Below are 1,153,433 nucleotides of genomic sequence, written 5' to 3' on the forward strand. Positions count from 1 at the left end.
GCCATTAATCACTAACAAATCAAAGGGCCAAGCTGGCGGTGCAAATATTCAAAATACAAGGATTGTCCGTGATTATACACAGACAGAGCTTTTAGAGATTGCTAAGTTATTTAGACAGAAGCTAGGTGAAGCACTTTTGACTTGGTTCCTTCGCATCTGGGACACGGGTGCCGATAGTATCTTCTTAACCCCAGAGGAACTGTTAAAGATGGGTTCACTCACTACTAATGTGATGTTGGGACAGATAGTGCGCGGTGCGCTCGGACAGCAAGGTTCTCATTCCTTGTTTAATTGGCTTCAGACTGCCCTAATGAATCTGTATGGGAGTCCAATGGATATGGAAGAGAGTTGGGGCTGTTGGCAGTCACTAACTGAAGCAACAAACCAGCTTAGAGAGATGGGTTTGCAGTGTGCACTGTACAGTGCAAATTTTGCAGGGCCTGACATGGAGTTGTTTACAGCTGGCATGCGCGCACGTTTGTTAAGAAATGCACCGAGTCACATGAAGGGCGCATTGCTTTCATTGCTGGGTCCAGCGCAGGGCAAAGCCATTGGTGAAGTGGCACTTCTGTTAGGGCAACTAGAAGGGCTGGATGTACGCAAAGCAGCACGTCTAGTGGCTGCAAACAATGATTCAGAAAAAAAGCGTGGTAAAAATGTAAAGTATAAAGAGAAAGCTGATACTGTTGAGATCACACGCAAACAAATGTGGGTGGACCTGCTAAAGGCAGGAATTCCAAGAGATGAGATAGATGGTAAACCCACATCTGAGCTGCTTGAGAAATGGAAAAAAATTAAAAGACAGGGACGGGAAAAAACTAAGCCCTCTGCACCCTCTGAAGAGGAGGTGTTAAAGCCCAAAGTGCGAGCAAAGGGTTACCCTGATTTGGCAAAGAACAAGTGGGAGGTCCCAGACCCCATTTTTGATTGAAGGGCTGGCTCTGTCTTTGAGGTACGGTTAATAAAGAGAACTAGCCCCAGAGACAGACGCCCTTTTGTGCCACTTACCTTGTACTTGGATGAGAAAGTAAAACATGTTTTGGCTCTATTAGACACAGGAGCTGAGGTAACCATTCTGAATGGCAATCCCAGTAAATTGTCTGGTCCCAGAGTTTTGGTCAATGGTTATGGGGGAGCAGAAACTGTTGCAAAAGCCTTTAATGTAAAAATGTCAATCGGTGAGGGATTGCCTTTCACAGCAAATGTTTTGATTGCAGATATACCAGAGTACATCCTTGGCATGGATGTGTTGTTGGGCAAAAGTGTGACTACAGATTTAGGCGAATTTGTTTTTGGCAATCGGAAAATCCATGTGAGAGTTGTTAACCCTGTTGTGGTTGGACATGCCAAATGGTCCCCCTTGCATTTACCTCCTCCTGCTGACCCAGTGTGTGTGAAACAGTACCGGTTGCCAGGAGGACATAAAGAGATTGGTGAAACTATTGAGTCATTGGTGAAAGCTGGCATAATGAGGCCGGCAGTCAGTCCATTCAACTCGCCGATCTGGCCTGTCCGCCGCCCGGATGGGGCATGGCGTCTGACAATTGATTACCGCATTTTGAACAAGAAGGTGCCGCCCTTAGCTACGGCGGTGCCAGACATCATTACCCTGATTGAAAACCTTACGAGAGAAGTGGGTGAATGGCATGTGGTCCTTGACCTGGCCAATGCATTTTTCTCCATTGATATTGACACTGAATCACAAGACCAATTTGCTATCACTTGGGGAGACAGACAATTTACCTTTACTAAATTGCCCCAGGGGTATGTGCATAGTCCCACTCTGTGTCATGGATTGATTGCCAGAGACTTAAAGATGGTGCAATTGGATAATGTATTTATTGCTCATTACATTGATGACATCATGCTGACTAGTGTTGAGAAAGAACATGTAGAAAATGCTGCTGAAAAGTTGATCACACACATGCAAAATCGGGGGTGGGCCATAAATCCCAAAAAGGTACAGGGGCCTGCTCAAGAGGTGAAATTTCTAGGTGCAATCTGGTCTGGGTCAGTTAAGAAAATTCCCGACCCGGTAATTGATATGGTTCAGCAGATGGCTCCACCAGCAGATAAAAAAGAGGCACAAAGATTCATTGGGTTAATGGGGTTTTGGAGAAATCACATACCTCATTTAAGCCTGATACTGAAACCCATTTACAAAGTCACCAGAAAGAAACATGACTTTACATGGGGCCTAGAGCAACAGACTTCCTTCCAACAGGCTAAAGATGCATTGCAAAATTACATCACGCTGGGGCCCCTGACAAAAACTGATCCTTTTGAATTGGAAATTCTTGTCTACAATGACGTGGCTGTGTGGAGCTTGTGGCAAAAGCAAGGACATAAAAGAGTGCCACAGGGGTTCTGGTCAAGGAAACTCACAGATCCTATGACAAGATACACTCCTCTTGAGAAACAAGTTGCTGCAGTGTACTGGGCTCTAGTTGAAACTGAAAGAATCACAGGCGAGCAACCAGTGACAATTTGCACAGAAATTCCAATCATGGGCTGGGTGCGTGACACTGCTGCAAATGGGAAAAGTGGCAGAGCACAAGACGCCACTCATGTCAAATGGAAATGGTATTTACAGCAACGTGCGAAAGCTGGCCGCACAGGGGTTTCCAGACTGCAAGAACAAATGCTGGAGGCAGTAGATCTGGATGCGATGCCTGAACCAAACACCCATGTGGCGTTGCCAGAATCTCCCTTCAAAGTCGCACCAGCCTATGATACATTGACAGAAGAAGAACAAAAGTCTGCATGGTTCACGGACGGCACGGCAAAGTATGATAAAGGGCAAAGACACTGGCAAGCTGTCGCATTCCAGCCCCATCGAGAAACACTGCTAATGAGGGAAGGTGTGGGAGGATCAAGTCAGTATGCTGAACTGCAAGCAGTGGCCTCCGTGATTGAACAGGTGAAGGAAACAGAGACTGCATACATATACACAGACAGTTGGGCCACATATCAAGGCCTGACACATTGGGCACCGGCATGGAGAAGAGATGGTTGGCAAATCAAGAACACGCCGATCTGGGGAGGGCCAGACATCTGGGAAGAGATGTGGTGCAAAGGTGAGAGGTGCAAAATCTGCATTGGGCATGTCGATGCACACATGCCCCCTGACACCTCACTGGCTGCCCTGTTCAACAATGAAGTGGATCAAATGGCAAAGATTCGCCCAGTGACAACACCGCAAGAAGCTGAGGTGCTGCAAGGGATGGCGGATTGGGCACACCAAACCTCAGGGCATCTAGGGCAAACAGGAACTTATCAATGGGCAAAAAAGAGACAATTGCCCATTACCATGGATCAAGCCAGACAAGCTGCCTCCCAATGTTCCGTGTGCAGTGAAGTGAAGCACTACCCTCTGGAGAGGAAGCCACAAGGCCCTTTGAGAAGAGGTGAAAGAGCTGCTAGCGTATGGCAAGTTGACTACATTGGCCCTTTACCGCCCGAGAATGGAAAGCATTATGTGTTGACCATGGTAGACACATACTCTGGACTGTTATTAGCTTATCCAGCCGCCCATGCAGATCAAAGGGCTACCTTGCAAGGCATGGAATACCTCATCAGACACTATGGCATCCCGGATGAAATCCAATCAGACCAAGGCAGCCATTTTGCTGGACACAATGTGCAAGACTGGGCACTAGAGCAAGGCATAAAGTGGACACTGCACATCAGCCGATACCCAGAATCCTCTGCTCTGGTGGAACGTAGCAATGGGCTGCTCAAGCAACAAATAAAGAAGCTGACTAAGACTCACACTCTCAAGGGGTGGTCCAAACATCTGGCACATGCACTGTTTGAACTGAACAATCGTCCACTGGGAAATCGCCAGACACCCTTTGTGAGACTGACAAGTGAGAAAGTGGAATCTACAAAGACTCTTGTTGTGTGGAAAACTGACAAAGAAGCTAAGCTGCCTGTACAAGCCACTGCAGGCAGCATTGGACTTGATCTATCTACCTGTGAAGATGGTGTTATACCGGCGGGGCAAACCAAATCCATCTCGCTGGGTATTGGCATCAAATTGCCGGCTGGCACTTATGGACGCATTGCTGCACGATCCAGCCTGGCAAAACAAGGCATTGACATATTAGGAGGTGTGATTGATCCTGATTATAGAGGGACTGTTTCGGTACTTTTACATAATGCTGGTGCATCTGCAGTACCATTAACCAAATATGACCGAATTGCACAATTGATTTGTGAACAAGCAGTTGTCCCCCTAGTAGTAGAAAGCAAGCAATCTCCAGACACTACATTGAGGGGGGAAGGAGGCTTCGGTAGCACAGGAAAAAAGGTGTGGGTGCACCATCCTAACAAAAAGCCTGAGGCTGGGGAAGTGTTAAGTCAAGGTGTTGGAAGTACTTATGTTGTACTTTTGCATAATTCTGATGTGCCTGTTTATATTCCCGCTACTAGGCTCACACCACGAACGTAGAGCAGTATGAAGGGGATGGGACTTGCCTTGCTGTGGGTGCTCCTGGCCTGCCAAACCAACGCTTTCTCTGTAAAGAGTGGGTTATTGCAAGACACTACATGGACTCTGAGAATCGCATGCACTACACCTGATGCTCCAGTCCTGCGTGATAACTACAACCGCACCGTAACCTGTGAGAAAAGTGTTACAAATGAGTATCCACATGGAACTGCAAGAGTTCTAGATTGGCACATTGTTGGACACCTTTTATCACTAACTCATATGACTGGCGCCTACGAGATTTTAGGTCCAAAAGTTTCAGTGAATGGATCAAATAATTTGTTTGATGTTTCATGTTTCTTTTGTCCCAAGAACTGCAACGAGTGTACTCGCCAAGATTTTCTGGACTATAACTTAGCCACATGTTCTTCATATAATTGTACGTTGAAACAGCCTATACCAGATGGTAGTATGGTGTTTGTATCAAAAACCAATATTGTACTTGGTAGGCATCCCACTTGGAGGATGGTGTTTTTCAAATCTCACAAAGAGGAGTTGGTAAAACTGCTAGATTTTCCAATAGTAAGACAACATTTAAATTGCAGACATGTGATGCACGCTTCCATTATTTCAGAGGTACACTTAGACATAGACTTGTCACGGGGCAATGTCTCCTTAGTACTACCAAGCTGCTATAAATGGAGTCAATTTCTATGGCCCATCACCAAATTGCGCGTAGCTAGGGGTTTAGATTCCTTGATTGCGGGTGCAGCGGGAGTGGGAACGGGGGCTTTAAATGCTTTTGACATAGAAACTGTGCGCAACAAGTTAGCCACTATGGGTTCTGATGCCAGCGGCGCTATAAAACTTCTGGCTCAGTGGGGCCCATTGATAAGTCCTACCCTGCGCAACACTGCTACAAGTATTGGCAACCATTGGAAGTGGCAGAATTTCAGCTATGAAGACATTTTCTCTGCCATAGGACAGGTCAACAAAACTGCTAAAGACACACGGTGTATTTTATGGCAAACTTTGCTAAATCAGCAGGTGTTAGCTTTCCGCTCCGAATGGGGGCGACTATCTTCAACCCACTGGCACACAGAGCTACAGTTACCAGCAGACATATGGATTAAGCCGCTTGCTTTTGATTGCATGAATAACACCTGCCATGCGTTAATGCAAGTGAGTAGGACCGCTTATGCTCTAGAAATATGGTGCCCTTTTATAGTACTGCCTATGAAAATCAATGGTTCCTGGTGGGTTCCGCAAATACGAGGGGAATGGTTAGACAGCCAAAACTACACCATCCACAGTCACACCTGCATGCCCTGGGATCAGGGGTGGGTGTGTCCCCTAACTGGGAGGGTTCCGGACCCATGTATACATCCCGTAGCAGGGGAGTGCACCTGGATGCAATACCACATAAATGGGACTGACATCTTTCAGATAGATCAGCATACAGCTTGCGTAGTTACTAATCATTCCTTGCTTATTAACAATTATAGGTTATTAGGGAATCCTCAAGTATTTTGTGTAGATCAAGTTGTGACTATCCTAGACATTGTTACTCATACCCTATATTCTCTAACCCAGTGGTCTCACACTACTCTGCATGCTGAGCTCACGCATTTGCTTAACTGGACTCTATCCTATGGAGTGATTACTGCCCGGCTTCAAGCTATTAGACAATTTGCTCAAACTGCTTGGAAAGATTTCCAGACGCTAGCTACCTCAGTTATTTCTGCAGAGTACAAGCTAATAATAGACAGAAACCAATTAATCAAAACTGCTGACCATCTGCAATCTGTTACTACTCACCACTGGTGGGATATATTCACTGGATGGTCTCCCTCCTCCACTAAACTGCTTAATATAATACTGCACCCATTGCTGTGGTTGCTGATTTCCCTAATATTCATACTTATCGTCTTCATTGGACTCTTGCGCAGAATGTCTTTCCTTTATACTAGAATGTCTGCGCTAGAGAAACGCTTAATTGGCCTACAGCACACTGTGCATGCTTCCAGATCATGGAACTGAGTCAGCATTTTCAGGCCTCACTTCGAAAGGGGTGGAATGTAGTGATAAGCTGCTAGGCGCTTGCAGTAACCTGCATTTGCACTAACCCACTGAGCTATCTTGTGTGTATTAGAGCCTATTCGAAGCGTGGAGGAAAATGCTGACATCAACCAGGACTCTCAAACTGGGTGAGCCTGCATGCTTGCAAGGGGTTAATTGCAAAGGCCTTTTTTGAAGACATAAAACATCGTGCTTTAGCAAGAGGCTCCATGCAGTTCGTGGGAGCCAGGCATTGCTTTGCCCGTCTTCGCTCTGCAAGTCAGGTGCACTGATAAGACAAGAATGCAAAGAAACAGTGCCCGAAGCCTGGGAGCCAAGACTGGCTGTTTCCAGTCTTGTAACTTTCCAAGCAAAAAACATGTTTACTGCCAGGAGGGAAGAGCCTAGAAGCTTCTCGAAGAGCTGACACGTCATGATGATTGACGTGCAGCTCCTAATAAGAGAACTATACTTGGACCAGGGAGGGGGGACTCATCCTGGACTGTTGGAAAGACGTGCGTATCAAGGACAGTGCCTGGACGACCAGCTGTGCGCTATCAGGGCCGAGGCTCCTAACATCACATCCCTGCTCTGGTGTAGGACTGTGGGGGCTTGGCCAGTCCTCCCCTCCTCTGCTGAGGAGTGCCGGGCACCAGATAGCGGCGAGGGTCCTGGATGTGATCAGATCGTATCTTCATCTACATTTCATTAGGAGCGTAAGACCAAATAATTGCATATTCATCTGTGATTGATAATTGGCATTATATAGCTTGCACTCTCTATTTCCACATTATTATAAATTGCTGCTTAGTTTTCATTAGTCATTGTAGATAATAAATGCAAGCATCATATTCTGTGTGATTGGCTTTTTTCCAGACTGAGTTCATCGTGCTTCTTAAACCTTATTTGTGTGGGAAGGTAATTAGGAGTGATTTACTTTGCACAAAGGGCTGGATCCCAGGGAGGTGCGGGTACTGTTTATCACTACACCTCCCACTTTCTACTCTCCCTCTCCCTCCCACTTTCTACTCTCCCTCTCCCCTCTCTCTCATTCGCTATCCTATCCCTCTGTTGTTATCATGTTTCATACCAACTCTTCTCTCCTACTCTTCACTCCCCTTTACTCTCTACTGGTTATAGGTCATGACATCGCTTGAAAAACAGCGTTAAACATAAATGTTTGTTTGTTTATTTCTTTTGGGCGCAAGCAGTACATGGTAGTTGTTAAGCTTAAATTACAGCATATACAGTTTGCTGAAGTTTCAAGCTTACATAGATTATAGGAATTACACAAATTACTTAATATACAGTGGTATTCTGTTTGCCAAATTTCAATTACATGATTTACAAAGATTACAAGTTACAGTAGATACATAGTAGTCAGGAGGGGTGTTATGACACATAGTTGACACTGCACAATAGTCTTGGATTAGGTCCCAGGATGACTATCATTAGTTCTCAGCCATTTCTGAATGTTGCGTCTGAAACTCAGGTAGGTTTGGTCAGTACGTAGTGTGAGAAGGAGCAAGTTCCATGTTTGAGCAGCCATGACTGAGAAGCTTCTGCCCCCAGACTTAGCTAGGTTAAATCGTGGTACATTGAGAAGGAATAAGTTGGCATTCCTGGGGGGGGGCGATTAGAGGTTTTCCTGGTTATACGGTTAGTAAGGTAGCATGGGGCTGTGTTATTCAGACATTTGAAGGTCAAGGAGGTTGTTTTGAGCAGGACTCTGTCCTTGATTGTCAACCAATGATTTAGTCTTCTGAGCTCAGAAATGTGATCTTTATTTGGAACATTTAGTGCTGTTCTTAGGGCATTGTTATGTAGAATCTTCTGGATGTTTTTGTTAGCGCCCAGGTAAAGGGCATTACAGGAGTCCAGTCTTGAGAGTATAAGGGCATTTGCTAAGGTGATGCAGCTGATTGCAGCTGATTGGGGATTGGGGATAGGTATGGTCTACAAGCCTTAATTAGCTTGCATGTGTATGCTAAAGTCGAGGCCAGGGAGTTAACTGTTTGCTCAGTGATAAGGTGGAGTCAAGGAAAAAAAACAAAAGTTTTTACTTCTTCTACAACCTTGATAGTATTACCATCAATGTCAAAGGATGAGTAGTCGGAATTAAGTTTTTTGAGGTTGTCCGTGGTTCCAAGGATCAGGAGTTCAGTCTTATCGTCATTCAGGTAGAGGTCATGGGTGGCCATCCATGCCTGAATGAGTAAATAAATCCTGTTCACAAGAGCCGTGTCACTGAGGTAATTGCCCGAAAGGGGTATGAGGATCTGGGTGTCATCTGCATAGTTAGTGTAGGTGACACCCAGTTTATCCAATTTGTCAAACACCGGCATTGGGAAGATGTTGTACATGCTGGGCGAGACGCTTGAACCTTGTGGGACACCACATGTTATAGGAATTGGGTCTGCTGAGTCTGAAGGGGAGAAGGCTTGCATAGTTCTATTGTTTTGGAACGATTGAACTCAGGCTATTGTGTCCTTAGAGAAGTGAGCAGCCAAGGCAAGGTTACATAAGACTTCATGATCCACCAAGTCGAAAGTGGCTGACAAATCAAGGAGGAGTAGATGGCAGTTTTTACTTTATCCCTAAGCTCCTCAATTTGAGTCTTTAGGTCAATTAGAGCGGTTTCAGTGCCATGTTGTGGCCTGAAGCCTGATTGTTGGGCGCCTGGAAGGTGACTGATATCAAGGAATTGTATCTGGAGATACGCTACTCTGTCAAGTATCTTCAGAAGGAAGGGTACCGTCGTAATAGTCCTGTAGTTAGTTGGGATGGAAGGGTCTAATGATTGATTTTTAAGTAGAGGTAAGGCTGAGGATTGTTTCAGGTTGCTTGGGACAGTATTGGTTGAGAAGGACACATTAATAAGTTTGGTAATAAAAGGAGCTAGGTCTCTGGCTGTGTCTTTAATTAGTTATGCTGGGCACTTATCGCCCTGACATCTTGATGGTTTCAGCGAGGAGATGATTTTCTCTACCTCAAAGGTAGAAAGTTTAGTGAATTTGAATTGATTTAGTCTGTTAATTGAATCCTCAGGGATTAGGTTTTATTTGTCCTGTTTGGGTAGTGAGGATTTTTTGTTGGCTATCTTATCTTGGAGGAGTACTATTTTGTTGGCTAGTGCGTTCTGAATATTTGTGCACCAGTTTTTGTCTTTGGTTATATTATCTGCTGGTAGGATTGGGGCCTCCATTTCATGTAAAATGGTGAATAGCTCCTTTGTGTTAGATCTAGCTTTGGAGATCCTATCATTGGATAGGTCTTTCTTTGTGTGTTTTATTTATTTTTTATAGTTGTGGGCAACATTTGTTAGGGTAGTTTTGTTTTCAACTGTAGGAGAGTGGCGCCATAAGACTTCAAGTTTTCTCTTTTCTAGTCTGAGGGTTTTTAGGTGTGGGGTGAACCAGGCATTCAAGTGTGCCCGTGGTTTACTTTTTTGTAATTTGAAAGGTGCAATGTGGTCTAGGGCTTTGGACATGGTATTGTTGTAGACTTCGACTAGAGTGTCGGGGTCAGATGCGGATGTGAGTGAATTCAGGGAAGGGAGGATAAGTGGAAGTAGTGTGTCAGACGTGATTTTTCTTTGTTCCTTGTGAGCTGAGGGGGGTCTATGGCTAGATTAGGTTGTGGCCATTTCTTTATTGCCAATGTTAATAATATTGACATTTATTTTTAGACATGTATATTGTTATTGGTTCTCTGTTATGTGGTGCCATCGAGTGGACTTTAATGGCATAACAAGACTAGTTAAACAATATACAGAACTCGTTCCCCACACCTATTCCTCTAAAATGTGTCTAATCTATTATATAAAAAAATATTTTATTTACATGGGGACATCCTCAGACCTCCCTTCCTGTCCATTCCAGTCCCCCGACCGCACCCCCATTCTACCCTTTTACACAATCACGAGAGCGCCTTACCACCCTTCCCTTAACCAAACTCACCCTTCCAAACCCTTCACTGTAGAATGGTATTCAGTCATATTATCGCTGCTTATCACAATATTAAGATGTTTTTTCAAACAACATTTTCAAAAACAATATTTTTTACACAATATTTTTTAAATAGATGTTTTTTCCACCGATAATATGACTGTATACCCTCTCTATCACCTTCTACTCCGAGCCCTCCTTCTCACTCACTTTCATTTACTCCCCCACTCTAGCACTTAACCTTGGTCACTATCTCCACTGTCCTTACACACACACCCTCACACCCAAGTACCACTGTCTCTTATGAACCATTACCTCAATTTTAACACTTTCTAGTTAGTCTCCTCTGGGTTCTGCTCCACTGTCCTTACACCGCCTGGTCACTTGGTCCACCTCCTCACGCCTTGACCTCCCCCAAGTAACCCACACATCCCCTCTGGTGGTTGTTCCATTTAAAAGGGGTACTTTTGCTCTGTTTGGTCGCCTACTTCCCCTCTGGGTGGTTACTGGGTTCACCTGCTTCCCCTGACCAATCTCTTTCTGTCTTTCATTTTGGGGTGGGGCTACCCATGTTAGGAGTTTTATATAGCCATTTATACCCCGTCCCCTTTCCCAAAGCCCGTCCACTGGGGTATCTTACCGGCGGTTTGGCGTGAACATGATGGCCCGCTGTGTTTGCTTTCTATGGCGGAGAAGTGTCTTCTCCACCAGAGCCGAGTTTGTGTTGTTGCATTGGTGCTGGCTCTATGCTCTCATCTCTCTCTCGTTGATTGGGCATCTCACTGGTTGCTGCTCTGAATGCTGGACCTCGTAGTCCTAGAAGAGAAAAGAGGGAACATGGGTCAATTGAATACAAGATAGTCAAGGGGTGTTTAAGAGTGATCTTTCCCACTTTCAACCAGGCACATGTGGAGGGGACAGAGACTGAGACTGGGGCTCTGCCAACTCCCTCATCCTGCCTCTGGGGCAAGACTGGCTCTGGAAATCGGCCTAATACGCCTCCTGCCTAGGTTGATACATACCCCCAACTCCTCCTTGACAGGGTTGTGTCCCTAACCCTGTCACACACCTCCACCCTTACTTCCGAGTCCTTGTGTTTCCCGCGGCAGCTGGCTACCTGTGGGTACTGGAGAGGAAGTCTACATTTCACTGCTCGGATCCAGCTCTATGTTTTACTGAAAATTAATATGGCTCAATGGCCAAGAACCATCTTAATATTTGCGGTTTGGTATCCTTGTTCCGTGCCTGACATACCAAAAGGGTATGATCTGTAATTAACTTGAGCCATTGTCCAGTCAAGTAGAAACGTAGGCTATGTATAGCCCACCTTATGGCAATTCCATGATCGGATAATTCTTCTCCCTAGGGAGGAGCTTATGACTGATGCATAGAATTGGTTTCTCCTTCCCTTCTGGATCCGAGTCAAGACCACCTCTAGTCCCACAGAGGATGGTCAGTTTGTAGGAAATATTCTTGTGGGAAATTGGGCATGGCCAACACCAAGCTCTTACATAGTTGGATTTTTACATTTTCAAAAGCTGTTTGCGCCTCTTAATGCCTGTGTAGAGCATTAGGATGGGTCTTTAAGAGTTTGTTAGTGTTGCTGCTAGTTCTGTGAAGTTGGGATAAACCATCTATAGTATCCTACCAGCCCTAGAAAAGCTTGGATGCCCTTCTTTGTTTGGGGCTGGGAAATGCTCTGGACGGCCTTCACGGTCTGAGGTGAGGTAGCACCAATCCATTCCCAAACTGGAACCCGAGGTACTTCAGTAATATCTGGGCCAAGTGGCATTTCTCAGGGTTGGGGGTGCGATTAGTTTCTCAATCCATTGCAGACAACAGCCAGGTGTTTGTGATGTTCCTCCCAAGTGCTATAAACGACAATATTGTCTAGGTAGGCCCCAAGAATGGTCCGACAAGGGACAAGGATTCGGTCCCTCATGCTCTGGAAAGTGCTGGAACTCCAGAAAGACCAAACGGTAGAACAGTGAATTGGAACAGCTCTTCTGGTGTTGAGAATGCTGTTTTACTCTTGGCATCTTCATCCAGATGTGTTGAGCTGAGATGAATTTTGCATCTCTTAAGGTTTCTACAAATTCATCTATGCATGGCATGGGATGGGCATCAAAGATTTATTGGAGAATACGGGTCACTGTAAAATGTTTCAATAACTCCCAGATCCAACATTTTTTTCAGTTCTTCTCTGACGATCCTCTTCCTGGCCTCGGGTAGTAGGTATGGCTTCATTCAAATTACTCTTCCAGTGTAACGCTCACCTGGTATCCACGGGGACGTCACTCAGCCTGTTCTGACCTCTTACGACCTCGAACCCTTCCCTGGAGGCTATTCGACTCGAGGCTGGGCCTGAAACACAGGATTGGTAGAGTTTAACTCCATATTGTCTCTGTGTGCTTGAACCCCTTCTTCCTCGGGGTCCAACCCTTCCCTTTGATCCACAGCTCACCTTGTTTTCTTGGATAGTGTGCTCTCCGTCCTGCCTTCAGCGCAGGGGTGCGTTGATTGATGCAGGCTTGTTGCTGCCTAGTTACTTCACTGGCAAGAGTCCGACAGGTAAGTATAATGAGTCTTTTGAACAGTTCTCTAACTTCGTTGCCTTCCTTCCTTTAGATGATGGCCGGCGTCCGGGGATGGTGGCATGCTGCTGAGATGAGTAGCGCTGAAGGTGAGTGAGAGCGCGATGCGCGATGCACCCCTTTCGTATTTGCATTGAACTCAGTTCTTTTTCTGTGTCTTTTAGGTACCGCGACGTTTTCAGCATGGATGCCGGTTATGAAGAACAAATGCAGTGGGAAAGCACAGTATGCGGCGCCTCTAGATGTTTCCACGCTAACCTGGAGTGTCTTTTCCCTCTTGCAGATGGATGAGAAGTTCCGGAGGCAGAGTTCCCCCAGAACGGCTGGGATTCAGGTAAGCGTTTGAAGATCGTACAGTATTTAAAAATAAGGAAGATTTGCAGAATGCTTACTAATGCCTTACTAGTGCCAGGATGGGAATGACACCGCCGAAGATGCCCGCAGAACAGAAGGAGCGATGACTGATGGGCAGAAGCACAGCAAGGTAAGGCTGTTCCTAACAGTGTTCTTGTACTTGCAGGAGCTGAGCGCAGAAAAAAGATGCAGGCCTACTGGAGACCGATCCGAACACGGTGAGTGTCACGCTGCAGGTGTAGAAAACGCAAAGCATGTTTCTCAGCCCGGGTGTGGCTTAAATAGTCTCTGGGTATCCCAGGTGCCTCTGGGCTGAACCACACCCAAAAGACTAGACCGCACATGCAGTTCTGGGAACCGAAATATGTGGGGCATCCATCTTGTCCCCATCAATTTACTACAAGTCCAATCCCCAATGTTATCCTATGGGAGTGAGTGAGTCTGGTGCCACAAGCGCCAAGTCTGACTCCATGTGGGTCTTTGGAGGGATGGAGAGGTTCTTGAGGGCCAAGTAGGTGATCGTGGCATGGCTCCAGCCAGACATCTTGGAGGGATGGGGACATGAGTGGAAGGAATCATGATAGCACTCCGCCTCAAGGCCCTTCTCAAGGTGGCTCTTCTGTCTGGTCCTGGTTTGGTTGGATGGTTTTGATGAAATCGTCTAAGCAAACGAGGTGCAAGGATGTACTCACAAGGCTCCCATGTCCTGTCTTGTGGACAATACTCCTTCCAGTCTACTAAGTAGTATAATTTGGATCTGACGTACTTTGAATCTAGGATGTCCTTGACTTCGAATTTTGGCTCCCCAGTGACTACTACTGGCTGCGGCGGCGTTGCTACCCGGGTCCCAGGTTGAACAGGTTCAAGGAGAGGCACGTGGAACAAAGGATGAATCTGCATGTCTGACGGCAAAGCTAGTCTGACCGCCACAGGATTTATCACGGAGGTGACAGTGAATGGACCCAGGTATCTTTGACGGAAAGTTCAGGCTGCTTTAATGGGCACGTGTTTAGACGCCAGCCAGACTTTGTCTCCCACTTGGTAGTTGGGGGCCTTTGCACGGTGTTGATCAGCAAACTTCTTTTGGCGATTCTTTGCTTGAAGTAGGTGTTCAGCTGCCCCTTCAAGGGTTTGAGAAATGGTCATGTGCAAGGTTTTGACTTGTGGGATGTTTTTACCCATACATCCGAGCCCTACCTCAAAAACTGTACAGTACTGACATGGAAAACATCATGATGGCCAGAGCTTCCCAGAAAATGCACAGGGAAATGCATGAAGAATAGGCTGCCACTCATTTTTGCCGATGTTATGGGCACAGAAGGGCACTGCCTAAAACCACCATTGGGCTACCCACACAGTAGTCTGAAACTATTGGGAATGGCAATGCTGATTGCCAAAAGCAACCTAGAATTGTGGGGAATTCATTTTCTTAAATTCCAAAAATGGGTGCAGTACCAGTACTCACCACTATCAGAAAGCCGGCGTTTTAAAACAACACCAGACTTTTTTTCTTTATCGTGTAAAACTGAATAAATGAACCCAAAGCAGGCCAAAGAAAGACTTACTGAGAGGTGGATCCAATGTAAAGTTATATTCTGAAGTGACTTGAAGGTTTATACAAGACTGGCTGAGCTGTGGATTTCAGCAGTTTAAGTAAATTTGGACTGAAAGACACTAAAAACCTAAATGTTTAAAAGAAATGAGTGACCTACTTTTGAGTGTCACATAGGTTGCAATTGTTTAAATGTCATAGTTTTAAACTTAGAATCAGCATTCTAGCTGCATATGTAAAAATGGTTAATTTTATTTTTTATTAGAATGCAGAAAACTGGGTAACTAAAAGTGACATTAGCTGGGGCCTGGCTTAAGGAACTGAATTCTGCCCACCAGCTACCCCCGACAGGAGTTGAGACTTGCACAACAGCTGTGTTCCCAGGCCTACCTGCCTTTTGCTGTTCCCACCAAAAGGGATATGACACTTCTCTGATTGGATTATCAAGGGACTGCTAGAGACTAAACATAGGACCCAGGCAGAGGGTTTATTGAAGTGGCCATAAATGGCTTCCTCTTGAACAATGGGCCTTCCAGGGCCCAGGCAGAGGGTTTATTATGGGGGCCGTAAAAGTGGCTTCCTCCTGGAAGAAAAGGGGAGGAGCACTGCCTGTGAGAGCAAGCTGGCTTGGCAGAACTGGAAAAAACAGAAATTCAACCTTGTGCTGGGGGGAAACCACACCCCTTTGGAGCCACAATATGGTTTTAGAAAAAGATGAATAACTCATAGTACGGACTTGTCATGATTATTTAAATGATACCATAATTCTTGTGATTTTTCTGCCCACATTTTAAGAGGTTTTTAGAACCGGTGGCATGATCTGGGGGCAAACTAGCAGTTAAGAGGGTATTACTTAAAATGTATGCATGTTAAAAATCTGACACTTCATCAAGTAATGTCCATACTCCTTGCGCACATGTGTATAAATTTGGGGTAATGTCTGATATTGGTAACCTGATTAAAAAGTGCAAATGTTGCCATTTCTGAATGCAAGCTCCCAGGAAGAGCAGATTTGGACAGGGTATACCTCCTGTGATATGTGATGGGTGCATGTAATTTTAAACAAATGTGTACCTGTGCAAATATGTCTTTTGGGTCAAAATATAGATTGTGTGTAATTTGACAGGGGTGGGTTCTCTGTACCATAAACAGACCTCATCATGATGACACTTCATTTCATTCCCCCAATCAAGGGGAAGAGGATGAAGTGGCCAATGACAAGTGGAGAGGGGTAGAGCCTAGTGATGCTGCACACACACCCATTTTCAAAACACATAAAAGCAGACAGTCAGGACAGATAGGGACATTCAATTCCATTTGCTGCGGAGCATGCTGCCGGACCATACAACATCCAGAGATCCAGACTTCAAATCCATCAATCTCCAGAATCCAGAGAGGCTAGACCAGCAGAGCAGAGCTGACCCAGACCGTTGTTAGCAGAACCAGAGAGCTGACCCAGATCACTATGAAGTGCCGAGACCAGACCAGAGTCCAGTCTAAAACCTGACCAGATCCGTGGCGAGGCCCATTCTATTTCTAAATATATTGTGAGTACCTAGCAGAACTGTGCAGAACCAATCTCTTAGTTAAAATAATATAATTCAATCTATTTTAATCTAAGTAGAACTGCCTCCTAACTGTCACCTGTCATTTGCAAAGCTGTCACCTGTCATTTTCTAGTTGCTAGCTGTCACTTGTCTTTTTGAACTTTAAAATTTCAAATCTGAAAAACGACCTTTACCATATCGCTCATATCTCCGTGACCGTTTGTCTTAGAGACTTGCAGTAACTTTCCTCTGAAAGCTGGGGATCTTGGCTTTTCAACGAACCTAGAACCGCATTCCTATTCCATACACTTTCGCCGCAATCGCGAAAAACGCATTCGCGAATTTGCCGCAATTTGCAAATTTCTCCACGTGTGAAAACAGCAGTTTCCTTGCTAAAATTTCGTTTGCCTCATAAGAACCATCCCTGAATCATTGCTAGAGTGAGCCTGGACTAATATTAACTTGATACCACTCACCCTGAACCTCTAGAGGGAATTAAAATCATTTTAGCATATTTTTCACTTCATTGCCAGCACATATAAAAGCATTTTGGGCCTGTGTTTCAAACTTCTGTAGTCTAAGCTTGCTGGGGTGAACTGAATTACATTTGATTGCATTTCTGAGAACTGTGTGCTTTCCTTCCATTTCCTTGCATTGCATAAAAGGGGGGGTGAATTGTCCAAAAAAGTGATTACATTGTCTTTTGCTGAAATCCTATCAAGTTATTTTCTGTACTGCATTTCATTCCACATTGCATCCATTTGAAACCACCAAAGTATTGTTGCTATCTTATCCATCCTATAACCACTCATCATTGATTATAAAGAAGTGTGCTAGTGCCGGACTATCCATTATTGATCACTGCTCAGATTAAGTGTGATATTCAATTATTAATTTATTATAAAGTGTGATATATATATCTATTGTTTAAATTATCAAATAAACCTTTTAAACTTGCAAAACAGAACTACTTCTTGGCTCAGCGGGGTCAGGGGGATTCCAAGAGAGGGGTGTTATATAGGAGTAGTCATCCAGAACGCATGAACTGGACATAAAGATATATTAATAAGGGTTTCCATTCAGTATCCCAGACTAGGCATTGACTTAGCTGTAGTGTTGAATTGAATCCTCTTACAAATTGGGGGCTCGAGCGGGACGTTTGGGTTAGATCTACCATTTGTGCAGATTAATACAGCGTGCCAGCTGACCAGATACACATATCCGGTCGGATCACCACGCTGTGTTACGCTGTAAAGCACTCCTCAAAGGAACGCTCTAAGGAAAAGGTCTGTTTTGCAAAAATAAAATACAAACTTCTGTAAGTCAGGAAGGAACTCAAATCTCTAGAATGACGACCTTAGTAGACATGAAAATAGCCAGAGAGCACTTCTTACATAAGTTATTTGTGAGAGGTGAGTGGACTCACCAGGACCGCATGGTCTGGTTGCAGGCCATCACGCAACAGGTCACGGAAACAGGGTCAGATATATGGAGAGATCAGGGTCCCTTACATGTGGCCCTGAGTGAACTATACATGGCTCCTAAAGCTAAGGATGAACAAGACAAGATGGTTAGGATAGCGGCATACCTGTACCTATATATGGGAGACATGCAGGATAAATGTACTGAAAGCCAAGATCTGGCGAATAAGCGACAGATGGCGTTAGAGAAGGTCCAATCTGACCTGGTCTCTTCTGAGCAGAGGCTGCAGGGGAGCCAGGAGTCAGAAAATGAGAGTAGACAGCACATCATTAAAATAAAGAAGGATATGGACATCCTGCAACAGGAAAAGGCTGACCAGGATACCAGATTTCTGGCCTTGCAGAAGGAGTACCAAGAAGGTTTGGACTCCCTACTGCAGTGCCAGAAAAAGCTGGAGCAACAGTTAGACTTCAATAGGGCATGTGCCGAGCAGGTAGTCACCCTGCAAAGCCACCTAGATAGGGAGAAGGCAGAGAGCAATAAACTGATTTTGAAAGACCTGGATACCCATGCAGAGTTTGACCAGGAGCGCCAGAAAGCGGGTGCCTTCCAAAGGCAAAGGGATGACCTGGCAGCACAGATGCAGGCTCTTAGTCAGGAAAGGGATACCTTAGGCCAGGAAGTCTGCCACTTAAAAAGGAAAATGGAAGAAAATCATCTGGCCCTCCAGGGACTGGGTGACCTCCAAAAAGAACACCAGAACTTGTTAGAGCACACCAGGAAGGTGGAGGATGCTCTGGCAAGAAAGGAGCAGGCCAATAGGGACACAGCTCAGGAGGTAACCCTCCTGCAGCAAAGACTGGCCCAGTGCTCCAGGACCAATCAGGAAACGCAGAGAGAGAATGAGGCTCTCTACCAGCACAATGATAGGCTCCAACAACAGGTAGCGATGCAGGAGAGACTGATAGAGTCTAGTAAGGCCTTAACTGAGGAACTGAAGGCGCAGGCTCTTGCATTGCAACAGGGAGCAGGGGCGGATAGAGATGAGGTTCGCTGGGAAAGAGAAACTCCTGAGCATAACCCGAGGAGCACTAGTACCAGAGGCCTTTATCTCTCTCAGTCCCTGGACTCTGCCACCCCCATGTCCCCTGGCGCACATGAGCACAGGGCCACAGGGATGGCAGATTACTATCCAGCCAGAAGCATGGGGCTTATAGGCCAGTACCACCCAGGAATGGAGGGGCGGGCATCCGGGTATGGGCACCCAAGCACAGTGCAATTTAGTGGGGAACCCCAGGAGAGTAGGCCCATTAAGGGCATCCTGAAAACCTCTGCCCAGTTAGGTCAGTGGGGGGGGGGTACCCATCAAATCCTGGCAGCAAGGAAGGATCTGAAGACTCCTCTGAGCGGTACAGGACACAGGAGACCAGGTCCCCACATTCTGCCAGCCATTCCCAGGCTCGCAGAATCCGGGAAAACCTGGAAGATCAGACAGGAACCTCTGGGAGCAGTGCCTCTGAGTCAGAGGACGAATGGACAAGGGTTACCCAAACCAAAAAGGCCAATAAGGCAAAAAGGGCCTTGATTAAGGACCCATTGAAACAGATTAAGGCAATCAGGAGTGTCATCACGCCTTATCATAAGAACGCCAAGTACTCTGTTTGGGAACACTTGGAGCTCTATGAGCAAATGATGGAGACTTTTCATTTGAAGGACAGCCAAAGCTGTATCCAATATGTAAAGTGGACATTCTCCCCCAGAGTACTCCAGTTTCTTTGCAGGGCTGGAGGACCAAAATCATTCCAGGTGGTCCACCTATAGGGCGGCCATATTAAAACATTTTTCTGTTCACAGAAATCCCCAAGAGGCTCGCAAGGCAGCCTACAATTTGCAGTGTGGGGGGATCAGGCCCCACAAGAGTTTGTGCAAGAACTGAAACGTGCCTTTGCGCAGACCACCAGAAGGGTGCGCACAGACAGCAGAGAATTTGTCAACACATTTTTCCATGCCTTGCCCAAATATATAATGACCCAGCTCGTGAGAGATTTTCATGAGAAAAGATCTTTAGACTGGGTCATCGAACAGGCTACCCGGATCTATGAGGTGCAGAAGCCCATAGAAAATAAAAGCAATACCCAGAAAAATCCCAAAACCAACAGCACCCCTGCTGCTGCCAAGGTGGCAGAGGTAAAGGTCACCCCCGTTTTGGATTTGGAGATGGGGGGGCCTAAAAACCTACCTGCACCTAATAAAACAGGGCCCAGAAGATCCTCGGGCCAGTCACAGACAGGGAGCCAGGGAGGCAGCCCCACAAATGGGGTCCCTCGCTCTCCTGATTATGTAAGCCCCCGTTACAAGGGAAATCGACCCATCCTGGGTTATGTGTGGACTCCTCCAGCCCAAGGGGGGGATCCAGCCAAGCACCTGACCCGGGGAACTTCCCTCCTAACTTCCCCCAGGAGGGCAGAAATTCTCCAAACCCTGGGCAGAACTTCTTCCCCAGGTATCCACCCAACTTCCAGCCCCAAAATCCTCCACCCTTCTTTCCCCAATTCCCTGAGCCCAGACAACCGAATCCGGGAGAGGGGAGGCCAAGGGTGGAGGGGTACCAAAATCTTCCCAACCAGGGGTACTACCAGAGAAGGGATAGCTACCCTTCCCGGGATCAGCCCAGGGGAGAAAACAGGGCCCCGTATCAGCCTGAGCGGGTTTCCCAGTTAGAGCGCCAGGTTCAAAACATGGCGCGGGATCTGGGTCACATACTGAGGGCTCAGCAGAACCCTCAGATCGGCATGCCGGCGCAGAACGCACCCAACTCTGGACCTGGTGCTCCAGAACAATGACGGGGGCAGCACCCCGATAACACACCGGTTCCCAGGGAGGAGGCACAAGGGGAAGGGGGGTGTAAAGCCTTAGAGGAAGCTTCCTTCCCAACTTGTAAACAGCCCCTGGAAAACCAGGAACCGGAAACAAAATCTCCTGCCCCTGAAAGCCTGCCTCCCAAGGAGCAGAGGGGGGGTAGGAGAAACAAAGGACCCAAACAGACCCGTTTTGTGGAAGAAATACAGATCTTCCAATTTGAAGGAGAGGGATCCCCAGAGGATCCTGGGGAAAGGATCTTCTCCTTCAGAGATGGGGGAACTCCTCCCAAGGAAAAATGGGTCCCAAAAGTTTCCAATATAGATTGGGGAGATGGGGAGACTGAGCTACCACCGCCCACCATCTCATCCCAGAACCACCAGCAAGAAAATCCCCTGGTTCAAACCCATCCTGATGACTGCCTCCAAAAAGGGGGGGCGGCCCAGAACCGGAGCCAGGGGAACCCACAATGGCTCTGATCTCCAGTTGCCAACTTTTTCTTTCAGATTCCCAAGGCTCTCCACAGAATTCTGCCCAAATCTCTTCGCTAGCGAGGTCCAAAACCAGAAAGTTAGCCCACCAGTTGTCCAAAAATGTGCATTATCTGTGCCCCCTTGAGGAGAAGGAGGGAAGATACTATGCCCCGGTACAAGTACAGGGGCAGGGTACAATTTTAGCGCTGGTGGACACGGGATCTCAAGCTACCCTTCTGTCCAGAAGGGCCTTTGATGAACTGAATGCAGGAAGGGGAGAGAATTACCAAATTCCTCTCACCTCTCTTCCTGGACAACTCCAGAACTTTGACGGGAAGGAAATTCCCGTCGAGGGGACGGCAGATTTGGACATTAAAATTCGGCGACACAAGTTGAAACACTCGGTCATAGTTGTGACTCCAGAGGGCACCCCTTGTTTACTGGGGAATGACCTCCTGAGGAGGTTGTCACCGTTAATAGATTGCGTAAACAAGGTCCTCTGGACCCAGACTAGCCGACCAATAAAATTAAAACAGAGTGTCAACCATGTTAGTTTAAACGGCACCTGCCACATGGTTGAACAAAAATCTGACCAAGTAGAATTTCACTTCCAGAATAGCCAAATTCCAGACGTGACAGTAATAGCAGTAGGACAACAGACTGGTGATGGGGGGTCCTCTCTATTTCTGAAAATCAATCTTCCTTCCAGTTTAAGGTAGTATTCCACACTGGAAGGAAACACCCTGAAATTCTTTACCAATCCACAATCAGAAACTCCCACTCCTATAGTCCAGAAAGAGGTGAAATCAGCTCAGAGCCTGGCTGATATTCAGCAAATTGGAGAGCAGTTGTTCATCCCTGTTCAGTTAAATGATGGGAAGGACTCTGTTCTCGCTCGAGTGTGTGTGAACAACGGTAAGAGCTTCATCAGCGAAGCCATGTTCCGCCAACTCCCAAAAGATCCAGCCATTCCCACCTTCAAACTGATAGACAAATGGGGAATGGACCTGGAAGCACCTAATTCCAAACATCTCCTGCCAAGCAGGTGTATGCTCAAAATCTCCATTGGCAACAAGAGCATAGTCCACAATTGTTGGGTCGTGCGAGACGTCCATGCCGCCTTTTACTTAGGCAGTGACATTCTCAATCGCTTTGCCATTAGTTTGGACCTAATAAACTTCAAAGCTTGGTCCCGATTAGCGGATAATCCCATGGGCTTTGATGATCCAGAAAAAGCATTTAGGTCAGCTCAATTGCTACCTTATGCAGTTGAAATTCAGATCAAAGAGGAAGTCACCATCCCAGAAAGGACCCGACAATTCTCCCTGGAAGTGAAAGTTAAAAGAGGACAATATCTGCAAAACCCTGATGCTTACATACATCTAAACGCTTCTCTCCAACAGCAAGGGTTGGGGGTAGACCCAACACCATTAGTCAACATAGAACATGACACCATTCTAATAGAGGTGGATAACAGCGACTTAAAGAGTATTACTCTAGCGGCGGGCACCATTATTGGAATGGCGGTTGATGACCGACATTTTTCCATCAATTTAGGTAATGAACTGTTAGGACCAATCCCCAAGGACTGTTTTGACAGTGACAGTGAGGACAATACAACACCAGACAGGATTTTTACCCGGCATGGGGGGAACTTCCTGGTGTACACTTCTTGCCCTTATGGTAAGGAAGATGTGACTTGTGACTTCAGAAGGGATGAGGTGATTTTCCAGGTCCATGAGGGCTGCCTTTCCCACCTGAAGCCTCCAGTCCAAATCAGCACTCTGACCAGGGACTTCTCCACCCAGCTGGAGGAGGCCGCTGAGATAGCCAAACCAGAAGTCTTTCCAGGCTTCAGGCAGATGGTGGAAGAGAGATTCAACCTAGCTGATGCCTGTGTGACTCTGGAACAAAAGCAAAAGTTGAAACAAGTTTTCTTGGATTTCCAAGATCTCTTTGCGGTAGACTCATATGACTGTGGTCGCACTGACATCCACACAACAACAATCCCCACGGACCCTGGCATGACTCCTGTGTTTGTGAAGCAATATCGTTTGCCTCTCGCATCCATGGAGTCCCTTACTGAAATAATTAAGAACCTTGAGTCCCGGGGAATAATCCGTCCAGTTCACAGCACCTTCAATAATCCGGTGCTGGGAATATTGAAGCCAAACGGCCAGTGGAGACTCTGCGCCGACCTCAGGGAGCTCAACAAACGGGTCCATACTTCCCGATGGCCTCTGCCCTACATTGACCAAGGGCTGGCCCAGATCCAGGGGTCACAGGTATTCACTGCAATAGACCTGACCAATGGATACTGGACCGTGCCGGTCAGTAGGGAGGACCAATACAAGCTGGCTTTTACCTTTGGGGGCCAGCAGTATACATGGACCCGGACTCCCTTCGGATACCTTAACTCCGGTAATGAGTTCAATATTTTCCTACATAAGGCCATGCCCGACCTGGGTGCGAGGGGTAACCTGGCTTATGTAGATGATGTCCTCATCAAAAGTTCATCCGTGGAGGAACACATAGCGGAGATCCGTTATGTTCTGACGCAGTTGAGGGACGCCGGAGCAAAACTTTCCTTTCAGAAAGCACAGTGGTGTAGAACCCGTGTTAATTTCTTGGGGCATGAGATTACTCCTCAGGGTCTCTGTCCCCAGGAAAAGAAAGTGGAAGCACGTCAGAAACTGAAAGACCCCACAACTCTGCGGGAACTAAGGAGCCTCCTTGGACTGACTAATTACAGCAGAAAGTTCATTGAGGGCTACGCAGAGATCACCAGACCCCTGATTCATCTCCTGAAGGGGGGGGTCAAGTGGGAATGGGGTCCAGAACAATCCGAGGCAGTAAGACAACTCAAAAGAAGCCTCTCACAAGCGCCTTGCCTAGTTTACCCTGTCAGAAACAAGGAGTTCTTCCTGGAGACGGGGTTCTCTAATACGTGCTTGACAGCAGTATTATACCAAAAGCATGACAAGGTCAATAAAGTAATCTCCTATGCGAGCAAAACTTTATCCTCTGTGGAGGAAAAATTCAACGATTGTGAGAAGGCACTCCTGGCAACGGTGTGGGCATTGAAGAATTACCGCCCGTTTATCCATGGGGAACACATCATAGTGGAGACTCCACACCAGCCTCTGCAAGATCTCCAAAGTGACAGAATCCGGGCCGGAAATGTGAGTAATTCCCGAATTACTTCCTGGATTCTATCAATGCAAGGCCTTCCTGTGGAGGTCAGATATGGCCAAAACAAGAAGAGTCCCCTCGTGCAAGGTCTGGCTGACTTGCATGATTGTGCCAGAGAAAACTGTCTCGAGGACGAAAGTCTAAAAATAAAGGACAACATGGAGGCATACCTTAAGTCCCCCCACAAAGTCTTTGAAGAAGACAAGTGTGAGGGAATGCCCACTGTGTATGTGGATGGATGCTCTTACCATGTTGACAACAACGGGGAGAAAGAACTGGTGGCCGGCGTAGGAAATGCATGGGTGAATGAGTCCCCAGAACCCTCCGCTGGATACAAAATTGGTCCCCGAAGTAGTCAGGTGGCAGAATTGATGGCTGTGCATCAGGCCATCCTCAGTGCTGTCCAGCATCAACTCCACGAACTGGTCATAATCACAGATTCGGATTATGTACGGAACGGGTTTGTGGAGCACCTGGTTAATTGGAAAACCAGAGGCATGTTATGTGCTAACAACAAACCCTTGAAACATGGGAAGTTGATCCAAAACATTGATGATCTGGTCACCTCGAATGAGATGACCATCTATTGGAAAAAGATAAAGGGTCATTCCAAAGTAGAGGGACCAGACAAAACTGGAAATGACTTAGCTGATCAGCTGGCCAAAACCGGGGCCATCCAAGGGGATCTAATTGAGATTGAGTCCCTGTTGGGGGAAATCCAGGTCACTGCTATCACTAGGTCCCAGACAAATGCTCACAATGACCTTTCAATTGCACAATGGAGCAAGGAGACCCCTGATGCTGACTTGATTACCGCTCAGAAGGGGGATCCAATAATTGGTAAATTTTACCAGCACCTTGAGGACCCTGAGAACTTTCGCCTGACGGATACCGATTACACTGGGAAAGAGGACCTAAGATTGTTGATGAAATGTCCAAAAATGTTCCGAATCCAAGACGGTTTGCTGGTAAGGAAATCCAAAGCTGGCCACGATCAGTGGGTGGTTCCTACCTCATTCCGAAGCCTGATGTTAAGTCACGCCCATGATGCGGCCACCGCCGGTTATAGGGGGTTTCACACAACATTGGAAATCTTAAGAGAGGTTGCATACTGGCCACACATGGGCCAGGACCTCAATCAATACTTAAAGGGTTGGTCTTGTGTGTGCACAATTTCAGCCGACGTCCCTCACACACCGCGCGCCTCTCCAAAAGCGGGGGATGACACTGCCATGGTCAGATTTACAAATCGACTTTGTAGGCCCTGTGATTCGCTCTGCTAGGGGGAATAAGTACATGTTGACTGTGACATGCTTGTTTACCAAGTGGGTGGAATGTCTCCCAGCCCCAAATTGCAAGGCAGAAACTGCAGCTGCCCTGATGATTAACCACATCTTTTCCCATTTTGGTCTACCTCAAAGGATTGAGTCAGACAGAGGTAGCCACTTCACCAGTGAAGTGATGACAAAGATGTGGGAGATACTGGGGGTCAAAAGGAAGTTGCATATTGCTTACCGGCCAGCTTCTTCTGGGGCAGTAGAGAGATATAACCGAACCATTGTGAGCATACTAAAGAAGTTTGTGGCAGATTCTGGGCCAAGTTGGGATATCCAATTACCGCTGGTCCTAATGGCCATCAGATCTACCCCTTCATCTGCAACCAAAATGTCACCATTTGAGTTGATGACTGGGCGCAAGATGGTGCTTCCTCAGCATTTGCTCTACAGGACCCAAGAGCAGACACTGATAAATGCCTCCACAACTCATGATTATGTGGAGAATTTAAGGAAACACCTTCAACATGCTTTTGCTTATGCTCAGCGGAATCTAGAAAGATCAGCTGATAGCATGGAGGCCCACTATGACCTGAAGACTTCCAGGAAGGAATATCAGGTGGGGGACCGGGTCTATCTATACAATTTCCAAAGGAACCAGGCCAAACAGCGAAAACTTTTGCCTACATGGAAGGGACCCTTTGAGATTATAGACAAAATCTCCCCTGTGGCCTACAAGATCCGCATCCCCAAAGGCGGTTCGGCAGAGGGGGAAGACAAGTGGGTCCACATAAACCAGTTGAAGTGTTGCCATCCCAGGCACACTTTTCAGCAACTGGAGGAGTCCTCTGCAATCCCAGAGGGTACCGCTCCAGAGTAATTCAATTCCAACCCTAAAAGATCCTACCTATAGCCTATCAAATTCTGTGTTTCTCAAGTTTATGTGTTCCTGTCTCTTAATTTAAAAAAAAAAAGTGCATGTTCATATCTGTTGAGTTCTAAAATATATATGCCACCCCACTAGATGAATGGTGGGGGAGAAATGTCCATGAATAGGTATTTCCGCTCTTCCTTTGTCGTCCTAGGAGAAAGAAAACCTGGAGACTGGCCAAGGAGGACGATCCGGAGACCGGGAGCAGAGACGCAAGGGGCCCAGTGTACCGCCCAATATTCCCATCAGGACCGGCGAGGAGAACCGATCGATCAGTACCGGATGGAGGAAAAGACGCTGAACTCTGCCATCTATTGGAACAAGATGAGGAAACATCCCAGGTCTTGCGAGTCCCATCAGTGAAACAGAATGGCCATCACAAGAGGGGGGCTTGTGGGATGTTTTTACCCATACATCCGAGTCCTACCTCAAAAACTGTACAGTACTGACATGGAAAACATCATGATGGCCAGAGCTTCCCAGAAAATGCACAGGGAAATGCATGAAGAATAGGCTGCCACTCATTTTTGCCGATGTTATGGGCACAGAAGGGCACTGCCTAAAACCACCGTTGGGCTACCCACACAGTAGTCTGAAACCATTGGGAATGGCAATGCTGATTGCCAAAAGCAACCTAGAATTGTGGGGAATTCATTTTCTTAAATCCCAAAAATGGGTGCAGTACCAGTACTCACCACTATCAGAAAGCCGGCGTTTTAAAACAACACCAGACTTTTTTTCTTTTTCGTGTAAAACTGAATAAATGAACCCAAAGCAGGCCAAAGAAAGACTTACTGAGAGGTGGATCCAATGTAAAGTTATATTCTGAAGTGACTTGAAGGTTTATACAAGACTGGCTGAGCTGTGGATTTCAGCAGTTTAAGTAAATTTGGACTGAAAGACACTAAAAACCTAAATGTTTAAAAGAAATGAGTGACCTACTTTTGAGTGTCACATAGATTGCAATTGTTTAAATGTCATAGTTTTAAACTTAGAATCAGCATTCTAGCTGCATATGTAAAAATGGTTAATTTTATTTGAATGCAGAAAACTGGGTAACTAAAAGTGACATTAGCTGGGTCTGGCTTAAGGAACTGAATTCTGCCCACCAGCTACCCCCGACAGGAGTTGAGACTTGCACAACAGCTGTGTTCCCAGGCCTACCTGCCTTTTGCTGTTCCCACCAAAAGGGATATGACACTTCTCTGATGGGATTATCAAGGGACTGCTAGAGACTAAACATAGGACCCAGGAAGAGGGTTTATTGAAGTGGCCATAAATGGCTTCCTCTTGAACAATGGGCCTTCCAGGGCCCAGGCAGAGGGTTTATTATGGGGGCCGTAAAAGTGGCTTCCTCCTGGAAGAAAAGGGGAGGAGCACTGCCTGTGAGAGCAAGCTGGCTTGGCAGAACTGGAAAAACCAGAAATTCAACCTTGTGCTGGGGGGAAACCACACCCCTTTGGAGCCAGAATATGGTTTTAGAAAAAGATGACTAACTCATAGTACGGACTTGTCATAATTATTTAAATGATACCATAATTCTTGTGATTTTTCTGCCCACATTTTAAGAGGTTTTTAGAACCGGTGGCTTGATCTGGGGGCAAACTAGCAGTTAAGAGAGTATTACTTAAAATGTATGCATGTTAAAAATCTGACACTTCATCAAGTAATGTCCATACTCCTTGCGCACATGTGTATACATTTGGGGTAATGTCTGATATTGGTAACCTGATTAAAAAGTGCAAATGTTGCCATTTCTGAATGCAAGCTCCCAGGAAGAGCAGATTTGGACAGGGTATACCTCCTGTGATATGTGATGGGTGCATGTAATTTTAAACAAATGTGTACCTGTGCAAATATGTCTTTTGGGTCAAAATATAGATTGTGTGTAATTTGACAGGGGTGGGTTCTCTGTACCATAAACAGACCTCATCACGATGACACTTCATTTCATTCCCCCAATCAAGGGGAAGAGGATGAAGTGACCAATGACAAGTGGAGAGGGGTAGAGCCTAGTGATGCTGCACACATACCCATTTTCAAAACACATAAAAGCAGACAGTCAGGACAGATAGGGACATTCAATTCCATTTGCTGCGGAGCATGCTGCCGGACCATACAACATCCAGAGATCCAGACTTCAAATCCATCAATCTCCAGAATCCAGAGAGGATAGACCAGCAGAGCAGAGCTGACCCAGACCGCTGTTAGCAGAACCAGAGAGCTGACCCAGATCACTGTGAAGTGCCGAGACCAGACCAGAGTCCAGTCTAAAACCTGACCAGATCCGTGGCGAGGCCCATTCTATTTCTAAATATATTGTGAGTACCTAGCAGAACTGTGCAGAACCAATCTCTTAGTTAAAATAATATAATTCAATCTATTTTAATCTAAGTAGAACTGCCTCCTAACTGTCACCTGTCATTTGCAAAGCTGTCACCTGTCATTTTCTAGTTGCTAGCTGTCACTTGTCTTTTTGAACTTTAAAATTTCAAATCTGAAAAACGACCTTTACCATATCGCTCATATCTCCGTGACCGTTTGTCTTAGAGACTTGCAGTAACTTTCCTCTGAAAGCTGGGGATCTTGGCTTTTCAACGAACCTAGAACCGCATTCCTATTCCATACACTTCCGCCGCAATCGTGAAAAACTTACTCGCGAATTTGCCGCAATTTGCAAATTTCTCCACGTGTGAAAACAGCAGTTTCCTTGCTAAAATTTCGTTTTCCTCTTAAGAACCATCCCTGAATAATTGCTAGAGTGAGCCTGGACTAATATTAACTTGATACCACTCACCCTGAACCTCTAGAGGGAATTAAAAGCATTTTAGCATATTTTTCACTTCATTGCGAGGACATATATAAGCATTTTGGGCCTGTGTTTCAAACTTCTGTAGTCTAAGCTTGCTGGGGTGAACTGAATTACATTTGATTGCATTTCTGAGAACTGTGTGCTTTCCTTCCATTTCCTTGCATTGCATAAAAGGGGGGGTGAATTGTCCAAAAAAGTGATTACATTGCCTTTTGCTGAAATCCTATCAAGTTATTTTCTGTACTGCATTTCCTTCCACATTGCATCCATTTGAAACCACCAAAGTATTGTTGCTATCTTATCCATCCTATAACCACTCATCATTGATTATAAAGAAGTGTGCTAGTGCCGGACTATCCATTATTGATTACTGCTCAGATTAAGTGTGATATTCAATTATTAATTTATTATAAAGTGTGATATATATATCTATTGTTTAAATTATCAAATAAACCTTTTAAACTTGCAAAACAGAACTACTTCTTGGCTCAGCGGGGTCAGGGGGATTCCAAGAGAGGGGTGTTATATAGGGGTAGTCATCCAGAACGCATGAACTGGACATAAAGATATATTAATAAGGGTTTCCATTCAGTATCCCAGACTAGGCATTGACTTAGCTGTAGTGTTGAATTGAATCCTCTTACAGACTGCTGGCATTTCCAGGGTTGTAGGAACATCCAACTCAGAAGTACGTGGGTGCCTGCCATACATGGTATAAAAGGGTGTCTGCCCAGTGCTGGTGTGTAGGGGGTTATTATAAGCATATTCAGCTATCCATAATAGGTCGAACCAGCTTCCTTCTGCTTGGTGTAACATGCAACGCAGATACTGCTCGAGCGTCTGATTTGTCCTCTCAGTTTGACCATCCGTTTGGGGATGGTGACTGGTGGATAGCCGGATGTCGATCTGGGCCATAGAGCAGCATTTTCTCCAGAAGTTAGATATGAATTGAGTACCTCGGTCTGAGACCAAAACTGAAGGAAAGCCGTACGATGCCTTCAAGAAATACCTTTGCCAGAGTGGAAACATTTGGGAGCCCCTTAAGAGGAATGAAATGTGCCATTTTTGAAAATAGGTCCACAACCACAAGAATAGTGTTAAACCCTTGACTGGATGGTAAGTCAGTAATAAAATCGAGGGAGAATGTGTGGCAGGGTGCTGGTGGGATTTCCAATGGTTGTAACAGCCCAGCCGGTTTCTGCTTGGATGACTTGTTTTGAGCACACACTCCACAAGATAGGATGAATTGGATAATGTATTTACGCCACATGGGCCACCAATAATTTAGTTTTACCTTGGCTAGGGTTTTAGCGATCCTGGGGTGGCCCTCGATCAAGGAATCATGATAACCGGACATGACTTGTCCTCGTAGTTCTTGGTTTGGTAAGAATAAACGATTCCTGAAGTAGGGCAACTGATCTTTTATCATGTAATGTTCTCCTTGTGCACTCCACGCTTGTAATTGCTCCGGACTCATCAGGTTTTGGATTTCTTCATGTAATTCTTTCTGAGTTATGGTTGCTGTGATTCCTAGGAGCTTGTCAGTCGGGATGATTGCTATTGGGTCAGGGGTCTGATACCCTTGCTCTTCCACCCCCATACGGGAAAGGGCATCGGCCTTCCCGTTTTTCACCTCTGGTCGAAATGTAATCACGTAGTCATATTCAGCAAAAAAAAGAGCCCAACGTAGTTGTCCATGAGGATTAGGCCTTTGCCATTTTTAGGTACTGGAGGTTCCGGTGGTCAGTTATTACGGTGATTGTGTGTCTGGCGCCTGAGAGGTAGTGCCACCATGCCTTAAAGGCTGACTTAATGGCCAGGAGTTCTTTGTCTGTGATAGCGTAATTGAGTTCAGGGGGTGTGAATTTACACGACCAGAAGGCAACAGGGCGTAACTGGCCCGTTTCGGGGTCCTTTTGTGAGAGGACGGCTCCCATAGCCATGCTTGAGGCGTCCGTTTCCACCAGGTATGGGAGATCAGGGTGAGGGTGGCGTAAGATTGGGGCAGATGTGAATCTTGCTTTTGAGTTCCTGGAAAGCCTCCTCGGCTTCTGTTGTCCACTGGAACTTTTTGTTGCTTTTCCTTAGTAATGACGTGATGGGATGCACGATTTGCGAAAATCCTGGGATGAACCGGCGGTAGAAGTTTGCAAAACCCAGCATACTTTGAACCCCCTTGAATGAATTTGAGGATGGCCAGTTCAGGATAGCATCTACCTTGTGTACATCCATTTGGATTCCATTCGGGCTGAGAATAAAGCCCAGGAATTCCACCTCGGAGACGTGGAATGAGCACTTTTCGAGCTTGGCGTAGAGCTGGTGTCGACGGAGTTTCTCCAATACGGATCTGACGTGTTTAAAGTGGTCCTGCTTTTATGCAGAATATACTAGGATATCGTCGATGTACACTAGAGCACAGACATCAATCAATTCCCGTAGGACATCGTTCATGAAGTATTGAAATGCAGCAGGCGCGTTGCAAAGGCCAAAGGGCATTACTTGATATTCGTACAAGCCGTATTTGGTGTGAAAAGCGGTTTTCTATTCGTCCCCCTGTTTTACGCGAACAAGGTGATATGCCCCCCTCAGGTCTAGTTTTGTGTAGATTTGGGCATATTTGACTTGATCAAGCAATTCAGAGATCAGTGGCAGGGGGTAGCGATTTTTTACGGTAATCTGGTTCAGTGCGCGATAGTCGATGCATGTTCTCAAGTCCCCCTTCTTTTCGGTACGAAGAATAGAGGACTGGCTGCTGGAGACTTCGAGGGACGGATGAACCTGTTGGCCAGGTATTGGTCAAGATAGACCTCCAGGTGCTGGTTTTCTGGTTCCGTGAGTGTGTAAATTGGCCCACAAGGGATCTGTGCACCGGGTATCAGGTCGATTTGGCAATCGTATGGTCTATGCGGTGGCAGGGTATTAGCCTGTTCTTTCTGAAAGACATCTTGAAAGTCCTGCTATTCACTTGGTAGAGTGCCGATTGCCACAGTCGTAAGCGTGGAGGATCTGGTGTCTATTGGTTGTTTCTCTTGGCGATAACATGTGTGGGCGCAAGTCTCGGGAAAGGCCAATTCTTTTGCTCGCCAATCGATTCGAGGATTGTGAGCTACCAACCATGGCATTCCCAAAATCAACCGGAACTGTGGTGCCTTAATGAGGTCGAAAACGATATTCTTGGTGTCCATCCTGGCACAGAAAGGTTAAAGCTGCAGTGCATTGGGATATTGGACCAGAAGCTATTTCCGTGCCGTCGACAGTGGTAACAGTGTCAGTGGTTGACTTAGGGCGTAACGGAAGCCCCATCTTTGCCGCAAGATCCTGGTCGATGTAATTCCCAATGGCTCCACTGTCTATGTACGCTCTTACTGCGTCCATCCGAGATGGTTGTTGGTGATTGATCAAGACCACAGATAGTGCAAAATGGGAGGTCTATAGTTCACTTTCTTCGCTCGACAAGTGGACCCCTACACTTGCCGGGCTGGGGAGTTTTCCGATTCCTTGAAGGTATCTTCCTTGTCCGTAGCCCCTACCATCCTCCTCGGTGGCTTCACACGGCACTCTTTAAGGAAATGACCTGACCTTCCACAGTACAGACATAACTGCTGCTGTCTCCTTTTATCCCTTTCCGCTTTAGTCAAGGGGATCTGACCCCCCCGATTTGCATTGGTTCTCCTGAACCTTCCGTTGTTCGGGCAGCATTGTCCTTTGAACGCACATACATAGGGCGAGGGTCCGGTCTGGTTCGATCTGCTCTTCGGTCCTGCAACCTGTGATCCAGTTGAACAACAAGGTTAATGAATTCTGAGCAGTCTTTCGGGGGCATCATTACTTGTGCGAGAACATCCTTGACCTCCCCCCGCAACCCCTGATGAAATAACGTGGTTCTCTTCTCCACTGGCCATTCTGATTCAACTACGAGTCTATTGAATGTGGCTAGGTATGTTAATAGGTCTTGATTCCCTTGGCGTAGGGACAGAAGTTTGTTGTCTAATGCCTGCCCATGAGTACGACGGCGAACAGCTTTTCCATCTCCTGCTGAAAGCCCTGAAGTCATGCAGCAAAGGATCGTCTTGGGCCACAAAGGGTACAGACCAGTCCGCGGTTCTACCACTCAGGTAGGATAGCACAAAAGCGACCCGTGATTGGTCATTCGGAAAGGCCCCTGGCCTACAAAGGAAGTGCAGGCGGCACTGGTTCATGAACGTTGCAGACCTCTTGGGATCCCCCGTAAATTGTTCGGGCGGGGCCAAAGGAACTGCCCCAGGAAGGGTTATCTGAACGGGATTGGCTGATGGCACTGGCATCAAGGGCATGCTTCCCGGCAATGGTGCATGCCCTGCTTGTGACTGGAGAAGTTGCCGGCTTAAATCATCAGTGCGTTCTTTGGCTACTATCAGCTCTCTCCTCAGGGTGTTGGTCTCCTGCCTGGCTGCATGTACTTCGGAACTTAGCTGCCCCAACATGTGGGCTAACTGGTCGGTTTCTGACATTTCCATGACGCCGAGGTGGATTTTGATGTGAGGCTTTGCGTTCTGTATCACTCAGCCTGGTCTGACCTCTTACGACCTCGAACCCTTCCCTGGAGGCTATTCGACTGGAGACTGGGCCTGAAACACAGGGTTTGTAGAGTTTAACTCCCTATTGTCTCTGTGTGCTTGAACCCCTTCTTCCCCGGGGTCCAACCCTTCCCTTTGATCCACAGCTCACTTTGTTTTCTTGGATAGTGTGCTCTCCGCCCTGCCTTCAGTGCAGGAGCGCGTTGATTGATGCAGGCTCGTTGCTGCCTAGTTACTTCACTGGCAAGAGTCCGACAGGTAAGTATAATGAGTCTTTTGAACAGTTCTCTAACTTCGTTCCTTTCCTTCCTTAGATGATGGCCGGCGTCCGGGGATAGCGGCGTGCTGCTCAGATGAGTAGCACTGAAGGTGAGTGAGAGCGCGATGCACCCCTTTCGTATTTGCATTGAACTGAGTTCTTTTTCTGTGTCTTTTAGGTGCCGCAGCGTTTTCAGCGTGGATGCCGGTTATGAAGAACAAATGCGGTGGGTAAGCGCCATATGCAGCGCCTCTAGATGTTTCCACGCTAACCTGGAGTGTCTTTTCCCTCTTGCAGATAGATGAGAAGTTCCGGAGACAGAGTTCCCCCAGAGCGGCTGGTTTCAGGTAAGCGTTTGAAGCTCGCACAGTACTTAAAAATAAGCGAAGATTTGCAGAATGCTTACTAATGCCTTACTAGTGCCGGGATGAGAATGACACCGCCAAAGATGCCCGCAGAACAGAAGGAGCGATGACTGATGGGCAGAAGCACTGCAAGGTAAGGCTGTTCCTAACAGTGTTCTTGTTCTTGCAGGAGCTGAGCCAGAAGAAAGATGCAGGCCTACTGGAGACCGATCCGAACACAGTGAGTGTCACGCTGCAGGTGCAGAAAACGCAAAGCATGTTTCTCAGCCTGGGTGTGGTTTAAATAGTCTCTGGGTATCCCAGGTGCCTCTGGGCTGAACCACACCCAAAAGACTAGACCGCACATGCAATTCTGGGAACCGAAATATGTGGGGGCATCCATCTTGTCCCCATCAATGCACTACAAGTCCAATCCCCTATGTTATCCTATGGGAGTGAGTGAGTCTGGTGTCACAAGCGCCAAGTCTGACTCCAAGTGGGTCTTTGGAGGGATGGAGAGGCCCTTGAGGGCCATGTAGGTGATTGTGGCCTGGCTCTAGCCTGACATCTTGGAGGGCTGGGGACATGAGGGGCAGGGATCATGACAGCACTCCCCCCCCCCCAAGGCCCCTCTCAAGGTGGCTCTTCTGTCTGGTCCTGGTTTGGTTGGATGGTTTTGATGAAATCGTCTAGCAAGCGAGGTGCATGGATGTACTCACAAGGCTTCCATGTCCTGTCTTGTCGACCATACCCCTTCTAGTCTACTAAGTAGTATAATTTGGATCTGACGTACTTTGAATCTAGGATTTCCTTGACTTCAAATTTTGGCTCCCTGGCGACTACTACTGGCTGCGGTGGTGTTGCTACCTGGGTCCCAGGTTGAACAGGTTTAAGGAGAGACACGTGGAACAAAGGATCAATCTGCATGTTTGACGGCAAAGCTAGTCTGACTGCCACAGGATTCATCAGGTGACGGTGAATGGACCCAGGTATCTTGGACGGAAAGTTCGGGTTCCTTTAATGGACACGTGTTTAGACGCCAGCCAGACTTTGTCTCCCACTTGGTAGTTGGGGGCCTTTGCTCGGTGTTGATCAGCAAACTTCTTTTGGCGATTCTTAGCTTGAAGTAGGTGTTCAGCTGCCCTTTTAAAGGTTTGAGAAATGGTCGTGTGCAAGGTTTTGACTGCTGGCATTTCCAGGGTTGTAGGAACGTCCAACTCAGAAGTACGTGGGTGCCTGCCATACATGGTATAAAAGGGTGTCTGCCCAGTGCTGGTGTGTAGGGAGTTATTATAAGCATATTCAGCTATCCATAATAGATTGAACCAGCTTCCTTCAGCTTGGTGTAACATACAACACAGATACTGCTCGAGCGTCTGATTTGTCCTCTCAGTATGACCATCCGTTTGGGGATGGTGACTGGTGGATAGCCGGATGTCGATCTGGGCCATAGAGCAGCATTTTCTCCAGAAGTTAGATACAAATTGAGTACCTCGGTCTGAGACCAAAACTGAAGGAAACCCATGGAGCCGTACAATGCCTTCAAGAAATACCTTTGCCAGAGCGGAAGCATTTGGGAGCCCCTTAAGAGGAATGAAATGTGCCATTTTTGAAAATAGGTCCACAACCACAAGAATAGTGTTAAACCCTTGACTGGGTAGTAAGTCAGTAATAAAATCGAGGGGCAACGTGTGCCAGGGTGCTGGTGGGATTTCCAATGGTTGCAATAGCCCAGCCGGTTTCTGCTTGGATGACTTGTTTTGAGCACACACTCCACAAGATAGGATAAATTGCATAATGTCTTCACGCCACGTGGGCCACCATTAATTTCGTTTTAACTTGGCTAGGGTTTTAGCGATTCCGGGGTGGCCCTCGATCAAGGAATCATGATAACCGGACATGACTTGTTCTCGTAGTTCTTGGTTTGGTAAGAATAAACGATTCCTGAAGTAGGGCAACTGATCTTTTATCATGTAATGTTCTCCTTGTGCATTCCACGCTTGTAATTGCTCCGGACTCATCAGGTTTTGGATTTCTTCATGTAATTCTTTCTGAGTTATGGTTCCTGTTATTCCTAGGAGCTTGTCACTCGGGATGATTGCTATTGGGTCAGGGATCTGATACCCTTGCTCTTCCATCCTCATACGGGAAAGAGCATCGGCCTTCCCGTTTTTCACCTCTGGTCGAAATGTAATCATGTAGTCATATTCAGCAAAAAAGAGCCCAACGTAGTTGTCGTGAGGATTGGGCCTTTACCGCTTTTAGGTACTGGAGGTTCCGATGGTCAGTTATTACAGTGATTGTGTGGCTGGCGCCCAAGAGGTAGTGCCGCCATGCCTTAAAGGCTGACTTAATGGCCAGGAGTTCTTTGTCTGTGATAGCGTAATTGAGTTCAGGGGGTGTGAATTTACACGACCAGAAGGCAACAGGGTGTAACTGGCCCGTTTTGGGGTCCTTTTGTGAGAGGATGGCTCCCACAGCCATGCTTGAGGCATCCGTTTCCACCAGGTATGGGAGATCAGGGTGAGGGTGGCGTAAGATTGGGGCAGATGTGAATCTTGCTTTGAGTTCCTGGAAAGCCTCCTCGGCTTCTGTTGTCCACTGGAACTTTTTGTTGCTTTTCCTTAGTAATGACGTGATGGGATGCACGATTTGCGAAAAAATCCTGGGACGAACTGGCGGTAGAAGTTTGAAAAACCCAGCATACTTTGAACCCCCTTGAATGAATTTGGGGATGGCCAGTTCAGGATAGCATCTACCTTAGCCCGGCGCGCAAAGGGCATCGTTTGTTGTGGATTGAAGGAGCTTTTAGGCTGTGGCTGCGACCCCTCTTCACCCCCCTCACCTGCCCTCTGACAGCCGTTGGAGGATTTGAGGTGCCTGCCTGCGAGGAGAGGGCCGTGCAGGCTCGAGCACTGTTGCGCTAGTTGGCTCCGCCCCCTGCCCGCCCTCTGTGACGACATTAGGAAGTGCAATAAGACCTGCCCCCGGACACCCTTGCAGCGCTAAGCCCGGCGCGCAAAGGGCATCATTTGTTGTGGATTGAAGGAGCTGTTAGGCTGTTTGGCTGCTTGCGGTGGCGGTACAGGTACTGCCTGGCTACCAGCTGCGGGAAGCTACTGAGGCTAGAGATAACGAAGACCCCTTCGAGACAATGAAGTCAATCCCGGTCTCAAAGGGTACGCAAGGAACAGGATTAAGAACACGCCTGCAGGTAAGAGAGAGATTCGCTTCACTCCCAGAAGTAAATGGGAGCCCGGAGCAAACCCTGAGAACTACGATGCTAAAACAAAGCCGACTACCATTTGGTACTGATAAAAGGAAAAGCTTATCAGTGGGAGACAATCAATCAAATATTGAAAAATCACTCTCACAGTTGGCGGAAAAAGGTGATAAGCTGTGGTTGGCACCTAATTCTCCAGAACTACCCATGGCATGTACCATCCCCACGGAAAGAGAAATCATAAAAATGCTTTCCCCATCAACATTTCCAGGCCAGGTAGAGGGGGTATCTGAGGGGATTTGTGAGAGGAAAGTAGCTGGACAAAGCATTCTAGAATCCAATGAAGTAGCTGAAATAGCAATTGAGGATATTTGCGAGGAGAAAGTAGCTCCACCTGATGAAGTGCCAGCAGGTAAGGACTCTATCTCCACACAGGAAAAGGAGACAACAAAGTCAAACCTATTGTCAACTAATTGTAACGCTCACCTGATTCCCGCAGAGGCGCCGGTCTTGACTGGGTGAATGCCGTATCTTCAAAGGTGATGTGTAACACACGGTTGGCTCTTTGGGCTGGACCTCTGTGCACTGTATGTCTGACTCGAAGAGTAAGATGTCTGCAGATAGAAAATATGGGATTAATGAACTGGTTTTATTGGGTGCCTCTCTCCTCTTCCCTTTCTCTTCTCCTGTAGAACCCCAAAGGTTAACACCCTCACCTTAGGTAAGTGAACGCCGGGCTCTCCATCTGCCTCGGGGCAGGGTGCCGTAACCAGTTTCTTCACTGGATAAGGGTGCAGGCCTCTTGACCTCAGAGGACTGCTGTCCGTCGTTAACTGCACGAACGGTAAGTTCTGGGCACTTCAAATGTCTTAAAAGTCTTTTGTAATGATATCTCTTGTTTTGCAGGGTTCCGGCGATGGCGGATGGCGGGCTGATGAGAGTTGAGGATCAAACCCGCGTGAGGAATAGAAGCGCCTGGAAGCACGTAAGTAAGCGCTTGTAGCCTGCTTCACGATGCGCACTAACTGTGCCTTTTATCTTGCAGGTACAAGTTCGGAGCTTTAGAGAAGCTGAAGGGTGCTGGAATACCCACTGGATTCGGCGTGGGAAGGAGTAATGGCACGTGAGTAATAAAGTTGCCCAATGTCTTTAAACGCACCTTCTTTTGTCTTTCAGATGCGGGATGCAGCGCCGAAGGCCTCCGGAGCGTGCGAAGAGCTGGTAAGCTTTTGTCTTTCAGATGCCGGAATGCAGTGCGAAGACCTCCGGAGCATGCGAAGAGTAGGTAAGCCTTTGTCTTTCAGATGCCGGAATGCAGCGCGAGGCGTTGGTGACAGCCGATGGACCAGGTAAGAGATGCGCTGCCACTGAAGACCGTAGTGCTAACCTGTTCTTTCTTTGTCTTTACAGGTGCTGCTGAAGACTGGATTCCAGGATGGTAAGCCTTTGTTCCCTTAGGCCCAGGATCAGAAGCAGAAGACACGATGAGCGTTCTGCTGCAGAGAATGCAGAATAACGCAAAGCAAGATTCATCCATCGGGTGTGGTTTAAATAGCCTCCTGTAGTGCTTAGGTGTCTCCTTCCACAGCCACGCCTAGGTAAGAAAAGAGTTCCTGCTTTCCAGAAGAGTTCCAGTGTTCTGAACCTAGGGAGTGGCTCCTGCCCCACCCAACAGGAAAAGTAGTCCCAAACAGAAGAGGATCAGGGGTTCAACTGGCAGGTAAGTAAGCAGCATGGTCTGCTGCAGGTAAATCCACCCAAGCATTATGAGCCCGGCGCTTCCAGCGCTGGGACTGGGCATCTTTATGAGCCTGGTGCCACTGGCGCCAGGACAGGGTCCAAAAGGTCCCAATTGGGACTGGCTGGCACTCGGAACCGGGGTTATGGGTCTGCTTCCAAGGGAGTCGGGCAAGTCCTGATCTTTTGGAAGCAGAGATCATGACAGCACCCCCCCTCAAGGCCCCTCCCAAACCGGGCTTCTCCGGGGGTTTGGGCTTGTTAGGAAATGTTCGATGAAATCTTTTGATTAGACGAGGCGCGTGGACATATTCTGCAGGTTCCCAGGATCTTTCTTGGGGACCGTAGCCTTTCCAGTCAATCAGGTAAAATAGTTTAGATTTGGAGATCTTGGAATCCAGGATGCTTTTGACTTCAAACTCGAGTTCTCCATCAACTAGAATAGGTTTTGGAGATGTAGTTAGTCGGGTTTGAGGTTGCACGGGTTTTAATAGAGAGACATGGAAGACCGGATGTATCTTCATGTGAGGGGGCAAGTCCAACTTGACCGCTACTGGATTTACTATGGTAGTGATGGAATAGGGACCAAGGTATCTTGGGTTGAATGTGCGTGGTCCTTTTAGAGGTAGATATTTGGTGGATAACCAGACTTGATCTCCTACTTGATATTGGGGGGCTTCCTTCCGATGTTGGTCTGCTCCTTTCTTGTATTGTTCTTTAGCCCTTTGAAGGTGAGAAACGGCTTCCTTAAAGGCTTGGGTGATTGTAGAATGCAGGTGGTCTACTGCTGGTGTTCCAAGATCTTGGAGTGGATCCAACTCCGAGGTTCGAGGGTGACTACCGTATAAAAGAAAAAACGGGGTCTTCCCAGTTCCCGAGTGGACAGAGTTATTGTAAGGCATATTCGGCTATCCAAAGGATATTGTAACGCTCACCTGGTTCCCTCAGAGGTGCGGGTCTTGACTGGGCGGTGAAACCGTCTTCAATGTCAGGCGTAGGATTCGTTTGGCTCCCGGATTCGGCCCCTTTCTCACCGAAAGTTTGACCTGAAGGGTGAGGTGTCTGCAAGTGGAAAATCAAGGTATTAGTGGCTGGAAGATTGGGAGAAGTTCCAAGCCCCTCTCTCCCTCTCTCCCCGTGGTACTCGGTCGATTGTTGTGCTCACCTTAAATAGGTGAATGCTGGGCTCTCCATCCTGCGTCTCATGCAGGGGCGCTGGGTCCAGTTACTTCACTGGATATGAGTTCAGCCTCTTAATTGCAGAGGGTAAGTTGAGAGCGATGCCGCCGTGTGCTGCACGAGCGTGACTTGTAAGTATTAAAGTTCCCTTTAGATTGCTCTCTTCAAATGTCTTATCTCCTTAATGTCTATGTCTTTTCCCTTTCAAATGCTGTCGGTGCCGAAGAAGATGCTCCCCCAGGTTCGTGGCAGAGAGCGTAACAAGAAGATGGTGCATACGAAGGCACGTAAGTAGAAAGGCTGCTCTAGGGCTGTAGCATGCACCTTAATGTCTCTTTTGTCTTTACAGATGCCGGAATGCAGCGCGAGCAGAGTTGGAGCGAGCGTAACACAGGTAAGCAGTTTTGTAACTAAGCGTTACTAACCAATGTTCTTTGTCTTTGCAGGCCCGATGCCGGACGAGATATGCAGAAAAAACGCCTTGAATGCTGCCGATGGATCGGGTAAGTGGAACCGCTAACTTTGCCTTTGCCTAACCTGTGCCTTTTGTTTTGCAGGAGCTGCTGAAGACTGAGGATTGGTTCCCAGCAGGTAATTTTCGTATTCACAGGATCCGGAACTGAAGATTCGCTGGAGCTGACACGGTGAGCGTCCTGCTGCAGATGCAGAATAACGCGAAGCACCTTGCACCAATCGGGTGTGGTTTAAATAGTCCATAGGAGTGCTTAGGTGTCTTCTTCCACAGCCTCGCCCAGGCAAAAGAGTTCCTGCTTCCAGAAGGGGTCCAGCATCAATGATCCAGGGAGTGGTGCCTGCCCCACCCAGAAGGAAAAGTAGTCCCTGCCAGAAGAGAGTGAAACATCATCTTGCTGGTAAGTAAGCAGCATGGTCTGCTGCAGGTAGGTCCACCCAAGCACTTTCACACTTGTTATGAGCCCGGCGCTTCCTGTGCCGGGACGGGTCCATGCTATGAGCCTGGCACCACCGGTACCAGGACAAGGTCCAAAAGGTCTCTATTGGGACTTGCTGGTGCCGATAGTATATGTTATGAGCCTGCTTCCAAGGATGTTGGGTAGGTCCTGACTCTTTGGAAGCAGTGGTCATGACAGATATCTTTCCAAGTTTTTTCAGTTTGTTGTAGCATGCAGCGCAAATACTGTTCCATAGTTTGATTGGTCCTCTCGGTTTGTCCGTCGGTTTGAGGGTGGTGGCTGGTCGAAAGTCTCACATCAATATGAGCCGACCGACAGCAACTTCGCCAAAAATGAGAAATAAATTGACTACCTCGATCCGAAATTAGAACTGAAGGAAAACCGTGCAGTCGGACGATGTTTTCGAGAAATTCTCGGGCCAGAGTTGCTGCTGTTGGTAAGCCTTTGAGTGGAATGAAATGCGCCATCTTGGAGAATAGGTCCACGATTACTAGGATCGTATTGTATCAGGAGCATGGAGGTAGATCGGTGATGAAGTCCATAGAAAGCATATGCCAAGGGCGAGGCGGGATGTCAATAGGGCGTAAGAGGCCGGCTGGTTTTTCCTTTTGACTCTTGTTTTGGGCGCATACTCCACAGGACATTATAAAGTCTCTGATATCTTTTTTCCAAGACGGCCACCAGAAGTAGCGCTTGATCTTTTCCGAGGTCTTGGTCATACCGGGATGTCCTTCCATTAAAGAATCGTGATAACAAGAGATTACCTTTTTCTGTAAATCTGTGCTGGGCAGGTATAACCGTTCTTGGAAATATAATAGGTTGTCCTTCACCGTAAAGTCCTTTCCCTGCAGATGCCAATTCTGTATGTCTGCTGGAGTTACCAGTAGCCTGGCTTTATCCTTAACTTCCTCTATGGATTGTGTGGCGATTACACCTAGAATTCTTTGTTCGGGAATGGTAGGTACAGGTTTAGGATTGATCAAATGTTCTTCCACTCCCATCCGAGAAAGGGCATCAGCTTTACCGTTTTTTGTACCAGGTCGATAGGTAATTATGAAGTCAAACTCGGCAAAGAATAGTGCCCAACGGAGTTGCCTAGAGGATTGAGCTTTTGCGGTTTTCAAATATTGCAGGTTTCGGTGATCTGTAATCACAGTAACGGTGTGTCGGGCCCCCAGAAGATAATGCCGCCAAGCCTTAAAGGCGGACTTGATAGCTAGAAGTTCCTTATCAGTAATAGTGTAATTGATTTCAGGAGGCGAGAATTTGCGGGACCAAAATGCCACGGGATGCAACTGATTGGTTACTGGGTCCTTTTGTGATAGAACTGCCCCCATGGCAAGGCTCGAAGCATCAGTTTCAACGATGTAGGGGAGTTCTGGGCGAGGATGTTTTAAGATCGGTGCAGAGATAAATCTAGTCTTCAAATTCTGGAAAGCTTGTTCCGCCTCGGTAGACCATTCAAAACGTTTGTTTTTCTTTAACAAGGCGGTGATGGGCTGGACTATTCGAGAGAATTCGGGGATAAACCTGCGGTAAAAGTTAGCGAAGCCTAACATGCTTTGAACACCTTTTACGGAGGATGGCGATGGCCATTTGAGAATTGCATCGACCTTCTTTGAATCCATACGCACTCCGCTAGGTGATAATATGAATCCCAAGAATTCAACTTCAGTCACGTTGAAAACACATTTTTCCAACTTAGCGAAAAGTTTGTGTTGACGCAATCTCTCGAGGACCATTTTCACGTGTTTCCGATGTTCAGTTTCCGATGAAGAATAAACGAGGATGTCATCAATGTAAACAACAACACACACATCTATGAGCTCTCTGAGGACATCGTTCATAAAATATTGAAAGGCGGCCGGGGCATTGCAAAGTCCAAAGGGCATGACCTGATATTCAAATAGCCCATACTTGGTGCGGAAGGCCGTCTTCCATTCATCGCCCTCTTTTACTCGTACCAAGTGGTAGGCTCCTCTAAGATCCAGCTTTGTATATATGCATGCTTTTCTGACTTGATCCAGGAGTTCAGGGATCAAAGGTAACGGATATCTATTCTTAACGGTGATCTGGTTCAGGGCACGATAATCTATACAAGTTCTCAGGTCCCCTTCTTTTTTTGGAACGAAGAACAAAGCTGAGGAAGCAGGGGACTTGGAAGGACGAATAAACCCATTCGCTAGGTATTGATCCAGGTATTGTCGGAGGTGAAGATTCTCAGGCTCGGTGAGGGCATAAATTCTACTACAAGGAGGAGTAGATCCAGGTATCAGGTCTATCTGGCAGTCATAAGACCTATGAGGAGGTAGAGAGTTAGCCTGATCCTTCCGGAAAACATCTTGGAATTCTAGGTATTCAGGAGGTAACTGAGGAGCCTGCGAGGAAATTGCTGCCAGTGCAACACCAGGTCGAGGGTGACAAGTAGAGACACATTCTGGAAACTGAACCGTTCTTGCTCGCCAATCGATCTGGGGATTGTGCTTCTCTAACCAAGGAATTCCTAGAATAATCTGGAACTGGGGGGCCTTGATCACATCGAACACGATCTTCTCATGGTGTCCATCTTGACTTACTAGCGTCACTTCTTGGGTGGTATGCGTTACTGGTCCGGAGGCTATCTCCGTACCATCCACCGTAGTAATGACGTCCTTTACAGCCTTTGGACAAAGAGTCAGATTCATCCTCAAAACCATTTCATGATCCACATAATTGCCGATGGCACCGCTGTCGACGTAAGCTTCAATCGCATGTAATCGATCCGGATGTTCAGGGCTAATGAGGACCATAGGTATCACGAAATGCGAGGTCACGGAACTGGTTTTAACGCTCGGCAAGAGGACCTCTATTCTTGTCGGGCAAGGTCGTTTCCCTGCTCAGAGTTTGTGACCCTGGTAACTTCAGCTCCTACTGCCTTCTTGGCTGGTTTCACCGGACAGTCTCGAAGAAAGTGCCCCGAGTTTCCGCAATAGAGGCATAATTGCAGCTGTTTTCTCCTTTCCCGCTCCTTTTGTGTTAGTGGTCCTTTCAGGCCCCCTATTTGCATGGGTTCCCCGGAGTCCACTCCTTTGGTAGGAGTTGGTGGTTTGGAAAATACTCGAGCATCAAACTTGGAACGATCGGCCTTCCTGTTCTGCAGTCTGTGGTCAATTTGAACGACTAAGTCAATATAGTCCGAACAGTCTTGCGGGGGATTCACTACTTGGGCTAACACATCTTTGAGCTCTCCACGTAGACCTCTATAAAACAGCGTAATCCTTTTGTCCTCAGGCCATCGAGTTTCCACTATCAGTCTGTTGAAAGACGCAATATAAGCCAAAAGGTCTTGATTACCCTGTCGCAATGAAAGGAGCTCATTGTCCAAGGCCTGCCCCTGTGAATGTCTTGCAAACAGTTTTTCCATACTGAGCTGAAAAGCTTGAAAATCATGGAGAACCGGATCATCTTGATTAACTAGAGGGATCGACCAGTCTGCCGCATTGCCACTAAGGTAAAAAAGCACGAAAGCTACCTTAGCTTGATCAGTTGGAAAGGCTGCTGGTCGGCATAAGAAGTGCAACCGGCACTGATTAATAAATGCTACAAACCTCTTTGGGTCACCAGAAAATCGTTCGGGCGGAGCCAGAGGTACATTCCCAGGTAGGTTGATCTGCACTGGGTTCGTAGAGGATGTTGAAGGAAGATTTGCCCCTGATGCGGGTAACAGAGTTTGTCCGGCTTGTGACTGTAGCAATTGTCTAGCGAAATCGTCTGTTCGCTCCTTGGAAATAATCAGTTTCCTTCTTAGAGCATTTGTTTCCTGACGGGCTGCATGCACTTCTGCTCTTAGTTCCCCAAGTAACTGGGCTAGCTGGTCGGTATCCGAGGTTTCCATAGCGCCTGGGTGGGAGTTTTGCGATTGGCTTTGCGTTCTGTAACGCTCACCTGATTCCCGCAGAGGCGCCGGTCTTGACTGGGTGAATGCCGTATCTTCAAAGGTGATGTGTAACACACGGTTGGCTCTTTGGGCTGGACCTCTGTGCACTGTATGTCTGACTCGAAGAGTAAGATGTCTGCAGATAGAAAATATGGGATTAATGAACTGGGGTTATTGGGTGCCTCTCTCCTCTTCCCTTTCTCTTCTCCTGTAGAACCCCAAAGGTTAACACCCTCACCTTAGGTAAGTGAACGCCGGGCTCTCCATCTGCCTCGGGGCAGGGTGCCGTAACCAGTTTCTTCACTGGATAAGGGTGCAGGCCTCTTGACCTCAGAGGACTGCTGTCCGTCGTTAACTGCACGAACGGTAAGTTCTGGGCACTTCAAATGTCTTAAAAGTCTTTTGTAATGATATCTCTTGTTTTGCAGGGTTCTGGCGATGGCGGATGGCGGGCTGATGAGAGTTGAGGATCAAACCCGCGTGAGGAATAGAAGCGCCTGGAAGCATGTAAGTAAGCGCTTGTAGCCTGCTTCACGATGCGCACTAACTGTCCCTTTTATCTTGCAGGTACAAGTTCGGAGCTTTAGAGAAGCTGAAGGGTGCTGGAATACCCACTGGATTCGGCGTGGGAAGGAGTAATGGAACCTGAGTAATAAAGTTGCCCAATGTCTTTAAACGCACCTTCTTTTGTCTTTCAGATGCGGGATGCAGCGCCGAAGGCCTCCGGAGCGTGCGAAGAGCTGGTAAGCTTTTGTCTTTCAGATGCCGGAATGCAGTGCGAAGACCTCCAGAGCATGCGAAGAGTAGGTAAGCCTTTGTCTTTCAGATGCCGGAATGCAGCGCGAGGCGTTGGTGACAGCCGATGGACCAGGTAAGAGATGCGCTGCCACTGAAGACCGTAATGCTAACCTGTTCTTTCTTTGTCTTTACAGGTGCTGCTGAAGACTGGATTCCAGGATGGTAAGCCTTTGTTCCCTTAGGCCCAGGATCAGAAGCAGAAGACACAATGAGCGTTCTGCTGCAGAGAATGCAGAATAACGCAAAGCAAGATTCATCCATCGGGTGTGGTTTAAATAGCCTCCTGTAGTGCTTAGGTGTCTCCTTCCACAGCCACGCCTAGGTAAGAAAAGAGTTCCTGCTTTCCAGAAGAGTTCCAGTGTTATGAACCTAGGGAGTGGCTCCTGCCCCACCCAACAGGAAAAGTAGTCCCAAACAGAAGAGGATCAGGGGTTCAACTGGCAGGTAAGTAAGCAGCATGGTCTGCTGCAGGTAAGTCCACCCAAGAATTATGAGCCCGGCGCTTCCAGCGCTGGGACTGGGCATCTTTATGAGCCTGGTGCCACTGGCGCCAGGACAGGGTCCAAAAGGTCCCAATTGGGACTGGCTGGCACTCGGAACCGGGGTTATGGGTCTGCTTCCAAGGGAGTCGGGCAAGTCCTGATCTTTTGGAAGCAGAGATCATGACACTAATCCACTTGAAGACATGGTAGGTAATCAGAAGACGCTACAAACAGAGGATGAGGCCTTCGGAACAGTTCCTAAAGATGGGATAGGGGTGGACCTCAGTGAATCAATAATTCAAGAAACTCTGGACATGAGTCTAGAAAACCCTACAAGGCCATCAGCGGCACAATTTAGCTCTGGCGTGACTAGTATTGTAAATAGCCAGCAAACAGTAGAAACATCATGGGATCAAGTTGACAAATGGGACGTGCTGGATTTGGGACATATCGAAGACGATCTGCAGGACTCGATCAATCAGAATAAAAATACTGACCTCAGAAGGTCATCAATGATAGTGCAAGACCCTATAGACATTTTTCAACCATATAGAGAAGAAAGGATTAGTCCCACATTGAGGAAATACACCATAGCAGCTAGCCCCACAAAGGAGAAGGGGAATCGATCTGCAAATCCCCCAAATGAAGTAAATAAAGGAGTTCTTACAGATGACTACGACACAGGATCCATTAATTCCCGCCTGCGAGGGCGGAGGCCGTTAGAAAGATTGAATAACAACAGTGCAGCAGACACTGCACCGGCAAGCTTGAGTAATCTATGCCTGGCAGATAAAATTATGCAAGACATCACTACACTGACGGATAAAATAGGAAGAGAAAAAAGAAGGAGTTTCTGCTTGATCAATGAAAAAATGGCTGCCTTGGATAAAGAACAGCTTGAGAATACCGCCATACCTCCTTTTGGCCATCGGGAAAATATGACAGCCCTGAAAGGAACTCATTTGCCACTTTGGGACGGGAGAAATAAAACTTTGCCAGTGGTTAGGGTGAATGAAGGTATGGAAAATGCAGAAGTAAGGAAGGATCACACGGGAAGCAATCTAGCCAGCAGTTTAAACTTGGAAGAGGAAAACAGGCCTACAGGAGACATATGGAATAAACAAATTCTAAGGATAATAACTGAGGCCTGTAAAACTGAAAGAGAAAAAGACTTGAACCATATTGAAAAAGTGGTTATGTCCTCGCTAACTATAACATGAGCCCCTTTTCTTAAGCTCTATGAGGCAATTAAAGATTCTGTTCAAGAGGTAACCATCAGCAACACTCAAATAAAAGAGAATCATGTTAATATGACCTCGGCCCTGCAGAGCTTAAATGAAAGAACAAACAAAGAAGCTGAACTAACTCAAATTTGGCAATCTCGCCTTAGTGATCTAGCTAGGCAAGATGCGACTGATAAATCTGTATTAATGGAAGCGGTCCTAGAAGACTGTAAATGGATGAGAAGCACCCACAAACACAACAACCAAAGGAATAAGGGGGATTGTACTGATACAAAACTTAAAGAAGGCAAGGGACCAATGAAATTGAAAAAGGATGCAACTAAACGCCCGAATCAAAAGGAGCAACATCAAGAGGAGGTGATCTTGATCCCGTCCGGGATAAAGGAGACTAACAAGCTGACCTCTGCAAATTTAGAACGATCTTCTTTTGCAATATTTGCAGGGGCGACGCCGAAGGATCCGATCCACCGAAATGGTAAGGAGATTACAAGTGCATTGAATGAAAAAGGGAAAAAAAACAAAAATGAATCCCTTAAACGTAAAGTAAATGGTTCAAGAGCCTTTTTGAGAAACCTAAGAACTCCCCCAAGAAGAGAGAACACACATTGTGCCAAGAAATCTAGAAGAGAGATGAGTACGAATGGACATATAGAGACCGAGGGACTAAAAGATCAAGAAAAGGTGTTAAGGGAAGAAAGCAGGGAGGATCCAGAACAGCAAGCAAATTTGAGTGATCTTATCGAGCTGATGGAATCCGATAGTGAGAAGGAAGACTGGCATAGCATAAGTATCTCGGATTGGCAAACTTTAGACAATTGTGAAACAGTAGACCTAACCCAAAAATCTAAGGAAGATCTGAAGCCAAAGCCCCACATGAAAAATGCCCAAGAAAACATCAGGGAAAAAGAAAGAAGACCAGGCACAAATGAAATTGAATTGGATTCTGACCAGGAATCTATTAGATTTAAGACATTGGAACAAAAAAGAAAAGAAATGGTGAATGAGGGGAGGGTAGAAAAAAAAATCCAGGGCAACCCTTGTCTTAAAGAATCAACTGATAAGGGAAAAAAAAGGACATTGAAGTCAAGAAAAGGAAAGAGCTACCGCTAAGATCACCCCCGAAGAAATCCATTTTACTCAAAGGATATTATCTAAAATTAGAAACAGCTGCAAATGGACCAAGAAGGGTGATCTTAAATAGAAGATACGTGGTGGAGCTCTGCAAGCAAGCCCTGTCACCAAGGACGATATCAACGGAAGATATAAAAATAGTGGAATTCCCAAAGGAACAAAGGCTAGACCAAGTTATCTTGCACTTGTCATCTAAAAATACAAAGCAGAAACTCTTGGATGTGTCAGACACTTTAAGAAAAAGAGGGTTCCTACTGGAGGACTTGGGCGAGGAATCTAGACAATTAAAAGAAAAAGCCCATACAGAACAAAGAAAGGAGACAAAGAAGGAAATCTCAGTAAAAACTAGATCAATAATTCCGGGGGAGAATTTGAAGAAAAACAATGAAAAACGTAAAAAAGAGAAAGAGTCTCAGGAGGAAGAGTCTTTATCAACTAAAAAGAGTAAGGAGATATTGAAAACCCTGAGGTTCACAGTGGATAACTCGGAAAACTTAAGGAGGGATAAGAACAAACCCACTAAAGTAGACAATCGGGGAAAGGAATGGGCCTGGATGGCAAATGCTTTGAATTCCAAGAAGAAACAATAGAGTACGGAGAATGAGCAGAACCGGATCCTTTGTGCATCGTGGAACACAAGAGGTTTCAAACATCTGCTCTCTAGTAAATGTGATTTCCTGACCCAATATGATTTTATCTCAATACAAGAATCATGGCTACGTAAACCCCCTATATGCGAGGGCTATAAGGTCTACACAAACCCGGCTAGGAAGGGGCCAAAGGGAAGACCGTTTGGAGGCCTCATGATACTTAAGAAACTGGAATGTCCACTAAAAGTAATGGAACATCTGACACCAAACCCCTATGTGCAAATCCTGAAAGTAACATCTGAAGTGGAATGCCCAAAAATCCTGAAACAAATGGTCCTGATTAATGTCTACTGGAGCGAGAATATGCAGGGCCAGACGAACTTTCTAACGTCAATCAAGGAGGTAATTGATCAGTCCATGATGGAGGGGAATGGCCAGCTGATAATATTAAATGGCGATCTAAATATCAAAATCCTGGATAAAGATGGTAAGATCAAAGCTACTGAACATCTGCTAGGAAAGGAAAAAGTATGGATGCAAGAAATGAGAATCAGTGAGATAAAGATGTTAAATGGCCAGACTAAGGGAGATCTCCAAGGGGCCAATACTTGGCACAGTGGGAAATCAGGTGCTTGCTTAGATTATTGCTTTGTGGGACGAAACACGTTGGAGCGGATACTTTCCTTCACAATAACAAAACAAATGAGTAGTGATCACTGCCTGTTAGCAACTGCACTTGTCTGGGAAATAAGAACTAATAGAGGAACCCAAAGAACAATGGAAACTGAGGCTATAGGGGGAAGAAACCGTTTGAGAATTAAAAATCAGGCAATCCCGAATCTAGTACTAGGATACAAAAAGGCGATAAACAACAATGAGGAGCTAGTTGACTACAAATGGCTGTTGGAAGCCCATGAGATTAAGTATGATCCAACTAAAAAAAGAACATTAAAAAAAAACATGCGTATGATGAACAACTTGTGTTAAGAAGGAAACAATATAGGTCAGAATTGAGACTCATAAAAAAGAAAAACGGCCCAGAAAGATACGAACTCCTGAGAAAATGTCAACAAACATATAAAAACTGGCTGAGACAAACTCGATATCTAATACTGCAGAGAGAGGCCGAAAAAATGATAGCAGCCATATCGACAAACAACGCTAGAAGTACTTGGGACTTACTTAACGACAGAGAGCACAATCAATCTGCCGTAGGTATCAATCAAGTCTCAGAAGACAAATGGTTCGAACACTACACTGCTCTTTATGAAGTCAAAAGTGGGGGAAAAACAATAAAAGAGATCTCGGACTCAACTCCCTGGGCCTTGAACTTTGACAAGGATGATATCCGAATCCTGATAAAAAACGTAGTACCTCAAGAGCAGCTGGCCCAGACGGCATTTCCAACAAATTACTAAAAGAAAACTGTGAGACCTGGACGGATCTAATATATATACTATTTCAACAAATCATGAAAACCAAACAAATACCAGCTACATGGACAGAGGCTTATATAGTAACGATATATAAGAAGGGAGATCGTGAAAACCCTAGGAACTATGGGCCCATAGCGCTCCTAGACTCAATTGGCAAGCTATTTGCATCACTGCTACTGAGAGATCTAAAAAAATGGGCCACCGAGGCGAAAATCCTAGATGAAAGACCGACAGCCTTTGTAAGTGGAGTTGGCACCGCCTTGAATCTATTTTTGATCAACTTGTTGAAGGCAAAGACACTAGCCGGGTAAAAAAAGCTCTATCTTGCATTTATTGACCTCGAACAAGCCTTCGATGGAATCAATAGAGAGCTCTTGTGGTCAAAGATGAGAAATTGGGGATGCCCAAAGGATCTACTTGAAGCTATTAAAACATTATACACTGATACCTCAATTAAAGTCCAAATTACAAGTAAAGGGGGACTCTCGAGGAGGATTAGAACCTTTAGAGGAATCAAGCAGGGCTGTCCAGTAGCCCCATTCCTCTTTGTCCTATATATGGCTGATATGAACATAGCTCAGGAGAAGATTTGTGCATTTCCGCCGAAAATAAATGGAAAAGAAATACCTTGGATGCTGTACGCTGATGATGCAGTATTCATCGATCAAACACCAATAGGCCTACAACGACGGATTGAGTCCTTTAACAACTACTTAAAAGAAAATAGCATGAAGATGAACATCAAAAAATCCATGATCTTAACAATGAAATCTAGTCGTGGCAGGAGACAGTCCGGAAAAACTATACGATGGTCATTAGAAAAACAGAATTTGGAAGAAGTAGAAATGACACTCTACCTGGGGATAATGATAAACAAAAACTGCAACGAACAGGCGCACTACTCTCTGATCCGGGAAAAACTAGTGGCTCTGACAAATCAAGGGATTTGCTTACATCGCAGATATGGGAAGTTTTCTTTAACTCCAATTGTAACTTTCTACAAGCAAAAAGTGGTGGCGGTCATCACTTACGGCACGGAAGCACTCTTAGCCCTTAGATGGGAGGTTTGGAATCTCTGTGAAGCGTATTTTTGGCGTAAAATTTTGCGCCTACCAACCTCATTACCAGTGGAGCTCATTAGAACTGAGCTCAGACTCCAATCAATAAACTCTGTCGTACTTTGGAAAACCCTATCATTGTATAGAAAGTGCATTCTGGATATACCACCAAAACCATTTGAAATTCTAGCCCAGACGAACATCCTGAATGAAGACAAAATGCTTAATGATTGGAAAAGCAGATGTAAGGCTCAGTTAGAGCAAGTAAATCTTGAGGAGGATACCCTAAAGAATAACCCAGACAAAGCAAAAAGAGTTATTCAGGAAAAAGATTGGGAGGAAACCCAGGAACAAAGACTGAGAAGAAATCTATGTTATAACATCATCTGGGAAAAAAAAGGCTTGAACATCTTACCGCCATATCTGTTGAAATTTCCAACTGAGCATTACCGGGACTTGCTGCTGTGTTGCAGACTCAACATTTGGAATAGCAGAGAAGTGAAATGGAAAAGAAGACAAATTGACAGTACAGCTGCATATTGTCGGTTCTGTAAACGGAAGGACCAACTGGAAACGATAAGACATGTTATGTTAATTTGCCCAGCTTTAAAATGCAAAAGAGAGATCTATATGGGAAGCTACATAATGAATATCACCGAGGAGACGGAAGAAAACTATTGGGAAAGAATCCTCACTGTGGAAAAAATTGGCAAAACTCTCGATGCATTGAAATTTGTTGAAATGTTGAACTTGAATCAGGAGGTGTAAGGATCTGATCTGTAAGAGAACGTTACGAGTAGTCCTAGATACTTAAGTATCGAATTACCTTGATTGCCCAAATCTTGAATTAATGGAGCAGTGGATCATAAGATAACGGAGAGACTAGGACAATGATTGGGCAATTATTGCCTGATGACAATTGGAACTAAGGAAGTTTTAACAAAGGAACAATGTTTTTACTAAAGGAATAAGGATGTAATGTTTAAGGTTTAACTATACTTAACTAATAAAAAAAAAAAAAAAAAATATAGCATCTACCTTGTGTACATCCATTCGGATTCCATTCGGGCTGAGAATTAAGCCCAGGAATTCCACCTCAGAGACATGGAATGAGCACTTTTCGAGCTTGGCGTAGAGCTGGTGTTGACGGAGTTTCTCCAATACGGATCAGACGTGTTTAACGTAGTCCTGCTTTGATGCGTAATATACTAGGATATCGTCGATCTACACTAGAGCACAGACATCAATGAATTCCCGTAGGACATCGTTCATCAAGTATTGAAATGCAGCAGGCGCGTTGCAAAGGCCAAAGGGCATTACTTGATATTCGTACAAGCCGTATTTGGTGCGAAAAGCGGTTTTCCATTCGTCCCCCTGTTTTACGCGAACAAGGTGATATGCCCCCCTCAGGTCTAGTTTTGTGTAGATTTGGGCATCTTTTACTTGATCAAGCAAGTCAGGGATCAGTGGCAGGGGGTAGCGATTTTTTTACGGTAATCTGGTTCAGTGCGCGATAGTCGATGTCCGTTCTCAAGTCCCCCTCCTTTTTCGGTACGAAGAATAGAGGACTGGCTGCTGGAGACTTCGAGGGACGTATGAACGTGATGGCCATGTATTGGTCAAGATAGGCCTTCAGGTGCTGGTTTTCTGGTTCTGTGAGTGCCTAAATTCGCCCACAAGGGATTTGTGCGCCGGGTATCAGGTCGATTTGGCAATCGTATGGTCTATGCGATGGCAGGGTATTAGCCTGTTCTTTCTGAAAGACATCTTGAAAGTCCTGGTATTCACCTGGTAGGGTGCCAATTGCCACAGTCACAAGCGTGGAGGTTCTGGTGTCTATTGGTTGTTTCTCTTGGCGATAACATGTGTGGGCGCAAGTCTCGGGAAAGGCCAATTCTTTTTTTTGTGTGCTACCAACCATGGCATTCCCAAAATCAACCGGAACTGTGGTGCCTTAATGAGGTCGAAAACGATAGATTCTTGGTGTCCATCCTGGCACAGAAAGGTTAAAGCTGCAGTGCATTGGGATACTGGACCAGAAGCTATTTCCGTGCCGTCGACAGTGTAACAGTGTCGGTGGTTGATTTAGGGCGTAACGGAAGCCCCATCTTTGCCGCAAGATCCTGGTCGATGTAATTCCCAACGGCTCCACTGTCTATGAACGCTCTTACTGCGGGCATACTAGATGGTTGTTGGTGATTGATCAAGACCACAGATAGTGCAAAATGGGAGGTCTATAGTTCCCTTTCTTCGCGCGACTAGTGGACCCCTACACTTGCCGGGCTGGGGAGTTTTCAGATTCTTTGATGGTATCTTCCTTGTCCGTGGCCCCTACCGTCCTCCTCGGTGGCTTCACAGGGCACTCTTTAAGGAAATTACCTGACCTTCCACAGTACAGACATAACTGCTGCTGTCTCCTTTTATCCCTTTCTGCTTTAGTCAAGGGGGATCTGACCCCCCCCGATTTGCATTGGTTCTCCTGAACCTTCCGTTGTTCGGGCAGCATTGTCCTTTGAACGCACATACATAGGGAGAGGGTCCGGTCTGGTTCGATCTGCTCTTCGGTCCTGCAACCTATGATCCAGTTGAACAACAAGGTCAATGAATTCTGAGCAGTCTTTCGGGGGATTCACTACTTGTGCGAGAACATCCTTGAGCTACCCCCGCAACTCCCGATGAAATAACATGGTTCTCTTCTCCACTGGCCATTCTGCTTCAACTACGATTCTATTGAACGTGGCTATTTATGTTAATAGGTCTTGATTCCCTTGGCGTAGGGACAGAAGTTCTTTGTCTAATGCCTGCCCATGAGTACGACAGGCGAACAGCTTTTCCATCTCCTGCTGAAAGCCCCTGAAGTCATGCAGCAAAGGATCGTCTTGGGCCACAAAGGGTACAGACCAGTTCGCGGTGCTACCACTCAGGTAGTATAGCACAAAAGCGACCCGTGATTGGTCATTCGGAAAGGCCCCTGGCCTACAAAGGAAGTGCAGGCGGCACTGGTTCATGAACGTTGCAAACCTCTTGGGATCCCCCGTAAATTGTTCGGGCAGGGCCAAGGGAACTGCCCCAGGAAGGGTTATCTGAACCGGATTTACTGATGGCGCTGGCATCAAGGGCACGCTTCCCGGCAATGGTGCATGCCCTGCTTGTGACTGGAGAAGTTGCACTTCGGAACTTAGCTGCCCCAACATGTGGGCTAACTGGTCGGTTTCTGACGTTTCCATGACGCCCAGGTGGATTTTGATGTGAGGCTTTGCGTTCTGCATCGGTCACCTGGTATCCACGGGGACGTCACTCGGCCTGTTCTGACCTCTTATGACCTCAAACCCTTCCCTGGAGGCTATTCGACTGGAGACTGGGCCTGAAACACAGGATTGGTAGAGTTTAACTCCCTATTGTCTCTGTGTGCTTGAACCCCTTCTTCCCCGGGGTCCAACCCTTCCCTTTGATCCACAGCTCACCTTGTTTTCTTGGATAGTGTGCTCTCCGTCCTTCCTTCAGTGCAGGGGCCCGTTGATTGATGCGGACTCGTTGCTGCCTAGTTACTTCACTGGCAAGAGTCCGACAGGTAAGTATAATGAGTCTTTTGAACAGTTCTCTAACTTCGTTCCTTTCCTTCCTTAGATGATGGCCGGCGTCCGGGAATGGCGGTGTGCTGCTGAGATGAGTAGCGCTGAAGGTGAGTGAGAGCGCGATGCGCGATGCACCCCTTTCGTATTTGCATTGAACTGAGTTCTTTTTCTGTGTCTTTTAGGTGCCGCAGCGTTTTCATCGTGGATGCCGGTTATGAAGAACAAATGCAGTGGGTAAGCGCCGTATGCGGCGCCTCTAGATGTTTCCACGCTGACCTGGAGTTTCTTTTCCCTCTTGCAGATGGATGAGAAGTTCCGGAGACAGAGTTCCCCCAGAGCGGCTGGGATTCAGGTAAGCGTTTGAAACTCGTACAGTATTTAAAAATAAGCAAGGTTTGCAGAATGCTTACTAATGCCTTACTAGTGCCGGGATGGGAATGACACCGCTGAAGATGCCCGCAGAACAGAAGGAGCGATGACTGATGGGCAGAAGCACAGCAAGGTCAGGCTGTTCCTAACGGTGTTCTTGTTCTTGCTGGAGCTCAGCGCAGAAGAAAGATGCAGGCCTACTGGAGACCGATCCGAACACGGTGAGTGTCATGCTGCAGGTGCAGAAAACGCAAAGCATGTTTCTCAGCCTGGGTTTGGCTTAAATAGTCTCTGGGTATTCCAGGTGCCTCTGGCCTGAACCACACCCAAAAGACTAGACCGCACATGCAGTTCTGGGAACCGAAATATGTCGGGGCATCCATCTTGTCCCCATCAATGCACTACAAGTCCAATCCCCAATGTTATCCTATGGGAGTGAGTGAGTCTGGTGCCACAAGCGCCAAGTCTGACTCCAAGTGGGTCTTTGGAGGGATGGAGAGGCCCTTGAGGGCCATGTAGGTGATCGTGGCCTGGCTCCAGCCTGACATCTTAGAGGGCTGGGGACATGAGGGGCAGGAATCATGACAGCCAGGTGGAGTTTGGATTTAAGCCTTTGTGGTTTTGGGGAGGATATGTTAGAATATCTTTCCAAAAACATCACGAGTTCCTTGTTGCTGGAACGAGATAGACCTGGATGAATGGTGACCCCATGGAAGGTAGTGGGAAGTACTCCTTGCATACTTCTCATCCTCTAGGTGTATCATTAATGTCTATCACAATGGCGCTATCATGGCCCGAGGTTCTCAACCTACTATTCTCCTTCTCGACCAGCGCCTGCCTTCTCTCATAAACGTCCTCTCTTCTCCTGCCACCCATGCTTCCTTCACCTCACTCCTCCACACCATTGATGGGAGTACCACGCCCCGGTGCACCTATTCGGAAAACCTTCAAAGGTGGTATTCAGCTTCAATTAGCTACTTTGAATGCTCGCTCTGCTGTCAAACACTCTGCTGATATCTGTCTCCTTCTTGAAGACTTTGACCTGGACGTCCCCGCTCTTACCGAGACTTGGTTCAACGCCAGCTCTGTCACTGCTTTGACACTCTCCTTCCTGAGGGTTACAAAATCCCTGCCAAACCCAGACCCAACAGGCCTGGAGGTGAAGTGGCCCTGATCTTCCCTGAATGGGTCCCTGCTTCCATCATTCCTATTCCTCTTTTGAATTCCTCGTTTGTAGGCTTGGGGTCTCGACTACTTTCTCTCTCACCGTCGCCACTATCTATAGACCCTATCTCCCTCTCTGAATGGGCCGACCTTCCCTCATCTCTTCCAAACTCCTTCTCCTTGGTGATTTCAGCATCCACCTCGACTCTCTTGAATCATCCACCACTCAGTTCCGGGTCCTCTGTTACTCCCTCTCTCTCACCAGTCTTCCTTCTGGCCCGACTTACTTTGCTGACCACACTCTTGATTCTCTCATCTCTGGTGACATTCCTATCTCTAATCCTGTCACCCCCCCCCCTCTCCTGGTCTGAGCACTCTCTCCTTTACTCGCACCTGGGGCCCAGGACTCTCTTTCCAAACCTCCCCATGAGCTGCCAGCCTCCTTCGCCATCAATCGACCGATGAAGTGAGTGTCAGTTGCTGCTTTTGCCTCCACCCCCGCTAATGGCTCTCCCTCTGACTCTGTCCATGCCAACCTGCACCTTGCCACCTCTAACACCCTTGCCATCCTTGCCCCTGCCATGAGGATCTGCCTAAAATATCTGTCACCAAGAATAGCAGCTGGTATGACTCTGATCTAACGTCTCTGAAACGCAAGTGTAGAATTGCTGAACGGAAGTGGCAGACCATGGGCTTATCCTCTGACAAACTGGACTGCTGCCTCCTCCAAAGGCAACATTGCTGCTCTATTCACTCCAAGAAGCGGGCCCACATCCAAGCCTGCATCTCTGGAGCCACCAACAACACGGCTGACCTCTTCAAAATCTGTAAGGAACTCGCCAATCCACTTGTAGTCTCCGCCTCTCCTCGCTGCCTTCGCAACACCCATGACTTCCAAACACAGGACGTCCTCACTCTTCTCCAGCCCCATCTCCTATCTCACACCTGCTCCCCTGCCTCCCTTGGCCCCCCTACTACCACCCACCTCGCCCTACTCCCTCCTGCCCATAGCACCAGGTGAGGGCTCTAAAGTGGTCCGCTCTATGAAGGCCTCCTCCAAACAAGTGCTCCCCTGCTCCTCCAGAACCTTCAAGGACAAGATTTACTCTCTTGCTCTGGCTCTTGCTGACTTCTGTAACCACTCCTTCACCACTGGCTCTTTCCCTCTATTCCTCAAGTACTCCGTTGCACACCCTCTCCTAAAAAAAGCCATCTGCTGATCCCTCCTGCCTGGCTAACTATTGCCCTATCTCTACTAACCCCTTCCTGGGTAATCTCTTGGAAAAGTTTGTCCTCCCCAGATGACCCTCCACACTGATCTTGTTGGTTGCCTTCATGACCATCAATTTGGATTCCGGGAATCAGGAGAGCAGTTTCCGTGCCTCTGGAACACCTGTGAAACCATGCTCACAAATCTCGACTCCAACTCTCCTGCTGTTCTCATTCCCCTCGATCTCTCCTCTGCCTTCCACACGATCAACCATTCCAACCAAAATTACTCAGTGACACCCTCAGCATCACTGGCCGGGCACTGGATTGGCTGACCTCCTTCCTCACTAACTGCCCTTTCCAGCTGCAACTGGGCCCTTTCTCCTCCACCACCACCCTCTCTACCTGTGGCGTACCCCATGGTTCTATCCTATCTCCATGGCTCTTCAATATCTATCCTGCCCCACTTGATCACCTGATCTCGTCCTTCTCTCCTCATTTCCAGTATTACGCTGATGACACACATCTTTCCTTCAAATTTCCCTCTGCTTCCCCATCTCCCTCTTCTCTCATCCCTGACTGCCATTCAGGCATGGTGTGCATCGAATGATCTCTCTCTCAATGCTAGTAACACGGAGATCCTTCTCATCAGATCACTTTTTCCCTTCCCTGTTAATCACCCCACTGCTGCTATGACCGGTGGCCTGATCCTCATGAATCTCACCAGATCCCAGGCCCTTCCTCCCAATCAATACCAGCACCCCTCCTCCCACTGCACTGCCCTGCAGGACCCTGCATGATGACTCCACATCCCACCTTGAGAGTCGCCTTTACCAGCACTTAGCCTGAGGTCTCCTCCTTGGCTCCCCTTAGCACTTCCCTCCCGGATCCTCCGATAGCACTTGTCCACTCCTCTGTTCCCCCTGCCATACCCTTCCCCTGCACCTCTCCACAATGCACTTGCATGGCCGAATGCCACAAGGTCTAGTAGGACCACGTATGTATATTACAGTTTTTGCTATTGTTATTATTTCCCCTGTTCTCTTCCCATTTAGACCTGTGGCGCTTTGAGACACAATTCTGTGTTATAAAGTGCCTTACAAATGCTCAATAAAATAATTTAAATGTATTTTCTTATATAGAGCCAGCAGATGGGTTGCTGTTTTCTCACCAGACATTTACCTTGTTAATGTAATATAGCTGGGGTGGTTTTCTTCTATCAGTCTGTTCATCACTGTATGTGAGGCAGGACATGGCCTCTGTGATGACATATGGCCCATGTCACCGAACCAGTAACTTGTTCTGGGTAGTGGGGAGTAGCACCATGACTTCATCCCCTACTTGCAGTGGTCCTAATTTGGCTTCTTTATTGTGGGATTTCTCAGGCAAGTGTTGTCTTGTCTTTCCCTGCACCTGCCTTGTATGCATGGAATTCTAGGAGTGACTGACATGGAATTCAGTGTGTGAGAGTGTTATTTTCTGAATGTCTCTGTGAATATCAGTTGAAAAGATGGGCTGTCTGAGAGAGGATGCTGGTGGATGTCTGTCCAGGTAACTTACCTGGTGTGGCTTACATGTATTCCTGTACCCTATACCCAGAGCTGGAACTCAGTACAGATGTTTCCTGTTCCTACATTGGTGTCAGTGTCATGGGCCAGGAACCCAACTTAACAGCAAGCCTGTGGTATCTGGAGATTGGTTTTTACTAGGCTTTGTACCTTCTCCATGTTCTGCTGGGTGTTCTGTATCATGGAGTGGTCACTGGTTTGTCGGCTATCGGGCCCTTGACACTCTTTTCTCATGATATCGAGTACATCCCATGGGTTCTGGCCATACACCAACTTAAAAGGGGGGAATCCAGTGAATGATTGCGGTATCTTTCTTGCTGCAAAAAGAGTCAGTAGGATTAGATCGTCTGTTACGCTCACCTGGTCTCTGCGGGGACGTTGGGGCACGGTTGCAGCCCTCCCTGGAACTAGCTCCCCTGGGTCAGGCTTCTTCCCCAGCTCCTGTGTTGTGGACTGCTCTGGTTGTTGATACTGCCCCAGTGAGAATAGGAGAGGCCGTGACAATGCTGTGATGTGGCTGTAGTTTCCCTCAAACCCTTCTTTCCAGAATGTGGTGAGCATGCGTTTACCCATATAGTCTCACCTGTGTATTTATGAGGGTGAGCTCTCCGTCCTGCTTCTCAAGTGCAGGGGCGCTTTATGGACCTAGTTCCTTCACTGGTCCATGTGCGTGGTAGCCCAGACTGGCTGTGACTGATCCACTTCTAAGGTAAGTGTTCTTCAACAATGATTATTGTAGTTGATACTGCCCCTGTGAGAATAGGAGAGGCCGTGACAATGCTGTGATATGGCTGTGGTTTCCCTCAAACCCTTCTTTCCAGAATGTGGTGAGCATGCGTTTACCCATATAGTCTCACCTGTATATTAATGAGGGTGAGCTCTCCGTCCTGCTTCTCAAGTGCAGGGGCGCTTTATGGACCTAGTTCCTTCACTGGTCCATGTGCCTGTTAGCCCAGACTGGCTGTGACTGCTCCACTTCTAAGGTAAGTGTTCTTCAACAATGATTATTGTCCGTATTCTTTTGCAATGTCTTATTTCCCATGATTATTGTTCATATCCCTTGTAATGTCTTTCCTACTCCCCTAAAGGTGATGAGGCCCAGCAGAGTCGCAGTGCTGGAAGCGAACCCCAATGGAGTCCTGAGGAGTTTACAATGTCCCAAATAGATGGTACGTATGGTTCTATGGTCAGCGCGAGGATTGCGTTGCACGCGACCTTAGCGTAATGTCTTTATGTTGTTTCTAACCTTATTTGTCCTTTTCTCCTGCAGGGATGGCCTGGCGAAGTCAGACGGGGAGTAGCTATCCAAAGAACTGCCGACGGGTGATGGATGAGTGGACCCGCGAGGATGTGGGCCGAGATGAGCTCCCGTGTAAGTGTTGGAAATCCAGAACAGGTAAGGATGCGCTCCGACGGCGATGACTGCTAGGATCAGGTAAGATGCGCTGCAGGCAATGGTACTGCTGGAGTCAGGTGAGGTGCGCCTCAGGCGATGATAGATGGTATTGCTGGAACCAGGTAAGATGCGCTTCTGGCGATGGTATTGCTGGAATCAGGTAAGATGCGCTTCAGATGATGGTATCACTGGAATCAGGTAAGAAGCGCTTCAGGCGGCGGTGGGCGTTACGCTGCTATGAGCAGACTAACGTGAAGTGCTGGCATGCGGGCGGGGCAGGCTTAAATAGCCTGGTCCCAGCCACGCCCCTTTGCTCTGCCTTGTGGCTCCACTCTGCCACTCCCAGAAGATGCTGCACGTGTAGCCCAATGCATTCCAATGGCCACGCTCGACCTGGATGCACGTGCACTAGAATAAAAGTGTGCAGAGCACACTTTCTTATGAGCCTGGCGCCAAAGGCGCCAGGACTGGGTCCATCTGAACCCTTTAAGTGATGGAGCTTGTGGTCCTTGCTCTGTGACCATGACAGCACTCCCCCTCAAGGCCCCTCTCATGGGCACGCTTCCTCCTGGTCCTGGTTTGGTGGGCTTGTTACGATGGAATTGTCTGATTAGTCATGGGGCATGGACAAATTCACTAGGCTTCCATGTACGGTCTTGAGGTCCATAACCTTTCCCGTCTATAAGGTAATACAGTTTAGATCGTACTATCTTGGAATCCAGAATGGATTTGACTTCGTATTCCGGTTCCCCTCCTATGATGTCGGGCTTGGGTGGTGCTTCTATCCGAGTATCTGGCTTCATTGGTTTTAAGAGAGAGACATGGAACACCGGATGGATCTGCATGTTAGCTGGTAAATCCAGTTTCATGGCAGCAGGGTTAATGATGGCCTTGATGGGATAAGGTCCTAGGTACCTGGGACGGAAGGCTCGGGGTCCTTTCAAGGGAATGTTCTTGGACGCCAACCAAACCTTATCCCCGACTTGATAATGCAGAGCCTCCCTTCAATGTGGGTCTGCAATTTTTTCTGTTGTTCTTTGGCTCTGGTCAGATTTTCTGCTGCCTCTTTAAGGGTTTGAGTGATAGTCTTGTGCAATGTTGTAACTGCTGGCATTTCCAATTCGTCAAGCGAATCAAAAGTGGACGTCGACCTTGCACGGTGTAGAATGGGGTCTGTACGGTGCTAGTGTAGACGGAGTTATTGTAGGCAAATTAGGTCAACCAGAGGATATTTTTCCAGGACTCCTCAGTTTGCTGTAACATACACCTCAGGTATTGCTCCAAGGTCTGGTTGGTCCTCTCGGTTTGGCCATTTGTTTGGGGATGGTGACTCGTGGATAACCGGAGGTCCATCTTGGCTATTTTGCAGCACCTCCTCCAGAGAGCTGAGACGAATTGTGTTCCGCGATCTGAAATTAATACCGATGTGAAACCATGTAACTTAACAATTTGCTCCAAAAACACAGTGGCAGGGGCAGAAGCAGTGGGAAGCCACTTCAATGAAATAAAATGGGCCATCTTGGAAAATAAGTCTACAATAACCAGGATCGTGTTAAATCCGTTGCAGGAAGGAATATCGGTGATAAAGTCCATAGACAGCGTATGCCATGGTGCTGGTGGTACAGTCAAGGGACGTAATAACCCTGCAGGACTTAATTTCTGAGATTTGTGTTGTGCGCAGACACCACAGGTTGCAATCAATTGGGCAATGTCTTTTCTCCAGGTTGGTCACCAATAGCCCTTTTGAATTTTGGCCTGAGTCTTGGCAATCCCAGGATGTCCTTCCACTAATGATTCATGGTAATCTGCTATTATCTGATCTTGCAATTTCCTGACCTGAATATATAGTCTTTCTTGAAAATAGGGTAGATCATCCTTGATGGAGTATTGGTCACCCTTAGCTAACCTCTCCTGTTGTGCAGTTTGGTTCATCCGCCATCGGAGATTGTTTTTTAAGTCCTCACAACAGGCGATTGCAGCGATTTGGTTCTGGATCCGTTCTTCCAGAATAATGGCACAGGCAAAGATGTTGCGAAAGCTTCTTTGTCCTCAACCATGCGTGATAGGGCGTCCGCTTTCCCATTGCGCGCTCCTGGTCTGTAAGTAATGACAAAATCGTATTCTGCAAAGAAAAGAGCCCAGCGAAGCTGGTGTGAAGATTTGGCCCTGGCTGTCTTCAAGTATTGCAGATTACGGTGATCTGTGATAACTGTGACCATGTGCCTTGCTCCCACAAGATAGTGTCTCCATGTTTTGAAGGCTCCTTTGATTGCTAACAGTTCCTTGTCAGTGATTGCATAGTTTAATTCCGGCACAGAAAACTTACGGGACCAAAATGGTATGGGATGTAGTTGTCCCGTGTCCGGGTCTCTTTGTGACAATACTGCTCCCATGGCTATGCTGGAGGTGTCTGTTTCGACCACATATGGCAGGTCGGGTCGAGGGTGCCGAAGAACTGGTGCTGAGGTGAAGGCAAGTTTCAGCTCCTGGAAGGCGTTTTCTGCCTCGGGGGACCAGAGGCATTTCTTATTTTTTCTCAGTAGGGAGGTGATTGGATGAACTATTTGTGAAAATCTGTGAATAAACCGTCGATAAAAGTTGGCAAATCCAAGCACACTTTGTACTCCTTTTGTGGATGTTGGTGACGGCCACTGAAGGATAGCATCCACCTTTCGTGTGTCCATGTGAACTCCTCGTGTAGTAAGCATGAAGCCCAAAGATTTTACTTCCGTGACATGGAAGAAGCATTTTTCCAATTTGGCAAACAGCCAGTGCCGACAAAGCTTTTCCAAAACTGCTCTTACATGGCCAACGTGATCCTCCTTGGACGTAGAGTAAATAAGAAGGTCATCAATGTAAATGAGTATGCAAACGTCCAACAATTCGTGAAGCACATCGTTCATGACGAATTGGAACGCTGCCGGGGCATTACATAATCCAAAGTGCATGACCTGATCTTCGAAAAGCCCAATTTAGTTTCGAATGTCATCTTCCACTCATCTCCCTTTTTAACTCTCAGAAGATGGTAGGCTCCTCGTAGGCCTAGTTTTGTGTAGATTTGAGCATTCTTCACTTGATCTAACAGCTCTGGGATGAGTGGCAGGGGATATCTGTTCTTTACCGTGATTTGGTTCAGTGCTCTATAATCTATACAAGTTCTTAAGTCACTAGGTACCTTGGGATAGATGTGTACCATACAGCAGAGGCGGAGCATAAGCATAACACTGAGGTAGCCATAAGAAAAATTGAAAAACGCATGACATTTTGGGTAAAGCTTCCTTTAGCTATGATGGGACGTAGCGCAATGCTCAAAATGGTAGTTTTGCCCAGGCTCCTACATTATTTTGGAAATATTCCGTATCTTATACCCAAGAAGTTCTTTATTCGATTAAATGGCCTATGCAGAGACTTCTTGTGGCAGGGTACCAGAAGAAGGGTGGCGCTATGGAAGTTGCAGAACTTTTATGAACGAGGGGGAATAAAACTACCTGAGGTATATTATGTAGCTAGCCAGTTGCAATATGTCGCCAAATGGCTTTCGGACGAAGTGACACCTGAGTCTAGACTATTTAAAACAGACTGTGCCCATACTATTTAAAAGAAATGATCTGGCTGCCTAAAACAGAAATGAAAGCGTGTCTTATGTTGTTGATGCTTGGGTGGCGGATCTGGCCCCATGCTCCCCGCAGATACCGCTAGTGGCATTGACTAAGGGAGATGAGCAGCTATGAAAGGACAATTAGGGGCCACTGGGAATCGGTGGGGTTGGTGACTGTGGGAGACGTCTGGCGTGAAGGGGCCATTATAAATTTTGAAGAGCTAAAAGAGGAAGTGGGGTTACATGTGGGTCAATATATTACATATTATAAAATGGTGCAGGAAATTAGAAATACTTGGCCCCAGACAGTACTGATAGGAGAGCCTGATGATACCATAGACACGATATATGATATAACGGAAGGAGGGCACGAGATTTCCAGATTGTATGAAATGCTGATGACCAGGGTTGGGAAGGAACCAACGCAATTAAGATCAGATTGGGAAGCGGAGGTGGGAGCCCAGATGGAGGATAAGATGTGGGAACGTGCCCTGGGATACCACAAAAAGATGTCGAGAAACGCTAGATTAAAGCAAATACAACTGTACATCATGAATAGAGCATATATGACACCCCTGAGGATATCAAGGTTTGGAAACGCTAGCACACAGACATGCCCCAAAAGCGATGAGGAAAAGGCTGATATGGTACATATGTTCTGGTCCTGCCCGGTGATTGAGCGCTTTTGGAGTGAGGTAGCAGGGACACTAGCGGCAAAGGGGGTTACTATTGTCATAGACTCAGTTTGGGCTTGTTTACTTGGAAGGTTTCCCAGATCGCAGAAGCTTAAGCATGTTAACAAATTGAAGCATATGTGCTCGCGAAAAGGAGAATTGCCATGGGATGGAAGGCTTGTCACAGGCCACGGGTGGAGATGTGGTGGAAAGAATTGCAGAAATGGGCAGAGGCAGAGACCATGGAATGGCAGGAAGCAAGCAATATAGGGGGAGGGGAAGAAGTGGGAACCCTGATGGCATGGAAATTGTTGATAGCGGAACTGTTTGGAACAACACAAGAGTGGACAGAACCCACCGGAAAGGAGACCCCACCACGCAGTGCGGATACAGAATGGGAAGAACAATAGGCTTGTAGGGGAGGACGGGACAATGGGAGCAGTGGTTAATATTGAGTGGTAATAATGTGAAATTCTATTGTTGTTTGCACTGCATGTTTGGTTAGTGTGTGTTTGTTTATTTGGAAAATAATAAAATTGTTTTAAAAAAATGTTTTTAAAAAAGTTCTTAAGTCACCCTCTTTCTTTGGTACAAAAAAAAGAGCTGAGGAGGCAGGGGACTTAGACGGGCGGATGGAACCGTTTGCTAGGTACTGATCCAGGTAGGACTACAGATGCTGGTTTTCTTGCTCTGTTAGAGCGAAGATTCGACTGCAGGGAATTTTTGCTCCGGACACCAGAACGATCTGGCAGTCGTAAGGTCTGTGTGGATGCAGGGTGTTGGCTTGCTCCTTCTGGAGCACATCTGGTAATCCAGATATTCAGGGGGTAGGGAACCAGAGAGTCCCAAGATAGATTTCATTTTGAGTTCCTTGCTCTTCACTTCTTTCTGGTAGCAGATGTTAGCGCATTCTTGAGGAAAGGTCAGCACTCGTGTTCACCAGTCGATCGTAGGGTTGTGGGTTTCCAGCCATGGCGTACCTAAGATCATCTGGAACTTGGGAGCCCCAATAAGATCGAAAGAGATGGATTCCCGATGACCATCCTGACACATCAGCATGACTTTGTTGGTATGTTGTGTCACTGGGCCGGATGACAACTGAGAACCATCCACCGCTGTGACGTTTTCCGATTTGAACTTTTGCTGGAGAGGAAGGCTTATTTGTGCAGCCAGGTCTTGATCAATGTAATTTCCCACCGCTCCGCTATCAATATATGCCTCCAAGGCATGTACTTTTGTCGGTTGTTGATAGTTGACCAAAAGTACCGGGATGACCAGGTGTGAGGTCTGTACAGATTCCTTCTTTTCGCTCGACAAGTGGACACCTACGCTTGTCGGGCATTGGAGTTTTCCGGATTTTGTTATTTTTCTTCATTGCCATTGTCTGTTGCACCTACTATCCTTTTGGGGGTTTTACCGGGCATTCCCGGAAGAAATGTCCTGCTATTCCGCAGTATAAACAGAGTTGTTGTTGTCTCCTTTCTTCTCTCTCCGCCTTGGAGATAGGAGCCTGTAATCTCCCGATCTGCATTGGTTCGGTTGGTTCATGGGTTTTGATTGGATTGTCCCGGGGTCGCATATAGACCGACCGCCCTTCAGTTCTTGTGCGATCCATTTTTCGATTCTGCTACCTGTGGTCAAGCTGTACAGTCAGATTGATGTACTCTGCACAACCCTCAGGAGGGTTGACCACTTGGGCTAGCACATCCTTTAGTTCCCCACGCAATCCCTGATAAAAGAGTGTGGTCCTCTTCTCTTCTGGCCAGTTTGTCTGTGCTACAAGACGATTAAAGGTGGCGATATAAGTCAGCAGATCATAGTTTCCCTGCCTGAGGGACAATAGTTTGTTATCCAGGGCTTGTCCTTGGGTGTGCCTAGCAAACAATTTTTCCATTTCCCGTTGGAATTCTCTGAAGTTTCGGAGTAGAGGATCATCCTGGTTTACTAATGGTATCGACCAGTCCGCTGCGCTTCCTCCTAAATATGAAAGAACAAAGGCGACTCTTGCGCTGTCATTAGGAAAAGCTCCAGGGCGGCACAGAAAGTGAAGACGACATTGGTTCATGAATATAGCATACTTATTTGGATCGCCAGTAAAACATTGGGGCGGGGCCAGTGGCACTGCCCCTGGAAGTACCACTTGAACTGGTGGCTATGGCATAGGAGGTTGTGCAATCCCAGGTAATGGAACCTGACCTGCGTGTGTCTGAAGCATCTGTCTTGCCAAGTCATCAGTTCGTTCTTGGGCTACAATTAGGTCCCTTATCAAGGCATTGGTTTCTTGTCTGGAGGCATGAACTTCGGCCCACAGTTCCCCCAGTAGTTGGGCCAACTGGTCAGTTTCTGAGATCTCCATAACGCCCAGGCAGAGATTCGGAGAGGCTTTGCGTTCTGTTACGCTCACCCGGTCTCTGCGGGGACGTTGGGGCACGGTTGCAGCCCTCCCTGGAACTGGTTCCCCCGGGTCAGGCTTCTTCCCCAGCTCCTATGTTGTGGACTGCTCTGGTTGTTAATAATGCCCCTGTGAGAATACGAGAGGCCGTGAGAATGCTGTGATATGGCTGTAGTTTCCATCAAACCCTTCTTCCCAGAATGTGGTGAGCATGCGTTTACCCACATAGTCTCACCTGTTTATTAATGAGGGTGAGCTCTCCGTCCTGCTTCTCAAGTGCAGGGGCGCTTTAAACAGACCTAGTTCCTTCACTGGTCCATGTGCGTGGTAGCCCAGACCGGCTGTGACTGATCCACTTCTAAGGTAAGTGTTCTTCAGCAATGATTATTGTCCGTATTCTTTTGCAATGTCTTTTTTCCGATTATTATTGTTCGTATCCCTTGTAATGTCTTTCCTACTCCCCTATAGGTGATGAGAGGCCCAGCAGAATCGCAGTGCTGGAAGCAAACCCCAATGGAGTCCTGAGAAGTTTACAATATCCCAAATACATGGTAAGTTTGGTTCTATGGTCAGCGCAAGGATTGTGTTGCGCGCAACCTTAGCATAATGTCTTTATGTTGTTTCTAACCTTATTTGTCCTTTTCTCCTGCAGGGATGGCCTGGCGAAGTCAGACGGGGAGCAGCTATCCGAAGAACTACTGGCTGGTGATGGATGACTGGAACCACGAGGATGCGGGCCGAGATGAGATCCCACGTAAGTGTTGGAAATCCGGAACAGGTAAGGATGCGCTCCAACGGCGATGACTGCTAGGATCAGGTAAGATGCGCTGCAGGCAATGGTACTGCTGGAGTCAGGTGAGGTGCGCCTCAGGCGATGATAGATGGTATTGCTGGAACCAGGTAAGATGCGCTTCTGGCGATGGTATTGCTGGAATCAGGTAAGAAGCGCTTCAGGCGGCGGTGGGCGTTACGCTGCTATGAGCAGACTAACGTGAAGTGCTGGCATGCGGGCGGGGCAGGCTTAAATACCCTGGTCCCAGCCACGCCCCTTTGCTCTGCCTTGTGGCTCCACTCTGCCACTCCCAGAAGATGCTGCACATGTAGCCCAATGCATTCCAATGGCCACGCCCAACCTGGATGCACGTGCACTAGAAGTGTCACCACTACCGCGACTAAAAGGGTGGTACCTTTTAACCGGGAAACTCCGCGGCTGGTTTCTTCCCTGGCAGTGCAACGACCTCCAGCTTTCCTCCACGTCGAGATCTTCTCTTCCCTGGGACGAAGCACCGACTTACACCCGCTGCCAGACAACTGCCCCCGCTGGAGCTTTCTCACCATTTCAGGTACTGGTTCCCGCCTGGTCTCCCTTGCAACAGACTGTTCAAGGTGTGCCGTAAATCCTTGACTCTCTATCCTGGGGTGACCTGGGACCTGTTAACTAACTTTTCTGAACTGATCCAACTCCTTTTGAACTATCTGCAAAGACTTTTTAAGTGTACTTCAACTGTGTGATCTTGGGCACATTCCGCCTTGCTCTCTCCAAGAGTGGGCCTGGCCTATGAACTTTTTGCTCTACAGTAGACCCTGCCTTTCCTGACTTGCTGTGGTTCTTTTAAAGTGTTGGTATTGTGTGTTTTCATATTTCTGCTTTTTCTCTCCCTTTTTAAATAATTATTGGAGTGCCATCTTGGTTAAGCGCTCACCTCCGTGTTGATAATAAGTGGTGTTCTTTTCCTAAGACTTGTTGAATAATTAATCAGGGAGGTGTATATATTTCTAGTGACTGTGTTTGAACTTGCTTGACATATTAGTGCCAGTGTATTTTTACAAGTGTGTTTTTAAATAAATAATTATATACTTTTATACCAAAGCTCTGGTCAGTGTTTGCTTGTGCTACTGTATTTTTGTACCTAATGTGTATACTCTATATACTGCCTAACCCTTCTTGAGAGAAGTCTGACTGCTCAGCCACAGCTACCAGGTAAATCTGGGTGGTGCAGACTGCTACCAATTGGGTTTACTGCCAACACCTGTAGTCTTAAGCTTTTTGCAGTGGTCCCTAAGGGAACTGCACATGCTTCTGCCTAACACCCTGGTACATGCAAGGAATCCACCTCAGCAAAAGAGTCATTGCGAAACAAGAGAAAACCTGGCACTGCTCCACGTCTGCATCCAACCTGGCATCCTCAAGGAACTCTGAGCAATCCGCCGACAACTAATCAACACAGCCAAGGCCTCCTACTTCCAGAATACCATAGCAGAAGCCGACAACAAAAGCAGAGCCCTCTTCAAAGCGGTCAAGCAGTGCGTCAACCCGTTACCCAACCCTGCCATACCACACTCCATCAAAAAATCCACCGCCATCAACACCTTCTTCATCGACAAAATCAAGATTCGCCAGCTCTGGATCCACAGACCCACCTCACGTCACTCCTCACAAAAATCTCCACTCCCTGGACAACTTTCAAGACACTGTCAACAAAGGACCTGGTAGAAACCCAGGCAGCCCTTAAAGTCACAACGTATAGAGATGACATCCTCCCAGCATCCCATCCTCAAGACCGTCCCCACAGAAGCTCTCCTTCCCTACCTGGAGATCATGAACAGCTCCCTAACTCAAGGCAGCTTCCCATCGACCCTAAAAATGGGACAAATCCTTCCTCTACTAAAGAAACCCACGCTGGATCCTGAAAACCTAAGTAACTATCGCCCCATCACTCATCTCCCCTTCCTAAGTAAGATCACAGAGAAAGCGGTAGCTGCACAACTACAGAAACACATCAACACCAACAATCTCCTCGAAACCTACCAATCCGGATTCAGACCAAGATGCAGGATGGCAACAGCAACCATACAGGTGGTCAATGCTTTCAACATCCTTGACGATGGCCACCTCTGCATCCTGCACCCCTGACTCCTGGTTCTACTCGACCTCTCAGATGTTTTCGAGACGGTAGACCACCAGGCGCTCATGGACACCCTACATCGGCGCATGAGGATCAGCAACCTTGTCCTATACTGGTTCAACTCCTACCTCGCCAACAGCAAGCAGTTTGTTCAAATGGAATCCTTTAGATCACAGATGGTACCTGCACATGTGGAGTCCCACAGGGTTCCATCCTCTCCCCAGTGATCTTCAGTCTATGCATGGAGCTGCTGGGAGCCCTCCCAGCCACACACAACATCCACCAATACGCCGAGGAGACACAGCTATACCTCAAGATCGACTCCATCAAGGACATCTATCGGCTTAAAACCTGCTTCTTGCTGATCCAGTCTTGAATGTCCAGTGCATACTTGAAGCTCAATGCCTCCAAGACCGAATTCCGACTCCTCGCCAACAACACTGAACATCCAGACATACAGATCTGGCTATGAGATGATATGATAGGTTATTTATAACGTGCTTAATACCCAGAGGTCTCTAAGCGTGGACCCGGGGATCGAACCTGTTTTGCTCCGTGTTGTCTTGCTTTCAAGGCGAGCACGTTGACTTCTGAAGTTCCAGTCCCCAAAGCCCTGCTTTTATGCAGAAAACCCCCATTCATCAGTCCTAGCTGTCACTCAAACATGCTAAGTGGTGAGCCGGGCGGCTCACCACTGGGCCAATCACAAAAGAGTGCGACTTGAGTTGCCAAGGCAACTCAGTCCAGGGTGCCTATTCCCCCCCTCCCACACATCCTGTAGACCCAGACAGAGTGGCGCCACTTTTGGAGGCTTCTGTACAGAAGCCCGCCAAAAGTGGAACAAAGGGCTCGACTTGGGTTGGAGTTACAGAGGCGAACACAAACGCCATTTTAAAACCGAGTCCTGGCAAAAAAGACCCAACCGGGGAATAAATATTAAATAAATAACCCGGTGGTATCTTTAACATTGCATCAAAAAAGTGGTGCTTTTAAAATGAATGGAAAATCCCATAGGAAATATTCCGGTGGAATATTTTGCGTGGTAACCACTGCCACCAGCCAGAAACTCGACGAGGGGGGACTGCACAGTGCCCCCTCGAAAAACAGACCCAGGGGCAATCTAATTACCCCTACCAGTACTTCCACAATATGATGGTTTGCACTGGTTCTGTTCACAATTTAAGACTAGTAAATAGTTGCCCCTGAGCTATCCTTCCGAGACAAATGAACCAACCATGAACCCTGAGGATTTCAACCCAAGCTCACCTCCTCTGTCAAGTCCCTCAGGTGCCACATGGACAAACACCTCTCCTTCAAAACACACATAGCTAGGAAAACCCAGACAACTTGATATCAGCTCTCCATCCTGTGAAATGTCAAGCCCTTTCTCCCTCTGGACAGCATTAGATCCACTGTTCAAGCACTGTCCTATCCTCCCTGGATGGGGGTAATGCACTCCTTGAAGGCCTCCCGTCATCCTCCCTTGTGCCCCAAAGAAGTGACCTACACGCGGCGGCACAAGCCTCATCAAAGGTCTACGCAGATATGACCACATTACTCCGGCCCTCATCGACCTTCACTGGCACCCACTACATCATCTATAAGGCAGTCACCCTCAAGTCACCCAGCTACCTCGCAGAGAAACTCAGCATCTCCGGCAGACAGTGCACCACCAGAAGCCAGGACACGTGCAGACTTGAAATCCGCTGCTGCAAAAAGGAAAGGACCAGAAAACAAGCCTACACCCCATGACTATCAAACCTTCTCCCCGTCTGCATCAGACTTGCCCACACGCTCCTACAATTCAGAAAAGAGCTCAAGACCCACCTCTTCAAGGAGTCTCTCTTCCTCAACACCTAGGCCATTACATCGCCCCTCGCACCACCTGACTCGCTAGACACTTCCCGCCCTTCTTCTCCTCACTACCCAGTTCAGTTGTACCCTTCATCTGTGCCCTACCCCCTGCTGTATATCTGTTCTTTTGGTACCACTGAAAAGCACTCCGTTATGCATCTGTAATGTTGTACACCTCTGTAAAGCGCTCCGTTATGTATCTGTATTGGTGTATACCTGTTTAAAGTGCTCTGTTGCTTTTCAAAGCTAGGTCTGCGCTCAATAAATACCATAATAAAAATAATAATAAAAGTAGGAGGTCTTCAGGGTTTGGCTCACCTCTTTGGACATCAAATACTGCTGAACCTTTTTCAAGTGTATGGGTGGGCCTTCCCTTTCCCAAACCTGGCTTTTGCCCTTTTGATGTCTTCAAGGTCTTCCACTTCCTCAATCTCCAGGACTGATATTCTTTCACACACCAGTTCGGCTATAGGCTGGCCGGGAATTATGACATAGGCACAATTTTTCAGGTTAAACAGAACTCTTTTCACCTCTCCTCGGAAGTTCCATACTCGTCAACCCTACCAATGTAGGCAGTGCTTTTTAAGGAGTCCTACCGCCAACATATTTTAGTAACCGAATTTACCATGTTTTTGTAAATACCAGGACCACTCAGCAGTGGTTACATTTGTACTCCAAGCTCCTGTTTGAACGGTGTGTGGTAAAAAGCATACAGCGGTGGAGGCAGGTTGCTGGCCTGCAAGTTTCACTGAGAGATTTTGAACATTTCTGGAGAAATCCAGGACTTTTTTGCAAACTGCTGCCTGTGTCAGAGCTCCCAGAAGGACTAAGAATTTGGTAGAATGTGTCCTGGCATCTCATCCCACTGGCTTCCAGGGTGACAAATCCTTCCCATTTGTCTTCATTTGAGCAATGCCCTGCTAATCGGCCTTTGTTTATTTAATGTCTGCAGCCTCCCAGCCACCCTAATTCTGGGCCCTTGCTGAGGGAACCTGGTTACCTTCAGAGCTATCATGAGCAGGACAAAATGTAGATGATACACAGTGTCTCAGCAAAGAACCTCAGGGGGCCCGGTCAGGGTTTCTATGCGAGTCAAAACAAAAATGTACCGCCCTGATCACAAAAGCTCCTATTCTTTCCCTTTCACTACAACAAAGCACCATTAAGTCCAATGTGAAGGCATCATGAAGTAAGACACAGACAATATGCTCGCTAATACCAATCACGACCTTCTGAAGCGATTAAAACCCCAACACCCAGCTAATTGCTCAATGAAACTCCCAACAATGTCATCAAAGAATACGCTCACTATTTTGGCTATTAAGCAACTGCATGCCTGAATTGCAGAATAACAAACTCCTTAGATCATAACTCCACGCAATTCCCTCTCCTTACTAATATTCACATGTCCTTGCCAGTATCCTTGCTGCCTCTTCACCATAATAGACCGACAACAAAGCCTCTGTCAACTCCCTACCCGCCTCAGGTACGCTTCCCTACCCCGCGATGTCGCTATGTAGCCCCAACCCTCTGTTTCCCTGTGTTTTCCCGCTGGCTGCCTCATCCCCTCAAGTTCCACGTGATGTCGCTATATGCCCCAAGCCCTCCCGTCCCCTGTGTTATCACTGTGTGCACCCAAACACCATCTGGTCCTCCGTGATGTCACTGTGTGCCCCGACCCCTTTTGGCCCCCCGTGTTGTCACTATGTACCCCCTTCCCTCTGGTTCCCTGTCTTGTTTCTGTGTACCCCTCTAGTCCCCTGTGATGTCGCTTTGTACCCCCACCACAACATAGTCAAAGACTAAGGGAAACAGTTTCCCAGTAATGACAACCTGAAGGATGTGTCAGTTTCCCCATAAAAAATGAGCATAAGCCCAGAGGAGTGCCACTGAAGGCTCCACTGGAAAAAGTCAATTTAGGTAAACCAAACAAAAGCTAAATGTTTTGGGGGGGGTCCATAAATGGAGGTAAAATGGCACCTAAGGGAAATCTTTCCTAACAGAGACAATGGGCCTCATTACACGGATGGCGGTATTAGCACATGGACCAAGGTGCTATTAGCACCTTGGTCCATGCCGGTAAAATACTGGCACCGCCTTGGTGGAAGGGGGAATTACCACCCCATTCCAAGGTTGGCGGGGCGGTAATTCCCCCTTCCACCACTGCCCTTCCCCATTCCCATTTTTGCCCCATAGGGCTTAATGGGAATGGGGAAGGTGCTAATTACGGCACCGCAATTTTGCGGTGCCGTAATTAGCACCAAGGTCCCTTAGAGGGTTGGTTTGTAACGCCTACAAAAAGCAGGCGTTAAAGCATCAACCCGCTAAGGGACCTCGTAGTAAGGCGGTAATGGTTAACGGTCACCGTTACCATTAACGATGACCGTTAACCATTACCGCCATCTGTGTAATGAGGCCCAATAAGTGGAAAGGTGAAACGTAAAAACCTGCTGTTGCCCACAGGTAACCCACGTGCACTCTTGTCGGACTTAGTCCTTCTATACACTACTCCAATATAATTTAGAGCTGAATTTCATTGAAGAAACACAACTTTTAATAACTAGACTCATCAGAAGTAAATTGGTCCAAAATAAATGAATCTAAAAAGAAAATTACAGTTTGGCCCAGTTATATGTTTGTCAAAATTCCGAGAAACAAAATTCCACAGGTTTCTTAAACTAATCAAAATCAATACAAGTGTCAGTATATTCACAAAAGTAATTCTTACAAAACACCTTTTACACAGTCAACTCAAAGAGTTATATATATTAGCCGACTCGTTTCGGATATCACACAGTGTCCATCTTCGGGTCTTTGAGCTGTCCTTCACTGACACAATTCTTAACTCTTGTTTTCATCTGTTTACCTACAGATATACAATCTATCAAAATTAACCTAAGGGTGTTTTACCCATTTAAAAAAAAAGTACAGATAGGAAGTAACCTGATTTTTCAAACATTACAATGTTATGGTCTGACCTAAAAGGAAATGTATTCTATTACTACCTTGATCACAACTACATTATTTGTGTCTTTAGCCAATGTCGCATAGCTCAGTCTATACCAGAAGTAGCCAAAAGCACTCACCCAGCTTCTCATGATACTAACTTGTCGAGTAATCAGATGTTCTTCAGATTCTCTTCAGTGATGGTATCCTGTTGTGCTACAACTAATATAAAACAGTAGGGCCAGTTAGTCTGGTCACCAAGGGTCTCTACTGGTGTCACACACCCAGTCATCAATTACCCAGGTGTTCAACTACTTTGTATGCAGCGGCATCCAGGGACGGTGTAGTGCAGAGTTGATCAAATTACTCATGTGGCTAAACAGCCAGCGTGTATCATCTGTAAACCTAATTTATTAGAATTACTCGCTTCTAGGGAGTCCTCTGACACTCGGGCAAGCCCCGGGAGACGGAGAACACCACTCCTTCGCAAAAGGTAACAAACATTACCATGCCAACTTGATTGAGACACTTACTCTCGCTAAACATTATCCCAGAGCTCATGGCTAATAAATAGCTCTTTCCCATTAAGTTACCATATTCTTGTCTACAACGTTAGCTAACTAGTCGTGCTTACTTGTGTGTAAGATTGTCATGGACTGTGAGGCAGGAGACCGGCAGTACTGGTCGGGTGCCTCACGGCCGTGTTTGTAACTGAGGTCGCCATGGCAAAACCCTTCACACATGCCCAAGAGTGTGATGCCAATGCGGCGGCCATCTTTGAGCGATTCAGGGCACCTCACAGGTGCCTTAATGACCTCCTTCCCCACCCATGACATCATCAGCTCATATATCCGAGAGACTTCATGGCCTTCCTCAGACACATCACATATTGTTTCTATGACCATATCAGGTTATTGTGTCAATACTGCCACCGGCCATTTGCCCTTAACCATCTTTATCAACCTGACATATGTGATATATTGTCCTTGGTGCAATCCTGTATCCTTCACCAGCACGTCAAACTCTATCGCTGTCCCATCTTGCCATATATCTCCTTGGGTTGCTATACCCTTCGTCTCCCATTGACCCCTAAGTATCTCTCTCATCTGTCCATCAATCCCATCTAGTGCCACTAGCAGCATTGCCGAGATCATGGCGTCGGATTCCCCAACATCTGGCAAGCCATCTGCCATATTCCCCTGCCCACATCCAGCAATCTCGTCGCCCCATCTGTTGCTGCATCGGCAACCACATCCATTCATTCAGAAAGTAAGGAGCATATTCCGCTCTGAGAAACCTGGACTCAGGTGTGGGGTCAACCGGCAGCCATCGTGCCACGTATTGGAGTTGACTAGCCAGATAGTACACTTCAAAGTTGGGCAGTCTAATACCTCCTTGTTCGTACAGGCTTTGTAATTTCCATAACGCAATTCTGTTCCTGGAAGTATGCCAAATAAACCCCCTGCTTATACTTTGCATATCAACAAAGAAACATCTGGATATCATATACGGAATGTTGGCAAAATAATGCAACAGCCTGGGCAGCACAACCATTTTCAACAGTGCCGCTCTCCCCATCATGGTCAATGGTAGCTTAGCCCAGAATGTCATACTATTCTTAATGTTAGCCACCGCCTTCACTGTGTTTTCCTCATGCTCCCTCTCAACCTTGTGGTATATGTCAATTCCCAGATATCTGAACTTTTCTGTTTCCCACCTTATCTGTAACACTGGAAGTCTGTCTTCCAGCAACCCCATATATCTACCTAGGGGGAAAATGCTAGATTTTTTAGGGTTAACTGTTATGCCGGACAGCTTTGCATACTGCTCCATTACCTCTAGAATGTACTGTAGATTCTCCTCCGGGTATTTTATCTATAACAACATATCATCCGCATACATCGAGATTAAGTGCCGCCCTCCTCTGGTGTTGATCCCAACCTCACCATATTGTTGTCTTAGATACGCCGCCAAGGGCTCCAGTGCTAGGATGAAAAGCATTGGGGACCATGGGCAACCTTGTCGGGTTCCCCTGCTCAATCCCCATTGCTCAACCCTTTGGTCAGATCCTTGTATTGCCTTTCCTGGAATTTAACTTGTTGTTCCTGAGCTTGTCTTTCGTACTCATCCATGTTTGATATGTTTCGTTGGTACCTTAAAAATTGGCTCAATGGTACACTATCAATTGTTTGCTTGGGATGAAAGTTGGTGGCAAGTAGCAAACTGTTTCTATCAGTAGGTTTCGTGAAGACCCTAGTGTTGAGTTCATTATTCTCATGATATATCATGATATATCTCTACATCCAAAAAGTGGATCTTGTCACTATGCTGAGTAGTAAAGCTGATTTGTGGGTGCATTTGACATCGTCAAAAACAGAACAGAAAGAGGGTGCATCCACATTGCTGAGCTTAGAATGTTTTCTGTTTCCAGCATGTAGGTGTTTGCATAGCTCAGAGCCCTTGCAGCTCTCATGCTGGTTCCTGACAATTGAAGATAGTTTAGTAACGGCCCTGACTGCTGATCATCTTTTTCAATGTTAGCCATCCACGAGACATCCTCACTGAGAGTTCTCACAGGACCAAGCTGATGGAACCTTTCCTCTAACGTACAGGGATGGGGCAGGTGAGACGAAAAAACAGGAAGTTAGCTCTTCTGAGAGGGAGGAACTTCTGACAACCATGAGCAGTGTCACTGTTCCTCCTTAACTGAGGCTCGGTTTCCTCCTTTGGGGCTGACAGCATTACCCCTGCAGAGGCATTCAGGGTGCGGCGCAGCATGGCGGCTCTCTTACGTGCCATTCTCCATTAGGGGTGGCTGCCATGTTTCTCACAGAGGACCAGCAGCATGTCTTCACACATGTGCAGTGTGCCGGATTTGGTTCGTCATTAGGGCAAAGACAGACCTGAGGCATAGCTCTCAACCTTTTGTGTTGCCATGATGAGTGAAAGCACCAGATTTCTTTTTTGTGGCGGGTGAGAGCCCACTGAAGTGAATGGGCATATAGTGGGCTTGGCAGGGATTACAATGCCTGAGACAGAGCGTCGTTTTCATGACAATGTGGTCACAGCACTGAATGGTTCCGACGTAGAGGACCAAGCTGGGCACAGCGCAGAGTCACAGGTGCCCATAGGCGGGACCGGATTGCGCCAAGGCACTTTGGTGAGCAATGGGTCTAGGCCAGAGCTCGTACACGCGTGGGAGTGGTCCCCAACCGGCACCCTGCAAGTTGCTGAAAGTGCAGTGGGGTCAGTCGGCACAGTGGCCAAAGGAGCCAGGGTTGCTGGTTCCTTGGAGAAAATGGCAACTATCTTTTAGCAAAAAGACTCCCATTCCTCTGGGGTGGAGAATTGGGTATGAAAAGGTACTGAGACTGCCTCCTCCAGGAAACCCTGGGAGAAGTGGCTTTATTTCTTGAAAGATGAAGACTGCTGATATGAGGAAACACTCGGCGACCAGGACCTCAGATGATGCTTCTTTTTCTTGCACAGAGGTGACCTTTTCTGCGCCTGACGCACTGCGCTATACGACTTCGACCCCAGGACCTCACCCTTCGCTTTATGGATGAAAGCAAAGAATTTCACTGCCAGTTTCCATGCGCAGCTTCAAGCCTGCGGAGTAGGCATGGCAAACGAGGAAAAACTCGAAGATCTTGTTCCGATAAGCAAAACTGCACAGAAAAAAGGAACAAGGTCTCGGGCGTGGCACTTCAATATATCCTGGCCCCAACATGTCCGGCGCGGGAGCGTTGAGGTGTCTGGCAGAGCGGGCTGCACCAGTTGGTGGCTGAAAAGTTTCTGAAGAGCAGCTGTGCTGTGATAGGATTATTATACATGAGGTATCTGTGGAAGGAATCCACAGAAAGAACCTTTCCAGGGGAAAATAGTTTGTTCTTCTAATTGATTGTGCCCTCCCATGGATTCCTCATCTTACATAGACTCCCATATGTGATGAATCTAGTGAGATAATCACTGAAAACCAGGCATGGGCCTCCTCTCATGTGGCCTGGGGAAGGCAGCTGCAACCTGATCCTGACCCTGAAGGACCCTGAAAGAGGATCACAATGGAGGGGACTCGTATCAGGGGGAATTGGTGACTTCTTTAACCCCAGATTCCCCTGTTCTCCTCAAAACAGTGATGGCATATTTTAAAACAGAGCCTGTTATGCAAACCATTAGGGACTTCAAGATCCAGAATCCCTTTAGTACTGGGACAAGGAACAGGGGCTCAGAGTTAGTGAGGATCCAAAGTGCTATTGACCAGAATGAGCAGTCTAGTTGTTGTAAAGGAAAATACCAGATCGGGACCTTCAAATGTAGAAATGAAATGCAGCTGAGAGAAGGTGTGAATGGTGTAGCTGAAGCAGACCATAGTACTGAGGTCGCTTTGAAAGCAGCAGGAAGGCCAGCTGGTGCCGATGCAAAAAGGACCGTTGGCCTTAACCCAGAGGTGACCAGAGTGCTCCGAGAAGGCCATCTGATAACAAATGAGAATCTTGAATACCGAACAAAGAAAATAATACAACGGCGACCAGTGCGTGCTTCCCCCTTCATGGGATCCCAATTGGATGAAACCTTTATCCCACATTGACAACGGCTAAGACGCTGTAGAGAAATAGCACATAAGCAACAAAAGCGCAATTACTCTTTTGTGGGACATCAGTTGGGGGAACCTGTAACCCACATTCCCAAGAGTAAAGAGACTATTAAAAGAGGCAGCCATTGTTCAACCCTCCTCACATGGGATACTGGTGTGGAGAATCTTAGAACAAATATGGCCACTAGGAACAATTAAATGTGTAAACCAGGAAAGGGATCAATCGTAGTTGGTCCTGGCCGGTGAGTGGACCAGTAAAGAAGAGGTTTTGAAACAATGTATTTGTGGCAAAAGGTGTGAAAATGTGATATACTAATAATTGCTTTATATCCTGAAGAGAACGCTTTCCGTGGTTTATGAACATTTGTTTTGTGAGAAAGACAATGGGCTTCATTACAAGTTTGCCGGTCTGGTAATAAGGGAGCCCTTAAGTTCACCGGCACCCTCGTTTCCGGTACAGCAAAGTACGGGTTTGCCTGCCAGAGCCGCTGTGCCAGACAGGTCTGACCCGGCCGGACACATCGGTCACGGTAGGCAAAGCATTCACGGAAGCACCGGCACCGTTAACAACGGTGCCAGGGTTTCCATGTCCCCACTCCCATAGAGTCCTACGGGACTCTATGGGAATGGGGATTAACACAATTACCAGCACCTGACTTCCCGGCCGCCGGACTTGTAATAGCCTGGTGGCAGCGGGAAGTCAGGCGCCGGTAATTTTTTAGCACGGCAGGGTTACTGCCAGTCCCGTAATGAGGCCCATTGAACTTACCAAGAAGGATATAATGGAAAACAAGTGTTTTGCTTTTTGGAACAAGTGTTCATGAAATACATTTACTTTATCCAATGGAAGGTGGTATTGGGAGGAGAAGAACCTTTGTGTTGAACTGAATAGAACTTTGTTGAATCAGAGCTTTTCCATAAGTGTTCCTGTATTGAGCCTGGCGAAGGGAGCATAACCCTGGCCACAAAGGTACTCTTTGAAACTTATAAATTTGAACATTTGCACTGTAGTGTTAAATTGAAAACAGCCAAATATTCCTTGTGTTATTTTGTTGTTTAATAAATGGCAAACTCTGAGAAAACTATACTTTTTTGTCCATCTCGCATTTCTGAGTCCTCACACAAGCAGTGTTCATCTTGGAGGTGGGAAAGAGTCACTCCTGCCGTAATACTCCCACAAAGCATTTTGTAATTCTGCTCTGCTGAATCGGGCATCTTTTATTTTAACCAATCTTTTGATTACATTTTACAACAATGAAGCAAACAAAGATCAGCAATACATCCATCAACAGTTTATATAAAATGACATCATTGTCGGGAGATGTGCTAGATGTTCTTGAGACACAGACCCGCAGCCAACGTGTCCTACTTCCCGGGGTGTGTACCCCGCAACATTTCCTCTTGTGATCACCAACCAGTAATAGGCCAACCCCAGTTTCCTAAGTGGTGGCCATAAACCAGTCAGTAATGGAGGCTGAATCGCCAAGCCAGCTCAGTCAGTGCTGCAACATCTATTGACCACCACCACTGAGACCAATACCATCCCCCTCATTATATCACTGGGGATCCGATCACTCACTCCCCCCCCCCTTCCCCATTTCTGTCATATGTTAGTGTTTTTGTGGAAATCCTCTCATGCGGGAAAACTCTTTGCTCCAGTGCCATACATCGATTTTCCATTTTGAGATGCATGGTTTGCTCGGGTCTCCCCATCCCTGCACAATGTCCTGCTGTGCTGAGAGCTACTGGCAACAATAATTTATCGTCTCACCTACTTGTACCTCCCTCATATGCCTAATAAAACAGCCGGGGCTCGTCGGTATATGTTCATTTAAGACAGCAGAGAGGTGGGCAGTGTCATAAAGTATGTTGAATGTGCGGTGGCTGTTTTGCATCGTAGGCAGTCAGGGGTGGGTGCTCGCCCCCATTTGTGGAAAATAAAACACGCTGTGTGTTAGCTGTAGCTTGGCTGATATAACATACTCCCTGGCATGTGTTAGTGCCTCAATCCAGTCCTCCGCATCTACTGGACCCAGATCCCAGACCCATCTGCCCTTCACCTTCAATTTGGCTGTGGAGGTAAATTATGTTATCTCCTGGTACAGTGTAAACAATAGCTTTGGTTGGAATCTTGTCGTTCAGAATGTTCGCTTTGATTGGTGCCCCTTTAAGGGAGAGACGTGAGCCTGGCCGGAGGAAGGGGAACGAAAGAGCATGTGGTCCCTTGAGGGAGGAAGGGGAACGAAAGAGCATGTGGTCCCTTGAGGGAGGAGGCCGCACTCAGCGCATTATCTAAGCATCTAATATTCATCCTGGTGGTCCTACCCGGAAATAAACCACATTGATCAGGGTGTATGAGTGCCCCGATGACTGGTAATAGTTTGTTGGCCAAGACCTTCGCCAGTATTTTCGCCTCTCTGTTAATCAGGGAAATCAGGCGATACACACTGCATTGGTCTGGCGGCTTCCCTTTTTTATGTAATACTATGATCATTGCCTGTCGTAGGTCCTCAGGCAGTATGCTCCCCTGCCGGCTCTCCACAAAAACATGGCCCTCATGACCTCTGCCGGCTACTACCCCACCATCTTTCAGAATTCCGCAGGGAATCCGTTAGGACCTGGGGATTTCCCAGATTGGAGTTGATTAATTGCAGTTTGGATTTCTTCCCTCATTAGGTCCAGTTCCTCCCTGTGTTCCGGGGTCACCTGCGGCAACCACCTCTTGCTTACATAGCCCACAATCCAGGCCACATCCCCTATTACCGGGCCCCAATAAACCTCTGCGTAGTATGCCGCAAAATCCTCAGCTATATCTCGACTTCTGGAATGCAAGCGCCCCTTCTGCCATTCTAATCTCCCTCACCCACCTCGTCCCTTCATCCCTTCTCTCCAAACATGACAGCAGTCTGCCACACTACTTGTTTCCCGCATCAAAGACCCTTGGCCTGCCTATCCCAAAGGGCTGCTCTAGCCTCACCATGGGCCACTGATCTGTACTGCTGCTGCGATTCGTGAGGGCCCTCCCGTTTGCCTCCATTCTATGCAGACCCAGCTGTGCCTCTGCAGCCTCTACTTCCCGCTCCAACACATCCATCTTTTCTCTGTGCTCCCCAAGATTTTGTTTAACCACCTGCATTGCCCTTACCCATAGCACTATTTGTACACCTCTCAGAGTGTGGAGAGGCTCTCGACCATCCCCAAGTTGTTCTGAAAGTAAACCATGGATGCCTCCCTAAGGGCCTCTGCTACCTTCACGTCTTTCAGATATTATGCATTCAACTGCCAGCCCCCCCTTTGCTGGAACTCCGCTCCCCATATTGTTACACTAAGGGGGCATGGTCCGAGATACCCTTTGGGAGGAACTTGGCCTTGGTTACGCTGCCCACCATATTGCTTCAGAGAAAAATATAATCAATCTTCGAGAAAGACAAGGGCGTGTTGGTGAGAAAGGAGAAACCCTGCTCCCCGGGATGCATATCCCTCCATACATCCCTCAACCCCATTTCCTCTGAAGGAATGGAGCTTTGTTGGAGTTTGCAACTCCACCCCGCCCACAGGCTCCCTGCCGCGTGTTAATGCCGATCCCCCCATCTCACTGGCTGCAGTGGCCACCACATGCCCCCATCTTGCCTCTGCCGGCTCCACACTAATTGGGGTCGAGATCTCCCCACTGGTGCTGCTGCATTCTCATCGGAACGGCTTCCCTCACTCCCCAGTCGTTCAGATGACTGTTGCTGCCCAGATGGCCGCGATCTGTGCTTTTTGGAGGCACCTACGCCTCTGTCGGAGCAGAGCTGGAGTAAGTGTCTATATCGCCATCTTGCACAACAGTGCTCCATCGAATAAAGTATATCTAAGCCAGTACAACAGAGAAATGTGCATGGTGCCTTATTTGCAGGAAATAAAAAATGAACACATGTGGGAAGTTACCAATTTAATGTGAAACCCGCCAGTGGATATGTACAGCAATTAATGTTGGCTTTACTTATAGATCATCTAGGCAGTATATGCCCATGGATGTTGGGTTATCTGCAAACACCACTGCATGCATACAAATGTGAATGTAACAATGTTCTATGTGTCGCGAACATATGTCAAAACAAAAGAGGTGATGGCTGGAAGGTTTAGAATGAATCTTAACCTCTGGCATTGCTCTGGGTACCCTCCAGACCATCGCTCTTCGCCTGCCAAGCCTTTACAAAAGGGGAAAGACCATATGCAAATCAGGCTTGGTCCCACCCCAAAAGAGGCAGTCCACAATATATGTTCCAACAGATGCCACCATATAGTGGACATCTACTGGCTAAATCTCTACAAAGGGCTAGCAACACCTCTATGACATCTTCCGGAAGGTCCCAATCCCAGTACTTAATCCTCTCAGCCAGGTGTGGCGATTGAGGGTATTGGCATTGGGGTGGAGGATCAGACCTTCTTGCAAGAGCAGGTCCGCTCTCTTTGGAGGGCATAGTGGAGGGCAGATGGCCAAGTCCAGAAAGTCAGGGTACTACATTCTCCTGCCCCAATCTGGCACTATCAGGATCATGGTTGCACCATGTTAGGCAAAGTTTGAATGCAGTACCCTCTGTGAACACTACAAGCAACTATGACTACAGGTATAGGCAACCCAACCTTTGGTATAAGCTTGTACTACACAGTTTTGGTAGCGCATTGAGCAGCCAGGCTTATCTCAAGAGGGGACATGTGTGCTGTAGTGGAGTCACACAAAGATTCACAGTTACAGGTATTCAAACAAACTCTTACACTCAAGATTTCTTGCATAAACAATTCATAATTTATCATTCAGTTATAAAGCCTTCTTCAGAAGGGAGTAATAGAATAGTAACATACAAATATACTGCAATACTGTACACTCTGAGTTTCTGAATCAGACAAGACCTTTTGGGATGGCCCACAGACACAACCTACACCCACAGGTGACTTCAGTAACACGGGTGCTGGGGACATTAATATCTTACTGTTGGCATTCAGAACACTCTTAAAAAGTTGCTAAAAGGCAAAGGTTATTAGAACACAAGAAATTACAAATATTCATAAGCAGGGCAAATGCACTGCACTGACACGATCAAAGCTGGCAACAGGCAAATGTTACTTTCAGTGGCTGTTTCGCGTTTTAGCTCCTTGCGGTACAGCAAATAGCAATAAGTGCAGTTCCTGGCTGCCAAGGTAGACTTTCCTCACATCTGAGGTCCCGCACTCGACTGAGGGGTGGGGGTCAGGCTTGGTCAAGTCTGCTTCGTGGGAGTCCAAAAGCTTTAGGCCAGTTTACAAGCAACACACACAATCTGGTGTCCCTCTCCCTGGCTCTACGGTTTCCTGCAGCAACTCCGAGGAAATTCAACCAGCTCCGAGATCGGTGTCCAGGTGGCTTACTTGGGAGTTGATTGGTCCCACCAACTCAAAGGGAGAAGTCGTCCTTGCAGGGCTTCTCTGTCGATGTAAACTTGGCAAGTAGTCACTGCAGTGGGGCTTCAACGGGCAAACCAATGGTCCAGGAGTTGCAGCAGGCGTCCTCTTCAAGCTCTTCTTCGGTTCCTTCGTCCAGTGGTCGACTCTGCCTTCCAAGCCAAAATACTCACCTTTTATTTAGTTCTCTCCCATTCATTCCAGCCTAGCTGTCACTCACCCAGCAAGGTGGCTGTCCTTGCCGGACTGTCAGCCAGCCAATCACCCCAGAGTGCATTTGGGTCTCCTGGGAGACTAAGCACAGGAAGTTTCGGGCACCTCCCTCACTTCCTGCATACCCCAGACACTCGGGCACCAGAGGTGGGTTTCTCCCAGGAACCCTGCCAAAGGCAAAATGAACAAAGAGACCAAACCTGGTTTGGCACACAGATAAACTCTCTAGAATGACCTTTCCACAAAGACCTGGTGAAAAAAGAAGGCCGGGCACCATTTTAGCAAAGATGGGTGGACACCATTTTGAAAAAGATGGCCCCTGCAGTTAACGTTACCAGGTCCACGAACGGTCGCGGTAAATGCAAACCAAGGTAGATCAAAACAAAACCACTGCCACCAGCCAGTCAATTGAGGAAAGGGTAACATAAAAAAAAGTTATATGAGCATTTAGACACAGGGGATACCAAGTAATCCCTCCAGCACTCTATTGTAAGATAGGGTGTGCTGCGTCTAGCAAGTACAATGCCAAGTAAAGTCAATTTCACTTTACTGATCTGGGAAACACTAGATGGTATTTAAACCTTGGGAAGTCTGAAAGACTACCCTGTGCCACTGCACTGAAGGTGCTTTGGGAAACAATTGGAAATGATGATGCATATGGAGTGGGTTAGACTCCATAACCAAAAGAAACAAACACAGAAAACACATTAAATTGAAAAGTTCAAAGTCCCAAAGTTTAGCAAAAGAGCTGGAGGCCTCTAAGGTGGGAGGAATTTGCATATTCTGGAGAATTCTCCCTAACACGCCAAACTTCCCCAACCTCCTGATGACATGATGTATTGGCGGGTACGCATAAAGTAGTGGATAATTCCAGTGCACTACAACGGCGTCCTCCAGTGCTCCTCTCGGGGGAAATTCCCTGGGGCAGATCTACTTAAGGGGTTCCCCAGAGGATGAAGGGGAGACAGAACCCTGCCTGCTCAGGACATCTGCCAATTTGTTCTCTCTAGGCAAATGAATCACTGACAAGGATATCTGCCTTTGCAATGCCCAAAACCAGAGTTGCATTGCCTCTCTGCACAGTGGTGGTAGTGACCCTACGCTGCGGCTTTTGTTGAGGTAGTGCAAGGCCACTGTGTATGTGTTTTTTTTTTTAAACAATTTTTATTATTTTTATAAAAAACACACCAAACATGGTAACTTTTTAGGACATACATAATCAATGTCAAAACATCACATTATACAGTGTCATTTTCCATCCTCCGCCCTCCCTCCCCACAAACTCGAGCCATCTCAGCCACATCATCTACATGAGCATTTTCAGGAATCTCTGTGTTTGTTGACTCATCTGAGCCTTCTGTATCATGATTGACCTGGTGGGGGCTAGCCATTGAGGTCACCAGCTGCCTCCAGGCTATCAGGGGTCCCGCTTCCTCCTCTCCCCCCTTGGTGACAGCTTCAAACCATACCACAGTTTCTGCTTCCGCCCATCTCAAGAGGTCCGCCCACCATATCTCTACTCTGGGCCTGTGGGCTGCTTTCAAACACATTGCGATTCTGCATTTAGCCAAAATATAGGCCAGGTCCTTCATTTTACTGATATGCTTTGAATGACGTGGCCTGGGAAAATTCCCAAGCATGCAAGCCCATGCAGGCCCTACGTCCAGTACCACTCCCCCACCAGCCATTTTCATCTTTATTTCCTCCCAGAATCTGTGCACCTGAGGGCAAGCCCAGAACATGTGCAGTAGTCCTGCCTCCTCCTCCCCACACCTGGGGCATTTTGGTACAGCCGAGCCTCTAAACCTAGTTATTCTACTGGGAGTCAGATAAGCTCTATGGGTGACATACAACTGAATCTGCTGGAGTCTCACATTCCAGGACACCTTTTTATGGTACCTTTGGGCTCTATCTGTAACGCTCACCTGATTCCCGTAGAGGCGCCGGTCTTGACTGGGCGTATACCGTATCTTCAAAGGTGATGTGTAACACACGGTTGGCTCTTTGGGCTGGACCTCTGTGCACTGTATGCCTGACTCGAAGGGTAAGATGTCTGCAGATAGAAAATATGGGATTAATGAACTGGGTTATTGAATGTCTCTCTCTTCTTCCCTTTCTCTTCTCCTGTAGAACCCCAAAGGTTAACGCTCTCACCTTAGGTAAGTGAACGCCGTGCTCTCCATCTGCCTCGGGGCAGGGTGCTGTAACCAGTTTCTTCACTGGATAAGGGAAGCAGGCCTCTTGGCTTCAGAGGACTGCTGTCCGTCGTTTACTGCACGAACGGTAAGTTTCGAGTAATTCTAATGTCTTTAAAAGTCTTTAGTAATGATGTCTCTTGTTTTGCAGGGTTCCGGCGATGGCGGATGACGGGCTGAAGTGAGTTGAAGATGGAGCCCGTGTGATGAATAGAAGCGCTTGGAAGCATGTAAGTAAGCGCTTGTTGCCTGCTTCACGATGCGCTCTAACTGTCTTTTTATTTTGCAGGTTCAAGTTCGGAGCGGCTGCAGGGTGCCGGAATACCCACTGGGTTAGATGTGGAAAGGAGTAATGGCACGTGAGTATTAAAGTTCCCCAATGTCTTTAAACGCACCTTGTTTTGTCTTTCAGATGCGGGATGCAGCGCCGAAGGCCTCCGGAGCGTGCAAAGAGTTGGTAAGCTTTTGTCTTTCAGATGCCGGAATGCAGTGCGAAGACCTCCGGAGCGCACGAAGAGTAGGTAAGCCTTTGTCTTTCAGATGCCGGAATGCAGCGCAAGGCGTTGGTGACAGCCGATGGACCAGGTAAGTGAAGCGCTGTCACTGAAGAACGTAATGCTAACCTGTTCTTTCTTGTCTTTATAGGTGTTGCTGAAGACTGGATTCAGGATGGTAAGCCTTTTTCCTTTGGCCCAGGATCAGATGCAGAAGACATGATGAGCGTTCTGCTGCAGAGGATGCAGAATAACGCAAAGCAAGATTCATCCATCGGGTGTGGTTTAAATAGCCTCCTGTAGTGCTTAGGTGTCTCCTTCCACAGCCACGCCTAGGTAAGAAAAGAGTTCCTGCTTTCCAGAAGAGTTCCAGTGTTCTGAACCTAGGGAGTGGCTCCTGCCCCACCCAACAGGAAAAGTAGTTCCAAACAGAAGAGATCAGAGGCTCAACTGGCAGGCAAGTAAGCAGCATGGTCTGCTGCAGGTAAGTCCACCCAAACATTATGAGCCCGGCGCATCCAGCGCTGGGACTGGGCATATTTATGAGCCTGGTGCCACTGGCGCCAGGACTGGGTCCAAAAGGTCCCAATTGGGACTGGTTGGCACTCGGAACCTGGGTTATGGATCTGCTTCCAAGGGAGTTGGGAAAACCCTGACCTTTTGGAAGCAGAGATCATGACAGTACCCCCCCTCAAGGCCCCTCCCAAACCGGGCTTCTCCGGGGGTTTTGGCTTGTCAGGAAATGTTCGGTGAAATCTTTTGATTAGGCGAGGAGCGTGGACATATTCAGCAGGTTCCCAGGATCTCTCTTGGGGGCCCTAGCCTTTCCAGTCAATTAGGTAAAATAGTTTAGATTTGGAGATCTTGGAGTCCAGAATGCTTTTGACTTCAAACTCGAGTTCTTCATCAACTAGGGTGGGTTTTGGAGATTTAGTTAGTCGGGTTTGAGGTTGCACGGGTTTTAATAGAGAGACGTGGAAGACCGGATGTATCTTCATGTGCGGGGGCAAGTCCAACTTGACCGCTACTGGGTTTACTATGGTAGTGATGGAATAGGGACCAAGGTATCTTGGGTTGAATGTGCGTGGCCCTTTTAGAGGTAGATATTTGGTGGATAACCAGACTTGATCCCCTACTTGATATTGAGGGGCTTCCTTCCGATGTTGATCTGCTCCTTTCTTGTATTGTTCTTTAGCCCTTTGAAGGTGAGAAACAGCTTCCTTAAAGGCTTGGGTGATTGTAGAATGCAGGTAGTCTACTGCTGGTGTTTCAAGATCTTGGAGGGGATCCAACTCCGAGGTTCGAGGGTGACTGCCGTACAAAAGAAAAAACGGGGTTTTGCCAGTTCCCGAATGGACAGAGTTATTGTAGGCATATTCGGCTATCCAAAGGATGTCTTTCCAAGTTTTTTCAGTTTGTTGCAGCATGCAGCGTAAATACTGTTCCAGAGTTTGATTGGTCCTCTCGGTTTGTCCGTCGGTCTGAGGGTGGTGACTGGTCGATAGTCTCACATCAATTTGAGCCGACCGACAGCAACTTCGCCAAAAATGAGAAATAAATTGACTACCTCGATCCGAAATTAGAACCGAAGGAAAACCGTGCAGTCGGACGATGTTTTCGAGAAATTCTCGGGCCAGAGTTGCTGCTGTTGGCAAGCCTTTGAGCGGAATGAAATGCGCCATCTTGGAGAATAAGTCCACTATTACTAGAATCGTATTGTATCCGGAGCATGGAGGTAGATCGGTGATGAAGTCCATAGAAAGCGTATGCCAAGGGCGAGGTGGGATGTCAATAGGGCGTAAGAGGCCTGCTGGTCTTTCCTTTTGACTCTTGTTTTGGGCGCATACTCCACAGGACATTATAAAGTCTCTGATATCTTTTTTCCAAGACGGCCACCAGAAGTAGCGCTTGATCTTTTCTGAGGTCTTGGCCATACCGGGATGTCCTTCCATTAAAGAATCGTGATAACAAGAGATTACTTTTTTCTGTAAATCTGTGCTGGGCAGGTATAATCGTTCTTGGAAATACAATAAGTTGTCCTTTACTGCAAAGTCCTTTCCCTGCAAATGCCAATTCTGTATGTCTGCTGGAGTTACAAGTTGCCTTGCTTTATCCATAACTTCCTCTATGGATTGTGTGGCGATTACACCCAGAATTCTTTGTTCGGAAATGATTGGTACAGGTTTAGGGTTGATCAAGTGTTCTTCCACTCCCATCTGAGAAAGGGCATCAGCTTTACCGTTTTTTGTACCAGGTCGATAGGTAATTATGAAGTCAAACTCGGCAAAGAATAATGCCCAACCGAGTTGTCTAGAGGATTGGGCTTTTGCGGTTTTCAAATATTGCAGGTTTCGGTGATCCGTAATCACAGTAACGGTGTGTCGGGCCCCCAGCAGATAATGCCACCAAGCCTTAAAGGCAGACTTGATAGCCAGAAGTTCCTTGTCAGTAATCGTGTAATTGATTTCAGGAGGCGAGAATTTGCGGGACCAAAATGCCACGGGATGCAACTGATTGGTTACCGGGTCCTTTTGTGATAGAACTGCCCCCATGGCAAGGCTTGAAGCATCAGTTTCCACGATGTAGGGGAGTTCGGGGCGAGGGTGTTTTAAGATTGGTGCAGAGATAAATTTAGTCTTCAAATCCTGGAAAGCTTGTTCCGCCTCGGTAGACCATTCAAAACGTTTGTTTTTGTTTAACAAGGCAGTGATGGGCTAGACTATTCGAGAAAATTCGGGGATAAACCTGCGGTAAAAGTTAGCGAAGCCTAACATGCTTTGCACACTTTTTACGGAGGATGGTGATGGCCATTTGAGAACTGCATCGACCTTCTTTGAATCCATACGCACTCCGCTAGGTGATAATATGCATCCCAAGAATTCAACTTCAGTCACGTTGAAAACACATTTTTCCAACTTAGCGAAAAGTTTGTGTTGACGCAATCTTTCGAGGACCATTTTCACGTGTTTCCGATGTTCAGATTCCGATGAAGAATAAACGAGGATGTCGTCAATGTAAACAACCACACACACATCTATGAGCTCTCTGAGGACATCGTTCATAAAATATTGAAAGGCGGCCGGGGCATTGCAAAGTCCGAAGGGCATGACCTGATATTCAAATAGCCCATATTTGGTGCGGAAGGCCACCTTCCATTCATCGCCCTCTTTTACTCGTACCAAGTGGTAGGCTCCTCTAAGATCCAACTTTGTATATATCCATGCTTTTCTGACTTGGTCCAGGAGTTCAGGTATCAAAGGTAACGGATATCTATTCTTGACGGTGATCTGGTTCAGGGAACGATAATCTATACAAGTTCTAAGGTCTCCTTCCTTTTTTGGAACGAAGAACAAAGCTGAAGAAGCAGGGGACTTGGAAGGACGAATAAACCCATTTGCCAGGTATTGATCCAGGTATTGTCGAAGGTGAAGGTTCTCAGGCTCGGTGAGGGCATAAATTCTACTACAAGGAGGAGTAGATCCAGGTATCAGGTCTATCTGGCAGTCATAAGACCTATGAGGAGGTAGAGAGTTAGCCTGATCCTTCCGGAAAACATCTTGGTACTCTAGGTATTCGGGAGGTAACTGGGGAGTCTCTGAAGAAATTGCTGCCGGTGCAACACCAGGTGGAGGGTGACAAGTAGAGACACATTCTGGAAACTGGACCGTTCTTGCTCGCCAATCGATCAGAGGATTGTGTTTCTCTAACTAAGGTATTCCTAGAATAATCTGAAACTGAGGAGCCTTGATCACATCGAACACGATCTTCTCATGGTGTCCATCTTGACTTACTAGCGTCACTTCTTGAGTGGTATGCATTACTGGTCCGGAGGCTATCTCCGTTCCATCCACCGTAGTAATGACGTCCTTTACAGCCTTGGGACAAAGAGTTAGATTCATCCTCAAAACCATTTCATGATCCACATAATTGCCGATGGCACCGCTGTCGACGTAAGCTTCAATTGCATGTAATCGATCCGGATTATCAGGGCTAATGAGGACCATAGGTATCACGAAATGCGAGGTCACGGAACTGGTTTTCACGCTCGGCAAGAGGACCTCTATTCTTGTCGGGCGAGGTCGTTTCCCTGCTCAGAGTTTGTAACTTTGGTAACTGCAGCTCCTACTGCCTTCTTGGCAGGTTTCACCGGACAGTCTCGAAGAAAGTGCCCTGAGTTTCCGCAATAGAGGCACAATTGCAACTGTTTTCTCCTTTCCCGCTCCTTTTGTGTTAGAGGACCTTTCAGGCCCCCTATTTGCATGGGCTCCCCGGAGTCTACTCCTTTGGAAGGAGTTGGCAGTTTGGAAAGTACTCGAGCATCAAACTTGGAACAATCGGCCTTCCTGTTCTGCAGTCTGTGATCTATTTGAACGACTAAGTCTATATAGTCCGAACAATCTTGTGGGGGATTCACTACTTGGGCTAACACATCTTTGAGCTCTCCACGTAGACCTCTATAAAACAGCGTAATCCTTTTGTCCTCAGGCCATTGAGTTTCCACTATCAGTCTGTTGAAAGACGCAATATAAGCCAAAAGGTCTTGATTACCTTGTCGCAACGAAAGAAGCTCATTGTCCAAGGCCTGCCCCTGTGAATGTCTTGCGAACAGTTTTTCCATACTGAGCTGAAAAGCTTGAAAATCATGGAGGACCGGGTCATCTTGATTTACTAGAGGGATCGACCAGTCTGCCGCATTGCCACTAAGGTACGAAAGCACAAAAGCTACTTTAGCTTGATCAGTTGGAAAGGCTGCTGGCCGGCATAAGAAATGCAACCAGCACTGATTGATAAATACTGCAAACCTCTTTGGGTCACCAGAAAATCGTTCGGGCGGAGCCAGAGGTACATTCCCAGGTAGGTTGATCTGCACTGGATTCATAGAGGATGTAGAAGGAAGATTTCCCCCAGATGCGGGTAACAGGGTCTGTCCGGCTTGTGACTGTAGCAATTGTCTAGCGAGATCATCTGTTCGCTCCTTGGAAATAATCAGTTCCCTTCTTAGAGCGTTCGTTTCCTGATGGGCTGCAGGCACTTCTGCCCTTAGTTCCCCAAGTAACTGGGCTAGCTGGTCGGTATCTGAGGTTTCCATAGCGCCTGGACGGGAGTTTTGCGGTAGGCTTTGCGTTCTGTAACGCTCACCTGATTCCCGTAGAGGCGCCGGTCTTGACTGGGCGTATACCGTATCTTCAAAGGTGATGTGTAACACACGGTTGGCTCTTTGGGCTGGACCTCTGTGCACTGTATGCCTGACTCGAAGGGTAAGATGTCTGCAGATAGAAAATATGGGATTAAGGAACTGGGTTATTGAATGTCTCTCTCTTCTTCCCTTTCTCTTCTCCTGTAGAACCCCAAAGGTTAACGCTCTCACCTTAGGTAAGTGAACGCCGTGCTCTCCATCTGCCTCGGGGCAGGGTGCTGTAACCAGTTTCTTCACTGGATAAGGGGAGCAGGCCTCTTGGCTTCAGAGGACTGCTGTCCGTCGTTTACTGCACGAACGGTAAGTTTCGAGTAATTCTAATGTCTTTAAAAGTCTTTAGTAATGATGTCTCTTTTTTTGCAGGGTTCCGGCGATGGCGGATGACGGGCTGAAGTGAGTTGAAGATGGAGCCCGTGTGATGAATAGAAGCGCTTGGAAGCATGTAAGTAAGCGCTTGTTGCCTGCTTCACGATGCGCTCTAACTGCCTTTTTATTTTGCAGGTACAAGTTCGGAGCGGCTGCAGGGTGCCGGAATACCCACTGGGTTAGATGTGGAAAGGAGTAATGGCACGTGAGTATTAAAGTTCCCCAATGTCTTTAAACGCACCTTGTTTTGTCTTTCAGATGCGGGATGCAGCGCCGAAGGCCTCCGGAGCGTGCAAAGAGTTGGTAAGCTTTTGTCTTTCAGATGCCGGAATGCAGTGCGAAGACCTCCGGAGCGCACGAAGAGTAGGTAAGCCTTTGTCTTTCAGATGCCGGAATGCAGCGCGAGGCGTTGGTGACAGCCGATGGACCAGGTAAGTGAAGCGCTGTCACTGAAGACCGTAATGCTAACCTGTTCTTTCTTGTCTTTATAGGTGTTGCTGAAGACTGGATTCAGGATGGTAAGCCTTTTTCCTTAGGCCCAGGATCAGATGCAGAAGACACGATGAGCGTTCTGCTGCAGAGGATGCAGAATAACGCAAAGCAAGATTCATCCATCGGGTGTGGTTTAAATAGCCTCCTGTAGTGCTTAGGTATCTCCTTCCACAGCCACGCCTAGGTAAGAAAAGAGTTCCTGCTTTCCAGAAGAGTTCCAGTGTTCTGAACCTAGGGAGTGGCTCCTGCCCCACCCAACAGGAAAAGTAGTTCCAAACAGAAGAGGATCAGAGGCTCAACTGGCAGGCAAGTAAGCAGCATGGTCTGCTGCAGGTAAGTCCACCCAAACATTATGAGCCCGGCGCTTCCAGCGCTGGGCCTGGGCATATTTATGAGCCTGGTGCCACTGGCGCCAGGACTGGGTCCAAAAGGTCCCAATTGGGACTGGTTGGCACTCGGAACCTGGGTTATGGATCTGCTTCCAAGGGAGTTGGGAAAACCCTGACCTTTTGGAAGCAGAGATCATGACACTATCCCACTGTCCCTCTGTCAAGGGTTCCCTCACCTCCTCCTCCCAGTCATGCCTCAATTGGAGCAACTCCTTTCCCGCCTTCACCCCCAGGAGCTCATATGTTCTAGATATTTCGTGCCCACCCTCCGAGACATCATACATCGTTTCTAGGGAGGCATCGGGTTCTTCCTCTAGCACAGTCTCAGGCCACCTCTCTCTCACCCGTTTCATGAGCCTGGTATAAGTAATGAATTGGCCTCTATGCACCCCTGTCTCCTCCTGCAGCCTCTGGAATCCCATCGCCTCCCCCTTCCTGCCATATGTCTCCAAGGGTGGCCAATCCCACTGGTTCCCAGTATCTACGGACCGCTTCAAACAATTGGGAGTCGTCCCCGCATAGCACCGCCAGCGGGGCCTGCTGAGAAGGCGGATCTGGGTCACCCACCGTTCTCCATGTTCTGCGCCATACTTCCCAGCCCAGCTTCAATAGTCTCCCCATCCTCGCCATTTTAGTTTTATGCAGTCACACTGTCTCCCTCAAAAAGTAGGGAGCTTATTCACCTTGTAAAAGCCTAGCTTCTGCCGAGTCTTCCGCAGACAACCACCTAGCCACATACACCAGCTGTCCCGCTAGGTAATACAGCTCAAAATTCGGTAGGTTTATGCCCCCCTTATTGCATGTGTTCTGTAGTTTCCACAGGGCCACCCTATTCCTGGAGTTGCCCCATATGAAGCCCCTGCACATGCCATGAAGTTTTACAAAAAAGCGTCTGGGGATCAAGTACCGGACATTCACAAAAAAGTGCAAGAGTCTGGGCAAGACCACCATTTTGAGTAGAGCTGATCTCCCCATCATAGCTAGGGGTAATCTAGACCAGAACACCATGCTATTCTTAACTCCCTCCATCGCTTTCTCTGTATTATATTTGTGCTCTGTCTCTATTTTGTGGTAAACGTTTACACCCAGATACCTGAATGTCACAGTCTGCCAGGGTATCTGCAAGACGGGCAGCCTCTCCAGTGGGGTTCTCCTATACCTTCCCAGCGAGAACAAACTAGACTTCCCGGGGTTCACCGATATGCCCCAGAGGGTGGCGTAACGATCCATCACCTCCTACACATATTGCAGGTTCTCCTCCGGGTAGCGCAAGTAGAGGAGCACATCATCCGCATACAATGATATCAGGTGTGTGCCCCCTGTCGTGCGGATCCCCACCTCCCCGTATTGTTGCCGCAGGCATATTGCCAGCGGCTCTAATTCCAGGATGTATAACATGGGTGACCAGGGGCATCCCTGTCTGATCTCCCTGCTAAATTGCCATTTATCTGAGATTGTGGTTCCGGTTTTAACTCTCGCCATTGGGGTAATATATAGCATCTGGACCCATCTAATATACCCTGGTCCCATCCCGTATCCTTTCAGAGTCGCTTTCAACCACGGCCACCGCACTGAATCAAAAGCTTTAACCGCGTCCAGTGACACGATAGCCAGCTCGCCTGGGTCGCCCTCAGTTTGATCAAAGATATGGTGTAGCCTCCTGTGGTTGTCTGTGATATTTCTACCGGGGACATAACCTGTTTGGTCTGGGTGTATCAACTTGCCAATTACCCTCTTTAACCTATTGTCCAGCACTGCCGTGAGTATCTTGCTATCCTGATTGAGTATAGACAAGGGCCTATAGGATCTGCATTCCGCGTCCGGTTTGCCTGGTTTCAGGAGCAGGATGATCACCGCCTCGCGGAGGGACGCCGGCAGTTCCCCCCGCTCATAGGCTTCATTAAACATGGCCAGCAGCGGCTGGAGTAGCTCCTGCTTATATGTTTTATAAAACTTGCTGGGTAACCCATCCGACCCGGGCGCTTTACATGTAGGCAGGTGTTGGATCACCACCTCCAGTTCCTCCACAGTGATGGGGGCGTCTAGGTTTGCTCGTTCTAGATCATCTAAGGTGGGCAGCCCTATATCCTCTATCGTATCTAGTATTTCGTGACTCATATCCTCTCCTGTGTCCTCGTATAATCGTCTATAATACTTGAGGAACTCCTAATTTACCCTCTCCTGGGTATTATGGATTTGACCTTCCGCGTCCCTGACCTCTCTGATCACCGTGCGGGGGGTCTCATTCTTGTATAACCAAGCCAATAACCTACCCGGCTTATCCCCCCTGCATGCAGCCTCTCTGTATATTTCTTATAGTTTAGTTTGCATAATCTGTCCCAGAGTTCACTACAGGTTAACTGTAAGTCCTTTATTTTAACGCTGTTCGCACGGGTGGTCCCCTCATTTTGTATCAGGCCCTCCAGCTCTCTTTCTGTCTCTTGCAGTTCCCGCTCAATACCCCCTTGTAGCCCTTTGGATTTAGATATAGCTACTCCCCGCACCACTACCTTAAATGCCTCCCATACTGTCCCCACAGACCGTACACTGCCTGTGTTAATTTCAAAGTATTCCTCGATGGCCTCCCTCAAATCCTCTCGAAAGGCTGCATCCAGTAGAGCCTCAGTTCTGAGCCTCCACGTCGGGATCCGCACTCTGGGGGGTTCATGTCGCCACTCTATGACCAAAGGTGAATGGTCGGAGAGTACCCGGGCCTTGTATTCCACCCCCACCATTTCTCCCACTATTCCGGCAGATGCAAACACGTAATCCAGCCTTGTATGCGGGTCGTGTGGCGCTGCGTAATGCGAGTATTGCCTATCCATTGGGTGTAGCCTTCTCCACACATCCTCTAGGCCGAGGTCCATCAACAGTGTCCTCAACGCTTTAGCTGCTGGCGCCGGCTTTTCTGATTTGTCATCTGACCTATCTATCCTGGGTTTCAGAGTGCAATTAATGTCCCCTCCCCACACCATCGCGCCACCCACCAGGGGCTAATTTTACTATATAAAGACCTAATATATGCCGCTGTATCATGGTTAGGGGCATACAAATTTATAATATTCACTTCTCTGTTCTCCAGGAGTCCCGCCACCACCACCATTCTGCCTTCTGGGTCTATTGTCGAGCTAAGCAGCTGAAATGGCACATGCAGTGTCACCCATATAATCACCCCTCTTGCATATGCCGAGTATGTGGCCCCTATGACATTACCCCTCCATTTTTTCCTAATCACCTCCAACTTCTCCTTGGTGAGGTGGGTTTGCTGTAGCAGAGCTATGTCAATCCGCATCCTCTTTAGGTACATCATCACCTTATTACGTTTTAGATAGCTATTAAGGCCCCGCACATTCCAGGTCACAATTCTGAGATTACCCGATGCCATTGATTTGTTTGACATTTCCATGTAGGTTCATACACAAACTAAAACTAAAACTCCCCAAAACTATGTACACCACAAACTTCCCCTCCTCCCCAAAACCCACCTCTGCACCCATACCCTACAAGCTCATGCTATGTGGGCTCGTGTCCCTCTTAAAACTCCCTTGAACTATATTCACACCAAACTCACCCGCCTCCCTCCCTCCCACCTCCCTTCTCTTACCCAACAACGCCCTCCCCAACTGTTGCCCAGCTCCATCCCTGGATCTCAGTGACCCCCACATCTAGCTCTTTCTGGCAAGGGCCTGTACTCGAGACTCAGTGGGGTAAAGTCGCCCTAGTGGCCACTTAACTACTAATACTAAGGGGTAGGTTGCCTCCATCCCTTTGCTCCTTTTTAAAACATTTTACTACGCTTAATATTAATGCAGCTCAGTGCACACCTGCATTTTATACACTATATTCCAGTCCAGCTGTGGCATAAGGTCCAAAGGTTGCCAAATATTAATCAAATCTACTTATCCCCTATGGTAGGACCCTTCCCCCGCTTATCCCTCCGTGTCCATGACACAGACTCCTCACTTGTCGTGTTCCTGGTGATCTCGTTCCGCTTCCTGCTCCGGGCAGCCCTGCGTGTCCAACCATGATGCCGCCTCCTCTGGAGTGTCAAAGAAAAACGCTCTGCTCTTGTGCAAAACCTTTAGCTTTGCTGGGTACAAGAGCATGTACTTTATACCGGCCAAACGCAACCTCCTCTTGACAGCCACATAGCTGTAGCTCTGTCTCTGCACCAGCATCGTGTAATCAGGGTACCCTGTGATGTTAGTGGATGCTCTCTTTATCGTGCCGCCCTTAAGAAAATACTCCAGGATCTTCTCCCTGTCTTTATAGTTCAAAATCCTCGCAATTATCGGCCTCTGTGGGTCCCCGGGTCGAGGTTTCCACATCAGGGTCTGATGCGTTCGCTCCACAGTGAACCCCTGCGACAGCTTGTCTGCCACTATCCCTTGGAGGATCATGTTCTCCACATAGTCAGTGGGGTCTTGGCCCTCTTCTCCTTCCGGCAGGCCACCACTCTTATGTTGTTTCTTCTCGCCCGTCCTTCCGCTTCCTCCACGCGGTTCTCAAGGTTGGCAACCTGCTGTTTCAACACATGGACCTCTTTTGCATTGTTTGAGTTGACCTCCGAGTTAATCTCCACCGCGCTTTCCAGGCCACTTGTTCTTTCAGCCAAGGCCCTGACATCTTGTCGGAGAAGAGTGACCTCGATTCCCACAGCGTCTATTTTGTGCTCCAGGGCCGTCCGCAAGTCCGCCATTGCTGCGCCCCATTTCGTGCTCAACTCTGTTATGGCAGCCAGGATCTGATGGTTGCTTCCCTCCGCGGCGCCTTTTGTTGGGGTCTCCATCGTGCTCTGTGCCGGAGTCGTGGGCGTCCGCTGCGCCTTTGCAAAGGACTCCCATCTTGGGTTGTTTGCTCTTCATTCTTGCACCCTTTACTGACATTGCGCAATCCTTCTCGTGCGTCCGGGTCTAGCTCTTCTATGTCGTTGTGGCGGGCCCAGATCTGCCAGACACTGGGGTGTCTACCTCAGCAGGTCGCGTAGCATTATGGCGCACACAATCGCGTTTTAGGTGGACTGTGTCCTCCCACGTGTGTACTCCGTCTACAGTGGTCCGTGCGCCAGCCTCATGTATCCGAAGGACATACAGTGCGCCCTTTTTTCAACTGCCACCTAGAAGCCCGGTGCTTGTGTCCTCTCTAGAGGGAGCTTTCCCCAGGCATCTGCGCTTGGCCCGGTCTGTTCTTGCTTCATGTGCTGTGGTCTTTAGCTACCACTCAGGCCCATCCTGTTTAAGCTTCTCATTTTTTGTGCTGCTGCCAATGTCTCAGAATCCAATGTGCCGCTGTTTCTGCCATGTCCCCTCCCTCCCTCCTAAGTCTACATCAACACAGCCGAGCCACCATCTGGCCTTTATTCCGGCCTTCGTTCAGTAAGTACTTCTTGTCCCACAGAGTGCCAGCTCGATCTAGCACCTGGTTTGCCCTCCCAGAAGCACTAATCAGTCAACACGCATTTGTGTTCAGTGCCGTTTTAAGTTCTCCTACCCCCTGATGTGGCCGTGTGTTCCTTTAAAAGGAGGCAGGCCAGTTCTGTGCCTGCACAATGTCACTCCTGGACCTCGGGGCTCTGTCTGCCAGCCTGCTTGCCATGTTATTGCACATCCGCACGGGTGGTCTCGCACATCGCCTCCCAGGCCGCTCCCGAGTTCAGAGCGACCCGCTCCTTGCTATGGTTGGGGTCCACAGTCCCCGCTGCTCGTCACGTCTGTCCTCATAGGGGGGACCCGTCTGTTCGTGCTCTTGACGCTGCCCTTTGGCAGCTCGAGCAGTTCACGAGCTTCCTTTAGCCAGCCGCTCTCTGTCCTGGCAGATATGGCAGTGTCGTGCCAGTGTGCACTTGGGGTGGTGTCCCCACCTGTCCCCTTTTATTGTTTTTATGTCACAGTGGGAGGGGGCACCCCTGCCCAGGTGTCCCACAACCTTAGATCATTGCACGCACCCCCCAATACATTAATTGTGTCTGGCGGCAGGGGGGCAGGGCTATCATCCTCTCGTTCTCTACAGTGTCCCACCTTCGGGCCTCCTTGCCTGCCCTTGCAGGGCTTAAAGCACTGGATTGATGAGCGTGTGTGGCCCTGGTTGCTCCCCTTTTGCCGGGTCCCTCCCTTCCGACATATGCCTCTTATTTACGGCAGTCTTCCATGCCTCAGTGTCGCGCACGGCAGCGTTCGTTCTGTGCTGCGTGGGTCTGTCCTGCACCTTAGAGCTGCGCTTCTTACTGCCTCCTCTGTCTTCGCAGGCGAAGGTTGTCCCCGGGATTCTTCGCCTCCCTTTGTTGTTGCCAGCTGATACCGCCGGCGACGCTCTTCGGCCGTGAATGTTGCAACAATTGCACAATGCCCTTGCAACAGTAGCAATGCTCACAGCAGGCCCGGCACACTCGCTGAATACTCCTGCTGCCAGCTCATAGTTCGTTCCCTGCCCTACACATTACAGTGCGTTACGGCCGTCCAGCGCACCAGGGGTTCCCTTTGTCCTTTGTCCTTCCTCCTCCGCCATCTTGATTGCGCCCATTCCGAGTCCAGTGTCCGCACTTCAGAGGTCGTATCTCTGGACTCACAAGCCGGTTACCATCAGCTGTTCGATCATTCAGCGGGCCACAGGTTCACACAGCTGCACGTTCTTTTTTGATTATTTATGGGCATTTTTTAAGTCGCACGGTACCGGATCTTTGTCGGGTGTTCCGGAGCTCTCGGTCTGAGCTGCCTACAACATGGCTTCTAAACCACGCCCCGCCACTGTGTATGTGTTACGCTCACCTGGTATCCACGGGGACGCCACCCAGCCCTGGGTGGATGATTTGCACTCTCGAACCCTCTCCCGGTCCCTTGGTAAGGCCTCTGGTTAAAGATGGGTCTGCAATATAGGAGAGCTGGATTCAATACCAGATTGTCTTTATGTTTTCCCACCTCCCTTGGCCTCAACTACTTCCTCCCCCTTGGGCCCTCTCCTCACCTTAATATTGTAGAAGGTGGATTCTCCGTCCTGCTCCTCGTGGCAGGGGCGCGTAGATGTGGGGGGCGAGCAGCGCCAAGTTACTTCACTGGTGCAAGCCCCGCCTGTGGGAATCCAGGCCTGCTGCGACTCCGTAGGTTTGCTGCTTTACAGTCTTTATATGCAGTTCTTATGTTCCTCTTAGTTCGAATAATAATGTCTTGCTTCTTTCCTTTTAGGTATGGAAAGGTATACTGGAGTTGTCATGCAGTTTGAAGATGAGCATGGGCCGGTAGGCGAAAGCGCGGTGTGCGCGATGCTGTCCGGTGAGTAATGCGCAATGCGCGGCGCTGTTTCGCCTTTCATATTGCTAACCTGTGTCTTTTCTCTCCTTGCAGGTTGCGATGTTCCTCGCCGAGCGCTGTTATGTTCCAGCAATGATACTGACCAGGAGATGACTACCCAGGTACGAATTGTGTGGCTTTCTTCATTCTGAAGGCAACGTGAGTAAAAGCTTACTAATGCTGTCTTTCTTTCTCCTCTTTCCAGGTTATGGTATTCCAGGATGCATGTGGTGCCGGATGATGGAGTTCGTACCTTCAGGTGAGTGGAATGAAGTCGGTGATGGATTGAAGACAGGATACTGTTCCAGGTAAGTTTCGTAGTGTTCTTTGTCTCTCTGCAGGTCCTTGGTTTCAGCTAAGCTGGCATCAAAGAACTGGACACGGTGAGCGTTACGCTGCACACAGCAGAATACACAAAGCATGTTCTGCTGTTTGGGTGTGATTTAAATAGTCTCAGGTAAAGTAGTCCAGGTAAAATAGTCCCAGGCCTGCCACACCCAAAGTAGTCCAGGTAAAGTAGTCCCAGGCCTGCCACACCCAAAAGACTAGACCACAGTTCCTTGTAACTGAGCTAAGTGTGTGCCTCCATGTTGGCTGAACCCCCCCCCCCAAGATAAATAGTCCCAAGTAAAAAGTCCCATTCTAATGTTGGTCTTCATGATGGTTATGAGCCTGGCGCCAAAGGCTGTGGTTTTAAGGCCTTTGACCTGGCCCTAACTGGAAGGCCGACTTGCCAGTGAGGGCCATGGGCAAGGGTCATGACAGTATGTCCATCATGATCATGACCATCTTCCCCTGTATCAAAGGCAAAACGCCTATCCACACCAGTATGATCGCCCTCATCTCCAGAAGGTTTATATGGACCTTTCTTTCTTTTGGGGACTTTAAACCGCCTACCATGAGTTCATTCAGGTGTGCACCACAGCCGTTCACTATAGTCACACCCGGCCAGGGTTGCCAAAAGGGTTCTCCTTTCATCAGGTTCTCCTTGCTGGACCACCACAGGAGGTCCTGTGAGATCCTGGTAGTAAACTGCAAGAGGTCAGTCATGTTGCCTGAGAACTATGACCACTGGGGAGGTTGAAGGGATATCATCCGCAGTCTGGCCTCTGGCACTAGGAAAACGCAGGATGCCATGAGACCCAGTGTTGGGAAAGCTTTCTCCTTTAGGCAACTTTCCCTCCATATTCTATGCAACCCTTTTGCTTTTGTTTTACACCTTCTCCTGACTTCTTAAAGTGAGAGGACGCCTTGAGCTTCACTTCATTGGCCTTTTTGATCATTTGTCATGGGGTAATCGACTAGTCATTCAGACTGTCAGTTCTGGGAAACTATGATTCCCTTTTGTCTTTTGACATGTTACCTGTTGGGTAACTTTTTCATATTGCACACATCTTCGAACGCAGTGCAATGGGGATACTTTTATACCCCCCTAGACTTTGACCAAAGGGATTTTTAGTTACTTTTAAATGTGCCTAAAGACAAGCTTGTGGTAGCAGTTACATTTTTACTATTTTTGCTATATTTTTAGTATGCCCATTCACGTTTACCACATTTGGCTACTAACAGTGGCTAGTAGGCAAAGATGGCCGTGCCACACGATTCTCTGTTCTTTGGCCATTTTGTTCTTTGGCCTTCTTCCTGCCTTCTCAGGTCAGGAATTCCCTTTTATGGACATGCCTTTGCCCAGGAAAACTGCTGTTTTAATGGGCTAGTGCATGCCATGAGTGTATGGAAGCAGGCTGGGACTGTCTGTTTCCAATCCGCAAGCAGGTGGCCGTGAGTCTAGGGTGCATGCATGAGTCAGCCCACAGTGGTCCCTGAAAGGACCACTAATGGTGTGCATGAGTGGTGTAGTACCTTGCTATTGGAGGGATTAGAGGTTAATCACTCACCTGAATTTAGAAGGAGTCCTGCAGTCATTAGTCATTTCAGCAGATCAGAAGAGGAGCCAAATATCCTGTGTAGCTGTGCAGACGACGGAAGACCCGATGACTAATCCTGAAGAGGCCTGGCAACCATTCTTATTGCTGTCCTGGTGAAGCCCTGCTGGACTACCTGATCTTGCTGGTGCTTCGACCCTTTAAACAGGTGGGACCCAGCAGTTTTGGTGCCTTCTCCCGATCCTGCAGCCTTTGGAAGTGTCCCTGGACCACCCTGTGGACTGTCTAGATCTGTTTCTGGCCTACCCTGCCAGAATTGTTTCCGTTCCACTTTATTTCCGAGAAATCTGGTAGTCCCCAGCTAGTCCTACAAGTCGATCTTCCTGCCAAGTTTCAGTGTCCCAGCATCAAGGGATCCTTTTCTGGAGGGCTTCCTTTGTTCGCGACTGGAGGGACGCCTGCTGTTGCCAGTGTGCTGTAACGGTCGCTGGAAACAGCCTTCCCCCGTCTGGTAGAGTGTCCTGAAGTGTCCTGCATCAATGCCTGCTGCATTTCTTCTCTGGAAAGGGTTGACTCAGCTCCTAGAGTTGACCAGAATCTTCCTTGCACCCACAGCTCCTGGGCATCTTCTACTGGATCTAACAGCGGGAAAACCTACCTCCAGCGACTTCCATTCGACCTGCCGAGTCCTTTGGGAAAATCAGAGTAAGGACAGTGGTTCGTCTCAATACTTACTGATGCCTCTACCTCCTCCATCATAAAGTTTGTAAAGAACTTTGATTTACATTCCATTTCAGTGATCTTTAAATGCGTATTTAAAAAGCTGTTCTAAAAGATAGTAAAAGTACTTTACTTAACTGTAAATGTCCTGAGCAGTCTTCCGGAACTTTGATCATCCCCACAGGAACATTTCCTATCTTTGTCTCCTCTCCTAAAGGAACTTTGTGAACTTTTGGGCAAAAAGCCCCATTCAACTCAGGGTTGGACTGATAAAGTGATGGCTCCTATTCCTGTGGACTGGCTATCCAGTTGCTTAACTACACACCTTCCCGTACAGGTACTTCAGTGAATTGTATGCATTTGTTATAACCAAAGGTGACTGTATAGATGTTTTATATTTAGAGTGTTCTGTGATAACATTACCTGCTGCATTCATTTTCTTAGTGTGTTTTTGGGCCTAAAATAAATATATTATTTTGTATTTACTAGTCTAAGTAGAATCATTGTGCATGTTACTGCGTGGACTCATTGTGGACCCCTGACTCCACTCACCTCTCCTGAGACTTATCCTTGACCACTCTCCGCGCTTATCTTGATTGGGTTTGGCAAAGCTCCAAAAGTTCCCCTGTTCACTATAACTAGGGTGGCCTCTTGAAATCTTCCCACCAGGCCATATTTGAGTAATCCATCTTAACACCCAGCAACCTTAGAAAGTCCATGGCCGGTAGTGTTTTGGCATTCTGAAATGTGCAGACCATATGCTGGATGTTGGTAGCTCTGTCCTCAGGAGGAAAAGCCTTACCCTTGGATGAGTCGAGGAGCACTCTGATGAATTGGAGCATTTGTGAAGGTGTCATCTGGGACTTCTTTAAGTTGAGGGAGAAGCCCAGTTTGTGGAGGAAGTGGCAGACCCTATGTAGATGATCTGACTCTGCTTTTTCAAGTTGGCCCTAATGAGCCAGTTGTCCAACTACGGATGACATGAACCTTTCCCTTCCCAGACCGGCTGCCACCACCGACCACAGCTTTATTTATTGAATATGTGCAAGGCGCCTATACAACAAATAGTGTTTTGAGGCGTTTTTGCTTGAGCTTTTGCTTCAGCTTGGTGAAGACACTTAGGGCAGAGGTGAGCCCGAATGGCTTTACCTTGAACTGGTAGTGGACACTGCCAATCACGAACCTTTGGTACTTCCTGTTCTTTGGATGTATTGGCACATGGAAATAAGCATCCAGAAGACTCAATAATGCCAGCCAATCCTGGAGCTCAAGAGCCTGCAGGATCTGCGGAATAGTTACCATCTTGAATGTGTCTTTCCTGAGGAACTTGCTCAACCGTCTCAGGTCCAAGATGGGTGGCGGTCTTCTGTCCATCTTTGGGATTGCTGCACTCAACAATTTTGCAGCCGCCTAGGAGGATTGCAGCTTCTCCAGACTCTTGTCAGCCTTTCATCCAAAGAGACTGTCACCACCAAAGGGCATATCTAGTAACCTGGCTTGTACGTCAGGTGTGAAGCCGGATTTCCTCAGCCATGAGAAGCAACTCCGAAATGGTGCCCATGACTCTAACAGACAATTAAGAGGTGTCCAAGCCAGATTGTAAAGCTTGACACATCGCTTCTTTGCAATCCGTTATGGCATTTAGGAAGCAGTGTCTCTTTTACCCTTTAAGGGACTCCTTCAGCAGCTTGCTTCATCACCAACCATAGGCTAGCGGAAGGAGTTTACTGCCTTGAGTGCCATGCTCAGTGCAAGACAACTTGTCTTTGCCCACGCATCCACATTCTTGTCATCCATATCCCGAGGTAGTGATGTATACGCTGAGTATGTAGCTCCTGAAGTGCCAGCCTGGAACACTAGGCTCTCAGGGCTAGGGTGTTTGGTTAAGAACTCTGGTTATGAAGATGCAGGCCTGTACTTTGATAGGCCACCCTTTAAAGCTGGGGCTGAGCAGGTTTTTTTGCCAAAGCTCTATAAGGGGGTCATTGAAGGTTGCATGGAATGGTAAAAGTGGTTCTTTCACCGGACCCCTGTCGAGAATGTCATGAGGTCATATTCTTTGACCACCTTGGAAGAGGAGCCCCACCCTAAGGCCTCTGAGGTTTTACCCATGACTGCCCTACACACCCCATTGGGGTGTGCATGGGGGTCTTGCTTAAAAAGGTCACTCTCCGGGAGGTGTCCAGTCCACTTGCCCCTTGAAGATCAGTAGTGAGGTCTTGTAACATGGACTCCTCTGAAAATATCTCCTCTGGTGGGCTGTTACGCTTACCTGGCTCCCACAGGGGCGTCGGTCGGACCCGGACAGCTGCGGTCTCCACCCACGTAATGCGTAGTGCAGCTATGACTGACTGGATCTGCCCTCCTAATCTTGTCTGCTTAACCCGTAGAAATATTCTCCTGCAAGTGGAGGGATGGATTTAGCCACTTGTGGATTCAAGTGATGGCACCCCCACAGTACTCCCCAACTAATCACCTCCGAAATGCCCTCACAGCAATCTCACCTTATATCCATGAAAGATGAGCTCTCCATCCTGCGTGGATTTGCAGGGGCCCGTCGATTCCAGTCACTTCACTGGTTTGAAGGCTCGGGAGAGATCCAAAGAGTATTGACTCTGAGGTTCCTGGTGAGGACCAGTAAGTATTAAGTTCATAGAGTTCAATATGTCCGATGTTTACTCTTGTTCCCCCCTTCCTTTCTTGTCTTGCAGCTGGCTCGTGAAAAGATGCTCTTGTGGCAGCTGGTGGCGCTCAGGTAAGAGTCTGTATTACCCGGCGCTGTCCGGTAAATGTTGCACGTGGAAAACGTGTTGTTTTGTCTCTCTTTACAGATGTGGCACGTGAAAATATGGAGAGTCACAAAAGGATGCTTCCGGTGGTAAATCAGGTAAGTCTATGGTGGTAAGAATTATATTTGTTGGTTCCCTCGGCTCACCTTGTGGTTTTCTTTTGTCTCCTAGGTGCCGAAGTTCGGCGAAGAAATGATGGAGGCAGCGCCGACCTGAAGGATGCTGTGAAAGAAATGCGGCATGTGCAGAAATGATGTTCTTTACAGGTCCGGAGACGAGATGGATCCAGAATCAGGTGTGGAATAGAAATAAGTTCCCTTTCTTTCCTCTTTGTTTTAGGAGCTCCGGATTCGAGGCGGGCGTGGCAGAAGACTGAATGCAGGCTGCAGGCACGGTGAGCGTTACACTGCTGGATGCAGAATAACGCGAAGCGTGTGTTGCTGGTCGGGCGTGGTTTAAATAGCCTCAAAAGTAGTCCCAGGTAAGAAGTCCCTAGAACCACACCCGAGTAAAAAATAGACCCTGTAGAAAAATAGTCCCTTTCAGGCTTCATGTTGGATTGGAGTCATTTGCAGCATGGTCTGCCTGAGGTAAGTAATGACTATGAGCCTGGCGCCTTAGGTGCCAGGACTGATTTCTACTATGAGCCTGGCACCTAAGATGCCAGGACTGAACCCAGATTGCCCCTAGCCGGGGCTGCTGAGGTTTTACTAAATGTCAAGATGCCTGCTCCCGGGGCTGATGGGCTTGGTCCGGATGCCTGGGGGTAGGCATCATGACAGCACTCCCCCCCAAGGCCCCTCCTAAAGTTGTTCTTCCCCTCGGCCCTGGTTTGTCTGGGAAGTTCCGATGGAATCTTTTCACCAACCGAGGTACATAGACGTGATCACTAGGTTCCCATGACCTTTCCTGTGGTCCGTAGCCCTTCCAATCGATTAAATAAAAAAGTTTTGATATAACCATCTAGGAGTCCAGGATATTTTTTACCTCGAGTTCAGGTTCTCCATCTATCATGATGGGGTCGGGTGGTTTGGTTAATCTTGTTCCTGGTTGAACTGGTTTTGAAAGTGAAACATGAAAGACAGGATGAATGCGCATATTAGAGGGTAATTCCAATTTAACGGGTACCGGGTTGATAATGGCCTTAATAGTGTAAGGTCCCAAATATCTAGGGTTAAAAGTCCGAGTTCCCTTCAGAGGTATGTGTTTTGTAGCCAGCCAAACTTGATCCCCAATCTGGTATTGTGGAGTTTCACTTCTACGTTGATCAGCATTTTTCTTATATTTCTCTTTTGCTTGTTTCAAATGTTCTGTTGCCTCTTTAAAGGCTTGTGTAATAGTAGAATACAAATGACTAACTGCAGGCATTTCTAAATGCTGAGGCGAATCTAGTTCTGAGGTTCGAGGGTGATGTCCATATATGGTATAAAAGGGGCTTTGTCCGGTTCCTGAATGTACAGAGTTATTGTATGTATACTCGGAAATCCATAAAATATCTTTCCAATTACTTTCGGTCTGGTGTAGCATGCAACGTAGGTACTGTTCAAGGGTCTGGTTGGTCCTCCCCGTCTGACCATCGGTCTGGGGATGGTGACTGGTTGATAACCTCACGTCGATTTGCGCCAGTTGACAACATTGATTCCAAAAATGTGAAATGAATTGACTACCTCGGTCAGAGACCAATACGGAAGGAAATCTGTGTATTCGAACAATGTTTTCGAGGAACTCCTTGGCCAGAATTGAAGCAGAAGGTAATCCCTTTAGAGGAATAAAGTGGGCCATCTTGGAAAAAAGATCCACAATAACTAGAATGGTGTTAAATCCATTACATGGAGGTAGATCTGTAATAAAGTCTAACGATAAGGTGTGCCATGGTGTAGGTGGAATATCCAAAGGTTGTAAGAGGCCAGCTGGCTTTTTCTTCTGACTTTTGTTTTGGGCGCAAATGCCACAAGACATTACAAATGACTTTACGTCTTTTCGCCAGGTGGGCCACCAGAATTGTCTCTTAATTTTAGCTTCAGTTTTTGCGATGCCTGGGTGTCCTTCCATCAGGGTGTCATGATAATTGGAGATGACTAGTTCTTGTAGTTCTTGTGTGGTAGAAATAGTCGCCCTTGATAATAAGGTAGGTCATTGATGACTGAGTAGTCCGAGCCTTTCTTCACCCAGTCCTGCAGGGCGTTGGATCGAAGAGTTGTTGGATATTTACTTGAATATCCTCTAGTGTCTGTAGAGTGGTTATGCCAAGAATTCTTTGTTCTGAAATTATAGGCACCGGTTCCGGGTTCGCATATGCTTCTCCCATCCCTATTCGGGATAAGGCAACTGCCTTGCCATTTTTACAACCTGGTCGATAAGTGATCACGAAATCGAACTCAGCAAAGAACAATGCCCATCGAAGTTGACGCGACGATTGGGCCTTGGCTGTTTTTAAATACTGCAAGTTCCGGTGATCGGTGATTACCGTAATGGTATGCCTGGCACCGAGAAGATAATGCCGCCAAGCCTTGAAGGCGGATTTGATGGCTAATAATTCTTTATCGGTAACCGCATAGTTTAACTCGGGTGCCGAGAACTTTCTGGACCAAAATGCTACTGGGTGAAGTTGACCGGTTTCAGGATCCTTCTGGGACAGGACAGCTCCCATGGCTAAACTGGATGCATCAGTTTCAGCTATGTATGGAAGTTCGGGGCGTGGATGCTTTAAGACAGGTGCAGACGTGAATTTCACTTTCAGCTCTTGGAAGGCCTTTTCAGCTTCTTCGGTCTACAAGAAGCGTTTGTTTTTTCGCAAAAGTGCTGTGATAAGGTGTACAACATGTGAGAAATCCGGAATGAATCTGCGGTAGAAATTAGCAAATCCGAGCATGCTTTGTACCCCTTTAACTGAACTGGGTGATGGCCACTTGAGGATTGCATCCACCTTTCAAGAGTCCATTCGGACTCCTTTTGGAGTCAGGATAAATCCAAGGAATTCAACTTCCGTAGCATGAAAAACACATTTTTCCAATTTTGCATATAACTTGTGCTGCCGTAGTTTCTCAAGGACTGCACGAACGTGCTTCACATGGTCTGATTTTGAAGAGGAGTACATTAGAATATCGTCTATGTATACAACAACACAGACGTCAATGAGTTCACGAAGGACATCGTTCATAAAATACTGGAAGGCTACTGGTGCATTGCACAACCCGAAGGGCATCACCTGGTATTCGAATAACCCGTACTTAGTGTGAAAGCAGTCTTCCATTCGTCGCCTTTCTTTACACGTACCAGATGAAATGCCCCTCGGAGATCTAATTTAGTGTAGATGCAAGCGTCCTTTACTTGGTCTAGTAATTCGGGGATCAGAGGCAATGGGTATCGGTTCTTAACCGTGATCTGATTTAATGCGCGGTAGTCTATGCACGTTCTGAGGTCACCTTCCTTTTTAGGCACGAAGAACAAAGCTGAAGATGCAGGGGACTTGGATGGACAAATGAAGCCATTAGCAAGGTATTGGTCCAAGTATTGTCGTAGGTGAAGGTTTTCGGGTTCCGTAAGGGCGTAGATCCTACTACATGGAGGTTGTGCACCGGGTATGAGATCGATTTGACAATTGTATGATCTGTGAGGTGGTAGGGTGTTTGCCTGTTCCTTTGGAAAACATCCTGGAATTCTTGATATTCCTGAGGTAACTGCATGAATGGAGTAGCGACTGTGGCCAGGCCTTGGTTCAAGGGTTTTTTCGGGTAACAAGTATGTGCACAATCCGGGAAGGTTATTCTCTTCTCTCGCCAATCAATACAAGGATTATGTGTTTCCAACCAAGGTATCCCCAGTGTTATTTGGAACTGCGGGGCTTTGATTAAATCAAACACAATAGTCTCTCGATGCCCATCCTGACCCAATAGTGTTATCTCTGCGGTGGAATGAGTTACAGGCCCAGAGGCAATTTCAGTTCCATCGACTGTGGTGATGACATCCGAAGTGGTCTTTTTGCAGAGAGATAGATTCATCCTAGAAGCCAACTCGTGGTCCACATAGTTTCCTGTGGCCCCGCTATCAATGTATGCCCTCACTGCGTGCATACGTGATGGCTGCCTTGGATCTATAAGGACCATTGGTATGATGAAGTGCGAGGTCTGAGTATCCTACTTCAAGCTCGGCAAGCGGACCTCTACGCTTGTCGGGCGTGGTCGTTTCCCGAATCAGGCTATGTTTGATTTTTATCAGCAACTCCGACTACTCTTTTAGATGTTTTTATAGGGCAATCCCGTAGAAAATGTCCTGAGGCCCCACAGTACAGACACAATTGCATCTGCCGTCTTCTTTCTCTTTCCTTTTGAGTTAAGTGTCCCTTGACCCCCCCGATCTGCATCGGTTCTGATACATCTGTTCCTTTGAGGGTAACATTGGGTTTAACCAATACCCGATTCTCAAATTTAGCTCGATCAGCCTTTCTATTCTGAAGTCGGTGGTCTAACTGGACCACTAAGTCTATATATTCTGCACAATCCTGAGGTGGGTTCACAACTTGGGTCAAAACGTCTTTGAGTTCACCCCGAAGTCCACGATGAAATAATGTAATTCGTTTTACCTCTGGCCATCCGGTTTCCACCACTAACCTATTGAAAGTGGCGATATAGATTAGTAGATCCTGGTTACCTTGTCGTAATGATAAAAGTTCGTTATCCAGGGCCTGTCCCTGTGAATGTCTGGCAAATAGTCTTTCCATGCTCAATTGAAAACCTTGAAAATCCCGAAGAAGAGGGTCATCCTGGTTAACTAATGGAATTGACCAATCCGCTGTGCTGCCACTAAGATATGATAGTACAAAGGCTACTTTGGTTTGGTCATTTGGAAAAGCTCCAGGTCTGCATAAAAAGTGCAAGCGGCATTGGTTCATAAACACGGCAAACTTTTTTGGGTCCCCAGCAAAACGTTCGGGTGGAGCTAAAGGAATGCTCCCTGATAGAACCACTTGCACAGGATTGCTTGATGAAACAGGAGTTGGATTCCCCCCGAATCCAGGTAATGGTGTTTGCCCAGCTTGGTTTTGCAGTAATTGTCTAGCAAGATCATCAGTGCGCTCATTTGACACAATCAGTTCTCTCCTGAGGGCATTAGTCTCTTGGCACGTGGAGTGCACTTCTGCCCTAAATTCCCCTAACAATAGGGCTAGCTGGTCGGTTTCTGAGGTTTCCATAACGCCCGGGTGGGGGTTTGTAGATAGGCTTCGCGTTCTGTTACGCTCACCTGGCTCCCACAGGGGCGTCGGTCGGACCCGGACAGTTTCGGTCTCCACCCACGTGATGCGTAGTGCAGCGATGACTGACTGGACCTGCCCTCCTAATCTTGTCTGCTTAACCCGTAGAAATATTCTCCTGCAAGTGGAGAGATGGATTTAGCCACTTGTGGATTCAAGTGATGGCACCCCCACAGTCCTCCCCAACTAATCACCTCCGAAATGCCCTCACAGCAATCTCACCTTATATCCTTGAAAGATGAGCTCTCCATCCTGCGTGGATTTGCAGGGCCGCGTTGATTCCAGTTACTTCACTGGTTTGAAGGCTCGGGAGAGTTCCGGAGAGTATTGACTCTGAGGTTCCTGGTGAGGACCAGTAAGTATTAAGTTAGAGTTCAATATGTCCGATGTTCACTCTTGTTCCCCCCTTCCTTTCTTGTCTTGCAGCTGGCTCGTGAAAAGATGCTCTTGTGGCAGCTGGTGGCGCTCAGGTAAGAGTCTGTATTACCCGGCGCTGTCCGGTAAATGTTGCACGTGGAAAACGTGTTGTTTTGTCTCTCTTTACAGATGTGGCATGTGAAAATAAATATGGAGAGTCACAAAAGGATGCCTCCGGTGGTAAATCAGGTAAGTCTATGGTGGTAAGAATTATATTTGTTGGTTCCCTTGGCTCACCTTGTGGTTTTCTTTTGTCTGCTACGTGCTGAAGTTCGGCGAAGAAATGATGGAGGCAGCGCCGACCCGAAGGACGCTGTGAAAGAAATGCGGCACGTGCAGAAATGATGTTCTTTACATGTCCGGAGACGAGATGGATCCAGAATCAGGTGTGGAATAGAAATAAGTTTGTTTTCTAACCTTGTCCCTTTCTTTCCTCTTTGTTTTAGGAGCTCCGGATTGAAGGCGGGCGTGGCAGAAGACTGGATGCAGGCTACAGGCCAGGTGAGCGTTACTCTGCTGGATGCAGAATAACGCGAAGCGTGTGTTGCTGGTCGGGCGTGTTTTAAATAGCCTCAAAAGTAGTCCCTAGAACCACACCCGAGTAAAAAATAGTCCCTGTAGAAAAATAGTCCCTTTCAGGCTTCATGTTGGATTGGAGTCATTTGCAGCATGATCTGCCTGAGGTAAGTAATGACTATGAGCCTGGAACCTAAGGCGCCAGGACTGAACCCAGATAGCCCCTAGCCGGGGCTGCTGAGGTTTTACTAAATGTCTAGTTGCCTGCACCCGGGGCTGATGGGCTTGGTCCGGATGCCTGGGGGTAGGCATCATGACAGGGCCTGTTAGTCTGATGGGCTCGAGACCAAGAGTGACAATCTCCGTCATTATCATAAATTCTCTAGAAGAAGGACAAAGCCCCTCCTGTACCACAGTGTATAATGCCACACCGATGGGTTGTTGAAGTTTGAAGCCAATGGGATTTTTGAAGGCACAGAGTCGGTTTTGAAAAACGGATACAGCCGTGGCATTTGACAATGATGGGACTTTTGTGGGTTTGTCAGACTTTGCGCTCTGGCTTTTCGGTGCACTCAAGTCTTTAGAGGAGACCCTGCCGGCTTTCATCTCGCGTGATGGGCTAGCCTTCGGCTGATGAGACATTTGAAGGCGCAGATTCCATTTCGAACAACATCGATACGCCGTGGCATTTGACAACAATGAGGCTTTTGTGGTTTGTTAGACTTAGCGCTTGGGCCTTTCAGTGGACTCGGCGAGTCTTTAGAGGAGACCCAGCTGGCTTTATCTCAAGCGGTGGACTAGCCTTTGACTCTGAACAAGAAGTTTATGGAGCTACCTTTTGAAATATGTCCAGCATTCTTAGCCTGAACTGCTCCCATTTTTCTGATTAGTCAGATTTGGATGGTAACCTTAAATTTTCCAGTGAGGAGTCTGAAGAGGAGTGCCAATGTCTCTTCTTTTTCTTCCGTGAGCAAGTTTTTAATGCTTAAATGTTCTTTTTTCCCGAAACCCCTTTCTCCTCAGAAGGATGTATTTTTGAGGGCGTTGTACTCAGGGATTTTGATGAAGATCAACCAATCTTCAATTGTGAGCGCCTCTCCTAGAATGCATTTGGCGTCATAGATTGGCATGACTAGCAACCTGCTGTCTTGTCATCGACGCTGAGATACCACAGACATAGCCGGTGAGGATCAGTTAACCTTATTTTACAGTCACAATCTTGTTGAATAATTAGGAGTTTTTTGAGAGAAAACAAAATTTTTCTGACGTGTTCCGATTGGTGCATGGTGTTACAGGGTGCATTGTCGCTATTTGTATCGGACTCAACGTCAAAACTGGACCAGAAGATGAGGAGTGTTGAGAACTCAACACTGGAGTTGCACTGTGGCCCTTGGTAGACAAAAAAGTTTCAGAAATTGTGCTGCTGCCACAGAATATATCTAAGATGAGGTCTTAGTGCGAGGACACAATCCATTAGAAATATGGATGTCTGAAAACTACATGCTTGTAGTACACTTAAAGGATAGTTCCGGGACTTTTTTTTTTATTGTCCCTACGGTTCGGCCATGTGTTTTTAAGCATAAATCGGTAGATCGTAGAAAACTTTCCTATGGAACTTACCCGACTTTTCGTCCATTAACGCACTCGAAATCAGCCGCCATTTTCTGATAATCCTATCATTTCCCCCCATCGCCCTGGCTCACCTGTTTTTGCGGCACTAAATCAAATCCCCCGCCCCTGAGCCTGACATCAGCAGACGCGTACCGCCCATTTCCCAACGCCAAAGCACGTTTCGTGTCAACAATCGCTGCGCCTCAGCTAATGAAGTGTCGCCATGGAAATGGCAGGACGCCTCTTTCCTCAATAAGTATAAACACACCGTTTCACAACACACAGCAGCAGATTTTCGATTCCATTACTCTCTCTGTGTTACTTTGAGTATTCTGTGACTCGTTTCTGTGCTCTGGTCAGCTACCTTCGCCGCTTCTAGGCCTTGTGAACACCTGTACCATCTCTGTAAATTATTTTACTTTCTTTACCACACAATGGCTACAATAACGCTGTATATGTACGAGCCCGAGTACACCGAGGAAGAACTACTGGAAAGGCAAGCACGCGAAAACGATGGGGATTCGGACGGCAGTTGGGAGGACCAGTCAACGGATGAAGAGCCTGGACCATGTCGCATGGACGGCGTCTCCACCTGGTGCACGTGCAATCGGTGCGAGCTAATGCCAACTGAGGAGGAGAACTGCTGCTGCCGTGAAAATTCCGGGTGCTTGGCCTACATTTCGGAAGGCGAGCCAAGTCCGCAATGCATCACCAAGCTGCCAGAGTTCAGGGAAGCCTGCCTCTCACGGACCGTGTTGAGGATGATGATGGTGCTTATGCACGAACTTCGCGGCACTGTTCGTCCGCGTAATCCGAGTAACGAGTAAGTATACTCTGGTTGTGATGTCAGTGATGCCACTACTATTTCATGGTCGTCTCCCACATATAAAATTACATCTACATATCATTCGAATACATGTAAATTGGTTCCATATTGTGCATTTTCTAGATAGAATTTTTTTCAAAGCAGAATGACATTTTTTACCTGAATCGACAGTGATAAGAAAGTTTTGTCATTTTAATACAGTTTGCATCTTTCATTTTCACAGGTGGTACAGGCTGGTGGCCTATCGTTGCTTCACTTGGTGGCTTCACGGGAGGCTCGGACACCGCGTTCGGAGAGTAATACCTGCCTGTGCGGTACTTGCCATTAGACAACATTTCCCCAGCGACAGTGGACAATACCGCAGATTTTCCCTGGATGTGCTGCAACCGGAACTTTACAATGTGTAATGTTTATTATTTATGTTCAATTGAAATTAAGATCTAAAATAAAACCCAACATATATTTTAACAATGGTTGTTTTGATTTTTTAAATGAATCTAGTGTGTCTCCATTGAATAGTCTTCCTGTGCCTTGTCTTGTCACACCACATGTCTCCGGTCAGCATCCTCCCTCACGCTGGCCGCCCACCTTCAATCCACATAACCGTTGAACCCATTTGCAGCAGACATACATATGTTATTTTGCGGGTTGGCATCAAGCCTCCCGGCCTTGCCTCCTCCCCCAAAAATACTTACCACACCACTTTGTTCAAGCGTTGGCAATAAAAGGCCGTTGGATTTTATTGATACAAAACATGGTTAAAGGTAAATAATCAATATGGTTGATCATAATAAATCATCCTTTTGGGCACCGGGTACAGAGATGACCCCCTCTGGCCCGTGCCGCCTTGCCACCACAGGCCAGCCTGCTGCTTACTAACTGCCTAGGCATCCAGGGTCTCCAGGGTGAACTGCACCCATATATTCTCCTGGGAGGGTGAGGTATTTATAAACTCACCCCCCTGCCTTCCATGTACTAGATCCTGCAGCCTGCCTCTTACATGCAGTTAGATGGCCTCTCCTTGGTGAGGCCCTGCGGCAAACGAGTCTTGTCTGCACGACCACCGCCCCAATCCACCCCCCCCCGCCCTATCAAAGGCAGTTCGCACCGGGGTACTTGTGCTGGCAAGTGGAGCTGTCAGGGAGCGATAAAGGCCAAGAGGTGCCAAAGACCATGTACACTTCAAAGTGGTCTATAGAGCATGGGTTGTTGTTCCCATGTCTACCTCCAGACCCCGTGTCTCCTGCCAAGCATCCCCCCTCACGCTGGACGCCCCCCTGCAATCCACATAAGTGTGTCTCCATTCACGAGTCTTCCTGTGTCTTGTCTGCACGACCACCGCCCCAATCCACCCCCCCCGCCCTATCAAAGGCAGTTCGCACCGGGGTACTTGTGCTGGCAAGTGGAGCTGTCAGGGAGCGATAAAGGCCAAGAGGTGCCAAAGACCATGTACACTTCAAAGTGGTCTATAGAGCATGGGTTGTTGTTCCCATGTCTACCTCCAGACCCCGTGTCTCCTGCCAAGCATCCCCCCTCACGCTGGACGCCCCCCTGCAATCCACATAAGTGTGTCTCCATTCACGAGTTTTCCTGTGTCTTGTCTGCACGACCACCGCCCCAATCCACCCCCCGCCCTATCAAAGGCAGTTCGCACCGGGGTACTTGTGCTGGCAAGTGGAGCTGTCAGGGAGCGATAAAGGCCAAGAGGTGCCAAAGACCATGTACACTTCAAAGTGGACTATAGAGCATGGGTTGTTGTTCCCATGTCTACCTCCAGACCCCGTGTCTCCTGCCAAGCATCCCCCCTCACGCTGGACGCCCCCCTGCAATCCACATAATGCCACGACATATACACGTCATTCACAAACACACCCCTGTTTCGAATTCTTTATAACCCACTTCATATTTCTAATGAGCACTTCTTTGCGCTTTGCTAGTCAACCCGTGAAGGTGCTGGTTATCTGCTCTTCGTCTCTGTGAACTTCCGTGACCACTTCGAGGAAACTCGTCAGTTTGCAACCTGTGAACTGCTCCCTGTTCTACGACAAGAAACTACTCTGATCCCTGCATCTAACTGTTTGTTCGTCAAGGTAAGGCCATGTACCATAATCATTTTGCGTCCAATTTCTTTTCGTTCAAGACAGTACATGCAAGGAACTAGTCACATGTTCTGAGTTTAGTCAAATTATTTTTCTATTTTTTTAAAGTTATTCAAATACTTATCCGCATGTGAATAACGTGTATAGTTCCAAGAACCAAAACGAACCTTGCATTGAACCTTTTATGTGTCATTTAATTTTTTAACACATTGGTATTCATAGAGAATTGTTGATCTTTACTTTTCAGAACTTTCCACAATGCCTGCCTGTTCCATTGGCGGTTGCCCTTCGAAGACCCATAATAAATCTGAAGGTACTATAATGCATGTTTTCCCTAAGACAATAGATCAGATAAGAGAATGGGTCCGATATTGCGGATATCCACCGTCTGAGCTTGAAAGTAGAGTCCTAGAAGTCTTTGCGGACAAGAGGGGTGATCGATACCGCATCTGCAGCAGGCACTTTAGCTCAGACATGTACTCCACATCATTGCTAATAAAGAAGAACACACCGCGAGCGAAGCGAAAATTGCTCTCAACCGCTATTCCCACTCTATTCGTCCACATCCCTCCACTGGTGAGTCAAGTTTACGTATTTATCTCTCGGCCTTGCGGTAGTGTGTAGCATTTGCTAACAATAATTTCCCCATTTGTGTATCCACTCAATATGAAGGCGGAAGATTCTCCATCCGTGCCGTTATTGCAGTCATCAGCCACTTCAAGCGCCTATCGGGTAATCTTACTTAGCTATTCTGCCATTGACTTGTTTTAGGCATGTAAATCAATAGTTTTAATTTATCGTGTGATTATTTTAACTAATGGTACACCCTTGTACTCGTCCTGTAGTCTTTGTTTTCAGTTTTAATTATTGTTATCCAAAATAATGCAAGTACTGTCTTTCAGGGAGATGCTGAGGAGTCCAACGCATTGACGACAACCGTTGATGTCACTCAGATGCTCGAGGTACGTTTCCGGACAGTTCCATCGATGGAGATCATCAGATCTTGCATTCTTGTAGCGTGATTGTTACACACAATGTTTCTTTCGTTTTTAGCCATTGATATGTCCTTCTGTCGTCGCCCTCCTATGTGTCTTCTTTTTTCAATATTGTGTTCATTACTAATGAAAGTCCTATGTTTCAGGGAGTCGATGGAGCATTAGTCCAAGAAGAAGGGGGAGCATGCAGTTACGGGTCGGCGCAACAGCTTGCAGAAGTGTGCACCGCAGTTACATCGTCCCTTGATGTTCTTATGCATTTCGAGGTATGGATACTGACAGTTCGATCAAGCGAAATCATATTACGTGATTACATCCGCTATACTTCCTTCTTTATTAACACAAGTACTATCTTTCAGGGAGATGACGGAGCTTCTTCTACAAGAACATCACCCCTAGTAGTTGATGCAGATCTCTGGGTGGTGACACTTCCAACGATCGAGCAAATCAAATCATATTTAGATATCCATTATTTATTTTAGACAACTGATCATTTGTGCAGGTCTATTTAGATGAGCCGTTGACGCCTGCACAAAGTTTATGTTCTTTTTAACAAAATAGAAAACCATACTAATGCAACTACTGTGTTTCAGGGAGTCACTGAAGCATCATCTTCAATAATATCATCAATGGAAGTCTATGAGGAGCCCGAGGTATGGATCTTGACAGTTCCATCTAACTAGATCAACAATGCGTGAATAATTGTCGTTTGAATGTTCTACACAAAGCGTTCATTCGTGTTTTGCTATTGAGATGTATGTGGGTATTGGTCCCCAAGTACATTTTGTGTTTTCAATATTATTATACATACTAATGAAAGTTCTATGTTTCAGGGAGTCGATGGAGCGTCAGTGCGTGATGGATGTGCTTATCATGAAAATATAGTTGTTGCAGCGCAAGAGGAAGTGGAGACATGCACACACGAGTCGGAGCAACAGCGTCCCGATGTTGAAGTTCGAGGCAAGAAAGTTTCAAAGAAAAGAAAGCAAAAGAAGGTTAGTGTCCTGGTCACTATATTATGTTGTTTTTCACTGTTAATAGTTCAATACTGTAAGTTGTGTTTAAACTGAACATCCCTTTTCCAATCTGTCCTCTAGTTGCGAGTGGGTGTACAAACTAGATCTACACAGTGAAGCGAACGAGAGATGTTGCTTGTCAAACCTTTTGGCAGGGACTTGAGACTGGAGATGCATCGTGCCAATGGGAAGAATATGAAGTGATTGACAACGGAGCTATACCACATCCAGCCATTGATAGTGAATGTCCTCCTGGTAGTTCGGATGCAGTCGGAGATCAATTCACAGAATCCACACCCGCAAAAACTAAGACCGCGAGAAAGTTGAAGAAATTGTTTTATTCACCCATCGCCGGAGAAGGAATAGATGTTGCAATGGAAGAGAATGAAGTGGACGACAATGAAACACCATCAATATCACTGAACATAGCGGAAGACGATATCAGAGATTCTACCTTTCATGTGAGTGACATGTCCTCAACGTTACAGGCCGAACCAGCTGGGATGCAGAGTGACAGTATAAGGAAAGAGGCCAAATTCATTGTATTCGATAGTTGTTTGATTGATATTATTATTCGGATGAAATGTGGGCATTCGGTTGGTGGGGAAGTATGTGGGGAGCCATTGATTAATGTGACTCGTGCAATTCGAGGCACTAACCTTAAAATACATGCCACCTGTACAAAATATCATCCTTTCTCATGGTCTGCACAACCCATGCTGGGACAACTGCCAGCAGGCAATCTACTTTGTGCAGCGGCTGCACTTTTTAGTGGTTCAAGTTTTAAAAAGTTAGAGTCTTTCTTTCAGTTTGTGGGAATCCATTTCATTGCGAAAACTCAGTTCTACAAATACCAACCCGATTATCTATTTCCAGCCATTAGCGAAGCTTGGACAATGGAAAAAATGTCTATTGATAGTACATTCGCGGGCAAACGGTTCAGGCTAGCCGGTGATGGACAGTGCGACAGCCCAGGATTTTCAGCCAAGTACTGCACCTACCTTTCAGGACATGGAAAGTAAGAAAATTGTGAGTTCGGTGGTCGTGCAGGTGTCACAAAGTACATCCTCAGTGGCCATGGAGAAAGTTGGCTTTGTAGCATCATTGCAAGAACTACAATTGCGGGGAATGGTGTTCGACCTGATAGCCACGGACAGACACGTTTCAATTGCCAAGACAATGAGAGAAGAGTACAAAAATATAAATCACCAATTTGACGTTTGGCATCTTGCAAAAACAATCAATAAAAAAATGTCGGCTGCAGGTAAAAAAAAAGATATGCAAGGTATTTCACAGTGGTCCAAGTCAATCAGCAACCATCTTTGGTGGAGCTCAAAAACATGTGGAGGGTTGTTGGAAATTCTACTGGAAAAATGACGGTCAGTAATTCTACACTGTAGCAACGTTCACTGCTGGACCACAAACCAACATTTCCACAATTGTGAACATGGCCATTTGTCCACAGAGGAGGCACGGAAGAAGAAGTGGTAGTTCTATCACAACATCTTTGATTGTGATTTGCTTGTTTTCCTTATACATAGCAGGCGCAGTGAGTGACTAATCAATCTTGTGAGATTTCATAGTGAAACTGGTAGAGTGAGGGAGCAGGCTGTCTTATTAACGCAGTTTGAGTGATAGGGCTGTCATGAGACTTAGTTGGTGTGGACTAAGGTTTGCGCGGCAGCTAGGTTGGATTACCTGGCACCATAATCCCCGTGAGAGAGGGGCGTGTGGGAGGGTTGAATTGCCTAGGAAGGGATACAATGGCAGGCTGGTTAGTTAATATTTCCATAATGCTTAGGAATGTAGATCGTGATATGTAGATAGATGCTGTGCCTTGGGTGTTTAGTGGATTGTGGGTGTTCCTAGGTAAGGCGCCATGATGATGACCTGTGTCTGGCTAGTGGTGCTCGAAGACCAAGATCATGGTTGCTGTTTGATAGTGTGCGAGGTCGGGAGCAATGCGATAATGGCCGGTGCCGCCGGTGGTGTGAGATCGGGACCACTGCGATAATGGGTGGCGCCGTCTTGTGGTATTGGAAGGTTACAGACGGGTTTCAGGATATTGTAGGAAATAGCCAGGTTTTGTGGACGTTATTGAAATAAAGTTAGTCCTCAATGAGGCAGATGTGAAGAGGACAAGTGCTCCAGATGGTGGGAGTTAGGACAGCGAAGGCCAAGCTGTAAACTCTAGTGGACTGGTATGGGGGAATAGCGAGGAGGAAAGCCAATCCCAATCAGAGGTTTCTGGAGGGTTGGTAGTTGATGATCTTTCCCTGTATGAGCTCTGGTCCCGTATTATGAAGTCCTCGGTGTGTGATGCACATGGCTTTGAAGGTCGCCCGTCGGCTGATAGGGAGCCAGTGTAGTACTCTTGGGCAGGGGCAATATGTTCTCTGGGCAGGGAGGATTCTGGCTGCTGAGATTTGGATTTGTTGGAGTTTCTTGAGTTGGTGTGCTTGTATGCCAAGATAGAGGGAGTTCCTTTTTTTCTTAAACTAGTTGGCACAGTCTAGGCAGGAGATGATGATGATGATGGCAAGTATTGTGGAAACTTTGAGGAAAGGAGAGATCGGCAAAGATTTGCTTTAGGATGCGCAAGTGGAAGTGGCAAGTTCTGGATACAGAGTTGATGTCTTGGGAGAGAGATAGGTCCGCGTCCATGGTGCATCCCAGATTTCTTTACAGATGTAGATGCAGCAGGTGGGTCTCCAAGAGATTGTGGCCATGGTATAGGTTGTGATATGAGAGCGAGTTTGCCACATATTAGGATTTCTGCTTTGCCCGGGTTGAGGATAAGGTGGTTGGCAGTCATCCATAAGTCGATAGCCAAAAGGCAAGGTCGGGAAGAGAGGAGGCTTGAGTCTTGGGAATGTTTTTCTTTTTTAACTTTATTTTAGTGCAGTGCAGAACATACATCCTTTAGAGACAATCATCAACAATATCACATTATTTACATCATTCTGGGGTATAGTACCTGCACATGCCGGTATTGTCCAAACAACATATCATAATACATTAACTCTCTCTGCATGGTTGTCATTGAACAGCTCTTCATTTGCTGAAGTATTCTCGAAAAGGCTCCCATATGTCTTTATGCCTGCAGCTTGGTGTAACAAGTGAAACATAGGCCTCCTCACACTCATTAACGTATGTCATTTCTCTGACCCACATTCCAATGTCCGGAGCAGTTCCAGACGTCCATTTAAGCAATATGCATAATTTGTCCACCAAGCATCCGAGATTAAAAAGGCATCTAAATTTAACTGTAATCTTGAGTCTTGGGAATTTTGAAAAAGATCTGGGTGTCGCCTGCATAACTGTAGCAGTTAATGTTGTGAGAGCAGATGAGTGCTGGCAGTGGGCTAGCGTAGAGGTTGAAGAGGAGGAGCGACAAGGAGGCTCTTTGTGGCACCCCTTTTGGAACGGGGTGAGGGGCAGAGGAGAAAGGTGGAAGGAGAATGATTTGCAAGCAATTAGAGGAGAATGAAGAGATCAAATTGAGGGCAGAATCTTTGATGCCTACAGTGAAGTTCCTGAGTATTGTGTGGTCGATGGTGTCAAAGGGTGCGGATAGATCGAGGAGGAGTGCAGCGCATCCTTCTCAATCAGCAGTTCTTTTTAGGTCATCCCAGATAGCAACAAGAGGATTCCGTTCCACAAAGGGGTCTGAACCCTGATTGGGCTGGGTCAAGAAGCATATTGGCTTCTGTGAAGAGGCCAAGTTGCTTGTAAGCAATGCGGTCTATTAGTTTGGCAATGAAGTGGGTGTTGGAGATTGGGTGGTAGCTCGACGGGTACAGGCGGGGTCGGGGCGGGGTCTGATAGCAGTTTGGCATGAGAGGTTTAAGGCCTCTAGAAAGATACCAGATAAGAGTTATTGATGATGGAGCATGGGACGTTGCCTGCACAGGTGGTAGTAAGTATCTTTTTTAGAAGAGGGGGTTGGCAAAGGTCTCCTGGGGAGCATGAGGTTCGGCTTAGTGCTATTAGATTGTTGAATTCGAAGTGGGAAATAGGTGTGAACGATGAGGGCTGGTAGGGTGGGCAGGGAAGGGTTTGTGTTCGAGAGAGGACAGGACATAGATGGAGGATCAGGGCTAGTTTGGGGACCATGGTGCAGTGTCTATCAAGTGCAAGGTTATGAAAGTGGTCGGATAGTTCATCACAGAATGCTCATGTGTGAGGGGAAGAGGGAATTAGACGGCATGGGGACTGGCATTCCCCAAGGATTTTGTGGAGTTCCATGCAATTCTGTTTCCATAGTGTTTTTTTGGGGGGTTTCTTGATTGGTGACAGGTAGGCACTGTTCAATCTTGTAAAGGCTGTTTTATGGAGTGGGATTGGTCCTCCAAATTCGCTCTAGGTGATGCTTGATGGTTTTGAGAGATTTGAGGAAAGGGGTGTACAACTTGGGGTGTGGGCTTGATTGCTGAGAGGGGCGACAGGTGGTGTGAGGGGGGTCAGAGCTTTGGAGAACCATGAATTGAACAGATCAATGGAGGGGTGTCCTTCCTTGCGAGAGAGATCAGGAAGTGTAAGTAGTAGGTAATTGGACAGGTCCGGGTTGATGATTTTATTCCAGAGAGGGAGTGTAGTGGGGTTGTTTAAGAGGTGTTTAAGAAGTGTTTTCTGTCTGGAAGTGGGGGAGTGGTGCTAAAGCGAGACAAGTATAGCGTGGTGATCCGTCCAGATGAGAGGGTGAGGTGGGAGTGGAGAGACTAGGTCTGAAGTACACAATAATGCATTGAGGGTGTGTCCTGCAGTGTGAGTTAGGTGGGATATCAGTTGTGTTAGGCCGAGAGCTTCGAAATTGTCGAAAGGGAGCGGGTCACAGGGTTGAAAGGAACTTCAAACCAAATGTTAAAATCGCCTAGCAAAGTGAGTGAAGGGTGCTGGATCAGTGTGGCTCAGAGGGAGTCACAGGAGGAGTCGGCAAAGTTCTGGTCATAATGGGGTGGCCTATATAGGAGAAGGCTTGTGGAGGGCTAGTCCCTCGCTCAGCTGGACCTGATTTGTACAAGCAAGGAGTAGCCGGGCCAGAAAGGCCTCATGCGCGATGGGAATGTAGTCATCAGTGAACCTGTTTTCAGTGATCAATAGGATGTCTGGCTCTACAGTTAATACGAGGTCAAAGATATTGTGTTTATTTTTGGAGACCGATCTTGTGTTGATGAGCAAGCAGGATAGCTTCAGAGAATTCTGGTGTATGGTGGGAGTGGGGAGTGGCGAGTAAGGTAGGTGTGGGAGGGAATGGTGGGATGTTTAGAGGGTGGGAGATTGAGAGGGATGCTGGTCTGGGATGGGGGTTTGGGAGGGGAAGTGAAAAGGCTAGGACAGGGTTGGGAGTGGGTGGGGAAGGCTGGGAAGAATAGCGAAGGGGTGTAGAGAGGGATAAAGGGAGGAGATAGGGATAGGAATGTATTGGTGTCTGTCTACGATGAGAAAGGCCTGTGCAAATTGTGGGGCGCTTGAGGCGCAAAGGAGTGTGAGAGAGTAGGAGGATTTGTTGACGGGGCAGTGTTGGCCAGGGCGGCTCATGCTGCACTCAGGGAAGGGATGCGTGAGTTTAGTGTACTAAGGGGTGGGGTGGAGGTGCCACAGTGCTGGAGGAAGGAGAAAGGGAGAGTTTGGTGGGGTGGGGGAAGTTATGGTAAAATGTGGGCTGGTATGTAATGATGGGATTCTGGAGGATGGCATGCCAGCGAGCTGCCCGAGCCACCTTATTCCTGCTGAGGTGTGGGAAGCGGGCGGGAAGAGTAGGTGTGAGTTTGGAAGGGTGGGGCGAGTTGTGGTGTGAGCTGATGTGTGCTTGATGGGGTTCTGGTGAGTGGGTGTTGAGAGAGGGGAGAAAATATGGGGGAGGGGAAAGGGGCGGGGTACGTCTGGGCTGGCCTGATAGGGTGAGGGGTGAGTTGAGAATACTAAGGTCTACCCATCTCTGCGCGCACCTGGAACAGAAGTACAACAGAAAGGAAATACTTACACAGTGCCTATCTCTGGGCGCAGCCGAGACCAAAATTCAAGCCAGTGCTAATGCTTACACAAATTCCTCTCTCTTAGCGCAGCTGGGAGTGAAATCAACACAATGCAAATGCTTGCACAATGCCCATCTCTGAGCGTAGGCGGAAGCAAAATTCAAATACAAAGCAAATGCTTACACGATAGCCCATCGATGAGCGCAGTGATAGACTAATTAGAATTCAACTTTGGCAAAGCAATGGGAACCAACAATATTCAATTTTGGGAGAACCGTGAGAAAGCAGTTAGATGCAACTTTGGCAGACCAATGGAAAACCAGTTAGATATAACTTTAACAGCTGTGAGGAGCCAGGAATGAGACGCGGACACAGAGGACTCATAGGTTTGGCTATAAACTTTTATTTGAAATCAAAAAGGGTTGGGGAAAATGAAGGGGTTTGGCCATTGTCAAGATGGCCAAAGTAAAAGTACATCCTGTTTCCGAAATCCTATTCTGACCCTCACACTCTAAAATGTAACTCTAGGGTGTAATGGGTATTCTCTTTGGATCTCAAGGTGCAATAACAGTCCATTTCAACGGAAAAGATAACTACAACCAAAAAGTTCCAAATGGACAATATTCACAGTTCTAGGGAAATGCTTCTCCCTCTGAGTTCGCAAGGAAAAAGTTCCCTCCTCCAGGTTCCTTTTAGCAGATAAGTTCAAAACAAAAGTTATTAAAGGACATTTGTACTGCACAAAGAATCCCATTTCAAATAGGTGAAGATCCTAGGGCTTGCGACTTCCTAAGGATTCTCCTTTCACTTTACAATTTGGTTGTGGGTCCCAGACTTGCAGGCCACCTGGTATACTCCCCTGCCAGGTTCTTCTTTACTCTTATCTTACTTTGGTATTTCAAGCATATCTATATTGGATTCCATTGAAGTTCAAACACAGCAAAGTTCACAGTTCTGGGGAATGGCTTCCTTCCCCAGATTCCTTTCAAGTACAAACAAAAAAATAATCATGATTACAGTTAACCCAAAAGGGTACCTCCCTCCTCTTGGTGTAAGCACAGCTTTTCTCAGGGGCTTGACTCCCTTCCCAAAGTTCCTTTTTACTTTCAAAACAGTTAAAAAATCCCAACCACATGTACCCTCCTTAGGATCCACCTTTTAATTGTTTCACAACCTTTGGGTGCGGGTCCCAGACTTGCAGGAAACCTGGTATACTCTCCTGCCAGACTCCTTTCTGCTTTTGTTACACTTCATAATCCCAAGGGCATGGATCCTCCTTGAGACCCTTATCTTTTCTCAATTGTAACACACTTGTCTGGTACACCTTCCTGCCTGGGCTTTTGTACCGTTTTATATTCAAGGGTATGGGGCTTCGGTGAGATATAACCCATTCAACAAATGAGATATTATTCTTTCATGCTCTCCACACGCTTTGTTTGGCCTTGTGCACTTCACCTTTTTAATGGAGCACACTCCGTCAGGCAATCCGGTAACCTTTTGGATCTCCCTGAGCTTACTGGTTGCTTGGAGCAGGTTCTCCCATTCTTTTCCTTCCTTCACCAAGAGTCACGCGAGCCGATGTCCCACTGCTGCGCTCTTTCTTGTCAGGTATGGTTTCTGCTGCTTTGCGCGGGGTGGCGGGCCTTCAGGTCTTTGGTTGCTCGTCCCACCTGCAGGTTTCCTCTTCACACCGTCTCCCATGGTGCTTTCACCTCCAGCAAACCGACCAGCTTCCACCTCGACACACTTCGGCGTCTGCCGCTTTTCTTCTCCCTCTTTCTCATATGCATCAGCTGTGTCAGGTTTAAATCTCCCGGCACGATGGACGAGCTTCCAAAGACTAGACCGCAGCGTTTGCTTGCCAGTCTTTGTAATCTGAATTACTCCGCTTCTCTTCCTCGTGTCATGCCGTGCTCCGTCATACCTTGTAAGAGGAGGCGCTGCTATTAGAACTCCCTTGGAAAGGTTACTCCCTACCTCTTCCTAGTCTCAGTGGATGTATGGCTATTCCTAGGATTATATGGTCGAAGGATTTCAGTGTGTATAATAGGTGGGTGAGGGGGGAGTATCACAATATACCATTATGGCATGGGGATAGAGGAAACATCCCGAAAAGGGAATGGGGTTATGTGGTTTCCTCTGACAATATTGAATCATCACCCCCCGTCCCCCACGTGTTCCTCCCCCATATAGCCGCCAGGGTCAGGATCAGGTAGCAGCTGCCATCCCTTGGCCACATGGGGAGATGCAATATCAGGGAAAGGAGTGATGGCATTGTCAGATTAATCACACAGCGCAATGAATACTGGTTAGATTCACCTTTGGCAGAGCAATGAATACCAGTTAGATTAAACTTTAGCAGGGCAATGAAAAACCAATTTCATTCAACTTTGGGAGAACTGAGAAACCGGTTAGATGCAACCTTGGAAGACCAATGGAAAACCAGCTAGATTCAACTTTAGCAGAGCAGTGAAACCCGGTTAGAATCAACTTTAGCAGAGCAGTGCAAAACCAATTAGATTCAACTTTCGCAAAGCAATGAATACCAGCTACATTCAACTTTAGCAGATCAATGAATACCAGTTGCATTCAATTTATGCTGGGCAATGATTACTAGTTAGATTGAACTTTGGGAGAGCTGTGAGAGACACAGACAAGTTACTACTTTGACAGAGAATTAAACACAATTAGAAATACTTTCAGTAGAGTAGTAGAATGAAGTCGGAATCAGACTTACGGTGGTACTTAAGAGGCCTGGGAAAGAGTAGAAGGGTGATTGTGATGGGTGTCCTGAGTTGAGGACTAGTTAGCGTGCTTCTGGCACGAGACCGTGTGCTTAAGACGATAGGGATGTTGAGCGGGGAAAAAGGACCTAGGAGGCAAATAGTGGGTACACAAGACCTATCAAGGCTATGTGCCGCTCACACAAAGTGTTAGGGGTGTAATTAAAAGTACATGGAAGATTTGAGGTACTAAGAGGTGGGGTTTTAATAGAGTACAGTAATGGCTGTACTCCCCACCAACGCTTATCTTTTCAGTTGCTGTAGGTTGTCTGCATTGAGGTGTGCAAGGTGAACAGGGGAAAATAGGGAGTGCAGCTGCTCAAGGGGAGCTGCCCTTTGCCTCTGACGCTTAGCCGATGGCTGCCTGGGAAAGGCTGCCCTGGGTCCCTCTGCTAAGAGGGAGGCTTCCACACCCTCAAGCCAATCACACAGAGCAGGGGTGAAGGCGAGAGGGAAGAAAGAGCAGGGGAGGGATTATAGGGGGGAGGGAACCAGGAAACTGAGCAGGGAAAAAGAAAGAAAACGGAGAAGGGGGCAACGAGGGATACACTGGATAACACTGGGTTACTTAGGGTGAAACCCCAAGCTTTACAAAGTTACAAAGGAGTGTGGGAGTCCCTCGACTGAGAACGAACATGGGTCAAATACCCTGTTCTATGGAACATCTTCCTCTCAGGAGGGTCTACAACCTAAGTAACCCAGGGTAATCCAGACATGGACCCCTTGGTCACTTTGTCTTAGAGAGGCTCAGCTTCTCCTCACTGATAAGGCTTAACTAGGCCGAAACACGTGTCTGGGGTTGCTGATGGTACTCTTGTTCAGAGGAGATTTGCCTAGCATTTCGGTGCTGGGCTGCCCTTGTGGGTGGGACAAAGACTGATATGCAAATGGGTATTTCTCCTCTGTGAAGGGTGCAGTGAGCTAAAACGTGGTTGTAGACCCTCCTGAGTGGAAGAAATTCCAGAGAACAGGGTATTTGACCCATGTTCGCTGTCAGCAGAGGGGCTCCCACACTCCTTTGTAATTATGTTTAAAAGTAGCATATAGAAACAAAGTATTTTTCTCATTTTAACCAGCCTGAGCCCCTCTTAGGATGTTTCACTTCATGTTCCTCTTTTTCCAGCAGGATAGTCCTTTTTAATGTTCATTATCCCTTAGCATGGTATTATTCCAAGAGGCAACCTTACACGTCAGAATACACAGACTTGGGGTTCGAAGGCCCTTTTATTGTGGCTGGGTTCCATTTAATGCAGACTTTCTCTGCTATAGATTGTGTGGAGATATTATTGTTGGCCACCCTACTTGGATTACACATAAGGACACATCCCTTCCTCTCCCTGCTTGGTAGCGTCCTTATCACACATTTGGTCTGTTTCCAACAAGTCGTTTTCACTGTTGTCAATTTAAGGAGTTTATACAGCCGATTGACATGTAGGATAGGGCGGTATGCTCATCGCTTTAGTGCTAGTATTGCCCTTTTTGTTCTTGCCCCCCTTTTTTTTTCCTTCAGCAGTTCCACCACCTACGTATCCTCGAGCAGCTGGGGGCTACTCTCCCCAGAGGGCAATGTCTCCCCCAGAATTACCATTTTGTCCACATCATCTGTATTCAAAGATTTCTTGTTCTTATTGTTGCATTTTTTAGGATTTTTCCTTGGATGTTTCCCAACGACTTTTGCCCTCACTTGTACTTCTGGTACTAAGCTATCATATGGAGTACACAAATCCAAAGGGTGAGCCTCCTTGGACCTTTGTACTTCTGGTACTAAGCTATCATATGGAGTACACAAATCCAAAGGGTGAGCCTCCTTGGACCGTTGATGTACAAAGCAAGAGGGGTCTGGGTGAGTATCCAAAATCTTCACTACCGAGGGCTCAGATTCCCTGCATACGTTAAGTACTTGCAGTTGTACTTCTGTTGCGGAATTGCCTACTTGGGCCACCGCCCCATTCTCCATTTGCCGACCCAAAATAGGAGTACAGGTTTGATTTTTGAAAATGTCCTGTGTTTCATATAGAAGGTGGAACATCACCTTCACTGTGTAGTGCATCGTATAACCTTACCAGGGTTTGTAATGTTACATGAATAGCCAGATGGGAAGTATTTACTGCAAGCCGCCCTTCAAGCAAGCTGTTGAACAAGTTGTTAGAACCTTCAGTGGGAAGGGCCTGCTGCGAAATATCATTTGCACCAATCTTTGAACGCATATTTTCTTTAACTGTGTTAGTACTGGTATTCACTGACTGCACAGCTGAATTGGCAAACAAATCTGGAGTAGCAGATACATGATCTAAATCTTGACTACTCTGTGCTTTCTTCCCTTCATTCTCCAAACTATGACAAAGCATCAAGAAGAAATGTTCAACTTCTCCAGCAGACGGTCAATTTCAAAGGCTAATTCCTTCCCTTGCTTACAGCAGCATTTAGCGCAACCATTGTGGGTCATAGTCATTGATGAATGCTGCCTTGCTCACACCTCAAGATCAACAGGATCCTGCATATCACACAGATTCCTGTGGTGTTGGGAGCTGAGGCGGAGACGTTTACACTTATGATGTTCACCAGTGTATCATCGGAGATGATTTCTGGTATATCTGACCTTTCCAGTACTGTATCGGGGGCACTGTGCAATAAATGGCAGGGCTGGCGTCCCATAGGCAGCCCTTCACCATGTGGCCTTAGAACAGCGTGTGCCACGTCAAATAGTTAAGATCTGTTCACTACCATGCGCACCTTCTGGTCAGAGTCTTTAGTAATGGGGGAGAGGGGGTGTCAGGTTCTTCTCAAGTTGTACTATAGTACCGCTCCTCCCCACTCCCACATCTGTCACATTAAGGACAGAACAGGCTAGTTAGCAGGCCAACAAGAACCAAAGACTGAACCAAAAGGAGGAGCAGGCAGTGCCATACCAGACAATGCTTTACCCCCTGTAAAGCCTTTGCTCACAAGGCTCACGTAGCTGCAGTCCCAAGGATCTGAGTCTGGTCCCACTTACTGACTCTAGTTCTTAACAGCACCGGGGCCGCCGCATAACACTACTCTTCTCTTTCAGGTGCTCGGAGCCCAGATTCCGAGCGCAGCACAACGCAGCAGCAGAGTCCTCATCGCCCTCATCACCCACTTACTCACTCATTCACTCACTCATTCACTCACTCTGTGATCACAGAGGAAAGAACCTCCGTACATCATGCGTCCAATGCTACACTCACACTATCGCTGTGTCAGCCACACCTCGCCAGAGTCAAGGCTGCTTCTGACATCCACAGCTTTGGGAAGGTGTGGTATCCTGCTTTTCAACATATACTCATGAGACTCGTCAAGAGGCAACTACACAGCCAACACAAAACCTCTTCAAAATGACAGCCAACACATACCCAAAGCTGGCCTCACTAAATTCCATATTAGCCAAACCTGCAGAACTTGCTTCCGAAGGGTATTTGCACAATGTAGATCATCCCAGCTGCCATAAAACACTACGGTATGACTGTTCACACCTTTACCTACCCTTGCCCACCATTCAGGTCCATCTCCACATGAGTTTGGCAATGAACCAACGCAACTTGCTGACACAAGCATGGGATGTCACATTCAAGCATACTACGGAAAGGGTCCAAAGCATGAAATCTGCTTGACTCAATCACTGAGAAGAAACAATGTATTGACTGATGCAAGTCTCAAATCTCACCCAGTGCAAAATCTCTCAGCATTAATATAGACCGACTTATCACTCAAATCATAAATCCCTAAGAAGGCCCAAGAAGCATGGTACCTGGATGGTGGAAATACCCTATTTGTTGGAGTCTCAGATAACACTCTGCCCCTCAAAGCTTACAGAACGCTGCAGCACACCTCATCATAATACAAAAGAAATGTTGAACACATCACCTCCAACCTCAGGGAGCAGCACTGACCATCCCTTAAAGAAAGCATTTTGTTCAACATGCCTGCATTACCTACAAAGTAGTTACAACCAAAACACCACTCTACTTGGTCAAGAAACACACCATCTCCAGAAAAAAAGGATCATCAGAAGTCACAACATTGACAGGCTGGAAACAAAGCACTGTAAGAGGGGGAAAACAGGAAACTGGCCTTTTCCAGCTATGCACCCTGTCTCTGGAACACATTACCAATGCAGAAAAGGCTGCCCACCCCATCATCCTATACTTCAGGAAGGACCTGAAGACCCTACTCTTCAAAAAAGCTCATAAATTGCTGATCACTTCACTTAACTCTTTCTCCCGCTTTGCATGTCCCCCTACCCATGACCGCTCCTCGGCTATTCCCCTCAAGTGCATCCCAGTTGTACTGTGCTCTGCTGCTTCCCAGCTAGGTTTGTGCTTTATTAATACCTTACAATGATTTGCATGTAGGTACAAACCTCAGGCATGCACCAAGAGTCTTGAGTGACAGAATCAGTTTTCTCCTTCCAAAAATGCCACCAAGGGATAGAACATAGCACTGCAAATTCACTTTCAAGACTACATTTCAAGATTGTACTATTACAGTAGCACACCTACTGGAGCTGGATATAGCACCATACAATCAAGAAAACCTCACAACGTGCTGCAATTTCCACCTACTGATTTACTGCATTTTCTGGACTGCATATCTAGGTACTTTTACAGCAGCACATGGGCATAAGATGTACACAGTAACAATCCATGGAGCAATCACAGAAAGGAGGGGCTTTGTTGGAACCACTGTAAGAGGGTATTCCTTGTAATTCTACTCGCTGGGATCTGTCCCTAGGCACACAGTGTTTTCGTCAACAGGTGTCACATGGTAATTCTTCCCACTGAGATTTGCTCCTGGGTGTCCCGCCATTACTTGTTACTAGGAGCCCCATTGAGATTTCAGTCACTATGATTTGCACCTACATATGTCAATGTGACAGCTGTAACCAGATTCTAGCGTCCATACTGCGTCCCTGCAGCAATTTACCCTCGCCATTGACTTGGTACACAACGCTGCCTGCTTTCATGTGTCTACCACTCGGTTTCCCCAGTAAGGAATGAGGCTCTACACTGCACGGGTGCCTCGAGACCTCTCAATTACAGCACGAAGGTGCAGCACCTCCAAGAGGTCACCATTGCCAGTCAGGATGGTAGCTCCAGAACCCATCAGAGTCTCCACGGAGGGCTCCCCGCACCTACACGCTCAGATTATATGCTTCAATACATGACATGCATACCAGTTGAACCGCTCACATGCAGGAACTGAATACCCCTCCCAAATAGACATTGGACATCAGAACGCCACAGGTCTCCATTCAACCTCTACAAAATAGTCCTGACTGATATCTCACCACTTGAGGCGTTCAAGGCTCTCTTCCGGATAGATATCTCAAATGCTTGTGACATGAACGACCTGGAAACAGACCCACACACAGTACATGGGTTCTTTCGAACATGCATCAAAAAAAACAGCAAAGCTACCGCGCAGATTTCCATCCCCTCCCCTGCCAACAGAAGCAAATGGAAGCAGTGAGGTATAAAACCCAATAACATTTCATGTGATTCCACTAGGAGTCCACACAGAAGGATTTGAGTGGGAGACCAACATTTCTAAAATACACCAACTTCTGGCTAATTTCTTCACCCATGGTGTGGTAATTTCACAGTAGTTCTGGACACCCAAATATTTTTCTCCCAAAAATAAAAACATTGACACTTTTACTATAGCATCACAAAGCACTACCTACGGATAAAGGACACACTAGTATTTATCAAGCAACCATACCTGCCTCTAGCGCTCCTTTTCCTACACCCCAGCCTGGGTTGAAAGCACAAATCGGCACCTCTTCCCTTCCTCTGTCCCTGAAAGATAAATTCACTTTTGATCTCTTTCCCCCGGTAATCTACAATTTCAAGGCCCAAGCTGCGCTGCCTGCACAACACAGGCTGAAACATTCTTTTTAAATCACAATGCTAGGGCATGTGGTGCCAAGTCCAAGAATGCCAAGCTGTTTGTGGCACTTTCAAATATGCCATTCTTCACTGCTTCAAGGGTCCTCTTGCAGCTGGTCAGGTCTGTTACTCTAAAGAGCACACATGTTTCTCAATCCTACAAACTATTGCTCTTCTTAAGGAATGTTGCCTTTAAATGTATAGCACTTGCGTACCTATATAGAGCTTTTCTCAACACTCACCTCCAGTATACAAGGAAAATTCCGGCTACTAAATATCAAACACAAAGCCGGAGGACACTTTTTGGTTCATTCTAACACACTTTTCAAGCTCTCTTATCTAACTGCCAAGACCCTGCTCTCTCTGATCAAAGCCTCCAATGTCTGCTCTAGCTTTAATATGACAGGTTTTGTGTGTACCACTAATCCATTTCCTGGTTCTTCCCGTTAGGTAAAATTGTCATATTTATTATATATCTTCCTGACCTGTGTCAACCCCAGAACATTTTGGTTGGACTTGGTAATTATTTTACCTTGTCCCTAGGTGAAGGGGAATCTCCCTCCCCCTCACCTAGTCTTTTACTCATTTTATGGGTGACCTTTTCACGCCTCTCCATAGTGTTTGGTTGGAGTTATAGTTTCCTATAACGTTTGGGTTTAGGCTGGGTTGCCCCTTTTGGGCTCCCCTGTTAATTTCTCTTTCAGGTACTTGGGTGAACTACTGTTCCCAAGTAGTAAAGAGGGATTTTCCTCCCTTTACATTTTGTATAAGTGAGCCAGCACCCCCCAATTTATGTGTAGTGCATGGGGATACAATGTATCCCCTTTCTTACTTACCTGGTACATTTTTTGTTACAATTGCAAGTTTACTTGAATGGCTTGTGGCAGTGGCTTTACCTTTGTGACTGTCATTTTTACTCGCAGGCTGTTAATGCAGCCTCGGTAATGCACAAAAGGGCCACCATGTTGCTAAAACAGTGGGCTCCTTTTTTCGTCATTTCTCATGTGCTTGTAGTTTCTGAGGTCTTCCTTCGCCATTCTAGGTGGGAACGACCTCAGTGAAAGTTTGGTCTTTGGCATGAATCTTTTGTATTACCCACCCAGGCTCCAGAGTGTCTGAGAAGACAGGAAGCGAGGGAGGAGTCCAAAACTCTGCAGCCCTTTGTCTTTCACCTTGCCTGAAAGGAACCACCTCCCAGTGGGGGGATGGCTTTCCTGATTTGACAGCCAGACCACCTCTTTCAGTAAAATGCAGGGGGAGCTTGCAGAAGGGGAAATTACTTACTGCAGTGCTCTTTCTATGGATTCTTCTCCTGCAGATTTTTCATCCGACAGATATTCCATCCAATTTTGGAATCTTTTTCGACAGGGGGCGCTGTGGACCTCGACTCGGCCGCTAATTGTCGATCCGTCTTTCTGGGCACTCAATCGTCGGCTCCAGAAGTGAAGCCAGGTGTCGTATATATATATATATATATATATATACACACTTGGTCACTAAGCCCCACACCTCAGTTTCCCCCAAATAGCCCTCCGCACACCCCTGAGCCCATCGCGCTGAATAGGAAAACAGAGGCATAACAACGGGCTAATAAGCCCACAAAACAAATGAATAACTGTTAGGAAAGATTTCCATTTCATGTGTAATTTTCCTTCCAGTTGTGTACCCACCAACATTTTGCTGCGCTTATACACTATAGTCTGAGTTTGCCAGAGGAGCACAGCCTTCAGCTGCACTCCCCTGGGTTCTCACTTTCTTATGGGGAAACTGACATGCCCTTAAAGACAGTCAGTACTGGGACACTGTTTCCCTTAGTCCTTGTCAATGTTGCAACTTTTCTGCAACATGTTGCAAGTGCACAATGTACCTTCCAGTATAGTGCACTTGGGTCTTCCTGTCATTTCTAAAGGCCTTAGATACTCTTGAAGGATTATTTTTAGGAGAAGTACAGATGTGCCTTGGACAGGGCTAGTGGCAGCTTATCTTTTCGTGTATTTTTACCCCTTTCCTGTCAGGTAAACCATGTTTGGCATGAATAGGTGGCCTGGCTCCAAAATGGCCATGCCACGAGGTTCTTCGCCCAGTCCTTTGGCCATCTTGCCCCTTGACCTTCCCCAGGTCGAGCCGACCCAGGTCAGTACTTATTGGGGCATGCATTCTCCCGCGAAACACCAAGCTTTCACAGGCTTCTGCATGCCTTGTAGGTGTTCCTCCAGGATGTTGGTTGAACTGTCTGGTTCCAATATACATCCTGGGTGCCAGAGAGTCTAGCGTGCTGTGAATGCCTGGGACCACCGTGGTCCATGATTGGTCCATGTATGGTGTGCCTGTATGTGAGCAGATCTCCCATTGGGTCCTCTTCCTTTTGGCGCAAAGGAGATTCTGGATAAGAGAAGAGTCCAACACCCATACTATGTCGATCTCTGCAGTGCTCACTGAACGAAGGATAGGATCCAAGCATCCTGAAACTGAGAAGCCGAGTAGAGGAACCGCTGGTGACCCACTGGAAGGTTTGGCACCCTGAGCCCGCGGTTGTCCCGCTGGACCTCTCTGCATCTGATCGAACTAGAAGGTCTGCAAAGGCGCTTAGACCCATTGGAATAGTGGGACTAACTATTCTCAGCGCCTTCCTCAAACCATGCAAGTAAGCATTCTCAGAAGTCTCCCTGGGCCAACCAGTGGGCTGACCAGCTTGCGCAGGACCTTTGCTCGGATACCACTGCCGTTTCGAAGAGGCCCTTGAAACTTAGTACATCGCAAGCTCTGTGTTCACGGCACTCTTACACCGAATTCGTACACTTGGCGTTCCCAGGTCTGGAGTAAAGAGAGCACCCGAACCGGAGTACACGCGGTTACCATGTCACCCAGCCTTTGCAAGTGCATTGCAGCTGTGCCCCTCTGTGCCCTGAAGCCTGCTACAGTGAAACTGGCCTGATCCATCCACCAGGAGCAGAGAAATCGCTCTGTCCCGTTTGGGAATCAACGCTGTAACTTTGTCGCTGAAAGCCGCAGAGCCGCGAGATTGCTGCATTTGAATCTGCAACCAAATTGGACTCGACTGCCCAAGTTGGGTCCAGAGTGCACCATTGCAACCCTTACCGGTGGCCCGTAGCACATCCATCCCTTTTTACGCATGAGTGGCCCCTGAGGGCTCCTCTCCTTTCCACAGCTATCAAACTATTCCCAACTCCTGGAACCTGTTCTGCCCTCACGGGGAGACCCTCTACGAATAGTGGGAACCTATTCTGCATCACCTCACCCACCTTCCTGAGCTGCTACAGACCCTACAAGAGACCCTGTTTTCGCCCATCTGCACTACCGCTTGCGCCAGCATTGCAAGTACATTTGAGCAATAGGCTCCCCTCTTCTTAGGGACTGGACTGCCTTTCAGTTAGGATTGTGATTACTGGAGGAATGCCTAAAGAATCCTTGCACTACCTGCTTCCTTCCCTTTTCTAGGTTGTGGACCCATTTCATGCATTAACCCTTTAGGCCCCTTGGTTTTGTATACATGTATTTTAGTAGGATTGTGTTGTTTTAAAAGTGTTACTATTATTAACTTTTGTGTTGAAACTCAAAGGCCTTCTATGAATATATTTGTATTTTTAATATATATACACCTAACTGTGAGTGATTTGTAAGTGTCCTTTACTCTGTGTGCTCATTGAGGTCTTTCAGTTACCCTCACCCCTCCTGAGACCTAGTCTTGACTGGCGCCAATGCTACCTTGATTGGTCTGGCTTGTCCAGAAGGATACCCTGTTCCAAGAAATTAGGCTGGCCTTCTGAACCTCTGCCCACCATGTCAGAGTTCAGAAATCCATCTTAACAATAACCATAAACATCTGAGGGAGGCTAGAATCTGCTATAGACGCCAACTAAGTAGTGTCAGAAAAGATTTTTCTTTTGTTGAAACATGTGGCAGGAAGGACAGAAAAACGGACACTAAGGGCCATCACCAAATCATCGTTAAAGAGGAGATGCGCACCAACCACTGACTTTCGGACCGTGGATGGATGGGAGGAGAGATGAGGAATCTGCAGGAGAAGAATCCATAGAAAGAACATTACGTTAAGTAATTTTCCTTTCTATGGATTGCTTTTCTCCAGCAAATTTCTCACCTGGTAGACTCCCAAAGCAGTAGATGAAGGAGGCAGGCAGAAAGTTATACTACTATTTTGCAGCACTGCCCTGCCAAAACATGCATCAGCTGTGCAGGCCACATCTGAACTATAGTGCTTAGCAAAGGTATGAAGGGATGACCACGTTGCTGCGTGAAAAATATCCCTAACAGGGACTCCCCTTTGTAATGCTGCGATTGCTGAGAACCCCCCTAGTCAAAGATGATCCAGCGGGACAAAGTTTGTTTAGTCATAGTGAGGCCCTTAAGGGCTAAAAAAAGGCCACAAATAGCTGGTCAGCTCTTCTGAACTCAGATGTCCTTGCGATGTAGTAACTTAGCGCCATTTTGGGATCCAGGCGATGAAAACGCTCCTCCTCCTTAGAAGGGTGCTGGGAGAATAGAAGACCGGGAGGTCACTGGATTGCAAAGTTTGAATCTAGACAATTTTGGGAAGGAATCCAGGCCTCACCCGGAGCAAGACTTTCTCCTGAAAGAAAAAACGCACGAAGGGTGGTTTGTAACAAAGCCTGAAGTTCGCTCACCTGCCTCGCGGATGTAATAGCCATCAGAAAGGCTATTTTCAAGGGGAGGGGTCTTAAAGAACAAGTGTGCATAGGCTCCAAGGGAGCAGCCATCAGATATGTCAATACCAGATTAAGGTCCCAATCTGGGACAACAAATGGGGTTGGCGGGAATTTATTTACAAGGTCCTTCAGCAATTGTGCCATTACCGAGATCGCAAAATATGAACCTTGATCCAGAGATCTTTTAAACACAGGCAAGGCTGCCAAATATCCTTGGACTGTGGTGACCTGAAGGCCTGCTGAGGCCAGTGACAGAAGTAACTCCCTTACTGTAGTGGTCGGGCAAGGGGTCGTGTCAATCTCATGTTCCCTGCACCACACCTCAAATCTTCTCCACCTGCACGCTTACAAGGATCCTGTAGACTGCCTGCGTGCAGCCAGAAACACCTCTAGCACCTCCTCAGAGAGGTCCCAGTCTTCATGCCTCACCTTCTCAAGAGCCATGCATATAGGTTGAGGGATTCTGGGGTCAGGTGGCGTATCCAACCTTTCGACTGCGTCAGGAGATCCGGGCGATGAGGCAACCTGTGAAGCAGACAGATGGACAGATCCAAGAGATCCGCGTACCATGTTTTCAGGATCATTGCAGCTCAAAATCTATTCAAACTCCTGAGAACAAATGGAATGATGGGACTTGGGGGTGGGGAGGAAGCATAGTGGAGAGGGAAGGTCCAGTCCACAGAAACGCGTCCCCCAGTGCACCGTTCACTGGGAATTCACTCAAGCAAAACTGTCTGCACTTCCTGTTGGACCACGTGGCAAACCGATCCACTGCCGGGGTACCCCAGAGAGAGAAGATCTCTTCTAGGACTTCCTTCCATGCTTCCCACTTGTGCGATACTGTGCTCTGCCTGCTCAAAGCATCCGCCACTGTTCCCTGTACACGCCAGATCAACTGCTGCATCATCTCTTTGTAGAAGGGACCTTGCTTGTTCAGTTAGTGCATGGCTACCATGTTGTCCATTAGAATTAGGACATTCTTCCTCCTGAGAGATGGGGCAAAGGCCTGGAGGGCTAACCTGATGGCCCATAACTTCAGCCTGTTGATGTGCCACCTGGCTTCCATCGCTGACCAAAAGCCACTCACCTGCAAGTCCACGTGGTGAGCGACCCAACCCTTGAGAGATGCATCCGTGACCACTCGGGCCTGAGGCCAAGGAGGCCAGAAGGGTTCCCCTGCCATAAGGTTGCTGCGGGTGACTCACCATCCAAGGTCGCAGACCACTTGGTTGGACACAGAGGATCTGTGAGCGCTCCCAGGTACTGAGACAACTGGTCCCTTAGGAGCCACTGGAGGGATTCTCACATGCATTCTGTTCTCTGGCACCAGAAAAATACCGGAGGCCATGAGACCTAAGAGGCAGAGGAAGGAAGCCGCTGGTAAGGTGGCCTAGTTCCAGAACAAATGTACCATCTGTGCTGTGTTTCCAGCTCTCTCCTTGGGAGGGAAAGCCTTCCCTAAAAGAGTGTCTTCGACTGCTCCGATGAACTGGAGCCTTTGGACTGGCGTCATATGAGACTTCAAGTTCAGGGAGAAGCCCAGCCTGTGCAGTAGTAGGCAGGTGTCCTCTAGATGAGACAAAACTTGCCCCGCTGACTTCCCTAGGATCAGCCAGTCTGCCAGGTACAGAAATACTTGGACCCTAAATCTCCTGAGGTGAGCCACGACTACCGCCATGAGCTTGGGGAAGACCATTGGGGCGGAGGTCAGACCAAATGGAAGCACTTTATTTAAACTGATAGTGCTTGCCCCCTATAAGGAACCTCAGAAATGTCCTGTGCTTGCAATGTATCAGCATGTGGAAATAGGCACCCTGTAGGTCTATTGACACAAGTTAGTCTTGCAATTTGAGAGCGTGGAGCATTTCTTTCAAAGTCACCATTCTGAATTTGTCTTTCTTTAGGGACTTGTTCAAGTTCCTGAGGTTCAGAATGGGACATAGATCGCCTCCCTTCTTGTGGAACCAGAACATACTGGGAATATCAAGCTGATCATCTGTTCGAGAGGTACCTCTTCCACATCACCCTTCAACTACAGGGGTCACAGTTCTTCCTGGAGCTCATGTCCCAGGTAGATTGGAGGTGGTGGGGGTCTGTCCGGTGGTTTTCTTAAGAATGTCAGAAAATAACCCCACCGAAGGAGCTGCAGGGCCCAGGCATTGGAAGTAATTTCTTGCCACTGCAGCCAGTGCTCTGTCAACCACCCACCAACGTGTACGTTGTGGAAGGGGAAATCAAATCAGCTTAGCAGGTTGGGTTGCCGCTGATGCTGCTTGTTGGCTTTTAGAAGCCCGTCTGCCCCTTCCGGAGCACGAGAAACGCTTCTGCTCTTGCCTGGCCGGTGGGAGCTACGCTCTCCTGCCATAAAGAGCATACCGCCTGTAGCCCCTTACCCTAGCGGTGAAGCTGAAGGCAGGTTTGGTCGGCTGCGCAGCTAGGCCTAAAGATTTAGCAGTGATTTTGGATTCCTTACATTTCTCCAAGGAATCATCAGCTTTTTGGCTGAACAGAAAGTCACCCTTGAAGGACATGTCCAGCAATTTAACCTGGACATTAGGCAAAAAGCCAGAAGTTATCAAGAAGGCCTGCAATCTCAGAGTTTCTGATCCTATAGTCAGTCATTCCATGCCCGTTTACAGCGACTACCTAGCCACCTCTTTCGCATCCTGCACCAGCTGTAGGAAGCCCTCGCACATTTCTCCCTCAGGGACGTACTGCACAGCATTCTCAACTGCTGTCCAAAGCCCAAATTAATACTTGGCAAAGCTGCCTGCCATATCAGTAGCTTTAAGGGCCATACTGCCCGAAGTAAATGCCTTTTTGGCCAAAGCATCAACCTTTTTTGCTTCCCTGCTGGCAGGTAAAGTGGAAGTTGAGAAAGCCGGTCTGGTCTGTAGCAGCCTGCATAACAAGTCCCTCCGGGGAAGGATGAGAGGAGAGGAATGAAGGATCTCCTCCTCTAGCCAGCCTATACTTCCCGGAAATGGTGGAGATAACCGGGGGAATAGAACACAGATGCTGCCACAGAGCGGTCAGAGGGTCAGCAATGGCAGGGTTTAGAGGCATATTGCGCTCCGTCGTCAGACTCTCATCCAAAATATTGGTGAGGACATACCCCTGCACTGGCGCTGCTGAGGATTACAATCCCAAAGTGTCAATGAACCTTTCTACCAAAGCCCTGAATTTGGAAATATTATGAGTATAGGGCAGGGCTTGTTGAAAATCCAGGTCTGGTGAGGCATCTAGACCACTGGCTTCATGAAGGAATTGAGCTAGCTTTAACAGCTGATTGTGGTCCTCAAACTAGTAGACACCTCGCGTGCCATGTAAATGGGGTCGACATCCCTTTGGTCTCCCACGTCTTCGGCACTGCAGATGCTCGACATGGTGTTCAAAAATTCGGGTCAGGAGTGCGGGGTAAAAGACAACCGTTGGCGCCAATGGTTTGTCTTTAGGCATCGATAGAGTGGCCATCGACGTCGATCAATGAGGCACCGTAGCATTGAAATCTTTGGGTGTACATTACTAGTTCGGCTTTGATGGCCAGTGGACCTCCTTCGATGTGGAAGGGTTTAACGACGCCAATGGCGTCAACACCTGGGTGTGAGAGGGGTCGGGAATGCAGAGTGCGGCTCTTGGCTCCAAATCCTGCTGTATGGGGGTGTTAACCGCACCGACTGCAGCATGCTGTTTAAACATATCGAGCATACATGTCTTAAAATCCTCCCACTCTTGTCGGGTGGTAGGCCTCCGCCGATGGCTTAACTCTTTCTGTCGAGGATTCAGAGTCCCCACAGTGGTATTGACGCCTCTTCTCCTTTCGGGACGAGGAACAATGGCTCCTTGAGCGGGACTATTTCCTCCTCCGCTGACGTTCATTCTCAAGGGTGTGCCCCTCTGTTTTGGCCTCTGACGACCGAACCGTTGATTGTGCTGGAGATTTAGAAGATGGTCGCCAAGTGTGAGTTTAGACGGTCAATTGCAAAGAGATTTTGGCTGCATTCTGGTGCACAACTGGCACCCTTCCGTCCTGGGACCTGTGCCAAGGCACCAGAGGTACAACTCGTGTGGGTCAGTGATGGACACCTTGGTGCCACAATCAGAAAGCCAGAAATCTGAGTGACCGACATTTTGCATCGAGGAATTAGAAAAGTTTTCTGATGAAAACATTGAGGAGTTGAAGACTTGCTTGTGATCCTAAGCAGCGTGATAGAGCACAGAAAAAAGGAACTGAGGTGTGGGGCATAGTAATGGAGTATATATACAACCACAGATGTCACTTCCAGAGCCGCCGATAGTGTTCCCAGCAAGATAAATTGACGGCCGTGTTGAGGTCCACTACACCCGTGTCGAAAATGTTTCTGAAGCAGCGAAGCTGGGTGGAATATCTATCAGATGAGGAATCTGTGGGAGAAAAGTAATCCATTGAAGTTGCGCTGTAGTTCCTTATAAATAGTAAGAACCTGGAAGCTGCTGACAAGTCGACCACTGGAGCTGAAACCGAAGAGAAAGATGAAGAAAGGACGTCTGTAGTGATTTCTAGTGACCGGAGAGCCTGCTGTGTAACCAGAGCCTGCTGTAACCTTGTCTTCCAATCGACCTGGGGGTCCCAAACGCGACGACTCCTACTAAGAGGCTGGTGGGATCCACTAGTCTCAAGAGGACCTGCATTGTGAGCTATCCCACAACGTGCTGCAACCTTGCTGGGCTGCAATACCCCAATACCCTGGGACTTCGAGCCACTTCCGTAGTCCTCCTGGCTCTCCAGAGACACGATTCGAATCCCTGAAGTCCCCTCACCATAGTGCAGGACCAAGAGAGTGAAGAGAATCCAAACAGCAATATTCATTCTTCATCTGGCTGCTCTAAAAAGGCGTCAAATCCACAGAGCCGTTGGAATCTGTGAAGTATCAGATGTTGGCAGCCCCCTCTGATTCCAGGGACCGGGTCCTGGGCTGCTGCATCCTGAAGGCATCCACTCTGAAGCTCTTTGTTTCTCCTAAGGTACTTTGTGGGCTTGGGTATTACTTACCTTAAGTCTGGTGTGCATCCTGTGAGGCTGAGTGGGTGATTTGTGTTGCTGGGAATTTGCCCATACCACTTGTCCAAGCCTATTGCTGTAACACATATAGGGAGCCTTCTCAGAAGTCCCTGAACATGTTAACTAACTCAAAGTGGATTTACTACAGGGTTAGATAAATGTGTATATGGACGATCTCCAACAGAGAAACATTTTTTGGGTAGCGAGCCAGTCGCACCTATAACGCACGTAAGGTAGACCCACACCTTATGTTTTAAGAAATGAGTAAAGTGGTGTACTCCTTAGGTTGCGCCAAGCTTCTCAGTAGCATTACCCAACATTCAGTTCGGAGTCAAACTATTCTTTGTTTAATTTTCAAATTGTTTAATTTGCAGTAGTAGGGGTCTCAAAAGACCAAACAAAATGTCCATCTGTGTGCCCGTTTATGATGACATGTGTTTCGGCCACCAAGACCCTTTTAAAAACCGGGCTTAATTTATTTCACAACAATGGAACTTAATCAAAATACATTCTGTATCTAATGCATTGAATAAACACATGTTACCCCATTGTATAATCACAGAAAAAATAGGGGTTGGTATCGGGTTGAATTGTTAGGAAATGAGAAATGGAAGGAAGAGAAAAGAGAACAGCACCATACAGCATTAGTTTAACATTATATTACAAAATCTTAACATACATCGTAATCCAATATTATTTTCAAACACCTTTTTATCATTCGGTTACATTAACCCAGTTCCATGCTTGAGAGTGTTTTTTCCTTTTACTAAGTGTGTCTCCTTAAGTGATTACTTGTAGTTACAAGCTCCTACGAATTACATTTAACCGTGCATTCATTCAAACTACCATAAAGATATTGATATTTTATTTGTATCGCGTCCGTACACAAGTGTTTCAGAGCGCACCAAGGTAAGGGGGGGAACAAAGGAGAAAAAAAACAACTATCTTACTAGGCCCAGTGACATTGAGAATGTGCAAGTGCATGGGAGGGGGAAAGGGGAAAAGTGCATGGATGGGGGGAGAATTGGAGGCTGTTCCAGAGGGAGGCCCCAGCCGAAGACAGATCTACCCCAGCTCGTTTCTTTGAAAAACGACTGACCTTGAGGGAGATAGAGGAGCGAAGAGCTCGAGAGGGGAGGTATTTACGGAGGGACAGCTGAAGGTATTTTGGACCTAGACCCCAGAAAGCCTTGTGGACAATGCAAAGGGTTTTGAATTTCATCCTTGCATCCACTGGCAGCCAATGGAGAGATTTCAGGGGTGGAGAGATACGATCTCAGGGCTTGACGCCAAGGATAAGTCTCGCAGTCCTGTTCTGGATAAGTTGCAAAGGGCAGAGAGTAGAGGCAGGTAGATTTAGAAAGAGGTTTTACAATAGTCCAACCTAGAGAGAACCAAGGCTAGCGAGACAGGGAGCTTCTGGGGAAAGGAAAGTCCTCTGAGGAGGTGCAGTAGGAAGTTTGACTTTTTGGAGACAGAGATGTGGGCAGAGAAGGAAAGTGTGGAATCAAAGAGGACCCAGAGGTTCTTGTACCATAGTACAGTTAACTCAGCTGGTGATTCCCGAATTTTACCTTACGTGTTTTTCATGCATTATATACTGTGTTTTACTAATATATATTGTTATCTAATCACTTACCCTCAATATTATACCTGAGATGTAATGTCCTTGTCCATTAACTGATACCGCCAAATCATATATCAGGGTTCATTCCCTATGTTTTGAAAATAACATTTTCTTTCATATGGATTTGCCCATTCTTTGTTAGACCTTTTCCATATTGAAAACATTTGAAGGCCAACTAGAGCCATCAATTGAATACCTTAGTGAGTGATGTAAAAGTAACCAATTTTCCTCTAAATGACACTGTTTCAAATTGGACCTGTACCCTGGCTCACCTTGAATTTGTCCCATAAGATGAGAACATTCTCCTGCGTCCTGCATGTTAACCGCTGTCGCCATTTTAGGATCTGTTTTTATACTGTGTAATACTGTTTGACGCTGTGCGTGTATACGTGTGACGTCACCATGTTCACACCGTCTCAAAAAATGACGGCCATGTTCTAAAATCAGAAAAGACCTCAAAACGTTTGTTTACCAACAAAACGGAACGCTAACAAACCTCATACATCGGAGGCCAGATTCTAGAATCAGAGAAAACTTAGTTTAGCAGCAAAATCTAACTAACAATCCAATTAACCATGCCAGGTCAAAATTAAAAATACAAATCAACCTTGTAATTTTAATGAATTTCTAGATTGCAAATAAATTAGACAATCTTGACCCCTTAACTGCCAAGGGTTTCCCCCCCAGTGCTAAGGCCTTTTTTTTGATTTTGGTATGTAACCATTAAATCCCTTGTAACCTTTTTGTCACATGAGATATCTCAGACAAATTTGGCCCCTTTTCTTACCACATGTAGGCGGTCATAACACCAACAAGGAATCCTAGTTTGCTGTGTGGGAGTGAGCGAAAATAACCAAAAAGGGAGCAAATTCTGTGTTTTTTCAGAAAATGCCAATAAAATGATGTACAAAGAAGCCTGTGGTTTTTTCCTTGTAAGAGCTAGGAACAAATGGTTTGCTGTGCTGAATTCGCCATTTTCGAGGCTTGAAAGAGCACAGGCAGACCTTTTGAAGGGTAGGTGACTTGTATAGGTTACAAAAGGGTATAGTGCCTAAAGCAGCAACTAAATGGCTGCTGCAGTGAAATTCACTTTCAGTTTCACATTAGCATGCATTACGCACGCTGACGTGAAACTGAAGGAAATCCAACCTCTGGGCCGTCAGGAGGAACCTCCTCCTCACATAATCCAGGGGTTGGATTTTACTTGTGCAGTGTAACGCTCACCTGACTCCCACGGAGACGCTGACCAGGTCTGGGCTGCTGCGGCCTCTTCTAAGGTGATGCGCAGGACTCGGAACACCGACTGGGCCGGACCCCCAAACCTCACCTGTCTGATGCGTAGGAAGATCTTTCTGTAGATGGGGAAAAGGATTTTAATCACCTGCGGAGTGACGAGTCGAACCCCTCCTTTCCCCTTTTACTCTCTCTTCAAACCACCTCTGAATGACGAGCTCTCCATCCTGCTTCTGGTGCAGGGGTGCGTTAGAATCCAGTTAATTCACTGGTTATTGGACGGGCATTCAGGTCCAGTTGCTTCACTGGTTTTTTGGATGAATAAGGCGCTTTCGTAAGTATATGACTTATCAAGTTCAAGGGTTGTTCTCCCTTCCTGTTTGGCCTTTATTTTCAATGGACTGCTTTTAGTCTTTTAGCGCAGGTGCAGAGCGAAGATTCCACGTAGAGAAGATAATTTGCTGTGGATAATTCAGGTGAGCTTAGGTTGGGGTGGTTTTTCTAATGTCTGTATGTTCACCCACTAATGCGCGTGTTCCTTTTTCCCCAGAGGTGCCGGGGCGCGGTACTGCCAAAAGGCGTGCCGACCCGAGATGAGGAATGTTTCTTCCCCACCAATCGCCAGGTAAGCCTTCCGGCAAATCAGTTTTTTCCCAATGTTTTCTCTGGCTCACCTTTTGTTCTTCTCTTTTCCTTCCTAGGTGCTGGAATGCAGCGGAACGTGCGGATGGTCGTAGGAGTTCGTAATTCCTTGTGGACAGGTGAGTTGAGCGCAGCGCTGCAACGAGCAATGCGAGGAATCCAAAAATAATGTATTTTCCTTTAGGATCGTCGGCGTGTTGGCTCCGGATCCCATGCAATATCAGGCAATGGGCCTCATTACGACTCAGGCGGTAAGGGTTTTACGACGGCGTAAACAGCGCCGACCCTTACCGCCTGAGTACGAGGTCCCTTAGCGCCATGGCGGATTTAACACCTGCTTTTAGCAGGTGTTAAAATCCATGGCGCTAAGGGACCATGGAGTTAATTACGCCACCGTAATTTACGGTGGCGTAATTAACGCCTTCCCCACTCCCATTATGCCCTATGGGGCAAAAATGGGAATGGGGAAGGGTAAATGGGGATTGGGGACTTACCGCCCCCGCCAACCTCGGAATGGGGCGGTAAGTCCGCCAACCACCATGGCGTAAACGTAGTTTACGCCATGGTGGTAAAGTCACGGCCCAGGCGGTAACTTACCGCCTGGGTCGTAATGAGGCCCAATGTCCTTTATTTACCTTCTCTTCCTCTCTTCTTCCTTTAAGGTATTCCAGGACTGAAGCGGGCGTGGCTGGAGTCAGGATGCAGGAGCAGACACGGTGAGCGTCCAGCTGCTAGGAGCAGAGCAACGCGAAGCGTGAGCTGCTGTCTGGGTGTGGCTTAAATAGCCTCCAAAGAAGTCCCAGGTATGTATCCTTCCCCAACCAGGTATGTATCCTACCCTGACCAAGCCCGAGTGGCAAAATAGTCCCACAGGTAAAGTAGTTCCTTTCAGGCCTCAAAGAGGTCTGGATCTGGCAGCATGGTCTGCATCAGGTAAGTCCACCAAAAGCACTCCCTTTATGAGCCTGGCGCCTATGGCGCCAGGACTGATGTCCAAAATGAGCCTGGCGCCTACGGCGCCAGGACTGTGTCCAAAGGGCCCCTATTTGGGGTTGCTGGACCTTCCCTTGGGTACCTGATGTGTGCTTCCGGGGCTGCCGGTCTTGGACTGGCTCTCCGGGAGTATGCATCATGACATGCAGTGCCAAAAAGGACGAGCTTTCGAAGGGATTGTGTCCTCCGACATATTCCTTATCTTGATAGATCATCTCCAGCTTGCTGGCCTCGGAATTTTTTTTTCAGTAGAGGGCGCTGCGTGTCGACGTCCCTCGAGCCGATGTCCCTCGACAGCCTCCATATCGGCGCCGACGCCGTCATGCGTATAAATAGACTTGCACAGCGTCCGTTGCTCAGTTCCATTTTTCCGCGCTTTGTGGGCCTTGGAATCGCGTTGCTCAGTTCGTTAGTCAGATATATTCTTCATTATTCCTCGAGAATACCAACTGTTACTCGATGGCTTCCTCATCCGAACCGACGACTCCACAGTCCGGCTTCAAAAAATGTCGAGACTGTGGAAAGAAAATGTTGTTGACAGATCCTCACAGGATCTGTTTGTGGTGCCTGGGATCGGAGCACCAATGTTCGGAGTGCGAGGACTGCATGTCCATGACGGCGAAAGTCTTGAAGGAGCGTAAGGGGAAGCTTGAGAGAGGTAAGACAGTTAAAACTCCTTCAAAAGTTTCCTCAGCAGAGTCGAGACATTCGTCTCCTCGCCGACACAGGAAACATTCTCGTTCTAGGTCTCGAATCAGTTCCCACCACTCTTCGAGATCCAAGCATTTGAGTAAGAGACGTCGAAGACCCCCTTCCTCGTCTTCTTCTGTTTCCCCGGAAAGAGTCACCTCCCCCACAAAACATAGCTCTCAGGCTGAGTGGGAGGAATTCCGTAAAAGGATGCTTAGCGTCTTCAAGAAAGCGGCCTCGACCCCCTCGAAGACAGATGAGGGTGATACCCTGGGTGAAAGACCCGAAAAATCAAAACACCATGAGTCGTTGCACCCCGTGAAAGAAACTACTCGAGAGCGTCACAAACCCTCGAGCAAAGGCACTGTGCCATCGACGCCATTGTCGAAAGTCCCTTCGATGCATAAATCTGCATCATCAACGCCATTACCGAAGGGCTCATTGACGCATAGGTCGATCAAATCGACGCCGTCTTCGATGCCGAAAAAGAACAAACCCACAGCCGTCACTACCTCACAGCCAGTGGTCATACCCAGGGCCTCTAACACGACTTTGAGAATGTCATCGACAACCTCGAGTAGGATTCCGATCCTCTCGAGCTCTTCGAGGCCTCTTCCGATCTTCTCGACGCCTTTTTCAGTGTTTTCAAAGCCTTTAACGTCCGCGTCGACGACGTTGACGTTTTCTCAACCAATTATGACAAATTTGGCCCTTCTGCTCTGGAAATGGGATTTAAGCCATTTCCAAGGTCTGATCATTTCAGACCTTTGTCTTCAATTTATGAAGAAGGGGAGGATTCGGATCAAGAAAGACCCTTTGGGTTGCAGAGAACTACAACACCTGAACCAGAGGAATTTACCTCTGAGGAAAATAGGTTAAAGGACCTTCGAGAATCCTTACATGAGGCAAGTGGTGGGTTAGATACTTCCCCAGAAATAGAATTTGCCAAACCAGACCCAGGGGAACATGCCGAGACCCCTTACAGAATTTTAATGGCAAGGATTATAGAATTCATGGGTTGGTCTACACCTTCACCGGCATTCCAACAGGATGACCTTACAGACATTTTAGTTAAAGGCCCACAGGAGGATCCTGTGGTTCCATTTCACGCTGCATTATAAAGAAAAATATTGGCTAACTGTGAAACTCCTGAGGTTATCCCTGCGGTTAACAAGAAGTTATCAGCCAAATATAGGGTATCTGCTACTGACCCTGAATGTTTGTCTAAACATCCAACTCCAGAGAGTCTGGTTGTTCAAGCAGCAACTGCATCATGCAGAAGATCGGCATACCCTACTGTTCCACAGGACAGGGATGACAAAAGATACGACTCTATGGCTAAGAAAGTCTTTCCTGCATGTAGCATGGCGTTGAAATCTATTAACGCTACTTGTCCGCTCGCAAGGTTCAGCCACACACTTTGGGAGTGTGCTTCTTCAGCGGCTGACTGCCTCCCAGAGGGAGAAGAAAGGGAAGCGTTTCTAAACATCATTAAGATGGTAAAGACGCAATGTGCGAATCCCTCCAAACTGGCATTGATTCTGCTGACAGTATCAGTAGGGCCATGGCGGCAAGTACTACAACCCGCAGATTTGCATGGTTGCAAAAGTCTGGGTTTGCTTCAGATGTACAAGCCAGACGTTTAAATATGCCCTTTGGCGGCTCTTCTTTGTTTGGTAAGAAGGCGGATGACAGTCTAGAAAAGTTACAGACATCCAAAGCAGCAGCAAAATCCCTGGGAGCTGCAATCCGTCAAACGCCATATCAACCCTCAGGAACCACTTGGAGAGGTAAGTCCTTTCGCTTTTATTCCGCATTCGGAAAACGCAGAGGACAGTCGGTTCAAAGAGGTCAAAAAAGATTCACCCGAGGTGGCCGCGGTAAAAATACAAAAGCCGCAGCAGCAGCAGGTGCCTCTTTACCCTAGGCATCTGCATCAGCTGCCTCTAAATCACTCTGAGGACTCTCCTCACAAGACACCAGTTGGGGGCAGGCTAACTCAACATCTGACGGAATGGCAGGTTATTACGTCAGATGCTTGGGCATTGGAGACAGTTGCCCAAGGTTACTGCCTGCCTTTTCTAAGCATTCCTCAGAGTCATCCACCGGGGAACAGCTCTCTGAAAGTTCCAGATCCGCTCCTCTTGCAGGAAATTGTAGACCTGCTGGAGAAAGGTGCCATAGAACCGGTACCTGTAGCGGAGAGGAACAAGGGCCGATACTCCCCCTACTTCCTAATAACGAAGAAGGACGGAGGACTGAGACCTATCTTGGACTTACGAGAATTGAACAAGTTCCTCAGGAAGGACAAGTTCAAGATGGTAACTCTCTCTCAGATCCTTCAAGCCCTCCAGCTCCAGGACTGGCTGGTATCTCTGGACCTTCAGGATGCTTATTTCCATGTGCCAATCCATCTCAAACACAGGAAATACCTGAGGTTCGCAATTGGTGACTCTCATTATCAATTTCGAGTTCTGCCATTTGGGCTGACCTCCGCCCCGAGGGTCTTCATCAAGCTAATGTTGGTAGTGGCTGCAAGTCTAAGGAGGGAAGGGATTCACGTCTACCCCTACCTGGACGATTGGCTGATCAGAGCTGTATCTCCGGAACAAGCTCAGATCCAGCTAGATTATGTCTGCCACTTCTTTCACAAACTGGGCGTCTCCCTCAATTGAAAGAAGTCACAGATGACACCATCACAGAGACTCCAGTTCATTGGAGCGGTCCTGGACACTTCCTTGGGAAAAGCCTCGCCACCAGAGGTGAGAGCTCAAGATATTCTGCAGATGGTCACCAAGTTTCAAAATGCCCAACGTCTCCCAGCCTTCGACTTTTTGAGGTTGCTAGGCCTCATGGCATCCTGCATCTTCCTTGTGCCAGAGGCTCGCCTGAGAATGAGATCTCTCCAGTGGGCACTAAGAACTAAGTGGTCGCAATTCTCAGGGAGAATGACAGATCTCCTTCAGGTTCCGGACAAGGTGGCTCGAGACCTTCAATGGTGGGCCTGTCAGGAGAACATTTTGAAAGGAGAACTGTTTTGGCAACCATGGCCGGAGATAACAGTAGTCACAGATGCCTCACTCACGGGCTGGGGAGCCAATGCCAACAACTTGACCATCAGCGGTCGTTGGTCTCCATCGGAGACCAGACTACATATCAACCTGTTAGAGCTGAGAGCAATCAGACTAGCGCTGAAGGCTTTTCTGCCATCTGTACAGGGGAAAAATGTCCCTATAATGACGGACAACACAGTGGCCATGCACTACCTCAACAAAAGAGGAGGCGTAGGATCACTGCCTCTGTGCAGAGAGGCGATGCAGCTCTGGTTTTGGGCAATCCAAGAAGGAATCTCTCTATCGGCAGTTCACTTAGCCAGAGAGAAAAACTTGACGGCGGACGCTCTGAGCAGGCAGAGTACAGTCTCCCACGAGTGGGAACTAGCTCAGGAAGTCCTTCAATAGATCTTCACCCTTTGGGGAACCCCTCAAGTGGATCTGTTCGCCACCAGCATCAACAGGAAGTGCGACCCGTTTTGTTCAAGGGAATTTCCCCCGAGAGGAGCTCTAGGGGACGCGTTCGTAGTGGACTGGGAGTTTCCACTTCTGTACGCATTTCCTCCAGTCCCTGTCATTCCTCAAATGATCAGGAGGTTGAGAAGGTTCTGGAAAGCCATGATCCTAATTGCCCCGAAATGGGTCAGGAGAACGTGGTACCCGGACCTTCTGGACATGTCCATCTGCCCTCCAATTCATCTTCCACTCAAGGAGAATCTTCTCTCGCAGAAGGGACGTCAGGTTCTCCATCCAGACATCAGAACCCTCAACCTTCACGCTTGGTATCTGAAAGGTTGAGATACAAGGATTGGGACCTCCCAGATGACGTCATGGAGGTGTTGCTTTCGGCCAGAAGGCCAGCAACAAAGACTTTATAACGCTGCCGTTGGAACAAATTTTACAGCTGGTGTAGAGAAAATAATATCGATCCCTTTTCATGTGGTACACCAACAGTGTTATCTTTTCTACTCTATTTGGCAAATTCGGGCCTTCAGGTTGGCACTATCAAGGGCTATCTCGCAGTGCTATCGATCTTCAAGCGCACTGCAGAGGAACCATCGTATTTCAAGTTAACTTTAGCAATACAATTTCTGAAGGGATTAACCAATGTCTATCCTCCAAGACCATTCCAAGTTCCCTTATGGGACTTGAATGTAGTCTTAAATTTCCTGATGGGTACTCCTTTTGAACCACTTCACTCTTGTTTGCTAAGAATTCTCACCCTTAAACTGTTTTATTAGTGGCATTGACATCTGCTAGGAGGGTGAGCGAATTACAAGCTCTATCTTGTAAACCCCTCATACAATTTTTCATAAAGACAAAGTTGTCCTACAAGTGAAGCCTAATTTCCTCCCAAAGGTGGTTTCTGAATTCCACATCACTCAGAAGATTACCTTACCTTCATTCTATCCCCCTCTCCATCCGGGGAAAGAGGAAGAAAGGCTACATAGGCTGGACCCAAGGCGGTTTTCAGCTTTTACATCAGCAGACTTGCTAGGATTAGGCAAGCAGACCAACTGTTTGTAGGCTACTCAGGGCACAAATTGGGATTACCGATAACAAAACAGACCATTTCCAGATTGATAATTTTGGCCATTCTGGAATGTTACAAACCGGCAGGGAAAGAGCCTCCTCAAAATCTTAGGGCTCATCCAACCAGGAGTATTGCAGCCTCTTCGGCCCTCCAAAGAGGGGTACCAAGGGAGACATATGTGCGGCTGCCACATGGTCGTCTGCACATACCTTCACAAAATTTTACAACCTGGATTCCTCCTCTAGCCAAGAGACTAGATTTGGCAAAGCTCTGTTGCACTCTGTTCATTATTGAAGGGAAACAAGGCAATTTTACTCCCACCTCCAGTAACACACCACTGCTATGGGAGTCTATCAAGATAAGGAATACGTCGGAGGACAATCCCTTCGAAGAACAATTTACTTCTTACCTGGTAACGTTCTTTCGATGGGATGTTCCTCCGACGTATTCCTTATCGCCCCTCCCATCCATCCCCTCAGTAAAACTTCCCTTGCGGTTACAGCTTACGCTCCTTCAGGGTCTATTTATACGCATGATGACGTCGGCGCCGATACAGAAGCTGTCGAGGGACATCGGCTCGAGGGACGTCGACGCGCAGCGCCCTCTACTGAAAATAAAATTCTGAGGCCAGCAAGCTGGAGATGATCTATCAAGATAAGCAATACGTCGGAGGAACATCCCATCGAAAGAGCGTTACCAGGTAAGAAGTAACTTGTTCATCTCGTCCATGGCACTGCAAACATAATGTCAAGGACGAGATATCTCGTCCTTGTCACTTAAGGGGTTAAGGAGATTTCACAATCCATACTTGTTGAATATATTAAACCATGTAAACACTGGATCACAGGCTTGATGGCTGCGTACCATACGTGATGTCTGAATTTCTTGAAATATTTACCTTTGTACTGTTGCAATCATAGTAAAGTGAGTATTCTGTTTTTCTTTTCAACTACTACATGCAGGAAGAAAAGTGAAGGTTTGACCTATACACATTAAACCAACAAATATAAATGCATTTGGTTAAAACTCCTATATTTTCAAAAAGAACCCTTGTTAAAGTGCCTGGTGGCTACGTACCATGCGTGAAGTTTGCATTTCTTAAAATATATACTTTTATACTATTACAATCATAATACAGTCAATATTGCTGTTTATCTCTTGAACTGATACATACATGTAGGAACGTGAAAACTAAACCTATGCAAATTAAACCAACAAATATACATACATTAGGTTGCACTAATTTTCAAAGAGATCCTTAAGTGCTACACTCAGAGTCATGCTTGACAATCGTGTTTAGTGCTTATAAAAATTCTTATTAACTCTTCACCATTACGGTAATACTCCCAGGGAGGGAAAAGAAAACTCACATAATCTAGAACCCAAATATAATTCAAATGCAGTATCTTAAATTCATTCCTTTCAAAGCAGACTCCTCCTTAGGTACTACACATCCTAAAACAAATATATATACATATTCATACGTCTAAACTGTATACTTATCGTTCAAATGTAATTTATTTTTTGACCATGTATTTGCCATATAAAGACTACACATGTTATTCATCCCTCATGGTCCTTTTTCAATTCAAATTCTGTAGCCCTCATTCTGCACATCAACCTAGCCTATATTTGTCCCAGTAGGCATTCCCTGTCTCCTCCCCTTTCCCCAATGAGATTTTCTTCAAACCTATGAATCTAAGTTATTTTTTGTTGTGTAATTGATGCACAGTCTGCCAATGCTGTGCCAAAGGAAATTGGGGATTTTCCTTTTTTATGTATTGTTTAGCCAATTAAACCTTTTACACATACATTACACCTTTCATGTACAAATTTCTACTGCATAGAAGAAAAAAAAAGATTCCCTATTTACATATATAAAAGAAAAAGTAGCATTCATTAAATAAGATTGTTGTAATGTAATCATACCCAATTCATTTAAAATGTTTATAATTTCAATTTATAAAGTTTGTTCATGTCCAGCAATCATACGTTCCCAGAAACAATCTGCATGCAGCCATGCAGTATAGTCCACGAATTTCCTGAGCCTTACTTAATGTAGAGCCTCTGTACCTTTGCATGATACAAGTACATGATATAATGATTGTATGGCACAGTCTTTGCATAGGTTGCACTTTGCTAGTGTTGGTAACCCCTCTAGAGCAGACCGGATCTCACCAGTTTTAATAAGATTCAGTCTCATTCTTAAAAATTCCCACATGAATTTAAGGTCATGGAATCAAGACAGATAATTTGGTAGGTGATGCTTCGGTTTATCAAAGACGGAGTGATTTGTGTATTTTATGACTTCTCATTTGTGCGATAGTCATGATCCAGTCTGCTTGTGATACAGCGGACTTAACTTTCTCTGGATTATGCTACGGTCACAATCATTCAAAACACATATAACATGCGTGTTTAATTGTATTAAGTAGCTTTTTTGGCCATTAGTAATTTTGCATAGAACATTCATGTATAAGGTGTCTTCAGAGGAGATTTGCATATATCTAAATAGGGTAAGTATTTTCCAATCAAGGCTCATTCTCAATGATGCCAACCATAATTCATATCTAAGGCTGCTCATGGGACAGCTCACAGGGATATGTAAGACTTGCTTCCATATTTTAACCTTCACCTCGGTCCCATTTTATCATTTGTACGTCTGGGATCATTTCGAAGCCATATAGCAGTGATTGAACAACCTTTGCTTTGTAGTAGTTTAGCCAAGGGATTGAGAATTTGCAGTAGGTCGAAATCATTTTTTTCATCTTTCCTATTAGTAAAATGAGCATGTGTTCTAGATCATGCTCACGAGTGGCCCTTGACTGAGCCAATTTTGATTCTCAAGTATATCAGGTCTTTTACTTGTGGTATTGTTTGGTTTTGCAACTGCCATTTGTAGTTGCAATTACGGGTGCCATGATTTTTAATTATCAGTATTTGAGATTTAGCAGGGTTGATCAATAGATCATTTCTTCCTGCATACATTTCAAATGCATTCAATAGTTGTTGCAGACCTTTTGGTGTATAGTCTAGCCGGTCAATGGCATCTGCGTATGCAATCCACTGTAGAGATTGGGAACCAACTTTAGGACTTCCTAGAGAGTGATGGGCTTAGGCATCATTAAGATCTACCAGATAGAGGTTAAAGAGGCAGGCAGCTAAAATACATCCCTTCCTCACAAATCCTTCTGTAGCTATCTCGTCATACAGATCTCCTGTAGCATTTAATCTAATTCGTATTTGTATTTATGTATATAGCGTGCCAAGCCCTTAGGCATCTGGGCGCATTACTTACAGTTTCATAGAATAGATATATTACAGTAACATACAATATGTATTTACAGATGGTATAAGGTAGGGGATTACATGGTGAGGATACAGTTAAGAGGTATACAGTAAGATAGGCAAGAGATTAAAGGATGATTTGCAAGTATAGCAAGACAAGCGTACAGTACAATGGTAGAATCTTCTGCGCCTGTTTTTTAGGCTTCATTCAGTGTGATCCAGGTTTTTACACTATGTCTGAATTTGTGGAAGGAAGGTACGGCTCTGATGGCTGCCGGTAATGAATTCCACATTTTGGCTGCTAAGAGCGGGAAACTACTGCCTCCTGCCTTTTGGAGCTTGAACCTGGGGATGATAAGGCAGTTAGATTGTGAGGATCTAACAGGACGATCAGAGGATTTCTGTGCAAATTTGTCACACAAGTATTTAGGTGCTAGGATGTTTAGGCATTTTAAGGGGAGTGATAGTGTTTTGAGACTGATTCTTTGGTTAACTGAAAGACTGTGGAAGCTCCGTCCCAGCTCTGAGATATGATGGGATCTAGGGTGGTTAGTTGCTGATCTGAGTGCGTTGTTCTGGAAAATGTGTAACTTTCTTAGGCTGTGTTGGTTGGTGCCTAAAAAAAGGGTGTTACAATAGTCTAGCTTAAGGCCCTAGCTAAGGTTAGGCAGTTGCCTGTGGTCAGAAATGGTATGCAGGCATTAATAAGCTTGCACGTGTATGCAGTGGTGGAGGCAGTTGCATTGATTTGTCTTGTCAATGAGATGGAAGAGTCGATGTAGATGCCTAATGTTTCTACGTCTTCGGAGACCGTGATATTGTTACTGTCAATGTTGAAGGCAATGAATTGTTTGTCCAGTTTGTTGAGTTTAGCTTGGGTGCCTACGAGGAGCAACAGAGTCTTGTTAGTCTTGTTGTCATTGAGGAATAGTCCGTGTTTGGCCATCCAAGCTTGGATGATGAGGTAAATGTTGTTAAGGCGTATAGAGTCTATGTTATAGTTGCCAGTAATCGGGATGAGGATTTGGGTGTCATCCGCGTAATTTGTGTAGGAGACACCCAAATGGTCTAAGTCATCAAAGAGAGGCTTGATGAAAATGTTGTAGAGTGTGGGCGAGACGCATGATCCCTGGGGGAATCAACAAGTGACAGGGACTGGAGTGGCAGACGCTGTAGGAGCAAATGCTCTAGTGGTTCTGTTTAAGAACGACTTAATCCAGGTGGTGGCTTCATCTGAGAAGTGGGCTGCGGATGCGGGCTAGTTACATAGAACTTTTCACCAAATCAAAGGCAGCTGATAGGTCTAGTAACAAGAGGAGTGCCAGATTGCCTTTGTGTTTTATAATCTCCATTTGTGTTACTAGGTCTAGCAGGGCTGTCTCGCGCCATATCTGGGTTGGAAACCTGATTGACAGACCCCAAGTAGGTTTTTGCTTTCCAGGTGGTGCTGAATCTGTTGGTAAGCAACCCTGTCCAGAATTGTAAGGAGTAAGGGCACAGTGGTGATAGGTCTATAATTCGTTGGGATGTCGGGGTCAAGGGAAGGCATTTTTAGGAGTGGCAGGACCCAAGCGTCCTTCAGGTTGGTTGGTACTTTACTGGTGGCGAAGGATGCATTGGTTAATGCAGTGATAAAAGGTGTGCGATCCTTTCGCTGTCTCTTTAATAATTGTTGCTGGGCAGGTGTCGCCTAAGCATCGCGTGGTGGTGTTGTCATATAAGCTCATTAGGATTGCCAGGAGACACTTAGGAATTACCCACCTATCTAACTTTGCCCATGTTAAATGTATAGTGTCAAAAGCTCTTTATGTTTATGTTTTTTATATGATTTACTAGAGATCACTGATCTTGTTTCATTGAGGGAGGTAGATAGTCCCTTACGAAACCCAGTTTGGAATTTACTTAATATATTTGTGCGATCAATCCATTCTTCTAAATTTCTCAGAACCACAGAGGCAAATATCTTTCTGTCCACATCTAGAAGGGCGATCGGGTGATAATTTGCTGGATTCTCCAGATCACCCTTGTGTATAGGAATAATAACGGCACACTTCCAGGATTCTGGGAATGTCTGAGTTCTCAATGATTCCTTGAAAACAGCAGTTAAAATGGTTGACCATGACTTGATGTTTGATTAAAGATTTGAATTTGTTAAGCCATTGATGCCAGGAGCTCTAGAGGCAGAAGATTTCACAATCAATTCTGCAATTAGATCTTTGTCAAAGAATAGGTTCCATTCTTTTCTGGCTTTTGTATATATGGATTGTACAGTTTGTTGCTTTAAAATCTCTATAAAGGAAATGCACCAGGTGTCGTTGGTAAGAACATTGCTTTGAATTTGAGATTGGGTTTGTTACATATTATTTATAATTTTCGAAAAAGTGCTTGTATTTTTACCGATTAAGGTGTTTAACATTATTTCACAATTTCTTTGGAGGCGCAGGTGTCTATGATCTCTTGACCAATTTCTGTAGTTGTTTTGAAGGGCTTTTTCTTCTATCTTTCTATTTAAGTAGGGCATTTCAGTGTATTTTGAATTATGAATGGCTTTTCTCAGGTCTTTCTTCTTTTGCCATGATATTTCATCAAAACCGTGGGGGTATTTTTTTAGGGCTACCTAGCCGGATAAGAGTTAGGCTGATATGTTTCCCACAGAAAATGTATGAAAGTGTTTAGGTTGTGATTTTATTTACAAATGTCTTCGCGTTTTGCTTTAAATCATTTTCTAGTTTAGTATTTAGAATTTTTCCATTATATTTCAATTTCTTGATTCTGTTTTTGTTATTACTTATTAAGCAGTTTTCGTGTTCAATTTAATCATTAAATTCAGTCAGAGAGTTGTTTATGATCACTATAGCCACGACTTAAAAGGTCAAGGTGTGTGCAGCAATTAAACAGGTCGAATGAAAGGAATAGATAGTCCAAAATTGAGTTACTCTTACCACGTGACCATGTTGAGAATGCTGGCACATCACCTTTGATATTGCTGTTAACCATTTTCAGATCCCAGTCCTGAAAGAAGTTTAACAATGTTTTCCCTTTTTTCAAGGGTTCTTTGTAGGCAATAGATTCGCCATTTCCTTTTAGAATTGTACATTGAGTATTTAGATCACCCAATAACAAAATGCCAGCTCCCACATATTGTTCCATGACCTTCAAAAGTAAGGCAGCCAATGAGTCCAGGAATTTAATTATATCAGAATATGTGAGGTTCCAGTACGTATTTATGACAATAATGCCAGCAGAATAATCCTCAGGAGGTAAACAAGATCTTTGCTGCAAGTATATACAGGCGCCCGGTTAGAATCGATTCTAAAGATTTAATCTTGGCAGTTCTCACCGATATCATTAGACCACCGGCAGGTCAGCCCAGGTTTCCTCTTGTGGCTAATTCTTCTGTTGTACGGACACCATCTATCATTAAGCGGTCAACTAGACAGGTTTCTTGAAAGAGTATTAGGTCATAATGACCAAATATATCATCCTTCACAGATTTCAGCCTGCAGGAATCAAAATCCTGCGCATGCCAACCCAGGATAGTTGGCTCATTCACTCCTAAAGAAATTCTTTATTTTCCTTCATTTTCTCATAAACAAAACTCATTATTTCTGGTACCATTTCCCACATCACTGCTTTTCACATCAAGCAAATTCTCATTTTTATCTATACGTCAAGTGCTCAATTTCCACTCTTGTCTCAGGGGCATGTATTTTTAGATAATTTACTTAGTCTTTCTTGCTTTTCATCTCTTAATTCTGTCTGTGGAGTTTCATGATTGATAATGGGGGTGCTAGAAACACTGAGTCCTAATTCTTTGAGTGTGTCAATCTGAGATAATGGTCTATGCTCTTATTTTGGATTTTGGACCCAATTCAACTATGTAGAAACAGTTTGCATTTGCTAAGCAAACCCATTCAATCTCATTGGAGGAAGAGAATAGGTTGGGAACCTTTTTTGTGAACAGGAGAATACTGCTCCCATCAAGAGCTTTGAAAGATCCATCTCTTTTGAATTGATATAGCCACAGTTTCGGAATCGCAAAGTGGGCAAGTTCAACAGATGCAAGTGTATTTTTGTTTGAGAAATTCAGCTCTTCTTGAGTTTCCAAGTTAACACAGCTTTCTATTCATGGTTTTATTGAGTTGCAATGATCTTGCAAAGTCAAAAGGTGTGTTTTGGTCTTTTATCATTACTGCGGTCTTAATTCGATCTAATGGTGACATTTCCTTATGGAGCAGGTTTTATGGATTCATGGCATTTTTTTACATTTGGCAAGAATTGGGTCCCCAATGTTCTGCTTTTTAGTGTTTGCTTGCCTGTTGCCATCTGCACCATCTTGTATTGAGTTAGATCTGTCTTGGTCCGAAGTCTTATGCTTGGATTTCAGGTTTTCTGGACCGACTAAAGGTTGGTATTTTTGGTTTTCACTTAGTTTTTATTAAACATTTTGCTTATGAAACATCCATCAGTAAATCGCACTTGGGGAACAACAGATTAAACAAGAACTCCCCCCCTCCTTTAACCATCCCACCACTCTTAGTTAACCGAGTCCAACTGGGCTCTGGGGATTACAGAGAGTTCAACCACAGGATTCCTAATTAGGGATAGGCTGACAAATTTGGTTCATTGGTAGCGACATCCTAATGGTGATGGAGGGTGTATCACGAGCGGGCTATCAGGTGGGGTAGTTCTGGGCAGGGAATATCAGAGTCTCATTGAGCCAAAGTCTTCATGCATGAGCACCACTGTCCAATCCAGCAGGAAGGCCTTCATCGCATCGTGGGTTAGAGCAGTTCATTTCTCGTAAGTAAAAATAGTGCAGAGTTTTATCAGCCACCCTGCCCTGGCGGGCACTTTCTTGCTCTTCCATTTCTGGGCCAAGGCCAACCTCCCCGCGCTCAACATGGCTTGGACTACCCTTGGAAGGGAACTCGAACCGGAAGCCAGGAGGGGGATATCAAACAAGAGGACAATGGGTGCAGAGGGAGAGAGACACCCACTATATCCTTGATCCAGCTCAGGAGTTCCATCCAGAAGATCTGGATAGACGACATTCCCATCACAAGTGATACCAGGTCCCTCTCTGGCCACACTCTCTGGGACAGAGGGGGGGAAACACCACAAAACATTTTAGACAACCTAGCAGGTGGGAGATGCTATGGATGGAGGATCTTGAAGTTGTGCTCCATGGCTGCTGTAAAGAGGGAACCAGTAAAAAGGTCTCTATAGAGTTTGGACCAAGTGGAGTCCTCCAATGTTTCTCCCCACTTTTCCTCCCAAAACTTCTTGAATCGCTGTCTGCCTTCAAGCTGCGCTAGGACTTTATACATCTTGGGGAGAGACCCCCTTCTTGAAGTAGATTCCACAATCACTCTCTCCAGAGGTTTGAGGGGACGGGTAAAGGCTTTGCCCCATTTAGGGCTGGTCAGGAACCCTTTTATGCAAAGGTATTCAAAGACCGACATCGGACGATCCCCCATGAATTCCACTAAAGAGTTATACTCGATAAAGGTGTTATGGCGGAATAACTGGGTGACTCTTGCAGTCCCATGTCCGACCACCCTTGGGAGTCCCTGAACCCCTTCCTACCCAGATCTAGGGGTGGGCCCCACAATGAAGATAAAGGGGAAGGCCAGGAGGAAAGAGGTGCATTCAATTTATCATATTTCCATAGGGACCATAGGACTGACAGAGTAGGGTGACTTTTGACTGAGTCGGGAAGGTCTCTGGACGGGGCCCATAAGAGATCTCTCACTTTCCTAGGGTGCATGTGGATATCTTCTATGTATGTCCAATAGGTTTGCATTTCATCTCTCATGTGTTCTAACATAACCCTTACTTGAGCTGCCTTATAGTACTGCCAGAAGTCCGGGAGACCGAATCCCCCCTGGGATCTCGGGAGAGTCAAGGTGGTGAATTTGATACTCAGCTTTTTGCCGTTCCAAATAAAACATAGGGACATAGACTGCAGGGATTGAAAGAATGCATCTGGTATACTAGTTGGGAGAGCGGGGATAAGATACAGGAGATGGGGAAGAATATTCATTTTCAGGGATATCATGCGTCCAAACCATGAGAGGGTCAGGGGGCCCACCGCTGGAGGTCAGATTGTATTTGAGAGAATAGGGGGGGCAAGTTAAGTTCAAAAAGCATTCCCAAATCCATCAGGAGAAGAACCCCCAAGTAGGGCATTGCCGTACGCTCAATTTGAATACCCCCATTGCTTCCATCCCTTCTATGTCCCTGGCACCTCCCCCTATTGGCATGAGGCATGACTGATGGGTTAATCTTCAGGCCGGAGAAGACCCCCAAACGAACTAATCAGTTTTAGGAGTCGCGGGAGGGATTCTTTTAAATTGGTTAAGTAAACGAGGATATCATCAGCAAAGAGAGATAAATTAAAGTCTAGATCCTAGAGATCCCTTGGTGTTGCCTTATAGCTATAGCGAGAGGCTCCATAGCGAGAGCATATAGAAGGGGAGAGATAGGGCAGCCCTACCGGGTTCCCCTGGAGAGGGGGAACGGCGCTGAGATCGTCCCGTTAACCGAAACCCTGCCCGAGGGCCATTATACAATGCAGCAATCCACATACAGAATCTCTCCCCCAAACCCATTCCATGCAGAACTTTGCCCATATAAGACCATTCCACCCGGTCAAAGGCCTTTTCCGAGTCGAGCGATAGAAGGTAGGCTTCTGTGTTACTTACAACCGTTTGCATCAAATCCAGGGTTTTCCGAATGTTGTCGGACCCCTGCCTCCCTGGGATAAACCCCACTTCATCACCATGGATGAGGGAAGGGAGATGCTGGGCCAGCCTGTTAGCGAGGAGCTTGTTAAGACCTTCACATCGGTATTAAGTAAAGAGATGGGACAATAGGATTGACAATTCATCGGGTCTTTCCCCTCTTTTGGAATGACCACAATTCGAGCCGATAACATGGACCTGGGGAGGGCCCCCGAGTTCAGGACCGCTTTAAACAATTTGGACAGGAAAGGGGGCCAGGGTGGAGCAAAAAGCAAAAAGATTTATAGAAAACGATTGTGAAGCCATCATCGCCACGGGTGGTTCCTCCTTTCATAAGGTTGGTATTTTTTGCATTTGTAAATAATTGGTTCGAGAGCATTTGCATCAATAAATGTGTTGGTCTGAGAGCCGATTGAGACTTTGGTTGCATGACAGGCTCCCTGATCGGAGTTTAAGGTATTTTCCTTCTTTATCTTTTTTACTTACTGAGTTGACATCAGTTTGATCTGTGGGAATTGTTTCTCGTTTGATGGTTGTTAAGCCTAGAACAGTTCTGACTTGAGTCTCTCGAGGTCTTTATCATGTTGCATTTTAGAATGATTTTTGCTTTGAAGTTTGTATGGGACGTGACCAAGCAGATACTGGTCTTACATGTGGTAGTGGTGTCCCATGATTAGTCATATCAATGATATTTTCAGCCATGTTTGATATTCTCAAATTCCTCAAGCATAGAATTTGAAAGCAGAGTGTCATCAAAAAGTTCTTCAACAGGTTCTTGCACAGTGACCTTTGGTAACACATTTGATGTTGAACTAGTAGAGAGATTCAATTTCTTGCCCGAAAAGTCTCTGTTCAAACAACTTTCAACATGAGCAAGAGATTTTGTGATAGATGTGTGGATTTTATCAATTTTAGAGTCTTGATTTTGAAATCCACGTTTTAGGTTTTTTATTTCATTTGAAAAAGTTGTATTAAGGGCAGATCTCATGCCAACCCTTTCACCCTCACAGCTCTCTATTCCTTTAGTCAATTCTAAGAGGGTTCCTGTATGAGATTGGACATCTGTTCTCAATAATTCAAAGACATTGACTAAGGGGGTCAAAACATCATTTAGAGCTGGTAATGTGTCGTCTGAAGGGCTTCTTTGTTTTTGAATTGCTAAATCGTTTGGGCCAGTTGTGTTTTCAAAAGAAGTCCTTTGGGAATGGAGATATTACAGTTTCAGTGTTTAGTGTCACAGGCTCAGTTATGTGAGTGATCATGTGTTCTTCGGCCGTGAACGCAGCTTTCTGATGTTTTATCATCAATATTTAGTTGTTGCGCGATCGGTTGGGATGTTAGTAAGCAGATTTCTAAAGAATCTGCATCTCCTTTGCTCCAAAGTTCAATCATTTAGCTTTCTCTTTATGTTTTTGCTGGTGAGAGTATATTCTAAACCTCTCATCCACATAACTTTTAGATATAGCACCACAGAACAATCGAGGTTCGAAGTAGCCTGCATCGATTGTTGTAGAACTGTTGGAGCATGTAGATCCTCACGTATGATGTTCAACTGAGCTAGAGGTACATGTGTTCCTTCTTGAAGGGTATTTATGAATCATGCCTCTCAGATACCGTTATCAAGTTCAGGTGCACAAAGCATAGCACTGAGCAGATTATAGATATTAGAAGGGCTGCATGTTTTTTTGCACACTGGTATTTTGTCTGTGGTAATTTTATTCTTGTGTGTTTAAACAGGAGAACTAGGACAAATAGAGAGGCTTTGGTACAATCATGCAGCAGGTTGAGCCTTGCACATTGATGATTTCAGTGCCCAGAAGGAAAGTGCTGCGCCTGTGCTTGATTGAGCGTGTCCATTTATTGGTTATTTCTGATCACAGTGGAATCATCAGCAACTATCGCACACTATCACAGACCGTGTGATAATTAGCAAATGATGAGAATTCCTAGTTGCTCTTGTATGTCGACTCAAAGGGCTGTTATGATAAGTGCCCCGCAAGTATGGACTAACTTGGTCCACAGTATGCAGAGGTGTAGATCGCGTTGGCTCAAAGAGCCTTAAGTAGAGGCTCCGCAGTCACTGACACAACTTTACATAGGTTGAAGTAAACTCATTGTCTCAAAGGCTATCGAGCATAAACCTGCACTGTGAGAGTATCACACCAGAAGCAAGTGCAAAGCGTTCAAGCGGTTACAGAAGTACTAGGGCTTAGAAGGTACAATGACTTGGTAATATTTTTTCAGGGCTACCCGGAAATTGAGGTTCCGCTGTGAATAAAGATTGATTGGTCAGCATCAAAAGCAACGAGCGCGGCAGCCCAGGCAGAAATAGCTTAAATGGAGGGGGAGGGTCACGTAACAGACTTACAGGTGGGTGAGTCACAGGCAGGAGACTGCACTCGGCTGCTTTTTCCTTCTTGTTGTTCAATCAGGTTTTGGAACAGAATATTTACACAACACAGATCCACCGAGCACCTGAACACTCTGTCCCACTCCTCACCTCTCCGCTAGTGGTTTGGGTTTTTGTAGTTGAGTCTCCTGCTCTTTGTCAGTAATAGCAGTGGAAGACAGAATCCAGCAGGGTAGACAGACCAGCAGAGAGGGAGGTTCATGCCACAATGAACACTCTGTCCATAATTACCAGCTTAAAGGACACGAATGTCCTTAATATGATCAAAGATATAGTATGGGAACCAAGCTACCTTTTGGCAACACCTGATGTTCGGGCGCTGTATACATCAATTCAACATAACTTGGCTATCAAGACACTAGAATACACGTTCAGAGAGTACTCTGCGTCATATTACCAACATGTGGAAATCTTAAAGAAATGTTATAAGCCACACTGGAACAGAAGAAGTTAATTTTGATATATATTACCAGCAAACTAAAGGAGTAGCTATGAGTAGTACGAGGTATGCTCCTGCACTTGCTAATTTGTTCATGGTTTTCTTTGAGGAAACATTTGTTTATACTGATCAGGTTTTCCATGAGAAGATTTTGCTGTGGTCAAGATACATTGACAATGTCCTGCTATTATGGAAATGATCTAAGAATGACCTACATGCATTTGTTGAAGGGTTAAACTCTACCAGTTGTCACTATCAATCTGTAATTCAGAACATACCATCTGGCAAATTTATAAGGGCAAGGCGCAACTGCAAAGAAACTCAGTTATTTGATGAAGAATGTAATCTTCTTACTGACAGATTTCGAAAGAGAGGATATTCACTGCAAAGCATCAAGCTCAGACAAAAACAAAATCAGATCAAAGGAGTGAAACTCTTAAACAGAAAATAAGATCAACTGACACAGTGAATCAACTTTTTAACCAAATATTGTAAAAATGATTACAAGATTCTGAATTTGCTGCAGAAACATTGGCATTTAATTCACCTAGATAAGGACCTGACCAAATATACAACTGACAGACCTACAGTAATTTTCAAAAGGGTAAAAACACTGAAGAACAAATGAAGTCTATCGTACAAACCGAGCTTAAATGTTGAACCGGCATTGACATGGTTGCAACCGACAAACAGGCTTTCATAAATTTGGTGTATGCATCATGTGCAGGTTTGCACACATGACTACCTGGGAGCTTAGTGACTTAAGAGGAACAAAAATACAGATTTAAAATAACATTAACTGCAAGTCCAAGTATGTAATCTATGCCATAATATGCACACAAATCTATATTGGCAGTACAATTTGAGAATTAAGAACTAGAATCAGAGAAACTTTTTTTTCTTCCATTGGGAGTCCAGATACAAAATTTCCTTTGGCACAGCATTGGCATATTACGCATCAATTACACACAAAAAAAGACCTTAGATTCATAGATCTGAAGAAAATCTCCTTGGGGAAAAAGGGGAGAAGACAAGGAACACCTACTGAGACAAATGGAGGCAAGGATGATATGCAGAATGAGGGCTAGAGAATTTGGATTGAAAACGGACCAGGAGATGGGTTTGTTCTTGGGATGAATAACATGTATAGTCAGCCCTCCAGATAAGGTACGGATGAGGCCTTATTACACACAGAAATCTTGTCAATACGGCCCTTTTAATCCTTTCTTGCGTACTACGTACACAGGCCATTTATGGCAGCACCCCCATAAATCATGGAGCTCATTGGTGACAGCCTGGCTAGCAGCAGCTTGCAAATCCACTCTTTACTTTAATCGATACAGTTCCTTGAAAGAAGCAACTGGGATGAGACCCGTCCTGTTTAATTTATTTTTTTAACATCAACATGCTTTTCACTTTGCTTTAGGACACAGGTAGTATTGTGTAAAATGAAAATTGTCTTAAACAAGGGTTCCATTTCTGCTTAATTGGCTTTAATAGAGGCAGTGCAGTTGCAGCAGCATGGGCATTTCAAACTTGGGGTGTTTCTGTGATGAAAAGAAAACAAATTGCATAGCTAGACATGTGGTCAGAACTTTAACTCCCTTTCTGACCACCCACCCCAAGCAGGTATAATGGATACAGGTGGAAGCAGTGCTGTATATATTTTAGGTGGGACAGATTGTACCTGTACTCATTAACAGGACTGATATATATTCAGGCAAAGTAGCCTAATTTATCAATAGAGCTGCTATACCGTACACATGTCATGGCACAATGTCAAATATTCACAGCAGGGCTGATTGCATCATGCCCACATTTCTTAGCAGGACTGCTATGTTTTGGGACAGTACTTTCATTTCTTAACAGAGCTGCTGTTAAGTAAGCACAAACTTGTGTTGGTATTTTCTTCAGCGAGCTAAAGTACAGAGCAAGAACAGTGTTTGAGCTCTTCCCACCAACCTCTGACAGTGTGTGAAGACGGCATTGCTGTCAAATACTTCAATCTCTTCTACTTTGTCTTGAGCTTTTCAAAACTTCTGCTTCTCCCATGTCCGATTACTGAGGGCCACTGCCAAAAGTTAGCACATTTGAAAGCCTCATTATCAATCTCCTGACTAATGTAGTATAGTCCAAAAAGGCTTAGAGCTTTTGACAAGATTTATGTCAGGCAAGCCTCACAAGGAACCACCAGTGCCCTAACCGTATGTGCCTTTCAGTGTCAACAGCCTGTTGGGAATGGCGTGGGTCAATAACCCGGCTGTAGAGATTATTGTGTAACCTGTTAGTTCAACTCCTGTTAATGGGTGTGTTAATGAGTCTGCATCAGAGATATGCATTAATGATGCAGGTAACATTCAATTGTAACACATTTGACTTAACTTTCGACTTATCAAAAGAACTACTAAATGTTCAGTGATACAGAACACACATTCCATCCGGGATGCTCTACGTGTAATGGCTCATAAGACAATGCATCAGGACTGCTATAACTGTGATTGCTCAGAACACTCAGCTCTTCAGGGCGGCTATACCTGTGATTGCTCAGAACACAACTCTTCAGGGCTGCTATACTTGTAATGGCTCAGAAGAAGCACATCCCATAAGGACTGCTATACTTGTAAAGGCTCAGAACAGACATCTCATCTGGGTTGCTTTACTTGTAGCAGTTCAGAACACATACCTCATTGAGGCTGCTATACCTGTAATGGCTCAGAACACACAACTCTTCAGGGCTGCTATACTTGTAACGGCTCAGAATACACACCTCATTGAGGCTGCTATACCTGTAAATGCTCAGAACACACGTCATATAGGCTCTTGTACTTGCAATGGCATACAGTGTTGATAAAGCATCTGCATTCAAGCAAGTGCTGCATCTGGTCAGATAAACCTCTAACTCTATAATTCCCACCCTAACGGCCAAAAGAAGGTTTGCACACATCTAAAAAGGAGCACCCAATGGTAAAGCTGCTCTAGATTTTTAAATAGAAAAGGCATTTTCAGCTTTTTGGATATTTATTGCTATGTTAAAAGACAAACAGAAAAACAGGAGAGGAAGAGCAACTCTGAACCTAAGCAATACAGAAGAACAAAGGTGTGGCGGGGGGCGAAGGGACAGAGAACGTACTAATCAATCCAAAACAGGAATTCGAGCAACAGGAAGAGAGAGCAATGAGCTACATGATAGGGCAACAAAGAAATTGAGAAGGGAAACAGAATTAATAATAGGACAAACACACAATAGGATTGAGGGATAGAGCAGAGCAAAAGAGACATTTGTAGGCCGTAAAATAAAACAGACAAACAGCAGGTGGGGAGAGATGGAAATAGAAAGGCAAGACTAGAGAAGGGCAGGCCAATGACATAAGAGACAGTGCAATAATTCTAATCAAAAGGAGTAGCAACCACAACCAAGAAAATGGAAAAACAGATATAGCTGAAGTGAAATGAGAGCGGAAGGGGAGTTATATCTACTGATACAGCGAGATATAGGAGGGAAAAAGCAACAATACAATGCAGATATGGGAGAAACAGACCACAACATGTGGTATCGCAACACTTAAGGGTGAGAAGCAGAGCTTTAGAAAGTGAGGGACAGGGAAATAAAGTAGCAAAGGGAAGGAGAGATGGAGAAAAAACATGGAGTGGCTGTGAAGCAGGTAGAACCAGACAGCAACAGTAGGCCTGAGAGGCAGAGTGGGACTTGATTTATGAATCATCCAATGTAACTAGCTGGCATCTCTAGGAACTCTTAACAGAGTTTGTGCCCAAGTATCATGAAGATGAAGCTGGATAGTATGCATCTACAAGGTTCTTGTGTGGGGAAAATGTTTTCAACAGGTGCAATACATTATTTAGAACCACTTTGAAATACAGCTGTTTTGTCACTTATGTTTTCAAACAAAGTTTTATTTTTTTACGAACAAATTGGATAGTTGTCAGACACGTTTTACTATCTTGCGAAGGAGGAAAATCATTCTTACTCTCTTGAAATTGGATTTACTATCTAATTCTAAAAAATGGGAGTAAAATACTCTCACTCCAAAATCCTATCTGGAGCACTGTGTATAGTCTTCATATGGCAAATATATGGTGAAAAATAAATTGCAATTCAATGATAAGTATACTGTTTAGACATATGAATATGTATATATATTTGTTTTAGGATGTGTAGTACCTAAGGAAGAATCGGCTTTGAAATGAGTTAATTTAAGATACTGCATTTGAATTATATTTGGATTGTTATATGAGAGTTTTCTTTTCTTTTCCCTGCCTGGGAGAGTTACTGTGATGGTGAAGGGTTAATAAGAATGTTTATAATTACTAAACAAGATTGTTGAGCGTGACTGAGTGTAGCACTTAAGAGGGATCTCTTTGAAAATATCACTGCAGCCTAATCTATGTATATGTGTTGGTTTAATTTGCAAAGGTTTTGTTTTCACTTTCCTACATGTATGCATCAGTTCAAGAAATAAACGGCAATATTGACTGTATTACTATTATAATATTACAAAGGTATATATTTTAAGAAATGCAAACGTCACACATGGTACGTAACCGCTGAGCCCTTTAAGGAGGGTTCTTTTTTGAAAATATAGGAGTGTAACCTAGTGTATTTAAATTTGTTGGTTTAATGTCTAAAGGTTGAACCTTCAGTTATCTTCCGGCAAGTAGTAGTTCAAAAGATAAACAGAATACTCACTTTACTATGATTGCAACAGTACAAACTAAAATAGTTCCAGGAAATTCAGACCTCACGTATGGCACGCAGCCACCAAGCATGTGATCCAGTGTTTACATGGTTTAATATATTCAACAAGTATTGATTGTGAAATCTCCTTAGGATTGTCACATTTTTCGCAATCTAACAATTCATTAAAATTCCAAGGTCGATTTGGATTTTTAATTTTGACCTGGCATGGTTAATTGGTTTGTTAGCGTTACATTTTGCTGCTAAACTAAGTTTTCTCCGATTCTAGAATCTGGCCTCCACTGTATGAAGTTTGTTATTGTTACATTGGTAAACAAACGTTTTGAGGTCTTTTCTGGTTTTAGAACGTGGCTGCCATTGTATGAGACCGCGTGAATGTGGTGACATTACACACATGGCGTCAAACAGTGTAAAAAAAAAATCCTAAAATGTCGACCGCGGTTAACACGTGGCACACGGATAATGTTCTCTTATGGGCCAAATTCAAGGTAAACCAGGGTACAGGTCCAATTTGAAACTGTCATTTAAAGGAAAATGGGTAACTAAGACCAACACGTTAAGGTACTCTATTGGTGGGTCTAATTGACCTTCAAAGGTTTTTGCGGTATAAACAATAGGGAAAAAGTCTAACAAAGAATGGGTGGATTGAAAATGAAAAGGAATCAATACGTCTCAGGTATAATATTGAGGGTGATTATATATCAATATATATTAGTAAAACACACTATATAATGCATGAAAAACACGTAAGATAAAATTCAGGAATCACCAGCATAGTTAATTGTACTATGGTAGTTTTAATGAATGCATTGTTAAATGTAATTCATAGGAGCATGTAACTACAAGTATTCACTTAGGAAGACACACTTTGTAAAAGGAAAAAACACTCAAACATGGAACTTGGTAATGTAACCGAATGATAAAAAGGTATTTGAACAAAATATTGGATTACGATGTTTGCTAAGATTTTATAATATAATGTTAAACTAATGCTGTATGGCGCTGTTCTCGTTTCTCTTCCTTCCATTTCTCAACAATCCAACTGATGATAACTTCAATTTTTTCTGTCTGATTATACAACTGGGTTACATAGGTTTACTCAATGCATCAGATACAGAATGTATTTTGATAAGTTCCATTGTTGTAAAATAAATTAAGCCCGGTTTTAAAAAAAGGCCTTGGTGGCCGAAACACTGGTCAACGTAAACTGACACACAGATGAAATTTAATTTGTCATGAATTCACATGCTCAACAATATTCCCTGTCATCAGGCTGGGAATCCTCGGTAAAAGAAAAAACTGTTTCGGTTTCACTTAAAAACTGTATTTCTCTTCTAAACCAATAACTGTCTTCTGGGTCATACTGCCCCCATCCAATGACAGTCCTCTCCCTAAGCCCCTCCTCTGGCAGCCATCTTTAGATTTGGTGATCACGTTAAGTGGCAGTATGACCAAGTCCAGCTGCAGAGGGTTCGCGTGTGAATACATCCATGCCAGACCCAGGCTGGAGAACAATAGTTACAGGTAAGTAACTTAAACTATCTCCAGCATGGGCTTTGGCATGGAGTCACATGCTCATAAATAGCGAATACACTGCAGTACAACATTACACAACCATGGGAGGTGGTCAAGGCCCAACAGAAGCAATTAACTCTTACATATGGAATAGGCTCACCTCAAGAAAACAGGTTGCGTAGCACTGCTTGGTCGACTCTGGATTCCACCCTGGAATCCCTCTAGATGCAGTAGAACTTCATGAAGGTGTGCGTGGACCTCCACGTAGCAGCCTTGCAGATGTCCATCAGGGCAACCTAGACAGGAACAGCGTCGTCACAGCAATCGATGTGGTGGTGAGGGCTCTCAGACAGCCGGGCAGCAGTCGGTTCGTCAACCGATGACAGTGCGTGATGCAGCCGGAGAGCCATCTTGAAATGGAAGTCTTGGACAAGGCCTTACCATGGTTCACAGAACCAACGTTCAAACAGTGAACCAACGTTCAAACAGTTGTGAAGTTTTCCAAAAACTCTTTGTGCGTGTCACATAGAACTTCAGGGAACGAGCAATGTCCAGAAAGTGCAAGGCCCTTTCGGGAACTGAAAAAAACTCAGCTCGTTGACAGGGGCGTAGGGGAGACAAAATCTGAGGGGGACAGGGGACACCTTGGGGACTTTTCTACAGACACATCTATCTCACTCCAAACTGCCATAGGGCAGAGTGCAATTATTAAAGACCCAGTAAAGATGTGTCATTAGATTTATTTATGCATTTGTAGAGCGCACCAAGCCATTAGGCATCTAGGCGCTAGAGCTTATGAAATAAGTTACAAAGGTTGTGTTTACATTGCTTAAGAAACTGGTTACAGTACAGTCTTAGTCAGTGTTGGCTTGGACTTAGGTTTCTGAGCAGAAATACTTAAGAGATCGGTTACATTACATTGCTTAAGAAGTTGGTTGCATTACAATCTTAGTCAGAGTTTGCTTAGGCTCTGGAATCTGAGACGAGATACTAAAGAGATTGGTTCCATTAAATTATAACTTAGTCATGCACAGAGTACTGGCTTTATCATTAGGGTTTGTATAATACCATCTTGGCATGCACGCGTTGGTCAGCGGTGATGACATGATGTGTTACGGTAGCATAATCCCATAAATTAGCAGTTCTGCTGTGTTTTGGCTAAAGAGCCATGTTTTGAGGTTCCTTTGGAAAGACCAGAGGAACGGGTCTTGTCTCCGCTCTAGGGGCATGGTGTTCCAGTATTTGGCAGTAATGACCGGGAAACTGGACCCACCTGCCTTATTCCGTTTGAATCTATGGATGGCTAAAACCCCTGTGTGTGAGGATCAGGTAGGTCTTGTACATTGTGCTTTGGAGATTTGTTTTGACAGGTATAATGGTGCAGTGTTCGGTAGGCATTTGTGCGTTAATTATAGTATTTTAAATTAGATTCAGTCCTGTACAGGTAGCCAATGGATGTTTCTTCTAAATTATATGATATGATAGGTTATTTATAACGTGCTTAATACCCATCGGTTTCAAAGCGTGGACCCGGGGATCGAACGCATGTTGCTCTGTGTCATTTTGCTTCCAAGGCAAGCACATTGCCGCTGAGCTATCCTCCCGAGATATTGTCTTTATTTGGGATATTTAGGGCAGCTCTGATAGCGTTGTTCTGTACTATCTGGAGTTTTTTGATGTTTTTTGCTCTAGTTCCAGCTAAGGGGGAATTGCAAATAGTCTATCCTAGAAAGGATTAGAGCTCTGCCCAAGGTGATGCAATTGTCTGTGGTTAAGAACTGTCTGCAGGAGGTAAGGAGTTTGGCAGTATAGGCTGATGCTGAAGTAATGGCGTTCATTTGCCTGGTTAGGGAGGGTGACAAGTCTAGGTAGACACCTAGAGTTTTTACTTCTTTGGCAACAGAAATGTTGTTGCCGTCAATGTCGAATGACTTGTAGGCTGATTGTAAATTCTTAAGTTTAGCCGGGCTTCCTATGATGAGGAGCTCAGTTTTATCATCATTCAGGCAGAGTTCATGTTGCGCCATCCAAGCTTGGATGGTTAGATAGATGGTGTTCAGACACATAGTGTCTGATTCGTGGTTTCCAGTGATTGGCAGCAAAATGTGCATGTCATCCACATAGTTTGTATAGGTGACACCCAGATCATCAAGGCGATCAAAGAGAGGCTTAGTGAATATATTGTATAAGGTAGGTGAAACACATGAGCCTTGGGGGACTCTGATAGTGACCGGGGTAGTAGGTGATGAAGCTATGTTAGACTAGACTCACTCGTGCGATTGAAGAGGAATGATTGGATCCAGTTTATGGCATTCTTTGAGAAGTAGGCAGCTTGATCTAGGTGATTGAACAGGATGTTGTGGTTAACTAGGTCGAACGCTGCCGACACGTCTAGGAGGAGGAGAAGAGCTATGTCACCTCTGTCTCCAATTTGATCCATTTGGGTTTTTAAATCCAATAGGACTGTTTTGGTACCGTGGTCAGGGAGGAAGCATGATTGACGGAGGCCAAGAAGGTTGTGGGTTTCCAGATGGTTCTGTATTTGTGTGTAGGCTACTCGATCAATTATTTTTTAGTACAAAAGGTACTGTCGTGATGGGCCGGTAGTTAGTTGGCACATTAGAGTCTAATCTAGGTTTCTTTAGAAGTGGGAGTAACCAGGATTCTTTCAGATTTTTAGGTACTTCGTTGGTGGTGAAGGAGTCATCAGCATTCTGATAAATGGGGCCAGATTTTTAATGCAGTCTTTGATGAGTGTAGATGGGCATGCATCCCCTTGGCCTCTCAAGGGTTTTAGTCCCTTAATGATTTTTATGGTTTCATCCCCGGTGATAGGGGTGAATTTAAATCTAGGGTATGACATAGGTGGAGAAGGCTCTATGGCTATGGGCTGGCCTGTTGGCGTGATCTTGTTAGTGAGTGCCGTTTGTACGTTTGTGCACCATAGCTGGTCTTTGGTGCAGTTGTCTGGGATCACAGAAGGGGATTCCAGTTCTCGTAGGATGGAGAAGAGTTCTCTTGGGCTATAGGTTGGGTTTTCAATTCTAGTGTTATTTTGCGTTACTTTTAGCTAGAATGGTGGCTTTTTTTAATTCAGAGGCCAGTATCATAAATTGCCATTTATTCTCCACGGTGGGTGTTTTTTCCATATGCTCACCACATTTCTTTTAAAAAGATTTATTTAAAAAACAAAAACAAAATATTGCCAGTTTTCTCATCTATTGCACAATATTTAAAGATTATTGTAAACACATTTTCACTAATGCAGTGTTAGAAATAAAGCATGTGTGCACTGCTGGAACAAACCTTCAAACTTTTTAGATTTTAAAGCAGTGATTTTACGGAGACCAAGTTCTCTTAATTCCTTTGAAACTCTCAATGTAGTTGTAGTCAGGGGGCTTAAATATTGTTCAATGGGCAAAAGTTGAAATTGAAGAATGTTCTTGTGGGTCACAATAAAAATTGCTTTTCTTTTATATAAAAAGTGTCAAATCAATAAATATTTTAATGAGGACTTCCATATGAGAAAATATAGTTCCCGTCACACACCATTCACAGGGAGCATTAAGAATGTGGAGTGGGCTGATCGGTCTATTGCTTAAAAATCCTCCCTTGTCCATAATAGCATATCCTCGATCCGTCTGATCATCCCACTGATGTCACGATGCCTGCCCTCAGACATCCGGAACAGGTCCATCTGTCCAGGGAACAGGCACCCAAGAAAACACAGGAATTCCCAAAACCCCGCCTAGGGGCTATATGGGTTCAGTCCTAGCGCCATAGGCGCCAGGCTCATATTGCCAACTTTAAACTATGCAGGTCATCCTGCAAAGAACTCATGTACAGGCCATCATGAGGCCATGAAGGGACTACTTTCCTTTAGGAACTATTTTGCTGCTTGGGTGTGGTACTGGAACTTCTTACCTGGGAACTACTTTTGTGATGCTATTTAAACCACGCCCAAAGAGCAGCAGACGCTTCGCGTTATTCTGCATTTTAGCAGCGTAACGCTGTGTCTGCAGTCCAGCATTTAGTCTACAGCCACACCCGTCTTGTGTCCGGAGCTGATCCTAGAGAAAAGGAAAGAAGAAGAGAAGATTAGAACAAGGAGATTTCCATTTGGTGGTCATCTTTTCCTGGAGCAGCCACACCTGTAGATAAAGGAAAAAGACATTTAAATAAACCGCGTCGCATTGCCAGCTGCGGCGCCGCACCATACTCACCTGTCTTCGGAGCATCTCTACGACCCGGCGCAGCACCCGTTGAATCGCCGCCAGAAACATCAGCATCTGACAAGACAAGAACAAACAAAAGGTGAGCGGAGTTCCGCCAAAGACATTCTTTTACTTACCGCAAGATACTTACTCGGAATTTTACAGCTCGAGGCAACGCTGGTCACCATCCAACTTTAGACATTTTCGGCAAGGCGCCGCACCTGCAAAGAAGATAGAGAACTATTGGTTAATTACATTTGGAACAATATTACTTGCTAGACAGTGCTTAGTACAAACTGACTCTTACCTAAGCGCTACCTTCATCCATCGAGGCAAACTCACTTCTTGAATCACGCTGCAAGGGAAAAGGTATGAAAGGAGCAAGAGTGAATTAACAGACATTTGAACTCTAAAAGAACTATACATTCGGTTTACACACTACTTACCTCGGAGTCATTGTTGTCTGGGACTCTGCCAAATACCTTCGGATCAGTGAAGTAACTGAACTTCTACGCGCCCCTGCACTCCACGAAGGATGGAGAGTTCATCCTTCCAAACAATAAGGCGAGACTTTATGAAGGGGACTACTGGAAGTTTTCAGGGAAAATAGTGTTAGTGTAACATCTCTACCACGGGTGGCTAATCCCCTTTACTGCTTTTAGGAAAATATTCTTGCAGGCCAGGAAGACGAAACTGAGTGGGCAAGTGCAGTCGATCATCACTTCGCTATGAGTCACACTGGTGGAGACCGCAGCAGTCCAGCTTCGTTCGACGCCCCTGTGGAATCCAGGTGAGCGTAACACAACGCAAAGCCATACTAAAAATCTCCACCCGGGCGTCATGGAGACCTCAGAGACTGACTAATTAGCCCAACTACTGGGAGAACGAAGGGCTGAAGTGCATTCCACTGATTGTGGCAAAAGAACATAGGGATGATCTCGCCAGGCAATTACTTCAAGCTGAAGCTGGGCACACACCTTTACCTGGACTCAGGTGAGCTTCTGCCCAAGCTCAATCAAGTATTCCAGTGCAAGTCATTTTACCAGGGACAGTTCCTTTAGCACCGCCAGAACGCTTTGCGGGGGACCCAAAAAGGTTTGCCGTGTTTATGAACCAGTGCCGCCTGCATTTTTTATGTAGACCTGGAGCCTTTCCGAATGATCAAGCAAAGGTAACCTTTGTACTATCGTATCTCAGCGGCAGTGCATCCGATTGGTCTATTCCACTAGTCAACCAGGATGACCCTCTTCGGGATTTTCAGGGTTTTCAACTAAGCATGGAAAGACTATTTGCCCGACATTCCCCAGGCCAAGCTTTGGATAACAAACTTTTCTCCTTGCGTCAGGGTAACCAGGATCTGCTGACCTACATCGCAACCTTCAATAGGTTGGTGGTAGAAACCAGATGGCCAGAGGTCTAGCGGATTACGCTATTTCATCGTGGACTACGAGGTGAACTAAAAGACGTTTTGGCACAAGTAGTGAACCCACCTCAAGATTGTGCGGAATACATAGACCTGGTTGTCCAGTTGGATCACAGACTTCAGAATCGGAAGGCTGATCGGGCTAGATTCGAGAATTGGCAAGACCCAAGGACAACGTCACCCCCAAAGGAACTGATGTATCTGAACCCATGGAAATTGGGGGGGGTTAAAGGACCTTTGACTCAAAAAGAAAGGGACAAGAGGCGGCAGTTACAATTGTGTTTGTATTGTGGAACCTTGGGGCATTTTTTACGGGTTTGCCCAGTGAAACCACCTAAGAAGGTGGTAGGAGTCGCCGACAAAATCAATATGGAATCAGAGCCGGGAAGCGACCACGCCCGACAAGCGTAGAGGTCCGCTTGGCGAGCATGAAGGACACTCAGACCTCGCACCTAATTATACCAATGGTCCTTATAGATCAAAGGCAACCATCTCGTATGCACGCAGTAAGAGCATACATAGCGCAGCCATAGGAAACTACATGGATCAAGAATTGGCTACAAGGATGAACCTGCCTCTTTGCAAAAAACCCACAACTGATGTAATCACCACCGTCGATGGGACCGAAATACCTTCCAGTCCAGTAACTCATTCAACTATGGAGATGACACTGTTGGGTCAAGATGGGCATCGAGAGAGCATTGTGTTTGACTTAATCAAGGCCCACAGTTCCAAATAATTCTGGGAATGCCATGGTTGGAAACTCATAATCCTTGTATTAACTGGCGAGAAAAGAGTGACCTTCTCAGATTGTGCACACACTTGTTACCCTGAAAGAACTTTGATCAAAAGACGGACTACGGTCACGAATCCGATAACTCAGTTACCCCAGGAATATCAGGATGTTTTCCAGAAAGACCAAGCAAACACGTTAACACCCCACAGATCATATGATTGCCAGATCAACCTCCTACCCGGCGCTCATATTCCATGCAGCAGAATCTATGCCCTCACTGAACCCGAAAATCTTCATTTACGGGAATATTTGGATCAATACCTCGCTAATGGCTTCATTCGCCCGGCCAAGTCTCCGGCAGCATCGTCTTTATTCTTTGTCCCTAAAAAGGAAGGTGACCTTACGACTTGTATTGACTATAGCGCATTAAACCAAATAACGGTAAAAAACCGATACCCTTTGCCCCTGATCCCAGAACTACTGGACCAAGTAAAGGATGCTCGTATCTACACTAAGTTGGACCTCCGAGGGGGGTATCATCTGGTACGAGTGAAAAAAGGCAATGAATGAAAGACTGCCTTCCGTACCAAATATGGATTGTTCGAATACCAGGTGATGCCTTTCGGGCTTTGCAATGCACCGGCAGCCTTCCAGTATTTTATGAACGATGTCCTTTGCGAACTCATAGACGTCTGTGTTGTTGTATACATAGACAACATCTTAGTATACTCTTCATCTGATTCAGACCATGTGATGCACGTTCGTGCTGTACTAGAAAAACTACGCCAGCATAGATTATATGCCAAATTGGAAAAGTGCGTTTTTCATACTTCGGAAGTTCAATTTCTTGGATTTATCCTGACCCCAAATGGAGTTTGAATGGATTCACGAAAGGTGGATGCAATTATCAAGTGGCCCTCACCTACCTCAATTAAAGGGGTACAGAGTATGCTTGGATTTGCAAACTTTCACCGCAGATTCATTCCTGATTTTTCACATCTTGTACACCCCATCACGGCTCTTTTGCAGAAAAATAAACGCTTCCAGTGGACAGAAGAAGCTGAAAAGGCCTTCCAAGACCTAAAACAGAAATTTACTTCAGCTCCTGTTTTAAAGCACCCACGCCCAGAACTTCCGTACGTGGTTGAAACTGATGCATCCAGCTTAGCCATGGGAGCTGTCCTTTCCCAAAAGAATCCTGAAACTGGTCAACTTCACCCGGTGGCGTTCTGGTCACGGAAATTTTCAGCAAGTTAAACTATGCAGTTACCGACAAGGAACTACTGGCCATCAAGTCAGCGTACAAAGCCTGGCGGCATCATCTTCTCAGAGCTCGACACACCATCACCGCAATCACGGATCACAGGAACTTACAATATTTAAAGACAGCCAAGGCTCAATCGTCACGCCAACTTAGATGGGCCTTATTCTTTGCGCAATATGATTTCGTGATTACTTACCGACCAGGTTGTCGAAATGGCAAAGCAGATGCCTTATCTCGTATTGGAATGGGAGAAGCATATTCAAATCCAGAACCAGTACCCATAATTTCGGAGAGAAGAATGCTTGGTATAACCACTCTACAGACTCTGGACGACATCCATAAAAAGTTCAACAGCTTTTCGACCCTGCAGTCTTACAAAGCTGGTTGAACAAAGGCAAAGATTATTCAGTTACTGATTACCTACCATACTATAAAGGACGTCTTTACCTACCAAATAAAGAATTACAAGAACATGTTATCTCCAATTACCATAAATCTTTGATAGAAGAGCATCCTGGGATCGCTAAAACCGAGGCCAAGATCAAAAGACAATTCTGGTGGCCTACTTGGCGGAAAGACATGAAGTCATTTGTACTGTCTTGCAGTATTTGCGCCCAAAATAAGACCCAGAAAAGGAAACCAGCAGGCCTATTACAACCTTTGTACATTCCGCTTACGCCTTGGCATACCTTATCCCTTGACTTTATTACTGACCTTCCCCCATGGAATGGGTATAACACCATCCTAGTTATAGTGGATCTTTTTTCCAAAATGGCTCATTTCATTCCATTAAAGGGTCTACCTTCAGCCTCGACCTTGGCCAAGGAATGTCTAGAACATATTGTCCGAATACATGGATTCCCCTTTGTATTGGTTTCCGACCGGGGAAATCAGTTCATTTCTCAGTTTGAGGAAATGCTTTCAATTGGCCCAAATCGACGTTAGACTATCAACCAGCCACCATCCTCAAACCGATGGTCAAACTGAGAGGACCAATCAGACACTAGAGCAATACCTATGGTGCATGTTACACCAAACCGAAGGCAATTGGAAAGAAATGTTGTGGATATCCGAATATGCATACAACAACTCATTGCACGCAGGAACAGGACAAAGCCCATTTTATACTATATATGGGCGACATCCTCGAACCTCTGAACTCGATTTGCCCCAACACTTAGAGATGCCCGCCGTGAACCATCTACACGGCACTATTACACAAGCTTTTAAAAAGGCAACTGAACATTTGAAACAGGCTAAAGAGAGATACAAGAAAACCGCAGATCAACATAGAAGCAAAGCTCCAAAATATCAGATAGAAGACCAAGATTGGCTGGCTTCAAGACACATACCTTTAAAGGGGACTCGAACCTTTAACCCCAAGTATTTGGGACCTTACACTATTAAAGCCATTATTAATCCCGTGGCCGTCAAATTGGAGTTACCTTCAAATATGAGAATTCACCCAGTCTTTCATGTTTCACTTCTAAAGCCAGTACAACCAGGGACAAGGCTAACTAAACCACCTAACCCCATCCTAATAGACGGGAAACCAGAATTTGAAGTAAAGAATATTTTGGACTTAAAAATAGTCAAATCAAGACTTTTTTATCTGGTTGACTGGAAAGGTTATGATCCACAAGAAAGGTCATGGGAACCAAGTGACAATATTCATGCACCTCGATTGGTGAAAAGGTTCCACCAGAATTTCCCAGACAAACCGGGACCAGTGAGAACATCCTTAGGAGGGGCCTTGGGGAGTGGGGGGGGGGTGTGCTGTCACGATGCCTGCCCCCAGACATCCAGAACAGGTCCATCTGTCCAGGGAACAGGCACCCAAGCAAAAAACACAGGAATTCCCAAAACCCCGCCTAGGGGCTATATGGGTTCAGTCCTGGCACCGTAGGCGCCAGGCTCATATTGCCAACTTTAAACTATGCAGGTCATCCTGCAAAGAACTCATGTACAGGCCATCATGTGGCCATGAAGGGACTACTTTCCTTTAGGAACTATTTTGCTGCTTGGATGTGGTACTGGAACTTGTTATCTGGGAACTACTTTTTTGATGCTACTTAAACCACACCCGAAGAGCAGCACACGCTTCATGTTATTCTGCATTTTAGCAGCGTAACGCTCACTGTGTCTGCAGTCCAGCATCCAGTCTACAGCCACACCCGTCTTGTGTCCGGAGCTGATCCTAGAGAAAAGGAAAGAAGAAGAGAAGGTTAGAACAAGGAGATTTCCATTTGGTGGTCATCTTTTCCTGGAGCAGCCGCACCTCTGGATAAAGGAAAAAGACATTAAAATAAACCGCGTCGCATTGCCAGCTGCAGCGCCGCACCATACTCACCTGTCTTCGGAGCATCTCCACGACCCGGAGCAGCACCCGTTGAATCGCCGCCCGAAACATCAGCATCTGAAAAGACAAGAACAAACAAAAGGTGAGCGGGGTTCCGCCAAAGACATTCTTTTACTTACCGCAGGATACTTACTTGGAATTTTACCACTCGAGGCAGCGCTGGTCACCATCCAACGTTAGACATTTTCGGCAAGGCGCCGCACCTGCAAAGAAGATAAAGAACTATTGGTTAATTACATTTGGAACAATATTACTTGCTAGACAGTGCTTGGTACAAACTGACTCTTACCTAAGTGCTACCTTCATCCATCGAGGCAAACTCACTCCTTGGATCACTCTGCAAGGGAAAAGGTATGAAAGGAGCAAGAGTGAATTAACAGACATTTGAAATCTAAAAGAACTATACATTCGGTTTACACACTACTTACCTCGGAGTCATTGTTGTCTGGAACTCTGCCAAATACCTTCGGATCAGTGAAGTAACTGAACTTCTACGTGCCCCTGCACTCCACGCAGGATGGAGAGTTCATCCTTCCAAATAATAAGGTGAGACTGAAGGGGAATACTGGAAGTTTTCAGGGAAAATAGTGTTGGTGTAACCTCTCTACCACGGGTGGCTAATCCCCTTTACTGCTTTTAGGAAAATATTCTTGTGGGCCAGGCAGACGCAACTGAGTGGGCAAGTGCAGTCGATCATCACTTCGCTACGAGTCACACTGGTGGAGACCGCAGCAGTCCAGCTTCGTTCGACGCCGCTGTGGAATCCAAGTGAGCGTAACAACTGATGCATCTAGATCTTTGTTAAACAAGCTGAAAAATACTCAATTGATAAGGACAAGAACGATGGAAGAAGAGGAATCAATGAGTGTGGCTCACTTAAGATGGGCTGATATCTTTGTTAAAAGGGTGAGCACAACAACCATATCTTTCAAGTTTGTCCAAGCCTCAAATACAATGCCTTTCGTGCTCTGGCCTGGGCAGATATCTTGGTGAACAACCGAAAGAAATTGAACACTGCACTTAGTGCAAAGTACAAATTATGCGAGGAGGAGGATTAACATTTGCACCATTTTGTCTTTACATGCCCTGCATATCAGGGGTCAAAGTGGGCGGGAGCGGTGCTCCTCTACTTTTTTTAAATTAAGTTTTACTGTTCCTATACTTTTATTTAAAAAAGAAAACCGTTTCCGAATTAATTTTAAAATAAAAGTGTAGGAAGAAGTTGAAACTTGAACTTCAATTCAATGCACTGAACGTTCCCTTAAACAGCAGGTGCATGTGTTTGAGGGTTTGTAATGTGCAGAGGGTGCAAAGCAAGAGCGGTGGCAGGTCAGTAGGGAAGATGGTTCCATTACTTCATTTTGTACACTTCGACCACTGATGCATATGAGCCTTTAAGGTCAAGATATATGTAACCTAATTTACTGAAAGAAGGTTTTCTTCCTGGGGGATTTCAAAGGTGATATCACTAAATCAGTGGCTGGTCTTATTTACGGGGCTTGGCAAAAAGAAACTATGCTGAGCACATTCTTCTAGGTTGTTACAGGGGCTGCGAGTGAGGATGATTCCAGCCATTTCCTCAGACTCTCCACTGTAACCTGCCTATGCTCCTTAATGGAGCTGTTTAAATTAGGGGTGAACAGAGTGACTTGTGCTTATTCTTTTCAAGCTGAACACGCTCCTTTTAGGTGAGACATATTCTGTATTTTATTCAAAGGCAATGTGCATAATTGCGGTTTTTAGTGTTCGGAAAGGAAACTTTGTATTTTATTGTGTTTTTATATATTTCAGTCGTTGCAAAGCATTAAAGCTTCTCTCAGCCTCACGGGTAGGAGCTGGGACAGATCACAGGGTCTGCAGTAGCTTCCCCTACTGTGCTCTTTCTGTGGGAAGCATCCTTTGAAAAAGGTCTATTGATTTTGAGACTGAAGAATACTTGTGGACGCTTGATAAGGTGGTTGTGCATAAAGGAGGACATATTCAGTTTGTGTGTATGGGTATTTCACAATCATTTTGGAGCTTCTCCCTGGCTGGTGGAAGAGAGGAATGGAAGAGATTGGAAGGTGGCAGTGGGGGTGAGTGAAAAAAGGGTGGACAAGAGGACAGGAGGAGATGTTAACAGATTAGAGTGAGAGTGGTGGGAAAGGATCATCAGGGTGGAGGAGCATTTGAAAGGAGGAGTGGGCAGGGCCAGTGCAATGATTTTTGCCACCCTAGGTGAAAGGCCCTTTTGACACCCTTCCACTGCGAACTACATGTGTCCTGACTTTAGCATCCCCTTCCCCAAAATGTGTTTTCACCCCTTAACATGCATGGGCTTCCCACAACAAATACAAACTGCTGTTTTGGCATCATATTTTAGATCTCTTGATGAGGTAAAATCAAATACTCTTACATGTAACCTAACACTCAGGATAATTAGGAAAAATATATATCAGGCATAATTAAATAAAGAATGAACTTTGGGCATCCAAACCCCACACAACTCCCCATTTCCCACCCACCTTTACCAACACAGACACACGTGTCTGCATGAGCCATTATACTAGGTTTTACTTGGTTAATGTGGGTCACTTTAATGACCTATAATGGGCATTTTTAAAGGATGTTGGCATGAAGCTTTCACTTACTTTCACCAACCCTGCATGCTCTCTGCCAGCACTGCTAGATTTGTTGTGGAGAAATCCCTGTCATTGCTTTCAGTATCTTTGCATTGCCTCCACCTTCACTAAACCAAGCAGCAAGTCAGTGAAAGGCAGATTGTGTGGTTGGCTGGCGATAGCTTTTCTACTTCCATCCCTAGCTCGTAGTTGGCGGTATTCCCCTCACACCCTTCTTTCATGCATCAGAGATGGCAAAGAAATCCCCAGACGAGTGGGGGTGGAATTCCTTTGGGATCTTAATGCCCGGTAGGAGGATAGAAGTGGAACTCCCCTTCCTGCCATGAGCAGTTGGTAACCTATCCAAAGCACTATCTTGCGGTGCAGATAAATTCTTCAACCAGTCTGACTGCTGCCATTGTGCATCAGTTAGCAATGACTGAAAATGAGACGGCGGTTATGCGTCCTGACCCGGCCACCAGAAGTTAGAGTGGTGAGGTTGCAGAAGCTCTGCTTGAGTTATGTTTCCTAAATGGGGGGAGGAGAGGTTTAGTGCACTATGCAACTGGAAGTGTTAACCAGGTTTACTGGCTTGATATTCTTTCAAATGTGTCATTTGCCACAGACCTTGCCCTAAAAAAGGTCCTATGGTGGTATTATGTTTCTGTGTGAAGTTATGATTCGTTTTGTGAATGTGGCTCACTCTGACAAGTCGTTAACTCACTAAACAGGTACAGCACTGACTGAAAAAGCACAAACTATATTCACACGCCGAAAAACACAGCACATGCATTAGAAGTTCAAAGTTACCTGACATACAGGAAATGTACAATATCTAAAGCATCAAAGCAAGTGACTCCCACACAAAGAATAGGTACGGCACAGGAAGCAACATTGAACGCTCTATTCACACAAAAGACAGGCACATTATTATTATTATAGACAGCAACACTACATGCTACTATCACACAGCGACCAGGTAAACAGGGACACCCATAACAGTCACTAGCTAGGCAACAGCAATGCCATTTTCCCAAAAGTATGAACATTCTTCACAGATACAGAACATGGGCAGGACCATCAGAGGCCTCAACCACAAATAGAACAGGTATAGCCTAGGCAGGGCCTGTACAAGCTCTCATCGGACAGACCATATGGATGGGCCTGTGCAAGCTTCCATCAACATCCAATAGGTATGGCACTGGCTGGGCCAATAGAAATGTTCCACACAAACTGGTGCAGCATGTGCAGGGTTACCGAAAGCTTCCCACACAAATAGGTAGGTCATGTTTAGGGGCAGTGCAAGCTTCCCTATAAAAAAGGAGGTACAACATGCACAGGTACAGTGCAAGCCCAATCAGTATTCCAGTGCCAGTGCACATTTCCCTTAGAAACATCCAGAACAGCTTTGGCAAGGCAACCGTCTACAAGGGCCTGTGCAAATTTCTCTCATAAAATGTTTGCAAGTATAGCACAGATGCGACCAGTGCAAAATTCCCTCATATCTTGGTATAGATGCATCATGTGCAAGGCTAGGGCACATGGGTACGGTTGCAGCATGGTAAGGCCATTGCAAACAAGCATATAGATGGGTAAATGCACAGCACAGGCAGACCCAGGGCAAGTTACACTCAGACAACTGGCACAGCATGAACAGGGCCACTGCAATTTTCATTTGCAATGAACAGTTACAGCATGGTTGCTGGCCCCATACAGCCTGAAAGCTTTCGTGCACACAAGGCTCTCTGCATTCAGATGCCCTTCTCCGTCAATCTCAGGCTCTTACCAGAAGCTGGCTGGGAAGAGCGGCAGCTACAAGGAGCATACTGTGCAAATATGCCTGATTTCTGCGCTCTCTCTAGGCAATATCACACTGTCGTTTTGTGTGCAAGTGGAAGCGTGAGGTGAAGGAAATGGGGCTGTTGATATACACACACACATATACATAGCCCTTTTGAGGGCAAGTGGACTGAATGTAAAGTGATTTTACCGTCCCCTATATTCATTGTCTCTCCTACTTGTGGTATACATCTGCCTTGCTTTTCAGTGACCCTAATTGAGAGGTTTTTTTTAAGCAGCACATTTACTATATTCAGCAATGACCTTCCAAAATGTACACTTAGTTGGATGCCTGTCACTATAAGTTTAATAGAACATTGGATGACCCAAATAAAATGTTGATTGGTTGAGAAATGTGCATTTACTCTCAATATGCACATATTCTCAGACAGCATGCTCATCTTGGTTTTATAACCTGCACTAGATAAAGCTACATGGCATATAGGGGCAAGCCCTGACTGGCCATAGCAACTAAGCATTGTTTGGAAAGTTAGTACAGAAAATTGCAAATAAATGGTGCAGGTTTTGTTTGATAACTTTCCAAGAAATGCTACTTAATGTTTGCAGCTATGGATTTACGGACATACAACATATGATAACTTGTCAGTATCGTGTGTGCTCAAAGTAGTTCATGCAGTCAATTTAAAGTTGCATGACTAAATCCAATTCAGCTTGAGAGCAAACCCTAAAACAAACCAAGCATGGGGTCGGTTTTCAGAGCCAGCTTTTCTTGCAAAAAACTACAACTATCATAATGTTCATGCTAATAATAATGTTTAAGAAATATTTTACTGAAAGCACAGCACACTTTGCCCTATTCTGAGGTTGTGAGGAAACGCCTAATTAGCTCCTTGTTGCAGAAATGGTATGAGACCCCTACTAACATCCAATCTCCCGCCTGCTTCTTCCCGGGGTGTCTGGATCGGCTGACCCATGCTCCACCTACAGATGTTCCAAGGGGGATCTACCATGATTATTACCTGCCTGGAGTGAGTGACCAGTGTGGTTCTAATGTTGATTTATAAAGACTTCCTGTTAGGCCGCAATGTTTTTACTTTTGCCCTAGCAAGGTTGTGTGCTGTCTGAAAACAGGTGTAAGTAGGAAATAAGACTACTTCTACTGCCAAGTTAGTGACTTCTAGACTCATGAGGAGCACTCTGGTTTGCTGCAGTGCATCATGTAGCCACTTTATTTCAATTGGTTTACTACTTTTTAGTAATTGATTGCAGAGGCAGAAAAACGGTGTATTTTGGAGCGCTTTGTAACACTTGCCTGCGTATAGGTGCTATATAAACAAACAATACAACACAATAGCACCCCGTGCTAGCCAGCAGCCTAGGCAGTGCCTAGTTCACCTATTGCTTGCACCAGCCCTGGGAGTGGGGCATATGGGATACATTACTCACCGTAATCTTATTTCTGATGCTTGTATCTGCTAAGATTCAAATGCTGTGCATAGGCCGACATCTAGTGGATGCTGCAGAGTATTACAGTTGTTTTCGAAACTCAAAAACGGACGTCGACAGGGCGTGCCAGTAATACTATCCCTAGTGTGACGTCCACTGTACCCATGATCCATCGCACATCGAGGTCCCTCAGATTGTTATTTTTTCTGACATAAGGTAGCATGAGGTGTAGCGCGAGTACAGTTGTATCCAAGCAGATACGTATCAGACAAGCACATAAGCATCCATGTGCCTTCTCTCCGAGGGGAGGAAGGGTGGGTCGCATGTGAATCGAAGCAGATACAAGCATCAGAAATACAATTACGGTGAGAATTGTACCCGTTCTAAGGCTTGTAGAATCTGTTTAGATCACATGCTGCGCATACATTAGCAAGCAGTGGCATAAGGAGGTGGGTTATGAGAAGGTTCATGAGCGAATAAATGTCTTAGAACCACTTGACCCACTTGTGTATCTGTCTTGGAATGAGTGTCAATGCAGTAGTGCTGAGTGAAAATATGAACACAGGTCCGTGTAGCTGCCTTGCAAATACTGTCTAAGGGAACATTTGCAATGAATGCCAAAGTGGCCCCAGTACCTCTCGTGGAGTGAGCCCTGTGTGTAAAAGGCAGTGTTTTATCTGATAGGGAATAGCACAGTTGGATACATCGGACTATCCACCTAGCGATAGCGTTCTTAGAGATGCGATCCCCTTCTCTGACTGGTGCTATGGAGACATACAATTGAGCTGTTTTTCTTAGCGGTCTGGTCTTGTCTACGTAGTAGAGGACCAATCTTCTCACATCCAGTTTGTGGAGTTTTACCTCAGCTGAGCTCTTGGGCTCCTGGAAGAAAGCCGGTACCTCAATTGACTAGTTTACATGAAATTTGGTGATGAATTTAGGTGAGAATCTAGAGTGAGTACGTAAAACAAGCTTGTATAATAAAGAAAGGATCCTGCACTGACAATGCTTGGATTTCACTAACCCTTCTTATGGAAGTGATAGGCACTAAGAATGCAGTTGTGTAAGTCAGGTGTTTGAGACTGGACTTGGGCATAGGCTCGAAAGGGGGTCCCATGAGCTTAGCGAGTAACACATGGAGGTGGGTCCGAAACTGGAGGGTGGAGTCTCTTTACCCCTTCCATAAATGCTTTGATGATCAGTACCTTCTACCATGAGACCTTATTATGGGAAGTGGTGTAGGCTGACAATGCCACCAGGTGGACCTTTAGGGAGTTAAACACTAACCCTGCATCTAGCAAGTGGAGCATAAAGGTTAGAATGTTATATTGAGTACATTCTATGGGGTTGATCTGCTTAGTCTGGCACCACATTACAAATCTTCTCCATTTGTCAAAGTAACAGTGCCTAGTGTTTGGTTTTCTTGATTCTTTCAAGATATCCATGCATCTTTGAGGTAGATTGAGATGGCCGAACTCTATGACCTCAGGAGCCATGCTGCCAAGTTCATAGAGTGTGGTTGTGGGTGCACTGTTAGTCCCTTGTGCTGGGTGAGTAGGTTGTACTGGCACAGGAGTTTGATCGAATCGCACATTGCCAGTTTGCACAGGTGTGGATACCATGGTTGTCTTGCCCACATAGGAGCAACTAGGATAAGCCTCATCGGTTCCTTGTGTAACTTGTTAACCAACTTCCTCATGAGAGGAGTTGGGGAAAAGCATAAGCAAATTTCCCTGACCAGCTCATCCATAGGGCGTTACCCTTGGAACCTGGCTGGGGGAACCTGGTTGCGAAGTCTGGGCATTAATGGTTTTCACTTGTGGAGAATAAGCCTATAGTTGGGAAACCCCATTGAGAGAAGAGGTGTTCTACGACTCCTTCGTGTAGACGCAACTCATGTTCCCCTGGTAGGGGATCTCTGCTCAATGAGTCTGCTAGAGCGTTGAGTTCCTCTGGAACATGTTCTGCTTTGCTTGAATGATGTACCCAGACGCAGCGCGCACACTGAGTGGAGCCCGCGTGCATGATCTAGCCATTCAAGCTGCAGCCACCATATGATCCAGGCTGCTGCACTTCATGCCCCGGTGCCCCGTGCTGCCATTGCCCCACACGAGGAGCCCCTTTCTTTAATGGCCGCTCGGGATCCTCTACAACTTCCCACCTGACCGCCTGACTTCCTGACTCCGGACTACCACCTACACTCTGATTGGCTAGCAGAACATATTTCTGCACCAATCAACAACCGGCAGGTGAAGCCGGCCCACATTCAGGAAGGCCCACGAACGAAGGCCGACTTCCTGTCCCCAGCCTGTCCATGCCTGAACAGCCGTCAGCCAGAATCCCTGCAAGACGCCCATGAACATCCTGCGCTCACCCGGAGTGGTGCACACAAGGTACATTATCCCCTGATAGTCGAGCGATCTCACCCCCACAGCCCCCACGATGACGCCTAAGTTCACTGCACCCTCGCTTTGACTCAATCTGCCACCGGCTGCCAGCAGGTACTGCATACGCATAGCTGTAGGCCCCCTTTGTCTAATGTCACTGATGTTTCTATGTGCAGCACATTGTATCGTGTTGCACCTTGCTAGCACACACTGTGATTTAAATATTTCAAAGCATCTTTAGTATTAACCAGCCATTGCTTAACTATCTCTGCCTGTATGCGCAAATTCGCATTTGACCTGTGTCATTTTCTCTGTGCGCTCTTTCCCTAGAAGTGATTGGTTACTATCTTCACTTGTACGGCGACTTTAAAAACTGAGCTGAATCCCTCTAGTTAACTATATCATGTTTGCACATGCCACTTTTTGCCCATAGCCTAATGTGATTCTTAAAACATAGGTGAATCCTCTACCTACTGTACCCTTATACACAGACATATCCATACCTAGTGCTGACTCTGAATCTAGGTGAACCCTGTTTGCACATGCATTTTAGCCCTGCTTTTGAATCTTGAATCTAGGTGAACCCTGTTTGCACATGCATTTTTAGCCCTGCTTTTGAATCTTGAATCTAGGTGAACCCTGTTTGCACATGCATTTTTAGCCCTGCTTTTGAATCTCGAATCTAGGTGAGCCCTGTTTGCACATGCATTTTAGCCCTGCTTTTGAATCTTGAATCTAGGTGAACCTCGTTTGCATATGTATTTTAGCACAGACTCCAACCTGCACCTAGCATGCCTGCTTTAGTAATGTGTGCTTAGGTTCAGACCTACACTAGCCCACCATTATGTATCTACCTCTACTTTACACAGTTCTACTTAGAACCATCCTTCATTTGATTACCTCTTATAACATGAACCTAGCTCAACCACAAAATCAGCTACTCCATGGTAATGCACCCCTGGAGCTAACCAACATGGCCACTAAACCATGCAGCCTCCAACAGCGGAACTTCAGACTCTGCGCCAGACTCCCAAGAATTTATGACCCTTTAGCCAATATCCAACCTGCCACTATTCACAATCAGCACTCTCTGCTTACCACCAACATTCCACCACATACAGCCAACACTCACCAACACCGACTACAACTCAACAGCCGAATCTGTAGAGATGCCCCTTCCCCTAAATGCCAACACAAAGCCCAACCACCCTCTGACCCACCCGCCCTACCTGGAATAAAAGGCACCCTATTAAATGCCCGCTCTATGGTAGCCCATGCCACCGAAGTAGCTGACACAATCCAAAAGGAGAACTTGGACTTCCTGGCCATCACTGAATCCTGGCTCCATCCTGCAGCAGGACCAGCCATTATGTTAGCCACCCCAGACAATTACACTCTTATACGCATGGATCGCACCACGTCTAGAGGGGGCGGCCTGGCTATAATTGTCAGAAACAACCTAACCCTTAGACTTTCCGCACCCCACAAAACCAATTCCTGTGAATCCCTCACAGCTAAACTCACTATTGCCAATAATCAAACCATCATCATCCACCTGATATATCGCCCACCAGGCCCTATAGCCTCCTTTGAGGAAGACCTCACAAACCTACCATCTGACAATCTAAAAAACTCTACTCAAAGCCTCATCCTAGGCGACTTCAACCTGCGATTTAATGACCCTCGTGACCCCAACGCCCTACAAATTAACACAACCCTGGAGGAATTAGGATTCTCACAAAAGATTACAGTACCCACACACATCAAAGGAAGGACTCTCGATTGGATTGCTGTACATAACTGCCCAATTACCATCACATCCATAATGCCTCAGCTATGGTCCGACCACCACATGGTATCCTTTACCTTAGAAGCTACCACACCTTCGAACAATAGCACCCTAGCCCCCACGGCACCTACCGCAAACAAAAAAATAGCACTCCTGAAAATCTCATCCCCCTCATTCTTCCCACCTTAAATTCCATCTCAGATCAGTCTGACCCAGCCTCTATGGTAGTAATATACAACAAAGTGATGCTGGCCTCTTTGGACACTATTACACCACTGAAAATTAGGAAGAGCAAACCCTGCCAACACCTAAATTCCTGGTTCACGCCCATATTGAAAGACATCAGACAAAAGAAACGACTAAATGAAAAAACCTGGAGATCAGACCCCTCAGACACCACCAAAAAAAACCTTAAGAATTTAGCCACTCTCTACAAAAAAGAAATCATTAGCGAAACAAACCTCCTACAACACCCGAATCACTCAAGCCAAATCCAACACAAAAGAACTGTTCACCATCCTGAAGGAAGTAGAATTCCCCCACCCAAACTCCCGATTCCTGCCTTAAGGACAAGAACTGGTGCACAGGCATCCAAAATGCCCTTGCCAATAAGATAACCATGCTTCAAGCGAAGATCAATAATAAAAAAATGTCCATAAGTGCCCCTAACACTGTTATCAGTGGCCCACCCTTCCAAGGCTACCACAAACCCATTACCGACTCTGAAACCACTGGACACCCCCTCCTTCTACTTTCACAAAGTCTCCACCAAAGAAGTCGAGAAAGTCATCCTCACCCTCAAACCCTCTAATTGCCAGGGCGACCCTTGTCCAGCCCAAATCATAAAAGACGCCGCCCGCAAACTTTCACCATTCATTACTAAACTTATAAATGCCTCCTTCACATCAGGCACCATACCCAGCAACCTGAAACATTCGTGGGTTCTCCCCCTTCTCAAAAAGCAAACATTGGACCCCTCCATTCCAACCAATTACCGCCCTATAACCACTGTGCCGTTCCTATTGAAAATCCTAGAAAAAGTTGCCTACCAACAAATTCAACACCACTTGGAAATAAACCACCTCCTAGGAGTCCGACAGTCCGGCTTCAGACCACAGCATGGCACCGAGACTGCACTCCTAGACCTTAAGGCACAAATAGATAATGGCACAACCTCACTCTTACTACTCCTTGACCTTTCTGCTCTGCCGCATGTGATCTGGTAGACCATGCAATACTATGCAATCATTTTGTCACGGCAACCTGCTTCTCCCAGGAAGCTGTCGCATGGATCCAGTCTTTCCTGGATAACAGGACAATGCGAGTCTTCTCTCCCTTAGCAGCTACTGACCCTGCACCCATTACTTGCGGCGTACCCCAAGGATCTTGCGTCTCGCCTACCCTTTATAATATTTTCACAAAGCCCCTTTTCGATGATCTAGATGGTCTTGGTATCACCTACACCAACTACGCAGATGATACACAGATACTCATCCCGTTGACGGGAGATTATGACGAGGATTTGGCCTTTGTGAATAGAGTCTACCTCATCATCCAGGCATGGATGGCCGTTCACGGTCTATGCCTGAATGATGACAAAACCAAACTCCTCATTCTAGGCACCTCTTCCAATATCAAAAAACTGGGCACCAACTATGACTCCTTCATAATTGATAACACCATTACCGTAGCCAAAGTAGTTAAACCCCTTGGTTTTTACATAGATGCCATGCTTACCTATGCTAAACAAGTGAATTCCATGGCCTCACCCACCTCTTATACTTGTAAGCTAATTAGAGCAGCCAAGCCATTCCTCTCACCCAATAACTGCATCATTCTAGCAAGAGCACTAATCCTGTCGAAACTAGATTACTGCAACGCCCTCTACATAGGCAGCAACAAATATATTACCTACTAAATTCAAACACTGCAAAATAATGCCCTGAGAGCCGACCTAAACTTCCCCAAAAATGCCCACATATCAGACCTTAGGAGATCCACCAACTGGCGATCCACTAAAGACAAAATCCTCCTCAAAACAGCCTCCCTCACACATAAATGCCTTAACCAGGCAGCCCCGCAATACCTTATAGACAGATTCACCAGACAGATAGCCTCTCACCCTTTACGAAAAGCCAACTCTAACCTATTTCTAGTACCCAGATTCAAAATTAGCAAATCTGGCGGGAGTAGCTTCGCTGTTAAAGCGGCACAACTGTGGAACTCCCTTCCAACTGATCTAAGGGAAGATCTCCCTTACCAGCAATTCAGATCCAACTTGATCCAATGGCTAAACGACCATGATGTTTAACCTCGTGCTTATGTCATTTGGGATCTCATGTATATTTTGTATATTTACTCTGTTCTACGTATCTGCCACATCTGCACTCTTGTAAACCTACTGTACATACTTCCATGATTCTTTGACACTGCATGTCTACAGCATTGTAACAATAGTTGTATTCCCTGCGTATCGGTAACATGTAGCCTAAGTTGAACAGCCCTCTTTCTGCCTTTGCGCCCGAATACCCTTGGGTCTGGTGCGCAATATAAATAAATAAACAAACAAACAGGAACATTTTCCGTTTGAGTGCCCATCTCCAGATTTTTTATGCAAGTCTGGACAGATTTGGAAAACGTGTACCCCCCTGCCTGTTGATATAAAACATTGCTGTAGTGCTGTCTATTAGGATCTGCACCAACAGGTTTGTTAAATGGGGTTCGAATGCCTGAAGGGCTTTGAATACTGCCAGAACTTCCAGCACATTGATGTGGTTCTAAGATGCAATGTAAGACCACAGACCCTGGTGTGTGGTGACGGTAGTGAGCCCCCTCACCCTGCCAGTGAGGCATCTGTTGAGACCACTGCCTGTACCTCTGGGTCGTAGAAAGGTTTCACTTTCGTTTGGTTTTATCTTGTCCGCCAGTAAAGATTTTGTACAAGTGTTGGCAAAACGACCACTAGATTGTCCCACTGACCGCTTGCCTGAGACCACTGTTTCACCAACCACTCCTGTATGGGACGCACGCGCAGGCACGCGTGAGGAACCAGGTAAATGCAAGATGTTATCATGCTTATTAAACAAATTGCTTTGAGCACCCTTATCTGGCGGCCGGCCTGATAATGTCATATTTGCAGTAACGAATTTCGTACTCTTTCCTCTGAGGGAAAGACCAATCCTTCCTCTGTGTTTAGGACAGCTCCTAGGAACTGTTTTGATGTGCTTGGCACTAGGCATGATTTTTTCTCGTTGGAGAAGCCCAATTGAAAGAGGAGGTTGATTGCTCTTTGGATGTTTTGTCTGCAAATCCGAGGTGATTCCCGTTATGAGCCAGTCATCCAGGTAAGGGTACACTGGGATTGCCTCCCTGTGCAGGTGCGCTGCCACTACCGCCAGTACCTTTGTGAATACCCTTGGAGAAGAGACTATTCCAAAGGGCAGTACTTTGAATTGATAGTGCGTGTTCGCTATCTTGAAACGCAAGAATCTTCTGTGAGCTGGGAACATTGAAATATGAAAATAGGCATCTTTCATATCCAGTGTTGCCATGTAATCCCCTTTTTTAGTAGCAGGATTACCTCTTGTAGCGTAGTCATGCAGAACTTTTGTGGCTTGACATACTTATTTGCAGGGCGTAAATCTAGTACAAGGCGCATTGATGCTTATTTGACTGTTTTTGGCCCTTCCAAGATAGCCGCCGTGGTTTTCTTTGTTGTGCAGACAGGCTGTGCTGAATCACCTCTCCCTGTGCTGCACTCCCATTGGTTGCTGAGTGTTTTCTTCCATCCAATCAGGGACCGACAGGCTTCGGCCGGCCCTCTCAGCAAGGCCCACTGGCTGGAACTGGTTTCTGTCATCTGCTTCTCACTGGGAGTGAGGTCCTGTTTCCACCTTCCTGGCCATCTGTTGTTCTCCTGCACATGTGGAGTTTGTGCCTGGCTGCTGACCATTCTATTAGGTAGGTGCACTTTCTGTGCATTACTGCACCTCCTGGGGAATTATTGAACCTGAAAAATCGAAATTTGAAAAAAAAAGAAGAAAAAGAAAAATAGAGGAAATTTGCATAATATTGTTGGAAAGGGCTGTTTTATTTGGCATTTTCATTATGCAGCTATTTTTTGAGCTTTTTAATACCTGGAGCTGCATTGCTATTTTGAAAGCACTTGTTTTTACCTCCTATTGCTGCTTATTTGACTATTTTTGGCCCTTCCAAGATGGCCGCTGTGGTTTTCTTTGTTTTGTAGACAGGCTGTGCTGAATCACCTCTCCCTGTGCTGCACTCCCATTGGTTGCTGAGTGTTTTCTTCCATCCAATCAGGGACCGGAAGGCTTCAGCCGGCCCACTTCCAAGGCTCCTGTCCGCTTCCAGAACGCTAATTGGGGTCCTCCCTGCACCTTAACCACAATGATGCGGCCACCTCTCTCCTCTAAGAAATCCGGACTGCCTTGACTTTGCCACCTCCAGAACTATGGGTTGGTTCCCTCCTTATGGACTCACTTCTACTGCCTTTGACTATCACTGTTCTTTCTGCTTGTTGCTCGCCATGTTGTCATCTTGCTGCGCAGTGCTTCCTAAACCCTTTGCCAACATCCGATTCCAAGATTGAAAAAGTCAAATCTTGCTGTTTTTGCTTTGCTCTTAAAAGTCAAATCTTGCTGTTTCTGCTTTGTGCTAAAAAGTCAAATCTTGCTGTTTTTGCTTTGCTCTTAAAAGTCAAATCTTACCTTTTCTTCTGTGCTAAAAAGTCAAATCTTGCTGTTTTTGCTTTGCTCTTAAAAGTCATATCTTGCTGCCCAGTGCGAAATTCTCTGTATTTTGCTTGTATGCTGTTTCTTCTCTGTAACATGCCAGCCCAGTGACCTCACCACTCTCTTTTGTCTCACACCTACCTGCCTTAGCCCCCCCAGTATCTCCATCCTCTCCTTACTTCCACCCCAATGGCGCTTTCTGTTTCTCCTATCTTCTCCAACTGCTTCTCCATTGACTATCCTTCCCTTCTCACTAAGTCTGGTAGGAAGAAGTTCAGAAAGGATATCTTGACCTCTAATCCTGGTCTTCCTATCGCCGACACCTACTCCAATGCTTCCGCCAGACAGACCCTTACCGACATCCTCTTTGTCGTTCCTTCGCCAGATCTATGGACTCCTCATATGGTCTGTGCTCTGCCCCATCTCCTCCTCTCCCATTAATGGTGGCACTTGCTGGGAAGTTCTCATGGCTTCCTTCGACTCATCTAAAGTCATCATTAATGTCTACCTAAATGGCACTGTCATGGTCCAAAGCCCTCAGCCCAATCTCCTCCTCTTTGAGAGGCGCTTCCCTCGCCTCATCAATTTCCTCATCTCCTGCTGTCCCCTCCTCTCCCCCCTTGGCTACCTTGCCCTCTCTCTCCTCCTCCTCCTCTGCCCCTCCTAGGGCTCTTTCGCCTCCGCAGGGCGTACCTCTGATCTGTACCCCTCCCCGGAAGGTCTTTAAGGCTGGCAACCTTCTTCATATTGCCACGCTCAACTCTCGCTCTGCCGTCAAACACTCCTCTGACATCTGCCACCTCCTTGAAGAACTAGACCTTGATGTCCTTGGTTTTACTGAGACATGGTTCACGGCCAGCTGTTACGAGCTTTGACACGCTCCTCCCTGATGGCTACAAGATCCTCTCAGCACCCAGATCCTCCCGGTCCGGTGGAGGGTAGCCCTGATCTTTCCTAAGTAGATTCCTGCCTCTATCATTCCCACTCAGACCTACTTCTCTTTTGAATGCCTTGTCTGTAGGCTTTCTCTTTCGCCTACCCATTCTCTTACTGTGGTTACCATCTACCGGCCTCCTGGTCAAATCACCTCATTTCTCTCCGAGTGGACAGACCTCTCCTCCCTCCTGGCCTCTACCACTCAACTCCTCCTCGGTGACCTAAATATACATTTAGACTCTCCTTGCTCCTCCTCTGTACTCTTCCGTGACCTCTGCGACTCCCTCTCCCTGTCCATCCTCCCCTCTGGCCCGACTCACTCTGCAGGGCACACACTCGATGTCTTGATCTCCTCTGACCTCCCCCTCTCCCTCCCTCCCTCCCTCTGACCACTCCTCTCTCCTGGAGCGATCACTCCCTCCTCTCATCTCATCTCTCTCTCCCTCCCTCCCTCCCTCCCTCTCTTCCCCCAAGCCAAGACTAGCCCAACACTGCCACCTACCTTCTCGGACATCCGGCCCATGAAGCATGCGTCAGTTGAGGCTTTTGCCGCCACTTTCTCCCCCCCCTCCACCTTTGGCTGTCTCTCATCCTGATACAGCCCTGTCTCTGCTCTACTCTTCAATTTCTGATACGCTTGATGTTCTTGCCCCTGTCATGAGGATCCGTTTGAAAGTCCAAAGCCAAGTGCAATTCCTGGTATGACTCTGACATAGCTACACTTAAACGTAAGTGTAGGGCAGCTGAGAGGAAATGGAGGACTTCCTGTTCATCCTCTGACAAACTGGACTGTCGCCTGCTACAAAGGCAATACCGACTCTGTCCTCACCAAGAAGAGAGTCCACATTCAAGCTTGTGTCTCGGCCGAACTCTTTAAAATCTGCAAGGAGCTGGCCAACCCTGCTGCAGTCTCTACCCCTCCTGTTGCCTCCCAGGCTCTTTGCAATGCCCTTGCCTCTCACTTCATTTCAAAAACCCAGGACATCCTGTCCACCCTCTCCACCCACACTCCTCTTCCCTCTTCATCTGTGCTTGCTGACCCTCCTTTAGCCACCCTCCCACCATCCTTCTAGTCCTTTCCGCTTTTCACCCCTGACGAGGTTGCAAGACAAGTCCGATCTATGAAAGCCTCTTCAAAACAGGTTCATCCCTGTTCCTCTAAAACCATCAAGGACCACATTGACAACCTCGCTCCGGCCCTTGCTGATTTTTGCAACCACTTCTTTGCCTCTGGATCCTTCCCCTCCCCTCTGAAGCACTCCTTTGTGCATCCTCTTCTCAAGAAACCCACAGCTGATCCTTTTTGCCCAGCTAACTATCGCCCAATTTCCATCACTCCCTTTCTTGGCAAACTCCTGGAAAGTTGGCCATCTCTCAGGTTAACTTTCATTCCAATTCTGTTGGCCGTCTCCATGACCACCAGTCTGGCTTCATAGCTGCCAGAAGCACTGAAACTGCTCTCCTAAACATCCGTGAAGATCTGCTCACCAACCTTGACTCTAACATTCCCTCTGTCCTCATCCTCCTCGATCTCTCTTCTGCCTTCGACACGGTCAACCATACCATCCTGCTCAACCGTCTCAGTGAAAACTTGGGTATCACTGATCAGGCTCTGGCCTGGCTGTCCTCTTTCCTCTCAGATCGACCCTCCCAGGTCCAACTTGGGTCCTTCCTTTCATCTATATTCCTCTCTACCTGTGGTGTTCCCCAGGGGTCTAACCTCTCGCCCTGGCTTTTCAACCAATACCTGGCAACTCTCGCCCACTGCATTGCCATTTTCTGCTCAAATTTCCAGTGCTACGCTGACGACACAACTCATTTTCAGGCTGCCCTCTGCCACCTCCTCTCCCATCTCCGATTGTCTAACTGAATGTCAGCAAGATGGAGATCCTCCTCATCGGCACACCTTCACCATCCTTTCCCCTCACTCTCTGGCCGGCCTCCTTTGGCCCTCCTCCTACCCCCACCTGCGAGGCTAAGAACCTCTGGGTCATCTTTGACTCCACCCTTTCCTTCTCCGCCCACATCTCTGAGGTCTCTAAAAAGTCAAATTTCCGACTGCACCTCCTCAGAGGTACTCTGCCTTTCCTCTCCTTCCCCCAGAAGCTCATGGTATATCAAGCTCTGGTTCTCTCTAGCTTGGACTATTGTAACAGCCTCTTTCTAAATCTACCTGCCTCTACTCTCCGCCCTCTGCAACTAATCCAGAACAGGACTGCGAGACTTGTCCTTGGCCTCAAGCCCTGGGATCGTATCTCTCAAGCTCTGAAATCTCTTCACTGGCTCCCAGTGGATGCAAGGATTAAATTCAAAACCCTCTGCGTTGTCCACAAGGCTTTCTGGGGCCTGGGTCCAAAATATCTTCAGCTATCCCTCCGCAAATACCTCACCTCTCGAGCTCTTCGCTCCTCTACCTCCAACTCACTCAGGGTCAGTCATTTTCTAAGAAACGAGCTGGGGGTAGATCTCTGTCTTCGGCTGGGGCCTCCCTCTGGAACAGCCTCCCTGCCACTCTAAAACTTGAGGAGAACCAACTCCGGTTCCGGAAGCACCTCAAGACCTTCCTCTTTTCTTCTGCCTTCGCTCCCCCTCTCCCCTGCTGATATGTTCCCTCTTGGCACCGTGCACCTGGCCACCCTCTGTCTTTTGGGCCCAAGTACCTGCTCATCCTGTCACCCTCCCGCACTGCCACCGGGCCACCCCTTGCACTGGGGTCTGTATACAGCCCCCCTTTTTCTTCCTGCACTTATCGGACCTACCCTGTCTGCTGCCTTAAACCCAGCACTTGCAAATTGCTGGCTGCATTACCACTGTTTGTTGTCTTTATTATTTATTTATTGTTATTTATCCATTTCTCTTCTCCTTCGCACTTTCCACCTCTCCCCCTTCCATGCACTGGCGCGTTCTCAATATCACTGGGCCTAGTAAGATCACTGTTTTGTTCTCCCCTGTTCCCCTCCCCTGTCTTGCGTGCTCTGAAACACTTGTGTACGAGCGCGATAGAAATAAAATATCAATCAATCAATCTTTCTTTGGCACAAGGAAGTAAGTTGAATAAATACCCGTTTACCTGGTTGGCTGGGACCACTTCTATGGCGTCCTTTAATAGAAGTGTAGTTATCTCTTCTAGAAGGATCCGCTGATGTTCTTCTGAGTGGATTTTCTGTCGTGGGGGGTGGTTGTGAGGACGTTGAAGTAGTTCTATACAGTAGCCCCCTGCTACCGTGGACAGCACCCATCTGTCCAAGGTGATACCCTCCCACGAGTGGATGTAGTTGGAAATGGGTCCTCCTACTGGAGATGCATGGGAGCGTACCTGGAGCGGAATGTCACTTGCTCTGAGGTGGAGTGCCACCTCGAGCAGGGCCTCTGCCACGCTGACCGCTGCATTGTCCTCTGGGATAGCCTTGGAAGGCTTGTCCTTCATTACTTCCCCAGTTGGAGCCTTGGCCCTGATTGTAGCTGGATTAGTAGGCTTGTTAGTGAGTTGAACTAAAGATTTTAGAGTGTCATACTCGTCCTTTGCTGTTTTAAGTGCGTCTACCATGGCCTTACCGAAGAGCATGTTAGGTTCCACTGGCATGTTTATTAGAGTGGCCTGTGTTTCTGCCTAAAGCCTGACTGGCGCAGCCATGCATGCCTCTTTATAACAGTCCCCTCCGCAATGACTCTTCCGGCATTGTCCGCCGCATTGAAATTTGATTTAAGGAGGCAGGTAGATAACAGCCCTTCCATCTGCTGCCACTTGAACTAGTTGTGATCCGAGTGGCTCCGGGGTAGATGAAAGTAAAGCAGAAATCTTTTTCTACTTATGGTAATTATAACTAGCTAAGAGGGTTGCGTTGTTGGCTATCCTGGTTTGATAGGCCGCAGAGGAGGAAACCTTTCTGCCCATGGCATAGATCTTTTTGCCTTCTTTATCAGGTGGAGCCTAGGAGGAAGCAAGGGGTGTGCCTGCTCTCTTTCTAGTTGTTGTGACAACTAAGAAGTCTGGTTTTAGTTGGCCTCTAATATATAAAGGGTCTGAGGGTGCAGGCCTGACTGAAGAATTTCTCCACACTCGGGTTAACAGCCTGTGTGAGAATGGGTGCTTCAAATGATGGCTGTATCCTGCATTGCACTGATTTTAGTAGCGGGATAAACTGGCCCACTGTCTTTTTGTCCCCCAGGATTTGTTCTGTGAAGTCTCTATCCTACTGTACCTCTTGTGTGTCAATTTGGAAGTGTTCCGCTGCCTTGGCCAATACTTCATTGAGGAGCGGTTGATTATCCACCAGGGAATCGACAACTGTAGTATCTTCATTAAGAGGGGAGTCTATGAAGTACATGTTAGCCTCTTGGTCTGCCTCTGGGTCCTCGTCATCCCCATAAGATTCATCTGTGTCCTCTTCAATAAGTTGTAGGTCAGATGCCTCCACAAAGGAGAGGTCTTCTTGGTCTAATTCAGCGTCATCTAAATCTATAACCGTACTTTGTAAGGGACATTAGAGCGAGATCTCTTAGAAGGGGGTTGAGTAAGTAAGGCAGAGGCTTGAGAGCCGGAAGGGGCTGTGGTGGGATGAATGGAGTGGAAACTCTGAAAATAATCTGGGTTACTCGTAAAAATTGGCCATAAAGGTCATTCTTCACATTACTCTATCAATGTCTTGGGACGACAATTCCTTGGAACTGGGGATCACCATAGATTGAGGGGTAAGACCTACGTTCTCATTAGTGGAAGGTATTACTTTAGGCCTAGAAATTATAAGTTACTCATCGTAGTGACTAACGTACTCTTAGTCGATAGTCCCCTTTCCTCCATACTGTATGGGCGTCAACGGGAGATGGCACCCTTTTCACCAGAAAAAACCTTCCCCTTTAAATGTAGAGGGCCAGGGAGCATGCACTGTCCTGACTCCACCGCCACACCTCAGTCCCAATTGACGCGTCGACAATAGATTTACCATTGCCTAATGACACCAGTATTATTAGGGGGAGGTTGTGGGACATATGGCAGAAAGGGGGGACTATGGACTAAGAGTACATTAGTCCCTACGGTGAGTAACTTATAATTACCCTTACGTCCCATCCCCTTTCCTCCATACTGTATGGGTGATTACAACTGAATGTAGCCCAGGGTGGAGAGGAGGCCCTCCTTAAGCTAACGGGTTCCTGAGACCCGCCTGTCCGAAGACCGCATCAGATCTAGAGCCGACATCCAAACAGTAATGCTTACAGAAAGCCGAGGGAGAGGCCCAAGTGGCTACCCTGCTTCTGAGCTGCCAAGGGACATGGCGCTGGAATGCGATGGCCGCTGCCTTAGCCCCGACTGTGTCGACATGCATGTTGGCCGGAAGTGGCTTGTGCTGAAGCAGTGTAGGGGTGGCATTAGTTCAGAACAGGTCTAGATGCAGTGTGTGCGGAGCAGTGCTGGGGTTGTGTGCATGCATTGCAGGGATGGTGTGAGTGCAGAGCAGTGTTGGTGTTGTGTACATGTCTGCAGTGCAGTGGGGTGGTTTGATTGCAGATCAATATGGGTGTGCAGTGGGAAGGGGTGTATTTGCATTGCTGAGCAGAGTAGGTGTACAATGCAGTTGGGTGGGATGCTGCCAAACTCATAATGAGGCCCAATTTTCCTTTGTACTGTCCCATTAGCAAATAATATTTATCCTAGTTGGAGAAGACAACCTTAACAGTTGTATTTTTGCTAAACTGTGCAGGAAAGAGAAACCATGTAATCTTGCATTTCTGAGAAGGTGACATTTTGCATGATAAGCTTTTATTACAAAGGCATTAATTTGATTTAGATAGTTCTAAAATTACAGCAATTTTATTTTTATATCAATGCATTTTTATAGGGAAACATTTTAGGCCAAACGCTCAAATCGTTTCGCTATCATTAAAAGGATGCTCTGCAGATTGTTTTGAGTTTTTGTATTTACCCTCTGACAGGAAGGTGGGGGTGACTGCATCTAGCTGTGCACTCACTCTCCCCCCTACTCTACGACAAACCGAAACAGCCCTTCTTTCCCTTTGCTGAGATGGGGGGGGAATACATCCTATTGTATCCCCCCTGCTTAAGATTAGGTGGGGGATTTATCCCCCCTTTACCCCCTCCCCCACCCCATTTCCTATGCCCATGCTTGTTGAGGTGGAATTCCCACTGAACCTTCGGCATGAAAGAGGGGTGCGTACGCAGCACCACCCTCGATTCTTGGAAAGTTTGGTACGGTTGCTTGCAGGATAGGGCCTGGATCTCACCTACCCTTCTGGCAGAGGTGATGGCCTCAAGGAAAGCAATTTTCCACGAAAGAAACTTGAGTGGGGCCTGATGCAAAGGCTCGAAGGGAGCTCCCATGAGCCGCGTCAGAACCACGTTGAGGTCCCGCGCCAGGGAAAGAGCCTTCACCGGCAGGAAAGATCTGAAAAGTCCTTTGGTCCCACCGACTTGTCAAGGAGCTTCTAAAAGTGAAGATCTTCCTGGTGACATGGGGTAGCGGACGATAGCCGCCAGATGTACGATGGCGGCATGTGCCAGCCCGGCTTTGGCCAAGGATAGCAAGTACGGCAGGATCTGTGGGGCTGTGATCCTCAAAAGGGGTAATCTTCTGTGACCGGCATCACGTAGCGAAATGCTTCCACTTGTGACCGTAGACTTCCAGGTCTTGACGAAGAGCTGGCTTTGGGGAGGACCTCCCTGCAGTCCACAGGCAACTCGTATCCTCCAAACTCTAGGGCTGTAGGAGCCAAGCTCTCAGGTACAGCGATCCTGGGTTGTGATGCAGGATTCCACCTCCTTCTCTGGTGAGAAGATCCAGAACCACCGGTAGCTTGACCGGAGGCGACGCCCACAGGGTGAGAAGGTCCAGATACCAGCCACGCCGGGCTGTTGAGTATAATCTTGCATGACACACTTCAGAGTGTCGATGACTCGTAGCAGGAGCGGGAATGAAGGAACGCATGCCCAAGGCTCCTCGGCTGGTTGCACCAGCCGGCAACTTCTGGTACTTTGAGGTCGCCGCCACAAGCAGATCTATTTGGGGCCTGCCCCATTTGATGAATAGGTGATCCACCTGATCCTGACAAAGCTCTCACTCGTGGCATGGGCACATTTCCCTGCTGAGGGGGTCTGCAATGGTGTTCTTGACTCCTGCCAGGTGGAGAGCGATGAGGAACATCCCTGTCCGACTAACGCTTACCTGGACTCCTCAGGAGCGTAATATCCCTTCAGCCTGTAGACCAGGTACCTTGAAACCTTTAGGATTCTTTTTCTGTTTGGACAGACAGATGATAACAATAGATATGCTATAAAAACTGTTAAATATGATAACCAACTAGATGAGGTGTGAATAAACACCTAGAAAAGTACTCCCCTCTAATGCTACATTTCCTTCTCACCTGTGTTTTGTAATTGTGGAGCTCGCCATCCTGCTTTTCACAAGGGTGCGTTGAGAAGGCAAACAATTGCAAATTTGGAATGCTGAGGAACTCGATAATTCTTTGGAGGAGGGTCTTTCTTGTAAAAGAAATGAGTCTTTGGGTAGGTAAGCAGATGAAGATACTGTAGTCCTTAAGAGTTTTAAATGATTCCTACGTTGGAGAGATCTCTTGTACTAATTACTTTTGTCTTTTACCCTTTTTTCAGGTTCTAGGGATATGGAGCGCCAACTACAAATGATGAGCACTTATAAGGATGAGTTTTCTTTATGAAGAAGGAACAATGGATGCGGAATGGCTGAAGCGTTACTCAGGATGAGAAAACTTTAAAATGTAAGTTTGCCAATTCAGAGTAACTGCAACCTTAAAAAAGTGGAAACATCTGTGAGGTGATAACTTGAAACTTCAGGTACGTAAGCGCATTAAAAAACTTCTTCTCTTTGAATCTGTAAAGTTAGTCTTTATCATTAAATACTTTTTGTTTTCTGCAGGGTTTTGGAATGCTGAGGGAAAACCTTTGGAAGATGCTGCGTCTGCGAATGAAAACTTTGACTGAAGAGATGCTGCAAACGAACAATTATTCTTCAATGAAAATGACTGCGTCAGAGGAAAAACTTCCATCAGGTAAGTCCTATCTGTGGTCTGTGATGCTCTGTAATTTATCGCAAAAACTAATATTTCTCTTATCTTTGGTTTCTTAGATTCTGTGAGGAGAAATGCCAATAGCGTTACACCGTTGTCAGCGGTGCAGACGCGAAGCGTGCATTCCAGCAGAGGAGGGGCTTAAGTAGCTCCCTATGACAAATGATTAGTACTGTGCTGCTGCTTGTCAATGGATCCTCAAGACGGCCATTTTAGGAGTATGTAATTACTATAGAAACCCATGGAAGTCTATGGGATTGGATGCTTTGAATGGTGTAAATGCCACATGTGCCAGGCTAACACCCAGCTTTGACCTGGTGATTGATGTAATGTGTTCTGCCTAGCCTGAATGTCTGAGTGAAGACTATGTGTGCTGACTGGGATCATAACACCGACGGCCCAGTGCCACAAGTCCTGCGCTTCTTTCGAGAGCGTCAGGGATCAAGTGCCCCCCTGCTTCCTGATGTAGAACATTGGTGGTGGCATTGTCTATGAAGATCCTCACCACCTTGCCTTTCAGAGACGAGAGGAACGACTTGAGGGCCCAGAACACTGAACGTAGCTCCAGGATATTGATATGAAGATCCTTCTCCTCCGGCAGCCACAGACCCCTGGCGTGCAGGAGTCCGTTGTGTGCTCCCCATCCTTCCAGGGAGGCGTTCGTGGTGACCGTCTCCTGGTATGGGGGATTTTTAAAATCCCGTGCCCTTGGTGAAGTTGGAGCGGACATACCATCATCATATCGCCCCACAAGAAATTGTTGAGAGATCTCGTCTGTGAAGCTTCGACACCTGTATCCAGAGAGTGTCCAGGAACTCCTTAAGGTGTTGCATTTGCAACCTGCAGAGCCAGATGCAGGACAATTTCATGCCCAGTAACAACTTGATGGCCCGCCCCATGGTTGTCTTAGTCGACGACAGTCGCTGCACCTTTCCTTGAATGACTGCTACCGTCTCCTCCGAGGGCAACGCCAGGCAAGACACCGTATTGAGTCTGGCCCCTAGGAACAGCACGTACTGCAATGGTGTTAAGCAGTACACTGGATAGATGGAGAATCCCAGATGCTTCAGTAACTGGACGGTCGTCTCAGTGTGTCTGAAGGCCAGGTCCCTCAAGCAGGCGCTAATCAGCCAGCCGTCCAGGTACGGGTAGACGTAGATGGGCCGCCAGGCATTTTGTGAACACTCTAGGGGCTGACTTCAAGCTGAAAGGTAGAGCCTTGAACTGGTAGTGCTGTCCCTGAACTATGAAACGTAGAAACTTCCGATGTTTCTTGTGAATGTGTCGGAATTGAAACAATATTATGTCTCCTATCGCAACAATTTTATGTGTATTGGCCTACGCCAAGTTGTCTAAACATCATATGCGAACAAACTCCACGACAAGGTCTTGACCTTAGAGAAAGTAATGTAAATCGCCATCTTGGATTAAGCCGCCATTTTAGGTTTTCTTCTTATATGGAAGTCACCCTGAACATCAAAATGGAGGCCGAATGACATTCTGAGTAAGATTCTGGCCGTTGTGACCTCCGTACACATGAATAATTAATATGCCTGCAGGCCACTTGTCGGGGGGTCGCGAACTCAGACCTTGTCCTACCGTTGACCTATATGTAAATGTATAACTATATCAGTGAAACTAATCAAAATGCATATATTATAGAATTGACCTGGCAAGGAACCCATAGGCCCGGCTCATAGAATGGTTAACCCGCGAGAGGGTTGGCCAAGGGCTGGACAAACAGTATAAAAGACCCAAGTATTCCAATGTGCGGTCTCTCTCACTAACGCATTGAACTCTCGTTGAAGTTCGTTATTTACTCTGAGAGCCGAATAGCTACCCGTTTGTCAATTGACTTTGGTAACTGTTGTAGCTTTTAAATAAAGCACTTGTATGTTCTTTGTAACCTGTGTTGGTGTGTTTCTTTCTGGGCTTCCCGGCCGCATATTATTTTTCTGTTTCCACAGTTGGTGCCCGAATAGGGACCCTCAAGATTGATGCCGGATCATTGAAGGTTGACGCAGACTATCGAACCGGGATCGCGCGGTGTGATACTGTGGGCCCGACCGAACGAGACGCGATACCTCGGCAGCACTGCATGATCCGATCCTTGGACGATAGTCATGTGGTCTGACACGGCATCTTTACGAGGGTCCATTTTTGAGGCGGGCAGATTTGTCGAAACCACCAAACACAAGGTAAAATTTGTTAGGTAAGTGCTTTGGTAAACCGTACGGTCCTCCTTAGGTTTGGTCAGGTGCAGTCGTGACCCGGCTCTTAATTTAACCCTGACAATTTGAATTTGGCGTATTGTATCTGCAGACACAATTATTGATCAGGTAACACCAATTTTTTGTGAAATGCCTTGGAAATTGTCTAGCTGCTTTAGGGCTCTGTTCCGCAGCGATCGACAATCTTTTGGAATTTAGCCGCCTGGCACCACAGGCGGGGTCGCCGGCATGTACTATGTACTGTAAGTATGCCATTGGAAGTATAGTATTTAATGATATTTGGCACAGACAAACCAGACATGCCTCCGAATTTCAGTGGCCAATCAATGGTAGTTTCGAGATCCCCCGTATTGAATACCTAGAGTCGGTCTTGCTAAAAAAGAAGGCCAGACCTGCAGCATTTGATGTTTTGCAGAATTGGAAAAAAGAAGCGTTGTAGCAGCTTAAAAGTAGGGATAAACATGCACGCCGTCATAAAACAAATGCCGAAAAGGCGTTGTTATATGATAAGGAAAACCATTCGGAGTCAGTTAAAAATATGGATAGGGCTTTCTCACTCGGTATCCAGAAAATGTATCCCTCTAAAGATTTCCATGTTTCTGAAGAATTTATTGAAAAATTGTTAAACGAACGCAGGCCTGGTGCCTCTGCACCACCTCCTTATGATCCTCTCCCTGGTGCTCTGCCCATCCCTACTGTTATTCCTGCTGTTATTCCTGTTCCCCCTGTAACGCCTACTGTTCCTATTCCTCCGGTTGTTGTTCCTCCACCTATCCTACCACCCCTTCCTCTTGCGCCGATAGTTGTAGCCTCATTGAATTTGCCCACACCTCTGTTCCCGAGTGGTTCTGTATTGACTGAAGATGATCGGGGTGTGGGGTCAAAGATTGTCACTCGAAATACCGTTTCTGCAGACAAGAAACAGGAATTATTTGCATGGGCTAAGCACTGTATGGAGAGAGGTGATCAAGCTAACGTTTTTTCCACATTATCAAATATGGGCAATTTTCCCGAAAAAAATGTTTTTATCGAAGGTTTGGGGACTCATCTATGTGTAATGTGGGGTAGATTACATAATACGGATCTCCCACAAGGGGGGAGGGATCTAAATACTTTAGCGCTTTAGAGGGACACAGAGAAAAAAGTACATGGTCATGTTGAGAGATTGTTTGAGTATAGGAGGGACTTTACGGATGAGGATGGTGAAGACGACGGTATGTATGTGCAGAAACGGTTCCTTCTGTGTCGTAGATCGGCATCTGAGGAAGTACGAATTTGTACCAAAGATGCGATTCGATGGATCTCGGATTCATCGATACCGCCAGATGAAGTATATGGCACGTATAGTCAGTATACAGTAGAAATGCAGAGGAAGGTGTTCAGGTAATGGTACAGTACCTGTAGTACCTGCAGGATGAATGTGTAAGGAAGAAGGTTAGTTGTCCTATAGAGTTATTGGGTATTTGTAAGAGGGCTTTTTCGCCCGACACTTCTTCAGCTGCCTTAGCGCTCGACCTGGCTCTGTTGCTTAGTAAGCGGTCAGAGTTACCTATATCTCAGTTGCTTATGAGAGAGGTTCCTCTGACATTTGTCCCAAAGGTTGAGATTCCCGCTAACGCTGGGACTGGTGCACCCGCTGTGGATATCCCTGCACATTATGTATCGCAATTCGTTCACGTCCCGTTTTCATGACAGGAAGTGAACACTATTAGACAATCAATTCCCGATATAAGGAAAAACCCGACAGGATTCTACAAAGAGATAGAGTCCGTTTTATAGTCCTCTGTGTTCACCTGAAGTGATATTGACTTGCTATTCCCTGTACTCCTGCCCGTAGATTTATGGAAGCAGGTTCCAACAATTGACGATGTGCCAGGGTTAGGAGATACATGGGCTAACATGACTAGGTTTGATGGGGAAAGACCAGCTGGTGAGAAACCACCTCAGGTAATACTTACTTTGCCCGATAGAATTGTCGCAAAATTGAAAACCATAATTCCTGAGAAAAGAATTATTTGGGACAAGCTTACAGCCTGTGTTCAAGGAAAAACTGAAGGTGCCACCAAATTCTTTAATAGATTCGAACAGGTATTCTCTGACTTCAGTGGACAGGACTTGGGCACAGAGTCTGGGAAAAGATTGTTTGTGGACAAATTTGTATGTGGATTGTTGCCCGACATCCAGTCACAGATTATGTCCTCAGAGCGCTTGGCAGGCGAAATCCCAATCCGAAGTTTTGCACATGGCTCAGTATTATGAGAACCGTGTTAATAATGAAAAAGAGAAAAAAGAGAAGAGGAAAGGAGATTTGAAGACTAAAGTACTGTTACAACAAATTGTTAGAAATCCCAGAGGGGGTATTTCACAGACCAGAGGTCAGTATGTCCCAAAAGGAAACGCTCCTTTGGGTCCTGTGAATGTTAATCAATGTGCCTATTGCCGCCAGGAAGGTCATTGGCGAGCACAGTGCCCCGTCCTTCGCCAAAGGTCAAACAATGCATTTGGGAGTATGGGTAGACGACCTAGAGGTCGCCCCGGAGCGGGGGGCCCTGATAGAGGTCAGTTTTCGCAAGATCCTCAGCAACCTTTTTCACTGGAAAATCAGATTTCGAGTGTGGACACGAGAAAGATATTTGATCACTTTTCTGCTGCCTAGCTTTCTGAAGAGCTTTCTTCCGATGACATTTTATTCCGTTAGGACTGCCCGAAGCAGGGCTTGGAACCGTCACCTATTCCCGTTAATCAGAAAGGTCCCTACGTTGAATTGTTCGTGGGGAATAGGAAACATCAGTTTTTGATAGACACTGGAGCACAGAAGTGCTCCATTGAACATTCCCGGCTTCCAAACATTCCACTGTCAGGGCAAACAAATGTTTCTGTAGGGTTTTCTGGTATACCAATTGCTTGCCTGGTTTCTTCGCCGGTGTCTGTTTCTTTGGGTCCCTTTACGGACCATTGTCCCTTCCTCCTGACTTCGAATTGTGGAGAGAATTTACTGGGGTTAAATTTGTTGAAGAAACTGAATGCAGTAATTCATTGTTCCTCTGATGGAGTACGACTGACGGTTTCACCACAGCAATTTCCCAATTCTCAGTTTCTGACTCGACCATTGCCTCCTGAGTTTGGCGTTGTTCCGGAATGTTTGTGGGCGGTTGACGACAATGATGTTGGGGTGCTACAGATCGAACCCGTTAAAATAGTTTTGAAACATGGAGTTAAACTACCACGCATTCCGCAATATAAAATATCAGTTGAGGGCGAGCGTGCTTTGAAGTGCATTGTCTCCGATTTTGTGCATCGAGGGGTGATTGAAGAGATTGCAGGTAGTTTATGTAACAGCCCGATTTTGCCTGTATACAAGAAAGGCGACAATGCAATCCCATACCGTTTCATAATTGATCTACGTGCTATTAACAAAGTTGTCGCCCAACAATTTCTAATTGTGCCTGATGTAACAACGATACTAACAATGATCCCTGCTACAGCTACGTACTTTAGTGTTGTGGATCTAAAGAATGCTTTCTTTAGTATTCCTATACACAAGGAGAGTAGATATTTGTTCGCGTTCACCTTGGGGGGGACGTTCGTTCACATTTACTCGTGCACCTCAAGGGTATACTGAAAGTCCAAGCATTTATAGTAGAGCTTTGAAAGAGCAGCTTGATACCCTTGAATTGCCACCTACTTGTACACTGCTTCAGTATGTCGATGACTTGCTTTTAGCTGCAGATTCTGAAAGTGCTTGTAAAGAAGGCACTGTATCGTTGCTTGTTCATCTGGCTAAAAACGGTCATAAAGCTTCACTCAAAACATTTCAATATTGTTTTCAGGAGGTAGCCTCTTTAGGCTGCCTCCTGTCAAAGGAGGGGAGAAGATTGACACCTAAAAGAATAAAACTAATTTCTGGCATGTCTGTTCCAAATACACAGAAGGAAGTCAGAGCCTTAATAGGCATGGCTTCTTACTGTAGGTTGTGGATCCCGAACTTTTCACTAGTGATAAAACCGATGTTGGCTTTGACGAAGAAGGGCATTTCTTTGCCGCTGCCACGGAAATCAAAACATCAACGATCATTTGAGCTTCTCAAAACCACGTTATGCTCTGCACCGGTTCTGGGTACTCCAAATTATGACAAGGCCTTTGTGTTGTTTGTGCATGAATGTGATGGATGTGCTTTGGCTGTGTTAACACAGGAACACGGAGGGAAGAATAGGCCGTGCCGCTACTACTCTTCCGCCCTTGATCCTGTCGCATGCGCTTTGCCAAGATGTTTGCGAGCTGTCGCTGCTGCTGCCGCGTCTGAAAAACAGAGTGAGGGGATGGTCCTAGGCCATGATTTAATTTTGATGGTACCTCACTCTGTAGATGTCCTATTGAATAAAACCCAAACGCAACACCTCACCTCTGCACGGCTGACAAGGTATGAATTAATTCTGTTGGCCCCTCACATTCAAATTAAGAGGTGTTGTGTTCTTAATCCGGCTGAGCTCCTACCTTTCCCGCAAAATACTGTTTGCGGTGACGAAGAATTACATGACTGCCTGTATACTACTGAACAGGAAACGAAGGGCAGGATAGACCTTATAGACACTCCTTTGGGCAATGCGGAAGGGGAGCCGTTTTGTGATGGCTCCTGCTTCAAACTCCCAGATGGTACATTTACAGCTGCCTACGCAGTTACTACGTTGAGTACGGTTGTTGAAACTAAGAATTCCACATAACTCTGCGCAGGCCGCAGAGATTATAGCGTTGACCCGAGCTTGTGAACTCTCCGAAGGGCATACAGTGAACATATATACTGATAGCCAGTACGCCTTTGGGGTGGCTCACAACTTTGGGAGGCTCTGGTCAGAAAGAGGGTTCCTAACCTCACATGGGACCAAGATTCAGCATGGTCCCCGATAGTGCAATTGCTCTCGGCACTCTCGCTCCCTAGGCAGTTAGCGATCATGAAATGTGCAGCTGTAACGCTCACCTGATTCCCGTAGAGGCGCCGGTCTTGACTGGGCGTATACCGTATCTTCAAAGGTGATGTGTAACACACGGCTGGCTCTTTGGGCTGGACCTCTGTGCACTGTATGTCTGGCTCGAAGGGTAAGAGGTCTGCAGATAGAAAATGTGGGATTAATGAACTGGGTTATTGAATGTCTCTCTCTTCTTCCCTTTCTCTTCTCCTGTAGAACCCCAAAGGTTAACGCTCTCACCTTAGGTAAGTGAACGCTGTGCTCTCCATCTGCCTCGAGGCAGGGTGCTGTAACCAGTTTCTTCACTGGATAAGGGGAGCAGGCCTCTTGACTTCAGAGGACTGCTGTCCGTCGTTTACTGCACAAACGGTAAGTTTCGAGTAATTCTAATGTCTTTAAAGTCTTTAGTAATGATGTCTCTTGTTTTGCAGGGTTCCGGCGATGGCGGATGGCGGGCTGAAGTGAGTTGAAGATGGAGCCCGTGTGATGAATAGAAGCGCCTGGAAGCACGTAAGTAAGCGCTTGTTGCCTGCTTCACGATGCGCTCTAACTGTCTTTTTATTTTGCAGGTACAAGTTCGGGGCGGCTGCAGGGTGCCGGAATACCCACTGGGTTAGATGTGGAAAGGAGTAATGGCACGTGAGTATTAAAGTTCCCCAATGTCTTTAAACGCACCTTGTTTTGTCTTTCAGATGCGGGATGCAGCGCCGAAGGCCTCCGGAGCGTGCGAAGAGTTGGTAAGATTTTGTCTTTCAGATGCCGGAATGCAGTGTGAAGACCTCCGGAGCGCATGAAGAGTAGGTAAGCCTTTGTCTTTCAGATGCCGGAATGCAGCGCGAGGCGTTGGTGACAGCCGATGGACCAGGTAAGTGAAGAGCCGTCACTGAAGACCGTAATGCTAACCTGTTCTTTCTTGTCTTTATAGGTGTTGCTGAAGACTGGATTCAGGATGGTAAGCCTTTTTCCTTAGGCCCAGGATCAGATGCAGAAGACACGATGAGCGTTCTGCTGCTGAGGATGCAGAATAATGCAAAGCAAGATTCATCCATCGGGTGTGGTTTAAATAGCCTCCTGTAGTGCTTAGGTGTCTCCTTCCACAGCCACGCCTAGGTAAGAAAAGAGTTCCTGCTTTCCAGAAGAGTTCCAGTGTTCTGAATCTAGGGAGTGGCTCCTGCCCCACCCAACAGGAAAAGTAGTTCCAAACAGAAGAGGATCAGAGACTCAACTGGCAGGCAAGTAAGCAGCATGGTCTGCTGCAGGTAAGTCCACCCAAGCATTATGAGCCCGGCGCTTCCAGCGCTGGGACTGGGCATATTTATGAGCCTGGTGCCACTGGCGCCAGGACTGGGTCCAAAAGGTCCCAATTGGGACTGGTTGGCACTCGGAACCTGGGTTATGGATCTGCTTCCAAGGGAGTTGGGAAAACCCTGACCTTTTGGAAGCAGAGATCATGACAGTACCCCCCCTCAAGGCCCCTCCCAAACCGGGCTTCTCCGGGGGTTTTGGCTTGTCAGGAAATGTTCGGTGAAATCTTTTGATTAGGCGAGGAGCGTGGACATATTCAGCAGGTTCCCAGGATCTCTCTTGGGGGCCGTAGCCTTTCCAGTCAATTAGGTAGAATAGTTTAGATTTGGGGATCTTGGAGTCCAGAATGCTTTTGACTTCAAACTCTAGTTCTCCATCAACTAGGATAGGTTTTGGAGATTTGGTTAGTCGGGTTTGAGGTTGCACGGGTTTTAATAGAGAGACGTGGAAGACCGGATGTATCTTCATGTGCGGGGGCAAGTCCAACTTGACCGCTACTGGGTTTACTATGGTAGTGATGGAATAGGGACCAAGGTATCTTGGGTTGAATGTGCGTGGCCCTTTTAGAGGTAGATATTTGGTGGATAACCAGACTTGATCCCCTACTTGATATTGGGGGGCTTCCTTCCGATGTTGGTCTGCTCCCTTCTTGTATTGTTCTTTAGCCCTTTGAAGGTGAGAAACAGCTTCCTTAAAGGCTTGGGTGATTGTAGAATGCAGGTAGTCTACTGCTGGTGTTTCAAGATCTTGGAGGGGATCCAACTCCGAGGTTCGAGAGTGACTGCCGTACAAAAGAAAAAACGGGGTTTTCCCAGTTCCCGAATGGACAAAGTTATTGTAGGCATATTCGGCTATCCAAAGGATGTCTTTCCAAGTTTTTTCAGTTTGTTGCAGCATGCAGCGTAAATACTGTTCCAGAGTTTGATTGGTCCTCTCAGTTTGTCCGTCGGTCTGAGGGTGGTGACTGGTCGGTAGTCTCACATCAATTTGAGCCGACCGACAGCAACTTCGCCAAAAATGAGAAATAAATTGACTACCTCGATCCGAAATTAGAACCGAAGGAAAACCGTGCAGTCGGACGATGTTTTCGAGAAATTCTCGGGCCAGAGTTGCTGCTGTTGGCAAGCCTTTGAGCGGTATGAAATGCGCCATCTTGGAGAATAAGTCCACGATTACTAGAATCGTATTGTATCCGGAGCATGGAGGTAGATCGGTGATGAAGTCCATAGAAAGCGTATGCCAATGGCGAGGTGGGATGTCAATAGGGCGTAAGAGGCCTGCTGGTCTTTCCTTTTGACTCTTATTTTGGGCGCATACTCCACAGGACATTATAAAGTCTCTGATATCTTTTTTCCAAGACGGCCACCAGAAGTAGCGCTTGATCTTTTCTGAGGTCTTGGCCATACCGGGATGTCCTTCCATTAAAGAATCGTGATAACAAGAGATTACTTTTTTCTGTAAATCTGTGCTGGGTAGGTATAATCGTTCTTGGAAATACAATAAGTTGTCCTTTACTGCAAAGTCTTTCCCTGCAGATGCCAATTCTGTATGTCTGCTGGAGTTACAAGTTGCCTGGCTTTATCCTTAACTTCCTCTATGGATTCTGTGGCGATTACACCCAGAATTCTTTGTTCGGGAATGATTGGTACAGGTTTAGGGTTGATCAAGTGTTCTTCCACTCCCATCCGAGAAAGGGCATCAGCTTTACCGTTTTTTGTACCAGGTCGATAGGTAATTATGAAGTCAAACTCGGCAAAGAATAATGCCCAACGGAGTTGTCTAGAGGATTGAGCTTTTGCGGTTTTCAAATATTGCAGGTTTCGGTGATCCGTAATCACAGTAACGGTGTGTCGGGCCCCCAGCAGATAATGCCGCCAAGCCTTAAAGGCAGACTTGATAGCCAGAAGTTCCTTGTCAGTAATCGTGTAATTGATTTCAGGAGGCGAGAATTTGCGGGACCAAAATGCCACGGGATGCAACCGATTGGTTACCGGGTCCTTTTGTGATAGAACTGCCCCCATGGCAAGGCTTGAAGCATCAGTTTCCACGATGTAGGGGAGTTCGGGGCGAGGGTGTTTTAAGATTGGTGCAGAGATAAATTTAGTCTTCAAATCCTGGAAAGCTTGTTCCGCCTAGGTAGACCATTCAAAACGTTTGTTTTTCTTTAACAAGGCAGTGATGGGCTGGACTATTCGAGAGAATTCGGGGATAAACCTGCGGTAAAAGTTAGCGAAGCCTAACATGCTTTGCACACCTTTTACGGAGGATGGTGATGGCCATTTGAGAACTGCATCGACCTTCTTTGAATCCATACGCACTCCGCCAGGTGATAATATGAATCCCAAGAATTCAACTTCAGTCACGTTGAAAACACATTTTTCCAATTTAGCGAAAAGTTTGTGTTGACGCAATCTTTCGAGGACCATTTTCACGTGTTTCCGATGTTCAGATTCCGATGAAGAATAAACGAGGATGTCGTCAATGTAAACAACAACACACACATCTATGAGCTCTCTGAGGACATCGTTCATAAAATATTGAAAGGCGGCCGGGGCATTACAAAGTCCGAGGGCATGACCTGATATTCAAATAGCCCATACTTGGTGCGGAAGGCCGTCTTCCATTCATCGCCCTCTTTTACTCGTACCAAGTGGTAAGCTCCTCTAAGATCCAGCTTTGTATATATGCATGCTTTTCTGACTTGGTCCAGTAGTTCAGGGATCAAAGGTAACAGATATCTATTCTTAACGGTGATCTGGTTCAGGGAGCGATAATCTATACAAGTTCTAAGGTCTCCTTCCTTTTTTGGAACGAAGAACAAAGCTGAAGAAACAGGGGACTTGGAAGGACGAATAAACCCATTTGCCAGGTATTGATCCAGGTATTGTCGAAGGTGAAGGTTCTCAGGCTCGGTGAGGGCATAAATTCTACTACAAGGAGGAGTAGATCCAGGTATCAGGTCGATCTGGCAGTCATAAGACCTATGAGGAGGTAGAGAGTTAGCCTGATCCTTCCGGAAAACATCTTGGAATTCTAGGTATTCAGGAGGTAACTGAGGAGTCTCTGAAGAAATTGCTGCCAGTGCAACACCAGGTGGAGGGTGACAAGTAGAGACACATTCTGGAAACTGGACCGTTCTTGCTCGCCAATCGATCAGAGGATTGTGTTTCTCTAACCAAGGTATTCCTAGAATAATCTGAAACTGAGGGGCCTTGATCACATCGAACACGATCTTCTCATGGTGTCCATCTTGACTTACTAGCGTCACTTCTTGAGTGGTATGCGTTACTGGCCCGGAGGCTATCTCCGTACCATCCACCGTAGTAATGACGTCCTTTACAGCCTTGGGACAAAGAGTTAGATTCATCCACAAAACCATTTCATGATCCACATAATTGCCGATGGCACCGCTGTCGACGTAAGCTTCAATTGCATGTAATCGATCCGGATTATCAGGGCTAATGAGGACCATAGGTATCACGAAATGCGAGGTCACGGAACTGGTTTTCACGCTCGGCAAGAGGACCTCTATTCTTGTCGGGCGAGGTAGTTTCCCTGCTCAGAGTTTGTGACCCTGGTAACTGCAGCTCCTACTGCCTTCTTGGCAGGTTTCACCGGACAGTCTCGAAGAAAGTGCCCTGAGTTTCCGCAATAGAGGCATAATTGCAACTGTTTTCTCCTTTCCCGCTCCTTTTGTGTTAGAGGACCTTTCAGACCCCCTATTTGCATGGGTTCCCCGGAGTCTACTCCTTTGGAAGGAGTTGGCGGTTTGGAAAATACTCGAGCATCAAACTTGGAACGATCGGCCTTCCTGTTCTGCAGTCTGTGATCTATTTGAACGACTAAGTCTATATAGTCCGAACAATCTTGTGGGGGATTCACTACTTGGGCTAACACATCTTTGAGCTCTCCGCGTAGACCTCTATAAAACAGCGTAATCCTTTTGTCCTCAGGCCAGTGAGTTTCCACTATCAGTCTGTTGAAAGACGCAATATAAGCCAAAAGGTCTTGATTACCTTGTCGCAACGAAAGAAGCTCATTGTCCAAGGCCTGCCCCTGTGAATGTCTTGCGAACAGTTTTTCCATACTGAGCTGAAAAGCTTGAAAATCATGGAGGACCGGATCATCTTGATTTACTAGAGGGATCGACCAGTCTGCCGCATTGCCACTAAGGTACGAAAGCACGAAAGCTACTTTAGCTTGATCAGTTGGAAAGGCTGCTGGCCGGCATAAGAAATGCAACCGGCACTGATTAATAAATACTGCAAACCTCTTTGGGTCACCAGAAAATCGTACGGGCGGAGCCAGAGGTACATTCCCAGGTAGGTTGATCTGCACTGGATTCATAGAGGATGTAGAAGGAAGATTTCCCCCAGATGCGGTTAACGGGGTCTGTCCGGCTTGTGACTGTAGCAATTGTCTAGCGAGATCATCTGTTCGCTCCTTGGAAATAATCAGTTCCCTTCTTAGAGCGTTCGTTTCCTGACGGGCTGCATGCACTTCTGCCCTTAGTTCCCCAAGTAACTGGGCTAGCTGGTCGGTATCCGAGGTTTCCATAGCGCCTGGACGGGAGTTTTGTGGTAGGCTTTGCGTTCTGTAACGCTCACCTGATTCCCGTAGAGGCGCCGGTCTTGACTGGGCGTATACCGTATCTTCAAAGGTGATGTGTAACACACGGCTGGCTCTTTGGGCTGGACCTCTGTGCACTGTATGTCTGGCTCGAAGGGTAAGATGTCTGCAGATAGAAAATGTGGGATTAATGAACTGGGTTATTGAATGTCTCTCTCTTCTTCCCTTTCTCTTCTCCTGTAGAACCCCAAAGGTTAACGCTCTCACCTTAGGTAAGTGAACGCCGTGCTCTCCATCTGCCTCGAGGCAGGGTGCTGTAACCAGTTTCTTCACTGGATAAGGGGAGCAGGCCTCTTGACTTCAGAGGACTGCTGTCCGTCGTTTACTGCACGAACGGTAAGTTTCGAGTAATTCTAATGTCTTTAAAGTCTTTAGTAATGATGTCTCTTGTTTTGCAGGGTTCCGGCGATGGCGGATGGCGGGCTGAAGTGAGTGAGATGGAGCCCGTGTGATGAATAGAAGCGCCTGGAAGCACGTAAGTAAGCGCTTGTTGCCTGCTTCACGATGCGCTCTGTCTTTTTATTTTGCAGGTACAAGTTCGGGGCGGCTGCAGGGTGCCGGAATACCCACTGGGTTAGATGTGGAAAGGAGTAATGGCACGTTAGTATTAAAGTTCCCAAATGTCTTTAAACGCACCTTGTTTTGTCTTTCAGATGCGGGATGCAGCGCCGAAGGCCTCCGGAGCGTGCGAAGAGTTGGTAAGCTTTTGTCGTTCAGATGCCGGAATGCAGTGTGAAGACCTCCGGAGCGCACGAAGAGTAGGTAAGCCTTTGTCTTTCGATGCCGGAATGCAGCGCGAGGCGTTGGTGACAGCCGATGGACCAGGTAAGTGAAGAGCTGTCACTGAAGACCGTAATGCTAACCTGTTCTTTCTTGTCTTTATAGGTGTTGCTGAAGACTGGATTCAGGATGGTAAGCCTTTTTCCTTAGGCCCAGGATCAGATGCAGAAGACACGATGAGCGTTCTGCTGCTGAGGATGCAGAATAACGCAAAGCAAGATTCATCCATCGGGTGTGGTTTAAATAGCCTCCTGTAGTGCTTAGGTGTCTCCTTCCACAGCCACGCCTAGGTAAGAAAAGAGTTCCTGCTTTCCAGAAGAGTTCCAGTGTTCTGAATCTAGGGAGTGGCTCCTGCCCCACCCAACAGGAAAAGTAGTTCCAAACAGAAGAGGATCAGAGACTCAACTGGCAGGCAAGTAAGCAGCATGGTCTGCTGCAGGTAAGTCCACCCAAGCATTATGAGCCCGGCGCTTCCAGAGCTGGGACTGGGCATATTTATGAGCCTGGTGCCACTGGCGCCAGGACTGGGTCCAAAAGGTCCCAATTGGGACTGGTTGGCACTCGGAACCTGGGTTATGGATCTGCTTCCAAGGGAGTTGGGAAAACCCTGACCTTTTGGAAGCAGAGATCATGACAGCAGCACATCATAAAGTCATAGATGATGTGGGAAAAGGGAACGCTTTTGCTGACCAGATAGCCAGGCAAACGGCCACAGACCTTAGCGCAGACATGTATGCTCTAAGGGAAACAAAAGATGCCTATGTAATGGATGAGGGCATTGGGTCTGTGCGAGATATCCAAGCTGATGTCACAATAGAAGAATCTAAAAAGGTGGGCCGATGGGATGGGGAAACTGGATGACGATGGGTGTTGGGTGGATACATCTGAAGGGAAATGGTTGCTCCCTGATTCATATGTGCTGACAATGGTTACAATGGCACACAGTCCTACGCATGTGTGTGCTCAACAGATCACGAAAATGCTAGAACAAGTCTGGGTGAAAATGTCGCACAGCGACATGTTCAGAATTGTATGATTTGTTTACAGCACAATGTGGGGAAGGGGACAGTAACTCCAAGGGGTAGCTTTGGACCCCCTTCTGTTCCCTTCGAGGTCATCCACTTTGATTTTATTGAGATGGAACGGTGTAACAATCTAAAATATGTTCTTGTGATTATTTGTGCCTTTAATAAATGGGTTGAAGCTTTCCCCGTTAAGGATGCTACGGTCATGACCACTGCAAAGACTATGGTAAAGGAATTCTTGACACGATTTGGGCTACCTAGGGTAATTTGGCCGGACAACGGTCCCCATTTTGTTGCAGCAGTAATTTTGCAGATATGCACAGCGTTACACATTGAAAAGCGATTTCACTTGGCTAGACATCCTCAAAAGTGCTGGGTTGGTAGAGAGACATAATGGTATCCTAAAGAATAAGCTTGCAAAAACATGTGACGGCACCAAATTGAAATGGCCAGATGCCTTACCTATTGTATTGTTAGCCATGCGTACCACACCTCAAACTAAGACTAGGCTCTCTCCATTTGAGGTAGTGATGGGGAGACCTGCTAACATTTAGGGCCTTCCGAAGCCCAAAATCCTGAAGGAAGTCGAAAATGTATTGCTTGTAGACTAATGTAACCAGTTGACTAAAAATCTGTATCTCGTTTATCATCAGGTCCAATCAGCTTTACCTGTATGGTTTACGGGCCCAGGACACAATATCCAGCCTGGAAGTTGGGTCCTGGTGAAGGCCTACGAAAGGTCTTCCTGTCTCACGCCTCGCTGGCGGGGACCCTACCAGGTGCTGTTGGTCACCCAGACAGCAGTGCGGGTGGCTGGAAAGAAGCATTGGATCCACGCGACGCATGTCAAGAAACTTCCTCACCCGACGCCACACGTTACAGAAGAAGCAGAACCCCTCGCTGATGCTACAATCTCTGATCCTGGAGTAGCAAACAGCACTGTGAGTGCGTCGGAGAATTTCTCTGAGCCCGTGGAGCTTGGTGAACAGTCCATTTCATCTCCGCACTCTTTGAAAAGGTCACTTCCGGAAAACACTGTTTCAAGTTCTGCGACTTCCGTCACCTCCGATACGTTGCTTCCCTCAGGAAGTGACATTACCTTATTTCCGGATCAAACAGTACCGGGTACCACCAGGTACGACCTCCGACGAAGAAAATAGAACTACGGCACGGGTTTTGCCTGTGCATCTGGAAAGGAAAAGTTATTGAGAGTCTTTTCTCTTGCGAAAGGAAGTTTTTTTTTTTTTTTTTTAAAAAGGGATTCTGCTGGCTAGGGTTGGGGAAGGACTAAGAAGTTACGCGACCGTAGTGTCGCCAGCAACGAACATTGGGGTCGTCGATTGAGAAACTACGATGCCTGCCACCTCCACTGCTGCTGCTCGCATTGGACTTGTAAATAAGGGGGTGACCAACTCGGACAACGAACAATGTGCCTGGGCCCCGAAAACGTATTGCTGTGTTGTGTTAATAATTGGAATTTGTATAGTTACTGCTGTGGGACTTTGGTACTTCGAAGAAATTTACCCTCTAAAACCTCTACTGCTAATTGAGATTATACCTAATGCTTTGACTCCCTCTGTACACCTTCACACTTTGTCACCTAGAGACTCCCAGCATAGACGAAAGTACCATAATAACACTTTAATGATAATAATGAATGCAACGCATGCCATTTTTAATAAGAGTAATTGCTGGATTTGCACCCATTTGCCGCAACATGGGAACAAGGGGCTAGGATGGTATACTCACCCTTTACCTTTAACGACTGCTTGCTATGCCTCTCTTGAGCACTATTCTTTGGCCATTGGAATGATAGCATCTCAGGGAACTTTGATGGAACTAATTTGAATGATTTTGAGAAACGTGAATTGACTCCCCTGGGATGCCCGCTTTTTGCAAATAGAAGTAAACCTAATGTTGCTTCTATTAGGCCATCTGATAAATTATCTCTTCCTTTTCAAACTCTAAATTCCTTTAAAATGGCTCTGATAGGCAATAAGGACGCTGTGCCTCCTTCCTACTCTATTAATCATAGCCCCGATTCAGTCCCCTTTTGTGTACAAAGAAAAGGCACTCGGTCAATGGGAGATTTTGAAGGTTGTGTGAACATTTTAAATTTGACCGGGGAGAACAGGCCTCTGTATGTAGGGGGGCCTGTCTATTTCGTTTGTGGTAGTTTAGCATTTCCCTGGTTGCCCAATGATTGGCAGGGAACCTGTTATTTAGGAATCCTGTTACCTGGGGTATTTATAGCTAGTACATTGGAAGTTTCTAAGGCTCGCCCATGGCGGAACGAGAACGGAGATACCCCTGGGCAAGAATTGGGAGATATAGCAAAATCAGTTGTGCCATTTTGGGGACAGATAGCAAATTCTGAAAATATTAGGGGACTAGCAAGGGTACTGGAGAGAACCATCAATCGGACCACGGATATACTCTACAATATGACACTAGAACAAAAAGCAATAAGATTAGTAGCACTCCAAAATCGGATGGCATTAGATGTCATCCTGGCAGAACGTGGTGGAGTAAGCAAATTAGTGGGGTCCGCTTGCTGTGTTTTCGTACCAGATTCCTCACCGACAATTTTCAAAGCAATTCAGAACTTGCACATCCTTAGTTCAGAAGTGCATATTCCTGTGGGAGATTGGAGTATTAGTGCTTGGTTCTGGGATTCTCTACAATCCTGGGGTTGGAAGGTGTTTTCTGTTATACTGGTCATTTTGGGAATCCTGCTATTCCTTTGTTGCTGTTTCCAATGTCTACCTAGTATATGTGCAATACTAGGGGGATGCTGTGCTCAGGCAGTGAGCACACTAGGGCACAAAATGTACGCCCTAGATACAGCATCTAAAGAGTTTGTGTTACAAGAGGTTCTGATGAACGACCTAATGGCTATAGATATTACGGATAATGATTCGGGATGTATGGACGACAATGCATGGAGTAATTTACAAAGATATTAGAAATTATATTAGCACTTGGCATAGGCCAAAAGGAGGGTTTGTCGGAATTGAAACAATATTATGTCTCCTATCGCAACAATTGTATGTGTATTGGCCTACGCCAAGTTGTCTAAACATCATATGCGTACAAACTCCACGGCAAGGTCTTGACCTTAGAGAAAGTAATGTAAGTCGCCATCTTGGATTAAGCCGCCATTTTAGGTTTGCTTGTTATATGGAAGTCACCCTGAACATCAAAATGGAGGCCGAATGACATTCTGAGTAAGATTCTGGCCGTTGTGACCTCCGTACACATGAATAATTAATATGCCTGCAGGCCACTTGTCGGGGTCGCGAACTGAGACCTTGTCCTACCGTTGACCTATATGTAAATGTACAACTATATCAGTGAAACTAATCAAAATGCATATATTATAGGATTGACCTGGCAAGGAACCCATAGGCCAGGCTCATAGAATGGTTAACCCGCGAGAGGGTTGGCCAAGGGCTGGACAAACAGTATAAAAGACCCAAGTATTCCAATGTGCGGTCTCTCTCACTAACGCATTGAACTCTCGTTGAAGTTCGTTATGTTACTCTGAGAGCCGAATAGCTATCCGTTTGTCAATTGACTTTGGTAACTGTTGTAGCTTTTAAATAAAGCACTCGTATGTTCTTTGTAACCTGTGTTGGTGTGTTTCTTTCTGGGCTTCCCGGCCTCATATTATTTTTCTGTTTCCACAAATGGGGATGTGGAAGTAGGCATCCTGCAGGTCCAACGATGTCAAGAAGTCTCCTTTTTGCAGCTGGCCGAGCACATGCTGCAATGTGACCATCCTGAACTTTTGGGACTTTAGGTATTTGTTCAGACATCGTAGGTCTAGGATGGGCCTCCAGCCCCCGGTCTTCTTTCTGACCAGAAATGATCTGGAATAGACTTCGGAGCCCCAGAGCCGCTGGGGAACTAGCTCAATCGCCCATTTTAGCAGCATGGTCTGTACCTCTTCCAGGAGCTGGTGGATGTGCTGCTCCTGACAGGTAACCGGAGGGATCGGCGAACACATGCGTTGAAACTCCAGGGTGTGCTCTTGGGCCAGAGAGACCAGCACCCATCTGTCGCTGGTGATCTTTTTCCACTCCCTGATGAACTTTGTCAGCCAGCCTCCCACCGGGGTGCATGAGTGGGGGCCTGACGTCCCGGCCAGTTCAGGCTTGCTTCGGTGCCGGCATCCTGCCCTCTGGGCGGCAGCGCTGTCATCCGCTACCTTAGGCCTGGGAACGGCCTCTGTAGGCTTCCTGAGTTGTGGATCTGGAAGGCTGACTGTATGATGTTGAGAAAACTTTGGAAGACTTGCTCGACTTTCCCCTGGAGGAGCGAAGAAAGAAAAGCGGTGCTGCTGGAGAGTGCCCAGGGCAGTGTCTCTGTATCCGTTTTGATGGCCTGGAGGGACTCGTCGACAACCTTCCCAAATAAATTCACCTCCTGACAGAAAATGTGTGGCCTTCATCCAGTCTTGGCGACAAAGGCAGACACCGTTCCCCATTTGCCTGAACCCTGTGTCTGTGATGTCCAATGCCACTGTGATGGCATGGTCAGACACCACCTTCCTTTCCTGGAAGAGAGCGATCGCCTCCATCCTCTTATCGCCGGGGAGGAACTCCAGAATAGGCGCCAGCTCGTATCACAACTCCCCGTTGTACTCGGCTAGGAGCGCTAGTGCGTTGGCTGCCTTGATAGTGGACGCCGGTGTAAATCACCTTCTTCCCCATGGCATCGATCCTCTTCCCCTCGCTGTCCGAAGGGACCGAAGATGGGTTGGCCAACCGTTTCCTCGCGGCCGCCGAATCCACTGGATCCAGCGATGGCTGCAACCTCAGGCACTCGGGTGCGGAGTCCGGCACCCGATGCTTCTTCTCCAGCCTATACAGTTTGGCTGGAGCCATGCAAGGGTTCTTCATGAGGGCCAGGCCCTCTTCCCAAACGTCCAGAAGGGGTACCGCCATGATGGAGTTCCTCTTCCTCGGGCACTAGCTGGAAAAGCAAAGAGGCTCTGGAGATCATGGACATCTTATTTGGAGCATCCAAATGCGGAAATTCGCCGTCCGCTGCAATGGTATCCTCGTCGTCATCCATCGTCATGGCCATATCCATCCCAGTGTCTGGGTCTGCTGGGGGAGAAGGGACCCGATATGGTGGCAGAAGTTTAAATGGGGGCGTTGGATGCCGCTTCCTCTTCTTCGCTGGGGGCTGGGAGACTACTGGAGCCGGATCGAGAGGCATCCTCCTCTGGATCTCTGACACCAAGGTGTGCAGGGTCGGCAGAATATCCAAGGAAATGTCCCTTGGTAGGTATGGCAGGACAGGAAAACTAGACCTTGCGTCGTCTTTGCCCTCCTCTTCAACATTCTCATGGGCCGTGTGTAAGGACTCCTGCTCTTTGTTGTCCGCGGACAAGACTTTAATGGTTGGACATGGCGTGGGAGGGCTGTTTCGAGGGCCTCCTCACCCCACCCTCTTTTCCCCCCTGGAGGGTCTTGAACCTGTGCCTGCGCCGGTTTCCCCCTTCTGGCGTGCCAGCACACTTTGCCAAAGTCACTGCAGCGGTGTTGCGCTTTGGGGGTAGGGGCACCTTCTGCATTGCGGGAGCTACAATCGCAGGGTCAGCGCCCTTAGCAGTCGCCGACTCTGTCACCAACAAAGTCTTAGCCTGCGACGATTGAGCCTGCTTGGGCTGCTTGGCCTCCTCCTCCATCAGCGGCTTACTTGACTTCTCACGTACTTTAGATGGGGTAGAGGAGTTCCTTTTCGAGGAGGAGCTCGATTGCCGGCTTGCAAAGGAGGCGCAATGGAGCCAGAAGGTGATGCAGATCGTGCCCTATCCACCTTGGGACCCGCATCCGCGGTGAACCCAGTGACTCGGACCTGCGGTTCTTGGCCTTGTCTTGGGCCCCCACGGATGAGGGGAACTCAAAGGACTTAGAAGACCGCTTCTTGGACCGGTCGGTCCTGGATGAGGCATGAGCCTCCTTGGAGCACGGGTCAGAGGTCTTGGCGGTAAACTACACCACCAGTTTACTGTCAGTGTGCCTAGTCGTCTTCTTGCAGAACCCGAGGCATATCTCGCACTCAACTCCTTGTGGTCCGGTTGCAGACAGTAAAGGCATTGCAGGTGCTTGTCCTCCACAAACACGTTCCGTTGCCCCCATTTGGTGCAGGGCCTGAAGAGGGACCTTCCCTCCTCCGTCATGGTCAGAGGCCACAAAGTAGGCCCAATGGCCTTCTAGAATCTTGAATGATCTTGGCCCTTGAGGGGCGCTGTAATTCACAGACAACGGTTCCCTGCTGTCGGCAGATGGAGAAAAGTGCACACAGGTTCCTTTGAAACAAAAATAGAACTTTTTCTGTTGAAAACGCGAAAAGACGTACAATTCGCTCAGAGAGAAAACTCGAGGACTCCCAACACTGAAGCGTGCAGCAAATATCTGAAGATGGTTGCCGGAGGAGAGGTTTAGGGAGAGGGACGGTCATTGGCTGGGGGCAGTATGAACTAGAGGACAGTGATTGGCTTATAGGAGAAATACAGTTTTTAAGTGAAAGTGAAACTTTTTTCTTTTACAGAGGATTCCCAACCTGAAGACGGGGAATATTCACGAGCGTGTGAATCCATGCCAGACCCCATGCTAGAGAAATGTTGGTACAGTTTTATCATACTGAATGAGTGTAAAAACTTACCAATAGTGTTTACCTACCTTGAATAACATTGTGTTCTTCTTAAAGTGTACCATAGGGTGTTACTTTCCCTGATCTACTTTATACAGACCTAAAAATAATCATTGAGTTGATACTTGCCTTTGAGTTGTTTGTGGCCCCTCTGAAAAAGTATATGGTTACTTACCTCGAATAGTTGCTGCTCTTCTAAACTTGGAACAACAGGTTGTGCCTTCCCTGAATCAGCCTAGAGCATTTCCAAAATAGTCATAAGGTCCATTACTGACCTTGAAATACCTTGGTTCTTTCTTGAAGTGTAATTGGATTTTACTTTTCTTGAATTGCTGAGTGCATTCAGAAAGAGTTTATGTTAATCCTGGTCACTGAGCAGTTTAAGACCCCTCCAGAAAGTATGATTTGTTTTACTAGCTCTAAACTGAGTTCTAAAAAGTAATGGTGCAAGGAGTATACTTGTAACAGGGTTGGTTTATTAAATGATTTCTTAACCAAGTGTCACTTCATGACGGACAAGGTCTACTACCCTTGAATTACTGACTTTATTCTAAAAGTATATCTAGCCTGGTTTTACTCCCCAAGAATAGCTGGTTGCATTCTGAATGTGTAATAGGTTTGACTCACCTTGAACTGCCAATTGCTATTCACAATAAGGTTATACTTTGGGCTGTATTGCGTTGGTTTTTATAACTGTGTTTATATATAATGTGATAGTATTATTTCTTAAAACACTTTATTGGCATTTTAATTCACAAAACACAAAGCTCGACCTCCCAAATAGGAAACTGGTTACATCTCATGTGGGCCAGCTCGCTTGCACAAAGCCTGTCCCTGACAAAACTTAACACCCGCCCCCTCGCTTTTCGAAATACCCCCCCCCCCCCCATTGCCAACTCATTCCCAGTCTTTGCCAGCCACAGGCCATTGTTTGTTATGCTTTATCTTACAAGCCGCAAATCATGTCCTGAAGGCTGATATTTTCTATCCCATCTGACTGTGCCAAGAAGATACATCAGCCGCATTCGATACTACTATATATGCAACAACATCATCCCATCACCCCCAGGGCAATTTCTCACACACCCCCATCTCCAACCAGCATCAACCATCAGTACCAATCTCAGTTATGCATGATTACACATCTAGCATCATGGGGGAAGTGCATCTGAGGGGGGGCGGGGGGGGGGGAAGCGCTTGTACCAAAGCATCCCACGCATTAACATCCTCGCTCCCATCTCCGGATGCACTTTGCACTGCACTGCGCCAGGCAGTGGATTCTGTCAAGGCCTACTTTCTCAGATCACCGACTGCCATGCTTCTATTCTAGGTCTCCCGGGTGCTTTCCAGGCCATCGCTATCCACCTTTTACACACATCAGATATTTCGTACAGGTAATGTGTTTACCATACTTTCCCCTTCTAGGGAAAAGGCCGAGCAAGTATGCCCCAGGGGTGGCAGAATATGATCATACTCATTTACTCAGGATTTACCTTGGTCTACTTATATTTAAATAAACCCGTTATTTTTACAATACATAGTGTTTCAGTGTTTCTTTGAACTATATGTATGCTACAATTTCTTTGTACCAAGCTACAGCTCTCTCTCTCCCTCCCTCCTAAGGCAAGTCTGGCTGCCCTGTCCATCCTACCAACATTCTCAGGTGGTACAGCCTTATGCTAAGAGTGGAGTTTATGCACTGGCTCAGATGTATGGTTTTATGAAGCCCTTAGTTGGATTTTAGAAAAACAGGCCTAACACTTCCCTTCCAAAACAGTGAGTTCCTAGTATCATTTAACATTGCTGGGGGCTACTTTAACAGCATTTGCATTCAACAATGAAACCATTCAAATGGGAATCTCAGATTCTTGTGCACATGTAATCAATCAACATCAAATTAAATAACGCATTTGACAAATTGAAAGCATATGCAGTTCCACAAATTAATATCAAGTTATCATCACCATACAGAAGTTTAAAATAATAGTTTTTTGAAGGTTTAAAAAGGGAGCACCATACTCTTTTACCCAGAGTAAAACAACTGCCTTCATAGGCATTTACTGACATAGACAAGTAATGCATTTTGAAGAATGAGGAAAACCATGATCCATTTTACCCTTATGCGGTAAACAAAAACAGTGATAGCAGTTTTAGAAGAATTTATAATTTTATTTATATAAAAACAGAAAACGGATTTCACGCCTCTTTACATTCACAAAATTATATTCGTTGGTTGCATCAGGTGACTGGGTTCATGGCGTCATACAATCTTTGAGCTGCTAACTCAACCATTTCCCTGAGAGTTTCATCTTCATCAATACCTTCTTCACATTCAACAGTCTGAAAGGTAATAGGGTAGACATTAGATTTTGAAACACTACCGCCAAAACTTACTTTGCAATATAAAATAAACGGTGGAGGTGACCACAAAGTTTATGACTGCTAAACAAAGCAACAAACCAAACTGTTTGACACTTGAGATTTTGGTTCTGGAAGTCTGTTGAATTTGCTGTACATGCAATAGGTGTGCATTTTCTTTATTAAAATGATCATTAAAATAATTCAGCAGGCAGTTAATGTAAGTGGGTCTTATAAGGCCACTTTTGACATTTGCTCACCCTCTTGGTACTTTAGGTCCTGAAAGAGAAGCAGGTTATGGGGTCTATCCTGTAATAGCATAAAGATCCCAAGTTTTTTTTGCTAAAGTGTTGATACAAAGAGTATTCTATAAACCACTCTACTGAAGGTCAATGTCCACATGCAAAGAAATAAGTAGTTGTGTGCCTGTTGCAGGGTGATTACCCCACATGGCCAGCTTACAAGATATTGGTTGGCGTCCAACCTGGCTGTGTTGTTCAAGGACTAGGAGACCTTAGAGGGTGTGCACTGGAGCTTGCTTTATTTCAAAGAATGGGTGGTATGAGGCAGATAGTAGTGGTCATGGGTGTCGAATAGGAAATGTGGGAAGAGGGAGGCGTTAAGCACAAACTACTGATGAACTACATGGTGTGCTTTCAATAATAGACAGACGATACACAAATAATCTTTAAATTGCCTTGTCATTGAGACTAGCTTAGCTCATGTACAGTCAGTCTTTCAAGACATCTCCGAGTGGATGTCTCAACTGGCTAGGACTAAATCAATCAAAAGCAGAGACTTTGCTCGCCATGCATGCTGCCCAAAGAACTTCCCAATTATTTTGAATTGTCGACGACTAAACATTTGGTTGGAGTGGAAACAAAACAGAAAAACCCAGGGAGTTTATTTCAACTCCTCTATTATCAATGGAACCCCAAGTTGGTCACCTCGTGAGCTCCACAATCTTTGATTTGAAAATTCATAAACAACTGCATCCCCTGTTATTGACCACTGATGCTGCTAATCTAGCCAGGACCATCAAAAACTCTACACTAGACCATTGTCATTCCCTCTATTCGGTTATTACCAAACAGCAGATCATCCGCCTTCAAAGACTTCCAAACATGGCCATCTGGATCTCACACAACATCGGGAACAACTTTGTCTCCCCGTCCACGCCAGAATCAACTTTAAGATCCTGACCTTGATCCATAAGACCTTACACAGAGTAGATCCAACATATCTTAAGAAGTGGTTTGCCTAGTATAACGCGGACAGACCACTGAGATCATCCCTCCATTTGTCTACTCAAATTACAAGGTTTCAGAAAGTCAGATTATTCGGGAGATCAGGGACAATGGCAGGGAGTAAACTGTGGAACTGCCCAGGGGCATCAGACATTCCTGACCTGCTGCAGTTTAGAAATAAGTTAAAGACCTTCTTGTTTGAGGAATAATTCACATCACTGCCCTATTATTATTAAAAGGGTTGGCAGTGTCTTGAACCCCGTACTACTTCTTGCCTTCTCGGCAGGTCGATACTAGAGGGCTTTAAAACCATTTTGGTAGTAGCGCCACCTTTCCTTTAACTAGAAATTGTCCCAGAATAAACTAACTAACATTGCAATAGGGTTGCATACAACATTCCCTTTAATTATTTATCTTTAAGTACCGACATTTTTTGCTTTTGTGAAGACATTAACTTCTATGAATGCAATTGACTAACAAGGTAAGCCCCTTTGTAAGTATGCAAAGTTAGAAAGCTATACTCGCTGAGGGGAAGATTTCTATCACCTAAAAAGTATTCCCATAGACAATGCAAATTGCTTTGTAGTCCCTCAAAAATCCTATGAGAGTACAGTTTTTAACAGTCATAGGGCATCTTTATAGGTTTGCCGGTCCGGTAACATCGTTACCGTTGATATAGGACCGGCAAACTACGAGGTCTGCTTGTGGGTGCCTTTTCGACCGCCAAGTCTGACTTGGCGGGCAGAACGGCACCCGTGAGCAGACCATGTCGGAGGCACCGGCACCATTCACGAATGTGGCAGTGCATTCAACCTCCCCATTCCCATTGAGCCATTTGGGGCTGAAATGGGAATGGGGAGTAATGCATTCCGGTGCCTGGCAATGGGGAAATACAGGGTCTGCCAGGGTTGCAATTGCCCTGTATTTCCCCATTGCCAGACGCTGGAAAAATTTGCAAGTTCGGCGGCAGCCTGACGGTTTTACCGGCAAGGCTACCGGCAAACTTGTAATGAGGTCCATAGAAAGTGAAATGACTTGGTAACTGGGTACAGTACCTAACTTGCAGCTTTTTTTTTAAGTTGTCTTTATTGGCATTTTATAAACAGAAAAGAAAACAAATCAGTAAAACAGTTCAATTAAGAAGAAGATACAAGAGAAGAAACATCACAGTAATCACCATCTTTACAATCCTGCAATTGCATTAAGAATCTGTCTGGTCTTTGCATTGGTATCTTTCCTATTTCTCTGACCGGGTGAACTTGTAGTTAAGTTGCTTCTTTTTCGGTTTTGCCAAGTTGCATGAGTGCAATTCTTTTTTGGGGCTTAGTTATGGGTATGAAGGTAATCTTCCTCCACCGGATGACGATTATTCTAATGTTTGTTGGTCGGAGTTACACCACTTTTAACGTTCCTGATTTTCACCCTCTCCCTGGTTCAGCAGGTAATGTATGTAAGGTTCCCATATGGTAAACAGGTTTGAGCAGTAATATGTCAGGCCTCTATACCCAGCCTCCATAATGTTTCATCTCACCACATCACAGTGCCAGTCTTCCATTTTGGGGAATGCCGGGCCCTTCCAGTGTATAGCTACCCTTCTCTTTGCTAATAGTAGGAGTAACCCTGTGAGTCGCGTTCTGCCCATAGGGATTTTTTTAGTGCATCCCAGGAGAGCAGTCATGGGATTTAGCTCTAGTTCAACACCTACGATTTCTCTTGTCTTTATATACTGCTTCCTAGAAGATGTGCACTGCGGGGCATCCCCATGCCATATGGACAAAATCTGCCTTTAGTTCATTGCATCTAGTGCAGTCAGTAGGTGCATCCGGGAAATATTTGTGGATCTGGACAGGGGTATAATAGAACTGGTGTAGGTACTTCCAGTGGATCAGCTTGTATCTGGCGTTTATTGCTACTTTCCTAGTCTCCTTGCAGCAGTATTTCCAATCCTCCCCAGTTATCTCGCGTCCTAAGGATCTTTCCCATTTTTCCTTCGGGACGAGATCTGTGGTCTGAAGCACAGGTACATGGTGTACATGACCGAGACCACCCTTCTGTGCTGTCCCTTGGTAAGCGTTTTGTCAAGTATTGGGGCAACCCTTGGCTGTTCTGGGAAAGCCGGAACTTTCTTTTGGAGTGTTTTCAGCCTACTATACAAACACTTCCAGGGGGTTAAGGCTCCCCCTGGTCTTTAGCTCATCTAGTGTTATGAACCTCCCCTCGAGGAACAGGTCATGGTAGCTGCATATTTCCAGTTTCTGCATGAGGTTAGCGAAGCACTTTTCTGAGATGAGTGGTATAACCGGGGTCTGCTGTACCGGCAGTGCTGGGGAGTAGAGAACCCCTGTCATTGACCTCTGCTCTATGCGTGGCCATGCTGCGCACGTGAGTTCTATCATGTTCCTGGGTCTACACCCCCTCTCTGGGGCAGTGCGGATACTGGAGCCGCTGGTGCCTTCTCTACCTCCATGTGTCTACTCTCCCTTTGGCCTCCCAACCAATAAAGGGTAAAACCTGCCTGTTCTACATTGTAATGTGTTTCAAGGTCTGGTACTGCCAACCCTGCCCCCAGTATTGGTGAGATTCATTTATCCCAGGATATTCTTGGTTAGGCTTTGATTTCACACTCAAATTAATTTGGTTAAGAAGAGGTTTAGGGCGGTGCCTATGCCCTATGGCCTTCTCAAAACCCGCCTGCCATTTATCATAATGTCCTGTGTTTTTTTCCAGGTGTTGAAGGCCTTCAGAACTAGGGCCCCGAAGATCTTGCCCATTAAATCTAGAAGGGTGCTAGGTCTATAGTTAGACTTATCGCCCTTCTTAAATATGGGGATGACAATTGAGATGCCCCAAGATTCGGGGATCCTCGTGGATCTTTTAATTTCAGAAGTAGAGATTGTACATTACTCCTGCCCAGCCATCCAGATCTTCCTTTAGCTTACAGTTTGTCAGGCCATCGGGTCCTGGAGCCCTTGAGTTACTTGCCAGCTGAATCGGGCCAGTTCTAGATAGCGCCAATGTGTCTCCCAGCTCTTCATCTGTATTAAACAGGTCGTCAAAGTGTTCACACCAGACCTCAGCTGGTACTCCATTGGCTTCTAAAGAGTCCTGGTGGGGCATGCAAGTTATCAAAACCTTCCAGATTCCCATGGTGTTTTTTGTCATCACTAGACGCAGCATTGATTCAGCGTCTCTTTACTGTATAAGCCACTTATGGCTTTTTATCAATTTTTTGTATTGCTGTTTTAATTTTCTGATGTTACTGCCCTGATGTTTTTTCTTGGCTTGCCTCAAATTCCTTTTGAAGATCTTTCTTCTCCTCATCACCTCAGCATCAAAGGAGTGATGTTTCTTAAAGCAACACTTTCCAGTCCCCTGAGCCATAACCCACCGGACACCCTTCCCGCACATAGGTGTTGCCCGTTTTGCTCGATTCTTCTACCCTGCCCCCCCCCCCTCAATCCTCCACCCCCCCATCCAACTTACTTCTGCAGGAGTCTGTCCAGATACATTCTGGTTTCACTATCACTGTCTTGTGGCCAATGCTGGATATGATGTTCATGGACTTTATTGATTCACGGTGCGTATTAGGCAAGATATGGAGTAGTACCCTTTGGGTGCACTACAACAACCTTGTCCTCCTGGCAATAGGATCCCAATAGGAACCCAATCTTTGGTATAAGTTTGTCCTACACAGGTTGGTAGCGTGATTGAGCAGCCAGGCTTATCTCAAGAGGGGTCAATGTGAGCAGTAGGGGAGTTAGAGATTCACAGTGACAAGCATTCAAATAAACTCTTACACACAATGTTTCTTGATTAAACAATTAATTTAACAGTCAGTTTGACGACGACTTCTTCAGAAGGGGCAATATAATAGTAACACCCAAATACACTCCAAAATACACAATCAGTTTCTCTAAATCAGTAAGTACACTTTTGGGATGGCACACAGACTCTTCCTACACCCTCAGGCGAATTAAATAGCTAGGACACTGTGGACATCAATATATCACTGTTGCATTTAGAGAAATACTTAGGAGCATGTCAAAGAAAAGGATTCTTAGAATAAAACAAGATAGCTCACAAATATTCTGAAGCAGGTAAATACTTTTGAACCCCTCCCAATGCAGAGCAAGTTAACCCTTTCCAGGAAGGAAGGAAAAAAAATACAATCAGAGGAGAGAAGTGTCATTCGGGGGGCTAGGCAAGGCCAAAGTCAATCAGGCAAAAGTCTAGATGACCTGAAGCACTACTTGCAGGTAAGTAAACGTGCAGGTAAGTAAACGTCTTGCACACGGTTTTAGAAGTCTTTGTAGAAAAACTAGAATCAATCTAGGGCTACAAGCTGGTTAGGCTTGTGAAGTAAAGAAGCTGTAGCAACTCTACAGAAGCAACCAAGACAAGACAACTGAGATCAAGTGAGGTTACACAAGAGGTACGTTCTCTTAGACTCTACAGTACCTTTGGAATGGTTACAGCTGGCTTCTGTTCCTGTGTGGCTCTGCACATCTCGTTCCTGTGCCTCAGTCGTGGGGACAAGAGGGAGGACTTCCGGGGACTCCTGCAACGCAAAGGGATGGTCGGTGACAGAAGAGGACAAAGCCTATTCAGCGTCACTTCGCAGTTTCAGCTCCTCGCATCTCAGCAAATAGCACTACCGGATACCACTTTGGACTTTCCTCGCATCTGGGGTCCAGCACTCTGTTGAGGTGGCTCAGGCTTGGTCAGTCCTGATTACTATGAGTCCAGAGGATCTTCCAGCAGGTCAGGTCTGACTTAAAAGTGATGCACTCCAATCTGATGTTCCACTCCCTGGTACTTCGGCTCCTGCAGCAGCAAGGAAGTACAGCCAGCTCTGAGAGGATGTCCAGACAAGTTCACTGTGGAGTTGATGGGTCCCACCAACTCAAGGGGAGAAGTCGTCCTTGCAGGGCTGCTCTAGTTAAAACTAATTTGGAGCTTCAGCACAGCAGCAGGGCTTCACCGGTGTATGGGAGGATTGGTCCAAGAGACCCCCCTCCCCTGCATCCTCTCCCTCCTGTGAAGTCCATGGCTCGTCAGGGGTTCCCCCTGCCACCAGGGCCCAGGTGGTGGGTGGGCCACTGGCTGAAGACATTGACCAAACATGCTGTATTTACCTAGGCCCTGGAAACCATTTCGTGAAATAAAGATGGTTTGAGCCCTGTGCACCACAGCGCGGCCCCCACCCTTGGAGAGTTTCACTTATCCCTGTGGCCGCAGCTCTCTGGCATATCCGCTGAGAGCATGTTCCCATGAACAGACGGACATGAGCTAGTGTTAGATACCAACACTGTAACATTTCACCTTCCGCAGTGTATCGCTGTTCCCAGTATGACCCACCAGCAGGGCCGTGGTGGAAAAGAACTGTAAAATGGTCCCCTGACAAAAGCAGAGTCCCCAAATACTAATGAGCAAACCACCTATGATGAAACTTTTCTCTCCATGACCTTTCTGACTAAAAACCTGTAACCTCCATGAAGATGGCAGAATGTGTGCTTATATGACATTTGGGATGAAGTACCCACATCCCCGTAGCTATGCGCAAATAGTAAAAGTGTCCCGGGGGTTTTCATGTTATGTGTTTCGCCGAGAAGACTGCACCCCAAGGTCCCATGCCATAACTGAACTAATGCTGCTAGAGTGCAAAGGAAGACAAATACAACCCTATTGGGAGCTCATGTAAGTGGTGCACGAAAATGCACCATATGTACGTCCAAGCTCACTATGTGTCACTGCCGTCAGTCTTATTAGCGGGTTGTTCCTGCGTGCTCCACCAACCTTACTGCTACCTCGCTTACCGCACATGTATAGAAATGTAACAAAATGTTGTGGTTGTTAAATACTTAGCGTATAGGTAACACGTTTGAAATAGCTATGTGAAAGGCACTAACAGTGTCAACACATAAGCTTTGAAAAGACTCAATGAGTATTGTATATTATGTGAATGTTTATGTCTCTTCCACTTAAATCTGCAACACACGAGGAAAATACCTTTGTGAGCATATGCAAGGCCATTCCCCCTTCCTCCCATTGAAGCCTGCCAGACGAAAAAGCAGAGGCCTGTGCTGCTCTGCTCCACCTCCCCCCATTCGGCTGGAGCCGCTTCAAACATTCACATTCCCCCGCAGCACCCAAGGCCACGGCCTGCCACCTGAATTATTTACAACCCAGCAGTAAACCCCAGCCTTAAAACACAGATCCAAAGGCGCCCTTTCTTAGGCTCCACAACCCAACGGCTCACCTTAGGTTAATGGCCCCTGTAAAATTAGGACACCCAGTATTATAGAAACACTACAGGAACACATTCATAATGACTTCTAATGAGACATGATAACTCGCACAGCCCGTCCCATGCCCTGAGACCCAACCTCGCGACCTATGATACCCGGTCAACAGGACGATGGTAACCATGTATTGATGTATCACCAGAAGACCCTACTCTAGGTGCATTCCTCCTGTGTTGCATTAACCTGTAGAATAACCTATTGGAAGATTTATCGGAGAAGATAATATTGCAATGTTGAATGACTGCGGTGTGCGTGGCCTTAGGGCAGAAAGTCAGGAAAGACGTTCATCACCGACACTGGCCACGGCTGGCACAACAACACCGTCCGGATGAGCCCAGCTGACCTGCCCGGCCCGGCCCAGCCCACGAGGGTAACCAGTGACGTCCACCGACCACGGCAAACCACATCGCAGCAGCACCTATAGTTAGTCGTCGCCACCCAATCCCAACGAACTTGTGCCCCCTATAGCATTGTAGGTTCTTATGACGCTTTTTGTAAATATATACGCCTGTCTTTGCTATTGTCAGACAGAGCGCTCGGAGTTTGCAGAGTCCTTTGCATGGCCTATTCTGATCGATAAACTCCCATTTAAGCTCACCCGCACTTTGTCTTAGCCTTATACCCATCTTGGGAGAGTCCATTATTGTCTCTCATTGTGGGGAGGATCGTGCTATCTGGGGGACGCTCGCCTTCACCGGGCAAACCAACGGTCCAGGAGTTGCAGCAGGCGTCTCTTCCAAGTTCTTCTTCGGATTCCTTCATCCAGTGGTCGACTCTGCCTTCCAAGCCAAAAAGCCTCACCTTTTATGCAGATTTCTCCCATTCATTCCAGACTAGCTGTCAATCACACCGTAGGGTGGCTGTCCTTGCTGGAGAGCCAGCCAGCAAATCACCTTTGGGTGCATTCCTGTAACCAAGGGGATTAAGCACAGGGAGTATCGGGCACCTCCCACACTACCTGCCCCTGCCAGACATACTGGAGCCAGAGGCGGGATTCACTCGTGAATCCTGCCAAAGAAAACGAACAAAGGGACCAAACCTGGTTTGGCGCACAGAGTAAATCTCAAGAAGGACCCTTCCAGCAAGAAATGGCGAAAAAAGAAGACCGGGCCATTTTGACAAAATGAGCACCCATGGGTGCTTTACTGCAGCTGCGAACGCAGCCCACGGTAGAAACTCCCAATGGTAGTTAAAAGTAAACCATGGCCACCAGCCATTAATTGTAGAAAGGGTAACATAATATTGTTACATGAGAAACTAGACAAAAGGGATACTAAGTAACCCCTCCAGCACCCTATTGTAACAGTGTGCTGGTTCTAGAAATGTACAATGTAAGTAAAGTCAATTTCACTTCACTGCTCTCGGAAACAAGTTTCACCAAGAGAAGGTATTTAAACCTTTGGGAAATCTGAAAGACTTCCCTGTGCCACTGCACTGAAGAGAGAGGAGCAAGAAGGTACGAGTCTAGAATGGATGAGAGAGGAGAGATGAAGACTGAAGTCACGTAGTATGCTTAGTGGGGTGGGACTGGGGGTGATGAGGCTGAAGAAGTAGTCAATGTCCTCATAGAAGGAACCAAGGGGTCCAGGAGGCGCTAAATAATGAGGAACGATATGGCATGCAGATAATTAAAGATTTTGTACATAAACTCAAAAGAGGGAAGGATTGGCAGAGGAGTGGAACAAGGGGAGGAGATAAGGTTAGGGTGAAAAAGAAGGCCTATACCACCACCCCAACATGAGGATCTAGGAAATGGGCGAAAGAGGGTAAGGAAGAGGAGAGAGATGCAGGGACAGAAGTATTGTGGGGGGGTCCAAGTTTCAGTGATACAGAGGAAGTGGAGGCTGAGGCGTAAGAATAAATCAAGGACAGCTGTGGTTTTATTGCAGATAGATCTAGTGTTCCAGTGGGCGATGTCAATGGAATTGGAAGTATTAGTAATGTGTGGGTAGATGAGGTTGTGATGTCTGAAGGAGGTGTTAGGGTGTGGGGTGGGGGGTGAAGAAAGGTTGAAAGATGAGATGGTCATGATGACAAGGCAGAGAGTTGAGAGGGGGGAGGGCAGTGTAGAAGGGGGTGATGGGGAACGGGATGGGACATATGGGAGGTACAGAGCAGAACAAGGTGCACTAGTCAATAAAGGTGGTTTGTAATGTCACCTGGAGAGAGAAATTGGAAGAGAGGACCCACTTTATGGTAAATGGGCATATAGATGGAGATAACCCTGCTCAAGTTACCTGTAGAAGAGATAAGGAGAAACAAACCCTTGATTACATGTTCGCATCAGAAAACCTATACGCGAACGTGACTGATTTTAAGATCAAGAAAACAGATAAAAGTGACCATAATATCTTGGCTGTCTATCTTCAATCGGGCACATGATCAGCCAACAAAAGGACCCGTGGATTTATACATTCAACAAGGAGGTAACAGACTCAAAATCTCCAAGGACCCAAATGAGCTAGAAAGCATGGGCCAGAAATGAACAGCATTTAGAGATATGATAGTTTATTTATATAGCGCCTATACACAATGTGTTTCAAAGTGCTTCAAGGCAAGGGAGGGACTAGGGGACAATATAATGACATTCTTACAGGCCATGAACAGTAAGGATGTGAAATAGTTACTCAGCTTGATGACATTTCAGAAAGTGCAAGAGCTAAGACATAGAAAAGGCGTGTTATCATAATACCCTTTTCATCGAAACAATAAATATTTAGATATCCACAATTTAGGATTTTGCGCCTTGAAACACTTGTATATAGGCGCATTATAAATGCCATATCATATCAAGGAAGGGAGAGGAAGAGTGGGAAGGAAATGGAAACAGACAGGTGTCTACCATACTAGGCCTGACGACATTTCTGGTAGAGCCGGAGAAAAACAAAAGGATAGGGATAGGGGTGCAGAAAGGGAGGGGAGGAACAAAACAAGCAACTATCATACTAGGACTGATGACATTTCAGATAGTGCGGGAGGGGAGTGCGAGGAAAAAAACAAGTAATGGGAGGGGGGTGGAGACAGACGAGGTTGCTATCATACTAGGTCCAGGGACAATTCTGATAAAGTGCATAGAAGAAAGTGAGGGGAGGAGATGGGAAAAGACAGAGGAGGAGAGAACAGAGTAAGCAGTCAAAAAGAGAGGAGAAGCAAGAGGGGAGAGCCAAAACAATTGCAGAAGTCAGTAGTAACACAATGTTGCAATTCAGGATACAAGATGATGGGAACAGCATGATTCAGGGCCACCAAGATGGAAAGGAAGTCAAGCATGAGAGTTGAGAAAGGGTGACGCACTGTTAGGAAGAATTCTCAGAAACATGCTAATTCCCCTCTACCTTAGAGACCCCCAGGAACTTTGGTGTATTTTAGGACTTTTCATTTTTAATCTGGAGAGAGAGAGACCCCTTTTTCCCACTCGCTCATGTATTTCATCTGTGATTTGAACTGTTTCTTCTTGGTTGTGGAGTCTGACAAACTCCATAGCGATCATCTTTTACATTGTGTCACACAGCACCTTCAGTGCAGTGGCACAGGTCTTTCAGATTTCCCCAGGTTTAAATACCTTCTCTTGGATAAACTATTGTTTTCAAGAGCAGTGAAGTGAAATCGACTTTGCTTACACTTGTAACTTTCTAGACCCATCACACACTATCTTAAAATAGGGTGCTGGAAGGGTTACTTAGTATCCCCTTTGTCTAGCTTCTCATATAATAATTTTAGGTTACCCATTCCTCGATGAATGGCTGGGCTGGTGGCAGTGGCTTACTTGTAACTATCGTAGAGTGCAGTTACAGCGAGCTATGTTCACAGCTGCAGTAAAGCACCCAATGGTGCCCTTTTGTCAAAATGGCCCCGGTCTTCTTTTTTCGCCATTCGTCCTTATTGAGATTTACTATGCGCGCCAAACAAGGTTGGAAGCCCGCCTCTGCCTCCAAGGTGTCTGGCGGGGGCAGGAAGCGAGGGAGGTGCCCAAAACACCCTCTGCTTAGTCTCCTAGGAGACAGGAATGCACTATGATTGTGACGGCTGGCTGTCCGGCAAGGACAGCCACCCTGCTGGGTGACTTACAACTAGGCTGGAATGAATGGCAGAAACCTGCAAAAAGGCGAGGTTTTTTGGCTTGGAAGGCAAAGTCAACCACTAGACGAAGGAATTCAAAGAAGAACTTTAAGACTACGCCTGCTGCAACTCCTGGACGGTTGGTTTGCCTGGTGAATCCCTGCTGCTGTGCTGAAACTCCAAATTCGTATCGACAGAGAAGCCCCTGCAAGGCCAATTTCTCCCTTTAAGTTGATGGGACCAATCAACTCCAAAGTAAGCCACCTGGACATCCTCTCGGAGCTGGTTGAAATTCCATTGCAGTTGCTGCTGGAACCGAATAGCCAGGGAGAGGAACACCAGATTGTGTGTGCTGCTTTTAGGCTGGCCAAGAGCTCCAGGAAGATCCTCTGGACTCCCAGAAAGCAGGACTGACCAAGCCTGATCCACCTCAACAGAGTGCTGGACCCCAGATGCAAGGAAAGCCCATCTCGACAGCCAGGAACTGCAGTGTTGCTATTTGCGGTAGACACAAGGAGCTGAAACGCTGAATTGGCACTTGTTTGAAGATTGCCGGTTGCGAGCGGTGACCGTCCCATTGCAGTGCAGGAGTCCCCAGAAGTCCTCCCTCTTGTCCCCATGACTGAGGTACAGGAACACCAGGATCTGCAGAGCTGCATAGGAACAGAAGTCATATGCTACACTTTTCTTCAACCTAAAAGGTACTGTACAGTCTAAGAGAACTTAACTCTTGTTGTGTAACCTCACTTGCCCTCGTCGTTGGAGACTCGGTTGCATCTGTAGAGTTGCTGCCAGCTTCTTTACCTCACAAGCCTAATCAGCTTGTGGCCCTACTTTGATTTCTTCTTATTCTACAAAGTCTTCTAAAACATTGTGCAAGACTTTTAATTACCTGCAAGAAGTGCTTCAGCTCACCTTGACTTTTGCTAATTTAACATTGGCTGCCCTGAATGACTTCTCTCCTCTGCTTAGGTGTTGTGTCTTCCTTCAAGGAAGGGGTTAACTGACTTTGCATTGGGGGGTTATTTTGAAAGTACTTACCTGCTGAAGAATAATTGTGTGAATACTGCTCTTCTTCTGAAATCTCTTTTCTTTGACACTCCTCAGTAGAGTTTTCGAAATGCAAACAGTGATATATTAATGTCCCCCAGCACCCTAACTATTGAAGTCACCTGAGGGTGTAGGTAGTGTCTGCGGGCCATCCCAAAAGGGTACTTACTGATTTAGAAATATTAATAGTGTGTATTTTTGAAGTGTATTTGAGTGTTAATATTATATTACCCCTTTCTGAAGAAGGCTTTCTCTGACTGTTAAACACATTAATAACTGTTTAATCAAGAAACCTTGTGTGCAAGAGTTTATTTGAATACTTGTCAGTGAATCTCTGTGTAACTTCCCTACAGCTCACATTGACCCCTTTTGAGATACGCCTGGCTGCTCAACACGCTACCAACCTGTGTAGTACAGACTTATACCAAAGGTTGGGTTCCTATTGCCAGGAGATCAGGGTTGTTATAGTGCACCCAAAGGGTACTGCATCCAATCTTGCCTAACATCCACCCTCTTTTGTCCGGCTTCTCTAGCTACTCTGCCTGTGTTTTTTTCACCAGGTTTATCAAGCCCTGGGCGGTAATGATTTGCTTCAACGAGTCAGGTACAGATGTAAGATTGTGTTGCTGTTTCTTTTGCTAAGGGTAGCTTTTAAGAGCTGTCTTTCTGTATACGGTGATAGTCATGTTTGCCCCATCTCGATCATTTTAGAGAAAAGAGTACTTTTTCTTTTTATTGACTGGACCAGTGTCCAAATCTTTATCCTCCTCCGATAGTCGATTACCTTTTCCCTTATATTTTGCCTGAACAGGGGGGAAATGTACATCTCTTACCTTTACAAGAGCATCCCCTATTGGGTCGCAGCTACATGGGCTCACCAATACTGTCTTTTGAATAGGTTCTGGATACTGGGCAGACAAATTATTATCATCCTTTCCTAGCCAGTTTTCCGGCTCCCTATAATTGCATGCTTCGTATATCAAGTAATGTTTCATTTGTCCGTGGTATCCGTTCATCGGCTAGGCTGATATTTGCGTTTTTCCACTTAGCCATGTCAGCTCTCCTTTTGTTCTTTTCTTGTATAACGGGCTTAATTATGCTGTGTAGGATGCTCATAATCTGCTCTGTATTCTTTTCAAGATTTTATTGAATAGCCATAACAAATCCTTCTATAAAGATCAACTTTGAATGTAACATGGCTGTTATAGTAGATAGATCCCTTATTTGATCATTTAGAGTCTCGTGGAGGTTTATGTATAGTGTTAAGGTTACAGTCAAGGCTGCTACTACCTCTGTATAAAGACAATTTTTTCTTAGGCACTTTCTCAATGTTGCCCGTTTCCATTGCTACTAGGAGGTCCTCATCCGAAGACGATATTTCAGAGGATTGATAAGAGTCCACTTCTCGTGTTTTTTCCAGATGTAAAGACTTTCTCTGGTTTATTTCTACGAGACCATCCTTCAGGACTGGGATTTGAGGATGGCATGGACTTTCCCAAGGCATTAGAGGCCGATTCTCTGTGGTTAGCATAGTTATTTAGCGCATTCTGCTTCTTAAGATTTGACAGAGATTCTGAAGCATGCAGAGCTTTTGATCCTTCTTTCTGGTGTTACAGGGAAGAGCTTTTTTGCTCTGTTTTACGGAAGAAAAAAATCTTTGTTTAGTAACATTTCCGAAGTTAGAGTGGAAGGTTTCCACAGAGTTCTACCCACAGGAAGTGGTGCTTATTTTGCCAGAGGGCGAATACAGGAATTGGGGTTACCAAATCTGTACACCGTAGGGGCGCGGGGGGCAGAGAGCCATGGGAGAGGACAGGCACATCTCATCGGATGGGCCCCCACAACCCTCCTCCCCTAGGTCCACCTGGTCCACAGCTGTTAGGCAAAATTGCATGCAGTGCCCTATGGAACCATCACATACAATTAGGACTACAGGTGTAAGCAAAACCAATCTTTGGTATAAATCTGCACTACACAGTTTTTGGTGAGCGAGCTGAGCAGCCAGGTTCATCTCAAGAGGGAATATGAGCAGTACAAGGATGTTACACAGAGGTCTTACAATCACAGTGGTTCAAGTAGACACACTCAAGGTTTCTTGGTAAAACACTTATTAATTTATTACACAGTCATTTAGAAAACATTCACTAGAAGGAGGCAACTTAATATTATACACAAACACTTCAATACCAAATCAATACGTTTCTGAGTAAATTAGGCTCCCCTGAAATAGGAGCAAAATGGATGGCATTTAGGTTCCTTTGAATGGGAGTAAAAGGCACAAGTTAATAGAATAGATTACAAATACTTTCTTAGGCAGTGCAAATAGTTTCAGTTCACTAGAGGACTCGATTCAGTTCAATAGGCCTAGGCCAAAGTCAATGGGCTAGTGTCTTGGATAGGAAAGAGCAGTTCTTGTAATAAACGTTAAAGTCTTTGCCAATGTTCTCAGAAGTAGTTTGTATGAAAAAAAATCAGGTTGGGTCACAAGCTGATTAGGCCTGCAAGTTGGGAAGGAAGGTTTCACAAACTTTCACCATGAGAGGTAAGTTCTCTCAATCATGTTGGCACAGTACATTAATATTTAGAAAAAGATGCAGCCGAAGACATTGGTTCCTGGCAGTTCCTGCAGATCTCATTGTTCCTGAGCCTCAGACGTGGGGATAAGAGGGAGGACTTTGGGGGACTCACTCCTGCACTGCGCGGGGACTGATCCAACAAGCTGGCAAATGGAAGATCTTCATTTCGAGTAGCTGTCTTCAAACACACAAGCTGGTGTCCTTCAACCAGCTCTGAGAATGGTATCCAGGTGCCTTACGAGTTGATTGGTCCCACCAACTCAAAAGGAAGAAGTCGTCCATGAAGTCGCTTCTCTGTCGAGATGAACTTGGCAATTCGGACCTGCAGCAGGGCTTCACCAGGCAAACCAACGGTCCAGGAGTTGCAGCAGTCCTCTTCCAGCTCGTCTTCGGTTCTTTCGTTCCAATGGTCAACTCTGCTTTCCAGTCCAAGAGACTCGCCTTTTAAACAGTTTTCTCCCTTTCATTCCAGCCTAGCTGTCACTCACCCAGCAGGGTGGCTGTCCTTGCCGGACAGTCAGCCAGCTAATCACGTCAGAGTACATTTGGGTCTCCTAGGAGACTAAGCACAGGGAGTTTCGGGCACCTCCCTCACTTCCATCCCACCCCAGACCCTCAGGCGCCAGAGGCGGTCTTCAGTCCTGAAGTCCGCCAAAGGCGTACGAACAAAGGGACCAAACCTGGTTCAGCGCGCATAGAAAAACTCTAGAAGGACCTTTCCAAAAAGAAACGGCGAAAAAAGATTGGAACCAGTTTAAACAAAAGGGGCTTAAGGCCGCCTCTTGTAAAATATGGCTCCCTCGAGTTTTAGCTACTGGTGTTCGCGGTTGGGAAAAATCATGGTAGTTCATTGTAAAACCACTGCCACCAGCCATTTCGATAGAAAAGGGTAGCATTTGACTGCTACATGAGTTTCTAGACACAGGGGATACTAGGTAACCCTTCCAGCACTCTATAGGAAGATGGTGTGTGCTGGGTATAGGACTTTAAAAAGACTAGTAAAGTTAATTTAACATTTCATTCTCTGGGAAACAGGAGTTTATCCCAGAGAAGGTATTTAAACCTTTTTGAAGTCTAAAAGACATCCCTGTGTTACTGCACTGAAGGTGCTGTGTAACACACATGAAAAGATGATGCCTATGGAGTTATCTTAAAACTCAATCAAAGAACACAAAAGTAAAACACACATCAATATACAAGAAAGAGTGGGGAAAAAAAGGCTCACATTCTCTCCAGGAAAAAAAATCAAGTCCTCAAAATCCAGCAAAGTTTCTGGGGTTCTCTAAGGTGAAGGGAATTAGCACATTTATGAGAATTCTCCCTAACAGCAGCTTTGGTACTTGAAGTTTCAACAGTTCCCCCCTGCAACACCTCCATTTGTTGCGCCCTTATAGTTCATGTCACTAGATACTTTCTAGGGCTAATCAGCATACTTTCATTTGTTCGTCCTGAGCCCAAGTCCTCTTGCAAAATATTGTCAGTGGCGGCCGTTGTGGCGCCAATCTCCATCCGGATATCAATGGGGCACATTTCCTGCCCCCCGAGGAAGCCCTGTACCACACCCCTCACCTCCAGGGTCGAGTCCCCGATAGGCTCTGCCTCTTTTGCTGACTCCCCTCAGTTTGTCTGCTCCTGGCCAGTTTGCGGTTCGTAACCCCCCCCCACCCCCACACACATCCTTGGGGTCATCCACTGTTTTCGCCATTATCTTTGGCGGTAGTTACGATAATTAAGTTAAAGGCATGGTCTAGTAAAACATTTTATTTAAAAAATAGATAGGCAACATAAAAAAAAAAAAATACTAGCATTCTACTTCCTATTAAAATTTTGAGCTATTCAAGCTCAAAATTTGCAAAAGCAACCACATGGGAGCATCCATTTTGTGAAATGGATGCCCTCCTGTGCTGGCTTTTGCTTTTGCGGCACTCATGAAGGAAAAGCCAGCCAGATGTAGTAAACAAAGGCTACCGCTGGGTGGCTTTCCCTTCATTAGTGATGTACGCGGAGGGCGGGGACCGGAGACCAGAGCAGCTGCAGCTGAATCTCGGTAAGTGCTATTTAAAAAAAAAAAAATAAGCACTAGCTGCGTTTTTTTTTCTAAGTTTTCCGGGCTGGAGGAACCCGGAAAACTTAGAAATAAAACCACAGTTTTAAAAACATATTTATGTTTGCGGTCGCTTTTGAAGCGACCGCAAACAAATACAACGTTATTGTGTTGGAAAACGCTGCGGTTTTTCTTTCCGAGTTTCTCAGGCTCCTCCGGGCCAGAGGAGCCTGAGAAACTTGGAAAGAAAAACCGCAGCGTTTTCCAACACAACCACGTTGTGTTTCTGCCTGCTGTGGCTATCACTTTGGGTCTCCGGTGCTGCCAACGAATGTGACAGGAATATTGAACTATCAGGACATATACAGATTTCATTTAGATTTAAGAGCTCTTTTAATCAATGATATTTGTACCGCGCACTATCACCACCGGAGTGGTCCCCTGGCGCTCTGAAAGAGGGGTAGGGGGGGGCGAGTTTGTGGGAATAAGCTGGAAAAGTGCAAGAGAGCAGTGATTTGCTGTTGGCAGCCTCAGCCCGGTGGGTTCGTTGGCTGGGCTTGGGGTGTTTTACGGTTGGTAGTCGTCGTGTGCTGTTGTGCAAGTCTATGTGCAGTTTGTTTTTTTGTTGCAGTGAAGTTTGTGCGGATTGCTGTGTTTTAGGCTTGTGGTTGTGTTTGGTTAGAGTTTGAGGTGTATGCAGAGGAATGACATTGTTAGTGGATTGGTTAGTTGGCTTTGCTGTCCTTGCAATTATGTCTAGGTGTGATGCTTGCTATCATTCACTATTCCATCTGAGTGTGTGGCGCTTGCCAATTTCAAAATTCTGTCTACATGTGAGGAAGGCTAGAGATCATGATTCCATTCGGCTGTTCCACTTGTCATCATTCACAGTTTCATCTAAGTGTGGCGCATGCTAACATTCACATTTCTATCTAGATGCGACGCAATAAAGTCAAGAGTTCCAGCTAAGTGTGGTACATGTTAACATTCACAATCCTGTCCAGATGTGACGCAAGCTAAAATTGAGAATTCCATCCAAGTGTGGTACATACTAACATTAATAATCCTATCTAGATGCGACACAGACTAAAGTCAAGAATTCCATCTAAGTGTGGTACATGCTAACATACATATCAAGAAATACATCTAAGTGTGGTAGATAATAACGTTCATAATCCTGCCTAGATGTGACGCAGACTAAAGTTAAGAATTCCAGCTAAGTGGAATCTAGCCCAAAATCTAGCCCAGAATCAAGTCCGAGCCCAACAATGGTAAGGATCGGGACCATTCAAACAGCCAGTAGTTGCCCAATCAGGGACAACTATTGGTTTAATTCATGCCCCACAACTAGAATCATTGGCACACTTATGTGGAGTGGGACCAGACAGACCCACCAACACCCTGAGCCACGCACACACAAAGGCATCACTAGGCCAAACAACAATACAGCCAAAGAACAAGTGAACAAGTGAAAAATCTCGTGGCGTGGCCAGTTTAGGGCACTAGCCACGTGCGTTAATCGCGGATGTGCACATTAGAAAACACAAAAATTGTAAAAATATTGCTGTTAGCAGCTCGTCCTTAGGCACGTATAAAAGGAGCCAAAATTCCCAAGCGTAGAAAGCTAGGGTGCTACACAAGTATCCCCATGACACTGCATTGTAAAATGCCATGTGCCATGTTAAACGTTACAAAAAAAGTGTAATAGTCAAAAGGGACAGTTTATGGCCTGATCAATCAATGTTTCAACTGTGTATATTTCATTTAAGCAACAGAGTATGAAAACTATAGTTTGTAGACTCTAGGTGTTGAGGAGAATTTTCAGTTTCTGTGCTAATTCCCTTTAACCTCAGAGACCCACAGCTCTTTTGCTAGAATCTGGGATCTTTTGGATTTTTAACCTCCTCAGTGAGTGGTCCTTTTTGCCACTCACCCATGTGTTTTTCTCTGACTTGGAATTTTAACTGTTTAATAGAGTCTCGTTAAATCCATTGGCATCTGTTTTTTGCAAAGTGACACAGACCATCCTCTGCAGTGCCACTGAGAAGTCCCTTGGAGGGGGGGGGGGGGGGGGTTAGAGGGTTCTCATGTAACTTGTTACACTAACTTGGATGGCTGGTGGCAGTGGTTACTTTTTACTATTTTTTGTGCAAGGTACTAGCAGGTGGATTTCTCAGCTGCAGTACAGCACCCATGGGTGAACATTTTTCCATAATGGCCACTGTCTTCTTTTTTCGCCATTTCTTGTTAGTTCCTTCTGGGTTTTAACTTTGTCGTCTAAACTAGGTTTGAGTCCTTTGTGTGTTTTGCCTTTGGCAGGCTTCAGCTCTGAAGCACTCCCAGTCTCCAGTGTGCCTGGGAAGGCAGGAAGTGAGGAAGGAGCCCAAAACTTCACTGACCTTTGTTTGTAGGCAGGCATGCTGAAACCAGTTCCAGCTGGGCGGGTGGCTGTCTTAGAGGACAACCCTCCCCCCTGTGTGATCGACAGCTGTAGGGCTGTGAATGAATGGGATTTCTCGTAACATGCAAGGCTCTACAGGCGGAGTTGACCACTGGAACACCATATCAAACAAAGAGGGAGAGCAGAGACCCCCAGCAGCACCTTCCAGGACCGCAGAAGCACCGGTGAAGCCCTGCAGTTGTGCTGACCCCTTTTTCATTTCAACAGGGAAGATTTGTGCAGGACGACTTCCTCCCTTGGGCTGGTGGGACCAACTAGCCTCGACCTTCATTTTGGCGCATTCCCCGACTTGCTGCGACTTTCCTAGGCTGCAGAATCCCATTGCCGGGGGACCCCTGACCATTATAGAGTGTATTTTCTTCCCGAGAACGAATCCGGAAAAACTTAGTGGGCACCTTTAAGGACCTTCAGAAGCAGGAATTCTTCATCCAGAGTCCCCTCACCAGAGTCCAGGACCGAGGAAACAATAACCGGAACTTATTGTTTCTCTTTGGCGCTGAGAAAATGTTGGCAGAACCACAAAGAGCCGCGGAATCATCTGGAATCCATTGCTGCCGAGTCCCTCTCCAGAGTGATGCCGCAGAAGACCGCCAGACATCCTCTCTTTCATCACCACGACCAAGGACCAGGAACAAGGGACTGCATCACCGCATGAGGAAGGCATCTAGCTGGAAACTCTTCAATTCTCAGGTACTGTGGGGCTTGGGGTACAACTACCTTTTGCCATTTGTAGTGCTCCCTTGCTTGGAAAGCACTATTTTAACCCATTTGGTGTTGACCTCAACTCACCTGTGTAGGCCTTCCAGATTGTGCTCCATCAAGTGGGCTCCCCTTGAGCTCCAGTGATTTTTCAAGGAACTCCTGAGAGATTGATAACATTTTTCTAAGAAAAACTGCATCAGAACTGCAAATGTCCAATTGACTTTGGCTGTCCCGGTTTCCTAAAGGCTCCTCTTCGGATCCCTATTGGCTTTAGCAGTGCTTATTCCGTTACAGGTTTTAATTTTTTTTTTAATAAAACATTTCATTGGTTTTAAGCATAGGTAAGGTGGTTACACAGTAAACATTACACAGAAACCTAATAATCAAACCTAACAAATCCGATCTATCCGTTAATGCAGTACAGTTCGACCACAGGTTATTCCCAATCATTGTCCCACATGCTGCAACAAACTAATTCAGGTTGCATCTTCCCATTTTTGCCATACCTTTTTTTCTTTCTGTGGGCATCCTCTAGCTGTATATATGCGTTGTTCGATCAACATGCAGACATTCACACCTGCTATCCATTGCGTAACCAGTGGGACAGTGTTAGAACCCAATAGTTTCACTATATTGCGCTTAATAAGTCCTGTGGTCATGGAGAGAAATAGTTTTTCAAAGCGTGCCGTTTCTCCCGCCTCCTCCTCAATGCTCAGCAGCATCATTTTTTGGATGGCACGGCCCAATACGGCAGTTAGCTTATTACAGCACTGTTGCCAAAAGTCTCTGCTCTGGGGGCAATCCAACAAGAGGTGGGAAAAGGTGCCCTCTTCCTGCCTGTAAGATGTTTAGCTGTATTAGCCGGAGCCTGACAGTGATCGCAGTTTCTCGTGGGTACATTAAAGCTATCACCCAGTCTTAGGGTTGTATAGGTCCAACAGCCCCCTCCCATGGCGTTACACATGACAGAGGTGATTTTATTAGAGATGCGTTCTATTAGTAGAATTCCAGGTCTGGTATGCGGAGTGGAGCATTCTGTAGGATATATAAGAAGCGTGGTACAGCCAACATTTTGAAGAGTGCTGCCCTTCCCAGTAATGTCAACAGGAGCAGCATCCAGTGTCAGACATCAGCAATGAGCCTCTCTGTAATCGGGGGTAGGTGCCTGGTTACATATTCTGAGAGGTCGTTCGTGACCTGAATATCTAGATCTCGGAAGTGTGTTAGTTCAGTTCGGTATGGGCAGTGTGAACGGATTGCTTGGATCACTCCTTTGATCGGGAAGAGAATAGGGTTATTCCAGTTTACTTTCAGTCCGGTAAAGGTCCAGTATAATTTTAGTATTTTCATGACTTTCGGGCAAGACCGAACCGGGTCTCTCAAGTAAATCAGAAGGTCATCTGCATTCAGGGAGACTATCTTTGATATGATATGACATATGATATAATATGGCATTTGTAACGCGCCTATACACAAGTGTTTCAAGGCGCGACGAGGCAGGGAGGGGGGAACAAAGGGAAGACAGACAACGACCCTACTAGGCCTCGTGTCATTCAGATCGCGCAAGTGCATGGGTAGGGGGAAGGGAAAGTGCAAGGGGAAAGGGAGGGGGGAAAAGTGCAGTACAGGGTAGAATAATAGATAAATAATAGGGCCAGCTGGTGGCAAGTGCAAGGTAAGTGCAGACAAGTGCTGGGAAGGGGGCTGTAGGGATACAGAGACAGTCCCGCAGTGCAGAGGTTGCCAGGGAGGCAGTGCAAGTGGAGAGTGGCTGGGCCAAGGACCGAGATCGGTGAGAGTGGCCCAGTTGCAGATTCAGTGCAGTTTCAGTCAAGAATTAGCAGGGGAGAGGGGGAGAGAAAGCAGAAGCAAAGAGGAAGGTTTTGAGGTGCTTCCGGAACCAGAGATGTTTCTCCTCAAGTTTCAGGGAGGCAGGAAGGCTGTTCCAGAGGGGGGCCCGAGATCTACCCCCAACTTGTTGCTTGGAGAAGCGGCTGACCCTGAGGGAGTTGGAGGCGGATGAGCGAAGAGCTCGAGAAGGAAGATATTTAGGAAGAGAGAGTTGAAGGTATTTAGGCCCCAGAAGGCCTTATGGACAATGCAGAGGGTTTTGAACTTAATCCTCGCAGTCACTGGGAGCCCGTCAGTATAGAGGTTTCAGTCCGGGAGAGATACGGTCCCTGGACTTGAGGCCAAGGACAAGTCTTGCAGTCCTGTTCTGGATAAGTTGCAGAGGGCGGAGTGTAGAGGCAGGCAGATTTAGATAGAGGATGTTACAGTAGTCCAGCTTCGAGAGAACCAGGGCTCGGGAGACAGTGAGCTTCTGGGGGAAGGAGAGGAAAGGAAGAATACCTCTGAGGAGGTGCAGCTGGTAGTGTGACTTCTTAGAGACGTCAGATATGTGAGGAGAGAAGGAGAGTGTGGTTGACGCCGAGGTTTTTTGCCTTGCAGGTAGGAGCAGGAAGAGAGGCTGGCCAGAGAGATGCAGGGAAGGAGGGAGTGGGTGTGCCGATGAGTAGAATCTCAGTATTACTGGCATTAAGGCAGAGGTCATTGGCGGCACACCATTCCTGGATAGCAGACAAACAGTCAGAGATGAGGGAAGGAGAGGAGGAGGCCGAGGGTAGCCTAAAAATGAGCTGGGCATCAACCGCATAGCAATGAAAGTTGGGGCAGAGAGCAGCGATGCGGTGGGCAAGGAGTGCCAGATACTGGTTGAACAGCCAGGGAGAGACGTTAGATCCCTGGGGGACACCACAGGTAGAGAAAAAGATGTCAGAGAGGAAGGACCCCAGTTGGACTTGGGAGGGTCGAGGAACGAGGTCAGTCACTCCAGAGCCTGACCAGCGATACCCAGGTTATCACGGAGACGGTTGAGCAGGATGGCATGATTGACAGTATCAAAGGCAGAAGAGAGATCGAGCAAAATGAGAACACACGGAGTGTTGGAGTCAAGGCTCGAGAGCAGGTCCTCACTGATGTTCAGGCGAGCAGTTTCCGTGCTTCTGGCAGCTCTGAAGCCAGACTGGTCATGAAGACTACCAACAGATTCAGCATGGAGATTAAGCTGGGAGATGGCCAGTTTCTCCAGGAGCTTGCCCAGGAAGGGAGTGATGGAGTTTGGGCGATAGTTAGCCGGGCAGGAGGGGTCGGAAGAGGGTTTATGAGGGTGCACAAGGGAGTGCTTAAGGGGGGGATGGGAAGACTCCAGAGGAGAAGGAGTGGTTGCAAAAGTCAGCCAGGGAAGGAGCCAGGGAGTTGATGTGGTCCTTGATAGTTTTGGAGTAACAGGGGTGAACCTGTTTTGACGAGACCTTCATAGATCGGACTTGTCTGGAAAACTTGTCAGCAGAGAAAAGGGGAAAGGCAGAGAAGGAGGGAGGAGGGGTGGCTGCAGAAGGGCCAGAGGAAGAGCAGGGAATAGAGGGAGGGAGGCGATAGGAGGAGAGTGAGGACAGGATGTCCTGAGTTTTAGAGATGAAGTGTGAGGCCAGTGCCGTGCAGAGGGTCTGGGAGGGGACAGGAGAGGTAGAGACTGCAGCAGGATTGGCCAGCTCCTTGCAGATTTTAAAGAGTTCGGCCAAATTGTTAGATGCCGCAGATATGCAGGCTTGGATAAGGGCTCTCTTCTTGGTGAGAAAGGAGAGCCGGTAGTGCCTTTGGAGCAGGCGGCAGGCCAGTTTGTCAGAGGATGAACATGAAGCACGCCATTTCCTCTCTGCCACCCTGCACTTGCGTTTTAGGGTGACGAGATCCGAGTCATACCAGGAGTTACATTTGGATTTGGGCTTCAGGCGGATTCTCATGACAGGGGCAAGGATATCAAGAGTATCAGATATAGCAGAGTGGAGCGTGGAGAGGGCTGTGTCTGGGTGGGAGTCAGCCGAAGGGGGGGGCGGGGCGAGAAGGTGGCAGTGAAAGCCTCAACTGACACGCGCTTCATGGGTCGGATGACCGAGAAGGAGGGTGGCAGTGATGAGGGTGGCTTTGCCTGTGGGGTAGGGAAGGTGAGGTGGGAGGATAGGAGAAAGTGATCACTCCAGTTGAGAGGAGTGGAGAGAGGGACGGAGAGGGGAAGGTCAGAAGAGATCAGAGCATCGAGGGTGTGCACTGCAGAATGAGTCGGCCCAGACGGGAGAATAGAGAGTGAGAGAGTCACAGAGGGGGAACAGGAGGCATCCAGGTGGATGTTGAAGTCTCCAAGAAAGAGGAGTTGAGTGGTTGAGGACAGGAGTGAGGAGGAGAGGTCCGCCCACTCAGAGAGGAAGGAGGAAATTTGACAAGGTGGGCGATAGATAGTAGCCACGGTAAGGGAATGGCTAGGAGAGAGAGAGTCGGCAGACAAGGCATTCAAAAGAGGAGTAGGTCTGCGTAGGAGTGACAGTGGCAGGAATCCACTCAGGGAAGATAAGGGCCACACCCCCCCAGCACGGTTGGGCCTGGGCACGGAGAGGATCTTGTAACCGTCTGGTAGGAGTGTGTCAAAGCTGGTGACAGAGCTGGCCGTGAAACCATGTCTCAGTGAGACCGAGGACGTCAAGGTCCAGTTCCTCAAGAAGGCGACAGATAGAGGAATGTTTGATGGCAGAGCGAGAGTTAAGAGTGGCAATGTGGAGAAGGTTGCCAACCTTGAAGGACTTCCGGGGAGGGGTACAGATCAGAGGTATGCCCTGCAGAGGTGAAGAAGGAGAACGAGAGGGGGCAGGGAGGGAGGGTGGAGGCAAGGTAGCCGAGGACAAAGGAGGGGGGACAGCAGGAGACGAAAGGAAGTTGATGAGGCATGGGAAGTGTCTATCAAAGAGGTGAAGGTTGGCCTGAGGCCAGCAAAAGCCCTTCCACGCGGTATTATGGATTAAGAGTATGGCTAGGGGGTTCAATGATCAGTGCGAAGAGTAATGGGGACAGGAGGCACCCCTGTCACGTCCCCTTTCCCAATTGAAAGGCTTGCGAGGGCCAACCACTTACTTTAACGTCTGCCATCGGAGATTCATACAGGAGTCAGACCCATCCCAGGAAGGAAATCTGTCTGTATGAGCTACACTGTTCCAGGGGTTTGTGCGATTTGGGGATCCCGATTATAGTGGCTTTGCGGAGGTCAGGGGGTAGGAGCCCCTGCTCTTTGCAATGCAGGAACATTTGAAGTAGGTGTGGGGCCATCTCATTCCCTCCTAGCTTTTTCCATATGTCAATCGGGGAAACCATTGGGTCCCGGAGTTTTCCGGATTGCAATTGTGAGATGGCAGCCACCACTTCCTCCTCAGTAATATCCGTTTCCAGGAGTACTGTTTGTGTTGGGTTTAGGTAGGGGAGGGTAATGCTATCAAGCACTGTTGTGCCGATGGATCGCGTCTGGGGGTTTGTATAGGTCGGCATAATGATCTGCAAAGCCCTCTGCAATATTGCTGTCTGACAGCAGCGGTTCAGATTGCATGGTTTTAATTTCCCTTACATGTTAGAGACCATCATCCCTATGCTCCAGCCAAGCAAGAATCTTGCCAGCCTTATCCCCAGTTTCATACATTCTCGTACGCATCTGAGTGGGCTCGCTTAGCATTATCTAGGGAGACACTACAGAGGTGTTCCTTAGCTACCAGAAGTGAGCAGTGCGTATCGGGTGACCCACTGCCTATGTGCTCCGCTTCCTTCTGTAAGGCTTCCTGCTCTGCCTCAACTACCATCTAGCAATGGGCTTTCTTGTGAGCCGATGTCCAGGAGAGAATCTCACCCCTGAGGACTGGTTTGTATGCCTCCCATAGAGTCACAGGGTTATCCACCGAGCCAGTATTCAGCTCAAAGTATGTGGTCGTGGTCTCCTGAACATGCTCAATGAGTTCAGCGAAACCGAGATGGTAGCTATTTTGGTGCAATGAAGAGGGAGTGGGGGAGGCTTTCTATTCATGGTTAGTTCCATCATCAGGGGGAGTGGTCAGATATACCGCGTGTAAGCAGGATTGCACTAGTTGCTCTATGTGCATCCATCGTTGGGAGGAAGGAGTAGTCCAGTCTTGAGAGTGAGTCATGGACCCCGGAGTGATAAGAGTACCCACGTTCTGTCTGGTGCAGGTCCCGCCAGATATCTTTCGGCTCAAATGCTGAGATGAAGGTGGCAAGCTCGGTGTTTGTTTTAGGGTTTTTACCTCGCAGGTGTGTGCGGTCCAGCGATGTGTCCATAGCATCATTGAAGGCCCCTCCTATTACCCAGATATCGGACGTGTGGGCTGCAATTACGGGTGTGATGTCTTGTATCAATTCAGTAATTAGCGACAGCAGAGCATATACTGCTAGTACCGCAAGAGTTTCATTCCACAGTGTGCCCTGTAGTAACACAAATCTGCCGTCCCTGTCCTGTACTACTTTGGATAGTTTGAAGGGGAGTCTCTTGTGCAGTAGTATTAGAACCCACCGGGAGCCCATGGAGAAACCAGCGTGTCTTGCTATGCAATAGTTGGTGCACCAGAATAGGTTGCACGTCGTCCGGGTAGGTGTGTTTCTGTCAGGAGAACAATGTCCGGGTATGTTTATTAAGAAATGGTGTGACTAAGCATCTTTTGATCCCATTACCTAGGCTATTGACATTCCATGTCAGAAATGTCAGGGTTTTAACATTATCTCCGGCCATTTCTATACATAGGGCGGTGTAGAAAGGATGTCTCGCACGTGGGAGTCGGACCACTGGATTGCAGACAGAAGGCACTTATACATTCCGGCCGGTGGATCGGAGAACAACAACTAATTTCACAAACTTCACAACTTTCCCACCCCCCCCCCTCCCTATACGCCATCCAAACCTGAAGCATCTGTCGCCCGAACGTTTATTAATAGACGAAAACAGTTGTTTGCCAAACAATCAAAACCAGCATCATACCAACAAAGCTACGTCGCCGGTCCCGCAAACTCAAGTGTCCAGCAGCAGGGGCATAACGTTCTTAGAGGGGGTGCGTACCGGGCTGCACAGCTTGAAATCTTAGCATGTCTGGCGTCTGAATCCTGGTCCTCTGTGTGGGGAGCATGCAGTCCATGGGCCTGCATCTGATTGGCGGGTTCATCATCCAGTCTCTGAAGGCCGACATGCCTTCATAGACTGGGTGACGGTGGATCATGGTCTTGTTCCTGTGACTGCTAAATCGGTGTTTTCCGATCAGGTGGCGTTCAAGGGTTTCTATTCTTGTTAGCCTTTGTGGCCCTCCAGTCCCCTTCGATATGTTGCCAGGCAGTCTCTCCACTTCACCTCCAGTTCCGCCCACCTCCACGCATCCTTAGGGTCCGTGAAGTGCACTGTTGTATCTTTGTGGTATATCTTAGGTTGTGCTGGGAACAAAAGGCCATATTTGAAGTTTATAGATTGAAGTTGCATTTTGAGCTGATCGAAGGATTGTCTGGCCCGCTGTACTTCTCTCGTATAGTCTGGGAAGAACGCGATTCGGGAACCGTTGTGCCCTTAGCACGAGCCATCTGGAGCAGCGCATCACAGTCTCTTATATTTCAGGAGTATTTTGCAATCACTGTGCGGGGCGGTGCGCCCGGTGTCGGTCATCCAGATGGCATACGGTGCGTACGTTCAATTGTGAAGAAGTTGGAGAATGTTTTGGGTTCGAACATATCTGTCAGCCACTGTTCCAGAAACAGTTCCAGGTTTGGCCCTTCCGATTTTTCGGGCATGCCCAGGATGCGGACATTATTGTGCCGCGATCTTCCTTCCCCTTCATCCACTCTGTTGCATCGTTTTCAGTCGTGCCATGACTCTGGACATCTGTTCCATGCTGGTATTGTGCAGAGCCGGGACTCGCAGGACAGTGACTGTCGATGTGATTAGCCACAGGTGTCAATGACGATTCACTCCGCTCACCTGAGGATGCATGGCAGGTCAGTTGCGGGCAGGTGCATGTGGCCCTCTCAATCTCTGTAGTACAGTCAGGATGTGATTCCTCCCTATTGGGTTCTGTGTCGCTGTTTCTCCGGCGTAGTCTACCAGTCGGACTCACTTTCATCTCACCCTCCCTGTTTCCCTCGTGTGTGGGGCAGGGGGGGGGTTGAGGGGAGATCTCATTGTGTCCACTTGGTCTCTCTGGTACTGTAAGCCTAGGTGTTCGCGTAACCTTTTGAGTAGGTTTCGATCTCCATCCAGTGGCGTGGGATGGTCAGGGGCAAAACAGCTGTAAGTGTTTTTAAATAATTGTGGGGGGGCTGGTTGGTTGATGGATGCCAACAGCACTGTTTGTTCTATGGTAATGTACAGCAATTCAGGGCAGAGGTGTAGGTCATCAGGTGCGCCTCGATGTATGAGTCACTGGATGCAGTGCATTCACAGCCCAGCTATTTGCCGTGTCTCAATTGCGGTGCAGCGAGCGGATTGCCCCGAGACAGTGTTCATCCACTGGATGGAGGCGGTGTGTGACCGAGACTGTAGATGTATGGTTGCTGCGTCACTTTCTGCTTCCCCAGCCACTTTCTGATAGTGGGCTTTAGCACATTCACATGGGGTGGGAGGGGGGCAGCGTTTATGCTGTGCCGTAGCACTGGTGTCCTGTGTAGAGTCTAGTGTAAACTTTAAGTGTGTTATTTTGCAGTGGGTAATCTCCACACAGGCCAGGGGATGCCACTGCCTCACTGGTGATGTTCCCCGGGCGTCAGCTTCATTTTATCTTGCATTCTACAACACGGCAGCACCCGGGGGGATGGGGGGCGGTGGGGTTGCAGACAGACGCTGAACAGGTCGAGGAGACCAGAGGGGGCTCGCCTCCACGCCGCCGCCACCACCACCAGGATGTAGTCTCTGGGGCCACACCAGTGTTCGTTGCCCCTCCTCTACCCTGGGGGTCCACAGGCTCAGCGGCCGGTCCACAGCCAGCACATCACGGGGCTGGTGTCACTGATGGCTGATTTCCACCGTTACTCAGCCCCCAGAGGGTGCCAGGCAGTCTCTCCACTCCACCTCCAGTCTCACGATGCGTGTATGGCACCAGTGGGTCACACATGCCATCTTTGTTCGGGCTGGTGGTATCCGCACCGTCGTCAGGTCCAACGTGGCACTCAAGGGTCCACCGCTCCAGCACCCCGGGTCCACAGATCTGTCGGTCCTAGTGCTGGGTGTCATACCCTGGGCGGCTCTCTGCCGTGGACGGCACTCACTTGTGGCCTCGCCTGCGCCCGGCAACCATTTTAGGCTCAGCCACGCACGCTCACAGGCTCGCAGCTCCACCGCAGATGTCTCCAGCTATATTCCGCGGTTATCAACCAATCTTCATTCGCTGGCTCCGCCTGTGATCCCCAGCAGGCAGATTCCTTTATTTATTCATTTGCTTCGTTTTCAGGATGTTTTAGCAGGATGTAAGCTGGCGTATCAGGGAGCTCCAAGGGACTAGGTCCACATTGCTCGCCGGCTGGCCACACCCACTACAGGTTTTACTGGTTGACACTATTACTGATGGGATAAAAGACTGCCTGCATCCCTTTGGGAGAAACTTACTATTGAACCAACTGAAAGTGTGTTCTACTTTAACTGTAACCCTTTTCTCTCCCAATCTCAATTTTGTAATGGTGAACAAAAGTAAGTGCTAATATTGACCTCGATTGATGCCGCTAAGTGTGCTGGAACATGTTTAGCATAGAAAATAATTACTCACCTGCATTATTGGTTCTCGCTTAAATGAATTCTATCTTTCATTCAATGTTACTATTAGTTACTTCTTTTTAAAGAATGCTTAATTTGCCTTGTGTATATATAAATATATAATTTAATATAATTAAGTGTTTACTTGGTGCCTTGTGTTTACTGATTTCATTGTGCTACTCTACAGCTCCTCTACAGCTCCTATTAGCCCATCTAAGATAAACCTGGCTACTCAGTCCCTCTATCAACTTGTGTAGTACAGGCATATGTTAAGTGCCACACTAGTTTGGCTTTACAAAATTGTACTTAACACTAGGCCAAGATGCCCAACAGGTTATGTTTAAATGGCATGTTGATAGATCTAAAAGGCAAGCAAGGTTAATGGCCAAGGCCATCGACGTCGTGTGGGACGAGCCAGACAGGTGCAGTAGTTATTAGAGATGAAATGCCATGTTTCAAGTGTTTAAAAAAAAAAAATAAAAAAAAACAGCAAACCATAAAAGTGAATATAAAATAGTCATATGGTACTTTCCACACAATACTTCAGTGAAGTTGCTTAATTTATCTTCATAAACACTGACGCTCGAAACTAGTATCAAAATATCGCTATCGAGCAATGTGATTAGTTTATCGACATACCCGAGTTTCCACTGATAAATTTGCAGTTTTTCCATCCACCGTGACCACTAGGATTGAATCATCTTTAGAGCTCACACAGTCCTCTCCAAATATGTCCCTGCAATAGAAAAAAAGCTGCACTCACAAAGAACTGATTATCCGGTTTGCATTCAAAATAGTCACCCTCATTATGCTTTGGTCAGTAAACACAGAATGCCTGGTGGTATGTACTGGCAATTATGGAATGTCAGAGGAAGCTGAGATGTACGTTTAGATAACAGGTAAGTCCTGCTGACAGAAAGCCAAAGCTCAGCTGTGATTACTTGAGTCAAGCCACATTTGCATGAACATACACATTATGATACTAGGCGCTCACTTGCAAATATAGACCAAATGGAGGCCAGGAGAATATAACCTGAGTGAAGACCAGCCTTTAGCAAAAGATTTTTGAAACAAAAAAATATAACCAAGTTTAATGTCTGATATACAGGACAAAAACAACAATGGACTTGTCAACTTTTACATACAAGTACGACCAATTATTTGTTTAAGTTGTATTTTAGCTGCGTGGTTTTGCACCATCACTGCTGTATGTGTTTCTTTTTTAAAATTTAATATGGTTGGTTTATTACAAACCTTTCATAATTACATTTCATTACCTCCCATCCCACAATAAAAACATCTAAAAGGAACAACAAGGTCTCAAGTACAATCTAGAGCTTCAACACTTCCTCCAGAATTGATGTTGCCGCCAGAATCAATGAATTATCTTTCCCAATTATCAACATTTCCCACCACGCCTCCAATGTTAACGTTTTGCATCGAGTTGCCACCTCACTCATTTCTTTCTTGCAGTGACCAACTCTGTCAACAGGTGTTTTGTTGGCTCCACCCTATCTGGTGTCTTACAGAACCTAGAAAATTGGGTATTGTCCTAAAGTTGCCTTCTCGCAGAGAGGACCTCTCTCGTTGGCAGAATGTTCAATCTTAGCATCATGAAAACATTTCTGTATCTACAGCTCGGAAATTTCACAAGATACCTTGGCAGTTGGTTTATCGACCTTCGTTCGTCAGCCAGATCGAGCGGTAGCATGTACATGCTTCTTTTGTCTATAGTATTAATTCAGTCTGCTCGCTGTATCTGGTTCTTAGCCTTATCAGGGTTATTTACAATAACCTCTTCAGTTAGACCAAGTGTTTCCAACCATTGCCTACATCTCGATTTCCAGGGGTCCACAATCCCATCCTCTCCCCTTTCCTTACCATTCTTAACACTTTAAGATTTCAAAGGGAGGGGGATTTGCATCCTCTGCGCATTTCCGATTTAGGCTCAGAGATCTCCACCTAATCATTGAGTCTAAGGACTGCAAGCCCAATTCAAACCCAATCAGGGAAACAGGTATAAAAAGGTTATGATTGGAACCAGCGTAAATTTCCCAAATCTATTCTGCGACATTTTTGTCTGTGCTGCCCACTTTCCACACTTCAATCTCAGTTCCTCCATCCAAAGTATCTCATTTACATTCCAATTGATTGAAACTCCCAGGTAGGTTATTGAATCTACACACGATTTCGTTTTTTTTGTACATTTATTCTCAATTAATTTGCCTGGAAATAGAGTTCTAGCTGGGTCAGCCTCCTCTGTAATCCTATCAGCGTTTGGTTCATAACTACCAAATCATCCACATACATAACCCACAGAATTTGTTGGTCGTGCAGCATTGGAGGAAACGCCTTTACCCCCTCTTGGTTAGAAGCCATATCCGATGGATACAAATGGAATATCGTTGGTGAGATGGGACAGCCTTGCCTCAATCCCCTAGAGGTTTGCATTGAGTTGGTAAGGAATCCCTTAACAGTCATTCTTTTTCTTTTTAACTGATTTTATAACGTTTTTCAAAAGGATATACAGACACTTTCAACAAACAGTACTAACGTTAAACATTCCAATTCCCCCCACCCCGCGACCCTTCCCCGTCAGAAGGGCTACCATAACAGTCCATCCATTGGGACATTGAAGCTAATAAACAAGACCAAAAGAAAAAAATCAGCTCTTCCTGGCGCTGAGCAGTATGGATATCTTTTCTGTTAAGCTAGGCTGACCCCACCAACACAAGCTGCCAGAGGAGACTTAACCCTGGTCATACAATTCGGCTTAGAGGCTTAAGTTTTCCCCTCCCTCTTGCACTAAAAAGGAACTCTACTCAATCAAGAAACTTCCCATATTATCATTAATCATGGGAGACAATTTATCATAAATGAAGAAATCCCACATTTTAATTAACAGCTCCTTCTTAGTAGGGAGTGGTCTTGCCTTTGCACTTCTGGGCTAGGACCACTGTACCGGCTCTCAGCATTGCGCACCACAATTTTTGGGAACCTAGAGGTTTCTTAATCAGCGGGTGGGGAGCTTAACAAGATCTAGAGGGGGCATAGGGACGGAGCCAAGCCGACCAGATTCTTGATCCAACTAAGGACTTCAGACTAATTTACCTGCCCATTTGGAGACTCCCACCACATTTGGTACCATGTTCCCCGCTGTCCACATTCCCTTGGGCAGAGTGGGGAGGACCCCTTAAACATCTTGACAAGCCTTGCAGGGAGCAAACGCCAGTAGTGAAGGATCTTGAAGTTATGCTCCATGGCTGACGTGTTCAGGTTCCCAGCAAACATTAACTTAAACAGTTTCCCCCATGTATCATCCGCTATCTCCTCCCCCGCCCTTGTCTCCCAGCAGTGCTTGAAGTGTTGCCTCCCCTTCAGGTCCGCCGTGACCAAGATCCTATAAATCTTAGAGAGGACACCCATCCTTGTTGCTGATTCACAGAAGATTTTCTCCAAAGGGGTAAGGGCATGAGTGTTGTTAGAATGCCTTTTTTGGGGTCGGTCAAAATACCCTCACGGCACAGGTATTCAAGGAAATTTATGTTGTGCTCTCCCAGGACTTCTACCAGGGGTTCATACTCGAAGGTGCTCTCCCTGAACAGTGGGCTACCCTCTCCAACTCCCCCCGCCACCCACATCCAACCACTGCTGCGTATTCCCGAATCCCTTGTTTCCCAGGTCAAACGGGGCACCTCACAATAAGCTCAGGGGAGAGGTTTCGAGAGGAGAGCATTTGTTTTGTTATTTCCATAGACCCCATAGCACCGATTAAGTCCGGATGGGTCCACAAGAGGTCCCTGACATTCTTAGGGTGGGCGTGTCTATCTTCTGTATATGACCAGTATGTCTTCTATCAGGTGCTCCAACATAACTCGGAGCTGCATTGCTTTGAAATATAACCTGAGGTCCGGGAGGCCAAAGCCCCCAGAGTCCCTAGGGAGAGTCAACGTGGCGTGCTTAACTCTGGGCCTTTTCCCTTTCCAAATAAACTAGTTCACCATGGCTTGTAACTTCACAAAAAAGGTTTCTGGCAGGGGTGAAGGGACGGCGGAAAATAAGTAAAGAAGGCAAGGGAGAATGTTCATTTTCACTGAGACCCGCCCTCCAAACCATGAGAGGGTGAGGAGAGCCCAACGCAGAAGATCTAATCCTATTTTTTCCAAGTGGGGGGTATAGTTCACTTCTACTAATCTGGACAAATCACTGGGAAGGTTAATACCCAGAAATGAAGAGGATGAGTTCTCAACTCTCATCCCACAGACTGTCTAACTGCCCGTGGTCACCGTCTCACCTGCCCCTATGGACATCCAGTGGTTGAAGTGTACGAAAAGTAGTGGTGGAACTATGTTCCCTGCTGGCCTGTACCCATTCCCCACAACCCCCATCACCACGCCTCCTCCAACACACAATACAAACCCCCACAAACATGCACCTGCTGTTTAAGGAAACGTTCAGTGCAGTGCACTGAAAGTGCAAGATTCAAATTATTCCCACACTTGTTTTAAAATGAAATCATTCCGAGACGGTTTCTTTTTAAAAGAAAGTATATGAACAGTAAAACTTGATTTAAAAAAGTAGAGCATCACCGCTCCCGTTCACTTCAACCACTGTGGACATCACACTGGAGTTGGGGAGGTCAATTTTCAAGCCCAGTAGAGGTCGACAGGTTTGTCAGGTAGCAAAGGATATCGTTGGCAAATAAATAATTTACTCACTGTAGTGACTAACGTACTCTTAGTCCATAGTCCCCTTCCTGCCATACTGCATGGGCGTCCCTCCTAGGGATGGGAGACGGAATCTTCTCACCAGAAAGAAAAGTCTTCCCCTTTAAATTGAGGCACGCTGGGGTGCAGCCATGGGAGCATGCGCTCCCCTGACTCTGACCACCTGTCCTGTCCTTTAAGAAACTGAAAAAGGAATCTTAAAATAAGAACATTCTTTAGACATGAGCGCTTAAAGATAAACAGCGCCGCCAGCTAACCTTTAATGGTACCTACTTGAAGGCCTCTGTGGGCCAAAGAAAGTCAAAACCATAGGAATGGAGCACTGAAAAGGATCAACATTGTGATCTCTGCACCAGTCGCAGAATTTACGCCAACAGCAACGGTACAGGGATTTTGTTGCAGGCCGCCTGGCCGAAAGCCACACCATCACATCATCCGGGAGTCCCAATCCTTATACCTCAACCTTTCCAATACCAAGCGTGAAGGTTGATAGTCTTTACCTCTGGAAGGAGAACCCCTACCCCTATTCCTGCTGGAGGGCCCTGAACCAGAGCTGCATTGCCTCTCTGCACAACGGAATTGACCCTTTCCCCCCAAAAGCCCCCTTTTTGTTGAGGTAATGCATGGCCACTGTGTTGTCCGTCATGATCAGGACACTCTTCCCCCGTACAGAGGGCAGAAACGCCTTCAGGACTAGCCTGATGGCTCTCAGCTCTAACAAACTGATGTGGAGTCTGGACTCCGACGGAGACCAACGACTGCTGGCGGTCAAGTCGTTGGCATGAGCGCCCCATCCTGTGAGGGAAGCATCAGTCACTACGGCCACGGTTGCCAAAACTGTTCCCCCCCTAATCAAGTTCCCTTCGTTGGCCCACCAGAGAAGATCCTGGGAGACCGAGAGTGGAATCTGAACGGGATCCGACATCCTGCCAGAGAACTGCGACCACTGCATCTTGAGCACCCACTGCAGGGATCTCATCCACAGCCTGGCCTCTGGCACCAGAAAAATGCAGGATGCCATGAGGCCGAGCAACCTTAAGAATTTGAAAGCCGGGAGACTCTGGGCATGTTGAAACTTGTCCACCATCTGCACAATGTGATGAGCCCTTACGTTGAGAGGTGAACACTTGCCCAAGGATATGTCTAGAATAGCCCCGATGTACTGGAACGGTTGGGAAGTTGTCAGATGCAACTTCTTGAAATTCAGGGAGAAGCCCAGCCTGTGGAGGGTGCGGCAGGTGACACCGAGATGATCCAAAGCCAGCTCAGGAGAGCGCGCCCGGATCAGTCAGTCCAGGTAGGGGTAGACGATTTTCCCGAATCAAAAGGTTTGCATGAACCTTTTGTTCTAAAAAATGCAACCAGCAAAGATCCGAACACCAAAAGTTTGAACCTTTGATGGTAGCATTATAAAAAATAAAACGGGGGCTGCGGGGTTGTCCCCCGCATCACCCCACTCACTATACTTCATGGTATAGTGAGCGGGGGCTGCGGGGGACACCCCCGCAGCCTACCGTTTAAAAAGAAAAAAGAAAAGAAAAATAAAGCAGGGGGTTTCCCCCGCATCACCCCGCTCACTATACTTCATGGTATAGTGAGCGGGGGCTGCGGGGGACACCCACGCAGCCTTCTGTTTCAAAAAAATAAAGAGAAGAAAAGGACCCTGCAGCGCCGGTTCCCAATCACGGAAGTGAAAGGGAACTGGCACTGCAGGTAACCACCGTGAAGATGCAGGTAAGTGGGGTTTGTTTGTGTTGGGGGTGTGCTGAGGGTGTGGATGGGGGAGTGTTATGCGTCTGTTGATGTGAGTTTGTATGTGTGTTCGCAATAGAAAGGTGCAACCTTTTGGTAGTTCTCATGCAAATGATTTGCCCGCGGGCAAATCACTCGGATTAGGGGTAGACGTGAATCCCCCCACCCTCGCCTGAGGTACGCAGCCACCACCACCATTAGCTTGGTGAAGACCCTCAGGGCGGAGGGCAATCCAACAGCAGGACCCGAAGAGTAGTAACGAAAGGCACCGCCTCTCCACTGCTGTCCCCTAGGACGAAAAGGCAGAGGTTGACCCACTGCGGCGCTTAAAGATTTTGCCTCAGCTTTTGAGGTCTGCAACCTCTCAAGGCTCTCGTCAGTCTTGCTGCCAAACAAATGGGTGCCATCAAAGGGCATGTTGAGAAGACGGGCCTGCACAACCGGAGCAAAACCAGACTTCCGCAACCAGGCAAATCTGCGTATAATGGTGCTTGCAGCCATGGATCGGCTAACACCGTCGGCCGTATTCAAACCCGACTGAAAGGATTCACACATGACATACTTGCCGTCCTGCACTAGAGCAAGGAACCCATCCCTTTCTTCCCCCTTGGGAATATGCTCGGCCGCCAAAGAAACATTCCACAGAGTGTGCGAAAACCTTGCCAAAGTACACGTGGAGTTGGCCGATTTCAGGGCCATGCTCCCAGAAGAAAATACCTACCGGGCCAAGCCGTCGAAGTGCTTGTCGTCCCTACCCGGAGAGATGGTAGGGTACGCTGCCTGCCTCGAGGTGGCCAAAGCCGCCTGTACCACCAAACTCTCGGGAGTGTGGCGAGTAGACAAATAGCTGGGGTCGCCAACGGAATGGCAGTATTTTTTGGTTAAAGACTTATTAACAGCCGGAAGAGATTCCGGGGACTGCCAAGCAGCTGCCACCCTTTTCTGCAAGGTAAGATGAAATGGCAAAACAGGGTCAGCGGACGGACCTTGATCCAAGATGTCCGTCAGATCATCCTGCACAAAGTCTTCAGGAGGCCCAGCCCAGATACTCCGAGACTCATGCCATGAGTCTCCTATAAGAAGATCTGCATGAGCCCCAGGCTCAGGTCTACCAAACTCCACTTCCGGGGATGTGTCCAGCCCACTTGCATCATGGAGGGTCTGCCTCAATTCCTCCAACTGAATATTAGCAGAAAACATTGGAGCATCATCAATGTCACCAGGTTCCTCAACCACAGACCTTTCCTCCTCTTCAAAAATATTATCCAGTGGGGTTTGAAGAGGGAAACCGGCCTCACCGACTTAGACGTAGCCTTGCTTGCAGGATCCATGATATCCGGGTACTCCAACGGCAAATTGAGAAAAAATTCCCAAAGGCGGCAATATTGTGAAGGCTTCGACGACGAGTGCGTCGACAACCTAGACGTCGGGAATCACCGAAGGCTTCGGCTTCGACACAGGTGCCGACAGCACCACGGGCTGATACGATGGCAAAGCGTCGAAGTCCGAAATGGACGGACACAGCGCCGAACGAGTCGACGCCGGGCCAAGCCCTCAACAGGTTGCTGTGGTCTCGCTGGGGACGAGGACCGAGACCTAGAGACACGTCTCTTGCGACCTTTCCATTCCTTGTCCGTACGGGACCTCGACGGCTCCCAATGAGTGTTGCGGCACGAACCCAAGCCCAAAGGCGTGTGAGCTACTGAATGAGACCGATCCTGGTCGGCTTCGTCAGAAGGCGCGACCGGACCAGTGTCCTGCGGTTGAAAAATCGCCATCATGGATGTCTTAAACGCCAGCTGTCCCTCCGGAGTCGAGGACTTCGTAGGGCACGAAACCTTCCTCGAGGCACCATCCTCCGAGGAGGACAGGGAAGGCGACCAGTGCCGGCGCTTCCTAGAGTGCCGGGACGAGGAAGACGAGTGGCAGGAACCACTCCGGGACCGAGATCCCCGGGAATCCTGACGCGGAGAGTCGCCCCTCGAGTCGTCCGTGGAAACCCCCTTGGGCTTGGAAGTCCAGGATTTAACAGGCTTAGATCACCTACCTACCTGGAGCTTCCCCTCCCGCAAGGCCTTGGCAGTCAGCGACTGGCATTTGGAGAAGTCGTCGGTGTCGTGCGACTCGCCCAGGCACCACAAACAAATGCGGTGGGGGTCGGTGAGCGACATCTTCGACTTGCAGTCCTGGCAGGTCTTAAAGCCAGACCGCGGAGTCGGAGGGGTCGAAGAGAAAGACATCTTCTACGAAGAAAACACACGAGGCTCGCTTGTGGAAAAAACGGAACTGAGGCTACGGGCACCATGCGTACTGTAACATCCTGTGACGTCGCCCTTGACGAAGGCCTTCGAGGGACATGGACCCGAAGCCATTGACGCAGGACGCCCTGTGCCGAAAAAGTTTGCGAAGTGCACAGCTGTGGACATTACATGTCAAAGATGTGGAACGGGTTGGAGGACACAATCCATTCGAACCATGGCCTGGCCGGCCACCAAAGAAATATCAGAATGATACTGAGGTGCTGAGACTCTTATCTTGCAGACCACTTTGTGTACCAGTGGCGTGTGTGGGAAGGCATTAGCGTTCATGCTGTTCCACTGTATCTGTAACACATTGCTCAGAGAGCCTAGTCCCTGACCCTGCCAAGATGCAAACTGAGGGCACTTCCGGTTGAACCAGGTGGTGAAGAGGTTCACCTGCGTATGACCCCATCCGTTGAAGACCAGCTGAAGGACCTGATTTTCAATTGCCATTCGTAATTGTCCGCCCCCAGCATGCTGAGCCTATCCGCCTCCAGGTTCGATTTGCCTGGGAGGTGGATCGCTGTCAGGTGAATGTTGTTCGCCATAGCCCATTCCCAGATGCTGACCGACAGGGTGCATAGCTGAGGAGACCTGGTGCCACCCTGCTTGTTGAGGTAGTACATGCTGGTGGAGTTGTCTGTCTGAATAAGAATCGTTTTGCCGTTGATGAGCGGCAGGAAAGCTTTGAGGGCCAGCCAGATGGTCTTCAGTTCCAGCCAGTGGATATGGGCCTCCTGTTCCTGAATGGGCCACACTCTGTGGACACTGGTTGTCCTGGGTCACACACCAGCCCCTCCAAGGACAAATCTGTGGTGATGGTAACCTGCAGTGCTGGTTGTCGGAAGGCCCTGCCTATCCTCAGATTGCAGCCTGTGCTTCACCAGACTAAGACCTGGTGTAGGAAGCGAGGAATGGTGATGAGTTCCATCTGAGAGCCTCGCTCCCGATTCCATGAGGCTGCGAAGTGCAGCTGTAATCTGCTAATTTTTAGTCTTGTGTAGGGTATTTCCAGAAAACATGCTGCCATAATACCCAGGATGTGTTGGTACCACCAAGCTGAGGTCAACCCTCTGCAGAGAAATTGACTTGTGGCCTTCTTGATGGCTGTGATCTTGTCCTCCGATGTAAAAACTTTCTCGGACCTCGTGCCCTAGACGAGGCCCAGGAACGTTAGACTCTGTATCGGTTCCAGCTGAGACCTCTTGAGGTTGGAGAATCCCAAGTCGTGTAGCGTGTTCCTGAGGGTGGAGGAGGTATGGGGATCTCGCCCTGATGAGCCAATCGTCTAGGTATGGATAGACATGGTGACCCTGGGCCCTGAGAAGGGCTGCCACTGCGTTCATAAGCCTGGTAAAGACCCTCAGGGCTGAACTGAGGCCAAAGGGTAGAACCTTGTTTTGGAAATGGAACCCCATGATCCGGAATCGCAGAAAGGATCGATGGGACTGCCAAATCGGGACGTGTAGGTAAGCGATCCAGGGAGCACATCCAGTCTCCCTTTCATAGTGTCTCCGCAATAAGCGCTGGGTAACCATCTTGAACTTTTGAAGTGGGAGGGAATGGTTCAGGGTGGAAAGGTCCAACAACTCCGAGGCCAGCCTGGTTTGTCTTGTGTATGGTGAAAATCCTGGAGTAGGAGTCCATACCCCGCCGGGAGGCTGGGACTTCTTCCACTGCCTGGCTCTCTACGAGTGATCGAATTTCCGCCAATAGAGTTGTTGTACCAATCTGTGGTAGGGGAGGAAGGCACCGGTAGGCGGTAGCCCGTGGAAACTACGGATAGGATCCAGGGATCCGCAAACTTGGTGCGCCAATTGTGAGCGTGGAGAGCAAGCCTGTCCCCCACCGGAGACATGTGGACCCGGAGGGGAGAGTCATGCCTTCTTTCCCTCTGAGGCGGACGATGGGGACTGAAAGAAGCCTTTATTCATCATCTTGTGCGGTTTGCGGCAGTGTTGGCTCGGGGAGCAGTCAGGCTGCCTGGACCGTCGTTCTTGAAAGCCCCCGGAACCCGCTGAAGGCCCGACCCTTGTCGGAATGCTGGTGCGTTTGACTGGAAGTCTTGGGTGTGGACTTTGTAAGTATGGATAATGACTTCGCAGTTTGTGAACTGTTGTTCTTATCCAATTCCTAATCGGTGGAGGAATGAAAGAGGTTGGTACCGTCGAACGGAAGGTCCAATGTGTGTTCATGGATGTCGGGGTAAAACTTGGCAGCCCAGTGCCAGGCCGTTCTCATTTCCGTGGCGATGCAAATGGCACTGCCTGAGGTATCAATGTGCGAGAAGACTGGACTCCATGATGTCCTGCGCCACCATCTTGGCTTCAGCCAGCCCCGCCTTGAGGCGTGCCTGACTGTGCACCGGAAGTTCCGGCAGGAAGTCCACTATTTCCCGCCAAACCCTCTGGTTAACGGCTGCGAGCATGGCATCCACGTTAGACTGACAAAGGTCCAGGGAGGCACTGGAGTAAACATTATTTCCGTACGCCTCCAAGATCTTCTCCTTTTTGCCTAGCAGAGTCGAAGAAGAGCTGGCCGATGAAGACTGTGGCTTCGAGTATATGGAAGCCACAGCAATCACTAAAGAGTGTGGTTGGGGCGTGCTGCCAACTAGAGTGTATCCCCCTCCAACTGCCTGTACCGAATGGGGTTTCAGCCATCCCTTTTTGGCCAAAGCGACAACAATCCTTCTGCATCGGAATCCATGTTCTAGCCGCGGGGCATAGAGTGAGGACTTTGGACAGGACCTGCACCTCAGGTTGTTCAACCTCGGGATGTGGAAGCCCCGAGTATTCAGCTAAACATGCAAGTAGATAATGGGAAGACCTTGGCTAAAGATGGAGTGTCGGGGTCTTCCTCCTCATCAGTGTCCACCAGGGTGTCCGACTGGTCTGGCGCCGGGGGAAGATTGCTGGGAGCAGTAGGCGGAGGTCTGGAGACCAGAGCTGGAGGCTGGTGTGGGGTCTGGTGTGGAACTGCCTGAACTGTAGGAGGGAGGGGAGCCGGAATCGAAGGACCCGCTGGGGGCAGCTGGGTCTGCACCGGGGCCTGTAGCACCAGAGCCATGGGAAGAATGACTATAGGTGCTGGCGGAGGGGCTGGTGGCAGCATGCCCCTGATCAAATCCCAAAGGATGGCGCTCATCAGCGTGAGAAACTTCTCAAAAAAACCTGTCTTCACAGGCTGGTGGGGTGGCAGGTGATATTGATGGAGTAGCAGGCGGCTGCTGGGGCCTGTGCGTACTTTCCCGTATTACTTGCAGGGTGTATTGTTACGCTCACCTGGCCTCTGCAGGGGTGTTTGGGCACGGTTGGAGCCCTCCCAGGAGTTGACTCCCTCGGATCGCTTCTCTCCCCCAACTGCTGCGTTTTCGTGGACTTGGAATGCTGGAACTGCTCCTGAGAAAAGATGAGGTAGTGAGGATAGCGTGGTGGTGTCGCGGTTCCCCTCTACCCTTTCGTGCCAAAATGTAGTACGCAGGATTTCGCCCATGCAAGCTCACCTGTTTTTATGTAAGGATGAGCTCTCCGTCTAGCTGTCCTTCAGCAGGTGCGCTGTGGATGGACCTAGTTGCGTCACTGGTCCAGATCCGTCTCGAAGCTAAGTGTTTAGAACTATACTTGTCTGTATTCTTTGTGTTAATTCTTCCCCAATGATTGTTTGTAACCATATATTGTTCTCTCTCCCTCTTAGTGATGAAGATGGCTCAGGAGCGTGTAATGGTGAAAAAGTCTATTACGGACGATCCACTGGTGGTAAGTAGACAGTTTGCGAAGTTGCGCCAAGTTCATAAGATGCGCTGCTTTAACGTGTTAAAGTCTATGTGATTGCTCACCTTGTGTTTCTTATTCCTTTTGCAGGTGCGGCTGATCAGTGTTAGCTGGTGAGCGGTTTCCGAACTCCTGCAGGCTGCCGGAGATGAAGATCCGCGTGGGTGCTGTGCCCGAAGATGGCTCGTGTTGATGGGAGTTCGGGACAGGTAAGGATGCTGGGCGGCACCCGCGGAGGATTCAAGAAGACAGTTAAGATGAATGCGGCTGCTGCAGAATCGGAAGCGATAGCGGTGCTTCTTCGAGCGGTGGCGTTGGCAGAATCCAGGTAAGATGCGCGTGGCGACTGCAGAGTGGGAAGCTGTTGGCAGTGCTTCCATCGATGGTGAGGCTGAATCCAGGTAAGATACTGGAGGTTTCCGAAGACTGAAGATGCACGTGCTGGACAAGGTAAGATGCTGAAGGGATCCGGAGACTGAAGACGCAGGGGCTGAACTAGGTACGGGTCTTCTGGACGGCAGTAAGCGTTATGCTGGTCTAGTATACGGGTGAGGCCAGATTATATAGCCTGGCCCCAGTCACTCCCCTTAGGCCCCGCCTTGTGGTCCCACCTTGCTCCTCCTCCTGTCTTCTGCACGTGCCTTGCCTTGTACTTATAGGGCCCCGCCCAGCTTTCTTGGACATGCCTTCTGTGTGCCAAGCACACTTTGAAATGAGCTTGGTGCCATCGGCGCCAAGATTGGGTCCATTGGGACCCTGCAGGAAGTGAAATACAGGGCCCTTGCCCAGTAGCCATGACAGGTATCTGCCCAGCGACACAAAAGGATAAGCTGTAGGCCACATACCTGGTGAAGACCAGTCCCACCTGGACACTATCTGGTACCTGCTCCCCAAATGGGGGTGGTGTTGGACGAGCGGCAATCTTGTCGAGCTGCATGCCACGTGCCTGCGTCGAGGTGCATGGCTCGCTGGGACCGGCCTCTTCCACAACTCTTGGAGTTAGATCTTGTGGCCTACCCTGCACCTCAGGACGAGACCTGGTAGGCGTAGAGACCTTGGCTGAGTCGCCGGTAGTGCTGCGTACAGGCAGCCCCTCAGACATTTGTCCGGTAATAGGGCGTAGCCCCTTGGATGTGCACCCTGGTAACAGAACCTTGCGGTCCCTCAACGCTGTTGCCGTAAGGATCTGGCGACCCCTCGGCCTGGCTGCCGGTAGCCGATTGAGCCTCGGTACCTCGGACAAAAAGACAATATCCGGGGAAGAGCATGTGGAATTACAAGGCCGAAACCAAACCCAGGAGCGCTGGTTAAAGCGGTCTGTTCCTGTCGACGCAGAAAAGAGGACTGGGGACTGGCGCCAGTGGGCGGAGTCAGGGGAGCACGTGCTCCCAGGGCCATACCCCTATGCGGCTCTAACTTTATAGGGGAAGAAGGATTTTCGTGGTGAAAAAGGGTCCGTCTCCCATCCCTAGGAGGGATGCCCATGCAGTATGGAAGAAAGGGGACAGGACATAAGAGCTTAAAAATCGACCTCACTGCATTGAATTCCCGTAGCCTCCGTTTTCCCGAATGGCGATCGCTAGGGGCTCCATGGCCAAGGCATACAGCAAAGGAGAGACGGGGCAGGCCTTGTCCCTCTATTTTAGTTTAGTTTATTTATACCGTGCGCCGAACCCTGGGGTAACTGGGTGCCTAGAAAGGTAAAGGGGGGTTGGGGGGGGAAGAGCGCCGTTAACTGCCACCTTTGCTGTGGGGCCATTGTATAGTGTCGATATCCACCACCTAAAGTTTGTACCGAGCCCCATTTTCTGCATAACCTTAATAATAATTTTGCATTTATATAGCGCTATGAACCCTCAGGCATCTGAGCGCTGCTTACTGTGTCGTGCGACTCGATCAAAAGCTTTTTCTGAGTCGATCGATATCAAGTGTGCTTCCAGCCCCCTACCCCTCACCTCATTCAGTCATTCATTCATTCATTCATTCGGTCAATGGTCTTTCTTATGTTATCTGCCCCTGGTGCCCCGGGATGAATCCCCACTTGATCCCTGTGTACCAATGAGGGCATCTGACGGGCGAGTCTATTGGCTAGCAATTTTGCCATTATTTTGACATCTGTATTCAACTGGGAGATGGGCCTATAGGATTGGCACTGGGCTGGATCCTTCCCTTCTTTTGGGATTACTATCAGTGCTGCCAAAATGGACTGTGGGAGGGTCCCCGTCTCTAGTGCACTGTTGAACAGTTTGGTGATTAACTTGCCAGGGCGGAACTAAACCTCTTATAAAAGCACACTGTGAATCTGTCCTCCCACGGGGTGGTACCCCCCCCTGCGCCCCAACTTCATGGCACTAATTGGGTCTATCACTTCCTGGGCTGTGATGGGTTCTTCCATGGGTTCTGCCTTCTCTGCTGGGAGACGTGGTATCGGCAGGGAGTCTAGGAATCTATCAACCTCTGACCCGTCTCCTTCATACTCTGAGGTATAAAGTGTTCAATAAAATGATCGAAACTCCTCTGCTATCTGCTGGTCTTCAAGCACTTTTTCACCTCCTGAAAAGCAGATCACGTCCACCCTTCTACTCCTTCTCTGCTCTCTCAATCTCCACGCCAATATTTTATTGGCCTTTTCAAAAATGAAAGTTTTCTGTTTGGCTGACCAAGAGGGCCTTCAGCTTGGTTTTATATTCCTGCAATTTCGCCCATTGCCCTGGGAACATTTGGGTTTTCAGTTTCCCCCTGGCTGTATGGACCCGATTGCATGCCCCCAGCCCACCTCCAGGTCCCTTTCCTTGCACGCACTCTTCCGCTTTCTTCTTGTACTCATCCCATCAGGACGCCCCTAATCGTGGCCTTAAATGCCTCGCAGACCCTTGCAGTTCCAACCTCGCTAGTTCTCTGTCCCGTAGTAACTGGTTGTTACATGACCACATAGCGTTATGCTGCACCCATTGGGGGACCCCTACCCGAACTCTCACCAAGTCATGATCGGACCATGGGTCTCGCTCACACGCTCCATTAGGGGGGAATCCAGAAGGATATAGTCTATGCTTGAGAAAGCGTCAGACCTTCGAGTAATGATTCTGACCCTGTCCCCTTGTGTATGCGTCTGTCACTCCCAATTCCATGTTGACTTTCTGGAAGTGTGTGGAAGACTTCCGTTGTGCTCTAGTTATCATACAGGGGCCTAATCTCTGTCACTTTCGGGGTGCAACACCATGCTGAAATCCCCTTCCATTATTAGCGCACCTTCTGCAAAGGTTTGTATTTGACCCTTAACCGAATCCCAGTACTGGTCCTGGGCCTCATTCGGGCAATAGATTGAAACCATTGTCAGGGCATATCCTTTGATATCACCCCTCACCAAAACACACCGACCCTCTGGGTCCTGTGACTGAGCCTTGAGTACAAAGTGAAGCCTACTAGATACTAGTAAAGCGACTCTTTTTGATTTGGTTCTGCCAGAAGCGTGTAATACCTCCCCTGTGGATCTTGATTTCAGGGATGGTTCCTTCCCCTCCTATGCCAATGGGTCTCCTGCAGAAACATAAAATCGAACTTTAACCTATTGAATTCTCGAATTGTCAAGGACCTCGTGTGGGGAACTTAGACCCCTCTCACTGAGTGAACCCAGTGTTAGGGAGAATTCTCAGAAATTTGCAAATTCCCTCCACCTTAGAGACCCCCAGCAACTTTGCTGGATTTTGAGGACTTGATTTTTTTTTAACCTGGAGAGAGGGAGACCCTTTTTCCCCACTCATGAATTTTACCACTTTGTTTCTTTTGGTTGTGGAGTCTGACAAACTCCATAGACATCATCATTTACATTGTGTCACACAGCACCTTCAGTGCAGTGACACAGGGGAGTCTTCTAGATTTCTCAAAGGTTTAACTACCTTCCCTGGGATAAACTACTGTTTCCCAGAGCAGTAAAGTGAAAATGACTTTACTTACCATTGTAACTTTCTAGACCCAGCACACACTATTTTACAATAGAGTGCTGGAGGGGTTACCTAATATCCCCTTTGTCTAGATTCTCATGCAACATTTTTATGTTACCCTTTTTTCATTGAATGGCTGGTAGCAGTGGTTTCGTTTAAACTACCATGGTGTGCATTTACTGCGAGCTGCATTCACAGCTGCTGTAAAGCAACCGCGGGAGCCATCCTTGTCGAAATGGCACCCAGTCTTCTTTTTTCGCCATTTCTTTGTGGAAAGGTCCTTCTTGAGATTTTCTCTGTGCGCCACACGAGGTTTGGTCTCTTTGTTCATTTCGCCTTAGGCGGGATTCAGGAGTGAAGCCCGTGTCTGGGGTAGGCAGGAAGTGAGGGAGGTGCCCGTAACTCCCTCTGATTAGTCTCCTAGGCGACCCAAAGGCACTCTGTGGTGATTGGCCGGCTGACTGTCTGTCCGGCAAGGATAGCCACCCTGGTGGGTGATCGACAGCTAGACTGGAATGAATGGGAGAGAACTGAATAAAAGGCAAGTCCTTTGGCTTGGGAGGCAGAGTCGACCACTGGACAAAGGAACCGAAGAACTTGAAGAGGACGCCTGCTGCAACTCCTGGACCGTTGGTTTGTCCAGTGAAGCCCTGCTGCAGTGCCGAAACGCCAAGTTTGCATCGACGGAGTAGCCCCTCCAAGGACGACTTCTTCCTTTGAGTTGGTGGGACCAATGAACTCCAAAGTAAGCCACTTGGACATCCATCTCGGAGCTGGTTGAATTTCTACAGAGATGCTGCTGGAAACCGTATAACTAGGGAGAGGAACACCAGATTGTGTGCGTTGCTTTTATGCTGGCCTAGAGTTTTTGGAAGATCCTCAGGACTCCCAAGAAGCAGGACTGACCAAGCCTGAGCCCCCTCAGAGTGCGGGAACCCAAAAGCAAGGAAAGTCCAACGGAACATCCAGGAACCGCGGTGTTGCTATATGCGGTAGATGTGAGGAGCTGAAGCACTGAACAGCCACTGAAAGTGAAGTTTGCCGGTTGCAAGTTTGACCGTCCCAGTGCATTGCAGGAGTCCCCCCGACGTCCGGTCTTTTGTCCTGCTTAGATTCACATGCTGTGCATAGGCCGAAATCTACTGGTAGCTGCGGAGTATTACAGTTGTTGTTTTCGAAACTCGAAAATTGATGTCGAAATAAGGCGTGCCAGTAATACTATCCCTAGTGCGATGCCCCCTGTACCCATGACCCTCACGCGTGTAGGTCCCTCAGATTGTATTGTTTTGACATGAGGTAGCACGAGTACAGTTGTATCCAAGCAGATACGTATCAGACAAGCTCATAAGCATCCATGCGCCTTATCTCCGCGGGGAGGAAGGGTGGGTTGCATGTGAATCTAAGCAGATACAATCATCAGAAATACCATTACGGTGAATAATGTATCCCTTCTGAGGCTTGTGGAATCTGCTTAGATCACATACTGTGCATAGATTAGCGAGCAGTGGAAGAATGTCTTAGAACTGCTTGTCCCACTTGTGTATCTGTCTTGGAATGAGTGTCAATGCAGTAGTGCTGAGTGAAAGTATGTATAGAGCTCCATGTAGCTGCTTTGCAAGTACTGTCTAAGGGGACATTTGCAATGAAAGCCAGAGTGGCTCCAGTACCTCTTGTGGAGTGGGCCCTTGGCATAAAAGGCAGTGTTTTATCTGAAAGGGAATAGCACAGTTGGATACATCTGACTATCCACCTAGGGATGGCATTGTTAGAGATGCAATCTCCTTCTCTGCCTGGTGCTATGGAGACAAACAGTTGATCTGTTTTTGTTAGTGGTCTGGTCTTGACTTCATAGTAGAGGACCGCCCTCCTCACATCTAGTGTGTGGAGGTTTACCTCAGCAGAGCTCTTGGGTTCCTGGAAGAAAGCCGGTAGCTCAATAGACCGGTTTACATGAAATTTGGAGATGAATTTAGGCGAGAACCTAGGGTGAGTGATTAAAACCAGTTTATCCTTATGTATAGTAAAGAAAGGATCCTGCAAAAAGCTTGGATTTCACTGACCCTTCTTATTGAAGTGATGGCAGTTTTATAAGTCAGGTGTTTGAGACTAGACTTACCGCGTTGACAATAGATTTAACATTGCCTAATGACACTAGTATTAGGGGGGAATGGTGGGACGTATGGAGGAAAGAGGACTATGGGCCAAGAGTACATTAGTCACTATGGTGAGTAACTTTTAATTACTCTTACGTCCTGTCCCCTTTCCTCCATACTGTATGGGCGATTACAATTGAATGTAGCCCCAGGGTGGAGAGGAGACCCTCCTTAAGCAGATAGGTTCCTGAGAACCACCTGTCCGAAAGCTGCACCCAATCTAGAGCCGGCATCCAAACAGTAATGCTGGCAGAAAGCTGAGGGAGACGCCCAAGTGGCCGCCCTGCTTATGACTTGCCGAGGGACATGGCACTGGAATGCGATGGCCGTTGCCTTGGCCCTGACTGAGTGGGCGTGCATGTTCACAGGGAGCGGCTTGTGCTGGCCCTCGTATGCATCTTTGATGGCCGAGACCATCCAGCGGGATATGGAGGCCTTGGAGGTCTGATAGCCTGGTCTTGCACCTCCGAAAGTGACAAACAGGGCATCTGATCTGCAGAAGCCCTTGGTCCTGTCAAGGTAAAATCTCAGGGCACCCCTGAAATCCAGGCAGTGCAGAACCCTCTGCGCCTCATCCTTAGGATCGGCAAAAAATGTAGGAAGGACCATTTCCGCGTTCAAATGGAAAGCAGACGGCACCTTAGGCAGAAATGCTGGGTGTGTCCGCAGGACTACTTTGTCCCTGTGAAAGTTAGTATATGGTTCTGAGGCGACCAGCGCCTGGATTTCGTGGACTCTGCGGATCGAGGTGAGGCCGACTAGTAAGTCCGTCTTAATGGGGACCTGCCTGATGTCTGTGGATGCCATTTGCTGAAACGGTTTGTGCACCAGGGCACCCAAGACAATGCTCAGGTCCCACACGGGGTGTGTGGCCTCCTGATGGGTGGGTAGAGCCTTGCGAGCCCCGTCAAATGTTTGACAATCGGACTGGAGGAGAAGATCCCCCTCCTCCGAATTCCTGTAAGCCCCGATGGCTGCAAGGTCAGTGCAGCTGGTGTCCACCTGCACGCCAGAGTGGGAGAGGTACGCTGAGAACAAGAGCACGTCGTCCAATGTACATGCCAGGGTGTCGATTTCCTTGGAGTCTGCCCAGTGGCAGAACCTGGTCAATTTACTTTTATACTGGGCCCTGGTAGCCTTTTTCCTTGTGCCCTCTATGATTTGCAGATTAGCCTGGGAGGTGCCGAGGTGCCCAAGCATTACCAGCTCAGGAACTACGCTGTGAGGGCTAGTTTCTGTGGCGCAGGGTGGATGACCCTGGCCCCCTGCTGCACCAGAACATTTGCTGGGCCAGTCGATAGGTCAATCGGTGGCATCTCCAAGAGGCTGAGCAGCTCCGAGAACCATGGCCTGGCTGGCCACCATGGTCCTATTAGAATGATGTTGAGCTGGCGAGACTCCTTGATCTTGCAAATCACTCTGTGAATCAGCGGAGTGGGCGGGAAGGTGTACGCTGTCATGCTGTTCCACTGAATCCGAAATGCATCGTCCAGTGAGCCGGTGCCATGTCCCTGCAAGGAGGCGAACTGAGGGCACTTCTTGTTGTGACAGGTGGCAACGAGATCCACCTGGGGGAGACCCCATCTGTTGAAGATCTCCTAAATAGCGAGGCCGTTTAGCTGCCACTCGCAATTGTCTGCTCCCAACCTGCTGAGCTTGTCCGCCTCCAGGTTGGATTCCCCCGCAAGGTGGACTGCTGTGAGGTAAATGTAGTTTTCCAGAGCCCACTCCCACATGCTGATTGCTAGTCTGCACAGATGAGGGGTTCTGGTTCCTCCCTGCTTGTTGGCATAGTACATGCAGGTCGAGTTATCTGTCTGGATGAGGACCACCATGCCCCTGAGAAGTGGAAGGAATGCTCTGAGCGCTAGCCAGATGGTGTTCAGCTCCAACCAATTGATGTGGTATTCCTGCTCCTGTCAAGTCCAGGTGCCATGGACCGAGAGATCGTTCAGGGTGGCTCCCCAGCCCTCGAGCGAGGAGTCTGTGGTGATGGTGACCTGCGGGGTGGGAGGCTGGAAAGGCTTGCCTGTCCGTAGGTTGCAGTCCCTGGACCACCATGTGAGGTCCGGGCCGAGAGATGGAGGAACGTTGATCATCTCGGATTGAGAGCCCCGCTCCTGGTTCCATGAGGCTGCGAAGTGCAGCTGAATCCTCCTCATCCTCAGTCTTGTGTGTGGGGCTAAGAAGACCACTGCCAAGAGACCCAGGAGATGCTGGTAGCACCATGCAGCGGTCAACTCTCTGCTGAGGAAGTGGGTGGTGGCCCTCTTGATGGCCGAAGTCTTGTCCTCCGACAGAAACACCTTCTCGGAGCACATGTCCCAGATGAGGCACAAGAACGTCAAGAGTCTGCGTGGGCTGCAGCTGCGACTTTTTGAGCTTGAGTGAAAAGCCCAGATCATGCAGTGTGTTCATGAGGGCATGGGAAGAGTGGTGAACCGTTTCCGGAGATGTAGCCCTGACAAGCCAGTTGTCAAGGTATGGAGAGATGTGGATCCCTGCACTTGAGGAGGGCAGCCACAGTATTCATGAGTCTGGACCCTGGGGCCCGAGTTGAGGCCAAAAGGACGGACCTTGTATTGGAAATGGTAGCCCATGATCCTGAACTATAGGAAAACGATGGGGCTGCCAAATCGGGACGTGTAGGTACGCGTCCTTCAGATCCAGGGAGCACATCCAGTCTTCCTTGCAGAATGTCTCTGCTATAAAAGCGGACGTAACCATCTAGATTTTTTGTAGCAGTAAGGAGAGGTTGAGGGTGGTATGTTCCAGCACAACTCTCAGGCCCGCCTGGCTCTTTTTCTGAATGGCGAAAATCCTGAAGTAGAATTGCTGGGAGGCTATGACGTCCCAGAAGAGTTGCTGTCCCAACTTGAGGGAGTGTTATGCTCACCTTGTGTCTGCGGGGGCATCAGGCGTGGGACGTCTGCTCAGGGGTTGGACCAGCAGTGATTTTGCTTGGTCTGCTCTGGTGCCAGCACCTATAACGAGGAAATTACGATAAATGAAGACCGTCCATGTTCCTTAATTCCCACTACCCAGTGCTGTTTCTTGAGTTCCGGGTTTCTCCCCCCCCCCCCCCCAAGAATACTCCTCACCTTATGTGTTTTGTAGGCAAGCTATCCGTCCTGCTTGCTCTCAAGCAGGGGCGCAGGTTCTGTATTGTAGAACCAAGTTGCTTCACTGGTTCATAAATCTGTAGAGTTCAAGCCCAGTCCAGCTGCGGCAATGACTCGGTTTGCCCTTTTGCTTGCCTTGCTCCAATTAGAAGTCTTTTCCTTGTCTGGTTAATAGTCTTTGTTAAGTATGGACTTTTCCCTGATTAGTAGTGTTTTCCTTGTTCGAGTAATAGTCTTTTCCTTGTTCGCAGGTTTTGGTGTTGGCACCAGTCAGATGCACCTTACTTCTGTGTCGGGTATGCATGCGCCAAGTCGGCTCCAGCGTGGGTGACAAGTGCAGGAGAGTTTCGGTGCACTGGACTGCAGCGGTAAGTATGTTTTCTCTCTTAACAGGTGCCAGTCGATCTGCTCCATGGGATGATGCTGAAGCTGACGATCTGCTCCGTGGGATGATTCAGAAGCGGACGGAAGATTCTGCTGCGGCGGGTTGGGATAATCCGAGAAAGTCTCAGGTGAGTAGAATTTGGCTATGATTGAGCGGCTGAAGCTGATCGAAGATTCTAACGCTTCTTTGTCGGCTGCTGATCACAGCGGTGAGCGTTAAGCTGCTGTAAGCAGAGAAACGCGAAGTATGATGCAAGGCAGGGGTGTGGCTTATATAGCCAGCCACACCCAATAGGCCAGCAACACCCATACACTGGTCTGCAGGTGTAGACCAGGACATTGGCTCAATGCTCCGCCATGTTTGAGTACTAGGAAGTCGTTGGTCCTTCAATGATCTTTATACCCCCCCATGAGCCTGGTACCATAGGTGCAAGGATGAGGTCCAAGTGGCCTTTCCCCGCATTCCACAGGTGTCGTTCGGGGTGGCACCCAAGGCACGCGTTTTGTGCATTTACCCCCCCACAACAGTACGGGGATGGTTAACCCATGTTTGCGTGTGCCTGTGCGTTCCTGGGCAACTGACAGGGAGTGGAGGGGAGGAGGGAGGAGAGGCTGGGATGGGATGGGTAGGCGATACCCTGTGGATACTACAGAGAGGATCCAGGGGTCCGTGAAGTTCTGGCACCAGAAATGTGCATGGCGAGCAAGTCTGCCCCCCCATTGGAGACATGTGGACCCAGCAGGGCGTGTCACCCCACACCCCCTGTTTGTTCTTTGTACCGAATTCGAGTCTGCGAGCGGTACGGCTGCCTGGATGTCCGTTCCTGGAAGCCACAGAACCCTCCATACATACGCTCCTTGTCGGAGCGTTGCTGTGACTGGGTGTACGATTTGGGCGTGGTCTTTGTCAAGATGGATAAAGACTTGGCCGTTTGTGAGCCGTTTTTCTTTTTGTCCAGCTCCCCGTCCGTGGTGGAGTGGAAGAGGACCCCCATGCGTTCCTGGATGTCTAGGTTGAATTTTGTTGCACAGAGCCAGGCTGTCCTTCTCATGTCCATGGCAATACAGATGGCACGGCCAGAGGTGTCAATATGGGCCACAGTGGATACCATAATGTCCTGCGCCACCAGCTTGGCCTCAGCCAGTCCCGCCCTGAAACTTGATTGGCTCTGCGTAGGGAGTTCCGGGAGGAAGTCTGCAATTTCTCGTCAGAACCTTTGGTTAGCGACAGCCAGCATGGCATCGGCATTGGCCTGACGAAGATGCAAGCAGCGTCGCTGAGGAGGAGGCCAAGGACGACTGAGGCTTGGAGTATAGTGATGCTGCAGCGATCACCGAGGAGTGTGGCTGAGGATGGGCCGATGGCAAGAGTGTATCCCCCTCCATCTGCCTGTACTTGGCGTCCAGGCGTCGATTGACCAGCTGAACAGAATGGGGCTTGAGCCAAACCTTTTTTGCCAGGGAGACTACATCGTGCTGCAGTGGAATTCCCGTTTTGGCAGAGGGGCGTCACGCGAGGTCCTCAGCAAGCACCCCCTACGACGGTTGCTCGACCTTGGTTTGAGGTAGGCCCAGATACTCAGCCAGCCCCGCAAAAACGTTCATGGAAGGCCTTGGCTGACGAGGGTGTGTCAGGGTCCTCCTCATCTGTATCTTGTACCGAACCGCCTGAGGAATCTGATGGGGGGGGGGGGCAGAGGCAGGGGCTGCGCCGGCGGAGGAGCCTGCGGTGCCGAAAGCATTGGAGGGAGCACGTCACTGATGACATCCCTGAGAATAACCCCTATCCGACGGGACTTCATGAGCCCGAGGTACCTCTCAAAGAAATTGTCTTCACAGGCCAGAGGAGTGGTAGGGGATACAGACTGGGTAGCGGGAGGCCTCTGGAGCCGCTGCATACCCTGCCCGTATGGAGCAGCGGGAACCTGCCCAGCGCAAATGAAGGATAGGCTGTATGCCACGTACCTGGTCCAAGCCAGTCCCACCTTGACACTCGTTCCTCCCTGAACTCCCGAAATGGCGTCGGACGGCTGCGGAGGTCTGGTCTGGTGGCCATTTTATCGAGCTGCCTGCCACGTGCCTGCGTCGTGTTGCTTGGCTCGCTGGGCCCAGCCTCCTACAAGACTATCGAGTGTGGATCACGAGGCCTACCCTGCTCCTCGGGCCTAGGCCCGGTAGGTGCGACACCCTTGGCCCGGGGGCCGGTAATGCTGCGTTTAGGCACCGCTTCGGACATATTGCTGGTACTAGGGCGTGGCTCTTTCAGACATAATGCCGTTACAAGGGCGGAGCCCCTCGGGTGAAGACCCGGTAAAAGAACCTTCCGGTCCCTCAACACTGTCAACGGATAGGATCCGGGGATCCCTCGGCCTGTAGGCCAGTAGCTGAAGCAGCCTCTGTGAACGTGCTTGTACAAGGACCTGAGCGGTCCCTCCTGAGCGGGCGAGTCCTTGGGAAGGAGTCTCCCTTGTGGGGTGCGATGGCCCTACCTTGGGCCTGGATCGATGTTTCACGAAGTTCTTGAGGTCCTCTGGAGTCAACTTCTGAAAGAGCTTCCTCCACCTGGCTAGTCTGTTCTTCAGCGATCTCGATGACAGGGCGTTGCACGCTGTACAAGCTTGCCAACTGGTGTTTAGACCAAGGCAACGTAGGCAGAGGGTGTGGGGCATTTGAAGTTGGGAAGAGCCCATCGCAGGATGGACACCTGCTGAACCCTGTGGAAGTCGACATGCGCCGGGAAGGAGCGGGACGCATGAGGCCCGAGTAAATGATAAAATAAAGACAAAAAAAGAAGTATCCATGCGTGGAATTACATGGCCGAAGCCAAACCCAGGAGCAGAAAAGGGGACTGAGGTGTGGCACTGGAGGGTGGAGTCAGGGCAGCGCATGCTCCCAGGGCCGCACCCCTACGCCTCTAAATTTAATGGGGAAGAAGTTTTTATCTGGTGAAAGGTTGTCTCCCGTCCCTTGGAAGTGACTACAGTATGGAGGAAAGGGGACGGGACGTAAGGGTATGTACATTTACCAATTTCTCTTGTATGTACAGTGGCACAATAGACAGGACAGGTAGATATAAAGATAGAGAGATAAAGAGCAGACCCACCAGCCCCCAACTGACATTCATGGAACATTCACTCACAGACCCACTCAACCTTCTCCTGAGCTGCTCATCATTCATGCATCAACATTCTAAGGGCATGCACTCCTGGCCAGTGACAATACAAAACATCATAACATCCAGCAAAAGAGCGGGGGGTCTCTAAAGTAGAAGTGAATTAGCACATTTCTGAGAATTCTCCCCAACAGCTGGATACCCTGGGAGGCAAAATAATGTCAAAGACAAGCTGTGCTGGAAAGAGTAGCCAACATTAGGAATCTGTGGAGGAAGGAATCCATAAGAAATGGCGAATACTTAAGTTTCGGATCCTTTTGTGGCATATCTGCCAGGACAGTCATTTGCATTTTTAAAGTTATTCTAAATAAATGTTACTTACTGAAGCATTATTTCTAGCTTTTTAACATACTCTTCCATATTAACAGTCTTCGGAATCTTGTGTAATGTAGCTGAAAGAAAAACGATATATGTTGTGAGGTGTACAACAATGACAAATATGTGAATAATACAGGGACACATTAGGTGGCAACTGAGACATTAAAGTTACTCACTGTAGTGACTAGAGTACTCGTAGTCCCCTTTCCTCCATGCTTGTGTGCATCCCCCAGCATGGGGGCGGTACCTGAACCTTTGGCAGCGAAACATTGAGCTTCCCCTTTAAATGTAGTATGCACACTCTGGCATGGGAACACTCCGCTGAGGTCCTGCCCTCTGGCACCTCACCTCAGTCCCCCCTTTGAACACATAAAACGCTTAGACCTGGCTACTCTTAGTACATATTAGCCCTTGGCATACCAGCGGGGGAAGGGACGTGTGGGGGAAAGCGGACTATGAGTACTCTAGTCACTACGGTGAGTAACTTTAATTACCCATACGTCCCGTCCCCTTTCCTCCAACCTTGTGGGCGATTCCACCTAACAAGAACATAGGGTAGAGCTGTGACAACCTGCCTCATATCTAGGATGAAGTGAAAAGGATCTTCAAAACCGCCTGACCAAACTCTGCATCACGTCTAGAGCTGGTGTCCAGCGAATAGTGCTTACAGAAGGTCAACGGACTGGCCCAAGTCTCTGACTTGCTGACGACATCCAAAGAACCATGTTTCTGAAACGCGACAGCCGTAGCCTTCGCTCTGACCGCATGGGTATGAATTCCCTCAGGAACATGTTTACCCATGGCCGTGTAGGCCTACGAAATGGCATGGTCCATCCAACTGGGGATGGAAGCCTTGGAAGCCTGAGTGTCGGGGGAGGAGCCCCCAAAAGTCACAAAATGCATCGGATTTCTTCAGAGATAAAAGTTGAGAACACTCTTGAGATCCAAGGAATGTAGGGCCCTCTCTGCCTCAGACTGTGTGTTTGAGAAGAACACAGGCAGGCAGATCTCTTTGCGTCAGATGGAACAGAGAGACCACCCTGGGCAAGATGTTTGGGCGAGTGTGCAAGGTGACCATGTTGTGAAACATGAAGGGCCTGCAGCTAATTTATTCATCAGTCAGTTCTAAAGCCTTCTTCAGAAGGGAGCAATAGAATAGTAACACACAAATATACTTCAATACTGTACACTCTGAGTTTCTGGACTAGACAAGACCCTTTTTGGGAAGGCCCACAGACACAACCTACACCCGCAAGAGACTTCAGTAACAAGTAATACCTTACTGTTGGCATACAGAATACTCAATAGTTTGTAAAAGGCAAAGGTTATTAGAACACAAGAAATAACAAATATTCATAAGCAGGGCAATTACTTTCAGATAACATTTAGAAGAGTCATTCAATTAAATAGGCTAAGCCAAAGTCAATGGGCAAAAGTCTTTGTATAGGATGCAGCACTCCAGGTAAGTAAATGGAAAAGTCTTTGCACAAGTTCTTAGGAGTCTTTGATAAAAAGAACCACCAAATGTAGGGCCACACCTGATTAGTCTTGTGAGTTGCAGAAGTTACAAGCACTGCCACAGTAAGAGGCAAGTTCTCTTAGGGTAGTTTTACAGTACCTTAGTAAAGAAGAAAAAGATGCAGCTGAAGACTTCTGTTCCTGTACAGCTCTGCATATCTGACTGTTCCTGAGACTCAGTCGTGGGGACAAGACAGTAGACGTGGGGGAACTACTACACTGCACTGGCAAAACTGGCAAACTACTTTCAGTGGCTGTTTCGCGTTTCAGCTCCTTGCGGTACAGCAAATAGCAATAAGCGCAGTTCCTGGCCGTCAAGGTGGACTTACCTCACATCTGAGGCCCCGCACTCAACCGAGGGGGGGGGGGAGGGCGGGGTCAGTCAGGCTTGGTCAGTCCTGCATCGTGGGAGTCTGCATGTTCTTCCAAAAGTTTTAGGCCCGCTTACAAGCAACGCATACAATCTGGTGTCTCTCTCCCTGGCTCTACGGTTTCCTGCAGCACTGAGGAAATGCAACCAGCTCCGACATGGGTTGTCAGGTGGCTTACTTGGGAGTTGATTGGTCCTGCCAACTCAAAAGGGAGAAGTCGTCCTTTGCAGGGCTTCTTTGTCGATGCAAACTTGGCGATTCGGACCTGTGGCGTGGGCTTCACCGGGCAAACCAACGGTCCAGGAGTTGCAGCAGCCGTCCTCTTCCAAGTTCTTCTTCGGTCCTTCGGCCAGTGGTCGACTCTGCCTTCCAAGCCAAGGGACTCGCCTTTTATTCAGTTCTCTCCCATTAATTTCAGCCTAGCTGCCACTCACCCAGCAGGGTGGCTGTCCTTAGCATACAGTCGGCCAGCCAATCGTCACAGAGTGCATTTGGGTTTCCTAGGAGACTAAGCAGAGGGAGTTTTGGGCACCTCCCTCACTTCCTGCCTACCCCAGACACTCTGGAGCCAGAGGCAGGTTTCACCCCTGAAGCCCGCCAAAGGCGAATGAACAAAGAGACCAAACCTGGTTTTGTGCGCAGAGAAAAACTCTACAAGGACCTTTCCACAAAGAAATGGTGAAAAAAGAAGACCGGGACCATTTTAACAAAGGAGGCTCAGCGCCATTTTGAAAAACATGGCTCCCGCGATTTAACGTTATCGGAGCTGCGAACAGTTCGCGGTCGGGTTAAATCATGGTAGTTCATTGTGAAACCACTGGCACCAGCAATTCTGAGAGGAAAGGGTAACATATGAATGCTACATGAGTAACTTGACCTAGGGGATACTAAGTAACCCCTCCAGCACTCTATTGTAAGATAGGGTGTGCTGGGTCTAGAATTTTATAGGACTCAGTGAAGTCAATTTCACCCCACTGCTTTGGGAAACAGTAGTTGATCCCAGAGAAGGTACTTAAACTGCACTCAAGGTGCTGTGTGACAATTGTAAAAGATGATGCCTATGGAGTTGGTTAGACTCCATAACCAAAAGAAACAAACACAGAAAACACATTGAATTGAAAAGTTCAAAGTCCCAAAGTTTAGCAAAAGAGCTGGAGAGCGCTATGGTGGGAGGAATTGGCACATTTTGGAGAATTCTCCCTAACAGCCACCAATAAAACCGTCTTCAGTGTCACCAAGCGGATGTCTCTTAGGTAAGATTTTCATATTAATGATAAATCTTCCCGTCCTGCGTCAACCCAGAACCTTTTGCTTTACTGGTGGATTATTTTTCCCTATACCTCAGTGAGCGGGAATCTTTTGCCACACTCACAGAGTCTTTTACTCTTTATTGGTGTCATTTTAAGACTCCCCATAGTGTCTTTTAAAAGTTATCCTCTTTGGCAACAAGTGCCCATTGTTGCTAGGTTGCCCTAGGGGCTCCCCTTTGAACTTTCTCTGGCTATCCGAGAGAACTACAGTTCCCAAGGGTGGAAAGTATATTTGGATCCCTTTTACATGTTATTTGGTAAGACCAGCACACCCCACCTTATATGGAGTGCTAGGGTTGATACAATGTATCCCCTTTCACACTAAAACTGACAATGTTACAGGGACAAGCTTACCTTCAATGGCTGGTGGCAGTGAACCTTTTTATTAATTTGTTGCAACTTTACCGTGGGCTATTTGCACAGCCCCCACCCCTGGGTGCTCATTTTACCAAAATGGCCCGTGTCTTCTTTTTTCTGGATTTTAGTGTTCCTTGTCCTTTCTTGTCACTTCCCCTGAAATCCAGGGCGGGAGTCCTGTGGACTCCACGCCCATGTTCCAGAGTGTCTGTGAAGGCAGGAAGCGAGGGAGGCATCTGAAACTGCAGCCCTTTGTCTTTGTCTTCAGCCTGAGTGCGAGATGCCAGTTCAAACTGGAAGGCTGGCTGTCAAAGGATTGGCAAACCCCCACCCCCAAGCTTGAATGTTGCAAGGCTGTTTGATTGGCTGGTTTCCCGATCCTGGAAGCTGAAGAGGTTGGCGACCACTGGAACCAAAACCAAAGAGGAAGATGAAGAATTTGTGGCTGAAACTATTTCCGGAGACCGGAGAGCCTGCTGTGTAACCGGAGTCTGCTGTAGCCCTTCCTTCCAATCCACCAGGGGACTCCGAAAACGACAACCCCAACCCTGGTGAAACCCACCAGACTCAGGAAGAACTGCATTTTGAGCCATCCCACGCCGTGCTGAGACCTTGCGGGGCTGCAATACCCCAATACCCTGGGACCTCGAGCCATTGTGTGGCGCACGGTCTTCCCAAATCCCGAATCACGCTGAAACTTCGTGGGCATCCTGCAGGATCTCCAGAGGCACGAGTAACACTTACACTCAAGGTTTCAGTCATAAATAGTTATTCATTTATACACGCAAGTTTTAGTTAAGCATTCTTTAAAAAGGCAATTGTTTCTAACGGTTCAAGCAAACTTTGGAATCACTTTTCAAAATCAATAAAGTTGGTGAATACTCTTTGGATATGCTAATACATTTCTCCTACACCCAGAAGTGACTTCAATAACAATGATAGTATTGCATTTACATATAACACCAATATACTTTTCAGACTCAGAAAGGAAGAGTTAAGGAAAAATAGAAAGGTTAGAACCTACTTTCTTATCAAGTGAGGACAGTTTAAATCCTCCAATGAAATCTAAGTAAGCTTTTCCCAGCAGTAAAAGTGTTCCACAAATTACAACCCATAGAAGGACAAGCAATGCCAAAGTCAATGAGGATCTTCTTGAAGGCAAGTAAAAAGTCTTGCACAATGTTAGCAGATGCTGGGCTTCCTGGGCCTCAGTCGTGGGGACAAGAGGGAGGACGTCTAGGGACTCCTGGACTATGGTTGGAAGGTCGGCAGCAGCAATGGACAAAGTTCAGATCAGCGGCACTTTGCAGTTTCAGCTTCTCGCGAATAGCACCACTGCGGTTCTTGGACACCGTTAGGACTTTCCTTTCTTCTGGGGGTCCAGCACTCTTAAGGTGGCTCAGGCTTGGTCAGCCCTGCTTCTAGGAATCCTGAGGATCTTCCTGGAGCTCGGGTCAAAAACGATTCCTCTCCCTGGCAATCGGTTCCTGCAGCAGCAATGGAAGTACAACCAGATCTGAGACGATTTCCAGATGAGTTTGTCTTGGGGTAGATTGGTCCCACCAACCCAAAGGGAGGGGGAGTCCTTTGCAGGGCTTCTCTCGGTGAGGCGAATTCAGAGCTTCAGCACTGCAGCAGGGCTTCACCGGGCAAACAAACCATCTAGGAGTTGCAGCAGGCGTCACTTCAAAGTTCTTCTTCGGATTCCTTTGTCCAGTGGTCGACTCTGCCCCCCCCTCCCCACAAGCAAAAGACCTTGCCTTTTATGCAGGTTTCTCCCATTCATCGCAGCCTAGCTGTCACTCACACAGCAGGTTGGCTGTCCTGGAAGGACAGTCAGCCAGCCATTCACCTTTGGGTGCATTCCTGTAACTAAGGAGACTAAGCAAGAAAGTGTGTGCTGCGTCTAGAAAGTTACACATGTAAGTAAAGTCAATTTCACTTCACTGCTCTTGGAAACAGTAGTTTAACCAAGAGACGGTATTTAAACCTTTGGGAAATCTGAAAGACTTCCCTATGCCACTGCACTGAAGGTGCCGTTTGTCACAATGTAAAAACATTATGCCTATGGAGTTTGTCAGACTCCAAAACCAAAAGAACCAGAGTTCAAATCAAAGAAAAATACATGAGTGGGAAAAAGGTCTCACCCTCTCCAGGGTAGAAATTAAAAGTCCTAAAGTCCAGCAAAAGAGCTGGGGGTCTCTAGGGTAGAAGTGAATTTGCACATTTCTGAGAATTCTCCCCAACACTGTGCTTCCTAGACAGCCAGCCAACCAATCCAGTCTGGTTTTGTGCAGGCACACCTAGAATCAAAGGTCACTTCCTGACCTTCCAGACACACTGGAGCCAGGGGCGGGCTTCAGGGGTGAAGCCCGCCAAAGGCAAAACACCGAAAGGGCTCAAATCGGTCTCAACGCACAGAGCAAAAGCCAAAGACGACCTCACAAACAGAAAATGGCGAAAAAAGAAGACAAGGGCCATTTTGAAAAAATGGTCACGGTGCTCTACTGCAGCTAAGGGTTTAGCCTGCGGTAAAAATGCACATGGGTAGTAAAAAGTAAACCACTGCCACCAGCCATTTAAAGTAGTGAGGGTAACAAAAAATGTTACATGAGAAAGGAGGATAAGGGGCTACTAGCTTACCACCCAGCGCTCCACATAATATGGGGTGTGCTGGAGCTACAAAGAAAAAAAGTTAAGATCAATTTCATCTTACTATTCTGGGAACATTAGTTCACCCAAGAAAAGGTATTTAAACCTTAAGAGAAATCCAAAGGATTTCCCAGTGACCCTGCACTGAGGGTGCTGTGTGTCACCATACACAAAGCAGATGCCTATGGAGTTTGTCAGACTCCAAAAACAGTGAAAACCAAATCCAAATCAGGGAAAAACACGAGTGAGAAAAAGGTCCCACTCGCTCAGGCGTTAAAATTAAAAAAGCCCGAAGTCCAGCAAAAGAGCTGGGGAGTCTCTAAGATTCAAGGGAATTAGCACAGAAATTAAAATTCTCCCTAACGCTTATAGCTCCTGTAAAAGTGTATAGGTTTTACTTACCGTGAATAAATAAGTGTGTTATCTTAAAATAAGTTATTGCTTCCCTTAGTCTGTGAACTGAAAAGCAACTGTAATTGAATATCACACCCCAAGGTCCAACTCCCCTAGAATAACTGTTATCCTGAATCAGAGTTATAGGTTTATACTGCTCCTAGAATCTGTTTCACTAGATCAGAAAAGTAAATTGACCAGTGATATTACCATGTGATTTCCTGCTGAGCGTCATGGTACAACCAATAGGTTCTGTATTACTGAAGTAACTATTGGTTTTGACTTCCACAGAACTCCCGTTAAGTGTTCCAAATTAGCTTATATGCTTTAGTCTGTACCTTCAAGCATAGTGTTGTGTTTTTCTAATTGTGGTTATATATAATGTCCTTATTTCTCCCGAGATTTATCCGGACTTACTTGTATTTAAATAAACCATATATTTTTTTACAATACTTAGTGTTTCAGTGTTTCTTTGGACCATTTGTTATAACAATTTCATTTGTACTGCTCCTACAGCCCTTTCTCCCTCCTAAGATAGGCGTGGCTGCTCGGTCTACACAACCATGACCTCCGGTGGTTCAGCCTTATACTAAGAGTGGAGTCTTGTATTGTCCCAGTTGAATGGTTTTACTAAGTCCATCGGCTTGAAAGGCCTATGTTGCAAAGCTGCACGAACCACATTGAGGTCCCAGACCAGATGCTGCCTGCCCTTCGGAGGAAAGAGCCTAGACAACCCCTTAAGGTGGGCCTTAACCACTGGGTTGGCTGCTCGAAAACACATGCTCAGGCAAATTCTTGTAAGCCCTGAGGGCCACCGAATACGTGTGGCAAGTATACAGCTGCACTCCAGAACGAGCCAGGTGTGCCGAAAAAGCCAAAAAGTCACCCAAAGGACAGGAGACAGGGTCCAGCACTTTGCCCCATGACCAGCGGCAAATCCTAGTCCATTTGCTCTTATACTGGGACCGGGTTGAGGGTCTCCGGGCCGGCTGAATGATGTCCCAGTTATCATCTGAAAAATGAGCATGCTGAAGCCTCAGTTAATCAGGAACCAGGCCGACGGGGCCAGTATGGCAGTGTCTGGGTGCTCCACAGTCCCTCCTAGGGATGGGAAGATAGACAGGGCCCTGACAGCACAACTGTAGCAGATCTGAAAACCAAGGTTCCGAAGGCCTTTGGGGGGCAACCAGGATGAGGCTACAACCCACAGAGGACCGGAACTTACAGAGAGTCTGTTGGAGCAGAGGGGTGGGAGGAAACGCATAACACTGCGGCCGTGCCAACAGATCTGGAAGGCGTCTCCCAGAGATCCCCGATCTGCCCATGAAGCACCCTGGGGGCACACAGCATTCCAAGGGGATGCAGAGAAATTCAGGTCCATGAACCTGCAATGCTGGAATAGGGGCAACAAGGAGTCGTTGTGCAACTCCCACTCATAGGTGTTTGTTTTATTATTTATAAAGCGTGCCAGACCCGAGGGTATCAGGGCGCAGGAGGCAGCAAGACATTTTTCAGCATTAGTTACAGTGCTGTACAATTGTAAACATACAAATACAGTTTAGCATGAAGAATTCACAAAGGGCCTATGCATAACAGATGCAAATAGATGGCGGGTCAGCAAGTATGGTAGGACAATATATACAAAAGAGTACAATGGGACTAAATATGCCAGAGGACAATAAAACAGTATATACAGGCAAAAGGGCGTGTGCGTGGATCAGGGAATTAGCAGTCGTTCTCCTTGATCCAATGAATAACAATGTGCCTAAAATGTGGGTAGGTTTGGTCTATCCTTAAGGCAGGAGGGAGAGAATTCCACAACTGGGCTGCTTTCACCGGGCAGCTGCTGCCTCCAGTTTTAGAAAGTTTAAATCTAGGCACTATGAGGAGATTGGAATTGCCCGTTCTGATGGGGTGGATGGAGGAGTGTCTCTTAAAGTTGTCTATAAGGTATCGAGGGGCAGCGTTATTGAGGCATTTGTGTGTGAGGGATGCTACTTTGAGTTACATTTTATCCTTTGTGGTGAGCCAGTTGTTCGCTCTTATGTCGGAAATGTGCTCTTTTTCCGAGAAGCTTAATGCTGAGAGCATTATTTTGTAAAATCGGAATGTTGCTGGTGATATATTTGTTGGTCCCTAGATAGAGGGCGTTGCAATGATCCAATTTTGACAGAATTAGGACTCTAGCCAAGGTGGTACAGCTGTTGGTGGATAGGAAGGGCTTGGCTGCTCTAATTAGTCTACATGTGTAGGCTGTGGAGGAGGCCATAGAGTTGACCTGTCTGTTAAAGGACAGGGTGGCGTCTAAGTAAAAACCTAGAATTTTGACTTCTTTGGCTACTTTAATAGAGTTAGCATCTATAAGAAAGCTTGTGTATTTGTCACTGAGTTTGCTGATATTGTGGGAGGTGTAAAGGACAATGAGCTCAGTCTTATCATTCAGGCATAGGCCATGAGAAGCCATCCATGCCTGGATGATGAGGTACACTCTATTCACCAAGGCCAAATCCTTGTCGTAATCTCCCGTCAACGTTATGAGGATCCGGGTATCATCTGCATAGTTAGTGAGTTAGTGTAGGTGATCTCCAGACCATCTGAAGGAGAATGTCTCCATAGTCTTAAGTCTGAGAGATTTAAGATGTGGGGAGAACCAGGGGTTAAGATGCCTTTTGGGTTTACTTTTTCTTAGTTTGAAGGGTGCGATGGAGTCTAATGCTGTGGCCATAGTTTTGTTGTATTTATGGACAAGGGTGAACGGATCTGCTGATTTAGTTTGCGAGTTCAGTGTGGGTAGAATGAGTGGGACAAGTATTTTGGCCGTGATGTTTTTTATTTCTGGTGGGAATGGCAGGGGCCAGCAGGTTGTTTGGGGGGCGGGGGGCTAGTGCAGGGACCTCAAGTAGGAAGGTTAGGAGGTGATGGTCAGCCTATATCTGAGGAAGGATAGAGGTGATGGCAGCATGACAATTGTAGTCAGCCACCCAATCGAGAGTTCTACCTTTGAGGTGCGTGGGGAGAGTAACTTTTTGATTGAAGCCTAGTTCAGCCAGGGTACCTGCAATTAGTGCGGCATGCTGGTCTTTAGGGTCATTGAACCCCAGGCTGAAGTCTCCCAAGAGTACGCTTAGGGGGCGTGTTTTAGTTTTCGGACAGGATGGTGGTAAGGTCTTCCTTGAATGACCCCAGAGGGCTGGGGGGTGGGGGGGGTCTGTAAAGCAGGTGTATGGAGAGTGTTTGGGTGTCAGTGAGTGATATTTGGCAGCGAGGGATTCACAGGGATCGAAGTTGGGAGATTGGGCCAGTCTCATAGCTAGGCTGGTTTTGGCTATTATGGCGAGGCCTCCGCCACAGGACTCAGTTCCATCCAATCCGAGTAGCGTGTATTCCTCAGGGACAGCTAGCATGAGGTTGGGACCAGCTGCTGAGGGCAGCGAAGATTCCGTGATAGCTAGGAAGTCAATGTTTTCTAGCTGTAGGATATCAGAAATTTCAGAGGCATGCGCAAGTAGAGAATGGGCGTTTGAGGGCTCCTCTAATGTTAGTCGCAGTGGAGAGTTTGCAGAGTTCTGATTGATGAGTTTGTTCTTGGGAGACGATTTGTCTCTTTTGTTATAATGTGGATTTACCTATGAAGGTGAGACAGGGGGGTTGGGGTGAGGGGACTGGTCCGATGACACGTTTCCCCCGAGTTTCTCGTGTTGAGCGGGAGTATCGACCTGGCAAGTGGTTTGAAGAGTTTGGATAGCCTGGCTCGGTGTCTGGTATTTCGGGTGGGGGTGGGGGTGGGGGCTACATGCCCTATCTGTTTTGAGCAGGTTTTGGCAGTATATAGTGGGGAGGGGTAGGTGGGCAGGGTGGTGGGTGATGTAGCTATTGTCATGGGAGTTATGAGGCGGTATGGGTAGGCGTGGCCGAGAGTGCAGTTCAGGTTAAGAATGGTCCTTAGTAACTAGGCGTACCCCTAGACCGCAAGCTCTCAGGGAACACTGAGTTTAATTCACAAATTGTATGGCAGTGTAGGCTGGGAGGGGCAATGAGGAATACGTGGGAGGAACATCCAGTCGAAAGAACGTTACCAGTTGGTAAGTAACTTGTTTGTCAAATGGATTGTGTCCTCCCACGTATTCCTCATCTTTGATAGACTCCCAAAGCAGTGAAAATTTGGAGGAGGGAGTACCAATTAACCCTAATCATGGACCGTATAAAGGACGGCCTTTGCAAAAAGACCTCCTTGCGATGAGGTGGAATCTAAACAATGTTTCACAAATATATGCACAGATGACCAGGTGGCCGCTGCACATATATCTTGCACTGGGATACCCCTTTGAAAAGCTGTCGAAGTTGCCATGCCCCTAGAGGAGTGAGCTCTTAGCCCACCTGGAGGTTGTTTACCTGCCAGTTTGTAGCATTCTCCAATTGCCAACATTAACCATATGGATAAGGTCTGTTTTGTTACTGCCAGAACCAATTTGTGGCAGGTATATCCAATGAAAAGTTGGTCACTTTGTCAAAACTTTACAAGACTAGAAATATAAAAGCTGAGAGCCCTCTTTGGGTCCAGCATGTGAAGCCTTTCTTCCTCCTTACCTGCATGAGGGGAGGAGAGAAAGATGGCAATGTAATGTTTTGAGACAAATGAGTCAGAGACTACCTTGGGTAGGAATCAAGGTTTGACTGAGAATTTATCTTTATGGAAAATGGCGTGAGGAGGCTTACAAGAAAGAGCCTGTAACTCACTCACCCTGCGGGCTGATGCAATAGCCACTAGTAGGACTGTTTTCAATGTGAGACACCTTAGAGGACAAGAATGCAAAGGCTAAAAAAAAAAATGCACGCAAGACATTTTAATACTAAATTTTAATACCAAACAGGAACATTGAATGGGACTGCGGGGTACACGTTAGTGAGACCCTTCAGAAATTGTACAATCAATGGTATCTTGAAATAAGACACTTCTTCAGAGGAGCGCTTAAAGATAGAAAGCGCTGCTAGGTATCCTTTTCTTGTACCAATCTGGAGTCCCAGATTGGCTAAATGTAATGGGAAGGAAAGCACCATAGGTGTTCCACATAGGAATGGATCCACATTCTTATCCTTAGCACCAGTTACTGAACTTATTCCAACGACACTGGTACAAGGATTTTGTTGCTGGCCTTTTGGCCGAAAGCAAATTTTCCATTACGTCGTCTGGGAAGTCCCAATCCTTATATCTCAGCCTCTCAGAAACCATGCGTGAAGGCTGAGTGTCTTGACCTCTGGATGGAGAACCCAACCTTCCTCTTGCGAGAGAAGATCCTCTTTGTGGAAGACGTATTGGAGGGTAGATGGACATGTCCAGAAGGTCCGGGGTACCACGCCCTCCTGGCCCAATCTGGAGCAATTAGGATCATGGTTTTCCTGAACTTTCTCAACCTCCTGATTACGTGAGGAATCACATGGACTAGAGGAAACGCGTACAGGAGTGGAAATTCCCAGTCCACTACAAATGCATCTCCTATAGCTCCTCTTGGAGGAAATTCCTTTTGGCACTACTGATCGCACTTCCGATTGACCTCGGTCGCGAACAGATCCATTTGAGAGGTTTCCCAAAGTGGGAAGATCTCTTGACGGACTTCCTGAGCTAGTTCCCATTTGTGGGAAACTGCTCTGCCTGCTCAGAGCCTCCGCCGCCAAACTGCCGAAAGAGATTCCTTCTTGTATTGGCCAGAACAAGAGCTGTATTGCTCTCTGCACAGTGGTAGTGACCATACATCTCCCCTTGTTGAGGTAGTACATGGCCACTGTGCTGTCCGTCATTATCAGGACATTCTTTCCCCATACAGAGGGCAGAAAGGCCTTCAGCGTTAGTCCGCTTGCCCTCAGCTCCAAAATGTTGTTGTGTAGTTTGGACTCTGATAGAGACCAACGAGCGTTGATTGCCAGATCGCTGGTGTGGGCTCCCCACTCCGTGAGTGAGGCGTTCATCACTACCATTCTCTCCGGCCATGGTTGCCAAAAAGATTCTCCCTTGAGAATATTGTACTTGCAAGGCCACCATAGAAGGTCTTGAGCCACTCTGCTCGGTACTTGCAGAAGAACTGACATTTTCCCGGAAAATTGGGACCACTGAGTCCTGAGGGTCCATTGATGGGATCGCTTCTCAATCTGGCCTCTGGCACCAGAAAAATGCAGGATGCTGTGAGGCCGAGCAACCTCAGAAAATCGAAGGCCGGCAGATGCTGGGCATACTGGAACTTTGTTACCATCTACAGAATGTGTTGAGCTCGCACCTCGGGAGGTGAGGCTTTCCCTGAGGAAGTATCTGGGACTGCTCCGATGAATTGGAGTCTTTGGAATGGTATCACACGAGACTTCTTGTAATTGAGGGAGAAGCCCAGTCTGTGTACGAAATGGCAGTTAATCCTCAGATGTTCCTGGGCCTGCTTGGGTGAACGAGCCCTGATTAATCAATCGTCCAGGTAGGGGTAGACGTGAATCCCCCCCCTCTCCTGAGACTTGCTGTCACTACTGTCATCAGTTTGGTGAAAACCCTCGGGGCAGAGGTCAGCCCGATTGGCAAACTCAAAATTGAAAACTAGAACGGCCAACCACGAACCTCAGGTACTTTCTGTGCTTGAGATGGATTGGCACATGAAAGTAAGCATCCTGAAGGTCCAATGATACCAACCAGTCTTGGAGTTGGAGAGCCTGAAGGATCTGAGAAAGGGTTACCATCTTGAACTTGTCCTTCCTGAGGAATCTGTTCAAATTTCTTATGTCCAAGATGGGTCTCAATCCTCTGTCCTTCTTGGGAATAAGAAAGTAGGCGGAATACCAACCCTTGTTCCTCTCCACTACAGGTACAGGTTCTATTGCACCTTTCTCTAACAGGGTTAAAATTTCCTGTACAAGGAGTGGCTCCGGAATTTTGACAGAGTTGTATCCCAGTGGACGATCCTGAGGCCTTTTCTGAAAAGGAAGGCAGTAACCGAGGGCTTCTGTTTCCAGTGCCCAAGCATCTGAAGTAATGCCCCGCCATTCGTTCAGAATCTGAGAGATTTTGCCTCCCATCAGGGTATTGTGGGTCAAGGCCTCAGAGTGGCTTAGAGGCAGCTGCAGCAGTGGCTGAGGGCACAGTTGCCGCTGCCAGGGCTGATCTAGCATCCCTTGTCCTCTTCCTCTTCCAAATGAGGAATAGAAACGAAAAGGACGACCCCTCCAGGAAGATAAGCCTGAGTAGGAGTGTTGCTGAGGTTGACGTATGGAGGCGCTAAGTGACTTAGCCGCCGCCTTCTAGGTCTGCAACTTCTCTAGACTCATCCGCCTTGCTGCCGAACAACCTAAAGCCGTCAAAGGGCATATTGAGTAGTCTGGCCTGCACATTCGGTGCAAAGTCTGACTTTCTCAGCCATGCAAACCTGCGAAGCACGGTGCGAGAAGCCATGTATTTGCTGATGCCTTCAGCAGTGTCCAGTTATGACTGGAGACATTTCCCCCATTGCCTCCTTTCCATCATTTACAATAGCCAGGAAGCCGTCTCGTTCCTCGCCTTCCGGAATGTGCTCAGCCGCCATGTTAACAGTCGCACAGGGTGCAGGTAAACCTCGAAAGGGTACAACTAACATTGGATGATTTTAAAGCCATTCTGCTCTAAGAAAAAAATTCTTGCGAGCCCAGGCATCAATCCTCTTGTCATCCCTATCCGGGGGAATAAAGGGATAAGCAGACTGTCTGGTTGATGTAGCTGCTTGGACCACTAAGCTTTCAAGTGTAGTCAAATCGATGAAGGTCTATGAAGGTCTATTTTCTGGCAACATTTGTGTTTACCGCAGGTGCCTTGCAACTGGAAAATCACCATCATTTGTTCTTTAAAAGCCGCCCACTCCCAGTCGAGGACTTCGTGGGACAGGCTACCTGATGCACGGCGCCATCCTCCGAAGGGACGGGGATGGCGACCGGTGCCGGCGCTTCCGAGAGTGCTGCGAAGACGAGGAGCGGTGGGAACCACTCTGGGACTGAGAACTTCAAGCTTCCACCCGACGCAGAGAGCCGCCCCTCGAGTCGTCGGTGGAAACCCTAGACTTCGATCCAGACTTGCAGGACTTCGAGGGCTTAACTGCACGGAGCTTGCCCTTCCTTTCACACAAGGCCTTGGCCGTTAGAGACTGGCATTTGGAGCAGTCGTCGGTGTCGTGCGACTCACCCAGGCACCATAAGCAAATACGGTGCGGGTCGGTCAACGACATCTTGGACTTGCGTCCCGGCAAGTCTTGAACCCGGACCTTGGAGTCGGAGGGGTCGAAGAAATAGACATCATAAGAGATCGATGAATCCACGAGGCGCGCCGAGTTTCACGAAGCTATACACGTTCGCTGTCAGAAAAAACGAACTGAGGCAACGGGTGCCGTGCATCCTATATATAACATCCGGTGACGTCGACCGTCGACAGTGGCCCTCGAGGGACATCGGCTCGACGCCAGCGACGCAAGACGCCCTCTGCTGAAAAGTTTCCGAAGTGCACAGATGTGGACATTACATGTCATAGATGTGGAATATGTCGGAGGACACAATTCCGTTGAAATGCTTCTTCCATCTACACACAATCAAAAAGATTCTACAATTCCTTTCCATCATGCACAAAACACTGGCCATCATCTCCATTATGTCCAGGATAGACCAGGCCAACAGCTTATAGCTTGGAATGTCTGACTATTTACTGAAGAAACTGCAACTAACACAGAATGCAGCTGCCAGACTTCTCAAACCCATTCATAATTAACTGCATGGTTTGCCTAAGGTTTATAGCAGGGCACACGCTGCGAACAGTGAGAAGAGCAATACCCAGTCTTGCTGCACCATTCCAGCATTTGCATATCGATTATGTAGATATGCTCAAATTGCAATTGCTACAGATCTCGAAGCCAGTCCATGCACACATCCGGATGCAACCTGTGCTGCAAAATTCCTCATACTTGAGGTCTTACCAAGATGGGGAGTGTGCAAAGTCCTTTGGTCTGACAATGGACAGCATTTTGTAAATGAGGGTTTTGAGTACATAACAATCCCACTGGGGATTAAGCATACATTCTCGTTTGCATAGCCCTTCCAGCCCCTTATCTTGCTCTTAGCCCTCCATTACCCTGCACACTCTGCTCACCCCTGGCTCTGTCCACCTAGCTTCCCCAGGTGTAACGCTCGCCTGGTATCCACAGGGACGCCACCCAATCTTGATTGACTGCTTCCGACCTGGACCCACTCCCTCGGATTCTTGTTCTGCCGAGGACCTAGTCTTGGTTTTTGATATGGTGCACTCTTCATCCTGCTGTTCTGTGCAGGGGTGCGTCGTGGATGGGCGCGTCGCAACCGAGTTGCTTCACTGGTGCGGGCCCTGTGAGTCCAGACCTGCTGCGACTCAGTTCTTCAGGTAAGTCTGTTTTGACAGCTTGTCCTTAATTTTAATTGCCCCTGTTAATGTCTTTCCTTCACTCTTAGGTGCGGAAGGAGTTCTGCAGATGCCGTGCTGGCTGGGGCTTTGCTCGAGATGGTAAGTGAAAGTGCAGAGCGCGGCGCTATGTTCTTTTCTTGCGGCATGCTAACCTGTTTTGTCCTTCTCTTGCAGCCCGCCGCAATGTTCCGGATGGTAAGCTGCCGAGAGGATGTGGAGCGGTGAGTAGATGTTGTTCGAATCGCCATCGAGCAATTATGTGTGTTAATCAGCCTTGCCTTTTCTCTTGCAGGTTGTCGGAAGGCCGGAGTGTGCAAGAACCAACAGCGAGTTCAACTCAGGTAAGCGTGAGCCTTCCGATTGTTTAAATGTGAAGAATAAATGTTTGCTAATACTGCTTTTCTTTTTCCCCCAGGTTGCGGCTTCCAAGAGAGAGAGAGAGAGAGCGAGCGTTCGCCGAGGTGCTGGATGTTCGGGACACTGGAGCGGATGACAGGAGCTGGGCTCGCTAACCGGTAAGAATAACTAATGGTGTTCTTCTTGCAGGTGCAGGCCCGGAATGCTGAAGATGATCTGACAGACCGTGGTGAAAGTCACGCTGCGAGAACAGAGCAACGCGAAGCGTGTTCTCCAGCTTGGGCTGGCTTATATAGCCTTCAGGTCTGACCACACCCTAAATGCTAGACCGCATGTTTCAGTTCTGGAACTGAACCATGTGGGGGCATCCATGTTGTGACACTGCCATTGTGAGCTCCAGCTCCCCCTTCTGCCATATGAGCCTGGTGCCAAAGGCACCAGGACTGACTCCAAGAGAGTCTTGGGGGACATGATTGGGCCCTTGGGGCCATGAAGGGACACTGTGGCGTGGCCCAGGGGCCCCGACTGCCAGGGCCAGTGGACATGACACCAGGCTCTTGTTTTTCTCACGGGCCCTTCCGCCCTGACCTCCCCCTTCTCCCCTGCACTTGCATGATCCAAATGACAGAAGGCCTAGTAGGATTGTTTTTGTTTTGTTCCCTGCTCCCCTCCCTCTTGTCTTGTTGCGCCTCGAAACCCACTGTGTATAGGTGCATTAAAAATACCCAATAAATACAAAAATAAAAATAAGACTAGTGATGTGCTTGGCTCTGAAATGCATGACTATCTGGCGGCTATGATGTTGAGTCTCTTATGTCTCAACAGCTTCGAGACTGGCAGTGGAGGTCAAAGAAGAATGAGGAAGACGGAGAACAGTGCAATCAAGGCTTGCTCAAGCCCCCTGCCTTATTTCCTAATAATTTGGTTTTAAATCATTTTGTGCGCCATTGACCCAAACCCCTATTCGAGGGACACTACCTCATTGAGGACGTTTGTGCAATGCAGTTCGAATGCAGGGGAGGCAAGCTTGGATCCACCTTAGTGGTGTCAAACTGTATAAAGGCGAGACCCACCCCGCTGCAACTCCCTGAATCCGAAGGTGAAGCGGTGAGGCAGATGCACACACGAGCAACCACCAGAAGTAGACAGTAATTTGCAAATTGAGAAAGGCTATGAACTGATTGTCCCCAACCAACGAAAGGCGAGAGAGATCAAGTATTTTCCCATGAAGATATTACGCACAAATCACACTGCCTAAAACACCTTGCGCTCTGTCTGACCCAAAGACAATTTCAAGGTCAGACTGCCTCATTAGTATGGGTAAAGAGAAAGAACCAGCTTGGCAGTTGTCCATTCCAACTACTTTTTCATTAACTCGACTTTACGATTTTAATAAAAAACGTAAGCAAAACACGAGCACCGCGCCCGGACTATCCAATTCCACGCTTAAAGCTCATCCAAATAAGTGGGCAAAGATCTTAATGTTTATATTCTCCAATGTTTTACGCACCCATTTAATCCCGCTGTCATGGACAGTTCTATAGTCATTTCGATATTCAAAAAAGGAAACCGTAGCAACCCATCTAATTATAGACAATTGCGCTCTTAGACATACCAGGTAAAATATTTGCGCAATTAGTTCTAAAAGATTTGACCATTTGGATTAACTTTAATGCTCTTTGGGGAGTTGGATGCCGGGATAATCCATATGTTCTGGGCGAACCCGGAGGTTGGGAAATTCTGGGAGGAAGTCAAGCTGCGACTATCGGAAAAGGAAATTAAGCTAGATGTGGAATCCGTGTGGGCGTGCATGCTTGCGGGGGGGGGGGGAATTCACCAGACCATGCAACCTGAAACACGTCTGCAAACTCAAGGAACTGGTTTACATCCTTGCAAAACGAGAATAGTCATGGGCTTGAAAGCAGCCCATAGACCCAGGATAGAGGCATGGTGGAACGACCTTCTGAAATGGGCAGATGCCGAGACCGTGGTATGGCACGAGGCAGCCAACAGAGGGGAGGAGGAGGAAGTGGGCTCTCTGATAGCTTGGAGACAAATGGTAGCCACATTGTCAGGATCCTCCCCATATTGACTCCAGTGAACATGACACGTCCGAGAATGACAAAGGGGACTAGCCCCCAAAAGAAAGGTAACCCCAGAAACTGAGGTGTAAGCCAGAGTTAAAAGGGAGGGTGGGGGTGGGGGGAGACAGTAATGAACAACATGTAAATAATTGCTAAAATGCTTGTAAACAAAATGTCGAGTTTGAGTTTTTTTTTTGGTTTATTCTAACAAACAAACAATACAAACCAAACATGCAGTGCATATATCAACAGCTCAGTTGTACATTGCTTAATTCCGGTCACTGCTCCCCTTATCCCACCCCCCATTACGAGCCTATTTCTTCCCACACTCCGTTTCTGCATCTCGTGGTAGGGTCTCCCTTTCCGTGGGTTCTGTCAGATCTTGTATTGACCCAAACAATTCCGCTATTAATAATTTCCAGGCCATTAGGGTCCCCGCCTCCTCCCCTCCCCGTGCACTGCTCGCTTCTTGCCATACCATGGTTTCTGCATCCGCCAATTTCTGCAACTCTTTCCACCACACCTCCACCCGTGGTCTGCGGCAGGTCTTCCACCCCATGGCAATTCTCCTTTTTGCGAGCACATATGCTAGATCTTTCAATTTACTCACATGCTTGAGTTTCTGCGATCTGGGGGACCCCCCCCCCTGCAAAAAGGTCCACACTGTATCCACCACAATCTTGACCCCACTTCTCTGCTAGTTTCTGTGTTACTTCACTCCAGAAACGCTCAATAACCAGGCATGACCAAAACATATGTACCATGCCAGCCTTTTCTTCATCACATTTGGGACATGCTTGTCGTCCTGAATTTTTAAACCTAGATATCCTCTGGGGTGTCATATGCTCTATGCGTAATCTACAGTTGTATCTGTTTTAATCTTGCATTCCTCGACACCACCTTATGGTACCCCTGGGCACGTTCCCCCATCCCGTCCTCCATCGGTGCTCCCACTTCCACTTCCCAGTCTAGTCTCAATTGTGTTACTTCCTTCCCAACATTAGACATCCTCATCTCGTATAGTCTAGAGATCTTGTGCCGGGCCATGTTCTCCTAATTCTCTGCACCATTCTGTGATACGTAATATACTGGCTCGTGTGTAACCCCATTTCCTCCCCCAGAACTTCAAAATCTATAATAGTCCCCTCTCGCCAGATATCGCCCACTGTCACTAACCCAACCGGTTCCCAGTGGTTCCCGATTATCATCCTTGGCTGCTTTTCTCCCCCTGCCAGTGCAACTAGTGGTAACTGCGGGAAACATGGGAATTGGTTCTCCATCATCTGGCATGCCCTGTGCCACATCTTCCACCCAAGCATCATCATCTTGGGGCACCCTTCCATTTCCGTCTTGGGCAACCAGATCATCTCTCTTAAGTAAAATGGGGCACAGTCTTGTCCGAACAACCTGGATTCGGGGGTCATTTCATCGGAGAGCCACTTGGCGATATACTGCAGTTGGCTCGCTAAATAATAGACCTCATAATTAGGCAGTTTTATCCCCCCTTTTTCATAAAAGTTCTGTAGCTTCCATAGTGCCACTCTATTTCGCGTGCCATGCCACAAGAAATCCCTGCACATACTGTTCAGTTTAATGAAGAACTTCTTCGGTATCAGGTGTGGTATATTCTCAAAATAATGCAGGAGCCTAGGTAGGACCACCATCTTTAGCATTGCCCCACGTCCCGTCACCCAGAATCTCATGCAATTCTCGATTTTCTTAATGGCTACCTCCGTGTTGTGCCTATGCTCCTCTTCCACAGTGTGGTACACGTTTATCCCAAGATAACGAAAAGTACTAACCGCCCATGGTATCTGTAACACCGGTAAACGTTCCACTGGAATCCCCCTATATCCACCTAATGTGAACATTTCTGAGGATTCACCGCTATACCAGACAACCCCGCATATCTCTCCATCACTTCCAAAAGGTATTGGAGATTTTCCTCCGGGTGCCGCAAGTACAGCAGCACATCTTCCGCATATAAGGAGATCAAATGTCGTTCCCCTCCCACAGCAATGCCTATGATATCATATTGTCGTCTCAGGTATATTGCTGGGGGTTCCAGGGCTAATATATAGAGCATTGGAGACCATGGACATCCCTGTCTGGTACCTCTAGGGAGTTGCCATCTTTCCGATATCACTGTTCCCGTTCTAACTCTGGCCAGCAGTTCACTATATAGCATTTTCGCCAACTGTATATATCCAGGCCACATCCCATAGCCCGCCAGGGCCGCCAGCAGCCATGGCCACTTGACCGAGTCGAAAGCCTTTATCGCATCCAAAGACACAATTGCCATTTCACCCTCTTTCCCGCTCCCAAACTCAATGACCCGTTGGAGGAGTCTATGATTATTAGTTATATTCCTATTCGGGACATAGCCCATCTGATTGGGGTGTATTAGTTTACCAATAACTCTCCTCAGTCTATTTGCCAAAATAGCAGTCAATATCTTGCTGTCTTGGTTCAACATCGACAAAGGTCTGTAGGAACCACAGCTATGCCCAGGCTTGTTGGGTTTGGGAAGCGGTATTATGAACGCTTCTCTAAGTGACTCTGGCAGTCTTCCCACCTCAAACGCTTCATTTAACATTTCTACCATTGGGGGGCGCACCTCTTCTTTATATACTTTATAAATTTCACTTGGGAGTCCATCAGCCCCCGGAGTCTTACTAGTAGCAACTTCCTCACCACCTCTTCTAACTCCTCCAAAGTAATCGGTGCATCTAGCTCCTCTCTTTCCTCAGCGCTTATCTTGGGCAGTCCTATATCCACCAGTGTTTGTTATCTTCGCATGACTGCTTCCCCCCTCATACCCATATAGTAACCTATAATAATCTGCAAACTCCTGATTGACTACCTCTTGGGTGTCAGCTACACTACCGTCTTCCCTCATTGTTCTAATCGTGGGTCTGGGGGTTTCGCTTTTGTATAACCATGCCAAGAGCCTTCCTGTTTTATCCCCTCCCGCATGCTGTCTCTCTATATATTTTTTTATAGTTGAGGTCACACAGTCTTTCCCAGTGCCCCGCGCGTTTCTGCTGCAGTTCAAGTATCAGTTCCATGTCTTCTTTCATGTTACTTCCTCCTCTCAATGCCTTTTCCAGTTCCCTTTCTGTGTCTTGTAGGTCAGCCAAGATCCCACCTTGCAGACCTTTAGATTTTTCAATGGCGACCCCTCTCATCTCAACCTTGAAGGCTTCCCATAATGTACCCGCCAAGTCCACGCTACCAGTATTCATCTCAAAATAGTTTATAATCTCCTCCCTCATATCCTCCCTAAAAAAGGGATCTCTGAGTGCCTCCGCTCGGAGGCGCCATGTCGGAATCCTTGCTCTCGGGGGGCAGTATTGCCATCCGAGGACCAGGGGCGAGTGGTCCGAAAGGACCCTTGCTTTATATTGCGCTTGTGTAATCTCTGTTATTACCTCTGATGTGGCAAAGACATAGGGCCTCATTACAACCCAGGTGGTAAGTTCCCTACTTTACCACCATGGTGTAAACTCTGTTTACACCATGGTGGATGACGGGTTTACCGCCCCATTCCAAGGTGAGTGGGGCGGTAAATCCCCATTCCCCATTTACCCTTCCCCATTTTTGCCCCATAGGGCATAATGGGAGTGGGGAAAGCACTAATTACGGCACCGTAAATTACGGTGCCGTGATTAGCACCAAGGCGGGTTAGCGCCTTGCATTTTAACGCCTGCTAAAAGCAGGCGTTAAAATGGTAATCAGGCGTTAAGGGTTAACGGCGCCGACGGCGCCTTTAAACCCTTAACGCCTGGGTTGTAATGAGGCCCATAGTCCAGCCACGTATGTAACTGCTGCGGGGCGGAATAATGCAAGTATTGCCTTTCTTGGGGGTGTCTCGTCCTTCACACATCTCCCAGACCAAATTCATCCAGTAATGTCTGCAACGCTTTAGCAGCTGGGGCGGGTCTATCAATCTTCCCATTTGATCTGTCCACCCTAGGGTTTAATACACAGATAAAGTCCACTCCCCAGATCACCACACTCCCCATACACATGCTGAGGTTAGTACACAGTGTTCTGAAATAAGCTGCTGTATTTTGATTCGGAGCGTACGTATTTACAATGCTGATCTCCCTATTCTCCACCAATCCCCTCATTATGACCATCTTCCCATTTGTCTCCGCTACTTCCTGCAGCAGCTGAAACAGGACATGCGGCGCCACCCAGATAAGCACACCATCTCTGTCTTTTCCCGTGTCGGGTGAGTCGCCTGCAACAGTGGAATGCCTATCTTTTGTCTACGTAGATACAACATGACCTTGTTCCTCTTTAAATAGCTATTAAGCCCCCTGACATTCCACGTAATTATTTTAAGGTCCCCATGGCCTATTAGAGTTCCCCCCCGCCACCCACCGGTGCAGTCCAGATCTAAATTCCATCTCAGTCTATATAGGCTTGTTTCCTAATTTAAACTCCCCTTAACTACAAACACCCCGTTCCCCTTACCTCCCTTCCCCAACATTACCCCCACCCCTCCCCCTCCATCCCTGGCTCTCAGGCATCCCCGCATCTCGCTCTTTCTGGCAATAGCCTCTACTCGAAGCTCAGCAGGGTGAGGTCGCCCTAATGGCTATCCTGCTACTACTACTACTCCGCAGGGGGGGTGGGTAGGGTGCCTGTATCTGCTCCCGTCTACTTAAATTCAACCACGCATTGCTATTCAATTTACTCATGTGTTCAATACTCTAAATTCCAGTCCGTCACGTTTCAACAAAATCAGGGATATCATAGCCTGGTTTCAACACTGCCCATCCGTACCTGTCTATCAGAGTTTTTTTTATCAAGTCTCTACTGGGATACCACGCTATGTGACAACCCAGTATACATTTAACATCCCAATCACTTATCGTGCTCTTCTTGGGCCCGTTCCACATCTCGTTCCGGGCAGCCCTGTAGGTCCAGCCATGCCGCTGCTTCCTCTGGGGTGTCAAAAGAGAACATTGTACTTTTGTGCAGTACCTTCAATCTTGCAGGGTACAGAAGCATATATTTGATGCCGGCCGTGCGTAGCCTCCTCTTAACCGCCACATAGCTATACCGCTGCCTCTGGACCAGCATTGTGTAGTCAGGATACGCTGTAATGGTAGCCGAAGCTCTTTCGATCGTTCCCCCTTTTCGGAAGTACTCCAAAATCTTCTCGCAATCTTTATAGTTCAGTATCTTGGCAATTATTCTGCGGGGAGGGGCTCCAGGCTTTGCTTTTCTCACGAGGGCTCTATGCGCTCGCTCCACTGTGAATCCTTGCGAGAGTTTGTCGGCCCCTATTTCCTGCAGGATCATGTTCTCAACATAATCCGTAGGGTCCTGGCCTTCTTCTCCCTCCGGCAGGCCCACTACGCAGATGTTATTCGATCTCGCCCTTCCTTCGGCTTCCTCCGCACGGTTCTCCAGGTTAGCCACTTGCTGCTTTAGTATGTGGACCTCCTTTGCGTTATTAGTGCTGGTGTCCGTGTTAGTTTTGACCACACTCTCCAGACTGCTCGTTCTGTCTGCCAGCGCCCCGACATCTTGTTGCAGCAGGTTGACCTCTATCCCCACTGTGTCTATTTTAGCCTCCAAGGAGGTTCGCCATTGCTATCCCCCTTGAGTCTCTTAGCTCCGTTATAGCCGCTAATATCCGGTGGTTTTCAGTCCCCAAGGAACTTTCTGTGGGTACATTTGCACCACTGTGCGTCGACGCCGCTGGAGACTGTTGTGTCTTAGCAAACGCTTCCATTGTGGGTTGTTTGCTTTTGCCCTCAACTACTCTCCCCGTCATCTTGCAATCTTGGTCAAGTATCCGAGGTTGCTTCGTACGTGGTGCAATCGCGCTGTGACGCTAGTGTGTCACTCCAGACCTGGGCTGTTATCCTTGAAGTGGCCCATATGGATTCGTATGCGCTGAGCTATGTCTTCGGCTGGGTAGTGTCCTCCCCAGTTTCCAATTGACCTTACTGCTTCTTGTAGATTGCTACTGTTCCCAGTTGGACCATTTGTCTCTTGGGCTCCTTATATTCAGCATTCTACCACCCTCGGCATGTTGGTGTGGGTCTCCTTGTATAGCGTGGGTCTCAGCTGCTCCTAGGAGTGGTGATGTCAAATTAGATCAGGACCCCAGGAGCTTATTCCCCTGCAGAGAGGCAGAGCAGACTCCCTTTGTTCTTTGAGCACCAGCATGGACTCTCATGTGGGGCACTTGGATTGTCCAATATGATGTCCAGACAGCGTCTTAGTTGCTGCCTTCCGTGCCCCACTGTATTTAAAACGTATGCCTTGTCAGCCCCACTGTCTTATTCGCATATAGCCTGGCTCAGACTCATCTCATTCAGCAGATCAGGATGGCACTTCCCTCCTCCCATCAGCCGGTAACACATGCGAGGCAGCAATCCGCTTGGATACAATGGCAGGGAAGCGGGGCGTGCACGTTATTAGATTGGGTGTTCAAGTGCAACAGACTTGTGCCGCTTCCCGTCGATGCAGCCACCTTCCTTTGTGCGTGCAGGCAACGTTTCTACAGCAGCAGCTGAGCGCTACAATGTATCCACCACAGGCCGACCCAGCGCCCACATACACACTGCCAGTTAACATGTGGCAAGACCGGCGCCGTCTCTTTGTTTACCGCGGGTCTTTCACAAACCTTACGCAGCGACTCGAGGTGCACCAAGTGGCTCACGCTGGCCTCGCCTGAGCCGCACGGGGCTCCGAAACTCCGTCGGAAAAAGTCAATGCTACAATTGTTGCTGCCTCCACTGCCTTCCAGAGCCCGGCTAGCCGCTAAGTCTGCCTTCACAATGCAGAGCGCTCCTGCTCCAAGCAGTACCGTGAGCCCAACAAGGCAAACAGCGGCCAGCAGCACAAGCGGGCCCCTCACAGCCCCCGCACGCCGGTCCTCCACTCCAGCTGCCTCCGCCCAGGTTTATGCAGTGGCTTTCACAACATCAGCCACATCTCCTTTGTTGTCTGCCATTTTGCCTCGCAGCATTTCGTCACGGCCACTTCACAAAAAAGGTAATCTCGTCTTCTCCAACGTCCGCTTCAGTTACAACGTCCAAATATTATGGGGCCCACAATCCGACATCCATGCCTCCATTTATAAGGACCGTGAGTCGTTTTTTCACGTGTTTTAGTCGGATCAATTACGGACCTGCAGGAGCAGCTCCACGGGTCACGTCCTACTTCATGGCCAGTTAGCCACGCCCCTGTCGAGTTTGATGGTTATTTGTAGTATGTTGTAAAAACCAATAAAAATAGTTTAAAAAAAACAAACTTTAATGCTCTTTTAGATTTCCCCATCAATCCGGTTTTCTCAAAGTGGTCGACACATTTTTAAATTTGATAATTCTGACTGCAATCAAAAAACAAGATATTTTAACAAAACAACCTGTGTTTTTAGCTTTTATTGATTTTAAACAAGCTTTCGATTTGGTGTCAAGAGATTTTATGGGAAAAGCCTTTACAAACTAGATGCCCTTCATATATTCTATTTTTTATTCAATAATTTTACACCAACACATCTTTAAGAGTCAAACTAACCAAGGGTGGATTACTTTCAGATAAAATCTCTACAGACATAGGCCTCAAGCAAGGCTGTATATTCGCCTCTATATTATAGAACATTTATATTAATCATATTAGCCTTGCATTTGAATCTGTACGCTTCCCCACCTCCCCCTCTCCCCCCCAAGTTAGGTTCTAGAGAAATCTCTTGCCTTCTTTACGTCGATGATTTGGTGATTCTAGATAGGGCGCCGATTGGATTACAAAGAAAACCAGCCGTCCTAGATACATACACAATAATGAACCACCTTACTATCAACGCACAAAAATCGAACGCAATGGTGTTTAATCACAACATGGTTAACAATATCTTTAAATTCAACTGGACTTTCCCTCGGATATCGCTCTCTCAAGTCCATCAATACAAGTACCTGGGCATGAATATAAATACTCATATCTCAGAACTTCCATATAAACTAGAACAGAGCAAAAATGAAAATACTCACGGCCCAGGGAAAGGCAATTCAGAATAAATATGGCAAATTTTCTTATATGCCAGCAAGGTTATACTGCAAGCAAAAAGTTGTTACAAGTATTGTTTATGGAGCACAGACCAACTGTCTGAACTGGAATCGCCTTGAAGGAGTTTATTGGAAAAACAATTCTAAGCCTGCGAGCGAGTACTCCTATTTCCGTGATTAGGTTTGAGCTAGGATTATCATCACTTTCATCTAAGTTCTCATGCCAAATGTTATCCGCCTAAAGAAAATTGCTTTTAGCTGAGAACAATCAACCAACTCTACTACCGACGGTTAAAGCGATTCTAGCCACGTTTAAAAACTCGCCCCTTACAACATGGAAAGATCAATGTAAAAATATCCTAGAAGAAGCGGACAGCTCATCTGATCTATTACTTTATAGCTCTGACAAAGCGAAATTAGAATGTCATTGGGATTGGTATATAACATGGCAATTGTCCGTCTCGTATGCTTCATTTAGAGCAGGCGCTTTTATAATCAAGCCTCTAAATGAAATTCCTGCATATATAAAAATATTTTCTGATGCCAGATATGCGCAAGCTATTCGAAGAATGAGATTGAACCTCTGGCCTACTAGAATTCAAGCTGCTACATATAATAAAACTTATTAGCTACAACCTGTAGATCCTATAAGCTTATCCAACATGAGGAGACTGTACAAAATGCATTAACAGAATGGACAGCGCTAGTAGAACCAAGGTTGAAATATTATTTTAAGCACTTGAAAGATTTTAAATTGATGGCTAAAGATATGTGGACATATATATTTAACATGACAAAAGTATCAGTAAACATTGCAGCGATCCAATTCTTACAAAAGTTAATTTAGATTACCACCGTAAAACCTGAATTTCATCACGTATGCAACACATCCAAATTGCAACTTGTAATTTTATTGTTCCAAATTGTATGAATTGTATTTATATGGAGTTTAATAATTGCTTCTGGAAAATTATCATTTTGACCAAATTCTACTTTTAAAATGGCAAGAGTATTTACTTTTTTGTACAGGTGATACTAAGCTTCCAAATGCAAGTTTAATTTTATTTTGCCTATGTTAGGACAGTTTTTCAGAAGTGCTACCAACTTTGTCAAAACCATTCAACTGAGGCAGTACAAGACTCCACTCTATAAGGCTGTGCCACCGGAGTTCATGGTAGCGCAGACAGAGCAGCCATGCTTATTTTAGGAGGAGAGAGGGCTGTAGAATCAGTACAAATTAAATTGTAATACAAGTGGTCTAAAGAAACACTGAAACCCTATGTATTGTAAAAATAAAGGATTTATTTAAATACAGGTAGGCCCAGATAAATCTAGGGGCAAATAAGCACTAACACATATGAAATCACAATTATAAAAACACAACACTATACTTGAAGGTACACATACCAAAGTATAAACCTTATTTGGAACCCCTGACAATAGTTCTAGGGAAGTCAAAATCTTTTCATACACATTCAGTATAGGTCACACCTATTCTTGGGGAGTAAAAACCAATGGTTACTTTCATAATTACATTCAGTAATGCAAGGGCAGTAGACCCTACCAGTTGTATAGTGACTCTCAGTACAAAGTCACATAGTCAACTAGACAATATACTTTTTGTGAATATTGGAACACTTATTCCAGGTACAGTATAAACCAACAACTACTTTTGTGATAACACACAGTTATACTAGGTGAGTAAAACCTATGGATGTAATATTCAATTACAGGTGCTTATGAGATCAGTGAACCACAGATAAAGATAAGCAGTAACACTTGCAACTTATTTTTGGGATGGCACACAGCTAACTCAAGGTAAGTAAAACCCATATACTTTTTATATCTAACAAGCAGTGCAGGTTAGATCTTTCCCAGCTATAAAGATAACTGAAATATGATTTATCAGGGACAGTTAGAACCACAGTCTCTAGGTTAGATAGCACAGGAAAGTAAAACCCAATGTTACCCTTTACTGAATGACTCAGTTATTCTAGGTAGGTAACAACCTAATGCAGACTTATTCTGGCCAGGCTAGCAGCAAGTCAGGGGAAGCAGGACCCAGCAGAGGGACACTTATACAATTATCCTCCAATGACTAATCTGGTGATACCAACAGTTGGAGGACACTTATACAATTACCCTGCAGGAATAATCTGGTGAAACAAACTTTACTTTTGGGAAGAGGCACAACCTAATCACAGGAAAGTAATATACCTTCACATCCACTTTCTATTAGAATGGCAAAACAGTTTCAAAGGAAAGAAAAGATGTTAAGCATACTTTTAAGAATAGTGCATTACACATCCAAGGTAAGTAAGAACTTTTGTAACTGTTCATTCTTATAGTTACAGTTACCAACCAACTCTTTACAAGTAAGTAACTTTTAAATGACATGCATTACTTACCGTAAAAGCATTTCTGATGGTTGTATCTGCTTAGACACGCATGCTCTGCATAGTCCGACATCCAGTGGTCACTGCGGAGTATTGCTTCTTGTTCTTCGAAAGTGGAAAAGGGGACGTTGACATAGGTGTGTCTGTAATACTATCCCTATAGTGAAGTGTAGTGTACCCAAAATCCCTCACGCTTCGAGGTCCCTCTGTTTGTATTTTGTCTGCCATGAGGGAGCCTTATGACCAACGTGAGTGAGTACAGAAAAGAGAGAAAGTAATAAGACGTCTATGTTCCTTCCATCCGAGCGGGGAGGAAGGGTGGGCGCATGTGAATCTAAGCAGATACAACCATCAGAAATGCTTTTACGGTAAGTAATGTATGTCTTCTGATGTTTGTTAATCTGCTTACAATCACATGCTGTGCATAGACTAGCGAGCAGTACCGGAGTTGGAGGTGGGTTGTGAGAAGGAACAGTAGAGAAAAGATGTCTTAGTACTGCTTGTCCCACCTGGCAATCAGATCTAGAATGGGCATCTAGACAATAGTGTTTTGTAAAAGTGTGTACAGAACTCCAGGGTGCCGCCTTGCAAATGGACTCAACGGGAACATTTGCAATGAATGCTATGGATGCCCCAGTGCCTCAAGTAGGATGTGCTCTAGGCTTGAAGGGCAGTTCTCTCTTAGCAAGAGTGTAACAGAGTGATGCATTGGACAATCCATCTAGAAATAGTGGATTTGGAAACTGCATCTCCTTCTCTTCCTGCCGCCACCGAGATAAAGAACTGATTAGTCTTTCACAGTGGTCTAGTTCTTTCCATATAAAACATGACCGCTCTACGCACATCAAGTGTGTGCAGGCTTTTTTCTCCCAAGTTTGATGGGTTTTGAAAGAATGTTGGTAGTTCTATAGACTGGTTGACATGGATTTTTGAAATGAACTTCGGTGCAAACCTAGGGTGTGTGCGTAGAACCAACTTATCTTTGTGAACTGTTACAAAGAGATCTATAATATAGAGAGCGCTTGTAGTTCACTCACCCTCCTAATGGAGGTGATGGCTATCAAGAAAGCAGTCTTGAGAGTGAGATCCTTAAGGGTTGCTTTATGCATGGGCTTAAGGGGGAGCCCATTAGTCTGGTTAATACCACATTCAGGTCCCATCCGGGAGCCGGGTTAGATATAGGAGGGTGAATTCTTTTCACTCCCTCCATGAAGGCCTTAATAACTGGAATTTTCCACCATGACACCTTATGTTGAGACGTAGTGTAGGCGGAGAGTGCATCTAGGTGAGGTTTAATTGAATTAAAGACCAAACCTGAGTCCAACAGGTGGGTCAGGTATAGAACAATCTGTGTGGGGGAGCAGTCAACGGGGTTGATGCTCTTTGACTTACACCAGATGACAAACCTTTTCCACTTGCTAGAGTAGCAGTAACGAGTGTTCGGTTTCCTTGCCTCTCTGAGAATATCCATGCATCTCTGAGGGAGCTGAAAATGCCCAAATTCTATGACCTCAGGAGCCAGGCTGCTAAGTTCAGGTTCTGTGGGCATGGGTGCAGCGTTTGGCCCCTGTCCTGTGACAGCATGTTGTACGGGCAGAGTAGTTTCACTGGAGGAGACGGACCTCTCCATCAGATGAGCAAATCAGGGTTGGCGGGCCCACATGGGGGCCACCAGTATCATGGTAACTGGTTCCTGGTGCATCTTGTGCACTATCTTGTTGAGAAGGGGAGTCAGGGGGGGGGAAGCATAGACAAATTTCCCTGACCATGTTATCCAGAGACCGTTCCCCTTGGAATAGTTCTGTGGGTACCTGGAGGCATAATCTTAAAATTGGGTGTTCTCTAGAGATGCAAACAGGTCGATCTCTGGGAAGCCCCATTCTGCGAAAACGTTGGAGACGATGTCTTCATGTAGTCGCTGTTCGTACTCTGCGGGCAGAGGGAAGTCTCTGCGGAGTTCGTCTGCCAGAAGATTGAGTTCCCCTGGTACATGTTGCGATAACAGGAACATGTGTTTGAGAGCCCACTTCCAGATGTTCTGGGACAGGTTGGACAGTCCTGGAGAGTGAGTGCCCCCTTGTTTGTTCAGATAGTACATGGCCGTGGTGCTGTCTGTGAGGATTAGCACTATTTTCCCTTGTAGATGTGTCTGGAAAGCCTTCTGTGCTTTGAAGACCGCCAGCAGTTCCAGCAAGTTTTTGTGTGTGGACGCCACACTCTGAGTCCAAACTCTATGTGCAGTTTGAAGGGATAGGTGAGCGCCCCCCCCCCCCCCATCCTGTGAGGGATGAGTCTGTGGTTAGAGTGGCTTCCACTGCGGGGGTTGCAAAAGTTTCCCCTAACACAAGGTTTTCCTTCGACCACCAACGCAGCCAGAGAACCAAGGCCTGCGAGACCACCACTAGCTCGTCCCATTGTCCGCTGGCCTGACACCACTGGCTGTTGAGCTACTTTTGCATTGGGCGCAGGCGCACGTGAGGTACCAAATAAGTACATGATGACATTCCTAGAAATCGCATGGCCTTGCGTACCGTCACCTCCCAACCAGCTACATATTGAGGGATCTGAAATAGCATGTTTTGGACCCTCTCGTTGGAGGGGACGACGAGGTTGTCCTTTGTTCGAATTAGAGCCCCTAGGAATTGCTTGACTTGGCTGGGGTCTAGACTCGATTTCTTCTCGATGGAGAAGCCGAGGTGGAACAAAAGGTCTATAGTCTTTTGGGTATTTGAGACGCATGTTTCGTAGGAGTCCCCGGTTATGAGCCAGTCGTCGAGGTAAGGGTAGACTGGAATGGATAATATGCGCAGGTGTGCCGCTGCCAGTACCTTTGTGACTACCCTTGGCGCTGAGGCTTTGCCGAAGGGTAGCACTTTGAACTGATAGTGTTTGTACTCTATCATGAATCTGAGGTATTTCCTGTGCGCTGGCAACATTGAACTATGAAAGTATGCATCTTTCATGTCCAGTGTTGCCATGTAGTCCCCCTGTGTGAGCAGCGGGATTACCTCCTGCAAAGTCACCATACGAAATTTCTGTGGTTTTAAGAATTTGTTCGCTGGGCGCAAATCTAATACAGGGCGCATGGTTAAATCCTTTTTGGGTACAAGGAAGTACACTGAATAAATACCCTTTACCGGTGATAGAGGCACGACCTATATGGCACCTTTTTCCAGCAGAAGTTCGACTTCCGGAAGAAGGATGAAGAGATGTTCCGGTGATAGGCGTCTTCCCCTCGGGGGTCTGAATGTTGGGGACCGACCGAATTTGATGCAGTAACCGTGGGCTATTGTTGACAGTACCCAATGGTGTATGGCAATTCCCTCCCATGCTTGCAGGGATGATGTTAACCGGCCCCCAAAAGGAGATGCATGGGAGGGGACCCAAACCTTCGGGTCATTTGGTGTTGGTAGCCGGGGAGCCTCTGGGAGTGGGGCCGCAACCTCTTCCCTTGACACGACGTTGTCCTCTCTGGGCGTATTGTCCACTGGTTCCCTGAGGGGAGGACCAGTTGCCTGCTTAGGACTATTATTGTTGATTTTGTTGTTGGCCACGAAAAAAAGCGCCCGTTGTCGTAACCTCGCTTATTAGGTCTTGTGATTTGGTCCAGAGTCTTGAGAGTTTTCGTGTTCTTTCTTAGCTGTTTCCAGTGCCTCGTCAACCGCCTTACCAAACAAGTTTGAGTCTTCAAGGGGTTTGTTGATAAGGGACGCCTGGGTTTCTGGCTTGAAACCTGTGTTTCTGAGCCAAACATGGCACTTAAGAAGTACACCCTGGACTAGTGACCGGCCAGCCGTCTCCGTAGCATCTAAGGTACTTTCCGTCACAATGGCTAACAAGCGGGTTCGCAAGGGTTCAGGGGCTTCTTGTAGGCCTTCCCGCAAAGCGGGTCCGCAAGGGTTCAGGGGCTTCTTGTAGGTCTTCCCGCAACAATCCCCATTGTTTGCAAGCTACGCTGATGCCCAAAGTATTGTTGTTGGCAATCTGCGTGGAGAAAGCTGCCGAGGATGAAATCCTTTTTCCCAAGGCATAAAACTTCTTCCCCTCCTTGTCTGGGGGTGCTTCGCTAGTAGATAGCGGAACCACCGCCCTTTTCCTTGTGGTGGTTATTACCAGGGAATCAGGTATGGAGTGACTCCTAATATATAAGGGATCCGACGGTGAGGGGCTAAACTGCTTCTCTATTATTGGGTTGACCCCTCGAACCAATGCAGGTGTAGATAGAGGGAGCGAGGCGTCTCTAGACTGAGGCAAGAAGGGGTATGGTTTGGCTAGTATCTGGTTTCTCCTTTATTTTATCCACAAAGTCCACTTCTGGGGTAATTTCCTCTGTCTCAATTTCAAAATGTGCTGCTGTCTTGCGTAGCATTGCATTGAAAGTGGGTTGGTCATCCACAGGTGACAGGTTTCTGACTGGTGTGGTCTGAGGAGAGGCCAGGACTAAAACGTCAGTGCCAGTTGACGCCCCTGGAGACTGCCAGGGCTGTGGTTCACATAAGTCTGGATCTTCTTCAAAATCCCCTACAGGTTCTTGTAGATCCTCAGTATCTTGTAGATACTCACTATTTAGGAATTCTACATCTTCTTGGAAATGAGGGTCCTCTTCAGTGAGGACATCTGTATCAATTTCCTCCTCAAGAGGGTCAAAGAGTCTGGCATATTTGGCCCTAGGGTCTTCATAGTGTACCTCTCTTGGCCTCTTGGGTATAATGTGTTCAGGGGTGGACATAAACCTATCTAGTTTGTCCATACACGATTGAAATCTTTCCGTAGTCCACTGGGACGACTCTGAACGGTCTAGTGGCGGAAAGGACTGCTCCTCCCATAGCGTGGAGGATATACCCCCATCGCCGTCTGAGAACCCTTCTCGTGGGGCCGACGCTACGGATGTATCTCTAGGTCTTCCCTTTGACTTGGGGGGAGGTTCCGGCGTACCCTCAGTCTGCTTCGGCGTCTCTCTAACCTTGTGAGTGGGAGTCGGCGACTCTTTCACCGTCCGTCTCTGAGAGTCAGAGGAGACTATTCTAGCCAAGCTTTCGACAACTATTTTGTCCGTTGAGGACTGTTCGTGAATGGTTTTCGGCGGTGTCGGAACCTTATCGCTGACGGGCGCTCTCTTCGGAGGTGTTTCGGCAGACGTTTTGGTGGTAGTGCCCTTAGTTCTGGACTGCCTAGTCGGTAGGCGCGCATGCGGCTGCGGGGAGGGCTGGCGACCCTTACGGTCGGCGGAGGCCGCCGGTAGATTCAGCATCTCCGTTGGCGCTAGGGCCTTCTTCGACGTAATCGAGGAATGGCCGTGGGTTGCGTGTTTAGACTTGACTTTATCATGTGCGTCGGCGTCGCTGGGGTGTACATCCCCATGGGTAGGGCGTGAGCCGGACCTTTCGGGGCCGGGGACAGACGCAGAGGAGCGGGAGCGCTCCTTAGAGAGGTCAATAACTTCCGATATGGAGGTAGCGTTATCACTATCCCCCTCGTCACATTCGGCTGTGGGTGAGGAATCGGCCTTCAACATGGCGTAGGTTGCCCACCTCTTGACCCTACGGTCCTTCAAAGTCTTTGGGCAAAGGAGTTTACAGGCCGCACAGCCGGCCTCATTGTGGTCAAGGGGTAAGCAGCGGTTACACCGCTTATGCTTATCCTTCCACGTGACGTGAATTTGCCGTTACGAGGGCAAAAACTAAAAGGAGTCTTCTCCATAGCTGAGGATGATGTAATAAGTGATAACGACCCTGAAGGAAAGGGGGTAGAAAGGAAAAGGCATTCTAGAAGGAAACAGAAATGTCCCAACAACCCCCACTCTCCCTACTGTGTAGGCCGGCGAGGCTGGGCCACGTGTTCGGCAGCGCCGATAGGATTGCCTCCATCTAAATCACCGCCATTGAAGAGCTTGACTCGGTGGGGAAGTTCCTTAGCCATCGAAAGAGGGCTAGAAGCGGATGGATTAACGATAACTGACAAATCGACCAAGGGTCGAATAAATGGAAATGACAATGTCCCTTACGAGCTCCGCATAAGGCGACCAGTAGTCAGGGGACTCCCGCCGAAGATAAAAATCACACAAAGAAATTTCTCGCCCTGGATGTCAGGGGAAGGAAAAAGAAAGTACAACAAACACTAAAATGGTGAAAAAAAGACAGGGGTCATTTTGGTCAAATGAGCACTATTAGGTGCCTGTACTGCAGCTGTGAACACAGCCTGCGGTAAAGGTGCACCAAATGAATATAAGGTATCCCTGCCACCAGCCATTGAAGGTACGCTTGTCCCTATAACAAAATTGTTACAGTTTTAGTGTGAAAGGAGATACATTGCATCTACCCAGCATTCCACATAAGGTGGGGTGTGCTGGCCTCACAGAAAAATGTAAAAGGGATCCAAAGATCCTTTCTGCCCTTGGGAACTGTAATTCTCTCAGGTTTAGCAAAAGAAAGTTAAAAGGGGAGTCCCTAGGGCAACCCAGCAACAACAGGCACGTATTGCCAATAAATTGTTAAAGAAGAGAACTTTAAAAAGACTATGGAGAGTCAAAAATATGACACCCATAAAAAGAGAAAGATTCTGTGAGTGTTGAAAAAGGTTCCCACTCACAGGGTTATTAAGGAAAAATATCCCACTAGTAAAGCAAAAAGTTCTGGGGTTGACCCAGGACACCAAGGTTTGCCAGTTCTGTGAAAATTTTACCTAACAGTCTATGAGGATTATCTTTGTATGTTTTACCTACTGTTTCATTTAATATGTAATATGACCTTTTAAACATGTTAGAAGGATTTTAGCGTGCAAGAGCTACATTTTATGGATGTTGGAATTTTAATGATAGGTTTTAGCTTGCATTCTAATTCATATTCTTAAATGTAAAGAACTTATGATGAGAGCAAACTGATATAAATTTAAAACCCAATCTAAATATTCGGAAAAGAAATCAAACCATAGGCGATTCAGAAATCTTGTAAATAGTTGAACGAATTTTAAAACTCAGATTTAAAATTTATATTTTATTTTGAATTTTTATCTTGCATATGTATGAAGAATCTCACTGTATTTTATCATCTAACTAATCTGTGATATCAATATGAGATCAATGTTTGTACCAGAAAATGTAACAAAACTATTGCCGAATCAGAAACCTTGTAAATTGAAAAAGTTGTAATATAACTAAAACAACAAACTATTTAAAGATAAAGCAAAATCCCAAAGAAGATTATGTTCAAGATTTGCAGATCATGGAAAAACCTGAAACAAAACAAAGCAATAAGGTATGAGCAACCTGGAACAAATAGAGCAGGGACAATAGAGGACAACAGACTGCTGCAGTTTAATACGACAGGGAAAGAAATAACTGGATGTTGGGAATGAGGGCAATTCCAAATAAAGGGACATGTGCTTACACTTGAGGAGTGGACCGATGGATTAGTAGTATGCAAACCACTAGCAGTATTGGGACAATGGGAAGAGGTTGTGGTGAATGTGAACAAAGCATGCATCCATCCATCAATGGCCTAAAATGACATGGCTACTTACATGGGTCAATGATGAGGGGGAAGAATGCCACCCGATGCTTTCAAAAAAATGGGACCCTCACAGGAGGCAATGACACTTAACAGATCTCCACACCAAAATGATGGCAGAGGTAGAAGGAAATAGAGAATGACGATTGGTTCTCTTACCTATTCTCTGGATCCCCTCTTGGCTGGCTAATGCACTCGAAGGTACTTATAGCAATACTACTACTGGCATTATTGGCCTTCTGTACCCAGAGAATAGCCATAAGCCAATGCAAAGGGACAGCTAAAACTGGCGGGAGGGATGAAGATCGTGATAAACCTGAATACAAAAATTCAGGAATATACACAAACTGATGACCTACCGCACATGGATGTAAGAAAGTCCTATTGTCCCTCCAGGCTCACAATTGTATCACCGAGACCCTCGTAATTACGTGGGACGTTGGTTATTCTGCAAACCTGATGGAGTACTGCTATATGACCTGGAGAGAGGATAAACACACAAAACATTTGGGTGGGGTGACAAAGATATGGACCCCCAAAGTGCCATACTAGGCGAGGGTCCTACAGGAAGTGGGGTCGAGGACTCGACCAGAGGGGAGGGGGGGATATGTCGAGAGGCAGATGAATAAGTAATTCATCGCATCTTCCCTCACCCATACCGTAAGAAGTACGTCATTCATGGCGTCAGTCCCTTCCCCACCTAAATACGGACGCTGTTCATTAAGGCAACCTTACCAACCTTGTCCTGGAACGATTGAGGAAGAGATGGACTTGTAAGGGTAGCGCAACTTACACAGGTATCCCCAATTATAAGGGTGCCCCTAATCACGCTCACACCAGAGTAAATGCACCCCTCTAGGGAAGTAAGGTCAAGAGTCTATCTTGCAAGGATAAAAAGTTTGATCTTTACAGAGAGGAGGATGGGGGCAAAGAACTCTGCTGCCTGGACAGTCTTCTGTCCCTCTTCCGTTCCTCTCTCCTCCCAAACTGCAGCCAGGCAGGGGTTTTTATAGTCCAGTCTTGTTGTAGTTGCGTCACTAGATACAGGCTGTGGCTTCATCCCAATCCATCCTTCTTCCATGCAAGGGATGCTACAAAGCCTTCCTTTCTTCATTGTCAGCGATTTATGTGAGGCCATGCTACTTTACATATTGCTACCTTACATAGAACCACACTGCAGCCCTGCAGACTTACAAATCTTGAGGCCTAGCCCCAGGAAAAAACAAACCTTTCTCTAATTTTCATTCATACGCCACTCATTGTACTCATGTTTTTATCTGGTCCTGTAATTTCCTTGAAACTTTGTTTTCCATAATTCTGCATTGTGTGCATCTGTTATGCTCACATGGTCTCTGCGGGGATGCTGGGGCACGGTTGCAGCCCTGCCTGGAACAGACTCCCCTTGGTCAGGCTTCTTCCCCCTGCTCCCGTGTTGTGGACTGAGCTGGTTGTTGGTACTGCCTCTGCGAGAATAAAAGAGGCAGTGAGAATGCTGTGATATGGCTGTGGTCTCCCTCGAACCCTTCTTCCCAGAATGTGGGGAGCATGCACCTACCCATATAGTCTCAACTGTTTAATTATGATGGCAAGCTCACCGTCCCGCTTCTCACTGCAGGGGCGCATTTAGATAGACCGAGTTTCTTCACTGGTCCATGTGCGTGGCAGCCCAGACCGGCTGTGGTTGAACCACTTCAAAAGGTAAGTATCCTTTGATAAAGATTATTGTCCGTGTTCTTTTGTAATATCTTTTCCCTTTATTGTTTGTATCTCTTGTAATTTCTTTTTTTCTTCGCAATAGGTGATATGAGGCCCAGCGGAATTGCGGTGCAAGAAGCGAGCCCCAATGGAGAAAAAGAGAAGTCACGATGTCCCAATAGGTGGTAAGTTTGGTTCTTAGGTCAAGCGCGAGGATTGGTTTGAGCGTGACCTTAGTGTAATGTCTTGATAGTTTTTCTAACCTTGTGGCGAATTCAGACGGGGATGTTGTTATCCGAAGATCTGCCGGCGGGTGAATCCGCAATGATGCTGGCCAAAGATGGGCTTCTGAGTAAGTGTTGAGGCTGGAATTCGAGATCAGTTAAGGATGCGCTCCGACTTCGGCTGCTGCTGGAATCAGGTAAGGATGCGCTTCAGGCGGCAGTGAGCGTTCCGCTGCTATAAGCAGACTAACGCGAAGGCTTGCATGCGGGCGTGGGCAGTCTTAAATAGCCTGGTCCCGGCCACGCCCATTTGTTCTGACTTGTGACCCCACCCTGCCACTCCCAGAAGATGCTGCACGTGCAGCCCAATGCACTCCTATGGCCACGCCTGACCTGGAGGCACGTGGAGGCCCTGCAGGGGAGAAAATAGAACGTGCAACAGAATAAAAGTTTGCAGAGCACACTTTCTCATGAGCCTGGCACCAAGACTGGGTCCAACTGGACCCTTTATGTAGTGGAGCTTGTCGTTCTTGCCCTGTGGCCATGACATCATTGAGCATGTAAAATCCCATTTTAGCATGCATGGGCTTTTTTACAGACAGCAAACAGCTGCTGAGTTAATTTGTGTGATCTGCCAGAGCTAGTCTCGGTGACGCAACACTGCATGAGCCCTGCGATCCCTTTTTAGCGCAGGCCATATTCCTTCTGGCAGAGAGCCTGCCTCTACCGTGCCTGAAGATCTTAAAAATGCATGACATTTACAATTCTATACAGCTAAGAGTTATTTGCACATTATATTTAAATAATAACCGCCTCATTTTTAGTGCCTGCCCATGTCTGTGTATATTATATTTGCATGAGAAAGCTTTCCCAGTGCCCATCCTCCCACTGGTGCCTTGTAGTGACTAGAAGAAGTCAAAAGAAGTCTTGCCTCATTCTAAAGTGCTTGGGGGTGCAGGAAGACCCTAGCTCCTTCCCGACACAAGCTTTAGCAGAAATGAACATGCTGCAACTAAAGATGACGAAAGCAAGTGACGTCAGTGCTAGGCTGTCACACGTAGATTGGCGAGATACGCAGCAAACATGCACTCACCATTAAGCTACACAGACACTAAGTCAAAAATTATAAGTTACTCACCGTAGTGACTAACGTACTCTTAGTCAGTCCTTAGTCCCCTTTCCTCCATAATGCATGGGTGTCCCTTCCTAGGGACCGGAGACGGAACCTTTTTCACCAGAAAAAACCTTCTTCCCCTTTAAATTTAGAGGCACGCGAGGGTGGCGAGGAGACCCTCCTTAAGCAAACAGGTTTCTGAGAACCACCTGTCCGAAAGCCACATCTGATCTAGAGCTGGAGTCCAAACAGTAATGCTTGCAGAAGCCGAAAAGGTGGCCAAGGTGTCCGTCCTGCTTATGACTTGCCACAGAACCTGCCGTTGTGGCCTTGGCTCTGACCGCATAGGCGTGCATGTAAGCCGGAAGTGGCTTATGTTGCCCCTCAGATGATTCCATGATGGCTGAGACCATCCATCGTGCTATTGAGGCCTTGGATGCCGGATACCCAGGCCTTAACCCGCAGAAGGTGACAAACAGTGCGTCCGAATTGCGGAAGCCCTTGGTCCTGTCCAAGTAGAATTTTAGAGCACCGCTGACATCGAGGCAGTGCAGAACCCTCAGAGCCTCATCCTTAGGTTCGACAAAGAACGTAGGCAGCACTATTTCCTCGTTTAGGTAGGAACGCTGGGTGTGTCCGCAGGACCACCTTATTCTAGTGGAAAGTAATATAAAGCTCGGAGGTGACTAGCGCCTGGATTTCGCTGACTCTGCGAGCCGAAGTGAGGCCAACTAGCAAGGCCGTCTTAATGGTGACCAGCCTGATGTCCGCGGACGCCATTAGCTCAAAGGGTTTGTGTGCCAGGGCGCCCAACACTACGTTGATATCCCACAAGGGGTGTGGCATCTTGATGGGCGGGTAGAGTCTGGCGAAGCCCATCAAAAAGCTTCTAGACTATCGGGTTGGCAGAGGAAAATACCTCTTCCTCTGAGTTTCTGTAGGCTCCTATGGCCACCAAATAAGTGCAGCAACTGTCCACCTGCATGCCAGAGTAAGCGAGGTGCGGAGAGAAGGAGAGCACGTCGTCCAATGTACATGCCACGGGACCGATATCCTTAGAGTCTGCCCAATGACAGAACCTAGTCCACTTGCTCTTACACTGGGTCCTGGTAACCTTGCTCCTAGCCCCCTGTATGATCTCTAGGCTAACCTGTGAAAGACTGAGGTGCCCTAACGGGACTTGCTCAGGAAGCACGCTGTGAGGGCTAATTTCTGAGGCGTGGGGTGAATAACCCTGCCCACCTGTCGCGCCAGAAGATGTGCTGGGCACGTCAGAAGGTGAATGGGTGATCTCTCCGAGAGGCTGAGCAGCTCCGAGAACCATGGCCTCGCTGGCCACCATAGAGCTATCACAAGGACGCTCAGGTGGCAAGACTCCTTTATCTTGCATTTCAACCTGTGGATCAGCGGTGTGGACGGCAAGGCGTATGCCGTTCCACTGAATCTGAAATGTGTTGCCCAGGGACGGGAACTGTTGGCACCTCTTGTTGTCCCAAGAGGCAAAGAGGTCTACCTGGAGGTGTGCCCATCTGCTGAAGACCTCCCACAGCACATGGTCGTTCAATTGCCAATCGTAATGGTCTGTTCGCAGTCTGCTGAGCCTGTCCACCGCGAAGTTGGACTCCCCCGGTAGGTGGACGGCCATAAGATAGATGTTCTCCAGGGCCCATTCCAACATGCTGACTGCTAGCCTGCACAGAGGAGGGGATCTTGTCCCACCCTTCTTGTTGACACAGAACATGCTGGTTGAGTTGTCTTTCTGAAGGAGGACGACCTTGCCCTCAATAACCGGAAGGAAAGCTCTGAGCGCTAGCCAGCTGGCCTTTAGTTCCAGCCAATTGATATGGTACTCCTGTTCCTGCCGGGTCCAGGTTCCATGGACGCTGTGGTTGTCCAAAGTGGCACCCCAGCCCTCGAGGGAGGAGTCCGTAGTGATGGTGACCTGCGGGGTAGGCTGCCGGAAGGGCTTGCCAGTCCGCAGGTTGCAGTCCCTGGACCATCATGTGAGGTCCAGGTGAAGAGAAGGAGGAATGCTCATCATCTCCGCCTGAGAGCCCTGCTCCTGATTCCATGATGCTGCGAAGTGCAGCTGTATCCTCCTCATCCCGAGTCTCGTGTGGGGGACCTGAAAGGGGCTGCCACTGTATTCATAAGCCTGGTAAAGAACCTGGGGGCCAAGTTGAGGCGAAAGGGAACTAACCTGTATTGGAAATGGTGGCCCATGATTCTGAATCATAGAAAAGAATGATGGGGCTACCAAATCTGGACGTGTAGGTATGCATCCTTCAGATCTAGGGAGCACATCCAGTCACCCTTGCACAATGTCTCTGCTATGAGCGCTGGCGTAACCATCTTGAATTTCTGCAGAGGTAGGGAGAGGTTGAGGGTGGATAGGTCCAACAACTCTCAGGCACGCCTAGTTCTTTTCTTAACGCCGAAAATCCTGGAGCAGAAGCCCAAGCCTCGCTGGGAGGTTGGGACTTCCTCCACTGCCTGGCTCTCGACAAGCAACCGAATCTCTGCCAAAAGAGTTGCTGTCCCAATCTGTGGGAGTGGAGGCGAGGACAGGAAGGGCTAGGTAGGCGGTAGCCGTAGATACTACAGAGGATCCAGGGGTCCGTGAAATTCTGATGCCAGAACTGTGCATGGAGGGCAAGCCTGCCCCCCCACCGGAGACACGTGGACCCGGAGGGGCTTGTCATGCCTTCTTTCCCTCTGAGGCTGTTGCAGAGGAGGGGGACTGGAAAAAGCCCTTATCCACCCCCCTTTTTATTGTTTGCGCTGATTGAGTCGGCGAGCTGTCTGGCTGCCTGGACCTCTGCTCTTGGAAGCCGTGGAACCGTCCGCATGTACGCCCCTTGTCTGAGCGCTGCTGTGACTGGGTGTACGCCTTGGATATAGCCTTTGTGAGAATAAAAACTTTGCTGTTTGCAAGCTGTTTTTCTTTTTATCTAGCTCCTTGTCCGTGGTGGAGTGAAAGAGGTCACTACCCTAGAAAGGCAGGTCCAAAATGCACTCCTGGACATTCGGCTTAAATTTAGTAGCCCAGAGCCAGGCCGTCCTTCTCATGTCCGTGGCTATGCAAATGGCCCGGCCAGAGGTGTCAATGTGCGCCACGGTAGACTCCATGATGTCTTGCATCACCATTTAAGCCTCTGCCAGTCCCGCCTTGAAGCGTGACTGGCTCTGCGCCGGAAGTCCTGGGAGGAAGTCTGCTATTTCCCGCCAAAGCCTCTGGTTAACTGCTGGAAGCATGGCATCCGCGTTGGCTTGACGAAGATGCAGCGAAACGTTGGAATAAAGCTTTTTCCTCTATGCCTCCAAGATCTTCTCCTTGCCTAGCAGCGCCGCTGATGAAGAGTCCAAGGATGACTGCGGCAGGAGTAGAGTGATGCTGCAGCAATCGCTGAAGAGTGTGGTGGAGGATGGGCCAACAGCAAGAGTGTATCCTCCTCTACTTGCCTGTACTTGGCATCCTGGCGTCGATTCACCAGCTGGACGGAGTGGGGCTCGAGCCACCCCTTTTTGGCCAAGGCGACAATGTCAGTCTGTATTGGGATCCCCGTTCTGGCTGCGGGGCGTAGAGTGAGGACCTCGGCGAGCACCCCCTCCTCTAGCTGCTCAGCCTCGGGTTGAGGAAGGCCCAAGTACTCTGCCAGCCCTGCAGGATGTTTGTGGAAGGCCTTGGCTGACTAGGGTGTTTCAGGGTCCTCCTTTCCTTGTCTGTGTCCACAACTGGGGGACCGGCACCGGTTGAGGAGAGCTAGGAGCCGAAGGCTGCGGTGTGGAGACCGGATCCAGAGGCTGGTATGGAACCACCTTCACTATCGGCTGGAGGGCCGGAGCGGGCTGTACGGGAGCCTGCGGCGTTGGAGTCATAAGAGGAATGACTATGGGCGTGGCCGGTGGGAGCATGTCCCTGATGGCATCCCTGAGGATGACCCCCATTCGAGGAGATTTCATGAGCCCGAGGAATCTTTCAAAGAACACGTCCTCGCAGGCTGGAGGGGTGGTAGTTGATATTGACAGGGTAGCAGGGGGCTGCAGAGGCTGTTGCATGCCATGACTATATGGACAAAGTGGGAACCTGCCATGCGCAAATGATGAATAGGCTGTAGGCCACGTGCCTGGTTGACACCAGTCCCTCCATGTTAGGGAGAATTCTCAAAAATTTACCAATTCCTCCCTTACCTTTTGCTAAACTTTGGGACTTTGAACTTTTCAATTCAATGTGTTTTCTGTGTTTGTTTCTTTTTGGTTATGGAGTCTAACCAACTACATAGGCATCATCTTTTAAAATTGTGTCACAAAGCACCTGTGTGCCATAGAAAAGTCTTCCAGATTCCCCATGGTTTAAATACCTTCTCTGGGATCAACTACTGTTTCCCAGAGCAGTAAAGTGAAATTGACTTTACTTGGCATTGTACTTGCTAGGCCCAGCACACCCTATTTTACAATAGAGTGCTGGAGGGGATACTAAGTATGCCCTGTGTATAAATGCTCATGTAACATTTTTTATGTTACCCTTTCCACAATTAACTGGCTGGTGGCAGTGGTTTCATTTTGAACTACCTTGGTTTGTTTTTAATGCGACCGTTCGCGACTCTGGTAAAGTAACTGCGGGAGCCACCTTTTTCAAAATGGCATCCAGCCATCTTTGCTAAAATGGTGCCCAGCCTTTTTTCAACAGGTCTTTGTGGGAAGGTGCTTCTAGATATTTTCTCTGGGCGCCAAACCAGGTTTGGTCTCTTTGTTCATTTCGCCCTTGGCAGGGTTCCTGGGAGAAACCCACCTCTGGTGCCCGAGTGTCTGGGGTAGGCAGGAAGTGAGGAAGGTGCCCGAAACTCCCTGTACTTAGTATCCTATGAGACCCAAATGCACTCTGTGGTGATTGGCTGGCTGACTGTCCGGTAAGGACAGCCACTCTGCTGGGTGAGTGACAGCTGGGCTGGAATGAATGGGAGAGAACTGAATACAAGGCGAGTCTTTTGGCTTGGAAGGCAGAGTCAACCGCTGGATGAATGAACCGAAGAAGAGCTTGAAAAGGACTGCTGCTGCAACTGCTGGACCGTTGGTTTGCCCGATGGAGCCCTGCTGTAGGTCCGAAACGCCAAGTTCGCATCAACAGAGAAGCCCCTGCAAGGACGACTTCTCCCTATGAGTTGGTGGGACCAATCAACTCGTAAGCCACCTGGATACCATTCTCGAAGCTGGTTAGGATTAACCAGGGGGAAGGACACCAGATTGTGTGCTTGAAAACTTGAGTAACTTCTTGAGTCCAAGTGTCTATCTGAATACTTTTCATTGTAGACCTTTGTGTAACACCCTTATATAAGCTCACATTCCCTCTTGAGATAAGCCTGGCTGCTCAGCTCTCTACCAGAAACTGTGTGGTACAGACTTATACCAAAGGTTGGTTTTGCTTACACCTGTATTCATAGTTGTGTGTAGTGGTCCCAGAGGGTACTGCATGCAAACTCTGCCTAACAGGGAAGCCTTTTCAGGCTTTCCCAAGGTTTAAATACCTTTTCTGGGATAAACTACTGTTTCCAGAGTAAGTAAAGTGAAATTGACTTTAGTCTTAAATTCCTAGACCAACACACCCTATTTTACAATAGAGTGCTGGAGGGGTTACTTGGTATCCCCTGTGTCTAGATACTCATGTAGCAGTCAAATGCTACCCCTTTCATCTCAGAATGGCTGGTGGCAGTGGTTTTACAACAAACTACCATGATTTTTCCCGACCGCACCCTATTTGCAGCTCCAATAACGTTAAATCGCGGGAGCCATGTTTTTCAAGATGGCGTCTGAGCCCCCTCTGTAAAAACAGGTCCCGGTCGTCTTTTTCCGCCATTTCTTTGTGGAAAGGTCCTTCTAGTCTTGCTCTGCTCGCCAAACCAGGTTTGGTCTCTGTTCATCCCCCTTTGGCGGGCTTCAGGAGTGAAGCCTGCCTCTGGCGCCCGAGTGTCTGGGGTGGGCAGGAAGTTAGGGAGGTGCCCGAAACGCCCTCTGCTTAGTCTCCTGGGACACCCAAATGCACTTTGTGGTGATTGACTGTCCGGCAAGGACAGCCACCCTGCTGGGTAAGTGACATCTAGGCTGGAATGAATGGGAGAGAACTGAATAAAAGGCAAGTCTTTTGGCTTGGAAGGCAGTGTCGACCACTGTTAGGCAAAGTTTAAATGCAGTACCCTCTCGGGACACTACAAGCAACTATGACTACAGGTATAGGCAACCCAACCTTTGGTATACGCTTCTACTTCACAGTTTTGGTAGCGTGTTGAGCAGCCAAAGAGGGTAAATGTGAGCAGTAGTTCAGTTGCACAAAGATTCACAGTTACAGGTGTTCAAATAAACTCTTAAACAAGGTTCCTTGCATAAACAATTATTAATTTATCAGTCAGTTATAAAGCCTTCTTTAGAAGAGAGCAATATAACAGTAACACACAAATACACTTCAATACTGTACACTTTGAGTTTCTGAATTAGACAAGACCCTTTTGAGATAGCCCACAGATACAACCTACATCCACAGGTGACTTCAATAACAAGGGTGCTGGGGACATTAATATCTTACTGTTGGCATTTAGAACACTTTTAAAAGTTGGCAAAGGTTATTAGAACACAAGAGATCACCAATATTCTTAAGCAGGGCAAATACTTTCAGGTCCTCTTAGAAGAGTCATACAATTTTGTATAGGATGCAGCATTTCAGGTAAGTAAATGGAAAAGTCTTTGCACAAGTTCTGGCTTAAAGGCGATGCACTAGACTACGGATTTCTCAACCCTTGGCACTCGGTTCCAGCAGCAGCTAAGAAGTACTGCCAGTTGGTAAAGGTCTTCCAGCAAAGTTAGTCTTGAGGTTAGTTGGTCCCACTAACCCAAGGGAGGAAGTCGTCCTCTCCGGAGCTTCTCTAGTCGATTCAGATAAGCAGTTTCAGCACTGCAGCAGGGCTTCACCAGGGACTTCAAGGGTCCAGGAGGATGCAGCAAGCTTCTCTTTACGGTTCCTTCGTCAACTGTTCCGCCCAGTGGTCGACTGTCTTCTGTTCAAGAAACCTCGCCTTTTATGCAGGTTTCTCCCATCCATGCACAGCCTCGCTGTCACTCACAGCAGGATGACTGTCCTTGAAGGATAGCCAGCCAATCAGCACTGGATGCATTCACGTTACCAAGGAGACAAAGGACAGGGACTTTCAGGCACTTCCCTTGCTTCCTGCCCTGCCAGTCACTGCGGGTTTAAGCACTGAAGCCCCGCCAAAGGCAAAACGAACAGAAGGGTTGAACCTGGTTTGGCACGAAGAGTAAAACCCAAGAAAGACTACTAACAAGAAAAAGGGTCTACCAAGTAACCCCCCAGCACCCAACATAAGATGGTGTGTGCTGGATCTTCAGAGAGAAAAGGTAAGAAGTTAATTTCACTTTACTATTCTTGGGAACATTAGTTCCAACAAGAAAAGGTATTTAAACCTTATAAATCTAAAGGATTGGTCTGTGACACTGCACTGAAGGTGACATGTGTCACCATACAAAAAGTAGATGCCTATGGAGTTTCAGACTCCAAAAACAGAGGAAACACAATCCAAATCAGGTCAAAACACATGAGTGAGAAAAAGGTCTCACTCACTCCAGGGTTAAAATTAAAAAAGCCGAGCAAAAGAGCTTAGGGTCTCTAAGGTTGAAGGGAATTAGCACAGAAATGAGAATTCTCCCTAACAAGACACTGTGGAGAGTCTTAAAAATGACACCCATAAAAAGAGTAAAAGGATCTGTGAGTGTGGAAAAAGGTTCCCACTCGCTGAAGTATAGGGAAAAAATAATCCACTAGTAAAACAAAAAGTTCTGGGGTTGACACAGGCCAGGAAGATTTATCATTGCTATAACAATCTTATCCAACATCCACCAATCATGTCCCATGCACCATTCAAACTTGGGGGTGCCTGTCCATTAGGGACAGGCAACCTCCCACTCTGAACTGGTTTCAGCCATGCATACTGCAAGGAGAGGCAGGGGTGTTTCGGTAGACCGCCCTTGCCCCACTTCCTGTCCTGCCAGGCACTCGGGGAACCTTTGCAGGCTTTCTATGGGAAGCCAGAAGACAAAGGGAAAATAGGACCCACCGCACCTAGCAAGGTAGAAGAGACCAGAAAGGACAAGCCATCTTGTTCAGGCCTTAAAAATCAAGGCCACCATTTCCAGGTGTATGGTTTCCCATATGTACCCTATCAGAGCTTCGAAGACAGCCTCTGATAAAAAGTACAAAAAATATTGTCTAGAAGGTCCACTGCCACCAGCCTGAACAGATGGGTTTGTCACAGTAACACAATTTTGCTGAAGAGGCGAGAAAAGGCAAACAATATCCCCCCCGAGCACTCCACATAAGGTGGTGTGAGAAGATCTCGCAAAAGAAAACACAGGTAGGATAAAATGTATACCCCTACCCTGGTAACTGCAAGAGTTAATCAGGTAAACAAAGAAAAAATGAAGGGTAAGTTCTAGGAGCATCTGACAACACTGCATAGAAGGTGCTGTGTGCTGTTCCATTAAAAAGTAGAAGCATAAAAATTGGAAGAAAGCTTAGCTCCGAATAGCGATCCCCAAAAGGTGCCAAAAAGGTTAGAGGACAGTCTGGAAAAAGATTCAAATTCACCCAGAAGAATTAGTCAAAAAATCCAGGTGTCCAGTAAAAAGTGCTGGGGGACTTGCAAGGAGTGGGATTTCACATAAAGAGAAATCTATCCTAGCAACCAATAAGAAGGGTTCTGCTGCTAACAAAATACATGTGTTTGACGTTGTTAAGGTGCTGCCTGCAGCGCCACAATGTGTGTGTTTTTTGGCCAGGCTGTGACTTGAGAAAAAAGGCAAGTGTTTGCACATCCCAGCAGATTCTAAATTTAGGAAGAAAATGCACCCAGGACCCTTTTCATGAGCCCTTTAAGTAAAGATGCACACTTTGAACTTAATTTTTTTACACTTCCACCTCTGGATAAACATTCCCTTAAGGTCTAAATCATATGAGTCTGGAAACTTTAGATGCATGAGAGCATAAAAGGTGAGCCAGTTTTACCTTTCTGTACTTTGGGGTTTGACTGAACTTCCAAGATAACTGTTGATACTGCATCTGCATACATATCGTTTGAAGGATTGGCGACCCACTGTAAATAGAAAATGGTGTCAGTAGTGCAAAGGTACTAGTGACTTTTTTCTTCAAACAGGATGTAGGGTCATACTTCTTTCGTTATTGAACAACCTTTATTCGACAGAAAGTCAAAGTTCAAAACATCAGAAAATACATACTATTACAATAAAAACATTTTAAAAATTCAAATAAAAGTCAAATAAAAACAAATGCTAGGAGAGCTATGCTCGCAGCCTAGGATACTTGGTGATTTCAGAATAATACAAAATTAGAATATGGCCTCGTCACATTACCTTCCTCCTCTGCAGCCATGCTCTATGCAAATAACGAGCAACAGCACACAGCACACATTATGGAATTGGCTTAGAAATAGTTGCGCGGGGCTAAGTGTATAGGTATTGACCTCCAGCAAAATAGGTCTCAAATACCTCAGTTTTAACCACAGGGTTGCCTTGCAGAGTAGAAAGTAATGACACTGTCCCATTTCCGGCACCACACATTGGTGATTTTTCAGAATATGAGCCCTTCATGTTTGCGTAAAGGCAGCGATGGGCAGAATTCCCAGTCTAAACCTTGCATACAGTGATCTTTCATAAGCTGGCGTGATTACATCTAAGTATGCCTCAAAACCAGCCTCCTGCTCATGTTCCAAGTCCTCCAGGCCCAGCTTTAGCCTCGAGGCATCGAGCAAAAGATGATCCCAAACTCTTTGCTTCAGACAGGGGATAACCATTTCAAACCCTCCATCAAGGGACATAATGTGTAGCAATGCATCCCTACACTGCTTTAGGCAAGGTTGAGTCCATATTCCTACTGATAAAAAATACTGGTCTAAACGCCATATCCACGTACGTACAGAGGGAAGGTGACATATTCTAAATGAACAGGTGCGCTAGCAGGTAATAGTTTTTTCATAAAATGGTTCTGCCAGACAAGCACACTCAACATCCGCAAACCCCCAGAGTTCTGCTCCATAAAGTGATACTGACAATGCTTGCTTCTGATACAATTCCACTGCCGGTGATAAAGCACTGCTTCCATAACTAGTAACAAAGGACAAAATGGAGCTGCTAAATATTTCCAGCTTAAGGGCCTCCCTATTGGTCTTGTCCATCCAGCCCTACTGGTCTTATCCATCCATCCATCGCTTGCCTGGAATCTTACTCCACGGCAATCAAAACTATACTTCCTTTGATTTGGTATAAAGACCATTGACTTGGTTTTAGACGTGTTTACAGTAAGGCCAAGGTCTTTGCACTGCCTCGAAAAAAAAACAGATGGGGATTGCTTAAGACTCTGGGGTGTAGTAGCAATCAGGACTGCCTCATCCGCATAAAACAATGCCAGGAACCTGTTTGAGGCCAGTTTAGGGCAGTCCTGGCACCCACTTAACGCATCTATGATCTCCTGAATATAGATGTTTAATAATAGTGGGGCCAGGACACACCCCTGCCTGTCACTCAAGCCTACTCTAAAAAGGGTTGTCTGTTCACCTCCCGGAACATATCTAACACAAGCTTCTGTGTCAGAGTAGAGAAGTGATAATATAAAGTAAGGTATAATATAATATAAGGTACTGGAGGAATCTTCCGCTTTATGAATACCCTCCACAACTCCACTCAAGACACTGAATCAAATGCAGTTCTCGGGTCCAGAAATAAACACAAAGGTGCATTTTACATAAAACTGTACTTCTGGGCTATGAGGTAAAGTATAAAGCATTGGTCCACTGTTCCCCGACCCTTCTGGAAGCCAGTCTGATGTACGCTAATCACATCATTGCTGTCAGTCCAGAGTTGTAGAGGGTTCAAAATGACTTTACCGAACAGCTTCCGGGCCCCATCTGAAAGGGAGATGGGTCTAATTAGCAGGACTGTCCCTTCTGCCCTTTTTATACACTCAGACAATACCAACTTTATGCCAGACATCAGAAATCCTCCCTGTAGCCAGTATGGCTACAAATATCTGGCAAAGTGTAGGGGCCCAAATAGACGGCTCATCTTTAAATAGATCTGTTGGTATTAGATCCAGACCTGCCGCCTTACCACTCTTTGCATCACCAATTGCATCCTCAACTTCATTAAGAGTGTTCTGCACTGTTAGGCAAAGTTTGCATGCAGTACCCTCTGGGACCACTACACACAACTATGACTAAAGGTATAAGCAAAACCAACCTTTGGTACAAGTCTGTACCACACAGTTTGTGGTAGCGAGCTGAGCAGCCACAAGAGGGAACGTGAGCTTGTAAGTGGTTACACAGAGGTCTACAATCACAAATATTCCAATAGACACTTATACCCAAGGTTTCTTGGTAAAACACTTATTTATTACACAATCAAAAAACATTCACTAAAAGGAGACAATCAATATCACACAAAAATATACTACAGTACTTCACATTATCGGTTCTGTGACATTTAAACTACTTTGTAGGAGGAGCAAAATGCTATTCAGAGCATTTGAAGTAGGAGCAAAAAGGCATAAGATAATAAAACGAATATTACAGTTACTCTTTAACAGTGCAAATAGTTTGATTTCACCAGAGGAGTTGATTCAATGCAATCGGTAGGCCAAAGTCACTGGGCTAGAGCCTTGTATCGGTAAAAACGGTTCTGGTAGTTAAACTGAAAAGTCTTTGCCATGGTTCTCAGAAGTAGTTCATAGAAGAAAGATTCATATGTGGGGTCACAAGCTGACTAGGCCTGCAAGTTGCCAAAGTTTCACGCACTTTCGCAGTGTGAGGTAAGTTCTCTCTGTCGGGTTTTCACAGTACCTTATATTGAAGAAAAAGATGTAGCTGAAGACTTCTGTTCCCGGCAGTTCCTGCAGATCTCGCTGTACCTGAGCCTCAGTCGTGGGGACAAGAGGGAGGACGTCGGGGGACTCCTGCACTGCACGGGGACTGGTCACAAAAGCTGGCAAACTGGCAAATCTTCGTTTTCGGTAGCTGTCATCAAGCACACAAACTGGTGTCCTTCTCCCTGGCTATTCCGTATCCTGCAGCACTCTTGCGGAAAATACAACCAGCTCTGAGAATGGTGTCCAGGTGGCTTATGAGTTGATTGGTCCCACCAACTCAAAGGGAGACGTCGTCCTTGAAGGGCTTCTCTGTCGAGATGAACTTGGCGATTCGGACCTGCAGTAGGGCTTCACCGGGCAAACCAACGGTCCAGGAGTTGCAGCAGCCGTTCTCTTCCAGCTCATCTTTGGTTCTTTTGTTCCAATGGTCGACTCTATCTTCCAAGCCACGAGACTCAACTTTTATCCAGTTTCCTCCCATTCATTCCAGTTTAGCTGCCACTCACCCAGCAGGGTGGCTTGTCCTTGCCGGAAAGTCAGCCAGCCAATCACACCAGAGTGCATTTGGGTCTACTAGGAGACTAAGCACAGGGAGTTTCGGGCACCTCCCTCAATTCCTGCCCACCTCAAACACTTGGGCGCCAGAGGCGGTCTTCAGTCCTGAAGCATGCCAAAGGCATAGGAACAAAGGGACCAAACCTGGTTTGGCGCGCAGAGACAAACTCTAGAATGACCTTTCCAAAAAGAAATGGCGAAAAAAGAAGACCGGGACCAGTTTAAACAAAGGGGGTGCTCAGACGCCATCTTGAAAAACATGGCTCCCGCGATTGTTGGCTACCGGTGTTTGCGCTCGGGGAAAAAATCATGGTAGTTCCTTGTAAAACCACTACAACCAACCATTTCGATAGGAAAGAGTAGCATTTGACTGCTAGATTAGTTTCTAGAAATAGGGGATACTAGGTAACCCCTCCAGCAATCTATTGTAAGATAGTGTGTGCTGGGTCTAGGAATTTAAAAGGACTAGTAAAGTCAATTTAACTTTACATTCTCTGGAAAACAGCAGTTTATCCCAGAGAAGGTGTTTAAACCTTGGGACAGCCCAAAAGGCTTCCCTGTGTCACTGCACTGAGGGTGCTGTGTGACGCACATGAAAAGACGATGCCGTTGGAGTTATCTAAAACTCCATAATCAAAGAACAAGAGTAAAAACAGACATCAAAATACATGAGCGAGTGGGAAAAAAAGGCTCACACTCTAACCAGGTTAATAAATCAAGCCCTCAATATCCAGCAAAGTTGCTGGGGGTCTCTAAAATGAAGGGAATTAGCACATTTTTGAGAATTCTCCCTAACATGCACCTATATACCTGGCACGCAGTCAATGGGCCTCATTACGAGTCCAGCGGTAACCATGATGGAAATAATGGGCATTAAATAATCCCAACCATTTCCAATCAAAAAATGTTCTTTTCATCATCAGAATTAAGTTTTTATATTCAAATCTTAGGACCCTCAACTTTACAATGGTTTTCTTTGCAGCTAGACAGGCCCCATTATTAGCAAAGAATTAGTGCAGTCCAACTTGTGTGGGACTACACAAGACTTATCTCCTTGGCATTAGACCCACCTTTTAGTATATGCCTGTACTACACAGGTTGTTAGTGTGGCTGATCAGCCATGCTCATCTTAAGAGGGGTTATGCGAGCTATAGAGCTGTGCAATGAAACCAGTAAACACAGGTATTCAAGTAAACACGTACACACTTAACGTTATAATAAATTATTTATTTACACACAAAGATATTTAAAGCATTCTTTAAAAAGCAGTAATTAACTAACATGAATCCCAATTTAGGATTCAATTCAAAAGTGAACCATAAAGCAAGTGAGTAATTCATTCATATGTTACACATGTTCCAGCACCCGGAGATGACGTCAGTTGAGATCAGTATAACATTTATATAATATCACCTTTGCAATATTGAGTTTCTCAGGAAGGAAATGTTAGTTTAGATCACAACAGACTGATAGGTTATCACAGTTAGATTCTCCCAAAGGGATGCAGGCAGTCAATTATCCCAGCATTAAAGTGTTCAACGTTTAAGACTAGTAAAAGAACATGCATTGCCAAAGCCAATATGTTCAGAAGAAGGCCTTTAAGGAGCCAGGACAGACAAAGTCAAGGTTCTGATGCTCTTCTTAGAAACATGCTCTTAAATAGTTGGTGTTCAAAAGAGCAATTACAGCAACTCAAGAGGAGCCGCCTTTAGAAAGCCCAAGCTGTAAGGCCAATGCAAGTAAGTTGAGGTCAACTTGGATTTGGGTTAAAAACGCACTCCCAACTGGCAAAAGGATAAAATACCCAGAGCCCCACAGTACCCTGAAAATGAAAAAAGTGTTCCAGATGGTTGCCTTCACGATGCAATGCAGAAGACCCTTGCTCCTGGTCCTTGGTTGTGGTGATGAAAGGGAGGATGTCTGGCGCACTCAAGAGGGACTCGGCAGCAATGGATGTTCATCCATTCTGCGGCTCTGAGGTTTTGGTGCCTTTTCCTCAGCGCCAATGAAGAACAAAAACTCTAGTTAGGATTTCCTTTGTCCCTCGGACCTGGACTCTGGTGAGGGGATTCTAGAAGCAGATTTCTTGCTTCTGCAGGGCCCTCTGGATGCTTACGAAGATCTGGCCAGATTCAGACTTTGGAAGACAATGCACTCACAAGTGGTCGAGCTACCCCAGGGTATTGGGCTTCTGCAGTCTTGGAAGTCGCAGCAAGTTGGGCGTTGTGCCAAAATAGTGTGTCTCGAGGCTAGTTGGTCCCACCAGCCTAAGGGAGGAAGTTGTCCTTTGCAGGACTTCCTGTTGATTCGAAACGAGGTCAGCACAGCTGCAGGGCTTCACCAGGCACTTTGCGGTTCAGGAGGGTGCTGCTGGCGTCTCTCGTCCTCTGCTTCAGATTCTGTCCTCCAGTGGTCGTGTTAGGCAAGACTGTATGCAGTACCCTTTGGGCGCACTACAACAACACTGACCTCCTGGCAATAGGACCAAACCTTTAGTATAAGTCTGTACTACACAGGTTGGTAGCGTGTTGAGCAGCCAAGCTTATTTTAAGGGGTCAATGTGAGCAGTAGGGGAGTTGCACAGAAATTCAAAGTGGCAAGTATTCAAATAAACTCTTACACACAAGGTTTCTTGATTAAACAATTACACATTCAGTCAGTTTGAGTAAGCCTTCAATAGTAACACACAATACACTCCAAAATACACTCTTAGTTTCTCTAAATCAGCAAGTACCTATTCTGAATGGCAGTCAGACACTTCCTACACTGTCAGGTGACTTAAATAGCTAGGACACTGGAGATATATATCAATGCTGCATTTACGGCAATACTTAGAAGTATGTCAAAGAAAAAGGTTATTAAAACAAAACCAGAGATCTCACAAATATTCTGAAGCAGGTAAGTACTTTTGGTAACCCCCCAATGAAAAGTAAGTTAACCCCTTCCTGGAAGGAAGGCAAAACATATAGTCAGAGGGAAGAAGAGTCATTCAGGGGGCCAGGCCAATGTCGATTGGGCAAAAGTCTAGGTGAGCTGAATTCTTGCAGGTAGGTAAAGGTCTTGCACAATGTTTTATAAGACTTTGTAGAAAAAAAGAAATCAAAGTAGGGCCACAAGCTGATTAGGCTTGTGAGGTAAAGAAGCTGTTAGCAACTCTACAGAAGCAACCAAGACAAATCTCAAGTGCGAACAACTGAGGTTACACAACAAGAGGTACTTTCTCTTAGACTTTACAATACCTTTGTTAGGGAGAATTCTCAGAAATGTGCCAATTCCCTCTACCGTGGAGAACCCCAGCAATTTTGCTGGATTTTGAGGACTTGATTTTTTACCTGGAGAGCATGAGACCCTTTTTTCCCCCCCTCTCGTGTATTTTAATGTGATTTTGAACTCTGTTTCTTTTGGTTATGGAGTCTGTCAAACTCCATAGGCATTCTATTTTACATTGTGTCACACAGCACCTTCAGTGCAGTGGCACAGGGAAGTCTTTCAGATTTCCCAAAGGTTTAAATACCTTCTCTCGGATAAACTACGGTTTCCAAGCAGTCAAGTGACATTGACTTGGCTTACATTTATAATTTCAAGACCTAGCACACACCATTTTACAATAGGGTTCTGGAGGGGTTAGTATCCCCTTTGTCTAGCTTCTCATGTAACATTTTTATGTTACACTTTCCTCAATGAATGGCTGGTGGCAGTGGTTTACTTTTAACTACTGTGGTGTGCATTTACCACGGGCTGCATTTGCAGCTGTAGTAAAGCACCCAAGGGTGCCATTTATGTCAAAACGGACCTGGTCATCTTTTTTAGCCATTTCTTCTTGGAAAGGTCCTTCTTGAGATTTACTCTGCTCGCCAAACCAGATTTGGTCCCTTTGTTCGCTTTGCCTTTGGCGAGATTCACGAGTGAAGCCCGCCTCTGGCTCCAGGGTGTGTGGTGGGGGCAGGAAGTGAGGGAGGTGCCAGAAACTCCCCGTGCTTAGTCTCCTAGGAGACCCAAATGCACTCGGAGGTGATTGGCCAGCTGACTGTCTGGCAAGGACAGCCACCCTACTGGGTGACTGACAACGAGGCTGGAATGAATGAATGAGTGAAACCTGCATAAAAGGCGAGGCTTGTTGGCTTGGAAGGCAGTCGACCACTGGATACAGGAAACAAAGAAGAACGTAAAGAAGACACCTGCTGCTACTCCTGGACCATTGGTTTTCCCGGTGAAGCCCTGCTGCTGTGCTGAAACTCCAATTTCGTATCGACAGAGAAGCCCCTGCAAGGATGACTTCCCTTGAGTTGGTGGGACCAATCAACTCCAAAGTAAGCCACCTGGACATCCTCTTGGAGCTGGTTGAATTTCCAGAGTTGCTGCTGGAAACCGAAACGCCAGGGAGAGGAATACCAGATTGTGTGTGTTGCTTTTAAGTTGGCCAAGAGCTCCAGGAAGATCCTCCGAACTCCCAGGAAGCAGTACTGACCAAGCCTGAGCCACCTCAACAGAGTGCTGGACCCCAGATTCAAGGAAAGTCCATCTCGACCGCCAGAAACCACAGTGTTGCTATTTGCGGTAGATGTGAGGAGCTGAAACACCAAAATGCCACTTGTTTGAAGATTGCCGGTTGCGGTCGGTGACTGTCCCATTGCAGTGCAGGAGTCCCCACAAGTCCTCCCTCTTGTCCGCACGACTGAGGCACAGGAACACCGGGGTCTGAAGGGCTGCACAGGAACAGAAGGCATGTGCTGCACTTTTCTTCAACCTAAAGGTACTGTACAGTCTAAGAGAACTTATCTCTTGTTGTGTAACTACACTTGTTCTCTGTTGGTGAGACTTGTTGTGGTTGCTCTGTAGAGTTGCTGACAGATTCTTTCCTTCACAAGCCTAAACAGCGTGTGGCCCTACATTGAATTATTCTTTCTACGAAGACTTTTAAAACATTGTGCAAGACTTACCTACCTCTGAGAAATGCTTCAGTTTCAGCTAGACTTTTGCTCAAATTTACTTTGGCTTGACCAACCCTTAGATCTGATTCTAAATGCAACAGTGATATATTATTGTCCCCAGCACCCTAACTATTGAAGTCACCTGAGGGTGTAAGTAGTGTCTGTGGGCCATCCGAAAAGGCTACTTACGGATTTAGAAAATATTAAGAGTGTGTATTTCTGTAGTGTATTTGAGTGTTACTGTTATATTGCCCCCTTCTGAAGAAGGCTTATTCTAACTGACTGATAAATTAATAAGTGTTTATTCAAGAAACCTTGTGTGTATTGCAAGTGTTTATTTGAATACTTGTCAATGTGAATCTCTGTGTAACTCCCCTACAGCTCACATTGACCCCTCTTGAGAGAAGCCTGGCTGCTCAACACGCTACCAACCTGTGTAGTACATACTTATACAAAAGGTTGGGTTCCTATTGCCAGGAGGTCAGGGTTGTTGTAGTGCACCCAAAGGGTACTGCGTACAATCATGCATAACAATGCCACTAACCCAAGGGGAAAAGTCGTCTCTTCCAGAGCTTCTCTGTTGAATTGAAAAATGAGTTTTAGCACAGCAGCAGGGTTTCATCTGGCAATTACAAAAATCCAGGAGGATGCAGCAAGCTTCGTTCACAGTTTCTTCGTCTGGCCTTTGCCCCAGTGGTCAACCCTGCCTCTAGTCCCAAAACACTCGCCTTTTAAGCAGGTTTCTCCCATTCATGAACAGCCTAGGCTGTCAATCCCACAGCAGGGCGGCTGTCCCGAAAGCACAGCCAGCCAATCAGTGCTAGTTGCAGTCAGGCATTCCTAAAGACAAAGGACAGGGGAGTTTCGGGACCCTCCCTCACATACGGTCCTTCCAGACACACTGGAGCCAGAGGCGGGCTTCAGGACAGAAGCCCGCAAAAGGCAAGACAAAAAAAGGGCTCAACCCTGTCTCAATACAGAGTAAAACCCAAGAAAGACCTCACAAACAGAAAAATGGTGAAAAAAATAAGACACGGGCCATTTTGACAAATTGGTCACCCATGGGTGTTGTACTGCAGCTGAGGGTTCAGCCTGCGGTAGAAAAACACAATGGAAGGAAAAATTAAACCACCACCAGCCATTCAAAGCAGTGCAGGTAACATACAAATGTTACATGGCAGAGTAGGATAAGGGGCCACTAGGTAACCCCCACCAGCACTTCACATAAGATGGTGTGTGCTGGACCTACAAAGAGAAAAGGTAAGTAAAGTCGATTTCACTGTACTAGTCTTGGAAACTGTAGTTCACACAAGAAAAGGGGTTTTAACCTTATGAGAAATCTAAAGGGATTTCTCTGACACTGTACTAAAGGTGCTGTGTGTCACCATACAAAAAGCAGATGCCTATGGAGTTTGTCAGATTCCAAAAACAGTGAAACAATGAACATACACAATCCAAATCAGGTCAAAACAGATCAAAACACATGAGTGATAAAAAGGTCTCACTCACTCCAGGGTTAAAATTAAAAAGTCCTAAGTTCAGCAAAAGAGCTGGGGTCCTCTAAAGTTGAAGGGATTTAGCACATAGATTAGAATTTTCCCTAACAACCCCCCAGCACGCCACATAGGGGGGTGTGTGCTGGGCCCACAAAAGAAAAAGCTAAGATAGGGGTCATCTTACTATTCTTAGGAACAGTAGTTCACCCAAGAGAATGAAGTTAAACATTAAGAGAAGTCCAAAGGACTTCTCAGTTGCACTGCACAAAAGGTGCTGTGTGTCGCAATGCAAAAAGCAGATTCCTAGGGAGTTTACCAGACTCCATAAAACAGTAAGACACCAAAAATCCTATTCAGAAAAATAGCGAGTGAGAAATAAGACCCACTCGCTCGGGAGTTAAAATTAAAAAGCCCTGAGTTCAGCAAAAGAGCAGGGGGTCCTCTAAGGTTAAAGGGAATTGGCACAGAAATAAAAATCTCCTCATCAAGGGGGATACTACGTATCCCTTTGCCACTCCACATAAGGTGGTGTGTGCCAATCTCTCAGACTATAATGTTTTAGGACAGATACTAAGTATCCCTCTATTCTTGATAACTGCAGTTACTCTAGGATCAAGAACAAATTACTTACCAACTGGTAACGTTCTTTCGACTGGATGTTCCTCCAACGCATTCCACATCTTTGACATGTAATGTCCACAGCTGTGCACTTCGGGAACTTTTTCGGCAGAGGACGTCCTGCGTCGATGGCATTGGGTCCATAAGGGCCTCCGTCGAGGACGACGTCACAGGATGTTATAAATAGGACGCACGGCGCCCGTAGCCTCGGTTTTTTCCCCCAGAACGTGCGATACCATTCTGATGCCTGCTGGACTGCACTTAGCCTTGCAGAAACGGAAGCTGCAATCGCATAGGAAATTCTCCTGAGGGGCAGGCTGGGAGGGCGATGTGGAATACGTTGGAGGAACATCCAGTCGAAAGAACATTACCAGTTGGTAAGTAACCTGTTCTTCGAATGGATTGTGTCCTCCAACGCATTCCACATTTTTGACAGACTCCCAAAGCAGTACCAGTAAATGGAGGAGGGAAAAGAATTTAGAATACCCAATTAGATTGCGGAATAAAGAACCGCCTTCCCAAAGGCCATATCCTGACCATGGATTGCATCCCGAAATAATGTTTTACAAATGTATGGATTGAAGCCCAAGTAGCGGCATCACAAATATTCCTACTATGAACACCCCGATGGAGGGAGGTGGAAGTAGCCATGCCCCAAGTGGAATGAGCTCTCAACCCTTCAGGAGGGTCTTTACCCGCCAACCGGTAACACTCCGTAATGGGAAGGATAATCCACCTGGACAAGGTCTGTTTGGTAACAGCCTGGCCCAATCGGTGTCCAGCATATCCTACAAAGAGTTTATTGTCCACTCTGACCGTGGACATCCTAGAAATGTAAAAACTAAGAGCTCTCCTAGGATCTAACTGATGGAGAGCTCCTCTTCCTTACCAGGATGAGGAGGAGGGTAAAAAGATGGAAGAACTACCTTTTGACGCAAATGATATTTAGAGACTACCTTAGGTAGAAAAGAAGGACGTACTCCAGTACACCATGTCCTTGTGAAACACAGTGAAGGGTGGCTTAGCTGAAAGTGCCTGCAATTCACTCACTCTGCGAGCGGAAGTAACCGCAACCAAGAACACAGTCTTGAAGGACAGTAATCTCAAAGGACAAGAGTGCAAAGGTTCAAACGGAGCACCCATGAGAAATCTCAAAACCAAATTCAAATCCCAAACCGGCACCTGGAAAGGGGACGGCAGGAATACATTAGTCAGTCCTTTAAGAAACTGAGAAATCAAAGGAATCTTAAAGTAAGAACATTCTTCAGACAAGCGCTTAAAGATAGACAGCACCGCCAGGTAACCTTTAATGGTACCCACTTGAAGGCCCATGTGGGCCAAAGAAGGCAAGAAAGACAAAACCATAGAATGGAGCACTGAAAAGGATCAACATTGTGGTCCCTGCACCAGTCGCAGAACTTACACCAACCGTACAGGGATTTTGTTGCAGGCCGCCTGGCCGAAAGCAACACCTTCATCACGTCATCCGTGAGGTCCCAATCCTTATACCTCAACCTTTCAGATACCAAGCGTGAAGGTTGAGTCTCTTGACCTCTGGATGGAAAACCTGTGACCCCCCCACCCCACCCCCTCCCTGGTGAGAGCAGATCCTCTCGGTGGGGAAGACGGCGTGGAGGGCAGATGGACATTTCCAGAAGGTCCGGGTACCACGCTGTCCTGGCCCAATCCGGACCAATGAGAATCAGTTGGGAACTGAGCCTCTGCAACACTTGAGGAATGACGGGGACTGGAGGAAACGTGTACAGCAATGGGAATGACCAATCCACCACAAACGTGTCTCCTAAGGCTCCTCAGAGGAAATTCCCTTGAGCAGAATCTCTTGCACTTCCAGTTGACACTGGCAGCGAAGAGATTGACTTGCAGGGTTCCCCAAAAGGCGAAGATCTCCTGAAGGACTTCCTGAGCCAACTCCCACTCGTTGACGACACTGCTCTGCCTGCTCAGAGTGTCCGCCGCAGCATTTTCGTCGCCGGCCAGATGAACTGCAGAGATCGAAATTTCCTGCTGGATGGCCCTGAACCAGAGCTGCATTGCCTCTCTGCACAACGGGAGTGACCCTGCCCCCCCCCCTTTTTTTTGAGGTAATGCATGGCCACTGTATTGTCCGTCATGAACAGGACACTCTTCCCCCCCGTACAGAGGGCAGAAAAGCCTTCAGGGCTAGCCTGATGACCCTCAGCTCTAACAGATTGATGTGGAGTATGGACTCCGACGGAGACCAACCACCGCAGGCGGTCAAGTTGTTGGCATGAGCGCCCCATCCTGTGAGGGAAGTGTCCGTCACTACAGTCACCTCTGACCACGGTTGCCAAAACGGTTCACCCTTCATCAGGTTCCCTTCGTTCACCCACCACAGAAGGTCCTGGGAGACCGAGCGTGGGATCTGACCAGCAGTCATCTTGCCGGAGAACTGCGACCACTGCATCTTGAGGACCCATTGCAGGGATCTCACCCGCAGCCTCGCCTCAGGCACCAGAATAATGCAGGAAGCCATGAGGCCGAGCAACCTTAAGAATTCGAAAGCCGGGCATGTTGAAACTTGTCCACCATCTGCACAATGTGATGAGCCCTTACCTTGGGAGTCTAACACTTCCCCCAAGGACGTATCCAACACAGCCCGATGTACTGGGGCTGTTGGGAAGGTGTCAGGTGCGACTTCTTGAAATTTAGGGAGAAACTCAGCCTGTGGAGGGTGCGGCAGATGACACTGAGCTGATCCAAAGCTAGCTCGGGAGAGCGTGTCCGGATCAGCCAGTCGTCCAGCTAGGGGTAGATTTGAATCCCCCCCTCGCCCGAGGTACGCTACCACCACCACCATGAGCTTGGAGAAGACCCTCTGGCCGGAGGTCAATCCGAACGGCAGGACCGAAACTGAAGTGCCAGTCGCAAAACCCAGGTACTTCCTGTGCGCGGGATGGTTCGGCACATGGAAGGAAGCATCCTTGAGGTCCAGAGACACAAACCAATCCTGAAGTTGAAGGGCCTGGAGGACTTGAGAAAGAGTGATCATCTTGAACTTGTCCTTCCGGAGGAGTTTGCTCAACCAAGGCAAGTCCATGATGGGTCTCAAACCCCCGTCTTTCTTTGGGATCAAAGAAATAAGGTGGATACCATCCCTTGTTCCTCTCCGCTACAGGCACCAGTTCTATAGCGCCTTTCTCCAGCAGGGACAAGATTTCCTGCACAAGGAGCGGATCCGGAAGCTTCAAAGAGAGTTTCCCCAGTGGATTGTCGTGAGGCCGCTGAAGTAAGGGAAGACAGTAGCCGTAGGCTATGGTATCCAATACCCATGCATCTGAAGTAATGGGCCACCATTCTTCGAGTTGCTGAGACAGTCTGCCCACAACTGGCGAACCATGGGACATGGCCTCATGACAGTTTGGAAGCGGCTGCGGCAGTGCCTGAAGGCAAAGAGGCAGCTGCCTAAGCGGCTCTGGCACCATGATTATCCCCGTCCACCATGGGTACCTTTCCGCATGTACCTTTGACTGGCGGCCCCTCTCATACTACCAAAGGAGGAGTAGTACCGAAAGGAACCTCCCCTCCACTGCTGTCCCCTAGGACAAAAAGGCGGAGGTTGACGCACTGCAGCACTCAAAGACTTTGCTGCAGCCTTTGAAGTCTGCAACCTCTCAAGGCTCTCGTCAGCCTTGCTGCCAAATAAATGCGAGCCATCAAAGGGCATGTTGAGAAGACGGGCTTGCACATCCAGAGCAAACCCCAACTTCCGCAACCACGCAAATCTGCGTATCACGGTGCTCGCAGCCATGGATAGGCTAACACGGTTGGCCGTATCCAGATCCGATTGAAGGGATTCGTACATGGCATCCTTGCCGTCTTGCACGAGAGCAAGGAAACCATCCCTTTCTTCCCCCTCAGGAATATGCTCAGCCGCCAAGGAAACAATTCCACAGAGTGTGTGAAAACCTTGCCAGGGCACACGTGGAGTTGGCCAATTTCAAGGCCATGCTCCCAGCAGACAATACCTTCCGGGCCCAACCGTCGAAGCGCTTGTCGTTCCTATCCAGAGGGATGGTAAAGTACCCCACCTGCTTCGAGGTGGCCGTAGCCGCCTGAACCACCAAACTCTCAGGAGTGGGGTGAGTAGATAAATAGCTGGGGTCGCTAACAGAAGGGCAGTATTTCTTAGTTAGATTTTTATTCACAGCCGGAAGAGATTCCAGGGACTGCCAAGCAGCTGCCACCCTTTTCTGCAAGGTAGAATTAAATGGCAAAACAGGGTCAGAGGACAGACCTTGATCCAAGATGTCCGTCAGATCATCCTGCACAAAGTCTTCCGGAGGACTAGACCAGCCCAGATACTCAGACTCGTGCCATGAGTCTCCTAAAAGAAGACTCCGCGTGAGCCCCAGGCTCAGGTCTACCAAACTCCACTTCCGGGGAAGTGTCCAGTCCACTTGCATCATGGAGGGTCTGCTTCAACTCCTCCAACTGACTGTCCCCAGAAAAAATTGGAGCAACATCAAGGTCACCAGGTTCCTCAACCTCAGACCTTACCTCTCTCTGCGAAAGTGCTTGAAACTTTGGCAACATGTAGGCCTAGTCATCCTGTGACCCAACATATGATTGTTTTTATTACGAACTACTTCCGAGAACTTTGGCAAAGAGTTTCCCGTTTAACTACCAGAACTGATTTATCCTATACAAGACTTTAGCCCATTGACTTTGGCCTAACCTATTGCATTGAACTGACTCCTCTGGTGAACTCAAACTATGTGCAATGTTTAACAGTAACTAATCTTTTTATTAACCTATGCCTTTTTGCTCCAACTTCAAATGCTCTGAATGCCATTTTGCTCCTCCTTCAAAGTAGTTTAAATGCCTTAGAAATGGATAGTGCGAAATACTGAAGTATATTTTTGTGTGATATAGATTGCCTCCTTCTAGTGAATGTTTTATAAATGGCTGTGAAATAAATTAATAAGTGTTTTACCAAGAAACCTTGAGTGTAAGAGTTTGTTTGAACACTTGTGGTTGTAGACCTCTGTGTAACACTATTACAGCTCACATTCCCCTCTTGAGACACGCCTGGCTGCTGAGCAACCCTACCAAAACTGAAGTACAGACTTCTACCAAAGGTTGGTTTTGCTTACACCTGTAGTCCTAGTTGTATGTAGCGGTCCCAAAGGGTACTGCATACAAACTTTGCCTAACAAGAAGGAAGATGCTTAGCAAGGGAAAGTGGGATGCAGTGTGGCTCCTGGCCCCAGAAAGCCAGGTGGGCGATGCAGAGGGTCTTGGGCTTGATCCTTGCAGCCAAAGGGAGCGAATGGAGAGAGTTCAGGGCTGGAGAGATACGATCCATGGGCTTGAGGCCAAGGACAAGTCTCGCAATTCTGTTCTGGATAAGTTGTAGAGGGTGAAGGGTAGAGGCAGGCCAATTTAGAAAGACGATGTTGCAGTAGTCCAGCCTAGAGAGGATCAGGGCTCTGGAGACAGTGAGCTTCTGGCAGAAAGTGTGAAAAGGAAAAATACCTCTGAGGAGGTGCAGCTGATAGTGTGACTTCTTAGGGGCGTCGGATGTGACGAGTGAAGGAGAGGGTGTAGCCGAAGATGATGCCAAGGTTCTTTGCCTTACTGGAAGGAGCAGGTAGAGGGCAAAGGGTGGACGGCCAGAGAGAGAGAATGCGGGAACAGGAGTCCCAATAAGGAGGATCTCAGTCTTACTCGCATTAGGGCAGAGATTGCTGGAGGCACACCATTCCTGAATAGCGGGCAAACAGTCTGGATATGGGAGAAGGAGCAGTAGAGGCTGAGGAGAGCCTGAAGGAGAGCTGGGTGTCATCCACATAACACTAAGTTAGAGCAGAAGATAGAGATGCGGTGGGCCAGAGGTGCCAGATAGTAGTTAAATAGCCAGGGAGAGAGGTTAGACCCCTGGGGGAAACCACGAGTAGATAAGAGAGACAGAAGAGAGGAAAGACCCACGTTGGATCTGGGAGGGACAATCAGGGAGAAAGGAGGTCAACCAGGGAAGGGCCTGACCAGAGATACCCAGGTTGTTTCGGAGACTATTGAGCAGAATGGCGTGGTTGACACAAGAGAGGACAAGTCATCTTCTTTAGGGGTTAGAAAAATACAGCCACCATTTTAGGCCAATGGTAACCCTTGTGTCCCCTACCACAGCTGCGAAGACAGCCTGCTACAAAAGTCAACAAAAAACAGTGCAAAAAGGTATCCTGCCACCTTCCTAAACAGAGGACACGTCACAGTAACCAAAACATTACTGGAGAGTTGAGAAAGGGGATATATTGGATCCTATATGCACTCCACATAAGGTGGGGTCTGATCTCACAAGATAAAACAGGTAGGATAAAAAGTATCCCTCTGCCTTGGTAACAAAGTTAACCAAGGAAAAATAAAGTGGGAGCTCTAGGAACTCCCATCAACACTGGACAGAAAGTGCTACGTACCGCAATAGTCAAAAGTGGATGCCAGAAAAGTGGGAGGAAAGCAAAACTCCAAAAACGTAAGGCGAAAGAGTTCCCAGGATCAGAGCAAAAGAATGATTGAGTGTGGAAAAAGGTTCCAACTCACTCAGGAGAACTAGACAAAAACCCAGTGGTCCAGCAAAAAGTGCAGGTAGACTCACAGGTGTAGAGAATTTCACACAAAAAGGGAAATCTACAACAGCCACCAAGGTTGTACATTAATAAAGCCATGAGGCTTTGAAAAAAGCCTCATGTTGGCAAAAAAGGACTGGACACCAAAGTGTCATTAAAAAAAAAAAAACTAGGGGCAGGTGGCGAGCATCAAAGCTAGTCCTCCTCTCTACTCAGAATTGCATTACTCTTGCCAGGACTCTGGTTATGTCCAAACTGGACTGCTATAACGCTCTATACCAAGGCACTAACCAATACAACCTCAAACTCCAGATCTCTCAAAACAACACCATTAGGGCAGCCCTCAACATCCCTAGATCACCTCATATCTCCGAAATCCGGAAGAACCTTCACTGGCTCTCAGTAGCCCAAAGGATTTCACTAAAATCGCTTGCCCTGACTTATAAATACATGAATAACCAGGCCCCTATCTACCTATCCTCGCGGTTCACTCAATATAGCCCGCGTCGGTCACTCAGGTCGTCCCATAGCCAGAGCCTCATGATCCCTAGTTACAAGCTCCAAACAGCCGGAGGGGTCAGCTACCCAGTCTTGGCAGCCAAGCTCTGGAACACTGTGCCACTCCCTATTAGAAACCGGTCATCTCTCAACCTATTCAAACACAAAGCTATGCTCTGGTTAGCCACTTCAGATGACCAACGGTCATCCTGAAAACCTTATCTTGTCCTTCATGTTTGCCTGACGAACTTGTATGCACTTTCCCTGTATCCTATGCTTTGTACACATCGTCTTCTGTAATGACCTCCCTTGATGTAACCACTGTTTTGAAGATATGCGCCCGGTTGCCTCAGGGCCTGGTTTGCACTATACAAATAAAATAAATACAAATAGTTAAAAAGGTAACCAAAATGTCGCTCCCCCCACCCCGAAACAGGACTGATTCCCAGAGAAGTAATGCATATAGTATGTTCCATTTGTTGGGCATGCTCTACCAGAAGGTTAGAGTCTTTGCATGTATGGGTAGGACACGTGCAAAGGTCCACGTGGAGGTAAGTAATTGACTGGATGAAGATACAAAACGTATTCATATTTTTGGTTCGAAGTAAACATGTCAGAAGATCATGAATATGATGCTTAATTGGTTGAAAGCTTAATGTGACTGGTGTAGTAGACTTTGTTGGTAACGATTGCTTAATAAAATTGGTATATGCAAATTTAACATGGATAAAAATAGAAACCCAAAAGCGGATAAATACAAACACTTCAATGAATGAACAAATGTTTACATAGTAATTATGAAAAACCCTACTAAACGTTCTTTAAATACAGCAATGGGAGATAACAGCTCTATGAACAAGCATAGCTGAAGAGGGACTGGATCCTCAAACACTTAATTGTGGAAGTGCATCTGACATAGGTGTTTATTATCCAATGTAATTTATTAGAAAAGAAGATCCTTTCAACTCAAACTGTTGGATGTCTTTGCAGAAATCATGTTTGATAAAGTAATACTGACATTGCAGTGTACATGACGCACCATGTTATGCTCCAACTGATAGAGCAGCCTCCCCCTCATCCCCACCACCACAAACCTCAAGAATGATCATGCCTGGCTCGTACACCAGAGTTACTGCATTGAATATTCTCAATGTTGTTCTTTCCTGGTTTTCGACTTCCTCGACATCACCTAAGGAGATCACATAAAAGGTTAACTTATCAAATGAAAGGATATTTAATGGAATGGCGAAACAGCAAACACATATCAATACTACCACATAAAACATTAAGATGGAATTCCAAAGTCAGCCCTGGTTGGAGGATTTCGGGAGGTCACCCTATTCTGGTTAACAGGGAAGACCTGGAGGCTAGGCGAACCCCATCAAGGTGAAGTAGCAGAGCAGTCAAGGCTTAGTCTTAGGAAGGGGTGGGGGGTAGTAGAAGAGTTGTATGTGCCTAGAATGGGTCAACACAGACCAACCAGAGTAATTCCAGTTAGACAAAAACATGTAGTAGGCCTTTAGCCTACACACTAAGCAGATCAAAATCAAAAAAGGTACATATTGTCACAACAATAACTTAAAGCATATGACATGCATTACTCACCGTAATAGCATTTCTGAAGATTGTATCTGCTTAGATTCACATGCTGTGCATATGGTCCGACATCCAGTGGTAACCGCAGAGTATTGCAACTTGTCTTTCGGGGACCGAAAGGGGACGTCGGCATAGGCGCGTCTAACACTATCCCTATCGTGACTTGTGTAGTACCAAAAATCCCTCACGCGCCGAGGTCCCTCCGATTGCTTTTTTTCTGCCATGAAGGAGCCCAAGGGTATAGTGAGTGAGTACATGAAGAGAGAAAGTAGTAAGACATCTATGTTCCTTCCACCCCTAGCGGGGAGGTAGGGAGGGCGCATGTGAATCTAAGCAGATACAATCATCAGAAATGCTATTACGGTGAGTAATGCATGTCTTCTGATGCTTGTTAATCTGCTTAGAATCACATGATGTGCATAGACTAGCGAGCAGTACCTGGAGTTGGAGGTGGGTTGTGAGAAGGAACAGTAGAGAAAAGATGTCTTAGTACTGCTTGTCCCACTTGAGAATCAGACCTAGAATGAGTGTCTAGGCAATAGGGTTTTGTAAAGGTGTGTACAGAACTCCAGGTTGCCGCTTTGCAAATGGACTCAAGAGGAACATTTGCAATGAATGCTATGGATGCCCCAGTGCCATGAGTAGAGTGTGCTCTAGGCTTGAAGGGCAGTTCTCTCTTCGCAAGAGTGTAACATTTGACAATCCACTTTGAGATAGCTAATTTAGAGACAGGATCCCCTTCTCTACCAGCTGCCACTGAAACAAAGAATCGTTTAGTCTTCCTTAGTGGTTTAGTTCTTTCCAGGTAAAACATGACTGGCCTGCGCACGTCTAGTGTGTGAAGGCTTCTTTCGGCCATGTTAGTAGGGTTCTGGAAGAAAGTGGGTAGTTCGATTGACTGGTTCACATGGAACTTCGAAATGAATTTCGGCGCAAAGCTGGGACGTGTGCGCAAAACTACCTTATCTTTGTGGACTGTAATAAAGGGGTCTAAAACAGAAAGCCTGTAGTTCGCTAACCCTTCCGATAGAAGTGAAAGCAACTAGGAAGGTTGTTTTATTAGTCAGGTCTTTAAGACTTGCTTTGTGCATAGGCTCGAAGGGAGCTCCCATTGTCCGCTGGTCTGAGACCACTGGCTGTTGAGCCACCCCTGCATGGGACGCATTCGCAGCCGCGCTTGGGGAACCAAGTATATACAGGACTCCATCATCCCTAGCAAACGCATGGCCTTGCGTACCGTCACCTCCCGACTGGCTACATATTGAGGAATCAGAGAGCATGTTCTGAAACCTCTTGCTGGAGGGGAAGACAAGACCGTCTTCCGTCCGAATTAGCGCTCCCAGAAATTGTTTTACTTGGCTGGGGACTAAGCTGGATTTCTTTTCGTTGATTGAAAAGCCCAGGGTGAAGAGGAGATCTACAGTTTTTTTGGGTGTTCGAAAAACAAGCGTCGAACGAGTCCCCCGTCATGAGCCAGTCGTCGAGGTAAGGGTAAACTGGGACTGATAGTCTGCGCAGGTGTGCTGCTGCCACTGCCAGGACTTAGGTAAACACCCTTGGCACCGAAGCGATGCCGAAGGGGAGTACCTTGAATTGGTAGTGTTTGTCCTGGATCATGAACCTTAGGTATTTTCTGTGCACTGGCAACATTGAAATATGAAAGTATGCATCGTTCATGTCCAATGTTGCCATGAAGTCCCCTTGTTTCAGCAATGGGATCACCTCCTGCAGTGTTACCATGAAAAACTTCTGGGGCTTTATAAACTTGTTTGCTGGGCGCAGATCTAGAACAGGACACATGGTGAGATCCTTTTTGGGTACAAGGGAGTACACTGAATAGATACCCTTCTTTACCTGAAGAATAGGGACGACTTCTATTGCGTCCTTTCCCAGCAGTGTTTCCACCTCTTGGATCAGGATCTGCAGATGGTCCGGTGAAAGGCGCTGTGAGCGCAGCCTTCTGAACTGTGCAGGTTGGACGAATTCCACGCAATAACCGTGGGCGACCGTCTTTAAGACCCACTGGTCGGAAGTTATCCCCTCCCATGCCTTGAAGAAAGATGTTAATCGCCACCTGACCGGGGTGACATGGGAGGGGACCTGGACTTGGTGGTCATTTCTGACCAGAGGCTGTGGCCCCTCTGGAATTAGGGCCTCTGCCTCTACCTTTGCCACGTTTATGACCCCTTGGGGGGTAGTAAGTGGGGCTTCCAGATGTTTGATTTGTGTTGAAGTTACCCGTGCCGTAGTTGTTTTGACCAGCACTCGATTGCCCTCGAAAGGACCGCCGAGAATTATTACCCCTCTGGGAGGAAGGTTTCTGTGTAATTTGGTGCAAGGACCTTATAGTCTCATGCTCCTTCTTGGCTGTCTCCAACGCTTCATCCACTGCTTTCCCAAAGAGGTTAGTCTCCTCAATGGGTTTATTAATGAGGGAGGCCTGAGTCTCAGGTCTGAAGCCCGATGTACGCAGCCATGCGTGTCTCTTCAGAAGAGTAGCTTGTGCAAGAGACCTGCCTGCAGTTTCTGCAGTGTCCAGGGTGTTCTTCACCAATTTCTTGTTAACCATTCTTCCCTCTGAAACAATGGCGAGAAGCTTTGTTCTGGCAGGTTCAGGAACCCCCTGGAGGCCTTCTTGGAGTAAGTTCCATTCAGCATCAGCATAACTGGCTAATAACATAGTATTATTAGCAACCCAAATGGTGAATGTAGCTGATGATGTGACACGTTTGCCCAGGGCATACAACCTTTTAGACTCCTTGTCCGGTGGTGATTCACCCGTGGCAAGGGTTACCCCAGACCTCTTTCAAGTGGTAGTCACTACCAGTGAGTTTGGGATGGCGTGCCCTTTGATATACAGATGGTTGGTAGGAGAAGGCCGAAATAATCTTTTTTCGACTCTCGGGTTCACAGCCCGTGTCTGAGCAGGTGTGACCAATGAGGGAACTACCCGTCTCTTAACAGAGTTAAGGTAGGGGATGGATTGACTCGCTGAAGGTTTTTTCCTTGATAATATCCTCCACTAAATCCTGCTCAGGTACCGCCTCTTGAGTGGCAATTTTGAAGTATTCAGCTGCTTTTTTTTTTTTTTTAACATGGAGTTAAAAGCCATTTGGTCATCCACAGGGGAGGCCTGGCGAGCCGGGGTGGACGGAGGAGAGTCTAGGCACAAAATATCAGTGTCCTGATCTTGCTGTGTCCAAGGGTCTTGACCTTCCTGCTGGGTTTCCTCCCAGTTGTCTGTCGTATCCTGTTGATCCTCCTCAGTTTGAGAAAGGAAGCTTCTTCTTCATTATAGATGTCTCTATATGTGTCCATATGGACCACGTCTTCTTGTTCAAAATCATGAGACTGAACTTCTTGAAATTGGGGGTTAGGGTCTACCCGAGCCCTTTTCGGGGGAGGATGACCAGAGGAACCCATAAACTGTTCTAGCCGATCCATGTAACCCTCAAATCTTTTTGTGGTCCACTTAGAGGACCCCAAACGGGCCTACACGAGAAGAAATGACGTTCTCCGCACCGTGGCGACGCGAGAAACCTCTCAAGGTGGCGGAGAGGGGCTCTTGACTATCCACGTAAGTCATCGGAATCGAGGCTCAAATCCGTCGAAATCTTTTCCGCGGCTTGGTCCATAACTTTAGGCGGAACCAGAGTAAGGCCCTCCGCCGCTGTGATTCTTCCGATGCTACTCTGGATAGTCGCTGAATCGTCGGGGGGACAAAGTCTCTGATGATTTGTCAGCAGTAGAAAAACTGTCTGCGGCACCGGGAGGCCTAGCGGTCGGTTTTCCGGGTAGAGGCCTAGCCGTAGTTTTTGGGCCTACTGAGGCCTTGGAAATCGTCAAAGCGTTGAGCTCCCGAACTTCGACGCGTGTGGGTTTAGAAGTAGCGCCCTTGGTTTGTTTTGATTGCCCAGTTGCAATACGCTGCTGCGGATGCGGGGAAGGCTTTGGATCTGAATGATCCGAGGGAACCGGCAAAGTTTTTGGCGGCCCTGCTGGCGTTTTCGCCTTTTTTCGACAAAGGTGTCGAAATTGGCATAGGGGTTGTGTGCTTGGTGCAATGTGCTTGTACGCCCCTGTCGCCGGGTGTGGTCCCTGTAGCAAGACCAGAGTCGAGCCTGGAAGGGTCGGGGACATGCGTGGCGGGCCTAGAAGTGTCCGCCTCGAGGTCTATAAAATCCGCGTTGGACGTTTGGTCATCGAAGTACACCCGTCACTTTCGGCTGGCGTGGCAGTGGGGGACTCCACGCGTGACATACCGTACGCGGCCAACCGCTTTACACAGTGCTCCTTAAGGGTCTTAGTCTGAAGGAGTTTGCATGCCGCACATCACTTCTCGTCGTACTCTAGGGGGAAGACAGGCGTTAGACGTCCTGTGTTAGTCCTTCCAAGGATATCTGACCCTACACTTAGGCCAGAATCTAAAAGGAGTCCTTTCCATAGTAAAAGGGAAGGATGACCAGACCGAAAGGGAAAAGAGGGGAAAGGAGGAAACACATACTAAACAATATGACCACCCCGACCCCACTCTCCCTACTGTATAGGTCGGCCAGAGGGCCCGGCCACGTGGAAAATCCGGCCACCGGATCTTAGGCGCCGAAAACCACAGCCGTAGACGATTCCCCCGTAGTCTTCGTCGAAGATGTTCTTGTTGGGCGAAGTGACTTAACGGGGAATAAACCGACAATTCGGTAAAGAGAAACAATGTTCTCTAGTAAGAGATCCGCTATAGGGCGACCAGTAATCTAGGTGGAAAAAAACAATCTGAGGGTCCTCAACGCGTGAGGGATTTTGGGTACTACACACGTCACGATAGGGATAGTGTTACAGACATGCCTATGCCGACGTCCCCTTTCGGTCCCCGAAAGACAAGATGCAATACTCTGCGGTTACCACTGGATGTCGGACCATATGCACAGCATGTGATTCTAAGCAGATTAACAAGCATCAGAAATGCATTTTACACCCTTAAGAGAAATATAATTGATTCAATTGCAATTACCAATGCAACACAGGAGCAGTCAGATGCATAGGGTGGGCAGAACTCTAGAATCAACACACAAACGCTTCCATCATTTTTATAAAGTCGAACTCTAAGATGATTTGCGGTTTTCTTCCCAAATCACCAGTTCCAAAGCAAATGCTTCTTCAGGTAAGTTCTATAGGTATAGCAGTTAGGCAAGATTTGGAGCAGTGCCCTTTGGGTGCACTACAACAACCTTGACCTCCTGGCAATAGGAACCTAACTTTTGTTGTAAGTCTGTGCAGCCAGGCCTATCAAGAGGGGTCAATGTGAGCAGTAGGGTGGTTACACAGATTCACAGTGACAAGTATCCAAATAAACACTTACACGCAAGGTTTTTTGCTTAAACAATTATTAATTTATTCAACAGTCAGTTTGAATAAGCCTTCTTCATGCAGCATTATTTCTTGCATTTGCTTTTAAACTAACAAACAAGTAAATAACAAACGTTAATGGTCATTCGTCGAATCTAGTTCTTGAGTAGTCTTATTCGCAGGGTGACATGTGTCGGGTCCTTCTTTATTTTTCTCAGGGGTAGTGGTTCGGTAGTACCTTCGTCATTTCTAACTTGTGAAACCTGTGACTCTTAGTTCGTGCAGTTCAGGGGGGCTTATCTGACGGCAGAAACAAACTAGTTAGTTACCCTATCTGGTAACGTTCTTTCGATGGGCTGTTCCTCCGATGTATTCCACATCTATGACAGGTAATGACCACAGCTGTGCTGCTTCGGAAAATTCTTAGGCGTCCTGCGTCGATGACATCGATACGTTGTCCCTCAAGGGCCTCCGTCGAGGGGCGACATCGGATGTTAGATATAGGACGCACGGCACCCGTAGCCTCAGTTGTAGTTTTTTGCCAGAACGTGTGGCACCAATCTCCTGCTAGTATGACTGCAGAAAGCCTTGCGGAAACGTAAGCTGCAATCGCATAAAACATTCTGTAGAGGGGCAGGCTGGGAGGGTTTGATGTGGAATACGTTGGAGGAACATCCCATCGAAAGAATGTTACCAGATAGGGTAAGTAACTAGTTCTTTGAGGAGATTGTGCCCTCCGACGTATTCCAAATCTATAACAGACTCCTAAAGCAGCACCAACGTATGTAGGTGGGAAAAGAATTTACAATTTCATAATTTTAGAATGCCCAATCAAATTGCTGAATAGAGGACTGCCTTACCAAAGGCCAAATCTTGCCCATGGATAGAGTCCAAGGAATAGTGTCTCACAAAAGTATGGACAGATATTGCGAATCGGAACGCCCCGCTGTGGAGGCAGCCACACCCCTAGTAGTGTGAGCCCTTAAGCCTACTGGAGGGTCCTTTCCCGCCAAACGGTAACACTCAGAGATCGTCAAAATGATCCATCTGGACAAGGTCTGCTCGGAAACCGCCTGGCCTAAACGCCTTCCAGCATAACCAACAAAGAGCTGATCGTCCACTCTGACCCGGGAAATCCATGAGAGATAGAAACTCAAAGCTCTCCTAGGATCCAACCTATGGAGCCTCTCTTCTTGCTTACCAGGATGTGGAGGAGGATAAAATGCTGGAAGAATTACCTTCTGGCTCAAATGGAATTCCGACACAACCTTTGGAAAAAAGAAGGCCGCACCCTAAGGACAACCCTGTCCTTATGGAACACAGTGAAGGGTGGCTTGGCAGAAAGTGCCTGCAACTCACTCACTCTGCGTGCAGAAGTAACCGCAACTAAAAACACAGTTTTAAAGGATAAAAGTCTCAAAGAACAAGAATGTAAGGGCTCAAACGGAGCTCCCATCAGGAACTTTAAAACCAAATTCAAATCCCATGCCGCGGCACCTGGAAAGGCGACGATGGAAACACATTAGTTAGCCCTTTTAGAAATTGTTAAATCAAAGGAATCTTAAAATAAGAACATTCCTCTGACGAGCGCTTAAATATAGACAGCGCCGCCAGGCAACCCTTAATGGTACCCACTTGTAGGCCCTTGTGGGCTAAAGAAAGCAAGAAAGACGAAACAAAAGGAATGGAACATTGGAAAGGATCCACATTCTGTACCCTGCACCAGTCACAGAACTTTTTCCAACAGCAACGGTACAGGGACTTTGTTGCGGGCCTTCTGGCCGAAAGCAACACATCCATCATGTCCCAATCCTTATATCTCAACCTTTCAGATGCCAAGCATGAAGGCTGAGAGACTTGACCTCTGGATGGAGAACCCAACCCCCCTCCTGTGAGAGCAGATCGTCTCGGTAGGGAAGACGGCGTGGAGGGCAGATGGACATGTCTAGAAGGTCCAGGTACCACGCTCTCCTGGCCCATGCCGGAGCAATGAGGATCATCCGGGAACCGAACCTCCGTAACCTCTGCAACACTTGCGGAATGACGGGGACTGGAGGAAACGCATATAACAGTGGGAAGGACCACTCCACTACGAACGCGTCCCCTAAGGCTCCTCTTGGAGGAAATTCCTGCAAGCAGAATCTTTCGCACTTCTGGTTGACACTGGTGACGAAGAGATCCACTTGTGGGGTTCCCCAAAGGGTGAAGATCTCCAACAGAACTTCCTGAGCCAGCTCCGACTCGTGAGAGACCGTGCTCTGCCTGCTCAGAGCATCCGCTGCCGCGTTTTCGTCTCCGGCCAGATGAACTTTCGAGATCGAACTGTCCTGCTGGATGGCCCAGACCAGAGCTGCATCGCCTCCCTGCACAACGGGAGTGGCCCTGCCCCTCCCTTTTTTGTTGAGGTAGTGCATGGCCACCGTATTGTGTCATAATCAGGACATTCTTCCCCCGCACAGACGGCAGAAAAGCCTTCAGGGCTAGCCTGATAGCCGCAGCTCTAACAGATTGATGTGGAGTCTAGACTCCGACGGAGACCAACGGCCGCTGGCTGTCAACTCGTTGGCATGAGCTCCTCAACCCGTGAGGGATGCGTCCATCACTATCGTCACCTCCGGTTGCCAAAATGGCGCACCCCTCATCAGATTGCCTTTGACGGCCCACCACAGAAGATCCTGTGACACCGAGGGCGAAATGTGAACAGGATCCGACATCCTGCTGGAGAACTGCGGCCACTGCATCTTGAGAGCCAACTGCACAGATCTCATCCGCAGCCTGGCCTCAGGCACCAGGAAAATGCAGGATGCCATGAGGCCGAGCAACCTCAAAAACTCGAACGCCAGGAGACTCTGGGCACGTTGAAATTTGTCCACCACCTGCAGAACGTGATGAGCCCACACCTGGGGAGGCGAACACTGCCCCAGGGATGTGTCGAGCACTGCTCCGATGTATTGGAGCCGTTGGGTAGGTGTCAAATGGGACTTCTTTAAATTGAGGGAGAAGCCCAGCTTGTGAAGGGAGTGAAAGGTGACGGACAGATGATCTAGGACTTGCTCAGGAGAGCGCGCCCCGATCAATCAATCGTCCAGGTAGGTATTGACGTCAATCCCCCTTTTTTTGAGATATGCTACCACCACCACCTCTAGCTTGATGAAGACCCTCGGGGCGGAGGTCAATCCGAATGGCAGGACCCGAAACTGAAAATGCGAGTCGCCAACCGCGATCCTCGGGTACTTCCTGTGCTTGGGATGAGTCGGCACATGAAAGTAAGCATCCTTGAGGTCAAGAGACACCAATCAATCCTGAAGTTGAAGGGCCTGGAGGACTTGAGAAAGTTACTATCTTGAACTTGTCTTTCCTGAGGAGCTTGTTCAGCCAACGCAAGTCAATGATGGGTCTCAATCCCCCGTCTTTTTTTGGGATAAAAAAATAAGGGGAATACCATCCCTTGTTCCTCTCTGCTACAGGCATCAGTTCTATGGCACCTTTCTCCAGCAGGGATAGGATTTCCTGCGCAAGGAGGGGACCCGGACGCTTCAAAGAGAGCTTCCCCGGTGGATTGTCGTTAGGCCTCTGCCGGAAGGGCAGACAGTAGCCGTGGGTTATGATCTCCAGAACCCACACATCTTAAGTAATGGCACACCATTCTCCAAGAAGCTGCGCAAGTCTGCCCCCAACCGGTGAACCATGGGACATGGCCTCATGACTGAGCTGAAGCGGCTGCAGCAGTGCCTGAGGGCAAAGAGGCAACTGTCCGAGCGGCTTTGGCACCTCGAGTACCCGGCTTTCCACCTCTGGTACTCCTACGGTGGCCCCTTTAACTGGCAGCTCCTCTCGATTTACCAAAGGTAGAGTCGTACCGAAAGCAACCTTCCCTCCATTGCTGTCCCCTAGGACGAAAAGGCAGAGGTTGACGTACTGCAGCGCTCAAAGACTCTGCTGCAGCTTTGGAGGTCTGCAACCTCCCAAGGCTCTCGTCAGCCTTGCTGCCAAACAGATGGACACCATCAAAGGGCATGTTGAGAAGCCGGGATTGCACATCACTAAGTTCTGCAACCATGCAAACCTGCATATCACGGTGCTCACAGCCATGGACCGGCTGACACAGTCTGCCATGTCCTGACCCGACTGAACGGATTCACACATGGCATCCTTGCCGTTTTGCACGAGGGCTAGAAAACCATCCCGTTCTTCCCCTTCGGGAATATGCTCAGCCGCCAAAGATGCACAATACCACAGAGTGTGAGTGAATCTTCCCAAGGCACAAACAGAGTTTGCTGCCTTCAAAGCCATACCCCCAGAAGAAAATACCTTCTTCGCCCAACCATCAAAGCGCTTGTCCTCCCTATCAGGAGGGATGGTAGGGTACGACGCCTGCTTCGCTGGGGCCGAAGCCGTCTGCACCACCAAACTCTTCAGAGTAGGGTGCGTCGACAAGTAGCAGGGGTCACTACTGGCTGGGCGGTATTTTTTTGTAAGCAATTTACCAACTGCCAGGAGACTCTCCGGAGCAGTCCAAGCCACCGCCACCCTTCTTTGCAAAGCCATGTGAAATGACAACACCGGGTCAGTGGGTGGACCTTGGTCCAGGATGTCCGTCAGATCATCCTGATCAAAATCAACAGGTGGAGCAGACCACCCCAAGTATTCTGCCACCTTGGACATGAGACGTCTATAGGAGGATTCGGGCTGCAAAACTCCACCTCCGGAGAGGTGTCAAGACCACTGGCATCATGCAAGGACTGACGGAGGTCTTCCATCTGACTGACCAGATAAAAGGTCATCAGGGACCTCAGGAGACAACAAACTCCTCATCAGACCCTTCTTCCACCTCCGAAATATAATCCAAAGGTTGGAATAAATCCAATCTGGGTGGAGGAACAGAGACAGGCTCAAAAACAGGCCTCACGGACTTACTGAGAGCCTTCCTCAGAGTTTCTACAGCCCTCCGGGGTACCCCCGGCAAATCCTCCACAAACTGCGTCGACCGAGGCGCCGATGACTTCGACAACTGCTTCGAAGCCGGAGCCTGGAGAGAGACCCTCGACTGACACGGCGCTGATGGCATCGACGCCTTCTTGGAACGCTTCACAGGTTCCGACGGTCTCGATGGCATCGAGGACCGGGACCTGGTACGGCTATGGCGATCAACCTTGTCCGATCGGGACCTCGACGGCTCACGATTATCGCGCCGACTGCCTGAAGGCGTGCGAGTGGTGGCCCTAGCCCTTTCCTTGCCAGCTTCTCTCGAAGGCGCGGACGGAACAGTGCCTTGCGATTCGAAAATCGCCATCTGCTGGCAGAATACATCCCATTCTGCCTGCGACAAAGACTTGGTGGGACAAGTCAACCGCCGTCTGGCGGAGTCCTCCGACGAGGACGGGGAAGGCGACCGGTGATGGCACTTCCAAGAATGCCTCGAAGAGGCAGAGGAATGGCGGGAACCACTCCGAGACCGAGACCCCCTGGTCTTTGAGTCGCCCCTCGAGTCGTTGGTCGAAAGCCCAGCAGATTTCGACTTATGGGGCTTAGGCACCTTACCTACCGTTAATTTCTTCTTCAGCTCCCGCAAGGCCTTCGATGTCAGGGACTTGCAGTCATCGCAGTAGTCGGTGGCGTGGCTTTCGCCGAGGCACCAGAGGCAGATGTCGTGCGGGTCCGTGATGGACATTTTCGAACCGCAGTCCTGACATTTTTTAAAAGCCTGACTTCAGGGTAGAAGAAGACGAAGACATCGCTTTCGAAGTAGAAGAATCGAGCGCGCCGAGATTCCAAAGCAAATGCATTTGCGGGAAAAAAAAAGAACTGAGGCTACAGGCTCCGTGCATCCTATATATAACATCCAGTGACGTCGACCCTTGACGGAGGTCCTCTAGGGACAATGTATCGACGTCATCGATGCAGGACGCCTACGCCGAAGAATTTTCCGAAGCAGCACAGCTGTGGTCATTACCAGTCATAGATGTGGAATACGTCGGAGGACACAATACCCTCGAAATATCTCTTATTAGCGCTTTCCATTCCTCAAATGTGGCGTTGACTTCTCCCTCAGTCCCAGTGATACTTGCGCTCCATGCCGCAGTTTCCGCAGCAGCCCAGCGCTCCATTTCCTTACACCACCTTGCATATTGCGGGCCCGTTGCCAATTTCCATGCTATTGCTCTTTTTGCCAGTATGCACAGCATGTCCATGAACTTCACAATGTGTTTGTGTTTACTCAGTCTAGGATATGTGCCTAAGAGGCACTTCTTCGGGGACCATACCTATTCACCCCAGCCTTTCTCCAATCCCGCTCTATCTTGGCCCAGAAACTTTGCACTTTCCCGCACCCCCAAAACATGTGCATCAGGCCCGCCCCCTCTCTGTCGCACCCACCAAGGATCGTGTCCGTTTGTTGAAACTAGCCACCCTGAGCGGGATCATGTATTTTCTATATAGGACATTCATTTGTACCAAACAAAACCTGGCATTCCTGGACACTCGGATGTGACAGCACCCTCTACCATTCTTTGTCAGTGACTGTTTCTCCCAGGTCTTCTTCCCATCTAGCCTTTAATGATGTGCTTCGGGGGTTTGGTCCATCAGTTAGTTGGCTATATAGTTTGGACACGGGTTTCCATCCATCGGCCAAGTCATATAGTTCTGCCAGCAAAGGATTCGTTAGGGGCTCCTCTGGCCATTTGTCCGATTTCCTCTTAGCCACCTGCTTAATATTCTGATACCACAAGAACTGCCCTTTTGGTAGCCCTTCCTTTTCATGCAGTCACTCTAGTTCTCGAAAAATTCCCTCTTGGTACATATCCCCCCAGATGTACAGCCCTAACCCTTCCCAGTATCTTACGATGGGGAGGTCAGCGTTTATCTTGCCTACGTTTGCCATTATCGGGATGTCAGGCGAGTAGGGATGGCTCAGATGAAGCATCGATTTGACTCTGTTCCATACCTGCCCGCCCAGCACCACTAGCATAGGGGCGCGCTCTGTGCATGTCGTCGGTGTCCACAGGTTTCTTTTAGGTGTGCTGGGGCTGTCAACTGCTGTAGGAGTCCCGATTTAGCTGTGATTTTGTCCGACAACCATCTGGCAACATAGCTGAGTTGTGCCGCCAGATAGTACCTTTCTAGGTCAGGGAGTTGTATGCCCCCCTTCTCTGTGGGGCAGCGTCAGTATGGCAAGTGGTAATTTATGTCCGGTCGTCCCCCATAGAAATTCTCGGATCAGGGTCTCTAGTGTTTTAAAGAAAGCTGACTTGATTTAGTAGCAGACATTCTGGAAGTAATACAATAACCTTGGTAGTATGATCATTTTGGTGATCGATGCCCTACCCATCATTGACAGTGGCAATTTAGACCACAACTTCATTGAGTTGCGTAGGCCCTTTATCACAGCCGTTGTGTTGCTCTCAGGTATTAGCTCTGGCGTGTGTTTAATTTTGACCCCTAAGTATCTGAACGTGTCTAGTTGCCACTGAACGGCCACCTCCGGCAAGTCTCTCCCATCCACTTCTCTTAGAGGCGCTAGTGGGAATATACAGGACTTCCTCTTACTAAAGCTTATCCCAGAATACCATGCATAATTGTCTAGTATTTCTAGTATTGCTGGGGCATTGTTTTGTGGGTCTCAAGTATAATAAAACATTGTCTGCGTATAACGAGATTATGTGATTTCTCCTGCCTACTCGTATCCCTGCATCGCAGTACTTGTTCCTTAAGTATATTGCAATGGGTTTGAGCACCAGGATGTAAAGCATGGGCACCAGTGGACAGCCCTCTGGTACCTCTCTTTATAGCCCAAGCTGCTGACACTGTTCCACCCGTTTTCACTATCGCTGTTGGATTGTTATATAGCACTTTTATTCATCTCACAAACCCTTCCCCGAACCCAAATTCCCTCAGTACCTCAAGCAACCATTCCCTGTATATGGAGTCAAACCCTTTGATAGCATCTAGTGATAGCACCGCTAAGTGTTCCTTTTCCTCTTTTGTTTGCGCCATTATATGTTGCAGCCTGCGTAGGTTGGCCGTCGTGTTTCACCTGGGACAAACCCGCTTTGGTCTTCATGCACAAGGCTCCCCATTGCTCTGGACAGCCGTTCGGCCAATATAGAGGTCAGTATTTTCACATCATAGTTTAGCATTGCTAGTGGGCGGTATGAGTCACAATTGTATGCAGGTTTGTCTGGTTTAAGTATTGGGACTATTAATGTTTCCCTCATGCTTTCCAGTAGGGTCCCCACCTCGTATGCTTCCTTGTATACTTCGTGAAGCAGCGGAGTCAGGGTAGACTTGTATGCTTTGTAGAACACCGGTGGGAGTCAATCACTTCCCGGGGTCTTACAGGTAGCCAGTGATCCCATTGCCTCAGTCACATCATCTAGTGTGATTGCCTCATCTAATGCCTCCCGGTGTTCTTTGCCCAGTTTGGGGAGTTCTATCTCTTCTAGTGTGTTGCGAATATCTGTCAGTGGCACTGGGGTATTGTGAGCGTATAGCTTGGAGTAGTAAGTAGCAAAAATGTCATTAATTGATGATTGTATCCTATGTTACCTCATCCTTATCTTTGAGTACATTGGTTAAGTACCTCGGGTGCTCCCTCTTGCACAGCGATGCTAGAAGCCTACTCGGTTTGTCCCCATCTTTGTGTGCCCTGGAGGTGCGTGTTACATAATCAAATTCGGATAGTCACCCCCATGCCTCTAGGCAGCCCTCCCTAGCTTCAATCAATTTTGCCTCTTCCGCCCTGGTCCCCAGGTTGTTAGTTTCCATCTTTTTTATGTCCTCCTCCCGCTTCTCCAGTTCCCCTTTCAGCATTTTCCTAATATCCACAGCTCCTGCTATGATCTTGCCTCGTGTGACCACCTTCAGGGTCTCCCACACTGTGCTCCAGTGGTCTACATGGACTCTGTTTTCTAAAAACTCCTCTAGCTTTTCCCCAAGCTCTTCTCTGAAGATGTGGTCGGTCAGTGCTTCAATGGGCATTTGCCACATTGGGACGGGGGTCTGGGACCCACCATTGTCCAGTGCATGAGTAGAGGTGACTGGTCCGAGATCGACCTGCCCAAGTACTGTATTGACTCCACTTGCGCCGAATGTGCCCTGTCCATAAAGATGTAGTCAATTCTTGTGTAGAGGTTGAGTCGGGAGGAGAAGTATGAGTAGGCCCTGTCCGTGGGTACTGCTCCCTCCAGACATCTGTCAGGTCTAGGTGGGCCATCATGGCATTTAGCGCTAGGGGGAGCAGCCTCCACTCACTTTTGTGGGGGTTCAGATCTGTCTAGGTCCATATCTGCCACACAGTTAAAGTCCCCTCCCCTGATGAAAAAGCCTTCCCGGTGGCGTGTTATTTTGGTGCTGAGCATGTTGAGATGTACTGGTATGCTGTGGTTGGGGAATTAAGAATTCACTACAGAGATCTCGATTTGTTTGATGGCTCCACACATCAAGTATCTGCCCTCTTTATCTGCTTCTACTCCCAGTAATCTGAAGGGCACCGCAGGGTTCCCCCAAGTGAACACTCCTCTAACATATTTGGAGTAGGGAGTAGGCCGTTCCATATACTTGTCCCCCCCAACATTCCTTTAATTTGGCCGTAGCCTCTGTAGTGAGGTGGGTTTCCTGGAGCAACGATATAGCGACCTTTTTCCTTTGCAAGTAGGATTTAATCATATTGCTGCGTAGGTAGGTTCCCATCCCCCTCACATTCCACGTCAGGTTGCCATGATCTTTTGTGTGCTTTTCGCTAGCTAGCCTCCAATTCCCCTCCCTCCTGCACCGGGTGCCCCCAGTCTGGGACCCCCCCTCATACCCATCTCTGGCTTTGCCCTTCCATTTCCCAGTTATGGTCATCTCTTATGACCCTCCCCCCGCCGCACCATTTCAGTTTGAAGACATTAATACAATGCAAACTAAAACCAAACAATTGCGCACAGCTTCTGCATCAACGTCGCAGTGCTCAGGTGCCCCGCGCTGTCTTGTCCCATCCGGGGCGTCAAGCGCGTGTTCTCGTGCTGGCTTGCGTAAAGCTGCAACTGCCAGCACCAGTCCCTTCGCAGGGCGCATCTAGTAACCAAGGCCTGGTGGCCCAGCCGTGCCCCTGTCTTATATAAAAGAACGTTTTACCTTTCGGTGATGTGGCTTGCTGTTGCTTACGATGTCAAGTCATTTTTTCTTTCTGTTTCTTCAGTGTGCCTCATTCAGCAGTCTCCTGGTCCCTCGTGGTGTAGTGTTGACTATGGCCCTTCTCCCTTGTCTAGGTTATGTTCCAGCCACATGGTGGCTGCCGCTGGAGTTTCCAGAAACACAGCCCATCCTTTGTGCAACACCTTAAGTCTCGACGGGTACATCAGCATGTACCTTAGGTTCAATTGCCTCAATTTAGCTTTTATTGGAACAAATGAGTTTCTCGCTCTTTGTACTGCTGGCGTGTAATCCGAGTAGATGGCGATCTTCGCGTTGTCTCCATCTCCCCTCCTTCTCTCGAATACCTTAGTATAGTTTCACTGTCTTGGAAATTGAGGATCCTAGCTATCATTGGGCGAGGATATGAGCCCGGCGGAGGTTTATTCTGTAGTGACCTGTGGGCTCACCACAAAACCCTGAGAGAGTTGTCCAGCTCCTATTTCTTGCTGCAATAATATCTCTACAAAGTTTGTGGGGTTAGGTCCTTCCATCCCCTCCGGAATTCCCAGTATGCGCACGTTATTACGTCTACCGCGCCCCTCTGCATCTTTCACTCTTGATTCAAGGGCTGTATTACTCCTTTCTAGTTCTTGCACCCTGGTCTGTAAATCTTTCAATGTTTCCGCCAATTCCCTCTGCCAAGTTTCAGTAGCCGTCACCGTCAGGTTCTGCATGTCCTGCCTCATTAGGTGCATGTCCTCCTTGGCTTCTCCTATTCTTGTGTCTATGAACGTGTGGAGCGCTGCTATTGCGTCTAATACTGGTTTATCTTTACCATCTTCGCTCGGGGCTTCTTGTGTCGATCTGGATCGATTATTTGCTTGGGACTGTTCCCTTGCCTTGGCCGCGGCAAAAGAGTCCATAATGGTGGACTTGTTTTTCTCTTTCGTTGAAGGCATTTTGCTCCCAGTTGTCCCAGGCAGTATTTGAGCAAGATCTGTGTTCTGCTGCAAATCCGCTATTGTATTATATTTCTGTGCATTTCCTAGTCATATCCGGAATCCGCTTTCTCTCAGTGGAACCCTCTGTACCGTTTGGGTGCTTGCATGTTTCTCAGCAGGTTTAGCTATTTGATCAGGGATCCCACCCTAGGTCTGTGGCGTCTCAAGACACCGCATGTTGCCCTGGAACCTTGTGTTGAGAGCAAGGCTCTGTGGTTCTCTCTGGGTGCTGTGGTGCCAGGTATGCCCTTTATTCTGACAATGGTCCAGTTCCTCAGAGTATATGGACAGCCTGGCCTTGTTTATGCCTTTATGTGGCTTTGTTACATAGTCAATGCGGCTGGCCTTGTCCTCCCTGCTTCCTATTCTGCCCTCCCGGTATCGTTGTTTGGTTAGGTTGTTTGCTTATGTTGGGACCCGTAGGGTTGCAGGGTGGTCCGCGACTTATTTGCTCCTGTGACGGTTATTTGGTCACACAAGTGGATGAGTGGGCTGCCATGTCCTTGTGCTTCCTATTATATGGGCAGTCTATAGTGCAGCATATTAGTTCTATGGATGACCCTGTCTTGTGTGGCTATCTGTTGTTGCAGCCAATAGTTCTGCTGCTGTGTCCTTGGATCCTCCTGCTGATGTTCCTGTCCCCTTTGCCCCCTCCTTGCCTTTACTGTGTGCCTTGCTGTTTTTCAGGGGTGCAAGCGCGCTGGCTCACCTTTGTTTAGTGCAGGACTTCCATCGTTGTGCTCCTTTTCGTTTGGTCCTCTGTCTGTACGCTCTAGGCTCCAGGCGGTAGGAGTCTATTATGCTGCGTAGTGTTGCGCTTTTAGTCCGTGCCGGCTCCAGAAGGAGCGAACGTTATCCCGGGCTTCAGTAATGCTGGTGAGTCGCGGCTCCCTCCGGGTGGTCCGCTTCAGCGCTTCTTCTCCGGCGTGGCCTTCAATCTTCTCGCCATGTGCTTTGGTGCTTCTGCTGTGCCGCACGGGGCTTCTGGATGCGGCGGCCAGCTGCGCCCTCCCGTCCCGTCTCAGCTCCTCACCCTGGTCCAGCGCAGCTTCTCATCGAGGGGCCTCATCGGTCCTCACCAGCGTCCGCTTTGCTTGGTTCGTGGTATTCCGGTTCTCCTCTGAGGGGTTCCTCGGCTGATAGGCTTCACACCAGCTAGTTTCTCTCTCCCTTCTCGTTGGCACCCGCTCCTCCTCCTCCTCATCCACCTCCTCCTCCTCCTCCTCCTCCTCCTCCTCCTCTTCACAACAGGGTTGCGGCCGCGCCCACCATATTTGTTTGCACCGGGCATCTGTTTGGAGGGGGTTTTCTGCTTGAAAAACGCTCTGATTTTTCCAGCTGATGCCTTCCGAGGTTAGAGAATTACTTTAGATTTCCATATTTCGTGTTGACACTCGTTTCTTCCTACACCTCCAGGTCAAGTATCTAGGACAGGATCACAACAGGAGCTTCGGCGAGTCCCAACATCACTCCATGGGCTCAGGCCATGCCCCCTACTAACTGACTGTTAAAGAAAATTATTGTTTAATCAAGAAACCTTATGTGTAAGAGTTTATTTAAATACTTGTCACTGAAACTCAGTGTACCTCCCCTACAGCTCACATTGACCCCTCTTGAGATGAGCATGGCTGCTCACCACGCTACCAACCTGTGTAGTACAGATTTATACCAAAGGTTGGGTTCCTATTGCCAGGAGGTCGGGTTGTTATAGTGCACCCAAAGGGTACTGCATACAATCTTGCCTAACAATCATTTCTTCAAAGAAGTTCACTCTGTAACCCTTAACCCAACCATCTAAGTTTTTCAAACATTCACACACCCAGGTAGCCTAAGGGGTACCATCATTCTTTTGGAGGGTCCTAAACATCTTAAGGTACTGGGAAGGAGTTTTCCCAAATCTAGCTATCAAAGCTAGCTTCACATGTTCATACTCCAATCTTTCAAGTTCCCCCACCTCCATTACAGCATAAGTTACAACCTGGGAGAGCCTAGGCAAAAGCCAAGGAATCAACTGATTCCCTGTGAAACCCTGAATCCCATAATTGTATTCAAAAGCACCCAACCAATCCAACATATCAAGTTACACATCATACATACTCACTGCATCTTTGGGCATGTGAGGCCTCTTTGGACTGAAAGACCTAGAGGACTCTGGGATAGAAACATTTTCAAGAGACAATGTCTTCATTTCAAGAGCATGTTGCATTTCTAGTTCCCGGAGTTTGATGCCCTGATGTTTGGTTTCAGCTTAAATTTGTAATCTTTTGAATTCCAACTCAAGTCTCATTTTCTCGAGAGACACAAATTCTGGACTCACAGATGGACCTTCTTGGGTCCCAGTGGCTAAAGGTTGAGGCAAAAGGGTCTGTTGAGGCAAAGAGGGGCTCTTTTCCTGGGACTCCTCTCCCTCTTCTAAGACATTAGAGTTAGACTCTGAATTATCATCCTCATTCTAATTTTCGGTATTGTACGTTTTGACCGTATCTAAAAAAAAAGTTTTTAAAATGCTGCAGGGTTGACAGTATAGTAAGCGGGGGTTGTGGGGAAATCCCTGCAGCCCCCGTAAAAGAAAAAAAACTGGAACTGGCGCCGCAGGGACTCAGCGTGAAGAAAAAGGTAAGTGGGATTTGTTTATGTTGGGGGTGTGTCATGGTGTTAAACTGTAATCATATAGTGCCTCCATATTATGAATATTGGCCTAAGCCCATTCGCGTTGCAAAGTTCTGATTTTGGTATAACTTTGCCGTAATTTTGAGATTCATCCGCCATTTTGATTTCAACTCATGTTCCATGTTCTAAAATGTTGAACTGTGTTTTCGTCCTGCAGTCGAGCTGAACAACCTTTGAGTTCTGTTAATGTTTATGTTGACCGAGAGCCGACTGTTCAAAGAAACCTTGTGCTTCATACGAACTGCCATTCAAGTGTTGTCTGCGCTCACAAGCCTCATCCTTATATAAACACTGAAACAATGAAGAGTAAACGTCGATCGTATGCCTTAGCTGAACTGCATTGTAGTGACTCTTGAAAGGCTTACCGCAGATCTGAGAACCTACAAACATCATTGTATTTTCATGGAAATATAAACCTGTATAATCCTTTGCATAATATTGCAACATCTATCATGTGAACTAGGCACAAACTCTAACCCATGAAATATTAACCTGAAGAGAGGCTGGACAATATTGTAGAAATAGTATAAATAGGTCTGTGGTTAGATGCCCAGCACTCTCCTCACTGTGTCAGCTGGTACACACTGCGAGGTGTTGGGAGCCATATAGCTATTGGTTTTGCTTTGTAAACTGTAGAGTAATAAAAGATACTTGTATATTTTCAGCCAGTGATTGGTGTATTTCATTCGTGGTACTCAGCCTCAATATTACTTTGTTCTTTCAATGGGTGTGTTGTGGGTGGGGGTGGGGGTGTGGGTATGTACGCAAGTTCGCATGAGAAAGGTGCGAACTTTGGTGGTTCGCACCTTTCTCGTGCAAACTTTCCAGCTGCTGGCAAATCAGCCATGGTCGGATCACGTAGATCCTAATTTTCCACATTTCTTGCGTTAGTAGGTGTGACAGGCTTACTACCCAGACTTTGATGATTCAACAATCTTGCAATTTGTTTTTTTCTTTCCTTGAACAGGGAGATACCGGACTTTACACATTTCCTTCAGTTGCTATATTGTCAAAACGATCATGGCTTCCTGACTGAAGTTACCCATATTTGGCATGTTACAATTGCTTTTCTAGTGGAGCTTAGCCTTGGGAAGGCATAAAAGGCAAGGCTTTTTTGGCTTTGAAGGCAGAGTCGACCACTGGACGAAGCAATCCAAAGAAGAACTTGGAAGAGACACCAGCTGCAACTTCTAGACCTTTGGTTTGTCCGGTGAAGCCCTGCTGCTGTGCTGAAGCTCCGAATTCACCTAGACTAGAGAAGCCCTGCAAGTATTAGTTTATTGATGCCCGATGACTGCCGTGCTGTTGCTTCTAGTAGCGATCCATGCAGCATGAGTACCGGATCCTCAGCATTACACCGTCTCAGAGGGAATAATGATGCTGATGAAGAGAACCTCATCCGCCTGCAATTTTTAAAGTCAATTGCCCAATCGCTGTAGAATCGCCTCCATCTGCGCCCACACGCTTCGCTGTTGCATTGTCTGTGATACCGCCTGATTCCATGATGGCGGGCGCAACACAGCACCATAGCGAGGCTGTTATGTGTCGCTAGGCAACAAAGCAGCATTTGTTGCCCAATCAAATCCGCCAGCAGGCGGAAGCCGGCATTGGAAGGAGGCCAGGAAAAAGGCCCCGTTTGCCCCTGTTCGCCAAAGGACGCAAGGGGCCCACCCCCTAAGATGTTCCAACATGTTCTATCTCTGTGACTACCACCTCCGCATGAACTCTACGTTCACCTATCTAGAGACTGCTCCTAACATTCCAAGAACTATCATGCCTGCTCGCTATACTCCAAAGAGTAACTACCAGTAAGTCACCAAGCAGAACTCTCTAACCACCCTGTATGTATGCCCAGAAGAGTCCTAATGCTCATTACTCGTCTATTGCCCATTGTTCAGACCTGTTCAGTAGCTCAACCCACCAGTAAAAACGATCTTTAGCATACTAACTGTATCTAGGCCCTTTGTTGAGAAGTACATTTGAGTTTGCTGAACATTGTGATTTGTCCCTTGCTGAAATTGCATTTGCCTTAAGGATTGGTTTTAGACTCCTATTGAATACTGCATCCAGGCCCTTGTTGAGAAGGACATCAGAGCCTCTGCTGAAATTGTGTTTGGCCCTTTGTTGCTTCTGCCCTAACCCCAGCCACATTCAGCCATGCTAGGATGGCTAATCACCATGTTCCCTTACTGTATTATTCAAGAATGACGTTCCCAGTACAGGGAACTACTATGTTAGCTATCAAAATTGACTAAACTAGCCTGCCCCCGGAACCACCCTATCCCATGCCCCACCCCCTTCCTGCCTTGCACGTCCCCTTTTCCACCCATCCCAGAACAGCTACACTCCACTAGCTCGAACAACAATACTCACGGTGCCAAACCCCCCACTTATAACGGAGCGCACACTGATCCACAAGCTTTCAGAGGATCCGCACACCCATCCCATCCCATCCCATCCTGGGCAAGCCCAGACTCCCCCGGGTAAGGTCACGCACCATGCATCACATTCACGGCCTCACATTAGCCACAAAAATATTCAGCCAGCCACTGCCCAAAATACACCCATGCTATTTTAAGCCCAAAAAAGATCCCAAACAAGTACCCACTACACCGCCCTTAAAGATGCCCCCGACTGTAGCTGCCTCTAATCAGGAACCCCATGCTAGCTTCCAAGGTGCCCTCATAAACACCCGATCCCCTAGGAGCACACGACATTGAAATACATGATCTCATCGCTGAACAACTTGACCTCCTAGTAGTCACAGAATCCTGGCTTCACCAAGCCTCAGGGCCTCTATCGTCACTCGCCATTCCACCAGACTACACCATCCTCAGGACTGATAGCTACACCGCCACCATGGGAGTGGGTTCTATCATAGCTAAGACAAAACTGCAATTAAAAGCCTGTCCCATTGAAAGCATTGCAGGATATGAACTACTATTAGTTACATTTGCTACAAGTGAAAAAACCTCAATTAACATTGTGGTGGTCTACAGATCACCTAATTCCAACAGCCATCCTGAAGTAGACATTACGTTGTTACTAGCTCCACTCATCAAACCTAAAACTAAATGCATTATCCTCAGAGACTTGAACCTAGGATTTAACAATATCCTAGACCCCAAAGCAGAAGCCTTGCACTCTTCACTTAAGGATATGAACTTCACATAACTGGTGAATGCTCCCACCCATATAATACTCTCCCTCAACACAGCCATAACCATCGATTCAATCTCACCTTTAGACTGGTCCGACCACTACAGCATTAAGTTCACTTTGTTCTCCAAAGAACCAGCCCCCCTCAAAACCATTATAACAAATACTTATGAAACCAGAAACATGCGCAAGCTTACACCTGATAATCTTGCCCCCATACTTAGTAAAGTGCTAGAAACCTTCTCGAGTTCCAGCGATAACCCCTGTACTCTTGCAGAACACTATCAAATTGTCTCACCACCACCAATAATAATAATGCCATAGCGCCACTAACCACTAAAATGCAATGATAGACGATCCTGTATCTGGTTCAACAAAGACCTAGTATTACTAAGACAAACTAAAAGGGCCCTTGAACATGCCCATAGAAGACATCCCACTACTGAATCTGAAATTGCCCACCAGGAAGCCATCAAAAACTACAAATCTGCCATCATCACCCATAAAGCCAATGCATACAATACTCGAATCAGAAATGCTACGTCAGACTCCAAAGAACTTTTTCCGATACTAAGGGACCTGGAAAACCCCCACCCCAGCCTCAGCCCCTGCCAACTCTAGTAAAGAATTGTGCACCACTATTCAAGATGCCAGAGCCGCTAAGATTGCTCTTCTGCAAAATAAAACATCAAAAAGAAAACTTAGCTGATAAACCTACCACCAGCAACCCCCTCACGAAGTCCAATGAGAACTCCAACTCACTATTCTACTTCACCACAGTCTCCCAAGAACTTGTGCTCGACACAATTACTAAACTCAAAGCCTCTAATTGTAAGGGAAACACTGTGCCAGTTCAAATAGTCAAATCATGCGCCCATACCCCAAGACCAATCCTAACCAACTGTTAATGTCTCCTTTAAATCCAATTTGGCCCCAGCCAGCATTAAAGCAGCCTGGGTCACGTCTCTACTAAAAAAAAAAAAAACCCACGTTAGATCCGACCGTGCCCACGTTACTACCGGCCAATAACGACAGTACCGCTTTTGCTCAAAATCTTAGATAAAAGAGCCTATATTCAAGTCCAAGCCCATTTGGAAAGTAATCAACTCCTTGGTACAAGACAATCGGGCTTTAGGCCTTACCACATCATGGAAACAGCCCTCCTTGATTTGAAAATCCAGATGGATACTATCAGAGACACAGGAAAACTCTGCACTCTCCTACTGTTTGATTTATCTGCAGCGTTCAGCCTTGTCGATCACAAACTGTTCTCTACCTTGGCCAATGATATCAATTTTTCCTATGTGGGTGAAATCCTTTCTAGCCGAACGAACATCCAGAGTCTCTATAGGTAAAGAAGCTGCCGATCCCAGTCCAGATTGGAGTACCCCAAGGATCAGGTCTTTCACCCGCCCTTTATAATGCTTATACAAAGCTTCTTTTCTCAGCTTTAGACGACATGGTTGTCGTCTACACAAAATTTGCAGATGACACCCAGATCCTTATACCCCTTTCTGGCAACTACGCCCAAGACACCATAACCATCCACAAAATCTATGCCATAATACAGAATTGGATGGCCTTGAACAGCCTCTGCCTCAACAATGAGAAGACAGATTCTCATTGTGGGCTCCCAAGCCAAAATAAGCACTCTCCACCCAGATTACTCAGCTATCAACATTGACGGCACATCGATACCCATACTTAAGCAAGTAAAAAACTCTAGGTGTCTACCTTGACGCCAACCTCAATGTCCAAACATGTAAGCGCACTTTCTTCATCCACCCCATATACCGCCAAATTAATCGCCCTAAACCGCCAATTCCTGACACCAAGCAACTGCATCACCTTGGCCAGAGCTTTGATCTTATCCAAGCTCGACTATTGTAGCATACTGCTACTCGGAACATCCAACTCCAAACTTAATAAATTACAGCTTATTCAAAATAAAGCATTACGGGCAGCATTAGGAATAAAAAAATTCGACCATATTTCGTTTTTTTTTGTAACTTTCTTTATTGGTTTTACAACAATGAAATGATAAGACATTACCAGACCGTGCACCGGTCAACGAGACCCCTTAAACGGCCTCCCTCAGAACGATCCCCAATTGATATTTAGCAGTTTAACAGTTCTCGTGTTTTCGTTATTCGGCACTCGTGGCTGCTATTGAGGTATCCAGTTGCTCGTGACAGTTCTGTGTTGGTGGTGGAGGCTGTGAAATCGAGTCGTCGTCTGCATTTAACAGGTATGCTATGTAGAGGCCCCAGATATCTGGGGGGGCGTGCGTGGAGGGGCAGAGTTCGTAAGCAGTTCATTTCGACATCTTGACAGTAGGTGACATCATGGAGCCATTGCTTTAGTTTTGGTGGCGGTCCTCTGCCCCAGTTGCAAGCTATTCGTCTGCGTGCCAGGACCAAAAGTAGGTTCGCCAATTTTCTTGTATGTTCTGGTAGTTGGTTGGTTAGGCTCAGCATGGTCAGTGTTGGGTCGGGATCTAGTTGCACTCCGATTATAGCTGAGATTTTCTCTAGGACTGCTGTCCAGAACGCTCCAATTTCGGGGCACGGCCATGCCAGGTGGACAAAGTCGGCTTCCGAGTGCCCGCAGCGAGAGCAGGAGGCGGATATTGTCGTCCTCTGGGCGTGTAGTTTTACTGGAGTGTGGGAGACCTGATGGACAAAGTTGAAGTGAATTTGTTTGTACCTTGTGTTTATTGCCACTGTGAGTCGAAGTATGTATGACCAGTCTTCGTTGAGTATCGCAATGTTCAGAGCTCTTTCCCACCTTGTTCGAGCAGCGAGTGAGTTTTTCCGTTAGCAGGGCCTTGTAGATATTTGACACCAGGCGGCAAGCGCCTTGGGCTTGTATCACTCCATGGAGCAGTGGCCAAGTCGGTGGTTGGAGTGGGAATGTAGCAAAGATGGTCTGCATGACGTGACGAGTTTGGTAGTACATGAAGACGTCAAGGGCGTTGTTTCCACCTTTGTCACAGGCTTCTTGAATCGACAGGAACGAGCCATTTGCAAACAGATCGCCCAGTGAGTGGATTTGCAGTTTTTTGGTCCAAAGCTGAAACACATTTTTTCAGATGTTATAGGTATCCCTGGAATGCTTCTCACCGGAAGGAGGGGAGGATATCTGGTTTGGATTCCATTTCTTTTGGCGATTTTCTTCCAAATCGTGTGGGTCGTGACCATGGTGTTCATTGGCGTTGAAGGGGTCGGTAGTTCGTTGAGTATGACCGCGCGGAGTAGATAGGGTGTTGCCAGAGCTCTTTCGATTTGCACATGTGGCCGGATGAAGTGTGTCGCATACCAATGGCTCAGAAACTGGGCTTGCACTGCCCAGTAGTAGCCTTCTACATCGGATAGAGCCAATCCGCCTTGCGTTATGGGCAGGATCATAATGCTGTATGCTATTGGGCAACCTTGCCTGCCCAGACGAGGTCAAGAAGGATGGACTTAATTCGTCGTAGGAATTTTTGCGTGAGTAGTAGGGGGATGTTTGTAAAGAGGTAGAGTCATTTGGGAAGGATTACCATTTTCGCTAGGGACACTCTGCCCCAAAGTGAGGGGAAGCGTTTTCCATCTGTTCACTTTAGTTTGGATAGTGTCGAGTGTCGCCACGTAGTTGTCTTGCCTGATGTTAGTGCTGGTTCTGGACATGAGGATCCCCCGATACCGGACCTTCGAGTGTTGCCACTGGAAGTCAAAGTCGTCCTGGAATTCTTTGGTTGATTCTGTGAGAGGGAAAATTATTGATTTTGCATTATTAATTTTTAGTCCTGAGAAGTTGCCGAATTTGAGGACTGCTCGCATCACCGGATTCGGGTTGTTGTATGGGTCACGAAGGAAGAGTGCTATGTCGTCGGCATAAAGTGAAACCACCAATTTGTGCGGGCCGAAGGCGAGCCCTCTGTGCAGATGGTACATCCTTAGGTCGGACGCTAGGGGTTCCATTACCAGGGCGAAGAGTAATGCTGACAGCGAGCAGCTCTGTCTGGTCCCTCTGCGTAAAAGGATTTCGGAGGAGCTTTTGTTTCCAAGTTTAATTTTAGATGTTGGGTATTTGTAGAGGAGGCCTATCATTTGGATGAATCGTTTGCCGAGGCCCATTCGTTCTAATATTGCAAATAGAAAAGGCCATTCCACAGAATCAAACGCTTTCTCGGCGTCGAGAAGCACTGCTACCACTTGGTTTTCTGGGTTGAGGGCCTCCATTGCTCCAAACATTCTTCTGAGGCCGAATGTTGTGTTTCGGCCTGGAACGAATCCTACTTGGTCTGCCAGAACCATTGCGGGCATGAGTGGCATCAACCTTCTAGTTAGGATTTTTGCAAAGATTTTGTTATCCAAATTTATTAATGATATGGGCCTGTAGGAGGCACAATCTTCCTTGGGTTTACCTGTTTTGTGCAGGAGAATGATATTCGCCGTGTAAAGGGTTGGTGGTAGTTGGTCTTTGGCTATGGCTTCTTCGTAGACCTGGAGTAAGAGCGGGGCTAGAATATCTGTGAAAAATTTGTAAAATTCACCTGTTAGGCCGTCTGGTCCCAGGGCTTTGGTGCTCGGTAGTTCTTTGATGACTTCTTGGATCTCTGCTGTAGTGATGGGTGCGTTCAACGGTTCACGTAACTCGGCGCTCGTCCAGTATAGTTCGGTTGTATTTAGGTATTCTGTTATTTCGGTGGGCTCCCTGGAATAATTGGAGTCATACAGGTTTTTGTAAAATTTGCGGAAAGTTTCCAATATACCGTCTTCAGAGTACACAAGGGCTCCCGACGTGTCAAGCACCACCTCGACCGTTGTGGGTTTTCGTTCTGCAGTGATTAGTCTTGCAAGAAGTGCACCGGGTCGTTGCCCTTCGTCATACTGGCGGATTTTGTGGTGGCTTGCTAGGAATTTGGCTTCTCTGTCTGCTAGTGATCTGAAAGTTTTCAATTCTGCCTTGAGTGCAGCTAGCGAGCTGGGAGCATTCGTGACTGTTGCTGCTTGTTCGAGTGTTTTGATGCGATTTTCGCATGTGTTTAATTCCTCCCTTAACCTCCTTAGGATTCCATTTTCTTTTGCCAGGCACACTCCTCTGATAAAACATGTCAGCGTCTCCCAGAGTGTTCCCGGCGAAGCCACAGTGCCTTGGTTTGTCTCAAGGAATGTGTTCAGTTCAGAACGTAATTCATCGGCAAAGAGTTGAGCATGGAGGGCTCTGGGTTTGAATCTCCATTGGGGCCTGGTGAAGTGGCTCCGAGATGTTGTTCACACTAAGGTGACCGCTGAATGGTCTGAGATGGACCTGGGTAGTATTTGGCAATTGCCCCATTGGAGTCTACTATGAGCCGACACGAACATGTAATTGAGTCTGGAACTGGATTTGTGAACCCATGAGTAGAAAGTGAACTCCCGGGAGTCACGGCGTTTGCTTCCCCATATGTCGATGAGATTGTGTGCTTTGCATATTTCAGTTATTTGCAAACTCGCCTTGGAGCGGGGGGCGGTTGTCTTGTGTGTTATCTGTGCGTGGGTCGAGCGGGGTGTTTAAATCGCCGCCCCATATTATTGTGGCTTCCCTGTTTGATGCAATGTGGGTTTGGACCCAGTCGAAATTGTTGGAGCCATTGATGTTGGGGCCATAGGAGTTAATCACGATTATTTCTTCCCCGTCTATGGTGTCGTGGACTAGCAGTGTTCTCCCTTCGGAGTCGCTCTGGGTCTGAAATAGCCTGAAGTTTGTTGTTTTGTTGACGAGCATGGCGACTCCTCTTGCGTATGAGGAAAAAGAGGCAAAGTATCTGTGGCATCCCCATGTTTTTGCCCAGTGGTTTTCTGAGTTAGGTCGCAAATGCGTCTCTTGGATTAGGGCCACATCGACATTGTGACGTCGGAGGTAATGTAACAACTTCCTGGTTTTGGTAGGCTGGTTGCCCCCTTTAATGTTCCATGTGGCTAGTCTGAATTTGCTTAGAGCTGCTGCGTTGTTTCCGCTGCTCTATTGCCGTTTGGTGATTTTGGGTGCTTAAAGCGGTTTTTCTTGAGTGCCTGTCGATTCGAAAAGGATTTTCGTATATTCGAGGTGGAGGCGTTGGTCCCGGTCGGACTCGGGTGGGGCTGGTTTTGGCCCCAGTCGGTGCACGTCTTAAACTGTTGGCTCGTTTCTTCTGGGAACTCTTTCCCCAACTTGAGTCCCATCTCCCCTTTTCCCTTCCCTGACGGGCAACCCCCAAACCCGCCCGAAGATGACCCCTCCCTAGATAACTTTGTGAACAGTGCTGTGCACGGGGCGCTGGTGCCCTCCAAGAAACACCGATCCCGAGGTGTATGTAACTGACTTTTGCTCATTTTCCAATCCCCCAGGCTGAACTGGATGTAGCGCACTCTTCAGGGCGGATCGCTTCCGTTCCTCTCTCTCCTTCGTGGTCTAGGCATTTCGCGTAATGGGCGACATCCAATATTGTCGAGAAAGAGGTTGGCTTCTTCTGTTGATGTGAAGAATTGTGTTTTTTCAGCATGGAGGAAGCGTAATTTGGCTGGAAAAAGCATTGAGTATTGGATTTGATCCTCTCGGAGGCGACGTTTAACTCCACCGAAGGCTCTGCGGGATGCTTGCACCGCCGGTGAGAAATCAGGGAAGATTTGGATTTTGTCACCATCAAATTGAATGTCACCTTTGTCCCTGGACAGCCTGAGTATTAGATTGCGGTCTGTGAAATTCAGTAGTTTGGCGATAATAGGGCGAGGTGCCGTTCCTGGTATTGGGCGGTTGGTCGGGATCCTGTGAGCCCTTTCAACCACAAATAGTGGCGAGAAGGTGGTTGCTCCGAAGATTTCTTTGCATAGTTGTTCCACGAAGTCTTCCATTTTTGCAGGGTTTTGTTGCTCTCTGATCCCCACCAGTCTAATGTTGTTGCGGCGGCTGCGCCCTTCTAAGTCTTCGTTTTTGGCGACAATTTCTTTTACTTGGCGCTCTAGGGATGACACTTTGGAGGACAGGGATGTGGCGTTATCCTCAAGGTCGGAGACCCTCTGTTCAACATTGTCAAGTCTCTCGCCGTGTTTATCAAGGCGGTATTGTATTTGGTTGACTTTGGATGAGAGGGTGTCAATTTTGGCATCAAGGTTGCCTATGCCTGTTTTGAGTTCGAGCAGTATTTCTTGTATGTCGAGGGATTGGGGGGCGGGGGGTGTCGATCCGGTTCCCTGTTCCATGCTTGGCGATGGTGCCATCTCTCGATTCGTCTGCTTGGGAGTTTTGGCTATGGCCCCGGTTTCGAACATTAATTTTCGCTGCGATTTGTCGGTTTTGCTCATGCTGGTATGGATTCTTGACTTTGCTGGGCCAGCGTGTGCAATTTGAATTTACGCCGCAGGATGCATAGGGCCCACTCGACTGGCCCTGGGGGGTGCTACCAGACTTGTGTGGCGTTGGCGGGAGATTGAGTGGGCGGCTTGAGTGATATTTATGCGGAGCTGTGGTTGTCGCGCACCGCTGTCGGGTTTCAAAATAACAGCAGGAGCCTTCCTCGTGGCCGCCGCTGGCGTGGAGTTATCGCAGTGCGGTGCGGGCCCAGGCGGTGAATTTTTCCACTGTGTTCGTTATACGCTTGACCGCGATCGGGGTAGCGCCGGCAGGGCATTTGGCCTGGGGCTGTTCGGGTTTGGGGAGCTGGAGAGTTCGTAGCACGCCGTGAGCTTTAAAGTACTTCCTCGGCCGGGCCCGGAGGGCCTGGATGGGGTGGCTGCGTAGGCCTCTCGCCTGTTTGTCGCGTGGGGTGTCTGGCAGCGGTCTTTGATGTTGACGGATCGTTCGCTGGAGGTGGGGCTAGGCCTGGGGCCGTTGGGATTTTGAGGAGTCAGAGGCTTGTGGATCGTCACTCCCACGGGGTCTGGCTGCCGTACGGGAATCTACAGGCCGGGCCCGACACCTGGGGCGGGGTGGACAAGGCAGGGGCGGCATCTCTCCTACCTGACGCCGGCGATGTGTCCAGGTTCATTCTCTCTCCGCTGCGGCTGGGTCTGGAGGGCCCCGCAAGTTGGAGGCGAGCGGCAGCGCCCCGTCCGTTCGGAGGCCTGATTATGCAAGTAGGCCGAGCAGGATCTCAGCTGCCTCTGCTATTCTAGGACTGAGAATTTCCGGCCCGCCGCAGGCACCACCTCCAGGGGACCGGGGCACCGCTCTTTTTGCTCGGCAGCCTGCTCTTTGGTCGAATCCGGGGGTGATCGCTTGGGTAAGGATGTTGCTGGAGGATCGAACGCCCCCTTGCCGTAATGGAGCGCCACTGCGGCTTCACCCCTGCCGTCGCTGCGTTGACCAGGATGTTGGCGGATGGCGTCGAAATTGGTATCCGCCAGGCGTTTGAGTCTTGGGACACTATATCGTGACCGATGGAGGGGGATTCCGGGGTGTATGAAGCTATTTTATCAGGATCTTTCTCGGGATCGGTGCGGAGCTCTCTAGTGAGCTGCCATCTTGGACGGCTCTCTAGCGCCCTCTACAATTCGACCATATTTCTAATACAAGGAGAGATTCCCACTGGCTGCATATTAAAGCCAGAATCATCTTTAAAACACTGTGCATCGCCTTCAAATGCCACCACAAAAAAGCACCCACTTACCTGAACAATGCCATAACTAATAAAGAATCCACTAGATCCCTAAAATCTAACAACCACCTACTTATGACAACCCCCCGCTATAGAAACACCTGAGCTGGAGGTAGCAGCTTCCAATGTCTAGCTCCTAAACACTGGAACTCCCTCACGCTCAACATAAAAAAAAAAGAGGAATCCTTCTTGGGCTACAAAAGATTGCTAAAAACATGGCTATTCAATCAAGACCAATGAAGTCGCCTTCCCAGAACTTGTAAATATTGTTGCATACTTGTTGTATAAATGATCATTGTTATCTTCCTGTCTCAATGAGCACATTATGTATATATTGGTACATTTTCATATATTGAAATTTTCTTATCCTGACCAATAATTACCAAGCTGTCAAATCTCGCTGCGATACCCCAGGGTCTGGGCGTGTAACAAATGTAATAAATAAATATGGATGACTTCTCCTATTTAGTTGGTGGGACCAATCAACTGCAAATTAATCCACCTGGACATCCTCTCGGAGCTGGTTTAATTTCCACTGCTGTTGCTCCTGGAAACCGTAGAACCAGGAAGAGGAACACCAGTTCGTGTGCATTGCTTTTAAGTTAGCCAAGAGCTCCAGGAAGATCCTCCGGACTCCCAGGAAGCAGGACTGACCGAGCCCGAGTCACCTCAGAGTGATAGAAACCAGTCGCAATGAAAGCCCATCTCAACAGCCAAGAGTCTGCGGTGTTGCTATTTGCTTAGACGCAAGGAGCTGAAACCGCAAAGTGCCACAGATGTTGGTCCTTTTCTGTCGCCGACCGTCCTGTTGCAGTGCAAGAGTCCTCCAGACGTCCTCCCTCTTGTCCCCACGACTGAGGCCCAGTAATACAGGATCTGCAGAGCTGCACAGGAACAGAAGCCAGTCAAAGCCTTTTTTTTCTAACAAAAGGTACTGTAAAGTCTAAGAGAACTTACCTCTTGTTGTGTAACCACACTTGTTCTCAGTTGAGACTTGTTGTGGTTGCTTCTGTAGAGTTGCTAACAGCTTCTTTATCTCACAAGCCTAATCAGCTTGTGGACCTGCTTTGATTTCGTCTTTCGTGCAAGAATTGCTTCAGCTCACAAAGACTTTTGTCCAAATGACTTTGGCCTGGCCTGGCTCCCTGAATGACTCTTCTTCCCTCTGACTGTGAGTTTCTGTCTTCCTTCCAGGAAGGGGTTAACTTGCTTTGCATTGGGGTTTATCAAAAGTACTTGACTGTTTTGTTTGAATAATCCTTTTCTTTGACATACCCCCAAGTATTGCCCAAAATGCAACATTGATATATGAATGTCCAGTGTCCTAGCTATTTAAGTCACCTGAGGGTGTAGGAAGTGTGTGTGCCATCCCAAATGAGTATTTACTGATTTAGGGAAATGTGTTACTGCTTTATTGCCCCTTCTGAAGAAGGCTTACTCAAACTGACTGAGGCAAAGAAGGGCGAATGTGGGGAGGAAATATTTCAAACCGAATCCGGTGTCACCATCACAGCCGCAATGATAAAAGGTACTAAAATGGGGGGAAAACCCCCCAAAAAAGCAACAAAAAACGAAGAGGTGAACCCTAAAAAAGATACAAGAACACAAATATATGCACGAGGGGGAGAATGTGAAAGGAGTTCAGGACAACTGCTAATGTCCCCAGGGGAGGGCCGGTACAAACCCTGATGGCCCTCAGTTTAAAAAGGGCGTGTCAAACCCGGGCACCAGTGCAGTCATCCCGGGCTGCGGTTCAGTTTACACAGTTAATCAATGTTCATGGTTATGAGGGAACTTTAGGGAGGACTCAAACGGGGAAGCAACACCAAAGGGACTCCATTGAGGGAGAAGAGATTTTGGTAAACACGAAACAAGATCAAGAGGAGAGGGCCACAAGGGGAACCAAGATGCAGAAATGATCGAATTGATCAAATGTCGGGAGGCCTATTTTAAGGGTGGGTACTTTAAATGTGAAGGGGCTCAACTCGCCAATTAAGAGGTCCCTCCTAATAAGAGAATTTGGGCGGAGCTTGAGATCCTCTTTATGCAGGAGACCAGATTTAAAAAGGGGGAGGAGAGACCACTGAGGGGAAGAAGACTGGGGCAAGTATTCTGGGCCTCGGGAACCAAAAAAGAGGGGGAGTGGGAATCCTATTTAGTAAGATTTTAAGAATTGAAAACCTGGTAGTGGAACTATCGATAGAAGGTAGAAGAATAATAGTCAAGGGGGAGTGGGAAAAGGCACTGATCTCCCTGGTTGGGGTATACGCGCCCAATCAAGTACAAGCTCCCTTCAATGAAGCAGCATTGGCATCCCTGTGAAGAAACTACAGGAAACTGGTAGGGAAAGGGGGCGATTTTAACACCTGGGCAGACCTCCAAATGGACAGGCAGCAGACAAGGATTCAGGCTAAGAACACCCCCCCGAACCCCACCCGGTGGAGAGCAACAAGTTTGCAGCTACTCTGCAAAAGGAGGGTTTGGTTGATCTCTGGAGAGCCTGCAATCCGGACAAAAAGGGCTACACGTATAAATCTGAGGTCCATGACACCTTCACACAAATAGATTACTTGCTGATCAACAAAGCAAACAGCTCCGAAGTGCAGGGAGCGTTGATCCTCCCAGTGGTGTGGACGGACCACGATATGTCGTAGCCACTGTAGTGATGGACGGGATAGGGCCGGAGGGACACCAGGTGGAAATGTAATGACTCATGGTTGGATAAGGTATATGCCCAGGAGCTCAAGGAAGCAATAGAGGAATATTTCCAGATTTACAATAATGGAGAGGTAGACCTGGCCACAGTATGGGAAGCAGGTAAGGCGGTATGGAGGGGTCATCTTATGAGAGATGGATGAAGGCGAAAGAGGGAATATAAACTACTGGAGGACAAACTAAGAGGGGAAGTAACAGCACTGGAAGGGAAACTACACGCGCAAGGTTCATACACGTAGAGAACACCTAGCTACTCTTAAAGAAAAACGGGATGAACTGAAAGTTCTGGGAAAGGGGGAGGTAATACGGAAACTCCAATTCTTAAGAAAGAAATTCTATGAAAAAGGGGACAAGGCCGACAAGATGCTGGCCAAAAGATGGGTGGAGGGGCTACAAACAGAGGGGAATGGATTAGTGAAGGCGCTGGAAGAAATAGCAGGGTGCTTTGCTGAATACTATAAAACTCTCTACACCTCTAAGGGGACCCGGGAGGGGGATGAGATGGAGGACTTTATCAAAGAAGCTGGACTGGCACATCTGACGGATACAGAGATGACCCTTATAGAATCAGATATCACTGCAGAAGAGGTGCAGGCAGCCATAAGACTCCCCCGCCAGGAGGTGCCCCAGGAGAGGACGGATATGGTATGAGGTTCTATAAGCAGTATGCAGACATCCTAGCTCCACATGTAGCGAATCTGTTCAACCTCATACCCAAAACTGGGAGGGACTCCACAAGTTGTAAATCATACAGACCCATATCATTACTGAATAAGGATGCTAAGGTCAACACTAGTGTGCTAGCCTCACGCTTGGAGGATGTTATGACACGCCTGGTCCGGATAGACTAGCTGGGCTTCATAAAAGATAGGCAGTGGGGTTGACGCAATGAGGAAGACCCTGGATATCATGAAAAACTCAGGAGGGGTCGAGGGAAACCATGCTCTCGTCAGCATGGACTCAGAGAAGGCGTTCAATAGGGTTGAGTGGGAGTTTCACTGGGCTGTGCTGAGGAACATGGGATTTGGGGAAAGATTCATAAGAGGTATCCAAGCCCCGTATAAATCCCCAAAAGGAAGGGTGGTGGTAAACGACAGAATTTCAGAGGAAATCGCTATGACCAGAGGAACTAGGCAAGGGTGCCCACTGTCACCGATCCTGTATGCCCTGTCCATGGAGCCATTAGGGAACAACATTAGGAGAAATAAAGAGATCAGAGGGATACGTGTAGATTTGGCAGAGAATAAAGTGGCCATGTTTGCAGATGACATTCTGCTATACTTAGCAAAACCCCCCCAAGAAGATATCGCGACAGTTTTGCAAGCAATTTGGGAATTTGGGTAGTGGGTGGGACTTAAGCTGAACGCAGACAAATCTACTGCGTCAGGTGGAGACGCCACCAGGTGGAGATAGGAACGCTGTAGCCATGGGAGGGATACCAGTGACCTACTAAGGGTTTAAATACCTAGGAATTAATATTACCAGGACCACTGAAACTATATGAAGCAAATCTGCCCCGCCACCCCCACTAAAAGACATAACCAGGGATTTGGAGCGATGGGCTAAATTAATTATATCGTGGTGGGGCGAGTGAATGCACTAAAAATGGTGGCGCTCCCCAAATTGCTATACCTCTATCAAATGCTTCCGATTATAATGCCAAGTCACCACTTTGCTGAAGTTAAAGAGATGATCCGAATATTTCTATGGCAGGGGAAAAGACAGGTTAGCGTATGCGGTGCTGACACAACCAAAAGAAAAGGGAGGGGTGGGCCTGCCAGAAATGTATACTTATTATCGAGCTGCACCGTTTATAGCTCTGGTACCACACTTGCACGAAGACAAACAGAAGCAATGGGTAGCCATTGAGAACTATCGAATGAGACCAGTCACTTTGGGAGAATGGCCGTGGGCCCCAAGGAATTCTTTTCCGAAAAGTGTCAACCATTTCGCGATAGGCTCCCTTCTGAGGCTATGGTGGAGCAAGAGAGAAATGTGTGGTCTTACTACGTGGCCAGTTTTACAAAGGTAGCGGGCGCCCCTCTCTCGCAAGAACAGACATGATAACCTGTTCAGTGGTTATTAACCACTTGAGAGTTCGCAGCCACTGCTTTTACTCACTGTGCCTTTCACAGATGGGAAATATCCATTTGCATATCAGTCTTTGTCCTGCCCAGGGGCAGTCCAGCACCGAAATACAATGGCAATTCCAATCTGAACGAGAGTACCACCAGCAACCCCATACACGTGTTTCACCCTTGTTGGGGATCATCAGTGAGGTGAAGCTGATGCCTCTCTAAGCACAGTGAAACACGTGTATGGGGTTGCTGGTGGTACTCTCGTTCAGATTGGAATTGCCATTGTATTTCGGTGCTGGACTGCCCCTGGGCAGGACAAAGACTGATATGCAAATGGATATTTCCCATCTGTGAAAGGCACAGTGAGTAAAAGCAGTGGCTGCGAACTCTCAAGTGGTTAATAACCACTGAACAGGTTATCATGTCTGTTCTTGCGAGAGAGGGGCGCCCGCTACCTTTGTAATACTATTTGTTAAGGAACCTGGGATTGGTAACCCTAGGTCTCCTGGGGGCAACCAGACGTGGTCTCCCTCTCACTGTGCTTAGAGAGGCATCAGCTTCACCTCACTGATGATCCCCAACAAGGGTGAAACACGTGTATGGGGTTGCTGGTGGTACTCTCGTTCAGATTGGAATTGCCATTGTATTTCGGTGCTGGACTGCCCCTGGGCAGGACAAAGACTGATATGCAAATGGATATTTCCCATCTGTGAAAGGCACAGTGAGTAAAAGCAGTGGCTGCGAACTCTCAAGTGGTTAATAACCACTGAACAGGTTATCATGTCTGTTCTTGCGAGAGAGGGGCGCCCGCTACCTTTGTAATACTATTTGTTAAGGAACCTGGGATTGGTAACCCTAGGTCTCCTGGGGGCAACCAGACGTGGTCTCCCTCTCACTGTGCTTAGAGAGGCATCAGCTTCACCTCACTGATGATCCCCAACAAGGGTGAAACACGTGTATGGGGTTGCTGGTGGTACTCTCGTTCAGATTGGAATTGCCATTGTATTTCGGTGCTGGACTGCCCCTGGGCAGGACAAAGACTGATATGCAAATGGATATTTCCCATCTGTGAAAGGCACAGTGAGTAAAAGCAGTGGCTGCGAACTCTCAAGTGGTTAATAACCACTGAACAGGTTATCATGTCTGTTCTTGCGAGAGAGGGGCGCCCGCTACCTTTGTAATATTACTACGTGGCCAGCTCCCATGAGCTGTATATGGGCGCCCCCAATACGCGATGACATCAGTGATCAGGTGCGTTTTCAGGAATGGTACGAGGCAGGACTCCAGAGGGCAGGCCAGATGATGAAACCAAGCGGATGCATAGCAATCCAAGAGTTGGAAACTGGCCTCCAGATAGGGCCTCTGGACGTGTTCAATTTCCTGCAACTCAAGGGGACATTGATGTCAGGGAAGTGGGGGGGAAACTTGAGAGGGAACTCACAGCTATGGAGAGAATCTTAAGTGACTCAACCCACACTAAAGGCCTCATCTTAGATATGTACATAGCCCTGTTGGGGGCTAGTGGAAACAAGATGGAGGGTTTTAGAAAGAGATGGAGAGGGACATGGGCACAACACTCACTGAGGCCGTGTGGGAGCGAATCTGTACGGCAACATACAAAATGTCGATCTCTGCCCAGTATAAGCTACACGGATTGAAGCTGCTACATAGGTGGCAATTTCACCCCAAAACACTATCGAAGATGTTCACACAAACATGTCCAATGTGCTGGAGAGGCTGTGGCACTGAAGCGGATTATTGGCACATGTGGTGGGCATGTCCCAAATCACAAGCATACTGGAAGGAAGTTGTGGGCTGGATCAGGAAGATTGAGGGGATTTCCAGAGACATTGACCCCAGATTGGTCCTATTCGGCATGGAGCCACAGAAGATCTGTGGTAGAAGGTGCCCCACATGACGCATTTCCCACTCCTGGCAGCAAGGGCGTGCTTAGTGATGAGCTGGAAATCTGAAACGCTCTGACGAAAACAACTTGGGCTAAAAAAGCTAAAGATCTCTACGACATGGAAAATATCATGGCCTGCCTGCACAACATTACACTAGGAAGAGAAATAGAATGGGCGCCTTTCCTCGAGGCTTATAAATAACTGAGAAGACTGTTACGTGCCAATTGTAAAGGAACTGTCCTGATTAGACATCATGGCTCCCAGTGGTGCCCTGTTTGAACATTGGGGAGGGAGGTGGGGGGGAGTGGTCGCTGAAAGGTACTTGTGTGTTTCTCGTTTAAGTTTCTGAATATGTACGGTTGTAATAAGAAAGTGCTCATTTAAAAAATGTACAATAAAAGCAAATTAAAAATAAATAAATAATTGTTTCATCAATAAACCTTGTGTGTAAGAGTTTATTTGAATACTTGTCACTGTGAATCTCCCCTACAGCTCACATTGACCCCTCTTGAGGTAAGCCTGGCTGCTCAACAAGGCTAACAACTTGTGTAGTACAGACTTATACCAAAGGTTGGGTTCCTATTACCAGGAGGTTGGGTTGTTGTAGTGCACCCAACGGGTACTACATACAATCTTGCCTAACAGTAAGTAAAGTCAATTTAAATTCACTGCTCTGGGAAACAGTATTTTCACCAAGAGAAGGTATTTCAACCTTTGGGAAATCTAAGAAACTTCCCTGTGCCACTGCACTGAAGGTGCTGTGTGACACACTGTAAAGATAATGCCTATGGAGTTTATCAGACTCCAAAGTCAAAAGAAAAACAGAAATTAAATCACATTAAAATTACATGAGAGATAAAAAGTCCTAATGTCCAGCAAAAGAGCTGGGGGTCTCGAAGGTAGAAAGCAATTAACACATTTTGGAGAATTCTCCCTAACACCCTCCAACACTCTTCGGCAACTTCTCGGTTTAAGGTAAGCAATACCTTTTCACCCCACAGTACCTTAGGTTAGAAGAAATGTTTCTGGCAACTAGTTGAACCCTTCCACTGTATGTGGCATTTCAAGAGTTTGTTACCCTAGCATCACTAAAGGTGGGGTCACAGGAGAGACCTCTAGATTTGTGGGCCTAGGGGCCTGGGTCCCTATATTAAGTTAAGGGTTGTACAAACAAGTGCCCTTCAGATTTGCAGTTAACGCCTTTCATCTCGGAGGAGGGACCCCTAAGGTGACTTCTCTGGCTTCAGGTTTAAGAGCCTCAACCTTTCTACAAGGTGGCTCGGCTGAGTCTAAGACACCAGCTTTTCTGCTACTGTGTTAGTGAAAATGTTCATTTCTGTGCCAATTCCCTTTAACCTTAGAGATCTACATCTCTTTTGCTCGACTCTGGGCTTTTTAATATCAAGTCCTGAGTGAGTGGGACTTTTTTCTCTCTCTCTCTCTCTCTCTCTCTCTCATGTGTTTTTCTGACTAGGAATTTCTGTTTTTCTTAGTTTTATGTAGTCTGGTAAACTCCATATGCATCTGCTTTTTAAATTGTGACACACCGCACCTTTTGTGCAGTGCCACTGAGAAGTCCTTTAGACTTCTCTTAATGTTTAGCTACATTTTCTTGGGTGAACTACTGTTCCAAGAATAGCAAGATGACCCCTGTCTTACTTACCTTTTCCTTTGTGGTTACAGCACACACCATGTTATGGGGAGTGCTGGGGATGGGGTTACATAGTAACTCCTTTAGTCCATTCCTCATGTAACATTCTATAAACACAAACCACTTGAATGGCTGGTGGCAGTTGTTTCTATTTTACTACCTTATGCCACGTATATGCAGGCTGAATCCTCAGCTGCAGTACAGGACTCGAGGGTGACCATTTTCCCCCAAAATGGCCCCTGTCTTATTTCAACATTTCTTGTCAGTTATTTTACTCTGTTCTTTTAATCAGGTTTCAGTCCTTTGTGTGTTTTGCCTTTGGCGGGCTTCAGCCCTGGAATATGTATAACATATGAAAAGTTACTCGCCTGTTTTATTGCTCTTGAGGAAGAATCCTAACTTTGGGATTCATGTTACTAGCAGTTGCTGCTTTTTAAAGATTGTCTAATTATCCATGGTAATATATCGGATACATTACTCACCATAATCTTATTTCTGATGCTTGTATCTGCTTAGATTCACATGCTCTGCACAGGCCGACATCTAGTGCAAGCTGCAGAGTATTACAGTTGTTTTCATAATTCGAAAGGGGACGTCTACAGGGCGTGCCAGTAATACTATCCCTAGTGTGACGTCCACTGTACCCATGGTCCTTCACGCGTTGAGGTCCCTCAGATTGTTTTGTTTCTGACATGAGGTAGCATGAAGCATAGCGTGCGTACAGGTGTATCCAAGCAGATATGTATCAGACAAGCTCATGATCATCCATGCACCTTCTCTCCAAGGGGAGGAAGGATGGGCCATGTGAATCTAAGCAGATCGAAGCATCACAAATACGATTCCAGTGAGTAATGTATCCCTTCTGAGGCATGTGGAATCTGCTTAGATCACATGCTGTGCATAGATTAGCGAGCAGTGTTAGGAGAAGGTGGTGGGTTGTGAGAAGATTCATGGGCAAACCTGTTTTAGAACTGCTTGTCCCACCTGTGTATCTGTCTTGGAATGAGTGTCAATGCAGTAGTGCTGAGTGAAAGTGTGTACTGAGCTCCATGTAGCTGCTTTGCAAATGCTGTCTAAGGGGACATTTGCAATAAATGCCAGAGTAGCTCCTGTGCTCCTTTTGGAGTGAGCTCTTGGCATAAAAGGCAGTGTCTACTCTGACTGGGAATAGCACAGTTATATGCATCTGACTATCCATTTGGAGATTGCATTTTTGGAAATGCGATTCCCTTCTCTTCCTGGGGCTACGTAGAGAAACAGTGGGTCTGTTTTTCTTAGTGGTCTGGTCTTGTTTACATAGTAAAGGACCGCCCTCCTTACGTCTAGGTGTGGATATTTACCTCCGCTGAGCTTTTTGGGTTCTGGAAGAAAGCCGGAAGCTAAATGGACTGGTTCACATGAAATTTTGAGATGAACTTAGGAAAGGTCCTAGGATGAGTATGTAAAACCAGTTTGTCCTTGTGTATGACAAAGAAAGCATCCGCACTGACAATGCTTGCAATTCACCAACTCTTCTTATGAAAGTAATAGCCACTAAGAAGGCAGTTTTGTAGGTCGGGTGCTTGACTTGTGCATTGGCTCGAAAGGAGGTCCCATGAGCTTAGCGAGTACTACATTGTGATCCCATCCTGGCACAAAAAGTTGTCCGTCCACTCTGACCCCAGACATCCTAGAAATATAAAAGCTCAAAACTCTCCTAGGGTCCAACCAATGGAGTCTCTCCACTTCCTTAGCAGGAGGAGGATAGAAAGCAGGAAGTACCACCCTCTAGCTCAAATGAAACTCCGACACTACCTTAGGTAGAAAGAAAGGACGTACCCCCAGTAGAACCCTATCAATGTGGAATACAGTAAAGGGTGGCTTAGAAGAAAGTGCCTGCAACTCACTCACTCTGTGAGCAGATGTAACTGCAATCAAGAAAACTGTCTTGAAGGTCAACAGTCTCAAAGGACAAGAGTGCAAACGGAGCACCCATCAAGAATTTCAAGACTAGGGGATGGTGGGATTACATTCGGGAGCCCTTTTAGAAACTGGGTAATCAAAGGAATCTTAAAATAAGAATATTCTTCAGACGAGCACTTGAAAATAGCGCCGCCAGGTAACCTTTAATGGTACCCACTTGAAGACCCTTGTGGGCCAAAGAAAGCAAGAAAGAACCATCGGAATGGAACACTGAAAAGGATCGACATTGTTTCCACTGCACCAGTCGCAAAACTTACTCCAACGGTACAGGGATTTGGTTGCCCGACGCCTGGCTGAAAGCAACACCTCCATCACATCAAGCGGGAGGTCCCAATCCTTATATCTCAACCTTTCAGAAACCACGTGTGAAGGTTGAGTCTTGACCTCTGGATGGAGAACCCCCAACATTCCCCACCCCCTGACACTCTCCCCCTGACTTTCTCACGCGCGCGCACCGGTCGCGAACAGATCCACTTGAGGGGTTCCCCAAAGTGCCAAGATCTCCTAAAGGACTTCCTGAGCCAACTCCCACTCGTGGGAAACAGCGCTCTGCCTGCTCAGAGCGTCCGCCGCCGCATTCTCCTCTCCAGCCAGATGAACTGCCGAGAGCGAGATTCCTTGCTGTATCGCCCAGAACCAGAACTGCATGGCCTCTCTGCACAGCGGAAGCGACCATACACCTCCCTTCTTGTTGAGGTAAAGCATGGCCACTGTGTTGTCCGTCATGATCAGGACACTCTTCCTGCATACAAACGGCAAAAAAGCCTTCAGGGCAAGCCTGATGGCCCTCAGCGCCAAAAGATTTATGTGAAGTTTGGACTTCGACAGAGACCAACGACCGCTGGTGGTCCCCATCCTGTGAGGGAAGCATTCGTCACTATTGTCACCTCTGGCCACTGTTGCCAAAACGTCTCTCTTCCTTAATCAGATTCCCTTCGCTGGCCCACCACAGAAGATCCCATGAGAATGAGAGGAATCTGAAGGAGATCCGACATTTGGCCTGAGAATTGAGACCACTGTGTCCTGAGAGCGTGGAATCTTCAAAGAGTTTCCCTAGTGGATTGTCGTGAGGCCGATCTAGGAAGGGTAGGCAGTAGCCGTGGGTTATTGTTTCCAGAACTCGCGCATCTGAAATAATGGCTAGCCCCTCTTTGAGATGCTGAGACAGTCTGCCCCCAACTGGCGAACAATGAGACCTGTCCTCATAGCTGTTTCGGAGCAGCTGCGGCAGCGCCTAAAGGCAAAGAGGCAGCTGCTTGAGCAGCTTTGGCACCTCGTCCCCGTACACCGCGAGGACCCTTATGGTGGCCCCTTTGACTGGCCGCTCCTCTCGCTCTACCAAAAGAGGAGTAGTAACGAAAGGAACCCCTCCACTGCTGTCCCCTAGGACGAAAAGGAGGAGGTTGACACACCGCTGCGCCCAAAGATTTAGCAGCTGCTTTGGAGGTCTGCAACCTCAAGGCTCTCGTCAGCCTTGCTGCCAAACAAATGAGAACTGTCAAAGGGCATGTTGGGAAGACAGGCCTGCACATCCGGTGCACACCCTGACTTACGCAAACCTGCGTATCACGGTGCTTGAAGCCATGGAAAGGCTGACACTATCTGCCATGTCCAACCCAGACTGAAGGGATTCACCCATGGCATCCTTGCCATCCTGCACAATAGCAAGGAATCCACCCCTTTCTTCCCCTTCGGGAATATGCTCAGCCGCCAGAGACAATTCCACAGAGTGTGTGAAAATGTGCCCAAGGCACAGGTGGAGTTGGCTGATTTAAAGGCCATACTCCCAGCCGAAAATACCTTGCGTGCCCATCCATTGAAGCGCTTGTCGTCCCTAACTGGAGGGATGGTAGGGTATGCCGCCTGCCGCTCGGTGGCCGTGGCTGCCTGAACCACCAAACTCTCAGGAGTGGGGTGTGTGGATAGGTAGCTGGGGTCGTTACTGGATGGGCAGTATTTCTTAGTCAGCTACTTCTTGACCGCCGGAAGAGACCCTGGGGTGTTCCAAGCAGCAGCCACGCTTTTCTCTAACGCCATGTGAAAAGGCAACACTGGGTCAGTGGACGAACCCGGATCTAAAATGTCAGTCAGGTCATCCTGATAGACTTCAAATGGAGGGTCGGACCACCCCAGGCACTCTGTAACCCTTTAAATCAACCTCCTATAGGAGGATTCAGCATGAGCCCCAGGCTCTGGCCTGCCAAACTCCATCTCAGGAGAAGTGTCCATGCCACTGGCATCATGTAAAGATTGACACAGATCCTCCATCTGACTGTCCTCAGAAAAGACCATGTCGGGAGTTTCAGGAGTGTCACCAGGAGCATCAAAAGGCTCCAACTCCACATCAGATCTCTCCTCATCCTCATAGATGTTCTGTAGAGAATGAAATAACTCCTTCCTTGGTACAGGAGCAGACCTGGAGTCAAGAGTATGCCTCAGTCTTCGAATGAGCCTTTCTCGGATGTTCCACAGCTCTAGGGGCCTCTGTTAGGAAAGATTTCATTTTATATGTAATTTTCCCTCCAGTGGTGTAATCCCCCCAACCTTTTGCTGGTGTCTAAACACCATAGTCTGACTTTGCCAGGGGAGCAAAGCCTTCTGCTGCACTGCTCTGGGCTTTCGCTCTCTTTTTATGGGGAAACTGACATGCCCTTAAGACAGTCGGTACTGGGAGACTGTTTCCCCTAATCCTTTTCCACTGTTGCAACTTTTCTGCAACATGTAACAAGTGTGCAATGTATCTTCCAATACAGCACACGTGGGTCTCTTAGTCATTTCCAAAGGCCCTAGATACTCTCAAAGGATTTTTTAGGAGATGTACAGATGTGTCATAGATAGGGCTGGTGGCAGCCATCTTCTCACATTTTTAACCCTTTCCTGCCAGGCAAACCGGGATTACCGCGTTTGGCGTGAATAGGTGGCCTGGCTCCAAAACGGCCATGCCACAAGGTGTTTTGTCCTGTCCTTTGGCCATCTTGCCCCTTTGTGTTCCCCAGGTCGAGCCGACCCGGGTCAGTCCTTATTTGGTTATGCATTTTCCCGCGAAATGCCAAGCTTTTGCAGGCTTCTGTATGCCTTGTGTGTGCGCCTCCAGGATGTGGGCTGGGGTGCCTGTCCCCAATACACATCCTGGGTGTCAGAGAGAATGGAGTGCTGTGAATGCCTGGGACCACCGTGGTCTGCGATTGGTCCACGTATGGAGTGTGTTTGTGAGCAGATCGCCCATTGGGTCCTCTTCATTTTGGCGCGAAGGAGAATTAGCACAGAATTGAGAATTCTCCCCAACACTGACTAACATCAATGATTCGTGTTGTTCTGTGTGGACTCATTGTAGCCCTAGATCAATCTCATACCTTTCCTGTACCATTAGCGCTCATCCACATAACCTTGGATTGGGTTTTGGGTAACTTCTCAGTGTCTTCCTAGTTCACCATTAATCGGGTGGCCTCCTATAATCCTCCCCTCAGAGGCTGATTTTAGAAATCTATTTTACCATCCAACAAGAGTAGAAGGGTGCCAGAATGGCCAAACTACCCCACTAGTCGCCATAGGAAGTAACCTGTGGGAGTCAGAAATCAGAAATCCCTGCCTTTACGCCCCAACTAGGTATTGGGATAGACCAGATATAGTAGGGGTCCTGGGCTCTCCAGGCTCTAGTAAAAATAAACACTACAGTAGGATGAGTGGGAGTAGGGAGAATGGGCTAGTGAAGTGGGTGCCCATCAAATGGTTGAGGAAAGGGAATATAGGGATCCAACTTAGACGTCAGGGTCAATATTGGCCCTTGGCCCTCCTCCTACCCCCACCTGCGAGGCTTAGAACCTCGGGGTCATCTTTGACACCACCCTTTCCTTCGCCGCCCGCACCTCTGAGGTCTCTAAAAAGTCAAATTTCCGACTGCACCTCCTCAGAGGTAATCTGCCTTTCCTCTCCTTCCCCCAGAAGCTCATGGTATCTCAAGCTCTGGTTCTCTCTAGCTTGGACTATTGTAACAGCCTCTATCTAAATCTACCCACCTCTACTTTCCGCCCTCTGCAACTAATCCAGAACAGGCCTGCGAGACTTGTCCTTGGCCTCAAGCCCTGGGATCGTATCTCTCCAGCTCTGAAATCTCTCCACTGGCTCCCAGTGGATGCAAGGATTACATTCAAAACTCTCTGCATTGTCCACAAGGCTTTCTGCGGCCTGGGTCCAAAATACCTTCAGCTAGCCCTCCGCAAATACCTCCCCTCTCGAGCTCTTCGCTCCTCTACCTCCAACTCACTCAGGGTCAGTCGTTTTTCTAAGAAACGAGCTGGGGGTAGATCTCTGTCTTCGGCTGGGGCCTCCCTCAGGAACAGCCTCCCTGCCACTCTAAAACGAGGAGAACCATCTCTGGTTCCGGAAGCACCTCAAGACCTTCCTCTTTTCTTCTGCCTTTGCTCCCCCTCTCCCTGCTGATCTGTTCTCTCTTGGCACAGTGCACCTGGCCACCCTCTGTCTTTTGGGCCCATGTACCTGCTCATCCTGCCACCCTCCCGCACTGCCTCCGGGCCACCCCTTGCACTGGGGTCTGTATCTGTGCCCATACAGCCCCCCCCTTTTTGTTCCTGCACTTATCAGACCTACCCTGTCCGCTGCCTTAAACCTAGCACTTGCAAATTGCTGGCTGCATTACCACTGTTTGTTGCCTTTATTATTTATTTATTGTTATTCATCCGTTTCTCCTCTACTTCGCACTTTCCACCTCTGCCCCCCTTCTATGCACTTTTCCCTTCCCCCCTCTCCCATGCACTTGCGCGTTCTCAATGTCACTGGGCCTAGTAAGATCGCTGTTTTGTTCTCTCCTGTTCCCCTCCCTTGCCTTGTAGTGCTCTGAAACACTTGTGTACGAGCGTGATAGAAATAAAATATCAATCAATATTGCATGTACTAAAAAACCTACTTAATTATAATAAAAACTGGAAACCTTTGTGATTTTGTCTTGCGACTCAAAGAGTACCTTGTCACAGTGTGAACAGATCTCCTCCACACTAATGTCAGTCATAAGTATGGTGAGCGAGTCTATCTGGTGCCACGTTTCTCTCGCATCAAATAGACATTCTTTTACAGGCATCTTTTATATGACAAAAAGGCTTCCTTAATGACTGCTCACCTGTCAGTTTTTGAAGATGGTGAAATAGCAAGCTGATAGGACCAGTATAGGGAATGGCCTGCGTCTCAGTGACTGTACTCATAGCTAAATCCGTGTAATCTGAAATGGAAAGGGTCAAAAGTATATGAAATAAAACCAAATGTTTAAAATCAGAAAATGTCCATGTACAGATGTGTGTAGTTTATCAATGGGACATTCACCCCCCCCCCCCCCGCCCAATCAAAAAGAAATTGCCATAATCTTTATATTTATATTGCATTGCTTAATATTCTTAGACTGCTAGGGTTTCGACATTCATACTGAACAGGAAAACATATCATCAATTGAATATTATTGTTGAGCACTTGTGTGGCATCCCCTGCATGGTGCTCCTAATAGAAAAATTACCCCACATGGTTCTTGCTGATCCCTTAATAAATCACACTCAAGGGAAACCAAATACAACTGCAAGGATACTAAACTTCACAACACTTGTGATTGGGTCTTTACTCAGTCAATGAGGAGCAGGAACTGCTACCAGAAGCCATCTTACCCTTAAGGAAGGGTGAGGGAGGGTTGCCAGCCCCTGACTCGCCAGAGGATAGATTGTAGGGGGAGAACATTGGTATCATTGACTCTACTGCAATGCCTTGCAGTCTCTTTTCTGGCAAAGTCTCTTCTCTTTTACTTTCAGAACCATCCGTCCCAGAAGATTCCACGTGGCTGCAAAGAGTGTCCAGGCTGTATGAGGCCGTGAGGAAATTGACCACAACACAGCACGCGCTACTTCCAAACACTGGCAAGTCAAGCAGATGCTTCCATCCATTGCAACACCAGTTGAAAAGGGAAAAATAACTTTGACAAACCTACCTGGCAGGGAAAACCAGTGTGGCGAGAGCAGACGACTCCTTTCAAACTTGGAGAACACTAGGAAGACCAAAAGGGAAATTGGGGTGGGGGGGGGTGAATGGGGGAGTTACCAGGGTTTTTATATGCTGCACGATACAAACCTAACCCCTCCCCCCCAAAGGAAATTATATGGTTAAAGTGTCTCCAGAAGACAGGTGACCGCAGAAAACAGTGGGAATCCAGGAGAGGATGGACACAGTAGCCTGGGATACAAAAGCCTAGCCAGACAGAATGAGGAAGGGGAGTGTTCTGAAAGATTTTTAGGCAACTTTCCCACGATATTCTATGGGCTCCCAAACATTCTGCTTTTGTTTCTGAACCTGCCCTGAGTTTTTACAGCGAAGTGAAGCCTTCAGCTTCACTCCCATAGCCTTTTGCTCATTTGACATGGGGAAACTGATCAGTTCTTCAGACTATCAGTACTGGGAAACTAGGTTTCCCTTTTTACCCATTTAACAGTGCACACAGCATTTTACAATGCAGTGGGGATACATTTGCATCACCCTGGCCTTTTTCACTGGGGATTTTACGTGACTTTTAGATGTGACTATAGAAAAGCTTGTTGCACCAGAATTTTTTGTTTTCCATTTTTGCAGTAGTGTGCATATCGCGTGTACCGCATCTGGCTACTAAACGTGGCTAGTGCTCTAAAATGCCGGTGCCACGATATTTCACACTTGTTCTTTGGCTATATTGTTTCTTGCCCTTCTTCATGCCTTCTCTGGTCAGGAAATTCCTTATATGGTCATGCATTCACCCGGGTGTCTGCTGATTTCGCAGGCTACTGCATGCCATTAGTGTGTGGACCAAGGAGGTGGGTGGGACTGGCTAGTCCCACTCCACATCCGAAGCACCAGAGTCTCTAGGTATGGGGCATGAGTGAAACCCACAATGGTCCCCGGTTGGACCAGTGCTTGCTATTTGAATGCTGCTAATTCTTACCATTGGTGGGTTTGGACTTTCTTCCAGCCAGTATATAGGATAAAAAGAGGACTCCTGCAGCCCTTTCTTCAGATCAGTGTTGGAGCCCAAGTATCATGTGTAGGCGTACAGACGACTGAAGACCTGTGGATGACCCCCGAATAGGCCTTGCAACCTTTCCTGCACTTGCCCATGTGAAGCCCTGCTGGACTGCCATATCTGAGATAATCCTCTGCGGCGCTTTGAACCTTAGACTGGTGTGACCAACCAGCTTCAACATCTTCTCGCACTCCTGAGCCCTTGGAATCGTCCCTGGACCACCCGGTCGACTGACCAGCTATGAATTGGGCTACCACGCCCGAAGCTTTGACGTTCTGTGTTTTTTCCCGTAACTTCGGTGATCGCCAGTAAGGTAAGACTTTGTAGAGTCCAAATGGTGTGGGACTTTACAAGACATCTCTTAATATTAGGTAACCCACCTTTTAATATAGGACTGTACTACACAAGTTGGTAGAGTGACTGGGCAGCCAGGCTTATCTTAAGAGGGGTAATGTGAGATGTACAATGAAATTAGTAAATAGTTATCCACGTAAACTCTTACACAATTAAAGTTATAGTATCAATATTTATTTATATATACACAAGGATAATTAGACAATCTTTAAAAAGTAGCAACTACTCTTAACATAATTCAAAAGTTAGAGTTCAGTTCAACAAGAGCAATAAAGTAGGTGAGTAAACTTTTCTTATGCTAAAAATGTTTCTATTGGCACTTAATTGTGATCACCATTACAATATTGAGTTTCAAGGAAGGGAAATGTTAAAGTCAGATCAGAACAACTTGATAAGTAGAAAAACAGTTAGATTCTCCCAGAGGGATGTAGGCAGTCTTTTATCACAGCAATAATAGTGTCCAACATTTAAAACCTGGGAGGGAACAAGCACTGCCACAGCCAATAGGTTCAGAAGAGGAGCCTTTAAAGAGCTAGGACTGCCCAAGTCAATGGGCCAGTTCAAAGTTCTGATGCACTCTTAGAAAATGTTTCAAAATAGTTAGTAGTTCAGAAGAAAAATCACAGAAGGGGGCGCTGCTGAGCAGCAAGAGTAATGGATGCCTCAGAGAGAGCTCAGGCCCCGGCATTATCCTGAATGTTTAACCCCTTAACTGCCATGGGTATTTCCCCCCAGTGCCAAGGCCTTTTTTGGTGATTTCGGTATGTCGCCATTCAATGCCTTGTAACTTTGTTACATAAGATATCTCGGGCAAATATGGCCTCTTCATCACACACGTAGGCGGTCGTAACGCCATCAAGGAATACTAGTTTGCTGTAGGGGGGGTGAGAGAAAATAACCAAAAAGGGAGAAAATGTTGGGTTTTTTCAGAAAATTACAATAAAATGATGTACAAACAATCCTGTGTTTTTTCCCTTGTAGGTGCTAGGAACAAATGGTTTGCTGTGCTGAATTCCCCATTTTCCAGGCTTTCAAGAAAAGGTTGAGTGGAAGCCAAAAAAACATTTTGATATGTTATCAACCGTTTTGTGAGGGGTAGGCAATTTTGGCCTTTTTTTCCAATAGGACAAGCGTGGACGGAATGGAAGAAAAGGGTAGGAAAGCTGAATGCGAGGACAGAAAGGCATACATTTCTGAAAAGTAGTCAAAATTCCATGTTTACGAAGGGGTGATTTGAGTAGGTCAGGACAACTATGTAGGGAAAAATTCCATAGATTGGGGAGAATAAATAATCATAATTTAAAAAAATATGAAATTAAAAAAAATGTGGTGGACATGGTTGGCCCGGTAAGGCAATGGCTTTTGTGAATTTTGAGAAAAACAATGCTCTGCTACATTCCCCGACTCTTCCAGTTAGGAAATTACACATTTTCTGTAAGGTTTAACAAAACAAGCAATACCACAAGCCAAAAACAGAGCCATGGTACACAGAGTTTTATGCTCGCGGCCTAAACAGACGTACTTAGCATGTGTAAATAAGGAAAACAAATGTGGTGAGGAATGAAGTACATTTGTACCGCGCACTACCACCACCGGAGTGGTCCCCTGGAACTCTGAAAGAGGAAGGGAGGGCGAGTTAGTGGGAGGAAGCTGGAAAAGTGCAAGAAAGCAGTGATGTGCTGTTGGCGGCCTCAGCCCGGTGGGTCCGTTGGCTGGGCCCCAGGTGTTTGCGGCCGATAGTCGTTGTGTACTGTTGTGCGAGTCTCTGTGTTTTGTTGTTGCAATGTAGTGAAGTTTTGCAGTTTGTTGTGCTGTAGGTTTGTGGTTGTGTTTGGTTTGGAGTTTGAGAGGTGTATGCAGAGGGGGGAAATTGTTAGTGTAATTGGTTAGTTGGCATCTCTATCTTGAATTGAGGCGCTGGGCTTGCGTAATCTCCCCAGATGGGTTTCGGGAGCACCCCTTTGCCTCTGTCCTGATCTGGGCCCGTCCGGCATTCAAGGTCCCTTTCACATCTTGCCCCCCTCCTCCATCAGTCTCCCTCACAGCCCCACCTGTCTTCCCTTCCCACTCATACGGCAAGTGCACCTCAATTCCACAACACTGTGGTACCTGGTACCAACTAAGGGGCGAGTGAGGGTGTTGGGTGGGATTTGGCTGGGGTTGTTGACTCCGTCTCCATGGGCGTCGCCTGTGTTCCACTCTACCCGGCGTCACCCCTCCAGGTGCCGTGGGAGCTTCCCAGTCGGTTCTGGGAGCGGTCCGTGTCCTCTCCAGTTTAGTCAACCTTTTCCTTTGTTGTTTCGGTTTTCAGTTTGAGTCTGTGCTGTTGAAGAGCCAGGTTTTTAGTAATTTCCTAAATTTTAGGTGATCTTTGGGGTTTCTCATTTCTTTTGGGATGCTGTTCCAGGTTTTTGCAGCTAAGTGGTAGAAGGAGGTGCCTCCAAGTTTTTTCTTGAGGTATGGTTTTAGTTCTAGGCAGATTTCGTTGCTTGACCTGAGGAGTCTTGTTGGCGTGTAGATTATTTTCTTTTGTAGGAATTCTGCTCCTTGTCCACTGATTGCCCTATGCGTTATGCACATTGTTTTTAAGGTGATGCAATGTTTTACTGAGAGCCAGTGTAGTGTTTTTAGGGCAGGAGTGATGTGATCTCGTGTGGATAGTTTGAGGAGTGGTCTGGCTGCTGTATTTGATCCGTTGCAGTTTCTTCAGGAGGTATTCTGGTATTCCGAGGTAGAGGCTGTTTGCATAGTCGATTCTTGACATGAGGAGGGCGACGATAGTGAGTGTTTTGTGCGTGAAGCAGAGGAAAGGTAGGATTCTTCTTGCCGTGTGGAGGAGGAAAAAGAATTTCTTGACTGTTGCATTTATTTGTGGTTCTAAGGTTAGGGTGTTGCCCATCAGGACTCCCAGATTTTTTTAATACCTTAGATGGTGATGGTGCGCTTCCCATTTCCGTTGGCCACGGGATGGCGGTTTCGTTCTCTTGGTCTTTGGATATGATCATGATTTCTGTCTTTCCTGGGTTAATTTTCAGGTTGTTGGTATTCATCCAGTTGAAGACTTCTTTTAGACACTCGATTAGAGTTGAATGGTCGGGTGTCTTTGATTTTGTAGATGATTGGAGTATCATCTGCATAGTTGTAGCATGTAATGTTGCATTTTTTGAAGATTCTATTAACTGGAGTCTGGTAGATGTTGCAGTACAGTGGTGATAGTGAGGATCCTTGTGGCACTCCACAGTCGTTAACTTGTGGAGTGGATTTGAAGGGTTTAATCCATACGGTTTCTGTTCTGTCTGCTAGGAATGATTTAGTCCAGAGTAGTGCTGTGTCTGTTATGCCTAGGTCTTCTAGTCTTTTGGTTAGGGTTTCATGACTAACTGTCGAAGGCTGCAGAAAGGTCGAGTAGAATAAGTGCTGAGGTTGTGTTCGAGTCTGCGTTAGTTTTTAGGTCATCCCAGGTGGATAGTAGTGCTGTTTCCGTTCCTCTTGCAGGTCTGAAACCGACTTGAGCTTGGTCTAGCAGGTGGTGTTTTTCTATGTGTTATTGGTTTAGGAAGGGCAAGCATATATTTTTGAAAGAGCACAGGCAGACCTTTTGAAGGGTAGGTGACTTGTGCAGGTTACAAAAGTGTATAGTGCCTAAAGCAGCAACTAAATGTAGGTCACATTTGGGAAAGGAAAGGGTTGTGCGACTAAGGGCAGCAGCAAATGGGTCGAAACGTTATGAAAACCAAGCAAATGTCATACCTTCCTGTGTTCCCACAGGTGTCCTGACGAAAACTGTACCTCACATGTGTGGGTGCACCTACCTGGGTGCAAAGGGAAAAGGCTAAAACATGGGTAACACCAAGTCTTTCGGCAGAGGAAATTTAAGCAGCCCAGAATTTATTACCCACAACCCCCGGCAAAGTCCAAAATGAGGAGAAAAAAACCCCACAATTTTCGCACATTTCACTCTGCTCACCAACCAAAACATGTCGCCAACACCACATGGCCTACCTTCCCGCGTTCCCACATGTGTCCCAATGAAAACGGTACCTCACATGTGTGGGTGCACCTACCTGGGCGCAAAGGGAAAAGGCTAAAGCACTGGTGACTGGTGAATTGGTCAAATACACTTAGTTTGACCTTCTACTGTAACATATCCAAAGCACAAATGAATGGGAGCAATTTTACTCTTCGAGTACATGGCAACCGAGTTAAGATTTCCCCCTGCAATGCTCCCTCAAACCCCTATTAATCGAATTTTGAGTGGATAGAAAGGAGCAGTAAGAAGTGAGGTATACTAGGCAGCAAACAGAATTAAAATCCGACCTTCCCCCACGAAAACCTTTGCTATTACATAAAATAGCCCTTGGAATTACTAAATATAGGTAAATATGAGTTATGACAGTATCAGGGATGTAAGACACTAACTACAAGGCAAGGTACCAACAACGGGCATACAGTTCAAAAATCAACTTTGAAGTGACAAAACTGTGCAGCCAAACCACACGCATAGAAATTGCAGTTGCTAATTTAGACAGGTTTAAATGTCAAAACGGTTTGAAAAACGGGTCAATTAAACAGAATCGGAATGCAGTGTTTATGCTGAATGACAGATGCATATCACAAGGATAATATGCAAGTGAAAGAGTGACTCTAAATTAATGACAGGATGAGATTCTCAATGGGAAAAGAAATTCAGTTTTAAAAATAAAAGCAGTTCACAGAGAAATCGGTTTAAAAAGGAAATGACAAGTCTTACAGAAACTATATTTTAGTTGTTAGAAATGAGACGCCGCCCGAGGCACAGGTTCTTTGCAAGTGTAACCCTGTCGCTCTTTATGTGGGAATTAATTAGTTTAATCAAAATAGTACCAAGGACTTACACAAGACAGAAATGCGTGGAAGAAGGTGGCAAACACTTGAAGATCTAGGACAAGATGCACAGAGAACTCTGGCAGTTTTAAGGATTTCTGCTAAGGCATTTATGGGATTTCTATGGTATTGGACATAATCCAAGGTAACCGAGCAAAGGATGCAGTTGGTGGTTGTTGGGGGAAGGAAAATACTCACAACAAGCACTTGAATGGGCTATTTTGGACAGCGCACCAGGTTTCTGGACAGCAAGGCAATATGTGGTCAGAGCGGCAAGCTCTCCCAGAAGAATACAGCGGGGCAAAGGTCTGGTCACGGCACAGTGGCACCTCAGATGGATAGAGCAGGTGGCAGGGCAAGCAGGCAGCACTGGATATCCCAATGAGGATTCAGCCACCTTTCCACTTTCTCCCCGAGTTATTGGGATTTTGTAGCAGGGTTTTTTCTGGATCAATGGTCCTGCCTGGACTGGGTCAGCTATGCTGTGGCCTGGCAGTAGAATCTAGAATCTTGCAGAGTGAAGATGGAACATCTGGATGCGCAGGAGCTGGAAAATTCAGAAGAGAGTGTCCTTGGTCTCTGAGTCTCTACCTTATATAAGGCGTATGACATCACAGGATTATACTATGGGGGCAGGCTTTGGCTGGACATGCCTCCAACAACTGGATTGGTCAGGGTTTACCGTTACCGCGTTCCTGTCAACCGGTTGGACTTCAAGGACATGACATCGGTTTTATGGTGTGAGCTTAAATTGCCCATGCCCTCCCACAGTCATTTTTGCCAAAAATCAGTTCAGACATAAATTACACATTTTTACAGTTGTGGCATTTTTGAAAATCACATAGGCAAATGACATTTCATACAGAGCATGGCATTCCAACTCCCAAGTCTGTACTTTGTCATTTCGCTCTCCTAATAATCGTTCTCACTTTTCAGTGGGAAATATTTCACCTTAAATTCTACTATTTTATATATGTGTACCTATTATCACAGAGCATGTTTGCATAACATTTTAAAGTTGCACCAAGTATACTTTTGCCACGATATACATTATTCTGCCGTTTGAGTCTCCTACATGCTAGTGAAAGCCACAATATTTTTTTAATGCCTCAAAAATTACATTTAAACTGTTAAACTTGTGCATTCCTGTGTTCTCCGGTTGCAGAAATAAAGTCTTAAAGTTTATTAATTCAGAACAGTCTTTTGCCCCAGATGGGCCGGCTTTTGTCTTCCAAATAAGGGCATTTCCTTCCAAACCACAGCCAACTGTCAGCCCTAGTACTGTGTTGCTATGGAGATGCCTTTGAAGCTCCCCAGTTTAAGTTGAGGGGAGATGCTGCTTAAAATGTCATACCTACATGTCCCAGAAATCTGCCACAGAGTCTGATAAGGGCTTGAAATGCTTCACCCCTGCCTATTCATAGATACACTTGGGGGAAGGTAGATCCTGTAGTCAGTCCTTTGAAGCCAGGGCCTAAAAACCTGTGCTGCTGGTTTCACAGTAACTTCAATTATTTTATTTCCTGAACCAGAAAGTTAGACTGTTGGCATTAGACATCCTATATATGTTTTAACACAACCCCCGCCCCATCACATTTCTATGCAGGGACAGGGCCTTCATTCAACATTTCACTTTTAAACAGATCTTTTCTTGTTTGTAAAAAGCACCAATTTACACTTGGTTCATTTTTGCTTTGCGGTCACTATCAAATGCGGTTTTTCCTGGTATCTTTATTCTGATCATTTCCATGGCCATAGTCAATTTCTACTACACAGGAATCTGTTCAAAGCAAAGGTCCAATGAAACTGACATGAGCAAAGAGAGAAAGCTTCTTATGAAGGGTTTATCTGTCATTTTGTTGCAAAAAGGAAAGCGTTTTGCGTATGGCTTGAAGTGAAGTTTTTGTTATTTCACAGATCTTTCATGACACAGCCTGTCATTCAGTGAGAAATGCCCCCTTTTGCTGGAGCACGACCTGAATATGAATGGACTTAGCTGGGTCTCACTGGATCAGAACTGTGTACTGTATAACAGATGAAAAAGGGCATCAGGGCGCAGTCATTTAAAAAGGCAGAATCATTTATTTTTTGTGTGAAACGCTTTGGGCTGGCAGCCTACCACCGCTGCCTTTGAATTCTTTTGTTTTTGGTGCAAATTAACTTTTCTCTGGAGCCACTGAAGAAAATACTGGCAACAATTCTCGGGGTATTTGGCGTTTCATCTCGCCCTAGGTGTGGCTGGTAAAACGGTGCAGCCATAATTTTGGAGACTGCAAAACGCAGTTTTTAAGGCAAAGCGATAGTGCTCTGAGCCAGCGCAGCCATTCTGCTGGTGACCACTGCAATGTAGTTTGGTGAAGCAGGGGAGTTCTGCTGGGCTGGTCAATGTACCCTACAGATTTCATCGGGACACGTGTGGGAACGTGGGAAGGTAGGACATGTGTTGTTGGCGGCGTGTTTCGGTGGGTGGCCCCACATTGTGGGGGGTTTTTTCCACCGAATTTCAGAGACATTTCCCTCTGCCCACCCAAGTAACCAATGGTTACTTTCACAATTACATTCAGTAATGTAAGGGCAGTAAACCCTACCCGTTATATACTGGCTCTTAGTACAAATCACTTAATCAGTAAACTGGACATTATACTTTGTGAAAAGTGTAACACTTCCAGGTGCAGTAAAAACTGATAACTACTTTTGTGATGACACACAGTTATACTAGGTGAGTAAAACCTATGGATGTAATATACAATTGCAGGTGCTTTTGAGATCAGTGAAGCACTGATAGAGATAAACAGTAACTCTTGCAACTTATTTTTGGATGGCACACAGCTTACATAAGGTAAGTAAAACCCACATACTTTATTTACCTCACAATGAAGGGGAAAGTAAAACCCAATGTTACACTTTACTGAACGACTCAGTTATTCCAAGTAGGCAACAACCAAATACAGATTTATTAAGGACATGCTAGCAGCAAGTCAGGGGAAGCAAGACCCAGTTAGGGGACACTCATACAGTTATCCTAACAGGACTAATCTGGTGATACCAACAGTTGGAGGACACTCATACAATTACCCTGCAAGAATAATATGGTGAAACCAACAATTCACTTTTGGGAAGAGGCACAACCTAATCACAGGAGAGTAAAACACCTTCACATCTTCTTTCTATTAGACTGGCAAAACAGTTTCTAAGGAAGAAACTATGTTAACCATACTTTTAAGAATAGTGCATTACACATCCAAGATTATTAAGAACTTGTTACTGTTCATTCTTAGAATTACAATTACCGACCAACTCTTTACAAGTAAGTAATTTTTAAACACTTATTTTCTTTTCTAGGAAAATGGCCCAATCCCTTCAAAGTCTTTCCCTCATTCTTGGACCATGAGTGTTCTCAGTGGCAGAAGGGAGGTCACTAGGACTAGTGACCAACAGGCAGTGTCAGAATAGTTTCTTTAGTAGCAAAAGTCAGAGTGCCTTAGGAAAACTGGGCAAACGGGCAAGTACTTTACTTCTAGGGTGAGAAGAGGGTCCAGGGGCTTCGCAGAAGACACCCTAGCAGGATTCTATCAGTGGAACTGGGTGCACTGGATGAGAGGCCTCCCCATCACAAAAAACAACCCACAGCTACACAGAAATCCTAAAAACATACCCAAGCCAACACAGTACCTCAGCATTGAAGAAGATTTTGCAGCAGGAGGACTTCATGGTCTGCAGCCAAATACCCGGTCAGTGGATTCCTTGTCGTGGTGACTGAAAACAAGACCTTGGAAGGAACTTTGCAGCAGGGATCTATGAAGAAGGCTCTAGGCAAGTGTTCCCTCGCGGCTGAAGGCGGTTCTGCAGATTTGGCGCCTTTTCAAGGAGCACAGAAGACAGAAAATCGCAGTTGACTTCTTGTCATTACAAAGGTCCAGCACTCTGTTGAGGGTTCTTTTCGCACTCGATTCGTGTCTCTGGAGATCTACCAGGATGTCCACGAAGTTTCTGTGAGATTCGGAATTCTGAAGACTGTGCACCGCATGATAGCTTGAGGTTCCAGGGTATTCATGTATTGGAACGACGCAAGGATGCAGCAATACGTGGGGATGTCTCAAAATGCAGATCCTCGAGTCGAGTGTCTCACCAGGGTCTGGGTCGTCGTTTTCAGAGTCCCCAGGTCGATTAGAAGGAAGGGCTACAGCAGGCTCCGGTTACACAGGAGGCTCTCTGGTTGCTGGAAATCGTTTCTGCCCCTTTTTCTTCATCATCCTCTTCGGTTTCAGTGGTCGACTTTTCTTTAGTTTCCAGGTTCGCAGTATTTATTTGGAACTACAGCACAGCCTCTGAATTCTCTCGCCGCATTTTACAAGGGGCGGTCTGTTTGTTCAATCAGGACAGCCAGACCCCCACTGGGATTTGTCCCCATTCAGGCAAGGCGTAAGACAAAGGGCTGTGGAGTTTTGGACTCCTCCCTCGCTTCCTGCCCTCACAGACAGGCTGGAGCATGGGCGGGGAATCCAGGGGACTCCCGCCGAAGATAAAAATCACACCAAGGACTTCCTGCCCTGGATGTCAAGGGAAGGAACAAGAAACGACAAACACTAAAATGGCGAAAAAAGAAGACAGGAGCCATTTTGGTCAAATGAGCATCCTTAGGTGCCTGTACTGCAGCTGTGAACACTGCCCGCGGTAAAGGTGCACCAAATTAATACAAGGTATCACTGCCACTAGCCATTGAAGGTTAGCTTGTCCCTGTAACAGAATTGTTACAGTTTTAGTGTGAAAGGGTATACATTGTATCTCCCCAGCACTCCACGTAAAGTGGGGTGTGCTGGTTTCACCAAATAAAATGTTAAGGGTATCCAAAGAGCTACCCTTGGGAACTGTAGTTCTCTGAAGGTTAGGCAGAGAAAGTTAAAAGGGGAGCCCCTAGGGCAACAGGCACTTATTGCCAAAAAGTTGATAAAGATAACTTTAAAAGGACACTATGGAGATTCTAAAAACTGACACCCATAAAAAGAGTAAGAGATTCTGTGAGTGTGGAAAAAGGTTCCCACACACAGAGGAATGAAGGAAAAACCATCCCACTAGTAAAGAAGTTCTGGGGTTGACAAAGGTCAGGAAGATTTACCATTTCTATGAAAATCTTACCTAACAATCCCAGGCTTGGGGGACGTCAGCTCTAGCCAACCACAATTCAGTATCCTAGGGCTGGGTAGCAATGGACAAGAACCAATGGTAAGACCCCCCCAAACTGCAACATTGTTATAGACAGTGACTTAGGGATGGACCAGGCCAGCCACCTGACATTTGAGAGCCAGTAGAACAACATGTATAGGTGACCATACAGGTTATTAGACTTCTGATGGCCAATCCCACACGTTGACATGTTTTTGGAGAAAGGCCCAACTAATGACGGAGCAGTGACATAATTTTGCATCAAAACTGGCCTGCGAGCCGGGAGAAGTTGAGACGTGCATGGATTTCTCCTGTTCCTGTGCTGATCCCTGTTGGTTCGGTCTGTAATAAAACACAGTTTGAACTTGCCATTGAGTGAGTCCTCCGTTTGGCCTGGAGAGGGTGTGGGCCTTCCAAGTGTCTGCGGACTTCCAGTGTCACTCTGGTATACCTGGAAGCTCTTCCCAACAGGTGGGTTACCCAATACCAAGCAGATAAGTGTTGTGTAGTCTCACACAGTGTGACTGCATCAATTCTTACCTAAACAAAGGTTCCCTCGAAATGTCTTCTGGTTCTCAAATGGAGCCTTTGCTGCTACACGTCCGACTCAAAACCACCAGTAGGGTTTCGGGACTCTGCCATCATGGCATGGGCTGCCCAATGTTTGGTGTGTCGTCTTTAAAGAGCTTTGGGCCTAAACAACTTGCACAACATCCCTATGGGTGGTCGCAGCGAAGGCAGTGGTTGCACACTCGATGTTGCACGATGGACAGATTTTAAAAGGAGTTCTCACCATTGTTAAATTTGGCTGAAAAGGCAGCTGGACAAGAGCAGTGTATAGAGGCAGTGGAAGTATGCATTCCCTAAAAAAGATAAAATCGGTCGCCCCACTCTCCTCAGAGACTTCCGAATCAGAGGACTCGTCAGATTCGGCCATCGGAAGGTCTTCAGTATGTTTGTCGAAACGTGCTGCGACTGTCAAAAGAAGTTAAGTAGCAGCGCTGCTGACTCTGCATAACATGTCCGACCACGATGGCGGAAAAAAACTATCTGAGGGACCTCAACGCATGAGGGAACATGGTTACAGTAGACATCACACTAGTGATAATTTTACAAACACGCCCAGTCTATGTCCCTTTTTCTAACTTCGAAAACATGTGCAATACTCTGCGCACCTACGACTGCATGTCGGCCTATGCAAAGCAAGTGATTCTAAGCGGATCCACAAGCCTCAGTGTTAGGGAGAATTCTCAAAAATCTGCTAATTCCCTCCACCTTAGAGACCCCCAGCAACTTTTCAGGTAAAAATAATCAAGTCCTCAAAACCCAGCAGAGAGAGTGACCCTTTTTTCCCCACTTTCTCGTGTATTTTAATGTGATTTTACACTGTCTTTTTTGGTTATGGAATCTAACCAACTCCATAGGCATCATCTTTTACAATTGTGTCACAAAGCACCTTCAGTGCAGCGCACAGGGAAGTGTTCCAGATTTCCCAGGGTTTAAATAGCTTCTCTGGGATCAACTACTGTTTCCCAGAGCAGTAAAGTGAAATTGACTTCACTTAGCATTGTACTTGCTAGACCCAACACACCCAATCTTACAATGGGGTGCTGGAGGGGTTACTTAGTATCCCCTGAAGTCTAACTGCTCATGTAACATTTTTCATGATACCCTTTCCCCCCAATTGACTGGCTGGTGGGAGTGGTTTCGGGTTGAACTTCCTTGGTTTACATTTACCGCGACCATTCACGGGTCCGGTAAAGTAACCGCGGGAGCCATCTTTTTCAAAATGGCCTCCAGCCATCTTTGCTAAAATTGCGCCTGGTCTTTTTTCGCCAGGTCTTTGTAGAAAGGTCCTTCTAGAGAGTTTCTCTGTTCATTTCGCCTTTGGCGGGATTTCTGAGGGAAACCTGCCTCTGGTGCTGAGTGTCTGGGGTAGGCAGGAAGTGAGGGAGGTGCCCGAAACTTCCTGTACTTCGTCTCCTAGGAGACCCAAATGCACCCTGTGGTGATTGGATGGCTGACTGTCCAGCAAGGACGGCCACCCTGCTGGAATGAATGGGAGAGAACTGAATAAAAGGCGAGCCTTTTGGCTAAGAAAGTAGAGTTGAACACTGGCCGAAGGAACCGAAGAAGAGCTTGAAGAGGATGCCTGCTGCAACTCCTGGACCATTGGTTTGTCCAGTGAAACCCTGCTGCAGTGACTACTTGCCAAGTTCGCATCGACAGAGAAGCCCTGCAAAGACTACTTCTCCCTTTGAGTTGGTGGGACCAATCAACTCCAAAGTAAGCCACCTGGATACCCATCTTGGAGCAGGTTGAATTTCCTCAGAGTGCTGCAGGAAACCGTATAGCCAGGGAGAGAGACACCAGATTGTATGCGTTACGTTTAAGCTGGCCTAAAGCTTTTGGAAGATCCTCCGACTCCCACGAAGCATGACTGACCAAGCCTGAGCCCCCTCAGCAGAGTGCGGGACCCCAGAAACTATGACAGTCCACCTTGACAGCTTTTTGCCATTTGCTGTACCGCAAGGAGCTGAAATGCGAACCAGCCACTGAAAGTAAAGTTGGCCGGTTGCCAGTTTTGACAGTGCAGGAGTCCTCTCCCCCGTCTCCCCCTCCCGACGTCCTCCCTCTTGTCCCCACGACTGAGGCCCAGGAACAGCGAGATCTGCAGAGCTGCACAGGAACAAAAGTCCTCAGCTGCACCCCTTCTTTACAAGGTACTGTAAAAAGTCTAACAGAACTTACCTCTTACTGTAGAAGTGCTTGTAACTTCCACAACTCGCAAATCAGCTTGTGGCCCTACATTGGATTCTTCTTTTCATCAAAGACTCCCAAGAACTTGTGCAAAGCCTTTTCCATTACTCACCAAAAGTGCTTTATTCTATCCAAGACTTTTGTCCATTGACTTTGGCTTAGCCTATTGAACTGAATGACTCTTCTAGTGAACTCTAAAAGTATCTGCACTGCTTTGGAATATTTGTGGTCTCTTGTGTTCTAATAACCTTTGCCTTTTACCAACTTTTGAAGAGTATTCTGAATGCCAAGAGTAAGGTATTAATGTCCCCAGGACCCTTGTTACTGAAGGCACCTATGGGTGAAGGTTGCGTCTGTGGGCCATACCAAAAGGGCCTTGTCTGATTCTGAAACTCAAAGTGTACACTACTGAAGTATATTTGTGTGTTACTATTCTGAAGAAGGCTTTATAACTGACTGATAAATTATTAATTGTTTATGCAAGAAACCTTGAGTGTAAGCGTTTATTTGAAGACCTGTAATTGTGACTCTTTGTGTAACTCCACTACAGCTCACTAGTCATAGTTGTTTGTAGTGTTCCCAGAGGGTACTGCATTCAAACTTTGCATAACACCCAGAAATGGCATTTCCTGAAAAGGCAGGAAGAAGGCCAAAGGACAAGCAAAATCTCATGGCACAGCCATTTTATGGTACTAGCCACCTTCAGTAGTCATTTCCAGTAAATGCAAAAGTGCAAAAGAGAATGATCACAAAAATCAATAAAAGAATGTTTTTAAAAACAATTGCACAGCTGCCAGCAAATTGTCAAAATAACCAAAAAAGCCAATAAGTAAAATGTTTTAAGTATATAAAGTATATGAACTGTACTTCACTGTACGGTGATGTGTGCAATTGTAAAAATACAAGAAGAGCAAAAGAGAGTCTCTCAATACAGACAGCCTTAATGACTAGATCGTTTCCCCAGAAGAATGAGCAAAACGGGCAAGGAAAGTAAAGCAGAAGGCATTACTGACCTCCAAAAGTCAGGACAGGGTTAAAAAATATGCAAAAAGGATGGGGAACCCAATAGGAATCTATGAAGGGAAAGGCGCACAAAGAAAATCTTTCCCAAAAGCTGTGGCTCACAAATATGCCACAAATGCCCAACAGACATCTCAGGCCTGCCTTCATGTTGCCCTAAATAGGGTGAAGCCCATAAAACAAACAGGGCGAGAGTAGGACACTGGTACCTCAATGGAAACCAAAAAGGTAAATTGGGCTACCAATGCAGTAGAAATCGGCTTCACCCCATGCGACGATAAAACAAAATATCTGCCAAACATTCTACCCTCTATAAACCAACATTGGATGTTATAATTACCCTAGGCACAAAAGGGGTGCTTAAAAAGCATCTCTATGCCCGAGAGCCTTGTGGGTGACCAAGGACCATAGACTCCAGGAGAAAAAAAAAAAAAAAGGTTACAGTGCCAACTTCAGGAGAAGTCCATCTGAGCATCAAAAATGGGTCAGTGAAATACAAATAAAAACAGGGGAAAAGCAAAACGTCAGAGGACCCTAAAAAGGACAGACAAAACTGGAAAAAATGAAATACTGTCTTAACATCTCAAAAGGTAAATGGAGAGATCATAAATTATTGAAATAAGTCAGTTTAAGTATATTAAAAACCACATTTCAGAAGGGGTAACCGTAAACATATTCTAAGCGTGAAGACTAATTTTCAGATTCAACTGCGATTTGGTTTTTATTCCACAGAAAGGTATCCTGTTTTTCTGCATTAGAGAAGCATGGTATATGCTTTTAAGATTGCCACAAGAAAACAGAATTCCAATCAAATGCTAACAAAGTATGATATGATTGATTTTCAGATCATGACAAGCGACTTATGCTAGTACCGCTAAAAACATTCAACAGAACATACTTACTAGATAGGTCACAAGAATTAAGTATGTGGTAGTTGAAGTTTCTTTTAACAAGAATTCCTGAAACCCGTTGACCTTGTTCTGGTTTCTTATCCGCCAAGACACCCATCACCTATTTAAATAAAAGAAAATGTATGAGCTATAATAAACAAAAATTCTTTTATAGAATGAACTTGAAAATTAACAGGTTCTATGTACACTCCGCTGGCAACAGATAGAAGGCACATGAGCGCATTGATATTTCTGTAATCACCAATCAAGGAGGCAACACTGTCTTAAAGTGACCCATAAGAGTGGTCTGTGGCAAAAACAAAGGACCGTATGGCCATGTTAGTTTGCATGGATTGCTTCGGCTGCTCTTTGGTTAAAAACATTTTGCTGCACTTGGATGAATGTCCATAATGGGTGTTGGGCAAGATTATGTGCAGTATCCTCTGGAAGACTACAGCAACATTGACCTCCTGGCAATAGGAACCCAACCTTTGGTATAAGTCTGTATTAAACAGATTGGTAGTGGGCTGAGCAGCCAGGCTTATTTATTTATTCATATTTTTCAAGCACACATCAGCCCTTAGGCATCGTGGCGCTGTTACATACATTTTGTTACTGGTTAAATAGAAGGGAAATCGTTACTGGTTACATCATTACTGGTTACATATGAGGCATGCTTAGCAGTTACAAAGTATTAACACATTTTAGTTTTTTATTATGGTTACACGGAAGTTGCATTATGGGTACACAATTGCAGGCAATGAGAAGTGGAGTCTCAGGAGAGAGGCGGAGGCTAAGTGAATAGCGTGGTTTTGAGGGCTTTGGGAAAGGAGAGTAGAGAAGGTTCTGCTTTTAGCGAGTTGGGTAGGGCATTCCAGAGTTTGGGCGCTATATACGGGAAGCGGATGCCTCCGGCTTTGGCTCTTTTTATAGGGGGTATGCAGAGTTGGTTGGCCTGGTGGCTCCTTTTGGGGCGAGCAGGGATATTCATGGATATGGTCTCTGATAGATAGGATGGCGCAGAGAGAGTGATACACTTGTGTGTAAGGGTTAGGATTTTGAAATTGATCCTTTGACTGAGCCAGTGGGCGTCTCTTCTGGCCTGTGTTGTGTGTTCTTTTTTGGGGATGTGTAAGGTGGCGCGGAGCGCATTGTTTTGAACTATTTGTATCCCGTTTATGTTTTTGGAGGAGGTGCCTGCCAGAAGGGCATTGCAGTAATCGAGTCTAGCTCCTATGGTGGCCCTGGCGATGGAGAGGCAGTTTTGGGTGGTAAGGAAGTGTTTTATCGTATATATCAGTTTGGGGGTGAGGGCGGAGGCAAAGGAGATGGCGCTCACCTGTTTTGTCATTGAGAGTGTGGACTCTAGATGTACTCCAAGGGTCTTTACTGATGTGTAAACTGATATGTTTGTGTTGTCGAACTGGGAGTAATTTTGGTTAAGTTTGGAGAGGGTTTCCTTGGGGCCTAGCAAGATGATCTCGATTTAGTCCCCGTTAAGGCAGAGCCCATTGATTGCCATCCAGGTTTGGATGGTGGTGTATTTTTGGGAGAGGGATTCTGCATCTTTGACATAGTCACCAGTGAGGGGGAGGAGGACTTTGGTGTCGTCGGCATAGTTAGTAAAGGCTATGCAGAGAGCATCCAGAAGGTCAACGAGAGGTTTGGTGAACAGATTGTAGAGTGTGGGTGCAGTACAAGATTCCTGAGGGACACCACAGTTGATGGTGGTGGGGGCTGCATTAGCATGATCAGAATGCACCTTCATGGCCCTTCCTTCTAGGAAGGAGGATATCCAGGAGGACGCTTTATTGGAGAAGTGGGCTGCATTAGAGAGATGGGAGGTGAGGATGTCGTGGTCAACAAGATCAAACGCTGCAGAGAGATCGAGGTGGAGCAGGAGGGCAGGATTGCCTTTGTCCATGATTTTAGTGATTTGTTTTTTTAAATCTAGGAGTGCGGTTTCTGTGCCATGTCCTTTGCGGAAGCCTGTCTCCTACCTAAGATGGTATTGGATTCCAGGTATTGTTGGATTTGGATGTGGACGGCTTTGTCAAGAATGTTTAGGAGAAAGGGGACGGTGGTGATAGGGCGGTAATTGTTAGGGCAGGCAGGGTCCAGTGTCAGCTTTTTTATGAGTGGGCGAACCCAGGCTTCTTTGAGGGACAATACCAGAGGTGAAAGAGGCATTAATGAATGCTGGGATGATAGGGACCAGTGAGTCTGCGCATTCTTTAATGATGGTCGGGGGGACAGATGTCCCCTTTACATCTGGAGTGTTTAATGTGTTTGAGGAGGTCTGAGATTTCTGTCTCGGTGACGTTCCCGATAGGAAGAGAGGGGTTTGGTCGATAGAGTTAGGTGGAGGGGTAGGGGTGAAGTGCCTAGATTGGGAAGGGTTTTGCGTTGTGCTAGTATTTTATCTTTAAGCATCTTGACTTTGTTAATGAGAGCGGCCTGTATGTTGGAACACCAGGTTTCGTCTGATTTTCTCAGGGCAGGAGACAGGGTTGATGAGATCTTTGAAGATCGAGAATATTTCTTTCGATTTGGTACTAGCTTTGGAGATTCTGTGGTTGAAGGATTCAGATTTAGCTAAGAATGACATGCATTACTTACCGTAAAAGCATTTCTGGTGGTTGTATCTGCTTAGATTCACATGCTGTGCAAAGTCTGACATTCAGTGATAACCGCAGAGTATTGCTTCTCATCTTTTGAGAATCGAAAGGGGACGTCGACATGGGTGTGCCTGTAACACTATCCCTATGTGACGTGTAGTGTACCCAAGATCCCTCACGCGTCAAGGTCCCTCCGATTGTATTTTTTCTGCCAAAGGGGAGCCTTATGACTATTTTGAGGTAGTACAGAAAAGAGAAAGTGGTAAGACATCCATGTTCCTTCCATCCGAGCGGGGAGGAGGGGTGGGCGCATGTGAATCTAAGCAGATACAACCATCAGAAATGCTTTTACAGTAAGCAATGCATGTCTTATGTTTTTTAATCTGCTTAGAATCACATGCTGTGCATAGACTAGCGAGCAGCACCCGGAGTTGGAGGTGGGTTGTGAGAAGGAACACTAGTGAAAAGATGTCTTCGTACTGCCTGTCCTACCTGAGAATCAGACCTAGAATGAGTGTCTGGGCAATGGTGTTTTGTAAAGGTGTGTACAGAACTACAGGTTGCCGCTTTGCAAATAGATTAGAGGGGAACATTTGCAATAAATGCTATGGACGCCCAAGTGCCTCGAGTGGAATGTGCTCTAGGCTTTAAGAGCAGCTCTCTCTTAGCAAGAGTGTAGCAGAGTAATGCATTTGACAATGCATCTAGAGATAGTGGATTTGGAGACTGTCTCCTCTTCCTGCCGCCACCGAAACGAAAAACTGATTTGTTTTTCTAAGTGGTCGAGTTCTTTCCATATAGAACATGACAGCTCTGCGTACATCCAGTGTGTGCAGGGTTCTTTCTCCCATGCTTGAAGGATTTTGAAAGAATGTTGGTAGTTATATTGACTGGTTCACATGGAACTTTGAAATGAATTTGAGCACGAATTTAGGGCGAGTGCGCCGAACCACCTTGTCTTTGTGAACGGTTACAAAGGGATCTAGGATTGAGAGCGCTTGTAGTTCACTTACCCTCCTGATGGAGCTAATAGCTATTAAAAAAGTAGTCTTAAGGGTGGGGACTTTAAGACTTGCTTTGTGCATGGGCTCAAAGGGAGCCCCCATAAGCCTAGTCAACACCACGTTTAGGACCCATCGGGGAGCAGGGTTAGAAATGGGAGGGTGAATTCTTTTCACTCCCTCCATGAAAGCTTTAATAACTGGTATCTTCCACCAGGACACTTTCTGTTGTGTTGTAGTGTAGGCAGAAAGTGCAGCTAAGTGCACCTTTAAGGAGTTGAAGACCAGTCCGGAGTCAAGTAAATAAGTTCGGTATAACACAATGTGTGTGCGAGAGCAGTTAATCGGGTTAATGCTCTTTGAATTGCACCAGATGACAAACCATTTCCATTTGCTGGAATAGCAGTATTTGGTGTTCGGCTTCCTTGCTTCTCTGAGAATGTTCATACATTTCTGAGGGAGTTGCAGGTGTCCAAACTCTAGGACCTCAGGAGCCAGGCCGCTAAATTCAATGTCTGCGGGCATGGGTGAAGCGTCTCCTCTCTGTCTTGCGACAACATGTTGTACGGGCAAAGCAGTTTGAATGGAGGAGATAGGGACATCTCCATCAGATGAGCGAACCAGGGGGCTACCAGTATCATTGTGACGGGTTCCTGGTGCATCTTGTGCACGATCTTGTTGAGAATGGCAGTCGGGGCCAGGGGTATGGGGGGAGCGTAGACAAATTTCCCTGACCATGTTATCCAGAGTCCGTTACCCTTGGATCGATTCTGGGGGGTACCTGGAGGCATAATCTTGGCATTGAGCGTTTTCCAGAGTTGCGAATAAATCGATCTCTGGAAAGCCCCAATTGTGAGTAAACATTGGCGATGATGTCTCCATGTAATCGTCATTCGTACTCCCTGGGCAACGGAAAGTCTCTGCTGAGTACGTCTGCCAGAAGATTGAGTTCCCCTGGAACATGTTGCGATAACAGGAACATGTTACGTTTGAGAGCCCACTTCCAAATTTTCTGAGACCGTTTGGACAGCCCTGGAGAATGAGTGCCCCCTTGTTTGTTCAGATAGTACATGGCCGTAGTGCCGTCTTTCCCTGCAGTTGTGTTTCGAAAGCTTTCAGTGCTTTGAACACTGCCAGCAGTTGCAGCAGGTTTATGTGGTTGGACGCCATGTCTGACGACCAAACTCCGCTTGCTGTTTGCTGAAGCAGGTGGGCGCCCCACCCTGTGAGGGAGGCGTCTGTAGTTAGAGTGGCTTCCACTGCGGGAGTGATGAAGGATTTCCCTTTCAAGAGGTTTTCCCTCGACCACCACCGCAGCGAGAGAACTAGGGCCGGCGAGACCACTACTAAATCCTCCCACTGTCCGTTGGCCTGACACCACTGGCTGCTTAGCCACTCTTGCATTGGGCGCATGCACAGGCGTGCGCAAGGAACTAAGTAGATACAGGACGCCATCATTCCTAGCAGACGCATAGCCTTGCGTACGGTTACCTCTCGACTGGCTACATATTGAGGTATTTGAAATAACATGTTTTGAACCCTCTCGTTGGAGGGGAAGACGATGCCGTCCTTTGTTCGAATTAGAGCCCCTAGGTATTGTTTGATTTGACTGGGGTCTAAGCTGGATTTTTTCTCGTTGATGGAGAATCCCAGACTGAATAACAGATCTATTGTCTTTTGGGTATTTGGGTATTTGACAGACATGTCTCCTAAGAGTCCCCTGTTATGAGCCAGTCGTCAAAGTAAGGATATACTGGAATGGATTGCCTGTGCAGATGTGCTGCCGCTACTGTTGGTACCTCTAAATTCCCTTGGTGCAGATGCTATGCCAAAGGGTAGTACCTTGAACTGATAATGTTTGTTCTGCATCATAAATCTGAGGTATTTTCTGTGCGCTGGCAATATCGAAATATGAAAATATGCATCTTTCATGGCCAGAGTTGCCATGTAATCCCCCTGTGTGAGCAGGGGAATTACTTCCTGTACGGTGACCATGCAGAACCTTTGTGGTTTTACAAATTTGTTCGCTGGGTGCAGATCTAGAACACGGCGCATGGTTAGATCCTTTTTGGGTACAAGGAAGTACAATGAATAAATACCTTCTCTTACTTGTGATAGGGGTACAATCTCTATGGCTACATTTTGTTCCAGTATCTCGATTTCTTGAAGAATTATGCAAAGATGTTCTGGTGTTAGTCTTCGTTGTCGTGGGTGTCTGAATTTTGGGGACCGGTTGAACTCTACACAGTACCCGTGGGCTATGGTTTTCAGCACCCACTGGTCCATGGTTATTCCCTCCCATGCCTGAAGGAACGATGTAAGCCAGCCCCCGACCAGGGAGGCATGGGAGGGGTCCCCAATCCTGGGGTCATTTGGAACCTGAGGGTGGAGAACCTTTAGGGTTAGGGTTCCTGCCCCTTCCTTTACCACAGCCCTGTCCCCTTTAGGAGTACGGGGTGGTGTAAGTGTTGGTTCCCTGTGGAGAGTTCCAGTTGTTTCCTGAAGAGTATTGATGACTGAAGCGTTGGCCACGAAAAAACCTTCAGTTTCCAAAACCTCATCTTATGGAGGGTCTGAGTAAATTGGTCCCGAGTCTTTAGCGTTCCTTTTTTGCTGTCTCTAGGGCCTCGTCGACCGCCTTCCCAAACAAGTTGGATTCCTCCACAGGTTTGTTTATAAGCGACACCGGCGTCTCAGGTTTAAATCCCGAGTTACGAAGCCATGCATGACCTTTGTGGAGTATGCCCTGAGCCAGGGCTCGACTGGCCGTCTCGGCAGAATCCAAAGTGTTCTTTAAAATGCTCTGGTTAACATGCCTACTCTCAGAGACTGTGGTGAGGAGACAGGTTTGTAGAGGTTCTGGAACCTCTTGTGGGCCCTCTTGCATTAAAGCCCATTGTGCATCGGTGTAATTGGCCAATAAAGTGGTGTTATTGGCAATATGCGTAGAGTACGCTGCTGCTGTGGTGACCCTCTTCCAAGGCGTAAAGTCTTTTCACTTTTTTGTCAGGGGGTGCCTCACTGGTTGACAAAGGGGCCCCTGCTCTTTTTCATGTGGTATTGACTACCAAAGAATCTGGGGTGGAATGAGCTCGAATATATAGAGGATCCGAGGGCGAAGGTTTTTCAATTCTTGGGTTTACACCTCTTGTGAGAGCAGGTGTTGCCAAGGAGGGAGCCAGGCATTTTTTAATGGCATTGAGGAAAGGGATAGCCTGGCTGGCTGGTGGCTTCTCCTTGAGTATATCGTCAACAAAGTCGGCTTCAGGGGCTACCTCTTCAGTGGCAATTTTAAAGTGTTCAGCTGCCTTACGTAACATTACATTAAACGTCAACTGATCAATTGGAGAGGGGTTTCTTGTAGGGGTGGTTTGAGGGGAGTCCAAAGCCAGACTATCTGTATCTGGATCTTGTGGATCTGGGGACTGCCATGGTTGAGGATCACCCATATCTGGGTCCTCCCCCCAGCCCTCAATGGGCTCATGTTCTTCGTTAGAAAAAGGATTTACCTCTACAGTAACTGGTGGAATGTCCTCTTCAGTAAGGTCATAATTATATATGTCCTCTTCTAAAGCGGGGTCAAAAAGCCTTGGGAATTTAGCTCTAGGGTTAAAAGGACTTTCATCCATTGGCCTTCTTGGTGTAGGTTGTTCTGAACGTGAAACAAACCTGTCCAGCCTTTCCATGCAGTCTTCAAACTCTTTTGTCTAGTCCAGACTGAAGACCTAGAATGGTCTAGAGGTGGAAAGGCGTCTCTAGCACTGCCTTAGAAGAAAGTCCTTCTCCTTCAGAGAATTCCTCTGGTGGGACCGATGAAGGTGGGGTATCCCTATGTCTTTCTCTCGACTTATGAATGCTCTCCTTAGATCTCGGCGGATCCTTGGGCCTCTCGGAAAATTTCAAAGAGTCCATAAACTGCCGCCTTTGCGAATCGGCGGACACAATTCTTGACAGGTTGTCTTCGACGTCCTCCACAGATGGGAGGCACGTAGTTACAGTCGACGAGTGTAAGGGAGTCTTTCGGTGGAGCCAGGGCTTTGCCTTCATCAGCCACCTTTTCCGGTAGCGCCATAATTTTCAGCGGTGTTAAAGCCTTGTCTTGAGTTATAGCAGTCCTCGGCGGAGCCGAAACCTTATCGTCGTCGTACACCTTCTTTTGATGCGTGTCGACGGAACTATGTATTTTTGGGGTAGTGCCCTTTGTCTTGGATTGCCCAGTCGCTAGGCGCATATGCGGCTGCGGGGAGGGTTGCCGATCCTGGCGGTCGGCGGGTATCGCCAGAGTTACCAGTGTACCCGTTAGCGCTGAAGTCTGTCGAAGTAGGGCTGGGGGTTGTGTGTTTAGTGCCGTGCACGTGTCCGTCTTTGTCGCCGGGGTGGGATTTCCCCATAGCAGAGCTTACGCCGTGCTTATCGGGGCCGGGGACAGACTATGCAGAATGCGAGCGTTCCGTCGAAAGGTCAACTACCTCCGGTTCGGAGGTCTGATAGTCAATCTTGCCGTCGTCACATTCGGTGGTAGCGGCAGTGGGAGAATTCCTGGCCTTGGCCATACCGTAGGCCGCCCACCATTTTACCCTACGCTCCTTTAAGGTCTTGGGGCGGAGGAGCTTATAAGCCGCACACCCTTCCTCTTTGTGATTGAGGGTAAGCACCAGTTACACCGTCTGTGCTTATCCTTCCATGGGAATTTGCTCTTACAAATAGGGCAAAATCTAAATGGAGTCCTCTACATAGCTGAGGGTACACAGAGTGACTAAGACCAAACGGGAAAGAGGAAGGAAAGGGAAAGGCATTTTCAGTTTGAAAAGAAATGTCCACCCTGGCCCCACTCTACCTACTGTATAGGCCGGCGAAGGCTCAGCCACATGGTCGGCAACGCCGACAGGATCACCGTCCGTCGACGTTCTCGCAGGTCTTCGGCAGAGACTGGAACAGCCATCGAGAAAAGGGACGGAAGGGGTGATCTTAACTATTTTATAGAATTATTCGACCAAAGGTCAGTTGGACAATAGCAATGTTCTTTACGAACTCTGCATAAGGGCGACCAGCTATCTGGGCAGAAAAAAAACAGTCTGAGGGACCTCAACGCGTGATCTTGGGTACACTACACGTCACGTAGGGATAGTGTTACAGGCACGCCCATGTCGACGTCCCCTTTCGAGTCTCGAGAGACAAGATGCAATACTCCACGGTTACCACTGGATGTCAGACTATGCACAGAAAGTGATTCTAAGCTGATTAACAAACATCAGAAATGGCTTGTGTATGAGGAAGAGATTTTTCTGAGGATTGATCATGCGAGGATTGCCATTTTGCTAGGGCTTGGTGTTTAATTGTGCAAAGCATGGATAGCTCTTCCGAGAACCATGCATTAGCGTGCATAGATTTCTTAGCTTTTTTATCTTCTAGGGGTACTATGGTTTGGGTGAGTGCGGGGCATAGGTGCTGGCCAACGAGATGGGGTCGTTCGAGAATGGGTGTTTAAGTTTGGGGATGTCGATGAGAGGAGTGAGGTTGATTTTAGTGAGTTTTTTCAAGCTTCTGACATTGGCTGGAGGGGCATACGAGAGCACCTTGCGAGTGGGGAGGGTAGGGATGGAGAAGTGAATACAATGGTGGAGAGTCCAAGGAAGGGCTGAAATATTAGTGATGGAGGTGGTGCAATTGTGGTCTGCGATCCAGTCGATGGATCTGCCTTTGCAGTGGGTAGCAGTAGTGATTTTATGTTCAAACCCAATGTTGGATAGTTCTTTGGCTAATGAGGCAGCTGCTTTGTCCAATTGAGTACAAATAATTGCATGTATAGACTTAGATCGCTATTAGAACCAGTTTTTCTGTACAACTTGGCTGACTAAAGACTTCTAAATGAACAAGTGTTTTTTGTTTAACCCATTGTTCTTGCTACTTTCTCCTACTTATCCCTTTCCCCTTTTCATTTTTTGGTCCCCCTCCCTAACATAACCAAATGTATTTTGTTTATATTTGCAGATGTGTATATATATGTCTATTTATCTGTGTTCATATTTTCTATGTATGAAGCCAACAAGTGGCTGTATTTGTGTTTTCACCTAAAAAATAAATATATTTTCTTTACATATTGTTTCAATGTTGTACTAAAAGGGTTTTCCCTTTGACAGATTCTCTCTTGTCCACCAGTGAAGACTTTGTACAAGTGTTGGCGAAACGACCACTAGATCGTCCCACTGACCACTTGCCCGAGACCACTGTTTCGCCAACCATTCTTGCATGGGTCTCATGTGCAGGCGGGGGACCAGGTAAATATATGACGCCATCATGCCTAGCAAACGGATCGCTTTGCGCACCCCTATCTAGCGACCGGGCTGATAGAGGAATTTGCAGTAGTAAATTCCAAACTCTTTCCTCTGATGGAAAGGCCAACCCCTCTTGAGTGTTTAGGACAGCTCCTAGGAACTCTTTGGAGGTGCTTAGCACCAGGCTGGATTTTTTCTCGTTTATGGAGAAACCCAATTCGAAGAGGAGGTCGATCGTTCTTTGAATGTTTGATCTGCAAATTACTGGGTTCTCCCCCCGTGAGTAGCCAGTCGCCCAGGTAAGAGTACACTGGGATTGCCTCCCTGCGTAGGTGTGCCGCCGCCACCGCCAGTACCTTGGTGAATACCCTTGGAGCCGAGGCTATACCGAAGGGCAGCACCTTGAACTGACTGTCCACCTTGAAGTGCAAGAATCTTCTGTGCGCTGGGAATATGGAAATATGAAAAAAGGCATCTTTCATGTCAAATGTTGCCATGTAATCCCCTTTTTTAGGAGGGGGTATTACCTCTTGGAGAGTAGTCATGCAAAATTTCTGGGGCTTGACATACTTGTTTGCAGGGCGTAAGTCTAATACTGGGCGCATTGTCACATTTTTTTTGGCACAAGGAAGTAAGTTGAATAAATAGCCTTGTTTGCCTGGTTACCCGGGACGAGTTCGATAGCGTCCTTTGCTAGAAGATTGACAATCTCCTCGAGGAGGATCTTTTGGTGGTCCAAGGAATGTATCTTGACGTGGAGGGTGATTTCGGGGACGCTCGAGCAGTTTTATGCAGTATCCTGCGGACAGCACCCATCTGTCTGATGTGATCCCCTCCCAAGCTTGGGTGAAGTTGGAAATGCGTCCCCCTACTGGGGATGGGTGAGAAGGGACCCTGAGCGGAGCGTACCTGTTTTTCGGGAGGCGCGCCGCCTCTGCTGGGGCTGCCTCTACCACGGCTCCTCTGGTTTCCTCTGCCGTAACTCTGGGTAGTCTGCTGGTTGTTACCCCATGATGTACCCTGTCCCTGTGTATAATTGGATCCCCTTTGGGAATTCTGGCAGCGTGGGCGACGAAAATTACCATTGCCTCTTTGATTAGGGGGCTTGTTGGTCAACTGTCCCAGGGATTTCAGAGTATCATACTCGCCTTTGGCAGTCTTTAATGCGTCCTCTACCGCCTTGCCAAATAGGAGATTCGGCTCCACCGGCATGTCAATTAGGGATGCTTTTGTTTCAGGTTTAAATCATGGTATCTTAACCGAGCATGCCTCTTAATGACAGTGCTCTCTGCTATGAGCCTGCCCGCGTTATCTGCGGCATCAAAGGTTGCCTTAAGGATGCAACCGGACACGGCTCTCCCCTCCGACGCAACCTAGGCCAACGGACCCTTTAGCGGTTCCGGTGCAGAGTCAATGAGGGCAGCTACCTGCTCCCACTGGGCGCAACTGTAACTTGCCAGCAGAGTGGTGGTGTTGCAATCCTGGTTTGTTAAGCGGCAGTGGAGGCTACCTTCCTTCCCAACCCATAAATCTTCTTGCCCTCCTTGTCGGGGGGAGGGGGGATGGGGCTCAGATGAAGATAGAGGTGTCCCTGCCCTTTTTCTGGTGTTAGTAATCACCAAGGAGTCGGGCTTCAGTTGAACCCTTATGTAAAGCGGGTCTGACTGGGCGGGCCTGAACTATTTCTCGATTCTGGGGTTTACGGCCCTGGTGAGGTTAGGAGTGAGAAGGGAAGGATCAATTCTCTGTTGGATGGACTTGAGAATTGGAATGGCTTGGGCAATTGGCCTCTTCTCTCCCACTAGTTCTTCTGCAAAATCCCTCTTCTCCTGTACCCCCTGAGTGTCTATGCTGAAGTGCTCTGCCGCTCTAGCCAAGACCTCATTTAGGAGGGGCTGGTTGTCTACTGGAGAGTCGGTAACCTGAGGTTCTTTGTGAACAGGGGAGTCTTATTGTGTAGGCTTCTGCGGGTCATCTTCCTCCCCCTCTTGGCCCTCGTCATCCCTGTAATAGTCCACCCCAGTTTGGTCGTCCAACATTACCAAGTCTGTATCCTCATCGTATTGTTGAGGATCCTCACCATACTGAGTGTAAGGTTGGATGTGAAAAGGGTCTGAAATCGGTCCCTGAGTTGGAGTCTCAACCCAACGTTTTTTAGTAGGGGGCTGAGGGTCCCTGGATCCAGAAGGAGTAGCACTGTCTGGGGTATAGGAGAGAAAGTGCTCTGGGTTCTTGAAGTAGAAGTCACCTAGGGAGGACATCCTAGACAATACTCTGTCTATATTCTCACTGGTCCATTTTTTGGAGCTGGGAATGACTCTTTCCTGAGAGGGTTCCCCTTCTATTCCTTGTTTGAACCTAGGGCCCTGGACAGGGGTTTTGGATTTAAGTTTATCTGAAGACTTTGAACTGTCCTTAAGTGTCTGTGGTGAAGAAGAGAGGTGTTTTTTTCTGCTGTTTCCCCCTTCCACATGAGTAGAAGAGTGTTTCCCTGATGTTTTCACCTTCTCTGAGCCTTTTGACACCTGGCGTTGAGATTCAGGTGTAGTGTCTCTTTCTTTGGAGTGTGCACGTTGAGACTCAGAAGCAGACGCCGAACGGTCTGCTGGAATCGACTTCTGGTGTGCGGCCTGTGGCTGGAGGTCGGATTAGTCTTCTGACAAGCGTACCTCCGTGACTTTGGTGAGTGAGGCACTCTTGGCAACTGTGGACGGTTGCCTCGTGTCATGCGGCCATCTTGACCGGGAACACCCAGAGGACATCGATTTGGTGGACCGCTCTCTTCGTGCCTCTTTCCAAGAACTCGACACACGCGTCGAGTCTCGGTTGGACTTCGAGTGTTTAGGTGTAGAAGAGGTGTGGGTAGCGCTCGGGTCGCTGGGTGTGTTCCCCATAACTGCCCTGCCGGACAATCTTCCGAGGTCGGGGACTTGCGCTTTGGCGTCTTGCGACACCTCTTTGCCCTCGCCGTCCGAAGTATGGCGTCGCTGCCATCACTGAAGGCGCCCTCTGCTTCCATGGCCTCGAGTTACCTAGCGTGGTGGGCCCAACGTTTGGTCGAGCGGTCCTTTAGTGTTTTAGCCTTGTACCAGCTACACGCGCTGCAGTTCGCTACGGGCTGATCCCTCAGCAAGCAGAGGTTACAGGTGGCTTGTTTGTCAACCCAAGGGTACTTGCGGTTGCACTTGGGGCAAAATTTAAATGGGGTAACCTCCATACGCACCCTGTGGCAGCGGGCTAGTGTGTGTAGGAAAAATAAGACTGTAGAGTATGTTTCCACCCCCCACTCTCCCTACCTGCAGGGCCGAGGCCAGAGGCCTTCCAAGGCCCAAAGTGTGTCGTGCAGCTCTCAACGGTTGTTTTTTCTTCGGACCGGCGTCGATCTTCGAACTTCGATGTCTCGACGTGGGAGTGGAAGAACGGGGAAATATAATATTTAGCAAAACATGGCTGAAAGCCAGGGAGCTCCGCGCAATGCTTCCGACAAGTATGACGGAAAAAAACAATCTGAGGGTCCTACACGTGCGAGGGATCATGGGTACGTCACAATAGGGATAGTATTACTGGCACGCCCTGTGTCGACGCCCATTTTCAAAAAACAAACATACTCCGCAGCTTCCACTAGATGTCGGCCTATGCACAGCATGTGATCTAAGCAGATTCCACAAGCCTCAGAAATATAGATATGTAATTGAATGATTTGCTTTGTTTCAGCCATCAGTTGAATATGCACTGACAGCTGTCTTAATCACATTAGAACTTAAGCCTCTCGGGAACATCTTTTGTTATACGGTAGTTGTCCTTTGGGTCATGCAGGCCTAAGCTAAGGTCACCTAACAGGATGGTTTTATTCCCTAAGTTTTGGAGGAGGTGTTTCTGGAAGTTAGGTGTGTAACCTGGAGGCCTATAGGTTATGAGGATATTGGATGGTGCAGTTAGGGGAGAGTGACAGTTTGGCCGCAAGGAGATCAGCATGGTTATCCCATTGTTGGTTGCAGAGTCTGATGGAGAGAGTATCCTTGGAGATGAGGGCTACACCACCACCTTTTGATGACTTTCGGTCCTGTCTAAGGATAGTGTATCCTTGAGAGAGGGCAAGGGATATGGATGGGACAGATGATTCATGGAGCCACGTTTCGGTGATGGCAAGTAAGTCCATTTCGTGGGTAGTAAGGAGGTCATTGATCTCCAGTGCATGAGCTGGGAGGGAGCGGGCATTGATGAGAGCGCATTTAAGATCGATGTAGAGTTTGGTGGGAGGTCGATGTGCAAGTGTGCTGGAGTTTGGGCTGAAGGGAGAAATAGATGGTTGGCAGAGAGAAAGGGAGAGTTTGGGGCTGAGCGCAGTGTGATGGAGTGGAAGGGAGTTGGGGAGCCGGTGGGTAAAATGAGGTGAGTGTGTAGATGGGATGGAGGTCTGAGAGCGGAGTTTGAGGTTTCTGAGGGAGGTGGTTGGTGGAGTGCTGCAGCGGGTATAGTGCGATTTGGTGCGAGCTCTGAGTCTGAGAAGCCCGAGTTGGGGTAATGGCTGTACCTTGTGATTAGTGATGTGAAGGCTAAACTGGGTGTTTTGTTGAAGTGTAGCAGTGGCTTGTCTAGGGTCAGGTGATGGTGAGAGTTGTGTGTGTGCAGGATGTCGCTGATTGGCAGGAGTGCGAGAGTGGTGAGCAGTATAAAGAGGAGGGCGAGGTGCGTTCAGGTAGGGGCGCTGACATGCAAGGTCTAGAAAGATGCATTGGAATGAATATATTGACAGAAGTATATATTTAACAAGTTCAGCAATCAGCAGAAAGCAAATTACGGTAGTTACGAATATGATAGCATGGAGATTCCTGTCAGGTTTCTCATGCGTAAAAATCAGTTATTGATTCAATGCTGGCAACAAAATAGGCTAGTACAGATGCAGTGGGGCTAGTGATGCAGAATCTGGTACCAAATAGGCTGATTCAAACAATCAGTTGAGGAGTGAGGATCAAGTGGGTCATTGGGAGCATGCATTAAGCTAGAGTGGACTGCGTCCTGAGCGAGGCGAGTACTGCAACAGTAAAGAGCATTACAGTGAAGTAGTGAGGTTTAAAGTGCAAAGGAGGACTAATACATTGTAGTTTGGGCAGGTTTTCCGCAAAACAGGGCTATGTGCGATTATTGAATGATTAGGTTACCTTCGCTGGTGAAGGTGATAGTCATTTCGAGTAGGAGAGGTTCCTGGGGGGGTGTATGGCGTTGAAGTCCGGTGGTGCAGAAGCACTATGAGGGCGTTGATTTTGGCAAGTCTTGTGTGTCCTTCCATGGACAGCTTCAGACAGCTGAATAGCCTTGGAGCCCGGCCTTTGATGGGCGGGCCTGCTGGCTCTCTCCTTCCGGTTCTTCCGGAGGCAAAAAAAGGGATAAGGTGGCCAATGGGAGTGCAGCGTCGGCTGAGGCAGCGTGTTGCCTTGGTCTCTAGGCAACGGGGCGAACAGCAAGCGGGGCGGCCATTTTAGAACGCCTCAGGGGAAGCCGCATTGGGCAGAGGCGGCGGAGTCTACCGTGAATAAGTACACATTTTGTGGATGTCTTTTAGTGTGTGCGCAATGTGCATTGATCATGAGGCGGCTCATCTGGTGTGCCTTACCCTTGTTGGGTGATGAGTGGATTTCGTCTGCTTTGGGCGGCGAATGGTGCCTGAATAAGGGGAAGGGGGGGGGATCCTGCCCTCCTTCCTGGTCAACGTTGAGCGGGGACTGATCTCCAGCCGCAGACAGCCGAATAGCCTTAGAGCCGGGCCTTTGATGGGCGGGCCTGCTTATCTCAAGACGGGTCAATGTGAGCAGTAGGTTTGTAACACAGTTTCACAGAGGCAGTTATTCAAATAAACACACACTCAAGGTTTCTTGATTAAACAATTAATTTAACAGTCAGTTATATAAGCATTCTTCAAAAGGGAGCAAAACATGTAACACTTAAAAAAATACTTCAAAACACGCTCTTAGTTTCTCTAATCAGATACCACCCATTGGGTATGGCACACAGACACTTCCTACACCCTCAGGTGACTTAAATAGCTAGGACACTGTGGACATCGATTTATCACTGGTACATTTAGAGCAATATTGAGTTGGGTGCAAAGGTTAGATTGGGGGAATAAAACAAAGGTTAACAAATAATTAATAAACTGGTGTTAGGCAAAGTTTGTATGCAGTACCCTTGGGGACCACTACACACAACTAGGACTACAGGTGCTAGCAAACCAACCTTTGGTGTAAGCCTGTACTACACAATTTTGGTAGCGTTGCCGAGCATCCAGGCTTATCTCAAGATGTGAGCTGTAATGATGTTACACAGAGGTCTACAATTACAAGTATTCAAATACACTCTTACACAAGGTTTCTTGGCAAAATACTTATTAATTTATTTCAGTCAGTTATAAAACATTCACTAGAAGGAGGCAATATATCTCACACACAAATATACTTCAGTACCTTACCCTGTACGTTTCTGAGGCATTTAAACTACTTTGAAGGAGGAGCAAAATGGAAATCAGGGTACTTTGAAGTAGGAGCAAAAAGGCATAGGTTAATAAATAGAAGCTTACAGTTATTCTTAGACAGTGTAAATACTTTGAGTTCACCAGAGGAGTCAATTCTATGCAATAGGTTAGGCCAAAGTCAATGGGCTAAAGTCTTCTATAGGATAAAGCAGTTCTGGTAGTTAAATGGAAAAGTCTTTGAAGAACTTTGGCAAAGTAGTTTGTAAAAGAAATATTCATATGTTGGGTCACAAGCTGACTAGGCCTGCAAGGTGCCAAAGTTTCGAGCACTTTCGCTGTCGGTCGGATTTTCACAGTACCTTACAATGAAGAAAAAGATGCAGCTGAAGACTTCTTTTCCTGGCAGTTCCTGCAGATCTCGCTGTTCCTGAGCCTCAGTCATGGGGACAAGAGGGAGGACGTTGGGGGACTCCTGCACTGGGACTGGTCGAAAAGCTGACAAATGGCAAATCTTCCATTCCAGTAGCTGTAGTCCAGCACACAAACTGGTGTCCCTCTCCCTGGTTATTCGGTTTCCTGGAGCACTCGGAGGAAAATACAACCAGCTCAGAGAATGGTATCCAGGTGGCTTAGTGTTGAGTTGATTGGTCCCACCAACTCAAAGGGAGAAATCGTCATTATGGGGGGCTTCTCTGTCGGGATGAACATGGCGATTCGGACCTGCAGCAGGGCTTCACCTAGGCGAAACAACGGTCCAGGAGTTGCAGCAGCCATCCTCTTCAAGCTCGTCTTCGGTTCCTTCGTTCCGGTGGTTGACTCTGCCTTCCAAGCGAAGAGACTCACCTTTTATTCAGTTCTCTCCCATTCATTCCAGCCTAGCTGTCACTCACCCAGCAGGGTGGCTGTCCATGCTGGACAGTCAGCCAGCCCATCACTCCAGAGTGCATTTGGGTCTCCTAGGAGACTAAGCACAGGGAGTTTCGGGCACCTCCCTCACTTCCTGCCCACCCCAGACACTCAGGTGCTAGAAATGTCTTCAGTCTTGAAGCCCGCCAAAGGCGTAGGAACAAAGGGACAAAACCTGGTTTGGCATGCAGAGAAACTCTAGAAGGACCTTTCCAAAAAAGAAATGGCGAAAAAAGAAGACCGGGAAAGGGAGCTCAGATGCCATTTTGAAAAACATGGCTTCCGCGATTTAATGCTACCGGTGTTCGCGGTCGGGAAAAATCATGGTAGTTCATTGTAAAACCACTGCCAATAGCCATTTAGAGAGTAAAGGGTAGCATTTGACTGCTACGTGAGTTTCTAGACACGGGGGATACTAGGTAACCCCTCCATCACTCTACTGTAAAATAGGGTGTGCTGGGGCTAGGAATTTGAAAAGACTAGTAAAGTAAATTTCACGTTACTTTATCTGGGAAACAGTCGTTTATCCCAGAGAAAGTGTTTAAACCTTGGGACAGCCTAAAAGGCTTCCCTGTGTCACTGCACTGCGGGTGCCGTGTGACACAAATGAAACGAAGAAAACACAAGAGTAAACATTCAAAATATACAAGACAGTGGGAATAAAGGCTCACACTCTCCAGGTAAAAAAATCAAGTCCTCAAAATCCAGCAAGTTGCTGGGGTCTCTAAGGTGAAGGGAATTAGCACATTTATGAGAATTCTCCCTAACAACTGGTAAGTGCTTTTTGAACCCTCCAATGCAAAGTAAATGTAACTCTTTCCCCGGGGAAAGGTAAAGGCACAGAGTCAGAGGTAAGAAGAGTCTCCCGGGGAGCCAGGACACCCAATGTTAGTTGAGGAAAGACTAGCGGAACTGAAGAGCTTCTTTGCAGGCAAGTAAAGACTTGCACAATGTTCTTAGAAAGGTTTGTAGAAATAAAATCACTTCAAGGGCCACAAGCTGTGAGGCTTGTGAGGGGCAAAGCTGCAAGCAAAAGCAAAGGCAGCCAAGACAAGTCTCAACTAAGAAAAAGTAGCAAAATAACCTGTTACGAGTGAGAAGTGAAGAGAAAGGTATTTTCACATTCAGAGTGACAAATAGCGAATAGTGAACATGCTAAAACACAAAGTGACTAATAAATGTGTACTGTTGGTAAATAATTTGAATCAATAGGATGTTATAGAGAGAATGTTTTTCTTTGGGTAATTGCAATACCAAGAATTAATGTACCATCTTCTTAAAAGAAATAGAGGCGAAGATACAAGAGTTGCTATAATATATTTGCCAGACCATAAGTGATAGTAATCATCATTGTAAGAAGGATTGTTCTGTTTGTTTGTTTTTAGATAATCATATGTATGGCTAACATTGCGTGAAGACATACGAAGAAATGGGAACATACACAAAAGAATAAGTGTCCTGAATACAGTACCAAGAGGAAATGCAATTGGAATTAAGTTGTGTGCATTCTCTGACGATTGTTTTGGTCCTAGAAACACATTTTGTTAAGTGTAGGCACATTTCTCTTGCCCCCATTAGACAAGGAGGCGACACTAGAAAGAGCAGTGGTAGAGATACTCATCTTCCCACTCACACGTAGAGGGACTTGCATTGTATGTTTGATTATTAAAAGGGGGCATTTATGAGTAGGTCTGTAGGCATCAGAGTATCTCACCATAGCAGAAGGGCAAGGAAGTTGGTTTGTGGGCTTGTGTTTATTTTGTTTCCCTCTTGAGATAAGCCTGGCTACTCGTCCACACTACCAACCTGTGTAGTACAGGCTTATACCAAAGATTGGGTTACTACTGCCAGGAGGTCAGGGTTTTGTAGTGCACCCTATTTTTACTGCATACAATCTTGCCCAACAGTAACCAAGGGGATTAATCACAGGGAGTTTCGGGCACCTCCCTCACGTCCTGCCCCTGCCAGACATACTGGAGCCAGAGGCGGGCTTCACTCGTGAATCCCGCCAAAGACAAAATGAACAAAAAGACCAAACCTGGTTTGGCACGCAGAGTAAAACTAGGAAGGACCTTTCCAACAAGAAATGGCGAAAAAAAAACGGGGCCATTTTGACAAACGGGCACCCATGGGTGCCTTACTGCATCTGCGAACGCAGCCCGCAGTAAAAGCACACAATGTTGTCAAAAGTAAACCGCTGCCACCAGCCATTAATTGTAGAAAGGGTAACATAAAAAGGTTACATGAGAAACTAGACAAAGGGGATACTAGGTAACCCCTCCAGCACTCTATTGTAAGATGTTGTGTGCTGGGTCTAGAAAGTTACAAATGTGAGTAAAGTCAATTTCACTTTACTGCTCTTGGAAACACTAGTTTTACCAAGAGAAGGCATTTAAACCTTTGGGAAATCTAAGAGACTTCCATGTGTCACTGCACTGAAGGTGCTGTGTGTGTCACAATGTAAAGGTGATGCCTATGGAGTTTGTCAGATTCCAAAGTCAAATGAAACACAGAGTCCAAATCACATGAATATACGAGAGAGTAGGAAAAAGGTCTCGCTCTCTAGGTTAGTCCTAAAGTCCAGCAAAAAGAGCTGGGGGTCTCTAAGGTAGAAGTGAATTAGCACATTTCTGAGAATTCTAACAGTTGGGTTAACTATTGTCAAGAGGACAAGGCTGGTGCAGTCTCCCACAGGGTACTGCATACCATCTTGCCTAACACTGGTGGCAGGTAGTGAGGATCTATTGTAGAGTTGTTACATTAAGTATTTGCTTTGCTTTTGTTCAACTAAAACCTTCACAAGGCTAAGCGCCATCAGAATAGCAATTGTAACATGCCTAATATGGATAACTTCAGTCAGGAAGCTCTGATCATTTTGAGAGTAGATCAACTGAAAGAAATGTGTAAGATCGGGAATCTCCATGTTAAAGGAAAGAAACATGTATTGATTACAAGGGTGTTGAATCACCAAAGTTTGGGTAGTAGGCCTGTCACACCTACTAACCAAGGGAATGTGGAAATTGATAATGAGGATGATAATACAGAGTCTAACTCTGCAGTCTTAGAAGAGAATGAAGAGTACAAGGATAGCAGCACCTCTTTGCCTCAGCAGGCCCTTTTGCCTCAATTTATATCCACTGCAACCCCACAAGGTCCACCACTGAGTCCAGAATAAGTGTCTCTTGAGAAAATGAGACTTGAATTGGAATTTAATAGGTTGCAAGCTTAAGCTGAAGCCAAACATCAGGGCATCAAACTCTGGGAATTGGAAATGCAACATGCTCTTGAAATGAAAAGATGGTCTCTTGAAAAGGTTTCCCTCCCAGAGTCCTCTAGGTCTTCCAGTCCCAAGAGGCCTCACCTGCCTAAAGAAGCAGCGAGTATGTATGATGTGAAACTTGATATTTTGGATTGGTTGGATGGATTTGAATACAATCATGGGATTCGAGGTCTCTCAGGGAATCAGTTGCTTCCTTGGCTTTTGTCTAGGCTTCCCAAGGTTGCAACTGATGCTGTAATGGAGGTGGGTGAACTTGAAAGACAGGATTATGAGAATGTGAAGTTGGCTTTGATAGCCAGATCTGGGAAAACTCATTCCCAGAAACTTAAGAGGGTGGTTGGGTTAAGGGTTACAGATTGAACCCCTTTGGATTAATGAGAAATCTATTTTTGTTGAAATCTATTTTTGATGCCTGCTCTCCTGAGCTGAGACAGCACTTGGCTGACTCAAAAGAGATTGATCCCAGGAAGTTAGCAAATGCTGCCGACTTGTGGGTTGCCAACAGGGCCACTCAAGGATTCTGGGGCCACTCAAAAAGGATGAGGGGAAAGCAGCACAAGAAAGATGGAAAAGAATTCAAATTCCAACCACCCAAAAGAGGGCCACAAACATAAGGGTAAGCCACATGGGAAACCAGGTCAGTGTAGTGAAACCTCTGGTGCTAAACCAGAGGAATGTCAGCAAACATTTGGTAAATGTTATGCTTGTGGGTCAACTGCCCATTTGAAAGGTAATCCCAGATTCAAGGGAAAAACTTCAGGGGTTCACACTGCCTCCTTAGCCTTCATCCCGAGGATGAAGTTTAAATGGCTAGTGGTAACTTTCAAGTATTGGCTGAAGACTCCCACTGGAGTCTCAGCCAGTGTTTTAGTATCCCTGGCTTTGTGGGAACAGCAGAATGTAGATGTGTATAACTATTCCAGATAATACCAAAGAATATTACAAGGAGGGTGTACTAGTGAATGGCCAGGAAACCCCTGCCATTAGAGACACTGGGGCCAGCATTACTGTAGTGGATGAAACCTTTCAGGCCACAGGATGTTGCGAAGACACTTACGGATCCCATTAAGCTTGCTAGAGGCCCACTCCAGATGTTTCCTAGGCTACTAGCTCCCATCCAGTGCAACGATATGACTGAGGATTCCTGTCAGTTTACAAAGTGGGGTGTCTCGGAGAGTCATGTTGGGGAATGACTTTAAGACTCTTGGAGTTGTAACAAGCACCCCCAGGCCTCCCAGTAAAAGTAAGCAGGAGCAAAGGAGATTGGCCAGAGAGGCAACTTTAGGTGACTCAAGAGGAAGTTACAGCAGAACCTATAACTTCCAGTCCATAGGAAGGACACCCTTCAACTTCTACGACAAGGAAAGAGAAAAAGCGGAAACCCAAGGTCTCAGGACTGAAGAAAGGTGTCAACCCTGTTCAAAGGACAAGGACATCACTAAGAGGACAGTCCAAGGTCACACTTAATGACCCCTCCACCAGCAGAGGCTGCGTGTGAGGAACAACCAGAGAATGGGGATATAGCTACTGATGAAACAGAGCTGGAAGAAGCCCTTCCCTATGTTGGAGATCTGGACCCTAACGACCATCCTGAGCTGCAGACTTTTCTTGCAGAAGTTGGACCCTGTAGGGCAGACTTCAGCAGAGGTCAAAGAGAGTGTCCTACTCTTTAAAGGACTTCACCATCAGGCAGCTTCCCAGTTGGATGGGCAAGAGCCAGGGAAGCACAGGGAGGATGGCCGCCTTCAAAGTGAGCCAATTGAGTCTACCCCAGAGTACTACAGAAGACTTGTAGTGCCACAGGAGGCGAGATCTCAGTTTGTACAGTTAGCCCATGATATTCCTTTAGCTGGTCATTTAAGTTTTAAGACCAAGGAAAGGGTTTCTCTGTATTTCCACTGGCCGAAGATGGGGTCTGATGTAGACACATTCTGTAGAAGCTGTCACACTTGTCAGACTTCTGGCAAGGGTGGAGCCAAGAATGTGGCACCCTTGGTGCCCTTCCCAGTGGAGGGAGTTCCTTTTGAGAGGGTAGGGACTGACATTGTTGGTCCCCTAGACCCTCCCACATCTTCAGGCAACTGATTTATATTGGTTGTGGTAGACCAAGCTACCAGGTATCCTGAAGCCATACCTATGAGGACTGTTACTGCTCAGGCAGTGGTTAATTCCTTGGTATATTTACCAGGGTTGGTTTGCCTAAGGTTATCTCAGAGAGGGGACCAATTTTATGTCCCACTACATGCAAGCCATGTGGAAAAACTGTGGAGTGACCTATAAATAATCAGCAGCCTACCATCCCCAAAGCAATGGGCTGGACAGGTTTAATAGAACTATGAAGAGCATGATAGGTGCTTTAGAAGAACCCCTTAGAAGAAAGTGGAACCTTCTTCTGCCGGAAGGAGTTTGTGTCAGCCCCTTTGAGCTGCTCTATGGTCATCAGGTTAGAGGTCCATTGGCCCTAATCAAGGAGGGGTTGGAGAGTGCTCCTTCCCTCAAGCCAGTGAGAGTCATTGACAATGTGATAGGTCTCGGTTAGGCAAAATTCTGAGAAATGGGTTAATTCCCTTCCACCTTAGAGACCCCCAGCTCCTTTGCTGGACTTTAGGATTTTTCATCTCATGTAATTTTAATGTGATTTAAATTCTGTGTTCTTTTTAACTTTGGAGTCTGACAAACTCTTTATGCATCATCTTTACATTGTGTCACACTGCTCGTGAATCCTGCCAAAGGCAAAGCGAACAATGGGACCAAACCTGGTTTGGCACACAGAGTAAATCTCAAGAAGGATCTTTCCACAAAGAAATGGTGAAAAAAACGAGTCCGGGCCATTTGGACAAAAATGGTACCCTTGGGTGCTTTACTGCAGCTGCAAACTCAGCGGCGGTAAATGCATACCACGGTAGTTAAAACAAAACCACTGCCACCAACCTTTCAGTGAGGAAAGGGTAACACAAAATTGTTACATGAGAAGCTAGACAAAGGGGATACTAGGTAACTCCTCCAGCACCCTATTGTAAGATAGTGTGTGCTGGGTCTAGAAAGTTACAAATGTAAGTAAAGTCAATTTCATTTTACTGCTCTGGGAAACAGTAGTTTATCCCAGAGAAGGTATTTAAACCTTGCGGAAATCTGAAAGGCTTCCCTGTGTCACTGCACTGAAGGTGCTGTTTGACACATTGTAAAAGATGATGACTATGGAGTTTGTCAGACTCCACAACCAAAATAAACACAAAGCTCAGAAATCACATTAAAATACAAGAGTGGGAAAAAGGGTCTTGCTCTCTCCAGGTTAAAAAAATCAAGTCCTCAAAATCCAGCAAAGTTGCTGAGGGTCGCTAAGGTGGAGGGAATTGGCACATTTCTGAGAATTCTCCGTAACATCCCCAGAAAAGGGTTAAACTTATTTGCCATTGGAAGGTTTCCTTAAAAGTACATAGCTGTTGGTGAATTATTTGTTAACATTTGTTTTATTCCTCCATTCTATCTTTTTCACCAAACTCAGTATTGCTCTAAATGTACAAATGATACATGAATGTCCACAGTGTACTAGTTATTTAATAGGTATCAAATGATTTAGTGTAACAGAGTGTGAATTTATTGAAGTTTATTTTGTGGCATATGATTGCTCCCTTTTAAAGAAGGCTTATTCTAACAGACTGATAAATGAATAATTGATTATTCAAGAAACCTTGTGTATAAGTGTTTATTTGAATACTAGTCAACGTGAATCTCTGTAACTTCCCTACAGCTCACCCCTCTTAAGATAAGCCTGGCTGCTCAACACGCTACCAACCTACGTAGTACAGACTTTTACCAAAGGTTGGGTTCCTATTGCCAGGTCAGGGTTGTTGTAGTGCACCCAAAGGGTACCGCATACAATCTTGCCTAACACCTGGCTACTCAGTCACACCACCAGTTTGTGGAGTACAGGACTATATTAAAAGGTGGGTTACTTATTACCAAGAGAGAAGTCTTGTGTAGTCCCACATCAGTTGAACTGCACTCATTCTTACCCAACACACTTGCTTGGGAAAGCTGCTGCATCCACAGGCTAGTGAGCTTGATTGTGTGTGGCCCAGTATGCGGGTTGCCACTGTCTAGTCAACTAGGACAACTACTGGCTGTTTGAATGGCACAGATCCTCAACATTGGTGGGCTTGGACTAGCTTTCAGCTAAAGGTTTGGATAAGCGAAATCTCACAGCCACTCTTTTTTTTAACAACTTTATTTATTACGGTTACAGCTTTATCTAAGCATTACATGAGTTATTGTGATTCCCTTTACAGCTAGTATGCATGTAGCAGGCCCATTCCCACCTCCCATGGTCCTTCATCTGCCACCTCTTTATTCTATAATGCTCTGGTTGGTTGGCGACCTGTCACAGCTTTGGGGGCCCAGAAAGTTTGCTGTCAGGCAGGATTGAAATGTTAACGCTGGGAATCGGGAGTGATAGTCCAATACCGGGGCCCAGCAGTCGGTGGAGAGCCCCCTCCTTTGCCGCTGTAACTTTCTCCGCCACCAGAATCTCCCAGACTTTTATCCACCAGAGAGCAAGAAGAGGACCTTCCGGAGTCTTCCACTTTCGCACCAATGTAATCTTAGCTGCTAACAGTAGGTGTGTCAGCAGTTTGGCGGATTGGCCCGTTTTAGGATAGCAGTCCGGGCTCGCCACCCCGAGAAGGATTACCTCCGGGTCCATAGGGAGTTTGCGTTGGGCGATGTCTTCCGCGATCTGCAGGACCTCCCTCCAGAAGATCTGTACTGTCGGGCATCCCCACCACATGTGGAAAAAGGATCCCCGTTTGCCGCAACGTCTCCAGCAACTCGGGTCAATGTCTGCATTGCAGTGGTGCAGGTGGACTGGGGAGTAGTACCAGCGGTGGAGAAGCTTCAGGGCGCATTCCTCATTTGTGACGCATCTGGATGTCGAGTTGATCCTGGACCATATCTCCACCCATGTCTGGTCCTCTATAGGGTGACCCAAGTCCGCTTCCCATCCGGACATGTATGGTGGTCTGACCATCAGCATTTTTTATTTATGTATTTATAACGCGCCGAAGCTCGCAAGCATCAGGGCGCGACAAGAACACGAAAAAAGACAGAGGTCACAGGACTACATAAAAAGAAAAGGAGGACTCAAGGGAGTCCAGGCTGAATAATTAACGAATTACCAGAAAAGTAACGTTTTCAGCTGCTTCCTAAATAGGGAGGGACTGCTTTCCAGTCTGAGGTTATCTGGAAGCTCGTTCCAGAGTGCAATGGCTTTGGTGGGAAAAGCTCTCCCAAGTCCAGTAGCTTTGACTCTGGTATGGCTAACTTTAAGTAGCCCTTTTTTAGCTGATCTTAGGCAACGGCTTGGTTCATACCAGTGAAATTCCCTTTTAAGGTATGATGGGGCCGTACCGAATAGACAGCGGTGGACAAGTGTCAGCGATTTGAATTTAATACGCTCCTCTATGGCGAGCCAGTGGAGGCCTGTTCAGTCGTGGGTGATGTGCTCGCACTTGGATTTCCCGGTGATAGTTCTAACAGCGTTGTTCTGGATTATCTGGCATTGTTTGATGCAGGAGTTACTTGAACCAAGCATCAACGCATTCCCATAATCCAGTCAGGACAGAATCGTGGCTATAGCAATGGTGGCGCTATTTTTGGCGTTGAGATATGGCCTAATGCGGCGTAATAATCTCTGGTAGTATTGGCAGTTCTTTTTAAAGGTATGAGACCTGTGCATCTGCTCCTAGTGAGGATTGCAGGTATATGCCAAGTGTTTTCACTTTACTTGAGACCACAATGTTGGAGTCCTTGATAATGAATGACGAATAGACTGGGCCTAGATTGGATAAGGCTTTTGTAGATCCAAATGTCATAAGTTCTGTTTTTGAACCATTCAGACACATCCAGTGGGCCTTCGTCCAGCTTTCTATGGTATTATAGATAGCTGACAGCCTGTTGTTGTCTGTAGTGTGGTCTCCGCTGAGTTCTATAATCAGTTGTGTATCATCTGCGAAGTTGGTAAAGTAAATTCACAACTGTGAGAGAAGGGCGCAGAGTCAGCGAATATATAGATTAAATAGAAGAGGGGAGAAGCTGGCGCCTTGTGGGACGCTGCAGTCCACAGGGTTCGTACTAGAGGAATATCCACCCCAGGTGATTTTAGATTTTCTGTCCTCCAGAAAGGTGGATATCCACTCGATGGCTTCCTCGGCACAGTTTCCTGCTTTTCCCAGGGCCTCATGGAGCTTTCCATGATCTAATAAATCGAATGCGGCTGAGAGGTCCAATAGGATGAGCAGGCCGGCCTTTCCTTTATCAAGGATTTCCAGCATTTTAGACTGAAGGTCGAGTAATGCTGATTCCGTGCTGTGTGCACTTCTAAATCCTGATTGCTGGGGGTGTAGCAAGTCGTGCTCGTCTACGTATTCTTGGAGTTGGTGCGTGGCTATTTTATCAAGAATCTTCAACAAGAAGTTGCAATTCGTTATAGGTCGAAGATTGGCCGGGTTTTGCTGGTCAAGGCCAGGCTTTTTAACCAATGGTGTGACTATTACTGTTTTTAGACTGGTGGGAACAGTCCGGTCTCTAAAAGACGAGCATGTCCACCTGGAGCAGGCAGTACAGTTTGGTGATCTGACCTCGACCTGTGCTTTCCTCTGTCGCCTGTTCAAGAGGGTGGAGGTCCCGGGTAGCCCCTCGATGGACGGTGGGCTGCGATATCCAGTGGCGGAGTTAGATGTATGCAAACCTCTCTCCTGTCTGCTGAAAGCAGGCTTTGCATTCCTCAAAGCTGAGTGGGTTGTTAGCCTCGTAGAGTTGGGAGAGGGTTCGTAGGCCTCCTTTGGTCCATCGGCTCAATCGAGCTGCCTCCATTCCTGGCCTGAAGTCAGGGTTCCAGAGGACCGGGGAGAGTGGGCTTAGGTCCCTGGGCACCTTCCTCCTCCGTCGGACCCATGCCCATGTTTCAAGGGTCGCTTTGTTGGATGATAGATCTGGTCCATGGCTCCGGGGGGGGGCCCTGGGATGTGTAGCAGGGAGTGTAGTTGTGGCTGGCATCTGGATTGTTCAATGCAGGACCATTTTGGGGGGCTTCCGGATTTGCCAGGCTGCAGCGCTCGACAGTTGGGCCGCCAGGAAATAGTTCATCAGGTTGGGGAGCCCGAGGCCACCCCATTTTGCGGCTCCAATCATGACCCTCATGGGTATCCTGGTTCTGCTTCCCCTCCACACGAATTTCGCTAGCTTCCTCTGTAGATGTTCCAAGGCAAGTTTTGGAGGTGAGGGGACCGGGAGAGCGGAGCACAGGTACAGCAGTCTAGGGAGGTTCATTTTGCACGCTGTGACCCGGCCCAATAGGAAGATCTCTTGGCTGTCCCATCGTTGAAGGTCCTCCTCCAGTTCCTTGAGAAGCGGGGGGACGTTAGCTGTGTAGAGCTGTTTCGGGTCGGCTGTGAGGCGTATTCCCAGGTAGGCCGTTGAGTAGGAGCTCCATGCTAGGGGGCAGAGCACCTGGAGGTCGGCTACGAGGGGAGCCTCCAGGTTGATGCACAGTGCCTCTGATTTGGAGTAGTTCACCTGGAATCCCGCCACTCCCCCGAAGGCCTCCAGCTCAGCCAAGGTAGCGTGTAAGGAGGATTGGCAGTTGGTGATGGAGATCATCACGTCGTCGGCGTATAGGGAGATCTTGAATTGTTCGCCGTTTATTTCTAGCCCAGAGATGTTCTCGTTGGCTTGTGTCCTTTGGGCGAATGGTTCCATGACCATAGCAAAGATCAGCGGGGAGAGTGGACAGCCTTGTCTTTTCCCACAAGAAAGCCGGTTCGGGGGTGAGGTCTTCTGGTTCAGACAGAGTGATGTTCTCGGGGCTTTGTAATTTGCTAGCACCATTTTCTGGAATATCGGGCCAAACCGGAATGCCTCCATGGTGAGGCGCATGAAGTTCCAGTCTGCCCTGTCGAATGCTTTGGTGGCAATCAGGGTCAAGACCGCCAGACCCCGATGTTCTTGGGTCGCGACTTCGATGAGATTGAGCGCTCGACGGATGCAGTCCAAGGTGCTTCTCCCTCTGATGAACCCCGCCTGGTCCTGGTCTATGATGGTTGGGAGGATTTGGCCAGCCTGTTACCTTTGAGTATGCATTGGCGTCCACATTGAGCAGGGATATCGGTCTATATGACGCGCACACCTTTGGATCCTTGCCGGGTTTCAATAGCATAATTGTGGTAGATTCTTGCATAGAGGGCACAATAGTGCCCGAGTCCCGGAAGGAGTTAAATAGCTCTGTCATTGGGTGCAGCAACATGGGGCGAAAGAGTTTGTAAAATGTTGGCGGAAAGCCGTCTGGGCCTCGGGCCCTGTGTTTCAGGTTTTTGAGTACCTCTTCGGGTGTGATCGGGGCTTACAGGGAAGCTCTGTCTGCTTCTGAGATGTGGGGGAGCCGGGCGTCTGCTATACATCGTTCCTGGAGGGACTGTGGGCGGGGGGCTGAGGTCAGATGTCGGTTAGATGAAGTGTCGCCACCCGCAGTTTCACTCCTTCTCTGTACAGGGTTTTACCATTCGGGTCCCTTAATGCGGTGATGTGATTCCGTCGGCGGGTCTTGGCTAGTTTATTCACCAGATATTTATTGGCTTCATTGACATTCGCGTAGTAACTGTTTGGTCCGGAGCAGGGTTTGGGCTGTGTCCTCGGCGTAATGGGCTTCCAGCTTTGTATGAGCTAGTCTGACCATCTCGGCCGCTTTAGGTGACCACTTTCGTTTTAGGGCTGTGTCAGCCTCCCTCATGTCCTTCTGTAGTTGGTTTCTGTTCATGGTAAGCCTCCTCGTAAATGCGGCAGCCTGAGCCACGAGTTCCCCTCTGATTACGGCCTTCCTGGCTTCCCATATTGTCGGTGTAGAGGTGAGGTCGGGGGGGTTTTCCTTGAAGTAATTGCCAATCGCCTTGTTTATAGTATCACGTACCGTCATATCGTGCAGCATTGGTTCGTATAGGGACCATCTACTCCGTTCCGGGGGGTCCGGGTCAAAGATACTTGCAATGAGGAGAATTGGGCCGTGATCCGACAAAACCCTTGCAACGATCTCCATGTCGTCTGTGAACTGCAGGAGCTGGGGCCTGGCCAAGATGAGGTCGATTCGGGATGATGAGCGGTGGATGTGAGAAAAATAAAAAAAAAAAAAAAGTAGTCCACAGTGTCTGGGTGGAGGACCCTCCAGGTGTCCACCACGTCCAGTACTTTAAACAGGCGTCAGAGGCCCAAAGCCACCCTGAAGTCCCTAGATGGGGGCCCCGACCTGTCCAGTAGGGGGTTGGGTACCCCATTGAAGTCCCCGCCCAGTACCACCTGGCCTTCGAGAAAGGGGAGGAGAGAGGACGCCAAGGTAGCTTAGAAGGCCGCCTGGCCGTCGTTGGGTGCATAGACCGCAATCAGCGTGTGGAGCTGCCCGTAGAGCTCCACTTGTGCCATCTGGGCTGCGCAGAGTCTCCTTCTCTTTAAAGGGGATACCTTTTGCTAACAATCGCTTTGCCGCCTTTCTTGCTGGGGCCAGAGGCCAGGTTTTGCGTTGGGTATGCTCGGGAATGCAGTCTGGTGAAGGCCTCTGCTAAGAGGCGAGTCTCCTGGAGGAACCCCACCGAGGCCTGAAGGTCCTGCAGGTGTCGGAGAATGGATTTCCGTTTTGTGGGAGAGTTCAGGCCCCCGACGTTTAGTGAGATGTAGCAGAGTTTGGTGTGCTCCGGTGGGGAGGTCAGCGGGTGGCCATTATCGTTCAAATGGATGGTGGGCAATCCTATGCTCAGGGGGGACCCATTGAGGGGCTGGTGTCTGCACGTGTCAGCTGCAACCGAGTTTTAACTTCGTATAACTCAGGGCAAACCAGGCCCAGGTAATGAAGGGGCATGGGGCGGGGGGGGTCCCGCCCAACTAACAGAACAGAAGAAGCAAAGGTTAACCAAACTGACACAGATGGGCCATGGGCCGGAGTGTCTGTCCATCCACTCGGCTGGGGCATTGCGTTGGACGCCCGGGTGCCAAGAGTGCAGGTCCCGGCATGAAGTGCTGAAGGTCGGTTACTGATCGTGTGTGGCGGGGGTTTTGCCCCCTTTTGGGACTTCATCCAGCGGCTATGTTGGGGTTTCGGTGTTGAGCTGCGTGGTTTGTTTGTTGGGGAGGTGGATGTGTCCTCGGGTGTAGAGGGCTTGCATCCCATAATGCCGCCTGACTCCTCCAGGGCATGGATTACCCTCGTTTGGCCCTCAAGCGTGAACTGAAGCAAAGCCGGGTAGAGCCAACGGTATTTGATTTTCCGCTCCTGAAAAAAGATCGTTAGAGGGCAAAGGGCTCTCCGCCGCTGGACCGTGGGGGTGGCCAGGTCCTGGAACAGCTGTATGGCGGCTCCCTGGTATGTCAGATCGCCTTGTTAGCAGCTTGCTGCCATGATCTCCTATTTCGTTGAGAAAAAATGCACTCTGGTGATCACTTCAGGGCTAGCTGCCGATGAGGTGTTCCTGCGGCCTCGCAGTCTGTGAGTGCGATCGAGTAGGAGTAGGGACTTTTCGCAGTCTGGGAGAGGCTGGAAGAGGTCTCCGATGTAGGCTGGCAGGGCCTGGTCCGTGATCGAGGCGGGAACCCCTTTGATGCGAATGTTATTTCTGCAGGTCCCGTTTTCCAGGTCCTCCTGCTTGCGATGCATAGATTCGGCACTGTCCTCCAGCGTCTGCATTTTCTGTTGCAGCTCCGCGATCTGTGCTGAATGTTCCAGGACCTGGTCCTCCGTGTCACCAACCCTATGCTCCACCACACGGTTTTCCAGGCCCTCCATCTTGGTTGTGACCTCGGCCATGCAGTTGCGGAACTCCGTTTTAATGTCGACTAGGAGGCCCTGGATATCGTCTTTCGTAGCCCACTGTCCTTGGGGGACTTGCAGGCGAGGAAGGCTGGGCCAGGGGGGACGGGTGTCCGGCTGCTTAGGTTTCTCTTTTAGGTGGAGGAAATTGGCTATGTCCTCTGACTTTGGACCCTTCTGCCTAGACATCTTGGTGTCCGGATCGCCGATTACCCAGGTGCATGCAATCTGCAGGCTAGTATTAGGGGGGTGGGAGATTCCAAGTGTGGTCCCTTAACCCGTCTCCGCTGGGTGCTTGTATCTCTGATGGGGAGCCTGGGGAAAGGGGGGGGGGGGACCCACCCCGAGAGTTTCGACAGTCAGGTCTTCATAGGTGGGGCGCACCACGTCCTCCGGGGCCTCCAGAGCCAACTGCGGTGTGTGCCCGGTCGCTCTGTCAGGTTGCCAAGTGAGCGGTGGGATCTGGCTCCCCTTCACTTTTTAGGGTCTGCTTGGTCCAGGCTGGGGCGTCTGGATAGAGCTAGGATCTCGCCCCTGTCGATATCTGCTGGCGTTCAATAAGGAACCGGGGGCCCAATGCCGGGCAATCAGAGTTATTGGTGCCAAGAGTGTGGTTCCGGGGAGAGTCCTCGGTTCCGCTGACCCACCAGGAGTCTCCTCAGGCCGGCGTTTGCTGAGTTTTCAGCTGATTTGTCAGTTTCGTTTCGCCTGTGGATCTTGCTGTTTTGGTGTGATGGGGCTGTCCTGGCAGATCCTCCTGTATAGTCGCTGTTAACAAGGGACCACCAGTGTCAGGCGTGTGGATGGGGACCCCACTGCCAGGCAGCCATGTGCGGCGAGGATGGGCGGACGCTCGCTGTGTCTGTGCCCTTCAGTGTTGTGCATAGGAAGAGGGGGAGGCCCTTAAGGCAGTCTGCTGGGCCGTTGGGGATCAAGTTGAAGAGGTCCCGGGGGGGGGGGCCGTTGTCCTGAGCGGGTGGGGGCCAGGGAGGAGGAAGTGTCTCGGGTTGGCTTGTTGCAGGGCTGGGGGTGTGGTACAGGTTCACTCTGTTGGTGGGCTGGCTCCGGCCGATGATGGGCCCGCCTGCAGGAAGGGAGCCGGGGCTGGGCCAACCCGAGTCTGGCCTGGGCGTTGATGGTTCTGGCCCAGGGGGAGAGCAGGCCAGGAAGTACTCCACAGCTCCCTGATGTCTAGGGGCTCAGGTGCGTGCTGTGTGATGGTGTGTGGTGCCACTTGGGAGGGAGTGCCGGGGACGTCCCGCCGCCGGGTGATGGTTGCGGGTGGAGGGGGCTGCTGTGGGTCGCCTCGCAGCCCACCGCCCCCTGGAGGGGGGAGCGTCCACCGTCCTGGGGGCTGGCATCAGGCAGGCCCCGATCCTCTCCTTGGTGTTGGGTGCTGGGGTGGGGCAGGTGCAGGTGCTGCGGCCTCTCTATGCTCACCGCCCCGGGAGACCGTGTCGGGCTGGCCCGAGGGCCTCAGTTCAGGTCCGCGGGGGCCGCCATCTTGAAGGGGAGATCCCGCCACGGTCTGACTGGGGGGTGGGGGGAGCAGGACCCAGCAGCAGCAGGTACTTCTCTCCCCCTGTTGCCTGGAGGGGCCCGGCCGCTGTGGGTGTGCAATGCTCCCTCCTCCTTGCCGGGGCCTCCGCAGGTATGGTAGTGTCCTCCCAGTCGAGTCTATGCGATGCAGGCACGTTTGCTGGATGGGCCTGGCAGCTATGGGTGATCACAAGGACGTGGGCTCCTCTCTCCCCTCCTGCGCTCCAGCGGGTCGAGGGGAGGGTGCACGGCGAGAACGTGGCCCCTCAAGGTGCAGTGAGGGAGCTCTTTACTGCGTAAGTCTCTGCCGATCCTCCGGCGCTCCCTCAAGCGATCCTCCGGCGCTCCCTCACGCACTGGCGCTTCGGGCAGTGGGGTCCTGCTCAGGCCAGGTTACGGAGATGTCACTGGAATTCCTGCAGCGCACCGATGGCCGACGCGTGTCCCAAGCTCCACTGTTGCAGGGATATGGGTGAGGGCTCCACAGTTACAGATTGCCCAACCGTCAGGCGGGAGCTGCAGCATTGGAGCGGCCAGCTCCTCCTCCCCCAGCCCGGCAATGTCAGGGAGCCGCCATCTTGGGATCAGGACATCTACCCCGGCGCCATTTCAGTCTGCAAAAATCGAGGCTTCTGTGCTCAGATTTCCTCCGAAGATGGAGCGGTCAACCCGCTGATTTGTCACCATGCCGGATTCAAAGCGTTAGGTGGGCATATATCCGCGAGAACCTGGGCGTCCCACAGAGCTCCTAATGAGGCGTCCACATTGCCGGCGCCCCAAGCCACGCCCCATCTCACAGCCATTCTTAAGATCTACAAGAATCCTTCGAAGAGCAGCCCGTTGAGGACCCGTGGCTGGCTTCTGCAATAGATCAGCATCCACTCCAGAGATTGGCCCAGAGAAGCCCTGCTCCTCTGCCTGATCTCGGAAGACCCTAGTAGGTGCCTCAGCCCTTCACTTACCTCCAAAATGTCATGAGTTCAATAGAAGCCTATGTGGGGAAAGAGCAAAAAGAACATCTTCCCTAAAAAGAGACCAACAAGTATCCATTGTGGCATTTTAACACAAACTAGGTTCATTGTTGAAGAGTGTAACTGTTAGGAAATAACTTGATTCATGAATGCCAACATAAAAATGGTAGATCTTAAGTCAAGTACATTCTTGGAAATAACCTACTAATCTAGATAAAATACATTTCAAAGAGTAATGCCACAAAGTCAGTTTATCTTTCACACAAAATTTAGAAGGATTAACAAAGCAATCAATGGGGCTCATGTACCTTTGCAAGTTTTTCACCTCTGAAGTATAAGGTCACGGCTTCAGTATTCCGGGGATTGTGAACCTCAATGTGAACCTCCTCATTATCCTCATATTCTCGGATCAGTGCTGCTTTCAATCGAGCCATTTCATTCTGTTCACCATGGACCAATATCTATGGGAGGAGAAACACATTAAATTCAGTATGAGAAAGCAGTTCTGAACATAAATACCACTCCCAACAACCAAAAAAAAAAAAAAAGCAGATGCAAGAAAATAAACATATTGGGTTTGCAAATCTTATTTTATTTATTTTATGCATTTTTAAAGTGCTCACACAGCCGGGGGCATCGAGGGGCTGCTACAGGAATGTGTCTCTTAGCTGCGGATTTATAACACGCTTAATACCCGTAGGTTTCTAAGCGCGGGCCCGGGGATCGAGCCTGTGTTGCTTTGTGTCGTCTTTTTTCCAGGGCACGCACCTTACCTCATCATATTCTGTTCAATTAGCATGGTGCTTGTTGGGGAAAGTTGCAATTTTTCCACCACTGACTTCAAGGGAGTAATGGGGGGGTTCACAGCATATCTGTTATGAATCAGGACTTGAGCTGGTTTTTAAAGGTGAGTGACCTTTTTAGCCTCTCACCTGCTGAACTCCTTTAATTTGGGGTGCACTGGGCAGTTTAATGGCTCCCAGTACAGAGAGAGCCCCTCCCATTTCTTTTTACCTTTTTAGCACAGTCTAACTTAAATGGAGTACTGCAGGGAGACGTGGTCCCTTTTTCTTTTAGGTAATCGTTACCTTTTTAGATGTGCACAAAACAGGCTGCGTCACTGAGCCTAATTTTTACTTTCTCTAATTGAGCACAAACTAATTTATGTGCAATAGTGCCTTTTACGTACTGTTAAGCAAAAGAACTGCAAGATGGACATCAGCCCCATCTTTGAGGCCCCTGCTCCGCAATTTGTTTTTTGTCTGGGATATGGACTTAGTTGTCACTCAGCCTGGTTTAATCCAAAGCCCAAAAGAGTTTGGTTATGGTTTTTATCTGTTCAGCCTAGCAAATCCTTGTTTTGAAGGATTTTCCTTTTTTTTGTAACTTTGCTTTCACTGGACTATTTGCTATGCCTGGAACTCTAACTGACTGGAGGGAAGTAAAGCCTTCTTAGCTTCATTTACATTGCCCATATGGCTACCAGTGCACTGGGGACTGTCTCCCCTCCCATGATTTTGTGTTGTTTTCAATGTAGGACACATCACCTTACAGTTAAGTGCAGCAGGGGCACTTTGTATCCGGATTGCCTGGTTTTCTATAACATCCTTTGTACATTTATAAGCCCAGGACAGGCTGGTGGCAATGAACCATGTCTTGCTTATTTTTCTGGGACACCATCATTCTCCATCTTTATTTTAATGCATAATGCCATTTTGAGTAACAAAAAATGTCTGTGCCATGTGGTTTAAATAGTTTCCTTTGACCATCTTCCTGCCCTCTCAGGTTAGAAAACACCAACTTTCTGAGATCGTTCTTGGATTCCCAGGCTAGTCCCTTTGTACCTTTGAGTGTTAAGATGGATTTCCAAGATCAGCACTGGTGGGAGCATTTTGGGAGGCCACTCTTTTTTTTAATTCCAGAAGGACTGTCTCAGTGCTGTGTCTGGGCGGAAGCCTGATTGTCTATCTAGTAATAAGTGGCCTAGGTGGGTTTGCACTTGGGTGTATGCGATTTTGTCAATGATTTTGAGGAGGAATGGCACTGTTGTGATTGGTCTGTAGTTGGTGGGGGTGGTGGGATCTAGTGTAGGTTTTTTGAGTAGGGGTGTAACCAAAGCAACTTATGGAGGCAGGGATTTTGTTGGAACTGAAGGAAGCATTAACAAACTTAGTGATGGGTGCTAGGGTGTGGGTACAATCTTTAACTACTTTAGCAGGGAAGCTGTCTCCTTTGCAGTTGGATGGTTTAAGCAATGCTAACGTTTGGAGTACCTGGTCATTAGTAACTGAGGTGAAATGGAAATCGGGCATTATTGACCTGGTGTCTGACTGGTGGGAGGGGAGGTTTAGCGGAGTGCTCTAGGAGCTTTCTTTGCAGAACGATTTTATTTTTGTGTGTTGTCACTTTAGTGGTCAGTGCATCCTGAATGGTGGTACACCAGGCTTTGCTGTTATTGACTGGGCTGGTTGGTAGTATGGGGCATTAAAGTGCTCTAATAATAGTAAATAATTCTTTGGTGTTTGAGGCAGCATTGGTAATGCGTTGGTTAAGGGAATTAGCTTTGTGGGTGATTACTCAGAGTTTGTAGCTTTTGGATGATTCTTGGAGTTCTTTTTGGAGTTCTGCTGTGTTGTGTTTTCTATATAGTTGTTCTAGGGCTCTTTTATTCGTTCTAAATTCTATAAATTCGTACAAATTTTCTGGCATAGCAATAACGGGTATTAGGTTTCCTAGCTTCCCTGAGAATGTCCATGCATCTCTGAGGGAGCTGTAGGTGTCCAAACTCTATGACCTCAGGAGCCAGGCTGCTAGGTTTAGAGTTTGTGGGCATGGGTGTAGGGTCTCCCCCATGTCCTGAGACATGTTGTACGGGCAGGGTAGTTTTACTGGTGGGGAGAGGGACATTTCCATCAGATGAGCGAACCAGGGTTGGCGGGCCCACATGGGGGCCACCAGTATCATGGTAACTGGTTCCTGGTGCATCCTGTGCACTATCTTGTTGACAAGGGGAGTCGGAGGGGGGGGGCGGTGGTGGAGGCGGGGGGGCTAGCGTAGACACATTTCCCTGACCATGTTATCCAGAGAACGTTCCCCTTGGAGTGGTTCTGGGGGTACCTGGAGGCGTAGTATTGGCATTGGGCGTTCTCCTGAGTTGCGAACAGGTCGATCTCTGGTACGCCCCATTCTGCGAAGACGTTGGACACGATGTCTTCGTGCAGATGCCATTCGTATTCTATGGGCAGAGGGAAATCTCTGCTGAGCACTTCTGCCAGAAGATTGAGTTCCCCTGGAACATGTTGGGACACCAGAAACATCTTGTGTTTGAGAGCCCATAGCAAAATGTTTTGGGACAGCTTGGATAGCCCTGGAGAGCGAGTGCCCCCCCGGTTTGTTCAGGTAATACATGGCTGTAGTGCTGTCCGTTAGAATCAGCACTGTCTTTCCTTGTAGTTGCATCTGAAAAGCCTTTAATGCCTTGAATACTGCTAATAGCTCCAGTAAGTTTATATGGTTGGACGCTACTTGTGGGGACCACACTCCATGCGCTGTCTGCTGAAGCAGGTGAGCCCCCCACCCCGTGAGAGATGCGTCTGTCGCGAGAGTGACTTCCACTGCAGGGGTGGTGAAGGTTTTCCCCTTCAGAAGGCTTTCCCTTGACCACCAGTTCAAAGAGAGAACGAGGGGTGGCGAGACAACTACCAGATCTTCCCATTGTCTGCTGACTTGACACCACGGGCTGTTGAGCCACTGTTGCATGGGACCCATGCGCAGCCGCGCGTGGGGAACCAAGTATATGCATGACGCCATCATCCCGAATGGCTTTGCGCACCGTCACCTCCCGACTGGCTACATATTGAGGGATCTGAAAAAGCATGTTCTGAACCCTCTCGTTGGAGGGGGAAGACGAGGCCGTCTTTCGTCTGGATTAGAGCCCCCATAATTGTTTTGACTGGGGTCTAAACTGGATTTTTTCTCGTTGACGAAGAATCCCAGACTGAACAGAAAGTCTACGGTCCTTTGGGTGATCAAAAAACATGTGTCGTACAAGTCCCCCGTTATGAGCCAGTCGTCGTGTTAAAGGTAAACCGGGACAGATAGTCTGCGCAGGTGTGCTGCTGCTACTGCCAGTACCTTGGTAAAAACCCTTGGCGCCGAGGCGATGCCGAAGGGGAGTACTTTGAATTGGTAATGTCTGTTCTCTATCATGAACCTTAGATATTTCCTGTGCGCTGGCAACATTGAAATATGAAAGTATGCATCTTTCATGTCCAATGTTGCCATCAACAGTGGGATCACCTCCATGCGAAGTGTTAGCGTGCAAAACACTTGAGGTTTTATGAATTTGTTCGCTGGGTGCAGATCTAGCACAGGGCGCATGGTGAGGTCCTTTTTGGGACCAAGGAAGTACACTGAATAAATACCCTCGTTTACCAGAAGAATAGGGACTGCTTCTATGGCGTCCTTTCCAGCAGCGCTTCCACCTCTTGATTCAGTATCTCCAGATGGTCCGGTGAGAGGCGCCATGATCGTGGTGGTCTGAATTGTGGAGGTCGGGCGAATTCCACCCAGTACCCGTGGGAGACCGTCTTTATGACCCACTGGTTTGAAGTTCTGCCCTCCCAAGCCATGAGGAAAGATGTTAAGCGGCCCCCAACCAGGGTGACATGGGAGGGGACCTGGATCTGATGGTAATTTCTGACCAGAGGCTGCGGCTCCTCTAGGATTGGGGCCTCTACCTCTGGCTTTGACGCGTCGCTGACCCCTTGGTGGGTAGTATGCGGGGCTTCCTGATGTTTGTCCAGCATTAAAGTTTACCGTGCCATAGTGGTTCTGACTTGCATGGGACTGCCCTCGAAAGGACTGACGAGAATTACCTCCTCTGGGGGGGGAGGTCTTTGAGTAATTTGTTGCAGGGACTGCTCTTTTTTGGCTGTTTCTAGGGCTTCACCGACCGCCTTTCTGGAGAGGTTAGTTTCTTCAATGGGTTATTGATGAGAGCGGCCTGTGTCTCAGGCTTAAACCCTGAGGTACGAAGCCAAGCGTGCCTCTTAAGTAAGGTTCCCTGGCCCAGAGAACTGCCTACTATTTCAGCCGTGTCCAGAGTGTTCTTTATCACATTATGGTTCACTTGCCTGCCTTTGGCCACAATAGTGAGAAGCTTGGACCTGATGGGCTCTGGGACCTACTGGAGACGTTCCTGTACTAGGTTCCATTGAGTGTCAGCATAACTCGCCAGCAGCATAGTGTTATTCGCTATGCGCGCGGTATATATGCGGCAGCCGAGGTAACCTGCTTACCCAAAGCATATAATCTCTTGGATTCTCTATCTGGAGGTGTCTGCCCCGTAGCAAGGGGTAATCCTGCCAGTTTCCGGGTGGTAGTCACTACCAGGGAATCGGGGGTGGAGTGCCCTTTAATGTATCGAGGGTCCGAAGGAGCTGGCTGAAATAACTTTTCTACTATTGGGTTCATTGCCCGGGTCTGAGCTGGTGAAACCAGGGAAGGGGCCAATCATCTCTTAACAGAATTAAGGAGGGGAATGACCTGGCAAGAGGTAGGGTTTCTCATAAAGAATGTCTTCTACAAAGTCCTGTTCAGGCACCGCTTCTTGCGTAGTGATCTGAAAGTGATCTGCTGCCTTCCTTAACATGGCATTGAAGGCCATTTGGTCGTCTACAGGTGAGGCCTGGCAAGCAAGGGTTGACAGAGGAGAATCCAGGCACAGAACATCAGTGTCCTGATCTTGTTGGGGGAGCGTCCATGGGTCCGCCCCACTAGGTGTGTTTCTTCCCAATTGTCTGTGGCATCTGCCTAGTCCTCATTGTAGCCCTGCAGGAAGGAAGGTTCTTCATCTTCACTGTAAATGTCCTGATAAGTATCCATTTGAACAATGTTTTCATGATGGACGGGGACTGAGGGCTGATCCTCTTGTAACTGTGAAGCAGATTTAAGATTAGGTTCTCCACAAGATCTTTTCGGGGAAAGATGTTCAGAAGAATAAATCATTCTCCAGAGGATCCATGCACCCTTCAAATTTCTCCCTCGTCCACTTAAGAGGAACTAGAAGGGCCTACAGGTGTAAAAACGTCGTCTTCCGCCCCTTGATGCCGAAATGTGTCACTCAGGGTGTTGGAAAGAGGCTCTTGACTGTCCTCTTAGTTATCGCGAGAATCGGGGCACCATGGCGCATTGTCAGGTCCGACTTGGTCTGACAAGTCGCGATCTGACTTGGAACGAATGCAGACTTCACAGGTTTTAACATACTCCTCAGAATCTTCTCGCATTCTTTCCCACGAAAACTCTCTTTGCAATAAGTCAAATGTTTTCTTGATTCCAGGATGCCCAGCCAAAGGTGAATCGTGACAATCTTTCAAAGCTTTCATCCTCAATTCTTCAGATAGTAAATACAACCGTGTCCCTACAAAAGGTAAACCTTCTTTTATCTGACGTTCTGAATCTTCTGACACCCATTTCAACAATTCTTCTTCAGTCCATAATGACAAAATAGAATCACGAAAGTCTTGAATTTTCTCAGTTCCTGCAATAACAACATTTTTCTCAGAAAGTAAAGACGTTGGTGCACAAGGGTCATTCTTCAAACTACCTGGAATACATCGAGACAGAGCATCTGCTTTCCATTTTGACGTCCAGGTTTAAATAAGATGACAAAATCATATTCAGCAAAAAACAATGACCAACGTAATTGTCTTGGAGTTAGAGTTCTTGCAGAGCGAAGAAATGTTAAATTCCTGTGGTCCGTCAAACCAGTAACTCGATGTCTGGCACCCAAAATATAGTGTCTCCACTCTATAAAAGCAGCCTTAATCACCAACAATTCTCGATCAGAAATTGTATAATTTCTTTCAGCAGAAGAAAAACTTTTAGAAAAAAAATGCTACAGCATGAAGTTGTCCAGTTACTTGATGACGTTGTGATAACACAGCCCCATAGCACAATCTGAGGCATCTGCTTCCAGAAAAAATGTTTGTTCCACATCAGGATGTAATAGGATTGGTCCTGTCACAAACTTGTCTTTTAAAATTGAAACGCCTCTTCAGCTTCTTTAGTCCATTCAAACTTTACTCCCTTTTTTAGTAATCTAGTTATCAGGGAAATAATTTGAGAAATATTTTGTATGAATCTATGATAAAAATTCGCAAATCCGATAAAACTTTGTAAGTCTTTCACTGAGAAAGGCTGAGGCCAATCTCTAACAGCTTTTACCTTAGCAGAATCCATTTCCAATCCTTCAGGAGATAAAACAAATCCTAAAAATTCCACTCTTTCAGTGTGAAATTGACTTTTCTCTAGTTTTGCGAACAATTGATTTTCTCTTAATTTAATTAATACTTTACTAACATGTTCTTTGTGTTCATTTAAGTCTTTGGAAAATATCAGAATATCATCATCTATGTATACCACTACAAACACATCTAAAAACTCTCGAAGAACTTGATTGATAAAAAATTGAAATGCAGCAGGAGCATTACAAAGGCCAAATGGCATGACTTGATACTCAAATAGACCATAACGGGTTCTAAATGCTGTTTTCCATTCATCCCCTTCTTTTTTTCTTACTAAATGATATGCTCCTATAAGATCCAATTTAGTAAAGATTTTTGCTCCTTGAATCCTATCAAGCATCACTGAGATCAATGGTAAGGGGTATCTATTTTTAATAGTAATCTTATTTAGGGCTCTATAATCAATGCATGCCCTCAAGGTTTTGTCTTTTTTGGGAACAAAAAAATAATTGTGAAGCAGCCGGGGACTGAGAATGTCTAATGAAACCTTTGGCTAAATTCTCATCCAAATATTCTTTCAAATATTCATTCTCTCTCTCAGTCAATGCATAAACACGTCCACACGGAATGGGTGCACCATCTTCTAAATCAATTTTACAATCAAATGAACGATGTGGTGGTAATTCACTAGCTACTTGTTCGTCAAAAACATCTTTGAACTCCTGATAACAATCAGGTACGTTTCCTGACACAGCGCCTATCATATGTTCCTGCACTACACCTGCAGCTAAGCAAATTCCCTGAACCATTGATTTTTCCTCTTGAATCTGATCCTGAAATATCAAACATTGTTCTCTACAAAATTCTGACTTGAATTCAACTGTTCTTCCCCAATCAATATTTGGATTGTGTAATGTTAACCAGGGCATACCTAAGATTATTTGTAACTGTGGTGCATCAATTAATTCAAATACTATGTCCTCATCATGTTTCTCACCAATTTTCATTCATAATATCCGTCATTTGTGTAATCAAACCAGGTGTTAATTGAGTACCATCCACTGCCCTCACTTGTTCAGGAATTCCTTTAGAAACTACAGGCACTCCTAATCTTTTTGCTAAAGCCAAATCCATGAAGTTCCCGGTGGCCCCACAGTCAATCACACACGGACCGCCACATCTTATCTTACCTTCCCAAAATAAGGATACATTTAGAGTGATATGTGGTACTGCTGATTGGATGGTATTCGCCACAACTTGTCCTTTTCCTGTGTTGGTTTAAAAAAATTTTGGAGCACGTGGACATCTTCCTACAAAATGTGTTCCATCTCCACAATATAAACACAATTTCTCCCTATGGCGTCTCTCCTTTTCTTCTTTAGTTAAAGGACCTCTGACCTTACTTTCAATTACCTGTCCTTTAATTTCCTTTCCTGAATTCTGTTCTATCTTGGGACGTTCACTTCTATTCCAGACTCTACTTTCAGAATTTTTTTTTCGTTTTTCAGATCTCCTCTAAAATAACCTTAGGTCTAATTGAATCACTAAAGAAATTAAATCTTAACAAACTTTTGGTCTCTCTACTATTGTAGTCAACGCATCCTTTAATTCTTCTCTTAGACCTCTATAAAAAATGGAAGCCCTCTTCTCTTCTGGCTACTCACTCTCCTGTACAAGTGATCTAAATTGAGTTATATAAGTCACCAATTCTCTGTTACCCGGTCGTAACTCCAATAACTCACTATCAACACACAAGGATGAGGTTCTTCTATCGAACATTTTGCTGAATTCTTCCTTAAACACTTTCCAATCACTTATTTCATTAGCTCCTTTTTCTACTAAAAGGTACTGACCAAGCTGAAGCCTCCCCAGTTAAATAAGAAATTAAGAAAGCCACCTTAGCTGTTCCAGTAGGAAAAGCTTCTGGTCTACACAAAAAGTGTAACTCGCATTGCATTAAAAACGTTTTCAGCTTTCTATGATCTCCACCAAATCTTTCTGGGGGCGCTAAATGGAGTAGAAACCAATGAAATTCCTGGAGTTAAATGTATATTTTTTCTCTCTTCTTATCAACTATTTGCATTTTTTCTTCTAACTCAAGATACAAGACTGGGGGTTCTCGATCTATGGCCTTGCTAACCTTTGATGATCCTGGCATTTCTGATCTATGTACCAAACTACTTAATTCTTCCATTCTAACTCCCAAGGTTAAAGTCTCACTCTTGGCTAACCTTAAATCTTCCTCTATTTCCTTTAACATCTTTCCTATTGCTCCCAGACTAAACTCTGACTCGGTGTCCATCATCACTCAGTCAGGATTTAATTACGTGGGCCTTTCATTCTGTCAGGTCCAATCTTGAGTCTTCCTGCAGGAGTGATGCTGGACCACCAGACCTCCCCCAAGTATGCCTGCCCAATAGTCTCTAAGAAGATAAAACTACCAAGCTGGCAAACCCAAGGGGAAAGGGGAATTGGAGAACAAAACAAAGACAGATCTTCACTGGATAACACTGATGTCTGATGCCCTCTGGTACTGGATTATTCTCTCTTCAGTGTGTGAAATCTAAGGGAAAAAATAATAGCATATATGACAGAAAGGAATTGAACACTAGAATTGAACACTAGAATTGAACACTAGACCTGAATCCAGTAAATGGGTCAAGTACAGAACAATGTTCGTGGGAGAGCAGTCAACTGGGTTGATGCTCTTACCTCTACACCAGATGACAAATCTTTTCCACTTGCTAGAATAGCAGTGGCGAGTATTAGGTTTTCTGGCTTCCCTGAGGATGTCCATACATCTCTGCGGGAGATGCAATGTCCAAATTCTATGATCTCAGGAGCCAGGCTGCTAAATTCATGGTCTGAGGGCATGGAAGCAGTGTCCTGCCCTTGTCCTGTGACAGCATGTTGTACGGGCAGGGAAGTCTCACTGGGGGAGATAGGGATATCTCCATCAAGTGAGCGAACCATGGCTGCCGGGCCCACATTGGGGCCACTAGTATCATGGTAACCTGTTCCTGGTGCATCTTGTGCACCACCTTGTTGAGAAGGGGAGTCAGGGGAAAGGCGTAAACAAATTTCCCTGACCATTGAATCGACAGACCGTTCCCCTTGGACTGGTTTTGGGGGTACCTGGAGGCGTAACTTTGGCATTGTGAGTTCTCCAGTGTTGCGAACAGGTCTATTTCCGGGAATCCCCATTGCGTGAAAACATCTAAGACGATGTCTTCGTGCAATTGCCATTCGTACTCTTCGGGCAGGGGGAAGTCTCTGCTGAGTTCGTCTGCTAGCAGATTGAGTTCTCCTGGTACGTGTTGTGACAGTAGGAACATGTGTTTGAGAGCCCACTTCCATATATTCTGTGACAGCTTGGACAGTCCTGGAGAGTGGGTTCCCCCTGCTTGTTGATGTAGTACATGGCTGTGGTGCTGTCTGTAAGGACCATCACTGTCTTCCCTTGTAGGTGTTCCTGGAAGGCTTTTAGTGCTTTGAACACCGCTAGTAGCTCCAGAAGGTTTATATGCTTGGATGCTACGTTCGGAGTCCAGACTCCGTGAGCAGTTTTTTGGGATAGGTGAGCCCCCCATCCTGTGAGGGATGCGTCCGTGGTTAGAGTGGCCTCCACTGCGGGTGTGGCAAAGGGTTTCCCTATTATCAGGTTTTCCTTTTTCCACCACCGTAGCGAGAGAACCAAGGCCTGCGAGACCACCACTAGATCGTCCCATTGTCCGCTGGCCTGACACCACTGGCTGTTGAGCCACTCTTGCATTGGGCGCATGCGCAGGCGCACGTGAGGTACCAAATAAATACACAACGCCATCATGCCTAGCAAACGCATCGCTTTGCGCACCGTCACCTCTCGACCTGCCACATATTAAGGGATCTGAAACAGCATGTTTTGGACCCTCTCGTTGGCGGGGAAGACGATGCCGTCCTTTGTTCGAATTAGAGCCCCTAGGAATCGTTTGACTTGGCTGGGGTCTAAGCTGGACTTCTTCTCGTTGATGGAGAAGCCCAGTTGGAACAAAAGGTCTACAGTCTTTTGGGTGTTTGAGAAGCATGTCTCGTAAGAATCCCCTGTTATGAGCCAGTCGTCGAGGTAAGGGTATACTGGGATGGATAACCTGCGCAGGTGTGCCGCTGCCACTGCCAGTACCTTCGTGAATACCCTTGGAGCCGAGGCTATACCGAAGGGCAGCACTCTGAACTGGTAGTGTTTGCCCTCTATCATGAACCTGAGGTATTTTCTGTGCGCTGGCAACATTAAAATATGAAAGTATGCATCTTTCATGTCCAGTGTTGTCATGTAATCTCCCTGTGATAGCAGTGGGATCACTTCCTGTAAGCTCACCATACGAAACTTCTGGGGTTTGACAAACTTGTTCGCTGGGCGCAGATCTAATACAGGGCGCATGGTTAGATCCTTTTGGGTACAAGGAAGTACACTGAATAAATACCTTCCATTACCTGAGATAGAGGCACGACCTATATGGCTCCTTTTTCCAGCAGTTGGTCCACTTCTTGGAGAAGGATGGCAAGGTGTTCTGGTGTCATGCGGCGTCCCCTCGGGGGTCTGTATGTTGGGGAACTGTTGAACTCTATACAGTAGCCGCGGGCTACGGTGGAAAGTACCCAGCGGTCTGATGTTATTCCCTCCCATGCTGGAAGAAAGGATGTTAACCGGCCCCCGACCGGCGTTGCATGGGAGGGGACGTGAATCTTCGCGTCACTTGGTGGCGTTGTTGGCTTGGGAGCCTCTGGGGGTGGAACCCCGGCCTCTTCCCTTGCCACGACGTTGACCCCTCTGATTGTACTGGCCGCTATTACTCTGGTAGTTGCTGGCAGAGTACTGTTGTTGGTTTTGTTGCTGGCGTTGTCCACGAAAAAAGCGCTTATTACCAAATCCCCGCATATTAGGAGGTTTAGAATTTTGGTCTAAGGTCTTTATAGTATCAAATTCTTTTTTCGCGTTCTCCAGCGCGTCATCCACTGCTCTCCCAAAGAGGTTGGATTCCTCTATGGGTTTATTAATAAGGGATGCTTGTGTTTCCGCCTTAAATCCAGAATTGCGAAGCCAGACGTGACGCTTCAGTAAAATTCCTTGTACCAAAGTGCGGCCAACCGTCTCTTTATTTATTTATTTATTCGCATTTGTTAAGCGCACAGAATCAGCCCTGAGGCATCGTGGCGCTGGTTACAGAATAGCGCTGGTTACAGGGAAAGCGCGTCTTAGTTACAGCATACAGAGGCATACATGCATACAGTTTGGGCAGTAGCAATAGTTAGCAGTGTGTGCCTGAATGGCAGTAGGTAGAGGAATTTTAGTTAAAGAGAGAGGTTTTGAGTTTTTTTCTAAACGCTGTGAAGGAGCCTTCTGCTCTTAGAGCGTGGGGGAGATTATTCCAAAGTTTTGGTGCTATGTAGGGGAAACCCAGCCCCCCGGCTGTAATCTTGTGGATGCGTGGTACAGTGAGTTGGTTAGTGTAGCAGAGTCTGGTAGGTCTGGATGAGGTCTGTCTGAGAATGGTGTCTGAGAGATATGATGGTGCAGTGTGGTGGATACATTTGTGGGTAGTAGTCAGTACCTTGAAGGTGATGCGTTCTTTGACAGGGAGCCAGTGAACTGATTGCCTTGCCAGTGAGATGTGGTCCCTTTTGGAGATGTTTAATGCTGCTCTTAGAGCGTTATTTTGGGTGACCTGGAGTTTGTTTAGGTTTTTTTCAGAGGTGCCGGCTAGAAGTGCATTGCAATAGTCAAGTTTAGCGCCTATGGTAGCTCTTGCTATTGAAAGGCAGTTTTCTTTGGAAAGGAATGGTTTAATGGCGTTGATGAGTTTAGTGCATAGTGCAGATGCGGAGACAATGGCACTAACTTGTTTGTCCATGGACAGGGTTGCATCAATGTAGACCCCTAGCGTTTTCACAGAGGATAGGACTGGGATAGTGCAGTTGTCGATGTTGAAATTGGCATAGCAGCTGTCTAGCCTGGCCAGTGTGGATTTTTGGCCGAGGATAAGGATTTCAGTCTTATCCCCGTTAAGACATAGGCCGTTAGTGGCCATCCAGGCTTGAATGGTGGCATATATGAGTTTTAGAGCTAGGGCGTCTTTGTGGTATGAGCCTGATAGAGGGAGGAGCACTTGGGTGTCGTCGGCGTAGTTGGTGTAGGCAATCCCAAGTGCATCAAGTTTCTCGAATAGGGGCTTAGTGAATAGATTGTAAAGCGTAGGTGCTGTACAGGAGCCTTGAGGGACACCGCAGTGTATTATGGATGGTGTTGCGCTCGAAATGTTTGAAAAGACTTTCATGGCCCTCCCTTCAAGAAATGAGGTTATCCAGGAGGTGGCTTGGTCAGAGAAATGTGCGGAGTGGGAGAGGTGTGAGGTGAGGGTCTTGTGGTCCACTAGGTCGAATGCCGCAGAGAGGTCGAGGAGAAGTAAAAGGGCGGGTTTACCTTTGTCCAATATCTTGGTTATTTGGTTTTTTAGGTCCAGCAAAGCAGTCTCTGTTCCATGACCTTTGCGGAAGCCTGACTGTCTGGTGCCTAGGATGGAGTTAGATTCGAGGTATAGTTGGATTTGGCTGTGTGCCACTTTATCTAGAATCTTGAGAAGGAAGGGGACAGTTGTTATAGGTCTGTAATTGTTAGGCATCGTGGGGTCGAGAGTGGGCTTTTTTAGAAGTGGGCGCACCCAGGCTTCTTTAAGACTGTCTGGGACAGAGCAGGACTTGAATGAGGCATTAATGAATGCGGTAATGATTGGGGCAAGTGGTTCAGCGCAGTCCTTGATTAATTTAGGGGGGCATGTATCGGCTTTGCAAGTCGAAGGTTTCAGATGTTTCAGTATGTCCAGGACTTCTAGTTCTGAAACTTCTTTAAAGGCAAATTTGGGAATGTTAGTGGTTTTGCTATGGGATTGGGAATCTAAGTGTCGACTCTGTTTTGGCAAGGTATTGTAGTGGTCGCGGATTTTGTTTTGTAAGAGGTCTATTTTGTTGAGCATGGCGGCTTGGATACTGTCTCTGCTGCATCGAGGGTATTCTTGACGATGCTTTGATTGACCAGAGAGCCCTTGTTAACTGTAGCCAGTAAACGAGTCCTTAGGGGTTCGGGAGCTTCTTCGATGTCCTGTCTGAGCTTAGCCCATTGAGCATCGGCGTAGCTTGCCAATAGGGTATTATTATTGGCGATTCTGGTAGAGAATGCTGCAGAGGTGGTGATTCTCTTGGCTAGGGCATACAGCTTCTTCCCCTCTTTATCTGGGGGTGCCTCGCTAGTAGATAGTGGGACTCCTGCCCTTTTTCTGGTGTTTGTCACGACCAGGGAGTCCGGGATTGAGTGACCCTTAATATATAATGGGTCTGATTGAGAGGGAGAGAACAGTTTCTCAATCCTCGGATTGACCCCTCTCACCAATGCAGGAGTGGAAAGAGAAGGTGTAATACGTCTCTTAACTGAGGCGAGGATAGGTATAACCTGGCTAGTGGGGGGGTTTTCTTTGATAATCCTCTCCACAAAATCGGTGTCTGGGGTGACGTCTCCAGTTTCGATTTCGAAATGCGCTGCTGCCTTCTTCAGCAGTGCATTGAAGGTGGGTTGATCATCGACAGGCGAAGGGTTCCTGACTGGTGTAGTTTCAGTAGACCTGATGACTATACTGCTACTGCCTGTGTCAGTCGACCTAGCCGGTGACTGCCAGGGATTTTGGTCGCCCTCACCTGTGTCTTCCTGGAATCCTTCCTCACATAGGTTAGTTTCCTCGTGAAAACCTTCCTCTTCTTGTTGGTCCTCAACATAGGTGAACTCATCTTCCTCTTGGAAAAAGGTGTCTTCCTCAGTGGGATTGTAAGAGTTTATGTCCTCCTGTATGGGGTTATAAAACTTCTGGTATTTAGCCCTTGGACTCTCAAGGGGTGCCTCCCTTGGTCTCTTGGACGCCCTGTCTTCTGGGATGGACATGAACCTATCTAGGCGGAGTTTCGTGCAGAGTTTCAGTCTGCTGCAGTGAGAGAGGAGAGAGGAGCTGCTGCTACTCATTGCTTTGCTCGTTTTGCTTGTGGAACTGGAACTGTGGCTTTAAGGAATACAAGCCCAACTTTCCTTTAAATACTCCGATCTAGCGTGGAGCGCGCGCGGAGTTTCGTGCAGAGTTTCAGTCTGCTGCAGTGAGAGAGGAGAGAGGAGCTGCTGCTACTCATTGCTTTGCTCGTTTTGCTTGTGGAACTGGAACTGTGGCTTTAAGGAATACAAGCCCAACTTTCCTTTAAATACTCCGATCTAGCGCGGAGCGCGCGCGGAGTTTCGTGCAGAGTTTCAGTCTGCTGCAGTCCGCGGCAGGACGTCAGGAAGAAGGTAAGACTTTACAACTACATTAAAATCATGGACACGGGTCCTCAAACACGTTTAAAAGCAAAACAGGCTTCAACCGCATGCACCAGTGCAAAAATGAAATGCCAGAAAGTCCTTGGAGTGCATGAAAGCTCTTCATACGACATTTCTTTGTTAGCAAACAAAACATGTGAGCAGGAAGTGGGGAGGGGGAGTGTGAGACCGCGCGGTGAATTTGTGGTTTCTCCAGCTCACCTTACTACCGTGCGCATATTTGACCAGTCCACACCGCAGCCTCCCACCATCCACATGCATCCCCGACCACACACGTCCTCTGAAAGTACTAATGGCCCGGCAGCGCTCGCTTACTTGGCTGCCCGTTGCCTCCCCGAACCTGTGTTTATACAAACAGGAGCAAGATCAATGAAAGAAAAGCCTTGGTCTCAGACGAATGAATTACAGCTGGCCGCCGTGGAAATCAATCCCGCGTCCACAATACCCATCAGTACAGAATCCATAATAACATCAAATCAGAGGATATATGAAATGAAAAATAAAGAAAACAAGCGTAGTAAAAACGAAAGAACTGAATTATCAAAGAATGTCAGTGAAACAAGTTTTGCACAGGTACCAGGCTTGTTGGTCTCGCCCAGTCAGATGGACTTGTTTGGCAAAACAAGTTCAATGGCGCCGACTACAACACAAGTGAATCAAGATGAGAAAAATGAAAAAAATGAGCCTATGGCACGCGAAACAGTTGGTATCACGAAAATAGCGGCAGTACAACAATTACAATCAGAAAAAGGAAGAACTGAAGCAGGCGAAGACCTGTTTCAATCACCATTCGACGTGACGGATGCAGAATTACTAAACATTGAAACATCACAAACTCCATCAAATTCTAAAATATTTAACTTCGACACCCACCAACAGGAACCATGCGGTAGTAATCGAGAAGATATCGCACGTTTAACCAACTCAATACAACCACTGCGACTCACGTTGCCTACTGAATACAGTTGCCATTCAAAAGCGGCTCTACAAATAAATACAACGGAGAGTCTAAAATATAGTGGCATTGATTTAGCAGGACGAGAGGCAAGGCTTACCCTGAGACTACAAGCCGATTTTGAAAATATTAAAACAAAACTATCAGACAGCTATATGAGTAAAACGAAAGACAACAAAAATAGCTGTAGAACTCTAGTACCTGCAGAGTCAGTAACTGACACAGACTCAAGCCGCGTAAATTTACAAGGTAAAGAACATTGTCAGCTGAACAAAGAATACACAGTGGATCCCGAGTTGAATATTGAGAGGCCAGTATATCATCTTCCACAGAGCCTCGCATTTGGTGAAAATTCTGGGAACTCTCCAAGTGAATCACTCGGACACGGGAAGAAATGGCAAAATAAAAAGGACAGAAATGCACCAAATTGTTCCACTCCAGCAAATCACGGTGCAAGTGAAACCGCTTTGCATTCACAAAAGCCTCAAGACCTACATCTGGTCTGCGACTATATGGATTCAAAAATACCAGCCAAAGAAAAATCACCAAATGCCGTTGAAAAAGAACATGAAGCAAAATCAAACCTATCTGTAGCAGCAGCAATCCAGATACATAACAAAGTACTTGCTGCAACCTCCTTGGCCCTAATTCCTTTCATAAAATTATACGATAACTTGAATGAAGCCACACAAAACAATGCAGATTGCTTGGGCAATCTGGTGGAAAAAGTTTCGAAAATGGAAACTTTAGTACAAATACAACAACAACAAAAAGACAATCAATACACGGAGATAGACGATGGCCTCAGAAAGATTTATGAGCTAATCGAAAAACAGACAAATGAAGGAAGAAAACAAATGGATGATCTGTTAGACTTCATGAAAAAGTCCTTCTCGGATCGAAACGTGGCAAACTTATGTGCAGTTAAAAAGAACGAGGGGTCCAATACTACTGCTATTCCTATTGGCTCAGAACTTAAAGGAGAGGAAATAATGTCTCAAAAAGCTTCAAATGTCGCAATCCTCCATTCGGCAAACGCAAATCTAAATACTCAAATTGTACCTAGCTGCCAAGAGGCAAGTGCCACAGCCCCCTCTGCGACGGCAATAGAAAAGCGCTCTACTAACGTCCAAGAGAAAAATGAAGAGATCACGAAGATACAAGCTGCGGAGCCTTTGTCAGGTATACCAAGTTGTTTAGCCGTCAAGGCATCGTTTGGGATCTTCCATGGACCAGCAAAAAACATCCGATCAGGACAAATGCCTGAACCTAAACAGTCGGTGGTCCCTGGCACCTCAACAACAGTTATCCGAAAAAAACAAAAGGAAAAGAAAAAACATATAACAGTCAACAACCAAACTTCGATCTCAAGAAAATTTATTAGAAACCTAACCACACCCCCGAAACCAAAGATATTTGCTCGAGAAAACGCAGTGGGCAAAATGGCCAACAAATCTGCGATCGTAAATGGTACAAAAGAAGCAAATGTGGACACTTTGGAAAAGGAAAAGGAAAAAGACAGCGAAATAGGTCCTAAAGATCACTCTGTTCGAAGAGAACACAAAACTGGTAAATTAAATCCAAAAAAACGGATAAGAATCGACTCAGACACAAGTAGTGATTCATCATCTGATGACATTCAGGAACTGTGCAACCTCTCCACATATTCCGATGTTTCCGGAGAAGATGAAACTCAAGACGAAACCAACATTTCTTTATCCGAAAGTCTGAGCATTATGGAAGTTTCCACCCAAAAACATCAAGGTAGGCAGGGAGGCAAAACGAAACACTCGAGAGCTGTCGAAAAACAAATGGGAGACAGCAAAAAGTTATTGCCTCAGGCAGCAGCCACAAAAATGGCTGACAGACACCAGAATGATAACCGTTTCATTAAAAAGAAACTGGAAACTGCATTAAACCCAAAACAAACGTCAGCTCAAAATCAAACAAGAAAAGAAATGTCAAAATCCCGGACTGGACAAAGCACAGGTGCCTCAGGAAAAATAAAAATAATCAATGTATTGGACGATGACTCAGAGGTAAATTTGAACCGAGGCAATGTTATGCGACTATTTCATGCGGTTCCGACACTAAGGATCATTAAGTCTGATGATATATGAATTGTAGAATATACGTCAGAAGAACGAGCTGATAGTGTTCTCTTACACATCAACTCTCAAGCGATCAGAAAGATTATATTGACCGCGAAAGAGGAACTGCTACGCCTGGGGTTCGAGATGTCAACACCGTTGGCTGAAGCTCGCGAGAAAGGAATTGAATCAAAAAAAAAGATCCCTGACCCAACGCCGAGCTCAAATACGATCCCACTTGAGTACTTACTCATCAACTGGGACAAAGGAAGAGCGGCGATCGCAGGCTAAAAGGAGACTTTAAATAGTTACAACCGGACAGGATGCTGATGCCACTCTTATTTCCTGGAACACCAGGGGATTCAGTCATTTATACAACGGCTTCCCAGTGGACCTAACCAACAACTTTGCTATATGCCTACAGGAAACTTGGATGCGGAAATCGCCGATAAAGGACGGTTATCAAATATTGATCAACCCTGCCGATAAAAACACAACAGGTCGTCCATTTTCCGGTCTCTTAACGCTGATAAAAATTGGAACAAACTGGGAAGTCACTGAATCAGCTAACCCAAATCAGTATGTACAAGCGAACTTACTTGAAAGAAAGAGTGGAGAAAAAGATAAAGTTCAAAAACTATTGCTACTGAATGTCTACTGGAACCAAACAAGATCACTAGTAGCCAATTCATTAGCTCTATAACAGCATTAATAGACCAGAACCAGTCGTCCCATCAAAATGTATGGATCATTATATGCGGAGATTTAAACCTAGCATGGTTTAATGGAAATTAATCAAAGTATCCCAAGCTGAAGATCGTAAAACTAGCTCCAGGCAAGCAAGATGGAATGACGCAATGGAGGCACGAGACTGTACAATGATCAACGGAAACGTGAAGGGAGACATACCGCCACAGGTCACTTGGGCTTTAGACTATATTTGGACGTCTAACAATGTGACAAAACTAATCCATAACCTGGCGATAATTCCCTCAAATAACAGTGATCACTCACTCCTGATCATGTTTTGGCATCCGAGCTGTAAAACATTAATAGGCTCGGCAAGTACAGAGCTAGAAGTAAATTCCGGACGAAACAGACTGAGGATAAAAGCAAAGCAAATCCTGAACCTAACTGCGGTTTTTCAATCACAAACCAAAGACAATCAGGAAACACCAAACTACACTGCTTTATTGCCGTATACTAATACAACAAAAAAAAGTCAACACCATCAAGAACATGATCATCTACACATCTGGAGTAATACCGTGAAAAAGGAAAAGATGAAATTAAGAAAAGACCTACGAGAGCTGAGGTCTGGAAGCAATACAAATACAGCTACCATGATAAAACATAGGAAACAAGTTTATCGCAATTGGTCAAAGACCTTCAACATGCAGCGCGATCAAGAACGAGGGGAGGCAATGCTAGCTCTGATTAAAACAAACAACACCAGAGACATATGGAACATCTTGAACCAAGGCAGTATAAAACACGCAAGTACTATGGCCAATGGTGTATCGGAAGCCAACTGGGTGAGGCATTTTAAACAACTACTTGCGTCACAACCAACCGAGCTGGAAGAAAAAAACGAGATATGTTCCACTCCCTGGGACATAATCGAATCCGAAGAGGACATAGCAAGTGTAATATCCAAACTGAAGAACTCAAGAGCAGCCGGTCCTGATTGCATCACCAACGTGATGCTAAACGAACATAAACACGAATGGTCAGCGTTCATCTCGGAGCTGTTCAAGGAGATTGCCAAAACAAGGAAAATCCCAGCATCATGGTTGGAAGCTATAATTGTCCCAATATATAAGAAAGGCAACAGAGAAGATCCTGTCAATTATCGCCCAATCGCTTTATTAGATACTATTGGGAAGGTATTTGCAATGTTCTTACAAAAAAAAATAACAGCATGGGCCCGGAGATCTAAAATAGATGACAACAGACCAACAGGCTTCACGAAAGGAGTAGGCACAGAAAACAACCTCGTTATAGTGAACATCCTGAAGCTTGAAGCCATTCGGAAGAGGGAAAACCTGTACTTCGCCTTTATTGATATGCAACAAGCATTCGACACCATAAACAGAGAGATGCTTTGGGCAAAATTAAAGAAATGGAAATGCCCGCTCTCTCTGTTAAACCCAATACAAGCCTTACATGAATCCACCACAATAAGAATAAGGCTTAATGAAAATGGGGATCTCTCAGAAGCGATCGCAACAAATAAAGGAGTGAAACAAGGCTGCCCCTTAGCTGCGGTCTTATTTAAGTTATACATTGCTGATGTCTCGGGAGTCTTAGCCAGCACACATTCATTTCCGCCTAAAATAAATGGTCATCAAATACGTTGCTTGATCTATGCGGATGACTTGGTGCTAGCCGATAGAACACAAATCGGCCTACAGCGTCTATTAAGTGCCCTGGAAGGATACATGGAAGCAAATGACCTTAAGATCAACGTGGGAAAAACGAAGATCATGAAATTTAGTCACACAAAGGGAGCAAGAAACAAGAACTTCAAGTGGCATATTAATAAGGTTCCAATAGACGAAGTCAATGTGATCCGTTACTTGGGAATCTCAATAAGCACCTGAATCAGAGAACAAAGCTGGGTTAATGAACTTGACAAGCGAACGCGAACCCTGGCACTACAAGGAGCAAGAATCCACATGCTATATGGAAAATTTACGCTTGTCCCAGTCCGCACTTTCTATCTCCAAAAAGTCATTCCAGCCATCACATTTGGCGCAGAGGCAGGCTGGAACATTGACCTAAAAATCTGGACAAAACTTGAAGGTATTTTTTGGCGATGCGTGTTACATCTACCAAAATACCTATCAATGACAATAATTCGGCATGAACTTGCTATGGAGCCTTTGTACGGCACAGTTATTTGGAAATCGATGGCGATGCTAAGAAAGATGGAACTCAACAATGTAGAACCTGCATACAAAATCTTTGCTCCGCATGGGGAAACAAATCAAGCAAACTTACTGAAAGAATGGTCTCAAAGAACAAAAATCTATATGCAATCTGCAAACATCACAATGGAGATGCTATTGAAGTGGCCACAAACTGCAAAGAAAAAACTGAGGCAGTGGCTATGGATACAAAATTTAGACAAATACTACGAGCTGGCAACTGCAATGGACTTGGGACCGACAATTAACAAATTAGACAACCCACCAAAATATCTTTGTCAATTTCCATCTCGACTCCATAGAGACCGCTTTTTCCGTCTACGAACTAATATCTACAAGACACGTAACATGCTGCTTGTAAGACATATGGAAAACATCAAAGACGATGCATGTAGGCTCTGTGGGCTTAACACTGAAACAGTAAAGCACTTATTAACAGAATGTCAATCTCTAAAAGAAAGTAGATCCCTACTTATGGGCCAATTTGCACCATTGACCGGAAACCCAGAAGACCTATGGATGCGAATCCTAAGTGGGAACTCAGTTCATTTAATTTGTGCGACTATAAACCTGTTGGACAGTGTTATATCTACAACAGAGAAGCCGATTAGTGAATAGAATGGAGGCTGCTCTGTTATGCTTTTCTTTTAAATCTTCTTGTTTTCCACTCTTCTTGCGTGTTTAATCATGTAAATTCCTTTGTCATCTCTTTTTGATATGATGCTGTTGGACCTCCAATGACAAAGATGAACTCAACAAGGAGACGTGATTCTTTTGAGGATTTTGTAGTAAAAGTTTGTAAAACAAAACTGTAAATTACAAATTTAAAAAAAAAAAAAAAAAAAAAAAAATATAAACACTAGTTTGTCCATACAGGTCTGGAACCTTTCAAAGGTCCACTGAGGTCGGCCAGGACGGTCTGGGAAAGAAAAGGGGGTTTCCTCCTCCTGTAATTGTCTGGTTCTGTCCCATAACGTCGAACAAAGAGAGCCTTCGCCTTCTGAGTAGCCTTCTTGCTGGCTAGGGCCTTCCGACGGCGTCGGGAACTGACCTGATCTGTTTTCCGGCGCCTTCGGCGTATCTTTAGCCTTGTGCGCGGTTTTCGGCGTTTCACTCGCCGTACGTCTTTGGCCGTCCTTAGACGCTATGCGCACGAGGCTTTCGGCGATCATTCTCTCTTCCGAGGGATCGGTCGCCGTCGCGCTATGGAGCGTCGAGTCCTTGGTTGTCGAGTCATTGGTCGTCGAGTCATTGGTCGTCGAGTCCTTGGTGGCAACGTGAGCGCTCTTGCGATGCGTGTCGCCGGAAATTTTGGTGTTGGCGCCCTTATTTTTAGAGTGCCCAGTCGCCTGTCGTGGAAGCGGTGGCGGGGAGGGCTGACGACCCTTACGGTCGGTGGAAGACGGTGGGCCCGGCGTCCCTGTTGGCGCTATGGCTGTCTTCGTCTTCGACGAATGTGTGCCTGGGGGTATGTGCTTTGGTGTTTTTCTGTGTGCGTCCTTGTCGCCGGGGTGTTCATCCCCATAAGCTGGGCGTGAGCCGGGCTTGTCTGGGCCGGGGACGGACGACGAGGAGCGTGAACGCTCCTTTGAGAGGTCTACAGCCTCCGTTACCAGGGCCGTGTGGTCACTATCCTCGTCACACTCGGCGGCGGCAGCGGGCGAGGAGTCAGGCCTAGACATAGCGTAGGCTGCCCACCTTTTGACCCTGCGGTCCTTTAGAGTTTTGGGCTTTAGTAATTTGCAGGCTGCACAGCCGTCCTCCTGGTGATCGAGGGGTAAGCAACGGTTGCACCGTTTATGCTTATCCTTCCAGGTATATTTACCCTTGCAAAGCGGGCAAAACCTAAATGGCGTCCTCTCCATAGCTGAGGGTAATAGGTGTGACTACGACCTCGAAAGAGAGGGAGGGGAAGAGAAAGGCATTCTTAAAGAAAAGAAAGAAAGACCACCAAGCCCCACTCTCCCTACTGTGTATGGCCGGCGAGGCCAGGCCACGTGTTCGGCGGCGCCGAAGGATCTCCTCCGCTCGTCCTTCCGTCGAAGATCTTGCTCGGCGGAGAAACGGCTCTGCGTCGAGGGAGGGATCTATCGTTATTGGTATTAATAACAAAACGACCAAAGGTCGAAGAAACTATTTGGCAATGTCTCTCGAGGAGCTCCGCATAAAGGTGACCAGTAGCTGGGCGGAAAAAAACAATCTGAGGGACCTCGACACGTGAGGGATTGTGGGTACAGCGCACGTCACTTTAGGAATAGTGTTACAGACACGCCTTGCCGACGTCCCCTTTTCGACTACGAAAAACAAAATGCAATACTCCGCACTGACCACTGGATGTCGGACCTATGCACAGCATGTGATTCTAAGCAGATTAACAAACATCAGAAATATATATTATGTATAACTGATAAATAATTCTGTCTCTCTCTTATTTACTTTCTTTCTTTTAAAATACCTGTTGCCTATGCTTGTGTGCTGATAGGCATTCTTTTCTGATGATGTTGAAATATTAATTCTGTATTTCTTGGAAACTCATTTATTTGTAAACTTTCTTGAATTTCCTAAACTTCAGACAGATCTTCTCAATAGTATCAATAGAATGTCATTGTTGCAAAACTCTCTCTCAATATTTCCTCTGAAAACAGTCTTTAATTTTGAAGAACTTGTAAAATCTTCAAAAATTACCTTCTAATATATCATAGTCAGTAAGTCTTTCATTTCCTTTTGTCAGAAAAAATTTGACTTGTAACTCTAGAATTGTGCATAAATAAATGTTTTCAATTCTTCAGAAGAAACCGCGCATCCATCCGACGTTTCTTCAATATAAAACGAACCGCGCATCCATCCGACGCACCTTTCCTGGAAAAAAATTCCTTTACCTTGACTACGAGCTACGCAGTACCTGACGCTTAAATCCTTGAAAAACGAGCCGCGCCGTGCACAATTTCCAGAGTTGAGATGACGCGTACACGTTGTACGTAAAAAACGCAAGGTTCTGATCTCTAACCTTTATACTGACGAACGCGAGACAAAAGATACGCTCACGCTCGTCACTAAAATATAGAGTTAGATAAAAATATAACTCAACCCAAACTCTATATTAAATACTTCTAGAATAAACCGCGCGTTAGTTAGTAATTAGATTAGTATCGCCTGTAGATAAAAACTAACAAAAAATAACTCGCAATTGCAGAATAAAACAGCAGATTGTAACGATTAAAATTCTGAATAAAATACAGTTCTTTCTTGTCTATGAAAGTTTGTTTTTTAAAAGACAAAACTAATTTCACTCCATGTCAAATATCTTTAATATTTGAATAACTTAGCTTGCTTCTTCTGTAACTTCTTGTCTTCTAAGAATTCTTGAATATAAGTCTTTCTTTTCTGAAGTCAGGAATTAATAACTCTTCTAAATTAAATAAACTATAGATTTTTCTTAAAACTTCTCTTAGAGCTAAAGAGACTGCAACCTGCCACAAAGGCAACTAAAATGAAAGGCAGTTTAGAACTCTGTTCAAAATTCCAAACTACCTCATCAATGGTTTCCTCCAATCACTGCTGCAGTACTAACCCTCCATCTTGCCTTGGGGAAAGAAGTGATTCCTGAAATCTTTTAAGGAATTTTTTGTACAATTCTTTTAATAATAAACTTGAACATCATACTTCTAAATAGAATTACATCCAAAAGTCTTATTGTTAAATGATGATGATTTCTAAAATAAGTATGTAAGTAATTGATGTCTATGAGAATTATCTTGGAATGATAACAGTGTGTCTTTTAAGGTTGTGAAACTTTGAAACTCTAGAAATATACCATGGAATCCTGACACGCATCTATAGATTTGTCTGTGGCCTGCCTCATGTTTTTCGATGGAATAGGAATAAGCCCTACCGCCGAAGTAATTCTAGCAATACTGTGTTCGATTTCCGCCAAATCGGCGTGAGATAGTGTTTCCGAAGGTCTATCGGTAGATTTACTGCCTACTGTGGCGTTGGAGGGCCTAGCGGTAGGTTTTTCGCCTTGAGGCTTAGTCGTAGTTTTTGGGCATACCGGGCCTTTCGGGACCGTTGGAGCGTCGAAATTTCACGCTTTGACATGCAATCTTGATTTAGGGGTAGCTCCCTTGTTTGTTTTGGGATGCCCAGTCAAACGCTGCTGCGGATGCGGGGAAGGCTTTGGATCTGAACGATCTGAGGAAACCGTTGACATCTTCGACTGCCCTGCTGGCGCCTTCACATTTTTCGACGTACCCATCGAAATAGCTAGAGGGGTTGTGCATTTAGTGTAATGTCTTTGTATGCCCCTGTCGTCGGGTGTTGTCCCTGAGGCGAGACCAGAGTCAGGCCTTGAAGGGTCGGGGGATGGGCGTGGCAGACGAAGTGTCTGCCTCGAGGTCTATCATATCCACAACTGATGCTTGGTCATCGGAGGTGCCCTCGTCACTCGGCGGGTGTGGCGGTGGGGGAGTTTTGGGGGGGCTGGAAGAGGGTTCCGCCTGCGACATACCGTACGCTGCCCACCGCTTTACACGACACTCCTTAAGGGTGTTAGGCCGAAGGAGTTAACAAGCCGCACACCGCTTCTCGTCGTGATCTAAGGGGAGACAGGAGTTGCACGTCCTGTGCTCGTCCTTCCACGGGTATCTGACCCTACACTTAGTGCAGAACCTAAAAGGAGTCCTTTCCATAGCAAAAAGGGAAAGATGACCAGACCTAGAGGGTGAAGAGGGGGAAAAGAGTAAAGAAATAACGGAAATAGGGCCACCCGACCCCATTCTCCCTACTGTAAAGGCCGGCCAGAGGGCCCGGCCACATGGATGCTTCAACTGCCAGATCTTAGGCGCCGAAATCCAGCGCCGTAGACAAGTCCCCTGTAGTCTTCGTCGAAGTTGTTCTTGCCGTCAAAATGACTTAAGGAGGGGTGGGGTTTGGGGTAAATAACCGACAAGTCGGTTTAGGATAAACAATGTCTCTTATGTAATAGCTTCACTATAGGGTGACCAGTTATCTGGGCGGAAAAAAACAATCTGAGGGACCTCGGCGCGTGAGGGATTTTGGGTACACTACATGTCACAATAGAGATAGTGTTACAAACACGCCTATGCTGACGTCCCCTTTCGGTCCCCGAAAGACAAGATGCAATACTCTGCGGTTACCACTGGATGTCGGACCATATGCACAGCATGTGATTCTAAGCAGATTAACAAGCATCAGAACAAATGTTTTTTGTTTCGTTTACAGCTTTTTCTACGATAGCAGCTGCAACATTATTCGAATACTGTTCTTTATTATTGTATGTTTAGGTCCCACTGTCAGTGGGGTGGGTGAGACTGGGGCTGGATTGTTGGTGGTGTGGGTGGGAATGGGCCATCTGGGCAGATATTTTGGTGGGCTGGGACACAATTGCAGGGGCAGATCACAAATTGCCCCCATGCCAGCAGAACATTGGCGTTTCCCTGGGAGCAGATGTCTCCCATGTGGGTTGTCCGTCAGCAAGCCCAGGCTGCACCTCTGGCTGTGCTACATTACAGATGTCACCTCCGGGGAGGAATGGGGATTCTGCCTGAGCTCCCTGGAGCTGCCGCTGTGCTTAGGTGACGGTACACCCACATGGTACATGGATGTCCAAGGCCGGGGACATCACCTTCAACCGTCCTGGAGTTGTGGTTGGGCTGCATTACAGCTTTTCCCTTCAGGGAGGTATTGGCACAGTACCAGGACTCCCCGGTGGAGAGAAGCTGTAACGCAGGCCAGCCAGAGCGCCAGCAAAGTTGACGGTAATGTCCCTGACCTTGGGCACCCTTCTCCCATGTGGGTCTTTGGCGAGGCTTATGGGTATACATCCTGGGGAGATTTGCGCAAGTCAGACATCTTTGGATTCCCACGGGTGTCTTTTCAGAAATGCATGGGGTTCCCCGTTTTTCTTGGTGGCTTCGACACACTATGCCCATATATGTATGGTGTGCGCTTCGGAAAAAATCCTGAAATTCAGCTGTCCGAAAAGACTTGGGGTTAGCCGTGTTTCAGGCTTTCCCCTTTGCGCCCAGGTAGGTGCACCCAGACATGTGAGGTACCGTTTTCATCGGGACACCTGTGGGGACGTGGGAAGGTAGGCCATGTGTTGTTGACTGTGTGTTTCGGTGAGTGGCCAGAGTGAAAATGTGAGAATTATGTTTATTTCCGGCCAATTTCAGAGACATTGCCCTCTATCCACTCACCGAAACACGTTGCCAACAACATATGTCATACCTTCCCGCGTTCCCACAGGTTTCCAGACGAAAACGGTACCTCACATGTGTGGGTGCACCTACCTGGGCGCAAAAGGAAAAGATTAACCCACTGGTAAACCCAAGCCTTTCGGCACAGCACATTTTGTTCATGTGGGCAACCTACAGATTTGGGCCTAGGGTGTCGAAGCCAGCAAGGAAAACAGGGAACCCCATGCATTTCCTGAAAAGAGGACACCTGTGGTATTCCACATATGTCTGATTTGCGCGAAGCGGCCCAGAATTTATTTCCCAGAACCCCCACCAAATATCAAACTTTGTCGGGCATTGTGGGTAATAAACACTGGGGAAATTTGCGCAAGGCAGACCTCTGCGGCTTCCCACGTGTCTCCTCTTTTCGGAAATGCATGGGTTTCCCAATTTAAGCCCAAATCTGTAGGGTGTGCGTATGCGCAGAATTCCTAAAATGATGCTGTGCCGAAAGACTTGGGATTAGCCGTGTTTTAGGCTTTCCCCTTTGCGCCCAGGTAGGTGTGCATCCACACATGTGAGGTACCGTTTTCGTCGGGACACCTGTGGGAATGCACAAAGGTAGGCCATGTGTTGCTGACTGTGTGTTTCGGTGGGCAAGTCGAGTGAAATGTGAGGAAATTGGAGTTTTTTCGCCACATTTCGGACTTTGCTGGGTTTTCTGGGTAATAAATTCTGGGCCGATATGTGCAAGTGAGACCTGCCTTCGACACCCTAGGCCCATATCTGTATGGTGTGCGCTTAAGCAAAATTCCACAAATTCTGCTGTCCGAAAAGACTCGAGGTTAGCTGCGTTTTCGGCTTTCCCCTTGGCACCCAGGTACCTGCACCCACACTTGTGAGGTACATTTTAGGTCGGGACACCTGTGGGAACGTGGGAAGGTATGATATTTGTTCTGTTTGCGTGGTTTTCATAGTGTTTCGACCCATTTGCTGGTGCCCTTTGTCACACAACCCTTTCATTTCCCAAATGTGCCCTACATTTAGTCACTGCTTTAGGCACCATATACTTTTGTACCCTGCACAAGTCACCTACCCTTGAAAAGGTCTGCCTGTGCTCTTTTAAAAAATGTATGTTTGCCCTTCCTCACCACATTGGTTTTCCCGATTTACACATGCCAAGTACGTCTGTTCAGGCCGCAAGCATAAAACTCCTGTGTACCATTGCTCAGTTTTTGGCTTGTGGTATTGCTTGTTTTGGAAACACTACAAAAAATGTGTGATTTCCTAACTGCAAGAGTCGGGTGAATGTAGCAGAGCATTGTTTTTCTCAAAATTCATAGTAGCCATTGCCGTACCAGGCCAACCATGTCCACAACTTTTTTTTCCCCCGGTCATTTTCCTGCTTTCCCCCCCCAAACTATGGAATTTTTCCCTACCTAGTTGTTGCCTGACCTGCGCAAATCGCCCCTTCCTAAACTTGGAATTTTGTCTACTTTTCAGAAATGTATGCCTTTCTGTCCTCCAATTCGGCTTCCCTACCCTTTTCTTCCATTCCAACCAAGCATGTCCAATTCGCAAAAACATTTCCAAAATCGCCTACCTCTCACAAAACGGTTCATAACCACATCAAAATAATTTTCTTTAGTTTCCACTCAACCTGTTCATGAAAGCCAGGAAATTGGAGGAATTCAGCACAGCAAACCATTTGTTCCTAGCTCTTACAAGGAAAAAACCCACAGGATTTCTTGTACATTTTATTGGCATTTTTTTTTTTTTTTTAAACCTTTGCCCTTTTTGGTTATTTGTTCTCACCCTCCAACACCAACCCAGGATTCCTGGGTGGCGTTACGACCGCCTACATGTGGGGAAAAAAAGGGGCTAAATTTGGCTGAGATATCTCGTGTAACAAAAGTTACAAGGCATTGAATGGCAACATACAAAAATCACCAAAAAAAGACCTTGGCACTGGGGAGAAAGGGAGGGGGCACGGGGAAACCCATGGCAGTTAAAGGGTTAAGGCCTAGAATAAATATAGTATTTTCGATCATACTTGTATACATTGAATTATTGTGTACTTCACTGAGTGGACTCTGTGGAACCCTTGACCCCACTCTCACTCCTCAGAATAGCCTTGACTGCTCTCCACGTTTAACTTAATTAGGTTTTCACTAACCTCTCACAGTTCCCCCCCCCCCCTGTTCACTATAACTACGGGGTGGCCTCCAAAAATCGGCAACACTGGCCCAGATTCTAGAAATCCATCTTAACAAGCAGGAGGAGGGCTGCTGGGGAAGTAGTTAATCCACATATTTAACCAATGAAAACACCTAACCTAAATACTGATTTTTCTTTAACTCACAAGCATTGTTTTTCATACATAGAAGGAAAATGAGTAAATGCACACGTAGGACACTAAGGTAGGGTCCATCTACAAATAAAGTTGTTCAATATATACCATCACTGACCACATGTGGCGGTTTCAGCGCCCGGATGAACTCGCTGGTCTGTTGATAGTCTGTGTGAGCAGAGAAGGAGATGTAATCAACAGACATCTTGAGTGGTAGTTTCTGGCCAGACATAGTGGCAATCTCCTCTGGTTCCGACATAATGTGCTAGGAGACAGAGACAAAACAGAACATTATTTAACAGGTCATGCAGGTTTTTAATCACTATCAAAGTTTCAAAGACAAGATTATCCAAATGCAGGATAAAGTGTGAGGAAATGTATTTATCCATTTCTTACGCGCCATAGCCCACAGGCATCAGGGCGCAGAGAAGGCAGATCGAATACGAGGTGAAAATGAAAGACTGAGGATTAATAGACCATAAGGCAGAAGAACAAGTTACTCACCAACTGTAACGTTCTTTCAATTGGATGTTCCTCACACGTATTCCTCATCTTAGATATCTCCTTACCTTCAGCTTTGAGGCTTTGGAAATCTTTTCTCTCTCCACAAGTGGGCGCTCCACTCGAGGCAACAGCGTTGTTGTCCCTCAGCGGCATCCGTCGAGCACCTAAGTCATCCGCTGTATAAATGCCTCGAGCGCGCCCGTTGGCCGCAGTTCTGTTTTTTCGTGTATTATAGCCCATGGATTATAGCTAAAGGGCGTGCCTCTTTTGACCCAAGCCTTAAAAGAATTTAGAGTGTAAATCACGTAAACTGTACTGTGGGGTTGGCTGGGAGGGTCGATGAGGAATACGTGGGAGGAACATTCAATCGAAAGAACGTTACAGTTGGTAAGTAGCTTGTTCTTCGAATGGATTGTGTCCTCCCACGTATTCCTCATCTTAGATAGACTCCCAAAGCAGTTTTGTATTGAGGTGGGAATACAGAAATGTTCTAGTCATGTACAGAATGAAGTACAGATTTAGCAAAGAGACCTCCTTGAGAAGAGGTTGAATCTATAAACGTAAGCATGGATGACCATGTGGCTGCTGCACAAATATCTTGTACAGGGACACCCCTTTTTAGTGCTGTCGAAGTTGCCATGCCCCTGGTTGAATGAGCCCTCAGCCCATCTGGTGGTTCTTTCCCAACCAATCTATAGCATTCTCTTATAGCCAAAATTATCCATCTAGATAATGTTTGTTTAGTTACAGCAAGTCCTAATTTGCAGCCAGTGTATCCCACAAAAAGTTGATCACACTGACGTATTTTTGCCAATCTTGAAATATAGAAGCTAAGAGCTCTTCTGGGATCTAGTCTATGTAGTCGTTCCTCTTCCGTACTTGCGTGAGGAGGGGGGTAGAAAGTAGGCAGTGTTATTTTTTGTGACAGGTGAAAATCTGAAACAATTTTTGGCAAAAAAGATGGTTTTACTCTATGTAAAAGATGGTGTGAGGAGGACCGCTAGAAAGCGCCTGTAACTCACTCACCCTGCGGGCTGATGTCAATGCTACAAGAAGTATTGTTTTTAAAGTAAGAAGCCTTAGTGGACAAGAATGTAAAGGGTCAAATGGAATGCATGTGAGGAATTTCAGAACTAAGTTTAAATCCCACACAGGAACTTGAAAAGGTACTGGAGGAAACACATTTAGACCTTTTAAGAATAGAATTATTAAAAAGGTAGCTTAAAATGAGATTCTTCCTCCGAGGAGCGCTTAAAAATGGAAAGCGCTGCTAAGTATCCTTTTATCGTACCAACCTGGAGCCCCAGATTAGCCAAGTGTAATATAAAAGACAATATTGTGGGAATATTACATTGAAACGGGTCCACATTCTTTTCTCTGCACCAGTTACTGAACTTGTTCCAACGACACCGATACAGATTTTGGTTGCTGGCCTTCTGGCCGAAAGCAAAATCTCCATCACGTCATCCGAAAGGTCCCAATTCTTATATCTCAACCTCTCAGCAGCCATGAAGGTTGAGTGTGTTGACCTCTGGATGGAGAACATGACCTTCCTCTTGTGAGAGAAGATCCTCTATTTTTGGAAGACGTATTGGAGGACAGATGGACATGTCCAGAAGGTCCGGGTACCACGTTCTCCTGGCCAATCCGGGGCAATTAGGATCATGGTTTCCTGAACTTTCTCAACCTCCTGATTACTTGAGGGATCACAGGGACTGGAGGGAATACGTACAGAAGTGGAAATTTCCAATCCACCATGAATGTGCCCCTTAGAGCTCTTCTCGGGGGAAATTCCTTTGAGCAGTACAGTTCGCACTTCCGATTGGCACCGGTCGTGAACAGATCCACTTGGGGGGTTCCCCAAAGGGCGAAGATCCCTTTAATGACTTCCTGAGCTAGCTCCCACTCGTGGGAGACTGTGCTCTGCCTGCTCAGAGCGTCCGCCGCTATGTTTTGCTCTCCGGCTAGATGAACTGTCGATAGAGAGATCCCTTCTTGTATTGCCCAGAACCAGAGCTGCATTGCCTCTCTACATAGTGGCAGTGACCCTACTCCTCCTCTCTTGTTGAGGTAGTACATGGTCACTGTGTTGTCCGTCATTATCAGGACATTCTTTCCTAGTACAGAGGGCAGGAAGGGCTTCAGCGCTAGTCTGATCGCCCTTAGCTCCAAAAGGTTGCTGTGTAGTTTGGACTCCGATGGAGACCAATGGCTGCTGATTGTCAATTCGTTCGTATGAGCTCCCCACTCCGTGAGTGAGGCGTCTGTTACCACCGTTTATCTCCGGCCATGGTTGCCAAAAAGATTCTCCTCTGAGGATGTGTTGTCTGCAAGCCCATCATTGTAGATCCTGTGCTACTTTGGCTGGAACTTGCAATAGATCTGACATTTCCCCTGAGAATTGGGACCATTGAGTCCTGAGAGCCCATTGAAGGGAATTCATTCTCAATCTGGCTTCTGGCACCAGAAAAATGCAGTATGCCATAAGGCCGAGCAACCTGAGAAAATCGAAGGCCAGTAGAAGCTGGGCATTCTGGAATTGTATTACCATCTGCAGAATGTGGTGAGCTTTCTCTTCGGAAGGCGAGGCTTTGCCCAAGCAAGTATCCAGGACTGCTCCAATAAACTGGAATTTCTGTGATGGTGTCATGTTTGACTTTTTTAAATTCAGAGAAAAACCTAGTTTGTGAAGGAAGTGACAAGTCTTGGACAGATGATCCTGGGCTTGTTCTGGAGAACGTGTCCTGATCATCCAATCGTCCAGCTAGGGGTAGACATGAATTCCCCCTCTCCTGAGACTCGCTGCCACCACCATCAACTTGGTGAAAACTCTTGGGGCGGAGGTCAACCCGGATGGCAGGACTCGAAACTGATAGTGAGAATTGCCAATCGCAAACCTCAGGTACTTTCTGTGCTTGAGATGGATTGGCATATGAAAGTAAGCATCCTGAAGGTTCAATGATACCAACCAATCCTGGAGTTGGAGAGCCTGAAGGATCTGAGAAAGTGTGACCATCTTAAACTTGTCTTTCCTTAGGAACTTGGTCAAGTTTCTCAAGTCCAAGATGGGTCTCAGTCCTCCATCCTTCTTTGGAATGAGGAAATATGGGGAATACCAACCCTTGTTCCTCTCCGTGTCACGGGTCGCTCCCTTCGCTCCCGTTCCCGCCACTTGGGGGCATGTTTTGGGGTTTATTCCCTACTGGACATTTCCTCCGAACCTTATGCTACAGTGTCCTGATGAATTGGGAGCGCTAAAACCTTATTTCCCAAATTACTTCCCTTCCGGATCCATTCCAGGTTTTTGGCAGCCAGCATGCTACTGCTACTTTAATCAAATGACTATGCTTCCCAGAATGCCTGGCTCACTGCTTCACCTCCTCCCTTGCAGGACAAGGCTGGGTGGAGGATAGGCAACACCTGTGGCTGCAGGTGCAGCAGGCGGCACGACTGAGGGGTGTGCTCGTTAAGCAGCTTTAAAAGCCTCAGTTTGCTTCAGTCCAGCGCTGGTCATTGTTGCTGTGTTCCTGTTGTGACTGGTCCCTTGTTCCTTGTTCCTAGCTTTTGTGCCTAGTACCTAGTTCCTGTTCCTAGCTTTTGTGCCTAATGCCCAGTTCCTGTTTCTTGTTCCTCTGCCCTGGATTTCGGATTCTTGTGCTCAATTGATTTCTGCTCACTGGATTTCCCTTTCTGTCTTCCTCTGTCTGCAGGCAGCCTGTCTCTGTGCTTTACCCTTTAATGCTGCCCAATTCGCCTGTGTTTTCTGTTTCTTTGTTGCTGTCCTTTGCTACTGAAAAACCTGATGCTTTAGTCTTTCCCTTTATAGATTCAGCTTCCTGCCTCAAGGTTTCCTTTTGTGATATCATTTTCCCTGCTCCTGATCCTTACTTTCTATTGGGATCCATTCCATGTTTTCCATCTCACTTCTGCATTCATTTCCCATGGATTATTAGGTGTTGGTGTTATTGTAACTAGTCCCAGTGTAAATGCCCTTTTTGTTTCCTCACTATTTTATATCACTATTTCTACTCGACCCCTTGACTAGGGTCTTATGTATTTAGTTTCCTCCACCCATTGCTGTTATAGCCTTCAGGGTTCCTGTTTGATCAACTGGGTTCGTGAGTTTACTGACATTCAAGTGGTCTTTCCGGTCCTCGTGAGTACAGTTTCTAAGTTCCTTATTCTGTATCATCCAGAGTGTCAGCTCACAGATCCTGTCCTTGCTTGCCCTCTACGTGGGTTTAGCGCTGTCAGTATCTGTAATAGCATAGTGGGTAAGGAGTTTGCCGACTTTCCTTTCAGTCATAAGGAGGTTCTAAGTCCTTACCCCACATTCCTTTTCATATATAGGTATTATTGTTTCTCCTGGGTTTTAGTATACACAAGTCTTGGGTTTTGTATGCACATATTTAGATTCAAAGTTGTACACTGCGAGATTCCGTGCACATTGCCTTCTTCCTTTCTTAACACTCCGCTACAGGTACATGTTCTATTGCACCTTTCTGTAGCAGGGTTCAGACTTCCTGCAACAGGAGCGGATCTGGATGTTTGACAGTTGTATCCCGGTGGGTGATTCGGGGGTTTCTTTTGAAAAGTAAGGCAGTAACCTTGGGATACTGTTTCCAGTGCCCAAGCATCTGAAGTAATGCCCCGCCATTCCTCCAGATGCTGTGAGATCCTGCCTCCCACTGGGGTCTTGTGGGTCAAAACCTCACAGTGGTTTTGATGCATCAGCAACTGCAGGGACAGATGCCGCTGCTGGGGCAGCTCTAGCACCTTTTCCTCCCCCCGAGGAAATTTTCTTTGACCTCCGACAGCCCTGTCCTTTTCCTCTTTCAAATGAGGAATAAAATCGAAAGGGACGACCCCTCCAGGATGATGAGCCTGTGTAGGGGCGTTGTTGAGGTTGTCTTATAGCAGCACTGAGTGACTTTGCCGCCGGTTGGAGGTCTGCAGTTTCTCCAAACTTTCATCCGCCTTGCTGCCAAACAACCTCAAGCCAACCTCAAGCCGTCAAAGTCTGGATTGCACATTCGGTGCAAAACCTGACTTTCTTAGCCACGCAAATCTATGTGCAGCAAAACAGAAAGGTGATGGCTGGAAGGTTTTGAATTAATCATAACCATGGGCAAAGCTCTGGGCAACCCTCCAGACCATTGTTTTTCAGCCTGCCATGCCATGTCATTACAGAAGGGGAAAAACCATATGCAAATCAGGCTTGGTCCTACCCCAAAAGGGGCAGTCCAGCCCAAACTGCTAGGTCACATCCCTTCTGCACGAGACCAAAAGCATCCCCAGACATGTTTCAGCCTTGTTGGGAGTCATCAGTGAGGAGTAGCTTGGGCCTCTAGGCCCGGCAGACTCGGGACCCATGTCTGGGCATACCTGTCCACTCGGGGTGACTTTAGCAAAACAGAAAGGTGATGGCTGGAAGGTTTTGAATTAATCATAACCAGGGGCAAAGCTCTGGGCAACCCTCCAGACCATCGTTTTTTAGCCTGCCAAGCCATTACAGAAGGGGAAAAACCATATGCAAATCAGGCTTGGTCCTACCCCAAAAGGGAACCAAGCTGCACCTCACTGAGGAGGCCCCAAAAAGGCCGAAACATGTCTGGGGTTGCTTGCGTTTCTGTGCAGAGGGGACCTGTCTTAGCAGTTCAGGCTGGGCTGCTACCATTGGTGGCAGTACCTGACTGATTTGCATATGGCTGGACCCCTTTTACAATGGCGCAGGCGGGCTAAAAAACGGTGGTGTGGAAGGTTGCCCAGAGCAATGCCAGTGGTTCAGATTCATTCAAAACCATCCACCCATCACTTTTGTGGTCACACGCAAATATATGTAGCACCGTGCTAGATGCCATGGACCCACTGATACTGTCAGCTGTGCCCAAACCTGATTGAAGGCATTCTCCCGAAGCTTCCTTTCCATCCCTTATTATAGATTGGAACCCATCACGTTCCTCACCTTCTGGGATGTGTTCAGCTGCCACGGACATGCAGTCCCACAGGCTATATGTAAACCTTGCAAGGGTGCAAGTTACATTAGTGGATTTTAAAGCCATGCTCCCTGACGTAAAAATCTTCCTGGACCATGCATCAACCTTGTTATCATCCCTAGCGGGGGGAATTGCGGGGTATGCAGCATTTCTAGTAGAGGTAGCTGCTTGAACTACCAGACTTTCTGGAGATGGGCGTTTACTTAAGTATTCTGGGTCAGAATTACAGGGTCTAGATTTTGACAAACTTTTTATTAATTGCTGGAATGGCTTCAGGATGTTCCCATGCAGTATTAACCCTCCTTTGTAAGGCTACATGAAAGGGAAGTATGTGGTCTTGCTGAGGTCCTCCTGAAAGGCTATCAGTCATGTCATCATCTTGATAGACAGGTGAATTTCTACCCCATCCCATGAATTCAGTAACTCTACTCATTCATTTTCTATAGCCCACATCAGCATGTTCTGCTGGGTCAGGTTTTTCAAATTCGTACTCTGGAGAGGTATCCAGACCACTTGCTGATTGCAAGCATTCATGTAGGTCTTGTATTTTAGATTGAGGGTCAACTAACTCCTCAGGGACTGGTCTTGTGCCAAATTTAACACCAGCAGGAGAAACCTCTTCATCTGCCGATGACTCTCCTTCATATATGATGAAATGGTCCTAAAGAAATCAGGTCTACTCTCAGGATGAAAAACCTTTTCAGATGGTATAGGTTTTACATTGGAATAGGCATGTCAACAAAAACATCAATGGCGTCGATGTTGTAGCAACAACCTTCGATATTGTCGAGGAAGCTTTCGATGCCCGCGAAAAAATTGTCGAGACCATCGACACTGTCGAAGGAGCCTTCGATAGTGTCGATTGTATACTAGACGTGACCTTTTTAGGTTGAGTCGTTTACATCTTTTGCTCGACTGTCTTCGAATGCGTCTTCGATATAGACCTCGATGACACATGAGTCTGACACCATTTTCTTTCCTTCTACCTCCGGTTTATGCACCGGTAGGCTTTTTCCATGAGGTGTCTGGGAAGAATCCCTGGATGACGCCCTCGACAGTTTGTCGGATTTTCTTGTTTTAGATCTTCCCCTGTCACCTTTGTGAGCAAGGGCATGGTCTTCGTTAGACTTTGGGGGAGTCTGGGCCGCGTTCTAAATTTTTTTTTTAACATAGAAGTCCTAAATGCTTCCCATTTTCTCTGGGAGTCATGTCTTGACAGACAAGTTATAACTTCCTCATATGACGTCGAGGAAGAAGAGGAAGACCGGGGGTCATCTTTTTTCGTCTTTTTGGAGGATGAAGAACACTGTCAGGTTTCCTTCCCCTATTCAAGTTTCTTTCCCTTTATTTCTCTTTTATTATCCTTTTTTAGATTAACCTTGTGTGGGTGGGAAGTTTTCTATTGTAGTTGGTTTGGCCTTAACTTCCTGATTCAGAATCCTGGTTCTGACCCAAGGCAAAATGGAGTTTCACAGTGACAGCTCTGATTGGTTAGAAGACACTGCAGAACAACAATGAGCATTCTAAACGGTCACTCTTTGCCTTTCATCATCTAAGCCCCAGCTGAGAGGACGTAGGTAGTGGCGGCTCCTGCTTAAGACTTGGGCCTGGTGGATCTTATCCTTCTGGCGCTAGCAGTTGAGTGGCTACTTTCTTGGGGGTTTCAGGAGAAGTTCTCAGCTGTCAGGAATGCGATTTGAAGACAGGAAACTCTGAAGATCTTTAGGAAATCGTTCTGGAGATAAGTGATTGTTTAGAGATTGTTAGACTGCCGCTCTGTTTATCTTAAAGACATTTAAGTGAGAACTCGTAAAATGTTTTCTTTGAATTTATATTTTGAACTGTTTGAATGCGCTTGAAATTTAGCGCGAACGCTATTTGTTAAACACGTACTACGTGTCATCAGAAACTAACCGTTGAACCTTTGCGCGTGTGAGTTTCAGCGTGTGTGCGTTCTAGCGCGAGAATCTGTTCACCGCATGAGAACTCTATTGCGCGTGCGTTTTCAAGCGTGTGTGCTTCTGCGCGAGAACTCAATTGCACATGGGATTACCAGCGCGTGTGCTTTTTAACACGAGAATCCGACCGCGTGGGAACTCTGTTGCACGTTTGATTTCCAGCGCATGTGCTTTCTTACGCGAGATTCAGTCCGTGTGTGAACTCTTTGGCGCGAGGGTTACAAGGTGCGTGTGAATAGGTGCGGAAGTTCAACAGCGCGTGTGAATACTAGCGCGTGTGTTTTCTGCGCGAGAATCCGTTTGCGCGTGAATTCTGCTTCGCGTGTGTTTACAAGCGCGTGCGTTTTCTGCGCGTGGACTTTTCTTACAGTGCGCGTGTTCTTCAGCGCGGGAAGTTTTCAACGTGCAAATCTTCAGCATTGAGATCATCGGCGTGTGTGCTTTTGCACGTGTTTCTTCAAGAATTCTCAAACTCTATTGAATTGTAAAAAGGTTTTGGAAACTAAAGAAAAGTTTGAAAGAAAAAGAGAAAATATTAAAAACAATTTAACTGGACAATTAGTTAACTTTGGAAAAAGGCAAAGAGCAAAACTTTCCAGGTTTGCCCAAAATAAGAAGTTGTAGTGAATTTCAAGAGACTCAAGTAAGAGATTTTCAGCTTCTTTACAAGCTTCTCTAAGAAATTTAAAGAGAAGAACCAGGTATGATTCTTACTTATTAGTTAAGGATTTAAAGTCTTTCCAATTATAAAGGTTAAGTAATAAAAGGATTTGTATCTGCTTTTCTTGTAACCTCTGCAGGTTCAGCCTTGGTTAGCCTTGATGCAGTCAGCCTGGTGTTGTTATGTTATCCACTTCCCCCTTTCCCTTTGGGGTGTGGTTTACAGAGCTGCATTAATATCTAGTTCTGGGAATTACATCTCAGGGTGATTGTCGGGTGTTCAGCAGCTTCCGCGTACACAGGACCTCTCAGCCTGACAAACATTTCCCGGATCTGCTCCTCGACCTATATTTTTTATGGTGTTTTACAGAAGACTCAGCCGAGTCGTTTCTCCCCTTCGAAGAAGACTTCGATGAACCCTCCTCCATCGCCAGTTTACCTCTTCGTTCTTTTAAGGCCTTATGGGTCATCGACTGACAAGAACCGCAGTCATCAATACGGTGGTCAGAACCGAGGCACCAGAGGCAATTTTATGGGGATCAGTCAGCGACATCATCTCCCACATTTCTGGCATTTCTTGAATCCAGTCTTCGGTGTGGAAGGGTTCGATGAAGACATTATCTCACAAAACTGAAGTGCCGTTTGTAACGATCCGAAGCAAAGCTAACGGAAAAACGGAACTGAGGCCAACGGGTGCGCTCGAGGCATTTATACAGCGGAAGACGTCGGTCCTCGACGGATTCCGGCGAGGGACATCGACGCTGCGGCCTCGAGTGGAGCGCCCTCTGGTGGAGAGAGAAAATATTTCCGAAGCAGCAAAGCTGAAGGTAAGGATTTATCCAAGATGAGGAATACGTGGGAGGACACAATCCATTAAAGTAATTGTTTAAGCAAAAAAAAGTCTTTAGTGCTTTTTTGGAAGCAGATGGGTTTCTGTTTAATCACCGAATAACAAAAAATAGAAAAACAAAGCAGCAGCTGTGATGGAGTTGTGAAACGTTCCCATAACCCCACCGCACTCAGTGAACACCTTGATGTGGGCTTCCAGGAAACACATGAAACAGGGCATTGTGTTTTGTAAACACTTTACTTACCCTTTTGGAGTTAAGCAAAGCTGTTCGTTTCATATACCTTGCCTAGCTGATCTATTTTAAGGATACTGATCAGTCCCTTCAGCCATCAGGGCAGGTGGACTATTTTTTTTTTAGTTGTTACATAACCTTTTCAATTTTAAAATCAAAGATTCACATTTAGATTTACATCGATCAGTAACTTCATGCAGTAACAGTAATGATGACAGATATCGATTATAAGCTGACTGTTAGGGAGAACCCTCAGAAATGTACTAATTCCCTTATATCTAAGAGACCCCAAAGCTCTTTTGCTGGACTTTAGGACTTGTAATTTGTAACCTGGAGAGAGTGAGACATTTTTCCCCACTCTCTCACGCATTTTCTTCTGTGATGTGTGTACTCTGTGTTTCTTTTGACTTTGGAGTCTGACAAACTCCACAGGCATCACCTTTGCATTGTGACACACACAGCACCTTCAGTGTAGTGGCACAGGGAAGTCTTAGATTTCCCAAAGGTTTAAATACCTTCTCTTGGTGAAACTACTGTTTCCAAGAGCAGTGAAGTGAAATTGACTTTACTTACAATTTGTACTTACAATTTGTAACTTTCTAGAACCAGCACACACAATCTTACCATAGGGTGCTGGAGGGGTTACTTCGTATCTCCTTTGTCTAGTTTCTCATGTAACATTTTTGTTACCCTTTCTTCAATTAATGGCTGGTGGCAGTGGTTCACTTTTTATTACCATTGTGTGTTTCCCGGTAAGTCACCCACGGGTGCCCATTTCGTCACAATGGCCCCGGTCTTCTTTTTTCGCCATTTTCTGTTGGAAAGGTCCTTCTTGAGATTTACTCTGCCCACCATACCAGGTTTGGTCTCTTTATTCATTTGGTCTTTGGCGGAATTCACGAGTGAAGGCCGCCTCTGGCTCCAGTATGTTTGGCAGGGGCAGGAAGTGAGGGAGGTGCCTGAAACTCCCTGTGCTTAATCCCCTTGGTTACAGGAATGCACCCACATGTGATTGGCTGGCTGGCTGTGCTAGGTTAGATTTTCACAGAATTGGTAAATCTTCCTGCCCTGGGTCAGCCCCAGAACTTTTTCCTTTACTAGCGAGATATTTTTCCTTAATACCTCAGTGAGCGGGAACCTTTTTCCACACTCACATAATCTTTAACTCTTTTAATGGTTGTGTTAAGCAGAATTGCAGGTAGTACGCTCTAGGACCACTACACACAATTAGGACTACAGGTGTTAAACCAACCTTTGGTATAAGTCTGTACCACACCATTTTTGGTAACAGGCTGAACAGCCAGGCTTATCTCAAGAGTGAATGTGAGCAGTACAAGTAGTAACACATAGGACTTTCAATCACAGTGGTTCAAGTAGACACTTATACTCAAGGTTTCATGGTAACACACTTAATTTATTACACAATCATTTAGAAAACATTTCACTAGGGGAAGGCAAATTAATTATATACACAAATACACTCCAGTACGAAACGGTAAGCTTTTGAGACAGTTTGAGCTTCCCTGAAATAGGAGCAAAATGGCAGTTCAATTACTTAGCAGTGAGCAAAAAGGACAAAAGTAAGTAGAATAGATCAACTATACTTTCTAGGCAGTGCAAATGGTTTCAGTTCACCAGAAGAATTCAATTCAGGTCAATAGGCCAGGCCAGTCAATGGGCTAGTGTTCTGGATAGGAGCAGTTCTGGTATCAAACGGTAAAGTCTTTGCAAAACTTCTCAGAAGTAGTTTAGGTGAAAAAGGATCATACGATGGGTCACAAGCTGATTAGGCCTGTAAGTTGGGAAAGTTTCACGAACTTTCACAGCGAGTGTGGCGTTCTCTCAATCGGGTTGGCACAGTACCTTTTGTAGGAAGAAACAAATGTTGCTGAAGTCGTGGTTCCTGGCAGGTCCTGCAGATCTCGCTGTTCCTGAGCCTCAGTCGTGGGGACAAGAGAGAGGACATTGGGGGACTCCTGCACTGCACAGGATCGTCAAAGAAAGCAAACAAAATGAAGTCACTTCAGCTTCCAGTAGCTGTAGATTCAAGAACACAAACTGGTGTCCCTCTCCCTGGTTAATTGGTTAATCCTAACCAGCCTTGAGAATGGTATCCAGGTGTCTTATGAGTTGATTGGTCCCACCAACTCAAAGGAAGAAGCCGTCCTTGAAGGAGCTTCTCTGCCGAATGGAGTTTGGCAATTCGGACCTGCAGCAGGGCTTCATAGGGCAAAGCAACGGTTCTTTCGTTCCAGTGGTCAACTCTGCTTTCCAGTCCTAGAGACTCGCCTTTTAAACAGTTTTCTCGCTTGCATTCCAGCCTGTCACTTACCCAGCAGGGTGGCTGTCCTTGCCGGACAGTCAGCCAGCCAATCACTGCAGAGGCCATTTGGGTCTCCTAGGAGACTAAGCACAGGGAGTTTTGGGCACCTCCCTCACTTCCTGCCCAACCCATACACGCCAGAAACAGTCTTCAGTCCTGAAGCCCGCCAAAGGCACACGAAGAGACCAAACCTGGTATGGAGCGCAGACAGAAGGACCTGTCCAAAAAGAAACGGCGAAAAAAGAAGACCGGGACCAGTTTAAACAAAGGGGCTTAAGGCGCCATCTTCAAAAACATGGCTCCCATGATTTTTAGCTATCAGTGTCCGCCGTCGGGAAAAATCATGTTAGTACATTGTAAAACCAATGCCACCAGCCATTTCCATAGGAAAGGGTAGCATTTGACAGCTACATGAGTATTTTAGACACAGGGGATACTATGTAAGCCCTCCAGCGCTCCATTGTAAAATGGTGTGGGCTGGGTCCAAGAACTTGGAAAGACTAGTAAAGTCAATTTCACTTTACATTCTCTGGGAAACAGTAGTTTATCCCAGAGAAGGTATTTAAACCTTTGGGAAGTCTAAACAAACATCCCTATGTCACTGCACTGAGGGTGCTGTGTAACACACATGAAAAGATGCCTATGGAGTTATCTTAAAACTCCAAAGTCAAAGAACACAAAGGTAAAACACATCAAAATAGATGAATGTGTGGGCTAAAAAGGCTCACACTCTTTCCAGGTAAAAAAAAAATCAAGTCCTCAAAATCCAGCAAAGTTGCTGGAGGTCTCTAAGGTGAACGGAATTAGCAAATATATGAGAATTCTCCATAACAGGGGGTCTTTTTTTAACTCTCCATAGTGTCTTTTTAAAGTTATCCTCTTTAACAACTGATTGGCAATATGTGCCTGTTGTTGCTGGGTTGCCCTAGGGGCTCCCCTTTAAACTTTCATTTGCTAACCTTGGGTGAACTACAGTTCCCAAGGGTAGAAATTATCTTTGGATCCCTTTTACATGTTATTCTGTGAAGCCAACAGACCCCACCTTATGTGCAGTCCTGGGGCGATACAATGTATCCCGTTTCAATTCTGTTACAGGGACAAGCTTACCTTCAATGGCTGGTGGCAGTGATACTTTGTATTAATTTGGTGCACCTTTATCACGGGCTGTGTTCACAGCTGCAGTAAAGGCACCCAATGGTGCCCATTTTACCAAAATGGCCTCAGTCTTCTTTTTCCGCCATTTTAGTGTTTGTCGTTTCTTGTTCCTTCCTCTGACATCCAGGGTGGGAAATATCTTTGTGTGATTTTTATCTTCAGCGGGAGTCCCCTCGACTCCCTGCCCAGGCTTCAGTCTGACAGCAGGAAGCAGGGGAAGAGTCTAAAACTCCCCAGCCCTTTGTCTTACGCCTTGCTTGAATAGGGGCAAATCCCAGTGGGGGGCTGGCTGTCCTGCGTGGCCAACCAGACCGCCCCTTGTAAAATGCGGGGTTGTGCTGTAGTTCCTGATAAATACTGCAAACCTGGAAGCTGAAAAAAAGTCCGCCACTGGAACCGAAAACCGAAGAGGAAGATTAAAGAAACACGGCTGAAATGACTTCCAGCGACCGGACAGCCTGCTGTGTAACTGGAGCCTGGTGTAGCCCTTCCTTTCAATCAACCTGGGGACTCCGTAGACGACGACCCCAACCCAGAGCCTGGTGAGACCCACTAGACTCAAGACGACCTGCATTTTGAGCCATCCCACGCGTTGCTGCAGCCATGCGTTGCTGCAATACCTAAATACCCTGGGACCTCAAGCCATCGTGCAGTGCATGGTCTTCTGAATTCAGAATATTGCTGAAACTTTGTGGGCATCCTGGTGGATCCCCAGAGACACGAATCGAGTCCGAAAAGTCCCAACAGAGTGCTGGACCATTGTTAACGATTCAACCACGATTTTCTGTATTCTCTGTGCTCATTGAAAAGGCGCCAAATCCACAGAACCGCATTCAGCCGCAAGGGAAACAAACCTTGCCTAGATCCTTCTTCATCGATCCCTGATGCAAAGTTCCTTCTGAGGTCTTGTTTTCAGTCACCACGACAAGGAATCCACTGAGCGGGTATTTGGCTGCAGACCCTGAAGTCCTCCTGCAGCAAAATCTTCTTCAATGCGGAGGTACTGTGTTGGCTTGGTTATGTACTTACCTTAAACCGGTTAGGATTTCTGTGTAGCTGTGGGTTGTTTTCTGTGATAGGGAGGCCTCTTATCCAGTACACCCAGGCCCCTGCTAGAATACTGCTATGGTGTCTCCTGCAAAGCCCCTGGACCCCCTTCTAACTCTAAAGTAAAGTACTTGCCTGTTTGACCAGTTTTCCTAAGGAACTGTGACTTTGGCTACTAAATACATTTTGCGCCAGGTCCTGATAAAGCTGAACGGTTGTTGTCGGGAATCAGATAGGTTCTGCCTTACGAGCTGCCTTCATGAGGTCATATTTTAGTTGATACAGGTGTACTCTGGTTAGCACATCTGGGGTCAAATTTCTGTTGATTTTATAGGTGGAGTAGACCCTCTGGGTTCTGTCCAGAATTATGTCTCTCATCGTCTGGTCCCAATATTTGTCGAAATAGTTCAATTACTGTTCGTTGAAGCTATGAATCTGGGATTGATTTGGGCATGCCTCAAATTCGTATATTGTTATGCCTTGATCTATTTTTGGCATCCTCTTGTTTGTTTTGAATACGGTCTAGTTGTTGCTCTATTTCCTGGACTCTTCTGGATAGCACTTCCTGTTCATGTCCTTGCTCTGCCAATGTAGCTTCTGCTTCACCCACCCGCTTTTCCACTGCTGTGATTCGCTATTGATTTGGCCAGGTCAGAGGCACCATCTCTAATGTCTTTTTTAAGCTCCTGTAGCATCTCCAGCAGGTCAGATTTGTGTAGCGGTGGGTCCTCTTGTGTCAGTTTGCCTTCTTGGATAGGAAAGTGTAGCTGCGCAGCGGTCTGCTGTAGGGTGCGTTTCTGGGCGTCTGCGGCTTGCATAAGTGCCTTGATATCCCCATAGGATGAGCCTTTCTGCTTCTGCCCTTGTTTGGACATGTTCAATGAAGAAGAGGCACACAAGTCAAAAATCAGCTTACACCAGAAACTTGGGTACACTAGGACCTCCAGGTTCCTTGCCTTTGGAGTTCTCACTAATTAAAGTGAGGCTTACGAGCCTTGTATGTGGGCACTTCCAAACTTTGTGCTTTATGGATAGTTACTTCACTTGGTGCATTATTGCAGTATGGGATCCCTTTCAGCTTCTCAGTGAGGGATTTTACGTGCTGCATTTAGCTCTACCAGTTGCCGTGGGTTTAGTGCCCTCTCTCCCCCCTTCTTTCTGCTTGGGTGTATGCTATTGTTCCAGCTTCTCCTGAAACGCTATATTCACTTTGTGCAGCGCCTTGCAGGGCAATTCGTTCCTTAATCAAAGCTGGTTTCATCTGCTGGGCGTAAGGCCCTTAGTTTATATGGCAGCCAAGGGCTTCCTTTAATCCTCTGGGCCTTCTCGTATTCATTCCTAGATCCCCTCTGTTCTCTCCAGCAAAGCTCCTTCCCCCAAACGCTTGCTTTAAATGATGGGCACTGCACCGCTCTACCATGCAATCATACGTGGCTATGCAGCCCCCTTCTGTTTCTTACTCCGGGGAGTGAGCCACGGCGCACCTGTTGTCTTCTACGCTACTAAAGAACCTATTCTGACACTGCCTGTTGGTCACTAGTCCTAGTGAACCCCTTCTGCCATTAAGAACACTCATGCTCCTAGAACCAGGGAAATACTTTTGAAAGGATTGGGCCTTTTGCCTAGAAAAGAAAATAAGTGTTTAAAAGGTACTTTCTTGTAAAGAGTTGGTTGGTAACTGTAATTCTAAGAGTGAACAGCTACAAAAGTTCTTACTTATCTTGGATGTGTGATGCACTATTCTTAAAGGTATGGTTAAAATGTTTTCTTCCTTAGCAACTGTTTTGCCAGTCTAATAGAAAGTAGATGTGAAGGTATTTTACTCTCCTGTGGTTAGGTTGTGCCTCTTCCCAAAAGTAAAGTGTTGGTATCGCCAGATTAGTCCTGTTAGGATAATTGTATGAGTGTCCCCCAACTGGGTTTTGCTTCCCAGACTTGCTGCTAGCCTGTCCAGAATAAGTCTGCATTAGGTTATTGCCTAACTAGAATACGTTTGAGTCATTTAGTAAAGTGTAACATTGGGTTTTACTTTCCCCTTTCTTTTGAGATTAGTACTAAGAATCAGTGTATAACTGGTAGGGTCTACTGCCCTTGCATTACTGAATGTAATTTTGCAAGTAACCATTGTTTTTTTTACTCCCCAAGGATAGGTGTGACCTATACTTAATGTGTACGAAAAGGGGTTTGGACTTCCCTAGAACTACTGTCAGGGGTTCCAAATAAGGTTTATACTTTGGTCTGTGTACCTTCAAGTTTAGTGCTGTGTTTTTATATTGTGGTTTCATATAATGCGTCAGTACTTACCCCCTAGATTTATCTGGGCCTACCTGTATTTAAATAAATCCTTGATTTTTATACAATCCAAAATGTTTGTGTTTCTTTGAATCATTTGTATTACAATTTAATTTGTACGGATTCTACAGCCCTCTCTCCCTCCTAAGAGAAGCCTGGCTGCTCTGTCTACGCTATCATGAACTCCGGTGGTACAGCCTTATACTAAGAGTGGAGTCTTGTACTGCCTCAGTTGAATGGGTTTACGACTTCAGAAAAAATGTCCTAACAGGCTGTCCGGCAAGGACAGCCACCCTGTTGTGTGATCGACGGCTAGGCTGGAATGAATGGGAGAAACCTGCATAAAAGGAGAGGCTTTTTTTCAAAATGGCCCTGGGCTTCTTTTTTCGCCATTGCTTTGTGGAAAGGTCCTTCCTGAGATTTACTATGTGCACCAAACCAGGCTTGGCAGTAAGTGAGGAGGTGCCCGAAACTCCCTGTGCTTAGTCTCCCAGGAGACCCAAATGCACTCTGTAGTGATTGGCTGGCTGATTGTCCGGCAAGGACAACCACCCTGCTGGGTGACCGACAGCTAGACTGGAATGGATGGGAGAGAACTGAAAAAAAGGCTTGGAAGACAGTCGACCACTGGACGAAGGAACCGAAGAAGAACTTGAAGAGGACGCCTGCTGCAACTACTGGACAGTTGGTTTGCCCGGTGAAGCCCTGCTGCTGTGCTAAAACTCTAAATTTGTATGTACAGAGAAGCCCCAGCAAGGACTACTTCTCACCTTGAGTTGGTGGGACCAATCAACTCCAAAGTAAGCCACCTGGACATCCTTCTCGGAGCTGGTTGAATTCCCACAGAGTTGCGGCTGGAAACCGTATAGCCAGGGAGAAGAACACTAGATTGTGTGCGTTGCTTTTAAGCTGGCCTAAAGCTTCAGGAAGATCCTCTGGACTCCCAGGAAGCAGGACTGAACGAGCCTGAGAAGCAAGGAACGTCCATCTCGACATCCAGGAACCGCAGTGTTGCTATTTGTGTTAGATGCGAGGAGCTGAAACACTGAACAGCCACTGATTTGAAGATTGCTGGTTGCGAGCAGAGACCGTCCCATTGCAGTGCAGGAGTCCCCAGAAGTCTCCCCTCTTGTCCCCACGACTGAGGCCCAGGAACAGTGAGATCTGTTCCTGTGCAGCTCTGCAGAAGTCATCTCCTGCACTTTTTCTTCAATTCAAAGGCACTGTAACAAAGTCTGAGAAAACTAACCTCTTGCTGTAGAGTTGCTTGCATCTTCTACCCCTCACAAGTCTAACGGCTTGTGGCCCTACATTTGATTCTTCTTTTCTTCAAAGGCTTGTAAAACATTGTGCAAAGACTTGTCTACTTACCTACCAGAAGTTCTTCATCTTATATAAGACTTTTTCCCATTGACTTTGGCCTAGCCTGTTATAATGAATGACTCTGCTGTGGGGATCCAAAAGTGTTTGCCTGCTTAAGAATATTTGTGGTCTCTTGTACTAATAACCTTTTCATTTTACCAACTATACCACTATTGTAAATGCAAACAGTAAGATATTAATCACCCTAGCTATTGACATCACCTAAGGGTGTAGGTTGTGTCTGTGGGCCATCCCAAAAAGGTCTTTACTGACTTAGAAACTAAGAGTGTACAGTATTGGAGAGTATTTGTGTGTTATGTTTTATATTGCTCCCTTCTGAATAAGGCCTATTCTAACTGACTGATAAATAATTGTTTATTCAAGAAACCTTTAGAGCAAGTGTTCATTTGAATACTAGTCACTGAATCTCTGTAATTCCCCTACAGCTCACATTGACCCCTCTTGAGATAAGCCTGGCTGCTCACACTACCACAACTGTGTAGTACAAGCTTATAGCAAAGGTTGGGTTTCCTATACCTGTAGTCAGAGTTGTTTGTAGTGTTCCCAGAGGGTACTGCATACAAACTTTGCCTAACCCTCCTGCAAGTTTAGTGGGAACTTTGGGTGCCTTAGTTGCATCATCAGGTTTGAAAAAACTTTCATCAACCACTGTAATGCTTGCCCCAGTGTCTTTAATGGCATGGGTCTCCTGACCATCTACACCTACATTGTCCTTATAATCTTGTGTGTTGTCTGGTATGGAGTTGTACATATCCACATTATGTTGCAAAGCGAACAATGGGACCAAACCTGGTTTGGCGCGCCGATTAAATCTCAAGAAGGACCTTTCCACAAAGAAATGGCAAAAAGAAGTATAGACCGGGGCGATTTTGACAAAAATGGCACCCTTGGGTGCTTTACTGCAGCTGCGAACGCAGCCCGTTGTAAAAGCACACCACGGTAGTTAAAATGAAACCACTGCCACCAGTCATTCAGTGAGGAAAGGGTAACATAAAATTGTTACATGAGACGCTAGACAAAGGGGATACTAGGTAACCCCTCCAGCACCCTATTGTAAGATAGTGTGTGCTGGGTCTACAAAGTTACAAATGTAAGTAAAGACAATTTCACTTTACTGCTCTGGGAAACAGTAGACTCCTTAACCAAAAGGGAAACAAAGCTCAGAAATCACATTAAAATACATGGGAGAGTGGTAAAAAGGGTCTCACTCTCTCCAGGTTAAAAAAATCAAGTCCTCAGAATCCTGCAAAGTTGCTGGGGGTCTCTAAGGTGGAGGGAATTAGCACATTTTTGAGAATTCTCCCCAACAGAGGCCCAATCCAAATGGTTCCAATTCTTCCAGCTGTCATCCAGTGCAATAATATGACTGCTAGAAAACCTGACAGTGTACAAAATGAGGTGCCTGGGAGAGTCCTGTTGGGTAACAATTTAAAAACTCTTGTCAGTTGTATCTAGCAGCCCAAGGCCTCCCAGTAAAAGGAAGCAGGAGCAAACAAGATTGGCCAGAGAGGCAACTGTGGATGACTCTCAGTGGGAGGTTGAGGAGATTCCTCTTACCCCCACAGTCCACAGGGAAGACTCTAGGCCAATGAAAGAGACAAAGGGAAAACCCAAGGTCTCTGGGATAAAGAAGGGTTGTGCACCCAAACCTGTTCAAAGGACAAGGACATTGCTGAGAGGACAGTCCCAGGTCACTCCAATGGGATCTGCATGAACTTTCCGTCGCAGATAAGTTTGCATGAGAAATGTACCAACCTTTTGTGGTTCGTACATTTCCCATGCAAACATAAATTAAAAACCCCTACAAACCCACACACAGCCCCACCCTACTTACGTTTAAAGATGTGCTGAGTCCCTGCGGGGCCAGTTCCCTTTAACTTCCGTGATCAGGAACCGGCACCGCAGGGTCCTTTTTTTTATCTGGGCAGCTGCAGGGGTTTCACCTACAACCTCCGCTCACTATACTGCAAAGTATAGTGAACGGGGTGTTGCGGGGGACAACGCTGCAGCCCTCTTTTTTCCTCAGGTGTGCTGCAGGGGTGTCCCCCGCAACACCCCGCTCACTATACTGTATAGCATAGTGAGTGGGGTATTGCGGGGGACAACCCTGCAGCCCCCGGCTTTTTTTTTTTTTCTTTTTCATTTGGCAGGGTGCTGGTGGGGTGTCCCCCACAACACCAGCTATCTGTAGTGAGCGGGGTGTTGCGGGGGACACCCCCCTCTCCCCAAGTATATTCTAAGAACTCTTCTGGGCGGCTTTTTTGCAACCCTTAATCAAGCCTTCTTACGCACCGCTTATCAGCGCCTCTATGCCTTAGGGCTGCAGTGCGCTTTACAAATGTAAAAAATAAAAATAAATAAAAGTCCGACCCCACCGAAACAACTAAACACATACCACGAAAAGGTAGAACTTTTGGTAGTTAGAACTTTTCGTGGTGTGCGTTTTAGGTCTTTTGGTGGGGTCAGACTTTATAGTTGGTAATTTCGTACTATACCCTCCAATGACCCCCTTTCCCAGCTGAGGCTGACTGGGAGAACCAACCAGAAAGTGGGGAAACAGCTACTGGTGAAACAGAATTCACATACTGATCTCACAAAGAAAAGCATAGGTAGGCTAAAACCCATGCCCCTTTCCTGGTAACCTTAGGTTATTAGCACAGGAAAAATAAAACACAAAGATGGAAGGTCAAAGAGCTTCCAGCAACAATGCACAGAAGGTGCTGCATACTGCAATAGGAAAATACAGATGCCATAAAAAAGATGGAGGAAAGCAGATTCTATCAAGAGAAAGCAAAAAGGCAAAAAAGCATTGCAGAGTCACAGAAAAGAATGAGGGAGGTAAAAGGGATCCCACTTACTCCAGAAAGCAAGACAAAAATTCAATAGTCCTGCAAAAAGTGGCTGGGGGGCTTACAAACAAGATGAAAGTTGTATCCAACAAGATGGCACAGGGTTCAATGGCACTGCAAGAAGATGGCTGCAAGGACTTGCGAGTGAGGCAAGTTGGTTTGCAATATGAGGTAATTGTTCAGAGAACAAGGGTGAGTTACTTGTATCAAGTAGGAAAGAAGTTGCTACACAACAATTTGACGTGCATTGTTTATGTGCGCTAAAGAAACAAAATGAAAAAATAAAAACGTTATTAATGTGTGTTTAAATCCTCATCTTACCTTGGCCAGAGTTCCTTCAACACAGTACCCAGCTATGATGACGCCATTCCTCTTGTCAGTGCACCAACTCTCAAACAGTTCTCTGGATAGGCCACTCTGCATCATACCAGGGGAGGCCATAACAACACTGGGGCCAATGTCATCAAAATGATCCATACTCTGAAAAGAGAAGAGAAGCCAAATTTGCATGAGGCACCGTTTAAGCAGAAAAAATGTAAACAAAGCAACTCTATGAATGCTTTATGTTAAGAGGGCAGTTCAGAACCTATTCTTGCAAGGGGTTCTGAGAAGCTATCTTATGTGCAAGCTGTTTCCACCTTTAGGTCTTTTGTCAAACGCACAAAGGTAGAGTGGATGAGCAGTCAGGCTTAGACTCCAGGCGAGGTCGTTCGGTGTGAGGTTCAGTTAAAAAGAGCAAACGTTGCCAACTAACATTGGTCCACACTGGTAATTACAAAAATATATATGGGATAAAGTACCCTTCTCCCTTATGTTAAAAGGACATTGCCAAGTCTCAGTGTCCTGTAACCAACAAGAGGAACAAACCAAAAGGAACTCAGAGGGGCATAGTCATAACCTTATTACATAAGGTAGGGGGTACTTTATTCCTTGCAACACAGCTACAGTTATCCTCTTAAAAACAGTAAATCCTGCTTTATCTAATGCACATTCTTCCAGTTGTTAATTCATACAATCAACGTAGAATTGGTTTACACTAAAGGCTTCCTACCTTTCATAAAAGGGTATAAGCAGTTGTAGGCCTCTAAAGCAGCATTTCTTGCACTGCTCCTACAGTGCAGGTTTTTAAACTAACCACTAGTTACAAACTTGTTAGGCAAGAATTGATTTAGTAACCCTGTGGGAGACGACAACACTTGTCCTCTTGGTATTGGGTAACTCACCTTTTGTTTTAGGCCTGAACTACACAGGTTGGTAGCGTGTTGAGCAGCCAGGCTTATCTCAAGAGGGGTCAATGTGAGCAGTAAGGTTGTGACACAGAGTTTCACAATACAGTTATCCAAATAAACACTTATACCCAAGGTTTCTTGATAAAACAATTATTGATTTGTTTCACAGTCAGTTGTAAAGCCTTCTTCAGAAGGGAGCAATATATATAACAACTCAAATATACTTCAAAACACACTTTTAATTTCTCTAAATTAGTTGCTACCCATTGAGGATGGCACAAAGACACTCCCTACACCCTCAGGTGACTTAAAAAGTTAGGACACTGTGGACATTGATTTATCACTAGTACATTTAGAGCAATACTGAGTTGTGTGAAAAAGATAATAGAGGAAGGAAACAAAGGTTTACAAATAATTCACAAACAGATAAGTATTTTTAAGGAAACCTTCCAATGACAAATACGTTTAACCCTTTCCTGGGGAAAGGACAAGCAGAGAGTCAAAGGTAAAGAGGAGTCTCTTAGGGAGCCAGGACAGCCAATGTTGATTGCACAATGTCAACATTTGAAAAGAAATGTGTAGAAAATAGAACACTTGAAGGGCCACAAGCTGGGAGGCTTGCGAGGGGAAAGTTTCAGCAACTCTGCAAGGCAACCACGACAGGTCTCAACTGAGAGCAAGAAAGGCTACACAACAAGAGGCAAGTTCTCAGACTTTTTAAAATGTATTTATTTTTTATTTATTTTTCTTAGACTTTACAGTACCTCTGGTTAGAAGCAATGGTTCCAGCTGGCTTCTGTTCCTGTACAGCTATGCAGATCCTGTTCCTGAGCCTCAGTCGTGGGGACAAGAGGGAGGATGTCTGGGGACTCCTGCTGTGCAATGGGACGGTCAGCGGCAGCAACGGGCAAACTTAAATTCAGCAGTCCTTCAGCTCCTCGCGTCTGACAGCAAATAGCAACACTGCGGTTCTTGGATACCACTTCAGACTTTCCTCGCATCGGAGGTCCAGCACTCTGTTGCGGCGGCTCAGGCTTGGTCAGTCCTGCATCAGTGAAGTCGAGAGGATATTCCTAGCGCTCGGGTCTGACTTAAAAACAACGCACACAATCTTGTGTTCCTCTCCCTTGCTCTTTGGTTCCAGCAGCAGCAGTGGAAATACAACCAGCTTCGAGAGGATTTCCAGACGGGCTTACTTTGGAGTTGATTGGTTCCACCAACTCAAAGTGAGAAGCCGTCCTTGAGGGCTTCTCTAGTCGAGGCGAATTTGGAGCTTCAGCACAGCAGCTGGGCTTCACCGGGCAAACCAATGGTCCAGGCGTCTCCCAAGTTCACCTTTGGATTCCTTCGTCCAGTGGTCGTCTGCATTCCAAGCCAAAAAGCCAGCCTTTTATGCATGTTTCTCCCATTCATTCCAGCCTAGCAGCCAATCACACAGCAGGGTGGCTGTCCTTGCCGGACAGCCAGCCGGCCAATCACATTTGGGTGCATTCCTGTAACCAAGGAGATTAAGCACAGAGAGTTTCGGGCACCTCCCTCACTTCCTGCCCCTGCCAGACATACTGGAGCCAAAGGCGGGCTTTACTCATGAATCCCGCCAAAGACAAAACTAACAATGAGACTAAAACCTGGTTTGGCGCAGGGTGTCTGGGGTAAGCAGGAAGTGAGGGAGGTGTCCGAAACTCCCTGTGCTTGGTCTCCTAGGAGACCCAAATGCACCATGTGGTGATTGGCCGGCTGAGTTTCCGGCAAGGACAGCCACCCTCCTGGGTGACTGACAGCTAGGCTGGAATGAATGGGAGAGAACTGAATAAAAGGCGAGTATTTTGGCTTGAAAGGCAGAGTCGACCCCTGGACGAAGGAACCGAAGAAGAACTTGAAGAGGACACCTACTGCAACTCCTGGACCGTTGGTTTGCCTGGTGAAGTGCTGCTGCTGTGCTGAAACTCCAAATTTGTATCGACAGAGAAGCCCCTGCAAGGACAACTTTTCCCCGAGTTGTTGGGAGCAATCTACTCCAAAGTAAGCTAGCTGGACATCCATCTCGGAGCTGGTTCAATTTCCACAGAGTTGCTGCTGGAAACTGTATAGCCAGGGAGAGGAACACCAGATTGTGTGCGTTGCTTTTAAGCTGGCCAAGAGCTCCAGGAAGATCCTCCGGACTCCCATAAAGCAGGACTAAACGTGTCATGAACTTCAGATCACGCCCCTTTTGGACCTCCTGGTCCTTGTCTCAACGGGGCTTGCATTCCGTACTACTTCCAACATGGCCGTCCAGAGCTGAAGCCCTTGCTCGCTCCATGCGCTGAACGCAGCGTGGTTTATTTATAGACCGCGCCTTCCGCGGCTCCGCGCGTCTCAATGCTATTGGAGAGTGGCCCAGACGTGTGTTCGTAGCTCGCGGTATTGTTTCCCTTGTCCCAGTGCTATTACCCATTCCTTTTCCTTTCCCCTTCCTGGTTCCGAGCTTTTCTAGCCTTTTCCAGTCTCCCGGATTTCTGGACTCCTTGATCCCGGAACTAAACGCAACCTGGAACCAGACGAATCTCGAGCAGCGCTGTTCAAGACCAGGAGCGTTCGCAAGAAGGCAGCGATCGAAGTCACCGGCAAACATCGGACCCAGGTGAGAAGGGGGGGGGGGGGGGACACCTTGACAAAACGAGACTGAGCCCCCTCAACAGAGAGCGGGACCCCAGAAGCAAGGAAAGTCCATCTTGACAGCCAGGAACCGCCGTGTTGCTAATTTCAGTAGACGCGAGGAGCTGAAACACTATCAGCCACTGAAAGTGAAGTTTGCCTGTTGCAAGTTTTGACCGTCCCAGTGCAGTGCAGGAGTCCCCACGACTGAGGCCCAGGAACAGTGGGATCTGCAGAGCTGCACAGGAACAGGAGTCATCTGCTGCATCTTTTCTTCATTTTAAAAAGGTACTGTACAACATCTAAGAGAACTTACCTCTTGCTGTAGAGTTGCTTGCATCTTCTACCACTCACAAGTCTAATCAGCTTGTGGCCCTACATTTGATTCTTCTTTTCTTCAAAGTCATCTAAAACATTGTTTTAAGACTTTTCCATTAATCTACCAGAGGTGCTTCATCCTATATAAGACGTTTTGCCCATTTACTTTGTCCTAACCTATTGTACCGAATGACTCTTCTTGAGGGGATCCAAAAGTATTTGCCTGCTTAAGAATATTTGTGGTCTCTTGCTTGTTCCAAATAATCTTTTCCTTTGACTTATTACTATATGATCCTAAATGCAACAGTGATATATTAATGTCCCCAGAACCCTAGCAATTGAAGTCACCTGAGGGTTTAGGTAGCGTCTGTGGGCCATCCCAAAAGGGTATCTACTGATTTAGAGATATTAAGAGTGTGTATTTCATGAAGTGAATTTGAGTGTTACTATCATATTGCTCCCTTCTGAAGGCTTATTCTAAATGACTGATAAATTAATAATTGTTTATTCAAGAAACCTTGAGTGTAATAGTTTATTTGAATACTTGTAACTGTAAATCTCTGTGCAACTCCACTACAGCTCACATTGACCCCTCTTTAGATAAGCCTGGCTGTTCAACACGCTACCAAAAAGGTGTTGTACAAGCTTATACCAAAGGTTGGGTTTCCTATACCTGTAGTCAGAGTCTTTGTAGTGTTCCCAGAGGGTACTGCATACACACTTTGCCCAACAAAAGTCAATTTAATTGCACTGCTCTTGGAAACAGTTTATCCAAGAGGAGGTATTTAAACCTTTGGGAAATCTGAGAGACTTCCCTGTGCCACTGCACTGAAGGTGCTATGTGACAAGTAAAGATGATGCCTATGGAGATTGTCAAACTCCAAACTTAAAAAAAACACAGACATTAAATCACATAAAAAAATATATGAGAGATAAAAAAAGAGTACTTAAGTCCAGCAAAAGAGCTGGGGATCTCCAAGGTAGAAGGGAATTGACACATTTCTAAGAATTCGACTTAACACCAACACTTCCACTCAAGGCTTTTGTTATAAATAGTTAGTCAACAGTAGTTTTTAACCCCTTAAGTGCCAAGGACGAGGCATCCCGTCCTTGGGATTACTTCCCTCTTGCCAAGCACTGCGTTGTGTGATCCCTGCAAAGCAGGGATCACACAAACACTAATCCAACCCCCGGGCTATGTGAGAGGGAGGTCTCTCCTCACTGCCCAGGGGCTGGATTACCTTCAGTTTCACGTCGGCGTGCGTAATGCACGCCGATGTGAAACTGAAAGTAATGTCGGGCTGCCGCTGTGAAAAGAGAAGGTAAGCTCCCTTCTCTCTCTCTCTCTCTCTCTCTCTCTCTCTCTCCCTCGATCTCCGGCTGGATTTCAAGCTGGCGATCGGGGGAGGTGTTGGAAAGGGGAGAGTCTCCCCTTTCCAATGACACATTTTGTGAAAGCATTGCTCGGCGTGGATCGGGTGCAGAGCAATCCACGCTCAGCAATGCCACTGGACCACCAGGGATCACCATGGAACATGGGGGGGTGTTTACAGTAAGCAGCACTCCCCCACCCCCGGCCCGCAAAGCATGGGAGCACATATGGAGAACCCTGGGGGCAGATGGCTGATCATCTGCCCCCAGGGAAGGGGGTACATTTTTTTTTTTTGGTTTTTTTTTTTTTTTTTACACAAAGGGGAAATCCTAAAACACAGCAAACCCCAAGTCGTTTTGCACAGCAGAATTTCAGGAATTTTGCTCAAGTGCACACCATAAAGATATGGGCCTAGGGTGACCAAGCCACCAAGGAAAACTGGGAATCCCATGCATTTCTGAAAAGAGGACACCTGTGGGAATCCTCAGGGGTCTGCCTTGCGCAATTTGCCCCAGTTTGTATTACCCACAATCCCCGAGAAAGTTTGTTATTTGGTGGGGGGGGGAGAAAAAAAAAACAAAAAAAAAAAAAAAAAAAACACAATTTTCACTTTGTCTGGGGTTCTGGGCAATACATTCTGGGCTCCTTCGCACAAGTCAGACCTCTGTGGATTCCCACGGGTGTCCTTTTCGGTTCCCAGTTTTCCTTGGTTGCTTGGACACCCTAGGCCCAAATCTGTATGGTGTGCACATGAGTCAAAATCCTGTGTGAATCCTCAGCTTCTCCCTTTGCTCCCAGGTAGGAGCACCCAAACATGTGAGGCATCGTTTTCGTCAGGACACCTGTGGGAATGCGGGATGGTAGGTCATGTGTTGTTGGCGGCGTGTTTCGGTGGGTGAGCCGAGTGAATGTGCAGAAATTGTCCCCCCCCCCAAATTTGGGCTTTGCCAGGATTTCTGGGTAATACATTTTGGGGCGATTTGCACTGACCTCTTTTCAGAAATGCATGGGGTTTCCCTGTTTTCCTTGCTGGCTTCGACACCCTAGGCCCAAATCTGTAGGTTGTCTCCCCAAACCCTTTGGGGGTTACAAGTGGTTAGCCTTTTTCCTTTTGCATCCAGGTAGGTGCACCCACACATGTGAGGTACCTTTTTCCATCAGGACACCTGTGGGAACGCGGGAAGGTATGACATCCGTTGGCGACATGTTTCTGTGAGTGAACAGAGGGAAATGTCTCTGAAATTGTTTCGGTGGGTGAGCCGAGTGAATGTGCAGAAATTGTCCCCCCCCCCCAAATTTGGGCTTTGCCAGGATTTCTGGGTAATACATTTTGGGGCGATTTGCACTGACCTCTTTTCAGAAATGCATGGGGTTTCCCTGTTTTCCTTGCTGGCTTCGACACCCTAGGCCCAAATCTGTAGGTTGTCTCCCCAAACCCTTTGGGGGTTACAAGTGGTTAGCCTTTTTCCTTTTGCATCCAGGTAGGTGCACCCACACATGTGAGGTACCTTTTTCCATCAGGACACCTGTGGGAACGCGGGAAGGTATGACATCCGTTGGCGACATGTTTCTGTGAGTGAACAGAGGGAAATGTCTCTGAAATTGGCTGGAAATAAAGACAATTCTCAGATTTTAGCTCTGCCCACGAACCGAAACACGCCGCCAACACCACATGGGCTACCTTCCCGGGTCCCCACACGTGTCCCGATGAAAACGGTACCTCATGTGTGGGTGCACCTACCTGGGCGCAAAGGGGAAAGCCTAAAACACTGCTAAGCCCAAGTCTTTCGGCACAGCATAATTTCAGGAATACTGCGCATGTGCACACCCTACAGATTTGGGCCTAAGGTGTCGAAGCCACCAAGGAAACAGGGAACCCCATGCATTTCCGAAAAGAAGACACCAGTGGCAATTTGCAGAGGTCTGCGAGGAAAGCAAGATCTGCAGGAACTGCCAAGAACAGAAGTCTTCATCTGCATCATTTTCTTCAAAATAGGGTACTGTGAAAACCTGACCGAGAGAACTTACCTCTCACTGCGAAAGTGCGTGAAACTTTGGCAACTTGCAGGCCTAGTCAGCTTGTGACCCGACCTATGAATCTTTCTTCTATTAACTACTTCTGAGAACCGTGGCAAAGACTTTTCCGTTTAACTACCAGAACCGTTTTTACCTATACAAGACTCTAGCCAATTGACTTTGGCCTACCTATTGCATCGAATTAACTTCTCGAGTTAACTCAAACTATTTGCACTGTTGAAGAGTAACTTTAATATTCGTTTTATTATTTTATGACTTTTTGCTCCTACTTCAAATGCTCTGAATGCCATTTTGCTTGACCTTCAAAGAAGTTTAAATGCCTCAGAACCTGATGGTGTGAAGTACTGTAGTATATTTGTGTGATATTGATTGCCTCCTTTTAGTGAATGTTTTCTAACTGACTGTGTAATAAATTAATAAGCGTTTTACCAAGAAACCATGAGTGTAAGAGTATATTTGAACACTTGCAATTACAGACCTCAGTGTAACACCCTTACAGCTCACATTCCCTCTTGAGATAAGCCTGGCTCCTCAGCTTGCTACCAAAAACTGTGTTACAGACTTCTACCAAAGGTTGGTTTTGCTTACACCTGTAGTCATAGTTGTGTGTAGTGGTCCCAGAGGGTACTGCATGCAAACTTAGCCTAACGGGACACAGTTTTTTTTTTACTTTGCAAGCTCCATAGGCATCATCTTTACATTGTGTCAAACAGCACCTCCAGTGCGGTGACACAGGAAAGTCTGTTAGATCTCCCAAAGGTTTAAATACCTTTTCTTGGATAAAGTACTGTTTCTAAAAGCAGTGACTTGACATTGACTTTATTTACATTTGTAACTTTCTAGACCCAGCACACTATCTTACAACTGTGTGCTGGAGGGGTCCCCTTTGTCTAGTTTCTCATGTAACATTTTTATGTTACCCTTTCTACAATGAATGGCTGGTGGCAGCACTTTACTTTTTCCTACCATTGTGTGTTTTTACCGCGGGCTGCAATTGCAGCTGCAGTAAAGCACCCATGGGTGCCCATTTTATAAAAATGGCGCTGTTAGGGCGCATGCTCAGCAATGTGCTAATTCCTCTCTACCTTAGAGACCCCCAGCAACTTTGCTGGATTTTGTGGACTTGATTTTATTACTTGGCGAGAGTAAGATCCTTTTTTGCCACTCATGCATTTTAATGTGATTTTGAACTCTGCGTTTCTTTTGGTTATGGAGTATGACAAACTCCATAGGCATCATCCTTTACACTGACACACAGGGAAGTCTGTTAGATTTTCCAAAGGTTTAAATACCTTCTCTTGGATAAACTACTGTTTCTAAGAGTATCCAGTCATTGCATCAAATACAAAGCATTGAAAAAAATGCATCTAAAAAAAAAAGCATTGAATGCATTTTTTTTCTTCCAAAGGTAAAGGTTTTAATTATAATGGGTTTTAAGTGTAAAAAACAAAAATATGAAAAAAAAAACAAACAGGGATTGGGGGACCCCCCATAACAAAAAATGAAAAAGAAAATGCATTCAATGCTTTTTTCCGTTGCTTTTTTTTCTCGATGCTTTGGCATTCGATGCAATCACTATAAAAAGTTTCTAAGAGCAGTAAAGTGAAATTGACTACTTACATTTGTAACTTTCTAGACCCAGCACACATTATCTTACACACTATTTTACAATAGGGTGCTGGAGGGGTTACTTAGTATCCCCTTTGCCTAGCTTCTCATGTAACTTTTTTATCCTATGACAACCTAATCATAGGAGAGTAATATACCTTCACACCTACTTTCTATTAGAATGGCAAAAAAGGAAAGAAAAGATGTTAACCATACTTTTGAGAATAGTGCATCACACATCCAAGATAACTAAGAACTTTTGTAACTTATTCACTCTTACAGTTACAGTAACTAACCAACTCTTTTACAATTAAGTAACTTTTAAACACTTATTTTCTTTTCTAGGCAAAAGCCCAAATCCTTTCAAAGTCTTTCCCTTATTCTTGGAGAATTAGTGTTCTCAGAGGCAGAAAGGGGGGGGGGGTGGTCACTAGGATCTTCTATCCAACAGGCAGTGTCAGGATAGGTTCTTAAGTAGCAAAAGTTCCTTAGGAAGACTGGGCAAACAGGTGAGTATTTTACTTCTAGAGTTAGAAGAGGGTCCAGGGGCTTCACATAAGACACCCTAGCAGGATTCTAGCAGTGGGACTGGGTGCACTGAATGAGGCCTCGCTATCACACAGAAATCCTAAGAGACTTAAGGTAAGCCAACACAATACCTCAGCATTGAAGAAGATTTTGCAGCAGGAAGACTTCATGGTCTGCAGCCAAATATTCGCTCAGTGGATTCCTTGTCGTGGTGACTGAAAACAAGACCTCAGAAGGATATTTGCAGCAGTGATCGAAGAAGGCTCCAGGCAAGGCTTTCCTCGTGGCTAAATGCTGTTCTACGGATTGGGCGCCTTTTCGAGGAGCAGAGAAGACCGAAAATCCCGGTTGAATTCTCATCATTTCAAAGGTCCAGCACTCTGTTTAGGGGACTTTTCGGGGTTGATTCGTGTCTCTGCAGAGCCACCAGGATGCTCACGAAGTTTCAGCGAGAATTGGAATTCGGAAGACTGTGCACCGCACAGTGGCTCGAGGTCCCAGGGTATTGCAGCAACACAAGGTTGCAGTAATGCGTGGGATGGCTCAAAATGCAGGTCTTCTTGAGTCTAGTGGGTCTCAAGGCTCTGGGTCAGGGCCGTCGTATTCAGAGTCCCCCCGGTCGATTGGAAGGAAGGGCTACAGGAAGGGCTACAGCAGGCTCCAGTTAAACAGCAGGCTCTCCGGTCGCTGGAAATCGTCTCCACCACATTTCCTTCATCATCCTTTCAGCTCCAGTGGTCAAATTCTCTTCAGCTTCCAGGTTCGCAGTATTTAACAGGAACTACAGCACAACCTCTGCCTTCTCTCCCCGCATTTTACAACATGGGGCGGTATTTGTCCCCATTGAGGCAAGGAGGAAGACGAAGGGCTGTGGAGTTTTGGACTCCTCCCTCGCAGCCTGCCCTCACAGAAGGACTGTGCAGGCTGTGCAGGGGACTCCTGGCGAAGATAATCACACAAAGGTATTTCTGCCCTGGATGTCAGGGGAAGGAAGAAGACAGGACAAGAAACACTAAAATGGCAAAAAAAGAAGACAGGGGCCATTTAGGTAAAATAAGCACCCCTTAGGTGCCTGTACTGCAGCTGTGAACAAAGCCAGCGGTAAAGGTGCAAATTAATACAAGGTATCACAGCCATTGAAGGTAAGCTTGTCCCTGTAACAGAAACAGTTTTAGTGTGACAGGGGATACATTGTATCTCCCCAGCACTCCACATAAGGTGGGGTGTGCTGCCTTCACAGAATACAATGTTAAAAGGGATCCAAAGATCCTTTCTACTCTTGGGAACTGTAGCTCTTTCAAGGTTAGCAAAAGAAAATTAAAAGGGGAGCCCCTAGGGCAACCCAGAAACAGGCACTTATTGCCAATACGTTGTTAATGACGCTAACTTTAAAAAAGACACTATGGAGAGTCAAAACATACCATCTATAAAAAGAGGTAAAGATTTTTTGAGTGTGGAAAAAGGTTTGCACACAGAGGTATTAAGGAAAAATATCCCAATAGTAAAACAAAAAGTTTGGGGGTTGACCAAGATCAGGAAGATCTACCAGTTCTGTGGAAATCTTACCCATCTTACCTACCAGAGGCACCCAGAGTTGTTATATGCGCTTGATTCTCAGAAACTTCATAGCTACAAGACAGATAGGTATGGGCTATTTAAAAACATCACGGGTGCCTTTAAGTGAGAAAATGAGTGGAGCTGTGATGGTAATATTCCACTTCAAAGACTCATAAGTGCCTAGGATTGAATCCTATTAACAGTATAGGGGAGGGCAGGGTAATATCAGAAGAGAAAAGATTAGATCTGCAAATATGCACACAATAGGCACCAACCTGTGTGGTCGGCTCCTTGTTGTCCATAGAGTTCTTTATTACCCTGCGTCCAATGCGCAGACCACCGCTGACCACCCCACACCCAGCTTCCACTCCTCGTACCGCAGGAGGTGCCGATTTAAAAGTAAAAAGAAAATGCAGTCCACAAGCCTCAGCTGCCACACCACATCAATAGGGCTGGAAAAAAGACTGCCACCGCTGACCACCTTGTGTTCATATCTGTCAGATACTACCCACGTTTGATGACCAGAAGGCAGTGGAATCGAATGTAGGATACAAAGGGGTTTGTTCCCAATGTAATCCTATGGAACACAGTGGCAATTATTTTACACAAACTCACTCATTGTATATATGTATTTTACTATTCGTGTTGAGTGATATCACCTGTCCTTTGTCATTTTCATAGTGTGTTCTTGGCAATAAATCCAGTTAAAAGAAATACTATTTTTAAAGTGTAATCCTTGATTGATCACTGTGCGGATTCATTTTGGACCCCTGACCCCACTCACTTTCTCCTGAGACTTAGACTTCACCACTCTCTGTGCTACCTTGATTGATTCGTCTACAGCTCCCAGAGATTCCCTGTTCACTATAACTAGTGTAGCCTTCTAAACATCTGTCCACAAGACTAGAGTTAAGAAATCCAGTCTAACAGGGTGTGCGAATGATATAGGGCTACAATGAGTCCACACATAGAAATTTCAGTTAGATGGGCAAGCACAAAAACTCAATTTATTAGGACTTTAGAATAGCCACCCGTTAGGCAGAAACCTGTGCAGTTCCCTTAGGGGCCACTGCAAAAGATTTAGTACTACAGGTGGTTGGCAGTAAACCCAATTGGTAGCAGTCTGTACCACCCAGATTTACCTGGTAGCTGTGGCTGAGCAGTCAAGACTTCTCTCAAGATGAGTTAGGCAGTATGTAGAGTATACACAATAGGTACAGAGATACAGTAGCACAAGCAAACACTGACCAGAGCTTTGGTGTAAAAGTATATAATTATTTATATATAATTATTTAAAGACACACTTGTAAATTACACTAGCACCCAAGAGGGAAATAAATTCAACACACAGTCACTATTATACATACACAACCCTAATTACTTATTAGACAAGTCTTAATGAGAAACACCACTTATTTTCAGGCAGAGGTGAGCGCTTAACATAAGATGGCACTCTAATAAGTTATTAAAAAGGGAGGGAAAAGGCAGGGTTATGCAAGCACACACATTTCAATACTTTTCAAAGAACCACAGTGAGGTAGGTTAGGCAAAGTCTACTGGAGAGCAAGGAAGTTCAAATGCCAGGCCCACTCTTCGAGAGAGCAAGCGAAATGTGTCCAGGATCACACAGTGGGGTTATGCCCAAAGAGTCTTTGTAGAGAGTTCACAAAAGATTGAGATCAAGTCAGGAAAAGTTAGTTAACAGGTCCCAGGCTAGCCCAGGTTAGAAAGTCGAGGATTTACGGTCACCCCGAACGATCTGTCGCAAGGGAAGCCAGGCGGGACACAGTACCTGGAAGGGAGAAGAACGCTCCAGCGGGGGCAGTTGTTCCTGGCAGCGGTTGCAAGTCTGTGTTTCGTCCAGAGGAAGAGGAGGTCTCGACGTGGAGGAAAGCTGAAGGTCATTGTTCTGCCAGGGAAGAAACCTGCCGCGGTGTTTCCCGGTTACAAGGTACCACCCTTTTCTTTGCGGTAGTGGTAAACCATGGTATTCCGGTTGCCGGGGTGCTTGAGTCGGGCGGCTCACCACTTGGGCCAATCACACAAGAGTGCGACTTGAGTTGCCAAGGCAATTCAATCCAGGGTGCCTAAACCCCCTCCCACACCGCCTGTGGTACCCAGACAGAGTGGCACCACTTTTGGAGGCTTCTGTGGAGAAGCCCGCCAAAAAGTGGAACAAAGGGCCCCATCTTGGGTTGGAGTCACAGAAGCGAACACAAACGCCATTTTGGAACCAGGTTTCGGCAAAAAATACCAACCAGTGAATTTATATTAATTTAATAAACCGGCGGTATGTTCGAGGCTATTTTAAAAAGTGGTAGCCTCGAACAATGGGAAAATCCCATAGGAATATATTCGCGGTCGAATATAAAAAGTAGTATCCACTACCACCAGCCAAAATTCAGTCAGGGGGGGGTGCTGGACAGTGCCCCCTCGAACAACAGACCCCGGGGAAATCGAATTGCCCCGACCAGTACGTCCACAATATGATGGTTTGTACTGGTTCTGTTCACAATTTAAGACTAGTAAAGCCAATCGAGACTTTACATGCCCTGGGAGACAGTAGTCAGTCCCAGGGTATGGAGTCTATGTTGGGGGGGTCGCTACGACACCCCTGGGTTACTGCACGGAGGGTGCTGTGTAACCCACATATCAAAACACATGAAACCCTATGGGGAAAAGGACCCCATAGCCCATAGAACACATATAAAGTCAAAGGAACACCTAAAATCATGTCTAAGAGTGGGAGGAAAAGAGTCTCACTCTTAGCAGGAGAAAAAAATAAACCCCAAAAATCCAGCAAAGCTGCTGGTGGACTCACTAGGTTTGGGAAATTAGCCTTTACATAGAATTCTCCCTAACACCACCAAGCAAGTAAAACCTCAAATCCAATATGGTCACATCACACATCCCATATAAAACAGATATATACATTCAATATCAGGAGAAATAAAATAGCATTTGATTCAATGACCAGTGAACCACAGGTAAGTACTCAGATGCTTTAGAAATAGAAAGAACCTCAAGATAAAAATATAAAACAGCTTGCCTGCCTCTTAAAGTCCAACTCTAAAATGGCTTGGGGCCTTGTGCCCAAATGTCACCAGTTACAAAGTAGATACTTTTCAGGTAGATGTATAAAGAGATTGGCACTACCAGTGGATATGATTCATGAGTCCAAACGTTTTCCACTTGCGCAAGTAAAAAAGATTTTTTAAAAAAAATGATACAATGAAAAAAGATACTAAGAAAAACCCAACTTCAGGTATTGAAATTGGGATTTGTTCACTTCGAGCAAAAAGCAGCTCCTGGGTATCGGGCATAATCAGTTAGGCGGGAGCTACATGTGGGTAACTAGAAGCTAGTATGTAGCGTGCAGCAAATCTAACTTTGCGCAAGATGCAAACTCACTGTTTTTCCATTTGATATTATCCAATATGCTCCAAATGTCCCTTAGGGGAGTTCTTTATTCTCGATATACATTCCCAAACATACACAGTTCCTATCACGTAGCTATGTTTGTATGGTACTGCTTGCCACAGGAGTCAAACGTAGGTCCTGGTAGTTATTGGTTTCAAGCGAACCAGGCTCCCCTTGGCTATAACCAGAAGCTAAATAGCTCCCAGCTCCTGACAATTCCGAACCCTGCAAGTCCTTTGTAAACAGCAAACTTTAAACTGGACTCACCTTTAAATTACTGATGTGTTTGAAGACAAAAGGATTGTTGATGTTGATTTGCTTCCGAATCTTATCATTCATGGCATTGACGTATGTCTGGTACACAGCCATGCACTTCTTTGCCAGTGAGGATGCATAGTAGATGGGAATGTCATGCAGTTCTGGATGATTCTGCCAGTATTCATCTAAAGAAGAATCGCCAGAACACTCTTTATTGATGAAATATTACATTTGATTCAACTACATTGGATCACCGGTCACAACACAAAGGAAAGAAAATAATGTCATAAAATCCTCAGGCAAAAGGTAACATGCCAGAGTAGCATGCCTTAAACGGGTATTGAGACAGTAAAGGCTTACAACACGAAAAAAACAAGGGGATTTATTACCTTTTAAGATGTTACTTTCCCTATGCATGAAACAATGAGTAGATTAGTAGGCAGTGGTGGCTAATGAATTCTCATTGGTGCGGGTAAATATTTCATTTGAATGAGTGTAGGACCGAGCAGAGAGTGAGGGAGCCCCAACCAAATCAAGGGAGTATAGGGGGGGGGAGGGTAGTGTGGCGGAGCTGTGGCGGGACATTACCATTGGTTTTGCAGAGTTACACATGAAATAAACCAATAGCTGCCAGGTTACAGTTCGGTTTTCTATACCACCAATGGTGTGGTGTTGAGAGAACAACCTGTAGTGGACCTCAAGGGTTTCACTTAATGTAACTCTTCCTGATCGCGCGACTAAGCAGTTAGGCTTCACTCTTAGGTGCAGATGCTGGTATACAGTAAAGCTCATTCACTAAAGAGAGAAAATAAAAGATTGTCCACAAAGTACACTCTGGAAACTATAGGTATGTGTTTAACAAGAAATAGGTTAAGGTTAACTAGAAAGGTAAGCAAAACAAACATTACTTACGTTGTAACAGTCTTTCTGGTTCTTGCATCGCTTTAGAACAGAAGTGCCTAGCTGGTTTTTGCGAAGGGCCGAATGTACCTTTGAAGCTGTGTACAGTGGGCCCGACTACTGTGTGGCGTGGAGCAGGGGAAGGGGCTCCCATGGCATAAACAAAGGGGCAAAGCATAGAAAATGAAATAGAAAGCATCCTCGACATGAAGGGGGCCTCAGAGAGGCATTACTGTGCTGAGACTCCCCGTCTCTCTCACTCTTTCTTCCTTGCCCCTCTTCCTCTCTCGCCCCTCTTCCTCGTCTCTTACCATTTGTTGCTCTCTTGCGGTCGGTCTTTCTCTCCCATATTCCGCTCTCCCTATGTTACTATTTCTGTCTTTCTCTTTCCATTTCTTCCTGCTTCTGTCCCTCCCGTTACTATTTGTTGCATTATTTGTCTTGGTCTTTCTTTCTCTCCCCTGCCTTCTCTCTTCCTCTCTCCCTATGTTACTATTTCTGTCTCTCTATCTCTCCCTTCTGTCTACCACCTGCTCTTGTATGATTATGATTGGTTATTTATAACACCCTTAATACCCGGAGGTTTCTAAGAGCGGAACCATTGATCGAACCCGTGTTGCTCCGCGTCGTCTTGCTTCCAAGGCGAGTGCGTTGCCACTAAGCTATCTTCCCGAGACCTGTCTTTGTATATCTTTGTCTTTCTTCATCTACATCTTACCTCTGACTCGCTTCTCCTTAACTCTCCCCATCTCTTTGTCACCCTTTTCTGTACCTCACTTACTCCTTCACATTGTTGCCCTTTCTCTCCTTTCTCACACACATTGCTATGCTGAAAGGCTCAGCAAGGGCAGCCTTTCGGCTATGCCAATGCCACCCCCTGTAAACAACACTCCAGGAGCTTGCTCCCCCCTACCTCTGTGCTCCCCGTATCCCTTTGCAGTCCTCCATTTTCTCCCGCGAGAGTTCTGCAGCTGTTCATCCACACCCTTCTGGGCTGCACCCAACTGCACGACTGCTCCTCCCTTCAGCCGACACTCTTAGCTATTCAGACAGTCTGGGAACTTGTGCCTGACGGCACAATTTAAATTGGGGGAAACATTTTCATACACCCGACACCTGGGCCTCATGGGTCATTCCTTTTCGACTAAAGTACCATTGCCATGCAAGAGCACATAGACCTACTTATGCATCGGCATGAGTGCAAGTTTAACAAGCGCAGCAAAATTGGTGCATGCAACAAATGAAATTAATAAATTAATGCAAAGCAAAAAAGAAAATATTAATGCCCAAGGAATGAAGAAATGCTGAATGGGAAGTTCCTGGAATGAGGCACTCAATTGTCCACAAATGGCAAGACGTTTTCGTTGTTTTTATTGCCGAAACACTATGTACCCGTTAGTCACAGTTAGTGAGAATTCTCATTTCTGTGTTAATTCCCTTCAACCCTAGAGAAACTCAGCTCTTTTGCTGGACTGTAGGACTTTGATTTTTAATCCTGGAGAGGGGAGCCCTTTTTCTCACTCTCCCATGTATTTTTGTTTGATTTGAACTCTGTTTCTTTATGACTTTGGAGTCTGACAAACTCCATAGGCATCACCTTTTGTTTACATTGTGTCACAGCACCTTCAGTGCAGTGGCACACGGAAGGCCCTCTGATTTCCCAAATGTTTAAATACCTTCTATTGGATAAACTACTGTTTCCAAGAGCAGTAAAGTGAAATTGACTTTACTTACCTTTTGTTACTTTAGCTAACCCAACCTTTGGTATAGGTCTGTACTACACAGGTTGGTAGTGTGGCTGAGCAGCCAGGCTCATCTCAAGAGGGGTCAATGTGAGCAGTAAGGTTGTTACACAGGGATTCACAGGGAGAAGTATTCAAATAAACTCTTACACGCAAGGTTTCTTGATTAAACAATTATTAATTTAACAGTCAGTTAAATAAGCCTTCTGTAGAAGGGAGCAGTCATATAAACAAAATATACTTCAATAAATACACACTCGGATTCACTAAATCAGTTGATATCCATTGGGGATGGCACACAGACACTTCCTACATCCTCAGGTGACAAATAACTAGGAAACTCGACACATCACTGGCACATTTAGAGCAATACTGAGTGGGAGATCAAAAAGGAAAGTTTCAGAGGGAGAAAACATGGTTAACAAATATTCTTAAGCAGACAAGTACTCATTTTTTAAAAACTTTTATTTTTGTTGGCAGAGGTAAATAGCTTACACATACATCAGAGCAACCAGGAGTGACAATATACATGTTTAACAGTACAGTGGTGCATATGAACGGTAGCATCAAGACAGACAGAAATGCAACATCACGAGGCGTCCAAAGCCATGGCAGTTTATAGAGCTGATTGCGATGAGTTGTCCACAGATGAGGGTGTATCAAGACTGTTAAGATAGCTGTTAAAGGCGATCCAGATGTTTTTGGGCCAGGAGGATACTGAGGTACTCCTCCTCGCAGTTCCGAGACCATCAACCATTTCTGGAATGTGGGGGTGTGGGCGGGGGGGGGGGATCTCCAACTGTGCAGTACACACTTCTTAGCAATTATACAGCTCACATTTAAGAATATAGCCGCACCTCTAGCTCTATCGCCCCCCCACGCCCCGGTGGGTCAGGTTCAATAACAGCGTCACAGATTTCTGACAGGGTTTTCAGGATCTCATCCCAGAATGCAGCTAGCCTCGGGCAGTCCCAGAACATGTGCAAATGGCCCGCACCCTCTGCGCCGCAGCGAGGACATAGCCGTGGGTCGGAGCGGGCAAACCTGGAGATTCTGCGTGGGGTGTAGTATAGCCTGTTCAACAGTTTGTACTGAATGGTGCAGTAGCGGAAGTTCAAGGAGACTATTAGTGTGGGAGCACATTTTCATCCACAATTGATCAGTGAGTTCCAACCCCAGTTCGGATGCCCAGAAGTCCCGGGCCCCAGAAGTATGCGATAGGGTAGTAGTTAGGAGGAGTTTGTACAGTGAAGATACCACCCCGCGGGCCCCACCCGAGTTGGCGATGTAGGAAATCCCGAGGGAATCGGGAGGTTCTTTAGGAAACCCGGGCCAGGCACCACGGAAGGCAGCTCGGAGCCTGTAAAATTGTAAGAGTTCCAACGGTGACCCCGAGTGGCCCGGCTTCCATGTCTGCGGTGTGATAAATTGTCCATCCGGGTAGGAGTCAGTTAGGGCTAGGTATCCCAGGGTCTGCCAGTGTCGTGCCAGGGCTGTGTCATTTGTGGGTTACAGCCCGGGGAAACGCCAGGCGGGGAGCCACTTGTAATATGGGTGTTCCTCAGCACCAGCGGCGAATATCCACCCCCAGGCGAACACCGTTGTTTGGACTGGGTCTATCGCTGAGTCAGTGTCATATCGTCGGTGCAGTATTAAGGACATTATGTTGGTGCCGGCTGCCGCAAGGGTTTCCAGCTTGACATGAGGGCGTTGGGGGAGGGGGGGGTCCAGGGTACCAGTAGGAGGCAAACTGTGCCTGCGCTGCGATCCACTATCTCATTCAGTGTAATAGGGGAATCCAATTGGTCTCTCGTGGCGGGGGAGACACAGGTGGTGGGTATCTGTTCCAGGAGCTCCCGCATCTGGGAGTCACTATGTTCGGGGGGCCGAGTAGAAGTCAGTAAAGACTTCCAGGATTTGCTGGTCGGACCACTGTGCAACTCCCTGACTGTCCTTGACGCAGGTTATTTGGGATTGGCCCCATTCCCCCCTTGCCAACGCGGTCAGCGTTTTGCCGGGCTTGTCACCCTCGCTGTATTTCCATGCAGCCTGTGGGCCGGCTGAAGTACTGGACTTCCCTAGTGGCCTGTTCACTGAAGATTTTAAGCTCCTCGCTGATCTGGGAGAGGACACTCGGGTCGATCAAGGCCGGGTGGGCTCGTTCTAGGTCCCGTAGTTTCGTTTCGGAGCGGGAAAGGGCAGCTCTGATCATTTTGAGGACTCCCGACTGTCTAGAAATGGATGCCCCCCTGATGAAGGATTTGTAAGCGTCCCAGCGGACCCCTAGGGTAGTGGACTGGGGCATATTGTGTTCAAAATAGGTCTGAATGTCGGCGAGGATATCCGCCTTGAATACAATGTCCTGCAAAGTGGACAATTTGAATCACCATGTGTTGATAGTGGAGGCAGGTATTGCCAGCTCAAAGAATTATCAGACAGTGTGCGCGCAAGTATCCGTGTTTCCACAACCCTGCCCAACATAGGGCCAAACAACAAAAACATGTCGATCCTGGAGGAACTATTGTGCACTGAGGAGTAGAATGTGAACTCTCACGCTTTCGGGTGAAGTGCCCTCCATGCGTCGTGGATGTCAAGGGTCGCGCTGTGGGTCAGCAACCTGCGCGCTGCGCCGAACAAAGGCCCAGGGGCTGTGCCGGTCCTATCCATTGCGGTATCCAGTATAAAGTTCATGTCCCCCCCAGATGATCTGTACCCCGACATATCCCAGCAATATGGACACCACCTGGTCAATGAAATCGGGGGAGTCCACATTAGGGCCGTAGGTATTTACCAGCAAGTAGTCTCTGTTGGCTATGGCGCAATGCAATACAGTGCATCTCCCCTCTGAATCTATATAGCTCTTGTGGAGAAGAAACTTAAGTGATTTATGGATCATCGTCACCACCCCTCTGGCGCGCGTGGAGTATGAGGTGAAATATCTGTGTGGACCCCATGTTGGCACTATACTTTTGGTCAGAGGGCCCGTCGAATGCGTCTCCTGCAGGTGCAATATTTTACAACTGTCTGTTGGCGTATGCCATGATTTTACGGGCCTTGGTGCAATTGCTCAGGCCCCATACGTTCCAAGATATCACCATTACAGGCATATCAATGGTCTAAGTAACATCCCACCACCGTTGTCGTAAAGTGAATCAAGGGCGGAGGCCGCCCCACCACCGGAGCCCCCCAATGCACTGTGGTCTGCCAATCCACCTCTGCCTTTTTCCATAACACACAACAAACCCTCTCCACCCCCCTCCCGCACCACCCCATCCAAGCAGGCAGTGTTACCCCCCCCTCCTCACAGCCTCTAGTACCAACCCGTCCCTTGATAAAGGGGACAGCAGGCGATGCCCAACGTGGGTTCGCAATCACATTGGCCCAACAGGGGCCAACACCAAACTTCAAATCAACAAACTCAAAAATTGCAATCGCAGTGCGGTGCGACGTTGCCGTGTGGTGGACACTTAAAAGAGTAAGAATGACATTAGGTTACCAGCGGTATCTTGAATGACTCCTATGCGTACATAGCACCACCGGTACCTGCGGGCGGGTCCCAGTAATCAGGAAAAGGGGGTTAAACAGACCGGGGGGGGGGGAAGGCCCACAGCACCCTGCACTCCAAGGCCGGGCCTGTAGATGCAAATGGATCAGCAATCAACAAGTGGAGCGTTCAATAGTGACAGGCCGGCATGCACGGCGGGGAGCCACACCCGGTCCCAGGCAGTGAACTCACGCATAGGCGTTCAAGGCCGGTATTTGATGTGTGGTTATGGATGAGCCAGAGAGGCTGTATTATTATCAGCGCATAAAGGAACAAGCAATGATTAACAAAAAGCAAAAGATACAGAGTGGACCGAGTTCAGTCATCGACCACAGGGTTGCCGTTGAGATTAGGCAACGGTATTTGTGAATCTATACATTTGACAGCCTCCTCAGGCACCGTAAAAAAAAAACTTCTCCTTGAAGGTTATTTTGAGCCTGGCTTGAAAGAGGATGGCATATGGGACATTGTGATCACGTAACAGTTTGACTCCCAGGAATTGACGTCTCTCCTGTTGCACCCCGATGGGAAAAAAAAAAAAAAAAAAAAAAAATCGGGGAATATCCGAATGTTAGAGTCAAGGCGTAGGTCACCCTTCTCGCGTGACAGACGTAGGATGAGGCCCTGATCCCTAGAATTAAGAATCCTGGCGATGATGGGTCTGGGGAAGTCTCCCGGCTTGGGGCGCGGTGACAGGGCACGATGAGCCCGCTCAACTGTAAAGAATGGGGATAATGCGGGGTTCCCCAATAAGTCTTTAAGCAAATTTTCAGCTGCCAGCTCCATGCGTCCCTTCAGGGCATTTTCGGGGACACCGATTATGCGCAGGTTGTTTCTGTGCGAACAGGGCTCGAGGCCATCGCACTTTGACTTCACCACCTTTATGTCGCGGGTCAGGGTGGCCACAGCATCCTGCAGGGTGTGAAGTTGATCTTCGTTAGCCCCAATTCTGTTTTCCGCCTCGGTTACACGCATTCCCGATTGATCGACCTGGGATTTAAGAGAGGCGATGTTGGCGTTGATATCGTCCAATTTTTCGTGGAATGAAGCAAAGTTTTTAGCCATCGACTCCATCATGGCGGTGAGGTCTGGTGCCGATGCTCCCGGCAGGGGGAGGGGGGGTGACCAGAGTCAGGGTCCTCCTGGACGGATGCTGCGGCACCCTGGTCCGCACGCGGGGCCACCTTCGCAAATTTGTCCATGGCGCCCACCTTGTTCGACACCTTGGATTTGTTGGGCATCGCACGTGTGGTGAGGGGTGACCAGCCAGGTCAGGCCCGGTCTGATGTGAAGTGTTGGGACGTGGTGGCGAGGTTCACCCTCCAGTTGTTGTAGGTTGCTAAGGTCCAGCGCAGGTAGCGATGAGCAGTGATCTCGCCAATGCAATTGCAGTCTGGATGGCCACTGGGCTGAAGCGTGAGCCAGGTGGAAACTGTAGGCCGCACGGGTACCCAACTTGGGAGGCGCAGGGGCTGGCAGGATGCGCCGCAGGACGTCACCGGCATGATGATAGACCAAAATGAAGGAGGCCAGATGGCCGCTGTGAAGAGGCACGTTGTTGGTGTGCAACTAGGAGTGATGCCGGCAAAGCTGAAGAATTCGTGGCCACCCGTGTCCAGGCGTTGGGTGTTTTAGTGTGAGCCCACCAGGGAAGTGTGGAGCCCACCAGGGCAGCTCAAAGAATGTGTGGGGAAGCATGGCAGTTGGGGCCCCTAGTTCAAAGCAGGACAGCCAGAAGGTGCCAGTGGCCCAGTGCGCCCACAGGTGTCGCCGCTAATGGAAGTGTGCCGGAGCGGGGATACGACGAATAATGAGGGGGCGAGCCCCCACCCAGCCCAGCTCCTCACCTGGGCCGTGGGCGAGGGCCGCAACTCATGGGAGGTTGCTCCGGGTCTCCAGGTGTAGGTGAGGAGTCCGCCGGATCCAGCAGGCCGCCCCTGGTTCACAGGCGCAGTGAATCGGCCTGTCTCTGGGCTGGAGCAAGGCGGTGATAACGTGGCTGCAAAGCGGGGAGGCGGGACAGGGGCAGGCACCAGTCCGGGTGATGCTCCGGTCCTCCGGAGAAGTGTAGCCAGGGGCAGGGGAGCCGCGGTTCGCAGATGTGGACGCGGAGAACACACGTCACCTCCCACCGTCGTCAGTGATTGCGGGCGCCGCAGCCCAGCGGCAGGGAACCCCCCCTGGAGCCGGGGCTTTCCCAGGGAGGTGGGCCGGAAAGTTCCAACACAGCCCAGCGGGGCTCACAGTGTCCGATTTGGGGCGAGAAAACAGAAGGATATACAGCGTGATGGCAGCTACAATCAGGGCCAGCGTAATGCTGGAATGGAGTAGCTATCCGCTGATGATGGCGGATTCCAGGTCCCAGCCACACAGAGCTCCACAGCTAGGCGGCCATTTTCGGGCTGCTCAACAGCACCCCCGGCAAGTACTTTTAAAACCCTCCAATACAAAGTAAATTAATTCTTTGTTGGGGGGAAGGCAAAGAAAGTCAGAGGTAAGAAGAGTCTTTCAGGGAGCCAGTTAGTTGAGCAAAAGTCTAGGTGAGCTGAAGCACTTATTGCAGTTAAGTAAAGGGTCTTGCACAATGTTTTAGAAATGTTTGTATAAAATGAAATCACTGTAGGGCGACAAGCTGGGAGGCATGTGAGGGGCAAAGCTGCAAGCAACTCTGCAAGGGCAACCAAGACAAGTTTTAACTGAGGACAAGCAAGGCTACACGACAAGAGGTAAGTCCTCTTAGTTCTACAGTATCTTTGGTTAGAAGAAAAACTGCTTCCAGCTGGCTTCTGTTCCTGTGTAGATCTGCAGATCCTGTGTTCCTGGGCCTCAGTCGTGGGGACAAGAGGGAGGACGTCTGGGGACTCCTGCACTGCAAAAGGCAGTTTGGCAGTGTTAGGCAAGATTGTACGCAGTACCTTTTGGGTGCACTACAACAACCCTGACCTGCAGGTAATAGGAACCCAACCTTTGGTAGAAGTCTGTACTGCACAGTTTGGTAGTGTGGCTGAGCAGCCAGGCCTATCTCAAGAGGGGTCAATGTGAGCTGTAGGGGAGTTACACAGAGATTCACAATGACAAGTGTTCAAATAAACACTTACACACAAGGTTCCTTGAATAAACAATTATTAATTTATCAGACATTTAGAATAAGCCTTTTCAGAAGGGAGAAATATAAAAGCAACACACAAATACACTTCACAACTGTACACTTAGTTTCTAAATCAGTAAAGACCCTTTCGGGATGGCCTACAGTCACAATTTACACCCTTAGGTGACTTCAATAGCTAGGGTGCTGGGGACATTAATATCTTACTGTTGTATTTAGACTACTCTTAGAAATTGGTTAAAGGAAAAGATTATTAGAACAAACAAGAGACCACAAATATGTTACGCTCACCTGGTTCCCACAGGAGCGTAGATCGAACCCGGACAGCTGCGGCCTCCGCCAGCGTGAAGCTTAGGGCAAAGATGACCGTCTGGACGGAACCCCTCAGTCTTGTAAGCTTGACTCGTAGAAGTATTCTCCTGTAGATGGAGAAAGGTATTTAGCCCCGTGGATGTGAATGCAGACCCCCCTCCCTGCTCCCGTTATTCCCACTTGCCACCTACGATATTCCCGGTCAGTGTCCTCACCTTATGTTTTTGATTGGTGAGCTCTCCATCCTGCGTGGCATGCAGGGGCGCGTAGATACCAGTTACTTCACTGGTTTTAGGTGTTGGGGTTCTGGACGGTTATTGAGTCCGGAGTTTGGCAAGTTTTTAAAGAGTTCAAAATGTCCAAAGTTCACTCTTGCACTCCCCTGTTGATTTGCGGTGGCAAATTCTGTCTGGAGGTTGCTGGCGGCCTTCAGGTAAGAGCCTGTATTACCCAAACTATCCTGTAAAGGTGTGTGAGATTAGCTCACTGTCTTTTCCTTTTTTCCTAGATGCGGCGTATTGAAGGATGAAGCCTCAGGCGATAGCCAGGTAAGTCTTGTAATATAAGTGATGGTCTTTTTAGTCTCTTTAGGCTCACCTTGCTTTTTCTTGTCTTTTCCCCAGGTGTTGAAAATCACCGAAAATGTGACGGAGGCAGCGCCGAGTCGGAGATACTGTGGGCCGGTGAAAATGGAGTGGCGCTGCAGCTGGGATGCGACGCGTGCTGGAAGAATGTCCCTTCAGGCTCAGAGTGATGCAGGATCCGAAATCAGGTGAGGAATCAGATTAAAGTCTGTAATCTAACCTCTTCTTCTATTTTCCTTTCTCTCCTAGGGCTCCGTGTTCTAGGCGGGCGTGGCAGAAGGCTGGATGCAGGTTTGCAGACACGGTGAGCGTTACGCTGCTAAATTCAGAATAACGTGAAGCGTGTGTTGAAGATCGGGCGTGGTTTAAATATCTTTGAATGTAGTCCCAGGTAAGAAGTTCCAAGAACCACACCCGAGTGAAAAGTAGTCCTTGTGGAAAAAGAGTCCCTCCAAGTCTCACGTTGGCCTGGATGCATGTGCAGCATGGTCTGCCTGAGGTAAGTGATGACTATGAGCCTGGTGCCTAAGGCGCCAGGACTGAACCCAGATAGCCCCTAGCAGGGGCTTCTGAGGTTTAAACAGATGTCCGGATGCCTGCTTCCGGGGCGGATGGGCTTGGTCCAGCTGCCCGGGGGTAGACATGACACCACTCCCCTCCAAGGCCCCCCTAAGGTAGTTCTTCCTCTGGGCCCTGGTTTGTCTTGGACGTTCCGATGGAATTTCTTCATTAATCTAGGTGCATGGACGTGGTCACTGGGTTCCCATGACCTTTCCTGTGGTCCGTAACCTTTCCAATCGATTAAATAAAAAAAGTTTAGATTTAACCATCTTAGAGTCCAGGATATCTTTTACCTCGAATTCAGGTTCTCCATCTATTAGGATGGGGTCAGGTGGCTTGGGTAATCTTGTTCAGGGTTGAACTGGTTTTAGAAGTGAAACATGGAAGATGGGATGGATCCGCATACTAGAGGGCAATTCTAATTTGACTGCTACCGGCTTGATCATTTTTTTAATGGAGTAAGGCCCCAAATATCTAGGATTAAAAGTTTGAGTCCCTTTTAGGGGTATGTGTCTGGTTGCCAGCCAAACTTGATCTCCAATTTGATAATGGGGAGTGTCACTCCTATGCTGATCGGCATTCTTCTTGTATTTCTCCTTTGCTTTTTTCAAATGTTCTGGTGCTTCCTTAAAGGCTTGAGTAATAGTAGAATGCAGATGGGTCACTGCTGGCATTTCCAAGTGTTGGGGTGAATTAAGTTCTGAGGTTTGAGGATGATCATAAATGGTATAAAAGGGGCTTTGTCCGGTTCCTGAGTGTACTGAGTTATTGTAGGAGCATTCGGCAATCTATAATATATCCTTCCAATTGCCCTCGGTCTGATGTAACATGCAACGTAGGTATTTTTCCAGAGTCTGGTTGGTTCTTTCCGTCTGACCATCGGTCTGGGGATGGTGACTAGTAGATAACCTCATGTCGATTTGCGCTAGTTGGCAACATTTCTTCCAGAATTGCGAAATGAATTGACTAACTCGATCTGACACCAATACAGAAGGGAATCCATGTACTCGAACGATGTTTTCAAGGAATTCCTTGGCCAAAACTGAAGCGGAAGATAATCCCTTTAAAGGAATAAAGTGAGACATCTTGGAAAAAAGGTCAACAACTACTAGAATGGTGTTAAACCCGTTACATGGAGGTAGATCTGTAATAAAGTCTAGGGCTAAAGTGTGCCAAGGTGTAGGTGGAATATCCAAAGGCTGCAAAAGACTGGCTGGTTGTTTCTTCTGGCTTTTGTTTTGGGCGCAGATCCCACAAGACAACACAAATGACTATGTCCTTTCCCCAGGTGGGACACCAGAATGGTCTTTGAATTTTAGCTTCAGTCTTGGCAATACCTGGGTGTCCTTCCATCAAAGCATCATGGTAATTGGAGATTACCAGTTCTTGCAGTTCCTTGTGTGGTAAAAACAGGCGCCCTTGATAGTAGGGTAACTCATTAATGACTGAATAATCTGGGCCTCTTTTGTTCCAGTCCTGCAGGGCTGTTGAATCAAAAAGTTATTGAATCTTTAAATGAATATCTTCCAAAGTCTGTAAAGTAGTTACGCCGAGGATTCTTTGTCCTGGAATTATGGGTACTGGTTCTGGGTTTGAAAATGCTTCTCCCATTCCTATTCGGGATAAGGCATCTGCCTTAACATTCTTGCAACCAGGTCGATAAGTAATCACGAAATCGGTGAAGAATAGCGCCCATCTGAGTTGACGGGACGATTGGGCCTTGGCTGTTTTTAAATACTGCAGGTTCCTGTGGTCAGGGATTACTTGATGGTGTGCCTAGCACCGAGAAGGTAATGTCTCCAAGCTTTGAAGGCGGATTTGATGGCTAACAATTCTTTATCGGGAACCGCATAGTTTAATTCGTGGGCCGAAAACTTTCTGGACCAAAAGGCTACAGGATGAAGTTGACCGGTTTCGGGGTCCTTCTGGGACAGGACAGCCCCCATGGCTAAACTGGACGCATCTGTTTCGACTATGTATGGAAGTTCGGGACGTGGATGCTTCAAGACAGGTGCTGATGTGAATTTCAACTTCAACTCTTGGAAAGCTCCTTCAGCTTCTTCGGTCCACAAGAAGCGTTTGTTTTTTCGCAAAAGTGCTGTGATGGGGTGTACAACCTGTGAGAAGTCTGGAATTAATCTGCGGTAGAAATTAGCAAATCCGAGCATGCTTTGCACTCCTTTAACTGAATTGGGAGATGGCCATTTGAGGATTGCATCCACTTTGAGAGTCAATTCGGACTCCTTTTGGAGTCAAGATAAATCCTAGGAATTCTACTTCCGTGGTATGAAAGGCATTTTTCCAGTTTTGCAAATAACTTGTGCTGACGTAGTTTCTGAAGGACTGCTCGAACGTGCTCAACATGATCTGATTCTGAGGAAGAGTACACTAGAATGTTGTCAATGTAAACGACAACACAAACGTTGATGAGTTCACGAAGGACATCGTTCATAAAATACTGGAAGGCTGCTGGTGCATTGCACAACCCGAAGGGCATCACCTGATATTCGAACAATCCGTATTTGGTGCGGAAGGCAGTTTTCTATTCGTCGCCCTTCTTTACTCATACCAAATGATATGCCCCCCTGAGATCTAATTTAGTGTAAATGCAAGCATCCTTTACCTGGTCTAGTAACTCGGGGATCAAAGGTAATGGGTATCGGTTCTTTACAGTAATCTGGTTTAATGAGCGGTAGTCTATACATGTTCTAAGGTCACCTTCCTTTTTCGGTACGAAGAACAAAGCTGAGGAAACAGGGGACTTGGATGGACGAATGAAACCATTAGCAAGGTATTGGTCTCTATATTGTCGCAGGTGCAGATTTTCGGGTTCCGTGAGGGCGTAGATTCTGCTGCATGGGGGTTGTGCATCGGGGATGAGGTCGATTTGACAATCGTATGATCTGTGTGGCGGTAAGGTATTTGCCTGTTCTTTTTGGAAAACATCCTGGAATTCTTGGTATTCCTGAGGTAACTGCACGACTGGAGTAGTGACTGTGGCCAGGCCTTTGTTCTAGGGTTTTTCCGGGTAGCAGGTGTGTGCACAATCCGGGAAGGTTATTCTCTTCTCTCGCCAATCAATACAAGGATTATGTGTTTCTAACCAAGGTATCCCCAGTATTATTTGAAACTGTGGGGCTTTGATTTAGTCAAACACAATAGTCTCTCGATGCCCGTCCTGACCCAGCAATGTCATCTCTGTAGTGGAATGAGTTACATGCCCTGAGGCAATTTCAGTTCCATCGACTGTGGTGACGACATCCGGAGCGGTCTTTTTGCAAAGAGATTCATCCTAGAAGCCAATTTATGGTCCATATAGTTTCCTACGGCCCCGCTTTCGATATATGCCCTTGCAGCATGCATACGTGATGGGAGTTTAGGATCAATGAGGACCATTGGTATGATTAGATGCGAGGTCTGAGTGTCCTTCAAGCTCGGTAAGCGGACCTCTACGCTTGTCGGGCGTGGTTGTTTCCCGATTCAGGCTCTGTTTGATTTCTAACAGTTACTCCGGCTACTTTCTTGGATGGTTTAATTGGGCAATCTCTTAGAAAATGTCCTGAAGCCCCACAATAAAGGCACAATTGCATTTGTCGTCTTCTTCCTCTCTCCTTTTGCGTTAAGGGTCCCTTAACCCCCCCCGATCTGCATGGGTTCTGATGTGTCAGTTCCTTTGGAGGTAACATGTGGTTTGACCAGAACTCGATACTCGAATTTAGCTCGATCAGCCTTTCGATTCTGGAGTCGGTGGTCTAACTGGACTACGAAGTCTATATATTCTGTGCAATCCTGGGGTGGGTTCACCACTTGGGCCAAAACATCTTTGAGATCATCCCGAAGCCCATGATGAAATAAAGTAATTTTTTTCTCCTCAGGCCAGCCGGTTTCTACCACTAACCTGTTGAAGGTTGCGATATAGGTTAACAGATCCTGAGTGCCTTGACATAGGGATAAAAGTTCGTTATCCAGGGCCTGACCCTGTGAATGCCTGGCAAATAGCTTTTCCATACTCAATTGAAAACCTTGAAAATCCCGAAGAAGAGGGTCATCCTGGTTCACCAGCAGGACTGACCAATCTGCTGCGCTGCCACTAAGGTACGACAGTACAAAGGCTACTTTGGCTTGGTCGTTTGGGAAGGCTCCTGGTCTGCATAGGAAGTGCAAACGGCACTGGTTCATGAACACAGTGAACCTTTTCGGGTCCCCAGCAAAACGTTCAGGTGGAGTTGAAGGAATGCTCCCTGGGAGAACCACTTGCACAGGATTGCTCGAAGAGACAGGAGTTGGAATCCCTCCGAGTCCAGGTAGTGGTGTTTGGCCGGCTTGGCTTTGCAGCAGTTGTCTAGCAAGATCATCAGAGCGTTCCTTTGACAAAATAAGTTCCCTCCTGAGGGCATTAGTCTCTTGACGTGCAGAGTGCACCTCTGCCCTAAGTTCCCCTAACAGTTGGGCTAGTTGGTCGGTCTCATAGGTCTCCATAACACCCGGGTGGGATTTTTTAGGTAGGCTTTGCATTCTGTTGCGCTCACCTGGTTTCCACAGAAGCGTAGATCGAACCCGGACGGCTGCGGCCTCCACCAGCGTGAAGCGTAGGCCAAAGATGACCGTCTGGACGGACCCCCTCAGTCTTGTAAGCTTGACTTGTAGAAGTATTCTCCTGTAGATGGAGAAAGGTATTTAGCCCTGTGGATGTGAATGCAGACCCCCCTCCCTGCTCCCGTTCTTCCCACTTGCCACCTCCGATATTCCCGGTCAGTGTCCTCACCTTATGTTTTTGATTGGCGAGCTCTCCATCCTGCGTGGCATGCAGGGGCGCGTAGATACCAGTTACTTCACTGGTTTTAGGTGTTGGGGTTCTGGACGGTTATTGAGTCCGGAGTTTGGCAAGTTTTTAAAGAGTTCAAAATGTCCAAAGTTCACTCTTGCACTCCCCTGTTGATTTGCGGCGGCAAATTCTGTCTGGAGGTTGCTGGCGGCGTTCAGGTAAGAGTCTGTATTACCCAAACTATCCTGTAAAGGTGCGGGAGATTAGCTCACTGTCTTTTCCTTTTTTCCTAGATGCAGCGTATTGAAGGATGAAGCCTCCCGGTGATAGCCAGGGAAGTTTTGTAATATAAGTGATTGTCTTTTTAGTCTCTTTAGGCTCACCTTGCTGTTTCTCGTCTTTTCCCCAGGTGTTGAAAATCACAGAAAAAGTGACGGAGGCAGCGCAGTCTCGGAGATGCTGTGGGCTGGTGAAAATGGAGCGGCGCTGCAGCTGGGATGTGACGCGTGCCGGAAGAATGTCCCTTCAGGCTTGGAGTGATGCAGGATCCAAAATCAGGTGAGGAATCAGATTAAAGTCTGTAATCTAACCTCTTCTTCTATTGTCCTTTCTCTCCTAGGGGCTCTGTGTTCGAGGTGGGCGTGGCAGAAGGCTGGATGCAGGTTTGCAGACACGGTGAGCATTACGCTGATAAATGCAGAATAACGCGAAGCGTGTGTTGAAGATCGGGCGTGGTTTAAATCGCTTTGAAAGTAGTCCTAGGTAAGAAGTTCCAAGAACCACACCCGAGTGAAAAGTAGTCCTTGTGGAACAATAGTCCCTCCAGGTCTCACGTTGGCCTGGATGCATGTGCAGCATGGTCTGCCTGAGGTAAGTGATGACTATGAGCCTGGCGCCTTAGGCACCAGGACTGAACCCAGATAGCCCCTAGCCGGGGCTTCTGAGGTTTAAACAGATGTCCGGATGCCTTCTTCCGGGGCGGATGGGCTTGGTCCAGCTGCCCGGGGGTAGGCAATCCAGACAAAATATTCTTAAGAAGGCAAATACTACTGGATCCCCTAAGCAGAGTCATTCTGTATAACAGACTAAGCCACAGTCAATGGGCGGCAAAAGTCTTATATGGGATGAAGCACTTCTGGTAGTTAAGTAGAAAAGTCTTTGCACAATGTTTTAGAATAAGTCTTTCAAGAAAAGAAGAATCAAATGTAGGGCCACAAGCTGATTAGACTTGTGAGTAGTAGAAGATGCAAGCAACTCTACAATGAGAGGTAAGTTCTCTCAGACTTTACAGTGCCTTTGTATTGGAGAAAAAGTGCAGCAGATGACTCTTGTTCCTGTGCAGCTCTGCTGATCTCGCTGTTCTGCGTCTCAGTCATGGGGACAAGAGGGAGGACTTCTGGGGACTCCTGCTCTGCAATGGGACGGTCAACGCTCGCAACCGGTAATCTTTCCAACATGTGGCACTTCAGTGTTTCAGCTCCTCGGAACTACTGCAAACAGCAACACTGCGGTTTTTGGCTGTCGAAATGGATCTTCCTTACTCCTGGGTCCCGCACTCTGTGGAGGGGGCTCAGCCTTGGTCAGTTCTGCTTCCTGGGAGTCTGGAACAACACAGCAACGCGCACACACTCTGGTGTTCCTCTCCATGGCAGCAACTCTGTGGAAATGCAGCCAGCTCTGAGAGAATGTCCAGGTGGCTTACTTTGGAGTTGCTAGGTCCCACCAACTCAAAGGGAGAAGTTGTCCTTGCAGGGGCTTCTCTGTCGATACGAATTTGGAGTTTCAGCACAGCAGCAGGGCTTCACCATGCAAACCAACGGTCCAGGAGTTGCAGCAGGCGTCCTATTCAAGTTCTTCTTCGGTTCCTTCTTCCAGTGGTCGACTCTGCCTTCCAAGCCAAAAGCCTCACCTTTTATTCAGTTCTCTCCCATTCATTCAAGCCTAGCTGTCAGTCACCCAGGAGGGTGGCTGTCCTTGCCGGACAGTCAGCCAGCCAATCACCACAGAGTGCATTTGGGTCTCCTAGGAGACTAAGTACAGGGAGTTTCGGGCACCTGCCTCACTTCCTGCCCGCCCCAGACACCCTGTAGCCAGAGGCAGGCTTCACTCGTGAATCCTGCCAAGGCAAAGCGAACAATGGAACCAAACTTGGTTTGGCGCGCAGAGTAAATCTCAAGAAGGACCTTTCCACAAAGAAAAGCCTGCGGTAAATGCACACCACAGTAGCTAAAATGAAACCACTGCCACCAGCCATTCAGTGAGGAAAGGGTAACATAAAAATGTTACATGAGAAGCTAGACAAAGGGGATACTAGGTAACCCCTCCAGCACCCTATTGTAAGATGTTGTGTGCTGGGTCTAGAAAGTTACAAATTTAAGTAAAGTCAACTTCACTTTACTGCTCTTGGAAAAAGAAGTTTAGCCAAGAGAAGGTATTTAAACCTTTGGGAAATCTGAAATACTGCCCTGTGTCACTGCACTGAAGGTGCAGTGTGACAATGTAAAAGATGATGCCTATGGAGTTTGTCAGACTCCACAACCAAAAGAAAACAGAGTTCAAAATCACATTAAAATACATGAGAGAGTGGGGAAAAAAATTGTGTCACTCTCCAGGTAAAAAAAAAAATCAAGTCCTCGAAATCCAGAAAAGTTGCTGTGGGTCTCTATGGTGGAGGAAATTATCACATTTCTGAGAATTCTCCCCAAAAACTCGCCCCCCCCCAAAGACTAAGGGACAGGAAGATTTAATCCACCCATGGATGAATCTCCTTACTCCAGTTGGTCATACTTTCTAGAGAGACCATCAGCATTTTGTGATTACACCCTGACCTTTGTTCAATGGTAAAATCAAATCCCTGTAGGCTGATTGATCACCTTAACAATTTAGGATTTCCCCCTTCATCTGCATTAACCATCTCAAGGGTTGGTGGTCTGTTTGAATCACAAAAGTATATCCATATAAGTATGGCCTAAACTTCTTCAAAGACCACACAATGGCAAAAATTCACGTTCTATGGTTACCCACCTTGTCTCAGGTTCCTTCAGTTTCCTACTGATGAAGCAGATTGTGCGTTCCCTGCCTTTCGCATCCAGCTGACTCAGAACTGCACCTATAACTGTATTAGAAGCATCTGCCTGTACAATAAAGGATTGGTTGTAGTCAGGAGCTCTTAAGACTGGAGCTTGACAAAAGGGCTTTCTTAAGTCCTTCAAATGCCTTAGTGCACTCATTCCACCTGAACTTTTTGGGGAATTTGGGCGAGGAGATCACATTCAAGGGAGACGCTATGGTCCTATAGTTCTCAATGAACTATAGGACCATAGTTTTTTTTCTATTTTATTCGGGTTTGTAGAGCGCGCAACAGCCCTGGGGCATCGTGGCGCTTGTTACAGACATATTTTAGTTACAGATAAATGAACATTTGCAATTTACAGTATGGTTGATATTGTTACAGACAATTTAAAGTTACAGTTAAAATGAAAACAGTTGCAATATAGAGTACAGGAAAAGAAGTTTTGAATTTTCGGCGGAAGGCCGGGAGCGAGTTTTCTGCTCTAAAGCCTGTGGGTAGTGCGTTCCAGGATTTGGCGGCAATATGGGAAGCCTAGGCCACCAGCTTTAGCCCTATTGATTTGTGGGATGTGAAGTTGGTTGGTGTATTGTGTCCTGGTGGGCCATGTGGAGGCGGATTTGGTAAAAGTCTCCAATAGGTATGACGGTGCAGAGAGAGAGGCATTTATGTGTGAGGGTGAGGATTTTGAAAGTGATTCGTACTTTGACTGGGAGCCATTAAGCTGATTGTCTAGCCTGGGAAATATGCTCCTTTTTGGGATGCTTAAAGCTGCACAAAGTGCATGGTTCTGCGTGACTTTTTTGGATGTACCGGCTAGTAAAGCATTGCAATAGTCTAATTTAGCATCAATAGTGGTTCTATCTATTGATAGACAATTGGGTTTGGATAGGTATTATGGCGTTTATGAGCTTGGTGGTGTGTGTGGATGAGGATGTGATAGAGTTAACCGGTCTAGTCATGGATAGTGTAGAGTCTAAGTAGACCCCCAAGGCCTTGACAGATGTGGACACAGGGATGATGGTGTTATCAATGGTAAAGTTGACAAACAGTTTATCAAGTTTAACTAGAGTATTTCTTTGACCTAGTATAATTATTTCGGTCTTATCCCCATTGAGGCAGAGGCCATTGACCGCCACCCAGGCCTGGATGGTGGATTAAATTGTGTGAAGTGCCTCAGCGTCTTTGTGGTATGAGCCAGATAGAGGTAAGAGTACCCGAGTATCGTCAGCGTAATTCGTGTACTCGATACCAAGTGAGTTGAGCTTGTCGAAAAGAGGCTTTGTGAACAAGTTGTATTGTGTGAGTGCTGTGCAAGAGCCCTGTGGGACTCCGCACTGGATGGTGGTGGGGTAGCTTTTGCTATGTTTGAGAATACCTTCATAGCTCTACCTTCAAGGAAGGAGGTGACTCAGAGAGCTGCTTTTTTAGAGAAGTTAGCTGAGTGTGTAAGGTGAGATGTGAGGGTCTTGTGGTCCACCAGATCGAAAGCAGCCAAGAGGTCTAGGAGTAACAATAGGGCTGGATTGCCTTTGCCCATGATTTGGGTGATCTGATTCCTTAAATCCACCAAGGCTGTTTCAGTGCTGTCCCCTTTTTTCGGAAACCAGATTGCCTAGTCCCGAGGATAGAGTGGGTGTCCAGGAAGTGTTGGATCTGGCTATGGGCGGCTTTGTCCAATATCTTAAGGAGGAAGGGCACGGTGGTTATGGGTCGGTAGTTATTTGCTTGTACAGGGTCGAGAGTAGGCTTTTTTAGGAGGGGGCGGACCCAACCCTCTTTGAGTCTGCCTGGGATAATGCCTGTTCTGAAGGAGGCATTAATGAAGACCGTCAGAAGCGGTGCAAAGCGGTCTGTGCAGTCCTTGATGAGCTTAGGAGGACGTATGTCCCCTTTACACAGAGGTTTTTGAGGAGGGTCATTACGTCTAATTCAGTGATGTCACTAAAGGTGAAGACGGTTTAGTGGAGTTAGTTGAGGCGGGAGTTGAATTGGTTTGCTTAGGCCCAAGATGAAGAGGTAGGGCTTTGCAGTGATCCTGGATTTATTTTTTTGGAGGAGATCGATTTTATTTAGCATGGCAGATTGAATACTGGCACACCAGGCTTCATCTTTGACGATTTTGTCTGGTGTGTCGGGTGGCGAGATGAGCTCGTTGAAGATCGTGAAGATTTCCTTTGAGTGCGATTTGGCATTAGAAATGCGTGCATTAAATGCGTTGCCTTTGGTGATGGCTGCTTTGTATTGGTGGGAGACCATTGGTGGGAGACAAGTTAAAAACAAGTTAAAGCTGTTTTTCGTACTGTCACTTGGGTTAATTTGCCAGTTTTTTAGTGCCTCTCTCTTGCAAGAGCGCAAGGATTGTAGATCTTCAGTAACCAGGAATTGGAGTGTAATGATTTCTTTTCTTTTTTTGATTCAAGGGGTGCTATTGCATTAATGGCTTTGGTGAGAGTATCCTTGTAAATGTCTGCTAGTGTATTAGGATCATTGGAGAAAGGGGGGGCTAGCTCAGGGATATTAAGGTATGGGTCGAGGTCATCCTCATTGAGCTTGTTTGTTTTATTATTTATAATGCGCGAGCATACCCGGGGGTATCAGGGCGCAGCCTTTACACGAGTATTCGAAGCTTGGTTACAGTTAACAAAGAATATACATAATACAAAAAATAAGGTACACCAGAGTTATATACAAATCAGCAGTAAAGCCAGCAGGCCGTAATAAATAAGTAAGCAAGAAGGCACACGTGGTTACAATGCGTGTGGGTAGCACTGGGCAATTCATTGTCTTAGTGGGTCTCCAGTTTCAGCCAAGAGACAACCTTGGAGCAGAAGTTCTGATAAGGCAGGTCTACTCTAAGGTTTGGAGCAGGGAATTACACAGCTTGGCAGCTTTTAACGGGAAACTGTGGCCCGTTTGTAGTGGGGAACAGATAGTCTTTGTAAGCAGTTCTGGCGGGTCTTAAGGAGGACTGTCTATGGAATCTGTTGATCAGGTAGGTTGGGGCAGCATTGTTAAGAGACTTGTGGGTGAGTGATGTAATTTAAGAGAATTTTATCTTCTGGTGGTGAGCCAGTTCTGTTGGCTGAGTCCTGTAATGTGCTCACTTCTGGAGATGCTCAGAGCTGCTCTAAGAGCGTTGATCTGAAGGGTTTGCAGTTTACTGGTGATGGCCTTGGTAGATCCCAGGTAAAGGGCATTGCAATAGTAATAGCAATAGTCGAGGCGAGACAATATGAGGGCCCTGGCGAGTGTCAGGTAGCTAGTGTCCGACAGGAAGGGTTTGGCTGTGTGGATTAATTTGCACGTATAAGCCGTGGAGGATGCAATGGAGCTCTTGTCTTTTGAGGGAAAAATTGGAGTCTAAATAGAATCCCAATGTTTTGACCTCCTGTCCGACTTTGATGTTGTTCCCGTCAATCATGAAGGAATTATAAACCGGGCCAAGTTTCTTTATAGTGAATGTAGTGCCTAAGATGATAAGTTTTATCATCATTCAGGCATAGTCCATGAGTTGCCATTCACACCTGGATGATGATGTACACCCTATTTAGCAAGGCCAAATCCTTTCCATAATCTCCAGAAAGCGGAAGGAGGATCTGAGCATCTTCTGCATAGTTAGTGTAGGTGATACCGAGATTATCCAAATCATCGAAAAGGGGCTTGCTAAATATGTTGTATAGTGTGGGGGAGACACAGGAGCCCTGAGGAACACTGCAGGTGATGGGTATAGGGTCTGCTGCCTTCGTGGGAGAAAAGACCCTCATAGTCCTGCCGTTAAGAAAGGATGTGATCCAGGTGATGGCCTCAGTGGAAAAGTGAGCTGAAGTGTGGAGGTGTGATGATCGACCAAATCAAAAGTTGCAGATATGTCGAGGAGGAGGAGTAGGGCGGCTTACCCATCGTCTTCGAGCGAGTCGATCTGCGCTTTCAAGTCAATGAGAGCGGCTTCAGTCCCGTGTTGGGGATGGAATCCAAATTGTCTAGATCCTAAGAGGTGTGTTCTTTCAGGTGCTTCTGTATTTCTACATAGGCGACCTTGTCCAGAATTTTTACTAGAAAAGGAACAGTCGTTATGGGTCGGTAATTTGTGGGTATGGCTGGGTCAAGTGTAGGTTTTTTCAGTAATTGAAGTACCCAAGATTGTTTTAGGTTAGCAGGGATGGAGCCAGTAGCGAAGGAGGCATTTATCAATTTCGTAATGAAAGGGGCGAGGTTGCGGGCTGCATCTTTAATGAGCTGTGCTGGACACAGATCTCTGTGGCAATTAGACGGTTTCAGGGACAGGATCATTCTTTCAACTTCTAGTATGTTGACTTTGGAGAACTGGAAAGATCTGTGGGCGTGGGCTTGTCTGGGATTTTTGAGTTGAGCTTCTTGGTGCTTCTCACTTGAGCTGCGGGGGCAGGGGTGAGTTTTGTGGCTTTCGGTGATGGGTAGAGTGAATTCAATACAGTTGTGATCGGCCCATGGCATTGCTGTATTGGAAGTGATAGTGGTGAGGTAATTATATAGTAACCTGTGAGACCTAGAAAGGCTCTCACTTGGGTTTGAGCAGTATGGGTGGACCAGTCTTGTACAGCTTGTACTTTGCTAGGCAATGGCCTTATTTCACCTCCTACTACCTCATGTCCAAGGTAGACCACTTTACTCTGACCAATTTGACATTCACTTGCCTTTATTATCAGACTGGCCTCCTCAAGAGCCTGCAATACATATCCTAAGTGGTCAATATGTTCCTTCCAAGTAGGGCTGAACACTGCAATGTCATCCAAGTATGCCATGCCAAAGTCCTCCAGTCCATTCAGAATATGATTCACCAACCTTTGAAATGTAGCAGATGCATTCTTTAACCCAGAAGCCAACCTTTGGTATAAGTCTGTACCACACAGTTTTTGGTAGCGAGCTAAGCAGCCAGGCTCATTTATTTATTTGTTTATTTGTATTGCGCTAATTGCCCGCAGGCATCAGGGCACATACATGGAGACTAAGACAGACGAGTGGACAGTATGAACAAGACAGGTACATACATCTGGGTGAATTAAACAGTATCAAGGCCGGAGTTCTTACACTAAGGTTTACTTGAAAAGGACAGCTTTAAGCTTTTTGCGAAAAGAGGAGTGATTAGACTAACCTGAGGCAGGTCAGCAGTTTGTTCCAGCTAACGGCTGTTTTGTTTTTGTTCATTTGTTTATTCATTTAGTACAGCGCTCCAGACCCAGAGGTAAAAGGGCGCTTAGATACAGGTTACAAAAGGGACATTACATAGTTTACAATTATACAGTTTGTACATAGAGACCACATTACAGTACAGGCAGTAGCATCAAGCATAGAGGGAGGAGGGAGGTAAATGCTAGGTTCTGTTCAGTAACCAGCTAATGACCTGCTTCCTAAATGAAGGAAAGGACTCAATAGATTTGATGTTAAGAGGTAGGGTATTCCTAAATTGGGAGGAGAGGACCATGAAACTAGATCATCCAGCTCTTTTTAAAGGAGAATCTGGGCACAGTTAGGCAAAGTGTGCTTGTGGATCTAGTGATTCTAGCCGAAGGTTTCATGGTAAATCTATTGGTGAGATAAGGAGGGGCTAGATGGTTTAAGGTTTTGTATGTAAGGCAGATAGTTTTTAGGTCAATTTTTTGTTTTATGGAAAGCCATTTACATGAGATTCTAGTGGTAGTGATGTGGTCTCACCGTGGGATGTTTAATGCTGCTCGTAACGCATTATTTTGGAGTACTTGTAGTTTATTGATAATAGTTTGGTTTGCGCCTAGGTATAGGCTGTTGCAGTAGTCCAGTTTGGACTGTATAAGGGCCCTGGCCAGCGTGAGACAGCTGTTAGAGGACAAGAAAGGTCTGCAGGCCCTGATCAGCTTACCAGTGTACGCAGTGACTGAAGCAGTCATGTTGAGTTGTTTGGCAAGGTTAGTGTTGGCATCAAGATAAAAGTCAAGGGTTTTCACACTTTTAAGGATGGGAATAGTATTGCCATCGATAATGATGCTATTGTAAATGGTGCTGAGTTTCAGAAGGTTATTGGGTGAGCCGATAAGGAGAAGTTCAGTTTTCTCATCATTCAGGCACAGGCCGTGTATGGCAATCCAGGCCTGAACGATGGTAAAGATGTTATTAATCCGGATGACGTCAGCATTGTAGTTGCCTGAGAGGGTGAGGAGTATCTGGGTGTCATCAGCATAATTAGTGTAGGTGACACCCAGATGGTCCAGTTTGTCTAAGAGTGGCTTTGTAAATATATTATACAAAGTAGGCGATACACATGAGCCTTGTGGGACACCACATGTGGTAGGGATGGGGGTCAGCTGCTGCTACTGGTGATAAGACCCTCATGGTTCTGTTAGCCAGGAAGGATTGTTTCCACATGACAGCAGAGAAGGAGAAGTGAGCAGCGGAGGATAGGTGGTTGCATAGTATTTTGTGATCGACCAGGTTGAAGGCTGCTGACAGGTCTAAAAGGAGTAGGATGGCAACGTTGCCTTTGTCTTTGATTTCATCAATCTGACTTTTGAGGTCAGCAAGGGCAGTTTCTGTTCCATTTTGAGGTCTAAAACCAGATTGACGTATTCCTAACAATTGGTTTGTCTCAAGGTATTCCTGAATTTGCAGGTAGGCAACTCTGTCAAAGATTTTTTAGTAAGAATGGGACTGTGGTGATTGGTCTATAATTAGTGGGTATGGTTGGATCTAGCGATTGTTTTTTTAGGAGTGGGAGAACCCATGATTGTTTCAAATTACTAGGGACTGAGTTGGTGGCGAAGGATAGGTTTATTAATTTGGTGATGAAGGGGGATAGATCTCTGGCTGCGTCTTTTATAATCTAGGCAGGGCAACTGTCCCCTTTACAGTTGGACGGTTTTAAGGAGGTTATCATTTTTTGCACTTCTAATGGAGTGACCATTTTGAATGTAAAGCCTAGATTGGTGTCAGTGGGTGGTGGGGTATTGGGGCTGGTAGACTTGCTACTAGTAAGTTGTTGCCGTTTACATTCTATTTTGGTTTGGAGTCCTGATATTTTATTGGCAAGGGCATTCTGGATACTAGTACACCAGGGTTTTCTTTCGTGCAAGTATCTGTAGGTGGATTTGGGTTTTCTAATTCCTTCAGGATATTAAAAAGTTCTCTGGTACAGGATCCTGCCTGATTTATCCTAACGTTGTAGGCTTCTTTCTTTGAGCAAATTATCTCATTTTTATATAAGGAAGAGATGTTTGAAAGATTAGTTTTGTTTTCAGTAGAAGGTGCCGCTTTCCAAAGTGCTTCTAACTTAGCTTTCTTTTTTCTCAATAGTTTGAGTTCAGGGGTCTACCAGGAGTTCAGGTGAGCTCTCGGTTTTCCTTTACGCAATTGCAGAGGGGCAATGGTGTCAATGGCGTTGGCCATGGAGTCATTGTAAGTGTAAACCAGAAGGTTGAGGTCGGCAGTGGCCGGATGTGCGTTAAAGGTGGGGAGGACCAAAGGTATTAAGGCCTCAGCAGTGATTTTACGCTTATTCCTGGTCAGACAAGCTGGTGCAGTAGGGCACTTTTTAGGGTCTGGGTTGTTGATATTAATAACTAATGGGATGAGATGGTGGTCGGTCCAGGCAAGTGGTTGGGGGCTTTACAAGTCATGTTGCAATTGATAGCAGCTACCCAGTCAATGATTCGACCCTTTTGTGTAGGTTGAACGCTGAATTGTGTAAGGCCATGCTCGACTAAAGCATTAGCTAGGGAGGAGGCTGGGGAGTCTTGGGGTCATTGTACCCAAGGTTAAAATCACCCAGGATGATAATTTGTGCTGAGGGTTTAGAGATTTCAGCTATTAGAGAGGTGTTGTCTTCCTCAAAGGCTCCAGAAGGGACTGGGGGTCTATATATTAAGTGAATGGTAATGGTGCTATTGGGAGAAGTTTGCAACTATTAAAGATGATAGCTACACCTCCTCCCCGAGCATTGGGTCGATCGGCTCGGAGGATGGAATATTTGTCGGGAATGGCTAGGGTTAAGTAGGGTCCTACTGTCTCATGAAGCCAAGTTTCTGTTATGGCGAGGAAGTCAAGATTATTGGTCAGGATGGTGTCAGCGATTTCTGTGGGATGGGCAACAAGGGATCTGACATTTAGTAGTGCTCCTTTTAATGTGAGTAATTTGGTCAAGTTGGAGGCTGTAATATTTTTATTAGTCTTGGTGTTGGGCTTGGCAAGGTGTTTGCTAATCATAAGAGGCAGTCTGGTGCCTAGTCTGTTGTTCTGGGCTATGAAGTTAGGGTTGACCGTTTCCAGGAGGATGGGTTGAAGAGGGTTTAATACTAGGTTTGGAATGGTTAGATTTAGTATTGGGGTTTGTACCCCTTGTCAGACATGGAGCATTAGGTCTAGGATGGCACAGAATATTATGGGAGCGGAGGTTGGCGTGGGTGTCAACTGAGCAGTCTCTGTCTATGGTAGTGTCATTTTGGGGGTAGCTGGGTGGGAAGGGTGACCTGGTGGGCAGGAAAGGTGTAGGGCAGGGGCTGGGAGAATGTCTCGGGCATCCCAGTTTAGCTAGGCCATTACTGATGGCTGTATAGTTGTTGCCGCTGCAAGGTACGCTAGCTAGCATGACACAGAAGGGGAACATGATAAGTGTAAGCCAAATGAGCATGGTCTTGGTAAGTGAGAACTAGGGTGTAGGGCTGGATAGGGTGGGTTCGCCAGGGGCTATTGAGTATACAAATGAGCAATTTCCCTGATGGCTAGGTGCAAAAGAATAGGCAAAATGCAACTTTGGCTATGAGCACATAAATTAGCAATTTCACTGATGGCTAGGTGCAAATGAATAGTCAAAATGCAACTTTGGCTATGAGCACACAAATGGGTAGCCCCCTAGGAATGGGTCATACGGCACTGATGCAGCGTGGACTGATTGGGCACGAATATAGGCTCAATGCAGCAAGCTTATAGGCACAGTGGGCACATAAGTGTAGTAGTGCAGAGAAGGCATAGGATCAAGATGTCCGGAGGTATGGTTAAACATGAGGACCTAGGTATAGATAGCACAAAATCTGAGGGTCTGAGTGCATGAAGTAGTTGTGGCACTTAACAGGAATGCAAGTCTAGATTAAGTCTTGCTGTGCAGTTGGGGAATGCTCTACCCATACAGAGTTCTTTTTACTTCATAACTGTTATTAAACCCTTGGCTTCTGATCTTAGTGCCCTAGGAGGGTTATGTAAAGTGAATGATTTCAGGTAGGCTGGTGGTTTGCCATACAGACATTGTGTGTCAGGCATAGGGACTTAAATTGTATGCAGTCCTCCATTTTCAGCCAGTGGAGGTCCCGTCTGGCTTCACGAATGTGTTCAGGTCTTGTTTTTTGTTTAATTGTTCTGATTGTATTATTTTGGACCAATTGGAATTTGTGCATGCTTTGTTTACTTGCGCCTACAAGGAGTGCGTTTCCATAGTCTAGATGCTTATCTTAAAGGCATGGTCTAGTAAAAAATGTTATTGTCCCTACGGGTCGGCCATGTTTTTTTAAGCCTAAGTGGCTCGATTTTAGAAAACTTTCCTATGGACCTTACCCGAGTTTTCGTCCATTAAACGCACGTGAAAACAAGCACCAGTGAGCCGCCATTTTCTGATAATCCTATCTTTTCCCCGATCGCCCTGGCTGACCTGCTTTTGCGGCACTAAATCAATTCCCCCGCCCCTGAGCCTGTCATCAGCAGACTCGTACCGCCCATTTCCCAACGCCAAAGCACGTCTCGTGTCAACATTCGCTGCGCTTCAGCTAATGACGTGTCGCCATGGAAATGGCAGGACACCTCTTTCCTCAATAAGTATAAACAGACCGTTTCACAACACACAGCAGCAGATTTTCGATTCCATTCCTCTCTCTGTGTTACTTTGAGTATTCTGTGACTCGTTTCAGTGCTCTGGTCAGCTACCTTCGCCGCTTGTAGCCCATGTGAACAGATACCAGTACCACCGCTATAAATTATTTTAGTTTGTTTAACACACAATGGCTACAATAATGCCCTACATGTACGAGCCAGAGTATACCGAGGAGGAACTACTGGAAAGGTAAGCACGCGGAAACGATGGGGATTCGGACGGCAGTTGGCAGGACGAATCAACTATTCGAATGGACGGCTTCTCCACCTGGTGCACATGCAATCGGTGCGAGCTAATGCCGACCGAGAAGGAGAACTGCTGCTGCCGAGAAAACTCGGGATGCCTGGCCTACATTTCGGAAGGCGAGCCACGACCGCAATGCATCACCGAGCTGCCAGACTTCAGGGCAGCCTGCCTCACACAGGCCGTGTTGAGAATAATGATGGTGCTTATGCACGAACTTCGCGCAACTGTTCGTCCTCGTAATCCGAGTAACGAGTAAGTATACTCTGCTTGTCATGCCACTCCTATTTCATGTTCTTCTACTATATCCAAAATTACATCTACATATCATTGTAACGCATGTAAGTCGTTCATTAGTGTGCATTGTCTAGATAGCATTTGTCCGTGCAGAATGCCATTAGTTACAAGAATTGTCTTTGACAACAAATGTTTATTAAACTTATCTTGGTCATTTAAAAACAGTTTGTTTCATTCCTTTTCACAGGTGGAACAGGCTGGTGGCCCATCGTTCCTTTACATGGTGGCTCCACGGGAGGCTTGGGCACCGCGTTCGAAGAGTGATACCCGCCTGTGCCGTTCGTGCCATTAGAGAAACTTTCCCGAGTGGCAGCGGTCAGTACAGGGGATTTTCTCTCGCTGTGCTGCAACCTGAACTGTACAATGTTTAAAGTCTTGTATTTTTGTGTCATCAAAATAAGATACAAAATAAAACACCACATATATTTTAACAACGGTTGTTTCGATTTTTTAAATGAATCAAGTGTGTCTCCATTCAAGGATGGACGTCGGACATCTGTGCTCCAAATGGAAGAAGGTCTGGTCGCTGTGAAGCAGGGTGGTCACCATCTATCTAAGCTAACATAACATATTCTCGATAATGCATGCACTAAATAACACGTGTTCAAAGTCTTTCAGTGGGTTATGTCTCTATAAAAGTCACACATATGTCTATACTAACAATTACCATTTGATTATACAGGCCTTGGGTCTTGACCACTATAATACACCGGTTGAAGTGTGGGTCTGTGCTCACAAGAATCTCCGGTATGTGGCATTTGTTATTGAAAAGCAACGATATATTATCATTGATTTAAAGACAATATATTATATATTGATATAAAGGCGGTTCGCGCCGGTGGATGCGCGCTGGCATGGGGGGCTGTCAGGGGCGCGAAAGGCCAAGGTGCCAAACTGCATGTACACTTCAAAAGGTGTCCCACGCCAGGGGGGGCCATTGGTCACATGGCCTCCTCAGACCCCGTGTCTCCAGCCAGGCCTCCCCTTGAAGCAGGGCGCCCCCCTGCAATCCACATAAGTGTGTCTCCATTCAGCAGTCTTCCTGTGCCTTATCTGCACGCCCCAGGCCCATCCATCCCACCCCCCTCTATCAAAGGCGGTTCGCGCCGGTGGATGCGCGCTGGCATGGGGGGCTGTGACGGGCGCAAACGGCCAAGGTGCCAAACTACATGTACACTTCAAAAGGTGTCCCACGCCAAGGGGCCATCGGTCACATGGCCTCCTCAGACCCCCATGTCTCCAGCCAGGCTTCCCCTTGAAGCAGACCGCCCCCCTAAAACCACGACATACATACGTCATTCATTCACAAACACACCCCTGTTTCTAATACTTTATAAACCACTTGATATGTCTCATGAGAACATCTTTGTGCTTTGCAAGTCAACTCCTGAACGTGTTACCTGGCAGCCACTGAGATCTATGCTAATCTGCTCGTCGTCGTGCTATCCGTGAACTTCTGTGACCGCTTAAAGCAAACCCATCAGTGCGCTCCTGTGGCCATCCACCTATTCTCCTGCAACATACTGCTCTGCTTGCTGAATCCAACTGTTTGTTGGTCAAGGTAAGGCCATGTATCCTAGTCATATTTCGCAGATTTTTAAATTTCTATCTATTTGCGAGTAGAGTACACAATAGTGCTATGTTCATTGGCCTCATTGCTATTGACTTGAGTTTCCATTGCTATGCTATCAATAGATCTGTTTATTTTCATCTGCGTCTATTGTAATCGAATTGCATCCTTCGGGGGTCCAGTCTATAATGTAAGCATGTTTCCTTCTCGTGCAAGACAGAACATCCAAGGGACGAGTCACATGTTCAGATTTTAGACACATCATTTATACATTTCTGCAACTTATGCAAATACTAAGCCGCACATAATGAACTGGTATAGTTCCTGCGACCAAAACAAACCTTGCATTGATCATTGTATGATTCATTTACTTTTGTATCAAATCTTTATTCTTGAAGATTGTATAATAATGTCGATATATACTTTTCAGATTTATCAACAATGCCTGCCTGTTCGATTAGCAGTTGCCCTTCGAAGACCCATGCGAAATCTGAAAGCACTACAATGCATGTTTTCCCGAAAACTGTTGATCGAATAAGAGAATGGGTCAGACATTGCGGATATCCACTGGATGAGCTGGAAAGTAGAGTCCAACAAGTCTTACAGGACAAGAGGGGTGATCGATTTTTTCCTTGGACATGTACACAACATCTTGGGTAACAAAGAAGAACAAACGGCGAACGACACGGAAAATGCTCGAAAACGCTATTCCCACTCTATTCATCCACATTCCGCCACCGGTGAGTCAAGTGTCCGGATTTAGCTTTAGGCCTTGCGGTAGTGTGTAGGTATCCGAACGGATTAATTGATATTGTAGGTGTTCTATCCCTTGTAATAATTTCGATATTGATATGAGTGTATAGTTTTTTGAATAATGACATTTACCAATATATTCTTTTTCGATTTCATAACCCACAAACGCAATGTATATATATGGGATCAGGGAACTGTGCTGTATTGAGCATTTTACAAGTATTCTGTCACATTACATGGCTATTTTTAATATTGGCATTTCATTATCAATCATTAATTTACCTTTACAACTTCTTGACTATCCCTTGAATCTGAAGCAAGAACATTCTACATCCTTGACGTGGTCGCAGTTATCAACCACTTCTAGCGCGTATCAGGTAATCTTACTAGGCTAATCCGCTACAGACCTGTTTTATGCATGTCAAGTAATATTTTTATTTTATCGTGTAATCATTTTACCAAATGTTTGGTTAGTGCTTTCCAATTGATATACACCTTAGTTATCGTCCACTGGTGTTTGTTTTCAGTTATAATTAGTGTTATCCATACCAATGCAAGTACTGTCTTTCAGGGAGATGCTGAAGCGTCCGCCACATCTACAACATTTCTAGATGTTCTTCAACAGCAGGAGGTATGGATACTGACAGCTCCATCGAGCGTCATCATCAGAGCTGGAATTCTTGTCGTTTGATTGTTCTACACAATGTTTCATTCGTGGTTAGCCGTTGATATGTACCTGTGCTGTCGACCCCAGGTGTGCGTTATGTTTTCACTATTGTAATCCTCACTAATGCAAGTACTATGTTTCAGGCAGTTGATGGAGCGTCAACCCCTGCACTTGATGCAGAGCCTGACAGTCAAGTAATTCCAGGGGAAGTGGAAGCGGGACCATGTGTATATGAATCGGCGCAACAGCTTTCGGAAGTGCGCACTACATTTGCAACATCCATAGATATTCTTCAGCAGCACGAAGTATGGATAATGACAGCTCCATCATGCGTGATCATATAACGTGATTCCATTTGCTATACTTTCTTTCCTATTAACGCAAGTGCTGTGTTTCAGGGAGACGACGAAGCTTCCACTACAATCACAACATCCAATTTAGATGATGTAGATGTAAATAAATCGGAGAAATAAGTCGATGAAATGTGATCATATTTAGATTTTCCTTGATTCTTTTGGACAATGCATCATTTGTGGTTATCTCTTTATATGTACCTGTGCCGTCGACCCCAAGTGTGTGTTGTGTTTCCAATATTGAAAAGCATACTAATGCAAGTACTGTGTTTCAGGGAGATGCGGATGCCTCCTCTCCAATACAACAATTCATGGCAGTCTATGCAGAGCCAGAGGTATGGATACTGACAGTTCCATCGAAATAGATCATCACTGGTCGAATACTTGTCGTTTGATTGTTGCACACAATGTTTAAATCGTGTTTGGCTATTGAGATGTACCTGTGTGTTCGTCCTCACGTGTGTTTTATGCTAACAATATTTTGATACATAGTAATGAAAGTACTATGTTTCAGGTAGACGATGGGGCCTCATTCCGTGCTGTCTATGCGGATACAGAAAATATAGTCGTTGCAGGGCAAGAGGAAGGGAGGACATGCGGAAACGAATCGGAGCTACAGCGTGCAGCTGTTGAAGGGCGAGTCAAAAAAGTTGCAAAGAAAAAAAAACAAAAAAAGGTTAGTTACAAACAGTTCATAACTTTAAAAAAATGTTTGTGCTGGGGACTATTTTATGTTTTTTTCCAGTCAATTCTACTACACTCCATCTTGTGTTTAAACTGAACATCCCTTTTCCAATCTCTCCTCCAGTTACCCGTGGGTGTCAGAACTATACACACACACAGTGAAGCGAATGAGAGATGTGGCTTGCCAGACCGTGTACACTATGGAGGAACTATTAATTGAGGCGAGGCGTGTTCAGGCTCGAGATGCTCATGTCCAATGGCCAGAACATGAATTAACTGTGTTTGGAGGCTACAGCAAAGTTGCATTGGACAATAGCTACAGTGCGACCGCACCACCACAAGAAGATGTTATTGAATGTATTGAAGATAGCTCTGAAGTAGTTGCAGATCAATTTACACCCGCCAAAAATTTGCCACCAAAAAACCTGTCGACATTGTTGTGTTCTCCCATCAATGTTGAAGTAATAGATGTCGAAATGACAGAATGAACCAGCCGCAGCATCCATAGAAGCATCAGAACTTGATATCAGCGATATTACTTTCCAATGTGTTGAAATCTCCACAACATCACAGGCTGAAACAACGTTGACGCAGGATGACAGTCTAATGAGCAAATACATTGTATTCGACAGTTGTTTGATGGAAATTGTAAGTATGCTGAAATGTGTGCATTCCATTAGAGGGAAAGCATGTGGGAAGCCATTGATTTATGTGCCTCGACAAAAAAAAAGCCAGTAACGTCAAAATAAATGCCGCCTGTAGATTAAATCATAGGTTCTCATGGTCTGCACAACCGATGCTGGGGAAACTGCCAGCAGACAATCTACTGTGTGCAGCTGCATCACTTTTTAGTGGCTCCAGTTTTAGAAAGTTAGAGGCTTTCTCTCAGTTTGTGGGACTCCATTTCATTTCTAAAGCGCTGTACTACATATACCAACGTGATTATCTGTTTCCGGCCATTAGTGATGCTTGGAAAATTGAACAATTGTCTCTAGCAAGTACATTCGAAGGCAAACGATTCAGGCTAGCTGGCGATGGACAGTGCGACAGCCCTGGATTTTCTGCCAAGTACTGCACCTACCACTTTCAGGACATGGATAGTAAGAAAATTGTGAGTTCGGTGGTCGTGCAGGTAACACAATGTACATCGTCAGTGGCCATGGAGAAACTAGGATTTATAAAATCAGTGGAATATCTACAATCAAGGGGAATGCACATCGACCTCATAGCCACGGATAGACACGTTTCAATTGCCAAGACAATGAGAGAGCAGTTCCCACATATTAAACATCAATTTGACGTATGGCATCTTGCTAAATCAATCAATAAGAAAATCTCGGCTGCAGGGAAAAAAAAAGGTTTTGAAAGTATTTTGCAGTGGTCACATTCTATCACCAACCATCTTTGGTGGAGCTCAAAAACGTGAGGGGTCAGTGGAAATACTACTTGAAAAATGGCGTTCACTGATGCACCACTGTACCAACGTTCACCGCTGGACAGCAAATGAACATTTCCACGAATGTGAACATGGCCCTTTGTCCCCAGAGGAGGCACGACAGAAGAAGTGGTTGATTCCATCTTCACCGACACACAAAGCCATTGAGAAGATTGTTTTCGACAAAACTCTATCAAGAGATTTGAGAGGACTGACAGAATTCTGTCACACAGGAGATTTGGAGGTGTTCCACAATATGTGCCTAAAGTACAGGCCAAAGCGCTTGCATTTTAGCTTTCGGGGCATGAAACATCGCACTCTACTAGCGGTCTTGGCCCATAACAGCAATGTCTAAAGTGAACAGTCTAGGACTAGGGGTAAAGTAAGGATGCCTCGCTACACTAAGGTGTTTTCAAAACGAAGTAAGCAATGGGTGATCAAATCAGTCTATGATGAAATGCAGTTCGACTTTGTGAAAGACCTTATTGTTGCTGTGTTAGAGAAGCACAGATATGGAATTTTGGACGTTTCTGTGCAGAGCAGTGATCCATTTCCACCGAACAATGTGACTGTGCCATGCCCACCCGAAGCACAGCTGATTGTGAAGTACAAATCCCGGTTTAAATAATTGCAATACGATTGTCTTTTTGTAAATAAATGTTATTGTACAGTGTACCTGTAAACCAAACCCCTACCTTCACCATCATGGGTGGCGAACAAGCTGGGTGTCATCTTTGCATTCTCTCTATTCACCTCACATATGTGTATGTATATAGTTTTCTCATCTCATGTAAATGTAAATGCTGCGCACTGTTAACGGAGGGGAGGCTTGCGTCTTGCAAATAATAAAACAAACAAACAATAAATCTCACTTTTAACTCAACTCCTGTGGTACTTTATACTTTCCCTGACCTTCCGCAAAAAATTAAATGTCTCAATTTAGGCTGCAAAGCTCGCAGACAACGGGGACACAATTGGGGCACTTAGAACGCGCCAGCCAAGCGGGCCGTGGCATTTGGGAGAGAAGCCAGTTCGCATTTGCACATTGAGGCGCACTACATAGACGGGTTCTAAACTTCAAGTTCTCACAGATGCCTATACTACGTGATGTTGCAAATAAAGAATGCGAAGGACAGCGCCCAGATGAGGCCCACAAGTCGCACTGGAAGTACAAGGGTCTATTGTTTTTTGACCTCGAGACAGGGACCATGCCGAAAGAACTACATTTGAAGGGAGTGCGCAATAACGTAAGAGACGATAAGGCAGAAAATTCAGAAACTAGACCAAGTTTCATTTTAGTCCAGTATACGAAAAATCGTTGTCAAGAGCACGGTCCGTTTTACAGACTGCATTACGAAGAGACACAATGGAAAATTTCAAATATAATGTAAGTAAATCTTTACACGCTTTTATACCGGAATGAAGATTTAATGAATGGATGCATGTATAAATGAATGAATGAAGAGCTAGGAAAAGCAAGTAAAACATGTTCGTAGTGGGCACATGGGCATGCAGGTCCACTGGTCTCACCGATCTCGGTCCTTGGCCCAGCCTTCCCCATGCGCGATCAGAAAGACACCTGGCCTAGTAGGATCGTTGTCTGTCTGCCCTTGTTCCCCACCTGCCTCGTCACGCCTAGAAACACTTGAGTATAGGCGCGTTACAAATGCCATATCATATATCATATCATTCCTCACGCATGTAGACTAACTGTCGTTTATCATTGTGTGTTGGCCTCGATTTATCTTGTTACTTTTTGCATTGATTTTAGAGACGAACATACTCCATTGAACTATCCTTGCAAGCAAATAGTTTCTGATCGGCCGTAATAAATAAAATGAGTACTATTAATGAAGTTCGGCTAGCGAGACTAATTATAATTTTTTTTTTTCATAACAGGTATTTGATCCCATTCTGCCACTGCCATCTGTTTGAGACACCGGCGGATGGATTCTTCAGCAGACACCTGCAGCTTCGTGTCAACAACTGGAGCACGATCACCATATTATGGGACGATCGCCAAGGGCCCACATGCCCTTGCGCTGTACTAGTGGCTAGAAGCAACATATCAACCTTTAGGCTGGACTAGTGCCTAGTTGATGGAACAGCCTTGCGGTTCACCGTGCTTCCAAAGTGATTCTTTTTACGAAAATGAACACCCTGTGTACCATAAAGGAACAGCGCGTGACTCAAGATGAAACGGAACAGTTATTGCGGATACAGATAAAAGAAAATAAATGGCTTTCGGAGTTCATATGGCAATTGCTGAATATTCTCTAAACATTTAATGTCAAATAAATGTACTTTACCAAACCGTGTTGCGGTTTCATTTTGAAGTACAGTTTCATATTCCGAATTGTGGCGCGCTGTGTTGTGAGTTGATCTGTGTTGGTTTCCGGGTTCTGTGTGGAGTCGCGTAGAAGACGACTGGGCGCGTTTGCCTACGCAGCACAGTAACGTCACGGAGAGAGGCGGGGAATATGAATGTTTTGATAATGTCAGGCTCAGAGGCAGGGGAATTGATTTAGTGCCGCAAAAGCAGGTCAGCCAGGGCGATGGGGGAAAAGATAGGATTATCAGAAAATGGCGGCTCCCTGGTGCTTGTTTTCGCGTGCGTTTAATGGACGAAAATTCGGGTAAGGTCCATAGGAAAGTTTTCTAAAATCGAGCCACTTAGGCGTAAAAAAACATGGCCGACCCGTAGGGACAATAAAAATTTTTACTAGACCATGCCTTTAAGAGGGAATGCAAGCTTGTAAGGGTGTTACACAAAGGTCTACAATGACAAGTGTTCAGATAGACACTTGACACAAGGTTTACACTTCTTAATTTATTACACAATCATTTATAAAGCATTCACTAAATGAGGCAATCAAGATCACACAAAAGTTATACTACAATACTGAATACTAAGCAGTTGAGCTCCCTTGAAGAAGGAGCCAAATAGCATTGAAGTAGGAGCAAAACGGCATAGGTTAATAAAACGAATATTACAGTTACTCTTAAACAGTACAAATAGTTTGAGTTCACCAGAGGAGTTGATTCAATGCAATAGGTAGGCCAAAGTCAATGGACTAATGTCTTGTATAGGTAAAAACGGTTCTGGTATTTAAAACGGAAAAGTCTTTGTCACGGTTCTCGGAAGTAGTTCACGGAAGAAAAGTTCAAATGTCGGGTCACAAGCTGACTAGGCCTGCAAGTTGCCAAAGTTCCAAGCAGTGAGAGGTAAGTTATCTCGGTCAGGTTTTCACAGTACCTTATATTGAATGTTAATGTTAAAGGACATTTGTACCGCGCACTATCGCCACCAAAGTGGTCCCCTGGCGGCTCTGAAAAAGAGGAGGGGGGGGGGGGGGGTTAGTGGGAAGAAGCTGGAAAAGTGCAAGAGAGCAGTGATGTGCTGTTGGCAGCCTCAGCCCGGTGGGTCCGTTGGCTGGGCATGGGGTGTTTTATGGTCCGTAGTCGTTGTGTGCTGTTGTGCAAGTCTATGTGTGGTTTGTTTGTTGTTGCATTGTTGTGAAGTTTGTGCAGATTGCTGCGCTTTAGGCTTGCGGTTGTGTTTGATTATAGTTGGAGAGGTGTATGCAGAGGGATAGAATTGTTGGTTGGTTGGTTAGTTGGCATTGCTGTCCTTGCAATTGTGGGATTCCATCTAGGTGTGGTACATGCTAACAGTCACATTTCTATCTAGATGCGGCGCAAGCTAAAGTTCAGAATTTCATACTAATGTGGCACATGCTAACAGTCATATTTCCATCTAGATGCGATGCAAGCTAGGTTCAGAATTCTAAGTGTGGCGCATGCTAAGAATCACATATGCTATCAATCACATTTCTGTCTAGATTTGGCGCAGACTAAACTTGAGAATTCCATCTAAGTGTGGCATATGCGAACAATCACATTTCTGTCTAGATTTGGTGCAGACTATGCTTGAGAATTCCATCGAAGTGTGGCATATGTTAACAATCGATCACATTTCTATCTAGATGCGACGCAGGATAATCTTTGTGGTTCTCTCGGGTATGGTACTGGCTAACCTTATACTGCAGGCAGTGTTTGCTGTCCAGCCATGAATAGGTCTAGGCTGGTGGTCACATATCTCTCCAATAATGCATGGTGTAAATATCTCTCCAATAATGCATGGTGTAAGTCGGTAGCAATCTAGGCCATTGAGAGGTTTTTTAGAGTGGCAGGGGCTTTCTGGAGTACAGTAATTGCTCTACCCCCCACCCATGCCAGCACTTAGTTTTGTCGGTGTCTGGTGGCTTCATTGGCTTCCCCTGCTGACACCTGCAGACACATCTTGGGACCGCCAATGTGGGAGCCGCCCTTGTCCTTGGGCCCTTAGCCGCAGGGGCTGCCGGGCAGTGGGCTGCCCAGGGTGGTGGGGGGGTGGGGGTGGGGAACAGGTAAGGCCAGGGAGGCAACCAGTCATGGGAGGGGAAGGCTGGATGCAGGGAAGGGGGCCCGGGGCAGCGAGGAGCACAGGGGGGCTACTGGCGCAAGATGGAGGCTCACCTAGGCTGGGGGGGTCAGGCGAAGTACTCTCACCTCCTCTGCAGCTCAGGATACGGAGTGCAGGCGGCGAGCGTTGCGAGCCGTGGGATGGAGGCACCAGGAGGCTTAGGCCCAATCAGGCTGATGGGGCGGGTTGGGAGGCAGGAGGAGGGTGGAGCAGGGAAGTTGATGCAGGGAAGGGGGTCTGGGGCAGGGAGGAGCGCAGGGGGGCTACTGACGCAAGATGGAGGCTCACCTAGGCGGGGGGGTGTCAGGCGGAGTACTCTCACCTGCTCTGCAGCTCAGGCGAGCGATATGGTCAATAGACAAGCACTCTGGGACAAACTCAAACCCGGAAAATGACCTTGTGTAATTGTGCAACCCATCAGACTATTATACAACACCACCAGTATTCAAATTCGCATGACGGCAGATGGCGTAGTGACTGCGCTGATCAAAACCTGGAATGGGCTCAGATTTTGACGACTACATGAACATTCCAACTCGTAACCCTCTGAAAATGCCATTCTGTTGCTGCAGATGAACAAGTTACTTTCTCACCTGGTAACGTTCTTTCGATGAGATGGTCCGACGACGCATTCCACATCCACGACAGGCAATGTCCACAGCTGCGCCGCCCCGGAAAATCCCCGGCGTCTGCGTCCCGCGTTGACGATGCCGATGCGCCGCCCCCGAGGACCTCCTCCGACGGCCGACGCCGACGAAAAAGATGCAGCTGAAGACTTCTGTTCCCGGCAGTTCCTGCAGATCTTGCTGTTCCTGGGCCTCAGTCGTGGGGATAAGAGGGAGGACGCCGGAGGACTGCTGCACTGCACAGGGACTGGTCACAAAGCTATCAAATTGGCAATTCTTCGATTTCGGTTGCTGTTCTTCAAACACACAAGCTGGTGTCCTTCCCCATGGTTAATCCTAACCAGCTCTGAGAATAGTATTCAGGTGGCTTAAGAGTCGATTGGTGCCACCAACTCAAAAGAAAGAAGTCGTCCTTGAAGGAGGCTTCTCCGTCGAGGTGAACTTGGTGGTTCAGACCTGCATCAGGGCTCCACCGGGCAAACCAACGGTCCAGCAGTTGCAGCAGCCGTCCTTTTCCAGCTCGTCTTCAGTTCTTTCGTTCCAGTTGTCGACTGCTTTTCAGTCCAAGAGACTTGACTTTTAAACAGTTTTCTCCCATTCAACCCAGCCTAGCTGCCACTCACCCAGCAGGGTGGCTGTCCTTGCCGGACAGTCAGCCAGCCAATCACGCCAGAGTGCATTTGAATCTCCTAGGAGACTAAGCACAGTGAGTTTTGGGCACCTCCCTCACTTCCTGCCCACCCCAGACACTCAGGCGCCAGAGGCGGTCTTCAGTCCTGAAGCCCGCCAAAAGGCATGGAAACAAAGGGACCAAACCTGGTTTGGCACGCAGAGAAACTCTAGAAGGACCTTTCCAAAAAGAAATGTCAAAAACAGAAGACCGGGACTTGTTTAAACAATGGGGCTTAAGGCACCATCTTGAAAAACATGGCTCTCGCGGTTTTTAGCTACCAGTGTTCGCGTTCGGGAAAATTCATGGTAGTTCGTTGTAAAACCACTGCCACCTGCCATTTCGATAGGAAAGGGTAGCATTTGACTGCTACATGAGTTTTTAGACACAGGTAACCCGTTCAGCACTTTATAGGAAGATGTGCGCTGGGTCTAGGAATTTAAAAAGACTAGTAAAGTCAATTTAACCTTACATTCTCTGGGGAAACAGTAGTTTATCCCAGAGAAGGTATTTAAACATTGGGACAGCCTAAAAAAGCTTCCCTGTGTCACTGCACTGATGGTGCTGTGTAAACCACATGAAATGATTATGCCTATGGAGTTATCTAAAACTCCATAATCAAAGAACACAAGAGTAAAACGCACATCAAAATGTATGAAAGAGTGGGGAAAAAAGGCTCACACTCTTTCCAGGTAAAAAAAAAAATCAAGTCCTCAAAATCCAGCAAAGTTGCTGGGGGTCTCTAAGGTGAAGGGAATTAGCACAATTATGAGAATTCTCCCTAACAACCTGGACATTCTCTGAGCTGGCTGCATTCCACAGAGTTGCTGCTGGAAACCAAAACGCCAGAGAGAGCAACACCAGACTGTGTGTGTTGCTTTCAAGTTGGCCAAGAGCTCCAGGAAGATCCTACGGACTCCCAGGAAGCAGGACTGACCGAGCCTGAGCCCCTCAACAGAGTGCGGGACCCCAGAAGCAAGGAAAGTCCATCTTGACAGCCAGAAACCACGGTATTGCTATTTGCAGTAGTCGTGAGGAGCTGAAACACCGAAGTGCCACTTGTTGGAAAGATTGCCGTTTGCAAGCAGGGAGCATTCCATTGCAGTGCAGGAGTCCCCAAAAGTCCTCCCTCTTGTCCCCACGACTGAGGCCCAGGAACAGGGCAATCTGGAGAGCTGCACAGGAACAGAAGTCATCTGCTGCACTTTTTCTTCAATCCAAAGGTACTGTAAAGTCTGAGAGAACTTCCCTCTTATTGTAGAGTTGCTTGCATCTTCTACTACTCACAAGCCTAAACTGCTTGTGGCCCTACATTGATTCTTCCTTTCTTCAAAGACTTCGAAAACATTGTGCAAAGACTTTTCTTACTTACCTACCAGAAGTGTGTAAGCCCATTGTAGACTTTTGCCCATTGACTTTGGCCTAACCTGGGGATTCCAAAAGAATTTTCCTGCTTAAGAATATATGTGGTCTTGTTCTAATAACCTTTTCCTGTGACCAAGTTCTAAGAGTATTCTAAATGCAAACAGTAAGATATTAATGTCCCCAGCACGCTAGCTATTGAAGTCACCGGAGGGTGTAGGTTGAGACTGTGTGCCATCCCAAAAGGGTCTTTACTGATTTAGAAACTAAGAGGGAGTTGTTTTGTGCGTTGATGTTATGTTATGTTGTTACTTGGCATTTATATAGCGCTCTATATATCATTGGAATTACCTTAAAGCTCTGGTAGGTTGAATGCCCTCGGGAACCGTAATTCTGGTCAGTAGAGAGAAAGAGATGGTGTTGTAGGGTGTTAGGGAGAATTCTCAAAAATGTGCTAATTCCTCTCTACCTTGGAGACCCCCAGCTCTTTCGCTGAACTTTGGGACTTTGTACTTTTAATTCCAAATTGTTTTCTGTGTTTGTTTCTTTTGGTTATGCAGTCTAACCAACTCCATAGGCATCTTTTCATTTGTGTCGCACAGCACCCTCAGTACAGTGGCACAGGGAAACCTTTTTAGGCTTTCCCAAGGTTTAACTACCTTCTCTGGGATAAACTACTGTTTCCCAGAGTAAGTAAAGTGAAATTGACTCTACTAGTCTTTTAAATTCCTAGACCCAGCACACCCTACCTTACAATAGAGTGCTGGAGGGGTTACTTAGTATACCAGCAGTCAAATGCTACCCTTTCCTCTCAGAATGACTAGTGGCAGTGGTACCATGATTTAACCCGACCGCGAGCGCCGGTAGAGTTAAATCACAGGAGCCATATTTTTCATGGCATCTGAGCCCCCTCTGTAAAAACAGGTCCGGTCTTCTTTTTTCGCCATTTCTTTGTGGAAATTTCCTTCTAAAGTTTTGCTCTGCGTGCCAAACCACGTTTGGTCTCTTTTGGCAGGCTTCAGGAGTGAAGACGGCTCTAGCGCCCAAGTGTCTGGGGTGGAAAGGAAGTGAGAGAGGGGCCCTAAACACCCTGTGCTTAGTCTCCTAGGAGACCCAAATGCACTCTGTGGTGATTGGCTGGCTGACTGTCTGGCAAGGACAGCCACCCTGCTGGGTAAGTGACAGCTAGGCTGGAATGAATGGGATAGAACTGAAAAGGAGAGTCTCTTGGAAGGCAGAGTCGACCACTGGAAAGAAGGAACCAAAGACTAGCATGAAGAGGACGGCTGCTGCAACTCCTGGACCATTGGTTTGCCCGGTGAAGCCCTGCTGCAGGCACGAATCGCCAAGTTCACATCGACAGAGAAGTCCCTGCAAGGACGACTTCTCCCTTTGAGTTGGTGGGACCAATTAACTCACAAGTAAGCCACCTGGACACCCATCTCAGAGCTGGTTGAATTTCCTCAGTTGCTGCAGGAAACCGTAGAACCAGGGAGAGGGACACCAGTTTGTGCGCTTTACTCACAGCCACCGAAATTGAAGTTTGCCAAGTGCTAGCTTTTTTGACCAGTGCAGGAGTCCAACGTCCTCCATCTTGTCCCCACAACTGAGGCACAGGAACAGCGAGATCTGCAGGACCTGCCAGGAACAGAAGTCTTCAGCTGCATCTTTTTCTTCATTGTAAGGTACTGTGAAAGAAGACAGAGTACTTATCTCTCGCGGTGAAAGTGATTGAAAATTTTGCAACTCGCAGGCCTAATCAGCTTGTGACCCAACATATGATGATTCTTTTTACAAACTACTTCCAAGAACTTGTGCAGAGACTTTACCGTTTACTTACCGGAACCGCTTTATCCTATCCAAGACTTTAGCCCATTGACTTTGGCATAGCCTATTGAATTGAATTGACTCTTCTGGTGAACTCTAAGTACTTGCACTGTCTAAGAATAATTGTAACCTTTCATGTTCTAATCATCTTTGCCGTTTACTCCTCTTGAAAAAGATCTTGAAATAGTATTGAAGTATATTTGTGTGTCATTATATTGCCTCCTTCTTATGAATGTTTTATAACTGACAGATAAATAAATTAATAAGTATTTATCAAAGTAACCTTGAGTGTAAGAGTTTATTTGAACACTTGTGATTGCAGACCTCTGTGTAATTACTGCTCACATTCCCCTCTTGAAATAAGCCTGGCTGCTCAGCTCCGCTACCAAAACTGTGTAGTACAGATTTATACCAAAGATTGGTTTGCTTACACCTGTAGTCCTAGTTGTGTGTAGTGTTCCCGAAGGGTACTGCATACAAACATTGCCTAACATAGGGTGCACCAGATGTGTGTGCAGCTGATGTAATTGCTGGATGGTAGCTGCATTCTAGCGTTCGGTGTGGTGCTGAAGATATCAGCTGGCTGTGTGCATTCTGGTGGGTGACACTCAGACTGGGCTCTGGCTGCGTTAGGCCTGAAGGACACATATGTGAGCAACTAGGCCGGAATGTGCTTGGCTGGCTGCCTATTAGGATGATGAGGTGCGCATGGAGTCGTATTAGTATGCTAAGAGCTAGGCCAAATTGATCAGGGGTATAGCTGCGTTCTAGTTGAATGATGGTGTATAGTAGAGTAAGCGTAGCGATATGATGGTTATCTTTAAGGTCCTTCTAAAGTTTGTCTCTGTGCGCCAAACCAGGTTTGGTCCCTTTGTTCCTACGTCTGGCAGGCTTCAGGACTGAAGACGGCCTCCGACGCCCGAGTGTCTGGGGTAGGCAGGAAGTGAGGGAGGTGCCCAAACTCCCTGTGCTTAGTCTCCGAGGAGACCCAAATGCACTCTGGCGTGATTGGCTGGCTGACTGTCCGGCACGGACTGCCACCCTGCTGGGTGAGTGGCAGCTAGGCTGGAATGAACGGGAGAGAACTGAATAAAAGGCAAGTCTCTTGGCTTGGAAGGCAGAGTCGACCACTGGAACGAAAGAACCGAAGACGAGATGGAAGAGGACGGCTGCTGCAACTCCTGGATCATTGGTTTGCCCGGTGAAGCCCTGCTGCAGGTCAGAATCGCCAAGTTCATCTCGACAGAGAAGCCCTCCAAGGAAGACTTCTCCCTTTGAGTTGGTGGGACCAATTAACTCGCAAGCCACCCTGATACCATTCTAGGAGCTGGTTGTATTTTCCTCAGAGTGCTGCAGGAAACCAAATAGCCAGGGAGAAGGACACCAGTTTGTGTGCTTGACTACAGCTACCAGAATCAAAGATTTGCCTTTGCCAGCTTTTTGACCAGTCCCAGGGCACTGAAGGAGTCCCCCGATGTCCTCTCTCTTGTCCCCACGACTGAGGCTCAGGAACAGCAAGACCTGCAGGAACAGAATTCAGCTGCATCTTTTTCTTCGTTGTAAGGTACTGTGAAAACCCGACCGAGAGAACTTACCTCTCACTGCGAATGTGCTTGGAACTTTGGCAACTTGCAGGCCTAGTCAGCTTGTGACCCGACATATGATTCTTTCTTTTACAAACTAATGCTGAGAACTTTGGCAAAGACTTTGCCGTTTAACTTCCAGAACTGCTTTATCCTATACTAGACTTTAGCCCATTGACTTTGGTCTAACCTATTGCATTGAATCAACTCCTCTGGTGAACTCAAACTATTTGCACTGTTTTAGAGTAACTGTAATATTTGTTTTATTAACTTATGCATGTTTGCTCCTCCTTCAAAGTAGTTTAAATGCCTCAGAACCTGATCTTGGTAAGTACTGAAGTATATTTGTGTGTGATATTGCTTGCCTCCTAGTGAATGTTTTAGAAATGACTGTGAAATAAATTAATAAGTCTTTTTACCAAGAAACCTTGCGTATAAGAGTCTATTTGAATACTTTTAATTATAGACCTCTGTAACACCCTTACGGCTCACATTCCCTCTTGAGATAAGCCAGACTGCTCAGCAGCGCTACCACAAAACTGTGTAGTACAGACTTATACCAAAGGCTGGTTTTGCTTGCACCTGTAGTCCCAGTTGTGTGTAGTGGTCCCAGTGGGAACTGTATACAAACTTTACGCAACAGCTCTACTCCCCACCCATGCCACACTTACTTTTTGGTTACTGCTGGTCACTGGCTTCCCCTGTGGACACCTGCTGGCACTTTCTGGAGCCACCTCTGTTGGAGCCACTCTTTGCTTGGGGCCCTTAGATGCAGGGGGCTACCAGGCAGGGGGCTGCCCTGGGAGGGTCAGATATGACCAGGTGAGGCAGCCAATCAGAGGCAGGGGGTGGGAGGAGAGGGGAAACCAGGAAGGGATGCCGGGGACGAAAGCAGGCACATAGGGCTTGGGAACACCAATTGGGCAAAATGGAGGAGCGTGGATTCCTGGACTCACCAGCTCCTTGGAGGAGAAAGAAAGCAGGTGGCGCCAAGCGGGTTATATTGCTCCCTTCTGAAGAAGGCTTATTCTAACTGATGAATTAATAATTGTTTATTCAAGAAACCGTGTGTGCAAGTGTTTATTTGAATACTAGTCACTGTGAATCTCTATGCAACTCCCCTACAGCTCACACTGAACCCTCTTTTTTTTAAACCTTTATTTTTTCTGTTGAGTACAGTATATATCATAACAAGACATTTCCGGAGAGAGTGAAATAACGTAGAGCCTCTGATCGCATACCTACCTTATTCATACCGTGCACCCCAACCGCATATTGTGCTGTCCCACATTTAATTATTTACTTTTTGCTTTTTGAATATTGTCTTTTATGTCTATTTACATTTGCTAGAACAGTTCATTAGGAGTCTTCCAAGTCCCGCCTCTTGATTGTCTCTGAGGTAGGTACGTAATGGTGCCCAAATGTCTTCTGGTCTACTGGTAGAATTTACACTATTCACACATTGTTCTTCCGTGTTTTGAACATACAGTAAGTCACGCAGCCATGCCTCTACTGTGGCGGATGTTTTGGATTTCCATGATTGTAGTGTGTTTCTTTTCACCCCTGCCCCTGCCACAGCCACGACTGAGTTTTTACAGAGGCCTTTCCAATGTCGCCCAGAACATATTGGAGCGGGAGAGCTGGGATCTGTGATCCTGCGATGTCCCTTATTTTTTCAGCTGTACATTCCCAAAAGGACTATATTTGAGGGCATTCCCAGTACATGTGTATAGAGTCTGCGTTGTGGGCCCCGCATTTGGGGCAGACTATTGGAACAGAGGGGTCATACTTGGAGACCTGCTTGGGGGTTATATTTAAGTGGTTTAGGATTTTAGACTGAATTAGCCTAAAGTTAGCGTTAATAGATATGTCCTTGGTGTACCTACAGTATCTGGACCATTGGGTATCTTCTAGGTCGATGTGCAGGTCCCGTTCCCATTTTCTTCTCGTTGTGTTCCTTGAGGGGGTGTGCTCTTGGGCCACTTTATATAGGCTTGACACTGAGCCATTGAATCCCTCCGGAGATAGCACCGCTGTTAGGAATTCCTGAGTCGGGGGACTACAGGGAAAGACGGCCATTTCTTTTTGCATGCAGCTTTTAATCTCTAATACTGTAAAGTGGTAATGAGTTCCTTCCCCACTTTGTTGTGTACTATGTCAAGTGTTGCAAAACTACCCTCTGGGAACAGGTCACCTATTTTCATTTCCTTGTCGGGATCCCACTTACGCTGTGTCAAATGTTGGCTCCAAGTCCAGATGGTGCCATAGGGGGGTGTATGGCCAATCAGGTGTCTCGCACCCGACTCTGGCAAATAGCACTGCCCAGGTGCGGACTGTAGAACTCACTGTGTCTACTTTTATATTGCCCTTTCTGGTTGTGCAGAGCATCGTCCGAATGTCTGCTCGGGCTACTCGATTTTCTCAGCCCGCACATGAGCATGTTTTTCTGCCATTTCCCCCCAGTATTTTGCAAAGTGCGCCTGAGCTGCGTGGAAGTATAATACGAAGTCTGGGGCCCCCAGTTCCCCAGTTTCATATTGCTCGCATAGCCTAGGCCATTTTAGTCTCACCGATTTCCCCGCCCACACAAAGTTGACTGCTAGTTTTTGTAGCCTCTGAAAGAAGTCCCTGTCCGGCCAAATGGGTATTCCGCAAAACATATAGTAATTTGGGTACAACCACCATCTTGAGCATGGCCACGCGGCCATACATAGATATCAGCAGTCTGCTCCAAACTGCAAGTTTATGTTCTAGGAGTTTCAGGTATGGCTCATAATTGTTCGCGTAAAGGGTTTGTTTGTCGGTGGACATTATTATTCCCAGGTATCGGGCTGTAGGGGGGACCACTTAAAAGATGCTGTGGCAGGGGATTGCTCTGTGGCTGGAGTGAGTGGGACGATTTCTGATTTTGTCTGGTTAATTTTATAGCCGGAATACGCAGAGAATGTATTTATTTCCTGCATTATCGGTGGCAAGTGTACTTCCGGACATCTGACATGCACCATAGTATCATCTGTGTATAAGGACAGTATTTGGGGGTTCCCTCTGATACGAATACCCCCCTCCACATGTGCTCATGCCCGACCATAGCGGCCATACCCTCTATTGTGAGCGCAAATATGAGAGGGGACAGTGGGCAGCCTTGGCGGGTGCCCCTACCCAGTTCGAAAGAAGGGGACAGCGTGCTATTAGTCCTCACTACTGCTACAGGACTCTTGTACAACATACGGATGAAGCTCTTAAATACAGGCCCAAGCCCCATTTTGTCTAGTATTGCAAACATGTAGTCCCATGACACTGAGTCAAATGGTTTTTTGGCATCAAGTGCAATTGTGGCTGCCTTAGCTTTTAGGTCTAACTGTGATGTTATTGCAAAGAATCTCCGTAGGTTTAGCGCCGAATGGGATGTGATCAATCCCGTTTGATCTGTGTGGATTAATGTATTCATGTGCGGGAGCAGTCTATTTGCTATTGCCTTCGCATAAATCTTTGCATCTGAATTTATCAGTGACAGTGGGCGGTAGGATGCAGGGTCCTGCGGAGGACTGCTTCTCTCATGGTGCCTGGTAACTTTCCCCTCTCAAGTGCCTCTTCCCAGATTTCCAGCAGTCTCAGGGCCAGTTCAGATTCAAATACCTTGTAGAGGTCAAGTGGAATGGCGTCCGACCCAGGGGCTTTGCCCGCATGGAGGTCTGAAATGGCTTGTTTGATTTCTTCGGCTGTCAACGGTTGGTCAAGCATTGATCTTTCCTCGTCTCCCAGTGTAGGCAATGGGAACGAGTCCATATATGTTAGGAGATCTTGAGTCATTGTGTCCGCATTTGCGTATAGTTTGGAGTAGAATCTTTGGAACTCATTTCGTGTGGAGCCGTCCTTGCATTCCCTTTGCGTCGTGGATACTGGGAATAGGTCTTGATCCCTGTTCGGTTCCGAGAAGGATTGCCATAGTTCCCTTGCCCTTATAGGTTGGGTCATGTAGAGAACTTTTTCTGCAAGCATCTTGAACTTTTCCAAATGTTCTTGTATTTTTTGCAGTTGTTCCTTCTCTGGGGACATGGTTTGTTGCGCCTCGAGGTCCTTCAGTTCCCTTTCTATCTGTGACAGACTTTTCCTTTTTCCCTCAGGGTTCCATATGATGTCCCCATCAGCTGGCCCCTGAACCACACCTTGAACGTCTCCCACAATGAGCTCTGGGTCCGTATTGTGCCAGCGTTGCGCCCAAAGAACTCCTCTATCTCTATTCAGAGTGGTTCAATTACTGATTCGTCCTTCAGCAGTTCTGGTGGCATGCGCCATGTGCGGGTGGTATGTTCCATGGTCTTGGGAAACATTCTCAGGAGAACCGGGGAGTGGTCTGACATTGTGCGTAGTAGGATTGAGCACTGTTCCATCTGTGGCATCAGTTCAAGGGAGCACAGCCAGTAGTCAATTTGAGAGCTGGTACCATGTACCCCTGAGTCAAATGTATAGTGCCGCTCCAGAGGGTGCAGTTCCCTCCATATGTCTACCATGGGTATGGTAACCATTGCCTGCTTGAGCGCGAGTGCCGCCTTGGTAATTGGTCTACGGTTCCCCGCCAACTGGCCCATCTCTGGGTCCATAGTTAAATTGAGATTGCCGCCCCAGATCACTTTCGCTGTACCAATTGGTGACATTATTTCCATGATGCAGAGATAGAAATCGGGGCTGTCTGTATTTGGCCCATACGTATTGACCAGTATGGTTTCCCTGTTATGCAGCTGCCCCCACATCACCGCGTAGCGGCCCTCTTCATCTACCAATACTTTGGACGTCTGGAAGTTCACTCTCTTATGTACTATTGTGAGGACCCCTCTCACCATCGAGGAGTAGTTTGTCGCCGCTTTTATGTGACCACAGTTTCGTGCGAAAGCATTCGTAACTTTCCTGGTGACATGTGTCTCTTGTAGGAATAATATGTCAATCTTATGCCGAGTTGCATATGCTAGTATCTTTCTTGCTATCGGATGTGCTAGAACCCGCACATTCCACGTGAGTAATCCAACCTCTTGCATCTCCTGCATCTTCGGTTGTATTGTCGTAGGTATGCCGCGGTCTCACTCTACGCTGAGGTATTGCCCCGTTACTTGTGCCATACTCAGTGTTTAGTTGTTGCGCCCCATCTCTTCTTTTGACTGTATCCTGCTGACTTAGTAGTGTGTTTGTGGTCCAAGTGTACGTGGGTGCTTCTTGTTCTCATGGGCAACTGGCCCAACTACCACCACCACCACCTCCCTCACCAACGACCCCCACCCCCCAACTGGACAGTATAAAACCCCTTGAACTTTCCCCACTCCCCCCTCCCTCACTATCCCCCTAACTGGACAGTGTAATTCCCATTCTGAACTTCATCATTTGAAACAAAAATCAGGCGGCCCTGCTTGGTCAGTCTGTCCTTCTCCCTTTCCCGACCAGACTGATCTGGTGGCCGCTGCACCGTTATCGTATGAATCCAGATTGCTTATTTTCAAATGTTCGAACCAGGTTGTGAGTTCCTATCCTCCTGTGTTGGCGGGATATTGCGATCGATATAACTCATGGCTTCTTGCTGGGAATTGAAGAACTGTGCCTTTCCACCGCGCTGAAGGCGTAGTTTGGCGGGGGAACAGCATTGCATATAGGATGGAGTGTGCCCTGAGCGCTTTGACATAGATGAAAGTGCGGCGTGCGGCCTGCACACCGATGGAAAAGTCCAGGTATATGTGCATCTTATTGGAGTCATACTGTAGAGTGCCCTTCTCCCTAGAGAGGCGAAGTATCATGTCCCTGTCCCGATAATTAAGGAGGCGGGCAATGATGCGGCGGCGCCCCCTGTTTAGGAGGGGCAGTTAGGACTCTGTGGCCTCTTTCGATTAAGAATTACTGCACTTCTGGGAAGACGGTGCAAAGTACTTCCTCCAGGTACACCTCCATTGTGACGTTGAGCTGCTTTTCCGCTAGCCCAAATACCCTTATATTGTTGCGGCGTGACCTCGATTCGAGATCGTCGCACTTCATTTGTACTTGGGCTAGGTTCTTTTTGATGGTTTCGATGTCTTTGCCATGGTTTATCACAGCGTCCTCTACCATACCAATGCGACTCTCCGTCTACGCTACACGTGTGTTCATCTGGTGTAGGTCTGCCTTAATTGACGCCATTGTGGTCCCCATTTCGTTTACTTAGAGTTTACTGCCGCAAAGCCAGCTTGAAGGGCTGCCATATATGGGTCCGCTGGGTCACCTGTCGGGCGAAGAGGCATTGATTGGCTGGCCTGTAGTGTTTCATCGCTCCTGCCCTCCTGACCATTGTTTGTGAACGCATCCATGGGGCCTTTTTTGTTAGCCTTATTGCCTCTGGGCATGTCTTATATAGCCGTTATGCGTCGGCCGAGCCGTAGGACTCGGGATGGGCAGTGGTGCGGAGCCAGAGGAGTTCAGCGACCAGATTTTAAGACTAATGTCACAGGTAGGGCTCTGAATTTCCGGTCCAGCCGGATACTAATTTCAAGATGTGGAAAATTGATTTACCACCAGTCCTCTGCGGAGTACACCAAGGGTACCAGCCAGTGGATGCAGGATCTGACCGACTATGTAGCCAGGTTTTTATTTTCAGCTCCCCATGGATAATCAGGTGGACCTTGTCCCGCAGCCACCCTCAGTCACGACAAATGCAGGGGTCAATTTAGCCCTTGGTTTGAAGTATTTGGCTCGTGGGGTTTCACCTCTATCCCCAGTGTTTCACCTACCTGGTGATTGGAGCGCAGAAGGTGGTAGCTCACCCACAACCCAGCAGGCCAGCCGCTCGTACACAGCACACACAGTGGCCGCCAGGGAGGGGAAGCCCACTCAGCCTGCCGTCTGTTGTCTAGTGGTCACCGCAATATCAGGTATGATGGTTGGGTCGGGGGAGGGGTCCCACCTCGACCCAGCTGGCCGGGCCGCTCGCCCACAGCGTACACAGCAGCCGCTGGGGGGTGAGAACCCTCTCCACCCGCTATCTGTTGCCCGTAGCCTGGTGGCTGTGCCCGCCAACATGCTGCGTATGAATGACGATGGGGGGGGGGAGGGGTGGAGGGAGGGGCCCACCCCTGCCCCAGCGGGCCATCACCACCACCCGGCGCGCCCAGCACGGCTGCCGGGACGGGGGAAGCCCTCTCCGCCGCACCTAGCAAGGGGCTACGGCCCGACTCACAGTGGATGCGTGGATGGTAGTGGAAGGAAGGCCCCCTCCTGACCCCGCAGGCCAGTCGCAGGCTGGCACCCACGGCGGCCCCCAGGGAGCAGGGGCCCACCCCACACAATGCTGTCCGCGGGGCAGCAGTCTCCCTCCCGACAGGAGGCCCCGGCCGCACCGACTGCCCCACCGTCAGTGGCCACGGCCGTTTCTCGTTTCTGGGATCCTGGGGTGCGGCCACAGGTACCCCAGCAGGTCTCGGAGGGTGCGGGGTGGGGGGGGTACAAGGCCGCGACTCACTCCCCGGGGACTCGCGCACCCTCCAGCACAATGCTTGTATGTATGCAGTCCAGGCGCTCCCGGGTTTCAGCTACTCGATCCGCCGTTTCATGAGCACTCTTCACCTCCGGATTCACAGGATTTTGGAACGGATATTCTTTTCACGGCACAGCAACGCCCTCAGGCAGCCATCATCACCGGCGTCCAACAGCGCCCCCTCCACACTGACCCCTCTTGAGATAAGCCTGGCTGCTCAACACGCTACCAACCTGTGTAGTACAGACTTATACCAAAGGTTGGGTTCCTATTGCCAGGGGGTCAGTTTTGTTGTAGTGCACCCAAAGGGTACTGCATACAATCTTGCCTAACACCTTGTTTTTTGACAGTATGTTGGTATTGAATCCCTTGTAACTTTTTTTTGTTAAGTGAATTCCTGGCCAAATTTGCACCCTTTTCTTCCCACATGTAGGCGGCCATAACGCCACCAAGGATTTTTGGTCTGCTGTAGTGGGGTGTGAGACAATCATTATTAAAAAGGTGACAATATATATATATATATATATTTTTTTTTTTGTAAGAGCTAGGAATAAAAAGTTTACAGTTCTGAATTCGCCATTTTCCAAGCTTTCAAGAAAAGGTTGAGTGGAAAGAAAAATAATTTTCTTTCGTAAGTGTACCTTTAGTTTTGTGAGCGGTAGGTGATTTTCCTTTTTTTGTATGAGGACATGCTTGCACGGAATGAAAGGAGGAGGATAGGATGGCTGAATGGTAACAAAAAGGCATACATTTCTGAAAAAGTAGTTAAAATTCCAAATTCAGGAAGGGGTCCTTTGCGCAGATCAGGCAAGAGCCATTTACCCATAATTCCAGTAATTTGCCATAAAATTACAAAAATTACTGAAAGAAAGTATGTGCTGGACAAGTTTGCAATCCTAAGGTAATGGCTTCCATGAATATTCAGAAAAGCAAGGTACCGCTACATTCCCCAAACTCTTCTACTTAGGAAATCACATATTTTTCGTAATGTTTCACAAAACAAGAAATACCACGATCCAAAAACCAAGCCATGATGCACAGTATTTTTATGCCGACGACCTAAAGTGACTTACTGGATTACTACTTAGGAAGTCTCAACTCTTTTACTTACAATACATATACACTGAATTTGTATTACAAATATGATAATTTTGAGATTTAAAGAAAAGCAAAATTTGGTTCATACCTAATATTAGCAGCAGCTCTTGAGCACGTCCGAGGGCAAATACAGGAATGAGCCCTCGGCCACCACGATTCACAATGTCATGCACTGTATTACAGAAACGGGCTTCCCGCTCTTCCCGCTTCTCATGGATGTGGGTACCATAGGTGGATTCCTTAAGAAAGCACAACGTGCCATTATTTGTAAGGCATGGATAAAGATAGCACCCCCAGTCATGGACAAAGCAGTGAAGTGAACACAGCAAATAATTAAGGCAATTGATCAACCATTCAGCACAAAGGAACACACCCTGTGTCCATTCACATTAATACGCTATATAATTTAATTAGAATGGCAAATTACCTCTCTTCACTGAATCACAAACTTCAATGCATTTATCTGGATGAAATATGCAATTATAAACAGTTCAGAGTAGCCAAAAGTAAAAACAAAACAAGCGTTGCTCTGGGAAGGGACTAGAATTGCAGCTCATTTCACCCTGAGGTTTACCTTGCTGTCTCCATCAAGCTGCAAAGACTTCTGACACAGGCCACAGTGAAAACTCCCACCTCCACTGCCACCAAAAGACACACTCGCCAGGCATATTAGCGATGTTGCAACACTACAGGGGATTTTTCATGATTGAACACCAGGCAGAAAAGAAGGGGGGTGGATTCCTCAAAGGTATGCTGCACCCTGGCTTGCAAAAGGGGATAGAGCAGTGTGGCAGCCACAGGGTGGTGAAGAGTGTGTTGGCAGTGACAGACAGGAGTTATGGGGCTGGGTGCAGTTACCAATATGTCTGCAATCTGCAGCTTGGAGTCTCGCTGGCCCCTTTCTAACTAATGGAGGGTTATGGTGGGGGTTGTTACGCAATCTCCGTTAGGGAGATGTATCTTTTTTATTCTTCATCCCGTCTCCTAGTGAGATCCCCAGCTCATTTGCTGGAGTTCTGGTACTCTTTTCTTTCAATCCTGAATGAGTGGAGCCTTTTTCCACTCATTCATTCTTGTGGGCTCTGTATTTTGGAACTCTATTCTTTGTATTCTACCTGCACTATGGAGTCAGCCTGCCCCATAGCTCTTAAAAGCTTCTGTATTTTACTACTTCAGTGTTGCTGGGGACCCTTACATTCTTTTTCTATGTCCTGTTAGGCAAGATTGGATACAGTAACCCTGTGGAAGACTACACCAGCCTTGTCCTCGTGGTAATGGGTAACAAACCTATTCGTATAGGTCTGTACTACACAAGTTGGTAGAGTGACTGAGCAGCCAGACTTATCTCAAGTGGGGGTAAATGTGAGTTGTAGAGCGGTAACACAGATTCAAAATTACAAGTATACAAATAACACTTACACTCAAGGTTTAGTAAAATAATTATTTATTTAACGGTCAGTTTAAAGTAAGCCTTCTTTAGAAAGGGCAATATGCAACAAAAAAAATACACTTCAAAACACTTACTCAGATTTAGGCTAAGCAAGTACAGATTTGTTAGGGGCGCACACACCCCCCCCCCCCAATTACTAGGACAGTTCACTTAATGCAATACTGAGGTTGTGGAAAAGGAAAAGGTTAGTGACGGAAAAGGTTATCAGAGCATGTGAATACTTTTCAATCTCCCAATGAAGTCTAGATTAGATCTTTCCCAGCAATACAAATTAAACTTATGTACTACCTATGGAGGGAAAGTTAGAACCAAAGTCAAAGGGTCAGAGGAGTCTACAAGGAGCCAGGACAGTCAAAGTCAATTTGAATAATGTCTATGGAGCTGAGGCATTTCTTTAGATAGCACAAAAGCCTTGGACAATGTTCTTTAGAGTTTGTAGTAAAAAGAATCACTGTTGGGCCAAAAGCTGTGAAGGGCAGAGCTGGAATCAACACTGCAAAAAACAGCTACTGCAAGTCTCCAGTAAGAACAAGAAAGCTACAGACACGAGAGGCAAGTACCCCTTCTTCAAGACAGTACCTTGGGTTGGAAGAAGAGGATACAGCTGGCTTCTGTTCTGGTTGCAGTCTTGCAGATCCTGGGTTCCTGGGCCTCAGTCTTGGGGACAAGAGGGAGGACGTCTGGAGGACTCTTGCCCTGCACTGCAGTTTGAAGGTCGTCGTCGGCTACGGATCTCTTTCCAATTCAGCAGCACGTCACGGTTTCAGCTACTGGTCAATCGCACCACCGTGGTTCTCGGAAACTTGATGGGCTTCCCTTGCTCTGCTTCCGGAGGGTCCTCTGGATCTTCTTGGAGCTTGGGTCAGGTTTAAAGACTATGGACTCGATTCGGGGTTTCCTGACCCCTGGCACTCGGTTCCACCAGCAGCGAAGAAGTACAGCCAGCAGGGAGAGGTTTTCCAGCAAAAGTTTTTCTTGGGGTCCGTTGGTCCCAACAACCCAAGGGAAGAAGTCATCCGTTACGGGCTTCTCTAGTCTATATGAAACTGGAACTTCAGCACTTTAGCAGGCCTTCACTGAGCAAACCAACAATCCAGGAGGGTGCAGCAAGCTTCTCCTTCAGTTTCCTTTGTCGGATGTTTCGTCCAGTGGTCGACTGCCTTATGTTCAAGAGACCTTGCATGTTTCTACCATTCTCCCATTCATGCACAGCCTAGCTGTCACTCAGCAGGGTGGCAGTCCTGCATTGAAAGCCAGCCAGCCAATCAGCACTGGGTGCATTCTGGTAACCAAAGAGACCAAGATCGGGGAGTTTCGGGCACTTCCCTCACTTCCTGCCCTGCCAGACACACTGGAGCCAGAGGTGGGTTTCAGCATTGAAGCCTGCCAAAGGCAAAACTAACAAAAGGGTTGAACCTGGTTTGAGACACAGAGTAAAACATAGGAAAGACCTCACAAGCAAGAAATGGCAAAAAAAAGGACGGGGCCATTTTGACTAAACGGGCACCCATGGGTGCAATACTGCAGCTGAGGATTCAGCCTGCGGTAAGCACACAATAAAAGGAAAATTAAACCACTGCCACAAGCCATTAAAAGTCATGAGGGTATCATAAAATGTTACATGCGTAAGTAGGAAAAGGGGCTACTAAGTAACATCCCCAGTATGTCCACATAAGATGGGGTATACTGAACCTACATAGAAATAAAGGGTAAGTAAAGTAAATTTTAGGTTACGACAAATCCAAAGGACTTCTGTGACACAGCACTGAAGGTGCATAGGCATCTACTTTTGTCACCGCACGAAAGTAGATGCCCATGAAGTTCGTCAGACTCCAAAAACAAAGAAAACAAAATCAGAGCAAAAACACAAGAGTGGGAAAAAGGTCTCACTCACTCCAGGATAAAAACTTAAAGTCCAAAAGTCCAGCAAAAGAGCTGGGGATCTCTAAGGTTGAAGGGAATTCGCACAGAAATTAGAAGTTACTCACCATAGTGACTAACGTACTCTTAGTCCATAGTCCCCTTTCCTCCATACTGTAGGGGTGTCCTTTCCAAGGGACGGGAGACGGAACCTTTGTCACCAGAAAAAACCTTCCCCGTTAAATTTAGAGGCGCGCAGGGGTGCGGCCCAGGGAGCATGCGCTCCCCCGACTATGCTCTCCGGCGCCACACCTCAGTCCCCAATGACGCGTCAATAGATTTAACATTGCCTAAAAACACTAGTATTATTAGGGGGGAGGTTGGTGGGACGTATGGAGGAAGGGGGACTATGGACTAAGAGTACATTAGTCACTACGGTGAGTAACTTATAATTACTCTTACGCCCCGTCCCCTTTCCGCCATACTGTATGGGCGATTACAAATGATTGTAGCCCAATGGTGGAGAGGAGACCCTCCTTAAGCAAATATGTTCCTGAGACCCGCCATTCCGAAAGCCGCACCAGATCTAGAGCCGGCATCCAAACAGTAATGCTTGCAGAAAGCCGAGGGAGAGGCCCAAGTGGCCGCCCTGCTTATGACTTGCCAAGGGACATAGCGCTGGAATGCGATGGCCGTTGCCTGGCTGCTCAACGCGCTACCAACCTGTGTAGTACTGTAGGTTGGGTTCCTATTGCCAGGTGTTCAGGGCTGTTTTACTGCATACAATCTTGCCTAACAGTCAAAATAATCTCCTTTCGGACTGTGCTTCAATGTCGAATTCTTATATACATATCTAATGATGTTTAACACATTTGTCCTCCAATGAGTTGCTGCCCAAAGACGGAGTAAACTAAGAAAAACACCAAGAATGTCGACGCTTAAGTGAACATGGGTACCTGTACAAGTAAAATAGGGTTAGTGAGACTGGTACGCCCCTGTCGATGCCCTATTTTTCAACTAAAAAAAACAGTGGTACTCCAAGCCAACCACTACATGGCAGACTAAGCAAAATATGAATCCAAGCAGATTCACAAGCCCTAAACATACACATAAACACACTCATCAAGTGTGCCTTGGTGTAATACAGTAATAGATTTATGTTATACTGATCTGTGTGGGTCTTTTTATTTACTATTTCTGTAAAGTGTTCACTGTAACACACAACAGTGTCACTTCCTGCTTGTCCTAAACTACTTTAGGATAGTGGATACGCTCAACTGGGGTTAGGTTAGCCTTTTCAAGTACTAGTACATGCAGTGACTTCGAAACACCCTTCGAAAAATTCACAACAATTTTTCAGGATAACAGGCATTCTCAGATCGGCATCCTCTTTTGCAGCCTTGTAGCTCTGAAATACAAACATTTGGAACTCAAACTCTGACCAGTTGCCATGATTGCCCAAAACCTCCAGTTTTGTCCCAATGTTTCCATTAAGTTAGTTTTATTACAATAAGCATGTCAAGAGACACAGCCTTTCTCAGAGAAGCAAATGGTGTACTGTTGGATGCCTCCCCTTTAGTAGACTAAACAGAAATCTAAGTACAAGTGTCTTCAAGAGATTGCAATGGATAATAAATGGGAGCAAAACTTACAATGATGAGAATATCTGGTTTAATGTTGGGAATCTCTGCAGCCATCAAGTGTCTGTCTTCCTGCCTTGAGAAGTCACCAGTGTAGAGGATCTAGAGAGAAAGGAATAGTGATTTTAGAGAAATGCGATACAAAAAAGTGTTAAGCGATAGCTAGAATGGATTTCTAAACTGTGGCCTGGTGGACAGATTTTTAGGAGGCCATCCTTGTTATAGTGAACAGGGAGCAACGCCTGGGAGTTCGACAAACAAATCAGGGTAGCACGGAGAGAGGCCAAGGCTAAATCTCAGGAGAGGCGAGTGGGGTCAGAGGTCCACAATGAGTCCACACAGCGAAACGCCAAGCATTACACTTAAACAGCAAGTATAAAAATACCATATTTATTTGAGGCCCAGAAAACACATTATGAAAAATTACTAATGGCAGCTAATACATAATACTAAACATTATAAATCATATACAGTCACTGTAGTTGGTGCACCATAATCAATTCACTACCCCCATACCTGAAAAGGAAGGGAAGTAATTAGATGAGCACCAACTGTCAACAGGAACTGCAATCCTAATTTATAAAGTCCAACCCTAAATTGTATGGTGCCTTATGCCCGAAAGTTCAAAGATTTCCAAGAGTTTAGGCGTCAGAGAAAAATTAGGAGGGGGGACCTGGGGACATGAAGATGGGTCAAAAGTCAGAACAGGACGTATTCTATTGAATAAGACTTTTCCCAACTTTCGGAGGGCTTTCAGCATCAAGTTATGTCAAAGCTAAACAGTTATTCAAACTTGAAGGGTGGCGATTCGGAGGGAGGCAAGTATCGCTACAGCCTACCATCCCACTCCGGTTTCTCCTCAGACTTGGCAGATCGTTGGAGGATCGCCTGAGGTAAGTTTTCCTGAGTTCTGTTCCGATTGCTGGCACCCAGGAGAATTCTATCGGATACAGGAGATTGGTGCAAGCTCTTCGACGAACCATGCAGCAGGCACCGGTGTAGGACTCTTCAGGGGACTCAACCAGATGCAAGAAAGCCAGTTTTCATTTGCACGGTGACAGCAGGAGACAGATGCTGCGGTCAAAGAAACCCTCCAATGTCAGGACCAGTCAATGGCAGGGTGCTGAAATTTCACAGTAGGGCCTCTTGTTGGACGAGCTGAAGACCCCTGGTGTTTTGGGACGAAACTCAGAACGGACCTTCTACCCCAGTACCCCACACTGGAGCTCATCAGGCCACTGGATGATCCAGGGGCACTTCCAAAGACTAACTTGCTAAAGAAATATACAGTAAAAGGTATGAAACAATAACTGCTGCCACCAGTTTGTCCATAAGCACACCTTAGGTAACATAATCCCTTGGAGTGTAGTCTAGGGTCATTCAAAAGAAACCCCATTGCACAGTGTAAGGACTGATTTTATATACTCTGGCCTGGTTGTCAGATGTATGGAAGGTCAACCTATATTATGACGGAGAACTCTGGGAGCTGTAGCCAAACCAGTTAAAGTTAGCAGTTAGGGAGGATACTCAGAAATGTGCTAACTCCCTCCACCTTAGAGAGAACCCCAGCTACTTTGCTGGATTTTGAGGACTTGATTTTTTTACCTGGAAAGAGCGCGACCCCTTTTTCTCACTCTCTCATGGATTTTAATGCGATTTTTGAACTCCGTTTCTTTTGGTTGTGGAGTCTGACAAACTCCAAAGGAATCATCTTTTACATTGTGTCACACAGCACCTTCAGTGCAGTGGCACAAGGAATTTCCCAATTAAATACCTTCTCTTGGTGAAACTACTGTTTCCAAGAGCAGTGAAATTGACTTTACTTACATGTTGTAACTTTCTAGACCCAGCACACACTATCTTACCAAAGGGCGCTGGAAAGGGTTACTTAGTATCCCCTTTGTCTAGTTTCTCATGTAACATTTTCATGTTGCCCTTTCTACAATTAATGAATGGTGGCAGCGGTTTACCTTTTACTACCATTGTGTGTTTTTACCGCGGGCTGCAATTGCAGCTGCAGTAAGGCACCCATGGGTGCCCATTTAGTCAAAATGGTTCCAGTCTTCTTTTTTTCGCCATTTCTGGTTGGAAAGGTCCTTCTTGAGATTTACTCTGTGCGCCAAACCAGGTTTGGTCCCTTTGTCTTGTCTTTGGCGGGATTCACTGGCGATGCCTGCCTCTGGATCCAGCGTGTCTAGCAGGGCAGGAAGCGAGGGACGTGCCCAAAGCTCTCTGTGCTTAGTCTCCTAGGTTACAGGAATGCACCCAAGGGTCACTGGCTGGAGGGCTGTCTTCGTAGGACAGCAACCCTGCTGTGTGATTGACAGCTAGGCTGAGAATGAATGTGAGAAACCTGCATAAAAGGCGAGGCTTTTTGCTTGGAAGTGAGTCGACCACTGGACGAAGGAATCCAAAAAAGAATTTGGAAGGTCTGCTGCAATTAAGCTCCGAATTCACCTCGACTAGAGAAGACCTGCAAAGGAGGACTTCTCCCCTTGGGTTGGTGGGACCAATCGACCCCAAGACAAGCTCCTCCTGAAATCCTCTCGGAGCTGGCTGTACTTCCACTGCTGCTGCTGAAACCGAAGTGCCAGGGAAAGGAACACCCGAATCGAGTGGTTCGCTTTTAAGTCACCATAGCACCAGGAAAATCCTCCGGACTTCCCTGAAGCAGGACTGACCAAACCAAGTGCTGGATCTCAAATGCGAGGAAAGTCTGAAGTGGTATTCGAGAACCGCAGTGTTGCTATTTGCTGTCAGACACCAAGAGATTAAACTGCAAAGTGCAGCTGAATTGAAGTTTGCCCATTGCTGCCGCTGACCTTCGCATTGCAGTACAGGAGTCCCCAGACTTCCTCCCTCTTGTCCCCACGACTGAGGCTCAGCAACAACAGGATCTGCTGAGATGTACAGGAACAGAAGCCAGCTGGAACCATTTCTTCTAAACAAAGTTACTGTAAACCTAAAAGGACTAACCTCTTGTTGGGTAGCTTTACTTGCTTTCAGTTGAGACATGTCTTGGTTGCCATTGTAGAGTTGCTTGCAGCATTGCCCCTCACAAACCTCTCATTTTATGGCCCTCCAAGTGAATTTGATTTCTATAAACCTTTCTAAAGACATTGTGCAAGACTTCCACTTACCTTCAAATAAGATCTTCAGCTCCCCTAGACTTTGCTCAACTAACATTGGCTGTCCGGGCTCCCTGAGAGACTCTTCTTATGCCTGACTCTGTGCCTTGACCCTTTCCCCCAGGAAAGGGTTACATTTACTTGACATTGGACGGTCTAAAAAGTACTTAACCGTTTATGAATTATTTTTTTAACCTTTGTTTTATTCCCCAATCTAACTTTTGCACCAAACTCTGTATTGCTCCAAATGTACCAGTGATAAATCAATGTCCACAGTGTCCTACCTATTTAAGTCACCTGAGGTTGTAGGACGTGTCTGTGTGCCATCCCCAATGGGTATCATCTGACTAGAGAAACTAAGTGTGTTTTGAATTATCACATGTTTTGCTCCCTTCTGAAAATGGCTTATATCACTTAAATGAATAATTGTTTACTCAAGAAACCTTGGGTGTTTAAGTGTTTATTTGGATAACGGTCACTGTGAAACTGTTTTACACCCTACTGCTCACATTGACCCCTCTTGAGATCAGCCTGGCTGCTCAGCCACGCTACCAACCTGTTTAGTACAGACTTATACCAAAGGTTGGGTTACCTATTGCCATAAGGACAAGGTTGGTGTAGTATCCCAAAGGGTACTGCACACACTCTTGCCTACCACAAGTAGGCCCAGATAAATCTAGGGGTAAATAAGTACTATCACACATTATATGTAATCACAATTATCACAACACTATACTTGAAGGTACACAGACCAAAGTATAAACCTATTTGGAACACCTACAGTATTTCTAGGGAAGTCACAACCTTTCCATACACATTCAGTATAGGTCACGGCTATTCTTTGGGAGTAAAAACCATTGTTTACTTTCACAATTGCATTCAGTAATGCAAGGGCAGTAGACCCTACCAGTTGTACTGTGACTGTACAAATCACGTCAGTCAACTGGACAATCTACGTTTTGTGAATAGTGGAACACTTATTGCAGGTACAGTAAAAACTACTTTTCTGATAACACAGTTATACTATGTGAGTAAAACCTAAGAATGTAATTTTCAATTACTGGTGCTTTTGAGATCAGTGAAACGCAGATTGAGATGAGCAGTAACGCATGTAACTTATTTTTGGATGGCACAAATCTAACTCAAGGTAAGTAAACCCCATATACTTTTTAATCTCACAATGGAGTCTAGGTTAGGTCTTCACCAGCAATGCAAGTAACTCATGTATGACTTATGAGGGACAGTTAGAACCAAAGACTCTTCTTGTGTCCGTCTACAACAGCACAGGAAAAGCAAAACCCAATGTTACATTTTATTGAATGACTCAGTTATTTCTAGGTAGGAAGGACCTAAGGCAGACTTATGCTGGACAGGCTAACAGCAAGTCAGGGGAAGCAAGACCCAGTTGGGGAACACTCATATAATTATCTTAACAATAACTTTGGAGTTGATTGGTGGGACCAATCAACTCCAAAGAAAGCCACCTGGACATCCTTCTCGGAGCTGGTTGAATTTCCACAGAGTTTTCCACAGAGTCTAAAAAAGCCACTGTAGGCAAGGAGAGAGATGCTCGATGGAATTGCAAGTCAGAGTCTCGGATGTATTTAGGTACAATCTAACGGTGCAGCTGTAATTCCTTCACATTGAAGTTCTCGAAGACCCACCCAAGTGGATGCAAATTTAAGCAGCATGGGCCTCTGCCCCCCTTTCTTCCCTATCCCATCTGAAGCCTGCCCAGCAGGCCCTGGCACTGGTCCACTTGTATCCACAACAAGACCAACATTTGCTGTTGGAGAAAGGCGACGCATAGATGGGGCATCAGAGTCATGATGAACCCCTTTACCCCAATCTGGGGTAATATGGACTTCTTACCGGGGTGTGACATAGCAGGGTTTCATAGATGGTGGGAGGGTGTTAGGCAAAATTGTATGCAGTACCCTTTGGGTGCACTACAATAACCTTGACCTCCTGGCAATAGGAAACATTTGGGTTGTTACATTGACTTATTCCCAAGCGCCCACATTTTACCGAAAAGGATGACAAATTACTCCCTTTTCAGTGTTCAAAAACTCCACATCTTGTGGTTTTATTCTTTCAATTTCAGAATATTCTGGTGCCCTTTATGATTACACGTGTTTCCATGACTTGCTCATCTTTTTCAAATCAAGGCTATTGGTATTACATAGAAATTATATTGTTTACAAATATCAGACAAACAGCATGATTTACCCATATTGACATCGCATGAGAGTCATTAGTACGTCATGTAAGAACATTCAAATACAAGAATTTTTTAAATAAATAAAAACATTGCCATTTTTGAGGGGGGAGGTAAAGGGTGGGAGTGTTACGGTAGAAGAAAATCAATTTGGTCAGAGAAAAAGAAAATAATAAAATGAAACACAAAAATAACACAATGTTAGTTTTTGCTGATTATCTTCAAAATGAACAAACAATAGTCATGTAATAGTCCATAAAGAGTCTTATTTTTTATCAGGTTCGAAGCACATGACCTTACCTAGTTGTACTGTTCCGCACTAGTATTCTTTTTGTCTTTTGAATAATTTCAGGGGTTAAATCCCAGATCCATCTACAAAGTCAAAAGGAATGTTGTTGGGATAGAATGTTGGTCCTCTTATACATCCTCCAGGTTTAATGGACAATAGTGTCCCATCCGATATAGTATTTGTAAATACTGTATGTTTACATAAACCGGGTTATGCTGACTCATATTTCTTAATCCCCATAGTTAACATAACATGAAAGTAAAAAGGGTAAAAAAAGTAGAGAACTACCCTGAAAGCATGGGAATGGACGCTTAAGCACAGGGGTATCCCGAGAGTCCTAAACCCATCAGCCCCAGTATTTCATAACCCAGCGTTTTCGCGGGGAGCCCACCCCGCGAACTTGAAGAACTGGATTGCTGGAGGATTTAGCACCTTAGGGCAGCTGTTTGAGAGGGATCGACCACTTACCTTTGAACAGTGCAAGAGCACCTTGAACTTAATGGAAATGGATAGATTCTCACATGCGCAACTAAGACATTGGTGCTCCCATCCATCAACTCGCTCGGCAGCAACGCGGGATCTGGACTCCACAGAGCTGACAATTGCTGATCCCCCACACCGAGGACAAATCTCGACGTTATACAAGCTGTTGCAGACAAACGCTCTCGCCGCCAGAGCAACCTACATGACAATGGGAAACGGACCTAGGACATGCGGTAGACGACCAGGCGTGGATAGACATTTGGTCTCGTACTCGATCCGCCTCCTATTGCATCACTAATCGAGATGTGCTCATAAATTACTCTTAAGATGGTACTACCCGCCGCTCCGACTTCACCACATCAACCAATCCTTAGACCCCCGATTTTGGCGCCAATGTGGCCTTCCGGGGTCATTCATACATATGTGGTGGTCATGCCCAGTGGTTGCAAATTTCTGGTCCCAATGCATCCTGGCCATAGAGGACATAACGAAGATAACATTACCCCCTGGAGCCAGAATCAATCCTATTAGGAGCCCCGATCCCATGTATATAACCAAGATCTGGCAGAGCGGCTGCCCTCCTAACTCATTTACTTCTAGCCGCTAATATCACGGTGGCACGAACTTGGAAATCTCCGGAAGGCCCCCTGATGATCCTGTGGTGGCTGAAATTATGGGACATTTTCATAGCGGAGAAAATTACAGCGGCAAGCAGAGGCCTCCTTCATCGCTTCACAAACATTTGGTCTCCGCTGATAGACTACGACCAGAGTTATCCGGCTCTAACATATAAGCCACGCATATGGCAAACGCTATATTGGCCGAGAGCACAGACATGATGCGGCGAGCAGATGAACGAGAGCTGGATGTTGACTGAGGGTTATTGGGAGGAGGGCTAGCTTAAAGAAAAGGGACTAGTGGGCTTGATAAATGACTGAGATTTCATATGCTGTAATGTATGATTCTCCTGTGTGTCGACCAAAAATAAACATGTTTAAAAAAAAAAAAAAAAAGTAGATAACTATATGAGCTTTCCTTTATTGACTCTCCATGGCGGTAGTAGCAGCAAGTGGAGAGTGTTACATCTGCTTGCTTGGGTTCTTTCGTATTTGGATTGCACATTTTGTTCCGAATTAACTTAACTTTTTAAAAAAGCTCCATGTGCCACCGCGTGGGCGAGATATGCCAGACCCCTTCGTTTTTAGCCCCCCCCCCCCAATTAGGCTTACCTTAGGTGATTCGTCTCGTACCAAATGGTCCTCATATTTTCGGCGTCCTGCCAACTGCTTCTATTCTACAATGAGGTTGCCTGGCAACCAAGTCCAGCTCCGATGCTGGTAACAGCGGCCATGTTAGGTTGGGAAAAACTAACTTTGTCCACATCGTACCTATGGTTCCGATCTGGAAATGTCCGTTCTTTGACAATGAGTAATCCGATGTGTAGTGTTTGGTTTCTATTATTTAAACTTGGTAAATCCTGCGATACTCGGAATTGAAATTAGAGCAATTTTTTAAATTCCTTAAATATTGTGAATTGTGCACCGCGTGTTTCCTAATATAAGTAGATTAATAGTATCTTGAGGTTTCTCTTATGGTGGTTTTTTTGTGCTAAATATTACCACGTTGTTCATAGTCCTTTCTCAATTGCTGATTTTGCGGCCATGTTTTGGGCAGCTAAGGAGTATGGTCTTATATAATGTGTCATGTCTATTGTAGTCCCTATTGTGTCGGCTTCTGATTTGCAATAGCTAAGTTATAAGTCAAAACTGTTTTGTCAATTTGTAAGCGCTTGTCTTGTTGCACATGAATCTTCCCTGATACCATACATCCCTTACCATGTCTATTCTAGATTGTAACAATTCTGTATTGTTTTATGTAAATAAATAAATACACTGGATCTATATTCATAATTAATACAGGCAATTTTACATTTGCACACTTTCTAATTGTTAAGCCATACTTATTCTCAACCTGAAAGTTCAACATTTCCATATTCAACAATTACTCATTTTTGTTTGTATAACGTATTGTAAGACACACATAGTTCACAAAAAAGAGGCCATCTCATTATCTGAGTTAAGGCCTTTCTCTACAGCTCGAAATTTGAAAATTAGTTTCGCTTCTTGTTGCCTAAGTTTTCACTCTTGGTCTCTGCCTCTTGGGCCTAAGGTCACTTTTTTAAGACCTACAAATCTCAGCGCTTTTTTATCGTCCATCTGGTGCTTCTTCTGCCAATGTTGGGCTAATGGTAGATTTGTTTCTTGGCTTCCAATGGTTGATAGGTGTTCCCGTATTCTAATTCTAAGTTCCCTAATGGTGCTACCAATATAGATCTCTCCACATTGGCAAATGATAGCATATACCACATATTTCGTCTTGCAATTTATATAGTCTTCAAAGACAAACATGGAATCGCGCAAAAAATTGAAGGTTGTTGAATTGTCCAATGCATACTTGCTCATTGTGCAGGTGCCACACTTACGAAAACCTTTAGGGAGTGTTGGAAGCCATGTTACTGTATTGTCCTGTTTTACCTCTGGAAGGAGGGATGGACTCAAAACGTTTTTAATCGTTCTTGCACGTTTGTAAATCATGGTTGGGTTGTCATCAATATATTTCTTCACATTGGGGTCCAATTGAAGTAAATGCCAATTTTTCTTTAGAATTTTCCTCAGGACTGTGTTATCAGCACATTAGGTAGTAATGAAGCTTATTCTCCTGGCAATAGGAACCCAACCTTTGGTATAAGTCTGTATGACACAGCAGCCAGGTTTATCTCAAGAGGGGTCAATGTGAGCTGTAGGGGAGTTACACAGAGATTCACAGTGACTAGTATTCAAATAAACACATACACACACGTTTTCTTGAATAAGCAATTATTAATTTATCAGTCAGTTAGAGTATGCCTTCTTCAGAAGGGGGCAATATAAAAGTAACACTCAAATACACTTCAAAACACACTCTTAATATTCTTAAATCAGTAAAGACCCTTTTGGGATTGCCCACAGTCACAACCTACACCCTCAGGTGACTTCAATCGCTAGGGTGCTGGGGACATTAATTTTTTACTGCTGCATTTAGAATGAGTTTAGAAATTGGTTAAAGGAAAAGGTTATTGGAACAAACAAGATACCACAAATATTCTTAAGCAGGCTAATACTTTTGGATCCCCTAGGCAGAGTCATTCAGTATAATATGTTAAGCCAAGGTCAATGGGCCAAAGTCTTATATGGGCTGAAGCACTTCTGGTAGGTAAGTAGAAGTCTTTGCACAATGTTTTAGAAGTCTGAAGAAAAGAAGAATCAATGTAGGGCCACAAGCTGTTTGGGCTTGTGAGCAGTAGAAGATACAACCAACTCTACAATGAGAGGTAAGTTCTCTCAGACTTTACAGAACCTTTGTATTGAAGAAAAAGTGCAGCAAATGACTCCTGTACCTATGCAGCTCTGCAGATCTCACTGTTCCTGGGCCTCAGTCATGGAGACAAGAGGGTGGACTCCTGGGGACTCCTGCACTGCAATGGGACGGTCACCACTCGCAACCGGCAATCTTTCCAACAAGTGGCACTTCGGTGTTTCAGCTCCTCGCGACTACCTCAAATAGCAAAACCGCAGTTTCTGGCTGTCGAGATGGACTTTCCTTGCTTCTGGGGTCCCGCGCCCTGTTGAGGGGGCTCAGGCTCAGTCAGTTCTGCTTCCTGGAAGTACGGAGGATCTACCTGGAGCTCTTGGCCAATTTAAAAGCAACACATACAATCTGGTGTTCCTCTCCCTGGCATTTCGGTTTCCAGCAGCAACTCTGGAAATGCAACCAGCTCCAAGAGAACATCCAGGTGGCTTACTTTGGAGTGGATTGGTCCCACCAACTCAAGGGGAGACTTCATCCTTGCAGGGGCTTCTCTGTCGATACGAATTTGGAGTCTCAGCACAGCAGCAGGGCTTCAACGGGCAAACCAACGGTTCAGGAGTTGCAGCAGGCGTCCTCGTCAAGTTCTTCTTCGGTTCCTTCGTCCAGTTGTCGACTCTGCCTTCCAATCCAAAAGCCTTGCCTATTATTCAGATCTCTCCCATCCATTCCAGCCTAGCTGTCAGTCACCCAGCAGGGTGGCTGTCCTTGCCGGACAGTCAGCCAGCCAATATAGGTCTCCAAGGAGACTAAGCACAGGGAGTTTTGGGCACCTCCCTCACTTCCTGCCCACCCACCCCAAACACCCTGGAGCCAGAGGCGGGCTTCACTCGTGAATCCCGCCAAAGGCAAAGCGAACAACGGGACCAAACCTGGTTTGGCACGCAAAGTAAATCTCAAGAAAGACCTTTTCACAAAGAAATGGTGAAAAAAGACGACCGGGCCATTTTGACAAAAATAGCACCCTTGCGTGCTTCAGTGCAGCTGCTAAACACAGCCCACAGTAAATGCACACCATGCTAGTTGAAAAGTAAACCACTGCCACCAGCTATTCAGTGAGGAAAGGGCAACATAAAAATGTGACATGAGAAGCTAGACAAAGGGGATACTAAGTAACCCATCCAGCACCCTATTGTAAGATAGGGTATGCTGGGTCTAGAAAGTTACAAGTGTAGGTAAAGTCAATTTCACTTTACTGCTCTGGGAAACAGTAGTTTATCCCAGAGAAGGTATTTAAACCTTTGGTAAATCTGAAAGACTTCCCTGTGTCAGTGCACTGAGGGTGCTGTGTGACAATGTGAAAGATGATGCCTATGGAGTTTGTCAGACTCCATAACCAAAAGAAACAGAATTCAAAAGTCACATTTAAAATACATGAGAGAGTGGGAAAAATGGTCTCTCTCCAGGTTACAAAAAATCAAGTACTCAAAATCCAGCACAGTTGCTGGGGGTCTCCAAAGCGGAGGGAATTTGCATATTTCTGAGAATTCTCTCCAAAACCTACCAACTGTGACAAAGATTACTATAGCCAGTCTCTGCAAGAACCCCGAGGGGTCCGTTCTCACAATGTGGTGGGCAAAGTAGAAAAAAAGAAATCAATTAAAACAAAAAGAAAATCACTGCAACGAGCTTGGGCAGGCAAGGAAGATTTCACAGTATTTGGTACCCCGTTTTTTAATATGCAGAACGGTTCCCTGGGGTGGTCTGTAAATGACCGGCTCTCAGGTGGTGCTCAAAGTATTGAATTCTAGATCCAAGGTTCAGAGTTAATGGCCTGGATCGCACCAAAGCGGCGAGTGACATGAAGATCCCCTAGCCCCATTATTGCACTCAACGCCACTGTGACTGGGTTACTGTATAAGTTGTAAAGACATCAAAAGCATTATGTATGCACAGTGGCTGTTACGTTTTGTTGTTAGATTCTTTTTCATCAATAAAAAGAAAAAATAGGGGGGGGGGTCAAAACAGGCAATGTAAGTAAAGCAGAACGCTTGACTGACCTCCAAATTGCAGGACATGCAAAATGACTGGATGTGGGGGGGAAATCCCATAGGAATATATGGAGAGAAAGGTGCAAAAAGAAAATCTTTCCTAACAGTAAAACTTCATGAAAAGTATAACTTTGGAACTGATGACTTTAGGACACAAGGTCCCAACCCATCATAGGACTGGACATACTAAGTGTTACGGAACAATTTTTTGTTTACTCTACAGTGCTTCTACAAGCTTTATGCATCAGACTACTTACCCGTTTTACACTGGTCGTCGAAACAAATGTTATACTTCGTTTTTCCAAGGGTGAATACATAGATCTATTTTTCCAGTAAATGTTGCCAATATTTGTCAAGAGGTTTCATTTTCATAATGCATATTCTGAAGGCCTAATAAATGATTGTATATTTTTGCATTAACCGGTCTAACTGGAACTATTGGCGTTGTGTACTGATTGTAGCCATAGACCACTCACAGCCCTAATGAGTCCAAGCCATGCTGCTCTGCTACCTTACCATGATGATTGGACTTGGCTAGACTTCACTGTCTTCCCTATATAATAAGTTTACCTACCAAAAAACCACAGCCAAGGTTGACTTTGGAAATCCTTTTTAACAGGAGCGTTGGAAGGAGGATTGAAATACAAACTGACTTACCTCATGGCCCTCACATCTGAGCTGCATTTAGACACCCTCTAAAAGAGACTTGATTTATGAGCCTTTGAGATTACAGAGGGGGTATGAGGCCGGATTGGAGAGAGCTGGACAGATATGGGTGGAAGGGAATCTTGTGACCTGTGAACAATTGGGGGAAATGTGGGCTCTATTGCTTTGTTTAAATACTTACAATTTAAGGGAGCGCTAAAGGGGAAATGGACTACAAAGACAATTAATGACTTTTGAAAATCTAGGTCTGTATCTATCAAGAATTACTACTGGCAGCTAGGGGTGTCACGGTATTCGTTTTATGACGGTACGATAACCTTCTTGCCAAATGACGGTATATCATGGTTATCGCGGTATAGCAGGTGGAGTTAACTGATCTTAACAAATATTTTCTAAAAGGTCATAAATTGACAGATGTATCATCACAAACAAAACCAGGCACCCAGGGCCAGAATTGGGCTTTTCAACATACTTTCCACTGAAACGCCTTGCTTCCACCAAACACAAACACACGTGTGGAGAGGAGGGGGTGGGGTGGAGGCCTGCTGCAACTGGCAAAGCAAACTGAATAGCTTTTCTTAAGTGGTCATTTAGGCTTTTTGCTTCCCCACTGGCTACTGGTGAAGATGAACATGTTGCCATCTTGATAACCTGCATGCCACAGATCAATGGAGGCTGATGGTAGTATACGCTTGTGTGCGCGCGCGCACGCACACACACACACACACACACACACACACACACACACACACACACTTTTTTTCCCCTTTACGTTACAGCCTTTAGTTTACTTGCGGGCCAAAAGGTGTTCAGTAATCACTGACATGTTACCCTTTGGTATGGCAGCAGGGAATACCCACAGAGATGAGTGAATTTCGCAGTGTGACTTCTTATATGTAAATTCAATGATAGAACCAGGGAAATCCCCCATTGCCATATGTTTAGAGAACATTATCAATTATAAATATATAAACCCCAAAGCCGCCACCCCAAAGTAAACCCTTTTCCTTCTTGGCACTGTATCTATTCTTCCCATTGCTAACATATTGATTTTGTGTAAGGCACGTGTAGTTTATGGAAAGGCATTAAAAACTGCTCCAACTGAAACTACTTGGCAGACGGCACATCCAACAGTGCAAAACCAAGACTGCGCAGCAATTGCTTACTGCAGCCTTTCCAAATCAGATATGAAAAGCACACTTAACGGTATGAACGGTATAACGGTAAAAACAATGTGACGGTTATTATTGTTAAATTAAGTGGTTCACGGTATCTTTAACGGTATACCGTTATACCGTTACATCCCTACTGGCAGCACCAGGAGAGCAATTCAGGGCCCGTGTACGATGAGGTAGGGTATGGGTAAGGACAGTTCGAATGAGTTGGCCAGGGTGGATTTTTTCATACAACTTCATAGTAATCAGTGGCATTAGATCATAAAATGCCAGCAGTGAAACCCCAGCAAAGATAGCATTACACTCCATTGAGTTTGTCCAAAATATCCCTGGGTAAGCTCACATTGTTGGGGAGAATGCTAAAAGAGTCGGGGCTGGATTTGGTCAGTATATCCAGGTTTTTTAAGGAACTGCTGGCGTGGATATGGGAGTGTGATAGAGTTACATGCACCTTACTGCCAACATTGATGCTTTTTGGGATTTGGGAGAGGTGTACACTCAGTCATACGGCACATATGATTCGAGAAGCTAAGGTTTGTGTAGTGCAGCAGAGGAAAATAATTGAAATATTAGGGGACTCGCATAATGTTTTTAAGTAGGACTTTTCAACTAACACCAGCACTTTTTATTAGATAGGCACCTAGTGATTTGTTTTAGTTGTATTGACAAAAAGGAACATTGGAAAATATTTTCCATGTATACATTGTAATATTAAGTTGAATTTCAGTACTTTTTGTACATGTTTAATGGACACCGTTTTGTTTATTTGTATGCACAACCAAACCCTGGGGTAACTGGGCGCATTAAACTTATATAACATAGGTTACAGCAGGTTGTACATGCAGTGAACAGCAATATGACAGTAATAAATACAGTAAATAGCATGTGGGACCAGGTTACAGGATGGTCCGAGTCAAAAGATAGCACAAATGTTGCAAAATGATGGAATTTAGTGAGGGCAGATATCAAACTATGTGTGTCTAGATGTCGAAGTGGTACTTGTCCAGGATTAGTATTGCTGGGTCGTGAGCAGAGCCTTCACCTTGGCTCTGAACGACCAAAATGATGAGTCAGTTCTAACGTCCGAGGGGAGTGAGTTCCAGCATTTCGCAGGTTTCTCCCCCTGCTATTTTCAGGTTGAATTTAGGAATTTAGGTGGTGCAGATATGGGGATCTGGTCGGTCTGGAAGTGCTTTATCTGGCAAATTTATCTGATAAGTAACATGGGGCTGTCAAGGAGAGACATTTATACGTAATGATGAGTGATCGTAATTTAATTCTGTCACGAATAGGGAGCCAGTGAACTTCCTTTCTAAAAGGTGGACATGTAGGCCTTGCGGGTTAGATTGAGGGCACATCTGAGGGCGTTGTTGTGGAGGATCTGTAATCTTTTCAGATTGTGATTAGGGGATCCGAGAAAGTGTGCTGCAATAATCCAATCCCGACAGAATCAGAGCCCTGGCCAATGTGGGGAAGCTGTTAGTGGATAGAAATGGTTCACAAGCATTGATACGTTTATTAGTGGATGAGATAGTGGCATTTATTTGTTTTTTAAGTGAGAGTCTGGAGTCGAGATACACGCCCAGCGTTACTTCTTTTGAGACTTATGATGTTGCCATCAATGGTGAAGGACTGGTACCGGGGGTTGAGTTTGTTAAGATGGGCCTGGGAGACCACGATCAGCAGTTCCGTCTTGTAATTGAAGCAGAGGCTATGTGTAGCCATCCAAGCTTGGATTTCAAGGTAGATTTCCTTTAGTTTTGCAACATCTTTCTCATAGCAACCGGTGAGGGTGATGAGGACCTGGGTATCGTCGCCATAGTTCGTGTGTGTGACACCCAAGTAGTCAAGACGGTCAAAGAGGAGCTTAGTAAAGATGTTGTAAAGCATGGGGGAAATACAAGACCCTTGGGGGACTCCACATTGGATTGGGACAAGGTCAGCCGCAGCTGAAGGGGCCCTAGGCGTTCTGTCAGTCAGGAAGGACCGAATCCAATTGGTGGCATTCTGGGAGAATGCAGCAGTGAGGAAAGGTGTTTGGTCAGAATTTGATGGTCGACCAGGTTGAAGGCTGCAGACAAATCCAACAAGAGCAAGATGGCAATTTGCCCTTGTCTGTAGCTTCGTCCATTTGGATTTTTAGGTCCAGGAGGGCTGTTTCCATCCCATGCCTGGGTCTAAAGCCAGATTGTTGCAGACCTAAGAGGTTGTTATCTTCCAAATGTTGTATTTAGAGGTATGTAGTATTTTCAGGAGAAAAGGGACAGTCGTGATGGGTCTGTAGTTGGTCGATAATTGACGGAAGTGATGAAGTTGGATGGAACAGGTGAAGCGGATGGAACGGGTGAAGCGGATGGAACGGGTGAAGCGGATGGAACGGGTGAAGCGGATGGATGGAGTCGATACATGGATGGATGGACAGAGTGGACGAAGCAGAACGAATGGACAGAGTGGACGAAGCGGATGGAACCGACGGAAAATGGAGTAGATGGAACAAATGATGGAGTGGATAGAACGGATGAAGTGGATAGAACGGATGACGAAATGTCCTGCTCCCCTGCCTGAATGCAAGTGATTCACTGATAAACCGCCATATCACACTACTATGCTTACCCTCTCCTATACACCATCATTCAACTAGAACACAGCTATGCTATGACACATTCGGCCTAGCGGTTCTCATACTAACATGACCACACGAACAACCCATCATCCTAATAAAACCCAGCTAGCTGAGCACATTCCGGCTAGCTTAGGCGTCTCCTCAGGCCTAAGGCAGCCAGACCTCAGTCTGAGTGTCCACTCTCCAGACTGAACACATCCAACTGATTTCCTCAGCACAACACCTACCACTATGAAGCAGCTATCATGCAACAACCACACTAGCTGCACACATATCCAGTGGTTTGAGGCTAGCAATTATGTTAACTACTTCGTCCTCTGTACCTGGGGAGAAGTGGAAATGGGGACAGTCTGGTTGGGGAGAGCTAGGTGCATTGCGAGAGTGGCCTTTGGTGGCGAGGTTGGCTTTTTTGGATTCTATCTTAGTTTTCAGGAGAACTATTTTGTTTGGTAGAGCTTGTTGGATGTTGTCACACCAAGCTTTGTCCTCGATGCAGTTATAAGTGGGAGGCAATGGCGATTCCAAATCTCTTAGGATAGAGAACAACTCTTTAGTGCCAGATTTGGCATTGTGGATTCTGGTGTTGAATACCTCTTTTAGCGTTCGTAATGGCAGCTTTATAGGTGGCGGCTGTGGTGGAGAACCTTTTAGTGGCGGGAGAAGGGGCTTTTCTCCAGCTGGCTTCAGATGTTCTTTTAATATTCCAAAGTGCTTTTAGTTCTGCTGAGAACCATTTGTTCAAATGAGCAGTTGGTTTAGCTTTTCTTAGTTTAAGTAGTGCTATTTGGTTTAGAGCTTGTTCCAATGTGTCATTATAGAGGTCGACCAGGGAAGTTGGATTTGTGTTACTGAGAGGGTTGGTAATCTGTTGTAGTAGGGGTCTTAAATTCTCTATGGTGATATTACGTTTGTTCCTAGACATAATTTGTGGTACAGTGGTTGTGGGTGCGCTCTTGAGAGTATCTTTGGGTATAGTGAGGGTGATAAAGTGGTGATCTGTCCAGGCGTATGGTGTGATGTCAAGCAGGGAAATGTCACAGTTGGAGTCGGCCAACCAGTCCAGAGTTCTGCCTTTGGAATGTGTAGGCTTATTGATATTTTGTGTGAGCCCTAATTGAGTGATAATGTCATTGAGCAGGGAGGCGTTCGCATCATTAGGGTCTTGTAGACCTAAGTTAAGGTCACCCATTAGAATACATTTGTGAGCCTGGTTTAGTGTTTAATGTCAGTAGATGGGACATGTCCTCCTCAAAGGAAGTGATGGCACCTGGGGGTCTTTAAATAATGTGAAGTAATATAATCTGGGTGTTAGATAGTGGGAGTTTGACTGACAGAAGTTCAGCAGAGGGGAGACTTGGATTGGAGACTTCTCTAATGTTCAAGTTGTATTTCGCGATGAGGGCCACACCACCCACTATCCCAGGGTTTCTATTTGCTCGGATGATGGTGTAGTTCTCTGGGATAGCGATTGAGAGTGTGGGACCCTCAGCGGGATGAAGCCATGTTTCAGTGACTGCGAGGAAAGTCCAGATGGTTGGACGTGATCAGGTCAGCAATATCAGGGGTGTGTGCCACTAGGGAACGAGCGTTGATGAGAGCGCCCTTGATTGTCGAGAAGGGAGTGGTGGCTGAGTCTCCTAAGGGGCAATCCGTTGGCGTGGAGAAACTGTGGTCATTAAGTATGTCGGTATGTGTTGCTGGAGGAAGGAGAGGCAGCAAGTCGTTAGTCCCTAGTGTGTAAGGTGAGAGTCCTAGGGGGCTTAGGCTTGAAACTGGAGCGAGAGCCTAGTCTTGCATTTCTCAAGTGAGTGGGGCATGGAATAATTAGTGTGGGTGGGGTGGCAAATCTGGTAATCCATTCTGCAGGTGACAGGGGTGGTTCTAGGAAGAGGGTGACTGTAGTCAGTGTGGCAAGCGTTGATTGGTACCGTGTGGCAGGTGGGAGGTTAGATGGTGATATGTTATGGAATAGTGGGAGAATAGTGGCCATTGCGAGTGTCACTCTTAAAGTGGCCATAACTAGTGGCTGAGTGGCTCTTTAAGCCCACTAGGCCGGGCAAGATGCAATGGGCAACAATAGGTCACCAGACCAGGAAAAATGCAGCAGGCAAGCAGGAGGCAGCTAGATCAGGTAGGATGTGATAGGCAAACAATATGTTGCTAGACCAGGCAAAATGCAGTGGGGAAGCAATAAGTCACTAGACCAGGGAAAAATGTAATGGGCAAACAATAGGGCAGGCCAGGTAAGATGCAGCAGTAAGCAATAGGTTGTTAGGGCAAGCAGTATACAATGGGTAGACAGAGGGTCACTAGAGCATAGTGAGGCAGTAGACTAGACATAGTATTTAATGCAATCTGTAAGTGGATTATTTAGCATTGGTTTGCTAGGATGAGATAAGAAGTAATTTGCGGGGATTGGGTCTATCAGCGTGTCAGTGACCGCTACCTTGGCTCACTGGGCAGTTAGTGTCCATATGAGGGCAGGTAATAAAGTGGCTGAGTTATTAGTGGTGTGAAATACAGCGTGAAAGCCCATGTAGAGGGATTAAGAGAGCGCAGGGTCGATAATGGCCACCACGTGGTTGTACTGGAGCTAGAGCAGAAGCTGCAGGACCGGCTGAGTTATGCTGTCGTTGCCTGTGATTTTTGTTGTGGGCATTGTATGTTAGAGTGTTAGGCGCTGGAATTTCATGGTAAGCAATATACATAGAGTAGTGGGGAGGAGGTACGCCAAGAGGAGAGCTGGTGAGTATAAAGCGTCACAGTTAACAGTGCAATCAATGCCAGGTACAATGTAAGGGAAAGTATTTGCTTGGGAACAATGTGAATCAGGGAGTAAATGGCGCCGGCCATGCGTGGATATGGGCAAGGCGATTTACAGAGTAATCACAGAAGTCAATGTCCGCGGCTCAAGTTGCGCTTCGCAAGTGATCCCTGGTGGAGGGGGTTGTATCCTCGCCCTTCAGTGCGCTAACAGGGGTGCCAACAGGGCCTTATCTCGGCGGGCCTAGGCAGAGGCGGGCCGGCGGAAGTACGCGATTTAAATAATAAACAGCGTTGCTTAGCAACGAAACGCTAGCCTGCCCTGTAGGTCGGGCGGCCATTTTCAAAGCAGGCAGCAGGCATTAGACAGGGTGAAAAATGCTGCAAATGATCCGTGTCGGCGGATCGTTGTGTTAGTGGACCAGATGGCTTTCAGATTCAAAATAACTGGTAAATGATGGCATTCAGCACATTCAATAAAGTCAAGCAAAGCTTTCGCTCGAAAACTATTTTAAACAAAAACATAGTCCGAATGCTTAACGGCAGTAAGTTTAGAAGTTTTTGTATTTGTGCCTCCTATATACACAAAAACAGCAGGAAAAAAACATGAATACCTTGACACCAGCTATTTCGATCATGAACATGGCTGCTCCAAGGACATGGCCCGCATGGTAGCACCAGAACTTAATTCCTGCAACCTCTTTTACTTCATGGAAGTTGATAGTTTCAATTTTGTCCATGCTTTCCTCCAGATCAGTCTCTGTATATAACATGTCATCTGCTGAAATGTTGCTGAAAGTAAAAAGGGGAAGAGTTGAATGTGTATTAAATTAGGTAAACACGATTAAAGTAATCTTTCATGATGTGCAACTATTGTGCAAAACATATACTAAAATGTGTAGTGCGACACTGTAGAATAGTTCATGCCATGCAATGAGGACCAGAAATCCACTTTTGACAAAACAGTAAGAAGGAAGCTGAACAGAGATCTCGAAATGTAATGTTCTCAGAGTACCCCACAGAAATTGTGATGCGTCAGTTTTAGGAAAGAATGCTCTTTGGGCAACTTTCCCTCTATAGTGCTATGGACTCCCAATATTTTTGATCTTGCTTTTGAACGTGCCCAGAGAAGCTTTCAGCTTCGCTCCCCTGGCCTTTTACTGATTTGAATATGGGGAAACTGATTATTCCTTCCTACTAGCACTACTAGGAAACTAGATTTTCCTTTTAGACATGTGTAACTTTTAATCACCCTATTCTTTTACACTTGGGATTTTTGGTTACTTTTATATGTGCCTAAAGACAAGCAGGTGGCAGCAATTCTAGTTTTACCATTTGTGTTATTTCCTTTAACCCATTCCTCATGTAACATTTTGTTACACTAACTCACTTGAATGACTGGTGGCAGTGGTTTCTTTTTTTCTATGATATGATAGTTTATTTATATAGCGCCTATACACAATGTGTTTCAAAGCGCTTAAGGGCAAGGGAGGGAACAACGGAAAATACAATGACATTCTGACAGGCCATGAACAGTAAGGATGTGAAAGTAACTATCACTCGGCCTGACAACATTTCAGATAGTGCAAGAGCTAAGACATAGATAAGGAAGTGAGGAGGAGAGTGGGAAGGAAATGGAAACAGACAGGCGACTACCGTACTAGGCCTGACGACGTTTCTGGTAGAGCCAGAGAAAAACAAACGATGAGGGACAGTGGTGCAGAAAGGGAGGGGAGGAACAAAACAAGCGCCCATCGTACTAGGCCTGACAACATTTCAGATAGTGCTGGGGGTGGGGGGCAGTAAAGGGCGGGGGAAGGAGACAGACGAGGTTGCTATCACAGTCCAGTGACAATTCTGATAGAGTAAGTGCATAGAAGAAAGTGAGGGGAGGAGAGAAGGAGATATAAAAAAGGGAGAAAGGGAGGAGGAGGAGAGAACAGAGTAAGCAGTCAAAAAGAGTGGAGAAGCAAGAGGGGGGAGCGTTTACAAATGCAGAAGTCAGTAGTAACACAATGTTGCAAGCCAGGATACAAGATGAAGATGGGAACAACATGATTTAGGGCCACTGTGTACAAGATTCAAATGAAGTCTAGCATGAGAGTTGAGAAAGGGTGGCGCACCGTGAATCAATGAAGTCCGTAAAAGTCAAATCCATCATTGGCCACACGACGGTTATGGTTTAAGCAGAATGTATCATGACAGACACCTATAGAAGTAGGCTGGGGAGGAAGCAGGGTAGAAGAATCAAGCAAAACAGGCAGCACCTGTGTGCAAGAAGGGGATGGGCACAAGGGAACATCACAGGGGGACTAGAGGGAGTGGGGATGGCCGGTATGGACATACAGTGTAAAAAACCATGTTGGTGCATGCTTACCTGCTGTCTGAGAGGAATTGCCCTTTTCTTTGTCTGCCCTTCACCTTGGATGCCCGGGCGGGAGCCACCCTTGATCTAATAGTTAATAGCAGGAAGGAAGAGGCAGGGTGAAGAAGGTGGGTGGTGCTTAGGCCAGGTGACCTAGATCCACTTGCATCTGCTCCCCAGCTGCAAAGGAAAAGAGGTTGGAGGGCTCCCTAAGTAGGGAAAAGAGCGGCAAGCAGGAAGGCACCAGGTAGGCGGGGCTTGCTAAGTGGTGAAAAAGAGCGGCAACCAGGAAGGCACCAGGTGGGCGGGCTTAGGGCAGGTCACCTAGATCCACTTGCACCTGCTCCCCAGCTGCCTATACTATCTAGTGACATATCTGCCGCTGATACCTCAGCTGCAGTGCTGCACTCAAGAGTGGCCATTTTCTCAAAATGCCCCCAATCAACTTCCGTCATCATTTTGCCATTTCTTGTTAACTAGTTTCTTCTGCGCTTTTATTCTGTTTGCATCAGGTTGGAGTCCCTTGTGTATTTTGCTTTTTCCGGGCTTCAGCCCCGAAGCTCGTCCAGGTCCCAGTGTGTCTGGAAAGGCAGGAAGTAAGTGTAACGCTCACCTGGTTCCCACAGGGGCGCTGGTCTAGTCTGGATTGCTGTGGCCCCTTCTAGCGTGATGCGCAGGACCCGGAACACCGATTGGACAGGACCTCCAAATCGTGCTTGCCTGGCCCGTAGGAATATCCTTCTGCAGATGAGAAAGGGGATTAACAGTCTGCAGAATAGTGTGCTAGCTCCCCCCTTTCCCCCCTTCCCCCTTCGTTCCTCTCCAACTTCCTCCAAACCCCGGTTGAAGCTCACCTTATGGTTTGGAAGGATGAACTCTCCATCCTGCTTCTGGTGCAGGGGCGCGTGTTCGTCCAGTTACTTCACTGGCTTTCAGAATGGCGCTGGCAAAATCCACTTGACTTTCCTGAGCGATGCGCCGTAAGTATGAAAGTTCAAAGTTCAAGTGAGGCCCCCTTTATGTTGTCTTTCTAACCTGTGATCTGTCCTTTATTTCAGGTGCAGAATGAAGGTGATGCATCGAGGGGTTAAACTGCCGAGGTGAGTAGTGATGAGGGCGATCCCTCTAAATGTCCTTATCATTCCCCAGAAATGTCTCTTGTCCTTTCCCCATAGGGGCCGGGGTACGGTACCTGCCAACGGGGCGGCGCCGAACCGAAATGTGGAAGAAAAGCCAGTAAGTATTATGGCTGTTAATCAGGCTTTCCTTCTGTGTTCCTTCTGCTCACCTTTTGTTTCTTCCTCTCTCCCCTAGGTGCAGAGATGTGGCGTCCGATGCTGACAGCCGCGATGGAGCCGGGAGATGTCTCGAGGACAGGTGAGTGAAGCGTGGCGCTGCAGCGAGCAACGCAATGCTTTTAAATGGAAGTCTTTCTTCAGGGATGCTGGCGAAAAGATTCCGGATGCAGGTAAGAAGTTTGAAATAGTCCTTGGTTTTCACCTTTCTCTTCTCTTCCTTCCTTGCAGGTCTTCCAGGTTCGAGGCGGGCGTGGCTGGAGTCCAGGAGCAGGAGCAGACACGGTGAGCGTTAAGCTGCAGGAAGCAAAACAACGCAAAGCATCAGCTGCTGTCTGGGCGTGGCTTAAATAGCCTCCAAAGAAGTCCCATTATGTATCCTTCCCCAACTAGGTATGTATCCTTCCCTGGCCACGCCCGAGTGAAAAAATAGTCCCTATGAAAAAATAGTCCCTTTCAGGTCTCAGGGAGGCCTGAAGCGTGCAGCATGGTCTGCATCAGGTAAGTGCACAAAACACCTCCCTTTATGAGCCTGGCGCCTATGGCGCCAGGACTGAGACCAAAGAGCCCCTATAAGGGGCTGCTGGGCTTTTACCCGAGGGCATGATGCCTGCTTCCGGGGGTGCTGGGCCTGGCCTGGTGCTCCGGGGGTAGGCATCATGACAGCACTCCCCCAAGGCCCCTCCCAAGGTCGTTCCTTCTGGAGGTTTCGGTTTGTTTGGGAAATTCCGATGGAACCTTTTTACCAGCCGAGGTGCATGTACGTGATCACTGGGTTCCCAAGACCTTTCCTGAGGCCCGTACCCTTTCCAATCAATTAGATAGAAAAGTTTTGATTTTGAGATCTTAGAATCCAAAATGTTCTTCACCTCGAATTCAGGCTCCCCATCTATCTGAATTGGTTCTGGTGGCTTTGTTAATCTGGTTCCTGGGTGCACTGGTTTCAAATGTGACACATGAAAAACGGGGTGAATCCGCATGTTAGCTGGTAGATCGAGCTTGACTGCCACTGGGTTGATTAGAGCTTTGATCGAGTAAGGGCCTAAATACCTTGGATTAAAAGTTCGAGGCCCCTTGAGTGATAGGTGTTTGGTAGCCAACCATACTTGATCCCCTATTTGGTATGGCGGCGCCTCTCTTCGATGCAGATCCGCTTTCTTTTTGCATTTCCCTTTCGCATGTTGCAAATGTGCAGTTGCATCCTTGAAGGCTTGAGTAATCGTAGAATGCAAATGGTCCACTGCAGGCATTTCAAGGCTCAGAGGTGAGTCCAAGTCTGAAGTACGAGGGTGATGTCCATATAGGGTATAAAAGGGGCTCTGACCAGTTCCAGAGTGTATCGAGTTATTGTATGCATATTCTGCCACCCATAAAATGTCCTTCCAATTACCCTCCGATTGGTGCAACATACATCGTAGATATTGTTCAAGTGTCTGGTTCGTTCTCTCCGTCTGACCAACGGTCTGCGGGTGGTGGCTGGTCGAGAGTCTTACGTCGATTTGTGCCAGTTGACAACACTTTTTCCAAAAATGAGAAATAAACTGGCTTCCCCGATCGGAGACTAGTATGGACGGGAATCCATGCAAACGGATGATATTTTCAAGGAATTCTTTAAGAACAAAGGCTGAAGGTAATCCTTTCAACGGAATAAAGTGGGCCATTTTGGAAAATAAATCCACCACGACCAGAATAGTATTGTAACCATTACAAGAGGACAGGTCCGTGATAAAATCTAGTGACAGGGTGTGCCAAGGTGCTGGTGGAATGTCTAAGGGCTGAAGAAGACCGGCGGGTCTTGTCTTTTGACCTTTGTTTTGGGCACAAACTCCACAGGACATCACAAAAGATTTAATATCCTTTCGCCAGGAAGGCCACCAGAATTGTCGTTTAACCTTTTCCTTCGTTTTGGCAATGCCAGGATGTCCTTCCATCAGGGTATCATGATGATGGGAAATAACCAGTTCTTGCAATTCCTTTTCTGGCAAAAATAAGCGTCCTTGGAAGTAAGATAAGCCATCCTTGACTGAAAAGTTAGACCCCCTTTTGATCCAATCCTGCAAGGCTGAAGAGTCCAGGAATTGTTTCACTCGTGCTTGAATGAAGGGTTTATAAAGTGGTTATCCCCAAAATTCTTTGTTCGGGAATTATCGGCACAGGTTCTGTCTATTTCTTCCATTCCAATTCGGGATAGAGCGTCCGCCTTACCATTCTTATAGCCGGGGCGGTAGGTGATTACAAAATCGAACTCAGCAAAGAACAAAGCCCATCGGAGCTGTAGAGACGCTTGAGCCTTGGCAGTTTTTAAATATTGTAAATTTCGGTGATCAGTGATCACGGTGATGGTATGCCGGGCGCCGAGGAGATAATGCCGCCAAGCCTTGAAGGCGGACTTAATGGCTAAAAGTTCCTTATCGGTGATCGCATAATTTATCTCCGGCGGCGAGAACTTTCTGGACCAAAATGCTATGGGGTGCAGTTGGTTGGTTTCAGGGTCTCTCTGAGACAGGACAGCTCCCATGGCTAAGCTGGACGCGTCGGTTTCGACTATATATGGGAGATCGGGACGCAGGTGCTTCAAAATAGGTGCGGACGTGAACTTAGCTTTCAACTCCTGAAAGGCCTGTTCAGCTTCCTCGGTCCATTCAAAACGTTTATTTTTTCACAAGAGTGCAGTGATGGGTTGCACCACACGTGAAAACTCTGGGATAAACCTGCGATAAAAGTTGGCAAAACCAAGCATGCTTTGGACACCTTTCACCGAACTAGGTGATGGCCATTTGAGGATGGCATCAACTTTCCGTGAATCCATTCGGACCCCTTTAGGTGTCAGGATGAATCCGAGAAACTCAACCTCGGTGGTATGGAAAACACATTTTTCCAGCTTGGCAAACAGTTTGTGCTGGCGCAGTTTCTCTAGGACGGCCCTGACATGCTTTCTGTGATCAGATTCCGAAGAGGAGTACACAAGAATGTCATCGATATACACGACAACACAGACATCGATGAGTTCCCGAAGGACATCGTTCATAAAGAATTGGAAGGCTGCAGGCGCGTTGCACAACCCGAAAGGCATCACCTGGTATTCGAATAGTCCATATTTTGTACGGAAGGCCGTTTTCCATTCGTCGCCTTCTTTTACGCGTACCAGATGATAAGCCCCGCGGAGATCTAACTTGGTGTATATGCAAGCGTCCTTCACCTGGTCAAGGAGTTCAGGGATCAGAGGCAGAGGGTAACGATTTTTAACAGTTATCTGGTTCAATGCGCGGTAATCGATACAAGTTCTAAGGTCGCCTTCTTTTTTAGGCACGAAGAACAAAGCTGAGGATGCCGGGGACTTCGACGGGCGAATGAAACCATTGGCGAGGTATTGATCTAAATATTGTCTCAAATGCAGATTCTCTGGTTCAGTAAGGGCGTAAATCCTGCTACAAGGGGGTTGTGCACCGGGCACCAGATCGATTTGGCAATCGTACGATCTGTGGGGAGGTAACGTGTTGGCCTGTTCCTTTTGGAAGACGTCCTGAAAGTCTTGGTACTCTGGAGGTAGTTGCACGGGGACAGAGGTTACTGATGCTAGATTAATCTTTGGATTTTCTGGGTAGCAGGTTTGTGCACAATCCGGGAAGGTTATTCTCTTCGCTCGCCAATCAATTCGAGGATTATGTGTCTCTAACCAAGGGATTCCGAGAATAAGCTGAAACTGTGGAGCCCTGATTACATCAAACACAACTGCCTCCCGATGGCCATCCGGACCTACAAGTGTCACCTCAGCTGTGGAATGGGTTACCGGTCCAGAGGCAATTGCGGTTCCATCTACTGTGGTGATGACATCTTTGTTGGTTTTAGGACGCAAAGGGACGTTTATCCTAGAGACCAATTCTCGATCCACATAGTTTCCTATAGCCCCGCTATCGATGTATGCCTTTATAGCATCCAACCGTTTAGGCTGTTCCGGATCTACGAGGACCATTGGCACAATGAAATGCGAGGTCTGAGAGTTAGTTTTCAAGCTCGGCAAGCGGACCCCTACGCTTGCCGGGCGTGGCCGTTTCCCGATACAGAGTTTCCATGGATTTTATCAGCGGCTCCTACCACCTTTTTGGCCGGCTTAACCGGGCAATCTCGTAGAAAGTGTCCAGAGGACCCACAATAAAGGCATAATTGCATCTGTCGTCGTCTTTCCCGTTCTTTTTGAGTTAGGGGTCCTTTAACACCTCCGATTTGCTTAGGCTCCGAGGCATCAGCCCCCTTGGGGTTAGCGTGGGTCTTGGCCAACACCCGGGTTTCAAACTTGGACCGATCTGCTTTTCTGTTTTGCAGCCTGTGATCCAATTGGACCACTAAGTCTATATATTCAGTGCATTCTTGGGGCGGATTTACAACTTGTGCCAGGACATCTTTAAGTTCTCCCCGTAGACCTCGATAGAATAACGTGATTCTTTTATCCTCTGGCCAACCAGTTTCCACAATTAGTCTATTGAAGGTTGCAATGTAGGATAGAAGGTCTTGATTGCCCTCACGCAGAGACAGAAGTTCGTCATCCAGAGCCTGTCCCTGGGAGTGTTGAGCAAATAACCTTTCCATGCTTGTTTGAAATCCTTGAAAATCACGAAGAATCGGGTCATCTTGAGTTACCAGTGGGACTGACCAATCGGCAGCACAGCCGCTGAGATATGACAACACAAAGGCTACCTTGGTCTGATCATTAGGGAAGGCCCCAGGTCTGCATAGGAAGTGCAAACAACACTGATTCATGAATACGGCAAATCGTTTGGGGTCCCCAGCAAAGCGTTAAGGTGGGGCCAGCGGCATGTTTCCAGGTAGATTAATCTGCACCGGGTTACTGGAAACCACAGGAGCGGGTTTCCCCCCGGAACCGGGTAAAGGAGTTTGTCCAGCTTGACCTTGCAAAAGCTGTCTAGCCAGGTCATCAGCTCTATCCTTTATTACAATCACTTCCCTCCTGAGGGCACTAGTCTCTTGATGAGCGGCGTGTACTTCGGCCCGTAATTCCCCCAGTAATTGGGCCAACTGGTCAGTTTCGGAAGTTTCCATAGCGCCTGGGTGGGAATTTGTAGGAAGGCTTCGCGTTCTGTAACGCTCACCTGGTTCCCACGGGGGCACTGGTCTAGTCTGGATTGCTGTGGCCCCTTCTAGCGTGATGCGCAGGACCCGGAACACCGATTGGACAGGACCTCCAAATCGTGCTTGCCTGGCCCGTAGGAATATCCTTCTGCAGATGAGAAAGGGGATTAACAGTCTGCAGAATAGTGTGCTAGCTCCCCCCCTTCCCCCTTCGTTCCTCTCTAACTTCCTCCAAACCCCGGTTGAAGCTCACCTTATGGTTTGGAAGGATGAACTCTCCATCCTGCTTCTGGTGCAGGAGCGCGTGTTCGTCCAGTTACTTCACTGGTTTTCAGAATGGCGCTAGCAAAATCCACTTGACTTTCCTGAGCGATGCGCCGTAAGTATGAAAGTTCAAAGTTCAAGTGAGGCCCCCTTTATGTTGTCTTTCTAACCTGTGATCTGTCCTTTATTTCAGGTGCAGAATGAAGGCGATGCGTCGAGGGGTTAAACTGCCGAGGTGAGTAGTGATGAGGGCGATCCCTCTAAATGTCCTCATCATTCCCCAGAAATGTCTCTTGTCCTTTCCCCATAGGGGCCGGGGTACGGTACCTGCCAACGGGGCGGCGCCGACCCGAAATGTGGAACAAAAGCCGGTAAGTATTATGGCTGTTAATCAGGCTTTCCTTCTGTGTTCCTTCTGCTCACCTTTTGTTTCTTCCTCTCTCCCCTAGGTGCAGAGATGTGGCGTCCGATGCTGACAGCCGCGATGGAGCCGGGAGATGTCTCGAGGACAGGTGAGTGAAGCGTGGCGCTGCAGCGAGCAACGCAATGCTTTTAAAAGGAAGTCTTTCTTCAGGGATGCTGGCGAAAAGATTCCGGATGCAGGTAAGAAGTTTGAAATAGTCCTTGGTTTTCACCTTTCTCTTCCTTCCTTGCAGGTCTTCCAGGTCCGAGGCGGGCGTGGCTGGAGTCCAGGAGCAGGAGCAGACACAGTGAGCGTTAAGCTGCAGGAAGCAGAACAACGCAAAGCATCAGCTGCTGTCTGGGCGTGGCTTAAATAGCCTCCAAAGAAGTCCCAGGTATGTATCCTTCCCCAACTAGGTATGTATCCTTCCCTTGCCACGCCCGAGTGAAAAAATAGTCCCTATGAAAAAATAGTCCCTTTCAGGTCTCAGGGAGGCCTGAAGCGTGCAGCATGGTCTGCATCAGGTAAGTGCACAAAACACCTCCCTTTATGAGCCTGGCGCCAAAGGCGCCAGGACTGAGACCAAAGAGCCCCTATAAGGGGCCGCTGGGCTTTTACCCGAGGGCATGATGCCTGCTTCCGGGGGTGCTGGGCCTGGCCTGGTGCTCCGGGGGTAGGCAACATGACAGCAAGGGAGGGTCCTGAAACGTCCCGGTCCTTTGTCTCTAGGTATCCCTGAGTGAAACCAGTTCCTATCGGCGGACTGGCTGTCCTGCAGGACAAGGAAGAAAAAATGGGCGGAACCCTCTTTTTTGATGGGGGCCTGACTCTAGAGGGTTGAGAGGTACAGAGATAAAGGGGAGTAGAGTCAACGGCTACCCAGGCCAAAGGTGTGACAGGGGGTCACAATACTCCTTGCAGGAGAGCTAGCTCTTTCTCAGTTCTGCACAGATTTGGGCATCTGACTTCTGTAGACTGCCCCCCCAGCCGTAAAAATCAACAGCTGGGTAAACAAGACTCGAGACTGCCGCTTTGCAAATGGACTCGAGAGGAACATGCAATTGACAATCAATCTAGAGGTGGCTTAGAGACAGGATCCCCTTCTTCACCAGCTGCCACTGAAACAAAGAACTTGTTAGTCTTCCTTAGTATTTTAGTTCTTTCCATGTAGTTCAGGACTGCCCTGCGCACATCCAGTGTACGTAGGCTTCTTTCTGCCAAGTTAGTAGGGTTCTGGAAGAATGTTGGTAGTTCTATTGACAGCTCCACACCTGCTCTTAGCCCAAAATCCAGGCTGAGTGGTCCAGCCAACGATCTGCACTACACAACCAGGCAATTCTCCAAATCGTGGACAGTCACTTAACACACGACCGCCAAGCAACTGACATCCCCTGGAAGAAGTGTGAATTGGGTCGTGACTGTCTCAGCGTCAAACAGTTCAGCCACACAATGCACTTACCCAAGAGTCCAGAGAATTACACTTTAAAAGTGCATGCCCTTACATAGGAGTTTCCAACCTGACAGGGCGGACAGTGGTCATAAAGCAAGACAGGACTTAAAATTCATAGGGAAATTATTCCAAGTACATGGCATTAGAATTATGCCGTACAAAAAGATGGTGCACAGTGGTAAACTAGAAAAATGTATAAAACGAGGTTCAATGCTACCTGCCTGTCCTAGGCACATCAAATGCATGCAATCTGTTGATAGACAAAAGGGGATACAAAGACACCCTGTAATGCTCCACTTAATGTTTTTTGGGTTACATAACTAAAACACAGGAAGTCTACTGTTAGACTGGATTTCTAAACTCTGGCCTTGTGGACAGAGTTTAGGAGGCCAACCCAGTTATAGCGAACAGGGACATCTGTAAGAGCTGTAGCCAGACAATCAATCTAGCATGGAGAGTGGTCAAGGCTAAGTCTCAGGGGTGAGTGTGGTCGGGGTCCACAACGATTCCAACACAGTGAGCAATCAAGGATTACACTTAGATAGGCAAGCACAAAAATACTATTAATTTATGGCCAAAGAACACGCTAAGAAAAATGACTAATACCAGGTATTAATAGCACGCAATACTAAATAGTAAAATGCATATATACAATCACAGTGAGTTAGTGCCAAACATTCAGTTCACCCCCCAAATAACTTTCAGTTAAGTAAATTATTAAACCAACAGTCCACAGGAATCACAATTCGCTCTTAGAAAGTCAACCCTAAGTTGAATAGGGCCTTGTTCAAAGTTTCCAATAGTTTAGAAGCTGGGTAAAAAAAAGTCAGAAGAGGACGTATTATAGTGAATATGACTGTTCCCAGCTTTTGGAGTGAGGGCTTTCAGTAACAAGTATTGCCCATTACCGCAAATGACCTGCCAGCCCGAGGGAAGATCTCCGCCCTTTATAAACTATTGCAGGATGACCCCTTTCTCGCTAAGCCTTCCTACATGTCTCAATGGGAGGCAGACCTGGGGCATGCCATAGAGGACCAAACTTGGGTGGACATCTGGTCGAGAACCCGCACGTCCTCCTCTTGCATCACCAATCGGGAGTGTGCCCATAAGCTGCTCCTACACTGGTACTCACCCCCCCTCCCCCGCCGCTCTCCACCTCCATCACTTTCAGCAGGCGCTGGACCCGCACTGCTGGCGTCTTTGCGGACACCCAGGATCCTATTTCCACATGTGGTGTACTTGCCCTAAGGAGAGGGAATGTTGGTCCCAATGCCTTGCCATGATAAAATACATCACCCAAGTGGCAATTCCGCTGGCCCCTGAAAACGTCCTCCTAGGGATCCCGGTCCTAGGCTCCTACCCGAGAACAGGAAAGAGGGCAGCCCTTATAACCCAACTTTTGCTGCCGGCAAAAATTACTGTGGCACGCACTTGGAAATCCACTGAAGGCCCCTTAATGACCCTCCAGTGGATTAAGGTCTGGGACATCTTGATAGCCGAGAAGGTTCCTGCAGCCAAGGCGGGCCTCCTTCACCACTTTGCGAATATTTGGGCACCGCTGTTAGACTATGACCAGAACTACCCAGGGCTGACTTACAAGCCGTGCTTAATCGCGAGAGCCCTGCACTCGAACGACGAGCATCCATCGCTTGAGCCAGATCAGTGAGACTGAAAGCAAAAGCTCATCCTAGAAGGTAACAGGGGAGGGATGTGGGAAATGTCATTTTTCATATGCCACGCCTGGGGTTGCAAGTAAATGTTGATGTATATGTTCACCTGTGCGCTGATTTATAAATAAACTAATTAAAAAAAAGAAATAAAAATAAAAGATGGTAGAACACGTCTAATGCCACCAGCCATAACTGTAGGGTTGTTACTGTAACAGAAATGTTACAGGAGCTGAAGGGGATACTAGGTAACCCCTCAGCACTCTCAACGAAAAGCTAAAAAGCGTAAAAAATATCCTTCTAACCTTGAAGACAGTAGTTCTTAAGGAAAATAAAAGCATATAAAAAGGAAAGGCCAAAGGGCTCCCAGCAACACTGCACATATGGGGCTGTGTACTGCTAAAGTGAAACACAGAGGTCTTTATTTTATGGCGTCATGCTTTCCTCCATACGTTTTAAAGTAAAAACACAATTAACAGGGTTCCCGTGGTCAGAGCAAAAAGAATGAATGAGGGGGAAAAGACTCCCCTCCTTCGGGAGAACAAGAAAAAGGTCCAGAAGTCCAGCAAAAAAGCACAAGGAGAGGGATTAAGCATAAAAAATTATAAATCTCCCTAACAGCGGTTCCCTAACATATGGAGGAAAAGTTGTTCCAAGAGAAAGCTTTCGCAACATCTCCCTTTAATGAAAACCTTTGTGACTGGCCACAGACCTCAAAATAAAGGATTTTAGCAGGTAGGTGAAGCTAAAAGACATTACCTACCATAGAACTCAACCATAATTTCAAAAAGAGACAGATGCTGGGAGTCCATTTGAAATCAATGGTGGTTAAGCTGCAAAAATAAAAATGTCCCCGACAGATGTGCTATGTAGGTCTGAGGGAAACTGACAATGTGCGAATTAGGCAAAATATGAACTTCCAATGATGTGATTGCTCATTTCAAATATACATACATATTTGAATGAACAATATTTGTAAAATGATTGAGACTCTTAAAGTGACATTGCCACTTTGATGATAGTCTTGGATGTGAATATTATTCTTACACAACATTCTCCTCATGACGCTTCGAGAAATATGAAGATATCTAAATACTCATTTGAATTATCAGCGACACTGTTGACCTCTGCAAGGAAGGTCATGGAATCTGCAAGACTGAAGAACATTTGTAAACCGCACCACGAACATAACAGTGGGCTTTGATCAGCTGTTAATCGGCCTGCATTGCCCTTCGCCCCTTTACAATACAACTCCTGCTCCCCCAACTCATACAAGTGGTGTTATCTTGCTGCTGAGCTTTCAATACAATTGGGAAAATCACCATTGTTGCACTGAAATGCAGGTCCAAATTGAAGCAAAAAAGGAACAAATTGGACACTCACCTGACTTTGACATAATCTGAAAGAAGCCATCTGTAAATGGCTTTTGTGGCATGAGTCATAAACGTCCTGCCTTTAAAGCTGGTTTTTTGTAGAAACCACGGCAAAGCTCCACAATGATCCAAGTGAAAACTGAAAAGGATACACATTTGGTTAATCATGTAACATGTTGACTAAAACTGCCAAAGAATAGGCCTATAACTTTAATGCAAATGTAAGCTACCGTAAAACATCACACCTAAAATGCACACGTTGGCAGCGAAAAGCCCAAATTCAAACATAGCTGGCACATTGAACAAAAAGTCATGACGTTAATGCATTAGCGAAATGAGCAATGGATCAGTAGTAAATACGCCTGGATACCAAAGGTTAAAAGTTTAACTTTATTAATATAGTCAAATTCTAGCATCCAAATCATCACCGCGCAAAGCCAGAAGAAAAATAAAAAGAAAAATAAGTGTCCCCATCAGCAGTAATATGGCCGAAACTATATCCAATTCAAAATGTACAGTCAAAAAGGAGCAGAGTTAAGATATTCCTAGCACATTCTTGACCTACTTTGAGAGCCAATGAGATGTACTTATCTATCAGAAATACAGACTGCCCGTAGTCTGCAAGAGGTCTCACAATTGGCACTTGCCACTAACCAAAGTAATGGACTCTTGACGAGTACATTATGTGCTGTGTATAAGTGGAGAATTGAGGTGGCAAGTACATGTTTAAGCTTGAGGAGTACTTGGAAGTTGACAGGTTTACCCCATCTACAGCCACTCTAATGGCAAACACTTGAATCACAGGATTTCAGATTACCGTTTAAAGGCTTGAGATTTATTGTTGAAATGTGAGGGAAGGGGAAACCACCTTCCCATGCTGCAGACACCATAGATCCAATTAATATGTTAGATGAATACTATAGTTTGGAAGGTCGAGTCACCAAAATCCTAAACCTACTTTGACATCTTCAGCCGGCGTAAAGAGCCTGACAAGTATTTAGGTATGTTCATTGGCACACCCGGAGGTACAGTAGTAATGTGAACCATTTCTACCGTTGACAAGGTAAGAACAAATAAATGGGGGAGTATATGCTCCATCACCAATTCTCACCATATGCTAGATTCTGGAAAAAACACATTTACAATGGAAAGGGAGACAGATGACACACGTCCCCTCACCTGCCGAAAATATCACATTATAGGTAACTTTGCTTACTGACAAAGAATGTTAGAAGCTCCATGAACTTACTGACTAATCAGAAGCAGATCAATCTCGGCAGGATCTATCAAGTCAATGTACGGAAGTGCATCCATTCCTTCCAGCCCTGGATGTATCCCACAATCCAGCTGAAAAATAAGTTATACACACACTTTACATTAGACTGCATTTCAATTGTGGATACACAAACAAGCACTTGAGACAAATAAGCATTCGATACAAACAACAAAGAGTCTCTCTCTCAATGAACTTCTACTCACAAAAAAGATTTGTGCTACAATGTCGACAAGCACGATTACAATAAAAAACCAAACAGGTTTGCAAAAAAAAAAAAAGAAAAAAAACAATGGATATTAAGAACATTGATGGTCGCAGGTGCAAAATGATGCTAGTACCTTGGCATCTGATAGCAATGCCTGGCAAATGCCGAACACTTATACAAAAGCCAAAACTGTTGGCTTTGCCAAGGCTTGTTTTTAACAGGACTTCAGTGAAGAACACTAGAGGGCTTATAAATCGAGCGGATGAAGGCAGACCTGGTTTAGACATGTAGTAGTCAACTCCTAGAAGGCTGCATGACAACACTCTGGCAGTCACTTAAGAGTGCAACGTTTGATGGTAAGGCTTGGTTAAAGCAAGCCCAAAGAGTTCCCATGAGGAGGTGTTTTGGGTGGGGAGGTGCAGGAACTGGGTGGGAATGGCCATAGGGATTAGCATGGCCATGGGCATTCAATGGGTGGGGAAATAACCAAACACCTACAGGCATGTGTCCCTCCTCATAGGCCATTCCTCCCTATGCGCACACCAACGCAACAGTTTTGGTTTATAGCCTAAACTAATAAAACAAATAAGAAAGGGAAAGGGGAGGGGGTACTAATAACAATACAGAATTTACACCACTACCAAATTTGTGTCGTATGTCTGAAAAACCAAAGGGTGTCTCACCCGCCAGTCTTCGGGGACTTAACCAGGTGGCCAGGACACTGTCATCGCTTTTAGATCCAGTTCCTGGGGGTGGACCGGTGCGGGAGGATCACCTGAGTGAGGGGTCTTCGGGGAGAGGAAATTGATGGTGAGACGCAGTATTCTCTGCCTTTTCCCATACCCAAGCCCCATCCTACCAGCTAGGATATCTTGAGACTTCAACCCCCTCACCCCCCTTTCCTACACGAACATCACAGAGACAGTGCGCTCTGGGGAAAGGCAGACTCGCACCTTAGCATCTCATCGGACATGTCCCGTTAATCGGGTCAGGCAAAGTCAGGCACTTGTCTTTAATAACATACATCGGATACCCATTAGCTCTCCCCACACAGATAAAAGGCGGAACATAGAGACACAATCTGAGCATGGTGGAAAACGAGAAGAAGCAGAACTTCTGGGGCGAAGGCGAACCTACTGGAGCAGAGCGACAGAGGGACGAGAGCAAAGGGTAGAGAAACCCAGGAGTTCCCTGCAGGAGATTGTTGCCTCCAAAGAGCCATGAAAGACACATGGAGAAGGACAAATCCCTGACGGAAAGAATACATTGTGTTTCAAGGACACCTGTGACCCGCACGGGTGAATGACCGTTGGGGAGGCGAGGCCAAGCCTGTGTTTTAACTTTGACTTGTGAATTAAAACTGCGAAGACAAGAAAGGAATGCAGACAGCCGGTGAGTTGGTTTATGAAATGAAAGACAAGTGTGTGTTAAGGAAAGAAGTCACAACAATTGAAGGCTGCATGAGTGTGGATGAGACGTGAAGGAAGGCAGACCTGTGGTGAACTTTAAAGTACCTATAACTGTGAAACCAGCGATACAGAGTAGCAGAGTGGTCTGGCGAAAGGAAGCAGCCCAGTCAAAGCGTGAATTTTTTGTTATGAAGCAATAAAGTGAATGAACTTTAAAAAGCGTAATGATCAAGATAAACCCTAGGAAAAGGGGGAAGTGAAAAGGTGACTGTTAAACCTTTGTGCTTATGATACTGAACTACCCAGAGCGAGAGACACTGGGGCGAATAAGAGCGTGAGATGAGGGGAAAGTCTACATGGTCCTGCGGAGGTCCTGCGGAGGTCCACAGTAAAAGCCTCCCACATTTCGAAAGTATTGGACATCAGGAAAAGGTCAGAGCCCGGCTGAGGAAGACCAGAAGTGTGATACGTTAGGGGAAGGGAACCCCTAAAGGATGTGAGTTAAGCTTGGGGAAGGGAACCCCTACAAGTGCTGTGTTTGAAAGGTCTGAGCCAATTGAGGAGACCTACGTGAACTTTTGTTGAACTGTTTTGAAAGTTGGAAGGAGAGACTTTAACGTGGAAGGCCAGCGGGCCTCGATCCACGTTTTGAACAGCCTTTGTTTTGAGAACCCGAGCCAGTGTGTCATCCTGTCTTCGGGGCAGCCTTTCTTCATGCTGTCTAACATGGGGAGGAGAGCCGACTCAGCCACACTGATTCTTTATATTCCAACACTGATTTTCCTTGGCATACATATTCCCCTTTACACACTTTTTGTATAAGAGATGGGGCAGGCATTAGGTTTTGTTAGTACATGTCATCTTTGATTTGACTAGGATAGTTTCCTTTATTTGATGGTAGAGACTACTCCCATCATAGCTATAGGGCAAAATAGGAGTTTTTCCAAATCCTGAAAAGTGAATAAAAAGGTTTTACAAATTGTACCAATAATAGCCGCTCTTTGTCCAGCTTCCTCCTCAAATGGCTTGTGAGGACATATGTATGTTGTAGGTGGAATTGCATTCTGCCTGATGGTTTGTGGGGACAGCTGGATGTTCTAAGTGGAATAGTAACCTTTACTCTCCATAACTGTATGTCAGGACATATGTGTTTTATTGGTGAAATTGCAGAATCAATTTTTGTTCAATTACTGTGTCAAATCTTGTAGAATTTTAGAATTAAATCAGGCAGGTGAATGCACAGTTTTAAACCTCGCAATCTCATGTGCGAGAAATCTGGAATTGAAGTTTAATCTTCCATGTACATGTATTTTCATAATCTCTAGTGAGGAAATCTGTATTTTGTGAGTGGAATTGCAGGCAATTGTATCAATTGTAATCCCCCTGTATGTTGCCCGTGAAGTGCCAGTTTAAGGGGCTGATTCATAGAAGCGTTTTATCATGGTGCAATCCCATTGAAAAATGCTCTAAGTGTTTAATGCATTTTTTTAAATGCGTTACGAGGTTTTCTTAAAGTAGAATGTGGCACCCAGACATCACACTTTAGCTGGTTTTGCTCACAAATGACCCCCAACATGTGGTAACACCATTGCTTATACAAAGGCAATACTAGCAAATATTGTCCTGCTCTTGACATCCTGCTTATTCCTCAAATCATTTATTGTCCTGATCCATCGATGGGAGTAATGCATGACAAGAGCTTCCTGCAGAGGAGAGGGCTTAAGGGGATTATATCAGGTTCATTTGGATAAATTCACTTGCTGGGCAGTAGAGCAGGTTTTCTATTCTGCCACACAGTAGATTGTAAGGAAAGTAGCTGCAGAGGACAATAGATTGAATCCTAACAGACCTAGTAGTCATGTCCAAGGGTTGAAGTAGGCACGGGTAAGCTTGTGCTGAGCACGAGACACTGCCCAGAGCCAGCACTGGGCCCCCTCAAATCGTGAGCTGTTGAACACCTGCTCCCCACTTCTTTGTTTCCCGGTCCTGCAGCATTGTAACAGACAAAGCAGGTGGAATAGCAGCCTTTGTGCGCCATAATCGCGTGTGGGGACATCTGTACGTTGTTGGTGGATTTGCACACTAAAGGCTCCAAAATGACTTATGGTGCATCCCACGATAATACTGAGTTAACACAGCACATTAGCATTGAATGTAATAGTGCTTCAGATAATATATTTAAGTAAAAAAGTAATATCCCGGTGCGGATAGGTCCCTGTGCCCACCTTGAAGGACATTTAGTTGTTGCAGTGTCAAAGGGGAAGCAGAAGTCCTTTGCATTGTTAAAAAACTTCCCGGGCTATCCCGCTCATTTAGCCCCGTCAAGACATCCCAGTCCCCCCTCCACATTGGCTACACAAGCTTGCATGACGGAGCTTGGTGCCCTTGGTGGGGGTTTGCGGGGAAGTGTGTGGTTGGAATGTAGGTTCTTGCAAGTTTTGGGAAAATGAACATAATTCATAAAAGAAAAAGGTCATCATGAAGCATATATACACTATGCTATGTTAAGTAGGATTGCTAGACTATGCAGGATTACTATAGTAGAATATGATCTGCAGGATTTCTATGCAATACTATGTTATGTTATGTAATGCAATGAGGCTCTCCCATTCAGTTAGGCCTCAGACTATCCATGTGACCTCGCTCTGCCTCCCTGCGCTTGCTCTAGGCCTGCTCTACACCACACCCCAGACAAGCCCAAACCCCTCCTAGGGCTGAGGACACGTAGGACCTTCCCTTCTGCTTATTGTCTACAAGTTTAGCATTGGCCCCATATATGGAGATATTAGAAGGGGTTTCTGCGAATGCTGCTTATTCATAATACAACACGATGTCTCCGCAGGACTACGTCACAAGGAAGTTGTAGACAGTTCTTGCCAACTGTGTGTAATGTCGTGACAAATAACACCCCCATTGTGATAGCACAAAAACAAATTCTTTGCCTATGATATGCTATATAAACCTGCAGGAGGGAGGGGACAGGGGAGAGAACTCCTTGTGCAGGCTACCCAAACACTTACGTGCTGCATGCTATGTTTCCCTGCTGACAACTCTGTATGCTATGTATTTGCGATATAAATACATGAAGCTTGATTTACCACCCAGCTGTCTGATCTCCTTATTTGCTGCAAATGGAGGCTGGCTGAGGGGGCCTTATCTTGGCCACCACAGGCTGGACATTCTACCAAGTTCACAGGTGGTACAGCAGCCTTTGTGCGCCACATTCGCTTGTGGGGACATCTGTATGTTGTTGGTAGAATTGTACCCTTAAGGCTCCATAATGACTTGTGGCGCGTTCGCGATGATATGGAGTAAACACGGCACATTCTTCAGAGGCGGGCTCACAGCCTGAAATGCATTTGTTTTGCTATTTCGTAAACAAGTCGCAAAGGTCACTGCAAAGGCATAACTTATTTTGCTAAATGCACACACAGTACACAGATTACTGGCCAGTTCCTTATGAACATTCTGCATGGCATAGACGACTGGGGATCCTAGACAAAGCGACACTTAATGACACGCCTAAGCTGCTTATCTTTCCGAGGGCAGCGCAACATATTCCCCACTCCGTCGACACTTCAGCAGGCTGCATACAAAACAAGCAACTCCCGTAATATTGCAAAATCCTCTTAAATGTGTATCCAAAAATGATTTTTAGCTTTCTTTTAATGACCTGGCCCTAATCTAGCCCTCATTTCATTGTGAATCAAGGAAAGCTCCCAAGATACAAATTCCTTTAGTATTTAAAAAAAGATTACACTCACATGCTTCAATGTATCAGTTTATTTGGAAGACGCTTGGTATATTTACCATTAAAAGCTGGCCGGCTTGTTTACAGAGAGCTTCCTCAGAGACAGTCATCCAGGATGGCTGTCTGCATGGTAGAGCTCACTCAAAATCAGAGTTCAGAAATGGGCAGCAATGGGTGGGATTAGCCGTAGGGATTACATTGGCTAGGGGCAGGGAATCGGTGGGATTACCCATTGGAAAAGCATTACAGACCTTCATTCAAAGCCCATATTTGAAGCACTTATGTTAACAATAGTTTCGGCTTTTAGAGTAGTGCTTTCAGTGCCACATAATAGCCCAAACTAAAAAGCACCGACAATGGTTTATTATGAGTCAGTGTCCCACAATGAAGTTACTCAGCAGGTGGCATGTCGTCCCAGCCCAGAAGAATCCCCACTACAGATGATGCAGCTTCACAGCCACAGTATGGGGCCTTGGAGATGTCCAAGCAGGTGGAGGACTAAACTGGTTCTGCCCACCATTTCAAGGGAGGGAGATGCAATGCGGGCCACTCCTGATTAATAAAGAGCATAGCTTTGCTGTCCAGAGGTTGGCTTTGGCAGCACTTTACAGCAAAAGCTTACTGCCATTCCCCTGTGCCTATCATCCTTCGGAATCTAGTAATCACATCCAGATCTACAGATGTCTGAGCTAGGGTTAACCCCAGACCACCTACCAGAGGAACTGCAACATTCCAGCCCTGAATGGCTATCCAATCATGGATAGCAAGCTCAACTACAGTTATGGCATCATACTGGTTTGAGTTACGGTGTCTAGGGCTCCTTTCCCAGTCCAAACCAGTTCTAACGCACACAGGTTCCCTTTCCCAGGTTCTGGTAGTGCTTGCAAAGAGTAAGACTATATGTGGCAATTTCCTAGCCCAGCTGGGAGGAAGACTGACTGATAGTGAGACACACAGACAGGACTTAAGAGGTTCGACATTTTGGTGGCTATAAAGGACAAATAGCTACTGTACACACAAAGAAGTGTACAGTAGTGCACCAAAACAATAGCTCCACTTGTTAGGAGAAACAAGCCCTTGAAGTAAAAAGGGGGGGGTGGAGGATGGGGCCAGAGACGGGGTCATCATGCCCTACTTCCCTAAAGGGTGGTAGTAGTGCATCAGTGGGGACTTGGTCCACCTGTACCGGTAGCAGTAAGAACAAACTTGTGCCCCCAAATGAAAGGAGTTTACTCCACTAGTGAGGTTTACAAAGACCTCAGTCAACATGTGCCTGGATCACAAAAACAGTCTACAGAGGTTCCCAATTGAAAGGTATGAAAAAGCAGCAAATAGAAATCTCTTTCCCAACACAGTGCATTAAAAATGTAGCAGCACTTAACATTCCTGAGAGGTCATATTTTTAAGGCTCCAAAGAACAGGGCTATGCTTTTACTTGCTCCCTTCAACTATTAAGAAAATAAATCCAGGGAGTGTTGCCACAAAAAGAATTGTCAAAAAGATCAGAGCTTTGCACAACAGATCAGTCTCAGTTTTAGCATGGACTAGGAAAAATAAAGAACAAGGAAATTGAGGATAAATGCTTAGGTATGGCTAGAAGTTTATGGTGTCACTCTTCCTTGTGTTCAGGGGAGTGGGAGATAGACAAACTGCTAAAGAAAAGGGAGTCAAAGGTAACTGAGCAGGGCAAGAAACTGGTTAGAATAGTCTCCAACACACATACCATTCAATGTGAATGTTAGGGAGATTCATCCCCTCTGGGTAATGGTTGTGTAATGTGACAATTGAGAGAATTCATCCCTTTTCCCCAAAGGGCAGCACTGCCCCCAGGGAGGCTAGGGAGGTCAGCCCGCTCTCCAACACCCTTTTGTTGGGGGGGTGGAGTCGAGGCAAGTGAGACATCACTGGTAGAGACGCCTCCTTTGGGGACAAGGAATCCAGTTTCTGTGAGGAACTCCCCAAGACATACCCAATGGTGGCATATGTGGGAATATCAGATGCACAGAACAGTATACAGTCCAGGGACTTGGTGAAGAGAAAACCAAAATATACGCTTACCGACCAGAAAGAGCATTATCCCTCAGAAATCTCCATTTAACGGATGATGAGACTGGAAGAAGAGGAGACACAGGCCAGCCGAGGAAGAGAGGTGTATGCAGGCACGGAAGGCCCCCTAGTAGCCTAACACCCGAGATGGAAGAAGTCACAGAGCTGGGGCGCCTGCACCTTTGAGCAAGAGCAAAAGCACTGGATGTGCCGCGTCCACAGAGGGAGAAACCGAAGAGCAGACTGCAATGGCATGACCATGCCGATCTCGTGATGGGTAAGTCACCAACAGAACACAGCTGACACCACTATACTGTAAATACAGCAAACTGTCTGAATACCTGCCGTGTTACCAGATTGCAACACCGGAAAAGACAGATGTTGAGATAACAAGCAACCGAAGAGAGCCCAAGCAAAGCAAAGCAAAGCAAATGAGCTGGCATCACCGAGGACGACACCTGAAATCAGGCGGCGCCGCTGATGCGGGACCATCCCCACGATGCTCAGTGTGGCTCGACAGGAGCCAACCGGCAACAAAGGAGGGGCAGCAGGCACACAGACACAGCATGATCAAGCGGCATAAGGCAAGTGCAGGTGAAAGTGAGTTGCGAGGTAGGGACTAAGGTACTTCTCTGGGAAGGCGGCCTCTGCATGGGTGAGGCACTGTGACTCACCTAAAGAGTATTGGAACCAGAATTTCGTCACCGTGTCCAGGCCCCCACAACGTAGGGAGAGACAGAAGGCCCAAAGAGCTAAATAGCAGAGTCTATCCCAGGGGGCACATATAAGAGGCGGCACATCAAAGACTCTAGGATCGTACTGGATAGAACCCATCAAGTTTACTCTGCCTATCAACAGAGAAAGAATTTGCCGCCCGATGTCCTTACGAGGGTGCATTTCTTTGAAACATAAGAAAAGATCATGAGGGAGGCACAGAAGCAAGAGCCCCTAACCTTCTGAGAAGTTAATGTATTGCTATACCAGGATGTGGCCCTTGCGACCCTGTTGCGACGCAAGTGATTCAAAATAGTGACGTCCAGGCTGCAACAGACAGGCATACGATACAGGTGGTTATTCCAACAAAAAGGAGAGGTGGGCGGGAAAATGTTTATACTGCTCGACCAAACTAGCCCCCTAATTTAGGCAAACCTATAAACATACATCGGGTTTGGAGAACCGTGAATAATCACAGGTGGGAAAGCTAACTCCTACAAGGAAGGCCAAAGTAGAAAGCTACAACAGGCTTCAATGCCGATTCCTCAACGTGTTAGGGGATTAAACAGTCTAAATTTACCACTGAACCATACGCAATACACAGAATATTGGCATATAAATATTATTATACATTTCACAATACTTAGTAATCATTAGTTAAAAAAAAACACAACAAGGAACCTTCAAATTATCTTACAATTGAAACGCGTGTAAGGGAAATGGGAGCTTGAGGGGGGCATTGGAACATTGGCAGTGTTAGGGAGAATTCTCATAAATGTGTCAATTTCCTTCTACCTTAAGTATTTGTTTTATTTATAAAGCGGGCCAGGCCCAAGGGCATCCGGGTGTATAACTTATTTTACAGGCATTATACAGAGTACATACAACAGAGTACATAAGGGAGGGAATACAAGCAGTGCAATAAAATGATAATTTGGGATAATATACAAGTTCTATACATATTAACAATCAGGAAAGGCATCTAACAAGTTGGCGCTGGTGTAGCAAGTCCGAGTGACAGTGGGCGCTAAAAATCAAGGCTGGTCTTGGGCTGACAGCCAAGCTTTGGCTTTGCTCTTGAAGACCAAGAAGGACGGTTCCGCTCTGAATGGATTGGGCAATGAGTTCCATAGTTTTGCAGCCAAGCCTGGGAAGCTGCTCCCGCCTGATCTCTGGAGGTTAAAGCGTGGAACGGAAAGGCAGTTGGTTTGAGCACTTCTGAGTGAGAAGAAGTGTGTAAAGAAAACCTACTGGCCAAATAACTGGGTGCTTGGTTCGTGAGGCTTGTGTGTTAGCGATAGCGCTTTAAGTGAAACTCTTTGGGAAACTGAGAGCCAGCAGAGACTCCGTCTAGAGTCTGAGATGTGGAAGTTCCTGGGGATGTTTAGTGCCGCCCTAATGGCATTATTTTGGATGATCTGTAGTTTGTTAATGTTGCATTGGTTAGTACCGAGATAGATGGTGTTGCAATAGTCAATCTTAGACAGGACCAAGGTCCTGGCTAAGGTGGTGCAGTTGGCTGGTGATAGGAACGGTCTACATGCCGTAATGAGCTTACATGTATAAGATGCAGCAGAGGAGACTGCATTAATTTGTCTAGAAAGAGTGTGGAGTCGATATAGATACCAAGTGTTTTTGTATCTTTGGCCACTTTGATGTTATTGCAGGACGGGTCTAGAAATTGAAGGACGGGTCTAGTTTACTAAGTCTTTGGTGAGAGCCTAAGATGAGAATCTCCGTCTTTTAATCGTTCAAGCACAGTTCATGCTGCCCCATCCAAGCCTGGATGACTTGGTAAATGGAGTTGATGGCTAAAGTGTCAGTTTTGTGGTCACCTGTGATAGGGATGATTAACTGAGTGTCAGCAGTGTAATTGATATATGAGACACCCAGATAGTACAATATGTCAAAGAGTGGTTTCGTAAACACATTATACAGTGTCAGGAAACACACGATCCTTGTGGAACCCCGCAGGTGGCTAGCGTGGGATCGGCGTTGGCAGAAGACTCTCGTGGATCTATTTTCCAGAAAGAAAGTGATCCAGGCCGTGGCTTTGTCCAAGAAGTGGGCGGCAGTTTTACGGTGACGGCAGAGGATTTGGTGATTTACTAAGTGGAAGGCTGCAGAGATCTAAAAGGAGTAATTGGGCTAGCTTGCCCTCATCTTTTAGGTCTTTAATCTGCATTTTAAGATATAAGGGCTGTTTCCGTACCATACCGAGGGTGGAAACCTGATTGTCTCAGTCCCAGGAGATTATTAGTTTCTAGGTAATCTTGTATCTACAAGTAGGCTATCTACAAGTATGCAACACGATCAAGAATTTTTAAGAGAAAAGGGACCGCAGTGATGGGCCTGTAGTTATTGGGTATGTTAGCATCCAAAGTGTTTTTTTTGAAAGGAGGGTAATGACCCTGGCATCCTTTAGGTTGCCAGGGACAGTCCAAGAGCTGAATGAAGAATTTATGAACGCGGTAATGAAAGGTGCTAGACTGTGCAAGGCCTCTAATAATGGGGGCAGGACATAGGTCGCCCTGACAGTTAGAAGGTTTGAGATTGTTGAGGATATGCTCAACTTCAGTGGTGGATAAGGGGGAGAAGCTGAATGGTTTTAGGGTATCGAGATTAGTGTTAGTGCTGACCTGAAGGATTTTTAACTGCATACTACTTTGCAGGCTGTTTTTTTGTCATTGATTTTAGTTGGAGAGTGGCGATTTTGCAGAGGAGGGCCTTTTGAATGTTAGTACACCAGGTACTGCCTTTGGACAGGTGTCAGGGGAGTGGTAGGAGACTCCAGTTCCTTTAAGATTCTGAATAACTCCTTGGTGTTTGATTGAGCTAGTTCAATGTGTTTGTTATACTCATCTCTTTTGGCCTGGAGTATGGCCTCTTTGTAATTTAGAGTAGCTAGAGTAACGCTAGCTTTGTTTGTTTCAGTTGGGTTACTTTTCTACCGTGATTCGAGGCTCCTTTTTTCTTTGCGAAGGGTTCTCAGGTGTGGCATAAAACACGAGTTGAGGTGGGCCCGTGGTTTAGGTTTTCTAAGTTTGGTGGTCGCAATGAGGTCGAGGACTTTCAGCATGGTCCGATTGTACGTGTCTACCAGGACAGCAGGGTCAGAGCATGAGAGGGAGAGATCGATGAGAGCAGGTAGGATGAGTGGGAGTGCAGGTTATGTTACGCTCGTTTCTTGTGGCAGTGGCAGGTGCGATATCAGGGGTGGTGTGGATGATTTTATTGGGGATACTGAAGGTGATGAGGTGGTGGTCGGTCCATGCACATGGTTGGTTAGATACAATGTTAGTGTCACAGTTTAAGTTAGCTATCCAGTCGAGAATCCTACCCTTGGCGTATGTTGCATGTTGATCTGTTGTGTGAAGCCTACATTGAGTAGCAGGTTGTTGATGTCGTGTGCAGAGGCATCATTAGGTTCTTGGTAACCTAGGTCAAAGTCGCTAGAGATAGGAGTGAGCCTGAAGCTGCATGGAGCTAGGTTTCACTAACCGCTATGAAGTCATGGTCGTGAGTGGTGAGAAGGTCGGTCACATAAAGAGCGTGTGCTGTAAGTGATCTGGTGTTGATCAGAGCAGCCTTGGGAGATGCTGTTGGGGTATGGGGTTGGGTACTCGCATCAGGATTAGCGCCCACTGTGGGGGTGGGTAAGTGGTCGGGGGTGAGGGCTATTAGCTCTGGATGAGATTGGTTGGTCTGCTGGTTAATCTTAATGTGGTGGTGGGAGGCATGAGGTAGTCTAGATCCTAGTCTGAGATTTCTCAAGGGCCCAGTGCAAGGTTGGTTAGGAGTAGGTTTGGATGCAAAATGTTCAAGCCAGAGGGAAGGGGAGTTGAAGGGTTGCTGGGAAAGGCAGCAGTGGCAGTAGCCAGGGAGGGGTTTTGCTGCCGTGTGAAGCACAAGGTGCCACTGAAGCAGGGAGCGTGTGGGGTCAGATACATGATAGTTAAGAGTTGTGGCGCGCAGGGGAATGTCGGGTGCGCGTGTGGGCGGGTCAGTGACGGGGCTGCAAGTGGTGTGTTACTACAGATTAGGAGAGGTCCTAGCAAAGCTAACAAAGCGCGGTAGGCACAAACAATGGGAGTGCACTGGTCAACCATAGTAAAATGTGACAAGGGTTAGGGTTGCCAGAGAGCAGTGTACAGTAAGTTGGTGGGCGGTACTGTATATATGGGTAAACTAGGCTGGCGGTCAAGGGAAGTAGGAAAGTTAACAAAAGCGCAGGATAGCCAGGGAGAGAGAACAAGAGCATTATTACGTGGGCAGTAATGTACTTAGGTGGGAAGGTGGAGCTAAAGCGCGAGTGGTGGCAGGTAGTTAGCCATGGGCCTCATGCGGTCAGGCGGGGTGGATTAGTAGTCACAGAGGCATCACGTTAGCAGAGTGCATGAATGCGGCAATAATGAACGCAATATGAGACAGTGGTACCGATACAGTGGCATCATGTAGACCCCCAGCTCTTTTTGCTGGACTTTAGGACTTTTAATTTCTAACCTGGAGAGAGTGAGACCTTTTTCCCACTCCCTCGTGTATTTTACTGTGATTTTGACTCTGGAGTATGACAAACTTCATCGGCATCTTTACATTGTGACACACAGCACCTTCAGTGCAGTGGCACAGGGAAGTCTATTGGATTTCTCAAGGTTTAAATACATTTTTTAACTTTCTAGACACAGCACACACTATCTTACCATAGGTTGCTGAAGGGGTTACTCAGTATCCACTTTGTCTAGTTTCTCATGTAACATTTCTTATGTTACCCTTTCTACAATTAATGGCTGGTGGCAGTGGTTTACTTTTTACTACCATTGTGTGTTTTTACCACGGGCTGCGTTCGCAGCTGCAGTAAGGCACCCATGGGTGCCCATTTTGTCAAAATAGCCCCGGTCTTGTTTTTTCGCCATTTCTTGTTGGAAAGGTCCTTCTTGAGATTTACTCTGCGGGCCAAACCAAGTTTGGTCCCTTTGTTCGTTTTGCCTTTGGCAGGATTCACAAGTGAAGCCCGCCGCTGGCTCCAGTATGTCTGGCAGGAAGTTTGGGAGGAGCCCAAAACTCCCTGTGCATAATCCCCTGGATTACAGGAATGCATCCAAAAGGTGATTGGCCGGCTGGCTGTCCTTTGAGGACAGCCACTCTGCTGTGTGATTGACAGCTAGGCTGGAATGAACGGGAGAAACCTGCATAAAAGGCAAGGCTTTTGGCTTGGAAGGCAGAGTCGACCACTGGACGAAGGAATCCAAAGAAGAACTTGGAAGAGACGCCTGCTGCAACTCCTGGACCATTAGATTGCCAGCTGAAGCCCTGCTGCTGTGCTCAAACTCTGAATTCGCCTCGATGAGAGAAGCCCTGCAAGGACGACTTCTCGCTTTGAGATGGTGGGACCAATCAACCACAAAGTGAACTCGTCTGGACATCCTCTCTGAGCTGGCTGTACTTCAACTGCTGCTCGAACTGAGGTTCCAGTGAGAGGAACACCAGATCAAGTGCATTGCTTTTAAGTCAGACCCGAGCGCCAGAAGATCCCCAGACTTCCCTGAAGCAGGACTGACCAAGTCTGAGCCACAACAGAGTGCTGGACCCCAGATGCAAGGAAAGTCTGAAGTGGTATTCGAGAACCGCAGTGTTGCCATTTACTATAGACGCGAGGAGCTGAAACCGTGAAGTGCTGATGAATTGAAGTTTGCCCGTTGCCGCCGACCTTCACATTGCAGTGCAGAAGTCCCCAGACGTTTTCCCTCTTGTCCCCACGACTGAGGCCCAGGAATAACAGGATCTGCAGAGCTGTACAGGAACAGAAGCCAGCTGGAACCATTTATTCTAACCAAAGATACTGTAAACCTAAGAGGACTTACCTCTTGTTGTGTAGCCTCACTTATTCTCAGTTGAGACTTGTCTTGGTTGCCAGTGCAGAGTTGCTTGCAGCTTTGTCCTTCACAAGCCTCCCAGCTTGTGGCCCTTCAAGTGAATCTTATTTCTACAAACGTTTCTAAAAACATTGTGCAAGGCTTTTCACTTACCTGCAAAGAAGATCTTCAGCTCCCCTAGACTTTGTTCAACTAACATGGACTGTCCTGGCTCCGAGAGACTCTTCTTACCTCTGAGATTGCACTTTTGCCTTTCCTCCAGGAAAGGGTTATTTTACTTTGCATTGGAAGGTTTAAAAGGTAGGAAGTGTCTGAGTGCCATCCCCAATGGGTTATCATCTGATTTAAACAAACGGAGTGTTTTGAAGTCTATTATAATGGTTACATGTTTTGCTCCCTTCTGAAGAAGGCTTATAGAACTGACTGTTAAATAAATTAATAACTGTTTAATCAAGAAACCTTGAGTATAAGTATTTATTTGCATAACGGTCACTGTGAAACTTACAACCTTACAGCTCACATTGACCCCCTCTTGAGATAAGCCTGGCTGCTCAGCCACACTAACAACCTGTGTAGTACAGACAGATACCAAAGGTTAGGTTCCCTATTACCAGGAGGACAAGGTATCTGTAGTCTCCCAAAGGGTACTGCACACAATCTTGCCTAACATGCAGTATCTACTGAAAAGGTTGTCAACCCCATACTTTTTGCAGCATACAATCACAAACCCCTCCCTCTTCCTAGCCCCATCTCTTTTCTTCCTCCCACTCCGACCCCTCCTTTCTCTCCCTACCCTCGAGGAAGCAAAATCCTCCCTAACCCAGGCATCTCTACTCCACAGGTTAGGATCTATCCATTTTTGTTCCTCTACTCTTGAGTTGTTTGCTTTATGGTGGGCAGAGCCTAAATATAATCTCCTTATCTATCCAATATCGCTCTGGGACTTACTAAGTTTGCCCTACTCCGGAGGGCACAACCCTTTAGAGAACACTGAAACCCCACGTTACCCTTCTCCTGTCACGCCTTGGTGTGTTTCTCCCTATATTGCTCTATCTTCTCTCGTGTCTGCCTCTTCCCTCCCTCCATCCTACACCCTCTCCCCCCTAGACCCCTCCCTCCAACAGTCCCACCGCCTCCTACTACTCATTCACCCTTCTTTCACTTCCTCAGACACCTTCCACCCACTGCTTACTCTCCCCTTATGAACTCGCTCACCCACCATACACGCACTGACCACATAGTACCACTTTCTCACCAACCAATATCCCACCTTCTCTGAAAATCGTCTCCACACTCCTGTCCTTGCTCCTTCGGGAAACATGGTCTCCTACTCATCAGACCACACTCGAAGAAGCAACACCTTCCTGTCCTCAGGTTTTTGCTCCTTCTCAAATGAGGTCTCTCCCATTGGTTTTCTTGGCCAATCTTTCCCTTTCTGCCCCACCCGGAGATGTTGCAGGCATCGGAATACATTAAAAGGGGGCTAGGCTTAGCCTCTTTTTGCCGCACAAGATTAATGGTAACCCTTACTGGATAAGGCTACACCCCAGCCGAATCACAGGTTATGACTATCAACTTCATATCAGGGAGCCGATCCACGCTTCTTTGTACCAGGGAGCTGTGCCATAGTTGGTGTCTCTATGGACGTATTCAGATTGGTTTTAAGCGGCACATAGTGTTACTTGCTGCCACCTATAATGATCACTGCAGGAGTGGTCCGTCTGCAGGATTTGGTGGGTTGCCATGTTGTAGGCGATCCACTCGGATAGTTTATGGAATCGCCTGAAGTGCAAGAAATAAAACTGGCCAGCATCTTCACACAGAGGTATGGGGTGATTAACAGTGGTACTGGCCAAGCAAACACAGGCACGGGGTCGTCCAACTGCTACCTTCCCCCGCTGAGGTAAGAATGGCTTTGGGTTCCACTCTGGAAGACCTGCCACCCCAGGATAGGAGGCGGGCCCCTATCCCCTCTTGAAAACTTCACTTTAGTTTGGGGTTCGGGCCCAATCCCTGAAACCCCCTCACATGCCTTGGACGTTAATGTGAGGACAACCTTTTGTCTCAGACTCCCTCCCAGTACTTGTTCTGGCCAGAGTTCTTTTGTCCTTCAGGACAGCAACTCCCAGAATACACCTGGGCACAGTCAGGAACATCCAGACAGGACCAAGGGAATGGACTGGGTAAAAGAAATAGAATGGGTTGGGATTTTTCTTGATACACAGCCACCCAGCACCCATCCTAACAACCCCAGAGAGAGCTCAGGTGAACGATGGGGCAGCATAAAATAAACAGTCAGAAGAGACGGCAGGGGAAGAGACAAATCCTCCACAAATCAAATTGGAAGCAAAACTCACCAGTACATGTGAAAAGCGACAAGGAAAACGAGGAGCCCGAGCACCCAACTGCTACGCTGCTTACAGAGACTGAAAGGGGCTGGGCGCCGAGTATTTTGTTTTATTATATAGTTTTGCACGTGTAACCCAGCCCTTGGGGAAAGGCTAGAGACAGATTGGCCCACAGGGGAGCACAGGAACCAATGGAAGATGTGGAGGAAATTGAACCAGAAAGAGAACAGTACAAAAGAAGAGTGCCAAGCACAAGAAACCCTTTCCGATTGAGAAACCTGGAGAGCCATAAATTATGGCACATATAAAAGAACCCCGGAAGAGTCGGAAAGCTTTTTTCATTTAGGCCCCCACCTACAGCTAGTCTTAGTAGGTTTTACCTAGCTTGAAGGCATGGGGTTTAAGGACACAGAGGTTAGAGTGGAGGGAGCCTACTGGAGAGTGAGGGAGGGAAAACTTTGGTGTACCCTGCTCAAAATAACTTGACTTTTCCCCTATATCTAATATATGATAAATAAGTTTATAAGCATACTATCATTCTCTTAGCATGTACTCAGACAATCCAAGATTCTGTAAAAACATGTTCATTTTTCATATCTTGTTTCAAAGTTAACCGGCAACCTTATGCTAGGGTGTAGCTCATAACATTTTATGAGCATAATAGCTAGCAAACTACTTCCAAAGATAAACTACACTTTGTTGTGCAACATAAGCATACAATGTTTTGCATGACTTCCTATGTAATGCAAATCGGAATGAAGGAACCGATTAGAACATGCACAGCAGTACTCTATCAGTGAAAGTTTCACATTACTTTGACCACCGATTGTTGCAGATGAAAAGTACCATGGCAAGCAAGTTTACCCTCCGCTGCGAGGGGTAGAACAAAAGAAAACCAGTCGAGTGGAGCACCACATAATTGTATGAGTTTGTGGTTAAAGACATTCCCAAATTTGGCCATGAAAGTGAGTTTGAAAAATAAATGACATGCGTCATCCCAACAGAGGACATCTCCCAACAACAATATGGAAAATACTGCTGATGCAGAAACAAAGGAACATTATACAGCAAATTTAATCTTGATTCCCAAAGGCCAGGTATATAGTTTTGAGGACTGCTCTAGACATTCATGGCAAGTCACCCAAGAACATATAGCGTCAAAAGAGATTAAGGCGTCAGGAGATTAAGCCTCCAAGTACATTAATGATTACAACCCCATCATTGCATCAGTTTAGCATGCAGATGTTCAATTCACTGCAGACAATTCATCTGTGGTCATTGGAAATCTCACAGCCTATCGCAGCCAAGCGGAGAAGACAGTTAAAAAATATGTAGCACAAATGCAGCTTGTTTCTAAAACACGATGTGGACCAACCATTAGTGAACATAGTAACAGATGGTTGTTGGATTACATACAAAATCAAGATGCGTCATAGATGGCCTTAATAATTTATGGAAACTTGAGGTAGTTGAAGGATTTTTCTTCTTGTGAGATTAGCAAATAGCAGATTGTGCAAGATTACGACAAGCAGATGTGTGTTCAATGGAATGCACCAGGATAGAAAAGGCGGGGAAATATACAGGTGGGTCGATTGGTCTCTGGTTGGCGTCCACCTCTCCATCCCAAACCCCCATCGGTAGTTCCAACCACCAACAAAAGCATCCACAGAACTCCGAAACAGCACAACATCTTTACATCTCGAGCTTCTCACTGCATTCCTCCAACCAAAACTTACTGCAGAACTACCACCCAATCAATCATTTTTCAGCTAAATGAAAGGTGGGGTAGGTAACATACAGTCATTGACTTGGGAATTACTTCTGCACATATGTTTACATTGACAAGAGAGCTTCCAGGGATGCAAATTGCACAGCATTTGTCTGCAAAGTATGGATTTTAGGTGTGGGTGAGCAGAAAAGGAAATACAGGAGCGGTACAAGGATATTCCTTGGGTGACCAACACAATATAATGAAACACCGGGTCTGTCCATTGAACATTGCACTTAAATATTGCTCAACACAATATAATATATTAGTTCCATCTACTTAAATGAGCATCTGGTAAATCTGATAAGACATACCATTATTTTTCTTCCCTTGAATTCCAAAATGATACATGATCTTCCTACTTCTTGTCCAGCTCCGCTGTAAAAAGTAACGCAGTTTAGAAACATTCTTCCATCAACCTTTGCAAAATGAAATCACTAAGCAGTTATATCACAGTATGTACTGTAGTGTGGTGGGCAGGAAATTAAATTGGAACCATTGGTTCAGAATTCAAATTCCATGACTTCAGGTTTATTCCCAATAAGTGAACAGGATGGATTTACCCTGTGCAAAAGGCCCAAGCAGTACATGATGGAAGCACAGGATAATGGCCTACAGCATACACAGACTGTGCTTGCTGGAGCATTCTGCTGGTCTCAAGTTGGCTTCAAGTGCATCCCTAGCTCAGCGCCCCAGTCAAGCAAACCGCACACTGCAAGTCACAGTGGAAGCTTGAGTTATGCAATATATACAATTCATATTCAGTATGCTTGGTTAACAGGCTGCAATCATGATTAGTGGGCCTTTGCAGCCTCTCCATCAGAAGACAATAGTGACCTCATTCCTAACAACCATCTAGCGTTGTTTGTGCACTTCATGTTCCTCACGCATATCATAGGTCCTCCCCACCCCCTGGTGTGATTGCAACCCCACTGCCCCCTATGCAAGAACAGGAGATATGGTGGTCTATGGAGTTCGATGCATGGCCCCTTTACGGTGACCCCCACACAGACTGGATAGGTCTCCCTTGACTTGATGCACAATAAAGTGCTGCTATCTATTGATTAATGGGGAACAGGACCCTAAATTGGTCTTCAATAAATGCAGTAATTCACAAGCAGGCAATCCAACAGCACACAAGATGGTCATGTTGCTTTATTTCATTTTTAAATGGCACAAACAACTGCTATAATTCGGGCAATTAATTTACAAACACACTGGATCCAAGATAGTATAGTGAAGTTCTACTTTCATAGTGATGTGCCCTAGAAGGTACTGTCTTCACATTAGTCCCCAATTTGGAATGGCAAGTACCATTCATGCTTCCCACTTATTTCACCTGGGCCCCGGTCAACGTGTGCAGTGTAGTTTAGGGTCACTGGAGTTCTGCAACTGGGTTACTTGTGGGATGACCCTTTCCTGAGACATGGTATCCAAAGATTAATTCCCACCCCTCACCTTCAGAGACGAGGTACTAAATGAATGTTAAGCTGGGATTTTCCTTTTAGCTGTGTGAGGGGCAACGCTCCCCCCTCTTATGTACAGTGTACACCTGAACAGATGAACTTTGAAGTAAGTTCCTAGCTGCCACTACTCTCCTCCACTTCACCAGACATCCTGCCATGATTTCACTTGGCCTCTATGGGAACTAACACAGTAACTACCCTGGCTAAAGGGTTACTGACATCCATACTGCTTTCTCTGCTCGTTTGCATTTGTTTTAGTGCCTTATCCTTTCCGTCAGTCTGTCTTCAACCCATTACATTACCTCACACCTTCTCCTCAAACAGCTCCTTCTGCCGGGCCTTGACAAGTGTTCACAATCATTGGTCCCGCCTACTATCACTCATGCAGTCCATAGGATATAATTGCTCCCTTCCCAGAAAGGACATGCTGCCAGGTCACTGCCTGCCAACCAGCGAACAAACATGACATCACACCCAAGATCTACTAATCGAAAGCTTAACCTCTTAGCTGCAAGGCAGCCGGTTTATTTCTACTGGCCAGTTAAAGATGAAAACCAGCATTCTGGTTCTAATAAATTGACTTGGACATTAGATGCATCTAGCCCCTTCCTTTTCCCGCTATCAAACCTTTCCACAAAATCAACAAGCAGAATAGCCAGAGTGAAACGTAATCTATTGTCACAGTTCCATATTAATTACAGTCAAAGTTTACGTTCGAATTATGCATTTTACACCTGCTTGTTCAAATACACAAAGTCAGAGAACCCAAGGTTCTTATATCACTCTATTGCAGTTGGATACCAGTTAGAGCCGAGAGACAAAGTACTTTGATATAAAGTAGGCCTCCTTTCCAATAAGGAACACCATAAGGTATGTAGTTTACATGTAGGTTTATTTCTCTTAGTTAGCAAGTAGAGAAAGCACTGGGACATCCATCCAGCCCAGCACATTAAGTCCAACTGACACCAGTGGAACCCAGCACTCCAAACGACCATCAACACTCCACAAGGATGTCAATGACATCACCACACCAACACTCCACATGGAATGTCGTGGACATCACCACAGCATCATAACACAAACATAGCCATAATCCAGCACAGATTATGACATATCTCCTTCCCTTTCACTAACACCTCACAACACCCATAACACCACCAACCACAAAATGGATGAACACCTCAATCATCACACAGAACTAAATGACTCATACCATCTCAGAAACAACTCCATCTGAGCCCTTGTGCCACACCACAAATCTAGCCAAAATCTTCATTGACAACACCAAATTAAAACCCACACTACAGGCCCTTCCCAAAGCCTGAACACCCACTCAGCTATCAACCCGCTAAAGCCCCAAACCTGTGTTCCGCTCAAGCACATTAGCAGAACTCTGATCCTACCACCAGACCGCTCAAGAACATTGGCAGAAATCTGATCCTATCACCAGACCTTACAGCAACACACTATCCCCCTAACTTACCTATGACCAGACTGCACCTAACTGCCCCTTAACCAAAACATAAAGCATCTCACTGCCCCATAAAATGACCAGCCAGCTCTAACTGCCCCTTAATCAAAACTTAGAGAGCATCTCAAAATGACCGCACCTAGCTACCCCTTAACCAATAACCCAAAACATAGACAGCACCTCACTGCCCCTTAACCACAGCATATAAGCAGCACCACACTGCCCCAAATCCAAAACACGAACAGCACTAAACACCTCACTGCACCTCCTGAAACCCATCACCTCACAGCACCTAACTGGCCCTTAAATCGACCAGCCAGCTCTAACTGCCCCTTTACCAAAACTTAGACACCATCTACAACATGACCAAAGAGCACCAACTGTCCCTTAACCAATAATCAAATCATAGACAGCACCTCACTGCCCCTTAACCACAGTATATAAGCAGCACACACTGCCCCTTAACTCAAAACATGAACAGCACCAAACACCTCACTGCACATCCCGAAACCCATCACCTCACAGCACCTCACTTCCCCTTAACTTGACCAGCTAGCTCAACTGCCCCTTGAAATGACCAGACAGCACCTAAATGCCCCTTATCAAAACATAGACATCACCACAATGCCCTTTAAGCACAGCATATAAGTAGCACCACACTGCCCCAAACCCAAAACACGAACAGCACCAAACACCTCACTGCACCTCATGAAACCCATCACCTCACAGCACCCCACTGCCCCTTAACTTGACCAGCTAGCTCGACTGCCCCTTGAAATGACCAGACAGCACCTAACTGCCCCTTACCAAAACAGACATCACCACAATGCCCCTTAAGCACAGCATATTGAAAGCACTAACTACCCCTAACCGGATCCTAGACAGCACCTCACTACCCTAAATCAACACCACCACCTTACTTCCCTTGCGACTGCATCACCACCTGCACCTCCTTAAACAACACACAGCCCCACACTGCCCTTTAACCCCAAACTAGACAGTACCAACTGCTGACCGCACCTTAGTCAGCACCTCACTGCACCTCCTAAAATAACCAAACATCACCTTAACCAAAACATAGACCGCACCTCTCTTCCCTTAGCCACAACATATAACCATAACCGCACTGCCCCTTAACCCAGAACATGAGCAGCACTAAACAGCACCTCCTGAAACACACAACACCACACTGCTCTTTAACCCCGAAAGAAGACAGCACTAACTGCCCCTTAAAACGGCCAAACCGCACCCAACTGCCCCCAAAATGACCAGCCAGCACCAGCTAACTGCCCCTAAACTCAAAACATGAACAGCGCTAAACACACCTCACTTCCCCTTGAAACCACCAGACATCCCGAAACTGCCCCTTGACCAAAACATAAACAGCACCACAATGCCCCATAGAAACCACCAGACAGCACCTAACTGCCCCTTACCAAAACAGATATCACACACTGCCCCTTAAGCCAGCATATAGAAAGCACTAACCACTCCTAACCGGACCCTAGACAGCACCTCACTGCACACTAGATGCCCCTAAACCAAAACCTGAAAGCACCTCACTGCCCCTTAACCACAGCATTTAAGCCCCTTAACATACAAGAGACAGCACTATCTGCCCCTCTATTCTAAAAGAACTAGGAAGCAACACCTCACTAGACCACCCCAAAATAACTCCCTAAAATTGATATATGCAACTCATGCCCGTCCTAGCACAACAAAACCTCTGCACCTCACTAAACTTCTGAAATGCCAGGAAGCACCACACTGCCCTAAATCAACATCACCTCACACCGCCTAAAACCCATCACCTCACTATCCCATACAATCACCACGTGGACAGCACGACTGCTGGCCCTAAACCCAAAACATGAGCAGCACCAATTAAGGAACATCACTGCCCCCCCCCCCCCCCGAGCATCACTGCCCCTCAAAACACCAGGCAGCATCTCTCATTACCCCATTTGCCCCACTGCCCCTTATAAATAACCGGACAGCACCCCATAACAATATGACCAGGGGGCATGCCCCTACAAACACACATTACATCACAGGACAACACAAAGCCCTACAATAACCAATCAACGACGTCAAAGTCCCTGCTCCAACCCCAACCTGTCCATAAAATGCACATGGGACAGCAATTAAATCCTCTGAAAATCATATAGATAACCTTATGGCGCCAAAGTCTGTGCGCACACCCCAAAATATCCATGAAATGCAAAACATTAACTGCAAAATCCTTGGCGAAAATCCTTGGCACTGAAGTCCCTGCACCAATCCCAGCATGTCCATGGAGTGAAGGCTCTCTTTCTAAATCTACCTGCCTCTACTCTCCGCCCTCTGCAACTAATCCAGAACAGGACTGCAAGACCTGTCCTTGGCCTCAAGCCCTGGGATCGTATCTCTACAGCTCTGAAATCTCTCCACTGGCTCCCAGTGGATGCAAGGATTAAATTCAAAACCCTCTGCATTGTCCACAAGGCTTTCTGGGGCCTGGGTCCAAAATACCTTCAGCTATCCCTCCGCAAATACCTCCCCTCTCGAGCTATTTGCTCCTCTACCTCCAACTCACTCAGGGTAAGTCGTTTTTCTAAGAAACGAGCTGGGGGTAGATCTCGGTCTTCGGCTGGGGCCACCCTCTGGAACAGCCTCCCTGCCACTCTAAAACTTGAGGAGAACCATCTCTGGTTCCGGAAGCACCTCAAAACCATCCTCTTTTCTTCTGCCTTCGCTCCCCCTCTCCCCTGCTGATCTGTTCTCTCTTGGCACCATGCACCTGGCCACCCTCTGTCTTTTGGGCCCAAGTACCTGCTCATCCTGCCACCCTCCTGCACTGCCTCCGGGCCACCCCTTGCACTGGGTTCTGTATCTGTACCCATACAGCCCACCCTTTTTCTTCCTGGACTTATCAGACCTACCCTGTCTGCTGCCGTAAACCTAGCACTTGCAAATTGCTGGCTGCATTACCACTGTTTGTTGCCTCTATTATTTATTTATTGTTATTTATCTGTTTCTCCTCTGCTTCGCACTTTCCACCTCTCCCCCTTCCATGCACTTTTCCCCTCCCCCCTCTCCCATGCACTAGCGCGCTCTCAATGTCACTGTAGTAAGATCGCTGTTTTGTTCTCCCCTGTTCCCCTCCCTTGCCTTGTCGCGCTCTGAAACACTTGTGTACGACCGTGATAGAAATAAAATATCAAAAAAGGCAAATACATGCAAATATGACATGGCGCTAAAGTCCCTGAGCCATCCCCACACCCCCATGTCCAATTAAACCATCCTGCAAAAACATTGCAAACATTACAAATGTTGCCCATGAACCCACCCACTAGTCCAATATGCAAACCCAAGGAAAAAATTCCTAAACATTAGGCCACCACATAAACACAATAGTAGTACATAATTTTACGGGCCTTAAACTGCTAACATTAATCCAAAGCCCAAACCCATGTCCTTACCAACCCCGGAGGCCACAACATATAAACAACGGCATTAACAGTAGACACCGGCCTCACCCAACACCTACTTCCAACTAAAACTCTGATTCACTGCATCCTTCAAGTTGTATGTGTCCCCAGGAATCTGGATCCAAGTCTATCCAATGCAACACATAAGTATGGCACCAATATCCGCACCGGACGTAAGATTCCCGACACCAGCTCCACCCCGGAGCACACATGAAGTGTCCATTGAGATCCACGCACTGGGTGGACCCATCCTCAGAGCAATCCGCATGGCCTGAGAACCCTTTCCACGCCTTTCCCATTTCTCCATTACTCTGCCCATTGGCTCGATCTTCGCCAGCAGTCCACATGACCAGCCCCTCAATGGCGCAACACTCTCGCAGCACCGGTCGGACTTCGAAACAAACGTCCTTGGCAGCATTGCGTTCCAGCCCTCCATGCTGGAATGCCGTGGTAGCGTCGCGTTCCAGCCCTCCATGCTGGAACATACACCCCCATTCCACCGACGTCATCAGTCCGTACTCTTGCAACGAGGAGTAAACCTCAACGTCCGTTACTCCCGCAGTTACCATGTCAACTGCAAAGGACATCCACACTGCACCAAGTACCCCACAAATGCAGCAGCAGCGGCCAGAACACAGACCGTACCGGCCTACACACCAGCCTGTGTCTTACCGGCTCGTGTTAAATGTCAATCCTGCACACTGTCTTACCGGCTCGTTGTAAATGTCAGTCCTGCACACCACAAGCGGCCCCCTCGGCTTCCCGACTGCCCGAGAGATCCTGATGTCTTTCCCTCTCCCGCTCTGGATTGCCAAACCTCCACAACGGCAGCCTCCGCTCACACGACCGCCTCTGTCCGGTTGGGCCCCTTGGCTGACAGCCATCCCCTTTACTCAGATGACAGCCGTCCACAACTTTAACATCTGGACACACGACAACGTGCCCACTTCCAAACACCTCAGGGCCACCTTGTTAGGCACCTCTGCTGTTTCTGCAACCGCCCGGCTTGCAGGGTAATCGCAGAATGACCGACCAGGACCCTGGATTGACTTTTCACTGCACCACCCGGCCTGCAGCTTCTTGCTGTTGGATGGATGTCTCTTTGGAAGGCAGCACTTCTCACCTGCTGCCCCTTCCCAGCAGCACCAGAACCATCCTCGTCGCCAGTAATATAAACTAGGCCTCCTTTCCAATAAGGAACACCATAAGGTATGTAGTTTACATGTAGGTTTATTTCTCTTAGTTAGCAAGTAGAGAAAGCACTGGGACATCCATCCAGCCCAGCACATTAAGTCGAACTGACACCAGTGGAACCCAGCACTCCAAACGACCATCAACACTCCACATGGAATGTCGTTGACATCACCACAGCATCATAACACACAGACATAATCCAGCACAAATGGCAGCCATTTTTAAACAAGATAACATTAATTGAAACTCAACGTTATTGTTATCAGCACTATACCGACATTCTAAGAATAATTAATGTAATAATATGGATGTATATTTGGGCTCAACTTAAACCCCCCCACCAAAGAGAATTGACAGGTCAACAATGGGCTACTCTTGAACAGAATCAACTGTCTATGGTTATCGCAGGCGATACCTCAACTACAACCTATTAAATCTGGAGACATTAAATGGGTTGAATTCATGCAAGAGAAAATAACGGAAAAGGTCAGTGTCCACTTTAAATCACGACAAACCCTAGAGAGAGCAATGGAAAATTCTAGCCAACTCCGCTCCCGTGGCTTCCAATGTAAATGGAGCCAGTCGACGAGTTGTACATGGTCCCCAACAAGGGAAAGAAGGGGACAAATCGCAGACCGAATACATCAGAAACAACATGAAACAGAGGTACGAAAAGTGAACACAGTATTACAAAGAAACATGTCCTCATAACGATCACAAATAAATCAGCGCTCGACCTACTACCTATGCTCATGGAATACTAGAGGCTCGGCACATTTGATTAGAAATGTAAACAATGATCTATCAAAATACGAGATTGTGTATACATGTCTCTTGGAGACACACTACCAGCCAATATGCGATGGATACATAACTTACATGAATCCAGCTATAATGAGAGAAAAAGGACGGCCTCCTGCAGTGCTACTAACCTTAATAAAAACAGAAACCAATTTAGAAATTATAGATTCATATAACCCTAATCCCTGGATACAATTCACGATGTTGGAACAAAAAGAAATGATCAGAAGGAATTCAAAGAAATGGGAAACCAAAAGGGAATGAGACTTGGGATTATGATTATATATATATTGGAACACATTACCCATAAATGATGCAGCGTTCATTAACAGTGATAACATAGACGAGGCACAGTCAAGACACAAGTCGCTCTACAAATTATTTTATGTAGCGATTTGAATATTCACCCGTTTTATCCTAATGGAACGAAAATCCCAATTGAAAAACTTAAAGCGCAAATATGGAGAAAAGAAATGGAAAAAAGAGACATGATATTACTATATGAAACACTAAAACCGTATACCGGCTAAGCCAACTTGGTCAACGGGCACATCAATTGCGCACCTAGATTACATATTCACATCAACTGCGCTAATAGATAGAACCGAAAAGATGACAATCATCCCGGCAACGCACAGCAATCATCACAAAACAACAATGACATGGAAGACTAACAAAAAGCATGCGAAGAAACATACAATAGCTGCCCTTAACTCAACACTGGCTGTAATAGATTATGCATAAGTGATGTTCAAATAGAGGGATTGAAGGACGCATTCTCTACCTGAAGGAAGACCGAGATGGAGAAACTTGATTAGGAATGGCTTCTCATACCCTACAAGTCTAGTAATAGAAAGAGACTAAATGAAAGACAGAAACACGCCCATGCATATAACAATCAAATTATTGTAAAGACAAAACAGTTGCGCAAGAATTTAAAAGTGACCACAAAGATGGGTCGGCAGGATGCCATTAAAATGTCCAAAAGCCTTAAACAATATAGCAATTGGAGTAAAAACCTTCAGGCAACTCTAGTGCAGAATTATGCAGAATGCATGCTTCAAGCGACGAAAAACAAAAATTCCAGAGTTATGGAATTTGATGAACGGAAACCAGCAACACGAGCGCTTCATCATAGATGTCCAAGAGTCAGAATGGATAGACTACTTTAATGCACTATACCAGAAAAGAAATGAAACAGACAGACCTGTCATCGGAAAACAAAGACAAATGGCACATCAGATGGGACTATGAAGAAATTGTGAAGCACATATCTCAAGTGAATAGTTCCAGGGCTCCTGGCCCAGATGGCTTAAGTAATGCCATCATAAAAAAGGAAGACGGAAGCCTGGGCGAACGTGTGTATACAGATGTTCAACATCTCAGAATACAATCATCTCCCGATGACCTGGAAATCAGCAATACTGGTCCCAATTTTCAAACACGGTGACAGGAAATTACCTCGGAACTATCGCCCAATGGCCCTCTTAGATGCATTAGGGTATAGGGAAAAAGAATCCACCAGTAAAACAAAAGGTTCTGAGGTTGGCACAGGCCAGGAAGCTGTATCATTGCTATGACAATCTTACCTAACACCTACTTATGCAGGACTAAATAAAGCGCCATTGCGCTTTATAGACTGGCTGGCTGGCTGCTGGGCTACTTCAGTTGAGATGGTATGGTACCGACAAATTTAAAAGTGTACTTTTAAACTTTTGCCTACACCATCCATCCCATCAAGCCCATCCATCCCATCAACCGCACATGTCCAGCAGTATGTAAGTTGCAGTACTTTAATTAGTCTTGCGTAAGAGCCTCGCTGTGCCTACAAACACAGAAACATGTGTTCTGCCTAGTGCCGGATTAATCCTTGTGGAGGCCACTAAGCAGTCACAAATGATCACTTAATACGTTTTCTCCACCGCTTTGGTACCTTTTCAGGTGCAGACGTTATGAGTCTACAAAAGAGCGATCACAAACAATATTTACGCTATGTTCAAGAAAATGAAAGAATTCTTAAGTCTCAGCCAGAAATGAGTGAGTGTCTGAACAAGAGATTTGTTCTATTACAGTAGAAATTAAACAGTGAAGTTAATCAAACTTCAAAACTTCATTACAACTCAGTTGGGTACCAAACATTGCTGTTGTACAGCAATGTTTGGTAGAACATGTACATCTGTATTTGAAGGCACAGTGAGGCTTGCACCGTATGCAGGACTGAAGTGTGCATGACAAATAAGCATTTGTCAAAGAACAGAATTTCTAAGAAAATTGCTGGCCAAGTATAAAAGAGGGGCACCTTTTTGATCTACGTATCTGTAGCAAAACAGGTTTGGTATAGACGAATGTCAATATGAGGCATTTCATCAGTTCATTATAAGGTATTCATGTAGTCGTGTGGCTGAGACTCCGAGCCATGCGCCCAGGGTTCGAATCCGGACTTTGGCACGGTTTACTTCAAGTGCAGGACACATTTTTTAATTCTCTTTAAATATACAAGGTGGAAGGGCATCCGCCCTCTAATAAAAGAAATGGGACCCGTCCAACCATGTGTACCCTAAACTTATGCCGTGCGGTTGGACAAGCTTTCAACAGTGTACCAAGGCCGGGAGGATAGCTCCGGTGCAACACATTTGACTTAGAAGCAAGACAACGCAGAGCAACAGAGATTCGAATCACAGTGTCGCGTTTAGAGACTGGTCTCCGGTATTAAGTGCGTTATAAAAGATTAGTTAATTACCCTGGCGGTCTGTTACCTTTGGCTCTCCAAGTGTTCAGTACTACAACTCCCATCAGCCAAAGCCAGTTTAATGAATGCTGCGGGATCATGGGAGTCTTAGTCCAAAACATCTGGAGTTCCAAAGGTTGACAATCTCTGATCCAATAGTGGGCGTAAACACGTTTGGTGGGTTTGGAGTAAGCTTTAACATGGTTTCATAGAGGAGGAAGGCTCTTCTCTGTGCCATAAGAACGTGTCGCAAATAACTGCACTGACAATTATGGACATGCTGATGATGGCACCTTTTGGCCTAAAGCTTATATGGCAAAGCCACCCCCATCAGTAATTTCTAAATACTCACTGAGCGTAATTTTAATCAAATGATTTCACGGCAGCTGTGAACTAAATGTCTGCCTTTAATAATTATAGTTGTATGTAGAACTTGTAACTCTGGGGGGAGGCGGGTGAAGGGGCCAATTAGAAAGACTTGAATAATCTGGGGTCTTGAGGGGTAGCCTGTTTGCTGTTGTGAGGTTTCTCCGGGAGCTGAATCGGATGGGGTGCCTTTGTGGATTGGTTGTTCTGGGGAGAGGGCTTAGTTATGGCTACTGTCGCCCTCCAAGTCGGGTTGCCGACGGAGGGTTCAGATGTCTGGAAGTCGCTCATGTTTGAGCGTTGTTTGTAGTTGGGGAAAGGGGGAGGGAGGATTGTTCATAAATGTTTGCTGTGGATCAGACAATTACTCTACGAAACTAATGTGTGGGCAGTTCAGGCTCTGGTGATGGGGAGGGCATTTTGACTTGCTGGGAAAATGTTGGCTAATGTAGCGATTGATGCTGAGGGGGAGGACCGCATGTCGATGGGCACAGGAACGTACAAGGTTTGAATTCCCCAGTGAAAAGGAAATCTGTGCTGGGCAAACTAATATGTATTCTTCCATTGTGTTCCTAGAGGAGAGCTACCTGCTTGTGCAGGATACGAAGCTTATGAAACCTAGGGCACACCAGTGCCAGTTTGTCACCTCTGGAGGCAAAAATAACGTGGTGGGCTGGCCATATTGGTGGGTGAGCAGATCAGAACTCGAAGGTTAAGGTCCTTCGGGACCCGCAGGAGTACTATGCTTCTGTTAAAGGCCTGTTGTGGGATCAGATGTTCACGTTGGTGTCCTTATATGTCCCAAATGTGGGCCAAGACTTATTCCTGGAAAGCTTTCTACTCAAGGTGCTCCCTTTTGCTGATTGGCAAGTTATGTTAGGTGGGGATTTCAATCGGATACCAAACCCCCTAGTGGGCAAGAATCTCCCCCCCAACCAAGTTAGACTTTACACTACACTGGCTTTAAGCCTATTCCCCTGTGAATTGGGGTTAGACGACGCATGGAGACTGACTCACAGGGAGGACAGGATTTCTCTTTTTACTCACACGTTCATGGGGGGTTTCTCTAGGTTGGTTCTCATTCTTATTCCTAGTGCATGATACCTGTGTGTCCGAGGTTGAAATGGGTATGCGCACCCTGTCTGATAATGCCCCTCTGTCAGTGTCTCTGGCAGTGCAGGATAGGCCCGAGAGGCCCATGGAAGTCATATGACCCAGTGCTTAGAGACCCTGCGTTAACTAGAGAGCTGGGCGAGTTCATCTCCAATTACTTTAGGGAAAACAAAAACTCTGGTCCCCCATGAGACATTGTGTGGGACGCTATGAAAGCCGTAGTTAGTGGGGAGCTCATCAGTAAATCTGCAGCTTATACTAGAGCGAGGCAGCTGGTTAGGGTGGGATTAGAAAGTAAAGTTACTTGAGATGAACATGAGCACAAGAGGTTGGGGTCTCACAAGGCATTATGTGTACTCAGGATGGCATGGAAGGAATTGGAGGCCCATCTGGCTAACAGGACAGCTCAGGCAATGCTAAAAACCAAACAGTTCAATTACGCTAATGGGAATCAAGCCAATCACCTCCTGGTGGCCAGGTTGTGCAGGCTCCAAGGCCGGAACTCTGTGTTAGCCTTACGTGATGACCAATATTTGAGAGACGCGCAACTGCCCAGTTCATCCTGTGAGGATTGGGAGTCTCTGTAGGCGCTGATCTTGCTGGGGGAAGTGGAATGAGCAATCAAGACCCTGAAGGATAAGGATCCGGGTCCCAATGGATTTACGGCTCCTTTTTTTACAAGAAATGTTGAGACCTAGTTCCCACCCCCGGCCCACTCTCCCCCCCCAGACCTCTAATTCCTTCATGTCCTCTGGAAGGGTCATTCCTTCGATGGAAGTCTCTACATCAGTTCCGATTCCAAAGCAAGGCATTAATCCACTACTTTGCGACTCGTATCACCCAATTACCCCACTAACAGACTAAGCTTTTCTCCAAAATGTTGGCTCGTCATATGATTGATGTCCTTACCGGACGTAGCGATCAGACGGGTTTCATTGAGGGCAGTAGTGCTCAGGGTAATGTGCACTGAGTTCTGAGCCTACTGGAAGTGGGGAGACGCTCAGACAGATTTGGGCATTATTGTACTGGATGCTCATAAGGCTTTTGACAGGGTGGACTGGAGAAAGGATGATGGCAATCCAACATCAATCTGCATGCCTTAGGGTCAACGGGGCAATGTTGCACAGGCTGTCAATTACCAAGGGGCACGAGCAGGGCTTCCTGTCATCTCAGTTTATTTTCACCTTGTGTATGGAGCCGTTTACTAGCTGAATTAGAGCTAATGGGGCGATAGAGGGCATCCAGGTCGGGGAGATGGACTATAAGGTGTCCCTTTACACAGACAATGTTTTGCTCACCCCGAGTAATTCCCGTTCATCCCAACCCAAGGTGCTGCAGGAGTTGGATTGTGTTGGCCAGGTCTCTGGGTTCGAGGTAAACTATGATAAATCGCATGGACTGGATGTGTCTTTGAGGGCCACAGGAAAGGTGTGTTATCGGAGCTCATGCTGGTTAGGTAAGATTTTCAGAGAAATTGGAAATCTTCCCGATAGGGTCAACCCCAGAACGTTTTGCTTTATTAGTTGGATATTTTTCTTTAATGCCTCTGTGAGTGGGAATCTTTTTCCAGACTCACAGAATTTTTTACTCTTTATGTATGCCATTTTTTTGACTCTCCATAGTGTCACTTTAAAGCTATCCTGTTTAAGAACTTATTGGCAATAAGTGCCTGTTGTTGCTGGGTTGCCCTAGGGGCTCCCCTTTTAACTATCTTTTGCTAAATTTGAGAGAACTACAGTTTGCATGGGTAGAAAGGATCTTTGGACCCCCTTCGCATTTTATTTTCTGAAACCAGCACACACCCACCTTATGTGGAGTGCTGGGGAGATACAATGTACCCCCGTTCACACCAAAACGAACAATTCTGTTACAGAAACAAGCATAACTTCAATGGCTGTGTTCACAGCTGCAGTACAGGCATCTAAGGGGTGCTTATGTTACCAAAAAGGCCCCCCCCCCCGTCTTCTTTTTTTCCCGCAATTTTAGAGTATCTTGTCCTTTCTTGTTGCTTCCCACGACATCCAGGGTGGGAAATTCCTTTGTCTGATTTTTATCTTCGGCGGGAGTCCACTGTACTCCCCACCCAGGCTCCAGTCTGTCTGTGAGGGCAGGAAGCGAGGGAGGAGTCCAAAACTCCACAGCCCTTTGTTTTCCTCCTTGCCTGAATGGGGACAAATCCCAGTGGGGGGCTGGCTGTCCTGATTGGACAACCAGACCACCCCTTCTTGTAAAACGCAGGGAGAGAATGCAGAAATTGTGCTGTAGTTCCTGTTAAATACTGCAAACCTGGAAGCTGAAGACCAGTCGACCACTGGAACCGAAGAGGATGATGAAGAAAAAGCGGATTAAACGATTTCCAGCGACCGAAGAGCCGACTGTGTAACCGGAGCCTGCTGTAGCCCTTCCTTCCAATCGACCTGGGGACTCCCCAAACGATGACCCTGATCCAGAGCCTGGTGAGACCCACTAGACTCAAGTAGACCTGCATCTTGAGCCATCCCTCGTGTTGCTGCGATCTTGCGTTGCTGCAATACCCCAATACCCTGGGACCTCGCGCCACTGGGCAGTGCACGGTCTTCCAAATTACAAATCTCGCTGAAACTTTGTGGCCATCCTGGTAGATCTCCAGAGACACAAATCGAGTCCGAAAGGTCCCCTCAACAGAGTGCTGGGCCTTTATAACGACAAGAATTCAACCGCAATTTTCTGTCTTCTGTGCTCCTTGAAACGGCACCAAATCACCAGAGCTGCATTCATACATGAGGAAAACCTTGCCTAGAGACTTCATCAATCCATGCTGCAAAGTTCCTTCTGAGGTCTTGTTTTCAGTCACCGCAACAAGGAATCCACTGACCGGGTATTTGGCTGCAGATCCTGAAGTCCTCCTGCTGCAAAATCTTCAATGCTGAGGTACTGTGTTGACTTGGGTATGTACTTGCCTTAAGTCCGTTAGGATTTCTGTGTAGCTGTGGGCTGTTTTCTGTGATGGGAGGCCTCTCATCCAGTGCACCCAGTCCCACTGCTAGAATCCTGCCAGGGTGTCGCCTGTGAAGCCCCTGGACCCTCTTCTAACTCTAGAAGTAAAGTACTCGCCTGTTTGCCCAGTCTTCCTAAGGAACTCTGACTTTTGCTACTTGAGAACCTATGCTGACACTGCCTGTTGGACACTAGATCCTAGTGATCCCCCTTCTGCCACTGAGAACACTCATGCTCCAACAATAAGGGACAGACTTAAGGGATTAGGCCTTTTGACTAGAAAAGAAAATAAGTGTTTAAAAGTTACTTACAAAAAGAGTTGGTTGGTAACTGTAACTCTAAGAGTGAACAGTTACAAAAGTTCTTACTTAACTTGGATGTATGATGCACTATTCCTAAAAGTATGGTTAACATCTTTCTTTCCTTAGAAACTGTTTTGCCATTCTAATAGAAAGTAGTTGTGAAGGTATATTACTCACCTGTGATTAGGCTGTGCCTCTTCCCAAAAGTAATGTGTTGGTTTCACCAGAGTATTCCTGCAGGGTATGAGTGTCCCCCCCAACTGATCTTGCTTCCACTGACTTGCTGTTAGCCTGTCCAGAATAAGTCTATTAGGTTGTTGCCTACCTAGAATAACTGAGTCATTCTGTAAAAGGGTAACATTAGGGTCTGTGGTTCTAACTGTCCCCTATAAGTCCTACATCAGTCATGTATAGTTGGAAAAGATCTACCGTGGACTCCTTGTGAGAAAAAAAAAAAGTATATGGTATTACGTACCTTGAGTTAGCTGTGTGCCATCCCAAAATAAGTTACCAGAGTTACTACTTATCTCAATTTGTGTTTCACTGATCTCAAAAGCACCTTTAATTGAATATTACATCCTTAGGTTTTACTCACCTAGTAGAACTGTGTGTTATCACGAAAGTAGTTATAGGTTTTTATTTTACCTGGAATAAGTGTTCCACTGTTCACAAAAAGTATATTGTCCAGTTGACTAATTATGTGATTTGTACAGAGAGTCACTGTACAACTGGTAGGGTCTACTGCCCTTGCATTACTGAATGTAATTGCGAAGGTAACCATTGGTTTTTACTCCCCAAGAAGAGGTGTGACCTATACTGAATGTGTATGAAAAGGTTTTAACTTCCCTAGAACTACTGTTAAGTGTTCCAAATAACGTTTCTACTTTGGTTTGTGTACCAATTTTAGTGTTGTGTTTTTATAATTGTGATTACATATAATGTGCGATAGTACTTATTTACCCCTGGATTTATCGGGGCCTACCTGTATTTAAATAAATAATGTATTTTTACCTACATAGTGTTTCTTTGGGCCATTTGTATTACAATTTCATTTGTACTGATTCTACAGCCCTCTCTCCCTCCTAAAATAAGCCTGGCTGCTCTGTTCACACTACCATGAACTCGGGTGGGTGGTATTTACTAAGCCCTTAGTTGGACTTCAGAAAAACTGTCCCAACAATGCTCCTATACTATGGACCCGGGAGTCTATCCCCCATCTGGTGGTGCGCATCCCTGGTAGGATCTCGGAGGTCTTTTGGGCTAATTTCCCATGTCTATTTCAGAAACTGGCAGAAGACTTGCTCAGGTCGGGACACCAGGAAAGGTCTTGGTTTGGTCGCATTGCGGCGATCAAAATGAGTCTGATTCTGCGCTTGCTTTACCTGTGCTCGGCATTGCCAGTGAGGATCCTCACAGCTTTCTTAGCTGGGGTGAGCAAAGCTCGCAACCTAAGTGGAAATTAATCGAACAAGCCCAGTCAGCAGTAGACTTGACTCGGCTACCTTTTATAGGTAAGAGATATCTGGGGCAGGAGTGGGAAATTCTCTCTGCAAGCAACAACTAAGTGTACACTTTATTACAAGGGGAGAGCTCTACGCAGGTGGGGAGTGTCAATGAGGATGGGGCCCCTTAAACCTATATGGGCCAATCCGAGTTGTCAGCCTGGCCGTGACAGCGGGGGCTTTAGGAAACAGGCGGTTTGTCGAACCTGCATCAGCTTTACAAGAACAATCGCCCAATAACGTTTGACGAATATAAACGCACCTTTAATCTGCTGGAAACTGAATGGTTTTGCTATGCACAGCTGCGGCATTGGGCTTTTCACCCACTCACAAAGAAGGGGGCTACCGACCCACTGTCTGCGCTTGAGTTATTACAAGTGGGTCTGTCACAGGGTCGGATCTCTAAGTTACATAAGCTATTGGACACAGGGGACCTAGTTGTGCACCTACTGTATATGGCTCAATGGGAAGTTGACCTGGGTGGCCCATTGAGGATGAGGAATGGTTGAGAATATAGGGTAGGATGCTAAATCTTCCAGAGGTGTCACAGACAGGGAATGTTCCGATACATTTTGTTACAGGCGGTATCTCAGCCCGGAAAGGTTGCACCACATTGTTAGAGACTACTCTGCTGCTTGTTGGCAGGGTTGTGATGTTGTGGGTTCTCTTTTTCATATGCTATGGTTGTGTCCTAAAGTAGGCCTCTTCTGGAAGGAGGTTCTCTCCGAAATAAAGTATATCACAGGACCGTCACTCCCTATGGAACCACGGGTGGGAATTCTGGCCGATACGGATGCTGGACTGTTCCCCCTTACTGGGCATTTTCTCCTGGCAGCGTTAACCATTGCCTGAAACTGGAAGTGTGTTGATGGCCCGGTGGCCCAGATTTGGTGGGTTAAGATATTGGACATTTTGGTTGCTGACAAAATAACGGCACTGTGTGAAGGATGCTTTGTCAAGTATGTCTCCGTCTGGACCCCATTTATTGACTTTGCAGAGACTTACCCTGCAATCGTTACCAAGCCCCCCTTGCTGCAGGACTTTTCATCACTGTGAAACCATCTGTCCCCTGGGGTGGTGAATGGGCTGACATGGTTTGCTGGGGGAGGGGAGGGCGGTAGAAGCCAGAGCCAGTGGGAGGGTCGGGAGGCGGGAGGGAGAAGGAAAGCAGGAACGAGACGCTGCAAGGGGTGCAGGCACACAAGGCCGAGCCCCGTTTTTTCCCCCAAATAAAGCGCACAATGGGACCACGCACAGCGCCAAACTCACCTGCTTCCAAGGATTACGAAAGGAAGCAGGGGGCTACGCACGCTTGATACACCCAGGCAGTGTCTCCTAGGCAGCCAATCAGAGCCGGTGAGAGGGAGAAGGAAAGCAGGAAGGGAGACGCTGCGAGGGGTGCAGGGTGAGTGGTCAAGGTGGGCCAGGGGTATGTGGTACTGAAGGATGGGTCCAGATGGAGCAAGAGGTCTGTGGTGGTTGTGGGTAGTGAGATGCAAATCAAGTTGCCTACTGCCGGTAAACCGTGTGCTTTCAGTGGCGCGATTAGTGTGGTGGATGATTTTGATTGTGTTGCGGTAGAGGGGTGTATTAGTGGGGCCAGTGTTGCACAAGGAATGTGTAACAGTGGGGCCAGTGTTGTGCAAAAAACATCTACCGATAATGGGAGGAATAGTGGTGAGTGATGTGGTAGTGGTGGAGTCGCCGCAAGGGGTGGATGAAAGCGAGTCGGTGGTAGGTATCCTGTTCGTGAGAAGAGGGTGCCCGTTAGGTTTAGGGATTATATTTCGAATGGACTGTGACCTTTTTCCAGTCTATCCTTGGTGTGTGTGTGTGTGTGTGTGTGTGTGTGTGTGTGTGTGTTTGTAGGAAGGGGGCGTAGTGTGTGTCTGGTGTGCTTGGTGTATCTTTTGCATTTGTTCTTATCTGAGTTGTTCTTTTGTTTTGTTGTTATTGATAAAGGGGGAGAAGTGTTGTATTGGCGTATCTTCTGGAACCCTGGGTGGTGTCACTTGTTTATCTGCGCCCAGGGTTCCAGGTTCAGTAGCCGTTGAAATACCAGAGAAGCTGGCTGGGTCCGGGGTCTCTGCTGCCAATAAACTACCTTCTCAAATCATCCAACCGCCTCACTTACCTTACTACATATTACTTCTAGTCCTGCGCCGCCTCACAGTGCATGACCCACTGCTCCCACCCCACGAGATATACGGTTGGAGAGCAGTGTATTAGTAAAACTAAGGCATTGTGGGTAAGGTAGAGCTTTAAAATAGAAGGAAGGGGTGGGCACCACTGAGATGTTAAACTTAAATTAACTGAAATTTATAAGTGTCCTCCGCAAAACCTTATAAACACCCAATCAGGAAAAACTTATGACAATGTCGGATGATAGACTTCGCCAGACCTGGGCACACCTGGAATGTAGTAAATACGACTCCATAATAGATGTAATTAATCAATACAGTAGAACAAGAACTCCTCCCCCGTCCCCCTCACAATTCTTTGATGGGTGCTTTCCTATTGTCATTGCAATGATGCAGAGCTTAGTGCCGATGCATTTCAGACCTGGAAGTCCATCCCCAGGGCAGGTTTTGTCTTGCACAAAGAATTCTTGCCCCCGTCTCTTAAAAGTAGAGTCGTCGCAGGACTTGAGGTCGTTCAATGGGTCCATAAAAAACCTGTATGCATAATCTGCCTATACTATAAGAAGAGAAATAAAGGCAGAGCTTTAGGCACCATAAAAAGTGTCAGAGCCTGAAGAAGAAAAGTTTAAGTAAGTACCTCAAAGAGGAAGAGCAGGACTAGGAGTAATACAGATTACCAGTAAGCAATCCCAACATCAACTGCCGAGTTGCTCGCCACAATAAATGTTGCCTCTAACGCACAACCCGATTCAGGATTGCCCGATTAGTAGTCCAAAAAAACAGACAAAGGGCGAGTAGGCCCTGCCATGTCCTGGTGTCACCTTCCCAATCTCTTTACACCAGCCACACCACACACACCCTCATCCTTCCATGCTGGCAGTCAAGCACAGTGGAATAACAAATAGCAGCTTAAGCACTCGCCCGGCGAAACCTTTGTTAGGGTTTGTGTGGGCACATTTAAATATGGGACCCCTAGATAAAGGTAGGAGGGGTGGACACACTTCGTGGCACCCTTGGGTTGCTTAAATAAGAATGGCTACAAATGAATCTTCTTTAATCTCATGGGGCAGGCAGCCAGAGGGGAGCTGAAACACTAAACGGACACTGAAAAGTTAATTGTTCTGTCAGCAAGGTGCTAACACAGATCAAACCATAGTAAAAGAGGTGATAACACTGCTGGATGCAATCAAAGCCAGTCTGTAACCTGCTGCAAAGCACACATTTAAAGTCTTCAGTTAAGGTGACAGAAGCCAGAAAAGGGCAGCCTGTAACATTCACACAAGGCAAAAGGCACATTTAATGCCATGAAAGAAAGAAATATGTTGCTGTGTAGTAGCCAAAATAGGGACAGCTGAGGCTCTTCAACACATACACATTCCAATTGGTCTTCCAGACCTGTCCCGCAAAAGATATGCAGAACCCTAATTTGCATGATAGAGATTGAAATGATCAGAAGCGACATCACAGTAAACAACATTACAAGCAGTGGCATCAGTCTCTAGTACTTTAGGACACCATTGCTAAAGACATTAAAATAAGTTTTCACTATTGATATGCAACAAGTCAATAGTTTAGTAAACCATGAGGTATTTTCTTCATAGGAGACTTTGCAAACAAAATCACTTTTAGTGGCACCCAATGTCAGCTGATCAGGGCCAGTCAAATTAAATGATTTGCCTAGGATCACACATTGCGTTATAGGGGTCAAATCAGTATTTGGTCCCAGGCTATAATTTAAGCACTTCACTACATATCTTCCCAGTCATCGTAGGTCATTATAGGTCACAAATATTTAAGGTTGGATTTCCTAAAGCGAAATAATTTGTTTTTCTGTCAATGCCGTGAAAGGTACACAAATCACATAAGAAACCAACCTGACATTATCCTCGTTATAGAAATAGGTCAAACAAAATGATATGTGGAGCTTTGCTTTGTTTTCACCACCCTGAATGCACGATTGCAGTAGCAGCCTGCAAAGGGATGTGGACCTAAAAACAATGGATTTATAAAAAGGTATTCACAATGAAAGAATTCAATATAAGGTAATCTGCTTGAGCCATTATTTTACACAGCATGCAGCGTTATACTCACCCCCCATTTATTACCACCCACAAATTCCACCTTCTAAGAGACATCAGTCCTTACCCAGGCTCCCCTTAGTCTTGGTCATAAACCGCCAATCGGTTTAATGCAATGAGGTGGACACAAAGCTGAACCCAGGGCTGCTGGGGGACTAGTGGGAAAGGCACTGTGCTTCCCAGCGCTTTTAACTGTCACACGAAAAGTGTGAGCTGGGAAGACTTTGGACAGCTGATCCTGCATCAGAGAAGTCAGGCCTTATTCTTGCCCCGAGCTGGCTGTGAGAGAAACACAGCCTATGAAACAGGGACAGTCCTGCAAAAAGTAGGATGGTTGGCCACACCCACAGACACACCTAGTCGTGTTCCCGGACCTTGTGTTTCATCTGGGCTTGTTTAGCTTGCTACAACGTGAACACTGAGAACTCGCACAACAGGGATTTTTGTCAAGCATGTGGATATTTTTGGCCCATTTCAATACAACATTAGGTGGCTGCATTTGAATTGTTTCTGTGTATAATTATTATCTACTACAGCTGTGACTGCATATAGGTGGGCAGCTAGGGCAAGCACCTGGTGACCTTGCATCACAAATATGCTCCACTTTTACTTCTGTCCCTACTACTTGCTTTTTCTCCCACACAGCATTTTTTTGCCCCCTCTTTTTCCTTACGAACAATTTACCCTCAACTATCCTACTCTTTTTTTATCACTGTCATCCCTTTTTTGCCTCATTCCCTTAATCCTACTGCCTTTTTCTTTCTCCATTTCTGCCAAAGGTGGTTTGTTATAAAGATCCTGCTCTCTTCCTCGTTTTGCTGCTATTCGCATACTCATCTGCCTTCCTTCACTCAATTGATCCCTCCCTCATTTACACATGTAACACCAGTTACCTACATTGCTTCCCCTCCACTCCCCATTCCTTACTCACCTGACTCCTTCCCTCCCTCCCTTTATCATGCCCTCCATTACTCTTCATTTCTCCCCGGCTCTTTACACCATTATTCCCCACCCTCCCTAGAGTCCCAAATCCCCTGCTCTCCAGTTCCCCTCCCTTTAATCCTCGTTACCCGTAATTCCCCTCATTCTGGTGCCTGATTAACTATTGCCCTCGTTCATTCTCTGTACCCATTCACCCTTTTACCCTCACCTGGCTGCCTTGAATCACCGCGTCTCTTGCCTGCACTCTCTCTCAATCGTGCCCCAATACTTTTTCCCTCCTTCATTCTGCCCTCCCCTGTCCCATCAGTGTTCATGTTCACTGCTCCTTATCTAATTTTCTCCCTCACTATCCTGCACTTATTCCCTCTCCAATCCCATAAACTGCCCTGCACCAGGGCATTCGGGGGCTGGAGGTGGTGGTTTGGAGTTAAGGGGGTCTTTCAAGTGTCACAAGCAGCAACAACAATAAAAAGGTAACCCCATGCATGTTTTGAGATTAAATAGTAAATACCTTTAAGTCTGTGATGTTCAATTACATTTCAAGCGAGTGGGGTAAGAGCACTGGGGTCATGCACAAAGCGGTTCGGTATGCTGTAGGAATTGTCCTGTGATATCACCTCATATTGTGATATCACCTCCTGTAATGTCCCTTTCTATTGCCCACTGTCAGGAAACCTATAATTTCCAACATTAGCTTCAGGCTTAATCATTCAATATTGCCACCATTGACAGCAAAACCTGGGGAGGCACTGCTGACTCTAGCTAGATTCAGACCCCCAAACACATGCAACTGTATTTAAAAAACAACACAACTTTGCAAAAAATGAAGGCTGTGTCCATAAAGTTCAGCATTGTACAACTGTGCCCACTCTAGGCTTTGTCTCCATGACCCGGCCACCTTGGGCGGCGGACCCTGTGCCATTTTCGCCCACTGGGCCCTTTGGCTTAGATATGGCACTCCGTTGATAAATACGAGTATCTGATTGCATATTAAATATCAGCAAAGGGCCTATTCAAGCATCTGGCAGTGTCACATCTCCGTTGTGTGCAGTATGAATGCTATATGCGGATCTATCGCTCTGAAGCGGGCTGAGTGATTTAAAACATCTGCAAATAGTTGTCCCGTTGCTTGTTTTAAGTCAAAAGAAGAAGGATGAAATCGTAACGTGCGTCGTTTGACTATAAGTGTCTTAATTATTTATCCTTGCACTTACAGCGGCCGAATGAGAAGCTGATCGCTCTCCTCTGCGGGTATCATCACCTCGGCTTTCCTCTTTACCGACATAATCTGGTTTTTAGCGGACCCCCTTATAAAAACTAAAGCCGGTGTGCAAGGGGTATCCGCAGCCGGAAGCAGAACATGTGCACTTCCGTTGGTAGCAGAAGACGAGGCGGGTTGAACTTCCGGCAGCCCAGCAGCCACTAGAACGCTGCGGCCAGTTCTCTGACTGCCCAAGCATGAGAGCAATAGAACGGCACAGATAGCCGCCCGAGGACTACCGCTGCTTCGGGCGGATGGCACAGCTCCTAGGGTCCATGCTCTGAAAGACAAGCCGCCGCTGCCAACGCAAAACAAGCGCGAACGGTAGTGTCAGAAGCACAGCGCGGAGAACTGGAAGGTAAAAGGAAAAGAGTGAGGGCCAGTAATAGGAGACAGCAGGATGGAGCAGACATTGGTTGCCATGGTAGGGGGTTCGGAGTAAGAAATGTCAAAAGATGTTTGAGCACATCACGGGGGGCGTGGCGGGGGGGGGGTTAAAGAAAGTGACATTATGCAAGTTAAGGGTAGAATACTAGTTTTGCATCAAGTTAATCTACAGCCTGAAAAGTTAGCTCATTTTAAACTATTGCAATAAGGCCCTCAAAAAACATCCCACGAACATTTTAGTGTTTCTTGTATCTTTCTTCACTGAATACAATTGATCATCATTTGTTCCTCTAACTTTAAAACAAATATTGAAAAATTGCATAACAAAAGAAATGAACAGCCTCCAAATGCACCCCGCTCTTCCCCCGTTGTTATGTACCTAGTTCGTACAGCACCCTAGCCAAACTTGTATCTTACAACTCCAACATGACTGTTCCAATGTCTTCCTTGACAGCCCACTCATTATTTTTAAACCAATAATTCACAATAGCTTTCCATCGAATTCTTTCAAGTTTAACAATAATAATGATATCACGTTAGCTGGTAATGGCATATGACATTCTTGTGTAAGGGCTGTAAAAAGTGATATTACCTAAATGAATGGTGATATAATGTAAAGTGGTCTTGTATATTGCATCTCTGAAATGTTTGGTGGACTTGGGAAGTGGTTTACCAAAACAAAAGAAGGGGTGGTTATAAGAAAGAGGCAGTTACTACACATGTGGCGTTGATGAGTGTGGGCCGGAAGTACCGAGTCCTGAGTGCTGATATGGCTCTTTGTGTTTTGTGACGTTGACACAAGCTTGGCTATGCATTCTTGAGCTTTCCTTCTAGATATATCTGTTTGATGACTACAGTGGGGGAGCCTCTACCAAAGCACAGTACATGTTAGAGGTAATGATGCAGAAGACTGTGCTGCTCCCCGAGACTCCTGTGGTTGTGATGGTGCTAACAAGCGTACATCTTTTTCTGAATTTTGATACCTTGGAGTGATCCTGGACAGTTCGAGACATGAAACGCTATGCAAGAGCACCTAAAACTAAAGACCAAAAAACTGATTGTGCAAGGCTATTAACAGGAAATTTGGACAGTTCTCGTTGATTCCTGTTTTTTTGGAATTTTATTTAAAAAAAAAAAAGGTAGTGCCATCACTGACATATGGGGTAGATGCCATGCCAACGTTATCTGCCACACTTTGGCCGAAATTAGAAGCGCTTTTCTGGAGATCTATACTAGGCCTCCCTAACGCCACCTCTGTGGCAGTAATAAGACAAGAACTGAGTTTGCTGTCGCTAGGAGGAACAGTAAAAATCAACACCTTGATGCTATTTAGGAAATGTAGAATGTCGGAGGATCAGACTATCTATAATCTGATATGGAGAGAAAGCGTACCGGAACCAACAAGATGTTAATGGCTTGGCTTATATTAAACTTTGACACACTAGCATCGGTGGAAAGTGATGAAGAAACTTTTTTTCACAAATCCGACAAATTCAGAAAACACTGAAAGAATTAGATTGGATAAGAACTAAAGAAACTGCTTTAAATAATAAACTAATTCTTCATTTGCCACCCAACAACAGGAGAGTAAATGAAGTACAGCCTTACATCAAAAAGTTCTCAACTGAACTTTTACAAACAAATGAAATCTTGGCTATTAGAGGATCATCAACAACAAAAGCGTGCCGGTTTTGCTCCGAACCTCCAGTAACAGAGTCAATTCGCCACCTGATCCTTGAGCGTTCTCGCACCAGAGGAATAAGAACTCTCTACTTGACAGATATTTTAAGTGACTTTGCATTAAGCGATCAGGATAATTGCTGGGCTAGACTAATGGGGGGGGGGACAGATCTCGGTGGCAGCTGGCAACTTGCAATATTTTAAAATATGTAAACTCTGTTTTACTTCTACCTGATTTCCCCCTTGCTAGCTAATTAATCAGCTAAAGAACTTTAGTTTGAAGAATTTATTCTGATACATTTCTAGTTTTGTAAAAATCTAAATGATTAAATACAAATATATAAAAAAAATGTATTTATTTTAATGTTCTAGTAAAAACCTTAAACATTTCGTAGAAAGTCACATAAAACACATCAATGCATACAATCTCATATCTTTTGCAAACAAAATACATAACATTCACAAATATGTAAGAAGAATATAAAATGTGTAACAATTTCCTGAGTTACTGCATCATAGTTCCTTCAATAAGTCAGATAAAACCCTATTGCCAATTAATCTTAAGATGTTCACAAAGACATACCACCAAAATTACCCTGTTAATCACCATTGTAATTAAAACCTTCCCTTTATATAGGGATCAGCTTATACAAATTTGGGTAGCCATCATTCAAATTCTATAGAGTGCCAAGTGCTGGCTATTATTGCTGGAGTTCAAACAGTACCTCCAAAAGGATAGACCTTTAATAGAATCTAGGTTATGGACAAACTCCCCAAGATATTGAGTGTAACATCTTCTTTGTTATATTCTTTTGTGTGTAGTTTAAAGGTTCTGGTAGATTGAAATGTTAAAGAAGACTGATGGTTTGGGGCTCCTGGGTGGCACGATTAGAATGTTAGAGTTTTACTGAATAGCTAGAGTTCAAGATGTTATTCATCCGGTTGAGGTGGTGTTATGGTTCTTGGTTCAATTTTATGATGACTATTGTCAGTGTCTTGTGTGTGATGAGGGAATAGTTCAGGAGTGAGACCCGGTTTCCGATCTCCAGTGTTCTTTTATGTATGCAGGAGGAACAATACTCTTTTGATCACAAAAGAATGTACATTAGATAAGAAATCAGATTTGACGGGAAGGGGGTTGAGCTTCTTACATATGTAGAAATACATAGATTAAGCACAATTAACATTGGATATTTTTAAGTGCAGGTTGGCGGTACAGCCTGCTGTGCTCTGGGTGTGACCATGATGGATGGAGTGCTAGAGTGAAGGCAGAGGAAGTGAGGGACAGAGGCAGGTTAGAGGTGAGGGAAAACTGTTAGAAGGCAGATGAGAGAGGTAGGTTAAGAGGGTAACTCTGAGGCGAGGAAATAGGCTTTTGTTTTGGTTTTGAACAAATCCATATGCACTGTTTCTCAGATGTGTTACTTTATTCTACTTACTTGTACTGCACTTCCCCCCTCCCCTTGCACTTTTCCCGTCCCCCTACCCCTGCACTTGCACGGTCTGAATGACACCTGGCCTAGTAGGATCGTTTTCTGTCTTCCCCCTTTGAAGGCACGCGTCCCCAGCCAGCACGATCCTCCCCGCAATGAGAGACAATGAAGGAGTCTCCCAAGTCGGGAATAAAGCCAAGACAGAGTGCGGGTGAGCTTAAATGGGAGTTTATCAATCAGAATAGGGCATGCAAAGGACTCTGCAAACTCCGAGAGCGCTCTGTCTGACAATAGCAAAGACAGGCGTAGATATTTACAAAAAACGTCATAAGAACCTACATACTATAGGGGACACAAGTTCGATGGGATTGGGTGGCGATGACTAACTATAGGTGCTGCTGCGATGCGGTTGGCTTTGGCTGGAGGACGTCACTGGTCAGCCTCGTGGGTTGGGCTGGGCCTGGCAGGTTGGCTGAGTTCATCCGGGCGGTGTTGTTGTGCCATCGCGGCCAGTGTCGGAGATGAATGTCTTTTCCTGACTTATTTGCCCTAGGCAATGCACACCGCAGTCATTCAGTCATTACAATATTATCTTCTTTAGTAAATCTTCCAATAGGTTATTCTACAGGTTAATGCAACACAGGAGGAATGCACCTTGTGAGGGGTCTGATGGTCATTCGTCAGGGCATGGTTACCAGTGTCCTGTTGACCGGAGCCATAGGTTGAGGGGCTAAGCTTCAGGGCATGGGACGGACGGTACATGCCTCCCTGTCTTGTTAGATGTGGTTATAAATGTGCCGCTGTGTGTTGCCACAGTGTTGGGTGTCCTGATTGCACAGGGCCATAAGTCTAAGATGATCCGGTGGGTTGTGGGGTTTACGAGGGGGCGCCTTTGGAAGTGTGTGTTCAGGCAGAGGTTTACTGCTGTGCTGTAAATAATGCAGGTGGCGGGCCGTGGCCTTGGGTGCTGCAGAGGGAGCTACAAATCTTTGAAGCGGCTCCAGTCTGGTTGGGGGAGGTGGAGCAGCGCGGCGCAGGCCTCTGCTCTCATGTTTGGCAGTCTTCGCAGGGTGGGAGGGGGAATGGCCTTGCACATATTCACAAAGGTATCTTCCTCGCGTGTTGCCGGCTTTTAGAGGTGAAAACATCACAATCATTTGAACAGTTTATAATATTTGTTTGAATCACTTGAAAACATACATTTCAACTTTGCTGGATGTGTCTCGATTATATCCAGTCTGAGCACCTTATTCGTACACTATGTTTTAACAATTACAGTATTTAGTTATATGCATATATATTTACAGTAAGTGAGGTTGGTGGAGTACATAGAAAATGACCCGCCACCGTACGCATGACAAGTGCATTCTCGCACATCCTTCACATGAGCCCTCTGTATGGTTACATTCGTCTTCTTGTGTATTCTAGCAGCATTAGTTCGGTTATGGCACAGAACCATGGAGTGTAAGTTTTCCAGTAATACATATAACAAATAGACCCCTGGAACGCTCTTTCATTGTTAGTACCCCACTGCAGTGGTGTGGGCTCGTCATTACTAATATCAGGGAAGCATGCTTTCTATCATGGTTATATCATGGTTATACATTTTACAGGTTTTTGTAATAGAAGAGATTTTGTCGAGAAATACACACTTTGCAAGTGGTCTTGGCATTAATATGTGGGGACTTTCTGCCATCTGATGATCATTTTACCGTTCTTTTCATCACCCAGGCCCGCTGGCCGGGTCATGCTGGGAGCGATGATACACTGCGGAAGGTGAAATGTTACAATGTTAGTATCTTATGTTAGCTCATGTCCGTCTTATTCGTGGGAACGGGCTCACAGCGGATCTGCCAGGGTGCTGCGGCAACAGGGATAACTGGAACTCTCCGAAGGTGGGGGCCGCGCTACAGTGCGCTAATCTCACCCCATCTTTATGAGACAAAATGGTTTCGGGGCCTAGCTAAATTCAATACGTGTGGGCAATGTCTTCAGCAGGTGAACCCTCCACCACCTGGGCCCGGGTGGTCTGAGGGGACGCCCAATGAGCCATGGCCCTCACCTGGGGTGGGGATGTAGGCAAGGGGGGGTCTTTTGGACCACCCCTCCCCTACATTTCCCCCCTTTCGTTACTTAAGTAATGAATACTTTAAGTCCTCCAGCCTTCTACATTCTGCTTCGTCCATCACTGCCTCATCCCATGCAGGTGTGCCTTTTATGGGCATCCATGCTCTGCACACCCCTCGTAAGCTCTCCCCTCTTCTGGCATATTCATCTGGGGTACAAGTCAGGTATGTACATCCGCCATCTCCCGCCAAATCTACCCACACCTCCTGGTACCATTCTAATACACGGGGCTCTCTGATGGTGGTGTGCCATAATTTGTCTATGATATCCTTGTCATGATACCTAGGCACTAGTTGATACCTTGGTGTATCATCAGTTCCAGTTTGTACCTGCACTTCCTGCATGTTTTGCATTGTCCCCCGGGTGTTGCCCATTGTCACCATCATCATTGCACCATTAGGTACTGCGTTAGCACAACATCGAAGACCCACCTGGCACAGGCAAAAAATTAAAAGGAGGAACACCACAGCTGACATCAAAAATTTCACAGTTGTTCCAAGCCATGAGGGGACCCAGGAGAAGATGTTATCGAACCACGTACTGTCTTCTGCTCCACCTTCCATTTTAATTTTTTCTCCTAGGTTGCGTACTGCTTCGATCACATGGGACAGGGAGCCGTTTTCGGCGTCTTCGGAAGGTACGAAAGTGCAGCAGGCACTTCAAATTTTTCGGCAAACACCTCCATCCATCGCCGTCAACAGGTCCAAGACATACCTGTTTTGCATTGTCATCAGCCGTAAAGCCCTTAGTTCCACTTTTATTACGTTGAACCCTTCCTCAGTGTCATTAGCCAGCTGAATCAGTTCCCAACGTGTTATCTGGAGCCATTTTGCGTTTGCCCTTGCTTGGACACTTGAGATGAGTGAGGCAAAGAAGGTTTCTGCTGAGCTGAATAATCGATATCTGTCTGGGATCTGAGCCAACAGTTCTGATGATGCTTTTGATATGTAGTTTGATGCTCGTCTGTTACGGGTCAGCACCTCTCCCTTGCTCCCGGAAGACAGGACATACATTTGTGACTCCGCAGTTGGCTGGGCTGCACTCTGTTGTATGCGTTCCTGTGTCTTTTTGCTCCCATCGTTGTGGCTTTCTGGTATTACCATTAGGGCTGAGTGCAGAGTGGCCATTGAGCAGCTGCCACTCAACGACGGGGGAAGGTGCAGGTATGCCTGGTTGCCGCATACCCAGTATGTGTCCATCAGGGCCGCTGTCCCTTTTCTCAGATCTGGGATGGTGAGGGTCTTGATACAGTTCTTGTTTGTTCCCATGGAGGTTTTCCCCTCTCCTTTGAAACATAGTTCATAGTCTATTTCGCTCTGTAGTTTGAAGGGTTTTTCAATGGCGGTTACCCAAGTTAGTTTTGAAATGTGTTCCTTCCATACTGATGTGCATGTTTCTTCTATCCACTGCAATTTCTCTGGTGCCACACATCTCAGTGCTTCAGCTTTGCACATTACTTCTTCATCCTTCCACTTGTTGTCTGAAAAAAGTGTCCCTTGTATTACAAAAAAAATGGTTCTTCTAGACATACCACCCCTGCCGTCCTTGGATAGCAAGTTTTCTCGTTCTGCAGCATTCTAAAAGTAACTTCATGTGCCTGGAAGGTGTTCTTAATCCTGCATAACGTGAGATGAAGGAGACATTGGGCATCTATAATTGGCAACTCTTTGGGTAGCAATACTTTGGGTGTACGTGAAGCATGAGGAATGAGGGAGCAGACATAACAGCTCTCATTTGTTGTTTGTTTAGCTGTAGCACTCCGCATACCATTTATTTGTCTGGTGGGGGTGTCGTGGGTCTTCCATTTTATCTAGTCCTAACCCATAGTACTCATCATAACTTCTTCCCCCTGCGTCTCTTTTTCGTCTGTTGTTCTTGTTCCTCATGTACTTCCCAGCCTCCTGGGCGAGGGACAAAATAGACCCCCCCCCTTTCTCATTCCCACCCCCTTGGCCCATTCATCATATAAGATATCGTGTGCTGCTAGCATCTTTTCCTTCTCGCCCCTGACGTTATCTTGCAGGTTGCTTTTTAGGATGGGGGCAGGTTGGCTGGTGGGGGTATCATACAACCACGATATGGCATACGGGTTTCGGTCATTTAAACTGCAAGCATTATAATTAGATATCTTTGGTGGAGACACTGTGTTGTTTTGCATTCCACCCTGCGGCTTTCTTTTCTGAGATGACAGCATTGGATGGTGTAGTATAGTAACCCCATACAAGTTTAGTTCCGTCCCATACCAGAAAATCGCCTTCCCTCGTATTGACACTTGCAGTTGCATTGGTCCCAGTAGTGCTGTTAATCCCAGTGCTGTTAATCCCTCCCCCTCGTTCATCTCGATAGAGATGAACGCTACAAACCAATATGTAACCAGGCCAAACATTATTATAAAAAACAACGTAATGCACACAGATAATCCACACTCATACGAATATCTGCATCTCTCATTTAATAATTCTCTCATTCTACTAATTCTATTCGTTGCAGGCTGCCCGTTAGATGCGATGGTAGTTCCTGTTCGAGATATAAAAGTGCATTAAGTGCATGCATGTAAACATTTTGTTGGCACTATCAGTGCCAATATGTATTGATGGGGAATGGAAGCGGGTAGGGTTGCAGGGAAGGGTATTCACAGACAAGGGTGTAAACACGTCATAATTTAATCACTTCATTAATTACATATAAGTCCACAAGATAAAAAGAAAAAAAACGTTTTTGTTTTTTTTTTTCTTTTCTTTTCCAGTAACATCTTAAAAAGAATGCAAGTATACTTATCAGTCATTTTCCCATTCAGGTCCAGTACTGACACACATACACAAGTTCATATTCAGACATTCTGCTCAGTTGCATCGTTTGCTGTTGTCTGTGCCTCCTCATCTACCTCCTCTTGCACATTACTATATGCTTTTCGTACGTCTGTCAAGTGTACCCAGTATTTTAGGCCCTTTACTTTTACTGCTGTGGGCGTGCAGAACACTACCTCGTATGGGCCATGGAACCATGGAGCATTCCATCGGCGCACAAAACACCTGACATAAATCAATTCGCCCGGCATCAGCTGTAGCCGTTGCTCAGGCTCTGTGACAGATCCTGTTATGTTTCCCTCCTCTCTAGTGAAGGGTGGAGAGAGCTGCTTCGATATTGCGCGCGCTGCCCTTGTCAATTTCTTCAAATAGTCTGTGAACTCATCTCCCAATATCGCAGCGCTTCTGTGTTAATCTGAGTGTTCGCGCAGTGGAGAGTGTGCTGTGCACATTTGCCTCCCAGTCACGATCTCGTGCGGGGACAAATGGTGGTCTTTGCTTGGCTGATTCCTCAGCTCAAATAGCGCAAGGGGCAGACAATAAATCCAATTCTTTTTCAATGAAAAGCATAGTTTTGATAACCTGCCTTTTAACAGTCCGTTCATCTTTTCCACTACGCCATTACTTTGAGGATGATAAATCGAACACAATTTATGTTTTATTCCCAATAATGTAGTACCTTCCTTGAAAAGCTCATTTACAAAATGAGTGCCATTATCTGAGCGAATCACGTCACAAATTCCCCAGCGCGGGAACACTTCCCTCACTAGGAACTTTGCAGCGCTTTTGGCATCAGGTCGTGCACATGGTCCTGCTTCCACCCACCTTGAGAATGGGCATACAACCACGATCATGTACCGTGCGCCATTACACCTTTCCCCCATGTCCGTGTAATCAATATGCAGCTCTCTGAATGGGCCAATGGGTTTTGGAATTGTTCCCCGGAGCGTGCGTAATGTCATTCCTGAATTGTAGATCTGACATGTTGTGCACTCCATCGCTAATCGAGATACGTGCTCCTGGAGACAGGGCATGAACCATTCTTCCTGTATTTCTGCTGCAATGTGCTGTTTGGTATTGTGTGCAGGGAAGTGTAGTTGTTGAAACGCAATTTCCAATAACTTTATTGGCATAACCACTTTCCCTGAGTTGTTTTGTCGCCACAGTAAGTCTGTTGCCGACTTGCTGCACCCTCGTTTTGTCCACATCAATTTTTCGTCTGCACTAGCTCCTTCCTGTAATTCTAGTATTTGTGATATAGGCATCATGTTGTAGCCTTCTGGGAGCTCTTCGTTTGTCTTGTGCTGCAGCAGGTACTCACCTGCTTCATATTTCTGAAAATAGGAAGCCTCCTTGGCGGCAGCGTCCGCTGCCGCGTTTCCCAAAGACACAACGTCTGTGTTGGATGTATGTGCTTGGCACTTCACTATTGCTACTGCAGTAGGGTTTTGTAGGGCCTCAATTAACTCTTTCAACAATTCTGCATGCTGTACTGGTGTTCCGTCTGCCTGTCGAAATCCCCTCCGCCCCCATCTCGCTAGACCCCCATGTACTGTCGTCGTCATGTAAGCTGAGTCTGTGTATATTGTCACTGCGCAACCCTTTGCTGCATGTAGTGCTTCTATGAGCGCAATCAGTTCTGCTGCTTGTGCGGAGTAATGTGATGGGAGGCGGTACTGTACTAGTGTTTCATACTCACCGTCTTCTAACCTCACCACCACCATACCAACATGCTTTTCTCCCGTGTCCACATCAATCGATGCAGACCCATCCACGAAGTACACTTCCCCCTCGCTCAGAGCGTTCTCACACACCACTGTGTCCTCCCCTCTTTCTCCTGTGTAAGTTGCACAATCGTGGTCCTGCATGTCCTCTAGTGTGCATGCTTCTGTAATGAATGTTGCGGGGTTCACTGTCTTGCATCTCACCACATGGATATTGGCGCTAGACAATATGATCTCATAGGCTGTTGCCCGCTGTGTTGTCAGTGTGCTTTTTGACCTCTCAAGGATTGCAAATAATGAATGTTCCACAAACAATGTCACAGGGCAACCCATTACTATTGTGGCACTTTTCTCAATCGCGAACGCGGCTGCAGCTAGTGATTGCTCGCACGCGAAATGGCCTTGCATCACGGCATCTAAAGTACCACTATAGTAAGCCAAAGGCTTGTGTCCTAAGGACGTCTTTTGTGTCAGAACAGCTGTCATGAGTGTTCCCTTGCAGTGTGAGAATAGGTAAAATTCGCGTCCATAATTAGGATTTGCTAGCACTGGAGCGCTTGAAATTAACTCTTTTAATGATTGGAATGACGCGCTCATTTCTCCTGACCATTCTATTTTTTTATTTTCCTGTTGTGCCTCCTTGAGTGCGTGTAGTAGGGGTCTCGTGTATGCTGCATAGTCTAATATCCATGCTCGGCAATAGTTGAACATCCCCAAGAATTTCTGCATGTCTTTCACTGTTGTGGGTTCTCCTACTGATCTTATCGCTTCTACCCTGTCTGGGATTATTCTTTTTCCATCTTTTGATATCAGCTGTCCCAAGTATAAGACCTCTGTCAGGCAGTACTGTAGCTTCTCCTTGTCTACCTTGTACCCCTTATTGGCCAATAGAGTCAGGAGCGTTGTTGAATCCTTTCTGCATGCTTCTTCGTCTTGTGCACACACTAGTAAATCGTCTACGTACTGAATGATCGTACTCTCAACTGATAAGTTCCCCAAGTCTCCATGCAATATGCGGTTGAATATGCTTGGGCTCTCACAGTATCCCTGTGGTAATCTGCAGTGTTCATATCTCTTTCCCTCCAGTGTAAATGCTGTCAGGTATCTACTCTCTTCAGCCAGGGGGATTGAGAAAAATGCGTTTTTCAAGTCTACTACTGTGAAGTGTGATGCCGTTTTTGGGATGCTGCATAATATTGATGCAGGGTTCGGGACAAAAGGGAACTCTTTCTGAATTACATCATTAAGGGGGCGTAAATCCTGTATCATCCTCCAAGACCCTCCTTTTGCTTTTTTGATTGGATAAATACATGCGTTACATGGGGAGTTTGAAGGCACTATTATCCCTTGTGCTAGTAGTGCATTTATTGTCTCTTTTATCCCTTCTTCAGCTTCACGGGACAATGGATACTGTTTCAATCGGGGTAAAATTGCTCCTTGCTTTAGTTTTATTACCACAGGTTGTACTCCATGCAGCAGCCCTACATCATGGGGGCCTGTTGTCCACAAATTATTTGGTACGAGCCTCATGTCATCATCAAAGAATGACGGCGGTGCTCCCACCACTGCCATCAGTTGAACGGGGATTTCCCTGGCTTGGATCAAAATGTCACAGGGCATCGCTATTTCCATTACTATTTCACCATCCCCTTCTGCATCTGAAAAGAGATCCTCGTCTGTTAAGTCTCTTAGGGCGATGTTGGCATTTGTACACAGCATTGTACGCCACTCACATCCTTCCCTATCTAATCCAATCACAGCAATCCTTTTCGCTGATACCTGTACAGCGTGCAAGTCTAATGATACCACTGATCCTGGTGCTGTGTCGGGGCACACTATGGGGCGGAAGAGGAACTCCGCTGGAATCCTCCAGTCCATTCTTCTCAGCTCTGGAATTATGAGGGCCAATGTCTTTAGCCCTTCAATAAACATTTCCTCATTTTCCGGCAACCCCCGTACTTCTTGTGTGGTTGTGTAGGCTTGCACTACCAACATTGCACGCAATGGGCATATTCCGGGTGTTGAACACACTATTCCTCTCAGTAAATGATATGGTCATGTTGAGTTTACTCGGGAGATCCCTCCCCAATAAATTTATTGGTGAGTGTTCATAATACAGTAAGGGTGTCTTTACAGTCTTACCCCCCACTGTTACATCCAATGCTTCTGTGTAAGGAACTTCAATTACAGCCCCAGAGAACCCTTGCGTCTCTAACCTCCTGTTAGATAACGGGAACCGGCCCTCCCTGATACATGATTTCTCCGCTCCCGAATCCACCATGAATATGAACTGCTTGTCTCCTATCTGCGCCCCTACCAATGGTTCCTCTGCTGCATCGTAGGTGGTAGATAGAACTGAACACGCAAGTGTTCTCTGTGGGCTGTCCTATGCGGGGTGTCTCATCGCCCCCCCCCCTTGATTGAAGACACTCCCTGAAACCACTGATACGCCGTTATAGGGTGCTGGTGCGGGGGCCCCGTTTGCCGTTGTCGCAAAAGGGTTGCCTAGCGTGTACTGCATATTGTCATTGTTTTGTGGGTGGTTCTGTGTTCTATACTGGTGCCCCGGTTGTTGCTCATTATTACCTTGGCCTGGGTTTCTCGGTTGTTGTTGTCCCATTGGAAGACCATATGGGCTCCCCGGGTGGGGATGGCCATACTGTTCTACCTCTTGGAACCCGTTGTTGGGTCTGGCTCTGCACTCGCTAGAGTAATGCCCCCATCTTCCACAGTTCCAGCAACTTCCTTGTGCACCTCTAGGGACCTGCCATCCATTTCCGCCCATTCCCCCGTACCCCGGTCCACCCCTTTGGCCCCTGTACCCACCTCGTCCTCCTCGAGGGGCCCACTCCTGCCACTGCGACCCTCCGCCTGTCTCCTGCTCATTCCACTGCCGCTGTCCTGCTCCAGCCAAACTAGTTGCCATCCTTCCTTGTATGGCTATCAGCCCCTCCTCCTCCTCCTCATCTCCCTCCCTGCTGTGGGGGAGTGCGGCTACAGCCGCTGCGACCTTCACCAACTTTGTCTGCACTAGTTTTGCTTCGTCTGCCAATCTCCTCTGCGTCGCCTCCTTCTCCCTTTCCTTTATTCGCTTACAATGGTGCACTATTATGCTCTGAATCTCAGGCCATCCCTTAGCTTCAATGCCCGCTATTTTGTCAAGCGCCTTTTGCAGCTCTTTTGGGAGCCCTCTTTTCATAATGAAGTAAAATAAAGATGTCGATTGATACCAGGGCGTGCCCGTTTCTGCTCTCCACATCTCTTGGACCCGAAAAATATAATCCATAGCCTCCTCCCCGTCATTCATTGTACACTGCATTACTGACTGTAAGTCTGGCTTATCTGGAAACGTTTCTCGCAAGGCATCCCACACCCTCGCACGCACTGTGTTACAGGAGGCTCCGTCATGGCGGTCGCAGTCTAATGTTACTCCCGGGAAACCGGCCTTGACCCATACTCTATCAGCCTGATCCCCCACTGCTGATACGAGCAAGCTCTTCACATCTCCTATTGCTAGGGGTACCCCGGCAGTGTGTTTCTCAAAGGCGTATAGCCACTTACTTGCCCCTCCAGATAACGGGGGCAATAGCTTTAATAAATTGGCTTTATCCATCTGAGCCCATGGGATATAATTCGGCCTCCCTCCTCCCCTATGTATCAATGGGAGCTGTAGCCTTCCTTTTGTCGTTGCATCTGGACCCGTTTTGGCTGCTGATGTTCCCAGTGATGCCATTTTCCCCACCCTGTTCCTTAATCGCCCCGTCCACTCATCATCCAGTGTTCGCATTGAACATGTACCATCCACCCCTTCACTTCCCCCTCCCATTGCCATGCTCAACCTGTCGCTTTCTTCTAAATCGTCCCTTATATCACATAGTAGTTCCTCTCTGTCCCCTATAGGCCTTTCTTCATTATCAATACCTCCCCTCTCGTGTCCCTACTTCGATTATTCGTGTCGGTTCTTCCTCAATTCTGAACAGTATCTCACCTTTTTTCCACCCGTCTTCAAGTGTTCTATTCTCACTCAGCGCTCTAGACGTGCGCCCTGATCTTGCTGCATTAAGTGCTGTTTGTTCACATATGTCTTTTATCCTTGAGAGCTCATCTTTCGCTATTGAGAGTCTTGATTGTAAATCATCTGTTAGTTTTTCTATGTCCACCCTTTGTGTACTTGCCTGGGCTCGCTCCCTTGTACTTTCATATGGCGGGGGTGCCGTTGGCCGGTGGGGTGTAGTAGTTGTCGGGGGAGGCACATAAGTGGGGTCACTGTACCCTTCTGCAGGCACAGGCTTGTTTAATATCGGGTACAAGCTTATTACCTCTATTGGTGGCGCTACATTTGACGATTCTTTAGCATCTTTCTGTATCATCCGTGGATTGTCAGTGGTGGATGGGAGGTCAGGATTTAATGCTGGTACTTTAGGCGGTGGTATCTCTTCGAATAACCTCCAGAGATCTAATATTTCCCTCCTATTGTGCAACGGCTTCCCCTTGTATTTCAAACAAATGCATGTGGCCACCATATCCAGAACACTTTTATCAAATGACCCCCCCTCGGGCCATATCTGGGGTAACCCCTCTCCACACCCAAGAAGCTTTATCCGGCCACACTTACCATGACCATTCAATTACTATACATTTATAACCATTTTACACATCCACAGCATCAAATTGTCTTCTGACTCATACGAGGTGCACACACCTCTCTGTAACACTCTATTCACAATTCAAGCTTTCCTCCCTAGCCGGCTGTCCCTGTCCGTCTTATTCAGATATATGGATGCGCATATATATATATATATATATATATTGGTCTGCTCTTTCCCTCTTCTAGTAAGACTCTCTCTTTTACTTTCTCCCTTACTTTCTCCCTAACGTTTTGTACTGATGTCACTTTTATTTCCCCCCCCCAACCCTAAAGAAAAGAAAGGAGAAATAGCAGTCACTAATCTATTCTCCGTGTCCCCCTTTGCCAGACACTTTTATCTTATAATCCACTTCTTCATATATTCCCAGTACTAGTCAAGATAGCACTATGCGGCGCAGCCTTCCACCCCCTTTCGGAGCTAGGTTCCTGTCACTTTTATCTCTTATTCACCTCTTAATCCTAATGGCCATATGCAAAGAAATTTTAGGATGAACCTTAGTAGATCTGCGTACCCCCTTTTCTACCCCTCTTCGTTCTCTGTCCTAGACTTCTTCCCCCACTCCCTTTACGATTGCTCGCACTCAATACTCACGTGCCCGTCTTGAACCGATAGTCTCCGAAACTGGGTCCGTCCAGGCAGTGTTACCGTCCGCTCAACAGTCAGCCCCGGCTCCGGCGAGCGGTACTCAAAGGGGATTTTTCAACTGGGATCCCGTACCCTCTCTCTTTTGAGTGCGCACTTCTTAGTGTACCGGTCGCCGTTGGCGGGCAGCCTCCCGGAGCCGGCTCACCGTGCGTATCCCTTTTCGACCAGAGATTCTCGTGCCAAAAGGGGACGGTAATGTTAGGTCGGGAAAAAATAATAATAGTAATAATCACGCTTTCGGGGTCACCACTGAAGGCACGCGTCCCCAGCCAGCACGATCCTCCCCGCAATGAGAGACAATGAAGGACTCTCCCAAGTCGGGAATAAAGCCAAGACAGAGTGTGGGTGAGCTTAAATGGGAGTTTATCAATCAGAATAGGGCATGCAAAGGACTCTGCAAACTCCGAGAGCGCTCTGTCTGACAATAGCAAAGACAGGCGTATATATTTACAAAAAACGTCATAAGAACCTACATACTATAGGGGACACAAGTTTGATGGGATTGGGTGGCGATGACTAACTATAGGTGCTGCTGCGATGCGGTTGGCTTTGGCTGGAGGACGTCACTGGTCAGCCTCGTGGGTTGGGCTGGGCCTGGCAGGTTGGCTGAGTTCATCCGGGCGGTGTTGTTGTGCCATCGCGGCCAGTGTCAGTGATGAATGTCTTTTCCTGACTTATTTGCCCTAGGCCATGCACACCGCAGTCATTCAGTCATTACAATATTATCTTCTTTAGTAAATCTTCCAATTGGTTATTCTACAGGTTAATGCAACACAGGAGGAATGCACTTTGTGAGGGGTCTGATGGTCATTCGTCAGGGCATGGTTACCAGTGTCCTGTTGACCGGAGCCATAGGTTGAGGGGCTAAGCTTCAGGGCATGGGACGGACGGTACATGCCTCCCTGTCTTGTTAGATGTGGTTATAAATGTGCCGCTGTGTGTTGCCACAGTGTTGGGTGTCCTGATTGCACAGGGCCATAAGTCTAAGATGATCCGGTGGGTTGTGGGGTTTACAAGGGGGTGCCTTTGGAAGTGTGTGTTCAGGCAGAGGTTTACTGCTGTGCTGTAAATAATGCAGGTGGCGGGCCGTGGCCTTGGGTGCTGCAGAAGGAGCTACAAAATCTTTGAAGCGGCTCCAGTCTGGTTGGGGGAGGTGGAGCAGCGCGGCGCGGGCCTCTGCTCTCATGTTTGACAGTCTTCGCAGGGTGGGAGGGGGAATGGCCTTGCACATATTCACAAAGGTATCTTCCTCGTGTGTTGGCGGCTTTTAGAGGTGAAAACATCACAATCATTTGAACACTTTATAATATTTGTTTGAATCACTTGAAAACATACATTTCAACTTTGCTGGATGTGTCTCGATTATATCCAGTCTGAGCACCTTATTCGTACACTATGTTTTAACAATTACAGTATTTAGTTATATGCATAAATATTTACAGTAAGTGAGGTAGTAGTGAGGTTGGTGGAGTACATCGAAAATGACCCGCCACCGTACGTGACGGTGGTGGCACATAAGGGGCTTAGACATACACGCATGACAAGTGCATTCTCGCACATCCTTCACATGAGCCCTCTGTATGGTTACATTCGTCTTCTTGTGTATTCTAGCAGCATTAGTTCGGTTATGGTACAGAACCATGGAGTGTAAGTTTTCCAGTAATACATATAACAAATAGACCCCTGGAACGCTCTTTCATTGTTAGTACCCCACTGAAGTGGTGTGGGCTCGTCATTACTAATATCATGGAAGCATGCTTTCTATCATGGTTATACATTTTACAGGTTTTTGTAATAGAAGAGATTTTGTGGAGAAATACACACTTTGCAAGTGGTCTTGGCATTAATATGTGGGGACTTTCTGCCATCTGATGATCATTTTACCGTTCTTTTCATCGCCCAGGACCGCTGGCCGGGTCATGCTGGGAGCGATGATACACTGCGGAAGGTGAAATGTTACAATGTTAGTATCTTATGTTAGCTCATGTCCGTCTTATTCGTGGGAACGGGCTCACAGCGGATCTGCCAGGGTGCTGCGGCAACAGGGATAACTGGAACTCTCCGAAGGTGGGGGCCGCGCTACAGTGCGCTAATCTCGCCCCATCTTTATGAGACGAAATGGTTTCGGGGCCTAGCTAAATTCAATACGTGTGGGCAATGTCTTCAGCAGGTGAACCCTCCACCACCTGGGCCCGGGTGGTCTGAGGGGACGCCCAGAGGGGACGCCCAATGAGCCATGGCCCTCACCTGGGGTGGGGATGTAGGCAAGGGGGGGGTCTTTTGGACCACCCCTCCCCTACCCCTTCTTCCCCCCCCCCTCCCTGCCTCGTCGCGCCTTGAAACACTTGTGTATAGGCGCGTTACAAATGCCATATCATATCATATATCATATCATGTCTGGGGGAAGAGAATTCCATGCAAGTGGACCAAGAAGTGAGAGGAAACACAGGCAGGGCGAGGAGCCACAAGGGTAGTCAAGGAGGCAGAGCAGAGATTACGAGAAGGCTTGTAGAGTTGTATAGAGCAGGATGGATACAGTGGTGCCTTGCTGTGGATACATTTGTGAACCAGGCGAAGGCATTTAAATCTGGCCCTGTTTCGTGTCATCAGCCATCCAGTCTGGTGATGGTACGAGGAAGTAGGTGTGAAGTGAGGCAGTTTACATGGGCATTTTTTGTTGTTGTTTTTTTTTTTTTGTTTTTTTTTGTTTAAATAATTGTTAGTGTCTTTTCTCATTGGTGTACACATTGTCCACAGAATTAATCCAATCAAAAAGGGTTCCCATTTGTAATAAGTGAAACATTATTGGAGTTATTAACAATGGTATCCCTCGATTTCTTCTTAAGACCCGGTTGATTTAACTTATTTTTTATTCAAGCAGTTTTCTTGTCAGGCACCTGTGCAGACTATCGATGGGGCAAAATGGAGCAGAACACCAACTACTTTCTTTGGGGAGGTGTTTGTGTCCTCCCTGTCTGACACGTGCAAGAAAATTAAACAGACACTCCCTGGAAAGGGAATAAGGCAAAAGAGAGCAGGCTGCGAGAGTTCAAGGAAAAGTTTATCTAGATCTCTGAGAGCGCTCTGACAATTATCGTTGCATTACATTTTTATACAGTAGTATGACGCAATTTACATAGGATACTATGTCGATCCCGGATTGGTCAGTTGCACGCTGTCTCAGGTGTGGGTGGCATTTCTTCCTCCCGGTTGGTTGCTTGGTTGGCGGGAGGATTGACGTCCGACATCTGTGCTGCGGATGGGTGAAGGTCAGGTTGCTGTGAAACCCGGTGGTCACTGTCTAAGCTAAGAAAATACATTCTGAATAATGCATGCAGTAAATAACGATTCAAAGACTCTCACTAGTTTGTCATGTCTCTATAAAAGTCACATCACACAGGTACTTATATCATCTATAATCTTGGATTATACAAGTCATATGTTAGGGGTTTTGACCACTCTAATACAATGACCAGAGTGTAGGTTCATGCTTACAAGAATCTCAGGTATGTTGCATTTGTTAGTATTGGGCACAATATACTGCAGCCGAGGTCTAGTGTTAATCAGGGGTCTGCTGGGTGGGCATGATGGCATGGTCAATGATCTGGCACATGAAAGGAATACCTTGCAGGGACACAGGGTCGGAATGGCAGTAAGTTTCCATTGGCAAGGGTGCGGGGGGCAAGGACACGTTTGTGGAGATAAACGAGCTATGCGCTTAGTTCATGCTGGTTCACATGCAGGACGGTGATCTCAGAGGAAGACTGATGTGATACTTTTATTAGTTGTTGCAAGCACCCCCGGCTTCAGCGTGAGAATGGTGCCGTGCAGAGTTTTCCAGTCAGAGAAGGACGAGGGTGGGGGCCATGTGCTATGTGCTCTGTGCGCTTGACCATTGTGAAAGGGAGAGAAGCGTCTTGTACTATCGCAGTGTGGCCTGGTCACCAAGATGGAGCCGAAAGGGGGTACAAAAATGGATGCCCTGTGTCCTGCTCAGTGGTCCCATCTACACGAATGTAACCCAAAGTTAACATTGCATAAGGGCAAGGGGCGAACCCACTACTGGAGGCACTTCGTCCAAGTCTTGTACTGAGAAGTGAAGGCAGAGAGGGGCCTGCTGGCCCCTCGCTCCCACACAGAGGTCAGAATAGTGATGGCATTTGGGGGTGTACCTCAAGACTAGGAAAGGAGGTGAGATCCCTAATATAGGCACAGTGGGCTCTCTAAATTCGCTTCCACAGAGAAAGTCCTAGCATTGGTTGAAAGGAAGTGCCACTTGGAGGTGGGGTGACTGGTGGTCCTACAGCGACATATTAAAATTAGACAAGGTTTGTTCTCCAGGATGGAGTGGGTTGGGTCCTGATTTCAAGGACATTGGGCCTCATTACGACCCTGGCGGTCCGGAAATAACGGTGGCGGTAAACCCGCCGCCACCGTTGTTTCCGGACCGCCTGATCCTGACCCCTGCAGGCGGGAGGTGATGTTCCCGCCAGGTCTGACCTGGCGGGTTTAACACCTCCCGCATGCAGGCAGACGAGGAAACACCGGCAGCATTACGAGATGCTGCCGGTGTTTCCATGATCCCGATTCCCAATGAGTCCAACAGGACTCAATGGGAATGGGGATTTACACCATTCCGCCTCAGTGATTCTCGGAAAACCGGGGTTGTAATGCCCCGATAATTCCGGGAATCACGGAGGCGTAATGGTAATACGAGTCCGGCGGTAACCAGGCGGTTTTACCGCCGCGGTTACCGCCGGACTCGTAATGAGGCCCATTGCCTCTGGCAATCCCGATTGTGTTACCACTGCTGAGAATGTTAGGCCTACATCCAGCTGACATAAGGACCTTAAACCTAACAAAAAATGAGATTTCCTTTTTTACGAACGTTAAACTGCCGCTTCACCCTCCTCTTGTCCCCCTCCGTCTCCTCTTACTGACAGCATTCCTTTTTTTCTAATTCTTTTAATGTTAATGAGTGATGTCATGATGTGCATCCTTTTACTGATTTTGACTTCTAATGGTTTGACACACCCGAACTCTAGATGTCATACCATGACAAGACAGAATATTTGTGCTCAAGAGATTTCAATTTTTGCTACTCTGCCAGACGATCTGGTAGATCAGTATGGTGTCTGCAGTCAATCTTTTGAGAAATTCCTTATGTGGTGCAAGTTACTACGTACATCTTTATCCTGTAACTTTTAAACTTTCCTCTCTCATTTATCCCTTCTATAACGATGGCCATTTGGTACATGTTGTTCATAACCGCGGCTTGCGGTGGCACTAGAATATTTGTCTTCTCGACTTGCCTATACCCAGAGCACTTTGTTTTTGATCCCTTTGGGTAATCTAGGGCTTTGCATCGGTTCTAAAAACCCTATCTATAATAATGCATTGGACACAAACGGATTCCTGAATATTTACTGATATTTGCAGGAGCCACTGTCCCAAAGAATCTATTCCTAAAATGTTACCAATTGGTAAAACACACATTTTCCCTGGTGCTATATTTTTCCAAGGTTATTGTGTGGACAATCCCTTGTTCTGTGTTACACTATTCCTTTCTACTAGCCCGCTCCTCTAAGAGTGTTGCAGCAGAATGCTCTGCCATGTCTACCCCTGGGTGAGCCAGGCATTTTAGGAGATGCCTGCAGCCTAGCTGTGAATTGAAAACAAGGGGAGTGTCACCTCATTCATGGTGTGCTGCACAAACTGTAGGTGGAGAGGGATACGAGTAAAATAGATAGCCATTCGTTTTTCAAGCGGTATGGTTAAAGCAAAAAGTCAAAGTCAATAAACCATTGGGTGAAAATAAAGTTTATAGTAGAATTTGGAACAGATCTGTACAATTCAGTGCTCACCCCAATTATGGGCAACTTTCATGCAGGGGATTGAACCCCGTGATATCAGGTTTCGGCATGGTACAATTAATTTGGACACGCCAATGGTTGGAGCAAAGTCCATGAACTCCAAAAAAAGATAAAACAAAGGAAACCCAACCCTAAAGAACTAGGTATAAAGGCGGCGGGCAAGTCCTACGGCTCACTCTTTGATGTTCCAGGCCAGGGCATCATCGAACTCCACCTCGATGTTCCAGAGGCGGGCCTGTTCCCTGGCCTCTAGGTCTCGCAGGGATCCAGCCATGACCTCCTCCATCTCCCTGCGAGTTGCCTCGAGGCACTCCGCTCGCCTCAACGCCCGGCGCATGGAGTTTTCCGCCCTCACCATTGTGAGCCGTGCCTCTGCCTGCTGCCACTCTACATCTATCTGCTGGCCCAACTGCTGCCACACGGAAGACACTCCCAATCCAGGGTCCTCCTGCCCTCCGTCTGATGCCTGCCCCTGTGATGTTGATGGCCCCGAGCCATCATCGCTCCCGCCCTGAGCCTGCTGCTGCCGTGCATGTGCCCTGCACGTCCTCCTCTTGCTGGGGGTCCAGTTGGTGTGGTGGCCACCCCTGCTGGACTCCCGACCGTGGCAGGGATGTGTCCTCCACCAGCCTGGCCGCTGGCTCAGGGGCAGCTACACAGGGTGCCCAGGTGATACTTGGGCAGGAAGCTGGCATGGAGGATGACTGGCGCATAGGGGGTTCAGTTGAGGAGGGGGTTGCTAGAAGATCCAGCACACGGAGGAACCCAGCGCTGGTGACCTGTCCTAGTAGGTCTATGCGGTCAAAGAGGCATTCGAAATGATGTGCATTGTCCAGACGTGAATCCTGCATGTCATCCCGAATACCAATTCGACGCAACGCCACCCCAGCTAAGACAGGCTCAATCCGGTCACAGATGGCCACGTCCGCAGGGAGAGGAAGGCCAGTTGTTGTTTGCGCATCCCCTCTCTGAAAACGGGTCTGGACGAAGGCATCCCTGCTGGGGCAGGATGATGCAGTCACAGGATTGGGGACAGGATTAGGCACAGGCACCTCCGCGGCAGCCTGTGCCGCCTCCTGTCCCTGCCCCTGGACTGCACCACTAGCACCAGTGGAATCCCCCCCCCCCTCCTCCTCCAGGCCCGTGCGTGGGCCTTCCACGGCCTCCTCAACCGAACCCACCACCAACCTGGATGACTCTGTGCCATCTTCCTCCATAGGCCACTGTGTGGGCTCAGCTGCCCCTACTGCTGCAGAGGAGTCCACCTCCAAACTCTGCATCTTGGACCTCCCCTCGGCAGCTGCAGCCGTGGATGCGGCACCAGACTCCTCACTCCCGGAAGAGATGACTACGTGGGAGGAGAGCTGGGCCTTGGGTCTCCGGCTGGCGGTGGGATCCCTGCCGCTGTGCTCCACAGCACCGTCTCCGCCCTCTTCATCAGTCGACGCTGCAGACGGGGAGAGACAGAATACAGGCATCAGGGCACTGTACAATGGCCGGCTACACACATGACCGTTGGATATGAGTGCCAGTGTCAATCTTCACAGATGGCATCACACTCCAACACTCATATCATTTGAACCCACACACATGCACAAATTAACAGGCATCATACAGCAAGCAGCATCATCCATACATACACACACACACACACACACCAACATGAACATCCGGAGGTTGGCATGACGTCACAAGCAACATGGGGAGTGCCGAGCACATGCACACACGCCAACAGACAGACATGCATCTGTACATCTCCACCACCTGTCACAATGCAATCCTCGGCAACTATGTCACATCTGCCAGTCGGGTTCCTACATGTCTGTGTCACATGCATCCATGGTGTATCACAGTCGCGAACACATGTCAAACACACACATATGTATGCCGTGTACGTACATGGAGGTGGAACCAGCATCCATGTGTCGCACTCCAACCATGCCATAGTACATATACAGAAATGCAAACATGTGTGCGTCTCCACATGCAGTTTTGCATCATGCTCTGGAACACATACACCATTGATGTGCATCACACATGACTGGACTCACCTGCAGCACGGTCATGTCCCTGCACATGCACATCCATACATGGTCCTTTTCAGACATATGTCCAAGCTGCACACTCCTGGCACACCTCAACATGCACTGCGTCCAATAAGTATGCATGGACACTTACCTCTCGAGGACCTGGAGGTCAAGCGCTGGGTTTATGTGTTCAGGACCCTCATGTCGTCGGTGGAAAGGTGGACCTGGCGCCTCACTGCACGCACTGCTTCCAAGAGGCGCTGGGTCTTCCTGAGGGTCCTGAAGTCCTGCCAGCGCTTCTGGACGTGTCGTATGTCGCGGGCTGCCACCCCCTCCACGTTGATGGCAGCCACAATGTCCTTCCAGATCCTCTCACGTCCATCCTTGTCGGCGCGTCTTCTTCCGTAGAGGGCATCATAATGCCCTCTGCCTCTCTGGCTGGGGGTCACCAGTGGTCTCTGATGGTGTTGGCCTTGGCATGGCAACCCCCGAGGCAGGTGTGGGCAACTGGGTCCTGGTACTGGGCTGTGGAGCGATGGAACTTCAGTCGGGAGTCTTCTGTTCCAGCAGGGGTGGTCATAGCAACTGGATTGCAGATGGCTGACATGCAGGCACCAAATTGCAGGGCACCTGGCCAGTAGGCAGCACCAGATGGCTGGTGGGAGTTGGCTTGGGGCTCTGGGGGGGGCAGGAAAATGGCGTTCTGGGCAGAAGCGTGGTCTTCCGTGTGTTGTCGCGTGGTCAGCTTGATACAGAGTGATTTGGCACGTGAAAAAGCAGCATGTCAGCGTGTAATTCGAGGAAAGGCCGTAATCGCGTATGAGACGTAACACGCACATGCGTTTCCCTCAGCATGGGTTAAAGGTCCCACGTGGGGAGCGGTGCATGTGTTTTCCAGACGTTGGGGTTCACACGCGATTACTTTTTTTAAAAAAAAATATTTTAAACAACACATCAAACTTAACCAACATATAGGACATTTCCGAAAATATACATCTTGTCTTTACATTTGCATGTTACATTTCACAGTCCTTCGCCCCCCCCCCCCCCCCAACCTCCCTTAACTCGAGCTCCTACTTCAATGCCTTGAAATTCGTTACTTGGGGTTTATCTCCTTTACTGTTTTCAGGTGCATCATCTTCAATGGATTCGACCTGGGAGAGTCCCGACATCATAGATACTATTTGCCTCTATTCTAGCAGGGGTCCCGTTTGTTTCCCCCCCCCCTCCCCTTCTAACTGCTTCATACCATGCCATCGTCTCAGCCTCTGCCCACTTCAGGAGGTCATTCCACCACACCTCTAATCTGAGTCTTTGGGCTGCTTTCCAGCCCATAGCGATTCTCCGTTTGGCCAGGATGTTGGCCATGTCCTTCAGTTTACTGATGTGTTTTAGATTGCGTGCCTAGCGAAGCCCCCCAGCATGCATTCACTTTGAATGTTATACTGCTGTTGATTTCTTGTTATGTTTATCGAGATTTCAATAAGATACACATCTATGATGTTAACTTGTTAAAGGAGGCATTTGGTTAGGTGGGAATGGATCTATGCCTAGTTGTGCAGGTTTGGCTTTGGACAGACATACATAAAATGGGTACGGCTGATTTATACTCAACCAGTCGCAAGTGTTAAGACAGGCAGATACATCTCAGACTCGTGCGAGCTAGAAAAAGGCATCAGGTAGGGGTGTCCGCTGTCCCCAATGCTTTACATCCTGGCCATGGAACCGATAGAGCAGTACTTGAGGACAGAATATCTTGCGGCGGGCATAGTCATAGATGGCGTAAGTCACCAAATATGAATGTGCGCTGATGACACTGTACTATATAAACAAAACCCAGAGGATAACTTAGAGTTGATCATGGAAGCCCTGGCGCGGTTTGCGATTTTATCAGGGATTACAATCAGCATAGATTAGTAATCCTTGTTCCTGATATCAGGCTTATCTAAAAAGGGGCGAAACACGCTCCCAATCTTGGCACTGCAGTGGGCGGTTGACCCGTTTAGATGCCTGGGAGTCAGTATATACCATGACCCGGAGTCGGAACATGCCAACAACACAATGAATACCCTGGAAGGTATCAAGAACTCCATTAGGTTCTGGAATAAATTGCCCCTCTCGGTATTGGGTAGGGCAGCTCTGTTGAAAATGGTGGTCTTGCCTAGGCTTTTGCATTATTTTGTAAACGTCTCCTACTACATTCCCAAAGCCTACTTCAAGACGTTAGACTCCATATGCGGGGGATTTCTATGGCAAAATGGTAGGTGCAGGAGAGTGCTGTCCTCCATACGCAGACCTTATGAGGAAGGCAGGATCAGGGTTCCACACTTTGAGTTATACTGCATAGCGGCACAACTGCAATTCGTGGTGGACTAGTTGGCAGACGACCCCACCCCAGACACTCAGATGCTTCGGCTCACGGAACCACACTTTTACTTAAGGGAATTGCTATGGAATAAGAGGCATTGTTGCCGCAATAGGTCACACCTGGCGTCTTTAGGGGTGCAAGTGTGGGACAGGGCACTTAAACAGATTGTACTCACAGACCTGATCTCAGCACAGATTCCCTTGATATCGGTGGTATCGACCTCTACACAAGCACGATTGGGGATATGAGCGAATTGGGAACCCAGTGGTATTGCCACGATAGATGTTCTACTACATGATGCATCTTTTATGCCCTTTAGTGAGTTAATTGAACATCTAGGTCTGCATCGCGAGCAATATTTGCTACATTGCACCATTAAGAGGGACTTCACATGCTGCTGGCCCACATTTGGCGAATTAATGGAAAAGCAATCGTAGACATTCTGTATGACATTTCAAAGGGAGGACACACCAAATCCAGGATATATTACTTCCTTCTAACGGAAGGACCGCCCCACAACATTAGTGGTATAATGCAAGTGGGAGGAGGACCTCGGTGTCCCCTTTTCAGACATACTTTGGAAGGAAATCCTGGGATACTGCAAGAGTGTCCCGGAATTCTATATTACAGCTGATTCATCTGTTTGTGACGCTGAGGGTATAAATGACCCTCTTGAGAATTTCACGTTTCCCTGGTGCGGGAGCACAACACTGCCCTAGGTGCAATTCCGAAGATGCAGCTATGCTACATATGTTCTGGGCATGCCCCACGGTACAGGTATGTTGGCAAGAGGGAGCAACCAGAATGAATAGTGGAGGGTTGGCATTGGACGTACTTTTACCCCGGGGCTTGTTTGCTGGGTCGATTCTCCCGTCCCAAACATCCAAAACATATCCATAAGATGAAAGATTTGGCGTACATCCTAGCCAAACACAGAATCGCTATGGTATGGAAAGCCCTGAGGGGCCCTAATGTAGAGGACTGGTGGCGAGATCTGAAGAAATGGGCGGAGGCCAAGACAGAGGCTTGAGGGAAGCAGTACACTTCGGCCACTCGGCCGCAGGTGAGGATGTGGAACGCCCTGATACAAAGTCAGTATGCTCTGGTAGCCATGGAAGCAGGTCAGGAGGATATACCACCATAAACATCACGAATATGATGGATATTGTTGGCGACCTGTGCTTAATAGAATGTCGTTTATACAAGTTATGGGCTAGTATGGATGGCAAATTGGGGGGGGAGGAAACCGGGGTTCGACAGTTGGGGTGAACGGTTTACGAAAGGTTATGCTTGACTATTGTTGACAATGTACAAGATTGTATCTTTGAATGTTTACCTTGTGAATAAGTAAAAATCAATAAAACCCATTAAAAAAACACGTTAAAGGAATGGAAGGAACATCCCACAGAGTCTCCAACCATAATATTGTCCTTTCTTTTGCCAGAGGACACAAAAAGTAAGGCTGTAATTTCATCTGAACTCAATAATCGGAAACAAGATCTATATGAGCTTATGAGGCAGTATAATGATGTATTCAAGGAAGAACCTGGGCGAGTGAAGGATGTTTATCATCATATCTGCACACCCGTAGGAAAAGTCGTACATTTAAAACCGCACTGGTTGCCTGAGGCCTGGAGAGCAGCCATAATTCAGGAAGTTAAAACTGTATTAAAGGCTAACATTATTGAACCTTCTACTAGCTTTTGGTCTTCCTCCCGTTGTGTTGGTGGCTAAACCCGATGGAGGCTGGAGATTCTGTGTAGACTTTTGTAAATTGAATGCCATCTCTGCTTTTGATGCTTACCCAGTGCCTCGTATTGATGATCTATTGATCGGCTGGGTAATGCTTTTAAGTCTATCAACAATTCACCCTATCGAGGGATATTGGTAAGTTTCTTTACGTGGACCTGATAGAGAGGCAAATGCCGTTTTTTCTTTATTAGGGTTATTTCAATTCAAAGTCCTACCTTTTGGGTCACATGGTGCTCCTGCAACATTTCAGAGGCTTATGGATACAATCTTGCAACCATATTCGGAATTTTGCAGAGCATACGTAGATGGCATTGTAATTCATAGCAAGACATGTGAAGATCTATAACACCTCCTATACCGTTCTGAGAGTGCTAAGAAAATCAGGATTAATTGCTGATCCAATTCAGTTTAAACTGGCAGAGTCAGCATTTATAATATTTGGGATTTTTTTGTGGGTCATGCACTGTCCAACCCTAACGAGAGAAACTGAGGGCTGTCCTGGAAACACCATCTCCCAAAACAAAGCGAGATCTAAGAGCTTTTTTGGGTTTAATTGGGTGGCGGCTGCTTCTTTGACCCATGCACGAACAGGGCATACTTCAGTAAAATGGCCCCTTAATTATCCCAGCATGAGTATGGCCAGCCAGTGATGAGGACTAGGGGAAGGACGTCAGGCAGCCAAAATGAAAAACTGAGCTAAGGCGTAATAACACGTGGCTCTGCCAGTATGGTCAAATCTGATCCCAAAATGTTAGCAGCACAGCTTTGTGGCAAACTTCCTTTAGCATATACAAAAATCCCAGCAGAATACAGAAAGGACAAGGTCTCCACTAGCTATATCTATTCAGTCATGGGTGGGTATAAGCCGGTGCTTCAATCGCACACAAGCGCACTCGTAGGTTTTGGTAGCAAGCCAATCTTGCTGGCCCTACAAACAAGCATCCAGATCTACCCACACAATGTGTATTGGCCTGTCTAATTCTAGGTGCCAGCGTAAACTAGTCTAGTTACCCACGAGGATACAGGTATGGCTTTAATGGTTTTATGACTTTTTTTTTAATTGTTTTTTTTTTTTTACAAACCTTTAACAAACTTAAACATATCCTTTTTAAAAGAGGGCAAGAACAGTCCATACAAAATTAAAACTAAATATTAACAGAGGGAAAGGGGCGGGGCGAAAGAACGCCAACTACAACTATCGGCAAATAACCATCCCAAATAATCCATACACTAATACTCTCACAGATTCCACACAATTTCTATCTTTCTACACATCACTCGCACCACTCCCCTGTTCCCCCACATACAACCAACACGAACAGGCAAGTTACCCTAAGCCCTCCCTTTAAATTGAACAGGGCAGCAGGGTTTACAATCCCTCGTTCAATTCCTAATCGTCATTATTACCCTTTATCAAGCCCTCAAGAAATGTTACCACTGCAAATGTCGGGGGTAAATGATTTTCCTGCAGGAATCTCTGTCACCATTCATCCCTTGTCAGTGTAGGAGCCAATCCTATTTTATCTCCCAGGAATCTGGTGCGCCTATCGGTCAAGCCTGTACATGAGGCTAATAGATGTTAGCCTCGGGGGTAACAACTTCCGGGCAAGCAGAACCCCTTTTGTATGGTAGAGGTTCAAATTAACTCTCAGAAAGCTAGTCCTAACCACTGGCCAGGGGTACACTTTTCAAGATATTTGGGTATGAACCTTGGCGACTAGCATTCAAATGCATAGTCTTTCATCAGGGCCAACCCGTTTCGCTTTGATTGTGTAGATATCCAATCCTTTCAATTTAATTTTTACTGCTGCAGGGTTGGATGTCGGTACTTCCACAGAAGAGCCCACATTTCTGTTTCCATAATTTCAGGTGGTCTGGGCTCGAGAATAAAGGGTTATCACCCAAAATGCTCAATTGAGGGGCTGAGAACGAGAGTACACTTTTATGCACCCAAGAGATTTCCACAGGCAGACCGAATACAGAGACACCAAGCCTAGTTCAAATCTTATACAGGAAGCTGGAAGAATTCTTGGAGGGCGCAATACACGTTTGAAAACGCACTCTATAATTTCCCATATACACCATGTCAAATGCAAGGTAGATTCGGATCTGTATGTTATTATCGGGATCACCTTTTGCGTATAAAAGATAATCAAAGGGGACAGGGAAAACATTCTGAATCTCCTATGCAATATCAAGCCCTGAGAAGTAAGGTTTTTGTTCTTCGACCTTAGCAGCTGCGCCCAGGGGCTTTCTGCTACACTTTGGTTTTTCCTGACGCCAAGATAAGTAATGGTGTCACACATTCCAAGGGATTGGTGTTTAGGTGCCATTTGAAAGCTTGCGTGCGCTTTTCTCCCAACTTCCCGTTAAATATCAGAATTTTAGTTTGCCAAACATTAACTCTCAATTTATTCTGTGGCATATAAGAATGTAAGGCATCCAGGTGCCTCTGTAACCCAATCAGAGGTCTGTCAATCAGGAGGAGGTCATCCGCATGGATGATCCACAGAATCTGTATCACATTGATTTTCTGAGGAAATCCCCGAACATCCTTTAGCCACTCCCCCCAGATCCGAAATGTATAGATTGAAAAGGATTGGCGCAAGCGCACACCCTTGCTTCAATCCCTTGTCCATCTTAATAGACTCCCATCCTGATTCAGACGCACCTGGATTGTTGTGTCCTGATACAATGCCTCCATTGGCTCCACCAGATCTTCTGGACAACCGCAGGCCCATAACTTAGCCCACAGGGTTAAAGGCTTGCTCCAAGACGATTGAGGCTACATACAACTTGGTTTTCCCTTCAATGGCTTGGAGCTTTAAAAGATTTAGCAAGAACAAGTTCAAGCTAGTACCAATGCCCTTGGCAAAGCCAGATTGTCTTGGATCTTGGTGGCCTGAGTTTCTGGCCACTATGTCAAATGACGCAGCAAGATAGTTGCAAAGATTTTCCCCAGCATGTCCAACAATGCAATTGGGCAGTAATTAGCCGTTCCGCCCTGGATCCTTTTTTAAAAATAGGGACAATCGCCGCTTTTTTCAGCTTGGAGGAATATTTTCTCTCTAAGGATTTCATCAAAACAAATATACGCAAACTCTGACAATGCCGCCGCCGCCATCTTCAAAGCATAACTGGACAGCCCATCTGGGCCAGGGGCCCGAGATGTACTGAGTCTTAGTATGGTATCCAGAACGTCTTGTTTATCAAGATTCCAGGACCATTGGCCAACCCTTTCTATCTCAAGGAATCAATGGTTTGGCCAAATTGGAGGTAAAGAGACGCCGAAGTGGAAAACTCAATCCTGTTCAGCCGCCAGCACCCTCTGGGGAATTCCGATTTTATTTAACCTCTCCCAGGTAAGCCTACAATTCTTTTTCCTCGGGATTTTAAGCATAATTTCACGTCAGCCTGCATTCTAACCACTCTAAAATAACGCAGCCAGTTCTTGTAACGTTGTTTTCTCCTCTTTCGCTCTGCCCCTCAAAGGGGTCATAAGATTACTGATATCCTCCCTATATTTCTTTTATTCCTTCACCAATTGAATTTTGAAATTGTTTTTATGGGAAAAATCTGATTGACTTCCTTTATAACTTGCTTCCCCAGCCCTGGCTAGAAGTGGAGGGTAATTAGTAATATCTATGCCCGGTTTTTGGTTGTAGGCCATTTCAGGGGTTACAAAGGTAATATCCTCTGGAACCAGGCGAAGTCGATTTCTTCCCTGTGTAACTAAAACATTTGCGGTCTTGAGAGACACCCGACTTGTAGACGGAGCATCCCAACATACCCGCAACAAGTAATGGTCACTTTGCTCTGACTCCACAACCATCGAACTGCTTTCACTGCATGACTACTCCAGGTATGCCTAGCTGGAATATGATATGGTATGATATTTTATATAGCGCCTATAGACCATGGGTTTCAAAGCGCTTCAAGGCAAGGGAGGGAATAAGGGAAAATACACTGACATTCTTACAGGCCATGAACAGTGAGGATGTGAAATTAACTATCATTCTCGGCTTGATAGTGCAAGAGCTAAGACATAGATATGGAAGGAAGGGGGAGAGTGGGAAGGAAATGGAAACAGCCAGGCGACTACCGTATTGGACCTGATGACATTTCTGGTAGAGCCGGAGAAAACACAAGGGGAGGAATAAAACAAGCAATTATCGTACTAGGGCTGATGACACTTCAGATAGTGCTTGAGGTGGCGGAGGAGGAAAGAAAACAAGTAAGGGAATGGGGAGGAGACAGACGAGGTTGCTATCATACTAGGTCCAGGTACAATTCTGATAGAGTAAGTGCATAGAAGAAAGTAAGGGGAGGAGATAGAGAAAGGGAGAGGAGGGGAGAACCGAGTAAGCAGTCAAAAAGAGTGGAGAAGCAAGAGGGGAGAGTGCATTCAATTGCAGAAGTCAGTATTAACACATACATTTGCAAGCCTGGATACAAGATGAAGATGGAAAAGCATGATTCAGGGCCACCATGAGAAGGGGTGACGCACTGTGAATCAATGAAGTCTATAAAAGTCAAATCCAGCCTTGACCATAAGACTGTGATGGTGAAACCAGGATGTCTCAGGACAGACTCCTGCAGAAGTAGGCTGGAGGGGGAAGGGAGAGCAGGGTAGGAGAAGCAAGCAAAACAGGCAACACCTGTGTTCGAGAAGGTGGGGGCACAAGGGAACATCACAGGGGGACCAGAGGGGCGGGGATGGCCTGTGGGGAAAGGGGGAATAAACACATGTTGGTGAAAGCTTACCTGCTGTCTGAGCAGGGGTTCGGGCCCTGGATCTGCCTGGTTCGCACAGGTCCAAACCGGAATTGCTGTTTTCTTCGTCTGCCTTTCACTTCGGACGCCCGGGCGAGAGACACCCTTGGTCTAAGAGTTAAGACCAGGAAGGAAGAGGCAGGGCTAAGAAGGTGGGTGGTGCTTAGGCCAGGTGACCTAGATCCACCTGCTCCCCATCTGCAAAGGAAAAGAGGCTGGAGGGCTCCTTAAGTAGGAAAAAGAGCGGCAACCAGGAAGGCACCATTTGGGTGGGGCTTGCTGATTGGGGGAAAAAGAGTGGCAACCAAGAAGGCACCAGGTGGGCGGGGCCTAGGCCATGTGACCTAGATCCACTTGCACCTGCTCCCCATCTGCAAGAGGCTGCAGTGCTCCTTAAGTAGGGAAAAAGAGCGGCAACCAGGAAGGCACCAGGTGGGCGGAGCTTGCTAACTGGGGAAAAAAAGCGGCAACAAGGAAGGTACCAGATGGGCAGGGCTTACGCCAGGTTCCAATATAGATCAACCCAAACAGATGTTTTAGGGGGGCCGCAGCGCCGATAGGCAGTTGGGTCATTGTAACCTGGGTGCAGGTTACTGGTTTCATGGCTTAGTATCCTTATACGGGTATCAGTAAGTGTCAGTAGTCCTGAAAACGGACAGCAACACCGTCCCTTTTGTGATGGGGTTTAGAAGGGCCATATATCCATCACAAGAAGGCACTTCTCGAAGCCAAGTTTCCTGGAATTAAAGTACATCATAATGAGACCAGTCAGTGAAGGCATTGTTCATCAAGTGCGTAAAACCCAATGTATTCCATGAGCCAATCTGTAGATGGTCTGCCCCTTACTTTGCTAAGCACTAGGGTTTTTTAGTAGGAACCAGAGCAGCATGGATCCACGACCAATCTTATTCTGTCTGAGGCAGTGCCATCCTTGAAGAGCGAACTTCCACCACCTGTTTACTCTGCAGCCTCCTGTAGAAAGGGGTTTTCAAAGGTGCATTCTCCTCCCACAAAGGAGCCACCTCTTCTGCGTCAACACCAATATTACTGAATTTGATCGCCCTCTCTTGAGCGTGTTCCCTAATTCCCCCGAGTTTCTCTTTACAAGCCTCCCTTCAGAATTCCTTTAGGTTTCTGAGATGGTTCACCATTAGGAGATTCCTGAACAGGAAGGAGAGATTAATGAAAGCCCCAGGATTGGAAAGCAATGGACAAAGAGTTTTACTAACGTGATCTGATCTCTGGTGGAGCAAAACCCAGTCTGTTCTATTTTCTTAGTGATTCTATGTTTGTGTAAGGGCCATTTTAAGCCTGCCTCATGGATGTCCCCAAGGAAAGATCTAAAGAAAATGTGTGAGGATATGACTTAAAAATACATTGGTTCCTCAATGACAACCAAAAAGCTACATGAGGTTACTAATGCAGTAAAACAGGCTATACTCCTGTAAATTACAGCTGCCACCAGCCTACTCAACAAAAAGCACCCAAGCCCTAGGAGGCATATGGGCTAACATAGGACCACATACTAGAAAAATGGTTGAAATGGCAGGGTGGGGGGCTTCTACTGACATTTCAGGGTTGAAATGGCAATAGCAGTACCTCTGACCACAACAATTAAATAAATCTGAGATACTACCAACCAAAGGAGTTAAACAGAAAAATATTTAGGGGTTCTAATAAAATGGGACAACGGGACCTGAACATCTTCTGCCCTGAATGACGTGGTGGTTGTATATTTAGTCTGCTTTAAAACATGTTGTGCAGGTGACCATTATTCTATTGTAAGCTGTTCTTTTGTTCTCTCCATGGCAGATACTTCTTTGTTACATTATGGGAAAGAATGTTCCGTAAGGGAAAGAAAAGACACAGTAGTAGCAGTTCACAGAGCAGTGAGATCAGCACTAAAAGCAAGGTTGGTGTATGCCTTATGATATGCCAGTGTGGTTGCCATAATGGATTCTTCTGCAAAAACTTTTCTCTGTTCTAGAATTGCACATTCTGCTGATTATTATTCATGCTGACTGTCAATATGCTGAATTTACAAAGATTAATCATATAATTTGGAAACAATTTCTCCACCTGAGATCCCAAATGACAAAACACTGTGATCTAGTCTGAGCGGTGTCTTCACAAATCAAGTTGGGTAAGGGCTAAAGATGTCAACAGAAACTAATCTAGATGAATCGTGCAAATGGAACTTCCCTTGCTTGGTCAGATAGTGGTAGGGATGAGGCAAAATGCCACTTCACTTAGAACAGGCAAACAACTTTGTACTACCTTGACAATAAAAGAGGGCACGCAAGTGTGAAACGCACTTATTGGAGATAGAAGTGTGGTGGGTCGAAAGGAGGAGTCGGACATGGTACTTTTTAAAAAAAAAAAAATTTATGAAAATATATGACCGACCAAGACCTATCTTATCTTTCCCTTTTACTAACCTGATCGCCCTGCCTATCTAAATGTACTAAAGGTGCTCATCTGTCATCAGACATTCAAAAAGTATATTCTGTCCTCTGTCCCAAACCTAATCTATTTAACCCTACCACTAACAGGAATAACTCAAAATAGGCTAAGAGAATGCCTCTCTTCTCCTGGTCGTTTCTCTTCTTGTCTTGTACACAACCGCTTTCTTTTTACATCTGTGTCTTATTTCCTGTGGTTATTGATACACAAATGTCTGTTTAAAATGTAGGATTGCTATCTTCCCTGATAGTCTCTTGACGTTTCCTTCATGATCTCATGTAGCTCTTCCCATATACTGGGCCTTGCATTCTCTTTAAAGCCTGCTTTGCGACAATTTTCCTTGAAATAGTTTCTCACACTCGCCTTTGCTGGTATGTCTTATATTTTTGAGCCTTCACAAACCCCAGGCTTTCTGTGAACCTATGCAAATTGCGAGTCCCCTTTTTGTGGGTTCTTGTTGTTGAATTCTCTTTTATGCTTCTGTTCCCTTGACAGTCTGATTTCACAATACTTGTTCGACCTCTTTGCTGCGGGCTCTCTCCTCTCCAAGCCTCAGTACCTGGGGGGCTTCTTCCTTCCTCCCAGGGTTTTCGCTTCCACTTTCTATTTCCCAACAGCATTGTTCACCACGTTGTGTAATGATTCCAAATATCTCCAATTCTGCTCACTTGTTATTCGATTTTCTCTACTTGTGACATTGAGAGTTTTCACTCCTTCCAAATCATTGCCCTGGTGGCCTTCATCCTTGCCCGGTACTTTTTCTGATGTGGGGGAACCTTGCTGGGCTCAGCGTGCACTCCAGTATTCAGCTTCACTGCCTGGCTTCACTGACCTAGCTTTCTTGGCTCCTCTGTCTTGGGACGCGGGCTGCAGGTATTTGGCAGTACTTCCTTCTTCGGTGGTCTTTGCATCGTTCAAGCCCCGTTCAGGCAATGGTTCTCCCATTGCGGGATTCGTCAGCTCCCCGGCATCTCACTCTATTGAGGGCTCTGTGGCTTCGCTGTGCTCCACCTCCAAGTCTTAATCCCATAAGGGGGCTTCACCTGTATGTATGTGTGTCTTTCTCACAAATGGCCACTATTCATAACACACAGGGTTACTTTATTTTCATCTATTGACTCTGTGACGAATTGGATAATTCGTCCCTACCCCCCGCCCCCCGGACCCTTTCTGCCTATTTGGGTGTTGGGAAGACTTTGACATCTCCAGTTATGACTAAAGCCAACACAAGCCGGGAAATCAAACTCTTCATCTATATCTGTGAGTCGAGAACCTTCTGCGTCAGAGTAAGATCCCGCTGCACCTGTGCCTTCCAAACATCAGCCGTAACCGCTCCCTTCAGCTGCAGATAGGAGAATACAGACAAAGTTCCAATGTCCAGAGCCTCCTTCAATTCCGTGAAGTGGATAAACTGCCCCCTCTTCCACAACTGTCTAACCCGCTCCAAACCCTCCTCAAACCAACTCTGAAACCTCTCAAAGTTCGAAATCGGGTCCCTCACCCCCGGTTCCACAGATCACTCAACAGGGAGGGCCACGTCATAACCCCCTGCATCTCGGGTCCCTTGCGCCAAATTGCCCAAAGGATACCAAGAAGGGGATTTTCCGGGGGTGCTGCTGAGCGGCTGAGGCACGTAGAACCAGGAACCCATAACTGTGTTGAACCAGCAATTATCCAGTCATTATCCTAAATCCCAATGCAATATACAGCTAAACATATTTGACTAACAACGACCCGAATAGTGCAGCATTGTTTTCGCCACCCTTCCAGAGTAAATCGAGAGCCGAAGATTGGGACAGCCACTGTCGCTGTTAGGCCCGGGTGCCATCTTGACAAGTAATTGAGAAGTGGGAGTCGCTACGCGGCGTATTCCGAGGTGACCCATGTGGAACGTAGGACACTGCCAGAGCTGCTCGACAGAGGACCGCCACTGATCTGTTGGTGCGAGGCACCGGAACAACCATACTGTAGGATAACTGGCAGCTTTGTTGCAGAGTTAACTGAGGGGATCCCAAGATTGGCAGCAGAGCTCACCATGCGGACACATATGACAACAGCCTGTTAGCTGCAATGGTGCGACGTGGGGATTCCCGAAAGCCGGCACCGGCCATTCATTAAAGCGGTAAGGAAAGGGACGAGATCCTATTCTGCCCCCCAACCCCCAACTCGCTCTTCCCTAAATTGCAGCAGCAGTGATCCGTGCATTGACATTGCTGGTAACAGTTGATGGGGGAATTACAGCGTTAGCTACCTGGTTACATACTGCAGCGGTGACCGTTCTAGGGAAGATTACATCGCTTTTCACGACTACGAACCCCTGGGGAATTTGGTGTAGCATGTATCTTTTAACTTGCGCCCTGTTTGATAACTCCACCCCCCTCTACTCTCCGCACATGGGTCCTACAGGGATATTATGGCTGCAGAGTGGCGAAGGAAGATCGGATAACCATTAGACACATGGTGGTTAAGTTTGACAGTGCATTGGCTCTGGGAGAAGAGTCTTTGGTGCAGCAATCAAACGGTGGGGGAAGCTGGATATGACAATGGCCAGGAAGGCTTGCTGATTTAATGTGCAGAGCCATACAACCGGTGGCGACAAGGCAAGCTTCCTGGACTAGCTTAGAGCACTTGCAGTTCTGATTACTAACAATAATACCACAAAGACATGGGGGACACAGGATGCCACAACTATGCTTTGACGCACAGTTCTACCCCTGCGAAACCCAGAAATGGTAGAGACCATGAGCTAAGGGGAATTCTTTGCTTACTCTGTGGCTCTTGTGCAGTAGATTACCAGTGGACAGTTCCTCTTTTCCTTTCTTGTCCCTCCTCCTCACTCTCAAGCTCTGCTGAAACTATGGCGAAGGAAAGGGGAAGAAAGCATTACATCAGAGCAAAATGGAACACTTTGCAACAGGGCCCACCAGGACTGCTCTGTCCTCCTTAAAGATAGCCCCGCTCTCGGAGGATGCATCACAAAACCTGCATATCTCCCTGAGTGATATAATGGGTGCTATTCAGGAATCTCGCACTTTGATGGAGGGAAGAATATACAGTCTATCCTCTGACCTCTCCTTCCTATGTCAAGATCTTCACAAACTCTCCTCATGAATGGCGGAAGCGGAACCGAGAATATCAACCACAGAAGATGAGATGCAGAAAATGGAAAGGCAATTGGCGTTAGTGACTTAAAAGTTAAGTCCTTGAAAACCGTGTGGCGGTCAGTGAAAGGAGTTCCAGACGAAACAACCTCTGTATACTTGGAATTCCAGAAAAAGCGGAGGGCCCAAGTATGGAACTCTTCTTAGAATAGTGGCTTGCTGATCTTGTGGCACCAGAAAAAGGCTCCAATTTCTTCTCGGTGGAGAGAGCTCATTGGGTCCCCACAGGAAGGCCCACCCCGGGGCTACACCCTCTCAAAGTGATAGCTAGACCCTTGAATTACCGAGTCCGAGATGTCCTTCTACAAATGGCGAGAGCGACTGGGCCCTATCACGCTTAATGGCTCAAGGATACGTTTCTTTCCAGACTACATGAGAGAGGTGCAAGGGGCCACCAATCGTTTGATTGGAGCTGCGTGGTGCAGTGGCCTACAGAATGTCACCTAAGGGGAGCAAGACACAACAGGGGGGAAGAGGCCTAACGGCAGTGAAGTAGAGAGGTTAGTAGGAACACTTTAGCTGTGCACCAGAACACACAAGAGTGCCATCCTCTCCCAGGAAGGTACGCACATCATGGCTCGAGCAAAGGGCCTGAGGATGGTGGCTGAGGACCATGAGGAGACAATGGCCTGGTGTGGTGAGCCTGAGGACAAAAGTAAAGAACAAGCACTGAGGCTGGGGGGGGCCTGAGAACAGCTGACATGCTGACTGGTTACAACATGAAGACACACGCTCAAAGCCTGGAGCGATTGCGCTGCATGGAGAGTTGGAGGCCCTAGCCTGAGAAGACCGCCCCCCTTCACCCTCCTGCTACGTGGGATCCGGTGCACAATGGGGGGCAGTGGCCATTGTTCCCCAGACAAGTGGTTCACTACCCGAGCATGCACACCCCACCGCCACCCATGGCTGAACGACACAGACCTTGACTTGGACTGTAAAGGGTGCCCCTTGCTGACATAATACAGAGGCCGTGGCTCTGAACCATTGGCCCAAACCCAACCAAGGGGAGTGAAAATTAATATTTCACATGGTCTCTCAAACATCCGGTTTAGGCAACCCAAACCAATACGCCCACATTGTGTAAGTTATCACTCAGTATCTCCCCATCAGTCATGTCCATCCCCGGGGGAGAGGGGAGGTGGGAGGGTCAGGGAGTAATGTTTAGTTGTTGGATTGTAAGGAGAATGATGTTGTTAGATGGGAAGAGGAAGGAGACAAACTGGATGAAAAAATATAAGAAAATGTACACAAGCGAACATTCGTTCACTATGCTCAAATACAATTAAATGAAGGGCTATTGCAAAAAATGTTTGCAATGTTTTGGAACCGAGTAATTGGGAATTTTAAATGGCCACAAACGTTTCAGTGCTTTTACCAGAAGAAAGAGTATCCAAACGTGACCATCATGCATTGGACTCCATTTATACTGTCAAATGTTTTTAGGACAACCTCAGAGTGCAGCCACAAAATGTTGTCCTATGTAATTGTTGGACTAATTGAAACATGACCATAGTGCATTTTACCTGAACCTAATAATAATTGGCACAAGTGGTTGAAATAACCCCTTAAGAATGTAAAACCTCTGTAACATTTCCTATTTTTTTTTCTGTTCTTTTTTGTCATTCAGTCAGTGGACTCCAGCCTTGGGGGCCTTTCCCGATCTAGCACTGTTGCTAGTCTAGACACGGACTCCACTAAAAGTTCAGGTTAGTAACCTTAACATAACTTAAATGTGGCGGGCTTGTATATGTATGGTGGTTCTTTTTGCTTAGAGGAAAGTTCACAGAGCCTGTGGTTAGGATACTGTGAAGAATCCTATGGATCCCACTCAAAAACCCTGCCTACAGTCTCCTCCCAGGTGGCTAGGAAAAGGCAGACTCTTCCTGATCCTGACCTTGGGGGTGGTGTACTGCGGTAGAATCACCTGTGAGGAGACTGGGCCCAAGGTGGTGAGGAGATCCTGTGGGATGAGAAGCAGTATTTGTCATCTGAAAGGAAGTGCCTTTCAGGATTGCCGAAAGAGGTAATGGCATATTGCCATTATAATGTCCCTGACCCACATTGAAGATCTGTGACCCGGGGTACACGCTCTATTTGATCTGAGCAAATCTAGTCAATAGAAGGACCTTTTAAGAATACAAACCCCCCCCCCTTACTCCCGAAGGTATAACGCAAAAGGATCTAGAGGAAATGCCAATATCCTCCTCCTGTAGCAACCAATCTGAACAGTCCATCTTTTAAGTTTAAGGGAAATAAATCTACCCTTAAAAAGAGCTAAATTGTTGAAAAAATGAACTTTACTGAAGCGGTCTACAAGTCCCATAAGTACTGGGACGAGGAAGAGGGCTGAAGAGGCATGCTGTAACTGTAGTTAGTCAATTAAGCCTAACGGCCCACACCTGAAGGAACCTGGGAGGCATAAAAGGCCCCCCCTCAGGTGCAGGAAATTGGAAGGAGTAGAAGGAGCTGGAGCTGGAACTGTGACTGGCATACAAGCTGTAGCAGAAGGAAGAAGGCACGAGGCAGGCAAACCAAGCAGAAGTGTGAGAACAAGAGGGACATTGGAGACATCAGATTCCACCTAATTGTTCTCAGAGGGTCCTGTTCCCCCAAACTCTAAAATGCAGAGGCTGTGCAGCGGAAGACGTGCCAGAGAGCTGTCTTTCTCTATGTGAGCCTGATTGCCATGGTTGCCGAGCTGTGGATGTGCAGGAGACCAAGGCAAGAAGCAATTGACAAGCCTTGGGGCTCTGAAAACGTGTGGCTGGGCCGGAGACACCTTTACTGGAGAAGGGTGTGGGTCCCCAGTGAGCCAGAAGCAATAGAAGTTGTAGCAGAAGTCGGGGAAAGCAGTGCGACCCACTGTAAAATTGTATAAGAAGCCGGTGAGTGAAGCACAGTGTTCTAACACATTGCGCAAGCATTGCTGGCAACAGTATCCAGCTCCCTGTTAACTCGCATAAGACTTTAAGTGAGTAGAAGTTGGTCGTCGTAAGTCCCTGAACAATGGAAATGTAGCAATCGCGTATTACTTGAAAAACATTTAACTCGCGCGCAAAGCTAACTTTGTCTGAACCCATTGTTCCATTAATAAGACTGTTTCTGTTTGAAGGAGTGGTCACATGTCCCTAGTTATGGAGAGGGAACACTGCTAAAACCATTCCCGAATACCTAACCTTGACAATAAAAGGATTACAATCCTTAACTTGTGAACACTCCATCAAAGAATGGTTGCGCATACCTAATTGTGATTCCCAAAGAAGTCCTGAACTCTATCCTGCATTTTCACACAGGAATACAATTATATATCGATCTTTAAACCTTAAACTATATCGAGAAGTGGTTGTGTGTGTCTAATTTTGATTTCTGAAGAAAGACTGAATCCTATTCTTTATCCTAACATGGCATACCTTTCATTTAAGGAAGTTAAAGTGTATAACAATTGAAGAAGAGAGCAAGCATTACCCAAGCCAAGTGTTTCCCCATATTCATACTGAAACCAACCTTTTGCAGAGTTAAGGAGCTTTTTAACTATACTATGAAGTTTATTGGCCTAAGATACAAGTGTGCAGGTATTGCCTGAAGCTAAGAGAGTGGCACCAAGGCCTCTTGGTAATTGATTGGGCTATAACTGGCAGAAAGGTGCAGGTAAAGTTGGGCAAGGGAAACTGGCTGCTTGTAAATAAAGACTATTTTGAAGTCGACACAGTCCGCACAATCTTTAGTGCCAGATACTTTGGAAGACAGAGAGAAGTAAGTCTCAAAGGCAAACCCAGGTTGTTATTGTGGCAGACAGACAAGAGAGGCAAAGAGGCTTCCCCTTTTTGAAGAATTATTCAGAGGAAGAGTGCCTTGTCTACTTAAAGTTGTTGAAGCACTTTGAAATATATCTTGTCGAAGCCTTTCTAAAAATACAAAATAAACTGAAGTTGTAGTAGTCCCAAGTACTGAAGTTGTTGTGGTATATCTGGTTGTCAGTTAATACAATATTGTAGTAGTTCAAACAGAGGAGCACTGTCAGACAAAGGCGACTGTCTCATAGTGAATGAAGTAGAAGTGATGTTGTCAATCTTGAAGCAGCAGTAATATGAAGTCGTCCTGACACATAAACCGTTGTGATCCCCAAAACTGTAACCAAGCGAATACTAACTGTTAACCAAGAACTGTCTATCACTGGTAATTGTGAATACTGCCTTTCTTTTGAACTGTGGCAAGTCTTCTTGAGGAAAGTGACAACTCATAGTGGCTGGGATTACCATTGGTGCTATTTGGAGAAAGTGGATATTTCACCAAAAAGAAGAGATTTGCTAGTGGACATTTGGTTAACAAGCTTTTGCATTAACTTTGAAATATCAAGAACTGATTTGAGACATTTCTTTCTTTGGTGGAACACCAACAGATCTGACTTTGATTGCTGGGGAAGGAAATCACCCGGGACATTACAATGTTATTCAGAGACTGTGACTTGTTGTATTGCCATATATTTTCTTTGTGTATTTGTTGTTTAGTTTGAGGGACAGTTATCCCATGTTAGTGTTTCCCCTTAGTTATGGTTAGGCAGGAAAATCCTCAGCATAGATGGGACAGTGAGCTATTTCTGAAGACATTTTTGTTAAGAATAAAATGGCATATAATTCATCAAACAGTTGTCCGCCTCCCAGTACTGACCCCTCACAATACCCTCTTGTTTGCAAGGAAGACCGTGGGCCAAGAAGCCAGCCCTTAGCCTTCTGACATCATAGCCCTATTGTGAGTCTTGCACAATTTTACAAACTGCTTAAAGTTTGATACTAGCCCGGGGAGAGCAAGAGATATTGAGCGTGTTTGCAAGAGATTGCCCTGGACCTCTAAAATTACTGCATCAGTTTACCTGTTGTGTGTACTTGTGGATGGGTAACACTCTTGTATTTGTGTTTTTTTTTTTTTTTTTTTTTTTTTAATCTGACTGTCCCTGTGCGACTTGATCCTTTTTTTTCAATCCTGCAAGTCGCTTTCCCCGAGTAAAATGGATAAGGCACTCCGTTGCTCCAGAATTTGTTGTGTATACTCCTAAGGATGTGCCAAACAAGTTGTAGATTTATTTAATTCTTAGGTTTATTTTAAGTTTATGCGAAACAAGGGGGGGTCTGGGAAACCCTCTACCAGCGCGAACACAGCCCATTGACTTGTTCTTGGGTGGATGGTCCCTGGGAGAGTCTCAACCAAGTCTTTAGCTCGCTGTTCTTTTCACAGAGAAGAAATTTCCCCACATATCAGTCTTTGTCCTGCCCAGGGGCAGTCCATCACCGAAATGCTAGGCAATTCTCCTCTGAACAAGAGTACCACAGCAACCCCATACACGTGTTTCAGACTTGTTGGGCATCATCAGTGAGGTGAAACTGTTGCCTCTCTAAGAACAGTGAGGCTGAAACACAAATTATTTTAAGTTTAGCCCTTCTAGGTTGACGCATGTTTCGGCTCCTTAGCCTTTATTAAAACCGGGCTATTGCAGTCAAATGATACGTGTAAATCAAATGAAAGCATTTTGACAATCAGTTTTTTTACAAATATAATAAGGGAACACATTGCAACTATTGGAAGTCAGACAGGATCCTACATTTCCTTTAGCATGCCACTGGCAATCTTCATCAGTTGGAAACTCAGAAGGACATTAGATTTATTGGCTTTAAAAAAATCAAAATGGGTAGGAGAGGAGGTGACGGAGAGAAAACATTAAGGCAAGATTAATACGTGAATTACGAGCAACAAAAGTTGGCTTGAATAAAGATAATGAGTTGGCCTCATTTCTGTAAAGGAGTGGCTGATGGTCGGGTCAATATTTTTTATTTCAGTAAATGATGGGACTAATAAACTGTTCAGAATGAACAAGGTACTGTATGTGTCTGATATACTGTAAACGCCATAATGATTAGGAAAGATCAATATAACGAAGAAAAGTAAAGGGAGTTGTATCTATCGGATGAAACAGCCTAAGGTGAGTTTGGGGTTGTTAAACGGAACGCGTGAATAACATGAATATGACAATTGGGCACACTTAAATTAAACAATGCAGTGAATCATGCAGCTTCCCAAAGTATGGCGGACACACGTTTGAATGAAGTACGAAACAAAGCAGTGATTTGATTCGCATGGAAACGACTGTCAACATTAGAAAACAGCGATGGTTTTTAGGAATGCTAATACACGAATGCCGACATGAGGAGAGTGACAGGAGCGAACTGTAGATTTGAGCAGGTAAGGACAAGAATACAGCGATTTTTAAATTGTTTGGAGCCAAATTGAGCTAAAATGAATACCAAGCCAAAGCATGTTGACATGGCAGTAGCAAACATTATGGAAAAACGCGGCCGGTACTCAGAATGAAAACGCGAGTGCCGATACAGTCTGACTAGAATGAGTCCAAACAAGTTTTTAAACATTGGCATAATATATGAACGTATTGTTTCAGGAAGAGATTATCCCAGGACTACCATGGGACATTGAAATAAGTAGGGGAATCGTGTGTTAAGTGAATGGATGGTGAGTACAAGTGACTGGCCTCGAAAAATAAAAGAAGGGAAATATTACACTTGGGGGGGAGGGGGTGAAGCTATAGAGGGAATACATCAAATAAGTGCAATTTAGAAGTTAAAATATAGACCATACGAGGTAAAACAATGGGTAATATTACTGTATGTAGGACACAAGGGAGATATCGGGGAAATAATTAGTGTGGTGTATGAATAAAGTAATGCAATTAATGAGTCCATACTATTCTTTTTCCCCACCCCAACAACTCCTCCCCATTACCAATCCTTATTTTCTGTCTTGTACTAAAATACAATGTACATTGTAAAATATTGATTGTGTGTCGAAATGCTTTCATTTCATTTGCACGTATCATTTGACCGTAATAGCCCGTTTTTGATAAAAGCTAAGGAGCCGAAACACGTGTCAACCTAGAAGGGCTAAACTTAAGATAAACCTAAGAATTAAATCTACAACTTGTTTGGCGCAACCTTAGGAGTATACACACTAAGTTTACTTGTGGGTGGGGACAATGTGGGGATCATCCCTCCTAAGGTATCTCTCTATCTTTTTGTGCTTGAGTGGGGAGTTAAGGCTGTTAACTTTGAGCGATAGGATCTTTAGCCGGTTATGTGTAGTCATGTGTGCCGTCGCGGTTGTATGTAGGAAGAACCCCATGCTTTTGGGTATGCGTGCCCTTTCTTCGTTTCTCCTCTGGTAGCCTTTGCCTTTTCCTTAATGCCCTAGATAGAAGGAAAAGACTCTACCGTTGGCCATTCCCAAGCTTGTTTGGCAGACTTTGGAGCGGGCGAAGCAGGGTGCAATGTCAGGTCGCCGTTCTCGATACCCAGTGCGGCTGCTCCTTCCTCGCACGATGTTACTCCGTGCAGCTTACCCTGCCATGTGAAGCTCAACGCAAAGGGGTGCTGCCATCTGTATCACACTTAGTGGCTTCGCAAATGGTTCAGGACCGGGGCCATCCGTCGTCTGCTCAGTGTGGCCTGCGACAGGTCTTGTTAGAGTTGTATGTGAATTGGTTAGCGGACCTCGCCTTTGCCAGAATCTGTTCTTTTAGTGTGTAGCTGTGGAAAGTGATCAGGACGTCCCGTGGTCTTGCCCCTGGGTCTTGGCACTTTGGGCCCACCCTGTGAATTCTGTCGAATCGGATGTCCGTGCTTTGGTCCTCGTCCAAGAGGTTGCAGAAGACATTCCTCATGGCCTGGGATAATTCCTGGTTCGGTATGTTTTCTGATTTGATCCGTATATTGGAGCGCCTGGAGCGATTTTTAGACCTTCGGCTTGCAGCTCCAGGTTGTGGGTGGCCACGGCTAGAGTTTCCAGCAGGGCATCCGCCTTGCGGGCTTCTTCTGTTATCTCCTGCATGGCCCGCTCGTTAGTATGAACTCTTTCCTTCACCTTGTTAATGTCCCTTTTTATTTCTCAGATTCCTTCAGCTAGGTCCTCCCTCAGGGTCTGCACTTGTTTTTGTCCCGCAGTGGTGATTTTCTCGGCTAGGTCACCTAGCAGGTCCTTGAGCGTGGAGGAGGTCACCGGTGTTTCCGGATGCCCCTCTGAATTGGCCGTAGTTTCTTCTGGTCTCCAGGTTGCCTCAGATAGTGTATCCGTTGCTTCGGAGTCTCTGGCCCATAGCTGTGCCAAGGAGTCCTCCTGGGGCTTCTTGTTTGTTTTGGACGGGGCTAGGGTGTCCCTGGCTCTGTTTCTGGACATGCTGTCGAGCAAATCCCCGGGTGCTGCTCCGAGGGTGTACCGGAGGGGGCCGCTCCCCACTCCTTCCTCTGGGGGTGGGGCCCCTGAGGGGGGTCTGACTACTGGGACCTGTAGCGTTTGTGGGCCTTGCCTGAACCTGCGCAGAGTGGCAGTAGCGGGAGGCCCTCCGAGCCCGGTTCTGCAGGGCTTTCCTTTGCTGGTGCTTCAGGAGTGTTTGGAGGGCCTGCTGATGGTTGCCCCTGTGTCCTTTCGTTGCGGCCTTGGGTACCGCGTAGTAGTTCAGGGCATCTAGGTGATCCTTATTATTTTTGTGGGTTAGGCTGGGGCCCCTCTTAGTGTTGATTTCAGCCCTGTGGAGCATGGCGGCCGGGTCGAGGGCTGCTCTGGTGTTGGAGGGGCAGAGATCTGGAGGCCTTGAGGGAAAGGTGTCTGCATAGGCCGGGTTGCTTCCTGGGAGTGGGGCGCCCGCTCCCCGCTCCAGGAGTTGGGGCAGGCTGAGGGTAATATCCTGGGCCGTCTCAGTGGCCACTGCAGTGTTTAGTGGTGCCTGCCCCCTCCCCTGCGGATGGCAGCCCCAGCCCCCACCTGACTTACTTGGAGGGTTGAGTGGCTGTCGTTGCTCCTCGCCGTTGGATTACTTCGCCTGCTCCTGCAAGTATGGCGGGCCGTGGGTTCCTCTCTCTCTCTGCTTTACTGCTCACCGGCCCTGGAGTAGAGTTGGAGTGGAAAGGCAGGCCCCGGCGGCTCTGAGTTGCTGGATGATGGGCCGCATGCATGCATGGGGCCCAGCCCGGTGCTGCTGTTCGCCTCCTGCCCTCCTCCGGGCTTGTCTCCGGCGTTGTTCCTTGACTCAAGGGCCCTCCTTCTATTATATGTTCTGCTTCGTTGGGACCCCCACGGCCGCTCGGCCGCGTGTCTGTAGGGGGAGGGGGGGATCCACAATAGTTGTGTGTGCGGGGGTAGGGGTTTAAGTCCCACGTTTGGAGGCTCCATTGTCCCAACGACTGAGCCCAGGGACAATGAGGGCCAGCTCCCCTGCCGCCGCTCTTGCAAAAGGTGCGGGACTCGCCCAAGCCTGTCCGTGTGGCCTCTGGCGGTGGTGAGAGTTTTGAGGGCTATAGTCCCGGCCTCCCCGAGTCTGGTGCCTGTTTGCCTGGGAGAGCACTCCTGGGTGTCCGCTCCTCGCGGTCTCTGTCGCCGCCCGGACCGCCTCCACATTCCTTTTTTCGCCATTTCTTGTTGGAAAGGTCCTTCTTGAGATTTACTCTGCACGCCAAACCTGGTTTGGTCTCTCTATTTGTTTTGTCTTAAGCAGGATTCACGGGTGAAGCCCGCCTCCTGCCCTCCAGACATGCTGGAGCCGGAAGTGAGGGAGGTGCCCGAACTCCCTGTGCTTAATCCCCTTGGCTACAGGAATGCATCCAAAGGTGATTGGCCGGCTGGCAGTCCTTGGAGGACAGCCACTGTGCTGTGTGATTGACAGCTAGGCTGCGAATGAATGGGAGAAACCTGCATACAAGGCGAGGCTATTTGCTTGGAAGGCAGTAGACCACTGGACGAAGGAATCCGAAGAAGAACTTGGAAGAGACGCCTGCTGCAACTCCTGGACCGTTGGTTTGCCCGGTTAAGCCCTGCTGCAGTGCTGAAGCTCCTAATTTGCCTCGACTAGAGAAGCCCTGCAATGGACGACTTCTCCCGTCGGGTTGCTGGGACCAATCAACCCCAAAGTAAACTTGTCTGGACATCTTCTCAGAGCTAGCTGTACTTCCTTTGCTGCTGCAGGAACCGATTGCCAGGGAGAGGAACACCAGATCGAGTACATCGCTTATAAATCAGACCCGAGCTCCAGGAAGATGCTTGAGCCACCCCAACAGAGTGCTGGACCCCAGATGCGAGGAAAGTCCATTAAGGTATCCGAGAACTGTAGTGATGCTGCTCACATGCTTTAGCTTCTTTGATCTTGGGATCCCCCCTAACAAACAAGCCCACACTGTGTCCACTACGATCTTGACCTCCTTCTCTGCCAGTTTCCGTTCCACATCGCTCCAGAAGCGCTCAATGACCGGGCATGACCAGAACATATGTACCATTCCCACATTCTCCTCATCACACTTGGGGCATGCCTGCTGTCCTACATTCTCAAACCTCGATATCCTTTGGGGTGTCATATATGCCCTGTGCCTGATATACAATCAATTGTATCTGTTTCAATCTCGCGTTTCTGGAAACCTTCCCTTGCACCCGTTCCCACAACCCCTCTTCCATCGGGGTTCCTACTTCCGTTTCCCAATTCAGTCTCAGTTGGGTGATCTCTTTCCCAACTTTAAGCATCAACATCTCATATAATCTAGATATCTCATGTGCTCCTTCCGCTATGTCGTAGATCATATCTATAGTGGCATCTGGTTCTTCCCCTAGCACGGTTTTGGGTCATATTTTCTTAACTCTCTGCACAATTCTATGATCTGTGATATACTGGCCCGAATGTAACCCAGTTTCATCTCGCAGCCCCTCAAAGGCAATGATTGAGCCCTCCTGCCAAATATCTCCCATGGTTGCTAGCCCAACCAGCTCCCGGTGGTTTCTGATTATCTTCCTTAGCTGTTCATCCGCCCCCGTTAATGCAACCAGTGGTACCTGCGGAGAGCACGGAGATGGGTTCTCCATCATCTTGCATGCTCTGCGCCACATCTTCCACCCCAGCAACATCATCCTGGGGCGCCCTTTCATTTCTGCCCTGGGTACCCACATAATTTCTTTCAAATAAAAGGGTGTACAATCTTGCCCAAACAGCCTGGATTCGGAGGTCTCTTCATCAGAAAGCCATTTAGCAACATACTGCAGTTGGCTCGCCACATAATAAACCTTGTAGTTGGGCAATTTTATCCCCCCCGTCTTAGAAGTTCTCTCTGTTCCGCATGCCATGCCACAGGAAATCTCTGCACATACCCTTCAGTTTGATGAAGAGCTTCTTAGGTATCAGATATGGTATGTTCACAAAGTAGTGCAGGAGCCTAGGCAAGACCACCATCTTGAGCATCGCTCCCCTTCCCATCATTGCTAAGGGCAACCTCCTCCAAAATCGCATGCAATTTTCAATTCTTTTAATGGCCACCTCTGTGTTGCACCTATGTTCCTCTCCCACTGTGTGGTAAATGTCTATCCCTAGGTACCGGAACGTTCCAGCCGCCCATGGCACCTGCAATACGGGTAACCGCTCCACCGGAATCCCCTTGTACCTGCCCAATGGGAACACGCTCGACCTCTGGGGGTTCACCGCTATACCGGAAAAGCCCGCATATCTATCCATTACCTCTAGGATATATTGGAGATTTTCTTCCAGTTGCCTCAGGTACAGCAACATGTCATCTGCGTATAGAGAGATCAGATGTTGTTCCTCTTTCACCTCAATGCCTATTGTATCATATTGTTGTCTCAGATATATCGCTAGAGGTTCCAGGGCCAGTATGTAGAGCATTGGAGACCACGGACAACCCTGTCTGGTGCCCCGGCTGAGCTGCCATCTTTCAGATATCACAGATCCTGTCTTAACTCTGGCCAGCGGCTCCCTATACAGTATTTTCACCCACCGGCTCCCTATACAGTATTTTCGCCCACCGTACATATCCGGGCCCCAACCCATAACCCTCTAGTGTCGCTATCAGCCATGGCCACTTGACCGAATCAAAGGCCTTTATTGCATCCAAGGACACTATCGCCATCTCACCTGTATTTTCGTTACCACTTTCAATAATTCGGTGGAGTCGCCTGTGATTATTAGAAATGTTCCTGCTTGGTATATATATCCCGTCTGATCAGGGTGTATTAATCTACTAATTACTCTTTTTAATCTATTTGCCAGGACAGCCGTCAGTATCTTGCTGTCCTGATTCAGCATCGACAAGGGGCGATATGAGCTGCAGCTATGCCCAGGCTTATTAGGTTTGGGTAGCGGTATTCTAATCGCCTCTCTCAATGACTCTGACAAACTTCCCGTCTCAAACGCTTCGTTCAACATGTCTAACAATGGGGGGAAGAACCTCTTCCATGTATACTTTATAAAATTCGCTTGGGAGTCCATCCGCCCCTGGAGTCTTGCTAGTAGGTAACTGTCTCACCACCTCCCCCAGTTCTTCTAGGGTGATTGGTGCATCTAGCTCTTCTCTTTCCTCCTCACTTATCTTGGGCAACCCTATGTCCTCCAGTGTTTCTATTATCACTGCTCTCCCCATCGCCTGCATATAATATCTTATAATAGTCTACAAACTCTTGGTTAACTTCCTCTTGGGTATCCGCTACACTGCCATCCTCCCTTGTAATGGTCCTGATCGTGGCTCTGGGGGTTTCGCCCTTATATGACCACGCCAAGAGTCGTCATGGTTTATTTCCCCCCACCCCCCTGCGTGCCGCGCCTCTACATATTTTATCTAATTAAGATTACACAGTCTGTCCCAGTGCTCCGCACATTTCTGCTGTAACAGAAGTATCAATTCTGATTTCTCTTTAGTGTCATCTTCACCCCTTAAAGCCTCCTCTAGTTTCTCTTCCACCTCTCATAGGTCAGCTAAAATCCCACCTTTAGATTTTGCTATGGCTGCCCCTCTCATCACAACTTTGAAGGCCTCCCACAGTGTTCCTGCTGAATCCACACTCCCAGTATTCACCTCGAAAAAATTTACAATCTCCTCCCTCACATCCTCTCTAAAAAGAGGGTCTCTCAATGCCTCCGCTCGCAGGCGCCATGTCAGAATCCTCGCTCTCGGGGGGGTGGGGGGTCAGAAAGAACCCTTTCTTTATATTCTATTTGTGTTAACTCTGCTAACACTTCAGGCGTAGTAAAGAAGTAATCCAGTCTCGTGTGTAACTGCTGTGGGGCAGAGTAATGCGAGTACTGCCTCTCTAGGGGGTGGCACATTCTCCATGCGTCCTCTAGACCAAAGTCCTTCAACAATGTATGCAGCGCTTTTGCAGCAGGGGCGGGCTTACCCATCTTCCCATCCGACCTATCTACTTTTGGGTTAAGTACGCAATTAAAGTCCCCTCCCCAAATCACAGCACTCCCCACACACTTGCTCACATTAGTTCACAATGTCCTGATGTACGCCACTGTTTTCTGGTTCGGGGCGTATGTATTTACTATGCTTATTTCACTGTTTTCCACCAGTCCCCTCAATATAACCATCCTCCCGTCTGTCTCAGCCACCTCTTGTAACCGTTGGAATGGGACATGTGGCGCCACCCAAATAAGCACTCCTCTGGCGTAAGCAGAATATGATGAGCTCACCATCACCCCCTTCCACTTCCTAGCAATCGTATCCATTTTTTCACGTGTCAGATGAGTCTCTTGTAGTAGTGCAATATTTTTTGCCTGCGCAGGTACAACATAACCTTATTTCTTTTCAGATAACTATTTAGCCCTCTCACATTACATGTTATTGTTTTAAGGTCCCCCATGGCTTCTCCAGGTTCCATTCCACCTCCCACAGGTGCAGTCCGACTCTAAGTTCCATACCCTTCTGTATAGGCTTCTACCCAAATTCAAACTCCCTTTAACCAAAAACACACCAAACTCCCCACTCCTTTCCCGCCCCCCCCACACCCCATCCCCTCCCTTTCCTCAACTATAACAAACCACTGCATACAACCCCTTCCCTCCTCACCCTACCCCAAGAAATGCCCAGCTCCATCCCTGGATCTCGGGCTCCCCCGTGTTTGGACCTCCCCTGGAACCCCAGGCCAAGACCCCAGCAGGGTGTCACCACACTATTGGTGACCTACCTAATCTCTAAATGGGGCTGTACGGACTAGCTCTGCAAGGTTCCTTAATAAAACAATAATCGTAGTGCTCGTGTCTCATTTTCTTATTCCAAACTTGTTTTACCTGCCGACCGGCCACCTCACTGACTACAGTCAAGTCCCATAGTTCCATGTCGCACCCATTTCAGATGCCCCCACTGTGCATTACTTATCTCCTCCATCTCCTCCTCCAGTGGCTGCCACGGCATTGGCATGGGACAAAATAAGGAGGCAGACAGGTAATTCTCGCCCCTTCCACAGAGATCTGCCGCTTTGGAACATCATACCAGAGTTCCGTAAAATAAGCAAGACTATGGTGGCCTAGTGGGCCGCCAACAGCTACTCTACCCTGGCTGACATTTACGAGCTGGGATCCTTTGTGACATGGACCGAACTACTAAACATCCAAGTGGGCTGTCTCTCCGATGGTTACAACACGCAGGGACTGACTTGGCCCGAGTTTCCCCTCACAGCCCCTGATGAGCCACACTTTAGCACTTGTGATGGGAGGCACGGTACCGACGGGTGCAGTATTTGGTCTGCATAGGAAGCTACAGGAGCGAATCAACAAACCACTCGCTAAGCTCCGAGGCATGGGGCAGGGACCTATTTATTGACATAACTGATGAAAGATGGGAGGCCATGTGTATGCAGACTCGTGAGGTTTCCCTAAATACAAGATTTTTCCTGATTCAATTCAACGTACTGCACAGGTTACACTACACCCCTGCTAGACTCGACATCATGTCCCGGGACCACTCTTCCCCAATGTCCTAGATGCCATACTGATAATGCAGGCTATCTCCATATGGTCTGGGCTTGCCCCCCAAATCACTGAGTACTGAGTTTGTTCAAGCATGGCTGATACAGCAGCACAATTGACCCGAATCCTATGAAGTGCCGATTCCATGAGCTCTCGCCACTTCAGGGAATCGACCGGAAACTTGCTAACCTATGTATGCTTCTTGCAGTACATTGTATATTGTTGTTATGACCTACTACCCCCACTATAGAACAATAGCTTAGTGATGTCACTTGGGCATCGGATACAGAGGAGCGCTGGATCTCCCTGCAACCAGACTGTTGCACGCCCCGGGACATATGAGATCCTTCCGTGCATACTTACAGAACAAGCTGCAATTCTCTAGCGTGTTTACCGAATCTCAACCGATAGTTGGCCACGCCCCCAGGCTTCCGCACAGTATATCCGGACATTCAACCGTTGCTTCTCTCTTCTCTTAGTGCTTTACGCTATTATCTCTAATAGCTCGTGGCGTCCTATATTTCTTCCTAGTTGAACCAACCGAGCTTCCAGCTGATTGTCTTTCCACCATTATGGGTTCTGGTAATCTCTTCAGAGGCTCTTTCAGGTGCGTTATTACGTACTTATTCTTACGGCCCTTTACTTTTGTTCATTCTCTGGATACTCTTTATCATTGGTCTTATCCTATTTTTCCCCGTAGCACTTCTGATTCTAGCCACAGCACAAGAAGAAGTAGGAGATTCTACCCGGAAGTACAGAAAAGGGATTTTCCTTCGGTTTATTGGCCCAGGCGGTAAGGGAAGCGATTTTAGTGTTTCTAGACAAACCTATTTGCACAACTTTAAAGATTAATAACCTATCCTTCTTTAGCTCATTTAGATTAGTAGGGAGCCTCTACACGCCTTTCTCTTATATTTAGGATTGGCCGAATAACACCCAGGTAATCCTTGTTTCACCCTATTCTCATTTCCTATCCTTTCTACTCTCAAGTATTGGCTAGTCTATTACCTTTTTGTATTTCAACACCCAGTCTCCTGTTCCACCGACGATTTACCAACGACCTTGTGGCGGAGGCACTTCATCCTAGCAGTCCTCAGGATTCTGCGAACCCTAGCAGCCCAGCACAGGGATTTTTCCCCCCCCATCGGGGGTTTTCCCTGGGGGCTCCTTTACGTCCCGACTCTTGGAGCGGGTAGTGAAGGGATCCCTAGGAGGAACCTCATTAGTCTTCAATAGAACAATCTCAGCCTCCAGGGAACAATCAAGTCTCGAGGTTGGTAATATCTTGTATGTTGACACTTGTGTTTGATGATAAGTACGAAATTGGAAGTTAGACATTACAGCAAGCAACGCCTAATTGGCCTAGAACTAAGGGTCAACATACAAGTATATTTTTGATCATGGACCAGCAGATCCAGCAGTTGATAACTGCAGTACAATGTTTGACTGCAGACGTTCAGAACCTTAAGCAGGAAAATGCCAATCTACGGCAGACCCAACAGAATCAGCAACAGGCCGCTCAATATGCGGCTCAACAGGCAGCTGTTAATAGAGTACTTCATTGTTCTGAAGTCCCTCCGGGGCCCTTGCCCGGGGGTCAGTTTGATGGAAATCCGCACAAAATTAAGGAGTTTCTTGATGCCTGTTCTATTCAGTTTTCCTTTTAAAAATGTTTTTTTTCATACGGACCTGGATCGAGTTGGAAATATGATATCCAAAATGGTGGGTCCAGCTCTAGCATGGGCCACTCCTCTGGTTACGACAAATAACATCATTCTTGACTCCTATCCGGCCTTCTGTAACAGTATTAAGACAATGTTCGGAAGGCAGGAGATGAGAATTGCGGCTCAGGAACATCTGCTAGATTTTTGACAGGGAAATCCGGACATATTGACTTATATCACCAGATTCAAACAAATTGCTAGTGAATCTACATGGTCAGATGATACCCAAGTAACCTTATTTCGGAGGGGCCTTTCAGAGAAGTTGTCGGATGAGATTTCTAGAGTACCTCGTCCAACCTCCCTTACTGAGTTTATTACACTTGTTATGCAGATCGACTACAGATTGAAGGAAAGAAGTAGTGAAAGGCGTAAAGGGAAATTCACTCGTACTTTTTCTACTCCTGCCTCTACCAATAAGGGGACAAGTTCTGAAGAAACTATGCAGTTAGGTGCAACAGGGAGAGGACCCTTTCCTCCAGAATAAAGGGCTCGCAGAAGGTCACAGGTGCTATGTATGTATTGCGGTTCTAATACGCACACAGTACAAAGTGTATGGTTGCGCCTCCACGAAAGTCTGGAAACGCCAACGCCCGGCCGTAGGAGGAACCGCGGTCTGGGATCCTGTTTCTAATCCAGGTTCCTCCACCCTTTTGCAGACTTTTCAAGGCAGCACTCCACCGGCCACGAATATGCTGGTGTTATGTGTGACCTTGACATTTGGAAATAATGTTCTACCTGAAGTATCTGCTCTACTGGATTGTGGCGCAGCTGGTATTTTTATTGATGATGGCTGGGCTATGCAACATCATATACCCAGGATTGCCAAGGCAGAGGCGGTTCCAGTAGAGAGTGTTGATGGTAGCCCACTAATCTCCGGGCCTATTATCAGCCAGACTGGCCCGATATCGATGGTTATTGCAACTCATCAGGAGATCATTACTTTGGATATCATACGAGCAGCTCACTATCCCATTATATTGGGATTACCATGGCTTTGGAAGCATAACCCCATTCATAAACTGGACGGCTGATTCATTCTTTTTGGGTTCTGAATTCTGTTTAACTCATTGTATCGATCACACGGAGGAGGGGTCTTTAGAAGTCTATCCTCAAGCTGAAGCCCTTAGGCAGAGTACCTGCAGACTGGTAACGTCGCTTAATTTTGTAGCAGTCTCCCTATAGAATATCAACAATTTTCTAAAGTTTTCTCCCCAGTGGAATATACACAACTACCACCTCGCCGGAGAGATGAATGCGTCATTGATCTTATCCCGGAACAACCACTTCCGTTTGGCAGGATGTACATTTTGTCCACTTCGGAGAAGGAGGTTTTGAGAGACTATTTAGACACTAATCTAAAGAACAGATTAATAACTGAATCCACCTCACCGGCAGCAGCGTCCCTTTTCTTTGTTCCCAAGAAAAATTCTACGGAGCTTAGGCCGTGTATAGATCTCAGAGAGTTGAATAAAATCACCATTCCAGATAGGTATACCATGCCTTTGATCCTGGATATCTTGGAAGCCGTCAAAGGAGCAAACATTTACACTAAATTGGATCTTAAGGGCGCATATCACCTCATCAGAATAAGAAAGGGTGACGAGTGGAAGACTGCCTTCCGGACCCCTTTTGGACATTTTCAATATCAAGTCGTGCCATTCGGGTTATCCAATGCCCCGGCGATCTTCCAGCGATTTATGGACCATCTATTCTCAGATCTATTGCTTCATTATGTCATAATTTACCTTGATGACATTTTGGTATTTTCTAAGAATAATTCTGAACACAAAATTCATGTTAAAGAAGTCTTACAAAGGTTATAGAATAATCATCTATATTGCAATTTTGAAAAGTGTTCATTTCACCAACCTAAGATAACATACTTGGGTTATATTTTGTCTGCTCAAGGCATTGCTATGGACCCTGAAAAGGTTACTGCTGTTCAGGATTGGCCTATTCCCAACTCATGCAAGGACATTCAAAGATTTGTGGGATTTTCAAATTTCTATCGTCGGTTCATACCAAACTTCTCTGCTCTGACTCGACCCCTTACCAACCTTCTGAAGAAAGATGTTCCATATCTCTGACCGAATTGACACAAAAGGCCTTTGACACTTTAAAAAGAAGATTCTCCACAGCACCTATTTTAACAACTCCAGATCAATCCCGGGGTTTCATCATCGAAACAGATGCGTCTCTGTAAGCTTTAGGAGCAGTCCTTTTACAAAAGGATGAACAGGATGTAGAACGACCCATTGCATATCTTTCCAAAACTCTTTCACCGGCAGAACTGAATGACACTGTTCTTGAAAAAGAATTGCTGGCGATTAAAAGATCTTTCGAGGAATTGGAGGCATTTGTTGTTGGGAGCCCAACATCCAACAGAAGTACGAACAGACCATCAGAATTTACGGATTCTGCAATATGCTCAAACCTGTAACAGCCGACAGGCTAGATGGGCTCATTTTTCCCCCCCCCCCCCCCTTTCAGAATTGTATTTACTTTTATTCCTGGGAGGAATAATTTACAGGCAGATGCCTTGTCTCGTAAGGATGGTTATCTCAATCTATCGACTAGAGTTGAACGTATCTTTCCTTGTCTAGCTATGAGTTTGTTCAAATTCCCAAATTTCGTAGAACGTCTGGAACAACATTCTGGCCCCTCCACCTTAAAGTCACTCACAAAGAAAGAACAAGGCACCATTAGTAAAAAGGAGGGATGTTATTTCAGGGGTGATCAAGCATATGTACCGACAAAATCATTACAAAGAGAAGTTCTGAGCATGTGCCATGATTCTAAGACGGCAGCCCATCGTGGTTATGCTACCACTTACGAATTAATTTCTCGATACTTTTGGTGGCCATCTCTCAAGGGGGACATTCGTAGTTATGTGGAATCTTGTTTACAGTCCAAAAGTCCTAGACATTCTCCTTTTGGGACTTTGGTAAAGATGTCATTACCTGTGCAACCTTGGCAAATAATCTCTACTGATTTCATAGTCGAACTACCACCCTCAGGAGGATGTTCCACCATTATGGTAGTGATTGACTTTCACTAAAATGGCTCATTTTCTACCACTAGCAGCATTACCATTGGCAGCTTTGATGGCACGTACTTTTATTTCTCGAGTATTCTCCCTACATGGTTTACCTGAAACTATAATCTCGGATCGAAGATCCCAGTATACTTCTAGATACTGGAAACATATTTGCCAAAGATTGGGGATTACTCGAGCGTTAAGTTCAGGTTATCACCCGCAAACCAATGGCCAAACTGAGAGACTGAACCAGACATTGGAAGGTTACCTAAGGAATTACATTTCTGCCGCTCAAGACAATTGGAAGGATTTTTTACCAATTGCTGAGTATGCCTACAATAACTCTTATCACTCTGCTATAAAGACATCTCCCTTCTACTGTACCTATGGGTTTCATCCAGTGAAGAGACCCGAGGATAATACAATTCGGACGTTGACTCTTTACTAAAACAGATTGATCATGGCCAAGATATGGCTAAGGAAGCTCTGAAGAATACCCAGGACAGAGTGAAGCGGTGTGCTGACCGACATCGAATCCCTGCGCCAGGATTGAAACCAGGGGATTGGGTTTGGCTTTCTTCTAGGTTTCTTCCGACATTTGAGACCTTCTAAGCTTTCACCTAAATGTATGGGTCCCTTCCGGGTGGTGGCTCCCATGGGAACTGTGGCATTCAAACTGAAACTTCCTAAAACATGGGCACGCATACATCCGGTTTTTCATGTTTCTCAATTAAAACCAGACCGACGGAGTGCATTCCATCCCCGTTTCTCCACTCGGCCTGCACCAGTTATCACATCCACATGACCGGAGTATGAAGTCTCAGACATTTGCGACTCCCGCCTACATCGTGGGAGACTCCAATATTTAGTTGACTGGAAAGGTTACACTGCATCTGATCGGACCTGGGAACCGAAATCAGCGGTTCATGCACCACAGTTGATAAGACGTTTTCATCAGAGACACCCTGGAAAACCTGGGGAGAGTAAATCTTAGAGGGGGCATACTGGTACACCTAATATGGTTATCGGTTCTGTATCCTGACTCTCGTATGCTGCGCGAGCTGTTCCGGGTGGTTGCAGAACAAGCTGCAACGCTCTAGCGTTTTTGCCGGATCTCAACCGATTGTTGGCCACGCCCCCAGGCTTCTGCACAGTATATCCGGACATTCAACCTGTGGCAACGCACATTGCTTCTCTCTTCCTGAGTAGCTGTACGCTCCGTAAGTTCGTGTCAGATTTCAATCTGATTCTACTACTTACTTTCCTCACTTCTTAGTGTTTTACGCTGTTATCTCTAATAGCTTGTGACGTCCTTTATGTCTTCCTAGTTGAACCAACCGAGCTTCCAGCTGATTGTCTTTCCATCATTACGGGTTCTGTTAGTCTCTTCAGAGGCTCTTTCAGGTGCGTTACTACGTACTTATTCTTACGGCCCTTTACTTTTGATAATCATTCTCTGGATACTCTTTATCATTGTTCTTATCCTATTTTTCCCTGTAGCACTTCTGATTCTAGCCACAGCACAAGAAGAAGTAGGAGATTCTACCCAGAAGTACAGGAAAGGGATTTTCCTTCGGTTTATTGGCCCAGGTGGTAAGGGAAGTGATTTTAGTGTTTCTAGACAAACCTATTTGCACAACTTTGAAGATTAATAACCTATCCTTCTTTAGCTCGTTTAGATTAGTAGGGAGCCTCTACCCGCCTTTCTCTTATATTTAGGATTGGCCGAATAACACCCAGGTAATCCTTGTTTCACCCTATTCTCATTTCCTATCCTTTCTACTCTCAAGTATTGTCTAGTCTATTACCTTTTGTATTGCAACACCCAGTCTCCTGTTCCACCGACGACTTACCAACGAGCTTGTGGCGGAGGCACTTCATCCTAGCAGTCCTCAGGATTCTACGAACCCTAGCAGCCCAGCACAGGGTTTTTTCCCCCCCGTTGGGGGTTCTTCCCTGGGGGCTCCTTTACATCCCGACTCTTGGAGCGGGTAGTGAAGGGATCCCTAGGAGGAACCTCATTAGTCTTCAATAGAACAATCAAGTCTCGAGGTGGGTAATATCTTGTATGTTGACACTTGTGTTTGATGATGAGTACGAAATTGGAAGTTGGACATTACAGGGGATGAGCCAGAACCAGCGGCCCCATATGATCTCGGGAAGAACCATGTGCCAGTCACTTTCTCATGAACTAATGTTACATCCTACAATTGACGACACATTGTGACATGCTGTGAAGCCATTGTTCTGTGTAATGCTACTGATATGACTGCCCTTGTAACTTTGTCAATGAATAAATAAAGTTTAAATAAAAGAGGCAAAGACTGCTGTGAGAGTAAAAGGAAAGGATATTGAAAGAGCATATGAAAGGAAAAGAACAATTGAAGGAACAGAAGAGCTTCAGATAAAGAAGAGCCAAGTAGAGAGTCATCCTGAAAACGGTGAGAGTCCTCTAGATTAACTGTATAGATTAATGAGAGTGGTGGCATGAAGATGTCTACATGTGCCGTATCAAACAGAACTTGGGGAAGGCCCAGACAACAGAAGGGAGTCCTTCTCCTGTACTTTAGTTGTGATTATAGTGGTAGGGTCAGGATAGAGTAGTTTTGGACCGCATACTGAATCCGATTTGGGACTCGCACCAACGACTGATGAGCACCTTAATAAGGTTGTTAGGTAGGGAACACCCATAGCTTAGGGAAAGATGGGAGTTTGCACCTTTTTGTTAAATAAAACCCTCTATAAATGGAAAGTCAGAGTCTGTGTCCTCCTCCTGACCTGCCACAGTTGCCAGTCCGAAAGGGAAAACTGGATACAAAGTGCTCTGGCAGAACGTCACTGAAAGGTGACTTGCTATGGATCTAAGTCCTAAAACCGAATCCCAAAAGAAGCTTGAATTACAAAATTGTGAAGCCCACTTGATCGGATTTTGTAATTTGAGCTTTTTGGATTTTGGTTGTTAGTCCCCCCCCCCCCCTGAACATTTTATGTATGCGGGGGGGGACCCTTGCAAGCCCTGCACCCCATAATACAGAACTAGGGGGTGTGGGGGTCACCCCCGCTCCCCTTGTTCGGTATTATGGGCTTCAAGCTTTTCTACCAGGCCGAATGCACCCTAAATGTTCATTCAGCCTTTTTTTTCTCAGTATTTAGGGGTAAACCCCTTGCTACAATACAACAACATTGGAAACCATGAAAGGGGGACGCAACCCCTTGCCCTGTTAACCTTTATGACAGATGAGTGCCCCTAAAACATGAATCAAGCAGGTCATGGAAGCTAAAGACGTTTTTTTCCCACAGTCAGACAATGGCTTAACACATGGGCCCAAACATGGGGATTTGGAAGGAAAGTGGCAAAAACAAAAATCTTCCTCAACAGCCGTGAAGGCGGAGACGGCATTGCTTGTGGTGGGAAAACTGAGCAAGGATGTTCATATGGAAGTCCACAGATGCAGCGGTCAAAAAGGTTAAAAACCGGACAAGCAGGTAAAGTGATAAAATTAGAGTAGATTTGGTAAAAGGATCCGAAGGAGAAAAACACTTCCCATTTGGGCTGGGAGTACAACATAAGCTAAGCACATAAGTTAAATTGAGAAATCTTGAAAACAGGAAATGGGAGATGAGATACTTTGTGAAACTAAACCGAGAAATGCCACACATAGAAACCGCTGGAGATGGGCACAGGAAGAATTGAAAATCTTTAGGGGTTGCATGTCATGACAAATTCCCCCCATTTAACAAACATTTCTTTTTACGAAATTGCTGTTTTTTTCATTTTTTTTTTTGTTTTTGTTTTTTAAAATAAATTGTGTTCCCCCCCCTATAACAGCCTTCCCCTCCGGTTTAACTTATCCCCCCCCTTTGTGTTTAGAAATTATACTTATAATGGACCATTCTGTGACAAAATTCTATTCCTGTGTGAATAAGAGAAGTCGGCTAAACCGTTTTCAACGTGGATTCTTCAGATGTTTCCTAGATGACTGAGCATGTCTTTAAGAAAACAAAGTTAAGAAAGTTGAAGTGCAGGATCCTAGCGAGAAAGTTCTGTATCACATGAAAATCGTTGTGGAGCTGATCTGAGAAACACTGCACACAATATCCAGAGGAAAAACTTCCTAGACCATGTGAGAGTCTTTGAGAAGCTAAGCCAAAGGATGCTCAATGCAGGAGCTGGGACAGAAATTTCCCAAAGCATAAGATACTGTTAGTGAAACCAAACTGAGAAACCCCACAGTAATGGATCCACAATAGAAGGCTCCTGAAGCGTTTAAGAATCTTTGGGAAGTGAAGTTGATAGACTCTAGATACTAGAAGTGAGAGAGCCAATTGCCTCCAACCTATGCCAGTTATTGTTCTACTTCAGAGACTCGAACGCAGGTACCTATACAGTATGAGAAATCAAAGCTAAAGGTTTACTTCAACCATCCTAGCAGTTCAGGAAGAACCAAACCATCATCGTAATAGCCATCCAACCTTGTTCGAGTTTATGCATTAATCAGTTGAAATTCTATTTCTTATGGTTGTGTTATTTGAGTCCCCCAAAAAAACACAACATTGATTGGGAACTTATAAGAAAATCATTGTTTGGTTCTGTGAAGTAGCCTAGCCAAGTGATTGTAATTTAATGTACAGTGGTTTGGTGTAGTGCATGTGTGCCATTTTCTACGGCCCCCTAGCGGATAGCCCTGCAAGGAAAGATGGAAAGCTGTTAGTTGCTCATATTAGAGTGTGTCCGATATGTATCCTGTGTTGTTTGAAGATCAGAACTATCTAAGGTGTTGGTACTGGTGTGAATCTAAATGATTTGTAAAGGTAACACTTGGGCTCATTCCTCTAGATGTATTACACACCTGAGTCATCATGGAAGTCAGTGCTGTGAGACCAGGTTTGATGCTGACATGGAGTGGGGTGGTGATTTATTTAAATTTCTTGTATCCACGTGCCACATGCCAGTAGGCCTCAGGGAGCGCACACGTATGACCACAGACAAACAACCAAAACAGACAGTATTGGAAAATAGCAAGAGAAGGAATACCATGGGCGGACTCGGGGGTCAAAACAGTGCCAGATCCAGGAAGGAGAGCTGCTCAAACAAGCTGGAACTAGTCTGGAGGCAGATTAAAAAGCAGCGTCTTTATCTCTTTTTTGAACTTAACAGATGACTCAACTCTCAAATTTGGGGACAACTAGTTCCACAAATGCGGGCCTTGCACACTAAAGATAGAAGTAGAGATAAGAACAGTGGCATTTCTCAGTGTGAAATGTTGTGGAGAGATCACTGTGAGAGCAAGGGTTGACAGAGATGAATATGGAAGTAGGAGATGGAGGGATGAGTCAGAGGGCTAGGAGAGGGGGATGTTATGTTGATTTATGGATTAGCAAGGACTCCCGTCCTTTGAGTTTCTAGGCGGGAATTAACTTTTAAATTCTAGTCTGTCATGGCTTGATTATTTTGTTGAACTGTTGTACTTCAGGATGAAGACTTCTTGCTGTTCTAGCTCCATTTGATGGAGGCATAGAGTAACCAATTTGAATGTGTCTGCTCTTCCGAATTCCTTGGATGAGGCAATGTGGGCATGTGGCATGTTGGTTAAAGCAAGCAAAGACGGGCCAGTCTCTCAACTGTCCCAGTTTGCAAGATCTTTCTTATGCCTATTCTTTGCACAGAACATTTAGTGTACATGTATGTGGTTTAATTTATGGTGCAAAAAGGGTCCTTGGCAGTTGCATGTCCATGAGATGTCCAGTACGATGTGTGCTCTTGGTGCGATAGCGCAAACATTGTTTTTCAGCAAGCTCCAGATAGGAGAGTGGATTCCTTTCCTCTCATCTGTCTGACTTTGTGATTTGACTTGTGAAGGATCTTAGTGTTCAACGTTTTCCTAAAGTTGTTGGTGGGTACAATTCTAGAGGACATTTGCCATAAATGGTGTGTTGGTGATTGGTTGGTAGCTTGCTCGGTCATTGGGGGTCAGCTGTAGTTTTTTTTTAGAAGAGGCTTAATGACAGGTTTTTGGAGGCATGTAGACGACTGAGGAGAAATTGGAGGCATGTAGACGAGTGAGGAGACATTGGAATAAGAGGCAAATCCAGGCTGCTGGGCTGTCGCACTGCAGAGGTTGGAGAAGGTGAGCATTTTCAGGCTCCCTTGATGCTGCCACCATCAAGGGGATTTGCAATGCAGGCAATGTATTTTTGATGAACTGCAAAACATTTGTGTGACCTGTTTCTCTTACTTGCAGGACAAAGCAATAGTAATTCTGAGACTAGTGCAGAATTTCGAGTTAAATATGTGGGTGCCATTGAGAAGTTGAAACTTGAGGAAAGCAAAAACCTCCAGGGCCCATTGGATTTGATCACCTACATTGATGTGGCTCAGGTAAAGTTGAACATTTCTGCAGTCCGTTTCAAAAGTCAATTCTGATTTTATTATTTTATGTGCGTTTAGTTGTTAGTCCATGCTAGAATAAAAGTATATTTGTACTGTGTACATTTTTTTTTATTGCATTGCTTCAGCCTCAAATTTATGAGAAGCTAAATGGCAAGTGGTTACCACCTTGCCCAAAACAAATTGGTGTTTCCTTCATTCGAATTTACAACATTCGTTCATGTTTTTACTAGCTTCCAGTACTGGCTGCTCCAACAGGTAAAGCTTCCCAAAAGAGTTAAGTGGACTATTCATTTGCTTTTGTATTCCATATTTGGTGGTTTCTGGAAATGCCACCTTGCTCTGCAATCTATAATCTCCTTCTAGATCAGTATGTTAGTTATGTCCTCTGTTGGACCATACCTCCTGAAATTGGCCTATATTTTTATTTTTTTTTATTTTACTTGTAACAATTAGTTATTTACACAACTTCAATTACGAAAATTCATACAAAATTTTTCATCATCTTTCTTTGTCATCAATTAGCTCTCTTATAGGTTCATTGTTTTCTTCCGGCTCTTTCAGATGAAAAGTTTGTTTTCAGCACAAGGCTTTCTCCAAGATGTTATCGAGAAAATCTACCACTGCACAAATTGATTTAACATTATTTCCAGCTACCAGCATGCACCACAGATGGTCCGTTGGTTGGACAGTTGTTAGATGTTTAAAGAAAAATGCACGCTGAGTCGCCACCTGGTCACAATCAGAGACTAGATGTTTAAGTGATTCTACTTCGTTTTTACAGAGCCTACATTTATTATCATCTATCTCTTTGTAGTGTCTCAGGTACATTATCTCTTTAGTTTCATATAAATTTAGCCGAAATCTTAAAAATTTGTTGCGATGGTATCTTGACGGAAATCTTGTTAAGTATTTGGGCAGCTTGTCAAGAGTATTACATGTCAAGCCTAAATTAAGCGAAGATGACATTGCCATTCGACGTTCTTCGTTTTTTATCCAGTACCAGGATCTCAGTTTTCTTTTTGCAATCTGTGGTGTGTTACATACAGACTCCCAAGAGATATCCATGACCGCTAGAGATTTCCTAATTTTCGTAGCCCAAATATGTATCATCCCTGAATATTGTTTATCTTCTTTTTGTTTTAAGATCTCATAGGCTGGAGCGACTATTTTTAGGTTCATTTTTCGTAACAAAACAATGGACTTCCAAAGAATCAGGCCGTCTAAGGGATCAAGGCCTAGTTCATGTCTTATTGCGACAATAGACACACAGCTTGGCAGAGCTAAAACTCCTCTCCAAAATTGCCCTTCCAAAACTGCCCAAATACGATTATCGATGTTTAGTCCGGCCTCCGCCCCATAGGTCAGAGTAGGAATGACTTTTTGTCGATAGAAGGTTAAGACTGGAATCAGGGTAAATTTGCCAAATTCATTATGTAGGCGTTTTCCTTGTAGGGTGAAAGAAGTCATACGATGCTTCAAATCTAAAATCCATTCTTGTTCTCTGATGGATTTGTTTATTTGTATCCCTAGATAACGTATAGTGTGTACAGTCTCGATCTTTTCTCCAGCTGCATACCAACTGAAATTCTCAGCCAATCTTTTCTTTGTTGGTCCAAAGGACATGATCTTTGATTTCCCAGCATTTATTTCCAAACCGTTTGTCTGCAGATATATAACCAATGCTTGTATTAGACGTTGGAGTCCTATTTTAGTTTGATCAAATAATACAATGTCATCGGCATATGTCGCATAACTAATAGGTTGGTTATTTATTTTCGGTGGAAAGCAGGGAATATTCGCGAAGGACTTTGTTAAATCAGCAATGTATAACTTAAACAGTAGGGCTGCCAAGGGTGCATCCCTGTTTCACTCCTTTGGTGGTTGGAATTTCATTTGTCACGGTGCCTTTATTATCGATGCAGACTTTTATTGAGGTACCTGTGTGTAGGGCCATAAGTGGATGGAGAATATTTGGAGGGCATGACCATGATGTTAATTTTTCCCATAGATTTGTGCGATTGATTTGGTCAAATGCCTGCCGCATATCTATGAATGCTATGAAGATGCTCCCTTTGTTCTTCAATGATTCAAGTTTAAGTATGTTTAGGATGAAGAGATTGATTTCAGTTCCGACCTCCTTTGTGAAACCTGTTTGTCGCTTATCCAATAAGTTGTTACAAGATGCCCATTTGGAGAGTTTTTGTTGTAAGCAAGTAGCAAAGATTTTCCCTATTATATCCAAGAGGGCAATTGGGCGGTAGTTGGCCGGGTTCTCCCTATTGCCTTTCTTGAATATTGGTACTATAATTGCAGTCCTCCATGAGCACGGTATCATCCTAGCTTCTGAAATTAGCTCAAACAGGTCTACAATAAAGTCGGCCCAAAGCTCCTTTTTTTCTTTTAATAGAACATTTGTTAGCCCATCAGGGCCCGCTGCACGAGAATTCTTCAATTGTGTTATTTGAGTAAGAATTTTTTCTCTAGATTCATCCCATGTGACCGGATTTATCTGTTGTATTGGGCTGCTTAAAGTTGAAGTGCTTACAAATACTTTCCTAAAATGTTGTTCCCAGGTAAGCTTTGATATTCCATTAATGAAACCAGAATCTTGAGTGTTGTTGTTATTTAAAATTTTCCAGATGTCTCGTGAGTTCCGCTGAATAATTAGGCCTACCATTGTTTCAGCTCGTTCTTGATCTCTGATTATCTTGAAAGATTTTAACCAGTTTCGGTATTTCGTTTTACAGTTTTGGATTTCCCTTTTTTTCTCAAAAGACTTAATATCTTTCTTGTTGATTTGCCTGATGCTTTTGGTCATTTGTTTCTTTTGCAAATTTACCTGTGCACTATATATATTTTTTTTCTGAGTTTGCGAGGTTTTGTGAGTTTGTTTTTTTGTAGTGCCAAATTGGATTAGCAAAGGTGCATAGTTTATTTTGTCGGGAGTTGTTGTTATGTCATCCTTAAGGCCATCTCTCAGCTGACGGATGTGATGGTTTTTAATTCGTAGCCTACTCAGCCCCTCATTCGCTTCCAGAGGTAAATCATACTGTGCTGATGTTATGCACTGTTCTAGAATACAGATTAGTTCCAATATACTATGATCACTCACTGCTGTTTTAGTTATTGACATTTTTGTAACTTTTGACCAGAAAGGAGCAGAGATCCAAAAGTAATCTAATATTTTTTGGCTTTTATCTTTGTTCCAGGTAAAGTTTGGGGGAATGTCACCTTTAATTGAACCATTGACCATCTCGCAGTTTCTCGATTGCATCGCTTCTAACCATTTATCTCCTCTAGTTCGTATTACAGTTTGTTCAGTCTTATTTTTGGGAGGTAGTTCGAGCCATGAGAAGTTAAAGTCTCCACATATTATTATAATGGTCTCCAAATCTGATGTTAAATAGGGATCAATAATTGCCGTTACTGATTTAATGAAACTTGCAGTAGAGATCATGGCTGGGTTCCAATAAAGATTAATAATTAGCAGTTGTGGGGAGGGTATATTTTCCTTCTGGCTCAGCTGTAGTAGAGTTCCTAGTACAAAGAGGTTTGGCATGAATGTTTGAATGACCTCCCATCCATAGGCATTATTAACCATTGTGATTAAACCAGAGAAAGGTCTCCCACGTTGATGTTTTCCTGCTTTATTTAGAATGATGGAATAACCGTCTTTCGATGGAACTTCTCGAAGCCATGTTTCTTGGAGACAAATGGCAAAATTATTTATTAAGGCCTTAGGAAACTCATTGAATAGATGAAGGAATCCTCTGGTGTTCCAAGAGAGGATCCCGCATTTTTCCATATCCGTTTTTGGTGATGGTTATGTTTGTTGATCTTTCTGTGATGTAGCTCGTTTTATGGTTTCATCATAATTTTTCCATGTAGGTTTTGTTTCTACTCCACATTTTCGCAATGACAATTGGTTCCTCAATTTTTCACGACGACAATCATTTCTTGATTTTATTTCATCACTTTTCCCATAATTTAACATATTTCTCTCTGAGTGTATTTCAAAACCAAAGGCCAGCAGTTCATCTTGTGCAGCAAAAAGAGTTTTTTCCACTGCTGATGAATTAATATGTAAGAAAACTTTGTCAGCGGATTCCTCTGAAATGTATTCAACAATTTGAATGTCTTCTGATGTAATTGTACGGAGTGAAGGGATGATATGCAGTAGTTTCATAATGTTTCTTCTGTTTAAGTTAACATCTTTATCATCAGACATCACATTTTCCACTCTAATTCTCCAAGAATGATATTTGGAGCTAGATTGACGTCCATCGCTTTCACTTATTCTTAATGAGATTTGTTTATTTCGCTGAGCAGCAGTCATTTTCGGATTGAAATTTTGTAATGATTCAGATACCATTTTTCTGTTTGTAACTTGGTGTGTTCTAGGTTGATTAGGTTCCGAGGAGTTCGTATCAAAGGTAGGAGGAAACATGGTGACCTTTCTATGCCCTTTATCCTCATCACCTATAAGTTTCCTAGAGAGTACTTTGCTTGGTCCAATTGGTTGTCTTTTACTCAATGTCTCTGTAGATAAGGTTAAGGAGGAACTGTCAGAGTCAATTGAGTAAGTTGAGAGGTCACATAGGTCTACTGAGTCCTCATCTTGTGCAGAAATCGAATCTAGACGAGCACGCTTATTTGGATTTTGTTTTTGTATTGACGATGATTTTGCATCATTCAATTTATTCCGTCTCTCCTTTGATTGCACAGTGATGACATTATCTACAGCAGCCTCTTTTGTAGGTCGTTCGAACAGCGCAAGCTTTTGTGGAGTTACTATATTTCTTACAAACTGTTTTACATTAGTATTACGTTTTTTTGCTTGATTGGTTGCTTGCTTTTTTGGAGCCAATCGTACCTTTTTTTCAGACAGTGTTGGTATCTTTAAGCTGTCCACTTGAAAATTTTTTGCTCCACCCTTAAAGATGTCAAACGAGTTTATGAGCCTCGATGTAGACGGTAGTGTTTGATTTCCAGTCGCACTGTGAGTTTCCAGTGATTGTATTGGTTCTCCGATCTCTATAGCCAAGTGGGTCGGATCTGTTATTTCTGCAGCATCAGAGGAGGTCTGGGTTTCTTGTATTTGTACCGTTGAGGTTGTTCTTCTGTCTGCAAGTGCCCTACTAGTATTTGTAGTTGAGCAGGTCAGCGGGGCTTCAGTATTTGGTTTAGTTTTGACTGCTTGAGCAGGAATTTCCTGGAGTTGTCTATTATTCCTGTTAGAACTAGATGACTCCACTTGAGGATTGTTCTTTGAGAGATGGGCCGCAGCTGAAACGGAGTTTGTGATTTTAGGAGCAGGAGTAGTTTTATTCAGCGTGACAGCTCCATTTAAGTGCTCTGGTAATTGTTCCGTATTTATTGGAATATTGTGCCTTGCCCATTTCATACATTCAAGCGTTGCGGCCATTAAGGTGGAATTATCCACGTGGGTACTTGCTAGAAGATCTCCAAGGCGATATTGCCATTGTGAGGACGTCTCCGCCTCTCTGTCCATTCTTTGCAGCAAGGCATTATTCATATGTTCCATCTTGTCAACTTTTGAGATAAGCTGAGTAATTTGCGTACTCTGCTCTTTTATAGCCTCATTTAGACTCTCGTACAGTTTTACGAACGGGATTAGCGCCAAAGAAGTGGCGGCCAATACATTATTGTGGATTTGAATGCCAGCTGCTACTGACAGGTTGGATTTATTCATTTGATCCTGTGCAGAAGTAGCAGCTGTAAGTTTTGGCGCCGTTTCATGTGTTTGTTTGGCCATGGAATCTCGTCCCTTCCTACGTTGCTGTAGAGACTCATTTTCTACCTCGTCTTCATTCATTTGGATTAGATTCTCCATCTCAACTGTCTTTACAACATTTTTATCACCGATGGTTGTGTAATCAATTGTTGAATTGTGGTTTGGAAGATTCTGATCAAAAAAACCAAATTTAGAGTGACGGCAGATGTTATTGGGGCTATGTCTGCTTATTATACGATTTACATGCTTAGAGTTGGACTTTTCTCCGAAACTCTGTATCAGTTTTTCTTTGATGGCATTGTAATCAGCAGTTAGCCTCTCTGTCAGACGTGCCTCTCGTCCTACTGGATCTAGAGCTTTTAATGAGGTCTCTAAAGTTGGTATTGGATTTGTTTCTATATTAAGCAGATGTGATTGAGGTGTTGTAGAAATTTCATGTGGGTTCCAAGTTTCCACTTCATGTACTTCTCCGGTGCTATTTGCTGTTATAGGTAGACAAGAGTGTAACAGGTTAGACTTAGTTGAGCTCTGTTTGCGGTTTACAAGTCCAGTTTTTGTGGAACCTCGGGAGGCATATGATGACATTAGCACGTTAGATTCAGCTTCATGCAGTTTTGCAGTTGCTACCATCATGGGCGTCATAGCTCCTTCTTTAGTTTGAGATTTATTCTGTACAGTATTTTTGTCTACCTGACCATTTGATTGGTTTAGGGGGGACATGGATAAGGTGTTTGCAGACACTTGGATTGACAATAGTTCTGAATCCGTTACATCGAAAGGAGACTGGATCAAGGAGGTATTTATCTCGCACACATTATCCTGCGTTCTCAGTTCCGCAACTCGGGTCGTAGAGCCAGTAGATAAAGTCACGGACCGGATTGTAAAGATTTCACATTTATTGCAGTTCTCCGCTAATGCTGTTTTATCCAGAACATCTACACTTTCGTGTACTTGGGCAAGTTTTGTGTATGCAGCACTTAGAGAACTCTTTCTTGCTTGCCTCGTTAAGCATAGAGCGCAGGGCAGTAGAAGTATTTGTTCACGTGTTGCATTTGGCGTCAATTTCAGTCGGCAGTGAGTTAGTAAATTGACATTAATAATAAGATTTTCTGTCAAAGTAAGCAAGGAGCTTACTGTATATAGTGGCGTTGTGTGTCCGCCATTTTCAGTTTGTGTGATTTGAGACAATGTAGGCACATTTAATGTAACAGTTCTTACCTCATTTACATTGAAATTGGCCTATAGGTTTTATTTGAGAAGATGTGTGGGGGGGAGGGGGCGTGGCTTGAGCTGATGCCGTGAGGACGCTTTCACCCGCGGCTCCTGCCCTGATCCTGAAAAGATCCTGCGTTCTTTAAACAAAAGGCAAGAACAAGCGACTTGGCCCACACTGGTGGCTTTGGCAAGCGTTTCTCCTGCCCCCTAGACCACACATCTTAAAATCGGAGTGCGGGCGGGTGAAGAGACGACCGAGACCCCCTGGGCCCCAAGATGGCCGACGTGGCCTTGGTTCGGCAGTGAGGGGGAGGAGCGGCTGGAAGTTCGACTATGAGTGGGCCCGACGGCGCTAAGCACGCCGGCACACCGAGAAGGCGCGGCAGAGGACATCGAGGGACACAGAGACCCCCCCCCGTCTGGACTCTCATGCGATGGAGGAGGGCCCCCTGCCCTGACTGAGGGCTGGTGGGTGCGAGCTGGAGGGGCCTGGTACACACAGAGGACGCCGGAGGGGATAAGAGGTACGTGGTGCGACTGCACGCCTGAGGCCCACCGAGAGAGCCACACTACGCGCAGAGGGGCTGGGACCCGGTGACTCCTGGACATAATCCGTCCTGGGCTGGGACATTATTTGTTGAAGGAATTGGATGGGACAAACATCGAAACGAGGCACTGGGGCAGCGTGCCGCGGCACACCGCATGCCGCACTACACTAGGGGCGAATCCTCCCGCACGTCCTGAGGGCACCAGAGCCTAGATCCTGGGGGCCTATAACCTCTATAAATCGCAAGCGGCTGGTCCTTAGACTCAAAGCGTGAATCCAGGCGGAGTACTACCCTTGCAAGAGTGCCATATCCCTCTGCATTCTTGACCACCACTGGGGCCATGCCGTGCACGAAACAAAAAAAGGAAACCACGATCATGGACTCCTTCAATGTCGCCAAACAGAAAGGGCAACCACAAACCGCCCCAGAAGCACAAGCACAACCCGCAGAGAGCCCCGCTAGCAGTGACAATCAAGTGCTTGAAGCAATTGCAGCCTTATGCACCTTCATCTACACCACGATTGGGGAGATTAAGTCGAACATGCAGTTGATGAGACAAGATATGAGAAACCTAATGGAAAGAGTCACCATGGCCGAAACAACCCTGAAGGAGACAGCAGGTACCACTAGTGATCTGGAGAGGCGACTGATGGAGCTCGAATGGAAGAACGCAGCGCTGGAAGCACAAGCAGAAGATGCCGAAGGGCGAGCCTGGCGTAATAACATAAGGGTTCTGGGGGTTCCGGAGGGAATGGAAGGGCCCAACCAACAGACTTAATCGAAAACATGATACTCCAGGAGATTGGAGCGGAGAAATTATCAAAGGGGTTCACGGTGCAACAGGCCCACAGATCACTACAAAAAAGGCCACATCCGGGTTCGCATCCACGACCCTTGATAGCCAGGATACTGAACTTCCGCGATAGGGGAATCATTCTGAGGTTCTCTAGAGAGGGAGGAGAGATCCGCCCGGATAACGCCAACATAACCATATACCCGGACTATACCCCGGCGGTGCAGAGGGCCTGGAACTCTTTCGTGCCAGTTAAGCAGAAACTTAAGAAACTGAACCTCAAATGCATGCTCATGTACCAGTCCCGCCTCAAGGTCCTCTACAAAGGGCGTGCCGTCTTTCTTGAAACGCCTGCTGCAGTCAACATGTGGCTGGAGCACAACAACCTGTATGATGGCCGCGAAGCTGTTACATGAGGAACGTTGATCCAGCCACCTGCAGGGGGGGGGGTGCATTAAGTGAAGCCTGCACGGGCGCAAATGAACACTGAGAAGACCGCCACAGCATTTTATGAGGCAGGGGCAAGCGTGAGCCTCTGACCGGGTGAAGGCGCACACCACACGAACTGTTCAGTGTCAGCCGGTTGCTGACACACCACAGCCCGCACGCCTTGGCCCTGGAGGACCAGTCGGTTGCGGGGGCGCTCGAGCACCACAGATTCAAGGTGGCTGCTGAGCGCAGTTACCCAGTTCTAGTTTTGGGTTGGTTGCCAATTTGTTTGGTTTTGGTTTGTTCTTATTATGCAAACGATGAGATCTTAGCGCAAAATGAGGCATGTAACATGAGGGGCGAGAGTGCTGCTGCAGGTTGTGGGATGGGGGGGGTGAGCTCGGCTGGGGCAGGCAAAATCAATGGCTGGATGGCTCTGGACCCAGCTGTTGGGGTTGCACATGCGAAATGGCCAATGACATTAGAATCTTAACATGGAATGTCCGGGGCCTGGGCACCTACATACGCAGGAACAGAATTAAATCCATCCTTAGCAGGAAGAAGGTGTCCATAGCCCTGCTTCAAGAGACCCATTTGACCCAACGAACCCTGGGGGTGCTGAGAGATCACTGGGACGGGCAGTGCAACAGGGGGGTCCCTACTCCAAATATGCCCGGGTGGTGCTTGTCTGGATCAGCCCTTTGGTTCCGTTCAAGGTATCGAGCTGGGAGGCGGACCGGGAGGGCCGCTACCTGCTGGTGAGGGGATGGATTGAACAGACTGAAATCTGCATAATAAACTCATACTTCCCCAATTGTGGAATCCCAAAGCACCTAGATACACTGGGAGCCAAGCTAGCTGGCTGCCAAGACAGCCTCTGCATCTGGGGGGGGGGGCGACTTTAATTGTGTAAGGGACTGGGAACTGGACAGATCTAGATCACCAGTAACCAGAAACGATGCCGCGACCGGGGCGCTCAACGCTCTGATAGAATCCTTTGACCCGGTCAACGTGTGGTGGGAACTCCACCCAATGGACAGAGAATACTCATACTTCGCTGCCCCCCACGCCCTGCGCACTAGGATAGATTACATATTTGTGTCCAAACATTGTCAGCCACAAATGGAATCTGCCCAATACTTGGGCAGGTCAATATCGGACCACTCCCCGCTGCAGGTGCTGTGGACAATGAGGGGCCCCAGACCACCTATAACACTATGGCGCATGTCCCCAGATGCCCTGAAAGACCAAATCTTTGCGGAAGAGCTACGGGAAAAGCTAGAAGGGTATTTGGAAGCAAATGTGGGAAGTGTAGAACACTGGGGCACTGTGTGGGAAGCAATGAAGGTGGTTGTCAAGAGGGAGGCCATCGTGGGAGCTGGCGGCATACGGAAAACACTAAGGGTGGAACTTGAAAAAACTGAAGAGGAAATAAAACACAAAGAAACTAGCACCACGGGAACACTGGGGGAGGAGGAGGAACTAGCATTGCTGCTGCGGGGGAATGGTTTGGAGGCATGGGGAAGGCTCTCCAAATTTGACTTCGCAGTTAGAACAGCCAAATCACACGCCGAAGGCGACAAACCAGGCAGGCTGTTAGCATGTCTATGCCGAAGGGAACACCTGAGGCACCAAATCAGAGATAAAGGATGGCCACGACCACCAAGTGGCAAACTCAAACATATTAGACATATTAGATGAAATAGGCCTTCCCAAAATAGAACACACACAGAGAGGCCCTAGATGCTGAAATAACGGGTGAGAACATCACTGAGGCAATCGGGTCCCTCGCCTCCGGCAAAACACCGGGCAGCGATGGACTCCAACCTCTTCCCCCCCCCTCCCCACCCCCCAGAGTTCTATAAAACATATGATGATGTCATCACGCCGGTCCTGCTCGAGGTCTACCAAGAAGCATTCACCAACTGGGTACTACCGGGGTCTATGAGAGAAACATTAATTGTCCCAATACCGAAGCCTGGGAAACCGACCGAAAGCTGTGACTCATACACGTTCCACCCCCCCCCCCCCCCCGGCGATGCTAACTTATGACGTCAAAATCCTCACCACAGTCCTTGCCAAACTCCTGAATAGGATAATTGGGGATATAATAGACCGCGATCAAACAGGCTTTATACCTGGGCGCAGCACTGCCCTAAACGGGAGTAGACTGCAACACATCCTGGCGCATACTGAGGGCTCCCAAAAGGAATATGCTATACTCTCTTTGGATGCAATTAAGGCGTTTGATTTGATCTATTGGGAGTGGCTGTTAGCGACATTGAAGGGGTTTGGATTCGGGGAGGCCTTCGTTCGCTGGGTTCGCATTCTGTACACTAATCCTAAAGCCAGGGTCAAAAGGGGGAGGTTGGTGTCTGCAATCTGGGATATTGAGAGGGGGACCAGGCAAGGCTGTCCGCTCTCCCCAATGCTGTACATCCTGGGTCTCGATCCCATGGCGATATACCTTGGGAAGCAATATTTAGATGCGGGCATCTGGGTCGGGGGGGGGGGCGGGGCACTTACTATCGTTTTATGCAGACAATGTCCTTCTATACGTCAGGGACCCACATTTAAATGTCCCAGTGATCCTAGATATACTGGACAACTATGGCAAGGTTTCTGGAATTAGCTTCAGCAGATCTAAATCCTGCATATTGCCGATTGCTGGCCTAACAGGGAGAGACCCCAGTATGCTGCCTGCAGTTGGCCTCCGATGGGAGACTGTCTCGTTCAAATACCTGGGGGTCAACATTAAACATTCGCCTGAACAAACACTCGAGAATAACACGGCTAGGGTGTTGCATGGCATGAGGAACTCCATGAAGTTCTGGGCCAAGCTGCCATTATCACTACTGGACAGTCGCCATTACCAAGATGATCATCCTCCCGAGGTTCTTATACTTCTTTAACAACGTGCACTGCTATGTCAAGGCCTCCTTCTTCCGTACACTGGAGGGGTTGCTCTGGGGGTTCCTGTGGGGTGCTGCTCGCCACAGACTCTCATTGAAGACCCTATACCTGCCATATGACCGGGGGGCTTAAAGCTGCCGAACCTAGAAAAGTACTATCTGGCTCAGCCACGTTGTCAAATGGCTGTCCGACGACCCCACCTCGGAGACTGTCTTGCTACAACAGCTGGTTGCACCCGCCATACTAAAAGAAGTACTTTGGGTAACCCTCTGGGCTGCGGAACGCACTCCAATGGTGGTGACACTGGGGAGGAAGATATGGAAAAGAACGCGAGCGGTACTGGGAATCACACACCCTTAAACCTTACACCCCAGAGATACCAATAGCGGCAGGTGCATCCCGGGACAGCTCGGAGCTGGCGGCGCTGCGAAGATGGGAAGGGCACGGGATATACACCTGGGGAGACATGTATGACGTAGGGGTCTTCAGGGAATTCAGCTCAATACGGGTGCGGGAGGGAGTCCCTGGTGGGCAGTTCCTGTGGTATCAACGGGTTCGAAAGGTGCCCAGAGATGGCTGGGAGGGCTGGCCGGACGAGCCGCAGGCTGAACCAATTCTTACCCTAATGTACAATCTTGAAGGTGGCTAGTGCCCAATCTCTAGCCTATACAGCATGCTCATAGACACGCCGAACCCCAAGAGTGCAGCATTGAAAGAACAATGGGAGGCAGACCTGGGCACGACATTAACAGAACGGGACTGGGAGAGGACGCCGAGTTACCCCAAAGCAGTTTCGCGGAACCACTGGTTCAAACTAATATAGCTGAATGTGTTGTACCGCACTTACATGACCCCACACAGAATAGGCACCTTCAACAGGAACGCGAGCCCAGTTTGCCAATGGTGCAGTAGGGAGGGGGCAGATCTGATGCATATGTTTTGGGGCTGCGAGCGGGCGGGGGATCTTTGGGTGCGAATAGAGCAAGCTTGTAGAGCTGCTGGTGTTACTCGATATGAGTGGTCACCGAAAGAGTGCCTCCTTACCCCAGGATCAGCAAACATAAGCATGTGCATAAATTCATGGACCTCGCATGTATCCTGGCTAAGGGAACCATTGCCATATCATGGAAGAGGGCTGGGGGGGCCATGGTACCAACACTGGCACAGGGAATTGGAGAGGTGGGCGGAGGCTGAGACTAAGGTATGGATGGAGGCGGTAAATAGATCAGAGCTGGATGGTAATGACAAAAGGGTTGCCTGGAAAGCACTAGTATGGGATATGTTTCATCCTTCCGAGGGCAAGCTTCCATGAACGAACTGCACATCATGAAGAGCACTCCCCCATGCCCGGGGGGCAAACTGCCCACCCCCACCATGTGTGAACTGGGGGAGTTGCCCCCAAGAAGGGCAAGAACGGCACCTCGGATGAGGAGACATCCGCTCGTTCTCATGTTCCATATGCCAAGACTGTAGCGAAAATCTCTCGTTTTTGTTTGTTTGATGGTTATTATTTAAAACTGGCATTACTGCATGATCCTAATCATTCTCTTGTAACGCAAATGTTTACATTAAAATGCCAATAAAAACATGTCAAAATAAATTGAGAAGTTGTGTGGAACTGTGCTATCTGCGCTAGAGTTTTATTCTTAGTTACTCACTGCTGTAAATCAAATGGGGGTGGGGGCGATCATGCTTCATGGAATGAAAAGGAAACAAAGTCCCTATCCAGGAGTGTGTGTGTTTACTAATGGTATGGTATTGTTTATTTATATAGCATCTATACACAGGCAAGTGTTGTAAAGCGCTCAAGAAAGGTGGCAACACAGGGGAAAAGATAAGTTGCTCAGAGACTAAATCTGAGACGATAATAGTCTGCACAGGCAGAGTAAGTGCATAAAATACATTTAACAGTATCGGATATAGCAGATAGGCCTGACGGCGATTCTACAATTTTAACAATATAATTGGGGGTGAAGACGGGGGAGGGTCAAGTGCACCCGGTCTGTTGAGACTACGGTATGTGCAGAGAGAGCCACTCTCTGGTTAATTTCTCAGTGTATGAGTGTGGATGGGGTGTAGGGCCCTGAGGCAAGTGGGAGAGAGAACTGGAGGTGGTGCCAGGGACCAGTGAGACTCTGAGGTACATCATTCGGCCAGTCATCATGCTGTAAGGAATAAGATGGAAAGAGGGAAAGGACAGAAAACTAGATTAGCAGGGTAGAGGGAGAGAGAAGGAAGAGGAGAGGAAGGTCTGGAGGAGATACGGCTCAAGACGTAGGGCAGCAGGGAGGCTATTCCAGAGGGAGGCACCTGCTGAGGATAAGGATCTCCCACCAAATCTCTGCTTGGAGAACCGGCTCACTTGCAGAAGGTTGGAGGTAGATGAGCAGAGGGCTCGTGAGGGACAGTATTTAGGTAGCCAGCATTGAAGGTAGGTGGGTCCCAGGCCCCAGAAAACCTTGTGAACAATGCAAAGGGTCTTGAATTTGATCCTTGCAGCCACGGGAAGCCAGTGGAGGTATTTTAGTGCCAGAGAGATGCAGTCTGTGGGTTTAAGGCCAAGAATAAGTCTTGCGGTTCTGTTCTGGATGAGTTGCAGAGGGCGCAGGGCAGAAGGGAGGCTCTGGAGACAGTGAGCATCTGGGGGAAAGTGAGAATGGGTAGAGTACCTCTGAGGAGGTGTAGCTGATAGTTGGACTTTTTAGAGATGTCTGAAATGTGAGAGGAGAAGGAGAGGGTGGAATCAAAGATGACCCCAAGGTTTCTTGCTTTGCAGGTGCAGGGTCAAGGGAGGCCGGCCAGAGTGAAAGTGGGAAAGCAGGAGCATGGGTCCCAATGCAAACGATCTCAGTCTTAGTGGCGTTGAGGAAGAGGTTGTTTGCAGCACACCATGACTGAATAGCGGACAGACGGTCAGATATGTGGGAGGAGGAGGAGGAGGAGGATTGCCTGTCATCTGCATAACACTGGCAGTTAGAGGTGAAGGTGGCAATCCTCTGTGCCAGGGCAGCCATATAGACGTTGAGGAACCAGGGGGATAGGTTAGAGCCCTGTGGAATGCAACAGATTGAGAGAGTAATAGTCGAGTGAAAGGCTCTGATTTCCACCTGGGATTGGTGGTCCAAGAGGAAGGGGGTTAACCACGCCAGAGCCTGACCTGTGATTCTCAGGGTGTCACAAAGATGTGCGATCAGGATGTTGTGGTTAACCGTGTCGAAGGCAGAGGAAAGGTCGAGGAGCATGAGGCTAGATAGGGTGTTAGTGTCACAGTTTGAGAGCAGATCTTCATGGGTGTTCAGAAGAGCAGTTTCAGTGCCTCTGGATGCTGGTCATGGAAGCAACCAATGGATTCAGTGTGCAGGGTCAGCTGAGAGATAGCCAGTTTCTCCAGGAGTCTGCCCAGGAAGAGAGATGGAGCTGTAGTTGCAAGAATGGAGGGTTTGGCAGAGGGTTTTTTTTAGCAGAGGGTGCTTCAGTGCAGTTGGGAAAACTCCAGTGGAGAAGAACAGATTGCAGAGATCAGCCAAAGCTGGGGCGAGGGAGTCGATATTGTCTTTAATGGTTTTGAGGGGCAGGGGTCACCCTGTTTAGATGAAGCCTTCATAGATTGGACCTGTCTGGTAACCTCATCAGATGTGACGGGTGAGAGAGACGAGAGGGTAAGTGGAGGGGGGCCCAAGGGAGGCTCCAGTGTTGGTGTGGAAGAGATGGTGGAAAGGATGTCTTGGGATTTTGGTGTGAAGCCAGGGCCGAGCAAAGGTCCTGGGTGGGTGTGACAGAAGAAGATTCCGCTACAGGATTGGCCAGCTCCTTGCGTGGGGCCAAAGGGAAGGATAGAAAGGGTGAGCGTCGCAAAGGTTGCGGGAAGGACCTGAGGAGTTGAGAGAGTCCAGATGGATGTTCAGATCACCCTTAAGGAGGAGTTGAGAGGAGGAGAGTAGGGAGGAGACCAGGTCAGCCCATTCCGAGAGGAAGAGAGTGGACTGACCTGGTGGCGGATAGAAGGTGGCCATGAAGGGAGAAGATACTGGGGATAGTCAGAGTCTGCAAACTAGGCACTCTAAGGAGGAGTAGGCCTGAGTAGGAATGATGGACACAGGTATCTATTCTGGGAAGATAAGGCAACTCCACCACCTGTCTTAGGCCTGGGCGCAGAGAGGATTTTGTAGCCTTCAGGGAGGAGTGTCAAAGCTTGTGACTGAGTTCTCCTTGAACCAAGTCTCCGTGATGGCGAGCACATATAGAGATCCTTCAGTTCAAGGAGGTTGCAGATGTCAGTTGAGTGACGGCAGATCGAGTGTTGAGAGTGACAATGTGGAGCAGCTTGCCATATTTGAGGGTCTTCCTCGGGAGGGCACAGGGGACGGTAGTTCCCCTAGAGGGTGGCAAGTGGGCCAGGGGGATGGTGGAGGATGGCGAAGGAACCAAGGCTGGCAAGGGAGCCGGGACAGTACGGCAAGGCAGGGGAGCCTGTACAGAGGGGGAGAAAGGCACAGAAGGCAAGGGCGCATAGGAGGAGGAGGAGGAGGAGGAGGAGGAGGAGGAGGAGGAGGAGGAGGAGGAGGAGGAGGAGGAGGAGAAGGACCCTGAACCATGATGGCTCCATTGAGATAAACATTAATGATGACTTTGGAAATGCTTTACTTATTGACTCTGGGTTGGGCAGCAGCATTGTTAAAGTGTGCACAATTCCACCCTTTTGCGTGCTCTTTAATTCCACCTCGTATTCAAAAGACTTTCTAAAATTGAGTGGTAACATGCAGACTCGCCATCTCATGCTGGCTGACTGTTTCCTGACCATAAACCAGTTAACAAAGTCTGTATGCAAACATACATTCACTCCTTTCCCTAGATATTGGTGTTCAGCCTGACTTGTGTCCCACAAGCAGAACATTTGAAGTGCTATACAAAACTCAGAAATAAATTAATTGCAGGCTTTCTGTAAATTAGGCAGTGAGCAGAATAATACATTCTGCAGTTTGCCTCACTAAGTTTATGAGCTCTCCAGTGTCTTGGCTCAACATTTTCGCAGTTATTTTCTTGGTCAGATGTAATAATCAATATTTAAATTATTTAGAATTGTTGGTTTAGGATTGTTCCTCAGATCAAATTCTACCCTATTACAGTGCGACTCTAGTGCCACAGATTGGGGTTGGGAAAGAAGGGTTTTGCATAAGGTTGGGAGAGAGAGAATACACAAACGGTTATTTCATCAATTTGAATTCCACCAACCTTAAAATGAAGATATGGCATTTTTGAAAATGTTTTCAAGAAATTATCAACCAATGATGAGGGCAAGTAAAGGCAAAATCACTTGTGTTGAACTGACCTAATGTTTCACAAGATGGCAAATGCAGTACTTTTCTAAACTCAATAGGATCACATATCATTGGGTATTGGATATGATTTTCTTTTGACTGATTGTTATCTTAACTAATTAAAGGTATATTTTTTCATTCTGAAGCAAGATGGAAAGTTACCTTTTGTGCCACCGGATGAGGAGTTCATTATGGGAGTGTCTAAATATGGTATTAAGGTGGCAACATCAGATCAGTATGTAAGTATGTATATTTTATTATGAACCATTCATGATGTATGCATTACGTAGCATGTATTTTTCTTTAAATGTATTTTTTTTATTGGTGATTTGTAAAGTGCCTGTGACAAGGCCTAAACTTGGGGGACCATGGGAGAATTCCCACAGTGATAGCTACACACTGATAGGAAGTAACCTTTATAGATTTGTATAATTTGCTAATAGCATATAGCCTCATCATGCTAGTGGTGGAAAAACCTATTTTAATCAACAGTCAGGTAGACTAACATGAAGCGGATGCATTTCAGACCACACCGGCTCTGGCCTGAAAGACATCACCTGGTTTCGGGTATTTTTCAGGCCAGGCACTGCCCTGATAAAACGATCCTGCATGGTCTGAAATGCATCGGCATCATGTTAGTGAAGGCAAGCGTCCCCAACCAGCACGATCCTCCCCGCAATGAGAGACAATGAAGGACTCTCCCAGAATGGGAATAAGGCCAAGACAGAGTGCGGGTGAGCGTAAATGGGAGTTTATCAATCAGAATAGGGCATGCAAAGAACTCTGCAAACTCCGAGAGTGTTCTGTCTGACAATAGCAAAGACAGGTGTATATATTTACAAAACACGTCATCAGAACCTACATACTATATGGGGCACAAGTTCAGTGGGATTGGGTGGCGATGACTAGCTATAGGCGCTGCTGCGATGTGGTTGGCCTTGGCTGGAGGACGTCACTGGTCAGCCTCGTGGGTTGGGCTGGGCCTGGCAGGTCAGCTGAGTTCATCCGGGCGGTGTTGTTGTGCCATTGTGGCCAGTGTCAGAGATGAATGTCTTTTCCTGACTTATTTGCCCTAGGCCATGCACACCGCAGTCATTCAGTTATTACAATATTATCTTCTTTAGTAAATCTTTCAATAGGTTATTCTACAGGTTAATGCAACACAGGAGGAATGCAGCTTGAGAGGGGTTTGATGGTGATTCATCAGTGCATGGTTACCAGTGTCTTGTTGACCGGTACCATAGGTCGAGGGGCTAAGTCTCAGGGCATGGGACAGGCGGTACATGTCTTTCTGTCTTGTTAGAAGTCGTTATGAATGTGCTGCTGTATGTTGCCACAGTATTGGGTGTCCTAATTGTACAGGGGCCATAAATCTAAGGTGATCCGGTGGGTTGTGGGGTTTAAGAGGGGGCGCCTTTGGATTTGTGTGTTCAGGCGGAGGTTTACTGCTGGGCTGTAAATAATGCAGGTGGCGGGCCATGGCCTTGGGTGCTGCAGAGGGGACTACAAATCTTTGAAGCGGCTCCAGCCTAGTCGGGGAAGGCGGAGCAGCGCGGCGCGGGCCTCTGCTCTCTTGTTTGGCAGTCTTCGCAGGGTGGGAGGGGGAATGGCCTTGCACATATTCACAAAGGTATCTTCCTCGTGTGTTGCCGATTTTAGGTGAAAACATCATAAACATTCGAACACTATACAATATTCATTTGGATCATTCGAAAACATACATTTTAACTTTGCTAAATGTCTCTCAAATATGGCCAGTCTGAGCACATTATTTGTACACTATGTTTTAACAACTACAACATTTAGTTATATGCATATACATTTGCAGTAAGTGAGGTAGTAGTGAGGTTGGTGGAGCACATAGAAAATGACTCGCCACCGTACGTGACGGTAGTGGCGCATAAGGGGCTTAGACATACACACATGACAGGTGCATTCTCGCGCGTCCTTCACATGAGCCCTCTGTATGGTTACATTTGTCTTTCCTTGCACTCTAGCAGCATTAGTTCGGTTATGGCGCGGGACCGTGGGGTGTAAGCTTTTCAATGATACACATAACAAATAGTCCCCCGGAACGCTTTTTATTATTTGCACACAACTGTAGTAGTGTGGGTTCTTCATTGCTAATGTCATGTAAACATGCATTCTACCATGTTTATACATTTTACAGGTTTCCTTAATAGTAGAAGTTTTGTGGAGAAAATGCATGCATTGCAAGTAGTTTTGGTATTAATATTTGGGAACTTTTGCTTTTATCTGAGGACCATTTTACAGTTCTCTTTTTCACCCAGGCTTCGCTGGCTGGGTCATGCTGGGAGCAGTGATACACTGCGGAAGGTGAAATGTTACAGTGTTGGTATCTTACACTAGCTCATGTCCGTCTTGTTCGTGGGAACGGGCTCACAGCGGATCTGCCAGGGAGCTGCGGCCACAGGGATAATTGAAACTCTCCGAAGGTGGGGGCCACGCTACAGTGCGCCGCGCTCGCACCAATTTTATTGGACAAAATGGTTTCTGAGGCCTAGCTAAATTCAATACGTTTGGGCAATGTCTTCAGCAGGTGAGCCATCCACCACCTGGGCCTTGGTGGTAAGGAGGGGACGCCCGATGAGCCATGGCCCTCACCTGGGGAAGAGATGTAGGCAAGGGGGGTCTTTTGGACCAATCCTCCCCTACATTAGTCTGCCTGATTGTTGATTAAAATATGTTTTTCCACCACTACCGTGATGAGACTATATATTAGCAAATTATATAAATTGTTGGTTACTTCCTAGTAGAGTAGTAGAATGTTTCCATGTTCGTTTGTGTAGTTGCACCAGTACCAAGCACCTGTGCCAGGGTTTGTCTAGGTGGCTAGCACGTCTAATCTTCCCATTGCTATTTTTCCACTTATTCTAAGAGTAAGGTGGTGCCCACTCCTTTTCTGTTGTTTATAAGCTTACCAGGGAGCCATCCAGAGCCAGTCCTACCCCCTCAGGTGGACTGTGGCCGCATATAGGGCCTCAATTCACCGCCTACCTCCGTGCCAGATTGTATATTTGCAGACACTTATCTCCGGCCTTACCTCTTGGTCCGTATACACACCAGTGTTTGTCTTTACTCACAGGAAACCCTGGTGCAACAGAGAAGGCCAAGTGAAAGAACCAACATCAAAGCTTAACGTTCCGTGTAGAAAAGCAGAGCCGAGAATGGCCACCACAGCCCCGCTAGAGACCTGAGCCCAGAAGCACACCTACCAGAGAGAGAGGGACATAGATGCTGCAGCAGCGTGGAGCACCCAAACCAAGAGTACGGCTGAGTCCGCTAGCAAACGTTCCATGGGAATGGACCCCAAATTGGGACCAGGAACTAAGGAGGGATACTTAAACAAGAGACTGGAAGTGTGGGTTTTTCTGGGTTAGGTCAGAGGTGGAGGTGGAGTATGACCAAGAGACCAGCAGGAGGAAGGAGCAGTGACCTGTAGAGGAGATTGATGGAGCAGCCGAGGGGTTGGCTTAGGAGTGAAGTAGTTCTGCAGTTTGAATGCATGTGTTTGTGTGGCGAGTGAGTAGAATAAGTGTGTAAAGAGTGAATGCGAAGTGAATGATACTGGGTGGAAGGAGGAGAGTAGTAGTAGGAGTCATAGCAGAGAGGGGGAGAAGTGAAGTGGTAATATCTAAGGGTGAAGGGGCAGTAGGAGGAGTGAAACATCTGAGGGACGAAGGACTGGTGGGAGGAGTTAGTCAGAGGAGTGCTAGTAATAGGGGAGAAGAGGTGAGTGGCCGTGACAAAACTAGCCTGAATTCAGAATGACTTCAAGGCACTAACCAAACTCATATTAGAACACTAATCTGTGGTTAGCGCAGGGAGAGTTAAAAAAAAGTCCTTGAGGGAGTCGCAATAGCCAGCATTTTAGGGAGCAGTAGGTGTCGGCGTTTGGCAGCACCAACAAGGGGTTATGGACGCCAGGGTTCGGGAGGAGTGTCTTGGCAAGAAGGGAATAAAACAGCCCTATGCCACCACAAAGAAAAGAAAATCCCTTGAACTGTCTCAAAGATGGTGTTTTCTGGATCTATGTGATTACATCAAATCTATTTTGCTGAATTAGATTTAACTGAATTTTCTTTGAGATTTTTCACTGCAAATTAATGTAGGGGAGATCTCCCGCAGCCCCCTGCCAGACCCCCCCCCCCCCTCACACCTTCATTTATACCCCAACTCAACCCTCCCATCTACAGTGCAGTGAAAAATGTCAAAATAAATTGGATGTCATCAAATGTGGCAAAATAGTATGCAATGTAATGGTATCATACAGTGTTTTCTTGCCATCTGTGACAATGCTGCATTAAAGGGTTGGAAAGAAGGAGATAACTCAGAAAGTCCTCCTATTATATTTTCACAGCTAAACACTGGTTCCTATAAAATTGTTCATGAAGGGTGGTGGAAGGGAATAGATGCAGACTCTTCCATAAATTGAAGAGGTCCTTATTAAAGCCCAAGTACTGGGCTCACACTGATTCTATACCATTAAGTGTACTTGCAACGAATACACTTGCATACATTTCTCCATGGCCGCTGTATGCTCCTATTGATGATTTTCCGCAGTCCTTTTGATGAGGGGGAGTGTACAAAGAACTTTCCTTAGTGAAATAGCAGGGGTCCATCAAGTTCGCTGCGCATCTCCCAATTGGTATTCCTGCTAAACATTGGGTTGACTGGTACCAGAATAGAATTAGACCCAGACACAACTGCAATAAAATACACCACTGTGGTGCGTTAAAGGCTCTCTCACTCCCCATCTTCTGCTATGATGGGGCCATCCTCAGCTTTGTTGGGATGGAGGGTGATCCACAGGGGACTGGGATGGTTTGGCTGCTAACCGATGTACCTCCCGGAGGTTGGAAGGCGTAGGATTCCTTAGGCCCCTCACACCTTCCAAGATCCGATAATATACTTTTCCCTTTAACAAATGGAAGTCTCAGCAGCCCCTTTTCCTGAGCAGGACTTATTGTGGAGAGGGGTTAGTCCCTGGCTGCAAGCATTCAGCAGAACCAGCTTACTTGCCTATCGGTGGAGAAGGCAGATTATAGTTTCTGTGTCCCACACGGTCCTTTTGGGACGACCCATCTGCTCGCCCTGCAAACACCGGCAGCCACGAGAACACATACAGGGAATTTTAAGATGGCACCAATGTCTCAGGGCATGCTTAATCATTCTCAAATGAAGGCTTGAAGTCAATTTAACTCCTATCCAAAACAAGGATATCAATAATTGTTGAAAGAACCAGTTAAGGAAAAAGGTGCTAAGCAGAGAACCAAAGACTAGTTTTCACTGTAAAGGCTAATCCCAGACTGGCTTACTAATACAACCACTGCTCAGAGTGTATAAAAAGGGCTGGAGGAATTACATGTGTTACTCACTGTTCCCTGGGCAAACTTGGAGACCTCTAACTTGACTGAGGTAGCCTACCTGCTGTCGGCCACATAGCAGAGGCTCTGTCAGATAGAGAGTAGTGACCACGCTACGAAGACCAGTGGTCTGCAGGAGGTACATCCCACAGCTTGACTCTACTACAGAAGCCTGGAGGACGTTGAAGGACACAAGAACTAGGCTCTGCAGAAAGAATCCTGAGAAGGGGGAATGCTAGTACTAGGGTACAAAAACCAACTCTGACAATGACCCTGACTGAGTGGGGAGGAGAAATGTTCTTTGCAATCGGAGGAGACAGAGGTGTGCACGGTGGAGGGAAGGAAGCCACCATCCCAAACCCAAAGGCAGTCGACTGAGCAAGTAACATGACCTGTGCAAAAACTGAGCGATAAGATGTGGAGAGATTTGGAGAAGAAAATATGTGGAGTGGTTTAGATGAAATAAGAACGAAGACCGTGTGGAGTTTCGACTGTAGTAAGCAAGAGCCAATAGATAATGCAGAGGTTGTAAAGTAGCTATCACCCCCACATAGTGGGAGCGTACCTGGGAGCTAATGGCCCACCCGCTGGTGCCTAGGCAGTACTTTGGGCCGTGATCTATTCCGGCCACCTGATTGGCTGAGCGCCCTTCCCCGGGTGCGAATCTGGAGAACTTCCTGGAGATTTCCTAGTGAACCATCCTTTGTGAATATTTACAGACTGGGGCTGGACATTGATAGACTTGCTTTGTGGATACTTCTGTAGTTCAGAATTTGGGAAAATGTCTTATATAAACTGAGGGCTAGCCAGGAGGATATATGCCATGTTAGGTTGGGCCTTTCTGTTGCCCATCACCTTTTGGACTTAGTCTGATAGCATATGGCATCCCTGGAGATACAGACTTGTTAATATTAGGGTTGAGACTGTCTATTGGAATAGTCATACCAAGGTGTTGGCGACACCTGAAAACCCCACTTTGTGTTGTTCCATGCGTATCACTGGTTTCAGAGTTACTACCTATTATTTTTATTGGATTCCCCTAGCCCCTACAGGCCTTTTACAAACCCAGAACCGGCGGCGACTGGTAAGGTACCAAAGCAAAATTTAATAAAGTGAGCATGACTGTGAAAGACCTATTTCGTCTAAATGACTCATAACTCTAGCTTTATTCCCACATGTAATATTCTCATGAGTCTACAATACTGGTCCTAAATTGTTCCTCTGCCCAGTCGTGAAGGCTTACTTTACCAGGTGATATGTTTCGATTTTGTTCTATTTTGACCAGACCTCATAGAAGCCTATTTTACTGATTTGGATCTTTCAAATTTAAACCCGGGTAAATTAGAACTCTGTTCATGCGCCAAAACCTATAACATCACATTTTTGTATTTACTCAAATGTGGACGAGGCCAGAGTTTTATCCAATAATAAATTGGTTTTAACGTCTGTACGAGTATTGGATTAACTACCTCGTGCTATTGAAAAAAATCAAACACTGATTTACGTGATCACCAAATTGGTGTGCAAAGAAGTTGAATTTCAGATCCAGAGTACTACACATTGCTTGATAATGTGCAAAATGTTCCACATGTAGAATGCAGGCATAAAACACAGTCAATCTGATTCAGTTGTGAGGTCACTATTTTCCAAAGGTTACTTGAGCTCCTAGTTTTCACTGCAATATCCAAGGCCTCCCAAGTTTGTGTCTTTTATTTTTTTGTTGGAAAACAACAAAATCGGGCTAGCTTGATTCCTAAATTATTGGTCCCACTATCGCTCTTTCGTAGGTTCAGCAAGCCGACTTTACTCAATCTGCACCAACCAGTTTTATTACGGGAGCTATTTAGATTTGCCTTCATTATTTTTGTATTCTTTCATTACTTTTGTAACAAAGGGTTTGATGGCCTCCATACAATTATGCAAGGCTCCCGGAATGTATGGGCCTCTGTTAACAATGTTACTTGAAACCTGATCAAGGAGTGGTAAGAGTACCTGTTACGATTGTTGATATAATTTATCAGGGTTTTACAGATATTTATTTTTAGTTACCAACTTGATCAATGGCCCCAAAGTATGTAATGATCTAACAGGCCTATGGTCACTCTCTGCTCCGTCAATGATTTCTAATGAGCAGCTAACTTTCCAGTCACCCACATTTTTATTGAAAATCAGATTTCATCATTTTTGCAACACATCAAATCACCATTATTTCCTTACACTTTAGACAGGGGAACATTTGGTTCATTTCAGTGTTCAAGATATCTTCCCCCTTCCCCTTCCTCCATGCATAGTCCCTCACCTAACTAGAACAAATTAACTAAAACACAACCTCCATTACAGTCGCATCTGCCTTGGACCTCCATGTATCCCCCACCGGTTTCCTCGCCACTCAGCGTCCATACTTATTAAAAAACAAATAAAAGGGAGCCAAAAAGGGAGCCATTCGCCCTCAATGTCCATGCAGGTTTTATTCAGTAAGTGCATAAAGGTACTCCATATCCTAGATTGTCTGTGCCTTTTGCACCCACTCCCTTTCCCAGAGGGTCCCTCCCCTTTTCCAGTGTTGGGCCACACAACTGCATGCAGCTACAAGGAAGGTGCGCACCATGTGACCCTCTTCTCCCACCTCTTCGTGCACTACCTCCACCCCGAATAGCAACAGGCTTGGCGGTAGGTCTCTTTGTATCCCGTCCAGGCCTTTGAGCCAGGAAACTTCTTTTGAATACCTCGGCATGTCGGAACACCTCCACCACATATGAAAATAGTCGGCCTGCAGCTGTTGACATCGCCAGCATCTTGAGTCGTCCCCATGTACATTTCTGCTAACCGCGCCGGTGGGTACTGCCAGCAATGGATTGTCTTGTAGACCTGCATTCAATATTGCAGGACCCGTGTGGATTTCCTGACCCCCATGCAGATGGTCACCTATGTCAGGTCAGAAATGTCTATTGCCAAGTCCCTAGGCCATTTATTCCTTACCAGTGGGCGTTCAGCGAGGTCCCCATGCTTCTATTCCGTATATGTCCTCGATATACGTCCCTTGGTCCCACCCTTCTGCAACAGGATCCTTTCAAAGAGGGGTTAGCTCCCTGCGGACGTTCTCTCCCCACCTGGAACTGGACGTTGCCCCTTGGAGTTGGAAATAGCAGAAGACTGAAAGCTTCCCTATACCCAGGTAATTCGCTAGCCTGGCCAGAGTCAGAAACTCGCCACCTTCCCTTAGGTGATCTGCCCTCGATGGGCCCACCTCGTACCAAGTCTGGTAGCGGTCCCGGGTTCAGCAATCGCATCGTGCAGGGGTGGCGCCCATATACAACTGAATGGTGATGGCCACGAGGAGAGCCATAGAGTGCCCTCCCCCCCCCTCCCTCTAGACCAACCAAAATACCACCAGAACCGGGTGCGTCAGCACTCTTTGGGGCATGTCTCTCTGCGGGACCCTAAATCATTCTCCCATCAGGTCCAGTGTCGGGACCTGATTATCCATGTGGACCCGCTGCTTCTGTGTTTGTATCTGTGTGGTGAACCATGATCCGCAATTGTGCCGCTTTGTAATATGCCGCCAGAACGGGAAGACCCACAGCCCAACCCCACCCCCCCCCCCCCACCCGTCTCCGGACTGCACCAGTATTCTATGTGCCACCCTTGGTCTCGCACCTGCCGATAGGGAACGTGTCAGTGCCCTCTGGATCTTGGCTAGGAAGGAGGGTGGGACCATTATTGGGAGCATTTGGAATAAGAATAGGAACTTGGGGAGAACTGTCATTTTAATACAATTAAGACGGGCCACCCATGAGAGAGTGAGCCGTCCCCACCGCTGCAGGTCGAGCTGTATATTCTCCCAAAGTGGCATGTAATTATTGTCAGAGGCCCTTCATTTCCTTTGTGACTTCCACCCCCAGGTACCTGAATCCTTCCTTTTGTAGCTTAAACCCCATGTAATTTAGGAGGTGCCTCTCTTCCCCCGTACCATTCCTAACCCGGAACACTATCGATTTCTTGAGGTTAACCCTGTATCCTGATAGCTCCCCATGCATTGGGAGACCTGGGAGAAGCGCAGGGACCGATGTCTGCAAAGAGGCTCACCTTGTATTCTATTCCCCCTAGGCAGACTCCCCTTACTTCTGAGTCATTCCTTATCTCTATTGCCCAGGATTCCATCACTAGCACGTAGAGCAGGGGGGAAAGGTGGCAACCATGTTGGATGCCTCGGCTCAAGTGTATCGCCCCCGAAACCCCCGGCCCCCCAATTAACCACCACTTTTGCACGCTGTGCCGAATATAGGGCCTCAATCCACCCCATCCACTTCGTCCCCATACCAATCCTCCCCAGTACACCCCTCATGAATGCCCAGTTCACCCGGTCTAAAGCTTTTTTGGTATCCAGTGAGCGGAGCAATGCACCCTCTTTCCTCACCTGTGGGGCCTGGAGTGTGTATGTATAGTTTTACACATGTTATCTGAGCCCTGCCTGTTTCGAATAAACCCTGACTGGTCAGCATGCACCAACCGTGGCATGAGTACCTCCAACCGTGACGCCAGTACCCTGGCAAATATCTTGGCATCTGTATTCAGTAGGGAAATGGAGCAGTATGAACCAATATACGTTGTGTCTTTACCTTGCTTAGGTAGGACTGCAATAAGTGCTTCCAGGATGGTGGGGGCAGGAGGGATATCCGCTGCTGTTTGAATTGAAAGGCTAGCTTTGGGTTTCATTAGCAGCTCCTGGTATTGCTTATAGAAGGCTGAGGTGTAGCGCTCTTCCCCTGGTGCCTTCCCAGATTTTAAGTGGGTTATGGCCTCTGATACCTCTTTCCAGGTAATTTTTCCGCCTTTAGGGTGGCCTTTTCCCCATCGGTCATACTTTGCATCGGGAGCCTCCCCAGGTATTCCTGTATGGCTCGTCCTTTATCTCCCGGGAGCTGCTTGTAGAGGCCTCATAGAACTGAGCAAAGCATTCAGGGTTTGTCTACCTGGCCTACCAAAAGATCTCTCCTGGTGCTTGTACATGTGTCACTCTTCTCTCTACCCTTTGCTCCTTTATTCTGTTGGCTATCAGGGTCCCTACTTGATCGCCCCTTTCGAAATACCGCTGCTCAGCGTAGCAGTTTTTTTTTTTCAAAACGTCCCCAATCGGGAGTGTATGCAACTCGCTTATCGCGCATCTTTGCCAGCAGCTCCTCACCGGTCCACCCCCGGCCATGTAAGTTCTGCCCTCATCACTCCAAGGTCCCTCCTCAACCTCCCCTCTATCAGCCCTCTCTCTCTTCTTCCGGGCGTCTCCCTGTATAATGAGGCCCCTGAATGTGGCCTTGGCCGCCTCCCATACCTTTTTCAACTGCACATCCCACGTGGCGTTTGTCTCAAAGAAGTGCTCGATCTCCTTTCGTAGGTATTCCCTGTTAAATGTCCCTCCATCTCGGGGTTCCCCGCCCTCCCGCTTCCACTCCCCATCCCACTACTACCATCTCGTGGTCCGACCAGGTCACTGATTCCACTCTCAGGGACTCAACCATTACCCCCTGCTCCTTTGGGACCAGCAAAAAGTTGGTTCTTGTGTACGTTTGGTGTGATCGCCACATATCTTCCCACAAATTATCCTGAAGGAGCTGTGCCAGCACCTTGTGGTTCGTCCCCTGTGGTTTTACCCGGCCCCTCTGTGCCGACCACCAGTCCACCTCTGGGTCTATTATGGCATTGAAGTCGCTTCCCACCATTGTCAGTCCCTCCCCCTACCAAAGCTCATCCAGCACTAAAGCACAAAAAGAAATTCTGAGGAAGGGCACTTGCTGTACATTGGGGGCGTATATTGATGCTAGGCTAATCACCGGCCCATTACAACGCCTCTTTACTGCCATGAACCGTTCTCCAAAACCCCTCCTCACCCGCACATCTGTCAGCAGGGCTGCGCGCGCCAGGACAAATACCAACTCCCTCCTTCTTCCTAGCCCTGTGGGAGGCCCAATATTGCTGACTAATTTCTGCCCCTTTCAGTGCCCTTTCCGCCCCCTGTTTGTAGTGAGTTTCCTGCAGGAAGTGTACCTGCAGCTGTGTTTTGCAGAACAGGGCTGCGTTAATGACCGGTTGTTCAGGGAGCTTTAGTCCCTTGACATTAAGTGTGGCCACCTTCCAATTAGCTATAGTCGGGCTGTAATGAGGTTCTTCTAAACATTCCGGGGGTAACCCCTCTTGTCTGGCCTCTGCGACTGTATTATGTATGTATCCCTTCACCTCCAGAAGCCCCCCCATCCCTCCTATTGAACCCTCCCTTCAACTTGAAAACCCCTTCAAATGTGTGCAGGCACCCGTGCCCAACCGGGATGTCCAACTCCATATCTCAGACACCTGGGCATCCCCTGGTTGCTAGGGTGATAGCAACCCCGCCACTCCACTCAGCATGCACTTTGTTGACCATTCAACAAAACCACTCCTCCCCCTTACTTTATGCAGTCACTTCATCTGAAGCCCCCTTCTTCAACTGGTTGCCGTTGGTTGGTTCGCCCAGGCCTTCTTAGTTTTCCTTGAGGCAGACTCCTTCCTGCAGCCCTTTGGCTGCGCGAAGGTGCTATTTAATTGCTCCCTCAGTCTGCGCTGTCCATCCCCTTCTTGAAACGCCCCTACCGTAACTCTGCCAACAACCGGGTCACTTGCTCCCCTTGTTTTAGCTCGTACTGCTCTCCCCCGTACACAGAGGAGAGGGTGAAGGGAAAGCGCCAGCGGTAGCGCACCCTGCCTCCACTCCCCCCATCTTCCCCCCCTCCTGCAACCGCTATGTCAAGGGCCTACTCTTTCTCCTCTGCTCCAGCGCGTAGTTGGACAAATCCTGATCGATCCTCACCATGGCCCCTTCCCACTTGAGGTCTCCCACCCTGCGGGCCCTATTCAGAATATCCTGCTTGTCTCTGTAGTTGTGGCACTTGGCCACCACTGAACAGGGTCTTTTTGCTCCCCCAGTGCCACGGTGGACCTGGGCGAAGCTCATCCCTTTTTTTCATAGGCCTTGCCCATGAGCTTCTTCAGTACCTCAAAGTTTGGCCTTCAGGTCCCTGGGGGATTCGCCTTCCCCTCCCAGGAGTCCCCATATCCTCAAGTTGTTCCTCCCCTCTTTGGCCTCACTTTCCCTGCTTTCTAGTTTCTTGACCCAGACTGCCAGACTGACATCTGATATGTCTGCGGCCCTCTTGAGTGTGTTTCAGGGCCTGCACTCTCTCCTCCACCTTAGAGACCCTGTCCGTGATAGCGCTCATCGAGGTCTGCACCTCTGCCTTGAAGGCATTCAGCTTCGTCTGGATCGCCTGCACATCGTTCTGCAGGGAGCCCAGTCCACCTGCCGCCATGATGCTCCTTCCTATCTGCCTCCTTTCTGGGTGTAAAGGGAGATCGGGGGGCCTGACAACTTGGGAGGGGGGCCCACCTCCTCTCCTCGGGGTCGCCCCACGGCCAGTGCTTTGGTTCACCTCCTCACCTCCCTCTGCCCTATCTTGGTTAACTGGCTGTCCCTTCAGGTGTTGCCTCGTTCCGTGGCAGCTGTCTCGCTGCCTCTACATCGCCCCAATTTGCTGCAGGACACAGTGGTATGTTGTCCTTTCGCCCCTTTTGGCCCAGGCTTGTCTCTGCCTCTCACCATCCACCAAGCTCTCTTGTAGGTCTTGCCATGCACCTTCGTGCCCTGCCTCAGGGCCCGGCGTCGGCCCTACCTCCTGGTGCGTATCGCCCTCCCGGCGCTCGCTGGCCTAGGTGTCCTGCTGCCTTGACTATTGTCACACACCTGCCGTCACCACCTTGGCGCTCAGGGTCGTCCATTATCTGTTGGTGTACCCTGCTCCTGCACCACCTGTCGGCCCGGGTGGCCTGATTCTTTGCTGTCCTGTGCCGGTAATCACTGCCTTGTGGCCCGGGAACCCTACTTCCTTTGCTGTTGCCACTCTCTTGTGATCACTGCCTCTGGCCCGGGGCCTCCCCTGCCAGTTGGTGTGCAATGCACTTTCACCATCTTCCGGCCCCAGTGACCTGCTTCCTTGTCTGCTGTCCTGTGCCAATGATCACCACCTTGGGGCCCGGGTATCCCGTTTCCTTAGCTGTTGTCACCGCCTGGAGGCTAGGGTCATCCCTTATCTGTTGATGCGCCCTGTTCCTGCACCGCCTGTCTCTCTGGACAGCCTGATACTTTGTCTGCTGCCCTGTGCCAGTAATCACCTCCTTAGGGCCCGGGAACCCTACTTCCTTTGCTGTTGCCACTCTCTTGTGATCACCACATTGGGGCCTCCCCTGCCAGTTGGTGCGCATATCACTTTCAAGACCTTCGAGCCCGGGTGCCCTGCTTTCTTGTCTGCTGTCCTGTGCCATTATCACCACCTTGGGGCATGGGTATCCAGCTTCCTTAGCTGTTATCATGCTTCTTCGATCACCACCTGTGGGGCTGGGGCCACGTCTCGTCCTTTGATGTACGTAGCCCAGTCACCGCCTATCGGCCCGGGTACCCTACTTCATTTGTTGTCCTGCACCAGCTCTCACCGCCTTGGGGGGGTCCGGGGCCGTGCCCAGCTGCCTGTGCGTATTGTGCACTTGCCTCTCTCCAGCCTGTTACAGCCTCCCCCAGCTCCTCCCCCTCAGCCGAGCTGGGGGATTAGCTGTTTGCTGTACCTCCGGTGTGGCGAGGCGCTGGCTCCGTCCTCTGGTCCAGTCACTCCACAGCAGTCTAGTACCTTCACTACCACTGGGCTCCGGGTCCTCCTTTTGTTCAGGTCTCAGGCAGCGCCATGAATACTGGTGGGGTGCAGAGCTCCATTCCTACGCTGCCATCTTGCTCTGCACCCCCTAGCAATACTAGTCACCCAAATGTAATCAGAATGTCATGCAACCTCAAATGTCAAATGTTGGGTTAGCTGGGGTATCGCAAGCTAGCCTCCCATTACAGACCCAATATCCGCGACAGGACAACAGTTGTGCTATCTGTACTGCAAAGTAGGTTTCTTTCTTAGATTCTTGTGTTTCAAGGATGGTTTGCCCTGCACACTATCCTCCTATTCCGTCATCATATAATGTATCTTAGGGTTTGAACTGCAATTTTTTTTGAAAATCAAATTTTATTGGCATTTTAGTTATAACACAAAACCGCAACACTGCATTTCTTGATGTATCCCCCATGAATACCCTCCACCACCCATGCTATGGATTTCGTCACATAACACCACTAGAAATTGGACACGTACTGGCTTCTCTTCGAAAGTCGGGGTTCTCCCTCTGGGTACACCCAAATGCGGGGCCAATTAACCTCACCCTCAAACCCCCTCGTTGATCACAAATCCATCTGTGTCACTCCTGAGTCGGCAGCTCGTCCCTTTCCCATCCCATCCCACCCTCTTCCTCAGCCCCTTCGGTCTCCCCTCCCGCATTTTTCAAAGTAAGGGAGCCACATCTCTTCAATGTTGGTCCCGGACTCGGCCAGGAGGTGAGTTAGGTATTCCAGATCATATATGGCCTGGCTCTTGGAGACCCATTCCTTCTCCACTGGCATTCCTCCACAGTTTGGCCAAGCAACATCTTGCTGCCACTAGCATGTGAAACATATTTCTCCGGTCTACTTCAGGCTCCTCATCTGTGCTAACTCCAAAGAGAACAATCCATGGGGAGAGGTCCTGCTGAATTCCGTCAATCCCCTGCACCCTAGACAGGACGTCCTATCAATATGCCTGCACCCTGGGGCAACTTGACCACATGTGAATATAGTCTCCCTTTTCGCTATGACATTTCCAACAATGCGGGTCATATCCTTCCCTCACCGGGCTATCCGCACTGGGGGGGGGGGGGGGTAATGCCATCTATGTAGCAGTTTAAGGGCTGGGTGCCTATATTGTAGTGACATGGTACAGCGATGGGCTCAGCTACACATCTGGGCCCACAGTGTATCCTCGATCCCTCTTCCCAGGTCCTGCGCCCATTGGACTCTCGAAGGACGGGGGTCTCCCAGAATTGCCACTAGGAGCAGTTTATGTAGCCCAGATATGAGGCCCCTGGACCCTTGCTGCGGTGTGATAACAGATATTGCTCAAAATCTGTCAATCCCCTCTTAAGATTTACTCCCTACCTTTCCTCTGTCAGAGCTCCCTTCAGCTGCAATAAACGCAAGGGCGATAAGTTATGCAGACCCAGGGCCTCCTCCAGTCTCTTCAGGGATATGAAGGCGTCTCCTTCCCATAACTGCCCTGCTGAGCCCCGCTTTATACGAGGTTTGGAATGTGAGAGGCTCCTTGATCCCGAGCCTAAGTGGGGGTGCCCATATACAGCTCAGCGGTGACAGCCACGTTGTGAGCCACCTAATTATCTCCTCCTTCTTCACACTTAGGCCATAGCACCTCCAGGACTGGGTGGCGCAGAACTCTGTTCGGGAATGCGAATCTTGGGGACCCACAACCACTCGTCCAACGTGACTGCGGCCAATACCTCATTGTCCATTATCACCCACTGTTTCCCTGACCCCGGGTTGAAGACTTGCAACTGATTTGCTTTATAATAAGTTGCTAAATCCGGGAATCCCACTACCCCTTCCTCCTTCGGCCGAGTTAATATCCCATAAGAGATCCTATGCTTCTTCCTCGCCCAGAGGGACCGCAACATGCATCGCTTCACTTCGGACAAAAAAGACGCGGGTATGGGCGCTGGCAAAATTTGGGGAGAACCACCATCTTTATATTAGCTGCGCCTTTCAAGACAACCCCAGCCCACCTTTCCATATCTCGTTTCACCGCCATCCAAAGGGGAAGGAAGTTGTTGGAGAAGAGATCCCTATGGTGCTGTGTCACCTGGATCCCCAAATAGCGAAACATGTCACTCTGTACCTTGAACGGGAGCCCATCCACGTATTCCTGTTCTTCTTCTGACAGTCCCCCAATTGCAAAGACCATTGATTTTTTTCCCAGGTTTACATTAAAGCCCGACAACCTCTCATGTTCCAAACTGGTCAACACATGAGGGAGTGATAGGGACGGCCTGTTGACATAAAGTAGCGCATCGTCTGCAGAGAGACTTATCTTAGTGTATCTCCCACCCCCCCCTACCGTGACCCCTCTAATCTCTCCACTGTCCGTGACCAACGCCACCCACGGCTCCATAACCAGTGCATAGATCAGTGGGGAGAGAGGACATACCTGGCGTGTACCCCGCCACTGGCAAGGTCTCTGATTCGCTCTCCCATTGACCACGACCCTAGCCTTGGGTCCCGAGTATAGAGCTGATATCCAACCCAACCACCTTGGACCCATTCCCAGGGATACAAAGGCCTCCCCCATGAAGGCCCAGCTCACCCGGTCAAATGCCTTCTCGGCGTCCAGGGACAGCAGGAGGGCATCCTCCGCCCGCACCATCTGCAAACTTATCACATGGAGGGTTTTTCACATGCTGTCTGCTCCCTGCCTATTTAGCACAAACCCTACCTGATGCGGGTGGATCAGACGGGGGAGGTGTGCTTCCAAACGTGTCGCCAATATTTTGGCAAAGATCTTAGCGTCTACATTTAGAAGGGAGATAGGCCTGTAGGAGGCACAATCAGCAAGGTCTTTCCCTGGTTTCGGTATAACAGCAATCCTGGCCTGCAGGAATGGTGGTGGTATCGTGTCTATCCCCATTAGCTGGTTAAACAACTTGGCCAAAGGCTTTGCCAAGAGGGTTTGGTACTGCTTATAGAAGTCGGCTGTACAGCCGTCTTCTCCCGGGGCTTTCCCTTCCTTCAACCTTTTGATGGCCCCCAGCACCTCTTCCACAGTTCTCTCTCCCTCCAAAGCCTCCCTTTCCGCTTCCGAAAGCCTGGGGAGGTTTTGCTCAGTTAGGCACCTCTGCATTTCCTCCATAGATTCCTCCACCAGCCTTGCGTACAATTCCCTGTAGAAAGTTGCAAAGCAGCACGCTATGTCCGCCCCGTCTTTCTGTACCCGTCCCCTCGTGTTTCAGATTCCGTCCACCCTCCTTTCCACTCGCCCTATTCGCCAGGAGTGTCCCCCCTCTCATAATCTCTGTCGGGTGTATCTCATTCTCTTAACGACCTCCCCAATCAGAACCGTATGAAGTGCCTGTCTCTTATCCCTCATATCGCTCAGTACGGCCCCCTTGTCTGCACCACCCTTATTCAGCTGTAGGCACAAGTCTTTCAATTCCCCTCGCAACTTGTTTTCAATCGGTGCCATTTCATGTTTTTTACGGGCCCCTTCAGCAGTCAGCAAACCCCTGAAGGTGGCTTTGGCCGCCTGACATGCCCGTTCCCCCATTGTCATTGGTGTCGAAGTATGCCCTTATCTCCTCCATCAAAAAGTGCCTGAACACTCGGTCCCGCAACAGGGTATCATTGCATCTCCACCTATAACAGTGTTTCTTCCGGCAGCCGCCAATTCACCCCTATTAGTTCATGATCTGATCACATAAGTCTCCACCCTTGGGGCCCCCACCTAGCCCTTCTGTTCCCTAGATACCAACAGGAAGTCAATCCTTGTGTATGACTGGGGGGAGGTTACCCCCAGGTCCCGGCCAGGACTTTTGCCACATGTCGACGCAGAAATGATCCTGCAATAGATTCTGCAGGACGAGATTCTCTTGCCACCCTTCTCGTCCCCTGGCCCTTTGCCGACCACCAGTCCAACTTGGGGTCCAATATCAAATTGAACCCCTCCCCCAAGCAGCATTACTCCTTCGGCCCACTCATCCATCATCCTGAACACCTGACTTAGGAACCCTACCTGACTCACATTGGGTGCATAGAGGGTGGCAAGTGTGATCCGCATTCCTTCATACGTACCTTTAAGCCCAGAAACCTTCCCCAAAACCCCTCTTGACCTCAATCTCCACAAGATGGCATGACTTGCCCAAAATTTTACACATCCCTCCCTTCTTAGAGGTTTTGTGGGAGGCTCAGAAATTCCTCGCCATCTTTTATTTGTACCTCCGCCCCGTGTCGATAATGTGTCTTTTGTAGAAATAAGACCAGCAGTTTCTGTTTACGAAACAAGTTATTAGTCAGAGACCGTTTGTTTGGAGAATTCAAGCCCTTAGCCATGTTTAGCCACATTTAGCGTACCAACCATCCCCTTAGCACCACTCTCCCATTAACCCTCTTGTGTCCCGAAAGACTTGCTGCCTCATCTGCACATGATTTCCATAGCATGTACCACAACCCCCCACTCCCCCCAGCTCCCCTTGCCACCCACACCCACCCTCCTAGAGGGAAGATTCACTTGGGAGCTGTGGCTGAGCAGTCAGACTTCCCTCAAGAAGAGTTAGGCAGTATACAGAGTATTCCCAATAGGTCAAAAGAACACAGTAGAACAAGTAAACACTGACCAGAGCTTGGTGTAAAAGGGAGATATAAATATTTATTTAAAACCACATCTAGTAAAACACACAGGCACTAATATTAAGCAGTTCAAAAACATGGTCACTAAAAGATATACACTCCCTTAAAAGAATATTAGACAATTCTTAAGTAAAGCCCCACTTATTTTCAGACAGCGGTGAGCACTTAACGCAGATGGCACTCTAATAATTCGTTTTAAAAAGGGACAGAAAAGCAGAGTATAATTTTGAAACAGATCCCAACACTTTCACAAGAACACAACACGAGAGGAAGGCAAAGTAAAACCTTCAAGTTACAGTTCAGAAGGCCGGATCCACTTTAAGAGGATCAGAACGAAATGTGTCCAAGGTCACACGGTTGAAGTGCACAAATAGTCTTGCAAAGGTTCAGAAAGAGTTGGACCAAAGAAAGGGACCAGTTAGATGGTCAAGGCGGCCAGCCCAGTCCAGAAGGTTAAGGGATTATTATTACCTTGTAGCAATCTTTAGAAAGGGAGGCCTTGCGGACACGGTACCTAAGTGGTGAGAATAGTCCAGTGGGGGCAGTTGTTCCTGGCAGCGGATGCAAGGCAGTGATTCGTCCGGGGGAAGAGAGGATCTCGTCGGGGAGGAAGACAGGAGTCCGTTGCACTGCCAGGGAAGAAACCAGCCGCGGAGTTCTCGGGTAAAAGGAGCGGTCCTTTTATTCGCGGTCCAGTGGTATGTGGCTATCTGGTTGCCGGGGTGCTTGGAACAGGCAGTTCGACCACAAGACGTCCTGGGATGCGAGGAAAAGAAGGTAAACTGGTTGTGCCCACCAGTCAGGGGAAGAAGCCTCTCCAGCCGGGAGATCTTCTCTGTCGTCGGGAAGTGGCGAGTCGGTTCCGCAGGGCTCCACCGGTGGTGTCGTCGTGGTAGGTCGGCTCAGCTTCTCCCTCGTCGGATTCTCAGGTCCTCTGGCAACTTCTGAAGTTCCAGTCCCCAAAGCCCTGCTTTTATGCAGCTCACCCCCATTCACTCAGCCTAGCTGTCAATCAAACATGCTAAGTGGTGAGCCGGCCGGCTCACCACTTGGGCCAATCACACAAGAGTGCGACTTGAGTTACCAAGGTAACTCAGTCCAGGGTGCCTAAACCCCCTCCCACACTCCCTGTGGTACCCAGACAGAGTGGCACCACTTTTGGAGGCTTCTGTGGAGAAGCCCGCCAAAAAGTGGAACAAAGGGCTCGACTTGGGTTGGAGTCACAGAAGAGAACACAAATGGCATTTTAGAATCGAGTCCTGGCAAAAAATACCAACCGGCGAATTAATATTAAATAAATAAACCGGCGGTATGTTCGAGGCTATGAGAATTAAATAATTAAAGCTTGTAGCCTCGAACAATGGGAAAATCCCATAGGGATATATTTGCGGTCGAATATAAAAGTAGTATCCACTGCCACCAGCCAAACCTCGATCAGGGGGGATGGAGACGTGCCCCCTCGACTAACAGACCCTGGGGCAATCGAATTGCCCCGACCAGTACGTCCACAATATGATGGTTTGTACCGGTTTCTGTTAATAATTTGGGACTAGTAAAGCCAATGGTGACTTTACATGCCCTGGGAGACAGTAGTCAGTCCCAGGATATGGAGTCTATGGTGGGGTGTCACTATGACACCCCTGCGTCACTGCACGGAGGGTGCTGTGTAACACACATAGTAAAAACGCATAAAACCCTATGGAGTAAAGGACTCCATAGCCCATAAAACACATTAACAGTCAAAGGAACACCATAAATCATGTCCAAGAGTGGGAGAAAAAGAGTCTCACTCTTGGCAGGAGAAAAAAACAAACTCCAGAAATCCAGCAAAGTTGCTTGGGGACTCACTAGGTTAGGAAATTCAGCCTAAAGAGAGAATTCTCCCTAACAGGCACAACATTGACTCAACTCGAATTAACTTTCTTTTGCATGTGTTATATCAACCCTTTCCTTTAGTCTACATGGAGTAGCTCCTAACCGTACCTCAGAGCCTCTGGGCCCTTGCGTTCTGTAGTCCATAGATAAAGACCAGTTTACCAATTCAGGGTGTGCCAGTCTTAAACAAATATAATTTTCATTTGGATTAGAGGGATCTGGGTATTGTGTTGCATCAACTATAATATTGCGTATGATTGAGCAGGAAGCTTTTACATTAATTATCAAGTGTGAACGTTTGTTCACAAGATAGTCCCCCTTTCCTTGGAGTCCTGTGACAAAGTTGGGACATGTCATGTAGACCATGTCTCGGGTCGACATTTTTAGTTGGTTTGGAAAAAACTGATTCACCCACTCTTGCTATTTGGAAGCACTTTCTAATTTTTCTGGCCTTACCTTGTGGTAGATTTAGTGTTACATGCTTCTCTATCTATTAGTCGCATACATATTGGCTGCATTGTTTCACTTAGTCTTGTTACATTGTCGCCAATTTTGGTAATTTTGTATCACTTTGGTAACTTTTATCATTGTACAATGCATCTTACCCTAGACTAACACTCGAGGATTTTTGGTTGCCCTAGGTGTGTCAAAGGGACAAGTTGGTAGCATCAGTTTTTCCTTTGTTTCTTTTTCTGTGTGTAATTTACTTTAGCCTTACAGCGTTTGGCTACCAACTGTGGCTAGTGTCCAAACATGGCCGTGCTACATGGTTTATCACTGTGTGAGTGGTATGCATGAGTTTTGCCACAAGTGGTCCTGATTGGACCATTGCTGGGGTGTGGGCCAAATATGTCATTGGCTAGTGGGAGTTTCAGCTTTTACCCGGCTTTTGGGAGAAGAGGACCCCTGCACCTACTCTGGAGAGATCCTGGAAGAAACCAAAGAGCCAAGAATCCTGTCCAGCTGCAAGATCTGCAAGGAGACCAAAGACCCATTGGAAGAATGCCTGGTGACAAAACTCTGCTGGTGTCCTGGTAGAGCCCTGTCCTGTGGAAGATCTCCAGCAGTCTTGCATTCTTGACGTTTCTCTCGGAGTCCTACGAAGAAGATCCTTTGGAAGTGCCCCTGGACTGCCCAGTGGCTGACAGGCTCTGAGTGTCAGCTACCGTGCTGCAGAGGTCGCTGTTCCGAGTTGAGGCCTGGAACTCGGGGTGGTGTGGGGGGGGGGGATCTTCAGCTTGTGTAATAGGACTTACCTCTGCGGAATTCTGTGGTCCTAGCATCAAGGGGACCTGAGATAGGGGGCGAAGTCCGACTGCGGCAAGTGAATTCCTTTGCGTCGCTGTGCATCAGTGGCCATTGTCTAAAACTGCTTACCTGCATCCAGTTTGTCCTGAGAGGAGCCCTGCATAGAGTTCTTTTCTTTAACATTTTTCAACTGGAAGACCTTGCACCAGCATTAGTCGCTGACCGGAGAAGTGCTTGAACCTGCCAGCCCTAGGATCAAGGGCTGAGGCTGACTGGAAAAGCCACCTAGGGCCTCTTCAGAAGTCCTGCCAAGTCCTACGAAGAATCTGAGTACGGGGGATGAGTTATAGGAATACTTGCCCGAAACCCTAACTCCCGCAAAAGTTTTGATAACTTTTATAGACTTTTGGCATAGTTTGGCTTTGCCATTGCTTGCTCACACAAGCATTCCAAAAGTTGGGGACACTTTTGTTAGATTTAATTGTCTGGCGTGGTGGAGAGTGGCTGTCTGTGCTCCAGTTTTATTCCCCGTTTGCTTTAAAGCACGTTGTTGAAGGCAGAGATGTTTTACAAAAACTACTAGCTTTGGAGAGTGGCTGTCTGTGCTGTCAGTGCGAGCTGTGGAGTCAGGGGGTTGACTCTGCTCACTCTCTCCCGACTAAAGACACTGATTTCCGGCCCACTTTGATCATTTTGACTATGGATTCCCGCCTGGGTGCAGGCCAACGGACAAAGCCAAGTGTGCTCACACCGCAAGGATAACACTGCACCTTGCTTGGGGAAAAAAGTTGAGCTATAAACCCTAAGGAAGGGATATGTCTGTCTGAAGTAAATACTCTAACCCTGACTTCTCAAGTGACAAGTCATGGCGGTGGGGGATGGGGGGTGGCGGAATCTGGCCGTGTTCACCTCAGAAGTAGATGCATCAATACATTGTTTCTGGCTTTCTTATTGTCCCCACCCTCCCCCTTGCAATTGGTTGGAACAGTCAGGTGTGTCTCTGCCTTTGTTACTGGCAACCATTTCCACTTGCCTTCTGGACTTTTTTCCATTTCTCTGCCGCACCTGTGTAACTTCTCCCCTGCCCCTTGTCTGTGATTGGCTGTTTCCCTCCAGGAGGTAGGCTCTTTACCACACCCCCTAGGGAAGCCCCCTCGGTGAAGGGCCCCATGGCAAAGGGCAGCTCCCAAACAAGCAGCTCCAGACTGTTTGCCCGTGTTCGCCTGAGAGGCCTCTAACAAGCCGTCAACCATCAGCGACTGACAAGATAACTGTAGTCTGGGTGGAGGAGTACAGCAATCGCTGTATTCCAAAAAGCCTGCCTCTCATATTACATACACAACATAAGCATACCATAATCAGCCGGCTAGTAAAGAATACCCCTTCACTGCTGTGTAACAAACGCTCAGTGGTGTTCTTCACTGTTGTGTCCCATACTTCGGCGTTCTCCATCTATTCAGATACCTCAAATCTAGGTGTTTGCACTTCTGCTGTGCCTCCAATTTAGGCATTCATATTCTGTCCTGGTGGAGTTTAGCCATGCGTCACAATCGGGTAGAACAATTGTGAAGATTAGCATTGCGTGACATTTACACAACTGTAATACTAACTTGTGTCATATCTAGACAGAATTGTGAAAATTAGCAGTGCGTCACATCTAGACAGAATAGTGAAGATTAGGTCTGAACATAGTAACCAACAATCACTGCCCCCCCATAGGGTGTCTGCCGCTATCATATCTCCTGTCTCAATAGCACTTAGCCTGACTGTGCCAGATAGCCATACCTTGTACTTAGTCTGATATTTGTAAGATTGTGCCAGATTGAAAACTCCATTAGGCGTCTTCTCCCATTATCCAGGTGTCCCAAACATAGGTGCTACTGTATTTGACTGTCAGAAAACCCATTAGGCATTTTCTCCCATTATACAGGTGTCCTAAACCCAGGTACCACTGTACTTCACTGCCTACAAATCTAGGTGCCAGTCTATTTAGTGTCTACTGCTGTATCCCAGTAAGGTGTCTCTCCCACCACCCAGCTGTTCCTAAATCCAGGTGCCACTGCATTCAACCATTCATTCTCCCCCATCCCAAAATCCAGATTCTAAAGTGCCTTACTTCCTACTGTAGTACCCTTTGTTAGGCGTGCCCTCTAACCGGGTATCACGAACCACCCGCCCACTACCCTTACCAGGTGCTTTAGGCTGGGTAAGTACACATATCTAGCACTGTATTCCAGTTGAAGGTGCGCCTCTCCTCAGACACATAATCTGGCGTACCTGTCCCACAAGACAGACACCATGCCCCACACTGGACAAAACGGAGCAACACGCTGGTGCCCCGGTAGGCCTGATGAGACCCACCCCAGCCGAACTCGACCACCACCAACACACAGCCCATCACCCCAACACTGCACCCCATCAACCTGCAACCCTTACAACTCACCTATCCTCCCCCTTCTCACCAGACCAACCCCCCCCCTCACCCCAACCTGCTATGCCCCCCACGTAGATCCCGCTCCGCTTAAGAGCCGCAAGAGGTAGCAGAGAACATTGTCCCCCGGACCGCGCGGCGACCCATATAAAACGACCGTCACACACCACACCCGCCACCAACCACTCACCCACACCAGCTGCTCACACCTTTTCCGAACAACATAGCACCACCAACTCACGCTTCCCCAGTCTCAGCACAGCAAGAGCAGCTCTGGCCAAAACACCAAACTCCACAGCCCCTCCCACACCCCTTGGGCTGTCCAAAAGCCAAGGAAAGGCCCGGACCAAGGCCACCTTATGTCCCTCCTAGCATCACCCATTCTCAAGCCCAGATTGCAAACACTGCCACCACACTAGGACCCAAACCTCCCCAACCACACCCAACCCGGTCCTAGCCCTGTTCCCTTAATCTCCCATTCACGCGGTTCCACTTTCTCCACACTGCACCTCACCCTACTCTGCCCACCTCTTTTCCCCCCTTCACTCCAACTCCCTTCCACTCACAACCCTACCTGCCCAGCACCTACAAGGACACCCCATCAACTATCCTGCATACTCATCAACGCCAGGTTAGTCTCCAAAAATAAATTCCACCTATCTGACCTCATCACAGAAGAAAACCCAGGCATCCTTTTCATTACTGAGACCTGGTTTGCTGACGATTACGAGCCCATCGCGAACAAGGCCTTCCCACCTGGCTGCAACCTTGCTGTCCGGAACAGATCGTGAAGGGGTGGAGGACTTGCGATACTACACAAACACCAATTCCCACTAATAATTAAGGACACGTCAACCAATACCACAGACTACGAATCCCTCATGGTAAAACTTCAACTCTCACCCTTCACCTCGCACAGCTTCCTACTCATCTACAGACCCCCCTAGCTACAACAAAAACTTTGCAGACACACTTTGCGAAAAGCTGGCCAACAACCTCAACCTACATCTAACACTTACCATTTTAGGGGGTTTCAACATCTGGTTCGACTCAGCCTCAAACCCTATGACCCAATCGCTCACAGACAATCTAGAATCACTCAGCCTGACATAATACATCTCCACACCCACCACACGGGAGGTCACACCCTCGATGCAATCTTCAGCACTGTAAACCTATCTACCCAGCCACCCCGCCCCCTTTCATGGACTGATCACTCAGCCATTTACTTCTCCATACCACTGAGCACAGCGGCCGGCAGCCAAGGCCACGCATCACCACCACCACCTCTCATTCACCTATGGAATAAAGTCGTAATCCCCCCCCCCCCCAGATTTGACAAACTCCCTCCTCAGCTCTCTCCCTACACTTTCCCTCCAGGAAGAACCTCCAGCGATAGAAATATTTGCCCTCTGGCTTTCAAACACCCTTACACCACTCACTCCAGCAACACAAACCTCTCAGAGATCAGGACCCACACCCAGGTGATTCACCGCCAACCTCAAATCACTAGAAACCCTCAAGCACCGTCTGGAAGAGACTTTGAGAACCAACACTGCAGCCCAAACAAAACCGCTCTAGCAAGAACAACCAGAGCATACAAACTGGAAATCGGAAAAACCAAAAAAACATTCTATGGGAACAGAATCCTAAATGCTCGAAACCCGAGCAAGGAACTCCATAGAATCATATCCCCGGCCTGCTCGAGCCACCCCCCACCAGTCTCCCAAGCCCTATGTGGCACCTTATTACACTACCCCCCCCCCCCCCCCCAATGCTCCACAATGTCACTATTGATAGACACTCAGCCATCATCTCTAAATTGGAACACATGCCCCCGCCCCCTACCAGCCCACAGGCGGACCTTCTTCAAACCCCCCCCTCCCCTCTCGATACAAACCTTCAACTCTTTCTCTCCTATATCACACCAGGAGTTCAACTCGCTCGTAGCGGAAAGCCGCCCTTCAGGCTCCCCTGGGGACCCCTGCCCGCCCACTCTCCTCTAAAACATCCTAGCCTCAACCTTTGTAGGTAGTATTGCACGCCCAATCCTCAACCACTCACTGAAATTAGTATCCTTCCAGGAAGCCCTAAAAACCTCCTACATCAAACCCATCCTCAAAAAACCGACACTCGAACTGTTCCTCCCCCAGAACTACCAGCTAATCTCCAACACGCTTCGTGGCCAAACTCATGGACCGTACAGCATGCAAGCAGCCTGGTCTATTCACTGAGGCCAACAACCTCCTAGACCCTGCACAATCGGGCTTCAGGCCACTCGGAGGAACAGAATCCTAAATAGTGTCCATCTGGGACAACCTAAAAAGAACAGCTGACTCAGAAGGCTGTGCTGTACTCCTCCTCCTTGACCTCTCAGCAGCCTTTGATATCATCGATCACAGTATTCTACTAGACAGGCTACAAACACTAGGAAACAAAAACACAGCCCTCTCGTGGATCTCCTTTCATCTCAAATTGCTCACAAATCATGCACCTCCACACGTTCACATCCACCTCATGACCAGTAAGAAAAGGGATCTCACAAGGAGCATCCCTATCTCCCCTAATCTTCACCCTCCACCTACAACCCCTGCCCGCAATCATCCTCTCCCACAATCTTACTTGCTACAACTACGCAGATGACACCCAGATCATCCTTAATATCTCCAAATCTCCAGGCTCTGACAGTCCAGACCCATCATCATTCCTCTCGGATATTGACCACTGGATGATGACCAGCCACCTCATCCTCAACCCTGGGAAAACTGAATTCCTAGTCTGCAAGAAAACAGCGCTCCTTCCTCAACCGATTCTGTGGCCTCAATCCATGGGACCCGCACCAGCAACTACAAACTTGGTAAAAATAAACTCCGATGCACATTGGACACAGACCTATCCCTCGCCCAACACACCACCTCTGTATCTAAAATCTGTTTTTTCCATCTATGGATTTTCAGGCCTATTTTCCCTTACCTCACCTATCCTCACTGCTTCTTGGCCATCAACTTCATCATCCTATCCTGCTTAGACTACGCAAACTGCCTCTATCTAGGCGCACCAGCGTTTCAACTAGGTAAACTGCAAAGAATCCAAAATGCTGCCGCACGGCTGCTCATTAATCTCACTCTCAGACAACCTCAGCCCTACGCTAGAAGTCCTCCTTTGGCTCCCGATTGATCGACGCACTACCTTTTTAAATCCATGTGCATCACCCACCGGGTCATCCACAACACCGGTCTGGAATTCCTTCAGGAGAAAATCCTGTTACTAGCCCCCAAGGAGTCTCGGATATCGCACAGCACATCGCCTAGTGGTCCAACTTCACAACTCCTCCCGGCTGGGCAGATCCTCGTTCTCCGTCCAAGCACTGATCATCTGGAACTCCCTACACATTCACATACTGAAAATCACCTGAAATTCATAAGGACCCTCAAAACCTGGCTTTTCCCAACATCCTTTTGAACCCCTCCCAGAACTATATCGCTGAACCCAAACACAACATTCCTATCCACCAATTACAGCGCGGATGCTGACTGCGTGCGCAGAGGCTCACCATGACAAAATATCGCCGCCCCCCCCCCCATGCACAACAACACTCCTATCCATCAATACTGCAGGGAAGCCGGCAGCATCTGCCAAGGCACACCGCAATAAACCTTACTCCTCTGAAGAAAAACAATACGTCTACCCACTAAATATCTCACGAATGCCGGCAGCTTTCGCAAAGGCACTCCACAACAAACCTTCACCCTCACAGTTGTCCTCGCTCTCCCCCCATCATCATCCTCATCCCCCATGCCCACGGAATTCGCCCCACTGCTCAGACTTTCGCTCCAGAGAGACCACGAATAACAAGACCATGCCGTCCACATTGGGCCGAACTACAGCAAAGCATACAGTATGTATACCTTACACTACGTCTGTGGACACAGGCCGCAGGCTCGGCCATCCATCCATGCACCATAGAATGCAGCTATGGCTAGCAGCACACATAGCCGTCCACACTGAAGCCCCTGATGTACCTCAACATCTCTGCCACTAGCTTACAGCGACTACCAACGAAAATAAAATTCGGTATTGCTGGCACACATCGAATCTTCAGCAATAGCACTCTGTCCTAAACCACCAACTGTACCCTCCCACTTTCCTGACCTCTGCTCTGCTTACTGGAGCATAGCCAGCCACCAAAGCCGGGGAAAATGCACACAAGCAGCTCTTAATCTAAACTCTTAGAACCTCCTACACATTGACTGCGGTCACTGAGGGCGTTCCAACCACAAAGCGCATTGAGCCCATACAAATGGGCAAAGAGAGTTATTTAAATAACAAATACAAAACTATACAATACAATCTCAAATGCTCTCCCCTCTGCAAGTAACTCTGTCTCGTTATTGATAGAAGAGCGAGATCAACTTGAGCCGCTTGAAATTCAAGGAATTGATATTGACACGGTCCTGACGCTGAATGGGAAGACTTTACCAAAAAAGTCAAATGAATGTAATCAGAGCAATCGGCTGGAACAGCAACAGACACTGACAGCTGACTCGCCGGTTTTGTCACCCCCGTTGAGCGAGTAAACTTATTTCCTGAGGATGAGGATAGACCTTGGTAAGGAACTACGGCTGACTTGGGGATGCTCCCCCCTGATTCGACAGCGTGGAGAAATCATTGAATCAAACACTGACAAGGAGGGTGGAAGAAACCGTGTGGCCTGGTTTAAAATTTGGGATGATCGAGTTTGCAGTGAACTTTCTGACACAGAGATAATCGAAAATGAAAACGCTGTGGTCAGTCTAGTGTAGCATGAGTTCAGGAAGCTGGAGCCGGGGTCAGAAAGACGAGAGACTCATTTATTGGAAAAAGGGCAAGCTGCCAGGTGGAATGGGGGGGTGTGGGGAATGGGCAACCAATGGCGTACCCCCTTTGTCCCATCGACTAGCGGCAAGTTAATTGTGCAAAATTCAACTCTGGAGTTAAAGAAAAACTTGCAGCATGCTAAAGTGCTTGAGGAGATGAAGCGAGCTAACTTGCTAGGTTGCCCAGAGATATCGCAAAAAATGTCATTGCAGTTGGAAAGTAATGAGGCCTCCTTCAGGAAGAGGAGCTTCCTGGAATCTGGCCCGACTCCCCTTCTACCTGCACCATGAACCACTCAAAGAAATTAAGAAAGGCTGATCCACCCTTACAGGGAAACTTAATGGAGAAATTAAGTACTACGCCAAATGACTGCCCCTCTCCTCAGCTTTGCAGTGAAAATGTGCCGCCATCATCTGGCACGATTCGTCATTCACGGAATCGATCTGTCCTCCAAGTATTAATACAAGGTCCAAAAGCGGCAGTAAAAAATCAGAGGTCTTCTGGAAGTAATAACCAAGAAAGCACAGCAGGTTTCCAGGCTCAATGTAGTCTTATGTCAGATTTAAGAATATCACTGGCCTTGTTCTTAAAGATGTACGAGTCTCTATTAATGAAAGCTATAAAGATCTGGCGACTCTGCTGGCGATGACTCACTAAGTTAATACACATGGAGTCATTTGTAACTATGATTCAAAGCAGACTCGAGCGAGAAACAGAATCTGAAGGTCTCGTCCAGAAATTGCTCTCCGATCATATGATGGAGTTTGGGGCAAATAAAAAAAAACAAAACTATGTGGTGAAAGAGATCCTGAAATGGGGAAATGAAGCTGAGAGTGCCCCTTAATCCCTCTAGAGCGATTCAATCTTGTAACCTTGTAAACTGCCAAACGGATCAAACGTGCTCAAGTCTATATAATGGTGAGGTTGACGGCGTAATTGAGGATACAACACCGCAGACAACTCAAACAACCATAACTATAGCAGAAACGGACTCCGGCTCATTAGGAGGTGACGGTGCGGGCAAGATGTATGGAGCACCCCGAGGAGCTAGATGCGGTTCTGCCTTTGCCGGCTGATGAATTGGCTACAGTGTAGGGAGTATGGAAATTACAACGCAGGAGGAGAAAAACAACTACGAAATCTTCTACACCCGAAGGAAAAGGAAACGGTTGGCAAGAAACATACGTCCACAGCTACAAAAAATAATAAAAAAATTTAAAAAACTATGCCTCCCCCCCACCCTCTCCCCCACCCCCAAGAAGCTTCCAAAATCAAATGGTATACTAGGCTTTATTCGGAATTTAAAAGATTATTCGCCTGACCCTGAAATAGAAATACAGAAACACAGAGATTATCAGGTCAGACAAAGAAGTAAAAATGAGACCTCAACAAAATGTCCCTTCCAGAGTGAGGATGTAAATCTGCAAAATTAATAAGCAGATCATCGAGGCTCTGGCTAAACTTTTTTTTGACATTGGAGGAAAAAAGTGCACACGTTCACTCACAATTTAAGGATGAAGAAAATTCTAATTCAAACATAAGGGAAGACGCGAAAGAGAGAACCCCAAATGTATGGTCTGATTCCTGATGATGACCATCTGCGTAGTGGCTTATTTGATAAGAGAAAGGAAAGGACAGCAGAATGTTCCACTAGAAACCATTCTGAAAGAGAAGCAAGGGGTTAGCCCCAAATAATAAAAAAGCAGATTGAAATGTAGTATCAAAAAGTGTGGGTGCCATCAAAGGAGGTGTAAGGAAAACCGAGCCACCGGAGGGAAGTAATGTGGGGGGGATAAGTTGATCTTGGAGAGAATTTTATAGGTGGAGGATGGTCTGATGTTGAACCGTACCAATGTGTTGCGATTATTTCAGCATATACCTAAATGATCTGCATTAGAATCAGGCGATATTGTGCCAATCGAGTTTCCAGTACATAATCAATTTGACTTTGTTTATGTATACATTCTAAAATCTGTACTCTGCTGTTGGAATCTGCTGAGGCCTTATGGCCCTTGTGCTTTGACACTAGAGAAATGGGTGCTTCACAGCTGGAGAAAAGTTTAATGAGGGGAAGGTCCCCTGCCCGGTAAGAAATACAACTTGTGATAAGGCTTCAGGTGTGCACAGGAGAGACTTTAAGACCAACATAGCATGCAGAGATGGAAATTGTCCACGGCCTGGAGGGTGAGTCTTTTGTTGACAGAATACCTTTTAAAGGTTACATTTATTAGATGCAAAAAGGTTGATGGTGGCACTAGGTTGTTCCAACTCAAACCTGAATGACAAAGAGAATTGGGGGTGGATGTCCAAGGCCCTGAACGCAAATAAAAATCAATGTTCAAAGGCGTCTTCCTGGGAACCTAGTGTTTGGTAGCTGGAATACTAGAGTGTTAGTCACTTTTTTTATAACGAGCGAGGCAACCCACAAGAGTATGACATTCAGGAAACATAACTGTCGACCATTCCCTCGGTAGATAGCTATAGTCTCTTCCTAAACCCTGCCAAGAAAGGTGTGACGGGTAGACTGACAACGGGATTATTAACATTGATAAATAGTGTGGGCATGAAAGTTGTGCAATCGAGAAATTCAAATCCCTATATGCAACTAATCGCAATCGGACTTAATAATCATGAAATTCTATTGGAATCCGATGGTCTGGAAGGATGAATGTTTTACATTAATGTTGTTATTTTGATAATTTTAGAGTTCATCTGATAGTTCTCTGTGGAGATCTAAATATAAATTGAATGAGGAAAGAGTCTCATAATCTAGGGTCACTGAAAGGGATACATTTGGAAAAGAAACCATTAAGGGCAAGCATATGGTTGAGGGATGTAGAGGACCGGAACTTTTACATGTTAAATGTACAGACCCCATGGGATATACTGGGGGCCCGACATGGAGGAGAGGGGAACAACAAACCACCTTAGACTACTTCTTTGTCTCAACGAGTGATCCCCCTGGAGGTAATCAGAATGGGCCACAGTGATCATGACCTAGTAAAAGTGATCCTCGGGCTACCCAATCAAAAGTAAATTTGGTGTGGGACACTGAAGTGGCTGTGGGGCAGGGAAGAAATAGACTATTCCTGAATCACAGTGATGTGTCGTTAATAACAAATACAGGTATGCCCTGGAAAACTTAAGCATAGGTAATGATTATGTACATTTGCTAAATGACTTCATGGAAGTTAAATCACGTGGGCAAAAACACAATTTAAGCCTAGACATTCATATAATGCTGAAATTGTCCCCAAAAAACACCAAATGAAGGGGGACATTAAGAAGTTGTGCCTTCTTCCAGGTCTCATTTAAAATAGTATACATTAAAAAACACAGACAACATTACAAAAACTGGTCGATCTCGCATAGAATCGCATTACTACAAGGAGATGCCGAACGAATGCTAAAAGCTCTTGCCTCAAACGACTCTAGAAGCCTGTGGCTACTGTTAAACAAGTCGGGGGGTGGGGGGAGCAGAAAGCATTGCAATGCAACGTAGTACAAGAGGAAGCTTGGGTAAACTTCTTCAGTGCCCTCTTTCAGAGACGCTCGGGAAAGGAGATTATAGTCCCGATCATCCCCGTTAAAAACCAGTGGAACTTGTAACTTGATGGGGAGGAGGTTTTGGACATGATCAAAAGGGCGAGTAATTCCTGTGCGCCCGCCGGGACCCGCTGGCCTCTCGAATTACATGCTGAAGAAAGCCCCCAGAGAGTGGGCAGACTTTTGCATGATTATGTTTGTAGATATTCTGACCCAGATGAAAGTCCTGGACACGTGAAAGACTGGCATAGTGGTTGCAATTTTAAAAAAAAAGGGCAAAAGGACAGAACCTCAGAACTACCAACCTAGTGCCCTTTTACATTTTCTGGGCTAGTACCGTGCAATGCAGCCACCCCTCTTTCCTTCAACTATCCTCTGCCACCCTGATGGCACTTGCCCTCTCTACTATCTTGTCTAACTTCTACGCTATCACCTGCCCTCCCTCTCTTATGAAGTCTGGAAGAAAAAAGCACGAAAAAGTCATCCTGAGCACCAAACCTGGCCTGCCCATCACAGGCACCTATGTCAGTGCAACCTCTAGACAGGTCTTCACCGAAATCTTCTTCGCTGTCCCTTCCCCAGATCTATGGACTCCTCAGCTCTACTCTCCCTTTTCACATCCTCTCCTGTTAATGGTGGCGCCATGTGGGAAGTCCTCTTGGCAGGCTTCTCGTCATCCTGCTGTATCATTAATGTCTACCACTTTGGCACTATCTTGGTTCAGGGTCCTCAACCCAACCTCCTTTGACCAGCGCCTGCCGTCCCTCATTAATGTCCTTCCATCACCTGCCTGTCCCCCAACCAATCTCTCTGTCCCTCTCCTTCAGGTTGGTATACCACGCCCATGTACCCCTCCTCGGAAAATTTTTAAAGGCGAAGACCTCCTTCGCCTGGCCACACTTAACGCCCGCTCAGCCAACCAAAACTCTGCCAACATCTTCCTCCTTTTTTGAAGACATTGACCAGGATATTCTCCCTCTTACCAAGACATGGTTCAATGCCAGCTCAGTCACTGCTTTTGACTCCCATCTCCCCAATGGCTACAAGGTCATTTCCAAGCCACGACCTAAGAGTCCTGGCAGTGTGGTTGCCTTAATCTTTCCTTGGTGGGTTCCTTCCTCACTCATACCCACCTAGCCTTACTCTTCCTTTGAGAGCCTGGTTTGCAAGTTGGTAATCTCTCCCTTCTCCTCTCTGACTATTGCCACTATCTACAGGCCCCCTGGCGCTACTGCCCTATTCCTCTCTAAATGGGCTGATTTCTGCTCCTCTCAACCACCTCTAAACCTTTTCTTTGGTGACTCAACATCCATTTGGACTCTCTGTCACAGCATTCACTCTCTTCCTTGACCTCTGCACCTGGCTCCCCCTCTCCATTCTACCTTCGGGTCCAACCCACTGGGCCGGACACGCTCTTGACACCCTCATTCCCTCTGATCTTTCACTGTTCCCTTCCGCTGCCACTGATCACCCCTCTCTCCTGGTCACACCACTCTCTCCTCTCCTCTTATATGGTTCTCCTCGGCCCTCTGACTGCACCTCCTCCAGCCCTGCCAACCTCGTTCACGAACATCCGCCCAATGAAATGAGTGTCATCTGCTGCCTTCACATCCACCCTCATCCTCCCCTCTGCCCTCATCCCAGACTCTACCTTGGACTCTGCTCTCAGATACCTCCATCTGGCCATTACTAACACTCTGGACATTCTTGCCCCAGTGATGAGGATCTGCCTGAAACCTGCCTCTAAGCGTAATACCTGGTATGACCCCAAACTTGCAGAGCTGCGGAACGGAAGTGGCAAACCTCAGGCTCACCCTCTGACAAACTGGCCTGCCGTCTGATCCAGCGACAATACAAACTCTCCATCCGTGCCAAGAAAAGGGCCCACATCTAGGCACAGGTATCTGGTGCAACCAACAACACGGCTGAACTCTTCCAATTGTGCAGAGAACTAGCCAACCCTTCTGCAGTCTTCTCCTCTCACCTTCCGTCCCAGGCCCTCTGCAGCACACTGGCCACAAACTTCACCACAAAAATTCTGGACATCCCGAGCACCCTTGCTACCCTCTCCCCCAATCGCCCTCCCCACTCCCTTGGCTCCTATGGCCTCCCACCCTCCTTCTTACTCTTTTCCCTAGTTCTCCCCTATCACACCTGATGGGGTCACCAGAGTTGTTGGCTCTCTAAAGGTCTCCTCCCTACAGGTTTCCCCTTGCTTCTCCAGAACCATTAAGGACAACATTGGCTCTCTTGCCTCTGCACTTGCTGATTTCTGCAACCACTCTTTTGCTACTGGATCTTTTCCCCTCCTTCCTCAATCACTCCGTTGTGCGCCCCCTCCTGAAAGAACCTTCAGCCAACCCGACTTGTCCAGCCAACTACCGTCTTATATCTATCACCCCCTTCCTCAGGAAGCTCCTGGAGAAGCTAGCCTTCCCCCCAACTTGCCTCACACACTGAAATTGTTGGCGGCCTCCATGACCCACAATCTGGATTCCGAGCATCCAGAGTCACGGAAACTGCTATTCTGAACACCCGTGAAGAACTGCTTGCATCTCTGGATTCCAACTCTCCAGCTGTCCTCCTTCTACTCGATCTCTCCTCTGCCTTTGACACAGTCAACCACTCCATCCTCGTAAAATGCTGCCATGATACCCTTGGTATCTTGGAGCGGGCACTGGACTGGCTGACCTCCTTCCTAACTGACCGTCCCTCCTAGGTTATTCAGGACACCTTCTCCTCACCTACCTTTATCCACCTGTGGTGTCCCCCAGTGCTCTAACTTCTCCCCCTGGCTCTTTAACACTTACCTAACTCTGCTGGCACTCCTCATTTCCTCCTTCTCCCCTAACTTCCAGTGCTACGCAAATGATGCACAACTCTTCTTCAAACTTCCTGCTGACCCTCTTGCCTCATCAATCATTCCGGACTGCCTATCTGCCATCAAGTCCAGGTGCACTTTCAATGATCTCTTACTCAGTGCTAGCAAGACTGAGATCCTTCCTACTGGGAACCCTGCTCCCTCTTTCTTACCCTCATTCTGGCAATCCTCTTTGGGCTCTTCCCCCTTCTCCTTCATCTGAAGCCAGAAACCTTGAGTCATCTTCGACTCCTCTCTCTCTCTCCTTCCTCCCTCCATTCAGGACCTTGCCAAGAAGTCCCACTACTCTTCCTTCTCAAACAAATTGTCCCTTATCTCATTTTGCCCCAGAAGCTCAATGTTACCAAAGCTCTGGTTCTCTTGAGGCTAGACTACTGCAATAGCCTTCTCTTGAATCTACCTTCTTCCTTCCTAAGACCTCTTCAGCTAATCCAGAATAGGGCAGCAATACTTATCCTTGGCTTCAAGCCCAGGGACCGCATCTCTCCTGCCCTAAAAAGCCTTCACTGGCTCCCAGTTGCTGCAAGGATAAAGTTCAAATCCCTCTACATCATCCATAAGGCTGTCTGGGGACCATGCTATCTGCTCTTACTAAATACTCTCCTTCCAGACCTCTACGGTCCTCTGGTACCAACTTTCTGTGTGTCAAGTGGTTCACTAAACATAGGGCTGGTGGCCAATCTTTCCTCAGCTGGCTCCCTCTTATGAAACAGCCTCCCCCTCCCTCTTCGTCTTGGCCCAGATCTCCTCAAATACCGGAAGCTTCTCAAGACTTTCCTTTTCACCTCCTCCTTCCCTTCCTCCATCCTCTGCTAATTCCACAGCTGCTGAGATTGGTGACCAGGGCCCTCATGTGTCCTTTCGGGGCCCTGGCCTCCCACACCGAATCGCATTCAGCCTCTGCCCGCCCGCAGCACTTGCCTTGGCACTCACTGGCCTTTGCCACTGTAAGCCTGCACTTATTCTTTTTTTTTTTTTTTTTTTATTACAGCTCAAAGTTCCCTAGCACTTCCTACACTGGGCACTTACACCTGCTGCTCACTCACGAGCATGGGCACTCCAGCACTTGCCCCCCTCTCCTTCTTCCCCTCTCCTCTCTCTGCACTTGCACACTCTAAATGCTCACAAGGCCTAGTAGATTTGTCTTTATCCTCCAGTTTATTAATTGTTTTCTATCCCATGTTCCCTCCCTGTTGCCCTGCGGGCACTTTGAAACACAATTTACTTATTGTATAAGCGCTTAACAAACGCACAATAGATTTTCACGTCCCTCATTCTGACCGGACTGAAAAAGTGGGACGGTAACTCAGGTAAAATTTCAGGCATTGACATTCATTACTTGCCTTTCCCAAACAGGCAATTGAACCCAAAACTATGGAGAGAATGGGACTATGCTGATCGACCAAAGTAGATTTAGACTCGACCATCAGATAAACAAGGTACCAACGGATACAATCATGAAATATGTTATAACAATAACGCCCATTGATGGGAAATGTTGAGAAAGTCACTATAGCAAAGATAGTTTGTGAATCGAAAAGTTGTGATTTACATAGAAATGAAATGCTTGTATGAAAAACAAGTGCTGAATGACTCCATACACAATAGCAAACATGAGTTTAAGTACTTTGACAAAAGAATAATTGTTAAAAACAATACAGTGTGTTTCTTTTCCAGAACCTGTACATGCTTTGCAATAAAACAATTGCGCCAACAAATCAGACTAACAATATAAAAGAGAAATTCTGTGATTTTTCAACCGATCTTGGGAGAGACCAATAAGCTCTCATAAGGATAATTCAAAAAGGAAAAAAAAAATTCTGTGACTTTTAACAGATTTCGACAGCAAGCAAAAAAAGCCTTCAAACGAAATTCAGTGATTCCAAGTAGACTTCAAGTCAAATTCATAAGAAACCTCCTGAAGAACCGTCAGACAAATAGACGGGGAAACACGTGTCGAGGAACCATATGAGGAACCATATAAGAGGAACTATATAAAGTTATTTGAGAAATCAAATTAGAGGAGAGCATAACATTTTGAAAAAACCCTTAAAATCTGTGCGAACTTTGTGCAAATCCGAAAATGACAAAACTTTCCACAAACCAACTGAGTAAATTTACATTTTAAGCAGTGAATGCTTTGTGGAAGAAACAAATCTGTAGAATAATATTGCACAAACCCATTGTATGATCAACAGTGCACAAATGAAGTCGTAAAAATCAAATAAAGGCGCCATTTCAAAACAATACAGGGCTTTTCTCTTTATTTTCAAGTTTCCAAACCCTGGTCAGCCTGAGGGTACCTGCATTTTGAACTAGAGCTGCCGTTCTCGTACTACAATTTTTTCTTATCTTCTTCAAAAAATCAACACACATATAACAATATTAAGGGCGCCAATAGCCGCCACAAGGCTGATTAACCAAAATATAGGTTGGGGGTTCAGTGGTTTTTAAAGTATTTGGAGTGAAAGATGTGAGTGTGGTGTGTATGTTAACATGTTAACAATCGCTTTGGGTGATAAGTATTAAAATATGACATTTTATATGTGATCCAACCACAGCGCTAAAGAGAAGTTAGAATGACTAGACGCTAAATGTTTCATGGCACTTTGCACTTTATCGTTCATATAACATGCTGCTAATGCACTAAGCACTTTACTTTGAACAATAGGTTGCCTAAATACATGGTGGTTACATTAATAATTCCAATGTATAATGTTTCGTAAATTTGCAATACGTAAAAAGCTCCATGGGTACTGGCGTTGATGTTGTCCTTCAACTACACATATGGTAACACGCCTTATCATCTATCAGCCGCAATACCAAAATAATGTCAAGAGTATCTATGCACCTTAATGTAATATGCTGTGTGAAATTATACAATTTTTGTAAGTATCTCACTGTGCATGTATAGGACTGACACTCGCAGTAAGTAAAAAGCTGTTGGTCACTTACCCCAAACACTAGGCCAATATGGCCGACAAGTTATCTTTGGAACTGCAGCATCCTAAGAAAACCAGTCCTTTGACTGTGTTTACACCCTATTTTCTTGGGCTGCCTCGCTTTCATGTCTTTTTAAAAGTTTGTTTGACAATGAGGCAAATCGTTGTGAACAAGCGGCGAGTTGGCCGCGGAACGCGTGAACGCCTCAGCAAACTGATTGCTGCACTTGGGAGGACCCGTGTATTTTGGTCGTTTTGGATTTTAAAGGATTTCCATGTTATTGTATTGTACGATTTTCCCTGCAAGAAAAATAAAGGAAGGTAATTTTGGCTAACAAGGTGTGGATCCGGCTGCATTTTTGTCCCAATTGGGACGGTTTTTGCCTAACAAACACTGTGGAGAGTGCAGCTTGAATCTTCTGCATGATAATGGCAGTATTTTGAACATACATATACATATATATATATATATATATATATATATATATATATATATATATATATACATGCATGAAACAGCAGGGTAGATGTTTCAATCTTGGCCCGGGGAAGGCACACATAGTAAGAGCATGTTACAGAACATGTATGTGCATCGAACGGCTAAATACAACGGGATGAAACAAAAAAATAGAGAATGGTGTAAAATATTTGAGGAAGAGGAGGGTGATAAAAGTAAAAATGAAAAGGAGACGTAAATTGAATTACGCACACAGCCCGCTGCCCTTCCTCTATGGTTTCCTGTACCCACAGACGGTATGTGGACATTATTAATTGCAGCCTGCAACAGACTATACAAATCCCAAGTTTATATCCCCGGGGGAGGAAATAAGAAAATGAAGAAGACCCAACTAAAGATGCAACAAGAACTCTACTTGTTTTGCAGGTAGAAAATTATGCCTGACGAGATTTAGAATCGCAATTAAAATAAATATAGGCAGAATTGGCAAGAGCAAGACTGGAGCAAGGAGATGGACATGGGGCGGCGGTAACTACAGACAAATGGAGGGCAGGAAAGATTTTGTTTGAAATAGACAAAAAATAAAGGACCCCTGTGTAACGGTAGAGGAATGAGGTCAAACAATTACGCACAGACAGCGTTGACTATGATTTAGTGGAAGGAGATATTGAAGAAGATTGCAAGAATGTAGATTTGAGTGACAACAATGTGATGAAATAGAAATGGAAGAACCCCCGACGATGGAAAGGAGGGATTCTCTTTATGGGAACAGGCTTAGAACAATACCAGCACAGGTATTTGTAGCAAAGGGGAAGAGAAAGGGGAATGTACCGGTACAAAGGAAAAGCGGTACACAATTTCGTATTACAGAAGGGTCCAAGAGTATCACAGTATGTTCCATGGCCACACATTGATGAGGACAATTTAATGAATAGTTCACTGTGATGAATCTGATGATGTCATCACTTCTTTCCCGGGGCTGGCCTCTCCTCGTGTGTGTATAAGATAAGGCAAGGAACCCTCCTTTTTTTTTATAAGGGGGCTTGACTCCAGAGGGTAAGGCGAAAGTTTTGAGAAAAGGATGAAGTCAACAGCTATTTTTTTTCAAATATCTACTCTTGAAAATTTTATAAATCTCAACCTTTTATGTTTGAAAAATAATCTAACTTCTTTGTGTTCATTTTAAGAGCTAATAGATATGTGCTAATTTAGCTCCACTACTTCTCAAAAAAGAATCCTACCAAAGCGTCAATGACCAGGGTAGCTGTTGACTCCATTCTTTTCTCAAAACACTCTCCTCATGTGGCTATGGGACAGCAGCTGCTTCCTGATCCTGGCCCTGGGGACGGCTATGCGAGGGAAGATCACGTGGGGCGGGGGGGGTGGTCCTCATGGGGCAAGCTGACTGCATCGAATGAGACATGGTATCGCCCTTTGCTTTATAGAGATGTTCCCTCCATTGTTCATGGCTTAATGATATACTGTGGTAAACCCTTTCTACAGACCATTTATGACATACTTGTATGTCCTGGCCCCCTTCCTCCATCATTGTGGGCATTCCCAAAGATGGGAACGCTACCGGAACCTTTGGCAGCGAGAAATTGAGCTTCCCTTTTATATTTAGTATAGCGTGCGGGGTGCAGCCTCAGGCGTGGGAAGGTGCTGCCCTCCGGCACCTCACCTCAGCCCCTCACCTGAGCCCCTTTTTTCCACACAGACTGTCAGACCTGGCAGCTAGAGCAGAGACTTTTTTAGCTTTCCGCTTGCTCCCCATTTGTTTCTTCTATTGTTACTTAAGTTCCCTTTGGTGCCTCACCTCTACATGTCGGCCGCAGGAGGATTCACAAGATGTGCCTCATGCGACCGCTTTTTCCTGGCCTCAGACCCCCATGCACTATATCTTGAGCGTTTGGGGCCCAACCACACTAGGACACATGTTCGGCTTGCAGCGCTCTTGGTCACAGGGCATTGAAGAATCAGTTGTCATGGTGGAGGGAGATCTTCAACACTTCTCCTCTGCCCCACCTTATGTACTTCGTCTCCAGGACCTTTTGCTGTACAGAGAGCCTACCCTGTCTTGACAAGTCTCCTCAGCGGAGCAACTCCTTCCCGGGATTCCCACGGATCAGGGTTCCTTGGATTCAGGTTCTGGCAGGCCTGAGGCCTTTAAGGCTACCGGCTCCCAAGCTGGGGGCGCTCCAGGGTCAGATCTGAGGCAGTCCTGGCTCCCAGATCCCAAGCTGAGGGGCTCTGGCCCTACCAGGCAGTCCTCGGAAGGGCGATCAAGTTTGTCTTCTTCTTCTACCCCAGGGGTAAGGGATAGTAGAGTGCCACCACCAAGAGTCTGTCCTCTGCTAGATTAAGCGCGGCTGAGGGCTTAACGCCTATCCGAGTGATCTCTGAGGTCAATGCCTCAACTTTGGGTGCAAGATAGAGTGGTGCAAAGCTTGCCAGGCAGGCGACCATCTTGGATCCAGCTCAGGACTTGCCAGTGCTTTCGCCCATCGAATGGGCTTTGCAGGATGATCCCAACCCCTTCCCTCTGGAAGCAGCAGTGGATCCTACGGTGCAGGCTTCTGGTCCCCTCAGGGATACATCTCCCCATCACAGCCGTATAGTTACACGCATCAGGCTCCTCAGTGCTTTGACCAGGAGCAGACGTCCAGCGCCTCTGAGAGCCGGGCACAGAGGGACCCGGCAGCTTGTGAGGACCGCTTCTTCGAGCGCTTACCCTTCCTTATACGTTCCCCTCAGATGAAGGGGCTCCTGAAGGACATTGTGAAGGAGGTCATCCTGCAGCTGGAGCTGCCCCGGTCTCCTCCTCTGGGCACTCCTCCCGTTTCTCCGATTTAGGCCCTTTCCTGTCGTCCTGACGCCTCCACCACCTCCTGTACCACCAAAGGTTCCCCCCTCAACAGCCGTTGGGCCTGTCTGCGGCTCCGGGCCTGGGAGGGGACCCTGCCGGCACCTGATCCCAGGGTCCAGATTCCCCTCGGCCTGTAAAAAAGGGGGTTGGGGGGACGATGACGCCCAGGGCGGCGAGCCCTACGCATCCGTTAAGGCCTTTCATGACTGCCTTCAGGGCCTGGCGGAGTTCGTGGAGGTCCCTCTTCCTGAGGAAGTCTCCCAGGAGTTGGGCGTACTAGGAGAGGTCTTGGGGGAACGCACCACGATCTGGTCTGGCATTCCCCTCCAGAAGAATGTCCTGCAGGTGTCGTGGAATGTCTGGGAGAAGCCCATGGCCAACGCCCAGATGAACAAGAAGCTGGACAGCCGGTTTAGGCTACACAAACTGGGAGCCAATCTGCCTTGCCTCCCACCCGCAGCTCCATTCCTCTGTGGTGGCTACGGCCTTATTGTATTCTAAACCATTGTCTTTGGCGTCTTCCTCCACAGAAGCCACCTCCAGTCCTTCAATCTTTGGGAAAACGCTGTTATTCCATCTCAGGACTGCGTCTGCGGCAAGGCAACGAAGACGACCTCTTGGCCTCGGCTAAACAGAAGCTGTGGCGGGAGCTTGGGTATTTCAGCCCAACCTCCCTTCAGGCAAGCAGGCGTCCTTCAATGCTGGGCTGGCAGATGCTCGGGTCATTGCGCAGGACCTCATGGAGTCTTCGCTCTCCGCATTGACACAGCCAGCAGAGGACTGTGCCCCAGGGTCGAGATGAGGACGGCTTGGATGCACACGACTAGGTTGTCTTCTGACGTACAGGACCGGATCATGGATCTGCCCTTCCAGGGTCTGGACCTTTTTCATTCGTCAGCCGATGACGAGTTGACCAGAAAACTTCCACTCAAACTGCCAAGTCCTTGGCCATCCTGACAAAAGCAGGTCAGCAATCTTTCCCTCCGTCCCAAGTCAGTACCGAGTTTAAGCCATGCGCCTTTTCCTTCTCCTGCTTCAAAGGGTTCCGTGACCGTGGTACACGGAGGCCTGAGAGGATGCCCAGCGACAACAGGAGGAAGCAGCAGAGGACATTGCGCTGGTTTTTCAGCTCCCCCTCCTCGACTCCCGCCTCTGACGTCAAAAAGCAGTGACGTCAAGGTCAGGGAACTTGGAGATGCATGTGATAGAATAGATTCCTCTTGTAGACACGGGCTCTGGGTACTGTTCCAGGATTTTTGCATTACCCAAGAACTACCAGGCTGGCCTGAGGGTTGTCCTGGACCTGTCATTTCTAAATCTGCCGCTGGAAAGCTTCAAGATGATTACTCCCGTGCACATAGCAGTGTCTGTGTGCAGGGGACTGGACGAGTTCCCTGGACCTCAAGGATGTGTACCTGCATGTTCCCATCTACCAACCGCATTGGAAGATTCTGCGGTTCACAATTATTTCGTACTACTTTTGGTACAAGGTGCTGTCCTTTGGCCTGAACTCGGCTCCTCCTGTCTTCATGAAATTAATGAACACATTGGCAGGGCTTCTCCGCTTGGAGGGCCATCATCTGTACCCTTATTTGAATGACTGGTTGGTGAGGGTGGGGTCACCCGACGGAGTGACGCACTCTTGCCAGTGATTGGCAGATCTTCAGCAGCGGGGGTTCTCCCTCAACCAGAGGAAGTCACAGTTGTACCCCTCTCTGCTTTGGAACACTATCGTCCAGTGTGTTTCCTATGCCCGTGAGGTTTCTATCCCTCTGCAAGGCAGTGGGGCACTTACTGGCTAATATGACCACCGGCATGGTGTTTCCAGCACATTCTGGGCCTGATGGCCTCCTGCGTGCTTACTGCACAGCACGCTCGCCTCAAGGTGAGGTGCCTCCAGATCCACCTGGTGGCCAATTGGCAACAGGAGACGGGATCTCAGTCGGAGAGGATCCCAATACCACCGCCCCTACTATCCGATCTTTGCTGATGGATGGCAATGTTTCAATGGGAGCCCCTTCACCTGACCAGAGACTTTCCCGGTGGTGACGACAGACTCCTTTCTTTTGGGCTGGGGGGGCTACACTGGTGGATTACGCGATTTGTGGAGTATGGAAGCCCTCCTGCATAATAATCTGCTCGAGTTCAGGGGAGTGGGCCTGGCCCTCACGGCGTCTTTGCCCCACATTAGGGACAAGTTGGTTCTGGTCGGGACAGACAATTGTATTATGATGTTTTACCTGAACAAGCAGAGTGGCACCTGCCCCCCGCCCCCTCTGCATGGAGGCTGTATCAATATGGGAATGGGCCCTGATGGAGGGAGTTTGGATTTCAGCAATCCACCTCCCGGGGAAAAGCAATGCAGAAGCAGACCAGCTGAGCCGCCTGGGGTTCAACACCTACGAGGGGGAGTTGCACACTGACTCCTCGTAGCCGCTGTTCCAGCATTGGTTCACGGACCTGGATTTGTTTGCATCCCCTCTGAATTCCATGTGCCCCCAGTGTGCTTTGTGCAGGAGGGGGGCGGGGGTGGTCTCTGAGAGATGCCTTCTAGATCTGGTGGCACGGCCGCAGGTGTTGCGTGTTCTCACCAACCCCTCTGCTCCAATGGAGCCTCTGCAATTTTCAGGTTTTGGTGGGTTCCAACTCATACTTATTGCCCCCCACTGGCCCTCTAGGCCCTGGTTTTCGGATCAGCTTCAGTTATGCTCCCACGGTCCTGTCCACCTTCCGATCTCCAGCAGGGGATCCCTGACCCGGTAGGGCGGGGCGGTAGAACATCTGGACCCGGCCAAGCTGGCGCTGGTGGCCTGGTTCCTGACCAACTGAGGCTTCTGTATGCTCCATTTTCGGATAACAACTGGGACATTATTCAGCAGGTCTTCGACTCGGTCCCAGTATAAGAATAAATGGACTAGGTTCTACCATTGGGCTCATGACAAGAGTCTTGACCCTGTCACCTGGATGACATACTGGCTTTTTCAGCACACCTGGCTCGTTCTGGAGTTCAGGTGGATGCGTGCGCACTTACCTGGCAGCCATTGGGGCTTATAAGAATTCCCCTGAGAATGTGTTTTATGCGGCCAACCCAGTGGTTAAGGCCCACCATTAGGGGTTGTTTAGGCTTTTTCCTGCCAGTGCATAGGCTACACCTGGTCTGGGACATCAATTTGGTTCTTACAGCTTTGCAGCGCAAGCCTTTTAAGCCGATGGCCTCTGTGGACATCTGCTTGGTAACACTGAAGACCGTTTTACTGGTGGCTCTCACCTCTGCGTGCAGGGTTAGTTAGCTGCAGCTGTTGTCCTCATTCGAGCTCTTCACCATGTTTCACAACAACCAGGTCATCTTGCGCACTCACCCACACTTCCTGCCCAAGGTGGTCTCTCCATTTCATTTGAATCAAGAGATCTGCCTGCCGGTGTTTTTCCTGAACCCGCAGTCAATGGCAGAGAGGGCCCTGCATTCCCTGGACGACAAGAGGGTCCTCAAGTTTGATCTCTCTCGGACAAAATCCTTCAGGAAGTCAGGCATTGTTTGTGACTTTTGGGGGCTCCTCACCCGGCTCTCATGCTTCCAAGGCATCAATTGCCTGTTGGATGGTTCAGGCCATCTCGGAGGCGTAGACGGTCATAGGCAAACCTGTTCCTAAGGGAATTCATGCCCATGTGGTCAGAGCAAAGTCCACGGCCGTCGCATTTGAGACATACTTCTTGGGATGTCATCATCAAGGCGGCTATGTGGGCCACTCCATCAGCCTTCTGTAAGCACTACTCACTGGACACAAGCTCCAGGCGCGATGCAGAGTGTGGTCAGGCGGTTCTGAAGAACCTTTTTGCTTCGTCCTAGATATGAGACAGCTCCACCCTATGTTCTTGTCTGGTGGAATCACGCACAAGGATGAATGAAAGGGGACGGGACATATGAGTAATTAAAGTTACCATAGTGACTACAGTACTCATAGTCCCCTTTCCCCCTTACTTTCCACCTGCCTCCATGAGTAGGCTACCAAGAACTGCATGGAAATATTGGGACGAGGAGACTGAACATGAAATGAAGATCAATGAGTCTAAGAAGCAGATCACACGCTGTCATAGGTGCCGGTACATTTGAAAATCCCAACCAGCATGGAGTGGAGACCCTGCCTGGGAAAGCTTTGTCATCTTAGTGCGGACCAAGGGATGACCGAGCCACAAAGCAGACCGTGGAGCCAGTCTGCTCAGGGGGTCAGTGAAGGAAGGAAGACTGCAGATGCTGGTTCGCCGTATCGGAGCCACAACAGGAAGGACGTCTCCTTGACGGCCACATGAGCCGAGCAACAGTACCGAAGCTGCCAGAACACAGAGAAGCGCTCCACGGCAAGCCAAGAGCCGCGAGGTACGTAGGGGCAGCTGAGCAAAGCCAACGAGCCTGTGAAAGGAAAGTGGGACTCCATAACGATGCAACCGGTTTACCGCGAAGATCTGAAGAACGCCAAGGAAAGTCAGTGAGTCCTGAGGAGGGAAACTGGGACACCCGGGGGCACTCCAGAAACGTTATCAAGGACAGATGAAAGCAAGCAAAGTGAATGAAAGGCAATTTGAGACCCGAGTTCTTCGTAACAATAACAAAGTGAATGCGAGAAATATACCACAAGGCGAATTCAAGTTTGCAAGTGTGTAAAGTGGATCGTATGAGAAAATGAGAAAAGCCCTGGCAGGGGAGTATACCAGGCAAAGTCAAGTAAGTTGTTTTGTTAACCAGAGAACCCCCCACCCCAAGAAGACTCATACCCTTAGAAGTTTCTTAAGTGTTTTGAAGAGACCCGGGGAAGGGAGACTGCTCCGAAGGAGTGAACTGTGACCCCAAGAGGAGGGAGTTATCCTCTTCGGCTATAAAGAACTTTGATTGTGTAATTGATTAATTGTGTTGGTAAAGAGAAACCGGGGCAAGGGAGCCATCCCCTGGTACTGTGAACATTTGTGTTGAAGTTACATTTTTCATTTGAGCTTGAACATTTGTGCACTTTCATCAAGCCCAACGACATTACCCTTATCACATTAGTTACTTGTAGAGGGAGGGCTAGGATAGGATTTTGGACACAAGACAGACCCTTGGCCTTTGGTTGAGGTAGGAAAATAATTCTTAAGGTAGGGACAGCTAGGCATTTTCCAACCCCCTTTTATTTTTTGAATAAATGTTTATAGTCAAAACTATGAGCTCTGTGTGTTCGCGTCTCATTCCTGGCTCCTCACATAACCCTTGCTCACAGCACGGGCGGGTAAATGGATATATGAATTTAAAAAACTGACTGCGTTACTTTAGCTGTGGGCAACAAGAAGAGTTTGTTTGCCTCACTATTAGGAGAACAAGCAGGCGACCGGCAGTGTATCCAGCAGTGACATCGAACAGCAGTACACATGATGCCTTTTAATAATTGTGAAACAGGTGTTTGGAAAACATTAAGGGTACACTACCCAGACCCATCGGACATGAGTGCTATCATGACGCCAATAATGAAAGCGGATGAAGAGTCCACAAAATACATACAGGAGTTGCAAGAGAAATGGCTTTTGGCAAGAAGGGAACCGTGGGATAAAAACAGTCCAATATTTTATCACATTTTCAGTAGGTGCTTACCGAATGAGGTCCAATTGCAATTTTGGAAAATAGTAGGTATAGACATGAAACCATGGACCAAAATACAAACAATAATAGTTATTATCTGATACGATACGAAATTGCAACACAATCGCTGCAATCCATCGTGCTGTGGAAACAACTTGCTCTATTCTGAAAAATTATAAGTGATGAAAATATTCCAGCTATCGAGATACTGCGTACTAATCCTGAAACAGTTAACAAACAACACTGAGACATTGGAAAAGCTAAATGGAAGAACATCTCGAGAAGGCTGACATTTCAACAGAAATGCTGCTTCAGCATGCGAAGAAAAGAATAATGCAAAATGATTAGATCTTTACAATCCGATTGAAGACGCAATAACACATGAATCTCAATTGTGAAATGGAGATAAGGCCTGTCAATCATTTGCCGAACTACCTGAAACTTTTTCCTGACTAGCATATCAGAGACTCGTTTCTGTGACTACGCCTCAATTTGCTTTCAACACGTGAACGGCTCCTAAAAACAAAGCAAATATCTAGCGCACTAGCGTTCTGTAGATTCTGCAAGAAACAAACTGAAATTGAAACGCTTTTTCATGTCCTAATGGAATGTGAAGAACTGATGAAAAAAAGAAAACTTTACAACTAAATGTTTTTGCGGTCATCATTTCAGCTGAATGCAAAGGAAAGATAGGACCAAATACTGTTAGAAAATAACAAGAAATTGACTTATACGATAATTCAATTCTGGAGCAATATTATTAAAGAGGATGCAATGATCTAAAACTGTCCTTTTTATGTATTATTTTTTCTTTTTTTCTCCTTGTTCTGTTTTTTTCTCTTTTGGTTATGTACAGACAAACATTTATGAATGTAATGTAGAGAAATGAAAAGTTTAGAAATAAACTATATCATTTAAAAAAAGTTTATTTTTGCAGATTGAGGGAAGAAAGGGAGAAGAAAACAGCTAAACAAAGAGAATGATGAGGCGAAATTGATACAAAAGAAATAAGCAAAGTTAACAATGGAAGCAGCAGTAATTGCTAACCCTGTGGAAGGGAACTTTGTGCAGGATTGGTCACAAACAGGGCCAACAGGCTATGTAGCTGTAAGTGGAGAAGGAGTGCACTACTGAGGAAGAGTGGATTTTCAGAGGGGGAAGAGTAGTATTTGGAAGTGGATCTAAAGGTGGATTTGAGTGGATTTGATGGTGGGGTGATTTATTATTATGGTATTTATTCAGCGTGGACCTAGCTTCGAGAAGCGATGGAGCACTTTACAGAGGTATTCACCAATGCAGATACATAAGAGTGCTTTACAGAGGAGTGCAGCATTACAGATGGATAACACAGCGCTTATCAGTGGTAACCAAACAGACATACAGCGGGAGTAGGATACAGGGGGGGATGGAGGAAGGGTTATAGCTGTACCAGGTGGTGGGGAGCAGCGGGGCGGGCAGCGTCTAGGGAGTCAGGGGCGCGAGGAGCGACGTGCTGGCCTAGGTGTTGAGGTGGAGAGACTCCTTGAAGTGGTCGGTCTTGCGTTTTTTTCTGAATTGTGGGAGCATGTTGGCGATTCCGATGCCAACGGGAGGAGGTTCCATAGTCTTGGGATGTAGGCAGAGAAGGCTTGTTTTCTGGTCCTTTACTTTTTGCAGCAGCAGATTTCAAGTCTGCACGTGTCCTGGCTTCTGTTGGTGCGCTGTCCGCTGGTGATGCAGCAGGGCCTAGATTTGGAGCACATGTTGGACATGTGGGAAGACGGGACACTATGCACGAACATATAGAAGCAGGGGGGCAGCAGCTTATGGTTTTGGTCCTATCGAGTAGGGGGAGTACCAGCACTGAATACATTGCAATACCATCCACAGTATTCGATACAGCACAACCTGACCCTCAGAATACTATGCAACAACCGACACAATACCCCTTTTCAAATGCACATAGTGCAATCCAACCACAACAGATGCCACATCCCATGGCAAACACCATGGACATAATGTAACCACAGCAAGCCCAATATACTGCACAGCATAATGTACCATCGCAGCTACAGACACCAAATCCTCTGCAAGCAAACCCTCAGAACCCCCCACAGATGTGGAACACACATTTTATACTGCAAGGTGTTGTACCACATTTTGGCAGAATAAGTGTTGGAGGGCGGGAATCCCTTTAAACTCAAAGACCAGTATATATACACAATGGGATATCCCACTGGCAACTCTGATGTGCCTGATACTATCAGTAACCCCAGACCCAGAAGAGGAATCGCTGCTTGGAGTGAAGATGGGAGACGGGAGATTTTAATTCCTAGCCAATTCAAGAGCAACCTAATACTGTACCAGGGAAGGAGGGTTTCCTTTATTAGACATCATAACGGACACGCCCAGATTTTCTGGGGCAATGACGGTTCCTTTCACAGAAGATTTACCAATAACCGTAGGAACACAAGAAATATAAGCACCTTTTGTTATATTCACGAAACACACCACACCAGTGAACATATTGGGTAGGGACAAATTAAACAGGACCATCTCATTTACTGAAAATGGAATAGTGTGTTCCACTCCAGGTATACACTATCCACGAGCAAAGGCAGTGATACAGGCATTTTGTGGGCACAACATTTTCGCTACTAGAGCCAAATTTATTTTTGCATGTAGTACAGATAAAACTGGGATGAGTGCCTAGAATAGAGGGCAAGGTATTCTATTTATATACAGAATTTGTATTTTGCACATGGTACAATAATTGCAGTGCATTTAGAAGCAGTTGTAATAAAGGAAGCAGCAGTAATATAACATGGAGAAGATGAGGAGGGTATTGCATGGAGCTCAGTTTTGTGCATTGATCCAACATTATGTTTGTCTGATTTAACTGACAAACAACGTTCTCAAGATGACCTTGAGGACAGAGAGGCAATGTTCAAAGTGTGTATACCGTACCAGTTAGTAGTGGAGCATAGGGAAGTACCCCAGAAAGTACTGTTAGCAAAAATGTTTTTACCACATTTTCAAGCAGATTTGGACACAGTGCCCAAAATACTATGGACCAGTAACCCTCATGTTGTGGGTCTTTTAAAAGAAGTAGGGGCAGTAAGAATAAAACTAGAACAAGGAGCAGTATTCCCCCGAGTGAGACAATACCCAATGTCCAGCAAAGCAGATGAGGGAATATATGATACAATTGAACCATTATTGCAGCAAGGCATTATTGTACCATCAGAAACCCCATCTAACACGGCTGTGTACCCTGTAGAAAAAGGAAAAGGGGCTTGGAGATGTATACAAGATCTATGCCCCCTAAATAACAGTGGATGCAGAATTCCCAATAGTTCCAAATCCAGCAACAGTTTTCTGCAACCTATGCACAAATGCAATGCATTTTACTGTAACAGATCTCAAAAATGCTTTATTTTCCATACTATTGCACCTAGACTCACAATATTTGACTGTGTTTACTTAACTCCGCCAAAGACAGAAACATACCGGTTTACCTCAGGGGTACTGTGAATCACCAAGTGTGTTTAACAGAGCACTACAAATGGATTTAGGAAATATGCAGACACAGAGTGCAGTGATATAATCTGTTTATACACTCTTGGTGTGCAGTACCATGAATGCAGGAAAGATTCAGTGATGCTCCTGGCGCGATTAGCGTAGAAGGGGTACAAAGTAGATCAAGACAAACTGCAATACTGTCAAGAGTCAGAAGGAAGGAGAGTGACACCAGAGAGAGCAGAAGCAAATCACAACAACCAGCAACAGTAAAATAAATGCAACAGTTGCTAGGGCTTTGCTATTATTGCCAATCCCAGATGTTTGTTTTTGCCTCATACACCAGACCCCTCTTACAAGGATTAAAAGAAGCACAAACGGGGAAGGGGGCGTTCATTGTCTGGTTGGAGATGGCCGAAGCATTCAATGAACTAAAACATGTGATTAGCACCACCACAGTGCTAGCAATTTCATATTATAAATAATGTTTCTTCTCCCATTCCAATGGTTACGCAATGACGGCTGTCCTCACTCAGATATCTACAGTGGGGCGCACACCTCTGGCCTTTTACAGTGGTGGTTTGGAACCAGTAATGCAAGGACATTTCCCATGCGAATAAGCATTTGTCAGCCGCTGTATTTGCAATTTAAAAATCGATTACTATGGGTTGCACACCGACTCTTTCCGTACAGCATGCACTGTTCGCATTTCTGCAAAAACCAAAATCCACACACTCAACACAGCGTGCCTCAGACTACAAGATAATTCTGCCAAATTCCTCGATTAAAATTGTGAGATGCTGTATTGTCAACCCGGCTAACTTTCTGGCAGAACAAGTGGAGAAGGGAGAACATGTACATGATTGTTCAACATACACTGATGTCTATGATGGTTTACCACATATTGAGGAAGATGCACTTGAGGAGGGAGAGATATTGTTCATTGACAGGTCAGCGACGATAAATCAGAATACTAGTTTAAGGCACACCAGTGCAGCAGTGGTAACATGGGAAGATGGGGAGTTTGAAATAGTGGCTCAAAAAAGGTTTGCACGCACATTTATTCTGCGCTAGCAGCAGAATTGATGGCTATGATTTTGGCATTCGAAATGAGTCCAGATACCCCTATAACGTTTTATTCTGATTCTGCATACGTCACCTCCACAGTACATTCGGTACTGTCCCAATTTAAAAGTAGACCTTTTAGAAAATCTGATGGTACGCCAATGCAACATGCTCAATTATTATCCAGATTAAATGAAGCATTGTCGGACCCTGCAGCAGTAGCGGTGGCAAAATGTGCCGCCCACCCTAATGGAACAGACACGATAGCACGCGGTAATAGTGTAGCAGATTCTGCGGTAAAAGAAGCATTGTACGTGCCCGAGATATTAGAGATAGTGGTGCTACCCCAAATGTAAAACAGCGAATACAGATAACTGAACCCTACAACGCCCTACACCTAATACAAATAATAGAGTTGCAGAGATGCCCCCCCCCCGCCCCTCAAACATAAACATGAACAGGAACTATTGGCTAGGAGAGGGTCCGTTTTTTCACCCACTGACCTAGTTTGGAGACAAAATATTACAGGGAAACAGGTTATGCCACTGAAACTACTGACAGTTGCCCTCGAGCAGCTGCACTATCCTCCACACACACATCAAAGGAATATATAGCAGCAGATTTCAGAGATGAGTGGTTTGTTCTTAATTTAAAGGAAACAGTGTCAATTTATAACAAATTGTGCAGTGTGCCAACGATATAATTGGCTTGAATCTGGTCCTTGTACCCACTGTGATGCAGAATCAGCAGCTCAATTCCTCGTATACCAGGTATTCCCCTGCTGGGGTATTTGTGATATTTATTCAAAGAGATGTGATGAATCTGGCGATGTGACCACTGTCTTCCCCCCATGTGGCCAAGGAATGGCAGCCACTCCCTGATCCTGACCCTGGGGGTGGCTGCCCAAGTGCACCATGTGGAGGGAGTATTTTTATAAGGGCATTTGCCTTTTTTTTCGTATCGGGGGGATTGCCTTCCAATAGGAAGATTACATGTGAAAAAACAGGCTGTGAAGGCAATTACAACAAATTTTGTAGACTGGTCATTTGAACTAATTCCACACCATTCCAGTATAAAACAAAGTTTATTCAAGTTTCATTTCACAAAAATCTAAAAGGCAGTAAGACAACTGCTAGTGTTTATATTTATCACAAACTCATAAAAGTTATATATTTCTCACACAGGCTTTGGTCATAAAGGTTTACTTCAAAGAAGTGGGGTTAGTACGTGATCCTACAGTCCTTTTCGCAGACTTAGTTACCCTTCTACAGGATTGCGACTCGGAACACAAACTATACAGATCTTACTCATTTCTTATTTTATCAACTGTAATTGTTATTGTTCACGTTATTTTCATCTAGGGAGATTCTAGACTTTAATCTGTCAAATAGGCTTGATATTATGGCCTGCGGGATTGTCGACATATGTTTCGGCTGTATAGAGATTTATGAGGCGCTATTCCTAGTGAGATGTAAGAGGGGGTAGGTGGCACTAGCTTTTTAACTACAGTCAAGAATAGTGCTTAACTTGCATTAGATTGATTACAGAGCAAGTCTAGTGATTTCAGGTGCAAAAGGGTTAGGGTTTCAAAGCTACTTGAGACAAGGGAAAATTGCACAAAACACAACCGATTGTTGCCAAACGGTAACTCTAGAATGCACTATTTGGAGGACATTGTTATGGAGAATTCTTAGAAATGTGCTAATTCCCTCCACCTTAGAGACTCCCCGCAATTTTCCTGGATTTTGAGGACTTGATTTTTTTAACCTGGAGAGAGCGAGACCCTTTTTTTTCCCAGTCTCGTGTATTTTAATGTGATTTTGAACTCTGTTTCTTTTCCTTGTGGAGTCTGACAAACTCCATACGCATCATCCTTTACATTGTGTCACACAGCACCTTCAGTGCAGTGACACAGGGAAGTTGTTCAGATTTCCCCATGGTTTAAATACCTTCTCTGGGATAAACTACTATTTCCCAGAGCAGTAAAGGGAAATTGAATTTACTTACATTTGCAACTTTCTAGACGAGCACACACTATCTTACAATCGGGTGCTGGAGGGGTTACCTAGTATCCCCTTTGTCTAGCTTCTCATGTAACATTTTTGTTACCCTTTCCTCACTGAATGGCTGGTGGCAGTGGTTTACTCTTAACTACCGTGATGTGCATTTACCACGGGCTGCGTTCGCAGCTGCAGTAAAGCATCCATGGGTGCCATTTTTGTCAAAATGTCCCCGGTCTTCTTTTTTCGCCGTTTCTTTGTGGAAAGGTCCTTCTTGAGATTTACTCTGCGCTCCAAACCAGGTTTGGTCCCTTTGTTCGCTTTGCCTTTGGCAGGATTCACAAGTGAAGCCTGCCTCTGGCTCCAGGGTGTCTGGGGTGGGCAGGAAGTTGGGGAGGTGCCCAAAACCTCCTGTGCTTAGTCTCCTAGGAGACCCATATGCACTTTGTTTTGATTGGCCGGCTGACTGTCCATCAAGGACAGCCACCCTGCTGGGTGACTGACAGCTAGGCTGGAATGAATGGGAGAGAACTGAATAAAAGGCAAAGCTTTTTGCTTGGAAGGCAGAGTCGACCACTGGATGAAGGAATCCGAAGAAGAACTTGAAGAGAACGCCTACTGCAACTCCAAGTTCGGATCGATATAGAAGCACCCGCAAGGACGACTTCTCCCCTTGAGTTGGTGGGACCAATCAACTCCAAAGTAAGCCACCTGGACATTCTCTCAGAGCTGCTTGCATTTCAACAGAGTTGCTACTGGAAACCGAAACACCAGGGAGAGGAACACCAGATTGTGTGCGTTGCTTGTAAGTTGGCCAAGAACTCCAGGAAGATCATCCGGACTCCCAGGAAGCAGGATTGACCAAGCCTGAGCCCCCTCAACAGAGTACGGGACCCCAGAAGCAAGGAAAGTCCATCTCGACAGCCAGAAACCGCAGTGTTGCAATTTGCGGTATTCGCGAGGAGCTGAAACACTGAAGTGCACTTGTTGGAAAGATTGCCGGTTGCGAGCGGTGACCATTGCAGTGCAGGAGTCCCCAGACGTCCTCCCTCTTGTCCCCACAACTGAGACCCAGGAACAGTGAGATCTGCAGAGCTGCACAGGAACAGGAGTCATCTGCTGCACTTTTTCCTCAATACAAAGGTACTCAAGTCTGAGAGAACTTGCCTCTTATTGTAGAGTTGCTTGCATCTTCTACTCTCACATGTCTAAACAGCTTCTGGCCCTACATTCGATTCTTCTTTTCTTCAAAGACTTATAAAACATTGTGCAAAGGCTTTTCTACTTACCTACCAGAAGTGCTTCAGCCCATATAAGACCTTTGCCCATTGACTTTGGCTTTACCTGTTATACTGAATGACTCTGCTTAGGGGATCCAAAAGTATTTGCCTGCTTAAGAATATTTGTGGTCTCTTGTTTGTTCTAATAACCTTTTCCTTAGACCAAGTTGTAAGAGTATTCTAAATGCACACAGTAAGATCTTAATGTCCCTAGGGCCCTAGCTATTGAAGTCGCCTGAGGGTGTAGGCTGTAACTGTGGGCTATCCCAAAAGGGTATTTACTGATTTTGAAGCTAAGAGTGTGTAGTTTTGAAGTGTATTTGTGTGTTGCTTTTATATTGCTCCCTTCTGAAGAAGGCTTATTCTAACTTACTGATAAACTTTGTTTGGTTCGCCAAAGACCCTAGTCTAAACTATCACTACCACATCTTTACTTTTAGCTTAGAGTAATTTCCTGCTGTTTCAATGCTATTTTTGTTGCTGCTTTTAGGAATTGGTCAGGACTTTGGCGCAGAGTTGAGCTATTTCAGCTGAAAGATACCATGGTCACTGCTGGAACATGCAAAGTTGCATCGATTGGGGCTTGGAGGGACAGTGACATTAAAAGAACATTGCTAGTTTCTTTTGCCTTTTTGGATGTCTTGATGTTTTGATGACCTGGAACTTGTTTTCAAATTGTAAAAAAATATGTAAGCATTTTAAATCAATAAAACAAAAAACAAAACAAAATTGCTAGTTATTTAAAATAGTTCAGCTGGCCCTAGCCAACATCATACAAATCAATGTTCTCCAAAAAACTGGATTTTCACATATGTTTGCCTGGCATGGCAAAAATACCATGGCCAGAATTTGCTTTCCTTTCGGACTTCAGTTCTTTATATGTATGTTTACATCAAACCCTGCTTTTTCTTAACGTAAGCATTGTACTTTACAACAAAAAATATTCCTAAGCCTTTTGACAATTAGTTTTTTAGACATTATACAGATTGCAGAAATGCATAATTACGTTTTTATATATGTTTCCATTGTGTTTAAATATTTTTCTTTTGCTGTCTTTTCTAGGATGTTTTGCACAGACATGCGCTGTATTTAATTGTCTGTATGATATGTTATGACGATGGGCTGCTAGCAGGAAAGAGTTTGCTTGCTTTGAAGACAACAGATGCCAGACATGAAGAATGTAGCCTTTGGGTTTATCAGTGCAACAGTTTGGTAATGTACCTAGTGTTTGAAAACTTCATGAGTGTTTCAATTAAAACAGAACATGTTTTGACTTTAAATTTTCTGTATGTTTACAGGGCCTCTCTTAAATAACCATGTGTATAGCCTATTATTTTATCGACAAACCATGAGCACAGTTAATAAATATAGTTGTTGGGAGAACATAAAGAAGTGCACCTCATTTTTAGAATTTCTAAATGTTTTCGTTTTGGCTACAAAGCTCCACCTGTAAGCCGAAACGAATGTATTAGAGTACAGTTAGGGAGAGATGACATATGAGAAGGGACACAATGCTTGTAGGCATTATTTGATTACTTACCCACGCTACTCTCTGCACATTCCCGTACGCGCCCCATTCCTGCCTCTCTCAAAACACACCCTCCTGGGATCTCTTAGAGCTAACGTTATAAAGCCTTAAACTCAAGCTTCCCACTCAAAGTGCCTGACATGGGTTTTTCAAAGCAGACTGCAAGTGAATTGGGAAGTGGTCATGCTAATCTTGCTGTTCTTTCTCCAGTTGCTGCGACTGTATCGTGCAGAGGGGCGGAGCATCCCTCATCTGCTCTTTGCTACTGCTTTCAAAACTGGCAGTGCGGCACAGAGCGCAGCGCGGACTGCAAGTGGATTATGAAATGGTCTTGCTGTTCTTTCTACAGTTGCAGCTACTATGTTGTGCTGCGGGACGGAGCCTCCCTCCCACGCTCTTTGCTACTGCTTTCAAAACTGGCAGTCCGGCACGGACTGCAAGTGGATTGGGAAGTGGTCTTGCTGGTCTTGGGTGTCGAGGGCGAAGAGGCAAACTCTTGCTCGCTAATGCTTTTGTCCCGTAAAAAACTGTTAACTGTGAAAGGCTGGGTAAGGCTGTTTTTCCAATTGACAACTGCTAATTGACAAAAAAGGAAAGTCATTAAAGGAGTCATTAAAGTCTAAATTAAGGAGTGGAAAACTAATAACGGAAAAGGGGTTGGCGGCTCTTAAGGCCCTTGAAGATAGGGACTTGCAGCCGACAAATAAGTTTGGATTGCAAGTGACATAAATCTATGATGCAATGTTCATCGAACAGTGTTCTGTAACCACACTAGTGGTAGGGGCGGGTGAAATTCAAGGCATGGAGGTCGGTGTGAATGCATCCAGTAAAGGAGACTCAATTACAAAATAAAACCTTCTTGTATTCGGAGGTGGTGAGGAATACTTGCTCAACCATAGTTGCACCTTCCGACAGGAGAGGGGCTGCCGACAGAAAATGAGGCACAAACTGTGTTGGCAAATGAGAAAAATGAGAAAAGTCCTGTAAACGTTAAGTTTAATTACGATACAGAGCAGCAGTCACTACAAGCGTTTGCCACTCCCTAAAAACATTCTACGAATATGGCTCAGCAAGAGGGGCCAATCAGGGCAAGGGAGAATAAACTGGCCCCGGAGGTGCATGGAAAAGAAAATACAGGAAAAGGGCTCCAAGTGTACAGAGGGTGTACAAACTACAGAACCGGAAAACTCTTTTGAGCACCTCTGTAAAGACACAAAGGTTATCACAAAAATGAACATATCGCATGAGGCAATCAGGGTTGGAATCCGGGTTGGAAATAAATGGGTCTGGTTGATCCCCAGATGAGCTAACCGCGAGCCCTTTAAGAAATACATCAGACGATCAAATCACACTGGGTAGACCAAGGCCTATTTCGAAAAAACCCTAAATGAAAATTACTTTACCCCCAGAAATATAACTATGCGACTAGACTCGCACATTCTACCACAAGTAGAGTCATTAGGGCCAGCGTCCCTCTCAGCGCTCCACCTTGTACAAGAGTCCCTGCTCAGACTCTATGATAATGTCAAAGAACAGTCCAAGAAAATGCCTCAAAGCTAACTATGGTGGATATAAACGTTAAACAACTACTGTTGACCTTGTTGGGCTCTCAGAGACGTGGAAACAACTGTGCCGAAATTAGCAAGGTGGGAAGTTGGAATACAGAGCACCAGGTACTGAGTAATAACGCGTGTGGGGCAGGTGCGCAGCTGGTTACTGTGTTGGTGGATCCACTGATGCTACTGAGTGAGGCGCCGGATAGCCCCTCTGCACTTGTGGATCATTGTTTAAAGGAAAATGAAGTATATTCGGTAGCCTTGAGCTTCCATAATGAAGTCAATGAAAATGTCCCTGTGGAAACTTTGGATGATCCCTTACCAATAATGGATGATTAAGTTGGTTGGACAAAAATCAGCAGACAACGGATACAAAGGGGAAATTGTAGGAAAAGAAAAAGACAAAAAATGTACCAGCCGTAAATGGAAACAAGCTAAATAATTCCCAAAGATTCTTTAACAGACTCAGATTTCAAACAGGAACGGAATCAAACAAATGAGGAGGGTCTGGAGGTGAATTTGGAAAGTAGGGGCAAGGCTCAAAAGAGAAAGCAAAGCAAAATCACCAGACTTCTGGAAAACCCAACTATAAATAACAATGAGGCTACGGCCCTAGCATTTCAGTCTCAGGAACCTAAAGCTACTAACTCGGAGGACACCGATTGTACTATACTTTCTGTGCATCTTAGTGACACTCTGACACCGCCAGCGCTACAAAATCCTGAAACTGATAGTGGGTTAAGTGGAACAACCCAGGCGGCCTGCATGACCGTAACCTCAGACCAATGGACTAGCGGCAAGTTTCATGGAACCACCAAGGGTTGCACGATAAACACCCAAATATGTGGCCAAATGCACCTGAATAAGGGACACATGTTAAGAATGTTCAAGGCAATTCCAACGCTGCGGGCTTTGCGCTCTGACGACATTGAAAGCGTAGCCTTTCCTGAAAAAGGAGCTCAGAGGGGGTGTGTCTTGGCACCATGGTGAACGGTTTGGTCTGGTGAGAACTCCCGGCCGTGACCGTGTGTTTACCTAAAATGCCCCAGCAAAATCAAAGTTCCTGCGAGCAGAGTCGGCACTCTGAAGAGCCGGGAGGCTGCTGCAGCTTATGCCTCAACCTCGACGTCCTAGCCTGGAGGGGGACCGAGTTCTGCCCGAGTCTCCCAGCGAGATGACTCGGCAGTGGCGGGATCTCAAGATGGCAGATCGTTGAGTCGCGTAGCCCGGCCTCCCTTCACCGATCGGTCTGGGTGGGAGTGACAAGAGCTCACCCAGGGGCTGGCAACGGCAGATTCCTCCAGGCCGATAAGAAGCAGAGCCATCCAGCAACCCCTGTGAGACGTGCGTACCAGCGGGCGGCAGCCGCAGTGACCAACGGCGAAGGCGGCAGGACCCATCTCCTGACGAGACCTAGTGGACTGATCTACTCCGGCGGCGGAGGGCCGGAGCATCGGGTCCGGAGACAGCCAGCAACAGCAGGGAGAGTCCTGCCACAGAAGAAAGCAGTGTGGAGCCCCGCCGTCCCCCCGAGCCCACAAGTTCTCCACCGCCTGTGCCACGGCAAGCCACTCCTATGCAGCTTGCCCTCGGCTAAGTCGGGAGCGATGGGAGGAGGAGACTTCCAGCAGTGCAAGGCTCGGCGTCCGCTCTTGGAGGAAGGTAGGGCGGCACCTGCCGCATCATACGGGATCTTCCACAGGCTCACACCCCAGCTCCCCTGCTCCAGCTCTCAGGGGAGGGCGTGGGACACCTGATCGGCCGTGGATCACCCCGGGAGTGGGGCCCGAACTTTAACTCGAAAAGGGGGCTGTGGCCCTCTCCCCTTACATCACCTCGCAGCTCCGTGGAGCCCAGCAGATCTTCCCCCAGAAGCTCTGCCCAGCCCCGGAGGAGCGGATCTGGCTGGGTGCGGTTGGCGGCCCTGCTGCTCCCCACCGGAGCTCTAAGATATTAACATAGCACTGCGGCCAGTCACGCTCAGCGCCCCACGGCAGGACCACCAGGCAGAACAGATCAGCCCCGGGGGCCTATGCCAAAGGGGGCCCCCTGTGAACTAAAACAGCCCACTCTGGGCGAGGGGCCGCCCCGTTTCCCACTAAAACCACAGGGAACAATGTCCAGGAATCTGAAACCGTCTAAGCAAACTGACATAGCTACCCTGCTGTCTACCACCATGGGGGAGAAGACTAAGAAAGGGCAGCATAATAATACCGCAGGAGCACCCCTTGATCCCAACACCGAGATGCCAACCCAAGCAGTTACTAAAGCAGACCTCCAGGAGCTCCTATCTGCCATAACTAGGGAATACCAAAAAGGTACAGAAGAATTAAAAGGCAAAATCTCGTCCCTAGATAGGAGAGTGGGGGGAAGTCGAAACCAGGACAGAAGAAATAGAAAGAACCCTGTTTGAGCAAAACTTCGAGATCGGGGAGGGGGAGGACAGACTCACTGCGCTAGAGGCCAGATGTGAAGCCCTCGAAAACAAGCAAGAAGAAGCAGAAAATAGGTCTAAGCGCAACAATATCCGACTGAGAGGAATCCCGAGTTCCGTCCCCGAGGAAGAACTCAACACCTATGTCAACGACTTATTCCGCTTCATCCTAACGCTCCCAGACGGAGCCTCCCTGGAATTGGACCGGGTTCACAGGGTTAGAGCCAAACAAAATGCAACCTCTCTGCCAGATGTCCTAGCGATAGTCCACTTCTACAAAGTCAAGGAAGAAATCATGCGTGAAGCTAGAAGCTCGGCCCAAATTGGCTTCAGAGATGCCGAAATATCCCTGTACCAAGACCTGGCAGCGGTCACACTTGCAAAAAGAAAAGCCCTTAAACCACTCACCGAATGGCTGCGAGATAGAAAAACGACCTATCGATGGGGGTTGCCCACAGCTCTAATCTTTAACTGAGAGGGCAAGTCACGACTAATCCCCTCCCCCAGAGAAGCCGAGCGCTTCATGAACCCGGATGTCGAGGCGGGGGCCCCCGGAGGGGCTGCAGAAGCCCCAGAGAGACTCCATAGGGAACCCTCTAGGTCCTGGACCAAGGTGGCAGGGCGCCACAGACCCCGAGGTCCACCAAGCAAAACTAAAAGGGATAACAACCTCTAAGTAAGAAGCTCCCACCAGCTGCAGCTTTAAGCGGTGGGGGGGGGCGCCGTGCCCCTTCCCGGACTGAACACCTACCTGGCAGGAAGGGAAACCGAAATGGCTCTTGCTGATCCCATAACATGGACTAGTTATCCCCCAGGACCCTCAAGCCAAGTCGCCCAGGCGACCCATCAGCCTGCCGGAAACTGATCTCAACCCCGCCAACGAACAAACGCCGAATATCCTCAACCTGTACTTTACTGGTCAACAGAAGAGGCACAGTTTGCCTCCATCAGAGTTATTACACCGGTCCTGCCGACTGCCCCGTTGGTCGAAGGCTGGTCCGGAAACCTTGTTATTGTAGCGGGGGGTAGGGGGAGGGAGGGGTGGAGGGGCAGGGAGGGGGGGAGATCCTCACAGAGGGGGGGGGGCAGGTGGAATAAGGCAGTGAAAAATTTGGAACAAGTTACCTTCAGGGAAGACTACGAATGGAACTGCCTTGGGCTCAAAGGGTGGGTTTGTTAAACAAAACACTTACCATCACGACTTGGAACGTATAAGGTCTCAACGCACCAAGAAAGCGGAAGTCGGTGGAACACAGACTAGATCAATTAGCAGCTGACATTGTCTATCTCCAGGAAATTCATCTGATAGCCGAAGACGAAAAGCAGATATGTTTCCGACGCTACCCTAAATGCTACTTCGCCACAGCCGCACAGAAAAAGTCAAGATCTGCCATTAACTCCGATTACCATCAAAAGAGACCCAGAGGGGAGGCCTCCTAATTGAACTACCAATTACCCTGGTGGCAATCTACGGTCCAAACAAAGAGCAAGACCAGTTTCTCTGCAACCTCCTCCCTACCATCACCACCTTCTCTGCTAGCCACTTACTAATCGGAGGAGACTTTAACCTTCCCCAGACCCGAGCGTGGACTCTTCCAGCCTCAAGGGAAGACTTCAGCAAATACCTGGCCATGGCCGAATTCCTATGGGAAACAGAGACAATCGACATATGGAGACTGCGCAACCAGGGGGAAAGGGACTATACCTTCTCTCACATGTCCACAGTGGATATTCGCGGATCGACCTCTTGCTGGCCGCAAACACCATGGCCCCCTATGTGGAGGAAATCCAAATTGGGCATATAGCAATCTCAGATCACGCCCCGGTCACGATGATGCTGCTTCTACATGGAGCTCCAGAACCTACCCAACGGCAATGGAAAATGCAAGATCACATCCTTGCTGACGTATCGGCCAGCTCTGACCTTGCTGAGGCGATTCAGAACTACTTCACTGAGAACACAACCCCAGACTCTTCAATGGCAACAGATTGGGATGCCATGAAGCCGGTTATCCGAGGGGTGGCAATGGACACAACAGCTAGACTCAAGCATCAAAATCTGCTGAAGCAACGAAAGCTGGAGGAAAGACTAGAAGAACTGGAAAACAAGCTTAAACAACGCTACACGAAAACCGAACCGAGAACTAAAAAGAGCAAAAAGAGAGCTGGAGATGCACCTAGCAGATCGGGCTGCCAGAGCATTAACCCTGCCCCCTTTCCCCTCCCCTCCCCCCAGTTGTTATTAGTGATTTTGTTTTTTGTTTTTGAAGAAAATTCATGATTTGCTATGTTTCAGTTATGCCCAGCGCTGTTTTCTTCTCTTAAATGCTATAACAAGCGTGAAAAGTATGTAACATTTGAAGATTTGCATGGCTTGTTGTGCCAAAATAATAAAAATATTGTTGGAAAAAAAAAAAGAAAAAGGAGCTGAGAGAGCTGTATGCTACTTTTCATCAAATCAGTTAGCCAAACTCATCTGGAAAGATAGAGAAGCTCTTCAAACCGTAGGCTATGAGCTGGCTGAATTCTGGTGCCCAAAGCACATAAATGAATTTCTGGAGCAAGCTTTGGTAGTCCAGCAAATGTCATCTACTGCCTTAACCTTGATGGGCCCTGGGGGTGCTGCTAAATCTGGGCCTGAGAATTGGTCGTGGCTTGAGGCTGCAATTGAAATGTTCAATAAGTCAAAATTAAAAACCGCCAGTCTTTAACACAGGGCCACTTAGGGTGTTCTCGTAGAACATTTGCGGTTTCCAGAAACTAAATGGGTCCCTTCCTGATTACTTGTCCACTGCTAATATCATTTTGTTGCAGGAATCAATGTCTCTAAATACAATTGTTTTAGATGGATACCAAAGATACAGCCAAGAGGTGACTAGAGACACCAAAGGACGTCCCAAGGGTGGTCTAATAACTGCTGTTGACCTTAACCTTAAATTCACACATACCGAGGTTGCGACGCGGTCAACTGACCTAATTGCAATTAACATTTTTCTTTCTGGGTTGCAAGCAAATGTTTTGGTTGTGAATGTATATTGAAATAGTGAAAACCTGTCACTCTTAGACATACACTCTGAAATGGACGAATTATTCTCGGGTTGGAGAGGTAACCCGGGGGGAAAAAGAGTGGATTTTAAGAAAGACAGCTTGCTTCAATGGTGTCGCACTAGGTTCACAGTGAAATTATTACTTGGGGAGTTGGGATTTAAACATATGTCTGCCTAAGGAGGAGGATATAAATAGTGGTTTCTTTACTTGATGTAGAGGTCCAATATAATCCTGGATTGATCACTTTTATGTCTCCACCAAACTAGCTAGCATATGTGAGCCACTGACCAAAGGAGCTGCTCTGGGTAGCGACCATTTTCTGTTGGAATTGAAATTGCAGTTATTATCTCCCATCACTGCCTTCGCTACCTCGGCAGATCTGACAGTAAAATGGAATGCTAGGGCATGCAGGACCTTTATGGCAGCATGGGAGTTACATCTAAGGAAAGTAGGAATAAATGCTGTTTCTTTCTCTGCAGACAATTTCAATCAACAAAGAGCACTTAGGGGAGGCAAAGACAATTAAGAGGAAGGCCCTGCGAGTTCTGGCTTCTCAAGAAATTGGAAGCTTTGACTTCCTTAAATCTAAGAGGCTACTCAACATGGCCCACAAGCGATTTTTGAGGCTGTACAGGCAAGAAACCCATATCAGAGAAAATCGAGGGGTTTTTAAAACCTTACTTGAGAACGTTAACTCCAAATTCTGGTCACTCATAGGTGGGAAACCAAAAGGGTCCAAGATTAGCATGGAGTGTTTGATTAAGGAACAAGATTGGGAGGCCTATCTTCGTACCAAATACACCTTGCCAAAAGGGGAAGGTTTTGCCCCTTATAAGAGACAGGACAAACATCTTGGTTGTTTGTGGGAGGAAGATGACATACTGTGGGCAATTGGCAGAGCGAGACCTTCCTAAACACCCGGCCCCAATTGTATTCCTCCCATGCTAATCAAAAACAATCCAGGGGCGGGGCTGCGTCCTCTTGGAGACCTATTCAAGCATGTTTGTAATACCCACAGCGTACCTCACACATGGAGGGCAGCCATAAATATACCCATATATAAGCAAGGAAACAGCACTGACCCCAAGAACTATAGGCCTCTTTCCTTGCTGGATTCTTCCAGTAAAATTTTGCAACCTTGCTATTGAGGGATCCTGTAGCCCACGTCTTGTCTAAGAACCTACTTTCGTCTTACCAGGTGGGTTTTTGTTCAGGAATGGGGACTTCGTTAAATGCTTTCACCATGTCTCACCTACTAGCTGCGGTCAAAAAGAGGGTGGTGGGGACCATATTTATGGGCTCTATCGACATGTCAAATGCCTTTGAAACAGCAAGTAGGCATATTCTGTGGACAACTACTTGCTTGGAACATTCCTGCTAAGATAGTGCAGGTGTTGGCGTTGCTGCACACAAATCCCTTGGTTAGGGTTAGGCTGAGCAGGGAGGGAGTCTTGATAGGCTCAATATCCACCCTTGTTGGCCTGCATCAGGGTTGTGTCTTGGCTCCCACCTTGTACAACTTACATACGTCTGATATGGAGAAATTGTGGGAAGTAGGTAAAACTAAACCGATGAAATAAGGCACAGTGACACTGGACTGGATTGCCTTCGCAGATAACATTATATTGTTTGATAAAACCCCAATTGACCTGTATAGAAAGCTTTGTATTTTTCACAGCTATTATGTAGACAATAACCTAAAAGTCAATGGAGAAAAGTCCAAGGTTATGATATTAACTAAAAGGCGGCCTAAAACCTTTGATTGGAGAGTGGGTGATCATTCTCTGGAAACAGTGAAATGTTTGAGGTACTTGGGCTACTGCTTGTCCAACAGTAGTGCCAGGGTGGGTTGGAAAACATTCCTCAAAAGTACATTCTTTCCGCTGTTCACTAGAATGAAAAGAATTCACTCGCAGCTATGTCGTTTCTCACTTCGCTCACTTGTGCAATTGTATCTGCTCAAGGTGGGACCAACGTTATTGTATGGTCTTGACATCTCATTATCTGATTTGGGGCCCTACTTAAATACGCTTCAGGGGGATGCTATGGAAAAGAGTTTTGGGGCCTGCAAACTCTGTTCCAAACGCTGTCATCAGACATGAGTTGGGGCTGGTCCCCTTGTCAGCAAGTTCGACTTGGAGAAAACTAGCAGAGTTTGCCAGGCTGTTAAACTCTCTGGCTAACTCTCTTTACCAGCAGTGGTGGGAAGACCAGACATTGCTTTCAGCAACCACGATTAATGACTTCAAAACATGCATGATCGAAATTTTAACACAAATTGGCTGTTCGAGGGAGCAGCTTGCTGTTAACATGTGTACTGTTAAAAAGGAACTGAAAGGTACGGAAAGGAACGGAAAGGTAATGGGGACAGAAACAGTACTGATGTGCATTGTAGATTCTGCAATATCACCTACATAGCGTAAAGTTTAAATCACTTGGTTATGGACTGTTATGCACTCAGGGAGCTGAGAGTACAGTTTATGGGGTCTACACATTTGATTGAGCCATTATGGACTAGGCTATTGTGGAGAAGTCGACAAACTCTGATTTTATCATTGTGTGCTTTCTTACGGATACGCAAGGTAAAATTGGAGACCTTTCAGAGTGCGGCTTAAAGCGTTCTCTGAAGGTGCAAATAACATCAATTTACACTTTTTGAAGTGGTTACACCAAACAAATGTGTGGAGGGACAACAAGCCAATCTTGCATTGGGGAGAAAACTACACAAAAGGCGATTCCTCACAATGTGCTGATGTTCGGATGTAAAAGACAAACTGTAGTATTTTGCCGTATGTTGTCTCTTTATTCTAACTTGAATTTTAATTTGTAATTTACTTTTTCTTTGTTTTTCTTTATTTCTTTTAACTTGTTTCGATATTGTATGATGATGTGAAAGGTTTTTACCTTTTTTGTCTATAAACCAAAACACAAAAAGCAGTCTTCTGAGAGCTATTGGTTGAATTAGTGCTGTAAACGCACTACTGATGTAATGGACATTTCTTAACCAGGTCTACCTTTAGAAACTTGATTTATCACATGGCCAGGTACATGCACCATTTTGAAACTGCTACCATTAAATGCCAGTTAGTACCTTACTGTAATCCCTGGTGAATACCTTTCCCACAAAAGCCACAACTGTTGGCAATCGCTTTTTCAGGATAAGGCATCCCAGTCCTGATTTAGGGGATATAGGTCCAGGGGAGAATACCCCAAATTTAGTCAAACGTACCTCCTCTTTAGTGTCCATAATAACTGAGGATATTCACCCAAAAAAATCAGCAATGGCTACAATTGTCGACCCTAATCTAAGGAGCTTTGTCCTGGACTCAAGAAATATCACAAATGTGGACAAACCCAGGGAATTCGAATCCAGGGATTCACTGAAGAATAACATCTTGTCGTGGGCCTTAACTGGGTCAAGACTCAAGACCTGAAAGTCCTTTTGAGAATACAACTGAATAAGTGGTGCTCTTCTGATAATTCTGACTGTATCGTTATTGGTTGCGGTTTAAGTAGCCTACCTTTGTTTTTGAAAAGAATCACAAACCTGCATGCAAATGTTTCCACCACTAAATTAAGAATTGTATTGGACTGACGTATGTATTTCCCCTGAAGGTGGCTGTACAATAAACTCTATTTTACTTTATTTTTAGATGTTGTTTTATTGTTATACATCACAGATTGTGTGCTCAGTCTTTGAACTATTTATTGTCTTGTAAGCGTTTGTATGTCGGCACCCTTAAGCCTCAGTGGGGTCAGTGGAGCATGGTATAAATAAATTCAATTCAATTGCCAATGCTTGTTTTGATCTGTCGTAGATTTACAAACTTGTTTTAATATTCATAGCCCTTGATATGATTTTGACATACTTTAAGACTAATATTGGGTTCGTTGATTCTGTGGGATGCCTTTAAGTTCTTCCTGAAAGGTAGGTGTATGTCCTTGGAGTTTGGAGTACTGAAGACCATCAGGCTGCAACTGTCGAGATTGGAATTTGAATTTAAGGATTTGGAGAGGAAACTTGGTGAGACTGTCGATGAGAGCGTACTGGGGTTGATTAAAGGGGCACTGGACTGCTTTCGTTATGCAGCTGACCGTGAGGTTAAATACCTAGCGTGACCCACTATGGTGAGGAAATATGGGGGAGAGGGGAGGCCCGGTTGGCATCTGGCCGTGATGTTGCAACACGAAAGGGGTAACACAGATGTGGCGGCGGTGCGGGACGAGAATGGGCAGGTGGCGGCTGACCCAGAGCAGATTCTGGAGGTGTTCTATACATATTATGAGCTGTTATGTGTCGCGCAGTGACGCAGAGCTACTGCGGGTATTCCTACGCAGGACCTCATTACCAAAGCTAGACCCAGAAAGCTGTTGAGGTGCTTGCGGCTCCGTTCACTTCAGATTATATTCTGTCGGCTATGAAATCGTTGCCTAGTTTGAAAGCCCCCGGGAGTGATGGTATACCTGCTGAATTTTATAAAGAGTTTGGCTCAAAAATAGCCAACCATATGTTGGCTATGTGGCAAGAAGTGGTGAGCTTGGCCTATCGTTCACCCGAACCGTCCCTGGGTTTGTCCCCGGCAGGTCTGCATCGCTGAACTTGCGGGGCCTGTTCGCTATTCTATCACAAATTGATCCTAAAGTACAGGCAGTGGCACCTTTGTTAGACGCGCAAAAAGCCTTTGACACCGTAGAGTGGGATTATTTGTTGTTGGTCCTGCAGCAGATGGACATACCTGAAAACCTCCTTGCGGCAGTGCGGCTTCTTTATGCAGGGGCTAACGCTCACATAGGGGGGGTTTTTGCAAGCGCTCTGTGCCATGTACACTGGTGTGGGGGACGAGGCAGGGCTGCCCGTTCTCGCTTCTCCTGTTTGCTTTTGCAATCGAGTCGCTGGCGGCACAGATCAGGTAATTTCATTATTAGTGGGCTGGCTCTAGGTCGGGAGAGGGAGCGGATATCTCTTATACGTGGACAATGTCATTTCATACTTAAGGATCCGGAGGCCAACCTGCTTCCCCTGGCCCATGAGGTGGAGGAGTTTGTCAGATTCCCTAGGCTTCATATAAACTGGTCAAAATCCATCCTGTTTTCGTTGAAGGCTGGCACAGTGAAACTGGTAAATGTAGAAGCGTATAGATGGAAGCAGGGCTCGGTCAGGTATTTGGATGTACAGGTCAGCAAGTGTTTTGACACCCTCTTGCACGATAATCATTTTTCATATCTGCGGACCCTTCATGCTAAGGTTGATAGGTGGTGCGCTCTCTCACGGTCCCTTTTTCGGGGTGTTGGATTGGCCAAGTTGGTGGTGGTCCCTAAACGGTTGTTCTACTCTCAGAAAGTCCCTGTTTGGCCAGGTGTCTTTTTTGTCGGAATTGAGGCTGTTGGTGGTTAAACTGGCGTGGCATCCCGGGTTCGATGGGACACCCTAGTTCTGCCATGGGATGGAGGGGAGATTGGAGCTCCGGATATGGAGGTATATTTTTGGGCGGCTCAACTTTTTTTTCTTACTGGATGCCGGGCTCAGTTTCCTTTTCCTTATGTGTGCATTGAGAAGTGCTCGGTATGTCCTTTTTCGTTGCATGGTTCTTTGATCTCTATGCAGGTACAGGACAAGTGCAAATTTGACCCAGCGGCCTGTACCATTCATGCGTGGAAGAGGGTTCTCCGGTGATTACAGATGGCGGCTCCCTATGCCCTAATGCTTTGTTTATCGTGGATAGAGGTTCTGCAACCAACATGCAATGGTGTTATAGTAGTCGATTGGGGGACTTTGGGTATTGCACACATGTTTGATCTATATCCTGACAGTTTTTGTCTCTCAAGATCAGTTTGAGAGGAAAGTTGGAGGAGAGCTTTGACAATGTTTTTAATATTTGCGGCTTTCAGAGCTTGGTCTCTGTCTTTTCCAATGCATCTTTGCCGCTGTTGCAATATCTTCTGAACTCTGCGTCGGTTAAGCATGCAGTCACCCCATATAACGGATGATTCTGCGGGACACCACAAAGAAGGTGCTGAGATAAAGGGAGAAATGGGAGGAGGATGTTGGTGCTCCTTTTTCAGAGAAGCAGTGGGGGCTGTTACGCGACTGTGCGCACATGGGGCAGTAAGCACTAGACTCAAGATTAAGACTCTACGTAGGGTCTACTTGGCCCCATCTCGTATCCAATTTATCTGCCCCACTGGAGATGGTAGGTGTCCTCGGTATCCGGGTGGGTTTGGGGGAGGGGCAGCAAACTTTCTTCATATACTCTGGTATATTCACTAAAATATTGGGCCATGAGATCCCATGTTGTGAATTGCTGTGGTGTCTGTTCGGTTGGCTCCCGGTCCTACCAAAGCACTATCAGAAATTGTTGGTTACAGGAATGATACTGCTGGCGCGGAGGTGTATCCCGGTTAAGTGGACCGGTTCTGTGGCTCCTGTCGGTCTCCTGGCTGAGGCATATGACCTGATTTAGTGAGGTGGGCCAGAACTATGGTATGTTTTGCATATCAAATAGGCCTAAAGATATTTGGAGTCCCCTAGTGGCATATCTGGGTGCTCAATGGCTTGGGGATTGACGGCAGGTAGCGGGATCTCCGGTTCGGGTGGAGCGGGGGGGGACGTGGACGACATGAGATAGATGCCTTGCAGCCTTGGGGAGGCTGGGAAAATCTGAGGGTGTAATACCTGTATGTTTAAAGCTGGATTTGATCCTTATTTGCTGCACTTCACTTGTGACTGCAAAGTGCCGGCATTGGAATCCCCAGCCTGCAGTGATGGATGGTTTGTCTATGTTCCTTTTATCGCACAGCCATTATTTTTTCTTCTCTTGCAATTGTTTTGCTGTGTATGACGTGAACCGAATAAATAAAGTTATACAAAAAGAAAAAAGAATATTCTTAGCGTTCGGCTAGGGATCCTTAATTTGTAAAACACAATTGTAGTAAGTATCCCTTATATTAGCTTTGCTGATTGGTGGCACTTGTGAACGTGAAAACTGATAGGCCGTCTTAAAACAGAGAATTTAAGTTTGTGTTTTCCTTAAAAAAGCAATTGCTAAGCCTCATGAAAAACCAGTAATTGCAGAAATACTTAAAATAAAATAGCAACATCCTTCCAATTCTACCAAGGCTGCTATTTTCCCATTTCTTTTCCGACAACAGTCCTGTGCAGAGGCTTAGCAAAGGACTGTATAACAAGTGGGGTGTTGGATAGACCTTCCTTCTTGAGTGAAATCCTCCCCACTTTGTCCCACAGCATTTTTGCTGGACCATTGAATGTTTTGACTGATTCTCCTGATTGAGAACCTTTTTCCCTACTCATTCTTTTACTCTAATCTTGGGAACCCTTTTGTATCTCTCTTTTGATATTCTTTAATGGAGTTATGCTTTTCTCAATGTTTTCTGACATCTACATTTTATTATAGCAGCACACTTTAAGTGCAGTGTTGCTGGAAGTTACTTGAGCTTCCCTTTTTATTTTACCCGTGTTAACACACGTTACCAGGGCAGGGGGGCACTGTTTGTCCCTCCTTTATTTTATTTTGTGAGATCAGCACACACCACCTTATGTGGAGTGCTCAGAGGAAGCATCGGCTCCCTTTTTCTCACTGTTTCAGTGATGCTTAGTTACTGTAACAAGTTAATCTGACAGACTGGTGGCAGTGTACCTTTTTGCACAATTGTTTTGGACTTTTGTCACCGGCTGCCATCACAGCTGCGACAGGGGACACTAGGGTCACCATTGCCTAAAATGGTAGCTTTATTTTGTAAGCCTTGTTCATCATGACTTGTTCTTACTTGAGCCTTCTTCTACCTGCCTGGGTGGGGGAGGTCCTGCGGGGTCTTTTGTCTTTGACAGGTTTCCCCACCAAGGCTCCCTGAGTGCCTGGTCTTTGTCCTGCAGTGTGCATGCCTGGAACCAGTTTGTGCTGGGAGGCTGAATGTCCCACAGGAATATCCCCACTAACATGACCATTTAATAAATGTAGCCCCTAGGAATCCATTGGCGACAACCATAAAATACCTTATTTAACAGATGGAGAGTAACCTATACTCTATGAAAACACCATCTTATCTTTATCAAAGCACGTCATATTCAGGTCCCCACAAATTAGCAATGCCCTAAATGTAAGATTTGTCAAGAAGTCATTCAGAAAATCAGCAACACAATCTAGGAACACTTCCTTGGATATCACAGTTGGGTACCAATATAAATTATTTAACGCGAACGTACCAACTTTCAGGAAACCAACTGGGTGCCACACTAGCTTAACTACCTGTACAAAGGAATTCAAGTTTTACCATCCAACTAATTTGTTCCTATGATGTACCAAGCCACTATAAGCCAGCCCAAAGCCAGCCTCCTCTTGGGGCCTTTCCTGGCTGGATTTAACAATATGTAATGTCCATCTAATAAAGGTGGGGTCAGCAACCAAGTTTCTTAAAGCAGGAGACTATCATATGAATCAAAACTAAAATGTCCTACTTGACACAGAAGAGAAAAACCCTGGGTGTTCCAGGACCCAACTACGATACCCTCCGATGAATTACCAGGAATGAGCTAATCCTCATTATCAATAAGCGCTTCTGCCAACCAGGACTAATTTGTGCCCTGGTCAATTTTGAAGCCACCAGGATTATCAATCACAAACCTTTGGGCCCTTGTACTATATCTATAACATGTGACTTGCAAGAACGGTTGCTTAAAAGAAAACTTCTCATTCCCCAACCCGGCAGCACAATCAACCTTGCCATTACCCGCCTCACCACCATCACGCATAACTTGCTAGTGCATGTGTGGATATGCATCTCTATCATCCAATTTCCTATCAAGGACAGACTGATTGGCCAGAATTACATGTCTGTTAACTTCAGGAAGATAAAAGCCCATTTGAAGCAGTAACGAAGCTGCTTCAAGAAGGGTTTGTCTTATTAGACAAGAATCAATATGGAGGAATACACAATCAAACTGGTTGTGCCTCATAAATGCCACCCAGTCTATGTCCCTAGACTCAATTGCATGTAAGATTGGAATAGCGTAAAATACACTTAAAACATTGCATCGGTTTAAAATTCTGGCATCAGTCGAAAGTCAGTCTTTCCAAAAGCAAATATTTATGTAAATCCTGCATCTTAACCACAGGTCGCTCAGCAGATTTCACAATTTCGGATAAATAGCTTCCAGCACTAGGTGTGAAGAGCAAGGAGCCAGGCGCTTTTGATCTGCCAGGTGTCTTTTTTTTTGCTCAAAGATTAGCAATAAGGGCGCATTGAATTAAGGTTGTGGCCAAAACAGCACAATAGAATTAATGGGGGCATCCAGGACATCCCCGCCCTGTGCACCATCCAGTGCTGCATCACGGTTTGGTCTTGTGTGCACAGGACTTTTCTCAATTTAATAAGAAGAAATGTCCAACAGATCCACTTGGAATGTCCGCCTTCTCTAAATTCTCATGTTGTGGAGCTTCTCCTAAACTAGGATTCTGTAAAACTACTGGCACCGTATTGTCATTTGTTTTTACAGACTTCTCAGAATGGCTGTTTTTTTTTAAGTCATGGGCACCAACTTCAAAGTACAGAGTTATTTCCTAGAGCCTCGGTTGCTAGAATCTGCTGTTTTGGCTTTTTCCCAACCTTGTTTCATTTTGTGCCTTTCCTAAAAGATGGAATAATTAAGGGGGTCCTGCAGCTCCTCTTCTGATACAGGAGGAGGAGTAATTAATCTCTCTTGATCCACAGCAACATATAAGGTCTTCTGTCGAGGACTGTATGACGCTCCTGAGTACCGCCGTGAATTAATGGGAGACCCAAAGGGGGGTTATCTCCTCGGAAGCAACAGTTAATTGGGCTGAATTAACTCAAAGGAGGTCTGGATTTTAACTCCCCTCCAGCTCAAAAGGATAATTAGTTAGTGGTGTGGCAGAGATACTTCGGTAATTCATAGTTGTTTTAAGTGCAGTAATAAAGCTTTCTATGGAAATCATTTTCAAATTCAACATAGCTAACGGCGTCAAATTATCTCTAGGATTATGACTAATTGCTTAATATAGCTTGAGAAATGGAGTGTGTGCAAGAGTTAAGGCAGGAATCGTGCTTGTCGCCAAAGAATGGCCCACATGTGATACAGGAGTAGATCGAACTGAAGCTAGCGAGCGCAAAGACGTAGAGGTAGAGTCAGCATGCAAACTTCCAGCCGACACCAGCGAAAGCAATGGAGAGGAAGAAAACCCAGACCGTTGGCTCCCCACTTCCTTGATATAAGGGGCTAGGCTGAAGACTGAATCCGCCACAATCCGGTTTAAAACTGCCTCATTCAGCATAGCATGAGGTAATTGCAAGAGAACTGAATACGATGGGGGGCGCAGCGGATCAAGATGAATGTTCCCAGACTGAGCTCCCATCAACATCTCTCTCGTCTCCCTTGGTATTGCTTCAAAGTGAATGCCGGTCCAGTACCCGGCGCTGACATGCTGAAGTAGGCCGTTATTTGATTCGCCAGGGGTCTTCACCAGCCCAGCTGTGTCCCTCTGCCGCAACTCACTTACTGGAGGCTCTAACAATGTGGTTTGTGCGTTCACTAAGGAAACCGCCCCTGAAGTACACTTTATCGCAGGCACCTTAAATGAATTACCAGCAGAGGGATTCTCAGGTGACTGTTGCACTTTATTGCGAAGGGCATGTACCAGTGCCATAACAAAAAGTATCCGCTCACCTCCAAGTACTCCTCAGCGTTTGACTGCCGCTTGCAAGCGTTTTTGCTCGCAGTTCGCCCAAGCGCTATGAGGTATTATTGTTATTTTGCATTTATATAGCGCCTTATATACCATTGGTATGGTCTGAAGGCGCTGGTAGGTTGAACGCCCTTGGGAACCGAAGTTCGTATCAGTAGAGGGAGTAGAGATAGTCAGAAAAGGGTGCGTGTGAGCACCGGGTATGTGAGCAGCTCATGTGGGATCCGTGTGATAGCTGCTTTCTAGCGATAGGTGTGCCGGTAGAGAGGTCAGGAATATGTGTTCGTTCTGGCAGGATTTATCCAGATCGAATGTGGCTGAGTTAGGCCTGAGGAGAACGCCTGGCTGGGGGGTGTGTAACCAGCAGTGATTACTTACAATGATGTGGAGTGAGCGGCGAGTGTTGGTATGAGAACCGTTACACCGAATGGTGTCATAGTATCTCTGTGTTCTAGTTGAGTGTTGATGTAAGGAGAGAGTAAGCGTGGTGGTGAGATAAGATGAGTTATATGCCCTTTCAGACATTCTCTGCATTCTAAATCATACTATATTCGTCACATGCTCCTCTAAGCACTCACCCCCTCTACGCACTCACCCCCACGACGCACTCGTCCCTTCTACGTACTCGTCTCTTCTACGTACTCGTCTCTTCTACGCACTCATCCCCAGTACGCACTCATCCCCACTACGCACTCATCCCTACTATGCACTCATACCTATTACGCACTCATCCCCACTACGCACTCATCCTCTCTACACACTTATCTGACTCCCGCGCTCTTTTGCTCCCCGCACTCATCTGCTCCCCGTACTCATCTGCTTTAAGCACTCGTGCCTTTCACGCATTCAATAGCACTATCCTGTCCTATATAGTCACCTCTACACTCATCTGTTCTATACCTTCATCTGTTCTGTACACTCATTCACTCTGTATTCATATCCACTCATACGCTCTAACACTCATCCGCCTTATCCACACATCCACTCAGCTGCGCTATCCACTCATCCACCCTATCCACTCATTCTCTCATCCGTTCTATCCTCTCATCCACTCTATGCACTCAATCCACTCATCCGCCCTATCCACCATCCTCTCAACCGTTCCATCCTCTCATCCACTCTATCCACTCACCACTCTATCCATATCCACTCATCCGCCCTATCTACTCATCCTCTCATCCGCCCTATCCACTCATCCGCCCTATCTACTCATCCTTTCATCCGCCCTATCGACTCATCCTTTCATCCGCCCTATCTACTCATCCTCTCATCCACCCTATCCACTCATCCTCTCAACCGTTCTATACTCATCGACTCATCCGCCATATCCACCCATCCTCTCAACTGTTCCATCCTCTCACCCGCCCTATCCACTCATCCGCCCTATCTACTTATCCTCTCATCCGCCATATCTACTCATCCTCTCCTCCGCCCTATCTACTCATCTTCTCATCCGCCCTATCCACTCATCCTCTCGACCGTTCTATCCTCTCAACCGTGCTATCCTCTCGTCCACTCAATCCACTCATCTGCCTTATCCACCCATCCTCTCAACCGTTCCATCTGCTCATCCACTCTATCCGCTCATCCACTCTATCCGCTCATTCGCTCTATCTACTCATCCACTCAACCGCACTATCTACTCATCCTCTCATCCGCCCTATCCACTCATCCTCTCAACCGTTCTATCCTCTCAACCGTTCTATCCTCTCATCCACTCCGTCCACTCATCCATACTATCCATTTGTCAGGTCTATCCACTCATCCGCTCTATCCGTTCATCCGCTCTATCCGTTCATCCGCTCTATCCGTTCATCCGCTCTATCCGTTCATCCGCTCTATCCGTTCATCCGCTCTATCCGTTCATCCGCTCTATCCGTTCATCCGCTCTATCCGTTCATCCGCTCTTATACACTCCTCCGCTCTTATACACTCCTCCGCTCTATACACTCCTCCGCTCTATACACTCCTCCGCTCTATACACTCCTCCGCTCTATACACTCCTCCGCTCTATACACTCCTCCGCTCTATACACTCCTCCGCTCTATACACTCCTCCGCTCTATACACTCCTCCGCTCTATACACTCCTCTGCTCTATACATTCCTCTGCTCTATGCATTCCTCTGCTCTATACATTCCTCTGCTCTATGCATTCCTCTGCTCTATGCATTCCTCTGCTCTATACATTCCTCCGCTCTGTACATTCCTCCGCTCTGTACATTCCTCCGCTCTGTACACTCCTCCGTTCTGTGCACTCCTCCGCTCCATACACTCATCTGCTTTGTACATTCGCTAGGTCTACACACTCTCCGCACTTCCATATTCATGCGTTATTCATATTGATGTGCACTACATACTCATCAGGCTCACATACTCATCTTTTGTACACACTTATCCCGTTTACGCTCATCCATTATGGACATTCATCTGTTTTACGCACTACTGCGTTCTACTCGCTTCCCTGTATTACGCGCTCATCCGCTCTACACGCTTGTCCGTTCTACACACCCAGCCTGCTCTACACACTTATCCACTCAACATGTTCATCCATTCCATATACTCATCAGTCTACATATTCATTTGATTCCCACATTCATTCAAACTATATAGTTATTTGTTCTAAGTAATTCATCCACGCCATTTACTTTGTTCGCTCCGCATGTATTCTATCCATTTCGGGAGTTTAAATCTCTTTCCTGTTCCCATATGATTTATTCTTATTAACCATTTCACTGCTTGATCTACTTTATTAATTTAATTAAGTTTGCCCTTCTAGTTTACATTGGGGGTCGCTGTCAGATTCTCGCTTCCGGTGGTTTGATGGATTGGTGTCATTGAGTTGCTGTCGGTCTCTTTGGGTTAGTTTGGTATGTGTTGGTTTTAGGGGAAGAGCCAGGTTTTCAGCAGTTTGCGGAAAGACATTAAATCCTCAGTCTGGCGGATGTGGGGTGGGAGTGAGTTCCATAGCGTGGGGCCAAGGCTGAGAAAGATGATCCGCCTAACCTGATTGAGTTTGTCTTTGGAATGACTAGGAGGCCAGCTGAGCTTGATCTTAAGGTGTGTGGGGGGTTGTAGGGTTTTAGCTTGTCTTGAAGATGGTGAGGTCCGGTTTTATGCAGTGCTCGATGCGAGATGCACAAGGTTTTGAAAGTCACCCTTCAGGTTACTGGGAGCCAGTGCAGCGTTTTAAGGGCTGGGGACATGTGGTCTTTTGGGCTAAGCGCAAGAAGCAATTTGGCTGCCGCGTTTGTGCCCTTTGGAGTTTGTTCAGTTGGTACACGTGGGCTCCGAGGTATAGGGGGTTTGCGTAGTCCAGTCTTGATATAACGATTGATTGCACCGCGGAGAGTCTGTTGGGAAAGGAAAGATATGGAAAGATGCGCCTAAGGGTTTTAAGGTGGAAGTGGCAGGACTTTGAGATGGACTTGGCGCGAGAGTGTTGGGTCAGAGTCAAGGGTGCATCCAAGATTTTTCACTGAGTTGGAGGGGGTCGGAGAGTCGCCCCTGGCGGATGGCCAGGGTAGTGGATGTGGAAGAAGTTCCATCTTGCCACAAACCATGATTTCCGTTTTGGAGGGGTTTAACAGGAGTTGGCTTTGGGTCATCCAGAGTTCTATGTCAAGGAGGCAGGAGGCCAGGTCAGGTCGGCAGTTGGGATTTGAGTTGAGGAGTTTCAGAATTTGTTGGGTGTCGTCGGCTTAGTTGTAGCACAAGATGTTGTGCGAGCGAATTATTGGTGGGAGGGCGATCAAGTAGAGATTGAACAGGAGGGCGGATAGGCACGCTCCTTGTGGGACTCCCGTGTCGACTGGTTGGGCTTGGGAGGTATAGTTGGAGAGTATCGTTATTTGGTACCGATCCTTGAGGAATGAAGCTATCCATTTAAGAGAGGTTCCACGAATTCCTAGGGAGTGGAGGTGGTCTAGGAGAATTGAGTGATTGATTGTGTCGAAGGCGGCTGATAGGTCAAGAAGGATTAGAGCCGCGCATCCCGCGGAATCTGCGGTCATTTTAAGGTCATCCCAAATTGAGGTTAGAGTGGTTTCAGTTCCGTGACGGGCTCTGAAACCTGATTCAGCGGGGTCTAGGAGATTGTTGGCTTCGACAAAGTCATTTAGTTGGGAGTAGGCCGTTCGGTCTATGAGTTTGGCAAGGAATCTGGTGTTTGAGATGGGGCGGTAGTTCTTTGGCTCGAGAGGGTCGAGGAAAGGTTTTTTAATTAGAGGTTTGACATAAGCCGTTTTTAATGCGTCAGGAAAGATACAAGAGGAAAGGGAGGCAATAATAATGGATCTTGCGTGTTCACCTGCGGAGGCGGAAGTGAAAATTTCTTTGAGGGTTGTGGCTGGGTAAGGGTACAGTGGCGAGCCAGATGGTTTGCAGGCAGATAGAAGTTTTAGAAATTGCTCTGGTGATATTGGACGAAAGGATTCAAATGTTGTTTGCCTAATGGTCGCATCTGGTGAGGTGGCCGGTATGGGGGGAGAATTGTTTGGGGGATATAAGAGAGCAAGGTTGGTGGCTAGAGTATTTGTTCTTTCGAGAGCCGTGGTGAAAAAGTGGAGGGAGAGTGAGTCGCACAGAGATTGTGAGGGAGTCGGGAGGGTCGTGTTGCAAGCCGGATGGGTGAATTCGGAGATGATTTTGTGGAGTTCTTTGCTTGGGTTTTTGCAGTTTTGGATTCGGGAGTTGTAGTGGGCTTTTTTTGCTTTCCGGATTTCGGCCTTGTACTTGTAAAGGTGACGGACCAAGGTGGCCCTATTCACCTGGCTTTTGTCTTTCTGCCATTTGCGTTCTAGGTATTTATATAGTTGTTTAGTGATCTTCAACTCAGGAGTGAACCATCTGGGGAAGAGGCCACGGCGGGTTGATGGTTTGCAAGGGGGTGTGAGCCGCGTCAGAGATGCATTGAGCCATGAGTCAAAGGCGTCAGGGGTTAGTTGTTTCTTGAGTAGGCAGGTAGGTGGTGGAGACTGGAGGAGTGCGTCGGCTAGGTCCGGGACGATTATTCGTTTTTTCAAGCATTTGCGTAGGTTCGGAGGTTCAGATTCGAGTACGGGAAGGCGGTCGGGTGAGTGAATGGTGAACGAGAGAATGAAGTGATTGGACCAGAGGATAGGGGTCGGGGGGCTTTAAATGAATCAGGGTGTTGGAGCTGAAGATGCCATGAAGAGTGTGTCCTTTATAGTGAGTCGGGCCGTTTGTGTGGGGTTGGAAGTTAATTGCGTCCAAACTGTCAACCAGAGAGTGTGTCATAGGGTTGGTGGGAATGTCGAGCCATATGTTGAAGTCTCCAAGAAGGGTGAGGTTGGGGTGGTTTAGTTGAAGGGTGGCATTAGAGTCGCAGAGGTTGTTTGCAAAATGTCTATCATAGCCAGGGGGTCTGTAGATTATTAGGAAGCTGTGTGAGAGCGACAGGGAGAGGGATGGTCTAACTAGGAGAGATTCGCAGGATGGAATGGAAGGTTGGTTGTCGATGATTGAGGCATGGAAGAGGGACTTGAAGACAAATGCTATTCCTCCTCCTCTAGAAGGACGGTTCAGTTGGATGAGGGAGTATTCGGGGGGGGGGGGGAGGCTTCACTGGTGATTGGGGTGGAATTGTCCGAGAACCAAGTTTCCGTGATGAAATCAAGATCTGGTTTGTCGGAGGCGAGGAGGTCAAAGATGCAGTATCTGTTTTTTGCTACGGAACGGGCATTAAATAGGATGTAGTTCACATCGGGAGGCGAGGTTGGTCTCGGAGCAGGAGCGGAAGGTGGTGGTGGCGGAGAGAGAGGAAGTTGAGGAGGGAGTGGGGTACGGTGGGAAATGATCGATGGGAATAGTGGGCGAGCAGCGGAGTTGGCGGGTTTCGGGCGGGGATGGGTGGCTGCGTGAGTTAGGATGCTCGGGTTTGGTTCGGGGGATTTGAAGGTAGGGTGTGGGTGGTTAGAATTTTCAGTTGTAGTTCATGAGAAGTCGAGGGAGAGGGGTTTCAGGCAGGGTGAAGCTACGGGGAAGGAGGAGATTGGGATACAGAGGTTGCGGGTCGAGGCAGGGGAGGCGAGGAGTGCTGAGAGATTGAGGGGGACCAGGTACGGTTCCTCTTTAGTTTCTTTATTGCGATTGGAGTGTGGGAGAGGGCAGGGGGATAAGAGGAGGAGAGGGATGCAGCATGTTTCTTGCAAAGTTTAGGCGTGCAGTTATTAGGGAGGGGAAATGGTGTGTTCGGAGAGCGGAGGTTGTGGGGGTTTGTGGGCAGGGTGTGGTCGCTATGATAGTGAGGGGAGCTGGCATGGTTAACGTGGGCTGATCGGTGGTGATGTTCGTGGGTGGAGTGTTCTTAGGGTGGTTGGCTCGCCATCGCGCCCCTCTGGCTTGGTGTTTGGAGAGGCGAGTGGTAGGGAGTGCAAAGGAGGGTGGGATGATTTGGGAGGGAGGGGTGGGAGGGAAGGTAGATCGGGGAGTGGGGGCAGATTTTGGCGGTCATTTCTGACGGACTCTGGAGGAGTGGGTGCACTCATGATTAGTACGAGCTGTTAGGTGTAGTCTCAAGAGCAACTTACAGTCTATCGGACTTTATAAGTTCCGCTGTTTCACTGGCTGTGAGTGATCTTGTACTCAAGGTTCCAAGAGGTCGGGTGATATTATTCAATTATTCTAGGTTTTAGTGTGCTATTTTTACTAGCTTGCAGGTATTAGACTGTTTGAGATATAGCTAGATCCTAGGATATGCTAACTGGGTGACATATTTAGTTGTAGCTACAGCACAGTTATGCTGTTGGGTAGGCTTTCTTCTAGTAAGCTGGAATACAGGTAAGATTATTATTATTTTAGGCAGAGTTTGGGAGGGCTTTCTTATTGTAGTTCTAAATTCAGTGGGGGCACGCTATTGGCACACTTCCAAGTTCAGTTTGTATAGAGAAGATATTAGGCTATTAGGAGCACTTCTAGGTTCAACTTTATACAGAGATGATATTAGGCTATTAGGAACACTTCTAGGTTCAACTTTATACAGAGATGATATTAGGCTATTAGCAGCTATTAAGTGGATAGTAAAATCTAATACCTTATTGTCGTTCTGGGTTCAGTGGGGACAAGTAATTGGCACACTTCCAAGTTCAATTTGTACAGAGATGGTATTTAGGCTTTTTGGAGCACTTCTAGCTTTAACTGTATTTGGGAGGGCTTTTTTGTAGTTTTAAATTCAGTCGGTTATTGGGCGCACATCTAAATTCGACTTTCGCAGGGTTAGCTATTGGGCACACATCTAAATTCACAGAGAGGCTATTGGGCACACTTCTACGTTCACAGAGAGGTTAATGGGTACATTTCTAATCTGGCTTTCCACAGAGAGGCTATTATGCACACTTCTTAATTCGCAGAGAGGTTATTGGGCACATTTCTAAATTCACAGAGCGGCTACTGGGCACATTTCTAGATTCAGCGAGGCTGTTGGGCACACTTCTAAATTCAGTATCTAAATGCAGATATCTAGAATCACAGAGAGGCTGTTGGGCACACTTCAAATTCACAGGGAGGCAATTGGGCACACTTCTAAATTCACAGGGAGGCAATTGGGCACACTTTTAGATTCACAGGGAGGCTATTGGGTACACTTTTAAATTCAACTTTTCACAGAGAGGCTATTGGGCACACTTCTAGATTCAACTTCTAAATGTGCTCCTAAATTCGACTTTTCACAGAGAGGCTATTGGGTAATCTTTTCACAAAGAGGCTATTCGGCACAGTTCTAGACACACAGTGAGGCTATTGGGCACACTTCTAGAATCACAGAGAGACTATTGGGCACACTTCTAATTTCAGCTTCTAAATGAGCTTCTAAATTCAACTTTTCACAGAGAGGCTGTTGGGCACACTTCTAGATTCACAGTGAAGCTATTTGTCACACTTCTAGAATCACAGAGAGGCTATTGGGCACACTTCTAGAATCACAGAGAGGCTATTGGGCACATTTCTAGAATCACAGAGAGACTATTGGGCACACTTCTAATTTCAGCTTCTAAATGAGCTTATAAATTCAACTTTTCACAGAGAGGCTGTTGGGCACACTTCTAGATTCACAGTGAAGCTATTTGTCACACTTCTAGAATCACAGAGAGGCTATTTGTCACACTTCTAGAATCACAGAGAGGCTATTGGGCACACTTCTAGAATCTCAGAGAGGCTATTGGGCACATTTCTAGAATCACAGAGAGGCTATTGGGCACACTTCTAAATTCAACTTCTAAATGTGCTTCTAAGTTCAACTTTTCACAGTGAGGCTATTGGGCTCACTTCTAATTCAACTTTTCCCAGAAAGGCTAATTGGGCACACTTCTAGAATCACAGAGAGGCTATTGGGCACACTTCTAGAATCACAGAGAGGCTATTGGGTACATTTCTAGAATCACAGAGAGGCTATTGGGCACACGTCTAAATTCAACTTCTAGATGTGCTTCTAAATTCAACTTTTCATAGAGAGACTATTGGGCACACTTCTAAATTCAACTTCTAAATGTGCTTCTAAGTTCAACTTTTCACAGTGAGGCTATTGGGCTCACTTCTAATTCAACTTTTCCCAGAAAGGCTAATTGGGCACACTTCTAGAATCACAGAGAGGCTATTGGGCACACTTCTAGAATCACAGAGAGGCTATTGGGTACATTTCTAGAATCACAGAGAGGCTATTGGGCACACATCTAAATTCAACTTCTAGATGTGCTTCTAAATTCAACTTTTCATAGAGAGACTATTGGGCACACTTCTAAATTCAACTTCTAAATGTGCTTCTAAGTTCAACTTTTCACAGTGAGGCTATTGGGCACACTTCTAATTCAACTTTCACAGAGAGGCTATTGGGCACACTTCTAGATTCAACTTCTAGATGTGCTTCTAAATTCAACTTTTCATAGAGAGGCTACTGGGCACACTTCTAGAATCATAGAGAGGCTATTGGGCACACTTCTAGATTCAACTTCTAGATGTGCTTCTAAATTCAACTTTTCACAATGAGGCTATTGGGCACACTTCTAGAATCGTAGAGAGGCTATTGGGCACACTTCTAAATTCACTTCTAAATGTGCCTTTAAATTCAACTTTTCACATGTACAGGATAGGGTTACCAAATGCAAATATATTACAGATATAATGAATGAACAATGGTGATGCTTTGTTATGAGTGGTAGGGTAGTATGGCGTGAAGTAATTGCTTCAGTCCCCGCCCTTGCCACACTTACTTATTGTTGGCTTCTTGCTGCTCCTGCGGATACCTGCAGATACGATCTGGAGTCGTCACTGAAGGAGTCGTCCTTTGCCTCAGGTCCTTAGCCGATGGGCTGCCTGGCAGAGGGCTGCCCTGGGAGAACTGGTAATGAAGGGGAGTCTTCTCCGCTGGACCAATCGGAGCGCGGTGGGCGGGGTGGGAGGGAGCACAATCAGGAAGCGGGTGCGGGGTGGGATCGGGAAGGCAGGTGGGACACAGGGGGCTCTGGGGGCCTTGTAAATCGTTGGAAAATGGCCCGTAGGGGCTGTAGCAGCGGCGCTAACTCACCAGCAGTTTCAGCTTGAAAGAGGGGCACACTGCTGCAACAAGACCGTTAGGCCTACACACAAGGTCCTAGGGACCAATCAGAGCGCGGTGGGCGGGTCGGAAGGCGGGAGGGAGCACAATCAGGAAGCGGGTAAGGGGTGGGATCAGGAAGGCAGGTGGGACACAGGGGGCCCTGGGGGCCTTGTAAATCGTTAGAAAATGGCCCGCAGGGGCTGTAGCAGCGGCGCTAACTCACCAGCAGTTTCGGTTTGAAAATTTGATTTGTTTTAATTATGATTTATTTAAGTGTGAAACCTTGGCTAACATTCGTAAGTCGTCTAGGTGCAATACATTGGCTAACCTTCCCTATTCAACTAAGTGCAGCACAGTGACCAACATTCCCCATTCACCTGAGTGGAATACATTGGCCAATATTCACAATTCTTCTAACTGCAATACATTGGCTTACCTTTGCTATTCATCTAAGTGGAGTACACTGGCTGAACTACATAATTCTTGTGTGATACCATGGCTAACCTTCACAATTCTTCCAGTTGCAATACATTGGCTAACCTTCACAATTCCTCTAAGTGCAGTGCATTGACTAACCTTCACAATTCTTCTAAATGCAATACATTGGCTAACCTTCAAAATTCTTTAAATTGTTTAAATCGTCCCTCACAGCGTGTAGATTTTGTGGGAAGGGCAAGGAAAAGTGCAGTAAAGTGGCAGTGTGGTGCTTGCTGTGGCAAGGGAAGGGCGCTTTTCGTGACTGAGAGACACGCCGGTGCTTTGAGGAGGAGTGTTTTTGCTCGCAATTCCCACAAGCCCTATGAGGTATGATTTAAAAATTTACTAAAATGAAGTGTAGCCAGTATATTGCACTTAGAAGCTTTGCACTTAGGAAATTGAGGATTAGCCATCGTATTGCTCTTAGAAGAACACTGAGAGTAGCCAATGCACTAACCCTTCCTGCTCCTCTCCAGCATACCTCCCTAGTACCGCACGTGCCCATGGGCCAGCTAAACCATACACAGGCACACACCCAACATAAAAGCACTTTCATACAACAAACAATCCCAGACAATGGGCCTTACCCCTCCGAATAAAATAAGCCTGTGGACACAATCTAAAATCACGTAGGAAGCTGATACTCGGACACCAGTTTCTCCTGGTTCTGCAAGCATCAACAGAAGAGCACAACCTCTATCCTATCCCTCTTGCCTCACTAATCCACATCGCCATTGTTCTTACAGAGCCATGTGAGCGGCTGGAGACCATACTAATTGTTACAGTGTGCGATATAAGACAACTTAACATAAAAACCTTCCTTCCCTTGCCACAGCCAACTCCACAATTCCACTTGACCACTCTTTTCCTTGCTCTACGTGCCAGTCATTCATATGCTTCACTTAGACACCCTTTCACATACATACATGCCCTTAAACATGCCCACTCATGCATGCGCATACTTTCATACAATCCTTGCGCACACACACGTCCAAAAATGTTTTATTATCTGACTTGCTTCCGTCCAGACTCAGCAGCACCTCCCCTAGCTCCCTCTTGCACGCTCCATGCTGACAAGAAGCAGGCAGAGCTTCTTCCTGTCATGCGTAGAGCATGCGAGCAGGAGAGCGACTACTGCTGCTCGGCCTCAAATTGACATCTCTAAATCGCCCACAGCGCTGAGTGGGCCTTTACAGATTTTGGGTTGGCCTTGTCCTCACAACCCATACCATCTACGCCTCTGGTCATGTATACAATGCAAAAAAAATGACTATTACATACCTCCATATGCACCTCACCAAATCTGTTCACCCTTTTACAGGTTAGATAATTTCAAAAGAAAACTGTTCTGACGCTTGTAAAAGGTTTATAAACCTTACAGGAAGACAATGTGCCCTCATCTCCAAGATAAGTTGCACCTTTCAGTACAACAAACCAAGTTATATTAAAGAACAGGGCTTCTATGGGTAATGACGCCATAGAGTGAGGCAGACATGGATGCTATGCTGATGGAATATGAGCTTTGGCATTAGTTTACTATAGATCAAGCTCTTGAAACTGCAACATCTGGCTTTTTAGTTTTACTCTTTTTTGTTAATGCATAAACGAATACAGCTGGTTTAAATAGGAGGAATCCTGCGCTCTCTTTGTACTGTACCTAATCATAGTGTTTGGTACTAAAAATGGAAATACAACTGCATCTCCACTCCATTCAACATCCCCTCGCCAAACAGCAGAGGCTGGCAAGATCCGGACTCTTTATTTTATTTTAGGACATTCAGGAACAACCTTGTAAAAATGGTTTCTTTTTTAAACAATTAAACCAAGTTAAAAACAAATAAATAAAAAAAGTGGTACTGTGACAAAGTCGCCTGCTCAGCCTTTACGACCGACGGTAATTTTCCTTGGCACTGCTACTGGAGAACCCATCTCACGTTTTGATTTACACTTGCACCGCCCGCAGTAGCCCTGCGGTTACAAAGTTAAGCCCAAATAGGACCTGATTTGCGTCAAACGAGCAAAGAGACACACACCTCATTCTCCAAGCATCAAGGGGGTTACAAGCCTGCAAGTTTCCTGCAACAAAATAAGTTTAATTGTAGTAAACTGCAACAGTGCTTACCATGACCGTTACCAATTCCAAATTTTCATCAAGGAAAACAAAGGGTCCCAGACTAACGTGAGTGTGGGGAAAGATGTTCTTTTTGCAGCTTTTCTTCAATTGACATCCAATAGAACCCCACAAAGTTTTGTGGAGATTTGATCCCTGCCCTGAATCTTGGAAGTATTTTTTGGAAGCGCAATTAAGGCATTGAATCTCAAAGACTGCTTAAAAATAACACTTGCAGGTCCTACACAAAACAAGCTTTGGTGTTACTAGTCTGCACGATAGAAGTAGCTAGAAATCAAGGCACAGACACTGCCTAAGCACTGCCATAATGGGCTTGGCCATAACATGAGTAACGGCTAGAAAAAAGGGCAAGTTCCCAATCCTATCATGACAGTGCCTCACAAATCCCTATCTGTGTGTGTGTATTCTTTTTTCTGATGCTTGTGGGTCTGCTTAAACACATATGCTTTGCACAGGCCGACATCTAGTGGTTGGGGCAGAGTATTACTTGTTTTTTCGATTTCGAAAAGGGGCATCGACTGGGCATTGCTGTAAATGCTATTGCTACTGTGACATGTACTGTACCTATGATCCTTCACGCGTTGAGGTCAGCCGATTTTTTTTTTTTTCGTTTCTGCCATCGGGTTGGTCGCACTCTGCATAGTTCTCAAAGTTATAATTTCCTTGTTATCGAGCACACTTTTGAGTTTTATATATTCGCAAAAGAAGGCATATACCTTAGCAAACCGCATTTTAAATTGACAGGATATGGAGTTACAAGCTTTGATGCTTGGGCTCCTAAGGCATAGAACGACATATCGCTTGCACTGCAGGTCTGTCCATGCATTCGAAATTTGAAAAGGATCTCAAAATATTCCTGTTTAATAAAGGAAAAGATTAAGGCTTCTTGGGGTGATAGGTTGTGTTTGAATATGTGCATGTTTGTCTCTCCACGCTCTGAAGCCTTTGGGTGTGTGGCGCTCAACAAATATTGAAATAAATATGTTAAAGTTTTAGTATTACCGTCCTACTGATGACTCGATGGAGCACGACAACAGCAGGAACCACTGTCATGTCTCGACCATCACAGTAGGAAGAGTGGGATAAAGACATTTACACTTGCAGCCAAGGAGAAGGCCTCTTTACATTTCCCCAATAATATTAATGATCTCGCTGTCCTCCAGCTACTGACCTGGAGACTACCCCTTCTCCATGAGTAGCGAAGCATTTCTTTGGAAAGACATACGTAAGGTCTGCATTTACTGCCTTCCTAGGGATCACCAGGAGGACAAATGCCAGTCGTGTAAGATTTTTAAGCCTAAAGTACTTAAAGATTGGCAGTCAAAACGCTGGGCGTCTTTTGGGATGTAGTCTGAGGCATCTACGGATTACCTCACTGGAGTGGAAGAGTCTGATTCAGAACAGGACACCCCTGGTCTCGAATCGTAAGCCAAAGAGATAGTGGATTGGGAATCTCAGGATTTCCATAGGCCAGTCCCCCAGCTCTGAATGACAAGCTTCGCGCTCTGCTATGGAGACTTCACCTGTCTAAACACACAAAATCAGCTCACGGCATCATTTCTGCACCCTCCGCAGGAACGCCAGACAAAGCGCATTATGGAGTCAAAACACATTTTCGTCCACTGGAACTGCTTCGAGGCTTCTGTCGAAAGGTCCAAAATCCTCAGCCAAGAAGGCATCCTCAGCACCTTCCGGGTCGGTTGAACAAAGGACATCTGATCCTAACATTTCTCACTCAACGTATGGCCTGAAGCCTATGTCCATGCCGACCGCCTCTGCACCGAAGGATACTGCAACTAAAACAAAACAGCACGTACCAAAACTACTTTAATGACGCATGTTGAAAAAAGAAAACGTACACGTGTTGAAGCTAGTTCTTTATTGATGGTCTTAAAAAGAAGCAACAGGAACAGGGCAAAACGCTGGAAAACATTTGTTTCCCCACTACATGAACCCATAGGTTCCTCAGGTGAATGGACAAAAGAAAGATATGAGGTAATCATGAACAAAATGTCGCAATTATTGGAGTTCCCAGAAAAATACCCCCTTAAACACAAACAAAAGGTTATTGGGGAGGAGGTACCGTCTAACAAATTAGAAACTGAAACCTCTGTTCCTTATGAGGAGCCGGTAGAAATGGAGATCTACACAGACGAAGATGAAGTTTGTGCGAGTATAGCATAGGTACAGACTTTAAGGGTGTGGAAGGAGGAGACCGCTGGCATGCTTCTGGGCAAAGACTTTTATTTATACCAAAAGAAGGAAACCTAACTATCCTTCACTCTGAGGGATTTTCCTGCCTCAAAAAAAACTTAGGAGCTGTCAGAATGTTCAAAACTGTCCAAAGCCTACTTTTATCCCTTACACTTATAAATGAACTAAACTGGATCATTCTCTTCTGAGTCCTGAAGAATGACTCCCTTCTTCTGGACGAACACAGTTTACAAGTAGGGGGAATGTCTTGCTTCCCCTGGCCTTTTTCAGGTTTATGTTTCCAGTTCCACAAAGTAGGGGAATGTCTCCCTTCCCCTGGCCTTTCTTGGGCCCCTGATGAGCCCCTCCAGTGACTTACTTGGGCAGACCTGGTATTTGACCTTACCAGATATTGCGACGAAGAAGAGGGCTTTTTGTCCTCATGCACAGTTGGGTCCTTGACCCCTGGGTATGCTTGACAGATTCTTCCCAGTATCCCTGGTACACTCCTCTGCCAGGAATACTGCCTCTCCTCCAGAAAGTCCTTTACCCTGTCATTATGCTTTCTTATCCTTGGGTCCCAGACCCCTTCACATTGGTTTCTCTTTCTCAGGTCCTAAACCCCTTTACACTGGCTTCCCAGGTCGCAGACCCCTGTTCCTGTGTTTCTCTTTCTCGGATCCCAGACACTGTTGTATTGGCGTCTCCAGTCCAGACCCCTGTATCTTTATTTATTTTTCTCTGGTCCTTGACCCCTTCATATTGGCTTCATTAGTGCCTTTGAGGTCCCCAGGCCCGGCCCTGTACTTTCTGTATGAGCTCCTGGTCTCTCACTTTGGTCTCGGGCTTCCTTGTGTTTTCTGATGGTTCTTCTGTGCTGTTTCCTGTTCGCGCATTGCCGTACATGTCTCCCCAGCACTTCCTGGCAGCCCGGCTATGTGTCTATGTCTATGTCTATGTCTATGTATTTGTAACGCGCCGACAGCCCGCAGGCATCATGTGTACCTACTAGACTGTCTTCCTGTACGCTCTTCTCCCTCGGGAGCCTCGGCCTCTTCCGGCCTTCGGTCTTCGGTCTTTGACCCTCTTCCAAGCAAGTAGGGACGCAGTATCTTCTTCCGCCACTTTCCGGTCAGTAGCTGCAGGTTCAGCTCTTCCGTCTACACAGAGCTAGCCTTGCTCGCGGTGCCTCCAGGGAGGGACAGACAATGCTGTCCTCCTTCCCTTTTTTAATTCCATGGAACACAAAAGCTAGACTGCTCAATGCAATGGTCTTGTGAGTTCTTTCTGGTGCAGAGCTTGTTCCTCCCGTCAGCATATTGAGGTGACAGTTCAGCAGAGTCAGCCCTGATCTTCCTTGGCCCGGATGTATATGAAAAAACCTATTAAAAAAATCTTGGTGGAAAATAGTTTTTTTGGTTAAATTACCAAAATAATTTTGGGCTTTTTGCACTTTCTTTTTTTTTAATGTGGGGGGGAGACCCCCACTCCCTCCCATTTCCCCCCATATTAAGTAATACCTTTACACCATACCATCTATTGTTTTACATTTTTTTGCAAGAATTCGACCAAAGACTCAGTCTTTTCTACCACGATTCTTTCTCATTCGTTTTATTTTGGGTAATTCCCCTCGTCCCAGTACTAGTGTTACTATTGCTATAGCAAAAGTGCATGGGGGAACTTGTGTAACGAGAGGAAGGAAAAGAAGATGAGGGAAGAAAGGTGGGTGTGGGCGCCCTATGCCGTGTTAACCCATGATGTCGAGTAGCGGCATCACCTCCCTGGGCTCATGGAAAGGGTCTCCGCCCTCGGGGACAAGGACGACATCACAGGATAAGTCACAAGACCTAGAAGACCTCCATCTGCCCTCAACTGTTGTCGGCAAACCAATCTCCTCTTCGCTTGTTGATGACAACTTACTACACAATGACCTGCTTAGGAAAGAGGCCTATTATTTTAAAATTGACATGCGTGAATCGCAGGAAGACACAGACTTCTTAGATGACTTCCTCAATGAGAAAAAGAGAAGTTAGCCAGTACACCCCACTGCTTAAATCTATAAAGGGACAACTAGATCCTTCTTTGTGAACTCCAGTGTTAACCAAACCAGTTAACTGACAAGTTGAGAAAAGATTTAAGCCAGCGCCTACCGACAATCTCTTTATCATGAGTCACTTAAAACTGGACTTGCTAGTCGTAACCACAACACGCAAAAGGGCAGATATCCCTTTGGCTACGTTTAAAGCCCCTCCTGCTAAAGAAAGCAAAAATGGTTTTCCCCTAGTCAAAAAAGTGGCAACCTCTGTAGCATATCAAATGCGCATTGCCAACTACACCTGCTGCTAATGTCCATAAGCTCCTAAAGTCGGAAAGGCTTACAGGCCATGTCAGTAGGGACAATTTATGCTAATGCAGTACTTAAAAACACCCTAGACGCAGCAGATACTGCTGAAAGAATCTTTGCAGAGGGCACATTATGAAAAGCACTTGCGTAGCTCAGGAACTCAGGCTTTCGAGCAGAGCATCACGCTACACTTTTAAATATGCCAATAGAAAAAGAGGCTTTGTTTGGCAAAACAGTTAATGAGGCCCTAGAAACTGCAAAGAAAGACCATGATGCACCAAAAAGCTTATTTCAAATTTCACACCGGCCTTTTCAGCTAAGAAGAGCACAATCAAGCTGGCAAAGTTTTCTTGGAAAGAATAACTCAAAGTCTGCAGCACAGCCAACATATTACTCCGGGATAGGCTCCCCCTCATGGTTCACAAACCAGAGTCATTTATCTACCTTTCAATTCTCTTTTCCACAAACATATAGAAGGGTAAGGGACAAAGTAAGAGGCCAAACCTCGAGGTTCGCCCGCCACTGCAAAACAATGACTACTTGTTATAGGTCCCCTCCCATATCACCCCAGTCAGGGGTTGCATAACAACATTTGCCCAAGTATGGGATGGAATCGCCTCAACCAAGTGGGTGGGTTCTGTCAACAGTAAAAAACGGGTATTGCATAGAGTTCCAGGAGCAGCCATGCAATCACCTACCAAGACACATAAGGATACCAGTAGAACATCTGAACATTCTACAAGACGAGATACAAATACTTCTCCAAAAGGGAGCCATAGAACCTGTGAACCTGTTCAACCATCAGAGGTAAACATGGGTATTTATTCTGTGTATTTCCTTGTTCCAAAGAAAGACCAAACAAAATGTCCAGTGGTAGACCTAAGGCCAGCAAACACATATGTAAAGCCACAAAGGTTCTGGATGACAACGCTTCAAGAGGTCATCACACTGCCCAAGAAGGGAGACTTTATGGCAACACTAGATATGAAAGATGCATACTTTCATATTTCAATGCTGCTGAACATCGAAAATACCTACGGTTCAAAGTGGGTCAAGCGCGTTATCAGTTCAAAGTGCTCCCCTTCAGGATTGCATCAGCCCCTCATATATTGACAAAGGTATTGGCAGTGGTGGCAGTGCAACTACGCAGAGAAAGTATTCCAGTGCCCCTTATCTGTACCATGTTCGTTCTCAGTAGAGGGGCTCTCATGCCCCTTGCTCAATTCAACCGATAACTTGTTATGCAGCCGGTCGACAGATAAATCAGAAAGGTTATGCGCCTTCTCGGCATTATGGTGTCGTGCATCTTCATTGTGCTACACTTGCATCACATGCACCTGATCCGAGATTGGTTAGCAAAACAGTGGTCCCAAGAAAAGGGCAATTGGGAAGATCTAGTGGTAGTTTAGCTCGTCAGAAGTGGTTTTCCCACAGCCTTAAAAAGGTGCATTTGCTGGCCACCAATTAAACTAACATGCCCTCACAATATGTTCAATAAGGAGATAAGCAAAAACACAGGGCACACCCGTACTTTAAAAAAATATTTTTTAACACACAATGTGTTTAAAGTAACCTTTTAAGATTTAGAGAAATGTCTGAGGTGCGGGGAGAAAGAGCTCAACGTTGGCAACTAGGTTGGATAAATGGAAGGACAAAATGTGGTTGTTCCTAAAGATTTAGGAACTCCCGTCCCCTATACACTGTCTAGTATCTGTGGAGCAGATCAATAATTTTGTGTTTTTTGTATAACCAATTTCATAACATATAATACAATCTGTAGTTCAGTAGATTGGCCAATAAAAGTAAATACCCAGCTCACAAGGTTTATATAAAAAACAATCAAAGTATTTATTGTACAATGTTTTTAGGCCCGACGCGTTTCGAGTATACACGCTTCTTCAGGGGCAAAATCATATTTCACAATTTTCTAGAAGAAGATGGAGAAAGGTACATCTTAGTATATCTATATATATAATTCCATTCATTATAAAGCATTTCATATTCAGTACAAACATTTGTCATTTTATAGATAGACAATGATCCATGTCAAATGTAAGAGATAACTCAATTTATATCCAGTATGCCCAGCAAGTGTGGTAGTACACATGAATCCAGTCAACTATTACTAGAGTGGGATACCTTGAAAGAGGGTGGTCGAATAGCCTACTAACTAATCTAGTCTGCAATAGGAGAAAACCTAATCTATTTTAGAGTTCCTAAGAGAACGAAAGTAGGCTGTGAGATTGTCCTAAAAACACAAAAATATTGAATGTCACTTACCAACTATGGTGAAAACATAGTTGCAGAAAGGTGTGCAAAAAGGCAGATGCTTTGGAGGGATCACCCTACACCACGCTAAATAAATAATAAAACATGTAAATACAACACACCGAGTGGATCAGTGTTGCAGTAAGAGAAGGAAAAACAAGTCTCCACTTTCATCTGATTCTAAACAGGTCCCTGAGGAAGGTTCACTGGAGTTCTCAATAGGTATAGCGGACAAATCTAGTCAGATTATCTGCAGAGGGTATGTAGAGAAGATAAGTAGAAATTAGAACAAGAAACGAAAGAGATCGGGCCGACAAGTATGTTGGAAATAACCATACCACTTACTTGATAAGGTTCAGAATCTCTGGCGAAGGAACCATGGTGAACCTCATCCCACGAATGGAGGATGTGGCTCACTCATGGTTTACCTTCTTAAATACCTGAATTACGGGTGACGTGTAATGGGAAATGCGCGGCGGGAGGATACCGCTCACGCATGCGTGCCAAATAGGCTCAAGATGATAGATACACGTCACGGGTCTGACGACACAGCACCACCGGCGTCAGAATGCCATGTAAACAGTATAACCGTGCATGATATTTTATAAGAAATGAGTAGTGTCCTTCAAATAAGTTTCGGTTTTTGGAATCAGAGATTGGAGTGCGGTGTCAAGATATACTGCCAAGGGATGAAAAATGCTTTCAAGGTATCCCACTCTAGTAATAGTTGACTGGATTCATGAGTACTACCACATTTGCTGGGCATACTGGATATAAATTGAGTTATCTCTTACATTTGACATGGATCATTGTATATCTATAAAATGACGAATGTTTGTACTGAATATGAAATGCTTTATAATGAATGGAATTATATATACAGATATACTAAGATGTACCTTTCTCTATCTTTTTTCTAGAAAATTGTGAAATATGATTTTGCCCCTGAAGAAGAGTGTATACTCGAAACGCATTGGGCCTAAAAACATTGTGCAATAAATACTTTTATTGGCCCATCTACTGAACTACAGATTGTATTATATGTTATGAAATTGGTTATACAAAAAACACAACATTATTGATCTGCTCCACAGATACTAGACAGTGTGCAGGGGACGGGAGTTCCTAAATCTTTAGGAACAACCACATTTTGTCCACACAATATGTTCACACAGAATCAGGGGTTAACCCTTCGTCCTCAGCCTCAAGCGACCAACTTAGCAGCTTGGCTCGTGAAGTCCTAGTTTGGCCACCTAAATTTACCTTCCAGGTGCATGGAAATTCTAAAAGAAGCACGTAAACCTAACACTAGATATTACTAGTACTACTTTAATGAATGTGAGAAATTTGTCGTATGGTGTAACGGATCAAAGGTCAACCCCATTGACTGTTCTCCTTCACATGTTGCATGTTTATGTTTGAATATTTATAATGCGCTTTAGGCCCGAAGGCAAGTGGGCCTTATTAGGCAGAGGTCTTTTTTTAATTAATTAAAAGTCTATCTGGCAGCTCTATCTTCTATATACCACTTCACAGTAAGGCCTCTTCGTGGAAAGTTCCTGTCATCAAAGCCTTCATGGAAGGAGTCAACAACTCTACCCTCAGATTGCAAACATACCCCCTGGTTGGGATTTAAATCTTGTCTTAAGCAAGCTCATGGAGCCCCTTTTAAGCCAATGCATAAAGCAAGCCTCAAAGATCTCACTTACATGCTTTTATCATAGCTATTACATCTATTCGAAGAGTAAATGAGCTTCAGGAATTATCAGTGGCAGAACCTTTGTACAGAAAACAAGGTAGTTTTAAGAACACATCCATGATTTTCACCTAAATACATTTCTAAATTTCATGTCAACCAATCGATTAAACTACCAGCTTTCTTTTAAAAACTGCAAAAAGTCAGGGGAGAGAGCACTCCACACCCTAGATGTTCGGAGGGCTGCGGTGTACTACCTCAACAAAGCTAAACCACTCAGGAAAACAGAACAGTTCTTTCTTTCCTTAGCAGACGGAAGAGAAGGGTATCCAGTCTCAAATTATACTATCTCTAGATGGATCATAAGATGCATCCAGCACTGTTACACATTCACACAAGGCACTGCCATTTACACCTAAAGCACACTCCACATGTGATACAGCGGCTTCATTAGCATTCATTGCTAACATGCCACTAGAAGCTTTCAGCAAAGCAGCCACATGGAGTTCAGTACATACTTTCACACAAAATGATTGTGTTGACAAGCGGGCCAGGAATGACTCGCAGGTGCGACAAGCAGTGTTAAAATATTTTTTTGTCTCGGTTCCCTCAATCAACCTACCACCTTCTTCTGTTACTGCTCACTAGTCTATGCAAATCATGTGATTCTAAGAAGATCCACAAGCCTCTGAAGACAAATATCACATACCTGTAATCTTCTTTCTGATGCTCGTATCTGCTTAGACTTGCATGCAACCACACAGACGCCGCTCGATGGGAGTACAAAAATCCATAGACAACATTTGTTATGTGAGATTTTTCAAACAATGTTTCACATTCACCCTTCACTATATACTCCATGCAACCACAGGTGAGAGAAAAAACAATCTGAGGACCTCGACGCGTGATGGCTCATGGTTACAGTACATGTCACAGTAGGTATAGTATTACAGTAATGCATAGTCAATGTCCCTTTTCAAAATTGAAAAAAAACAATTATGTAATACTCTGCACCAACCACTAGATTACTGCCTACGCCAAGCATGTGAATCTAAGCAGATTCTAAGCATCAGAAGGACTATTACAGGTATGTGAGATACAATTATATTTTTTATTTGCTTTCAGGGGAAGAAACTGTAGTTGCAGGTACTTCAAGGTAAAAATGTAACGCAGCAAAACACCAGAGATCCGGCAGACAATTCAGACATAGCCACCTTAACTTCTTGCCCCCTGTTGCACAGCGTATGATCTCATTGATGGTATCCCTGCAGCTAAAGTTTTTTCAGTGAATTTCAAAGGTTTGTTTATTCTAAAATGTTCCAATTGTATTTATCATAATAAATAGTACTCTGTACACACATTAAAGAAACATTTATTTTCTACAAATAATATTTTTTTAAAGTAGACAAAAAAGGAAATAAACTACATTATTCCTTACCTCAAATCTCCATCTTCCCTTTATTATTGTATCTTAGCATGAAATCTGTCGAAAATAATGTAACACATTTTATAATAAAGAAAAGAATTGTAAAGGCATTGTTTTCCCTTGATAGTAGTATAATAAGAATACTGAACATACTCTTGGTTCTCAACCAATTAAAGTTGTGACTCTTATGTGGCTGTAGAGGGATAAAACGTCTTGTTGAAGAAAAAGTATGAAATATTCAACTTTTTACAAAAATAGTGTATGTAGTAACAGTAATAGTGGTCCCAAAAAGCATTACTATTTACAGTTCATATTGCTAATGCACTTACCATATACTCCTTCGTCCCAGGGCGGTGCTGTGAAAACGTGTTTTCGGTGCAGCTCTGTCGTCACAACGGCCACCATGGAAAGGGGGAAAGGACTACATGTAGTTCCCATCCCCCTGACCCATGGCTGTCATCTTGTTGTGTAGTTTATTTTTCCAAGTACAGAAACGGAAAATAAGCAGTTTCTCAACTTGGAAAAAAAATCTAATAGTATCCTGGTACAATGTGTCAGGATAGTAACAGCAATAAACCCCTGTGGGTGGGGGAATTAACAGGGCAGGCAATGCTGCAGACTAAAATTAAAGCCTTCCCTTCACTCTGGCTTCTAACTAGCCTTAGGCATTACCTGGCCCAGTAAGAAGTTAATGACAATATTCTAAAATCTGCACGTCAAAATACTAAGGTTTTTTATACTGGTCTTCTTTTTTGATACTTTACATTTCTGTGACTTTTCTTTGTAGCTCTCGATGCAAACTGGGGATGAATGAACATAGAATCCATGAAATATAATTGTGCTTGTTTTAAATGTTTTATTCCAAATGGACAGGTAAGCGGGAAAGCAGAATCCCCTGTATTCTAGATTGTGGGAAACAAAATAAAAAATTCTGAAAAAAGCTAATCTAGAACAATGGATCAACACATCAATTGAAACAATTTCACATCAGTACAAAATTGAATTTTTTCACGTCATAACCATCAGCATTTCATCAGGAGTACATACAATAATAATAAAATACACTTAAAGACATTTGAAAAACGAATAACAGGTCTGACTTAGTAAAACTACCTTCATAATTCATCCACAACATACACAGTAAAGGCTTAAACCAGTTAGCACAATACAATAATAAACAAGGAAGAATACAAGTTTACATCAGCACGGGAAATGCCAGATTCAATATTTAATCTAGTTTGAACAATGATGTAGCCAATTGGAGACAACAATAAATCAAATTGGTATCATTGTCTTCCGGCTACTTCTATATACACCGACCGGTTACAACGTTTAACACATAAATTGGAACGTCTTCATCATTTCATAATTTCTTGTATCACAAAGTTCTAAAAATGAAAAGTTTGTAACAAACTGAATCATTTTAATTAAAATAATAATTGGAACGTCTTCATCAGAGAAAGAAGGTTTGACAAAGCAAAAAGCAAAATATAAGCCACACATTATTACGGGGCCTTTGAATTGGCACAGAATACTAGTCAAAAATTATAAGTTCCTCTCCCATGGACATGGCAAACTGACAAAGAACTGAGCCTGCAACAATATATGCCCGGGCTAAGAAGCCAAAAGATCAGGAAATGAACGATAAATATGCTGAAGTAGTGGACAGAATGGGCCGCTGTGGGCATAACCCATGTGGTCAGGGTTGCAGCAAACATCTGATTTTCTAGTGAAAGCTGTGGCCGTCTCTGCGTTGTCCTGCGTCAGACCGTCAAATGAGAACGATCCCGACCGGCAACATCATTGTTCCAAATGGAAACCTGAGCATTGACAAAATTTCGAATCTGAGTATTAATCTTGCTGCCATCCATTGGGTATCTCCGTATCATAACTAAAAGGTACCTATGATTCTTTAGATTTGCAGTGAAGATTGCAAATCGCAAGCACACTGATTACATCTCATGTCATGATGAGCTTGTATTAACAGATCAACAAAATGCAGACTTTTCTGATCTGGTAGATATAAAAACATGTCTAAAGGATTGCAACACATGTGTTACTTATAACATTGTGGACACTCATGTTTCCACTCATAATACATTAATTCCTATGAAATTGTTCACCCTGAGTGTCTTTGTCTAACACATTTCAAATACTCACTAAATATTCTTGAGCATCTTGTTGATTTGTTTCTTTGTCTTTCTCTTTCTACAACTACTACATGTCGAATGGACATTGCAGAATGTATGTGTTGTGGTCTTTTATCGACTGACCGTTTAAGACTTGAAAGTTCCACACGTTTCAAACAACATACACAAAGCTGCATTTGAGTAACATTAAACTCCTGTTTCATTTCTAAATATACAGGGCTAGTATTTAAAATCTACGTTACCTTCCAACACTGTTAGATCGCCTTGCTTTACAGAATGTACAGGAACAATTTTCTTTGTTCCATTACCTGTTGCTTTTTTTTGGTTGAAATAAGTCTTACAGGAATTGGTAATAAGCCAACCAATGATTATGTGAATGCTATTAAGCTGTCAAAAAGAAATAGAACACCCAGAACTGATGGCATTCCAGCCGATTACTATAAGGACTAAATAGAAATTTGAGGCCCACTTTTAACGAGGCTCTTCAATGTAATTCTGGAGACCAGTATAATACCAGATGAGTGGTGGAGGGCAATCCTAGTTCACTTAATCAAGAAGGGGTGTAGAAATTCCCCACAAGCATATTGGCCTATCTCCCTCCTAAATACGCACTGAAAAATATTTGAGAGATGCCTTTTGATAGAAGAAGGGGCGTCATCCAATACAATTATTTCTTTGATTGAACTAGGGCTCTATCCATCGTTGGGGGCCATGGAGGAAGGTTTGAATTTGCATATTCTTTATATATGAAGGGAATCCCATAGGGGACATTTTTAGTTTTATGAGGCGATATAAGCAGCAGCCACTGAATATGATTAAAACAATGTATCTTGCCAGAACCAGAGGGATGGTCAACTATGGTACAGCAGTTTTGGGGATCAAAGGCTTATTCAAAAAGAAGAGAATGCCTTTCTGAAAAGGGTGTTGACTCTTCCGATGTCGGCCCCGAATTTTGCTGCGCACAGTGAGGTTGGCTTGACCTATATCCAGGACGAAATAGCATTGGAACGTATGCTCCTGTGGATTAGGGTCTGGGCTAACCCGAATATCTCATCAACCCATAATATATATAATTCCCTGCTGCCACTGCTTGGTACATGCCAGAGGGATGCAACCCTGCACACCTGCACCCAATTAGTTTCCCTGAAGATTGCTGAGGCATGAAAGTGCACTAAGTGGAGAACATCTTTGAACTGTTTGAGCTTACTGCAGCCCGGACTCAGAGCAGTGCCCCTGCCACCCCTTAAGTTTTGTTTGCACATCTAACTGCAGACTGGGGCTCCAGTGGGGCTGCACCTGGGCTACTCTTGCCTAACTTTGGAATGCCACACTGATGGTAACTCCCTCCCCCTCCCCACTGAGGGCTATCATTGAAAATGGGGGAGAGGTGGATCCTGGCTGGCTCTACACTACAGTTAACAGAATTCCCTGCTGCCACTGCCTGGTACCTACCAGAGGGATTCAACCCTGCACACCTGCATTCATTCAGCCACCCTGAAGATTGCTGAGGCATGAAAGCGTACTAGGAGGAGAACATCTTTGGACTGTTTGAGTTTACTGCAGCTGGGACCCAGAGTAGCGCCCCTGCCACCTCTCAAGTTTTGGTTGCATATATATACATATATATTTCTGATGTTTGTGCAATCTGCTTAGATCACATGCTATGCCTAGGCCGACATCTAGTGGAAGCTGCAGAGTATTACAGTTGTTTTTTTTGAAACTCGAAAATGGACGTCAAAAAGGGGCGTGCCAGTAATAGTATCCCTATTGTGACGTCCCCTGTACCCATGATCCCTCACGCGTGTAGGGCCCTCAGATTGTTTTTTTCCGCCATTGTGAGCGGTTGCATATTTGCGGAGTGCATTTCGGCTTACACCATTGACCTTAATAACTTAAGTTAGTACCTCTTTCTGTCCTTTACTGACACCCTGTGTCGACGCGGTGAAGACTCCAGGAAGACTACGAAGTTGACCATCGGACGAAGATTTTGACGGCGCCACCCGGCCTTGAAAGGCCCTTTCGGCCTCGGCCTTACAGTAGGGAGAGTGGGGGGTGGTCATAAACATGTATATTCCACCATTTCCCATTGTCGCCCAGCTGCCTGCCAACAAAATGGAGCTCCTTTTAAATTCTGCCCATCCTGCAATAAAAAATATACGTGGGTCGACAAACACAGGGTGTACAACCATTGTTTGCACAGAGACCACGATGAGGCTCATTGTCGGGCTTGTAAACTGCTCCGACCCAACACCCTCAAGGACAGGCGGACAAAGTGTTGGGCCCATCACGCCATGCAGGCAGAGGCTGCCATGAATGTTGAAAGGGCGTCCAGCGAAGACAGCAGCGCCATCCCTTCGAACTGCGAGGGTGACAGGGCACCTCGACGTTCCCCAGTGCCAGCCCCCGACCCTAACAGACAGGCCGGTGGTCCTGTTACGGGGAAGACACCCGGCGGCAAGGGCACAACACTCCCCCACACTAAACACACTCCCCACGGCGGTGCGAGCGAAGTCGCACGCCGAGAGTCGATGACGAAGGGCAGATCCTCTGATCAGAAGTCCTCTGAGCCCCCTGAACGGCTGTCTCACGATAAGCCCACTAAAGCAAAAGACGTCAGACTCAACAAAACAAAAAAACGCCCGGCCTCGCGACGTCGAAAGTCGCCGTGCAAGCCACCCCCGCAGTCGAGACTCAACATACACCCGGGGACAAACCCAGGGAGTCAGGATTGGCCCGTTCTGCTGAAGAACAGACCCCCAAGGCCTCTACCTCGACCCCTATCTCCAAAAAAGTTTCCTCCAAGAGCAGGGAGCATAGAGAAAAGCACAAGTCCAATTCCTCTAAGGATAAGGACTTGGGGGGGGGGGGGGGGGGGGGGGAGGGGGGGGATAGGAGAGACAGGCCTAGGGAGCAGTCATCCACCCCAGAACCTGTGGTTATTCCTGTCCAAGACACCTAAGAGGAGCCTGATCAAGCAGAGCAGCCTGATCCTCTACCCCTACTTCTACCCCTGGGACTATCCCCAGTTTAGCCTCATTGACCGCACAAGAGATTGAGAGTCATGAGTCGTATGACTTGTTTAATTTTTTCGAAGAACATCCACATGTTCTCACAAATCTTGCCAACACACCTCCCACTACCCAGGTGTCCGGCTCAAAAACAAGACACAGCCTCTCGGTCCCAATTACCGGCACAACTGTCTAAGAAAAGATCTTTTCCCCCAGTAGGACTGTCTGCGGAGCCAGTCTCTGAAACTCCCCACCTCTCCTATGACCTGTACGACCCGGATGAAGGGGGTGATGAATGCATGGATGAGGATCAGCCTTATTATGACGACGTCGAAGAGTACGAAGCTGGCCAGGGGGAAACGATCAGGATCAAGATGACACCGAGTCGGTAGTTTTTGCAATGGATTCTGCGGTCCCGCAAAACCCTCCTTTACCCTACTCCCCGGTTGACAACCAGCCGCTGTTCAATGATCTACTCCTAAGGGCTGCAGAGCTTTTTTGGATCGAAAAGCAAGAGATCCAACAGTATAAAAATTTTGCAGATAATCTATTGGGTGACAAGAAACCTGCAGACCAATTTATTCCCCTACTTAAGTCAGTCCAGAGAAGGATTCAGCCTTCCTTAGAAAGGCCAAATGAAATCAGGGCGGTAAACCCTAGGATTGAAAAACTCTTCTGCCCAGCGCCTTCCGACCCTTTATATATAAGGGGCCAACTTCAGCCAGACTCTTTGGTAGTCACCACTACCAGGAAGAGAGCTGGCATCCCCTTGGCATCCTCCGAAGCTCCTCCGGACAAGGAGAGCAAAAAACGGTATGCCATGGGTAGGAAAATAGCGTAATCAGCGGCATACCAAGCGCGGATAGCAAATAATTCCTCCTTACTATCCAGCTACCACTGTACCAAATGGGATGAGGTGACGGCCCTGGCAGAGTCAGCACCAGAGCCACTTAAATCCAAACTCTCCCTTCTGGCTGCCGAAGGCAGAGCTACAGCTGGCGTTCTCCTGAAAAACAACTTTGACGCAGCGCATGACGCTGGCCGCGTTGTCGCTGAAGCCACAATCTTGAAACGCCACACCTGGCTTAGACAGTCAGGCTTCAAATTGGAAACTCAAGCTACCTTACTCGACATGCCTGTTGAGCAGAATGTGTTGTTTGGTAAATCGGTTGAGGACGCTCTAAAGTCTGCCAAGGAAGAATATGAGACACTAAAAAGCCTTGGACAACTGTCAAACAAACACAAAGAGGTGGCAATAATTTTCTGTCACTTTTGGGGTCAAAACACACACCAGATATAATCAGAGCCAAGGTTCCTCATGGAACACCAACCAACAGGCTACCCAGGGTTACCCCAGATGCCAGAGCAGGGGTCGCGGAAAAGGGAGATGTTCCCCCACCAGAGGTGGGGGGGGACACCCTCCCAGCAATGACGCCTAAATACAGGTCCCCTCCCAGGACTCCCCATTCGGGGGACGAATATCTTTTTTCACCCACGCATGGGAGGGTATAACATCGGACAAGTGGGTGCTGTCGACGGTGACAGGAGGTTACTGTATAGAACTCCAGGGAAGACCATCAAACGTCCCACTGCGCCAGAAAAAACCATCACAGGAATAACAACTCATCCTGCTGGAGGAAGTCAAGGCTCTACTCCTCAAGGGCGCCATCAAAGTCATGCTGTACAACGAAGTAAACAAGGGTATTTATTCAACATACATCCTTGTTCCAAAGAAAGATCGGAGCATGCGCCCGGTACTAGACCTGCGCCCTGCAAAAAAGTTTGTCAAGCCACAAACATTTCGCATGACAACGCTACAAGAAGTAATCCCTCTGTTTAAAACGGGAGGATTACATGGCAACATTGGGCATGAAAGATGCTTACTTTCATATTTCAATGTTCCCAGCGCACAGAGGATTCTTGCGGTTCAAAGTAGCAGACCAGCACTACTGGTTCAAGGTGCTGCCCTTTGGGATAGCCTCGGCTCCAAGGGTGTTCACCAAGGTACTGTCGTTGGTGGCAGCACACCTACGCAGGGAGTCAATCCCAGTGTACCTTTACCTGGACGACTGGCTGGTCACGGGAGAAACCTACTATCTTTGCAAGCTAAACACACAAAGAAGTATAAACATTCTCTTCCAATTGGGCTTCTCAATAAACGAGAAAAAGTCAAGTCTGGTACCAAACTCATCGAAACAGTTCCTAGGAGCTATATTCGATACGAAGGCAGGCTTAGCCTTCCCAGCCATGGAAAGAGTACAAAACATGCTTCGGCAAATACCCCAGTATCAAGCCGGTCTCTGGATAAGCGTACGCAAAGCAATGCTTCTGCTAGGTATGATGGCATTGTGCATTTACATTGTCCCCCACAAGCGCCTGCGCATGCGACCAATGCAGGAGTGGTTGGTGAAACAATGGTCTCAGGCAAGTAGTCAGTGGGACGATCTAGTGGTTGTTTCGCCAACACTGGTTCAGAACTTACGCTGGTGGTCAGGGGCGAATCTGCTCAAGGGGAAACCTTTCCACAAACCGGAAGCGCAGGCGGTCGTCACGGCAGACGCGTCACTTTCCGGGTGGGGGGCACACTACCTTCCCCACACAGCACACGGCCTGTGGTTACAAGAGACTGCACAAAGGCACATAAACATACTAGAGTTATTGGCAATCCTCAAGGCACTACAAGCCTTCGAGGAACATCTGACGAATCAATCGGTACAAGTCCTAACAGACAGCACTACCGCTATGTTCTATGTCAACAAACAGGGCGGTATACACTCTCCAAATCTGTCCAAGCTGGCGCAGAAAATATGAAAGTGGGCACTCAGACGAGGGATGTCCCTATCCTCCCAAAATGTTCTAGGGGTACTCAACACTCTAGCAGACTCTCTCAGCAGAGATCCTCTGCCAAGAGAGCACGAGTGGCAACTGCATGCAGATGTAGTAGACCACATCTTCTCTCTTTGGAGCTATCCCTTTCTAGACTTGTTTGCTACAAGAGTGAACAAGCAATGCCCAGACTTCGCGTCCAGATTCCCCGTACCAGACTCCAGGGGAAACCCCATATGGATGAATTGGTCAGGGAGATTTGCTTACGCTTTTCCCCAGACTCCATTAATCAGCAGGGTAGTGATCAAAATACACAGGGAACAGATAACTCTCATCCTAGTTGCTCCTATGTGGGTGAGACAATCATGGTATCCACATCTGCACAAACTGGCGATGTGTGATCCCATCAAACTCCCGTACCAGGTCAACCTGTTGACTCAGCACGGGGGGGGGGGGAGTCAACAATACATCCACAACCTCACTCTTTGAACTTGGCAGCATGGCTCCTGAGGTCATAGAGTTCGGACACCTTAATCTTCCACAACGGTGTATGGACATCCTAAAAGAAGCACAGAAGCCAAACACCAGACACTGCTATTTCCACAAGTGGAAGAGAGTCGTAATTTGGTGTCAATCTATGCAGATAAACCCCTTAGAGTGTACGCCATCACACATTCTTACTTACATGCTCCACCTGTTAGATTCAGGGTTGGTCTTTAATTCTCTTAAAGTCCAGCTAGCAGCTTTATCAGCATACACCACATCTCAAAGTAAAATCTCATGGTGGAAAGTGCCAGTCATTAAGGCATTCATTGAGGGAGTAAAAAGACTACACCCTAGGGTCTCTAATCCCCCGCCTGGTTGGGATCTAAATGTAGTACTAGCAAAACTCATGGAACCACCCTTCGAGCCTTTGCATCAGGCTACTCTTAGACACATAACCTATAAAACTGCCTTCTTAGTGGCAATTACCTCCATAAGAAGAGTCAGCGAACTCCAAGCCTCAGTGCAGGACCCTTTCTTTATCATTCATAAAGACAAATTGTTTTTTACGGACGCACCCTAGGTTCTCACCTAAATTCATTTTCAAGTTTCACGTAAACCAGTCCATCGAGCTCCCGGCCTTCTTCCAGAAGCCAACAAGCTCAGCTGAGGTCAAACTCCATACACTAGATGTGAGGAGGGCGGTTCTCTACTACGTAGATAAGACCAAACCGCTGAGTAAGACTGATCAACTGTTCGTCTCCATGGCTACAGGCAAACGGGGAGAACAGGTTTCCAAAAAAGCCATCTCCAGATGGATAGTCAAATGTATACAATTATGCTATTCATTATCAGACAAAACACTGCCTGTAACACCAAGAGCCCACTCCACACAAGGTACCGGGGTCACTCTAGCTTTCATTGCAAATGTCCCCCTAGACAGCATTTGCAAGGCAGCTACATGGAACTCAGTTCATACCTCCACTCAGCACTAATGCATTGTCACCCAATCCAAGACCGATACACAGGTGGGACAAGAGGTTCTAAACATCTATTTGCCGCTACTCCTTCTCTTCACCCACCACCTTCTCATAACACTGCTCGCTAATCTATGCATAGCATGTGATCTAAGCAGATTACACAAGTATCAGAAGGAATACATTACTCACCGTAATCGTATTTCTGGTGCTTGTATCTGCTTAGATTCACATGGGCCCACCCTTCCTCCCCTGAGAGAAGGTGCATAGATGTTACATGAGCTTTTTATATATTTGCTTGGAAACTCTGTACTCGCGCTACTCTTCATGCTACCTCGTGTCAGAAAAAATGCAATCTGAGGGACCTACACGCTTGAGGGATCATGGGTACAGGGGACTTCACGATAAGGATAGTATTACTGGCACGCCCCTTTTCGACATCCTTTTTCTAGTTTCGAAAAACAACTGTAATACTCTGTAGCTTCCACTAGATGTCAGCCTATGCATAGCATGTGAATCTAAGCAGATACAAGCACCAGAAATATGATTACAGTGAGTAATGTATTCCATATTTGAGGCTTGTGGAATCTGCTTAGATCACATGCTGTTTTACAGTTGTTGTTTTCGAAACTCGAAAAGGGACGTTGTCAGAGCGTGACAGTAATACTATCCCTAGTGTGACGTCCACTGTACCCATGATCCCTCACGCGTTGAGGTCCCTCAGATTGTTTTTTTCTGCCATTCTAGACGGACGCGTATAGCGGAGTTCCTCTTCCGGCGTAAAGCCTTTGACTTATGTCAATTATCGATAGTTAATCCTTTTCTTCACCGACCTCTGAAACATCAAGCCGGTGAAGACCGAGAAACTGCCCGTCGAAGGACTACCCCGGTCCCCGGCCCATACAGTATGGAGAGAGGGGGAGGTCATTTTAGGATGTATATGCCCCCTTTCCTACACTTTTTTCACCCAGCTGCCATAGTCTGTAGTTATGGACAAAACCCCATTTAAATTCTGCCCCAAGTGCAATCGTAAATTCCCGTGGGTAGACAAACACTTAGTCTGCAACTTGTGTCTCCAAAGAGACCACGTCGAAACGTCTTGTCGAGCGTGTAGGCTCTTCAAGCCGAAGATGTTAAAGGACCACTCCACAAAAACGCTAGGCCCACTACGCCAGGCAGCTCGAGGCCATGGAGGTAGACGGCGCCTTTAGCGATGGCAGCAACGCCGCCGTTTCAGACGGCAAGGGTGACTGGGTAGCTCCGGCTACCCAAGCGTAGGCCCCTGACCCCAGAGGACAGGCCGGCGGCCATGTTGTGGGGAGGGCAGGCCGGCGGCCATGTTGTGGGGACTACAACCGCCAGCAGCAGAAGCGCTTCAGAATCACACACCACTAAACGCACAACCCCAGGTCAGGACTCGACACATGGGTCGAGCGATTGACAATGGTCGACACCCAGGGAAAGATCAGTTGAGTCCCTGTCCTCTGGGCCCTCTCGTTTGAGATCGCCGCACAACAGAGCCCAACTGTCGAAAGACGGCAAGGTGTCGTCCCGTAAAACTCCCTCCTAGGGTCGATCGTCCACGGACGAGTCCTCAGCCCTACCCGCATCGGAAAATCGACACTCAGCGTCAGATCAAGCAGTAGGCCCCAAGAAGTCTGATAAACACGGCTCTGGGCTCCATGGAGGGGGAAAAGAACACAAAAAGAAGTCATCAAAAACACCTCATAGGGGTAAAAGCCCTCTTAGGGAAAAAATGCTCAGAAGGGAAAATCCTCGAGAATCTAGGCCCATAGAAAAACCTAGAGAGTCTAGGGCCATCTCTCATAAACAGAAACTAAAATCCAAGGTAACATCTCCCACAGATGAGGACTTTGGACTTCCTTCAGAACCTTTGGTGATCCCAAGTTCAAAAGAATGGTCTGCATAAGACATAGACAGGGTGATGAGAGGAATGACCTTTATGGCCAATTTCTACGAGAAGATCCCTGCATACGTCCAGAGTTTCCACTCCACTACCCCACCTCAGCTCCCTCTGGATCACAAGTCTCTGCTCTACCTACTCAACCCTCTTCTAAGAGGTCTATTACAGATGTTCCATTGCAAAGTACAGTCATAGAACTCTATGAGCCAGAATCAGAGCACGAAGATCTCTCCTTTGTAGAGGCAGCTGACCCTCAATTCGGTGATGAGGAAACAGCAGACCCTTATTATGGGGATGACGAGGACCAAGAGGGTGACCCAGAGGCCAATATGTACACTATAGTCTCCTATTGACCAAGGCACTCCTATTGTTGATTCTCCTATTGATAATCAATCCCTTCTTAATGAGGTACTAGCCAAGGCGGCTGAGCACTTTCAAATTAACACCCAGGAGGTCCAGGAGGATAAGGACTTTGCGGAACAAATCCTTGGGGACAAGAAAACAGTGGTGCAGTTAATTCCTCTACTGAAGTCAGTACAGCGCAGGATACTACCGTCATTAGAAGCCCCCTAACATTACAAATCCAAGTGTAGAGAAGCCATTTAAACCTGCACCTTCAGACGCATTATATATTAGAGGGCAGCTGAAACCAGACTCATTAGTTGTGACAACAACTAGAAAGAGAGCGGGCACCCCCCTTGCTTCCTCTGAGGCCCCACCCGACAAGGAAAGCAAAAGGATTTACGTCATGGGAAGAAAGGACGCCTCCTCTGCGGCTTATCAGACCAGAATTGCGAACAATGCAACACTTTTGGCCAGTTAGAAAGTGCCACAAATGGTAGGAAGTGTCGGCATTGCTTTCGTCTGCCCCAGAGCCACTGAAGTCCCAGCTAGCACAAGTGGCTGCAGATGGGAGGGTAGTGTCAAGCTGTCTACTAAAGCCCAGCGGACAATGCCGGAAGAATCATTGCTCAGGGTACTGTTATTAAAAGGCATGCGTGGCTGCGCCAGACAGGTTTCAGACCAGAGACGCAGGCCACCCTAATAAACATGCCTGTTGAACACATTGGGCCTCATTACGAGTCCGGCGGAAAAAACGCCTGGTTACCGCCGGACTCGTATTACCTTTCCGCCTCCATGATTCCCGGAATTACCGGGGCATTACAACCCCGGTTTCCCGGGAATCACGGAAGCGGAATAGTGTTAATCCCCATTCCCATTGAGTCCTCTGGGACTCGATGGGGATCATGGAAACACCGGCAGCATCTCGTAATGCTGCCGGTGTTTCCTCGTCCGCCTGCAGGCGGGCGGTGTTAAACCTGCCAGGTCAGACCTGGCGGGAACATCACCTCCTGCCTGCAGGAGTCAGGATCAGGCGGTCTGGAAACAACGGTGGCGGTGGGTTTACCGCCATCGTTATTTCCCGACCGCCTGAGTTCTAATGAGGCCCATTGTGCTCTTCGGTAAGGCCATAGAAGACGCCCTTAAGACAGCCAAAGATGAGTATGACACGCTTAAATCGTTGGGTCAACTCACCAACAAGCCTCCCGGCCAAAGGGGTAATGGCAATTTTTGCTGTTTTCGCAACCAAAGTTCTCAACAGGGATCCAACTGGAGTCAAAACCAAAGCTCCTCCTGGGGAAATAACCAAGGTCAATCCTCCCAGGGCTATCCTAGAGGACAATGCAGAAGGAGTAAAGAGACTCCACCCTCCAATTTCTAACCCGCCGCTAGGATGGGATCGCAATGTGGTACTCGCTAAGCTCATGGGACCCCCTTTCGAGCCTATGCACAAGTCTAGTCTCAAGCACCTGATTTATAAAACTGCCTTCTTAGTGGCTATCACTTCCATAAGAAGAGTTAGTGAAATTCAAGCATTGTCAGTGCAGGATCCTTTCTTTATTGTACACAAAGACAAGCTGGTTTTACGTACTCACCCTAGGTTCTTGAAGTATGGGGCATAGACCGGAAGGTGAGTTAAAGTATTTAATAAGGTAACAGCAAGTATTACAATATAATATAACTGTAGAACGTATAATATATAAGGAAACTAAGTAAAGTGGGCAGAGGGGACATGAGCGTCATGTAGCCTCTCCAGTCTCTGCTCCGTGCTCCGCACCAGGTTCCACTCATGAGCGCTCCTGCTGCATTCCACATTCCACTGGCACCATCTCCTAAGCTCGATGCTACACATCCCCTCTCTTTCATAAAAAACACCCCCAGCTTAAAACTCCACATAGTCCAATAAATGTCTAGGTCTGTTGTAACTCCTGCCAACTCTTGATGGCTTCCGTGACGCCTCTCTTGAAGTCTCCCACCGCATATCTGTATTCTCTGCCAAGGAAAACATCCTCATGGAATCACCCCTTCCAGATCCACTCCCCACACCTGGTAACATTCCTTTCAAGTACCTCTTGTTATCATACTGTTCCTTGTTGATCAACTGCCTACGCCAATTTTTTTTTTTACATCATCCAGATCAACACATCTACCAGCCACTGCATTCATCCATCCCGGAAATAACTCAGTATTAGCCTTTCTTCCCCTGCTTAACTTGAATGGAGAGACCCCAGTGGTGCAGTGCAGTGAGAATCTATGAGCCATTACCGTCTCCTTCACTTCTGCTCTCCAATCTCTCCCATTGGACCATGGCAATTTAATGGCATCCTTGATTACTCTGTTGTACCTTTCAACTACAACATTAGACTGGGGATGATAAATAGCGCTGACCTTATGAACAATTGATCTTTCTTCTAAATATTTCTCCATCTCTCTAGATTTGAATTGGGATCCATTGTTTGTCAGGACCTCCTCAGGATATCCCTCACGCTCACACACTTCTTCCATAAACTCAATCACTTTCTGAGTCGTAACCTGAGGCACCATGGTCAACTCTGCCCATCTCGTCAACATATCAATCATTACAATACAGTAAGTGGAACCTCATTCACTCCAAATCGGACCCAACACACCATTTGCAATCTTCTTCCAGGACCCCTCCGGTATGTCTGTCAACACCATGGGATATTTTGCTCCCACACACACTTTATCACTCTTCAAAACAAAGGATACAGTTTCTTTCCAATTGTAGGTCACACCCAGGCCACCAATACGTATAATAATTGACAAGCATCTGCGAATTCTGCTTGAAACTTTGTTCAAGCCTTTCGTGGCAAACACTTCCACTAGAGGTGTCTGGTCTGTGTGAATTTCAAACTTAACACCCCAAATGAAACACCTACATTAACTCACCTGATGGCAAGAGCCTCTTTCTCTATAGTAGCATACGCCTTTTCCTTTCCTTTAAGTAGACGTGAAGCAAAGGCTATCACCAACTTCTTTCCTTCATGAAATTGCACCAGTGTTGCTCCCAGCCCCACATTGCTGGCTTCTGTGGTGACAACTGTCCTTCGTCTCGCATAATTCTGGAATGTTGGGGCCTCCGCCAATGCTTCTTTTATGAAGTTAAATTCACTCACATTCTTCATCTCACACAAATTTCTTGTTGGCCTTCAACATACTTCTCAGATTGACTGTGTGATCTGAACATCCCTTAATGAACTTAGCATAGTACTCAGCCATACCTAAAAAGGTTCTGAGTTGTTCCTTACTATCAGGTGTTATCATATCATATTATACTGCCAATTCCTTCTTAGGTGAAATTCCATCTCCAGAAATCACATGCCCCAGATATTCAATTTCTTTCCTATTGATTTTCGATTTTTCCTTACTCAGTACCATTCCTGCTTCATACAGTTTTCTTAACCCTCTCTTCAATCTTTTGTTGTGTTCTTCCTCATTGTTTGAATATACCAAGATACTTGAAAGAAAATCACTCCACTTTCTCCATCTAGAATCCTGTACATGATTTTCTGAAAACTGAGGCTGCTGAGATAAGCCCAAATGGCATTCTCCGAAACTGGTATAACCCCTCTGGGGTAATGAACGCTGTTAAATGTTTGGATTCCCTGTGTAATTTCACCTGGTGATACGCTGCAGTCAAATCCAACGTAGAAATATCTTTGCCGAACCCATCGTAGAAATGAATTCCTGAATGTTCGGTAATGGGTGCCTCTCCGGAATAATACACTTGTTTAATTCTCTCATATCGATGCAGAGCCTAATTTTTCCTGAACTTTTCCTGACCACCACCATTGGTGATACCCATTCAGACTCATCAATGCTCTCAATGATCCCTTGATCTTCTAACTTCTTTAGCTGAAGTTTTACTTCTTCTCTGAGTGACAACGGTACATTACATAGCTTTTGAGCTACTAGTTTGGTGCCTGATTTGAGTAAGATGCGATGGGCAACTCCTCTTACACATCCTATGGTATTCTCTTTGAACATTTCCTTATGTATTTTCTCCATATTTGCTTCTGTTCCTTCTACTAGCAGCACTGAATCACTTGCATTGGGGTCCAATCAAACTTTTAACAGTTTCTGGTGTGTCCAACTCAGCAAAGCGGATGCTCCACTTTTTGAAACATAAATGCAACCTTCTGCTTCCCTTTCCTTGAACATCAGAATGGCACTAAACCAACCAATTAACTCAATCTTGGCTCCGCCATATGCTCTTGGTCTAACATCCACCTCATGCAGAAACTCTGGTCCACAACTCTTCCATACTCTCTGCGGAATGAGTGTATATCTGGCTCCTGAATCCACCATCATAACGGTGGGATGTCGGTTTACTGCGATGGTTGTTCTTGGACTATCAATCTCTTCTCCCTCGTCTGACACCACAAAGGCACATTCTTCTCCTTCATCATAGTTACCACTAATCCAATTCATATTTGATATCTCCCGTCTGCCTCTACAGCACCTGGCAAAATGACCTCTACCATTACAATTCCTGCATATAATCTTCAAAGCAGGACACGTGGTGCTGCTTTTTATTCTCCTATCCATTTGATGATTGGTATTTGCTCTCCTAGCTTCATTTCCAATCGCAGCAACCATTTCCTCCGACTCTGGTTGCACAACACTGACTGATGTCTTGATCGACACTTCCTTTACTATACTCTCCAAAGTTCTCACACACTTTTCAGTGTGTTCCACCTCCTTGGCCATTTTCAGTACTTCATCCAATGAAGGATCATCTTCAGCCCAAAGTTTCTACTGACCTCGTTACTGAGTCACTACTGTCACATTCTAGCATAAACTGATCCCTTATTCTCTCTTCCAATTGTTGGTCAAATGGACATGTCCTTGCCAACTTCCTCAATGCCGTGACATACTGTTTCACTGTTTCACCCTCTTCTTGGACTCTCTTCCCAAACCTGTACCTTTTTTTGTTTTATTGGTTAAACAAGGTTAAACCTTTAACATTACTTTAACATTCCCTCCACAAAGAGGTGGAAGTACCCCAAATTAGGCTTAGTTCAAGTCCAAATTCACTAAATGACCCCCCCCCATAGGCCAGAATCTCCAATTGTTTGGGTGACATCCACCTCAGGCTACCCCTCCTCCTGCTCCAGTTTTAAGGATTCAACAAATTTCAATGCGTCCAAAGTACGGCCCACTTTCTCAGCTGTGATGAGCCTTTCCCAATACTCTTCTTCATTCTCCTCCGAGATCAGGCTTGTATAATTTCCCATGTACATCAGGCATTGTAATACCAAACTTGTACCTTTGCAACATCGTGCTAATTTTCTTCTTGTAATGTTTGTTCAGTTTTTTAATTACTTTTTGATACTCCTTCATGTCTCCACTTTCACCCACTAGAAGATGTAGTAAATCCTCATATTTCTCCTGACCAGCTGGTCCCAGACAGTATAGTAGTAAGGATTTTTTTCTTTCCACACTGTAGTTGGTTCTACACACCACGCTAGCATAGTGCTCAAACACCTTAAGCCACCTCTTCCATGGTAGCACAGGTTCCCCTATTTCTGGCATGAACATCTGGGGAGCTGGTACACCGTGCATAGACATATCGCCACCACCTCTGTGAGACATGTTGTCTAGAAAGTTGCTTGATGTCTAGAACGTATACAGCTGTTGGTATCTGGCTTTCTCTTTCCACATTAATTGTCATGCCTAGATATGTGGTTTACACTCTTTACTATGCTCCCACTTTTCACTATGGTACCTCTATTTGACTGGTTGGCTATCTCTCTTTACTACCCTTGATTATTTGTGACTAAATATTTGGATAATACAAAAAAAAAACACTAGCATTAGGAAGAGGATGATCGGATGAGGATTACCGATCAATGCCTGACTTTATGATGTCCGGCGGAGCCTCATACATTCCGGTCAAAAGGAAGTCCCAAAAGTACTGCTCCGAAGAAGAGGACGATTGGATAATGATTACTGATCAGTGCCTGACCTTGTAATGGCCAGCGGATCGTTGCGTAATCTTCTATTTCTTCAAATTCACTCCGACATTGAAACTCTGTTTACGCATGCGCATGCGTACGATTCTCCTCTCCTCTCCTCCCTTTTGATCACAAGAATTAATCTTTCATGGATGTGGCCTTGCCGCCGTCACGCCGCTACCTGCAACCGGCCGGAGATCCTTCTCAACCGCCGTGGGTGAACATCCTTGTCGCCACTGAAGTATGGGGCATACACCGGAAGGTGAGTTAAAGTATTTAATAAGGTGATAGCAAGTATTACAATATAATATAACTGTATAACGTATAATATATAAGGGAACTAAGTAGAGTGGGCAGAAGGGACAGGAGCGTCATGTAGCCTCTCCAGTCTCTTCTCCAACCGTCATCCACGCTCCGCACCAGGTTCCACTCACAAGGGCTCCTGCTGCATTCCAGATACCGGGACCATATCCTAAACTCGATGCTACAGTTCTTCCCCAAATTAATCTCAAAATTTCATGTAAACCAGTCAATTGGCTACTGGCTTTCTTCCAGGAGCCCAAGAGCTCAGCTGAGGTAAAACTCCACACACTAGATGTGAGGACAGCAGTCCTCTACTATGTAGACAAGGCCAGACTGCTAAGAAAAACAGATCAATTGTTTGTCTCCATAGCGCCAGGCAGAGAAGATGACCGCATTTCAAAGAATGCCACCTCTAGGTGGATAGTCAGATGTATCCAACTGTGCTATTCCCTATCAGATAAAACACTGCCTTTTACGCCAAGGGATTACTCCACAAGAAGCACAGGAGCCACCTTGGCTTTCATTTCAAATGTCCCCTTAGACAGTATTTGCAAGGCAGCTACATGGAGCACAATGCATACTTTCACTCAGCATTACTGCATTGACACTCATTCCAAGACAGACACACAAGTGGGACAAGCGGTTCTAAGACATTTATTCGGTCATGAATCTTCTCACATCCCACCTCCTTCTTCTTACACTGTTCGCTAATCTATACACAGCATGTGATCTAAGCAGATTCCACAAGCCTCGGAAGGGATACATTACTCACCATAATCGCATTTCGGATGCTTGTATCTGCTTAGATTCACATGCGACCCATCCTTCCCCACCTCGAAGAGAAGGCGCATAGATGCTTGTGAGCTTGTCCGATACATATTACACCTCATGTCACAAAAATAACAATTTTAGGGACCTCGACACGTGAGGGATTATGGGTACAGTGGACGCCACACTAGGGATAGTATTACTGGCACGCCCTGTCGACGTCCCTTTTCGAGTTTTGAAAACAGCAACTGTAATACTCTGTAGCTTCCACTAGATGTCTGCCTGTGCACAGCATATGTATCTAAGCAGATACACACATCAGAAATACGATTACGTTGAGTAATGTATCATATATATATATATATATATATATATATATATATATATATATATATATATATATATTTCTGAGGCTTGTGGAATCTGCTTAGATCACATGCTGTGCATAGGCCGACATCTAGTGGAAGCTGCGGAGTAGTATAGTTTGTTTTTCGAAACTCGAAAATGGGCGTCGACACAGGGCGTGCCAGTAATACTATCCCTAGTGTGACGTCCACTGTACCCAAGATCCCTCACGCATCTAGGATCCTCAGATTGTTTTTTTCCGCCATACTGGTCGGAAGCATTTTGCGGAGTCTCCTGGCCTTAGCCATTCTTTTGCTAAAATATCGATTAATTTACATCCTTTCCCCATCCCAACGTCGAACTTCGACACTCGACGCCAGCTTGGAGAAGAATTCGACCGTCGGCTGCTGCACGACGGATTTGGGCCTCGGAAGGCCTCTGGCCTCGGCCCGGGCCTTGGAAGGCCTCTGGCCTCGGCCCTGCAAGTAGGGAGAGTGGGGGGTTGGACATACTCTACACTCTTGGTATATAGGTACACCTTATACATTTCCTACACTTACCAGCCCGCTGCCTCAAGGTGCGTATGGAGGGTACCCCTTTTCAATTCTGCCCCAAGTGCAATCGCAAATACCCTTGGGTCGACAGGCACACCACGTGCAATCTCTGCTTGCCGAGGGACCACCCCGAGGCGAACTGCAGAGCGTGTAGTAGGTTTAAACCTAAGACACTTAAGGACCGTTCGACGAAGCGTTGGGCCCACCACGCCAGGCAGGCGGCCATGGCAGCGGAGGGCGCCTTCAGCGATGGCAGCAACGCCGTGCTTTTGGACGGCGAGTGCATTACGGCGTTGAAAGACAGCCGAGCGCAGGTCCCCGACCTCGGACGGTCGTCCGACATGGCGGCTATGGGGAAGACCCCCGGCGACACAAGCGCTTCACACACCACTCACACAAAACACACGAAGTCCAACCGAGACTCGACGACGTCGAGTTCTCGGAAAGAGGCACATACAGAACGGTCCGAATCGGTGTCCTCTGGGCGTTCTCGATCGAGATCGCCGTATGACTCCAGGTGATCATCCACTCTTGCCAAGAGTGCCTCGCTCCCTAAGCTAACAGAAGTTCGATCGCCGGAGGACGAAGACGACTTCCACCCCCAGGCCGCTCTCCAGGAGTCGGAGCCCATAGACAAGATCAGCGCGGCCCCACGTTCGAAGGATTAGGACTCTATCCCCGATCCTCGACGCCAGGTGTCGAAAACCTCCAGAGCCACAAAGGGACAGGGAAAACACTTTTCCACTCACGGGGAGGGGGGAAAACAACAGAAGAAGCAGCCACTGCACTCTTCCACACCTGTGAAACACTCCACTCCTCCTAAACAGACAGACAAGCCCAAGTCTGCTGCTATTTCTAAAACCAGCAAATCTACTCAGGATAAGTCTCCTAGACTTTCTGAGAGAGTCATTCCCAGTTCCAAAGAATGGTCGAGTGATGACATAGATAGGGTCATGTCAAGGATGTCTTCTTTGGCAGACTTTTATGATAAAAATCCAGACCATTTCCTTTCATATAATCCACAAGGGGCTACACCCTCAGGCTCTAATGATCCTATCCCCCGAGTAAGAAGCTCCGGTTTGAGACACCTATGAGGTCTGCGGACCCCTTCGATGTACAACCATACTCACGGCCATACTCACAGTATCAAGGAAAGACTTCCTTTTGTGAGGACCAAGAATTTGGCATGGTAGAAGAGCAAACCGGGACGGGCTACTATGGGGATGATGAGGACCAAGAAGAGGAAGAGGAAGATCCTGAAACCTACAGAGTAGATTCCCCGGTAGAGAAGGAAGCCCGGGTTACCGACTCCCCTGTCGATAACCAACCCCTCCTGAACGAGGTTCTCGCACGAGCAGCAGAACATTTCCATATTGACACCCACGGTGTCCAGGAAGAGAGGGACTTCGCCGAGGTGTTAGTGGGAGAAAGGAGGCCTGTTGCCCAGACCATCCCTATCCTTCAGTCTATTCGGCGAAGAATAGACCCGTCCCTGGTGAACCCGAACCTCACCAGAGCAGTCAATCCCAGAGTTGAAAAACTTTTCAGGGCAGCCCAGTCTGACCCTCTCTATATAAGAGGACATCTGAAGCCAGACTCCCTGGTTGTCACTAACCCTCGTAAGAGGGCTGGAACACCCTTGTCATCGTCCGAAGCTCCTCCAGACAAGGAGAGCAAAAAACGATATGGTTTCGGCAGGAAAGTAGCCTCAACGTCCGCTTATCAGGCAAGGATTGCAAACTCCACCACCCTGTTGGCCAGCTACAACTGCCATCAGTGGGAAGAAGTCGCGGCACTCGTAGCCTCTGCACCAGAACCCTTAAAGGGCCAGTTAGCACGAATTTCCGCAGAGGGTAGAGCCGTGTCTGGTTTTTAAAAGCAACTTTTGACGCCGCGGACAACGCAGGCAGATTGATAGCAGAAGGTACTGTTATCAAGAGAAATGCGTGGTTACGGCAGTCTGGTTTTAAGGCAGAAACCCAGGCATCATTGTTGGACAAACCGGTGGAAGCCGATCTGTTTGGTAAGGCGGTCGAGGACGCGCTGAAGAATGCCAAGGACGAATATGAGACACTCAAGTCCCTTGGCCAGTTAACCAATAAACCCCCTAACCAGAGAGGGAATGGTAATTTTCGTCGCCCACACGGCCAAAATTCCCAGAGATGATCAAACTATTCCCAGGGGCAGGGTACACAGTGGAACAACAGCCAACAGTCTACCCAGGGTTACGGCAGGGGTAATAGGAGAGGACGTGGTAAAGGCAGAGGCAGCCCCAGTAGAGGAGGCGGCACGCCTCCACCAAAGCAGTGACGCTCAGTTCAGGGTCCCTTCTCACGCAACCCCAGTAGGGGGACGCATTTCCAACTTCACCCAGGCTTGGGAAGGGATCACATCAGACAAATGGGTGCTGTCAACAGTATCCACAGGGTACTGTATAGAACTACTGCAGCGTCCCCGGAACCATCCTCCACGACAAAGAGTACACTCTTTAGAACATCAGAAGATTCTCCTTGAGGAGATCGCCAATCTGCTAGCAAAGGACGCGATAGAACTCATCCCGGGACACCAGGTAAACAAGGGTATTTATTCAACTTACTTCCTTGTGCCAAAAAAAGATTTGACAATGCGCCCAGTATTGGAACTACGGCCTGCCAACAAGTATGTCAAGCTCCAAAAGTTTTGAATGACTATGCTACAAGAGGTAATCCCCCCCTCCTAAAAAAGGGGGATTACATGGCAACCTTGTATATGAAACATGCCTATTTTCATATTTCCATGTTCCCAGCGCACAGAAGGTACTTGCGCTTCAAGGTGGACAGTCGGCACTACCAGTTCAAGGTACTGCCCTTCGGGATAGCTTCGGCACCAAGGGTATTCACCAAGGTACTGGCGGTGGCGGCTGCACACCTACGCAGGGAGGCAATCCCGGTGTACCCTTATCTGGACGACTGGCTCATAATGTGGGAAACCCCAGTAATTTGCAGAACAAACATTCAAAGGACTAATGACCTCCTCCACGAATTAGGCTTCTCAATCAACGAGAAAAAGTCAAGACTGGTGCCAAGCACCTTCAAACAGTTCCTAGGAGCAATCCTAGATACTCAAGAGTGGTTGACATTTCCTTCAGAGGAAAGAATTTGGAATATACTACTGCAAATTCCGCAATATCAGTCCGGTCACCAAATAACAGTACGCAAAGCAATGCGTTTGCTGGGCATGATGGCGTCATGTATTTACCTGGTCCCCCATGCGCGCCTGCGCATGCGTCCCATGCAGGAATGGTTGCCGAAACAGTGGTCTCAGGCAAGTGGTCAGTGGGACGATCTAGTGTTCGTTTCGCCAACACTAGTACAAAGCCTTCACTGGTGGACAAGAGAGAATCTTGCACAGGGGAAACCCTTTTACGATCCCGAAGTACAGGCAGGAGCTCACCATCTCCACCACACAGCTCAGGGTCTCTGGTCTCCCTCAGTGGCCAAGAACCACATCAACCTGCTAGAGCTTCTGGCAGTATTCAGAGCGCTTCAAGCGTTCAAGCCCTACCTACTAAACCTGTCAGTGCAAATCCGGACGGACAGCACGACAGCCATGTTCTACCTGAACAAGCAAGGAGGGACTCGTTCGCCAAATCTGTCCAAGCTTGCCCAGAAAATCTGGATATGGGCACTCAGACGGAACATCTTCCTGTCATCACAACATGTTCCAGGGGAGCTCAATTCCCTAGCGGATGCTCTGAGCAGAGACTCCCTCCCACAGGAACACGAATGGGTTCTAAACAGAGAGGTCGTAGAAGATATCTTCTCTCAGTGGGGTTTCCCCACTATAGACTTATTCGCCACAAGCGAAAACAGACAATGCCCAGGATTTGCATCCAGGTTCCCCCAACCAGACTCCCAGGGGAACGCCCTGTGGAAGAACTGGTCAGGGATGTTTGCGTATGCTTTTCCACCAACTCCTCATCAGGAAGTGATCAACAAGATGAACAGAGAGTCGATGACGCTCGTCCTAGTTGCTCCCATATGGGCAAGACAACCGTGGTTCCCACACCTATGCAGGATGGCGGTGTGCGAGCCCATCAAACCTCCGCCCTGGTACAACCTACTGTCCCAGCACCAAGGTCAAACAGTGCATCAGCAACCCAACTCAATGAACCTGGCAGCATGGCTCCTGAGGTCATAGAGATTGGACATCTCAATTTACCACAGAGATGTATGGACATCCTAATGGAATCTAGGAAACCAAACACAAGGCACTGCTACTTTGACAAGTGGAAGAGATTCGTTATCTGGTGCCAGAGTAGACAAATCAACCCAGTTGATTGCACTCCTTCCACTATTGTTACATACATGCTCCACCTGCTAGATGCAGGATTGGTTTTTAACTCACGGAAAGTACACCTGGCAGCCCTGTCGGCATACACCATTTACCATAACAAGGTCTCGTGGTGGAAAGTACCAGTAGTTAAAGCCTTCATGGAAGGAGTAAAGAGACTTCACCCTCCTATTTCAAACCAACCACCAGGGTGGGACCTTAATGTGGTGCTATATAAGCTCATGGGTCCCCCTTTCGAGCCCATGCATAAAAGCAGTCTCAAACACCTGACTTATAAAACGGCCTTCCTAGTAGCTATTACTTCTATAAGAAGGGTCAGTGAAATTCAGGCTCTGTCAGTGCAGGATCCCTTCTTTACTGTCCATAAAGACAAACTGGTTTTACGCACACACCCTAGGTTCTCACCTAAGTTTATATCTAAATTCCACGTAAACCAGTCCATCGAGCTTCCGGCTTTCTTCCAGGACCCTCAAAGCTCGGCTGAGGTGAAACTACACACCCTAGATGTGCGTAGGGCGGTCCTCGACTATGTAAATAAAACCAGACCGCTAAGGAAAACAGATCAACTGTTTGTCTCCGTAGCCACAGGCAGAGAGGGGGACCGCGTCTCTAAAGGTGCCATCTCCAAGTGGATTATTAACTGTATCCAGCTGTGTTACTCACTCTCTGAAAGAACTCTGCCTTTCATGCCAAGATCCCACTCTACTAGAGGCATTGGGGCCACTCTGGCTTTCATTGCAAATGTACCCCTTGACACCATTTGCAAAGCAGCTACTTGGAGCTCTATTCACACTTTTACTCAGCATTACTGCATTGACACCCATTCCAAGGCAGATACACAAGTGGGACAAGCGGTTCTAAGACACTTATTTGCTCATGACCCGTCTCACATCCCACCTCCTTCTTCAGGTACTGCTCGCTAATCTATGCACAGCATGTGATCTAAGCAGATTCCACAACTCACCGTAATCGTATTTCTGATGCTTGTATCTGCTTAGATTCACATGCGACCCACCCTTCCTCCCCTCTGAGAGAAGGCGCATGGTTGCTTGTAGTCTTACCTTTCTATCTATCTGCTTGGATTATCTCCACTCACGCTACTCCTCATGCTACCTCATGTCAGAAAAAATACAATCTGAGGATCCTAGACGCGTGAGGGATCTTGGGTACAGTGGATGTCGCACTAGGGATAGCATTACTGGCACGCCCTGTGTTGACGCCCATTTTCGAGTTTCGAAAAAAACAAACTGTAATACTCTGCAGCTTCCACTAGATGTCGGCCTATGCACAGCATGTGAATCTAAGAAGATACAAGCATCAGAAATACGATTACGGTGAGTAATGTATCATATATATATATATATATATATATATATATCTCTCTGAGGCTTGTGGAATCTGCTTAGATCACATGCTGTGCATAGGCCAACATCTAGTAGAAGCTGCGGAGTATTACAGTTTGTTTTTCGAAACTCGAAAATGGGCGTCGACCTAGGGCGTGCCAGTAATACTATCCCTAGTGTGATGTCCACTGTACCCATGATCCCTCACGCGTGAAGGACCCTCTTGTCGGAAGCATAGTTGCGGAATTCCCTGGCTTTCAGTCATTTTGTCATAATTAATCTTAAATTTAATCTTAAATTCCTTGTTCTTTAAATCCCACATCGAGACTTCGAAGATCGACGCCGGTCCGAAGAAGCCGTCGAGACTCGACAGACTTTGGGCCTCGGAAGGCCTCTGGCCTTTGCCCTGCAAGTAGGGAGAGTGGGGGGTGGACATACTCACACTCGTCTATTTCCTACTTGCACTCGCCCGCTGCCATAGACTAACATATGGAGAGTACTCCATTTAAATTCTGCCCCAAGTGCAACAGCAAGTTCCCTTGGGTGGATAAACACAATACTTGTAATCTCTGACTGCCTTGGGATCACCATGAAGCTAATTGCAGAGCGTGTAAGCTCTTTAAGGCTAAAACACTAAAGGACCGCTCCACTAAAGGTTGGGCCCACTACGCCAGGCAGCTAGAGGCCATGAAGGCGGTGGGTTCCTTCAGTGATGGCAGCAACGCCAACGTTTCGAACGGCGAGGGAACATGGGCGTCGATAGACACCCAAGCGCGGGTCCTCAGCCTCAGAGGATTGTCCGGCGGGGCAGTTATGGGGACCACACCCGGCGACATAAGCGCTACACACACTAATGCACCTAAGCACACTAACCCCAGTCGAGACTCGACACGCTTGTCGAGTGATCGGAAGAAAGAGGCACAAAGAGAGCGGTCCACAGAAACGTGTCCTCTGGGCGTTCCAGGTCGAGAACGCCTCACGACACACGGCAACCATCCACAATTGCCAAGAGTGCCTCGCTCCCCAAGGTTACGGAGGAAGGGTCGTCAGGAGACAAAGCAGACCTCTGCCCCCAAGCAGCACGCCTAAAGTCGGCTCCGGCAGCCCTTTCCATGTCTGCCTCAGAGTCCCGACGCACGCCCTCTAAAGCTACTGAACCTTCCCAACCCACCCCGAATCTCGGCGCCAGGCGTCGAAAGATTCAGAAAGGGCCAAAGAGTGAGGGAAACATGCTTCTACTCATGGTAAAAGGGAGAAACAGCAAAAGAAGCCATCAGACAAAGCACGTGTACCCCAGATACAGAAGGACAAGTATACATCTTCGGATAAAGATAGATCCAAGACCCCTGACCCTGTCAACAGGCCCAAAGTTGTCCCTCCCACTCAACAGGATATGGGAATAGAAGAGGTACCCCAGCAAGAGGTGCTCATTCCCAGTTCCAGGGAATGGAGCTCTGAGGACATCGACAGGGTGATGAGAAGAATGTCCTTCATGGCTAATTTCTATGAAAAAAAACCTGATTATTTTCTGAGCTATCAGAATACCCCTGACACCTCTACTCCTTCAGGATCCAAAGACCCTCAGCCTCCCAGTAAGAGACCCCGCTATGAGACTCCATCTCAGGGCCTAATCTCAGACCCACTCTCTATTCAGCCTTACCATCAGTATGCTGAAGATCCAGACATACAAATACTGGACGATCAAGCAGAGGTGGTTTATTATGGAGACGATGAGGAGCAGGATGAGGATGAGGAGGAGGAAGATGAGACAGGGGCCTATAATCTGGACTCACCTATTCCCAAGGATCCACCGGTCAATGACTCACCTGTGGATAATCAGCCACTACTAAATGAGGTCTTAGCTAGAGCTGCAGAGCACTTTCACATAGACACTCAAGGGGCTCAAGAAGAGAGGGACTTTGCAGAGGAAATGATGGGGGACAAGAAGTCCATCGCCTCAAGCCATACCAATTCTGAAGTCTGTCCAATGCAGAATTGACCCCTCCCTCCTCACCCCTAATCTCACCCGGGCAGTCAACCCCAGAATTGAAAAATTATTCAGGGCCGCCACTTCTGACCCACTGTACATAAGGGGTCAGCTGAAGCCCGACTCACTGGTAGTTACCACCACCAGGAAAAGAGCAGCAACGCCTCTAGCATCATCTGAAGCTCCACCAGACAAGGACCGCAAGAGGATATATGGTTTAGGAAGGAAAATGGCCTCCACTTCCGCTTACCAGGCAAGAATTGCGAATACCACCACTCTGCTGGCAAGTTAGAATTGTCACCAGTGGGAGCAGGTAGCTGCCCTCATTGCCTCCGCACTAGAACCATTAAAGGGCCAGTTAGCCCAAATTGCATCGGAGGGTAGATCATTGTCCGGGTGCATTCTAAAGGTGACTTTTGACGCCGCAGATAATGCAGGCCGGCTCATTGCAGAGAGCACTGTCATCAAGGGACACGCTTGGCTCAGACAGTTAGGGTTTAAACCCGAGACCCAGGCTACTCTTATCGACATGCCAGTGGAACCGAATGTTCCAAAGCGGTAGAGGACGCACTCAAATCTGCCAAAGAGGAATACGATACCCTAAGGTCCCTGGGCCAACATTCCCAGAGGGGTTCGAATTACTCGCAGGGGCAAGGTACATCGTGGGGTGGAAACCAACAGACTTCCCAAAGTTACGCCAGAGGTAACAAAAGGGGCCTTGGTAGAGGGAGAGGCAGCCCAGGCAGGGGATGTACACCCCCCAGCAAACAGTGACGCTCCACTCGGGGTCCCTTTCCATGCAGCCCCAGTAGGGGGGGCGCATTTCCACCTTCACCCAAGCATGGGAAGGGATCACCTCGGACAGATGGTTGCTGTCCACAGTGTCCGCAGGATACTGCATCAAACTGTTGGAGCGCCCCCGCAGCAACCCTCCAAGACAAAAAATACACTCCCAGGACCACCAAAAGATCCTCTTTGAGGAAATCGTCAATCTTCTCGCAAAGGACGCAATAGAACTTGTCCCGGGAAACCAGGTAAACAAGGGTAGTTATTCAACTTACTTCCTTGTGCCAAAGAAATATCTGGCAATGCGCCCAGTATTAGACTTGCGCCCTGCAAAGAAGTATGTCAAGCCCCAAAAATTTCGCATGGCTGCACTCCAAGAGGTAATCCCCCTCCTATAGAGAGGAGATTACATGGCAACATTGGACATGAAAGATGTCTATTTTCATATTTCCATGTTCCCAGCGCAAAGAAGATTCTTACGCTTTAAAGTGGGCAGTCAGCACTACCAGTTCAAGGTGCTGCCCTTCGGTATAGCCTTGGCTCCAAGGGTATTCACCAAGGTACTGGCGGTGGTGGCGGCACACCTACGCAGGGAGGCAATCCCAGTGTACCCTTACCTGGACGACTGGCTCATCACGGGGGAAACCCCAGTAATTTTCAGATCCAATATCCAAAGAACGATCAACCTTTCTATCAACGAGAAGAAATCAAGCCTGGTGCCAAGCACCTCCAAACAGTTCCTAGGAGCACACTTCTTCGCTGTATATGAAGGAACTCATCTGCAAACATCGCCATTGTTTGCACCATGCCTCATGGAAGTGTATCCTTCAAAATCTTTCCATGTTCCATAGTGAAATCATGAATGCATTCATTTTAGAGTGTCGGGTACTGTGAAACATGTAAGAAATAGCTACCATTGCCTTTATAACTACATGATTGCACTACTGCACAGAAACCATAATGACACCACAATACATACAAACATGACTATATACAAGGGAATTAAAGTAAGCTAAAATGGAACAGTATTACCAGAAACTGTTCATAACATAACTCATTATCTTTAGGCACAGAAATCAGTGCTGTTTTACGCTTTCCTCTTCCCCTATATGTAAATGTATCACATGATGTGAGTGAACCGTAAGGAAAGTAGTGTAAGAACATATGAGAAGGGTGCCGTACACAAATATAGAACCTTTGGAATTGTTTGTTCCTGACTGTTAGTGAAGAAAAGCACCTGCCCTACGTATGGTAGTGAACAAAACAGAGGGAGCCACACATGTGATGTCATCAGTGATGTCATGAATGAGATTTGTGATGGCATCTTTGATGTCAAGGCTGTTAGTCCTTGCAGTGCACACTGGTGGCACGAGTTATGGGTGCTTAGCTTACCATAACTGTTGAATTTCCTGGGGTTTTCGGTTTTACCTGTAACCATAACGTCCCTGTAACAACGTTTTCCCATTGTATTTCATAGGTTTTTGCTAGTGCAACTTAACCATAACGTCCCGTTAACAAGGTTTTATGTTAGTGAATTTCATAGGTTTTTAGTAGGGCACTTTAAGCATAACGTTGCTTTTACGATAGTTTGTTCAGTAAAGAGAAAAGTTTTTTAGTAACATATATAGACTTCAACTTGTTGGCGTATGTGCAATTACACAGCAAGTATCCATAGGACTCCATTAGTGTCAGCATGTCCGCATCTTGAAATGCACTTTTAAGTAGTTGTGGAAGCACACGTGTTTTCGTTACACACCTAGACCCATGCATAGGTCATGCAGTGTATGCTAATAACACCGCCCCTGTCGCCTGTCCCGCGTATTCATGCAGTAGGCTACCGCATTTAAAGTATTGCTGTCCACTTAGCAATGTGTGACTAAAGTACTCCTAACTGTATAATGGCCACTGCTAAACAAAGAACAGCAACCTGCACTGTGACGTGGGCGTGTTAAATGTGGCGTTACTTAGATTTATCTGCTGCTTCCCTTTCCATGACCCGTGAAACTGATACATTGTGTGTGCACTGAGCAGTGAGCCGGAAAGTACGAACAGGTCACCTGCCAGTTAACAGTTGAAGAAAAGATGTAACTGCAAGTGGGTCTGTTTGTAATAAGGTTGCAAAATTGCAAAACTGGTGCACCTTGCGCATGCACATACTAGTGCATGTAAAGGCAAGTAAGGATACAGCAAAATATGCAGAACTCAAACAAGCTTACTGGAGGTTGGAAAAGCGCTGTATGTTCATGGGTTGCACAGAATAAATGGCTTCATGGCATAGGTAAAGAAGCTGTGGTTGGCGTTGTTGTAAACATTCTTGTATTCCACAATGTATGTATATCCGAAAATGGTACTGCTAACAGTAATGGCGTAGCAAAAAGTGTTTGTACTGCATGTGACGACAACTCAACACAGAAGATTGGTAAATGAGTACTGAGTGCACAGTGTTTTGCATTCACTTTCACCGAATGTATGTCAGCATACCCTGAAATCCGCACGCTGTGCTTTGTAAAACACACACCCATAACGGCACCCTCTGCATTTCTGTGAACAAATACAGTGTATCTCCGTCGGGCCGTACACACCACACCCACAAACTTCATTGCCCAATTCCGTAACCTCTGCAGGCCCATTTCTATGGGTGTCATCTGCAAAAGGGGTGTATGTACCAAGTGCCACCCTGCAACTATCGCAATATTTGCAGACTCTTCAAGCTGCACGTGCACGCGAGTGGGGGAATCACTTTGTAGCAGAGGAGCGCACATGGTTGGGTGTGGTGGCTCTTAAAAGAACCTTTTGCTTTTTGTTTTTTTTAAATTTAAAATAAAAAATGTTTTAAAGGTGCTTCCCTAGAAACACTTTCTTAGCGGTTTTCATACGTGAATGTGTGTTTTGAACTGTAGATTGTGCACAAACATTTAATTGCCACTGGCCTACAAAGACATACCATTTCCCTTGAAAAGGTGTATATATCGGGAAGCAATGTTTCATTCTCACAGGAGAACATCCCAGCAGCACTCAAGAAGTCGCACATGCTTCTGTTGATGAGACCCCTTTCAATCTCTGGCTGCGGACAGGAAGCATTGGAATAATGCCAGGCGATTCTCGGCAGTATACATGAGAAAAGCACGTTGGCAGTAGGAAAAATGCGCTGCATGGTTTTCATCAAAATCTTCAGTTGACTGAACACAAGAGAACAAGGCATGGAACCCAAAAAGAAGACTCCAAAATGCACGATCACAACGTGTACAGTTGGCGAAGAGGCAGCGCATTGACATTCTAGAAGCAGTCCTCCGACACAGCACGATTCCATACCACTCCACAAAACATCCACTCCCTCCAAACTTAAATTGCTAGACAAGTCTTCTTGGAGGGCATACACGAACAGATCTTCCACAAAGTAATCACCCGCAACGAAATCTGTGCGCCTTGCCATGTTTCCCAGCCGCAGTACACAAAGGTCTGGAAAAGTGAATGCCTCCCTTTCCTGTGATGCACACCCAGAGCACCTGATTGGCCAAAGGCCATAGTCCCATTTCCATTGGGCAACATGGTGAGAAGGGCAAAATGTGGCACGTGCCTTTCCCCAATCAACGCGAGGGAGGTTCCCCGGTGAAGCAGGAGGACTTCTTCGCCCTATTGGTGCTCTTTTCTGTAAAGTACACCCTGAGCACTCTTTGGCCAAAGGGCATAGTCCCATTTCTACTGGCCAGCATGCTCACAAACGCAGAATGTGGCACGTGCCTTTCTCCAAGTACCGCCAGGGCCGCACCCCAGTAAAGCCAGAGGAGTCCTTCTTCCTATTGGCGCGCGTTCCTCTGACGCACACCCGGAGCAGCACATGATGGGGAAATCACTACAGTCCAATTTCCATAGTCCAACATGGTGAGGCGTGTCGAATGTGGCACGTGCGAGTCTCCAAGTACGTTGAGGGCCAGTCGCAGTGCAGCAGGAGTCCCTCTTCCTATTGCTGCACATCCTAAGCAACTCATTGGACAATCCCCACAGTTTCATTTTCCTGGCCGCCACCTGCAAAATCCCTGTATGTGACTTTCGTGCTGCGTGCGGCCGTGGGGGAATAACTTGGATCCTGGGCAGGGGGAGTTCATAGTAAGAGGCAACTTTTAAAAGTGTTTTTTTTTTTTAGATCATTCTACAAAAACACCTTTCTGTCTGTTTTCAGTAGCTTTTGAGATTTCTTCTACGCACATTAGTTCAGTAAACTGCTCACTGCATCCTCTAAACGAGCAAACAAAACTGCTTTGCCAATGGAGGACAACAAAATGCCGTTTTCTTGGAAACACTCCGCATGTCCATAAGTAGTAAAGTCACTGTTGCGGAATAACATTGCACAAGCGGGCAAAAAGTGTACATGCTTCTGTTGATGTGACACCTTCCTTCGTCTGGCTCGGCACAACCTCCATAAGCAGTAGGCCATGCTCTTGGCGGTATTGTAGATGAGAGAAGCACCTTGGCGGTGTGAAAAAGTATCCTCACGACACCCAGCAACCTCAGTCTACGGGACAAATGTAAGCAAGGCAGGTAACCCATATGCATGCCGCAGTAAGAAATTACGGTATCATCTACTACTGGAAACGTGGCGAGGTCTTTGCAAAGTGCATGCATAGCGATGAAATGGCACTCATAGACAACGTTCCACAATGCGTCCACTCCTTCCAAACCAAAATTGCCTTCAAGGTTTCTTTGCAGAGCACTGTTGTGCACATCTATTACAAAGGGAGCACCTACAGGCAACACAATACATTTCGCCATGTCAGCCACCCTCAGTACGCAGAGTATAATGTGCAACCCTTTCACCTCCCCTTCCTGTTAACCACACCCACTCTACTTGATTGGCTAATCCCCACACTGCCATGGCAATTGGGCAAGGTGGTGCAAAGGGCAGATTTTGACACATGCACCTCCCGAAGTACCGCGTGGGGTCCACCCCTGTAAAACTGGTATAGTCCTCCTTCCCTTTGCGCTACCTTCTCTGCAGCTGTATCTCATTAGGTTACTGGTAAACAGGCACACACGCATCCACCAATCGCATTAAAGGCACCATCATCGAACACTGTCACTGCTGTGCGACACTTGAAATGTACTGTTACACATTCACAGTACAAATGTTGTGCCATTCCAAAGCAGATCCACTGCAAAGTTCAATGAAAGTATGCACAATTTCTCCATCCGCATACATTCACATGGCAACCCAGGATGTGGCACGTGCCATCCTGAAAGTACTGCGTAATCCACAAACTTTTTGTGATATTGAATGAGGGGGGTGTGGGGATGGTAAACAATATGAAACTAGGGCAGTCTTCCAGTTTATACGGGTGAACGTTTTTTTTTTCCTTTTTTTTTTACGTGCATGTAAGCAAATTCTTTCTGTATTTTCTCTTTGTATGCGTTTCTGTTTGCCTGTCCTCACATTTTTTACAACATTCTGGTCAATGCTTCTTGCACAGTGCAGAAGAAAAAGGAACCACTGCGTATTTTGCAACCTCATGATCTCATAGTGGGTGGAGAACATGCCAGCAGTCTGCATAAACTGACGCATAAATCTGTTTATAACACACCTTCCGACCGCTGGCTGGGGACAAATTGCACCGTCATGGACCCACACTTCTCTTTGTGTGATGCATGAGAAAACCACCTTCGCAGTAGGGAAAATATGCATCACTGCATTCAGCAACCTCATCAGTAGACGGATTAATCGCCCACACGACATGTAACCCAAATGTCCACTTCCATAGTGCACCACGACACAGTCCACGTTCGTGACGGACGCCACATCTGCAAAGGCGAACCATCCCACCGAAGCTGCAGTCACCCTGACAGACCGAGAAAGCATCCACTCCTTCCAACCCTAAATTACCAGCAATGCCTCTTTGCACGCAACACCTGTGCAGATGGAGCACAAAGATATCACCAACGATAAGCACGGTCTGTCTCTCCATGTCGACCACCCTCACGACACAGTTTTGTGACGAAATGGTAACGCCGCTTACTATGAACCACGCCCTAAACTCCTAATTGTCTATTTCCTACAATTCCATTTCCACCGTGCTCATAATGTGGGGATGTGCACGTGCACTTTCCCATCTACAGTGAAGGCCACGGCCCAATAAATCTGTGCCAATACTTCTTCTCTTTGCACGGTCACTTTTTGCAGCACTCCCCAAATTGGGTGCTGTCACATTTCAAAACATGCATGCACCAATCGCACACAAAACCTCTGCATTGTATACTGTTATTTCTGTACACCTCTCCTTTTTTACCGTTCAACACTCTCAGTACACGTTCCGTTTGTTTGAAAAGCCACTCCACCAGACATGTCAGCTATAGAAGGCAGTATTGCAGCATCCACAAACATCTTAACACGCCCCCAGCACACATCTAGATATGCAGACATTACAACCCTTTCCACACCCACCGCAACACTGCACATCCACACAAACGACCATGTGGGCACCCAACATTATGCACAAACGTTACATACGTAACGCCAGTTCTACCCATCTCCCTCAAGCCATAAAGCACCCATGCACGAAAACATGGCACACTTATCAGAAGGCACAACCATAGTGCAGCCTGCACCACCCCTACTCACTACCGAACACACGCTATAGTGTCACTGACAACCTATGCACACCAACTTCACAACATTGGGCCTACTTCAATAAATTTGCACACAGCAGAGTAACCAACCACATATAAACTGCCCTTCAACCATACCCACTTCCATAGTCACATTACGTACGCACTGCACCCTGTGGCCACACTACCCAACTTCTCACTGCACCATTTCCTGCCGCACACCAAATACTGTGGCATGTTCCAACTATCACCACAACCATACAATGCACAATTCTACGCTGACGACACCCAGCTTTTCCTCTCATTTTCTTCCTTCACTCCTGACCTCCATCTTAAACTCTCTTCTTGTCTTACTGCCATTAAAAACTGGATGTCATTCCACTTTCTCTCTCTCAATACAGATAAGACTGAAGTCTTTTTCTTTCCCTCCAACACTATTCCTCCTCCTTCTCCACCTCCTTCTATTCACTTTCCTCCTGCTAATCTTCCTCTCTGCCCATGCTCGTAATCTAGACATTTACTTGACTCCTCCCTCTCCTTCACCCACCATATTTCTCTCACCTCCCGTGCATATCGCTACCACCTTTTCAATATTCGCAAAGTACGCTCTTCTCTCACCTTCCACGTCACTAAACTTTTAATCTCCTCCCTTTCCCTTTTCTTCTCTCATCATTTCTACTGTTCTTCTCTCCTCTTCAGACTCCCTGCTTCTCATCTTGCCCCCCTTAAATCCCTCTACCACTCTGCCATTCGTACCCTCTGTCTTCTCTCTCCTCGCGACTTCATCTCCTCCTCGCTCTCACATCTTTGCTGGCTTTCCTTTCATTCCCAACTCAAATTCCACTTCCTCTGTCTTGTCTTTAAATCTCTTCATGATCTTGCTCCCCCATATCTCTCCTCTCTCATCTCATTTTACACTCCCTTCAGTTCCCTCCGATCTGCAGACCTCTTCCTTCTCCTGGTTCCCACATCCCCATGTGCCGCCTCCTTGTTTTCGCTCCTTTCAGCTCCTGGCCCCCCTCCACTGGAACTCCCTTCCTCTCTCTATCCGTTCCATCCCCACCTATTCCATCTATCGTGTCTCCTTAAAATCTCTTCTTCTCCACTCCCCTCCCTGATACTCTGATCCTCTTCCACCATCCCCTCCGCCCCTTTTTTATCCTCCTCATCTTACCTCTCTCCCCCTGCTTCGTTTCCTCTAAAGTCCCCTCTTATCTCTCGCCTTCAGCTCATCCCATTTCCTGTTCCCCACTTCCTTCCCCTCTCCACCCCTTCCTCCCTCATTTATCTTCACTGGCAAATTGTTCTAGTTGCTGTATTACTTGTTTGACTCATATTTTGTAATTGCTTCTACTGTTATTGTATTCTGGTTGTTATAATGTAAAGCGCTTTGCTGTAAAGTGATATATAAACTCAATAAACATAAACATAAATTCACACTTTGCAACTCACTTGGTCTCATGTAGCATGTCGACAATGTGCTTCAGATGCATTTCCCAAACATCACCACCCTGTGCTGCATGCACTGCGAAACCTGCATTGCTCTAGTGGGTCTGCTCCTTGCACACATTCCCCCCACCGTAATTGAACAATACATGTCAGCATATCGCCAACTACCACTATGCACATATGCACCACTGGCACAAGCATTGCACCCAGTGCACACACAGCGTGACTTCTCTGCAGCAACTCCAACCATAGAGCACTGCCATGGAGGTATGCAGTAACAAATTGCAATAGTTACCATAATGTACAAACAAGACACTCTCTCCTGCATCCCTGTACACTTCGATCACATATTATGGGCGTACCCACTACCATTCACAAACTATTGTGCCACTGCCAACCTACCCACAATCTATTTGCAACAGGGGCCTATAACGGCTGAAATGGGCTCCACATCCATTCCTTACATGGCACCACCCTCTAACTCATGCACATTGAAAAATGCATTACTGGCGTGCGTGTCCTCAAGGCCTAGGCTCTTGAATGCATGGCCTACGACCTTCGGTCATGCATCCAATAGTCTAGGCCTTGAACACATTCACGCCAACGTATTGCCACCATGCATGTCTCCATGTCAGCTTATGCGACAATCCACATAGACACCACTGCCACCAACACTCCTACCCAACCTGTACACCGCCATGGCGCTACACAGCAGCAAATGGCAAATGTGAACATGACGGCCATGTGGGCAGCTACCATTTTGTACAAACGTACCACACATAGGTAGCAGCACTTCTGTTGTGTCACTGGAAACCTATACACACCACCCTCACAACATTGGGTCTACTTCAATAAATGTGCACACAGCAGAGTAACCAGCCACAGATAAGCTGCCCTTCAACCATAACCACTTCCATAGTCACATTACGTATGCACTGCACCCTGGGGCCACACTACTCAACTTCTCACTGCACCATCTCCTGCCGCACACCAAATGCTGTGGCATGTTCCAACTATCACCACAACCATGGTATGCACAAATCACGCTTTGCAAGTCACTTGTCCTGCTGTTGCACATCACCAATGTGCTCCTCATGCATTTCCCAAAGATCACCACCCTGTGCTGCATACACTGCCAAACCTGCATTGCTCCAGTGTGGCTGCTCCTTGCAGACATTTCCCCCACCGTAATTTAACAATGCATGTCAGCATATCGCCAAATACCACTATGCACATATGCACCACTGGCACAAGCATTGCACCCAGTGCCCACACAGCGTGACTTTTCTCTGCAGCAACTCCAACCACAGAGCACTGCCATGGAGGTATGCAGTAACAAATTACAACTGTTACCATAATGTACAAACAAGACACACTCTCCTGCATCCCTGTGCACTTTCAATCACATACTGTGGGCGTACCCGCTAACATTTACAATGTAAAGTACCACTCCCAACCTACCCACAATCTACTTGCAACAGGGGCCTATAACGGCTGAAATGGGCTCCACACCCATTCCTTACATGCCACCACCCTCTTACTCATGCACATTGAAAAATGCATTACTGGTGTGCGTGTCCTCAAGGCCTAGGCTCTTGAATGCATGGTCTAGGCCTTCAACACACTCACTGCAACGTAATGCCACCATGCATGTCTCCATGTCACCTTATGCGACAATGCACATAGACACCACTGCCACCAACACTCCTACCCAACCTGTACACTGCCATGGCGCTAAGCAACAGCAAATGCCAACAGTTAACATGATGGCCACGTGGGCAGCTACCATTTTGCACAAACGTACCACACGTAGGTAGCAGCACTTCACCCCAAATCCCCCACACCATAAAACACACAATCACGAACATAGGTCGCACTTACCAGAATGCACAAACATACCACATCCTCCACCACCTCTACCCACAGCCATGCATAAAGTACTGTGTCACTGCCAACCTACCCACAATCAGATTGCAGCACTAGCGCTACTGCAACCAATCGGCACACACTGCACTTTCCAAGCACCACCGTGTACCGGATGCAGACTGAAACATGCCTTCCCGCGGTGTGTATGATGCCGCCCTACACTCCTCAGTACATGCCCTACAGCCTACGGGCTACGGCCTTCAACCATGCACCCAATAGTACAATCTTCCACAGAGCCACTGCACCTTCATTCGCCCATGCATGCCTCCATGTGCCCAACTACCGCTTTCCATCCGCAGCGAACCGCCACCTGCGCTCCCATTCAACCTATCTCATGTGCAATTCACTCCTCATCTGCAAATGAGCTGCCACCCTTCTTTTTTATTTTTTTTTATTTTACTTGTTTCAATTTACAACATTTTTTTTACAAGAAAAGAAAAACTAAAACTGAGATCCCTCCCTCCTCCCCGCTATCACATAACTGATGTCATCCCCCTCTATTAAGCGGTTCCACCAGTCCTCTTCTCCGCATGTTCTTGAATCTTTGAATAAATGTCCCAGATGTATAGTTCTCAACTTTGACAAGGTCGTACATGATAGTAAGTGTTGAATCGTCTCTGTTTGCTTCTTGTTTTTACAGAAACGACAGCTATTATCCAATGTTATTTTTCTTATGGTTCTAATCTCGTTCGTTGGAAGGAGATTCATTCAAACTCGTAAGCAGGTGTCTCTCAAGGTCTTACTTGGATTTTTTTTAGATACTTCGGTAGATCGTTTAAGCCTCATGTTGTTGGTGGCAAATGGCTTATCAATTTACTTCTCTGTTTTAAAGATGTCGTCTGTATCCAATCTTGTTCCCACCATTTTTGTCTTAATTTGTTTGGATTTTGAATGAGTTCTTCTACAGAGCTGCTTATCTCTTCCAGAATGTTTTGATTTTCTTTCGTCCAGGACATCAAAAATGTACTTTTCCGTTCTTTAATTTCTGCATGGATAATAAACATTACATTCGGACAGTTGGTAATTAAGGACTTCCTGTATAGCATTAATGTATTTCTAACCACCATCGACTCCAATGATTGCAAACAGAGTTCCTGACGTATAGTCCTTACTGGTGTTGATAATGGTAAATTCAGCGTGTTTTTCCAAAACAACCCTTCTATACGTTTCCAAAATTCTTGTGGTATGGTCAACATTGCATCCGCACCGTAAATCAAAGAGGGAACCACCTTTCCCTTATAGAATTGAATCAAAGGGCTTACTGTAAATCGACCGAATCTTCTGTCTATTGCTTTCGCCCGACTTGCCAGTTTCCTCGCCTTTTCCAAAAGGTGGTTTTGCATATGATGCTCTTGTTTATTGTTACTTAGGATTACCCCCAAATATTTGAATTCCTTCACTTGTTCAATCTTCTCCCCTTCCAGGGTCCTGCTAAAGGTCTCAGCTGCCACCCTTCACCATGAAAGCAGTTCCCCGCAAACAGGTCATGGCAGAAACTAAAGGACCGTTACTACAGCTGCCTGCAATCACCACAGAAAATAGTAGCCTACATATGTCACATGAACCACTTCTCACTCCCCCAGCCATTCTTTCCTTTATGGCCGCCGACACAATGCGTACAGTACATTTTGCAGACCCTGCCGCTGCACTGTCCTCTCATACACCATGGCGGCTTTCCCAAAAAATGTTGACGCACAGCACGCTTCCCTCCAGCCAACCAATGGCTGCGTCCAAACTTCTCCAACACCACACCGTACTGTGATCCAATGACACTTCTGTCTGCGGAGCAAACAGGGAAACGGGTCTGCAGAGCGGACCCAGATATCACACATATTTTGGGACATACATTTCAGTGTTTTGTAACAAATTTACTGGTCCGATTTCCACTGAACACACAAAAGCACGCTTTCTGGCCCAAGCCCCCGCTCCTGGCACAAATTTGGTGAAAATCCGTCCAGCCGTTCGACCTATAGCCGTGCGCAAAGTTTTTCCCTATTCAGTCTATGGGGAAAAAGAACATTTTTGGGACCCCCTTATAACTTCCCCCCGACCCGCACGAAACCTCGCCCAACTTGGTGAAAAGATACAGAGCCGCCCATATACTTATTTGCAAAATTATTTTAGCTGTCTGTGATTTTCGAACTTAGGTGAAACTCTGCCCCACCTTAGTCAATGCAGTCTAGTGTGATTTTAGCTGTTTATGTGATTTTCGAATCTAGTTGCAACACTGCCCACACTTCTGGCAATGCAATTTAGTGTGATGTTTTTTGCTGTTTCTGTGATTTTGAAGCGAACTGCCCAAACCTCGTGTAGGCCCCTCTAGGAACCAGCAGATAGTAGACACATGTCCATAGTTCCTCACCTCCACCCACCAAAATGTACCTACCAGGTATCTACTCAGCATTGCTGAGAGTCATTCTCTACCTTATCCACATATCTAGTCATCTCAGCCCCCTCCCCTGCCCGACGCACATGGATACCACCTCCCCCTCACCATGTACCTTGCTACCCCATGCAGCCTCTTTGCCAGAAACTCCAAACTACGCACCAGACTACCCAAAATATCTGAGCCTAGAGCAAGGGATACTACCCAGACTAAACTGACAACTGTTCCCGGCCATCAGTTGTGGCTACCCCTACCAACAACCGCACAGACTTACCTAAGCCTAGCCAAACTAATACTACAACCAAGCACAAGGCTTGCCTATTAACCACTACACCTACTGTTAGTAAAACTACCACCATGCCTATAACAGGCACTCTAATCAATGTGAGATCTGTAGTAGCACATGCTACAGACATAGCAGACCTCATCCTGACTGAACTAGACTTTATAGCCATCACCGAGTCCTGGCTTCATGCAGCCGCTGGCCCAGCTCTCGCGTTAGCCATCCCTGAGGATTTTTCCATCCTCCGAGCGGACAGAATAGAATCTAGAGGCGGAGGCCTCGCCATAATCGCCAAAACCCAGCTCAACTTTAAACTTGACACCACCAACTGCTACCCATCATGTCAATTTCTTACAGCTAAACTCCCCACCGCTAACTCCCAAACTATTGCCATCCACTTACTATACAGACCCCCGGCACCCCTAGGTTGCTTCGAGGAAGACCTCAATTCCATCCTCTCTAACAACTTAAAAAATACCTCCCAAAGCCTTCTCCTAGGAGATTTTAACCTTGGCTATAATGACTCCAAAGACCCCCAAGCGACCGCCATCAACAACACATTGTCAGAATTAGGCTTCACCCAAAGAGTGTCTACCCCCACTCATAACAAAGGGAGAACCCTTCAATGGATAGCAGACCATAACTGCGTGATTTCCATTACTGCCATCACCCCGCAACCATGGTCTGACCACCACCTCCTCTCTTTTACACTTGAAGCTTTAAGCCCCATCACTAATAACTCATTAGCCATAGCTATCCGGACGAGAAGTAAGAAAAACATAACCGTGGAAAACTGCCAACCTTGAACCAACTCTCAGCCAACTCCTACCTCCACCACCTTGTTGAAAGCTACAACAATAGCATGCGCTCAGCCTTAGATGCTATCGCACCACTAAAACTGAGAAAATGCAAGCCGATAAAACACCTGAACGCCTGGTTCACGGCCCACCTAAAAGCCCTCAGATTAGAGAAACGTAAAAAGGAACAAATTTGGAGACAATCTCCCCCACAAGTAATAAGCTGATCCATAACAAAATAGTTTCCACTTACAAAAAAGAAATCTTCCTTGCCAAACAAGAATCGTACAACCAGAGAATATTACATGCCAAATCAAGTACTAAAGAACTGTTTACCATCTTAAAAGAGCTAGAAACGCCTACCCCAGCCCCAGACACCTGCATGAAAGATAAACAATGGTGCACCAGCATCCAAAATGCTCTTTCCAATAAAGTTGCAGGCCTTAAAATCAAAATGAATAATAAGAAAGTGGCATTAGCCAACTCTCCTAAATCTAACACCCCCCTGCACACCTCTCCTCATTACCCTACGCCCAACCTTCTAACCCGCTTTAGTTTTTCCACGTTAGAAGTGGAAAAAATCATACTTCGCCTTAAACCATCTACCTGCCAAGGTGACCTCTGCCCATCACAAATCATTAAAGATGCAGCAAGGGACCTCTCACCATTCATTACCAAACTCATCAACGCCTCCTTTTCATCAGGTACTACCCCTAACAACCTTAAAGAATCCTGGGTCCTCCCCTTACTAAAAAAACCTTCCCTAGGCCCAGCTGTACCCACGAACTAGAGACCCATCACCACCGTCTCCTTCCTGCTTAAAATCCTAGACAATAAGCAAATAAACACAAACACCGGGGCATACCTATGTTTTGGATTTTTTTTTTTTAACAAGATGGGTTTATAGTAACCTTTTAGAGATTGAGGTTTGTTTGAGATGCGGGGGAGCAAAACTCAACCTTGGCAACTAGGTTGGATAAATGAGAGAACAACATGTGGTTGTTCCTAGAGATTTAGGAACTCCCGTCCCCTGCACACTGTCTAGTATCTCTGGAGCAGATCAGTAATTCAGTGTTATTTATATATAATTTCACATTAACAATTTGATGCATATAATGCATTCCATAGTTCAGTTGGTGGGGCAGTAAGAGTAAATACCCAGCTCACAAGATTTCATGTAAAAAACAATTCATACATTTATTTATATAGTGTTTTTAGGCCCAACGCGTTTTGAGTATAAACTCTTCTTCAGGGGCAGAATCATATTTCACAAAATTCTAGAAAAAGATACAGAAAAGTACATCTTAGTATAGGTGCATATGTAGTGTGCATAACAATTTCATTTCGATCATTAATTATTCGATACAAAACAACAACTGATTAAATGACAGGTGTATTCAACAAGTATGGTAAAGCTAGTGAGATACAGTCAGCTATTTCTAACTGCAGTAGAATTACTTGTAAGAGGGTCATAGACATGGCTTCTAACCAATCTAGTCTGTAAGAAGAGGGGTCCTAGGAAGGCAGAAAGAGCATTTTAACAAAATGGAGGAAAGATTGAACAATGTAACTTACCAACTATAGTGGTCACATAGTTGAAAAGAAGTATCCAATGGAACATAAAGTAGAAGTTCTGGAGAGATCATTTGTCTCAACGCTAAAGAAATAAAACGTGTAAACCCAAGTAGTGATGGGAGGAGTAACGCTAAGGAGAGAGAAGAAAAGTCTCTACTTACAACAAGTTCAGAAAAAGTCCTGAAGGACGGATTCATGTAAGATAAAGAGGGATATTTCAAAAGATAACCTTCAGAGGGTGGTGCTTCAAATGAGTGAAGTCATCTACAGGGGGAGAAAAGGATAAGCAAAAGCTTATTAAAATGAAGAGAGCAGACTGGTAAGACTGACAGAATCAGTCATCACACTTACTTGATACTGTTCAGAGAATCCGTGCAAGCGATCATGGTGCGCCGCGGTACACTCAATGAGCGCCTTCTTAAATACCTGATACTTGAATGACGTATGCAAAAAACATGTGCGTAGGGATCCGTCTCTACATGCATGCGCATCACCAGCAAAATAACCGCGCATGCGCGGGATGGAGAATAGACTGTATTTAGAGTAAGGAATGTGTAAAAACGTATTTTAAACAATGGGAGAGGATGCGTGTAAATCAGAATACGTGATAATAGAGATACTTCATGAATCTGACGACACGGGAAGACCGGCGTCTGAATTCATGTATACAAACTCACCGCTCATGCGCGGAATATAACGAGGAACGTCAAGTGAGCGCGCATACTTAAAAGAATAGTAAAGGAGAGAATTAGTAGCCCATACTCATATGGATGTGAAGAGAGCTTTGTGAGAGGAGATATGGTCAAGCCTGGTCCGTAGAAACTACCAGTCCTCTAGGTGTACATTTGCTTTTGAGTCACAGAGGTTTGTTTGCATAATTAACACTTATCTGACATGCAAAACACAAATGACACCTTGTTCACATATATATTCCACCATATGTGGTAACATTTTAAACATTTCCAAATCAGATATAACATACCTCCACAAGATGACCTAATGTTAACAATTTTTGTCAAAACAATAACCTCCACCATTTTAGGTGTAATTTGTAAAACATATTCAAGTGCATATTACACAGGGATTTGGTCATAGCAAAGGGAATGCAATCCTAAACAACATCATCCACCATATGAGGTGTATTTTGTAAAATATATGCAAGTGAGTTTAACACAGAAATGTCACCATAGCAGAGGGTAATGTAATCCTAATGAGTGATAATGGGAACTTGTGGTAAAATGGAATATTCATCACAGGTAGGGTCCTAGATAGTAGTCCTCATTCATACCAAGGGGGTTGAGAGAGTCTAGGCAATGTATCCAGAAAGATTCTCTCTGTGAAAGCAGTCTTTGTAGATCTCCTCCTCTGGGAAGTGGATGTACTACTTCTAGTATCACCATTCTCATTTGAGCAACTCTATGTTGGTGGTCTCTAAAATGTCTGTACACTGGGGATTTGATGTTTTTGGTGCGAATATTAGACTTGTGCTCAGTCCATTGTTCCTTGGCCTTTCTGGTAGACTTCCCTACGTAGTATTTCCCATAGGGACAGCGCATAGCATAAATTACATTTTTGGAATCACAAGTTGCAAATTGTTTAAGATGGATTTTCTTCCCGGTGTTACCATGTCGAATATGATCTCCTTTTATTACATTAGAGCAATGTTGGCAATTGAGACAAGGGTAAGTACCATTTTTGGGTTTAGACATGAGGGGTTCGAACATTTTGGGAATATCTAAACAATTGTAATGAGAGAATTCAGTTTACAATGGACATTGGCAAACCAAGCGTGAATTTCCTTGATGTCACTATTGAAATAACCAGCACAGGACTTAAAACTCAAATCTATAGGAAACCAACTGATGTGAACAGCACCCTACATTTTCAAAGTTTCCACCCTAAACATTTAAAAGAAAACCTACCATGCAGCAAACTACCCAGGGTCAAAAGAATCACATCAGAAATGGACAGACTACAGGAGGAGTACACCACTATGAAGTCCAGATTCAAAGATAGGAGTTTTAAAGAGGATCTGATCAACAAAGCCACACTAAGAACGGAAGCACAAAGCCGTGAAGACCTATTAGAGCCAAAGATCAAAAATGAAAGAACCACCTTAATTCATTCACTGAAGTACTCTAGTCAGAGCTTTCAGATCAAACATATTATACACAAAAACTGGGATATAATCAAAACAGACCCACAATTGAATCGTCTCTTCCCGGAACCCCCGATGCTGGCATACAAGCGAGGAAAAAACCTTCATGACAAATAGATCAAAGCAGAAAAACGGAAACCAAATAACCAACCCGTCATGTCTAAACCCAAAAATGGTACTTACCCTTGTCTCAATTGCCAACATTGCTCTAATGTAATAAAAGGAAATCATATTCGACATGGTAACACCGGGAAGAAAATCCATCTTAAACAATTTGCAACTTGTGATTCCAAAAATGTAATTTATGCTCTGCGCTGTCCCTGGGAGAAATACTACGTAGGGATGTCTACCAGAAAGGCCAAGGAACGATGGACTGAGCACAAGTCTAATATTCGCACCAAAAACATCAAGTCCCCAGTGCAGACATTTTAGAGACCACCAACATACAGTTGCTCAAATGAGAATGGTGATGCTAGAAGTAGTACACCCACTTCCCAAAGGAGGAGATCTACAAAGACTGCTTTCACAGAGAGAACTTTTTTGGATACATTGGCCCTCATTACAAGTCAGGTATTAAGGGTTTAACGGCGCAGTTAACCCTTAACGCCTGATTCACACTTTAACGCCTGCTTTTTGCAGGCGTTAAAGTCCAAGGCGATAAGCGACCTTGGTGCTAATTACGGCACCGTAATTTACGGTGCCGTAATTAGCGCCTTCCCCATCCCCATTATGCCCTATGGGGAGAAAATTGGAATGGGGAAGTGCAAATGGTGAATGGGGAATTACCGCCCCACTCACCATGGAATGGGGCGGTAATTCCGCCATCCACCATGGTGGAATCCGGCATGGACCATGATGCTAATAGCACCATGATCCAACGCCTGACTTGTAATGAGGGCCATTGCCTAGACTCACTCACTCCCATTGGTATGAATGAGGACTACTATCTAGAACCCTACCTGTGATGAATATTCCATTTTACCACAAGTTCCCATTATCACTCATTAGGATTACATTGCCCTCTGCTATGGTGACATTTCTGTGTTAAACTCACTTGCATATGTTTTACAAAATACTCCTCATATGGTGGATGATGTTGTTTAGGATTGCATTCCCTTTGCTATGACCAAATCCCTGTGTAATATGCACTTGCATATGTTTTACAAATTACACCTAAGATGGTGGAGGTTATTATTGTTTTGACAAAAATTGTTAACATTAGGTCACCTTGTGGAGATATGTTATATCTGATTTGGAAATGTTTAAAATGTTACCACATATGGTGGAATGTATATGTGAACAAGGTGTCATTTGTGTTTTGCATGTCGGATAAGTGTTAATTATGCAAACAGACGTCTGTTACTCTAAAGCAAATGTACACCTAGAGGACTGGTATTTTCTACGGACCAGGCTCGACCACATCTCCTCTCACGCAAGCTCTCTTCAGATCCATATGAGTATGGGTTACTTATTCTCTCCTTTACTATCCTTTTAAGTATGCGCGCTCACTGACGTTACTCGTTATATTCCGCGCATGAGCAGTGATTTTGTATACATAAATTCAGACACCGGTCTTCCCGTGTAGTCAGATTCATGACGTATCTCTATTATCACGTATGCTGATTTACACGCATCCTCCCCCATTGTTAAAATAAGTTTTTACATATTCCTTACTCTAAATACAGTCTATTCTCCAACCCGCGTATGCGCTGTGTCATAGAATTCTGACGCCGACTTTGCCGTGTCGTCAGATCCATGACGTGGCCCAATCATTATGTCTTGGTGATGCGCATGAGCGTAGAGACGGATCCCTACGCGCATGTTTTTTGCATACGTCATTCAAGTATCAGGTATTTAAGAAGGCGCTCATTGAGTGTACCGCATCCTCCTCCGGTGGGACGCGGCGCATCATGATCGCTTGCACGGATTCTCTGAACAGTATCAAGTAAGTGTAATGACTGATTCTGTCAGTCTTACCAGTATGCTCTCTTCATCTTAATAAGCTTTTGCTTATCCTTTTCTCCCCCTGTAGATGACTTTACTCATTTGAAGTACCACCGTCTGAGTGTTATCTTTTGAAAGATCCCTCTTTATCTTACATGGATCCGTCCTTCAGGACTTTTTCTGAACTTGTTGTAAGTAGAGACTTTTCTTCTCTCTCCTTAGCGTTACTCCTCCCATCACTACTTGGGTTTACACATGTTTTATTTCTTTAGCGTTGAGACGAATGATCTCTCCAGAGTTTCTACTTTATGTTCCATTGGATATTTCTTTTGAACTATGTGACCACCATAGTTGGTAAGTTACATTGTTCAATCTTTCCTCCATTTTGTTAAAATGTTCTTTCTGCCTTCGTAGGAGCCCTCTTTTTACAGACTAGATTGGTTAGAAGCCATGTCTATGACCCTCTTACAAGTAATTCTACTGCAGTTAGAAATAGCTGACTGTATCTCACTAGCTTTACCATACTTGTTGAATACACCTGTCATTTAATCAGTTGTTGTTTTGTATCAAATAATTAATGATCGAAATGAAATTGTTATGCACACTACATATGCACCTATACTAAGATGTGCTTTTCTCTATCTTTTTCTAGAATTTTGTGAAATATAATTCTGCCCCTGAAGAAGAGTTTATACTCGAAACGCGTTGGGCCTAAAAACGCTGTATAAATAAATTTATGAATTGTTTTTTACATGAAATCATGTGAGCTGGGTATTTACTCTTACTGCCCCACCAACTGAACTATGGACTGCATTATATGCATCACATTGTTAATGTGAAATTATATATAAATAACACTGAATTACTGATCTGCTCCAGAGATACTAGACAGTGTGCAGGGGACGGGAGTTCCTAAATCTCTAGGAACAACCACACTTTGTAAAATCCTTGACAAGACAGCCTATCAACAAATACAAACATTTCTTGATCAAAACATTCTCCTAGGTGTCCGGCAATCAGGCTTTAGACCCCAACACGGCACAGAAACTGCTCTCATTGATCTTAAGGCCCAAATTGACACTCTGAGAGATAATGGGAAAACTGCCTAATTGCTTCTCCTAGACCTTTCGGCAGCATTCGATCTTGTTGATCATAAAATCTTATGCAACCACTTAGACTCGGCTGCCCACTTCTCCCAAGAAGCCATTGGCTGGATTAAGTCATTCTTGAGTAATAGATCCATGCATGTTTTTTCCACCTCGGCTTCCGCTGACCCCATCCCCATCACATGTGGGGTCCCTCAGGGGTCATGTGTTTCCCCTACACTGTACGTGTTCACTAAGCCCCTGTTTGATGATCTTGACGGTCTGGGTATCACCTACACTAACTATACCGATGATACTCAGATCCTCATCCCGCTGACAGGAGATTACAACGTGGATTTGGCCTTGGTGAACAAGGTGTACCTCATCATCCAGGCATGGAGGGCCTCCCATAGACTATGCCTGAATGATGACGAGACTGAACTCATCATCCTGGGATCTGCCACGCACCTAAACAAATTGGACCACAACTACACCAGCTTCACCATAGACGGCAACTCTATAAAGGTAGCCAAGGAAGTGAAAACCCTCGGTATTTACCGCGATTCTACCCTCTCCTTCCATAAACAGGTCAGCACTATGGCCTCCACCACAGCTTACACATGCAAGCTTTTAAGATCAGCCAAACCCTTCCTTTCTACCCAAAGTTGCATTACTCTAGCCAGAACCCTTATACTATCTAAACTGGACTATTGTAACTCCCTCTATATAGGTGCTAATAAACAGGTTATCAACAAAATCCAGATCTTACAAAACAATGCTCTTAGAGCAGCGCTTAGCTTCCCTAAAAGAGAACCCATCTCTAATATTAGAGAACCCACAATTGGCTCACCACCTCTGACGAAATCCTGCTCAAGGTAGCCTCCCTTACTCACAAATGCCTTAACAATGCAGCTCTCCGTTACCTAGTCGACAGAATAACTAGATACACGGCCAATAGACACACTAGAAATAGCAATGAAAACCTGCTCTCTGTTCCCATATTCAAGTGAACGAAAATGGGCGGCAATAGCTTCCAGGTGATAGCAGCCCAACATTGGAACACCTTACCACCCTCCGTAAGAGCACCGCAAACCTACCACCAATTTAGACGTAACTACATCCAGTGGCTAAAGAACAAAGACCAATAATTGGCATCTCTGTTGTAAATATTGTAAATATGCATAATTTGTAATTTTACCAACTGTCTCCTTCGCAACTGCATTAACCTATGTACACACTGTAAACTAATGTACAGCACTGTAACTAAGATGAGAATATACTTGTAACGCTTGGTCCGGTGCGCCATATAAATGAATAAACAAACAAACAAACAAAAGTTTGGTGAGGATTCGTCCAGGGGGAGCGAAGTTATAAGCCACCGAAAAAGTGCTCTTACTATGAGTTTAGCAACTTAACCATAACTTCACGCCCGCTGCCGCGGGCTGTGTAATATATGCTGTTCCCGTACTCAGCTGATGCAATTTATCATTGTTAGGTTGCCCTCTGCTGTTCAAATGGCAAAGTGCGCCTCTGTGTTCTCTTTCACTTCAACAATAGCTATCATTTTAACAAACAGAAGGAGCATGGTTCTACGTGGTCACCTTCACCTCCCACTATCGCAAACATTCAGAATAATTGCAAGTTACTTCTTTCCACCCTCACTTCTCTTCACACGGGGCACAGCAGTTCCAGTGTCAATGAACAGTTAATTAATGGCTCAACGTTTCAGTCTCTAAAGCGCAAAAAGCTGTAGGACGAATGACTCCTCACAAGCTACAACTAAAAGTAGGTGCTGTAGTTATGCTACTATGCAATCTTATGCCATCACGGGAACTCTGCAATTGTACATGGTTGACAATTGCGCGTCTACAAAGACGCATCATATAGACCTCTGTAATCGATGTCTCTTGGATACTGTTCTTATATCGCGAATACCTCTCATTCCATCTGATACAAGTATGCCTTTCAAATTCAAAAGACGACAGTTACCCATAGGTTTAGCCTTTTCAACGACCATTAATAAGTCACAGGGACCTACACCCCTTCCTGGAAGCGATCAGTGGTAATTGCGATATTTAAGAAGGGGGGACAGGAGTGACCCTATGAATTACCGACCGATACTGACCTTTAAGATATGCTAGAACTCCCTATGTTACCGCTGTGAATGGCTATTATTACACAATACATTAACAAAAAAAGGTGCTAGAAATATTAAATGGCTTGTATATACCAAGCAAATTTTACAGAACATTAATGCTGGTATGCATTTTGAGAGCTAAGCCCATTAAATAGAGCAATGAGTCGTGTTTTGAAAAGGAGAGCTATGGCGTGGGTGCAGGAGAAAAGGGAGAACCTCGAAATAGTGAACCACCCATTACGAGAGCTGGATTTGACTGTCTACCTTTGGGCAACATACTGGCAAGAAGATCTGGCCTTAGCTTCCAGGCAAGATGCCTGGTGTGTGGGGCAGAGAGGATCTGGTGCGTTTTCTCTTCTTCTGCCCCACACACGCAGTACTAAGAAGGTAGTTGTTGGTGCCAGTCTTCAGATAGAATAGCTTCATGCAGCATCATCCGACTTTAAATTTTTTTATTGAGTGTTAAATCACCATTGATGGCCTGGGCACAATCGCTTTTTACACGCAAAGCCTCTCAAATTCATCATAGGAAATTGAGTGACAAGGTCGCAATTCAGAAGTAATGTGGCATTCCTGCACAGCATTTGGTAAAGCATTTACTGGGGTGGGTGGGAGGTTTGGCAGATGGTGGATCATATTTATATTTATACTTAGATATGTATTTTGATTTGCGGTCATCCACTGGCAAGTTATACACGTTTATATTTTATTAATGCAGCATGCGCAGATGCTGCCTCTAGAACTGTGGATCCAGGAAGGAGGGATCCCGCATTTAAGCATGTTTGTTGATGATTTTTAATGATGTTAATTATTTTATTAATGTTTGCTTCTTACCTTTTGATTGATGTTGCTTTTGTGGATATGCATATCCAAATAAAATGTATTAGTAATTAGCCAATGTAACCTATTGTACTCTGATACATTTAAGTCAGCTGTCACTTTTGTCTCGTCAAAGTTTAATAAAAAAACAATTCTCCTTTATTTTTTACTTGTGACAGTGCTACATATGACATTCCTTCTTTAAACACTGTGCGACCTATTTCTCTGTGTTGCTTCTAAAGTCAATGCTCGTGATTTATGCACAGCTATTGCATATGTCTTTTCACAAACATGTCTTTAAAAATAATGAAGCATGCAGAAGTATGACAAATGAAGTTAGGTTCATCTATCCAATCAAACTTAACCAAAATATATTCTATAATTGTACTGTGTGGGAAAGTGACAAATGCAGCCACGCTCCTCATTGCTACATTCAACAGACCAATTTCAACATTTAGGATCCGCTTTAACATAACCCGTGCATTTATGCGTAGATTTAAAACAGTCCCTAGACCTACGTTTTTTCCATTGATTTTTCGAATTGACTTAATCGCGTTTTTGCCCATTCCAGTGGCATAAGGTGCCCATCTAGAACATTGCACTATTTTATCTCTATAATTGGTTCTTTCTTAGAGTGCATCATTATGGAGGTGAACTTGTCACACTCTGCGATTGTAGACATCAAAGTAACACAAGAAATTGTTATTTTCCTGCAGATTCAACATGACATCGGGTCCAGTGGAACCTGCATGAAACATGTTAGAAATCAGTCTACCTTTTAACCCTGTTTTTCATATCGTCCTCAAGCAAGCCTATACACATTTTTTTATTTTTTGATTGGAGTCCCAATAACAATAAGCAAGCCTATACACATGTTTTTATTGAAATCCCAAAAACAACCTCTGGCTGGAACCAGTCCATTCAGAAATCTCGGGGATCCACAGGGGGAGGGGAATGACCTAACCACAACATCTCCATACAGTCAGACTTCACCCCACAGAAAGGTTCTTCATACCTTCATGTATTTGCTAGTAAACCCCAACTATCCCATTTCCGTGTCAGTGCTCCCTCCATGGAGGGCTGCCGTGATCCTTTCCATCAAGTAAATATCTTTAGACTTGGATTCCCATTCCTCCTGCCCCGGAAGCCACTCTCTTCCAATTAATTGTCAAGCTCACTCAGGCCGCCAATAGTAGGAAGGTTAGTGCACCATATTCTGTAAGCCCTTCCACCCCCAAATATCCTCCAGTCCAACTTGCACTAACATAGGGTCCAAGGGCAGTGATATGGTATTCCGGAAAAAGGTTTAGTGCCTCTAGACTATCTACCATGGGTTGGGTCATGAAGTTGTTTGGCACATAAAACCAAATATTAAAGTCCCCCAGTATTATGAGAGCTGAGTGGCTGGCCAGAGTGGTAGCCAGTGAGTTGCAGAAACTGCAGGCAAAATGTCTGTCGTATCGAGGTGGCCTGTAGATGTGTAGGAAGCTGTGTGGGAGAGTGGGCAACAGTGAGAGTCTGACTAGAAGGTATTCGCAGTTGGCTGTGCATAGTTGGGTTTGAGAGAGTGAGATGGAGATGTGAGGTTTGTTTAGGATGGCTATTCTGCCACCTCTGGAAGGTCTGTTGTGATAGATGAGGGAGTAGTCGGGTGGGATAGCTTTGTGCATGACTGGTTTAAAATAGTTTGGGAACCATGTTTCAGTGATGAAGATGAGATCGGGACTGACGGAGGATAGGAGGTCAAAGATGCTGTCCGTTTTTGGCCACGGCGCAGGAAGTGAATAGGAGGCAGGTGACTTGATGGGATGTGGTGGTTCCCCTAATGCTTGTGGCTGGATCAACTCGGCTGAACTGAGTGGCCGGTAGGGAGGTGTCGGTCGCAGAGGGGGGCAATGCGGGCGGCAGGGTCAGAGCAATTGGAGTGACTGTACCTGAGGGGTGGTGGTGCTGGTTCACGCCCAGGATACTGGTTGAGGGGGTTGAAAGTGAGTGAGGTGGCCCGGGAGTGGGAAGAGTGACCAGGCGGTGGCCATTTTGCATGAGATCAAAGGAGGTGGATTGGGGGTAGGGAGACGGGCAGAGGGTGGAACGGGTGTGGTGTGCGGGTTCTGGCTGGCTGAACGGGATCCATGTCTGGGGGGGAGGTGGGATTGTAGATGAGGTAGATGAGAGGTCGTGTTCAAAGAGGGATAGTCGGGGAGTGGCTAGCAGGGAGGTCCTGACAGTTGGGCTTGGGACGGTGGGGAGGGTTGACCGATTCAGGAGGGGTGAGGCAAGAATAGTCAAGGGTGAGAGCCAGCCTCTGTTCCCGAGTTTTGTGCGTTTGGGTGCATGAGGTGTGTGTCAGAGTGTAGGGGGTCAGAGGGGAAGAGGCCTGAAACGATCATTCTGGAAAGAGCAAGGCGTGCCATGCTGAGAGAGAGGAAAGGGGGTGGAGGTGGGTGGTCTGGAGATGAAAGGTGTGAAGATGCCGAGGGGGGGAGCGGCATGTGTGTATGGGGGGTGTGGGCATAGCAGGTGATGAGGAAAGGCGGGCCTGACTGGGTGGTGTTCGGGGTGGGGGTGGCGTGAGTGGGTTGGGGCCACTTATGGGATTCCAGGTTTTTGACTCAGAGTTGGAATGGAGGGAGTGTGCGAACCGGTGAAGGGTTGGGGTTAGTGGTGCAACGCGGAGCGCCCCACGTATGAGTGTTTGATATGGAGTAAAGCACATGCATCCTAGGGGTTCTGGCTAAGGCAGGGAGGAATGATGATTGGGGAGGGGGGATTGAACTGGGAGGGAAACTCCTGCGAGGAGGTGCAGATGATGCAGTGGTGGTAGTGAAGTTGAAGTTTGGAGTGCTCCTCTGGCTTCAGAGTTGGATGTTGCGCTGTGTGTAGAAGTGGGGGGGTGAAGGTAATTCTCAACAGTTGACCGGAGGCAGAGGGTGGAGTGAGGTGCGGGGGCGGTAGGGTTCTGACTAAGGTGAAGAGGGGGGACTGATCTGGGCAAGTAATTCATGCCAGGAGGAGCAGATGATGCATTAGTGGTGGTGAGGTTGTGTTGTTTGGAGCGCCAGAGTGCTCTTCTGGCTTGAGAGTTTGATGTTGTGCAGTGTGTAGAATTGGGGGGGATGAGGGTCATTCTCAGTGGTTGACCGGAGGCAGAGGGTGGAGTGAGCTGCGGGGGCCTTCGAGTTCTGACTAAGGCGAGGCGGGGGGACTGATCTGGGCGGGTAATTCCTGCGAGGAGGAGCAGATGATGCATTAGTGGCGGTGAGGTTGTGTTGTTTGGAGCGCCAGAGTACTCCTCTGGCTTGAGAGTTTGATGTTGCACGGTGTGTAGAAGTGGGGGGATGAGGGTCATTCTCAACGGCTGACCGGAAACAGAGGGTGGAAGTGAGGGGAAGGTGCGCCGAAGTGTGTGGGAGAAGGATAGGGGAGGGCAATTCTTGGTGCGCCAGTTAGCTCCTCTGGTCTAAGAGTTCAAAGGGGTGTGGTGGGAGGAGGAAATGTGTGAGGGGTCAGAGTGTAAGAGGATTCCAGTGCCAGGGTTGGAGATAGAGAGGTGTTCTGACATGTAGCCGGGTTCGTGAATGAACGTGCAAGTATGTAGGTGGTGGGCCGGGTGGTGTGCTTTTTGGTTAGCCACAGGGTTTCTTTTGTTTGTCGGTTGGGATGTGGGTGGTGAATGGCTTTGTGCGGGAGTGATGCTCTGGATGGGTGTGGTGTAGGTGGATCAGAGTTGTGAGGGCGGAGAGGTTGTCTCGGTTGTTGCTGCATTCATGTCCGATTTCAATTGCCAGTCATGGTCGTGTGAGGGAGCAATTTGGCGGGTGAGAGATGTTCCGGTCTGAGTGAAAGGTGCAGGTAGGGAGCGCTTAGGTCAGAGGTACCTGGGTCGAGAGAGAAGCACCCAAGTCTAAGACACCACAATCGTTCAGGACTCCACACTTAACCTAATCTGTCAGGGAGGCGCTCAGACCAGAAAGCTGCCTCAGCAGTCAACATCCAGCTGTGAGACACCTGGACAGGGTGAACATGCCCAGAATGGGGGAGCAGCACCAGAGAGCCACTGGGTAGATGTGAGATACTTAAACAAAGGGATGAATGTCTACGCCTAAAATGGGGTACAACAGTGAATGCAACACCTGGATCTGGGACACCTGGATAGAGCGAGAACGTGCCTAAAATGGGTGCACAGCAGTAAATGGAATAACACCTAGATTTGAGACACCTGGATAGTGGCAGAAAGCTACGTTGATGGTGGGCGAACACAGACTTGCTAACAGGGGTTTTGGATGCTTGCCATTTGCGGTCGAGGGAGCGATTTATGGGTTTTGAAAGTGTTCAGGTTGGGCGTGAACCATTTGGGGGTAGGTCTTTTGCGGGTAGCAGTGAGGCAGGAGGGGGTGAGAGCGAAGAGTGAGTCGTTGAGCCAGGAGTCGATAGGTACTGGTATATCTGAGGTTGGGAGTGCCGGTAGTGTGCGTAGCAGGGCTTCAGCCAGGGGACGAACTGCTCGGAATGATACCGTGCAGTGGCAAGGATTAAGCAGCCAATCAGGGACCAGAGGCGGGCCAGGGGGTGGGTGGCTACACATGCTACAAGGAAGCGGGACGGAGAGGAAAAGGAAGCCATGCTCGGAGCACAAACAATGTTAAAATGCACAAACGCAGAAAACATTACTTCACCAGGGTCGGGCATAGGTGCTCACCTGCAAAGACACTGATTAAAAGTCAATAAAGAGGTGTAGTGGACACAGGAACATTCATGCTTATGTTTAAGACCATGTAAAAACCTATCAGTAATCTTCTAATGAATTTCCGTTTGCACTTCATTTAGCTTATTTTATGTGAAAGTTGTATTTTTCCATTGCACTCTCCACTTCTATGGCGAGCTCAACATCTGTTTGAATAATTGGATCTTCTAACACATTTTTACTCCCTTCAACAGATTTGTCTGCCCTCAGGGGTCTCCTTTGCCAATTCATCTGCCAAATGTTCTTCTTGGCATATTTCTTATTGCAGAAGTGTCAAGTACTGTTCAGACTTTGTGTATGTGATATTTACTTTATTTGCAAGAAATGCCTCTTCGAAAGTTTAAAAACATCCAAGCACTCTCTGCACAACATGGCAAGAACAACTGAAAAAATAAAATAATTCCTTTTTCTCTGCAGTTTGGCCAGACCGTTTCATGTCGTAGATGAGACTTAGCTTTTCATGTTTCACCAGGCAACCAGTAAATCCATGTACTTGAAACCATCCTATTATTGTTCGCTTCCACAGTCTGATATGAGTAGAGGTTTGCTGTTAGGTATCAATTAAATGAGTTTTCAAAATGTCTGTACTGTCCGGTAATATTTCAGCTAACTGTTCAATTTCAGTCATACGCTTCCGTACCCGTTTTCTGCTAAATTGTAGGACCAAGATTTAGCCAAAGTATGTTGATGCTATGTCCATGCAGTGGCAAACTAGTCAGCCGATCTGCAGCTTTGTAGCTTGCACACTCTGTGAGAGCATTCTGATACCAAAGCTTGGTTGTTTTTCTAAGACGTTTATCTGCTGATAAATCAGCCCGCACCTCAGCCTCAGCTCCATTGCTCCTTTAGGCTTTTGTCAAGTATGCTGTAACATAGCGAGCAACAGCTGTTGTGTTATCAGAAATATACTGTACATCAGTATTGGCATTCCAAAGCTGAGCAATGACAGGAATGTAATAATTTACAAATTGGCATTCCTAATCTCTTTTTAGGTGATATGTATTTGTAGGTGAGTTGCCAGTTAAATGGTGTGGAACAGATGTGACAACACTATTTGCTTGACCAACTGTGCATTTGAAACCTTTCCACCTTGTTCCGTAGAACAACATTAACATGCTGAGCAGGGATAGAACAAGTAACATATTTTTCAATAAATTGCATTACGCAGCGATCACCATCTTTGTCAAACTGTGGAGCATCTTTAAACCACAAAAGCATATGTATATGTGGAGCTTGCGTGTTTTGTACTCTTTGCTCCAAAATTAATGTTCCACATTGCCTAGTGGGCCATTTTCTTTATTACATATAAAATTTAACATTTCTAAACATTGGTGATGAAAGAATCTAGATACACTAATGGGGTCCATGGCACACAATTCTGCTGGTGTCTTGTGTACTAAGCCTACTTAGGTTGGATTACTTTCTTGAATCCACTCTGCAAGATCATCCCAGCCTTACTCGGCACAACTTAAAGTTACAAACCAAGTTGGAGGACCTACGTTTCGGAGCATGCATCTCATTTCAGAATGTCTTCTATAACAATATTCTTTAGTTCCTCTCATAGTGCAGGGATATTGGTAATTTTCCCATCAAGGACTTTTACTTTTGTTTAACCATCTCATGTGCAGAAACAGTTTGAAATCTAGTTCCCATTTGAAGTGCACGAGCAACAGAATAGCACATGTTGAAAATTCACTTTCATACAGTAAGTGGAAAAATATATTCAATATTGGTGCAGCATCTGGAATCTTCACAATATATACGTGTACAATGGTATTCCGAGGAAGAAATGGGGACTTTCTGATCATCCAATCTGCCACCTTTTCCAGTGGGGAAAAAAGCCTTGGGAAACAACAAGCTTCTAAGGATTTTTCCCAAGCACTGACTGGTGCACCCTTTCTTTGTTTGGTTTATTACATTTGATAAAATGCAAGACTATCAAGCATCACTTCTCGTGAGTGTAGAGGATAATAGTGTAATGCTCATACAAACTGTTACTGTCTGCAACAGTAAAACGCTGAAACTGACCATCACTGTTCTTGTCTGTTAATCCAAAATCAAGTACGGACAAGTTTGGTACTTTCAGACTGTCTTTATGCAGTTCATTGTGACTAGAAACTCTAAAGCTCCCTTTACCCTTGTGATATCTATAAGCTCTTGCCAAACTTTGTCCTTTGTAGCAACACCTTTCACTAAAACACATTGGGCCTCATTACGAGTCCGGCGGTAACCGAGGCGGTAAAACCGCCTGGTTACCGCCGGACTCGTATTACCATTCTGCCTCTGTGATTCTAGGAATTACCGGGGCATTACAACCCCGGTTTTCCGGGAATCACAGAGGCGGAATGGTGTTAATCCCCATTCCCATTGACTCCTATGGGACTCAATGGGAATGGGGATCATGGAAACACCGGCAGCATCTCGTAATGCTGCCGGTGTTTCCTCGTCCGCCTGCAGGCAGGCAGTGTTAAACCTGCCAGGTCAAACCTGGCGGGAACATCACCTCCCGCCTGCAGGAGTCGGGATCAGCCGGTCCGGAAACAACGGTGGCGGCGGGTGAATCGCTGTTCTACAAACAAATACAGATAAAGGTCCTTCCAAACATCATCTACATAGTCGCTTACTTTCTCTTTTATGTACAGTTTTTGTACTGGTCTTCTGTAGAATGTGCCTCGACAGGACACACAAACATACTCAGGTTTTTCACTTGAAGAAAACTCAAGAATTGCCATTGCTTGGCCATGCTCTTGGAAAAATGAGATCCTTTGAAAGCATAGGATCATCATGGCCACTTCCTACAAGTAATTCTTCTAGAGTGGTATTTACCATCTGAAGAGTAGAACCTAAACTTTCTACACTCCCAGTACTCAACGCCTTATTTACCGGTGCAAGTGGTATACAGTTTAAGAAGATACTATATTTTGCTGTGATGTGCAGCCATCATATGTGTGTGGCGAAACTGACTCTCACATCGCACTTTCAGAGAGTGAACGAGAAGTCCAGTTGTTTCACAGACTTCACAGTCATTTTTCTGCAGTATCTTGATTTGTCGTTGTACATTATAATTTTTGTGTAATAATTGGACACATTTCTTTAAGACTCTACAAGAGTACTTTTCAATATTACACAAAGAATTACATTTCGATGATCGATTTTCTTTTCTTCTATTGAACACTGTCCTAATGCATCATCTTTACTTGTTCTCGATTTTCAAATTTCTTCTCTTTTTTTAAAAGTATCTTTTTTATTGCAATCAACATGAGTCATACACTAACATTGCAGTTTCCATTAACATTGCAACTTTGCATGTGATCAATAAAAGAAGTTTTTTAACGTATTGAAAATCAAAGACTGAAGTAAGAGAAGATAGGAAAAAAAAACTTGCCCCACCCGCCCTCCCTTGGTCCTTATTACTCGGGTATATAGGGAGTCCATTCAGTTCGTTTGGTTCACCGTGTTGGTCCGTTCGGTTAGATCAATGCAGAGTGTTCCTCGCCCTTGTGTCACGAAATAAGGAGTGTGGCCCCTGAGTCTGTGTGTGGTCTGGGCTGCTCCGGGATGGAGTGGTACTGACATGTGCTGTTATGCGGGGTTCCGTCTATTGTGTTAGGTGCTGTCCAGAGAGGAGTCAGGGCCAATTATTTGCTTCTTTGAAGCTGTTCAGAAAGGGTAGCCATTGCATGTCGATATGCGATTGAGTTTCTGTAAGCAGCGCTGTGAGGCTCTCCATCTCATAAATTTCTTTTGCTTTACGCAGCCAGACAGTTTTAGTGGGAAGTGTGCTTGCCTTCCATTTTATGGTTACGCACACGCGTGCTGCTAAAGGCTAAAGTCAGGTTCCTGGGTATGTGGGGGAGGACTTGATACTGCTCTCCTGTATGCACTTCCCAAATAGAACTAGAAGAGGGGAAAGTTCTCTGTGAATGCCTTCTATCTGTTGGATCCAGCCCAGTATTTCCTTCCAATATGTCAGTATGTGGGGGCAGCTCCACCAGCAGTAAGGAGAGATACCCGTGTACATTTTGGCCAGGCGTTTGGGGTCAGGTGCCACTGAGTTAGGATTCTGCAGTTGTGCATTTTATATTGCACAGCAATGGAAGATTTCCAAACCGCTCTGTGTACGGTTTCCCACCGTTCGCAGTTGTCCTTCCATCCCAGCGCTTCTTCCCATTTGTTTTTGTATTCGGGGGGGGGACAGGTAACCTCTGTCCAGGAGGGCTTTGTAAATCTTTGTTATGAGGCCTCTTGTGCCTTGGTGTGTGTTAAATATGCTTTCGAAGGTGGTTAGGGGGCGCTGCAACTGCCCTTTCTATTTTGTGTCGTTCAGGACCCCTTTTAGCTGTGGGTATGGGAGCGGCCTAATCGCTAACCCTTGCTGTGCGTTCTCTAGTTCATCCTTAGTCAGGAAGGCTCAGTCTTTCCACATCTGGCCCACCCTGACCAGACCCTGCTCGTATTGCGGCTGAAAGCGTAGCGGGTCACTAATCGCGTCTCTGATGGAGGGCCCAGATGCAGCTTAAAGGGGAGGGCCAGGTGGTGATTCCGGTCATTCTAGAATTATTTACATTCCATATGGACCAGAGGGCCGCTAGGACAGGGTGGTCCCGCGCCCTCCGTGGGATGGATTGGGGGGAGCCCACAGCCATTCTCCCAGCGTCAGCGGGGTAAAGAGGCAGTTCTCCAGGTGAACCCATTGTTTGGCCTTTGATTCACGGATATGGTCTACAAGAATCCTCAACTGTGATGCTTTGTAGTATTCGTGAAGATCGGGGTATGCTAGGCCCACTTTCTCTTTTGGGAGGATCAATGTACTATAGGCGATCCAAGGCTTTTTCCATTCCCAGACGAAGGCTAAGAGGGCCTTTTTTGCTGTTGAGTAACAGGGCTGGGAGTATGATGGGAAGGGATTGGAAGAGAAAGAGGAGCCTCAGTAGCACGTTCATTTTGATGGAAGTCCTCCTTCCTGCCCTCCTTCCTGCCCATGAGAGATTCAATTTTCCCCAGCGTGCTAGGTCTTTTAGGATCGTGGCCCAGAGCGGTTTGTAGTTGGTTTGGAACAGGTCCATGAGTCGCCTAGTGATCGTTATCCCCAGGTAATTTATGCTGTCTTGTGCCGTTTTAAGACCCCAGTTCGCCAGGTTAGCAGTTTGCTGAGGGGCTGTGTCTGCCAGAGGGAGGGCCACAGTCTTGCTACAGTTTATCCGGAACCCAGACTGGTTTTCCGTAGTCAATTTCTAGGAGCGCAGGGATGGATTGTTCTGGGTGGGTGACATACGCTAGTACATCGTCTGTAAATAAAGCTAGTTTAAACTCTCTGCCGCCTCTCACCAGACCTCTAATCCTCTTGTCCATTTTTATGCTCTTGGCTAAGGGCTCCATGATTAAGACAAAGACTAGTGGCGAGAGGGGGCACCCTTGTCTGGTTCCTCTAGATCAAGGTTGTCCAACATACGGCCCGCGGGCCACAATGCGGCCCGCCAAGCCATTTTATGTGGCCCGCGAGGCCGTATGTTTTTTTTTTTTTAAATGTGCCTGTGCGCAAAACTAACTTCCTCTGGTGACCCCATGGGGGTCAACAGAGGTAGTTACAGTCTTCAGCCACGAAGCGTTTATTTATTTATTTATGCAATGTTTGTCGGATATCCGACAAACATTGGAGAAATAAATACATTTGTCAAGAAGATCTTGGGACTTGATGATGGAGGAAGGAGAGACTAATTTGTATCACGGCATAGTGAGGGTTACCTCGGGAATACCATTCATTTTCAGTGAGCGCGGGTCCATACAATTGCCCAGTACTCCCACAAACTATGAACAATGGGATTAATATAGTAGCAATTACTTTGCATTTAAATATCCCATTTCAGGCAAGTAGGACCCACCATGCAAGAGAGGAACGGGCTCCGGCCCAGACATGCCCGTTCCTCTCTTGCATGGTGCTCCGAGGGGCAAAAGGCGAGCCGAGTTGAAGGGAGGAGGTGGTGGGGTGAGGAGAAGAGAGTGCTGGCCCGGGCGAAGGATTATGTGGACAGGTGCTGTGCAGGAGTTCCTCTCGGCATGGGCAGCACAGTGGGTTCCTGAACCCCTGATTAGCCGTGGGCGCTGCTCAGAGGGACATTATGGGGAGTTACTTTCAAGGTTTGTCATCTCTGGACATATGTTTAGCAGGGGTTGCGGTGACAAAGCCTGTCTGACCCAAAAATCGTTCTTTTGAATTGCGAATGTCACCGAAGATGAACCTTTATCAGCTGAGAAACGTAACTTTTGTAGTGCCTTTTTTCCTCGTCTTGAGACAAAGAAGCACAGCGGGAGCTCAGTTACGTTTACCTCTAAGCACAGTGCGGATTGATGATTTTCACTCTTTTGGTAGCGCCCCGCTCAGGAGGGCCATGGGCCCATGTGGGGCCGACAGGCCAGTGGGCAGACTGCAACAGGCCTGCTCGAGCCATCCTGCTATTTATACAAATCTCGGGCCGAGCAGGGCCTGATGGGAGAAAGGAACTGCGCTACAATCTGCTCTTCTGCTGGGCTCTGCCTGCTGGAGCTTCCCCCTATACGCGGGACAGGCAGCTCTGCAGATGCTCAGAGCTCCCAGGAGGGTGGGGGGTTGGGGCTGGGTCAGGGCCTGCCTTTTCACCCTCGCTTAGCGGGGCTTCCAAGAACTGACCCAACCCCTGCCCTCTTACATGCAACTCCTACTTAGCTGGCAGGGGAGAATCTGATCTCAAGGGCAGATCTCCCAGGGTGAGGCTTACCCATTGCACATCGGATTTGCTGACCCCTGCTATGTTCCCAAATGCGTGATACACGACTGCATTATTTCTGGTAGTGGGGGACTGCGTTCGCACTCTCCCCCTGATTTGTTGGTGAAAGAAAAGGTAAAGTGTGCACTAGGCCTGCTAGGTTGCATACTTTGAGATTGTGCTCACATTGCGTTTCTTCAATTAGGTTCATCTTTGGGTGATCACTTTTCCACATTTTATTTGTTGAATTGAATTATGCTTCTTTCATCACCACAGAAGTAATGTGTATTACAGAGATAAGCTGCCATATGCATTGGGCACACTGCACATGCTCAGGCAGCATCAATCATGCTTTGTATAGGACAATGCTGGCCTAAATTGGGAACAGCCAGCATAGACATGTTGCTACAGGGGCATATTTTGGGTACAACCAGCATGATAATGTGTTACATCAGTGACAGTGCTGTCTTACACTGTGGACACATTGATCATTAAAATGTGTTGTGTTGTAAAATGTTCTTTTCTGCTGTTGGTGACATGGAATTTTCATGTTCCCCTTTAGAACTGATTGTAAACATATGGCTTTTTGGTCACATTTTCTGCTGTAAAATGCACCATTTCAACCCCATATTTGAAAAAGAATTCCCCCCTAACCCTCCCTAGATCCTTGTAGCTACGCTCGGTCGCCCCCACTATTTCAGAAAAATATTAACACATAGACACTGAAAGAAATCACAAGCAACTAACCTTTGATCACTGACCATGACACCAAAAGCTATCTTTGGGACTGCATGGCTATCACTGCCTGTGATGCTATTGTGTCAAAGGTGACACAATATCGCTTTTTAATATACTGCTTTGGGTGAGGTTGTTGACTTTTGGCTCGCCGGCCCACTGGGTGACACAAAGTTAATGCTTCGGCCCCACATTCAAAAAGGTTGGACAAGCCTGCTCTAGATAGTTCGAACTGGTCGGATGCTACTCTGTTGACTATGACCTTGGCCCCTGCGTTCTTGTACAAGTCGTGTGCCCCTCGCACCCAAACTGGACCAAGGCCTGCCTTCTGTAAGACCCGAGTCCTAAAGCGCCATTCGACACAGTCAAAGCCTTTTTTAGCATCGACCGAGATCAGTGTTGGGTCTGCGTTGTGTTTGTCTATTGAGACTATTAAGTCCAGTGTTTTGTGGACAAGGTCGGCACCTTGTCTGCCCTTCACGTACCCGACCTGATCCCTGTGAACCAAAAGAGGGAGGACTTGACTCAATCTGTTGGCTAGGATGCTGGCATACATTTTCCCATTGACCTTTAGCAATGATATTGGCCTGTAAGAGCTGCATTTCAGCTTATCTCTGCCCTCCTTTGGTAAAGCAATGATCCTGGCTTCTGTGAATGAGGGTGGGGCTATGCCCACGACCATGATGTCATTGAACAGCAAGGTCAGGAAGGGAGCTAGAGTTCCTCTCAGTCTTTTATAGTATAATGGAGTGAATCCGTCTGTGCTCGGCGCTGATCCTGCCTTAAGGTGCGAGATGGCGTGGTTTACTTCTTTCAGTGTTATGGGGGAGTTTAGCATCTCTTGCTCAGAGGGTTGAATACTGGGGAATGTGACACTTGCGAAAAATTCTGTGGCGGTACCTGGTGAGGGGGTGCCTTCCAAGGAATACAGCGGCTGGTAATAGCGGGCGAAGCGAGCAGTGATTTTCAGTGGGGTTAATTAAGGTTGTCCCTGAGGGAGTATTAATTTTGAGGACTGCTCTTTCCGCTCTTTGTTTTTCGGAATCTAGCTGCAAGCAGGGTGTGTGCTTTATCCCCTTTCTCAAAATACTTCTGCTTGACATATCTAAGATGGGTTAGGGCTATTTCCTGACAGTTTCCATTAGCTCCTGTCGGAGTGTTCTAATGTCTTCCCTATATTCCTTTGTGTCCCTCCCTTCTCGATGCCTGGCCGCTTCCTTGTCTCTTATTTCTAATTTAATTTTGGTTTCTCTAATGAGTTTCAGTCTTTTAACTGAGACTCCTTGGGCAATGAAAAGGTTGCTTTTGCGGCTTCCCAAACCATGTTATGGGAGTTTTCCCCCCATGTCATTCCTCTTAAAGAAATCCTGTACTTCCTCGTCCAGCCTTTCCCCAAAAAAGCTTATCCTTAAAAAGTGTCATTGCATGTCCATCTTCTCTCTGCGTTTCCCTGGGCCTAGGTCAAGGTCTATGGTGACCATGTCATGATCGGACCACCCTACCACTTCTATCGTCGCATACTTAAGCTGGAATACTAGATCTCCCTCCAGGAGGAAATGGTCTGTGCGCGCGTAATATTGGTGTGGGGGAGAGTAGAAGGTGTATGTTTTGTCTGATGGGTGCTGGGTACGCCATGCATCGATTAGTGAGTGATCAGTTATTAGTTCTAGGAAGGCTTTCTTATCTGTGGGGGGGCGGGCATCATGTCTGTGCGATCTCCAGTCGAGCTCATGATGAGGTTAAAGTCGCCTCTGCATATCAGGGAGCCCGTTCTCTCCCCAAAGATTGAAGTTATAGAATCTTGATAAATGTTGAAGAATAGATCTATATTGAAATGGTATGATGTTCACACTGGTAATTCTTGCTAGATCTCCCTAGTGAACCCGATAGAGGGATGCAGATAGAACGGGGTGAATCTTGACGTCCCAAAGAACAGTGTGTTGACAAGAGTGAACCCGACAGATGGATGTCCACAGTGAACTGTTTAAAAAAACATTAAGACTTGTGAATGTCACAGGTGAAATATTTTGAGAAAAGCCATAGTGAACCTGACAGTGGGAGGCTGATATCCGAGCGGGGTCTGAGCCCAGAAGAGGGTGACCCAGGGGTGAAAAGTCATCACCCAACGTACATTTGGAAAGGAACTTCTTTGTTTGTTATTTTGAACACCTCAGGTCCTCAGAGGCAAGAGACTTTTTGTTGAAAAGAGACTTAACCACCGAAGGTCCTGATAGCTGAAAACAGAACTGTCACGTGCTGGGAAAGCTCGAGAGGGTGATGCGCTCAGGAGTCCCGCCTTGTCCTGTGCGCAAAACATGGGGAAGGGAGACCCCCGGCTGCCACATCCTGACTTATCATTTGTGAACACTTCTTTCTTGTGAATCTTAACCCCCACCTTATTTATATTTAGTTGTAAGGATTGGCAATCATTTTGTTTTAGTATAGGCCCTTTAATTTGACAAGACGCCACTAGGACTGCCTTATTATTATTTGATGGTCGTAGCTTGCTCCCATCTTAGATTTAGATTAGGCGTTTTTCCAACCTGCATATACAGTTTAATAAACACCCTTGAACTGTGTTCACTTGTGTCTGGGCCTCATTACACGGTAGGCGGTAACCATGGCGCTATTAGCGCCATGGTTGCCGCCGGTACCGTACCGAGTCCGCCTTGGTGGATGGCGGAATTACCGCCCTACTCCAAGGTGAGCGGGGCGGTAATTCCCCAATCCCCATTTACCCTTCCCCATTCCCATTTTTGCCCCATAGGGCTCAATGGGACTGGGGAAGGTGCTAATTACGGTACCGCAAATTGCGGTACCGTAATTAGCTCTGAGGTCCCTTTGCGGGTCCCGTCCTTAACGCCTGGAAAAACCAGGCGTTAAGGGAGGACCCGCAAAGGGACCTCGTAGTAAGGCGGTAAGGGTTTACCGGTACCGGTGCCCTTACCGGTACCGGTAAACCCTTACCGCCTACCGTGTAATGAGGCCCTCTGTCTTTACTGTTGCCACCATGAGTTCCTTACATTATACAGAATATTTTACTGGAGTGATAAATACAGCACCAGATGAGAATGTGAAGTGCACCACTAACATTTACTGCTGCATGTTATTCAAATAGCACTGCTTAACTACATATGCTACTGTTTTATTAATTGAAGCTCTGCTACACTACTGGTTCATGAATGAGATTTCCACAAAATAATATTGTAAAGGTCTACAGTTGGTTATACTAATATATTGCCAAAATATTACAAGAACAGCTCCCTTACTGTCATACTTTTACAACTTCTTAGTCATACTATTCAGCTCATTAGGACATCTAAAAAAGGACAAATCAAATAAACATCCTCATCTCTGTCTAATACACTCAAAAGGCAGAAGAGTAATCCACCCACGCGAAAAAAAGATATTCTGGATCCTACCATGCAAACTATTCAGACAGAAATCAGGGCTCTGAAACCTTTTATGGAAGCCAAAAATGCAAAACTGCAAATGATCGATAATAAATGGTCTTACCCTTGAAACAAGCATGTGTGAGGTAGAGAGATGAGTTAGTGAATCCGAGGATGCTACCAGAAAAGTTGAAATGCTAGAAATCACAGTTAAGTCTTTACAGAAACAATCTGAACAACTTGAAAACAGAAACCGAAGGAATAACCTGCAGATTGTGGGCCTTACAGAAGGAACTGAAAGAGATAATCCTATTCTGTTCTTAAATACTATGCTTCCTAAGCTCCTAGACCTACCAGCGTCAGTGCAATTAAACAGAGAGCTCATCAGGGGTGGGTCCGATTAACTCGGCATGCTACTCTAATAATACCTCCAGAACTTTTATCTTTGCCTTACTATACTATACACATGTTCTACTTATAATGGATAAAGTGAAGCCAATAAAGCAGCTCTCTTGGGAGGGTGGGAGGATTTTCATATCCTAGAATGTGTGTAACATGTCTGCAGCCAGAAGAAAGGAAAGGAACTACTTGCGTTCAGACCTGCTCTAAACTAAATGCTAGATATGGTATTATACATCCAGCCATTCTTAAAGTCACTCTCAATGGTAACACTTCTACCTTTCAAAATCCAATAGACGTGAGACATTTTATTCAGTCACAAAAGAGATGAAATGGATACGTCCAGACCACCTACTTGAGTATTTAATATTGTTACATGACTTTACAGATGAATCCCTTGAAATAATGTTTTTCATATCTCCCACCGGAGTGGGCTGTGAGGTAGGCCTTCTCTCGGGTGGCTCTCCACCCCCATTTTCTTCATTATTGTTCAATATGGAGGGGTATGGCTGTATCTGGTTAACCACAATCCTATCTATAGATCTTTTTCTCAGATGGATGTTACAAATATCCATGTTGATTTTTTGTTTACCCACTTCCCGTATGTGTCTCTCCTTCAATGTCCTTTCCACATATGCAGAGTATTCAATATTTGCTTATTGGATGGGTACAAAACTGTTTTTCTAAGCATACTGTCATATTAGCCTTTATTATTGCAAAATATTTTCATAATTTCAGCTATTCTGGTGTGGATGCTACCTCACTCTTAACCATGCCACTTAACATATCCTCCTGGAATAGTAAAGGATTGCATAACTCTGTTAAAAGACACTGGGCCTCATTACGAGGTATGCCAGTAAGGGAAAAACAATGGTGCCGATAATAGCGGCATAGGCGCGTACGCGCGCACCTTCAGGGAGCAAATACCGGCATGCCAGTAATAGGGGGTAATTCCAACCCACGCATACATGCAAATATCGGCATCGCAAAGCCGGTAATCACAGCCTGCACGATGCCGGCCATACAGGCATCCCAGACCACCCGCAAACAGCAAGCAAGATACAAGGCAGCTGCCACAGGTGCACACAATCCCCACAGGTGGAATCAAAGGAGGCTGTGCCAGTATAAACTGAGCACACCCACACACCACAACCCCCCCCCCGGTGTAGGCAATGCAGAGTTGCCCAGTACAAAAGGAGCACAACTAAACACCACACCCCTTCCTACACCAAAATGCCACCACTAGCATTTGCAAACATAGCGCAACAGTACCTGCCTATACTTATACAACTACAGCAACAACTGCAACAACAGCAGCAGCAAGAACAGGCAGCACAGAGGAGACACGAGGAGAAGGAAGTTGAGACAGGCCCATCCATTACCACCAGTGCAGCCACCAGAGCCTCGTAGGCAGCCAGCAATACATCGCACCAGACCCAGCCCATTCAACCCTACCCCTGAGCAGATCCACACCCTGTACCGGTTGGACCGTGACACCATCACCACCATAGCGCACATGATACAGAACGACATTGCCAGCCACATACAAATATGCACTGCCATTCCCCCACTACTAAAGGTGGTGTCTGTGCCACACTTTCTGGCCACAGGCACCTACCAACACACAGTGGGCCAGCTGCATGGCATTTCACAACCACTATTTTCACGCATGCTGAACCAAGTGCTGGATGCCCTCCTGAAGCACGCAAGAAGCCACATATCCCTACCACGGACTGCCCAGGAGATGCCGAAACCAAAGTAGGCTCCCAGGCACTGGCAGGCATGCCCAATTGTGTCGGTGCCAGCGACTGCACCCATTTGGAATTGATAGTCCCCCATGCCATAGAGGCTGTGTACCGCAATCGCAAACAACACCACTCCATCAATGTGCAAATTGTATGTGACTCCAGGAAGATCATCACCCATTGCTGCGCCCGATTTCTTGGATCAACACATGATGCCATGTTACTGGGTAAATCCACGGTACCACATCAAATGGAGCAAAATGGCGGACCACGTGCCTGGCTGCTTGGTGAGTTGCACAACCGTCCCATGGCAGTGCATTGGTATACTGATGTGTGGGGATGCATGGGGGGGGCACTACTGCACCTGGGTAGGAATAGCCGGTGATTGGAGAATGCATACAGAGCCAAACACTCCTGACCTGAACCAGTCAAACGGTACATGACACTTCACTGGGCCACAGATCACAAATAATGCATATCAATGAGAACAAGTAAGAGGCACAACCAGGCCACCATGGTGATGGCAAGCAATGCATGAATGAACAGGACGGCAAGTGTGGCTATGTGGGCAGTGTGACCATGCATAGTAAATAATGAATAGCATCAATTGGAGTCAAAACATTGTTGCACTACCACAGCATATCTGCCTCAGCATGCATGATTACACCCTGCATCAGCTATTGAATGCCAACCAGACTACTACACCTCATGACAGTACAGATTGCAACTAGATAACATTTTTTCATGCTAACAGGGACATGTGCATGGCCACACCAAATAGCTGGCGAAATGACTGTGCTCCCTAAATTACAGGAGTTCAGAGTGACACACACCTATTTGAATCTGCTTGCTGGTGATGGAGGATATCCCTTGAGGCCGTGGCTACACACCCCTGTGCCTTACCCACAGAATGGCCATGAGGAGGAGTACAATCGTGTGCACACCCGTACCCGTGTTGTCATTGAGCAGACCTTTGGCCTGTCGAAGTGGCGGTTCCGCTGCCTCAGCAGGTCTGGTGGGGCACTCCTATATAGGCCTGAGAAGGTGGCAAAGATCACCATGGCCTGTGTCATGCTGCACGGCATGTGCGTCCAGAGAAATGTACCATTGTCACCTGACATTGACATGCATGGGCCGGGTGAGGATAAGAACGGAGGCGGAGGTGAAGTAGCCCCACTGCCAGTACGTGATGCACGGGATGGCCATGCCGTACGGCAAGCACGAATTCAAGTATACTTCTGAAACACAGGGACTATGAAAGACTTGTGTCAGACACTGGGCCAATATGAACATGCACACAGGGAATGTTGGGAGTTGGGCACTGAACACTGTAACACATTAAATGGATGCACACGAAAAATAACAATGTCCAGCCATGGATTTTTCTTCACACAACTTGTGTATTATTCAAAACTGCAAAAAATGTGCCCACTCCCCCCTCCCAGACCCCCCCAACAAACTCCCTCACCCACCCCACAAACCACAGAAAATACCCCAACAAACTCCCTCACCCACCCCACGAACCCCAGAAAAAATCCCAAAAAACTCTCTCACCCACCCCACAGATCCCAAATGTCCCCATGTGTGCAACAAACAGTGTTCCCTTCACCAATGTAGTTCTTCAATTGTCATTGCCCATACAGTTATTTCCTCGAGACTTTTGGGTCTGGGGGTGCCATGGCCGAGTGCCGTGCGCTCCTGCGCGTTAACCACACAGGGCTCGATTGCACTGAGGTGGAAGGGGTTGTTGTAGTGGAGGTGTCTATTGTCAGTCCCATGGCTGGGCCGAGGTGTTGACGCTGCATTTGCGGGATGTTGGCAAGAAGGGCCTGTGTCAGTGACCCCATGCACTCCCTGAATGCACACGTAGATGCCTCCACGGCAGCTGTATTGGCTGCAATGGCCGTGGCTATGGCCCTCATGGCCTCATTCCCAGCGTCTACCTGTCGATGCATGATTTGCAGCATTGACTCTTGGCGGGCCTCTACCCTTGCCAGGCGAGCCTCGAAGGAGGTGTCGGCCGCAGGTGTACAGGTGGCTGGCAGGGTGGTGGCTGGCAGGGTGGTGGAAGGCACCTGCATGGGCTCCTCGTCCTGGGCACTGTCCTCCTGGAAGATACCAATGTCTGATTCTCCAAGGTCAGAGTCATGGAGACACGGATCGTCCAGACTCTCAGACTCCGCAGGTGGGTGGGGGCTGGCAATGGGGCTTGGGGTGGGTATTCCAGACATGATTCCAGCCTCAACATCCACCTCTGTGGGCACAACGTCCGTGGTGGCTGGCGGAACGGCTCCCACTGTTGTGGGTGCCTGCTGCGGTTCTGTTGCTGCAGGTGCCCCCTGCAGGGTTAATGCCTTGCGTGGCACACTGGGTGTTGCTGCAGGCATTTTCTTGGACGGGGGGGGTGGCGGTGGCCCTTGTCCCTTTGCGTGCACTGGATGTACTCGCACCCCTGTCCTGTGTTCCACCTTCCTCATCGGTGCCTGGGAGATGGAAGAGATGCAGGTCATCAGTGATGTTGTCAAATGGCAGCTATGATGTATTGCAGTGTAATATGTTCATACATTCAGGCATCATTTAATTTCTGGTGTGTGGCATTTGGTGTACTGAGGGGACATGTTGGCAATCAATGCATGGCTGGTGGCATAGCATTGGTTTGGTGTGTGTGTGTGGTGGGTCCCATGGGCATGGTTGGGTCATGTTGCACCTCTGTTGGGATTGGGATTTTAACTCTGCATGCGTGTGGTGCAGGGTGTGGCACTCATTATTCTATGGATGTGTTGATGTAGCCTTGGAACATGCATTGCCTTGCCTAGTCTAACTTCCACATCACTTGTGCCACATCATGTTTTGGTATACGTGGATGTGATGGTTCACTCACCTTCCTCTGTGGTAGTTGCAGCGCCGAACTCCTGTTCTCCTATTCCCTCTATGGATTCTGGGTCAATGAATGCACTTGCGGTCTCCTCCCAAGCGGTGAGCTTCACAGGGGAGTGTGGGCCACCGCCTGTCGCCATTGCGACCCTCCTGTTAACCGCAAGGATCTTCCTGACCCGGAGGCAGAGGTGTCGTCCCAGCGTTTCTGGCAGTCACGTACACTCCTTGGGGTGCTCCCCACTGCCAACACCCTCTGAGCGACCTCCTGCCAGACCTGTTTTTTTTTTTTTGGTTTGTGCCACATGCTTGAGGTCTGTGCTCCTGATTGTGTCTGCATACTGTTCGAGGGTGTTAGCAAGCATCGTCAGTTCAGCATCAGAAAAACGCTGCTTCCTCTTCCTTTGGGAGGATTTACTGGTGGCCTTCGACATCCTGCTTCAGTTGTGGCACACAACAACACAAGTGTAGTGGTGGTTATGGAGGATGGCAATGGATTGTGTTTTTAAAGATGGCCGCCGGCTCATTTCCCGTTCCGACGCGATGACGTAATTTCCGGGTCTTGGACCACGATAATACTGTGCCGGTATCACCGTGCCGGTGTTTAGTGATTGTTATGACACGGTTACGGAATGGGCGGTACCCGCAATGCCGGTATAGGGGGGGTTGGTGGCCCGTTACCGGCATGGCGGTTTTGCCACTACCGACATGGGGTAACGCGCGTGCTCGCGCACTCGTAATCACCCGCTATTAGCGGCTTCATACAAACACGAACACGGACCCGCTCATTCCGGCATGCCGGTAATGAACCCAGTTTTACCGGGCAACTTGTAATGAGGCCCACTGTCTCACCTCAATAGAGCAAATCCATCGATTGCATTTATCCAAAAAGCGCATCTCTGACAGGCAGAAGCTGCTAAACTTAAACGCCTATGGGTAGGTCAGGTGTTTTCAAGTGCACCAAATGGCAAAAGGAATGTAGTTATTACCCTTATTAATAAGGTGTTTAAATGTAAAGTTATAGCGACTAAATCTGATGATCTAGGCAGGTGGATGCTAGTTAAGATTTTAGTTGAAAACACAATTCTAAATATGTATGGTCCAACATCTCCAGACCCTTCTTTCTGGCTACAATTAAGAAACCACATTATTCAATTAAATCCTAACAATCTAAATGTATGTGGCGACTGTAATGAGATTATTGATCCTTTTCTGGACAGAAAGTCTAGTGTACGGTTCAAAAACACCAAATCTCACACACAATTTACACATTTTGTATCATAACTGGGTTTTATTGATGCATGGCGCATAACTCATCCTTTGGATTTGGATTTTTCTTTTTTCTCCAATCTCCTCGCGATTAGATTATTTATTCATTTCTAAATCCTTAGCTAACCTTTTTCTGGATGCCCAAATTGAAGGTATAACTCTTTCGGACCATGCACGAGTCCATATTCAACTCACAACCTCACAGAATACTTGCATTTCCAATGCTTGGAGATGTAATCCGACCCTATTGAAAGATGAACTATTTACACCCTTCGTTACTCAACAACATAGTAATTACTTCTCAGAGAAGAAAAGCCAGGATACATTTATTGCCAATAATTGGGATTGGTATTAGGCTGTACTTCGAAGTCACATTATATCTTCTGCTGCCAATAAAAAGAAAAAACTCAAACAAGAATCTGATAATTTTCTTAAGCAGCTAAAATCCCTTGAATCTGAATATACACGTACCAACTCCATGTCTCTTCTTAATAATATTATTAAACTTAGACTGCAACATAACAAAATTGTCACACAATACTCCTGTGCAAGTCTCTTAAAATATAAAGCGAAGATATATACATTTTCCAATAAATCAAGTATTTAAAAAAGAAAAAGCAAGGATTGCAGTTATTAAGAATCATACAGGTCATAGGACATTTTCAGATGAGGAAATTATTCAAGTTTTTTGTAAATTTGACCAGAGTTTATATACTTCTGATGTCTGATGCTCCTTCCAATAATACTCATGTTGAGGACTTTCTTTGACACGTATCTCATGTTACATATCCAAGGGTTGATCATCAATCAATGAATGTTCCTATCTCTCCCAGTGAAATTTATAACGTCATAAAGGGTCTTAAATTAGGTAAATCTAATTAGTTCATTAAGTTTGGGTTCTAATGGATTACCTTTCTTCTCATTTCATAGCATTTCAAAAGGAACTGGGCTCCTTTTCAGAAGCCATGTTAATAGTTTTTCCTAAGCCCAATAAAGATCCTTAACTCCTTCAGAGTTGCAGGCCAATTTCCCTTAACACTGATTCTAAAATCTTTGCTAAGATTCTAGCGAATAGACTTCTTCTGTTGTTACCTAATTTACTTTAAAATGATCAAGTTGGATATGTTAAAGGTAACAGGCGTATTTGTAACATCTTGGCACTTAATAACGGGTGTTTACTGTTACCCAACTTAATGGTACTCATTTTATCGACCTCGGAAGGATGAAGGGCTGAGTGGACCTTCCAGAATTTGAACCTGTGAACCTCTGACCATGAGGTCAAACACAGGTCCCTGTAGTGGATGAATAAGTCCACTGAGCCACAGACCCAGCGTTAAAGGTAGATTATCTTGCTTGTATATTAGGCTATTTCTGGACGTTTTAGACACGATTCACATATCCAAGGACCCCTGTGCTGCTGTAGCATTAGATGCTGAAAAAGGTTTTCGATAGAGTAGAATGGGACCACTTAAATGGCATGGCACGGGGTCAAGACAGAGGTCCTGGTGGTAGGGTCTTCAACTGACACTGCACTTTGGTCTTCATCTCTATTGCCCACTGCTATGGGTGTTGTTCCTGCTCCTGTGTCTCTGGTGAAAACTCTTGGTGTCTGCTTCACTGTCTGTCTGCTCAAGTCAGTGTAGTCTGTAAAACTGCCCACTTCCTTCTACGGGTACTTCGAGGTATTCTGCCTTTTTCCCTGCCAGTCTGCGTCTGCTGGTGGTAGCTTCTGCTGTACTTAGTCGTATTGACTATTGCAATGCTTTGTTTCTGGGATAACCCGTGGGGCTAATTCGCAGGTTGCAGCTTCTCCCGAACCTCGCGGCTAGGGTGGCCACATCCACCCCCTACAGTGCTCATATTAGCCCAGTTCTCCACTCCCTACACTGGCTCCCTGTCACTAAAAGGATTGACTTTAGATCCCTCTGTCTGGTACACAGAGCTTTATATGGACAGGGAGCTGACTACCTTCTTTAAAAATGTCTACCCTATATCCCGGGCCGCACCCTTCGCTCTTGAAATGCTTTTCTAGTGACTACTTATATGTTCCACTTCTCAAGGATTGGTGGGTTGGCATTTTCTGTTGCTGCTGCCAAACTGTGGAATGAGCTATCTGTTACCCTTAGACGTGTTGAGAATCACCTCCAATTTCACCGTCTTTTGAAAACTGCTCTTTTAGACCGCTGATACTCATAAGTGTTCCATGTGCTGTCCTCGCGCCATGATGCCCTTGGGTGACCGTGCGCGCTATAAATGCTCATAACATAACATAGTAATGGCACCCCTTTTCTTTCCATGATCAGAGTTTTATATTCTAATCCTAAAACAGCAGTCTTTATTAATGGACAAATATCCCCATACTTCCCATTATATAGAGGTACACGCCAATGCTGCCCTCTTTCCCCACTTCCTTTTATCTTAGCCTTGGAACCTTTTTTAGAGGCTATTAGACAGGAGAATAATATACTGGGCATTGAGTATGGAGGAGTACAGCTTAAAAATGCGGCATATACAGATGATGTGCTACTGCTTTGGAAAAATCCAGATATCAGTGTACAATAACTGTTAGACATTATTTCGCAGTTCTCACTAGCTTCGGGCTATAAGTTAAATACAGATAAATCTGAAATGTTACCTCTCAATATATATTGTACTAGGCATCGTCTTCAAACCATGGGTATGAAATGGTGTCCTAAAGGCCTCAAATATCATGGTATTCATATTTCTTCATCTGTCTAGAGCAAACAAGCTAACAGTTTCAGGGTTCCCCCTTTATCCTGGTGGGGTTGTTTGAAATCTATTAAAATTATGATTTCCCCAATTATTTTAGATCTCCTCTATATGCTACCAATTCCCATATCATCTTCCTTCTTCAAGTCCATAGATTCCTGTTTAGTCAAAGTCGTATGGGAAAAGAAGAAACATTGAATTTCTTTAGATAAACATAAAAAAACTCTGTGCCTATGTTGGAGATGGATTCCCAGATTTTATTAAATACCATATGGCCTTTGTTTTGAGGCAGACGCAGTTGTGGTTTACTCATGTACATAATAACAATGCTCCCAAGTGACTGCTTATGGAGATAGAGAGAGATGGTTTCCCCGCTAACCCTTGCTGATTGATATAGCGGAGGGGGAGCATGAGACTTCTAGAATATACAAGATGATGATGTCCAAGGTGGCAAAGGAGGTGGCGCAGCTGAGACTAGACTGGGAAAGGGAAGTAGGAGCCCCGATGGAGGACGGGATGTGGGAAGGAGTCCAAGGGTATCATACTAAGGTGTAGAGGAACGCAAGACTTACCGATGCAACTGTATATTACGCATAGAGCATATTTGACACCCCAGAAGAAAGCTAAGTTTAAAAATGCAGGACGGCAGGCATGCCCTAAATGTGATGGGCAGAACGCGGGCATGGTGCATATGTTTTGGTCATGCCCCATTATTGAAGCCTTCTGGGGGGAGGTCGCAGAAAAACTTGCAGAGAAGGGTATTGAGATTGTGGTGTACACAGTGTGGGCCTACCTGTTAGGGGGGTTCCCTAGACCGCGTAAACTTGGGCACGTGAGCAAACTAAAAGATCTGGCATATGCGCTTGCGAAAAGGAGAATTGCTATGGGGTGGAAGACATGCCACAAACCACGGTTGGAAATATGGTGGAAAGATTTACAGAAATGGGCGGAGGCGGAAACCATGGTATGGCAAGAGGCTAGCAGTGCTGGGGGGGTAGGAGGAGGCTGAGACCTTGATGGCCTGGAAACTACTGATAGCAGAACTATTTGGGTCAAGACAAGACTCATCAGAATCCTCGGAAAGGAATACTCCATCACAAGATGCAAGGACAGAACATCAGTAGAAATAGGCTTGTAACGGGGGGTGGGATAAGGGAAGCATTGAACGTGATTGAAAAATGTATAATTGGAATGTTATTGTATACACTACAAGTTTGGTTTATGTTTTTTGTTTAATAATTAATAAAATTTGTTTAAAAAAAACCCTTGCTGATTCATCAAGGGGAAAAATGGATTCATCAACTGTTCTAGTATTGGCTTATTGGCCCGCTATCTTAGGATGTACATGTTTCCCTCTGTTTTAAAATCTTCTCTGTTCATCTCACAATATTTTTGCTTTAATTCATTGATTAGAATTAATAAAAAGATAAATTTGTTGGAAACCATGGCACTCTCTGGGCATTAAGTATCTTGATCATCTATTTGTACAAGGAGCTCCAATCACCTTTACTGAATTTGCTGTTAAATTCCAGACACTGGTCTCATATATGCAGCAATATATGACAATTATTGATGCAGTTATGGAAAACTATGAACCATTAATATGTAAGGCTATTGTTCCCAATACTGAAAGACTGCAACATATGCAAAATAAGAATTGTTTTGCCTCCCTGTTCTATAAAGATCTTTCAGAGGTATACTCCTTCAGAAACTGTATGGGATTGTCTTGTTGCCTGGCAGCAGGATTGAACTCTACTGGATAACCAACTACGTTGGCCTCTTGTGTGGAAGAATATCTCTAAGTAACCACATCAGATAGCCTACTTACTTCAAACTTTATACTTCTTTTTTCATAGAGCTTTCATCACTCCTCTTTTCCTCTTCAAATGTGGAGGTTCACAGAACGAAAGTTGTAGTTGCCTTCATGCCCAGGGTTCTTTTAAACATATGTTTGTTGAATGTGATAATGTTAAATCATTTTGGAAAAGCGTGTGAAACACATTCAAGCTTATTTTCAACCTGCAACAAGATTTTTGTTTTAAATTATTTTTCATGGGACGTGCAATGCTACAACATGTATTGGATACCAATGTGTGTTCTTTGACCTTATTTTAGTGCCAATTCAAACTATAAAGTCTAATTGGAAGAATTTAAATCACCCATTATTCTAAATTGTGGTGGAACTCTATTTGTAATAACCATAGTCCGGAAAGATGTAATGCTTCCTCTCCTTCTTTACTGCTAAAGCATGAGTTGAAGTGGCAATTTTTTCTAAGATGTTTAGCTGGTCTAGCCTCCAACTTATAATGTATATTTCAATGGATTGTGTCCTCCCATGTATTCCTTATTTTATGATATTTCCATATCCAGCTTTATCTGCTTTGGAAAAAAATTCCAGCAGGGGCCGCTGCGCGCCGATGCCTGTCTACTTAATGTCCCTCAAGGGCCTCTGTCTCGATGTGGACGTCATCACTGGTGTATAGCATGCACAGCGACCTTTGGCTTCAGTTCTGTTTTTCCGCAAGAGCTATCGCTTCAGAAGAACAGCGCGCTTCAGTTCCTTTGAGAAACCTATCGAATTTTAAGAAAATGTATTGCATCGTCGTCGGCATTATCGACTCCAAGATCAGGGTTTAAAACATGCCACGACTAAGGGGTGAAAATGTCCCTTACGGACTTCCATCAGGTGTGTCTGTGGTGCGTGGGATCCATTCATATAACATTGGAGTGTGTAACCTGCCTATCGATGACAGCGAAAGCCCTCAAAGAGCCTAGAGGGAGGTTAGCTGCAGGTAGGTCACATAAATCCCCTTTGGTGACTCGGTCAAAAAGGTGATCTTCCGATGAGCCGAGAGGCGACTCTCCTCGTCGGAAGAAAGTTAAAAGATCACGATCCAGCAGTGGGTCTCACCTGTCCTCGTAGTACTCACGGCATTCGAAGAAAAGGCATCACAGATCGCTGTGTTAGTCATCAAATTCCTCCCCTGAACATGTTGCTTGTCCAACCAAATCGCCCTCACTGGCTGAATGGGAGAGATTCAGACTAAAAATGCTTTAAGTATTCAAGAATGCGGCCTCGACCCCCTTCAAAGAAAAGCAAGAGTCATGCCCATGTCAAGAAACCAGATAGAGAAAAGGCAAAAGACAAAACCCGTGCGCCCTCGGGCCTGGGTTTCCAGGAGAAAACTCCTTGAGAACATTCGGAAGTTCTATCGGGTCGAGAAAAAACTCCTACAAAAGGATATTTTTCGACATCATTGACGCCAAAAGATTCAACATCATTGTCCAAAAAATCTTCGACACGTCAGCTGTCCAAGCCCTCGACTTCAATGACATTGTCAACGCATATGACAAAATCCTTGAAGGAGTTTGAAAAAACTAGAGACTCTTTTACCCCACTGCCAAGGAAAGACTTTTTTAAGTCACTTTCTTCAATTTATGAGGAAAATTAGCCATCGTCTGATGAATCACATCCTTTTGGATTGCAATATGGGACACAAGGTGTTCCAGAGGCTCTAATATCAGAGGAGTCGAGGATAAAAGATCTCCATTACACTCTGCAAACTGCAAGTGGGATAGACACCTCTCCCAAAATTGAATTTAGAAGACCAGATCCCTCAGACCATGCTGATGGGTAGTACAGACAACTAATGTCTAGAGTTATAGAATATCTGGGATGGAGCAGACCTGCACCACTTTTTGAGCAGGATGATCTAACCGATATTTTAGATAAGGGACCCCAGGAGGATCTTCCCTTTCATGTTGCCTTACAAAGGCGGGTCAATGCCAACTAGGAGACACCGGAATTAATTCCAGCTGCAAATACAAAATTACAAATACAGGGCTTCAAGCAGTGACCCCTGTTACCTAAGTAAACATCAAACTCCAGAAAGTTTGGTGGTACAGGCCGCCACATCCAAACAGAGTGCATAACCAACAATTCCCCCCCAACATAATGACAAACGCTATGATGCTATGGCAAAAAAGATCTCTGTGGGAAGTATGGCCCTTAAATCGGCAAATGCTACGTGTGCCCTGGCTAAATTCACTTTTACCATATGGGAACGTATATCAATGGTGGCTGAGCATATCCCCAAAGGGGAAAAAAGACGGTTTCCTAAATATTAAGGATGGGAAGGATGCAATGTGCAAATCCCTTCAGACTGGTCTCAACTCTGCTGACCGTATCAGCAGAGCTATGGTTGCTAGCACTGTAATGCACAGATTTGCCTGGTTCAGAAAGTCTGGTTTTGTTTCAGATGTGCAATCCAGACTTCTTAACATGACCTTTGACGGCACACATTTATTTGGCAGCAAGGTTGATGAGAGTCTGGAGAAGCTGCAGACCTCAAAGGCAGCAGCCAAATCCCTTGGCGCTGCAATCAGACAGCCACAAACTCGCCCCACTGGAACGGCTTGGAGGGGCAGGCACTTTCACTATTACTCCTCAGTTGGAATAGGTAGAGGACTGTGTAATCAAAGAGGTCAGAGAAGATTCCCCCGTGGCGGACGGGGAAAAGGTGCTAAAGCCGCACAGACAACAGCTGCTTTCCCTCAGCCGCTGCTTTACCCTCAGCCGCTGCAACAGCCGCATCAAAAGAATGGCAGGGTATTACTTCAGAGGCATGGGCAATGGAAAGGATCGGGGTTAGAATACTGTGATGGAAATGTTCGAGGGAGAAAAGACCGAAGATTTTTTCCCGAAAGATAACCTTCAGTCTTTTCTCCCCTGAACATTTCCGACTTACGAATTGGTCCACACCCCCACACTCCTACTTACCTTGCGGCAGCACACTTCGCTGTGTGCCGCCGACTCACTGCGTCCCTGCAACGCCTTTCACTTCCGTGATCGGGAACAGGCGCGGCAGAGTCCTTTCCTTTTCTTTTTTCTTTTTTGTAACTTTTTGGGATCGACTGCACGAGACACCCCCGCAACCCCTGCTCACAATATAGTGAACAAGTGTATGGGGGACACCCCTGCAGCCCTGAGCACCGAATGGGGGATTTGGTCGAACTTTTTGGTCGTTCGGAATTTTCAAACAGCCGAAATTCGGCCAAATCTCCCATTTAGGCTTTTTTTTGGCCGTTTTTTTTTGGCACACCTTTTTTGACGTTTCCCATTGGAAACAGTAGCCCAGGGTTACTGCCTTCCCTTTCTAAAAAGGCCTCAGGATCATCCAAAAGGGTATAATTCTTTCAAAGTTCCAGATCCGCTCCTTGTGCAGAAAATGTTGACCCTGCTGGAGAAAGGTGCTATAGAACCAGTACCTGTAGCAGAGAGGAACAAGGGTTGGTACTCCGCTTAATTTCTAATCCCTAAGAAGGACGGAGGATTGAGACCCATCTTGGATTTAAGAGACTTGAACAAGTGCCTCAGGAAGGACAAGTTCAAGATGGTTACCCTTTCTCCGATCCTACATGCCCTCCAACTTCAGGACTGGAGGTTATCATTGGACCTTAAGGATGCTTACTTGCATTTGCCAATCCATCATCAGCACAGAAGGTACCGGAGTTTCGCTGTTGGCGGTTCTCATTATCGTCTTCGAGTTCTGCCATTTAGGCTGACCTCTGCCTGAGGGTTTCCACCAAGTTGATGGCGATGGTGGCAGGCAGTCTCAGGAGAGGGGGGTTCATGTCTACCCCTACCTGGATGATTGGCTGATCAGGGCATGTTCTCCAAAACAGGTCCTGGAACATCTCGGCTCCACCTGTCACTCTCTCCACAGACTGGGCTCTCCCTTAACTTCAAGAAGTCCCACATGATACCATCTCAAAGCCTCCAATTCATGGGGGCAGTCCTAGATGCAACCTTGGGAAAGCCTCCCCACCCGAGGTGAAGGTCTCAAGACATTCTGCAGATGGTCACCAAATTCCAGAGAGCCCAGTGTCTTCCCGCATTCGATTTTATATTTTTTGGTTGCTCGGCCACATGGCATCCTGCATTTTCCTGGTGCCAGAGGCTCGCCTGAGAATGAGATCTGTCCAATGGGCTCTCATGACTCAATGGTCCCAATTCTCAGGCAGGATGTCAGACCTTCTTCAAGTTCCAAGCAGAGTCGCACAGGACCTTCTGTGGTGGGCCTGCGAGGAAAGGGAGAACCCTTTTGGCAACCGTGGCCGGAAATAACTGTAGTTATGGATGCCTCACTCACGGGGTGGGGAGCACATGCCAACAATCTGACAATCAGCGGTTGTTGGTCTCCATTGGAGTCCAAACTACACATCAACCTTTTGGAGCTGAGGCCAATCAGACTGGCGCTGAAGGCCTTTCTGCCCTCTGTACGGGGAAGGAACATCCTGATAATGTCAGACAACACAGTGGCCATTTACTACCTCAACAAGAGAGGAGGTGTAGGGTCACTACCACTGTGCAGAGAAGCAATGCAGTTCTGGTCCTGGGCAATTCAAGAAGGAATCTCCCTATTGGCAGTTCACCTAGTCTGAGAGGAGAACACGACGGCAGACTCTCTGAGCAGGCAGAACACTGTTTCTCATGAGTGAGAACTAGCTCAGGAAGTCCTTCAAGACATCCTCACCCTTTGGGGAACCCAGCACGTGGATCTGTTCGCGACCAGAAGTGTGAGCTGTACTGCTCCAGGGAATTTCCCCCAAGAGGAGCTCTAGGGGACGTGTTCTTAGTGGACTGGGAGTTTCCACTCCTGTACGTGTTTCCTCCAGTCCCCGTCATTCCTCAAGTGATCAGAAGGTTAAGAAAGTTCGGGAAAGCCATGATCCCAATTGCTCTGGAATGGGCCAGGAGGACAGGAGGACATGGTACCCAGACCTTCTGAACATGTCCATCTGCCCTCCAATAAGTCTGCCTCAAAGAGTAGGACCTTCTCTCGCGAGACGAGGGTCGGGTTCTTCATCCAAAGGTCAAGACACTCAACCTTCATGCAAGGTTTCTGAGAGGTTGAGCTATAAGGATTGGGACGTCCCAGACGATTGGGACCTCCCGGACAATGTAATGGAGATTTTGCTTTCGGCCAGAAGGCCAGGAACTAAATCCTTATACCGCTGTCATTAGAACAAGTTCTGCAGCTGTTGCAGGGATATGATGTGGACCCTTTTACATGCAGTACACCTATGGCGTTTTCGTTCTTGTTACACCTGGTTAATCTGGGGCTCCAGGTTGGCACAATTAAAGTATATCTGGCAGCGCTATCTATTTTTAAGCACTCCTCTGAAGAGGTATCTTTCTTCAAAATGCCACTAGTGATACCATTACTGAAGGGATTGACAAATGTATTCCCTCCGATCACATTTCAAGTCCCAATTTGGGATCTCAATTTTGTTTTGAAATTTGTCATGTGTGCTCTATTTGAGCCTATTCATTCCTGCCCTCTAAGATTACTAACTCTGAAGACCATCCTTTTGGTTACTCTTACCTTAGCACGTAGGGTGAGTCAACTACAAGCCTTGTCCTGCCAGCCTCCTTACACAGTCTTCTTTAAGGATAGAGTGGTCCTTAAGGTTAAACCTACTTTTTTTTAGCAAAGATTTCAGTTAACTCAAAAAATCATACTTCCATCGTTTTATCCTCTACCTTATCCTGGAAAGGAAGAGGAGAGATTACACAGGCTTGACCCAAAACATGCACTTAGCTTCTACTTATCCAGAATGTTTAAGTTAAGACAGGATGATAAACCTTTTGTTTACACAGGCCATAAATTGGGTATGGCGGTTACAAAACAAACCTTATCCAGGTGGATCATTTTAGGAATTTCTGAATGCTACAGATTAGCAGAAAAAGATCCTGCCGAGGATCTCAGAGATCATTCAACCAGTGGCATCTGTACTTCCTCTGCCTTGCAGAGGGGAGTCCCAATTCAGGATATTTGTGCGGCAGCCACATGGTCCTCCGTCCACACATTCACCAAGCATTATTGTCTGGACTATTGCTCAGGCCTGGATGGTAGTTTTTGAAAGGCAATGTTACATTCTGTACACATAAGCCAATAATGAACTCCTACATTCTTATTTGAAACTGACATTTTGGACTCCCTCCTCCAAAAATGCAAACACTTCTTTGGGAGTCTATTGTAAGATGAGGAATACGTGCGAGGACACAATCCATTTGAAGAACAAGTTACTTACCTGTGGTAACGTTTTCTCGATTGGATGTTCCGCACACATATTCCTCATCACTCCTCCCAACTTACCCCGCAGTAGAATTTCCTTGTTGCAATTTACGCTCTTTCAGGGTGAGTAACTGTCTGACGTAAGGTACATCCAAAAGTAAATTGGAAATACGCATAAAAACGGAACTGATGCCAATCGTCGCGCAGCTCCCCCTGCGGAAAGGATTTTCCGAAGCAATTAAAGTTGGATATGTAGATATCATAAAATGAGGAATACGTGGGAGGAATATCCAATCAAAAGAACGTTACCACAGGTAAGTAACGTGTTCTTCTGTGCACATTTTCTCTGCAACTTGTTCCCCTCCCCCCCTTTTGTACATGTTTGCTTGCTTTATTTGTTGTTCCTGTAACCGCAGTTATGAAACCATGCCGACTGCATGAACGCTATGATGCCCACATGACTCTGCAACGCGGCCCCTGATTGGTTCTCTGCGATAACCGCAGTTATTTCACCACACCCACAATAAATTTGTATGATTTTCTCATTGCTTTTTTGTCTTGCCTATAGACACTTTTCACTCCTGCAAGCAACAGCTTTTTGCAAACCAAAAACAATTTTCGCTATCCCTCTTTACCTTCCCTTACTCCTTAACCTCTCTCCCTTTTCTTGTTAGATGTGAGTTTTGTGTGTTCTTTTATATAGCTTTCTGTGTTCTTTTTTTTTTTTCGTCCCTCCTCAAGATGAGGATGTCGCCTGGGTTGCCACCGCCTCACCCTTCCCCCGCAGAAGGCGCGTAGCATAACGATGGTGTTGCACTGCTAGAGGTATTTATTGTGCCCGCGCACAACAGCGTAAGGAGGTGGAGGAGGTCTTCTGCCGAAAGGTCCTGCAATGGGGGCTGCCCGCGTGGACCCTCATCCAGCATCTGGTGAGGTTCCACTGGGATGCAGTGGACGAGCTCTACCGGCAGGCCCACTACAAGCAGACATTCAAGGCCCATGGACCCCAGGCAGCACAACTGGTCTGCAGTACTGCATTCACTGCCTCACCTGCAGCACCATCCGCGTCCACAGCTTCAGTGCCTTCCACCAGTGGGGCAACAGTGGCCGTACCACCTGTGACCCAACCTGCTGTCATCCGGCTAGCGGCGTGCCTGAGCGAGTGGGTGCATGATTTTGTGCCTCATCTGCCACAACAGGATTCCCGCGGGAAGTGCCACCCGAGACGAGTGGGCTGTTGCAAATGTCTTTTTTGGTGGATATTTTTGTCCCCCCCTTTTCTTTTTTCTTTAGTTTATTGGCACAGTTGCAAGGATATGGCATGTTTACACAACTGCGAACCCATCATTACAGCAGAACACCATTTGGATTTCTTGTAAGATATTTTCACCCACCCCCCAAGAACACACTTGAACTTCCCCAACTCCCCTTCCTGCCCCCCCCCCAACCCCATAGTCTTTTGTGGATGCAGAGATGCCACATGGGTTAGCCAATGGAGTCTTATGTCCATATTTCGCCTGTTGCACATCCAGAGCCATTGGTCATTTGTGTGGGCCTGTCCTGGGGCCCAACTCTTTGTTTCCGTCCCCAATTGCTTCCATTGGTGCAGTTACCACTCATCACAATAATCCACCTTGTAAGCTTGGGAGAGTTATCAACTGTCCCCACTTCCCCCACGTCTGCTGCCCTTCGCGGTTTCTCCAGCCAGGGTGTGTCTAGCAGGGGGATGGAAGAGGGAGATGCTCCCGTCTGAGAGAGAATGGGCGCATAACGCACTGGGCCTATACCGGATGGAAGACCTAACTAGACGCTTGCATGACAAAACCTCAGCATGGGGTGAACAGACAGGATCATTTGCAGTCAATATAGGAGTGAGACAAGAGTGCGTGTTGGCAACCCTTTTATTTTGTATTTATGTACAGGAAATAATTGACGTATTGTAATCTCTGGGCTTTCCAAAGCTGGCATTAAAAAAATACCCTGCGTTCCTTTATGCTGATGACACTGTCATCCTAGCAACTGCCGCCTAAGTTCTGACTAAATCATTAAATGTATTCATGATAAAGTGCAGGCAAATTCTTCTCGAGTTAAATACTTATAAAACAAAAGTCCTGTGTTTCAGCCACAATCCATTAAATACAGTCATTTGACAATCAAAGCAAACGGAATTAAATTGGAACAAGTCAGGTGGTTTGATTATCTGGGAGTCAGATTTCACAAGTTAGGTGGATGGTCAGAACAGATATTTAAAGCTGGGAAAAACTTGGAAAAATACAGTGGGGCTGTGCAATTGTTTTTTAATAAGCATGGCAGTGGTGCCATCTCCCCAGCTCTGGAAATATATAAGAAAAAGGTTTTGCCAGCATCTACCCATGGTTCTGAGCTTTGGAGCTACGCCCATGTTGGTAAAAACTGAATGTCAAACTGGTACTCTTAACTAGAAGTGCCGCAACAGCCCTGGTTCACCTAGAATTATGCACTGTTCCAATTAGCGATCAAATTGCCCTCAAGCCGGTCGTGGCTTCAAAGGAAGAGCGCTTTGGAAGGTATGCCTATTGTGGTCGGAGCATCATTATCTTGGACTCTTCAAATTGCAGGAAGTAATTATCTGAAAGGTTAGATCTAAGTATATCAAATTTAGAGATGTCCAGGATGAAGATATTGGTAATGTCCCGACGGTTGAGTTTGAAAGAGGCTGCGAGCAATGCTCTCCTCAATTGAATATGTTTAGCTTTGGGATTTAATGAAGTTATTTTAATGTTTGTATTAACTCTAAACACTTTGTACAAATTAAAATGCAATTCTATTTTCTACCTTAATTTCTTCAGTTGTATGCTTGAAGGTTCTTATTCCGAATGAAAGCTGTTTGACTGGCTATTTTAACAAATGGAAACGCTCTGCCTTATGGTGTAAAGCATGTAACATCAACCCAATTGACTTCCCCTTCACATATAGTACACTATTTACTATATCTCTTAGAATCAGGATGAGTCTTTAATTCGCTACGAGTGCACCTAGCGGCTCTCTCAGCCTATACCACATCACAAAGTAAGGTTTCCTGGTGGAAAGGGCCTGCGATGAAAGCATTCATGGAGGGTGTTAAACGGTTAAACGGTTTTACCACCACCATTCTTTCCAGACCGGTTGACTCATAATGAGGCCCAATGTGTTTAAATGCAACAATCACCTGGAAGCGCAGCGGACAAGAGCATTGTGTGCCAAATTCAAGCTGTCTGTACTTGTATGGGCTACTCGTTCTGGCCCTTCTACCTCCGCTCGCATAATCTGGTCCCTAGAAGAGCTTCTGTGATTATCTCCCCAGAGTACCGTTCTGCCACATTCTGTGCCTAGTTCTCCCAAATAGCAATGAAGGACTATATGACGTCTTGCTGGCCAATGCACGCTCCCTCGTTTTGCATGCAGCATCCTGCTATGACATGATCACAAAGCTTACGCCGGACCTCATTTGTGTCACAGGGACCTGGCTAAAAGATTCTTCCGGCCCTACGGTTATTCAAACTCTGCCAGATACATATGACATGCTTTGTGTTGACTGCATGACGGCCCACACAGATGGGGGCATTGCCATTATTTATAAAGCTCCCTGAACGGCCACCCTTCTCCCCCTAAATTACAGTATTAAACTAGAAGCTCTATTGGCGCATATTGTGGTCTCGCATTTGTTTACCATCCACAATCCCTCCCGGGACTGACCCCCTCTTTTGTCATCAATTTCCTGAGCTTGTTGACACTACACGTGGAACTCACAAATCTGTTGATTATGGGTGACTTTAGTTTTAAATTCAACCCTCCAAGATCAATTCTGGCAGGCAAATTCGTCTAATCTATGGCCGATTTCAATCAGGAGCAGCTGGTTCATGATCCTACACGTTAGAAAACACCCTGGATCTGGTCTTTGTGCCAAAATCCTTGGTTACTGTCTTTCTGCCGTTTCCTATCTTATGGTCTGACCACCTTCTGGTCCCATTCTTCATTTGCACGCCCACTCCCCGAGTGGTGCCCCGCCCCAACAGATTTTAGAATGCAGCTGGCATAGGGTATCTAGCAAAGACATTATTTCTAATATTCAAGTCAGATGCAATGGTACTCATCTAGTGGAACTTTCCTTCATAGCACAGACCCTTGGCAGACTCTGTGGCCCCCCTAAAGCTGCAGAGAACTTCATCCCGCCCCTCTGATCCTTGGTTCAGCGATGAGCTGAAATCGATACGCCAATAAAAGCATCAAACGGAACATAAGTGGCACTCTTCCTATACCTTGGAAGACTAATTACTATTTAGACGCTGCCCCAATGCCTATCACCAGGTGATTCGTCTAGCGAAAACAACCTTCTACACGCACAAGGTAGAGTGTGCTCTGAACAAACTAAAGGAGCTTTTTTCCTTGGTACTGTCTTTCTCAACCAAGACAGACTCTTTGGCAGGCATTACCCACCCACAAGCATTTTGTGACTCTAGCTGATTTTATTCTCACCAAGGTCAGCGACGTACGAATGATGATCGCAGCTACAGAGCTACCTACTATCACCCAGGACCTTCCGGCCCTACTTGTAGCATACACAGAAATGTGCTCGACCTTCCCTTTGTTTACACCGACTGACATTATAAGCGCAACCAAACGTCTTAAATCCATTTCTTGCTCAGCTGCCACCCCCTTGGCATTCTCCAGGAGATCTTATCTCATATTGCTCCCTGGGTCTGCCTGGCAGTCAATCGGTCCTGTTCAGCTGTTTCCATTCCACCAGAATTAAAGCAATCTTCCGTTATTCCTCTTCTAAAGAAACCCTCTCTGGACCCCACGATCCTTGCTAACGTTCGGCCTATCTCACTTCTCTGATTTTTCATTAAACCTCTGGACTCCCTGATTTCCCCCAACCCCTCCTCACGTCTTTTCTTGAGCAGTCTAAATTTCTTGATCCTTTCAGTCGGGGTTTCGTCCTGGCCGAGGCACAGAAAGTGTACTTGTCTTGGTCATGGATGATCTGACCCAACTGGTTGACCAGGGGGAGACTGGTGCTTTGATTCTGTTAGATCGATCAGCAGCATTCGGACCAGGAGTAGACCATCCTATGTTGCTACATTGCCTCTCCCTGGCCGGCCTGTCCGGCCATGTCCTCTCCCGGTTCTCATCCTTTCTGACAGAAAGCACACATATTCTCTATCTCTTCCTTTTTTTATTTAACCTAGCAATTTCTCCATTGGTGTCCCCCAAGGCTCCGCCCTATCCCCTGCTTTATTTAACATCTACATTCAGACCTTTTTGCTGCTCATCCGTTCCCACAGCTTCCATTCGTACTCATATGCAGATAACGCCCAAATCATCGTCCGGCTTGATACCTTCTCAGCTAGACCCAGCGTCTCAGCTTAGGGGTTGTCTGGCGGCGGTGGGTAGCTGGATGGGTAGCAACTGGCTTAAGCTGAATCAGAATAAAACGTAGGTACTGGTGGTGGGCTCTTCTTCCTGCACTTTCCCCGGCCCCTCACTTTCCTCGTCACTCTAGTCCTCCGCCTGGTAGCCTTCGGAGCTTGGCTCCTGTCCCTCACCTGTCTCTTTGGTGAGGAATTTGGGGTTCATGTTTTCTGAATCTCTATTGGCTGCAGCTCATGTCAGTTCTTTATATAAAACTGGCTACTTTCAGGTAAGGGTACTTAGGAAAGTTTTGCCTTTTCTTCTGACTAAGCTCCATCCACTCGTGTCCTCTCGCGCTTAGCCAACTTGATTCCTGCAATTCTTTATTTCTATCTCAACCGGATTGCAGTCTTCATCGGTTGCAGTTACTGCAAAACCTCATGGCCCTTATTGCCACCAACACCTCTCACAGTGCCCATATCTCTCCAGTTCTGCGCTCACTCCACTGGCTACTGGTTCAGAAGCAGATCCCCTTTAAATCTCTCTGCATTATTCACCGATCCTACTATGATGTGTGGGCAGAATTTCTGCAGGAGAAATTTCAGCTATATCGACCTGCCCATGCCCTTCGGTCATGTGGTGCCCAGCTTCTCATCATCCCTCGGTTTTGACGAGTTCGGATGGGTGGTCAATTGTTCTCGGTTGCAACAGCCAAACTGTTAACTGTTCTGCCTCTGTCACTCCGAGCCACAGTTGACCATTTCAACTTTCGCCGACTCTTAAAAACCCTTCTGTTCTAGGCCCCTCTCTCCCTGGTGTTTAACTTGGAGCTATGATGTCTCCGGCAAACTTGCACTTTATAAAAGTTATTGACATTAACATAGCAGGAGAGCAAGCGTAGTGCATGTGCGAAAATGAGCTAAAACAACATGGCGCTGATGTGCGGCCATTTTGGACATTCACTTTCATTACTGCAATGAAAACCTACGTTTCGGGGGCTCAGTAAGCAAAAGTGAATTCTCTAACGGTTGCAAGGTCACATAATGATGTCAGATGAGCTAACTGTGGAGGATAGTTGTATTGTCTGCTGAAGGACGAGCCAAGAAGTGAGTCGGAGCCATGCAGGTGCAGTGATAAGGGATGCGGGGAGAGAAGCTGGGTTTTTCCACTTCTAGCTGAAATTTTCCACTCTTTGCTCCCCATGCTTGCTGTCTGTCCTTCGGCCGGGGGCAGTTTAACCATGAAGGGGCAGGAATTGCCCCATAAAGAGGAGAGGTACTCCTCAGGGAAAGTTAGAGAGATTAGGATCCCCGGGTGATGAAGTCTCGCTGAGAGGAAGGACGCTCTGCTCCAGACCTCGTTGGCAAGTGTGATCTCTCTGCCTACCTGCTTTGGGACTGGGCAGTGTCGTGGTGGCCAAGATGAAGTTTCCTTCTGCAACTACACTAATGTTGAAGTTTACATTTGTCTATGTATGATTAACAATATTCTATGTTTGTTGTCTATAACGTATGTGAATAAAGGGCCTGTAAAGAGCCATTTATATTCTAATTATTGGTCTAAGTGTGGTTTATTGCCTCCCTGAGTCTAAGAACGTTTTGTCCATGTAATAGGGTAAGTGAGTCTGAAGTCCCTACACGTATCCGAAAAGCAAAACAGCAAGCCGCAGTGCTGCGCTGAACTGAGGCACAAACAGAAACCGGGTTGGCTATGAGTGCTGCCGAGATCTATACCAGGGGCATCAAAGTAATGTGGAATGAGCCATAGGTGCATAGGAGGACCATGGCCACATGTGTTGCATTGAACCCCAGAAAAAGCCAGAGAGCTGGAGCTCGACACCATCCGTGGTCCAATGTTTCAGGCTGAGAACATGGGAGATGACATGGCAAACCATACCTGTGTGTGTGTGCCCTTGTTCCTGCATATCCTTGCACCTGCTTGGCGACTGCTTTCTGGCTTGCACAGTCAAATATGTGATTTGTGCTGCCAGGTAAAACGGGGAAACCTGACAGTTCTGGAAAGTGGTTACTTTATACTTGTGGTTTTATTGTGAAGTTCTTGATCATGTGTCAGCGATGTGCACTAACACATTTATTATCAATGATTGCCCAGTGATGTAAGCTTATTACGTTTATTTGTGTTTTATAATACAGGAGCAAGCACAAGCTATCTGCAAAGTCCTGTCGACAGTGTTTGATTCAGCCTTATCATCGGAGAAGTCTTAAATATGCTCTCTCGTTCAGAAATCGTGCCTTACACAAAATCGACATATCATGACCGATTAACTTAGAAGACCTAAACAATGAGGAGGTTTTGCGATGATTATACCTGAGGGAATTGTGGAACTGCTTTATTAAAATGGTACAGAATACGTTGAATCTAAGAAATGATACATTTATGTAGTGGTACTTCTGTCATCCTGCATGCTGTGGAATGGTAGTCTGTAGGCACATTTTGCAGAACCATTTTTGGTAATTTCTAACAAAGCTTAGTTCTATACTTTTAGATTTGTGAACCATGACCAATTATGTATTTGTGTTAATTTGTTTGGGCACAAAAAGCCAATCTCTAAATTGTAGAACCACCGATTATAATGTTCCAACCACTTTATCACTTGTCCACACTAAAGAATCATAATCAAGATCTAAGGTTCTGTATGATTTGGTCGTTGGCTGATGTCTGCAATGTATGACATTGAATTCTCAGTTTTGTAGTATATTTTAAAATGCTCTCTGGTACTATTTGTTTGGTACTGAAAGTGATCATTTCTTTCCACTTATTTATACAGAAGTGATCAAAACATGTTGTGCACTCTACCACAACCATATTACATTTTGTATTTTATATAATAATAAATAATGTTACAAAAACTTGACTTCCTTTTCATTGCACACCAAAAGATGAGTCGGTTACTAAGGGCAGAGTCACATGAAAACTTGCCTGGTTTGCAGTGCTATCTCTGCTGCATCAGCATGAACAACACTGAGTGCTATGATTAAGTCGGATACCCAAATGGGCCCCATGGTCATTTGGTGGGGACTCTGCAGCCTTTGAAAGCCAGACTACCAGGGCAAAATCTGCAGAGCTGTGATCTAGCCATAAACAGTTTAGGGTGGGAGCTGCATAGCCCTCCTCCAGTCCCTGTACCCAGCCCTGATCTGATAGCAGTCCTAGACGCAGACCACTTTGGCGCAATGCTATACCATTGCTCTCTTGCTCTCTTATGAAAATCCTATGCCCAATGCTTGCATATACTGCAACGGTAATTGAACCTAACTATAAAACGATCAGAGGCATAGTAGATGCTTTTATCCCAGTGGCACATTGAGCGACCAGAGAGACAGCATTCCATTTGAGGCCGTAAGGATTCCGGGAGACCCTCCCAGAGATTGCCTAGCATCGATTTAACATCATGTGCCTGGAAATTAAGACTACATGAACCCATATGCCAGAGGAAATCATGGTAGGGAGATGCAAGACCGACTCACAGCAATGACACTGGAATGAAGAGCTATGCAAGGTACAACCATTGTGGAACACACCTGCAAACCAGGCACCCAATGACTCCTAGAAATTCCATAATACTATTGATGTCTCCTGCACAGACATAGATTCAGAAAGCAGATCTAGAGAAGGAGAAGAGGCGCGATGGAAGAGCAGATGAGAGGCAAGCTAAGAAACGGGTGAGTCTTCCGTCTGGAGTCAAGATGGCCGACAGGTCTTTTGTAAGCCTGGGAAGCCGCAGACAAGCCACAACTGGGGCAAGTCACATGATTAGGCAATCAGACTAATCTGAGAGCTCCGTACAGCGCATGTTAGATAAGAGTAAATCTCAGGAGTTATTAAAAGCCGAAAGGGCACAAGAGGCCCATGAACAGGCAATGACAGGCATTGTTCCTCCTAGTTCACCTTAGAAGGCTGTCAAAGTCCTAGGAGCTGGAAATACGTGATGGAGGGTGGGGGGCTGAAACTACTTTAAAGTGAGAAGGGTGCTATATCCCTTAATACTGAGAAAGACATTGCATTCCTTAATAGAGAGAAGAGCTCTCTCCTTAATAGTGAGGAGGGCATATGACCCCTGATGGGGAGAGCTCATTCTATCCATTGAGGGAACAATTGTGGCTCTATATCTTGTCACAGTGGTTGTGCAGTATAAAAGCGGAGCAAAGCCACCCTGTCTGTTGAACTATCTTTTCTTCAAGCCTAGGAAAATAATGTATAATCTAACTTAGTTTTATATCTTTTCTCTAACTTATAACGCAACTTTTCTCCATCCCCCTGGGTTTTGTGTATTTTATGGATGCTTGGTTAAGTAATCACATATCAGCCAACTTGAAAGAAAGAAGCTTACTGGAGTACTGCTAACAAAGCTATAAACAATAAGGAAAAAACACCAGCTTCTTTGATCTTTCAGCAAATCAAGCACTGGAATTATGAGGGACTACTGTACTAACAGCCATTGCAGCAAGAAAGCAACGAACACCAGCACAGGATGGAGAAATTCTCTATGGGCAAACAACCTCTCCCTAAACCCAAGTAAAGTAGAAATCCTGCATTTCAACCAACAGACACCCTTCTGTTTACCATTCCATTAGCCAGATGCCTTCGGGCCATGTTCCACCATGACCAGGGCTCAAAACTCTAGGCATAATTTTACAATAAGCTATGACCTTCACACCAAGATCGAAGAAATGGTCAGAAAATGCTGCTTCCTATGCCACATAGTTAAGGAAATATGCAAAACGGGACAGAAATGTGTTATCTAGATCCCTAATACGATATAACCTCTACTGTAACAGCACATACACCTGTTTAAGCAAATTACAAATCAGTCAATATGGGTTGATCCAAAATAGGACATCTAGACTAGCCACAGGGCTCAAACCGTATGACCATATTTCACACGCACTCAAAACCCTGCGCTGACTCTTGATTGAGGGCTGTATTTCTCTCAAAGCTCTCTGCCTCACCCATCATGTTCAAGCCAAGAACAAACTACTCTACATTTCATTCCTCCTGACACTCCACTAACCCACTAGATGTAGGAACAAAACCCTTCTCACCCTACCTAAATTTAAAAGACACCTAGGGGGTAAAACCTTTGTATTCAATGTGGCCGAAGCTGGAACAACCACCCCAAAGACCTATGGCTTGAAACCAACTACAATAGAATCATTTGTGCCATTAAAACACACTTCATCACGTGCCACTACTCACTGTCACTTTAGAATTGCCTACATACTTACTGTGCCTCCAAACCATCCTTGTTTATAAGCCGTCTGCTACCTCGGAGCCTGAGCTGATGACGATTGCTTCTAGGCCTCATTCCTGCGGACTTGTCCATGCACTTAATAGTCAGTTTAATTAAACGTATAGAGATTTTACTTGCCTCTCCCCAGTACCTTCTCCATTAAGCATGACGTTTGGTTAGTTGTCTGGGGAGTTGTTGCTGTTTTTAGTTTCCAAACTTTGGCACCCCACACTCCCTATTTTCCTTGCCCCTAAACACCTACCTCTAGTGCTGTGGAACATTATTGGCAATTGTGCACTATAAGAAACCAACAATAAAATAAATTAAATGAAACTCAAATCATGAAGATCTTCGTACATCCTGAGCAAGCAAGGTTCATCTCGAGGAGATCAGCTAGTGGAAATATAAGATTATTCAATGTATTTTGTGGGGTGCGCATCGCGTCAGGCTCATCAGATTTGGTGCTGTAAAGAACTTTGTCTCGGGGTCTTGGGTCTATATGTTGAGAATTTTACATAAAATGGGGTTTGGACTTCATTTTCTCTCCATGGTTAAGCTACTTTACGGTTCACCATAGTTGCAAGTATCATAGTTCATAGATCGTGCCTAGACTACAACTGCAAAATGGGACATGACCTCAATGCCCACTGTCTTGCCTCCTATTTGCTTTGGAGATGGAACTGCTGGCATGGAAACTAAACATGCAGCTAGGGAGGGACAAGATGATCATATGGAGAATTGGGTCTATCATATCGTCATATGCAGACAAGGGGCCTTATTACGAGTTGGGTGGTATTCCGGTGGTAAATCCGCCAGAATACCACCCAACGGAATTACTGTTACTGCCACTTGGTCCCGGCGGAATTAGTGCCCGGATTACAGGTAGCGGTGGCCGAGTTAATCCCTATTTTCTTAGAGTCCATTGGACTCTGTAGGGCATTTTTGGCAGAGTTAATGCTGCTGTAATTCCGCCGATCTTTGGTGGAAAGTGAGAGGATTTACCCCCAGCATGATGCTGGAGGTAAATCCCCCACTCCAGGGCCATACTCGTAGTATGGCACAGCAGGAAAAGTGGCGGTAATTCAGTTATCCCCAATTAGTCCCACACCGCCATACTCGTAATGAGCCCCAATATCTTTTTCTTTTATTGTTGCATTTAGCTATTAATACAAACTTTTACAACATTTCTGTATGGATAATTACATACCACTTGAAGAGTACAGTTTGATACAGAATTCTGACATATTGCTATCGAAAAAAAGAAAAATAATAATAAGAACACAACATACCACATTTTCTTTAAGAGTAAAAGGAAACTCAGTCTTAAGTAGAATGACAATGAAAATAAGATCTTAAGATAAATATAAATAACGACTGCACTGTTTTGTAGCTTCATGTGCAAATAGCAGAAAGTTTTTAAGAACAGTGAACCACAGTAAAATGTAAGCAACTTATCTTCAGTACAATCATTAAAATGATCCAAGGATATTTGTTAAAAACAACAACACAAATACAGCATTAGTACATACATTAAAGTGTACATTCTATCTATTTCATGTACTCAGAAATGAACAAGCTAAAAACATAAAACATTAAGTAAATCAGATCTTTTATTGATGTCTGAGGTGAAAAATCTTATTGCCACATCTATTTTGATTTATTATCAACCTCGTATTAACAACTGTTCCCAGTTCAATTTTTTGGTGTTTTATTGTAATTTGACATTTTACAATTATCATTATTGGGGCTAGATAAACTTGGGTGTATTGCAGGTGAGTCTTGGCTCCTCGTTCCAATTGTTAAAAACACCTATTAAATAGTACAAATTTCAGATTTTGGTACAACCTACTTAGAAAATGAAATAATGCAACCCTCAAAGCACTACACAAGCAGGAGATCACCAGGATTTCCTAACTATGTAAGAGCCACTATTGCAGACGAATAACACCCCCTATAACACCAGTTCTAATTCAATAAGAAGGTCGTAAAGCCTTCCCGGTTCATGGCTCCGGGAACCTAGATAAAGATTTGGATGCATACTCTATAATCATAAATGAAGGGGTTTGAGAGCGATTTCAAAAATAGTGTACCATTAAGCCAAGGTTGCGAAGTGCGACATACTAAACCGTACATAGGTTGTTTTTTGATGGAAGTGCCACATTAATAATAGAGAGCAGTCGAGTTAATGCTAGAGTGAACTTAAGATTAGTACCATTCATACAACAAGCCCACAACAATTCATGAGAAAGCAAGGAGTCTCAAATATTTTCCTCACCCAGTGTAGCAATTCTAAGGTAATTGAAGTGTTTGCAGAAAATCACCAAATGCTTTCGAGTTTCTGCCTGAGTAGAAGAGGCACAGAACCTACACAGATCTACAACAGGGTATGCCTCCTTTGGAAGCCAGTATTTGATTTTTTCGTAAGTCAGCATCTGGTTGAGCTTAAGGGCCTCATCACGAGTTGGCCGGTAACGTCGGCACTATTAGCGCCCATTCCCTATTGGCCCATTCGGAAATTCCTCATTCCCCATTGGGGCCAATGGGGAAAATTCGCGCTATTACCGCCGGCGGATTTCCCGCCGCAGGTAATCGCGCCGAAAATTGGCAATTTTGCCACGGATTTCCCCCCAGCTCCGAGCTGGGAGGAAATCCGCCAAAGCCATGATCTGGCAGACCCTTAAATGCGGCGGTAATAGCGCTACCGCCGCATTTAAGTGTTACCGCCAGACTTGTGATGATGCCCTAAATCTTAAGTAGATCTCACTGGCTTTGTTACACGGGAAGCATAGCAAATATAACTGCTGTGGTTGTCATCTAATGATAAAAGCTGCATTCTCTTTGTAACATGTGTAGTTGCTCAATGAATCCACAGTCCGGCACCAGTCCACTTCAAACCAATTTTTTTTTTCACATGTGCGGGCCTTAATAATGAATCCTCAAGATGTGAACCAATTTCTATAAGTACATTTTCCATATTCTCATGAAATAGAATTATTGAGGGATGATGTCCCGATTTTAACATTGTATAGAACTCCTCATAGAGAAAATTCAATGGGGGGGGGGTAATTATTTTACCATAGTTATTTAAAAGCCTCCACTTGAATCGGGCAGAGGGGGAGACTAACCCCAATTCATGGCGTAAAACCTCAAACACTGCTTCCAAATTGTTCCTTGAAGTTGATCAAGAAAGGGCTGTATTTTGGCTAAACAAATGTCTAGGCTGTACAAAATGATCGGTTCAACTTTTAACAAGTAGAAGTCGAACATTGGCCCCATTAAAAATGTACAGAGTTTTCTGTATATTATCCTCGTTTGGGAAATTGGAGGCTTAACTTTGGAATTGAAAGTGGATCTCCGGATCATTAGAGATTGAACATCAGTAAGGTGAATCCCAAGTAACGAACAGACTGTGCACGTTGAATTGGAAGATCATTAATGGACCAATTGTAAGAAGACACTTTTCGTTTTAAGTTATTAAAAATAACGATCCTTGACTTATTGGCAATCAATAAAAGATTGGAACTATGTGCGTACTGTGCAAAACTATGAAGTTTAGCCTGGAGGCCAAATGGAGTTCGATCGAACAATAGTATATCATCTGCGTACACCAACCAGTTGAGACTTAGCCTGCTCAGTCTCACGGGGAAGGTGACTACTGAGTCCCATATCTTGTCCATGTCGCAAAGGTAGAGGTTAAACAGGGTAGCTGTTAGGTTGCACCCCTGCTTAACCCCCACACGAGTTGGAATGGGACTAGTTAGAGCTCCTTGTTCATTGATGCTTATCATATAACTTGTGTTTGTGTGAAGTTTCGAAATTAAAGAAATTAACTGCAAGGGAAAACCCAGTGTTATCATCTTCATCCATAAAATGGTAAGAATAATGCAGTCAAATGCAGATAAGTCCAATGATGCCATGTAAATAGGGCCCTTGTTCGTAATTGTAGATCTGTGTAAGGTATGGGCTAAGACAGTAGCATTTAGCGTTGTTCCTATTTGCTTTCGGAAACCAACCTGGTAACGTGATAGGACTTTATTGTTAAGTGTGTGAGTTTCCTTTTAGCTCAAAATTAAGATGGCAAACACTTTTGCTGAAGCGTCCAAAAGTGAAATAGGATGAAAGTTGACCGGATCAGCTGGATTACCTTTTTTATAAATCCGAACAATTATGGCGGTGAGCCATGTAGCAGGAGGATTGTCTGTACGAAAGATGTTATCAAATTTGATTTTTAAAATGTGAGCCCACAGACTAGGATCCTGTTTGAAAACACATGTGGGAATGTCGTCAGTGCCAGGGGCTTCAGAATAGTTCAATTTCGAAATCACCAATTGAACATCTATTAAAGACCAAGGGCAAACCCCATGAGAGTTCATAAAACTGTGGTTGAATGCAATGTGACTAAACTTTAGAGGCATCTTAAAAGTATTGGTTATGTAGGTGGTCCATATGTCTGCAGAAATAGGTTTCAAATGAGACATTTGAAGGAGAAGATATTTTTCTGAGCGCTGCCCAAACAGATCGTCTGTTGTTCGTACATAGGTAGGCTAAGATTTTTTGGTTAACGATTTTTTGGTTATCGTGATTGTGCAAGTGATGTTTAATCACTTTGGCTTTGTTCCTATAAGAGTTTGCAATCTGTTTCTTCTTCAGAGTGTAGTTCTCAATTGATAAATTAGCACGTTTTAAGGCTCTTATCTGCATGTTTATTTTCCCTTTTCAAGGAAACAATGTGTCATTTAAAACCATGAGGATGGAGAGCTTTTAGAATTTTATGCTTTTTGAAAAGCATTTCATTGATTAATTGAGTATTATGATTTTCTAAGGATTGTAAGGTGTTATCATTCATGCCTGGGATTGATTGGCACATTAATGCCTTCTGAATCATGGAGTTCAGCTTCTTACACAAGAGTGGATTCCAACGTATAGACAGAGCAAAGTGATTCATTTCTACATGGGCAGCATTTTCATTGATATGAAGAAGATGACATGGTGAGTTTTTTAGAAGGGATAGGATTAGGTGACCCCTAACCCTGAGGCAATAGTCAGGAGTGGGATACATGCCTGAATGAGGTTTGTGGAGACTACAAAAAAATCAAAATGTGATTTCTTTGACCCTCTCTGCCAAGTAAAGGGAGAGCCATTCAAAGGTTTATCTAGAAACAGTAAATCCCAGTGGGCAAAAAACTCAATCCACTTTCTACCTCTTTTTTTTAGAGCTGGACTCACCAACAGAATCGAAAGTGTATGCTTGACTGCTGAGATTGGGAGTCCATAGGGAATTGAAGTCACCCCCCACAAGAATCTTATAGTTGGGGGTGTACACAAATGCTTCTTTGAGAATCACATCCAAAGTTGAAAACATTTGGTCAAGAGTTTGTCGTGCCGGATTCCAGTACAACGATATTTTAACAAAAGTTGTGTTATCATCATGCGATAAAGAAGCCTCTACAGCTAAAACATCGTCATGTGCTTTGACTACTCTCAATGAAAATGTCATGTGGTTATTAAGAGGAATGGCTAAGCCGCCATACGGCCTGCAATACAGACCAATGTTGGCTGGAACAAAGTATGTAGTATAGCCATTAATATACAATTTGTTAAGGTTCATGGTTTCTTGACATAAAAGAATCGAAAAGGCAGTGGCAGTTGATCTGGAGTTGAGCCAGAATAACAAATTGGTGAAACCACAAGAATTGCATGACCTAATTGTAAGGACTGGTTGCCTACGGTAGGGTGGGCTCTCTTTTGGAAATCAAGCTTTTTGCCAAAAGTTACAACCATGACCAGTCTTTTATGACTTTGGATAGTGAAACAAGCTGTGCCCTGGTAGATTCATCAAGTATGTCAGCATTTGTAGTATTTTTCAGGACAGCCAAAGGAAGAGGATTAACTGTCTCCTGATGAACAATACATTCAGATGCTTCATTGTTAGAAACAAATAGGGTGTTAAGCCCAATTGTATTAAGTCAGCACAGTACTCCCAAACCAATTTAGCAATATTGGCAGAGTGAAATTGGGAAATCATAAGATTATTATTTGTGTTATTAAGAGTTATCCAGTCAAGATCGCCCGAGTTCAGAATTCTCAAAGGTGGTATATCATTAAAGGCGTGCAATATAAAGGCTCAATTGATTCTACTGTTACCATTAATCAAGGGGTCACTGACCCATCCTATTGTATTTATAGTTTCTGAGGTGAATTTAGTTCTAGCATTCTCCAGTCGGTTAGCTGCGTCAGAGTTATGGCCACCAAGTGTCATGACCCACAGAACGCGCCCCTTCTGGACTTCCTGGTCCTTGTCACGGCGGGGCTTGCATTCATTGTTTCTCCCAACATGGCCGTAACACGTAACACGCCTCGCACCAGCCTTCACGGCGGACGTAGTACGTTCCATAAATTTGCCACACCCCCGCGGCCCAGCGTGTCTCAATGCTATTGCGATGTAGCGACCAGACGTGTGCTCCGTAGCTCGCGGTATTGTTTCCCTTTCTTCTTCCACTCTAACCCAATTCTAGTCCCTTTCCTTCCTTTCTTGATTCCTGGACTTGTGTGCTAGTTGCGCACCCTGTTATTTCCTGGGTTCCTGAAACCCTGCATCCCGTTACTTGAACGCACGCTGGAGTCGGAAGAGACTCGTGCAGCCTTATTCAAGACTCGAGCAGTACGCAAGAAGGCATCGGTCAAGAAATCCAGCAAAGATCGAACTCAGGTGAGAAGGGGGGAACTCCTTGACATTATGAGACGCCAACCGACCGAACTCGATATGGACATGGAAGCGGCCGTCCAGGACCTGATGCGTGGCATGCAAGAGCTATCAACCGAGGTACAGAATCTAAAGGTGGAAAACGCCGCTCTCAAACAACTAGTTCTATCCTGCGATTCTGCCACAAAAGAAAGTGTATTGCTGAGCGGTATAGTGGACAAATATGATGGCTCACCAAAAACTCTTCGCGGATTCCTGGATTCATGTTTGGTTCACTTTACTTTTAAGCCCTACTACTTTTCAACTCCCAGTGCTAAAGTGGGCTTCATAATTTCCCACCTTCCAGGAAACGCCTTAACCTGGGCCACGCCCCTCGTTAATTCCGGCGACGTTCTTCTAGATGACTATGATGACTTCATACAAGCCCTTAAGACCATGTTTGACCGTCCAGAACAGGTCTATAGTGCCGAGAAACGCCTGTTAGACTTTCAGCAAGGATCCCAGGATATGCTCACCTATGTTACCCGATTCAAGCAGTTAGTCAAGGAAACTGATTGGTCCCCGGAGGCGAGTTTTACCCTTTTCAGGAGAGGACTGAATGAGGAGATTAAGGATGAGTTGGCCAGAGTGGCTTGCCCAAACTCATTCCAGGCACTAATGGACCTTGCCATGCAAATAGATTTTTGTATCCAGGAAAGAAAGGCATAGAAGAAGAAATCCAAAGCTAATCCTCTGAAGCCGTCCTTTGAGAGTACCACCAAGGCGGACACAAACCCAGGCTCAATCTCTGAACCAGAACCCATGCAGATAGCAGCCTTCCGTAGACCTATATCCCCGCAAGAAAGAATGAGAAGGATTCATACGGGGTTGTGCATGTATTGTGCCTCAGACAAACACCTGGTTCGGGAGTGTCCTCTGGCCCCTCCTCGGCGTTCGGGAAATGCCAGCTCCCGATCCTAGATGGAGCAGAGCTTCGGGAGAGAGATGTTTGCTCCACATCAATTCCATCCTTGAACTCTCCTGGACAAAACAATTTGGTGATACTACAAGCCTTCCTGTCGCCCTCCAAGAATAAGACCTATCCCATTCTGGCCTTGGTGGACTGCGGAGCTATGGGAATTTTCATTGATCAAGACTGGGTTGTTAGTCATCATATTCCGTACGAGACACGAAGCACCATGCAGCCGGTGGAAGCAATCGACGGATGTTAGGCAGAAACCTGTGCAGTTCCCTGTGGGAACACTGCAAAAGATTTAGGACTACACGTGTTAGCAGTAAACCCACTTGGTAGCAGTCTGTACCACCCAGATTTACCTGGTAGCTGTGGCTGAGCAGTCGGACTTCCCTCAAGAAGAGTTAGGCAGTATGCAAAGTATACACAATAGGCACTCAGATACAATAATACAAGCAAACACTGACCAGAGCTTTGGTAACAAAGTATATAATTATTTATTTAAAAACACACTGTTTGAAACACTCCAGCACTCTTATTGTAAAACACTCTAAACACAGTTACTATTATGATGTACACAACCCTTATTCCTTATCAGATAAGTCTCAGTTAACACCACTTATTTCCAGACAGAGGTGAGCGCTTAACTATAGATGGCACTTCAATAAGTTCATGAAGAAGGGAGGAAAAAGACAGAATATGGACAGATAAACCACTCTAAGATTTAGTAACACTATTAGCAAAGCAGAAGAGCAAAAGTCACTTGTGAGCCAACGTCCATAGGCTGGGCCCACTCTTAGAGAGAGCAGAGCACAAATGTGCCCAAGATCACACATTTACACTAGGCTTAGAAAGTCTTGCAGAGAGTTCGAAAAGAGTTTAGAGAGGCTCAGAAAAGTTTAGCCAGGGTGTCCCAGGCTAAACCAGGTTCAAAAGCCGGGGGCTAAATCTACCCTGTACAGTCGGTGGCAAGGGAAGCCAGGCGGAACACTGTACCTTAAGTGGGATGGATCCTCCAGCGGTGGCAGTTGTTCCTGGCAGCGTTGCAAGTCTCGGCGTCGTCCAGGGGAAGAGAAGATCTCGACTTGGAGGAAAGCTGAAAGTCGTTGCACTGCCAGGGAAGAAACCAGCCGCGGAGTTTTCCGGTTAAAGGTATTACCCTTGATTTCGCGGTCATGGTAACATGTGGTATTCTGGTTGCCGGGGTGCTTGGCACAGGCAAGGCGGCCACGAGATGCGTCGGGAAGGCGAAAAGACGGTGAAACTGGTTATCCCCACCAGTCAAAGGAAGAAGACTCTCCGGCGGGAGATCTCCGCTGTCGTTGGGAAAAGTGGTGAGACGGTCCAGCAGGGCTCCACCGGTGGTGTCGTCGTGGCAGGTCGGCTCAGCTTCTCCATCGTCGGATTCTTAGGTCATGTGGCGATTTCTGAAGTTCCAGTCCCCAAAGCCCTGCTTTTATGCAGAAAACCCCCATTCACTCAGCCTAGCTGTCACTCAAACATGCTAAGTGGTGAGCCGGCCGGCTCACCACTTGGCCAATCAGGATGGAGTACGACTTGAGTTGCCCAGGCAACTCAGTCCAGGGTGCCTAAATCCCCCTCCACCCCTCCTAAGTACCCTCGACAGAGTGGCACCACTTTGGAGGGCTTCTGTGGAGAAGCCCGCCAAAAAGTGGAACAAAGGGCTCGACTTGGGTTGGAGTCACAGAAGAGAACACCAACGCCATTTTAGAACCGAGTTTTGGCAAAAAATACCAACCAGAGAATTAATAATAATTAAATAAACCGGCGGTATGTTCGAGGCTATCGTAATTAAATAAATAAAGATGGTAGCCTCGAACAATGGGAAAATCCCATAGAGAAATATTCGCGGTTGAATATAAAAAAGTAGTATCCACTGCCACCAGCCAAAACTCGATCAGGGGGGACGGAGACGTGCCCCCTCGACGAACAGACCCCGGGGCAATCGAATTGCCCCAGCCAGTACGTCCACAATATGATGGTTTGTACTGGTTCTGTTCAGAATTCAAGACTAGTAAAGTCAATGGTGACTTTACATGCCCTGGGAGACAGTAGTCAGTCCCAGGGTATGGAGTCTATACTGGGGGGTCACTATGACACCCCTGTGTTACTGCACTGAGGGTGCTGTGTAACACACATCACAAAAACACATGAAACCCTATGGAGTAAAAGACCCCATAGCCCATTAAACACATCTAGAGTCAAAGGAACAGACTCAAATCATGTCCAAGAGTGAGGGTAAAAGAGTCTCACTCTTGGCAGGAGAAAAAAATAAACCCCAAAAATCCAGCAAAGCTGCTGGGGGACACACTAGGTTAGGAAATTCAGCCTAAACAGAGAATTCTCCCTAACAACGGAAGACCCCTCGCTTCAGGACCCATAAGCCTGCAGACAAAAGAGATCCAACTTTCCATAAACCATCACCAAGAGCGGATTACATTCGACATCATTAAGTCAGCCCATTACCCCATGGTATTGGGTATGCCCTGGTTACAGAAGCAGAATCCGTATATCAATTGGACAGCAGGATCACTATTCCTAGGCTCAGAGTTTTGTATGTCCCACTGTCTAATCCTGGATCCCTTCTCGACACCCCTTAAAGAACCACCAAGAGACCTGAAAACACCACTCATGGTTTCTAATATCATACAAGTCCCAGAGGCCTATCAGGGATATGCTGATGTATTTTCAACTGCCGTAGTCCAGGCCTTACCCCCTCACAGACCTCAAGACTGTGCCATAGATACAGATCCCTCAGCAGTGATTCCTTTTGGCAGAATGTTCATTCTTTCCGAACCTGAGAAAAAGGCCCTCGGAGAATACCTGGATACCAACCTTGAAAACGGCACCATAATACCTTCAAAATCTCCAGCGGGTGCTTCATTGTTCTTTGTTCCCAAGAAGGACACCAAGGAACTCAGAGCTTGCCTCGACTATCGCGGCTTAAATCAATGCACCCTCAAAGATCGGTACCCACAACCCCTGATCTCGGATATCCTGGAAGCTGTGAGAAAAGCGCTGTAGTATTCACGAAGTTGGATCTCCGGGGTGCCTATCATTTGATCCGTGTCCGGGAAGGAGACGAATGGAAAACAGCCTTTAGAACACCCTTTGGTCACTATGAATATCTAGTCATGCCCTTTGAACTAGCTAATGCCCCCGCGGTTTATCAACGTTTTATGGACAGGGTGTTTTCTGACATGTTATTCCTTTTTGTCATTGTCTATCTGGATGACATATTGATCTTTTCCAAGGATCCTCTAAAGCATGAAGAGCATGTAAAGGCATTACTGCAACGACTCTGTGAACACAAACATTTATCCAAACCAGGAAAATGCTTGTTTCACATTACTTCTGTTCACTACCTGGGATTCATCCTTAGCCCAGAAGGAATTGGTATGGACCCTTCAAAGGTAAAGGCCCATACTGGTATGGCCTGCTCCCACCTCCGTGAAACAAGTTCAATCCTTCCTGGGGCTTGCCAACTTCTACTGGAAGTTCATTTCTTCCTTTTCCGAGATCGTCCAGCCGATTGTTGCTCTCTTGAAGAATCTGGTCTACACCGCAAGACAAAGCATTCCAACGATTGAAGACAGAGTTCACGCAAGCCCCCATCCTAGCCCAACCAGACATAAATCGCCCATTCCTAGTGGAAATGGATGCCTCCAACTACGCCATAGAAGCGGTCTTGAAACAGGAACTTGAGGATAAACTGGAACACCCCATTGCTTACCTCTCACGAACCCTGACTCCCAGTGAGACACACTATTCCGTCCTGGAAAAGGAACTGTTAGCCATCCGCCAGGCCTTCACTGAATGGCGACATCTACTTCTGGGTGCTAGATATCCAGTTCAGGTCCGCACGGACCATCGGAATCTTCAAATTCTACAATCATTGGAGTGCAGGAAAAGTCGTCAGGCGCGTTGGGCCTACTTCTTTGCACAATACCAATTCCAAATCACTCATGTTCCCGGATTACAAAACATGATTGCTGACACCTTATCTCGACGTCCTGACTATGTAACTACTGAAGACAAGGCCTATCCTAAGATGTTTCCCCACACGATCTTTGTAGCTCAAGCGGTCAACCTCCTGGAAGAAATTTGAGTACAAACCCGATCCTCTGACCTCTGGAAGGATATTTCAAGGAAGAATCCATGGAACCTAAGACTTAAGGAAGGATACCTATTTAAGGACAATGCACTGGTCATTCCTACACAGAAATTACAACAAAGAATGATAAACCTCTGTCATGATACCCTTCACTCCGGGCATCGTGGCATAACGAACACCCTCCGTCTTATACAAAGACAGTTTTGGTGGCCTTGAATGAAGACCGACGTACAGCAGTACATCAAAGCTTGTGCTGTCTGCAGTCAAAACAAACATAACAAGAGACTGGTGGGTCTTCTAATGCAACCATCGCTGCCAACAAGGCCATGGGAATTCATTGCTACAGACTTCATTGTGGAATTACCACCTTCCCGAGGGTACACGACCATCATGGTTACCATAGATTTGTTCACTCATATGGCTCATTTTACACCTCTGTGTAAGTTACCATCCTCGTCCGAACTTGCTGGAATCTTCTTGGAACACATATTTCGTTTACATGGACTCCCTTCCAAGATCATATCTGATCGAGGACCTCACTACGTCTCTCAATTCTGGAAACATTTCTGTCGCATTTTGGAATCCAACGCGCCCTCTCATCTGGTTATCATCCCCAGACCAACGGGGCCACAGAATGTGCTAATCAGACCCTGGAACAGTATCTTCGATATTTCGCCACCAAGGTTCAGGATGACTGGTCGCTCCTGATACCCATGGCTGAATTCGCCTACAACAATTCTGACCATTCAGCAATTAAGACCAGCCCCTTTTATTGTAGCCAAGGTTTCCATCCATCAGTTCTACCCTCTGTTCTCCCTCATCCTACACCAGTACCTACTATTGAATCCTGGATTGAAACCCTCATCAACGTACACCAAGAGGCCAAAGAAAATTTAGAGAAGGCCAGAACACAGACTAAGAGGTATGCGGATTTAAAAAGGAGACCAGGTCCTTCTTATGCAATCGGTGATCAAGTCTGGTTGTCCTCGAAATTACTACCCTGACATCTACGGCCAAACAAGTTGGCCCCTCGGTACTATGGTCCATTTCCCATCAAGGAAATTATCAACCCGGTTTCATACTGGATTAGTCTACCAGACTCTTGGAAGAAAATTCAACCAGTATTCCACACATCCTTAATAAAACCCTACCACCAATCCTCCCGGAAATCCTCCCGACCTCCTCCTCTACTGGTCGACAACCAATTGGAATATGAAGTATCTCGAATATGTGACTCCAGGTATAAACAGGGTCAGCTTCAGTACCTGGTTGAATGGAAAGGATATCCTCCTAGTGAAAGAACCTGGGAACCACTTTCTAATCTCAAGACCCCTCGACTACTCAGAAGATTTCACCTTATACACCCGGGCAAACTTGGTGGAACAGGTTTTCGGAGGAGGCATTCTGTCATGACCCACAGAACACACCCCTTCTGGACTTCCTGGTCCTTGTCACGGCGGGGCTTGCATTCATTGTTTCTCCCAACATGGCCGTATCACGTGACACGCCTCGCACCAGCCTTCACGGCGGACGTAGTACGTTCCATAAATATGCCACACCCCCACGGCCCCGCGCGTCTCAATGCTATTGCGAAGTAGCGACCAGACGTGTGCTGCGTAGCTCGAGGTATTGTTTCACTTGCTTCTTCCTCTCTAACCCAATTCTAGTCCCTTTTCTTCCTTTCTTGATTCCTGGACTCGTGTGCTAGTTGCGCACCCTGTTATTTCCTGGGTTCCTGGACTCCTGCATCCCGGTACTTGAACGCACGCTGGAGTCGGAAGAGACTCGTGCAGCCTTATTCAAGACTCGAGCAGTATGCAAGAAGGCATCGATCAAGAAATCCAGCAAAGATCGAACTCAGGTGAGAAGGGGGGAACTCCTTGACACCAAGTGCCTTTGGAATGGCCTCACGGACAGTACCACCAGGAGGTAGTGAGGAGTCAGTTACGTTTGTCGAAGAGGAAGCAGCACCTGACAAAGAATTGGTAGGTAATGCTGCTGCTGCACAGACAGGAAAAGGTGGCAAATTCGGAGAGGAATTACAGGATACCCCTATCGACTGACGATTGGAGCCAGCCCTTTTTATTGACGTTGTTGGAAAAAACGACAATTGAGTCTGTTTTGTAGGAAGTGTAGAAAGAGTATGTGGAAGAGCCAGTAGTTCATTAAGGTTAGAGTGATCAGAGTTGGAAGATGAATTTTCAGGAGTAAGACCCTTGCCACTCTTGGGGCATTCAGATGAATTGTTTGCCGATGTCTTAGGCTTTTTTTCTTTATTAGTATTTTTTTTTTCTTTTATTCGATTTATAGGAGTCAACAAAGTTGACAGAGGAGATAGACAGTGTTTGTTTTACTTGAAGAACAAGACGACTTTCCTCGCTTAGCTGATTTAGGTAGAGCATACTGTCTTCATTAGACAAATTGGAGTGATTTTTAATATTTGGGCTGTGCAATTTAATTTTGGGCGTAATTACATTTTTTTTTTTTTTTTTTTTTTGAGAACGTCAGCCCTTTGAACTTTTTTGATAGCTAGTCTTTTAATGGCTTGGTTTTGGAGCCGTCTAGCTTGGCGCAACAAAAAGTGTTTGGGAGAGGATTCCACCCCACGGTCACCAGTGCTCTCCTTCTTTTTATCACTTGACCTGGGTAAGAGTTTCTCTCGGTCAATGAGGTCTGTAAGAGCAGAAGGACTGTCTGGATGTGTCATGGGGGGAGCAATTTCATCAGCAATAGTGCCGTTTTGAAAAGCGCTATTGAGTGGGTGAAGATTGGTTGGAGCCTTCTTGGTTTTGATTGCGTTTTCTATTCCACAAATTTTAACAGATTTTGACAGCACGTTATGCCATAAGTCCCTCATTTCATTGCCCTGTGTAACATCGTGGGCAGAAGTCGAAGCCGTAAGGGCTTGGGCATAAGATTTTGGTGTGTCACAATCTGAAACATTGCTGTTATGAGGTATTCAAACTAGGGTCTCAATTGGTGAAGCTTGAGAAGCCTTTGATGCCAGAACGGACTTGGAAGGGGATGCAGCATGTGATAAATTAGTTTCAGTGAAAAATTCCATGGCACATATAAAACCTAGTTTGTTGAGTTTAGCCATTATGTCAACGATCAAAGTTTTTATGTCTGTTAGTTCCAAGTGAGTACGTTTGTGGCCCTTATCCAACAAGTTTGAAATTTGTGTTAGCACAGGAAACTCATGGTCTTGGTCATTGAGGTCGGGGATAATTAATGGATCGAGCATTAGAACTTTCCTTTGACGATCGTAACCAGTATGACTAGAATGGGGAGGAATAGAACGATTCTGATCATTGTCATTAGGAAATTCATGACTAAGACTTTCCTCCAAATCAATTTTAGACTTCAGGATAGGAGAACTCGCTGTAGGGTTAAATGTGTTTTTGGGGGGTGGAGTATCAGGTGTATTGGAGGCCTGCAGTACCTTAGAGTGAGAGTGCCTCTCATTGAAAAAGTGAACTTCATCAATACCTCCACGGGATGCAATCACAGGTGTGGCTGGTCCTAATGAAAGACATACTCTTTTTCCCAGTTCTGCCAAAACGGCGGGAGCTAAAATGGATACCTGAGATATTGATTTGTTAAAAAAATCAGGAGGAGGCAGAGGTCGGGTAGTGTTATTCGTGTTTGCGAAGTGCTGAGCAAGTAGTGGATGAACTGTAAACTCAATATCATGGGCTTCATGGAGAGGAAATGAGTGAGTTTGTTTATTTAATACACCCCGTGGTTGGGGAACCACAGGCACTTCCTGTGCTTCAATTTCCACACCTTGTGTGGAGCGCGAGGCGTCACCTACGTGAAATGCAGTACCAACAGACGACATAGGGGAGCACATTACGGGGAGTGCGCTTAGGTGTTGTCCACTTTTCTTGTCGGCATTACTTGTAGAATAGTTGGGCGGGCTGGGAGTGTTTGGAGCGGTCAGTGTAAACCCGCCCACTGTGCAAACCCCCCACCATGCTAATTTCTTAAGTATTCTGCACAAGTATTAAATGTACAATTCAAGAGGTCAAACTGAAGCCTTACTTAAGAAACCCTCGGAGCCTAGTCAGAGTTAAGGCACAATGAAATCACAGCAGTAGCAATTACCATTGAATGGAACTTTGAAGAGAAACTAGCGGTCGTTTTGTTGTGCTGTCAGTGCAAGTACAACATTTGCTTTCCCAGGGTACACGAACACTGTTTGACAAAAAGCGACCCCTGCTGGTGCAAGTCAGGTCCATCGCACAATACCCACACTAAGGATAGTAGGGGGAAAGTTGGAGCAACTTCAACGTGTCATATAGAAGGGATGGCTTACAATTTTAGATCACAGGGCCGAGATAGCTATTAAACCACAACATGTGGGTACCGATTTACCCTGAACAAATTAGTCCTTGAGTGCGTTGCCAAAATTACACCAAATGGAAGGTATTCTGCACGTTCTGGTACAACAACAAAAGACCATTGACAATTTCACTAGGCCATGACACATTGCACTACAAAGATTTGATACAATATCACCAGCGGGCACATAGCATGTGAGGTCAGCGTTATGAGAATCGATATTAGGAAATAAGGGAAGTGGCCGCCACATGCCATGCGCACAGCCAAACAGCGCGCTTAGGCGCACTTCAGGTGCACGCATGCTGGTGCGCGAGCAGGTTAGAATGGCTAATCCCCCACACTAACGTGAGGTGGGGGTTTAGATTCTATTAAAGACAATGAGGCTCATATTATGCATTTCAATCTTTACTCTGAAACCACAGCAGCAAAGAAAAAACTTTTACAAACAAAATAGTTGTAAAGAACAGAACTAAATAGAGTTCAATGTCAATGTAAGGGAGCTTCCCAATCTATCATGGAGGACAGGTCATGCCCTGCAGGAGACCAATGAGCAGGGACCCTTCCTTATATAAGTCCATTACTCTAAACCCAATTCCTCTTTCTGTAGCTGTCTTGAACCAGACGTCCACTGCACAGATCAGATGATAAACGATGAAGGTAAATCCAGCAAAGCTCTTGTACCACGCACTCCATAACTTCTAACTGCGAGCCACACTCCTGATCAGAACCTCAACACGTAGCTGTAAGAACAACAAGCAAGAAGGGTGGGTGGATGGGAAGAACAACAAACCAAAGAATGTTCACTCCTGAAACACCTGTGTACATGCGTGTCATAACTATCATATCATATCAAGGGAGGGAGGGTGGGATAATAATCGCCTCCTTGTCTTTAATAGAATCTAAACCCCCATCTCACGTTCGTGTGGGGGATTAGCCATTCTATGACAAGACAGGAGGCTCAAATTATGCAAGTTCAAAGCCCTTGCATCCCATTAGTACAACATGATCAATACAATAGAGACAATATAATAAAATAATAGGAGAAGAAAATGTTTAAAATGCTTTCATTTGATCAATCAGCTGACCGCAAGGGAATTGGCCAAGGCTAAGTTGCCCAAATAAATGTCTTAAAAGGCATAGCCAAATCCACTGCAAGAAAAAACAACTGAAGATGTGCCAATTCCAGCGTTCCTTACAGGCCACCAAAAACCAACTGGTTAAAAGGAGAAGGGAAAACACTGCACAAAGTTTCCCTATACTAATAGGTTAGGAAAAACCCCATCGGAGTAATAAACACCCTGTTGTCCAATCAACATTTATAACATTTAAATTCATTCCATTTTTGGGAACCTAGATAGCAAACAAAAGAAGATAACACTTAGCTCTCCTGGAGATAAAGAAAAATACCCCTTAGGGGGTGAAAGCTTTGTAAATTCCATCCCATGCGTTAAAGGAAGATATCGTATAAGAAACAGGACCTCCCATAACTACACTGGGGAACTAAGTGGGAAAGACAAATCTTCCTAAAAAGGTAAAATGGGAGTCAAAGGTCATTTTTATTAATCTGCAATGGGACGACCTATCCTGAGCGGAGCTGAAGCAATAGACTTAACACACAATTGGCCCCAAACATATGTGTATATTAAAAAGGTATGTCTTCTGGAGGTAGAAGCAGAATGGAAGAGAGGGATTCCACCTGAAAAGTTAAACCTGCCAAACCGTCAAGACGGGGACCAACAGATCTCCCGAGCTCTTGAAGAAGCACTCTGCTATCCTGACCAAAGGATATTTACAAAAACCTTACTCTTAAGAGACCGAACTTGGTAAGGAGAAAAAATGTATCGTACATCCAATCGCTACCATCATAGCGATATCTGAATCCCTTTGTAGATGTGGCAGGTGCTTAGACCTTGTTCCCTCCTCCATGGTTAATAAATCCCCTAGAGGATTATAAACTAACTGAAGGAGGACCACTAGATTCCATAGTCTTAACAAAGACTCTAAACTGCAAAGAACTGATTACTAACAGTTAAAATGAAGTTGCTCACCAGAAGAAGACTAACCTCTACCTTAGCCAATCTGAAGAACCTTGAAGCCCCCAGCAGCCTGTGCTGGCACCTTATTGTAAAACAATCTCCTGTGAAAAACCCAAAAGGTCAACCTGCCATGCAGGTGACTAGGAGAAACAAGTCAATAACTAAATATATATATCCCAGCCCACTGGAGATTGCACTGACAGACACCTTTTGGGATAGATAACGTAGAGACGTTGGAACGCCTTGTGATAGAGGGCCGCAACAACTTGGATGGAAGATGAGTAGCACTCCCAGACCCCTCTATCCCATCCAGGGATATTGTGTCTTCCCAAAGGAGGAGAAAACCTCCCTCACTTATCTAAGGAAAACCTTGCAACCCAGAAGAAGGCTACCCTGAGGACCACACTAAAGCCCCGCTTTACACCCTTAAAATAAATACACTCCTACACTTCTAACCAACCCCCTGACAGTGGAAGGGGGGCTCCGCTTAACGTAGTGAAATACCAGGAAGTAGGGCAAAGGAAAGTAAACTGACGGGAGGGAAGTGCTCAGTGCGAGTCTGCACTGGTCATGAGCCAGAACTCCTGTAAAAAGAAAACGGAAACCATCAGGTATTACTCCGAAAGGTGTAATATTATGACGCAATCTCCCCCAAGGATGGTGGGAAAGGGTGTGAGGGGGGGGAAGGGACTTTGGGATAATGAGTCTGTTTATAACTACCTCCAAACACTCTTTTCTTTAAAGTATTTAATAAATAAATAAAATAATATAAGAAATATCCAAGGAAGAGGAGTTACGCCCTCACAGGGGTCCGAACCCCGACCTTATAGTAGCTGCTACCTACTGAGCTAATCGGGCTACTGACAATTCTGAAAACGCAAATGTTGTCCAGGCATCACTTAAACATATTGTTTAGCACAAGAGTACACTGAGCAAGTGCATCTGAACAGCTCACCCTAGCAGGGTGTGGAACCAGCATTATACAAGGGGTTCACCTCGCAGGAGAACACAGGCAAAGCCTACCCCCGAGCAGTTGACAGCACACCTAAAGGGAAGATAATGACAACTGCCACGCTCACCTGATTCCCACAGAGGCGCAGGTCTGGCTTCGAGTGCTGATGCTTCTTAAATGGTGAAGCGCACGACTCTGATGATGGACAGGAAGGGCCCCTCTACTCTGGCTTTTCTGGCTCGCAGGAATATTCCCCTTAGGGTCTGGAAGGATGAGTTCTCCATCCTGCTTCTGATGCAGGGGCGCGTTGAAACCCAGTTACTTCACTGGTTTGAGGTTTGATGGGAGTTCAAAATAAGCTTGACTATTCAGGTGAGGCGCTGTAAGAGTTCTGTTGCAAGTTCAAAAGTTCAAGCTTAATAATAATGTTCATTGTCTTATTGCAGCAAGCGCTAATGCTCATGTCTTTTTCCCCTTAGGGGCCGGGGTTCGGAATGCCGGAGATATGGCGCCGACCCGAAGTGTAAGTTCCGGATGAGCGTTCAGAAAATGTCTTTGCATTCGCTCATTCAATGGGCCTCATTACAACTCCGGCGTTAAGGGCTAACGCCACCGTTAACCCTTAACGCCTGATTCTGATTTTAACGCCTGCTTTTAGCAGGCGTTAAAATCCATGGCGCTAACCTGCCATGGTGCTAATTACGCCGCCGTAATTTACGGCGGCGTAATTAGCGCCTTCCCCACTCCCATTATGCCCTATGGGGCAGAAATGGGAATGGGGAAGGGAAAATGGGAAATGGGGATTTACCGCCCCACTCACCTTGGAATGGGGCGGTAAATCCGCCATCCACCATGGTGTAAACGGAGTTTACACCATGGTGGTAAAGTTGGTGCACTTAGCACCAAGGTTGTAATGAGGCCCAATGTCTTTGTCTTTTTTCCCTATTGGGGCCGGGGTCCGGAATGCCAGGAAGCGGCGGGACCCGAAATGAAATGGGAATGACCCAACAGGTAAGTCTTAGAAGGAAAGTGAGCTTTTCCTATTTCCCTTCCTTCTCTCACCTTGTTTTCTTGTCTTTTCTCTCTAGGCTCTGGGAAGTGGGTGCGGATCCGGATGATCGCTGCTGAAGATGGAGGCGCCCAGGAAAGGTGAGTGAAATGCAGCGCTGCAGCGATCGAAGCGAAATGCTTTTAAAATGATGTCTTCCCTTTCAGGATCGTCGGTGTGATGTCCCCGTGATGCAGCTTTAGCAGGTAAGGTCTTCTTTCTCTCCAATTCCCTCTTATCTCCCTTTGCAGGCGACCCAGCATGCTGACAGGCGTGGCTGAAGTCCAGATGCAGGCGCTGACACAGTGAGCGTCCAGCTGCGAGGAGCAGAACAACGCGAAGCGTGAGTTGCTGATCGGGCGTGGTTTAAATAGCTTTGGAAGAAGTTCCAGGCATGTATCCTTCCACCGATCAGGTATGTATCCTTCCCCGACCACACCCAGGTGGAAAGTAGTCCCACAGGTAAAGTAGTTCCATTCAGGCCTCAAGAGGGCCTGGATGTAGCAGCATGGTCTGCATCAGGTAAGTGCACATTAAAACACTTGAACACATGTCTAGCTTTATGAGCCTGGCGCCTAAGGCGCCAGGACAGGGGTCCAACATGAGCCTGGCGCCTAAGGCGCCAGGACTGTGTCCAAAGGGCCCCAGCTTGGGCCCGCTGGCACTTCCCTGGGGGGATTAATGAATGCCTCTGGGGTTGCTGGGTTGGACCTGGCTCCTTGGAGGTAGGCATCATGACACACATGCAGCACCTAAACAAAGCTGCCGACTTTTAAGGGAGTAATACACTAAGCAAGTGTACCTCCAACTGCTCGCCCGAGCAGGGCGTTCTAACCAGCAGTATACGAGGGGGTAATCTTGCATTAGAACTCAGGCAGAACCTGAAACCGAGCAGGTTATGGCACACAAACAGTTAAGGTAATCACCAATGCCATATGCAGCACACAAACAAAGTTGCCGACCTTAACTGCACAAGTGTACCTCAAACTGCTCACCCTAGCAGGGTGTGTCAACCAGCAGTACACAAGGGAGCACTTCGCAGTAGAACCCAGGCAAAACCTGAAACCGAGCAGGCTATGGCACACTTACAGGGAAAATAATGACATCTGCCATATGCAGCACCTAAACAAAACTGCCGACCGAAGGGAGGAATACACTGAGCAAGTGCACCTCAAACTGCTCACCCTAGCAGGATGTGGCAACCAGCCGTACACGTGGGAGCACATTGCAGTAGAACCCAGGCAAAGCCTGAAACCGAGCAGGCTATGGCACACTTGCAGGGAAAATAATGACATCTGCCACATGCAGCACCTAAACAAAGCTGCCGACTTTTAAGGGAGTAATACACTAAGCAAGTGTACCTCCAACTGCTCGCCCGAGCAGGGCGTTCTAACCAGCAGTACACGAGGGGGTAATCTTGCATTAGAACTCAGGCAGAACCTGAAACCGAGCAGGTTATGGCACACAAACAGTTAAGGTAATCACCAATGCCATATGCAGCACACAAACAAAGTTGCCGACCTTAAGCGAGGAATACACTGCGCAAGTGTACCTCAAACTGCTCACCCTAGCAGGGTGTGTTACCCAGCAGTACACAAGGGAGCACTTCACAGTAGAACCCAGGCAAAACCTGAAACGGAGCAGGTTATGGCACGCTTACAGGGAAAATAATGACATCTGCCATATGCATCACCTAAACAAAACTGCCGACCGAAGGGAGGAATACACTGAGCAAGTGCACCTCAAACTGCTCACCCTAGCAGGATGTGGCAACCAGCCGTACACGTGGGAGCACATTGCAGTAGAACCCAGGCAAAGCCTGAAACCGAGCAGGCTATGGCACACTTGCAGGGAAAATAATGACATCTGCCATATGCAGCACCTAAACAAAGCTGCCGACTGAAGGGAGGAATACACTGAGCAAGTGCACATCAAACCGCTCACCCTAGCAGGGTGTGGTAAACCAGCAGTACACGAGGGAAACCCTTGCCGTTTAACCCAGGCAAAGCTTGCCACCAAGTAGGTTTAAGGTACACCTACAGTGAAGGTAATCACTCATGCCATATGCAGTTCTAAAAGAAAACTGCAGACAGGCAGCGCATCAGGCTCTTGCAGGATATTGTCAAATAAAAGAGTAAAATCCTTATTGTTTAAAATATGAAATAAAAAAAAATATGTACTGGATATAACGGAACCAAACCCAGGTCCTCCTGCATGAGAAACATACAGCATCATCATTGAGCTATCCAGCTGATGGAGTGAAACAGAATCTTTTGCAACCCTATGCACTGAACAGAAAACACAGAGCTCATGAGCCCATGCGTCTCTTTACACAGAGGTATTACAAACACAGAAGCCTGTGAGCATTGGGTTTGAAGCTTTAGCAGTTTCTGACAGACCAGTGCGTTACAGCACCACAATAGGGCAGGCAGGCCCTCTGTAATGTCTGGAAAACCCCAGGTGTTCACCCAAAATAAACAACAAGGAGGCCCAATGACCTCCGTCTCATAAAATGGCACGGAGAAAAGAAAACAAAACAAAACCTGTGCGTGCCGGCATGAAGCTTAGCAGCTTCTTTCATGTCCGGCGCGCAATGGGATCCCAAGGACATCCGCCTCATAAATCAAGAGGCCCGACATGAAGAAAGAAACAGAAACCCTGTGCTTGCCGTGTCTGAAGCAGCCGTTTCAGCTCGCGCACAGGTTTAACTTAATATGCTCCAAATAAACAGAGGTTTACAAGCGCAAGCGCAGTTCCCATTGTATATTCATCTTCACGTTCTACCAAAACAGCTATAATAAAGCAACGGCTGCACACAAACTCTCAAATAAAATGTACTTCAATCAGTAAAACCTCCTTTACATAATAAAGGTAACCTTAATATATTCATAAACACATTTATATTTATATAAATTAGGGCCCTAATGTAGTATTAAGGTCTACTACTGACTAACAAGGAAGACACAACTGAAAGGCGTGACTTAGCTGTGGTGTCAGCAGCAAAGAAAGAGGAATTGGGTTTAGAGTAATGGACATATATAAGGAAGGGTCCCTGCTCATTGGTCTCCTGCAAGGCATGACCTGTCCTCCATGATAGATTGGGAAGCTCCCTTACATTGACATTGAACTCTATTTAGTTCTGTTCTTTACAACTATTTTGTTTGTAAAAGTTTTTTCTTTGCTGCTGTGGTTTCAGAGTAAAGATTGAAATGCATAATATGAGCCTCCTGTCTTGTCATAGAATTAGGGGCTTGGTGGGAGAAGATGGGCGGGGCCCGTGCGTGGGCTGGGACAACTCTGTAAGATTAAACAAACAGAGAATTTTACCACACAAGTAGAAACCACAGGGGTTTAAAATGTTTGGTTGAATTTCAAAGTCAAAGTCTTTACTTGGAAATGGAGAACGAGTCCTCTCACAGCAAGTAGGCAAAAACGCCTGCCGGATTTCAGCATGAGTTTCCGCGCAGTAAACCTTCTTCTTGCAGACGGAGATTGGGACAGATCCAAAGAGCCTCAGGCAGCACAACAGCACGTTTAGCTGTACTTTGGGTGCACACGCACATGTTAGAATTATGGGCTTGCCGGGAGAAGATGGGCGTGGGCCGGGACATCTTTGGAAAAGGAGGACGAGTCCAAAGAGCCTCAAGCAGCACCACCAGCACAACAGTACACTTAGGTGCACTTCGGGTGTGCGCCCCAATATCTTACATTACCTTAAAGATACAGCTAATGTGACCCCAAGAAGCACTGGGCATTATTGATCAGAATGGAGAGGTATCAGGGCTACACATTAATTGGGGTAAGGCTAGATATTCCCTCTGGGCAACCCTGACAAAGTGCACCCCCATGGTTCTGCATTACCTTTGGCGGTACACGGTGAATATAACGAAAAAGTAATAACGAATGACAATTATAACGAATTGAAAATAACATCTTTTTTAGAAAATATATGTGGGGGTGGGGTAAAGGGTTAAATCTTGTGGGGGATTTTAGAAAAGGGAAACGGTTTGAGGGGCCCAAAAAAAAGTGTTATTTTGAATTCGTTAAAATTACCTTTGTTATTGATTCGTTATTTTTTATCACATGGAACCACCTTTGGCACAAACAGTGTTACATACTTGGGTATTCGGATATATATTGAACTGAAAAACAATCCATCCGACATAATTTGGTGGCACAAATAATGTATTTAGTGTAAAATATTGACAATCAGGGACTTTACCAATCTCTGTGGCTGAACAAACAGCTTTAACATAAATGGTGCTACTGCCAAAAATTGTATATATCCACAAACACCCTTTTTGTTACCAAATATGATCTTGGACAACTGTAAATCACTCATTGCAAAGCTGATTTCAGCTGGTAAACCACCAAGATTGAACATGGACACACTAACTAGGCCATACAATAAGGGAGGCAAGCCTACTTGTCGGCCTATTATGTGGCCATACAAACGCATCACACAATCCCTTGACCCCTGACCCTGATAATATTTCTCCAAAGATATTACTAGATCAAGCACTAACAGAACCATATACGAGCATCTCATATTTGATATTTCCTGAGGGACCATAAAAACTGGAATCCAACACACTGCGATTAAGAATTGGCGCAAAACACTCTGCTACTGGTTCACAGGTACCCTATGCACCATTAGCACAATTGTTGGGTTTGCCCCTAACACATTCAATTATAAATAGTCTAGCGAGTAGAGAGTAAACTGATAACAGAGCCCTTACTATGGGTGATATGTTCCCTGATGGGACGTTCATATATTGTTAAAAGCTTTCGAGGAATGTGTTCAACAAGACATAACCAAATTAAGATATGCACAGTTTAGGTCAATCTTAAATGCCCACCTAGCCAAGGGCCCAAACAATAACACCACTATTAAATTGCAAACTACTTGCTTCGGGCTGCAGAAATAGAATACCTTCACTATATAATAGCATCATAGTGGAAAGCACTACAATGCCCATAAAGGCAAAGATGGCTTGGGAGGAGAAACAGGGGAATCCAATCACAGACAATATATGGACTAACACATTAAAACAGACTATATCACATGATTCACTACAAAGTGCTTACTGAGTATTATAGTACCCATTACTTGGAGTATTCCCTTAAGTCAGCAGCAACTGCTAAATTTAGTAGTGCATAGGGTGGTTACACTAGCACATAGGCTATTAATGCCATATAGTTCAGTCATTTAGTATTACGGTGTTGACAGAAATTGCATCAATATACAAGGAAAGCGTGGGATGTGGACAAGTTGGCGGGCTAGCAAGACACTTCTCTCTTGCTCCAGCACATCTGGGACATATGAGGAAGCTGTGACCCTGCCTGCAGCGATCTGTGGAGCTATCCTCCCGGGAACTTTATATAGGCTTGGTGAGATGCCCGCAGACCAAGTGGACAAGCATCCTCTAGTGGATCACGATTCAAGATGGCCCCTCCCAACATAGTGAACATTCAGATTCTGCAGGGGAAGAGCAGAAGCACGGTTTGGAGACTCAGCGCTAGACGGATGAACCCTGTTGCCCTGTGGCACAGACTGTGAAGTGGTGACCAGCCGGCATTGACGATATGTGGCAAGAAAGTGCCCTGTCCGTGCAGTTCTCTGTTTCTGCTGTGGTGGGAGTGGCTCTGACCTTTATGCATGGAAGAGGCTGATGGAGGTCCTTTGCTGTCCAAGATTGCGTGAGGAACAAGCACCAGGATCCGGTGTTTGGTAGAGTTCACAAGCTCAGGTGCTGCTCCACAAGGACCCTTTCAAAGTGGGAAGATACGAAGAGGAGGGCGTCGGACTGCAAGGGGGAGCCTAACTTGGTGACCATGATGAACGAACTCACTAGAGGTGTGCAGAGGAGTGGAAGCTGGAACAGCTCTAAGAGTAGGAGTTGATGTGAATTGAGGTTGCAATCACTGATTTCTCCAATGGTGTTCCAAAACTGCAGGGAGAGATTGAAGGGCTCAAAGCATTAGCTGAGCAGCTCTTTGAAAAGTATGACGACATGGGGAACAAGTCACATAGATTTAATCTATGTATAAAATCTATGTAAGAGGGGATTGAGAGTGAACTACTGGCAGCGCTGTTGTAGTTGGTCAGCGCAAGCCTGTCTGCTGATTCTACTTATGATTTGACGATAGACGGGGTTAGACCAACACTCAGAACTGCCATTGAAAGACCCTGAGATGTAGAATGGCCATTTCACCACAGAGGAATGGAGGAAAGAGAAAACAGGTCACAGGTTGCTTAAAGAAATTCTCAAGAACTACACCAATATCTTTAAAGCAAAAAAATAAATTCTGGCAAGAACACATTCTTGGAGCAGATGATATGCCAAGGAAATTATTGCAAACCATTTCAGATATTGTAAACACTAGGCCCATGGTTCAGTCAATCCCTGTTTCTGTAGAACAATGTAGAAGAAGGTATTTATGAAAACATTTCAATTCATGAAGCCACTAAGAGTAGTTTCAAACATCCCACATGGCTAACTGACAGCCCCTTGTGTACCAGACGAATTATGCTATAGCGTCTAATTTCATTGAAAACGGCAAAAGATCAGCACAAGATGTGCTGGTCTTATTAATGAATCTGAAACCAACTGTCTGTTCTGAGCACCTTCTACCAGCTCCGACAGCAACATCTTTTCTGGATACTATTGATGAACCTGTTAGAACACTGATTAATCTTTAGTTGAAGGTGAGGTGTGCTTCCGGTCCAATTTAAAAAAGTCACAATCTCTCCTCTTCTCAAGAAACCATCTTTAGATCTCTTGAATACAAGTAATTATAGACCGGATGCAGGACTCCCTTGGCTCTCAAATATTGGAACAAGTTGTAGTCTCATAGCTGCAAGACTTTGGATCTAAACTGTTGAAAAACGTATCCTGGAATATGCCAACTTTTCCATTGCGAATACCATCATCCCTGTTGCTAAGACCGTTAAAACACTTGGCGTCACACTTGATTCCGAGCTCTCTATGAGCCAGCATGTAGCCAAGACCCACGCGTTTTGTGGTTTGATCAATAAACAGCTAGGTTATCCTCGCCCCTTTCTTTCTGTTGACAATGGGCCTCATTACGACCCAGGCGGTAATCTGCCGTCATTACCGCCGTGGGCCGATGGCGTAAAGAGCGCCACATTACGACCCATCGCGCACGAGCATCACGCCATGGCGGTAATGCAATTAACGCCATGGTGGAAAAGGCCCCTACCGGCATCGTAAGTCGAGCAAGGTGCACTTCCGCCACGGTAAGTAGCGGCCACCGTAATTAGCGGCCACCGTAATTAGTGGTGGCCGCAATCAGTAGTCACCGTAAAAATCAGAACCGGAAATAGCGTCATCGCGGCGGAACGGGAAACAGCACGTCGGCCATCTTTAAAAACACAATCCATTGCCATCCTACCGAACAACACCAGATCCAACCCAGACACCTGTCCCAACCAATCACCCACCCATCCAACTACCCAAAAATGCCTAAAGTTGTTAAGAAGGCATGTGACCGCCAGCGCCAGGAAAGATTTAGCCGGGAGGAACTCTGCATGCTTGCGGAGACCCTGCAAGACAACGCAGCTGTCGTTTGCTCCCCGGAAATGACTGTAACGCTCACCTGATTCCCGTAGAGGCGCCGGTCTTGACTGGGCGTATACCGTATCTTCAAAGGTGATGTGTAACACACGGCTGGCTCTTTGGGCTGGACCTCTGTGCACTGTATGTCTGACTCGAAGGGTAAGATGTCTGCAGATAGAAAATATGGGATTAAGGAACTGGGTTATTGAATGTCTCTCTCTTCTTCCCTTTCTCTTCTCCTGTAGAACCCCAAAGGTTAACACTCTCACCTTAGGTAAGTGAACGCCGTGCTCTCCATCTGCCTCGGGGCAGGGTGCTGTAACCAGCTTCTTCACTGGATAAGGGGAGCAGGCCTCTTGACTTCAGAGGACTGCTGTCCGTAGTTTACTGCACGAACGGTAAGTTTCGAGTAATTCTAATGTCTTTAAAGTCTTTAGTAATGATGTTTCTTGTTTTGCAGGGTTCCGGCGATGGCGGATGACGGGCTGAAGTGAGTTGAAGATGGAGCCCATGTGATGAATAGAAGCGCCTGGAAGCACGTAAGTAAGCGCTTGTTGCCTGCTTCACGATGCGCTCTAACTGTCTTTTTATTTTGCAGGTACAAGTTCAGAGCGGCTGCAGGGTGCCGGAATACCCACTGGGTTGGATGTGGAAAGGAGTAATGGCACGTGAGTATTAAAGTTCCCCAATGTCTTTAAACCACCTTGTTTTGTCTTTCAGGTGCAGGATGCAGCGCCGAAGGCCTCCGGAGCGTGCGAAGAGTTGGTAAGCTTTTGTCTTTCAGATGCCGGAATGCAGTGTGAAGACCTCCGGAGCGCACGAAGAGTAGGTAAGCCTTTGTCTTTCAGATGCCGGAATGCAGCGCGAGGCGTTGGTGACAGCCGATGGACCAGGTAAGTGAAGAGCTGTCACTGAAGACCGTAATGCTAACCTGTTCTTTCTTGTCTTTATAGGTGTTGCTGAAGACTGGATTCAGGATGGTAAGCCTTTTTCCTTAGGCCCAGGATCAGATGCAGAAGACACGATGAGCGTTCTGCTGCAGAGGATGCAGAATAACGCAAAGCAAGATTCATCCATCGGGTGTGGTTTAAATAGCCTCCTGTAGTGCTTAGGTGTCTCCTTCCACAGCCACGCCTAGGTAAGAAAAGAGTTCCTGCTTTCCAGAAGAGTTCCAGTGTTCTGAATTTAGGGAGTGGCTCCTGCCCCACCCAACAGGAAAAGTAGTTCCAAACAGAAGAGGATCAGAGGCTCAACTGGCAGGCAAGTAAGCAGCATGGTCTGCTGCAGGTAAGTCCACCCAAGCATTATGAGCCCGGCGCTTCCAGCGCTGGGACTGGGCATATTTATGAGCCTGGTGCCACTGGCGCCAGGACTGGGTCCAAAAGGTCCCAATTGGGACTGGTTGGCACTCGGAACCTGGGTTATGGATCTGCTTCCAAGGGAGTTGGGAAAACCCTGACCTTTTGGAAGCAGAGATCATGACAATGACCAGGACAACGATAGCGAAAAAGAAGGCCATCTGGGCACTGGTGGCCGAGCGCGTCAGCGCGGTGGGGACCGTACCCCGCACCTCACAGCAGTGCAGGAAGCGCTGGGATGACCTTCGCATACGGGTCAGAGCCGTCATCTCTGCGAACCGCAACCTTGCCCTGGGTACCGGTGGAGGTTCGGAATCCCCACTAAAACTCCAACCGTGGGAGGAGATTTGTGCAACCACGATTGGCATGGAAGGCATTCAAGGCGTCGGAGGGATGGAAAGGGGAGCTCCGACATCAAGCGATGAAGGTAGGTGCCTCAAACAATACATGCCATAGTCACTGCAGTCCATTCATGTGTAGCACAAGGTTGCCCTAGAGTGTAAATGCAACACATTAGCTCCACACTGCCCATAGCCACATGCAAGCACCACCCTGTATACACTGCTGGCACCCACATACCTGCATCCACATTCCACACAAAAAGGAGACAACCTGCATGGCCCTGCCTGAAATCTGCCTCATCTACTGACCAGAATCATGTCAATCATTGTCATTCCAAAGTCCGCAGACCCATCAATAACGCCCTCCCTCCTTTGCTCCACCACAGGCACAGATTCACACCCCGAGGACCAGGACACCCCTGCGACGAAGAGAGCCAAGAAGGCCAATAATACCATCCCTGCACCCTCAACCGCAGTGAGGCAGACCCCACAACAAGCAGAATCCACTGCAAGCAAACCGGACGGGCCACCGGCAAGCACCCCTGTAGGCAGCAGGCCAGCAGCAGCAGCTCCACCTGTACCAACATTGCCTGACACAGAAGCAGCAGGCCAGCAGCAACATGGGAGAAACAGCTGCAATTGCTGCATGTTCAGACTCTGAAATTGAGGAGCACGAAGTCAGAAGCCCCACTGACCTACTACATTCCCCCTGTTTGTCAGACGCCAGCCCCCATGAGGATCACACACAGGGGCACACAGAGGTCGAGGAGTGGCCTTCTACCCCATGCCCAGTCCTCAGTCCACAGGAGGGGAGCAGCCCCTCCATCACACCACCAGCACTGGGCATGGCCCAGCAGGGGCAGCAGTCCCTCGAGGACATCATAGAATGGCAGCAACAACTGTCCACGATGCTGACTGAGCATGCCGCGGAATGTGTGGGGGCTAGGGCAACCATTGTACAGGCCACAGAGACCCTAAGGGCCGAAGTAGCGCAGAGCACTGCCACCCTGAGGGATGCCATGCAGGCCATGTCCAGGGACATCTCTGGTGAACTTGCCGGCTTGCGTCGTGCGCTCACTGAGCTCACCCACACCCTACAGGACGTGCATGCACGGGGGCAGGCAGGGACATCCTCCGCTGCCAGTTCTGCACAGAGCAGCCGACGTTCCGGACGTAACCTGCGCTCCACAGCCAGGGGTGCCCCGGGGGCCGGGAGAGGGGGCTTGTAACAGCCTGTGGCCACTGTCACAGGCATCTGTTGACACCTACATGGGGTGTGTTGGGGTGTGCAGGGGGGAGGTGGGAGGGGGTGTGTTGGGGTGTGCAGGGGGGAGGTGGGAGGGGGTGTGTTGGGGTGTGCAGGGGGGAGGGGGGAGGGGGTGTGTTGGGGTGTGCAGGGGGAGGAGGGAGGGGGTGTGTTGGGGTGTGCAGGGGGGAGGGGGGAGGGGGGAGTGGTTGTGTCACGACGTTTTATGATTGAAATACACTTTTTGCTTTCCCGAAATGAAATGTGTGGACATTTTCATTGCATATGTGTGCTTTATTGGTGTACAGTCCACAGTGTGCATGTCCCAGAGACACACAGTGCCCCAAGTGCAGTCTCCATGTGATACACACCAGCCGTGTGTGCTAGAAGCAGTGGTCGATGATACTTTGGCGCATTGCACGCCCCTCCTGTGCATCGCCTCCTCCATGGGGTGCCGCCCCATCGGCACCCTCCTCATCGTCAGGTGGTTGCAGTTCTGCGTCAGGGGGCAGGGGCACATTCCGTCTGACGCACATATTGTGTAGCATGACACATGCCATGATGATCTGTGCCACCTTCTCATGGCGGTACAGGAGTGCCCCACCAGACCTGCTGAGGCTTCGGAACCGTGCCTTCAATAGGCCGAATGTCTGCTCTATGACCACACGAGTACGTGTATGTGCACGGTTGAAGTCCTCCTCGTGCTGGTTCTGCGGGTTCCGGACTGGTGTAAGGAGCCACCTCTTCAGGGGATAGCCTGCATCACCTGTATGTAGGCGAGAATGTATGTATCAGTCATGTCGTCTGATCAAGAACAAGATGTGCCACCATGGCTTGCATCCAACTGTTACTTTGGCTCACTTCTACATGCACTAATTGATTCACGCAATGCAACCAGTATATGCTCATGGCTCCCATGGCCTGTTTTGCATGCCATCACCCAATGTATGCAGAGGGGTTGCGTGCATTGTGAGTGCCCATCCACTGTGTCCGTTCCTGCCGTTTGGTTAGTTGGCCTGGCACTTGTCCTGTGATGGCAATGCGCACATCATTGCAACATTGCTGTGGGCCTCATCATGACCCCAGTGAGCAATGCTGATGTAGACAGGGACATTGTGGGGGCCCTGTCGTCTGTGTAATGGTATGTTGATGTTTCTGTCCGTAATGTGCCTCCTTCGTGGGCAGTTATGGGAGACAGGCCTATCGGTTGATGGTGTTTGGTGACGTGCATGTAGGTGCTTTTCATTGTTGACAATGTGGTCTGATTTGGTAGAATGCACTTGCAGATGGTTGTGTCATGGTTGGGACACAACCTCATTCACATGGTAGGGCTGCATGCATTGGCTATTGGCTTTACTGGTGTTGGGTGGAGTATGGGTTGCTCTGTCTCCGTTCTCTCTGCTACTCACAGCCAGGTGTAGTATGCATCACCCCCCCCCCTTTCAGCCAGGTGGAGTATGCATCATCCCCCCCCCTTTCAGCCAGGTGGAGTATGCATCATTCCCCCCCCCCTTTCAGCCAGGTGGAGTATGCATCATTCCCCCCCCCTTTCAGCCAGGTGGAGTATGCATCATTCCCCCCCCCCCTCAGCCAGGTGGAGTATGCATCGGTATGTCATTCACCTGCCCACTTCCATGACATTGGACTCACCGAGTAGCCAGGATCTTGGGCCTGCATGTCGCTCCATGTAGCGTGGTATTGTGGAGTTCCTCAGGACCATGGAATCATGGGTTGATCCGGGGAATCGGGCACAACAATGTGTGATGATCTTGTTGGAGTCACAGACCATTTGCACGTTGATTGAGTGGAACTGTTTCCGGTTGCGGTACGGTACCTCCATGGCACGTGGAACCACCAATTCCACATGGGTGCAGTCGATGGCACCGATGCAACCGGGGATGCCGGCTAGTGCATGGAAACCCACTTTGGTGTTTGCAATCTCCTGGGTAGTCCATGGTAATGGAATGTGGTCGTCTGTGTGCTTGAAGAGGGCATTGAGCACTTGGATGAGTGTTCGTGAGAATAATGGTTGTGAAATGCCATGCAAGTGCCCCACTGTGTGCTGGTAGGTGCCTGTGGCCAGGAAGTGTAGTACAGACACTACCTTCAGTAGGGGTGGGATGGCGGTTGGAGTTTCTATCATGCTGACAATGTCGTTGTGTGTCATGTCTACGATGGCGGTGATGGTGTCCCGGTCCAAACGGTACAGGGTGTGGATCTGCTCAGCAGTGAGGTTGAATGGATTGGCTCTGATGCGTGGGATTGGGGGCTGCCTGCGTGGTGGCACTGGCTGTGCTGGTGGGGCTTGCTGGGCCTGCCTTGCCCTCCTTCTCCTCCTGTGTCTCCTCTGTGCTGCCTGTTGTTGTTGTTGCTGTTGTAGCACTTGCATTGCTATCAGGTCCTCCAGCCCCAACATTGCTAGTCGTATTGGTATCATTGTGGAGTGTGACTGGGTGTGGGAAGGGGTGGGGTGTGCTCTTTTTGTACTTCCTGAGTCTGTATTGCCTTCACCTGTGCTGTTTCTGTGCACCTGTGGCAGCTGCATTCACTTTACATGGCCCTTTACGGTTGGTCCGCGATGGCGTAATTAGCACCATGGTGATAAGGTACTTAACGGGCTGGGTGATGGAGTTAGGTGCATGTCCGCTTGGGTCGGCATTCGCGTACCTTTCCGCCATGGCGCAAAGTACGGTGTGGGAGGTCGCGTGCGCGCGCCCTTGGCGCAGTTAGCGGCAGCGTTAACTACGATGCCGCTAATGGCATCGTAGTTAACGGTCATGGGTCATGATCGGACCTGGCGGAAAACGATGGCGGTAACCATTTACCGCCATCGTTTTTCACTTAGCGCCAGGGTCGTAATGAGGCGCAATATGTCCATCTTCGCCTCAGACTTGGTCAACTCGAGGCTGGACTATTGTAACCGTCTTCTCGCGGGCACGGCTCAGACCAATTTTGCAGCTCTTCAGACTACACAAAACGGCGCGGTCAGAGCAGTATTGGGCATTCCGAGGTGGCACTCTATCACCGGGGGCCAGACGAAGTCTGCACTGGTTGCCAGTTAAGCATCGTGTTGCCTTTAAGATTCTGACAATTACTTTTAAATGCCTTACCCTTGCTGCACCAATCTATCTGTCACAACCCATTAAGCGCTATGTGCCTTTACAAGCGCTTAGGTCTCTCAACCAGGCCAAACTTAGCCAGCCCAGATTTCCCCTGGCCAAATTTGGGAAAACAATCTTTGATGTTTTGGCCCCTGCGACCTGGAATCACATTCCACTGGATTTGAAAACATCCACGGCTCTTGTTATTTTCAAAAAGAACTTGAAAACCTTTTTCTTTGGGCTCCACTGATTTAGTCATCAATGTTTCTGACGCTGTCTCACTCTCCTTGTCTTTGTCTCTGTTTGTCTTATCTGTGCGCCCCGAGGCCTACGGGAGATTTGGCGCTTAATCAAGAATTAAAATAAACAAATAACTCTATTTTAAGCACTTTGTAATCCTGTTCCTGCCGCAGAAATGGGATGGAGACAGCACTTCTAGCAGTCTGGGAAGACCTCTTAAAATCTACAGATGATGGTTGTTTTACTCTCTCAGTTATGCTGGATAGGACTGCCGACTACAGTAGATCTTTATTCATCAGCTAGACAGTTTACTAGAATCGTCAAAATCGACATTTAACTGATTTTTTTCAAAAAGAACAAAAAGGGTGAAATTTAGACCTCAAGTATCTTCTAGAAATTCTTTGTTTTAGGGAGTCCCACATGGTTCCCCATTATTTAATCTATACATGAGACCCATTTTTGATATCTTTGAGAAATATAATCGTTACCATCATGCATATGCAGATGATCATGAGTCCCTACCAAAAGTCCTAGTTGAAGTCGAAGAATGGATGTTACATAATGCGCTTCAACTTAATCCTAGTAAAACTAGAATAATTTTATTTGGACCCAAGAAGGTCTACTGTGATGAATCCAATAGATTAATTACTGACTCCCCCGAAGTAAGCTCTTCCCATGTGGCCAGGGGACGGCAGCCGCTACTTGATCCTGACCCTGGGGGTGGTTTTATGAGGGAAGATCACATTGGAGGATACCACTACCAGTGAGAGGTTTTGGCTCCATTGGTCAAGAGGTGCTATGCCCCCCCTTTCCCATGAGGAAGACCCTTTGATACCCAAATTCTTAATGGACTAGTGTCATTCCAGTCAAGCCTCCACCTCCGGCCCAAACACCCCTAACACACTCATAGCACCTTCTGTTTCTAATATTCTGATATACTGTATTGTAAATGTCCTGTGAAAAAACATTTGAAAAGTAGAATCACAATAACATCCATGGACTCCAATTCCCATAATCACTGAGATGAGGAGGAGGATGAGGGAGTTTGTACAGAGTGACCAGTGCCCAAAGTACAACGCGCATGCTAGTTCTAGTTGTTTTTCAAAGCCTGCATTACACAGGACATTTAAAGATGGTGTCCTCACAGGGAAGTCGAGCAGTAGGCGATGACAGGACAATCCAAGCAGAGGCTCACGAACGTGAGCCACACAGAAATTCTTACCGGGACCAAAGAAGGGACGCTGCTGACGAGCAGGTAAAGCCATGGGGACACAAGGAGCTCTGCACAAGCTCATGGGTCACAGGACACTTGTGGAAGCAGTGTTCATCTGCCCGGAACAAGAGAGGAAGCCAGCATGTGACTATGGAGCCACACAGAACACTGGGGAGACTTCCGCTGACTCCAGGGTGGAAAGCGAATGAAACAGCTGTCCAAGAAAGGCGCAGTCAGAGTCAGAGATGCATGAAGAGACCAGTGAGTCTTCCCAAAGCAGCTGGGGACCCCAGCGCATTTCGACAAGTGCGCCAGCCCGCATTTGATAAAGATAATATATATATTTTTTTTAAACACTCTTTATTGGCATTTTATTATAACAGTCCCACAACTTCCCCCTTACCCTCCCTAACCCTACAAGTGTCAGTCCCTCCACACACATTAGCTAAATTTAATCAAGCAATACAATCAATTCCCGCTCCCATCCCCCTAGTCCCCCCAAATCCCCCTCCCCTCCATCCCTTTTTCCCTCCCCATATCCCATCTGATACCATCTTTCTCCATTGGCACAGCACTCCAACTTTTAGTGTCCACTTTTCGTTGAGATTTTGGCCGATCCACCTTCCACCCACACCTCCGGGCTCCCCCTTCCTTGTGACTCGTTCATGTCCTCCCCCCTGCGCATGTTTCTTCACGGTGGACGCAAGTCATTGTCCTTTGCCAGATCATTCAGCAGTTGGGACCAATGGACTGTCACCTCCCCCCTGTCCTCCCCCTCCTCCATATTCTGCAGCACCGTTAACTCCGCTAATCCCCACCTTCGCACATCCTTCCGCCATAACTTGATTATCGGACCCTGGGGCGATTTCCACGCTATCGCCATTCGGTGCTTTGCCAATATGAGCAGAAACCGGCCCATTCTGTTCCGTAGTTTGTTACGCTCCCCCCACCCCCGGTAGTTTCCCCCACAGATAGATCTCTGGGCGCCGTTCCAGGTTGGTCCCCAGTAACTCATTCACTCCCTTAAGCACCTGGTCCCAATATTCTATTATTTCTCCACACTCCCACACCATGTGCCAGAACCCCGCCTCCTCCGACCCACACCTGGGACATTTGCTCGACTGATCCCCATTCATCGCCCTGAGTGCCAGTGGGGTGACATATATCCTATGTAAAATGTTAAATTGGACCAACTGGAAGCGGGCATTCATCGATGACTTCCGGACCAAGTCCCAGATCTGTTCCCATTCCTCACCCGATATCAACTTCCCACTTCTCCTTGACCTTCAGCTCCCCCTTTGCCGTCCCCTCCCCAAGAGCCCTATATAACCGCAAGATGCGCGCCCTATCCCCGTCTGATCAAGTAGTACTCGAAGCACCGGACATGGTTCCGGCTCCTCAGGAATTCCCTCCCATAGCTCCGCCATCCTCCGAACCACCGCCCCATATGCCAGAAAAACTCCCTGTGGCAGGTCAAATTTGTCGCACCACTCCCTGTAGGTAAGGAGCTTCTCACCCTCAAAAAGATCCCCCACCTTTTCACATCCCTTCTCCTGTAGCCTCCATATCCCCACCCTCCCAATTGCCTGATGGAGTTTCTGGTCGCCCCCCCCCCCCATGGGAGACTACTCTCATAACGACCCATAGCCCCCTTACCGCCCGCATATTTCCTCCATGTCTCCCTCACCGCCTGAAAGATCACTGATGTCCCCGTGTCGCCCAACGGGGGCCACAGGAGCTCCACCGGCCTACGACCCGGCTGCAAGAGGCGTACCAGTGTCTTAAGGAGTTCTGGCTTCGGTTGATCCCACACCAGTTCCGACTGTAATTGTGCCGCCACAAAGTACTTTTCATAGTCTGCAAAGCCCAGTCCCCCTCCCTCCCTACTTCTACGCAAAGTTTGTAAGGACACCCTCCTCCTCCCCGCATCCCACAGCAATTCCCTAATCTTAACATCCAGCATTTTAAAAAACAACTTCTTTGCCACATATGGTATATTCGTGAAAAAGTAGAGCAACCACGGGAGGATCACCATTTTACATAACGCCACCCTATCCATCAGTGAAAGGGGTAAGACCTTCCAGAACTGGATGGAGTCACCTATTTTGGATAATGCCCTCCCTGTATTATGCACAAACGTGTCCACCACCTCATGAAACATCTGCACCCCCAAATATCGAAATGACTCCTTCTCCCACTTTATCCCTAACTCTGGCAGTTCCTCCAACGGGCATTCCCATAGCCCCCCCCAGCGGAAACAGTACCGACTTCTCCGGATTTATATGGAGCCCCGACATGGATCTAAAATTGCGCAACATTTCCAAAAGGTCTGGAAGAAATATATTAGGGGTCCCCTACGTATAATAACAAGTCATCCGCGTAGAGGGATACAATATGTCTCTGCCCATCCACCTCAATTCCCGCCTCCCCCATTTCCTGCCGTAGGAACGCCGCCAGTGGTTCTAAGGCCAACGCAAACAAAAGTGGGGAAGCCGCGCACCCCTGCCTTGTCCCCCTTCCCAACTCCCATGTCTCCGAAACCCAGTTGTTAGTCTTCACCATCGCTAGCGGTTTAGTGTACAGCAAGGCCAACCACCTACAGATGTTCTCCCGAAACCCAAATTCCCGCAGCACCCGAAACAGCCACTTCCATTCCAGGGAATCAAACGCCCTCATGGCATCAAATGACACAATCGCCATGTCCCGCCTTTGTGCCTTCACCTGATCCATCACATGGTGTAACCGGGAGATATTACTTGACGTATTCCTGCCTCCTATAAACTCACATTGATCAGGATGTATCAGATTCGGAGCAACCGCCGCCAGCCTAGCCACCAAGACCTTCCCCAGGATTTTCCCATCTACATTCAATAACAAGATGGGCCGATATGTTGTGCAATCTCTCTGATCTTTCTCCTCTTTTAGAATCACTGTGATCACTGCCTCCCTCATTGATTCTGGGAGGCACCCCCTCTGGAATGCCTCCTCATAAACCTTCGGAAGTTGCGGGATCAGAAGGTCAGCATACTCCTCGTAGAACTCCACCGGAAATCCATCCCTGCCCGGCGCTGTACCCCTCCGCCTAATACGGATCGCCCATCGGATGTCTCCCTCCCCTATGGGGGCATTAAGCTCCTCCCGACGGTCCTCACCCAACCTCGGCAACTGGAGAATCTCCATAAGATCCTCCACCTCCACATCTACATATCCCCTCTCACTCGAATAAAGCTCTTTATAGTATGTTACAAAGGCCTCATTGATCTCCTTTTGCGTCCCAACTACCTCCCCCGTCTTGGACCGAAGCTGAGTTATGCCTCGGCTCAGTCTTTCCTTGCTAACTAGTCAAGTTAGCTAACTAGCCTGGGTCTCCGTCCGTTGCAACGTCTGTAGAAGATGTTTCTGCATCCCAACTGTCATGCCAAACATTTCCCTCTCATAGTCGCCTTGAAGGCCTCCCATAACACTCCCCTCGTGCTCACCGTGCCCTCGTTTAATTCAAAGTACGACCTGATCCCCTCTCTGAGCTCTGCCACAAAGGCCCCATCTCGCAACGCCTCCCTCTGCATCTGCCACAACCACCGCGGGGGGTTCTCATTGGGCCCGCACAGCATCGTCACCAGTGGGGAGTGGTCCGACAGAATGCGCCCCAGGTACATTGTCTCTCCAAAATAGAAAAGTATTCCCTTCATGTTACCATATATTCTAAGCGCGAGTATGAACCATGCACACTCGAATGATAAGAGTAACCCCTTTCCTCCCCATGTTTCTCCCTCCAAACTTCTACCAAATCCAATTCCTGCATTACCTCCCGCAGCGACCCCGCCATATATTTCTTGGTCCCCCCTCTGGTTCCCCACCCGTCCAACCGCTCATCCAAGTGACAATTAAAATCTCCCCCCATATTATCATTTCCCCTCTACAGGCCCCCATCATGCGCAACACTGAGGGGAAATACTCCTTATCATCCACATTTGGCGCGTACGAGTTAACCAAACATAGTGACCTATTCTCTCACAGACAGCGCACAAGGACTGTCCTACCCTCTCCATCCTTCATCTCCTGTTCCACCTTCAATGGCACCCCCCTTGCCACCCAAATAAGAACACCCCTCTTCCTCCCCTCTCTTGGGGTTGGTAGTTAGTAGCGTCATTAAATTAGGGGTATCACCATCTGCCCCATGCAGCACCGCCCACATCCTCCCCCCTTCTCCTCCTCTATCACCCCCTTCCCAGAAAACAAACCAGTTTCTGCCTGGGTCTCCTTCATCTGTGTCTTGCTGGCCATTACCCACACTCATCCGCCTCCCGAGCCGCCCCCACCTTAGGACCCCCCGGAGAGGGATCCACTTTATACTGCCTCGTGTCCAACCAATCCCATACCTCTCTCGGACAGTTCAAAAACCACGATTTCCCCTCCGACAACACTTTCAACTTTGCCGGGAAAAACATCATATATTTTTTATTAAGTTCCCGCAGATGGCTCCTCACAGCATCGTAGGATCTCTTCTGACGTGAAGCGTGAAGTCCGGGAAGATTCTCAACTTTGCGTTTCCGATCGCATAATGACCCTTCCTGCGGGCATCCTGCAAAATGGCATCTCGGTCTCCGAAGTTCATGATTTTGGCCACCAGCACTCTCGACGGGGCACCCGGCGGCGGAGGTCTTCCTAGGACCCTATGTGCCCTCTCCACAGTGAAGAGGTTGGACAAGCCCTTGATCCCCAGGACTTTTAGGATCAGGTTTTCCACAAAAAGCTCCGCACTAGGGCCCTCCTCCCTCTCCGGGACGCCAACCAGACGGATGTCACAGCACCTGGAGTGCCCCTCAGCATCCTCAGCTCTAACTTCCAGTGTTCGAGTTGCGCCTACCAGGCCCGCCACCTGATTCTTTAACTTTTGGACATCATCCTCCAGCGTACTGACCCTTTGCTCCACCTCTGTAACTCTCTCACACACTTTGCGGAGGTCTGCCCTCACCAGAGAGGCATCCACTCCTACCTCTTTGATGATCTCCTGAAGAGTATCTCTGGAGACCTGTATCGCCTCCATTAGCGCATCCAGGGTCACAGAGCTTCTTTTCTCCATGTGAGCCCCCCCCCTGTCAATCTGGCACCTCTTGTCTCTGGGGTCTGTCCTTTGTCTCCGTATATTTTTCCATCCGCTGCTGGTTCTTGCCCATGTTAAACCCGCTCTTACTGGCTCTCCCTCCGGCGCTAATCCTGCGATTCTGTCCTCAGCTGGCACCCCCGTGCCCAAAATCCCCTAGTCCGCCTGAATCCTCCAACAGGGGCCCTCCCTCTTCACGGCAGTCCCCAGCTCCAGCCGATTTTGTCCTCAGCTGGCACTCCCATGCCCAAAATATTCTATTCCACCTGAATCTTCCAGCAGAAGCCCCCCTCTCTCGCAGCAGTCCCCAGCACCAGCCCTATTCCTCAGCCAGGGGTCCGGTCTCCAACATCCCTTCTATTCACCACATTCTCCAGTTTCAGGGGGGTACCCCGCTCCCAGGGCCCCCTTCCCACCACCGTGTTCGGTAATCTCCAGCCAGAGCGGGACGTTCAGACCACCCGGAGGGAAGTAAGCAGTCCCCAAGAGTCTTCCAACAGGGGGGAGTCGGAAATCACCGTCCCCCCACCTTCCACCCCGGAGGCTTCCTTCCCTGGCACTTCCACAGCCTCCAAAGACCCACTCCAAGCATTCCGCTGGGGGGAGTCACCTCTCTGTCCTGCCTTCCCCCACTGGTGAAGGGAGAATGTCCTCCAAAGCCTCTGAAGGTTCAGCCACTGGGCCCCCCCTCCTCTCAAGTCAGCGCGGCTGCTAGCGCTTCTGCCCATGGGCTGAAAGCCCCCTGGGAGCCCCACACTAGGAGACCCCCGCTTACTCCCTCCTCCGGGGATACAGCCCCACCATGCTCACCTCAGCAGCCACACCCGCAGTGCCGCGGTCCGGGCTCCCGGCGCCTTAGACCAGTTTCCATCCTCGCTGCGCCCCTCTGTCAGTCCACTCCGGCGAATCCAATTACCGGGTCAACCGGCGCCTCCCCTCCGTTCACTCCTGGCTGCTCTTCTTCTTACAGCAGTGCTCAGCTCCCAGTCGTGTCTCCTCTCGCCGCCGCCTCCGCGAGCCGTCCCGCGCCACAGACTGCCATATGGAGCGCGGCTCCCAGCGGCAGCTCGTCCCGCTGTCCTCCACCCGGGCCACTCCTCCTCGTATCCTGCCAGGCAGGGTCCGGTTCTCCACCCCCGCCAGGGACACCTCCACGCTCGCCAGAACCTCCACTACGCCCGGCGGGCGCAATATGTCACCAGCGTCCGCGAGCTCCCCACGGCCCTCCCTTTTCCATCTCACTACACCACATGGGCCATCTTAGGCGCCTAAAGATAATATTGTTAATGATGAAAAGAGTGTAAGAATAATATTTGAATGCAGTCAAGACAAGTATTATCGCAATACCCAATAAGAAGAATGTTTGTATGCAGACAAGACACAGTGCCAGGAGAAACCCCAACCCAATACAGGGGCATGAGATGCCAGTGTGGGAGAGAGGTTTGAGCAAGTTCTACCTTAGGCAAATATACCAAGTACCTCACGATATAAGCCATTTCTTTGTATAACCAAGGAACTGAGTATCAACTAAGAAAAGTCATGGCAGGCAAGTACACCAGGCAGTTGAAGCTATGTAAAGATTTCTGGCAGGAGTATACCAGGAAATCTGAAGGGAACTATAATGCTAATCCTGGCAGGTGAGTATACCAGGTAATTGAGATTGATTAGAGGAACTATAAAAGAAGCCCTGGAAGGCGAGTATACCAGGTGGATGAGACTGAATAAAGATTCCTGGCAGGGCAGTACACCAATAATAATAACAATATTGACAGATTGAGGATGACAATATACTTATAATCAACAATTACTCACAAAGAATTATTTTATTTCATCACATAAATTTAAAATCCACAGTGAAATGTATAAATATCTAAAATATACTCTCATTCACTTGCTCCATCACTCATTTGCGTTCATACATTGACACCTTAGATTTCTCTGTCTCAGTAGATACATGGTATCTTCATCAATATAACCATCTAACACAATAAACTAACAAAAAGTTTTTTGCACCCTTTCGTAAGTACAAGTGTGTCTATCTGCATATATTACAGAAGATGTACAAGTCGAAACATGTTTCGGTCGGTTACATCAGGCTTCACAACTCTAGCCCTCGTATTGATCCAACCTTCATCAGGACAAAAGCAATGTGCCAAAGGCTGTTGAGGTCGGAGTATTGGCCAGGACTGCTCTTGCTGCACTAAGCAAAGGGAAGTGTGAGTTGGACGGGTGAGGGCAATGTCGTTCGGGAGATGTGAGACGTGGGAGCAGAGGCAAAATGGTAGCGGAGGTTGGAGTGGAAGGATTGTTGGATCTGGGTAGGTGAGAGGTGGAAGATGATCAGTGGGTTGATGGTTTCAACTGTAGCTTGGAGGAGGGAGATCTATGTTGAGGTTGGAACGGGGGTTGGACATGGGAGGAGGTGGAGCAAATGACTCAGAGTGTTGGAGTGTTGGAAGGGGCTGTGTGTGGGGGTGGGGGCAGTAATTGGAATTAGCGAGGAAGAGGGTGGGAGTTGGGTGGAGTGGGCATTGTTGGGCTGAGGTTCTCATCCACAACTACATCTGAACTACCAATGCCCCCCATGCAGTCTGCTATACCCATCCCAGTCTGAAGTGCTTGGCATGCTACTTCCTTCATATTAGCCACAATATAATTGAATCCATCCTTTTTTCCCTCCTTCTAGTAAGTAGGTTCACGGCCTCGGATATTACCTTCCATAACGCATATCTACTTGGCAAGACTGCAGAAAGTGTTGAGAATTGCACTCCCTGCCACAAAAATATTCTTCCCGATTTGTCAAGGTTCTTGCTCTCACACTTCTGAGGTAGAGATGGTAAGGCCGAGGACTTTGTTCCCACCACAGTGACCTTCACCACAAGCCAGAAGAGGCAAGCTTTGATAAATAAAGTTGGTTCGTAGAATCTGGTGCATATTTAGGCACAAGATCGTAGTATTACTGTCAGTGCAGAGTGTGGATTTTGACACAACGTACAAGGCTGGACACTGCTGGATTAAAAGACAGCCTCCTCTGAGGCCCTGTGTCGAAGATCTGCATCCATTTGTATTGGTGGACAGGCATGGTGTCCCGAGCCCAAAAGCCATGACCACATTCTATATTGTCTGGTGAAAGGCTTCCCTGGGTTCATCATATGCAGAGGCCTCAAGATGTGTCCAGCCTATTTTCATCCGAAAGGTCAGCCGCCAGCTCTGAAAGGCCTGGCTCTTGAAAAATCAGCTCCTTCAATGCCCGACCACGATAAATTACTGAAGGTTGCAGGCTGCACGGCATGGGATCTCCTTCATCAAAAGTTTCTTGCATTATCTGGAACTATGGAGTCCTCAAAGCCGGTGCATACATTCCAGCCTCCTTTGACCGTGGTTTATTGTTGATGCAGTGGTCTTGGAGGTCTTAGTCTTTGACTCGGACATAAAGGCGTTGCATGCCATGTTCTTTTTTGGGATGGAATCTTAGCCTTCTGGCATATGGATGCTGCTCTTCATATGTACCCTGCCAGCCTCAAACAGTGCAGTGACACTCTTTACCTGCTGGTATCGATGCAGATGCGGCCCACAGTTTAGAAAAGATATCCAGTATCTTTTGTCTGGAAACCTCCCCAATCCTTAGCTGACAAAGCCATAGGACATTTCACTCACTTGTCCGAAGAGTCTTCCTCACTCTCATCGAGACTGAAGCTTTTTTCTTTTTGCCCTTTGATGGGGGGTGGCATAAAGCTACCTTTGCTGACCACTCAGAAAATCGCCTTAGGATTCATGGAATGGCAGGAACCACACTCCAAGTCATCGTGATCAGCCCCCAAGGACCAGATGAAGATGGTATGGGGTTATCGACATTGTGGAGGTGCAATCCACGCACTGATTGAACCCTAAAGTCTTCTACAAACCTGACATGGTGAATGAAATTGAGTGATGGAGACAAATCTCTTAAGGAGGAGTACATTCTCAATACAACGTGCTGAGCGTGACCAATGTCATGGGGCATGAGGTGGCCATTATGTAGTTTGAATATGAGCGGCGGTGCTGGCAGGAGTCAGGAGAACGAGCGCCCGACAAGCAACAGCTCCTCAGAGTGTGTTCCACTGCAAAGGCACATAGAGCAAGGGCAGCAGTGTGCGTGCCGGAAGCATCAGGCCATAGGCGGGAGGGGCCCATGCGCAGTGTGCTGATCGGAACTGCATCCAGAGACCGAATGCGGTAAGGAGGAGCACTGTGCGTGGAGAGTGGCCACCCCGGACCTCCAGCAACAGCAGGAGAGAGGCGGGTGATAGTGTGCAGCGTAGGGGAGCCTGAGGGGGAAGGAGCGCTCCCGCGTAGGCCCCACACGCAAGTGGAGTCATCCCGGCCCGTTAATGCACCCACTTAGGTACGGCAGTGTGCTCCCCCAAAGTGGAGGTCTGTGAGCCAAGATGAAAGACCAGTGCCCATAAATAGACAGGGGGCAAGGGTCGACCCACCGGCGGCCCTGAGAAGCAAATACAAGTGTATAGTCACCAGACCCAACAAAGCCTAGGCACACTGTTGGGGCCATGACAGCGCAGGTGCATGCAGGGGAAGCAGATTGACCAAAACAGCCTCTGATCAGGAGGCAGGCTCCGTTCACATCCGGGTTAGACAGAAGAGGCAATAGCCTTAATAGCACAACCACTGCATGGCGGAAGCCACTCCAACGCTGCAGGGAAAGCATCTGAGCAGCAAAGCAGTAGGAGGACCACTGTCAACAACCCTGTGCACCCGGATCCATTGGGTGGACCCAGTGGCCCAGAGAGAAAGCTCCCCCTGCGCACACCAAAGCAAAGGACAAGCTCAGTGGCGCCACGTTGACCTCACAGAAAGGGTGATGGAGGGCCACAGTGCCATAGACAACCCCTGTGGGCACTAAGTGCTGCAGCCTGCTGAAGATATGGAGTTTTAGGGTTAAGTGCACAGCGTCTGCGAACCACAGCCACCACTGGATAGCACCTCGGGGGATGCAGCCCTAAAAGAAATAGCTGAACCCTACACTGCAGGCTTGACAGCAGAGCAGCCCACCGCACAAGATGAATACCTACAAAGGAACCGTAGGGCAGTAAATCAGGAACCCACTGCCGTGCAGCTTGCCCTGCTGCAGCAGCCATACACACAAGAGCAGCCCTATAGTCATACCGTTGTGACATTCCCAAAATGGACAGTCAATCTCAGACAAATGCACCAAACATTCCCTGGGATGACCATGAAGCCTCGACAAAAGCAGACGTACGCCTCTTGCTAGACGAAATCAGGTCAATGAAGAGTAGCATCACGGCAACTGTAATAGCACTCCAGACAACCTCGAAATACAGATCATGGCCTTAGAGGAGGCGCCTGGGGAGACACTGCAAGCCCTAGAATGGCAGGTGAAAGCTCTCATAAATTCCCTCTTTGAAGAACTGCCAACACCTGTGCTAGAATTCAACAGAATACACAGATGAGGGGATTCTCCAAACGGCACGCTGTCGGTCATAGCAAAGTCATCATTACAAGCAGAAGGCGGAAATTGTGCAAAAGGCAAGGGGGAGGGACAAGATTGATTTTGAGGGGTTGAGTGTCAGCATATTCCAAGACCTGTCTGCAACGACCCTAATGAAAAGGCAACACTGTAAACAGTTAACGACATTGCACAGGATCAGGGCATCAGATACCGGTGGGGGTTCCCATTCTCGCTCAATTTTGAAAATCAAGGGAAGACTATAGGGTGACAACAGGAGACGAAGCATCAAACGTCCTCCAACGGCTGAAAGCGCAAGACAGGATTGGCGCTCAGCGAGATTAGAAACACGAAGGAGCTGATGGAAACAAGCTGTGGGCACCAGCTGAGGCGGGGCCAAGCAGGAAAATCAAGGACATTTCGCAGGTTTAACATTCTGTTGAGATGGATTTCAGGTCTCTGACCTGGTGGGCAGAAGTTCAGAAGGCCAGCCTAGTTTCTTGAAACAGGGTAACCTTCTGGACAAGCCAGACCAATTAAGGTAGCATTGGCGGCGGTCAAGACTAGGTCTCAGGAGGGGTGAGGGTGATCGAAAGTCCACAATGAGCACACACAGTAAACGACACCACAAATTATTCTGTCAGGTGTATATATTAAAAAGCATATACATTTATTAAAGTCTTTTTAACTCAAACACCGGGTGAAACCACAGAAATATCAACAATACTAACACAACACTATACTAGGGGGCATATATACAGTAACTATTGGCCTAAAGGAATATTCAACAAGATCCACAACTTCTAACAGAAGAGCGTCAAACTGGTAAAAATATACTTTAGGCAATTCTTCAAGAGGCTCAACCCTAACTAATAGGCAGTCCAATCCCTACGAAGTGTGGAGCCTTGTGCTCAAAAGTACGTTCAGCGCGGCAGCACTTGATCATGCGTTAAGGTACACAAGGGATCTCTTCAAGGGGCTGTAGTGTTGCAGGAAGGGGGGTAAGACGATGAAGAATAGAGTTCCACTATTCGAAGAGGGTCTCCACAAGGCCGCAGATCTATTTCCAGGAATCGGGAATAGGATGGTAGTTCAGACTATCCCTACAAAGGTGAGCAGTCCTTGGGGGAAAAACTTGTGTAAAAGTCTATGGATGCACCAGGGGCCACCGGTAAGTGTTGCAAGTACTCACCGACCCGCGACGCAGTCCGGACCAAATTTGGCCAGTCAAGATCAGTTCGCTAGCAGGTTCGGATCCAGCAGCTGCGCATCTCTCTGGCTTTCAGGGGCTGCGTTCCGGGACCTCAGTCCGTGGCGGCACAGTGGCAATTTCACCACTTCTGGGGAAGGGATCGGGCCAGTTCCACTGCAGTTTGTTTTAGGGACAGAGGAGCACAGCAGCAAGGCACCCACAAAGCTCAACACCACTGCGGGGCGACACGGGTACCGTGTGGGCTCGGGTTTGAGCAGACGCTCCTAATTCCAGACCTATGAATGCTAGGTTACGCAACTCGGCGGGAGAGTGTCTTCTACCAAGAGCTTAAGGTTCCCAAAGTTTCAGGTCGAAACTCGAGACAGCGTCGGTTCCAAGGCAAAGGTCCCGTACAAGCTGGTCAGTTCACTGGGTGGTCCAGGACCGTTTCCGAAGGGGCTGGTTTGCAGGTTAAGCAGGAGGTGCAGAGAGTAGTTAGTCGCACTACTCCAACGGGTTAAAACGCCTTGGCAGACCTTCTGTGATCGATGAGAAACAGGTGCCCTGACAGGACAACAGAGGGTCAGGGTGCCAAATCTTCCCACGGGTCACCAGCGGTTCCACAGATCTGTTTCTTCAGTTCAGGATACTTGGCTCCTTTACCAAGTTCGGTGTGAACTCAGAAGATTGACCTGGAATAGGTCTAGAGTGCTTACTCTTATCCGAAATCTCCTTCACGCCAAAACGAAGAGAAACCAATAGGAGATCTGCTCACATTCAACCATCCCAGACGTGGACCAATCACGGACCATGGTGGTCCCAGTCATACCAGCATACCAGACATCCTGGTACCCAGGATGTGTATTGGAACTCGACAGCTCCAGCCCACATAATGGGCGGGAACACACAAGGCATGGAGACGCCCGCGAAAGCTTCGGTTTGCGTGGGGTCTGCATGACCTAATAAGGAATGTCCCTGGTCCCTGATCTGCTCGACCGTGGGAAGGGAAAGGGACAACATGCCCAAAGAACAGAACAAAGGACCTCGTGGCATGGCCATTTTGGGCACTGGCCACTGTCCTGGGCCAAACGTGGTAAACGCGGTTTGGACCATCGAAAAGAGTAAAAAATGCTTTAATCGTTACTGCTGCCATTAGCTCTGTCCTGGACACACTTGTACATTCACCAAAAATCCTAAGGCCTTTAAAATTAAAAAGAGAACCCAGCGCACTGTACTGGAAGGTACATTGTGCACTGATAAGATGTTGTTAAAGTGAAAGACTAAGGGAAACAAAGTCTTCCAGTACTCACAGTCTGAAGGGCATGTCAGTTTTCCCTTAACAAGATGAGCAAAAGCCCAGCGGAGTACAACAGATGGCTGGTCTCCACTAGTAAAAGTCAGGCTAGGATGGTCAGACAAAAGCAAAAAGTTGGGGGGTTCACAACAGAAGGGAACATTACCCATAAATGGAAATCTTTAGATTGATCCAACTAAACGTTCTCCACAGAACATATATGACCCCCAGCAGAATCGCCAAATTCAGCAGACCCCCGCTCCCGCTTTGCCCCCGATGCAACTCGGAAGATGTAGGAATGGCTCATATATTCTGAAGCTGTCCAAAGTTGCAGCACTTTTGGGCCAGAATCGAACAAGCGTGTAGACAAGCAGGCTTGACCCGCTACGAGTGGACACCGAAGGAATGTCTGCTGGGATCCTACCCGAGGATAAGCAAGTTGAGACACATCATCAAATTCATGGACATGGCCTGTATACTGGCCAAAAGAGCAATCGCTATGACTTGGAAAACTTCGTCCGGCCCCCGCTATATCAAATGGCTTAAGGACCTGGAACACTGGACAGAAGCGGAAACCATATTATGGGGGGAAGGAATAATTAAGACAGGGAAGGCCCGGTCATGACCTATGAAGCCTGGAAATCTTTGATATGGGACATGTTTCATCCGCCTTACGACAAGCCTCCATGAACGAAAGTCAATTCACCTACAAACCCTGGACACAGGTTTGGCATCAAATCCCATGAGTCCCTGATATACCCCGCCCGGGTGGCCCAACACCTCGCTACGGAAGCAGACATGAGACTGCGAAGACCTTTGTTGTTTGTTTAAGCTATGTTAATTGTTGTAATTTTCCCCTTTCCTTTCCCATCCCCCCTTCCCCTCTTTCAATTGACAAATGTGATTTACAATATGACTATTTAATATGTAATTTTCTTTTGAAAATCTCAATAAAAACACTTTAAAATAAAATAAATGGAAATCTTTCCTAACACACTCCAAGAGGATTTGTTGGCTGTAAAGTTACACTACACTGCAAGAGCGGGCTACAGCCAGTTAAAGAAGGTTTACAATTGACTGGACAAGTCCCGGGGCACAAGTCAGAGGCCAAGAGGCCAGCTAAACCTGAGTCCAAGAGCTTGAAGGCACGCCTGGACAACACTCTATTGGTGTTGGAACTTGAAATGCATGTTGCAGTTTAGTTGTAGAGTTCGAAGGCCCGGCTAGACAAAGGGTCTCCTGAGAGTGGCCCTAGTTCTTAAAGGGTGTCTCTATTACTTGGGAAATGGTTGTTTTGTTGGTTCTTATTGGGAGGGGGAGTTGTGGGGAGAGGGTGGGGGCGGCAGTCAAATGTTATAGACCGCTGAAGCACTAAGGCAGGAACATGTAAGGTTGCCACACACCTGGTTGCATACCACGGGTCAAACCCCAATAGCAAATCAATCAGTCTGGCCCCAGAGTCGAAGGTGGCATGGGAACACCGCACACAGTGGGATGCTGGTTAGTGGCACAGTGAGGTGTGGGACACTGAACGTGAAGGGGCTCAATTCTCTGCAGAGAGTTTAAGCTATCGGGATTAGATATACCATTCGTACAGGAAACGAAGTACAGGCAGGGAGGAATACAAGCTCAAAATAAAAAAAAAACATTGCGGGTGCCATCTGGGCCTGTGGAGCGGCAAAGAGAGTGGGGTGGGCATACTATACAAAGCCACGGTGGGCCTGACAGTGACTAGCACGTACAGGCACTCGGAGGGAAGATATTTGGCAGTGAAAGGGACCATTGGGAAAACAGCGGTGACCCTCTGCTCTGTATACGCACCCAACCAGCAGCAACCTGCCTTTTGCAAATCTGTGCTCGAGTTTCTGGGGGAACAGGGGGAAGGTCTCCTAATCTGCAGGGGAGACCTTAACATGATAGTAGAACCCACATCAGACTGGAGTACAAAAAGAAGTGGTGCGTTACCGCCACAAACCCCTGCTACGAGCAGCCTTTCAGAACTTTTACACAAGGCATAAATGATAGATACATGGCGAGCAACACACCCTACTGCAAAAGACTACACTTTTTACTCCCCCCACACCAGACCTCCCGTATTGATTACATGCTGATAGAGGCAGCGCAAGAGCACAGAAGAATGAACACAGAGGTCACCATTGTCGGTTTGTCTGGCCACAGCATGAATATACTCAAAGTGGAGCTAGAGCCAGGCACCGCGATGGGACAGACATGGGTATGCAACAATACTCTTTACAAAGACCCCTTGTTTAGCGAACTGCTTTGCAAGGAGCTGGGTAAATACTTTAAGGACAACGACACAGGTGATACCTCGCTCAACATGGTGTGGGAGGCGGCAAAGGCGAATATTCGAGAGGTGTTGATAGCGGAAGGTGCAGCAAAGAAAAAAGCTTGCACACTTAGGAAGGCGGCCCTGAAGAAAGATATTGGGGCCAAGGAGTCTGCTCTCCACAAAGAGGTATACCTGCCTGCAAATAAAGTGGCATAGATAAGGTAGCTCCAAAGAGAGTTGAACGAATTGTAGAAAGGAAAGGCCCTGACCCAGCTCCATTACCTGAAGCAACAGTACTTTGAGAAAGGGGTGAAGAGGGATGGACAAATCTACCCCCTGCTCCCCCATCCCATAAAGTACATGGCCCGGAAGAAGAACAGGAGATACTGTGATCGCCCATACCATTTCGGACCAGTTCCTAGTGCTCCCATGATAGACAAGCATGTCGAGAGGTACCCACTCAGCCAACCCTACAGCCGAGGAGCTGTGCAAATACTACCAAGAGTGGCCGAAGAGCCTCGGGTTGCTACTAAAGAGACTTCAATTGACAGTATTGACTAAAGCGCCAAGAAGCCATGTTACTGACGTCATTAGAGACACCATGGCATAGCAGCGTTAGACAGAAAACACACGTGCAAGCCGCACACCGGGACACAGACACACACACAAACAACACATGTGTAACAGTTCTATAAGTTAGAGGACAGACATATATACATCCATTTTTTTCTCTGTGAAAAGAACAGTGCGCTAAAGACTTGGTGAGACTCTCCAAGGGGCCATCCACCCAAGAACAAGTCAAAGGGCTGTGTTCGTGCTGGTAGAGAGTTTCCCAGACCCCCCTGTTTTTCATACCAAGTAACTCTGGGTCTCACCCTAAGTTACAAGGGGACTCCAGACATGGACCCCTTGCTCACTGCTCTTAGAGAGACACAGCTTCACCTCACTGATGATGCCCAACAAGGTTGAAACACGTGTATGGGGTTGCTGTGGTACTCTTGTTCAGAGGAGAATTGCCTAGCATTTCGGTGTTGGATTGCCCCTGGGCAGGACAAAGACTGATATGTGGGGAGATTTCTTCTCTGTGAAAAGAACAGTGTGAGCTAAAGACTTGGTTGAGACTTTCCCAGGGGCCATCCACCCAAGAACAAGTGAATGGGCTGTGTTCGTGCTGGTAGAGAGTTTCCCAGACCCCCCCCCTGTTTTGCATATATACATACTGTCTCTGCTTTTATTATATTGTCATTAGCTTAAATGCAGCAACAGAGAAACTGCAAGAAGCAAGGGATCCTGAACAAGCTTGCAGATGCTTTTACACAATTAACCCTAAGGAACTGCAGGAGGACCTATGGGACCTGACAGAGCCACGTACGACTAACATATGGAAGATTTAGAATAGTACGAACATATAGAAGCCATGATATGGCTTAGAAAATTACAACAGGCCACAGACCCTCAGCAAGAGCTTAAATGAGCTGAATTCAGGCTGCACAGAGAAGCAAACGTGTGAGACAGGGCCTACTGCCAAGGCCATTAGATACAGACTGCATGCCATTCCCAGAACAACAGTTACACCAGCTGCAGTAAAACCGAATAATTCTCCAATATTCAGAGTAATTCAGAACTAAGAAGGAGCCCAAGCACGGTCTCTAGACACGTGACTTGGCCGACCCAGATGATGAAACGAAACCAACGCTTGGGAAAGAGGGGCTATCTCACGCCGCCAGACAGAAGCTTGCAACAAAGCTGTTACAGTGAAGACGAGTGTTGCACAATGTGAACGGGCACTCTCATAGTCTAAGGTGGTGAACACAAGATACAATACTGACACATAGTCTCTCTCATTACCTTGAGAGGGACACCAAGAGCTAAGAACCATTACAGATCCCAGGCCTGGGGAAGAACAGTTCTAGCCAATCACAGTTCAGGACCCTAGGGGTGGATAGCAATGGGCAAGAACAATGGTAAGACCCTCACACTGTAACATTGTGTAGAGTTAAATAATTGGGGATGGGCCAAGCAGCCACCTGACATGTGAGAGCCAGTGAATTTACATATATAGGGTCCACTATTTTTTTTTATTGAAAAACTACAGTCTTAACATTTAGAAAAAGACTTTTGTTTCAGAACAGAACGAAAGATAGACAAACAGAAGAAGAGGAAAATAAATAAATCAAGCTCCAAATCAAGATCATAAACACCAAACCTTAGCCACAGAAATCAACAATGACACTGTGTGTGTGCCGTACAAGTTTGTGAGCCTATTCGACGCAATTACGTTTGTATGGACTATACAGGAAATTTCAAAAGTTCATTCAAGTAATTGACTAGTGTGCACACATGTTTTGTATTGTTGCCATTTGAGATCGTGTGCCACCATACTGCCATGTCACCGTCTTCAGGGGTATATTTGCCCAAATGTTTCGAGCGGAACTCACAGGTTGCTTGGCAGTCTAGAATTAAATGTTTTAGGGATTCTACCGCATCTCGACAAAAGCGACAACAGTTATTGGTTATAGATGGGTTTTTCCTTTGCCATAAAATCTCTTTCGACTGCAGGGTATTCAAACGAAAGTGTAGAAATTGCTTGCGATAATGGTGTGAGTAGCATCGTACCAGATAACGTGGCTGTGTATTTAATTTTTTATGGTCGCTGCCTAACCAGGAGGCTGCCGCCAATGAGTCTCGTTTCTCTAAATTGATAATCCATGACCAAGTTTCAAACTTTTTCTTGGCATATTGAGGTCGACGAAAGAGATCAAAGTTACTGATTTCAGCTGCATCGATCCAGGCTTGCACTCTTGAGTGCCATTGATTCAACAGACAATCAGTTTTTGGCTGCTCAATGCTCGTGAAAATCTTATAGGCAGGAGCTCCGTTGATCACTTTCATCTTACGCATTAGTGCAATGGATTACCATATTACCTTGCTGAACAGCGAGTTTAAGGATAGTTCGTGTCTTATCAATATCATTGAAACGCAAGATGGAAGGTTGAGGACCCGCCTCCAAATTTGGCCCTCGAGTTGATTCCATCTTAACCCGCTAATTTGCCAACCGGCTTCAGCTCCAAACGTAAGAATAGGAACCACCTTTTGCTGGTAGAACGTCAGTACAGGTGTGAGAGAGAATTTGCCAAAGTCTTTATTTATCTTTATTGCTTGGAGGGCTAATCTTGAGGTTTTCAATTTTAGATCTTTTACCCACTGATCTTCACAGATTGATGTATTAAACTGGATTCCTAAATATTGGATTGAGTTGACTGAAGATAACATCTGACCATCAACCTTCAACTTAAAAGCTCGATCTTTCTTGCAGGACCCCAGGCCAACCGAGAGTATTTTCGTTTTGTCTGTATTGATGGTAAATTCGTTAATAGACAAATACTCATAAAGACAACATAGTAGGCGTTGAAGGCCAGTCTGTGTTTTGTCTATCGAGATCAGATCGTCGGCGTATGCGATGTATTTTACCGAGTTCTTATTTATTTTTGGGGGAAAGCTGTGGACTTTTTCTGGACAAGTTGGGAGATCCGCTAAGAACAGTTTGAACAGATCCGCTGCAAGTGGGCAGCCTTGTTTGACACCTCTTGTCGTTACTATATTTTCTGACAGCATGCCGACTTTGTTGAGACGCACTTGAAACGATGTATTAGAGTGAAGTGCGATAATTGGATTTAGAATCCCAGCCGGACAGTTCCATTTCCGCAATTTCGACCAGAGCAAGCTGCGATTAACACAGTTGAATGCTTGCTTCATGTCTATGAAGGCTAGGTGAATCTTGCCTTTCGTTTTGATTGCCTCTAATTTGAGAATTGTTAATATTGTCAGGTTAGCATCTACTCCGGTACCTTTCGAAAAACCTGTTTGTCGAATATCACACAATCCTGCAATTTTCGCCCAATTTACCAGTTTCAGCCTTAGGTTCGATCCAAAGAGCTTTCCGATGGAATCAAGCAGGGCGATGGGACGATAGTTTTCCGGAGCTTCCCAACTGCCCTTCTTATGGATCGGCACCACAATTGCTTTTAGCCATGAAACAGGTAGAGTCTTAGCCAGGGCGATTTTCTCAAATAGACACTTAATAAAAGGAGCCCACTGACTTATGTTTTATTTTAACATTACGTTGCTCACCATGTCTGGGCCGGCTGCACGGGAGTTTTTTAGTAACTCAATAGCTCCATTTGTGACATTTGCACGTCCCAGAACACTGGGTCATCAGCCAGATCTAATGTGGTCTCGTTGCCATTTGAGTTGAATACTGCTGAGAAGTGTTTACACCACATATCACCCGCTATTGTGTTCTGGGTCAAGTTAAGAGTGTTTAAGTGGCCCATATTTAGGATTTTCCAAATGTCACGTGTGTTTTTAGTGATTAAGAGCTTCATCATGAGTTCCGCACGATCCTGTTCTACAATAAATTTGTTGGATCTTACCCAATTTCTGTATCTTGCTTTTCTTGATTTTATTGATTCAGTCAATTGCAGAGTGGTAAGATTTTTTCCCTTTTTTAGCAGACGCACATCTCTTCTCATCTCTTTCTTTTTTTCTTCCATCACTTTACTAAATGGATGAGCGTGACCTTTGATTTTGTTAGGTCAATCTTTTTTGTCTACTATGTAAGCTGACAGGAGAGGAGTGTAGTTCACACCATTGTGCAGACTCAATAGTCTATCGGTTAGGTTGCCAATTATATTCGCACTCAACCGAAGACGATTGCCACTGGAATTTACTTCCACAGGTAAACAATATCTCATAACGTCTTCCGAAACTGCTAATTGACAACCAAGTTTTAGTAACCTGTGATCGCTGTTGGGCATGTTCAGTGAGAGGAGCTTGGTTACCTTGGGCACAAAGTTCCTGGAGACCCAGAAATTGTCAATGATGCTATGAGAGGACTGTCGGTGCCAAGTTGGTTGCGCCGGAATGTCGCCTAAAACGGCGCCATTTAACAACACACAATCCCTCGTCTTCATTGCATCTGACCAAAGTTGCTCTTTCACGCCCAGATCTCCATAGGCGAGTTGTTTGTAGCTTTGGGATGAGTGGTGATGAAACCATGTGCAGTTTAAGTCACCACAACAGATGATCGTCAGCTTGTTAAATTTCAAGATTGTCTCATCTATTAGTTTACAAATTGCATTAATGAAGACCGTTCCATTGATTTTAGCTGGATTCCAATAGCAGTTGATAATCAACAATGAGGAGTTTTCCCTCGCCACATTGGATGATGTATGCATGATTATACCCTAAATGAACAGATTTGGATTAGAGCCCGCGGGGGGTGGACCAATTGTCCAATATATGCACCATTGTCAAAAGGCCTGCACTTGGCCGTCCTTGGATGTTTCTGACTGCTGGGTTCACAAAAATTGAGAAACCGTCTCTCATTGGCGCTTCAGACAGCCAGGTTTCTTGTAGACAAATTGCGAAAACATCCTCCAGGGGGACCTCAAAACCTTGAAAAACTGACAGAATCCTCTGGTATTCCACGAGAGGATTGAAAAGAGGCCATCCACCAAGTTCAATCATTGCTAGTTGAAAGCTTGCCGTCTCAGGCGAGCACCTTGTTTTTCGTGTTGATGACTTGCTTGAGGCTTTCTCGCTTGCACCACTAGGCTGCTACGTATCTGGTCAACAGCAGCTGCTTTGTTTACTGTTGGACTACTTGCCGGGGACTCAGAGCTTCTACTTCCGTGATATGGTTTCGGTTCGACTGAAATGTCGAATCCGAACATCAAAAGGTCTTCTGCCACTTTAAGTAGTGTGTTTCGTACTCCTGCCGATGCTATGTGTAACAGAACAACATCAGTACATTGCTCAGTAGCATATTCTACGATTTTAATGTCGTCAGAATTAATCAGACGCAGAGGTGGAATATGTTTGAAAAGTCTCAGCACATTTGCGCGATTTAGGTTTAGGTCATTATCGTCCTTATGGATGTTTTCCAGCCTGAGTTTACACTTGTGATCAGATGCTTGATGAGCATGGAGTTTGTGGACTTTAGAAGTGAATCGAACTTGCTGTTTACGTTGGTTCGTTGTTAGTTTTGGATTCATGCTCAAAGTTGACGCGTATGATTTCTTCACCTCTATGTTGGCAAGGGCTAAACTCGCAGCGCAAGCAGTATGCGATTTCGAAGAAGTGGATGAACGCATGGCATTTGTTGCTCGAGCAGAGGGGTGTGAGCTAGGCGAATTTTCATCGCAAGAGGCCTGAGACTTCCCGTCGTCATCTGTGCATGAGTACATAGAAAGGTCACATAAGGCAGGAGAAGCAGAATTTATTGATGTGACCGATTGGCAGTCCTCCGAATTTATACGACGCCGTTTGGTGCTAGGTTTTGAAGACGTTGGCTCACCGATCTTTTGTAGAGTTGTTGAATCCTTCGCACCATGACATTGGCGCTTAAAGAGCACCGTGGTAAGATTTCGTATCAAACTTTTCGTAGATGAATGGATTTGTTGCTTTGCTTTCTTCACTGTTGTAGTTGGGTTATTTTTGTTATTTACTTGAGGCTGTTTCTTAGCTTCTAGTGAGACTACAGGCATTTTAACAGCGTGACCCACAACGCCTGTCTTAGCCAGTCCAGAAAAGATGCCAAATGTGGAGAACTCAGAACCTTGCGTTGCGTCACAAGGTGGACCCTGTGAAGGTAGGTTTACCTCGACTAGGGGTGCACATGCAGCTGGGAAAGACTGATCGTTTGCTAACTGAATTTGTAGAGGTGCAGGGATTGACATAAACTGCACATTTTCTGCTACAATAAGTTGTACGTTTTGATCTTCTGTTGCATGAACTGGAGCCGTTTTATTTTTTGCCGGCGTTATCAGACGAGTGCCAGCAACTTCCTCGAGAGATTCAGGCCCAGCAAAGGTCCCGGAGGATAGGACAGGATTCTGTGTAATATCTCTGGAGTTATTTGAACCACGGTCAGAACACAGTAAGGGAGCTAGTTCCCTAAGCACTTCCAAGAGGCAATTTATCTGGAGCTCGTGTCGCTCCTGTTGCATAGCAACTAAATCGCCAAGGCGCGATTGCCACTACAGACTATTTTCTTTTTCCTCTTGGATCTGTGTTTGGACGGCCTTGGTGACGTGATCTAGGTGGTCAAGTTTTGTTGAGAGTTTTGATAAAACAGCTGCTTGATCACGGATCGTTTCGTTCAGGGATTCGTAAAGTTTTACGAACGGAATCATCACCTGAGATGAGGCCGCCAGCACGTTGTTATGGAGTTGAATAGCTGCGCCCGCTGAAAGGTTGATTTTGGACTGAGGCGTGGTTTACCCATCTTTTCCTGGACTTGGGGCGACTGATGGGTCCATCAAAGAGGTAAGGAGCTTAGAAGGAGTTGCAGGAAAAGAGGCAACATTAGGTTTTTTCACTGTTAAACGCCCTTCATGTTGTTTGATGGTAGACGGCAAGTTAGAAACATTATCTTTTTCTTGAATGCAGTTTCGCGATGGCAGCAAAATGTTCAAGGCTGTAGGGGCCATGGTTGTCCTCTGAGGGGACACCCTCGTTATGTGGTTCGGAGTTGAGGTGATCATAATTATCTGCGATTTTTCAACATTTCGAAACTGTTGATTAAGCACACGTTTATGAACATCCTTTTGTTGGTGCGGTTCTAGCAATGATCCACACGGGGGAATTTTGCACCCGTTTGCAGAAATTAGTGAGGTGTGGTGGAGACTCTTCGGATCGTATACAGCAGATTCTTCGTGAGGATTGTGGCCTTGGATTTTTCTTTTTGTAACAAGGCTGTCCGCTATTACCTCAATTGATTGCATGGAAGTCACCAGTGGACGCAGTACCTTCGTCAAGATGGAAGACGCATCGGGCGGAACTGTAATTCGGGACACCGAATTATTCAGTGTCGCTGGTAGGGGTATCAAACCCCCAGTGTGCTCGTTAACACTGGCTCGCACAGCAGGTATTTCTGTAGGTTTTTCAGAAATGCTCAGATTTTTTTAACCTGAAATGTTTGATGCTAATCGCTCGTCAATGGAGGCATTTGCATGGTCGTCAGATTTGCCAATTGGGACGACTGTACATTCTGCCGGCCGTTCGTGTGAGTCTATTGTTGCATCAATAATTTCAGCATCTGTTAGATCAAGTGGAGAGAAATATTTCTGCATTAGCGCCATTTGCTTTGGTTCAATGACAACTGATTCCTCTTGTACAGGTAGCGGAAATGAAATCGGCTCCAAGTCGGCCAGGGAAAGAAGCATCAATGGTCTTGTTGAGGGTTCACAAGTTTCACAAGAGGAGGAGCCTGGCTGCCCACTCATGGAAACGATCACATCATGTGCAGGATGACTAGAACTCTGGCATGAGGAGTCAATATTTACATTTGGTGCTTCGTTAACCAGGTTTTGATGCTCTTGATGCACTTGGGCAGTAATTAGCTCAGTGGGATTGAGCATAGTCAAATTTAGGCTTGGCATTTGAGATGGAATCAGTACATCATGCAAAGCCATTTTGCTTACCTTCGATCCCCCGGCGGACCTCTCCGGCAGTGCAGTCCACGGATTTAACATACGGCGCTGCTGGAGCGTCTTACGACGCGTCTGTGGGCCGCTTGAAGGGGGAGCCTTTTGAGGCGCCGCCATACTGGCGCTCCTTCCCTAGGCTTCTTAGGCGCCCCAGGCGAACTGGGCAAACTGGACTCTGCCGGACTCCGCTGCGCGCGGCAAAAGTGATTTTACACACTACAATGAAGGTAGAAAGAGGACTCCGGGGCACCAGTAGCTGCAGCTCCTCGCAGGGACAGGCACACACAAGCGGGTCTGGGCAAACTGGAGTCTGCCGCGCTCCGCGCGGCAAAAGTGATTTTAAACACTACAATGAAGGTAGAAAGAGGACTCCGGGGCATCAGTAGCTGCAGCTCCTCGCAGGGACAGGCACACACAAGCGGGTCTGGGCAAACTGGACTCTGCCGGACTCCGCACCACGCTCCGCGTGGCAAAAGTGATTTTAAACACTACAATGAAGGTAGAAAGAGGACTCCGGGGCACCGGTAGCTGCAGCTCCTCGCAGGGACAGGCACACACAAGCGGGTCTGGGCAAACTGGACTCTGCCGGACTCCGCGCCGCGCTCCGCGCAGCAAAAGTGATTTTAAACACTACAATGAAGGTAGAAAGAGGACTCTGGGGCACCAGTAGCTGCAGCTCCTCGCAGGGACAGGCACACACAAGCGGGTCTGGGCAAACTGGACTCTGCCGGACTCCGCGCCGCGCTCCGTGCGGCAAAAGTGATTTTAAACACTACAATGAAGGTAGAAAGAGGACTCCGGGGCACCAGTAGCTGCAGCTCCTCGCAGAGACAGGCACACACAAGCGGGTCTGGGCAAACTGGACTCTGCCGGACTCCGCGCCGCGCTCCGCGCAGCAAATGTGATTTTAAACACTACAATGAAGGTAGAAAGAGGACTCCGGGGCACCAGTAGCTGCAGCTCCTCGCAGGGACAGGCACACACAAGCAGGTCTGGGCAAACTGGACTCTGCCGGACTCTGCGCCGCGCTCCCCGCAGCAAAAGTGATTTTAAACACTACAATGAAGGTAGAAAGAGGACTCCGGGGCACCAGTAGCTGCAGCTCCTCGCAGGGACAGGCACACACAAGCGGGTCTGGGCAAACTGGACTCTGCCGCCACTATAGGTGGACTACCACTCAACCCTCAATCCAGTCGCAGGATAGGTTTGATGGAGAGGGGCCCAAGTTGGGATGTCAGTGTGACACAATCTGCCCACAAAACTGGCCTGCGGGTCAGGGAACACTGAGATGTCCAGGGATTTTCTTCTATCCTTGTACTGATCCCTGTTGTTTTTTGGCTGTAATAAACCACAGTTTGAACCTGCTGTCTGCCTGGACCTGCAATCCTTTTGGGTGAAGGTGTTGGGCCTTCCATGAATCTGCAAACTCCTAGTAGCCCTCGAACCTACCTGGGAGTTTGCCCCAACAAGTTGGTAGCCAGAGGTTGTTTACCTGAACCAGCCCGGCACTAAGCTGACTCCTTCACCGCCGAACCTGAGAGGCTGCGGGACCCTCGCATATTTTGAGAGAGACGGTAATACGCATGCCGGTTTAAAGGTCGTCGGCAGCTGATGGAGGATGAGGACAGAAGGGAGCAGGATCCGGAAGTGAGGGTAGAGCGCGAGGAAAGGGACCGAAGAAGAAAGAACTGTTGGAAAGGGAGCGAGAAGAGAGAATAGAGAGGGATCTTAAGGAGAGGAAGAGAGCGGAACAGGAGATGAGGGAGAAAAAGGAAAGAGGGTTGGAGAAGGTGGAGGAAAGTAGCAGAGCAAGAAAAATGCAAATTAGCAGAGAGGGAACAGAGGAAGTGTCATGAGATACAAAGTGCCATATTTGGGCCTTAGATGGCTGCATTAACAGCTAAAACCAATAGCTTAATCAAAGTATGTGCTAAATGCCGAAAGTAATGTGTTGGCACCTACATTACGCAGTAGTGAGCTACAAGGAATGTGCAGGCCTAGGAGGGGCGGAAGGTTACATTATGCATTGTGCATAGAAAGTAGGGCTGAGACCCCAGTTTGGTAGCTAATAGAGACCTGTATTTGAGTGTTTGGAGCATTATGGCACCTATATAGTGCTTAGATAGCCAATCTTTGAAGCGCTATAGACACTAAGCTAGCAGAGTGCAGGCCTGGTAAAGCTTGCTCACTAGGGGTTAATAGATTTCAGCTTCTCCTAGAATATTCTGTCTTTGCAACCGTGGCTCTGCCATGCGTGGTAAACAAATCCTATTTCGCATGAGAAGGCCTGGTAGAGCCTTGCACACACACTGATAAGACATTCCTGTGCTTTCTACATGGGCTCCAAGTATGGAGGGGCAGAGAAGGGAGCACAGTGAAAATTTACTGAGCTGGGTTTTTTCCATAAGTAAACTTGTTTTCTTATGATAGAATGTGCAAGGATAGTGCGTCACGGTGACTGACAGCACGAGATTACAAAAATGCATGCCCACATGGCTCAGGGGAGAGATTCATCCGCGGACCGAGTGCGCCGGAACTTGATGCTCTTTGCGGCAGCACTGATTAATAACATCCAAGGGACGTAAGACTGTGTTTCTCTAAGTTTTGTGATTTCTCTACCTATTATTATTGTTTCCCAAGTTCCATTGCTAAATTTACTGTTATGTTATATTATGCTATATGTCTAATAAATGCTAAATTTATACTGAAGGTGTCATTTCTCTAGCATGAGTTCATTGCTTGGCACGAGCGGAGCTTTAATTGGGTGGAATTGGGTGATTTACACTAATAAGGGCTGGTCCCTGGGAAGAAATACCCCATTTTTCAAGACATTTGGTGGCAGCAGCGGTGGGATCGTGCAGAGTCATGCCATGCTGGGGAAATGACAATTGTGTGAGAGAACGCAGTGCAGATTGAGAGGCAGGCTGTCACATTTCCATTATCATCTCACTGCAGCTCTGAGTCGACAAAATGACAACATTTATGTATCGGTCTGCCGTGACCGATAGCTTGTGTGATTAAGATTTGCCCCTTCAGTAAATCAGTCGTGGCTGACTTACTGCTTGGGAATGAAGCCAAGGAGCAGAAGGCAATGAGCAAAGCGGGAGATGGCTCTGTTCAAAGCGCTCCAATGAATGGTGAGGAAAGAGTTATGGTTTAATTAGAAAATAATTTTTTCATGCGGTTTCCCTGTAAAAGGTTTTAATTTGGATTGCAAAGTGAAACAAAGTTCTGACTCTATTTTGGCATGAGGGCAGAAAAAGTTGCTGAGGTATTTGGCCTCTAAAGTGTGAATGGTGATTTAAACATTGTGATTCAGCCCTAGTGTGCTAGCGAGTGGGGGCTGAAATGTAAACTGGCAAAGGTTCGGCTTTTGAAACTGATGCTTTTAAGTGTTGACATTCCTGAATACATAGTGGGAATGAGTCGAGTTTAGCAGAAACAGTAACAGCTGTGTTGAAAGTCTCAAGAGGTTTGTTTTTTAGCAACTGTAAATTCCATGTGCTGGGTGAGAGACTCACAAAAAAAGTGAGTGAATGGCATTTGTGGCATTTGAATTTCGATTTTGGGCATTGATTTGGGATTGCAGAATCAGTTTGCAATGATTTGGGAGGAAAGACAATCTATATTTTCTAAATTGCCCCAAGTGTATTTGAATGTTCCCCCTCTATGCCATGGATTTGCTGCTAAAGACAAAGAAATGTTAACTGTGTTACATGGTGAAAATAGTGTTGACCAATTGAAAGCCCACAAGCAGAACAGTGTGGGTTATACATGCAGAAATCGTGCATGGAGCTGCACTAAAAGTGCCATTTTTAAGTGCAATGATTTGTTGTGGTTTGGCAATGGTACAACATATATAAAAATCTGTGTGTAAGAAGGAAGCGCAAAGCTTCAGTGGGTTGAGGGTTCTTTTGAAAGATCACACACTGCATTGGAGTGAGCTTGTGAAGCCAAACTACAAGGTTACAAGGAAAAAATATGCTTTTAAATGGGACATTGATCAGCAGCCTGCATTTCTACAGGCTGAAAGACGCTTTGCAGAATTACATTGAGTTGAATCTAATGACAAAAAGTGCCTCTTTTGAAAATTAACGGTCGTGTTGGGAGCTTGTGGCTTGGAGACAAATTGCACAGACATTCCTGTCATGGGCTGGGTGCGTGAAATGGCTATGGGAGGAAGGCAGAAAAGCACAGAATGCTGCGCACTGTACAGTGAATTGGTGTTTTCAACCGCGCACGTATGGGAGTTTTTCTGCGTTACGGGAGCAAGAGCTGAAAGCAGTAAATCTGGATGAATTGTCTGAAACGAGTGCGTCCATTTAAAGTTGCACCAGTTCATGAGTTATAAGCATAAGAGCGAAGAAACAGGCTTGATTTGCATATGGCACTGCCATGCACAGGAAAGATAAACAATGGCCAGCAGTTGCATTCCATTTCCCTCGAGGAAACACTGTCAGTGTGAACAAAGAAGGAGGTGGGGGGTGCAAGCCAGAATGTTGAAACTGAAAGTGGTATCTTCCATGATTGAGAAGGTGAAAAAGAGCACCATTTACCTGGCGTAGGCCGATGCACATATACATTCTGACATTGGCATGCAATAATGGAGCCGATCAGATGGCAAAGAATTTGCCCAGTGACACTGGAGGAAAAAGAAATTCTGCATGCAAATGGCAGGCTGGGCGCATCGCGCATCTGAGCATTTGGGGAAACTGTGAACCTGTGAATGGGCTGAGAAAAGACAGCTGCCCATTTCAATGGACATTGCCATGCAAGCTGCACCCCATTGCCCCATGTGAAGTGAAGTAAAGCGCTGTGCACTGGAGAAGAAACCTCTAGGCACTTTGAGAAGTGAAAAAACGCAGCCAGCAAAATGCAAGCTACATTGCCAGGGCTAGAGTAACTGATGAGACATTATGGCGTTGCAGGTGGAGCCGTTTTGCAAGAGACAACATGTAGAACTGGGCTTCAAAGTATAACATGAACACTGCACATTAGCCACGATCCAGAAGCCTCACGGCTTAGTGCAAGAATGAATGACTTGTTGAAGAAAATAAAGAAACTGACTCAGACTACCGCTCTCAAGGGGTGCCCCAAGAAATCAGCAGACACGCTTTGGGAAACTGACAAGTGGAAAACCAGAGGCTTTAAAGACACTGGCTGTATGGAGACCTGGGAAAAAAATAAACGAGGCTGCTTGTGCAAGCAACCGCAAGCAGTATTGGACTAAAAGACTTTACCTTTGAAAATGGAGTGATGCCAGCAGGGAAAACTAAATCAAGATCATGAGACACTGGAAGCAAGTTGGTGCCTGGCATTCGTCATAGCTTTGGTGACAAAGAAAAGCATTGATCCATTGAGAAGTGTGATCTGGGTACTTATATTATTACTTTTGCAAAAATCACAGATCAATTTGAGGTACCATTGACCAAATATGATTGCATTGCACAAATGAGTTTGTGATTAGGCAGTTACACCCCATATGTTTGAAGGCAAATAAGCCCCCATACCACACAGAAGTGTGAAAAATAATTGTGGTAGTAATTTTATGAAAGTGTGTAGTCACTTGATATGACTGCTGCACGCAGGTGTGGTATTGAGGGAAGGGGTGGATAACACTGATATTGTACTTTTATGAAATCCTAACATGACTGTTCGTGTTTTGCCTAGCAAAAAACCAAGAAGGTAGCCTGCCATGATTGGGGTAAGACGTGTGCAATTTTCGGGTGCTTCAGATCAGTCAAGCAGACGCATTCTCAGAGAAAACGGGTCACTGTGGGGTGCCATGTAAACACTGAACACTTGCAACTGACGTGTGTACTACAACCTGCGAGAAGTGCCCAACAGAGTAATAACTTTTATAGAACTGTCACCGTGCGGACTTGGCATATTGTCAGACACTTGATGCTGCACATTCTCAAATGATTCAGTTTATGGTTTTAATAACCTGTTTGATATGTTTTTGCCTTTCTTGTCTAAAGGGTAGTGGACTATATGTCATGTGACACAAAACACTGTGTGACACAGCACTTGAATGCCAATATGTTGGCAAATGTTTTTTAAATGCATTTTGAGATGAATTTGTGAAAACCAAAATATTTTGCTCTTCCAACTCAATTGCTCTAACCAGAGTTATTTTTATTTTTAGAAAATTACTACGTAGTATGTAGCCAGGAGTATGATTTATGAATTGTTGGGGCGAGCAGGAGCGTAATATATTTTGAGATAAAATGAGTGCGCACAAAAGTAATCTGTGTGTTTGTTAGGGTTTTTGCTTTGAAGAAATGCTGCCAAGTGTGTGAGCTCTAATTAGCGATGGTAGCATTTGAAACACGAGGATATTTTTACATCCTTAGAGCAGGTAAATTATCCAATGACTGACTTGCATGCTATGACACATTTTATGACATGGTTTTTGTTAAACCAACCAGTTTCATATTTTTGTGGGGATGGCTGTCTCCAGCACATTGATACAAAGAGTTACATTTGATTGTAGACACTTAGAGTAATCCATTTTTTTTGGATTGCTCGTGCAATACTAAGTTTTGATGCAAACTAGTAGAACTGTTTTTTTTGTTAGAAACCTGGTGTCCATATGTTAATCTAGCACATGAAATTAGATGGTTTTTGGTTGGGTTCCACCAACATGGAGGAAGTGTCTAACCACACAGCCCATAGTCACGTTTGTATGCCCTGTGATCAGGGGGGTGGGTAGGCCCTTAGAGTGGAAGGATGCCAGGTTTAGAGTTGGTGACCATACATAATGCAATAGCGCATTTTAGATTAGAAAACACCAGAGTGCCTTGCTATTTTAAACGCATGTTGCTTGTTAACTAATGATTAGTTATATGATAATTATTTGGTATTTTTGTGTAGGCCAGGTTTTGGCTAGGGTAAATGTCACTGTTCACTTTGTATTGTAGGGTTTTTATTAACCTTGCATGCCACGCATACTAACCGCTAGCAGATAGTCTGCTTAAACCTCTTGCAAAGCCCCAAGGTTTTTAACTACCTCATTTATCACTGCACTACATACAAAGTTGATGGATATTAGCCAGCATTGTCGCCCACACCTTGAAAAGGGGTGGAATTTCTTGAGATACAAAGTGCCATATTTGCATATTAGGGCCTTAGATGGCTGCATTAACAGCTAAAACCAATAGCTTATTCAAAGTATGTGCTAAATGCTGAAAAGTAATGTGTTGGCGCCTACATTACGCAGAAGTGAGCTACAAGGAATGTACAGGCCTAGGAGGGGTGGAAGGTTACATTATGCATTGTGCATAGAAAGGTAGGGCCGAGGCCCCAGTTTGGTAGCTAATAGAGACCTGTATTTGAGTGTTTGGAGCATTATGGCACCTATATAGTGCTTAGATAGCCAATCTTTGAAGCGCTATAGCCACTAAGCTAGCAGAGTGCAGGCCTGGTAAAGCTTGCTCACTAGGGGTTAATTGATTTCAGCTTCTCCTAGAATATTCTGTCTTTGCAACCGTGGCTCTGCCATGCGTGGTAAACAAATCCTATTTCACATGAGAAGGCCTGGTACAGCCTTGCACACACACTGATAAGACATTCCTGTGCTTTCGCAGATGGGCTCCAAGTAGGGAGGGGCAGAGAAGGGAGCATGTTGGAAATTTACTGAGCTGGGTTTTTTCCATAAGTAAACTTGTTTTCTTATGATAGAATGTGCAAGGATAGTGTGTCACAGTGACTGACATCACGAGATTACAAAAATGCATGCCCACATGAACCAGGGGAGAGATTCATCCACAGACCGAGTGTGCCCGGAACCTGATGCTCTTTGCGGCACCTTGCAACGCTGTTATCTGTGAGCGGGGCTGGCAGCAGTTAGCTTAAGATGACCAGGATCTCTTAGCGCTGATTAATAACATCCAAGGGACGTAAGACTGTGTTTCTCTAAGTTTTGTGATTTCTCTAACTATTATTATTTTTTCCCAAATTCCATTGCTAAATTTACTGTTATATTATGCTATATGTCTAACAAATGCTAAATTTATACTGAAGGTGTCATTTCTCTAGCATGAGTTCATTGCTTTGCACAAGCGGACCTGTAATTGGGTGGAATTTGATGATTTACACTAATAAGGGCTGGTCCCTGGGAAGAAATACCCCATTTTTCAAGACAGGAAGTTGCAGCTGGATAAACTGGCAAGGGATGAGCATGCAAGGAAAAATACAAACGAGCAATAAGGCTGGTAAAGACATGAGCAGCGCTGAATAGGGAAAGGACTAGGTCCGAGGAGGATGGAAGGGTGGAGCCAGACAGTTCAAACTCATGGTGCAGGAGCACGGCAGAAGGGAGCGGAGCAGACTTGGGAACATGGACAGGAGGGAGTAGGTACAATTTGGTTGACATTGATTTTAGCATGAAACATAACGCCGACATGACATCGAGGAGACTACGTCTTGTCGATGAGTTTGTGGCAACATGGACACAGGCTAGACAATGACGACAAACACAATGGGGATGAGAGGGGGAGCGAAGCAGGCCACAGTCTACGGGATCGGATGAGTGGTGTCATGGGAATGTAGGGCCAAAAGACAAGGAGAAGGATTGGTTGGGTCAGAAGGGCAAGCACAGAAGGTGAACGATATATGCACTACACACCACACATATGTCAACAGACTAAGGGTTCTTCCTGGATGAAGGAAACAACAATAGCTTGTTCAAGAGGGTGACTGTCTACAGTTTATGATGAAAGCAAACGAGTCCCTAGCCTGGTACCAGCAGACACATGCACAAACATTGAGGATGAGAGAGGGCCTCAACAAATTAGAATATACTGACGAACACCAGAAAAAAGGGCAGCATATTCGCAGATGCATTTATTAGAGAGGAGGGACAAAACCACAGTATTTGCCATGGAAGCACACAAACAAGGAAAACGTGAAGTGTAGGCTACCATCTTTGAGCGGGGGTGCGGGGAAATGGATTTATGAGATGGAAAAACTGACAGCGGGTCACAGATTATCAGCGGGTGACGTCATGGGACTATTGGTATCGATACTAGGGGACACAGCTGATGACGTATGGAAGAGGGCAGGATTCCAAGGGGTGACAACGAAAAACACGGCATAGGACGGAGCGCCATTTGCAAATTGCCGAGCAGCATTGTGGCAGGCACTACGAACACAGTACCCAGATATGTCAGACATTGGGGCGATTACCTCATGCAAGATGAGGGAACATGAAGACCCTGTTCAATATATTCAGGAGATTCAAGAGCTTTAGCGCCTTGAGATATGAGAGCCTTGGGACAAAACTATATCAATATTATATCATATCTTAGTGCAGGGACTACCAGAGCCAGTACAGAAGAGCTTGAAGAAATTAGTGGGGATGGAGGCCCAATAGTGCACCATTGCAGATTGTGGCAAGAGAAAGTTAAACGAAAGGCAGAAGAGAGGAAGGCAGACAAGGCCAAATTAGTGCAAAAGAAGTTATCAAATTACACAATGGAAGGGCCGGTTATAACCAGCCCCAGCCCGCAAACACAGCAGCAGTATCCACAACCACAGCAGTTTGCACCGCCCATGGGTGGAGGATACATGGGGCGGGGTGGGTTCCAGCAGGGGTTCCGGGGAAGAGGAGGATTTCAAAGGGGGCGTGGCTTTGGAACACAGATACATCACAATCAAGCAGGGTTTTGGGGATGCGGACAGCAAATGCAGCAGGGGACAAGAGACTTCCCAGGGGGTTTCCCAGGGCAAGGGAGAGAGCCACCACATTGTTGAACAGGCAGACAGCTAGGACATATTTCACGGGCATGTCGATTCCGAGGGGCACAGCAAAAGTGGGGAGGGCAAGACCAACAGCAGTACCAAGGGAGATAAGACGATTATTATGCACTGAACACACGACCTCAGGGCCAAATACAGGGTGCATATCAGCAGATGCCACAAGCACAAACACAAGAACATACACTGGCACCACAGATGGCAGCACCACTGCCAAGTTACATACAGTCAGCACAGATCAGGGAAAACACCCATCAGCTAGCACAACAACAGTATGACGACACAGTGGCGACGGTTCCAGTTAGACAATTGGGAGGGGTCACCATGGTGGGGAATAACCCCTTCACACGAAACACACTATCCATGTACCCTCAATAGGACAGCCCACAGACAAACTTTATGTGTCACATTCTGTCGATCACACCCAACCGTGCGGAGGAACCTCACATAGGGGTGGTGATAGGGGTGGCGATAGGTGACAAAACATTTTCCTTTCTTGCTAACACTGGGACGACTAGGTCATGCATCCAGGAATGGACATTTGCCTTGTCAGGCGAAGCCATGAGCACTCAAGGATTCTCTGGGGCTCGAGAAGTGGTTCCTTTTACTGACAACATCTCCTTATCTATCGGAGATCACGACTTATCAATACCTTTAATTTACTCTCAACAGACACCTGTAAACATTTTGGGACAAGACATCATGAGCAGGCTAAATATGTCCATTTAATTCACAGACAAAGGCATAATATGCTCAACACCAGGCATTAACATGTTAAATGTAAGGCATATCGTTCAAGCATATTGTACGAGCACAGTACAGAGGGGGGATCCAGAGATGTTTCAATATGGGACAGACATGCATGGATGCCAGGCCTTGCAGGGACATTGTAGCGAGTACCAAACAAGTATTTGTTCAGGCCAGAGACACCACTGCGTGAGCCAAATGGAACAATAGTGTCTGTTAAGATTGAGGCAGTGTTGGCAAGAGAGGATTGGATTGCAGTGCATGCAACGGATGACACTGGGAGGGCATGGAGAGCAATACTTGCAGTTGCATAGGGGTGCAGGTTAACAACATTGACAGATGATGAGCTATTTGAGGAAGAGAGACTGAAATTGGAGATGGTGTTCAAACTTAGCATAATATTATGGCTTCAGATTCATTACAGAGGGGTCCCACAGAGAATGGCAATGGCGCTGGAGGCGCCGCCATCATTTTTTGAGGCAGACATGGACCAAGATACCAGACAGTTTGTGCATCACCAGCCCGTATGACGTGGGCTGCATAAAAAGCATAGGGGGAGTGAAAATTAAATAGAAACCAGGAGCAATTTTGCCAAGAGTAAAACAGTATTCCCTAAAACAGTATTCCCTAATCAGCGCCCTCATTGGGAGAGGCATTCTGGTACCATCAGAATCTCCATGCAACACAGCAGTGTACCCCATACGCAAGGCCAGTGGGCTGGGGGGGTCATGGCGTTTCATTCAGGACTTGAGACCCCTTAACCACATTGTAGAAGCAGAGTATCCAGTGGCAGCAAATCCAGCGACAATTCTGTGTGGCATTCCAGCAGAAGCCACCTGTTTCACGGTTATTGATCTAAGGAATGCATTCTTTTCAGTGCCACTACACCCAGATTCACAGGACCTATCCAGCTTTATGTACAGCAACCAGAAGTGGAAACATACTCGTTTGCCACACGGGTACTGCAAGTCACCATCTATCTTCAACAGAGTGATCCAGATGAATTTAGGCAACATAGAGACAGAGAACACTGTTTTACAATATGTAGATGACATTTTGATCTGCAGCGAGACAGAAGATCAGTGCAGACAGGACTCAGTGCACAAGGCCAAACAGTATTGTCAGAAAGAGGTGTTATACATTGGACAGATGATATCAAAAGATGGGCAACACATTGCACCAAAGAGAGCAGAGGCGATACACACTACACCTCAGACCAAAACAGTGAGGGAACTACAGCAGTTCTTAGGATTGTGCAATTACTGCAGGGCATGGGTCTTCGACTACAGCACATACACAAAGCCACTATTGACGGCACTGAAATGGTCTCAGAGGGGAACAAAGACACCAACATGGAAGACAGACATGACTGACACCTTTGAGGAACTGAAACAAGCAATATGTACAGCACCAGTGTTAGGGACCCCAGACTACAAAAAGCAGTTCTTCCTGTTTTCACACACTGATGGTGTAGTGATGAAAGTGGTACTGACTCAGAAGACAAGCATGGGCCAAACGCCAATTGCTTACTACAGTGGACAGTTTGACCCAGTGATGAGAGGACATTATCCATGTGAACAATCACTGGCTAGAGCAGCTTTCGCAGTGGAAAAGTCATCAGCAGTGACAATGAGGTGCACCACCACTCTTTACGTGCTTTGTGCGATACAGCATAAGCCAAAGAGCACACTGACGAAACAAACAGCATCAGGGTACGAAGTGATACTGTTGAAGGTGGGTCTGAAGATAGTAAGGTGCAAGACAGCATTGTTCTTGGCAGACGTCCTTCAACCAGGAGACTACATGACTGCAAAAATAACAGAGTTGTTCAGTGACGTAAGGTGGAGGATGATGCACTTGAGGGTTAGATGTGCTGTACAATGAAGGTTCATTAAACTATTAATCAAACTGACGAGATCAAGAGTACTGGAACTGCAGTTAAATGTTACATGTTAAATGTAACTGCAGTGGTGAGGCTGAAGGAGGACGGGACAAGTGAGGTAGTTGTGAGTGCACGATTACCATCTTATTACTCAGCACAAGCAGCAGAACTAATGGCCCTAATTTTAATACTAGAACCCTGCGTGGAGAAGCTTGTGACAATATATTTTGGCAGTGCTTATGTCACATCAACAGTGCATTCAGGACTGGCACAATGGCATAGGATGGAGTTCAGGAGGGCAGATGGGACCCCAGTGCAGCATGTGCTCTTGTTAGGCAAATTGATTGAAGTAATTGCATACCCAAGGGAGGTGGCACTAGTGAAATGCCAGGCCCACACAAGGGGGGGAAGATCTTATCTCAGGAGGGAACAAAGCAGCTGACTGTGAGGCAAAGTATGCAACATATTTTGGGGAACTTTGGGAATTGGAAGAAAGACCAAAATCCCAAGGAGGGGTGAGGAACATGGTGATGAGGGAAGGGTACAATGCTCTACCAGAGACACAGATTATGGAATTGCAGGGAGAGGCACTGCAGGAGGAGAAAGAGCTATGGGTAAAGAGAGGATGCTCAATGTCTCCAACAGACGCCTTATGGTGACAGAACAACACAGGGAAAGTGGTCATGCCACTGGCACTATTAAAACAATCACTGGCACAATTGCATTACCCAACACACACAGGGAAGGAGGTTATTGCTACACGCATTGGAGATACATGGTTTTGCCCAAACATGAATGAACATGTAGCAGATTTCATCAGCAACTTCAGAAGAAGATGACGCAAGAAAAGAAGTCATTGAAACCGGTCGACCCGATACTTAACAGATGGCTCTGACTAAGAAAGACACTTGCGCATAATATCTATGTTAAATGACCAGAGCCTAAACGATATAGGACAATAGGTCTTGTTTGTACTAATTACGCCTTTTTGAACTGTGATATGAGTAGCACAATAAGAAATATCATGATTTTGTGAAATGAATGAATAACAATTTACTGACTCATTTACGGTATTAGAGAGGCAAAAACCTTTGGACCGCCTCTTCTTATATTGTTTCATGCAATCTATTGCATGGAAAGGACAAGCACACCTCTCGGAGGGTGAATAAAAGACTGAAAGGTATTATACAAGTTATAAGTAATTCCCACGTGAACTGCTTGTCTCTTCCATCATACACATATGGTAATCATCATTCCCGATTGTGTTTTTATGATTGTTAAATTGTAACCCCCTCATTGTAGCACTAGGGCGAGAACTCTTCTATCCCTTTTAGATAGGCGCTACATCAGCGCAACCTAGGGTGACAACACCACAGAAGAACCGAGTGTTCCTCCGTTCAGGGTGAGCAAAAAGGAACAGAATAACAGATGTAATAGAAGTATGCAATGGGGCGACAGGGCTGGGACAATATCCGTAAGACCCTGGATCTAATTGCCGGTCTGAATGCAGATGAAGTAGACCCAAGTCTGAAATCAATCAACGCTGAAAAGGCTTTTGACAGAGTGGAGTGGCCCTTTGTATATGCGGTCCTTAGCAAATTAGGCCTGGGGAGCAATGGTCAACAGGGGCTCTTGTGCTGTATAAAAACATGATGGCTCAAATTTTTGTCCATGGGATAGCCTCAGGCAGCTTTCAACTGAGCGGGGGGACGTGCCAAGGATGTCCGTTATTGCGTTTACTTTACATGCTAGTCGTAGAACCTTTAGCACAAGCGATCTGTCACAATACCAATATACATGGGTTAGTGCGAAATGGGAAGGAATATAAGCGTGCGTTGTTCGCAAATTACATCTTGGTTTACGTCACCAATCCTGAATCCTCTGTTTTGGCTCTCCTGGAAGCCATAGCAGAATACGGCACACACTCTCAGGGTTCGCACTAACCTGCACAAGACTACAGCCATGCCGTTAACAATAGATAACACCACAGCGTCACACATCATAGCACAGCAGGGCATCCAAATTCAAGAGTAAGGCATTCAATATTTTGGGGTGATGCTCATGGAGAAGTTTGGCGAGCTTTACAAAACAAATTACCTGCTGCTGTGGGCAGCTATCGTACAGGATATAAGAAGATGGGCGAAGCTCGCCCTGTCTTGGGTGGCCAGGTTCACGACCATAAAGATTAATGTCTCACCGAGATTGATGTTTCTGTTTCAATCCTTGCCAGTCATAATTCCGGCCGCCTTTCACTCAGAGCTGCAGAATGAACTCATTTCTGTGGGCTGACCAGAGGCCTAGAATTGCATACAAAACACTGATTCTCCCTAATGACACTGGAGGGCTATGTTGCGGCTGTATGTCAAGCAGGCCACTATCAACTTAAGATCCTGAAGAAGGTCCTCCCAATGATACCTGAACCTCTTCGCCCTCCGGTAGTTGCAGCACTGGTCCTATCTCGCCTGGATTATTGTAACTCTCTGTACCTGGCCCAGCCGAGCGGCCTTGTACAACGGCTACAACAATTACAGAACCTCGCGGCTAGGCTGGCTACGGGCACCCCATATGGAGCTCACATTTCTCTGGTGCTGCGTTCGCTTCACTGGCTGCCAGTAAACCAGCGTATCCATTTTAAGGCTATGTGCATTGTCCATAGGGCTATTAACGGCCTAAGGGCTGATTTTCTGCAGGTTAAATTCCTTCATTACTACCCTGCCCAGGATCGTCGCTCCTCTACCGCCGATCTCTTGGTCGTCCTGAGGTCTCGGCGGACCAGGATAGGTGGTCGGGCCTTTTCCATAGTTGCGGCTAACCTATGGAACGACCTGCCTTCTGGATGAGGAAAATGTCTAATCATCTAGCTTTTAGAAGAGCACTTAAAATGACCCTCTTCTAGGCCTTTCTTGCTGTGGTTCATTACTGATGGTTCTGATCTCCCTCTCTAGCACCATGAGTCCTTTGCAAGAGCCGCGCGCTGTATAAATGAATATAACATAACATGTTACCCAGACCTATACGAATACTATAGGGCAAGCCAGCTATGAATACTGCTAGACCATGTGCGAGAAAATAGTGCAAAACAATGGGTGGTATTGGAAAACAGGCTCTTTGCTCCATTCACAATGGGGGAATGGCTTTGGGTTCCACAACACAAACTTCCCCGTAGTATCCAAACACACCCGGTGTTAGCTGTCTTTTGGTCTCTGTGGCAGAAAAGGGGGCACACAGTAGGGGTGACATCATGGCTCTCCCTGCTCAGTTGTATCAGTTGTATATGGACCCCACCAATAAGGGAGCTTTTAGTTGACCCTAACTGCTTCCAAGCGCTTTATGAGGCGTGCCCGATTAGTGCTGCAAAAAAGCAGTGTAAAGGAAACATGCTAACAAAAGGAGAATTGGAACAGGCGCTAGACTTGAGGGAAATCCCACCACTGCAGTTCTTGCAACTTCGAGGCGTGCTGTTAGATCCGCACTCCTGTCGAGCAGGTTCTTGATACACGCTGGGGCACGAGGGGGCTCATCTCACAGTTGTATGCAGCGCTACTAGGGCCTGTGCCACACACTCAAACGCAGTGGGAAGCCAACTTGTGGATCCAGGATAAGACGAAGCGTGGGCAACCATCTTCAGGGCAGTGTGGTCATCCACGATAGCAATGCGGTATAAAATGCGTAATAACAGATTGTTGTTTCGCTGGCACCTAACACCGCAAAGGCTATCCAGAATGTACCTGGGGACGGCCCACATAGCTGGAGGGGCTGTGCTGAAGCAAGTGATTATTGGCATCAATGATGGAACTGCCAGAAGGCACAACTCTATTGGAAAGAAATGTTTGGGCTGGGTGCATGCAATAGAAGGCATCGCCATTGTTGTTGTTTGGGGTAGAGGAGAGGGAGGACTACACACGACTTCCACATATGCCTCGGAACATGGTGTTGGCAGCAAGGGTGTGCTTAACGAGGCAATGGAAAAGGGATACTCTACCCATAAAGTCAGAATGGCTACACAAAGCCTACGAAATGGAAAGCCTTAAGGCAGCTCTCCTGGAAAGGCATGCGCAAATAGATATGGAATGGCTCCCGTTCTTGGAGTACTGTAGGGCGCAGAAGCCAGGAAAAGGTGGACCTTGAGTTTGAAAAGCTGATGGAACGGTAGGGGCGATTTGCCGCTGAACATTTATGTGGGGTGAACGTGTCAGCCAGTGGACACATCAGTAAAACCCGGACACGAGTGGTGTACGTTTACACGGTGCGCACAGCTATTTAAACTGGGAAGTGCTCAAGAAAAGTTTCAATGTTTACTCACATTTCTGCCATAGGGAAGAGAGAGGGCGTTAACGTGAGACTAGTAAACGTTACATTAACCTCAGCGCTGTGAAAGTGTGTGCATATACAGACCATAACTGGCCCCTGGGCCCAACTCTCACTGTTTGGCACCAGATGCGGTGGCACTGGGGGAATTTTGCAATGTGTTGTCTGAATGGATAGTGTAATGTGTATAAACTGCTAGCTCTTATTAGCACTGTTGTTGAAAATGACAAAATTAAATACATTTTTTTTAAAAAGGCTGGCAGGATTTCCCGAAATTCAAGGACAAACCAGAGAGCAAAGAAATGCACAGGTCTTTACAAGATGGAGAGCAACCTGATCTGGCCTTGACCAGTCAGGCATCTAGGTAGGGTAAGACACGAATGTCTGCTTTCCTCAAGTGGGTTGCCACCACTACTGGAACCTTTGTGAACACCTATGGGATGAAGCCAATCTGAAACACAGAGTGGTAAACCGGCAGTGGCAACCACCTACAATGAATTATAAGCACCTGTGACATGGATGGGAACATGCAAACAGGCCACCACTGTTATCCCTCTTGAGGGCTGGGGGAATGTGGTCTGAAGTCGCCATCTTAAACTTTTTCCTTCTAAGAAACTTGCTCAACAGGCATAGATCTAAAATGGGCACAGACCACCTTGGACACCACTCCTGGGGTGGAAATGGCACTACAATACAGGACAACTGGCACCTAATACGGGCACTTTTGCGTTTGTACGTCACCTGTCTGTCCCTTTGTGCGCACTGAGGCCTTCGGACGTAATGCGCATACCAAGAAATTAAATAATAATGAGTGCTCCTTTGCCAAGTTCCTCAGCAACTGCCAGAGGCTGAAATGTGATCTTGAGGGCAAGGAGGGAATGCTAGAGGAATTTCCTGGAAAAGCAGGCAATACCCCTTCAAAACAACTTACAAAATCCATTGTTCCAAGTTGATCATAACCAGTAATCCTGAAAGTGAGCAATCCTGCTCCCAACAGGACCTGAGCGGGCATACTCTTCCTTGTTAAAGACTTTGATGTGGGAGGTATGGAAGTACCTGAGGGCACAGAGGCATCAACCTGGGTGTGACCACATGAGGAACCCTTAGCAGTAAAGAAATACTTATGCTGCAGCAGCGGCATCTGCCTCATCAAAGGAAAATATTGGCGCGGGAAGGAATGCGCAAAACTAGCCTTCATTTAAAAAAGGTGTAAACCATCGAATGGCATATCAACAAGCCTATTCTGGAAGTCTAGAATAACTGGACACTGCATCCAAGAACATTGTTCAGTACAATACAGTAAAACTGGTTCTGTTCCTGCACTCAAGGTACGTTTTCCAGAATCTTTGCAGACTGCTAGCACTTCGAAGAGTGGTGGCCAAGACTCCCGGCATATATGTTCAGCAATGTCCATGCCAATTTACGCAAGTATTGGGGAATCTTGCAAGTGTCTGAAGGCCCAGGCTGCCAGAAGCAATGCTCGTATAGCATAAAGAATCAAGATTTTGTGTCGCTGAACACTTGGAGGTTTTCAAAAGCATTTGTCTTGGATTGAACCTGGACCAATATGCTATCAGGCTTAGGGTGTGAGGATAGGAGACTGGACATTCTAATTTTTAAAATATATTTATTTAATGAAAATTACAGGGAAAAATGCTTACAATACTTTTTAACACTGATTTACAGAGCGGAGGACTAATGTCCTTAACAATGGGTGAGAGGACGATGAAGACCCAATAATTCAGGGGAGGGAGACAGATGAACCAGGGACACGGACAGTAGAGCATGATAACGGGATAGTGGGGGAAGTGCTACATTTTAGGATGAAGGGGTGAGGGATAAGTGCCATGGGGTTGTCTTAGAGATTTAAGTGGAGAGGCGAACAGGGAGCTGCGGTGCAGTAGAAGGTGGTATAGAATGCTATGCACGTGTTTCTTTGGAAAGGAGGAGAACTAGGAGGCTGGATTTGAATAGAGACAGAGTGAGAGTAGTGTGGAGAGGGATAGGAAGAGCAAGAGCATTCCAGAGTAAGAGGGCGAGGAGCAGAAGAGAGCGGAACTGAGAGGGAGAACAAGGGGCACAAGAGGTGGCAAAAGGTGGCAAGAAGGTGAGCCGAAGATGATCATAGGGAGCGAGGGGGAGAGTAGGGAGTGAGATCAGCTGATAGGTAGGGTGGGGCAAGTAAGTGTATAGTTTTGAAGATGAGAATGTGTTTATACTTTTCCCTCTGTCTCATAGATAACCAGCCTAACTGACAACAGGCTGGGGAGGTGGAGGTAAAGCGTGGAAGGTGGGGGGAGTGTATGGACAGAAAAGTTGAGGACTTTGTCGAGAGGTGGAAAGCATAGTTGGGGAGGCCATGTAACAGAAAGGCACAGTAGTCAGATTGAGAGAGTACTAAAGAGGAGATTAGGTGCGTAGCAGCTTTGAATGGAAGAGGATGGGCCTCATTACAAAGTTGCCGGTCCAGTAACAACGGTACCGGTAAGCTTGCCGGTACTGTTGTTACCGGACTGGCAAACTAAGAGGTCTGCTCGTGGTTGCCTGTCAGCCCGGCAGGTCCAACCTGCCAGGCGGAATGGCACCCGCGAGCAGACCTACACGGTTGCACCGGCACCATTAGTAACGGTGCTGGCGCTACCGGCCTCCTCATTCCCATTGAGCCCTATGGGGCTCAAAGGGAATGGGGACCAATAATAAGCAGCACCCGGCAATGGGCAATTACCAGGTCCGGCGGGGCCAGAATGCCCCGGTAATTGCCAGGTGCCGGTATATTCATGACTCTGGTGCCAGCCCTGCCGGTATTTACCGGCAGGGCTACCGCCGGACTCATAATGAGGCCCGATGTCTTATTTCTCTGACGTTGTGGAGATTGTCTGGCTGCAGTTATTTGAGAGTAAGAAGTTGTGAGATGCCAGTATCGAAGGCAGCAGAGACGTAGAGAAGAATAAGAATAGATGAACGGTTAGCATGACGAGCAGAGGATATGTAGTTGCTTACATTGAGGAGAGCTGACTCAGTAGAGTGCAGACATCGGAAGCCAGATTGAAGAGGATCCCGACGGTTGTGTGGGTTAAGGAACTCAGTGAGTCGGTTGAAAATTGCATGCTCTAGGATTTTGGAATAATGAGGTAAAAGAGACAGGACAGTTACAATCTAGGCCAGGTTTCTTTTTTTATCATTCAAACTCTATCAAGGCAATTTTCATTTTACAACAATCACCAGTACTTTGTGTCTTAACCTAGAAAAATATGAAGATATAATTCCACAAATTAACTCCATCTGTGCTCGTGGTGAGTTCTGACGGAACATATACATAAAGTCTGTGCCTTGTATTGGAAGTAAAGAATATTGAAAAACTAAAGTAAACACAAAAAACATAAAACATAAAAAATGTAAGATGTGGTGCAAAGATGCTCAGCGATTATAACACATATAAGAACCTCGTACAATTACAGAATTTGGTGACTTCTGATGCCCTCTCCTCATGATTTGAATCACATTCGGAGACCTATACCAGTGAAGATGATGACATTTCATGGGCTTATGATGGATGTTGGGATTATCCTTCCCGCTCACATATGTAATTAATGGGGACCAGTCGGCTAAGTAATGCAGCATCCGCCCCTGCAGTGCCCCATCTATTTTGCTCATGGCTGCCACATACCAAACTCGTGCCCACCATTCCCTAATGTCCGGTTCACCCTAACTCTTCCAGTGTTTTGCTATGACCAGCCTCGCAGCCTCTAAGAGGTAGGTAACCAATCACGATCCCCTGGCGCTCAGTTTATAATGGCCCTGGAATCTTCGTTGTCCAATAGCATCACCCAGGGGTCGAGTTCCAGCTCGAATCCGCAGATCTCTTTAATTTGGGCGACTACTTTTCTCCCAGAGTCCTTGGATCTGGGGGCACCCCCACCACATGTGAATAAAAGAGCAAGGGGTTTTCCCACAGTGCCAGCATTGGGGGAGAGCTGCAGATTCATTTTGTGCAGCCGTTCTGGGGTCAGTTACCACCTGCACAGTATTTTGAGACCATTTTCTTAAGGTGAACCACCTGAGAAGCCTTTCCCGCCCTTGTCCAGATATTGTACCATGTTAACTCATCTATGAGCCTCCCCACATCCTCATCCCACTTAGACATGTACCCGTGTGGGGCCATGAACCTCCAGGAGTTCAGAACCCTGTATAGGGATGACAGTTTTGCTGCTGGGGGCTCCCCTATGGATAAATCTTCAAAGGTAGTCGTGCTACGCTTCCCCTGGGTTGCTACACTGGCGCGGGACACCCAGTGCCGCAGCTGAATGTATCCGTATTTATCCACCTAATTTACCTGAAAGATCTGCTTACAGTGGTCAAACGTGAGAGGGAGGTTATCCAGAAGCATTTACCCCAGCCTGTGCAGCCCACCCTCATGCCATTGAAAGAGCTGCCCTCTACTCAGTCCCGGGGAGAACTTGCTGTTTCCCCATATCCATGTCATGGGAGGGGGGGAAGCGGTTGTATCATACCGCCGCATAGCCTTGTCCCAGTACTCCATTGTAGTGGTTGTTGCTGAGAGCCTTCGCCTGCCCGGTCTTCTAGCTATTGGGGGAACCAGTGCCAATGATGTATGGGGGAGCCCAGGGCCTCCTGTTAGAAAAAAACCCAATGGTTCGGATTATTCTCCGCGGCTTGACTCTCCAAAACGGGTACGATTTGAGCAGCAAAAAGGTAGATCTCAACATCGGGTACTGCTAGACCCCCTGCGACCCTTGCTGTCAGAAGCGTGTGCCTAGCAACTCTGGGAAACATTTTGGACCATATCAATCTAAAAATATGTGCCTGCAGACCTTTCAGTGGTGCCCTGGGGCTCCAAATTGGTAACCCTTGGAATGTATACAGCAGTCTCGGGAATAGGGTAATTTTGATCGCCGTTATTCTACCCAATCATGCGATTTCGGATGCGTCCCACCTTGCCAAATCCTGCTTGGCCCCCATGAACAGTGGCGGAATATTTGCTGCATATAGGTCGGTGTATCTTGCTGTAATGTAAACACCCAAATATTTCAGAGAATCAGAAGCCCTAGGCCAGGTTTCTTAAAGATGGGAATGACAGTCAACCCGTAGGATGATGGAAAAGTGGCACTGTCAAGAGACGAGTTGAAGAGGGAAGTAAGATATGGAGCATCACTGGGAGCTATAGGTTTCGCTATGTGTGGGGCTAAAGGGTTGATGAGGGCACATGAAGCGTTAGCCATGAGCAGGAGGTCAAGAATCTCATCAGAGTTAGCGGGACAAAGGAAGGCATTGTCGCAGGAGAGAAGAGTAAAGGTGGTGGAGACAAGTGAGCAGGTGGGGTGGATATAATGTAATTTGCGAGGGTATTTTGAATGTTGGAAATTTTTGAAGCAAGGTAGAGAGCTAGATTGTTAGTAGAAAGAGTGGAGGAGGCAGAAGGAGGTGAGAGAATTGAGTTGAGCGATTTTTGGAGGTGCCTAGGTTGAGAGGATTGAGATGAATTGAGAGAGAGAGAGACAAAGTCCCATTTGGCAGAGGAAATAGCAGAGTAGTTTTCAAGAGCAGTCAGGTAGAGTTGGATATCCAAGGAGTGTCTAGATATTTGCCAAGCGCAAAGGTTTTTCCTTATTGTTGTTTTCAGGGTACGGATGGTAGGTGTAATTCAAGGCTTTGGAGGGGAGAGTTTAGGAGTGAATGTAGTAAGGGGGAAGTGAGGGGAGAAAGGAGCATTAAGAGCAGCTTTACAGTTAGTGACGTCTTCTTCAGTGGATAGAACAGTGTATTTTGCATTGGAGGAGAGGGTGGTGTAGGTCAGAGAGATAGATAGGGAATTTTGAGAAGGGAAACTTGTTCTTTGTAATGAAAGTGAAAGATGTAGATAGAGTGCGGTGGAAGTAGGAGTTGAGATTGAGGCAAAGATGATGGAATGATCAGAGGGAGAAGGAGCGGTGGAGATATTGAAGGCAGAGAGTTCAGAGGAGATGAGTATAAGGTCAAGGGAGTTACCAGTTGAATGGGGGTCAGAGTGGTTAAGGAGAAGAGAGCTCAAGTCACTGGATAGAGCAGTGGAGAGAGAGAGGGGAGGTTAAAGTCCCCAATAGCAATGAGGTGATGATGGGAAGGAATGGAGTCAATTGGTTGTGAGTGGTGGTCAATATATTGGCCAGCGGGACCAGGTGGCCAATAGAGAGATATAATATGATTGCCAAAGCGAGCAGTGATTGCGGAGATAGTGTATTTGAAAAAAGGGAGTAATAGCGTGAGATAGGTGAGTTGAAGGGATAGGAAGTTTGGAAGATGCAAACAGTCCTACACCACCACCCCTACCAGTTGGGTCGGGAGAGTGGGTGAAAGTGTAGGCAGGGTCATGCAGGGCCGTGCAAGGCAGCAACGATCACAGAGTCTGAAGGAGAAATCCGGGTTTATGTAAGGGTAATGAGGTCAAGAGAAGGAGAATGGGTAAGAAGAAAGTTGGTGTAACAGAAGTTTTATTTCTGATAGGTTGTGCATTCCAATGAGAAATATAAAGAGTGAGAAGTAGAAGCATACTGATGTTGGGTCTGCGAAGTGGAGAGGTGCTGGGGGTAGTTGCAAGAAGAGATAGTGTGGTGAAAGTTAGGGTTGCAGATTTTGTGAACAGAGAAATTAGGTAAGCGAGAAGAGAGGTGGTGTCGAGGAAAAAGAGATGATAGGGATAGCAAGAGAGTTAAATGGTTTTGAGCAGAGTAGACTGAAGAAAGAAATGGAAGAGATGATAAGAACATTGCATTGTGAGGGCTGAGCAAAAACGTATATGGTACTTACAAGCAAGTAGACACAGAAAAGCAATAGCTCAAGGGCGAGGAGGCAAAGGTGCTGGAGGTTGGCAATTTGCTGGGTCGCCCGGGGCTAAGTCACCCCAAAGCAAGGAGTCAAGTACCGGTGGTCAGGAGCAGCCAATGGTGGGAAGGGGAGGTGGGACCATCAGCCCCGGGGAGTGGGCTGGATGGAGGACGCCATGCTCAGATTAGCAGCAGGAAGCAGTGGGGGAGCCAGGCCGCCTATGCAGACACCTCAGGCAGATGGAATTAGTTCCTCTCATGCTGTTGTGATGAGCCCAATGTTGCTCTCAGCCCAGTTGATTCCCCTTTTGGCGGTGTATAGTGAGTCTGGTTTTTTTTACAGGTTAGCCCAGTGGAGAAGGTTGCATCTACACTGTCAGAAGCTGCACTGGTAAAGAGTCACTAAAAGGCTACAGAACCTCCTCTCTAGAGTCCGATTCCAATATGTCATCCAAGAGCCCAGTATAATTAGCCGCAAAATCATATTCAGGCGAGGCATCCAGTCCATTGCCCTTAGAACAGACCAGAGACAGCAAGGTACAGAACGGCCAGGCTTGGATGAAGGCCTTGCCTGCAATCGAAAGATCTTTCTATAGAGGAAGACTTTACAGGGAACAATTTGACAGATGCAGGAGCTTCAATGCCCTTCAAGAGCCTCAAGTATCATGGCCGCATCCAACCTCCTCAAACACTGCAGGAATATAAATTTGAGATAATGCACATAGATAATCTAAGGGGGAATGTTCTGGAGTAGAACAGGGAAAACTTGGATTTCTGGTTGGATCTACCCGGTGGTGACTACAGACCACAAGGAACAAGTTACTCCCCGTGGTCAGGCTAGGAATCCTCATAAAAAGAAAAACAGTTTTGCTTTAGCCGGGAAACTGCATTTCTCCTCTAAACCAATCACTGTCCTTTGGGTCATTCTGCCCCCATTCAATGACAGTTGTCTCCCTAAGCTCCAACCCTGGTGGCTATCTTCAGATTTGGTAAGCACGTACAGTGGCAGTATGAACCCAGAGCCACAGAGGGGAAGGAGGGAGGGTTCACATGTGAATCCACGCCAGACCCATGCTGGAAAACAGGAGTTACAGGTAAGTAACTTGTTCCTTCTCCAGCATGGGGTCTGGCATGGATTCACATGCTCATGAATAAGATTACACAGCAGTACATATATAATACAGATTTCACTAGGGTGCACTACTGCTGTTCACTTCACGTTAAGAGAATTCTCTTAACTGCCAATTAATCAAAATTATGTTGTTTTCAGGTGCCCTGGGTACGTCTCTCGCTACAGAGAAAATGGACAAAAGTCTTCACAATTCATCAGCGTCACTGATGAATAACCCAGTCACTCTTATTGAGGTAGAAAAAAAAACCTTCATACATATTTTCGACATTTAAACAAAGAAAGACTTTAATCACATAAAGATAAAAAGATAAATAATGCAAAATCAGTAATTCTTCAACATACAGTAGCTGCTGTATTGTATGTTTGTTTGTTTTATTATTTATAATGCGCACCAGACCCAAGGGTATTAGGGCGCAGAAGAAGGAAAAGAGGATTGTTCAGCTTAGATTACATTGCTGTGTGTTACAATACAATATATTAATAAACAGTGCTGGCATAAGTCATACAAATGAACAAATGCTAGCAGAAAACATCAAGCAACAATTATATACAATATATACAATTAAACACAGTAGTGGACAGTAGTATGGTAGTGTGGTAGGGGTCAAATGTAATGCTCCTTAATCCATTGGATGAGGTTAGATCTGAAGCGTGGGTCGGGCATGTCTTCTCTTAAAGAGGGTGGGAGTGAGTTCCAGTTTTGGGCAGCTTTGACCGGGAAGCTACTACCACCAGTCTTCATACGTTTGAATCTAGGCACTTGAAGTAGGTTAGCAGTAGCTGTTCTGGAGGGGCCGTTGGAGGATTGTCTCCGGAACCTGGAAGTAAGGTACTGGGGAGCGGCCATATGCAAACATTTATGAGTTAGGGAGGCTGATTTGAGGAGAATTTTATCTTTGGTGGAGAGCCAGTTGTTGGATTTTCTAAAGTCAGATATGTGAGCTTTCCTGGGAATGTTGAGTAAACATGTACCTCAAACAAAAACAGTACTCTTCTCAATTATTCAAACAGAAGAGAGACCACAAATACATTCAACTAATTGGTCTTCACATGTCATACAAGAGAAATTTTATGTGTACATATATATAGATAACAATTTTGTGTCCAATCCGAGCAATACCACATCAGCAAAACAAAGTTTTTTTTAATGAGATGCTCCCATATTGACACCACACAATGACAGTCTTCCACGAGAGTAACTTCAGTGGGGCCTGATGCATCAGTTCAAATGAGGGCCCCATGAGCTTTGTCAGACCACGTTGAGCTCCTGCGTCCCTTCATCAGGTGTAGCTGTCATCTAATCCAATAAATCTAGTGAGAATATAGAAAAAAGATACCAATCAACTTCTTCTGTTATTACCAATTCTGTTCAAATATTTCTAAGTGCCAGAATACAGACCAGTCTATTCTTGTACTGGTGGAATAAGCACCAATTGGAGAGCTGTAGACGATACAAATACAGTCTCCCACTGTCAAAAAACATCACACTGTGCATTTCACATATTTGTAACTCAAAACTTTACATAACTGGTCCATCAACTGACCTGCTTCCTTTCTTGTAGACATCCAATGTGCTCAAATAATTCCGAATCAGACTGTCAGCAATGAGTCAGCCCCTCTCTTTCCAGTCAACTCTACCGGGACACAGCGAAAAATATCCCTTCAATATTCTACTTGCAAGCCTATAGTGTGTCTCACTGCTTCTTTCTAAGCCCATTTACAACTAGTCCAAAAATCTTTATCTTCACAATGGCAGTAGTCCTCTGGTAGCAGAGAGTTGGGGGCAGATCTATCTTGCGGCTGGGGTCTCCCTCTGAAACAGCATCCCTGCCTCTCTCAAACTTGAGCCCAACCCCCTCTGGTTCCGGAAGCAACTCAAGACCTTCCTTTTTGCTTCCGCTTTCTCTCTTCCTCTCCCCTGCTGATGCACCTGACTGTTCCATGCACTGGTCAACTAGTCACCCTCTGAACTCGGGCCCATACTCCTGCATGTCCAGTTGCCCTTGCACTGCCTCCGGGCTTCCCATACCCTTAAGGGTCTGTATCTGCAATCCTACAGTCCCTTCTCTCTGCACTTATGAGCCACCCGCTGGCTGCACTTGTGTGTTAACTGCACTTCCCCATTCCCCTCCCCCCTGGCACTTCTCCCCTTCCCTCTTCCCTGCACTTGTGTGATCTGAATGACACAAGGCCTAGTAAGATCGCTATTTTATCCTCCCTTGTTTCCCCATCCTTGTCTTGTCGCACCTAGAAACACTTGTGTACAGACGCGTTATAAATGCCATATCATATCATAGTTTAATGCCTGATACACGAACAGGGTGACAGCTGTGAAAAAAGCCTCCCGTCCTGTATCAGCATTTCAAGGTAGTTCATCGCCATCAAGTGACGCGGACGTCACGTGCGACGTCCCATGTGAAAACGAAATGGATTCTCAAAAAGGCTATCTATCCAGTAGATTTATTTTTGGTGAAGTAGGGTGTTCAAGTCACCCCCTCGTCTGGGACATTTCACTTGTTCAAAAATCACAAATCTCCTCTGCACTGTTGTATGATTAGCATCTTAAAGTGTTGCGATACTGGTGAGTGTAATTGTCCAGTACGGATATTTGATTTGTGTTCCGTCCACCTTAATTTGCCCTTTCATCTGGTAAGGCCCACATAAAACATATCACATGGGCATCTGATCCCATAAATGATATTTGTGAATCACATGTTGTTGTGTGTCATAATTCAATTCGTTTTCCAATGTTGGGATGATTAATCACACTACCCTTTATCACATTGTGACAATGTTGACAATTGTTACATGCAAGGGTTCCCTTATAGGGGATTCTTTGGTGATTTCCCTCTGTGTAATCAGCTGTAATAAGATAGTCTCTTACTGATTTGCTCTTCCTATAGGCAAAGGTAGGCATTTCACCAAATAATTGTGCAGTACAGGATCCATTTTCAAAACTTCCCAGTTTCTTTTAATTTTTTCTAGCTCTGCTGGGAGTATGTTGTTACATATACCAATTTCTCTACTTGTGGTTTTTGCACAGGTTTCAGTGCCTCATCTCTTGTCACCAATATATATATATATATATACACAACCACGGGAGGTGGCAAGGCTTAACAGAAGTAAAACACCCTTGGAAAAGATTCACCTCAAGTGAACAGGTTGCGTAGTACCACTTGGCCGACCCGGGATTCCTCCCTGGAATCCCTGTCAACGCAGTAGAATGTCGTGAAGGTGTGCATGGACCTCCATGTAGCAGACCAGCAGATGTCGAGCAGGGGCAATCCAAAGAGAAACGCCATTGTTGCTGCTATGGCTCTGATGGAATGGGCTCTCGGCCGGCCTGCAAGAGGTCTGTTATCCAGACGATGACAGTGCATGATGCAGCCGAAAAGCCACCTGGCGGTGGAACCTTTCGACAAGGCCTTTACATGATTCACAGGGTCAAAATTGATGAACAATTGTGAAGTTTTCCGAAAATCCTTTGTGCATCCCCCATAAAATGTCAAGATACGAGCAACATCCGATGAATGCAACGTTTTCTCCACCGGAGTAAAAGGGTTCGGGAAGAAAACTGGCAACACCAAAGGCTCGTTGAGGTGGAATTATGACAGAACCTTCAGCATGAAGGTGCGGTGGGTCCGCACCACCCTCATTCCATGGAAGGACAAGTACAGCTGCTTGCAAGCGAGGGCCTGGATATCCCTGACTGGCTGGCCGAGGTGATCGCCACGAGGAAAACAGTCTTCCACGAGAGTAACTTCAGTGGGGCCTGATGCATCAGTTCAAATGAGGGCCCCATGAGCTTTGTCAGACCACGTTGAGCTCCCAAGACCGAGCAGGGGCCTTCACTGGTGGAAAAGTCCTGAAGAGGCCTTTGAGGAATTCCTTGATGAGCTTGTGCGACCAAAGGGGTGGCTTATCAGGCTACCTGGTGTAACGGGATATGGAAGCCAGGTTTGCCTTGATAGAGCGTGAGCCAGACCAGCCTTGCCCATGGAAAGCAGGTATGGAAGGAGCTGCAGGGCTGTGACACACAGGGGTTTAATCTTCTGAGCCCTGCACCAAATTGCACCAATTGCATCCGGAGCCTGCCAACGTCGACGAAGCTCTGGCCTTGGCTAGTATATTCCTACATTCAAGCGGCAGAGGATAGTGCCCAAACTCTAGGGCTTCAATAGCCAGGCCCTGAGGCTCAGTGAAGCTGGGTTATGGTGCAGAATTGCCCCGTTCTCTCTAGTGAGAAGATTGGGAAGGGGAGGAAGTCGGAAGACGGAGCCACTGGCTGATGGAGCAGGCCCGGGTACCAGATCTGTCGCAGTCAAGCCAGAGTGATGAGTATCCTCCTGCAGTGACACTGTTTGAGTGTTGATCACTCGTAGCAGAAGCGGGATCGGGGGGAAAGCGTACAGAAAGAGTCCCTTCCACAGGAACGAGAAAGCATCCCCCAGGCTTTTTGGCTGCGTGAACCTGCTGGCGAATCTCGGCACTTGGAGTTCGATCTGGGGTTGGCCCCATTCATGGAAGAGAAGAGTCACTTGATCCTGGCAAAGTTCCCATTCGTGGCAAGAATGCCACTCCCTTCTGAGCAAGTCTGCAATGGTGTCCTTGGTGCCTGCCAGGTGAAATGGGACAAGGAACATGTGCTGCAGAATGGCCCAGCACCATCGGCCTGGGCTTCCTGGGAGAGCACCAGGGAGCGTGTCCTGCCCTGTTTCCAGATGTAGAACATGGTGGTGGTGTTGTCTGTGAAGATTCTCACTACCTTCCCTTTCAGCAGCGGCAAGAATGATTTCAGGGCCCAGAAGACTGCCTGAAGTTCCAGGACGGTGATGTGAAGGTCCTTTTCCTCCAGAAGCCAAAGGCCTTTGGTGTGCAATTGCCCGCTCTGGGCCCCTTCCAGGGAGGCATCTGTGGTGACCGTCTCCTGGTACAGTGGGACCTGAAACGGAGCTCCTTGCATGAGATTGGAGGGCAGTCCCCACCATCGCAGATCTTGCTGGAACTCCTTGTTGAGGATGATCTTGTCTCTCCAAGAGATTGAGATCTGCAGTCACTGTGCGTCCAGAAACTCTTGGAGAGGCCTCATCTGCAGCCTGCAAAGAGGGACGAGATGGATGCAGGAGGACAGACATTATTCCCAACGGTGACTTGATGGCTCACATTGTTGCGGATTGCATCGGCGACAGGCGCTGCACCTTCCCCAGGATGGCCGTTGCCCTCTCCTCCGAGGGGGTCGCTAAACAAGCCACCATGTTGGGACAGGTGACCGGAAACCAAGCGTTCTGCAATGGCTCCACACAGAACTTTGGATAATTGATGGAAAAATGGTCTCCTCCGGATGCTGGCTCGCCGGTGCGTGAGAAAGGGAGCGGATGAGCCAATCGTCAAGATAAGGGTAGACATGGATGCCCTTGAGACAAAGGTGCACCGGAGCCAAGCACTTTGTGAACAGCCCTGGGGCCGATTTCAGGCCCAACAGCGGAGCCTTGAACTGATAGTGCTGTCCCTGGACCACGAACTGCAGGAACTTCCAGTGTTTCTGGTGGATAGGGATGTGAAAGTAGGCATCTTCCAGATCCAGTGTCGCCAGGAAGTCCCCTTCCTCTAGTTGGCCGAGCACATGCTACAACATGACCATCCTGAACTTCTGGGACTTCAAGTATTTTTTGAGGCGTCTGAAGTATGGGATTGTCCTCCACCCTCCTGACTTCTTCCGCATCAGAAAGTATCTGGAGTGCACTCCGGATACCCAGAGGTGCTGAGGGACAGGCTCTATCACCCCCTTTCTTAACATGGCTTGAACCTCCTGTAGTAGCTATGCCATGTGAAGCTCTTGACGGGCTACAGGAGGAATTCGAGGACATCTGCGTTGGAACTCCAAGGTGTGCCCCTGACTGAGAACGTCCAGCACCCATTTGTCTGTGGTGATGGTCTCCACTCGCTGACAAAATGTGCTAGACGGTCTCCCACTGGGTTGTGAAAATGGGGGGCTGGGTGCACAGCCAGTTCAGGCCTGCTTGTGCATCTGCATCCTGGCCTTCGGGTGACGACACTGCCCTCCCCGGATGTAGGCCTGCAAGCAGCCTCTGCAGTCCTGCTGGATTGTGGAACGGGAGGGTTCATAAAATGGGTGTTATAACCCTTGGAGGAACTGCACGACTTCCCTCTCGAGGTTCGAAAAGACGGTGACCTTCGCTGTTGCAATGTTCCCAGTGAGCAGTCTCTGTGTCTGTCTTGATCATCTGTAGAAACTCGCCCACGGTCTTGCCGAAAAGGTTGTCCCCATAAAAGGCCATGTGCACCACCTTGGAATGGACATCGCCCTGATGGCATGGTCTGATACCACCTCACCCTCCTGTAAAAGGCCCACCACCTCGACCCTCTTGTCCTCCGATAGGAAGTCCAAAATAGGACCCCAGTTTATACCACAGCTCCCTGTCATAGCCGTATAAGATGGTCAGGGCATTAACGGCTTTGATGGTGGAGGCTGTGATATAAATGATGCGTTTGCCCATTGCATCCTGTTTCTTCCCCTCCTGGTAAGGGGGCATCCTGTCCGAAGACGATAGATTTCCCGTGCGCCTCCTGGCAGCGGCAGAGATCACAGAGTCAGGAGAAGGCTGTGACCTCAAGCACCTGGGGGCCGAGTCTGGAACATGGTACTGCTTTTTGTTAAGGATTTCAATCAGGCGACACACCTTGGTCTCGGCCTAGTATGCAGCACGCAACTGAAATGCTTATCTTTTTATGTTAGATTCAATATTGAGATGGTACACCAATCATATCACATCCCCTTTTCAAATACCCCGGGTCACAATGGACCATGAACCAGGCTGGTTGGTAAAATACAATATTTATTTATTTATTTAAACATTAAGAGAAATCATACACTTTTTAATAGGGGGCAGCAATCACCAATGGGGTGATAATAACAATGAGAATGTGAGCAATGCACTGGGTTTAACTTACCAGTGGAACATATACACATCACAGCAGAATAGAAACACTTTTGGTTTAGGTAAGATAGCACTTAAGTTAGAATTTCCCCCTGCAACGTTCCCTCAACCCAACAATAATCAATTCTGAGTGGATAAACAGAAGCAGCAGGTAATCAGGAATGACAAATAGGAAACAGAATTCAAACCTAACCTTCCCTCCCTAAATAAGATATAAAAATGGATTTTAAACCCCTTGCAATGTTATAAAATGACACTCGGAAATGGACAATTAAATAATGAATGTGTGTGAAAAAGCTTTAAGCAAATATAATTTCTCGCTAAAGCAACAATGCAAAGACACTAACAATCACAAAGAATGCATTACCAAAAGCATATGGTTCGAAAATGAGTGTCAGGTTTAACACAGATTGCAGCAAATGACACGTTGGAAACTTTGCAAACTTTGCAATTCCCGCCTGAAATTACCCAAACGGTTTTTAATAAAAACGGGTGAAATACTTGAATTGATGTGCGGTTGAATGATTTGAAGTGCAGGTCTTCTGTTGGGGTGTAGCTATAGATCACAGGTACAATATGGAAGTGAAATTAAGTCTCTAGCTGGTAAATTGGATGAGTTATGCAAGATCTAGAAAGGTGTGCTTTGAGTAAAATGGAGCGGTGAAAAAGGAAAGGAAATCAGTTTTGACAAGAACAGTTTTACTCTACGCTAGAGTATTCAGGCTTGGCCACCAAAGAGGGACACAGTAAGCTCCAGGTTTGATTTGCGAGTTCAACCCTTTCACCCCAGCACCCAACCCTGGCGGAACCAGTCCGATCACTTGAAATAGGACTAAGGGTTTAGGATTTACACAAGGCAAAATTACTAAACAGATGGCGCTAGCACTAGGAATAAAGGTCAGGGTTGCAAGAATGATTCTGACAGTTTGAACAAGGTATCAGGATAAGGATAGGGTGACTTAGAGAGTGGGATAAGGACAAACACAATATAGGCTATGGGTTTAGGTGGATTGGCAATTGATACTCACAGTCCACTCAGTTTTTGGATTTGGACAGTCAACGGTTCGGTCACTACACGGCAGGGCGCCTGGCAAACAGCTGGCCAGTTCTGGTCGCCGGGTTGCACTTCTGGACTGGCAATTCTGGTCACTGGTTACTACAGGTCATCAGGGTAGCAGGATTGCAGCAGCATGCAGTGAGTGGCAGTAAACCAGGCTGGATCAGGATGCCAAAGGTACCACAGTTTTCCCCTTGTTAATGGAACATTTTGTGGTTTTTTTATATGTGAGGCCTTGCTGGGAATGGGATCAGCACTTGTTAGGTTTTGCAGTGGTCCCTGGAGTAGGATCAGCAATGCTTGGCCTTGTAGTTGGAGTCTGGATCAGGAAGATGACGGGTAAAGGAACACAGCGCAGGAAATCAGGAAGAGTGTGTGTCTAGAGTCTTGTCAGGGACCCTTATTTATAGTGCATAATGACATCATCAAAGTATAGGGTGGCAGGGTTAACCAAGCATGCCCCTAAACTACTTGGATTGGGCAGGGGTGCTAGCCTCTGCCTTGCTCTCAACTGGTTTGTTTTCCAAGGGAATGATGTCAGGTTTATGAGGTGAGTTTTACAATGTCCAAAAACTCCCACATTTACTTTACTTAAAATCTGATTTTGCGACAAACACATTTATACAATTGCAATCTCTTAGTACATTATATACACAGATTACATATTATGTGCAGCACATTTCAGTCCAATCCTCAAGTCTGTGGGACCTTGTTTCGCCCTTCTGATACATTTTGGTAATTTTTAGCATTAAAGATTCGGCCCAAAATTCCATAATTTTATACACAGATGCGAATTATCCCAAGGGATGTATGTACAAAAATGTATGTTTGCAACATTAATACATTTCGCTTTATTCTCAATAGTTTGCCCTTTCTGTCCCCAATGTGTCAGTGACTTCTACCATGTCTCAAAAGAAAGCACAAAAAATCTATTTTAAAGTCTTGCTGCAGAGATAGAAGTCTTTAAAGTGTATTCCTGAAATAGTCTTTGGGACCAAATGGCAGTCCCTTTGTTCCTGGGTCCATTTTCTTTCTGTCCTTCACTGCAGCCAACTGTCATTTCCTTTAGAGCATGGTGGGGGTTTCTCCCTTGATTGAAGTTATATTGCTCCTTCACACTTCAGACTTCCTTCTCTGGGAGCCTCATTGTTCAACCCTGTAATTATCAGGGGGTTGTCATTATCTGTTGACAGAGAGCCCTCCTTTTCGTGCCACCACTCCAAGCAGAAAACCTGTTTTTCAACTTGAAACTCCAGCCAACATAGTTTTAATCTTTAATTTCTGATTTTAGACCCAGAATTAAAGCAAGCCGGTTGCATAAAATAACCCATGTTATATAGTCTCACCATCAACAAACCCCTTCATATTGCTAAAGACTGACAGGCTTTTATTCACCAGTGTACTGTTCCAAAACACATGCATTTGTTTTTTCTTTAATTTGCAAAAAGCCAATTTTGTACACGTGGTGCAACTGGCCTTTCCTTCTTGAATACAACTTTTCATCTCCAGCAGCTTGACACACTGTCTTGCAGCTATAGTTATTCTCTTTAATGCTGGAGTTGGTCTGCAGCACAGATACATTGACACAGATATGGCTCAGCTAGTTAGAGTCTCTCTCTTAACAGCTCAGCCAGTTAGAGTCTCTCTCTTAACAGCTGAGTTTTGGATATTTTTGCAAAGAAAATGAACACGTTTCCCGTGTAAGTAAAAGTAAAGTTCCTGGTTGATTTTTTTAGAGTTGGTTTCACTGGGCTTGTCAATTCAGAATCATGCCTGGTTTTTCTGAGGCACAGTGAAACACACAGGGCTTGATAGGGCTTATTAATCACAGTGGCTTTAGGGAACAGAGGGAATTAGCGTCAAAGCCACATTCTTTTAAAGGTGAGAAAGGGTTTCTTTTCAATGGATATTTTGACTTTTGCAGCAACGCAATGCTGCTTTTTCCACTTTCTTCCTTTTGTTTATGTGGGAACACACTGGCAATATCCTTCAATGTGCTCCCTTTGTTCCATCCTGCCTGTTGTGTGCTTGGCAGGATGGTGCAGCCCTTTTTGTTGCTGTTGCAAAATGCAGTTTGGAGCCATGGCGCTCACAGGAGCCAGCGCAGACATTTGGTTGTTTCTGCGCAAATGCAGCTTGGTGATGTGGGATAATGCTTTTGAGTTGGTTAATATATCCCCCCCCCCCCCGACTCTTCTGAGATTTCAAGTCGAGGGTGAATCGGGCAAGTGGGATTCCTTCATGGGACAAGGCAGGATCAGCCAGGTATGATTCCTTCTTTCATCTGAGAGCGGTGCATCCTGCTCCTCTTGTTGTCTCTGGTCGGAACGTAGAACGACACCCCCCCACCCAGCTTTCCCTTGGATCTTCATTTCATGTTGTGGAGCGACACTCCCGGATCTCCTTTGGTTTCTCCCTTCCAGGTTGCCAGGGAGGTCCTCCTGTGTGGTTAGATAGGCACAACCGGTACAAATCTATGAAAGAGAACACAAACCAGTTACGACAATTTCCCACTAATTGCCCACCAATCGGGTTGACAGCAGTGGGTTACGCAGGCATTTAATGATAACACTTGTTAATGAAGAAAAATACTCCCTCTTACATTATAATATTTATAAATCTTATAGGCTCCCTTCTGGTTCTTCTTTTCCTTATTCTCATGTTTCCGATGTCTTCTCTGTTTGATTCTCTCTGGGCGCCTCAATTTGTTGCAAAGTGAGCCTAGGGGGACAACTCTTTAGCTGATTAATATGGACCCATTTCTCTTGTGTCAATTCGCCTTTGGGGATGCGGATTCTGTAGGCGAGGCCTGGGATGATGACCTCTTCTCCATTTTTTAACTTCAATCTCCTGCGGTAGCACTGGTGCTGACTGGAAGGCTTTCTTTGGACTGCCAGGGCCCTGAGATTTACTCTCCAGTTGGGACTGGGCTTGGCAATAATTGGGATCCAAATTAATCTTGAGTCGGTTGAGGATGTGACTGCCCATGTAAAAGGCGGAAGGAACACCTTGAACGACCCAACAATTGTGTTCTATGCTTTTGACACCTCTAGACATTTTTATCATACAACTGCTAAGCAGAAGATGTTTGGAACAGGGAATTTCCAGGCCTCATACCCATTGATAAATTGACTCCACAGCGGGCAGGGTATGGTCTTTTGGGAGTTTCCTGAATAATACTTCGCGGATGAAGCTTTCTTCGCTATTCAAGTCAACTCGGGCGAGGACAGACTCCTTCCCGTCATTTAACTGAATCGGGAAGAAGAGTTGTTCGCCCTTCTTCTGAATGCCAGCTACACTTTGTGCTGGTTTGTCATCAATTGCGGCTATAGAATTGGGGTTTTCAGATTGTGAAATGGTATAGAATGTCAACGTATTTCCTTCCAGTGTGGAATGCCACTTGAGACAGGAAGGAAGGTTAATTTTCAGGAATGGAGAGGAGTTCCCATCACCAGTTGACCCACAGCAATGATTGTAACGTCGGGTATTTCATTATTTTGAAGAATAAACTTAACTTGATCTGGTTTTTGTTCAACCATGTGGCATGTGCCATTTAGACCAACATGGTTGACACTCTGTTTTAATTTTATTTGCCTGTGAGTCTGGGTCCAGAGTACCTTATTCACAAAGTCTATTAGGGGAGACAACCTACGAAGGATGTCATTCCCCAATAGACAGGGGGTTCCTTCTGCAGCCACGACTATGACCGGGTGCTTCATCTTGTGTCACCCAATTTTAATTTCCAGCTCTCATTCCCGTCGAAGTTCTGGATTTGTCTAGGAAGAGGAGTGAGAGGGATCTGGTATCTCTCCCCCCTTCCTGAATTTAGCTGCTCAAATGCCCTTTTTGACAGAAGAGTGGCTTGGGATCCAGTGTCCACCAGTGCCGAAAAAGGTACATTGCCCTTGCACTTGGACTGGGGCATTAAATCTACCTTCCTTCTCCTGAAGTGGACAAAGGTTATGTGCATTTGGCCAACTATTTTGGACTCCGTCACAGGGGTAGTTTGGGCATAATTCTGTTTAGGAGTTTGGGAATCTGAAAGAAAACTTTGCACTCTGAGATTCGAGGAGTTTCCGGCTCTTCCTTTTTTTTTTTTTAAACTTTTATTTTTGACGGCAGAGGTTCAAAAAGGCTCATACATTAAGGCAACAAATGTGTATAACAGGTATATCGTGGAGCAACACATTGATCACAAAACATTAATCTCAGCAATTGCATCAGAGCATCACCTGAGAGGAGAGGATATAAGGCTTCATGATGTAGGAGTAGTCCCAGATGGGGCAGGGGACAAGCCAGACTCGGGTGTACCTTCACTTTGATTGTTGAGATAAGTGTTGAATTCAACCCAGATGTTCTTGGGGCAAGAGTGGGCGGGGAGCATGGTCAGGTATTCTTCCTCACAGTTTCGTGAGCAAGCGCAGCCATTTCTGAAAGACTGGGGGAGGAGCTTTTCCAACTCTGGAGTATACATTTTTTGGCTATCATACAACTTATGTTCAGAAATTTAGCCAGGCGTCTAGTGTCATCCGTTCTCCAAGCCCCAAACAGAACTGCTAAAGGATCAGGGTCAACCACAGTTTCAGTAATTACAGTGAGTGTTTTCAAAATGCTTTCCCAAAATTCAGACAGTCCATTACAGGTCCAAAACATATGTAAGTGATCAGCTTCTTCCGCCCCGCAAAGAAGGCAGGGGTGCACTGTGGTGCGGGTGAACCTCGAGGTCCTGTGTGGGGTATAATAAAGCCTGTTTAGAAGTTTGTACTGCATGGCGCGGTGGCAGAAATTGAGGGAGACTTTTTTTGTGTGTAGGCACATTTCCCCCCAGACACTGTCGGATATTTCTAGGCCCAGTTCAGCTGCCAATTCATCGCGTGCCCTGAGAGCTGGGGTCGGGGTAGTGTCCTGTAGGATCTTATATAGTGAGGAGACAACGCCACAGGCGCCACCAGACTCAGCAATATAAATGCTTTTAACAGATTATCTGGGGGCTCACCAGGGAATGAGGGCCATTTAGTGCGGAACGCGGCCCGTAGTCTATAATATTGGAGGGTCTCTAAGGCGGATCTGGTGTGCCCTTGTGTCCATGTTTGGGGGTCAATGAACCTGCCTTCGGGGTAGAAGTCAGACAACGCCTGATATCCCAATGCCCCCCAGTGTCGGGCCAGAGCAGTGTCATGCGTGAGTTCCAGGCCAGGGAAGGGCGACACAGGGAGCCATTTATAGTATGGGAAGGACTTGGTTGTCGGATATAGCAAGCGTGTCCAGGCATGAATGGTCGTGTTGATTGGATCAATAGGAGAGTCAGGTGTATAATGCTGATGCAGCATAAGGGACATTGGGCCTCATTATAACTCAGGCGGTCCGGAAATAACGGTGGCGGTAAACCCGCCGCCACCGTTGTTTCCGGACCGCCTGATCCCGACTCCTGCAGGCGGGAGGTGATGTTCCCGCCAGGTCTGACCTGGCGGGTTTAACACCGCCCGCCTGCTTGTACGAGATGCTGCCGGTGTTTCCATGATCCCCATTTCCATCGAGTCCCATAGGACTCAATGGGAATGATGATTAACACCATTCCGCCTCCGTGATTCCCGGAAAACCGGGGTTGTAATGCCCCGGTAATTCGGGATTCACAGAGGCGGAATGGTAAAACGAGTCCGGCGGTAACCAGGCTGTTTTACCGCCACGGTTACCGCCGGACTCGTAATGAGGCCCATTATGTTGGTGCCAGCAGCTGCAAGTCGCTCAATTTGATGTGCGGACGCGCGGGAGAGCCAGGGTACCAATGAGTGGCGTGTTGGGCCTGGGCCGCAGTCCAATAAAGTGACAGATATGGAGCTGTGAGTCCCCCTTGTTTGTATGGAAGCACCATGTCAGTCCACTTCTTGCGCACTGCACCAGAGTGCCATAGGAACTGTGCACATAATGTGTGTAGTTTAGCGAAGTATTCCCTCCCAGGCCATACGGGTATGTTGCTGAAAGTGTAAAGGAGCTTGCGGAGCAGAATCATTTTAATGAGGGAAAGCCGACCAGCCATGGATAATGGAAGAGTGCGCCACCGTGAGATCTTAGTCTCGACTGTTTGTGCTACTGCCGAGTAATTATCGGCAAGCAAGGTGGATTTGGTTAGGGATATCTGCACACCCAAATATCTGACACCATCCGCGGACCAACGAAGGGGTTATTCGGTGGTGGGTTTTTGAGTAGATTTAGTAAGCGGGAAGATCTCAGACTTTGAATAGTTAATTGTGAATCTGGAGTAGGTGCCGATGCGAGTGATATCTCTCAGTATAGGGTCAAGATGGGTTGTGGGATCTCTGATGTATAGTAGAACATCGTCCGCATATAGGGATATAATTTCGGGGTCATCTTTCAATCTTATTCCCTTGCGGGCGTGGCGTGCACAGACATAATCCGCCATCGGCTCTATTGCTAGTGCAAAAAGAATCAGGGAGAAGGGGCATCCCTGTCGGGTACCCCAGGAGAGTATGAAAAGGTCAGATGTCAATGAATTATCTCTTACTCGCGCCACAGGGGAGGTGTATAGTAAGTTGATGAACCCAATCATGTTTGGGCCGATGCCCATTGTCTCCAGCACCAGCCACATATAGCTCCAAGAGACCATATCGAAGGCCTTCTGAGCGTCCAACGTGACCGCTACAGCTTGGATGTCCTGGTCTATACGGGACATAACATTAAACAATCTCCTGATATTATGGGAAGTGGACCTACCAGGGACGAAGCCTGCCTGGTCTTCATGGACTAAATATGGCATAATGGGCAGAGAGCGATTCGCTATGATCTCTGCAAAGATTTTTGTGTCAAGGTTCATGAGGGAGAGAGGTCTATAAGACCTGCATTCGTTATGACAGCTTCACACATGGAAGGGGGAAGGATAGAGACACAGAGTGCTTCGTCCCAGACCACAAGCATCCTGGGGGCTAGTATGGTGATGAGCTCTTGGTAGAATTCGGTGGAGAGCCCGTCAGGGCCTGGCGCCTTACCTTTGGGCAAGTCTGAGATGGCCGTTACTATCTCGTCTAATGTGATTGGGGAGTCCAGCTGGTCCCGGGTAGGAGGGGATATTTCTGTAGCGGGGATCTGGTCAAGCAGCTCACGCATGTGTTGTTCGGTGTATTCGGCAGGTTGGGAGTAGAGGGACCTGTAAAACTCTGTGAATATATCTAAGATTTGTTGGTCCGCCCACTGTGTGTTGCCATATTGATCTTTGATGGAGGTAATCTGAGTCTGGCCAGATTCCCTTCTTACTAGTGTCGCTAACGTTTTCCCCGGTCTGTCCCCCTCACCATATTTTCCCGGCGGCCTGTGGTCGGCTAAAGTATTGGACTTCGTTGCTAGCAAGTGCGTTGTATGCCTGGAGTTCATCGCTGATTTGGGCGAGTATAGCGGGGTCAGCACCATTGGAGATAGACATTCCCCTAATATACACTTTGAAGGCATCCCATCTAACCGCAGCTGATGTGCACTGAAGAGAGTTGTGCGCAAAGAAAGATTCGATGTCCGCCAGAATTTCGGCCTTGAACACAATATCTTTGAGGGCCTCCGATTTAAAGCGCCAGGTGCTGAATGTCGGGATGGGTATTCCTAGCCCCACAGATAATGAAATTGGAGCATGGTCTGACAATGTGCTAGGTAGGATCCAGGACCCCTCCACCCTGCCCATGATCTCACTCGACACAAAGAACAGGTCTATCCTGGATGAACTGTCGTGCACGGACGAGTAATAAGTGTACTCCCGTCGCTGGAGGTGTAGCATCCTCCAAACATCATAGATGTTAAGTGTCTGTATGTGGCCATGTAGCCAGAGTGCAGCACTTGACAGGGCCCGGGTAGCAGTAGCAGTTCTGTCCAGATCAGTGTCTAGAATAAGGTTCAGGTCTCCCCCCCATATAACCTGAATTCCTACGTAGCCTAGCAGTATGGCGGTTACAGTGTCAAACAACTCAGGAGAGTCTACGTTGGGGCAGTAGGTATTGACAAGTAGGTTTTCTTTGTTAACCAGTGTGCAGTGCAGTATAACGTAGCGTCCTTCAGGGTCTATGTAGCTTTTATGTAGTATAAATTTAATTGATTTATGGATCATCGTGAGGACGCCCCTGGATTGGGTGGAATAGGAAGTGGAGAATCTAGCGGGGCCCCATGACGGGGTAATGGTGCTTGGCATGTGACCATTGGAGTGTGTCTCCTGTAGAAATAGTACCTTACAGCTATGCCTATTAGCATAGGCCATGATCTTACGGGCCTTGGTGTGATTGCTTAATCCCCGGATGTTCCAGGACATTAAGACGGTAGACATTTCAGTGACAGATATCTAATCCCACAATACATGTTTTAGTGAACATCCCAGGTCCAGCAATAGTGTGAGCTCCCGGAATTAGAGTTGAAAGTGCGCTCATGGCCCTTCAATGCGCGTGCCGTGAAACCTCCTGTGCCTTTTTTGAGTAACACCCCATTCCCACCCACCACCCTCACCGCCAACCCGAGATTAGCAGTGTGAACATCACCCACCCTTAACTGTACACAGCTGAGCAGTCCCCAACTTGGCCCAACCTGTCCAAAAGCCCAACTGGGGCTAACCCACGACAAAGGTGTATCCAAGAACAGTGCAATCGCAGTGGGGTGCACCATTACCGTGCACTAGCGTGCTTGGAACCAATTGGTTCCGTTACAAAACGAGCAGTGTTGGCGGTCATATAGTGCATGCCCCTGCCTTTCTAAGTGGGAAACCGGGATCTGCATATGAACCATAACGGTTCCATTACAAAACAAGCAGTCTTAGCAGTCATGTAGTGCATGTCCCTGCATCTTTAAGTGGGAGATAGAGGCCTGCCGACGAAACATTAGAGCATTGCATTTTAGACAACAATAAACAGTAAGTGTGAAAGGATAAACGGGCTAGTATTGCATTAGCTCCGTGGTGTGTATCTCCAGGATGCTAGGCGAGATGTGTATAGTAGAGCTATGTATCAGGGTGAATACAGAAGCGTGGTTAATTGTAGATGCGACCAATGTCTGGTGAGATTTTTGACCCACATATAAGTATAGAATTTAGAGGGTATGGGCCAAGTTTAGAGTTCAATCATTGCCCATGAGGTCGTCATCAGGAGGTTGTAGGGGAACGTGTGCTTCTATGAATTTCACGGCTTCAGGTGGCACCGTAAAAAAATACAGTTTGTTGTTGAATGTGAACTTCAGGCGTGCGGGGAACAGTATGGCGTAAGGGATGTTCCTCTCTCTGAGGAGTTTCTTCACTCCGAGAAATTGGCGACGTTCCTGCTGCACTCCAGTTGAAAAGTCAGGGAAAATTCTGATCACTTGCGATTCCATTCTAAGCTCTCCCCTTTCACATGCAAGGCGGAGAATCTGGTCACGATCTTTGAAGCTCAGAATCTTGGACCTTGGGAAGTCTCCTGGTTTGGGGCGCGGCGACAGCGTTCTATGGGCCCTTTCGATGGTGAAAAAGGGGGACATGTCAAGATTGCCCAGTAGATCTTTCAAAAGGTTCTTAACTGCCAGTTCATGCCGGCCCTTCAGTGCGTTCTCTGGGACTCCAACAATATGTATGTTATTTCTACATGATCTGGATTCGAGATCATCACATTTGGCTTTGATCGCCTTCATGTCAGTGACCAGAGTGGACACAGTGCCCTGGAGTGTGGCAATATTGTCTTCATTGGTTCCAATCCTGTTTTCAGCTTCCATGATTCTCGTTCCCTGCTGATCTAGTTTGGCTCTGAGTGACGCCACCTTAGCGTTAATGTCGTCCAGCTTTTCATGGAAGGCTGCAAAGTTTCTAGGCATTGATTCCATCATCACCGCCAGGTCTGTGGCAGGTGCCTCTCTGCAGGGAGCGTGTCGTCAACTTGATCGCCTGATGTGTGGGCAGAGTCAGACCTCGGGGTGACCTTAGCGAATTTGTCCATGGCCCCGGTTTTATTGGTATTCCTGAAACTGTTGGACATCGTAGAGGATATCTGAGCGCTCAGTGCTCTGAGCAGGATCTCATACGAGTATTTTAACCCAGGAGGCCGTGTGGTGTAGAGGTAAGGGGGAAAACCCACCACAAGCACCTCAGTTGGGGAGACACAGGTTAGTGGAGCAGATCAGTAGTCGCAACATTTGCATAGACAATTTTAGGTGGGGGCGGCAAGGCCACCGGTGTCAGAGGGATGTGGATATGCTGCTAGGATAGTTCCACCACGGTGAATGTGACCAATCTACGGGCAGGCCACAGAGTCAATGCGGCAAGCAGGGTGGGCAATGAGAGCGCGAGGTCAGAGAAGCTTGTACAGGGAGCAACCGTTTTCAATTATTATTGATTTGGTATAGTACAAACAATGTCAAGTGGTATCACAGAGCTACGCCAGTGCAGAAATGCTGGGTTAGAAGGCAAATACAGTGACAAGGAGAGGGCATCATAGTAGGACCACCTCTTGTTTAGAGCAGCCCCCTTGTCAGTTGACCAGCAGTGGGCAACAGCTCTGTTGGGCGAGAGCTTATTTTGCCTGGAGCCAGGGATCAATGGAGGCAGTGCCAGAGAGGCAAACAAAGGCCCGCCGGGGCGACACTCACCAGTGGTACATCAGGATACAGACATGGTGACTGGAGCAAAGTAAATGTGCATTGGTAGTGTCTCAGGGCTGCAGAACCACGGCTTCCGCTAGGCCGGCAGCAGTTAGGTGAGAGGGGGCAGTGGGGGTTAACATGCAGCAGCCCCTCCAGCTCCTCACCTGTAGCGCCATCTGCAACTCAGGCCACGAGTAGCTCGATCCTTGAGGGGGCCCTTAGGAGCCGCCCGCGGGGAATGGGTGTCACATGCAGTCCCACAAATGCAGCCACATGAACCAGAGGGCTAGGGGACGTGTGGTATCAGCAGCAGCAGGGTGGTGTGGGCGTGGAATGATTGGGGGCTCCCTCGACTCCAGGCTCATCCAGATGAGGGCCCAGGTGTAGCGCTGCCGGGCGGCCTTGGTAATAGCGTGGGGGCACAGGCCAGTGCGAGCCGAGGCAATCAGCAGCTCCAAGATGTAAGCGCTGGCTCGCACAGAGGCAGCCAAGCCCGCGGCACCTCCGGTCCGGAAGACGGATTGCACGTAACACACGCGGCACGGGTCCCTGGGAAGCCAGATCAGGCAGTTGCAGCAAGTGGATCGGGCAGGCGAGCGACCCAGGCCACAGCGGCGGGGTGGCACAGGCAGAGGCAGGTGTCACACGGGGCCGCCGCACGTCTCCGCAGCCTCGAGGGCCTGCCCCGCACTGAGGTAAACCAAACGAGCCGTTCGCTGGCTTCAGAGGTCCGATTCGTGCCCAGATTTCGTTGGCATGTAGCCCTAAATATTAGCAAGGCAGGGGGACGGGAATGTCAGCGTAAAGGAGTGGCTGACCGCAGATGTCCTCAGATATAGAGCGGCAGTTCTCAGAGCCAAAGAGCTAGGCAGCCATCTTGTTGGCTGCTCAATAGCGCCCCCTGCCTCTTCCTTTTCTGATTCTGGGCTGCCCCCACCTTTTTGGAGACAGTCACCAGAATTGCTTTGGGAAGTTTGGGAATCCCCTTTTAATATTATGTCTTCTTGATGCTCATTCTGGGGTTCTAGGATGGGCGATGCAGAATCAGTCCTCACTCCCATCTTCATCTAGATCTCCGGGGACCCATTTTTCCATGGGAGGAGTTCCCCGTCCCTGAAGGAGAAGATCTTTTCCCGAGAATCCTCTAAGGATTCTTCCCTTCAAATTGGAGGACACTAACTTCCTCCACAAAATGGGTCTTTTTGAGTTCTTTATTTCTCCTACCCACCCTCTGTTCCTTGGGAGGCAGGTTTTCAGGGGCAGGAGATTTTTGTTCCAGTTCCTGGGTGTCCAGGGGCTTTTCACAAGTAAGGAAGGAGGCTTCCTCTAGGGCTTTACACCTCCCTTCCTCCCGTGTCTCCTCCTCTGGAACGGGTGAGTTGTCAGGGTTCTCGCCCCGTCATTGTTCTGGGGTGCCAGATCCTTGGTTTGTGGGGTTCTGAGTCGCCATGTTTGTCTGAGGGTTCTGTTGAGCCCTCAACATGCGACCCAGAACCTGGGTTAGGTTCTGGACCTGTCGCTACAGTTGGGACACCCGTTCCGGCTGGTATGGGTGTCTCTGGTCAACCCTAGGTGGATCACGGGAAGGGTAACTACCCTTCTCCCATAGTACCCTGGATATGGTGAATTTTGGTAACCCTCCAACCTTGGCCTCCCCTCTCCCGGATTGGGTTGTCTGGGTTCCTGAAAGCAGGGAATGAAAGGAGGGTTTTCCTGCAGGTTGGGGTTTGTTGGTATCGGGGAAAGAAGCTAAACCCAGCATTTGGGGAATTCCTGACCTCCTGAGGGACGTTAGGTGGGAGGTTTCCCAGGGCAGCACTTACCTGGTTGGACCCCTTCTTGGGACGGGTGGGGTCCATACATACCCCAGGATTGGTCGGTTGCCCTTGTATCAGGGATGATATAATCAGGGGAGTTAGGGGACCCATTAGTGGGATTACCTCCCTGACTACCACCTGTTTGTGACTGGCCAGAAGGCCTTCTGGGTCTTTGATTCTGCTGACTTTGTGCAGGTGTATTTTTAGGCTCCCCCATCTCTAGGTCTAAAATGGGGGCAACCTTTACCTCCGCCACCTTTGCAGCAGCAGGGGTGTTGGCTGGTTTGGGGTTTTTGTTTAGATTTTTGCAGGTTTTTGGACCTCATAAATGCTGGTCGCCTGCTCTATGACCCAGTCCAGAGTTCTTTTCTTGTGGAAGTCCCTCACCAGCTGGGTCATAATATACTTGGGGAGTGCATGAAAGAAGGTGGCTACAAACTACCTGCTATCCGTGCGCACCATCCTAGTGGTTTGTGCGAAGGCGTGTTTAAGCTCCTGCACAAACTCTCGTGGGACCTGATCTTCCCTGCACTACAGATTGTAGGCCGCTTTCAAGCCTCCTGGGGTTTCTGTGGGCAGAAAAGTGTTTCAAGATGGCCGCCCTGTAGGTGGACCATCTTGAATGGTTCTGGTCCTCCAGTACAGCAAAGAAACTGGAGGACTCAGGGGAGAATGTCCATTTTACATACTCTATACAGTTTTGGTTCTCTTTCATATGAAAAGTGTCCATCATCTGCTCATAGAGTTCTAAGTGTTCCCATACAGAATATTTTGCATTTTTATGGTACGGGGTTATGACACTCCTAAGGGCTTTAATCTGCCTAATTGGGTATTTTGTCATAACTCTCTTGAGTTTGTTTGCATTCTTTGGCTTAGTCACCAGAGTTCACTCGCTCTCAGACTCAGAGACTCTACTACTTGTGGTCCCCTCATGATCACCTAGGCTCTCCCGGATTCTTTGAGCTTGAGAGGGGGTTGCAGAATGGTGGGGCCAAGTTTCTCCGTTCCTCTGGGGCACAGGAGAGTAGTCTTCTGACTCCTCCCTACTCCCAGGGTTGGCAGAGTATTCCCCCCACTGCCCTAATTGGGTAGAGGTCTTCAGGATGCTCTTTCTGGGCCTCATTTCATTTAATTTTCCATTGAATTGGACCAACTGGTCCCTTGGAAAGTAATATTTCTGTGGATCTAATTCCCTGACCCTCCCCTCATAGGAGTCTTCATTGTCAGAGACATCAGCCTGAACGTTTGGGTATCCATCACTTTCTGGGGGGCGATGATCTGTTATTTCCATCATGCTTGGTCTGTTGAATTCTGCCGGCATCATGGTTTCTGGCTCATGTGAACCGGTAGACATGAAGCTGGCAGTGTTCACAGTATTAAATGGGTTGGAGTCCTTTAGCATATAGGTCCTTATACTATGATCAGGAGTAACCCTGTCTCTCTCTACCTGTTCGGGGTCCCTCCAGTTAAGATTAAATCTAGCACCCTCTTTCTCCAACCTTGCTAGTTTCCCCTTTTCAGCCCCTGCTTCTAGATAAGAAGCAAGGATCTGAGCTTTGTGTTCAGCTATCAAGGCTTTACTGGCCTCTCTGACCCGCTCTTGCGCTGCCATTTGTTTGTTGAGCCCATCATTCTTTTCACAGAGAGCCTCATTGTCTCTCTGCGCTTCCTGTATGGTCTGGGAATAATGAGACAATTTCTGCTGCAGGAGACTCACCTCCTGAGTTTTAGCATCTTTGGTCTAGGTGTTCTCTTCTAGAGCACCTTCTACCTGCCAGGCGTGCTCCAGTAGATTCCCATACTCTATTTTTAGTTCATTGAGTTTCTGGAGGGCTGACTCACTCCCCTGTAACTCTATTTTTAATTGGCTGATTTCCTAACATACAGCGTCTCTCTCCTGATTTAGGGTGCCTCTCTGTTCAGCCAGTCCCTGATATTGAATTTCTGGCGCTCTTCGTCAAATTCTGTTTGAGAATGGAGTTCTCTCAAGACTAACTTATTATTTTCCTCTTTCAATTTATCTATCTGATTTTGTAGAGTAACTATCTGCTCTGCGCAGACCCTGTTATAGGTTAATTGTTGAGCCAGCTTCTGTTGACTCTCTTCTAGAGAATCTCTCTTCTAGAGAGTCAACCTTTTCCTGACACTCTATTCTTACTGCGTCTAGCTGGACCTCTTGATCTGCATTATTTTGTTGTTGGCGAGCCAAATCCTCTTTTAATTTTATGATGTAGTTTGCAGATTCTACCTCCAACTCTTTTGTAATGTTTGTTCCGCTAAACTTAAATCAATCTGGATTGTATTTAACAATTCAGATTGATTCTGCGCAAAAATTTCCTTTTCCTCCTGCTTTTCCCGCATCACTCCCGTGTGGAGATACAGGTAATTTTGGTTTGCTCCTCTTTCATTTTTGGGGTCATATATAGCTCGCTCAGAGCTTCGTGTAATAGGCCATCGTCCTGCCATGTATCCAGGTCCATGGCGGTGACCTATTGGGTTATTTCTTGTAGCCAGACTTTTTGATCCTGTTCTGGCCACTCACCTCTAACAAATAGCTTGTGGAGAAGGTGCTCCCTAGCCATATTTATCTCTAATGGAACAGCCATTTTGGAAATGTTCTTTCTTTATTAATTGTTTCCGGGTTGATTTAATTTTACTTTTGTAGACAGGCCTGGTGCTTAGGGTATTTGTTTTTGGGAGGCGCTTGTACAGTGTAACCCAGTATTCACACCACACAAAGTATTACTACCCTGCAGGTTAGTCTGCTATGTTAGATTGTCATGGGTGGTAACCAAATCAATCCCCGGCATGAGCCAGCAAATTTGTTAAGGATTTCAATCAGGCAACACACACCTTGGTCTCGGCCTAGTATGCAGCATGCGACTGAAATGCTTATCTTTTTATGTTAGATTAAATATTGAGATGGTACACCACTCATATCACACCCCCTTTTCAAATACCCTGGGTCACAATGGACCATGAACCAGGCTGGTTGGTAAAATACAATATTTATTTATCTATTTGGTTATTTATTTATTTATTTATTTATTTATTTATTTGAAAATGCAGAAAAATCATACACTTTTTAATATGAGGCAGCAATCACCAATGGGGTGATAATAATGATGAGAAAGTGAGCAATGCACTGGGATACCTTACCAGTAGAACATATACACAGCACAGCAGAATAGAAACACTTTTGGTTTAGGTAAGATAGCACTTAAGTTAGAATTTCCCCCTGCAATGTTCTGAGTGGATAAACAGAAGCAGCAGGTAATCAGGAATGACAAATAGGAAACATAATTCAAAACTAACCTTCCCTCCCCAAATAAGAGAGAAAACGGATTTTAAACCCCTTGCAATGTTATAAAATGACACTCAGAAATGGACAATTAAATAACGAATGTGTGTGAAAAACCTTGACGCAAATATAATTCCTCACTAAAGCAAAAATGCAACGACACTAACAATCACAAAGAATGTATTACCAAAAGCATACAGTTCGAAAATGAGTAGCAGGTTTAACACAGATTGCAGCAAATTACACATTGGAAACTTTGCAAACTTTGCAATTCCCGCCTGAAATTACCCAAACGGTTTTTTATAAAAACAGGTGAAATACTTGAATTGATGTGCGGTTGAATGATTTGAAGTGCGGTTTTTCTATTGAGGTGTAGCTATAGATCACCGGTACAATATGGGAGTGAAATTAAGTCTCTAGCTGGTAAATTGGATGAGTTATGCAAGATCTAGAAAGGTGCGCTTTGAGTAAAATGGAGCGGTGAAAAAGGAAAGGAAATCAGTTTTGACAAGAACAGTTTTACTCTACACTAGAGTATTCAGGCTTGGCCACTAAAGAGGGACACAGTAAGCTCCATGGTTGATTCGCAAGTTCAACCCTAGCACCCCAGCACCCAACCCTGGCAGAACCAGTCCGGTCACTCGAAATGGGACTACGGGTTTAGGATTTACACAAGGCAAAATTACTAAAGCAATGGCGCTAGCACTAGGAATCAAGGTCAGGGTTGAAAGAATGATTCTGACAGTTTGAACAAGGTATCAGGATAAGGATAGGGTGACTTAGAGAGTGGGATAAGGACAAAGACAATATAGGCTATGGGTTTAGGGGGGTTGGGAATTGATACTCACAGTCCACATTTTAGTTTTTGGATTTTGGACAGTCAGCGGTTCTGGTCACTACACGGCCGGGCACCTGGCAAAACAGCTGGGCATTTCTGGTCACCGGGTAGCACTTCTGGACTGGCAATTCTGATCACTGGATACTACAGGTCATCAGGGTAGCAGGATTGCAGCAGCATGCAGTGATTGGCAGCAAACCAGGCTGGATCAGGATGCCAAAGGTACCTGTAACGCTCACCTGATTCTCGCAGAGGCGCCGGTCTTGACTGGGCGACTACCGTATCTTCAAAGGTGATGTGTAGCACCCGGTTGGCTCTTTGGGCTGGACCTCTGTGCACTGTATGCCTGACGTGTAGAGTAAGATGTCTTAGGTAAGTGAATGCCGAGCTCTCCATCTGCCTCGGGGCAGGGTGCTGTAACCAGTTTCTTCACTGGATAGGTAGCGCAGGCCTCTTGACTTCAGAGGACTGCTGTCCGTCGTTTACTGCACGAACGGTAAGTTTCGAGTCATTCAAATGTCTTTAAAGTCTTTAGTAATGATGTCTTTTGTTTTGCAGGGTTCCGGCGATGGCGGATGACGGGCTGAAGTGAGTTGAAGATGGAGCCCGTGTGATGAATAGAAGCGCCTGGAAGCACGTAAGTAAGCGCTTGTTGCCTGCTTCACTATGCGCTCTAACTGTCTTTTTATTTTGCAGGTACGAGTTCGGAGCGGCTGCAGGGTGCCGGAATACCCACTGGATTAGATGTGGAAAGGAGTAATGGCACGTGAGTATTAAAGTTCCCCAATGTCTTTAAACGCACCTTGTTTTGTCTTTCAGATGCGGGATGCAGCGCCGAAGGCCTCCGGAGCGTGCAAAGAGTTGGTAAACTTTTGTCTTTCAGATGCCGGAATGCAGTGTGAAGACCTCCGGAGCGCACGAAGAGTAGGTAAGCCTTTGCCTTTCAGATGCCGGAATGCTAACCTGTTCTTTCTTGTCTTTATAGGTGTTGCTGAAGACTGGATTCAGGATGGTAAGCCTTTGCCTTTCAGATGCCGGAATGCTAACCTGTTCTTTCTTGTCTTTATAGGTGTTGCTGAAGACTGGATTCAGGATGGTAAGCCTTTTTCCTTAGGCCCAGGACCGGATGCAGAAGACACGATGAGCGTTCTGCTGCAGAGGTTGCAGAATAACGCAAAGCAAGATTCATCCACCGGGTGTGGTTTAAATAGCCTCCTGTAGTGCTCATGTGTCTCCTTCCACAGCCACGCCTAAGTAAGAAAAGAGTTCCTGGTAAGAAAAGAGTTCCTGCCTTCCAGAAGAGTTCCAGTGTTCTGAATCTAGGGAGTGGCTCCAGCCCCACCCAACAGGAAAAGTAGTTCCAAACAGAAGAGGATCAGAGGCTCAACTGGCAGGCAAGTAAGCAGCATGGTCTGCTGAAGGTAAGTCCACCCAAGCATTATGAGCCCGGCGCTTCCAGCGCTGGGACTGGGCATATTTATGAGCCTGGTGCCACTGGCGCCAGGACTGGGTCCAAAAGGTCCCAATTGGGACTGGTTGGCACTCGGAACCTGGGTTATGGATCTGCTTCCAAGGGAGTTGGGAAAACCCTGACCTTTTGGAAGCAGAGATCAAGACAGTACCACAGTTTTCCCCTTGTTAATGGGAAATTTAGTGTTTTTTTTATATTGGAGGCCTTGCTGGGAATGGGATCAGCACTGCTTAGGTTTTGCAGTGGACCCTGGAGTAGGATCAGCAATGCTTGGCCTTGTAGTTGGAGTCTAGATCAGGAAGATGATATGTACAGGAATGCAGCGCAGGAAATCAGGAAGTGTGTGTGTCTAGAGTCTTGTCACAGACCCTTATTTATAGTGCATAATGACATCGTCAAAGTACAGGCTGGGCAGGGTTAACCAAGCATGCCTCTAAACTACTTGGATTGGGCAGGGGTGCTAGTCTCCACCTTGCTCTCAACTGGTTGGCTTTCCAAGGGAATGATGTCAGGTTTATGAGGTGAGTTTTACAATGTCCAAAAACTTCCAGATTTACTTTACTTAAAATCTGATTTTGCCACAAACAGACATTTATACAATTGCAATCTCTTTGTAAATTATATACGCAGGTTACATATTATGTGCAGCACATTTCAGTCCAATCCTCAAGTCTGTGGGACCTTGTTTTGCCTTTCTGATACATTTTGGTAATTTTTAGCATTAAAGATTCAGCCAAAAATTCCATAATTGTATAAAAAGATGTGAATTATCCCAAGGGATGTATGTACAAAAATTTACGTTTGCAACATTAATACTTTTCGATTTATCCTCAATACTTTGCCCTTTCTGTCCCCAATGTGTCAGTGACTTCTACCACGTCTCAAAAGAAAGCACAAAAAATCTCTTTTAAACTGTGACATTTTTACAATTTCTCAAAGTATTGGTGCAGAGATAGAAGTCTTTAAAGTTTATTCCTGAAATAGTCTTTGGGACCAAATGGCAGTCTCTTTGTTCCTGGGTCCATTTTCTTCTGTCCTTCACTGCTGCCAACTGTCATTTCCTTTAGAGCATAGTGGGGGTTTCTCCCTTGATTGAAGTTATATTGCCCCTTCATACTTCAGACTTCCTCCCCTGGGAGCTTCATTGTTTGGGTCCCAGCAGACACAAAAGTCTGTTGAACCCCGAATTATCAGGGGGTTGTCAGTATCTGCTGAGAGAGAGCCCTCCTTTTGGTGCCACCTCTCCAAGCAGAAAACCTGTTTTTCAACTTGCAACTCCAGCCACCATAGTTTTAATCTTTAATTTCTGATCTTAGATCCAGAAGTAAAGCAAGCCGGTTGCATAAATTATGTTTATATAGTCTCGCCATCAGCAAACCCCTTCATATTGCTAAAGACTGGCAGGCTTTCATTCACCAGTGTACTGTTCCAAAACACAGGCATTTGATTTTATTTAATTTGCAAAAAGCCCATTTTTTACACATGGTGCAGCTGGCCTTTCCTTCCTGAATACAACTTTTCATCTCCAGCAGCTTGACACATTGTCTTACAGATATAGTTATTCTCTTGAATGCTGGAGTTGGTCTGCAGCACAGATACATTGACACAGATATGGCTCAGCTAGTAAGAGTCTCTCTCTGAACAGATGAGTTTTGGATACTTTTGCAAAGAAAATGAATGTGTTTCCCGTGTAAGTAAAAGTAAAGTTCTAAAGTTCCTGGTTGATTTATTTAGAGTTGGTTTGACTGGGCTTGTCAATTCAGAATCATGTCTGGTTTTTCTGAGGCACAGTGAAACACACAGGGCTTGATAGGGCTTATTAATCACAGTGCTTTCAAGGAACAGAGGGAATTAGCGTCAAAGATGCATTTTTTTAAAGGTGAAAAAGGGTTTCTTTTCAATGGATATTTTGGCTTTTGCAGCAAAGCAACGCAGCTTTTTCCACTTTCTTCCTTTTTTTGTGTGGGAACACACTGGCAATCTCCTTCAATGTGCACCCTTTGTTCCATCCTGCCTGATGTGTGCTTGGCAGGACGATGCAGCCATTTTTGTTGCTGTTGCAAAATGCAGTTTGGAGCTATGGCGCTCACTGGAGCCAGCACAGCCATTTGGTTGTTTCTGCGCAAATGCAGCTTGGTGATGTGTGGAAATGCTGTTGAGTGGGTCAATGTATCCCACATTTTCCAGCCTATCCTGCTTGGGAGGCACAGTGTCTTCATTAAGGCCAAACCTTCCTCCCAGACATCATCCAGCAGAGGCAGGGACATGATGGTCTTCTGCCGGGACTCTCGGCGCTGGAAGAGGAACCCCTCCTTCGTTTCTTCCAGCACCAAGTTGAAGAGGGTAGAGGTCCTTGACATCATGGCGTGAAAGGAGCCTACCTTCGGTGGCAAAGCCCTTGCGGGCTCATCGGCACCCAACGGCTCTCCGTCTGCTCGCACATAGTCCTCAGACCCATCGGTATTAGTCGCAGAAGTGTCAGTGTCTGTTCCTGTGTCCGTGTGTGGGGCCTCCTCCACCACAGGAGTCAAGGCCCAATGCGGAGTAGGCGGGGGTGTTGGTTGATGCCTCGACCAGTCATGTCCTTCGACTTATGCCTTGGCCTGGACGGGCTCCTTGGCAGCCCTGAGGGTCTGTGGGCTCGAGCCGGCGCAGTTGTCGCAGGCAGTCTTTGATGTATCTCCGATACCAGCATATGCAGTGCTGTGAGGATGTCCAATGACATGTTCCTGTGAACTGCCTGAGGAGTAGGGGGAACAGTCGGCAACGGTTCTGGAATGACACACCTTCTTAGGCTAAATGGTGATCTGTGTTCATCACATGGCAATCCCTCAATGGACACTGTCTCACAGCCCCCTCGTGATCCGAGTAGTAGTACTTGGGCAAGTTGTCCTCATCAGAGCTTGTGTAGATGTGCACTGTCTCCTTCGATGCCTCCTTTTGTCCCGCTCCCGCTTGCCTACATGGCGGCTCCACAGGCATCAGTCGTTCCCAGTCCTTCTCCAACCCCTTTGGGAGTGTGGTGACGATGGGAACAGTCCCCATCACCGGGGCACCAGCAGATGCCATTGGCGGTGCTGCCGCAGCAGCCGTACGCTATGGTGGTAGGGTCACCTGCGGGTTTGCTGTTGTTGTGACCATAGAGACCACCTTCGTCACAAGGCCCCTTTCGACGAAGTCGTGTTGGTGGTTGACTGAGTCATCAACGAGATGGCTGCCGAAGCTTATCCAAAGAAGATAGTCAAAGGACTTCCTCTTGGAGGGAGCGCCACTCACTGGCAGGCTCAAAGTGGATGTAGATGGTGACAGTGATCATGTCCTTCACGAACTGGGACCTGCGGCCGCTGCAAGCCCAGTGGAATCCATAGCGTGGAGCTTTGCCTTCTTTTGGACCCCAAAGGACCTTGACCTCTTCTCCGAGGGAGTCAGCACATGGGACCGGCCGGTCCTGGATGAGACCTGATTGTGCACGGATGCAGAGTCAGAGGCCTTCCCCAACTTGAGCCACGCTGCCAACCTGCTGTACCGGTCCTTTTTCATCTTCTTTGAAAATCCATGACAAATCTCACACCCTCATCATGGTCCAGATACAGGCATTACAAACATTTGTGATGCCGATCTTCGACATATACATTTCTCAGTCCACATTTTGCATATATCTTGAAGAGGCTCCTCTTCTCCTCGGACATGTTAGGTGGCGCCAAGTAGGTCCAAGCCTGGGCCTCAAAACTTCAAAGAGAACATCCACAATGAAAGTTGATCTTCGGGAACAACAGGTCCCTATTGCCAGTATTCGACCTGCAGTCGAACAATGGAACAAAATCAGTAAATAAAACCTATATTTTAATTAAAAAACTCGAATTATCAAAAAAGGCTCAAAGAGCAAGAAGAGAGGACTCCCAACACTAAAAAGTGCAGTAAAAATTTGGAAATGGCCGCCAGGGGTGGTGCTTAGGGGATGATTGGATGGGGCAGTATGACCCAAAGGACAGTGATTGGGCTAGAGAAGAAATGCAGTTTCCAGGCTAAAGCAAAACTGTTTTCTCTTTTTACTGAGGATTCCCAGCCTGATGACGGGGAATGTTCATGAGCATGTGAATCCATGACAGACCCCATGCTGGAGAAAGATTACTTTCACTCCCTAGAGCAGCTCACACTCATTGCTCTTTCCTTCCTGTTTGCAGAGGGACTCCACACAGACGTTTTCCTTCTCCAACAGATAATTCCCAAAACGGAAACACCTTTGTTTAGAGACCTGGACCACATTTATGCGGCTATCCTGTACAGAGGGACAGAATCCACATCACCCCTCTTACTGAGGTAATGCATCATAATTGTATTGTCCGTCAAGGCGTGCAAGAACTTTCTACAGATGAAAAGTGAAAGTGAGCAGCTTGCCGACATTCAGTTCGAAGAGCTTCATGTGGAGATCTTTCTCTCCATCAATCCAATGACCACAGACCTTCAGGACGAAGAAGTAGCCTTCCCAACGGAATAGTGAAGTATCTGTCACCTGTAGGTATGGTTGAGCAGATGGCTCATTAGGGAGCATTGGGCAGAGAGGCCTATCAAATTAGATGTCCATAAACACAAGGAGAAACTAAACTGATCCTCAAGATGTCCCCAAAAATTACTACTGATCACTGAAGTCCTCATTGCAGAGACATCATTTTCAGCATTGCTTGTGGCACCAGAAAATGGCATCAGGGACTCTGAAGCCTACAGTCGAGAGTCCGGCTGGAACTGACACTGTGGCAGATGTGTTGAACTCGTTCAGGAGTAGGGAGAGCCTTCCCAACCTCCATGTCCAGGACCACTCTGATGAACTGATTCCTGGGCAAACAGAACAGAATTGACCTCTTGAATTTTTTATTTATTTATTGGGTATTTGTAATCCATCTACGCAGCAAAGGGTAAGGGGGTGGTACAGGGAAGAATAAACAAAACAATAGCGTTCATACTTGGTCTTGAGACATTTGGATTGTGCAAGTGCAGTAACAGGAATGCAGGTAGATGGTGTAGAGGGGAAGTGGAGGATGAGGGTGAACAGGGAAGAAGGCAACACAAACGTTCCTGTTGTGAGGGGCCTGCTCTGGGCATCCAGCAGGCCCCATGATGCTATGGGGCATCAGCACCATCTGGAGTGGGGGCAGCGCGGGCCATGCCCATGGCCATGCAGACCTCTACCACCGTCCTGGCACGAGGGTCCCACGGCATCATGGACTGCAGGCCGGTGCTCACACGGTGTGGGCCTGCAGGCGTACATGATTGAGAGACGGACTCAGTCGTTCCTCTTTGGAAGTCTGCAGCCATTCTGGTGCACGTGTCTGCAGGGGCTCCTTTTGTTAGCTTTCGCCATGACACAGTCATGACCCACGTTAAAATGGTAATACACAGGGGAGGGCCACATTCCCTTAAAGGGGCAACACACTTGGGAGGGTCACACAACACACTCCTCCTTTTTCATAACAAACAAACAAATGTTACTGAAACATAAAGGATCCCCTCCCCCTGCTACAGAACGACACTACTTGGACAAAAAATGGGATATGCCACTGCTACACACATGGGGCTCACATGATCATAGACATACTACACATATTAACACACTCTACACATAACCCACGGGTGACAGTCGCGGTTGGCAAACCGCCGATGGAATGTTGGCAGTTCGACCACATGTTACAACAACCCTTAATTAACCTGGGGCCAGTGGAGTTTTCACCACTGAATGACGCCATTGCTAGCTGCTGACATACAGTTTACACATCCATTTTACTGCGACCACTTTAAACACATTCTTTCCATGAAGGCCCCCAACATTTAAACACATGTCCACTAAGTCTTCTCCAAGCACTCGCAGGACTGCAGGGGACCAGTTCATTTGGCTCCAGCGTCCGTTCAGGATAGTCATTTCCACAGGTCCAGGCCAGTTCAAAGGCCGGTAAAGCCGCATCTGGGGGCACCAGTGGCCACATTGGCTTAGTCCCTTGATTTTGGGCAGTCAGCGAGATGTGGATAGCAGGGCGTCTAGACTGCGCCACATGATATTGACAGGGCAGGGGTGGCCAGAGGGTACACAAGCATTTGTACTGAGATGCAATCCTCTCTTGCTCCTAGCACATCTTCTGGGCGGTGGGCTTGAGGTCTGCATTGGCTGGACACACATGACAGGGTGTGATAGGGCACCTGGCCCACTTTTCCTCCTCCCCCAGGCAGGAGTCATTGCCGTAGATGGTACAGGTGATGTCCCAGTTTGGGGCTAGCAGGAATCTCACCTAGGGCCACATCCGCGTGGACCATGGATGGATGGCGGGCTCGGCAGGGCGCACACCAGTGGCAGGGCGATGAGTCCAGCCTGATAGATGAGCAGGGCGACACTGGTGACCGGCTGTCCCGTCCTCGCCACTTCCTTCATTTTTGCGCCACTGTCTTGCATGTTTGCATAGCACGCTGTGCAGGTGGGAGGCACACTAGGCTGTCAGATGTGTCTCGGCACTGGGTCAGCTAGGAGCGCTCTCGAGGCAGCACATCCCCATGCAGACTTGCACTTATTGGTGTTGCTGTACCAAGTGTAGGAGGGACACCCATGGTCTTGAGCAGTGTCATTATTTACTTTCTGCAGTCCTCAGGCTGCGACCACACTAGTCTTCCTCCCAGTATGCATCTTTGATTATTATCCATGCTCCACTCCTGGTGTTTTGCTTTTGTATAGTCACTGTCCATGGGCCCGGATCGTACTGGCCCCTACTGCATTTCTTTTCCATGCTCCGATAACGTGGAGCTGCTGGGAACTTCACTGCCGATGGCCTGTAATCATCGTGGGGTCATGGGCTGTCTTGGTGCTTCACAGCGCCGACATGGAGGCGCAACCCCTTTTTACCGGAGGGTGGCCCGAGATAGCCCTGTGCTGCGTGCTGCTGTATCTCTTGTTCTTCTCTATCCTTGATGTGGGCGTTATGGGATGCCCGCAAACACTCAAGGGCTTTTCCTGCTTGTCTTCTTATTCCTTCTCATAGCGTCGACATGCAGTGCTTTATTTTTCACTGCCACATTGGCCCGGTCTTGCTGCAGCCGGGGCTGCCGGCCCAGCAGAGTGCTGCCTGTGTTGCTGGTGGAGGTGGGCAGCCTCTGCACACTGTTCTCACTGCTGGGTTGGCCGGGTTATTGCCTGGGCTCCTGTGTTCCCAGTCCTGACATGGGAGTAGCCCTTTGTTCCACTGCTCCGACATGGCGCCAAACCATTTCACCCCCCGTGGAACCGGGATCGATTTGAGGCCACATACTTTCCCTTTCTTGTCGCCGGCCTGGAGCGCTGCTTTTATCTTTTCGAGGAGTGGGAGGTGTGGGGGGGCGGGCACTCGCTGTCATTCTTCTTGCAGTAGATGCTGTAAGCGAGGGTGCGGAAGGCCGCGCAGGTAATGCTGCCTCGAATTGGGGGCCATCTCTTCTTGTGGAAGGCCGCGCAGGTAATGCTGCCTCGGATTGGGGGCCATCTCTTCTTGTGCTCCGAGATGGAGCTCCTCACTGTTCACCGTTGGATGGCCCGGGTGTACTGTGGGTGCACCGGCAGCACAGGGACGCTCTGGCTGACCCTGCACCGTGCAGAAGGGGCACTCACTGTCCCTTCTCCTGGGGGAAACTGTTATGTTTTCACTTGACATAAATACACGTCACGCTCATAAGATGAACTAATTATGTCTTCGGTTTAATCGGAGGAGCCCCCAGGAGGCCAGCTTCTTACAGCAACATCTTCGTGTATGGCTCCATCAACATTCTGGAACCATATACGAAAATGTTGTCATAGTTACATTGCGCGTTCCCAATAACCACAGGAACTCTATACGATGTATTAATTATAACAATATCCTCACATCTCCCCTTCTAAATAATATTAAATATATGATGAATAAATATTGAAATGCCATACTGTAATGGATATAAATTCTTAACTTAAAATTTCTACACAATATAAAGGATACAATGAATCTTCTTGTTACAAAGATGTGTAACATAAACCTGGCTCCATGTAATCAGTTCTCAAGCCCTCAATGATACACATAGTCCTGTTTATGGTTCCATATTCTTCTTCTGTGTCTTGGTATTTGCTGACACTTGTCATTCCTTTCTTCATGTGGATTTTCTTGTGTTTCCTTTTCCTGTGTCCTTTCTTCGCACATCATACTTGGTTCATCAAGCTTATCCTTGAATGTCTTGTCTTTGAATGTCTCTCCATACCAGCCTTGTTCTCTTTTATTTCTCATTATCTCCTCCTCCTTTGCCAAGACTACATTATCACATGGCCATTTCTTGCCATCCTCTAAAATCACAGATTTCTACGAACATTCTACCACTCTTTGGGGAGGACGAAATCTTGACTCTCCCTTCATTACGTGTTTCGGTTCTCTCACCCTCACCCAATCACCTTTTGCAATTTGACTCTCTTGAACATGTTTTTGCTTGTCATAGTATCTTTTATACTCTTCTTGTTTTCTTTTTACTTTGTTGACAATGTCTTCCAAGTTTATCTCTTTGTTTCTTTTGTTCATCATCCAAGCAGGATTAAGCCAATTTGTAGATATTCTCCCTCTCATCAATGTGAATGGAACTTCTTCAGTCACCGAATGTGGCGTAACTTTGTATGTATTGAGGGCTTCCTTGAGCGTCTCTTTCCATGGTAAACCATTCACAATGGCCAATTGAATAATGCCTTTTATGAAGCGGTTCATCCTCTCCACTAAACCGTTCCCCATTGGATGGTATAATGCCGTAGTGCTGTGTTTAATTGCTCTATCCTTCAGAAACTTTTGAATTTCCACAGACATGAATTGAGCTCCATTATCTGACACAAGTTCTTGCGGTTCTCCTTCTCTGTTAAAGATTTCTTCCAAAAACTTCATGACTTTGGTAGCTGATACAGAGTCCTCAACAACACCACATTCCACCCACTTGGACGTGTAATCCACCAACACTATGGAGTAAACATTTTGTGATCCCAATGTTTCATACGACCCAGCTATATCAATAGCTAATTTTGTCCACACCGTACTGGGAATATTCACTGGCTGCAATGGAGTTGCACGTGTCGATTTGCTCTTGTCACTCACTGCACATGCAGTACAATCCCTGACCATAGATTCCATTTCACCCCACATGTTAGGTCACCAATAAACTTCCCTTACTCTTCTTTTAGTTAACATTCTACCCACGTGGCCTTCAGGGGCAATGTCCATAATTCTGTTCCTCAAGCTCGTCGGAGGTATTATGCAAGCTCCTCGATAGACACATATTTTATCACTTAACAACTCGTTTCTGAATCTTTCCCAAGATTTTAGATTGTCATCAGAATCTTTCCAACCACTCTCAATGGCTCTTCTCAACATTTCTTGTTCAGGGTCACATTCTCCGGCCTTTATCCATTCCTCCTTTGAAAAACTTGGATGCACATGAGCTATGATACAGTCCATGTTTTGTTCTTTCACAATTTCTTCTTTATCCTCATTATCGCCTATGACCCCTTCACACGGTAGGCGAGAAGAACTGTCTGCTACCACGTTGTTTCTCCCTGGAGTGTATTTTATGGTCACATTAAATTACCTGATGATCAGTGTCCATCTTTTTATACGTGGAGATGGCATGTGAGGATTTTTTATGATCTGTTTTAATGTCCACTGGAATGCCCCAAATGAGACCTTTGAAATGTTCTAATATCCACTTGACACCAAGAGCTTCCTTCTCTATCGTCGAATAGTTTCTTTCAGCACTTCTTAGTGTCCTTGAGACAAAAGCAATGGGAACAACTTCACCTGCTTGTATTTGTTCTAGTACACCTCCTAGACCTATATTGCTTGCATCAACTGATATTCTTGTCTTGGCATTTGAATCAAACATCTTTAACGCCAGTGCTTTATTGATCAATGTTTTGATTTGCTCAAATTCTCTTTTGCATTCTTCAGACCAATTAAACTTTACACCTTTGCACATTAAACTTCTCATTTTCTCAGTTCTATCGGAATAATGATCAATGATCAATGAATTTCGAGTAGTATTCGGTCAGTCCCATGAAACTCCTGAGTTGATCCTTGTTCTTAGGATCAGAAATTTTAAGAATGGTGTCTACCAATGATTCTTTTGGCATAATTCCATCAGCATTTATTCGATGTCCCAGGTATGTTACCTCACTTTTCTTGATCTTGCACTTTTCAATTTTGAGTGTCATACCTTTTTGTTGTAGAACCTGTAGCACACCTAATAACTTTGCATCATGTTCTTTTTGAGACTTCCCTGACACTAAGATGTCATCTTGGAAATAGTGTACTCCTTGTAAACCTTCAAATAAGTGATGCATTAATCTTTGGAACACTGCGGCTGCTGAAGCCAACCCAAAAGGCATTCTCTTGTATCTAAAAGCTCCAAACGGTGTTACAAAAGAGGTTAAATGCCTAGACCCTTCCTCTAGCACAACTTGGTGATATGCTGACGATAGATCTAACGTCGTAAAATACTTTGCTGGCTTCATGGTGGTCAACATTTCCCCAATGTTCGGCAGAGGATGTCGATCTATCCAAATATTGGCATTCAAGTCTCTTAAAACCACGCACATTCTGATGGATCCATCCGGTTTCTTTACAATTACAATCGGGGATAACCACTCTGAACTTTCGATAGGTTCGATGATGTCCTGTATGCATAACTTTTCTAATTCAATCTTCAATGCCTCCCTGGTACCAATGGGTATGTTCCTCACTTTGTGTTCCACTGGCTTTGCACCTCTTCCTAGTATAATGCGATGTTCGAATTCTTTGAGTAATCTAATTTTTTCATTGAATACTTTGGGAAAAGCCTTTGCCAAATTTTCTGCAGTGTCACAACTGTTCTCAGTAATGCATAAAATGGGCACATTTTCACCTGGATGAACTCTGATTTTCAAGGATGCCTGCTCCCACCATCCTACTATCGAAAATCCATTCTCAGCCACATACAGTCTGCAGTATGTCTTCCTCCCTTCAAAGTTGAGGTGTACCCAAACAAAACCTATAATATTGATGGGTGTTTTTCCATAACCTGGTGCATTGATCTCTGTCATCTGTAGCTCTTCCATCTTCTTATTCAATACTTTCACATATGTCTCTACATCAACCATCGTATACGGAGAACCGGTGTCCACCATCACTTGTAAAGTTATGCCATTTATCTCCATGGGAACCCATGGTCCCACACCCTTTTCACCTGGTGTGATAGCAAGTATTTGAACTCTATCCTCAAATCGATCTGTGACTGCCAACAAGCTTCTTGGACCACCAATTTCCTCCAATGCCTTTATACTCGTCATTGCCGCACCTCTGCCTCTATTGTATCGACCAGGATTTCTCCCATAACGGATTTTGAATCTGCCTCTTCCTCTACTGTTGCGACACATTTTTCCAAAATGTCCTAAATGTCCACATCTGTAACATTCTGCTGACACAGCTGGGCAATCTCTTTCTGCATTGGCATGCTTATACCATCCACAATTAAAACATCTGTTATTTTGTCTAAACGTGCCTCCTCTTTCTTGTCTGGTTCCACCATTTGTGTCTGACCTGACCAGCCTTTTAACCATGCAATCAATTCTTCTTCTTGAGTGCTATGCTGTCCATCATCCATATCTTGAACTGATTTGATTTCTGCATTCTCTAGTTTGTTTCGGACCTCCTTCATACATTTTTCACCCAGTTCAATTGATCTGGCAATTTCAATTGTCTTTTCCAGCGTAGGGTTCTTCGCCTGCCACAAACGCTGTTGAATGCGTGGATCTGCCACGTGTAGAACCATCTGATCTCTTCAATATTCGTCTGCCACTCCTGTGAAGGCACATGTGGCCATCAATCCTCTCAGTGCAGCCAAGTAGGAGTCTATGCTTTCCTCTTTACCTTGTTTCCTTGTAAAGAATCCATATCTTTCCAATACAATGTTAGTTTTATTTCCGAAATGTTTATTAAGTTTGGAAATCGCTGTGTCATATTTCCTGGCACCACTCGAAGATTCTCCCCAGCTCTCCTCATCATGTTCCAAATCAGGCAATGTCCTAAAAATCCTTAGTGCCTCTGCACCAATACAATTGAGAAGTGTAGCCTCTTTTTGGTCATCATTGAACTTTGAGCCCCCTATTACCCTGAGATACACTTGAAAATTATCCTGCCATTGTTCCCATGGGCATGTTGGATTTCCTGGTAATGGCAAATACTATGTTCTGCATGACCACTGGTTGTAGCACAAAAAAAAAACATCTGTACCCTGTTTGGTGTATATTGGCTTTCCTACTTTACTCTTCTCCACTTAAACTTCTTTCTATAATCCTATACTGTTTATTCATTAGTCTTGGCACGTGAATATGTATTTATATGCTTCCAGTGTCCAATTCTGTATTTATTACATTTTTTTTTATATATATATATATGTGCGTCAATTCTCCCCATTGCCTCTGTTAATTCGCCGCATTGCCTCTGTAATGCTCTCCACATGCGCATTCTTTGAGCTCTTATATTCACTTTCTCTCTCCTGCAGTGAAGGTTGTTACGTCCGTGTTGCTGCTACCTAGACGCGTATTATTCCCCGTTCCTGTGTTATTGCCAATATGGTGGCACGCACGGCACGCACGAAGGTCCTTTCCTCTAGTGCTACCGGCGGTTGGCCCACTCTCGCGCAGCATCCATATGATGCCGATTAAGTAAGTAAGTAAGTCTTTTTTTTTCTTTTTATAAAGAAATCTCCTGCTTATTTCGCTGCTCACCTTTTTCCAGCAGCGCTTCTGTTTCTCTGGTGACGCGTCTCGTTTCTCGTTTCAGTAATTCACTCTTCGTCAGAGGTAGGAATCGTTTTCAATTACAGATTCTCGCCCGGGGGCTTCCTCCAGACAGCTGACTCCTCGTCGCCAATTGTTATGTTTTCACTTGACATAAATACACGTCACGCTCATAAGATGAACTAATTATGTCTTCGGTTTAATCGGAGGAGCCCCCAGGAGGCCAGCTTCTTACAGCAACATCTTCGTGTATGGCTCCATCAACATTCTGGAACCATATACGAAAATGTTGTCATAGTTACATTGCACGTTCCCAATAACCACAGGAACTCTATACAATGTATTAATTATAACAATATCCTCACAGAAACGCACATCTCTCCCCAGACGAGAGGTCCTTTCTTCTTACGGCTGCGGCCGCTCTGTTCCTTTTCTTCCCTCGCGGCGGCGGATGCCGCAGGGGGCTGCGGGCCGACCCTACCCTGGCTGCACAAGCACCCTCTTCAGAAGGCCGCGGCCAGGGAGGATCCCCCAGCAGGGCTCTGGTTTCCCTTTTGCTATTGCGGCCACGACCGCTCTATTTATTCTTGTGGCTGCGGATTCTTCATCTTCTCTCATGCAGGAGGGGCGATCGGGTGGCTACTTCATTTCTTCTTGCAACCCGCGCAGGCAATGCTGCTTCGGGTGGGGCAGGCTCTCTACTGCTTTTGCTCCACACCGGACCACACCTTTATTACCCTCTTTATGCAGTGGATGCTGCAAGGGGGGAGGACCGCAGACAAACATGCACCCTGGCCGCACAAGCACCCTCCTCACAGAGGGCCATGACCAGGGGGCAATCACCGGCTGGGCTCCTGCCTTATCTTTCCTCGCCATCCCAATGGGGATGGGTGCCACTCCTCCCCTCCTCACACGCGGTGCAGCGATGGGTGCCGCATTCTCTCCCCCAGCTAGGGACAGCTCACTCCCTTGTCCCTTCAACAAAATAAAGTTAATGTTAAAGGACATTTGTACCGCGCACTATCACCACCGGAGTGGTCCCCTGGCGCTCTTGCGGCTCTGAAAAGGAATGGATGGGGGTTAGTGGGAGGAAGCTGGAAAGAGTGCAAGAGAGCAGTGATGGGCTGTTGGCAGCCTCAGCCCAGTGGGTCCGTTGGCTGGGCTTGGGGTGTTTGCGGCTGGTAGTCATTGTGTGCTGTTGTGCAAGTCTATGTGTGTTGTTTTGTTGTTGCCATATAGTGAAGTTTGTGCGGTTTGTTGTATTGTAAGTTAGTGTGGTGATTGTCAGTATCCTGACAATTCCACACCACTGTGGTACCTGGTAGCAATTAAGGGGCGAGTGCGGGTTTTGGGTGGGATTAGGGTGGGGTTGTTGACTCCGTCTCCATGGGTGTCGCCTGTGTTCCGCTCTACTCGGCGTCACCCATCCAGGTGCCGTGGGAGCTTCCCCGTCGGTTCTGGGAGTTATCCGTGTGCACTCGAGTTTAGTCATCCCTTTTCCTTTCTGTTGTTTCGGTTTTTCAGTTTGAGTGTGTGTTGTTGAAGAGCCAGGTTTTTAGTGATGTCCTAAATTTTAGGTGATCTTTGGTGTTTCTTATTTCTTTTGGGATGTTGTTCCAGGAGGAGGAAGAAAATAAACTCAGGAACCGTGGGGACAGGGAGCAACGCAGGGGTTCTTCTCCTCGTCACCAGTGTTATGGGGGGCCTGCTCTGGGCATCCAGCAGGCTCTATGGTGCTATGGGGCATCAGCACCATCTATAGTGGGGGCAGGGCGGGCCATGACCATGCAGACCTCTGCCACCGTCCTGGCAGGAGGGTCCCACAGCATCATAGCCTGCAGGCCCCTGCTCACACATTGTGGGCCTGCAGGCCTACATGGATGAGAGACAGACTCAGTCATTCCTCTTTGGGAGTCTGCAGGGGCTCCTTTTATTAGCTAGGACCATGACACAGTCATGGCCCACGTTAAAAGAGCAATACATACGGGAGGGACACATTCCCTTAAAGGGGCAACATTGGGAGGGTCACACACTACAGTTCCTACTAAGTCATGAGACAATTCGGAACGTGCAAACAGAAAAGAGGCAAGTGGAGGAGGACAAGTGAAGGAAGGGGGTGAACAGGAAAGAAGACAACAATAACGTTCCTACTAGTTCATGCAGGAACGGGCTAGTGCCGTGAGAGAAAGGAAGGGATGGGGTAGTGAGGAAAGGGGATGAAGGACTAATATTCAGAGGGCAGAGAAGGGTGCATTAAGATTAAGTGGACACGTTCTAACACAGCACAAGGCTGGAATGAAGAAACGACATTGGGGTGGGTGCACATTTAGGAAATCCTCACCCTATGATGAAGGGGATACATCAAGTATACAGGTGCAGTAGGTAAATGCAACAATGGAAAGCCTCACCCTATGGTGAAGGGGGCTACATCATGTATACAGGTAAAGTAGGTAAGGTGCAAAATTGGACTGCCTCAACTCATGGTGAGGGCACTACATAAACAATGCAGGAAGGAAAAGGGTAAAGGGTAGATTAAGTACAAAGTGCAGTGCAGGGCTAAGAAGCCTCACCCCATGGTCACGGGGCTACAACAATAGGCAGGTACAATGGATAGCACAGCACAGGGCAGAGAGTGAAAAATCTGGTGGTTGGTGGTAGGTAGAGAACAAATGCAGAGCAGGGCTGCGAGTGTCAATCAAGTGGTCACAGGTAGAACAATAAAAGGTACTGCGCAGAGCTGCGAATGTCAATCTGGTAGTGAAAGGTAGGTCAATGAAAAGTACAGTGCAGGGCTCCGAATGTCAATTCAGTGGTTAAGGTAAGTAGGGTACGGAGTGCAGCAGCTACAGAGATGTAAGCAGCAGAAGTATCGTGAATGCCCAGATTGGAAAGGCCTCAGCATGTGTTGCGTGGGGATGGTATGCAGAGAGTATGTGAAAAGCAACATAAATGGGAACACAAACCAGCAGAGCCTTACTACATGGATTCCATGGGTGGATGCAGGGGGGCTGCGTTGGTGACAGCTTGTGCGCAAGGGATAGACAGAACTCTATAGTACAACTGTAGTGATAGGGAAGGAGAAGTAGGGGATTACAGCATGGTAGACAAAAGAAGAGTGGAGCAGGAGACAGGAGAGGGCAAGTAGTTTGAGTACCCCACGAAATTAGGCAGCACACAGATCTTCTTGAGTTGATGCAAGACAAATTCCTACTACTTGAACTTTCTAACCAATTATTCAAGTAACAGGAGAAATGAAGACACTCCATTCTCTGACCAGCTGCCAACAGCACCAGAGCCTTCATAAACAACTGTACTGCAAATGTTAGGGAAGACAATTAAAAAAAAAAGGTAGTGTACTTCTCCAATACGTATTGCAGATACTTGCTGTGGTTCAAACGGATGGGTATGTGAAAATATGCCACCTGGAGGCCCAAGGACACCGCTAGTCCCCTTTAGAAAAAGCCTGGTAAAAGCTTAGGTGACCATTTTGAAACTTCCATTTAGCAGGAACTAGTCAGTGGTAAAAAGTCTAAGGTAAGCTGCAGATCAGCACATTCGTGGGAACTTTACATAGCCTTGTCGGAGCTTCTGGAGGGTAGCCCTCTGAGTGGTATCTTTTCAGAGAGTCTTCAAGCTCCTAAAGCAGGATATGAGCAGCAGAAATATTGAGGGGGGGCATGGAAATATGAATGGGAGGGTGTGATCAGGCAAAAGGATCTCCAGAAGCCACTGCTCCAAGGTAAGGGCAGAAACTAGCAGCTCGTGACCCACATAAGTGTCTGATGAGAAAAATCCACTTAACTGCAGAGGTTTTGGGGCGGAAAGCACCAAAGACAAGGCGACATTTTGGGAGGAGATACCATGAGCCAGTGCTCCGCTAGTGAGAGTGCACATTGCTGCTGTGGCATCTGCTGAGGTCTAGCATGCAGGTGATAGACTGCAATGAAAAAGGCATGTGATGGCAAAACATCTGTGATGATCGGGCCAAAAGACTTTGCACTGGCCCCAGAAATCTTACATTTCTCTTTCGAGCCACTGGAGTAGGGGGAGATAATACCTTTAGTCATCAAACTAAGCTTGACAGGTTTCCACCCCGCTTTAACCGGATGTCCCGCCCTATCTAAGGTCACAGGCGGACGAGACGTCATGCAGGGTGACCCAGAAGTTCCGCCTGTGTGTTTAACTGGAACTTAGGCCCTACCGGTAGCGCCCACCACCGGATGTGACATCATAGGGGTTCACTGGGAGGTCCCCCCCAAAGCCTGGAGCCCCTAGGGGCCCCCACTGGGTGTTCCCCCCGATGTCCCCCACAAAGATCCGGAGGTGTGTCACAGTTTATGCACCGTGGGGCACCTGGAGATGATGTCTGAGCGGGGGCCATCTTTAGGGGTGTGGCTTGCAGGGTGTATATATACAGATGGGGTTTGGGCGGGAGGTACAAGCTGCTCATGAATCCCGGGGAAACCCTGCGTAAACAGCCACAGCGAGACCTGCAGTTATGGCAAGGTATACATAAGGTTGAAACTTCGGGTATGGGCATGGCCGGTTGTGCTAAAGAGGGTTTTCAGTATTGGGTGGTTGTGTGTCTACACTTATAATAAGACCAGTGCGAAGAAAAGCATGACAGATTTACTAAGAAATGAAAGAAAGAAAATGAAGGTGGGTCCGGATGTTATACAGCTCCCCGATTGCGAGATTTAAAACAGGAGCTATAATTTCAGATAAATGGCAACTCAGTAGGGGGATCAGACAGGGATGCCCCTGGTCACCCATGTTGTATATTTTGGCATTGGAGTCGCTGGCAATTTCCCTGAGGCAACAGTACGGGGAGGGGGGGATTCGCACGACAGGAGGTACACACCTGATATCACTGTACGCTCATGACATGCTCCTTTACTTGCGCTACCCAGAGGAGAATCTACAATATGTGCTGGAGGTGATGGATTGTTATGCCACCCTCTCAGGCATATCGGTGAATCCTGGGAAGTCTAGTCTGTTCCCCCTGGGAAGGTACAGGAATACCCCACTGTGGAGGCCCGTCCTGCAGATACCCTGGCAGACCGAGACTTTCAGATACCTGGGCTTAAATATTTACCATAGGATAGAGACAGAGCACAAACATAACACGGAGAAGACAATTGAGGGAATCAAGAATAGCATGACGTTCTGGTCTAGATTACCCCTGGCTATCATGGGAAGAGTAGTGCTGCTCAAAATGGTGGTCCTGCCCAGGCTCTTGCTCTTTATTGTGAATGTCCCGTACCTGATCCCCAGACGCTTTTTCGCGAGACTTCAGGGTATGTGCAGGGGCTTCATATGGGGTAACTCCAGGAATAGGGTGGCCCTGTGGAAGCTACAGAACACATGCGATAAGGGGGGCATAAACCTGCCGAATTCTGAACTGTACTACCTGGCGGGACAGCTGTTATATGTGACTAGGTGGTTGTCTCCAGAGGACTCGGCAGAAGCTAGGCTTTTGCAAAGTGATGCAGCTCCATACTTCCTGAGAGAGACAGTGTGGTTGCACAAAACTAAAATAGTGGGGATGGGAAGATTATTGGTGTTGGGCTGGGAAGTTTGGCGCAGAGCATGGAGAACTGTGGGAGACCCAAATCCGCTCTCTCAGCAGGTCCCGCTGGTGACACTATGCGGGAATGATTTCCAACTGTTCAAAGGGATCCGCAGATACTGGGAGCCGGTGGGCCTAGCTACCCTAGGAGATATATGGCAGGAGGGGGAGGTAGTGGAATTCCAGAGGCTGCAGGATGAGACAGGGGTACATAGAGGCTAGTACATTACTTATACTAGACTTATGAAACGGGTGAGGGAGCGTTGGCCCGAGACGGTGCTAGCGGAAGAACCCGATGCTACCCTGGAAATGATATATGAAGTCTTGGAGGGTGGGCACGAAATATCTAGAATATATGAGCTCCTGAATGCGAAGGCGGGGAGGGAGTTGCTCCAACTGAGGCATGATTGGTAGGAGGAGGTGGGAGAACCCATGACCGATGGACAGTGGGATAGAGCTCAAAGGTACTATATAAAGGTGTCCCGGAACGCGAGACTCCAGCAGATCCAGTTGTACGTCACCCACAGAGCTTATTTGACCCGCGGAAGAATAGCCAGGTTTGGAGGCTCGACCATACAGAAATGCCCCAGGTGTGGAGAGGAGGAGGCAGGGCTGTTGCACATGTTCTGGGCTTCGCCCGAGGTGCACAGATTCTGGGATGAGATAAAGACTAAAATAGCCGGTGGGGGAGTGGTACTGGAAGTGTGGTCTGCTTGGGCGTGCATGCTGGGGGGCTTTCCCAGGCCACGTAACTCAAAGCACATCAGCAAGATGAAGGACTTGGCCTATATCTTGGCCAAGCGCAGAATAGCGATGTGTTGGAAAGCGGGCCATAGGCCTAGGGTGGAGTCATGGTGGGCAGACCTCCTGAAATGGACAGAAGCAGAAACTGTTGTTTGGTATGAAGCTGTTACTAGGGGGGGAGAAGAAGAAGTGGGCCCCTTGATAGCCTGGAGGCAACTGGTGACCTCAATGGCAAACCCTCACCAGGTCACTCACACAATGGAAGACTCAGACGTATTGACATGCACTGAGATACCTGCGAAGGCTCATGCAGATGGCATGGTTGAAGCGACTCGAGTTTGTGGGGCGGGGGGGAGGATGCAGCATAACATTATATAATGTGATGTTTTGATACTGACTTCTGAACATCCTAAATGGTTGTAATGTTGGTGTGTTTGTTTAAAATAATACAAATTGTTTAAAAAAAAATAAAGAAAATGAAAAAAACAGTATATACAATTATATAAAATAGGCATAATTACATAATTCATAAAAAAATAAAACCCCTATATATTCATAAAAATATTCACAAATAAATATTAGTATTCATATTAATATTAATAAGCACTGATTGAATGCTAGGCCTGAGCCCACCAGGCTTGTGAAGCAAGGTCTGTGTTCTTTGCAAGGGCCATGCTGGGGGTCCTTGGGGCATAGTATGGGGCTGAGGCCTATGTGTAGATTCTACAGCCAGCCAGCAGATCCTGTAGGGACACAGGGTTGTCATAACTTTCTAAGGATAGATGTAATATTCTTTATTTACTATTGACTAAAGGACCACTTCTGAAATTCATAACTGTGATGTGGTTCAAGTGTATGGTACACACTTGGTAATGTATTCTAATTATTATCAATAGTATTCAACAAAGGTACCATATAAAGGTGTCCCGGAACGCGAGACTCCAGCAGATCCAGTTGTACGTCACCCACAGAGCTTATTTGACCCCCGGAAGAATAGCCAGGTTTGGAGGCTCGACCATACAGAAATGCCCCAGGTGTGGAGAGGAGGAGGCAGGGCTGTTGCACATGTTCTGGGCTTCACCCGAGGTGCACAGATTCTGGGATGAGACAAAGGCTAAAATAGCCGGTGGGGGAGTGGTGCTGGAAGTGTGATCTGCTTGGGCGTGCATGCTGGGGGGCTTTCCCAGGCCACGTAACTCAAAGCACATCAGCAAGATGAACGACTTGGCCTATATCTTGGCCAAGCGCAGAATAGCGATGTGTTGGAAAGCGGCCCATAGGCCTAGGGTGGAGTCATGGTGGGCAGACCTCCTGAAATGGACAGAAGCAGAAACTGTTGTTTGGTATGAAGCTGTTACTAGGGGGGTAGAAGAAGAAGTGGGCCCCTTGATAGCCTGGAGGCAACTAGTGACCTCAATGGCAAACCCTCACCAGGTCACTCACACAATGGAAGACTCAGACGTATTGACATGCACTGAGATACCTGCGAAGGCTCATGCAGATGGCACGGTTGAAGCGACTCGAGTTTGTGGGGAGGGGGGGAGGATGCAGCATAACATTATATAATGTGATGTTTTGATACTGACTTCTGAACATCCTAAATGGTTGTAATGTTGGTGTGCTTGTTTAAAATAATAAAAATTGTTAAAAAAAAAAAATAAAATAAAGAAAGAAAATGAAAAAAACAGTATATACAATTATATAAAATAGGCATAATTACATAATTCATAAAAAATAAAACCCCTATATATTCATAAAAATATTCACAAATAAATATTAATATTCATATTAATATTAATAAGCACTGATTGAATGCTAGACCTGAGCCCACCAGGCTTGTGAAGCAAGGTCTGTGTTCTTTGCAAGGGCCATGCTGGGGGTCCTTGGGGCATAGTATGGGGCTGAGGCCTATGTGTAGATTCTACAGCCAGCCAGCAGATCCTGTAGGGACACAGGGTTGTCATAACTTTCTAAGGATAGATGTAATATTCTTTATTTACTATTGACCAAAGGACCACTTCTGAAATTCATAACTGTGATGTGGTTCAAGTGTATGGTACACACTTGGTAATGTATTCTAATTATTATCAATAGTATTCAACAAAGGTACCATATAAAGGTGTCCCGGAACGCGAGACTCCAGCAGATCCAGGTGTACGTCACCCACAGAGCTTATTTGACCCCCGGAAGAATAGCCAGGTTTGGAGGCTCGACCATACAGAAATGCCCCAGGTGTGGAGAGGATGAGGCAGGGCTGTTGCACATGTTCTGGGCTTCGCCCGAGGTGCACAGATTCTGGGATGAGATAAAGACTAAAATAGCCGGGCGGGGAGTGGTGCTGGAAGTGTGGTCTGCTTGGGCGTGCATGCTGGGGGGCTTTCCCAGGCCACGTAACTCAAAGCACATCAGCAAGATGAAGGACTTGGCCTATATCTTGGCCAAGCGCAGAATAGCGATGTGTTGGAAAGCGGCCCATAGGCCTAGGGTGGAGTCATGGTGGGCAGACCTCCTGAAATGGACAGAAGCAGAAACTGTTGTTTGGTATGAAGCTGTTACTAGGGGGGTAGAAGAAGAAGTGGGCCCCTTGATAGCCTGGAGGCAACTGGTGACCTCAATGGCAAACCCTCACCAGGACACTCACACAATGGAAGACTCAGACGTATTGACATGCACTGAGATACCTGCGAAGGCTCATGCAGATGGCACGGTTGAAGCGACTCGAGTTTGTGGGGAGGGGGGGAGGATGCAGCATAACATTATATAATGTGATGTTTTGATACTGACTTCTGAACATCCTAAATGGTTGTAATGTTGGTGTGCTTGTTTAAAATAATAAAAATTGTTTAAAAAAAATAAAAAAAAAATAAAGAAAATGAAAAAAACAGTATATACAATTATATAAAATAGGCATAATTACATCATTCATAAAAGAATAAAACCCCTATATATTCATATAAATATTCACAAATAAATATTAATATTCATATTAATATTAATAAGCACTGATTGAATGCTAGACCTGAGCCCACCAGGCTTGTGAAGCAAGGTCTGTGTTCTTTGCAAGGGCCATGCTGGGGGTCCTTGGGGCATAGTATGGGGCTCAGGCCTATGTGTAGATTCTACAGCCAGCCAGCAGATCCTGTAGGGACACAGGGTTGTCATAACTTTCTAAGGATAGATGTAATATTCTTTATTTACTATTGACCAAAGGACCACTTCTGGAATTCATAACTGTGATGTGGTTCAAGTGTATGGTACACACTTGGTAATGTATTCTAATTTTTATCAATAGTATTCAAAGGTACCATATAAAGGTGTCCCGGAACGCGAGACTCCAGCAGATCCAGTTGTACGTCACCCACAGAGCTTATTTGACCCCCGGAAGAATAGCCAGGTTTGGAGGCTCGACCATATAGAAATGCCCCAGGTGTGGAGAGGAGGAGGCAGGGCTGTTGCACATGTTCTGGGCTTCGCCCGAGGTGCACAGATTCTGGGATGAGATAAAGACTAAAATAGCCGGGCGGGGAGTGGTGCTGGAAGTGTGGTCTGCTTGGGCGTGCATGCTGGGGGGCTTTCCCAGGCCACGTAACTCAAAGCACATCAGCAAGATGAAGGACTTGGCCTATATCTTGGCCAAGCGCAGAATAGCGATGTGTTGGAAAGCGGCCCATAGGCCTAGGGTGGAGTCATGGTGGGCAGACCTCCTGAAATGGACAGAAGCAGAAACTGTTGTTTGGTATGAAGCTGTTACTAGGGGGGTAGAAGAAGAAGTGGGCCCCTTGATAGCCTGGAGGCAACTAGTGACCTCAATGGCAAACCCTCACCAGGTCACTCACACAATGGAAGACTCAGACGTATTGACATGCACTGAGATACCTGCGAAGGCTCATGCAGATGGCACGGTTGAAGCGACTCGAGTTTGTGGGGAGGGGGGGAGGATGCAGCATAACATTATATAATGTGATGTTTTGATACTGACTTCTGAACATCCTAAATGGTTGTAATGTTGGTGTGTTTGTTTAAAATAATAAAAATTGTTTAAAAAAAAATAAAACAAAAAATAAAGAAAATGAAAAAAACAGTATATACAATTATACAAAATAGGCATAATTACATAATTCATAAAAAAATAAAACCCCTATATATTCATATAAATATTCACAAATAAATATTAGTATTCATATTAATATTAATAAGCACTGATTGAATGCTAGGCCTGAGCCCACCAGGCTTGTGAAGCAAGGTCTGTGTTCTTTGCAAGGGCCATGCTGGGGGTCCTTGGGGCATAGTATGGGGCTGAGGCCTATGTGTAGATTCTACAGCCAGCCAGCAGATCCTGTAGGGACACAGGGTTGTCATAACTTTCTAAGGATAGATGTAATATTCTTTATTTACTATTGACCAAAGGACCACTTCTGAAATTCATAACTGTGATGTGGTTCAAGTGTATGGTACACACTTGGTAATGTATTCTAATTATTATCAATAGTATTCACAAGAATACTCCTAAATTGTAATCCTCATTCATGCCCCTGGGGGTCAATGTGTTCAATTTTTCAATCCCGTACAGCTCTCTTTGATTTAGTTTTTTAGTGTGATTTCCACCTCGTGAAGCTCTCTTCACCACTTCCAGTACAATTACTTTCAATTGTGAAATATTATGTTTTTTCTCATTGAAGTGACGGGCCACCAGTGATCTGATGTTGTTTGTCCTGATGTTACTCTTGTGGTCATGCCAACGTTCCTTGGCTTTTCTGTTTGCTTGACCAACATAGAATATTCTGCAGAATATTCTGCTGTGGTCTGCTTACCCTGCAACCCCATTAAAAAAAGTAGTGTTGAATCCTGCACCATAAGGTGTAGGGCCCCCACAAATAAGGGGTGCTCAGCAGCAAACAGCTGCGGTGTAAATATGTTTGAAACTACAGAAGTAACCCCCAGCGGCAATTTTCTGCTGGTTACTTCTGTAGTTTAAAACATATTTATTTAGCAACAATGGTCGAAACTACTAGCTGCAGCATCAGGACCTGCCTGGGGCATAAAAATGTCTCAGGCACCAACGAAAAAAGCGGGCCCCAAGTGTAAAATGTCAATTAATTTCTTTTGTGAAACTGTGTGAACACGCCCCAAGGAGGCTGTTTTTGATAAAAATGTGATGTCAGTTGGACATTGAAGGCCCGATTCATGGATTTGGTCGCATTGTGCATAGCTATCCGAGCTGTGACGTGCGTTGGTGTTTTCTTTGTACTTTGCAATGAGTGTTATAGACAGATGGGCTTTGTTTATTTTTTCCGTGGTGAGTTGAACTTTAGTTGTAAATCTTCACTTGGGGCTTGTCCTTGGTAATTGGCTTTACTTTCTTTTGCTCTGAATGCCGTTGTTAAGGTATTGAGTTCAGCAGTTTCATGAATCAATGGATTGCACGTCTTTTTCGTGCCTTTCACCCTTGGGAGCTTGTTCTTAGCTGCAGTTTTTATTTGGGACTCGTTTTGGTTTATTTAGTTTCACTTTTATTTTCTTTGAATGTCGTTTCTCTTGGCATTCGGCTTGTCAGTTATCCAAATAGATGGATTATATGATCATTTCAGTTTTTCTTTCTTTTCCTTTTTCCCGGTAAATGTAGCGGTGTATTGGTCTTTACCCGTTCTTCACTGGCATTTTCTGGGTACACCTTTCAGTGACATCGGAATTACTTGGGAATTGGTTTACACCCTATTCGATGGTCGCAGTTGGACCCTCCATTATTCCATCATTGTTACAGTGACCATGGCTTTAATCATTGGTAAGCAGCTTTTCTTCAGTTTGTTAAATGTGTCTTCGATTTTTTGACCATTAGGTTCACTTCACAATACCTTTTTACATACGTATGTTTATTTTTTTACAACAGGGCATTGACTTGGAATTAGTTTATATGTACCATAGCAGCAATTGGACCGCTTAACCCACCAGACATTTCTACACATTGCTGCCGTTAACCTAGCATGTTCGCCTGTTCTCTCCTCAGGTATTCTTTATTTTAGTTATACAGGTATATTTGAATGCCCGTTTGAGGCTTGCCCCTGTTCTTTTTTGGAGTCATATCTATGGGTAGTCTGATGACTTTGTTTATATAATTGTTTTAGATTTATTGTAACTATGTAAATGTGGATGCCTGTGTGCATTTTAGTGCCCGTTTCATAAATTAGGCAACACTTGTTATATTTCATGCCTTGGATTTCTCAAGTTTTGTGTACACTGTAAATACAATATTGAGACTATGTTACTGATGTGTCTTTTCAATGTATATAATTTCAGATTATTTTGCTCCTGAAGAAGGGGGTGTTCCCCGAAACACGTAGAGCATCCGAGTTCATCACAAAAACATTATTTGGCTTTGATCATTGTGCTTTATATTACTAAGTATTTTTTCATTTGTCTTTTTTCGACACTTTTCTCGTTTCATAAATGGCCTCATTTAATTAATTGGATGTTTATACATTTCCTTGTTAACCAGAAGTGTTTTGGTAACAACATTGTTAATACTGTTTGCTTTGACCAAGTTTAATTTTCACCAGTAAAAATTAAAATTACATTTGACTGATTCTGTATCAGCTTTAATGGTGTGTGGGGGACGGGAGTGTCTTTAGATTTAGACACTTTTCTCTGTTTAATGTTCCTCACGAACCCCGTGCCAGGGTTTGTATTCCACCCCAGCACCCGGACTAATCTAAGTTTTTGATCTAATTATCTACTTCCATTCTTTAATTTGGAGTGCACCTATCGATTCCTTCATATTCTCTTCCCTTATGGCAGCCTTGTGGGCCTCAGCCTCTGCAGCTATGGCTGTACGCAGAGCCCCCAGTTCAGCCTGTCGGCCCCTGTTGCTGGCCAACATGTCCAGCATGTGTGAGCGGCATGTGGACTGCAATGCCTGCTGATGGAGCACCATCTGTCTTTCAGGGGGAGAATGGAATTGGCCACCCTATCCATGCCCTGTGCCAACATCTCACATGATTCCCCCTGTTGCTGTGTAACAGCATACATGGCTTGCTCCCACACAGTATTCCCGGGTGGCACGCGGCCACTGTGTTGCGGGATCCCACACCTACTGGACCCAAGGATACCTGGCCCTTTATTTTATTTATTTATATTTATATAGCGCGCAGACAGCCCAGGGGCATTGTGGCGCTGTTACTTGCAGGAACTTAGTTACAGGGGGTACAGGATTGGTAGCAGTCGTTGGCACATTATGATTGCTACAAACAGATTAGTCATTACAGCTCATGCATCTTTGGTTATTACATTACAGGCAGTTTATTGGCAAACATGGTGCTGCGAGAGACCTTATGTGAAGAGGATGGTTTTCATAGCTTTCCGGAAGGCAATGAGGGAGGGCTCACCTCGGATTGTGGGACGTAGGGCATTCCAGTGTGATGGTGCGAGAAAAGGGAAGCTGGATCCTCCAGCTCTGGCTCTTTTTACTAGTGGCACACAGAGCATGTTGGTATATGGTGACCTGGTGGGCCTTGAGGAGGAGACGGGGCGGATTCTTTGTGAGAGGTAGACCGGGGCGGTGAGGTGGATGCACTTGTGGGCCAGTGTCAAAGCTTTGAAGATGATTCTTTCCTTTATTGGTAGCCAATGGGCTAGTTTTCTGGCCTCAGAGATGTGTTCTCTTTTCGTGATAACTTGGGCAGCGCGTAGGGCATTGTTCTGTATGATTTGTAGCCTTTCCAGGTTTTTGTTGGAGGTTCCTACGAAGAGTACATTGCAGTAATCTAGCCTGGAGCCAGTGATTGCTCTGGCTATGTTTGTGCAATTCTCTTTGGAGAGGAAGAGTCTGACTGCGTTGATAAGTTTGGCGTGGTACACAGCTGAGGAGGCTATTGCGTTGACTTGTCTGTCCATGGAGAGGTTGGAATCCAAGTAGACACCAAGAGTTTTGACGGAGTCTGAGACATGTATTTTAATGGAGTCAATGGTGAAATGACTGAATTGGGCTGCGCTGGCGCTACCTGTGGCTGCAGGACTGCATTCCTCCCTTGATCAGCTCCCTCAGGAACAGGAGCCAATATTGTGAAGCGTGACCCTGCAGCTGTAACCACCACAGATGGACATTCCAACACTGACTGGCCCCATGAGGGGTCTACCACCCTGCAGGTATTTGGGACAGTACAGCACCCACTGTAGAATCAATCACCTGCAACAGCAATGAGGGTTCCATGTCTGTTTCAGCACCAGAGGCATCAGCTTCCTCAGAGGTGTGCTCAGACACACCACTGGCCAGGATGGTCTGTAGCACCAATGGATTATCATGGGCTACCACACCACGTCCTCCACTGGTGCCTGGTCGTGGCTCAGAATACATTTCCTCCTCCACCATCTGCTCCTCCTCCATGTCCTACTCCACTGCATCCAGTGCCTCATCACCTGCAGAAAATCAAAAAAAGACATGAATACCTCCATGTCCTGCTCCACTGCATCCAGTGCCTCATCACCTGCAGAAAATCAAAAAAAGACATGAATACACATGTAAATAGCATAGGCCACACACATAGGTATCACAATGTTGACAGACAACACATAAACCTGCCATGTCACACGTGGCACAAACTCATGCATGCACGCAGTGCCAATGCAAGGGAAGGGTAGCATGAAAGCAGACATGGATGTGTGTCAAAGGGCAAAAGAACACATGTAGTGTATGGTGCATAGCACCTGCTTCACACACAAGCATGTGACTGCAATAGTCCTTCCACAAACATGACTAATGCTAAGACACAGATGGCACATAGCATAGCCATGCCCGAACTGCCAACCAGCCCAAGATTGAAGTTGAAGACTACTGTCCATGAGCCATGTACAATGCATGTCAGATGACATTACATGGAAATCACAATTAGAAAACACAAATGTGTCACAGGGTGCAACAACGCTAGGGTGCTGTAATACAGTGAAGGCAGGCACACTGATTCCATAATGGTAGGTCACATTGACATCACGCAAATGAATATGCATGTTGAAGGGGAGGACAGGGTTTTGTAGTGTGCGGGTGCAGTGCAGTACATGGGAACTGGCTCAACTACGAATAATAACACGTAACCACTAATGTCAATGTTGCGGCCTGATAGCAGTGTAAGGGTAAGTGCTGTCATCATGTGCAAAGTGTTGGTAGTGGGTTGTAGGGATACAGTAAACCCCCACACCCCAAGTGCGGGAGTTCGCTGGGAGGTAGTGCATGGGTTAAAATGGTGGCCCAGAGGACCGTGTCATAGCTCATAGTGTGGGCAGGTGCCAAGTGCATTCTCTCAGTCATCCGGGACTACAGCAGGGGAGAGGAGGACAGAAAGCACAAAACATGAGGAAGCATCAGAAGTGCCTGCAGACTCAGAGAAGCTATACCTCCAGTTACATAGAGGCAGGGAGGCTGTACCAGAGGGAGGCCCCAGTTCAACACAGACGATAACCACAAACTAATTGCCATGAGGAGCAACAGACCTTGAGGGAGTAGGAAACGGATGATCAAAGACCATGAAAAGGAAGTAAATACTGGAGATGGAGTTGAAGGAATTGCTGGCCCAGGACGCATAGGGCCTTGCCGACAATGCACAGGTTTCAGGAATGAACACTCGTAGCCACTGTGAGCCTGTGCCATCATCACAGTCCTAGGGAGATACCTGGCACCAAGCCTAAAGGACTCTTCACACTGTCCAGGTCTGGCTGAGATGCAGAGGAAAGAGTGTAGTATCACAGAAATACTGGTCAAGCCCGTAGCAGTAGTCCACCATAGGAATTACTAGACCTCTGTAGACAGTGAGCTGCTAGGGGTAGGAGAGGAAAGGAAGAATGCCTCTGAGGAGGTGCAGCTGGCAAGGTGGCCTCTCAGAGACGTCAGACATGTGACGATAGAAGGCGAGTGTTGAGTGGAAGATCATCACAGGCTATCCGCCACCACAGGTTGCAGCAGGAATAGGGCCAAGAGAGGCTGAACAGAGAGTATCATGGAAGGAGGGAGCAGGTGTGGTGATGAGGATTGTCTCTGTATGCAGCACATCATTTGTATGCAGTCTGCATGACAACAAGCACGTATCAGTCCAACGTTACAGGGTTCACACATGGCAGCCATGTCAATGTAGTCTGAACTGGCAAACAATCATAACACATCACCCAAGCAACATACACATGGCCTGGACACACATGCATCACCACTCACCGGACATTGCCTTATACATTGGCAGGTCTTCCACGCCTTGGATCTGCTCCACTGCAATGAATCACTAGCAATCTCTTCATGTCCAGTGAGTTCATCATCCTCTGGTGATGACCCAGTGACTCAGTCACCAGAGTAGAGGCGTACTTGGCAGCCAGTTTATGTTTTGCTCGGCATAGGAGGTCATTCCAACGCTTCGAGACATCACCAGCTATGCCCCTCTCATAGCCCAAGGCGCTAATACGGTCCGTGAGGCACTGCCAGTGGGCCATAAACTGAGCAGGCGTATGTGTGCTCCCTGTCTGAGCCAGCCGTGTTCCAACACGTAGTCCACGAGCATGTCCAGTTCCTGATCATAGAAACTCCTCTTCCTCAACGTGTGGGACTCCTGTGTCGTGTCTGAGGTCTGTGCATGTACCGCTACAGCATGCTTTTGCTTCTTGCGAGGTGGTGCAGACCTTGAGTGGCTTGGAGTACTGGTGGACTGGCCTATGGCATCAGCCACTGATGTTATGACAGAAGGTCGGCTTGCAGGTATCGGTACCTGGGTGCTGTTGCCAGGACCCTGCGCTGCATGTATCTTGGCCTTAGTGACAAGGGAATTGGCCCCTGAGTCACTCTGGCCCTGGCCCGGGACCAATACAGTCCTGGCTGGTTGACCCTGAGCCAGGGTGGCAGTTGGTACAGTTGACACTGCTGCTCCCGATCCCCGGGTGCCGGTGCCAGGACCTTGCACTGCATGTGTCTTGGCCTTCGGGACATGGAAATCGGCCATTGAGTCACTCTGGCCCTGGCACGTGACCACTACAGTCCGGGCTGGGTGACCCTGAGCCTGGGTGGTGGTAGCCGCAGCTGCCACCGCAGCTTGCACACCCTGGCTGGCCTAGACAGCAGATGACACTGCTGGTGTGCGAGCCTGGGTGCTGGGGACGTGAGTATCAGCTGCATCTGTCCAACCCTGTTGGGTGGGGGGCAGAGCTTTCCCTGCACGGGCATGGAAACCTCGGCCACCTTGCCCACCTCTGCCAGGTCGCCCACCTCAGCCACCTCTGCAAGGTTGCCCACCTTTGCCTTCCTTCCCACTGGTTGCCCTCCCAGTCATGGCACTGATGGACTAGCACAATGGGAGGTGCAGCTAACAATTGTCCTGGGCAAGTGGAGTGAGGGGGCAGGATACGTGATGGAAAATGTACCACTGTGCTCCAGCAAGGCTCTATGTAACCCCTGATGAAAAAATAACGGGTCTCGTAACCCTCAGGCACCCCAAAAACAAACGTTAACGTGTACGTGACCCCTCAGTAGACCACGTGTGAAGTAAAAACGTGCCGTAGTACGCTATGACACCCAGCAACACCACAAATGCGTACGCGAGGAACACGTAGGGTACTATGACCTTGAAAATGGGGTATGAGACACACAGGGGCAACCACAGCATGAAAAATGCGTGCGCGACTCACCGCCTGCCTTGTAGAAAGAAAAAGATATATCCCCCACCAAAAGAAAAGGTATGCACTCGAACACTAGTGAACAATTCGCGTGGGACCCCAAAATACTCCGAAGTCCACGCGTCCGTCCACCACATAATGCACATACATTGTAATGTTGTCCTACACACACCTTTATCCCGATCCTGAATGCCAACGCCCAACGTACAGCGCATGTCACGTAACCCAAGCACTTAGGGCCTTTCCTCTGATTGCACGCTAACGCGCTGTTTCCGCACGTGCAGAGTCACTCTGTTTCCGGCTGGCCACGCGAGTAACACAGAAGACCCACGCTCCTGCCTACCAGCCAATTTACCTGACTCCAAGTGCCCCAAGCTGGCGCCTAGAAGCCATCTGCTGCTGCCATCCAACTCTGTGTGCATGTTGCCCACGTGTCCTGCAATTTGGTGCCTGCTCATCAGCCCTTGCCAGTGCTCCTGTGACTGTGACCTCTTCTGTTGATCCCGAAGACTCCTGACTGCCATACCACCTCTCCACAGCCCAGCACCAGGACCACCTTGCACACCCACACCTGCCTCGGGGGTTGCCATGTCTGACACAACACCATCGGAGGCCAGTGGCAACCCCCCGGCAGCGAGGCAGAGGGCTGCCAGCTTCTCAGCCAGGGAAGTTGGCATCCTGGTGGAGCAAGTCCTGGTGCATCATGATGCCCTCTTCCAGGGACTGTCGCAAGTCGGCAATGAAGGATGGAGGAAGATCTGGGTGGACATCGTGGGTGTCATCTGCGCAGAGGGGGTGGCACCCAGCTACTACCAGCATGCCCACAAGTGCTGGGAAGACTAAGTCCAGGACCCTCAACAAGGCCCGGCACCTCCTCAAGGCTGGTGATGGGCAAGTGGGGTACTGGGGCCCGTTGACCACCGATGAGATGCGGGTCCTGGAGCGCTTCTAACCTGCGCTGTATGCGCAGGTCTTGGAGTTTGTGCTGGTAAGGCTGGTAAGTGTCCATGTGTTCTGGTCCAGCATAGTGCATTTGCATGTTGACGTGTGGCTGGAATATGCACCTTGGCCTTATGTTCGGCATGCCTCCTGTACAGATGTCTGTGTGCATGTCCCTGACACTGCTGCATGTGACTCCATTCAAGTGTGTGCAACATCAATGGTGTCTGTGTTGCAATGCATGATGCGCACCAGCATGTAACAACGTGCACATGTTTGCATTCCTGTGTCTGGACTGGAGCATGCAAGAGGTGTGACACATGTGTGGTTATGTCAGCATCATGGACATGCATGGTGTACATGTGCATGCGTCTCAGTAGTAAGTGTGTGACTGACCGACACCATGGATGCCTGACACATGAGCATCTTAATCTGTGATTGACTCATGCGGCCCAGTTGTCCCCAAGTGCACTCTGACGTGAGGTCAACATGGCCTGATGCATGACTGTCAGGTGATGTGTGTGAATGTGATGTGCATGTCCCATGATGCATGTGAGGTTGAGCACCTCTTCTGATGTACTCGCAGTGCCTTGTACATGGATGTGAATGTTTGTTGCACATGGCATGCATGTTTGTGCATGTGTGTTGCTTGTACTGAACTGTGTGTTGGGGAGGGTGATGATGGTTGTGACGTTTGACAGTGCCACTCATGTGCATTTGCTTTTTGTCAAGCAGACATTTGTTTGGTACACTGATGCTTGTGTTCAATGTTCTCTATCCACAGAAACGACGGAGGAAGATGGCAGAGTAGGCGCTGTGAAGCACAGCAGCAGAGATGCCTCCATCAGGCACAGACGCAAGGCCCAGTCATCCTCCCAGGTTCTGTCATCTTCCGGTAGCGAGGAGGCTGGTGTCGCGTCGGAGTTGACCGCCACAGCTACTGAGGGTAGGTCCAAGAAGGCAAAGGTGGTGGAGGACTACTCAGCAGTGGGAGGGACAGATGAGCCCACACAGGGGCAAGACACTGCGGAAGACGGTGGGGAGGCATCCAGGTTGGCGGAGGAGGTGGAGGAGGAGGAGGCCACATCAGCCCAGGCCATTGCCCATGGGGCCCAGCGGGGGTGATGATGTAGATGTGACTGGTGCAGACAACACTCAGGGGCCAGCGGATGCGCAGGTCGCTGTGGAGGTGCCTGTGGTGATCCCTGCCCCTGGGCTTGCGCCTGCATCAGTATGCACCTGCGGGCATGCCTCAGGCCGGACTCATCCGCAGGTGGCGGATGTTTTCACGCAGACGGTAACACCAATACCTGTGGATTTGTTGTATTCAGATTATGGCTTTGTAGGCACAGTCTGTCAAGGCGACGGAGATAAGTTATGGATACTGTTATTTTATAGCAAAGGTGATAAAATTTGTGTCGTGTCCAATCTGAGTTGTGGTTAGAAAAAGACATTTAAACCACTGGTATAAGTTGCATGTTTCAAAGAAACTCAGGTTAAAGACAGCGCCAAATCCACTTTTGAAAAAAGTTTTTAATTATTCATGTTGCCCTTGTATGACACGTGTTTCGGCTAAATCTGTTAGCCTTTCTCAAATACGGGCTTTAGGGTTACAGTAACAAAACCAAAATTATAAATTATTGAATATTAGGGATGAAGAGGGTGGGGGAGTGAGATTGGGATACGGGGAAAGTAAATTAAATTTGCCAATGGTTGGCGTATATAGTCAAAAAGACCTTCATATTTTACACAATAGAAAAACCATTCAGTCAAAAGCATAAAGGGAGTGATCACAGAGAGTCAAGGATTGTTAAAGGGGAGGATTCATAGGGTAAAAAAGAGAAAAGGAGCAGATGTACAAAACATTATATTAGAGAGAAAGGGAAAAACAAAGAGAAATATTTTTTTTAAAACAATTTTTATTAATTTTCAAAACAAAACATACAATTGACTTGCAGTGCATGTCACAAAACTCTAAGATTTACACAGATCAATAAATGTCAATTGCATCCCCATTCCCTCCCTCCTAACGAGTTTACTCTACCTCGCGCTCTACAATTGCTTCATCTGAAAGGGATTCCTTATCTATGTTTGCAGCTGAGTCCTGGTCACTTGACCAGTCCTGGGCTGGCCCATACAGTGTAGCCACTAACTGCTTCCAGGCTGTCAGGGTTCCCACTTCCTCCTGCCCTCCAGTATTACCAACATCTTGCCACACCGCTGTTTCCGCCTCCGTCCATTTCTGGAGGTCGTTCCACTAGATCTCTATACATAAAGAGAAATAGTTCATTAGTTCCGATACTTCCTTGAAATGAGATTTCACATGTCACTTAAGCATTCTATAACATTGTCCAGTTGTTACCTGTGCGACTGTATATTCTCAAACATTAGTCTTAAGTCAGGTTCCTGGATAAATGGGTTGAATCCCTATTGAAAGAGAAAAATATATACGTGCAATATTCAGTAATTAAATTATTTATGTGGTATATGTCTAATTCCGTTTTTTGAAAAGGATTGGTGTGCATAGGATAGTGCAAGATATGCACTAACATGTATATTTTCCGCGCACACTAACGTGTTAACTAAATTTTGTCTCGATCCATTGCCAGTACAAAGACTGAGAGTATTTATTGCTCTTAAGGGTAGCGTTGGTCTAATCACATTCTTTACTGTAGTAAATGATTGTAAAGAAAAGCACCCGAGTCAACGAGTCTGTTATTGTACTTAATAATACATGCATAGTGCGTTCCAGTGAATTCTTAAACACACGCATTAGGCAGCATGCATATGTGGTAAGCGCCGCTTCAATGCTACAGATTCATGCTTAAATCATTTAACTTTCGTGATCCAGTTTAGGGGATCTAAATTCTTAAGATTAGTCAGTGTGCATACCAGCTTTCACGAATTAGCATCTACATCTACGGTCCAAGAGTGATCATTATTCGCTACACAATGGAAATGCAAGCTGTAGCAAATTGCTGAGAGTAGTAATTTCCAGACGGTCTCTTACCTGCACGGTTGTCTTGAAGCGCTCTCATGCTTAGCTCCATTCTGTGAGGCGCCGTGTGGCGTCCAGGTTAAAATGTTGGTTGTTGCCATCATCATCATGCCGACGGCAACAGAAGTCCCTTTGCTATTTCCCTTATGGGCGCCGTGCTGGGCGCCATCTTTTGGGAATTGTTTTGTCGTGATATCTATACCTACTGATTGTCAATGCCCAATTTACTGATATTTACATGCGGGTAATTGGTGCTAAATATCTAATCTGTTTATTTTTAATGTTGTCATTCTTCGTATATTATTAAATGCATAATTTGCATATCGTTATTTCTAATTTGTATTAACAATACATATGGTATTTAAAAACGTTACTTTTTTTTGTTTAAGGTGATTGGCTGCTAGATAACAGCCTTGTTATCAATAATTATTTCTATATCTGGACATAGAGCGTCCTTAATTGTATTGTAAGGGCTAGGCCCCTATTTGTGCCAAGTGTTTGAGGATACTTGGTTGTAATTAGATTGTGACTGAGATCTCAGTTAAATAACACACTGGTGGGTAGTTGCTGCAATGATATGAGTACCCACTAAGTGTATGTGTATGAGCCTCGGCATTGGTATGCATAATTGGGGTGATGTTTATGTAGCACAATAATAAAAAAATGAAGTGCCTACAGAAACGACACCATTTCATTGTCCTTGTTGAGGCCTTGTACCGTCAAATTGACTTTGCATATAATCTTGGCCTCAGCTTGTCGTAGCTTCTTCTCCTTGTTGCCTCCTCTTCTGCCCATTGCAATTTTCTGTAGGCCTATAAATTTAATGTCCGCTTTGTTTGCCATTTGGTGTTTGTCTTGCCAATGGCTGGCCAGAGGGAGTCTCTGGTCTTGGCTTCCAATTTTGGCTAAGTGTTCACGAATACGTATCCTGAGTTCTCTAATTGTACTTCCGATGTATACCAGGTTACACACACAGAAAATACCATAGACAACGTATTTGCTTCTGCAGTTGATTGTTCGTTGGATCTTGAACTCATTGTTGAATGAGTCCTTAAACAAATTGGCTTTGTCACAGGCATATTTGCACATTGTGCAGTTTCCGCACTTTCTAAATCCACTGATGTGTGGTTGTAGCCAATTGGCCATCATCCTTTTGTCAGGGTCCGGTAAGAGTGAAGGACTCAACCTGTTCCTCAGAGTCTCTGCCTTTCTGAAAATCATACGTGGTTCACGATCAATGTAATTCTTCATATTCTCATCCAGTTTAAGGAGATGCCAATGATTATGGAGGGTTCCCTTCAAAAGTTTGTGATTACTACTAAAGTTAGTAATGAACCCCAGAGTGGGTTGTTCTATACGTTTTTCGCTTGGTATTAAGGTCTGTTGTTGTGTGAATCCTTTACTCCTATTCATAGCTTTGTTGATGCAATCTTGTGGGTACCCCCTGGCAATAAACCTGGATTCTAGTAGAGTACATTCTTTGTCAAAGGCTGCAGAGGTTTGGCAGTTTCCCCTTGCTCGGATAAATTCCCCTGTGGGTATTTTGAGAATGGTGGATTTCCGATGGCAGCTTTTGGCGTGTAGTATGGAGTTGACTTCTGTAGGTTTCCTGTAAGTATACGTCTTCAGTTCATTCTGTTCGACAAATTGTTAAATCGAGGAAGTTGATTGAGTAAGCATCACAGCTTCCAGAAAACTCTATTCCTAATGTATTGTTGTTGATACGATTTGCAAATTCATTGAATTCCAATTCTCTGCCCTTCCAGATTATTAGCACATCGTCTATATATCTCATCCATCTTAGTCATTGTTTCTAATGGGCTATGTCCTAATAGATGATAGTGTCTTGCAAAAAGTCCATAGAAAGGTTTGCCAGGGCCGGGGCATATTTGGTGCCCATTGCCACACCTTTGGTTTGTTGGTAGAATATGTTGTTAAAGGTAAATATATTGCAATCAAATGTTAGTTTGAGCATTTCCTTGATAATTTCCACTTGGAGATATAGTGATGATGAGTCTCCTTTGAATGTATGGTCTGTGGCCTTGATCGCCCAGTGGTGTTGAATGGACGTATAAAGGGCCTTAACATCGAGGCTTGCCAGTAGATAGTCCTGTTTCCATTCAATAGTCTTTAGTTTAAGAATAACGTCAGTGGTATCCTTAAGATATGCTCTAAATTTGCTCGCTCTCGGTCTCAAGATGTTATCAAGGTATTGTGTAATATTTTCCGTTGCCCACCCTATGCTACTTAAAATGGGCCGGCCTTCAGGTATTTTGTCATATTCCTTGTGTACTTTCGGTAAAAAATACATGGTGGGAATAACTGGTTCTTTAATATACAAGAATGTTCTCTCATCGTCAGTCAAGAGATATTTCCTGTACCATTCCAGTATTGCCTTCTCTATTTTTGCCAATGTTTGTTTTTTAGGATCAGTCAGGAGTGTTTTGTAGCAGCCAGGTATTTCTAGATGACGTCCATTTCTAAGTAATCCTGTCTCTCCATGATAACAACGTTGCCCCCTTTATCTGCTTCCTTTATTACTATTGATGTGTCTGATGCTAGATCCTGTAGAGCCTCCTTTTCTTGTGGGGACAAGTTGTATATTGGGGTCTTGCAAGTTTTCTTGTTTTTAAGTTTGTAAAAATCCACAGTGACAGCTTTGTAAAAGGTGGAGCGAGGGAGAGGGTGCACAGATCTGTTCTCTTTGATCTTGAAGAATTTCTTAATATAATGTTCTTAATTGGTGTTGAGTTGCTTAGTAGGGTGCAGCCCACTGAATAGTGCCTCCGTGATGGGCTCTAATGATAGACTGTAGAAAAAAGGACTAGGCTAATTAGCCATCGGTGCGAGCCGCACACCTGTAATTCCCACGAATGGTTAAATATTTGCGTAAATTACTTGATCAAAAAATATATAATCATAAATAAAAACAGTTCACATGATGTATAAATGATATTTTTTAATCCACAAAAAATGTGAATCAATGAATGTTTGTCATTGGTTAAACAACACTCAATCGACAACCACTAGCAGCGTGGATTTGAAGGCGCTTCCTTGTCAGTCGGAATTTCTATTCATGGCAAGACCGCCTCACCACCAGGAAGGCTGGCAACTTTCGCAAATGGTCTGGAGCTTGGGCACAAGCACCAGTCCATGAATAGAAATTCTGACTGACAAGGAAGTGCCTTCAAATCCACGCTGGTAGTGGTCGTCGATTGAGGGATCGCCTGGGAGGCCTTGCTGACGCTGGAAGTCTGCATCAGAATAATTTATACATTCTTGCGTAGTTTCACCCGGCTCTGAAGAAGGAAACCATGATTTCCGAAATGCATTAGCCATAGGGTTGTTAATTTGCCTATTAAAAAGCAGGCTACACATTGGTGTTATTTAACCAATGACAAACATTCATTGATTCACATTTTTTGTGGATTAAAAAATATAATTTATACATCATGTGAACTGTTTTTATTTATGATTATATATTTTTTGATCAAGTAATTTACGCAAATATTTAACCACTCGTAGGAATTACAGGTGTCCGGCCCGCACTGATGGCTAATTAGCCTAGGTCCTTTTTTCTACAGCTTACTTACACAAGGAGGAGAGGAAGGAGGGGGGGTACAAGACCCAACAAATCAAGAAGCACAAGGAAACACAAACAGAAGATTCACCCGAGCGATTGCGAAAGAACACAACATGAACAAATAAGACAAGACCTTGTTATCAACTTATCCAAGAGAACACCGACTGTAACAGAAAATAACTTACTGAACAAGGGTCTATCATTTGCACCCACCACTTGGTTCAATGACATTGACATACATATCGACCTATTTAAATTTGTGCGCAGACTTAAACTTATGAAGTTTTTTGCTACTAAGATACCAAGCAAATATGAGAAGTTGACACAGATAAAACAAAGTGCACATACGATACAGGAAATTGGAGAGATACACCTCTTAAGATCAATTGGGGAATCAGAAGAGTACGGCATACCAGAAGTCCTTCATGAGCTAAACATACAACTGGACATGATATCAAGCAAAGATTTGAAGCCCAAATCAATATCTGTGCCCCAATTAGCTCCTGATAACATCCTAGACACCTTTTACAAAGCTGTCACTGAGGATTTTTACAAACTTGAAAACAAGAAAACTCGCAAGACCCCGATTTATAATTTGTCCCCACAAGAAAAGGAGGCTCTACAGGATCTAACATCCGACACATCAATAGTAATAAAGGACGCAGATAAAGGGGGAAACGTTACCATGGAGAGACAGGATTACTTAGAAATGGCAAGACATCATCTAGAAACACCTGGCTGCTACAAAACACTCCTGACTGATCCTAAAAAATAAACATTGGCAAAAATAGAGAAGGCAATACTGGAATGGCACAGGAAATGTCACTTGACTGACGATGAGAGAACTTTCTTGTATATTCAAGAACCAGTTATTCCCACCATGTATTTTTTACCGAAAGTACACAAGGAATATGACAAAATACCTGAAGGCCGGCACATCTTAAGTGGCATAGGGTGGGCAACGGAAAATATTTCACAATACCTTGATAACATCTTGAGACCGAGAGCAAGCAAATTGAGAGTATATCTTAAGGATACCACTGACGTTATTCTTAAACTAAAGACTATTAAATGGAAACAGGACTATCTACTGGCAAGCCTCGAAGTTAAGGCCCTTTATACGTCCATTCAACACCACTGGGCGATCAAGGCCATAGACCATACATTCAAAGGGGACTCATCATCACTATATCTTCAAGTGGAAATGATCAAGGAAATGCTCAAACTAACATTTGATTGCAATATATTTACTTTTAACAACATATTTTACCAACAAACCAAAGGTGTGGCAATGGGCACCAAATATGCCCCGGCCCTAGCAAACCTTTTTATGGGCTTTTGGGAAGACACTATCATCTATTAGGACATAGCCCATTAGAAACAATTACTAAGATGGATGAGATATATAGACGCCGTGCTAATAGTCTGGAAGGGCACAGAATTGGAATTCAATGAATTTGCAAATCATATCAACAACAATACGTTAGGAATAGAGTTTTCTGGAAGCTGTGATGCTTACTCAATCAACTTCCTCGATTTAACAATTTATGTCGAACAGAATGAACTGAAGACGTATACATACAGGAAACCTACAGAAGTCAACTCCATACTACACGCCAAAAGCTGCCATTGGAAATCCACCATTCTCAACATACCCACAGGGGAATTTATCCAAGCAAGGAGAAACTGCCAAACCTCTGCAGCCTTTGACAAAGAATGTACTCTACTAGAATCCAGGTTTATTGCCAGGGGGTACCCACAAGATTGCATCAACAAAGCTATAAATAGGAGTAAAGGACTCACACAACAACAGACCTTAATAACATGCGAAAAACGTACAGAACAACCCACAGTGGGGTTACTTACTAACTTTAGTAGTAATCACAAACTTTTGAAGAGAAACCTCCATAAGCATTGGCATCTCCTTAAACTCGATGAGAATATCAAGAATTACATTGATCCTGAACCACATATGATTTTCAGAAAGGCAGAGACTCTGAGGAACAAGTTGAGTCCTTCACTATTACCGGACCCTGACAAAAGGATGATGGCCAATTGGCTACAACCACCCATCAGTGGATTTAGAAAGTGCGGAAACTGCACAATGTGCAAATATGCCTGTGACAAAGCCAACTTACTTAAGGACTCATTCAACAATGAGTTCAAGATCCAACAATCAATCAACTACAGAAGCAAATACGTTGTCTATGGTATTATCTGTGTGTGTAACCTGGTATACATTGGAAGTACCATTAGAGAACTCAGGATATGTATTCGTGAACACTTAGCCAAAATTGGAAGCCAAGACCAGAGACTCCCTCTGGCCAGCCATTGGCAAGACAAACACCAAATGGTAAACAAAGCGGACATTACATTTATAGACCTACAGAAAATTACAATGGGCAGAAGAGGAGGCAACAAGGAGAAGAAGCTGCGACAAGCTGAGGCCAAGATTATATGCAAATTCAATTAGACGGTACAAGGCCTCAACAAGGACAATGAAATGGTGTTGTTTCTATAGACACTTCATTTTTTTATTATTGTGCTACATAAACATCACCCCAATTGTGCACACCAATGCCGAGGCTCATACACATACACTCAGTGGGTACTCATATCATTGCAGCAACTACCCACCAGTGTGTTATTTTACTGAGATCTGAGTCATAATCTAATAACAACCAAGTATCCTCAAACACTTGGCACAAATAGGGGTATAGCCCTTACAATACAATTTAGGACGCTCTATGTCCAGATATAGAAATAATTATTGATAACAAGGCTCTTATCTAGCAGCCAATCACCTTAAACAAAAAAAATTACCTTTTTTTAAATACTGTATGTATTATTAATGCAAATTAGAAATAACGATATGCAAATTATGCATTTAATAATATACGAAGAATGACAACATTAAAAATAAACAGATTAGATATTTAGCACCAATTACTCGCATGTGAATATCAGTAAATTGGGCATTGACAATCAGTAGGTATAGATATCACGACAAAACAATTCCGAAAATATGGCACCCAGCGCGGCGCCATAGGGGAAATAGTCAAGGGACTTCTGTCACCGTGACGATGATGGCAACAACCAACATTTTAACCTGGACGCCACACGGTGCCTCACAGAATGGAGCTAAGCGCGAGAGTGCTTCAAGACAACCATGCGGGTAAGAGACCGTCTGGAAATTACTACTCGCATCGATTTGCTACAGCTTGCATTTCCATTGTGTAGCGAATAATGATCACTCTTCGACTGTAGATGTAGATGCTAATTCGTGAACGCTGGTACGCGCACTGACTAATCTTTAGAATTTTTTCCCCCAAACTGGATCACGAAAGATAAATGATTTAAGCATGAATCTGAAGCATTGAAGCGGCGCTTACCACATATGCATGCTGCCTAATGCGTGTGTTTAAGAATTCACTGGAATGCACTATGCATGTATTATTAAGTACAATAACAGTCTCGTTGACTCGGGTGCTTTTCTTTACAATGATTTACTACTGTAAAGAATGTGATTAGACCAACGCTACCCTTAAGAGCAATAAATGCTCTCAGTCTTTGTACTGGCAATAGATAAGGACTAAATTTAGGTAACACGTTAGTGCATATCTTGCACTATCCTATGCAGACCAATCCTTTTACAAAAACAGAATTAGGTATATACCACATAAATCATTTTATTACTGATTATTGCACGTATATATTTTTCTTTTTCAATAGGGATTGAACCCATTTATCCATGAACCTGACTTAATATTAATGTTTGAGAATATACAGTCGCACAGGTAACAACAACTGGATAATTTTATAGAATGCTTAAGTGACTTGTGAAATCTCATTTCAAGGAAGTATCGGGACTAATGAACTATTTCTCTATGTTTGTCCCTTTCTCTCTAATATAATGTTTTGTAAATTTGCTCCTTTTCTCTTTTTTACCCTATGAATCCTACCCTTTACCAACCCTTGACTCTCTGTTATCACTCCCTTTAAAGCTTTTGACTGAATGGTTTTTCTATTGTGTAAAATGTGAATGTCTTTTTGACTATATACGCCAACCATTTGCAAATTTAATTTACTTACCCCGTATCCCAACCTCACTCTCCCACCCTCTTCATCCCTAATATTCAATCATTTATAATTTTGGTTTTGTTACTGTTACACTAAAGCCCTTATTTGAGAAAGGCTAACAGATTTAGCAGAAAGACGTGTCATGCAAGGGCAACATGAATAATTAAAAACTGTTTTCAAAAGTGGATGTGGCGCTGTCTTTAACCTGAGTTTCTTTGAATAATACCTGCGGATGTTGCCATTCGGGACAGGGTGGAACCTGTGCTAGCTGGTGTCTGCAGGCATACAGCCATCATCCGTGATGAGGTACAGGCTTCCAATCGGGGGCTTGCACGTCATCACGATGATGTCTGGCGTCTGTTGAACTGGTTAGCACATTTCCTGGTCTCGCAATGGGTCCATTGGCTCGCCACTTATGTGACCCCCTCCTCGTCTGCCTCCTCTGTGCGCCAGTCGTCCTCCCTGTCGTCTTCCGGCCCGGATACCACCAGGGCACCCTGTGTATCTGCCCCATGCCTGGTGGCCAGTCTGGTGGAGCCCACATCCCTGCCAGAGTCGGGAGTCGAGGTGGAGTCAACAGATGTGGTCACTGCAGCGACAGGAGCTATGGCAATGGAGGAAGAGCAGGCAACAAGCAGCAGGGCACGTGATCGACAGCCCCGGGTGGTGTCATCATCCTGAAGGCCGTTCTTGTTGTGCAGGCACCAGGCTTTTTGGCAACAGCAAGCTCATGGTAGGAGGCGACAGGACTCGGGGCGTTCAACATCAGAGGGGCAGGTATCGGCCATCAGTCAGGAGGGAAACATGGACCTTGCTACAAGAATGTACTCCGTGTTGGGGCGATTTGGCCAGCAGATCAGAGCAGAGCGGCAGCGGGCATAGGGGGCACGACTCACCATCACCAGGGTGGAGAACACCCTGCGTCGGGCAGAGAGGCGGGCTGAGTTCCTCGAGGAGTTCGAGAGGAGCATGCTGGAGTCCCTGCAAGCCCTTGAGGGGAGAGCACAGGCCTGCCTATGGGAAATCGACGCAGAGTTCGATGATGCCCTGGCCAAAACATTGAGGGGGAATGGTGAGTCAGAGGACTAGCCCGCTGCCATTGTACATAGTTCTTTAGATGTAAGTTTCCTTTTGTTTTTTCTTTCTTTGGAGTTTTTGGACTTTCCTCCACCTTTTGTATATAGTTCTTTGTTGATTTTATTACTCATCATATTTGGACATGGTTTGGGACAATGCACCCTTCATTTTTGTACATAGTTCTGTTTTCAATGGATCATTTTTTTTCACCATGGAGCAATGATTTTCTTTTTATTTGTGTTTTCATTTGGAAGTACTTAATGGACATGGACCCACTTCTTTGATTTCATCTTCATTTGTTTGACTTAAAATGTTTTAATAATTTTACTAACTTTTATTTAGTTGCTCTTTTTATGCTGATTTCATTCATTTTTAAATAAGACTTTGAGTTCCATACTGTTATCAATACATATTTTAGAATTACAAATCCAAGTGGTGTGTGGTCTTGATGGTTTACACAAGTTTCACTCTTGCTTACTGTGTTCTATATCCATGATGCTGGCCGTTGTTCATGTGTGTGCACACATGCATGCATGTTTGACTTCCAGTGGCATGTGGCATGTTGTGGTGTCCATGACCAATGGATGGGTGTTGAGGTGCACTTGGAGTGTGCAGCGTGTTATGGCATTTCATTTCACATATGATGCATTCATGTCTATCGGTCCACAGTGTTTTGGTGGCTGGGGGGTGTGGACATGAGGCGGTGCCTGCCTGCAGGTTGCTGTCACAGGTGGGGGGTGGGGACATGAGGCGGGGCCAGCCTGAAGGCTGCCGTCACAGATGCGGGGTGGAGACATGAGGTGGGGCCTGTCTGCGGGGTATGGTCACGGGTGATGGGGGATCCCATGTGGTGTGGGCTGCCTGCAGGGTATGGTCACAGGTGATGGGGGATTCCATGTGATGTGGGCTGCCTGCGGGGTATGGTGACGGGTGATGTGGGGATCCCATGTGGTGTGGGCTGCCTGCGGGTTATGGTGACAGGTGATGGCGGTCCCATGTGGTGTGGGCTGCCTGCGGGGTATGGTCACAGGTGATGGGGGTCCCATGTGGTGTGGGCTGCCTGTGGGGTATGGTCACAGGTGATGGGGGGGATCCCATGTGGTGTGGGCTGCCTGCGGGGTATGGTCATGGGTGATGGGGGGGTCCTATGTGGTGTGGGCTGCCTGCAGGGTATACTCATGGGTGATGGGGGTCCCATGTGGTGTGGGCTGCCTGCGGGGTATGGTCACGGGTGATTGGGGGGTCCCATGTGGTGTGGGCTGCCTGCGATGTATGGTCATGGATGATGGGGGTTCCCATGTGGTGTGGGCTGACTGCAGGGTATGGTCACGGGTGATGGGGGTCCCATGTGGTGTGGGCTGCCTGCGGGGTATGGTCCACTGCTGGGGTCTGGCTGTCCCATGAGGAGGCGTCTGCTTCCAGGGGAGTTGTGTGTGTATTGCAGGGTATGCGAATGCCTTTCCAGTACATGATTTTCCAGGGGTGCGGACGGGGTACACGCTGGTCTTACCACGCGATTTGGCTGTTGCGAGCAGGGTACATGATTTTGCAGACGGGGTACACGCTGGACTTTCCACGTGATTTGGCTGTTGCGAGCGGGGTATGCGATTTTTCGCAGTGGCGCATATGGGGTACACGCGGGCCTTTCCTCGCGATTTCGCTGTTGCGAGCGGGGTACGCAATGATTTTTCCTGCAATTATGTTGGTGGGGGGATGTGTGCTGTCCCACGGATGAAGTGGGGCCTTCCGCCGTAGCAACCATTTCAATGGCTTTTTCCTGAGCACGGGGCCGTGTTGGGGGCGTTACTGGCGCTGCTTTATGTGCATTGCGCCACGGCTACTGATGCCTCTGAAAATCCATGAATACGCGTGCCGTGCAATTGCTGGTTTGGGCCACGGCTGGTGCACGCTCCTTCTCGGCGCTTGAGCTACTTCTGCGCTCGATTCTATGAATTGGGTCCTTAAAGATTATTTATGCAGCAGCCGTGACCAAAAACTATAAGCCGCATAGTGAAGTAACCCATCAAAAATGGCACACATTGGCCAAAAGAGGGGCACCCTTTGACCCATCAAATCTGACCCCCACATGCATTTTTGCATTTATGGTTCGGTTGTGGGCCTGAAACCCTATAGGCCCGGCAGAGCCTGATCATAGTAAATTAACCCATCAAACTATCCCCAGGGTCCCCCGCTGCAAATAACTGCAGGCCTTTTGTGACACTGTTTCAATAGTTCCCAATGAGGAGGTTTTTGATAAAATGTGCTGCATATTGTACATTTAAAAAAAAAAAAAAAGAAAATGTATGTAGCAATACTGGGCAAAACTATTAGCCGCAGAGTGCATTAACTCATCAAACTGTCCCACATTGACCAGCGAATAAGTGACACAGCATGGCATGTTGTGTCTCGGGGGGTGGCCATGTATCTGTTGCCATGTCATTCGTCATTGACAGGATGTGAGGCCGGAGGTTTATTATTGTTTAAATTATTCTAGCAGAGGAATATGCTGCAAGGGAGGCAGGCTTGGTGGACATATGTATAAATTCAGAAAAACTTATTGCGATCTTGGCCGAAACTGGAATTGATAATATCGAGACTTTTGGTATGTATTATTAATATTTATTAATTTAATATTTGGCATTCATATCTGTTGTTGATGTTTAATAATTTAATATTTGGCATTAATAGCGCTTGTTGATAATTAATACCTTAATAATAGTTATTAGTATGTGTTAATATTTGTTAATATTTATTAATAATGGTTATTAATATTTAATAATTTTGAATATTTAAACATGTTTAATAATTTAATATGTGCCATGCATATTTCTTAATAGTAATTAATAATGGTCATTAATAAATAATATGTATTAATAATGGTGACTAATGTGTATTAATATTGAATCATTTGTAATGGTTTAATATTTGTAATTAGACAAAAAACAATGTATGCCGTTTCTTTATTTTTTAGCGGTGATGCATGACCATACTTATGACAAGACCAATGACGCTGATACTCAACAGCTTGATGCTGGGACTTCTGAGGCTGGGAGAGAGGCATCGGTCAAAGTAGCAGGTAATGGCAGATGTCACTCTAGAAATCTTAAAGGTCGATCCCTGTAAAGTCTGTATGCCTTTTATTTGGTACCTGTTGTTTTCCAAGATTTGAGTCTTTTGTGTAAAATATGGTTATGCATTTAAAGCAGATGGCGACCGTGTGGATCCTTGGTGTAGAGCATGTTGGTAAACATTTTCTTTGATTTTATTTCAGATTCACATGCTGGATGACCAACCCCCTTGGCCTGTCCCATCCAATTCACATGCTGGAGGAGCAACGACATCGGCTGTTCCATCCGATTCATAGGCGGGAGGACCAATGCCATCAAATGGCCCTTTATTAAAGAAGAAAATAACAGCTGGGGGGTATACACTGTACGTTTGTATGACTACTAACGAGCAAACCCTTTTTTTTCACAGCTCCGGCCGTTAATATTTCAGTGTGTCTTTGTAAAACCCTATACTAGGCAGCCCATGTCATTATAGAATATTGTTTGGGCTATTTTTTCCCAACTGGGCCCTTTAATATTTTAATGTGGTTTTTTATCACCCTAGGCTTACCCTAGCATTTCATTGTAAAGTATTGTCTGGCCTATTTTTTCTGTAATACCACGCTAAAACTGCTTTTTCTTTTGTTTAATTCTAGGGGCTTGTGTTGTGATGGAGGAAGAAGTTATAGCGCAAACAACCTCTGTGACCCCCACCCTCGCTCACCCTGACGTCTACAGGTCAGCCGCATACACACTCATTGTACAACGTCAACAGTATTGATTGTGTGTTAGCCGGGGCGCGACATATGGTATTAAATAAAAGACGTCAATTATTGCTTAACAGGGGGCAGGGGTCTCAAGGGCGTGCAAATGGGCTAGTTGCCCCTAATCATCAATGTGTTATTGTTCCCAACAACCATATACCCCAGCCTGTTGAACCTTGCATACCTGTGTATACCACGCCTGTTGTAGCATCTGTGAATGTTAGACCTCCCCAGGAGACACAGCTCGGGGGTGTCATCACACAGGGCCTGGGGCTCCCGGTAGTGAGCTCCGAAAACCTTTTAGACAGCGTCTCGGGTCGCCCCCGGCCATGGTCCCCCAGTTGTGGCAAGATCACACCACCTCATGTGTACTCACCAACAAGCCCCGACGTCAGTGTCTCGGGTTGCCTCCGGCCGTGGTCCCCCAGTTGTGGAGAGTTCACACCACCCCATGTGTACTCACCAATGATCGCCAACCATGACCTATATGTTACTAGTTCTGAAGATATAGAACGTGTGAGCGTTCAACCGAGCACCAGTGTCACCCTAGATTCTGAACCTACTATAATAATTACTGATAAAAGAGGTGTCATAGTTATTTCAGACTCCCCCTTAAAAATAGAGTCTCAAGACTTTGATGCCTCTGTTATCTGTGGATCAGGCTATGTCCCGAAACCCCTTGATCTTTCCTACGGGGTCCCAACATTGTGTAAACAAACAGCACCATACAACTGTAATTTATTGTACAGCACATAATATACAGACCTTAAATTCACCAAAGTGTAAGAATCTTAATACATCGAGCGTCTTTGTAAATATTTGAGATTCTAAAAGGGAAAGTGTTGTTAAACAATTATTTTGGCCACCAGGTTTAAAAAAAACAGAAAATGGAAAAACATTTATTAGGGTCACATAACAACTATAACTTTTGACCCAAGGATTGTAGCTTGAGACACCGTCTTTGTAAAAAATCTCTAGCAGCTATGCGTAAGCGTGTGTCTAAGGCCAAGCACGTCCTTTTCACTAGGGAATATAAAAACAGGGTGAACACCTCAGCTAAAAATATAATGAAAAATTAAAGACCCCTAGCTCTTAAAAACAAACAAACAAAAAAGAAACAGCTGCTAAAAAAGCATGTACAGCACAGTCCTGATTTTGCAGACTCTCGAGAGACTTTAAGATCAGGAGTGGACCCTGCGCTGGGTACAGATGATTCCTACTTAAGCGCAGAGCCTAAGACACTGTTGGTAGTGTTGAAAGATACACGCACACCCTCAAACACTTAAAAAATATGCATACCTGTTAAAGATTTAATGGCACAACGTTTAAAATGGTTTCAAACCCGCAGGCAGCGGAAAATGTTTCTGAAACGCTTGAGAAAACCAAAAATAATCATCATGCAGTGCTCACTGAAAGATTTAGAGGCACAAACCCAAAACACACCAAGGCAGATTGAAACGGACACAGTTTTCTTGCAGTGTATGGGCACATACCAGAGAGATATACCAAAATTTAGATGTGCTGAATACTATGAAGTGTTCTGCTTTGTAAATTTAGATCAATTAAGATCAACAGGGCAAGGGTTATTAATGATAACCGAGGAGGTTGAAAGGCTCGTCTCCCAGATACTTGAAACGGTCGAGCCTAATGATTTCATCTAGATGCGCATAGACAGCTCGGTTTTAAACAGGCCTCTTCACCATGCGTTCATTTTGGCAGACCATTGATGTTTTGAAGTTTCTCAAAAACATAGGAAAACTGCTACAAAGTAAGGCAGAACTTACCGTAACAGAACCATTGAGACTAGTGTCTGTGGTTGTCAGGTGTAGAGAGGGCGGCATGTACAGACCCCTGAAGAAAACCCTTTACAGCATGGTTGTGGCCAAGAAGAAACGTTGGCTCTTGGATTTTAAATACGGGGACTTGAACATATGTATGGCTGCAAGCACTATAGGGCTGCTGGAGTCAAGAACGGTTACGGACGGATACGTCCAGACAAAGGTTATGGAGGTTCACAAAGTTCTGCGTATACCCCCTGATATCATGGTTGGCTTTAATGAATTGCATTTATTTGAAGACCACTTCGGCATACCTATCAAAATTCTGTATAACAAGGGGGGCTTTGGAAATACTTCCCGGCAGGTGACAACATTAATAAGAACACTATATATATTTTACACCACGATCAGCACTATTATGGGATCCTAAATCTTCAGGGTTTCCTAGGGGCTCGTAATGTATGCCCTCATTGTTGCCACATATACAGCAATAAGGCGGCTCACACATGCCACTTAAACTGCAACATGTGTCAGAGAGACGGTTGCATGCTGATCAGTGAATCAGTCTTTAAATGTCCCCGGTGTAAAACATTTGCCCGGTCCAAAGAATGTCTTCAACAACACATTGAAAAAGCATCTCAAGGTATAGCCGAATGTCATCTTAAAACAGACTGCAGGTCTTGCGGCCGTTTTAAAAAGGTCAAACATGACTGTAAGAGGCGGCTCTGTCCCCGATGTGATGTGGAAATTGTCTCCTTGGGTGAACATCAGTGTTATATGACGCCCCAAAAAGAAGTAGCCAAGACCGAGAAATACATCATCTTTGACATGGAATGTATGCAGGAGACAGGTATACGCATCCCCAACTATATCTATGCCAAACATCTCATTTGAGAACACCATTGGGAATTCGATGGTGCTGACTGCATCAACCGCTTTATCACAACATTTCTGTCTATGAAATTCCGGGGGTATAGCTTTTTGGCTCACAACAGTCAGGGCTACGATGGCTTCTTCATAACACAGCAACTAATTAAAGAGAGAGTAGCCATCAAACAGCACTTAAAATTTGCTTTATTGACAGTTTGAATTTTCTACCCATGAAGTTAAGCAAACTGCCTAAGGCTTTTGGTTTCCCGGGGTCCAAGGGTTATTTCCCACATTTCTTTAACACAGTGCAGAATCAGAATTATGTGGGACCCATCCCCCCTGTTGAGTGTTATGGTTCAGAATTCATAATGCCGGCCGACAAGGAGGCATTACTTAAATGGTATACGAGGCCCGCACACAGGTTTTTGATTTTAAGAGAGAGATAAAAACCTATTGTTGCGAAGATGTCAATATTTTGAGAACCACCTGTAACTGTTTGAGACTGCATCACCGACCTGACCCGAAAGATGCACAATAAGGAGGACCTTGACAACCCTGGGATGAAGATAAAATGTGTTACATACGTAGATCCCTTTACATTTATCTCCCTGGCTAGCATGGGTATGAATATATACAAACAGCTGTTTCTAAAGTCTGGAACAATAGCTCTCATACCCCCAGACATGTACCACGGGAAACAAAAACGCTTTTCCACACACTCCATCCAGTGGTTAATGTATATGTCTGAGCAGGTCAAGACACCTATACAGCATTCCGTGCAGGGTGGGGAGAAAAAGATTGGCCCCGATTTTCTAGACGGCTATGCTTCTTTAAATGGGGAACAGCAGGCCTATGAGTTTAACAGGTGTTTTTTTCACTGGTTCCCCAATGCTATAAGAAAGATTACCATAACACCTTGACGGCATGTACTTATGATCATATATACAGAAGAACGCTTTTTAAAATGAATTCTCTTGAGACCCGGGGCCTGCGCAATATTACACTTTGGGAGCATGAATGGTCAGAAATGTTGAAAAAGGATGCCGACTTAAAGATTTTTCTTAAACATAAGAATTTACCAGAACCCCTAGAGCTGCGGGACGCTCTTTTTGAAAGTAGGACTAATGCCATCAAACTCTATCACGAAACAACCCCGGGTTAAGAAGATACACTACTACGACTTTACCAGCCTCTACCCCTTTGTCAACCATTCAAAACCCTACCCATTAGGGTACCCCCGTATCATCTACAGACATTTTGGGGTTATTAAGAAGTATTTTGGTCTGATAGAATGTCAAGTGTACACCCCTAGGAAGCTTTATTTTCTTGTCCTCCCTCAGAGGATTTCTGGAAAGCTCATGTTCCTTTTATGTATGTTCCCTTTATGTATGGCACGTGCAGAGTCAAAACAGACTGCAAAATTCACACACAGCGATGAGGAACACTCGATTATGGGTACCTGGTGTATCGTTGAGTTAGAAATGGACTTGCAGAAACGGTACCGTCTGGGGAAGATTAATGAAATATGGCATTTTGATAACATCATGGTAGAGCTCTTCTGTGAGAACATTTGTATGTTCTTGCAAATTAAACAGGAATCTTCAGGATACCCCAAGGGTTGTGACAACCCGCTTCCTGACAGAAGTACATAGATGAGTATTGCACACATCAGGGTATCCATTTAAGAACATAATTCATTGAGAATAACCCCTCCAGACGGCAACTAGCTAAGCTGTGTTTAAATTCCTTATGGGGTAAGTTTGCTCAGAGAACAAATTTACCAAACACAACCATTATAACCTATCTGGACGCACTGACAGTCTATCTTTTTGACGCCAGTTATGACATTTCAAGCCTGCAGTTCATAGACAAGAAACGGCTTGCCTCAGTTGGAAGTACACTGAGGAGTACCCAGTTAGGAGCCTTAAAAAAGAAGCTCATACACAAGAAACTGGATAACAAGCGGTACTCCCTAAAAGCTCAAAGAAAACTTTTAAAAACAATCCAGAGGTTTCATAGGATCGCTACTAGGCCTTGCATTGCCTCTGATCACCAGGCTTATAGGGGGTGGTTAATGGAGCACAGTCAGAAGATGTATCTGGTTGACAAGCGTCAGCTGGATGGCCTGAGCACCCAAAACCATGAAGAACCTGATATTCGAAAATCAGCCACCCTGCGGGTCAATTGCAAGAGGTCCTACGGCATCATGATTTATCGGACTACGACAAGGTTACCCTCTATTTATCTATTCTCAAAAAATACCTTTTTCTAAAAACAATTTAATGGATTTATTCAAACAAAAACAATACAGACCAAACATGCAGTGCATATATCAACAGTACAAATGTTCATTGCTTATTTTCGGTCACTGCTCCCCTTATCCCACCCTCCCTTACAAGCCTATTTGTTCCATACATTCTGTATCTGCCTCGCGTGGTGAGGTCTCGCATTCTGTGGATTCTGTCAGATCTTGTATCGTTCCAAACAATTCCGCTATTAATGATTTCCATGCCATCAGTGTTCCCGCCTCCTCCTCTCCCCCTACATTGCTCGCTATTCTCAAAAAATACTTAACACACTTTAGACAAGCCGAAAATGAGAAGAATAAACTAACATTGTACATGCCCCCTAAAGAGCCCACAAGTCTCGGAAACACAAGCCCCGGACCCCCTGTTTCAGACCACCTGGTGGTGGAAATCCTGAACACCATTAATCCCTGCTATCGTAAAAATGCGGAACTATTGTTGAACAAGATGACCAGTGACATGGGGTTAGTATCCTGGAACGCAAAAAAAAAGGGGAGTTTGTATATAACGGGATGATTGTCAAAGGCTCAAACGTCCACGATTTATTTTTCAGTATTACCAATCCTCAGGCATTTGGAAGACACAAAAAACATAGAGGATGGGATCTATTCATGCAAGCCACTGCCGGAGAGGTAGAAAGTTCCAGTGTAGGGGGGCAAGGAGCTGAAAGGATCGGAAACAAGAAGAGGCACAAGGAGACAGAGGAACAGTGAGTAAGAAGAGATCAGCAGATCAGAGGGGCGTGAGGGAGCGTAGAACGAGAGGAGAGAGGAAAGGTAGGGGCGCGAGATCATGAAAAGATTTAAAGACGAGGCAGAGGAAGTTAAATTTAATTTGAGAATGAAAGGGAAGCCAGCCAAGATAAGAAAGCAAAGAGGAAATGGAATCGTGAGGAGAGAGGAGGTAAAGGGTACGGATAGAAGAGTGATAGAGGGATTTGAGGGGAGCAAGATGTGAGGCAGGGAGGCCAAAGAGGCGAGTAGAGCAATAGAAAAGACGAGAGTAGATGAGGGAAGAGATTAAGAGTTTGGTGGCATGGAAGGTGAGGGAGGAATGGATTTTACAAACATTGAAGAGGTGGTAGCGACAGACACGGGAGGTAAGAGAAATGTGATGGGTAAAGTAGAGGCCTAGATTGCAGCAGAGGCAGAGATGGGGAGATTAGTAGGGAGAAAGAGAATAAAAGGAGGGGGAGGGGGAAGAGTGTTGGAGGGAAAGAATAAGTCTTCAGTCTCATCAGTGTTGAGGGAGAGAAAGTGGGATGACATCCAGTTTTTGATAGCAGTGAGACAGGAAGAAAGATTAAGGTGGATGTCAGGAGCGAAAGAAGAGAACGAGAGAAAGAGCTGGGTGTCATCAGCACAAAAATGGAGAGAGATACCGAAGGAAGAGATGATAGGGGCAATAAGGGAAGTGTAAAGTCAGAAAAGGAAAGGGCCAAGTACAGAGCCTTGGGGAACACCAAAGTCCAGGGGGAGAGTAGGGGAAGTACGGCCGCCCCAAGAGACAGCAAAAGAACGGTTGGAGAGGTAGGAGGAGTACCAGTTGAGAACATATACATATTTATATGTATATGGGTTTATGTAAATGTTTTTTTTATAAGTATACCCAGCCAGATTGATTAAACAGAGGCACTATTTGTAATAAAATATGTGTTTATGTAAATGCTTTTATATGTATACCCCTTCAAACTGTAAGTTTCGATAAAGCGCATCAACACCCCATAACTCCCATCTACCCTTCCATTTCTTTTCCTTCTCCTGACTTCGTTGGCGCTCCTTCCCTCTGCTCCCCAGCACCCCTCTACCGGCACTGGACTTCCACCTACGATGCGCTTGCTAGGGGTAAGGGCATATGGATTTTGGCATTCTGTGCATTTCATCACGATCCGGCGAGCGACTAACTTAATTGTTTTAAATTGCATTTTATGATTGTGCATGCAATACTTGGCAAATGCGTTTTAGCATGTCGCGCTCCTCGCTTTTCCCACTTGGGAACGGATATGTTTTACCATGCACATGCCTGTTGACATTGGCCCTTCCAAGATGGCCGTTTGCATGATCCATTTGAATTTTGTTTGCCATCTTTGAGGCCAGCTCCTGCCTCCCCTGCCCGATTGGTTGCCCTGGCCTCCTTTAGCCAATGGCTGCAACCGGGAGGCAGGAGCCGGCCACACCATCCAAGGCCCACAATGAAGGCCCTGTCTACCCCTGTCTACCACGATACGCTGGATCGCCTGCCCTGTGAGTGTCTGTGTTCCCCCCTAATCTCCTGTGAGTGTCTGTGTGCCCCCCTAATCCCCTGTGAGTGTCTGTGTGCCCCCCTAATCCCTGTGAGTGTCTGTGTGCCCCCCCAAGCCCCCTGTGAGTGTCTGTGTGCCCCCCAACCACCTGTGTCTGTGTGCCCCCAAACCGCCTGTGAGTTTGTGTGCCCCCTAATCCCCCATGTCTGTGTGCCCCCCAAACCCCTCGTGAGTGTCTGTGTGCCCTCCCAAGCCCCCGTCAGTGTCTGTGTGCTCTCCCTAGCCCCCGTGAGTGTCTGCGCCCCACAAGCCCCCCGTGAGTGTCTGTGTGCCCCCATCCCCCTGTGAGTATCTGTGTGCCCCCAAACCCCCTGTGAGTGTCTGTGTGCCCCTGATGACCCTCATGAACTGCCTGTCTGCCCCGTCTCTCCGCCTTAAAGCCCCACTTCTTTTGCCTCCTTCTTACTCTTCACCCCACTCTATTCTCCCTCCTCTCCCTCTCTTCCCTCCTCCCCCCCTTGCCTCCTCCTGGTTAACATCCGGCACTACCTCAACTGCCGTAAGGCATTGTAAATCTATAGCTTTTTTCAGCCACCTTGCCTCCCCACCCCTATCCCCCCTTTTCCCTTTTTCCTGTTAGGCTTGGCACTATCCCAATTGCCATCAGGCATAGTAAACATAGCTGCCTGGCTTCGCAGCCACCCTGCCCTCCCCTCCTCCCCCACCCCCATCTTTCTTTGCTTGTGCACTTACTCTTATCATTTGTGCCGTGACTTTTGATAGCAGCTTGTCTGTCTCCCCTCCATTCCTCCTCGTCTTCTCCTCCCACACCCCCACCCCTGCTCTATAAATAAAATTTGTCTCTGACCTATTTTGACAGTAGCTCGTTGGGTTCCTCTCCTTCTCCCTCACTCCATACCCCACCTACCCCTTTTCCCCCTCCTCTTGTATTCTTCATGCACTACATCAATTGTCGTCAGGCAAAGTAATGTTACTGCTTGTTTTGTCTCCTTATTTTCCCATCCCTCTTTTTCCTTATCGGTTCCATGCACTTGCACTATCTGAAATATTGCCAGGCTTATTGGGATAGTTATTTTTGAAGCACTTTGAAACACATTGTGTATAGGCGCTATATAAATAAACAATCAATCAATCAATCCCAACACCTCTTTTATCATAATAGCTTTTATGCAATCTTGAACATGCATTGTTAACCATTGAAGAACTACAATAAAATAACCAGAGATCAAGCTGAGTTATGATTTTTATTTTATAATGTGTATTATACATGTGGGGTGAGACAAAACATTACCAGCTCTGATATTTTATTGGACGCATTATAAAGTAAGCTATACACATCCACGTGGGCATCCCGTCTATAACTCTGCAGACACCAGATACTCATAGCATTTAACAGTTCAGTTAGTTCTGAGGTTTGTAAAACACGACCTTTAAGGCATAAGTATCTTGCATACTAGTCATCGACGTGTTGCTGCAATATGTCTCTAGGATCCAGGTATAAAGATCCCACATCGTATTGGAATACATAACCGTATTCATCACACGCCGGCATCTTGATGATGTTACAGATGTCCCTTATACAGATTGCACTTTCACAAATCCGCTCATATCGAAGTATCGGTATGACAAGCTCCCACAACAGGTGTGGACTGTTTAGAGCTATTCTCGCTTTCAGCACAGCGTATAACAGTTTTTCCACACACATACGTCCAGGCATCAGGTCACTGTCCACACGCCCGGCTTGTCCTCCAGAAACGCTACACTACAAACAACGGAACACGTATAAGGAGCAGGTTTATTGTATTTTTATCGTTAAAAAAGCGTTCGGCGTACCGGACACTCCTTATGGCTCTTACTAACACTGTACAGGTTAAACAAATCTTTCTGCATTAAACGAGTTACATGGTTTCTAAAAAACCACGGGTCCTGCCAGCTGTAAAGATTTCATTTTTTTCTCAGGCTTGCGACATGTGTATATTTCCAGGATTGTTTCTGTTAGTAGACGCCCCATACTAGCATGTACATGCATACCGATGGCTTTATAAATACATTTAAGCATCTAATAAACGTTATATGACTTCAATATATAACATATCCGCCGTATTGCTCCAGCATGATAATGCAGGAGTAAACAATCATGAGCATCATGCTGAGGGTCTTAGCATTTATGCCCTTCACACCATTGGTAATAGTCACGCTTCAAACATGTTTTCACAACACACACCGCAAAAGCTTGAACCGTTGCAGACTCCAAAAGGGTCAGAGTTTCATCTTCTTCTTCATCAGAACTTTCAAAGCGTTTTAAAATATCACATGTATTACATATATTACCGCCTGGGATTGCTGGACATTCGATCATTTTTTAACAGCACACGCATTCATAATTGACGGTATTGAATGCGGAGGTCAGGCTCTCAACGCTGTCAAGTTTATCTGGTGTTTTCTGCAATTCAAAAAAGAAAGGGTTTAACTCTTGAGCATATGTTTTCACAGGTTTTTCACACACCCACCCAGCTATGCTTTATTACTTACCACAGTATTCGTTTCAGAACCAGCAGTTTCCATCTCACAGGCACTAGTGATGGCCATAAACAACTTGTCTTCATCGGATCCTGGTTCTAACGCCGGTGTCATTGTGGCCTCTGCAAACAGGTGCTCTAAAACATCCAGATCCTCATACGGGAACTCCTTAAGAGCCTTAACAGACTCATTCATATCTACGTAGTCTGTATCTGTGTAGGAGTCATCTACACCATCCCTGCATTCATTAGAGGTCTTGCTAGTAGAAATATTCTCTGTCAAGTAATCAAAAGTGATCACAGGCTGGCTTTCACACACCTTGTCCATAGCTGTGGCGTCATCAGGTTCCCCGTCGATGGCTGTTGTTGTTGCCCGCAGACTTTCAGGGCTGTAGTATTTTTGAAGGGTGTTCAAGTCATTGGCCTCTGTATTATTCTTAGAGTAGTAGCTGTTGCGCTTCATAATTCCCGGTATCGTGGTCGCTGAGCTATCAGGTTTTTCCAGGGCTTCAGGAGCGGCTTGTACCTCCCTCCCAAACCCCATCTGTATATATATACACACCCTGCATGCCACAGTCTTAAAGATGGCCCCCGCTCAGACATCTCCAGGCGTCCCACCATGGACAAACTGTGACACACTTCCAGGTCTTTGTGGGGGACATCCAGGGGAACACCCAGTGGGGGCCCCTAAGGGCTCTGGGCTTTGGGCGGGGGGGACCTCCAAGCTAACCCCTATGATGTCACATCCGGGGGGACACCACTGTTAGGGCTTAAGCTCTGGTTAAACACACATACATCACTTCCGGGATGGGATTTCCGCTCAGGCGGAACTTCCGGGTCACCCCGCATGATGTCACTTCCGCCCGTGCCCTCAGATAGGACAGGACATCCGGTTAAAGGGGCGTGGAAACCTGTCAAGCTTAGTTTGATGACCAAAGGTATCATCTCTCCCTACTCACTGGTTTTACAGATGAAATGATGTTCCCTGCTAACCAATGCCAAATACCCAGACGTATGCAGCCAGGAAGTTAGATTCCAGTACCCATGGGCCTACCCAGACAGTGGATTGTGTCCAAAAGCAAATAACAATGATCTTTTTGGCAACATTCTTCCCATGGACACCATCTCTAACAGAGCTTTTGAAATTCCTCAGGCATATGTGCAAGGCTTCCGCACTGATCATATCCGATAGGATGTGGGAGTGTCAGGACAGAGTAAAGGCATTATAAGTGGCACACATGCCCCACACTGATCATATCCGATAGGATGTGGGAGTATCAGGGCAGAGCTAAGGCATTATAAGTGGCACACATGCCCAGACTACCTGAGACAACGTCCTAGAAAAATAATCCTGCATCTTGGACTCCTGGTTTCAATGCAGCCTCAGAAAATCATTTCACTTACAGTGAGTGTGAGTTGTTTGCAACAGAAGGCTCTTGGGTGTATGGCACTTTGCCACAAAATGAAGGTACCCTGGTGCCGTCCTTTTTCTGAAATCTTCTTGCACCATCAGTGGCGAAGAATAAGGATTCGTAAAGAGAAAGAGAACAGGATCTTTAAAAGCCCCAATAAAGGCAAACAACAACAGATACTTGCATCCAATTCCATTATTTCTGATAGTTTATACAACACCAGATTAAAGGAGAAAACTTCATCCAAACGAGCCAGTCAGGAAAGTCTAGACTAGCAATGAGTTCAGGTGATTGGCTTCTTGGAGGCACAAAGCCTGTTTCTTAATGGCAGCATCATCTTTAAATGCACTTGAGAGTGTTAAGACAAATCTTCATCATCATCATTTGCAGTAGTCTTAAAGGATCTTTGAACATTTGCCGACTTTTTTTGTCCTACACTTTTGGCCAATTGTTTTTACAGAATATACCACTTTTTGTTTACCACAAAATGCAGGGGAAGACCACCCGCTCCACCCTTCTATATACCGTACTCCAACTTGCCATGGTAAAGAATTCAGCAAAAGTGGATGAGATTGTCTTAAACCCAGGCTAGTGGTAGGCAGGCCCCGATTTCACATGAACAATGCCCTCCAATCACAAACAGATCTGAGGCTAGAACATTTTACTGAAGGTAAAACATCCCCCGGGGCTGTTGTCTTCTTGAGCGCTACATGTCGTCTCCGGAGAAAACTTGGCAGCTGGGAGTCTTGCTGGCACAAAATCCAAGCAGCTTTAGAGGCAGATTCTGGTGGCCCAAAGACCGATCCCAGAGGAGCTTCACATTGGGCACTAAACCACACGCACCTGTACAGAAAAGGGCCAACTATGAAGGTACCGCACTGTTCTGCTGAAAGATGGCAAATATGTGCTGCCTAAAAGCCTCCAGGTCTGCTGGAGAAGACTTTGTAGAGTAGAGTTTCTCAAAGACCTGGTGGTGCCAGGAAGGGCACCAATCTTTATTAAGTGCAGTAAATATCTTAGTCACCCATTCCCGGTTGCCATTGGAATCTATAATGTGACATGGCTCACAGGCCTTGGTATCTTAATCTGAAGTCATTCACAAACACAGCAATGGTAAGGATCCAGTAGGGGCATCTTCTGCTTGCAATTCCTCCAATGCTCAAACCCCATTTTTAGGACCCGACATATTAGGGTTAAGTAAGAAGTCAGTAATAACCAAAGTGGCAAGTTCCCAGAGTAAAGTCTGTGACACGAGGAAACAATAATTTGCGAAAGCCAGCATTTTTGTCTTTTGTGTAGGCTTTTCCAGGCACTGCCATAAGGCTACAACTTGCTATAAAATGGCGACAGCTGGAAAATGGTGTGATTACTTGGACACATGCATAAGCCAAAACTGTTGGCTTTGTTAATGCTTGTTTTTACCTGACTTCAGTGCAACAAACAGCTATAAATCAAGTAGATGAAGGCACACTTAGTTAAGAAATGTGTATTATACAAGTAGCACATTCACAAAGCAATTAAGCCATTAACTCTCAGCAGACCATCTAGAAATAACACTGGTAGGCTAAAGGTTGATGTTCAAAGAGATCCCAGGATGTTGTATTTTGGGTGGGGAGAGGCAGGTAGCTGGTGGGAATGGCAGTAGATTTTAGCATAGCCATGGACAGGCATTCAATGAGTGGGTGAATAACCAAACACCTACACACAATCTGTGGGTCCCTCCTCACATCGTCTCCCTCCTAGCTGTACTATATTGTAGTATTTTTGGCTTACAGGTGGTGCTTAAGAGCGCCCCAAAATCCAAACCTAAAAAGGGACTGTGGAAAGGGGGGCATTGGCTGCTACAAATAGAGAAAGATTTTTGCCTCTCAGTAATGTTGTTTCTAATGGCTGTTCCTCCGACAGAGTCCCCATCTCCAGCACCACCTCCCTTCTGAAAGTATTTTGTCAGCAGAGGGTGCAGCCCGGCTCTGCTCACGGTTGTTTTGTGTCCCACGCTCGACTTGACATCAGGGCCAGTATACATGGAGCTACTGCACCCCCTTACCTCAGTTCTGCCCTTTTCCTCTTGCACTCAGCCACAGAGGGGTGCAAGAACAGATGAGGTGTATGAGCTATCCGCCAAGCAAGGCAGGTAGGGAGGGTGATGAGGAATCTGTGGGAGGAACATCCATCAGAAGAACATTACAGAGAAGTAATTAGTTCTGGTTATGGATTCTTTCCTCCCAAAGATTCCTCATCTATGTTAGACTATGATAGAAATATGTATATCTGGAGGGGGGAAGAGAGCAAAAAAGACACCACCCAAACCAGAACATTCTGAAGGACCACTCGACCAAAGTGAGCTGCCTGCCCCTACAGGCAACCCAAGCAGTAATGTTAGGCAAATGCGTGTAGCAATTGCCATGAGGCAATTTAGCAAATCTCCAAGACAGGTACCCCTCCCCGAACCCCTCCCTTCTTCAAGGGAGACGTGGCAGCCAGGCCTCTGGTTCAATAAGCCCTGAGACTCACAGGCACATATTTTCCAGCCAGATCGTAGCCTTCCAAAGTGCAGAGAATGATCCTGCTTGACCAGGTATGTTTTGTCATAGCCTTGCCAACACGAGCACCAGCATAACCCACAAAAAGCTGGCCATCTTTCCTGACATCCCCTATCCGTGGGACAATGTAGCTGAGGGCACGCATTGGGTCCAGCCGATCCAATTGCTCTTCCATCTTTGAAGTGGGGAGCAGTGAAAAAACACAGGAAGATGGATCATCTGAGAGCGGTGGAAGACCCAAACAATCTTCAGAAGAAAGGACAGTCTCACTTTCAAAGCAACCTTCTCCTTGGAAAACATCAAGTAAGAAGGTTTAACAGAGAATGCCTCGAGCTCACTTACCCTTCTTATACAACTGGTAGCCAGTTGGAAAATTGCCTTAGGGGTGGGCAACCTTAATTAACATGGATGCAGTAGCTGAAATGGAGCTCCTATGAGGAAAGTCAGCACTAAATTCAAGTAGCATGCAGAAACAACAAACCGGTTAAGGGCGCAACTGCTTGCACAAACACCACATAAACTGCATAACAGTGGGAATTGTGAAGGAAGAGATTTGCTCAATCAAGGGTCCTTTTAAAGCCAGAGATGGCAGCCGGGTACCCCTTTGCAGTGCCAATCTGAATGCCTGTCTGAGATAAAGAAAGCTGAAAAACCAGAACATAGCAGGTAGGAACGATGAGAGTCCAGACCCCTCTCTTGACACCAAGTCACAAATGTATGCCATTTGCAGGCATAAATGGATCGTGGCTGGCCTGAGCTGAAAGGAGTACATTCAGGATGTTGTCAGACAAATCCTACTCCTTGCATCTCAGCCTCTCAACTGCCAAGCATGAAGGTTTAGACTACTGAAGTTTGGATGGAGGACCTGCCCCCTCTCAACTTGCAAATCAAGTCCACTCTCCCCGGGAGGCACGAGGGAGAGCAGATGGACATGTCAAAATCAATCTGGACCCGAACAGTCAAAGTCTCCCACAAACCAGCTGAACGGCAGGAATCGATGGATACGCATGCAAGATCCAAGTTTCACTCAACCAGCAATGTGCCCCCAAGCTGAAGAAACTCTCAGAAGCAGAACAACTTGCACTTTCTGTTCACACCGGGAGTGAAGAGGTCCATGAGGAGTCTGCCAAATAAATTAATTCTCCTCCAGACCTTCCTGGCAGAGCTCCCACTCGTGGGAGACCAAAGACTGTCTGCTCAATGTATCTGCTATGACATTCTCTGTCCCGGCGTGATGGGCATCCTTTAGAGACCTGTTGTTCTCCAGAGCCCAGACCGACAGTCTCCACTGCTTCTCTACATGGAGATGATTATCTCCTGCTGCCTCATTTGTGGAGGTAATACATGGCTGCTTTATTGTTAGTTAAGAGCACAACAGTTCTGCCTCTCAGAGGATAGGAAGACAAGCAGGGCCAGAGCCTGGCCACCTGCAGCTCCAGCAAATTGATGCCTTTCCCCAGGCTTCCATCAGAGATCAGAGTCCGCTCACCATAAACTCAAACAGATGACTGCCCCAGCCCTTCAAGGGTATGTCTGTGACAACGGTTACTTGGGGCTGAGGTTGCCAAAGTAAACCCCCCTTTCAGTAAGTTTCCATGCAGGGACTACCATATAAGGTCTGGAGACTCATTGTCCAAGACACGCAAAAGGTTTGACTTGCTATTTGTTATTCATTGGCGTTTATAGTGCGCTTTTCAAGCAAAATTAAACAGTGGTGAAAGAAAAGTGGTAATTATGATGTAATAAAACAAATTGAGAAAGGGAGAGAAATGTAGGTCTCAGAGAGGAGGGAGAGAAAACGTTTTAAATGGATGTGAACAATATGGAATGAAGACAAGGAGCGGATAGCAAGTAGCAGCGAGTTCCAGTGTTTTTGAGTGAGAAGTGAAAAGGAATGAAAGCGGGAGGAAGCACGCAGAGGTTTAGGGACAGAAAGGAGGAACAGAGACTGGGAGGGGAGGAAAGGGGATGGGGAATAGAATGAGACCAATGAAGAAAGATAGGAGGCAAGGCCATGCAAACATTGAAACATGATACAAAGAAAATGGAAAGGGAGATTATAGCCAAATGGTAAGCAGGGGGCAGACCTAAGAGTGGGAGAAATGGAGGAACAAGGAAGTAGAAGGAAGGGAAGGCGATAGTAGAATTGCAGGTGGAACAAAGCGGGCTAAGGTGAGAGGAAAGAAGACAAACCAGGAGGGCAGAACAGTAATCACGATGGAAAAAATTGAAGAAATGGAAAGTTTAGTAGTGTAAGATGAGAGAAAGGGACAAGCACAACAGAGATTATACATGTGGAAACAACCGATGCAACAGTATTAGTCATATGAGACGAAAAGGGAAGGGTTGAAAATAATGCTTAGGTAGCAGGATGAGGGTGAGGAAGATAGGATGGGTGAAGGAAAAAGAAGACTCAGGGTTACAAAGGGATGGGAGACAGTGGAGGGAAAAACAGGATTTCACTGTTGGAAGGATTCAGGTGAAGGAAATGGGAGGACATCCAAGACTGGATGGCTGGGAGGCAGGAAGCACAGAGAAAATGAAGGGAACCAGAAATGGCATAGAAGTCACATGAGAGAGTAAATGATTTCATCAGTGCAAACAATGGGATAGTGTAAAGGGAAAAAGGCACTGAGAACAGAACCCTGGGGAGCACCCACCATAGAGTAACGGGTAGGGCAAAGAGAGTTGGCCAGCCTAAGAGACAAAGCAGGAGCAATCAGTGAGAAAAATATGATGGAAACCACTTAAAAACAGTTCCAGAATAATCAAGGGAGAAGAGAGAGGACAGATGAGGAGGATGGTCGACAGTATCAAAGGCAGTAGATAGGTCAAGAAAAAGAAGTATAGAGGATAGCTTTCTGTGACAGGCAGAGAGGAGAGGGTTGGAAACATGCAATAATGCAGTTTCTGTACAGTGTTGGATGAAATCTAAATTGAAGAGGGGTAAGGAGGGAGGGCAGGCATAGAAAAGAAGATACCATAGTTCAAAATCCTTTTGAGGAAATAGAATGAGGGAAATAGGGCAGAAGATGGAAGGGCGTGAAGGATCAAGAGAGGGTTTATTCCATATAGGAATAATACCATGTTTAAATGAAGAGGGAAAAGTGGAGGATAGGGAGAGATTAAAACGGCAGATGAGATAGTAGTACTACTTCTTCAGACACGATTGCCTTCCCATCACGTGACCGTAGTTTGTGTGCACGATTGTTATCCACACTCAGTCATGCATTTCAGGGTTTGCATTTCTTATGGGCTCACAACACGTGCCGTTCCTGCGGCGGTCCGAACGTTTTTTCACATCCTTTACTTTCATGACGTCCTATCAGCACCTCACGGACGCGTTAACTTCCGGACACGATGCCGATTCCGTTGACATTTTCCTTTCCTTCTACTGATACGATCTGTGTTTGTTGGTTTTCCGATAGGCACTATTATATGCCGACTTTGAGTAACAACCGCAGCCCCTGTGTAGAGACATCGCGAGAGCCTGCGCTCTCGCGAGATCTCGCGGCCCGATCAAGCTCCGCCCCCGCGCGCTTCGCGCGCACTACGGGACGAGCGAGGAGGACGCGATAAGGGGCGTCCTGCATAGCCCTCCTGCTACGGGTCCCGCTCGAGAGACAGCTTGGACTGAGATCATCCCTGCATCATTCTCTCTGCCACTTTAGGCCCGTTGGCCTTTATCTTTAATGCACACGTGTTGGGTGCATACTGCATGAAACTGGTTAAGTAAATAAATACATCGTCACCAGATCAGAGGCTCCTGTCTTCATTGAAAGAATTATACAACATAAATTGGCGACGAGGATCACCACCAGAACCCACGGAAAAACATGCAAGGAGCAACGCCACCGCCGCCATTTCTCCAAACTCCAGGTAGGCCTGCCATTCCTTGGCCACAATGGCAGCCCCTATTCACGACATATGTGGAGGCTCTAGGAGGGGCGGGGTTTTCAGTGGCGAGGCGCAGGGCCATGCTATTAAATGCCCTGGGAGTGGAAGGACAGAGAATATTCGAGAGTCTCACTCCGATACCAGTGGCTGGCGACAATGACGATGTTTTCAAGGAGGCTATCAGGAGAATCATAAAAAGGTTTGCCAGTAAAGAGAACACAGTGCTCCACCGAATACGGTTTTACACACGAAAGCAAGAAATATCTGAACCAGTCGACGATTACGTCACCAAGCTGAGGGAATTAGCGGCGCTGTGTAACTTTGGCAACAACGCGGAGAGTCTCATTTGTGACATGTTGGTCGTCCACACTAACAGCCGGAAGGTCCAAGATAAGTTTATTGTCGAAAAAGAACTGCAGTTGGAGAAAGCAATTGAGATCGCCAGGGCAGTCGAAGAAATGGCCGGAAGACGTAAGGAGCTTACTGGGGCCCAGGGTTCGGCAGAAATACAAGCAGTGGGTTACCATGCAAGAAAAGAGAGGCCGGCTGCTGACACGAAAGAAGGGAGAGGGAACAGAAAAGAACCCCTAAAGTGTCACAGGTGCACCAGCACGAAACACCTGGCGTTTGACACGGAGTGCCCAGCCAGAGACAATGAGTGCTCCATTTGCAAACACATTGGCCATTTCTCCATCGTGTGTCGGTGGAGGAACAAGAAAGTATCCAGCCTCAATGCAGATCGCAATCCGGAGAAAGAGTCATCCTCCGAAGATGAAGGGAGACCCACGGTCATCATGGTTAACAGCACAAGAGCGAGGAGAGAGAAGCCCCACTGCGTGATCAAGATTGATGGAATAGAAACCAGGGTCATGGCAGATTCAGGGTCCGATCTAACGATCCTTCCCCTTCGCACGTACAAGGACATGGTGGGAAAGGAAAAGGTACAAGTGCTCACAACAAAGCACAAACCCACAGTGTTTGGAGGGGCGTCAGTCGAACTACTAGGATACATCAAAGCCAAAGTTGAATTCAAAGGAAGGGAAACCACGACCAGGGTCTATTTCAGTCATGGAGGCCCAGCAGTGCTAGGGTGGGACGACCAGGACAAGCTGAAAATCAGACTGGATCCCAGCACTGAAGAACAAGTCCTGTCAGTCAAGGTGACGAGAGGACACGTGGTCAAAAGCGACTACCCAACACTTTTCTCAGAGGAGCCGGGGCACATTAGGGGTTTTCTCCACAAGATAATACTCAAAAGGAATGCTGTCCCTGTAAAGCACCGAGTGAGGCCAGTACCAGCCACGGCAAGGGATACCCTTAGAAGTCAGCTGGAAAAGATGAAAATGGAGGGTGTCATAGAAGAGATCGAAGCATCAGAATGGCTGAGCCCCGTCGTACTCATAAAGAAACCCCAATCACAGGAACTCAGGGTATGCATAGACTTACGCAGCTTAAACTTGGAAGTCATCACTGATAACTACCCCCTTCCAAGCATAAATGAACTCATTCTGTTAATGAAAGAAGCCAGGATATTTTCGAAACTGGACATGAGGAACGCATATCACCAAATACAGCTACATGACGAATCGAAACCCCTCACGGCATTCATCACTCCCTTTGGCACATACCAATTCACCAAAATGCCATTCGGGTTGTCATCGGCAGCGTCGGCGTTCCAACGCATGATGGACGTCTTGCTGAAGAAAGTTAAAAACGTCGTGTACTTCCAGGACGACATCCTCGTGTATGCGGAGGATGAACAGACGCACGACGCCACATTGAGAGTGGTCTTAAACAAGCTACAAGAAGCAGGGGTGCGATTACGCTATGAGAAATGTCTCTTCAGAGTGAAAGAAGTTGAATACTTAGGATATAAGATTTCAGAAAAAGGGATCAGTCCCAAACAGAATCTCATGCAAGCTATCATTAAAGCACCGGAACCAGTCAGCAAAGAGGAAGTAAGGTCATTTCTGGGGCTGGCTGAGTACTATGCGAAGTTCATACCTAAGTTTTCCGAAACCACGGCACCCCTTCGAGAAGTACTCAAAAAGGGCTCGGAATTTGTGTGGCAGGAACCCCAAAAGACAGCGATGGTGAAGATAAAACAGCTTATCGTAGAAGCACCATGCCTCCAACCGTTTAATCCCGCGTGGGAAACGGTTGTCACCACCGACGCCAGTGCCTATGGACTGGGAGCAGTGCTAACACAAAAGAAAGGCGACACCGAACATGTAGTGGCCTTTGCATCGAAGGCATTATCAGAGGCGGAACAGAACTATTCCACTATTGAAAAAGAAATGTTGGCCTGCGCATGGGCGGTGGAACATTTCAGGACATATGTATGGGGCACCAAATTCAAGTTGGTGACTGATCATAAGCCCCTGATCCATATGCTTAGCCCGGGAGGCACAAAAGTATCCACACCCAGATTGGCACGCATTGCAGCCAAGCTGCAAGAGTACACGTTTGAGATCCAGCATATTTCAGGCTGGAAAAATTCACAAGCCGACTGCATGTCGAGACTGCCGGAGGGTAAGGATAAAGCCACCACTTTCCTCCACGGAGAATGCATAGTGGCATCGATTACGGACGTGAGAGCGCCAGAGTACCTGGAACTCAGTGAGAGACACTGGGAAGAGGAAGATGGAAAAGACCCCACCATGGCCATGATCCGAAAATGGACCAAGGAAGGTTGGCCAAGTGAAAAGGCGTTACCCGAGGGCATGAGACCCTACTGGAAGGTGTCGGACGAACTATCGGAAACGGAGGGAATAATCATGAAGTCAGACCAGATTATTCCTCCCACAGGAATGAGAAGAATCATCCTAGGTAGAGCACACGCGGGCCACCTGGGAAACACCATGACCCGTCGCAGAGTGAGAGAAGCCTACTGGTGGCCATCCATGGACCAGGAAATTCGATTCAAGATAGAACGTTGCCATGAATGCCTCAACAGCGACAAGAGACTCAAGGTTCGCCAAGCACCCCTAATACCCACAGAAATTCCAGAAGCGGTGTGGTCAAAGGTCGGCATCGACTTCATAGGACCTTTGGAAGCAATGCCACCTGAACACCAGTACGGTGTAGTACTGGTTGACTACCTATCCAAGTGGGTGGAGGCCGCGTTCGTCCCGAACATAACCACGGCAACTGTTATAGAAGTACTGACAGACATCTTTCAGAGGGAAGGTCTTCCCAAGGAGGTAGTCACCGACAATGGGGTGCAACTAGTCTCGAAAGACATGGAGGAGTTCTTAAAAAGAAACCACATAAAACAAAAGAAAGCGGCCCTGTATCACCCACAAGCAAATGGGCTTGTCGAAAGGGCCAACAGGTTCATAAAAGGCGCCATCCAACTGGCGACAGCTTCGGGCATGGACCCGCTCAAAACCACCAAGGAGGCCATAGCAGCCCACAGACTCACACCCAATGGGATCACCCAGATATCCCCGTTCAAAATGTTGAGAGGGAGGAGTGCAGCATACACGCTGATCCCACCATGGTTGTCGAAAATACGAGAGGATGAAGTGGTGGACATGGCAGAAGTAGTCTGGAGAATTGAAAGCGATAAGACACGCATTAAATCATGGAGCGATCGAAGAAGAAGAACCAAGCAGACGTCAGATATCGGAGAGGGAGACTTGGTCAAAATCCAGTTACCAAAGAAGGATCAAAGCACGGGGTCTCGGTTTAGCCAACCCATCAAAGTGATTCACAAAGGGACAAACCACATCCGCACGGAAGATGGGCGAGCGTGGAATCTAGAAAGAGTAGCATTATACCAGAAGAACCGAGGAAGAGCAAAGACCCCAGAGAGACCACCAGCGGAAACCGAAAGGGACTTTGGAGCAGGCGAAGAAAGAGAACCAGAAGGAGACGACAGAGAGAAGGGTGAAACAGAAGTTGAACCGGAACCATTGGGTGAAGATCCCGATCAGGAGCAACGAGAGAATTTCACCCGGACTGTTGATCGTCCCAGAAGGGAACACAGAAGACCGGTGAGATATAATGACTATGTTTTACAATGATTTGATGTGCGTTGAAAAGGGGAGATGTGTAGAGACATCGCGAGAGCTTGCGCTCTCGCGAGATCTCGCGGCCCGATTAAGCTCCGCCCCCGCGCGTTTCGCGCGTACTACGGGACGAGCGAGGAGGACACGATAAGGGGCGTCCTGCATAGCCCTCCTGCTACGGGGCCCGCTCGGGAGACAGCTTGGACTGAGATCATCCCTGCATCATTCTCTCTGCCACTTTAGGCCCGTTGCCCTTTATCTTTAATGCACACGTGTTGGGTGCATACTGCATGAAACTGGTTAAGTAAATAAATACATCGTCACCAAATCAGAGGCTCCTGTCTTCATTGAAAGAATTATACAACACCCTGTCATCGGACTAGTGATCCTCTTTGACCTGCACGATGATGTGCGGCATTGTTTAATCACAAACAATGGTTTCGCTTACGCCTTTTTGACTAGTAAGTGTTTTCCTTTAATTTCATTTGCCATCTACCTTCGGGTTTTGCACGAGATGCACTTTAGGATGTGGCGATCTGTATCAGCTATTGCATTATTTGAGCCTACTTGACCCTACACCAATTACACACTATTCCATTCTTCCTGTGTAGGGAAAGTTTTACGAACAACACATAGGTTTGTATGTGTTTGACCCAGCATCCCGTGACTAACTACACCATCCGATGTTTTGGGAGTCTGTCTACAGCAGAGTAAGTGTGAACCCGTTTGATATCACATTTCTTTGAGTGACAACAGCTACCAGCCCAGGCACCATTATATACTGCCGATGATAGTCCAACAGTCTGTTTCACTTTAGTATTACCCATTTTCCTTACTAACTTTCGATTGAAGGTGGGCGGTTGCTCATTTTTGCCAGTTTTCCTTGTTCTTTCTAAATACAACAGTGCAGTATTTGTACATTTATCTATATTGGAAGGAGAGTGCTATGACCTTTTTCATTCCAAGGATACTGTCACTACCATACCTTGAGTGATTTTTCATGATCGGTGGAATTATATACTACACGGAGCGACACCATGATACCATTTTAGGGGTATTTCTTTCTACTCTCTTACATAGTACATTGGGCCAGAATTCTATTAATTTAATTTTCAAGCCCTGCTGGTCCATTCATTTTTGTTTGTGACCTCATTTAGGTGAATTTTCTCGCTTTAGGTCATTTGACCTTGTAATTACGCCCATTAATAGAGCGTTACAGAACTATACTGATCTCCTGAATTTATTTGGTATGAGATTAGTAATTTCTGTTTTCTTGTTTAGGTGGCAGGTCAAGACAGCCATACAGTGTTCTGTAACAATCCTGTACTATTCAATCCCGAAGACTTCAGGCCTTCGTTTTCCTTGATGAATTTCCACACAATTGACTTAATAATGAAGATGGAAAGAAACATGTCGGTTTTTTGATTGGTCCTTTGATTCATGTTTTGATTGTCATTTAATCTGACCAATTAAGTGTTCTAATTTTTGAGATACTTTATTTCTAGCAGTATAGTGTTTACTACTGACTAGATTTTGTGAATGGTGCTATAACATTTTGTGCAATAATTCTGTGGTTTATGTTTATGCACATTTTGTGTATTTTTGTGATCACCATTGTATTTTAGGTATGCATTTTAGGTATGTATGAGTGTAGTATGGATGGAGTAATTGGTGTAATGAGTGGATCTGGTTTTGTTGCACACTGTATGTCATGAATTGTATTTAGTAATCACTATATTCAATTGGACTATTAGCAGTTTTTGTTTAATATTTCTTCTGAACTGTCTTTTATTGTTCTCGGTTTTTGATACATTATGAGATTTTACAACTCTTATGGTATGTTTTAATGAATTAATAAATATATTTTTTCTAATGTACTATGAATGTGAATTTAATTCTTTCACCTCCAGCCAAGTGATGTGTTCACTTGGTTATGTTTATAATAGGCTGTGTTAAACACTTCGTAGTCTTGCTTTCCACCTAAACAAGATCCATATCCCGGCCTCTTAGTTACTCTATATACACGTGTTCTTTCCAGGCACGGTCGTAGATATATTCTGCGTGGTGTCCCCATTTGTGTGTTTTTGCGCTTAGTTGAACTGCCTCATGGGTCTTATTTGACAATTGCCTCTCCCATATTGTTCGGGACACTTGACTCAGTCCAAGGTGCGCGCTTGACCCTATCCTTTAGTACTTGCAGTGGATATATTATTCCCCCTGGAAAACATGTTATCCCACTGTATAATGTTGGCCACCACACTCCTTTCCACCAGCACTGCAGAATACTGTAACAGGGTCCCTCCACCTGAGGTTGAACCACGCTGACCCAGCCTGTCAAATATGACAGTAAACAGCCCCAGCTCTGTCCAACCTAAATCTCTCTGTGCTTCAGGTCCAGGAGCCTACGCTACTCTCCCATGCACTATTAACAACAGAAAATCCAAACTTTGTGCGAGACTTACAAAACTGCACAAACAACTCAAAAGATTACTACCACCGATAAATAAGAAAACTAACTGCCACGCCAGTATGAAGTGTAATAATACCAGCTGGTCTACGACTTCATTTGCTCCTTGCGCCAACGCTGGTCAGACTACGACTCACAATACTAAGCTAACGGTCCCCAATCTACCAACGCAGTGCCAGGCTACAGTTAAAATGGAAGCACACTCCCTTAAAGGAGGACTCCTAAATGCAAGATCCCTCGTTGCCCATGCTATGGACATTGCTGAGTTAATAACAGAAGGAAACTTGGACTTCCTTGCCATAATGGAGACCTGGCTACATAATGCCGCAGGACCCTCGATTATGCTAGCCATCCCAGATGGATGCACGATATCTAGGCAAGATAGAGACGGAACCCGAGGTGGAGGAATCGCCATCATTTCCACAGTGAGCCTATCACTGAAACTAGCCCCCCCACAAACCATGCAATCATGCGAAAACTCCCCCTAAATAACTCCCAATCACTTACCATCCATCTACTTTACAGACCACCTGGTCCCCTTTGGACTTTCAAAGAGAATATGCACAGCATACTAGCCAACAACCTCAAAACTACAGCTCAACTACTACTGCTAGGTGACTTTAATCTAGGCTCTAATGATCCAGCAGACAAGTATGCCCCTGAAATAGCCAATATCCTTACTGCACTAGGACTGTCACAAAAAGTCAACAAACCTACCCATATTAAAGGTAGAACTTTAGACTGGGTAGCTGATCATAACTGTACAGCCACCATTACTTCTATCATGCCACAACTGTGGACAGACCATTCACTTGTGTCCTTCACATTATCAACCACTAGACCTCTGCCCTGCAAACGGCGCCACCCTGCCTAAATAGAAATACAAATTATATCACAGTGGACAAAGTGCTCCCTGCTATTCTCCCAACCTTAAACTCACTGTCTGACAATCTAGACCCCAGTACTCTGGTCCATGAATATAACAAACTCATGCTTACCACACTGGATCAAATTGCCCCACTCAAACTGAGAGCAAGTAAACCAAAAGTCCATGTAAACAAGTGGTTCACTCCACAATTAAAGGACCTTCGCATCATGAAAAGGAAATGTGAAACTGCCTGGAGTCTATGCCCCTCCAATGAGAACAAAGGCAAGTTAACTACCATCTCTATGCACTATAAAAATGAAGTCTGCCTGGCAAAACGGAATTCTTATAACAAACGTATTGCCAAATCCAATTCAAGTATGAAGGAATTGTTCACTATACTAAAAGAACTAGAGTCCCCAATTCCCATACCTGACATATGTATCAAACATAAGACTTGGTGCTCAGACATTCAACATGCACTAGCTAACAAAATAAATACACTCCAAAATAAAATAAAACAAAAAAAAGATACTCTGAAATTACAGCACCCTTCAATCATCTGCCCGCCCAGTGATATACCTACTGCCCAGGCCACCAGATTCCGCTTTAATAAAACCACTATTGGATTCCAAGATGGCCGCCGGCACTGAGTAGCTGTGCCGACAGCGCTTCTGGACCCGTCTGTTAGGAAGGTGCCCACCACCCACTTTACGGACTCCATTTATACAAAGATTGGCCCCCCGTGGACTTTAAGGGGGTAGGAGAGTGACGGCAGCAAGCTTAGAGCCGGAGGCGCCGAGGGGAGAAAGGAGCACCGAGACTGGCACGACGAGGAGGAGCTGCGGAGGGTGCTGCAGCAGGCCCGCTCGCACACAGCGGGCGGTGTGCGGAGAGGTGCGGGCCTGGGGAGTGCCTCGCCGCTCCGGAGGGAGTCGCCGAAGACCTGCCCAGCTGTGAGCAGCATTGCGGAAAGTGAGCCGGAGAGGAGCGCCGCCGATGCTGCACAGCACGGGATGCCGCAGCCGGAGACGGCCTCCTCTGCTGGCGGATCCCCGGGCGGCTGGAGGGCTGCGGGTCCCGGCGCCCCCTGGAGGGAGTGGATCGCGAGTAGTGGCGGTTTGGGGACGTCGGAGTCTGCGGCGGGCCCAGTGGCTGGGACACTGCGACCCGGAGTTGTGTGACAGGACACAGGCAGATAACCTGAAGGTGAGAGCTCGGGTGCGGTGGGGAGAGGAGCCTTATTTTTCGGGCTCTTCCGCCCTGTGGGCTGCGGCTCGGGGGCGGCCGGCGGCGGGGGATCGGACCCTGCTGATCCGGGAGGAGTGGACGGACACTGGCCCTGCCCGCTCCGCACCGTGGGGGAGCTTGAGATTTGCTTCCCTCGCCCCCCTCGGAGGTGGGGAGGGAGGGCCGGAGGGCTCCGGCCTTCCCAAAGAGCGGGAAAGACAACAGAGGGACTGTAAACATCCACTGCAAGCACGCCCAGCATAAGTGAGGACTCCATCCCTATAACAAGCGACGCTGAGCCGCCTGGGCGGCATGTGAGGAGGCAGGGGGGTAGAGCCCTCGAGACAGCTTAGCAGTTCCCTCAGGAATTTTACCAGCACACGGCCACTAACGCCTTATCCTTGCCCGCAGATCCTGTCTCAGGAAGAGGTCAGGATAGTGCAGCTGGACTGGAGCCGCCCAACTGGGGTTGAGGCGGCCGGCATGACCACGAAATCCAACGGAAGAGGAGGGAAGCACCTACAGGCTTCTGGGGACAACAAGGGTACCCTCCAAGCCATGTGGTCGGCGCAGAACTCTAAAGATGAGTCCGAGGCCTCGGGGGGCGTGCCAAGAGAGGAACCAGCGCTAAGGCGAGCAGAGGACTTGGCAAACATGTCCAGACAGGAGTTCATTGAAGAACTACACACCTTGCAAGCGAATTTAGCTAAGACTTTCCAAGATCAGTTTCAGTTAATGCGCACAGACCTGACTGAGGCTGTAGGGGAGTTGAAGCAAGAGATGCGACAACTGGGGAGAGGACCGACATCCTGGAGAAAGGTCTCCAAGAAGTGGATAAAGACAATGCAGCAAATAGTGAAGCTATAGAAAGGCTGGATGTCGCCACCAGGAATCTCGAACTTCAAGTGGAAGACCTGGAAAACAGGTCCCGTAGGGTCAACATACGGGTCAAAATGCTGCCAGAATCTGTGCCTGATAAGACTCTGAAAGCGATACTCCAGGGTATCTTTGCGGACATCTTGGATGAAGGCAGTCCAGAGGCGGTGGAGTTGGATCGTGTGCATAGAACTGGACGGCTGGTCAAGGGCCAGACGGCAAGGCCAAGGGATGTACTGGCGGCATTTACTCGGTATGCCCAGAAGGAAGTGGTTCTCAGAGCAGCGAGATCACGAGAGCCAATCATGTTTGAGGGTCAGCAGATCGCCCTCTTCCAAGACCTGGCGAGCAGTACACTCCTAAAGAGGCGACAAATGGGCCCGGTGGTGAAGGTTCTTAATGAGAGAGCGATCCGATACAGATGGGCCTTTCCTTTTGGCTTGCTCTTTGAATGGGAGGGGTCCCAGAGACGAATCACATCCTTTCAAGAAGGGGCTGCCCTTCTTCACATTGAGCTGGAGGAGCCCTCCCCTGGTGCAGGCCTCCCGGGCCCGAGTAGTCACTCTGGATCAAGGCCTTGGGACTGGACGACAGTTCGAGAGAAGAGGAAAAGGGGTCCCAGAGGAAACGGTCAGCGGAGTGATGGAATATCCAGTGAAGCAAGAAGCGGCTCCCCGGTGCAGTCTTGATTTAACACGTGCTGATAGGGGTGGTGGGCCTCTATAGGGTGTCTAAGTTCACAGGGGTTGTTGGGAGTGCAACCGTGTTGGAAGCAGAAAGGGCGAAGATGCCCGAGTTTGGTGGGAGGAGTGGGCGGGAAGGTTTTAGCCTTGAGGGGGAGTTGGGGTGGGCTTCGACGAGCAAAAGTTGGAAGAGCGATGGGGAGGGGCACTCCCATTTAGCAGCGATTTTCTTCAACCGGGGGTTCCCTTAAGTGGCTAACACATAATGTGAGGGGGTTGAATACCCCTCTCAAAAGGAAAAAGCTGGAGCACTTCACGCAAAAGGAGAAGCCAGATATTATGGGTCTTCAGGAGACACACTTGCTCCATAATGACCAGGGCAGGTTCAAATTGCGAGGTTTTGATCAGATATTGCAGGCCACGGCCCAATGTAAGGCAAGGGGGGTAGCCCTGGCAATTAGGAACACAGTAGATTTCAAGCTCTGTGAGGTGCTTAGAGACAAGGAAGGGAGGTATATTATAGTAAAGGGGAAGTGCCAAGGGGTCCCTTTGACGATAGCGGTAGTGTATGCTCCCAATACGGGCCAGGAACCCTTTTTGCAATGGGTCTTGAAATTGCTGGAAGAACACTCGTGGGGTCAAATCGTTCTTCTCGGGGATCTTAACACTGCTTGGGATAAGAGAAAGGATAGGACAGGAGGCAGGGGGTAGGTGGAGGAGCTGTAATGTCAGCGGATTTGAAGGAAAGAGTCAGTAGGCTGGGGTTACGAGATGCCTGGAGGGAGCTTAGGGGGGACGAGGAGGGCCACACTTTCTTGTCGGGCGTTCATGGTTCTCAATCCAGAATGAATCGATTACATATGGGTCTCGGTTGCTTTAGTTGGAGCCATCCGGGAGGTATTCACGGTGCCGATAGGAATCGCAGATCACAAAATAGTCTCTCTGGAGATGGATGTGGGTCAGAGGAGAAGAGGGATCTGGGGTTGGAAACTCCCAGGGGCCATCTTGAGGGATCCAGCAATCAGAAAAGACATTGAAGAGAAGATTAAGTTCTTTTTTGACACCAACAAGAAGGGGGATACTGGGGAGGACACGAGGTGGGATGCTTTTAAGGCCACTCTTAGGGGGGAACTGATAGCGATATCCGCCCACCGAGTCAAACAATTGCAAGCGTTGGAATCTCAATTGGAAGCAGAAGTGGAGGTGGCTAGACAGGCGGCGGGGGGGCACCCCCTCTCGGAGGGCAATGAGGGAATATAGGAAGGCGGTTGGGCAGTTGGAACTCCTACGTACGAAGAGGGCAGAGGCGGCCTTAGTATCCGTGCGTCAACAATATTATGCAAAAGCCAATAGAACTGGCTCCCTGCTGGCGTGATTACTTAAAGGTAAAAGGACGAGAAATACAATTATGTCTTTGAGATCCGCCACAGGGGAACGAGTCACGGACCATGAGGGGGTACAGGAGGCCTTTGCGGAGTACTACAAGTCACTCTACACCTCCCAACATCCTCCAGGCGACAGGCAGGAGGACTTCCTCCAAATAATTCGGTTGGGGGAAATTAGCAGGGAGACGAGTGAAGTCCTAAATCGAGAAATCGTTGAGGAGGAGGTATGGGAGGTGATAAGGGCTCTGCCACCAGGCAAAGCTCGAGGCCTGGATGGCTATACAGCGGCCTTTTATAAGCTGTTCAGTGCGCAGTTAATCCCGCATCTCACCTCGTTGTTTAACTCATTTCATCACTCGGGTAGAATTACGCCCTCCATGGAAGAGGCCAAGGTCACCCTAATCCTGAAACCAAATAAAAATCCAGAAGAGAGAGCTTCCTACCGCCCTATAGCGTTGATTAATCTTGACGCTAAGATTTACACCAAGATATTGGCCAACAGGCTTGATTCCATCCTTCCGGACCTGATCCATCCCGATCAAGCCGGGTTTATTAGGGGCAGACAAACCGCGGACAATATCTGGCATGTGGCCCACATAATTGAGAAAGTGCAGAAAACACACACTCCCGCGGTCCTGGTGGCCTTAGATGCGGAAAAGGCTTTTGACCACGTGGAGTGGCCCTTCCTTTTCCGGGTAATGGAGAAGATGGGCTTCGGGGGGACTTTTTGTTGATGGTTAAGGCCAATTATCAGGCACCCTCTATTAGAGTGATGGTGAATGGGGTCATCTCCAAAAAGAGACCCTTGCATAGGGGGACAAAGCAGTACTGCCCGCTTTCCCCGATATTATATGCAATCTATTTGGAACCACTGCTTCAGGCCTTCCGGGAGACGGGAGATTCGGGGTGTCCCATTCGGAGGAGAGCAACATAAGGTAGCAGCTTTCGCTGATGACATGCTGCTCATGCTCACAACTCCACGGGCTTCATTACAGGCGAGCGTGGCCCTTTTAGAGACTTTTGGGGAGGCTTCAGAGCTAAAAATTAAAACAAACAAATCTGAGGTTTTGAACTTAACACTTGGAATAGCGGAAAGGGAGAGCCTGAGAATGAATACTAGCTTTCTATGGAGCTCGAGTGGGATTCGGTACCTGGAAGTGAGAATTACGGCAACACTGGAGGGTTGGTTCACGGCAAACTTTCCCCTGCTACTTAAAGCAATCAAGAGGGATTTCCAAAGGTGGAGAGATCTAAGGGTGTCATGGATAGAGCGGATAGCCGCGGTTAAAATGGTCACACTTCCACGGCTTCTGCATCTATTCCAGGCGGTCCTGCAGCCAGTACCTGTCGTGATAAGCTGCTAGGCGCTTGCAGTAACCTGCATTTGCACTAACCCACTGTGCTATCTTGTGTGTACTAGAGCCTATTCGAAGCGTGGAGGAAAATGCTGACATCAACCAGGACTCTCGAACTGGGTGAGCCTGCATGCTTGCAAGGGGTTAATTGCAAAGGCCTTTTCTGAAGACATAAAACATCTAGCACAAGAGGCTCTGTGCAGCCCTTGGGAGTCAGGCATAGCTTTGCTCGTCTTCGCTCTGCGAGTCAGGTGCACTGATAAGGCAAGAATGCAAAACACAGTGCCCGAAGCCTGGGAGCCAAGGCTGGCTGTTTCCAGTCTTGTAACTTTCCAAGCAAAAAACATGTTTACTGCCAGGAGGGGAGAGCCTAGAAGCTTCTCGAAGAGCTGACACGTCATGATGATTGACGTGCAGCTCCTAATAAGAGAACTATACTTGGACCAGGGAGGGGGGACTCATCCTGGACTGTTGGAAAGACGCGCGTATCAAGGACAGTGCCTGGACGACCAGCTGTGCGCTATCAGGGCCGAGGCTCCTAACATCACATCCCCGCTCTGGTGTAGGACTGTGGGGGCTTGGCCAGTCCTCCCCTCCTCTGCTGAGGAGTGCCGGGCACCTGTAGCGGCGAGGGTCCTGGGTGTGATCAGATCGTACCTTCATCTACATTTCATTAGGAGCGTAAGACCAAATAATTGCATATTCATCTGTGATTGATAATTGGCATTATATAGCTTGCACTCTCTATTTCCACATTATTATAAATTGCTGCTTAGTTTTCATTAGTCATTGTAGATAATAAATGCAAGCATCATATTCTGTGTGATTGGCTTTTTTCCAGACTGAGTTCATCGTGCTTCTTAAACCTTATTTGTGTGGGAAGGTAATTAGGAGTGATTTATTTTGCACAAAGGGCTGGATCCCAGGGAGGTGCGGGTACTGTTTATCACTACATTTGGCGCTGTGAGCAGGGTTTACGAGCACGATGCCCTTCTGGAAAAAACATGCAAAAGATGAATGCAATGGGGAAGATAGTGCACTCTGTCACATTCCAGGATGGCCGGCATCAAATGCTTGGTCGGGTGTGGCAGATATTTTGCATCGGTACTCGGCACCGAGGGCATGGGACATGCTTGAAAATGATGTTTCCCCGGCGGTAATTAGTAAGTGCTTGGAGAGTTTACCGCTTGAGAAATGCAGAAAGGAGCTAAAGGCAGCAGGAAACATAGGCTGGTTATTCCTGCAGGCGCTCAGAAAGGTGCATGAGAATGAATTGCTTAAAGATGCTCAGATTCGTAAATTAACAGACGAGATATCCCTGCTCCAAGAGCAACAAATTATTATGAGAGAGACCCTTGAATCGTCCGTTAAACGGGCTGATCAGATGGAGGACAGGTGTGCCTCTTTAGCTGTGCGTGTAGCCACGCAAAAGCGCAGACAGCGGCGGGGCAATCCGTCAAAGATAAGGATTCGCGCGCTAATTAGGAAAGATAACTGGGACCCAAATTTATGGTTGGGTGAAGTCAGTGATAGTGAAACTGAGCAAGCATACGACTGGAATGAGTCTGTTGAAATTAGACTTGCTGAATTAAATTGGTCTGATGAAGAGGAGCTGGAATGTGCTCCAAAGAAATGTGTTTATCCAGCACGGCCGTTAATCACTAACAAATCAAAAGGCCAAGCTGGCGGTGCAAATATTCAAAATACAAGGATTGTCCGTGATTATACACAGACAGAGCTTTTAGAGATTGCTGAGTTATTTAGACAGAAGCTAGGTGAAGCACTTTTGACTTGGTTCCTTCGCATCTGGGACACGGGTGCCGATAGTATCTTCTTAACCCCAGAGGAACTGTTAAAGATGGGTTCACTCACTACTAATGTGATGTTGGGACAGATAGTGCGCCGTGCGCTAGGACAGCTAGGTTCTCATTCCTTGTTTAATTGGCTTCAGACTGCCCTAATGAATCTGTATGGGAGTCCAATGGATATGGAAGAGAGTTGGGGCTGTTGGCAGTCACTAACTGAAGCAACAAATCAGCTTAGAGAGATGGGTTTGCAGTGTGCACTGTACAGTGCAAATTTTGCAGGGCCTGACATGGAGTTGTTTACAGCTGGCATGCGCGCACGTTTGTTAAGAAATGCACCGAGTCACATGAAGGGCGCATTGCTTTCATTGCTGGGTCCAGCGCAGGGCAAAGCCATTGGTGAAGTGGCACTTCTGTTAGGGCAACTAGAAGGGCTGGATGTACGCAAAGCAGCGCGTCTAGTGGCTGCAAACAATGATTCAGAAAAAAAGCGTGGGAAAAATGTAAAGTCTAAAGAGAAAGCTGATACTGTTGAGATCACACGCAAACAAATGTGGGTGGACCTGCTAAAAGCAGGAATTCCAAGGGAAGAGATAGATGGTAAACCCACATCTGAGCTGCTGCACCCTCTGAAGAGGAGGTGTTAAAGCCCAAAGTGCGAGCAAAAGGTTACCCTGATTTGGCAAAGAACAAGTGGGAGGTCCCAGACCCCATTTTTGATTGAAGGGCTGGCTCTGTCTTTGAGGTACGGTTAATAAAGAGAACTAGTCCCAGAGACAGACGCCCTTTTGTGCCACTTACCTTGTACTTGGATGAGAAAGTAAAACATGTTTTGGCTCTATTAGACACAGGAGCTGAGGTAACCATTCTGAATGGCAATCCCAGTAAATTGTCTGGTCCCAGAGTTTTGGTCAATGGTTATGGGGGAGCAGAAACTGTTGCAAAAGCCTTTAATATAAAAATGTCAATTGGCGAGGGATTGCCTTTCACAGCAAATGTTTTGATTGCAGATATACCGGAGTACATCCTTGGCATGGATGTGTTGTTGGGCAAAAGTGTGACTACAGATTTAGGCGAATTTGTTTTTGGCAATCGAAAAATCCATGTGAGAGTTATTAACCCCGTTGTGGTTGGGCATGCCAAATGGTCCCCCTTGCATTTACCTCCTCCTGCTGACCCAGTGTGTGTGAAACAGTACCGGTTGCCAGGAGGACATAAAGAGATTGGTGAAACTATTGAGTCATTGGTGAAAGCTGGCATAATGAGGCCGGCAGTCAGTCCATTCAACTCGCCGATCTGGCCTGTCCGCCGCCCGGATGGGGCATGGCGTCTGACAATTGATTACCGCATTTTGAACAAGAAGGTGCCGCCCTTAGCTGCGGCGGTGCCAGACATCATCACCCTGATTGAAAACCTTACGAGAGAAGTGGGTGAATGGCATGTGGTCCTTGACCTGGCCAATGCATTTTTCTCCATTGATATTGACACTGAATCACAAGACCAATTTGCTATCACTTGGGGAGACAGACAGTTTACCTTTACTAAATTGCCCCAGGGGTATGTGCATAGTCCCACTCTGTGTCATGGATTGATTGCCAGGGACTTAAAGATGGTGCAATTGGATAATGTATTTATTGCTCATTACATTGATGACATCATGCTGACCAGTGTTGAGAAAGAACATGTAGAAAACGCTGCTGAAAAGTTGATCACACACATGCAAAATCGGGGGTGGGCCATAAATCCCAAAAAGGTACAGGGGCCTGCTCAAGAGGTGAAATTTCTAGGTGCAATCTGGTCTGGGTCAGTTAAGAAAATTCCCGACCCGGTAATTGATATGGTTCAGCAGATGGCTCCACCAGCAGATAAAAAAGAGGCACAAAGATTCATTGGGTTAATGGGGTTTTGGAGAAATCACATACCTCATTTAAGCCTGATACTGAAACCCATTTACAAAGTCACCAGAAAGAAACATGACTTTACATGGGGCCTAGAGCAACAGACTTCCTTCCAACACGCTAAAGACGCATTGCAAAATTACATCACGCTGGGGCCCCTGACAAAAACTGATCCTTTTGAATTGGAAATTCTTGTCTACAATGACGTGGCTGTGTGGAGCTTGTGGCAAAAGCAAGGACATAAAAGAGTGCCACAGGGGTTCTGGTCAAGGAAACTCACAGATCCTATGACAAGATACACTCCGTTTGAGAAACAAGTTGCTGCAGTGTACTGGGCTCTAGTTGAAACTGAAAGAATCACAGGCGAGCAACCAGTGACAATTTGCACAGAAATTCCAATCATGGGCTGGGTGCGTGACACTGCTGCAAATGGGAAAAGTGGCAGAGCACAAGACGCCACTCATGTCAAATGGAAATGGTATTTACAGCAACGTGCAAAAGCTGGCCGCACAGGGGTTTCCAGACTGCAAGAACAAATGCTGGAGGCAGTAGATCTGGAAGTGATGCCTGAACCAAACACCCCTGTGGCATTGCCAGAATCTCCCTTCAAAGTCGCACCCGCCTATGATACATTGACAGAAGAAGAACAAAAGTCTGCATGGTTCACGGACGGCACGGCAAAGTATGATAAAGGGCAAAGACACTGGCAAACTGTCGCATTCCAGCCCCATCGAGAAACACTGCTAATGAGAGAAGGTGTGGGAGGATCAAGTCAGTATGCTGAACTGCAAGCAGTGGCCTCCGTGATTGAACAGGTGAAGGAAACCGAGACTGCATACATATACACAGACAGTTGGGCCACATATCAAGGCCTGACACATTGGGCACCGGCATGGAGAAGAGATGGTTGGCAGATCAAGAACACGCCGACCTGGGGAGGGCCAGACATGTGGGAAGAGATGTGGTGCAAAGGTGAGAGGTGCAAAATCTGCATTGGGCATGTCGATGCACACATGCCCCCTGACACCTCACTGGCTGCCCTGTTCAACAATGAAGTGGACCAAATGGCAAAGATTCGCCCAGTGACAACACCGCAAGAAGCTGAGGTGCTGCAAGGGATGGCGGATTGGGCACACCAAACCTCAGGGCATCTAGGGCAAACAGGAGCTTATCAATGGGCAAAAAAGAGACAATTGCCCATTACCATGGATCAAGCCAGACAAGCTGCCTCCCAATGTTCCGTGTGCAGTGAAGTGAAGCACTATCCTCTGGAGAGGAAGCCTCAAGGCCCTTTGAGAAGAGGTGAAAGAGCTGCTAGCGTATGGCAAGTTGACTACATTGGCCCTTTACCGCCCGAAAATGGAAAGCATTATGTGTTGACCATGGTAGACACATACTCTGGACTGTTATTAGCTTATCCAGCCGCCCATGCAGATCAACGGGCTACCTTGCAAGGCATGGAATACCTCATCAGACACTATGGCATCCCGGATGAAATCCAATCAGACCAAGGCAGCCATTTTGCTGGACACAATGTGCAAGACTGGGCACTAGAGCAAGGCATAAAGTGGACACTGCACATCAGCCGATACCCAGAATCCTCTGCTCTGGTGGAACGTAGCAATGGGCTGCTCAAGCAACAAATAAAGAAGCTGACTAAGACTCACACTCTCAAGGGGTGGTCCAAACATCTGGCACATGCACTGTTTGAACTGAACAATCGTCCACTGGGAAATCGCCAAACACCCTTTGTGAGACTGAGAAGTGAGAAAGTGGAATCTACAAAGACTCTTGTTGTGTGGAAAACCGACAAAGAAGCTAAGCTGCCTGTGCAAGCCACTGCAGGCAGCATTGGACTTGATCTATCTACCTGTGAAGATGATGTTATACCGGCGGGGCAAACCAAATCCATCTCGCTGGGTATTGGCATCAAATTGCCGGCTGGCACTTATGGACGCATTGCTGCACGATCCAGCCTGGCAAAACAAGGCATTGGCATATTAGGAGGTGTGATTGATCCTGATTATAGAGGGACTGTTTCGGTACTTTTACATAATGCTGGTGCATCTGCAGTACCATTAACCAAATATGACCGAATTGCACAATTGATTTGTGAACAAGCAGTTGTCCCCCTAGTAGTAGAAAGCAAGCAATCTCCAGACACTACATTGAGGGGGGAAGGAGGCTTCGGTAGCACAGGAAAAAAGGTGTGGGTGCACCATCCTAACAAAAAGCCTGAGGCTGGGGAAGTGCTAAGTCAAGGTGTTGGAAGTACTTATGTTGTACTTTTGCATAATTCTGATGTGCCTGTTTATATTCCCGCTACTAGGCTCACACCACGAACGTAGAGCAGTATGAAGGGGATGGGACTTGCCTTGCTGTGGGTGCTCCTGGCCTGCCAAACCAACGCTTTCTCTGTAAAGAGTGGGTTATTGCAAGACACTACATGGACTCTGAGAATCGCATGCACTACACCTGATGCTCCAGTCCTGCATGATAACTACAACCACACCGTAACCTGTGAGAAAAGCGTTACAAATGAGTATCCACATGGAACTGCAAGAGTTCTAGATTGGCACATTGTCGGACACCTTTTATCACTAACTCATATGACTGGCGCCTACGAGATCTTAGGTCCGAAAGTTTCAGTGAATGGATCAAATAATCTGTTTGATGTTTCATGTTTCTTTTGCCCCAAGAACTGCAATGAGTGTACTCGCCAAGATTTTTTGGACTATAACTTAACCAAATGCCTTTTATACAATTGTACGTTGAAACAACCTCTACCAGATGGTAGTATGGTGTTTGTATCAAAAACCAATATTGTACATGGTAGGCATCCCACTTGGAGGATGGTGTTTTTCAAATCACATAAAGTGGAGACAGTCAGCATGCTAGATTTTCCAGTAGTAAGACAACATTTAAATTGCAGACATGTGATGCACGCTTCCATTATTTCAGAGGTACACTTAGACATAGACTTGTCACGGGGCAATGTCTCCTTAGTACTACCAAGCTGCTATAACTGGAGTCAATTTCTTTGGCCCATCACCAAATTGCGCGTAGGTAGGGGTTTAGATTCATTGATTGCGGGTGCAGCGGGAGTGGGAACGGGGGCTTTAAATGCTTTTGACATAGAAACTGTGCGCAACAAGTTAGCCACTATGGGTTCTGATGCCAGCGGCGCTATAAAACTTCTGGCTCAGTGGGGCCCATTGATAAGTCCTACCCTGCGCAACACTGCTACAAGTATTGGCAACCATTGGAAGTGGCAGAATTTCAGCTATGAAGACATTTTCTCTGCCATAGGGCAGATCAACAAAACTGCTAAAGACACACGATGTATTTTATGGCAAACTTTGCTAAATCAGCAGGTGTTGGCTTTCCGCTCCGAATGGGGGCGACTATCTTCAACCCACTGGCACACAGAGCTACAGTTACCAGCAAACATATGGATTAAGCCGCTTGCTTTTGATTGCATGAATAACACCTGCCATGTGTTACTGCAAGTTAGTAGGACCGCTTATGCTCTAGAAATATGGTGCCCTTTTATAGTATTGCCTATGAAAATCAATGGTTCCTGGTGGGTTCCGCAAATACGAGGGGAATGGTTAGACAGCCAGATCTACACCATCCACAGTCACACCTGCATGCCCTGGGATCAGGGGTGGGTGTGTCCCCTAACTGGGAGGGTTCCGGACCCATGCATACATCCCGTAGCAGGGGAGTGCACCTGGATGCAATACCACATAAATGGGACTGACATCTTTCAAATAGATCAGCATACAGCTTGCGTAGTTACTAATCATTCCTTGCTTATTAACAATTATAGGTTATTAGGGAATCCTCAAGTATTTTGCATAGATCAAGTTGTGACTATCCTAGACATTGTTACTCATACCCTATATTCTTTAACCCAGTGGTCTCACACTACTCTGCATTTGCTTAACTGGACTCTATCCTATGGAGTGATTACTGCCCGGCTTCAAGCTATTAGACAGTTTGCTCAAACTGCTTGGAACGATTTCCAGACGCTAGCTACCTCAGCTATTTCTGCAGAGTACAAGCTAATAATAGACAGAAACCAATTAATCAAAACTGCTGACCATCTGCAATCTGTTACTACTCACCACTGGTGGGATATATTCACTGGATGGTCTCCCTCCTCCACTAAACTGCTTAATATAATACTGCACCCATTGCTGTGGTTGCTGATTTCCCTAATATTCATACTTATCGTCTTCATTGGGCTCTTGCGCAGAATGTCTTTCCTTTATACTAGAATGACTGCGCTAGAGAAACGCTTAATTGGCCTACAGCACACTGTGCATGCTTCCAGATCATGGAACTGAGTCAGCATTTTCAGGCCTCACTTCGAAAGGGGTGGAATGTCGTGATAAGCTGCTAGGCGCTTGCAGTAACCTGCATTTGCACTAACCCACTGAGCTATCTTGTGTGTACTAGAGCCTATTCGAAGCCTGGAGGAAAATGCTGACATCAACCAGGACTCTCGAACTGGGTGAGCCTGCATGCTTGCAAGGGGTTCATTGCAAAGGCCTTTTCTGAAGACATAAAACATCTAGCACAAGAGGCTCTGTGCAGCCCTTGGGAGTCAGGCATAGCTTTGCTCGTCTTCGCTCTGCGAGTCAGGTGCACTGATAAGGCAAGAATGCAAAACACAGTGCCCGAAGCCTGGGAGCCAAGACTGGCTGTTTCCAGTCTTGTAACTTTCCAAGCAAAAAAAATGTTTACTGCCAGGAGGGGAGAGCCTAGAAGCTTCTCGAAGAGCTGACACGTCATGATGATTGAGGTGCAGCTCCTAATAAGAGAACTATACTTGGACCAGGGAGGGGGGACTCATCCTGGACTGTTGGAAAGACGCGCGTATCAAGGACAGTGCCTGGACGACCAGCTGTGCGCTATCAGGGCCGAGGCTCCTAACATCACATCCCCGCTCTGGTGTAGGACTGTGGGGGCTTGGCCAGTCCTCCCCTCCTCTGCTGAGGAGTGCCGGGCACCTGTAGCGGCGAGGGTCCTGGGTGTGATCAGATCGTACCTTCATCTACATTTCATTAGGAGCGTAAGACCAAATAATTGCATATTCATCTGTGATTGATAATTGGCATTATATAGCTTGCATTCTCTATTTCCACATTATTATAAATTGCTGCTTAGTTTTCATTAGTCATTGTAGATAATAAATGCAAGCATCATATTCTGTGTGATTGGCTTTTTTCCAGACTGAGTTCATCGTGCTTCTTAAACCTTATTTGTGTGGGAAGGTAATTAGGAGTGATTTATTTTGCACAAAGGGCTGGATCCCAGGGAGGTGCGGGTACTGTTTATCACTACAGTACCAGCGCGCTTTTTTAGGGAGCTGGGAACGCTGACTAAGGGATTCATTTGGGGAGGGAAAAGACCTAGGGTGGGAGTCAGACTTTTGATGGCACCGAAGAGAGAGGTCTTGCATTGCCGAATTTTCGTCGGTATTACGAGGCAACACAGCTTCGAATTATTAGGGAATGGCTGAAGGGGGAGGAAGGAACGCGGGACAAATTATGGGTGCGGATGGACAGGGCCTTAGCGCATTGAAACTTAGCAGAAGTATTGTGGCTCCCGAAACCGCATAGACCTCGGCACCTATATGAGAGGTCCATAACCAAACTTATGGCTGATGTTTGGGACAGGCTAGCGGGCCCCGAAGGGATTACCACATTCCCGTCTCCCTTCACTCCCATCTTTGGCAATGGAGACTTCTCCCCGGGTTTGGAGAGAGGAGCCTTCATGAAGTGGCAGGAGGGTGGCTGTCGGAAATTATGCGATATGTTTTCCGCGGGGGAATTGTTATCATTTAACGATTGTAAGAGGCACTTTGCGGTACAAGAAGGAGAGAGGTTAAGATATGCCCAGATACGCCATTGGGTACTACATCCAGAGGTCAAGAAAGCGGCCACAAGGGACCCAACGCCCTTCGAAAAATTTCTGCTCACTAATGATGGGACGAGGGGCCTCATCTCCAACATCTATAAGATTCTGGATGGCTCTGAGACGGTGGTCCAATGGGCCTACATGCGGGAATGGGAGCGGGTCCTGGGATGTGAGGTCAGTAGGACGGACTGGGAAAAGCTGTGGAGGAGAATTCCTAAACTGGTCAAGGCACCCCACCGGAAAGGGAAGGTTTGCTTGTTATCTTGTGGAAATCAATAAAAAGAGTTTTCAAAAAAAAGAAAAAAACACTATTTTAGAGTTAGACAAAACCATCTCATCTCTCAAACCATCCAATTGCAAAGGCGACATCTGTCCAGCTCAGATCATAAAAGATGCTGCTAGAGATCTGTTGCCATTTATTTCCAAGTTGATCAATGCCTCCTTCGCTTCTGGCACCATTCCAGCTAACCTTAAACAATCATGAGTACTTCCACTCCTGAAAAAGCAACTCTAGATCCACTTATTCCCACTAATTACCGCCCCATCATGACAGTACCATTTCTACTCAAAATACTTGGCAAAGTCGCATATACCCAGATTCAAAAATACCCTGAACTGCACAAGCTCCTGGGAGCTAGACAATCCGGTTTTCGCCCACTACATTGGACGGAAACAGCCCTGATTGACTTAAAAACAAAGGTTGATGAGCTGAGAGATAATGGGAAGACAGCCCTCCTTCTACTACTCGATCTCTCATCTGCATTTGACCTAGTGGATCATAAGGTCCTATGCAGCCACTTGGACTCAGCAGCTCACTTTTCCACAGGGGCTATCAGATGGATAGAATCCTTCCTGAGCAAGAGGACCATGAGGGTGTTTTCCCAATCAGCAGCGGCAGACCCTACCCCTATCCAGTGTGGTGTACCCCAGGGCTCCTGTGTCTCCCCTACTCTATACAATATATTCACCAAACCTTTGTTCGATGATCTGGACCTTCTGGGTATCACCTACACTAACTATGCAGATGATACACAGATTCTCCTCCCTCTTTCCGGGGATCATGGCAAGGACTCAGCGTTGGTGAATAAGGTATATCTTATCATCCAGGCATGGATGGCCACCCATGGTCTATGCCTAAATGATGATAAGACAGAGTTGATAATCCTGGGTACACACTCTAACCTCAATAAACTAGGTCATGAATTCTCCTCATTCACCATCAATGGTAACATCATCAGGGTATCTAAGGAGGTAAAAACCCTTGGATTCTATCTTGGCTCAACTATGTCCTTTGATAAACAAGTACAATCCTTGGCCTCTACCACTGCTTACACTTGTAAGCTCATTAGAGCTGGTAAGCCATTCCTTTCAAATGACAGCTGCATGATCCTGGCTAGAGCACTAATACTCTCAAGGCTAGATTACTGCAATGCTCTTTACAGTGGTGCTAACAAAGCCATTATACAGAGGCTACAAATCCTTCAAAACAACGCTTTAAGAGATGCAGTAGGCATAAATAAAAGAGTACATATCTCCTCTATCAGAAGCCAACATAAATGGCTCTCTACCCATAATAAAATACAGCTAAAAACGGTCTCCTTGACTCATAAAGTACTAAACAATGCTGCCCCGTGCTACCTAATAGACAGATTGAACAGAAGAACTTCAATTAGACCAACTAGAGCAGGTAATGCCAACTGCCTTGTTGTACCAAGATTTAGACTCACTAGGATTGGCGGCTACAATTTTCCCGTGAAGGCCGCCAAACCATGGAACTCCTTGCCTCCTGAGTTCAGAGTAGACCAACCCTACCCACATTTTAGAAAGAACTATATCAACCTGCTCAACTCCACTGAACACTAGCCATACGAGCGTAATCTGCTTCATCTGGGCTGCCTTAGTCTAGCCTCGCAATTTAGTGAAATGGAGAACCTAACTTGTTTATAACCTGCACAACCTAGTGAAATGGATAACCTAATGTGTTTACAACCTGTACATTTGTATCCATACTTTGAGATACTGTTATATTGCCTTTGTAATTTTAGCTGTAAATATATTGTGTTGTACTGCGAAATATTTGTAACCTTGTAAGCTTCGTATATTCGTACTGCTGCGCCCTGTTACCCTTGGGTTTGGTGCGCATTAGAAATAAATAAAACAAACAAACAAACAAAGCGTTCCAGGGGCTAAAAGAGACAAGGGATAAGGGAATGGTAGGTAAAGTTAGAGGGGTCATGGCAACAAGAAGAGAGGAAGAAGTTTTAGAGGAGACTCATGGTGATGAGGAGAGATGAGAAAAACAGAGAGGTAGAAAACAACGTAAGAAGTGTTAAGGCGGTGCAGTAATAATTGCCATGACAAAGGCTAGCTGATAATGTAGAGGTGGGAGGATGTAAGGAATAATTTACTTACCTGTAACTCTTGTTCTCGAGCATTGACATCTTTCATAGATTCACATGCTGTCTGAATATTCCCTGTTGTCAGACTGGGAATCCTCTAATATTAAAATGAGTTTACATTAAAATGTGAAAACTGTGGTCACTTTATTGCTCTTTTAGAGTCGTTTTGGGTCATATCGCCCCAGAGTCAATAGAGAGGTTCCCTATTAGCTCCACCCTTGGAGTCTATCTTCACCTTTGGCAAGCACACAAGCAAATGTGACAATATGAGCCAATAGCCATAAGCGGGGGTGGGAGGGTCGCATGTGAATCTATGAAAGATACCAATGCTGGAGAACAGGAGTTACAGGTAAGTAACTTATTCCTTCTCCAGTATTTGATCTTTAATAGATTCACATGCTGTTTGAATTGATTATAAAGCAGTATTTATGGGAAACAAAAGAGGTGGAGGCAAGGGTTAACTGGAGGAAGCACTCCCTCACCCAAACAGGGTAGTACTGCTTGGCTGACCATAGTATCCCTGTCGACACAGTAGAACCATGCAATGGTATGCACTGATCTCCATGTGGCAGCCCTGCAGATATTCACCAGGGAAACACAGGAGAGAAATGCTGTACTAACAGCAGCAGCCCTCGCAGAGTAAGCTCTAGGCCTGTTGGAAAGGGGCATGTTGGACAGCTGATGACAGTACGAAATGCTTGCCAAAAGCCATTGGAAAATGGAGGGCTTCTAAAGACTCTTGCCCATGGCCGAAGGAACAAATGTCACAAATAGCTGAGAAGATTTGTGCAATTGTTTGGTGCGAGCGACAAAGAACTTCAGAGCTTACACAACATCCAAGGAATGTAACAAGTACCTAGCCAGAGTAGAGGGGGGGACCAAAGAACACAGATAAAGCCACAGGTTCATTCAGATGAATGAGAGGCAGCACCTTGGGAGTAGGATTTATGTGAAGAACCACCTTGGACTTATGAAATAGGGAGGCTTACACAAAAAAGCTTGGATTTCCCCCATCCTCCTTACAGAGGTGATGGCAACACAAAAGTTAGTGTTCCAGGACAAGAATTTAAGACTGGACTTGTGTAGGGGCTTGAAGGGTGGACCCATAAGCATGGAAATGACCACATTGAACTCCCAGGCAGCAACCAGTGCTCAAAAGAACGAAACGACCCTTGAGAAATTCTTTGAGGAGTCTGTGAGACCATAGAGGGATCTAAGTGAAAACATCAGATCCATTACTGGGGATCTGATTTTGCGACCCATTTTTTATGCATTTCACTGCAAATGAATGCAGGGGGAGCCCCCCCCCCCGCTGCATCCCCTTCTCATCCCCCCCTGTTATTAAATACCCTACTTTCCCCCCTCTCTATTGCAATAAATTGTGCAGAAAACGGGTCAGCGAAATCTACCTTGCAGTAAACGGATTTGATGTTTTGGTAGGATACACCAAGGGGAAAGTATAAACCTCAATATGCCTGCAATATTTACCTTCATTTAAGAATGCGCCAATCTACTCTGAGCCAGAGATAAAAGGTAAGGCAAGATGTCCTGTGCTTGTAAGCAGAAGGGGACAAGTCCCTAGGCAGTACACCAGACCTCTAAGCTTTTCCACTTGCTTTTGTAACAGGAATCCATGGAGGATGCTTGGGCCTTGGCGAGAATATCACAACAGTCCTGAGGTATAGGAATCTGTCTGAATTTTAAGGAAACAGGAGCCTTATCGTCAGATTGGGGGAGGCTGGGTCAGGTACAGCAATGCTATGTCTCTGCAGAGAAGGTTGAAGAGTGGCAGTAATTTGGGGGGGGCGATCGAGAGCCCGAGCGAAGATGGCCGCAGGTTGTTGAAGCTCCGTGCGAGCACGCCATCATACCACATAATTCTCCCTCTCCAACTCCCATAAAGCTGCAGAAAACTATCCTACGAGGAATTGAGACCCCTCGACACATCCCCAAAGAATTTCAGCCAACTACACAGACGCCATGATGCTATCCGAGGGCGCTGACGAAATGAGCCTCCAGCTGCAATATGCTCAGTGCCAAGAGCCGCAGTGAGACATTCCGCCCATGCACACGAACCAGATGGGGGTAAAGTGCTATGAGGCTGCAGGAGGATGCCCCCTGCGGCCCTACGTGGAACCCAATTTCGACGAGGGATCGAAGAGTACGCCCCCAATCAGCCAGAGTCGCTGTGCATCCGGCGCCGGGAGATCCATGTTGGGGGGATCCCAGGCTCAGCGGTTCTCATGCCAACTAACTGCCTTACACCCAGCCCCGAACCCACTTCACCCGGGAGACATCCACCTATGCCTGGAAGGGGGCCAACCCGAGGGCGGCCGGCTGTGCTGAATTATCACCCTGCACCGGCTCAGAGGAGGCAGACCTGCTAACATAGAGCGCGCTGCACACGGCAACGTATCTCTCCTCGGCATCCAGAGGTGAGGAGCGGCCTCGGAGTGCGGGCACCACGCGATTGGGGTGTGCGGGCTGGCTCCAGCTCTTGTGTGGAGAGCCCCTCAGACCTGGCTTGCCCCTCCCATTATGGCCTGATACCGCCCTGGGCCCCACACGGCCCCAGAGGTGGACAGGAGCGCCTTCAACACCCCACCCCCCCATTCGGAGCAGGGGGGACATCACAGCACAGTCGGGCCGGGAAATCCCAGACCGGCGTCAGCACCAGGCTAACTAACAGTCCACGCCCCGGGAAGAAGCTTCACCCACGATTCTATGTCCTACCCGGCCCCTGCTGTCCGCCATGAGAAGATCTGGGTGGGCCGGACACATTGACTCTACACCGCTTCAACAGGGGAGGACCTGCTGGTGGGAAGCCTACTGGGCTCAGCCCAGGGGCAGCAACTGGGATCGCAAAACAGACCCAGGGAACCAACTCTATACGAAACCCAGGCGCAGAAGGATGTCGGCAAGCAGGTGAGGAGCCTCCATAACAGCAACATCCCTGATCTACTCTGTGGGGCCCTCCCCTATCCACTACAGGACACTGGCCCTGGAGTCTAGCTCCATGGATCCCCAAAGCCCATAACACACCTCAGGACATAACGCACTACAAGTCCTGGCGGAGGGCTGACCACAAACAAGGAGCGCCTTCTCTACCTCCTGTCATGGTGCATGAGACTTCCCTGCTGCAGCTATTGTGCCTAACAGGGTGGAGGGGGCAGCACCCACCTGGACCAGGCCACCGGGATCATTTCTGCCACCAGCAGTACACCCCAACACCACTCATCAACCAGAATCAACGGGCCGGAGGCAGACCAGCTGCTAACTAGGCCTCAGCCACAACTGTACGAGACATAGTGCTTTTAGGCGCTGTGGTGGGTGAGTCTACCCCTTGGCCCACACCTATAGGGATATCTGACTTGCAGGCAACACCCGCAGAAACCTCCAGCCTATCACGGCACCACTCCATGTGGTTCTGCAACCCGCCAGAGTTAAACATACTAAACACATCGGTCCCTTGGCCCAAGGGAGGCTAGTGGCTCATGCACGGCCCGGGCAGAAGAAGCATGTGAAGAACCTCACTCAACCACCTCTGGGTCCGCAAAATCACCTGACCCACATCAGCAGTGGAACTGGGACACACACACAACCGACGGCAGGCGATGCCTGGGGGGCTATGTTAAAGGGGATCACAGACGAGTAACCAAGATCGTCGAGCAACCCATGTAACCGCTGAACCCGCACCAAGGCGCTCCGCAAGACACAAGACGACAATGGATATCCCTTTACAACTCCAGGCCATTCTAGCAGAAATGAAGATCTGTCAGCGCACGCAAGAGACCAATACTACAGTCCAGGATATAAAATGGGACACCCAGGATGTCCAGACGAGACTCAATGCCCAGGCAGAGAGAAAGTTTGACAGAGCAGGGACACCCTAGGCCCAAATCTGTATGGTGTGCCCGTCTGGAAAAATTGTGAAATTCAGATGTCGGAAAAGACTTGGGCTTAGGGGAGTTTTTGGCTTTCCCCTTGGCACCCAAGTAGGTGCACCTACACATGTGAGGTACCGTTTTCACCGGGACACCTGTGGGAATGCAGGATGGAGTGACAATTGTGTTTGTGTGGTTTTTATAAAGTTTTGACCCATTTGCACAAGTCACCTACCCTTGGAAAGGTCTGCCTTTGCTCTTTCAAAAAATGTATGCTTGCCGTTCCTCACCACGTTGGTTTTCCTGATTTACACATGCTATGTACGTCAGTTCAGGCCGTAAGCATAAAACTCCTGTATACCATGGCTCATTGTTTGGCTTGTGGTATTGCTTGTTTTGTGAAACACTACAAATAATGTGTGCTTTCCTAACTGCAAGAGTTGGTGGAAGGTAGCGGAGCATTGTTTTTCTCAAAATTCATAGAAGCCATTGCTGTACCAAGCCAACTATGTCCACCACATACCTTTTTTTCTGTCATGTTCCTGCTTTTTTTCCCCAAACTATGGCATTTTGCCCTTCCTAGTTGTTGCCCGACCTGCACAAATCACCCCTTCCTAAACTTGGAATGTTGTCTACTTTTCAGAAATGTATGCCTTTCTGTCCTCCAATTCGGCTTTCCTACCCTTTTCTTCCATTCCGTCCACGCATGTCCAATTGGCAAAAATGCCCAAAATCGCCTACCTCTTACAAAACGGTTGATAACCACAACCACATCAAAATATTTTTTATTCATTTCCACTCAACCTGTTCTTGAAAGCCATGAAATTGGGGAATTCAGCACAGCAAACCATTTGGTCCTAGCTCTTACAAGGAAAAAATCACAGGCTTCTTTGTACATTATTTTGTCGTCATTTTTTGAAAAAAAACACAACATTTTCACCCTTTTTGGTTATTTTCTCTCACCCCCATACAGCAACCTAGGATTCCTGGGTGGTGTTACAACCGCCTACATGTGGGAAAAAAGGGGCCACATTTGGCCGAGATATCTCATGTAACAAAAAAGTTACAAGGCATTGAATGGCGACATACTGAAATCACCAAAAAAGCCCTTGGCACTGGGGGGGATGGGGGGGGGGAGCCCGTGGCATTTAAACGGTTAAGGGTTGAGCGTGATTTCTTCCTTGTATTTATAAGTTTCTGAAGGACTCTGTGTTGGAAAACTTTTTGTAAAATGAATTTTTTGGAATGATTCCTTGTGGCTATGTTACCATTTGTACATGCTCTGTCAGCAGTAGTGATAGTTGCAATCTTTTTAGTACATTTCTTTTTATTTCTAGATTTTGAAAGAGGAGTTAAAGTTTGCTTACTGTTAGGTGCTTTTGTTTTCGTTAGTGACTGTATTAGCTGTTGTGTTTGAACTTTCTGTACACATTCTGCTAGAGATTGATGGCTATCTTGCATGCTTTTAGTTTGATCTGCTCTATTTCTGTGTTGTTTTCTATGTTTCTTTGGCATGCATTCTGTAGTAGCTGTTGGAGAAAAAAAGAAAGTGTGGTGTGCAGAATTTGTAATGTATATGTGTGCACTGTGCATCAGTGGTGTAATATGAGGGTAGCCATATAGAGGTGTGTGATTGTGTAATGGGCTGTTACTTTAGGTTGGGAAGGCTGTATTGGTATCTGGGTTTTACTGTAATAGCGGTGAGATGACAATATAAAGTGGGCATCTTTAATGAGTAAAAATGAAGCAAATACTGTTGGGTTGATGGAATTGTGTATCTTACAATACAAGAACACTGCACTGTCGCAGTAAGAGGTAGAACACTACGATAGTATTGCACTTACTTTGTTGGATGTTGAGAGTAGTTTTCTTATAGGTATTTTCAAGTTACCATGCCACTGGCCTTCAGGACAGAGGTGGTTACTGCAACTGTGAAAGAAGAAAGTAAGAACATATGTTTGTTAATGGCATAGTGATTGCATTTGGAGAATACATTATTTGAAAGTGTAGGGGATGTCTTGGCAGGAAGAGTTAGTGTGTGTGTGAAATTGGATGGCTTTGTACATGAATGGGCACTTGGGAGCATCAGCATTTTTGGTAAGGGGTAAGTGGTTTATTTGCAAGTGTGTGTGTGTTGCTGTAGGACTGTTTATTGTTGAAATGGATTAGTCCTGGTTGTAGAAGGGTGAGAAAAAGGTTCGGAAAGATGTACAGATTGGAAAGGAGAATGTTTACGTGTGTGCAATGCATTAACCTTTCTGCAGATATATGCTTGCTACATTGAATGAAGCAATCATTTCAGTTGTTTCAGTTAGTTGTCCACATTTATAAATAGTACTGTTCTCAATGCACACATACATTTATTTTGGGTTTTAAGTAATGGTGCATTATGTGAAGTGTGCAGGGTAAGTGGTAGGCACCCTGTTGAAATGCATGCAAAGCATGTACTTGGTTTGCTTTGGTAGTGTACATTCAGTTATCCTTTTCCATGAGCTTTTTACGAATTTCATAGGAGGTGTGTTAGTGGGGGAAAAGGTCGTAAAAATGACAGAAGGAAAGAAGAGAGGCACAGTTTGGACATCACAATGGGTAATAAGGGTAAATGAAAACTTTCAAAGCACATAGCATTGTAGGTGGCATTTGATGATAGGTGATGGGAGAAATTACAGCATGCTTTTTCAGTAGGTTATGGAGGTTAAGTGGTAGGTACCCTGTTGAGAGGCACTTATAACAGAGTTGCAAATGTACTGTACAAAAGATATTCATACCTGTAGTTTGTGCTGATGGATGGCGATGTAGATGAATCTGGATGCAGAAATCTTGGATAGTTTTACAGTACTTTTTACTGGAGGTGCTTTTCAATCACAGGAGACCTGTACTCTGAGTTTTTAACAGTAAATATGGAGTGTTGAACAGAGATGATAAAGTTAGATCCAGAGGTCTTGGATGTGATTGGCGGATGCGTGTGGGACTGCTTAACATTACCCAATGAGGGAGTGCTGTAAAGAGAGTAGTGGAAAGGGAAGAAGGACTGCCCCTGCCTTACGGGGTCTGCCGACACTGCAGTAGTTGAGGAATCATACATGCCACATCATGTCCTTCTTAGCATGCCTGGCATGGAAATGGGACTGTGGGGATTATCAAATCAGGTGTTGAGGGTGTGCTTAACAGGAAGGGGCAGTAATACTTTGTTTCATTGCTGTGTACAGTAAAGATGGCAGAGATACAGAGTGTCAGTGTTGATCATCGGTGATTCCTTTGTGGGTGATCTGCAGCGGTATGCTCAGGGTCGATTCATTGATGACAATTTTGGTTTTGAAGGAGTGGATACTTTGTGGCGCAGTGTGCCTGTGTGCAGTTTGCAAGCTGTGCTTGCAGTTTGCAGAGATGTGGCCACTTGGAGTACTGTTTAAGTCCTAGTGGTGCATTGTGGAGCACTGCATTTGGGTTACATCAGTGCTGGAAGTTTGCTCTGTGAACTGAAGGACTTGGTGAAAGCACTGAACATCTTTTTCCCACAGCAAAGGTGGTTTTCTCAGGCATACCACCTAGAAGAGTATGGAACAATCCCAATGTACTTTGTTCCCAACGAGAGGTCAGAAGGTGTCTTGTAAAAGGAGGCATGTCTGCATTTTTGTTCAGTGCTGGGATGTTCTTCTGTGACAATGAGAACATTAATGCGTCTAATGTGAGCTTTTTTAGTGTAGATGGCTTTTTATTCCCCCATTGAAAATGCTATTTTGTTCTACAATCTAAGAGCTATTTTGGAGAGGCTCGTGTAAGTATGTAAGGAGGAGAAGAGAATAATCCCCCAAAAATACAAAAGAGAAGGTGTTTGTTTACAAGCACCTTTAAAAAAAGCCTCTTTTCAGAGCCACCACTAAAGACGAGATCCCCTAACCTGGCTGAAATGTGTCCACCCATGCACAAAGCACGATATGTCCGCGGACACTGCGTTAGTTCAAGAATCGCACGTGCCACATCCGGGGCTTTTGAGGGTGGCAGGCATGGAAATGGGACTGTGGAGGCTTGGGGATTGGTCAGTAAGGTTTCCTGGGTGTGGTGTGTAAAAAGAGACTGTGGCAGAAGGTGTGTTTGCAGAGAGGAGTGCAGATGGCTATGGTTATGGCTTTGTTGTTCAGGAGGGAGAGTGTATGGATTTTGGGCGACTCCTGGATACATTGGTTGGAAGTGCATGCAGAACGCTGTGGAGTGGCTGCACATCTTGGTTTCCATCATGTGGATGTCCACTGGTATGGAGTACGTGGAATGAAGTGGCTGAATGTGGCTCCTCTTTGTGCCACTTTGGTGACGCTCGATCATCCAGACATTATTATTATTCATTGTGGAGGGAACAGTTTAGGACATGTTACCGGAATTTCTCTGCAGTTTGCGATGAAGGAGGTACTTGGGCAAGTCAAGGACATGTTTCCAACCTCTCGAGTAATCTTTTCTCGCATTGCCCAGAGAAAGATGTGGCTGCGTTCTTTTTCATTTGGTCCGCAAATGGAGAAAGCGAGGTGCAATGTGAACAAGGCTGTTTGCGCCTTTTTGAGAGATGTTGGCATGTGGCTTCCACAATGAAAACATTACGTTTCTTAGCACCAACATTTTTCGCAGAGATGGAGTCCATATTACTGATGCTGACAATCAGATTTTTCTGCGAAATATCCAAAATGCATTGCAGTGTTTTTTGCAAGTATAGCAAGCCTTTCTACAGTAGGTATTGGCCACTTCAACACTTCCTAAAACAAACAAACATCACAAAAAGTCTCTTTTCAGAGCCACCACTTCCTCCCGGAAACAAGTGCAATGTTTTTAACGGAGCCACCCCTCGCATAATTTTAGATGCCTGCTGACTACCGCGCTTGTCTGCGAACATTACAGGCTGCATGGCAATTCTATTTTTGAAATGTGAAAGGTGGCTCTGAAAAGAGCCTTTTTTTGTTCTTTGTACACAAGACAGAGAAGGGAGGGAAGGGCCACCAACCACAGGGTTAAGAACGGGCAAGTGGACAGTGTAAGATGTTGGGCGGGCCTCACTTAGGTAGGGGGCACTCCTCATGCTGCCGGACCGAAGCCTCGTAAGCACTTCAAAGTTGCTCCCCCCTGCAGAGTACTGTGTTGTAGTATATGCACAATACAGTGACCTTTGAAACGTAAGGGTCTGCTGCGGTGCGTATGGCCATCAAGGCTGGTTCAGGGATCCACTGCCCCACAGAAGTGTCCCTAATGGTGGCAGTAGCAGATGCGGAGGATTCTACAGAGGAACTCAACCTACTGCCTTGTTCGAAGGGGACAACCCTCTGAACTGCTCCCTTGTGGTTGGATTTTAGGATCGCCGCATGGAGGTGGTGCTGTAGCTGTACAAGTCTGGTTTGCTGTGACTCCACTCAGTGCATATCACCTGGTTAGCATGAGCTTTGGGCACGTCTTCTACGGGGTAAATAGCTTCCACACCCAGGACTCACGCTGGCTGCAAGCAATGGGGAATTTCTCTACTTCATCCTCATTCTCTTCTTGATCCCTATCCACATCACCACACCTGTTCCCCTGTCCAGGCCCTTGGGAAGGTGGTGGTGGTGAGGATGAGGGAATGGGTGCTGCTAAGATAGAGGCAGTAGCAGCAGCCTTGGTTGCCATTAGCTCCAAAGGTGATATAGCACTGCTGAATTGATCAGAAAGCAATTCCCACACGGAGCAAATCTGGAATACTGTTCTGGCACAGCAACAAACAGGGACGTCATTTGGGGGTCTCTTGTGACCTCTGGCGTTGACCAATCAGAGGAGGAGGGGGCGTGGCCACAACATGCTGCGACGCTTGTGTTGGCCTCCATTTTGATTATTGTTGCACGTGAAACGCGTGTGGTGCACTTCTCGTCTCGCTGGCACTGCTGAGGCTGAGAGTTTGTTGTGTCCACATGCAGGCTGCATCCACATCGGTCCACCAAGGTGGCCAGCGTGTCCAGTGACTTCGACTGGAGGTGAGTGACTGAGTCCAGCGGTGGCCGCCGCTGACCGACGGCAGCCACAGGCAGCACCAAATTCATTTTACTGTCGTGCAAATATGTGTCAGCGGCGGCTTGCAAGCTGCCGCCGACACATATTTGCACGTTAGTAAAATGAATTTGGTGCCGACGGCAGGCAGCACCTAATTAATTTTACTAACGTGCAAATATGTGTCGGCGGCGGCTTGCAAGCTGCCGCCGACACATATTTGCACGTTAGTAAAATGAATATGGTGCCGACAGCAGGCAGCACCTAATTCATTTTACTAACGTGCAAATATGTGCCGGCGACGACTTGCAAGCTGCCGCCGACACATATTTGCAATGTAGTAAAATGAATTCGGTGCCGACGGCAGGCAGCACCAAATTCATTTTACCAACGTGCAAATATGTGCCAGCGGCGGCCGCAGCACCAAAGCGAAGCGGTCCGTGCTTCGCCGTGCTCCCCAGGGCCTGCCTGAGCCCACTGGCATCGCTGTGGACTGGTGCCTGCCTTGCCGCACCTCTCTCTCCCAAGCGGGAGCAGGAGTGAATAGCCGACAGTTGTTCCTCAGGATTTTTTAGCAACATACACTGGTGTTGCCAAGAAGGCCTGCCCTACTCGGGTACTTGGTACTTCCTGCTCCCTTTTCACCCTCACTCGTCCTTTCTCTCATGCGAATGCCAAGTGTGGCGGTGGCTTCGCTGCCGGGTAACATACGCCAGCCACCTCATATTTCGACTCAGGGCTGGCACAGTCGATTGAGTGACCACTGTGACCTATGCGGCCAGTACGTGCCCCCATTGATTGCAGGAAGCACCCACCAGGCACGGGGCAAGATGAGGGAAGAGGAAAGAGGTAAAGTTCCATGACAAATTAAAGGCCCACGCTCATGCAGCAAAAACAACACTAAAATAGGGCATGGGGGCTCGTGAAGTGGAAGTGGCTAGGAAGTGGATATTTTTTAAAGTGAGATATGCAAAGGTCGTTAATATGGCTGGTAGAAATCAATTAACAGGACAGGTGCTTAAAAAGCAGTAGCCTACTGCCTAAATCTGTAGGGTTGGCAAGTATGTTAGTATAATGAATTCAGTGCTGGCACGGCAGCGGCTTTACATTAGGGAAAGTAAGCAAGCCGCTGATGCTGGCAGCACCAAATTTGTTTTACTAACGTTACATTTTGTCTTTTATAGATCATGTGGGGGCGGGATTGGAGGCATTTTTACTTCCTGCTGTAAGATAAGTCATCGCCGGTTCCATGTGACCCCGACCCCAGCCAGTGTGTCCATGTGCCCCTCGTCACTGTGTCCATGTGCCCCTTGCCACTGTGTTCATGTGCACTCCTGAGCCCAGTTTACAGCAACAGTTTATGCAAATTAAACTGCTTAAATTAACCACAGGCAGATAAAATCCAAGTCATTTGTGGCCTGCAGCCTATATATTTTGCAATGCATTTAACTAGGATTTTACATTGTGACACGACATTATGTAAACTGCTCCTTGCCCGAGCCACACACTCAGCCTGGGCCTGCTACGGCCTACAGAGATAGTTCCTAGAGATCCTAGGGCAGTGGTGCATAACATGCGTCCCTCCGAGTCACACAAGGTTAATGAAGAATCGTTGCTGGGCCTGAAGTCATTCTCTAGGTCTGTCACGTGCAAAGCCTCTGTGGTCCAGTTGGTCTTTGCATGATGCGTACACCCCCGAACTCTAAAACTCTATTAAAAATTAATAAAGTCTGGTGTTGCACAAATTAATCTTTCTGATATTTTGTTATTATTTTCAGACCTGCATCTTTGTGTGGGAGTTCCTTCCTTTCTGTGTTCTCAACGCCAGCAAACAGTACCACCATTGAGCAGCTGACATCCAGCCTTATCTGTGACCGCTGTGAGAGGTAAATGAACGTGAAGCAACATATTGAAAATGTACAGCATATGTCAATGATCTGATCTGTTAGTCCATATCTATTTATGTATTGCAGCCTTGTCCTAGTTGTTCCAACATTAAAGATGGCTGTCTCTCTTCCATTTAATCAGAGAATACCACAAAATTAACTTCAAACTGTATGACACTGATCGCATGCTTCACTTCAGTTTTTTCGGACCCACGCGTTTCCTTTTTTTTAGGGGCAGAATTTGAACAGGTTGCAACTGTTAATCTCTCAAATGTAAAGTATAACCCTGACAGATAGGACTGACCTTAAAGTAAGCTACGAAAATAAATACTTGAAATCACTGCTTAGGTATGTACTCAGTGCTCCAGATAAGATTTTGAAGTGGGACTATTGTATTCCCTATTTTGTAAACTTGGAAGTAAAATGATTTTTAGGGAGTAAAAATGTAAATCTAGTTCCCCACGGCAGTATTTTGTAAGCAAGTAAAAATGCTTTAACTGAAAAACTGAAAGGTTTTTCTAATAATTATGTTGCACCTAGTTACTCATACACATTAAAAGATCATGTGCATGTCTACCGATCGAGCAGTAATAATAGTACTTTCTTCCTTTGGAACTACGTGCGCTAGCTCTCCAAACATCCATGGAGCTGTGTACGTGAAAGCAGGGTCCACAGTGTTTGTTTCCTATTGTTTGTTGGGAGTATTTGTAATCTATTTTTCTTTTTGGGGAGTACTCGCTTATTTTCAGGGAGTACAGTGATAAACTTGTAAGCCAAAGCAATACATTTCAGATTTGTCTCCTCTTTGGTATTCAGCGGAAGTGGTCCTCCTAAGAAGTGTGAAGCACAAAAGAAGTCGGGAGGACACTGAGGAATTCATCATTTGCTTGAACAATAGCTTCTGAATTAGCAGTACTAAAAGAACGAACATGTCTACACCTACAGGAAAACCCAAGGATCCAAAACAGAGGTCAATCGTTGATATGTTTTCTCCAAAAGCAAGAGGAGCGGGTCCTACTCCAGGCTCTGATTCAAGCAAGCGCAAGAGGTCTGATGATACCTCAAGTGGCAGTTCAAACACAGCTGCACATGTTGTCCAACCATCGGCCAGCACATCAACTCTTGCTGGCAGCGAAGCTGCTTCTTCAGGTGCAGACAGTGCATCTACATGTGCTGACATTGGTTCACTATCTTCACATGCTGACTCTTTGTCTACAGCTCCACCTACCTTGGCTGACATAGCATCTCCTTCATTTGTGGTGGCCACTGAAGGCTCTTGTTCACGTGCAGACATTGCTGTGATGGTTTCACGTGATGCTGATGACCTAAGCAATACTTCAACTTTCCTGGATAGCGCTGAGTGCTCTTTCAACCCTGATGTTGAGGATTGTTCTTCCCGTATTGGCATGTTTGATGATCCCACCCACTGTTGCTTGCTTTCCCGACATTTCACTCCTCGGGGAGAGCACAGGCAGCTCTTGGTTGCAGAGCGATAACAGTATGCAGATGTGTCTAGCTGAGCAGGGCATTCCAAGAAGATCTCCAGCTCCCAGTTCAGATGACAGTGTGGTGACTGATCTGTCACCAAATCCATGCAGTGACCCGGTGCAGCCTAAACTTCCTATATACCCTGTAACTGGTTCCCGTAAGTTTAACTGAGACTACCCCAAACATATCCTTGGTTGGAGTATTCAATTCTGAAAGATAAAGTATATTGCTTTGCATGCAGACATTTTGGTTCTAATTCTGGAGGAGGAGGGCGTGCACGTGGCAATGTTCCATTTGTTGACATTGGCTTCGCTAAATGGGTAAGACACGTCGTTCTTTAAAGATGCACTCAGATTCTGATAAGCATAAGTCTTCGGTTGTAGCTTGGGCAGACTTTAAGCGTGTACAACAGACTACAGGCCCTCAACACTCAATTGTTTCAATGCTAGAAAAGGTTGGGGACCAAGAGATTGAAGAGAATCGTCAACATGTGCTGCAGTTACTAAAGGTTGTATGTCTTTTCGGTCGTCAAGGACTTGCTTTCCGAGCCACAGACGAATCGCAAGACTCCCACAATAAGGGAAACTTCATAGAAATATTGCGTTTGCTGTCTGATAATAATGAACTTCTTAAAGTAAAAATGGCTAGAAGATATGGGCACTGCACATCTCCTGAGTATCAAAATGACATGATCTCAGTTGTGGCAAATCTTGTACGTCAGAATATCGTTAGGAAAGTGACAAAGCACTTTGCAGTGTTGGTTGATGAAACCAAAGACATTTCACATAAAGAACAGATGAGCTTTGTGATCCGGTTTGTAGATCAAGATGGGAACATTCAGGAAAAAGCCATGAGATGTTACCACATGGAGAAGTTGGATGCCTCCAATTTAGCTTCAGCCATTGACAAATCTGTACGCAATGCTGGCCTTGACTGGAAGAATTGTGTGGCACAATGCTATGATGGGGCATCAGTTATGAGTGGCTGTTTCAATGGAGTGCAAGTGAAAATAAAAGAAATTGCTCCACAGGCAGTTTACATTCACTGTCATGCACATCGTCTAAACCTTGCATTAGTGCAAACTATCACTAACATACAAACAGTGAAAGATATTTTCTCAACTTTGCAGGCTGTGTATGTGTTCCTTTCACAAAGTTCTCCTCGACACGAACCCTTTGTAAAAGCTCAAACAGAAAGCAGTCTGGCAGTACAAGAATTAGAAAGACTTTGTGGCACTAGATGGTTTTATTGGTACGCTTGTGTTAAAAAAATACAGGCTCGATTTGAAACCATTATAGTTGTTCTCAGTGTAATAGAATCATCGCAACAATGTGACAAGCAGGCTTGTTCAGAAGCCAGAGGACTTCTCCGAAATATGCAGTGCTTTGAGTTTTTGCTAACTTTGTTAAGTATGGAATCAATTCTGAAAAAGATTAGTGTGTTATCTGATGAACTTCAGAGAAAGAATCTTGATTTGCCAGATGCGAGTAACCTAATTCAAGTGACAAGAACTGCCCTTGTCAACCTTCGACAAGAATGCCATTGGATGAAAATCGTCAATGACGCAGCGGAATTGGCAGAAAAATGTGGTATTGAAACAGTTGAAGACCACGACCGCAGAGCTTTACCAGTAAGGCAGCACCAACTGAGCAGCAAACTAAAAGAAAACTTGTTGGTACTACTGTAGGGAAGAGGCCTGGACATTATGAGCACTCTGAGGATCGAATGCCACAGACTGAACGGATAAAGCAAGAGGTGTTTTTCTCCACCTTGGATAGGTTTGTAAGAGAGTTGGATGCTCGTTTTATAGATAACATGGGGCTTATCAAGGCTGCCGCCATGTTCAATCCAAGGGCTAAACATTTCTTGGAGGACTCATCTGCAGATGTTCTTGCTCGGGACTACCTAGGGCCCCAAGCAAATTATGCTGGATTGCATTCAGGCGGAGAGGCCGCGCTTCGACCAAACTCCTGGAGGTGATCGGACCATCCCTGCCGGCGAATGTGCGGGTGCCACCTCGGTATATATCGCCACCGCACACTGGATGCGGCGAACGCGGTGATCCCCCGCCAACGGCCGCGTGGTATGCAGCCGCCGTGCTACGCGGCCCACTGTTGATCCGACTCCCCTGCCTGCGGAGCTGCCCTTGGCTCCCCTGATATCTCCCGCTGGTGAAGTGCCCCTCCACAAGTGGACGAACGTAAAAACAAGTAAGAACAGGTTGGGCAACGCATGAGAAGGGTGGACACCCCGAACAGGATCTGCCGAGGAGGGGATATTTTATCCGACTACAGCCCTCCCTGGGCGATAACCTTTACACACCTCTCCTGCACGATAACTGGGTCTAAGCTCACTACCAATCCTGTATAGAGTCCGTACCATACATTGGGGTGGACGGGGCTGGAGGCGCTGGAAGACGCGGTCTACTTGAATCTACACATGGGCCGGTACGAGCAGAAGGGAGCACGCCCCAAGAAACAGGCCCAATGAACTCCTTTGCCAATTCCCAGCCCAGCGGGTCCATGGCGCCCCCGCCGCAGCAAGTGGACAGTCAGCCCGAGTTGCCAATGGAGGAGAGGGAGGACCGATTGATGGCTATGGTTCAGAACGGCTTCCTAGCGGTGAACACTAAATTGGATGACATAGGGGCAACAATCAGCTCCTTGAAGGCGAGGGTGGACAAGGAAAGCACACGGATTACTGAGGCCGAAGGCAGGATCGCTATCAATGAAGACTCGATACTACAACATGGCCACAATATTGCCCAGTTGAAAGGGGACCTCCGGAAAACCCTTGACAAATGCGAGGATTTGGAATCCCGTTCCAGGAGGAACAATATCCGTCTGGTTGGTGTGGCTGAAACCTTTGGCAAGGGGTCTATGGAACGCCCGGTAGAGGCCCTTCTGAAGGAACTCCTGGGTTCCGACTCCTTTTCGGACCATTTCCTTGTGGAGCGAGCACACCGTACATCGGCGCCTCCGCCCAGGCCTGGAGCTCCAGCTCGTACAATAATTGCCGCCTTCTCAATTATAGGGACAGGGACGCTATCCTGCGGATATCCAGGGATAAGGGCACCCTATTCCATGAAAACAACAGAATCCACATATATCCGGACATTTCCACCAATGTGCAATCACTTAGGAGATCTTATGAACCCGTCAAGAGACAACTGAGACTTTGCCAGGTCCCGTACTCCCTTGTCTATCCAGCGAAAATGAGAATCCAACATGGAGGCAGGGCTCACTTTTTTGAAAATCCAACCGAAGCCATGCTCTACGTTGAAGCCTCCATCCCTCTACCGACCTGGGAGTGGGCCGGGAACCAGAATCTGCCGCCCCGGTGGTGCGGTGGAGCCCGAAGACCCCGCGGGGTGATGTGTTTTTTCTGATGCCACACTGCTATAATGTGTTAAATTGAAGGCCGCAGGGTGGCCCTGAATGTAAATGGTTGTTGGAATGGAGCCGTGCAGACTTCCTGGATCGGCGGTCATATGAGAGCAGCTCACACCCCCAGGAGTGTTCCTAGGTTATGGTTTTAGGGGTACATCGTCCAGTTGGGGTTGATGATGCGGGAGGGGTTGGGAGTGGAATGGGGATACGGTGTTGCAGTGCAGAATGCCGGGCTTGTTTGGGGAACCCATGTTTCGGGTTGTTATTGCGGTTAAAATAGAGAGCGGTTTTGCAGCGGGATACCCATTTTCCCTGCGACAGGGGTGGGAGTATGGACGTATGCCTAATCTCAGGTACGACCATGACACAGGTCAATAAGGGCTTGAATGTTAAGCTCCTTTCCTGGATCATCTGAGGGTTGAATAACCCGATTAAGGCAAGGAAGATCACAGCATACATCACACGCCATAACCCTCACATTCTTTTTATGCAAGAGACGCACACGCTTGGGCATGTCAATACTAAACTTTTACCAAGGTGGGGGTCGCACAGGTACTATACAGAATATTCAGCACAATCCAGAGGAGTGTTGACTCTCATACACCCCAAATTATGTTTTAAATATCAGTCCAGCAAAATAGACCCACAGGGTAGATACGTACTGGTGGGGGGGGAATTGGCGGGGCACCAAGTGCTTCTGATTAATACCTATGGTCCCAATTTAGATGACCCACAGTTTTATTGCACAATACTGGATAAGCAATCATCATCTGGGGAGACACAAATCCTCTGGGGTTGCGACTTCAATATGATATTGGACCAATCCCTGGATCGCTCATCGACTGTCCCCAGAACCCCCTCCAAGGCCGCACTGGTAGTAACACAATTAATATAGGCGCGTTACAAATGCCATATTATATCATATCAATGGAACAGATGGGTATGGTAGACGCATGGAGCACATTACACCCAAGCGAGAAGAAATACACCTTTTACTCGTCGGTGCACGATTCTCATTCGCGCATTGACTATTGGATCGTTAGTTAGTCCCTATCTGGGGCGATCTCCCAATGCGATATACATCCCTGTACCCTTTCGGATCACTCGCCAGTGTCGGTTGACATCAACTTTAGGGACGTCTCCCCCCCGGCCAGAAGATGGAGGATGCCCCCTGCAATCCTAAGAGACCCCAACATATGCGAATCGCTACATACAGAGATTGCGGAGTTCCTAGAACTAAACGAGGTTTCGGTTGCCACTTATGCCACACTATGGGATGCATTCAAGGCCTGGGTCTGGGGAGCCATCCTGGGCAAGTCGACTGGTATGTTGAAGTCGGTACGTGAGGAATTGGGGGTGGCCGAGACAAAAATTTACCTGTTACAGACTGAGTACAGCATCACACAGGATAAGGGAACCCCGTCGCAAATACATACTACGCTAAAAGAATTCCAGAAGTTGGCCCATAGAGAAGTTCTCTCTATGGCTGCACCAGCCAAAGCCCGATGATACGGGGAAAGCAATAAGGCTGGGAGATTCCTGGCCAACATGCTTAGAACTGATAGGCACCATAACCCGATCCCGAGCATACAGACACCGACCGGAGGGACGGTAAACAGAGACCGAGACATTAACTCCGCTTTTACCGAGTTCTACTCCTCCCTCGATTCCAACCACGATAAAAAAAACAAAGAGGACACGTTTCAATATCTAGATAATCTCGACCTTCCCACATTAACGGCCGAAACCCGTAATATACTAGACAGGCCAATCACATCAGAGGAGATTGCAGAGGCCATAAAAGCTCTGTCGAGCGGCCGTTCCCCTGGCTCGGATGGCCTTCCAGCGGAACTATACAAAGAATTCTCTAGTGAATTGGCCCCGATACTGCTGAAAGTGTGGGAAGAGGCAATGAGCCTGCGGGTTCTCCCGGAATCGATGCGAGAAGCAATCATCACTGTCCTTTTGAAACCCGCAGACCGCCACAAGACATGGCGTCCTATCGACCCCTGTCTTTAATCAACACTGACGCAAAAATCTTCGCAAAAGTGCTGGCCACCAGACTCCTGCCATACATGCCGATCCTGGTTCATCCTGACCAGGCCGGCTTTATACCAGCCCGATCCACGGCTCTCAACCTGAGACGCCTATTTAATGTTATGGCACAGATAGACCCAGATGCCAAGGCGGCCGTGGTCGCATTAGATGTCGAGAAGGCTTTTGACTCCGTTTCCTGGGCATACCTCTTTCTGGTGCTGGAGCGGTTTGGTCTCGGCCAGTACTATATTAACTGTGTCCGAATATTATATACACAGCCGACAGCTAAGGTCCTGACTAACACCACTCTCTCCCCGTCATTCCACCTACACAGGGGGACCAGGCAGGGATGTCCCTTCTCGCCCATACTTTTCGCTCTGACCATTGAACCAATGGCGGAATTCATACGTCAGAACCACTCACACAGAGATCTTAGGATGACCGGCCCCCCTCAGATAATATCACTTTACGCGGACAACACTTTACTATATGTCCGCGACCCCAAAGAAAATGTGCAACACATCATGTCGGACATACATGAATTCTCAGAATACTCGGGATATAGAATTAATGTACCGAAGTCAGAAATATTTCCCCTTACTGACGGCACGGGAGACCTAGCTGAAATAGAGGGATTTAGACCTGCCCCTACCAAGGTACGCTACCTAGGGATAATGGTCGCCAGAGATAAGATAAAACCCTGCTATATACGCACAATCATGGGGAACTGTTGTCAGCCCTTGCGACCAAATTTCAGATGTGGGCTAGCCTTCCACTATCCCTGTATGGCAGAGTTGCGCTACTCAAAATGGTGGTCCTCCCCAAGCTCCTATATTACTTCAATAACATCCAACTTTGGCCTGGTAAACCCTTCTTCTCGAAACTTAAATCACTCGCCTCCTCGTTTATCTGGAATGGGAAAACTCCCAGGATGGGTTGGGATAAGATGGTTGAGCCTTTCGTGCAGGGAGGCATTGCGGCACCAGACTTCGAGCTTTATTATTTATGCGCGCAAGCTCAATTTGCAAAGCATTGGTTCGACCCAGAGGACAATGCCCCCCACATATTGATTGAAAAGCACTCTGTTCGCCCAAACAACATACGCTCAGTCCTTCTTAACCCAAGCTATGGGGACATATGCCCGTTCGATCCGGTATACACGACCACTCATGTTTGGGCCAGAATTTACAAGAGGCTAGGACTGGAATCCCCCTATGACCCGGAAGTCCCCCTGTGGGAATTCTCCAGCATTTCCCCCACATTTGATCGAGCCCTCCAGCAATCCTGGGACCCTAACAAGCTTTTCACGCTACGCGACATGTTCCCTGATGGTGAGTTCTGTGACCTCACGGGCTTTACTGAAGCGGTGGGGAGGGGCCAGCTTAAACGCCTTCAATACTACAGGATGAGGGCTGCTTTCTCGGCGAAGTGGCCGACATTTCCGCAGGAACCCCAGTCCCATGCATGCATGAGGTCAATAGTGTCTATGGACGGTCATGGCAAGGGGGTCTCTATGCTATATTCATTGGTGCAGACCCATTCCCCATCGCGCAACACGATGAGAGAAATCTGGGAGCGAGACGTGGGCACTCAGATAGATGAGGTCCGATGGGCCCGGTATTGTCAGCTTACTCGATCAGTGTCCATGAATGCTGGGCTCCGGCTGATTCAGTTCAAAGTTTTAAACCAATTACATTATTCCCCTGCCAGATTAGCTAAATTTGTGGAAAATTGCACAGGTGCCTGTCCCAAATGTGACGCCCCCAATGCGGGGCCTTATCATATGTACTGGTCATGTCCGTTGATTGTGGAGTTCTGGAAGGAAGTCGCGAGGCTCCTTGAAGATATCACGGCCATCCTGGCGACTCTCTCCCCCCTGAAATACTTGTTGGGCGATATAGGCAAGGTAAAGGAAACCACGAGGCGACTATTTAACACCTCTTGCATTGTTGCCAAACGCTGTATTCTTAAATGTTGGAAGTCCTCCACCGCCCCAACCAGAACCACTTTCTTAAAAGACCTTTGTATGGTAAATGACGATGAGGAACTATTTGTATTGTCGGTTCCATCACCATGTCGCCCCAAGGATATTTGGTCATTGCTATGCTTTTACCTGTGCGGCCTGGACTCGGACCCTGATGCAACACCCGGGTCCTCGCCTTGATTTACAATGTCTACTACTCTTGTACTGGCTGCTATCATGTCCGAAAACTGTGATGTCTTCCTCTTCCCCTCCTCCCTTAACATGAAGGCTGTAAAATAATTAAGCTATGTTTTGATATGTTTGTGCTGTATCTTGCTGCTGACCTACTCTCTCAATAAAAATGTTTAAAAAAAATAAAACAAAATAAAAAAAAAATAAAAAAAATTTAAAAAAAGCCCGGCACCATCGGCATTACAGCCAGTATTCTGTGACCTCAAAACAGCACCTGCCATACTTGCAGCCTCTTCTCTGCCAAACACCTGCAGCTCCACTACCAGAGTTTTGTCTTCTTAATCTGTTGCCACTGAACACTCACAGACCTCTCCTCTGGTTTCCGGTCACCTAAGCAACAACCTGCCTTCAAGTCAGAATCTTCACCTCACATGCCATTGAAACAGCAGCACCGGCACGTCTGTCAAGCCACTGTTCTGCTCAATCTGGTAAGAAACTACATTTTAAGTCTTATGATCAGAGTGAAGGAAGAGCAACTGTTGGGCATTATCCCAAAATCTATATAATAGTACTCATTGTTGGAATGTGTACCATTGTGGAGAGGTGCGGGGTGTGGAGGACAATGAACACGTAGGAGCAGAAACCTAGGCATATAAAGAGTGTTGGTGAGTGTGGGAGTAATGCAAAATGCAGCCAGGATTTTTCACCCATAAAATATGGGGACAGGGCTGATGAGGCTTTTGGTACTGAAGTTCGTATCACCCAGTAATGCACTGTATGCCTTGAACACATTTTGAACTAATCTTTTGGCAGCCAAAATGACACAAGAAGAAGAATCATTAAAAACTGAGCATGTCATACATGTTTTCTGGTGAAACATTCTCCCTCTTCCCTTTTATCCTGGCTTTCCCCTATGCCCATGCCCGCCTATCCGTCCCTGTCCCCCCAAAATGTGATTTTGCTGTGTAGTCCTGTTGAAATAACAGGGCAGATCCACATAAAGAGGGGATTGGGGTTCACACACTTCACGTGGCAACATGGACCTTGACTCTGCTACATATGATGATCCATTCTTGTATGAAATGTCACAATACACTGATATCGTAACCATTTTTTTCTTAGTGCACTGAGGGATAATGCTTTATGAGGCCACTTCTGTGATGTCATGGTGGGGGCGTGGTCAAATGACATCACTTCCTGTGGGGTGTGGTCTAATGACCACTTCCTGTGATGTCACTCTTGGGGGTGTGGCACTGTGATGTCACTTCCGCTACCCCTGGCATTTTGGTGAAATGACGTCCCTGGCAACAAATGTAGCAGAGCAGATTTCGGCAGAAAGCAATTGCAGTAGGAAGGAGCTGCTGTGTTCTGCACAGCTAAAAACAGAATGAGGAGCAGCTCTGGGGTGTGGCCTTATATAGGGGTGCTGGGGAGCACTTGGAACGCAAAAGCTGGCCTAAAACATTCTCAAAAGTGGTCAGATCGACAGGGGCACAGTGTGAGACCTTTGTATGGGTGTAATGTCACAGTAACACACCTTGCATTGGCAAAGACAGCACTTTTTCGATGTCTGGGGGTCCGGATCATGTCTGGAAATAAGGGCTGACGCTCAGCGTGGGTGCGGTCACATGGTGACATCGCGAATGTTCTCGAATGGGACGCCTGTCCGCAGGACGAGTATTGCGCAGGATACTTTGTGCACATGTGCATAGGTGTCCTACGGACAGGGTTGGGATCCCTGGACTAATTAAAAGTGTGAAACACGCGCAGCGGACATTTTTTAACAAGCTGGGTGTTTGTAGGATACAGTAGGTGGAATGCGCATGCGCGCAGCTGTCTGTAGGACGTGGGTGGGTGCCTCGTAGTAATGAAAGTATGTCACAAGTTTATTCGGACATGCTGGACAGGGGCGGTGTTACCAGGACACAGAGGATGAGATACGCATGTGCGTAGGTGTGAGCCAGACAGACGTGGGCTCCCACAACTACTTAAAGCTGCATCACAAGATGCGGACATGCATTTTGATTGCGGATAGGCGGGTCAGGTGTGTTGTCCATAGGACACCTCCATTTTGCTTAACTGCAGCCATCCCGGACAGTACAATGCTCTGCCGAGTCATAACGGGATTTAAAAAAAAAAAAGAAAACACACACACAGCAACAATTTACATATAAACCTTTATTTTCACACATATATGGATACAATTAGGAAAGCGAAGGGGTAGCAGAAATGGACACATATGCAGGGGAATTGGGGTTTTGTACAAGTTGGCCATGAGGGGAGGAAGGGATTGAGGTCTCATCGTACCGTCTCTCTTCACCGGGAATTTGTGGGGATGGTTGGCTGGGAAATGGGGAACGTGTACAGGTGCAGATGGGGCAGTGGTATTTTATTTGTTCCATAATATGACCTTGTACAAAATCTTTTAAGACAGCAAAATTGTTTAGCAATTGCTAAATTTTACGTCCACGCTGTCTAGTTTTTAATTTACAGTGTTTGCTTCATTTTCTTTGCCCATAGGCTGTTGTGGAAGAGGTGCCACTTGTGGTGCATTTTCTTCTTTTCCAGTATGTACTGTTAAAGAAAAAAATATCTGTTAGGTGTATGTGAAGCAACATGTATGTGGTGTGTACCAATCAGGTTACTATCTTCACTCATTTCGTCATGAGGGAAATTCTTTTTCAGCCATCGTAGGGTGGTTGCCATTGCTGAGTAAAAAAAGAAACATCATGTTTTTCTACTATTGCACACTGAACAAACTTTGCAACTATAGGAAGAAATGTAATGTACTTACCACGTAGTAGTGATGTTCTGCTCTCAGTACTTTGCAGACCTTCCTCTAACAGTTCCTTCTTTGTTTCTATGTAAAGCACAATGCAGTAATATTTTTGGAAGCAGACATTTTTCTTGTTGGTGCATTCCATTATAGTGCATACCCTATGCTTTTGTTCTGTTCGTTTCATAAGTACAGAGTTTGTAGATCTACTGTATCTTTCCTTGCAATTCACGTATATGGTGCTGTTTGTATATGTTGCGTGTCTTTGCTGAATGGTACCACTATGTAAGAGAACCCCTGACTTTTTGAGCAGTTTGGATGCTACCCGATGTCTGTGAACAGATGCACAGTCCGCGGCCACTGTGCCCATCAGCATGGAGCCATCGGATTTAGTATGTTGTATGATACATCTATACAAACTAAGGGTATCCAGGTAAAGGCCTATGAAATTCAGTGAAAAAACGTTGTTAAAAGGGACATTATGGTTCAGTTGCCCTAAGAAAATCCTATCAAATTCAGTGAAAAAACTTTTTTGAAGGCACATTATAGTTACTTTGCACTAATAACCTATCCATATCAGAAATTCACAAGTTATGGTAAGCTAAGCAACCATAACTCGCGCCACCACTGTGCACTGCAAGGACTAATACCCATGAGATCAAAGATGGCATCACAAATGTCATTGATGACATCACATGTGCATTTAGTTTTCATGAAAAGCCTCCACAGGGGATTGTCATTGTAATGTTGGCAGAAAACTATGAGAGATCATTGAAAGAACTATCATGAGATCAATAGTTTATTAAGCAATGCATTGCTATAAACACCATTGCATTAGGGAGTTCTTTCCAGCACATGAACCATCTCATGCAGAAAGGTAGTCATTGTCTGCAGCATGCACCATATAGGTGCAATCTACAAAATGTTCCCATGTTGCATAGTAAAATGATGAATGCTTTTGTTTCAGAGTTTCACATACTGTGAAACATGTAATAAGTAGCTAACAATGCCGTACTTGCTACATAATTGTACTACTACACACAAAAAATAAAAAGACCATAATACATACAAATATGAGCGTATACAGGAAAAGTAAAGTAAGCAGAAAAGCAGCAGCATAACCAGAAAGTGTTCATAACCTACCTGATTATCCTCATGCACACAAATGATTGTTTAGTTTCAAGCTTGCTTCTTCCCCTATTTATATACATCATGTGATGTGACTGAACCCTAAGGAAAGAAGTGTAAAAACAAATAAGAAGGGTAAGATCTACGAATATAGCACCTTTTGAATTTGTCATTCTTGACTGTCAGTGAAGAAAACCACCTGGCCTATATATGTCAGTGAACAAAAAAGAGGTAGCCAGACATGTGATGTCATCAGTGATGTCATCAATGATATTTATGATGTCATCTTTGATGTCATGGGCGTTAGACCTTGCAGCGCACAGTGGTGGTGCGAGTTATGGTTGCTTAGCTTACCATAACTGGCTAATTTCTGGGGTTTTTGGGTTTTACTTGTAACCATAATATGGATAGGTTGTTATTAGTGCAAAGTAACTATAATGTCCCTTCAAAAAGGTTTTGCACTGAATTTTATAGGTTTTTCTTAGGGCAACTGAACCAGAACATCCCTTTAACAACTTTTTTCCACTGAAAAAAAAAAACTATTATATATATATATATATATATATGAAGTTGCCTCGTACCACAGTATAAGGCTTTCGGAGTGCACTCCAGAAAACGAACCCACGTGGTAATTCCACACTGGACCCAGGGTTACAAAAGACCAGCAATCCTTCAAACGTCCAAAATATTCTTTTAATGAAATGCCATGGACAAAAGAGAAAGAGCACGGACAACGACGCGTTTCGCGGCAAAGCTAACCGCTTGATCACGTTAAGGGTGCTGAAACAGAAGAAGTACATTTAAACCTGTGTATACTCTATGGTGTACATGGATAGAGTGCCCTGCACAATGATAGCCATTTGCTTGCACGAAATCCGCCATGTTTCAGTGTGTTTTAAACCCCAGTGGGTTACGTAAAAAACATTAAATTGCATAGAATACATTTGTTAGGCATATCAAATTGGCTGGCAATGTGTCACTTTTCTTAACATGTAAACCACACATATTAAACTTTAAAATGTCCTCCAATTGCACATATTACACTTTTTTGTAATGCTGCGCATAACGTGTTTGTTTATAGATCTGAAACACGTATGTTTCCGATGTCAAGAATACGCAGACAGGGGGCCAGTAAGCTTCAAGGTGTTGGCTTGTCGCAGTCCTGGTTACTTAGCAATTAATATTCCTGCAATTCGAAAACGAATTACCAAAAGCTATGTTTCAATATAACTTGTATCGTTTGTTGAAATTTCCATACATCAGATTATTTGTAGTCTAGGCTTTCTAGTTAAAGTGCAAGTGCCTTTAGGCTGCTTCTGCAATAAAGCTTAAGCCAACCTATCACTAATATATATATATAAAATAATCTTTGGGGCGCTGATGTCCATCAGGCAAAATGAGTAGCACTCTCCAAAACCGTTGAAATGAAAAAATGTCCGGATGCCAAATAGTTTGTTAGTAAACAAGTTTTACTGTCTTTATTAAAGCCAGCGAGTGTTTACACAGCAATGAACAAAGGACTACTCTGTTAACCCACTCTATACGTAGCAAAAGCATGGTGGCCATCTTTTCGTGTTTAGAGCACAGGTGTTGGTGAAGCTAAATGTTGCTGTCATGCATAAATTGCATGAACAGTCCCCTTCTGTAATCAGCATTAAGAATGCTTTTGTTACCCAATATTATCATGGCTCAGTGTGTTTACATATCACAGATTAGACGCTTTTGCCTTTGCTACTGCCGAGTGGGTGCCCATAGAGCCTTTCAATGCATAATGCATACTTAGCACATGATGTAAAAACGTTTTACAATTCACATCGCAGCGTTCCCTTTGCTTATAACCAATGGGTGCCCAGGTTGGAGCATCAGTAGGTAATCCTGCGGTACATAATGCATAGTGTGTACATGATGATCTAGCCTCTGCACTTGTAATTTAAAATTACATAAAGTGCTTAGTGTGACTTTTTTTAACAAAGCAATTGGCTGTAGGATACATAAATGTTAGTCAACAGCATAATGCTCTGCCTGCCATTTCGTTTGTATTGCTTTCCCTGGAATAGTAGATTACATAACGTGCATAGTGCATAACAACAATAATGGTCAGCGTCATCTCTGATGTTCTAAATTGTAAAGATTGCATAGTGCATTGGTAGCAATAATAAACAACATCATCATCATATGTCATAACTGAAAGACTTGAATAGCAGCATGGTTATTTAGTGCAAAGATGCAATGGAATTGTAAGGTGCATAGATCACAATAAAGTGCGTAGTGCAATAGCAGCAGTTCCAAAACAGTCGCATGCCTGTTTCTTACAGACATATATTGTCAGATGCATAATGCATTTAGCCTGACCAGCAGCATACTGTTCGGTACAAAGTGCAATCAAGTCATAAAATGCATAAGTCACAATAAAGTGCATAGTGCAATAGCAGCAATTCCAAAGCAATCACATGCTTGTTTCATACAAGCATATATTATCAAATGCATAACGCCTGAACAGAACCCTGTTTATGCAGTTCTATACTCTAATGCACCCTTCAAGTTTCACGCGCTGCATGGCTTTCGGATCCTTACAATACAACGCCTCCCAAAAATTCTCTACATCGCATGTTAAAAAAGTCAAATATCACACGTGTATAAAAACAACAAGAAGAAAAACAATCACCTAATAGTTAAAAATCAGAAAAAAAGATTAAAATAATGTCCGCCTACAGCTCGTCACAAATAAGCGAACATGTTGCAGTATTTGCAAATTGGACATATACTGGCAAGAAGTGGAAAATGTTATCTTATTACGTGTACTTGCTGAAACCTAGGAGGGAAGTAGAGAAAAGAAAAGGAAAGAAGAGAAAAGAATGTGTTTCAAATCATTGTCCTAAAAATGTATAGAGTTCTTCGTTGATAGTGTGTCCATTTGGAAATTTGATTTCAAAGTCCAAAATGCAACAAGTCTCTTTTTGTCGCAGAATTTTTCTTTGTCTCCTCCTCTGGGTACTGTCTTAATTTTGTGAATCCCAAAGAACCCAAAACTCCCCATGTTTTTATCCTGACAGTCTGAAAAGTGCTTGGCCATTGGGTAATTGACATCACTGTTGATTATGGCCCGTACATGCTGCTGAATGCGTGTCTTTAATTTGCATTTAGTGCTGCCTATGTACCACTTGTCACAGGCACAAGTGAGCACATAGACAACATATTCGGTTTCACAAGTTATTTTATCCGATATGCTAACCATTTGGCCAGTGATAGGATGTTTGAAAGAACCACGGGTCTTAGCATACTTGCCGATGCTACAACGGGTACATTTGAAAAAACCCTCCTTTTTGTTGGATAACCAGATTGTCTTGTTACTGTCTTCCTCTTGGGTCATGTAGCTTTGGGACAAGATGTCCCTTATAGAGCGATTTCTTCTAAAGGTTATTTGAGGGCTAGTCTGGAGATTTCTGCGAAGATCTTGATCCACCATGAGGATTTTCCAATGATTGTTTAAAATGCGCCTGATTGAGGGTGCCTGAGTATCAAAAGTTAAAATTAGCAGAGTACTGTCATTTTCAGTTTTCATAGTGTCCTTGTGCTCGGTTCCTGCTATGAGACTTAATCGTTCTTTGGATCTGGCTTTGAGGTACGCTCTCTCAGTACTGCAGTAGCAGCCATGTAGTTATGGTTAAGTTGCTAAACCCATAGGAAGAGCGCTTTTTGGGTGGCTTATAACTTTGCTCCCCCTGGACGAATCATCACCAAACTTTGCAAAAAATGTATATGGCCCACTCTGAATGCAAAGTTTGGTGGGGTTTGGTCAAGGGGGGGCAAAGTTATAGGGGGGGTCCCAAAATGTCTTTTTCCCATAGACTGAATGGATAAAAAAACTTTGCTCATGCCTACAGCCCAAACCGCTGGATGGATTTTCACCAAATTTGCGGCAGGAGCGGTGGCTTGGTCCCGAAAGAGTGCTTTTGTAAATTTGGTGGAAATCCATCCAGTAGTTATTTTTAAAAACAACCAAAAAGTAGGTCCAAACAAATTAGTGATATCTTGCTCCGCTCTGCGGACACACTTCCCTGTTCGCTCAGCGGACAGGACACTGATTGGCCAATCAACCTACGTCGTTATCGCTTATTGGTTGG

At 46.7% G+C, this 1,153,433-nt stretch overlaps 2 protein-coding genes and 1 non-coding gene across 5 annotated transcripts; 2 read left to right on the forward strand and 1 right to left on the reverse strand.

Moving 5' to 3' along the window:
* Positions 1-231,565: 231,565 nt before the first annotated feature.
* On the reverse strand, positions 231,566-653,213 carry CPSF3 (cleavage and polyadenylation specific factor 3). Of its 2 annotated transcripts, XM_069606000.1 has the most exons (18): positions 653,023-653,213; positions 629,573-629,636; positions 611,118-611,215; positions 609,879-610,007; positions 596,578-596,755; positions 577,235-577,324; positions 572,361-572,511; positions 518,711-518,886; positions 504,059-504,217; positions 482,607-482,753; positions 452,642-452,794; positions 418,444-418,552; positions 401,474-401,572; positions 354,640-354,734; positions 335,972-336,059; positions 287,476-287,545; positions 262,469-262,565; positions 231,566-231,757 (listed from the first exon to the last, which is right to left on the reverse strand). In XM_069606000.1, exons 1-18 carry the CDS (start codon positions 653,091-653,093, stop codon positions 231,656-231,658), a joined length of 2,076 nt encoding a protein of 691 aa, XP_069462101.1. In that variant the 5' UTR covers positions 653,094-653,213; the 3' UTR covers positions 231,566-231,655. The 2 variants fall into 2 exon arrangements, with proteins under 2 accessions (XP_069462101.1, XP_069462100.1); XM_069605999.1 differs by lacking the exon at positions 629,573-629,636 and having other exon boundaries at positions 653,023-653,168.
* Positions 653,214-653,288: 75 nt separating this feature from the next.
* Positions 653,289-922,713, forward strand: ITGB1BP1 (integrin subunit beta 1 binding protein 1). 2 transcript variants are annotated; one of them, XM_069606001.1, is made up of 7 exons: positions 653,289-653,427; positions 687,127-687,226; positions 692,566-692,644; positions 716,736-716,872; positions 734,002-734,094; positions 790,195-790,344; positions 921,997-922,713. In XM_069606001.1, the coding sequence occupies exons 2-7, from the start codon at positions 687,155-687,157 to the stop codon at positions 922,066-922,068; spliced, it is 603 nt and encodes a 200-aa protein (XP_069462102.1). In that variant the 5' UTR covers positions 653,289-653,427; positions 687,127-687,154; the 3' UTR covers positions 922,069-922,713. The 2 variants fall into 2 exon arrangements, with proteins under 2 accessions (XP_069462102.1, XP_069462103.1); XM_069606002.1 differs by lacking the exons at positions 790,195-790,344; positions 921,997-922,713 and adding an exon at positions 771,097-771,327.
* On the forward strand, positions 893,201-893,362 carry LOC138460005 (U1 spliceosomal RNA). The gene has a single exon (XR_011262774.1). It is a non-coding gene; the product is annotated as a U1 spliceosomal RNA (small nuclear RNA).
* Positions 922,714-1,153,433: the final 230,720 nt, after the last annotated feature.

This window comes from Ambystoma mexicanum, chromosome 4p (assembly GCF_040938575.1).
Source record: "Ambystoma mexicanum isolate Mex_15411 chromosome 4p, UKY_AmexF1_1, whole genome shotgun sequence".
Taxonomy (NCBI): domain Eukaryota; kingdom Metazoa; phylum Chordata; class Amphibia; order Caudata; family Ambystomatidae; genus Ambystoma; species Ambystoma mexicanum.

Excerpts from the sequence above, each read along its gene's own strand:
- ITGB1BP1 (XM_069606001.1), top strand. The coding sequence starts at position 687,155 with ATGTTCCGTAAGGGAAAGAAAAGACACAGTAGTAGCAGTTCACAGAGC. Across the intron at positions 692,645-716,735 it reads GGACTCCACTAAAAGTTCAG|GACAAAGCAATAGTAATTCT; the intron begins GTTAGTAACCTT and ends TCTTACTTGCAG. Across the intron at positions 716,873-734,001 it reads CCTACATTGATGTGGCTCAG|CAAGATGGAAAGTTACCTTT; the intron begins GTAAAGTTGAAC and ends TTCATTCTGAAG.
- CPSF3 (XM_069606000.1), bottom strand. The coding sequence starts at position 653,093 with ATGTCGGTAAAGAGGAAAGCCGAGGTGATGATACCCGCAGAGGAGAGC. Across the intron at positions 629,637-653,022 it reads CAGCTTCTCATTCGGCCGCT|CGGAGCTGGACAAGAAGTAG; the intron begins GTAAGTGCAAGG and ends TACTTTTTACAG. Across the intron at positions 287,546-335,971 it reads AAACCCCAAAGTACAGAAAG|CTACATTACACAAGATTCCG; the intron begins GTAAAACTGGCT and ends TTTTTCTTTCAG.